The following is a 1,077,010-nucleotide window of genomic DNA, read 5'->3' on the forward strand; positions in this document are numbered from 1 at the left end:
GTCTGTCCGCATGGTTTATATGACCTTTACCTTATTTTCATGGTTATTTGGTCAATCTAGTCAATGTTAATATTTCATGGTTATATAAAACAAGGAGATGTGGTATGATTTTACATATTTTACAAATCTGTAAAAATTATATAAATGCAATGTTTTTAGTATTTGTTAGTTGGTATTAGCATTAATATAAAAATAAGGAGATGTAGTATGATTGCAAATGAGACAACTATCCGCCAAAGTAAAAGTAAGGAGAGGTGGTATGATAGCCAATGAGAACTATCCACCAAAGTAAAAATAAGGAGAGGTGGTATGATAGCCAATGAGAACTATCCGCCAAAGTAAAAATAAGGAGAGGTGGTATGATAGCCAATGAGAACTATCCACCAAAGTAAAAATAAAGAGATGTGTTATGATTGCCAATGAGACAACGATCTGCCAAAGTAAAAATAGGGAGATGTGGTATGATTGCCAATGAGACAACTATCCTCCAAAGTAAAAAAAAAGAGATGTGGTATAAAATGCCAATGATAAGGAGAAGTGGTATGATTGCCAATGAGAACTATCCGCCAAAGTAAAATAAGGAGATGTGGTATGATTGCCAATGAGACAACTATCTTAGCTATGCTTTGCCAGGTAAACTCAATTTGCGACAATAAAACTACTGATGGACGTCCTCAAAGCTTCAAATACAATACAGTTATCTCTTAGATATATATATATATATATAAATTAGTGTTTTGAAAGTAAACAGTTTTGCCTAACCAGTAACCAGTTAACCAGTAATAAGTTGATTGTTAAAATCTTTGTCTACAGTACTCTTGAAATATAAAGAGAATAAGATGTGGTATGATTGCCAATGAGACAACTCTCCACCAGAGACTAAATGACATAGAAGTTAAAAACTATATGTCACCGTACGGCCTATGACAATGAGCAAAACCCGTACCGCATAGTCAGCTATAAAAGGCCCCGAAATGAAAAATGTAAAACAAATATGATCTACAGCAACACAAGACTTCCAACAAATTACAGGCTCCTGACTTGGCACAGTCACATATAGAATGTGGTGGGGTTAAATGCACGACTTCATGATACAATGAATTAAAGTTTATTCTTAAATATCCATTATAAGGCTTGGCTTTTAGAATTCTTGGTGAAGTTATTTTTAATAATCCTATACAACTACATCTACAGTACTGTTTATAATAACTTGAGATTGAATAGATGGAAATCTTCTTGATCTATGCGAATTGACTAAGTATGAACATTCTGTTTGGTATTTTAATTTGAGATGATTAAGCGTGTTACTCGTACCTCACAGTATATATGTTAATTCCATTCACAAAATTTGCATTTCCCGGTTTTGGAGTTGGGATTTTGTCTAAATTATGAGAAAGCCTTGGACAATGGAGGTGGCATATATACACAATATTAAATCAAAAATGAAATAATGAAGTAAACAGTAAAATTTAATCAGCTTATAATTCTTCAAAACACTAGTATGATAATTATGTTTACTTTAATTTAGATCTTGCTGCAAGCTGATAGACAGTTATATCGAATCTATTAAAATTCAAAAAAGATCCAGTTAACTGGTTAGCATTTTTAACCGGATTTTCGAAGGAAAAATCGGTTATTGTTTTGATGATGTACGGCTGCCAAACTGTGTCCGTTCATTAACATGCAAAAGCTTTGACAATATTTGATTGTGTTTGAATAAACATTTTGATATATTAAAAACAAAGCTGATTGTAGTAAGGCATTAATCATAATTATCTTTTTTGGACAAGTTACAATTACATTCGGACAAGTAAGTTTTCAGAAAACGACATCTGTAACAAACATAAACTTTTAGCTACCGCTTTACAAACAGAACCAAATACATACACAAAACACCTTACAAAAATAGATTCATTTCGTCTTCAAGCCATTGTTCCACTACTAAATTGTCTATTCTTCTTACCAGTACACCTGGTACAATCAAAAACCTGGTAATAAATTGTTCAAATAAGGCCTTCGAAAATAGTGGAATTAATTACTTTTGGAGTATCAAGAACTCGTTGGAAGTACTTGATAAATTACATGCATATATTGGTGATTTTGAATCTGTTCAAAGTTTTGATTTTCTACCCTATATACCACATTGCCTCACATTCTCATTAAGAAAAAATTCACACACCTAATTAAATGGGCATGTAAAAAGTCAGAATGTGAATATATATGTTCAAACTCTTTTAGGTCATTTTTTAGTAGCAATAAACAAAAAAACTATGTCAATTGGACATGCTTTGATACTATATATGCCCTTGAATTTTTACTAGATAACATTTTTGTTCGCTTTGGAGATTCCGTATATCGTCAGGTTATCGGAATTCCAATGGGGACTAACTGTGCACCACTTATTGCGGACCTTTTTTTGTATTGCTAAGAGTTACAATTTATGACAAAAATCAGCAAAGACCCATCGAAACAACATCTGATACACAAATTTAATAATACTTTTAGATATTTGGATGATATTTTGGCTCTCAATAATGACGACTTCAGTATGTATACTAAAGAAATTTATCCTGTTGAACTTACTTTAAATAAAGCTAATACTAACAATGACCACTGCCCTTTCCTCGATCTTGATATCTATATCATTAATGGAAAGCTTAATACTAAAATATATGATAAAAGAGATGATTTTTCATTTCCTATCGTTAATTATCCATTTTTAGATGGTGACGTTCCCTTGTCACCATCTTACGGTGTTTATATATCTCAACTTGTACGATTCGCTCGTGTATGTAACAATGTTTTAGATTTTAACGAGAGAAATTTATGTATTACTGAAAAATTATTACACCAGGGTTTTCGATATCACAAACTAGTCAAAACATTTACTAAATTTTATCATCGGTATAAGGACATCATTCGTAAATATAGCTTAACATGCAGACTTCTTATACGTTCAGGTATTTCACATCCAATTTTTTATGGAAATATTCTTTATAAAGCACAAAAATGTCAGTATTCACCTCTGAAGCTAACAAAACCTTTAAATAGACTTATTAAGAAGGGATATAGTTACGATACTGTTGTCAGGTCATTAAAGATTGCATATTTTGGCGTTAATATTGATTCACTTATAGGGTCTTTGCATCGGCACTAAACACATTTATTTAAAAACCAGTTGTTGGCATGACACGGGCTATGTTCTTCTCAAATATGTTATGATGGTATGATACTAAACCCCTAACGGGAAGGATTGTGCCTGATATTCATATGATGAAGACATAATCTTTCAATCAGTTTAATTGAAGTCTGGAGCTGGCATGTCAGTTAACTGCTAGTAGTCTGTTGTTATTTATGTATTATTGTCATTTTGTTTATTTTCTTTGGTTACATCTTCTGACATCAGACTCGGACTTCTCTTGAACTGAATTTTAATGTGCGTATTGTTATGCGTTTACTTTTCTACATTGGCTAGAGGTATAGGGGGAGGGTTGAGATCTCATAAACATGTTTAACCCCGCCGCATTTTTGCGCCTGTCCCAAGTCAGGAGCCTCTAGCCTTTGTTAGTCTTGTATTATTTTTAATTTTAGTTTCTTGTGTACAATTTGGAGTTTAGTATGGCGTTCATTATCACTGAACTAGTATATATATTTGTTTAGGGGCCAGCTTAAGGACGCCTCCGGGTGCGGGAATTTCTCGCTGCATTGAAGACCTGTTGGTGACCTTCTGCTGTTGTCTGTTCTATGGTCGGGTTGTTGTCTCTTTGACACATTCCCCATTTCCATTCTCAATTTTATTTGGTATGTACTTGTCCAATAATCAAGTTGAAAAAAAAGGTTATTGTAGAGGCCTGATTATGAAGTCAAATATTCTTGCTTTCCTCTGAAATATTTATAGTGACGTCATGAATAAAGGCCACCATGCCTGATGACGTCACATAGAAAGAACACATCTTTTGGCAGATCATTCGAGTAGAAGGATTATTACCCTTAACAAACGGTGCTAACATGTTGCACATAAGATGCTCACGTTAGAAACTAACATGATTGCACATGAGGTTTTTAACATGCAAATTAGGTGAGCATTTTGTGAGCCAAAAAATTGCACATGTGAAACTAACCTAATTTGCATGTTAAAAACCTCACGTGCAGATGCTCATATGCATTTTATCAGATTGCTCATATGAGCAGCTGCTCACATGTTGCACACGTGAATATTAGTTGACCCATTTGATTTTGTTATCTAATTATTCCCAGATGATGATGATCGATTAAATTGTATTAAAAGATCAAAACGAAATGGCTGCTTCAAAATAGGAATATTTTTCAAATTTAAATGAAAATCTTAAATAATTTATTTGAAAATAAAATAACTGACACATTATGTTAAGTGTTATTCTTCGATAACTGTCAGTTAATTATGATTTTCATATTATTTTGTCTTTTTTCGTTATTTAAACAATAATGACTAAAAACATAACATTACATTATAAAACTAGTAGAGGGACTTGCAAGTTTAGTACATATTAATGAATGTCTTTGATTAAGTACTGTATTTCAGAAAGTTTAAAAAGGAATTATCTATTTACATGTAGTACTTATTTGAAGCAACCTGCATATATACTCCCATAAAGGACTTAAAATTGTAATATATTTCAGAATCTGACACAAAACTTAACATAATGAAATAGAAATGATAACTTACAAATAATTAACCACAGCCACACTGGTTTTATCAGATTCCAACAATGCCATTAACTTCAAATGGCACAAAATATGGCTTAAAAAATTTCATCTCCATCTCCCTGCAAATTGAAGCTTTGAATTTGAATTTACAGGAAGTACATGACTGGGCATGTCATTTTGAAAAAGCTCATATGAGCAATGATTAGAATGGTTAGAAGAATGGACAAACTTTTCAAAGTACAAAACTAACATAAAACTAACATGGATGATAAAAGCTCACCTTAGGTTTGAATTGCACATATGAGCATTATGTTTGATTTTTGTGGGCACATATGAACTACCAAACTGCACATGTGAGCAATCTGATTTGCATATAATTCTTACTTGCATCACATGTGTTTCATATGTGAAACTTATGTGCTTTTGTTAGCAGTTTCTGTACGGGCATTGTCTTCATATCGTCTAAAATCATTCGAGAAACAGATTCCACCACCAAATCTCATGCAATACGATATTTATCCACTCTCGACAGTTCAAACAATATGGCCTCCTTGTCTTAAATAAAACATAGAGCATGTAGAGGTCAAACTAATATTTCTAAAATAATATCATGCCACACCAGTAGCAAGGGAGGGGATGCAGACAAAGTTCCCTTATTGTGGAGACCAAAACTATAACTAAAAGACATATAAAGTTGCGACCTCAGATTAAAAAGGTTGACTTTTAACATTACAGTGACGTAACACAAAAATAACTCACATTAGACAGCCTGGCTAATAATACAGTGACATGACACAAAAATAACACCCATTAAACAGCCTGGCTAATAATACAGTGACATGACACAAAAATAACTCCCATTAGACAGCCTGGCTAATAATACAGTGACATGACACAAACAAAAACTCCAATTAGACAGCCTGGCTAATAATACAGTGACGTGACACAAAAATAACTCCCTTTAGACAGCCTGGCTAATAATACAGTGACATGACACAAAAAAACTCCCATTAGACAGCCTGGCTAATAATACAGTGACATGACAGAAAAATAACTCCCATTAGACAGCCTGGCTAATAATACAGTGACGTGACACAAAAATAACTCCCATTAGACAGCCTGGCTAATAATACAGTGACATGATACAAAAAAAAACTCCCATTAGACAGTATTGTTAATAACACAGTGACGTGACACAAAAACAACTCCCATTAGACAGCCTGGCTAATAATACAGTGATGTGACACACAAAAACTCTCATTAGACAACCTGGCTAATAATACAGTGACGTGACACAAAAATCACTCCCATTAGACAGCCTGGCTAATAACAGGCCTTCATGCTATTATGAATTTGTCCTAAAAACTCTTACACTGAGCTTTGTATGGTACTATGGTAGGTTATACCTCTTCTTTTTTCATTCATGGCAAGTTACTTGTCACAAGTATATATATATATATATATATATAAACAAATCTAAATTGAAAACAACGTTCGTAACAAAACGCATTTGACTAACAGGTCGAACAACAAATGTTCTTAAACCCTGCTGACTGCCATTGGCGATTGCCAAATAAACGGGTCACCGATGTAATAAATGGATCTTAATTATAAATTTAACACTAAACAGAAAACAATAAACTTGCGGAAAAGATGATATACCGCAAACAAAAGGTGCAAAGGTTTTTGTACACCATATCCGGATTTCGACAATTAATGTCTCTTCAGTGATGTTAGGAATTGAAACGGTATTTGGAAAGCCATACAATTTACCTCAATTTAGGATAGACTCTTGAATTTTGAGGAGTCAAAATAGGATGAACGGATCACATAAACCGGAAGGCAAATATATTACAAGCCCAAACGAAAAAATATAAACAAGTCTAAATTGAAAACAACGTTCAAACCTATGATTGCGTTGGATAAAAACCGCAATTTTTATACGTGTGCATGCAAAACAAATTTCTTGTTAGAGGGGTCTAAATACAGCACAAACAATATTTTCCGAAAGACCAAAAAAGTGAAAAAGTATATTTTAACAAAACGCATTTGACTAACAGGTCGAACAACAAATGTTCGTTAACCCTGCTGACTGCCATTGGCGATTGCCAAATAAACGGATCACCGATGTAATAAATGGATCTTAATTATCAATTTAACACTAAACAGAAAACAATAAACTTGCGGAAAAGATGATATACCGCAAACAAAAGGTGCAAAGGTTTTTGTACACCATATCCGGATTTCGACAATTAATGTCTCTTCAGTGATGTTAGGAATTGAAACGGTATTTGGAAAGCCATACAATTTACCTCAATTTAGGATAGACTCTTGAATTTTGAGTAGTCAAAATAGGATGAACGGATCATATAAACCCGAAGGCAAATATAATACAAGCCCAAACATGTATATAATCAAGTCTAAATTGAAAACAACGTTCAAACCTATGATTGCGTTGGATAAAAACCGCAATTTTTATACGTGTGCATGCGAAACAAATTTCTTGGTAGAGGGGTCTAAATATATAATTGTATACATATCAAGAAATGGTTCAACCGATATTTATAAAAATGTGAAGAAATGAAATTGAGCTATTTTATATTTTCAGTTTAAAGATCTACTGTTTTTATTTGATTCAAGTCCAGTCAATTTATTACTTAGTAAAGGTAAGTGAACATTATAGTCTAATTGTATTGGAATGTTTGGTTATTTATTGTCTCGCCTTGACGGAGTCAAAAAGCGAGACATAGATATGCTGTTTCCGGCTTCGGCGATGACGGCGTCGGCGTCAACAATGTATTAGTTTGTGATTAGGTCTAGTTCATGGTGAACCACTAGTGGTAGGTCAATGATATTTGGTATGCAGTTGTATTAGCATTGGCACATCTCATTACCATGGAGATTATTTGGCCCCGCCCCCTCAGTTAAGGTCTATTGACTTTGAAACTTTTCATAGTTTACATGTATTAGTTTGTGATTAGGTCAATTTATGGGAAACCACTAGTGGTAGGTCAATGATATTTGGTATGCAGTTGTATAAGCATTGGCATATCTCATTTCCATGGAGATTATTTGGCTTCGCCCCCTTAGTCATGGTCTATAGACTTTGAAAATTTTGCTAAGTTAACATGTATTAGTTTGTGATTAGGTTAGTTCAAGGGGATCCATTAGTGGTAAGCCAATGTTAATTGGTGTTCAGTTGTATAAGCATTAACACATCTCATTTCCATGGAGAATATTTGGCCCCGCCCCCTCAGTCATGGTCTATTTACTTTGAAACTTTTGCTTAGTTTACATGTATTAGTTTGTGATTAGATCAGTTTAAGATGAACTGCTAATGTTAAGTCAATGGTATTAGGTATGCAAATTTATTGGCACTTGCAAGTATCGTTTCCATGGAGATTATATAGCCCCACCCCTGATCATGGTTCATTGACTTTGAAACTTTTACATAGTTTACAAGTTAATGTTTTTGTTTAGGTTTGTTTAAAGGGAACGACTTATAATAAGTCAATGGTATTTGGTATGCTGTTGTATTAGCATTGGCACATCTCATTCCATGCAGATTGTTTAGCCATGTACCTTCAGTCATGGTTCATTGACTTTGAATATTTGCATAACTTACATGTTAAAGTATTGCTATTTTAATTTCAACATTTGCATTATCAAAATTACAAAAAGGCGAGACATATCCCTGTGATAATAGTTTATTTTATCAAATGAAATTCTGAAATATATTTCAGTTGTAAATGTTAAAATTCTTAAAGGGGAGATAATCAAGAGCTAACATGATTAACATTTTGCACTCATCTACTTTTGTTATATTTATATGGGAAACAAAAAGTAACATGACATAATCACAACATTAATTGCATATGGGGGTAAAAAACTAACATGTCTAACAAAACATTGCAATCATTACAATGTATATTGCTTAAAAAAATACAGCGTTTTTAACTAAGAAGTTAACTTGTAGTGTATGAATGAAAGATGGGATGTTTATGTCGATGAGACAGCAACCATTCAATGAAAGAGGTCTAAATTGTATTCAACCATTGACAAGTGTCTTTAAATTAGACCTATCACTGGGTTTGTACTTACATTCATGAGCATGATGAGTGCCACATGTGGAGAAGGATCTGCTCACCCTTCCCGAGCACCTGAGATCACCTCCTACTTTTGGTGGGGTTCGTATTTCTCAGTCCTTAGTTTTTTATTGTCTCGCCTGCGACGAAAGTCACGGTATGCGAGACATAGGTATTACTATCCGCTGGTGGCGACGGCGTAAACTATTTGTGTAAAGCTTTATATTTCAGAAGGTAGAAGACCTGGATGCTTCATACCTTGTATGCAGATACCTTATGTTACGAAGTTTCCGTCTGTCATATGCCCATTGTCCTTGACCTCATTTTCATGGTCCAGTGACTGCTTGAAAAAAATTACAGTTATTTTGTCATGTGAATTTCTCCCTTATTATGAGTAATAGGATAGTTATATTTGGGCATATGGGTTCCTTGCAACGTCTACATATCTGTCAGACACGGATATCCTGACCTCAACCTCAATTCATGGATCAGTGATCAAGGTTAAAGTTACGTGATTAGGTCCTTTTCTCAGATACTACAAGCAGCAGGTCAACTATATGTGGTGAATGGAATGGTTATAAGGGTACATGTCAGACTGGCAGGTTTCATCTGACCTTGACCTCATTTTCATGGTTCATTGGTCAATGTTAGGTTTTTGTGTTTTGGTCATCTTTCAAATACTTATAGCAATAGATCAACTATAATTGAGGTATGGAATAATTGTAAGGTGTACATGTCTGTCTAGCCAGTATCATCTGACCTTGAACTCATTTCCATGGTTCATTGGTTAACATTAAGTTTTTTTGTTTTGGTCTGTTTTTAATTACCATAAGCAGTGGGCAACTATATTTGGTGTATGGAATAATTGAAAGGTGTACATGTCTGTGTGACAGTTTTTATCTGACCTTGACTTCATTGTCATAGATCTTTAAAAATGTTAAGTTTATGTGATACTTGTAGTAAAACCTTTATCATTAAGACTTTCAACATAAAATCAAAAACAACAACAACAATACTTTATTTTAAGAGGGTTACACAGCTAGCTATATAACTTATCTTCCCTGATGCCCTCACATAGAAAAGCATAAACAAAATGCAAACATATACATGGCATACATAAGTATAAAAGTCAAGTACGATGATAATGTTCAATACAACTTGAAAAGATGTTATGAAAAAATAAACATCATGACATAATCAGTATTCAGTATTTTTTTTCAACAGGTTGATTTCAATAAATGATCTGTTATTTTGTATTTAAAAGAATTAAATTTGTAATATTTCTTAACGGTATTGGCAAATTATTCCACAAGAATGGTCCAGAATACATAAAAGATTTCTTGAACAATTCTATTTTTGGTTTAGGGAGTATGATATGTCCTTGAACAGCATTTCGCAAGGGGTATGGATTTCTGTCTGAAACATAATGAAACTTGCTAGTAAGATATGATGGGGCATCATTTTTGATGCACTTAAATGTCATTACAAACTTGTGATATTTTATTCTCTGTTCAACTGTCTAACTGTCAACTGTCCAGTTTAAGTGTTTGAATAAGGGCTCGGAAGGAGCAAAAGGGTGTGTTTCTAGTATTATTCTAGCAGCTCTCTTTTGTAATTTTAATATCCTATTTAAACCTTCACTGCTACAACTACTCCACACTATACAACAATAATCAATTAGTGGTAAGATATAACAATTATAGAAAAACTTTCTGCAGTCTAGATTTAGAAACTTTTTAATCTTTAATAGTAGATATAGCCTAGATGAAATTTTTGAGCAGATCAAATCAATTTGATTTATCCATGTGAGGGAAGGGTCAATTTTAATGCCTAAGAGACTTTCGCATGTGGAAGATTGTATCACTTGATTGTTAATAGTTAAACAACTCTCACTGTAATGTGTCATTGCTTTTTGCTTGCTTTGTTCCAATAATCATATATTTTGTTTTATTTTTATTGATAAACATATTGTTATCATTACACCATTCCTCAACACCATGCAAATCTTCTTGTACCTTTGACTGCAGAGTTTGATAACAACGACCAGAAAGATGTAAAGTTGAATCATCAGCATATAAATCAGTACAACAATTTTTCATATAGATAGGAAGGTTGTTTATGTATAATAAAAACAGAAGGGGCCCTCATATAGAGCCTTGGGGGACACCATACTTGATATAAACATGATAAAGTTTTTCAGAATGAGCATTACCAATTTGTACTTGTTGAGTTCTTTCATTCAAATAGGATTTAAAAAAACAAACAGCAGCATTATCAAATCCATAAATTTCAAGTTTTTTTACAGAGAATATCATGATCTACTACATCAAAAGCTTTCTTAAAATCCAATAGGACTGTTAAGTTGATATTACCGTCATTCGTATCCTGTATCCATTTATCTATGATATTGTTAAGGGCAGTTTGGCAAGAGTGTTCTTGTCGAAACCCTTACTGTGCTGGGTGTAAAAGATTAAATCTTTTTAGATAGTCATACAAATTAAATGTTTTGAAACATGCTTTTCTAAAAGTTTTGATAAAACATGAAGTACAGAAATTGGTCTATAATTTGTTGCCATGAATTTTTCCCCAGCTTTAAAAACAGGGGTTACTCTTGCATTCTTTAGAATACTGGGTAATGTACTTGTATCTATTATTCTGTTAAAATGTAAGTTAAAGATGAAGTTATGAAAGGAGCAGTTAATTTTAAAATCTTTGGTCCTATGTTATCAGATCCGGTGGATTTACTAATGTCAAGTTTGATCATCTCATTAAATAGATTTTTTATTGTGACTGGTGGAATTGAGAGTTTTACTTGTTTTAACTTAGTAAGTTTCTTTTGTACAAATTGAGTTAATTTTGCAAAATCATGATTTTTGCTCATACATCTATCAGTTCTCAGGTTTTCAACACATGATGTAAAAAAATTATTAAAAACATTACAAATGTCACTGACATTTTTATGGCTAACACAATCTTCATTTAAAAGTTCACATGGTTATTCTTGTTGGGATGGGTTAAGACTGTGAATTCATTTCCACAAATCTTTTGAAGCTTTTGAAATTTTTACCATCTTTGAATTAAAATTTCTTTTAGATTCATCAATTATGTGTTTTGTCCTGTTTCACCAAAATTTGAACTCAGACCACATTCCTAGTCTATGGTATTTCTCTCTCATTTTTCCTGACATATCTAATTTCATTATTGAACCATTCAGGTTGTCTGTCAATGGTGAGTAAAATAGGCGAGTTATTTCAGTGTGTGCACTCTTGTTTTGTGTTTTGTGTACTGTTGTTTGTCTGTTGGTATTTTCTTTTAGCCATGCTTTTAGTTTGAACATCTATTATTTGTATTTATTATATCCTTATCCAGTCAAGTTGCTACTATAGGTAAGTGTACATTATATATGAACTATATAGGATCATTTTCTATTGAAATTTGTTTGAAATGTAGAATGTTCAAAATCTATAAGGGGAGATAATGTAAAATGTTCAAACTCTTTAGCATGATTTAAAAGGGAGATAATGTAAGATGTTCAAACGCTATAAGTATGATAAGGGGAGATAATCAGCGTATAGTTTTTACATTCAAAATACCACAACACCAATGTTTGTATAGTAAACAAGACACAAAGAATGTGATGACATCATTACAACGTTATTTGCCTTCACAAATAGATTGGTTGAACTTAAGCATTGCACTTGTGATAAAGGAAAATAAAGTGAGCAATATGTCAATGAGACAGCAACCCAACAAAGCAGGAATGGAGATGTGTACAGGTCAATATATTGGTAACAATTCAAAAATAACCTCATATGACAAGGTCTACATTTTCATGAAGCTGGCCCTAAAATTTAGGATTTATTCATGTTAATGAAATAATTGCGCATTATACCTTTTTATCGCACCACTGGTAAATTATGATGTTGTGATTGGTTTAACGCCGTCGTGGTGACCCCCTATGGATCCGTATGGGGTTAGTAAATTTCATATGGGTTCATGACGTCCGTCTATTGTTAATGGTGACGTCATCTTTTGATGTTGTATTTCATTGTTTATTTTTCTACAAAATGCAGCAGGAAAAGTCCAGCGTGTGATAAATTCGTTATATCGTATATACGGTTCACTTCTGACCCCTTTTGGCCTCACCCCTTTTGGATTTTACTAACCCTTTATGGATCCGTAGGGGGTCAGTAGCGAACCATATAACTTATAATTGTAAGTTTATTTTATTGAAACAGGGAGATAACACACACACTTTGATATGTTTATAAGAAACATTCATAACAAGTACGAATGAAGTATTTTTAATTGATACTTAAATTTTACATATATATCGGGCTTAAACAAGTAAATATTATTTATAGTTATTTTTCACAGAAGCTTTAGATGATGGCACAACCTTACTTATAAATTAGGCTGACCTCAGAGGTACATTTATCAGTATTTATCTTATTAGTATGTATTATATAATATATGTTTTTTAAGAGAACAAATCAATCCATAAAAACCACCTCGTTGATCTTCATGGTGGTGTAGTATTGTGTTCAACATTAGTGTGGGAGGTGGTGGGTTTGAATCCTGGACAGTTCAACCAAAGATTTGAAAATTAATGTTTGCTGTTTCTCCAAAATGAGGTAAATCAATACAGACTGTAAGTAGTTTTCACATCTGCCATACAGCCACTTCCTATTTTCACATCTGTCAAACAGCCACTTACTGTTTTCACATCTGTCATACAGCCACTTCCTGTTTTCACATCTGCCATACACCCACTTCCTGTTTTCACATCTGTCATACAGCCACTTCCTGTTTTCACATCTGCCATACAGCCACTTCCTGTTGGTTGATAGTTTGAAATTATACAACAGTCATTGTACAATGAAAATTTCTTTTTCTTGTATTCTATGGAAGGGAATGATTTTATATTTGATGAACAGCTTGATAATGTTGTTTGTAGAATGTTAACAATTTTTGTTTCTGCTGTGCAACTTCTTTCTGTTAACCAATAGTTTGAAATTCTACAACATTCATTGTATAAAGAAAATGTGCATGAAAGTTCATGTTATGATTAACAATGATACAAGTATCCATAGACCAAAGAACAAAGATATAAACAATTACAGGTTGTCCAACAGCCTTCAACAATGAGCATAATCCATACCATATAAAAATAAAGAGATGTGGTATGATTAACAATGATACAATTATTTCTAGACCATAGGACAAAGATATAAACAATTACAGGTTGTCCAACAGCCTTCAACAATGAGCAAAAGCTGCAAAACCCATACCATATAAAATAAGGAGATGTGGTATGATTAACAATGATACAATTATTTTTAGACCATAGGACAAAGATATAAACAATTACAGAAGAAAATTTGCCATCATTGTACTGGATACCAAGGCTACACGGAACTCCATATGGAGAACGATACATGGCTGGGTCATCGGAGTGTTCGACTGGACATCTTTCTAAAGTTCTGATTACTATTCTTTCTACGATTGGAGGTGGGCTTCAAAAATGTTGTGATGGGGTGTGTTCTGCCGATGGTGTTGGCCAGATGTGGATTCTCAAAGGTTCTAAAGATCTACTGCTTGGTCTTCGATCACAATCTATGCAATATGCAGCAACATAAAGACTTTTGATTTTTCTACGCTTTGCACTACTGTTCCCCATGCTCAGTTGAAAGATCGACTTCACCATCTCATTAGACAGAGCTTTTTCTATGAAAGTGGGAATCGTAGATACAGATTTCTTGTTTTGGGTTACAATAATTCATATTTTGTGAAAAACCACACTGAATCTACCAGAAAATATACTAAAGATGATATTATCAAAATGCTGGACTTTTTGATCGACAATATATTTGTTGAGTTTGGAGGATTTATATTTCAACAGACAGTCGGTTTTCCAATGGGAACTAATTGTGCACCCCTACTGGCCGATTTGTTTGTGTACTCGTATGAATCAGAATTCATTCAGAACCTTCTAAAAGACAAAAAGAAAAAGCACCTTGCGAAATTCTTTAATTATACTTTCCGATACATTGATGATGTTCTATCATTGAATAACCCATATTTCAGCCAATACTTACATATCATATATCCCAGTGAACTTGAAATTAAGGATACTACTGATACTAGAAGGACTGCTTCATACCTTGATCTTTTCCTCAATATTGACACAGATGGACGACTTCACACGGAAATCTATGATAAACGGGACGATTTCAACTTCCCAATTATCAATTTCCCATTTCTCAGCAGTAACATACTCTCTGCCCCTTCGTATGGTGTTTACATATCTCAATTGATACGTTATTCTCGTGCTTGTTCACACTATACGGACTTCATATACAGGAGTGTGCTCCTTACGCAGAAACTGCTCCAACAAAGTTATGAGGAGGACAGATTAAAAATGACACTCCGTAAATTTTACGGACACCATCACGAATTGGTTGATCCATACGATGTGTCTTTGTCCAAACTAACTAAGGACATTTTTACCACGTGTTAGATTGTGGTTTGTCATTACGTCGTCTGATCTTTTAATTACCGAACGTGACTTATTCCCGATTGTGACTGTTTTGCTGAGTGTGAAACCGCATTGCTATAAGACGTGTCACGGTACTTTTCTATCCCAAATTCATGTATTTAATTTTGATGTTATATTTGTTATTCTCGTCGGATTTTGTCAAATGTCTTAATGTCTTTTCTGTTATATTCGTGTGTTATGGTAAATATAATTAATCACCCCTTCATTTATTAGATTTTAGTTTGGTTCAACGAAATTTATACCATATATTTGGTTTACAGTTTGATTCAGAAGAAACACCGACATAGCTAGATAATACAATTAATTATCTAATTACTACCACAATTTGATATTAATAAGTATTGTAATTTTCATTGTTATTAATAAATGTAATGTCAGTATTACAAATCTAATCTTGAATCAATCCTAATCCTATCTTATTTTTGGGAAATATTTTTACAAATTCAAATGTGACGTCACTTTGTGTGCTTTTTTAGAATTTCAAATGTGACGACACTTTGTGCGTTGAGGCTTTGGCTAACTCGGCTATGTATTTTTATGTGTTGGATTAAGTTGTTTTATGTAATGTATTCGTTTTTATTCTGTAGTTAGTCTCCACTTCGGTTTTATCATGTATACCTATTATATAGTCATTTTATAAAATTTACTGTTTGCAAAATTATAAATTATTCTAAATAATAAGGATGTTCTTGTCCCAGGCAGAAAACCCTGGCCGTGTTGGGCGCAACTTTTGGGAAGTTTTGGTCCTCGGTGCTCTTCAGCTTTGTACTTGTTTTGGCTTTCAAACTTTTTTCATCTGAGCGTCACTGGTTGGTCTTGTGTGGACGAGACGCACGTCTGGCGTATTGAATTTTAAGCCTAGTACCTTTTGTTAGCTATTATTTGTGTGTTTCTTTGTCTTATATGTTGTCCCATTTATTTGTATTGTGGTCCTGTCATGTGATGTTGTCGTTTTGGTGTTGTGTTTGACGTTGCCATAAAGCGGGAGGTTTGGCATGCCACAAAACCAGGTTCAACCCACCATTTTTTTTCTTAAAATGTCCTGTACCAAGCCAGGAAAATGGCCATTGTTATATTATAGTTCGTTTTTGTGTTTGTTACATTTTAATGTTGTGTTTTTGTTGTGTCGTTGTTCTCCTCTTATATTTGATGAGTTTCCCTCAGTTTTAGTTTGTAACCCGGATTTGTTTTTATCTCTATCGATTCATGAGTTTCGAGCAGCAGTATACTACTGTTGCCTTTATTTACAGGTTGTCCAACAGCCTTCAATAATGAGCAAAAGCTGCAAAACCCATACCATATAAAAATAAGGAGATGTGGTATGATTAACAATGATACAATTGTTTCTAGACCATAGGACAAAGATATAAACAATTACAGGTCCTCCAACAGCCTTCAACAATGAACAAAACCTATACAATATAATCATCTATAAAAAGTCTTGGTAAGATAAATTGTGAAACATTTCAACAGAAAAAAAAAAATCAACAGACTACTACAACAATGAAGGAAAAACAAATATGGTACACAGCTTCTAACTACATCCACTGTATTATAGGTCCTGTCTGTGGACAGGCACAAATAAAGAATAAAAAAACTGATTGGATTTAATGTGACTGTTCTAGTTGATTATAGACAGTGTTTCAAGAAGCTGAAATATGATATTTAATATTGTTCTACATGTGTGTCTTAATGCTGGTAAATAAAACATTTGATTTATGAGTTTGACTGTCCCTCTGGTATCTTTCGTCCCTCTTTTTTGAAACTCTTAGGTCTGGGAAAGTGCAATAGATGTTCTGGTGGTGGATGAAAAGAGTCACACCCTGCTTGTAGAATACATTTGTACCTCATTTAGGTATGTGATCAGATCTTAAAGGTTTTGAGTTCAGTTCATTAACTTCAAATAGTGCAGAAAAGTTGAGATAAATGACTGTTTCAATGCTATTATTATTTGAATGAAATTACTATCTGAAAATATTAGGTCAGTATTTTACATCCCATAATAATCATGTAGTTTCAATTGACAGTAACAATAATACCCCAATAATAACTCAACAGTATATATTGAATGTAATTTTTCTTTTCTATTTTTTAGTCTATAATGGAGGATTGGAATGAGGTAAGATTTACTTAACAGTCTCCGTGTCATGTGTAGTTTTGTTCCCCATTATTGTACAATTAGAGACAATGAGATGAAACTAGTAGAATTCTAGATGAACTAAAAAACTACTTATTCCAAGAACACAGATCAAACAAAAAATACAAAACTGGGACAAGCAGGGTGCACTCAAAACATCTGAAAAACTAAGGTGTTGTTAATAATTAATAGCAGATATCGTCTTAATTTTTATATATTCTACTCAAAAAACGGGTGACACTTAATGGTCTTATCTTCTGCGCATTACACCGTCTTACTTTCTACTCATTACACTAAATCATCTTACTTTCTATGCATTACACGGTTGACACTAAATCATCTTATTTTCTATGCATTACACTGTTGACACTTAATCATCTTATCTTCTATGCATTTCATGTGTGACACTTAATCGTCTTATCTTCTATTCATAACACGGGTGACACTTTATCGTCTTATCTTCTACTCATAACACGGGTGACACTTTATCGTCTTATCTTCTACGCATTACACCGTCTTACTTTCTACTAATTACACGGATGACACTTAATCGTCTTACCTTCTACGCATTAAACGGGTGACACTTAATCGTCTTATCTGCTATGCATTACACGGATGACACTTTTTGTCTTATCTTCTGCGTATTACACGGTTGACACTTAAACATCTTATGTTCTACGCATTACACGGTTGACACTTAAGCAACACGACGGGTGCCACATGTGGAGCCGGATCTGCTTACCCTTCCGGAGCACCTGAGATCACCCCCAGTTTTTGGTGGGGTTTGTGTTGCTTAGTCCTTAGTTTTCTATGTTGTCTCATCTGTACTATTATTTGTCTGTTTGTCTTTTTATTTTTGGCCATGGCGTTGTCAGTTTGTTTTCGATCTATGAGTTTGACTGTCCCTCTGGTATTTTTCGTCCCTCTTTTAATCGTCTTATCTTGTACGCATTAAACGGGTGACACTTAATCGTCTTATCTGCTATGCATTACACTTATTCGTCTTATCTTCTACGCATTACACGGTTGACACTTAAACATTTTATCTTCTACTTATAACACGGGTGACACTTGATCATCTTATCTTCTACTCATAACACGGATGGCACTTAATCTTATCTTCTACTCATTACACGGGTGACACTTGATCGTCTTATCTTCTACTCATAACACGGGTGGCACTTAATCTTATCTTCTACTCATAACACGGGTGGCACTTAATTTTCTTATCTTCTACTCATAACACGGGTGACACTTATCGTCTTATCTTCTACTCATAACATGAGTGGCACTTAATCTTATCTTCTACTCATTACACGGGTGACACTTGATCGTCTTATCTTCTACTTATAACACGGGTGACACTTGATCGTCTTATCTTCTGCTCATAATACGGGTGGCACTTAATATTATCTTCTACTCATAACACGGGTGGCACTTAATTGTCTTATCTTATACTCATAACACGGGTGACACTTGATCGTCTTATCTTCTACTCATAACACGGGTGGCACTTAATTTTATCTTCTACTCATAACACGGGTGGCACTTAATTGTCTTATCTTCTACTCATAACACGGGTGACACTTGATCGTCTTATCTTCTACTCATAACACGGGTGGCACCTAATCTTATCTTCTACTCATAACACGGGTTACACTTATTCGTCTTATCTTCTACTCAGAACACGGGTGACACTTGATTGTCTTATCTTCTACTCATTACACGGGTTACACTTGCACACATGTAAATTTCCTTGTAACTAGATATATATCCTCTGAGGTTAGGGTGTCGGTAATTTACGTGGGATCGGAATGCTCCGCTTATTATCATACACTACTGAGTGGCAGTTTAGTTACACAAAAAGCATTTGAATCAGTATTGAGTAGCTGTAGACAAACAAAAATGCAATTTAAGTTTTTTCAGTAAGAAATTTATCGAATATTTTTCAAATATGAGTGTATACTCTGTAAAAATTCTTTACAGTAGTAGATAGTGTATTATTTATGTATTACCTTCAGAATCCTTGTTTACAAGGTCAAATATGTAACCCTTAGGTCTATAGAGTTATTAGAAAAAATATTAGACAATTTTACTAAATAAAAAAAACCAGAAGTTCCCTCCCCTTGCCATTGTTAAGTTCATGTGAATTGAACAAGATATATCTATTTTATGATATAAAGTGCCAACTAATACAACACACCATTTTTAATCAAAAGTTGTTTTTCTTGTTAGGTTACAGTTTTGTTACTTTTTTATAACCCTCGTCTACAATATTTATTCAGTCTACATAGATTTACATAATTTTCTCTTTAAGTAAGTATAGAGAGATTTCTACTAATTGATATAAAAAAGGATGAGAAAGAACCTAGGGGCAATTAAAGGACTAAGTGAATGAAATACACAACTACATGTCTTAAAAAAGGACAAATTTAAAGTCAAAGTTCTGAAAACACTACATGAAAGAAAAATCAAGGATATGACAAATCTAGCATGTATAGACCATGATTCTATTAAAAGATATTTTTCAAAGGTTAACAATTTTTGTTTATCTTGATATTATAAAATGCATCAATTCCAACAATTGCATGCTATTTAAAGATATCCTTTCTGTCTGAATGTTTAATGCAGGAAGGATACTACTGATTTATGTAGTCATTTTTATACAGAAGAATACATAATTATTACCTAATTTAACAGTAAGGACATTCATTACAATATATTAAATGTACTATGTATGTTTTACTTACAGAAACTTATTACAGCTGCTCACGATGGAGACATAGAAGCCTTAAAACTATGCCTACAGAATGATGCAGACATTGATTATCAAAATGTAAGTAAAATAATTTCATTTATAACTACTTTAATTTAATACTTCATAGAATAATCCTTTAAAGATACATTGTCTTATGGTACATGTACAATAAAAGACACAAAACTACGAGTCACTTAAAAATAAAGCACAGTAAAACAGTATAAATCTACAATGCCATAGTATAAAACAAACAAAATATTTACTTCAAAATACATGATATTGTACATAAACAATATAAAACACACAAAATATTTACTTCAAATACAGGATATTGTACATAAACCACATAAAACACACAAAAGATTTACATCAAAATACAGGATATTGTACATAAAGAATATAAAACACGCAAAATATTTACTTAAAAAAACAGGATATTGTACATCTACAATATAGAACACAAAAATATTTACTTCAAAATACAGGATGTATAACAATATGAAATACACAAAATATTTACTTCAAGATACAGGATATTGTACATAAACAATATAAATCACAAACAATATTTACTTCAAGATTCAGGATACTGTACATAAAAAATATAAAACACAAAATATTTACTTCAAGATACAGGATATTGTACATAAACAATATAAAACACACAAAATATTTACTTCAAGATACAAGATACTGCACATAAACAATATAAAACACAAAATATTTACTTCAAGATACAGGATATTGTACATAAAAAAAATAAAACACACCAAATATTTACTTCAAAATACAGGATATTGTACATAAAAAAAATAAATACACAAAATATTTACCTCAAATACAGGATATTGTACATAAAAAAAATAAATACACAAAATATTTACCTCAAATACAGGATATTGTACATAAACAATATAAAACATACAAAATATTTACTTCAAGATACAGGATATTGTACATAAAGAATATAAAACACGCAAAATATTTACTTAAAAAAAAACAGGATATTGCACATCTACAATATAGAACACAAAAATATTTACTTCAAAATACAGGATGTATAACAATATGAAATACACAAAATATTTACTTCAAGATACAGGATATTGTACATAAATAATATAAATCACAAACAATATTTACTTCAAGATACAGGATACTGTACATAAAAAATATAAAACACACCAAATATTTACTTCAAAATACAGGATGTTGAACATAACAATATACAACACACAAAATATTTACTTCAAAATACAGGATATTGTACATAAACAATATAAAACACACAAAATATTTACTTCAAGATACAAGATACTGTACATAAAAAATATAAAACACAAAATATTTACTTCAAGATACAAGATACTGTACATAAAAAATATAAAACACACCAAATATTTACTTCAAAATACATGATATTGAACATAAACAATATACAACACACAAAATATTTACCTCAAATACAGAATATTGTACATAAACAATATAAAACACACAAAATATTTACTTCAATTACATGCTATTGTACATAAACAATATAAACACACAAAATATTTACTTCAAGATACAGGATATTGTACATTAACAATATAAAACATACAAAATACTTACTTCAAAATACAGGATATTGTACATAAACAATATAAAACATACAAAATACTTACTTCAAAATAGAGGATATTGTACATAAACAATATAAAACACACAAAATATTTACTTCAAGATACAGGATATTGTACATCAACAATATAAAACACAAACAATATTTACTTCAAATACTGGATATTGTATAAAAACAATATAAAACACACAAAATATTTACTTCAAATTACAGGATATTGTACATAAACAATATAAACACACAAAATATTTACTACAAATTACAGAAAATTGTACATAAACAATATAAAACATACAAAATATTTACTTCAAGATACAGAATATTGTACATAAACAATATAAAACACAAAAAATATTTACTTCAAAAAACAGGATATTGTACATAAACAATATAAACACACAAAATATTTACTACAAATTACAGAAAATTGTAAATAAACAATATAAAACATACAAAATATTTACTTCAAGATACAGAATATTGTACATAAACAATATAAAACACAAAAAATATTTACTTCAAAATACAGGATATTGTACATAAACAATATAAAACTCAAAAAATATTTACTTCAAAATACAGGATATTGTACATAAACAATATAAAACACAAACAATATTTACTTTAAATACAGGATATTGTACATAAACAATAAAAAAAAATATTTACTTCATCATACAGAATATTGTACATAAACAATATAAAACACACAAAATACTTACTTCAAAATACAGGATATTGTAAATAAACAATATAAAACAAACAAAATATTTACTTCAAGATACAGGATATTGTACATAAACAATAAAAAATGCAAAAACTATTTACTTCAAAATACGGAATATTGTTATAAACTTAAAAGGCCCTCTTATCCTACCCTTTAGAATCTTTTTTGAAATTTTCTTATTTACTATGTCAGGATTCTCTCTGGCACTTTTATGGTTCTTAGGAAAATTTTTATCAGTTTTGATTAAAGACGAATTTATCTTAAACCCAAATTTGAAACCCTGAACAAACCTGTATTTCAGATGACTGTCATATCCCTGAAGAAAATGATTGAGCTTATTTAACCTTACCGATGTAGGCATACTTGTTGAATTTTGAAGACCCTTCCCACCATGTAATTGTTGTATGTTTTTTGGAACATCTGACACAATCGTGTTTGAGTCTGCAAGTGGCCATGTTGGCACATTCTCCTGATCTGCAGTAGGCCCAGCAGTAGCCAATTGGGAATTGATTAATTTGCTGCTGAGCCTGTCTTGGAAAGGGAGAAGTTCCAACTTGCCTATTAAGTCTAGTATTACTATTACCATTTCAGGTTTGACTGCCATTGAAATGATCAAAGAAGGCAGTACGCCATAAATCATCATTCACAACAGACCAATCTAGCCTCATCACTTTGCGTATCCTACGGAAAGCCTCGTCATATGACCTAGCCATGTGAAAACCCAATTGTTATGACATGCCTCTAATATTATAAGCATAATTGATCAAACTGATAAATAAATTAGGATATTTCACATGATGTGTAGACATAAAAATATCAAAAGCTGCTGTCCACTGGTGTATGTTTGTAAACTGCTTTGCCTTGGAAGTAGTTGAAATTTTACCAGTTTTTGTTCTAAGCAAAATGTCATCATTTTCCTCCTCATTGAAATTTGGTGAGAGTTTTATCAATTCTATATATAAATCAGACCAAATGTCTCTCCTTATTTTTTCATCAACATTAAAACCTAGAGGTAAAGTGTTCTTTAAAATGTAAGAAGCTGTGTTACCCATTGTAGAACTGCCAATGCCTAAAGCGGATGGATTTCCAACTGTGTCTTGTCCTGAGTAGGCTAGCATATCAGGGTCTGTTACCAGTGGTGGTACCAATACATATGCCGAATTCAGTGGTTGACTTTCAGCAATTTGTGTTGTTTCTGTATTGCGAATGTCCCTTCTGCCAGTGTGCTCATGCGAATCCCCATCTGTTAAAAAATTTGCCAGAAAATTTGTTGATAATGGTTCTCTGTTATTGACAGTAAGTTGTACACCCGACTCTTTCAGCTAGTTTATCATGCGGCAACTATCTGTTCTGCTGATGAATGCGTTGAAGGAGTCTGGGTTAGTGTTTCTGCTGGTTGCGTCATTGGTAGAACGGGTTTATCAGCTGCTACTTTGGTGCTTTCAGCCCTTGTACGTTTTCGCCGTCTTGGCTGTGGTGCGACTATGTCAGGGATGACTTGAACAGGGTCAACATCCCTCGGATCTGTTGGTGCTACCTTTCTCCTCACTCTAGATCTCTGGATTGGCATCTATAAATGAAAAAACCAGAATATATGGCCTTTTAACAATTGGTATATGGCCATTTATCGTTTCTAAATGAGCCATATGATAAAAAAATCATGAAATCTGTACATGTATTGAAATTTTTAAAAGTTCTAAATATTCACCAACCTTGTGGGTACAGTACACCCTTATATATGATAAAAATGTTATCAACCAATGAAACCTGATAATTATAAACCTTACAACACCATGTGTATATTGATACACGTTTAACAATGTGTATATTGATACACGTTTAACCATGTGTATTTTGATACACGTTTAACCATGTGTATATTGATACACGTTTAACCATGTGTATATTGGTACACTTTTAACCATGTTTATATTGAAACACATTTTACAAGGTGTATAATGATACACGTTTAACCATGTGTATATTGATACACATTCAACCATGTGTATATTGAAAAACAATTTGACCAGAAAAGATAATACTATATAATTATTAATAATCCAAGATTTAAAATTTAGTAAACAATACATGTAGAGATAATGATAAACACTATAATTTGTTATGAATACACTAGTATGTGTGTTTGTTTGTAACCATAATATGTGTGTGAGTACCGATAAAGTGATGCAATGTGTATGTAACAAGAAAAAGTTATAAGTTTTCCTTTCGTTTTGAACTGCCAACTGCTGCACGCACGTTTTTACTTTCGTTTTGAACTGCCTAGTGCTGCACGCACGTTTTTAGTATAGATCTGCATACCTGCATTGTTTAAATGAACTTGATCTATAAATAACGACGCAGTATTAATCCAAAGTCCTCGATGATGCCAGAAAGAAATATTTTCCCGGCATTTCAATGATGAATTTAACCAACGATTCACTTTGTTTACCTTTTCGTTATAGTCATGACCGGAACCTCAGGAATACATCGGCAATAATTGACCTATGACCACGTGGCTTACTCCGTAGACAGTGATAACATAATCAGCAAACGATGCGATATCACGCGCTAATTTGTCTGGGTTATTTTCGTGTGTTAAATCATTACCGCCGATCTGCATAAAAACTGTGTTTGGTTTCAAAATATGAAATACGTGCATAAAGTTTTCTTTTTGAATGCATTTAGGTCCCGGTCGTAAAGTACGTCCACCCAAACTTGTAAAATATACTTGAATTTCTGTACCATCAAAACCCAAATTATACCAACCAAATTCGCGATTCCTATATAAAAAGGAATGTAATCTATGTACGAATGAGTGACCGAAAATTAAAATTTAATGAACCATGACGTTTGTATAAAAAGAATTTTTTTTTTCAATATATATGTCTATGATGCAATTTAAGATATAAAATATGTTAATAAGATGGCTTAATACCTTTTAAATGAAGTCTGTATCTCTCAAAACTCTTTTCTAACCTTGAAATCGTCTTCAGCTTATAGAAAAACTTCTTGGATAAGGAACAAATTATCAGAATTGGCTTACTCTCTTGAAATCTCAAAATGGCGTCTGGCAGGTTTCAAAACGAAATCGTAAATGCCCATGCGTCCCCTCACATGCAATGATGCTATCATGCGTGGTTTCCTGATTGGTCACTCTAATTAGGATATTGTACATAAACAATATAAAACACAAACAATATTTACTTTAAATACAGGATATTGTACATAAACAATAAAAGAAAATATTTACTTAATCATACAGGATATTGTACATAAACAATAAAAGAAAATATTTACTTCAAAATACAGGATAATGTACATAAACAATATAAAACACACAAAATTACTTCAAAATACAGGATATAATACACTATAAAATACACAAAACATTAACTTCAAATACAGGATATTGTACATAAACAATATAAAACACACAAAATATTTACTTCAAAATACAGGATATTTTACATAAACAATTTAAAACACAAATCATATTTACTTCAAAATACAGATTATTGTACATAAACAATATCAAACACATAAAATATTTACTTTAAAATACAGGACATTGTACTTAAACAATATAAACACACAAGATATTTACTTAAAAATACAGGGTATTGTACATAAACAATATATAACACACAAAATATTTACTTCAAAATACAGGATATTGTACATAAACAATATAAAACACACAAACTATTTACATCAAAATACAGAATATTGTACATAAACAATATAAAACAAACAAAATATTTACTTAAAAATACACGATATTAAAAAATATAAAATACACAAAATATTTACTTTAAATACAGGATATTGTACATAAACAATATAAAACACACAAAATATTTACTTAAAAATACACGATATAAAAAAATATAAAATACACAAAATATTTACTAAAAATACAGGATATTGTACATAAACAATATAAAACACACAAAATATTTATTTCAAAATAAAGGAAGTTGTACATGAACAAAATAAAACAAACAAAATATTTACCTCAAATACAGGATATTGTACATAAACAATAAAAAACACACAAAATATTTACTTCGAAATACAGGATATTGCACATAAACAATATAAAACACACAAAATATTTACTTCAAAATAAAGGAAGTTGTACATAAACAAAATAAAAGACACAAAAGATTTACTTCAAATACAGGATATTGTACATAAACAATATAAAACACACAAAATATTTACTTCAAATACAGGATATTGTACAAAAACAATATAAAACACAAAATATATACTTCAAAATACAGGATATAATACACTATAAAATACACAAAACATTAACTTCAAATACAGGATATTGTACATAAACAATATAAAACACACAAAATATTTAATTCAAAATACAGGATATTTTACATAAACAATTTAAAACACAAATCATATTTACTTCAAAATACAGATTGTTGTACATAAACAATATCAAACACATAAAATATTTACTTTAAAATACAGGACATTGTACATAAACAATATAAACACACAAGATATTTACTTAAAAATACAGGGTATTGTACATAAACAATATATAACACACAAAATATTTACTTCAAAATACAGGATATTGTACATAAACAATATAAAACACACAAAATATTTACATCAAAATACAGAATATTGTACATAAACAATATAAAACAAACAAACTTTTTACTTAAAAATACACGATATAAAAAAATATAAAATACACAAAATATTTACTTTAAATACAGGATATTGTACATAAACAATATAAAACACACAAAATATTTACTTAAAAATACACGATATAAAAAAATATAAAATACACAAAATATTTACTAAAAATACAGGATATTGTACATAAACAATATAAAACACACAAAATATTTATTTCAAAATAAAGGAAGTTGTACATGAACAAAATAAAACACACAAAATATTTACCTCAAATACAGGATATTGTACATAAACAATAAAAAACACACAAAATATTTACTTCAAAATACAGGATATTGCACATAAACAATATAAAACACACAAAATATTTACTTCAAAATAAAGGAAGTTGTACATAAACAAAATAAAAGACACAAAAGATTTACTTCAAATACAGGATATTGTACATAAACAATATAAAACACACAAAATATTTACTTCAAAATACAGGATATTGTACATAAACAACATAAAACATACAAAATACTTACTTCAAATACAGGATGTTGTACAAAAAACATATAAAACACACAAAATATTCACTTCAAAATACAGGATATGAAACAATATAAAACACACAAAATATTTACTTCAAATACAGGATATTGTACATAAACAATATAAAACACAAAATATTTACTTCAAAATACAGGATATAATACACTATAAAATATACAAAACATTAACTTCAAATACAGGATATTGTACATAAACAATATAAAACACACAAAATATTTACTTCAAAATACAGGATATTTTACATAAACAATTTAAAACACAAATCATATTTACTTCAAAATACAGATTATTGTACATAAACAATATCAAACACATAAAATATTTACTTTAAAATACAGGACATTGTACATAAACAATATAAACACACAAAATATTTACTTAAAAATACAGGGTATTGTACATAAACAATATATAAAACACAAAATATTTACTTCAAAATACAGGATATTGTACATAAACAATATAAAACACACAAAATGTTTTACTTCAAAAGGCAAGAAATTGTACATAAACAATATAAAACACACAAAATATTTACTTCAAGATACAGGATATTATTAATAAGCAGTTTAAAACACACAAGTACAATTTACTTCAGAGCATAACAGAGTGTACCTAAGCAGTATAAAACACACAACTACAAGTCACTTTAAAACATAACAGATTGTACATAAGCAGTATAAAACATACAACTACAAGTTACTTCAGAACATAACAGATTGTACATAAGCAGTATAAATCATACAACTACAAGTTACTTTAGAACATAGCAGATTGTACTCAATTATTTAAAACCTCAGGACTACCTGTTACTTCAGAACATAACAGCTCGTAAATAAGCAGTATAAAACACACAACTATGTGCTATTTCAGAACATAACAGATTGTACATCAGCAGTATAAACCACACAACTACAAGTTACTTCAGAACATAACAGACTGTACATAAGACATATAAAACATATAGCTATAAGTTACTTCAGAACATAACAGATTGTACATAAGCAGTATAAAGCACAAAACTACAATTTACTTTAGAACATAACAGATTGTAAATAAGCAGTATAGAACTCACAACTACAAGTTACTTCAAAACATAACAGATTGAACATAAGCAGTATAAAACAGACAACTACAAATTACTTCAGAACATAACAGATTGTACATAAGCAGTATAAAACATACAACTACAAGTTACTTTACAACATAACAGATTGTATATAAGTCAGGCCTCTACAATAACTTTTTTTCAACTTGCCCAATCGGACAAGTACACATCAAAACTTACTTGTCCGAATGGAATTGTAACTTGTCCAAAAAAATCTAAATATTAACCTTTTTTGCATTTTAAGTTGATTCAATGAACATAAGAACAGAATTTGATTTATCTCTTGATATCCTTTTCAAAAATATGAGTCTAGAACAACTGAATCAAGTCATGTCACAGGACTTAGGTTCTAGTTTTCATCAATGCCAAAGTCTCATCAGACTCTGCACATGAGGCACAGTCTGGTAGGCCTGTCAGTCTACACTCCTTTGGTTTGTTTCCTGGTCTTTCATGTTGGTAAAATATTGATTATTATGATTAATGCCTTACTACAAACAGCTTTGTTTTTAATATATTAAAATGTTTATTCAAACGCAATCAAGTATTGTTTTGTCTACATATGATCAAATATGATTCTGTGAATTTTATGGTCAATAATTTCTTTATTTTTTAGCTCACCTGGCCCACAGGGCCAAGTGAGCTTTTCTCATCACTTGGCGTCCGTCGTCCGTCGTCGTCGTCGTCCGTCGTCGTTAACTTTTACAAAAATCTTCTCCTCTGAAACTACTGGGCCAAACTTGGCCACAATCATCATTGGTGTCTCCAGTTTAAAAAATGTGTCCGGTGACCCGGCCAACCAACCAAGATGGCCGCCATGGCTACAAATAGAACATAGGGGTAAAATGTAGATTTTGGCTTATATCTCTGAAACCAAAACATTTAGAGCAAATCTGACATGGGGTAAAATTGTTTATCAGGTCAAGATCTATCTGCCCTGAAATTTTCAGATGAATCGGACAACCCGTTGTTGGGTTGCTGCCCCTGAATTGGTAATTTTAAGGAAATTTTGCCGTTTTCATACGACCGCAAAAATTAAATTTTTTTTTGTCGTATATTGGTATGACGTTGGCGTCGTTGTCGTCGTCGTCAGGCGTCGTCCGAAGACACATTGGTTTTCGCACTCTAACTTTAGTTTAAGTGAATGGATCTCCATGAAATTTTACCATAAGGTTCAATACCACAACAGGAAGGTTGGGATTGATTTTGGGGGTTATGGTACCAACAGTTAAGGAATTAGGGGCCAAAAAGGGGCCAAAAATAAGCATTTTTGTAACTTCCAGACAATAACTTGTGTGTAAGTGTATGGATCTCTCTGACATTGTACCACAAGGTTCCATATCACAAAGGGAAGGCTGTAACTGATTTTGGGGGTAATTGCCTCAAAATGTTAGGAATTAGGGGCCAAAAAAGGGGCAAAAAACAAGCATTTTTCTAGTTTCATGACAATAACTTGTGTGTAAGTGTTTGGATATTTCTGAAATTGTACTACAAGGTTCCATATCACAAAGGGAAAGCTGGAATTGAGTTTGGGGGTAATTGCCCGAAACGTTTAGGAATTGGGGGCCAAAAAGGGGCCAAAAATAAGCATTTTTCTAGTTTCCAGACAATAACTTGTGTTCAAGTGTATGGATCTCTCTGAAATTGTACTGCAAGGTACCATACCACAAAGGGAAGGCTTGGATTGAGTTTGGGGGTGATGAATCATAAGGGGGTTCAAAAAATTTGGGGGGGGGGGATTTTTATTTTTTCTTTTTTTCCTTTTTTTTTCTTTTAAAATTTTCCATTTTAAGTTGGTTATTTCTAATTTATATCTAAAGTATAAATAATAATGATATGGTAGGAGATACATACCAAACAGGATGTGTAAATTATTATATAATAAGTATTGTGCAATAGAAAGAAATTTTCAATTGCACAGTATTGCACAATAGCAAGAAATCTTCAATTGCACAGTATTGCGCAATAGCAAGAAATCTTCAATTGCACAGTATTGCGCAATAGCAAGAAATATCTAATAGCACAATATTGCGCAATAGCAAGAAATTGTCAATTGTACAGTATTGCGCAATAGCAAGAAATATTCAATTGCACAGTATTGTGCAAAAGAAGATACTTCGTATAAATTGCTTATTTCTTGATCAATTTCAATGGGGTTTTATTCTTGAATTCTTGGGGTTCTTTAATATGCTGAATCTACCCGTGTATTAAGTTTTTGGATTTTGGGCCCCGTTTTTAAATTGGTCCACATTGAGGTCCAAAGGGTCCAAAATTTAACTTTGTTTGATTTCATCAAAAATTGAATTATTGGGGTTCTTTGATATGTCGAATCTAACCGTGTATTTAGATTCTTAATTTTTGGTTCCGTTTTCAAATTGGCCTACATTAAGGTCCAAAGGGTCCAAAATTAAACTTAGTTTGATTTTAACAAAAATTTAATTTTTAGGGTTCTTTGATATGCTGAATCTAAACATGTACTTAGAATTTTGATTATGGGCCCAGTTTTCAAGTTGGTCCAAATCGGGGTCCAAAATTAAACTTTGTTTGATTTCAACAAAAATTGAATATATGGGGTTCTTTGATATGCTGAATCTAACCATGTATTTAGATTTTTGATTTTTGGGCCCCGTTATCAACTTTGTACACATTGAGGTCAAAAGGGTCCAAAATTAAACTTTGTTTGATTTCATCAAAAATTGAATTCTTGGGGTTCTTTGACATGCTGAATCTAACCATGTATTTAGATTTTGGATATTGGACCATAATAGGTGAATGTCCAATTTAAAATTTTTAAGTTCTTAGACCACATTCATTCTGTGTCAGAAACCTATGCTGTGTCAAATATTTTATCACAATCCAAATTCAGAGCTGTATCAAGCTTGAATGTTGTGTCCATACTTGCCCCAACTGTTCAGGGTTCGACCTCTGCGGTCGTATCAAGCTGCGCCCTGCGGAGCATTTATTGGTTATTATCTTGAATATTATTATAGATAGAGATAAACTGTAAACAGCAATAATGTTCAGCAAAGTAAGATCTACAAATAAGGCAACATGACCAAAATTGTCAATTGACCCCTTAAGGAGTTATTGCCCTTTATAGTCATTTTTTTACAATTTTTATAAATTTTGTAAATTTTTGTAAATTTTTACAAAGCATTTTCCACTGTAACTACCGGGCCAAGTTCATTATAGATAGAGATAATAGTAAGGAGCAAGAATGTTCAGTAAAGTAAGATCTACAAACACATCACCATCACCAAAACTCAATTTTGTCATGAATCCATCTGTGTCCTTTGTTTAATATGCACATAGACCAAGGTGAGCGACACAGGCTCTTTAGAGCCTCTAGTTATTTTATCATATATATTATAAGCAACAGAATAAGGTAGGGAAATGGGGTACTGGTTGGCTTGGTCCCGAAATGTCTCCTACGGTGCCATACTGTCTATTAAACATGGAAGGATTGGTTTCCGTGCTGGTGCCGAACTGTCTTGTTACCTTATCTACAAAGTGCATTCTTGATTTCATCTAAGACTGGTTTCCGAGAATATTACGCGTTTTATCTGTTATAAAGTATCTGTCAAATAACCAGTTTTAAATTATCGATTGCAAGTAAACATGTCAAATTAATATTTGTTTTTATCTTTTCTTGTTTTTTTGTTTATTACTTTGTTCATCAAAGTTGGATTTAATCTTTTTTCTACAAAATGATTTTACCTGTCCCGGCTTTTACTTGTCCGACCTTTTTTTCCTCTGGTACCGGACAATCGGACAAGCGTTATTGTCGAGCCCTGTAAGTAGTTTAAATCACACAGCTACAAGTTACTTCAGAACATAACAAATTGTACATAAGCAGTATAAAAACACATTACTACATTATACATCAGAAAACAATAGCTTGTATACCAACAGTATAAAACACACAACTACATGTTACTTCAGAACATAACAGATTGTACAGAAGTATTTTAAACATTACAACTACCAGTTACTTCAGAACATAACAGATTGTACACCAGCAGTATAAAACATACCACTACAAGTTACTTTAGAACATAACAGATTGTACATAAGCAGTATAAAACACACAACTACAAGTTACTTCAGAACATAACAGATTGTACATAAGCAGTATAAAACACACAACCACAAGTTACTTTACAACGTAACAGATTGTACATAAGCAGTATAAAACATAAAACTACAAGTTACTTTAGAACATAACAGATTGTACACCAGCAGTATAAAACACATAGCTACAAATTACATCAGAACATAACAAATTGTACATAAGCAGTATAAAACACACAACTACAAAATTCTTTAGAACATAACAGATTGTACATAAGTAGTACACTAATAAAAAAATAAGTTGTTTTATTCCAGTATAGAAGACAGACAGCATTAATGGAGGCTGCCATTAAAGGACACTTGGAGGTTATCCGGTTGATCCTGGACAGCGGGTGTAAAACAGATATCACAGCAGTATGTTATCTCTTCACTCTGATCACATTCCTTAATCTACAGAAAATCATGTTGTTAATTAGACAGGTTTAATGGACAATAAATATTTGTAAGAATCATATAAAGTGGGGTCTCATTTTGTTTGTCTCCTCTAACTAAATCAGGAAATACAACTTTTTTTCATATTTCTTTGAAAAAGTTACTTTTTAAAAAATTGATCATTATTCTGAATCATGTTAATCAGACAGATTTAATCAATATATCAACAAATACTTGTTAGGATTATATAAAGTGAGATGTTATTTTAGTCATAGAGTTAAAATGAATCCAGTGATGTAAATATTTTATTCATTTCTTCAACAAAAATTGTTTTTAACATGACAGTTCTGATGGAAGTTTTGACATCTTACAAAAAAACATGTTGTTTATGTACAATATAAATACAAGTGTGACTGGTCATTTTATTCAGTTTTTACCACTGATTCATGTGTTATATATTTTAATTATATTTATTACACAACATTGTCCAGTTTATCAGACAAGTTTTAATGTCAGTTGTAGGATATGTTGTATATTATTGATATTGATAACAAAGTATTGTCCATAATATTTACATGTTATTTGGTTATATTATAGGTCAATGGATACACAGCTTTACATTGGGCTGCCTATATTGGACATCTACAGATCACTAGATGTCTAGTAGAACACGGAGGTATCAGTCCCTTGGTTGAAACTAAAACACTTCCGGTAATATTTTATAGTATATACCCAGTGTTCAACTATTCGGTTATCACTAAAATGATATATAAGATATGGTTGGTCAATTGAAATCTTTAAGGCTATAGTGTAAGTCATATGATTATGTAAAAGGAACTTAAACTATGAAAATGTTTTATAGACTTTAATGGCTGAATTTTACTATAAAACACGTGAACATAGACCATCTTAAAGAGAAATTCATTATTTTTCCAAAATCTTCAAAATGTAATGCTTTTGAATAAACCACTTGCACATTTCGGGTGATAAGTTGTACCAGAAGGGTATAATTTTATTATTCACAATTTGTATTGATGAAAAATTAGATTGGGCAAACTCGTACTTAATTAAAACCAGTGTAAACAAACAAAACTTACACCAATCCGTTGTCGTGACAATTATATCAAAATATTCTAATAAGCAATGCATTGACATATGTTTTTATATTTAAACAGATGCAAACAAAAACTTGTGTAGGACAATGACAGATAATTTTTATGTTGGGTGAAACATATTTTATATACAGGAATGAACACTACTAGACAATATTTATATGGATTAAACAAATGTTTATAAAAATAAGGGGGAACAAATGCTTAATCATTTCATATTGTTGGCAGTTTGAAAATATTTAATGCAATAATTTGAAAGAGATGATTCTATAGAGACTGCAATTTTCTTCAAATTCCTTTATTCAAGCTGTCCAGTGGCAGAGATACCTATCATCTCGTCATATTATGTATTAACAATACCAAAGATAACACTTAAAACCATGAAATGCGGTAGAATAACAGTATAAAGATACAGGAGGGTGTGGATGGGGTATACAGATATAGCAGGGTGTGGAGGGATATACAGAAATAGGAGGGTGTTGATATGATATACAGATATAGGAGGGTGTGGATTAAGTATACATATATAGGAGGGTGTTGATGGTGTTAACAGATATAAGAGGGTGTGGATGGGGTTTACAGATATAGGAGGATGTGAAGGAGGTATACAGATAATTGAGGGTATGGGAGGGTTTATAGATATAAGAGGGAGTGGATTGGGTTTACAGATATAGGAGAATGTGAAGGAGGTATACAGAAATAGGAGGGTGTGGATGGGTATTACAGATATAGAAGGGTGTGGATGGGGTTTACAGATATAGGAGGGTGTGGAGGGAGGGACATTGCAGATATAAGAGGGTGTTGATCGGGTTTACAGATATAAGAGGGTGTGGGTAGGGTTTACAGATATAAGAGGGTATGGATGGGGTATGAATATATAAGAGGGTGTGGTTGGGTTTACAGATATAAGAGGATGTGAAGGAGGTATACAGATATTGGAGGGTTGGATGGGTTTACATATATTAAAGGGTTTGGGTGGGGTATACAGATATAGGAGGGTGTGGATGGGGTATACCGATAAAGGAGGGTGTGAAGGGGGTATACAGATATAAGAGGGTGTGGATAGGTATACATATAAGGAGGGTATAGATGGAGTATACAGATATAGGAGGGTATACAGATATAGAAGGATGTGGAAGGGGTATACAGATATAGGAGGGTGTGGAGGGGTATACAGAAATAAGAGGGTTCTGTTGGGTATACAGATATAGGAGGGTGTGGATGGGGTATTCATATATAGGATGGTGTGGATGGAGTTTACCGATATAAGAGGGTGTGGATGGGGTTTACAGATATAGGAGAATGTGAAGAGGTATACAGATATAGGAGGGTGTTGATGGGTATTACAGATATAGAAGGGTGTGGATGGGGTATACAGGTATAGGAAGGTGTGAAGGAGTACACTTATATAGGAGGGTGTGGATGGGGTATACATATATAGGAGGTTGTGGATGGGATATACAGATATAGGAGGGTATGGATGGGTTATACAGATATACATATGATATAGGAGTGTGTGGAATGGGTATACAGATATAGGAGGGTGTGGAGGGGGTAAACAGATATAGGAGGGTGTGTATAGAGATGATAGTTAAGGCAATGTATATAAAGACAACTGTTTAGCCATTACATTTATATACAACGAATGTATTTCCGCCAATGGCGATGTCACTGACACAATGACGGCCAAAATGGACAAGTAAGTTATGTTCCAGCGACTATCTCAACAGATGATGGGCTATACATATATGGGAGGATTTAGATAGGGTATACAGATATTGGAGGGTGTGGATGGGGTATACAGATGATAGAGAATGTGGACGGGGTATACAGATGCTAGAGAATGTGGATGGGGCAGTTAGAGGAGAGTGTGGATGAAGTATACAGATAAAGGAGGGTGTGAATGGGGTATACAGGTAGAGGAGGATGTGGATTGGGTATACAGATATCGGAGGTTGTGGATAGGGTATACAGATATAGGAGGGTGTGGATGGGTGCACTTATATAGGAGGGTGTGGAATGGGTATACAGATATAGGAGGGTGTGGAGGGATATACAGATATAGAAGGGTGTGGAGGTCGTATACCGATATAGGAGGGTGTGGTTTGGGTATACAGATATAGGAGGGTGTGGTTTGGGTATACAGATATAGGAGGTTGTGGAGGGGTATACAGGTAAAGGAGGATGTGGTGTTGGTATGCAGATATAGGGGTGTGTGGATGGTGTATACAGATATAGGAGGGTCTTGTTTGGGTATACAGATTAGAAAATCATGAATGGAAAAAAAAACATTTAGAATGGAGAGAAATGGGCAAAAAATTAATGAATAGAAAATAATTGGATGCAAAAATATAAAGAATAGAGAATAATATAAGAATATAAAGAACTGTCAATAATGTGTCCAAAAATATAAAAAGATGGTGAAAGAAGAAGACCCCCAAAACCCCACACCCCTTATGTAGACATAAGGATGCATTTATCATTCTTCAAACTGCAAAGAAAATTAAGAAGACCAAATGGTGACAGATGGAACATTTATTCAAATGCTTTAAAAAAAAAAGAGTTAATTTAAAAAGCCTTTTTCAAGTCTTCAGAAAATTGTGAAAAATAATCTGAATGTTATCTCATGAGTTATATTTAATTAAGGATTATAATCTGGTAAGCATCTGTAAAAATAAAATAAAACATCACTCAGCTGATACTGGTCTTACTAATTATAAGATATGTGTTACAAAAGTCTTCTTTATAGTTAACAGATGAAAGCAATATAAAGATTTATCTGTATTTCAGGGTAAGACCCCTTACGATATAGCAGCAATGTACAGAAGTGGGCAGTATAAAGAAGTGATGGAATACTTACAGGTTCATATAGTGTTGAATTACAAATGCTTACACTTAGAATGAAACAAGTACAAAATAATTTACAAAATGAAAAGGAATAAGATATCAAATGCCACAAAACCAAGTTACTCAAGGAGAGTAAACTTAAAACATTAAACATTCTTAAGTCTTCCAACTAAAAAATTCAAATTCTAATGCAATTTATTCGTTATCACGATTGCGATTAGACAACATCAAATATTTGAGGCGCTAAATTCTACTCTTTACCAGCCTGTAACTAAGCTAAGCCGCCATTTCGAATTCAGGAATTTATTGGTATGTGATTTCTTCAATAATAAACAAAATGTACATGAAGTGTGTACTTATATTATTTATGAGATTCTTACACTGACAATATGTCTTAAATTGAATACTTTGTTGTCCCCCCGCACAACGGTGAATAGTTTTACAGGAAGTGTGTACTTTTATTATCTATGAGATTTTTACACTGACAGTATGTCTTAAATTGAATACTTTGTTGTCCCCCGCAAGACAGTGAATAGTTTTACAGGAAATGTGTACTTTTATTATTTATGAGATTTTTTACACTCTATGTCAATAATTGAATACTTTGTTGTCCCCTGCACAACAGTGATAGTTGTTTTGGAAGGCTGTACTATTATTATAATCATAATGTCTTAGTCATAAACATATATCTTGGGTGTTTCAAAGCATTTTTTTCATTTGATGTTACTATAGAATATTTTGGAAACTTGAGATTACATGGTTACTCAAGCTTGTACACAGTCAAAAAAGGGGTGATAGTTATTATCTTATATGCAATGAAATGTTATGTGAAATTTTGTCTGTAGTACTGGACAGGATAAAACCGTACTCATGCCAAGTATTTCTTTATTTGAAACAAGGTTAAATTCTGCATAATTGTTTGAAAAGTGCAAATTAAACAAAGACTATATATCTAATAGGGAAAAACAATGGTGGTATTACAACTATTATGGGAAGCTGCACATACACCTTTGGCCTTGTATGTACTCTCATTTGTTCAAAATTCCAGCTATTTAAGATTAATATTACAAAAATGAAATTATCTGAGTGGATTGAGTCTCAAAAACACATTTTATGACAAAATTGCTTTGAAATAGGACCCTACAATGATTAATAGTAGACAGAGCAAGCCATACTTAGTGTTTTTCGTTGAGCTTTTTCTCCTTATTTCTTATATTTAGCTATAATAGCTATAATAGAAAACTTTTTCCTAAGTAATACTTTGATAAATATACAGTTATAAGTAAATGAAATTATTTTTGAAGCAGTAACAACAAATTATTCACTTAAAGGGAAGCTTTTTTATGTCCCTCTCTGGAGCGCAGCGTAAATTTAAGTTTTACGTAAGGACTTATTGAAACCTCCATGGAGTCAGTAAACTTTTATATTGATCGTTTATTCAGCTTGAATACTTCATTTACTCATTTATTTTTACTTTTCTATCATAAATGAGTAAAAGTTCCCCTAAAATTTGGATTTATTGGCCTAAAAAGTTGGAATTTTGAGGAAATGAGAGGTATAAATGGACAAAAAGGGACCTTATAATGAAGACAAACAGGTCCATTAGTGGTATTTATCATCCTAGAGTCACCTGTTGTATCGTATTCAACTGTTTTTATGCAGATGAGATCAATATTTGATCATATATTATACCATGATGCAGCTTGATTTTGATTTTTCGAAGAAATTTTGCTAGAATCGCTGTAGATGTCGTCTTACATTATACTAGATTTTTCTCAAACTATTGAACTGATTATGACAAAACTTGATAGTAAGGCTTCAAATGACCAGTATTATAAAGTAAAAAAATCACATTTAGTTTATTCAACAATAAAGTCTTCTTTAGGTGTAATACCACCAAATCATAGTACGTCACATCCGCTTGCATACAACAAAGGATAAAAAAAAATATTCTTTTAATTTTGATAGTAGTAGGAAATTAATCCTACATTTCATCGCAGTAATAAAATTCTGAGTCATAAACATGTATTTTTGGTGTTTCAAAGCCCAATTCTTTTTTATTCCCTATCTAGGGGCATTATGTTTTCCGGTCTTTGTGTCCGTTCGTCTGTCCGTCCGTCTGTCTCGCTTCAGGTTAAAGTTTTTATTTAACATTGTTTAAGGAAGTTTTTGGTGAAGTTGAAGTCCAATCAACTTGAAACTTAGTACACATGTTCCTTGTGATATGATCTTTCTAATTTTAATGCCAAATAGAGTTTTGACCACAATTTCACGGTCCACTGAACATAGAAATGATAGTGCGAGTGAAGCATCCATGTACTATGGACACTTGTTTTATTTGATGTTCCTCTATAGAATATTTTGGAAACTTGAGGTTACATGGTTACTAAAGCTTGTACATAGGAAAACAAGAGGTGAACATTTAATTGGTTAACTTCCAGGGATGGTTATTATCTTAAATGCAATGAAATGTTATGTGAACTTTTGTCTGTAGTACTGGACAGGATAAAACTTTACTCATGCCAAGTATTTCTTTATTTGAAACAAAGTTAAATTCTGCACATTGTTTTGAAAAGTGCAAATTCAACAAAGACTATATATCTAATAGGGGAAAAACAATGGTGGTATTACACCTCCAAAAGTTGACAGAGACATAATCAATACAAATAATAACAAGTGTGAGGTCAAGGAATACTAGAATAAACTACAGTTTGAATATTGGATAATTTCCATTAAAAAAATTGAAAACAACACGTTTAATAATTCCATGTGTTCAAAACGCTTTTCTTGACTTACCTTCAACAGGAATGATCAAAGCCAAATATTTGAAAGCCGAGGATGTATAAAGTTCAAAGGTGCATTCACAATAAACTTGCAAATAAACAAAAAGTAAATTCAAAAACAACCTGTACACTTTAAGCTATATCTCTCTATTACTCTGGGCCACACATTTGTGTGAAAAATATGAAAATGTTTTCGATATATATTATATAATTGTACTAGTGCATATTCCTCATTTTTCAGTCTGTTATGTCCGAGAAATCTTCAAATATGACTGCTGGACTAAAGAAAGAAGGTATTTTTTTAACTGTATATCATTATTACATATATCGTCGCTGGGCTTCCAAAATGCTGTATATGAATTATTTTGGTAAAACTACCCTGAAATTTTTGTTTGGTTGCTGCCCCTGAATTATTAACTATAAGGAAATTTTGCAGTTTTTGGTTATTATCTGGAATATTATTATAGATAGAAATAAACTGTAAACAACAATGATGTTCATCAAAGTAAGATCTACAAATAATTCAACATGACCAAAATTGTCAATTGACCCTTAAGGAGTTATTGCCCTTTAAAGTCAATTTTTAACAATTTTTTGTAAATTTTTGTAATATTTTACAAAAATGTTCTCCTCTGAAACAACTGACACAAAAAAATTATAGGCAACCCTACAGCCTTTAACAATGAGAAGAAAATCCTTACTGTATAGTTTGCTATGAAAGGCCCGAGAAGCAATTTAATTGAAAAAGCTAACAGCCTATTTCTGTTATTTTTAAACTGACGTCTTTCACGTTTGGACAGGTCTAATTCATCTACGAAATAAAAATCATAGGGAAATATGAAAAAAAGGAAAAAAAACTTCATGTAATGGGATTTTAACATAAGTTTCGTTTCTCAAAATTATTTACGTAAACAACATTTTAAGGTCAGTTTCGATTGTCGTTATCAAGGCACACAAACACTATGGATAAATTAAAATGTTTAGTCTTTTAGAAATATTTTAACGAGCTAAAATAACGCATTCAAATTCAGGAAAATGTTGCTGCGCAGAGTTTTTTTAAAATTTCAGTTAATATGTATTTGTTAGGGTCTGCAGGATTAAATAAAGCATGAAATGTCAAATATTTTTCTGAACATCAGAAAAATAGTGTCGGCAGATCTGTAAACCAACAAATAAAAAAAACAATGGAATTGTGTTAACTGTCATACAAGTTTCAGGCTTGACACACTTAACGTCTGGTTCCATCTACTTCTTGTATTCAATTGTGCATATAAAATATCAAGTTATTACAAGTCAATCGTCAATAGTTTGAAGAGTTTTTCACAAATCACTTTGAAACCGGTCCCTGGATGAAGGATTTTCTCGCTGTGTTGAAGACCCACAAATGGTGGCCGGTTGGTGTTTTACCCTCTTGTGGGGTTGTTGTCTCTTTGACACATCCCCAAATACCATTCTCAATTGTATTTTTGCAGTATATATGAACATTTATTATACCCCACGCAACGAGTTGCGGAGGGTATAATGTTTTTGACCCGTCCGTCTGTCCGTCCGTCTGTCCGTCCGTCAGTCCTGTTTCTTGTCATCGCAACTCCTCTCAAACCACACAACAGAATTTAACGAAACCTTTTTAGATAATAAGGACATACTATGTAGTTGTGCATATCGACAGGAAATTACGATTTAATTTTTTTTCTAGGAGTTACGCCCCTTTGAACTTATTTACTTTAATGTACTACTGCAATAGTTTGTCATCTCAACTCCTCTGAAACCACACAACAAAATTTCATAAAACTTTGTAGATAATAAGGACATACTACGTAGATGTGCATATCGACAGGAAATTACGTTTCAATTTTCTTCCAAGAGTTACGCCCCTTTGAACTTATTTGCCCAATATACTACTGCAACCTTTTGTCATCGCAACTCCTCTCAAACCACACAATAGAATTTCATGAAACCTTTTCAGATAATAAGGACATACTACGTAGATGTGCATATCGACAGGAAATTACGATTCAATTTTTTTTCTAGGAGTTACGCCCCTTTGAACTTATTTGCCTCAATATACCTCTGCAACAGTTTGTCATCGCAACTCCTCTGAAACCACACAACAGAATTTCATGAAACATTTTAGATAATAAGGACATACTAGGTAGATGTGCATATCGACAGGAAATTGTGATTCAATTTTTTTTCTAGGAGTTACGCCCCTTTGAACTTATTTACTTTAATGTACTACTGCAACAGTTTGTCATCTCAACTCCTCTGAAACCACACAACAAAATTTCATGAAACTTTGTAGATAATAAGGACATACTATATAGATGTGCATATCGACAGGAAATTACGATTCATATTTTTTTCCAGGAGTTACGCCCCTTTGAACTTATTTGCCCAATATACTACTGCAACCTTTTGTCATCGCAACTCCTCTCAAACCACACAATAGAATTTCATGAAATCTTTTCAGATAATAAGGACATACTCCGTAGATGTGCATATCGACAGGAAATTACGATTCAATTTTTTTTCTAGGAGTTACGCCCCTTTGAACTTATTTGCTTCAATATACCTCTGCAACAGTTTGTCATCGCAACTCCTCTGAAACCACACAACAGAATTTCATGAAACTTTGTAGATAATAAGGACATACTATGTAGATGTGCATATCGACAGGAAATTATGATTCAATTTTTTTTTCTTATACAATTTTTTTTTCTTACAGTTATTTTATTTCTCCAGTGACAATGTGGGGACGTGGGGTATGTGAGCGCGCTCACTAAGGTTCTTTAATTATTAGAATGATTTAATATAAATAAGGTCTTTCCTTTCCTCAAAGGGACACAAACTTAATTGACAATGTTGAAAACACATTATTAGGTATAACTCTGAAACAAAAGATGCTAGACCAATGCGGTCTATTGAAATGGCATCTGGGACTGATGACCTTGAAAAATATCAAAGATCAAGGTCACAACCTAGATAATGAATTTTGTACTTATGATCCTATTTTAAGTATTTTTTAACGCAATTCAGTGCACTCTGCGTCTATTTGAATGCATGAAAGGGAAATGAAAGACCTCTCAATTGTCCATTAACAATTGAAATTTTATTGTCATTCACTTTTCAAAGCTAGAAAAGTATAAAAATGTTTCCTGTTTAAAATTTCATCTGAACTTCAATATGACTTCCATATTTGACTTCTATTGATTCCTTATAGATACACCAGCAACAATCAATCAAACCATGACATGGATTTTTTAATGGGTTGTTTTATGAAAAATATTGAAAACAAACTTTTAAACCAGTGAACAAGTTTATTGAACTTGGACTAAATGTATATTTTATAGAAACAGTTATAATTACAGATCCAATCCTCACACAGACAAAGTCCGCTATGTTAAATAGGTTACTTGGCAGTGGAACGTATGATTCCTATGACATGCGCTGTATGGTGACAGGCCAGTTCGGGGTCGGAAAATCGAGTCTTGTCAAGCTCCTAGCTGGTGATGTCATCCCAGAAGGAAGACATCCTACCGATGGGATTTCCCTTATAGAAGGTCGCTGTGGCCTTGATGTTGAGACTAAAAGCTGGATTTATATTGATCCAGGTAAGAATATGTACAACATTAAAACTTTTCTTTTAAATTTGAATATCTCTTTAGTATCTTCCACCTCTCTATTAGCTTCAGAATCAGGTAATCTTTATAACTTGAAAAGTTAAGCATGTAAAATACTGTACCAAATTCTGTCAACAAATTTAACACATTAATTTAAGCACTTCATCAGCCCAGTCTTAAAACAAACAATCATTTAACACTTTGATTCAGTAATTTGTTGTTTGTTACTCTTATTATAATTCTACTAATACCTTCCAAGTTAAATATGCACAACATTCATTATCAATGTACATCCAGGTGATTGTACGGGGAGAACATAGATGTATAGAGTATATAGCATGTATCTACTAGTCATCCAGGGTATTGTATGGGGAGAACATAAATGTATAGAGTTTACAGTATGTATCTCCCAGTTATCCAGGTTATTATACGGGGAGAACATAGAGGTATAGAGTATGCAGTATGTATCTCCTAGTCATCCAGGGTGTTGTACGGGGAGAACATAGATGTATATAGTATGTATCTCCTAGTCATCCAGGTTATTGTACAGGGAGAACATAGATGTATAGAGAATGCAGTATGAATCTCCCAGTCATCCGGGGTATTGTATTGGGAGATCATAGATGTATAGAGTATGCAGCATGTATCTCCCAGTCATCCAGGTTATTGGATGGGGAGATCATAGGTGTATAGAGTATGCAGTTTGTATCTCCCAGTCATCTAGGGTATTATATGGGGAGATCATAGATGTATAGAGTATGCAGTATGTATCTCCCAGTCATCCAGGGTGTTGTATGGGGAGAACATAGATGTATAGAGTATGCAGTATGTATCTCCCAGTCATCCAGGGTATTGTTCTGGGAGAACATAGATGTATAGAGTATACAGTATGTATCTCCTAGTCATCCAGGGTGTTGTACGGGGAGATCATAGATGTATAGAGTATACAGTATGTATCCCCCAGTCATCAACGTTGTTGTACGGAGAGAACATAGATGTATAGAGTATGCAGTATGTATCTCCCAGTCATCCAGGATATTGTACGGGGAGAACATAGATGTATAGAGTATGCAGTATGTATCTTCCAGTTATTCAGGGTATTGTACGGGGAGAACATAGATGTATAGAGTATACAGTGTATCTCCCAGTCACCCAGGTTGTTGTACGGGGAGAACATAGATGTATAGAGTATGCAGTATGTATCTCCCAGTCATCCAGGTTATTTTACGGGGAGAACATAGATGTATATAGTATGCAGTATGTATCTCCTAGTCATCCAGGGTGTTGTACGGGGAGAACATAGATGTATATAGTATGTATCTCCCAGTCATCCAGGGTATTTTACGGGGAGAACATAGATGTATAGAGTATACAGTGTATCTCCCAGTCACCCAAGTTGTTGTATGGGGAGAACATAGATGTATAGAGTATGCAGTATGTATCTCCCAGTCATCCAGGTTATTGTACGGGGAGAACATAGATGTATATAGAATACAGTATTAATCTCCCAGTAATCCAGGTTATTGTACTAGGAGAACATAGATGTATATAGTATGCAGTATGCATCCCCTAGTCATCCAGGGTATTGTTCAATATTGTATGGGTAGAACATAGATGTATAGAGTATACAGTATGTATCTACCAGTCATCCAGGTTGTTGTACGGGAAGAACATAGATGTATAGAGTATACAGTATGTATCTCCTAGTCGAACAGGGAGTTGTACTTGGAGAACACTGATGTATAGAGTATGCAGTATGTATCTCCCAGTCATCCAGGGTATTGTATGGGGAGATTATAGATGTATATAGTATGCAGTATGTATCTCCTAGTCATCCAGGGTGTTGTACTGGGAGAACATAGGTGTATAGAGTATGCATTATGTATCTTATTGTCATCCAGGGTATTGTACTGGGAGCACATTGATGTATATAGTATGTAGTGTGTATCTCCCAGTCATCCAGGTTAATGTACGGGGAGAACATAGATGTATAGAGTATGCAGTATGTATCTCCCAGTCATCCAGGTTGTTGTACAGGGAGAACATAGATGTATGGAGTATGCAGTATGTATCTCCCAGTCATATAGGGTATTGTACGGGGAGAACATAGATGTATATAGTATGCAGTATGTGTCTCCTAGTCATCCAGGTTATTGTACGGGGGGAACATAGATGTATAGAGTATACAGTATGTATCTCCCAGTCATCCTGGATGTTGTACGGAGAGAACATAGATGTATAGTGTATGCAGTATGTATATTCCAGTCATCCAGGTTGTTGTACGGGGAGAACATAGATGTATGGAGTATGCAGTATGTATCTCCCAGTCATATAGTGTATTGTACGGGGAGAACATAGATGTATATAGTATGCAGTATGCATCTCCTAGTCATCCAGGATATTGTTCAATATTGTATGGGTAGAACATAGATGTATAGAGTATACAGTATGTATCTACCAGTCATCCAGGTTGTTGTACGGGAAGAACATAGATGTATAGAGTATACAGTATGTATCCCCTAGTTATCCAGGGAGTTGTACTTGGAGAACATTGATGTATAGAGTATGCAGTATGTATCTCCCAGTCATCCAGGGTATTGTATGGGGAGATTATAGATGTATATAGTATGCAGTATGTATCTCCTAGTCATCCAGGGTGTTGTACTGGGAGAACATAGGTGTATAGAGTATGCATTATGTATCTCCTAGTCATCCAGGGTATTGTACTGGGAGCACATTGATGTATATAGTATGTAGTGTGTATCTCCCAGTCATCCAGGTTATTGTACGGGGAGAACATAGATGTATAGAGTATGCAGTATGTATCTCCCAGTCATCCAGGTTGTTGTACAGGGAGAACATAGATGTATGGAGTATGCAGTATGTATCTCCCAGTCATATAGGGTATTGTACGGGGAGAACATAGATGTATATAGTATGCAGTATGTATCTCCTAGTCATCCAGGGTATTGTACGGGGGGAACATAGATGTATAGAGTATACAGTATGTATCTCCCAGTCATCCAGGTTGTTGTACGGGGAGACCATAGATGTATAGTGTATGCAGTATGTATATTCCAGTCATCCAGGTTGTTGTACGGGGAGAACATAGATGTATGGAGTATGCAGTATGTATCTCCCAGTCATATAGTGTATTGTACGGGGAGAACATAGATGTATATAGTATGCAGTATGCATCTCCTAGTCATCCAGGATATTGTTCAATATTGTATGGGTAGAACATAGATGTATAGAGTATACAGTATGTATCTACCAGTCATCCAGGTTGTTGTACGGGAAGAACATAGATGTATAGAGTATACAGTATGTATCCCCTAGTTATCCAGGGAGTTGTACTTGGAGAACATTGATGTATAGAGTATGCAGTATGTATCTCCCAGTCATCCAGGGTATTGTATGGGGAGATTATAGATGTATATAGTATGCAGTATGTATCTCCTAGTCATCCAGGGTGTTGTACTGGGAGAACATAGGTGTATAGAGTATGCATTATGTATCTCCTAGTCATCCAGGGTATTGTACTGGGAGCACATTGATGTATATAGTATGTAGTGTGTATCTCCCAGTCATCCAGGTTATTGTACGGGGAGAACATAGATGTATAGAGTATGCAGTATGTATCTCCCAGTCATCCAGGTTGTTGTACAGGGAGAACATAGATGTATGGAGTATGCAGTATGTATCTCCCAGTCATATAGGGTATTGTACGGGGAGAACATAGATGTATATAGTATGCAGTATGTATCTCCTAGTCATCCAGGGTATTGTACGGGGGGAACATAGATGTATAGAGTATACAGTATGTATCTCCCAGTCATCCAGGTTGTTGTACGGGGAGAACATAGATGTATAGTGTATGCAGTATGTATATTCCAGTCATCCAGGTTGTTGTACGGGGAGAACATAGATGTATGGAGTATGCAGTATGTATCTCCCAGTCATATAGTGTATTGTACGGGGAGAACATAGATGTATATAGTATGCAGTATGCATCTCCTAGTCATCCAGGATATTGTTCAATATTGTATGGGTAGAACATAGATGTATAGAGTATACAGTATGTATCTACCAGTCATCCAGGTTGTTGTACGGGAAGAACATAGATGTATAGAGTATACAGTATGTATCCCCTAGTTATCCAGGGAGTTGTACTTGGAGAACATTGATGTATAGAGTATGCAGTATGTATCTCCCAGTCATCCAGGGTATTGTATGGGGAGATTATAGATGTATATAGTATGCAGTATGTATCTCCTAGTCATCCAGGGTGTTGTACTGGGAGAACATAGGTGTATAGAGTATGCATTATGTATCTCCTAGTCATCCAGGGTATTGTACTGGGAGCACATTGATGTATATAGTATGTAGTGTGTATCTCCCAGTCATCCAGGTTATTGTACGGGGAGAACATAGATGTATAGAGTATGCAGTATGTATCTCCCAGTCATCCAGGTTGTTGTACAGGGAGAACATAGATGTATGGAGTATGCAGTATGTATCTCCCAGTCATATAGGGTATTGTACGGGGAGAACATAGATGTATATAGTATGCAGTATGTATCTCCTAGTCATCCAGGGTATTGTACGGGTGGAACATAGATGTATAGAGTATACAGTATGTATCTCCCAGTCATCCAGGGTGTTGTACGGAGAGAACATAGATGTATAGAGTATACAGAATGTATCTCCTTGTCATCCAGGGTGTTGTACGGGGAGAACATAGATGTATATAGTATGTATCTCCCAGTCATCCAGGTTGTTGTACGGGGAGAACATAGATGTATAGATTATACAGTATGTATCTCCCAGTCATCCAGGATATTGTACGGGGAGAACATAGATGTATATAGTATGCAGTATGTATCTCCTAGTCATCCAGGGTGTTTTACCTGGGAGAACATAGGTGTATAGAGTATACAGTATGTTTCTCCTAGTCATCCAGGGTATTGTACTGGGAGCACATAGATGTATATAGTATGTAGTGTGTATCTCCCAGTCATGCAGGTTATTGAACGGGGAGAACATAGATGTATAGTGTATGCAGTATGTATATTCCAGTCATCCAGGTTGTTGTACGGGGAGAATATAGATGTATGGAGTATGCAGTATGTATCTCCCAGTCATATAGGGTATTGTACGGGGAGAACATAGATGTATATAGTATGCAGTATGTATCTCCTAGTCATCCAGGGTATTGTACGGGGGGAACATATATGTATAGAGTATACAGTATGTATCTCCCAGTCATCCAGGGTGTTGTACGGGGAGAAAATAGATGTAAATAGTATGTATCTTTAGTCATCCAGGTTATTGTACAGGGAGAACATAAAGGTATAGAATATGCAGTATGTATCTCCCAGTCATCCGGGGTATTGTTTTAGGAGATCATAGATGTATAGAGTATGCAGTGTGTATCTCCTAGTCATCCAGGGTGTTGTATGGGGAGAACATGGATGTATAGAGTATGCAGTATGTATCTCTTAGTCATCCAGTGTAGTGTTCTGGGAGAACATAGATGTATAGAGTATACAGTATGTATCTCCTAGTAATCCAGGGTATTGTACGGGGAGATCATAGATGTATAGAGTATACAGTATGTATCTCCCAGTCATCCAGGTTGTTGTACGGAGAGAACATAGATGTATAGAGTATGCAGTATGTATCTCCCAGTCATCCAGGTTGTTGTACGGGGAGAACATAGATGTATGGAGTATGCAGTATGTATCACCCAGTCATAAAGGGTATTGTACGGGGAGAACATAGATGTATATAGTATGCAGTATGTATCTCATAGTCATCCAGGTTATTGTACGGGGAGAACATAAGATGTATATAGTATGCAGTATGTATCTCCTAGTCATCCAGGGTATTGTACAGGGGGAACATAGATGTATAGAGTATACATTATGTATCTCCGAGTCATCCAGGGTGTTGTACGGAGAGAACATAGGTGTATAGAGTATACAGTATGTATCTCCTAGTCATCCAGGGTGCTGTACGGGGAGAACATAAATGTATATAGTATGTATCTCCCAGTCATCCAGGTTGTTATACGGGGAGAACATATATGTATAGAGTATACAGAATGTATCTCCCAGTCATCCAGGGTATTGTACGGGGAGAACATAGATGTATATAGTATGCAGTATGTATCTCCTAGTCATTCAGGGTATTGTACGGGTAGAACATAGATGTATAGAGTATGCAGTATGTATCTCCCAGTCATCCAGGTTGTTGTACGGGGAGAGCATAGATGTATAGAGTATGTAGTTTGTATCTCCCAGTCATCTAGGTTATTGTACGGGGAGAACATAGATGTATATAGTATACAGTATGTATCTCCTAGTCATCCAGGGTATTGTACGGGTAGAACATAGATGTATAGAGTATGCAGTATGTATCTCCCAATCATCCCTTAGAAATTGTTACTGACGCCATCACTAGTTTGTCCACACGTGTGGAAATTATACCACTGATAAATTCCAGTTTTAGTAACTACAATCATGTCCTCCTTATTTTTTCGACAATTGTGACATCCCCAAATGAGACTATCACAGATTTTTTGCATGAATTAGCAACACATATATGTCACATATAGAGTGGAAAAACGGGATATTCTGACAAATCATATATTGAGTTTACAATGAACTCTTTTTATTTAAAGTTTTCGTGATTGAGGATTGTATCAAGTCATGAGTCAACATGATCAATTTGCTTGAAAATGTATGCTGTTGTTGTGATTGATGATTGAATTAAAGCTCCCTTTAAATTATGAAATTGTATTGATTTGTCTTTCTATGAGACTTTAAAAGATGAAAAATGTTCACCCTCTAGGGTCTGCTTAAATAGATTTACTGAAAACTTTACGTTATTATTGAGGGTAATTAAAGGAATTTTACTTTTGATTTTGAATATTTCATGCTTTGTCATTTTACAGTTACGTGACCTTAACCATCAGATGTAAGTTGATGGTCCACATATCACACACTAGGTTTAATATGCTTTGAACAAATTGATACAAACTTTACACTGTTGCTGGGATTGGTGAAGTCTCTCTTTTGATTTAAACAAAATTCTGATCTGATGTTCCGGAGATATTGTCCATTTATCATGTTAACAGTCGTATTTTTGGCAATTTTTATATGCCTTAAAATATCCTTGTGCAATTTTTATGCCCCATTTATGTGCATTATGTTTTTCGATTTGTGCGTCTGTTCGTTCGTTCCTCCGTCCGTTTGTTCGTCCGTCTGTCCCGCTTTAGGTTAAAGTTTTTCAGGTTAAAAGTTTTTGGTCAAGGTAGTTTTTGATGAAGTTGAAGTCCAATCAACTTGAAACTTCGTACACATGTTCCCTATGATATGATCTTTCTAATTTAAATGCTAAATTAGAGTTTTGACCCCAATTTCACGGCCCACTGGACATAGAAAATGATAGTGTGAATGGGGCATCTATGAACACATTCTTGTTTTCTATAGGGCTGTTTTACTGACTTCTGATAAAAAAACTTTCCGAATATCATAATTGGTTCTTGCAGGAAGTTCACTATGAAAAGGAGATACAATAATGCACTTATTGCATAGCTCTTGATTAGCACACAGGAATAAAACAGACAAAGTGGTAGTGTTTTGTCTTTGCAGAAAACACAATACGACATATAGGGACCTTATTTATTCTGTTGAGGCATATGTTATGGTTTTGTTAACAATCATTCAATGCATTTGGCCTTGAGTATGTCTGTTGATGATTATTTAAAAAATATGGTGGTATCAGTTTAGCATTAGCACATTATTAAACCAAAATAAATCTTTATTGAAAATTATTTATTTGAGTGATATATAATATTTTACAGAAACGTATGATGCCTTGGATGTTGTTTACAATAAGGTTTTAATGACCTCAGTAGAAGAGAATGAAAGACAAGAATCAGAAAAGCCAGAGGAACAGCTTCCAGGTTCAAATCCTGTTAGAAGAGATGATAATGTCATGACAAGTGGCCCCTCCCAACAGCCTCTAGCAGCCAAATCTGTGTCACCTAAAATGTCTTACAGTGTGTCCCAGAGAAGACCAGAGTTTAAAACACACATGAAATCGAAAATGACAAGAGAAGAAATAAGAAAGAAAATGGAAAAAGTCCTTAAAAGTGGAAACTACAAGATGAAAGTTGGAAGACTGATTTTTTGGGACTTCGGTGGACAGTATGTCTACTATACCACACACCAAACCTTCATGACTTTCAGAGCTTTGTTTCTCGTGGTATTTGATGGAAGCAAACAATTGCATGAGCTAGTCCCAGATGTTCTATGTTTTCCAGGGCAGCACATGACACCAACCCCAGCAGGTACTGCATGTTAGTTACAATACAAAGACTCATATTGAAAATCTTATGTTGTTTACTATATTAACAGTCAGTGGCGTTACTTAAACAAGTAATTTTTTTAAGTTACTTATAAAGGTAATTTTTGTTTTTTTTTTTAATAATAAAATTACTCAATAGAGATATTTTAAATTTCAATAGAAACATGGTCTAATTGTAGTTTTCATAAATCTTTACACCATTGTATATCATAGAATTGATAATTCATTAAATGTGAGAGGAGTATAGAGATAAAGGGTTACTTTAAAAAAATTGACAAAAATATAATAATATTACTTGAATAAGTTATTTTATACATCTTTGAAATTAAATAATTAGTAATAACGCGTATTTAAGGAACATATGTCATTGCTTTGGGTTACAAATCATAAATAACTTCAATTCTTAATTGATTCACAAGTTTATATCTATTTTTTTCTGTCTACCAAATTGATTTTCAAGGAAAATGATGTTTTAATTAAGACCCAGAAGCCTCGATATGAAAGATAAGTGTGTCAGAAAGGCAATTACAGTTTGAGAAGGATTAGATTTTATATTTCATAGTTAAAATATCCAGATGACTCTAAAAATTTGTTAAAGCTTGTAAAATTTGTAAAATTGTACACCTTTAAAAATAATATGTAGAAAAGTTACTTATATAAGTAATATTTAAAATAGCCTCGTTTTCAACATTACTTGTATAGGACTAATTAAAAACATCTACTACTGCATCAGCAATAAAAAAAACTTCAGGGTTACTGTGACAAGCAAATCTGTCCAAAGAATCAGTTGGATTTTACCTGTCATTTAAGATTTTGCAAAGTGTACTGTCCCATTGAATAAATACAATAGCTATTGTTATCTATGGATTTCATTCAACATGTTCAAAGGAAACTCTTAATTTCTCATTGAAAAATATAATTCATTATGATGTACAAAAAAACTACCAGTGATAAAAAAAAAACATGAAAACTAATAAATGACACATATTGTCAGAGCAAGAAATATATAATAATTACAAAATTATATTTATAAAAGACAATTCTATTGAAATCACATTGTAATCTTATTTGGTCAGATCAAGACAATTTGGATTCATATAAACTAGTGATCAAAATACATGTAGCTATATTAAGTACACTGGGTGTATGTTGTATTTCTTCAAAATCAACTAACTTATTTCTTTTGTAATGATAATCTGGTTTAGTGGGTAAAAAGATTGTATGAGAAAACTTGATCAGCTTAAGTTATATAACAAATCAAAATAACCAGATATAATTTATTTGCAATATGCACCATTTAAAACAAAATTGTCTACAGCTTCTTCAAATTTGTTTAAGCTTTTATATATTTTTCTTAATTGATTCTCCTCGAAAAAAAATTATTTTTGTGAAATTGGAAAACAATTATGGTAGAAACTTAGCGTTTGTGAAACATCTTTTAGTACTAGAATTTCAAAAGAAATATGGGTATTATATGTAATTGTCCCCTGCACAAAGTGTTTTGGGGGATATAGACATACTGGGCATCTGTCCATCTGTCTTTTCGTCCCATCTCGTTAGCACTCTCACGTGTACAATTATTGCCAGATTTTTATAAAACTTGCATCGTAGATTTATATCAGAAATGTCCAGGACCATTTTGAAAATCAGTGCCGATGAAATATTTCTAAAAGAGTTATTCCCCTTGGAAACACTAATTAAAAAAATTGCATCGATTGTGCACTCATTTGTACAATTCTTTTCAGATTTCAATGAAACTTATATCATAGGTTAACATCAACCATATCTTGGACAAGTTCGAAAATCAATGCCGATTAATAATTTTAAAAGAGTTATGCCCCTTGGAAAGAGTAATTATATCAGAAAATTTTATTGTGAGTGCTCTCACAGGTGTACAATTCTTACCAGATGTAAACGAAACTTACGATTTATATCAACAATATTTTGGACAAGTTCGAAAGTCAGTGGGGATCAGTTATTTTTAAAAGAGTAATACCCCTAGGAAAGAGTAATTATATTGGAAAATTTTATTGTAAGTGCTCTCATGTGTACAATTCTTGCCAGATTTTTATGAAATTTATATCAGATTTATATAAGCAATGTCTTGGAAAATTTCGAAAATAAGTGATGATCAAATATATTTAAGGATTTATGCCTCTTGGAAATATTAACTATATTTGAAATTGCATTGCATTTGCTGTCAAGTCTTTATTTCTCCAATTTATTTATAAAATAAAATTGATTAACATAAAAAGTGTTTTTCTTTTTAGAAATTGCCCTTGGGCCTTGGCCAGATAAAATATGTGCAATGCGGGGGACAGTGGATGTCTTTATTTCAAATGGATTTCCTTCGTTAAAAATTATCTGTCAGCCACCTTTTTAGCTCACCTGGCCCGAAGGGCCAAGTGAGCTTTTCTCATCACTTGGCGTCCGTTGTCCATCGTCCGTCGTCTTCGTCCGTCGTCATTAGCTTTTTATAAAAATCTTCTCCTCTGAAACCACTGGGCCAACTTTAACCAAACTTGGCAACAATCATCATTAGGGTATCTAGTTTTAAAAATGTGTCTGATGACCCCGCCAACCAATCAAGATGGCGGCCATGGCTAAAAATAGAACATAGGGGTAAAATGTAGATTTTGGCTTATATCTCTGAAACCAAAGCATTTAGAGTAAATCTGACAAAGGGTAAAACTGATTATCAGGTCAAGATCTATCTGCCCTGAAATTTTCAGACAAATCTGACAACCTGTTGTTGGGTTGCTGCCCCTGAATTTGTAATTTTAAGGAAATTTTGCAGTTTTTGGTTATCTTGAATATTATTATAGATAGAGATAAACTGTAAACAGCAATAATGTTCAGCAAAGTAAGATCTACAAATAAGTCGTCATGACCAAAATTGTCAGTTGACCCCTTTAGGAGTTATTGCCCTTTATAGTCAATTTTTAACAATTTTTCGTAAATTTTTGTAATCTTTTACAAAAATCTTCTTCTCTGAAACTACTGAGACAAATTTAACCATACTTGGCCATAATCATTATTAGGGTATCTAGTTTAAAAAATTTGTCCGATGACCCCGCCTTCCAACCATCATGGCCGACTTGGTTAAAAATAGAACATAGGTGTAAAATGCAGTTTTTGGTTTATATCTCTGAAACTAAAGCATTTAGAGCAAATTTGACAGGTGGCAAAAATGTTCATCAGATTTAGATTTATATGCCCTGAAATTTTCAGACGAATCCGACAACCCGTTGTTGGGTTGCTGCCCCTTAGTTAGTAATTTTACAGAAATTTAACAGTGTTTTGTTATTATCTTAGATATCATTATAATATCTAATGTCTAATACTATTTATTATGATTTTAACCTTATTTTACATGATTTCCAAAGCATTAGTAAATACAGGTGAGCGACACAGGCTCTTGAGAGCCTCTAGTTTTGAAATGTTGGCCAAAATACACAAAAAATTGATAGTCCGCTTGGATTTTAAAGAAGCTATGTCTTCAAAACTGAAATTTTCCTGACCAGTGTCAAAATTTACAAAAATTGCTACCCAATATAATGTATTGCTTTATTTTTTCATCAGTATCAATTATGACAATACATTTTCTAGTTTTATTAAACTTCTATTTTATTTTTGTTGTTTTTATATTTCAGTATTTCTACAACATTGGGTTAACTCAATCCTAACGTATTGTAAGGTGGTATATGTAGGCATTCCGAAGATCTTGTTTGTTGCCACCCATAAAGACAAAGTACCAATTGTAAGTAAAAAAGATATAGATAGGTCTTTAATACAGGCATTTTAAAGAACTTGTTTGTTGCCACTCATAAAGACAAAGTACCAATCTTTTTTCCGTGTCCATTTATTTATTTAATGTTCTTAATAAATTGTAACCATTAAAGACAAAGTACCAATGGTAAATAATTTAGATGTAAACAGGAGGCTGATCAAGTCAATCTTTTCCCATGTCCAGTTATTTATTTATAGTTCTTAATTAAAGATTCAGATTGTCTTTTATTCATTTAATATGACATGGTTAATTTTAACTCATGGCAAAATTCTTGTTCAATGGGTCATAATTGTTTTATTCTATTTTTGCGCCTTTCCCAAGTCAGGAGCCTCTGGCGTTTGTTAGTCTTGTATGTTTTTTAATTTTAGTTCATTTATATGTTTTGGAGTTTAGTGTGACGTCCATTTTTACTGAACTAGCACTCAATTTTATTGAGGGGCCATCTGAGGACCACCTCCGGGTGCGTGATTTTCTCGCTGCATTGAAGACCCATTGGTGGCCTTCGGCTGTTGTCTGCTCTTTGGTCGGGTTGTTGTCTCTTTGACATATTCCCCATTTCCATTCTCAGTTTTATTGATTCATATGACTAATAATAGATATTTGTGTTGGTAAGTAAGACTGCAGCCCAACATCATAAAAACCAAAGAACTTTAGCAGTCAACATACAGCTATCAACAATAGACAAATATATTTACGATTTATATTTGGCATTTATAAGCTAATGTAACCTTAGAATACATTTAACTGTATTGAGAGTAAGTAGCATTAATCTTCAATATTTTGTGCAACAAATGTACAAGGTGAGTGATAGCCTGTGTACTATACAACAAATGTACAAGGTGAGTGATATCAGGTGTACTATACAACTAATGTACAAGGTGAGTGATAGCCGGTGAACTATACAACAAAAATACAAGGTGAGTGTTATCAGGTGTACAATACAACATTTGTACAAGGTGAGTGATATCCAGTGTACAATACAGCACATGTACAAGGTGAGTGATAGCTGGTGTACTATACAACAAATGTACAAGGTGAGTGATATCAGGTGTACTATACAACAAATGTACAAAGAGAGTGATAGCTGGTGTACTAAACAATAAATGTACAAGGTGAGTGATAGCTGGTGTACTATACAACAAATGTACAAGGTGAGTGATAGCTGGTGTACTATACAACAAATGTACAAGGTGAGTGATATCAGGTGTACTGTACAACAAATGTACAAGGTGAGTGATATCAGGTGTACTATACAACAAATGTACAAGGTGAGTGATATCAGGTGTACTATACAACAAATGTACAAGGTGAGTGATATCAGGTGTACTATACAACAAATGTACAAGGTGAGTGATAGCTGGTGTACTATACAATAAATGTACAAGGTGAGTGATATCAGGTGTACTATACAACAAATATACAAGGTGAGTGATATCAGATGTACTATACAACAAATGTACAAGGTGAGTGATAGCTGGTGTACTATACAACAAATGTACAAGGTGAGGGATATCAGTTGGACTATACAACAAATGTACAAAGTGATTAATATCAGGTGTACTGTACAACAAATGTAAAAGGTGAGTGATATCAGGTGCACAATACAACAAATGTACAAGGTGAGTGATATCAGGTGTACTATACAACAAATGTACAAGGTGAGGGATATCAGGTGCACTTTACAACAAATTTACCAGGTGAGGGATATCAGGTGTACTATACAACAAATGTACAAGGTGAGTGATATCAGGTGTACTATACAACAAATGTACAATGTGAGTGATATCAGATGTACTATACAACAAATGTACAAGGTGAGTGATATCAGATGTACTATACAACAAATGTACAAGATGAGGAATATGAATTGTACTATACAACAAATATACAAGGTGAGTGATTGCCAGTGTACTATGCAACAGATGTACAAGGTGAGGGATATCAGGTACACTATACAACAAATGTACAAAGTGAGGGATATCAGGTGTACTATACAACAAATGTACAAGGTGAGTGATAGCCGGTGAACTATACAACAAATGTACAAGGTGGATGATATCAGGTGTACTATACAACAAATGTACAAGATGAGTGATAGCCAGTGTACTATACAACAAATGTACAAGGTGAGTGATAGCAGGTGTACAATACAACACATGTACAAGGTGAGTGAAAGCTGGTGTACTATACAACAAATGTATAAGGTGAGTGATACCAGGTGTACTGTACAACAAATGTACAAGGTGAGTGATATCGGGTGTACTGTACAACAAATGAACAAATTGATTGATAGCCAGTTTACTATACAACAAATGTACAAGGTGAGTGATATCAGGTGTACTATACAACAAATGTACAAGGTGAGGGATATCAGGTGTACTATACAACAAATGAACAAGGTGATTGATAGCCAGTTTACTATACAACAAATGTACAAGGTGAGGGATATCAGGTGTACTGTACAACACATGTACAAGGTGAGTGATAGCCGGTTTACTATACAACAAATGTACAAGGTAAATGATAGCCGGTGTACTATACAACAAATGTACAAGGTGAGTGATATCAGGTGAACTATACAACAAATGTGCATGATGAGTGATAGCCAGTGAACTATACAACAAATGTACAAGGTGAGTGATATCAGGTGTACTGTACAACAAATGTACAAGATGAGTGATAGCGGGTGTACTATACAACAAATGTACAAGGTGAGTGATAGCCGGTGTACTATACAACAAATGTACAAGGTGGGTGATAACCGGTGAGATATACAACAAATGTACAAGGTGAGTGATAGCCGGTGTACTATACAACAAATGTACAAGGTGAGTGATAGCGGGTGTACTTTACAACAAATGTACAAGATGAGTAATATCAGGTGTACTATACAACAAATGTACAAGGTGAGTGATATCAGGTGTACTATACAACAAATGTACAAGGTGAGTGATATCAGGTGTACTATACAACAAATGTACAAGGTGAGGGATATCAGGTGTACTATACAACAAATGTACAAGGTGAGTGATAGCCGGTGAACTATACAACAAATGTACAAGGTGGATGATATCAGGTGTACTATACAACAAATGTACAAGATGAGTGATAGCCAGTGTACTATACAACAAATGTACAAGGTGAGTGATAGCAGGTGTACAATACAACACATGTACAAGGTGAGTGAAAGGTGGTGTACTATACAACAAATGTATAAGGTGAGTGATACCAGGTGTACTGTACAACAAATGTACAAGGTGAGTGATATCGGGTGTACTGTACAACAAATGAACAAATTGATTGATAGCCAGTTTACTATACAACAAATGTACAAGGTGAGTGATATCAGGTGTACTATACAACAAATGTACAAGGTGAGGGATATCAGGTGTACTATACAACAAATGAACAAGGTGATTGATAGCCAGTTTACTATACATCAAATGTACAAGGTGAGGGATATCAGGTGTACTGTACAACACATGTACAAGGTGAGTGATAGCCGGTTTACTATACAACAAATGTACAAGGTAAATGATAGCCGGTGTACTATACAACAAATGTACAAGGTGAGTGATATCAGGTGAACTATACAACAAATGTGCATGATGAGTGATAGCCAGTGAACTATACAACAAATGTACAAGGTGAGTGATATCAGGTGTACTGTACAACAAATGTACAAGATGAGTGATAGCGGGTGTACTATACAACAAATGTACAAGGTGAGTGATAGCCGGTGTACTATACAACAAATGTACAAGGTGGGTGATAACCGGTGAGATATACAACAAATGTACAAGGTGAGTGATAGCCGGTGTACTATACAACAAATGTACAAGGTGAGTGATAGCGGGTGTACTTTACAACAAATGTACAAGATGAGTAATATCAGGTGTACTATACAACAAATGTACAAGGTGAGTGATATCAGGTGTACTATACAACAAATGTACAAGGTGAGTGATATCAGGTGTACTATACAACAAATGTACAAGGTGAGTGATAGCCGGTGTACTGTACAACAAATGTACAAGGTGAGTGATAGCCGGTGTACTATACAACAAATGTACAAGGTGAGTGATAGCCGGTGAGATATACAACAAATGTACAAGGTGAGTGATAGCTGGTGTACTATACAACAAATGTACAAGGTGAGTGATATCAGGTGAACTATACAACAAGTGTACAAGCACTACAAACCAGTAAAAGTCTGAAATGGCCTATATCTGTACTCGACTGTACTGATTTTTACTCGACCAGTCTGAATTGGTCTGAATTTTACTCGACATTACTCGACCCCAGTCTTAACCGTACACGACTGTACTGATTTGTACTTGACTCTTATCTTTGCCATTGAAAATAGTCTGAACTATTACTTGACCAGTCTGAAACAGTCTTAACCCATTCTCGACCTGTACTCGACCTTTTTTTTCAGTCTAAACCATACTCGACCAAAGGTCTGAACAATACTCGACCAGTCTGAACCATACTGGACCAAATAACCTCTAGTTTTTCTAAATTTTAACTGTTAAAATAAATTTCTTTTTAACTGACATGACAACAGCCACAATAAAATAAAGATATGTTTTAAAAACAGATTTTTACATTCTTACATGATTTTCAGGTTTATCGAATAGAGATAGTTAAATCAAATTATCTTATATAATAATTTATTTATATCAATTTTAAAGTTTTATAGTTTTGTTAAAAAAAAAAATTCTTTTACCTAAAAACCACACCTATACTGAGGGTAATTAAACCTTATTAAGGTGCTTCTTGTTTGGCATGTGATTTTTTTTTTAAATTAATTTTCCTAAATTCCTAAATAAAAACTACACAGGTTTCATGGTTACATATAAAAAATGTACAATATAATTATCTTTTAATAAGTTAACAACAGCCAACAAAATCACTGAAATTGTTTAACCTTATTTTAGAAATATATCTATTATTATAATTTGGGATATATTATATACAATATATATCAAAAAGGGATAAAAATTAAAGAAATTAATAAAATTGTTCTTCTGATTAGTGGTGAAGTATAAAGTAATACCTCCTGCTTGGGGCAAACTCATCAAAAAGATCACACCTGGTCAGAGAGTATTAAATTCTAAATAACATTCATTCAAAATTGCAACATCCTGTGAAACTTAAATCGCAAGGCCTTTTGAATTCACTAGATAAGTAATACACGAGTTTAAGAAAAATGGGGCTTTCTTTTTACCTGTAAAACACACATGTACTGAGGTAATTAAACCTTAGTAAAGTGCTCCTTGTATGCCATGTCTTTAATTTTGACAAAAATTATTTAAATTTAATTGAAATAAATTTTTACTGTAACTTTGGAACACATTTCCTTTTTTAAAGGCAGTGCTTAAATGCCTTTCTAGTTGCCGGGTTAATCCTTCCTTCCGCGATATCCAACCTATCTACGTGGGGGGTCATTCGGCTCCAAGTAGATCCGGAAATGTTGAATTCTCTCCTCTTCTTATTGTGATATAAAATGTTTTTTGTTTCATTTCATTTACATTGGGAAATAGAGAAACGATCATTGTGTTTTGTTAGTTTTAAAAACTTTTGATATATTTGTATTTTGCATTATAAGCGGTCAACCGATTGACAAACTAGAATTATTTGAATTCCGTGTGGAAAGAGCTCGGGTTAATTTCGAGTGTTATCTGCAATCTAGATGTTTATAAATCATTTCAGTCGTTGATATAATAATTAAGAGTCGACTGAACATTAATTATATTATACAATTTAAAGCGCATTTCTGTCTATGCATGTGAACCCGTCTAACGTTATTGTTATTTCGCAGTTATATAAAGTACCAAATTATCGTTCCTGAATAGGTGGCGCCGTGGTAGCCGATCTTGTTCCTCAACTTCCGGTTTCTGCACTGTGCAACTATTTCAGTTACATTTTTAATTAACGATGCCAAGTACTTGTTGTTGTGTACCTGGATGTCATTTAAGAGGAGGACATGCATTTCCAAATGACTTAAAAAGAAGGAAAAGTTGGATCAACGCCATGGCCCAAACGCAGATTGGACGAGAACACAATGAAATCGTGGAGTCCATCTCAATCAGCTGTTGTTTGCAAGGGACATTTTACTGAAAAAGACTACGTGCAGGAAACTATTCATGGTAAAACTCTATTTTCTTTTTGAAATATATAGTTATATATGTAATCGCCATGCGAATAAACCAAAATATGTTTACAACCGCAATTATCGTTTTAGAATAAAAGGGGGTGGTTAATTCAAGACGTCATAATTTTTTGGATTACGATTCAATGTGATCTGTGTGAGATTTTTATTTGGTGATTGCTACAATTATAATGATTTCTTACAAGAAGTATATCATACTGAGAATTATTTTAGCAGTAATTATGCTAATGTAGTAATGACAGGAATGCATAAGCTATGCCTCATAGACTTTCTTGAAAAATATCAATGACAATGTTAACAGGAACAAAACAATGACATGCTCTCATCTATATTATAGTTATTTAGGTACAAACAATGTACGTTTTTTGCATAAGTCTCTCATTGTTTGTCCTTTGGATTTACATAACATACATTGAATCAGGCAAACATAGTTTTATCCAGATTGTAATGAATAAATCTAGTTAATATTTTGCCAGGTAATACAAAGTATACATTGCTAATGGAAGTTCATTTAATTATCAAAAAACTAATGTTTTATAACCTTTTTCAGGGCCCAAACCCACCATACAGAGACTTAATTCTACTGCCATTCCCAGCCTATTTTCCTGGACCAAGCAAGAGACTGAATCGTCCGCAAAAAGAAAAATCAGGGCAGTTTCCTGTGAAAACAAAAGAACTAAACTTGATGAATATTGTAGTAGAAATCTAGAGGAAAGTTTTGATTGTAAAGTTGGTTTTCCTGAAGAAGTCATTCATACTGCAGAAAGGGTTTATGACTGTCCACCACCAACTGCCGAGCTAATGTTGAGCTTAAAAGATGTAATTACGCAAACACCATCAATGTCTATGTTTTCAGAAGAGAATTTTGAAATGAAGACACGTGACACAGCCATGCATTTTTATACCGGTTTAGAGTTGTATACTAATTTTTTATTTGTTTTGACCACACTTGGTCCAACAGCACATTGTTTGAGATACATATATTTTCAAATTGATAGGGTGTCAGTTGAAAATCAGTTTTTTTATGACTTTGATGAAATTGAGGCATTATACAACCAACTTTGAACTTTCTAGATTCTAGATTGAATCTAGTGTTAAGAATATTGTGTATACATGGATTGTTTTTATGCCTAAACAGTGGTGTGAGGCTAACACTTGGCCATCTAGTGGTTTAGTCAGGCATTTTTCGCCATCCAACTTCAAATTAAAGTTTCCTACGACTTGGATTATTATTGACAGCACAGAATATCCTGTGATAAAACCTAAAGCTCCTAGAGCTCAGGCAACCTTTTCATCATATAAAAACAGAAACACTGAAAATACTTGTATGTTCGACGCCTGGTGGTTTAGTCAACTATGTCTCTAATGCATATGTTGGTTCTACCAGTGACTATGAAATAGTTGAAAGATGTAGAATACAAAATGTAGTTCAATTATGTGATCCAGGTGACAGTGTGATGGCAGACAAAGGTTTAAATGTGCAAGATTTGTTTGCTAATTTTTTTTTAAAATAAGAAACAGAATTAGTTCCAAAACTCTTATACGGGATAGAAAAGTCTCCAATTCTCCTACATGTGCACATAGAGCGAATTATTGGACTTGGCAAAACATACAAAATTCTCACAAATCCTATGAATTGAACTGAAACAAAACTTTCATCTAAAATAACATTTAGTTGTTTTATGCTGTGTAATTTTAGAACTTGTATTGTGCCAAAGGATGCAGAAATAAAAGTGACGCAATGAATTTTGTTCTGATATATATATATTTATAATTACATGCACATGTAAATTGTAATGCATATAAAAATATGGAGATGTGGTATGATATTCAGTGAGTTTATCGAACTAGAGTGCATAAGAAATGGGTTTAAGCAGTTACAGGTGTTACTGTCACCGTACAGTCTCCAATAATGAGAAAAACTTGTACCATGTAAAAAATTTCAGAGATCTTACCACTAAGTTTTGTTGTCTCACCTTGACTTTGATGAATTGTTTATATCTGTTGATGTAAATATAAAAAAGAAGATGTGGTATGATTGCCAATGAGACAACTCTCTACAAGAGACCAAATGACACAGAAATTAACAGCTATAGGTCACAGTATGGCCTTCAACAATGAGCAAAGCCCATACCGCACAGTCAGCTATAAAAAGCCCCGAAATGACAATGTAAAACAATTCAAACAAGAAAACTAACGGCCTAATTTATATACAAAAAATGAACGAATATAACAAATATGCAACACATAAACAAACGACAACCACTGAATTACAGGCTCCTGACATAGGACAGGCACATACATGTACATACAGAATGTGTCGGGGTTAAACATGTTAGCGAGATCCCAACCTTCCCCCTAACCTGGGACAGTGGTGTAACAGTACAATATAAGAACAAACTATAAAAATCAGTTGAAAGAGGCTTAACTCATCAGATGGATAAATACAAATACAAGTGGACGTGGTCGGGTAGTTGTACATCCAAACAACAAAAAGACACTAAGTACAGATCTGAGAGTACTCGCAGTTACTGACAGCTAGTTCAAAGCCACTAACAACTGATAAAAAAAATCTTGCATCTAAGACTAAATTATCAATCCGTAAGCTCCCTTTAGAATTTCATAACTTTTAGATTTTACATTTCTGAATTATGGGGTTTTATTGGGATTTTCCAGTTTTTGTCGAGCCTGCGACTTTTGTCGCAGAAAGCTCGACATAGGGATAGTGATGTGGCAGCGGCGGCGTTAGCTAACTTCTTAAAAGCTTTATATTTTAGAAGGTGGAAGACCTGGCTGCTTCATACTTTGTATATGGATGCCTCATGTTACGAAGTTTCCGTCAGCCACATGTCCAATGTCCTTGACCTCATTTTCATGGTTCAGTGACTACTTGAAAAAAAAGTTAACATTTTTTGTAATGTTAAATACTCTCTTATTATAAGTAGTAGGATAACTATGTTTGGTATGTGCGTACCTTGCAAGGTCCTCATGCCCGTCAGACAGTTTTCACTTGACCTCGACCTCATTTCATGGATCAGTGAACAAGGTTAAGTTTTGGTGGTCAAGTCCATATCTCAGATACTATAAGCAGTAGGTCAAGTATATTCGGTGTATGGAAGGACTGTAAGGTGTACATGTCCAACTGGCAGGTGTCATCTGACCTTGACCTCATTTTCATGGTTCAGTGGTTATAGTTAAGTTTTTGTATTTTGGTCTGTTTTTCTTATACTGTATGCAATAGGTCTACTATATTTGGTGTATGGAATGATTGTAAGATGTACATGTCTAGCTGGCAGGTGTCATTTGACCTTGACCTCATTTTCATGGTTCAGTGGTCAAAGTTAAGATTTTGAGTTTTGGTCTTTTTTTCTAATACTATATGCAAAAGGTCAACTATATTTGGTGTATGGAAATATTTTATGATCTTTATGTCAGTCATGCAGGTTTTATTTGACCTTGACCTCATTTTCACAGTTCATTGCTCTGTTAAGTTTTTGTGTTTTGGTCTGTTTTTCTTAAACTATAAGCAATAGGTCAACTATATTTGTTGTATGGAAGAATTGTTAGCTGTACATGCCTGCCTGGCATGGTTCATCTGACCTTGACCTCATTTTCATGGTTCATTGGTCAATGTTTAGTTTTCTTGGTTAATGTTAAGTTTATGTGACAGTTGTAATAAAGCTTTATATTAAGGACTATCAACATAATATCAGTGATTAGTAAAGAAGGCGAGACATTTCAGCGTGTGCACTGTTGTTGGACAACAACTCAAAAATGCTTTAAGCAGTTCGCATGAAACTTTGGTGAATTATTTATAGCTATTGATGTAATCTCCCTATAGATTTTCATAAATTTCAAATATGACATTGAGAAGAAATTGAACTTTATTTGTTTATAGTCTGGCAACAGATTTATTAAGTATTGAGCAACAGCACAGTTTATTGCACAACAGCAAGAAATCTTTAATTGAATATAAATTCAATTCATATAATCTATTTCAAGTTCTTTGACTACATTTATTCAGAAACTATAATATGTCAAATATTTAATTACAATCCAAATTCAGACCTGTATCAAGCTTGAATATTGTGTCCATTTTTGCCCCAACTGTTCAAGGTTGGACCTCTGCGGGTGTATCCAGCTGAGCTCAGCGAATCAGTTTATTTCTTAATTAAGAACTCCTTTTTTCATTCATAAATTACTTGAAACTTGGAAATATAATTTTGCTTGGAGTTATAGTTTCTAAAAAAGTATTGTCATTGAAAGAGTTGACATGTTGCAATGTACATTTATTCTACATAGTTCTATGGTACCAAATCAAAAGTTTATATAAAAGAAAGAAGTCAAAGGTTTCCCATCACAGTTTAGTTACATACACTTTTTTGTACCTGAGGTCGTTGAATATATATCATTATATAACTATGGAGATGTGTTATGATTGCCAATGAAACAACTATCATCCATACTTACCAGTAACAAACCACATTTGCAGAGTTGAATAAAATACAGTTGATAGCATTTACTTATTACTAAAAAGAAAATGCCTAACTATTTTAAACAGTATTTGAATATCAATTATATGGTCATTTTTATAAACTTCCTGTTACAAAACTTTGAATTTTTCGAAAAACTAAGGATTTTCTGATCCAAGGAATAGATTACCTTAGCCGTATTTGGCACAACTTTTTTGAATTTTGGGTCCTCAATGCTCTTCAACTTTGTACTTGTTTGGCTTTATAACTGTTTTGATCTGAGCGTCACTGATGAGTCTTATGTAGACGAAACGCGCGTCTGGCGTATTAAATTATAATCATGGTACCTTTGATAACTAATTTGACTATAAACATAGATAAAAAAGGTACAAACTGGACATAATGCACTAGTTCGTAAACAAGTGAGAACAATCGCCTTCATATAGTGCTCAGAATATGACATTCATAAAACTTGTTCAATATCATTAGAGAACTCTAAATCTTAAATACTGAAAGCCACCTCTGATAAGTACACTGTACTATGCAAGAAAATGATATAACTGGACTAAAAATACACACAACCTGTAATTAACTGCCTTTACAGCGCTTTCGCGCTTTGATTAAAAGTTTATCACAGGATTACTATGGAAGTTCTATTATCATGATTATATTAAATTCTTGGTTTAACAAAACAAAGGTGTCATTTTTTAAAGTTATTAAGTTGCTTTATATGCTATTCTAAATATATTTTAATAAAAAAAATGTTCACTGCATTATTAACTAAATTCAACTGACACCATGAATCTATACGAGGCTTCAGTTAATTGTGAAAATTGTCCAGTAACCATAAAATATATCTGAAACATTCAAAAAAATTTGAAAAACATTGCATGAAAATATTAGTCACAATTCAGTTTTGAGATTATTTGATCAGCTTGTTTTATTTTTATTTTAAAGGTGATATATATGTATGTATATAAGTGTTGATAATAAGGTGATGAAGTTATATTATGTTTATTGTGAAATTTTGGTTTCAATGCTATATTGAATACATTTTTAATTTCAAATTGTTGTTCAAATTTCTAGCCAGGGGAAATAGCTGTTGATTAAAACAGTTCCTAAATTGATTAAATACAATAGATATATACAAAACATAGTCTAGGTTGGTTAAGACTTGGTCAAGTATGGTTCAGACTAGGTCGAGTATGGTTCAGACTAGGTCGAGTATGGTTCAGACTAGGTCGAGCATGGTTCAGACTAGGTCGAGCATGGTTCAGACGCGTATAAAATGGTTAAGTACTGGTCGAGTACAAGTTCAGACAGTTAAGTATGGTTCAGACTACAGTCGAGTATTATCAAGTAAATTTCAGACCAATTCAGACTGGTCGAGTAAAAATCAGTACAGTCGAGTACAGATATAGGCCATTTCAGACTTTTACTGGTTTGTAGTGAAGGTGAGTGATAGCGAGTGTACTATACAACAAATGTACAAGGTGAGTGATATCAGGTGTACTATACAACAAATGTACAAGGTGAGTGATAGCAGGTGTACTATACAACAAATGTACAAGGTGAGTGATAGCCGTGTAATATACAACAAATGTACAAGGTGAGGGATAGCCTGTGAACTATACAACAAATGTACAAGGTGAGTTATATCAGGTGTACTATACAACAAATGTACAAGGTGAGTAATAGCCTGTGTACTATACAGCAAATGTACAAGCTGAGTGATATCAGTTGTATTATACAACAAATGTACAAGGTGATTGATAGCCGGTGTACTGTACAACAAATGTTCAAGGTGAGTGATATCAAGTCAACTATACAACACATGTACAAGGTGAGTGATAGCCAGTGTACTGTACGACAAATGAATAAGGCGAGTGATAGCCTGTGTAGTATACAACAAATGTACAAGGTGATTGATAGCCGTTGTACTGTACAACAAATGTACAAGGTGAGTGATAGCCGGTGTACTATACCACACATGAACAAGGTGAGTGATAGCCGGTGTACTGTACGACAAATGAACAAGGTGAGTGATAGCCGGTATACTGTACAACAGATGTACAAGGTGATTGATAGCTGTTGTACTGTACAACAATTGTACAAGGTGAGTGATAGCCGGTGTACTGTACAACAAATTTACAAGGTGAGTGATAGGCGGTGTACTATACAACACATGTACATGGTGAGTGATAGCCGGTGTACTGTACGACAAATAAACAAGGTGAGTAATAGCTGGTTTACTGTACAACAAATGTACAAGGTGATTGATAGCCGTTGTACTGTACAACAAATGTACAAGGTGAGTGATAGCCGGTGTACTGTACAACAAATTTACAAGGTGAGAAGTGAAGATAGACCAAACTGTGTTTCCTGGTCATTCAAGTATTGTCTTATAGTTACAATGGTCCATCCATACTGACTGGAAGTAAATGTGACTTTAGTGTCTTGCTGATGAATTTGTTTTGTCAAGCCAGGTCTGCCTAAATGTCCGTTTTTACGGATTTCTGACAAAACAGTGACCTAGATTTTACAGACCAGATTTCTTGTGGCCATATTATACCTCCTTGTGTTCCTGTACCACTTACTCATGTATTTATGATAATAGCTTATGCCTACAGCCCATACCAATTACGTAGTGGCCATCAAAAGACGCCCACCCCAACCTGATTTTGGCTACTTTTCATGTTTTTCGGATTTTGAACTCTTAAAAGGCCATTAAAGTTGCCATATTTTCATAAACAGACATCTGAGAAGAGTTTATGGATCATGAATTGCATGGTTGAAGTCCCTGCTGTCAAAACAGTTCAGCGGGGGCAGTTCCAAATAAGTATGGCGGGTCATACGGGCCATCAAAGAATGGTGGTTGCCATCATGACTACAGGCGGGATTGGGGCGAAGGGGTTAAATGACAAATTTTAATTTTTTTTTTTCATTTTTGCCTATCATCTGGAAAACAATAGCAGATAGAGAGAGACTTTAATGAGCATTATCATTATCAGTATAAAAAGATCTAAAATTATGACTCATTGCCAAATGGTCAGATGACTCGTTATTTGGCTATTGCCCTTTCATGAGGATTTTTTACCAATTGTTTGCGTATTTGCCTATATCTTAAAAAGTATAATAAATAGAAATAAACTTTCATTTTAAAGGCATAAATGATCAGCAAGAAAAGATCTACAAATCAGTCAACATGGCCAGAAATTACAGTGGACTCCTTATTGGAAATATTGCCCTTTAATGATAAATTTTACCACATTTTTTTTTTTCATTTTTGCCTATTATCTAGTAAACATTTACAGTTTGAGAGAAACTTTAATGAGCAAAAATTATTAATTAGACCAGAATGAGCTATACAAATATATCAATACTACTGGTTCAAATTTAACCAAACTTGGCCACAATCATCATTATGGTAATTAGTTTACAAAATAATCCGCCTGCCAAGCAAGATGGCCAACCTGGTTAAAAATAGAACAGAGGGGTACGATGCAAGTTTTGTCTTGAATCTAGTAAACCATTGTATTGTATAAAAAAGTAAATAAGTACTCAGAAACAATGTACTGTTTGTTGAATCCTTGGTATTTTTACTATCATCATTTAGAAAAATTGTAATTTTAAAAAGAAGGATAAGGTCATATCTTAAATTATCACTTTTAAGGAGAATGTGGAGTCCAGGCGTGAGGAGTTGTACAATGGAGTAGAGGAATTGTTTAAGGACCATGAGGGACGAAACCATCTAGTCCTAACACAACGGATATTTGTCAATGCAAGGGATAACACAGATTCAGAAATTGAAGTCCTCAAGAAAGTCATCACAGAACTGACGTTTGAACATCCTTGTTGGGGGGAGAAGATGCCAAACGCTTGTGTTCCCCTTGAACTCGAGATTGCAGAGCTGGTGGCGGAAGGAAAACAAATCTTGTCATTGGAGGATGTTGAAGAATTAAATGCTATAAGCAAGGTGTCTGTATTGTCCCCAGACCAACTCAAAGATTTCCTAAATTTCCACCACTCACTGGGGAAGATTGTTTACTTTGATACTCCACAGCTGAAAGATTTCGTAATCATCAACCCCTTACTCATGGTGGAGGTTATGAGGTCCTTTGTGACAGGTATTTATGTCAATACTTTAAATAATATAGAGGTCACGATGTCCTTTGTGAAAGATATTCATGTCAATACTTAGTATGGAGGTTTTAATGTCCTTAGTGACAGGTATCCTTGTCAATACTTATTATGGAGGTTATGAGATCCTTTGTGACAGGTATCTATATCAATACTTATTATACACCACGCAACGAAGTTGCGGAGGGTATAATATTTTTGACCCGTCCGTCCGTCTGTCTGTCTGTCCGTCAGTCCGTCAGTCCTGTTTCTTGTCATCGCAACTCCTCTCAAACCACACAACAAAATTTCATGAAACCTTTTTAGATAATAAGGACATACTATGTAGATGTGCATATCGACAGGAAATTACGATTCAATTTTGTTTCTAGGAGTTGCGCTCCTTTGAACTTATTTGCTTCAATATACTTCTGCAAAAGTTTGTCATCGCAACTCCTCTGAAACCACACAACAGAATTTCATGAAACGTTGTAGATAATAAGGACATACTATGTAGATGTGCATATCGACAGGAAATTATGATTCAATTATTTTTCTAGGAGTTACGCCCCTTTGAACTTATTTGCTTCAATAAACCTCTGCAACAGTTTGTCATCGCAACTCCTCTGACACCACACAACAGAATTTCATGAAACTTTGTAGATAATAAGGACATACTATGTAGATGTGCATATCAACAGGAAATTACGATTCAATTTTTTTTCTATGAGTTACGCCCCTTTGAACTTATTTGCTTTAATGTACTACTGCAACAGTTTGTCATCGCAACTCCACTGAAACCATACAACAGAATTTCATGAAACTTTGTAGATAATAAGGACATACTATGTAGATGTGCAAATCGACAGGAAATTATGATTAAATTTTTTTTCTAGGAGTTACGCCCCTTTGAACTTATTTGCTTCAATAAACCTCTGCAACAGTTTGTCATCGCAACTCCTCTGAAACCACACAACAGAATTTCATGAAACCTTTTTAGATAATAAGGACATACTATGTAGATGTGCATATCGACAGGAAATTACGATTCAATTTTTTTTCTAGGAGTTACGCCCCTTTGAACTTATTTGCTTCAATAAACCTCTGCAACAGTTTGTCATCGCAACTCTACTGAAACCACACAACAGAATTTCATGAATCTTTGTAGATAATAAGGACATGTATGTATACTATGTAGATGTGCATATCGACAGGAAATTATGATTCAATTTTTTTTCTTATACAATTTTTTTTCTTACAGTTATTTTATTTCTCCAGTGACTATGTGGGGACGTGGGGTATGTGAGCGCGCTCACTAAGGTTCTTTAATTATGGAGGTTATGAGATCCTTTGTGACAGGTATCTATATCAATACTTATTATGGAGGTTATGAGATCCTTTGTGACAGGTATCTATATCAATACTTATTATGGAGGTTATGAGATCCTTTGACACAGGTATCTATATCAATACTTATTATGGAGGTTAAGAGATCCTTTGTGACAGGTATCTATATCAATACTTATTATGGAGGTTATGAGATCCTTTGTGACGGGTATTTATGTCAATTCATATTATGATGGTAATGAAATCCTAAAAGTTTGTGACAAGTTTTTATGTCAAGACTGGTTATGGAGGTTAAAAGGTTCTTTGTGACAGGTATCTATATCAATAAATATTATGGAGTTTATGAGGTTCTTTGTGACAGGTTATTAGGGCCCCGCCGAATGGTGGATGCCCAATAGTGATCAATATGTCCGTCTGGTTGTCCATAACACATCGTGTCCGCTCTATATCTAGAGAACCGTTTTGATTTCAAAGTTTATACTTGAAATATATATTAACCAACACCAGAGGGTGTGTCATAATGTATGTTCAACTTCCTAGGTCAGAGGTCAAGGTCAAAATCTTTGGTTTCAGTTGACAACTTCATGTCCTATGGTAAAGATCGTATCCGCTCTATATCTAGAGAACCGTTATGATTTCTAAGTTTATACTTGACATGTATATTAACCAACACCAGAGGGTTTGTCATAATGCATGTATAACTTCCTAGGTCAAAGGGCAAGGTCAAACACTTTGGTTTCAGTTAACAACCCCATGTCCTATCATAAAGATCGTGTCCGCTCTATATCTAGAGAACCGTTATGATTTCAAAGTTTATACTTGACATGTATATTAACCAACACCAGAGGGTGTGTCATAATGTATGTACAACTTCCCAGGTAAAAGGTCCTTTGTGACAGGTAATAAGGGCCCCGCCGAATGGTAGACGCCCTATAGTGATCAGTACGTCCGTCTGTCCATAACAAATCATGTCCACTCTATATCTAGAGAACCGTTATGATTTCAAAGTTTATACTTGACATATATATTAACCAACACCAGAGGATGTGTCATAATGTATGTACAACTTCCTAGGTCAGAGGTCAAGGTCAAAATCTTTGGTTTCAGTTGACAACTACATGTCCTATGGTAAAGATCGTATCCGCTCTATATCTAGAGAACCGTTATGATTTCTAAGTTTATACTTGACATGTATATTAACCAACACCAGAGGGTTTGTCATAATGCATATATAACTTCCTAGGTCAAAGGGCAAGGTCAAACACTTTGTTTCAGTTAACAACCCCATGTCCTATCATAAAGATCGTGCCGCTCTATATCTAGAGAACCGTTATGATTTCAAAGTTTATACTGGACATGTATATTAACCAACACCAGAGGGTGTGTCATAATGTATGTACAACTTCCTAGGTCAAAGGTCCTTTGTGACAGGTAATTAGGGCCCGGCCGAATGGTGGACGCCCTATAGTGATCAGTATGTCCGTCCGTCTGTCCATAACACATCGTGTCCGCTCTATATCTAGAGAACCGTTTTGATTTCAAAGTTTATACTTGAAATATATATTAACCAACACCAGAGGGTGTGTCATAATGTATGTTCAACTTCCTAGGTCAGAGGTCAAGGTCAAAATCTTTGGTTTCAGTTGACAACTTCATGTCCTATGGTAAAGATCGTATTCGCTCTATATCTAGAGAACCGTTATGATTTCTAAGTTTATACTTGACATGTATATTAACCAACACCAGAGGGTTTGTCATAATGCATGTATAACTTCCTAGGTCAAAGGGCAAGGTCAAACACTTTGGTTTCAGTTAACAACCCCATGTCCTATCATAAAGATCGTGTCCGCTCTATATCTAGAGAACCGTTATGATTTCAAAGTTTATACTTGACATGTATATTAACCAACACCAGAGGGTGTGTCATAATGTATGTACAACTTCCTAGGTAAAAGGTCCTTTGTGACAGGTAATAAGGGCCCCGCCGAATGGTAGACGCCCTATAGTGATCAGTACGTCCGTCTGTCCATAACAAATCATGTCCACTCTATATCTAGAGAACCGTTATGATTTCAAAGTTTATACTTGACATATATATTAACCAACACCAGAGGATGTGTCATAATGTATGTACAACTTCCTAGGTCAGAGGTCAAGGTCAAAATCTTTGGTTTCAGTTGACAACTACATGTCCTATGGTAAAGATCGTATCCGCTCTATATCTAGAGAACCGTTATGATTTCTAAGTTTATACTTGACATGTATATTAACCAACACCAGAGGGTTTGTCATAATGCATATATAACTTCCTAGGTCAAAGGGCAAGGTCAAACACTTTGTTTCAGTTAACAACCCCATGTCCTATCATAAAGATCGTGCCGCTCTATATCTAGAGAACCGTTATGATTTCAAAGTTTATACTGGACATGTATATTAACCAACACCAGAGGGTGTGTCATAATGTATGTACAACTTCCTAGGTCAAAGGTCCTTTGTGACAGGTAATTAGGGCCCGGCCGAATGGTGGACGCCCTATAGTGATCAGTATGTCCGTCCGTCTGTCCATAACAAATCGTGTCCACTCTATATCTAGAGAACCGTTATGATTTCAAAGTTTATACTTGACATATATATTAACCAACACCAGAGGGTTTGTCATAATGTATGTATAACTTCCTAGGTCAAAAGGGCAAGGTCAAACACTTTGGTTTCAGTTGACAACCCAATGTCCTATGATTAAGATCGAGTCAGCTCTATATCTAGAGAACCGTTATGATTTCAAAGTTTATACTTGACATGTATATTAACAAACACCAGAGGGTGTGTCATAATGTATGTACAACTTCCTAGGTCAAAGGTCAAGGTCAAAATTTTTGGTCTAGGTTGACAACCCCATATCCTATGGTAAAGATACAAATTTTTTACCACACATTATTCACAGCAGGCCCACAGAGATGGCTCCCATCTCAATGATATCTTGTTATATCAATTCTTATTATACAGGTTTTGATGTCCTTTTTGACAGGTATTTATGTCGATGTCGCAATATTTCTCAGTTGCAGCATTTATAACATCTGTAGTCTTTTCTAAAGACTCTCTCTGCCATTTAGCTCACAGTTCATATATATATCATGGACTTAGGATAATTTGTGAGAGGGGCAAGGTGTCCTATGGAAACAAATTCTTGTTCAAGGTTTATAAATTAGTAACCTTCAAGATTTGCTTAAAAATAGAAAAAAAATTTGCTTTCAAGTGAACATTAATTAATTACATGTTAAACCTTATGAGACTTACATTCAAGTTGGTTGGTCTCTGGTGGATAGTTGTTACATTGGCAATCATACCACATTTTCTTTTTATATAAACCTTATGTGACTTACATTCAGGTTGGTTGGTCTCTGGTGGATAGTTGTTACATTGGCAATCATACCACATCATCTCTTTTTATATTAACCTTATGTGACTTACATTCAAGTTGGTTGGTCTCTGGTGGATAGTTGTTACATTTGCAATTATACCACATCATCTCTTTTTATATTAACCTTATGTGACTTACATTCAAGTTGGTTGGTCTCTGGTGGATAGTTGTTACATTGGCAATCATACCACATCTTCTTTTTAGCTCACCTGGCCCATAGGGCCAAGTGAGTTTTTCTCATCACTTGGCGTCCGTCGTCCGTCGTCCGTTAACTTTTACAAATATCTTCTCCTCTGAAACTACTTGGCCAAATTTAACCAAACTTGGCCACAATCATCATTATGGTATCTAGTTTAAGGAAATATGTCCGGTGACCCGGCCAACCAACCAAGATGGCCTCCATGGCTAAAAATAGAACATAGGGGTAAAATGTAGATTTTGGCTTATATCTCTGAAACCAAAGCATTTAGAGCAAATCTGACAGGAAGTAAAATTGTTTATCAGATAAAGATCTATCTGCCCTGAAATTTTCAGATGAATCGGACAACCCGTTGTTTGGTTGCTGCCCCTGAATTGGTAATTTTAAGGAAATTTTGCCGTGTTTGGTTATTATCTTGAATATTATTATAGATAGAGATAAACTGTAAACAGCAATTATGTTCTGCAAAGTAAGATCTTCAAATAAGTCAACTTGACCAAAAAGGTCAGTTGACCCCTTAAGGAGTTATTGCCCTTTATAGTCAATTTTTAACCATTTTTCGTAAATTTTTGTAGTCTTTTACAAAAATCTTCTCCTCTGAAACTACTAAGACAAATTTAAACAAACTTGTCCACAATCATCATTAGGGTATCTAGGTTAAAACATGTGTCCCATGAACCCTGCCTGCGAACCAAGATGGCCGACATAGCTAAAAAATAGTACATAGGGTAAAATGCAGTTTTTGGCTCACATCTCTGAAACCAAATCATTTAGAGCTAATCTGAGGAGGATAAAATTGTTCATTAGGTCAAGATTTATCTGCCCTGAAATTTTCAGACCAATCAGGCAATGAGTTGTTGGGTTGCTGCCCCTGAATTGGTAATTTTAAGAAAATTTTGCCGTTTTTGGTTATTATCTTGAATATTATTATAGATAGAGATAAACTGTAAACAGCTATAATGTACAGCAAAGTAAGATCTACAAATAAGTCATCATGACCTAAATTGTTAATTCACCCCTTAAGGAGTCATTGCCCTTTATAGTCAATTTTTTACAATTTTCATAAATTTTGTAAATTTTTGTAAATTTTTACAAAATATTTTCCACTGTAACTACTGGGCCAAGTTCATTATAGATAGAGATAATTGTAAGCAGCAATAATGTTCAGTAAAGTAAGATCTACAAACACATCACCATCACCAAAACACAATTTTGTCATGAATCCATATGTGTCCTTTGTTTAATATGCACATAGACCAAGGTGAGCGACACAGGCTCTTTAGAGCCTCTAGTTATATTAACCTTATGTGACGTACATTCCAGTTGGTTGGTCTCTGGTGGATAGTTGTTACATTGGCAATTATACCACATCATCCCTTTTTATATTAACCTTATGTGACTTACATTCAAGTTGGTTGGTCTCTGGTGGATAGTTGTTACATTGGCAATTATACCACATCTTTTTTATATTAACCTTATGTGAATTACATTCAAGTTGGTTGGTCTCTGTTGGACAGTTGTTACATTGGCAATTATACCACATCATCCCTTTTTATATTAACCTTATGTGACTTACATTCAAGTTGGTTGGTCTCTGGTGAATAGTTGTTACATTGGCAATTATACCACATCTTTTTTATATTAACCCTATGTGACTTACATTCAAGTTGGTTGGTCTCTGGTGGATAGTTGTTACATTGGCAATTATACCACATCTTTTTGATATTAACCTTATGTGACTTACATTCAAGTTGGTTGGTCTCTGGTGGATAGTTGTTACATTAGCAATTATACCACATCATCTCTTTATATTAACCTTATGTGACTTACATTCAAGTTGGTCGGTCTCTGGTGGATAGTTGTTACATTGGCAATTATACCACATTATCTCTTTATATTAACCTTATGTGACTTACATTCAAGTTGGTTGGTCTCTGGTGGATAGTTGTTACATTGGCAATTATACCACATCTCTTTTATATTATCCTGATGTGACTTACATTCAAGTTGGTTGGTCTCTGGTTGATAGTTGTTACATTGGCAATCATACCACATCATGTCTTTTTATATTAACATTTTGTGACTTACATTGTTGGTTGGTCTCTGTTGGACAGTTGTTACATTGGCAATTATACCACATCAGCTCTTTTTATATTAACCTTATGTGACTTACATTCAAGTTGGTTGGTCTCTGGTGGATAGTAGTTACATTGGCAATTATACCACATCTTGTCTTTTTATATTAACCTTTTGTGACTTACATTGTTGGTAGGTCTCTGGTGGACAGTTGTTACATTAACAATTATACCACATCAGCTCTTTTTATATTAAACTTATGTGAATTACATTCAAGTTGGTTGGTCTCAGGTGGATAGTTGTTACATTGGCAATTATACAACATCTTTTTTATATAAACCTTATGTGACTTACATTCTGGTTGGTTGGTCTCTGGTGGATAGTTGTTACATTGGCAATTATACCACATCATCCCTTTTTATATTAACTTTATGTGACTTACATTCAAGTTGGTTGGTCTCTGGTGGATAGTTGTTACATTGGCCATTATACCACATCATCTCTTTTTATATTAACCTTATGTGACTTACATTCAAGTTGGTTGGTCTCTGGTGGATAGTTGTTACATTGGCAATTATACCACATCTTTTTTTATATTAACCTTATGTGACTTACATTCAAGTTGGTTGGTCTCTGGTGTATAGTTGTTACATTGGCAATTATACCACATCACATCTTTATATTAACCTTATGTGACTTACATTCAAGCTGGTTGGTCTCTGGTGGATAGTTGTTACATTGGCAATTATACCACATCATCTCTTTTTATATTAACCTGATGTGACTTGCAATCAAGTTGGTTGGTCTCTGGTGGATAGTTGTTACATTGACAATTATACCACATCTTCTCTTTTTATATTAAACTTATGCGACTTACATTCAAGTTGGTTGGTCTCTGGTGGATAGTTGTTACATTGGCAATTATACCACATCATCCCTTTTTATATTAACCTTATGTGACTAACATTAAAGTTGGTTGGTCTCTGGTGGATAGTTGTTACATTGGCAATTATACCACATCTTTTTTATATTAATCTTATGTGACTTACATTCAAGTTGGTTGGTCTCCGGTGGATAGTTGTTACATGGGCAATTATACCACATCATCTCTTTATATTAAACTTATGTGACTAACATTCAAGTTGGTTGGTCTCTGGTGAATATTTGTTACATTGGCACTTATACCACATCATCTCTTTTTATATTAACCTTATGTGACTTACAATCAAGTTGGTTGGTCTCTGGTGGATAGTTGTTACATTGGCAATCATACCACATCTTCTTTTTATATTAACCTTATGTGACTTACATTCAAGTTGGTTGGTCTCTGGTGGATAGTTGTTACATTGGCAATTATACCACATCATCTCTTTTTATATTAACCTTATGTGACTTACATTCAAGTTGGTTGGTCTCTGGTGGATAGTTGTTACATTGGCAATTATACCACATCTTTTTTTAAATTAACCTTATGTGAATTACATTCAAGTTGGTTGGTCTCTGTTGTATAGTTGTTACATTGGCAATTATACCACATCACATCTTTCTATTAACATTATGTAACTTACATTCAAGTTGGTTGGTCTCTGGTGGATAGTTGTTACATTGGCAATTATACCACATCATCTCTTCTTATATTAACCTGATGTGACTTGCAATCAAGTTGGTTGGTCTCTGGTGGATAGTTGTTAGATTGGCAATCATACCACATCTTCTTTTTATATTAACCTTTTGTGACTTACATTCAAGTTGATTGGTCTCTTGTGGATAGTTGTTACATTGGCAATTATACCACATCATCTCTTTTTATATTAAACTTATGTGACTTACAATCAAGTTGGTTGGTCTCTGGTGGATAGTTGTTACATTAGCAATTATACCACATCATCCCTTTTTATATTAACCTTATGTGATTTACATTCAAGTTGGTTGGTCTTTGGTGGATAGTTGTTACATTGGCAATTATACCACATCTTTTTTATATTAACCTTATGTGACTTACATTCAAGTTGGTTGGTCTCTGGTGGATAGTTGTTACATTGGCAATTATACCACATCATGTCTTTTTATATTAACTTTTTGTGACTTACATTATTGGTTGGTCTCTGTTGGACAGTTGTTACATTGACAATTATACCACATCAGCTCTTTTTATATGAACCTTATGTGACTTACATTCAAGTTGATTGGTCTCAGGTGGATAGTTGTTACTTTGGCAATTATACAACATCTTTTTTATATTAAGCTTATGTGACTTACATTCTAGTTGGTTGGTCTCTGGTGGATAGTTGTTACATTGGCAATTATACCACATCATCCCTTTTTATAATAACTTTATGTGACTTAAATTCAAGTTGGTTGGTCTCTGGTGGGTAGTTGTTATATTGGCAATTATACCACATCATCTCTTTTTATATTAACCTTATGTGACTTACATTCAAGTTGGTTGGTCTCTGGTGGATAGTTGTTACATTGGCAATTATACCACATCTTTTTTTATATTAACCTTATGTGACTTACATTCAAGTTGGTTGGTCTCTGGTGGATAGTAGTTACATTGGCAATTATACCACATCTTGTCTTTTTATATTAACCTTTTGTGACTTACATTGTTGGTAGGTCTCTGGTGGACAGTTGTTACATTGGCAATTATACCACATCATCTCTTTTTATATTAACCTTATGTGACTTACAATCAAGTTGGTTGGTCTCTGGTGGATAGTTGTTACATTGGCAATCATATCACATCTTCTTTTTATATTAACCTTATGTGACTTACATTCAAGTTGGTTGGTCTCTGGTGGATAGTTGTTACATTGGCAATTATACCACATCATCTCTTTTTATATTAACCTTATGTGACTTACATTCAAGTTGGTTGGTCTCTGGTGGATAGTTGTTACATTGGCAATTATACCACATCTTTTTTTATATTAACCCTATGTGACTTACATTCAAGTTGGTTGGTCTCTGGTGTATAGTTGTGACATTGGCAATTATACCACATCACATCTTTCTATTAACCTTATGTAACTTACATTCAAGTTGGTTGGTCTCTGGTGGATAGTTGTTACATTGGCAATTATACCACATCATCTCTTTTTATATTAACCTGATGTGACTTGCAATCAAGTTGGTTGGTCTCTGGTGGATAGTTGTTAGATTGGCAATCATACCACATCTTCTTTTTATATTAACCTTTTGTGACTTACATTCAAGTTGATTGGTCTCTTGTGGATAGTTGTTACATTGGCAATTATACCACATCTTGTCTTTTTATATTAACCTTTTGTGACTTACATTGTTGGTAGGTCTCTGGTGGACAGTTGTTACATTGACAATTATACCACATCAGCTCTTTTTATATTAACCTTATGTGAATTACATTCAAGTTGGTTGGTCTCAGGTGGATAGTTGTTACATTGGCAATTATACAACATCTTTTTTATATTAACCTTATGTGACTTACATTCTAGTTGGTTGGTCTCTGGTGGATAGTTGTTACATTGGCAATTATACCACATCATCCCTTTTTATATTAACTTTATGTGACTTACATTCAAGTTGGTTGGTCTCTGGTGGATAGTTGTTACATTGGCAATTATACCACATCATCTCTTTTTATATTAACCTGATGTGACTTACATTCAAGTTGGTTGGTCTCTGGTGGATAGTTGGTACATTGGCAATTATACCACATCTTTTTTTATATTAACCTTATGTGACTTACATTCAAGTTGGTTGGTCTCTGGTGTATAGTTGTTACATTGGCAATTATACGACATCACATCTTTATATTAACCTTATGTGACTTACATTCAAGCTGGTTGGTCTCTGGTGGATAGTTGTTACATTGGCAATTATACCACATCATCTCTTTTTATATTAACCTGATGTGACTTGCAATCAAGTTGGTTGGTCTCTGGTGGATAGTTGTTACATTGGCAATTATACCACATCATCCCTTTTTATATTAACCTTATGTGACTTACAATCAAGTTGGTTGGTCTCTGGTGGATAGTTGTTACATTGGCAATTATACCACATCTTTTTTATATTAATCTTATGTGACTTACATTTAAGTTGGTTGGTCTCCGGTGGATAGTTGTTATAGGGGCAATTATACCACATCATCTCTTTATATTAAACTTATGTGACTAACATTCAAGTTGGTTGGTCTCTGCTGGATATTTGTTACATTGGCAATTATACCACATCATCTCTTTTTATATTAACCTTATGTGACTTACAATCAAGTTGGTTGGTCTCTGGTGGATAGTTGTTACATTGGCAATCATACCACATCTTCTTTCTATATTAACCTTATGTGACTTACATTCAAGTTGGTTGGTCTCTGGTGGATAGTTGTTACATTGGCAATTAAACCACATCATCTCTTTTTATATTAACCTTATGTGACTTACAATCAAGTTGGTTGGTCTCTGGTGGATAGTTGTTACATTGGCAATTATACCACATCTTTTTTATATTAACCTTATGTGACTTACATTCAAGTTGGTTGGTCTCTGGTGGATAGTTGTTACATTGGCAATTATACCACATCATGTCTTTTTATATTAACTTTTTGTGACTTACATTATTGGTTGGTCTCTGGTGGACAGTTGTTACATTGACAATTATACCACATCAGCTCTTTTTATATGAACCTTATGTGACTTACATTCAAGTTGGTTGGTATCCGGTGGATAGTTGTTACATGGGCAATTATACCACATCATCTCTTTATATTAAACTTATGTGACTAACATTCAAGTTGGTTGGTCTCTGGTGGATATTTGTTACATTGGCAATTATACCACATCATCTCTTTTTATATTAACCTTATGTGACTTACAATCAAGTTGGTTGGTCTCTGGTGGATAGTTGTTACATTGGCAATCATACCACATCTTCTTTTTATATTAACCTTATGTGACTTACATTCAAGTTGGTTGGTCTCTGGTGGATAGTTGTTACATTGGCAATTATACCACATCTTTTTTATATAAACCTTATGTGACTTACATTCAAGTTGGTTGATCTCTGGTGGATAGTTGTTACATTGGCAATTATACCACATCTTTTTTTATATTAACCTTATGTGACTTACATTCAAGTTGGTTGGTCTCTGGTGTATAGTTGTTACATTGGCAATTATACCACATCACATCTTTCTATTAACCTTATGTAACTTACATTCAAGTTGGTTGGTCTCATGTTGATAGTTGTTACATTGGCAATTATACCACATCATCTCTTTTTATATTAACCTGATGTGACTTGCAATCAAGTTGGTTGGTCTCTGGTGGATAGTTGTTAGATTGGCAATCATACCACATCTTCTTTTTATATTAACCTTTTGTGACTTACATTCAAGTTGATTGGTCTCTTGTGGATAGTTGTTACATTGGCAATTATACCACATCATCTCTTTTTATATTAACCTTATGCGACTTACAATCAAGTTGGTTGGTCTCTGGTGGATAGTTGTTACATTAGCAATTATACCACATCATCCCTTTTTATATTAACCTTATGTGACTTACATTCAAGTTGGTTGGTCTCTGGTGGATAGTTGTTACATTGGCAATTATACCACATCTTTTTTATATTAACCTTATGTGACTTACATTCAAGTTGGTTGGTCTCTGGTGGATAGTTGTTACATTGGCAATTATACCACATCATGTCTTTTTATATTAACTTTTTGTGACTTACATTATTGGTTGGTCTCTGGTGGACAGTTGTTACATTGACAATTATACCACATCAGCTCTTTTTATATGAACCTTATGTGACTTACATTCAAGTTGGTTGGTCTCCGGTGGATAGTTGTTACATGGGCAATTATACCACATCATCTCTTTATATTAAACTTATGTGACTTACATTCAAGTTGGTTGGTCTCTGGTGGATATTTGTTACATTGGCAATTATACCACATCATCTCTTTTTATATTAACCTGATGTGACTTACAATCAAGTTGGTTGGTCTCTGGTGGATAGTTGTTACATTGGCAATCACACCACATCTTCTTTTTATATTAACCTTATGTGACATACATTCAAGTTGGTTGGTCTCTGGTGGATAGTTGTTACATTGGCAATTATACCACATCTTTTTTATATAAACCTTATGTGACTTACATTCAAGTTGATTGATCTCTGGCGGATAGTTGTTACATTGGCAATTATACCACATCTTTTTTTATATTAACCTTATGTGACTTACATTCAAGTTGGTTGGTCTCTGGTGTATAGTTGTTACATTGGCAATTATACCACATCACATCTTTCTATTAACCTTCTGTAACTTACATTCAAGTTGGTTGGTCTCATGTTGATAGTTGTTACATTGGCAATTATACCACATCATCTCTTTGTATATTAACCTGATGTGACTTGCAATCAAGTTGGTTGGTCTCTGGTGGATAGTTGTTAGATTGGCAATCATACCACATCTTCTTTTTATATTAACCTTTTGTGACTTACATTCAAGTTGGTTGGTCTCATGTTGATAGTTGTTACATTGGCAATTATACCACATCACATCTTTCTATTAACCTTATGTAACTTACATTCAAGTTGGTTGGTCTCTGGTTGATAGTTGTTACATTGACAATTATTCCACATCATCTCTTTTTATATTAACCTTATGTGACTTACAATCAAGTTGGTTGGTCTCTGGTGGATAGTTGTTACATTAGCAATTATACCACATCATCCCTTTTTATATTAACCTTATGTGACTTACATTCAAGTTGGTTGGTCTCTGGTGGATAGTTGTTACATTGGCAATTATACCACATCTTTTTTATATTAACCTTATGTGACTTACATTCAAGTTGGTTGGTCTCTGGTGGATAGTTGTTACATTGGCAATTATACCACATCATCTCTTTTTATATTAACCTTATGTGACTTACATTCAAGTTGGTGGTCTCTTGTGGATAGTTGTTACATTGGCAATTATACAACATCATCTCTTTTTATATTAACCTTATGTGACTTACAATCAAGTTGGTTGGTCTCTGGTGGAAAGTTGTTACATTGGCAATTATACCACATCTTTTTTATATTAACCTTATGTGACTTACATTCAAGCTGGTTGGTCTCTGGTGGATAGTTGTTACATTGGAAATTATACCACATCATTTCTTTATATTAACCTTATGTGACTTACTTTCAAGTTGGTTGGTCTCTGGTGGATAGTTGTTACATTGGCAATTATACCACATCATCTCTTTATATTAACCTTATGTGACTTACTTTCAAGTTGGTTGGTCTCTGGTGGATAGTTGTTACATTGGCAATTATACCACATCATCTCTTTATATTAACCTTATGTGACTTACATTCAAGTTAATTGGTCTCTGCTGGATTGTTGTTACATTGACAATTATACCACATCATCTTTTTTTATATTAACCTGATGTGACTTGCAATCGAGTTGGTTGGTCTCTGGTAGATAGTTGTCAGATTGGCAATCATACCACATCATCTCTTTTTATATTAACCTTATGTGACTTACAATCAAGTTGGTTGGTCTCTGGTGGAAAGTTGTTACATTGGCAATTATACCACATCTTTTTTAAATTAACCTTATGTGACTTACATTCAAGTTGTTTGGTCTCTGGTGGATAGTTGTTACATTGGCAATTATACCACATCATCTCTTTATATTAAACTTATGTGAATTACATTCAAGTTGGTTGGTCTCTGGTGGATAGTTCTTACATTGGCAATTATACCACATCTTTTTTTATATTAACCTTATGTGACTTACATTCAAGTTGGTTGGTCTCTGGTGGATATTTGTTACATTGGCAATTATACCACATCATCTCTTTTTATATTAACCTGATATGACTTGCAATCAAGTTGGTTGGTCTCTGGTAGATAGTTGTTAGATTGGCAATCATACCACATCTTCTTTTTATATTAACCTTTTGTGACTAACATTCAAGTTGAATGGTCTCTGGTGGATAGTTGTAACATTGGGAATTATACAACATCATCCCTCTTTATATTAACCTTAGGTGACTAACATTAAAGTTGGTTGGTCTCTGATGGATAGTTGTTACATTGGCAATTATACCGCATCTTTTTTATATTAACCTTTTGTGACTTACATTCAAGTTGGTTGGTCTCTGGTGGAAAGTTGTTACATTGGCAATTATACCTCATCACATCTTTATATTAACCTTATGTGACTTACATTCAAGATGGTTGGTCTCTGGTGGATAGTTGTTACATTAACAATTATACCACATTATTTCTTTTTATATTAACCTTATGTAACTTACATTCAAGTTGGTGGTCTCTGGTGGATAGTTGTTACATTAGCAATTATACCACATCATCTCTTTTTATATTAACCTTATATGTGACTTACAATCAAGTTGGTTGGTTTCTGGTGGAAAGTTGTTACATTGGCAATTATACCACATCTTTTTTATATTAACCTTATGTGACTTACATTCAAGTTGGTTGGTCTCTGGTGGATAGTTGTAACATTGGCAATTATACCACATCATCTCTTTATATTAACCTTATGTGACTTACATTCAAGTTGTTTGGTCTCTGGTGGATAGTTGTTACATTGGCAATTATACCACATCATCGCTTTATAATAACCTTATGTGACTTACATTCAAGTTGGTTGGTCTCTGGTGGATAGTTGTTACATTGGCAATTATACCACATCATCTCTTTATATTAACCTTATGTGACTTACATTCAAGTTGGTTGGTCTCTGGTGGATAGTTGTTACATTGGCAATTATAACACATCATCTCTTTTTATATTAACCTTATGTGACTTACAATCAAGGTGGTTGGTCTCTGGTGGATAGTTGTTACATTGGCAATTATACCACATCTTTTTTATATTAACCTTATGTGACTTACATTCAAGTTGGTTGGTCTCTGGTGGATATTTCTTACATTGGCAATTATACCATATCATCTCTTTATATTAACCTTATGTGACTTACATTCAAGTTGGTTGGTCTCTGGTGGATAGTTGTTACATTGGCAATTATACCACATAATCTCTTTATATTAACCTGATGTGACTTACATTCAAGTTGGTTGGTCTCTGGTGGAAATTTGTTACATTGGCAATTATACCACATCACATCTTTATATTAACCTTATGTGACTTACATTCAAGTTGGTTGGTCTCTGGTGGATAGTTGTTACATTGGCAATCATACCACATCATCTCTTTTTATATTAACCTGATGTGACTTGCAATCAAGTTGGTTGGTCTCTGGTAGATAATTGTTAGATTGACAATCATACCACATCTTCTTTTTATATTAACCTTTTGTGACTAATATTCAAGTTGGTTGGTCTCTGGTGGATAGTTGTAATATTGCCAATTATACCACATCATCCCTTTTTATAATAACCTTATGTGACTTACATTCAAGTTGGTTGGTCTCTGGTGGATAGTTGTTCCATTGGCAATTATACCACATCTTTTTTATATTAACCTTATGTGACTTACATTCAAGTTGGTGGTCTCTTGTGGATAGTTGTTACATTGGCAATTATACCACATCATCTCTTTATATTAACCTTATGTGACTTACATTCAAGTTGGTTGGTCTCTGGTGGATAGTTGTTACATTGGCAATTATACCACATCATCTCTTTTTATATTAACTTTATATGACTTATATTCAAGTTGTCGGTCTCTTGTGGATAGTTGTTACATTGGCAATTATACCACATCATCTCTTTTTATATTACCTTATGTGACTTACAATCAAGTTGGTTGGTCTCTGGTGGAAAGTTGTTACATTGGCAATCATACCACATCATGTCTTTTTATATTAACATTTTGTGACTTACATTGTTGGTTGGTCTCTGGTGGATAGTTGTTACATTGGCAATTATACCACATCATCTCTTTATATTAACCTTATATGACTTACATTCAAGTTGGTTGGTCTCTGGTGGATAGTTGTTACATTGGCAATTATACCACATCATCTCTTTTTATATTACCTTATGTGACTTACAATAAAGTTGGTTTATCTCTGGTGGAAAGTTGTTACATTGGCAATCATACCACATCATGTCTTTTATATTAACATTTTGTGACTTACATTGTTGGTTGGTCTCTGGTGGATAGTTGTTACATTGGCAATTATACCACATCATCTCTTTATATTAACCTTATGTGACTTACATTCAAGTTGGTTGGTCTCTGGTGGATAGTTGTTCCATTGGCAATTATACCACATCTTTTTTATATTAACCTTATGTGACTTACATTCAAGTTGGTGGTCTCTTGTGGATAGTTTTTACATTGGCAATTATACCACATAATCTCTTTTTATATTAACTTTATTTGACTTATATTCAAGTTGTCGGTCTCTTGTGGATAGTTGTTACATTGGCAATTATACCACATCATCTCTTTTTATATTAACCTTATGTGACTTACAATCAAGTTGGTTGGTCTCAGGTGGAAAGTTGTTACATTGGCAATTATACCACATCTTCTCTTTTTATATTAACTTTATGTGACTTACATTCAAGTTGGTGGTCTCTTGTGGATAGTTGTTACATTGGCAATTATACCACATCATCTCTTTTTATATTAACCTTATGTGACTTACAATCAAGGTGGTTGGTCTCTGGTGGATAGTTGTTACATTGGCAATTATACCACATCTTTTTTATATTAACCTTATGTGACTTACATTCAAGTTGGTTGGTCTCTGGTGGATAGTTCTTACATTGGCAATTATACCATATCATCTCTTTATATTAACCTTATGTGACTTACATTCAAGTTGGTTGGTCTCTGGTGGATAGTTGTTACATTGGCAATTATACCACATAATCTCTTTATATTAACCTGATGTGACTTACATTCAAGTTGGTTGGTCTCTGGTGGAAATTTGTTACATTGGCAATTATACCACATCACATCTTTATATTAACCTTATGTGACTTACATTCAAGTTGGTTGGTCTCTGGTGGATAGTTGTTACATTGGCAATTATAACACATCATCTCTTTTTATATTAACCTTATGTGACTTACAATCAAGGTGGTTGGTCTCTGGTGGATAGTTGTTACATTGGCAATTATACCACATCTTTTTTATATTAACCTTATGTGACTTACATTCAAGTTGGTTGGTCTCTGGTGGATAGTTCTTACATTGGCAATTATACCATATCATCTCTTTATATTAACCTTATGTGACTTACATTTAAGTTGGTTGGTCTCTGGTGGATAGTTGTTACATTGGCAATTATACCACATAATCTCTTTATATTAACCTGATGTGACTTACATTCAAGTTGGTTGGTCTCTGGTGGAAGTTTGTTACATTGGCAATTATACCACATCACATCTTTATATTAACCTTATGTGACTTACATTCAAGTTGGTTGGTCTCTGGTGGATAGTTGTTACATTGGCAATCATACCACATCATCTCTTTTTATATTAACCTGATGTGACTTGCAATCAAGTTGGTTGGTCTCTGGTAGATAGTTGTTAGATTGGCAATCATACCACATCTTCTTTTTATATTAACCTTTTGTGACTAACATTCAAGTTGGTTGGTCTCTGGTGGATAGTTGTAATATTGGCAATTATACCACATCATCCCTTTTTATATTAAACTTATGTGACTTACATTCAAGTTGGTTAATCTCTGGTGGATAGTTGTTCCATTGGCAATTATACCACATCTTTTTTATATTAACCTTATGTGACTTACATTCAAGTTGGTTGGTCTCTGGTGGATAGTTATTACATTGGCAATTATACCACATCATCTCTTTATATTAACCTTATGTGACTTACATTCAAGTTGGTTGGTCTCTGTTTGATAGTTGTTACATTGGCAATTATACCACATCATCTCTTTTTATATTAACTTTATATGACTTATATTCAAGTTGTCGGTCTCTTGTGGATAGTTGTTACATTGGCAATTATACCACATCATCTCTTTTTATATTACCTTATGTGACTTACAATCAAGTTGGTTGGTCTCTGGTGGAAAGTTGTTACATTGGCAATCATACCACATCATGTCTTTTTATATTAACATTTTGTGACTTACATTGTTGGTTGGTCTCTGGTGGATAGTTGTTACATTGGCAATTATACCACATCATCTCTTTATATTAACCTTATATGACTTACATTCAAGTTGGTTCGTCTCTGGTGGATAGTTTTTACATTGGCAATTATACCACATCATCTCTTCATATTAACCTTATATGACTTACATTCAAGTTGGTTGATCTCTGGTGGATAGTTGTTACATTGGCAATTATACCACATCATCTCTTTATATTAACCTTATGTGACTTACATTCAAGTTGGTTGGTCTCTGGTGGATAGTTGTTACATTGGCAATTATACCACATCATCTGTTTTTATATTAACTTTATATGACTTATATTCAAGTTGTCGGTCTCTTGTGGATAGTTGTTACATTGGCAATTATACCACATCATCTCTTTTTATATTACCTTATGTGACTTACAATCAAGTTGGTTGATCTCTGGTGGAAAGTTGTTACATTGGCAATCATACCACATCATGTCTTTTATATTAACATTTTGTGACTTACATTGTTGGTTGGTCTCTGGTGGATAGTTGTTACATTGGCAATTATACCACATCATCTCTTTATATTAACCTTATGTGACTTACATTCAAGTTGGTTGGTCTCTGGTGGATAGTTGTTCCATTGGCAATTATACCACATCTTTTTTATATTAACCTTATGTGACTTACATTCAAGTTGGTGGTCTCTTGTGGATAGTTTTTACATTGGCAATTATACCACATCAGCTCTTTTTATATTAACTTTATTTGACTTATATTCAAGTTGTCGGTCTCTTGTGGATAGTTGTTACATTGGCAATTATACCACATCATCTCTTTTTATATTAACCTTATGTGACTTACAATCAAGTTGGTTGGTCTCTGGTGGAAAGTTGTTACATTGGCAATTATATCACATCTTCTCTTTTTATATTAACCTTATGTGACTTACATTCAAGTTGGTTGGTCTCTGGTGGATAGTTGTTAGATTGGCAATCATACCACATCATGTCTTTTTATATTAACATTTTGTGACTTACATTGTTGGTTGGTCTCTGGTGGATAGTTGTTACATTGGCAATTATACCACATCATCTCTTTATATTAACCTTATATGACTTACATTCAAGTTGATTGGTCTCTGGTGGACAGTTGTTACATTGGCAATCATACCACATCATATCTCTTTATATTAACCTTATGTGACTTACATTCAAGTTGGTTGGTCTCTTGTGGATAGTTGTTACATTGGCAATCATACCACATCATCTCTTTATATTAACCTTATGTGACTTACATTGTTGGTTGGTCTCTGGTGGATAGTTGTTACATTGGCAATCATACCACATCATCTCTTTTTATATTAACCTTATGTGACTTACATTCAAGTTGGTTGGTCTCTGGTGGATAGTTGTTACATTGGCAATCATACCACTTCATCTCTTTTTATATTAACCTTATGTGACTTACATTGTTGGTTGGTCTCTGGTGGATAGTTGTTACAATTATACCACATCTTCTCTTTTTATATTAACCTTATGTGACTAACATTGTAGTTGGTTGATCTCTGGTGGATAGTTGTTACAATTATACCACATCTTCTCTTTTTATATTAACCTTATGTGACTTACATTCAAGTTGGTTGGTCTCTGGTGGATAGTTGTTACATTGGCAATTATACCACATCTTTTTTTATATTAACCTTATGTGACTTACATTCAAGTTGGTTGGTCTCTGGTGGATAGTTGTTACATTGGCAATTATACCACATTATTTCTTTTTATATTAACCTTATGTGACTTACATTCAAGTTGGTGGTCTCTGGTGGATAGTTGTTACATTAGCAATTATACCACATCATCTCTTTTTATATTAACCTGATATGTGACTTACAATCAAGTTGGTTGGTCTCTGGTGGAAAGTTGTTACATTGGCAATCATACCACATCTTTTTTATATTAACCTTATGTGACTTACATTCAAGTTGGTTGGTCTCTGGTGGATAGTTGTAACATTGGCAATTATACCACATCATCTCTTTATATTAACCTTATGTGACTTACATTCAAGTTGTTTGGTCTCTGGTGGATAGTTGTTACATTGGCAATTATACCACATCATCTCTTTATAATAACCTTATGTGACTAACATTCAAGTTGGTTGGTCTCTGGTGGATAGTTGTTACATTGGCAATTATACCACATCATCTCTTTATATTAACCTTATGTGACTTACATTCAAGTTGGTTGGTCTCTGGTGGATAGTTGTTACATTGGCAATTATAACACATCATCTCTTTTTATATTAACCTTATGTGACTTAAAATCAAGGTGGTTGGTCTCTGGTGGATAGTTGTTACAATGGCAATTATACCACATCTTTTTTATATTAACCTTATGTGACTTACATTCAAGTTGGTTGGTCTCTGGTGGATAGTTGTTACATTGGCAATTATACCACATCATCTCTTTATATTAACCTTATGTGACTTACATTCAAGTTGGTTGGTCTCTGGTGGATAGTTGTTACATTGGCAATTATAACACATCATCTCTTTTTATATTAACCTTATGTGACTTAAAATCAAGGTGGTTGGTCTCTGGTGGATAGTTGTTACAATGGCAATTATACCACATCTTTTTTATATTAACCTTATGTGACTTACATTCAAGTTGGTTGGTCTCTGGTGGATAGTTCTTACATTGGCAATTATACCATATCATCTCTTTATATTAACCTTATGTGACTTACATTCAAGTTGGTTGGTCTCTGGTGGATAGTTGTTACATTGGCAATTATACCACATAATCTCTTTATATTAACCTGATGTGACTTACATTCAAGTTGGTTGGTCTCTTGTGGAAATTTGTTACATTGGCAATTATACCACATCACATCTTTATATTAACCTTATGTGACTTACATTCAAGTTGGTTGGTCTCTGGTGGATAGTTGTTATATTGGCAATCATACCACATCATCTCTTTTTATATTAACCTGATGTGACTTGCAATCAAGTTGGTTGGTCTCTGGTAGATAGTTGTTAGATTGGCAATCATACCACATCTTCTTTTTATATTAACCTTTTGTGACTAACATTCAAGTTGGTTGGTCTCTGGTGGATAGTTGTAATATTGGCAATTATACCACATCATCCCTTTTTATATTAACCTTATGTGACTTACATTCAAGTTGGTTGGTCTCTGGTGGATAGTTGTTCCATTGGCAATTATACCACATCTTTTTTATATTAACCTTATATGACTTACATTCAAGTTGGTGGTCTCTTGTGGATAGTTGTTACATTGGCAATTATACCACATCATCTCTTTATATTAACCTTATGTGACTTACATTCAAGTTGGTTGGTCTCTGGTGGATAGTTGTTACATTGGCAATTATACCACATCATCTCTTTTTATATTAACTTTATATGACTTATATTCAAGTTGTCGGTCTCTTGTGGATAGTTGTTACATTGGCAATTATACCACATCATCTCTTTTTATATTACCTTATGTGACTTACAATCAAGTTGGTTGGTCTCTGGTGGAAAGTTGCTACATTGGCAATCATACCACATCATGTCTTTTTATATTAACATTTTGTGACTTACATTGTTGGTTGGTCTCTGGTGGATAGTTGTTACATTGGCAATTATACCACATCATCTCTTTATATTAACCTTATATGACTTACATTCAAGTTGGTTGGTCTCTGGTGGATAGTTGTTACATTGGCAATTATACCACATCATCTCTTCATATTAACCTTATATGACTTACATTCAAGTTGGTTGGTCTCTGGTGGATAGTTGTTACATTGGCAATTATACCACATCATCTCTTTATATTAACCTTATGTGACTTACATTCAAGTTGGTTGGTCTCTGGTGGATAGTTGTTACATTGGCAATTATACCACATCATCTCTTTTTATATTAACTTTATATGACTTATATTCAAGTTGTTGGTCTCTTGTGGATAGTTGTTACATTGGCAATTATACCACATCATCTCTTTTTATATTACCTTATGTGACTTACAATCAAGTTGGTTGGTCTCTGGTGGAAAGTTGTTACATTGGCAATCATACCACATCTTCTTTTTATATTAACCTTTTGTGACTTACATTGTTGGTTGGTCTCTGGTGGATAGTTGTAATATTGGCAATTATACCACATCATCCCTTTTTATATTAACCTTATGTGACTTACATTCAAGTTGGTTGGTCTCTGGTGGATAGTTGTTCCATTGGCAATTATACCACATCTTTTTTATATTAACCTTATATGACTTACATTCAAGTTGGTGGTCTCTTGTGGATAGTTGTTACATTGGCAATTATACCACATCATCTCTTTATATTAACCTTATGTGACTTACATTCAAGTTGGTTGGTCTCTGGTGGATAGTTGTTACATTGGCAATTATACCACATCATCTCTTTTTATATTAACTTTATATGACTTATATTCAAGTTGTCGGTCTCTTGTGGATAGTTGTTACATTGGCAATTATACCACATCATCTCTTTTTATATTACCTTATGTGACTTACAATCAAGTTGGTTGGTCTCTGGTGGAAAGTTGCTACATTGGCAATCATACCACATCATGTCTTTTTATATTAACATTTTGTGACTTACATTGTTGGTTGGTCTCTGGTGGATAGTTGTTACATTGGCAATTATACCACATCATCTCTTTATATTAACCTTATATGACTTACATTCAAGTTGGTTGGTCTCTGGTGGATAGTTGTTACATTGGCAATTATACCACATCATCTCTTCATATTAACCTTATATGACTTACATTCAAGTTGGTTGGTCTCTGGTGGATAGTTGTTACATTGGCAATTATACCACATCATCTCTTTATATTAACCTTATGTGACTTACATTCAAGTTGGTTGGTCTCTGGTGGATAGTTGTTACATTGGCAATTATACCACATCATCTCTTTTTATATTAACTTTATATGACTTATATTCAAGTTGTTGGTCTCTTGTGGATAGTTGTTACATTGGCAATTATACCACATCATCTCTTTTTATATTACCTTATGTGACTTACAATCAAGTTGGTTGGTCTCTGGTGGAAAGTTGTTACATTGGCAATCATACCACATCATGTCTTTTATATTAACATTTTGTGACTTACATTGTTGGTTGGTCTCTGGTGGATAGTTGTTACATTGGCAATTATACCACATCATCTCTTTATATTAACCTTATGTGACTTACATTCAAGTTGGTTGGTCTCTAGTGGATAGTTGTTCCATTGGCAATTATACCACATCTTTTTTATATTAACCTTATGTGACTTACATTCAAGTTGGTGGTCTCTTGTGGATAGTTTTTACATTGGCAATTATACCACATCATCTCTTTTTATATTAACTTTATTTGACTTATATTCAAGTTGTCGGTCTCTTGTGGATAGTTGTTACATTGGCAATTATACCACATCATCTCTTTTTATATTAACCTAATGTGACTTACAATCAAGTTGGTTGGTCTCTGGTGGAAAGTTGTTACATTGGCAATTATACCACATCTTCTCTTTTTATATTAACCTTATGTGACTTACATTCAAGTTGGTTGGTCTCTGGTGGATAGTTGTTAGATTGGCAATCATACCACATCATGTCTTTTTATATTAACATTTTGTGACTTACATTGTTGGTTGGTCTCTGGTGGATAGTTGTTACATTGGCAATTATACCACATCATCTCTTTATATTAACCTTATATGACTTACATTCAAGTTGATTGGTCTCTGGTGGACAGTTGTTACATTGGCAATCATACCACATCATATCTCTTTATATTAACCTTATGTGACTTACATTCAAGTTGGTTGGTCTCTGGTGGATAGTTGTTACATTGGCAATTATACCACATCATCTCTTTATATTAACCTTATGTGACTTACATTGTTGGTTGGTCTCTGGTGGATAGTTGTTACATTGGCAATCATACCACATCATCTCTTTTTATATTAACCTTATGTGACTTACATTCAAGTTGGTTGGTCTTTGGTGGATAGTTGTTACATTGGCAATCATACCACATCATCTCTTTTTATATTAACCTTATGTGACTTACATTGTTGGTTGGTCTCTGGTGGATAGTTGTTACATTGGCAATCATACCACATCATCTCTTTTTATATTAACCTTATGTGACTTACATTCAAGTTGGTTGGTCTCTGGTGGATAGTTGTTACATTGGCAATCATACCACATCATCTCTTTTTATATTAACCTTATGTGACTTACATTCAAGTTGGTTGGTCTCTGGTGGATAGTTGTTACATTGACAATTATCAGGGCCGTAACTACGTTGAGGCAAATGAGGCAAATGCATCATGTTGGAAATTTCAATAACAACAAAAAATAAGTTGAAACAAAAGCTTGTTTTCATATCAAATTGTTTTCACTGCGAATGTCTTTCACGAGGCAAGTTCTGTTCACCTCTGACGTCACCCCTGTTTTTTCATGATCCATGTTTCTCATTTATTTTTAATTTTAAGTGTTGATTGTCTATTGTTTGTCGTTATTTGTCTAATATGTTTCCGGGTTTGTCTTTCTGCTTTGCGTAGACTTGAGACTTGGGAAAGATCTACGATGACGGGTGAACGGTTGTGTGGTTTGGCAATGTTACATGAGGGTATGGTTTGGGGGGAGGGGGGGTTTGTATTCTATAATTTTTTCGCTCATTATTCTTTATCTTTAAAAAAAAGGCTATTCTCTAATTACTTGATAACTGTATTCTGGACATTGTTCTTTTCTGTAATCAGTATATTTAAGTCTCCCAAACGAAGTTTGGGAAGACTTATTGTTTTTGCTCAGTTCTTCTTATTATTATTATTATTATTCCTCTTCCTCTTCCTCTTCCGCCGCTTTTAAATTTGAACTTGTCCGCACCCGTTCTCCAAAACCGCTTGTCAGATTAACTTAGGGTTTCACAATATGTTAGACTAACATGTCTAGTGGTGCAATCAGGGTTTTGTTTGTGCAAGGGGGTTTATGAAGGGGTACTTTGAGGAGCAAAAAAAAGAGAGGGTTTTACTATAGAACCCTATGGGATTTTATTTTTTTTAATTTTTAAATGATTATAAATTGAAAACCGTTTGGGATAGACACAATCTTTTTAATTGAAAATGTTCTAAATGATAAAACCCATTAAATGAAATACAGGGTTAGTCCCCAGGGGTCATCCCGACCCCCTGCCATTTAAGAAAGTTCTAATACCTTGTAAGTGGTCAAGATCCCCACCCCTAAACCATATATATTCTGGTTTGTCATATTAAGATGGTTTGAATGATATACAGGGTTAGTCCCCAGGGGTCATCCCGACCCCTTGCCATTTGAGAAAGTTCTAATATCTTGAAAATGGTCGAGATCCCCACCCCTAAACCATATATATTCTGGTTTGTCATGCTAAGATGGTTTGAATGATATACAGGGTTAGTCCCCAGGGGTCATCCCGACCCCCTGCCATTTGAGAAAGTTCTGATATCTTGTAAATGGTCGAGATCCCCACCCCTAAACCATATATATTCTGGTTTGTCATGATAAAGCACATGAAATGAAATACAGGGATAGTCCCGAGGGGTCACCCCCGACCCCTGCCATTTAAGAAAGTTCTACTATCTTGTAAGTGGTCAAGATCCCCACCCCTAAACCATATATATTCTGGTTTGTCATGCTAAGATGCTTTGAATGATATACAGGGTTAGTCCCCAGGGGTCATCCCGACCCCCTGCCATTTGAGAAAGTTCTGATATCTTGTAAATGGTCGAGATCCCCACCCCTAAACCATATATATTCTGGTTTGTCATGATAAAGCACATCAAATGAAATACAGGGATAGTCCCGAGGGGTCACCCCCACCCCCTGCCATTTAAGAAAGTTCTAATATCTTGTAAGTGGTCAAGATCCCCACCCCTAAACCATATATATTCTGGTTTGTCATGCTAAGATGGTTTGAATGATATACAGGGTTAGTCCCCAGGGGTCATCCCGACCCCCTGCCATTTTAGAAAGTTCTAATATCTTGTAAATGGTCGAGATCCCCACCCCTAAACCATATATGTTCGTATTTGTCATGCTAAGATGGTTTGAATGATATACAGGGTGAGTCCCCAGGGGTCATCCTGACCCCCTGCCATTTGAGAAAGTTCTAATATCTTGTAAATGGTCGAGATCCCCACCCCTAAACCATATATATTCTGGTTTGTCATGCTAAGATGGTTTGAATGATATACAGGGTTAGTCCCCAGGGGTCATCCCGACCCCCTGCCATTTGAGAAAGTTCTAATATCTTGTAAATGGTCGAGATCCCCACCCCTAAACCATATATAATCTGGTTTGTCATGATAAAGCACATCAAATGAAATACAGGGTTAGTCCTCAGGGGTCACCCCCACCCCTGCCATTTAAGAAAGTTTTAATGCAAGTGGTTAAGATCCCCACCCCTAAACCATATATATTATGGTTTGTCATGCTATGATGGTTTGAATGATATCCAGGGTTAGTCCCCAGGGGTCATCCCGAACCCCTGCCATTTGAGAAAGTTCTAATATCTTGTAAATGGTCGAGATCCCCACCCCTAAACCATATATATTCTGGTTTGTCATGATAAAGCACATCAAATGAAATACAGGGTTAGTCCCCAGGGGTCACCCCATCCCCTGCCATTTAAGAAAGTTCTAATATCTTGTAAGTGGTCAAGATACCCACCCCTAAACCATATATTTTCTGGTTTGTCATGCTATGATGGTTTGAATGAAATACAGGGTTAGTCCCCAGGGGTCATCCCGACCCCCTGCCATTTGAGAAAGTTCTAATATCTTGTAAATGGTCTAGATCCCCACCCCTAAACCATATATATTCTGGTTTGTCATGATAAAGCACATCAAATGAAATACAGGGTTAGTCCTCAGGGCCAACCCCCACCCCCTGCCATTTAAGAAAGTTCTAATGTAAATGGTTAAGATCACCACCCCTAAACCATATATATTCTGGTTTGTCATGCTATGATGGTTTGAATGATATACAGGGTTAGTCCCCAGGGTTCATCCCGACCCCCTGCCATTTGAGAAAGTTCTAATATCTTGTAAATGGTCGAGATCCCCACCCCTAAACCATATATATTCTGGTTTGTCATGATAAAGCACATCAAATGAAATACAGGGTTAGTCCCCAGGGGTCATCCCGACCCCCTGCCATTTGAGAAAGTTCTAATATCTTGTAATTGGTCGAGATCCCCACCCGTAAACCATATATAATCTGGTTTGTCATGATAAAGCACATCAAATGAAATACAGGGTTAGTCATCAGGGGTCACCCCCACCCCCATGCCATTTAAGAAAGTTCTAATGTAAGTGGTCGAGATCCCCACCCCTAAACCATATATATTATGGTTTGTCATGCTATGATGGTTTGAATGATATACAGGGTTAGTCCCCAGGGGTCATCCCGACCCCTTGCCATTTGAGAAAGTTCTAATATCTTGTAAATGGTCGAGATCCCAACCCCTAAACCATATATATTCTGGTTTGTCATGATAAAGCACATCAAATGAAATACAGGGTTAGTCCTCAGGGGTCACCCCCACCCCCTGCCATTTAAGAAAGTTCTAATGTAAATGGTCGAGATCCCCACCCCTAAACCATATATATTCTGGTTTGTCATGCTAAGATGGTTTGAATGATATACAGGGTTAGTCCCCAGGGGTCATCCCGACCCCCTGCCATTTGAGAAAGTTCTAATATCTTGTAAATGGTCGAGATCCCCACCCCTAAACCATACATATTCTGGTTTGTCATGATAAAGCACATCAAATGAAATACAGGGTTAGTCCTCAGGGGTCACCCCCACCCCCTGCCATTTAAGAAAGTTCTAATGTAAGTGGTTAAGATCACCACCCCTAAACCATATATATTCTGGTTTGTCATGCTATGATGGTTTGAATGATATGCAGGGTTAGTCCCCAGGGGTCACCCCGACCCTCTGCCATTTGAGAAAGTTCTAATATCTTGTAAATGGTCGAGATCCCCACCCCTAAACCATATATATTCTGGTTTGTCATGATAAAGCACATCAAATGAAATACAGGGTTAGTCCCCAGGCGTCACCCCCACACCCTGCCATTTAAGAAAGTTCTAATGTAAGTGGTCAAGATCCCCACCCCTAAACCATATATATTCTGGTTTGTCATGCTATGATGGTTTGAATGATATACAGGGTTAGTCCCAAGGGGTCATCCCGACCCCCTGCCATTTGAGAAAGTTCTAATATCTTGTAAATGGTCGAGATCCCCACCCCTAAACCATATATATTCTGGTTTGTCATGATAAAGCACATCAAATGAAATACAGGGTTAGTCCCCAGGGGTCACCTCCACCCCCTGCCATTTAAGAAAGTTTTAATGTAAATGGTCGAGATCCCCACCCCTAAACCATATATATTCTGGTTTGTCATGCTAAGATGGTTTGAATGATATACAGGGTTAGTCCCCAGGGGTCATCCCGACCCCCTGCCATTTGAGAAAGTTCTAATATCTTGTAAATGGTCGAGATCCCCACCCCTAAACCATACATATTCTGGTTTGTCATGATAAAGCACATCAAATGAAATACAGGGTTAGTCCTCAGGGGTCACCCCCACCCCCTGCCATTTAAGAAAGTTCTAATGTAAGTGGTTAAGATCACCACCCCTAAACCATATATATTCTGGTTTGTCATGCTATGATGGTTTGAATGATATGCAGGGTTAGTCCCCAGGGGTCATCCCGACCCCCTGCCATTTAAGAAAGTTCTAATATCTTGTAAATGGTCGAGATCCCCACCCCTAAACCATATATATTCTGGTTTGTCATGATAAAGCACATCAAATGAAATACAGGGTTAGTCCCCAGGGGTCACCCCCACCCCCTGCCATTTAAGAAAGTTCTAATATCTTTGTAAGTGGTCAAGATCCCCACCCCTAAACCATATATATTCTGGTTTGTCATGCGAAGATGGTTTGAATGATATACAGGGTTAGTCCCCAGGGGTCACCCCCACCCCTGCTATTTAAGAAAGTTCTAATATCTCGTAAGTGGTCAAGATCCCCACCCCTAAACCATATATATTCTGGTTTGTTATACCAAGATGGTTTGAATGATATACAGGGTTAGTCCCCAGAGGTCATCGCAACCTCCTGCCATTTGAGAAAGTTCTAATATCTTGTTAATGGTCGAGATCCCCACCCCTAAACCATATATATTCCTGTTCATCATGTCTCGAACATTTGAATGACGTATACGGTCAGTCCCCACTGGGTTCCCCCACCCCCAATGTTCTAATATCTTGTAAATGGTCGAGATCCCCACCCCTAGACCATATATATTCCTGTTCGTCGTTTCTCGAACATTTGAATGATGTATAGGGTCAGTCCCCAGGGGTTCCCCCCACCCCCAATGTTCTAGTATCTTGTAAATGGTCGAGATCTCCACCCCTAAACCATATATATTCTGGTTTGTCATGCCAAGATGATTTGAATGATATACAGGGTTAGTCCCCAGGCATCACTAATGCATTAACTTTACTGGACCAAACCAATTTTCACTGGACTTTGTCCAATGTCAGGCGACACTGGGAATTACGAATTATGGGAGCTTTGTTTGGGAGACTTCGTAACAGCATCCTGTTACAATCATTTCTTGTTTTGCCCAATTCTTTAATTTTTGCAGTTATTCTTTATATTTTAGCACCCATTATTCTTTTTGCCCATTTTTCTCTATTCCTTATTTTTTTGTCCATTATTCTCTATTCTGTTAACCCCATCAACACCCTCTTGCATGTCAACCGATGTCCAGATATTGTTTGAGAAAATGTTTTGAGAAGATACGATGCTACCGGACATAGAAAAAAATGGTCATTTTTTAATGGAAAATTAAACTTTATATTAAAGAATACAAAATTGGCTCTCTTTTCTGAAAATAAAACCAAAAAGCTGACATGGGTTAAATTAAAGTGAGACAACCAATCTTCCGGAATCAAATCATTTAAAAAGATAAATAATGTATTGTCATATGACATTTACATTGAAAGGCTAAACTTGCATTAAGCAGTGTTCAGGCCATTGAATATACAATAAAGGGATATGGAGTAAATGTGCATGGGACAAAATCGCACACAATACATAGAAAAAAATTATCAATGAACAGGGCTTTTATTCCTGTTCTCCCTCTTGACAGTCGCTGGAGGGTCTTCAACAATGATCGAATCATTCATACCGTACAACAAGGTCAAGACGGCCCCTAGCGTCGACTTAAGCGGTACTTAAAGTATTGTACTGTGAATAAATTTCAAAGTCACAAAAAAATTACACCAAAGTCTAAATTCAATACAAGACCAGAATAGACAGATCCGACATTAATCAGCCGGTATACATATTAAAACAGCACAAAAATGAAGCAATAAGGTCTAATAACAGGTTCCTGTGTCTACCCATGTGTATACCCTTTTATCCCAGATAGGAACTACATCAAGTTATAATTGAAATGTGTTCTAAAAACTAAATTCAAATGTCAATGATAATCAGCCCCCTCTTTACTTAATTTAAAAAAAAAACATAATTCACAAGTATAATACGTTTTTCTGCAAGCCGAAACTCAATAAAAAAAAACCAACAGCAGCCACACAATAAACCATGTGAATTACAATTTTTGCTTTATCCTACATATCGGTCTTCTGGTGTCCCTAAAAACTAAAAGTCTTACACTGAATCTATATAGTTTGCTTTTTCACCAGAATATTTTCGACAAAATAATTAAAACAAAACTTGCGTTTCAAATTCAGAAAGGATAAGAGAAACGCTCAGAATGTACGATTTTGCGTCATTTTTTCCAGATCTCAAGGCCCCCAGACCCCTCGCCTAAATTTTTTTTCGCCTTGCTCCTCTCCGCTCGGCAAATATATTTTGCCTCACTTTTAAAAGAGTCTAGTTATCGCCCTGATTATACCACATCATCTCTTTTTATATTAACCTTATGTGACTTACATTCAAGTTGGTTGGTCTCTGGTGGATAGTTGTTCCTTTGGCAATTATACCACATCATCTCTTTTTATATTAACCTTAGGTGACTTACATTCAAGTTGGTTGGTCTCTGGTGGATAGTTGTAATATTGGCAATTATACCACATCATCTCTTTTTATATTAACTTTATATGACTTATATTCAAGTTGTCGGTCTCTTGTGGATAGTTGTTACATTGGCAATCATACCACATCTTCTTTTTATATTAACCTTATGTGACTTACATTCAAGTTGGTTGGTCTCTGGTGTATAGTTGTTACATTGGCAATTATACCACATCTTCTTTTTATATTAACCTTATGTGACTTACATTCAAGTTGGTTGATCTCTGGTGGATAGTTGTAATATTGGCAAGTATACCACATCTTCTTTTTATATTAACCTTATGTGACTTACATTCCAGTTGGTTGGTCTCTGGTGGATAGTTGTTACATTGGCAATCATACCACATCATATAAAAAGAGATGATGTGGTATGATTGCCATTGTAACATCTATCCACCAGAGACCAACCAACTTGAATGTAAGTCACATAAGGTTAATATAAAAAGAGAAGATGTGGTATAATTGTCAATGTAACAACTATCCACCAGAGACCAACCAACTTGAATGTAATTCACATCAGGTTAATATAAAAAGAGATGATGTGGTATAATTGCCAATGTAACAACTATCTACCAGAGATCAACCAATGGAAGTCACATAAGGTTAATATAAAAAGAGATGATGTGGTATAATTGCCAATGTAACAACTATCCACCAGAGACCAACCAACTTGAATGTAAGTCACATAAGGTTAATATAAAAAGAGAAGATGTGGTATAATTGTCAATGTAACAACTATCCACCAGAGACCAACCAACTTGAATGTAAGTCACATAAGGTTAATATAAAAAGAGATGATGTGGTATGATTGCCATTGTAACATCTATCCACCAGAGACCAACCAACTTGAATGTAAGTCACATAAGGTTAATATAAAAAGAGAAGATGTGGTATAATTGTCAATGTAACAAGTATCCACCAGAGACCAACCAACTTGAATGTAAGTCACATCAGGTTAATATAAAAAGAGATGATGTGGTATAATTGCCAATGTAACAACTATCTACCAGTGATCAACCAATGGAAGTCACATATGGTTTATATAAAAAGAGATGATGTGGTATAATTGCCAATGTAACAACTATCCACCAGAGACCAACCAACTGGAATGTAAGTCACATAAGGTTAATATAAAAAGAGATGATGTGGTATAATTGCCAATGTAACAACTATCCACCAGAGACCAACCAACTAGAATGTAAGTCACATAAGGTTAATATAAAAAGAGATGATGTGGTATAATTGTCAATGTAACAGCTATCCACCAGAGACCAACGAACTGGAATGTAAGTCACATAAGGTTAATATAAAAAGAGATGATGTGGTATCATTGCCAATGTAACAACTATCCACCAGAGACCAACCAACTGGAATGTAAGTCACATAAGGTTAATATAAAAAGAGATGATGTGGTATAATTGCCAATGTAACAACTATCCACCAGAGACCAACCAACTTGAATGTAAGTCACATAAGGTTAATATAAAAAGAGATGATGTGGTATAATTGCCAATGTAACAACTATCCACCAGAGACCAACGAACTGGAATGTAAGTCACATAAGGTTAATATAAAAAGAAGATGTGGTATACTTGCCAATATTACAACTATCCACCAGAGATCAACCAACTTGAATGTAAGTCACATAAGGTTAATATAAAAAGAAGATGTGGTATAATTGCCAATGTAACAACTATACACCAGAGACCAACCAACTTGAATGTAAGTCACATAAGGTTAATATAAAAAGAAGATGTGGTATGATTGCCAATGTAACAACTATCCACAAGAGACCGACAACTTGAATATAAGTCATATAAAGTTAATATAAAAAGAGATGATGTGGTATAATTGCCAATATTACAACTATCCACCAGAGACCAACCAACTTGAATGTAAGTCACCTAAGGTTAATATAAAAAGAGATGATGTGGTATAATTGCCAAAGGAACAACTATCCACCAGAGACCAACCAACTTGAATGTAAGTCACATAAGGTTAATATAAAAAGAGATGATGTGGTATAATCAGGGCGATAACTAGACTCTTTTAAAAGTGAGGCAAAATATATTTGCCGAGCGGAGAGGAGCAAGGCGAAAAAAAATTTAGGCGAGGGGTCTGGGGGCCTTGAGATCTGGAAAAAATGACGCAAAATCGTACATTCTGAGCGTTTCTCTTATCCTTTCTGAATTTGAAACGCAAGTTTTGTTTTAATTATTTTGTCGAAAATATTCTGGTGAAAAAGCAAACTATATAGATTCAGTGTAAGACTTTTAGTTTTTAGGGACACCAGAAGACCGATATGTAGGATAAAGCAAAAATTGTAATTCACATGGTTTATTGTGTGGCTGCTGTTGATTTTTTTTTTATTGAGTTTCGGCTTGCAGAAAAACGTATTATACTTGTGAATTATGTTTTTTTTTTAAATTAAGTAAAGAGGGGGCTGATTATCATTGACATTTGAATTTAGTTTTTAGAACACATTTCAATTATAACTTGATGTAGTTCCTATCTGGGATAAAAGGGTATACACATGGGTGGACACAGGAACCTGTTATTAGACCTTATTGCTTCATTTTTGTGCTGTTTTAATATGTATACCGGCTGATTAATGTCGGATCTGTCTATGGGGTTACTTGTTACATTGACAATTATACCACATCTTCTCTTTTTATATTAACCTTATGTGACTTACATTCAAGTTGGTTGGTCTCTGGTGGATAGATGTTACAATGGCAATCATACCACATCATCTCTTTTTATATTAACCTTATGTGACTTACATTCAAGTTGGTTGGTCTCTGGTGGATAGTTGTTACATTGGCAATCATACCACATCATCTCTTTTTATATTAACCTTATGTGACTTACATTCCAGTTGGTTGGTCTCTGGTGGATAGTTGTTACATTGGCAATTATACCACATCTTCTTTTTATATTAACCTTATGTGACTTACATTCAAGTTGGTTGGTCTCTGGTGGATAGTTGTTACATAGGCAATTATACCACATCATCTGTTTTTATATTAACCTTATTTGACTTACATTCAAGTTGGTTGGTCTCTGGTGGATAGTTGTTACAATTATACCACATCATCTCTTTATATTAACCTTATGTGACTTATATTCAAGTTGGTTGGTCTCTGGTGGATAGTTGTTACATTGGCAATTATACCACATCATCTCTTTTTATATTAACCTTAGGTGACTTACATTCAAGTTGGTTGGTCTCTGGTGGATAGTTGTTACATTGGCAATCATACCACATCATGTTTTTTTATATTAACATTTTGTGACTTACATTGTTGGTTGGTCTCTGGTGGACAGTTGTTACATTGGCAATTATACCACATCAGCTCTTTTTATATTAACCTTATGTGACTTACATTCAAGTTGGTTGGTCTCTGGTGGATAGTTGTTACATTGGCAATTATACCACATCATCCCTTTTTAGCTCACAGGGGCCCGAAAGGCTCCCTGTGAGCTTATGCCATCATTTGGCGTCCGTCGTCGTCATCTGTCTGTCGTCGTCGTCTCCTCTGAAAATACTTGGCCAAATACCTTTAAACTTTAACTAAATGTTCCTTAGGGTATCTAGTTTATAAATTGTATTTGAAGTTTTGATCCATCGACAAACATGGCCGCCATGGCCAAAAATAGAACATAGGGGTCAAATGCAGTTTTTTGCTTATATCTCAAAAACTAAAGCTTTAAGAGCAAATCTGACAAGGGGTAACAATTGTTCAATTGGTAAAGATCTATCAGCCCTGATATTTTCAGACGAATCGAACAACTCATTGTTGGGTTGCTGCCACTAAATTGGTAGTTTTAAGGAAATTTTGCAGTTTTTTGTTATTATCTTCAATATTATTATAGATAGATATAAACTGTAAACAGCAATAATGTTCAGCAAAGTAAGATCTACAAAAAAGTTTATATGACTAAAATTGTCAATTTAACCCTTAAGGAGTAATTGCCCTTTAAAGACAATTTTACACAATTTGTTCATCAAGTTTGCTAACATTTAAAAATCTTCTCTGAAACTACCGGGCCAAATACCTTCAAACTTCATCTGAATGTTCCTTAGGATATCTAGTTTATAAATTGTATCCGAAGTTATAATCCATCGAAAAACATGGCCGCCATGGCAAAAATAGAACATAGGGGTCAAATGCAGTTTTTGGCTTATATCTCCAAAACTAAAGCTTTTAGAGCAAATCTGACATGGAGTTTAAAGGTTCAAAAGGTCAACATCTATCAGCCCTGAAATTTTCAGACACACCGAACAACCTGTTGTTGGTTTGCTGCCACTAAATTGGCTGTTTTAAGGAAATTTTGCAGTTTTTTTTTTATTATCTTGAATATTATTGAAGATAAAGATAAACTGTAAACAGCAAAAATGTTCAGCAAAGTAAGATCTACAAAAAAGTTTTATATGACTAAAATTGTCAATTGACCCCTTAAGGAGTTATTGCCCTTTAAGGTCAATTTTACACAAGTTGTTTTATGTTTTTTAACTTTAAAAATCTTCTAAAATGAATCTAGTATAAATTTTGTATTTCATTTCCTTTTACGTCAAGAAAAATAGACACTATGGCTAAAATGGAACATATGGGTAAAAAGCAAAAATAATCATTGATGGAAGAGTTAAGCAAAAAAAAATAACAGGTGAGCGATTCAGGCTCTTGAGAGCCTCTTGTTATATTAACCTTATGTGACTTACATTCAAGTTGGTTGGTCTCTGGTGGATAGTTGTTACATTGGCAATTATACCACATCTTTTTTAGCACACCTGGCCCAAAGGGCCAAGTGAGCTTTTCTCACCACTTGGCGTCCGTTGTCCGTCGTCCGTCGTCGTCGTCCGTTAACTTTTATCAAAATCTTCTCCTCTGAAACTACTTGGTCAAATCTAACCAAATTTGGCCACAATCATCATAAGGGTATCTAGTTTAAAAAAAGGTGTCCGATGACCCCGCCTGCCAACCAACATGGCCGACATGACTAAAAATAGAACATAGGGGTAAAATGCAGTTTTTGGCTTATATCTCTGAAACTAAAGCATTTAGAGCAAATCTGACGTGGGGTAAAAATGTTCATCAGGTTAAGATCTATCTGCCCTAAAATTTTCAGATGAATCCGACAACCCGTTGTTGGATTGCTGCCCCTGAATTGGTAATTTTAAGTCAATTTTGCAGTTTTTGGTTATTATCTTGAATATTATTATAGATAGAGATAAACTGTAAACAGCAATAATGTTCAGCAAAGTAAGATCTGCAAATAAGTTAGATGACCAAAATTGTCAGTTGACCCCTTTAGGAGTAATTGTCCTTTATAGTCAACTTTTAACAATTTTTCGTAAATTTTTGTAATCTTTTACAAAAATCTTCTCCTCTGAAACTACTGAGACAAATTTAATCAAACTTGGCCACAATCATCATTAGGGTATCTAGTTTAAAAAATGTGTCCGATGACCCCGCCCACCTACCAAGATGGCCAACATGGCTAAAAAAATAGTACATAGGGTAAAATGAAGTTTTTGGCTCATATCTCTGAAACCAAAGCATTTACAGCAAATCTGACGAGGAAAAAATTGTTCATTAGGTCAAGATCTATCTGCCCTGAAATTTTCAGACCAATCGGGCAACACGTTGTTGGGTTGCTGCCCCTGAATTGGTAATTTTAAAAAAATTTTGCAGCTTTTGGTTATTATCTTGAATATTATTAAAGATAGAGATAAACTGTAAACAGCAATAATGTACAGCAAAGTAAGATCTACAAATAAGTCAACATGACCAAAATTGTCAATTGACCCCTTAAGGAGTTATTGCCCTTTATAGTTAAGTTTTTACAATTTTCATAAATTTTGTAAAATTATGTAAATTTTTACAAAATATTTTCCACTGTAACTACTGGGCCAAGTTCATTATAGATAGAGATAATTGTAAGCAGCAAGAATGTTCAGTAAAGTAAGATCTACAAACACATCACCATCACCAAAACACAATTTTGTCATGAATCTATCTGTGTCCTTTGTTTAATATGCACAAAGACCAAGTTGAGCGACACAGGCTCTTTAGAGCCTCTAGTTATATTAACCTTATGTGACTTCCATTCAAGTTGGTTGGTCTCTGGTGGATAGTTGTTACATTGACAATTATTACCACATCATCTCTTTTTATATTAACCTTATGTGACTTACATTAAAGTTGGTTGGTCTCAGGTGGATAGTAGTTACATTGGCAAGTATACCACATCTTCTTTTTATATTAACCTTATGTGACTTACATTCAAGTTGGATGGTCTCTGGTGGATAGTTGTTACATTGGTAATTATACCACATCATCTTTTCTATATTAACCTTATGTGACTTACATTCAAGTTAGTTGGTCTCTGGTGGATAGTTGTTACAGTGGCAATCATACCACATCATCTCTTTTCATATTAACCTTATGTGACTTACATTCAAGTTGGTTGGTCTCAGGTGGATAGTAGTTACATTTGCAATCATACCACATCATCTCTTTTTATATTAACCTTATGTGACTTACATTCAAGTTGGTTGGTCTCTGGTGGATAGTTGTTACATAGGCAATCATACCACATCATCTCTTTATATTAACCTTATGTGACTTACAATCAAGTTGGTTGGTCTCTGGTGGATAGTTGTTACATTGGCAATTATACCACATCATCTCTTTTTATATTAACCTTATGTGACTTACATTCAAGTTGGTGGTCTCTTGTGGATAGTTGTTACATCGGCAATTATACCACATCATCTCTTTTTATATTAACCTTATGTGACTTACAATCAAGTTGGTTGGTCTCTGGTGGATAGTTGTTACATTGGCATTCATACCACATCTTCTTTTTATATTAACTTTATGTGACTTACATTCAAGTTTGTTGGTCTCTGGTGGATAGTTGTTACATTGGCAATTATACCACATCATCTCTTTTTATATTAACCTTTTGTGACTTACATTCAAGTTGGTTGGTCTCTGGTGGATAGTTGTTACATTGGCAAGTATACCACATCTTCTTTTTAAATTTACCTTATGTGACTTACATTCAAGTTGGTTGGTCTCAGGTGGATAGTAGTTACATTGGCAATTATACCACATCATCTCTTTTTATATTAACCTTATGTGACTTACATTCAAGTAGGATGGTCTCTGGTGGATAGTTGTTACATTGGCAATTATACCACATCATCTTTTTTATATTAACCTTATGAGACTTACATTCAAGTTGGTTGGTCTCTGGTGGATAGTTGTTACAGTGGCAATCATACCACATCATCTCTTTTCATATTAACCTCATGTGACTTACATTCAAGTTGGTTGGTCTCAGGTTGATAGTAGTTACATTGGCAATCATACCACATCATCTCTTTTTATATTAACCTTATGTGACTTACATTCAAGTTGGTTGGTCTCTGGTGGATAGTTGTTACATAGGCAATCATACCACATCATCTCTTTATATTAACCTTATGTGACTTACAATCAAGTTGGTTGGTCTCTGGTGGATAGTTGTTACATTGGCAATTAAACCACATCATCTCTTTTTATATTAACCTTATGTGACTTACATTCAAGTTGGTGGTCTCTTGTGGATAGTTGTTACATCGGCAATTATACCACATCATCTCTTTTTATATTAACCTTATGTGACTTACAATCAAGTTGGTTGGTCTCTGGTGGATAGTTGTTACATTGGCATTCATACCACATCTTTTTATATTAACTTTATGTGACTTACATTCAAGTTTGTTGGTCTCTGGTGGATAGTTGTTACATTGGCAATTATACGACATCATCTCTTTTTATATTAACCTTTTGTGACTTACATTCAAGTTAGTTGGTCTCTGGTGGATAGTTGTTACATTGGCAAGTATACCACATCTTCTTTTTATATTAACCTTATGTGACTTACATTCAAGTTGGTTGGTCTCAGGTGGATAGTAGTTACATTGGCAATTATACCACATCATCCCTTTTTATATTAACCTTATGTGACTTACATTGTAGTTGGTTGGTCTCTGGTGGATAATTGTTACATTGGCAATCATACCACATCATCTCTTTTTATATTAACCTTATGTGACTTACATTCAAGTTGGTTGGTCTCTGGTGGATAGTTGTTACATAGGCAATCATACCACATCATCTCTTTATATTAACCTTATGTGACTTACAATCAAGTTGGTTGGTCTCTGGTGGATAGTTGTTACATTGGCAATTAAACCACATCATCTCTTTTTATATTAACCTTATGTGACTTACATTCAAGTTGGTGGTCTCTTGTGGATAGTTGTTACATCGGCAATTATACCACATCATCTCTTTTTATATTAACCTTATGTGACTTACAATCAAGTTGGTTGGTCTCTGGTGGATAGTTGTTACATTGGCATTCATACCACATCTTCTTTTTATATTAACTTTATGTGACTTACATTCAAGTTTGTTGGTCTCTGGTGGATAGTTGTTACATTGGCAATTATACGACATCATCTCTTTTTATATTAACCTTTTGTGACATACATTAAAGTTAGTTGGTCTCTGGTGGATAGTTGTTACATTGGCAAGTATACCACATCTTCTTTTTATATTAACCTCATGTGACTTACATTCAAGTTGGTTGGTCTCAGGTGGATAGTAGTTACATTGGCAATTATACCACATCATCCCTTTTTATATTAACCTTATGTGACTTACATTGTAGTTGGTTGGTCTCTGGTGGATAGTTGTTACATTGGCATTCATACCACATCATCTCTTTTTATATTAACCTTATGTGACTTACATTCAAGTTGGTTGGTCTCTGGTGGATAGTTGTTACATTGGCAATTATACCACATCATCTCTTTTTATATTAACCTTATGTGACTTACATTTAAGTTGGTTGGTCTCTGGTGGATAGTTGTAACATTGGCAATTATACCATATCTTCTTTTTATATTAAACTTATGTGACCTACATTCAAGTTGGTTGGTCTCAGGTGGATAGTAGTTACATTGGCAATTATACCACATCATCCCTTTTTATATTAACCTTATGTGACTTACATTGTAGTTGGTTGGTCTCTGGTGGATAGTTGTTACATTGGCAATCATACTACATCATCTCTTTTTATATTAACCTTATGTGACTTACATTCAAGTTGGTTGGCCTCTGATGGATAGTTGTTACATTGGCAATTATACCACATCATCTCTTTTTATATTAACCTTATGTGACTTACATTTAAATTGGTTGGTCTCTGGTGGATAGTTGTAACATTGGCAATTATACCATATCTTCTTTTTATATTAAACTTATGTGACCTACATTCAAGTTGGTTGGTCTCTGGTGGATAGTTGTTGCATTGGCAATCATACCACATCATCTCTTTTGATATTAACCTTAGGTGACTTACATTGTAGTTGGTTGGTCTCTGGTGGATAGTTGTTACATTGGCAATCATACCACATCATCTCTTTTTATATTAACCTTATGTGACTTACATTCAAGTTGGTTGGTCTCTGGTGGATAGTTGTTACATTGGCAATTATACCACATCATCTCTTTTTATATTAACCTTATGTGACTTACATTCAAGTTGGTTGGTCTCAGGTGGATAGTTGTTATATTGGCAATTATACCATATCTTCTTTTTATATTAAACTTTTGTGACCTACATTCAAGTTTGTTGGTCTCTGGTGGATAGTTGTTACATTGGCAATCATAGCACATCATCTCTTTTTAAAATAGTTTTTTATATTTGTTATATTTTGCAGATAAAGTATTTTGGCCAGAGGAAACAAGAATTCAGGAAACTTTCAAAAGAATGTCAAAATATGGGACCATAAGACGGGAAGACCTCTACCTAATTTGGGAGCAAAAAGATTTCAGTGCAATTTTACCATACAAAGAGTTTATATTTAACATCCTAATTTATTTAGATATCTTGGCAGAGCAAAGGAGATATGATACAACTACAGGAAGTCGCTTACCAGTGGAAAACTTCTTTGTTCCCTGTATGGTTACAGAGAGAAATACTACCAACTTCATGGACAAAGAGTGTACACCAGAGAGAGCTATATGCTTAGCGTTTCTTTTTAAAGGGACTATAATACCACCAGCTTTACCTAATCGTCTGATCAGTGCATGTCTGAGCATGTGGACCGTCAAGCAGTACGGAGGAAGAAAACTCCTGTTTTCAGGATTTATTGGTTTATCCTTTGACAAGTCACATGATATTGTTGTATGCGTTGAAGGCAACAAGATTCTTCTTTTCATCGTCCATAGAACCTCCGCTGGACTTATAGTACCAGATATAGCTACTGGTGTCAAAGAATGCTTGGTTATAACAATGGAAAGAATTTCAGATTTCTATCAGTCCACAATCCATGCAAAACGGAGCCAACAATCGCCATTTCACATTGAATATACATGTTCAAATTTGACATGCTTCATCAGTGCAGAAGAAGCCAAGCAGACTAATGGATGGATTTGTGACAAACATAACCAAACACACAAAACAGGACACTGGCGTGTTTGGAATCAAGATCAGGTGTGTATTACATATCAAGGAAAAAGTAAATGGACAAATGAGTAACATATGCAAATCTGCACAAACAACTTATTTTATATATATATATAGCGTTGAGCCCTATCTGGCAGACTTTGTATCAATTTATGTTTATGAATTTCTAATTATGCTGCCTAAAAATGCTTTTCAGGAGCAAATTGTAATCGTTTTGTTTGTCCATTCATCTAAAATTGAGAATGGAAATGGGGAATGTCTGTTTGTCTGTTCTTCTGTCCCTCCGTGTATCAAACGTTTTTAACTGATAACTTGAGTATAACCTTGCTTGATTGAAATACAGATGAAAGATATAGCGAAGGAAAAGAAGACTATATATTTTTTTGTGTCAAATAGACAAATTTTAAGGCCACCTTCACTCTTTTAAGAAGAATGAAATTGATAAGCAGCAACCCTTGTCAAGAAAATCATGATATGCTTCATATGCAAGGGGTGCTGGAATGGTGCTAAATATCAAGGAAAATATAACAAAGGGGAAGCTGAAGTCCTCTCTAATAATGTAAAGTTTTGTTCTCAATAAACTCATCGTAACTGGCAGGATTAAAATTGTGCATGCCAGACACGCTTTGCGTTTACAAAAGACTCATCATTGAGGCTCGAATCAAAATAAGAAGTTGAAGAGCATTGAGCATTATTTCAAAAAGGTTTTGCCAAATACAACTAAGGTACAAGTAATATATTCCTGGCACTGATAATAGGTTTGAAAATATCTAATAATTTGGCCTCGAGTATCACTACTACTGAATAGACATTAATTGTTGTTGAAATAATCTGTTGCAGTAATAAATATAGGTACCGTTAATGCTAGTTTCTGTATGAATGTTTGTACAAGGTATTAAAGGATGGCTGTTTAATACCAGTTGAATAAAATATAATGTGCATTTAAAACATACTTATAATATATTATTAGAATCTGCCATACATTTCATTCAAAATAATAATTTGCATATTCATTTTTCTGCAGACTAAAGAACAGTGCGAAGAGGATTGTCAAGGTAAATATTTTGTCGCTTCAAAATAATTCCAATCTGTAGAGACTTGTGTTGTGAAACCTGTTAATCTGTTTGTTTACGTGTCCATCTATGTACTTTAAATGGGGGAATTTTTGTGAGATCTTGAAAGAGGATATATATGTATAAGAGATATCTTTGTTAGATCTTCTGTACCACCTTATTAATGCTGGTGATCAAAATGTACTTGTCAAGTTTCTATGATGGAATATCTAGAATTTTATTCGCTGTGATATCTATTTTTAGATAGTATCGCACAGCTTTCCTGAATTATATTAAATGGAATATTGTGTGTGTGAGAGAGATAGAATCAAAAATCAAAAATGATTTGACTTTTCAAGCACAGTGTATTCTTTTATATCTGGTTGATGCTTTAATGTCTTTGTGGTACATATTACATGTATGTAAGTTATATCATTATGATCGCTTTTCATAATTCTGCACTTTTTTCAAGCACTTTTCCTCATGTTTTGCTTGTTGAGTAATTGCACACCCTAAAATCCTCTGCTTTTATAAGACGTATTTCTGTTCTAATGATGGTTATGAAGGTAAAGATCATTATGCAATGTTTATTTCAGGTTTAAATGATGATGCTTTGAGCAAGACACCAAGTGATATTGAACTTCTGCGTTTTTCAAACCACTGTGAATCAAATCAAATGCATGAATTAGTTACACATCTTGGAATGGTAAGGATATGGAAAGATGTCGAATACAATCATCCTAAAGATATACAGGTTGCCAAATTTTTGCTGTTATCAAAGTGGAAAGAGATAAAAGCTAAATGCAATTTCAAAACTTTGTCAGAAGCTCTGATCAGCATGGGTATATCAACCCATGTTTTGTGTCAAGTAAGTTTGTACATAGTTTTTAAAATACTCTTTCATTTCACCTTTGAATGAAAAATTGTTAATTTTATTATCCTTTTAAAGACAAATGTATTGAAATTTTCCAATAAAAATTATAAGACACCAAGGTTTTAATCAAAGTAAAGAAAAGTAAAAGGGAAAAAAGAAAAGATGTAAAGTCAAACAGGAGTAATTGTAACACTACACATGTAATCAAAGTACAAGCAAACAACAGGAACCCATCAAAACACCTAGGGTTAACTCTTGTCCACTGAAATGGTGAGACGGTCTTGCTCTTCTGTTGAAATTCATAGTCTTTCTCGTGAAACATGCAAAGAATAACAATATGTTAGCCATTGAATGCACAATTTGAGAGTAATAGAATTCTTGGAAATCTAATATATTGAAATTCATGAATAGGAATTAGAAAACGGTGGAAGTGCTGCTAAAGACCAAACTTATTGGTTGTCAAACTGACTAATGCAGAGCAAGTTGTATTCTAGCATTTATAATTTCAACGTTTGCCTTACAAACAAGCTAACAAAGTGTCTATTTCATAATAACTCTGTCGTATGTCAAAATATATGAAATAGATATACTTTTTCTGTTTGTTTCAGTAAATATATAACATCAAATATTGAACATTGTCAATAGGGTTTTAATCTTTGTTTTGTAAATACATAAAAGCAAATATTTAATTTTTGTTTGCAGGTAAGAAGAATCATCAAAGCAGAAACAGGTAATTAGTAATACAGTCACCTAATAAAATTGAGAATGAAAATGGGGAATGTGTCGAAATGACTACAACCCGACCAAAGAGCCGATAACAGCCGAAGGCCACAAATGCGTCTTCTATGCAGCGAGAAAAGCCCGCACTTGGAGGCGTGTTTCAGCTGGCCCCTAAACAAAAATGTATACTAGTTCAGTGATAATGGACGTCATACTAAACTCCGAAATATGTAAAAGTAACTAAAGTTAAAAATCATACAGGACTAAGAAAGACCTGAGGCTCCTGAATTGGGACAGGCTCAAAAATGTGTGTGGGGGGGGGGGGGGGGTTAAATATGTTTTTTGAGATCTCAACCCTCCCCCTATACCTCTAGCCAATGTAGAAAAAAACAAACACACAACAATACTCACAGTAAAACTCAGTTTAAAAGAAGTCTGAGTCCGATGTCAGAATAGGTAACAAAAGAAACTAAACAAAATGACAATGATACATAAATTAACAAAGGACTTCTAGCAGTTACTGACATTCCAGCTCCAGACCTCAATTAAACTGATTGAAAGATTATGTCTTGATCACATCATACCTAAGGTGAACAGCTTTACTTTTAAGCTCACCTGGTCCAATGATCCAAGTAAGCTTTTTTTTATCACTTGGCGTCCATCGTCTGCTGTAAACTTTTTCAAAAATCTTCTCTAAATCTACAGGGCCAAATATAACCAAACTAGGTCACAATCATCAATTGGGTATCTAGTTTTGAAATCTGTGTCCGATGACCCCGACTGCCAACCAAGATGGCCGATATGGCTAAAAATCAAACAAAGGGGTAAAAAGCAAGTTTTGTCTATTATAATTAACAGAGAAGATCTGACAAGGGTAGACATGTTCAGAATCATCAGACTTCTTATTCGAGTTATTTTCCTTTAATGACAGTTTTTTACCATTTTTTTGGCGTTTTGTCTTATATGATGAAACTTATAATAGATAGATAGATAGAAACTCAAATAAGCAAAAGTGATCAGCAAGACAAGATCTACTAACAAGTCAAATGTTGCCAATAAAGTAAGTAGACTGTCACTCTTTATAGGAATGACTGCCAAAAGATTAGGATTGTTTTTACTCTCTTGTGTGTTTTGAGCAAAAACTAAAGAAGATAGAGAGAAACTAAACAGACTAAATGATCAGCAAAACAAAATCAACAAAACAGATGTTTGTCGTGAATTCTATTCTTGTCTACAATGTTGGAGAGTGTCCATTGTTGAATATTCATAAAGACCAAGATAAGCTTCACAGACCCTTTAGAGCATCCAGTTTGTTTCGCGTTGATATGAACCTAATATCGTGATAGACACAAATAACACTAGATTCATTCTATTTACTGGGCTATAGGCTTAATTATCAGAATGACAAGCATTAAGAGCAAGGTACTACTTATCACCATGAGACAGGCATAATTATCAGACTGACAAGCATTAAGAGCAAGGTACTACTTATCACCATGAGACAGGCCTAATTATCAGAATGACAAGCATTAAAAACAAGGTACTGCTTATCACCATGAGACAGGCTTAATTAACAGAATGACAAGCATTAAGAGCAAGGTACTACTTATCACCATGCGATAGGCTTAATTATCAGAATGACAAACATTAAGAGCAAGGTACTTCTTATCACCATGAGACAGGCTTAATTATCCGAATGACAAGCATTAAGAGCAAGGTACTGCTTATCACCATGATACAGGCTTAATCATCAGAATGACAAGCATTAAGAGCAAGGTACTGCTTATCACCATGAGACAGGCTTAATTATCAGAATGACAAGCATTAGGAGCAAGGTACTGCTAATCACCATGATATAGGCTTAATTATCAGAATGACAAGCATTAAGAGCAAGGTACTGCTTATCACCATGATACAGGCTTAATTATCAGAATGACAAGCATTATGAGCAAGGTACTACTAATCACCATGAGACAGGCTTAATTATCAGAATGACAAACATTAAGAGCAAGGTACTACTTATCACCATGAGACAGGCTTAATTATCAGAATGACAAGCATTAAGAGCAAGGTACTGCTTTTCACCATGAGACAGGCTTAATTATCAGAATGACAAGCATTAAGAGCAAAGTACTACTTATCACCATGAGACAGGCTTAATTATCAGAATGACAAGCATTAAGAGCAAGGTACTGCTAATCACCATGAGACAGGCTTAATTATGAGAATGACAAGCATTAAGAACAAGGTACTGCTTATCACCATGAGACAGGCTTAATTATCAGAATGACAAGCATTAAGAACAAGGTACTCCTTATCACCATGAGACGGGCTTAATTATCAGAATGACAAGCATTAAGAGCAAGGTACTGCTTATCTCATATCATTCAAATTTTCACAGATCAATGAACTTAACAGTATTTTAAAGTTATTTATTTTTTTTTTATAAAATGAGTTAATGTTTCAGATATTCCTGCAGATTACTTGGATTTTATTCCAACAGATGAGATTCTAGATGCATTAGCTCCACAAATTGGTCAGGTTTTTTTCCAACTTGGCACTGAAATTGGGCTATCAATTCCTACCCTGGAAAATATACAGAGTAATAATCCTTCTGACTTAGCAGAACAGAATAAGGTCGTATTATTTAAGTGGAGAGAAGACCAACTAGTCAAACCTACAATACGGGTCCTTATGCAGGCTTTATTTAACATTGGGAGAGGTGCACGTTGTTTAGAAGAAGTTTTAAAGAATGTTGATCTGAACACCCTTATAGTTTCACAACAATGGAGAGGTAAAGGGGCAATTCAAAAGAAACCAAAAATCAAATCAGAACAGAAACCACAGAGTCAGCGAAAGGTGTCAAAGAAATGTTCAATAGCTTGAAATTAGGCACCTTAAGAGAATGGTCAAAACAAGTGTGCGTTTGAATAGGGAAAATATACTATAGGCGAAAGAAGTGAAAAATATTGTGCATAATTTAGCCTCATTGTTTGAAAGTTTCTATTAGTTGTTACTTTTGTATTTCATTTGTTCCATATTTTTTATTTTTAGGTATTAGGAAGGTCTGTAAGCAAAACAGTTGCAAATTCCTTTTGACATCTTTCTCCTCTCTCATACTATTTACTTCATGAGCATTCAACAGATCCATTACCTGTTATTTGAATTGGTTTGTTATAACCTTTACAGATATTCTTCTCTGAAAGCACTAAACTTTGAATTATCTTTCTGATAATATTTTTAAAAAAAAATTTATCAGACGACAATTCAAGCCAGCCAGCAAGATTATTGTTATACAAATACAATGTTTTTGGTAAATTGTTTTGTTGAAATAAGACTGTTAAGTTTTCTCAAATGAATGATTTTTCATGCCTATACGGAATGGGTTTTTCCCATTGTTGAAGGCCGTACGGTTGTCTAAAATTGCTTACATCCATTTCATTTGAACATTGGTTTTATAGTTGTCTCATTGGCAATCATACCAGATTTACTTATTTTTATGTTATTTACCATACAAAATATAACTCTAACAGTATATAAAGGCTGTGAATTTAAATAAAGTTAAAATTATTTGACCAAGTACTCTTATTTGTGTTAAAAATATTTACAAATCTTATTTCAGATTATAATTGTTGGTGATCTTTTAATCCATACAAATATCAACAAAATAATAGTTTCTTGCAAATAACGAGCTTGAACTGATTTCAAGATTATATTTGTGCAATGACAAGAGTTGACATATTTAAAACTAATTTATGCATTTAGTAAAAAAAAATCTGTTTTGAAATCTTTCAAAGACCTTTTTTAAAACACTAATGTGATGAGCTTTAAACCATTCAATGTACAAACAGCTAATGGTAGGATACAATAAAAAAAATATGTTCACATAATCAAGCGCTACCAATGTTAGTAAATTGATGCTTTTGTGGAAATTGATTGATGACCGCAGCTATCACTGCTGAGTAGTAATACGTTTAGAATCGAGGTGATGTTTGTTCAAAGAAATTTATTGACACAAGTGGTTTATTGGATTTTTTTTTCTTGCCTCGATGAAGGTAAAAGAAGCAAGACTAAGGCGTGCTGATTGTGCCAGCGGAATCAACAATGTATTAATTTGTTGTAAGTCAGTTTATGGGGAACCAATAGTGGTAGGTCAATGATTTTTGGTAAGCAGTAATTTAAGCACTGGCACATCTTATTTGGCTCCTCCCCCTCCTCTTTCCCTCAGTGATGGTCTACTGACTTTAAATCTTTGCATAGTTTACATGTTAAGGGTTGTGATTAGGTCAGTTTAATCAATAATATTTAGTAGTAGGCAGTTGTATTAGCATTTGTATATCTCATTTCCATGGAGATTATATATTGTCCCCTTCATATTGAATACATAACAAATAAGACAGGCATTATTTTTGGGTAATATTCCTACAACCAATTATATAATGTTCTAAAATTCTTTAAATGGAATGTTATTTGCATCTATTTATGTACTCATGATATCAACATGTGATAAGTATATGTTCACAATATTGCTACATATATGCAGCCAATAATGTTAATTTCACTAGCATTCTATTTATTTACAAGGAAGCAACCATTTAACTTCAAGGGAGATATGGTTTTTTGTCCGAGTCAGAACATATATTTTTTTAGTTTTTCGACGCTATCAATCAAATAATTTTTTGTCAAAATTTAACACTATAAGGTATGGGCAAAATCTAAATTCAGAATTTTTTTTTTTTGTCATCTGCTTGACCGTAATTTTTTTTTTTCTCATTAAATTTGAAATTGGGATCAGAAATTTTTTTTTAGAAAAAACCATAACACCCCCTTGAAGTGAAATGATCGTTCCCTAAGGATCCCAACACTGTTATTTTCACCAGGATTCTGTTTACCTATTAGGATTTCTTATCTCATTATGTTGGCTTACATTGCAATTTTGTCATATGATTAATATGTCCAAGGGACATAACTCTTTTAACAATAGTTCTTCCTGAACTGTTAACATAAGAGTGAAAATAATTTGATAGTTTACAGTTAGGTATTCCACATCCCACCGCAAACCACCTTCTTTCTGCATAAAGAAGCACAATGCACTACACATGACACAAGAGAGTATTAGAAGAGCAAAAAGGACCAAAAATTGTATATTAAATGCAAAACAAATGTTATTCTTTAAGAAAAAAACTTTTTTGATACTAACTACTTGTGTTTTGTTGGTGACAGAAAATTTACAAAGTATACAATTACTTTATAAGGTAATTAAAGATTCCTGTTATGTTGTATACATATATATAATGGGCGCTTTCCAAAAATTAACAAGAATATAATGACTAGTAAAGGTGACTATTTATTTTCAAGGGATATGGTTTGACTATATGGTATTTTTGTTTGTTTTTTTTTATGATTTTGTTTATTTCTGGTGCATAAATTATCCCTGATTATTGTTAAACAAGCAATATTTAGTACATGAAGATGTCACTTATTCACAGCAATATAATATGTTATTGTTAAAAACGAACAAAAGGATTAGACCCTCACAATTTTTTTTAGCATAAAGATATATAAATATTGAATAAAAGAACATAGTTCCAGTGTCCCCTGCGTTGCACATATTTTATCTGTCCAAGGGCAATATCTTAAAAAAAATTTGATGTGTTCTTTCAAACTTTTTATAGATATCTAAGAGAAATGTAGGCTTACATTGCAATTTTTCATATAATTAATATGTCCAAGGGTCATAACTCTAAAAATAATTCTTTGGCACTGATTTTCAAACTTATCTGAGACATTGCTGTCATAACCTTTGATATCAATTTCATTAAAATCTGGCAAGAACTGTATACTTGAGAGCGCTTACAATGTAATTTTTGATATTATTGATGTTTCTGTGAGGCACTACTGTTATAAAATAAGATGTTCGGCACTGAATTTCGAACTTGTCCGAGACATTGCTCAAATAATCCTTTGATGTCAATTTCACAATAATTTTAGAAGATCGAATTGTACACTTGAGAGTGCTTACAATGTAATTTTGTACATAATTGACATTTCAAAGGGGTATTACTTTTTTAAGAACAGTTGATTGGCACTGATTTTCTAGCTTGTCCAAGAGATTACTTGTATAAACCTTTGATATCAATTTCATAAAAATCTGGCAATAATTGTACTACAATACCCTTCCCTTTTCACGAATGTGACCTACCGAATAAGACTATTTACCGGATTTGTAATAACATAAGCAACACGACGGGTGCCACATGTGGAGCAGGATCTGCTTACCCTTCCGGAGCACCTGAGATCATCCCCAGTTTTTGGTGGGGTTCGTGTTGCCTACTCTTTAGTTTTTCTATGTTGTGTCATCTGTACTATTATTTGTCTGTTCGTCTTTTTATTTTTGGCCATGACGTTGTCAGTTTGTTTTCGATCTATTAGTTTGACTGTACCTCTGGTATCTTTCGTCCCTCTTTTTGTACATATGAGATTGTTTTCAATGCAATTTTACGAATAATAAATATTCACAAGGAACATAACTCTTTAAAAAAAATCACCGGCTCTGATTCTCAAACTTGTCCAACATGTGGTGGTGATATAAACCTATGATATCAATTGCTTAAAAATCTGGCAAGAGTTGTACACGGGAGAGCTCTTAGAAGACTGGACCCCACAATGCATCGCGCAGTGGACAATTACAAAGAATTTAATTAATCGAATCAAGACATAGTTTATTAGACTAATTTACTAGCTTCATTTGATTTTTAACTTTTCATGTTTAAAACACAATATAATCTGCACAACCTTTGAAGACACGAAATATTTTGTTCTTAAACGACATGTTTTTAACAATTTTGTCATTTATTCACAAGTTTAATATAAAATCAGACATGAAATTCTATGCAATATTTTCTGGTTAGAATTCAAAAGGAAAAACAAAAACAAATGTCAATACATTACAAAAAATGATAAAAAAATATTCATTTTAATCTTTATTGGGACTTATTTCAGGTGAGTTTTTTATAATTTTTTCTTACACTCTAATAACTATTGAAGACACAATTCGATGGCTGTGTGTACGAACAAAAAGCATTTTTACAGTATAGGTGTTGAAAAACAGTTATTAACATACAATTCAAGAACTTTTCCAGTATGTCCTCCCAAATGTCTAGATATAATTGTTTTTATAAAAGTTGTGAACATTACAAAAATGAATCTAGAGATTTTATCAAGCTATATATTTACGTGGGTAGTTAATTATTATCGGAAAATGGGTTCAAAAAGCAAGTTTTTTTCCTTGCACTGATGAGAAAAGAGAAGTTTTATATTAAAATGTTTTCTGATTAAAAGGGGTATGCAGGTTATCATTCCACGAGATAGCAACCCCAACTACAAAAATAGACGGAAGTATACTTTATCAACTTCCAATTATTATTTATTAGTCCAATTTTCATTTCAAAATGTGATTATTAGGTAGTCGTAATTTATTGTATGGTTTAAAATAATTATTTGACTTTTTCTTTTAGAAATATTAATATGACTAGGCAAAAAAATCAAGTACCAATTCAGGAATATGGCAGTGGTTAATGACAGATTATCCATTCGTTTGATGTGTTTGAGCTTTTGGTTTTGCCATTCGATTAGGGACTTTTCGTTTTTTGTCCTTTGCGGTGCATTGTGGTCCTTTGTGGTGTATGTGTTCCTTTGTGGTGCATTGTACTCCTTTGTGGTGCATTGTGGTCCTTTGTGGTGTGTGTGCTCCTTCGTGGGGCATTGTACTCCTTTGTGGTGCATTGTGGTCCTTTGTGGTGTATGTGCTCCTTTGTGGTGCATTGTTCTCCTTTGTGGTGCATTGTGGTCCTTTGTGGTGTTTTGTGCTCCTTTGTGGCGCATTGTGGTCCTTTGTGGGGTTACACTAAAGACCTGAAAGTGGACCTGAAAAGACCTGAATAGACCTGAAGATATACGACTCAAATTATTCAAATTGCAATATTTTTTTTATTATTCAATGGAATTTCCTCAAGTTAAAATTTTATTAAATGTTAATATTCATATTTCATTAAAAATTATTTTTTTTAAATAAAAAACTATTTTTTGATGCCAAAAGTTGGACCTGAACGGGGAAAAGAAAAGACCTGAACGGACCTGAAAATCTATGGTCGGACTTATTCTAACTTTAATAACGTTTTTAATATTCGATGGATATCGATCAACTTTAGATTATGTGAAACCAGGAAGATATACTGTTCCCAGGTGAAACTAAAAGTTCAAATTAATGATAATATTAAAACAAATATACGAAAAATATCGTTGGGGTGTCAAAACTCGGCCCCGAACGGAGAATTAAAAATCTGAATGAGCCTAAAATTCCGCTAATATTACATAGTACTTCAGTGGTTGTACTATGTAGCTCATTGTTGAAGGTCTTATGGTAACCTATAGTTGATAACTTCTATGTCATTTGGTTGCTTGTGAGAGTAGTCTCATTGGCAATCATACCACATATTTTATAATTCTATTGTATGTTTGTGACAAAACTCGGACGTGCTGAATGAAAAATGAAAAGTCCTGAATGAACATGGATATATATAGTTAATTCAACATAGCTTATAAAACATTTGCATTTCATTCAAGAAGAGTCAAAAGTAACTTGTGATAAAAATATTTAATTTTAATATGCATAAAATGAGCTTGCATTATCGTTGTTATCAGTTACACATTATTACATAATTATACACAATTAAAACACATTATACATAACAATGAAAACACTAATTGAAACAAATGATAATACAAATCTAAAAAGTTTAATCCTTTAATTTCATCAAGATTTCTCGTAAAAATACTTTAAAAAAAGACTTTTGTTCATAAAAAAAACTGAGTGAGTCAACATACTGTAAAAGTGTTAATATTGAATAAAAAAAATTTGGCGTTAGAAAATGTGTGTACATACTGTAAAATGTTCAATATCCTAATATATAATATCAGAGACATATAATACATATATGTCTCTGATAATATATATATAACTAAGACAATATATTTACATAACAAAATACTGTAAAAATATATACATAACAAAATACTGTAAAAATATATACATAACAAAATACTGTAAAAATACATACATAATTATATACAGTACACAATACTATAAAACATTAAAATGCGAAATTATTCACAGCCTACTTTAATCAATATATATGTACTCTTGCTCTAATTTAAAAATATGTATATACATGTAGTTAAATACACTGTCTATGTTCATCACAAAACCAATCACTACTAACTCTTGCACAAGTTTGATGGGTCCATTTGCTACACGTAACTCTTCCTCTTTTACCTTCGCATCCTATCATATTTTCGTATAAATCGGGCTTCCCACATACGCAGATACATTCAATCTTTCTCTGGTGTACATTCACATGAATGTCAGAAGAAACGTCTAACATCTTAGAAAATTCAATAAGATATCCTTGTTCCAAACAACTTACAAGATGAGTTCTCATTGATTGTTCGTCGTAATCTATCTTTAAATTATAAATGTCATCTTTTCTGGTTCGCTTATCTTCGTTAACTTTTCTCACGATATTTTCCACTTGCTTTACATTTCTTGCATTCAAAATGCCTTGATGAGTTCCAGGTACTGCATGATCACAAACACTTTCTCTATATATAGCCATGGCCGTCTTGTCACCTGATTGTAATGCGTTCTCCATCCTCCTAAGTACAGATGGAGCTGTCCTAGCAAACTCTGAGTCAGTTTTCTTGCTGTTACCGTGATGGGCCGGAACATAAACAGTTTCATCACCTTCATAATACACCAAACCAAGTTTCTTATTGTCTCTAAAGTAATAAGCAGTTCGCTTGAAATCTAAAGATCCAACTTGTCTTTTTTTTTCTTTTTAGCGTTGTTAGTCTTCATTCCGGGTAGTTTTATCTTATAAAACTTTTTTTCCAAAATTTTGTCCCCGATTATCACTGAATTATTGCCGTAATTCATCCACTGATATTGGTCACATTTCCAATCGTCTTCATGCTCTCGGTCTTGTGTCTGCAAAGCGTCTCGGTATGGTGTTAGTCTGGTGTGTTCAGCTAGTAAAGGTAATGGAATTGCAAGAGACATTCTGATATAATAACGTTGGTAACTATACTTGTAAGCACTTTGTTGAATATTTTTATTCTGACTAAAAACCATTCAAAATTGACTATTTATAAAAAGTTAGAGCGTTGATCTGAATTCACTAATTATTTGATATATGCTTATATATTTTATTTGTAAAGTTTATAGTTAAATTTGTGACCGAGCAATGTTAAGTTCGTGTAACAAGATATAGTGATAATCCAATTAAAATATTAAAATCAAATGTGTATTTAGACTAATGATCCAATTATCACCTAATATCAATAAAAGGTGTGAATTACAACCGGCACACGTTCATGTAATTAAACATTCCAATCGACGAACACGCGCGCGTCTTTAAATTACATATGGTTTATTGGCAAACAATACTATTATTTTCAATGTATAAATAAAACAGTTTAAGACCTGTTTATATAAATACAGTTTAAGCAAGTTGAATTAGTTTGAATAATTTCAACGGGCAAAATGCAATCTTCTTTTTTTCTCTTAAGGTCCAGGTTTCATCATCAACAAGGTATTTGGTATTCAAATATGTTCCTTTATAAATATAAAGTCATTCGTTCTCTTCAATATAATTTTATTTAAAATAAAAACAAATAGAAAAATAATGTTGTATCAGTTTAAATACATCTACCCGTATGATCAATTCGGGTCTTGTCCTTTCAGGTCTTTTATTTCCCCGACAAGGTCCGATTTTTGCAACTCAACCATTATTTTTTCGATAAAATTTTTTATCATTTCAATGATATATTATACCTTTCCTATAACAAAATTCATATTTCAAGGAGATTGATTGAAAACAGTTAAAGAACTTGAATAAATCTGACCGCAGATTTTCAAGTCAATTCAGGTAATTTAATTTTCCGTTCAGGTCCGAGTTTTGACACCCCAACGATATTTTTCATATTTTTTTTTTAGTATTATCATTAATTTGAAATTTTAGTTTCATAAAATCTAAGGTTGAAAGATATCCATCGAATATTAAAAACGTTATTGAAGTTAGAATAAGTCCGACCATAGATTTTCAGGTCCGTTCAGGTCTTTTTATTTCCCCGTTCAGGTCCAACTTTTGGCATCAAAAAATAGTTTTTTATTTTAAAAATTTATTTTTTAATGAAATATGGATATTAACATTTAATAAAATTCTAACTTGAGGAAATTCCATTGAATAATAAAAAAGTTATTGCAATTTGAGTCGTATATCTTCAGGTCTATTCAGGTCTTTTCAGGTCTTTAGTGTAACCCTCCTTTGTGGTGTATGTGTTCTTTTGTGGTGCTTTGTACTCCTTTGTGGTGCATTGTGGTCCTTTGTGGTGCATTGTGGTCATTTGTGGTGTATTGTGGTCCTTTGTTGTGAATGTGCTCCTCTGTGGTGCATTGTACTCCTTTGTTGTGCATTGTGATCCTTTGTGGTGTATGTGCTCCTTTGTGGTGCATTGTGCTCCTTTTTGCACAAAGAAAGTCCTTTACAGTGGGTTTTTTTTTTAAACTATGCCAAGTTATTTTTGCCTTTAATGTTAGCATATTAGGATTATTTTCGATAATGTTATTTTTACCATATAATTACGTTTATATATGATCAGGAACATATATATTGTTAGATATACTGTTCCCAGTATATGATTTTCACAATACTATGTACATATTATTATATCAATAATGTTAATATTACCATATATTATTTTATATATATATGATTTTTACCATATAATCATGTTTATATACGATTTTTGCCATATAATTATGTTTATATATGATTGTTACCATACAACTGTTTATATATGATTTTCGCAATACTATGTACATATTATGATTCCTGATATCTAATTTATGTTTGTTATTAACATAATAAACAGTAAAGTAAATAAATGTGTTAACAATTTTATTTATTTTACATGAGCCACTAGTGGAGCAGGACCTGCACGTCCTTCCAGGGCACCTCAGTTCAGCTATGATCACCACTTGGCGTCCGTTGTGTCGTCGTCTGTTAACAATTTACTTATTTTACATGAGCCGCTAGTGGAGGAATCCGGGTCCGTTCGCCCTGAATCACGTTCGCCCTAGTACCTGTTCGCCCTAATACCTGTTCGCCCAGGGTCCATTCGCCCTGATTTTTTTTTGTTTTTATTGTTGTCTAGTTGCACAATGTCTTATCATATGAACAGAGTATGTTAAAGTTTGTTGAAAAATTCGCCGAATATTTGTATTTTGCTGCAACCAAATTCATAATTATTGTTATGTCTCTGGTAGAATACTGGAATACAATGTATTTATCTTTATTGATATTTGTTAACAATTTTAATAATTCTAGGCAGTAAATTTATGCAGTATAATAATAAATGAACTTATAAATCCTTTTCATGTTTTACAATTCGTACATCATTGATTTTACTCATTCCTAGCTGACTTGTTTATCAAAACAAAATGTTGTTTTTATTATTAATCCATTAGAGACAAGTGTTACATCAATGAGTGAGAATTATTATTATGAACAATTAATGCTCCAAAACAAGCCATCATCTTTCAAATATTTCCATGTGTTTTCATGAATTTCGAGAAGTTATACCATATGAATATCTGAATAAGTTTATTAAAGTTTAATACCCTTAATATTAATATTATCTAATAAAGGTAGGGAGAACGAACCCAGGGCGAACGGACTCTATGGGCGAACGAACTCAGGGCGAACGGACCCAGTGCGAACATGTAATCAGGGCGAACGGACCCGATACCCTAGTGGAGCAGGAGATGCTCGTCCTTCCAGGTCACCTCAGTTCAGCTTTTATCGTCACTTGGCGTCCGTTTTGTCATCGTCTGTTAACAATTTTACTTATTTTACATGAGCTAGTACCACTGGTGGAGCAGGAGTTACTCATCCTTCTAGGGCACCGCAGTTCGGCTATGATCATCCTTTGGCGTTCGTTTTGTCGTCATTTATTAACTTTTACAAAAGTCCTCTCCTCTGAAACTACTAATATTAAAAGTTGGCAACAATCACCATTCAAGTATGTAGTTGAAAAACTTCGTCAGATAACCTCACTTGCCAACCAACCATCAACTAGAATGGGTACTTTGGGGGCCTCGGTTGGTCTAAGTGGCCCCGGCGTTGGAGATCAATCTATAGAAATCTCTTCGGTTTGTCTGTTCCCGCCGAGAAGCCCGGTGGTTCTCTCCGAGTACTTCGGCTTCCTCCACCATAATAACAGGCTTCCCTGTGTCTCCTAACACTCCCTCTGAGTTGGGTTGGGGATTGTCCTGGTGGTGGGTTGTACATAAGTTAGTGACGCATCTCCATTAATCCTGATAGGGAGTTACATGGATTCCACTGTACCCTTGCAGCAATCGAGGGGTGCTCCGTTCACGGAGGGATCTTCGTACATACATACATACATACATACATACATACATACATACATGGCTGACATGGCTAAAAATGGAACATTACGGTAAAGTGCAACTATTAGTATTATCTTGAAAACCGCTATAGATAATCTGACTTTGGCAGGATTGTTCAGATTGTTGAGATCGACTGACAATTCGTTTACATTTAAACTGTCAGACAACTTCCGTTGGAGTTATTGCCCTTAAATGACCATACTGCTTCTCATGTTAGCCTTTTAACATGAATACTAGAATAGATAGTGAGAAACTGTAAAACGCGAAATGAGCAGCAATATTTGACAAAGTTGATAATGATGATGGAATGGAATTTTAATGTCCAGTGGCATATATTACATGTATGTCGGAACAGGAAATTGACAATATGTTTGAATAGAATCCTTCTATTAGACATTTTCAAAAAGTCGTCTACACTGACACTTACACCGACACCGATACCTACACGGACTACAAAAATATAGGGACCGTATCAAAATTTCGAAACATACTGAATGAATGACCTCGTAAAACTTGGTTGCAGATATAAACAATATGTTGTGTATTTTTTCATATATAATTCTTTTTTCGGAATCGGAGCTAAAAACCCCAAATGCTCTTCTCATTAGTTTTGGATTATTTTAAGTAAAGAATTTGTGACATTCCATCTGCTTTTTTTTATTGTCTCCGTTTGCAACCATTCAAATGGAATACAGTGTTGCGGTAGAATATACAATTGGCGAATTGTATTGCTAGAAAGAATTCGGAACATAAATAAAGTATCTTATATCTTATATTTCTTATGAAGCAAGGCTTAGCGTATATTAAATCAATGTAAGTCAACAGGTTAGGGTTTGTAATGGAAGTTTCGGTGACTCGAGTATAAAATAAAATAACTGAGAAAAAAAAATAAAAACGAAATGCAAAAAGTATTAAAAAAATTTCAAATTTACAAAAATAAAAAGATGCCCCCCCCCCCCCCCCCCCCCCCAAAAAAAAAAATATACCAAAAAAAACAAACTTTTTGGCCGAAATTCCTAAAAACAAAAGCAATTTCTCAAAAGTAAAACACAAAAAAAAATTTTGATCCTCTTCCCCACCTTTACAAACAAAAACGTGTATCAAAATTATAATTGACAACGTCCGCGGCAAGACTAGTGTTTAATTGTGAAGTGGAAGTTCTTCCTTAAACTTTTCAATTTTATACCCAGGTATAAAAATTAGTAAAGGAAAGTTTCATAAGAAATAAATTCGTTTTCTTGGTGTTGTCAGGGATGTACGAAATTTTACAATGTATTTTCAACACCGGTGTAAAATTCCGTACACCCCTGATTACACCAAGATAACACATACAAATACAATCATCTTTATGTCTATACGTTGTTTCACGCTTTAAAAGACTTTAGACGTTCCTGTTTCTGATTAAAGTTTTATTATTTTTTTTTACAAAGTACAATATTCAGATAGATCAATTCTCAGCTAATTAACAGACCTAACAAAGTAGCAAATCATCCAAAATAAACGTTTTAAAGAGTGTTTAAAATGTAGATTAGAAAAAATATAATATAAATGCCTGTGGTCGTTGTACATGTTGAAGATGTCACTTATTCACAGCAATATAATATGTTATTGTTAAAAACGAACAAAAGGATTAGACCCTCACAATTTTTTTTTAGCATGAAGATATATAAATATTGAATAAAAGAACATAGTTCCAGTGTCCCCTGCGTTGCACATATTTTATCTGTCCATGGGCAATATCTTAAAAAAAATTTGATGTGTTCTTTCAAACTTTTTATAGATATCTAAGAGAAATGTAGGCTTACATTGCAATTTTTCATATAATTAATATGTCCAAGGGTCATAACTCTAAAAATAATTCTTTGGCACTGATTTTCAAACTTATCTGAGACATTGCTGTCATAACCTTTGATATCAATTTCATTAAAATCTGGCAAGAACTGTATACTTGAGAGCGCTTACAATGTAATTTTTGATATTATTGATGTTTCTGTGAGGCACTACTGTTATAAAATAAGATGTTCGGCACTGAATTTCGAACTTGTCCGAGACATTGCTCAAATAATCCTTTGATGTCAATTTCACAATAATTTTAGAAGATCGAATTGTACACTTGAGAGTGCTTACAATGTAATTTTGTACATAATTGACATTTCAAAGGGGTATTACTTTTTTAAGAACAGTTGATTGGCACTGATTTTCTAGCTTGTCCAAGAGATTACTTGTATAAACCTTTGATATCAATTTCATAAAAATCTGGCAATAATTGTACTACAATACCCTTCCCTTTTCACGAATGTGACCTACCGAATAAGACTATTTACCGGATTTGTAATAACATAAGCAACACGACGGGTGCCACATGTGGAGCAGGATCTGCTTACCCTTCCGGAGCACCTGAGATCATCCCCAGTTTTTGGTGGGGTTCGTGTTGCCTAGTCTTTAGTTTTTCTATGTTGTGTCATCTGTACTATTATTTGTCTGTTCGTCTTTTTATTTTTGGCCATGACGTTGTCAGTTTGTTTTCGATCTATTAGTTTGACTGTACCTCTGGTATCTTTCGTCCCTCTTTTTGTACATATGAGATTGTTTTCAATGCAATTTTACGAATAATAAATATTCACAAGGAACATAACTCTTTAAAAAAAATCACCGGCTCTGATTCTCAAACTTGTCCAACATGTGGTGGTGATATAAACCTATGATATCAATTGCTTAAAAATCTGGCAAGAGTTGTACACGGGAGAGCTCTTAGAAGACTGGACCCCACAATGCATCGCGCAGTGGACAATTACAAAGAATTTAATTAATCGAATCAAGACATAGTTTATTAGACTAATTTACTAGCTTCATTTGATTTTTAACTTTTCATGTTTAAAACACAATATAATCTGCACAACCTTTGAAGACACGAAATATTTTGTTCTTAAACGACATGTTTTTAACAATTTTGTCATTTATTCACAAGTTTAATATAAAATCAGACATGAAATTCTATGCAATATTTTCTGGTTAGAATTCAAAAGGAAAAACAAAAACAAATGTCAATACATTACAAAAAATGATAAAAAAATATTCATTTTAATCTTTATTGGGACTTATTTCAGGTGAGTTTTTTATAATTTTTTCTTACACTCTAATAACTATTGAAGACACAATTCGATGGCTGTGTGTACGAACAAAAAGCATTTTTACAGTATAGGTGTTGAAAAACAGTTATTAACATACAATTCAAGAACTTTTCCAGTATGTCCTCCCAAATGTCTAGATATAATTGTTTTTATAAAAGTTGTGAACATTACAAAAATGAATCTAGAGATTTTATCAAGCTATATATTTACGTGGGTAGTTAATTATTATCGGAAAATGGGTTCAAAAAGCAAGTTTTTTTCCTTGCACTGATGAGAAAAGAGAAGTTTTATATTAAAATGTTTTCTGATTAAAAGGGGTATGCAGGTTATCATTCCACGAGATAGCAACCCCAACTACAAAAATAGACGGAAGTATACTTTATCAACTTCCAATTATTATTTATTAGTCCAATTTTCATTTCAAAATGTGATTATTAGGTAGTCGTAATTTATTGTATGGTTTAAAATAATTATTTGACTTTTTCTTTTAGAAATATTAATATGACTAGGCAAAAAAATCAAGTACCAATTCAGGAATATGGCAGTGGTTAATGACAGATTATCCATTCGTTTGATGTGTTTGAGCCTTTGGTTTTGCCATTCGATTAGGGACTTTTCGTTTTTTGTCCTTTGCGGTGCATTGTGGTCCTTTGTGGTGTATGTGTTCCTTTGTGGTGCATTGTACTCCTTTGTGGTGCATTGTGGTCCTTTGTGGTGTGTGTGCTCCTTCGTGGGGCATTGTACTCCTTTGTGGTGCATTGTGGTCCTTTGTGGTGTATGTGCTCCTTTGTGGCGCATTGTGGTCCTTTGTGGGGTTACACTAAAGACCTGAAAGTGGACCTGAAAAGACCTGAATAGACCTGAAGATATACGACTCAAATTATTCAAATTGCAATATTTTTTTTATTATTCAATGGAATTTCCTCAAGTTGAAATTTTATTAAATGTTAATATTCATATTTCATTAAAAATTATTTTTTTTAAATAAAAAACTATTTTTTGATGCCAAAAGTTGGACCTGAACGGGGAAAAGAAAAGACCTGAACGGACCTGAAAATCTTTGGTCGGACTTATTCTAACTTTAATAACGTTTTTAATATTCGATGGATATCGATCAACTTTAGATTATGTGAAACCAGGAAGATATACTGTTCCCAGGTGAAACTAAAAGTTCAAATTAATGATAATATTAAAACAAACATACGAAAAATATCGTTGGGGTGTCAAAACTCGGCCCCGAACGGAGAATTAAAAATCTGAATGAGCCTAAAATTCCGCTAATATTACATAGTACTTCAGTGGTTGTACTATGTAGCTCATTGTTGAAGGTCTTATGGTAACCTATAGTTGATAACTTCTATGTCATTTGGTTGCTTGTGAGAGTAGTCTCATTGGCAATCATACCACATATTTTATAATTCTATTGTATGTTTGTGACAAAACTCGGACGTGCTGAATGAAAAATGAAAAGTCCTGAATGAACATGGATATATATAGTTAATTCAACATAGCTTATAAAACATTTGCATTTCATTCAAGAAGAGTCAAAAGTAACTTGTGATAAAAATATTTAATTTTAATATGCATAAAATGAGCTTGCATTATCGTTGTTATCAGTTACACATTATTACATAATTATACACAATTAAAACACATTATACATAACAATGAAAACACTAATTGAAACAAATGATAATACAAATCTAAAAAGTTTAATCCTTTAATTTCATCAAGATTTCTCGTAAAAATACTTTAAAAAAAGACTTTTGTTCATAAAAAAAACTGAGTGAGTCAACATACTGTAAAAGTGTTAATATTGAATAAAAAAAATTTGGCGTTAGAAAATGTGTGTACATACTGTAAAATGTTCAATATCCTAATATATAATATCAGAGACATATAATACATATATGTCTCTGATAATATATATATAACTAAGACAATATATTTACATAACAAAATACTGTAAAAATATATACATAACAAAATACTGTAAACATATATACATAACAAAATACTGTAAAAATACATACATAATTATATACAGTACACAATACTATAAAACATTAAAATGCGAAATTATTCACAGCCTACTTTAATCAATATATATGTACTCTTGCTCTAATTTAAAAATATGTATATACATGTAGTTAAATACACTGTCTATGTTCATCACAAAACCAATCACTACTAACTCTTGCACAAGTTTGATGGGTCCATTTGCTACACGTAACTCTTCCTCTTTTACCTTCGCATCCTATCATATTTTCGTATAAATCGGGCTTCCCACATACGCAGATACATTCAATCTTTCTCTGGTGTACATTCACATGAATGTCAGAAGAAACGTCTAACATCTTAGAAAATTCAATAAGATATCCTTGTTCCAAACAACTTACAAGATGAGTTCTCATTGATTGTTCGTCGTAATCTATCTTTAAATTATAAATGTCATCTTGTCTGGTTCGCTTATCTTCGTTAACTTTTCTCACGATATTTTCCACTTGCTTTACATTTCTTGCATTCAAAATGCCTTGATGAGTTCCAGGTACTGCATGATCACAAACACTTTCTCTATATATAGCCATGGCCGTCTTGTCACCTGATTGTAATGCGTTCTCCATCCTCCTAAGTACAGATGGAGCTGTCCTAGCAAACTCTGAGTCAGTTTTCTTGCTGTTACCGTGATGGGCCGGAACATAAACAGTTTCATCACCTTCATAATACACCAAACCAAGTTTCTTATTGTCTCTAAAGTAATAAGCAGTTCGCTTGAAATCTAAAGATCCAACTTGTCTTTTTTTTTCTTTTTAGCGTTGTTAGTCTTCATTCCGGGTAGTTTTATCTTATAAAACTTTTTTTCCAAAATTTTGTCCCCGATTATCACTGAATTATTGCCGTAATTCATCCACTGATATTGGTCACATTTCCAATCGTCTTCATGCTCTCGGTCTTGTGTCTGCAAAGCGTCTCGGTATGGTGTTAGTCTGGTGTGTTCAGCTAGTAAAGGTAATGGAATTGCAAGAGACATTCTGATATAATAACGTTGGTAACTATACTTGTAAGCACTTTGTTGAATATTTTTATTCTGACTAAAAACCATTCAAAATTGACTATTTATAAAAAGTTAGAGCGTTGATCTGAATTCACTAATTATTTGATATATGCTTATATATTTTATTTGTAAAGTTTATAGTTAAATTTGTGACCGAGCAATGTTAAGTTCGTGTAACAAGATATAGTGATAATCCAATTAAAATATTAAAATCAAATGTGTATTTAGACTAATGATCCAATTATCACCTAATATCAATAAAAGGTGTGAATTACAACCGGCACACGTTCATGTAATTAAACATTCCAATCGACGAACACGCGCGCGTCTTTAAATTACATATGGTTTATTGGCAAACAATACTATTATTTTCAATGTATAAATAAAACAGTTTAAGACCTGTTTATATAAATACAGTTTAAGCAAGTTGAATTAGTTTGAATAATTTCAACGGGCAAAATGCAATCTTCTTTTTTTCTCTTAAGGTCCAGGTTTCATCATCAACAAGGTATTTGGTATTCAAATATGTTCCTTTATAAATATAAAGTCATTCGTTCTCTTCAATATAATTTTATTTAAAATAAAAACAAATAGAAAAATAATGTTGTATCAGTTTAAATACATCTACCCGTATGATCAATTCGGGTCTTGTCCTTTCAGGTCTTTTATTTCCCCGACAAGGTCCGATTTTTGCAACTCAACCATTATTTTTTCGATAAAATTTTTTATCATTTCAATGATATATTATACCTTTCCTATAACAAAATTCATATTTCAAGGAGATTGATTGAAAACAGTTAAAGAACTTGAATAAATCTGACCGCAGATTTTCAAGTCAATTCAGGTAATTTAATTTTCCGTTCAGGTCCGAGTTTTGACACCCCAACGATATTTTTCATATTTTTTTTTTAGTATTATCATTAATTTGAAATTTTAGTTTCATAAAATCTAAGGTTGAAAGATATCCATCGAATATTAAAAACGTTATTGAAGTTAGAATAAGTCCGACCATAGATTTTCAGGTCCGTTCAGGTCTTTTTATTTCCCCGTTCAGGTCCAACTTTTGGCATCAAAAAATAGTTTTTTATTTTAAAAATTTATTTTTTAATGAAATATGGATATTAACATTTAATAAAATTCTAACTTGAGGAAATTCCATTGAATAATAAAAAAGTTATTGCAATTTGAGTCGTATATCTTCAGGTCTATTCAGGTCTTTTCAGGTCTTTAGTGTAACCCTCCTTTGTGGTGTATGTGTTCTTTTGTGGTGCTTTGTACTCCTTTGTGGTGCATTGTGGTCCTTTGTGGTGCATTGTGGTCATTTGTGGTGTATTGTGGTCCTTTGTTGTGAATGTGCTCCTCTGTGGTGCATTGTACTCCTTTGTTGTGCATTGTGATCCTTTGTGGTGTATGTGCTCCTTTGTGGTGCATTGTGCTCCTTTTTGCACAAAGAAAGTCCTTTACAGTGGGTTTTTTTTTAAACTATGCCAAGTTATTTTTGCCTTTAATGTTAGCATATTAGGATTATTTTCGATAATGTTATTTTTACCATATAATTACGTTTATATATGATCAGGAACATATATATTGTTAGATATACTGTTCCCAGTATATGATTTTCACAATACTATGTACATATTATTATATCAATAATGTTAATATTACCATATATTATTTTATATATATATGATTTTTACCATATAATCATGTTTATATACGATTTTTGCCATATAATTATGTTTATATATGATTGTTACCATACAACTGTTTATATATGATTTTCGCAATACTATGTACATATTATGATTCCTGATATCTAATTTATGTTTGTTATTAACATAATAAACAGTAAAGTAAATAAATGTGTTAACAATTTTATTTATTTTACATGAGCCACTAGTGGAGCAGGACCTGCACGTCCTTCCAGGGCACCTCAGTTCAGCTATGATCACCACTTGGCGTCCGTTGTGTCGTCGTCTGTTAACAATTTACTTATTTTACATGAGCCGCTAGTGGAGGAATCCGGGTCCGTTCGCCCTGAATCACGTTCGCCCTAGTACCTGTTCGCCCTAATACCTGTTCGCCCAGGGTCCATTCGCCCTGATTTTTTTTTGTTTTTATTGTTGTCTAGTTGCACAATGTCTTATTATATGAACAGAGTATGTTAAAGTTTGTTGAAAAATTCGCCGAATATTTGTATTTTGCTGCAACCAAATTCATAATTATTGTTATGTCTCTGGTAGAATACTGGAATACAATGTATTTATCTTTATTGATATTTGTTAACAATTTTAATAATTCTAGGCAGTAAATTTATGCAGTATAATAATAAATGAACTTATAAATCCTTTTCATGTTTTACAATTCGTACATCATTGATTTTACTCATTCCTAGCTGACTTGTTTATCAAAACAAAATGTTGTTTTTATTATTAATCCATTAGAGACAAGTGTTACATCAATGAGTGAGAATTATTATTATGAACAATTAATGCTCCAAAACAAGCCATCATCTTTCAATTATTTCCATGTGTTTTCATGAATTTCGAGAAGTTATACCATATGAATATCTGAATAAGTTTATTAAAGTTTAATACCCTTAATATTAATATTATCTAATAAAGGTAGGGAGAACGAACCCAGGGCGAACGGACTCTATGGGCGAACGAACTCAGGGCGAACGGACCCAGTGCGAACATGTAATCAGGGCGAACGGACCCGATACCCTAGTGGAGCAGGAGATGCTCGTCCTTCCAGGTCACCTCAGTTCAGCTTTTATCGTCACTTGGCGTCCGTTTTGTCATCGTCTGTTAACAATTTTACTTATTTTACATGAGCTAGTACCACTGGTGGAGCAGGAGTTACTCATCCTTCTAGGGCACCGCAGTTCGGCTATGATCATCCTTTGGCGTTCGTTTTGTCGTCATTTATTAACTTTTACAAAAGTCCTCTCCTCTGAAACTACTAATATTAAAAGTTGGCAACAATCACCATTCAAGTATGTAGTTGAAAAACTTCGTCAGATAACCTCACTTGCCAACCAACCATCAACTAGAATGGGTACTTTGGGGGCCTCGGTTGGTCTAAGTGGCCCCGGCGTTGGAGATCAATCTATAGAAATCTCTTCGGTTTGTCTGTTCCCGCCGAGAAGCCCGGTGGTTCTCTCCGAGTACTTCGGCTTCCTCCACCATAATAACAGGCTTCCCTGTGTCTCCTAACACTCCCTCTGAGTTGGGTTGGGGATTGTCCTGGTGGTGGGTTGTACATAAGTTAGTGACGCATCTCCATTAATCCTGATAGGGAGTTACATGGATTCCACTGTACCCTTGCAGCAATCGAGGGGTGCTCCGTTCACGGAGGGATCTTCGTACATACATACATACATACATACATACATACATACATGGCTGACATGGCTAAAAATGGAACATTAGGGTAAAGTGCAACTATTAGTATTATCTTGAAAACCGCTATAGATAATCTGACTTTGGCAGGATTGTTCAGATTGTTGAGATCGACTGACAATTCGTTTACATTTAAACTGTCAGACAACTTCCGTTGGAGTTATTGCCCTTAAATGACCATACTGCTTCTCATGTTAGCCTTTTAACATGAATACTAGAATAGATAGTGAGAAACTGTAAAACGCGAAATGAGCAGCAATATTTGACAAAGTTGATAATGATGATGGAATGGAATTTTAATGTCCAGTGGCATATATTACATGTATGTCGGAACAGGAAATTGACAATATGTTTGAATAGAATCCTTCTATTAGACATTTTCAAAAAGTCGTCTACACTGACACTTACACCGACACCGATACCTACACGGACTACAAAAATATAGGGACCGTATCAAAATTTCGAAACATACTGAATGAATGACCTCGTAAAACTTGGTTGCAGATATAAACAATATGTTGTGTATTTTTTCATATATAATTCTTTTTTCGGAATCGGAGCTAAAAACCCCAAATGCTCTTCTCATTAGTTTTGGATTATTTTAAGTAAAGAATTTGTGACATTCCATCTGCTTTTTTTTATTGTCTCCGTTTGCAACCATTCAAATGGAATACAGTGTTGCGGTAGAATATACAATTGGCGAATTGTATTGCTAGAAAGAATTCGGAACATAAATAAAGTATCTTATATCTTATATTTCTTATGAAGCAAGGCTTAGCGTATATTAAATCAATGTAAGTCAACAGGTTAGGGTTTGTAATGGAAGTTTCGGTGACTCGAGTATAAAATAAAATAACTGAGAAAAAAAAATAAAAACGAAATGCAAAAAGTATTAAAAAAATTTCAAATTTACAAAAATAAAAAGATGCCCCCCCCCCCCCCCCCCCCCCCCCCCCCAAAAAAAATATACCAAAAAAAACAAACTTTTTGGCCGAAATTCCTAAAAACAAAAGCAATTTCTCAAAAGTAAAACACAAAAAAAAATTTTGATCCTCTTCCCCACCTTTACAAACAAAAACGTGTATCAAAATTATAATTGACAACGTCCGCGGCAAGACTAGTGTTTAATTGTGAAGTGGAAGTTCTTCCTAAAACTTTTCAATTTTATACCCAGGTATAAAAATTAGTAAAGGAAAGTTTCATAAGAAATAAATTCGTTTTCTTGGTGTTGTCAGGGATGTACGAAATTTTACAATGTATTTTCAACACCGGTGTAAAATTCCGTACACCCCTGATTACACCAAGATAACACATACAAATACAATCATCTTTATGTCTATACGTTGTTTCACGCTTTAAAAGACTTTAGACGTTCCTGTTTCTGATTAAAGTTTTATTATTTTTTTTTACAAAGTACAATATTCAGATAGATCAATTCTCAGCTAATTAACAGACCTAACAAAGTAGCAAATCATCCAAAATAAACGTTTTAAAGAGTGTTTAAAATGTAGATTAGAAAAAATATAATATAAATGCCTGTGGTCGTTGTACATGTTGAGATGACCTCTTCTCAAAAAGGTTACCTGTAGGCATAGGCGTAGGTGTAAGTGTCGGTATCGAATAGTTTTCGAAAATGTCTATTTACAAGCTAGTCACACTAAGTTAAATTTTTCACCTCAAAACATTTTATGCAAGCGGGATCAATATACTTGTATTTTAACATCAGACCGTACTGCACTGGTTACCGGAATTTTGGATAGATCAAACTAGGCACTTTATATCTGAGAAACAGGCTATATATGCCCTCAATTTTAGAATTCATTCATACATTTTTGTTTTATTCAAAATATTCAGTAAATTGTGTGTTCTACTACGATTAACAGTCCTTCACCTTTCATCTCATACCTTAATTACTAAAATATATGCTACATAGTTAAAGATTTACCCTTCTGCGTAGGAACTATTTTGTTATATATGTACTACTTTCCAATATGTTCTTTTTTGCCAGGGCCCTAATAGGTGGTGTTACATCTTACAAAGTTTATAAAACAAAGAAGCGGAAGATACGTAAGGAAGAATCAAAACTCAGAGGTCGAAGAGAGACAGACTATACCATGACCAAAACTCAGTGGTCGAAGAGAGACGGATAATATCATGGCCAAAACTCAGTGGTCGAAGAGAGACAGACAATACCATGACCAAAACTCAGTGGTCGAAAAGAGACAGACAATATCATGGCCAAAACTCAGAGGTCGAAGAGAGACAGACAATACCATGACCAAAACTCAGTGGTCGAAGAGAGACAGACAATATCATTGCCAAAACTCAGTGGTCGAAGAGAGACAGACAATACCATGACCAAAACTCAGTAGTCGAAGAGAGACAGACAATACCATGACCAAAACTCAGTGGTCGAAGAGAGACAGACAATATCATTGCCAAAACTCAGTGGTCGAAGAGAGACAGACAATATCATGGCCAAAACTCAGAGGTCGAAGAGAAACAGACAATACCATGGCCAAAACTCAGGTTGAAGAGATATACGGACAATATCATGGCAAAAACTCAGAGGTCGAAGAGAGACAGACAATACCATAGCCAAAAACGCAGTGGTCGAAGAGAGACAGACAATACCATGGCCAAAACTCAGAGGTCGAAGAGAGACAGACAATACCATGACCAAAACTCAATGGTCGAAGAGAGACAGACAATACCATGGCCAAAACTCAGAGGTCGAAGAGAGACAGACAATATCATGGCTAAAAAAAAACGAAAAAAGAAAAAAGAAAATCAACGGTCTATAAACACTACATCAAAAAACTAAAAATAACACGAACTTCACCAAAAACCTATGATGATACCAGGTGTTCTAGGATGATAAGAAGATTCTGATGTGAATGAATTTTACAGAAATAAACAAAGATCTACCATTGCTACCTAATTCTTCAAATAACAAAAATATCAAGATATGAATAAGACAACCACTGCCAAGGTTCCGGACTTGGGACAGGCAAAGGTAGCTGGGTTAAAAAAGTTCTTTTAGATTTCAGCACTCACCCCTTTTAAATCCATCAGTAGACCAACAACACGTAGATCTATAAAGAAACATACAATGCAAACTAGAACAATATCAGCATTTAACTCTTAAATAATGGTAAAGTATACACCATAAAATAAATACCAAGTTCAACATGTTAAACCGTATCAAATAATGCTCGCAGTTACTGAATGCATGCTCGAAGTGCTTAACCTGGTCGCAGTTACTGAATGCATGCTCGAAGTGCTTAACCTGGTCGCAGTTACTGAATGCATGCTCGAAGTGTTTAACCTGGTCGCAGTTACTGAATGCATGCTCGAAGTGCTTAACATGGTCGCAGTTACTGAATGCATGCTCGAAGTGCTCAACCTGGTCGCAGTTACTGAATGCATTTGCTCTTAAAATCATCTATTAATAAAAGTGAAGCTTACCATTTAAAGAGGAATAACTCTAGTTTATATCTGTTTTCAATGCCAGTATTATGTAGTACTTTTATAGCTGACTAAACGAGTTTGAGTTTTGCTCATTGTTTAATGTCACGCAGTATATATACATTTTAGCATAAGACGATGTGGTATGATTGGCAATGAGACAAATATCCGAGTCCAAATGAAGCGGATTTAAGCAACTTAATGTCGCCGTTTGGTCATCAACAATGAGCAATAAAAGGCCCCGACATGACAAAATGTGAAATAATTTAAACAAACAAAAAACAACGACCTGATTTATAACAAAACAATTTACGAAAAACAAAAATGTAACAGACACGAACCAACGACAACCACTGACCTACAGGTTATTATATGCATGGTAAAATAAAAAAAATGTGTTATAATTAACAATAAGACAACTATCAACAGAGTCTAAACGAAGCGGATTTAAGCATGCAGATATAGTTCACCTAATGGTTCAACAATGAACAAAACATATACCGTATAGTCAGAAATATTAAAAGGCCCAGACATGACAAAATGTGAAATAATTCAAACAAACAAAAAACAACGACCTCATTTATAACAAAACAATTTACGAAAAACAAAAATGTAACAGACACGAACCAACGACAACCACTGGCCTACAGGTTATTATATGCATGGTAACATAAAAAAAATGTGTTATGATTGACAATAAGACAACTATCAACAGAGTCTAAACGAAGCGCATTTCAGCAGATATAGGTCACCTTATGGTCTTTAACAATGTACAAAACCCATACCGTATAGTCATGAATATTAAAAGACACCGACATGATAAAATGTGAAATAATTCAAATAAAGAAAAACAACGGCTTGATTTATGACAAATCAACTTCTCATTGGAACAAGCTATGACGTTGCGCACGATGTTGGTACTACTTAGCGTTTCACGACGTCCCTCAAAATAAGGCGATTTCGACGATTTCAAAGAAAGTTTCAGGTGTTCAAGCATATTATTGATGATGTCAAGTTACTGTTGTGAATTTGGTAACCGATTTCGGTCTGTCGGAAAAAATGCATAAATTTACAAATAAAACTCAAAGTGGTCGTATAGATATTTTTTTAATGAAATTCAGTTACAGGAGTTGTCAGTCTTTCCAGGCCATAATTGATAATTTTCCTTTCGGCAGCAGTTCGCATTAATGAATCCGATACAATAATGTCCAAATTTACACAGATTTATTTTTGATATAAATTAGATTTTGAATTCATATTCTCCTATTTTTTGCATATTTATTCCTTTTGTTGCATTTCTTCCCGTTTCCGTTTCCTTTCTATATTTAATCATTTCCCGATGCTTTCTTTGTCGCAAAATATTTAGGAAGTTAAACATTCGGGACTCATGTTTTAAATTTTCTCATTTCCGTATTTTTGTGGCATATCCTTTGTTTGTTATAATTGCCAGCAATGGGTTTTCTCTATTTTATTTTATTAACAAAAAAATATACATCTTACTTTTGACGATTCAAAACTTGCAGAAAGACAATGTTCCTTATATAAAACAAATATGCTATAAAAAAAAAACCCTAAGATCCCGATATATCTCATTTGGTCAACATTTGAATTTAAACTTAAACTATTCCTTTCTCATACATTGGTTGTATTGTAATTTATACATGTATTTTTATTTTCATTCGAATTAAACTGGAAACAAATAATTACGATATAAAATTAAAAACCAGAGCATGACATCAATTACGTTTTGCGAACGTTGGGACAAAACGGCTATACTTTTTGAAACGATCTAAAAACCTTGTTGCCTAACGAAAAAATATTAAACACTATATTGTTTAAGAAGAAAAACAGAAAAACCTTTACCGCCAAGTTTTATTTTTTATGATCTAACTATGCTTATTTGATAGACAGCTGGTTAAAACCTCAATATTAAAGAAAATACAGTGTTTTTTTCGTTGGGACAAGATGGCTATACTTTTTGAAGTCATTGCAATAGAAACTATACGCATGGTTTCCGGCAAAAAAATATCATGAACCAGGAGAAAAGTAAAAAAACTTTCAAAATATAATAAATATTTTTTCTCTCAGCTTTTTCAATTTCACGGTATAAATGCGCAAACCCGAAATGTACTTACTTTGCATACGGTTGGACATTTTTCAGACCGTTTACAAAAATAACATTTTCCGGATTACGGTTTCAGTGATATTGATTTTGCTTTAACACGCGAATAATTATAACAATAGCAATATTATTGTGAAGTTTTACGATGATCAAAGAAAAAATACCGTAGGAGAGAAACGGAACTCTGATCTTTTGCACACAAAATGAAACGTTGGACATTACGTTTTTGCGTAAAAATGGGATAATTAAGTGTTATAATTCCTGGTATTTTAAATTTCGGTTCCTTTTTTTCTTTAATTTCAAGTCTAATGGAATGAATTCAATCAGAAATCACTATATTTTTATCGAACTGACCAGTCTACGTATTTATTTTTATGCTAATCTATAGCAAAATGGAATTGGTACCAACATCGTGCGCAACGTCTATACTAAATCCGTTTAAGGTGTACTGAGTGATATTTTTAGTATACATATCCCATCTGAAACGATATTCTAGCAGCGCCTGCATATTGAATATATATATATATATATCTAATTCTTCATCAATTTATCCCTTTCTGCACCCATTGTATAACAAAAATTTAATCAACGTGTGGTTCGTTTGATCTCAGTTCATCATTGGTTAAAATCCGATTATGACGTCGAATTGTCTTGCTTTCCTCTGAATTTCCTATTGTGACGGCATGAAAAAAGGCGACCATGCCTGATGACGTCACATAGAAAGAACACATCTTTTTTGCAGATCATTCAAAAAGAAGGAATAAGTTTGCCTGCATATTGTATGAAAATCATTAGAGAAACAGATTCCACCACCAAATCTCGTGTAATACGATATTTATCCACTCTCGACAGTTAAATTTTAAATATTTAAAACGCGAGCCTTGCGTTTTGAATTTGAAAATTTAACTGTCTCGAGTGGATAAATATCGTATCACACTCGATGCAGTGGTAGAATCTATATATATCCCAGTTGATACGCTATTCTAGGAGCGTCTTCATATGGATTATATAACTCCCAGTTGATATGATATTCTAGCAGCATCTGTATATGGAGTATATATATAGATTCTACCACTGCATTGATAACTTCATGTTAAACACCCTACAAGTTGCATTAGACAGGACTAAAACTACCAGCTTTAATGCAATTCAAGTCAGTATGGATGAAACAAGGAACATAGAAGTGATGACAAGGCTCCAGAGTGATGATCCCAGGTGGCATGCTGTTCTCGAGACAGGTTGACAGCATCAGTTGCTGGTGACATAGTCCAGAGGAGAGCTGGTTTGTTGTCTACCAAATAATATACCATGTATTATACAACTCTATGCATCTAACTGTTCTGATACTTTTTTCATAAATAGTCTCCATCTGTCTGTGAAAATAGATTTAATTTAACAATGAGGTGAAATAAGACACCTAGTCTTATTTGACATATTTATACAACTATACATAAAAAAATATTTAGACTGCACAGGATTTCCTGGTTTTTGAAGTATTTAAAGGAACTCATTACTAAACAAGTTCATTGTTGAAGACTCTACATCGACTGTCAAGATAAAGAACAGGAATAAAAGCCCTCTTCATTGATAATTTGTATTTTTTCCTTGTATTTTGTGAGGTTTTGTGCCATGTACATTTACTCCATATCCCTTTATTTTCTATAAAAGACACAAATAAAAAATATAAGTAATTTTATTATAGGACAATAATTAAAATATAATATATATACACATGTACATGTATGGTTGTATCCTACTACTAGAAATTCACAAAAAATAATGTAACTTCAAACAACCAAATTATTACATGCATTATAAAAAAAACATACAATCACTTTAAGATAGATTGATACCATTTGATTGAGCATCTTGCAAATTTGTAAATTGATTTTTGATGTGAATGACCAAATAAATTTTAAACGACAAAAAAAGTAGAAAAAAAACCAATAACCTTAGTTTAAATAAATTCATATACAGCAAAATAATTGCATTTCATGCATAAACATTTAAAAGACCTCTTTTTCAGGGGATAAAAATGGCAGAAGAATTTGAAATTTAAAAAAAAATTGATTCCTTTCTTCTAAAAAAATACACAATCTAGCTTGTAAGAAATAAAAAAATTACCAAAAATACAGTATGCATGTATTTGTGTATTAGCAATATTATTTCATGTAAAATTTGATTCCCCTTCTATACAGCCCCTTTTTGATATATCCATATTCTCAATTTTTTTCAGATAATGAACAATTAGTAGCTAGACTAAAAACAACACAAAAAGTGGTGACAGAGAGTATGCGTCATGGGTTGATGTTTGAGGCTGTGGCTGCTGATTCCTTTGCCAAAGTAAGGATATGAAATAATTTCTCAATCTCAAAACTATTATATCATATTCTTCGATTTTAGCCCTTTCAAATCATGGTATTTCGAGAGAAAAAAAGAAAATATTCTTTATGAGCAAATAATATGAGATTCATTCATTTCCTTATAATAAATTCAACATAGATTTGTCAAATGCTTTTAATAAATTAGCATGATGTCATAGTCAAAGACAGTTTCTATTTATTAAAAAATAACTTAAACCCTTCATCAATCAGAAATGACTGTACATCAAATGTTTGTCATAATTTAATGAATAAACTTTTCCAGTTACAAAATGAAAATGTGAATATTTTCCCCAGTGGTATCATTGTCAGTCCATTCTCACCTTGGTTGGCAGCTAGTTCTGATAGGAAAGTGTACAACCCAGCCATGTTGCCACCATATGGATTGCTAGAAATAAAATGTCCAGTGAAGCCTCTGGTAGACTGTCTTTATTTGAGAAAGAATGATGATGGAAACCTAACCTTAAAAAAAATCACAATTATTATCATCAAGTCATTATGCAACTTGCTGTTACAGGACTTAAGTGGTGTCATTTGTTTGGAGGGTTGATGAACAGCATCTGGAGACAATTGAGTTTGATGATGAAGAGTGGGGAAGGATGAAAACAAAACTTGATTTATTTTATTTTAATTATTTCTTGGATTAATCAGAACTATGAATATTGCTTAAGGTGGTACCAAACACCTCGACTAAAATAAATTTGGCTCGTTTAATTCTAATAACGTTTCGACAAAATATTTACTTTTACCATTTGACAAAAATATAAAAATTTCAAAAAACTTGAACCAAACACTTTCTTTAAAAATTTTCATTGGATATATAGCAGTTTGACAAACACTATTTTTGATCATTGAGAAGCTATATTTCTTTAACAATACAATGTGATTAAAACATTTAGCTGATTTTACAGAGTTATCTCCCTGTAGTGTAAGGTACTACCTTAAACTTCTTTTGAATAGTCATTGTGATCAATAGGTGAGAAAAAAAAACAGTTATGATAATGTATACCTTCAGTGTACAGTATCATATAAGCATATTTTAACTACAGAAAAAGATAAAAGTGTTTAAGATCTAATTTTTTTATTGTTATTGGTTGAACGGTTTCTAGTAAATGCACAGACAATAAAATTAATAATATTTCATCATAATGAATATGTGTACTAAGTTGCTATGACTTCAACTTAAACAAAAACTACCTTGAACAAAAACTTGAACATGATGAAAATGTTATCTTTTTACACCATCATATTTTTATGTTCAATGAACTATAAAATGGGGTCAAAACCATAATTTACTAAATTTAGCATACAGTTTAGAATGATCTCATCATAAGGAACAGGTGTTCTTTATTTCAAGTTGATGGGCCTACTACTTTCAATGAACTACCTTGACTAAAAAATTAAACTTGATCAGAGATCGCTAAAAGATTAAACACGCAGATTGAAAAACATATTGTTCTTCTAGGTGGGCATTAAAAAATTAAGACCTAACATTTGTGATACATGTATCTATGATATTACTGTACAATAACTTTTTCTATTGACAAATTTAAAAATTCACTGCCACTGCTTTACAAGCGGACCTCTGAAAGTGTCAGAATATTAGCAGCAGTCCAAATTTGATTGATGGAACCAACCATGCTCAGAGGTATAGGTCTGTCAAAAAGATGAAATTCTTTCACTCTTCTAATGTGCCTTTCAACATGTATCCTCAGGCGAGCAATAGTTTGAGTTTCCTCTACCTCCTGCTTGGTGAACTGATCCTTATTCATAAGGAATGGGGGTGTATTCACAGTTATGCCAGTTCCAGATAAAACATTATTTAGTACAAAACCTTTATCAGCCATAATTGAATCACCTTCCTCTAAAAGTTCAACTAAACCACAAAGCTTTGTAATCTCAACATCTGACATACTACCAGTATACAATGAAGAAATAAAAATAAGGGCACCATGCGGTGCAATACCAACAAGACTTTTAAAAGTATGTGTACTCTTATAAGTAGAGTAACACTTAGAATTGAGTGCCAAAGATGATGGTCTCTCAGTTGGTATCTCAGTACAGTCGATAATAACTCTAGTAGTAGGATACAAAGTTTTAAAAACCTGAGGCATTTTGTTCTGAATCTGTTGCCTTCTTGGTCATATATTTATGGTACCCAGTACAAAATACAAAAAATTTGACCATGTTATTAATTTTCTACTAACAGTTGAAACATGAACATTAAATCTACAAGCTAAATCTTGCTCAAATAAACCACACTTAAGCCTGCACAGAAACATAAACAACTCGTCTATTAAAACCATGGTCCTTTGTCTGGAAACCAACAAATTAATTGTATCAGTGGCTTTATAATAATAGCTGGTCATTGAATTAGCAGCTGGTTGAACATAATTAAAGAAAGCCAAGAACAAAGCATAAGTTGAAAAACCTGTATAAAACATAATCATTGCATCATCATTAGAAAATCTGAACACCCCAAAACGTTCTATTCTTAGCTTCTCCTTTAACTGCTTAATCTCTTCATCTCTCTCTTTCAACTTTCTCTCTAGTTCTTTCTCTATGTTTTCAGCAACCACACTGAAATTCACATTATTCAAATTATTTAATTAATGCAACAGCAAAAGACGAGGAAACCAAGAGCGGAAATTTACAATGGTGTTTGAAAACAAACAAATAAATACTCCAGAAAGTACTTAAATTTTGTTTGAAGCATTCAGTTTCACCAGTTACATGTAATTGATGTGGAGCAAAGCAAGTTATATCTATAATAATTATAGATAATTCCATATAGTTTAGGACATCCCTTTGTGGCATGTATTCCTTTGCAATGATAAATACAAATAGTTCTAATGTCAATATTAGAAATTATGTTACCAAAATGTCAGATGCATTGCTCTTGGGCACTGCCTATTCATGGTAGGGTCCTAATTAATTGATTAATCATACCTAGGATTCCTCAAATGTTCTTCAGATTCTTGAATATCTTCTTCCTGGTTTAACTAGTGCTCCTCTGACTGAAATAAGAATTAATGAATCAAATGAACAATCTACATGTAACTGGCTATCCTTCAAATACACATAATGTAATGTCTAAGGTCATGATTACAATTTACATGTGACAAAACATCAAGGGCCTCATAAAATGGATAAAATTATATTTTCATGGGATGATTTTATAACTAACTTTTATCGTGAATATGTTGACTCTAGTCTTATTTAGTAAACTGTACAAATTTCAGTTACATCCTGGCATTCATCCTGATGAGAAATTCTGACCAAATTCATAATATTGTATGATTTGTACACTGACTTTTCATTTATAATGGAATACATTTTTGCTGAAATAACATTTTTAGATTCAAGATTAAAGTACTTATCAACATTTAAATATGAAGTACATGTACATGTACATGCATCCTAGTCAATGCTACATTGTAGTAAATATACATGTATATTATTACTATATACAAGTAAGAATATGTGATATGAGTGCCAATGAGACAACTCTCAATCCAAAATACAATGTACCCGGTAGTGAAACATGTTTAACATGGTGGTCCTAGGGATTTGACCATCACATTTTTGGGAAGGACCAACACAATTTTGGTAATTTGCAATAGAAATGATAGTGAGGACCTGCAGATTTTCTTCAAGGACCACCAGGTGAAAAAAGATTTCAAGAACTCTGCACATGTCAATGTAAATATTTCTGGTGCTCATTTCATGTACTATTTATTTCATGTCTTGTTTGTCAGTTTGATGTACATGTATGTCCTTTTGAATATATTCTTGGACATTTTTATTCTACCATGGATTTCCAACTTTTTGACACTTTTGTGTTTTCATTTAGAACTAATAGTTGGAGTGTTTTAATTCTGTTTACAGTGCATTTGAAATCCCATTCCTTAGATTAAAAAAGAACAGCACCATGTGGTATTCATACGACCACTTCAAATAATGTCATATCAATTTACAAATTATAATTTATATAATAAATTCACTAACAATACTATCCAACATTGAATGTCTCATTCTCTGACTGCAGTTTTGGCTTCTTGTTTGGTGTGATGTGTTTAAACAAAGCTCTTCTTGGGGTGAAATCTCTTGTCCAACTGAACACTGTTGGTACAGCATCTGCTATCAGAGTTTTCCTAACTGGTGTCCACTTGAAATCCTCTTTTAAGAAGTGCAAGGAACACACAAATGTGTATGCATTGATCTAAAATTGAACAATTGTATTTAAAGTATATAAATGATATAAAATAAACATGTATTTATGTCTATAGATGGGTTGTTGTCTCTTTGGCGCCTTCCCCATTTCCATTCTCAATTTTATTTATATCATATACATGTAGATGACGGTGAAAGATTGTTTCAATGTTTAATAAAATGCTCCGCTGGGGCGCAGCTTGATACGACCCCAGAGGTCAAACCCTGAACAGTTGGGGCAAGTATGGACACAACATTCAAGCTTGATACAGCACTGAATTTGGATTGTAATTAAATATTTTTGACACAGCATAGGTTTCTCACATAGAATGAAAGTGGTCTAAGAACTTAAAAATGTTTATATCATTATTATTTGCTTTTATATATAAATCAGAAATAACCAATTTAAAATGGAAAATTTTAAAGAAAAAAAATCCCCCCCCCCAATTTTTGGAACCCCCTGATGATTCATCACCCCCAAACTCAATTCCAGCTATCCCTTTGTGATATGGTACCTTGCAGTAAAATTTCAGAGAGATCCATACATTTGAACACAAGTTATTGTCTGGAAACAAGAAAAATGCTTTTTTTTTGGCCCCTTATTCCTAAACTTTTTGGGCAATTACCCCCAAACTCAATTCCAGTTTTCCCTTTGTGATATGGAACCTTGTAGTACAATTTCATAAAGATCCATACACTTACACACAAGTTATTGTCATGAAACTAGAAAAAAGCTTGTTTTTTGCCCCTTTTTGGCCCCTAATTCCTAAAATTTGGAGGCAATTACCCCCACAATCAATCCCAGCATTCCCTTTGTGATATGGAACCTTGTGATACAATGTCAGAGAGATCCATACATTTACACACAAGTTATTGTCATGAAACTAGAAAAATGCTTGTTTTTTGCCCCTTTTTGGCCCCTAATTCCTAAAATTTGAAGGCAATTACCCCCAAAATCAATCCCAGCATTCCCTTTGTGATATGGAACCTTGTGATACAATGTCAGAGAGATCCATACACTTACACACAAGTTATGTCTGAAAGATACAAAAATGCTTATTTTTGGCCCCTAATTCCTTAACTGTGGGTACCATAACCCCCAAAACAATCCCCACCTTCCTTTTGTGGTATTGAACCTAATGGTAAAATTTCATTGAGATCCATTCACTTAAACTAAAGTTAGAGTGCGAAAACTAATGTGTCTTCGGACGACGACGACACCAACGTCATACCAATATACGACCACAAAATTTTTTTTGCGGTCGTATAAAAAATATATGATAATTTCACATTTAAATTAAAATCAATACTTTAATTGGCGAAGTGGAATAACGAGTGGCTGTAAACAACTAAAATAAAAACTTCAAAGATGCTGATTACCACAAAATAAATATTGAGTAATTAAACAGAGTATTATTTCATAAATATGCGCTGTCATCGTTTGATTGCAATACAAAATATAATTCACCAGAAAAGGGTTATTGGCTAAATAATACCTCAAACAATCACGAAACTCGCATATCATAAGAGTAATTTATTCAAATCTTGAGTAAAGCCTGGCATTCACAATTATAATATGAAATACATGTAAATAATTTGATAGTTACCTGAAATAAAAAATGTTTTAAAAGCAAAATGACTGCATACATATACATTACTATCTTAAGCATGAGATATTTTTGACTGGACCTAAAGTACTGGCATGATCTATTTCCACATCAAACAGTCCGGCTGCATGGGGATGTCTTTCAAATCATCCAAAATGATCTTTAATTGCAAACTAATATTTCATATCAATATTGACCAGCAATATTGGTAAAAGTTTGACAAACAAAAACCATTTTGAGAATAATTTTTGTATTCTTATGAAGATGTTCCAGCATCAACCGCCACAAGGCCTGGGTAAGTTGATGATCCAGCATCTAAAAAATGTAAACTGCTGATGGGTAAAATGGCAATCCTGTATTAAACATTCAAAGTTTCATTATTAATTTTATATAAATATTAATGATTACAACAACTTAATTAATACATATAAATATCTTAAATCTATTTTTTTAAGGAATGAGAATACTGGTATACCAATATGTGCTAAAATTAAAACTAGGTGTCATTTCATGGTTTGGTCATGCCATCTGTTTTTCATATTGAAGCGACATTCAGACATATATTGTATTTACTATAGTTGAATTTACACTTGTATGCAAATGAGTCTGCCATCTTTAATTTATTCCGGTCAATAGGTCATTCGGAGTCGGAAACCGTATTGGCGGCCATTATGATTGGGACGTACTGGCAACTTCATTATACTTTTCACGTCTTGTGATCGATAGCACACATTTAAGCAATGCCCATCAATTATACTTTTCACATTACATACTCGTAAGTGGTTTCACATGTAAAATATATATTTGAAAGCACGAAAAGATATAAAATCAAGCAGAAATCGTGGACCCTGGTTACGTTCTAGGTCGTGGTAGTGAAATGTAAACATACATTTTTGATTCAGACCTTCAGTCGGCAGTTGTCTCTCTCATCTACTATCAAAAACCGGCCTTCTATTACAGAATATACTGGATTTTAATTATTATATTTTTGATTGGGGTAAAACCCATTCAATTGAAAGTTTAGGCTGAAGAAAAAAATAACGAAATATTATGAAAAAGGGGGTGGGGCATTAAATTAAATAATCAGATGATTTATCAAGGAAAGAAGGAATGCTTTTTGTCAGTAGTTGCTAGCAAAAAATACATAAATATATATATATATTCTCTATAAAACACTGTGCAAAGCATGGCGGATACTAAAGAAGAATACTTCATTCCCTTTGTCTGTCAGGTGGACTCCGTCCCTAAAATGGCAGTGATGAAAGTTCTGGTGATTCCATACTTTAATTTTCGCACTTTCCTGTGACTTAAATAGCTTTTTCACCTTCTTTCTTTTATTTTTGTACTGGCTGGTTGTCATGCCTCTCGGTGTCAGGCGACCAATAACGGAACCAATAATGACCCTCTTTGTACCAATCCGTAACATTTCGCGGGCTAACTTCAGTTGATTGTCTACAATTTCCTTTGCTGGTTTGTTAAAAAATATGATAAATTATGTGTAGAAGGAGTGAGTTTACTATTAATACATTGTATAAAATTGCAGAGGTTTCTGAGTGTCTTTGTTTTTTTTTTAATTAAACTGTGTGTTAAATTTGATAATGTTATGTCTGAGTATTTCATTTGGAATAAATGTTCTTCTTTCGAATCATCTTGTAAAGCCGGGCAAACAAAAATATAATGATATTCGTCTCCGATATTTCTATTCGTACATATTAAACATTTTCTTCCACTTCTGTCATTGTTATGACATCTCCCCTTTTCTATTGGTAGTGTATGATTCGATGAAATAAATATCAATAATGATCAAAAAATTGTTATGAAAACAAAATGTCAAATGTCTTGGTACTTAAATTGCTTCATTGTGCCAAGAAATATATCCTTTGCATGATTAAAATTTAATTACTTTTCATTTTCAAGGCTTATGAACAATTTCTTAAACTTAAAAATGAATATATGTAGTAAAAAGAAAATATTTCAAGATCTTTCTCTTATATATTCAAATAATCGTCAAGGAATTATTTGTGACTTTTTGTCCTGTCAAATTTGTGACTTTTATGTCCTGTGATTTTTGTCCTGTGAATGTCTATCCGTTTACCGATATTTTTAATCCTATAATCGTACTCTGGATTCATTTCAGGTCCCAAGTGAAATTCGAGAGCATACCTATCATCATATATATATAATGACCTTTTTTATAATTTTAATATAAAAATCCAGCGATTGAAAGCCAAGCTATGTACGAAGTATACTACTTGTTTACTCCTAGTCACTCGGCCTGGTCACAGCTCGTACTCACCTTTCTTGACTTTTCCTACATTGGACTAGACATTTCGAAAGAAATAATTTCTACGGAAATTCTAAAAGTAAATATAATTATGAAAAATGCCACGTTTGTTCCCATTTTCTTGTATTTATCTTCCTATCTACTAATTATTTAGAATTTTGCATGATGAGTATTGGACTGTGCATGTGTAAATACTTGTGTCAAGAAGCTTCTTATAGGCACAAATCATCAAATTTTATTGAAACAGACAGAAAGTAGCTCAATGAATGGGTTCATAATTGTTTGAATATATTACAATAATGTCTTGAACTAGTTTAAACAAGATTTTACATACTAATCACTGCAAAACGTGACACTTACAATGACCAAGTTTTGATTGTTTAATAATGATCAGGGTTCTTCTGGTGATAATTTCAGAAAAAATCTGTATTCGATGACAATTGTATACCCATGCAGACACTAGAGAAGGGGTTATAAAGTGGTACCCTTGATGTCTGTCCTTCCGTCCGTCCCAGAAGTATGTTCACATATTATAAGCAAGCTCGAGCGGGGCCATTTGTGTCCTCAGACACACTAATCTATTATTTTATACATTTTTTTGACATTTCAGTCAAATTATACCACAAATATTATATTTTCTGTGACTTTATTTTTTTCTTTCGTTTCCTTTCCTTTCCCAATAAAACTCAGAATTACCCCATAATGTACATCTCTATAAGTGCATACTGCTGTGTGCATTCATGTTCCTTTTTGTTGATCGGCAATCCTCCTTCTCAAGAAAAATCAACACGCATATCTTCGTTTTCAAAAACGTCAAAAAATCTCTACACATTTAAGATTACGATTGTTTAGATTCACGAAAAAGAGTGATATTTGTAGACATTGGAGAGTTCATGTAAGTTTTTTTTTCTCTCGAAATGTTGTAAGGTGCCATTTTGTACAGATAAATGGTAATTTGTTTAGCCGGTTATTGAAAGAAAACCAAGATTTCCTATACCCAATTTCAATTCAATAGGATTTCTAAAATACTGCTTTGGTTCATAAGTTTATATATACACGTACATTTTATTGAGTTCTTTTTTAGCTCTCAAAAAGAGACATAAATTTCAACAACAGAATATTGGATTCCGCAAAAAAGGATCTCCCCCATCCTCGAAAAATCTATCTTCCCAATATGAATCCCTGGGGACTCATGTGGACTCAAATGGATACTGGTAATCTTTACCCATCGTTCCTTTGAATTGAAATAAAAAAAGGGTAACTAGAGTAGTCAATTGGATTATAGTTACCACCAAAACCTCTGTTACATCGTTTGAACAGGAGGGCTTTTTACCACACGTCATGCAGAGTCAAAATCCTTCTTGCGAAGCATGCATATGCTTTAATTTAATTATTAGGTTCTAGTCAATATGTGTGTATAAGTGAAAATACCATTTACACAAAAGTTCTGTCATACTACAAAAATATGATTTTGTTTGTTTGTGTTTACTTATAAAAGATCATACTTTTTTTATTCCAATTAAAGGGACCATCATGAGCAAAGTGCTTTATTACAATAATTAATTTTTATAATTGAGAGACACAATTCATAATGACGATCTTATAAAAATATGAATATAATTATCAGCATAATTTCATCATCTTACGCCACAGAAAGACAGGGCCGTAACTACATTGAGGCAAATGAGGCAAATGCCTCATGTTGGAAATTCCCAAAAAGAAAAATTATAAGTTGAAACAAAAGATTGTCTTCATTTAAGAATTGAATGCTTCTTTTTGCGATTTTATTGGGGTGTAAAAGTGTTGACCGAAGCACATTTTGTATCAAGCGCGGAAGTGCTTCATTCTAGAATGTGCGCACGATGAACACTTTTACAACCCTATAAAATTACTAAAAGAAGCATTTAATTCTTATAATTACATTTTTATGCTAGGGTCATGAAAAATCAATTTTTTTTTTTTTTTTAACAATTAAATCATCTTTATTGCACTAAATGCTGTTTAACAATTTACTTAGCTTACAGCATTGGGCTAAGTTTCCCTGTGTATTTAAAATTATTATATATCCAGGGAGAATATATAATAAAATATATATAAATGTTAGTATTATACAATTAAACATAATACATAATATAAATAAACGTCAATATAAACTGATTCATTGATTTTTTGTCTGCTTACAAATCGGAAAAAATAACGGATCTTCACCGTTACAATTTCTATCATTTATTTTTTTAATTAACCTGTGCACTTTATTGTGATGGCACGTGTCATCATGAATGTTACACTTCATTGGAATATGAAGGTTAATTTTAGTATGACGCGCGATGACAATCAAATAAGCAAAAGGGTAAATGAATAAACATGAAAAACCTCTTTTCATCAAATAATGTCTGCAGTTTTATATCTCTGTCGATGTGCATATTTTGTCAGTTTTGCAAATACACCTAGTCCGGGGTCATTTCAGGTCACCACCCGGACTCGTCTATTATGACCAACATTAAATTATTTCGTTGAATCTCGGATAAATATCTTTTATAAATGGAGATTTTAGTCCAAACTTTTCCTTTGATCAAGTTTTCCGTCAACAAGCTTACGACAATAAACAGTTTATATACAGTTTAATAGCTATCGTAATGCAATACACACAGGTATCCCTAGTATAGTAACTTCAAGCTAGTCCGGGGTCATGTCAGGACACAGTCCGGACTCACCTGTCCAAGATTGTGTATTACATCGTTAATCGCTGATTAAGTGTCTTTTATTGAGTTTTCCGATGACAATCGCCTAAACATATATATGAAGAATTGAATGAAGAAATAAATGAAGAAGAAAAAAAACCAACACATCTTTCAATCTAGCAATTAATTAGGTTTATTTCTCTATTGCTGTTTATATAAGTCCGGGGTTACTTCAGGTCAAGGCCCGGACTCACCTAGTATTATTTTGCTCTTTCTCTTATAAACGTCTTTTGTCAATTTTTTCCGATGACAATCAAATAAGCAAATGGGTAAATGAATAAACATGAAAAACCTCTTTTCATCAAATAATGTCTGCAGTTTTATATCTCTGTCGATGTGCATATTTTGTCAGTTTTGCAAATACACCTAGTCCGGGGTCATTTCAGGTCACCACCCGGACTCGTCTATTATGACCAACATTAAATTATTTCGTTGAATCTCGGACAAATATCTTTTATAAATGGAGATTTTAGTCCAAACTTTTCCTTTGATCAAGTTTTCCGTCAACAAGCTTTACGACAATAAACAGTTTATATACAGTTTAATAGCTATCGTAATGCAATACACACAGGTATCCCCAGTATAGTAACTTCAAGCTAGTCCGGGGTCATGTCAGTACACAGTCCGGACTCACCTGTCCAAGATTGTGTATTACATCGTTAATCGCTGATTAAGTGTCTTTTATTGAGTTTTCCGATATCAATCGCCTAAACATATATATGAAGAATTGAATGAAGAAATAAATGAAGAAGATAAAAAAAACAACACATTTTTCAATCTAGCTATTAATTATGTTTATTTCTCTATTGCTGTTTATATAAGTCCGGGGTTACTTCTGGTCAAAGCCCGGACTCACCTAGTATTATTTTGCTCTTTCTCTTATAAACGTCTTTTGTCAATTTTTTCCGATGACAATCAAATAAGCAAAAGGGTAAATGAATAAACATGAAAAACCTCTTTTCATCAAATAATGTCTGCAGTTTTATATCTCTGTCGATGTGCATATTTTGTCAGTTTTGCAAATACACCTAGTCCGGGGTCATTTCAGGTCACCACCCGGACTCGTCTATTATGACCAACATTAAATTATTTCGTTGAATCTCGGATAAATATCTTTTATAAATGGAGATTTTAGTCCAAACTTTTCCTTTGATCAAGTTTTCCGTCAACAAGCTTTACGACAATAAACAGTTAATATACAGTTTAATAGCTATCGTAATGCAATACACACAGGTATCCCCAGTATAGTAACTTCAAGCTAGTCCGGGGTCATGTCAGTACACAGTCCGGACTCACCTTTCCAAGATTGTGTATTACATCGTTAATCGCTGATTAAGTGTCTTTTATTGAGTTTTCCGATATCAATCGCCTAAACATATATATAAAGAATTGAATGAAGAAATAAATGAAGAAGAAAAAAAAAAAACACATTTTTCAATCTGGCAATTAATTAGGTTTATTTCTCTATTGCTGTTTGTATAAGTCCGGGGTTACTTCAGGTCAAGGCCCGGACTCACCTAGTATTATTTTGCTCTTTCTCTTATAAACGTCTTTTGTCAATTTTTTCCGATGACGATCAAATAAGCAAAAGGGTAAATGAATAAACATGAAAAACCTCTTTTCATCAAATAATGTCTGCAGTTTTATATCTCTGTCGATGTGCATATTTTGTCAGTTTTGCAAATACACCTAGTCCGGGGTCATTTCAGGTCACCACCCGGACTCGTCTATTATGACCAACATTAAATTATTTCGTTGAATCTCGGATAAATATCTTTTATAAATGGAGATTTTAGTCCAAACTTTTCCTTTGATCAAGTTTTCCGTCAACAAGCTTACGACAATAAACAGTTTATATACAGTTTAATAGCTATCGTAATGCAATACACACAGGTATCCCTAGTATAGTAACTTCAAGCTAGTCCGGGGTCATGTCAGGACACAGTCCGGACTCACCTGTCCAAGATTGTGTATTACATCGTTAATCGCTGATTAAGTGTCTTTTATTGAGTTTTCCGATGACAATCGCCTAAACATATATATGAAGAATTGAATGAAGAAATAAATGAAGAAGAAAAAAAACCAACACATCTTTCAATCTAGCAATTAATTAGGTTTATTTCTCTATTGCTGTTTATATAAGTCCGGGGTTACTTCAGGTCAAGGCCCGGACTCACCTAGTATTATTTTGCTCTTTCTCTTATAAACGTCTTTTGTCAATTTTTTCCGATGACAATCAAATAAGCAAAAGGGTAAATGAATTAACATGAAAAACCTCTTTTCATCAAATAATGTCTGCAGTTTTATATCTCTGTCGATGTGCATATTTTGTCAGTTTTGCAAATACACCTAGTCCGGGGTCATTTCAGGTCACCACCCGGACTCGTCTATTATGACCAACATTAAATTATTTCGTTGAATCTCGGACAAATATCTTTTATAAATGGAGATTTTAGTCCAAACTTTTCCTTTGATCAAGTTTTCCGTCAACAAGCTTTACGACAATAAACAGTTTATATACAGTTTAATAGCTATCGTAATGTAATACACACAGGTATCCCCAGTATAGTAACTTCAAGCTAGTCCGGGGTCATGTCAGTACACAGTCCGGACTCACCTGTCCAAGATTGTGTATTACATCGTTAATCGCTGATTAAGTGTCTTTTATTGAGTTTTCCGATGACAATCGCCTAAACATATATATAAAGAATTGAATGAAGAAATAAATGAAGAAGAAAAAAAACAACACATCTTTCAATCTAGCAATTAATTAGGTTTATTTCTCTATTGCTGTTTATATAAGTCCGGGGTTACTTCAGGTCAAGGCCCGGACTCACCTAGTATTATTTTGCTCTTTCTCTTATAAACGTCTTTTGTCATTTTTTTCCGATGACAATCAAATAAGCAAAAGGGTAAATGAATAAACATGAAAAACCTCTTTTCATCAAATAATGTCTGCAGTTTTATATCTCTGTCGATGTGCATATTTTGTCAGTTTTGCAAATACACCTAGTCCGGGGTCATTTCAGGTCACCACCCGGACTCGTCTATTATGACCAACATTAAATTATTTCGTTGAATCTCGGATAAATATCTTTTATAAATGGAGATTTTAGTCCAAACTTTTCCTTTGATCAAGTTTTCCGTCAACAAGCTTACGACAATAAACAGTTTATATACAGTTTAATAGCTATCGTAATGCAATACACACAGGTATCCCTAGTATAGTAACTTCAAGCTAGTCCGGGGTCATGTCAGGACACAGTCCGGACTCACCTGTCCAAGATTGTGTATTACATCGTTAATCGCTGATTAAGTGTCTTTTATTGAGTTTTCCGATGACAATCGCCTAAACATATATATGAAGAATTGAATGAAGAAATAAATGAAGAAGAAAAAAAACCAACACATCTTTCAATCTAGCAATTAATTAGGTTTATTTCTCTATTGCTGTTTATATAAGTCCGGGGTTACTTCAGGTCAAGGCCCGGACTCACCTAGTATTATTTTGCTCTTTCTCTTATAAACGTCTTTTGTCAATTTTTTCCGATGACAATCAAATAAGCAAAAGGGTAAATGAATAAACATGAAAAACCTCTTTTCATCAAATAATGTCTGCAGTTTTATATCTCTGTCGATGTGCATATTTTGTCAGTTTTGCAAATACACCTAGTCCGGGGTCATTTCAGGTCACCACCCGGACTCGTCTATTATGACCAACATTAAATTATTTCGTTGAATCTCGGACAAATATCTTTTATAAATGGAGATTTTAGTCCAAACTTTTCCTTTGATCAAGTTTTCCGTCAACAAGCTTTACGACAATAAACAGTTTATATACAGTTTAATAGCTATCGTAATGCAATACACACAGGTATCCCCAGTATAGTAACTTCAAGCTAGTCCGGGGTCATGTCAGTACACAGTCCGGACTCACCTGTCCAAGATTGTGTATTACATCGTTAATCGCTGATTAAGTGTCTTTTATTGAGTTTTCCGATGACAATCGCCTAAACATATATATAAAGAATTGAATGAAGAAATAAATGAAGAAGAAAAAAAACAACACATCTTTCAATCTAGCAATTAATTATGTTTATTTCTCTATTGCTGTTTATATAAGTCCGGGGTTACTTAAGGTCAGGGCCCGGACTCACCTAGTATTATTTTGCTCTTTCTCTTATAAACGTCTTTTGTCAATTTTTTCCGATGACAATCAAATAAGCAAAAGGGTAAATGAATAAACATGAAAAACCTCTTTTCATCAAATAATGTCTGCAGTTTTATATCTCTGTCGATGTGCATATTTTGTCAGTTTTGCAAATACACCTAGTCCGGGGTCATTTCAGGTCACCACCCGGACTCGTCTATTATGACCAACATTAAATTATTTCGTTGAATCTCGGACAAATATCTTTTATAAATGGAGATTTTAGTCCAAACTTTTCCTTAGATCAAGTTTTCCGTCAACAAGCTTTACGACAATAAACAGTTTATATACAGTTTAATAGCTATCGTAATGCAATACACACAGGTATCCCCAGTATAGTAACTTCAAGCTAGTCCGGGGTCATGTCAGTACACAGTCCGGACTCACCTGTCCAAGATTGTGTATTACATCGTTAATCGCTGATTAAGTGTCTTTTATTGAGTTTTCCGATGACAATCGCCTAAACATATATATAAAGAATTGAATGAAGAAATAAATGAAGAAGAAAAAAAAAACAACACATCTTTCAATCTAGAAATTAATTATGTTTATTTCTCTATTGCTGTTTGTATAAGTCCGGGGTTACTTCAGGTCAAGGCCCGGACTCACATAGTATTATTTTGCTCTTTCTCTTATAAACGTCTTTTGTCAATTTTTTCCGATGACGATCAAATAAGCAAAAGGGTAAATGAATAAACATGAAAAACCTCTTTTCATCAAATAATGTCTGCAGTTTTATATCTCTGTCGATGTGCATATTTTGTCAGTTTTGCAAATACACCTAGTCCGGGGTCATTTCAGGTCACCACCCGGACTCGTCTATTATGACCAACATTAAATTATTTCGTTGAATCTCGGATAAATATCTTTTATAAATGGAGATTTTAGTCCAAACTTTTCCTTTGATCAAGTTTTCCGTCAACAAGCTTACGACAATAAACAGTTTATATACAGTTTAATAGCTATCGTAATGCAATACACACAGGTATCCCTAGTATAGTAACTTCAAGCTAGTCCGGGGTCATGTCAGGACACAGTCCGGACTCACCTGTCCAAGATTGTGTATTACATCGTTAATCGCTGATTAAGTGTCTTTTATTGAGTTTTCCGATGACAATCGCCTAAACATATATATGAAGAATTGAATGAAGAAATAAATGAAGAAGAAAAAAAACCAACACATCTTTCAATCTAGCAATTAATTAGGTTTATTTCTCTATTGCTGTTTATATAAGTCCGGGGTTACTTCAGGTCAAGGCCCGGACTCACCTAGTATTATTTTGCTCTTTCTCTTATAAACGTCTTTTGTCAATTTTTTCCGATGACAATCAAATAAGCAAAAGGGTAAATGAATAAACATGAAAAACCTCTTTTCATCAAATAATGTCTGCAGTTTTATATCTCTGTCGATGTGCATATTTTGTCAGTTTTGCAAATACACCTAGTCCGGGGTCATTTCAGGTCACCACCCGGACTCGTCTATTATGACCAACATTAAATTATTTCGTTGAATCTCGGACAAATATCTTTTATAAATGGAGATTTTAGTCCAAACTTTTCCTTTGATCAAGTTTTCCGTCAACAAGCTTTACGACAATAAACAGTTTATATACAGTTTAATAGCTATCGTAATGTAATACACACAGGTATCCCCAGTATAGTAACTTCAAGCTAGTCCGGGGTCATGTCAGTACACAGTCCGGACTCACCTGTCCAAGATTGTGTATTACATCGTTAATCGCTGATTAAGTGTCTTTTATTGAGTTTTCCGATGACAATCGCCTAAACATATATATAAAGAATTGAATGAAGAAATAAATGAAGAAGAAAAAAACAACACATCTTTCAATCTAGCAATTAATTAGGTTTATTTCTCTATTGCTGTTTATATAAGTCCGGGGTTACTTCAGGTCAAGGCCCGGACTCACCTAGTATTATTTTGCTCTTTCTCTTATAAACGTCTTTTGTCAATTTTTTCCGATGACAATCAAATAAGCAAAAGGGTAAATGAATAAACATGAAAAACCTCTTTTCATCAAATAATGTCTGCAGTTTTATATCTCTGTCGATGTGCATATTTTGTCAGTTTTGCAAATACACCTAGTCCGGGGTCATTTCAGGTCACCACCCGGACTCGTCTATTATGACCAACATTAAATTATTTCGTTGAATCTCGGATAAATATCTTTTATAAATGGAGATTTTAGTCCAAACTTTTCCTTTGATCAAGTTTTCCGTCAACAAGCTTACGACAATAAACAGTTTATATACAGTTTAATAGCTATCGTAATGCAATACACACAGGTATCCCTAGTATAGTAACTTCAAGCTAGTCCGGGGTCATGTCAGGACACAGTCCGGACTCACCTGTCCAAGATTGTGTATTACATCGTTAATCGCTGATTAAGTGTCTTTTATTGAGTTTTCCGATGACAATCGCCTAAACATATATATGAAGAATTGAATGAAGAAATAAATGAAGAAGAAAAAAAACCAACACATCTTTCAATCTAGCAATTAATTAGGTTTATTTCTCTATTGCTGTTTATATAAGTCCGGGGTTACTTCAGGTCAAGGCCCGGACTCACCTAGTATTATTTTGCTCTTTCTCTTATAAACGTCTTTTGTCAATTTTTTCCGATGACAATCAAATAAGCAAAAGGGTAAATGAATAAACATGAAAAACCTCTTTTCATCAAATAATGTCTGCAGTTTTATATCTCTGTCGATGTGCATATTTTGTCAGTTTTGCAAATACACCTAGTCCGGGGTCATTTCAGGTCACCACCCGGACTCGTCTATTATGACGAACATTAAATTATTTCGTTGAATCTCGGACAAATATCTTTTATAAATGGAGATTTTAGTCCAAACTTTTCCTTAGATCAAGTTTTCCGTCAACAAGCTTTACGACAATAAACAGTTTATATACAGTTTAATAGCTATCGTAATGCAATACACACAGGTATCCCCAGTATAGTAACTTCAAGCTAGTCCGGGGTCATGTCAGTACACAGTCCGGACTCACCTGTCCAAGATTGTGTATTACATCGTTAATCGCTGATTAAGTGTCTTTTATTGAGTTTTCCGATGACAATCGCCTAAACATATATATAAAGAATTGAATGAAGAAATAAATGAAGAAGAAAAAAAACAACACATCTTTCAATCTAGCAATTAATTATGTTTATTTCTCTATTGCTGTTTATATAAGTCCGGGGTTACTTCAGGTCAGGGCCCGGACTCACCTAGTATTATTTTGCTCTTTCTCTTATAAACGTCTTTTGTCAATTTTTTCCGATGACAATCAAATAAGCAAAAGGGTAAATGAATAAACATGAAAAACCTCTTTTCATCAAATAATGTCTGCAGTTTTATATCTCTGTCGATGTGCATATTTTGTCAGTTTTGCAAATACACCTAGTCCGGGGTCATTTCAGGTCACCACCCGGACTCGTCTATTATGACCAACATTAAATTATTTCGTTGAATCTCGGATAAATATCTTTTATAAATGGAGATTTTAGTCCAAACTTTTCCTTTGATCAAGTTTTCCGTCAACAAGCTTACGACAATAAACAGTTTATATACAGTTTAATAGCTATCGTAATGCAATACACACAGGTATCCCTAGTATAGTAACTTCAAGCTAGTCCGGGGTCATGTCAGGACACAGTCCGGACTCACCTGTCCAAGATTGTGTATTACATCGTTAATCGCTGATTAAGTGTCTTTTATTGAGTTTTCCGATGACAATCGCCTAAACATATATATGAAGAATTGAATGAAGAAATAAATGAAGAAGAAAAAAAACCAACACATCTTTCAATCTAGCAATTAATTAGGTTTATTTCTCTATTGCTGTTTATATAAGTCCGGGGTTACTTCAGGTCAAGGCCCGGACTCACCTAGTATTATTTTGCTCTTTCTCTTATAAATGTCCTTTGTCAATTTTTTCCGATGACAATCAAATAAGCAAAAGGGTAAATGAATAAACATGAAAAACCTCTTTTCATCAAATAATGTCTGCAGTTTTATATCTCTGTCGATGTGCATATTTTGTCAGTTTTGCAAATACACCTAGTCCGGGGTCATTTCAGGTCACCACCCGGACTCGTCTATTATGACCAACATTAAATTATTTCGTTGAATCTCGGACAAATATCTTTTATAAATGGAGATTTTAGTCCAAACTTTTCCTTTGATCAAGTTTCTGTCAACAAGCTTTACGACAATAAACAGTTTATATACAGTTTAATAGCTATCGTAATGCAATACACACAGGTATCCCCAGTATAGTAACTTCAAGCTAGTCCGGGGTCATGTCAGTACACAGTCCGGACTCACCTGTCCAAGATTGTGTATTACATCGTTAATCGTTGATTAAGTGTCTTTTATTGAGTTTTCCGATGACAATCGCCTAAACATATATATGAAGAATTGAATGAAGAAATAAATGAAGAAGAAAAAAAAAACAACACATCTTTCAATCTAGCAATTAATTATGTTTATTTCTCTATTGCTGTTTATATAAGTCCGGGGTTACTTCAGGTCAAGGCCCGGACTCACCTAGTATTATTTTGCTCTTTCTCTTATAAACGTCTTTTGTCAATTTTTTCCGATGACAATCAAATAAGCAAAAGGGTAAATGAATAAACATGAAAAACCTCTTTTCATCAAATAATGTCTGCAGTTTTATATCTCTGTCGATGTGCATATTTTGTCAGTTTTGCAAATACACCTAGTCCGGGGTCATTTCAGGTCACCACCCGGACTCGTCTATTATGACCAACATTAAATTATTTCGTTGAATCTCGGATAAATATCTTTTATAAATGGAGATTTTAGTCCAAACTTTTCCTTTGATCAAGTTTTCCGTCAACAAGCTTACGACAATAAACAGTTTATATACAGTTTAATAGCTATCGTAATGCAATACACACAGGTATCCCTAGTATAGTAACTTCAAGCTAGTCCGGGGTCATGTCAGGACACAGTCCGGACTCACCTGTCCAAGATTGTGTATTACATCGTTAATCGCTGATTAAGTGTCTTTTATTGAGTTTTCCGATGACAATCGCCTAAACATATATATGAAGAATTGAATGAAGAAATAAATGAAGAAGAAAAAAAACCAACACATCTTTTAATCTAGCAATTAATTAGGTTTATTTCTCTATTGCTGTTTATATAAGTCCGGTGTTACTTCAGGTCAAGGCCCGGACTCACCTAGTATTATTTTGCTCTTTCTCTTATAAACGTCTTTTGTCAATTTTTTCCGATGACAATCAAATAAGCAAAAGGGTAAATGAATAAACATGAAAAACCTCTTTTCATCAAATAATGTCTGCAGTTTTATATCTCTGTCGATGTGCATATTTTGTCAGTTTTGCAAATACACCTAGTCCGGGGTCATTTCAGGTCACCACCCGGACTCGTCTATTATGACCAACATTAAATTATTTCGTTGAATCTCGGACAAATATCTTTTATAAATGGAGATTTTAGTCCAAACTTTTCCTTTGATCAAGTTTTCCGTCAACAAGCTTTACGACAATAAACAGTTTATATACAGTTTAATAGCTATCGTAATGCAATACACACAGGTATCCCCAGTATAGTAACTTCAAGCTAGTCCGGGGTCATGTCAGTACACAGTCCGGACTCACCTGTCCAAGATTGTGTATTACATCGTTAATCGCTGATTAAGTGTCTTTTATTGAGTTTTCCGATGACAATCGCCTAAACATATATATGAAGAATTGAATGAAGAAATAAATGAAGAAGAAAAAAAACCAACACATCTTTCAATCTAGCAATTAATTAGGTTTATTTCTCTATTGCTGTTTATATAAGTCCGGGGTTACTTCAGGTCAAGGCCCGGACTCACCTAGTATTATTTTGCTCTTTCTCTTATAAACGTCTTTTGTCAATTTTTTCCGATGACAATCAAATAAGCAAAAGGGTAAATGAATAAACATGAAAAACCTCTTTTCATCAAATAATGTCTGCAGTTTTATATCTCTGTCGATGTGCATATTTTGTCAGTTTTGCAAATACACCTAGTCCGGGGTCATTTCAGGTCACCACCCGGACTCGTCTATTATGACCAACATTAAATTATTTCGTTGAATCTCGGACAAATATCTTTTATAAATGGAGATTTTAGTCCAAACTTTTCCTTTGATCAAGTTTTCCGTCAACAAGCTTTACGACAATAAACAGTTTATATACAGTTTAATAGCTATCGTAATGCAATACACACAGGTATCCCCAGTATAGTAACTTCAAGCTAGTCCGGGGTCATGTCAGTACACAGTCCGGACTCACCTGTCCAAGATTGTGTATTACATCGTTAATCGTTGATTAAGTGTCTTTTATTGAGTTTTCCGATGACAATCGCCTAAACATATATATGAAGAATTGAATGAAGAAATAAATGAAGAAGAAAAAAAAACAACACATCTTTCAATCTAGCAATTAATTAGGTTTATTTCTCTATTGCTGTTTATATAAGTCCGGGGTTACTTCAGGTCAAGGCCCGGACTCACCTAGTATTATTTTGCTCTTTCTCTTATAAACGTCTTTTGTCAATTTTTTCCGATGACAATCAAATAAGCAAAAGGGTAAATGAATAAACATGAAAAACCTCTTTTCATCAAATAATGTCTGCAGTTTTATATCTCTGTCGATGTGCATATTTTGTCAGTTTTGCAAATACACCTAGTCTGGGGTCATTTCAGGTCACCACCCGGACTCGTCTATTATGACCAACATTAAATTATTTCGTTGAATCTCGGATAAATATCTTTTATAAATGGAGATTTTAGTCCAAACTTTTCCTTTGATCAAGTTTTCCGTCAACAAGCTTACGACAATAAACAGTTTATATACAGTTTAATAGCTATCGTAATGCAATACACACAGGTATCCCTAGTATAGTAACTTCAAGCTAGTCCGGGGTCATGTCAGGACACAGTCCGGATTCACCTGTCCAAGATTGTGTATTACATCGTTAATCGCTGATTAAGTGTCTTTTATTGAGTTTTCCGATGACAATCGCCTAAACATATATATGAAGAATTGAATGAAGAAATAAACGAAGAAGTAAAAAACCAACACATCTTTCAATCTAGCAATTAATTAGGTTTATTTCTCTATTGCTGTTTATATAAGTCCGGGGTTACTTCAGGTCAAGGCCCGGACTCACCTAGTATTATTTTGCTCTTTCTCTTATAAACGTCTTTTGTCAATTTTTTCCGATGACAATCAAATAAGCAAAAGGGTAAATGAAAAACATGAAAAACCTCTTTTCATCAAATAATGTCTGCAGTTTTATATCTCTGTCGATGTGCATATTTTGTCAGTTTTGCAAATACACCTAGTCCGGGGTCATTTCAGGTCACCACCCGGACTCGTCTATTATGACCAACATTAAATTATTTCGTTGAATCTCGGACCAATATCTTTTATAAATGGAGATTTTAGTCCAAACTTTTCCTTTGATCAAGTTTTCCGTCAAAAAGCTTTACGATAATAAACAGTTTATATACAGTTTAATAGCTATCGTAATGCAATACACACAGGTATCCCCAGTATAGTAACTTCAAGCTAGTCCGGGGTCATGTCAGTACACAGTCCGGACTCACCTGTCCAAGATTGTGTATTACATCGTTAATCGTTGATTAAGTGTCTTTTATTGAGTTTTCCGATGACAATCGCCTAAACATATATATAAAGAATTGAATGAAGAAATAAATGAAGAAGAAAAAAAACAACACATCTTTCAATCTAGCAATTAATTATGTTTATTTCTCTATTGCTGTTTATATAAGTCCGGGGTTACTTCAGGTCAAGGCCCGGACTCACCTAGTATTATTTTGCTCTTTCTCTTATAAACGTCTTTTGTCAATTTTTTCCGATGACAATCAAATAAGCAAAAGGGTAAATGAATAAACATGAAAAACCTCTTTTCATCAAATAATGTCTGCAGTTTTATATCTCTGTCGATGTGCATATTTTGTCAGTTTTGCAAATACACCTAGTCCGGGTTCATTTCAGGTCACCACCCGGACTCGTCTATTATGACCAACATTAAATTATTTCGTTGAATCTCGGATAAATATCTTTTATAAATGGAGATTTTAGTCCAAACTTTTCCTTTGATCAAGTTTTCCGTCAACAAGCTTACGACAATAAACAGTTTATATACAGTTTAATAGCTATCGTAATGCAATACACACAGGTATCCCTAGTATAGTAACTTCAAGCTAGTCCGGGGTCATGTCAGGACACAGTCCGGACTCACCTGTCCAAGATTGTGTATTACATCGTTAATCGCTGATTAAGTGTCTTTTATTGAGTTTTCCGATGACAATCGCCTAAACATATATATGAAGAATTGAATGAAGAAATAAATGAAGAAGAAAACAAAAACAACACATCTTTCAATCTAGCAATTAATTAGGTTTATTTCTCTATTGCTGTTTATATAAGTCCGGGGTTACTTCAGGTCAAGGCCCGGACTCACCTAGTATTATTTTGCTCTTTCTCTTATAAACGTCTTTTGTCAATTTTTCCGATTACAATCAAATAAGCAAAAGGGTAAATGAATAAACATGAGAAACCTCTTTTCATCAAATAATGTCTGCAGTTTTATATCTCTGTCGATGTGCATATTTTGTCAGTTTTGCAAATACACCTAGTCCGGGGTCATTTCAGGTCACCACCCGGACTCGTCTATTATGACCAACATTAAATTATTTCGTTGAATCTCGGATAAATATCTTTTATAAATGGAGATTTTAGTCCAAACTTTTCCTTTGATCAAGTTTTCCGTCAACAAGCTTACGACAATAAACAGTTTATATACAGTTTAATAGCTATCGTAATGCAATACACACAGGTATCCCTAGTATAGTAACTTCAAGCTAGTCCGGGGTCATGTCAGGACACAGTCCGGACTCACCTGTCCAAGATTGTGTATTACATCGTTAATCGCTGATTAAGTGTCTTTTATTGAGTTTTCCGATGACAATCGCCTAAACATATATATGAAGAATTGAATGAAGAAATAAATGAAGAAGAAAAAAAACCAACACATCTTTCAATCTAGCAATTGATTAGGTTTATTTCTCTATTGCTGTTTATATAAGTCCGGGGTTACTTCAGGTCAAGGCCCGGACTCACCTAGTATTATTTTGCTCTTTCTCTTATAAACGTCTTTTGTCAATTTTTTCCGATGACAATCAAATAAGCAAAAGGGTAAATGAATAAACATGAAAAACCTCTTTTCATCAAATAATGTCTGCAGTTTTATATCTCTGTCGATGTGCATATTTTGTCAGTTTTGCAAATACACCTAGTCCGGGGTCATTTCAGGTCACCACCCGGACTCGTCTATTATGACCAACATTAAATTATTTCGTTGAATCTCGGACAAATATCTTTTATAAATGGAGATTTTAGTCCAAACTTTTCCTTTGATCAAGTTTTCCGTCAACAAGCTTTACGACAATAAACAGTTTATATACAGTTTAATAGCTATCGTAATGCAATACACACAGGTATCCCCAGTATAGTAACTTCAAGCTAGTCCGGGGTCATGTCAGTACACAGTCCGGACTCACCTGTCCAAGATTGTGTATTACATCGTTAATCGCTGATTAAGTGTCTTTTATTGAGTTTCCCGATGACAATCGCCTAAACATATATATAAAGAATTGAATGAAGAAATAAATGAAGAAGAAAAAACACAACACATCTTTCAATCTAGCAATTAATTAGGTTTATTTCTCTATTGCTGTTTATATAAGTCCGGGGTTACTTCAGGTCAAGGCCCGGACTCACCTAGTATTATTTTGCTCTTTCTCTTATAAACGTCTTTTGTCAATTTTTTCCGATGACAATCAAATAAGCAAAAGGGTAAATGAATAAACATGAAAAACCTCTTTTCATCAAATAATGTCTGCAGTTTTATATCTCTGTCGATGTGCATATTTTGTCAGTTTTGCAAATACACCTAGTCCGGGGTCATTTCAGGTCACCATCCGGACTCGTCTATTATGACCAACATTAAATTATTTCGTTGAATCTCGGATAAATATCTTTTATAAATGGAGATTTTAGTCCAAACTTTTCCTTTGATCAAGTTTTCCGTCAACAAGCTTACGACAATAAACAGTTTATATACAGTTTAATAGCTATCGTAATGCAATACACACAGGTATCCCTAGTATAGTAACTTCAAGCTAGTCCGGGGTCATGTCAGGACACAGTCCGGACTCACCTGTCCAAGATTGTGTATTACATCGTTAATCGCTGATTAAGTGTCTTTTATTGAGTTTTCCGATGACAATCGCCTAAACATATATATGAAGAATTGAATGAAGAAATAAATGAAGAAGAAAAAAAACCAACACATCTTTCAATCTAGCAATTAATTAGGTTTATTTCTCTATTGCTGTTTATATTAGTCCGGGGTTACTTCAGGTCAAGGCCCGGACTCACCTAGTATTATTTTGCTCTTTCTCTTATAAACGTCTTTTGTCAATTTTTTCCGATGACAATCAAATAAGCAAAAGGGTAAATGAATAAACATGAAAAACCTCTTTTCATCAAATAATGTCTGCAGTTTTATATCTCTGTCGATGTGCATATTTTGTCAGTTTTGCAAATACACCTAGTCCGGGGTCATTTCAGGTCACCACCCGGACTCGTCTATTATGACCAACATTAAATCATTTCGTTGAATCTCGGACAAATATCTTTTATAAATGGAGATTTTAGTCCAAACTTTTCCTTTGATCAAGTTTTCCGTCAACAAGCTTTACGACAATAAACAGTTTATATACAGTTTAATAGCTATCGTAATGCAATACACACAGGTATCCCCAGTATAGTAACTTCAAGCTAGTCCGGGGTCATGTCAGTACACAGTCCGGACTCACCTGTCCAAGATTGTGTATTACATCGTTAATCGCTGATTAAGTGTCTTTTATTGAGTTTTCCGATGACAATCGCCTAAACATATATATAAAGAATTGAATGAAGAAATAAATGAAGAAGAAAAAACACAACACATCTTTCAATCTAGCAATTAATTATGTTTATTTCTCTATTGCTGTTTATATAAGTCCGGGGTTACTTCAGGTCAAGGCCCGGACTCACCTAGTATTATTTTGCTCTTTCTCTTATAAACGTCTTTTGTCAATTTTTTCCGATGACAATCAAATAAGCAAAAGGGTAAATGAATAAACATGAAAAACCTCTTTTCATCAAATAATGTCTGCAGTTTTATATCTCTGTCGATGTGCATATTTTGTCAGTTTTGCAAATACACCTAGTCCGGGGTCATTTCAGGTCACCACCCGGACTCGTCTATTATGACCAACATTAAATTATTTCGTTGAATCTCGGATAAATATCTTTTATAAATGGAGATTTTAGTCCAAACTTTTCCTTTGATCAAGTTTTCCGTCAACAAGCTTACGACAATAAACAGTTTATATACAGTTTAATAGCTATCGTAATGCAATACACACAGGTATCCCTAGTATAGTAACTTCAAGCTAGTCCGGGGTCATGTCAGTACACAGTCCGGACTCACCTGTCCAAGATTGTGTATTACATCGTTAATCGCTGATTAAGTGTCTTTTGTTGAGTTTTCCGATGACAATCGCCTAAACATATATATGAAGAATTGAATGAAGAAATAAATGAAGAAGAAAAAAAACCAACACATCTTTCAATCTAGCAATTAATTAGGTTTATTTCTCTATTGCTGTTTATATAAGTCCGGGGTTACTTCAGGTCAAGGCCCGGACTCACCTAGTATTATTTTGCTCTTTCTCTTATAAACGTCTTTTGTCAATTTTTTCCGATGACAATCAAATAAGCAAAAGGGTAAATGAATAAACATGAAAAACCTCTTTTCATCAAATAATGTCTGCAGTTTTATATCTCTGTCGATGTGCATATTTTGTCAGTTTTGCAAATACACCTAGTCCGGGGTCATTTCAGGTCACCACCCGGACTCGTCTATTATGACCAACATTAAATTATTTCGTTGAATCTCGGATAAATATCTTTTATAAATGGAGATTTTAGTCCAAACTTTTCCTTTGATCAAGTTTTCCGTCAACAAGCTTACGACAATAAACAGTTTATATACAGTTTAATAGCTATCGTAATGCAATACACACAGGTATCCCTAGTATAGTAACTTCAAGCTAGTCCGGGGTCATGTCAGGACACAGTCCGGACTCACCTGTCCAAGATTGTGTATTACATCGTTAATCGCTGATTAAGTGTCTTTTATTGAGTTTTCCGATGACAATCGCCTAAACATATATATGAAGAATTGAATGAAGAAATAAATGAAGAAGAAAAAAAACCAACACATCTTTCAATCTAGCAATTAATTAGGTTTATTTCTCTATTGCTGTTTATATTAGTCCGGGGTTACTTCAGGTCAAGGCCCGGACTCACCTAGTATTATTTTGCTCTTTCTCTTATAAACGTCTTTTGTCAATTTTTTCCGATGACAATCAAATAAGCAAAAGGGTAAATGAATAAACATGAAAAACCTCTTTTCATCAAATAATGTCTGCAGTTTTATATCTCTGTCGATGTGCATATTTTGTCAGTTTTGCAAATACACCTAGTCCGGGGTCATTTCAGGTCACCACCCGGACTCGTCTATTATGACCAACATTAAATCATTTCGTTGAATCTCGGACAAATATCTTTTATAAATGGAGATTTTAGTCCAAACTTTTCCTTTGATCAAGTTTTCCGTCAACAAGCTTTACGACAATAAACAGTTTATATACAGTTTAATAGCTATCGTAATGCAATACACACAGGTATCCCCAGTATAGTAACTTCAAGCTAGTCCGGGGTCATGTCAGTACACAGTCCGGACTCACCTGTCCAAGATTGTGTATTACATCGTTAATCGCTGATTAAGTGTCTTTTATTGAGTTTTCCGATGACAATCGCCTAAACATATATATAAAGAATTGAATGAAGAAATAAATGAAGAAGAAAAAACACAACACATCTTTCAATCTAGCAATTAATTATGTTTATTTCTCTATTGCTGTTTATATAAGTCCGGGGTTACTTCAGGTCAAGGCCCGGACTCACCTAGTATTATTTTGCTCTTTCTCTTATAAACGTCTTTTGTCAATTTTTTCCGATGACAATCAAATAAGCAAAAGGGTAAATGAATAAACATGAAAAACCTCTTTTCATCAAATAATGTCTGCAGTTTTATATCTCTGTCGATGTGCATATTTTGTCAGTTTTGCAAATACACCTAGTCCGGGGTCATTTCAGGTCACCACCCGGACTCGTCTATTATGACCAACATTAAATTATTTCGTTGAATCTCGGATAAATATCTTTTATAAATGGAGATTTTAGTCCAAACTTTTCCTTTGATCAAGTTTTCCGTCAACAAGCTTACGACAATAAACAGTTTATATACAGTTTAATAGCTATCGTAATGCAATACACACAGGTATCCCTAGTATAGTAACTTCAAGCTAGTCCGGGGTCATGTCAGGACACAGTCCGGACTCACCTGTCCAAGATTGTGTATTACATCGTTAATCGCTGATTAAGTGTCTTTTATTGAGTTTTCCGATGACAATCGCCTAAACATATATATGAAGAATTGAATGAAGAAATAAATGAAGAAGAAAAAAAACCAACACATCTTTCAATCTAGCAATTAATTAGGTTTATTTCTCTATTGCTGTTTATATAAGTCCGGGGTTACTTCAGGTCAAGGCCCGGACTCACCTAGTATTATTTTGCTCTTTCTCTTATAAACGTCTTTTGTCAATTTTTTCCGATGACAATCAAATAAGCAAAAGGGTAAATGAATAAACATGAAAAACCTCTTTTCATCAAATAATGTCTGCAGTTTTATATCTCTGTCGATGTGCATATTTTGTCAGTTTTGCAAATACACCTAGTCCGGGGTCATTTCAGGTCACCACCCGGACTCGTCTATTATGACCAACATTAAATTATTTCGTTGAATCTCGGACAAATATCTTTTATAAATGGAGATTTTAGTCCAAACTTTTCCTTTGATCAAGTTTTCCGTCAACAAGCTTTACGACAATAAACAGTTTATATACAGTTTAATAGCTATCGTAATGCAATACACACAGGTATCCCCAGTATAGTAACTTCAAGCTAGTCCGGGGTCATGTCAGTACACAGTCCGGACTCACCTGTCCAAGATTGTGTATTACATCGTTAATCGCTGATTAAGTGTCTTTTATTGAGTTTTCCGATGACAATCGCCTAAACATATATATGAAGAATTGAATGAAGAAATAAATGAAGAAGAAAACAAAAACAACACATCTTTCAATCTAGCAATTAATTATGTTTATTTCTCTATTGCTGTTTATATAAGTCCGGGGTTACTTCAGGTCAAGGCCCGGACTCACCTAGTATTATTTTGCTCTTTCTCTTATAAACGTCTTTTGTCAATTTTTCCGATGACAATCAAATAAGCAAAAGGGTAAATGAATAAACATGAAAAACCTCTTTTCATCAAATAATGTCTGCAGTTTTATATCTCTGTCGATGTGCATATTTTGTCAGTTTTGCAAATACACCTAGTCCCGGGTCATTTCAGGTCACCACCCGGACTCGTCTATTATGACCAACATTAAATTATTTCGTTGAATCTCGGACAAATATCTTTTATAAATGGAGATTTTAGTCCAAACTTTTCCTTTGATCAAGTTTTCCGTCAACAAGCTTTACGACAATAAACAGTTAATATACAGTTTAATAGCTATCGTAATGCAATACACACAGGTATCCCCAGTATAGTAACTTCAAGCTAGTCCGGGGTCATGTCAGTACACAGTCCGGACTCACCTGTCCAAGATTGTGTATTACATCGTTAATCGCTGATTAAGTGTCTTTTATTGAGTTTCCCGATGACAATCGCCTAAACATATATATAAAGAATTGAATGAAGAAATAAATGAAGAAGAAAAAACACAACACATCTTTCAATCTAGCAATTAATTATGTTTATTTCTCTATTGCTGTTTATATAAGTCCGGGGTTACTTCAGGTCAAGGCCCGGACTCACCTAGTATTATTTTGCTCTTTCTCTTATAAACGTCTTTTGTCAATTTTTTCCGATGACAATCAAATAAGCAAAAGGGTAAATGAATAAACATGAAAAACCTCTTTTCATCAAATAATGTCTGCAGTTTTATATCTCTGTCGATGTGCATATTTTGTCAGTTTTGCAAATACACCTAGTCCGGGGTCATTTCAGGTCACCATCCGGACTCGTCTATTATGACCAACATTAAATTATTTCGTTGAATCTCGGATAAATATCTTTTATAAATGGAGATTTTAGTCCAAACTTTTCCTTTGATCAAGTTTTCCGTCAACAAGCTTACGACAATAAACAGTTTATATACAGTTTAATAGCTATCGTAATGCAATACACACAGGTATCCCTAGTATAGTAACTTCAAGCTAGTCCGGGGTCATGTCAGGACACAGTCCGGACTCACCTGTCCAAGATTGTGTATTACATCGTTAATCGCTGATTAAGTGTCTTTTATTGAGTTTTCCGATGACAATCGCCTAAACATATATATGAAGAATTGAATGAAGAAATAAATGAAGAAGAAAAAAAACCAACACATCTTTCAATCTAGCAATTAATTAGGTTTATTTCTCTATTGCTGTTTATATTAGTCCGGGGTTACTTCAGGTCAAGGCCCGGACTCACCTAGTATTATTTTGCTCTTTCTCTTATAAACGTCTTTTGTCAATTTTTTCCGATGACAATCAAATAAGCAAAAGGGTAAATGAATAAACATGAAAAACCTCTTTTCATCAAATAATGTCTGCAGTTTTATATCTCTGTCGATGTGCATATTTTGTCAGTTTTGCAAATACACCTAGTCCGGGGTCATTTCAGGTCACCACCCGGACTCGTCTATTATGACCAACATTAAATCATTTCGTTGAATCTCGGACAAATATCTTTTATAAATGGAGATTTTAGTCCAAACTTTTCCTTTGATCAAGTTTTCCGTCAACAAGCTTTACGACAATAAACAGTTTATATACAGTTTAATAGCTATCGTAATGCAATACACACAGGTATCCCCAGTATAGTAACTTCAAGCTAGTCCGGGGTCATGTCAGTACACAGTCCGGACTCACCTGTCCAAGATTGTGTATTACATCGTTAATCGCTGATTAAGTGTCTTTTATTGAGTTTTCCGATGACAATCGCCTAAACATATATATAAAGAATTGAATGAAGAAATAAATGAAGAAGAAAAAACACAACACATCTTTCAATCTAGCAATTAATTATGTTTATTTCTCTATTGCTGTTTATATAAGTCCGGGGTTACTTCAGGTCAAGGCCCGGACTCACCTAGTATTATTTTGCTCTTTCTCTTATAAACGTCTTTTGTCAATTTTTTCCGATGACAATCAAATAAGCAAAAGGGTAAATGAATAAACATGAAAAACCTCTTTTCATCAAATAATGTCTGCAGTTTTATATCTCTGTCGATGTGCATATTTTGTCAGTTTTGCAAATACACCTAGTCCGGGGTCATTTCAGGTCACCACCCGGACTCGTCTATTATGACCAACATTAAATTATTTCGTTGAATCTCGGATAAATATCTTTTATAAATGGAGATTTTAGTCCAAACTTTTCCTTTGATCAAGTTTTCCGTCAACAAGCTTACGACAATAAACAGTTTATATACAGTTTAATAGCTATCGTAATGCAATACACACAGGTATCCCTAGTATAGTAACTTCAAGCTAGTCCGGGGTCATGTCAGGACACAGTCCGGACTCACCTGTCCAAGATTGTGTATTACATCGTTAATCGCTGATTAAGTGTCTTTTATTGAGTTTTCCGATGACAATCGCCTAAACATATATATGAAGAATTGAATGAAGAAATAAATGAAGAAGAAAAAAAACCAACACATCTTTCAATCTAGCAATTAATTAGGTTTATTTCTCTATTGCTGTTTATATAAGTCCGGGGTTACTTCAGGTCAAGGCCCGGACTCACCTAGTATTATTTTGCTCTTTCTCTTATAAACGTCTTTTGTCAATTTTTTCCGATGACAATCAAATAAGCAAAAGGGTAAATGAATAAACATGAAAAACCTCTTTTCATCAAATAATGTCTGCAGTTTTATATCTCTGTCGATGTGCATATTTTGTCAGTTTTGCAAATACACCTAGTCCGGGGTCATTTCAGGTCACCACCCGGACTCGTCTATTATGACCAACATTAAATTATTTCGTTGAATCTCGGATAAATATCTTTTATAAATGGAGATTTTAGTCCAAACTTTTCCTTTGATCAAGTTTTCCGTCAACAAGCTTACGACAATAAACAGTTTATATACAGTTTAATAGCTATCGTAATGCAATACACACAGGTATCCCTAGTATAGTAACTTCAAGCTAGTCCGGGGTCATGTCAGGACACAGTCCAGACTCACCTGTCCAAGATTGTGTATTACATCGTTAATCGCTGATTAAGTGTCTTTTATTGAGTTTTCCGATGACAATCGCCTAAACATATATATGAAGAATTGAATGAAGAAATAAATGAAGAAGAAAAAAAACCAACACATCTTTCAATCTAGCAATTAATTAGGTTTATTTCTCTATTGCTGTTTATATTAGTCCGGGGTTACTTCAGGTCAAGGCCCGGACTCACCTAGTATTATTTTGCTCTTTCTCTTATAAACGTCTTTTGTCAATTTTTTCCGATGACAATCAAATAAGCAAAAGGGTAAATGAATAAACATGAAAAACCTCTTTTCATCAAATAATGTCTGCAGTTTTATATCTCTGTCGATGTGCATATTTTGTCAGTTTTGCAAATACACCTAGTCCGGGGTCATTTCAGGTCACCACCCGGACTCGTCTATTATGACCAACATTAAATCATTTCGTTGAATCTCGGACAAATATCTTTTATAAATGGAGATTTTAGTCCAAACTTTTCCTTTGATCAAGTTTTCCGTCAACAAGCTTTACGACAATAAATAGTTTATATATAGTTTAATAGCTATCGTAATGCAATACACACAGGTATCCCCAGTATAGTAACTTCAAGCTAGTCCGGGGTCATGTCAGTACACAGTCCGGACTCACCTGTCCAAGATTGTGTATTACATCGTTAATCGCTGATTAAGTGTCTTTTATTGAGTTTTCCGATGACAATCGCCTAAACATATATATAAAGAATTGAATGAAGAAATAAATGAAGAAGAAAAAACACAACACATCTTTCAATCTAGCAATTAATTATGTTTATTTCTCTATTGCTGTTTATATAAGTCCGGGGTTACTTCAGGTCAAGGCCCGGACTCACCTAGTATTATTTTGCTCTTTCTCTTATAAACGTCTTTTGTCAATTTTTTCCGATGACAATCAAATAAGCAAAAGGGTAAATGAATAAACATGAAAAACCTCTTTTCATCAAATAATGTCTGCAGTTTTATATCTCTGTCGATGTGCATATTTTGTCAGTTTTGCAAATACACCTAGTCCGGGGTCATTTCAGGTCACCACCCGGACTCGTCTATTATGACCAACATTAAATTATTTCGTTGAATCTCGGATAAATATCTTTTATAAATGGAGATTTTAGTCCAAACTTTTCCTTTGATCAAGTTTTCCGTCAACAAGCTTACGACAATAAACAGTTTATATACAGTTTAATAGCTATCGTAATGCAATACACACAGGTATCCCTAGTATAGTAACTTCAAGCTAGTCCGGGGTCATGTCAGGACACAGTCCGGACTCACCTGTCCAAGATTGTGTATTACATCGTTAATCGCTGATTAAGTGTCTTTTATTGAGTTTTCCGATGACAATCGCCTAAACATATATATGAAGAATTGAATGAAGAAATAAATGAAGAAGAAAAAAAACCAACACATCTTTCAATCTAGCAATTAATTAGGTTTATTTCTCTATTGCTGTTTATATAAGTCCGGGGTTACTTCAGGTCAAGGCCCGGACTCACCTAGTATTATTTTGCTCTTTCTCTTATAAACGTCTTTTGTCAATTTTTTCCGATGACAATCAAATAAGCAAAAGGGTAAATGAATAAACATGAAAAACCTCTTTTCATCAAATAATGTCTGCAGTTTTATATCTCTGTCGATGTGCATATTTTGTCAGTTTTGCAAATACACCTAGTCCGGGGTCATTTCAGGTCACCACCCGGACTCGTCTATTATGACCAACATTAAATTATTTCGTTGAATCTCGGACAAATATCTTTTATAAATGGAGATTTTAGTCCAAACTTTTCCTTTGATCAAGTTTTCCGTCAACAAGCTTTACGACAATAAACAGTTTATATACAGTTTAATAGCTATCGTAATGCAATACACACAGGTATCCCCAGTATAGTAACTTCAAGCTAGTCCGGGGTCATGTCAGTACACAGTCCGGACTCACCTGTCCAAGATTGTGTATTACATCGTTAATCGCTGATTAAGTGTCTTTTATTGAGTTTTCCGATGACAATCGCCTAAACATATATATGAAGAATTGAATGAAGAAATAAATGAAGAAGAAAACAAAAACAACACATCTTTCAATCTAGCAATTAATTATGTTTATTTCTCTATTGCTGTTTATATAAGTCCGGGGTTACTTCAGGTCAAGGCCCGGACTCACCTAGTATTATTTTGCTCTTTCTCTTATAAACGTCTTTTGTCAATTTTTCCGATGACAATCAAATAAGCAAAAGGGTAAATGAATAAACATGAAAAACCTCTTTTCATCAAATAATGTCTGCAGTTTTATATCTCTGTCGATGTGCATATTTTGTCAGTTTTGCAAATACACCTAGTCCGGGGTCATTTCAGGTCACCACCCGGACTCGTCTATTATGACCAACATTAAATTATTTCGTTGAATCTCGGACAAATATCTTTTATAAATGGAGATTTTAGTCCAAACTTTTCCTTTGATCAAGTTTTCCGTCAACAAGCTTTACGACAATAAACAGTTAATATACAGTTTAATAGCTATCGTAATGCAATACACACAGGTATCCCTAGTATAGTACACCTGTTCAAGATTGTGTATTACATCGTTAATCTTTAATTGATTTTTCCGACGACATAAATATATGATAAATAAATAAGTGAAAATTTTAGAATGATTCCAACACTATATTCATCCAATCAGGAGTCGCACAAGATTTTATTCGTTGTACCATCTTGGGGTAAAAAAAATCCCGGTGAAAGATTGTGGCTTCTTATAATTTTATAGACTGACTAGAATAAATTTGAAAAAATCATGTATTTCACAGTGATGTAACAACAGCCCCAATTAAAGTTTTCACAACAGGAAACAATGATAATAAAAGGGATTATTTTAGACTGCTTAAAACAATAAACCATTTCCTGTCTATAATGTAACTGTAAGACATTAACACTTTCAAATCCATTTTAGCCTAAAAATGGAAATTACGATTAATATTTCTCATTTAAGAGCAAATAATTAATCGTATATTACTATATAGGATGTGTATCTGTGTCCATTTTAAACATGAATCGATCCCGTCATTTCTATTTCTGGTTATTACTATCTACTATTTACCTCTGAATGCACCATGGCTCTTTCATACAAGAATTGTAAATTTTTTCTGACCTTGAACTGGAATTATGGTAATAACGCTTTACTTAGAACTCATTTAAGAAACTGAAACATATGTATAATTGCAGTACTATTCACACAAAGACGTTCTTTTGCCAAATTTCGGATTTAGAGTGGCACCTTTCAGAATCTAAACGGGGAGATTTAAAACTTTTAGAGGAGCAAATCTATGATAATTGTTAGCTTAAGATATTTTAGAAGATAAAGCCCATATTATTGTATCGTGGTTATTATATTTACATTTTAGAATCAAGAAAGAAAAACAAATATTTGGAAAAGCAAAGCATTTCATATACATAGTAGATGGTCGTCTCATTGGCATTCATACCACATCTTATTAATGTTGAATGGTTATAACCTTTGAATCATCTTAAATCAAACATCATCATTATTTTGTCATAAGTTTTTGACAACACCTGTTTCTGATAAAATGTTCATGAGTAGTTATGGTTTATTGATGACCGGAACAAAAAAGGCAAAACAAGTAACAACATGTTAATTTCATCTTTGTTTCCTTTTCATTATCTATTTATATCGTGCACATACTTGTAAATAATCAGATGATTTATCAAGGAAAGAAGGAATGCTTTTTGTCAGTAGTTGCTAGCAAAAAATACATAAATATATATATATATTCTCTATAAAACACTGTGCAAAGCATGGCGGATACTAAAGAAGAATACTTCATTCCCTTTGTCTGTCAGGTGGACTCCGTCCCTAAAATGGCAGTGATGAAAGTTCTGGTGATTCCATACTTTAATTTTCGCACTTTCCTGTGACTTTAATAGCTTTTTCACCTTCTTTCTTTTATTTTTGTACTGGCTGGTTGTCATGCCTCTCGGTGTCAGGCGACCAATAACGGAACCAATAATGACCCTCTTTGTACCAATCCGTAACATTTCGCGGGCTAACTTCAGTTGATTGTCTACAATTTCCTTTGCTGGTTTGTTAACCGACAAAGGAACGAATATCTCTCTTTCTTACTTTAATTTACTTGTTAATTTTCTATTAACTCGATCATGTGCATCCAAGCTAAAGAAACAGCTCATATATCCTTGCATAAACATCGTACAGAAACAACACCCATTACATAATCAAAATGAAAGTGCCTTTAATCAGTTAATTAAGTCATATAAAACACTAAAAATCACTGATTGATACAAAAACTTAAAGCACAAATATTAAACTCTTGGAGAAATTTAAATAAACATTTCTAAATAATAAACTTTGCTTAAACTTAATTATCTATTTATTGCATATAATTAATTTCATTTCTGGTACAAATTGAGTTTATTCTTCTTTATTTATATTGTTTAACCTGACCGTCAATAAATGTTAATTACATTAAAGATCATTAAAGAGGTCAAAATCTTTCGGTCCGGGTCCGGCATCCAGTCCGGGTCCGGCGTCCGGTCCGGGTCCGGGTTTCATACCAAAGTCCGGGTCCGGAGTCCGGTCCGGTCCGGGTTTCAGTGCGTACCTTCCACGGTATTCCACCGCATCGACGACTTTTGGTGTAGCTATTAACCAACTAAAAATAAAGAAATTAAAGTGATAGCCGTGCAACTTTTAAAATTAAATTGTAGGATTTATGTTTTAAGAATTTTTGATACGAATTTTAGTAATAAAAGTAAATCATACAATAGAAAGTTTTTATGATTTTTTTCCGACAAATTCCTTACACAAACATATGAAACTGACATGATTGATAGTGTATTAAAAATACATGTTTGTATTCTGACCTTTTTGCTTCAGTCTAGCAAACATTTCCTGCTTGTACTATTTAAATACTATGTGTATTGTTCTGTGACACTTAGTGAATGTTGAATGCGTGGTTAAACTAAAGGTAATTAAAAGATTAGCATTCTGGAATTCTAATCTTTTGATCTTCACTCAGTGAATTTTAGCCGTCACGGTTCACCGTTCCAGGTGTGAACAACATTTCGTTTGAATGAAAAACGGGAGTGATAGTTTTAAACACAGAAAATATAAAAAAGAATTAAAATTAATTCAGGGGAGTAATAAGGTGGCACAATAACTGGATAGCCGTTGTATATTTTTATATTTTGCGTAAGTTCAGTTTTAAATGAATTATGACCGCTGACTATTTTTGTAACCATGAAATACTGAATTAATTTAATTGAATAAATTTATAAATAATAATAGCCTTCTTAACACGAGTGTATGAACTAAAAATTGTACTATTTCAAATTAGAATCGGTAACCTTGAATATTTGAAATAGATCATTACCAATTGCAATTATATAATTTGGTCCATCCAAAGCGATCTTTATTTACATATTCAGGAATTAATGTTCTCATCAAAATATTTTAAATCTCACAACTCATAAATACTTCAGCTATTTGAAAAAAAAGATGTTTAAAAATTTGACAGGAAATTTAAGGTCCTTCTTGGAATGGAATCGAATAATTACGAACAAATATTCTTTTCAGGTGTGAAAAACATAAAAAAAAATTATACATAATCGGGAATGTCCTTATTAAAATATTCTAAGTCTCACAACGTATAATACTTTAGCTATTTGACCAACGATGTTTAAAAAAAAAGACAGAACCAATTTAATGTCAACTTTCCCTATTTTTGAATGGAGACAGACCGGCGGAATAAATTTTCAATGTGCTTTATATCTTGTACCTTTGCAAGACTTATAATTCATTCATAAACCATGTCTATACCAGAGACATATATACACATATAATTATTAGTCTGTTTTAACTGGCAAGAATACACCTAAAGCGGACAAGCAGTTTATTCTTTAAATTTCTGTTATTTAATACTAAGAAAGAAAAAATATCCCGAAATTAATTTGATACTTTGATACTGAATATTTTTCCTGAAAAATATTCACATCCCCTTTCGGTCTGAAAATAAGATAAAAATGTGGTATACTGAACATGCAGAAGTGTGAATTAATGTCATAAAACCTTGTTATATCAGAAACCACTATAAATGTGAAACTGTATACGTAAGACCTCATAGGACGACACCTAACCACATGCAGGTAATATACAAGTAGCTCTGTTATATCCGGAAATGTCATGGTTAATCACTACCGATACAGAATGTACCAATGCAAAGAAAATTCTGATGATTGTGAAGCATGACAATTCACGATTTTAGAGGAGTCTTACATGGTGGATTGCCGGAACTATTTAAATTCTGACTAGATATTTTCTCAATTTAAATCACTGAACTAAAAACCTACGTCAAAGAACATAATTCGTCTTGTAAATTCTATTAAATAAAACGCTCTTATTTTGTAACTTTCGATAGACTTGACCTCCAACACGCCACCCCCCCCCCCCCCCTAAAAAAACAACAACAACCTGGGAACCATTAGACAAGTATATCTAACAATGTTAATGTTCCTGCATGCCCAAATCATGCCCAAATCAAAAAAAAAAGAGGAAAAAAAAAAGCAAGAGATGAACGGTTAGTCACATCAGATTTAGATATTTATAAATTGATGTTGTTAACTAGAGATGCATAGTTACATGTCTCTGCGTTAACTGATAAGAATAACAGGAAAGTATAAACTTGAAAAAAATAGATTGATGATGAATAATATGCGGCACCCCTTTTTATCAAAGCGTACCGTCATTCATGTATTATAATGACTGTCCGTTATTTCTATTAAGAATGGCAATTGTACGTGAAATCCTATAGATAGTGAGACTTTTTTTTAACAGATATGCGACTTTTCGTATTTATATTTTTTCTCATGTTACTCTTATTTAATATTTTATGCATAAGTGCAATATTGGGAATGGCTTATTCACCAACAATCTAACGTAATAAATTAATCAACCCTCTAGCTGATCAGACGTTAATACGATATTCGTTAATACATTTTTGTACAACTACTATCAGTCTATCCGAAGTGAAGTTTCTTTATTTCTTCAAATAGACTTTTTGGGGATCATTAGTGCACGTCCAGTGGCATATATATTACATGCATGTCGGAACAGGAAATTTGGCATAAAGTACTTTCAGAACAATGTTCACATTATTATACATTATACCCAACAATTGTGATGATGACGAATTTCTTCAACTGTTCGAGAACAATCTAATTGATTCTTCTTCTTCTTCTTTTGGTATACAATATTCCATCGACATCCGATGATTACATACTGTTCGCATACGTGGACTATTTACAAATTTTTTACCCCAATTTAAACAAAATGTATGTTTTTTTCTTATATTCAATATACATGTATATATTTTAAATTGCGACTATCTATAGTTCCGTAACTTTCTATCCAGGCGTATAAACCAATGATCGACAAGTGCGTACATTTTTGTTAAATCAATATTTCTTGTATGTTTCAAAATGTCCTTCATTATTGACAACGAGTATATACTTACATTTTCCCCAATTTACCCTTGGAAAAAATATGTAAATAGATTTTTATTTTATCAAATCTTTTTTTGGAATTATTTAGATTTTCATAAATAATATTCTTTACACCAGAAATTTTATTTATAAATAAGCGTATGAGTTTAGTAATGACTAGTATATCACTATCGGACACGCAAGACAGAGATGTATATTATACACCTGATAGTTCAAGATGGAAAGTTACAAGTTATCGGCCGTGTACACTGATCAATACCCTCAGAAGTGAAATGATGCATGAACTTGCAAGACCGACAGGAAATCGCTTGAATACCTGGACGTGTCACCTCACAATACCTTTGGGAGTAATACCTTTAGCCATGCTGGTGATCAGATAAGGGAAGGTCCAAAATTTATTTAAATAAGTTTATTACATAAAAAAATTATGAACAAATTAGATTTTCGAAAACAGTTTTACACGGAACACTTATTTATGACTTTGAACTTTGACTTTTTAACTAATTCCCATATAAACAGTTTAAAAACGACAGACCATGGTTATTTAAAAAATAATTACATTTTCCCTATCAAGTGTGTTAGTCGGATAAAACAACCGTACGATTGACAAGATATCGACACGCAATTACGACTACATAAGGTTACTGTTGGTTTTGGTCCTTTGTGGTTTATAGATATATCGTGGTTTCTAAACCGAGAAGATGTAAAAATGGCCGCACGCAGAGAATTGATACTCTAAATTTATAATCGATGGTGATCTCTTATCTAGCAGAATAAAACTTTAATATTTATGAATTTGAGATTTTTTATACAGAATGGACATAATATCAATTTTTCATTTTTTTGCGAAGTTTCCCTTTAAGCAGCGCGTGCCACAAAATAAATACGGCAGTAACAAACAAACGAAAATAATCAGAGAAAATTGAAATACCATAAACATGTTTAATCAGTTTACAAGTTGATCCAAAACGGGTCAAGGTTAAACGAACATGAATTTCTATCGATTACACAGATGACAATCAACGGAGTGTGGCGCGTGTCGATAAAACAGTAACTAACTTTACAATTACTAAAGATATGATTATCAAATTAAAAAAATGTACTTTTAGAAAGTGTCCTTCTATATGCCATGTTCTTTGTGTCAATTCTATCATTCCGTCAGGTCCTTAGTGCAAATTTTTGTCCTTAGTGCAATAAGAATAAAAAAATGCAGATAAGTCTATAACATTTGCGCAATTAAATGCTTGTTTTATTGGCGCAATAGAATGCTGCAGTTTTCAAAATAAAGTGACGCAAAAGAAGAATTGGCGCCGCGTAATTAAGTTGTGGCGCAAATTAATTCTTTTTTTTACAGCGCAAATGGATATCGGCCTTCAAAACACCGTTTGTACACTAACATTTATCTTTTACGCTGTCTAACCTGAAAATAAAAGTTTTGGCAATTTGTGTAGGATTTTAATTTTAGAATGTAATGAACAAGTACGAAGATCGTTAAAAACCTTAAGTGAATCGGTAAATGAGCTATGCACGATTAAAGGAAATAGTTTGATGCGTCGATATGAAATTTCACAGAGGTATGTAATATTTGTAAAATTTGGAGAGAGAGAGAGAGATAGAGAGAGAGAGAGAGAGAGAGAGAGAGAGAGAGTAACAAATTTCGCGGTATTTGGTCTCATGTTACAACAAATGTACTCATGTCAAAATGTGATGGAAGGAACAACAAATGGAAGTTTTTAACGACCTTGACTGGCTATACAGCCCTTGCACGGTCGGCCCTGGCTTGCGCCTTTTTGAGCATTAAATAATTTAATTTTTACTATATGGTAATTAATATAATTTAGAATGACAAAAAAAAAATTATTAAAAAAATAATATAGAGTAAAATTTTGAATAACTAAATGAATAAATAAATTGATGAATAAGTTAATAAATAAAGAAAAGAAAAGAATATAAAAATAAATAAAATAAAATAATATAAAAATGAAATTTTTATATAAAACATAAAATAAAAAAAAAAAAAAAAAAAATAAATATATATACGTAAAAATAAATAATTAATAAACACGGAGCCACCAGAAGTAGGAAAAGGAGGAATCAATGCCAAGCAAACAGCAGTGAACGGCAGCAACGTTGTCCTGGTACACCAGCAGCCAAGTAAAGAGCGGAAAATTTTGATATGCCAAATTGTGTATGTGAATTTATTTGCCAAATATTTTGTATAAACCGAAAGATGCCTAAATTTGTGTATGCGAGTTTTGCAAAAATAATTAGTAAGATGTTTTGTATGTACTATAAAAAAAAAAGAATTAAGTACAATAAAAATAAAATAAATAAAACACCAAAGGGTGTATGTATAATTTTGACTGCTTTGTGCTAGTGCTACTTATATTGAGACTTTATAGAGCTAGTACACTGGAACGCTGCCCGCAGGAAGACAGCGCCCCACGCTAATTAAAACTGGGTAAGGGCAAACCAGATCTTGCGAAGTACCATTTTTAAGTCTTAGATTTGACTTGCGGCTTAATGATATGGAAAATTTATATAAGGACCAAAAGTAGACACAAAAATAATTGGGATGCCGCGAATTTGGAAAAAAAAAGCCAAATGTTATCGTGAGTTACTGTTACGTTAGCATAATTTCAATAGTTTAATATACTTAGCACTACATATATTTTAACTAATTTTAAATATGTTTAATTATTTCAAAAATTTTTTAGATTATAAATTTATTTCGATTTTAATTCGTCTTGAAGAGCTTGCTGTACTGCCGGTTACGGCCTGACTCCATTTCTGAGTCACTGACCCGGATAACTCTTGCAGTGTAGTTGATCTTCTTAACGATGTTTTGTTGAGCCGTCTTGAAGAGCCTGCTGTACTGCCGGTTACGGCTTGACTCCATTTTGAGTCACTGACCCGGATAACTCTTGCAGTGTATTTTATTTATTTTATTTATATTACTTTTATTTTTTTTAATACTTATATGAATTTATGGTTATCAATTTCTGTTAAATATTGAACCAAGCACGACCAGACATATTGTTGTTTATCTTTAGGAGGATCTAGCAATATTTTGGTATTAACATTTTGTATTTGAACCTTATCCAAGTTTGATTGTAAATTTTGTCTGGCTTGTGAGTGATTAATACAGTTAACTAGTACGTGTTCTATATCCTCTTTAATGCCGCATGTATTGCATATTGGAGGTACATTGCGGATGTACTGGCCTAGCTGACCAGGTAATAAAGTAGTACCCAACCTAAGTCTAGATATTGTTTTTGCATGATATCGATTACCTTGATAAAAAGTGGGTTTTTTATTTACTGTATTGATGGAAGGACATGTTTTCCCCTCGTTTTATATAGCAGGGTATTCCATAGTGTAATGATATTAGTTGCAGATTTTTTTTTCTATCGGTAAGAAATGGTATACAGTTCCAAATCTACATTAAGTTATAGTACATTCAAAGTAAGTTTATTACATTGCTAAACGTTTCTCAATCAAGATAAAACGTTTACAACCAATACTATTTTTACGACTAAATTTTTTTATGTAAAATAGATAGTTCTCGTTCCATTGAACTAAGGGTATTGTTTAGGTTTTTTTTTTTTTTAACATTTTATAAGATCAAATTTGAAATGTAATTAACACAATGATTCAAAATTACAAAAAGACATCAAGAATTACGCAATTTGTATAAAACAAAAAATATAATAATTAAGATCACTTATTTGCTTTAATTAATAAGTGAAATGTCTCCAATCCAATCTTTCCAGTCTAATTTAGTCCAAAGGGTGACAAGGGGATATAAATATGGTCACTACAAGTCTTCTTTCGGCTGGCAGTAAAAAAAAACCTTGCCAAAGTAGGGCATCCGTTTGGTTGTTTGGGATATACAAGTACGCAACCAACTATAAATCAATCCAATCTAATAACTGTTTTTTTCCCGCTTTTTTATGTTAAATTATTTTAACTCAAAATAATAATTGGAATAACTTTCTGAAATAAAACATATATCATACGCCTAACAAAACGATATACCATACGATAGATGAAACGCTAAACCATACGATAAACTAAACGCTAAACCAGACGATAAATGAAACGCTAAACGCTAAACCATACGATAAACGAAACGCTAAACGCTAAACCATACCATGTTACATACGACAAATAAAACGCTTAACGATACCATGAACCATACGATATACAAAACCCTAAACGATGACATTTACCATACGATGAACGAACGATGAACGAACGCTGACCGAACGTTGTACGAACGCTATACGAATGATGTACGAACGATGACCGAACTCTATACGAACGATTCCCGAACGCTGTACGTACGATTCCCGAATGAAAAAAGTGTTAACTTTTACGTTACAGGGACTGTAACACAACATCCAACTTAGGACTAAAAGCTGAGGGCACAGCAATCCAACAGGTAGATAAATTTACTTATGTAGGAACTGTGGTTAGTACAGAAGATCCAACACAAAAAGATATTAAAAGTAGGCTAGCGAAGGCAAGATCTGCATTTCAAAGACTACGACTCATTTGGAAGTCCAAACAATACAACAGGAAAACAAAGATAAGGCTATATAACAGTAATGTTAAATCTATTCTCCTGTATGGAAGTGAATGCTGGAGAGTAACAAAAACAGATATGAGATCGCTCTCAAGTTTCCACCACAATTGTCTGAGGCGAATCTACAAAATCTTCTGGCCAAACCGGATTTCAAATGAACGTCTCCTTGAAATGACCAAATCCACATGTATCCTCACGGAAATTCGACAGAGGCGCTTCAGATGGATGGGGCATGTACTCAGGATGCCTATATCCAATATAACTATGATAGCTCTTAGATTGACGCCCCAGGAGAAGAGATTAAGAGGAAGAACCAAAACCACCTGGCGACAAACGATTGAAGCAGAACTGAAGGAGCTTGACATGACCTGGGGAGAAGCCGAAACAAAGGCTAAAGACAGAGCTGGATGGCGAAATCTTGTGGTGACCTTATGCTCAGCCAGGAGCGAAGAGGATAGGTAGGTAGGTAGACTAGAAATACATAAAAAAAATCTCTAATTAAATTGTTTTAACTGATGAGTCTTATGAAGACGAAACACTCATCTAACGTATCAAATTATAAGCCTGGTACCTTTGATAATGATTTACACCACTGGGTCTATGCCACTTGTGGTGGACGTTTCGTCTCCGAGAGTTTAACTAGCCCAGTAGTCAGCACTTCAGTGTTGACTTGTATATCAATTATATGGTCATTTTTATAAATTTCCTGCTTGCAAACGTACGACTTATTCGAAATACTAAGGATTTTCTTATCCCAGGCATAGACTCTCTCAGCCGTATTTGGCACAACTTTTTGGGATTTTGGGTCCTCAGTGCTCTTCAACTTTGAACTTGTTTGGCTTTCTAACTATTCACTGATGAGTTTTATAAAGACGAAATGCGTGTCTGGCGTATAAAATTATAAGCCTGGTACCTTTGACAACTATTTTATGATCATTCAACCTGCAATGGATACGAACACGTGATAGTAAATGAAAATAAACTGTTTTTCGTTCTCTATGTCCGTGTCTGTTTGAGACGTTTTGGATTTTAATTAACGTAATCTATGTATTACTGGTAAATTATTAGGTTAGGGATTTAGTTACCACAAATTACTTTAAACCTTTACTAAATTCTTCCATAGATATAAAGATTTCGTTTTGAAGTTTGGTTGTACCTGTAGAAAACTTATTTCAAATGGGAAAGCCCATCCTCATGTCTACGGAAATGTTGTTTACTGTACTGTTTACTATCGGATTTTAGTAAACGGTTTACAAGTCCAACATACCATCTTAATGGTACATTTTCAAATTGCTCGTTGAGCTTCGTGCGTCTCTCTGTTGCAGATATGAAATGTCTATACCTGGCCGTTTAACTCACTTCGGGAGAGCCAGCATCAAGCAGTTGCTTTTACGCGTTCCGTTGATTGATAGCTTTTGTTAGCTTTAATAGACTTCCCCTTTTTGAATTTGTCTTGAAGTTCAGTATTGATGTTTTACTTTTTTTTTCTGAATGCAACTATACCCGAAACTAATGTAATTGTTCAATAATACAGATCAAAGACCCTGTCTTTCGAAATGGAGAAGTTCTTGGTCATAAAAGGGGCGTGTGCTATATAAAAACAAGCAGTTGTAGTATTTGCTGTGAGCTGGATATAATGTTTTTTAAATTGAATTTAGTCGTATTACAGCAGTTGTCATTCTCTTATACACAACAGTGATCAACGAAAAGGTAGTTATATTTAAAAAAAACTCAATGAGAAATATGCATTCAGTTTAATGCATGATTAATAATTAAATGATATGGTTAATTTTTCATACTTTCGACCAACCAAACTAACAAGTTATTACAAATCTATGAGCTGTCACAACATTTATAATTACCAAAAAATGAAGTAACAAGTCATGAGAGAGGTGGAAAGGTACAAACTAGGGATATTAGGCATCAGTGAATGCAGGTGGATAGAGTCAGGAAAAATTATCACACAGGGTCATACCATCATTTACTCCGGCAGAAATGACAACCAACATACAGAAGGAGTGGCAATCATTATGAATAAGGAATGTATAAAGAGCTTGATAGAATGGAAACCTATAAATGAGCAATTGATCAGAGCTCGCTTTAATTCCAGCTATGCCAAGACAACACTTCTTATTATAGGAGACCAAAATGCTAAGGTTGGGAAAGTAAATACAGAGCATGAAAGAGCTATGGGAAAAGAAGGTCATGGCGTAATGAATGAGAATGGAGAGAGACTTGCAAATACGTGTTCAACTAATGGATTAGTTATTGGAGGAACCCTTTTTAAACATAAAGACATACACAAAATTACGTGGAATTTCTTCAAACTACAGGGACAAAAATCAGATTGACCACATCATCATAAATGACAAATGGAGACGATCATTACTCGAAACCCGAGCATTAAGAGTAGCAGATGTGAACAGCGACTATCATTTAGTTATAGCTAATTTCGAACTGAAGCTGAAAAGGGTACCGGACAATAACAAACATGGGAGAAAGATCCTCAATATCAACCGTCTGAAAGAACCTGAAATCAAACAAATGTTTTGTCATTGAACTCAGAAACAGATTTCGAGTATTAGAGGAAATTGAGCAAACTGAAGACAGTTCCATAGAAAAGATATAGGAAAACATCAAAGAGGTGTATCGAAACACAAGTGAAAATATCATTGGCTTCCGTAAGAGCAGCAAAAAACAATGGTTAACATCAGATACATGGCAAGCAATTGATGAAAGAGCAAACCTCAAAGAAAAGGTCCTCAGCACTAGGTTATCAAGGAAAAAAGAACAAACACAGAAAGAATATGCAGAGAAAGATAAGGAGGTAAAGAAACACTTCAAGGCTGTTTTGAATAGACCAGAACCAATAAATGAATTTCAGGGAGCACCACAATTTCAAGATCTAGATATTAGCACTGACCCACAATCTAAAGAAGAAATTACAAAGGCAATTAAATCCATGAATTCAGGAAAGGCAGCAGGCATCGATGGGATTCAAGCTGAACTACTGAAAGCTGACATCAACACAGAAACAGTCATACTACATGATCTCTTCAAAGACATATGGGAAAATAAGAAAATAAAATCCCTGATGACTGGGCAAAAGGTCTTATCATTAAACTAACGAAGAAAGGCGATCTTGGGAATTGTGACAAATGGAGAGGGATAACATTACTCTCAATCCCAAGTAAAGTGTTTTGCAGAGTACTGTTAAACAGGATAGACTCCGAACTGGATGACAGCCTAAGACAGGAACAAGCTGGGTTTAGAAAAGGGAAAGGATGCATTGATCAGATCTTTGCTCTTAGAAACATCATTGAGCAGTGTATTGAATAGAAGACACCTCTATATATCAACTTTATTGATTTCAAGAAAGCATTCGACAGTTTACACAGAGAGACAGAGAGGACAATCCTTATATCATATGGAGTACCATGTGATACTCCAGAACAAGGAAACTGACTGGTTTGAAGTAAAATCTGGAGTACGACAGGGCTGCTTCATCTCACCCATCTTATTTCTGGTTGCCATTGACTGGGTGATGCGGAAGACCACCAGTGACAAAAAAAGAGGCATCACATGGTCAATGTTTACAACCCTAGAGGACCTTGACTTTGCTGATGATATAGCACTGCTGTCATCAAAACAAGATAATATGCAGGAAAAGAGAAATCGGCTCAGCCATTTTGCAAGCCAAATTGGACTAGAATTGAACGCAAAAAAGACTCAAGAAATGCGACTTAACACAACATCCAACTTAGGACTAAAAGCTGAGGGCACAGCAATCCAACAGGTAGATAAATTTACTTATGTAGGAACTTTGGTTAGTACAGAAGATCCAACACAAAAAGATATTAAAAGTAGGCTAGCGAAGGCAAGATCTACATTTCAAAGACTACGACTCATTTGGAAGTCCAAACAATACAACAGGAAAACAAAGATAAGGCTATATAACAGTAATGTTAAATCTGTCCTTCTGTATGGAAGTGAATGCTGGAGAGTAACAAAAACAGATATGAGATCGCTCTCAAGTTTCCACCACAATTGTCTGAGGCGAATCTACAAAATCTTCTGGCCAAACCGGATTTCAATTGAACGTCTCCTTGAAATGACCAAATCCACATGTATCCTCACGGAAATTCGACAGAGGCGCTTCAGATGGCTGGGGCATGTACTCAGGATGCCTATATCCAATATAACTAGGATAGCTCTTAGATTGACGCCCCAGGAGAAGAGATTAAGAGGAAGAACCAAAACCACCTGGCGACGAACGATTGAAGCAGAACTGAAGGAGCTTGACATGACCTTGGGAGAAGCCGAAACAAAGGCTAAAGACAGAGCTGGATGGCGAAATCTTGTGGTGACCTTATGCTCAGCCAGGAGCGAAGAGGATAGGTAGGTAGGTAGACTAGAAATACATAAAATAAATCTCTAATTAAATTGTTTTAACTGATGAGTCTTATGAAGACGAAACGCTCATCTAACGTATCAAATTATAAGCCTGGTACCTTTGATAATGATTTACACCACTGGGTCTATGCCACTTGTGGTGGACGTTTCGTCTCCGAGAGTTTAACTAGCCCAGTAGTCAGCACTTCAGTGTTGACTTGTATATCAATTATATGGTCATTTTTATAAATTTCCTGCTTGCAAAAGTATGACTTATTCGAAATACTAAGGATTTTCTTATCCCAGGCATAGACTCTCTCAGCCGTATTTGGCACAACTTTTTGGGATTTTGGGTCCTCAGTGCTCTTCAACTTTGAACTTGTTTGGCTTTCTAACTATTCACTGATGAGTTTTATAAAGACGAAATGCGTGTCTGGCGTATAAATTTTATAAGCCTGGTACCTTTGACAACTATTTTATGATCATTCAACCTGCAATGGATACGAACACGTGATAGTAAATGAAAATAAACTGTTTTTCGTTCTCTATGTCCGTGTCTGTTTGAGACGTGTTGGATTTTAATTAACGTAATCTATGTATTACTGGTAAATTATTAGGTCAGGGATTTTGTTACCACAAATTACTTTAAACCTTTACTAAATTCTTCCATAGATATAAAGATTTGGTTTTGAAGTTTGGTTGTACCTGTAGAAAACTTATTTCAAATGGGAAAGCCCATCCTCATGTCTACGGAAATGTTGTTTACTGTGCCCCGGACATTTAGAAACGATCCTAGTAAATTTATCGATCCTTTAAATACACTTATTCTAAAAGGTTACCAATTCAACACTGTAATTAGATCTTTGAATATTGTTTTTATTGGTATCAATAAAATTGAGAATGGAAATGGGGAAACTAAATATTATTGTTATATACATATGCACATTCATGGATCTAAAATCTGTCGATACCTGTCTTTTGTCATTGCACAAGGTCATGTTTTTCTCTGACTGTTTATGACATCTTTACACTAAATCCATTGGATGCTGGATGTGTAATGATTGATAATTAAGTCTTAGATACATGATTTTTGTTATTAGTTGTTATTAGCTTTGAACTAGCTGTCAGTTACTGAGAGTACTCTCAGATCTGTACTTCGTGTCTTTTTGTTGTTGGAATGTACATGTACCCGGCCACGTCCACTCTGTGTTTTTGTTAGATGTATTTCTATTTGTATCCATCTGATGAGTAAAGCATTTTTCAACTAATTTTTATAAAGATATAAGAAGATGTGGTATGAGTGCCAATGAGACAACTCTCCATCCAAGTCACAATTTGTAAAAGTAAACCATTATAGGTCAAAGTACGGTCTTCAACATGTTGTACTGTTACACCACTGTCTCAGGTTAGGGGAGGGTTGGGATCCCCCTTACATGTTTAACCCCGCCACATTCTGTATGTATGTGCCTGTCCCAAGTCAGGAGCCTGTAATTCAGTGATTGTCGTTTGTTTTTCGTTCATTGTTTTGTACATAAATTAGGCCGTTAGTTTTCTCGTTTGAATTGTATTACATTTGTCATGGGGCATTTTATAGCTGACTATGCGGTATGGGCTTTGCTCATTGTTGAAGGCCGTATGGTGACCTTTAGGTGTCAAACCACCAGTTCACTCCCTCCAATTTACACGGTGGGTAAGGTTTTCCTGCGAGAGAACGTTCTGTGCTGGTGCTGGTGGGTCCTGATTCTGTGTTGTATAGGGTATGTCAAAGAACGTCTCGTCTTTTTTCTAAAAAAGTTCATCGGAAGGTACCAAGACCTTGTTGATAAATATTCCGTATCAACTTCACAAATAATACATGATGGTCTTGAAGTATAGATTCTGCATACTGACGTTGTTTATCATCTTAACAACGTGTAATATTGTTCTTTCATTTGTCTTTGTTCTATTATTAATACTACTTTTACTGTTTGGTTTGTTTTCTGTGATATCCATTTGACGTGGCTAGGTACTTATACATCCCGTCAATGTGTTTGTATTATCTTTTATTTTTGCTGGTGTGTTTTGTATATGCGACGTTTTGTGTTTCTGTGGTTCTTATAACGTGACTCTGTACTTTAAAAGATCCCGGCATTATGTTATTGTTCTATTATATGTCATTATGTTATTGTTCTATTATAAATTTGAAAATACTTTGAACGACAAACGACAAATTTATTTTACTCGCGTAGTGGTATTAACCATATGTGGATTCTTAAAAATTCTAAAGAACTTCTGGACAATTTTAAATCTCGGTCTATTTCTGAAATTAATTCTAACATAACTTTTGATTTTTTAACCATGTATACCAACATTCCCCATGTGAAATTATAAAATTATTTTGAATAAACATTGAATGACAAACTTTTTTCTTATGTGACGTTTACATTTTCTGACGTCAGACACGCAAAGCAATGAATGTGGTTTTTAATTTGATAGATGCTTTTGTGCTTTTTTGTAAATAATTGTTTGTTTTGATATTGTAACACAGTGATGACTGCTGTACCCATATTTTGACTATTTTATTTATAATGTCTGTTTTGTTCACGCATCGTTGTAAATATAACGGAATTTGATAAGACTGTCGTACAAGTGAGAGGTTTAGCGCTATAAAACCAGGTTCAATCCACCATTTTCTACATTTGAAAATGCCTGTACCAAGTCAGGAATATGACAGTTGTTGTCCATTCGTTTGATGTGTTTTGTCATTTGATTTTGCCATGTGATTAGGGACTTTCCGATTGAATTTTCCTCGGAGTTCAGTATTTTTGTGATTTTACTTTTGGCCATGAGTATTAAAACAAGTTAACTGACCAAGTAAATCACCAATCCCGCTGCAAATGGTTGCACCTGTCCTAAGTCAGGAATCTGATTACAGTAGTTGTCGACTGTTTATGTAGTTCATACGTGTTTCTCGTTTCTCGTTTTTATATAGATTAGACTGTTGGTTTTTCCGTTTGAATGGTTTTACACTAGTAATTTTTTGGGGCCCTTTATAGCTTGCTGTTTGGTGTGAGCCAAGGCTCCGTGTTGAAGGCCGTACCTTGACCTATAATGGTTTACTTTTATAAATTGTAACTTGGATGGAGAGTTGTCTCATTGGCACTCATACCACATCTTCCTATATCTATATACATCTACCGTTTACAATTCGTATTTGATTACTTATGCATAAATCAATAATCTCTTTCCCTCTACTATCAAGTATCTCATCATATTTTTTTCTATATCTAATATGATTATTTGGTTTGTATGATTCGAACAATGGAAGATATCTGGGGCTATTTTGTGCTATGTAATCATCTTCAGTGGAGGTGCGAGCGTTTAAATCACCACAGAACATGATATCCCCCTTATTTTTGTAAGAAACTATGTCCTTTTCAATTTGATCAATTATATCAACATCTAACTTCTTAGTATAAGATGAATTGGTTGGGGGGACATATGCTGTACATAGATAAATATCATTTTGAAGACAGAAAAACTGTTTTTCAAATTGTATCAACTGAAAATCTTTGGACAACCCAGGTAATATTTTAATATGATCTTTTAAAGATGTCCTCCGAAAAATGCCTAACACACCATAGTATCTGTCATTGGTTGAAATATTTCTACAAACAGGAAAATAATTAAAACCTTCAACATGTAAATTTACATTATATCCAATATGTGTTTCTGCTAAAATAACTACATCATACTCTTGTATTTCTTGTGTAAAAGTGGATCTTCCAACTTATTCATATTATAATACCACCTATGTTCCAGTAACTGTAAACATATTTTTAAATTGTTCTTCACAATAGAACGGCCATGAAAAGCCATGTCAAAAAAAAATCTGAAACACTGAAATTACTTGTAATATATACAATATTTATTAATTATAATTGGAAATAAAATATACTACTTATAATGTATGAAAATAATGAGAAAAACCACAACAAAACAAAACAAAAAAAAAACCCAATGAATTAGTCTCTTAAGAAATTGGCTATTTACCAACAACAAAAAAGTAACCACTTGTTACTGACTATTTATGAACTTTTCTTTTTTTTTCCAAACAGATACAAATATTACTTGACTTAATCAAGATCAATATACTAGCTATTAGCCAGAGTTATAAAATACCTTACGGATTTTATGTAAGGAAAAACAAAAGAAAAGATTGTACAATATTTTATCCTGGTTTACCCCTTCTGTTGTACTTGACCTTTTATATGTATTAGAGTAAATTTAATTTGAAGTAGGTAAATCTGTATGATATGTGTTCCTTTCTTAAACATTGTGATTCAGTGAATATAGTATTTTACATTCACCCTCATTCATATATGACTATGCGGTATGAGTTTTGCTCATTGTTGAAGGTCGTATGCTGACCTATAATTGTTAACTGCTATGTTATTTGGTCTCAGTCCGGTGGAGAGTTGTCTCATTGGCAATCATACCACATCTTATTTTTAGCAGATGGTTCCTTGACTAATTCGTGTCCTTTTTAACATTTGTGTTAGCTGTGGAATCGTAACACGTATGGTCCGTCACCGTGTGATATTTTTTGTCCTATAGTTTTAATGAAATGAACTAACCATTTGACTTTCTACATCATGATAGATGAGTAAAACAGTACATTATTACCAGATTTTAAGATAAGCCTTTATAGTATCAGGTGAAAATGACTAATTTGTCCGATAAATCCATCCTTAAGAATTTCAAATAATTGTTCCCTTCAGACCCTTGCAAAGAAAGAGGCAAACAACACATTCAATTTTTTGTTAAACTGGAGTGTCTCCTGATAACCCTAAAATCAGTTATTCATGGAATTTCTTTTGATTTAGATGGCTTGTGAGGCATCTTGGTCTTCTTCAAGTTCTTGACATTCTCGACAAAAAATCAATCTTAAATCAAATTTCTTATACTTTATATTGCTTGAAAGGCCTCTTACCAGGGATGAATTTTACTGGTATAGGTCGTAGGGCTAGTGGTAAACAAATTAATTTTTCATACCCGATATTTTTACTGGCCATGGCCGTAGGGATGGTGGTTAATCGTCTCGGTTGGGGGTGCACGTGCATCAGATTTTTGTCAAATCTATTTATCTCTCCGTGAAACAGCTTAATCACGCATAGCATGATAGGATACATATTTCCGAAATATATAAAAGGGTGGGGTTCTGGATGTCTCAGATTTAGCCAGTTAAGGTCGTTAATCATTATTGCCTAACCATTTAAGCCTGCAATTTGCCGTCTTGAATTTAAAGTAATCAAAATTATGATCCGGCTGTCGTATCAAGTCACTGAAGTGCATGCAAAAAATAAGCAAATCAGTCAATTTTTACTTACCGAATAACTAGCATTCTATTTCGTTTCTGTTTTATAAATTGTTTATAAACTGCGGCGAACTGGCCAAAGAAGTGTCTTTCTTCCTTCCACTTGCAAGCCTGTCCACTTCACCAATTTCAAACAAATGTTTTACATGACGTCATGCGGGTGGGATTTGCCGCAATTAGCGCAGAAAAATAGTGTATATGCTTACAGTATTAAACATTAGAAAAACTAATTATGACAGAAAGAGAATATTAAAAGGATTATCTGTTTTCATTACTTTTCAAGAATATCGGTAGAAGTGATTCTTATGAATTGATTCCTCATCATGTTTACAATCTCTGAATCTCTACGCATGATGGCAAATCACATCTTACGTCATAACCACCCTGACGTTTTTTTTTTTGTTGTTTTATTTTTTGTATTACACAAAATTATGCTATCATAGTTAACGAAATAAAAGAAAATAAACACAGTATTCCCGTTTTCAGCTTCACATTCAAGAGTCTTTTTTCATATTATTTCAAAAACGGTTTAAGAATCTTTTACAAATTACAGGGCGCATTCTTGGTGAACTCGAAATTCGTGATATAACATGTAGGTATATAGAAATTCGGCAAACAGTATCATACAGAACTTGTAGGATTCCAGCATTCGGATATTTTGAGATGTCTGCACTCCTACAGTTTGGGATGCCAGCATCCAGCTTTTTCGGGATGCCAGCATCTAGCTTACTTGGGATGTCAGCATCCAGCTTATTCGGGATGTCAGCATCCAGCTTATTCGGGATGCCAGCATCCAGCTTATTAGGGATACCAGCAGACGGAATATTTGGGATGCCAGCATCTATAAAAGAAAAAAGATTTCAAAGCTGAACATGATAGAAAATACACCTAGTATACATTTGGTGGATGAAATATTTCAAATGAGCAAAGTTAAGTGTACTTTGTTCATTATAATTTTTTAGATAAGAGAATATGCATGTAATTTGCGGGATTGATATGTTTCTTTTACATGACCACCAAAAGACGGTGCAAAATATCCGATACCTATATAAAAAAAGAAAATGTGGTATGATTGCAAATTGGACAACTATCCACCAGAAACCAAATGACGTAGGTGTAAACAACACATGCAACAGTTACTATAGGTCAGTGTGCGACCTTTAACAATGACTCGAAAAGTCAAAATGTAAAGTCAAAATGTATAAGGTTTTGCATAAAAAAGGTGAGCATAAATATAGAATAAAGATCGACTTTTTTCACATTGACTTTATCATGGTAAAATATCAGGTGAGGCCGCACACTTCTAAGATGAGTTTAGATAATAAATTAGGTGCAGCCTTAGGATCATGGATATCGTTTCCCTGACAAATTTGTGTGGTACTTTAGATACTTTTCTTTTTATTCAACCAAATGATTTTCAATCTTGTTTCTGCGCGTAAGAGCCACGTGTCCTCAGCAGCTTAAATCAGAATGTTAAAATATGGTTTTTACTAAAAGGATGACAAAATTAGTGTTTTTTTATGGAGAAAAGGGGGATGGAGGTTACGGTGAAAGTTGCTAAGCATTGTAATAGTTTTTAAATTCTGAATTAGCGGATAGCAAATAATTTGATGCAGATGATCATGAACGATTTTCGACTACGGCAGATAATAATTTTACCCTGAAAACATTTCCCAAAATGAGGGTCCAGGTGAGATATAAAACAAATGTATCTATTAGCTAAGCATCATTTCCTGTACTTTTCAGCCTTTCCTCAATATAAAATTATTGTCTGATCTGTTGTCAGGGGGGATTTTCGAAAGTTCAATATAACACTAACACAAATCTATTTACATATTTCATGGAAGGGCAGACTAGAATTTTTCAGAGATTGCAGACTAATAACCCAAGATAACACACACAAAAATGAGATTTTTTCCAACTGTATATCAGCCTGTATCGCTCTAAGCTCACCTGGATCAAAGGGCCATTTGAGCTATTGACTTGGCGACCGTAATTCAAAATAAAAATCTTTTCTGAAACTACTGGACCAAATGTAAACAAATGAATTTTTCTTAGAAAAAAGGATCTAAGGGGCATCGAACGATATCCACGGAATTTTCATGCTCCTCAAAATTAGTCTAATAATAAGTTAAATAACCGTCTAGGACTACCAATTTATATTTTGCTACAGAAAACAATCATCAGGAATGGTAGAAACGTATATTTAACAGTTTATATAAACTCTTAAAACCATAAATGTAATATAACCAACCCGTCAACTAAACCAAAACAAACAACATGGCCGACAACAACTCATATGCCGGCGCTGTTTCAAAACCAGCAAATCAAAATCATGATAATCAAAATGATAATCTTGAAGAACTGTCGTCAGTAAAGCCCGTATTTATCCTTGAGACAGATTTATTCGGTAATTCAATACTTCAACAAAAAGATTTCTTAACACACGAAGAAGTATTCAAAAGTATCGGCACAGAGATACCAAGATACCAAATGAAGGGATTACAAAGAGTCAAGGGAATGTGGCGCATTTACCTTGCACAAGAAGAAGCAAGAGACCACCTCCTCATATCTGGCGTATCTATACGTAATAAACTTTTAACAATCTATAATAAAAACCCAAGAATAACTGTAAATGACCAGCCAGAATATCTCAGAGTACGTGTCTCCAATATTCCATTATCAGCTGATGACGATCAGATTTTCGGGTTCTTCCAGTCTATAGGCGTAGTTATAACAAGTTATTTCAGAGAGAGACTGAGAATAGATGGTTTTCTCACTGACTGCCAATCTGGAGACAGAATCTTCTATGTACAACCATTGGAAGGCACTTTGCCCAGATTCACAAAAATTGGAAAGTACAATGCCAAAATTTATTATAGGACAAATCTACATAAATCCCTACATAACTTGTCAGAAATGTCTGAAAAAGGGACACAAACAAGAAAAGTGCCAAAACAATTGGATCTGTAACCAATGTGGAAAAGAAGGGCATAACGCAAAAGAATGCCAAACTCCAACTACAAAAGCATCAGACACTAAAGTGAATAACAATGATGATCAATCTGATTCAAGTGAAAGTGAAAGTGGGAATGAGACTGACATTGGTGATCATGTTGATCACAGTGAAATCCCACCTTCACAGTCCATATTGCAACCTACAGATGCAATAACAGATACATCAACAGAAATCAGTGAAGTCACAAATAAAGAAACTGAGTCTGAACTACAGAAAAAGAAACAAAACAAACAAAACAAAAAAGATAAAACAAAAAACAAGGCAAAATCAGAAGCAAAAGGTCCAATTGACTTTATTGTGAATTCTGAAATCAACACACCACTACAAAAACATGGAAAAAGAACAGCAACAACCCCAACCGATGAATACCACAATAGAGAAACTGACTCCAGCAACGCTTCAAAGACATAGGTCTAAGAACAGTTACCATATATCATGTTCTTTCAACATTTTCTACTGATCTCTAAATGATCAAAATGATATATACTTGTATAAACATCTGTAAATATTCCTATTTTATCTATAGCTATGAAAAACATAATAAAAAATATGTGGTGTATGATACAGTACCCTTAGATTGTATATACTCTGCACAATATCATTACAACAAATAACTTATATATAGATGTTTGTCAATATAGAATATATAGACCATGAATGAGATAATAAACGTTTCACATGAAATAACTAGTATAGTTATACATGAATATGTAATTATTTTGTTTTAATGTATAGAAAAATGTATATGTGCGTTTACGTCGTATAGCCCTATAAATATACTACAAAACACTTAGCTATTTACATAGATATGCAAATTAATCACATCGCTATCTCCACTCACCTGTGTAAAAAATGTAAACAAATCAGTTTGATCTATTTATACCTTTTTATCTATATAGATAATTATCAATATTTTATAGTAGCTGCGAAAATTTCAATATACAATCAAACAATATTTATCCATGGTATTAATGATTTCCTTAAATTGATAAATCTCCGTATTAGTAAAGACAACCCAAGTTGTCACGGAATAGAAGTTCCTTCATAATATAAGTTCCAAATGGAAACAATATTCTGGAATATTATTTCCACTGGAATAAATATTACAGTAAATGTTCCTAACGGAATAAATGGTATAGAATATTTGTTCCAACAGGAACAGATATTATGACATTGTTTATAGCAAAGTTTCCAGTGGAACTTCTGTCAGGCGGAACAAATATTCGTTGACAACGTGAACCGAACAATCATGTCTGTATATATATATCATACGCATGCGAAAGCATCTGAAAATAATCTTTCAGTTTATATGGAACTCTAATTTCGCTGTTATACTTTCTGAAAACTTTTTAAAAGTATACAAATAATTATTTATAAACAAAATACTTACCCATTTAGAAACATTTGTTATACATCCAACACAATTATATATTTCAATGTAAGGTATGCCGGTTAATATAGTGTCGATGCTCGTGGAAATCACCCAGTAGGCATCTGACGTTGTACCGATGTGGATATTTGGTTGAAAATAGGTCGCGACGTCGGCGACCTAAATTCAACGTCGGCTCAACGTCGAATTGCAAACGTCTACCGGACGTTGAAAAATGACGTCAATGCAACCTTGCTTTTTGGTCGCGACTATATCCAACGTCAACACAACGTCGGATAGGTCATATGTCGGTCGTCTTAATATTCTAAAAAAAAAAATTTCACGTGCAAATTATGCACGTATTATTTCAAATTGCTATAGATGTACCTATCAAAACATAATTGACCTAAGAAGAAATAGATATATCCCTCTACATAAAACAATATATATTCCATCGAATTCTGTATTCTAGTGTTTATTTTTATATCTCAATTTCATATTGATCATAAACACCCTCCCCCTTCCAACTGCCAACACGGAATCATCAATCGGAACTACTCGGCCTTTCTGGTTGCACGCGAGAATAATGGCCGAGTAGTTACGATTGACGCAATCACTCAATATACTCTTTAAATTATTTTTGTAGATAATTTTTCATGTGCGTAGTATACTCAATCTAATCGTAAAAGTGTGAAATTTATTAAAAAGGAAAATTTACTATGATATATTGATGTACGGATAATTATTATAAGAAATATTTTTTATGCGTGTTGTTTAGAGATTATTTAATAGTCTGGTTCCCGGTAATTTTCTTCCTTGAGCACAATGCAAATTGTTACGATAGGAACCAACATTAGATTTAAACAGGCGCGTACTCGTGAAAAACAACAAAAAATAACAAAGACAAAGATTAATCAACAACTAGAAGTAAATAAAAGGTTAGTGTTGTAATCGTAAAGTTTCATCTTTACATTTTAGTTGACAGTTTCCTGAAAATCTCTGTTAAATGCCCACGCCGACCTCGTAATTATAGAATTATATTTTTTTGGGGGAATAGAAATGAGAATATTATTAAAGGCTTTTTGGGGTTATAAATTTGAATCCATATGACATTATATTAGAATTATTAAGATTTGTTAACCTAAAACAATCCATCACATCTGTCACCATACACGTATGCATACATGATTATGAAACCCAATTTAGCAACAAAAAAAGGGGGTGAATTTGATGAGAAAAAAAAGCATTTTAGTTTTACAGAGCCCTTGTAGTTGATGGTTAATATGAGGCAGGTGTAACCTTAGTCCAAATAATTATGACGTCTTGTAAGGCTGTTTTTTTATAATTTTTTGGTCACCGTACGTACATGTACAGCGTCCAAATAATATTATTTATGAAAAATAGCCTTACAATTGCAAGACGTCATTATAATTTTGACTATTGTAAGGTGTGAAAGCTAGTGGACTGATTAAATATATCAATCGAAATAAATTATGGTTTATTATACATAACTTTCAGTTTCATGCAATGACATTTATTGCTTTTCCCAATTTTACTTCACCAGATGTATATCAGACCAGGTTTATAATTAGACACTCCAGGTTTCATCCATATGATATATTTATTATATTCCTTTGCCTGATCAGACATGTTTATGTTGCATGTGCATGAATTTAACTTCTAATACTATCAGATTTTCTTAGTACTGCAACACAAAAAATATGTGTGTTAAAAAAGGATCGGTAAAAAAATTAAGGTCATTTGGTAAAAAATATTTTTATGTCCACCTACGATAGTAGAGGGGCATTATGTTTTCTGGTGTGTAGGTCCGTCCGTCTGTAATTTTTATTTAGGTATCTATTTAAATTGCTTAAAGACCTCTCTCTTTAATTATAGAAATCATTTTACATCAATCATCTTGGGGTGTAAATTAGATACACCTACTCGGGCTAACACTCTTGTGGTGTATCTAATACATATTAACTTGTTAACTTTTTTTTAATGAGGACTTGACTGACTTGTTCTTATATAATTTGCAGATTGTTACCAAGGTCCCCTGCTTGAGTCACTAAAAAAAATGTAAGTTTATTATGAACCAAATAGGATAAAAAGAGAAGTCTCTAAAATCTATGTTTTAACTCTTAATTAAATATTCATTTGCAGTTTATCTTTAAAATAAAGCTTTTGTTACAGTTCAGTACTGTTCATTCAGTTATGATTTTATCCATCATAAAATTAAATAAAGATTCCTTCTCATCATATATTTCCTTACGGAAAAATCCTTGACACAAGTATTTTTTTATTTGACTAAATATATGCTATATTTATGATTTAATAATAATCTTGTTTGATAATTTTAGAATTTCAGAGAAAAGTGTTCCAACTCTTATTGGAACTGTGGACGGGGCTTAATGATCTGGCTGGGAGACCTATACAAAATGTAGGTGCAGGTGTATGTCCTTTGCCTGACTTATTAACATCAAAAGCAGACACAGAAGAAGACTTCAACAATATAAATGAATTGTTGAAGAGACCCCAAGAAAAAAAGACCATGGTAAAACTTTAAATATTATATTGTTGTCATAGAATTTAAAGATTTCATTTTAATTATTTAACATGAATAAAAATCCTTTTTAATTAACCAATTGTTAAAAGTGACAATTATTGCTATTTATGTTGATGCAGTGTTTCTTTATAAAAAATACATTGCTAAATTTGTCGTTTCCATGAGTTCTATATATTGCCACTCTATAATGATAAATTTGTATGTAATAAGTAATTTATTTTTCAGATAGAACATCTGAAAAGGATAGGGGGCAGTGATTATAAAGACAATGTACAGAAAATTTTGCGAAGGTAACTTCTATTTTTGTGACACTTTTATTTTATCAATATCTAAACTAGATTGTGGCATAATGTGCTATTTTACCCTTTTTGTAGAAAACTTACATAATTATAATATTGAAACATAAACCAGCTTCATGTATTTCTGAATTGACAACTAAATGATATGAGGTTTAAATATTCCAAACTGTTATAATCCTGTAATAGTAAAATAAGTTTGTGAATGAAATAAGAGTTCTTATGTATTTTCTGACTTTTTTTCAATTGAAAAATTTGTTGACATTTCAAAAAAAGGTTTTCTTCCTTTTCTGACATATATTTATCATTACAGAGTAATGTCCAATGAACTCCAGGCAAAATACAACATGAAGGGAAACCGTGGAAAATTAAATTTTGAATCCACAGAAATATGCAAGGTTATTGTGGGTAGGTAATTTATTTGCTTCTTTAATATTCTTTTAAGCAGTGTCAATACAGTTTTGGAATTGCATTGCCATTGAGCTTTTCTCATCACTTGGCATCCGTCGTCGTCGTTAGCTTTTACAAAAATCTTCTATGAAACCACTGGGCCAAATTTAACCAAACTTGGCCACAATCATCATTAGGGTATCTTGTTTAAAAAATTGTGTACGATGACCCGCCAACCAACCAAGATGGCCGCCATGGCTAAAAATAGAACATAGGGGTAAAATGTAGATTTTGGCTTATATCTCTGAAACCAAAGCATTTAAAGTAAATCTGACAGGATTAAACTGATTATCAGGTCAAGATCTATCTGCCTTGAAATTTTCAGACAAATCTGACAACCCGTTGTTGGGTTGCTGCCCCTGAATTGGTAATTTTAAGGAAATTTTGCAGTTTTTGGTTATTATCTTGAATATTATTATAGATAGAGATAAACTGTAAACAGCAATAATGTTCAGCAAAATAAGATCTACAAATAAGTCGTCATGATCACAATTGTCAGTCGACTTTAGGAGTTATTGCCCTTTATAGTCAATATCTCTGAAACTAAAGCATTTAGAGCAAATCTGACAGGTGGCAAAAATGTTCATCAGATTTAGAAAATCTAAATCTGATGAACATTTTTGCCACCTGTCAGATTTGCTCTAAATGCCCTGAAATTTTCAGACGAATCCAACAACCCGTTGTTGGGTTGCTGCCCCTAAAATTACTATCTTAGATATCATTATAATATCTAATATCTAATACTATTAATTATGATTTTAACCTTATTTTACATGATTTCCAAAGCATCAGTAAATACAGGTGAGCGACACAGGCTCTTGAGAGCCTCTAGTTGTGATTTTGGGTAATTTAAAAAAAATAAAAAATAAAACATGTCTCTGTGCTATTAAAGTTAAAAAAAAATGAGATTTTTTCAACCCTTTAGCAAGAAATAGACAAATTGGTTTATTTTAAAGCTTTGATTTATTTAATTCATAATTTTTTAAATATAGAGAAAAAATATGAAGTTGTTTCTCTCAAGATTATTTTGAATGTTTACCTTATATGTGTCATATGAATGAAAATTGACATATTCTTGATTTTAGCACTGTCTGGTTTCACAAATATTTATATTTTTTATTCCAGAAACTGCCAAGAATCTGTTTTCAGTAACTGAACATAACATTCTTCAGGTGACTGCAGCATGCCTGAAGTATGCACCTGACAGAATGGGAGGAGGTGGGCGTAAGAAAAAATCTGATGCAGCAGCAGGAATAGTAGCGGCCAACAATGGAAATGGAGAGGCCAACAATGCAAATGGAGCGGCCAATAATGGAAATGGAGATGCCAATAATAGAGATGGAGCTGATGATAGACAATGATGTTTTAAATGTTTAAAAAATCCCATATTAAATATGTATATGTTTTTGATTTTTGATTATTTTTTTTATATATGTATAACATCAGATTGTTGTACAAGGTAGTTGTGGTGACATGTTCACAAGCACTCAACATAAGGTTTCCAGAATTTCTGATGTTCAAGCACTTATTCAGGACGTTTACTAGTTTGAATTATGTTTGATTGACCCCTTCTTGACCAACTTAAGTACTTTGATCAGTACTTTACTATTTAAGAATGATGTGAAGACATCTGAGCATATTTAAGAGGTTTAATGGTGGTTGTTATTACGTTATATAGACGTTGTACTGACATCTGAGCATATTTAGAGAGGTTTATTGGTGGTTGTTATTACGTTGAATAGACATTGTACTGACATCTGAGCATATTTAAAGAGGTTTATTGGTGGTTGTTATTACGTTGAATAGACGTCGAACTGACATCAGAGTATATTTAAAGAGTTGAAATGAAGGTTGTTTTGACGTTGGATAGACGTTGAACCGACATTGAACTTTTTACAGGGTTCATCTTGCTGGTAGATCTGATGTTGTAACAACGTTGTACTGATGTTGTAACAACGTTGTACTGACGTTGTATAGACGTTTATCACGACGTCGGCTGGACGTCAGATTTTGACGTCTAAAAAATATCATATACAACCAAAATCTAACGTAGGTGCAACGTCAGGGTCCAACGTCTAAATGACGTATATACAACGTCTAATGTCTGCTGGGCAATTGTTACACATGTGAAGGTCGATATATTTTACCAGTCAATGATTCTAAATATAGAAACAGGTGGAAACCTATCAAAGTCGGTCAATATGGAATTAAATGTATGTGCGTACATGTATACATATTGCAACTCACAGGGTGAAGGTTAAATCTGTCATTGATGATATATGTGTGTCATTTATTTTGTCTCTAATTTCTATAGTTATAAATACCTGTATGTTTTATTTTTGTTTATTTATTTATCATCGAATACTTTTAAAAAACAACCAAGATGTCACTTAATATATTACACATATGTTCTTTAAATTGTCAGGGGTTGAGAAAACATGAAAAAAGAATTAGACTAAAAGAATGGATGAGACAACAGAAATGCAATAATATATGTTTAGAAGAAACTCATTTTCGGATAATTCTATAGACAAAGAATTCACCGGAGAATTATATCATAGTTTTGGAACTACACAAGCAAAGGGTGTTTCGATTTACATTAACAAAATAATTAAACATGAAATTATTGACAAGTATGTAGATCAAAAGGGAAGAATTGTTTTAATCAACATAGAAATTGATAAAAATTTATTTACTTTTGTTAACCTTTACGCCCCAAACACATGTAAAGATAGAAATATATTCTTTAAAAAAGCTTTAAGTGTCATTGAAAAATATAGCCTTGGTATACTTATTATAGGGGGAGATATGAATGAAACGCTTAATATAAAAGATAGAAAAAGTAATAGAAAAGATAAACAAAAAATAAAAAATAAGACAAATGCGTTGAAAAGTTTAATATAAAAACTAAAAGTTATAGACATCTGGAGAGTAATAAATCCAAATAAAACACAATATACCTGGAGAAGAAAAAATAATGAAGTAGCTAGTAGAATTGATTATTTTCTTGTTAGTCAAGACGTGAGACCTTGAGTACTCCACACTGATATAAGACCCGCTACAATTCAATATACAGACCGTCTAGCGATTTCACTTAAGATAAATCATTGTCAGGGGGAGAAAGGAAAGGGTTATTTCAAATTAAACAATAGTATTCTTAAAGACGAATCATACAAAATGAAAATAAACACTTTAATAGATAAATATGAAACATTAAGAGACCGAAAAGGTTTAGCAATCGTGTGGGATCTGTTTAAAATAGAGGTAAAGGAGATGACTATTGAACATTGTAAAATTAAAGCTAAAAATTAAAGAGATGAAATTAAAGAATTAGAACAAGAACTAAAACTTTTGAATGAAATTCAGGATAATGTCCTTGATGAAAAGAAAAAAAAATAACATAATAGATTCAATAAAGAAAACAGAAGAAATGTTACAAACTCTATATTCTGATAAAATAAATAGGGGCACAAATAAGAGCAAGAGTTAAATGGGTAGAAGAAGGCGAAAAAAGTACAAAATACTTATTGGGATTAGAGAAATCGAGACAGACAAGAAAAAATTTAACTGCTATTAGGGACAGTGAAGGGGAAATAACTGAGGATCAAGGTAAAATATTAGAAACGGGGAGGCATTATTATGTAAATTTATATACGTCAACTAAGCCAGACTTGGGAGAAATTGAGAATTATATTGAAAATACAAAAATAAACAGCAAACTAACTACACACGAAAGTAATGAAATTGAAGGAAAGCTGACAATAGAGGAATGTACAAATTCTGTTTTTAAAATGAAACTTAACAAAACACCGGGTATTGATGGTCTTCCAATTTAATTTTATAGATCTTTCTGGTCCAACTTACAATATTTTGCTGTAGATGTCTTTAACCATTGTTATGACAAAAAAGAATTGACAAATTCACAGAAACTAGGATTAATTACCCTTATTGATAAGAAAAATGACCCGTTAAATTTAGACAATTATAGACCAATTACTTTATTAAATGTAGATACCAAAATTAAAGCATATTCTCTTGCACAAAGACTTAAACCAGTATTTCATAAAATCATTCACAGTGATCAAAACGGGTATGTAAAAAACAGATATATTGGGTTAAATGTTAAATATCAGACAAATCCAAGATATTATAGACTATTTAGAAAAATTCAACGTAGACGGGGCAATTCTTTTTTTAGATTTTTCAAAGGCATTTGACTCGTTAGAATGGGAATTTATGTATTGTTCATTAAAGAAATTTGGCTTTCAGAAATCTTTATTGAAGTGGATAAATACTTTATATACAGATATAAAGGGTTGTATATTAAATAATGGGTGGATTTCAAGACCCTTCAGTATTGAGCGCGGGATCCGTCAAGGGTGTCCCGCGAGTTCTATAATTTTCGTTATTGCTGTTGAAATTTTAGCCTTAAGATAAAAAATTTAAAGGTTTTCAAATCAAACTAGATAATAAAACTCATACTCTAAAGTTGAGCCAGCTTGCAGATGACACCACTTAATTTTTAAATTCAAAACAAGAAGTTTCATTAACTTTGAACATTATCGAAATTTTCGGATCACTTTCAGGCCTAAAGCTTAATCGAAATAAAACAGAGGGGATATGGCTCGGAAATTTAAAATCCTGTAAAGATAAAGTTGAAAACATTAAGTGGACACCAGAACCGATAAAAGTATTAGGAATATATTTTGGACTTAATAAAAATGAGTGTAAAAAATAAAACTTGCACAGACAATACGAAAAATCGGAAAAAATAATTAAAGATTGGGATAATAGAAAAGTAACTATGTTAGGTAAAATAACTCTTGTTAAATCAATAATCCTACCAAATATACCTATGTTGCATCAGTAACAGAAATTGATAAAGAATATCTCGCAAATTTAAAAAAAAATAATATATAGTTTTATATGGAATAATAAACCAGAAAAAGTTAAAAGAGCTATAATAAGTAAAAATTATCTTGCCGGCGGGCTTAAAATGATAGACATAGATAAATATATAGAATCCATAAATATTAATTGGGTAAAAAGACTCATTGATAATGAAGACTCATCACCCAATTGGAAAGTCTTACCAAAATTTTACTTAGACAAGTTTGGACAAGAATTCCTTATATTTATAATGGACTTTAACAATATTTATCTAATCAATAAGCTAAAAGAAATTGTTCCAGAATTTTACTTAAAAATAATTATATCATGGATAAACTCAAAATCTGAAAAAGAATCAAATCGACTAGCATATAAGCATATCAGACAGCAACTAATATGGGGCAATAAGCATATCAAATTAAATGGTATATGTCTTATTTTCAAAAATTGGATAAACAGCAAAATTTTATTTGTAAATGACATAATTGATGATAAAGGAAAAATTAATCAAAATAAGATTTTAGATAAACTATCTTGCCATGTTAATTGGTTTTCGGAATATTCTAAATTGATGAAAGCAATTCCAAAACAGTGGTTACAAGAGCTCATAAAAGAAGAGTCAATCAAAACAAAAGTTGCTACCGACTCCGAATTTAAATTCAGATAGAGAAGGAAAAATGGTACCAATAAAAATATTTTCCTCGAAAGATATTTACATCTCGCTTTTAAATAGATATTATGAGAAAGCAATAGGATTTAAAAAATGGGACAGAATTCTAAATTTAGATAACAATACAAGGAAAAGAGAACAAATGCTGTACTTCATCTTTAACTATATCCCAGATAATAAAATGAGAATGTTAAGCTGGAAATTTCTACATTACATTTTACCAACCAAACAATTACTTTTCTCTTGGAAAATAACTAAAACTCCTCTATGTAATATATGTAATGTCATTGAAGATTATGATCATTACTTTCTGACATGCAAATATCTAAAATCATTTTGGGATCAAATAAAACTAATACTAGACAAACTTAAAAAAGGACATCATATAATATCACTGGCATCACTTTTGTATGGATATAAGATAAACGATACAAATTATTACAATATCAACGATTTTCTAACAATCATACTTCTTACTATATATAAAGTGTATTACATATCCGAGCAGAAAACAAAACAAATTAATGTGTTTGAAATTTTTAAAAGTGAATTTCTCCAACATTACGAAATATTGACAAATAAACAAGGCAAATATAAAAACTTCTACAAGGAAAAACAATATTCGAGAACTTGATCCATCAACAAACATGACCACTGTTTGTTAAAAATAGATTTGAGTTGTAGAACTGCAGTTTTTGATTTATATATCGCATAAGGTCAAGCAGTAAGAGCAAACCTTGCTGAGTAATAATATTCAACAGGTCATTTTCCATTTACCTTTCACTTTTCAGAAAGTTTAGATCACCCATTTTGAACTTATTGTACCTTTTGATTTCCATTTTTAGCAAATTTAGCAGTTTTTCGTTATAATTTTAAAAACTTTTATAATTGAGAGAAACTTTAAAAAGTAAAACTGACTAGCGAAATAAGCTCATCAAATAAGTTAACATGACCGAAATTGACAATAGATTCCTTATTGGAGTAGCTGACCTTAAACGGCGATTTTTACCATTTATATAATTTCTTTGGAAACTATAATAGCAGAAAGAGATAATTGTAAAAAGCAGAATGGTCAGCAAATTATGATCTACAAGTAAAATGCAGAGTCGTCAGTTGCCTCCTTATAGGAGTTATTACCCTTTAATATAAAAAGGATATAAAGGATACGAGGTATGATTGCCAATAAGAAAACTATCTAACGACTATTTTTACTCTTTTTTTGTTTCGGTTATAATCTTGAAAACTATGATTTATAAAGAGATACTTTGAACTTGCAGCAAAAATTATCAGCCAGACGCGACAAATAAAGTCCCTATAGTGTGGACAGTGTATAACTTGCAAATATTTTTTCCTACACTTTCCAAATGTATTTCTTTATATTTTATGCATGAAATATTAAGTAAGGGGATGAAATTACATGTTTAAAATAAATGGGTGCTGAATATTTATGTTAATTGGTGATTTGGTCCAGTTAAAAAGGTCAAAGACTGATTAGCTATACAAAATCTATAAAATAGTTAATTTTAAAGAAATGTTTATTTGCCCTAAATGACAATTTTAACCCATTTGGGGTGTTTTTCTTTCAAAATAAAAAGGATACACCGAAACCTGGTCCAGCAATATTTATCAGCAATATACAAGATTTTGACCCACACAGTTTTCATTCCACGCAAATATTCTGTTGTAATGAATCATTTTAAGTGCAATAATGCCCTTTGCAGCCGTTAGTCTGTTTATTTATATATTATGTGAATTCCATGACATCTCAAATAAACACTAAACAAGAAATAGACAGATAATTGAAACCTCGGGATGACATTTCAAGTAAAAAATTACTTTCTTGTATTCGAAGTTTTCGCAGTTTTGTTTTGTCCAAACAAATTGATACAGAAAATGAATATATCAATATTGTTTTTTTTAACTTAAGATGTTCGATAATAATCCTGTCAAGCATGAATTGAGCACAAAGTGTCAGAGAAGATAATGGAAAAAGAGAGGCGAAAGATACCAAAGGGACATTTAAACTCATAAGTCGAAAACAAACTGACAATGCCATGGCAAAAAAACAAAAACGATCAAAAGACAAACAGCAGTACACACAACTAAACATAGAAAACAAAAGACTGAGCAACACGAACCACACCAAAAACCGAGGTATATCTCGGGTGCTCCGGAAGAGTAAGCAGATCCTGCTTATGAATGTGAAAGTTTACGGACGGTAGGTGCAAAAGGATACTAACAGCTCACATAGCCCGTCAGATCAGGGTGAAAGCTAAAAATTGGATCAAAGTCCAGAACAAAAATTATTTTAAACCTTCATTCATTCCAATGAGATTTTGTTGAGGAAGTTACCGCTTACTGCAACAGGAAAACTTTAAGACATTTATAAACAAAGAAGGTTTAAAGTCTTTCGCCAAAAAAATATTATAAATTTCTTCTTAGCCTATGTATCCATCCATGCAATCTCTATCCCTATATGATTAATAAATTGAACGGTAATCTTCCACATGACTTTATAATGTCTGATGTATACGTACGTATAACAATGACTGTTACATGTGAGCACAAGATTCACTGCACAATCTTAAAAGTTCTGCTAAAAAATGATTGTGAATTTAAGTTTCAAGTTGTGCGAAATTTGTTGTATGTGCTCCGATTAACAATTTAATCTTAGAGAATGCCATGCTTTATCTATTAGTTGAAAATGCGGATTTGAACTAACTTTCAGTAGCTGCGGGCCCGGGTACTCTTAAGTCAATAATTTTAGTCTTTATGTGGTTTTGTACCGATATGTCGGGTAGACACTTTCCAACTGCATGAGGGGGAAAGGGGAGGGATTGGTGGGGCTGGGGGTGTTGAGCGCAACAAAAAACATGTTAAACTCTGTCACAAGTGTCCCAAACCAGTTTCTATCTGTCATATTTGTTTTTTAAATTAGGCCGAAGGTCTCACTTTTAAATCGTTTTAAATGGTTTTTGTTCATTGTTTAAGGTCATATGGTGACTTGCAATTGTTCACATCTTGTTCCATTCTTGTCAGTTGTTATCAGTCATGTATGAAAAGCAAGTCTAGGTCGAGTTTTTTTTTATCCAGTCGAAATGTATCGGAGAAAATGTATATATTAAGGAGGAAATTAGAGGCAACAGTAGTTAAATTATCTAACCTCGTATGATTAATGAAATAGACCAGTCAAACATTTATTGTCGTTAAAAATCTCGCTTAACCTTATGCACCTTTTACAACTGTTATAGTAAGCATATTATGTTGAAAATCAGCAATTAATATCTTAAATAAAACTATTCTAATTAAAAATATTTTTATCTGATATTGAACTGAAGACAGCACAGAATCAGGACATGTCTAGACGGAGAAAATGCACATGCTTGATAAATTGCAGCGGTTTTTCACAAAATATTTTTTTTCGTTCAGATTTTGGAATAGAAAGCGGACTTCAGGAGCATATTTTTTTTCAGTTCTAGATGTTCTAAAAACGAGCACTTTTGTGTTACGCTTACTGAAACAGTTTAGAGGGTCAATTTTTTAATTGTTTGCCTTTGAAACCATAAGAAACAAAATTAAAACATCTCAACCATTTCCTTCCATATTTTATTCGAGAAAACATCAAAATTCATCATTTTCGTCTTTGTTTACATATTTTTAATGATCACCAGCACCGATCAGGACTGAATCACCAGTACAGAACGTTCTCTCGCAGGACAACCTTACCCACCGTGACGTTGATGTATCAATTTCTTAATATTATAGTGAAAGAAATGTACAAGGCATATATTTTAAAAGGTTTTTTTTATTGAAAATAAAACATGTGCTTTTACAGCCGTAATACGGACATTTTAGAAAAACGTCCGTAAAACGGATGTTTTAGAACGTCAGAAATACGGAAGATCTGTTTTACGGACGTGGTACTATTTTCCCGTAAAACGTCCGTGATACGGATGTTTTATGCCTAGGTCACACATTCACGGATTTGACGCCGGATGAGCTACAGATACGATCCGGCATCATTCGTGGCAATCTGTATTAGTCCGTAAATTTCCGTATTGTAGCCGTAGTCATACGTAGAAGAACTTGTATATCCTTGATAATTTTTTAACATGCGCAAAATTTTACCACGGATCAAACAACCGTAGTACATCCGTACATAACCGTATAAGAATGTACTGATCCGTTTTAGTCCCTTTCAAAACCGTATTAATCCGTACTTATTCGTAGGCCCTAAGGATTTCTACGGTTAGTTCCGGAGAACTACGTACTAGAACGGTTACACCACGTATTTGTTAAGGATACAATACAATTTGTTACGAATTTGTCACGGAACGGCACGATTTCATTACGTAGCAATACGGATAGCTAGGGATCAGCCAGGGTTCTCAAAGTCTGCTTCGGTTTACTACGTTACAACACGACAAAATACGGAATATTACTGTCCACGACAAACTGACATAATGCTTCTGTATAAATACTCCATACTTATAGGGCCCAGCGTATTCTATGTTCGGGCTTGCCGTAGAGGTATACATAACATTATCCAACATGAATAATCATCAACTGATGCTTGCAATTAATTTGCTGGGATTGGATATTGATATGGCACAAAATGCCAGGGGAGTGATCGAGCTACTTGATGACAGACGTAGAGGTGACCGGAGGCAGAGGAGATGGTTCTAGGGACTGGCTTCTCCGAAGACCTATTCATGGCCAGTATGAGGCCCTCATGACTAAATTTTGTGCGGAAAATCCAGCTGCATTTAAGAACTTTGTAAGAATGGTCCCGAATATGTATCAAGAACTGCTACATGTTGTTGGTCCTAAGATTTCAAAGAACACCACCTGGTACAGGCAGACAGATAAATAATTTATATATAAAACAAAAAAATCTACGATTCACTACCATAAAGAATTGATTAATCACAAGCTTAACTAGAAATGATTAACGGCTTTAAGAAATGTGGCGATTAATTCGTACTATCCGTATCAGACCATTCTCATTCGTACTAATCCTTACTTATATCGTAGCAAACCGCTGTTTATCCGCAGTACATACGGCCCGATACGTGTCGTTGCGTACTAAACCGTGTCATTTCCGTATTTAACCGTGTCTTACCGTAAGAACCCATATCGCTCATGTCGCAAAATGAAACCTTGCCTACATTACCCGTGGCAGTTACGTCAAAACCCGTAGTCATACCGTTGTGCATCCGTATTGGATCCGTATTGGACTACAGAAACTGCATTTCCGGGATCATCCGTTAAATTTAATCCGTAGTGGAACCGGCGAGGTGATCCGTGAATGTGTTACCTAGGCATTACGGACGTTTCTTTTATAACATCCGTAACACGTCCGTAGCTATTTTACCTGTGTAATGATGGTTTTGAAGGTAAAGATCATGTTTGCAATGTGTATTTCAGGTTTAAATGATGACGCTTTAAGCAAGACACCAAGTGATATTGAACTTCTGCGTTTTTCAAACCACTGCGAATCAAATCAAACGCATGAATTAGTTACACATCTTGGAATGGTTAGAAAATGGAAAAATATCGAATACAATCATCCTACAGATATAGAGGTTGCCAAATTTTTGATATTATCAAAATGGAAAGAGATGAAAGTTAAATGCAATTTGTCAGAAGCTCTGATCAGCATGGGTACATCAACACATGTGTTGTGTCAAGTAAGTTTGTGCATAGTTTTAAAGATAATTATTTAACCATTGAATGAACAATTTGAGAGTTATAGAATCCTTTGAAGTCCAATATATTGAAATTGTTGAATATAAATTAGAAGACACCAAGGTTGCAATCAATATAAAGAAATACTGGCGTGGTCAAAAGGAGAAAGAAAAGATGTAAAGTCAAACAACAGTGCTTAACACATGTAACATTACACAGATTGTACCAGCAAACAACAGTGCCTAACACATGTAACATTACACAAATTGTACCAGCAAACAACAGTGCTTAACACATGTAACACAGATTGTACAAGCAAACAACAGGAACCCAGAAAAACACATAGGGTTAAAAACACATAGGGTTAAAAACACATAGGGTTATCTATGGTCCACTGAAATTGTTAGACGGTCCGATTCTCCTTTTGGTATTTGTTCTCTTACTTGCGAAGAGTAAAACTCTGATGATAAGTTATTGTTTATGTTATGAATAAGAAATAGACTGGAGGATAGAATGTTTGCTAACCCTAACAAATTCAACGTGTCAATATTCTTTTACAGAGATAATTCTTATCAGTCAATCAAATTTTGATGGTTTTAGTAAATCTTAATAAGATATGGCTTGACGTTACAAATTCGAAGTAATAGCCCTAGGCCTCTAAGAAAATCCTGATGTAAAAAAAGCCCTTAAATATTATATTAAATGGGAGATATATATAATCCCTGTGGAAGTGCTGCTGGAAGGTTGCTATATTGAAAAGCAAACCTATTTAATTGGTTGTCAGTCTGATTAATGCAGAGAAAGTTGTTATCTAGCATAAATAATTTCAACGTTTGCCTTACAAACAAGTTAACAAAGTGTTCATTTCATAATAACTCAGTCGAATGGTAAAACATATAGAATAGATATACTTTTACCGTTTGTTTCTGTTAATATATTATATTTTGTTGTCAATGAGGTTTTAACTTTTGTTTTCAGGTAAGAAGAGTCATAAAAGCAGAAACAGGTATGTAGTAATACAGTCACCAAAAAATTGTAATACAGTCACCTAATACGTACTAATACAGTCACCTAATACATTGCAATATAGTCACCTAATACATGGTTAATATTGTTTATCTTCTATTTAAGTGTAAGAATATTTTACAATGTAACAAGTGTGGACACAGATCAGTTTGGATAGTATGTTTGAATGTTTGACAGCGTTTTCTGACAAAGAGACTTCTCTGGTATTTTTTTCCGCAGGGTTCTACACTAAACTGTGTTGCACAATGACAGCCAACCTGAGCCAAATACTACACATTAGCAGTGTTTTTAATTTTAAATCTAGTTCTAATGTTCAAGACTGTCATGGAGGAGAAACTAATTGCATTGATTTCCAAATAATCATGATAAAATATGTTCCACATCTTTGATTTTGGATACATTTGTAGCTAGAAGAGGAACACATTAGGTTTCTTTCTGCATGATGTGATTTTTTGTATGGGGGATGGTATCTGAGAACATGCATATACATGCATGTACTATTTGCATGGTTCTATTTATGTTACTTTGTTGTTGATCTTCCCAGTATCATTATAGTAAAATATATTTCATTTAAATGTCGAAACTTTTTCTCAGACTTTTTCTCAGATTAGAGAATATTTAATGGTTTTAAGTAATGAAAATGCCTTACATGATGCTTGGGTCTAGATGAGCTAGAAAGTAAACTTCTGTGTTATTTTTTAGTAGTTCTTCGAAAATGTCTTCTCCAAATAAAAAATGTTTTGACCAGTATGCAAATGATATCAACAAAAGACCCTTGTGACATGCTTCAAAGACTCATAATTGCTGCAAAAGTCAACTGATGGAGATTTCTAGTGGATATGAACATCTACTTAAAATGTTCTAATTATCTAAAAAGTTCTAGTACCGGTATTCAAAATGAAAAAGGTACTGCCAAAATATTCTTGTTTCAAGATTATTTTGTTATACGGATACAAATGTTAGTGATACCCGTACAGTGGGCTAGTTTTGTTGTGGTATAGTGTTTCCTGCAGCTTTTCAAAAGGGCAGGGTAATTTTTTTTCTCAAAGGGCACACTTAGCGCGATTGAATACACTTTAGGGCACTTTTACATTGATATAAAGGTATTGTAATGGATAGGGATTTAATTGAATATACCGTGGCATGTTTCATATTTATTGGTAAGAAATAAAGACATGTGTATTAGGGTGTTAATTTAATTCCTTTTTTGTAATAAAATTATCATTTCTAGACACAGCATTTAGAATCTTGATCATGTTCATTGTGCAACTGCCTCATTTCAATCAATAACTCCAGTTATAAGTGATCCAGATAGTTGAAGGATGTGTGAAAGTGGACTTTGCATTACCAAGAGCATATGCAATGGCCAATGCTTTGCTTTTTTAGATGCACAAAAGAAGTGCCAAATACCTTTTGGATCTCGCATGTATATACCAATCAAAGCTACTGTGGCTCATAACTGTACAAATAGTTTTAGGATATTCAAAGATTTGTATAGCAAGACTTGCTATACAATTATTCTTCTGCTGTTCATCTCTGTTTCCACCTGTGTTTTTTATTTTATTTATTGAACCGTTGTTGATTTGTTTGTACAATTCAAATCTGTATATAGCAGCTATATTCCTAACTTTATTTTTATTAAGATACCAACAGTATGAAAGCCGTGGTAAATTTACACCCAATCCGATGTCTCGACCGACCTTATAGTATAAACAGGAAATATAATCAAACATCATGTTTACGTAAATTTTATCAGTGGTGATGTTATCGTAAAATTATAACTCAAACGATCGCCTGGTTCCCTTTTCAAATTGTCTACATGTAGAGGTACAAATCGATGTTGTCCCTATTAGATTTAAATTCTTAAATCGTATTTGTAATCTGTCACTTCCAAACTGTTCAATTACGTTCAATAGAATGTCGGCCATTAAAATTGAATTTTGATTTTCATTCCAAGGGAAATAACTCGAAATGGTCTTGCTAAAATATGAATTACAGAACCGATATTATATTACGGCGGGGCGTTCTAAAATACGACGGAAAAGGGGCATGGCGCCATACCATGCCAAAACATCCTGCAGCAAACAATAGTGGTATGAAAGTGAACAGTAATTAACATTTACTGCATTATTTCACACAAATTCAGAAATTAACGAACAAATGATAAATGTTGAACAATAAAGTATAATTTTAGAAATCAATTCGGCCAGATAGGCCTTATGAATTTTGTCCTTTTTTTTGGCGCCCTTATTTTACATACTGAATGACCATTTACACTCAGGACTGGGTCGTCAGTAGGAAGTACAAATGTTAAAAAAAATATATAAAAAACCACCTAGCATCATATTGTTAGTAGCACGAGTAGAATTGTTTGGTAAATTTGTGCTTTTTTTCTAATTTGGCTTCTGGATAAAAAAAATTTGGTTCAAATGTAAATAAAATGTTTTTATCTTCCCATTACTACTTACATAGATTGGATTCTTCTACAATTCCTTGTACATGAGAGTTGTCTGTCAAATCTTTATTTCACCAAGAATGAATTGCATAATAATGAACTGAACTCAAAGCAAAGCAATTTAATAATACACTTAGACAAAGAGCTCAATCCAGTGATATACTTTGTATAACAGGTCCTTCATGAACATCCATCCTCCATAACTACATCTCACAAACATGCCATACTACATAGGTGGATCAAAATTCCTGAAAAAGACTTGAATTTTTTATCATATTTTCAGTATATGAACTGGTTAAAACTTTCATAAAGTTGTGGTAAAATCATTCGGTACCTAGAAAGTAACAATCGCTGAGTGCCTTTCTGTTTGAAATAAGAACATACCTCCATTGTAAACTGGTGAACAAACATTCAAAACTATTAAAATGCTATAAGACTTATCATTTCGGGGCTTTTTATAGCTGACTATGCAGTGTCAGCTTTGCTCATTGTTAAAGGCCGTACGGTGACCTATATTCGTTAATTTATGTGTCTTTTAAAATTTGGCCTCTTGTGGAGAGTTGTCTCATTGGCAATCATACCACATCTTCTTTTTTATAATTATCAGTGTCTATTTACCATCACAACTGAATCAATAATAATTGTATACATATATAAGACTTATATTGACGTCCGGTCTCTAATCGACTAATAATTCTTTTCAATAATTCGCCCTATTTTCTAATTTTGTCTATTGTTTGAGATTGTTTATTGACCTCTAGATGTCTTTCAATTACATTCAGTTTTGCGTTGGGCTGATTGTTGTACAAAATGTACATGTAATATCAACATGGGATTTATTTACGTAAATAACAGCTATTCGCCAAAGTTCAAATAAAGTGGATGTAAGCAATTATAGACAACCATACAGCGTCCTAAAATAAGAAAACCCCATAGTGGCATACTGCATAATCGGCTGTAAAAGAACATTTATAGCCGAGTTGTCTCATTGGCAATCAGACCACATCTCCTTTTTTTATATATAAAATTGAGAATGGAAATGGGGAATGTGTCAAAGAGACAACAACCCGACCATAGAACAGACAACAGCAGAAGTTCATCAACAGGTCTTCAATGCAGCGAGAAATTCCTGTTTATAATGCGATACAGTGTTCTCCCCAGGCCAATATGACGGTGTGGTCCGCAGCGCCTTTTAAATACTTTCGTTGATCCTGCAGCGCCTTAATTGGCTGCTGTCCCTTGTAATTGATCCCGCAGCGTGTTAATTTTCACATGTTAATTATAAATATTGGTTAAAATTGTCAAGTTGTTGATCACCGCCGAGACTGAGAGGTCGGTAAAAGTTGCGCAATAAGTGATAATTAGCAAGTCTCTGCTTTACCTGTGCTAGCCTTATCAGACCATGTAATCAGGTTATAGGGTAACTGATCATCAATGCAAGAAGATAGATATTTTTAGTAGAAAAATATTCAAGCTTGATACAGGTCTGAATTTGGATTGTATTAAATATTTGACATATTATAGGTTTCTGAATAAATGAAGTCAAAGAACTTGAAATTGGTTGTATGAATTGAATTTATATTCAATTAAAGATTTCTTGCTGTTGTGCAATACACTGTGCTGTTGCGCAATACTTAGTAAATCTGTTGTCAGACTATACATAAACAAATAAAGTTCAATTAATTCCCAGTCATATTAGAAATTTATGAAAATGTAAAGGGAGCTTACATCAATAGATATAAACAATTCACCACAGTTTCATGAGAATTGCTGACAGCATTTTTGAGTTATTTTCCGAAAACTGGAAAATCTCCCCTTTTTTAATGAATAAAACCCCATAACTCAGAAATGTAAAATGTAAAATTTATAAAATTCTAAACGGAGCTTACATAAATAGATATAAACAATTCACCAAAGTTTCATACGAACTGCTGAAAGCATTTTTGATTTTTTGTCCGAAAAACTGGAAAATCCCCCCTTTTTTATGAATAAAACCCTGTAACTCGAAAACGTTAAATCTTAAATATATAAAAATCGAAAGGGAGCTCATGCCAATAGATATAAACAATTCATCACAATTTCTTGCAAGTTGATGAAAGCATTCTCGAGTTATTGTACGAAAACTGGAAAATCCCCCCTTTTTTAATGAATAAAACCCCACAACTCGGAAACGTAAAATCTAAAATTTATTTACAAAAATATACTTTGGGAGTAAAAGAGCAATAACGATTCCTTCCTGTAGATTTGGAAATGGATCTTGTCAATTACTTAATTAGATTTAAAGGAGATGAAATAAAAGTATTACACAAAAAAGCTGTCTAAACTTAAAAAACTATAGTATGTTTTAACAGACAAATAAGTAACACACAAATTGAAAACAAAATGAGAAGAATTGACTAATCACACAAGAGGAAGTTGATCATGGCGGATTTCTGTAGAAGGATGAAATGAATTGTGCTTGGAGATCATGCCCATTGAATGATTACAAAATCCAGAATACATAATTATCCAGAAACCTTAACAAAAAATTCAAAATAAATATATAATTTTCTTTCTATGAAATTATATAAAAATGCATTCTGAAAAATTTAGCCTTCTAAAAAAACCGGAAATGTTTTCAATGGTCTTTATGAATCGAAAATCATTCTGATTTACGAGATTTGATCATCGATAAACTAATCTCGCCTTAATCAAACATCTTAAAACAGATTAATATTGTAACATAAGAAAGTAGCGGATACGTGTAATCATAATTCTATAGGTTTATTGCAGTAAGAGGGAATAAACTCGTAATAAATAGAGGTCCAAATGTATTCATAATAATTTTTTTTTAATTTAGTTTTGTATATTGGTGTTTGTAAAGTTTATTTGTTCACGTTTTTATATCTCCTTTCTCATCAGGGTCGTATCAATGTGATGTGTTGAGTCATTTCTATGTACATTTGTACAATATACCAAAATGTCACAAGTAATAAGAAAGTTGTTATTCCCATCAAAATATGACGAAGTTTAGTTTACTGATTTCAGTAAACCTAGTTTGGTTATAATAGAAGACGTTTGAGTCTTTTAATTTGCCACAAACAGAAATACAGAATGTATCTTTTTTTATTTTGTATTGAATACAATACATCAAAAGGATAAACTGGATCGTTGAAAACCCACTCCCAGCAAATGTTCCTCTCACAGATACATATCTATAAAACAGATCACCAAACTTGAGCCCTTCCGAAAAAAAAACATAATGACAAAGACAATAACAATGCAAACCACAACCTCCATATAGCATGGTTTTGTATAGTTATGATAAGTACAACTTCTGGTTGCAAATTCGTAAAGGGTTCAACGGAACTCTGTGTCTCGCCTGCTATAACTGCTGTCACCATAACAGTATAATGTGAACCTGCACAGTCCTTTCAAAACGAATCCTTTTATGCTATATTTCTCTATCTCAAAACAAACTTCTGTCAAAGTTTTATAACGATCCATTACGATTTTACAAAGCTATCGATGTAATCCCTTTCTGTATATAAATGTTGACAGCAAAACATAAACTGTATCTGAATCATAACAGCAAAGCAAAAATGTATCTACATTATAACAGCTCAGCAAAAATTGTATCGAAATATTAACATCAAAACAATAACCGTATTTAAAGGTTTACTGCTCAAAATATCAGTAAAAATACGGAAAGTTTGAAAAAAAATTAACATCAAACATTATTTCTTAATTCTAAAAAAAGCTTCGGCCAAATTGTATAAAATTCTACTAAGTTTTACTAAAGCTAAAGCTATTGCTGTTTACCATTATAAAACCTCATCCCGTATCTATACGCTAACTGCAAAAATAAAACTAATTTTTTGATAAATAAAAATTAAAAAAAGGAGGAAAGCATTTTTTTCTTAAAAATTTAGCTCTGGATGTTTCTTGTGACCATAAAAAAGTTTCTTTTTAATTTTCATACAATTATGTTAACATGATTGTGGTTTGACAATATTGTTGAGGTTCAACAAAACTAATCACAGACTTAGGATAAATGGAGGATGGCTATGATTCCCTTCCGTGACAATATGTCGCATACTCGTCAAATATAAAAAAAAAATCAATTCTCACAGGTTTCATGGAGTTTTATTACAACAGTTATTATAATCGGCAGTTATTGTGCCAATAAGCATTTAATGTAAATCAGAATGGCAAAAGACAAAAAGGTCTTGATAGGTGTATATATATAGTATAGAGATAAAGGGGTAAAAAGTACAGAATAAAGGGCACAAAAATGCATAATAAAAGGCAAAAAAAAGTAGTTTTATCGAATCAGTGAATTTATTACGCCTATGGCCCTTGTAATATGTCCAGAGTTCAATATATCCCTTTAAAACAACAAAATTTAAGATGGAGAAAAAATAATGATAAACACTTATTGACTGGTTGTGAAGGTTAAAGCTAGTTTGTTGTTTCAACTATTGCTCGAGGCTATACCTTTTATGACATAACTTGTCTCGCCTGAGACGAAATTCGCGAAAAGCGAGACATAGGGATTGCTTTTCCGCGACGGCTGCGATGACAGCGTCAACAATTGTTAAGTTTTCTGTATACATGTAAGTTAGTTTGATACGAACTACGTGTGATAGATCATAGATATTTTGTATGAAGGTGCATTACTATCCGTACATATCAGTTTTACGACAATTTTGAGGCCCTGCCTGCTAGACATGGTCCAACGACTTATATTTAATTAGCCATGTTCAATGTTAAGTTTTCCGCTTAATTTAGTTTGATAGGAAGTACTTGTGATAGATCAATGATATTTTGTGAGACGTTGCCTTACTATCAGAACATATGAGTTTCTTTGCTATTGTATGGCCCTGCCCCTAGGTCATGGTCCAGTGACTTTCAATCAATAAACAATTTTTAATGTTAGGTTTTATGATTAAGCAAGTTTAATAGAAACAACTTACAGTAGACAATATATTCTATAAAGTTACATTGCTGTTTGTACATCTCAGTTTGTCAACCATTTCGAGGCCCTATCCACTAGTTGGTCCATCAACTTTGGATTAATTAGAGATGTTGCTGTCCATCATATTGTCTTTTTCTGAATTTTACGCCGACAGGCGAGACATATCTCTATGTCAACAGTTTATTTTATCAATAACAAATTTTATTTTAGCTGATATAGATCTCGTATACGACGATCCAATTTGCATGCAAGGAAAGAATACAGGAGATGGTTGGAAATTCATGGATGGAACGCCAAATGACATATTTCAACTGGGGCGATAACCAGCCAAAATCTCTAACAAATCAACTGCGCATGGTCAGAAGGAAGAATTACAGATGGTTCACTACTAGTGATACTAAGATGTGCAGTTACCTGTGTGATTATCCATGACTTGTGGTGGCATTTCAGATTTACATATGCAATTGGATCACTACTGTTTGTTCTAAGAGATTTAGTTACCTGTGTAAATATCCATGACTGTTAGTGCTAGTAGAGACAAAATTATAAACATATAATACAGACTAAATTTTTATTTCATAATTTTGTGTATTTATGTTCTTATATAATATTGCTATAACTATTCGTTACAAGTACAAAGTTAAAGCAATAGGCAGATTTTTGTATGAAACGAATCATTGCAAATATATTGAATGGTATATGTTTTGACTGTGGCTTGTATAGCCACCATCACCCAGATAGTAATGGGGGGCCTTTTTTTGGTTTAACAAACCAGAATTCGTTGGCCCAACATCGGATGATAATGTTGGCCAAACTTTCTAACTGCAAAGTGGGCCAGCGTTAACCCAACATTATGGAATAACGTTGAGCATGTTTTAAGATAACGTTGTCTCAACATTGGGCTAACATTAAATATTGTTTAGAATAACATTGGCCCTACACATTAGGTACTTTTTGTGAACGAGAGTATCGCTATTTGTCCACCTTTACTGGACATCACAGACATATCCAACTTTCGCGGTCATCACGTGACTGTTACACTTCAGTTGTGTATCATAAATTGCCGATTGATTATCAATGAAAATGAATGGGGTACAAAGATTAAACAGTCATAACTTTTTTGTTACATTGTGTATTTTACCTCCCAACCCCGCATTTGACAGTATTTTCATTTTTAAAATTAAAAATGTTTTAAGTTTCAGTTCAGATATATGATTTCTTGCTTCAAAATAAGTTTGAAAATTGAGGTGACATAACCACACATCCTCCGTTGACTTCTTCGTTAAAACTCGATACAATTGCAATGGGACCTTCTTATATAATCAATTTTCTTGACTTATATATTGTTACTAATATCCTCCCAACCCCTAAAAAGATCGACAACATATTCATTTAAATGAAATCGAAAACCATATCAGTTTAGGTATCAAACTTTTTGCGTGAAATTTTGATTAAAAAGTTCACATGTTGGCCACTCGTTAGCAATATTTTGAAAATGGCGGCCGCTGTTGGAAGTATGAAACATCGAAACGACATGTATTCATTTAGTTATTAATCAAAAAGTAATATTTGAAATATTTATTGAAGTGTGTCTTATTGTATTAAAGAAATTTCTTATTTCACCTTTTCTTTAATATATTTATTAGAAACAGTCTCTCGCACACACAATAAAGATGTATATGCATTAACCATGCAGTTTACATTGACAGCTTGGGCCGACTTGTAAAGATATATTTTGTAAGATTTTTACGATGAAAATCGAATAAATGTTGGATGCATGCATTTTCAGTAATTTTCTTACCTTAAAGCAGCATAGAATCAAACATTGTTTTTCTTTGTTAAAGTGGATACATGCTGTTTGTTTTGATAAAATTTCGAAGTTACGTAAAAATAAGGGCGACCAAATAATTTTTAAACGTCGACGATGTTCGACACTGATTTTACCCATGCAAATAATTCAATTTGATTTCACTGTTGATATTGCAATTAAGTATGACACGTTATTGTCACTTTAATAACACCCAAGGACATAGCTAGATTAAGGAGATATTAAGTCATCAACGTGATCAAAGAAAACAAACATGGCATCTCATCATGATGTAAGTTTTTACAAGACCTATGTACATGTAGATTAGTATTGTTCGATTCTTAATGAAATTATTTGATGCTATTATTTTATATCAATAAAAGAAAACCTCGAATGGATGGTAACCGAGGTGAAATGTCTATATTTTTCAATTTTTTATTCATCACACGGGTAAACAGTAAATTTGACATACTTTCTAATTAAACCAGTAACATGCAGAGTTATCGAATGTAACTATAACTGGAATAGTTGCATATGGGTTTTCCTTAAATTTTGACGTCACAAGAGAAAACGTATGACGCCACAAAGAAAAAGTGAAATTGTATGACGTCAAAAGTTCAAGTGTCGCAATTTCCCAAATAGCAACAAGGTCTATATCGACGAGAACAATATGAAATATCTAAGGTCAACGATAAACTAACATAAAAACGAAAGTTTCCAGAAAAAAACAACCTAATGTTAAGGGCAATCGGTTAACAAGCATTTTTACCTATATAAAAGAATTATAGCATAACTAGTCTCAGAATTAAAATTTGAAAAATATTCAACGAGTGACCGAACTACACATTTATTATTATTATCAGAGGGTTGCTGCTCACAAGGAATCTATTAAATCAAGAGTTCCAAGTGGTGAAGTTGAAGTCATCCCTTTATAAGTTTTACGGACGCCATCAGAAGTTGGTTGACCGTTATGGAATATCCGTTTCACAGATAATAACGGATATGTTCCTAAAATCGTAACCACAATCCCGTACCCCCCTTTTCCCGAATGCGACTTATTACCGAGTATGTAATAACATGAGCAGCACGACGGGTGCCACATGTGGAGCAGAATCTGCTTTCCCTTCCGGAGCACCTGAGATCAACCCTATTTTTTTGTGGGGTTGTTTTGTTCAGTTTTTAGTTTTCTATGTTGTGTTTTGTGTACTATTGTTTGTCTATTTGTCTTTTTTTTTAAGCCATGACGTTGTCTGTTTATTTTCGACATATGAGTTTGAATGTCCCTCTGGTCTTTCGCCTCTCTTTTATCAGTGTTATTCAGTCACTATTTGAATATTTTTCGATATTTCAATTCTTGGATTAGTTATTCTTTTTATTACATTGACCATGGACTTTAAATGGACATCATGTAGAAATTGGAAGGCACTCAATTTGTGTTGATGTAACGTCATCGACAACGTCATGACAACACCCATTGTTGTTTGACGTCAGAGGAGTGAAATTACTAAATTTGGTTCACATATAAAATTATCGGTTTTTATTTCGCTGAGAAATCAAGGTCATTCATTGCAAACAATGTGATAGTTCATAGCGCAGTAGATTTACTTCTAAATTTTTGTGATACTTTGGTATACATCATAAATGTGTTTTTTAATGAAAATTCTTTTTATCAAGTATTAAAAAAAAATAAAAGTGCAAAAATAACTGTCTCATTAAAAAACAAATCTATAATGGAGCAACCATTTTAAGGGGGTACGGTTTTTTTGTCTGAGTCAAATATTTTTTTTTAGTTTTTCGACGCTATCAATCAAATTACTTTTTTTCAAAATTTAACACTATAAGGGAAAAATTGGATTCAGAGAATTGTTTTTGTTCTCTGCTTGACCACAATAATTTTTTTAATCAAATTGGGGATCAGAATATTTTTTTAAGAAAAGACCATAACACCCTCCCCCACCTTTTGAGGTTAAATAATCATGATGGTCGTTATGTTAATAAAACATCAGAGTTATATAAACTGTATTAATATTTAAAATGTAAAATTTGCGATGCTATATTTCATAATGTTAGAAGTATTTTCTCTGATATGATAAAAAAAATCGTGGATTTTTGTAGAGACTTAGAGGTTGAATGACCTAAAACAAATACTTTTTAGTTTTCTGCTGTTTATAGAACACCAAATTAATATTAATATCAAACACGTTAATAGACAAAGAACTGACAAATAATGCAACACGATATACATTTTGCGAAATATGAGAGACTCGTAATATTACTTGTTGTCATGTTCCTACAAATGCTGTCAGTGACCTTAAACTTAATAATCTTGAATAAGAAAATTACATTACCAAAAGGTGATGAAGGCAAATCACTTTGATATACATTACACACAGACATTTGATATCTAATGAAGATACCTTTGTGCAAACTTATAAATTTGATGTAGAAGATGATATTGATCATGTGGTCGACAAATATTATGACATTCACCAACGAAACCTTGAGTTATGAACTCGACTTAATAGCCAGAGTGCAATGAAACATTGATGGGTGAATATTCGATTAAATAAGCAGAGTGCAATGAAACTTTGAAGGGTGAACTCGATTAAAAAAGCAAAATGCAAAAAAACCTTGGAGGGTGAACTCGATTAAATAAGTAAAGTGCATTAAAACCTTGAAGGGTGAACTCGTTTGAACAAGCAGAGTGCAAAGAAACCTTGACAAATGAACTAGTTTGTACAAGCAGAGTGCAATGACACCTTGAAGGGTGGACTAGTTTAAACAAGCAGAGTGCAATGAATCCTTGAAGGGTGAACTCGATTAACCTAGCAGAATGCAATGAAACCTTGAAGGGTGGCCTCGTTTAAACAAGCAGAGTAAAATGAATCCTTGAAGGGTGAACTCGATTAACCTAGCAGAATGCAATGAAAACTTGAAGGGTGGCCTCGTTTAAACAAGCAGAGTAAAATGAAACCTTGAAGGGTGAACTCGTTTAAACAAGCAGAGTGCAATGAAACCTTGAAGGGTGAACTAAATTAAACAAGCAGAGTGCAATGAAACCTTGTAGTGTGAACTTAATTAAACGAGCAGAGTGCAATGAAACCTTGATGGATGAACTCGATTAGACACTCAGAGTGCAATAGAATATTGAAGGGTGAACTCGTTTAAACTGGCGGAATGGTTCCACATGAACAACAAGTCACAACCATTAGAGAAGTAGATATTGTTACAGACCTCATACGTTAGAAAAAAAATAAACCCATTACAAATTGAAAAATGATTCCAATGTGGTACTCTGAAGATTCATTCAAGGAGTATTTTGAGTGAGAGAAAGCTATGGGCCTCCGTTCCTTTATTTCCCAGGAATGAACAGTTATTTCGACTTTCTATATAACGTAAATGTCTTGGGTGGAGAAAGAAAACAAGTATGCCCCAAACCATGTACATGTGACCGATTTAATTGTATTAGATTTTGTTATTTCCAGTAATTTGAAAGTATTAGATAAAGACATTTCACAATATTGACTCGTCGTTTAATGCTTTTCGTAGCTCATTCGGACATTCATTTTCTTCAATTAGAGAACCATGTTATAATGTAGGGTTAAGTCTAGGAGTTTGACTAGTAAGTTAAGGTATGATGTTTTGCTATTTCAAAGGTGATGTTTAATTAAGTATATCATCACCCCCTTTTTTCCACACCACTTTGTTTGGATTCCTTCGAGTAAATAAAAATCCCAAACCCTAATTGATGTTTTGATTATTTGCTGTATGTATATATTTGTTTTTTTCATTTATACGGAAATTGGAAATTTCATGGTAATTGCATACACAAGAATTGCGGACAGCTCAGCTGGATAGCTTTATCAGCTACCACACAGAGAACCGTAATCATTGAATTTTTTTTAACGTTATTGTCTATGGGGAATTATGACCACTAGCTAAATAAATGAATACTATGTCAATTTTATAAATCTCATATAAAATTAATAAATTATAGAGATCTCACCAATTTTTTAGCTTTGAAATGGTGTAATTAAATCCACTTTATCTTGATATTTACTGGTGTCCCTATCATGTTGAACGTCGGGTTCTCTTTTGGTTGAGATATGTTAAATTACGAGGTATACATATTTTATAAAAATTCATATTAAATTCATTTTTTATTCTAAATCAAATTAACAAATTATACAGTATTGGCAAATAATTTTCCTATCAAATGGTATAAGAATCGTCATTTTAAAATAATGTTTACTGTTGTCCCTAAGCATTTGAAAGTGAAACTTCATTATTTATGAATACGATGTATATTCATTCAACTAAGATTGACCGTATTCAAAGACAAATTGGTCTTGTTATTTAGTTAAATTCTCATTTTTATGATGTGAACTTCTTTTCTAATTACATCCATCATTTTAAATATCTAGTTAGGTTTTAAACAATATATTAATTTCTATTATACCAAAGAGTTCTTTAAACATCAAAATCTTAAAAGTAGTGTGGTTTTGTTGACATCTTGAAGAAAAATATGCAAAAAGTGTTGTTTTTGGAGTGTTTTTTTTTAAAGGCTCTGTCTAATTAATCTTATTTTGATTTGAGTAATTATATTATTATAATCAAATATTTGAATACACAATTGCATGATTGTATTATTGAAAAAAAAATGTCTACGAAATCTGAAAAACTAAATTGAAATAGAAAAGATGACAACGTGCAATTTTTAATGTTATTCAAAACATACAAAATTTTATACAAGTTTTGTATAATGAAAAGGTATAGGGAATATTATTCTTATCATTATAAGAAATGATCAGAGAAGTAAATGCAAGTATTTTGAATGTATACAGTAAGATATCATAGCATCAAAATCATTGTTAGGATATGCTATCTTTATGTTCTCCTTCATACATTAATCTTATTGTTTAGTACAAGGATTTGTATAGTACTACACAAATCCTTGTTTAGTATATTCATAAAATGTCGTTTAATAATACAAATGACGAAAAACATCGAGGTCCTTTTTAAGAAAAGCTCCATAATTATCGATCTCAGCTAACATATAAACACGAATGTGTCAATATTTACATAGTAAATTATATTGTTTAAGCGTCCCATGGTGCCACGGCAAATCCTTTCCGGTGCGGTATCACTATTCAATACCATATGTTACTATTTTATCTTATCATTGAAGTATTATATTGAAAATATAGTAGTCCATGCAAAAGAGATTGTTGGCAGACCCCCTTTTTTATTTTTTGCAGTTAATTTATAATTTGAAAATAGTCTTTTCACATCAACTTTTTTACCTTGTCTTAAGTGTTCAAACTCTTATCAATGCGATTTAACAATAATAATTTATGTATGTTGCCCTCTATTTTTATGTTTAAATGTTTAAGAGTATTCTACACATAAGAATATAGGGTAACACATATAAACTAATTTTATAAAGTAAAAAAAAATTGAGATACGGCTGAAATATGAACGAATATTTTCAAATAAGATTAATTACAACAAAAAAAATAATTATAAAATTAACTAGACAAAGTGATGCCCCGCACTTCACTCTGAAGTAACTGTATCATAACAAAGATAATGTAGAACTTTATCTGAGATTTAATTGTGTCTGGGAGAAACAAATGATGCCCCCACAGATGCAAAGTGATATTTTAAAATAACTTCAACTATCTCCCAAAAGAGCAAATATTAAACCCTGACCACATGTACACCTTCAATATATGTACAAACCACTAAACTTTAAGGAGAAAGTCTGCGGTTTTATTTACTGATATCTATGTCTAATTAAGGGTAGTGAATTATGTAGTTTTATGTTCCTAGAGGACAGGAAAATATTACAATTTAATCCACAGGTGTTAATGAGTTTACGTGTTACATAGATGAAATAAAATTCAGCATGGAGTATACATCTGGCTTATACAATGTCAATGTCAATACATGTGACCTACCCATATCAAATAAAATCTGAAATTGACAGTAAAAAAATGTACATCTTGTCATATTTATGATATTGCCTTCTGTAGCTTTTATTTATATGTTTATGAGATTTCAACCCTCCCTCTATACCTCTAGCCTATGTAGAATAAACAAAACACAGCAATACGCACAGTAAAACTCAGTTTAAAAGAAGTCCGAGTCCGATGTCAGAATAGATAACAAAAGTCTTTTAAGACACTAAGCAAAATGGCAATGATACATGATAAATTAACTAAAGGACTACTACAGCAATAACTGACATGCCAGCTCCACACTTCAATTAAACTGATTGAAAGATTATGTATTCGTCATATTCATAAATTGTCTATCCTTTTCCAGAATCACGTTGAAGAGTTAAATGCTATTTTTTTTTTATATAAAACATAATCTAGATAATACACAAGCCTGCTTGATGTTGAAAGGATTTGTATATTGGATTTTCATCTAACCCAATTAAAAAGAAATTTACAAGGATAGATCAGTTTGCCTGCGGCTTTTATTGAACTTGTTAAAATCAGAAACACCGATGATAAATTATTTGGACTATCTTAAAGCTTCCGAAAAGGTCGTGTGTAGTATAAACAGGGTTACAAATTTCATACAATAAGAAAATTTACTAGATTAAGAAAATAAAATTAAAAAAAGTATTGATCAAGAGATATACATATATTATAAATATAGGAAATATAATAACATGTAAACGTATCTCTTTTGAACCATCGTTAACAGAAAATATTCTTTCTACATCATAGGGCCGGCATGCAAACTTTTCTTTTTTTAATTATTTCTTTCCTATCGGCAATTTCTTCATCATTCACCTGTGTATAGTGTACGCGGGGTTTCTTTCTTAAATCCAACTGCGTTCGGAATTATCGTATAACAGCTAATATCATAAATTACCCTATAGGCATAACGTCAAAGTGGCGGGGTGTTCGTTTAGGGGAGTTATCTATTCTTATCTACTGGTCACCAGACGATGAGAACAGGATGGGAACCAGAATAGAAAAGTAACACGAGTTATCTCGCCTTGAAATGTCCGTAATTCTTGTACATGGATATGATTTATTCCCAATAGGCGTAACCAGACAGTACAATAACAACTTCTGAGATCGCAGTAAATACACTGTTCTAAGCTTCTCCCATTCTTTGCTTTTCCTTTGATATGAATACATACGTACTCACACATGCTTTCATGCAATAGTTGAAGAGTAGATGTCTCATATTATTTATTCGTGTTTGCATACTGAACAAATAGAATGGCGATCTCTAAATGCCTTGCCTTGTAACTTTGTTGGAGGGTTGCTGTCTTCAGCTCCTATTTGAGGAACAGATATCCACTTCAGACCGTACGTCAATTTGATTTCAACATATGCACCAACTAGCAGGTGTCCTTCATATTGATACTGTAAAATATCAGCTGTGAGTCAATTGAATTAAAACATTGTTCATATCTACTACGGTTTCTGTGTAATCTAAAACATACTTTTCAGGTTTAATGGTACTTCTTTTTTAGTATCATCATTTGATAATGACTGTAAAAGTTTTCCCATAGGTCTCTGTGACGTTGCGCACGATGTTGGTACGAATTCCATTTTGCAATAGATTATCATAAAAAAAATCCGTTGATTGGTCAGGTCGATAAAAATATATTGGTTTTTGGTTGAATTGAGTTTAATAGGCTTGACCATATAGAAAAATAAGAATCGAAATGTGTATAAAATATCAAAATTATAACACTAAATTACCCCAAAACGTCATGACCAATGTTTCATTTTGTGTGCAAAACATGAGAGTTTTGTAACTTTTATATCGTATTATTTATCCGATCATCGTTAAACTTGACAAGAATATTGCTTTTATTATAGTTATTTTCATGTTTAGACAAAATCAACACAACTAAAACCGTAAACCGGAAAAATGCTATGTCTAAAATATGTGCAAGAATGTGTAAGGTAAGCATATTCGAGTTCGTCGATTTATATCGTGAAATTGAAAAAGCTGAGAGGAAAAATATTTATGGTTTGGCGCCATCTAACTAGTTTAGCCCCGCCACATTCTGTATGTGCCTGTCCCAAGTCAGGAGCCTGTAATTCAGTGGTTGTCGTTTGTTGCTGTGTTACATATTTGTTTTTCGTTCATTATTTTGTACATAAATTAGGCCGTTAGTTTTCTCGTGTACATTTGTCATTTCGGGGCCTTTTATAGCTAACTATGCAGTATGGGCTTTGCTCATTGTTGAAGGCCGTACGGTGACCTATAGTTGTTAATATCTGTGTCATTTGGTCTCTTGTGAAGAGTTGTCTCATTGGCAATCATACCACATCTTCTTTTTTATATATAGTTGCTTACACCAACGTCAATTTGTCTCTGGTGGAGAGTTGTCTGATTTAGAAATAATACCACATATTCTGATTTTTGTAAAGCCTATAATCACCATCCATCTTTACAATGGATAAAAGAAATTTTACTCCCAGATGTGGAGGGACATTGAGATTTACGATTTCTATACTATGGGGTATCATACAAACTAACATCATTGGCTGATCCAAAAGGGGTAGTTTTTTTGGAGCTGAACATCCCCCATTTCTTCGAAAATATATTATTATTATCACGCAAAAAAATCAATGGCAATAATTAAGAGTGTAAACGCTAAATGTTCCAAGTGGAACCCCATAGAACACCTCCTTTTGTTGAAAATTTCTCGATCCGTTAGTTTTCTCGTTTGAATTGTTTTACATTCTTTCATACATCTTTACATGTTCTTTTATAGCTGACTATGTGGTAGGCGCATTGCTCATTGTTGAAGGCCGTACGCTGACCTTTAGTTTTTAATTTCTGTGTCATTTGGTCTCTTGTGAAGAATTGTCTCATTAGCAATCATACTCAGTTCAGTTTCTTGTATATTCCTCCATTAATTGTGGAGCACTACCCATAGGGTATAATTGTAGCAACTATATACACCTTAGAACATAAGGAAGTATTTAATTATGTACAGATGACTGAATTTAGGCAATAATAATTACTAAAAATTAATATTATAGCTAATTCATAGGATAGTCATCATAAAATTTTAAAAATAATATTCATAATGTGCTGAAGTGGAAGAATAAGTTAAGTAAGAACTGGATATATTTACATCTTCTTTTTTATATATAGTATAAAAAGTACATTTACAGTCAATCCTGTTTTAAGCAGTCACTCGTGGGAAGTATCAAAAGACCGCTCAATAGAAGTGACCTTTTAAACGGGGTTCCAAAAATTCCGATTCCGACATCGCCTAAGAACTGGATCGGGGCAAATTGTTTTATTTTTTTTAATCGGTAGAGTTACCGTACTTGCGAGCAGTAAAATAAATAATTGCGGATTCCGGCGCTACATATGAAGAATAATTCGAAATATGTTAATATTCGTGGAGAAATGAGTCGGTGATACATTCTTAATGGAAACTGAAAAGAGCGGAACACGGGAAATTCACGCATTCACATTCTATTGCGCGATCTTAGTTGCAAACGGGTTTCAATTTTTATTTTTACTTCGATATTGACACCATATATTTTTCGTCATGAAGATTTTTGGTAGTTAAAACATTAAAATGACTGTTGATAAAAGTTGAAATGACAATTTCGTTAGAAAAATTGGTGACCGCTGAAACGAGCTAAATTATATAGAAAACCCGATTGGGAGGTTCTGAAAGTGACCGTTAGAGGCAGGTGACCGGTAAGGCAGGTTTGACAAGTTTGTACTTTATTCTTGGTTCATGAAATTTTACTATACTGCAATGTCTTCAACATGTTTAGCCATTAAAAACTGAAAACAAAACCATTTAATACACTTTTTTTACAATTGAGGTTTTTACTGGCTGTATATCAAATAAGCATGTTAGATCATGGTAAAAGTACCGTTAAGTTTCTAAATTTTAAATTAAATAGTTTATACAATTTTTAGTTATAAAACAAGATTTTTTAAAGTAATCAAGAAGTATAGCCGTTTTGTCACAACGTCTGCTAAACGTTATTATATTACCCACATATAAAAAGTATATTTTGTTTTCATAATGCCTGCGTCACACCGTCCCGAAATTGACATCAAATGATCACGCGATAAAGAAAATGTTCAAATTCGGATCTGATTGTAAAAACATGGGGCCATTCGTAAGAGCATCTTAAATCATCGTATGCGCCGGTTGAGTCGTGATGAGCGGTGGAAAAATCTTTGGCATGTCAAAAATTGCCGAAAGATCTTGCGAAGGTTCATTTTCGTGTTAATTCGTGTGTCCATTTTGGCTTTCGTATGGCTATCGTGAGGGCATCTTGTCAAATCGTGCCATCTTCGTCTTTACGTCGTGCAATCATCGGTGTCATTCGGAAATTTTTTGCCTCACGAATACAACACGAAGGAAACAAGAAGTTGTCCGATCTTCTTAGGAGGACAACACGACTACGTGAGGCCCTCGCTATGCCGTTGTGTAGCCATCGTATTATAGAACGATGACAGTGATATAGAACGACGGTGTCGGCGAAGACAGTCGAATTTAAGTAACTCAAGTGTTTCACATGTGCCATGGTATCGTGGGCATACAAAAGACCAGCCTCAGAGCATCTTCTTCAGTCAACTCGACAGAGTAGAGGCGTATTTAATTCCCAACGATTCAATCACAAAAAATCACAGTTCAGTTCAGGCATACTTTGATATGACGAGACAACCAGATTCTAAACAAATAAATAAATGACTACCTGATATATTTTAAATCCAAGCATAAAGATGTAAAATCTAAACATTCCACAATTGATATCACTTGCTCACAGTCAAAGTTGAATGAAATAGTTTTAAAAAGTTGGCATGCACCGAATCGGTAAAAATGTTAAAACAAGAAACACAAATTTGAAAATTTTTAGCCGTTATTTCGGAAGTAAAAAATCCCCTTCCTAGAAGAAGTAATTACTTTTTGCATCCGGCACTTAAAAAAACCAACATACACTTTAAATGATTACAAAATTAAGTATATCAAAGATTAAAGCTTACGAATCGTTTTATTTTCACTTGAAGTCTGCTAGATGTTTTAATTTACAAAATCGTCTGAACAACATACCCATCAGTTAAAGTTTCATATGAATTTTAAATAACGTCTCCTTAAATGTATATTAAAGTTTTAATCAAAAGCAAATACAAAATGTGAACCATTCCAGCTGCACGTCTGTGTTAGATGTATATTAAAGTTTTAATCAAAAGCAAATACAAAATGTTAACCATTCCAGCTGCACGTCTGTGTATACCTTTATCCAGTAAGAGACCATTCATGTTAGATGTATATTAAAGTTTTAATCAAAAGCAAATACAAAATGTTAACCATTCCAACTGCACGTCGGTGTATACCTTTAAACAGTAAGAGACCATTCATGTTAGATGTATATTAAAGTTTTAAGAAAAAAACAAAATTCAAAATGTAATCCATACCAGCTGCACGTCTGCGTATACCTTTATATAGGAAGAGACCTTCCGTGTTAAATGTATTTTAAAGAAAAATGTTTTCTGTTTAGTGGTTCAAAATATTCCATTCAAATTTCAATCAATTTCAAATGGTCGTTCTCAATTTATCATTCAGAAACCACAAAGTTCTGATTTTTTTTCCAACAATCAAGAACCATAACTCTGGAATGGTAAAAGTAAAAACAAAGTAATAACAAACTTGATTTATGTTCTGAGGTCCAAAACATTCCATGAAAATTTCAATTAATTTGAAAATGGGGTTTTCTAAAACACAAAACTGATTTTTTTTCCAACGATCAAGTACCATATCCTTGGTAGGTAAAAAATAAAAAGACCAAAAAAAAAAAACGAATTTAAACTTTCTTAAGTGGTCATTCACTAATATTTCAATCAATTCACAAATTTGAAAAGTTTTAGCTGTTTCGGAAGTAAAAAATCCCCTCCCTAGATGAAGTATTTACTTTTTGCATCCGGCACAAAAAAAAAAAAAACCAACATACACTTTAAATAATTACAAAATTAAGTATATCAAAGATCAAAGCTTACGAATCGTTTTATTTTCACTTGAAGTCTGCTAGATGTTTTAATTTACAACATCGTCTGAACAACATACCCATAAGTTAAAGTTTCATATGAATTTTAAATAACGTCTCCTTAAATATATATTAAAGTTTTAATCAAAAGCAAATACAAAATGTGGACCATTCTACGGAAGCCGATAAGGGCCATTCAAAAAAAAATTTTTATGTCGTAATTACGACATAACATGTCGTAATAACGACATCACTATGTCGTAATTTCGACATAACATGTCGTTATTACGACATGGCTATGTCGTAATTTCGACATAACATGTCGTTATAACAGCATCGCTATGTCGTAATTTCGACATAACAAGTCGTAATTACGACAACACTATGTCGTAATTACGACATAGCTATGTCGTAATATTTAACGACATCGCTATATATATAAAAGAATATGTATTATGATTGACAAGAGACTAAATGACACAGAAATTAACAACTATAGGTCATCATAATGCCCTCAATAATGAGAAAAGCCCCCGCATAGTCAGCTATAAAAGAGGGACGAAAGATACCAGAGGGAGAGTCCCCGAAATGACAGCTGTTTAACAATTTAATTCAAACGAGTGAAAATAACGGTTTTTATAATGTACAAATAAAGACCGAAACACGAATATGTAACACAGCAACAAATGACAACCACTAAATTACAGACTCCTGACCGCTATGTGATAATAACGGCAACCTTATAGTTAAACTTTTCACTTTTTGATGCGATAGGCATTTCAAAATGGTTGTCAGTAAAGGCAAAGTTTGTAGCGGAAACAAATTTATCTTTTCTTTTTTTTTTAGAATAATGAACACTTTATGCAATCAAGCTTAATTAAAGTTATTCACTAGCACCTCAGATTTGCACATACTAGAACTTTATTTATAATCAAGTCAAATGAGACCCAGTTGAATAGGGGAGCAATTCAAGCTCCCTGGAGCCTCTAATTATGTTTGGCATTGCAGGTTCTGAATAAGATGAATTTTAAGCTTTTCCCAATAAAGACTATGTTAAACTTTGGACTCATAGTGCTCAGACCCACGGATCTCTGTTCCTTCATTTGTACACACTTGAATCTTAATGTACTACTGAGGCTTGATGCAAATTATAACTGCATTGCTATTGTTGGTTCTTAATGAGATTCTTCAAGCGTCCTCCCCATTGAAACCCTATTAAAACTTTGTACCCCAAGTTCTTTTAACCACTGTTCCCAAGGACAACTATTCCTACAAACTTAGAGGGAGGGTTGGGATCCCGCTAACATGTTTAACCCCGCCACATTCTTAATGTATGTGTCTGTCCCAAGTCTTTAATTTACATATTTGTTTTTCGTTTATTTTTGTACATAAAATAGGCCGCTAGTTTTTCTCGTTTGAATTGTATTACATTTGTCATTTCGGGGCCTTTTATAGCTGACTATGCTGTATAGGCTGTGATCATTGTTGAAGGCCGTACGGTTACCTATAATTGTTAATTTCTGTGTCATTTTGTTTCTTGTGGAGAGTTGTGTTTTTGAACAAACCAGCGTATCCCAAAGCCTTGATAACCTCTGTAGGCCCCAAATAAGACGAAAAAACATCAAAATTGGAGAGAAAACTGAAAATAAATGGTTTCTAACCTCAGGGATATTAACCCTTGGCATGCTGAATTGTTATCAGAAATTGTCTAAATTTCGTGTATTTGTAAAAGTATGAAAATGATATGCAAATGCTGATGCTGATGCATACTGATTGCATTAAATCTAAGATAGCCAAGGGTTAATATCCCTGAGGTTAGAAACCATTTTTTTTCAGTTTTCTCTCCAATTTTGATGTTTTTTTCGTATTATTTGGGGCCTACAGAGGTTATCAAGGCCTTGGGATACGCTGGTTTGTTCAAAAACGCAACTCTCAACAAGAAACCAAATGACACAGAAATTTACAATTAAAGTCACCGTACGGCCTTCAACAATGATCACAGCCCATACCGCATATTCAGCTATAAAAGGCCCCGAAATGACAAATGTAATACAATTCAAACGAGAAAAACTAGCGGTCTATATTATGTACAAAATTAAACGAAAAACAAATATGTAAATTAAAGACTTGGGACATACACATACATAAAGAATGTGGCGGGGTTAAACATGTTAGCGGGATCCTAACCCTCCCCTTAAGTTTGTAGGAATAGTTGCCCTGGGGAAAAGTGGTTAAAAGAACTTGGGGTACAAAGTTTTAATAGGGCTTCAATGGGGAGGACGCTTGAAGAATCTCATTAAGAACCAACAATAGCAATGCAGTAATAATTTGCATCAAGCCTCAGGAGTTACTGTACATTAAGATTCAAGTGTGTACAAATGAAGGTACAGAGATCCGTGGGTCTGAGCACTATGAGTCCAAAGTTTAACATAGTCTTTATTGGGAAAAGCTTAAAATTCATCTTATTCAGAACCTGCAATGGAAATGCAGGACTTCATAATTTACACAAATCTGTACATGCCAAACATAATAAGAGGCTCCAAGGAGCTTGAATTGCTCCCCTATTCAACTGGGTCTCATTTGACTTGATTATAAATAAAGTTCTAGTATGTGCAAGTCTGAGGTGCAAGTGAATAACTTTAATTAAGCTTGATTGCATAAAGTGTTCATTATTCTAAAAAAAAAAGAAAAGATAAATTTGTTTCCGCTACAAACTTTGCCTTTACTGACAACCATTTTGAAATGCCTATCGCATCAAAAAGTGAAAAGTTTAACTATAAGGTTGCCGTTATTATCACATAGCGGTCAGGAGTCTGTAATTTAGTGGTTGTCATTTGTTGCTGTGTTACATATTCGTTTTCCGGTCTTTGTTTGTACATTATTAAAACCGTTATTTTCACTCGTTTGAATTAAATTGTTAAACAGCTGTCATGTCGGGGACTTTCCCTCTGGTATCTTTCGTCCCTCTTTTATAGCTGACTATGCGGGGGCTTTTCTCATTATTGAGGGCATTATGATGACCTATAGTTGTTAATTTCTGTGTCATTAAGTCTCTTGGCAATCATAATACATATTCTTATATATATATAGCGATGTCGTTATTACGACATAGCTATGTCGTTATTACGACATAGTGATGTCGTAATAACGACATGTTATGTCGAAATTACGACATAGCGATGTCGTTATAACGACATGTTATGTCGAAATTACGACATAGCGATGTCGTTATAACGACATGTTATGTCGAAATTACGACATGCTATGTCGTAATTACGACATAATTTTTTTTTTGAATGGCCCTTATCGGCTTCCGTACCATTCCAACTGCACGTCGGTGTATACCTTTAAACAGTAAGAGACCATTCATGTTAGATGTATATTAAAGTTTTAAGAAAAAAACAAAATTCAAAATGTAACCCATACCAGCTGCACGTCTGCGTATACCTTTATATAGGAAGAGACCTTCCGTGTTAAATGTATATTAAAGAAAAGTGCTTTCTGTTTAGTGGTTCAAAATATTCCATTCAAATTTCAATCCATTTCAAATGGTCGTTCTCAATTTATCATTCAGAAACCACAAAGTTCTGATTTTTTTCCAACAATCAAGAACCATAACTCTGGAATGGTAAAAGTAAAAACAAAGTAATAACAAACTTGATTTATGTTCTGAGGTCCAAAACATTCCATGAAATTTCAATCAATTTGAAAATGGGGTTTTCTAAAACACAAAACTGATTTTTTTTCCAACGATCAAGTACCATATCCTTGGTAGGTAAAAATTAAAACAACAAAAAAAATCGAATTTAAGCTTTCTTTAGTGGTCATTCACTAATATTTCAATCAATTTACAAAGGGATTCTCCACTTATTGTCTGGAAATATAAAAAAAACTCTAAATTCGTCAACAATCAGGTACCAAAACTCTGCAACGGTAAAAGTGAAAGCGACGTAAATCAAACTTAATCTAATCCAGAGGTCAAAAACATTCCATCAAAAATCAAATAATTGCTAAAAGCTGATTTAAATTTATCATTTTGATCCAAAGGTGTGACAGACGGACGGATGGACAAATATGATGATTCCTTTATACGCCGACTCGGGGGTATACGATTCAAGTCAAATATATTCTAGTCTGTACTGTTAAAACGCCGACTCTGTCGAGCGGGGGTATAAACAAGAGATTCAAGTCAGATATATTATAGTCTGTACTGTTAGAACGACCACTCGGTCGAGTATGGGTATACACATGAGATTCAAGTCAGATATATACTTGTCTGTACTGTTAGAACGACCACTCTGTCGAGCGGTGGTATACACATGAGATTCAAGTCAGATATATACTTGTCTGTACCGTTAGAACGACCACTCTGTCAAGCGGAGTATACACATGATATTCAAGTCAGATTTATTATAGTCTGTACTGTTAGAACGCCGACTCTGTGGAGCAGGGGTATACACATGAGATTAAAGTCTAATATATTATAGTCTGTACTGTTGGAACGACCACTCTGTCGAGCGGAGTATACACATGAGATTCAAGTCAGATATATTATAGTCTGTACTGTTAGAACGACCACTCTGTGGAGCAGGGGTATACACATGAGATATAAGTCAAATATATTCTAGTCTGTACTGTTAGAACGACGACTCTGTCGAGCGGAGTATACACATGAGATTCAAGTCAGATATATTATAGTCTGTACTGTTAGAACGACCACTCTGTGGAGCAGGGGTATACACATGAGATATAAGTCAAATATATTCTAGTCCATACTATTGGAACGACGATTCTGTCGAGCAGGGGTATACACATGAGATTAAAGTCTAATATATTATAGTCTGTACTGTTGGAACGACCACTCTGTCGAGCGGAGTATACACATGAGATTCAAGTCAGATATATTATAGTCTGTACTGTTAGAACGACCACTCTGTGGAGCAGGGGTATACACATGAGATATAAGTCAAATATATTCTAGTCTGTACTGTTAGAACGCCGACTCTGTCGAACAGGGGTATACACATGAGATTCAAGTCAAATATATTCTAGTCTGTATTGTTAGAACGACGACTCTGTCGAGCGGAGTATACACATGAGATTCAAGTCAGATATATTATAGTCTGTACTGTTAGAACGACCACTCTGTGGAGCAGGGGTATACACATGAGATATAAGTCAAATATATTCTAGTCCATACTATTGGAACGACGATTCTGTCGAGCAGGGGTATACACATGAGATTCAAGTCTAATATATTATAGTCTGTACTGTTGGAACGACCACTCTGTCGGGCGGAGTATACACATGAGATTCAAGTCAGATATATTATAGTCTGTACTGTTAGAACGACCACTCTGTGGAGCAGGGGTATACACATGATATATTACTCAAATATTTACCTAGTCCATACTATTGGAACGACGATTCTGTCGAGCAGGGGTATACACATGAGATTTAAGTCTAATATATTATAGTCTGTACTGTTGGAACGCGACTCTGTCGAGCGAGATATACACATGAGATTTAAGTCAAATATATTCTAGTCTGTACTGTTAGAACGCCGACTCTGTCGAGCGGGGTATACACATGAGATTCAAGTCAAATATATTCTAGTCTGTTCTGTTAGAACGCCGACTCTGTCGAGCGGGGTATATACATGAGATTCTAGTCAAATATATTCTAGTCTGTACTGTTGGAACGCGACTCTGTCGAGCGAGATATACACATGAGATTCAAGTCAAATATATTCAAGTCTGTACTGTTAGAACGCCGACTCTGTCGAGCGGGCTATACACATGAGATTCAAGTCAAATATATTCTAGTCTGTTCTGTTAGAACGCCGACTCTGTCGAGCGGGGTATACACATGAGATTCTAGTCAAATATATTCTAGTCTGTACTGTTGGAACACGACTCTGTCGAGCGAGATATACACATGAGATTTAAGTCAAATATATTCTAGTCTGTACTGTTAGAACGACCACTCTGTGGAGCAGGGGTATACACATGATATATAAGTCAAATATTTACCTAGTCCATACTATTGGAACGACGATTCTGTCGAGCAGGGGTATACACATGAGATTTAAGTCTAATATATTATAGTCTGTACTGTTGGAACGACCACTCTGTCGAGCGGAGTATACACATGAGATTCAAGTCAGATATATTATAGTCTGTACTGTTAGAACGACCACTCTGTGGAGCAGGGGGATACACATGAGATATAAGTCAAATATATTCTAGTCTGTACTGTTAGAACGCCGACTCTGTCGAACAGGGGTATACACATGAGATTCAAGTCAAATATATTCTAGTCTGTACTGTAGGAACGCCGACTCTGTCGAGCAGGGGTATAATCATGAGATTCAAGTCAAATATATTCTAGTCTGTACTGTTAGAACGCCGACTCTGTCGAGCGGGGGTATACACATGAGATATAAGTCAAATATATTCTAGTCTGTACTGTAAGAACGACGACTCTATCGAGCAAGGGGTATACACATGAGATTCAAGTCCAATATATTCTAGTCCATACTGTTGGAACGACCACTATGTCGAGCAGTGTATAAACAAGAGATTCAAGTCAAATATATCCTAGTCCATACTGTTGGAACGACTACTCTATCGAGCAGGGGTATACACATGAGATTCAAGTCAAATATATTCTAGTCTGTACTGTTGGAACGACCACTCTGTCGAGCGGTGTATAAACAAGAGATTCAAGTCAAATATATCCTAGTCCATACTGTTGGAACGACTACTCTATCGAGCAGGGGTATACACATGAGATTCAAGTCAAATATATTCTAGTCTGTACTGTTAGAACTCCGACTCTATCGAGCGAGGTAATACACAAGAGATTCAAGTAAAATATATTCTAGTCTGTACTGTTAGAACGCCGACTCTCTCGAGCGGGGTTTACACATGAGTTTCTAGTCAAATATTTTCTAGTCCATACTGTTGGAACGACCATCTGTCGAGTGGTGTATAAACAAGAGATTCAAGTCCAATTTAGTCTAGTCTGTAGTGTTAGAACGCAGACTCTGCCGGGGGGTAATACACAAGAGATTCGAGTCAAATATATTCTAGTCTGTACTGTAAGAATGCCGACTCTGTCGAGCAGGGTATACACTTGAGATTCAAGTCAAATATATTCTAGTCTGTAGTGTTAGAACGCCGACTCTGTCGAGTGGGGTATACACATTAGATTCATGTCAGATATATTCTAGTCTGTACTGTTAGAACGCCGACTCTGTCGAGCGGGGTATACACATGAGATTCAAGTCAAATATATTCTAGTCTGTACTGTTAGAACGCCGACTCTGTCGAGTGGGGTATACACATTAGATTCATGTCAGATATATTCTAGTCTGTACTGTTAGAACGCCGACTCTGTCGAGCGGGGTATAAACAAGAGATTAAAGTCAAATACATTCTAGTTTGTACTGTTGGAACGACGACTCTGTCAAGCATTGGTATACACATGAGATTCAAGTCAAATATTTTCTAGTCCATACTGTAGGAACGACCACTCTGTGGAGCGGTGTATAAACAAGAGATTCAAGTCAAATATATTCTTGTCTGTACTGTTAGAACGCCGACTCTGTCGAGCGGGGTATACACATGAGATTCTAGTCAAATATATTCTAGTCTGTACTGTTAGAACGCCGACTCTGTCGAGCAGGGTATACACATGAGATTCAAGTCAAATATATTCTAGTCTGAACTGTTAAAACGCCGACTCTGTCGAGCGGGGTATTCACATGAGATTCTAGTCAAACATATTCTAGTCTGTACTGTTAGAACGCCGACTCTGTCGAGCGGGGTATACACATGAGATTCAGGTCAAATATACCGGTATTCTAGTCTGTACTGTTAGAACGCAGACTCTGTCTAGTCGGGTATACACATGAGATTCAAGTCAAATATATTGTAGTCTGTACTGTTAGAACGCCGACTCTGACGAGCGGGGTATACACATGAGATTCAAGTCAAATATATTCTAGTCTGTACTGTTAGAACGCCGTCTCTGTCGAGCGGAGTATACACAAGCGATTCAAGTCAAATATATTCTAGTCTGTACTGTAAGAAAGCCGACTCTGTCGAGCGGGGTATAAACAAGAGATTCAATTCAAATATATTCTAGTTTGTACTGTTGAAACGACGACTCTGTCAAGCAGGGGTATACACATGAGATTCAAGTCAAATATTTTCTAGTCCATACTGATGGAGCGACCACTCTGTCGAGCGGTGTATAGACAAGAGATTAAAGTCCAATTTAGTCTAGTCTGTAGTGTTAGAACGCAGACTCTGCCGAGCGGGGTATACACATGAGATTCTAGTCAAATATATTCTAGTCTGTACTGGTAGAACGCAGACTCTGCCGTAGAGGGGGGTGGGGGGGGGGGGGGGGGTGGGGGGTGGTTAATACACAAGAGATTCAAGTCAAATATTTTCTAGTCTGTACTGTTAGAACGCCGACTCTGTCGAGCAGGGGTATACACATGCGATTCTAGTCAAATATATTCTAGTCTGTACTGTTAGAAAGCCGACTCTGTCGAGCGGGGTATACACATGAGATTCTAGTCAAATATATTCTAGTCTGTACTGTTAAAACGCCGACTCTGTCTAGTGGGGTATACACATGAGATTCAAGTCAAATATATTCTAGTTTGTACTGTTAGAACGCCGACTCTGTCGAGCGGGGTATACACATGAGATTCTAGTCAAATATATTCTAGTCTGTACTGTTAGAACGCCATCTCTGTCGAGCGGGGTATACACATGCGATTCAAGTCAAATATATTCTAGTCTGTACTGTTAGAACGCCGAGTCTGTCGAGCGGGGTATAAACAAGAGATTCAAGTCAAATATATTCTAGTTTGTACTGTTGGAACGACGACTCTCTCGAGCGGGGTATAGACATGAGATTCAAGTCAAATATATTCTAGTTTGTACTGTTAGAATGCGACTCTGTCGAACAGGGGTATACACATGAGATTCAAGTCAGATATATTCTAGTCTGTACTGTTAGAACGCCGACTCTGTCGAGCGGGTTATACACATGAGATTCAGGTCAAATATATTCTAGTCTGTACTGTTAGAACGCCGACTCTGTCGACAGGGTAGAAACAAGAGATTCAAGTCAAATATATTCTAATTTGTACTGTTGGAACGACGACTCTGTCAAGCAGGGGTATACACATGAGATTTATGTCAAATATTTTCTAGTCCATACTGTTGGAACGACCACTCTGTCGAGCGCTGTATAAACAAGAGATTCAAGTCCAATTTAGTCTAGTCTGTAGTGTTAGAACGCAGGCTATGCCGAGCGGTGTAATACACAAGAGATTCAAGTCAAATATTTTCTAGTCTGTACTGTTAGAACTTCGACTCTGTCGAGCGGGGTAATACGCAAGAGATTAATGTCAAATTTGTCTAGTCCATACTGTTGGAACGACCACTCTGTTGAGCGTTGTATAAACAAGAGATTCAAGTCAGATATATATTTTAGTTTGTACTGTTAGAACTCCGACTCTGTCCAGCGGGGTAATACACAAGAGATTTAAATAAAAAATTTTCTAGTCCGTACTGTTGGAACGACCACTCTGTTGAGCGATGTATAAACAAGAGATTCAAGTCAAATATATACTAGTCTGTACTGTTAGAACGCCGACTCTGCCGAGCAGGGGTTAATACATGCGATTCTAGTCAAATATATTCTAGTCTGTACTGTTAGAACGCCGACTCATTCGAACGGGGTATACACATGAGATTAAAGTCAAATATATTCTAGTCTGAACTGTTAGAACGCCGACTCTGTCGAGCGGGGTATTCACATGAGATTCTAGTCAAATATATTCTAGTCTGTACTGTTAAAACGCCGACTCTGTCGAGCGGGGTATACACATGAGATTCAGGTCAAATATGCCGGTATTCTAGTCTGTACTGTTAGAACGCCGACTTTGTCTAGTGGGGTATACACATGAGATTCAAGTCAAATATATTCTAGTCTGTACTGTTAGAACGCCGTCTCTGTCGAGCGGGATATACACATACGATTCAAGTCAAATATATTCTAGTCTGTACTGTTAGAACGCCGACTATGTCGAGCGGGGTATAAACAAGAGATTCAAGTCAAATATATTCTAGTTTGTACTGTTGGAACGACGACTCTCTCGAGCGGGGTATAGACATGAGATTCAAGTCAAATATTTTCTAGTTTGTACAGTTGGAACGATGACTCTGTCAAGCAGGGGTATACACATGAGATTCAAGGCAAATATTTTCTAGTCCATACTGTTGGAACGACCACTCTGTCGAGCGGTGTATAAACTAGAGATTCAAGTCCAATTTAGTCTAGTCTGTAGTGTTAGAACGCAAACTCTGCCGGGGGGTAATACACAAGAGATTCAAGTCAAATATATTCTAGTCTGTACTGTAAGAACGCCGACTCTGTCGAGCGGGGTATACACATGAGATTCAAGTCAAATATATTCTAGTCTGTACTGTTAGAACGCCGACTCTCTCGAGCGGGGTATACACATGAGATTCAAGTCAAATATATTCTAGTCTGTAGTGTGAAAACGCAGACTCTGTCGATCGGGGTATACACATGAGATTCAAGTCAAATATATTTTAGTCTGTAGTGTGAAAACGCAGACTCTCTCGAGCGGAGTATACACATGAGATTCTAGTCAAATATATTCTAGTCTGTACTGTTAGAACGCCGACTCTGTCGAGCGGGGTATAAACAAGAGATTAAAGTCAAATACATTCTAGTTTGTACTGTCGGAACAACGACTCTGTCAAGCATTGGTATACACATGAGATTCAAGTCAAATATTTTCTAGTCCATACTGTAGGAACGACTACTCTGTCGAGCGGTGTATGAACAAGAGATTCAAGTCAAATTTAGTCTAGTCTATACTGTTAATACGCCGACTCTGTCGAGCAGGGGTATACACATGCATTTCTAGTCAAATATATTCTGGTCTGTACTGTTAGAAAGCCGACTCTGTTGAGCGGGGTATACACATGAGATTGTAGTCAAATATATTATAGTCTGTACTGTTAGAACGCGACTCTGTTGAGCAGCGGTATACACATGAGATTCAAGTCAAATATATTCTAGTCTGTACTGTTAGAACTCCGACTCTGTCGAGCGAGGTATACACCTGCAATTCAAGTCAAATATATTCTAGTCTGTACTGTTAGAACGCCGACTCTGTCGAGCGGGGTATAAACAAGAGATTCAAGTCAAATATATTCTAGTGTGTACTGTTGGAACGACGACTCTGTCAAGCAGGGGTATACACATGAGATTCAAGTCAAATATTTTCTAGTCCATACTGTTGGAACGACTACTCTGTCGAGCGGTGTATAGACAAGAGATTCAAGTCCAATTTAGTCTAGTCTGTAGTGTTAGAACGCAGACTCTGCCGAGCGGGGTAATACACAAGAGATTCAAGTCAAATATTTTCTAGTCCATACTGTTGGAACGACCACTCTGTTGAGCGGTGTATAAACAAGAGATTCAAGTCCAATTTAGTCTAGTCTGTAGTGTTAGAACGCAGACTCTGCCGAGCGGGGTAATACACAAGAGATTCAAGTCAAATATTTTCTAGTCTGTACTGTTGGAACGACGGCTCTGTCAAGCAGGGGTACACATTTGAGATTCAAGTCAAATATTTACACAAGAGATTCAAGTCAAATATTTTCTAATCTGTACTTTTGAACGCCGACTCTCTCGAGCAGGGGTATACACATGCGATTCTAGTCAAATATATTCTAGTCTGTACTGTTAGAAAGCCGACTCTATCAAGCGGGGTATACACATGAGATTCTAGTCAAATATATTCTAGTCTGTACTGTTAGAACGCGACTCTGTCAAACAGGGGTTTACACATGAGATTTATGTCAAATATTTTCTAGTCTATACTGTTAGAACGCCGACTCTGTCGAGCGGGGTATAAAAAAGAGATTCAAGTCAAATATATTCTAGTTTGTACTGTTGGAACGACGACTCTGTCAAGCATTGGTATACACATGAGATTCAAGTCAAATATTTTCTAGTCCATACTGTAGGAACGACTACTCTGTCGAGCGGTGTATGAACAAGAAATTCAAGTCAAATTTAGTCTAGTCTATACTGTTAATACGCCGACTCTGTCGAGCAGGGGTATACACATGCAATTCTAGTCAAATATATTCTAGTCTGTACTGTTAGAAAGCCGACTCTGTCGAGCGGGTTATACACCTGAGATTGTAGTCAAATATATTATAGTCTGTACTGTTAGAACGCGACTCTGTTGAGCAGGGGTATGCACATGAGATTCAAGTCAAATATATTCTAGTCTGTACTGTTAGAACTCCGACTCTGTCGAGCGAGGTATACACCTGCAATTCAAGTCAAATATATTCTAGTCTGTACTGCTAGAACGCCGACTCTGTCGAGCGGGGTATAAACAAGAGATTCAAGTCAAATATATTCTAGTTTGTACTGTTGGAACGACGACTCTGTCAAGCATGGGTATACACATGAGATTCAAGTCAAATATTTACTAGTCCATACTCTTGGAACGACCACTCTTTCGAGCGGTGTATAGACAAGAGATTCAAGTCCAATGTAGTCTAGTCTGTAGTTTTAGAACGCAGAATCTGCCGGGGGGGGGGGGGGGGGGGTAATACACAATAGATTCAAGTCAAATATTTTCTAGTCTGTACTGTTAGAACGCCGACTCTCTCGAGCAGGGGTATACACATGCGATTCTAGTCAAATATATTCTAGTCTGTACTGTTAGAAAGCCGACTCTATCAAGCGGGGTATACACATGAGATTCTAGTCAAATATATTCTAGTCTGTACTGTTAGAACGCGACTCTGTCAAGCAGGGGTATACACATGAGATTTATGACAGAGATTCAAGTCAAATATTTTCTAGTCCATACTGTAGGAACGACTACTCTGTCGAGCGGTGTATAAACAAGATATTCAAGTCCAATTTAGTCTAGTCTGTAGTGTTAGAACGCAGACTCTGCCCGGGGGGGGGGGGGGGGGGGGGGGGCGGGTTAATACACAAGAGATTCAAGTCAAATATTTTCAAGTCTGTACTGTTGGAACTCCGACTCTGTCGAGCGGAAAAATACACAAGAGATTCAAGTCAAATTTTTTCTAGTCCATACTGTTGGAACGACCACTCTGTTGAGCGGTGTATTAACAAGAGTTTCATGTCAGATATATATTTTATCTGTACAATTAGAACTCCGACTCTGTCGAGCGGGGTAATATACTAGAGATTCAAGTCAATTTTTTTCTAGTCCATACTGTTGGAACGACCACTCTGTTGAGCGGTGTATAAACAAGAGATTCAAGTCCAATTTAGTCTAGTCTGTAGTGTAAGAACGCAGACTCTGCCGAGCGGGGTAATACACAAGAGATTCAAGTCAAATATTTTCTAGTCTGTACTGTTAGAACTCCGACTCTGTCGAGCGGGGTAATACACAAGAGATTCAAGTCAATTTTTTTCTAGTCCATACTGTTGGAACGACCACTCTGTTGAGCGGTGTATAAACAAGAGATTCAAGTCAGATATATATTTTAGTCTGTACTGTTAGAACTCCGACTCTGTCGAGCGGGGTAATACACATGGGATTCAAGTCAAATTTTTTCTAGTCCATACTGTTGGAACGACCACTCTGTTGAGCGGTGTATAAACAAGAGATTCAAGTCAAATATATTCTAGTCTGTACTGTTAGAACGCCGACTCTGTCGAGCGGGGTATACACATGAGATTCAAGTCAAATATATTCTAGTCTGTACTGTTAGAACGTCGACTCTGTCAAGCGGTGTATACACATGAGATTCTAGTCAAATATATTCTAGTCTGTACTGTTAGAACGCCGACTCTATCGAGCGGAGTATAAACAAGAGATTCAAGTCAAATATATTCTAGTTTGTACTGTTAGAACGCCGACTCTGTCGAGCGGGGTATAAACAAGAGATTCAAGTCAAATATATTCTAGTTTGTACTAATGGAACGACGACTCTGTCAAGCAGGGGTATAAATAAGAGATTCAAGTCAAATATATTTTAGTTTGTACTGTTGGAACGACGACTCTGTCAAGCAGGGGTATACACATGAGATTCAAGTCAAATATTTTCTAGTCCGTACTGTTGGAACGACCACTCTGTCGAGCGGTGTATAAACAAGAGATTCAAGTCCAATTCAGTCTAGTCTGTAGTGTTAGAACGCAGACTCTGCCGAGCGGGGTAATACACAAGAGATTCAAGTCAAATATTTTCTAGTCTGTACTGTTAGAACTCCGACTCTGTCGAGCGGGGTAATACACAAGAGATTCAAGTCAAATTTTTTCTAGTCCATACTGTTGGAACGACCAGTCTGTTGAGCGGTGTATAAACAAGAGATTCAAGTCAGATATATATTTTAGTCTGTACTGTTAGAACTCCGACTGTGTCGAGCGGGGTAATACACATGGGATTCAAGTCAAATTTTTTCTAGTCCATACTGTTGGAACGACCACTCTGTTGAGCGGTGTATAAACAAGAGATTCAAGTCAAATATATTCTAGTCTGTACTGTTAGAACGCCGACTCTGTCGAGTGGGGAATACACATGAGATTCAAGTCAAATATATTCTAGTCTGTACTGTTAGAACGTCGACTCTGTCAAGCGGTGTATACACATGAGATTCTAGTCAAATATATTCAAGTCTGTACTGTTAGAACGCGACTCTGTCGAGCGGGGTATACACATGAGATTCAAGTCAAATATATTCTAGTCTGTACTGTTAGAACACCGACTCTGTCGAGCGGGGTTTACACATGAGATTCAGGTCAAATATATTCTAGTCTGTACTGTTAGAACGCCGACGCTGTCGAGTGGGGTATACACATGAGATTCAAGTCAAATATATTCTAGTCTGTACTGTTAGAACGCCGATTCTGTCGAGCGGGGTATACACATGAGATTCAAGTCAAATATATTGTAGTCTATACTGTTAGAACGTCGACTCTCTCGAGCGGGGAACATGTATACACATGAGATTCTAGTCAAATATATTCTAGTCTGTACTGTTAGAACGCCGACTCTGTCGAGCGGGGTATACACATGAGATTCAAGTCAAATATATTCTAGTCTGTACTGTTAGAACGCCGACTCTATCGAGCGGAGTATAAACAAGAGATTCAAGTCAAATATATTCTAGTTTGTACTGTTAGAACGCCGACTCTGTCGAGCGGGGTATAAACAAGAGATTCAAGTCAAATATATTCTGGTTTGTACTAATGGAACGACGACTCTGTCAAGCAGGGGTATAAATAAGAGATTCAAGTCAAATATATTTTAGTTTGTACTGTTGGAACGACGACTCTGTCAAGCAGGGGTATACACATGAGATTCAAGTCAAATATTTTCTAGTCCATACTGTTGGAACGACCACTCTGTCGAGCGTTGTATAAACAAGAGATTCAAGTCCAATTCAGTCTAGTCTGTAGTGTTAGAACGCAGACTCTGACGAGCGGGGTAATACACAAGAGATTCAAGTCAAATATTTTCTAGTCTGTACTGTTAGAACGCCGACTCTGTCGAGCGGGGTATACACATGAGATTCAAGTCAAATATATTCTAGTCTGTACTGTTAGAACGCCGACTCTATCGAGCGGAGTATAAACAAGAGATTCAAGTCAAATATATTCTAGTTTGTACTGTTAGAACGCCGACTCTGTCGAGCGGGGTATAAACAAGAGATTCAAGTCAAATATATTCTAGTTTGTACTAATGGAACGACAACTCTGTCAAGCAGGGGTATAAATAAGATATTCAAGTCAAATATATTCTAGTTTGTACTGTTGGAACGACGACTCTGTCAAGCAGGGGTATACACATGAGATTCAAGTCAAATATTTTCTAGTCCATACTGTTGGAACGACCACTCTGTCGAGCGGTATATAAACAAGAGATTCAAGTCCAATTTAGTCTAGTCTGTAGTGTTAGAACGCAGACTCTGACGAGCGGGGTAATACACAAGAGATTCAAGTCAAATATTTTCTAGTCTGTACTGTTAGAACTCCGACTCTGTCGAGCGGGGTAATACACAAGAGATTCAAGTCAAATTGTTTCTAGTCCATACTGTTGGAACGACCACTCTGTTGAGCGGTGTATAAACAAGAGATTCAAGTCAGATATATATTTTAGTCTGTACTGTTAGAACTCCGACTATGTCGAGCGGGGTATACACATGAGATTCAAGTCAAATATATTCCAGTCTGTACTGTTAGAACGCCGTCTCTGTCGAGTGGGGTATACACATGAGATTCAAGTCTAATATATTCTAGTCTGTACTGTTAGAACGCCGACTCTCTCGAGCGGGATATACACATGAGATTCTAGTCAAATATATTCTAGTCTGTACTGTTAGAACGCCGACTCTGTCGAGCGGAGTATAAACAAGAGATTCAAGTCAAAATACATTATAGTTTGTACTGTTGGAACGACGACTCTGTCAAGCAGGGGTACACACTTGAGATTCAAGTCAAATATTTACTAGTCCATACTGCTGGAACGACCACTCTGTCGAGCGGTGTATAAACAAGAGATTCAAGTCCAATTTAGTCTAGTCTGTAGTGTTAGAACGCAGACTCTGCCGAGCGGAATAATACACAAGAGATTCAAGTCAAATTTCTTCTAGTCCATACTGTTGGAACGACCACTCTGTTGAGCGGTGTATTAACAAGAGATTCAAGTCAGATATATATTTTATCTGTACTATTAGAACTCCGACTCTGTCGAGCGGGGTAATACACAAGAGATTCAAGTCAATTTTTTTCTAGTCCATACTGTTGGAACGACCACTCTGCTGAGCGGTGTATAAACAAGAGATTCAAGTCAAATATATTCTAGTCTGTACTGTTAGAACGCCGACTCTGTCGAGCGGGGTATACACATGAGATTCAAGTCAAATATATTCTAGTCTGTACTGTTAGAACGTCGACTCTGTCGAGCGGGGTATACACATGAGATTCAAGTCAAATATATTCTAGTCTGTACTGTTAGAACGCCGACTCTGTCGAGCGGGGTTTACACATGAGATTCAGGTCAAATATATTCTAGTCTGTACTGTTAGAACGCCGACGCTGTCGAGTGGGGTATACACATGAGATTCAAGTCAAATATATTCTAGTCTGTACTGTTAGAACGCCGATTCTGTCGAGCGGGGTATACACATGAGATTCAAGTCGAATATATTGTAGTCTGTACTGTTAGAACGTCGATTCTCTCGAGCGGGGTATACACATGAGATTCTAGTCAAATATATTCTAGTCTGTACTGTTAGAACGCCGACTCTGTCGAGCGGGGTATACACATGAGATTCAAGTCAAATATATTCTAGTCTGTACTGTTAGAACGCCGACTCTATCGAGCGGAGTATAAACAAGAGATTCAAGTCAAATATATTCTAGTTTGTACTGTTAGAACGCCGACTCTGTCAAGCAGGGGTATAAACAAGAGATTCAAGTCAAATATATTCTAGTTTGTACTGTTGGAACGACGACTCTGTCAAGCAGGGGTATACACATGAGATTCAAGTCAAATATTTTCTAGTCCATACTGTTGGAACGACCACTCTGTCGAGCGGTGTATAGACAAGAGATTAAAGTCCAATTTAGTCTAGTCTGTAGTGTTAGAACGCAGACTCTGACGAGCGGGGTAATACACAAGAGATTCAAGTCAAATTTTTGCTAGTACATACTGTTGGAACGACCACTCTGTTGAGCGGTGTATAAACAAGAGATTCAAGTCAGATATATATTTTAGTCTGTACTGTTAGAACTCCGACTCTGTCAAATGGGGTAATACACAAGAGATTCAAGTTAAATATATTCTAGTCCATACTGTTGGAACTCCGACTCTGTCAAGCGGTGTATAAACAAGAGATTAAAGTCCAATTTAGTCTAGTCTGTAGTGTTAGAACGCAGACTCTGACGAGCGGGGTAATACACAAGAGATTCAAGTCAAATATATTCTAGTCTGTACTTGTAGAACGACGACTCTGTCGAGCGGGGGATATAAACACGAGATTCAAGTCAAATATATTCTAGTCTGTACTTTAAGAACGCAGACTCTGTCGAGCGGGGTATAAACAAGAGATTCAAGTCAAATATATTTAATTGCAAAAAAAAATCCCAACTACAAATCAGTCCCTACTTTTTAGATAAAGAACCTGTATACAGTAATTTGCTGAATCGGTGTTTTTTTTTGTATACATTAAGGTCATTTAGATGACAGCACGTGTGTAATATTATGAGTGGAAGAAATGTGAATTTAGTTTGATTGATCTCCTCCCTCTTTTTACTTTCTTAGAGTGTAAAATATTTGAAAATCGCAAATGAACTCATTAAAGATACCAGGCTTAAAATTTTTTACGCCAGACGCGCTGAATTGTTGATCAATCTAATTCTTTAGAACTCTTTAGTTTCAATGCTTGGATTTTAGAACAGCTGTGGTAACATTTTTTAATCTTTAACTTTTTTTACAGGACATATTTAGCAAGACCAGAAGTTTTACAGAAATATCTTAATCCTATGTATGATCCTAATCCTCGAGTGATATGGCCCTCTGTAGCTCCACAAAGTTTGGTATGTGGTATTACATTTCTCTTTGATAGAATTAACCATAAACAATAATCATACACGAACTACCCTGAAAAGTACACATTTGTATGAATATGACTACTGTTAATTCAGAAATTATTGCTAGGTTTTTATTAATGTAAATATTGCGACAAGGTGAGTATCGCAATAATAAGAACTCGCATTTTGATAACTAAAACATAGATTTGTATGTAGATTTTTCTGAAATCACAATAATTAAAATGGCATTCTTGTCCATTTTTGAAAAATCGCAAAAATAAATGCATGCAATTATTTCTGAATTTACAATATAATAAAGTGTGATAACTTCTGTTTTACATGTTATAAATTCAGAAATTATTAAAGGTAGATCAGGTGTCTTTTACTGAGCATCTTTTCTGGGCATGCTGCAAAAAGACTCTTTTGGTTTATATAAATATAAAATATTTTACAAATTATCATTCAATATACAATAAAAACATAAAAATATGAAATTTAAAGATTAAACTATCAAAATTACCCATAGTTAAGTGTATTTAAAATTTTAAGAAAAAAATCATTTAAAAATCAAGGGCAGATAATTATACTTAAAGTGATGTGATTATAAAAGTTTTGTCAAGATTTTTAACCAATTCTATCGTTTAATGTTTCCTCAATAAGGAAAAATTAAGTTTCTCCTATTTAACCTATATAGAATAACGGTTATTTCGTTTATTTCAATGTATTATAACGAGAGAAAAAAAGTTCTGTGACTCCGTGTTTTTATATTAAAATTTGAGAGAAAGTTGACCCAGATGTCTTTTACAGAAGTTTAAGAAAAATCTATTGTCGAACATTTAGACACCCCAGCTACCTGAATGCGTGCATTTATTATTGCGAGCAAGTCACTGATTACCGGTAAAATGTGAGATTTAATTGATGCCATTAGGAAAGTTTTGTGAAGAAGATCACTACTGAAATTATGAATGCGAGCTTTTATTATTGAGAACCTGATACTGTCATATTTTTACAGGAATAAAAACATTGCAATGATTCCTGAATTTACAGTAAATAAACACTGATTATAACATAAAAAGCATCATAATTTCTCCTACAAGGAAGTCCTTAGTTATGATGCATTACACCAAGTTCTGAATAAATCTCTGTCAAATCTGTAGTCACTGTTAAATTCAGTAGAATTATTTGATTTATAATAGCAACTGTCTTCTGTTTGACATATTGTAGTTTAAAAAAGCAAATTTTATTTTGACATTTGATTCGTCTGTGTTTTTATATCATAGGGTTGCTATCTTATTAACTCTCATTACTTTTATTCATATAAAGTCAGTTACACGGGTGCTACATGTGGAGCTGGATTTTCTTACCCTTTGAATGTCACCTTGTGTACTCTTGTTATGTCAAAGGGTTGCTATCTAATTTATGTATATCTCTCATTAATTTTATTCATATAAAGACAGTTACACGGGTGCCACATGTGGAGCAGGATTTGCTTACCCTTTGAATGTCACCTTGTGTACTCTTAATTGTTATGTCAAAGGGTTGCTATCTTATCTATGAATATCTCTCATTACTTTTATTCATATAAGGTCAGTTACACGGGTGCCACATGTGGAGCTGGATTTGCTTACCCTTTGAATGTCACCTTGTGTACTCTTGTTATGTCATAGGGTTGCTATCTCATTTATGTATATCTCTCATTACTTTTATTCATATAAGGTCAGTTAGACAGTTGCCACATGTGGAGCTGGATTTGTTTACCCTTTGAATGTCACCTTGTGTACTCTTGTTATGTCATAGGGTTGCAATCTCATTTATGTATATCTCTCATTACTTTTATTCATATAAGGTCAGTTAGACAGGTGCCACATGTGGAGCTGGATTTGTTTACCCTTTGAATGTCACCTTGTGTACTCTTGTTATGTCATAGGGTTGCTATCTCATTTATGTATATCTCTCATTAATTTTATTCATATAAGGTCAGTTACACGGGTGACACATGTAGAGCTGGATTTGCTTACCCTTTGAATGTCACCTTGTGTACTCTTGTTATGTCATAGGGTTGCTATCTCATTTATGTATATCTCTCATTACTTTTGTTCATATAAGGTCAGTTAGACAGGTGCCACATGTGGAGCTGGATTTGTTTACCCTTTGAATGTCACCTTGTGTACTCTTGTTATGTCATAGGGTTGCTATCTCATTTATGTATATCTCTCATTACTTTTATTCATATAAGGTCAGTTAGACAGGTGCCACATGTGGAGCTGGATTTGTTTACCCTTTGAATGTCACCTTGTGTACTCTTGTTATGTCATAGGGTTGCTATCTCATTTATGTATATCTCTCATTAATTTTATTCATATAAGGTCAGTTACACGGGTGCCACATGTGGAGCAGGATTTGTTTACCCTTTGAATGTTACCTTGTGTACTCTGTTGTTATGTCATAGGGTTGCTATCTCATTTATGTATATCTCTCATTACTTTTATTCATATAAGGTCAGTTAGACAGGTGCCACATGTGGAGCTGGGGTTGTTTATAAGGTCAGTTAGACAGGTGCAACATGTGGAGCTGGATTTGTTTACCCTTTGAATGTCACTTTAGTATCTTCCACCTCTTTTTTACACAAATCATGCATTTTTATCAACTTTTATTTATGTTTTTGCAGGTGTTGTGGTCTGGGTTATACCAGAGATCTATAATTGACCAATCAAAGCAGCAAGTCAGTAAAATAAGAGAGTATGACAAGGAATTAAGGTCAAAGGTCACCAAACTTAGGAGGTAACCATACTTACTACATGTAGTGATGTTTTTAGCTCAATGTGAGCATGTGAGCCTATGCCATCATTTGGCGTCCGTCGTCGTCCGTCGTCTGTCGTCGTTGTCTGTCGTCGTAAACTATTTAAAAAATCTTCTCCTCTGAAAATACTGGGCCAAATACCTTCAAACTTTAAGTAAATGTTCCTTAGGGTATCTAGTTTATAAATTGTATCCAAAGTTTGATCCATCGACAAACATGGACGCCATGGATAAATATAGAACATAGGGGTCAAATGCAGTTTTTGGCTTATATCTCAAAAACTAAAGCTTTTAGAGCAAATCTGACATGGGGTGAAATTGTTCAATTAGTCAAGATCTATCAGCTTTTCAGACGAATCGAACAACCCATTGTTGGGTTGCTGCCACTGAATTGGTAGTTTTAACAAAATTGTGCAGTTTTTTGTTATTATTTTGAATATTATTATAGATATATATAAACTGTAAGCAGCAATAATGTTCAGCAAAGTAAGATCTACAAAAAAGTTAATAAGACCGTAATTGTCAGTTGACCCCTTCAGGAGTTATTGCCCTTTAAAGACAATTTTACACAATTTGTTCATCAAGTTTGCTAACATTTAATAATCTTCTCCTCTGAAACTACTGGGCCAATTACCTTCAAACTTTAACTAAATGTTCCTTAGGGTATCTTGTTTATAAATTGTATCCGAAGTTTGTATCCATCGACAAACATGGCCGCCATGGCTAGAAATAGAACATAAGGGTCAAATGCAGTTTTTGTCTTATATCTCAAAAACTAAATCTTTTAGAGCAAATGTGACATGGGGTAAAATTGTTTAATTGGTCAAGATCTATCGGCCCTGAAATTATCAGACGAATCAAACAACCCATTGTTGGGTTGCTGCCACCGAATTGGTAGTTTTAACAAAATTTTGCAGTTTTTTGTTATTATTTTGAATATTATTATAGATATACATGTATATATAAACTGTAAGCAGCAATAATGTTCAGCAAAGTAAGATCTACAAAAAAGTTAATATGACCAAATTTGTCAATTGACCCCTTAAGGAGTTATTGCCCTTTAAAGACAATTTTACACAATTTGTTCATCAAGTTTGCTAACATTTAAAAATCTTCTCCTCTGAAATACAGGTGAGCGATTCAGGCTCTTGAGAGCTTCTTGTTTGCTTTATTTTGTTGTTTTGTGAAAACTGCAGAAATTTTGATACCAATCAACCATTAAACATGACTACCATTGACTAATAAAGTAGAAGATTGATGGCGAATAATGATACAGTATTTATGGCCTTTTTGAATTCAGCTCGATGATTGCCGAAACGTTACCATCAATTAAAATAGGGAAAAATGACAACATAATTAATAAAAAGTTCTGATAATTACTGGAAAGTTTCAATTGCAACCAGGCTAATAAAAGTGGAACACCCTCAGGGCTTGACATTACCGTTTGTCTGATTGTCTGGGACAAGTAAATGCAGGTGTCGGACAAGTTGAATCAACATATTGGGTGGGACAAGTGAATATTCATCAAATTAAAACTTATTCCCTTTATTGACCTACAGTTATTGAGTTTACATTTGTTATACAGAGTTGTATAACATAATTATCAAACTAAGTACATTGGTTTGCAATCATTCAATCATTAATTGGCTTCTTTGACAACTATATATTGCTGGCATGGTAAACATGCTTAAAGGTAATCAAATTTCTATTTCCTAATGTTATATAGCATTAGCGTAATACAAGACTTATTGCATCATCACTTTTCATTTCTCTTGGATTTTACCATTATTGCAAGCATGCATGATAATGGAAGTCAATTTCCATTAAAAAAATATTGACAAACAGCATATTTTGGATACTTTTTAGCTCACCAGGCCCAATGGGCCAAGTGAGCTTTTCTCATCACTTGGCGTTTGTTGTCCGTCGTCGTCGTCGGTTAACTTTTACAAAAATCTTCTCCTTTGAAACTACTGAGACAATTTTAATCAAACTTGGCCACAATCATCATTAGGGTAACTAGTTTTAAAGAATGTGATCGATGACCCCGCCTGCTAACCAACATTGCTGACATGGCTAAAAATAGAACATAGGGGTAAAATGCAGTTTTGGCTTATATCTCTGAAACTAAAGCATTTAGAGCAAATCTGACAGGGTGAAAATGGTCTATAGGTCAAGATCTATCAGCCCTGAAATTTACAGACGAACGGAACAACCCCATTGTTGGGTTGCTGCCACTAAATTGGTAATTTTAAGGAAATTTTGCAGTTTTTGGTTATTATCTTGAATATTATTATAGATAGAGATAAACTGTGAGCAACAATAATGTTCAGCAAAGTAATAAAATAAGTCAGCATAACCAAAATTGTCAATTGACCCCTTAAGGAGTTATTGCCCTTTATTGTCAATTTTTAACAATTTTTCTTAAATTTTTGTAATCTTTTACAAAATTTGTTTCCACTTAATCTAGCCACAATTTTCAATAGGGTATTTTGATTGAAACATGTATCCGATGACCCTGCCATCCAACCAACATTGCCGCCATGGCTAAAAATAGAACATAGGGGTTTACTATAGAAGTCTGTGGGAAAATTGTAAAAAAACAATTTCAAATGGTCACAACTTGAAAACTGATTTAAATAATGATAAGGATCTTCAGTAACTATTATAAGACTACAATGGGATAACCTGCTTTTAATTTAACTACTGGGCCAAATTAAACCAAACTTGGTCTCAATCATTATTGGGGTATCTAATACTATTTATTATGATTTTAACCTTATTTTATATGATTTCCCAGACCACAGTAGATACAGGTGAGCGACACAGGCTCTTGATAGCCTCAACTTAACAGTTAAAGGATAACCTTGATAATAACTAGTGTAAACAGAAAGTGCCCCACAGATGCATGGGTTAATGATGTGGCATTACTAGACAGAAAATTATGTGTCCAGGACTCATGTGCATACTTTAACAAGAAAACTGAATTATATATCAAAAAACATAAAAATGGAATATTGCAAACAATAAATTAATTGTGTCTAAAGCGATTGCCTTGATTAATATTCATCAGGGACGCTTGAGAAGTCTAGAGTTTGTACATGATCTAATGAATGTGTCAGTATGTAAGGACACTTACAGCATTGTTTATTTTTTTCATTTTGATTCAGACAAGTGACTTCAGAAGTTGAACAAGTTGATTTTCTTGCAACTTGCCCGAATGGACAAGTTAAATAAAAAATGATTATGTCCCTTATAAAGCTCCTCTAGGTTTATAGAAGATCACCCAACCTTCTTCAAATATTTCTGCCTGTAAAGGAGCAAATTGCTATTGATTAATTGATTGATTGATTGTTGGTTGTTATTGCTGATAATATCTGAATGCTGTTAATTTATTTCAGACAACTAGCCTCATTAGAAAGAGAAGCACTAGGAGTTGGACTGATTCTTCCCTCAGAACTTGGTGTTGATTGTATACCAGAATGAGGTCAATATTCAGGACAAACTTGCTGGACTAATTTTATGAAAATTGTATAGTCTGTAACTTACTGATATATAAGAGACTTCACGTTCCATTTTGTCTTAACATACTGTTTCTTTTGTTACCATGGTTATATTATACACATTAATCAGTTTTATTAAAGTTGGTCACTGAGAATGAATTTTTCGATGATCAATTTATTTTATTTTACATGGTAGATTAGAAGTTATTATTATAAAGAATACCACATTACTGCAATTTAAAGTCGTATAATAAGTTTAAAGTTCAGGACTGTGCATTTGAATAATTTGAACTTTATGAAGGAATATAAATATTTTCCAGTGACCAAACTTTTTTAGACAATATGTGCAATATTTAATTGTTGATGTTATCATGTTTATGTATGTACAAACTGTGATAAGTAATAAAGTTTATGATGCTTTGTTAAACTGTCATTGATCCAATCAGCGACAATTAAGTGGTGGCCTGTTAATTCCAAATGGGTCCTTGATTCTGCTAGCAACAGTCAATTAAGTGGTGTCCTGTAGATTCCAGATTTGTCCTTGATTGTGCTAGCACCAGACAATTAAGAGGTGTCCTGTGAATTGCAAATTTGTGCTTGAGTCTGCTAGCAAAAGACAATTTAGTGGTGTCCAGGTAAACCCCACAGCTCTTTCTCCTTGATAATGCTATAAATTGCAACAGACAATTAAATGGTATCCAGTAAGACCCTAAAGCTGATCAGTGATTCTGCCAGGCTACAAATAATTTGGTGGTGTCCAGTTAAACTCAAAAGCTCGTTCTCCTTGATTCTGCTATGCAGCAGACAATTCAATTGTGTCAGTTGAACCAAAAAGGTTGTCCTTGATACTGCTAGGCAACAGACAATTATATTGTGTCAGTTGAACCAAAAAGGTTGTCCTTGATACTGCTAGGGAACAGACAATTCTATTGTGTCAGATGAACCAAAAAGGTTGTCCTTGATACTGCTAGGCAACAGACAATTCAATTGTGTCAGTTACAACAAAAAGGTTGTCATTGATACTGCTAGGCAACAGCCAATTCTATTGTGTCAGATGAACCAAAAAGGTTGTCCTTGATACTGCTAGGCAACAGGCAATTCTATTGTGTCAGTTGAACCAAAAAGGTTGTCCTTGATACTGCTAGGCAACAGACAATTCAATTGTGTCAGTTGAACAAAAAAGGTTGTCTTTGATACTGCTAGGCAACAGACAATTCAATTGTGTCAGTTGAACCAAAAAGGTTGTCCTTGATACTGCTAGGCAACAAACAATTCTATTGTGTCAGTTGAACCAAAATGGTTGTCCTTAATACTGTAAGGCAACAGACAATTATATTGTGTCAGTTAAACCAAACAGGTTTACCTTGATACTGTAACAGGCAACAGACAATTTCTGCATACAATTCAATTGTGTCAGTTGAACCAAAAAGGTCCTTGATACTGCTAGGCAACAGACAATTAAATTGTGTCAGTTGAACCAAAAAGGTTGTCCTTGATACTGCTAGGCAATAGACAATTCTATTGTGTCAGATGAACCAAAAAGGTTGTCCTTGATACTGCTAGGCAATAGGCAATTATATTTGTTTCAGTTGAACCAAAAAGGTTGTCCTTGGTACTGCTAGGCAACAAACATTTCTATTGTGTCAGTTAAACTAAACATGTTATCCTTGATACTGTAACAGACAACAGACAATTTCTGCAGACAATTCAATTGAGTCAGTTGAACCAAAAAGGTTGTCCTTGATACTGCTAGGCAACAGACAATTATATTGTGTCAGTTGAACCAAAAAGGTTGTCCTTGATACTGCTAGGGAACAGACAATTCTATTGTGTCAGATGAACCAAAAAGGTTGTCCTTGATACTGCTAGGCAACAGACAATTCAATTGTGTCAGTTGAATCAAAAAGGTTGTCCTTGATACTGCTCGGGAACAGACAATTCTATTGTGTCAGATGAACCAAAAAGGTTGTCCTTGATACTGCTAGGCAACAGACAATTCAATTGTGTCAGTTACAACAAAAAGGTTGTCATTGATACTGCTAGGCAACAGCCAATTCTATTGTGTCAGATGAACCAAAAAGGTTGTCCTTGATACTGCTAGGCAACAGGCAATTCTATTGTGTCAGTTGAACCAAAAAGGTTGTCCTTGATACTGCTAGGCAACAGGCAATTCTATTGTGTCAGTTGAACCAAAATGGTTGTCCTTGATACTGATAGGCAACAGGCAATTCTATTGTGTCAGTTGAACCAAAAAGGTTGTCCTTGATACTGCTAGGCAACAGACAATTCAATTGTGTCAGTTGAACCAAAATGGTTGTCCTTGATACTGATAGGCAACAGACAATTCAATTGTGTCAGTTGAACAAAAAAGGTTGTCCTTGATACTGCTAGGCAACAGACAATTCAATTGTGTCAGATAAACCAAAAAGGTTGTCATTGATACTGCTAGGCAACAGACAATTCAGTTGTGTCAGTTACAACAAAAAGGTTGTCCTTGATACTGCTAGGCAACAGACAATTCTATTGTGTCAGATGAACCAAAATGGTTGTCCTTGATACTGCTAGGCAACAGGCAATTCTATTGTGTCAGTTGAACCAAAAAGGTTGTCCTTGATACTGCCAGGCAACAGATAATTGAATTGTGTCAGTTAAACCAAAATGGTTGTCCTTGATACTGATAGGCAACAGACAATTCAATTGTGTCAGTTGAACAAAAAAGGTTGTCTTTGATACTGCTAGGCAACAGACAATTCAATTGTGTCAGTTGAACCAAAAAGGTTTTTCTTGAGATACTGCTAGGCAACAAACAATTCTATTGTGTCAGTTGAACCAAAATGGTTGTCCTTAATACTGTAAGGCAACAGACAATTATATTGTGTCAGTTAAACCAAACAGGTTTACCTTGATACTGTAACAGGCAACAGACAATTTCTGCATACAATTCAATTGTGTCAGTTGAACCAAAAAGGTCCTTGATACTGCTAGGCAACAGACAATTAAATTGTGTCAGTTGAACCAAAAAGGTTGTCCTTGATACTGCTAGGCAATAGACAATTCTATTGTGTCAGATGAACCAAAAAGGTTGTCCTTGATACTGCTAGGCAATAGGCAATTCTATTTGTTTCAGTTGAACCAAAAAGGTTGTCCTTGGTACTGCTAGGCAACAAACATTTCTATTGTGTCAGTTAAACTAAACATGTTATCCTTGATACTGTAACAGACAACAGACAATTTCTGCAGACAATTCAATTGAGTCAGTTGAACCAAAAAGGTCCCTGATACTGCTAGGCAACAGGCAATTATATTGTGTCAGATGAACCAAAAAGGTTGTCCTTGATACTGGTAGGCAACAGTCAATTATATTGTGTCAATTGAACCAAAAAGGTTGTCCTTGATACTGCTAGGCAACAGACAATTCTATTGTGTCAGTTAAACCAAACAGGTTATCCTTGATACTGTAACAGGCAACAGACAATTCAATTGTTTCAGTTGAACCAAAAAGGTCCTTGATACTGCTAGGCATCAGACAACTCAATTGTGTCAGTTGAACCAAAAAGGTCCTTGATACTGCTAGGCAACAGACAATTCAATTGTGTCAGTTAAATCAAACAGGTTGTCCTTGATACTGCTAGGGAACAGACAATTCTATTGTATCAGATGAACCAAAAAGGTTGTCCTTGATACTGCTAGGCAACAGACAATTCAATTGTGTCAGTTGAACCAAAAAGGTTGTCCTTGATACTGCTAGGGAACAGACAATTCTATTGTGTCAGATGAACCAAAAAGGTTGTCCTTGATACTGCTAGGCAACAGACAATTCAATTGTGTCAGTTACAACAAAAAGGTTGTCATTGATACTGCTAGGCAACAGCCAATTCTATTGTGTCAGATGAACCAAAAAGGTTGTCCTTGATACTGCTAGGCAACAGGCAATTCTATTGTGTCAGTTGAACCAAAAAGGTTGTCCTTGATACTGCTAGGCAACAGACAATTCAATTGTGTCAGTTGAACCAAAATGGTTGTCCTTGATACTGATAGGCAACAGGCAATTCTATTGTGTCAGTTGAACCAAAAAGGTTGTCCTTGATACTGCTAGGCAACAGACAATTCAATTGTGTCAGTTGAACCAAAATGGTTGTCCTTGATACTGATAGGCAACAGACAATTCAATTGTGTCAGTTGAACAAAAAAGGTTGTCCTTGATACTGCTAGGCAACAGACAATTCAATTGTGTCAGATAAACCAAAAAGGTTGTCATTGATACTGCTAGGCAACAGACAATTCAGTTGTGTCAGTTACAACAAAAAGGTTGTCATTGATACTGCTAGGCAACAGACAATTCAGTTGTGTCAGTTACAACAAAAAGGTTGTCCTTGATACTGCTAGGCAACAGACAATTCTATTGTGTCAGATGAACCAAAATGGTTGTCCTTGATACTGCTAGGCAACAGGCAATTCTATTGTGTCAGTTGAACCAAAAAGGTTGTCCTTGATACTGCCAGGCAACAGATAATTGAATTGTGTCAGTTGAACCAAAATGGTTGTCCTTGATACTGATAGGCAACAGACAATTCAATTGTGTCAGTTGAACAAAAAAGGTTGTCTTTGATACTGCTAGGCAACAGACAATTCAATTGTGTCAGTTGAACCAAAAAGGTTGTCCTTGATACTGCTAGGCAACAAACAATTCTATTGTGTCAGTTGAACCAAAATGGTTGTCCTTAATACTGTAAGGCAACAGACAATTATATTGTGTCAGTTAAACCAAACAGGTTTACCTTGATACTGTAACAGGCAACAGACAATTTCTGCATACAATTCAATTGTGTCAGTTGAACCAAAAAGGTCCTTGATACTGCTAGGCAACAGACAATTAAATTGTGTCAGTTGAACCAAAAAGGTTGTCCTTGATACTGCTAGGCAATAGACAATTCTATTGTGTCAGATGAACCAAAAAGGTTGTCCTTGATACTGCTAGGCAATAGGTAATTCTATTTGTTTCAGTTGAACCAAAAAGGTTGTCCTTGGTACTGCTAGGCAACAAACATTTCTATTGTGTCAGTTAAACTAAACATGTTATCCTTGATACTGTAACAGACAACAGACAATTTCTGCAGACAATTCAATTGAGTCAGTTGAACCAAAAAGGTCCCTGATACTGCTAGGCAACAGGCAATTATATTGTGTCAGATGAACCAAAAAGGTTGTCCTTGATACTGGTAGGCAACAGTCAATTATATTGTGTCAATTGAACCAAAAAGGTTGTCCTTGATACTGCTAGGCAACAGACAATTCTATTGTGTCAGTTAAACCAAACAGGTTATCCTTGATACTGTAACAGGCAACAGACAATTCAATTGTTTCAGTTGAACCAAAAAGGTCCTTGATACTGCTAGGCATCAGACAACTCAATTGTGTCAGTTGAACCAAAAAGGTCCTTGATACTGCTAGGCAACAGACAATTCAATTGTGTCAGTTAAACCAAACAGGTTGTCCTTGATACTGCTAGGCAACAGACAATTCTATTGTGTCAGTTAAACCAAACAGGTTCTCCTTGATACTGTAACAGGCAACAGACAATTTATGATGTCCGGTTAAACCCTAATGCTCGTTCTCCTTGATTCTGCGTTGCATCATATGATTTGGTGGATTTGCAGTAAAACTCAAAGCTCGACATTGATTCTACCAGGCAACAGACAAATTGAAGGTGTCCAGTAAAACCCAAAGTAACGTCCTGTTTGATTCTGCTTGGCAACTTAAAATAAAAACACAAATATCAGCACACTTAATAATCAATAATTGTAAAATGATAAACAAGTGCAGTAATCTGATATGACAGTAGTTTTCCATTCGTTTGATATGTTTGAGCTTTTGATTTTGCCATTTGATAGGGGACTTTCTGTTCTGAACTTTCCTTTGAGTTCGGTATTTTCATGCCCCCGCCGTAGCGTTTTACCCTTGTCCGTCCGTACGTACGTCCCAAAATTGGTTTCCGTTCTCTAACTTGAGTTTGCCTCAACCAAATGTTATGAAACTTATACACAATGCTTATTACCACAAAACACAGATCAAGTTGGAATTGTGGTGGCGTCACTTTAACTGTTCTAGAGTTATGCCCCTTTATAAATGGAAAAATTGCAAAATTTTTAGTTTCCGTTCTCTAACTTAAGTTTGTCTCAACCAAATGTTATGAAACTTATACACAATGCTTATTACCACAAAATACAGATCAAGTTTGATTTTAATGGTGTCACTTTTACTGTTGTAGAGTTATGCCCCTTTACAAAAGGAAACAATGGTGAATTTTTCGTTTCCGTTCTCTAACTTAAGTTTGCCTCAACCAAATGTTATGAAACTTATACACAATACTAATTACTACAAAACTCAGATCAATTGCAAATTTGGGTAGCGTCACTTTTACCGTTCTTCGGTCATGTCCCTTTATAACTTTATATGATATGCAAGCGGGGGCATCATCTGTGTCCCATGGACACATTCCCCATTTATTTTTTTTTTACTTTTTATAAAAACTGAAGTATAAAGATAATTATAATATTATACCTTATCGAAACCATCAGGCAAAGTTGACCTTAGAAATACTTTTAGGTCTCATAACAAGCTGTTAGAACAGGATATTATAACTTAATTTGACACAGGGAGATACTATTAACCCTCTCAAAAACATACATTTGATACAATTTATGTAGAAGTATTTTAAGCTTAACTTAAACTTCTAAAGTAGAAAGAATTTCATATATTAATCATTTCTTTAAAAGTGACATTCCCAAAAAAAAACAAATAAATATTTGCTATGAACATTGTATTTTATCAGTAAAACACACAGTTAAAGCATTTAATTCTGAATTTAGGTCAATTTTATCACAAGACACTCATTATGATGTAACCAGACTGTAAAGTTCGCCTTCAATGACATTTGAATTTTTTAAAAACCTGTCGAGTATCGGTGTTCTTTGTAAAACTAGCCTTTGAAGGACAAATTGTTTTATTGAAAAACACAAAATGCGTATGTTATCAACAGATGCAATACTACAAAGTAAAATATATCTTGTAATCTTATAATACTGTATAGAATGATACATTATAATATATTATCTATTTTATTGTTCATGAATGCAAAATAGTGATTTAAATATTACATTTCAAATGAATTGTTCGTTGATATGTAATATACTTGTAACTCAAACAGTTCACAATTTGGAACATCAAACTGTCGTTAATATAAAACACTAGATTCTTTTTCTGAGTGTATTTAAGTATTTAAATCAGTCAATGTTTTTATTAATTTCCGTCTGTACGAATGTGTTTAATTTGTTGTATAAAATCAAACCTGCTATAAAGGTCGCCCCTATTAAACAAAACCTGATTTGTATAGTCATCCGATTCTTGTCCCGTTGTAGTTATGTACGTGCATGTTAACCTCAATTCATAGGCCACCTTCTAATAAGGTCATGTTTATTGTGAGAGAAAAACAATACCTTATCACAACCCTCAGGCAAATGTGGACGGATAGCTAACATTGGGCTTACAGTACATATCTGATGACATTACTTCATTCCTTACTTGTGTAGTAGTGTCAAGAGGAAAGTATTGGTGTTTGTCAATGGGCTTACAGTACAAATCTGTTGACATTACTACATTCCTTACTTGTGTAGTAGTTTCAAGAGGAAAGTATTGGAGTTTGTCATTGGGCTTACAGTACAAATCTGTTGACGTTACTACATTCCTTACTTGTGTAGTAGTTTCAAGAGGAAAGTATTGGTGTTTGTCATTGGACTTACAGTACAAATCTGTTGACATTACTTCATTCCTTACTTGTGTTGTAGTTTCAAGAGGAAAGTATTGGAGTTTGTCATTGGGCTTACAGTACAAATCTGTTGACGTTACTCCATTCCTTACTTGTGTAGTAGTGTTAAGAGGAAAGTATTGGAGTTTGTCATTGGGCTTACAGTACAAATCTGTTGACATTACTCCGTTCCTTACTTGTGTAGTAGTGTTAAGAGGAAAGTATTGGTGTTTGTGATTGGGCTTACAGTACAAATCTGTTGACATTACTATATTCCTTACTTGTGTAGTAGTTTCAAGAGGAAAGTATTGGAGTTTGTCATTGGGCTTACAGTACAAATCTGTTGACGTTACTTCATTCCTTACTTGTGTAGTAGTGTTAAGAGGAAAGTATTGGAGTTTGTCATTGGGCTTACAATACAAATCTGTTGACGTTACTTCATTCCTTACTTGTGTAGTAGTGTCAAGAGGAAAATATTGGAGTTTGTCATTGGGCTTACAGTACAAATCTGTTGACCTTACTCTGTTCCTTACTTGTGTAGTATGATCAAGAGAAAGATATCAGTGTCTGTCATTGGGCTTACAGTACAAATCTGTTGACATTACCTCGTTCCTCACTTGTGTAGTATGGTCAAGAGAAAGATATACGTGTCTTTCATTGGGCTTACAGTACAAATCTGTTGACATTACTACGTTCCTCATTTGTGTAGTATGGTCAAGAGAAAGATATCAGTGTCTGTTATTGGGCTAACAGTACAAATCTGTTGACATTACTCCGTTCTCACTTGTGTAGTATGGTCAAGAGAAAGATATCAGTGTCTGTTAATGGGCTTACAGTACAAATCTGTTAACATTAATCCGTTCCTTACTTGTGTAGTAGTGTCAAAAGAAAGATATCAGTGTCTGTCATTGGGCTTACAGTATAAATCTGTTGACATTACTAAATCTTACTTGTGTAGTAGTGTCAAGAGGAAAATATTGGTGTTTGTCATTGTGCTTACAGTACAAATCTGTGGACATTACTCTGTTCCTCACTTGTGTAGTATGGTGAAGAGAAAGATATCAGTGTCTGTTATTGGGCTTACAGTACAAATCTGTTGACAATACTCCGTTCTCACTTGTGTAGTATGGTCAAGAGAAAGATATCAGTGTCTGTTATTGGGCTTACAGTACAAATCTGTTGACATTACTCCGTTCCTCACTTGTGTAGTATGGTCAAGAGAAAGATATCAGTGTCTGTTTTTGGGCTTACAGTACAAATCTGTTGACATTACTCCGTTCCTTACTTGTGTAGTAGTGTCAAGAGAAAGATATCAGTGTCTGTCATTGGGCTTACAGTACAAATCTGTTGACATTACTCAGTTCTTAACTTGTGTAGTATGGTCAAGAGAAAGATATCAGTGTCTGCCATTGGACTGACAGTACAAATCTGTTGACATTACTCAATCTTACTTGTGTAGTAGTTTGAAGAGGAAAATATTGGTGTTTGTCATTGTGCTTATAGTACAAATCTGTTGACATTACTAAGTTACTTACTTGTGTAGTATGGTCAAAAGAAAGATATCAGTGTCTGTCATTAGGATTTCAATTAAAATCTGTTGACATTACTCCGTTCCTTACTTGTGTAGTAGTGTCAAGAGAAAGATATCAGTGTCTGTCATTGGGCTTACAGTACAAATCTGTTGACATTACTAAATCTTACTTGTGTAGTAGTGTCAAGAGGAAAATATTGGTGTTTGTCATTGTGCTTATAGTACAAATCTGTTGACATTACTAAGTTACTTACTTGTGTAGTATGGTCAAAAGAAAGATATCAGTGTCTGTCATTGGGCTTTCAATTAAAATCTGTTGACATTACTCCGTTCCTCACTTGTGTAGTATGGTCAAGAGAAAGATATCAGTGTCTGTTATTGGGCTCACAGTACAAATCTGTTAACATTAATCCGTTCCTTACTTGTGTAGTAGTGTCAAGAGAAAGATATCAGTGTCTGTCATTGGGCTTACAGTACAAATCTGTTGACATTACTAAATCTTACTTGTGTAGTAGTGTCAAGAGGAAAATATTGGTGTTTGTCATTGTGCTTACAGTACAAATCTGTGGACATTACTCTGTTCCTCACTTGTGTAGTATGGTGAAGAGAAAGATATCAGTGTCTGTTATTGGGCTTACAGTACAAATCTGTTGACATTACTCCGTTCTCACTTGTGTAGTATGGTCAAGAGAAAGATATCAGTGTCTGTTATTGGGCTTACAGTACAAATCTGTTGACATTACTCCGTTCCTCACTTGTGTAGTATGGTCAAGAGAAAGATATCAGTGTCTGTTTTTGGGCTTACAGTACAAATCTGTTGACACTACTCCGTTCCTTACTTGTGTAGTATGGTCAAGAGAAAGATATCAGTGTCTGCCATTGGACTTACAGTACAAATCTGTTGACATTACTCAATCTTACTTGTGAAGTAGTTTGAAGAGGAAAATATTGGTGTTTGTCATTGTGCTTATAGTACAAATCTGTTGACATTACTAAGTTACTTATTTGTGTAGTATGGTCAAAAGAAAGATATCAGTGTCTGTCATTGGGCTTTCAATTAAAATCTGTTGACATTACTCAGTTCCTTACTTGTGTAGTAATGTCAAAAGAATAATATTGGTGTATAATTCATAGGGCTTACAGTACAAATCTGTTGACACTACTACATTCTTTTCTTGTGTAGTAGTGTTGAGAGATATTCTTTTGTTATTCACCGTTACAGATATAGGCAATGGGCAAAATTAAATATAAACTAATTCTTGAGTAAAATGTGCAGAATAAATGGCAAAAAAAAAAAGAAAATAGAAAAATAGGGCAAAAAAATAAAGAATAGAGAATAATGGGTTGCTAAAACATAAAGAGCAGAGAATAATGGGGTGCTACACTATAAAGAACAAAGAATAATGATTTGTTAAAACATAAATAATGGAGAATGATGGGGTGCTAAAACATGAAGAATAGAGAATAATGGGTTGCTAAAAAATAAAGAACAGAGAATTAATAGGTGCTAAAACATAAAGAATAGAGTAAATCGGTTGCTAAAACATAAAGAACAGAGAACAATGGGTTGCTAAAACAAAAAGAACAGAGAATGATGGGGTGCTAAAACATAAAGAATAGAGAATAATGGGTTGCTAAAACATAAAGAACAGAGAATAATGGGTTGCTAAAACATAACGAACAGAGAATAAGGGAAAACTAAAACATAAAGAATAGCGAATAACGGGTTGCTAAAACATAAAGAACAAACAATAAAAGTGTGCTAAAACATAAAGAATAGAGAATAATGGTAAATAATAGGTTGCTAAAACATAAAGAACAGAGAATAATAGGGTGCTAAACCGTAAAGAACAGATAATAATAGGGTGCTAAAACATAAAGTACAGAGAATAATGGTAATTATTGGGTTGCTTAAACATAAAGAACAGAGAATAATGGGTTGCTAAAACATAAAGAACAGAGAACAATGGGTTTCTAAAACTTAAAGAATAGAGAATAATGGGTTGATAAAACATAAAGAACAGAGAATATTGGGTTGCTAAAACGTAAAGAACAGAGAATAATAGGGTGCTAAAACATAAAAAATAGCGAAAAATGGTTAATAATGCGTCGCTAAAACATAAAAAACAGAGAATAATGGGTTGCTAAACCATAAAGAAGAGAGAATAATGGGGTGCTAAACCATAGAGAACAGAGAATAATGGGTTGCTAAAACATAAATACACATGATAATGGGGTGCTAAAACAAAAAGAATAGAGAATAATGGGTTGCTAAACCATACAGAACAGAGAATAAGGGAAAACTAAATCATAAAGAATAGAGAATAATGGGGTGCTAAAACAACAAGAACAAAGAATAAACGTGTGCTGAAACATAAAGAATAGCTAAAAATGGTTAATAATGCGTCGCTAAAACATAAAACAGAATAATGGGTTGCTAAAACTTAAAGAATAGAGAATAAAGGGGTGCTGACCATAAAGAACAGAAAATAATGGGAATTTAAAACAACAAAAAATAGAGAATAATGGGATACTAAACCATAAAGAACAGAGAATAATTGGTTGCTAAAACATAAAGAACAGAGAATAATGGATTGCTAAACCATAAAGAACAGAGAATAAGGGAAAGCTAAAACATAAAGAATAGAGAATAATGGGTTGCTAAACCATAAAGAACAGAGAATAATGGATTGCTTAACCATAACAAACAGAGAATAAGGGAAAGCTAAAACATAAAGAACAGAGAATAATGGAAAGCTAAACCATAAAAAACAGAGAATAAGGGAAAGCTAAAACATAAAGAACAGAGAGTAATGGAAAGCTAAAACATAAAGAACAGAGAATAATGGGTTGCTGAACCATAAAGAACAGAGAAAATGGGGTGCTAAACCATAAAGAACAGAGAATAATGGGTTGCTCAAACATAAAGAATAGAGAATAATGGGTTGCTAATCCATAAAGAACAGAGAATAAAAGTGTGCCAAAACATAAAGAATAGAAAATAATGGTAAATAATGGGTTGCTAAAACATAACGAACAGAGAATATTGGATTTTTAAAACATAAAGAACAGAGAATAATGGGATGCTAAAACATCTAACACTAACCCTTACTCTAACCCTAACCCTAACCATAACCCTAACCTAATAATGAACAGAGAATAATAGGGTGCTAAAACATAAAGAACAGAGAATAATTGGTTGCTAAAACATAAAGAATAGAGAATAATAGGGTGCTAAAACATAAAGAACAGAAAATAATGGGTTGCTAAACATAAAGGACAGAAAATAATAGGGTGCTAAAACATAAAGAACAGAGAATAATTGACAAAACATAAAAAGAATAGAGAAAATGACCTAAAAAATTAAAGAATACAGAAATGAAGGACCCCCATCCAGATCCTCAATTATAACAGTTAGGTTTTTAATTTTCTTTTCGATACAACTTAAATTTACACAATTTTCTTTGTTCTGTGCATTATTATGCCATGATTTTGTGCTTAACACTCTAGAATTTCACTTTGTAATAATTGTAAAGAGTGATACAAATGAATGCACGTTGCTTCCTGCCACTGCTTCCTCCATTTTTAACAACTGCTTTCCTCGAAATCTAAATAAAAAATAAGATGACTCAAATGTTTGCGTTATTTCGTAAAGGTTCGCGTTATAAGTAAACGCTAACATAGGAAGAAGCATAAAAAAGTTTGCATGGCGCTAAGACTTTTTCGTACAAAACAGTATTAAAGTAGATCTTTTGTTATCGGTTCAATAAACATATATTGCATTGCATTGATTGGTATTGTATTACATACTAGATACCCGTATGTAGAAATGACTTGTCGACAATCGGTAATGTTTATAAAGGAAACGAAAATGGAAATTCTTTTTAACCAAGAGGACTATTTTTAAAGGTAATTTTAGTTAGTTCTGTTGAATATATGTTATTTTACTTTGACAGTCATATAAGTATCGTAAAATCTATATATGTGTGTTACATTAAATGACCTTTAGGAGAAGAAAATAATATTGTAGATTTTCGTGAACATGGGGGGGGGGGGGGGGGGCGTATCAGGGATGCATCTTATGTTGAAAAATGTGTTTTTAGTTCTTTTTTTTTTATTCGGAATATTTACTGTTTTGATATTGTAGCACTAATTTCATGATACACAGGCCTACAGAATGGGTCATTTACCTGAATATATTTTGTAGGATTCAATTTGAAAAATGTAAAGCAGTCTAAATTGTAAATGCTGCTATGTCTCAACTCCGTGGTACACGATGTGTTCGATTAATACATGCAAAATTCATTTGACAAATACAATGTTTCGCAACGAATCGTACAGTATAAAAAAGTGTACCCGCTTTTATCAGTCATTCAGTGACAAGGTCGTGCATTTTTTTTACATTTGCCTATAAAAATATCAAATATTTAAAAGACCTTGCAGTAAGAAATGAGTAATACAGCAAAGAATATATTGACGCAAATATCCGAAGAATAAATATTGGAATTTCCTTAATATTTATATTCTGTTATGTCTCAACTCCGTGGTACACGGTGTGTTCGATTAGAACGCGTCAACGTCCGGATTCTTTTGTATCGGGGTTATACAGGGGTGTTCATGGGGAGATCAACAGCTTTTAAAAATGTTTTAAGCATTTACGGCAGTGATTTTCAATCATGTCCAAGATGTACCCAGATGTCAATATCGTCGAAATCGGCAATGTCGACACGATATCCATTTTTGCTTAAGACACCCATGACAAACCCAGACATACCAGATGTCGATATGTCGGAGGCAGGTTAACAGTCGTTTTTATAAAGACTGATATGTCGGATGTTACAATGGACATTGCGATGGAGTTTACAGAAAGACTTAACTTATTTGGACTGAGTAAACCTTGAGGAGTATAGGGATACTATGGAAAATATTTTGTGCCCTTCAAAGAAACAGAAAACAGTTTACATTCATAGTTTAGAGTGGTAAAGATCTTATAACAAACATTATCATTTTTACATTGGATTTGTATTTATATTTTGATCATTATATATGTTCAAAATATATGTCCAGGATTTTTCAAACGAGGGGGCGGCGTTATTTGAGAAAAGGGAATCTATCTACTACCGACGAGTGGAAACAGACCTTTTCGTAATTTAGGAATCAGCGACACTTGAACTATTGACGTAATACAACAATCACTTTTCCTTTGTGGCGTCAGACATTTTCTATTGTGACATCAATTTTTTTTCGAGAATCAAAGGCTATGTGATGTCCAGTAATGACAGACAAAAAGCGATAAGGGAGGCCCCTCTGGGGGGTGTCCAAGTAATCACATAATCACAATTTTTTTTGCCGCAATATGAATCACATAATCAAAAACCCCATGAGGAGGCTCATTTTATAAGGTGTATTTAGAGCGGGATTTTTTTTTAACGTTTTTATAATCATATAAATCTTGAGAACAATGAGAAACTGTTTTGACGATCAAAGTGTAGCGTACGCCTTCTTCGTACCCCTGGATCAACCAGTACGACTGCAACCTGTCTTACTTTAAAAAAATCCTATCAGAAAAATTTCCGGAAACAAGTCCTGAAACGAGTTGTATATTATACAAAGTAGATAGTTTCCCGCCGCCTGTCAAAGTATGTTTCCTGCAACGATTGTGAAAGAAATAGTAAGAATAGACGGTTTTTGTCAAACATACTCAAAGATATATCCAATATGTTGTGAATACACAAAGAAGTATGTTAAAATAAGACGTGCAAGTTGAAATGCTGGTCCAAACTGGTGCAGTGGTGGTCCTAGTTCCAAACAACAGTAAAATATACACATGTAATACTAAATAGTCATAGTTTACAAGCAGTGGCGGATCCACTGACTGCCTAAGAGGGGGCCCGCTTCCAGTCATGCTCCAGTGATTCCCTAAATAACCAAGTTTTTCCAACAAAAAGGGGGGAGGGCGGACCCCATGCCCCCCCCCCCCCCCCCCCCAATCCGCCTCTAACTAGTATACATGTTCTAGCATTCCACAGGGTCCAGTATTCGGACCCATTCCAAATGGCAAATACCCTACATTTTTCCCAATTTTGGGAGCAAAATTCCCAAACGATCTCAAAATTTATTTTCATCTTTATCATGTTTATTATTCGTGACAGCGATGTTCATTTTGTTCAACCGCTAGCTTTATGCCGAAAATCGCAAACAAGTAATATGTAAATTCGAGTAAAAGATATCGTATCTGGCTGACAAAAACAACATTGAAAAACAATGGATGCCATAAACCGGAAATGAAGACAATTACAATACCGGGTCAGATTCCGGGGGCGGATTGGGGTAATTCCGGGTTTGCCGATCAAATACAATAAACAATAATAATTCCAGGCAGGTGACAAAATACATGTTGATGATGAAATATAAACAATAGAATTGAAAACCAAAAGATATATGGCAAAAAAAAAAGCAGGAAATATTTTATACAGAAATTCAAAATTACTTTTAGTTCACAAATTTTCATGTCAAAATCCAATAAAATGTGACAGTAATTTTCCTAATCATTAATAAATGTTGATATTACATGTAGATGTTTTTATATTGTAAACATATAACTACAATTCCAAGAGGTAATTTCTTCTCAATTTTGAAGGGCCAGTAAAATTCTGGATGTTTCTTACTTTATTTTCACAATGAAAGATTACTTTTAATGAACTAAACATACTAAATCTCAAATCTGGTATATTTGCTGTTTTTCCAATTTCATTGAAAAGCGTGTGAAAAAATTCCCAAAACTGGCCAGGGTCCTCTTTCTCAAATACCCAGAAAAACCCCTGGTATATCATTTACTACCCAATAGGGTCTTGCACGTGACAGTCTGTACAGAGACAGTTCACAAATTGCACAGAGTATCAATTGCACTGGCTACAATAACCTTGAAACCAATGTCAGTGAAATATAACACTGTATACATGTAGTTATTGTTACGTTGGACATTAATTTTGGAATGCTAGGCTGGGTTAGTAAATGATTAATTACAAATGTAAAAATACTATTTGTGTTTACGGTTAAGTTTGTTATTGTTACGTTAGATTTATTAAAATTTAAACAGACTTTTAGTTTTTTGCTGAATTCTCAGATATATGCTCGATAAAAATGATAAAAGTTATTATTATTATTGTTTCTATTAGTATTATTGATATTGTTCAAATAGTTTTTAAGTATTTATTGTTTTAATATATGTTCTTCAAGAAAATACTACAGTTTAGTAATACCAAAGGTGAAGAATAGAGTTCAATGGTTCAATGTTTAGAAGAAAAGTATTCACTTCTATGTATTTAACTGCACATTACAGCATCACTCGTTTGTCTTTAATTGTTCCACCAAAAATTTGTAAAACATGCACCCAAGAGCACCTATTAGATGTGCTGAGGCTGCCATTGAAAAACAATAAAGAAATAATATAAAGAAAAACAAAGGATATGAAGTATCCATTTGTGACACAAAATCAGTACATGCACAGCAAAAAATCACACACGAAAAGCAAAGGAACAGTGCTTTTATTGTTGTTCTTAATCTCATTGTCACAGTGAGCATGGTGAGGCCTTCAACACAAAATGTTGTATGATATGTATGCAATATTGTACCATTGAATTGTTTATGAATAAGAATTTTCCAGTTGTATATTAATGTACATTTCACATGTTTTATTATTTGAGATTTCAGAGGTGAAATTCAATAAGGGGTTACAATTGCTTGCCACACAAAAACATTCTTTAATTTCATTTGATGTTCCAGTAATAATCATGATAATTATGAATCAATTGTCAGGTCTAAAAAAAAAATGTTTGATTAGGGTAACCTGTACCTATCTAAAAAAAACTGCTTACCTTATTTTTTTTTTAGCATTGTGCGATAACTATTGTCATAGGGCCATCATAGAGTACTATTAATGTTGGAATACTTGCTAAAAAATAAAAATGCCTAGACCTTACCCCACCTAAATGTTGTGGACATGTTACCAGAACCAAACAATTTTTTTGTTTAGGCCTCACTGAATCTGCATTTATGTAATATTTTGTTTTTGTGTCGAAAAGGGAAACCATTTTATTCAATGTTTCAAACATAAGTGTGTCGAAGATTTCCGGTAAAGGAACTGCACCAATAATTTTGCCATCACTTTGGGACCTTCTCTGCCATAATCATGATAATCTTGTTTGCCGTCAAAAACTTAAAAATCTTCTCATCTGAAACCACTGGGCTAAATGTTATCAAAATTTACCTGAATGTTCCTAAGGGCATCTACATTTGTAGTTTACAAATTGTATCTGTTGATTTGATCCATTAACAAACATGGCTAATGATGCTAAAAACAGAACATAGGGATAATATGCAGTTTTTGGCTAATATTTCAAAAACTAAAGCAGATAGAGCAAATCTTTCTATCTCCTGCAAAATTTTCCAAAAATTTTACATCACATTTTGGAGTTTTTGCCTCTGAAATGACAACTTTTAGTAAATTTTGAGTTTTTGGTTTATATCTTAAAAAACTAAAGCAGTTAAAATCAAATTTGACAATTTGGAGGTCTCGGTTTATCTTCTGTGGATTTTTTAGAAAAATTGTTTATCATTTTTTTCGAGTTATTGCCCCTGAAATGTCAATAATTTGCTGATTTCTTAGTTTTTGAAATTTTAATAAGTAAAAACAACCAAAATAAGATCTACAAATCATCAACTTAGACTGAATAGTCAAATGACTCCTTACAGGAATTGTATTCCATAAATGATGCAGTATCTATAGAGAAAAAGGTTTCTTGAAAATGTATTTCTAGGTCATTAATGTCATACATCATGAAGGTTGTAAATCTATGACCTCATAAATATGCATGAAATAAACACAAAGCAATCTCATAGTCACAGCCAGGCCTTCAACTAGGAATGTTTTATAATATGTATGCAGTATTGTATCATTGAATTATTAAGAAAATCAACTTGTCCGACCTCATAAATCACTTGGCCGAATCCAGAATTAAAAATCTAGGATATTAATAATGTGCAAAGTGACACTGGGCTTTAAGTATACCTGATGAAGGGAGTAAGTTGATGTGTTATATGAATTAGAAGACAAAAAACTATCATCAGTACTAGACCTACAAAATGCCACTTAAGAAGATCTACAAACAGGCAAAACTAACCATTATAACTGATTGCAATAAACATGATAAAGAAAAAAGAAAAAATTCAAAATGGCATATTTTTTACCAGGTGAGCCATTGAGGCTCACAAGAGGCTCTTGTTATTTGTTGATATATTTTCCCATCGTATTCAGGTGTTGCTACACTACACATGCTCATTTTTTCACTTTTGTACACAATTATTTCCTTCAATTTGTGTTGCAGAATATACATGTTCATCCAGTCTTGCAAAAACTATTTGTTCTCAGCTCTTATAGGCCAGGATATTCATTTTGAAAATCCTGCCCCCCACCAAACCCCACCCCCCAAAAAATGACATGATTGTCACCTTATACCAATGAGAGAACTATTCACCAGAGGCCAGATAGTGTAGATTTTGTATCAACAGAAAATCATATGGCCTCCAACAATGAGCTAAACTCTTATCCCTGTTGTGATTCTGTGTCTAGAGTGATTTTGTTATTTGGCTACCCGCAGATAACCATTCAGTACACAGAATATGAAATGAGATTTAGTGTAAAACCCATACCACAAGCTATAAAAGACAGACATAAGAAAATGTAAAACAATTCACATGAGAAAACCCAACATCATGATTTATTGTTTTTTATGAGTTTTAACAGATGTATAACTACGCTGACTGGTGGAGCAACTACTTTGAAGTTTGGTTTGTCAAAATAGTCATAGGCCTGTTCAACTGCACTTAACAGAGCAGCTCGAGAAAGATTTTTGATTAAAAAAAACTAACTTGTGTCATTCTCGAGATAAATCGGAGGAGTTTAACATAAAAGTTTGCAATACAAGCGGAGGAGTTTAACATAAAAGTTTGCTATAAAAGCGGAAGGTTTGGCTAGCCACAAAACCAGGTACAACCCACCATTTTTTCTTAAAATGTCCTGTACCAAGTCAGGAAAATGGCCATTGTTATATTATAGTTCGTTTCTGTGTGTATTGCATTTTAGTGTTGTGTTTCTGTTGTGTTGTTGTTCTCCTCTTATAATTGATGTGTTTCCCTCAGTTTTAGTTTGTAACCCGGATTTGTTTTTTGTAGAGCCTTCGACTGTTGTAGAGAAAGCGAGACATAGCGATCCTACATTCAGTCGTTGTCATCGGCGGCGTCCACAAATATTCACTCTGTGGTTAAAGTTTTTGAAATTTTAATAACTTTCTTAATCTATCCTGGATTTCTACCAAACTTGGACAAAAGCTTGTTTATGTTCATAAGATAATATCCAGAGGTAAATTCTGTAAAAAAAAATCCAATTTGTCCGTATTTTACTTATAAATGGACTTAGTTTTTCTGCCAGGAAACATTACATTCACTCTGTGGTTAAAGTTTTTGAAATTTTAATAACTTTCTTAAACTATCCTGGATTTCTACCAAACTTGAAAAGAAGCTTGTTTATGATAATAAGATAATATCCGGAAATAAAATTTGTAAAAAGAAATTCCATTTTTTCCGTATTTTACTTATAAATGGACTTAGTTTTTCTGCCAGGAAACATTACATTCACTCTGTGGTTAAAATTTTTGAAATTTTATTACCTTTCTTAAACTATCCTGGATTTCTACCAAACTTGGAAAGAAGCTTGTTTATGATCATAAGATAGTATCCAGAAGTAAATTTGGTAAAAAAAGATCCATTTTTTTCTGGATTTTACTTATAAATGGAATTAGTTTTTCTGCCAGTTAACATTACATTCACTCTGTGGTTAAAGTTTTTAAAATTTTAACAATTTTCTTAAACTATCTTGGATTTGTACCAAACTTGGACAGAAACTTGTTTATGATTAAAAGCTAGTATATAGAAGGAAATTTTGTTAAAATTTTGTTCCATTTTTTCCGTATTTTACTTATAATTGGACTTAGTTTTTATTCCAGTTAACATTACACATGTTACATACAGTCTGCAGTTTAAGTTTTTAAAACATTTATTAGATTCATAAACTATCCTGGATTTTTACCAAACTTGGACAGAAGCTACTTACAATCAAAAGATAGTATAGAGAGGAATGTTTTTATTATTTTTTTCCTCTTTTTTGTTGAGCCTGCGAATAACAACAAAAGTAGGCGAGACACTGGATTCCGCGGAACCCTTACTAATTTTTTCTCAATCGATTTATGAATTTCGAATAGCGGTATACTACTGTTGCCTTTATTTAGACTGGAAAATGGAATTAATAAACCGTGATATGTTTATCGTCTTTCAGGTAAACATACCACATTTGTAGCCAGGGTGTGAGATGCTGACAAAGTTCCCCCTTTGTGAAAAACAAAAATATGATTAACGACGTATAAAGTGGAAATTCAGATTAAAAAGTTTGACTTTTAACATAACCGTTAGAGTGACATGACCAAAATGACTCCAAGTAGAGATAGTCTGGCTAACGTTAAGAGCGACATGACCAGAATGACTCCCAGTAGAGATAGTCTGGCTAATAAACATTAATAGAGTGACATGACCAAAATGACTCCAAGTAGAGATAGTCTGGCTAAAAATGTTAGAGTGACATGACCAGAATGATTCCCGGTAGAGATAGTCTGGCTATTAACGTTAAAGTGACATGACACAAAATGACTCTCAGTAGATATAGTCTGGCTATTAACGTTAAAGTGACATGACACAAAATGACTCTCAGTAGATATAGTCTGGCTATTAACGTTAAAGCGACATGACCAGAATGACTCCCAGTAGAGATAGTCTGGCTATTAACGATAGAGCGACATTCTTTTTTTATTCAAGATTTTTCAGAATTTCAAATTTTTTGGTGTGATATTTTTTTTCCGAAAAATTTTCCATTTTTACATTGATTATTTCTGATTTATATATAAAAGCAACGCATTTAGATTTTTTATTTTGGGCCCTGTTTTTAAAATTAGTCCATATTAAGGTTTGAATTGTCCAAATTTAAACATTGTTTGATATCGACTAAAATTAAATTTTTGGTGTTTTTTCTATATGCTGAATCTAACCACGTTGTTAGATTTTAGATATAAGACCATACTAGGTAAATTAAATGTCCCATTTCAAATTTTTAAGATCTTTGACCACATTTATTCTGTGTCGGAAACCTATATTATAACAAAAATTTGATCACAATCCAAATTCAGACAGTATCAAGCTTGAATATTGTGTCTAAACTTGCTCCAACTGTTCAGGGTTCGACCTCTGCGGTCATTTTAAGCTGCGGTCAGCGAAGCATTTTATTGTGTTTTGGTCTGTTTTTCAAGTACTTTAAGCAACATGTCAACTATATCTGGGGTATGGAATGATTGCAAGGTATACATGTCTGTCTGGCAGGTATCATGTGACCTTGACATTATTTTCATGGTTCATTGTCAATGTTAAGTTTTTCGTGTTTGGTCTGTTTTTCAATTATCGTAAGCAATAGTTCAACAATATTTGGTGTATGGAATGGTTGTAAGGTATATATGTTTGTCTGGCAGGTATTATCTGACCTTGACCTCATTTTCATGGTTCATTGGTCTATGTTAAGTTTTGTGCTTTGGTCTGTTTTTCAAGTACTTTAAGAAATATTTCAACTATATTTGGTGTATGAAATGGGTTTAAGCTGTATATGTCTGTCTGGCAGGTATCATCTGACCTTGACCTCATTTTCATGTTTCATTGGTCAATGATAAGTTTTTTTTGTTTTGGTCTGTTTTTCAATATTATAAGCAATAGGTCATCTATATTTTGTGTATAAAAAATTGTAAGGTGTATATGTCTGACAGCATTTATCTGACCTGAGTTTCTGTGATGCTTGTTAGTTCAACCTTCATCTTTAGACTTTCAACATAAAATCAGCGGTCAGTAATTCAGGCGAGACATTTCAGCGTGTGCACTCTTGTTTTAATTTTTTCCATGCTATTATGAATTATCATAAAAACTCTTCTACTGAGCTTTTTATGGAACTATGGAAGGTTTAGACCCTTCTTTTTACATTTATGACAATTATATACAAATTCAGAGAAAGTTTAAACGCGCGCGAGGTTTAGATAAATGTGATGTAAACTAAATTTGATCTATTTTATACTTTCAGTTTGAAGATCTATTTGTATTTAGTCCGGTCAATTTTATTACTTAGTATAGGTAAGTGAACATAATAGTCAAATTGGATTGGAATGTTTAATAATTTAGTCTATCAAATGATTTACAATGTTAATGTGAATATTAAAATTCTAAAAGGGGAGATAATCAAGAGCTAGCTGGTTCGTTCTAGTAAGGAGCATTACACCAGTGCTTTTTATTTTTTTAACAGGATTAACATTATTCACTCTGCATAGTCAGCTATAAAAGGCCCGGAAATGAAAAATGTAAAACAATTCAAACGAAAAGACTAACTTATGTACGAAAAACAAATATGATATACAGCAACACAAGACTTCCACTGAGTTACAGGCTCCTAATATTGGAAAGTCACATATAGAATGTGGCAGGATTAAATGCACGGCTTCATGATACGATGAATTGAAGTTTGTTCTTAGCCGTTATAAGGCTTGGCTTTTAGAATTCCCGGTGAAGATATTTTTAATAATCCAATACAGCTATTTCTACAGTAATAACTTCAGATTGTGACGATGGAAATCTTCTTGATCAATGCTAATTGACAAAGTTTGAACATTCTGTTGGGTATTTTAATTTAATTTGAGATGATTAAGCATGTTACTCGTACCTCACATATGTATGTTAATTCCATTCACATAATTTGCATTTCCCGGTTTTTGAGTCGGAATTTCGTCTTAATTATGAGAAAACCTTGGACGATGGAAGTGGCATATATACGCAATATTAAATAAAAAATGAAATAATGAAGTAAACAGTAAAATTTAATCAGCTTATAATTGTTCCAAATACATACATGTATGATAATTATGTTTACTTTAGATCTTGCCGCAAGCTGATAGACAAGTTGTATTTGTACTAATTAATTTTTAACCGGATTTTCGAAGGAAATATCGGTTATTAAAATGGGGATGTACGGCGGGAGGCTGGGCGGGCTGACGGGCGGCTGCCAAACAGAGTCAGCACAATAACATGAAAACGCTTTAATAATTTTTTTCAAATTTAAATATGTTGTTTCCTGGGACTTAATGAAGGTCTAGTTCACTTTTCAAGATTTTAGTATTTCTCCTTTTTGAGTTATCGTCATTTCTAATATCCAAAAGTGGAAATTTTAAATATTTTACTCTTGTTATCATGTTATGATTTGTCTTATCTCACAATAAAAATTGAAGTGACAGAATTATTTGAAAATTATCTATTTCCTAAGTGGTAATGATTATAGGCTATATCATTAGACATTTGGAAGAGTATTACATTATTAATTATTATATATGTAATGTTAGAGTACTATTTTAAACCATAGTTCTGTTCAATTAGATATTAGAAATATTTTAGCATATGATAATGATTTATTTTCATTCTTAATTAGATCTTGGAAATATTTTAGCATATGATAATCATTGGAGTGACAGATTTATTTGAAAATTTTCTGTTTCCTGATAAGATCTGTAGGACTGTATATATAAAGTTTGAAACTTACTAGTAGGACTGTATAAATGAAGTTTGAAATTTACTGTTCATAATTAGACATTTTGTAAATAATTAGGTGTCCCTAAATCATATATATTCTTACCCCCACCCCCTTCAATTTGACAATGTGCTTTTATCTTGTAAACGGTCGAGATCCCCACCCCTAAACCATATATATTCTTGTATGGGACAATAAAACAAGTAAAATGAAATATTGGGATAGTCCTCGGGTTCACCCCTACCCCCCTTTTTTATGAAAACTTGTAACCGGTCAAGATCCCCACCCTGAAACCATATATATTCTTGTATCTTACAATAAAACAAATCAAATGAAATATAGGGGAAGTCCATTGGGGTAACCCCCACCCCCTTCTGTTTGAGAACTTGTAAACGGTTCAGATCTTCACCCCTAAACCATATATAATCTTGTATGGGACAATAAAACAAATCAAATGAAATTTAGGGGAAGTCCCCTGGGATAATTCCCACCCCATTTTTTTTTTTTTGAACTTGTAAACAGTCGAGATCCCCACCTTTAAACCATTTTTCTTCTTGTATGTTACAATAAAACAAATCAAATGAGATAAAAGTCGAGTCCCCTGGGGTCACCCCCACCTTCTTCCTGTTTAAGAACTTAGAAACGGTTGAGATCCAAACCACATAACCATATATATTCTTGTATGAGGGGAAGTCCATTAGGGTAACCCCCACCCTCCTTCTGTTTGATAACTTGTAAACGGTCAAGATTCCCACCCAGAAACTATATATATTCTTGTATGGGACAATATATCAAATCAAATGAAATATAGGGGAAGTCCACGGGGGTAAACCCCAACCCCTTCTTTTTGAAAACTTGTAAACGGTTGGAATCCTCAACCCTAAACCATATATATTATTGTATGGGACAATAAAACAAATCAAATCAAATTTAGGGGAAGTCCATGGGGGTAACCCCCACCCCCTTTTTTTTTTGAAAACTTGTAAACAGTCAAGATCCCCACATTGAAACCGTATATATTCTATTAGTTAGATAATACAACATCCAGGTACAAAGGGTCCTAAATTAAACTTTTGTTTAATCAACAATTGAATTCTTGGGTTCTTCGATACGCTGATTTTAACAATGTTTGAGTGTTAAATCGTATCTAATTTTAGAGAACTTAGTCATCACTGGTTGTTGTTATTATATTATTGATTTTAATTTGAAAAATTACATCATATCTAATTTTATAACACTTAGTCATCACTTCACTGGTTTATTGTTTACAATCATATCTATTTATCCAGTTTGAGTTATTTCCCTTTGCACAGAAATATATGGATCAAAATTAAATTGTGTTTCAATTCAACTTAAATTAAATATATATAGGGTTCTTTCAAATGCTGAATCTAAACCTGTAAAATATTAGATTTTTGGGCCCAGTTTTCAAGTTGGTCCAAATCAGGGTCCAAAATTAAACTTTGTTTGATTCACAAAAATTTTGGAAGGGGTCACTCCAAAACCTAACAGACTCATACTGTTTACTGGTTATGTTTTAATATTATATTTTCAAGTTTCCCGGGATCTTGTACCACTACCGGTGACATGACTACACATCAATTGAATTGTGAAGAATTTACGCAAATGCATAAGTTTCCTTTCAGTAAAGTTGCATATTTCAAGATTTTTTTATTCTTGATTTCATATATTTTTGTTCAAAATGCTTTTGTAACTTTTTAACCTGCAAAAATACAAAAGTCTCTCGGTTGTACCTAACTACCGGTGGGAAGATCTGAAACCATAAATGGGAGGTCACGGCTAATTTGAACTTCTGCTTGGAGATAATCAACGAATAGTTTTTACATTCAAAATACCATAACACCAATGTTTTTATAGTAAACAAGACACAAAGAATGTGATGACATCATTACAATGTTATTTGACTTCAAAAATAGATTGGTTGAACTTAAGTATTGAACTTGGTGCTAAAGGAACAAGAAATGTGAAATATATGTTAATGAGACAGCAACCCAACAAAGCAAGAATGGAGATGTGTAGAGGTCAATATAGTCAACAAATAGAAAATAACCTTATATGACAAGGTCTACATTTTCATTAAGCTGGCCATAAAATTTAGGAATTATTCATGTTAAAGATATCACTGCACGAAATCCTCGATTTACGTACCTATGCAAATATTTGGTAAACCTATTTAGGTGTTAAGCTTTGCATATGCTTTACATTTATTTGCAGGTGTTTGCCATTTCTTTACACATCGTAAATGTTAACATTTAACAGTGTTTCCATACTACAGGACAGTTTTTAGAGACCGCGGTTTACATATCATGCAAACAACTATTCAAAACATGAATAAATTGAAGTAATTCCAATATTTTGTATACGTATATAAAGTAACCGAAAATATCAACATTTAAAGGGGTCCATAAAACTTGAGCTTTGCCATGTATTTACACCAAGATAAATTTTGATATTTGTTACGGTCGCAAATAGTTGTAAAGTTTTTGTGGAGAATAACATTCAAATACCATAAGAAAAGAGAATATGCAAAAATCTTTACGTAGTGTGTAAATGTATTTGGAAATAAAGATATTTATTCATTTCGTTTCACGTATGGAAAGACATGTCATTTCTAAAATTTTACGGAATTTTATAACCTTAACAATTCAAGAACAAACATTAATATTTGTGTGGGAATAAAGAGACAACAAATATATAATAAACAATTATGTTTACATTGCTAAATGATGGATATGAAATGCATGTGGAGGTTATTATTTGCAAAAGTTACACCCCATAAAGAATACACAATAAAGACACATGTTTACAAATATTTACTGGTATAGTGCAGCTTTGTAAACATCCAATTTTGCAATATATTTCGCAGGTATGCAATGATTTGTTGCACTGCATTGCTTTGTATACTTCGGGCAGGTATAAATAAATATTATATATATAATTTGTTTTTCTTTAAATGCCGGCTCTATGCATAAATAGATGGGGGATATTAATTTATCAATATTTTTCAGTATTGTCTCGCATTTTTTTTCTGTCGTTTGGTAAATACTCCTTCTAATTGCCTTTAAAACAAATTACCTAGTAAGTTTTGTTCTTCTTGGAAATGTATATCTTAAATGCTGCAGCTGAGTCTATCATGGATTTTTTTTAGTTAGATTAAAATTTTCCGAAAAAAAATATAGAAATAAATTAGTTCAAATGACTATATATTATATTGATATTGTTATACTTACATTTTTAATAAAAAAAATTTTTAATTTTCATTTAATTTGATTTGAAAGATAAACATCAATTGCATTAAATGAATTTTATAAAACAAAAGTCAATTTCTTTTGCGCGAAATTCCTAAAATTAGAAATGTACTAAAAGTTCGATTAAAATTTTTTATCCAAACTAGAATGAGCATGTCATTGAATAATATCGTTCACAAATGTTTGGATTAAATTCTAACTACACGAGTCGCATCCACTGAAAACTTTAAGAATGCAAGTTTACTACATTTACAGAGTATAGTCCAGTACAGAATGAATGATAACGTTTCAAATATCTATTATACCAATTGCAGTGCACAATAAGATAACAATAAATTGACCAATCATAATACAACTATGTGTTATTAGTGACATACTGATCCACAATTAACAAATCACAATCTACAGCAATATGACAAAATTATCACATTTCAAATTATGCAATAATTTAGTAGAACAAGGAGGTTGAATTTGGACCCCCATGGTTGGATTAGTATGGCTATTGTGTAAAGTCTATGAAATAAATGTTTCATTGTTTAAATAGCATCAAAAGGAAATACTTTGAAGCTTTATGTACGGTTCTAATTTAATTACCATATTTGTGAAAAATCATGCCCATTTAAAAAATTTAATAATTTGCAAAAAGTCAAGGTTCTTCTGGGTTTATTAATTTATTTTCAAAGCTGCTTTTTAAAAGTTCAGCTGATTCACTTTCATCCTTACAGGATAGCTTTATTATGATTAAAAGTTGTGCATCATTTTAATTATCTTCACACTATATCACAGTGTCGCATATGAATAGAATAGAATAGAATAGAATAGAATAGCTTATTCACCAAATTAGGGCTCTGGGCCCGTATGCATAAAGCTACTTAAGTTAAGATTTTCCTTAGTAAACACTTAAATTAAGGAAACTCCGCCCTTTTTACTTAAGTGGTATGCATGAAAAATCTTAAACTAAGTATTTCCTTAGTAAAATCTTAGTTGGTTTAAGTCACGCCCACAAAACTTAAGTGGTATGCATAAAACCCCTTATACTAAGAAAACTCCTAAGAGTATAACAGTCTCCGGGACAAGTTTGCACTTCCGCTGAGTGCAAAAGTTGTCACCTTAATTTTTGGAGTTAAGTCAAAATGAAGTTGATAACTTGGTTGGTATTGGTTCCCTGATATTTGTCTTAAAAAATTTTGGCTCTAGCACCACTGTTGAAAAAGTTATGCCCCTTTTTTCAACAATTTCCGCAGAGGAAAAGTCGTTTTCCTCAAGGGAAATCAAATTTCCCTAAAGGAAAAAGATTTTTCCTCAAGGGAAATTGTATTTTCTTCAAGGGAAAAAGATTTCCCTCAGGGAATTTGCTGCTTTAATATTTCCTTTGAGGAAATTTGCGGCTTCAAATTTTCCTTTGAGGAAATTATATTTCCTGTGAGGAAATTTGAGGCTTCAAATTTTCCTCTGAGGAAATACTTATTCCTGTGAGGAAATTTTGTCAACAGCAATTTCCTGTGAGGAAATTTTTGACAAACACTTTTCCTTGATGGAAAATTCAAGACCACAAATTTCCTCTAAGGAAAACATTGTTCTCCAAATTTCCTCTATGGAAATTTCTGTTATTCAATTTTCCTCTATGAAAATTTCATAACAGTAAAAACAGTATGAACATGATGAATATAATTTTTCCTGAGACTGAATAATTGATACAAAAGATAATTAAAACTTTAATAAAATGTTCACTGATGAGTAACATGACATACTAAAACAATAGGCTAGCTGTTTGAGACAATACAATAATAAGCAAAACGCTATGAATATCATACTATTTGTGATGTTATTAATATTGTGCTCATATTTGCAGATTAAATAAAATAACCACTTTTTATGTTAATTTAACTTTTCTTCTGTTTAAGCTGCTGTGTACAATTATTCAATCCCCTACATAAGAGTTCAGTGCATAAATAATTCCATCCACCAGACATCTTCCTTCAATTGGTAGAGAATACATTTTTACAATTTGTTCTTCAAACATCTTCCTCTGTATATTTGATATGACAGAGCTATGTACATGAATGGATAAAGCAGGTGTTTATTTCGACAACAAAATACTATTTTTTCTACATTTCTCCATAATCCTTCAGTGAATATGTAGGTTGTTGCAATTACACAATTGTGTTCTTGTGCATCTATGATTGTACTCCATTTTGTTTACAGCCATTTTGTAGAAATTTCCTGTTTTCTTTTTCCAGGTAAGTACACATTTCATTTCACATTAATCCAATAAGCACACAATGTAGAAAAGTATTAACCTTAAGTTTCCTCTGTATTGACCTGGTGATGATCATAAAAACCAAGAAGTCTCACCTATAAATACACAAAATATAAATTGAGAAAAAAACAGCAATATGAAATAAGCTTATTTTATCATGTTTAATATGAACATTTTGAGACTCTTAAATTTGATATTCTTACTAATCATGATTATGAGTTCTGTTATTTCAGTGCTTTGTGTCCACGACTTAATATCAGTCGTTTAAGTGGCTTGCAGTGATAATGAGTTGAGCCACTTGCAACAGTTTTTACAGTTTGTTCATATGTTGTGCTATTTGAACCACTGTCCTAGATTATGGTTAGGTGGAGTGCTCACAGACATGATTTTTTTAATAATTGTTATTGGCTTTGAACTACTTTGGATTGGTTAAATCTTTTCATGTTGGGGTCTTTATTGGCTGACTTATAAGGTATGGGTTTTCTCATTATCGAAGGCTGTCATTGGTCTTTAATTGCTTGCATCCACTTCATTGAACTCTGGTGGATAGATAACTCACATACCACATCTTCTTATTTTTATAATAGTCATCATTCAAGGGCAATCACTTTTATTATATAGAAGTGGTCTAACCATTTAGGCCTTGTTGTCTTCTGTTTATCTTGTTTTGCCGATCATTTCTACTGTACAGTTGTAATTGTTTATATTTTTCTTTATCTTCTATATTTCTTGCCCTAAACTTAAAAAAGGTAAAAACTATAATTTAATGACTATAACTATTATTATACATCAGTATGTGTTTTTCTATATACCATGATATAAAAAAGGAATGAAATATTTGTGCTATTTCATTTCACAGACTATTTGCCAGTCAACAGTTGCAAAGACATAACCACAGTCAATAGTTTAACAAACAAACATTCCCGTACTTTTTCATCGTGTTCATACTAATTTTTCAATCGACAACAATGACGTGATTAACTATTCTTCTATGATTTGTGTGCTTGACAACATTAAACTCTGAAATATTGTTAACGGTATAATCTGTATGTGTCTGTCGTCAAAATTTCAAATTTATATATCAGTGGCGGATCCAGGGGGGGGGGGGGGGGGGGGGTTCCGGGAGTTGGAACCCACCCTTTTTTTTGGACGATCAATGCATTTGAATGGGGACATATAGTTGGAACCCCCCCCCCCCCCCCCTTTATCCTGGGTTAGGAACCCCCCCCCCTATTATAAATTACTGGATCCGCCCCAGTATATTACTTACAGAAGCAATTAAAACAAGAGGCTCACAAATTGAATGTGGTCTAAGAACTTAAAAATTTCTAATTTACCTATTCAAACCATATCATTATTATTTGCTTTTATATATAAATCAGTAATAACAAAATTTTAAAGAAAACAAAAGGATAAAAATCCCACCCTCCCAATTTTTTTAACCCCCTTATGATTCAACACCCCAAACTCAATCCCAGTCTTCCCTATGTGGTATGGTACCTTGCAGTACAATTTCAGAGAGATCCATACACTTGAACACAAGCTATTGTCTGGAAACTAGAAAAATGCTTGTTTTTTAGCCCCTTTTTGGCCCCAAATTTCTAAACGTTTAGGGCAATTACCCCCAAACTCAATCCAAGCTTTCCCTTTGTGATATGGAACCTTGTAGTACAATTTCATAAAGATCCATACACTTACACACAAGTTATTGTCCTAAAACTAGAAAAATGCTTGTTTTTTGCCCTTTTTTGCCTCTTATTCCTAAAATTTTGAGGCAATTATCCCCAAAATCAATCCCAGCCTTCCCTTTGTGGTATGGTACCTTGCAGTACAATTTCAGAGAGATCCATACACTTGAACACAAGTAATTGTCTGGAAACTAGAAAAATGCTTATTTTTGGCCCCTTATTGGCCCCTAATTCCTACAATTTTGATGCAATTACCCCCAAAATCAATCCCAGCATTCCCTTTGTGATATGGAACCTTGTGGTACAATGTCAGAGAGATCCATACACTAACACACAAGTTATGTCTGGAAGTTACAAAAATGCTTATTTTTGGCCCCTAATTCCTTAACTGTTGGTACCATAACCCCCAAAATCAATCCCAACCTTCCTTTTGTAGTATTGAACCTTAAGGTAAAATTTCATAGAGATCCATTCACTTAAACTAAAGTTAGAGTGCGAAAACCAATGTGTCTTTGGACGACAACGCCAACATCATACCAATATTTTGACCGCAAAATTTTTTTGCGGTCGTATAAAAACTGCAAAGTTTCCTTAAAATTACCAATCTAGTGGCAGCAACCAAACAAGAGATTGTTAGATTCATCTGAAAATTTAATGGCTGATAGAACTTGACATAATGAACAATTTTACCTCACATAAGATTTGCTCTAAATGCATAAGTGTTTGAGATATAAGCCAAAAACTGCATTTTACTCCTATGTTCTATTTTTAGACATGACAGCCATGTTTATTGATGAATCAGAAAATAAAATACAAGCTTTATTCTAAATACCCTACGGATCATTCAGCCTAAGTTTGGTTGGAATTGGTTCAGTAGTTTCAGAGGAGAAGATTTTTTTAAAGTTAGAAAACATGATAAACAAATTGTGTAAAATTGTCGTTAAAGTGCAATAACTCCTTAAGGGGTCCATTGACAATTTTGGTTATAGAAACTTATTTGTAGATCCTACTTTGCTGAACTTTTTTGCTGTTTACAGTTTATCTTTATCATTAATTATATTCAAGATAATATATATACTGCAAATTTTCCTTGAAATTACCAATTTAGTGACAGCAACCCAACAATCATGACAATGGGTTATTAGATTCATCAGAAAATTTCAGGGCTGATAGAACTTTGAACACCTAATGAACAATTTACTCTGTGTCAGATTTGCTCTAAATGCTTTGGGTTTTGAGATAAAAGCCAAAAACTGCATTTACCCCTATGTTCTTATTTAGCCATGACAACAATGTTTTTTGATGAAACAAAAAACAAAACACAAACTTTATTGTAGATACCCTAAAGATCCTTCAGCTTAAGTTTGGTAGGAATTGGTTCAGTAGAGAAGATGTATGAAATAGTTTACACGCGACAAACGCCAACGGTTGACAACAGACAACGACGGACACCAAGTGATGGCAATGTCTCACTGTTCCTTCGGAACGATGAGCTAAAAAGGCAAATTTAAAAAATTGCGCTGGCTCTATCCAAAAAAGATTTTTACAGTGTAGTGTACTACTTTTGGGACAGGACATATTAGCATAATAGAAAAATCTATACGCTATATAACTTAAAATATGGACAATTTAATGTTTAAAGGCTCTATAAGTTAGTTTGACAACTTCAGACATACTAATATTTGACCTTTTCAAACTATACCAAATCACTACTTAAGGATGTTCGCTACTCTGTTTCAAATAACAAGCTTTTTAAAAGACTGTTATAAATTGAAAGTATATGAATAAAGAAACTAAAAAAACAGAAAAAATGAAGGGTCTGTGTGCTTGTTTTTTAAGATATAAGACATTAAAAATTTGGCGGGAAGTGATTCTCTCTAGATTTTTCATACACTTAACACTGGCACCTTTTTCTTTCAAAAGCTATGGAAAAATAAAAAGGATTTTATAAGATTTTCAAATATGGCTTTTTAATATGGGGGGGGGGGGGGTGGGGGGTGGGGGGGGGGGTGGTGGGTGTGGGGCCGGGGGGGGGGGGGGGAGGCTGATATAAAAATTCTTCATGTATATTTAAAAAGTTATTTGTATTTCAAAAGGAAAGAAAGTTACTTATCTGCTTATAGCATACCACATGAGTAGAACAAGGTCCCATTAGGCCATGCAAGACTGAATAACATTTAAGGTCAAAATAGGGCGGCAGTAACACATTTTTACATGTAATTGTATATGAAAAGGCATACACATAAGCTAGAGGAAATACAAATGTGTTTCTTTTTGGTAATTTGTAGGCTAAGGTGATATCATACAAGAAGTATGAGTGATTCTCAAACTAAAATAAAAAATTCCATCCCCCTACTTCATTGTACTTACTTTTTATGCATAAAAAATATAAATAAATAAATTTTGAAGTAATACATGGTCCACACTAGGGAATCTTTTTGTAAAAAATGAAAATCAATGGATGATAACTGTGTGCTTGGACTAACAATTAAGATTTCACATGCTGAAATGTCTCGTCAGCCCAATCTCAATCATTGAAATAAATTATTCTTTTTTTTTAAAGTCATATGGAAGCAGTCCAAATAATAATGACGCATTGCAAGGCTTTTTTTTTCTCTCTGACGCCGTAGGAAGGAGAAGTGAGTTGACATAACATGTTTGTTATCATGCGAAATAAACAGTAATGAGTATACCTATGATTGTCATCGTCACTGCAAATGGATCATTAATACTAGGGGGAATGGAACCAATAAATTGATCGGATCCGATATGAAGTTCCCAGTAACGGAGAACCTCTTACTTTGAGGTAATATTTTTAGTGTCGGTGGTCTCACAAATGAATCAGGGTGAATTGCAGGTACATTAATTAGCAGAGAATAGACAAGTATCAACTTGTTATTCATTATCTCGCAGTTATTTACGGTTAATTAGCTGTATATATCCCAAAACAGGTGCTCGGAGCCAGTACTAGTCTATGACTTTTAAGTAACAATTATATTTATATTCACAATCAGTGGCGGATCGAAGGGGGATGGGATCCGGGGGTTTGACTCTCCTTTTTGAGTTTTTGAGGGGGGAGGGGTAGGAGGGGTCCTGATCCCGAAATCCCGGGCTTAAAAAATGGAATCCAGAGGTCCCGAATTAAAAAAAAAATTAAATCTCGACATCCCGAAATTCGAAAAAAGAATTCCCGGATCCCGAAAGGATCAATCCCGAAATCCCGAGCTTAAAAACAGCCGATCCCGGCGTCCCGATAAAGGTCCTACCGGACAAAAAGTCACAGGATATAAAGTCACAAATTTGATAGGACAAAAAGTCACAGGACAAAAAGTCACAAATAATTTGTTGACAATTGTTTGAATATATAAGAGAAAGATCTTGAATTTCTTTTTATTACATATATTTGGACCCCCTTTATCCAGGCTGGAATCGCCCCTGATATTACATGTAAATCAAGTCCCAGGTTACTGTTAGCATAATAGCATAACGGTAATCACAAAGAGTGTGGTAATTTTTAAAAGGACGAGGATTTATAAATATACAATTCTTGAAGAGGGGGAGAGTGCACTTCACGGTGATCGAATAAAAAGTGCCTTGCACGTTATTTTCATCATCTTGTCTGAAACAGTCTGAATAATGAGCTTCAAGGCGAAGCGCGAAAACAATAAGTCATGTGAAATACTAATGACAAACACGTTGTACGGACAAACACTTAAATCCCTCGGTGTATGTCAAATGAATTATAGCGAGGAAAGGTAAATTTAATTTAATATCAAAACTAAATATTTGTTATATTTCGCTCCTGATTTCTCAAGAAATCATAGAATCAATAAATGTATAAATTTTAATTATCCATGTCTGTGTGAGATCCATTTCATGAGACCAAGGATTTCTATAAAATCCTTGATGTGACCCTTTATATATACAGTTTTCTATTTTCCCCGGAAAAAAATAAAAAAAAATATAATCTTTAGGGAAATAATCCGATTTTGTTGAATTATTTCCCTTCATAATTATGATAAATCCTTTTAGTTCTTCAATTTTAAATTAAAATAAATATTTCATTTTGATCTAACGACAAACTTTTTAAATTGTAGTGGCATGGTCAGTCAACTGATTAGTTGCATGTCTGATTACCAGTTTACTGGTGACCCAGTAATTTTCCATATGACAGTGGTGTGTACCCTTGGGGTGTGTATAACTTATTTTGAATACCTTAATTTTCTGGGGAACATCCTGTCCACGTGTAATACTTAGTATATATTGCAACAGATGACATTTAACAAATTTCTTTGTAGCATCGATGTCCATTTCATGTTAAACCACTCAAAATTTTCACAAAAAAGATAATATAATAAAATCAATAAAAAAAAAGATTAAAAAAACACTAGCAAATAAACTTCGCAATGAGTAAACGGGGATTTGTGTTTTAAAGGGCTTATTTCCAGTGGATATATTTCATACTAGATAATTAGACCTGAGATAACTTTTTTTGTAATATATATTTTATTATTTTCATATCATTCTCAAATCTCGATCATCTTAAATAAAGATGTACAAAAAATAATTTTGTTATAACTCATAAATATATGGTTAATCACAATTGTTACAAATTATAAAATGGTAAGTGCCACCGTCCGTTGCAAAACTACGATTAAATCTTTTAAATGAAAGACGCGTGCACTGCCTTCATCGGAACAGAGGAAAGTCCACCTAGTGTACATTAAAGAGTATCCGTTTGTTATGCTGAAAAAAAAGAGATCATCATAAACTTTTTAGCAGACCTTCTCGTGTAAAAAAAAACAAACTTTTAACTGAATTAAACAAAAAATTATCAAACAAAACTCATTAGAACACTCATAGTAACATTTTGTTTAGACCTGAGATAACTTATAGTAAGATTATTTATATAGAACAGTTAAAACAAAATGTCCGATCTGATACACGTACCTATAATGTACAAATTTTTGAACAGCTTCAAATATATGGCCTTATCATTGGTAATATATCATATTTGTATCAGTTATTGCTGAACGTGTAACCAAATTAAAATGAAAAAATAGGCTCGAAACCGCATTTTTTAAAGATATTTTTTTAAATCCCAAAATAGATAATAGCAGAGACATATACACATATGTGTATATATGTCTCTGATAATAGATATGCAGATTAAATTCCAGATGAAAAGATTAATAACTTTCTTTTCTACCGAAGAAAATATATTAACAAGGATTTAGGATATCACTAAATTATTAAATTCATCAATTTATTAAATTTGAACATGTGAACCAAACAACGAAAAAAATAAACGGGAAATTGGCTATACCTTTTTGGTATTAGCCATGAAGCCATGTATGTACCAGCCATTTTAACTTATTGTTTTCTTAACCTTTAAAGAATACATTTTAAAATGAACTACTTTATTTATAGTAGTTCAAGAAAAATATATATATATATATATATTAGATAACTCTTTCCTTTATATTCATTGGAACAAGAAGCGAATTCGTTAGCGAACTAGAGTAACTATAGAAATAGCGTCGTAACATGCAGGTCTTCTTCTGACCGGCAATAAATCCTTAGCACTATTGATAGTGGAACGTCCATTAGGCTGTGCTCAGCCATGTCCGAATGGGGACGTTGAATCCTTGCAACTGAACAACTCTTAGAGTGGACTGAAAGTAGCCTGGTATTAGGCCAATTTTCTGTCCCTCTTTTTTCATTGGCAGTCGATATTTTCCGACCGTATCACGGGCGGTCTCAATTACAAGACCTACATGTTCCTATCATATATTATTCGGAACGTCAGACACACCCGACATTAATCAACCAAAAACTCAATATTTTACAGTAGGGAATGAATATCTCCCACGTTCACTTGTCCCTTGAAGGATCAATATTGAATTTCTTCCATCGCCCCCCTCCCCCCCCCCCCCCCCCCCTTTTTATAAGATTACATTATGACGTATGTTTTTTTTTTTAATTTTACGAAAAACCAACAAATCGATTTTTATCACCAAATTTGTCTTTGCTGAGATTAACAATAAAAAAGTATAACAAAACGTAACGATTGAAAACCGTTGGCTCACAGTTCAGTTTTTAAGATATTTTTTTCTTTCGAAACTAACAGACTAATTTTCAAAAAGTTTTTTTCTTGAACCATTATTTATCAAAACGAATTTGTAAACAAAAGTTATTCTTAAATATTAATTAGTTGTTATAGTAAAATTATGAATTGCCAAAGACAAAATTTTAATATAACAATTGTAAAGAAAAAAATCCATCATGATAGTAATTTGTTAATTTACTGGATCCATGGTGTTAAACATGTCACCTTTCTTTTACAAATAACTGATTAAAAATATGAAGCCTTTACTGTAAAATAAATCATTCTAATAAAAATAAATTCATCCAGATTTTTTCTCATAACCTTTCAACAGTTATTGTAAACAAATTTATTCGAACTATAATAGTCCTATGACTTGCTGTCCGTTTACCAATATTTATACTTTATAAAGTGTTTTCATATTCATTGATCATTAACTTCATGTTTTGCGAATACTTATAAGGAGGTAATTATTATAGCCAGTAATAGCTAACAATTTATTTTAAGAAAACGAGATGCTATATTCAAATTCTGAGATCTGAATGTAGTTCTTAAAAAAAAATCTCAACAACAAAATTCTACACATTTATCTGGGTCTTTTTGTCTCCGCTTCGAAGCCGCCATGCCGTACCAAACATATCTATTCGTTTGGCAATATACAATCTGGTAAGCAATATACAACAGGCAGTAGATCTGAATTTGTAAATTGTTATTTTGGATTTTACCTGATTAGGACGTGTCTCGTTGAATTTTCTAATAAACTTACACACACATAATCTGACTTTTAATCGTAATGTTATGAGATCTATAAGAACATAGAGCTACTGTATAGGCCTAGTTGCATGCAAATCTTTATAAATTATATATTTTGGTATGCTATAGTTTGTTTTTATAGACTATTTGTCATTTGGTCGTTTTTTTTTTTTTTTTTTTTTTTTTTATATAGTTTTTGACATGGCGTTGACTCGAGTTTGATATATTATGCATCTTTTGTGCTGTATTTTAACAATTATTTACAAGCATGCTGCATGTTTACACATTCATCACTATACCGCATCTAAATATAGCTTTATTGTAAAAAAAAATTATGGAGATTTAGTATGATTGGTAATGAGACAACTATCAACCAGAATTTAAAATACCTGTCTGATATAAGCAATTGTGACTTACTTTCTTTACTCAGAGTGATCGTAAATTAATCAGATAAGCTGGAGGAGGGGTGGGGGCTTCATATTAAAAGAAAAGAAATTAGCATTAGCTTTTTGTGACAAATATATAATAAACTCACAGTAACATAAAAAGCTCTTGAAAGCGCTGTCAGATCCCGGCACTGTTAACTGTTTTTGACGCGTGCTAAAAAATGCAGCACCTGGTTACAGGGGCTCATTTGACAAATTATCATCTTTCGTAATTTAAGTTATAAAATCTAAATTTTAAGTGATCAAAAATGTTCATGACTAACGAGTATTTTCCCTTGTACGATTTTTCTGTGAAATGAGTCTAAGAGTATATACATGTATATCGGGATACTCACTGCATAGTAAAATATTTATGTACCTATTTAATAGTTGCGGCTCATTTTGGTCTTTTAAGTAAGTTTCCTTCCCCTGCATTACTTGATCGCTTTTGTAAGAAATAAACAGTACAACAACGATCAACAACAACAGCACTCGACGTCAGTATTGTACCAAAAAATGAAAAAAATATTCAAAAAGAAGGCTCATAAAATTCAAATATTGGTAAGCACACACACTAACCTGTCACCACAGACATGATCTTTTTGTTAATGCACCAAACTCGTTTTCCACAGAACGATGTCGATGGTGGGGAAAACTTAGTCCAAATGATTATGACGTCTTGCAAGGCTATTTAGGCGTCCAAGAAAAAAATATAAAATAGTTTAAAGTTTTTTTTAATATATACATGATATAGCTATTTCATATTGGAATGGCACATATTCATGAAAAATCAACAAATGATCCGAAAGTCGGAAAGATTAATATAGTATTCTGACTTCACAAACTTGGAAACAGTTGTGATGTTGCTTCGCTGAGCTATAGATAACCTACGACCATGAGCAAAATTCACACCATATAGACATAGGTGCTTGAGGACAGGAGTCGAGATTCACGTTGATAGTAAACATGCATATGGTACAAATAAGTGATATATATTGAAAAATCTAAGATATATGATAATAAGGGGGAGGAACTATGGGGGGCTCAAAACAGGATCCTGTCCTCAAGCACCTATGCATATAGAAAGCTGTAAATATAATAAAAGGCCTCGAAATGACAAATGTAAAACAAATCAACAAGAAGCCTAACATTTATAATAGAATTTAAAATAAAATTCAAAATAGGAATGAGGAATGTGTCAGAGAGACAACAACCCACCCAAAGAGCAGATAACAGTCGAAGGTCACCAATGTGACTTCAATGCAGCGAGTAAATCCCACAACCTGAGGCGTGCTTCAGCTGGCTCCTAAACAAAAATGTATACTAGTTCAGTGATAATGGACGTCATACTAAACTTCGAAATATATAAAAGAAACTAAAATTAAAAATCATACAAAATTGACAAATGCCATAGGCTCCTGACGGGACAGGTGCAAAAATATGGTGGGGTTAAAAGCCTATATACTGTAAATTTCAGAAATTATTGCATGCAATTTATTAATATTGCCAATTAACATAATCATGATAATTTCCCTTTCAATTTTTAAAAAATTCTGATTTAAGTTTTTGTTGTATATTGGGACTTTGGATAGTCTCAGGAATGCTTTTACCAATTTTTATGAAACTTTGGTAAATTGATTTTATATATTGGCATAAACTCCCTTTTCATTTTTATGACCCATAGTTGGTCAACCCTTGACCATCTGTCTGTCTGTCCAACAGTCATTGGTTTTTGTTCTCTAATTTAGTTTGCCTCAACCAAATGTTATAAAACTTTTACAAAAGCTTATTACCACAATACTCAGATCAAGTGTAAATTTTGGTGGTGTCAGTGTTACCGTTCTAGAGTTATGCCCCTTTACAAATGGAAAAATTGCTGAATTTTTGGTTTCCCGCTCTCTAACTTTAACTTTAGTTTGCCTCAACCAAATGTTATGAAATTTGCACACAATACTTATTACCACAAAAAACAGTTTGAATTTTGGTGGTGTCACTTTTACTATTCTAGAGTTATGTACTTTACAAATGGTAAAAATGATGAATTTTTCGTTTCCGTCCTCTAAATTAAGTTTGCCTCAACCAAATTTTATTAAACTTTAACGCAATACTTTTTACCACAAAATCAGATCGAGTTCAAATTTTAGTAGTATAAATTTTACCGTTCTTCAGTTATCTTCCTTTATAACTTGATATGATATGCAAGCCGGAGTATCATCCCCTATTTATTTTTATATAAGATGCAGAGTTATGGAATTTTAGTTGTTGGAAAATTGTTTAAAATTGTCCATTTCACACATTGGAAGGTTTTAGAATTGTATTTGTTCAAAAATCACGGCCTTAAACTTATAGATCTTTAGAGCCTGTAGTTTTATTTTTTTTAGGGAGGGGGGGGGGGGGGGGGGGGGGTCGTAGTTGCGCAGTGCTCACAGTTTTTCTATAATGTAGTTGATCATTAAAATTCATTTAAAGCATAAATCCTAGCTAAACGGGCTACAAGCTTATCAAGCACTCATGGTACAGCTTTTTATTAAACACGCATTGATATATACATTAAACAGCAAAATAACTATTGATGCAAGATGTTCATTAAATAATAATTTTTACTCTTTTTATGTGTAGGACAAGAACTATAGAAGATACAGAGAAATTATAAACAGCAGAAATGATAGGCAATTTAAAATTTGCAGAAGTCAACAAAACCTAAATGGTAAGTAAACTCATCATAGATACCAGGATTAAATTTTGTAGTTACGCCAGATACGCGTTTCGTCTACAAAACACTCATCAGTGATGCTCGATAAGACTCATAAGGTCACTTTTATAAAAGTTATTGCCCTTGAAAGATGATTATCATGATTATTATAAAAATAAAAAGATGTGGGATATTAAATATGAAAACTATTGATCATGGCTCTAAGAAAGCAATTATAGGCCAGTGACGGCCTTCAATAATGAGAAAATCTATGCCCTGTTGTCAAAGTAGTCAGCTATAAAAGGCCCTCAGATGAAAAATTGAAATAATTCCAACTGTAGAACTAATTGCCTAGTTTATAACAAAACAAATTAAAAAAAATAAATATGACAGAAATGAAACAACAAAAAACACTAAATTTTAGTGTCAGAATAAACTACAGGCTCCGAACTTGGGACAGGCACATTCAGAATATGGCAAGGTTATATAAAAATAAGAAGATGTGGCCTGATTGCTAATAAGACAACTCTTCACCAGACAACAAATGACATACCGGTAGATTTCCTGCAAAAAAATAAACAGTCCGGACTAAGCAGGAAATTTATACCTTTCCCTTAATCGAAAAGACACAAAGATCTGTTAGTACTCGATCACAGTTACTGACAGCTAGTTGAAAATCAATAAAAACTAATACATGTAATAAAAAAATCAGGTTTGTGAGCACTCAACCCTACCTTAACTTTGGACAGTGGTTTAACAGCTCAAAATATAAAGAACAAACTGTAAAATAACCGTTGGAATTGCCTCAACTCGAAAGATTGATAAAATGCACAAAATAAACTAATATAAAAAACCCATAGACAAAAAGCACGGAATTAAGAGAACTCACAAGTATGAAAGGAAATATTCTTAAAATGTTCATAAACATGACAAAATAAGCTTTTTCATTGCTGTTTCTCTCTCCATTTATAACATTTTATCTGTTTATTTTGTGTATTTATAGGTGGTCAGACATCTTGTTTTTCATGATCAATACTGAAGAGGAAACTGAAAGATGATATCTATCTACATGGTGCGCTAATTGGATTAATGTGAAATAGAATGTGTGCTTTCCTACAAAAAAGAAATATGAAATTTCATCATAATCACATGATAATGGCTATAAACAAAATGGAGTTCTATCATAGATGCAGAAAAACACAATTGTATAAATGCAACAACATATAATATATATTCGTCGAAAGAAGGAAGAAAAGAAAAACAAAATAGTATTTTGTTGTTGAAAGGAACACCAGCTTTATCCACTCATTTACATCGCTCCCTCATATCAAATATACTGAAGATCTTCGAAGAACAAATTGCAAAAATGTTTTCTCTAAGAATTAAAGGAAATTGTTTAGTGAATGGAATAATTTATGCATTGAACTTTTACGTAGTGGATTGAATAACTGTACACAGCAGCTGAAACAGAGGAAAATTAAAATTTACAAGAAAAGTGTTTATTTTATTATCTAATTTGCAAATATGAACGCATTCTTAAGAACACCACAAGTGGTATGACATTCAAATTGGTTGCTCATTAATGTATACAATTGAAACAACAACAAAGAAAACAGAATACTTTGCTACAAAAAATATTTTATAAATCAAAGTTAAAGTCATATAAAGTATGTACAATACCTTGACCTAAACAGTCAAACTCACTGTATTGTTTTTGTATGTCATGATAATTTTGAGTCAACAATTTATTAACGTTTTAAATATCATTTGTATCATTTATTAAGTCTTGTAAACATTATGTTCATACTGCATGTACTGTGTGTATAGTGAAGAAATTTACGATGAGTAAAAATAGGGGAAAACATTTCCTACAGGGAAAGTTGATGTACAGAAATTTCCTTAGAGGAAATTTGGAGAACAATGTTTTCCTTAGAGGAAATTTGTAGTATTGAATTTTCCCTCAAGGAAAAGTGTTTGTTAAAAATTTCCTCAAAGGAAATTGTAGTTGACAAAATTTCCTCACAGGAAAAAGTATTTCCGCAGAGGAAAATTTGAAGCTGCAAATTTCCTCACAGGAAATAGAATTTCCTCAAAGGAAATATTAATGCAGCAAATTCCCTAAGGGAAATCTTTTTTCCTTGAGGAAAATACAATTTCCCTTAAGGAAAAATCTTTTTTCTTTAGGGAAATTTGATTTCCCTTGAGAAAAACTACTTTTCCTCTGAGGAAATTGTTGAAAAAAGGGGCATAACTTTTTCAACAGTGGTGCTAGAGCCAAAAATTTTTTGGACAAATATCAGGAAACCAATACCAACCAAGTTATCAACTTCATTTTGACTTAACTCCAAAAATTAAGGTGACAACTTTTGCACCCAGCGGAAGTGCAAACTTGTCCCGGAGACTGTTGTATACTTAAGTGTAAGGTACATATAGAGATACCTTAACTTTTCTAAAATATATAAAATCAGACGAATGTATGCGTGTTATGCAGAACATGGATAGATTAGCTCCCATCTAATTGAATAATAATTATTTTCAGTAATATATCGTTTGTTTATTGCTAAATATTAACAATCATTGTAATTTTCGTAAAATCACTTATAATCAACAAAATCAAGAGATAACAGAGGGTAGTTTTATAATTTCATTCTACCCTTATTTCCCAATCTCGTTAGTGTGTATTCCGAAAAGTACTCACAGTTTTTAAACGCATGGAATTCATGCAATTCTATTTCTTTTGATTTGTTCGTGCCTGCTTACACAAGTATTATGAAATACACCGCCTGGTATTGATTGTAACTGTTAGTACAAAACTGTATGAAGGAAGGAAGCGATGAGGATCTATAGGCATGCACAATCATGTTTTCTTGGGGAGGAGGGGGACATGGGTTTAATTTTCAATTATATTGTTTTTTTCTACGTATATTAGGCAAATTTCACCTGAATTTGTTTCACTAACTGGGAAAACTCAAAACGCTTCAAGACCTTCTCCGTGGAATTCGAAGTCTATATATATATATATATATAAGTCTAGAGATTTGCACAACGATACTAATATAAGATGGTATTATACGAAGATGTTGTTAATAAATCGTGTTGACAAATATTTCGGCTTAACAAATAGCCTTCTTCGGTGTCAATTATTTTAACAATACTGATAATATGTATAAAAATAGCTCAATAATACAGGTAAGTTTTGGTCTATTGATTTAATCCAAAATCCTGAACATCATAATATAAAACAAAACTCAATACTCAAATATACGTGACTGTGTATATTTACAACCCAAAATGAGTGAAAAATTAAACTTAGTATTTTTTATTGATGCCGTTTGGATGATGTACATTTAGTTCCTTTATCCAAAAGCTTTCCCGAACCTGTCGCTGGGCATCACTCCAGTGAATGTTCTGTTCAATCACTAGGATCTTCATGCGGTTAAAGTCATCAAGTGTGTGACCAGACTGTCTGAAATGCTGAGAAACTGGGAGAAGTGGCTTCTTAGAGATATCACTCCTATGGCCATTGAGGCGTTTGTGGAAAGGCTGCTTTGACTCACCAACATATTGGAGGCCACAAACCGAACATTCTAGAATGTAAATAACATTCATACTTTTGCAGTTAACATTGCAAAATATCTTATAGTTATTTTCGGTTGCCTTACTGTGAAAAGTTGATGAGTGATGCATCTGTAGGCAGCATTTGCAGCGTTTTTCATCACACGAACGACATTCTCCAGAAGTACTTCTATTATCAGACACTTCAGCCCGCACCAGCAGGTTACGTAGACTATTGGGTTGCCTAAAAGCTATCATGGGAGGCTCGGGAAAAATCTTGGATAGTTTGGAATTCTTTTCAACTGTTTTCCAATGCTCACGAATGACACCGAAGCTGTTTTTGAGAGATGGGTGGTAAGTAAGAACACATGGAGTCCTTTTATTTTTCTTTTTATATTTGTATTCTAACAGTTTACTCCTTGGAATAGTTTCCGCTTTCTGAAAGCCTTTTTGGATAGTTTTGTGTTTGTAGCCCCTTCTCTTCAAGCGGGTTTCGAGTTGACGTAGTTGTTTTTTAGTTGTTTCTGAGTTGGAACATATTCGCTTGACTCTGAGTGCCTGACTGTACGGGATGCTCTTAGTACAATGAGCAGGATGGCAACTTTTAGGGGACAGATATTGGTGAGTGTCAGTAGGCTTAGAATATAGATCAGTGGATATGATGCCATCTGTGAGCGAGCTGGAGGTATCGAGGAAGGTGATTTTGGATTTAGATTTCTCATGAGTAAATTTGATACTTGGATGTATGTTGTTGGCATGAGTGATGAATGTATCTAAATCCTCGTCACTTTTATTCCATTTCATATCCACATCATCTATAAATCTAAACCAGGAAAGCGGTTTTTCGATGGAAGATTCAAGGAGTTGTTTTTCTAATTTGCCCATAAATATGTTGGCATATGATGGAGCCATTTTGGTGCCCATAGCAGTTCCATTAACTTGCAGATAATGGTCTCCATCAAAAGTGAAGTTGTTGTTTTTGAGTACCAGCTGAACACCACTTATCTAATTTAACCCATTATGTGTATAATGAAAGTATTCCTAACGGACTACAAATCAAGCTTATGCCACAAACACCTGGCAATTTATCCAACACATTACTTCGCAAATGGGATCAAACCCTCTACCATTGTTCCAAGCGGTTAATGGTCCTTCTCAAACAACACTGCGAAGAATATCTGAAAACTCTTACTGGCGAATTTAACACCCTTTCAAATAGCTGCAAAAAAGATCTCACATCTGACAATTGTGATGCTATCAGTGCTCGCCTTAAAGACATAACAACCATACAATCTCAAAATTTGAGTGAAAGGCAGAAAAGAAAATTCCGTAGGGATGGCATCGAACATATCAATCCTTCTTTACCATCTGAAAAAAAGAGAAAACGAGTAAGGCGCTTTAAACGTAGGTCACTAGAGACTGATTCGCCCTCCAACATTGTGGTCAATCTTTCCAAACACCAGTTAACGGAAGCTGAAACATCTCTTCTCTCAAGAGGCTTAAATTTCTGTCCTTTACCTGCCCCTGTCAATGAAACTAAATTGTCGGAAGACCTTGACAATTTTGCCAGAAGTCTACGCATTAAGGAATATTTCGCGTCGAAGGAGAACAACAACAGATGCTCGGATAGCGACTCAGAAATTTCAGAAGACGAAAACAACTACAAATTTATAAAAAAGAGTACTTGGATCCCTAAGCCGAGCAAAAATGCCACCTTGGAATCATTTATTGACAATTTTAAGTCGGACATTATTAGAAATACTAGAAATAACAATAAACCTTTTGACAATCTTACCAATGAAGAACGAACTGCACTGAAAAACTTACGATCTAACGACAATATCGTCATTAAACCTGCAGACAAAGGCAGTGCAGTGGTTGTCATGGATAAATCTGCCTATATTCAAGAGGCTGAACGACAACTTGGCGATGCAAGGTTCTACCAAAAACTAGACTCTGATCCTACAACATCTTTTAGCAGAGAAATAACTGGTAGTTTGGTAGAAATGCACAACGATGGTTTCATCGATGAAAAGACTCTAGAATATTTGAAACCAGAAAATCCAAAACCGGGCAGATTTTATCTTTTACCTAAAATTCATAAGGCCAATAACCCAGGAAGACCTATAGTTTCAGCGAACGGTCATCCGACGGAAAAAATATCGGAATTCGTTGACTTCCATCTTCGTCAACATGTTGAGGACTTACCATCTCACATCAAAGATACTACCGATTATCTTAGAAAATTGCAGGCCTTAAATCCACTCCCCTCCGACACGACACTTGTCTCTATGGACGTCACCTCCCTCTACACGAATATTCCACATGCAGATGGCATTGATGCATGTAAAGAAGTTTGGAATTCCCGACCAGTGAAATATCCACCTACTGAATGCCTGGTCAAAATGCTCACGCTGGTACTCAAAAACAACAACTTCACTTTTGATGGAGACCATTATCTGCAAGTTAATGGAACTGCTATGGGCACCAAAATGGCTCCATCATATGCCAACATATTTATGGGCAAATTAGAAAAACAACTCCTTGAATCTTCCATCGAAAAACCGCTTTCCTGGTTTAGATTTATAGATGATGTGGATATGAAATGGAATAAAAGTGACGAGGATTTAGATACATTCATCACTCATGCCAACAACATACATCCAAGTATCAAATTTACTCATGAGAAATCTAAATCCAAAATCACCTTCCTCGATACCTCCAGCTCGCTCACAGATGGCATCATATCCACTGATCTATATTCTAAGCCTACTGACACTCACCAATATCTGTCCCCTAAAAGTTGCCATCCTGCTCATTGTACTAAGAGCATCCCGTACAGTCAGGCACTCAGAGTCAAGCGAATATGTTCCAACTCAGAAACAACTAAAAAACAACTACGTCAACTCGAAACCCGCTTGAAGAGAAGGGGCTACAAACACAAAACTATCCAAAAAGGCTTTCAGAAAGCGGAAACTATTCCAAGGAGTAAACTGTTAGAAAAAAAATTTAAAAAGAAAAATAAAAGGACTCCATGTGTTCTTACTTACCACCCATCTCTCAAAAACAGCTTCGGTGTCATTCGTGAGCATTGGAAAACAGTTGAAAAGAATTCCAAACTATCCAAGATTTTTCCCGAGCCTCCCATGATAGCTTTTAGGCAACCCAATAGTCTACGTAACCTGCTGGTGCGGGCTGAAGTGTCTGATAATAGAAGTACTTCTGGAGAATGTCGTTCGTGTGATGAAAAACGCTGCAAATGCTGCCTACAGATGCATCACTCATCAACTTTTCACAGTAAGGCAACCGAAAATAACTATAAGATATTTTGCAATGTTAACTGCAAAAGTATGAATGTTATTTACATTCTAGAATGTTCGGTTTGTGGCCTCCAATATGTTGGTGAGTCAAAGCAGCCTTTCCACAAACGCCTCAATGGCCATAGGAGTGATATCTCTAAGAAGCCACTTCTCCCAGTTTCTCAGCATTTCAGACAGTCTGGTCACACACTTGATGACTTTAACCGCATGAAGATCCTAGTGATTGAACAGAACATTCACTGGAGTGATGCCCAGCGACAGGTTCGGGAAAGCTTTTGGATAAAGGAACTAAATGTACATCATCCAAACGGCATCAATAAAAAATACTAAGTTTAATTTTTCACTCATTTTGGGTTGTAAATATACACAGTCACGTATATTTGAGTATTGAGTTTTGTTTTATATTATGATGTTCAGGATTTTGGATTAAATCAATAGACCAAAACTTATCTGTATTATTGAGCTATTTTTATACATATTATCAGTATTGTTAAAATAATTGACACCGAAGAAGGCTATTTGTTAAGCCGAAATATTTGTCAACACGATTTATTAACAACATCTTCGTATAATACCATCTTATATTAGTATCGTTGTGCAAATCTCTAGACTTATATAATTTTTTTCCTTATCTGCACAGTATCGTCTATTCTAGACGATCCGGTACATAGTAAATTTGCTAGTTGGTCCTTTTTATAGACTTCTATATATATATATATATATATATATATATATATATATATATGATATATTCATGATACTTAACCCGTATTCAACAATTTTTTGTATGTCCTTATATATTTAGTGATATATTGCTGTTAACAAAAATATTGCAAATTTGCATAGACGGCAAGACTTTAATCTAAATAAATTATGGTGTATCTGAAAGAAGTTTATGTTATAACTTCAATAAAATAATAAAGTCCTTCTCGCCAGTTTTGGATAATTGCTCAATTTTTTCTAAACCCTACCATGAATGCATGCAGTTTTGAGTCATCTTTTGGCGTGATTACTGTCAAGCGAAATAATCGGAAATACGTAAAGATGTTGATAATACCTTACAGTAATCATATCAATCTAATAATGTGTGTTTTAGTAAAAGATTGAAGGACTTTTGAAAAAAATACCCCTGTTTTGAGATGAATTCATTGAAAATGATCATACCCCTTTTTTTATTGTTGTAAAAGGTAGTGATAAAAAAGTTTATTTTAAATCGAAATTAAAAAAAACTTTATCATGTATTGTTAGAGTTAAACAAATATATTGTTGTCTCTAGAAAATAAACATATTGCAATTCCATCCAGTATCACCCATGAAAGATGAATGGTCGGTGGCTCGCATATGGAACAAGTCTGTTTTATAAATATGATGACGTGGATTTATTTTTTCATTAAGATTTTACTACAAGATAATGTTGAGTTTCCAGTCAGCGACTCCTCGGGTGATTGGAGTTTTGTTTGATAAAAAGAATAAATTGCAAGGGGATAACTCGGAATCTTTTGATAATTTACATTTATCACGCCATGTATAAGTTGTCCAACTTCTTTTGTATCTCTTAAGAATCTCTCCTGATGGATTTTTTTCTACTTATTATATTGTTATATATTTGTTATTTTTTTTTTCATCGCTAAGGGTGAGTGGCGACCAGAAGTACGGTATTTGGTCTATTTCCGACCAACAGTAAAACTTTTGCCAAAACGGGAGGTTCGTTTGGCTGTGCGGGATGTACAAGTACGCAACCACGTCCTGTCAGACTAGGGAGTTAAATCCTATGCTTCGTGTAGAGAGAGTGCCACACACTCTGACCGTTAAGAACACCTACAACAACTCTTTGGGGTCCGTAGGTGAGCTGCTGCAAGGGAGAATTATGCCCCTATCCAATATACCTTCATTTTCCAGTGGTAATCCAAATTTTCTTGACCTTCATCCCAGAAAGCGTCTATTACAAGATCCACTTATTTTATCTATTGTTAATTTGTTCTCGTCATGAACATGCATGACATATTTGCCACTGGACTTTAAGAAAACATCGATAAGTCAATCAATTTCCTTCCAACCCCCTTTCATTTCTCCTTTAGTAACAGTACGGGGAAGTTTTGCATTATAAATATGTTTTTCTTTCCACGCTCGCCCACCAAAACAACCTTTTCTCTTATGCGCCAATTTGTTTGGTTATTTTAGTTGGTTACGTATTTGTTGATTGTTTTACACACTAACATCAATTTAACCCCAGTTCTTTAAACAATTATGTATTGTTCAATCAATGTAAACAATCAAAGCAAACTTTTACACGGATGAGTACATGCGATGAGCTAACATATATCATACGGTGATTAGAGAAAGGTTCCGATTTAAGTATTCCTTAGTTAAGTGAAGACTTAAGTAATGTTATGGATACGACTTAAGATTTTTACTTAACTAAGGAAATTCTTAGTGAAATCTAAGTTTAAGGAACACTTAAGGTAAGATGTTTTGTGCATACGGGCACAGGAGGGCATATACCATACAACAATATGATTGCACATTCAAGTTGACAAAACTATATAATATGAACAACAGTACATGTAGTGTAAATAAAAGATAGACATTTTAAAATCAACCTTGACCCAAGTGCATCAGGAAGTTGCTGTGACCATTAAAAATAAAATAAAATAAACCTAACTATGCAACTACATTAATTTATAAATATTGGCTCATCTGCAATGGGTACCAAGAGTCGATGCTGAAAGGGGTAATCCCTACTTGTACCCAAAGCAGATCAGTCAAAAACGCATTAAAAGTAGTTTTGAAAGATAATAAATTATAGCAGCATTAAGAAATATATGATAAACCAGCAATGAGCATCAAGGGACGGTGCCGCAGAATTTAAATCTTCTTATGCTCAGTGCAGGCCTACCAGAGTATAATAGTGTTTAATAATGAAGCAAGTTAAAATCAGTTGCTGCAGATTACGATCTAATTGTCTGTATCCTTTATATACTTAAAAAATGCAGCTAATGTACAGGGGTCTTCAGTATTCATAATCCAAACTAATTTGTTATAAGTATCTATAAATATTGAAAGTTTGGACATGATTTTAATATATTTTGAATTAATTCCTCTCTCTTAAGTAAATGGATGTCACATTTCATTAGATAATGAACTTCATTTTCAACTTCACCTGAAGTGCACCTGGGACATATTCTGTCTTGTCGAAGAATACCCCGGTAACTACCAAATTCAATTTGTAGTCTATGTGCAGATATTCTTAATTTTCTTTGCTCAAAAGGATGTAAAATAGTCAAATAATTTTCAAAATCATCATTGTTCTTGAATATGTATAATGACCGTTTTATTCTATATCCCGTATACATGTATATGCAACAAACCTACAGAAAATTAAGTACTGGAACCAATTGCTTGCCAAAGAGTCAAGCTAACAAAGACAACACTTTATGACCTGTACAAAAAAAAACAAATTGTTAAGTCCCAAATTCACCCCATTACCATTTTATCGAAAAAAAAAGTCGGGTAGACCATGGAGGTACTATACTTACTTGTTACGAAGTTAGTATAGTACCTCCATGGGTAGACCTTGTTAAGTTCAGGCGTGTTTGAGCCTTACTGTTTTATGTAAACAAAAGAATTGATATATCATTACGCTTCGGATTCCATTATTTTCATATATAAAGCCTAATTGTTGATAAAAAAAGGTGTGTTCGAATGATACAAATGAAGACGTTTATCTACCTCAAATAAGCCAATTTTAATGTTTTGTCATACTGGTATTGTTTTGTTGGTAATAGTTTATCCATTTTTCAACAGTATAGTTAATCATTTTACCCATGCAAATGTACTATAAAGAAAAGTCGGAGACACCGTTTACTTGCATCCCCTTAATTTTCACCAAAAGCCCTTGCAGACTTTGCAAGTGGATAAAAAAAATAAATATCTTCCTTTTTTTCTTATTTTTTGTGTGTTTTGTCTAGGGTTATTGATCTTCAACGTCTGAACATTTCTAGTCTGCCCTTCAAGGGAATAATTAAATATATTTTTTTAGTGTTTTAATGAACTTTCGTAAATCTACGAATCAACCAATCAGACAGTAATATTTAATCGACAAAAACAACCAAAGTAAATTATATGATGTGTAATAGAGAGTAGATACATTAATCTTTTTTGCAAATGCTTACGCTTCCTGAGCACCTGCTTTCACTCCCGTTTTTTTTTTTTGGAGTTCGTATTGTTTCTTATTTATTTTTTCGGTTTTGTATATGTCTTTTTGTTTTATGAGTCTTGTATTGAATCATTATAATTACGTTTTTAGTAAAAAAAAACTAGAATATTCTTCCGTAATATATAAATGCTCTTTTTCCTTATTGTTGTGCTGATTGTAGGGGGTTTTTTCTTGTTTATATTGCAAGTTACTAAAATAGACAGAAGTTCTGTAAGTAAAGATGTTTTATTTTCAGGTTCCAAAGATCAAGTTAACATTGTATATTCAATAAACAATTACAATCAATTATGAATAAATCATGCATCAATAAATCAATAAACAATGATCAACCTTTACAGTCTCACATACAACTTATTTCAAAGGGGAATAACTCATCAGGGGAATTAACTCTGTAACTTTCAATAGTTATATTTCATTAAAAAGGGGGGAACCTAACTCAAGAGCCTTACTCGCATATTTTCTTTAATTGCATAACTAAATATATTTCTTTGAACATTCCAGATAATTCACAATACTAAATCAATGTTGTCTCTTAATAATTTCCTTTTCATAAATTCAAGTTAACTTACTAATCAAAACAGGTACATGTACTTAAAACTCTAAATTGAAAAAGGGACTTTATATTCCTAATAATTAAAATGTTGTATGCAAGACTTGCTAATAACATAAAAGAAATGATATGTATTTTTACTATCTGAATCAATCTAAATTCTAAGCATTCAAAATATTAACATATTAAATCACAATATAGCTACATTATATAATAGATACCTCAGTCTCCAGGCTTCAAACATTTCTGCAATTTCTGTAAGTTAAACTTATTCAAGTAATCAGTAAAATTAGGGTTTTGAAGATTGAGTGTTTTCAGAATCTTTAGCGATATAAATTTACACTCAAAATTATCTCCCATGAACTAAGAAATATAAAACTTATTCCGGAGTAAATATGATAAGTTCCGTAATTTAGTAGTGTTCTCTTTTTAAACGTTTAACCTTTTAATTACTTTTAAAATTAATATCTTAAAAACTTATAATAACTCACATTTAACATAAAACTTATTTACAGCTAACTTTAACATTACAAGACTTATTCAAGAGAATATGTCCATTTTGCATTTAAAATATTATATACAATTTGTCCTTAAAGTACAACAGATATTAATAAATCTTGACTCTAATTAATTATAAATTTAGTATTAACTTGTTTAATTCAAAATCATATATTAAATTAAATGTTACATTAACTCACCTAAAATAGACAGAAGTTCTGTAAGTAAAGATGTTTTATTTTCAGGTTCCAAAGATCAAGTGACGCTAAAACATAATTTTGGATATTCGAAATTTTAGTCACATGACCTTTGGATTTAAGAACTTCTTCTATTTTCTCCAATCAAATGCCAAATAGTAATTAAAACGACTTCCCATAATTAATTTCATTGGTCATCAATTACCTGCTGACCATTTAAGCTTTTGTCAAGCATTCTGTCTTTATTCTTAGCGTCCCTAGTAAACGGATTATCTAACTTTTACCTATGAACAAAGAAGATAAATAATTCCCTTTGTTCCTTTAAAATTAAAATACTTCCTAAATACAATTGACATTTTTTTACTAGGATTTATCTATTTACTTTATAAAAGTCTTTATTAGCTAAAAGTACTGACATCTAGTACTTACAAAAGAGACTTAATTAACATGCTTTTTGATATAAAACTTTTACGTAATACTATGTACAAAATATCTGTGAAATGATATAATTAACGTTTAATTCTATTTACAAGTTTCCAACTTCAGTTAATATTTAAAATTATATTTTTCATCATAAATCCTTTTTATAGGGTAACATAAATTTTATTCAATTCTTCAAGTATGAATTTTCTTTATATATTAAACATTATAATTTCACTTTCTTATAAAATCTATAATATTTCCTTTTATTCAAATTAGGCATTCTTTCTCTTTCTTTTAATGGAAATATAGAATTTCCATATTTTGTCTATTTTTCCTTCACTATATTACCCTATGGAACTGCAGACTTTGTTCCTACAAAGTTATATATATATATACATACATATGTGTTAAAAAAAATACATAATATTTTATTAATGAAATATATACAATGTTTGTTCTATAGATGCTTCCACTATAATTTTATTCATTCAAGTAAAATTCTTTCATTGATCTTCATAATTCTTTTTAAATATTTTCGCCATTTTTCTGCTAAGGCTGCAGATGAATGGACACCATCAACCAATTTTGAATAGCTATAATAATGTCTTTCTCCCATAATTTTATGCACATAGGTATGAAGAAATGGTGTTACTACATTATTATCTTCATTTGAAGCTGTTATGAATTTGTTCAGCTGATGAAGAACTGAATTAAGTTGATTTTGCATTTCAACATATTGATTTAAATATAATAATTTTGAAGTTTTGTGACATTTAAGTCTATGTATATTCCAGTCATGAAAACTCCTGGTGGTTATGGTTACAAAAACAACCTTACAATTGATGGATTCTAATTTTGTTCTTATTTGACTTAAAATATTTTGCATAGTTAATAATTTATCACAGTCATCTAACTTATAAAAATTTTCTTCATATGCTGGGGCTTTAGTTTTGGTGCAGATATTTGGTATCCATGCCATTATATATACTATTTTGGGTTCTTGAACTGCATGTAGTCTTTGGTAAGCAAAATTTGCAAGTTCTTCTAATTTAGCTCCTGGCTTAACAAAAATTTCCTTCATCTTATATGTTCTTTAAAACATTTTCCCCGGCTTGAGGAGAAGAAATATGTGTGGTTGAACATCTATAGAAACAAACAAAAAAAATAATAATAAAAAATAAATGAAATAAAAGGACTATATTAAAATATACATACACATTTGGACTAATAAATGACTATAATTGTATTTGTTAATTAAGCATGCAAAGAGCAAACAAAAATAATACTATGTATACAAGATTTGTTGACGATTCAACTAGTTATCTTTGGATGAATTTAGAATATAGTATTATCTTTGTTTGGTTATAGTAAATCATTCATGCAATTTGTATTTCATTTTTATTAAATAAACACTAAATAATCCTTTTGAATATGGTATGGTGATGATCACTTTTTCACTTTTTGTTATCACATCACAAATTCACTTTTTTTTTATATAATATAAACACAATGCTGATAATCTGTGTAACACATAATCCATGATATTTTTAACGAAATAGAACACGGTGTAATCCATTATGTATGAAAATAGATATTGTTGTTGTCCAAAATATTGATGATTCCTTCATGTCCTTTTTGAATATACGGCACAAGTCATGCTTTGATGTCCTATCACTATATCACTATATAACTTAACAATATTGGGAAGAGAAAAAAAAAATAAGGTAGAAAATTTGTCAGGCAATAAGACCTTATTCGTGCTTTAAGACTTTAAATAGGTTTTGATGAACTAGAAGAATATACAAACAGTATGGTTGTTTTAAAATTTGTTTTAGTTGTAAACTTTGAAAGATTGGCAATCTGATCATTTTAGGTACAGTTAATGATTTGTCATTTATTTTGTTTTTGATAAAAAATTCGTCCCATTTAATTAATAAAGTTGGTTGAAAAGTACCAACGACTTCTAGTGATTCTACAACAGGGGGCATATTAATTTCCCAATAAGCAGGACATAGTGGCATCTTAATAAGGGGAACTTGAAGACAAGAAGTACCAGTAGTAATCTCCATCATTAAATATGTAAAATGTGATTTCGATTTTCTTCTTCTAAATAATATAAGTCCAATAAATATAATCAAAATACCAATTATTATTAATAAAATATGATTCATATTAAATTCCTTTTGAAACATGTGAGACATTATAGAGTTAGTAGTTGTTGTTTCCGGTTTAAAAATAAAAGACGGTATAGAAGCAGAATGAGCATTAATTGTTCTTTCTAAAATCAAAATTGTTGTTGTTAATGTTCTAATTTTGAAAAATGACCAAATACAATAAATAAATGTAATGCTGGCTAAAGAAGTTGCAATTAAACCAAGTGTATCATTAAGATTTGGCCAATTACTTTCTATATCTATCTGACCATCTAATAAAGGTTCTGCCAAATCTTGAAAAATAATTCCTTCCTTTTTAACAACTTTAGCCATTTTTTTCAAACTTAGATGTTCTTGTTGATCCTTTACCAAAAATGAAGAATAGGAATGATTATAAATTTTAAAGTCTGGAACATTAATACTCATCTTTTCTACAAATGTAGAACTACCATTTATTTCTATCAATTGTTTTGCAGTGAAAAATTGTTGTAGCAGTGCTAGATTTATAGGATGGACAACTGTAATATTATTTGACCTTTTGCATGAAGTAATTGAGGGGGGATAACTTAATAATTTAGTGGCAATTAAACATTGACAAGGAATATTCATAATGCAAAAATCACAACCTTCATGAAAAATTTGTTTTCCTGAACAATCTATTGAAATTTGTGGGATTTAATATACAACAATTGCAGAAGATTTCAAATACATAATTTTCGGCATTATCTTGTTGTGTAAAAATCTAAAATCACACAATGATTGTACTTTATCTTTATCATTATTAAAAATAGATACTATACATGAATCTCCACTTACAGAAAATGATTGTAATAAAGGACAGTACATATTGTTATTGTAATTCTTGCATTTCATAATTTGTTGACTTGTAAGGGGTAAATATGTCTTCTTATCATTGGACAAAGCTAAATATTCAGGGTCATCCATTAATTGAGTAGCATGTAAGGAAGTGTTTACTGGGACTGGAAGAGCAGTGACTGAAAATAATTCAAATTTTGCCATTTTATATGCTATTGGGATTTTTATCATAATAAAAATATCAGATCCTTTTTTGGAGTATACAAAATTTTGTGATGAATAATAATAGTTTACATTTTTTTGAACAATATAAAATCCTGGATATTTTTGATGCAATTGCATTTCAATTTGTTTTACAGATTTTCTTAAAGTTGATGGTTTTATCAACAAGGGAGATAATTTTCCTTCAACTAAACTGAAAATTCCTAATTTCAAATCATTTAATTTTTGTTTGACCTCTGTATTTATAGTAATGGTGTTTAAAATTGTGTTTGATATGGTAAAAAATAATTTTTCAAGTGCCTTTGTGTTATTTCTTATACATGTTATAACATTTTGCAACAAATCTATTTCATCATGAGTGTCTTTCATTTCATTAACAATGTTCGAAATTCTTTTATTTACTATTGACATAAATGAAGACTGGTGATCTGAGTGAATAGCCATTTCTTTGGTTAATTTTACAGTTCTTGTTGTGAGGGCGTTGATATGCTGAGCTAGGAGTTTTACATCAGAAACAGTAGCTGTACCAAATATTGATTTGGATAATTCTCCAATAAATCCTAAAATTGCCTTCTTTTTCCTATTATTATTTTTGCTTTTAGTTGGAATTATGTTCTTCAAAGTGGTTATTGTTTGGTTAAGTTCTCTTGTTGTTTGCAGTTGGAGAATATTCAATTCATTTGCTAGCTTATTAAAATTTTCGCAAAAGTCTTTTCCTTTACAGGGACTTATCAATTTCATCCCTTTTTTAACGGGTAATCTTATTTGAAATGTATGCATCCAGACATCATTGCTAAAATGCACATTAGCTTGTTTTTTAAATAGGATTCCATAGTTCAACCGCAATATTGAATTTGCCTTAGATTGAGGTATGTTCAAAAGAACTGCCAGCATGAAAATAACTTTCAATGTTGTAACAAATGGTCTAAAGCTTGGTAGCACCTGTCTGGTCACCTACAACATATAATTTAAAGTTTGTTAAAGCCAAGTTTATATGAAGGGATCCTCTTCATTTAGCACTAGTTTAAGGAACTTAAATTCTTATGGTCTTAACTAGTTCAAATTACTTTGTTATATATATGTGAACATTTAAGTTGTTATTGAAGTTATAACACACATTAGATTAAGGCATTTTACATTCAATTAAAATCAGGTTGATTTATCAAATCATTAAAAAAAAATCTTTTCTTTCTTTTTATTTAATTGCTTTCATTTTTATACTGGTTTCTTATTATACTTGATATTTATGTGCGCACATAATTCTTTTCAGTATCAAATCTCTATTTTTATATCATATATCGAGATGTTTTTGGTTGTTTTTATTTATATTATTCTTACGTACTAGCTAGTAATTGCAATTAATTTCTCGAGTTACCTCATATTTCTACTCATTTGTTTTTATTTTTTATAATTATACATCATATTCTATTTATGCCATATAAAGCTTATTTTCATTTGCTTTTTTTTTTATGTATCCTGTGTTTATTTATTCCATATTTGCTTTTGTAAAACAACTGCTTTGTTTCTTTTTTCTTAATTTGCCACTTTTGGTGTATTTTGTATAAAATTCTACTAGTAAACCTTCACCAATATCTTCTTCTGCGACCCATGTGGTCTTTTTATAACCAACCCATTTAACTCTATAATAATTTTTACCATTTCTTGTCATTTTGGCAACTAATTTTTCTGCTAAAAATTCACTGTCATTATCAGTTTCACTTTGTGTTTGATCATTGTCATCAATATCATTTTGGTTATCTTGCCCTAAATTTGGATCATCTATATTATTTGGCAATTGAGTTTCATCATCATTTTTGTCTATGTCTATGCTATCATCATTTTGAGAACTTTTATCATTTAAATCATCATTATTTTGTCTAACTGGTTCCCTAACATTTCTTGGGTCTTCATATGGTTTTATCCTATTTGCATGGATTCTGGACTTAACAATTTTATGATCTGACATTCTTCTTAATTTATAAGTATTATTCTGACCTACATTAGTAATGTAATATGGACCTATCCATTTCGCATGTAATTTTGGTGAAAGTCCTTTTGGAACTTTCATACATTGAAGCAGGACCCTATCACTTACTCTAAAATTTGGTTCCTTTGACCGTTTGTCATAATACTGTTTGGATTTTTCTTGAGATTTATGTAAGTTTTGCTTACAAACTTTTTCAACTATTTTTAAGTGATCTATCAATTGATGCAAATGTTCCTTAGCAGATTTAGACATGTTGTCTTTTGGAAGTACAGAAATATCAAAAGGAATATTCATCTCCTTTCCAAAAACCATATGATAAGGGGAGAACCCTGTGGATTCAGTATTTTGTGACATTCTTATAGCCATCATGACACTTGGGATTAACTCTGCCCAATTCATTTGATTTTGATCACAGTAAGTTCTTAGAATTTGACCTATAGTACTGTTCATACGTTCACATGTTGAGTTTGACTGGGGATGGTATGAACTAGTATGGTGTCGGGTAACTTGAAAAAGCTCACACAAGGCTTGAATAAGCTTCGAGCAAAACTTTTGACCTCTATCACTTGTCAGGCTAGCTGGGCAACCAAATCTTGTGAACACTTGATTGTAAAGAATATGGGCTATTTCTGTAGCTTCTTGAGTTTTAAGGGGGAATGCCTCTGACCATTTTGAAAAACTATCAACTATCAATAAAATATGTTTATAGTTTTCTTTTGTAGTGGGAAGTGTAGTCAAAATATCCATATGCCAACGATCAAAAGTATCAGTTACAGGCAATGGCATTAGAGGAGCTGGTTGTTTATGTGCTGGCCTCTTTGCTCTTTGACATTTATCACAAGATATTACATAAGAGTAAACTTGTTGATACATTCCTGGCCAATAATATTTCAAATGTAAAGCTGCATAAGTTTTCTTAATACCTGCATGGCCACCTCCAGCTTTACAGTCATAATAGGATAATAAAGCATCCTCCCTTAATATTTTAGGAAGAACTAATTGTTCTATCATTGCTTCTATTCTAGGTACACCTTTAGTTCTAGGCCACCATTGATGAATTAATTCACCATCTTGGCCAAGTCTATAGTTATCTTTATCAAAATAAATAGTTTTAGCTTTCTTTTCATCGTTAGGTAAAGTGCCATTTTCTATAAATGTAATGATGTCAGTTAATTCGGGGCATTCTCTTTGTAATTTTGCAACATCTGATAAATTATCAAGTTTATTTTCAACAATTGAAGCAACTATTGGATCATCATGTCCATATTCAAATCTCATTTCAATGTATCCATCTCTAATTTTCTGATTTTTACTTTGAGAGCATTTTTGTGACATTGTATTGATAATGGTATAAGGATTTTCTCCTAAGTCATTATTATCTTGCTCATTCATGTCCTACGGTTCAGGGGATTGGGGTGGGTATGGGATTCTAGAAATTGCATCAGCATTCTGATTATTTTTCCCTTCTTTATAAATAATTTCAAAATCAAAATCCTGTAATTGTAAAGCCCAACGACCTAGTTTAGAATTTGTATCTTTTGATTTGTGAAGCCTTATTAATGCCTTGTGGTCTGTGAAAACTGTAAATTTATTGTTTAATAAATAAACTTTATGTTGTTTTATCCCTTCTAAAACTGCCAAACATTCTTTTTCACTAATAGTCCAATTTTTCTCTTCATTTTTCAAAGCTCTCCTACCATATGAAATAACACGTTCACGTTTATTTTCATCAACTTGTCCTAAAATATACCCAATAGCAGACCCTGAGGCATCACATGTCAAGGTAAATGATTTTGATAGATCAGGGAAGGCCAAAATTGGAGCTGTAGTAAGAGCATTTTGAAGTGTTTCAAATGATTTTTGGCATTCAGCAGTCCATGAAAAGGGCTTATCTTTTTGTAATAGAACATTCATTGGAACTGCAATTTTAGAGTAATTGTTCACAAATTTCCTATAATAATTACACAATCCTAGGAATTGTCTAACATGTTGTTGAGTTTTAGGAATTGGATGTTCTTTAACTAATTTAATTTTGGCTTCATCAACTTGAATTCCATTTTTGGAAAGAATATGACCAAGATACTTGACTTTTGAAACACCAAAATGGCATTTTGAAGGTTTTAATGTTAGATTTGCTTTCCTTAATCTGTCAAAAACTTGATTTAAGTGTGTCAAATGTTCTTCAAAGTTTTCAGAAAAAATCAAAATATCATCTACATAGACTACAACATTTTTCCAGTTTAAGCCTTGTAAAATTTGAGACATTACCATTTGAAAGGTAAAACTACTATTTTTTAACCCATTGGGCATTCTATTCCATTCATATACCCCATTATGAGTTACAAAGGCAGATTTATGCCTTGAATTTGGGTGTAATTCTATTTGCCAATATCCCTGGGCCATATCAAGACTAGACCAGATTTTGGGTTTAACAGCACCTATAGTGTCAAAAACATCATTTAGATTTGGTAATGGATAAAACATGGCCTTAGAAATGGCGTTGACCTTTCTGAAATCTATCGTGAATCTAAAAGAGTTATCTTTCTTCTTGACAAGTACTACTGAACTATTATAAGGGGATGTAGAAGGTCTAATTATATTATTTTCTAATAATTTATCTACTTGTTTTTGAATTTCTTCTTTCATAACTGGAGTAGTCCTATAAGGAGGTGTTCTTACTGGTATCTCATGTGTTGTTTGTATCTCATGTTGATATATATTTGTTTGGCCTAATTCTGACAAATCAGTAGCAAAGACATTTCTATTACTGTCTAAAAATTTCTTCAATTTTTGCTTTTCAATGTCTGTCAACTCTGCATATGACAGATCAAAATCAAGTTTACTTTTTTTCTTTGATTTTTCTTTTTGTTTAGTTTCTAAATTAGAAACACTATTTGTATTTGCATTTTGTTTTTCAACATCTGAAAGATTTTGTAAAGTCTTTATATCAACATGCGATACCATAGCAACAACTTGGTTTCTGGGGATAGTGACAGGATCTCTATTAGGATTAATAATTTGCATTTTCACATAGGCTGAATTTGACCTAGTAGCTTGAACTAAACAACAGGCACCCATAAGTTGACCGTTTTCCAAATATGAAACTGGCTCTTATATTACTGGTTTGTTTAAATACTTTCTTGGAATGATAACAGGCAATTCACACATATTTGAACCTGGTATTGTTATTGTTTTTGCCATTCTGGCATTGCCAACTTGTGTATTGATTAAAGCGACTTGGACAGTTCCTTCATGCAAATACAGAGTACGAGTGGGATAATGAATATTTGCTTTGTTTGCTAATAAAAAATCATCTCCTAAGATTAAGGGATGTTGCAGGTCTTCAATGACTTAAAATGAATATTCTATGATTAATCCCTTAAAATTTAAAGGAAGCGTGACCTTGCCCTTAACTTTATGTTTTTCACCACCTACTCCATAAATGTTAGGAATATCTGCTCTATCTAATCTTACTTTGTTTTCAAACTTTTTAAATACGTCATAAGAAACACAAGATACTGCAGCACCTGTATCTACAAGTCCATTAGTTTTAACATCTAAAAATTGTATATTAATCCTATTTCTATCCATTGGTGTTATCAAATTGATATGTGTCCTGCCACTATGCCCACTTCTAGACGAGCGCCTAAAAATGGGCGCGCATCCCTAATACCTTATCCTTTCACCATACTTGTTATATATACTTCTACACATCTTAGCAAAATGACCTATTTTCTTACATTGATCACATTGTTTATCTCTAGCAAAACAATTGTCTGGATTGCCTGAACATTTGTACATACCGCATGCTGTACAGGAAGCTTTATTTTGACCTGAATATTGGGTTTGATGACCAGAGTTAGATTGAAATGACTTCCTGTCAAAATTTCTACTTTGTTGACCCTAATTTCTATTTTGCTGACCACGATTTCTATTTTGTTGACCCCAACTTCTACTTTGTCTTGGGGCCCAATTTTGATTACTATTGTCCTGATTGTCCCAATTTTGATAACTATTGCCAAAGTTGTTGTTGGGTTGTTGCCTCTTATTTTCCCCTTGTACATCTAAATTTTCTACCTTCTTAGTTAGAACATTTATAGTGTCTTGTAAAAATTGAAAGTTTTCATTTGATATAGCACTGACTTGTGTTTTCTCATTTTCTTTTTCTTGGTGACATTTTTCAGCAATTATTGCTGCTGTTCTTAACTCGTCAATTGTTTTGGGGTCTCTTTGAACTATCACGGATTTTAACGAGGCTTGAAATCCTTTCTTTGCAATTCTTAATAATAAGTGTTCTGGAATGTTTTGATTGTTTGCTTTTATTTGCAACCTATCTAGAAATTCGACAGCCTTTTCTGTTGGTAGCTGAGCAATAAGAATATCGTCATCTTCATATGTATTCTTAAACCTATCCTTCAATGCTGTTGTTAGTAGATCAAAGTTAGATTGAATTGGTTCAGCCAATCCTTCAAACCATGTCTTAGCGGCTCCTTCAAGATAGAAGGGTAAAGCATAACAAGCTTGCTCATCACATATTTTTTGAAGATTTTTCCATCTAATGAACTGTCTCACCCAATTGTCTGATTTTATGATGCCACTGAATTTGTTTGGCTGTACCGGTATTGATTGAACAATATTTACCTCGTCATGAATAGGCATGTTGATTCTAACAGGTATTTGGTTCTCTTCTGCTCCAAGATTGACTACTAGTAATTCTTCTGCTGTTTCCTCTGAAATTAATCCTGCTGATCTTCATAAGTAGTTCGATGGCTTACTCATGTGTCTTTATCTATGAGGTACTGGAACTTTCCCTTTTGCCTCCACCATAAACTGTTGTGCTGATTGTAGGGTTTTTTTTCTTGTTTATATTACAAGTTACTAAAATAGACAGAAGTTCTGTAAGAAAAGATGTTTTATTTTCAGGTTCCAAAGATCAAGTTTACATTGTATATTCAATAAACAATTACAATCAATTATGAATACATCATGCATCAATAAATCAATAAACAATGATCAACCTTTACAGTCTCACATACAACTTATTTCAAAGGGGAATAACTCATCAGGGGAATTAACTCTGTAACTTTCAATAGTTATATTTCATTAAAAAGGGGGGAACCTAACTCAAGAGCCTTACTCGCATATTTTCTTTAATTGCATAACTAAATATATTTCTTTGAACATTCCAGATAATTCACAGTACTAAATCAATATTGTCTCTTAATAATTGCCTTTTCATAAATTCAAGTTACCTTACTAATCAAAACAGGTACATGTACTTAAAACTCTAAATTGAAAAAGGGACTTTATATTTCTAATAATTAAAATGTTGTATGCAAGACTTGCTAATAACATAAAAGAAATGATATGTATTTTTACTATCTGAATCAATCTAAATTCTAAGCATTCAAAATATTAACATATTAAATCACAATATAGCTACATTATATAATAGATACCTCAGTCTCCAGGCTTCAAACATTTCTGCAATTTCTGTAAGTTAAACTTATTCAAGTAATCAGTTAAATTAGGGTTTTGAAGATTGAGCGTTTTCAGAATCTTTAGGAAGTACACCACTAATTCATGGCCCCATTGCTTTCTATGTTAAATTCCTCAATTTCAAGCAGACACAGCTCTTTTGTTTCAAGTTCAAATAAAGTGACAATCATTGCATGTCAAAGCAACACTTTATGGTGTCTTGTACTGGAAAAATCAACATACCTTTAATGGCATATAAGAAAGAACTGGTTCCCGGAACTTCGGATGTACCAAAACAGGTACTTCAGATCTGACATACAGGCAAAAAGTACCCTCTTTATAAAATTTGGTGCAGTTTTTTTAATATTCAAAATTATAAGTCAAAAAGTGTTCTACAATGATCACCAGTCATTCAGCTTTCATTTGATACCAACAATACCTAAATATTCTACATATTTTGAAAGCTACACTCATGCGTAGGAACTATTTTGTGTTAAATATGTACTACTTTCTGGTATGTGCTTTCTGGCCGGGCCGAATTAGTGGTGTTACACCTATAACAGAACCAAACTTGCTATACTGACTTCAGCATCACTTTATTTCATTCTATGATCTATTTCAAGCAATAAAAAACACATAAAGCTTATGTCCAAATACTATTTTACTAATTTTAAGCTCAAATTGGACTGGTAGTAACATATAGGTTATTCAAAGAAAACTGCATATGGATATTATAAATGGCCAATATACTTATTTTATTCTCAATATCATTGTTGTATTTAATAATTTCTGTTAGGAAAACAATGTGCTTACCAATAGTCATAATTTACCAGAGTTTGTTCATTTAATAAAAATATATTAGACCAAACCTAAGACATAATTGAGAAAATTGTCCCCCCTTTTTTCTTCAAATTGGAAAAGGGACATTTTTGGTATAAACCATACTTCTGTGGTACAACATAGATTATAAAGGGCAATTTATATATTTTTCAGCTGGATAACTTGCTAAACTGGTTCAAAATTGCATGTACAGTGAGATTTTGGAATTCTTATATGAGTATATACCAATTGCCTAGATTGTAAAAGGCTATCATAAGAAAACCAATAAAACTTGAAAAATCATAGGATTATTTGACCAAGAGCTATTTTTTTACCATAAACAAGTCATTATATACATGTTTTATTGATTGCAATCCCAAATAATGCAAAAATAAGAATTTGGAGTCAAGTCTTAACTGCATGCATGTTGTGTGACCATAAAAGGCTAAAATATCTGATTATGTCAATTTAAGAGCTGAAATTTCCCATAAACAGAATTGTTCTTCAAAAAAAGATGATTAAACATGTTTACTTACATCAAATATGACTTATTTTCATTGGAATAGGTACAACTTCTAAAAATTGAATTTCTGATGATTCTCTGTAATAGGAAGTACACCACTAATTCATGGCCCCATTGCTTTCTATGTTAAATTCCTCAATTTCAAGCAGACACAGCTCTTTTGTTTCAAGTTCAAATAAAGTGACAATCATTGCATGTCAAAGCAACACTTTATGGTGTCTTGTACTGGAAAAATCAACATACCTTTAATGGCATATAAGAAAGAACTGGTTCCCGGAACTTCGGATGTACCAAAACAGGTACTTCAGATCTGACATACAGGCAAAAAGTACCCTCTTTATAAAATTTGGTGCAGTTTTTTTAATATTCAAAATTATAAGTCAAAAAGTGTTCTACAATGATCACCAGTCATTCAGCTTTCATTTGATACCAACAATACCTAAATATTCTACATATTTTGAAAGCTACACTCATGCGTAGGAACTATTTTGTGTTAAATATGTACTACTTTCTGGTATGTGCTTTCTGGCCGGGCCGAATTAGTGGTGTTACACCTATAACAGAACCAAACTTGCTATACTGACTTCAGCATCACTTTATTTCATTCTATGATCTATTTCAAGCAATAAAAAACACATAAAGCTTATGTCCAAATACTATTTTACTAATTTTAAGCTCAAATTGGACTGGTAGTAACATATAGGTTATTCAAAGAAAACTGCATATGGATATTATAAATGGCCAATATACTTATTTTATTCTCAATATCATTGTTGTATTTAATAATTTCTGTTAGGAAAACAATGTGCTTACCAATAGTCATAATTTACCAGAGTTTGTTCATTTAATAAAAATATATTAGACCAAACCTAAGACATAATTGAGAAAATTGTCCCCCCTTTTTTCTTCAAATTGGAAAAGGGACATTTTTGGTATAAACCATACTTCTGTGGTACAACATAGATTATAAAGGGCAATTTATATATTTTTCAGCTGGATAACTTGCTAAACTGGTTCAAAATTGCATGTACAGTGAGATTTTGGAATTCTTATATGAGTATATACCAATTGCCTAGATTGTAAAAGGCTATCATAAGAAAACCAATAAAACTTGAAAAATCATAGGATTATTTGACCAAGAGCTATTTTTTTACCATAAACAAGTCATTATATACATGTTTTATTGATTGCAATCCCAAATAATGCAAAAATAAGAATTTGGAGTCAAGTCTTAACTGCATGCATGTTGTGTGACCATAAAAGGCTAAAATATCTGATTATGTCAATTTAAGAGCTGAAATTTCCCATAAACAGAATTGTTCTTCAAAAAAAGATGATTAAACATGTTTACTTACATCAAATATGACTTATTTTCATTGGAATAGGTACAACTTCTAAAAATTGAATTTCTGATGATTCTCTGTAATAGGAAGTACACCACTAATTCATGGCCCCATTGCTTTCTATGTTAAATTCCTCAATTTCAAGCAGACACAGCTCTTTTGTTTCAAGTTCAAATAAAGTGACAATCATTGCATGTCAAAGCAACACTTTATGGTGTCTTGTACTGGAAAAATCAACATACCTTTAATGGCATATAAGAAAGAACTGGTTCCCGGAACTTCGGATGTACCAAAACAGGTACTTCAGATCTGACATACAGGCAAAAAGTACCCTCTTTATAAAATTTGGTGCAGTTTTTTTAATATTCAAAATTATAAGTCAAAAAGTGTTCTACAATGATCACCAGTCATTCAGCTTTCATTTGATACCAACAATACCTAAATATTCTACATATTTTGAAAGCTACACTCATGCGTAGGAACTATTTTGTGTTAAATATGTACTACTTTCTGGTATGTGCTTTCTGGCCGGGCCGAATTAGTGGTGTTACACCTATAACAGAACCAAACTTGCTATACTGACTTCAGCATCACTTTATTTCATTCTATGATCTATTTCAAGCAATAAAAAACACATAAAGCTTATGTCCAAATACTATTTTACTAATTTTAAGCTCAAATTGGACTGGTAGTAACATATAGGTTATTCAAAGAAAACTGCATATGGATATTATAAATGGCCAATATACTTATTTTATTCTCAATATCATTGTTGTATTTAATAATTTCTGTTAGGAAAACAATGTGCTTACCAATAGTCATAATTTACCAGAGTTTGTTCATTTAATAAAAATATATTAGACCAAACCTAAGACATAATTGAGAAAATTGTCCCCCCTTTTTTCTTCAAATTGGAAAAGGGACATTTTTGGTATAAACCATACTTCTGTGGTACAACATAGATTATAAAGGGCAATTTATATATTTTTCAGCTGGATAACTTGCTAAACTGGTTCAAAATTGCATGTACAGTGAGATTTTGGAATTCTTATATGAGTATATACCAATTGCCTAGATTGTAAAAGGCTATCATAAGAAAACCAATAAAACTTGAAAAATCATAGGATTATTTGACCAAGAGCTATTTTTTTACCATAAACAAGTCATTATATACATGTTTTATTGATTGCAATCCCAAATAATGCAAAAATAAGAATTTGGAGTCAAGTCTTAACTGCATGCATGTTGTGTGACCATAAAAGGCTAAAATATCTGATTATGTCAATTTAAGAGCTGAAATTTCCCATAAACAGAATTGTTCTTCAAAAAAAGATGATTAAACATGTTTACTTACATCAAATATGACTTATTTTCATTGGAATAGGTACAACTTCTAAAAATTGAATTTCTGATGATTCTCTGTAATAGGAAGTACACCACTAATTCATGGCCCCATTGCTTTCTATGTTAAATTCCTCAATTTCAAGCAGACACAGCTCTTTTGTTTCAAGTTCAAATAAAGTGACAATCATTGCATGTCAAAGCAACACTTTATGGTGTCTTGTACTGGAAAAATCAACATACCTTTAATGGCATATAAGAAAGAACTGGTTCCCGGAACTTCGGATGTACCAAAACAGGTACTTCAGATCTGACATACAGGCAAAAAGTACCCTCTTTATAAAATTTGGTGCAGTTTTTTTAATATTCAAAATTATAAGTCAAAAAGTGTTCTACAATGATCACCAGTCATTCAGCTTTCATTTGATACCAACAATACCTAAATATTCTACATATTTTGAAAGCTACACTCATGCGTAGGAACTATTTTGTGTTAAATATGTACTACTTTCTGGTATGTGCTTTCTGGCCGGGCCGAATTAGTGGTGTTACACCTATAACAGAACCAAACTTGCTATACTGACTTCAGCATCACTTTATTTCATTCTATGATCTATTTCAAGCAATAAAAAACACATAAAGCTTATGTCCAAATACTATTTTACTAATTTTAAGCTCAAATTGGACTGGTAGTAACATATAGGTTATTCAAAGAAAACTGCATATGGATATTATAAATGGCCAATATACTTATTTTATTCTCAATATCATTGTTGTATTTAATAATTTCTGTTAGGAAAACAATGTGCTTACCAATAGTCATAATTTACCAGAGTTTGTTCATTTAATAAAAATATATTAGACCAAACCTAAGACATAATTGAGAAAATTGTCCCCCCTTTTTTCTTCAAATTGGAAAAGGGACATTTTTGGTATAAACCATACTTCTGTGGTACAACATAGATTATAAAGGGCAATTTATATATTTTTCAGCTGGATAACTTGCTAAACTGGTTCAAAATTGCATGTACAGTGAGATTTTGGAATTCTTATATGAGTATATACCAATTGCCTAGATTGTAAAAGGCTATCATAAGAAAACCAATAAAACTTGAAAAATCATAGGATTATTTGACCAAGAGCTATTTTTTTACCATAAACAAGTCATTATATACATGTTTTATTGATTGCAATCCCAAATAATGCAAAAATAAGAATTTGGAGTCAAGTCTTAACTGCATGCATGTTGTGTGACCATAAAAGGCTAAAATATCTGATTATGTCAATTTAAGAGCTGAAATTTCCCATAAACAGAATTGTTCTTCAAAAAAAGATGATTAAACATGTTTACTTACATCAAATATGACTTATTTTCATTGGAATAGGTACAACTTCTAAAAATTGAATTTCTGATGATTCTCTGTAATAGGAAGTACACCACTAATTCATGGCCCCATTGCTTTCTATGTTAAATTCCTCAATTTCAAGCAGACACAGCTCTTTTGTTTCAAGTTCAAATAAAGTGACAATCATTGCATGTCAAAGCAACACTTTATGGTGTCTTGTACTGGAAAAATCAACATACCTTTAATGGCATATAAGAAAGAACTGGTTCCCGGAACTTCGGATGTACCAAAACAGGTACTTCAGATCTGACATACAGGCAAAAAGTACCCTCTTTATAAAATTTGGTGCAGTTTTTTTAATATTCAAAATTATAAGTCAAAAAGTGTTCTACAATGATCACCAGTCATTCAGCTTTCATTTGATACCAACAATACCTAAATATTCTACATATTTTGAAAGCTACACTCATGCGTAGGAACTATTTTGTGTTAAATATGTACTACTTTCTGGTATGTGCTTTCTGGCCGGGCCGAATTAGTGGTGTTACACCTATAACAGAACCAAACTTGCTATACTGACTTCAGCATCACTTTATTTCATTCTATGATCTATTTCAAGCAATAAAAAACACATAAAGCTTATGTCCAAATACTATTTTACTAATTTTAAGCTCAAATTGGACTGGTAGTAACATATAGGTTATTCAAAGAAAACTGCATATGGATATTATAAATGGCCAATATACTTATTTTATTCTCAATATCATTGTTGTATTTAATAATTTCTGTTAGGAAAACAATGTGCTTACCAATAGTCATAATTTACCAGAGTTTGTTCATTTAATAAAAATATATTAGACCAAACCTAAGACATAATTGAGAAAATTGTCCCCCCTTTTTTCTTCAAATTGGAAAAGGGACATTTTTGGTATAAACCATACTTCTGTGGTACAACATAGATTATAAAGGGCAATTTATATATTTTTCAGCTGGATAACTTGCTAAACTGGTTCAAAATTGCATGTACAGTGAGATTTTGGAATTCTTATATGAGTATATACCAATTGCCTAGATTGTAAAAGGCTATCATAAGAAAACCAATAAAACTTGAAAAATCATAGGATTATTTGACCAAGAGCTATTTTTTTACCATAAACAAGTCATTATATACATGTTTTATTGATTGCAATCCCAAATAATGCAAAAATAAGAATTTGGAGTCAAGTCTTAACTGCATGCATGTTGTGTGACCATAAAAGGCTAAAATATCTGATTATGTCAATTTAAGAGCTGAAATTTCCCATAAACAGAATTGTTCTTCAAAAAAAGATGATTAAACATGTTTACTTACATCAAATATGACTTATTTTCATTGGAATAGGTACAACTTCTAAAAATTGAATTTCTGATGATTCTCTGTAATAGGAAGTACACCACTAATTCATGGCCCCATTGCTTTCTATGTTAAATTCCTCAATTTCAAGCAGACACAGCTCTTTTGTTTCAAGTTCAAATAAAGTGACAATCATTGCATGTCAAAGCAACACTTTATGGTGTCTTGTACTGGAAAAATCAACATACCTTTAATGGCATATAAGAAAGAACTGGTTCCCGGAACTTCGGATGTACCAAAACAGGTACTTCAGATCTGACATACAGGCAAAAAGTACCCTCTTTATAAAATTTGGTGCAGTTTTTTTAATATTCAAAATTATAAGTCAAAAAGTGTTCTACAATGATCACCAGTCATTCAGCTTTCATTTGATACCAACAATACCTAAATATTCTACATATTTTGAAAGCTACACTCATGCGTAGGAACTATTTTGTGTTAAATATGTACTACTTTCTGGTATGTGCTTTCTGGCCGGGCCGAATTAGTGGTGTTACACCTATAACAGAACCAAACTTGCTATACTGACTTCAGCATCACTTTATTTCATTCTATGATCTATTTCAAGCAATAAAAAACACATAAAGCTTATGTCCAAATACTATTTTACTAATTTTAAGCTCAAATTGGACTGGTAGTAACATATAGGTTATTCAAAGAAAACTGCATATGGATATTATAAATGGCCAATATACTTATTTTATTCTCAATATCATTGTTGTATTTAATAATTTCTGTTAGGAAAACAATGTGCTTACCAATAGTCATAATTTACCAGAGTTTGTTCATTTAATAAAAATATATTAGACCAAACCTAAGACATAATTGAGAAAATTGTCCCCCCTTTTTTCTTCAAATTGGAAAAGGGACATTTTTGGTATAAACCATACTTCTGTGGTACAACATAGATTATAAAGGGCAATTTATATATTTTTCAGCTGGATAACTTGCTAAACTGGTTCAAAATTGCATGTACAGTGAGATTTTGGAATTCTTATATGAGTATATACCAATTGCCTAGATTGTAAAAGGCTATCATAAGAAAACCAATAAAACTTGAAAAATCATAGGATTATTTGACCAAGAGCTATTTTTTTACCATAAACAAGTCATTATATACATGTTTTATTGATTGCAATCCCAAATAATGCAAAAATAAGAATTTGGAGTCAAGTCTTAACTGCATGCATGTTGTGTGACCATAAAAGGCTAAAATATCTGATTATGTCAATTTAAGAGCTGAAATTTCCCATAAACAGAATTGTTCTTCAAAAAAAGATGATTAAACATGTTTACTTACATCAAATATGACTTATTTTCATTGGAATAGGTACAACTTCTAAAAATTGAATTTCTGATGATTCTCTGTAATAGGAAGTACACCACTAATTCATGGCCCCATTGCTTTCTATGTTAAATTCCTCAATTTCAAGCAGACACAGCTCTTTTGTTTCAAGTTCAAATAAAGTGACAATCATTGCATGTCAAAGCAACACTTTATGGTGTCTTGTACTGGAAAAATCAACATACCTTTAATGGCATATAAGAAAGAACTGGTTCCCGGAACTTCGGATGTACCAAAACAGGTACTTCAGATCTGACATACAGGCAAAAAGTACCCTCTTTATAAAATTTGGTGCAGTTTTTTTAATATTCAAAATTATAAGTCAAAAAGTGTTCTACAATGATCACCAGTCATTCAGCTTTCATTTGATACCAACAATACCTAAATATTCTACATATTTTGAAAGCTACACTCATGCGTAGGAACTATTTTGTGTTAAATATGTACTACTTTCTGGTATGTGCTTTCTGGCCGGGCCGAATTAGTGGTGTTACACCTATAACAGAACCAAACTTGCTATACTGACTTCAGCATCACTTTATTTCATTCTATGATCTATTTCAAGCAATAAAAAACACATAAAGCTTATGTCCAAATACTATTTTACTAATTTTAAGCTCAAATTGGACTGGTAGTAACATATAGGTTATTCAAAGAAAACTGCATATGGATATTATAAATGGCCAATATACTTATTTTATTCTCAATATCATTGTTGTATTTAATAATTTCTGTTAGGAAAACAATGTGCTTACCAATAGTCATAATTTACCAGAGTTTGTTCATTTAATAAAAATATATTAGACCAAACCTAAGACATAATTGAGAAAATTGTCCCCCCTTTTTTCTTCAAATTGGAAAAGGGACATTTTTGGTATAAACCATACTTCTGTGGTACAACATAGATTATAAAGGGCAATTTATATATTTTTCAGCTGGATAACTTGCTAAACTGGTTCAAAATTGCATGTACAGTGAGATTTTGGAATTCTTATATGAGTATATACCAATTGCCTAGATTGTAAAAGGCTATCATAAGAAAACCAATAAAACTTGAAAAATCATAGGATTATTTGACCAAGAGCTATTTTTTTACCATAAACAAGTCATTATATACATGTTTTATTGATTGCAATCCCAAATAATGCAAAAATAAGAATTTGGAGTCAAGTCTTAACTGCATGCATGTTGTGTGACCATAAAAGGCTAAAATATCTGATTATGTCAATTTAAGAGCTGAAATTTCCCATAAACAGAATTGTTCTTCAAAAAAAGATGATTAAACATGTTTACTTACATCAAATATGACTTATTTTCATTGGAATAGGTACAACTTCTAAAAATTGAATTTCTGATGATTCTCTGTAATAGGAAGTACACCACTAATTCATGGCCCCATTGCTTTCTATGTTAAATTCCTCAATTTCAAGCAGACACAGCTCTTTTGTTTCAAGTTCAAATAAAGTGACAATCATTGCATGTCAAAGCAACACTTTATGGTGTCTTGTACTGGAAAAATCAACATACCTTTAATGGCATATAAGAAAGAACTGGTTCCCGGAACTTCGGATGTACCAAAACAGGTACTTCAGATCTGACATACAGGCAAAAAGTACCCTCTTTATAAAATTTGGTGCAGTTTTTTTAATATTCAAAATTATAAGTCAAAAAGTGTTCTACAATGATCACCAGTCATTCAGCTTTCATTTGATACCAACAATACCTAAATATTCTACATATTTTGAAAGCTACACTCATGCGTAGGAACTATTTTGTGTTAAATATGTACTACTTTCTGGTATGTGCTTTCTGGCCGGGCCGAATTAGTGGTGTTACACCTATAACAGAACCAAACTTGCTATACTGACTTCAGCATCACTTTATTTCATTCTATGATCTATTTCAAGCAATAAAAAACACATAAAGCTTATGTCCAAATACTATTTTACTAATTTTAAGCTCAAATTGGACTGGTAGTAACATATAGGTTATTCAAAGAAAACTGCATATGGATATTATAAATGGCCAATATACTTATTTTATTCTCAATATCATTGTTGTATTTAATAATTTCTGTTAGGAAAACAATGTGCTTACCAATAGTCATAATTTACCAGAGTTTGTTCATTTAATAAAAATATATTAGACCAAACCTAAGACATAATTGAGAAAATTGTCCCCCCTTTTTTCTTCAAATTGGAAAAGGGACATTTTTGGTATAAACCATACTTCTGTGGTACAACATAGATTATAAAGGGCAATTTATATATTTTTCAGCTGGATAACTTGCTAAACTGGTTCAAAATTGCATGTACAGTGAGATTTTGGAATTCTTATATGAGTATATACCAATTGCCTAGATTGTAAAAGGCTATCATAAGAAAACCAATAAAACTTGAAAAATCATAGGATTATTTGACCAAGAGCTATTTTTTTACCATAAACAAGTCATTATATACATGTTTTATTGATTGCAATCCCAAATAATGCAAAAATAAGAATTTGGAGTCAAGTCTTAACTGCATGCATGTTGTGTGACCATAAAAGGCTAAAATATCTGATTATGTCAATTTAAGAGCTGAAATTTCCCATAAACAGAATTGTTCTTCAAAAAAAGATGATTAAACATGTTTACTTACATCAAATATGACTTATTTTCATTGGAATAGGTACAACTTCTAAAAATTGAATTTCTGATGATTCTCTGTAATAGGAAGTACACCACTAATTCATGGCCCCATTGCTTTCTATGTTAAATTCCTCAATTTCAAGCAGACACAGCTCTTTTGTTTCAAGTTCAAATAAAGTGACAATCATTGCATGTCAAAGCAACACTTTATGGTGTCTTGTACTGGAAAAATCAACATACCTTTAATGGCATATAAGAAAGAACTGGTTCCCGGAACTTCGGATGTACCAAAACAGGTACTTCAGATCTGACATACAGGCAAAAAGTACCCTCTTTATAAAATTTGGTGCAGTTTTTTTAATATTCAAAATTATAAGTCAAAAAGTGTTCTACAATGATCACCAGTCATTCAGCTTTCATTTGATACCAACAATACCTAAATATTCTACATATTTTGAAAGCTACACTCATGCGTAGGAACTATTTTGTGTTAAATATGTACTACTTTCTGGTATGTGCTTTCTGGCCGGGCCGAATTAGTGGTGTTACACCTATAACAGAACCAAACTTGCTATACTGACTTCAGCATCACTTTATTTCATTCTATGATCTATTTCAAGCAATAAAAAACACATAAAGCTTATGTCCAAATACTATTTTACTAATTTTAAGCTCAAATTGGACTGGTAGTAACATATAGGTTATTCAAAGAAAACTGCATATGGATATTATAAATGGCCAATATACTTATTTTATTCTCAATATCATTGTTGTATTTAATAATTTCTGTTAGGAAAACAATGTGCTTACCAATAGTCATAATTTACCAGAGTTTGTTCATTTAATAAAAATATATTAGACCAAACCTAAGACATAATTGAGAAAATTGTCCCCCCTTTTTTCTTCAAATTGGAAAAGGGACATTTTTGGTATAAACCATACTTCTGTGGTACAACATAGATTATAAAGGGCAATTTATATATTTTTCAGCTGGATAACTTGCTAAACTGGTTCAAAATTGCATGTACAGTGAGATTTTGGAATTCTTATATGAGTATATACCAATTGCCTAGATTGTAAAAGGCTATCATAAGAAAACCAATAAAACTTGAAAAATCATAGGATTATTTGACCAAGAGCTATTTTTTTACCATAAACAAGTCATTATATACATGTTTTATTGATTGCAATCCCAAATAATGCAAAAATAAGAATTTGGAGTCAAGTCTTAACTGCATGCATGTTGTGTGACCATAAAAGGCTAAAATATCTGATTATGTCAATTTAAGAGCTGAAATTTCCCATAAACAGAATTGTTCTTCAAAAAAAGATGATTAAACATGTTTACTTACATCAAATATGACTTATTTTCATTGGAATAGGTACAACTTCTAAAAATTGAATTTCTGATGATTCTCTGTAATAGGAAGTACACCACTAATTCATGGCCCCATTGCTTTCTATGTTAAATTCCTCAATTTCAAGCAGACACAGCTCTTTTGTTTCAAGTTCAAATAAAGTGACAATCATTGCATGTCAAAGCAACACTTTATGGTGTCTTGTACTGGAAAAATCAACATACCTTTAATGGCATATAAGAAAGAACTGGTTCCCGGAACTTCGGATGTACCAAAACAGGTACTTCAGATCTGACATACAGGCAAAAAGTACCCTCTTTATAAAATTTGGTGCAGTTTTTTTAATATTCAAAATTATAAGTCAAAAAGTGTTCTACAATGATCACCAGTCATTCAGCTTTCATTTGATACCAACAATACCTAAATATTCTACATATTTTGAAAGCTACACTCATGCGTAGGAACTATTTTGTGTTAAATATGTACTACTTTCTGGTATGTGCTTTCTGGCCGGGCCGAATTAGTGGTGTTACACCTATAACAGAACCAAACTTGCTATACTGACTTCAGCATCACTTTATTTCATTCTATGATCTATTTCAAGCAATAAAAAACACATAAAGCTTATGTCCAAATACTATTTTACTAATTTTAAGCTCAAATTGGACTGGTAGTAACATATAGGTTATTCAAAGAAAACTGCATATGGATATTATAAATGGCCAATATACTTATTTTATTCTCAATATCATTGTTGTATTTAATAATTTCTGTTAGGAAAACAATGTGCTTACCAATAGTCATAATTTACCAGAGTTTGTTCATTTAATAAAAATATATTAGACCAAACCTAAGACATAATTGAGAAAATTGTCCCCCCTTTTTTCTTCAAATTGGAAAAGGGACATTTTTGGTATAAACCATACTTCTGTGGTACAACATAGATTATAAAGGGCAATTTATATATTTTTCAGCTGGATAACTTGCTAAACTGGTTCAAAATTGCATGTACAGTGAGATTTTGGAATTCTTATATGAGTATATACCAATTGCCTAGATTGTAAAAGGCTATCATAAGAAAACCAATAAAACTTGAAAAATCATAGGATTATTTGACCAAGAGCTATTTTTTTACCATAAACAAGTCATTATATACATGTTTTATTGATTGCAATCCCAAATAATGCAAAAATAAGAATTTGGAGTCAAGTCTTAACTGCATGCATGTTGTGTGACCATAAAAGGCTAAAATATCTGATTATGTCAATTTAAGAGCTGAAATTTCCCATAAACAGAATTGTTCTTCAAAAAAAGATGATTAAACATGTTTACTTACATCAAATATGACTTATTTTCATTGGAATAGGTACAACTTCTAAAAATTGAATTTCTGATGATTCTCTGTAATAGGAAGTACACCACTAATTCATGGCCCCATTGCTTTCTATGTTAAATTCCTCAATTTCAAGCAGACACAGCTCTTTTGTTTCAAGTTCAAATAAAGTGACAATCATTGCATGTCAAAGCAACACTTTATGGTGTCTTGTACTGGAAAAATCAACATACCTTTAATGGCATATAAGAAAGAACTGGTTCCCGGAACTTCGGATGTACCAAAACAGGTACTTCAGATCTGACATACAGGCAAAAAGTACCCTCTTTATAAAATTTGGTGCAGTTTTTTTAATATTCAAAATTATAAGTCAAAAAGTGTTCTACAATGATCACCAGTCATTCAGCTTTCATTTGATACCAACAATACCTAAATATTCTACATATTTTGAAAGCTACACTCATGCGTAGGAACTATTTTGTGTTAAATATGTACTACTTTCTGGTATGTGCTTTCTGGCCGGGCCGAATTAGTGGTGTTACACCTATAACAGAACCAAACTTGCTATACTGACTTCAGCATCACTTTATTTCATTCTATGATCTATTTCAAGCAATAAAAAACACATAAAGCTTATGTCCAAATACTATTTTACTAATTTTAAGCTCAAATTGGACTGGTAGTAACATATAGGTTATTCAAAGAAAACTGCATATGGATATTATAAATGGCCAATATACTTATTTTATTCTCAATATCATTGTTGTATTTAATAATTTCTGTTAGGAAAACAATGTGCTTACCAATAGTCATAATTTACCAGAGTTTGTTCATTTAATAAAAATATATTAGACCAAACCTAAGACATAATTGAGAAAATTGTCCCCCCTTTTTTCTTCAAATTGGAAAAGGGACATTTTTGGTATAAACCATACTTCTGTGGTACAACATAGATTATAAAGGGCAATTTATATATTTTTCAGCTGGATAACTTGCTAAACTGGTTCAAAATTGCATGTACAGTGAGATTTTGGAATTCTTATATGAGTATATACCAATTGCCTAGATTGTAAAAGGCTATCATAAGAAAACCAATAAAACTTGAAAAATCATAGGATTATTTGACCAAGAGCTATTTTTTTACCATAAACAAGTCATTATATACATGTTTTATTGATTGCAATCCCAAATAATGCAAAAATAAGAATTTGGAGTCAAGTCTTAACTGCATGCATGTTGTGTGACCATAAAAGGCTAAAATATCTGATTATGTCAATTTAAGAGCTGAAATTTCCCATAAACAGAATTGTTCTTCAAAAAAAGATGATTAAACATGTTTACTTACATCAAATATGACTTATTTTCATTGGAATAGGTACAACTTCTAAAAATTGAATTTCTGATGATTCTCTGTAATAGGAAGTACACCACTAATTCATGGCCCCATTGCTTTCTATGTTAAATTCCTCAATTTCAAGCAGACACAGCTCTTTTGTTTCAAGTTCAAATAAAGTGACAATCATTGCATGTCAAAGCAACACTTTATGGTGTCTTGTACTGGAAAAATCAACATACCTTTAATGGCATATAAGAAAGAACTGGTTCCCGGAACTTCGGATGTACCAAAACAGGTACTTCAGATCTGACATACAGGCAAAAAGTACCCTCTTTATAAAATTTGGTGCAGTTTTTTTAATATTCAAAATTATAAGTCAAAAAGTGTTCTACAATGATCACCAGTCATTCAGCTTTCATTTGATACCAACAATACCTAAATATTCTACATATTTTGAAAGCTACACTCATGCGTAGGAACTATTTTGTGTTAAATATGTACTACTTTCTGGTATGTGCTTTCTGGCCGGGCCGAATTAGTGGTGTTACACCTATAACAGAACCAAACTTGCTATACTGACTTCAGCATCACTTTATTTCATTCTATGATCTATTTCAAGCAATAAAAAACACATAAAGCTTATGTCCAAATACTATTTTACTAATTTTAAGCTCAAATTGGACTGGTAGTAACATATAGGTTATTCAAAGAAAACTGCATATGGATATTATAAATGGCCAATATACTTATTTTATTCTCAATATCATTGTTGTATTTAATAATTTCTGTTAGGAAAACAATGTGCTTACCAATAGTCATAATTTACCAGAGTTTGTTCATTTAATAAAAATATATTAGACCAAACCTAAGACATAATTGAGAAAATTGTCCCCCCTTTTTTCTTCAAATTGGAAAAGGGACATTTTTGGTATAAACCATACTTCTGTGGTACAACATAGATTATAAAGGGCAATTTATATATTTTTCAGCTGGATAACTTGCTAAACTGGTTCAAAATTGCATGTACAGTGAGATTTTGGAATTCTTATATGAGTATATACCAATTGCCTAGATTGTAAAAGGCTATCATAAGAAAACCAATAAAACTTGAAAAATCATAGGATTATTTGACCAAGAGCTATTTTTTTACCATAAACAAGTCATTATATACATGTTTTATTGATTGCAATCCCAAATAATGCAAAAATAAGAATTTGGAGTCAAGTCTTAACTGCATGCATGTTGTGTGACCATAAAAGGCTAAAATATCTGATTATGTCAATTTAAGAGCTGAAATTTCCCATAAACAGAATTGTTCTTCAAAAAAAGATGATTAAACATGTTTACTTACATCAAATATGACTTATTTTCATTGGAATAGGTACAACTTCTAAAAATTGAATTTCTGATGATTCTCTGTAATAGGAAGTACACCACTAATTCATGGCCCCATTGCTTTCTATGTTAAATTCCTCAATTTCAAGCAGACACAGCTCTTTTGTTTCAAGTTCAAATAAAGTGACAATCATTGCATGTCAAAGCAACACTTTATGGTGTCTTGTACTGGAAAAATCAACATACCTTTAATGGCATATAAGAAAGAACTGGTTCCCGGAACTTCGGATGTACCAAAACAGGTACTTCAGATCTGACATACAGGCAAAAAGTACCCTCTTTATAAAATTTGGTGCAGTTTTTTTAATATTCAAAATTATAAGTCAAAAAGTGTTCTACAATGATCACCAGTCATTCAGCTTTCATTTGATACCAACAATACCTAAATATTCTACATATTTTGAAAGCTACACTCATGCGTAGGAACTATTTTGTGTTAAATATGTACTACTTTCTGGTATGTGCTTTCTGGCCGGGCCGAATTAGTGGTGTTACACCTATAACAGAACCAAACTTGCTATACTGACTTCAGCATCACTTTATTTCATTCTATGATCTATTTCAAGCAATAAAAAACACATAAAGCTTATGTCCAAATACTATTTTACTAATTTTAAGCTCAAATTGGACTGGTAGTAACATATAGGTTATTCAAAGAAAACTGCATATGGATATTATAAATGGCCAATATACTTATTTTATTCTCAATATCATTGTTGTATTTAATAATTTCTGTTAGGAAAACAATGTGCTTACCAATAGTCATAATTTACCAGAGTTTGTTCATTTAATAAAAATATATTAGACCAAACCTAAGACATAATTGAGAAAATTGTCCCCCCTTTTTTCTTCAAATTGGAAAAGGGACATTTTTGGTATAAACCATACTTCTGTGGTACAACATAGATTATAAAGGGCAATTTATATATTTTTCAGCTGGATAACTTGCTAAACTGGTTCAAAATTGCATGTACAGTGAGATTTTGGAATTCTTATATGAGTATATACCAATTGCCTAGATTGTAAAAGGCTATCATAAGAAAACCAATAAAACTTGAAAAATCATAGGATTATTTGACCAAGAGCTATTTTTTTACCATAAACAAGTCATTATATACATGTTTTATTGATTGCAATCCCAAATAATGCAAAAATAAGAATTTGGAGTCAAGTCTTAACTGCATGCATGTTGTGTGACCATAAAAGGCTAAAATATCTGATTATGTCAATTTAAGAGCTGAAATTTCCCATAAACAGAATTGTTCTTCAAAAAAAGATGATTAAACATGTTTACTTACATCAAATATGACTTATTTTCATTGGAATAGGTACAACTTCTAAAAATTGAATTTCTGATGATTCTCTGTAATAGGAAGTACACCACTAATTCATGGCCCCATTGCTTTCTATGTTAAATTCCTCAATTTCAAGCAGACACAGCTCTTTTGTTTCAAGTTCAAATAAAGTGACAATCATTGCATGTCAAAGCAACACTTTATGGTGTCTTGTACTGGAAAAATCAACATACCTTTAATGGCATATAAGAAAGAACTGGTTCCCGGAACTTCGGATGTACCAAAACAGGTACTTCAGATCTGACATACAGGCAAAAAGTACCCTCTTTATAAAATTTGGTGCAGTTTTTTTAATATTCAAAATTATAAGTCAAAAAGTGTTCTACAATGATCACCAGTCATTCAGCTTTCATTTGATACCAACAATACCTAAATATTCTACATATTTTGAAAGCTACACTCATGCGTAGGAACTATTTTGTGTTAAATATGTACTACTTTCTGGTATGTGCTTTCTGGCCGGGCCGAATTAGTGGTGTTACACCTATAACAGAACCAAACTTGCTATACTGACTTCAGCATCACTTTATTTCATTCTATGATCTATTTCAAGCAATAAAAAACACATAAAGCTTATGTCCAAATACTATTTTACTAATTTTAAGCTCAAATTGGACTGGTAGTAACATATAGGTTATTCAAAGAAAACTGCATATGGATATTATAAATGGCCAATATACTTATTTTATTCTCAATATCATTGTTGTATTTAATAATTTCTGTTAGGAAAACAATGTGCTTACCAATAGTCATAATTTACCAGAGTTTGTTCATTTAATAAAAATATATTAGACCAAACCTAAGACATAATTGAGAAAATTGTCCCCCCTTTTTTCTTCAAATTGGAAAAGGGACATTTTTGGTATAAACCATACTTCTGTGGTACAACATAGATTATAAAGGGCAATTTATATATTTTTCAGCTGGATAACTTGCTAAACTGGTTCAAAATTGCATGTACAGTGAGATTTTGGAATTCTTATATGAGTATATACCAATTGCCTAGATTGTAAAAGGCTATCATAAGAAAACCAATAAAACTTGAAAAATCATAGGATTATTTGACCAAGAGCTATTTTTTTACCATAAACAAGTCATTATATACATGTTTTATTGATTGCAATCCCAAATAATGCAAAAATAAGAATTTGGAGTCAAGTCTTAACTGCATGCATGTTGTGTGACCATAAAAGGCTAAAATATCTGATTATGTCAATTTAAGAGCTGAAATTTCCCATAAACAGAATTGTTCTTCAAAAAAAGATGATTAAACATGTTTACTTACATCAAATATGACTTATTTTCATTGGAATAGGTACAACTTCTAAAAATTGAATTTCTGATGATTCTCTGTAATAGGAAGTACACCACTAATTCATGGCCCCATTGCTTTCTATGTTAAATTCCTCAATTTCAAGCAGACACAGCTCTTTTGTTTCAAGTTCAAATAAAGTGACAATCATTGCATGTCAAAGCAACACTTTATGGTGTCTTGTACTGGAAAAATCAACATACCTTTAATGGCATATAAGAAAGAACTGGTTCCCGGAACTTCGGATGTACCAAAACAGGTACTTCAGATCTGACATACAGGCAAAAAGTACCCTCTTTATAAAATTTGGTGCAGTTTTTTTAATATTCAAAATTATAAGTCAAAAAGTGTTCTACAATGATCACCAGTCATTCAGCTTTCATTTGATACCAACAATACCTAAATATTCTACATATTTTGAAAGCTACACTCATGCGTAGGAACTATTTTGTGTTAAATATGTACTACTTTCTGGTATGTGCTTTCTGGCCGGGCCGAATTAGTGGTGTTACACCTATAACAGAACCAAACTTGCTATACTGACTTCAGCATCACTTTATTTCATTCTATGATCTATTTCAAGCAATAAAAAACACATAAAGCTTATGTCCAAATACTATTTTACTAATTTTAAGCTCAAATTGGACTGGTAGTAACATATAGGTTATTCAAAGAAAACTGCATATGGATATTATAAATGGCCAATATACTTATTTTATTCTCAATATCATTGTTGTATTTAATAATTTCTGTTAGGAAAACAATGTGCTTACCAATAGTCATAATTTACCAGAGTTTGTTCATTTAATAAAAATATATTAGACCAAACCTAAGACATAATTGAGAAAATTGTCCCCCCTTTTTTCTTCAAATTGGAAAAGGGACATTTTTGGTATAAACCATACTTCTGTGGTACAACATAGATTATAAAGGGCAATTTATATATTTTTCAGCTGGATAACTTGCTAAACTGGTTCAAAATTGCATGTACAGTGAGATTTTGGAATTCTTATATGAGTATATACCAATTGCCTAGATTGTAAAAGGCTATCATAAGAAAACCAATAAAACTTGAAAAATCATAGGATTATTTGACCAAGAGCTATTTTTTTACCATAAACAAGTCATTATATACATGTTTTATTGATTGCAATCCCAAATAATGCAAAAATAAGAATTTGGAGTCAAGTCTTAACTGCATGCATGTTGTGTGACCATAAAAGGCTAAAATATCTGATTATGTCAATTTAAGAGCTGAAATTTCCCATAAACAGAATTGTTCTTCAAAAAAAGATGATTAAACATGTTTACTTACATCAAATATGACTTATTTTCATTGGAATAGGTACAACTTCTAAAAATTGAATTTCTGATGATTCTCTGTAATAGGAAGTACACCACTAATTCATGGCCCCATTGCTTTCTATGTTAAATTCCTCAATTTCAAGCAGACACAGCTCTTTTGTTTCAAGTTCAAATAAAGTGACAATCATTGCATGTCAAAGCAACACTTTATGGTGTCTTGTACTGGAAAAATCAACATACCTTTAATGGCATATAAGAAAGAACTGGTTCCCGGAACTTCGGATGTACCAAAACAGGTACTTCAGATCTGACATACAGGCAAAAAGTACCCTCTTTATAAAATTTGGTGCAGTTTTTTTAATATTCAAAATTATAAGTCAAAAAGTGTTCTACAATGATCACCAGTCATTCAGCTTTCATTTGATACCAACAATACCTAAATATTCTACATATTTTGAAAGCTACACTCATGCGTAGGAACTATTTTGTGTTAAATATGTACTACTTTCTGGTATGTGCTTTCTGGCCGGGCCGAATTAGTGGTGTTACACCTATAACAGAACCAAACTTGCTATACTGACTTCAGCATCACTTTATTTCATTCTATGATCTATTTCAAGCAATAAAAAACACATAAAGCTTATGTCCAAATACTATTTTACTAATTTTAAGCTCAAATTGGACTGGTAGTAACATATAGGTTATTCAAAGAAAACTGCATATGGATATTATAAATGGCCAATATACTTATTTTATTCTCAATATCATTGTTGTATTTAATAATTTCTGTTAGGAAAACAATGTGCTTACCAATAGTCATAATTTACCAGAGTTTGTTCATTTAATAAAAATATATTAGACCAAACCTAAGACATAATTGAGAAAATTGTCCCCCCTTTTTTCTTCAAATTGGAAAAGGGACATTTTTGGTATAAACCATACTTCTGTGGTACAACATAGATTATAAAGGGCAATTTATATATTTTTCAGCTGGATAACTTGCTAAACTGGTTCAAAATTGCATGTACAGTGAGATTTTGGAATTCTTATATGAGTATATACCAATTGCCTAGATTGTAAAAGGCTATCATAAGAAAACCAATAAAACTTGAAAAATCATAGGATTATTTGACCAAGAGCTATTTTTTTACCATAAACAAGTCATTATATACATGTTTTATTGATTGCAATCCCAAATAATGCAAAAATAAGAATTTGGAGTCAAGTCTTAACTGCATGCATGTTGTGTGACCATAAAAGGCTAAAATATCTGATTATGTCAATTTAAGAGCTGAAATTTCCCATAAACAGAATTGTTCTTCAAAAAAAGATGATTAAACATGTTTACTTACATCAAATATGACTTATTTTCATTGGAATAGGTACAACTTCTAAAAATTGAATTTCTGATGATTCTCTGTAATAGGAAGTACACCACTAATTCATGGCCCCATTGCTTTCTATGTTAAATTCCTCAATTTCAAGCAGACACAGCTCTTTTGTTTCAAGTTCAAATAAAGTGACAATCATTGCATGTCAAAGCAACACTTTATGGTGTCTTGTACTGGAAAAATCAACATACCTTTAATGGCATATAAGAAAGAACTGGTTCCCGGAACTTCGGATGTACCAAAACAGGTACTTCAGATCTGACATACAGGCAAAAAGTACCCTCTTTATAAAATTTGGTGCAGTTTTTTTAATATTCAAAATTATAAGTCAAAAAGTGTTCTACAATGATCACCAGTCATTCAGCTTTCATTTGATACCAACAATACCTAAATATTCTACATATTTTGAAAGCTACACTCATGCGTAGGAACTATTTTGTGTTAAATATGTACTACTTTCTGGTATGTGCTTTCTGGCCGGGCCGAATTAGTGGTGTTACACCTATAACAGAACCAAACTTGCTATACTGACTTCAGCATCACTTTATTTCATTCTATGATCTATTTCAAGCAATAAAAAACACATAAAGCTTATGTCCAAATACTATTTTACTAATTTTAAGCTCAAATTGGACTGGTAGTAACATATAGGTTATTCAAAGAAAACTGCATATGGATATTATAAATGGCCAATATACTTATTTTATTCTCAATATCATTGTTGTATTTAATAATTTCTGTTAGGAAAACAATGTGCTTACCAATAGTCATAATTTACCAGAGTTTGTTCATTTAATAAAAATATATTAGACCAAACCTAAGACATAATTGAGAAAATTGTCCCCCCTTTTTTCTTCAAATTGGAAAAGGGACATTTTTGGTATAAACCATACTTCTGTGGTACAACATAGATTATAAAGGGCAATTTATATATTTTTCAGCTGGATAACTTGCTAAACTGGTTCAAAATTGCATGTACAGTGAGATTTTGGAATTCTTATATGAGTATATACCAATTGCCTAGATTGTAAAAGGCTATCATAAGAAAACCAATAAAACTTGAAAAATCATAGGATTATTTGACCAAGAGCTATTTTTTTACCATAAACAAGTCATTATATACATGTTTTATTGATTGCAATCCCAAATAATGCAAAAATAAGAATTTGGAGTCAAGTCTTAACTGCATGCATGTTGTGTGACCATAAAAGGCTAAAATATCTGATTATGTCAATTTAAGAGCTGAAATTTCCCATAAACAGAATTGTTCTTCAAAAAAAGATGATTAAACATGTTTACTTACATCAAATATGACTTATTTTCATTGGAATAGGTACAACTTCTAAAAATTGAATTTCTGATGATTCTCTGTAATAGGAAGTACACCACTAATTCATGGCCCCATTGCTTTCTATGTTAAATTCCTCAATTTCAAGCAGACACAGCTCTTTTGTTTCAAGTTCAAATAAAGTGACAATCATTGCATGTCAAAGCAACACTTTATGGTGTCTTGTACTGGAAAAATCAACATACCTTTAATGGCATATAAGAAAGAACTGGTTCCCGGAACTTCGGATGTACCAAAACAGGTACTTCAGATCTGACATACAGGCAAAAAGTACCCTCTTTATAAAATTTGGTGCAGTTTTTTTAATATTCAAAATTATAAGTCAAAAAGTGTTCTACAATGATCACCAGTCATTCAGCTTTCATTTGATACCAACAATACCTAAATATTCTACATATTTTGAAAGCTACACTCATGCGTAGGAACTATTTTGTGTTAAATATGTACTACTTTCTGGTATGTGCTTTCTGGCCGGGCCGAATTAGTGGTGTTACACCTATAACAGAACCAAACTTGCTATACTGACTTCAGCATCACTTTATTTCATTCTATGATCTATTTCAAGCAATAAAAAACACATAAAGCTTATGTCCAAATACTATTTTACTAATTTTAAGCTCAAATTGGACTGGTAGTAACATATAGGTTATTCAAAGAAAACTGCATATGGATATTATAAATGGCCAATATACTTATTTTATTCTCAATATCATTGTTGTATTTAATAATTTCTGTTAGGAAAACAATGTGCTTACCAATAGTCATAATTTACCAGAGTTTGTTCATTTAATAAAAATATATTAGACCAAACCTAAGACATAATTGAGAAAATTGTCCCCCCTTTTTTCTTCAAATTGGAAAAGGGACATTTTTGGTATAAACCATACTTCTGTGGTACAACATAGATTATAAAGGGCAATTTATATATTTTTCAGCTGGATAACTTGCTAAACTGGTTCAAAATTGCATGTACAGTGAGATTTTGGAATTCTTATATGAGTATATACCAATTGCCTAGATTGTAAAAGGCTATCATAAGAAAACCAATAAAACTTGAAAAATCATAGGATTATTTGACCAAGAGCTATTTTTTTACCATAAACAAGTCATTATATACATGTTTTATTGATTGCAATCCCAAATAATGCAAAAATAAGAATTTGGAGTCAAGTCTTAACTGCATGCATGTTGTGTGACCATAAAAGGCTAAAATATCTGATTATGTCAATTTAAGAGCTGAAATTTCCCATAAACAGAATTGTTCTTCAAAAAAAGATGATTAAACATGTTTACTTACATCAAATATGACTTATTTTCATTGGAATAGGTACAACTTCTAAAAATTGAATTTCTGATGATTCTCTGTAATAGGAAGTACACCACTAATTCATGGCCCCATTGCTTTCTATGTTAAATTCCTCAATTTCAAGCAGACACAGCTCTTTTGTTTCAAGTTCAAATAAAGTGACAATCATTGCATGTCAAAGCAACACTTTATGGTGTCTTGTACTGGAAAAATCAACATACCTTTAATGGCATATAAGAAAGAACTGGTTCCCGGAACTTCGGATGTACCAAAACAGGTACTTCAGATCTGACATACAGGCAAAAAGTACCCTCTTTATAAAATTTGGTGCAGTTTTTTTAATATTCAAAATTATAAGTCAAAAAGTGTTCTACAATGATCACCAGTCATTCAGCTTTCATTTGATACCAACAATACCTAAATATTCTACATATTTTGAAAGCTACACTCATGCGTAGGAACTATTTTGTGTTAAATATGTACTACTTTCTGGTATGTGCTTTCTGGCCGGGCCGAATTAGTGGTGTTACACCTATAACAGAACCAAACTTGCTATACTGACTTCAGCATCACTTTATTTCATTCTATGATCTATTTCAAGCAATAAAAAACACATAAAGCTTATGTCCAAATACTATTTTACTAATTTTAAGCTCAAATTGGACTGGTAGTAACATATAGGTTATTCAAAGAAAACTGCATATGGATATTATAAATGGCCAATATACTTATTTTATTCTCAATATCATTGTTGTATTTAATAATTTCTGTTAGGAAAACAATGTGCTTACCAATAGTCATAATTTACCAGAGTTTGTTCATTTAATAAAAATATATTAGACCAAACCTAAGACATAATTGAGAAAATTGTCCCCCCTTTTTTCTTCAAATTGGAAAAGGGACATTTTTGGTATAAACCATACTTCTGTGGTACAACATAGATTATAAAGGGCAATTTATATATTTTTCAGCTGGATAACTTGCTAAACTGGTTCAAAATTGCATGTACAGTGAGATTTTGGAATTCTTATATGAGTATATACCAATTGCCTAGATTGTAAAAGGCTATCATAAGAAAACCAATAAAACTTGAAAAATCATAGGATTATTTGACCAAGAGCTATTTTTTTACCATAAACAAGTCATTATATACATGTTTTATTGATTGCAATCCCAAATAATGCAAAAATAAGAATTTGGAGTCAAGTCTTAACTGCATGCATGTTGTGTGACCATAAAAGGCTAAAATATCTGATTATGTCAATTTAAGAGCTGAAATTTCCCATAAACAGAATTGTTCTTCAAAAAAAGATGATTAAACATGTTTACTTACATCAAATATGACTTATTTTCATTGGAATAGGTACAACTTCTAAAAATTGAATTTCTGATGATTCTCTGTAATAGGAAGTACACCACTAATTCATGGCCCCATTGCTTTCTATGTTAAATTCCTCAATTTCAAGCAGACACAGCTCTTTTGTTTCAAGTTCAAATAAAGTGACAATCATTGCATGTCAAAGCAACACTTTATGGTGTCTTGTACTGGAAAAATCAACATACCTTTAATGGCATATAAGAAAGAACTGGTTCCCGGAACTTCGGATGTACCAAAACAGGTACTTCAGATCTGACATACAGGCAAAAAGTACCCTCTTTATAAAATTTGGTGCAGTTTTTTTAATATTCAAAATTATAAGTCAAAAAGTGTTCTACAATGATCACCAGTCATTCAGCTTTCATTTGATACCAACAATACCTAAATATTCTACATATTTTGAAAGCTACACTCATGCGTAGGAACTATTTTGTGTTAAATATGTACTACTTTCTGGTATGTGCTTTCTGGCCGGGCCGAATTAGTGGTGTTACACCTATAACAGAACCAAACTTGCTATACTGACTTCAGCATCACTTTATTTCATTCTATGATCTATTTCAAGCAATAAAAAACACATAAAGCTTATGTCCAAATACTATTTTACTAATTTTAAGCTCAAATTGGACTGGTAGTAACATATAGGTTATTCAAAGAAAACTGCATATGGATATTATAAATGGCCAATATACTTATTTTATTCTCAATATCATTGTTGTATTTAATAATTTCTGTTAGGAAAACAATGTGCTTACCAATAGTCATAATTTACCAGAGTTTGTTCATTTAATAAAAATATATTAGACCAAACCTAAGACATAATTGAGAAAATTGTCCCCCCTTTTTTCTTCAAATTGGAAAAGGGACATTTTTGGTATAAACCATACTTCTGTGGTACAACATAGATTATAAAGGGCAATTTATATATTTTTCAGCTGGATAACTTGCTAAACTGGTTCAAAATTGCATGTACAGTGAGATTTTGGAATTCTTATATGAGTATATACCAATTGCCTAGATTGTAAAAGGCTATCATAAGAAAACCAATAAAACTTGAAAAATCATAGGATTATTTGACCAAGAGCTATTTTTTTACCATAAACAAGTCATTATATACATGTTTTATTGATTGCAATCCCAAATAATGCAAAAATAAGAATTTGGAGTCAAGTCTTAACTGCATGCATGTTGTGTGACCATAAAAGGCTAAAATATCTGATTATGTCAATTTAAGAGCTGAAATTTCCCATAAACAGAATTGTTCTTCAAAAAAAGATGATTAAACATGTTTACTTACATCAAATATGACTTATTTTCATTGGAATAGGTACAACTTCTAAAAATTGAATTTCTGATGATTCTCTGTAATAGGAAGTACACCACTAATTCATGGCCCCATTGCTTTCTATGTTAAATTCCTCAATTTCAAGCAGACACAGCTCTTTTGTTTCAAGTTCAAATAAAGTGACAATCATTGCATGTCAAAGCAACACTTTATGGTGTCTTGTACTGGAAAAATCAACATACCTTTAATGGCATATAAGAAAGAACTGGTTCCCGGAACTTCGGATGTACCAAAACAGGTACTTCAGATCTGACATACAGGCAAAAAGTACCCTCTTTATAAAATTTGGTGCAGTTTTTTTAATATTCAAAATTATAAGTCAAAAAGTGTTCTACAATGATCACCAGTCATTCAGCTTTCATTTGATACCAACAATACCTAAATATTCTACATATTTTGAAAGCTACACTCATGCGTAGGAACTATTTTGTGTTAAATATGTACTACTTTCTGGTATGTGCTTTCTGGCCGGGCCGAATTAGTGGTGTTACACCTATAACAGAACCAAACTTGCTATACTGACTTCAGCATCACTTTATTTCATTCTATGATCTATTTCAAGCAATAAAAAACACATAAAGCTTATGTCCAAATACTATTTTACTAATTTTAAGCTCAAATTGGACTGGTAGTAACATATAGGTTATTCAAAGAAAACTGCATATGGATATTATAAATGGCCAATATACTTATTTTATTCTCAATATCATTGTTGTATTTAATAATTTCTGTTAGGAAAACAATGTGCTTACCAATAGTCATAATTTACCAGAGTTTGTTCATTTAATAAAAATATATTAGACCAAACCTAAGACATAATTGAGAAAATTGTCCCCCCTTTTTTCTTCAAATTGGAAAAGGGACATTTTTGGTATAAACCATACTTCTGTGGTACAACATAGATTATAAAGGGCAATTTATATATTTTTCAGCTGGATAACTTGCTAAACTGGTTCAAAATTGCATGTACAGTGAGATTTTGGAATTCTTATATGAGTATATACCAATTGCCTAGATTGTAAAAGGCTATCATAAGAAAACCAATAAAACTTGAAAAATCATAGGATTATTTGACCAAGAGCTATTTTTTTACCATAAACAAGTCATTATATACATGTTTTATTGATTGCAATCCCAAATAATGCAAAAATAAGAATTTGGAGTCAAGTCTTAACTGCATGCATGTTGTGTGACCATAAAAGGCTAAAATATCTGATTATGTCAATTTAAGAGCTGAAATTTCCCATAAACAGAATTGTTCTTCAAAAAAAGATGATTAAACATGTTTACTTACATCAAATATGACTTATTTTCATTGGAATAGGTACAACTTCTAAAAATTGAATTTCTGATGATTCTCTGTAATAGGAAGTACACCACTAATTCATGGCCCCATTGCTTTCTATGTTAAATTCCTCAATTTCAAGCAGACACAGCTCTTTTGTTTCAAGTTCAAATAAAGTGACAATCATTGCATGTCAAAGCAACACTTTATGGTGTCTTGTACTGGAAAAATCAACATACCTTTAATGGCATATAAGAAAGAACTGGTTCCCGGAACTTCGGATGTACCAAAACAGGTACTTCAGATCTGACATACAGGCAAAAAGTACCCTCTTTATAAAATTTGGTGCAGTTTTTTTAATATTCAAAATTATAAGTCAAAAAGTGTTCTACAATGATCACCAGTCATTCAGCTTTCATTTGATACCAACAATACCTAAATATTCTACATATTTTGAAAGCTACACTCATGCGTAGGAACTATTTTGTGTTAAATATGTACTACTTTCTGGTATGTGCTTTCTGGCCGGGCCGAATTAGTGGTGTTACACCTATAACAGAACCAAACTTGCTATACTGACTTCAGCATCACTTTATTTCATTCTATGATCTATTTCAAGCAATAAAAAACACATAAAGCTTATGTCCAAATACTATTTTACTAATTTTAAGCTCAAATTGGACTGGTAGTAACATATAGGTTATTCAAAGAAAACTGCATATGGATATTATAAATGGCCAATATACTTATTTTATTCTCAATATCATTGTTGTATTTAATAATTTCTGTTAGGAAAACAATGTGCTTACCAATAGTCATAATTTACCAGAGTTTGTTCATTTAATAAAAATATATTAGACCAAACCTAAGACATAATTGAGAAAATTGTCCCCCCTTTTTTCTTCAAATTGGAAAAGGGACATTTTTGGTATAAACCATACTTCTGTGGTACAACATAGATTATAAAGGGCAATTTATATATTTTTCAGCTGGATAACTTGCTAAACTGGTTCAAAATTGCATGTACAGTGAGATTTTGGAATTCTTATATGAGTATATACCAATTGCCTAGATTGTAAAAGGCTATCATAAGAAAACCAATAAAACTTGAAAAATCATAGGATTATTTGACCAAGAGCTATTTTTTTACCATAAACAAGTCATTATATACATGTTTTATTGATTGCAATCCCAAATAATGCAAAAATAAGAATTTGGAGTCAAGTCTTAACTGCATGCATGTTGTGTGACCATAAAAGGCTAAAATATCTGATTATGTCAATTTAAGAGCTGAAATTTCCCATAAACAGAATTGTTCTTCAAAAAAAGATGATTAAACATGTTTACTTACATCAAATATGACTTATTTTCATTGGAATAGGTACAACTTCTAAAAATTGAATTTCTGATGATTCTCTGTTATAACAGAACCAAACTTGCTATACTGACTTCAGCATCACTTTATTTCATTCTATGATCTATTTCAAGCAATAAAAAACACATAAAGCTTATGTCCAAATACTATTTTACTAATTTTAAGCTCAAATTGGACTGGTAGTAACATATAGGTTATTCAAAGAAAACTGCATATGGATATTATAAATGGCCAATATACTTATTTTATTCTCAATATCATTGTTGTATTTAATAATTTCTGTTAGGAAAACAATGTGCTTACCAATAGTCATAATTTACCAGAGTTTGTTCATTTAATAAAAATATATTAGACCAAACCTAAGACATAATTGAGAAAATTGTCCCCCCTTTTTTCTTCAAATTGGAAAAGGGACATTTTTGGTATAAACCATACTTCTGTGGTACAACATAGATTATAAAGGGCAATTTATATATTTTTCAGCTGGATAACTTGCTAAACTGGTTCAAAATTGCATGTACAGTGAGATTTTGGAATTCTTATATGAGTATATACCAATTGCCTAGATTGTAAAAGGCTATCATAAGAAAACCAATAAAACTTGAAAAATCATAGGATTATTTGACCAAGAGCTATTTTTTTACCATAAACAAGTCATTATATACATGTTTTATTGATTGCAATCCCAAATAATGCAAAAATAAGAATTTGGAGTCAAGTCTTAACTGCATGCATGTTGTGTGACCATAAAAGGCTAAAATATCTGATTATGTCAATTTAAGAGCTGAAATTTCCCATAAACAGAATTGTTCTTCAAAAAAAGATGATTAAACATGTTTACTTACATCAAATATGACTTATTTTCATTGGAATAGGTACAACTTCTAAAAATTGAATTTCTGATGATTCTCTGTAATAGGAAGTACACCACTAATTCATGGCCCCATTGCTTTCTATGTTAAATTCCTCAATTTCAAGCAGACACAGCTCTTTTGTTTCAAGTTCAAATAAAGTGACAATCATTGCATGTCAAAGCAACACTTTATGGTGTCTTGTACTGGAAAAATCAACATACCTTTAATGGCATATAAGAAAGAACTGGTTCCCGGAACTTCGGATGTACCAAAACAGGTACTTCAGATCTGACATACAGGCAAAAAGTACCCTCTTTATAAAATTTGGTGCAGTTTTTTTAATATTCAAAATTATAAGTCAAAAAGTGTTCTACAATGATCACCAGTCATTCAGCTTTCATTTGATACCAACAATACCTAAATATTCTACATATTTTGAAAGCTACACTCATGCGTAGGAACTATTTTGTGTTAAATATGTACTACTTTCTGGTATGTGCTTTCTGGCCGGGCCGAATTAGTGGTGTTACACCTATAACAGAACCAAACTTGCTATACTGACTTCAGCATCACTTTATTTCATTCTATGATCTATTTCAAGCAATAAAAAACACATAAAGCTTATGTCCAAATACTATTTTACTAATTTTAAGCTCAAATTGGACTGGTAGTAACATATAGGTTATTCAAAGAAAACTGCATATCGATATTATAAATGGCCAATATACTTATTTTATTCTCAATATCATTGTTGTATTTAATAATTTCTGTTAGGAAAACAATGTGCTTACCAATAGTCATAATTTACCAGAGTTTGTTCATTTAATAAAAATATTTTAGACCAAACCTAAGACATAATTGAGAAAATTGTCCCCCCTTTTTTCTTCAAATTGGAAAAGGGACATTTTTGGTATAAACCATACTTCTGTGGTACAACATAGATTATAAAGGGCAATTTATATATTTTTCAGCTGGATAACTTGCTAAACTGGTTCAAAATTGCATGTACAGTGAGATTTTGGAATTCTTATATGAGTATATACAGTCCGTGTAACGTAAAAGTTAACAATACGAACGATGCCCGAATCATGTACGGACGATGACCGAACGATGTACGGACGATGACCGAACGCTGTACGAATGCAAACGAAACGCTGACCGAATGTTGTACGGACGCTGAACGAACGATAAACGAACGAAACCATGTACCATAAACCGTACCATAAACGTTACTTTAAGCGCTCTTTCAGCGTGCATCGTATGAATTTTCGTACATCGTATATGGTTTAGCGTACATCGTATGGTTTAGCGTTCATCGTATCGTTTTGCGTAAATCGTATATGGTTTTGTGTACATCGTATGGTTTTGCGTACATCGTTTCGTTTAAGAGTATATCGTATCGTAAAGCGTTCATGGTATCCTTCGGCGTACATCGGTTTGTGGTTTGTCTAACATATATGGTACATGTATGATTATATATACCGAAAGAATAAATCGTGTGGTGTTAGTATATGAATTTTTTTTCTTCTATACGGGCATTTATTTAAACATTTAAATTTGTTGAATTCTTTTTTCTAATTATTCAAATAATCATTATATAACTGATACTTGATTTAACATGAAAATACTTATTGTGTGTGTATAACCATCAAGGTGAATTTTTTTTATGATTATAAGAAATTATGTTTCTTTTTATCAGGTTTCTTATGCATACACGAAATATACCCACGAATAGCAATATTTGTATTGCTACAAATCTGTAATATGATATTTTCTTCAAGATTAAAAGTCAGCATTATCAAATTCATACGAGACCCCCGCCTCGAGGTTCAATTTCAGAATTAGACTATTCTCTCGCCAACTGCGAACTAGTCAATTGCTAGTATAATGTTGACTCATTACTGTATGCGTTTTCTTATTTTGTACTATATATGTATATTTGTTATAATAAAGAGAGAGAGAGAGAGAGAGAGAGAGAGAGAGAGAGAGAGAGAGAGAGAGAGAGAGAGAGATTATTTTTATAAAATAAGTATGTGTATTAATAAAAGATTATAATAAAATTCGGCGTCATTCTAGTCTGGTGGTCGATCGGCAATTGCAAAAGAGGCCGAAGAGAAATTATAATTGAGGGTCCTGATTTCTGTATTCTTCCATTTTGTAAGGCCATTTTCCTCTATTCTGAATTTTCCCCTTTGTTCTCTATTTTTACTTCATTTTGTTTGCTTAGTTTTCTGTATTCTAATTTTCCCTTTCCTATGCCTCTTTCCACCTTATTCTCAATTCTGTTAACCTCTTCCAGACCGCATAATTATCATAACTACTAAAATAACGAGATTTAATTGGTAAGCCGGTGTTCTATAGCCATTCTTCCTCCATGCCATTTTTTCCGGGGTGAAAAATCCAATTTAACCACCCTTCCCCCCGTAAAAATTGGCATGATTCAACTTTTCCCCTAGCGTGTTTTTTTTTAGGGGGAGGGGGAGGTGGGTTCAGGATTAGGCCAATTTTCCCCCTTAATAGCACGAGAAGCTAAATTTCCCTCTTGTAATATAACGTCGGCGACGTCAGTTCAAATGTTTTATCCCAAAAAAGAATAGTAACATTTTTTTATTAGTTAGGCGGTACCAAACCTTTTATTAATATTCATTTGATCTATACTTATATATACTAGTATACACATGTAACACTTTCTGAAGTGGTGACCACATTCATTCTCATTCGTGAACCCTTGTTATAAGTTGAAAAAACGGATAGTTAGTTTAACTACTTCGGTCAGTTGGTGATGTTTCTCTTCCTAATGGTACCGAGGGTCGACCAACATCCACCACAAATGAGACAAATATCCAACAGAGTTACACTGACGTGGTAGTAAGTAATTAAAGGCCATCATACGGCCTTCAACAATGAGAAAACCCCATGCCATATAGTCGGCTATAAGATTCCCCGACAATCAAAATGAGAAACAATTCAAACGAGAAAAACAAACGGCCTAATTTATAACAAATTAATAAGAAAAAAAAACCATGACCGACATTAACCAATAACAACCATTGTACTTATACATGATCCTGACTTCGGAATGGCAAATTAAGAAGGTGGCGGCTTTAAACATTAAATCCTCCCTATAATCCAACCTTGGACAGCACACCATAAGGGAAAAATCCTAACATATCAGTTGCAATTGGCTTAACTAAAAATGTTGGTACGGTGCACAATAACCACTTATATAATTAGCTACGGGATAAAAGTATTCGCAGTTACTAAAAGCTATTTCAAAACCAAATACAACTAATAACGCATGTTCTCTAAAACTGGTTGTTGTTTAATAACGAAAAAATACTACTAACGATTTTTTTTATATATGAAATAATGCTACGGACTGATGAACATGTAGACAGACTGATGCTCACGTAGACACTGTATTGTAGACATATAGAACGGCTGGTAGACATGTAGACAGACTGGTGGACACATACACAGACTGGTGGAATTGTAGGCAAACTAGTGGAAACATAAACTGACTGATAAACATGTAGATATACTAGTGAACCCGGAGACGGACTGTTTGACATGTAGATAGAATAGTAGACACAAAGACGGACTGTTGGACATTTAGATAGAATAGTAGACACAAAGACGGACTGGTGAATATAAAGTAACTTGAAAATGTTGACGGACTAGTGGACATACTAGTAGACAAACTTGTGGACACGTAGCCAGACTGTTGAGAATGTATACAGACTAGGGGACTATTAGAAAGACTGGTGAAAATAAAGACAAACTAGTGGACACATAGACAGACTTGTGTAAATCTAAATTTCCCGGTGGAAAACTGGCATGGGGTTGAATGGCTATATAGCACCGACATGATGTTAAAACGAAGAAATATTTATTTCTTTTACAATTTTTGGAAAAAAAACATATTTCACATGTTAATATGTTTTGTTTGAAACCTATAAATCATTATGTTAAATCATTATGTTTTATGCTTATTGTTGATATTTTAGTCCATACTCAAACGAAGTCGTTCACCATCGATTGGTTTCAACAGGTTATGTACATTTCATCGTGTTGTATATTTCTCCGCCAGATATGAGGCCTTTTTAAAGCGGGGGGATTTTTTCCCAATATTAAAATCGAATAAATAACATTAACATAATAAACAACAATTGAAAATCTAGTTTTTAGTATAAAGACAATAATAGTGTATTGACTTGACATATCAACGATATAAGGATGAGGCTTAGAAACGTTTCTAAGCCACATCCTTATATCGTTGATATGTCAAGTCAATGCACTATTATTGTCTATGCATGCGTATATCATAAAACATTGGAATACATATAAAACATATTGTATATTGTATATTGCATATTAAAACTAATTGTAAAATGTCATTAACTTAAACACTAAAACATACACAAGCGCCATTCTATTAAGAATTCTAAGAGACTATTAAATGATTAATTATATACAAAATTTTACATTATTTTTAAAACTATATATATATACAACTGTACTGCAGCCGTATATCGCATTGCTTATGACGTAAACAATGCGTTTCCGTAGAGTTTTATTTATGACGCCATTTAAAGTTCAATTTCGCGGAATTTTATGTCGTTCGCTCCAAATTCAAAATTGATGTTTTTTACCCTAAATATTTCATTTAGAACAGTTATAGGAGTTGCAGTATATAAAGAATAACCATACACTGTCTCGAAATATAAATTTTATTTGTACTCGGCTCAAAACAGGATAGAAATGCTCGGCAAAGCCTCGCTTTCTACCTGTTTCTAAGCCTTGTACAAATAAAATTTATATTTCGAGACAAGGTATGGTTATTCTATATATATATATATCTTAGATTTAAAATACATCATCAGCTATATACAAATAAGAAATGTGTTCTTCTACATAAAATAGTACAGCAGGTTTTAGCAACTACCCGACATAGTTCTTCATTTCTGAATAAAAATATAACATTTTCGTCATTAGATAAGTTATAAAATTGATCATTATGTTTTACTGCTTCACTATACAATATATTTCGAAGGTCTGCATATAAAGGACATAAAATAATTACATGTTTTTCATCTTCAATTTCATTTTTACACATTAAACAAGTGTTATATGCATAGTAAAAAGTCATAATATACTTTTATCAGATCAATTATCTTTTTTTTTAATAACTGACTTTTTAATTAACAGGGAAAGCTCATTATTTCCTTTTATTTAATAATGATCCAAAGTTTTATTTCGTTGGTATGACTTCCTATCTATACAGGAAGCGAAAGGTCTACAAAAAGGGAAAGGTGCCACAGGAAGCCACTAATCAATATCAACAGTCCCTATCAATAACTGTTGTAAATACTAAACTATTAGTAAACTATTAGCAATGACAATGATTTGTTTGTTTAACACTAAATTGAAGGATTCTTATCTTCTAAAGAGATATACTAATTACATAATAAAATATATCAGTAGCACACCAGCATGTACACGTTTCATTTAAATGCTTTCCGATTAATATCCAAATTTCAAAAGCTAAAGAGTGTAAAACTGAATTAAAATATGTTCATTTCCAGACATGATATATATTTTGAAGTTTTTTCCAACATATATTTATATATATATATACCATATGACTATTTAAAAAAAATATATATATATATTGGTAATATTTCTCCTATAAATAATTGTGCAGACCATATGACTATTTCATATAAAATATATATTGTGACCTTTTTTCATGTGACCATTTTAATGTGACTTTTTTCCATGACTTTTTCCGTGACTTTTTTCCCTACATTTCTCTATCCAATGTAGAATAAAGAAATACACTGCAGCAATACGTATATGTACGTAATTTATTCTCATCATTTGACATGATTTTCTCATACCATTCTTTTTTTAATTTGTCATAAGATACATTTTTAATAATCTTACAAATATTTCATGACACAAATATTCCATATCAAGTTCTTTAAATTTAAAAAATATAATCGACGCAAATTGATTCTGGCCAATGATTCAATACCCAAGTCCTGTTTTGTTTTTTTAAAAAAGGCAAACATTTTGTTTGTTTTTTTTTCAATCCTAAAAGATAGTCTTCTATCAAAGAATTTAAGACTTTATTCTCATCCCCGCTAAAAATCAAATACAAATTTTTTAGTAAAAAATATGATTTGAATCGTTTTACTCAATGATTCGATTTATGTTTGTGATTTATATTAACCAAACTGTCTAAAAGGGCATTGTAGCCTTCTCTTCTTTTTTTTGTATAATTATAATTATATAAATCTTGTTTTCACAATTGCTGATGAACGATTTTTGTCCAGTTTTGTTAACTGCACAGACATTTTCTTTTGATCATACGAAGTGCACCTATCGCGTCATAAAACATCAGCTTATATTAATTAAAAGTGTCCTTTTATAAAAAATAAAATCATTTTTTCCCTCCCAAATATGAATTAATTGTACACGTCCTTCCTAAAATTAACATAAGTAAACTTGGGACTTTTATATAGTCCCATAGTAAACTATACAATTTAACTATAAACTTCTTTTGTTATTTTTCATTATCTAGAGCATAATTTTATACACTGCTGTGTGAGTCCCAAAAAGGTATAGCATTCATTTTCAACGAGAGCATTGTTACCGAAAATTTAAAAAAAAATAAATAAAAAATGTCTCGTAGATCAAATTTATCTACCTGTATACTTAATTTTTCGAGTCTAGAGTCTGAAAAATCAGTGAATATACATGTATGACATTAAACAATATTTAGGGCTATCAAAAACAAAGAATGTCCGGTCTTTCGTTGTGTCAAAGCGACTGTTTATTAACACCTGTTTCGTGTCAATTTTCTTGGTGTGTTCGTCTTGACCTTATGTTTTTACAATCAACAAACTATACACCGTTCTGCATCATTGAATTGATGATTGGTTACAAAATTATTAACGGAAACATCTACAACTTAGATAAGATATCAAAAGACAAAAAAAAAAAGATGAAATATATATATGAGCATACATTTACAAACTTTTAAATCATTATATATATTACATTGTACATTTTTATACATTGTCAAATAAATAAATATTCGCTTTTAAATTATTTTCTTCTGATGTGTCTACTTTAAAACTTCTTTTCATACAGATCAAAAGACGCTAAGATGGTTAAAAGAAATTATAATTCACCGTACGTCCTAGAACCTTCAATAGTGATAAAACCTAAACTATTATGTTTGCCATCTTCCTAGCTTTATTTGTATTTATCATTTGTTCTAAATTGAAAGAAAAAGAATAGAAAATATCAAAGTATTTCTTCATTACTGTGTAGTCTTGTAATTTTTTTATGACGACATTTCTATAACAGATCTCTATCTTTTAAATATGTGAGCGCAAATGCGATTTTTGTGCAACTGCAATGAAGATGGGTCTCTTAAAACACAGAGAAGGTTATGTATTCTATTGATGTAAGAATACTTAATATGACGCAAAAAAAAAAAAAAAGAAACTGGTATAGGAGGTTACGAAGCATTTAAGACTTAGCGGCTAGACATATGGATACTGACGATCCGTATTTCAGAAATTTCAATATACACTTTGTTTTATCAAATTTATTCTGCACAAGATCAAATTGTGCACCAAAATGTTCTTACTTGATGAATCATTATTATATCTTTATTCTCATAAAACCTATGCACGACATAAGTACAGAGATAACAACAATAACTATTTGGAGAATAAAAAATAGTCTGTAGAGCTTTCTTTCAGTTATTTGTGTCGTTGGGTTGCTTGTTAGTGACATATGTACATCTTCTCAAAAGACAATTCATTTATATGTAATTTATTAGCCTGATTAATGAATAATCAAAATTTGAACTGAAACTCCTTTGTGGTGTTTTTAGAGACCTTACCGAGTGAAGATGAAAATCACTGTATCTTAGATAGTTCCTGACTTTTTGTCTTATCAAATTTGTGACTTTCATTCCTGTGACTCTCTGTCCGTTAACGAAAAAAAAAAAAAAAAAAACATACACACACACACAGTGCAAAATTGGTATTATTCGTTTTATTTCATTGAAAATTGACCTAAAATACATAATCATGTGTTAATTCTAGCTTCCATGCACCTGCAGCTCAGGCTGAATGAAAAATGTGCATTATGAATTGCTTTATTTCACAACGTAATCGAGAAAGATTTGTGGATCGTGTTATTTTCGTTAGAAACAAACAAGTTTTGATTTTGATGGACTAAAATGTAGCACAATGTATTTAGGAAGTTTGTCCTCTTTTATTTCTACATCGTTTTTCTGTTTGGAAAAATTATATGTTTCACGATATAAGTTTTCAATATGATTTGTAAGGCTTTTTATACGTCTCTGCTTTTATGCAATCTCTTAGTCTACTTCAAATGAATATATACGAAGCGAATTTTATGGGCAATTTTTCCAATATTTATTAATTTAAATTTATAATTTATTTGTGTTCCACGAGAAAAAGTTGTTTTGGGAGGGGAAGTGTGGGCGTGGCATGCAATGAAATGTGTCAATCAGGAAAGAGATGACCAATCGAACAACAGATCCAAATTTCAAAAGTGTCTTGGCGGTAGCTTCATATTTAAGCACCTGCAAATTTTTGACAGGTATTAATTGCCAGTTACCTAATTATCAAAAAGTCATACTAACGTCATTGAAGATCGAAGAAAGAATTATTCCAAGTCATCATAAGCTTATACGAAGAAAAGAAGTCATCAAAGGTAGGGAAATGTTTTATATATATATTTTAATATGTTAATTTATGCCTATAACAGCGACATATATTACAATTATATATAATTATGTCTCTGATACTGATTCCAACAAGAATCCACGATTTGTATAGTAAACCGTTTTTGGTTTTAACTGTGTTTAACCATGCAGGTTTCATATTGTCCTGGTGACTTTCCTTATTCCCATTTATATTTTACCATGTCAAACGGGTTTCTTTTGTCAGAAATATCAGTTGTTTAGACCCTAAGATTTAATGTTTTATCAAATACAGTATTAAATGCTTTATCTACATTTTACGTATACTTTCCGTAATATACAAACTATTCCATTCAGACTTCGTGTACATGTTTTTTTCCTTCTTTCAACCATCCTTGTGATTTCAAGAGCTTATTTTATCATTCAGATATTACTTTTGTGAATTCAACATTAAAAACTCCAAAATAAAAGAAATTATGTTTTTATATTGATTTCCAAATTTTTAACCCTTATCAACTATAGGCAAAGTTTGTTAAAATAAAAGAAAAATGCTTTCCTTAAATCTGCATCATAAATACAATCGGAGACATATCAAAGATGGTAATTTTCTTTAATATTAAATATTTATCCTCAATACACACTTAGATCATGAAGGAACCAAAAATTTAACGACAATCATTTAGAAAAACAACTCAATGCAAGCCAATAATGAAACCGTCAAAAACACTTAAAAATCATACATTTACCGACAATCCCAATCCTAAAGAAAAAACAAGAAATGATGAAAAAAATAACAAAATTTCAATGATTTATATATATTAAGAATAAAAGGCAAAGCCGATCATGATTAACATTAAATTATTTTTTTTTTGTTATACATGTAACCTTTAATGAGTAGTATTGTTTACAGTATATTTGTGCTGATTACGATTTCACTAGTATACATGTACTTATTATATCAAGAATGAATATAATAAAAACACGTAATACAGAAGTTAGAACAAAAATGAGTCAACATCAATCAGCAATGTCGGCCCCGATTAACTTTAATTATAATAATAATTACAACTCAGTCTGGTGCAATAACAATTGTGTACACACAAGCTGATACCAAGATTCAAGATTTCAAGATTCTTTATTTCTCAAACACCATATAGTTACAATGGTACAAAGAAGTTCATCAAAAGTTATAACATAACATAAACACACATGACAAGATGAGTAGAAAAAATAAAATAAAACAAAATAACACAGTAGTGGCGAAGAGTGGTGATTAACCAGGAAGACTTGCTTGAAAAGTTATAACCCTGATAAATTTGCACATCTTTTTTTTAACTTATTTTTTAATTTAAACTGAAATAGTTTTCCAAACTTTAGTATATTACTTCTGTGCAAGAAAAAAGTATCCAAATATTGTGCTCGAAAGTTTGTCAAAGAACTACACTGCAAAATGTAATGAAATTCATCCCCAATCTCGTTACAATGACATAAATTACAATATCTATAGTTACGTTCAGTTTTATTCCATCTACCAGTTTCGATGGGTAACTTGTGGTTTCCCGTTCTAAATCTACAATATGTTATTCTATCTTTATCACTTAAAATATTCAGATATTCTTCATATTCAAATTTTTGTTTAAACAATTTGTAGGCCAAACCTTTTGATGAACAGTCAATATCTGCTCTCCATTTCTGTTGAAACTGATCAAATAACCTTTGTTTTAAACTAATACCCAACCATTTAGGATTAAAATTTCCTTGTGACAACCAAATATTGCTGTATCCACATCTATCTAATGTATCTTTAACGTATTTCCACCAATCTGACCTAAATTGGTTGTCAGAATTCTTCAAGAACATGTATCTGTATAATATTTTAGCAATCCTGTTATCATTCCCATTTACCATTTTTGACCAAAAATTAACCATACGCAGCTGTATATATAAAGACATGGGATAAATACCAAGTTCACCATAAATCATAAAATTAGGTGTCGACGTTTACAAAAATTTAAGTGCACTCTTTCTATAATTATATGAGTATTACTGAAACCCCAAATCTCGCATCCATATAGTAGAGTTGGCTTCACAATTTTATCAAATAGATCATATTGAGATTTCACTGACAAGTTGTGCAACCTCCCCTTTTTCAATACTTCATACATTGCTTTATTTGCTTTTCGAACTAAAATTTTCTTAGCACTCATAAAGCTACCTGTTCTTGAAAAATTCAACCCAAGGTATGTCAGTTCAATAACTATCTCCAATGCATTTCCATCATATATAAAATTAATATTTTTTGGTAATCTACCACTAGAAAAATTTATAATCTTAGTTTTAATAGTGTTTACTTTCAATTTCCAGGTTCTGCAATAATCATGGAATATATCTAATTGCAACTGTAGATCAGATGCATTATCAGAAAAAAACACTGTATCATCTGCGTACAATAACACAAAAAGTTTTAGGTAGATATCAAACTCATCCTCTACTTCATCAGTAATACAATTTAAACCACATAAATTTTTTTCTTCAATAAACTGCTGAAGATCGTTCAAATATAAAGAAAATAAAAAAGGAGACATATTTTCACCCTGTCTTACACCAATATTGCATGAAAAGTATTCTGACATTTCACCATTATATACAATGCGAGATTTAATACCAGTGTACATATTAAAAATTACGTTATACATTTTACCGTTAATATCATTTATAAGTAATTTATGCCAGATACCCTCTCTCCAAACAGTATCAAAGGCTTTAGCAAAATCTACGAATGCACAGAATAGTTTCTTTTTCTTATTTTTCATGATACTAATAAGTATGTAAATAACAAATAAGTTATCTGTATTTTTTTTATACCGTAGCTTTAAATTTGCACACACACTTTATTCTTACAAGTTATAAACACTACTTAATTTGAGAAATATATTGTTTGGTTTTCCGTATCCTTATCATACACAGCTAATTAATTACTTGAAGAGTTAAGGAAATTCCACCCTTTTTACCTGTGTGATATGCTTTAAAAAATCTTTAACTAAGTATAATGCCAGTTACCCCAAATTAATACTTTCTCAAATTAAACTCTCCGACTTTTATTGTACATGTTCATGATTTCGTTTTGGGGACAGGATTAACTTCGGGCCGGATTGGTATCAATCAATGATATAATATTAAACATTTTATTAAACAAGTATATCTATATTTTTAGAAATACAAGTTTTATGATTTCGGGCGCTTAATTTCATTTTTTGTCGTTAAATGGTCTTATTGAATGACGTTTCTTGGTGTGACCCGAAAAAATCAACGCACATGACCTTTAATTATTCCCTTCTGAAATTAAGACGCAAAAAAATCAACTTATCTTAATTTCAACCACTACATTGTTATACAACCATGTTTATACCCGTCACATTCTTGGTGTGTTTCTCCTTAGTCAGGACCCTATAGTTCAGTGGTTGTAGTTGGTTCATGACTGTCTGATTTCTTTTTAGTAAATCGTTTTGTTAAAAATAAGTCTGTTAGATTTTTCAATTAAATTGTTGCATAAATTTCATGTCGGAGCCTTTCATAACCGTTTATATAGTATGGGTTTTTTTTTCTCATTGTTGCAGGCTGTACGGGTGTCTGTGATTTATATACTTTGGAGAATAGTTGGGCAATCATACCACATCTCTTTATTTTTATATATTATTAATATTTATCCGTTATTTCGTGTTTTTTTTAAATTTAAATAGTCAATAGCTTCTGACCCTAGAATTTATATAGTGCTTAAATCCTTGTCTTAACCTCAACATAGGACCACAATAGGCACAAAGAACAAACAGTTGTATATTCAATGGAGTAAAAAATAAATTTGATATATTGGTATATTAATTGTTACATTGTACGAATTAATTCCGCGCATACAAACTCATAACGGCTTGATTACGCATAGAATGATTAAATATAATGCATGTATCAAGTCAGAATAATAAGAAAAAAACTTCAGAAAAAACTAAAGGAACAAGTCTTCTTAATGACGATAATCAAAGTAAGATAATGTTATAATTGTAATAAGTTGCTATTATTACTAATCTTTGAATCTCCCAAGCAATGCATCGCAATGTAATCTTAAACGAAAACAAGGCTCGGGAAGTAATGTTCTTACTTAAACCATTTTGTGATAACTTCATTTTTCACCTTGAATGCTATCAATCAAAGGGCGATGTGGAATATATATACACGCCAACTGGACAGCAACTCAACCACAAAACAAAACGTATGTGACAGTATATAATAAGATATTATGTCTGTCTGTCTTTTAAGATTCGGTACACCGACTATCCACTTAACGAAATATACCGAATCTTAAAAGTATTCTCAATCAAACAATATAAAAAAGAAGATGTGTTATGATTGCTAATGAGTCAATTCTCCACAAGAGACCAAATGACACAAAATTTAACAACTATAGGTCACCGTACGTACGGCCTTCAACAGTGAGCAAAGCCCGTACCGCATTGTCAGATATAAAGAGCCCCGAAGTGACAAATGTAAAACAATTCAAAAAAGAAAACTAGCGACCTAACTTATGTATAAAAAATGAACGAAATTCAAAACAAATATGTAACACATCAACAAACGACAACCACTGAATTAGTTCCTTTTCATAGATATATACTTAAAATTGAATTCTGCGTCCACACTAGTAGAAATATAACTAAAATTAAATTTCAAAATGCTCTTAAAGGACTTTAAGAGCATTTTGAAATTTAATTTAATTTATATATATATATATATATATATATATATATATATATATATATATATATATATATATAGATTGCCTAACAATGTAATTATATACATATTATTACATAACATATATATAATTACGGTGACCTAAAGTTGTTTATTACATTTTTATATTTACATACTAAATAGTGTGTTAAAATTACATTGTTAGGCAATCTATAATTTTATTTGTGTAATTGAATTAATCTCTGTACTGATTAATCAACACTCCCATAGATTTGTATGTCATGTGCTGCTATTTATAGGCACTTATATATATATATATATATACTTTTTCACTCATTTGGTCTTTTGGGAAATGTTGTTTGTGCTGTATTTAGACCTCTCTACCAAGAAATTTGTTTTGCATGCACACGTATAAAAATTGCGGTTTTTATCCAACGCAATCATAGGTTTGAACGTTGTTTTCAATTTAGACTTGTATATATATATATATAACTTCACGTACATTTGTGATTATAATGAAAAAAAATATTCCTAACCAATAATAAAAATGGTAATAATTAGTATGTTAATACTTATCATTTTTATTTTTAATTTTTATCACTTTTTGATCATTATCTAAAACCAGAGACATATATACACATATATGTCTCTGCTAAAACTGAGACTACTATAACACATAGTAGTTTCAGATTAAAATGAAATAAAATATTTTCATTTATGACAGTCATAAATTAAGAGATCACAAGAGAATCACAATGTTCTTTTTTTTTTTCTTAGAAATCATTTCGGGTGCTCCTATATGTTCCGAAAACCGGAATTGTGCTCTTCAGTCTCCGAACACAATTTACGTACTACTTCTTCAGTTTCATTCGAGCTCTTAATATTCACAAGGATTTGTCATGTTTGTATACTCTATACATCCTTGATATTCAGCAGAAATTGTGAAACTACCATTCTATATCATCTTTGATCAATTCACTTTCACTTAAGGTCTACATTTTGTATGCATATATAGTAAACATGGTAAAGAAATGCATTTGGGCATTCAGGATTTGGGTACATTGGCGGATCCAGCGCCCAAATTTGTAAATTGGTTAGTATTAAAATGCAAACCATTCAACGATTCATGCCGTATAATTTTGTGTTAGAATTTTTTTCGTAACAAAGCGCGAATGCTTTTTTATCGTCTCTTTAAATCTATTTTTTGCCTTCAAAATTTAACACTATAAGATATAGGGAAAATCTTGATTCAGACATTCTGTTTCCCATTTAATACATGTATCATGATTATAAGATTATTTATATTGGGGATCAGAATATTGTTTTCAAATTTAATAGCTAGTGAGCATTTGAATAAATATTACAAGCTGTCACACTGTACTCTTGTCAGTTTACATACAAATACATGTACCTTAATAAGATCTAATAACAAATAGCCCTTTTTAAAAGATCTTAAAAGTCTTAAAGTTGTCAGTTATATTCTTACTACAATGTATCTTAGCTAGGTGATCTTTAGATAAGCATTCATAGACTAAGAAGAATCTATTACCATGATTACAGCAAAAAAAACAAAAAACAACAACAAATAATAATAAATATTAACTCCTTTTATCACATGTTTTGTAACATATACTTATTGCTTAACCTGCAAATAATTATATATATAAAAGCTATACGACCCACTAGTTTTACCCATAAAGATTACATATAATCTCAGTGAAATCTGGTGCTTTGAAAATTTAATAGATAATATAAAGAAAAGCTTAAGGTGGTACCCAAAACCTTGACTAATATTAATATGGCTCGTTTAATTTTCATAAAATTTTGACAAAATGTTTACTTTGACCCTTTGACAAAAATATAAAAATTTCAAAAAATTTGAACCAACCACTTTTCAGAAAATTTCATTGGTTATAGGAAGTACGTACACCACTAATTCATGGTCCCATTGCTTTCTATGTTAAATTCATCAATTTCAAGCAGGCACGGCTCTTTTATTTTAAGTTCAAATAAAGTGACAATCATTGCATGTCAAAGCAACACTTTATGGTATCTTGTACTGAAAAAATCAACATACCTTTAATGGCATATAAGAAAGAACTGGTTCCCGGAACTTCGGATGTACCAGTACAGGTACTTCAGATCTGACAAACATGCAAAATGTACCCTCTTTATAAAATTTGGTGCAGTTTTTTTAATATTCAAAATTATAAGTCAAAAAGTGTTCTACAATGATCACCAGGCATTCAGTTTTAATTTGATACCAAAAATACCTATATATTCTACATATTTTGAAAGTTACACTCATGTGTAGGAACTATTTTGTGTTAAATATGTACTTCTTTCTGGTATGTGCTTTCTTTGATCATTGAGAAGCTTAATATTTCCTTAACAATACAATGTGATTAACACGTTTAGCTGATTTTTACTGAGTTATTTCCTTGTAGTGTTAGGTACGACCTTAAGCTAAAATTTTATAAGAAAATTCCAGGGGTAAGTTCTAGTAGTCAGAGGCAGTTTGAGGGGATGGGGACCTTGGCCTACTCATAGCCCCCTTTTGTGGTAAAAATCTTTTATAGGCAGTCAGGTGGCCCTCTTATAGGTAGTCAGGTGGCATCATAGGCCCTAATAGGCAGTAAGGTAGCCCCCTCTTATGAAAATTTCTAAAACTGCAACTAGTTCTAGTGTAATAATATGGTATATTGTGAGTAAGGTACATGTTGATTCATTACTTGCTTTAGATTACAGTACATGTAAATTAAGTAAACAGGCTTGTAGCCAGTCATTTTCCAAAGGGGGTAACATGGACTCACGAAGCAATCATACTCAACTTTAACAGTTACAATTTAAACAGAACATCCACTTTAACAGGGCTTACTTGTTTTTAAGGGGGGCTACATGTGTGGTAAAAGCGAAATCAGTTTTTGATATAGCCTGGTGACAAATGACATTAAGCTTTTTTCATTGTTGAACAGATCTTAAATGGGATATAGATATAAGAAGATGTGGTATGAGTGCCAATGAGACAACTCTCCATCCAAGTCAAAATTTATAAAAGTAAACCATTATAGGTCACAGTACGGTCTTCAACATGGAGCCTTGGCTCACACCGAACAGTAAGCTATAAAGGGCCCCAAAAAATTACTAGTGTAAAACCATTCAAACGGGAAAACCAACGGTCTAATCTATATAAAAAACGAGAAACACTTATGAACCACATCAACAAACGACAACTACTGAACATCATGAACATCAGATTACTGACTTAGGACAGGTGCAAACAAATGCAGCGGGTTTAAACGTTTTAATGGTACCAAACCTTCACCCTTTTTCTGAAACAATAGTGTAACATCACAACATAGAAAGACACACTATAAAATATCAACTGAAATAGCTTAACTCAATCAAAGGACATATTAACACCATTGAACATACACTGAACAAATAAATTTGACCTATGACACAATGTAAATACAAAATAAATAAACTAAGGGAAAAATAATAAAAGTAACATGTGATATCGGTAAGAAAAGTTAAACAATTAAAGAAAAACAATATGCTCGAACAAAAATACCATCCATTTGCAATAACTTTAAACACAGGTAAATGAAAATAATTTTGTTGTTAGGTATACGTATACAGTACCAATAGAGAAAGGAAATATTTTTACCAAATAAATAATTTTGAATACAAAATAAATAAACTAAGGGAAGAATAATAAAAGTAACATGTTATATCGGTAAGAAATGTACCTATATTGAAAATATTTTTGATGACATTGGATTTAAAAATAAAAGGCACCAACAAGAAGGTGGAAATCCTGAGGTTCTGAAACATACTATGATACTGTAACCCATACAGTAGTTGTTAAAACTTGTGCATCATTTGGTCTCTGGTGGAGAGTTGTCTCATTGGCAATCATACCACATCTTCTTAAGTTATTTTATACATTTAACAAATATTACAAGATCAATTTATCCAGAATTGGTACAACCAAGTTAACACTATGATCAGAATTTATTTTAGAACCATAGTACTAACATGACTAAATAGTAAGTTACACAAAATAGACATTACATGCAAATTATATATATTCAACATTAAAGGAGTAAGCTGGTAAGACCCCTTTTTGGCCCCAAAATATAATGCTTGTATAAATGTGTTAAATTGCTAACTTTTATTATTTATTGGAAAGTTACATGCATTTGTTATATAAATATGGACTGTTTTTGATAATTCAGACATGTCAGGTACATGTACTAGCATCATTATTTCATGAAAAAATACTGATATCATTACAATTTAAACATTTGTGCTATTTTTAGCTATTTTTATCTAAAATGGTAGTGGGATCTTTATATTTAAATATATGTTTTATTTAATGATAATACATAATATATATGTAACCCTCCCAAACGTGTCCATCCCCCCAAAAGTGTCCTATTACCCCAAACGTGTCTATTCTCCCCAAACATGTAATATTTAATATTGCCCAAACATGTCCGATTTTATAACCCCTAAACGTGTCCAATAATTGTTATTAGCCAAAACGTGTCCACTATTAAATGCCAGAACATCTCACGCTAATACATGTATGTCCTAAATGAAATGAATAACGTTTACAGCAACTCGATTATGGGGAGACAGTTTATGAAGTGGTTATTTATTAGCATTAGTGTGTTCAATGTTGGTTGTTAATGATTAGCGTTATAGCAAATTTAATCTGTAACATATGAATTATCTTTTGACTGAAATTGTTTATTGTCCAGTTACAAGTATTTCATGCTCATTTAAAGCGAACATACAAAAAATTCTAGTACAGTTAAAATAATCGTTTACTATGTAAATTATTTTGTACCATAAAACTCAGATGATGCCCTTTATATTGATCCGAATATTGCACGGCACGCTCTTAGCAGAATTGACTTCCCTTTTGTCAACAGTTCTGATGTTTTAAAAGCTCTTTAAATCATAAACTGGCCATCAGGATTTTTGTCGAGCCTGCGACTTTTGTCGCAGAAAGCTCGACATAGGGATAGTGATCCGGCGGCGGCGGCGCCGTTAGCTCACTTCTTTATGCTTTATATTTTAGATGGTGGAAGATCTGGATGCTTCATACTTTGTATATTGATGCCTCATGTTACGAAGTTTCCGTCAGTCACAAGTCCTTGACCTCATTTTCATGGTTCAGTGACTACTTGAAAAAAAATTTACATTTTTTGTAATGTTAAATTCTCTCTTATTATAAGTTATAGGATAACTATATTTGGTATGTGCGTACCTTGCAAGGTCCTCATGCCCGTCAGACAGTTTTCACTTGACCTCGACCTCATTTCATGGATCAGTGAACAAGGTTAAGTTTTGGTGGTCAAGTCCATATCTCAGATACTATAAGCAATAGGTCTAGTATATTCATTTTCATGGTTCAGTGGTCAAAGTTAAGTTTTTGAGTTTTGGTCTTTTTTTCTAATACTATATGCAATAGTTCAGCTATATTTGGTGTATGGAAATATTTATGATCTATATGTCAGTCACGCAGGTTTTATTTGACCATGACCTCATTTTCAAGGTTCATTGCTCAGTGTTAAGTTTTTGTGTTTTGGTCTGTTTTTCTTTATGTATAAGCAATAGGTCAACTATATTTGTTGTATGGAAGAATTGTTAGCTGTACATGCCTGCCTAGCATGGTTCATCTGACCTTGACCTCTTTTTCATGGTTCATGGTTCATTGGTCAATGTTTAGTTTACTTGGTTAATGTTAAGTTTATGTGACAGTTGTAATAAAGCTTTATCTTTAGGACTATCAACATAATATCAATGATTAGTAAAGAAGGCGAGACATTTCAGCGTGTGCACTCTTGTTTTTAAAATGTTTGGTTCTGAGCATCACGATCAAGTGACATGAAGTCCAGTGCCAAATATTTTATGCATTATTTGAACGACATCATGTTAACAATAAGTACTGTAGATAGGTTCTTTTATCATACCTTGAATTCAGGGTAGTGCCTAAATTTTTACGGTTGCCTTCCAAATTACAACTGATGGCACCATAAAAAAGTAAAAAGCTACAAAGGTTTTAATGCGCAGAGACAGGAAAATTCTCCCTACACAATTTATCTGATGTAATATCTACAATTTAATTGAACATGGCTGCTTACAGTTCCATCCTACATAGCCGAACAGACATTTTAAAAGCTCTTCAAATCATAAACTGGTTATCAGGTTTTTTGATAAATTTTAGGTTTCGATAATATCACTAAAGACACACGAACAAGAGACATAATGTCCAGTACCAAATATTTCATGCATTATTTGAACAACATCATGTTAACAATAAATACTGTAGATAGGTTCTTTTATCATACAGGGAATATAGGAATGGGCCTAAATTTTAACAGTTATTCAGGATTTTTTTGTGACTTCAGTAAGAAATTACTTCAATCTCAGTTATGTAATAGAGGCTGTTTTATAGGTTTAAATGCGCAGGGGTCTTTCCCATTTTCTTGGAAAAATTTGGTTGATTTTATAGGGAATCACTGATGCATGACTGGAGCGGCCCCCTCTTAGGCAGTAGGTGGGACCCCATACATGAAAATTTCTGGATCCGCCACTGATACTGACGTTTTAAAAAAGACCTAAAATATTTTTTTTTAATTTTTAATGAATAGTAAAATTAATATACGTTAATGAAAAAACAATAACCAAATAACCTACATATTTACAATATGGACACGAATGATAGTTCCAGTAAAATAAAAAAAATAAGCTTGATCGATATGGACACAATTGGGTGTTTATACAAATGATACGCTTTGGTACCTTTTACAACTAGACAATGTTTTCCAGTTCAGTGACATCATGTGGACATTTTTTGGGGGGAAGGACACTTTTCTGAGTGTTACATATATATAAATGTTGAGAGTGAACATGAAACGGGCCACTTCCATTTTAGATAAAAAACATCTGAAAACTGACGTTAAGTGGTATGATTTTTCATATTTATGCTTGAATTCAAGCATTTTTAATTACCAAGTATGTCAAAATCTTTTACAATAACCAATTGAGTCGAATGAAGTAGATACTAATTTGTTTAAAAAATGTCAAAAATCTTTCATCAGATGTACTTCGAATAATATCTTCTCCCTTCCCATTAAAGCCGTAAGTTGGGCTAATATTCTCACTTAAAATACATATATCACATTTGAATTTTGGTGATGTCACTTTAACCTTTCTAGAATTATAAAAATTAAAATTGAGAATGGAAATGGGGAATGTGTCAAAGAGACAACAACCCGACCAAAGAGAAAATAACAGCTGAAGGCCACCAATGGGTCTTCAATGCAGCAAGAAAATCACGCACCCGGAAGGGTGCTTCAGCTGGCCCCTAATCAAAAATGTATACTAGTTCAGTAATAATAGACGTCATACTTTAAAACTCATACCACAAAACACAGATCAAGTTTGAATTTTGGTGGCGTCACTTTAACCGTTCTAGAGTTATGCCCTTAATAAATGGAAAAATTGCAAATGTTTAGTTTCCGTGCTTATTACTACATAATACAGATTAAGTACGAAATTTGGTGAGAACACTTTTGCCATTCTTGAGTTATGTCCCTTTATAAACATAAAAATTGTTGAATTTTTCGTTTCCATTCTCTTACTTTAGTTTGTCTCAACTAAATGTTATAAACTTATACACAACCGTTCTAGAGTTATGTGTGTTTACAAAAAAAAAATTGCTGAATTTTTAGTTTCTGTTCTCTACTTAAGTTAGCCTCAACATGCTCAACCAAATGTTATGAGACATACACACAATACTTATTACCACAAAACTCAGATCAAGTTCAAATTTGGGTAGCGTCACTTTTACCGTTCTTCAGTTATGTTCCTTTATAAATATATGCCATGAAAGCGGGGGCATCATCTGTGTCCACATGTGGACACTATCCACATTTATTTTGTTTCTGTTCTCTAACTTTAGTTAGCCTCAAACAAATGTTATGAAACGTTAACACAATGCTTATAACCATAAAATATAGATCAAGTTCGAAGCATTTACCAGAACTTGCTTGTCAATAAGTTATATTATGTGATATTGGAAAAGAAAATAAAATTGTCATTTTGAATTTTAAATCTAATTTTTCAATTTTTATATGTTATATTCATTTTCTTCCAGAAATGTCATTAAAGTGGACCCTCCTGTTGTTTGACCATGATGGCTTTACTACTGTTTGTGAGACTAAAAAGTTGAAAAAGTTAGATGGTTCCAACATAAGTGATGTCAACCTTGTCAGCAAAGCAGACCAAGTAAAATGTGTCTTTGGAAAGGGTGTTTTTCTTGCTGAAGTGTTAGAGTTAGCAGGTAATTATTATTAAAATTCAAATTTTTCATCACAGAAAACAATTGGTAGGCACATTATGAGTTTTTCAATCATCAGTCAGCTAGCATCATCTTTTTTTTCAAATTCCCTGACACTGTGGTCCATAATCTATTAAAACATTTTCAGCGTTCACACTAATGATTTTGTTTAAAGGAGTAATACTGCCATTATTTTTCCCCTAGTAGTAGTCTTTGTTAAATTGGAATTTTTCAAAAAAAAATTGTGCAGTTTTTATCTTTGATTTAAATAAAGAAATACTAAAAATGACCCAGGTAAAGTTTTATCCTGTCCAGTACTAACATGACTTAAGTGAAAATATCGCATAACATTTCATTGCATATAAGATATTAATAACCATCACAAGATGTAAATAGATCAAACTTTAACCCTTTTTACCCGGTTTACAAGCTTAGAAACAACGTCACCTCGAGTTGTATGACTGCTAATCAGACTACCATCCACTATCACTAGTTCAATTGACTTAGATATATAAAGCAATGATAAGCCAACACACAGCCTTCGACAAAGAAAAAAAACCATACCATGTAGTATGCTGTAATAGTCCTGATATGAAAAGGGTGAAACCAACAGCTTAATTAAAACAGAACAATTAAGGAAAAAATACATGTAGACCAGATATGAACTAACGACTACCATCTGATTTGTGACAGACACATACAAAATCGTGTGGAGTTTAACATGTTTGTGAGCTTTACCCTCACACTAACCTAGGCATGCTAGGAGAGTGGTGTTACATCACAACATAAGGACAAATTGTTTAAATCAGTTACAACTAATAAATAATTATGTTCTCCTAGACTTGACCCAAGAGAAGTTCCTGACATTAGACAAATGTACATGCAACTAGAAATTTATTGCAAATTTGAACTTCATGGTTTTGCTGAAAGTTCTGCCTGACAAATATTTTTTAGGTTTAAGCACAATGATATTTATATATATATATATATATATATATATATATAAATTTCATGTCACATCAATTTTGAATTTTGGTTACCATGGTTACCTTTCGATACCTTGTTAGTGGTGGCACTTGTGATCACATTTATAAACTCTAATATTTTTTGTTTTCTTACATTCTATTTATTCTTGAATGTTTGATTAAATAATGTTTTATTAAATTTTCAGATACTAAATCAGTGCTGAATAATTTTGAAAGCAACTGGTTGAATTCTCACAGAGCCATTTCCATTCAAAAAGAACAAGACATAAGACATGATTCCAATCAGAACTTGTACGGTGGTTATCTAAAGATCTGGCCTGAAGAAACTGACAACACTACTGAACAAGTAAGTTATAACACTTTGAGGGCTGATATTTAGTGGCAGCCTGTTGTCATGGTTGTAGTTTCTTTAAAAAAAAAAAGATGACATATGTGTTATACATTTATACAAGTCAAATTAAGAGAAATATAAAAATAAGAAGATGTAGTATGATTGCTAATGAGTAAACTCTCCACCAGAGACCAAATGACATAAAAGGTAACAAATACTATATAGGTCGCAGTATCACTTTCAGCAATAAACGAAACCTTTAACATATAATAAGCAATAGACATTGATAGAAGGCATCAAAATGATTATAAGGAATTAATCAATAGATTGACCTGATTTATGTACAAAACAATGAATGAAATGCACCAAACTCTCCCCCTAACTTGGGACAGTGGTGTATTTTTCAGTAAAACATAAAAACAAACTATAAAAATCATATTTGATACAAAGCAAAAAAGTATCCAATAGAAATACAGATCAGATGTGACAGGGTATTTGTTGATTTGCAAATTAAACATACAGCTGAGTGTTGGTCTAATTCAAAGGTTCTAAGGATTCATATTCGTATCACTTTGAAATATGTACAAATAAGGGTTGTGGTATTATTGCCATTGAGAAAACTATCCACCAGAGTCCAAATGAAGCAAATGTAAGCAATTGAATGTACATGTACAGCCTTCAATAATGAGAAAAACCCATACCATATAATTTGCTGTCAAAGGCACAGCAGGAAAGATGTGACACTTATTAAACCAAATACCTTACAACATTAATATATAACAAAACAATTTATTAAAAACAAATATAACATGACAGTCATGAACCAGAAACAACCACTGAACTACTTGTTCCAGATTAAGGAAAGGCATATAATGAATGTGCATCCTGAATAGGGGTGTTATTTACCACTGAATGTTAAGCAGCTATCCGTCTCCTTCATAATCAACACATTTTTTAGCTCACTGGGGTCCGAAGGGACCCATGTGAGCTTATGCCATCGCTTGGCACCGGTTGTCGTCTGTCGTTGTCTCTTTTGTTTTTACATTGGATGACCATGAGAGCATTCTGGTGTATTGTTGCCACAGACATTTCTACCCATGTGACATTCGTTTTTGACTGTTATAATTGTGCAGATATTATCGTGTGCAAAATAACATTCCTTATTGCTTGTTATATACAAATTTTATCGATAAATATTCTTGAAAGTAACTTTTAAAAACAGAGATAAATGATATGAAAATGTTCTGTTGTGAGAAATATATATATCATCTAACAAATCAATAATACCGAAAAGTTGTGTTAACACATGCGGAAGAATATCTTAAGAACAATTTGTAACAAATGCTGGAAAATACGAATGCCTACTCAAATCCAATCTATTAGAAAAACAAAATATAACAGAAAAGTGTCCACCACACACTTGCACTGAACTATCATTAGAAGAGTACAGTAGAATGGTATTCAAATATATGAACATTTTATATAGCTATTATACAAATATGAATATAACTGATAACAAATAATAATATCACTACAGTATAATAGTTATTATGGGGAGGTTGAATTCCCTGTCAATTATTCATCATTCACAAATGAACTTGTCTCAGAGAAAATATATCTATCTACCGTAACTTAACTTTCAGGTATAGAGTTGTGATTTTTGTTGAGCCTGCGACTTTTGTTGCAATAGCGAGACATAGTGATCCTAAATTGGGTTGTCAGAGCCGGCGTCCACAAATATTCACTCTGGGGTTAGAGTATTTGGAATTTTGATAACCTTGATCTTAGTTCTACACGTACTTGTTTCATGTTATTACAAATATATATATATATTAATTACATTTTTTGCAGATACCAGTTGTAAGACCTGAAGAGCCAGCAGCTGCAAGTCATGAAGCAGATTCAGACAATGAAGATACTAGACCAACTAAAATTAGACGGTTATCTCCAAAAACAAAAGAGGTAAGTTAACTACCATCAAAAATAGAATTGATTTTCATTTCAAGGGCTTGCCAAAAAGGAATCAAAGGTCAACAAGGTGGATAACTGTTAGCAAAAATCTAACCAAATGAAGAAAAAAAGAAACAAATTAAACAGATGATAAATATTAAAATATTAAAATATAATTTAAGGTAGATCAGATGTCTGAATAGGGTTTATTAACTGGAAATTATTAGTTAAGATTTTTACTTGAATAATATTTAATTTTGAAACATTTTTTTTTTAATTATAAAGCACAATTATGGTAGTATCTTTTATGATAACATAAAAAAAAAAGAATATGATTAAATTTTGACAACAAAGTTATGTTATATCATGTACTTTTACAAAAGTCTTCTCCTGAAACAACTGAGACAAATTTTACCAGACTAGGCCACAATTAGCATTATTATTCTACTTTTCCATATTTTTACTTCAAATATTTTTTTGAAAAGTTTCAAGAAGAAATCTTCAATTGCACAGTATTGCGCAATAGATTTTTATACAACCGGAATTTTTTTTGTCGGTTGTATATTGGTATGACATTGGCGTAGTTGTCGTCCGAAGACACATTGGTTTTTGCACAATAACTTTAGTTTAAGTGAATGGATCTCTATGAAATTTTACCATAAGGTTCAACACCACAAAAGGAAGGTTGGGATTGATTTTGGGGGTTATGGTTCCAACAGTTAAGGAACAAGGGGCCAAAAATAAGCATTTTTGTAACTATCAGACAATAACTTGTGTGTTAGTGTATGGATCTCTCTGATATTGTACCACAAGGTTCCATATCACAAAGGGAATGCTGGGATTGATTTTGGGGGTAATTGCCTCAAAATTTTAGGAATTAGGGGGCAAAAAAGGGGCAAAAAACAAGCATTTTTCTAGTTTCATGACAATAACTTGTGTGTAAGTGTATGAATCATAAGGGGGTTAAAAAATTGGGGGGGCGGGGATTTTTTTTTTCATTTTTTTGTTCTAAAAAAAATTTTCCATTTTAAGTTGGATATTTTTGATTTATATATAAAAGCAAATAATAATGATATGGTTTGATTTCATCAAAAATTAAAATATTGGGGTTCTTTGATATGCTGAATCTAACCGTGTATTTAGATTCTTAATTTTTGGTCCCGTTTTCAAATTGGTCTACATTGAGGTCCAAGGGGTCATTATTTAATCAAAATCCAAATTCAGAGCTGTATCAAGCTTGAATGTTGTGTCCATACTTGCCCCAACTGTTCAGGGTTCGACCTCTGCGGTCGTATCAAGCTGCACCCAGCAGAGCATTTTATTAAGATCTTGGATTACTTTTATTTTGTGTCAGAAACCTATATTATGTCAAAAATTTGATCACAATCCAAATTCAGATAGTGTCAAGCTTGAACATGGTGTCCAAATATGCCCCAACTGTTCAGGGTTGGACCTATGCAGTCGTATCAGGCTGTGCATGGCAAAGCATTTTATTATTTTCTTAAAGCATACAAATGTAGTTTGAAGGAGTATCTCGTCTAATTTCTACAAAAACATTATATAATGAAGTTTGTTTTAAAATGCAACAGTGATCTTTATCTGTACAATCCTGACAATTTAGACATAAGTATTTGAAAGAGCATGATTAAAGCCCCCATTTAGCATGTTTAGGCTAAGTATGGAATTGTAATGTTTTGTGGTAAAAACCATATTTATTACTAAAATTGCTGAATTTTTTACTTCTATTCTTTCACTTTAGTTTGTCTCAACCAAATATAATGAAACTTATTCTCAATGCTGCTTACCACAAAACACAGATTAACTTTGATTTTGATGGTGTCACTTTAATAGTTCAAGAGTTATACCCCTTTACAAATGGAAAAAATGCTGAATATTTCAAGTCCATTATTTCACTCTTTGCCTCACCCAAATATTATGAAACTTATACAAAATGCTAATTACCACAAAAAACAGATCAAGTTTGAATTTTGGTTGTGTAACTTAAACTGTTCTACAATTTAAAACACTACTGAATTGCTCGCTTCTGTTCTCTCACTTTAGTTTGACTCAACCAAATATTATGAAACTTATAACCACAAAATACAGATCATGTTTGAATTTTAGTGGTGTCATTTAAACTGTTCTAGAGTTATGCCCTTAACAAATGGAAAAACATGTTGAATTTTTTGTTTCCATTCTTGATAAATTTAAGTTTGTCGTAACAAAATATTATGAAACTTGCATACAATATTTATTACCACAAAACTCAGATCAAGTTCAAATAGTGTCACTTATTCCGTTTTTCAGTTATGTCCCTTCATAACTTTAATATGATATGCAAGCTGGGGCATCATCTGTGTCCCATTGACACATTCCCCATTCATTTTACACAAGATTTCAAAATTGATATCTTGTTACTGTACTGTTAATTGATTTCTTGTGTCAAATTTGAATTTTAGTGAAAATGGGGGTAGACATAATGGTATTTAAAGGATTGTTTTTGTTTCAAAAAAATCTGAAATATTGTGAAACATTTATGACGTTTAAAATGTCAAAAGAAAATTATTTTGGTTGAAAATTTACAAATTTGGAGATAATTTTTAGAGAAAACATCTAAATTATTTTTGCCCATTTTTGAATCTATATATATGAGGAAAATAATCAGATTAAAGAGTATTAATGAAGTATGTAATATTATAGACTATAGAGACTGGTCCTTGTTGACAGTGTGAAAATTTTATTTTATTATAAATATTCAGTTAAATTTTTTTCAGGTATATTATTTTAGTATAACAAATCAGTTATATTTCATTATAATTTAATCAATAACTAATCAGTTATATTTTTTTCAGGGCACAAATGGAAGAAAAATAACGGTTTTGTACCAAGGAAGTGGTGAAACACCTGGTGAAGTTATTGAACCAAAGAGAAAACCATGTTTCACTGAAGACTTGACAGTCGACCAAACAGATATATTAACAAACCAAGTAGAAAGTAAAAGTCATACATCTGCATTTATACAAACAGAGGATGTTCTGCTCTTTACCAACACACAGGAATTTCTTTCTTACTATTCACAAGCCATGAAAGAACAACCAAAATCTAACACCACAACACCAGAAATACCATCTGACTCCAATAAACATGATAAACTGTATGCAACCACCCCGACACAGACACAACCTTCTGTCATTTTTAGTCAGCTCAGGAAAGGAAGCCATGAAATGTCTACACAGACCACAGACATGCCAGAGTCAACACCTATAAATTGCACCATTGAAAAAAAGTTAGAAGAACTGTTAAACACACAAAACGCCATACTCCAAATACTAAGAAGACAGAATGATGGAAATATCAGCGATATTCTCAACCTAACAAACAGCATACCTGATCTATTAGATAACAATGAGCCAGATCAACAAAGTATAATTAAGTACATTATTAAGTACCCATCATCTGAAGAGGCAAAACAGCAAACAGAGTCAATTGATCGGCCAGCAGTCTCGAGTGACATATTATCTCCGCCAGCTCTAGAAGCGCTATCATCAGATGAAGAAACATCTATGCCCACCTTTACTAGACCTAGACAGATTGCCAAACAATCAACACAACCAACAACCTTTAGATCCGATGATGTTTTGTCTTCTACGTTACAAGCCATACAATCTTTAGCCAGTCAAACTGTTGCACCAACTACACTTATTACAACACAATCCATGCAACCATCAGCATCAGAAACTGTTGTATCAACAGACATATCTCCTACCACAGTCTCAATTAGCCAGATGCAGTCTTTAACAGGAACATCATCATTAACACCACTTCCTACAACCATACTGCCACTTGTTGAAACATCACCAATTTCAATTTCGAACTTGTCTAACAGTAGACCTAGCAAAGAGGTATCATGGCGTAAAACAAAGACAATTACCCAATGTTTTAGTGGAGCACTGTTAGAAGTTGTAAGTCCAGCTGATTTGCTACTTGCTCTTGCAGACACAGAGGTTCGGATTAAACCTGACAAAGTGCGCACAGTAATGAGTGACTCTGTATCACCGAGGAACTTTGGTTGGAACCTTGTGAAGATGCTTTTTTCACCACAAGAAATTATTGGCAGAAACTTCTGGGGTAACAAAGGAAAAATCCCATTGTCACCAAGACGTCGCCATGCCATAGAACATGCCATTATTGACACTTATGGTCAAGAGAATCTTCAAACCTGCATAACAGGTATAAACACTGGAATCCGTAACTTCCGTTCAGAACGATAGTGTTACATGTTAACAAAATTGTGAGATTGAACATGTTAATTTGAAGTGACTGTGATTTACAATTGAATGTAATGAGTGTATATATATATATAGAGAGAGATGTGTTTATTACTATTTTGTGAAATTTGTATTTTAATGAAAGTAAATCTGATAATGCTAGCAATATGAACAAGATTATTTTTGATGAGGTTTTAATTTGTTTTGTTTGTCTAAACGTGATATAAAAGCATGTTGAAGTGACCAAGGTGACTGTGATTTATAAACGAGTGTAATGAATGTATATACCATGTATCATGTGTATATAGAGATGTGTTTATTAATATTTTGTGAAATTGTTGGTATTTTAATGAAGTACATTAACACAATGTAACATGATTAAGTAAATCAGATAATGCTATCAATATGCACTAAATTCTTTTTGATGAATGTTTTAATTTATTTTGTTTGTCTAAAAGTGATATAAATTATTAGATACATGTATATATGACTACAAATAAATTATTTTTAACTTATTCAGCTCTTAAATTTATTGTCCTAAATGTACAAAAGAAATATCTGACTCAGCAATATTTGCTATGAACAAGACTACAAACCCTATGCTCATGATGTGGAAGGGTTTCTTTTGTCTGTGATATTTGTTGTTTGTTTATTTGGTTCACATAACACAGGGCTTATGAATTAGATATGAACACACATGCTACACTCATCATACCACATTCAATAAACTTTTATCACAGAGATATGTCTCGCCTTTTTGTAATTTTGATAATGCAAATGTTGAAATTAAATTAGCAATACTTTAACATGTAAGTTATGCAAATATTCAAAGTCGATGAACCATGACTGAAGGTACATGGCTAAACAATCTCCATGGAATGAGATGTGCCAATGCTAATACAACTGCATACCAAATACCATTGACTTATTATAAGTCGTTCCCTTTAAACAAACCTAAACACAAACATTAACTTGTAAACTGTGTAAAAGTTTCAAAGTCAATGAACCATGAACAGGGGTGGGGCTATATAATCTCCATGGAAACGATACTTGCAAATGCCAATAAATTTGCATACCAAATATCATTGACTTAACATTTGCAGTTCATCTTAAACTGATCTAATCACAAACTAATACATGTAAAGTAAGCAAAAGTATCAAAGTAAATAGACCATGACTGAAGGGACGGGGCCAAATATTCTCCATGGAAATGAGATGTGCAAATGCTTATACAACTGTACACCAATTAACATTGGCCTACCAATAATGGTTCCCCTTATACTGACCTAATCACAAACTAATACATGTTAACTTAGCAAAATTTTCAAAGTCTATAGACCATGACTAAGGAGGCGGAGCCAAATAATCTCCATGGAAATGAGATATGCCAATGCTTATACAACTGCATACCACATATTATTGACATACCACTAGTGGTTCCCCATAAATTGACCTAATCACAAACTAATACATGTAAACTATGAAAAGTTTCAAAGTCAATAGACCTTGACTGAGGGGGGTGGGGCCAAATAATCTCCATGGTAATGAAATGTGCCAATCCAAATACAACCGCATACCAAATATCATTGACCTACCACTAGTGTTTCACAATGAACTAGACCTAATCACAATCTAATACATTGTTGACGCCGCTGCCGTCAACGCCAATAACAGCATACCAATGTCTTGCTTTTTGACTCTGTCAAGGCAAGACAAAAATGAGTCAAACTCTTATATAAACCACACATCAATAATTAGCCCTGACATAATACATTTAAACAAGATAACCAATGGACTAATATACCAGTAGACTAAACAACAAATGATAAACAAATATGAACAGTAACAAATGACCCTGAACTGCAGGGCCTTGACTTGGGACTAGGCACATACACAATACTATGAGTCTAATTCAGAAGTGAATATAGTTATAATATTTATTTTTGTATCAATTCGTAACAGGCATTGGCTATTATTCTTATTATATAATGTGTTAGTCTCAAGTTCTTACAATTTAAATCTTAATACACCTGTTATTATATCATGTATATAGTTCCTAGTTGATTACATACTTTTGCTCTTTTATTCTGATAGTTGTCAGATTGCTGTCACAATGATCTATTTTTGTATTAGAGTGGAGTTCGTGTTGCTAAATCTTTAGTTTTCTATTTTGTGTTTTGTGTATTGTTGTTTGTTTGTCTTTTCTTTTTTGGCCATGGCTTTTTCAGTTTATTTTCAAGTTTGAATGTCCTTTTGGTATCCTTCACTTCTCTTTTACATGTGAAGTTTAAATCGTACATAGAAATAAATACTTGGGCTTAATACTGACTAAAATATTCCATAAAATGTGTTGTATCATATGAAGAAACATAAGGTATCTATTAGCAATACATCCCCCATAGGTATATGTAAAAGAGTTACTCGTCAAAATATGAACCTCAACCACAGTCTCATGAACAGAATAAAGGTTAAAATGATCTCCATGCAGACGGTAGTTCAACCGTCATGTATCATGTGTATACAAATGAAAAATTAAGTATGAAGAGTATTTCATGTATTTATTGATTTTCACAAGCTTTTTTAATATTGGACATTACAGAAACAGACATGGCTAAAAGACCAATTACAAACCAGGATACTCTGAGACTCATCATCACATTGAAAAGTATTGTACTTCCAAAAAATGTATATATGTCAATTGAAATGTTTCTTCTTTGAAATTTAAATAAGGCAGATGTAATATATACCAATTATACTCCTTTTCAAAACTAGCAAATTCCAAATAATGAAGATTTTGATAACTGTTAACTTTTATTATGGCTTCATCCTATGAACAAACTTGAAGAATGTCTTGTAAACGTATAGGACAATCAATTGACAGTATGTAAAGCATGTAAAACCAGAAGTTGCTGCAAATGTAAACAGCACATCAGCAGCCTCTCTTTCAAATATCATTTAAAACATTGTAGGTCCGCCTTCATTTAGGATGACATGAGGTATAACTCTATGTATATGGTCAATATATTTTCCACACTGATTAGCACTGAGTCCTTCCCAAAAGTCCACTATTCCATTGACAAGTTCATCACGTTTTCTTGGCTTAGCTACATTCTGAAGGTATTGCTTCATAGAAGACCACACATTCTCTATTGGGTTTAAATCTGGCGAAGAAGCTGGTGTCTTCATAACATTGTCAATCATATGATTATCAGTCATCCATGCCTTAGTTGATTTACTGCAATGTTTGCTGTCATTATCCTGAAATGTGATTTTTTTTTTTATGAATAAAATTTTGAAACAACAACATGTACAAATATGTTAAAATTCAATTAGAATACTGTAAACTCAGAAATTATTGCGTGCATTTATTATTGCAACTTTAGAAAAATGGCCAAAAATGTGAAATTATTTATTGCGATTTCAGGAAAATCTGCATACAGATTTATGTATCAGATTTCAGAATGCGAGTTCTTATTATTGCGATCATCACCAAGTCGCATTATTCGCATTAATAAAAACATGCAATAATTTCTGAATTTACAGTACACTATTCACATTTTAGCTTACACATAATTGATAATTTGGTTGAGATAGGAGTATGTGTAACATAATCATGATAATATGGAACATACTTGTCCATACACTTCAACAACTTCAACCATTTTATGAAAAAAATAATACTTGTATGATCTGTTCACTTAGCATCCATCTTAATCTTTATAATGTATGGGACACTGATGGTCAAATATTGCCCAAAATGTTTCGTGAAATTTAAACATTATTCTTTTTGGTAGCATTTTGTTCAAGGTTATGGTTGTCTTTCTAAAATCGTTTAACATCTCACCGCATATTTTTATTGATTTTGTTTTTACATTGTACATCGTGTCATAGATCAAATTTATTAGTTCAGTGTATATTCTCTTGTTTGTGTTAACATGTCTTTTGATTTAGTTAAGCCATTTCAATTGATATTTTATAGTGTGTCTTTATATGTTGTGATGTTTCACTATTGTTTCAGGTAAGGGTGAAGGTTAGTACTTATTTAAAGATTTAAACTCACTGCATATGTTTGCACATGTCCTAAGTCAGGAACCTGATGTTCATGATGTTCAGTGATTGTTGTTTGTTGATGTTGTTTAAAAGTGTTTCTCGTTTCTTATTTTTTATATAAATTAGACAGTTGGCTTTCCCGTTAGGATGTTTTATACATGTACTAGTAATTTTTTGGGCCCTTTATAGCTTGCCGAGCCAATGCTGTGTGTTGAAGACCATACTTTGACCTATAATGGTTTACTTTTAGAAATTGTGACTTAGATGTAGAGTTGGGTCAATCCGGTCATGCTGGTCACTCATACCACATCTTCTTAATCTTATATCTAATATGAAAGTAAACATTTAATAAAAAAAATAATATAAAAAAATATCTGACAAATACAAAACAACAAATGAAGAATCGAGGGTAAGTTCAGCATGTTCAGGGGTTGGAACCCCCTTTTTTTGGACAATCAATTCATTTGAATTTGGACATGTGATTGAAACCCCTCTCTTTATCCTGGGTTGGGATCCCCCATCCCTTTTTAAAGGCTGGATTCCCCCTGAATACAACAAGTCCTGACATACAAAATGTATACAAACACTTATGATGTCATGATGTATCATTTCTGATGTCCCATTTTTCATGTATTTAAACTGTAAATTTTGTGACATATTTAAACATGTTAAAAGTAATTACCTGATATAATCTATATCCATCTGGAAATACACTATTAACAAATGGAAGAAAATTGTCTTTTAAAATATGCTGTTAAATTACAGAATCCATAATACCATTAAATATACAAATGTGTGTACGTCCTCTATAGCTGATTCCAGCCCAAACATGGACCTAAAATGAAAGTAAACGAAAACGTATAGATTGGCAGCTTAACTTTAACATGTTTTGAATATACATTTTGTACAACATGTTTTATATATATATATATATATATTTATCACATATTTGTTACGAATACGTTGGGTTTTGCATATGTAATAACCTCAAAATTGCCCAGGGCAAAAAAGAGGTTAATCATGTTAATGGTTATTGTGCCCTGATTCCAAATGACGTGACGTCATTACGTCCTTAACGACAATGGCGAACAATGACGGTTCTCGTTTCATCGCAGTGGAGGAAAGCGATACGGCAGACTTTGTAGAGCAAATCTGCCCTAATTCCAAATTCCGAAATAAGTGGAAATGTGACAATAAATTTCTATGGAGTAAATGATAAAAACTAAATTTGAAAATGTGATAAAACTTTTGTGATAAAATTTTTAAGATTTTACCTGTTATATTTCATTAAATTGTTATAATTGAAATTTTTTCTCTTTTCTGCAGCACTTAGATATGTGATAAATAGATTATAATATGTCTTTTCCATATTGGCCCTGGTATCATCCCTCGACCCATATTGGCCCTCGGCTAAAGCAGAGGCCGATATGGGAGTCTCGGGATGATACCAGGGCCAATATGGAAAAGGGCATGTTATAATCTATACATATTGACCTGTTAGTCAATTGCGTTTTGTTAAAATATACTTTTTCACTTTTTTGGTCTTTTGGAAAATGTTGTTTGTGCTGTATTTAGACCCCTCTAACAAGAAATTTGTTTTGCATGCACACGTATAAAAATTGCAGTTTTTATCCAACGCAATCATAGGGTGAACGTTGTTTTCAATTTAGATTTGTGTATATATATATATATACTGTACATGCTGTATATCATACATGTATAAGGCAAAACAAAAAAGTATGTGTGTTTACTGTACCCCTACCTACCCTAATCTTTATCCCCTACCCAAAAGTTTTTTGGGCCATTTTTGATTAAGCACTGTTAACAATGGTTAAAGTCACAATGTCAATGAATGTTGCTCCCATACAAATGCCATAGACTCAACATGCTCAATGTAAAAAAAAAATGAAAATAAAAAAAAATCCCTACCTACCTACCCTATTTTTTTCATCAGTATGTGACAGTAAACACACATGTATATGGTATACTTTTTTGTTTGGCCTAATGTTTTATTAGCCATTCATGCCATTGGCTCATATAGGTATAAAGTGCTTTTGAACAATAAAGTTAACGACTTACAAACACTATTCTATAACATTATAAAGTTCATCTTACATTGTAGTTGAAAGAGATTACAATGGATCACAAGTGAGTTTGTTGCAATATAGAATACAACCATTGACAACAGTAAGAATGATAGACAGTCAAGGGCATTACTAAAAAATGAGTTGTTTTTTAAAAATTACACTAGAGCACACCGACGACTTTGTGGGTCCTTGACTGAATTAAAGTATATACCCCTAATTCTGGCAGGATGGACCAGGATTTACCGGCTCAAGCAAGAAAATCAATCTCGTTTAGATAACCAACGATAATCTATTTATAATTATATTTCTCTGTTAATATAGTATACCAAATCTCCTTATTTTTAGATTAAGTATTATCAGTAGCTTTAGACAGGAGAAATATATTATTGTTACCTTATATGCATGTTTTGGTTTCTGTCTTCTGGCTTCAATGTATTGCATGCCATATGTTGGTTTGTAGAAATATAGTTTCCCATCAGCACTCATTTCTACTGATGACTCGTCAACGAAGATCACATTTAGAAAAGTTTCTCTAGTTCTTAGAGCCCACAGTGCGTAGTCCACCCGTTTTCGTCGGTTAACATGACTGATAAGTTGGCAATATTTGCATCTCTGAGTTCTCCATCCAAGTGAACGTCTTATTTGACACACGTAACTTTTTGAAATGTTAATTTTAAAATGATACAACAGTTTTTGACGAATAGCTGTCGAGTTCATTTCACTATTTTCTTTCAACCAAAAGTCTATTAAACGTCTGTGCACTGGTCTTATTTTCAATCGGTTATCTACCTTTCGACTTTTGTCATGGATGCTTCCAGTTTCCGTAAATTTCTTTATAAACTTCCAAACTGACACCCGGCTTGTTTTCACACCATGACATTTCTCAAGAGCACATTTAATGTTAAGACAGGATAAACCTTGAGCTTTGTAATGAAGAATTTGATGTCTTACGTTCAGTGAAAGCCTCATTTTGTTTGACAACGAATCTTCACAATGAAGAGCGGTATATTTGGTTTTACTAATACAACCAATTACCACAAAGTACCTTAAACGAAACGCTACACCATATACGCTAAACGATACCATAAACCATGCGCTAATAAAACGACAAGTATGCCATACGCTGAACGATACCACATACCATACGCTAAACGATACCATATACCATACGCTAAACGATAATGACCATACGCTTAGGATACCATATACCATACGCTAAACGATACCATATACCATACGCTAAACGATACCATATAACATACGCTAAACGTACGATACCATATACCATACGCTAAACGATACCATATACCATACGCTTAACGAATGATGTACGGACGACGACCGAACGTTGTACGAACGCTAAACGAACGTTGTACGGGCGATACCCGAATGCTATACGAACGATGACCGTACGATATACGTACGATTCCCGAACGAAAAAAGTGTTAACTTTTACGTTACAGGGACTGTACCAATTGCCTAGATTGTAAAAGGCTATCATAAGAAAACCAATAAAACTTGAAAAATCATAGGATTATTTGACCAAGAGCTATTTTTTTACCATAAACAAGTCATTATATACATGTTTTATTGATTGCAATCCCAAATAATGCAAAAATAAGAATTTGGAGTCAAGTCTTAACTGCATGCATGTTGTGTGACCATAAAAGGCTAAAATATCTGATTATGTCAATTTAAGAGCTGAAATTTCCCATAAACAGAATTGTTCTTCAAAAAAAGATGATTAAACATGTTTACTTACATCAAATATGACTTATTTTCATTGGAATAGGTACAACTTCTAAAAATTGAATTTCTGATGATTCTCTGTAATAGGAAGTACACCACTAATTCATGGCCCCATTGCTTTCTATGTTAAATTCCTCAATTTCAAGCAGACACAGCTCTTTTGTTTCAAGTTCAAATAAAGTGACAATCATTGCATGTCAAAGCAACACTTTATGGTGTCTTGTACTGGAAAAATCAACATACCTTTAATGGCATATAAGAAAGAACTGGTTCCCGGAACTTCGGATGTACCAAAACAGGTACTTCAGATCTGACATACAGGCAAAAAGTACCCTCTTTATAAAATTTGGTGCAGTTTTTTTAATATTCAAAATTATAAGTCAAAAAGTGTTCTACAATGATCACCAGTCATTCAGCTTTCATTTGATACCAACAATACCTAAATATTCTACATATTTTGAAAGCTACACTCATGCGTAGGAACTATTTTGTGTTAAATATGTACTACTTTCTGGTATGTGCTTTCTGGCCGGGCCGAATTAGTGGTGTTACACCTATAACAGAACCAAACTTGCTATACTGACTTCAGCATCACTTTATTTCATTCTATGATCTATTTCAAGCAATAAAAAACACATAAAGCTTATGTCCAAATACTATTTTACTAATTTTAAGCTCAAATTGGACTGGTAGTAACATATAGGTTATTCAAAGAAAACTGCATATGGATATTATAAATGGCCAATATACTTATTTTATTCTCAATATCATTGTTGTATTTAATAATTTCTGTTAGGAAAACAATGTGCTTACCAATAGTCATAATTTACCAGAGTTTGTTCATTTAATAAAAATATATTAGACCAAACCTAAGACATAATTGAGAAAATTGTCCCCCCTTTTTTCTTCAAATTGGAAAAGGGACATTTTTGGTATAAACCATACTTCTGTGGTACAACATAGATTATAAAGGGCAATTTATATATTTTTCAGCTGGATAACTTGCTAAACTGGTTCAAAATTGCATGTACAGTGAGATTTTGGAATTCTTATATGAGTATATACCAATTGCCTAGATTGTAAAAGGCTATCATAAGAAAACCAATAAAACTTGAAAAATCATAGGATTATTTGACCAAGAGCTATTTTTTTACCATAAACAAGTCATTATATACATGTTTTATTGATTGCAATCCCAAATAATGCAAAAATAAGAATTTGGAGTCAAGTTTTAACTGCATGCATGTTGTGTGACCATAAAAGGCTAAAATATCTGATTATGTCAATTTAAGAGCTGAAATTTCCCATAAACAGAATTGTTCTTCAAAAAAAGATGATTAAACATGTTTACTTACATCAAATATGACTTATTTTCATTGGAATAGGTACAACTTCTAAAAATTGAATTTCTGATGATTCTCTGTAATAGGAAGTACACCACTAATTCATGGCCCCATTGCTTTCTATGTTAAATTCCTCAATTTCAAGCAGACACAGCTCTTTTGTTTCAAGTTCAAATAAAGTGACAATCATTGCATGTCAAAGCAACACTTTATGGTGTCTTGTACTGGAAAAATCAACATACCTTTAATGGCATATAAGAAAGAACTGGTTCCCGGAACTTCGGATGTACCAAAACAGGTACTTCAGATCTGACATACAGGCAAAAAGTACCCTCTTTATAAAATTTGGTGCAGTTTTTTTAATATTCAAAATTATAAGTCAAAAAGTGTTCTACAATGATCACCAGTCATTCAGCTTTCATTTGATACCAACAATACCTAAATATTCTACATATTTTGAAAGCTACACTCATGCGTAGGAACTATTTTGTGTTAAATATGTACTACTTTCTGGTATGTGCTTTCTGGCCGGGCCGAATTAGTGGTGTTACACCTATAACAGAACCAAACTTGCTATACTGACTTCAGCATCACTTTATTTCATTCTATGATCTATTTCAAGCAATAAAAAACACATAAAGCTTATGTCCAAATACTATTTTACTAATTTTAAGCTCAAATTGGACTGGTAGTAACATATAGGTTATTCAAAGAAAACTGCATATGGATATTATAAATGGCCAATATACTTATTTTATTCTCAATATCATTGTTGTATTTAATAATTTCTGTTAGGAAAACAATGTGCTTACCAATAGTCATAATTTACCAGAGTTTGTTCATTTAATAAAAATATATTAGACCAAACCTAAGACATAATTGAGAAAATTGTCCCCCCTTTTTTCTTCAAATTGGAAAAGGGACATTTTTGGTATAAACCATACTTCTGTGGTACAACATAGATTATAAAGGGCAATTTATATATTTTTCAGCTGGATAACTTGCTAAACTGGTTCAAAATTGCATGTACAGTGAGATTTTGGAATTCTTATATGAGTATATACCAATTGCCTAGATTGTAAAAGGCTATCATAAGAAAACCAATAAAACTTGAAAAATCATAGGATTATTTGACCAAGAGCTATTTTTTTACCATAAACAAGTCATTATATACATGTTTTATTGATTGCAATCCCAAATAATGCAAAAATAAGAATTTGGAGTCAAGTCTTAACTGCATGCATGTTGTGTGACCATAAAAGGCTAAAATATCTGATTATGTCAATTTAAGAGCTGAAATTTCCCATAAACAGAATTGTTCTTCAAAAAAAGATGATTAAACATGTTTACTTACATCAAATATGACTTATTTTCATTGGAATAGGTACAACTTCTAAAAATTGAATTTCTGATGATTCTCTGTAATAGGAAGTACACCACTAATTCATGGCCCCATTGCTTTCTATGTTAAATTCCTCAATTTCAAGCAGACACAGCTCTTTTGTTTCAAGTTCAAATAAAGTGACAATCATTGCATGTCAAAGCAACACTTTATGGTGTCTTGTACTGGAAAAATCAACATACCTTTAATGGCATATAAGAAAGAACTGGTTCCCGGAACTTCGGATGTACCAAAACAGGTACTTCAGATCTGACATACAGGCAAAAAGTACCCTCTTTATAAAATTTGGTGCAGTTTTTTTAATATTCAAAATTATAAGTCAAAAAGTGTTCTACAATGATCACCAGTCATTCAGCTTTCATTTGATACCAACAATACCTAAATATTCTACATATTTTGAAAGCTACACTCATGCGTAGGAACTATTTTGTGTTAAATATGTACTACTTTCTGGTATGTGCTTTCTGGCCGGGCCGAATTAGTGGTGTTACACCTATAACAGAACCAAACTTGCTATACTGACTTCAGCATCACTTTATTTCATTCTATGATCTATTTCAAGCAATAAAAAACACATAAAGCTTATGTCCAAATACTATTTTACTAATTTTAAGCTCAAATTGGACTGGTAGTAACATATAGGTTATTCAAAGAAAACTGCATATGGATATTATAAATGGCCAATATACTTATTTTATTCTCAATATCATTGTTGTATTTAATAATTTCTGTTAGGAAAACAATGTGCTTACCAATAGTCATAATTTACCAGAGTTTGTTCATTTAATAAAAATATATTAGACCAAACCTAAGACATAATTGAGAAAATTGTCCCCCCTTTTTTCTTCAAATTGGAAAAGGGACATTTTTGGTATAAACCATACTTCTGTGGTACAACATAGATTATAAAGGGCAATTTATATATTTTTCAGCTGGATAACTTGCTAAACTGGTTCAAAATTGCATGTACAGTGAGATTTTGGAATTCTTATATGAGTATATACCAATTGCCTAGATTGTAAAAGGCTATCATAAGAAAACCAATAAAACTTGAAAAATCATAGGATTATTTGACCAAGAGCTATTTTTTTACCATAAACAAGTCATTATATACATGTTTTATTGATTGCAATCCCAAATAATGCAAAAATAAGAATTTGGAGTCAAGTCTTAACTGCATGCATGTTGTGTGACCATAAAAGGCTAAAATATCTGATTATGTCAATTTAAGAGCTGAAATTTCCCATAAACAGAATTGTTCTTCAAAAAAAGATGATTAAACATGTTAACTTACATCAAATATGACTTATTTTCATTGGAATAGGTACAACTTCTAAAAATTGAATTTCTGATGATTCTCTGTAATAGGAAGTACACCACTAATTCATGGCCCCATTGCTTTCTATGTTAAATTCCTCAATTTCAAGCAGACACAGCTCTTTTGTTTCAAGTTCAAATAAAGTGACAATCATTGCATGTCAAAGCAACACTTTATGGTGTCTTGTACTGGAAAAATCAACATACCTTTAATGGCATATAAGAAAGAACTGGTTCCCGGAACTTCGGATGTACCAAAACAGGTACTTCAGATCTGACATACAGGCAAAAAGTACCCTCTTTATAAAATTTGGTGCAGTTTTTTTAATATTCAAAATTATAAGTCAAAAAGTGTTCTACAATGATCACCAGTCATTCAGCTTTCATTTGATACCAACAATACCTAAATATTCTACATATTTTGAAAGCTACACTCATGCATAGGAACTATTTTGTGTTAAATATGTACTACTTTCTGGTATGTGCTTTCTGGCCGGGCCGAATTAGTGGTGTTACACCTATAACAGAACCAAACTTGCTATACTGACTTCAGCATCACTTTATTTCATTCTATGATCTATTTCAAGCAATAAAAAACACATAAAGCTTATGTCCAAATACTATTTTACTAATTTTAAGCTCAAATTGGACTGGTAGTAACATATAGGTTATTCAAAGAAAACTGCATATGGATATTATAAATGGCCAATATACTTATTTTATTCTCAATATCATTGTTGTATTTAATAATTTCTGTTAGGAAAACAATGTGCTTACCAATAGTCATAATTTACCAGAGTTTGTTCATTTAATAAAAATATATTAGACCAAACCTAAGACATAATTGAGAAAATTGTCCCCCCTTTTTTCTTCAAATTGGAAAAGGGACATTTTTGGTATAAACCATACTTCTGTGGTACAACATAGATTATAAAGGGCAATTTATATATTTTTCAGCTGGATAACTTGCTAAACTGGTTCAAAATTGCATGTACAGTGAGATTTTGGAATTCTTATATGAGTATATACCAATTGCCTAGATTGTAAAAGGCTATCATAAGAAAACCAATAAAACTTGAAAAATCATAGGATTATTTGACCAAGAGCTATTTTTTTACCATAAACAAGTCATTATATACATGTTTTATTGATTGCAATCCCAAATAATGCAAAAATAAGAATTTGGAGTCAAGTCTTAACTGCATGCATGTTGTGTGACCATAAAAGGCTAAAATATCTGATTATGTCAATTTAAGAGCTGAAATTTCCCATAAACAGAATTGTTCTTCAAAAAAAGATGATTAAACATGTTTACTTACATCAAATATGACTTATTTTCATTGGAATAGGTACAACTTCTAAAAATTGAATTTCTGATGATTCTCTGTAATAGGAAGTACACCACTAATTCATGGCCCCATTGCTTTCTATGTTAAATTCCTCAATTTCAAGCAGACACAGCTCTTTTGTTTCAAGTTCAAATAAAGTGACAATCATTGCATGTCAAAGCAACACTTTATGGTGTCTTGTACTGGAAAAATCAACATACCTTTAATGGCATATAAGAAAGAACTGGTTCCCGGAACTTCGGATGTACCAAAACAGGTACTTCAGATCTGACATACAGGCAAAAAGTACCCTCTTTATAAAATTTGGTGCAGTTTTTTTAATATTCAAAATTATAAGTCAAAAAGTGTTCTACAATGATCACCAGTCATTCAGCTTTCATTTGATACCAACAATACCTAAATATTCTACATATTTTGAAAGCTACACTCATGCGTAGGAACTATTTTGTGTTAAATATGTACTACTTTCTGGTATGTGCTTTCTGGCCGGGCCGAATTAGTGGTGTTACACCTATAACAGAACCAAACTTGCTATACTGACTTCAGCATCACTTTATTTCATTCTATGATCTATTTCAAGCAATAAAAAACACATAAAGCTTATGTCCAAATACTATTTTACTAATTTTAAGCTCAAATTGGACTGGTAGTAACATATAGGTTATTCAAAGAAAACTGCATATGGATATTATAAATGGCCAATATACTTATTTTATTCTCAATATCATTGTTGTATTTAATAATTTCTGTTAGGAAAACAATGTGCTTACCAATAGTCATAATTTACCAGAGTTTGTTCATTTAATAAAAATATATTAGACCAAACCTAAGACATAATTGAGAAAATTGTCCCCCCTTTTTTCTTCAAATTGGAAAAGGGACATTTTTGGTATAAACCATACTTCTGTGGTACAACATAGATTATAAAGGGCAATTTATATATTTTTCAGCTGGATAACTTGCTAAACTGGTTCAAAATTGCATGTACAGTGAGATTTTGGAATTCTTATATGAGTATATACCAATTGCCTAGATTGTAAAAGGCTATCATAAGAAAACCAATAAAACTTGAAAAATCATAGGATTATTTGACCAAGAGCTATTTTTTTACCATAAACAAGTCATTATATACATGTTTTATTGATTGCAATCCCAAATAATGCAAAAATAAGAATTTGGAGTCAAGTCTTAACTGCATGCATGTTGTGTGACCATAAAAGGCTAAAATATCTGATTATGTCAATTTAAGAGCTGAAATTTCCCATAAACAGAATTGTTCTTCAAAAAAAGATGATTAAACATGTTTACTTACATCAAATATGACTTATTTTCATTGGAATAGGTACAACTTCTAAAAATTGAATTTCTGATGATTCTCTGTAATAGGAAGTACACCACTAATTCATGGCCCCATTGCTTTCTATGTTAAATTCCTCAATTTCAAGCAGACACAGCTCTTTTGTTTCAAGTTCAAATAAAGTGACAATCATTGCATGTCAAAGCAACACTTTATGGTGTCTTGTACTGGAAAAATCAACATACCTTTAATGGCATATAAGAAAGAACTGGTTCCCGGAACTTCGGATGTACCAAAACAGGTACTTCAGATCTGACATACAGGCAAAAAGTACCCTCTTTATAAAATTTGGTGCAGTTTTTTTAATATTCAAAATTATAAGTCAAAAAGTGTTCTACAATGATCACCAGTCATTCAGCTTTCATTTGATACCAACAATACCTAAATATTCTACATATTTTGAAAGCTACACTCATGCGTAGGAACTATTTTGTGTTAAATATGTACTACTTTCTGGTATGTGCTTTCTGGCCGGGCCGAATTAGTGGTGTTACACCTATAACAGAACCAAACTTGCTATACTGACTTCAGCATCACTTTATTTCATTCTATGATCTATTTCAAGCAATAAAAAACACATAAAGCTTATGTCCAAATACTATTTTACTAATTTTAAGCTCAAATTGGACTGGTAGTAACATATAGGTTATTCAAAGAAAACTGCATATGGATATTATAAATGGCCAATATACTTATTTTATTCTCAATATCATTGTTGTATTTAATAATTTCTGTTAGGAAAACAATGTGCTTACCAATAGTCATAATTTACCAGAGTTTGTTCATTTAATAAAAATATATTAGACCAAACCTAAGACATAATTGAGAAAATTGTCCCCCCTTTTTTCTTCAAATTGGAAAAGGGACATTTTTGGTATAAACCATACTTCTGTGGTACAACATAGATTATAAAGGGCAATTTATATATTTTTCAGCTGGATAACTTGCTAAACTGGTTCAAAATTGCATGTACAGTGAGATTTTGGAATTCTTATATGAGTATATACCAATTGCCTAGATTGTAAAAGGCTATCATAAGAAAACCAATAAAACTTGAAAAATCATAGGATTATTTGACCAAGAGCTATTTTTTTACCATAAACAAGTCATTATATACATGTTTTATTGATTGCAATCCCAAATAATGCAAAAATAAGAATTTGGAGTCAAGTCTTAACTGCATGCATGTTGTGTGACCATAAAAGGCTAAAATATCTGATTATGTCAATTTAAGAGCTGAAATTTCCCATAAACAGAATTGTTCTTCAAAAAAAGATGATTAAACATGTTTACTTACATCAAATATGACTTATTTTCATTGGAATAGGTACAACTTCTAAAAATTGAATTTCTGATGATTCTCTGTAATAGGAAGTACACCACTAATTCATGGCCCCATTGCTTTCTATGTTAAATTCCTCAATTTCAAGCAGACACAGCTCTTTTGTTTCAAGTTCAAATAAAGTGACAATCATTGCATGTCAAAGCAACACTTTATGGTGTCTTGTACTGGAAAAATCAACATACCTTTAATGGCATATAAGAAAGAACTGGTTCCCGGAACTTCGGATGTACCAAAACAGGTACTTCAGATCTGACATACAGGCAAAAAGTACCCTCTTTATAAAATTTGGTGCAGTTTTTTTAATATTCAAAATTATAAGTCAAAAAGTGTTCTACAATGATCACCAGTCATTCAGCTTTCATTTGATACCAACAATACCTAAATATTCTACATATTTTGAAAGCTACACTCATGCGTAGGAACTATTTTGTGTTAAATATGTACTACTTTCTGGTATGTGCTTTCTGGCCGGGCCGAATTAGTGGTGTTACACCTATAACAGAACCAAACTTGCTATACTGACTTCAGCATCACTTTATTTCATTCTATGATCTATTTCAAGCAATAAAAAACACATAAAGCTTATGTCCAAATACTATTTTACTAATTTTAAGCTCAAATTGGACTGGTAGTAACATATAGGTTATTCAAAGAAAACTGCATATGGATATTATAAATGGCCAATATACTTATTTTATTCTCAATATCATTGTTGTATTTAATAATTTCTGTTAGGAAAACAATGTGCTTACCAATAGTCATAATTTACCAGAGTTTGTTCATTTAATAAAAATATATTAGACCAAACCTAAGACATAATTGAGAAAATTGTCCCCCCTTTTTTCTTCAAATTGGAAAAGGGACATTTTTGGTATAAACCATACTTCTGTGGTACAACATAGATTATAAAGGGCAATTTATATATTTTTCAGCTGGATAACTTGCTAAACTGGTTCAAAATTGCATGTACAGTGAGATTTTGGAATTCTTATATGAGTATATACCAATTGCCTAGATTGTAAAAGGCTATCATAAGAAAACCAATAAAACTTGAAAAATCATAGGATTATTTGACCAAGAGCTATTTTTTTACCATAAACAAGTCATTATATACATGTTTTATTGATTGCAATCCCAAATAATGCAAAAATAAGAATTTGGAGTCAAGTCTTAACTGCATGCATGTTGTGTGACCATAAAAGGCTAAAATATCTGATTATGTCAATTTAAGAGCTGAAATTTCCCATAAACAGAATTGTTCTTCAAAAAAAGATGATTAAACATGTTTACTTACATCAAATATGACTTATTTTCATTGGAATAGGTACAACTTCTAAAAATTGAATTTCTGATGATTCTCTGTAATAGGAAGTACACCACTAATTCATGGCCCCATTGCTTTCTATGTTAAATTCCTCAATTTCAAGCAGACACAGCTCTTTTGTTTCAAGTTCAAATAAAGTGACAATCATTGCATGTCAAAGCAACACTTTATGGTGTCTTGTACTGGAAAAATCAACATACCTTTAATGGCATATAAGAAAGAACTGGTTCCCGGAACTTCGGATGTACCAAAACAGGTACTTCAGATCTGACATACAGGCAAAAAGTACCCTCTTTATAAAATTTGGTGCAGTTTTTTTAATATTCAAAATTATAAGTCAAAAAGTGTTCTACAATGATCACCAGTCATTCAGCTTTCATTTGATACCAACAATACCTAAATATTCTACATATTTTGAAAGCTACACTCATGCGTAGGAACTATTTTGTGTTAAATATGTACTACTTTCTGGTATGTGCTTTCTGGCCGGGCCGAATTAGTGGTGTTACACCTATAACAGAACCAAACTTGCTATACTGACTTCAGCATCACTTTATTTCATTCTATGATCTATTTCAAGCAATAAAAAACACATAAAGCTTATGTCCAAATACTATTTTACTAATTTTAAGCTCAAATTGGACTGGTAGTAACATATAGGTTATTCAAAGAAAACTGCATATGGATATTATAAATGGCCAATATACTTATTTTATTCTCAATATCATTGTTGTATTTAATAATTTCTGTTAGGAAAACAATGTGCTTACCAATAGTCATAATTTACCAGAGTTTGTTCATTTAATAAAAATATATTAGACCAAACCTAAGACATAATTGAGAAAATTGTCCCCCCTTTTTTCTTCAAATTGGAAAAGGGACATTTTTGGTATAAACCATACTTCTGTGGTACAACATAGATTATAAAGGGCAATTTATATATTTTTCAGCTGGATAACTTGCTAAACTGGTTCAAAATTGCATGTACAGTGAGATTTTGGAATTCTTATATGAGTATATACCAATTGCCTAGATTGTAAAAGGCTATCATAAGAAAACCAATAAAACTTGAAAAATCATAGGATTATTTGACCAAGAGCTATTTTTTTACCATAAACAAGTCATTATATACATGTTTTATTGATTGCAATCCCAAATAATGCAAAAATAAGAATTTGGAGTCAAGTCTTAACTGCATGCATGTTGTGTGACCATAAAAGGCTAAAATATCTGATTATGTCAATTTAAGAGCTGAAATTTCCCATAAACAGAATTGTTCTTCAAAAAAAGATGATTAAACATGTTTACTTACATCAAATATGACTTATTTTCATTGGAATAGGTACAACTTCTAAAAATTGAATTTCTGATGATTCTCTGTAATAGGAAGTACACCACTAATTCATGGCCCCATTGCTTTCTATGTTAAATTCCTCAATTTCAAGCAGACACAGCTCTTTTGTTTCAAGTTCAAATAAAGTGACAATCATTGCATGTCAAAGCAACACTTTATGGTGTCTTGTACTGGAAAAATCAACATACCTTTAATGGCATATAAGAAAGAACTGGTTCCCGGAACTTCGGATGTACCAAAACAGGTACTTCAGATCTGACATACAGGCAAAAAGTACCCTCTTTATAAAATTTGGTGCAGTTTTTTTAATATTCAAAATTATAAGTCAAAAAGTGTTCTACAATGATCACCAGTCAGTCAGCTTTCATTTGATACCAACAATACCTAAATATTCTACATATTTTGAAAGCTACACTCATGCGTAGGAACTATTTTGTGTTAAATATGTACTACTTTCTGGTATGTGCTTTCTGGCCGGGCCGAATTAGTGGTGTTACACCTTTAGCGATATAAATTTACACTCAAAATTATCTCCCATGAACTAAGTAAATATAAAACTTATTCCGGAGTAAATATGATAAGTTCCGTAATTTAGTAGTGTTCTCTTTTTAAACGTTTAACCTTTTAATTACTTTTAAAATTAATATCTTAAAAACTTATAATAACTCACATTTAACATAAAACTTATTTACAGCTAACTTTAACATTACAAGACTTATTCAAGAGAATATGTCCATTTTGCATTTAAAATATTATATACAATTTGTCCTGAAAGTACAACAGATATTAATAAATCTTGACTCTAATTAATTATAAATTTAGTATTAACTTGTTTAATTCAAAATCATATATTAAATTAAATGTTACATTAACTCACCTAAAATAGACAGAAGTTCTGTAAGTAAAGATGTTTTATTTTCAAGTTCCAAAGATCAAATGACGCTAAAACATAATTTTGGATATTCGAAATTTTAGTCACATGACCTTTGGATTTAAGAACTTCTTCTATTTTCTCCAATCAAATGCCAAATAGTAATTAAAACGACTTCCCAAAATTAATTTCATTGGTCATCAATTACCTGCTGACCATTTAAGCTTTTGTCAATCATTCTGTCTTAATTCTTAGCGTCCCTAGTAAACGGATTATCTAACTTTTACCTATGAACAAAGAAGATAAATAATTCCCTTTGTTCCTTTAAAATTAAAATACTTCCTAAATACAATTGACATTTTTTTACTAGGATTTATCTATTTATTTTATAAAAGTCTTTATTAGCTAAAAGTACTGACATCTAGTACTTACAAAAGAGACTTAATTAACATGCTCTTTGATATAAAACTTTACGTAATACTATGTACAAAATATCTGTGAAATTATATAATTAACTTTTAATTCTATTTACAAGTTTCCAACTTCAGTTAATATTTAAAGTTATATTTTTCATCATAAATCCTTTTTATAGGGTAACATAACTTTTATTCAATTCTTCTAGTATGAATTTTCTTTATATATTAAACATTATAATTTCACTTTCTTATAAAATCTATAATATTTCCTTTTATTCAAATTAGGCATTCTTTCTCTTTCTTTTAATGGAAATATAAAATTTCCATATTTTGTCTATTTTTCCTTCACTATATTATAATAAACGTTCAGCCTTTCTTACCGAAATTTAAATCAAGATATAACCATTACCATGCAATGTCACCATTCAGTTAAAAAATGTCTTTGTCAATTGATTGAGTACATGCAGAAAAAGAAGAACTATGAGTATATCGTCCCAAAATAGTATGAAATATTTGCCACTGGGCATTCATTAAGACGTTAATACAAAGAGTTCGAAGAAAATGAGTAAAATACAGAGTTTACGCAAATAGTTATACAATTTTTGAAAAATTGATTTATTGCAGTAAAATGCACCTAATAAGAAACAGCCTTGGTTGTAAGTGACTTGTCACCAACATGTTATAACATCTTTTTTTCCACTGTTACTTTTATGTTTTGTTACTGTTTCACATTTGTATATGAATTTCAAGTTCTTGCCTCAAGAAAAGCGATGTCTTTTTAAATCTTAATCTATTTCAACTCAGGTACCAAATAGTTTTCACTTCTGCGATCTATTTGTCAATTTTTTTTTGCGTGAACCCCCTGACCCCTGGTTCACGTTTATATATTAGTGAGTTTTTGCTATGTCTATGGGCCATTCGATATCCTCGGTTGGAAGATTCTCGGAACGTCTCGAACATTATCGATCATTTATACAGTAAGCTTTTTGTGAAACTATAACTCGAATAATTCAAGCCCTTTCCGTATCCGATTTTCTACCACACGAGTGTAGCCTTCGTAGATCAGCTGAATATAACGACTGAATTATTCGGGTTAGTGAAACTAATGCATAAATGAATATGCATCATTAGCATTTATAGCTGTTATATACAGATAAGATAATGATTATCGATTAATGTCCTATATCATGTTAAGTTAATTAACCTAGAAACGCATACGTTAAGTTTCATGAAATACAAGCTTTCTCAACATAGATGGTTTGAGGTAATTTCAGTTAATTGTAGAGATAACAAAGAGTCCGTCAATGCATAGAAAAGTAACCCGAATAATTCAGCCGTTATATTCGCTGATCTACGAAGGCTACAAGGAGAAAATCTGACACGGAAAGGGCTTGAATTATTCGAGTTAATAGCATAGCAGAAAATCTTTAAATTGGAATTATAATAATTCGTATCAAGGTTGCACATTTTGCCGTGATAATAATTTGAGCATCTTGAAGTTGAATTTTTTTTCAAAATGAAATTAACTGTCATTTTTCAAGTAAAAATTGACCCTGAAATTGATTAAGAACCATTACAAAAATTTGTTTGATTCTTTTTTTGCCAGATTTCATAAATTTTCTTCAAGGTATTTTTTTTCTGCCGTGATATTACATGAATACTCGGACTTCAAATATTGATTTCACAAAAATAACAATGAACTTATACATGTATTGTCATTCCTTTTTTGCCAGATTTCATTAATTTTCTTCAAGGTATTTTTTTTTCTGTCGTGATTTTACATGAATACTTGGACTTCAAATATTGATTTCACAAAAATAACAATGAACTTATATTGTCATTCCTTTTTTGCCAGATTTCATTAATTTTCTTCAAGGTATTTTTTTTCTGTCGTGATATTACATGAATACTTGGACTTCAAATATTGATTTCACAAAAATAACAATGAACTTATATTGTCATTCCTTTTTTGCCAGATTTCATTAATTTTCTTCAAGGTATTTTTTTTTCTGTCGTGATATTACATGAATACTCGGACTTCAAATATTGATTTCACAAAAATAACAATGAACTTATATTGTCATTCCTTTTTTTGCCAGATTCATTAATTTTCTTCAAGGTATTTTTTTTCTGCCGTGATATTACATGAATACTCGGACTTCAAATGTTGATTTTACAAAAATAGCTATGATCTTAGTATTGTCATTCAAGTTTTTAAGATGAAAATGACAAACATTTCAACAAAATGACTAAAATGTCTTATACCAATTTTGCCAAACTTTTAACAACTATTTTTAAAGAGTGCTCAATTAACATAATAGAAATTTGTATTCGGAAAAAGTCTTCTCTGTAATGATAACAAATATATTTGCTGTTTCTGGACATATCAACTATATATAATACACAACTCTTAACATAGGCGATCTTAAATTAAACAGAATTTTAATTTAATTTAAAAAGTTGTACTATTACACCACTGCTCTTGAGGGGATAGAGCGCTCACAATGTCTTAAACAGCGCCTCATTTTATAGGTCCATATCCAAAATCGGCAACATTTTAAAAATTCTGTGTGTTATATTTTGTTTATTGTTTTTTTTTCCACAAATCGGAAATGCTGATCTTTTCGTTTTAGTTGGTTTACATTTAGTCTTGCCAGTAAAGTGGTCTTTGATAACTTACTCTACGGGATGTGCTTTGTTCGTTGTTGAATGCCATCAGGCATACCATGTTTTATTGGTATATAAATCTTTATACCAAACACCAAGACAGCGGTTAAAAGTGAAATGATCAAAATTAACATTACAATGGATTTGTAGTCCAAAGTCTCGACAAAACAGTACATTAGCTTTGATGTAGATGTTTTATTGTACTAAAACTATGAAAATGTCATTTTATGAATAACATTTGTGTTGATTTTGATAAATTCACTTGTAACCGCTGTCTTGGTGTTTGGTATATTATTTGTCTTTTGATAAACGTTTTCTCATTTGTAATCATACCCATGATGTTTGCTTTGTTTATATAGACTACACTGCAATTGACTTTGCGATTCCTATTTCCTTTTGTCGTCGTCAGACACGAATATTTATATTACAACAACCCTTCTGTCATCGTTTAGTGAATTATTCCCAAAAAAGAATTAAGAAATTTAGAGTTGAATAAACATAGAAGATTCCACATAAATTCTGATTATATTCAAACCAAATTGATAAAAATTCAAATCCTGTGTCTACTCTTAAAAGGTTTGCTTACAAGGATATGACAACACTCCGTTATACTTTCTGTCCTGGTAGTTTTTACATCAGCCAATGAAATTTAAGCTTTCAAATTTTGAAGGTGTGTATCAATCCGACAAAACCAGAAGATTCCAAAAGGTCTTTAAACATAAAGTAAAATTAAAGAGGCAGCTGCTATTTTGATAGTTATTCTGTTCAAAATACACAAAATGAAATTATCTACCATTTTAAACAAGCAGTTTAACAATTCAAAAGACAGCATAAATTAAAAACATAATTTATTTATTTATCAACCTCGAAATCACCGTTCATTATTAATTCTTCAAAATTGAAACGATTTGTATGATTTAATAGTCGATTCAATAAATAAATGCACAACTCAATTCAAAAGATTATTCTTTAATTCAGAACTGTGTGTGTTCATTATATTTGTTGTTGCAACAAGTATAGCAGAACAACACTTTGATCGTAATATAACCTGCTTGCTTAGTATGAATATTCGAGTACTATAACTATTGATGTTAATGATTTATACTTCAAATCATTGCCTTAAGATACATTTCATTTGAAATTATCAACCATTTTGAAATTCGTATTTAGTTTAAATCTTTCCTTAAAAATATGAACAATAAGGAGAGAGGAGCAACATATATGAATAACTGTTATTTTCAATTCGCACTGATAATAGTTATAACAATTTGAATAAGTAAAAATCAGTTAAATTATTTTGAAATGTGAAAGATTGTTTTTCAATATAAAATCAAAAATGGTAATTAAACAGTTAACGCGCTAGCCTCGAGTGCGGAAGGTCGTTTGATTGAACCTCGACCGGGTCAAAACTGGGCAATTATTATTTGCTGCTTCCCCGCAAAGCACGTGACATTAAGGAGTAAGAGCAACGAATGATCGACCCAGAGTCAAATTGTTGTGTCCAGGTAGGCTATCATGGCTTCCTCTGAAAAGTTATCTAGTGAGCTAGCACGTAATAAATCCTGCCTAGCGTGTATTATACTACAGCAGAGTTAGTATACATTTTTCATTATCAAGCGCTCGTCTTGAAACTGCATCTAACTTGCCACTGGACGTTAAAAATCCATACATATATCCAATAAATAACGCTATTAACAACGTTGCACTGGAAATGTAGAAACTAGTATATGAATGATAATAATAAAGAAGGGGAAACTATTTCATCTTTATGAAAATGATATTGTTAAAAAAGTGGAAACAAGCACGTGTGTCCACAGTACACAGATGTACCACTTGCACTATTATTTTCCATGTACAATGAACCATGAAATTTGGTGAAATTTGGAACACAACGTAGAAAGATCACATCTACTAGTATATAAACGTGTGTACTTAGTTTCAAGTTCATGAGACTACAACGTCATCATAAACTACCTTGACCAAAATCTTTAACTTGAAAACGTACTGTTTCTTACACTTTCATATTTTCAAATTAAGTGAAACGTAAAATTGGGGTCATAAACAAATATGAAAGACCTCATCATAATGAACATGTGTACTAAGTTTCGGTGTTGTACTTCATCAAAAACTTCCTTGTCCAAAATCTGTATCCGGATCCGGATCGGAAGGACGAACGGACGAACGGACGGACAAACATCAGAAAGACCGACGCATATACCAGAAAACTATCGTAGTTTGGCCTATTTTTTATGCATTTTTAAGTAGTAGTCTGAGTGCTTTGACGTCTGACAACCCTTTTAAGACTTGTTCGAGCCGTATTGATACCTCTGGTGTCTGACAGTGTTTTTTAAGACTTGCCAACTAATTGGTGCAGATAACTTTAAAATTGTTGCGCACGACTTTCTAATGCAGGCGTGCACGATAATTAAAAATGGAAATACATGTATGTCACCACAGTGATAACGTAAATAGAATCATTTATGTGAAGAGAGATTGTAAGCTTTCCACTTTTTATTTTTCGCACATTTGCTTTAATATATGATTCGGCTGGTGAGAGTTTATGGGTGACCGACTTAAAGAATACTAGAAGAATACCGCGCGATCGCGGTTTAAATGATACTTGAAATGTTTATGGTTATATATAGCACATCCCTACATCGTGCAGTTGGGTTCATGTCAGTTCTCAAACTGTTGTTTGTGCTGACGCATGATGTTGATCAAATTTATTAGTTTGTATCCATGATTTTAATCGTTTGCATTACATTGACTATTATTCTTTAATAAAGAGTTTTTATATGAATAAGAAGATGTGGTATGAGTGCCAATGAGACAACTCTCCATCCAAGTTTTAATGTCCATTTGATAGCTTTTGTTTCTGTGTCACATCGGTGCTCCGAAAACGAAGGAAATAAATCAAGAGATGAAGAGAACCTAGAACACTGATGATTTAATACATTTCTTCAGTGGTGCGAGTTTGTAGTATTTCTTTTTTTAGTGGTGCCATGCAGTTCTGTCTTTGTGCAACACATGTGCCCCGAAAAAGGAGGAAATGATTCGAAGAAGAAGACTTTCTCGTACTCTTTGATGATTTAAACATTTTTTCAGTGGATAGGTGCGAAATTGTAATATTTCTCTTTTTTTGTGGTGTGAGCTTGATAAAGTAATGTGAGTTGATAAAAATTGGTGCGAGTGTGTGTGGTGCGAGTTGGCCGTAGGCCGAAATTCATTAATTGTATTTTCACATACTTAGAAAATGTAGACGGGAGGGAACCAGCTACGGAACAATATTTGTTGGTTTATTTGATTAAGCAACACCGATAATTAAGTAATTAAAGTTATAAACTTACTGTTTATAATTATATAATAACTTCAGACGATCGTCGGCTCGGAGACAAACCGACTAAAAAATTTCAGTCTACACATTTAATAGAATAGATGTCTTTCCTTCATATTCTTATACTTTTCTAAACAGTCATATAACTTCTATGACCTACATGTTTATAACCACATTGACTGAAAATTATTTTGAATGTTCCGTTATTTACTGAACTGAACTGAACTTTATTCTCATAAACTAAATACAAAGTTACAGAGAATTATATATTTTACATACATAAATATTATAACATGCATGTGTGAATTACAAAATATACAATTTAATTGAGGACTGACTTTCACATTAATGATTTGAATAAATTTGCACAGCTTTTCTAGTTGTATAGCATTTGTGCAATTGAACAACAGATTAAATTTACATGTATTTGAATATTTCCAAAAATATGCAGATAAGAATTTTTTTCTATCAGCTTTCATAGTTATGACATATCATAACGTAGTGGTATTCGTTGCCAATATCATTAGAATCAATAAGATAGCATACTCTATTGTCTCTCGTAATACCTTGCCATCTTCCCGTTTCAATTGGCAACCGATGACTACCACATCTAAATTTGCACAGAGTATATAAATTGTTAAATGGTAAAATATTAAGATAGTTTTCAAACTTAACTTCTGTCTTAAAAATTCGATAACATAACCCCTTTGGGGATATACAGATATTTGACAGACATAACTGTTTATATTGATCTTGTAATTTGAGTTCTACACTTTTTGATACCCATTTATCAGCAAATTGCATATGCCATATATTTGACATTCCACAACTGTCTAAAATGTTTTTTTATATATACAAGCCACTTGTTTTGATTTAAGAAATCTCGTTTGCAAAGTTTTGAAATATGCAGTTGAACTGCGAAAATGTCTTGCTCACGATTTCACTATTCACTGGCAATTATCTAAATTAATACACAGACATTCACTAAATGTAATAGGTAAACATGCCGTTTTTTTCAACCTTTGCTGGACTTACAAAGGAGTGGAAACAAAATATTTAATAGGTGTTTCTACGGGCTAATGTTTTGTATCATAGGATCAGGTTGAATATTTCATATTTTCCCTAACTACTACAACTTGTTTATTAAACTTAGTAATTATCTTACAAATTAAAAAAAAAAAATAGAAAATTCAGAATAAGGAAATGGATGATAAAAAGCTCAATATATGTTGACACAATTTGTATCATTTCTGTGTACACACATCTGGTAATAATATGCTAAAAAGATCAGTGCAATTCACACCACCATAGGGTACATCTTTGTCCAAGACAAAGATGTACCCCATGGTGGTGTGAACTCCTGCATGGTTTTGTCTGGTTATCATAATAAACATTGTTCTATTTTTTTTTACAATGAATGCTTTTATTTATGTAGCATTTTTGGTTTATGAACAAACTTGTCATTCTTTTAATCATGGAAGTATCCATGTTTTGATTATTACATGTATCAATATTTTAAAAAATCGTTTTAATGAAAAGACATTAATTAGTTCATTGAAATCAAAACAAACATATTCTTGACATTCAGATGTTTACCCTAGATCATTTTCTTTTGAAAATTGATAACATTATTATGCAGGAATGCTCTATTGAGTCTTGGTATTTAAACTATCATATTAAAATTGTACCGTCTTAACTTATTCTCCGACGGTCTAAAGGAATATCCCTACTAAAATGGTCATAAGTTAATGACACTATAAATGCTCCTTAACAGACCCCAATGTCCAAGCAGTGTATGATTAACCACAAATCTAAAAAATCTAAAACATGGGTCTTAATCAGTCGAGATTCAAATAAATCATTGACGCTACAATAATGTAAGGCATATGCACATCACACATACTGGGAATAATTTTATTGGCTCAATCTGAAAGACATGGGCCATGAATTTTGAAAGTATCTTAGATGGACTTAAGACATATCACGGCCTAAATTTTTATTAGTTTTCAGAAGTGTCAGATAAATCCCAAAACAACTTTTATGTTAGTTTTCACTACCTATTGCAAGTCACAATAACTATTTTAATTTATTCTATTTCAATTACTTGACGTTTTGAAATTTTATTTTATTTTATTTTTTTGGGGGGGGGGGGAGGGGAGGGATTATGGGGTATAATATCTGGTAATCATTTAACCAAAAGACAATGATATGTTCGAGAAAATAAAAAAATAGTTGAATATATGGTCAATTCCCATAAGGAAAATCGTCTTCAAAAATGTGCAAAACCACCTTCCAAACTTGAAAACCAACGAACTAATTTAAACACAATGCATATACATATCATTTCAATGAAATAAAATAAACTATGTAAAGTGTACAAAAATAGATGTTTCATTAACGATAGTTTGTCTACCCTTTTAAAGGTATGCTTATCTTTGGCTTTGGAATACTACGCGTATCATACCAAATATATAACCCAAATATTAATCTTTTAAATACAATGAATACGCCTGTAAAAGTTCGTAAATTAAAAAGTAAACTTTACACATATAAACAAACACATCAAAAATGTTGAAATATAACCACAATATTTTAAATAATTTTGACACCTAGGCAAAGAAATAGTAAACGTCAGTATCTTATAACTGCACATACTATAAAAAATATATTGTGCAAATACATTTTTTATATGATATATATACCTAGGTAAAACATTGTGAAAATAAGTGGAAAATTTTGCATATATATCCAAACGCAAGAAAATACTATAAATATAACCGTTTAGAACACTTAAATACCTATGGAAAGCAACGATAAACCATAGTCTCTAAAAACTGCACATACCATAATAAATATATTGTGCAAATACATATTTTTACAGTGCTATGCATACCTCGGTCAAACAATGTAAACAGAAGGGAAAATTTTACATATCTATCCGAATGAAAGAAAAGACTACAAATATAACTGTTATATTGATAAGTAGACGTCAGCGTGTGTTAATTCAGAACCAAGTTATTTGAGACCCGGAAGTGATTCTGGAACCAATACATGTCTTAATACCATATATATAAGGCTACTAAGAACCAAAATTTTGGAAACGGTATAAATGTATTATTAGTTTGATCGAGGAAGTGTATATATATATATATAATAATCATTGGTCAAGTCAGTATCTCACTCCTGATGACTTATTAACAACGAATTATATTACAAAAACAATCAATAATAGTAAATAAAAATCGGTTGGTGTTAATTTGAATTAAAAAGTGTTATCTCCCTTTAACTGTTACTGTGACATAGCTTAACATATGTGATTTTCATTATTTTATTACCTTTCAATTTCATTTACATGTAAAAAAAAAAGATCCAAAATTTAATTACTGAATGTCAAAAATCTTTTTATACTAAATTCAAATTAATTCTGTTATTGAAATAATGTGGTCACTTTAATGAGGTTAACGTAAAGATTTTTTTCAGCTGAAGAATACATCGGGATTTGGCCTTTATTTTTGCTGGAATTCGGGATTTACACTTATCGGGACTCGGGAATGGATGCTTTCATTTTCGTTAATTCGAGTTTAACTGTTTATTTTTGCTAGGATGACAACATCTCCCCACCCACCCCACCCCTCAATATAATATGTGTAACAATGTGCCAATTGTATAATTCGTGGTATGTTTTATCATGTGATCTAATTTTTTAACGTTAGATACAGGTGCGGACCCAGGATTTAAAAAGAGAAATATCTTCGCATTTTTTCACATTGCATGAACATACAGTAATTGCAATTTTGTTGGATGAGGACGGGGACCTCGATAATAAACAAAAATATGAGAAAATTCAGATCAGAAGTAAATCCTTTATTTTCACTCTTCTGACGTCAAAGGTGAGGTGTAACTTTTTTGAGTCCTCGACGTCGGAAGTTGCAGCAAAACGCAGCCTGAGACCACAAAGAAACAGACATATACTGAGTTACTTGCATTTTCTGCTTTTAAAAAATAAATACATTCTGATGTAATCTGCACGGAAGACCCCATTTAGACAATGGAAGAAAGATGTAAAGAATGGTTATCAACTTTTTCTTTGCTGTATCGTATATTAATCCTCCAATTTCCTCGTACTTCTCTTAACACTGTCCTCCAATGAGGCATAAATTTTACTTTTAACTTTGAAAAGCGTTGATCGTACGAACACTTTTAGTATGAAGAGTATCGTACTTAATAATGCTTTGATCAAACACCAACCTGTGTCAACAACTTTGAAGTTTAGAAGAAGAACGTATATCAAACTATTCCTTAGAAATGTTCCAACATTTTATTATATCCGTATGTGTCTTTAATATTGGCCTTTTCAAGGCAGACCATTTTTATCTCATCGAGTGCGGGAGGTCATGGGTTCCATCCCCAGTCGGGTCCATACAAATACTTTAAAATTTTTATTACCGCTGATCCGCCTACTGGTTCGCGACATTTAGGAGAAGGAGCAAATACTGGTCGGCTCGGATTCCGAATAAAATGTCCATTTATAGATCCGTGTGGCAACCATTTAAACATTGATTCACAATAACGGGAATGAGAACATACTTCAACACACTTTTTTTCTATTATATGGTTAAAAAATAAAGCTGTGTTTTGTATACTGTTTGTATTTTGGTCTTTGTCTTTGTCTTCTTTTTTTATCATGGCGTTGTCAGTCTATTTTCGACTTATGAGTTCGAATGTCCCTTTGGTAACTTTCGCCTCTCTTTTTTTAAATAACTTTACTAAAGATTAAGAGATGAGGGGGAGACAAACAAATTATTTTTAGCAAGAGAAGGTTATTGGGTAGGCAATCGAAAGCCTTGGACAAACCTATTAATATTGCCACTACATATTTAATATGTTGATATAAAGCCTTTTTTCCAGTCTTCTACTATTTTTTATAAAGGTGATTGTCATATGTATCATTTTCGAAACACTGACAGAAAAGTGTGAAAAATGTGACCCTTTATTAGTCGAAAATGGCTTGAATGTTAACCAAAAATTCTTGCTGTTAAGTCCTCTTACACATCTTTCCAGGAAATAGTTTCTGATTGATTTCTTTTTTTTTTTCAAAACCAAATTTCATTGTTTTCAATAAGATTCGCTTTATTCAATTATTTTTACAATTTGATATTTATTATACGCCATCCTTTTTATATATATATTTTCCTACATATATTTCCTATATTTTTGTCGATTACGTTATAATAGTTATTGACCAAGCAAGTCGGTATATGTCATTTAATCTGCACGGCTCGGGTAACCCTACTTGACCCGAACGACGTAGGAGTAACAATCCAGTGGTTCATTGTCATTTGTTGCTGTCTGTCATGTTTTTTTTGTTTATTGTTTTATCATAAATCAGACCGTTGTTTTTCTTGTTTGCATTGTTTTACATTGTGCCATGTCTCTTATAGCTTGTTATTCGGTATGGGATTTGATCATTGTTGAAGGGCGTGCGGTGAACTATAGTTGATTCCATCAACGTCATTTGGTCCCTGGTGGATAGTTTTCTCATTAGCAAACATACCAGATGTCCTTATTTTTTAATTTGATTTAACGCTGAACGTTATAAAGTCACCCATCATCATTTTCCTCACGTGTCTATTATTGGTATCAATATATAGAAAATAAAAGTATTTGAAAACCATGTTTTTAGCACATTTATAAATATGCCTTTATTATCTGTCAAGTATCTATTGAAATAAAGAAATACATGTTTTATACAGTGACACTTCTACACCATGCAAACTACGAATGCAATAAGAGCAAGTATGGATAAATTAAGTGAACACATCTTTTTTTATACAAATAATATCCGCTTATTGTTTAGATGTCAACCATGGATTCTGTTAACTGCCAAATATAACTTTGGATATCATTATCTAGATGTGGGGAATGCGAGTTAATGCAACAGCAACCCGACGATTAAAAATAACCAAAAGACATCTAGAGGGCAACATATGGACCTGTTTGTTTACTCTTATTTTTGCCCAGCAACAAAACAATAAAATGAGAGCAACAGATATGCAAAATCTTTTTTATGTAAATGTTTCTGTTGGCTCTCTAATCTACCACCCTTAAAAGTCTACCGTGGTTTTTTTTTAAATACCAATTCGATTTCAAAGTGTGAGCGAAATCACTTAAAATATTATTTAGTATTAAGTTATTTTTAGTTGCTCATGTACTTAACTTTGGAGATTTCTTATATCATAATATACAATGTAATTAAATTTATGTTGAATTATTGGTAACACTTGCACAATTTTGATTCCAGATTTTCTCTTACAGATGCTTATTGTTCTAACTTTAGAGTCATTAATTTTTCGAGAATCCCCTGTCGACTGAAGTTAGCCTAAGTTGAGAACATAAAACTTATTATAACATTAACGTTACCAATTTTACTGTATATATATAACTTACGTTTGTACCTCTCAGAATCGAATAGCACATGTATGGCGATTTTGAAAAATAAATTAAATTAACAGGACAGTTGTGATAAGAGCAGGTGATTGTTTGGCCCCCTTATTCTCCGAAAATAAATAATTTTGCTGATTTCATTGATAAATGAACAAGTAATTATATAGTCCTGACACATTAGTGCAAAACGATTGCTTGTGATGTCATAAAGTTGACAAAATCGACAATGTTGATATAAGGTAGCCACTTTAAACATAGTTTTTGGACAAAATAGATAAGGATTAGATATTTTTTTACACATTAACACCTTTATTAAATACATCTTTTAGCAAAATATCTTTTTGGATAAAGCCTTTACTCCTTTCTTAATATTAATGACAGTTCTCAAAACCGTGATGCCACTTTGGCAGTTTTGTAATTTTGAGACAATTGTAAGAAGTTTGAAGCCCTAATGCAAATATGTAAGACAACATTCAAAATATTAATACTGATGTCTCTCGGAGTAATTCTGTCTTATGAACATCTGAATGATGTTATATGATAGATTTATAATACTTTTATTGATTTTCGAATCCAAAGGTTTATCATATATACCTTCTCCAAAGCGCATTTCCTTAAAGAAATATCATAGTCTAAAGTCCGGGAATGAGACCACTCGACCATGACTGCTAACATAACCGTGTTAATAAAATTTATACTTTTAATGCGCATTTATTGGCATTTCGTGTCAATATAAATAAGATCAAAAACTGTATCGGTTAAAAAAAGAGACGAAAGATACCAAAGGGACAATCAAAATTTGTTAGTTAAAGAGACATCGACAAAAACAAAAAACGACGAAAAGACCAACAAAATTTACAAAAAAAACATTGCATAGCAATTAAACTAAATATAAAATCCAAATGCAGGATTGACATCAAAACATCATAATTCATAAAATATGTAAAATAGAATATGTATGCAAAAAACACAATGTGTCAATATGTTCAGTATATTTCTTCTACTTCTACTTTGTAGTGACCGCCTTCAACACGTTGAAGTTTATGTCACTTGTACTACACTACAACTACCACGCCCATAGACAACATATTCTCATAAAAAAGTCTAGTATATTTCATTTAGGCTAATAAAAACCAAACTACAATATCAAATTTGATGCCCACATGACAGTGTCATGTGCTGAATACTCTTGCCAAGTTTAAGTTAAACATGTGTGCATATATGAATACTAAAATATTCCTAAAGAACACAAAACATATGATAAAATAATCATAAACTTGTCAATACACATACTCAAGAAAATTCTAGTACATTTCATTTAGGCTAATAAAAACCAACAAACTACAATATCAAAATATCAAATTGGATACCCACATGACATTGTCATGTGCATAATACTCTTGACAAGTTTGAGTATACATGAATACTGCAATATACTAAAACAAAACATGACATATGATAAAAGTAATCATTAACTTGGCAATACATTAACTCAATCAATTAACATTGTTCATTTATATACAGTATATATATTATGGCTGGTTTTTTTTTACTTTAATGTTGTCGTTCTTTGTGTTAATTATTTCATTTTACACACATTCTCTGTTAACTGTTGGAAATGGACCTTTCGAAAACCAAACTTGTGATAATAATCACAATTTAACCATATGAAATAAAGTAGTACTATTAATCGTATCGCAATACCAAAATAAAATATTATTGCATGTTAAATTTTCTAAAAAAGAAAAAGAAAAAAAAAAGAGAAAACGGATAAAATTCTCAACGCTGTTCACACATAAACACATGATATATTGCATGATATATCGGAAAAATTGTCTCTCTTTTCGGATTTTTCTTATCAAATTCATCCAGAAACCTTCAATCAAATTTAAAGAGAATCCTACAAAAATAGAGGAGGTAGTGTGGAGATAAAACATAGTATTGGTTGACTTTGAAAGCCTTTTCCGCTCAAAATAGTGCCCATTTCAAATGTTTCTGAGTGTCTAACTCATCTATGGTTATGATGATTGGAAACCTTCATCCAGATTTGAAGAGGATGCGACAAAAAATAAAGGTGCTATCAAGGCGACATCAACGTAGTGACGGACGACCGGGTCAAAACCATTTTACCTCAGCAAATACAGTACGTTACTATGGGGTGTTGCTGTTTTACAATAAAGTCTAAAATGACAGCTACTGTCGTGACCTTATTTTTTTTACCTCTAAAAGTGACACAAAATACGTATCTAATTTCCTGTGATTAAAATAATATGTATGGGGGTAAGCAACAATCTAATACTTATATTCCGGTGTAAGATTCGATCTCCCGTTTATTCAACATGTATCGTTCTATCTGAACACACACTTATGTTGCCTATCGTCACCGCGTTGGTAAGATATCGAAAAAATACATATTCTTATATACACCCATTAACTAAAGCATAATTAATTCTTCTGTTTTAAAATAATATTTTTGTTTTTATTATAGCCAATAATTGCGTTTTCTTGGTAATATAACAGAGTCTCTAGTAATAGTATATATCTAGCAGCTTTGACCGTAGATACATGTACCCTACAATAGTAGCAATAATAAAAAATATTAAACTACAATATTAAACTTTCTTTAATTTTCATATGCCTAAATATAGATGTGAACCGTATTAATTCCCACACATTCAGGAATAAAAAAATAAAATTGAAATTCTTTTTAGATACTTCTATTGATTTATGTTCCAAATTTAAAACCGTGTTATAGTCAATTCAGAAACGATAATCAACTTGCGATTAAAGGTTCTTGTTGATTTTCCTTTCTATATCCACTACTTCATATAAATTCTCTGCATTTGTTGTCTTGTTTTTTCTTTTCATTAATATTGCTGTTATCTTGTTTTACAATTTCTTTTTTTACTAATAAGCTACAGCTTTTAAAACAATAAGAAAATAAAAATATCATCATAAAACGTTGAATATTGATGTTATAAGACCATCATAATTACTATATACAAACAAACAAAAATAAAATGTAATATATTCAATTTGAATGCTCATAGTTATTTTCTATGCTTCTTTTTCCATTCAATATACATATCCACTTCTGCATCCATACATTTTTAGTTTGCTAACTCATATGGACACCCTGTCTTCCTCTGGTGGAAGTATATGATTGCCTCCTTATGTAAAACAAAGGTCACATAGTGGTCAGCAAAACTGAAAGTGAAATAACAAGAATTTAAACTTTAGTATGTAATGGTTATACATTGTAATTCCTATCTTTTTGTTTGTAAAGTCAGTTTAAGACATTGACGTTTTTATACATTTTTGCAAATGTGAAAAAAAACTATAACCTTCTGCGACTTACCATTTATAAATAATAACAGAAAACAGCATTTGTATTGCAAAACTTAACATACTTTACTTAGCAGACTGGGTATATATATATATACCATGCCGTCAGTATATCCGCCCATCTAAGGCTGCATTCGCGGCGCTTTGTCCAACGTTTTCGTATATATATACCCTGTGGTTGTTTAATTGTTCCTTTCCATAAAAATTGTACTATTTTGATGAAAAATAATGACCAAAAATTGGCCAAATTATTTCATACAAGAAATAGAGTGATTTCAAATGGCTTCAAATGGAACTATGTGCCACCAATGCGAATGTTGCTGTATTACCTCCCACATTAACCCATTAGAATTAAAAATTGCCTCTGATGGTTATGTGTTTTATGTCATAATAACTAACAGAGGAAAACTTCAGAACGACCTTTTATTCATTATTCCCGCCATTAGTTTGGTTCAAATTGTCAATGTAAATTGTCTAACGATCAACGAAAAGCGATAACTTTAGCTAAAGATCAAGACGAACGAGACAATTTATATATGAGTACCTCTTTATTATATAATGATTAAAAATATTCGTAAGAACCTAACTATCTATAAAAACATGGCCTTTAATTGACATGATAATATAATTTTCTGGTATAACTCGACGTTTCAGCCATGCACTAGTTAAACTTACAACTTATATTCCAGGAAAATATTTTGAAGTTCAATATGTGTCAGCTTCCTTATCCTTCTGCCGTCGAATCTGAAGGGCTCGTGATGATTGTACACCAAATTGTCTGTCAGATATTTGAGCAGATCACTAATAATCTTTAAAAAAATATTTATATATATTGTAGATTGTTCTGGTGAACACGATCAATGTATAACCCAGGCTTTAAAGGAGCTGTCAAATTCATGTTCACCGATTTGACTCAAATTCTCATATTTGATTTATAACATACTAAAACGTATATCCAAATTACAAAAAGTCTAAAATTAACAATTAACAATGCGTGGACTCGATAATATTCATCAGGATTTCGTACGATTTTAGTCTAGACTCCATCTAATTAACCATCGAGATGACCTCCGAAGACTGCCGACGGTTATATTACCCGATATAAACATAAATATAAATAGATAGCGAGCACGTGCAATTTGATTTTTTCTAGGTCTGTTTGATTTCATGTTAGAGGTTAAAAAATATGTAAATCATAATTTTGTGTGGCTAGAATCAGTCAACGAAATGGTTCACCCTTGTTTCACGTTCAATGTTGACATTCTTTTCTTTTTAATAGCTGAACACGCCTAGTACATGCGGAACCCATCTCCAGCAAAGGGGTAAAGTTGAAGGTCACATGAATACGGATTCACATGAGGTTGAATTATTGAATTATCAATAATACATCAGCGATGTTTTGAGCTTATTTTGACAAATTCGGGCCAACTGACTGCTTATAATGAAATATTATTTCAAAATTCCGCTTTTATTAATACTTGGAACAAAAAGAATCGTATTTTAATTTTTTTTCTAAACCGTAGCTAATGCCCCTTTAAAAGACTAGGTACAGTACCGAAATTTTTTATCTGAACCTGGTGAATCATCAGTAAAAGTGAGTAACATTCACTATTAACGCCAATTTTTTTATTATATATTCATTTTTTTTTTATAATTTAGAAGTTTAACAATTTGGTCATTTGGTTTAAAACTAAGTTGAAACCTTAATTTTGAAGTGCTGCCCTTAGATGAATTTAGGTCAAGTTTGTACAGCTCCAAGTGTTGGTCTTTAACTTTCCCGAGTAATGAAGTATTATGAAGAAAATAAACGCCATAAATTTTGAATGTGTTTTTCATATTACACTTTTTACAGCGAAAACCCGGTTTACCTTAAGATCTGATGGATGCCAAATAAATCATACAGATTTTCATCTCCCTGTTATGTGCAAGAAGTATATACCTATAAACATTTACAGCTAAGACCTTTCTTATTTTCATCATGGTCTTTTTTTGTTCTTTGATCATTGGTCATTTGGTCATTGCATGCAGCATTTTTCAACACTCATAGGTTTTAACAAGTTGAAAAGCCAACGCTGGTTGGTTTAAACCAGGATGCATACCTTTTGAGAAATTACTCCGCAGCCAAAAGCTAATCTTCTCCTCTCTCTATTGACTATCATTTCAGGGCTGCCAATAAACTGATGGTGGCGCTCATGATCAGCCTCATCACTACAAAGCAATTACTGAAAATTATTGAATCATATCAACTGCAATATTAATATTATATTGATTGATTTTTTCTTTTGAAATTATCGAGGTTTATATTTTTTCATCATAAAATTGTTTCTCCTTGAAACAATGTATTATACAAAATTGGTTTTTGTAGGTAAATTCTAAAATCTAAATTATTGAAAGCTATCATTAAGTATATACCATAACGTCATAGTGTAAATTATTTTTACATAGAAGTGTTATCATTTATCAGCAAAAAGTGCAGATTTTGACAATTAAACCAGAAAAAGAAAAGATAGTACAGCGATTCATATTGCCATACAAAAGCAGTGATAAGGTATTAATTTGATGACAGAAAAATAGAAGCAATTAAGATTTCATTCCAAATCCATAACTACAAAACATCTTCTGAAAGTGTTACTGCATCTGGAAAATTTGAGATATTGACACTTTTCCTGGTTTATCAAAACGAATTGCTCTTTTTAGAACAATAGAAAAGGTAAAATTGTTATTTATTACTTCTATGTAAATCAGATGTAGTCGTCTCATATCTGAGGGGCTAACCCCCCTCAGATATGAGAAGCTTACATCTTATACATACCATCACGAGGCTAACGCACTCAGGAATATATGTCAGTGATACCTATGCTGTCTGCAAGCTTTAGTGGCTTTATGCACCGTGACATTAGAAGGATATCAAATTTTTTAAAATTAAACATCAGACGTGCATTGTCAGTGGATATAAACCGGAAAGCATAGCTTGTATATCTGATATCACCAACCATAATGTACTGTTAGTACTTAAATGTCATGCATTTAATTAAATGTTGACTCACCAATTACTGTTCTCACAGTGCATGATTTCATTGACATAAGTCAGCATCCGCATTTTCTGAAAAAAAAGTAAAACATGTATAAATTGAAACTTTAATATGTTAAAGATTTTAAAGTAGACCTAAAAAGGTTTCTATCATTTACCGGGATCTTTGCCATGGTCTCAGGAACTGTCACTCTCAAACCTTGTAATAAGTTCTAACGGCGGTTGGCATAGAATTGTACTGGATTTTTTCCCTGCATTTTGATAATAGAGCCGTCCTTAAAGATGTACCAATTTGCTTAGGGAAACCACAAAAATAATTCGGACCAAAATACAAAATTGGATGTGCACAATGGCATTTATATGGTTCAGATTTTGAGAAAGTGTTATTAAATCATGATTAGGGATTCAAGGAAGAGAAGTCGATACAAATATGTACTATAGTGTGCAGATATGACAAAGTCCATGTCAATGCGTCATAAAGTAATCCCCAATACTCATTCAGATGAATAAATTAAATATATAGGAAGTGCAAAAGTACATAATTTGAGTAAGACTCGGTGTAAATCTTACATAAATCTGTCAATCGGTCCAGGAGCAGTTGCGCATACAAAAGTGGGACAGAAAAAACAGACGGACATTCGGACAGACCCCTCCATCACACTATATCACCCGTTTAAGAAAGCTCGGTTACAATAGACAGTAGGGGTATAATAATGTAAGGAGACTATTTTTATATCGATCGGCTTAACTGTTGTTCACATTTTCAAAGCTCAACCCTTAGCAATAGTATGATAACTTTAATATAACTTATACTAATGTTTGCATTTACTTACTTCAAAATCTGCAAATTCCATTGAGAAATCTGAAGATAAAAAAAAAGAATTGTAATTTTGGACCTGCTTTGAATGAATATAATGACAAGTGTACTTGTTTTCTTTGTACATAATATGCCATTGAAGGGATTGAAATTAACAAAAAATTACAAAAACAATTGAGAAATCTTGACATATATCTAGGACTTAATATCTAGAAATAATTCCATACCATATAGTAATAGAACATGATTGCAATGAGTTTTATCCACATAAAATAAATTTTCGTTCTATTCTTATTGAAAATAATCCTGAGTTCTCTTGCATTTTATAATCTTATAGATATATTTATTTAGGGAATGATCTTTACTTAAATCTTTATGTGAATCAAGAAAATGGAGCACAAGACAAAGATTACCTTCATCTATATCTTCATCTTCATCTTCACTGTCTCCAACTTCCAGCTTATCTGGACTGTCTTTATTTAGCTGTAGAAAAGATAATTAGGAAATTGTGTTAATACTTGTTTTTGAATGTTTTCATATAACTGCGTAATCTTTCAGGCAACGAAATAAGCAACAACGCCGTATGTCTCATCAGAGACATATAATACAATATTATATGTCTCTGGTCTCATATATGTCCTTTGGACCAACTTAAATTGAGCCGGACCCGAATTGTATGGTGGAAATTGCACAAATATAATATTTCATAAAGGGTGTATACATATTTATAAACATTTTGAGATGTTCATAAATTCATAATACTATTACAATATTACAAAATAATTTTCCAGATATATTTTAAAGTAAACCCTACTCTTCCTTTCTCCCTTAATATCTACCAGTGCACAACAACTACTACTAGGGGGTGTTTAACGACCTTGACTACCCACGAGGGCCTCGCACGGTCGGTCAATTAACATATTTTATGCACAAATATATTTATCTTACCTACACTACTAGGAATATCATTGGTTAAAAGCGAACACGTGGAAACCGTGTTCATTTACTATTATGGAGTGGTCGTGTTTTATTTTAAATCAAGTTAAGGCACGGTCTGTGGGCGTGGTTTATTTTAAATACATGTAGAAGTTCTTTGATATCACATTGTTATTGTTGGCATTTGTTTTTTGTACACGTCAATGCAAGTAGGTTCTTAATATTGAAGACTTGGTTCTGTTATATTCCACCTTACACCAAATATTGCTTTAGTGATTCATAATGATCACTATAACAAAAAATGAAAAATATCTATAATTCTTTTACAACTTCCTCTGAATTCACCACATTAAGATAGTCGGTAAGATAAATTCGTTACAAAGTATGCTAGTGAATTTTAAATACGATATATATTCGCTCGCTCTCGCCCCATATTGAATTTACTGACCCAGTATATATCGTATTAGGTCAGCCTTGGACTATTATACTAACCAATATATTATGTCCCAGGTGTAACTAATAATATATATGTGCATCTTACTTACATATTATGAAATCAAATAAGTTTTATTTTAAGTCGGCAAGTTAAATAACAATACAACATAAGCTCTGAGCGAGATTTTGAAACGACATACATTTAAGAATTGAATGCTTCTTTTCATAATTTCATTGGGGTGTAAAAGCGTTGACCGAAGCACATTTTTTAGGAAGCGCTTCATATTAAAAATGTGCGCACGATCAACGCTTGGTGTCATCAACCTATGCCAACATTTGAAAAATATATATTCATCCTATGCCTACATACAAAATACAATGGGTGTTGTTATAACAATTAATGATTAATTACAGGTAAAATACAGTCAGTATTTTAAAGCGTTAAAATTACTCCTTTAAAATTAGAAACAACAGTTAAATATTTGCAAAATTATGTTGAAGTAAATATGAAATTTGAAAATAATAGACAAAAATACACTTCTGTATGGTAAAATACTTGCAAAATTTGTTGTTCTAAATATGAAATTAAAAAAAAAACAAACAAACAAACAAAATTAAAAAAGTAATAAAAGTGAAAAATAAACCCATTTTATTTGTGATTTTTTTAAATACAAGATTTGTTCACTTATGACATGTTGCTGAGTCTCCAATAAAAAAATTCTATTAAATCTGATTCATGTTCTATATTTAAATTAATTTTTTTTTTTAAAGTTGCTAACGCCCTCATATGTGTATCTAATACAAAAAGAAGCATTTAATTCTTATAATTACATTTTTATGCTACACCCATGAAATTAAGAGTTATATCAAGCTTTTCGTTTGTTTTCCGATGGATTAGTTTAACATTGTCACGGATAGCACGTGCAGTCATAGCTGTTGTATTTTATACGGAAATAAAATATGATATTGGAGTGCCTCGCGATTGTTATCAGCCAATCAAAATTACGGATTCTAATGAAACATACATGTTATGTAATTATAATAAATTAAAGACATGCATATAAAATTGAGTACGTGCAGACACAATAGGACAAAACAAGACATACAATAGTTTACACATACACTATTGTTATGAGACCTGGTGCGGAGTTCAATTGAGAAAAAGAAAAAAAGAACTTAGTGAAAAGAATGTCGTTAAACTTTGGTAAAGTTATTAAGGCTTAATTTGCTTTTCATAAGGTTACTTGCACTACAAACATTTTCTACTTACTAAAAATAATAACATATTACGGGCGCATTGCATTTGCGCCATTTTTTTTTACAAAATTCAATGTTTCATTTGCGCCAAAAATTAAAACTACATTTTTGCCATTTTACAGGTAACATATATAACGGAAAAATTTAAATATTCATTGTATCCTGAAAGGAAATTTTGTAAAGCATTTCCCCTGGGTAATAAAGTGAATTTATACTCATATAATACAAAACTAAGTGTGACTTAGGTTTAAAATTGTATAGTGTTCACATGTCACATGTCACGTGTCTGCACCAACTGAGGATTTCAATAGAACCAACAATGGACCAGAATCGCTCCATGCACATTTTAACTAGCAGTTTTATTCAAAACGTCAAAACATTTTCATTTATGTGGACGTAGTAAAGAATATTCAAGCAACAACGTGCATAACAATGAGATGCAGTTACACGATGGGAGAAAGCCAAATGGACTATATTTTGCAGAAAAATAGTATGCGCCTAAGAGGCGAAATTTCTCTCCATGAATAAATCCGTATTACAAGTTTTGTGTCAGAGCAGACTTATAACTTTGCTTCAGTGTATATAGCTGTCACTGTGGTTTTTATTAAAATTCTTTGTTCAACATATCTAATATTATGTTATTTACCTGTATTATTGGCGCAAATGAAATGTTTTATTTTGGCTCAAATGAAATATGGTTTGTGGCTCAAATGAAAGATTTTTTTGGCGCAACTGAAATGCCAATTGGCGCAAAAGCAAAGCACCGCATATTACTGCACCAATTGTTTTAAAATATGTTGATAACCGTTCTGTTTGAATTCACTTACCTGTTTAACGTCGATTTTCATTTCAGAACTCACTGACAAATCTGAAACAAAACAAAATCTAACTATACATTGATTCGAGCTATATATTTCCTTAATTAAGGAGAATGTAATATAGGCAATTGGGGTATCATATATATATGTCAGGTCGCCTTAAGAGTTGCTTGGTTTTTTTTTCCAATTAATTCTTGCATATTAAAAAACATTCAAAAGTTAAAACAGAAGCTATTAAGGGACATCCCGTGAAATTAAATACAACTTTCGCTCGCTCTCTCCAATTTGAGTACATAAAAGTCCGGATAACAAGTACAAAAATATGATTGACCTAAAGGAATAAACTTCGTTCAATCGCAAATGCATTTTGTAAGCACTTTTGAACGCGTTACATAATGTATACGAAGAAATAAACTCTGAATCAAACTAGATCATTGAAGACAACGTTTTAAATATTTTCCAAACCTTACATTAAAAGTTGTATTTAAGAAAACTATGCATCAGCCAGAAGTCGGCCGTGGGAGGGGAGGGAGCATCTCTGTCTTAATGATTTATTGTTGTTTGCAGCGGCCAACTGTTTATATGAATGTATAAACAAATGTGCTACTGGGTTGGGTCACTTTTTATGTCAATTATATCAATGGGCGGACATTTTTTTTATTTCACCGAGGTTTTATATCTATGGATAGTAACTGATATGTTAGTTGATCGTGAGTATTTCCTCATTTAAAAGTCTGCAAATTGAGCATGCTCTTCGTTCTAATCAATACGTGTGACAGATTCATGTGGTTTACTTTTATTATCTGCAGAAACTTTTATTGGCACATTTAAATGTGATGAAAGAACCTTAGTGAGCGCGCTCACATACCCCACGCCCCCACATTGTCATTGGAGAAATAAAATAAGTGCAAGAAAAAAAAATTGTATCAGAAAAAAAAATTGAATCATAATTTCCTGTAAATATGCACATTTACATAGTATGTCCTTATTATCTACACAGTTTCATGAAATTCTGTTGTGTGGTTTGAGAGGAGTTGCGATGACAAAAGGTTGCAGTAGTATATTGGGCAAATAAGTTAAAAGGGGCGTAACTCCTGGAAAAAAATTGAATCGTAATTTCCTGTCGATATGCACATCTACGTAGTATGTCTTTATTATCTGAAAAGGTTTCATGAAATTCTGTTGTGTGGTTTGAGAGGAGTTGCGATGACAAAAGGTTGCAGTAGTATATTGGGCAAATAAGTTAAAAGGGGCGTAACTCCTGGAAAAAAATTGAATCGTAATTTCCTGTCGATATGCACATCTACGTAGTATGTCTTTATTATCTGAAAAGGTTTCATGAAATTCTGTTGTGTGGTTTGAGAGGAGTTGCGATGACAAAAGGTTGCAGTAGTATATTGGGCAAATAAGTTAAAAGGGGCGTAACTCCTGGAAAAAAATTGAATCGTAATTTCCTGTCGATATGCACATCTACGTAGTATGTCTTTATTATCTGAAAAGGTTTCATGAAATTCTGTTGTGTGGTTTGAGAGGAGTTGCGATGACAAAAGGTTGCAGTAGTATATTGGGCAAATAAGTTAAAAGGGGCGTAACTCCTGGAAAAAAATTGAATCGTAATTTCCTGTCGATATGCACATCTACGTAGTATGTCTTTATTATCTGAAAAGGTTTCATGAAATTCTGTTGTGTGGTTTGAGAGGAGTTGCGATGACAAAAGGTTGCAGTAGTATATTGGGCAAATAAGTTAAAAGGGGCGTAACTCCTGGAAAAAAATTGAATCGTAATTTCCTGTCGATATGCACATCTACGTAGTACGTCTTTATTATCTGAAAAGGTTTCATGAAATTCTGTTGTGTGGTTTGAGAGGAGTTGCGATGACAAAAGGTTGCAGTAGTATATTGTGCAAATAAGTTAAAAGGGGCGTAACTCCTAGAAAAAAAAATTGAATCGTAATTTCCTGTCGATATGCACATCTACGTATTATGTCCTTATTATCTGAAAAGGTTTCATGAAATTCTGTTGTGTGGTTTGAGAGGAGATGCGATGACAAAAGGTTGCAGTAGTATATTGGGCAAATAAGTTCAAAGGGGCGTAACTCCTAGAAAAAAAATTGAATCGTAATTTCCTGTCAATATGCATAACTACATAGTATGTCCTTATTATCTAAAAAGGTTTCGTGAAATTCTGTTGTGTGGTTTGAGAGGAGTTGCGAAGACAAGAAATAGGAATGACGGACTGACGGACGGACAGACGGACGGACGGACAGACAGACAGACGGACGGACAGACGGACGGACGGACAGACGGACGGGTCAAAAACATTATACCCTCCGCAACTTGTTGCGTGGGGTATAATTAAGATATCACAGATTGTACATATGACAACTGAGAAATATATGCACTTTTAAAGATTTGCTTTTAAATGCGAAATTCTCTCCAAAGTAGATAATTCTAGAATTGAAAGTGTAATGATTTTATTCCGTGAAATAGATATATGGGTGGGAATTCATAAAGTTTTTTAATATTTGAAGGAGCCAGGGTAAACCAAAGCTTCACGTCTGTATTTAAAAAAAAATAGTTTGAGAGCCCCTCCCTGTTCCCGTGACACCAGTAAGCAGAATTCTTGTTTACTTTGCAAGAAAACAACATGCCTGCTTTGCCTTATTACAGTGAATATACATTGATTGATACTCCTTATATTGAAATTCTTACTTACTTAAATACTGTACCTTCCCAAAAATTAACCAACAATCGGATTGACTTTTAGATTTGTCTCTTCATTGAAATATACCCCATATCTCCCTTTGTTCGTACGATAGAAATTCCTAGTTTCTGGTAGATGGACTTCAATCGTTTTGCAACCTACTGTAAAGTCTTTTTTATTTTACTTATAGAACTTTCATGTGAAGACAATATTTTTGTACAATATATTTTTGAATACTAGTATGTTACCTTTTATACTGTCCTCTTCATCATTTTGTGGATCGTCATCCTCATCTGTATTTCAAAGATTGTCTTCCACAGACTAATTATATAACAATTCAAAGTATTAACGTTTTTACATTTTTTTGTGCATACATAAAGCTCTTTGCGGTTTACTCTTATAATACATGAAAATTAATAACAATAAAAAAATTCATAACTACTAACAAATCAATGCTGATGTAAACTATATCAAAGAATACTCGCAATTGTCGAAAGCAAGCTGAAGTGTTTAATCCACTGAGATGAAGTTATGCCGTCCTATACTCTAATACCTATAGTTGTACTTCATAAAAGATCTATACAGCATTTTTATAAATGTTACAGGAAGGCGATCTTTTGGAATGCTCAGAAAAAAATCGTACAGAGTTTCTATGCAAAAATACAAACCGAACAAGTCTTGTTTCAAGCTATAAATTATCATTACAAGAAATACACAGCTGGCAGCAGATAATACAACTGTTTATTTTATACTTAGTAGTTAAGACAAGTAAATTGTATGTGTAATACAATCAATGGCAATCGTGCTGTATCAGCCATCCGTGATGATATCGATATTTGTCAAATTAAGGAATAACAGTACTGTAGTTGAAGAGTTGCCGCTGTCAATTTCTTTTCTAATTTTCAAAGAGTAATGTTGAAATTTATCTTTTTTGAAAATTTATAGAAATTCTGCCAGCAGGTAAAATATATACTTTTTGAACAATTACCAACTTTTTGGTAAGTGTTCTGTGAGTAATTAGAGATATATCAATGATTGACACTTACATAACATGGCAATCTCTTGGCAATCTTCTTCTGGTCGTATTCATACCAAAAACTCTTCCTTCTTTTCTGTGAAGCATAAATTGGAAATGAGATTCCGTCTATTGTATACATAACTATATTAGATAATATTAGTTTCGACCTAGTTTTTTTTTATAGTTTGTTGCATTGTGTCTGCCTTCAATTGAAATGAACTCGTACCATATTTTTCTATGGCGTATCATTGTTTTGTATATTACGGCGCGTTACGTTTGCGCGAAAAAATATCCACGTTTGCGTGAAATTTACCTGTTGGAAACTCGAAACTCCTACTACTTTTGCCTGGATTAATTAAAGTTTCTTTAAAAAAATTATTGAAAAGCTTTAAGACAAATATGATGAATTCTGAAATAAAACAAAATAGATTAAAATTTTAAAAAAATAACTGAGATGATAATTTGAAAATCGAATTGAAGATAGGAATACCATCTCTGAGACAAACAAAGGGGGAAAAATACTTGATATTCGATGAATATACTTTTCGTGAAGATATAGAGTAGAAAATGAAGAAATTTAAAGGAGATGCACCATAGAAAATATGCAAATGTAGAATAAAATCTTATCGCGAATGTAAAGTTTTGTTAGGCCAACAAACAAGCACAATCATGAAACTAACGAACTTAAATTAGAAAGAGAATAAATAGTACTGGTTATAGCGAAAGTTTAGTTGACTTTTAAATAAGCGGAAGCGATACCACTACTCATTTGAAACGATACGCACAGACAAGGACATAAGTCAACATTCAGTTCACCATTGAACAATTTTTTTTTAATTTCATTCTGGAGAAATTTCACATTCATGTTATCCTAAATCGCTCCGAAGACTGACTTATAGATTGTTCTTGTCGAGAACATACACACTGTGTTTTATTCAAGACTTTGCTTTTACATGTTAATTTACACCAAGATGTCGTTAAATGAAATTGGATATCCTACATTTATCATGCTTTTCAATAACATATGGTCAAATCGCTGAAAGACCCCCCTCCTAAATTATTGAAAACTATCATTCTGCATAGATAATGATATCTTGGTGTAAATTAGATACACCCAATCGGGCTAACGCCCTCATAGGTGTATCTAATACATAAACGAATAAAATAATATGTATTTATCAATATGATTAATCATTAAAAAAGCTGTTGTAAAATTCAGGTTATTTTCAGTATTAAACACAGATAAAACTCATGTAAATTGCAGGTAAATTCGCGCAAACGTAATACCAGTCAAAATTCAAATTCGCGCAAATGTAGGTCGCCCGTATATTATGTGTGCTAAGTATATAATCATTTACCTTTGGTGGTTTCTTCCTTAATTCGTAATTACGTTTCACCTGAAATAAGGACAGTTTGTTAATTATAAACTCTTATAGTTCAGATGCTATATGTAGACTGTGCTTAATTCTAAGTGAAGATAACTGTTCGCAATCTGTGTTTATCATTCCAGTAAAAGTAAGTTTTCTCACTCTAAATATTTTTTCCGTGATTACAACTTCTTTCGAAACGAATTTCACGAGTCCAGAAGGAATCATAATATATAACTGATAATTGATTGGTAGTTAACGTCAAGTGACAAATACATCATGCACCTTACAAATAAATATAGACTATGCCTTGTTGTATAGCCGTATTTTACTTGAAGGCTTGCTTCTTCACAAGATAACAATGATTATCCGCAGGAATACATGTCACAGTTGCTGCACACATTATTCTGAATCCGAGCCAACTTTACTCCTAAATGCCGCGTGCATAGCAGGAAAGCAGGAAATGTCGGAAATTTAACCCACAACATTGAGCCAGAGGCGAGCACGCAACCACGAGACCACTGAGATTGTTGGGTTATAATTTTGAGGAAGGAAAGTTAGGGAAAAGCAACCACGCTATTCCAAACGTATGTTTAGTGATAGATTTTTATTTATAAAAAAAATGGACTAAACTGGTAATTATATAAAATGTACGTAAAAGGATTGTGTGATTTATATCATCGTAAACATGGTAAATATGTCTAATAAGACGAGAGACCGGGATGTAAAAATAAGGAGATGTGGTATGATGATACAACTATCCAACATATATCTTTTTAAATTCAAGTATATTAAGTAATGATAACCATTGTATTTTCACTGTTAGTCAGATCTTTTGTTCCATTGTCATTTCCATCACTGGTTTGTTCTTCTATGTCTTCCGTTGTATTGTCCTAACATGAAAGATACCAATAAAATACATGTCAGCTTTAATCTTATAATTTGTGTTTATAAAATCATGCCCCAAGTGTATATCATGTTCATCAACAATTAAGACTAGCAGAACCGAATGAAAGACTATCTAAAACACTTAAGGAATAGCAGTACTGTGTTTGATTTGCCAATGCTTTCGTCAGTAATCGAATAAACGGAATAAGTCATCTAACAAATGGCGTAACATATCAACTTGCATACAATCTGGAATCATTACATGGAAAAGTTATATTCCTAATTGAATTGGACAATCATTTGATGGTTTTAATATTTTTAACACTTTTAACTTTTAAAAATAACTTAGTACATCAAATCATTTAAACATTATTTATTAAAAGAAATTCTTAGAATTTTCAAACTGTACTAACTTCTGCTATTTTCTCTTTCAAAATACAATAGAAATTCCAAGTTACTAGTATATTAATTTAAACAGTTTGATTTAGGATTTGTAACTGATTAACAAGACATGGGCGAGGAAATATTCGAGTCGCGCACGCGACAAGAATTTCCACGCCCCTTAACTTTACAAACTATAAATTATACTGTAAATGTTTCTCGTCATATACATATTCATAAAGTTTTTCCTGTGGCCAGTTCCAAAAGTCTTTGGACTTTTTTTTAACGAGAAAAAGCATTCTTTCAAACATGATAAACTAAGAGGGAGCTATGGAACTTACTATTTAAGATGGAATAATGCGAATGGATTTGACAAAAAGAATACCAAATATTATTGCTCGGAAGATTTTTTATTGCAAAACAATAGGACCTCAAACTCATTATGCTCTTTTTTATATTGGTTTACAACGTATTTATAATGCTCGTCCTGAAAATTCACGAGAAATATTCTTCACTGGAAATTCAGCAAAAGACTATTAAACACTCAAACTTTCGATGCAAAATTTCGCTAAAACGTACAATTTGCCATATTTTATCATGTCTTCAACAGAAATGTCTTAAGCTATCATTGACAATTTGACATCAACTTATAGACATATTGGAAAGGTTGTTGCAAAATTCTTTCGATATATATATTATTTCTATTTTGCAAATTCAACTTGGTTTCATTAACTTTGGGATTGTTCACCGTGGTTTAAACAATTCAAAGAGGGTAATAATCGTATATTTTTTAAAACATAACTTCTTATCCATCTTTAGAATCGCCATGCTGAAATTCGATTTCTTTTAAGATATTAAGTACTAAAAATGACATAATTATCGGATCCGTGATCATTATTAATTTTTGTAAAGTGTTGAAAGCATAGAGAAAATGTTCTAAAGGCCCGTTGTCACTATCAAAGTTTTCTTGTACAAGTTTTCTTGGTCACAGTGATGGATTGTTTTATAGTGACAACCGTCAAAGAAAACTTTGATCAAAAACTTGGACGGACTTGTATGGAATAGAATCTAATCCTATTTTCTAAGGGAATTATCCAATCACAGTGTAGTCTTTTCTTTGACCAAAGATGAAAAACTTTTGATAGTGAAAACCGATGACTTGGACCAAGTTTACCTGGTCAAAGTGTTTAGAGACCAAGTTTTTGATCAAAAACTTTGATAGTGACAACAGATGACTTGGACCAAGTTTACCTCGTCAAAGACAACTTTTACCATTTTAACTTTGATAGTGACAACCGGGCTTCAAACATATTTAAAAATGATAACTACTTTTTAATGTTGATTTAAAAAAAAAATTATTTGCGGGTTAACGATGTTCAAGATAAAATTAAATGGATTTATAGCATTTCTAAACATCCTTACGATTTATAGACCAACCATTTTCATATGAAAACAAATTGAACCCTGACACAATGGGTTTTAATGATTTGTGAATGGTTTAATAATTACCGTTGTAACCTCATTCTGAATGATCCCCTCTTCATAATTTTCTTCTACATCTGTACTACCAATTTTTTCGTCGATGCCATCTGTACCAGTTTGACAAGTGTCCTTCTGTGAAATATTTCAAGAATTAAAACATACGTGTCTTAAATTGTAACAGAAAATGTATACATTTGATGTTATTTTTTAAATTTGATTTAATATTTAAAAGTGTCCGACAACAGTTATAAAAAATTCTTTTGTTGTTTCTGGTTTCACCATGTCTTTCACAATTTAATTCAACATATCATAGTGTACTTTACTCTATACCCTAAACGCAGCAAGAGACTTTTGAAAAACTAAATCCGTTTTTGTCTTATTTTTATTAGGAATCGTTGTAAATGATCGTACTTTTGAAAGAAGATTATAAGGACAATTTTTTTTTATTTCAAATGTCAAAAACCAATAACTATCTTTAACAAATATATCTTTAGTTCTATATAAAACCGTGTATTGCTGTTCAATTTAATTTTTTTCGTTAATACACCTTAATGGTGCTGATGATAATATGTAAAAAGGTGACTTAAATTATTATTTCCAATGCAATTAAGAACAGATGGCGAGGAAGTCAACTTCTACATGTGATGTAAATTATATATGTATTCTGGATCAAAAGATATGAACGAGGGTCGGATGTATTTGAACACACTTTCATTTGTTTTTTCTTTTTCTTCTCCTTCATAACAAGTAACACTATTGTGTTGGATTTTGGCTTGCTTGCTTGTCTCTTAACTTATTGTGACATTTTCCTTAAATATTTTACACGTTTTGGCGAGTATTATGTGCATGGATAGACTTTGCACAATCTAATAAAAGTACATATCCTATGTCCACGATTGGCTTGTAAACGAAGCGTGGACGAAGGATCTGGGTTTCAATCAGATTGGACTTTGCATATGTGGGTAATCTTTTAGTTGACTATGAAATCAGTAGTAGCTAAATACTCTATACTAGTATCTGATAAGCGGGACTTTTTTGGTCATATTTTACCTGCACAATGTAAACTGCTCCAGGGTGAAAACAATGGCTCCTTATTAATTGACATACATCGCTTGATGGCAGTGTACGTTGTGCTTTCACTTTCGGATCTATGAAGATAAATTGATCGTTGATTATTGGAATTGAAATCCAATGTGCTTCGTTAAACTTTCTAATTATCAATCCCTTTATTTCTTCGAAGGACATCAGATTGTTTATGATTTCATTATCTTCTGTGGAAGAAAGGACATCATGTTGCAGTCTTGTCGTCGAATATGACCGCCTCTCGAGAGTTTGGATGATGACTTCTCCACTATAAAATCCCTCTCTGTCACGAAGTGCAGGTATCGGAAACGTTAGCGGAACTATGGGATCTCCAGCCATATTCAGCCACAGTTCATCTGCGATGTAATCCATGTCCGCTATTAATACAGGAAATATTCCGTCAGGGCTTGAACCAATGATGTTATTTACTGCACACAAACCACAGTAATTTGTAGGTCCCTGCCACTGTATATACGATCCTGCAACAAAAATGCTTGACACTTCTGACAGTCTTCTCTCCGATGGACATTTAAAGAGAACATTTGATACATAGTCGATGTTCAGTGATATAGCCTGTCTTTCTTCGTCAGAAAGGTTGTCCCAGGTATTGATGAGCTCTCTTATTTTTTCCTCAAAAGTAGACAGCATTAAAGAGGAATAGATCGAATAATTCTCCCTGGCTGACGAGTTTAGTGCGCTCTGTATTTGCGATAGCTCCTGAAAATGTAAAGGAACTGCGCAAGGTGATCTATCAGTCATACTAGTAGCTGTAGGGCAAGTATTCTGTGTGGTGACATCTGATGGCTGACCAACGTTTCCTGATCCATGATCTTCTCGTATTTCCAAATTCTCAACAATTGATGTTTGTATACCATTGATGTCGTCTTCAAACTGCTGACATAACTGACCTAACTGGTTAAAGACATCTCTGTTGGAAATAACTTACTCTGTTGCTTTTTTATTAAGTTGTTCGATTTCTCATTGTGGAATTGCAACATGAGGCGACAGATGAAAACATGAACAGCTGGAGACATCTCGTTTAGGAAATAAAGATCTCTTGTCATGCTGTTGAAAAACTGTTCAACAACTTGGGAGTTGGTAAATGACCCTAATCCTTCCACTAAAGATACCTTTCTCAGAATTTCCTTAACATCCTTGGTATTATCTTCGTGGAACCAGTCAAATAAGCTATAGTGTTCCGATGACCCGGATGTTGGATTTTTTTCATTGCTTATTGACTGGTTGACTGTTGTTTCTGGCCCGATCTCATTAAGGCACCCCAATTCCCAAGTAAACAACCCACTTTTAGCCTTTTCTAAGTTTTCGTTGGTGTTTTCTGCCACACGTCCCTCAAATGGATAAAACATGCGGGTGATTTTATTTCCGCTGGCAGCTACTCTGTTGGCTATATCCGATATCAAGATGTTCGGTCGAGATTTGAATAATCTCATCAAATCGACGAAATCTCTCGGACTTTCACTTCTGAGGAGACTCTTCGCTGCATAAACCACAGAATGAGGACAGGCAGCAATAAGCCATCCACCTGAATTTAAAAAATAAATTTATTTTTTATTTTTGCTATGTATCGATCTGATACGTTAAGCCCATTTCAACTGATTTTATGTTGTCCTGTTACACCACTGTCCTAGGTTAGGAGGATGTTGTTAGGCGCCCGTAAACATGATTAACCCCACCATATGTATGTGCCTGTCCCAATACAGAAACCTGTAATTGAGATGTTGTCGTTTGTTGCTGTTTATCATAATTGTTTTTCGTTTGTTGCTGTATATCATAATTGTTTTTCGTTTGTTGCTGTTTTTCGTTTGTTACTGTTTTTCGTTTGTTGTTTTGTACATAAATCAGGCCGTTGGTCTACTCGTTTCAATTGTGTTACATTTCGACATGTCGGGGCGTTTTTTTATAGCTTGCGATATGGTTGGTGAATATGGATGAGGCCCTACGGTGATATATAGTTGTTAACATCTACGTCACTTGGTCTCTGGTAGATAGTTGTCTCATTGGCATTCATACTTAATCTTCTTATTTTATATTAGTAATAACATTGTTTGCAATATAACATAAACTCCATTTGATATCTTTAAATCTTCAAATTAAGTTATCAAAATAAGCTCATCATAGATACCAGGATCAAAATTAAACTAGCATACATTATTAAACATATTTATTCTAAAACCAGTTGTTGGCATGACACGGGTAATGTTCTTCTCATATATTTTATGATGGTATAATACTAAACCCGTAACAGGAGGGATTGTGTCTGATATTCATATGATGAAGACATAATCTTTCAATCAGTTTAATTGAGGTCTGGAGCTGGCATGTCAGTAACTGCTAGTAGTCTGTTGTTATTTATGTATTATTGTCATTTTGTTTATTTTCTTTTGTTTCCAATTCTGACATCGGACTCGGACTTCTCTTAAACTGAGTTTTACTGTGCGTACTGTTGTACGTTTGTTTTTTCTACATTGGCTAGAGGTATAGGGGGAGGGTTGAGATCTCAAAAAACATGTTTAACCCCGCCGCATTTTTGCGCCTGTCCCAAGTCAGGAGCCTCTGGCCTTTGTTAGTCTTGTATCATTTTAAATTTTAGTTTCTTGTGTATAATTTGGAGTTTAGTATGACGTCCATTATCACTGAACTAGTATACATATTTGTTTAGGGGCCCGCTGAAGGACGCCTCCGGGTGCGGAAGTTTCTCGCTGCATTGAAGACCCATTGGTGGCCTTCGGCTGTTGTCTGCTCTATGGTCGGGTTGTTGTCTCTTTGACACATTCCTCATTTCCATTCTCAATTTTATTCATGTATTTTTTTAAAGTGCCAGTCTTTGTAAGAATCAGGCAATTTAGGAGAATTTCAAAACATGACCGAAAAAAACCCACCGACCTAACCATCCTGTTTTGAAGTTACCCTCATCCTGAGTTAGAAATGGTAGGTCTTTCGTTTCTGTGTGTCTGGTAATTCGAGAAATCTCTAAATAACTTTTGGTTAGAATGATAGCAAATTACGGAATTAGCTCCCCTTAATTGTTAATTTCTAGTGCATTTCAACCAAATTATATATTGAAATACCAGAACAGGAAATGGAAACGAATGTTATTTTCATGCACCATTATACATTTTGAACATAAATTAATGTAAACTTGCGTGGGTTTTTGTTTGTCATGTTTTCACCACTGCCTGATTCTTAGGCAGATTGACACTTTAAAAAGAAAATTTTATCACCCTTCTTTTCGAATTGGTATATGAACATTTTTTGCAGAATTTTTAGTCAATTTAAAACAAGTTGCACGGTAGGATTCTACTCTTAATTTATAGTTACAAATTCATTCTATATACATGTGATCAATGCCGCTATTGTCTTTTATTGTAATAATCATTCGGCATTAAAGACTATATTGTCCTTACAGATTTCACGAATGACATTGAGCATTTCCAGAAATTAACGAATCCCTTGAAATAGTTATCACAGATTTTGGTAATTCGTGATCATGAAATAAAACCGTTATCACAGATTTTCGGATTAAATCCGTCATAAAGAATTCCAAAATATGTTTTAACGTAGTGTTCTACAAATATTTTATCACAAATTACAAAAATATATGATAACGTATATAATCTGTGATCACAAATTACAACAATATGTAATATCTAATTCCACAAATTCGTTATCACTTATTTAATGCGTGATAACGAATTGTACAATTCATGATAACGATTTCAATTCGTGATCAGAAGTTTTTTAAATTTCGTGGTATATTTTTTGGTGGTCATAAACGGGCTTTCGTATGTATGCAAACTCATGTGATGTTGTCTAACTGTGTAAAATGTCACCACTGTCCGCCCAGTCGTAAAGTTGCGCTTACAGAGCATATGGGCAGGCAGACATCCAGACGGAATGACTGTGATTCCTATTTACCCTCCTCCCCCTCATAAAAAAAGTTTGTAACTGCCATTTGAATATTGATTCAATGTGAAAAAATGATTGGCCGACTGAGTTCCATTTTTTTTCTTGTAAAATTAAAATTAAATCACTTTCTACTCGTTTAATTTTATTCTGTTGTATCTTTAAATAAAATTCAGCCAAATAAACATTTTCAAAACGCTAAGATTTCGCAATGAAACTTACCAGATGTGCCAAAGATTTTCTCATATGCCCTGTCATAATCAGTCTGTTTTATTGAATGTTCACGAAGTCTGATGATTAGATCCATCATTGAACCGTTGTCCGGTATACCCAATTCTTTGCAGAAACGTCGAACTCTTGAAACCTTCAAATAAAGAAGAATATATGATTGACGTTGGCCGTACATATATTTTACATTGAACGTTTCAATACGGTATTAAAGCTGAAAATGACTCTTTTACATAGAAATTACTATCATATATTTGATCAATAATTCATATTAACTGAATTTTTTAAAATATTGACCAAGTAGTGATAGAGGGTTGTCGAGCTAGACATGCTTACACTTTTGATCTAACGGTTTCGTATGGTTCAAGGAAACATTTAGTTTCATTATTTGTTTTAAATACGCGTTTATATTTGCCTTTTTCCATTATATTTTGTCCATCGTTCCTAAGATTGGAGGGGTGTTTCTCCCAAATTTTAGTCGTTGCGATTCTTCTTCAAACCGTTTATTTGATCTGATCTATGAACTATATCATTTGAAATTGTAGTTATATAAGGGTTTCCTTTCATTTCTTACATAAACAAATTATAAGTTAAAAACAACAACCAATATGCACTTCACTGGCTGCCATATTATAAGTGGATTCTGATTACATTCAGAACACTACTTTTAAATTATGTATTACATGTATCAGGAAAATACATACACCGAAACCTACCCTGGAAATATGATAATATTTGAAAACTCTTAGTAGGATGTGAAAAAGACAGAACAAATACTGTAAAGTGTATTACAAAAGTATACATGACTCGCATAAAAATACATTACGTGTACCTTTTCATCCCTTAAACTTTTTAAAACTTCGTCAGGAACTGGTTCAGTCTCGTCTGGAATGTGAAGTCTTCTTGGACATTTTAAACTTTCAGTATTAAAGACATGGTTGCTTCGTCTTGATTCATTTCCAATCCAAGGTGCCCAAAATTCGTAGTTTGGCACTATCTCATTTAGTCGGTTTCCTGTAACATGTCAACAAATGAATAAGTGTAGGTTTGGGTCGTCCGCAAACATGTTTAACCCCGCCACATTTTGTATGTGCCTGTCACAAGCCAGGAGCCTGTAATTCAGTAGTTGTCGTTTGTTGCTGTATATCATATCTGTTTTTTTGTATATTGTTTTGTTCATAAATCAGGCCTTTAGTTTTCTCGTTTGAATTATTTTACATTTGTCATTTCAGAGCCTTTTATAGCTTGCATTGCGGTATGGGTTTTACTCATCGTTGAAGGCCATACGGTGACCTATATATAGTTGCTAACCTTCTACGTCATTTGCTTTTTGGTGGAGAGTTGTCTCATTGGCTACCATACCACATCTTCTTATTTTTATATTTATTTCAATAATGTGTTTCATCAACAAAAATCTAATACACAATTTGGTTTTATCATATTAGTGACAGGTTTAATGCAATGAGGCAGCATTCCTTTATATTTCGATTTTTTTTTTGGGACATATTTGCACTCGTTTACTAAGTTGCCTCATCAATATACATACGATTAACAAGTGAAAATGTTTACCATGTCTAACTCCAGGACTTATCAACTCTTGTTCCACTTTCTTCCAAAATGAATCCATATCAACTGTTTCGGGTAATTCTGTAAAATCTGCCGGTGCAACCATATCTGAAACTGTACCAGACATGACAATGCAATCAAATCGTTAAATTATTTCTACTGCAAGTCTGAGAAGCTAAGCCTCAAAAATGAAGCAAAGACATATTCAAGGGAATGATTAAAATATCTGCGACTGGAGTATTGGTGTATAACTATTCTGTCAACTCACTGGTTCCTTAAATGTCATTGCAAGTGAATTTAAACAACATTTTAATATGAAGGTGGGAAACCAAAAACATACTTTTGTTTTATTATTTTACTACCTATTTCTTCTGCATGGTGTAAATAAATAAATATAAAGCTTTTACTCCAATTCATGTTGTATCTCGAGAACATTGCCGGAGATCTTATAGTTATTTTCATTTAGGAAATATTGTGTGTAATGATATTAATTAAGGACGTATAGCAAGTTAGTATTATGCAGTGATTTGTAATTATATCCTTCTTTGGTTTGTTATATCAAAGTTAGAAGAATATACGTGACACAGAATAAAGGAAGTCAATCAAATTTGCGTAACTGTAAGGTTGTCTAGAAGGTTGTCTAGAATGGATCAAGTGTGACAAATTGTATAAAGTGAAGGATTTATTCTTCGAACCGCATGCTTTAAAACGATAATCACAAAAACGTGAAAGCCGACCTAGACTAAATCAGGGAACTTTTTAAGATTTGTGTGAACACAATTATATCATATATATATATATGGAAAACTAATACTTATACCAACCGGCATGTCGAAAACAAGTCTTTCGTATGCCGTCCATCACAATCGTTGTCGGATAGAAGCCACACAGATAGCAGTAGAAAGAATATGAATGCTCAGTTAGTGCTTCAAACATCAAATAAGCATTCGTTAGGTCATGAAGCCTCAGATTTTCGTCTAGTGTATCTGCCAGCATGTTTATCGTTCTACTAATTGCCACATGATTCTATAAGAAGAGTAAACATTTCCTTATTAAATATTTCAATCAAACTTTCTGTTTCGTGATCCATCATCTTAATAGAAAACTGCAAAATAAGTCGACTTAATAAATACTTCTACATCCAGGTCCATGTGCTCCACAGTGATTCAAATAGTAAACAATCATATCATAACCACGTTTCAGCTTAAGGCCTCCTCTGATCATTTGAAGGTCTCTATTTAAATTGGTTACTTAAATTACATTAAATATTGTTTCATCTCGGCCTCTAGTAGGTGTTCTACCACCAATCTTTCAATTCTTTTAACTAGTTCCCTTACTACTATCAAAGAAATCATTATCATTTTTGAAAAAGCATATGAAAGAAATGAAATAAACTATTTTGGAGTGTAAAAAATTCTTTGGATGTTTTATATATAAATAATTGGGTTGGGTGCCCGCAAACATGTTTAACCCTGCCACATTCTGTATTTGCCTGTCCCAAGTCTGGAACCTGTAAATCAGTGGTTGTCGTTGGTTGCTGTATATCATATTTGTTTTTCGTAAATTCTTTTGTACATAAATCAGGCCGTTAGTTTTCTCGTTTGAATTATTTTACAATTCATTTCGGGGCATTTGATAGCTTTCTATGCGGTATTGGTTTTGTTCATTGACGAAGGTCGTATGGTGACCTATAGTTGCTTACTTTTATATCATTTTGGTCCCTGGTGGAAAGTTTTCTCCTTGACTATCATACCACATCTTCTTATTTTTATAAAGATTAATAAAATGCTCCGCTGGGCGCAGCTTGATACGACCGCAGAGGTCGAACCCTGAACAGTTGGGGCAAGTATGGACACAACATTCAAGCTTGATACAGTACTGAATTTGGATTGTGATTAAATATTTGACACAGCGTAGGTTTCTGACACAGAATGAATGTGGTCTAAGAACTAAAAATTTTTTAATTTACCTATTCAAACCATATCATTATTATTTGCTTTTATATATAAATCAGAAATAACCCATTTATAAAATGGAAAATTTTAAAGAAAAAAAAAATCCCTCCCCTAAATTTTTTGAACCCCCTTATGATTCATCACCCCCAAACTCAATCCCAGACTTCCCTTTGTGGTATGGTACCTTGCAGTACAATTTCAGAGAGATCCATACACTTGAACACAAATTATTGTCTGGAAACTAGAAAAATGCTTGTTTTTAGGCCCCTTTTTGGCCCCAAATTCCTAAACGTTTAGGGCAATTACCCCCAAAATCAATCCCAGCCTTCCCTTTGTGGTGTGGTACCTTGCAGTACAATTTCAGAGAGATCTATACACTTGAACACAAGTAATTGTCTGGAAACTAGAAAAATGCTATTTTTGGCCCCTTTTTGGCCCCTTATTCCTTAACGTTTTGGGCAATTACCCCCAAAATCAATCCCAGAATTTCCTTTGATATATGGAACCTTGTGGTACAATGTCAGAGAGATCCATACATTTACACACAAGTTATTGTCATGAAACTAGAAAAATGCTTGTTTTTTGCCCCTTTTTGGCCCCTAATTCCTAAAATTTGGTGGCAATTACCCCCAAAATCAATCCCAGCATTCCCTTTGTGATATGGAACTTTGTGGTACAATGTCAGAGAGATTCATACACTAACACACAAGTTATGTCTGGAAGTTACAAAAATGCTTATTTTTGGCCCCTTTTTGGCCCCTAATTCCTTAACTGTTGGTACCATAACCCCCAAAATCAATCCCAACCTTCTTTTTGTGGTATTGAACCTTATGGTAAAATTTCATGGAGATCCATTCACTTAAACTAAAGTTAGAGTGCGAAAACCAATGTGTCTTCGGATGACGACGACGACGACGCTAACGTCATACCAATATACGACCAAAAAATTTTTAATTTTTGCGGTCGTATAAAAACAGGAATCCCTGCTAACTGCTCGTAGTGTATATCAAAACAAAAGATGACGATAAAAAACACAGCCGACTTGTGTTGGATATAAATTGATTTCAATTTCGGATTTTCTGACGTTAAAGCGTCAGTACCTAAATGGGAAAAATGAGCATTTGATGTCATGTTCAATGTTATGTTGCACATCAAGTGCAATAATTAACATATTCTTAGTATTACTTAAATTATCAAACTATTTCTAGATTTTCTTAAATTCAATCACGTATATTTTTAAAAGCTGAATTATAGCTTAAAAAACTACAATAATTATGAATCATATTCAGGTCGAAACAGAATGTGTACTAGTATTTAATAATTACCGAACGTTTGCAGTTTCTGTCCTTTATGACCGAACGTTTGAAGTTTCTGTCCTTTATGATATGAAAGCTGATTGGATACTATGAGATTTATTTGTCACGCCTTCACAAATTATCGTCCTATATGTGTCAGGCTTTCATCAATACTATTACTCATGTGACTGACCGTATCCTCCAATAATTATTTTTTAACGCATACCGCAAGTTATTGTCATTTGATGAATTTAGAAGAGACTTTAACTCTTAAATAGAAGATTGCTCTACAACACTTGCCACTTTACATTTTGCCATTGCATTTAAACTTGCATGTAATTAAAACATTTCAATATAGATAAATGTTTCATTCGCTTTAACCTTATCATTCTAGGAACTTAAACTTTTAACAGAGGCTGACTTGAGGTAATAAAAAATTAAAATAAAAGTAAGTTCTTTACTTGAAAACAAAATTTAGAATTATATTTTTGAAAAGGTAAAATTCTCAAAATATTCGATCATAAAAATAAATTTCAGAATACAGGATCAATTACGGAATTGGTAAATATACTATTAAGGGTTCATAAAAATGCGTTTTGTCGCTACAAAACAGTGAATAAAAGTTTTATTTAACACAACGAAACATCAGCTAATGTTTCATTGCATGCATGCACAGTGCACAAATTCAATAAAATATTAAGTCATCAGGAATGTTGTTTTTTCGAAGAAAAAAAATCATAATGTATATTTAGATTTCTATTTATTGTGATTCATGATATGTTTGGCATTATATGTGATGTGGGGTGATTTTTTCCTGTTTTGTGGAAAACGTTAATTACAACAATTTGTTTTTAGTGTGTAAAATGCAATCAGGTGTATTGGCTAAAACATATGTCACGCGGTATTCTCTCAAAACCGGTTGACAATGTTTATGCGTTTGAACAGATCTTTAGCTATACCTGTAAGCCAGCTCTAATTAGATGACAAGCATCAAACCCAATGAATGTTGAATCATCGTAATTGTGATTGTGATTCTTGATACCTATACTCCATTCCGCATTTAGAGCACACTTTATTGTAAACTGAAATATCTGAAATGTATAATAGATCCAGTGAATTTTCCTGAAGGCAGTTAGCAAGTACTGGTAATAGTTTATTCAATCTACATGAACTAGATACATTAATTAAACCTATGCAGCAGCCAACTGTAGTGTGTAAACTTTTATTTAAGTTTTATGCCGAGTTTGATTTGTATGTAAATGTCACAAACTTCGAAGTTTAAATAACAATAAAATTTTGGATTGAACCGATTCGGAAGTTTTATAATTACATCCACTTAAATTGTAAAACTTAAAAAACGGATAGTTTATCTACGGGCATGACATAGGAATTTAACTGAACGAAATGGATCCAGAAGTTAGTTGAAATAGTGCAAGAATGTTGTGCTTTCAAAATAACACTGTTCTTAACCTAAAACATTTTTTTCTCATAAAAAAACTAAAATAAACCAATTACCATGTATGACTTTGTTTTTCAATACTGCTTTACCATGTCTATTCACCAAAACAACTCTGGTAAGCTTGTCTCTGCATTGGACGCATGTTTTCTCTGATGGAATAATCTCTGTTATATCATTAAGGTAGCACTACAGTCAGAATTTTCTGACTCCAACTAACAGTCTTTAAAGATTAATTTCTCCAAAACTACTCAATGGATTTTAAAAATCTTTAACTCATTTTAAAGCTGAAATATAACTCTGTCTTAATCTATAGATAAATTTATTTTTGGTATGATTAATCTCAAAATATAGCTCATTAATTGCCAAAAAAGTGGTCTTCCAACTTGGATGAAAATGGCACATTCAGGTCAAATGGTAGTAAAAATTTGTTTTCATCCCTTTAATCAACCATTCACAATCTACAAAACCGTGTCTCAGATTTTTGATATATGCCTCCAGTAATAAGATATATTATTTTTACTGCTGGATGCCAAACCTCATTTCACCTTTCATCTTTGGAGACCTATAAATTCATTTAGAAGCAAATTATCCAAAAACTGGGACACGGTATTGTAGAAAATACTCCCTTCAATCACATATATCAAAGTCAAGCCAAAGGGGGTACCCATACAGTTTCTATTTTCATTTTTTTCTTACAATTCTCATGAAAAATTGTTCTGAGAAATGACCTTAAAACTGAATTTCCTCTTAAGAACCCCTATAAATGCCACATAAATACAAACATTCCACTGGGAACACCCCAGGAGTGTTCTGACACCATTACTTTATCAATAGAACCACACACATTGTGTCTTTGATGCTCTAATGCTGTAAAATTTGCATTTTGTGTGCACTGTATAACACTAACTTGGCATTTGGCGGGAGTTTGACGTCACAGATTTGACCAACATCTGTGTTGTAGTAATAAAATAAAGACAAAGCTCCGCCTCTGTCCAGACAGTCTAAGAAAAGAGAATAACAGGATTGGCCAGCTGCATCATAATTGATATTTAACATCATTATTCTCACTATAAAGAATACTTTTCATTTGAATTTTAAAAAGAAATATAATATGACCATGATGACTGAAATTAGCTAAAATATTAAAATTAAAATACATGTCCATAAAAAGATCAAGACCATCCCCTTCTTGAAAATAGACTGTCCAACATGATTTATGAGTTTCATGGAATTAAAAAATTTCACATAAACTTAAAATTAGTTAAAATGCCTAAAATTATTTTTAAATGTAGAAGACCAGAGACGAGAAATTTATACAGGCAGTCAGAGGCTTTCAAAGATACTTTCACACTCTTTTCCATAGTTTTTTTTCATTTTGGTAGATTTTTTCCCTTTAAATTTTTTCCTATTCATATCTTTTTCTTTTTCTCTGTTCTAAACTTCCATGTTTTATAAATTAGTTTTGTTGCAATGCAATGAGATATTTATCTTGTGGTCAGGGATTAACAGCTGGACACTGGTATCAACAGATGATTGACATATTAGCCCCTCCCAAATGCCTATATATTTAGATTAATTACATGTGCTTTTATTTACATACGTTCATTATCAATTTACTCCCTGTTGTGATATGATAATGACTTTGGAATTTTTACAAACTGTGCAGAATAATACTTACTTCAAAATAATGTGATAAAAAAAATATCTTCAAAAAATCATTGTTAGACTGTAGTGCTACCTTAAGATGCGGAATGTCTATGCTTTTCGTCTACGGATACCTTTTGTGCCTTTGAATGTAATCTAGTTTTCTTTTTTCGTTTTGTGTTACTTCTTCCGTAAGTCTTACATTTTCACTATCATTTTCTTCATCACTTAGATCCGTTAATTCAGATGTTAACATGTCCTTGTGCTCTTGAAATAAGTACCATTTGATAGCTGTTTTGTGAGCGCATGTTCTCTTTCCTGAAGAACAGCGACATGATAAAGTCTTTTTTACTGTATCAAATGTAACAATCGTTCTCTTTAATTTTGACCAGTATCTCCTTCTTTCGGCATATACAGAAAAAAATAAATATTTAGAAACTGAATTAGGATTCCTTAAGAAGACTAAGAACGGGAAATGTTCTGATACAGCTTGTTCTTGTAGTTGTTGTACCATATGACCTTGGTCTTGTGTTAGTATTTTTTCTTCCACCATTTGCTCTAATGAAGCGTCGTTTAAAGTTTCTTCACATTGCTGAATTGCATAGTGACTTGATCTAGCATGAGGACATTCAAAGGAATAGTTGCGACCACGCTTTGCTATTTGTTGAGCCTCTATACATTTTTTGTCCTCGCAAAATATACCAGAATTAGGTCCACTAGTTATTTTGGCCACGTGGACAGGATTGAAGGGGCCTGAAATGTTCTTTGATGAGGCAAACACTCCGTTATATTTGTCAACTATTACAGTATGATGATGTCTGGTCTGGTTAATGTCATTTTTTTTATCCATATGCAAGTTAAGATGACTTTTAAACCATCTTTTTGTTACAATCTTTTTACATATTTGGCATTGCTTCGTTACTGATGTTTCCTTTGGGGTTTCATTTCTGGAAGGTTCTTGGTCGAATGTGCTGAAAATTAAATATCTTTTTAGTATAAAATATGTGGAGGATCCTACGGACAAGCCTTCTTAGAGTTTTGCAAATTCAGGACAAGTATATGAATTATTCCAATTTTGTCCTCCGCCGCTTTACGAGGAAGGAACATTAACTATATAACGTAGAAAAAAACCAAACACAGTATAGGGTTGTGCGTTCGCTACAATCTTGCATTTTTAAATATAACATTATTATTATGTCATATATAACATATCTACAAGTAGACATATATATTAAGTGCATCCGAATTCAAAATACACAAGTCAATATACACTGAGGAAGTAGTATATATAAAGGCTATTTGGGGTAGGTGTGTGGGAAATAGTGTACAAAACTAGCTTCTATGTCCTAACTTTCTTGTAACGAACGTTGCATTGGTCAAGCATGCTTTAAATTTATTTTATATACTGACCGCCAAAATCGTCCGTGCAGAAAGGAATTCAATGACTATAACCGTATCTAAATTAAATATCGAAAAACCGTTATTATAAACCTACAAGGACCATAAAGAATTGGAACTATACTCCGCAAGTTGATACTTTAAGTCGGGGTTACTCTGGCACATCATTATATCTCCCACCCTAATTAGTTAATATAAAATATAAAGAGATGTGGTATGATTGCAAACGAGACAACTATCCACCAGAGACTTTTTGACGTGGATCAAAGCAAATATTGGTCACCGTACGACCTTCAATAATAAACAAAAGCAATACCGTATAGTTAGCTTTAAAAGGCACCGACATGACTAAATGTTAAAAAATCCAAACGAGAAAACTTGCACACTGGTTTATGTGCTCGTTTTTCTGACTCGTTTGGGATGACACGATAAAAACTACTTCTAATCAACTAATCAATCTTTCAATTATTCAAAAAAAAGTGACCACTCAGTTATGAATTTATTCTATTAACGTTGTAGGCATGAACATTTTCAAATTTGTTTTTTTTTAAACCTTCAAGATTAAGTCCTCGATGATAACATTTGTACCGATGAAAAGAATTTTTTGTCGGGATCTTTTAAAACTTACGAAACGATATGGCTTTTGCGCACTGTTGAAAGTCTTACGGTGACATATTTTACTCAACCTCAATAAGTTTCTAGTGGATAGTTGTGTCATTGGCAATCATACTACATCTGTTTATTTGTATATTATTTAATTATTGCGAACCCAATGAAAGTTTTCCACAGTGCCATCTCTATCTTGACCAGGTATTTAAACTTTTGCAAGTTCACCTGTCCTATTGAATAAATACAATAGCTATTATTCTCTGTGTAGTTTATTCTCTGGGACCTTTAAATTTCTTATAAGAGAAATCTATCATTCATTGATTAAATTACCTGAGTAAAAAAAATGTCTTACATGTAGACAAAAATACTTTTTTTATACTCATTAATTGCGTGTGATGATGTATTTATTCAATATTAATAATATATTTTCATTCAGTTTAATATAAACATTGATTCAATCAAAACAAGTTGATTTCTGACAAAACTTTCAACATTGTTCCTTTTCAAAAAAAATTGTTTGACATGAATAAGAACTTGAAAATAATGATGTTTCAAATTAAGATCTTCTTAAATGTATTCTATAACCAAACAAAAAAAAATCAAATTTCAATAGGAACATTGATAAAACTATGTTTGGTTCTGGATTAACACGTTATATTTATACCATGTACAGACTTGATTCTGGATTGACAAGGCGTTGGTTCTTGATTTACTTGTTTAAACTGGATTTACATGTTTGGTTCTGAATTAACACGTTATATTTATACCATATACAGACTTGGTTCTGGATTGACAAGGTGTGTTGGTTCTAGATTTACATGTTTGGTTCTGGATTGACACGTTATATTTATACCATATACAGACTTGGTTATGGATTGACAAGGTGTTGGTTCTAGATTGACCTGTTTTGTTCTGGATTGACACGTTATATTTATACCATATACAGACTTGGTTATGGATTGACAAAGTGTTGGTTCTAGATTTACATGTTTGGTTCTGGATTAACACGTTATATATATACCATATACAGACTTGGTTCTGGATAGACAAGGTGTTGGTTCTAGATTTACATGTTTGGTTCTGAATTAACACGTTATATTTATACCATATACAGACTTGGTTCTTGATTGACAAGGTGTTGGTTCTAGATTTACATGTTTGGTTCTGGATTGACACGTTATATTTATACCATGTACAGACTTGGTCCTGGATTGACAAGGTGTTTGTTCTAGATTTACATGTTTGGTTCTGAATAAACACGTTATATATATACCATATACAGACTTGGTTCTGGATTGACAAGGTGTTTGTTCTAGATTTACATGTTTGGTTCTGGATTAACACGTTATATTTATACCATGTACAGACTTGATTCTGGATTGACAAGGCGTTGGTTCCAGATTTACTTGTTTGGTTCTGGATTTACATGTTTGGTTCTGAATTAACACGTTATATATATACCATATACAGACTTGGTTCTGGATTGACAAGGTGTGTTGTTTCTAGATTTACATGTTTGGTTCTGGATTGACACGTTATATTTATACCATATACAGACTTGGTTCTGGATTGACAAGGTGTTGGTTCTAGATTTACTTGTTTGGTTCTGGATTTACATGTTTGGTTCTGGATTAACACGTTATATTTATACCATATACAGACTTGGTTCTGGATTGAAAAGGTGTTGGTTCTAGATTTACATGTTTGGTTCTGGGATGACACGTTATATTTATACCATATACAGACTTGGTTCTGGATTGACAAGGTGTTGGTTCTAGATTTACATGTTTGGTTCTGGATTAACACGTTATATTTATACCATATACAGACTTGGTTATGGATTGACAAGGTGTTGGTTCTAGATTTACATGTTTGGTTCTGGATTAACACGTTATATCTATACCATATACAGACTTGGTTCTGGATTGACAAGGTGTTGGTTCTAGATTTACATGTTTGGTTCTGAATTAACACGTTATATCTATACCATATACAGACTTGGTTCTGGATTGACAAGGTGTTGGTTCCAGATTTACATGTTTGGTTCTGGATTAACACGTTGTATTTATACCATGTACAGACTTGATTCTGAATTGACAAGGCGTTTGTTCTAGATTTACTTGTTTGTTTCTGGATTTACATGTTTGGTTCTGAATTAACACGTTATATTTATACCATATACAGACTTGGTTCTGGATTGACAAGGTGTTGGTTCTAGATTTACATGTTTGGTTTTGGATTGACACGTTATATTTATACCATATACAGACTTGGTTCTGGATTGACAAGGTGTTGGTTCTAGATTTACATGTTTGGTTCTGGATTGACACGTTATATTTATACCATATACAGACTTAGTTCTGGATTGACAAGGTGTTGGTTCTAGATTTCCATGTTTGGTTCCGGATTAACACGTTATATTTATACCATGAACAAACTTGATTCTGGATTGACAAGGCGTTGGTTCCAGATTTTCTTGTTTGGTTCTGGATTTACATGTTTGGTTCTGAATTAACACGTTATATCTATACCATATACAGACTTGGTTCTGGATTGACAAGGTGTTGGTTCTAGATTTACATGTTTGGTTCTGGATTAACACGTTATACATATACCATGTACAGACTTGGTTTTGGATAAACATGGTGTTGGTTCCAGATTTTCTTGTTTGGTTCTGGATTTACATGTTTGGTTCTGAATTAACACGTTTTTGTATAGCATATACAGACTTGGTTCTGGATTGACAAGGCGTTGGTTCCAGATTTTCTTGCTTGGTTCTGGATTTACATGTTTGGTTCTGAATTAACACGTTTTTGTATAGCATATACAGACTTGGTTCTGGATTGACAAGGTGTTGGTTCTAGATTTACATGTTTGGTTCTGGATTCACATGTTATATATATACCATATACAGACTTGGTTCTGGATTTACATGTTTGGTTATGGATGCTTACGATATATCTATACCATAAACAGATTAAATCATTTGGTTCTGAATTAACATGGTGTTGGTTCTAGATTTACATGTTTGGTTCTGGATTGACACGTTATATTTATACCATATACAGACTTGGTTCTGGATTGACAAGGTGTTGGTTCTGGATTTACATGTTTGGTTCTGGATTAACACGTTGTATTTATACCATGTACAGACTTGATTCTGAATTGACAAGGCGTTTGTTCTAGATTTACTTGTTTGTTTCTGGATTTACATGTTTGGTTCTGAATTAACACGTTATATTTATACCATATACAGACTTGGTTCTGGATTGACAAGGTGTTGGTTCTAGATTTACATGTTTGGTTTTGGATTGACACGTTATATTTATACCATAAACAAACTTGGTTCTGGATTGACACGTCATATTTATACCATATACAGACTTGGTTCTGGATTGACAAGGTGTTAGTTCTGGATTTACATGTTTGGTTCTGGATTGACACGTTATATATATATACCATATACAGACTTGGTTCTGGATTAACAATGCGTTGGTTCTAAATTTGCATGTTTGGTTCTGGATTAACACGTTATATATATTCCATATACTGACTTGGTTCATATATACACCTTATATATATATATAGACATAGGTGTATCGTTGTTCAGTCTTTTTCGAAGGGAAAGAAGATTTTAAAAATTCAGAGGGGAAAAATACAGTGTAAGTATAACAATAAATTACAGAGATTTACGTTACAATAACATGAGGGTCTGGATGGGGTATTCATAGAGAAATATGGCAAAAAAATATAACACGTATAATGAATAGAGAAAAATGAGCAGAAAATATAAAGAATAGAGAATAACTGGAAAATAAAAGAATTGTGTAATACTTTACTGATTAGAGAAATGAACGATGTACAGAATAAAGAAATCCTCCAATTACAGAAAATTTTAATTGTAAAATTATTTAAGCGTTATTCTTACAGATAAAGAAAAATGCCCTAAAAATTTAAAGAAGACAGAAATTAAGGATCCCCCATCCATACCCTCTTACATGGCTTCATCCTTATTTTACTTAAGAGACGGGCATTTGATATTCTGGGTTTTTGTGGATTGGCTATTTATTTACATTTGTTCATGGCTACGCATGCATATTTTTTTAGCGGATTTCCTCCCCCCACCCCTCCCCCGAAAATCAAATAGTCGTCCACTAAACAGAACGAAGAAAAAAATCGCTTTCGTTTTGACGCTTTAATAATGTAGACATTTAGTAGATAATCATATTAATTTTTTTTGTCATTTAAAGATTTTTAATCATTTACATGCCTACATAAATAAACTACGTCAAATAAATCTTTCTCTTTAAATTCCAACCTCTGTTTTACTCATAAATAGTTTCCCTTTCTGGTCAATGAACTTAAGTTATTTAAATCAAAGTAATTTTCACGGGGGAGAATATGCTTATGTAATAGTAATCGTATTTTAATATTTTAGAAATACTCATAAATGTAGTAATTATAGACATTGTGTCATGATCGTTCTGTCTGATATCTTTGAAAAAAACACATATTACATTCTAATTTTGAATAAGACTAATTTAATATGTATAAAACTGGGACTAATAGATAAATGTTTCAATTAGTCCCAGATATAAAATAAATACACATTTTTTTTTACTTTACTGGTACAGTGAAGCGTTCATCAACCCAATACCTAAGCTTTCAATAATTTCTTTTTTTTTTTGGTACAATTGTATCTTCAAAATTAAGGTCAACAAGCGTTTGTAAATAATTACGATAGAACTGGAACCAAATATTCATGAGGGTCTGGATGGGGGTTCCTTTATATTTTTATTCTTTAATTTTTTAGATCATTTCTCTATATTTATTATTTATTTTGCATGCCCATTATTCTTTATTCTTTATAATTGTTCACCATACTCTTCTCTATTTTTTTTATTATCATTTTTGCCAATTTTTCTCTATTCTTTATTTATTCTGCACCTTTTTTTTACCATTATTCTCTTTTCTGTAAACCCCATCCAGACTCTCATTCATCAGTGCCAAACAGAACATAAATTTATGTGTCTTTAACAGAGAAAGATATTTAAATGTTGCCATTTAATTCGTGCATTTTTTTATTATCAATTCAATAGTTTAATGATGTCCATTGATAATTGTGTAGAAAGTGTGTTTATATCAGCTACTTAATTTGATAACAAGTCCTGTATCGTGACAGTTCACATTATCTTTTGGGTAGATATATATGTCTATTAGTAGGCTATAACGCATGTGTAACATATGGTTCTATTTTCACTTCCGGCTCTTAATTGACATAGGTTCTGTTTTCACACACGCTGATGGGTACTGTTGGTTATATTTAGGACAATTAAATACCTATGGAAAGCAGCGATAAACTGCGGTCTCTAAAAACTGCGTATACCACTGTAAATAAAACCTACGCACATTCAAATTTATTGATGTAGTAGAACCTATGCAAACATATGCAAATATATGTATAATCTTTATATATATTTTCGATACTTATAAACTAATGCAAAGATAAGGGTTCTATGCACCAAATATTTGCGCAAATTTTGTGTAAATGTTATTATGTAAATACAAGCTGTATTTCGTATGTTACATATAAGTAAGTAAATATATGAGGCAGTAAAGGAGTTATTTTTATCAAATATTTGCATATGTTTGCAAATAAATGTAAATTGGCCTTTTCCTGTAGTGTATAATTCCACATTTAACCTGTTTTTAAGTTTGTTTAATTGAAACAGGGTGATAACACATAAACGTTGATGTTTATACAGAGAGGTAACACACAAACATTGATATGTTTATAAGGAATTGGGAGATAACACAAACATTGATATGTTTATACAGGGAGATAACCCACAAACATTGATATGTTTATACAGAGAGATAATACACAAATATTGATATGTTTATAAAAAATAGGGAGAAAACACAAACATTGATATCTTTATAAGAAACAGGGAGATAACACAAACATTGATATGTTTATAAGGAACAGGGAGATAACACAAACATTGATATGTTTATAAGGAACAGGGAGATAACACAAACATTGATATGTTTATACAGGGAGAGAACCCACAAAATTGATATGTTTATACAGAGAGATAACCCACAACCATTGATATGTTTATAAGAAACAGGGAGATAGCACACAAACATTGATATGTTTATACGGAAAAAAGGAGATAACACAAACATTGATATGTTTATACAGGGAGATAACCCAAATACATTGATATGTTTATACAGAGAGATAACACACAAATATTGATATGTTTATAAGAAACAGGGAGATAACACAAACATTGATATGTTTATAAGAAACAGGGAGATAACACAAACATTGATATGTTTATAAGAAACAGGTAGATAACACAAACATTGATATGTTTATAAGGAACAGGGAGATAGAACACACATTGATATGTTAATAAGGAACAAGGAGATAACACACAAACATTGATATGTTTATAAGAAACAGGGAGATAACACAAACATTGATATGTTAATAAGAAACAAGGAGATAACACAAACATTGATATGTTTATAAGGAACAGCTGGGAGATAACACATACAGTGATATATTATACAAGGAGACAACACATAAACATTGATATGTTTATAAAAAACAGGGAGATAACACAAGAACATTGATATGTTTATATGGAACAGGGAGATAACACACAAACATTGATAAGTTTATAAGAAATAGGGAGATAACACAGACATTGATATGTTTATAAGGAACAGGGAGATAACACAAACATTGATATGTTTATATAATGAGATAACACACAAACATTGATATGTTTATAAGAAACAGGGAGAAAACACAAACATTGATATGTTTATAAGAAACAAGGAGATAACACAAACATTGATATGTTTATAAGAAACAGGGAGATAACACAAACATTGATATGTTTATACAGGGAAATAACACACAAACATTTACATACTTATAATAAACAGGGAGATAACACAAACATTGATATGTTTATAAGGAACAGGGAGATAACACACAAACATTGATATGTTTATAAGGAACAGGAAGATAACACAGACATTGATATGTTTATAAGAAACAGGGAGAAAACACAAACATTGATACATGTATGTTTATAAGAAACAGGTAGATAACACAAACATTGATATGTTTATAAGAAACAGGGAGATAACACAAACATTGATATGTTTATAAGGAACAGGGAGATAACACAAACATTGATATGTTTATACAGGGAAATAACACACAAACATTTATATACTTATAATAAACAGGGAGATAACACAAACATTGATATGTTTATAAGGAACAGGGAGATAACACACAAACATTGATATGTTTATACAATGAGATAACACACAAACATTGATATGTTTATACAATGAGATAACACACAAACATTGATATGTTTACACAGGGAAATAACACACAAACATTTATATACTTATAATAAACAAGGAGATAACACAAACATTGATATGTTTATAAGGAACAGGGAGATAACACACAAACATTGATATGTTTATACAATGAGATAACACACAAACATTGATATGTTTATAAGGAACAGGGAGATAGCACACAAACATTGATATGTTTATACGGAAAAAAGGAGATAACACAAACATTGATATGTTTATACAGGGAGATAAGCCAAAAACATTGATATATTTATACAGAGAGATAACACACAAATATTGATATGTTTATAAGAAACAGGGAGATAACACAAACATTGATATGTTTATAAGAAACAGGGAGATAACACAAACATTGATATGTTTATAAGAAACAGGTAGATAGCACAAACATTGATATGTTTATAAGGAACAGGGAGATAACACAAACATTGATATGTTTATAAGAAACAGGGAGATAACACAAACATTGATATGTTTATAAGAAACAGGGAGATAACACAAACATTGATATGTTTATAAGAAACAGGTAGATAACACAAACATTGATATGTTTATAAGGAACAGGGAGATAACACAAACATTGATATGTTTATAAGAAACAGGGAGATAGCACACAAACGTTGACATGTTTATAAGGACCAGGGAGATAACACACGAACATTTATATGTTTATAAGAAACAGGGAGATAACACAAACATTGATATGTTTAAACAGGGAAATAACACACAAACGTTTATATACTTATAATAAACAGGGAGATAACACAAACATTGATATGTTTATAAGGAACAGGGAGATAACACAAACATTGATATGTTTATAAGGACCAAGGAGATAACACACAAACATTGATATGTTTATAAGGACCAAGGAGATAACACACAAACATTGATATGTTTATAAGTAACAGGGAGAAAACACAAACATTAATATGTTTATAAGAAACAGGGAGATAACTCACACATTGATATGTTTATAAGAAACAGACAGATAGAATACACATTGATATGTTAATAAGGAACAAGGAGATAACACACAAACATTGATATGTTTATAAGAAACAGGGAGATAACACAAACATTGATATGTTAATAAGAAACAAGGAGATAACACAAACATTGATATGTTTATAAGGAACAGCTGGGAGATAACACATACAGTGATATATTATACAAGGAGACAACACATAAACATTCATATGTTTATGAAAAACAGGGAGATAACACAAGAACATTGATATGTTTATATGGAACAGGGAGATAACACACAAACATTGATATGTTTATAAGAAACAGGGAGAAAACACAAACATTGATATGTTTATAAGAAACAAGGAGATAACACACAAACATTGATATGTTTATAAGAAACAAGGAGATAACACAAACATTGATATGTTTATAAGGAACAGGGAGATAACACAAACATTGATATGTTTATAAGAAACAGGGAGATAACACAAACATTGATATGTTTATACAGGGAAATAACACACAAACATTTATATACTTATAATAAACAGGGAGATAACACAAACATTGATATGTTTATAAGGAACAGGGAGATAACACAAACATTGATATGTTTATACAGGGAAATAACACACAAACATTTATATACTTATAATAAACAGGGAGATAACACAAACATTGATATGTTTATAAGAAACAGGGAGATAACACAAACATTGATATGTTTATACAGGGAAATAACACACACACATTTATATACTTATAATAAACAGGGAGATAACACAAACATTGATATGTTTATAAGGAACAGGGAGAAAACACACAAACATTGATATGTGTATAAGGAACAGGAAGATAACACAGACATTGGTATGTTTATAAGAAACAGGGAGAAAACACAAACATTGATACATGTATGTTTATAAGAAACAGGCAGATAACACAAACATTGATATGTTTATAAGAAACAGGAAGATAACACAAACATTGATATGTTTATAAGGAACAGGGAGATAACACAAACATTGATATGTTGATAAGGAACAGAGAGATAACACAAACATTGATATGTTTATACAGGGAGATAACCCAAAAACATTGATATGTTTATACAGAGAGATAACACACAAATGTTGATATGTTTATAAGAAACAGGGAGATAACACAAACATTGATATGTTTATAAGAAACAGGGAGATAACACAAACATTGATATGTTTATAAGAAACAGGTAGATAACACAAACATTGATATGTTTATAAGGAACAGGGAGATAACACAAACATTGATATGTTTATAAGAAACAGGGAGATAGCACACAAACATTGATATGTTTATAAGAAACAGGGAGATAACACACGAACATTTATATGTTTATAAGAAACAGGGAGATAACACAAACATTGATATGTTGATAAGAAACAGGGAGATAACACAAACATTGATATGTTTATACAGGGAAATAACACATAAACATTTATATACTTATAATAAACAGGGAGATAACACAAACATTGATATGTTTCTAAGGAACAGGGAGATAACACACAAACATTGATATGTGTATAAGGAACAGGAAGATAACACAGACATTGATATGTTTATAAGAAACAGGGAGAAAACACAAACATTGATACATGTATGTTTATAAGAAACAGGTAGATAACACAAACATTGATATGTTTATAAGAAACAGGAAGATAACACAAACATTGATATGTTTATACAGGGAAATAACACACTAACATTTATATACTTATAATAAACAGGGAGATAACACAAACATTGATATGTTCATAAGGAACAGGGAGATAACACACAAACATTGATATGTTTATACAATGAGATAACACACAAACATTGATATGTTTACACAGGGAAATAACACACAAACATTCATATACTTATAATAAACAAGGAGATAACACAAACATTGATATGTTTATAAGGAACAGGGAGATAGCACACAAACATTGATATGTTTATACAATGAGATAACACACAAACATTGATATGTTTATAAGGAACAGGGAGATAGCACACAAACATTGATATGTTTATACGGAAAAAAGGAGATAACACAAACATTGATATGTTTATACAGGGAGATAACCCAAAGACATTGATATGTTTATACAGAGAGATAACACACAAAAGTTGATATGTTTATAAGAAACAGGGAGATAACACAAACATTGATATGTTTATAAGAAACAGGGAGATAACACAAACATTGATATGTTTATAAGAAACAGGTAGATAACACAAACATTGATATGTTTATAAGGAACAGGGAGATAACACAAACATTGATATGCTTATAAGAAACAGGGAGATAGCACACAAACATTGATATGTTTATAAGAAACAGGGAGATAACACACGAACATTTATATGTTTATAAGAAACAGGGAGATAACACAAACATTGATATGTTTAAACAGGGAAATAACACACAAACATTTATATACTTATAATAAACAGGGAGATAACACAAACATTGATATGTTTATAAGGAACAGGGAGATAACACAAACATTGATATGTTTATAAGGACCAAGGAGATAACACACAAACATTGATATGTTTATAAGGACCAAGGAGATAACACACAAACATTGATATGTTTATAAGGAACAGGAAGATAACACACAAACATTGATATGTTTATAAGAAACAGGGAGAAAACACAAACATTAATATGTTTATAAGAAACAGGGAGATAACACAAACAGTGATATGTTTAAACAGGGAAATAACACATAAACATTTATATACTTATAATAAACAGGGAGATAACACAAACATTGATATGTTTATAAGGAACAGGGAGATAACACACAAACATTGATATGTTTATAAGGAACAGGGAGATAGCACACAAACATTGATATGTTTATAAGAAACAGGGAGATAACACAAACATTGATATGTTTATAAGAAACAGGGAGATGACACAAACATTGATATGTTTATAAGAAACAGGTAGATAACACAGACATTGATATGTTTATAAGAAACAGGGAGATAACACAAACATTGATATGTTTATAAGGAACAGGGAGATAACACAAACATTGATATGTTTATAAGGAACAGGGAGATGACACAAACATTGATATGTTTATAAGGAACAGGGAGATAACACACCAACATTGATATGTTTATACAATGAGATAACACACAAACATTGATATGTTTATAAGGAACAGGGAGATAACACACAAACATTGATATGTTTATATGAAACAGGGAGATAACACAAACATTGATATGTTTATAAGGAACAGGGAGATAACACACCAACATTGATATGTTGATACAATGAGATAACACACAAACATTGATATGTTTATAAGAAACAGGGAGATAACACACAAACATTGATATGTTTATAAGAAACAGGGAGATAACACAAACATTGATATGTTTATAAGAAACAGGTAGATAACACAAACATTGATATGTTGATAAGGAACAGGGAGATAACACAAACATTGATATGTTGATAAGAAACAGGGAGATAGCACACAAACATTGATATGTTTATAAGAAACAGGGAGATAACACAAACACTGATATGTATATACAGGGAGATAACACACAAACATTGATATGTTTATAAGAAACAGGGAGATAACACAAACATTGATATGTTTATACAATGAGATAACATACAAACATTGATATGTTTATAAGGAACAGGGAGTTAACACACAAACATTGATATGTTTATAAGGAAGAGGAAGATAACACACAAACATTGATATGCTTATAAGAAACAGGGAGATAACACAAACATTGATATGTTTAAACAGGGAAATAACACACAAACATTTATATATTTATAAGGAACAGGGAGATAACACAAACATTGATATGTTTATAAGGACCAGGGAGATAACACACAAACATTGATACAGGGAGATAACACAAACATTGATATTTTTATAAGGAACAGGGAGATAACACACAAACATTGATATGTTTATACAATGAGATAACACACAAACATTGATATGTTTATAAGGAACAGGGAGATAACACACAAACATTGATATGTTTATAAGGAACAGGAAGATAACACACAAACATTGATATGTTTATAAAAAACGGGGAGAAAACACAACCATTAATATGTTTATAAGAAACAGGGAGATAACACAAACATTGATATGTTTATACAGGGAAATAACACACAAACATTTATATACTTATAATAAACAGGGAGATAACACAAACATTGATATGTTTATAAGAAACAGGTAGATAACACAAACATTGATATGTTTATAAGGAACAGGGAGATAACACAAACATTGATATGTTTATAAGAAACAGGGAGATAACACAAACAATGATATGTTTATACAGGGAAATAGCACACAAACATTAATATTCTTATAATAAACAAGGAGATAACACAAACATTGATATGTGTATAAAGAACAGGGAGATTACACAAACATTGATATGTTTATACAGGGAGATAACACACAAACATTGACATGTTTATAAGAAACAGGGAGATAACACAAACATTGATATGTTGATAAGGAAAAGGGAGATTACACAGACATTGATATGTTTATACGAAACAGGGAGATGACCCGCTAACATTGATATGTTTATAAGAAACTTTCATAACAGTTAACTATAAAAAGAAGTACCAATGAAGTATTTTTGTGATACATATATATTTTATCAGGCTTAAACAAGTAAATATGATTCATAGTTATTTTTCACAGATACTTTCGATGACGACACAACCTTACTTATAAACTTGGTTGACCTCAAAGGTACATTCATCAGTATTTAAGTAGTATGTATCGTATAATATGTTTTTGTCTCGCCTTGACGGAGTCAAAAAGCGAGACACAGTTATGCTGTTTCCGGCAGCGGCGTCAACAATGTATAAGTTTGTAATTAGGTCTAGTTTATAATGAACCACAAGTGGTAGTGCAATAATATTTGGTATGCAGTTGTATAAGCATTGGCACATCTCATTTCCATGGGGATTTTTTATTCATGGTCTATTGACTTTGAAACTTTTGCTTAGTTTACATGTATTAGTTTGTAATTAGATCAGTTTAAGATGAACTGCTAATGTTAAGTCAATGATATTTGGTATGCAAATTTATTGGCATTTGCAAGTATCGTATCCATGACGATTATATAGCCCCACCCCCTAATCATGGTTCATTGACTTTGAAACTTTTACATAGTTTGCAAGTTAATGTTTGTGTTTAGGTTTGTTTAAAGGGAACGACTTATAATAAGTCAATGGTATTTGGTATGCAGTTGTATTAGCATTGGCACATCTCATTTCCATGGAGATTGTTTAACCTTGTACCTTCAGTCATGGTTCATCGACGAATATTTGCATGTTAACGTACATGTTAAAGTATTGCTGTTTTAATTTCAACATTTGCATTATCAAAATTACAAAAAGGCGAGACATATCTCTGTGATAACAGTTTATTTAAGGTTGATCTTCATGGTGTTGTAGTATTGTGTTCACCATTAGTGTGGGAGGTGGTGAGTTTGAACCCTGGACAGTTATACCAAAGACTTGAAAATTAATATGTGCTGCTTTTCCAAAATGAGGTAAATCAATACAGACTGTATGCAGTTTTCACATCTGCCATGAGGTCACTTCCTGTTTGCCGATAGTTTGAAATTAAACAACATTCATTGTACAATGAAAATTTCTTTCAACTTTTCTTTGCTTCTATGGAAGGGAATGATTTAATATTTGATGAACAGCTTGATAAGTTTGAGTTGTAGCGTGTTAGAAATTTTTGTTTCGGCTGTGCAGCTTCTTCCTGTTTTCCAGTAGTTTGAAATTTTTTCAACACTCATTGTACAAAGATAATTTTCATGAAAGTGTCTTGGCTCTAATGATTTTATGGAATGATCATTTATGCTTCAGTAAATATGTTACTCAATCAATTGCATGCAGCGACACAGGTCTATTTGTCTTGTTTGAAGTTATGGTCCCACAGCATAGGCTAGTGACATTTTTGAAAAGGGCTTTTAGTAAAGGACTAAGCAACAACCTAAAATATGGCAATATGACACATCATTACAATATAACACATCATAACAATATAACACACCATTACAATATAATGTATAACCATAAGAATATAACACACCATTACATTATAATGTATAACCATAAGAATATAACACACCATTACATTATAATGTATAACCATTACATTATAACACACCATTACATTATAATGTATAACCATTACAATATAACATACCATTACATTATAATGTATAACCATTACATTATAACACACCATTTCATTATAATGTATAACCATTACAATACAACACACCATTACAATATAATGTAAAACCATTACAATATAGCATACCATTACATTATAATGTATAACCATTACAATATAGCACACCATTACATTATAATGGATAACCATTACATTATAACACACCATTACAGTATAATGTATAACCATTACAATATAACACCATTACATTATAATGTATAACCATTACAATATAACACCATTACATTATAATGTATATTCATTACAATATAACACACCATTACATTATAATGTATAACCATTACAGTATAACACACCATTGCATTATAATGTATTACCATAACAATATGACACCATTACATTCTTATGTATAACCATTACAATAAAACACACCATTACATTATAATGTATAACCATTACAGTATAACATACCATTACATCATAATGTATAACCATTACAATATAACACACCATTACATTATAATGTATAACCATTACAATATAACACATCATTACATGTAATGTATAACCATTACAATAAAACACAACTTTACATTATAATGTATAACCAATACAATATAACAGACAATTACATTATAATGTATAACCATTATAATATAACACACCATTACATTACAATGTATAACCTTTACAATATAACACACCATAACATTATAATGTATAACCATTACAGTATAACACACCATTACATTATAATGTATAACCATTTCAATATAACACCATTACATTATAATGTATATTCATTACAATATAACGCACCATTACATTATAATGTATAACCATTACAGTATAACACACCATTACATTATAATGTATAATCATTACAATATAACACACCATTACATTATTCTTACTTTACTTTTCATAGTTTTAAATGAGTTTGAGCCCAATGGTCAGGGACCTTTCATTTCTGTGAGGGAACCTTTGAATTTTGGAAAACAAAGGTCCATGGCTTACAATCCGTTAAGTAAGGACTTATTTCAGGACCATTGAATTTCTTGAGGAGAGCCTTTCACTTGAAAATTCAAATTGTCGAGGAGTTAACATATTTTTATGCAAATTGTTAAACTTACTAATCTAAAGAATTTCAAGCTTCGATCCTGTAAGTACATCAAGTATGTTAAGTAGGCGGGGGTATCTGTGATCATTAGATCATTTTATTGTCGAGCCTGCAACTTTTGTTGCAGAAAGCACGACATAGGGATGGTGATCCGGCGGCGGTGTTAGCTAAAGTCTTTTAAGCTTAATTTTTCAGAAGGTAGAATACCTGGATCCTTCATACTTTGTATATAGATGCCTTACGTTATAAAGTTTTCATCTGTCATATGTCCATCGACCTTGACCTCATTTTCATGGTTCAGTGACCACTTGAAAAAAAGTAAAGATTTTTAGTATTCTTAATTTCTCTCTTCTTACTAGTAATAGGATAACTATATTTGGTATGTGTGTACCTTGCAAGGTCCTCATGCCCGTCAAACAGTTTTCTCTTGACTTCAACCTCATTTCATGGATCAGTGAACAAGGTTAAGTTTTGGTGGTCAAGTCCATATCTCAGATACTATAAGCAATATGTCTACTATACTTGGATTATGAAATGATTGTAAGGTGTACATGTCCAACTGGCAGGTGTCATCTGACCTTTACCTCATTTTCATGGTTCAGTGGTTATAGTTAAGTTTTTGTGTTTTGGTCTGTTTTTCTTGTACTGTATGCAATAAGTCTACTATATTTGTTGTATGGAATGAGTGTGAGGTGTACCTGTCCAACTGGCAGGTGTCATCTGCCTTTACCTCATTTTCATGGTGTTCTACTACTAATCTATCAGTGCTTCTAACTACCTCCCTTACTACTATCAAAGAACTTGTTATTAACTTTTGTAATAAAGCTTATGAAAATAATGGTATTAATTATTTTTGGAGTGTTAAAAATTCTTTAGAGGTTTTAGATAAAATACATGCTTTTGATGGTCCTTTCAATTCTGTTGACAGTTATGATTTTTCTACTCTCTATACTACACTTCCACACAATCTTATCAAGAAAAGGTTTTCATATTTAATTAAATGGTCTTTTGAAAAATCTCATTACAAATTTATTTGCTGTAACTCGTTTAAAGCCTTTTTCTGTAACGAAAAAGGAAAGTATGCTAGATACACTTACTGGAATATATGTACGTTTCGGCGATAGAGTGGATCGACAAGTATTAGGTATTCCTATGGGCACTAACTGCGCCCCTTTAATAGCAGATTTATTCCTGTATTGCTATGAATCTCAGTTTATGACCAAACTCAGTAAAGACACGTCATTGTTACATTTGGTTGATACATTCAACAATACCTTCCGTTATCTAGATGATATTTTTTCGTTAAATAATCCAGAGTTCTCTAAATATACTACCGAAATTTACCCAATAGAACTTACTTTAACTAATTCTAACATAAACAGCAGTAGTTGTCCTTTTCTGGATTTGGACATTTCAATCTCTAAAGGAAAACTCCATACGAAAATTTACGACAAAAGAGACGATTTTTCATTCCCTATTGTTAATTTTCCTTTTTTAGACGGCGATGTTCTTTTGGCTCCATCATACGGTGTATATATATCCCAACTCGTTCGTTATGCCCGTGTGTGTAGTGATGTCATAGATTTTAACGAACGTAATCAATGCATCACTGGTAAATTATTAAATCAAGGATTTCGTTACCATAAATTACGTAAAACATTTGCTAAGTTCTTTCATAGATACAAAGATTTGATTAGTTAATTTGGCTGTACTTGTAGAAAACTGATTAAAAACGGTATTTCACATCCTAAATTTTACGGTAATATTGTACTTAAAGCGCGGAAATCACTATGTGATCCGTGTAAACTCATCGAACCTTTAAACAAACTTATTAGTAAAGGTGATCTTACCAATGTTGTAATTAGATCTTTGAATATAGTTTACATTGGCACTATTATCGATTTTGTCATCAGCAAATTAAAACATAACTAAATTTGTATTTTTTTCAAGTGGGATGTATAAAGACACACCCACGTTCGTTTAGATCTTTAAAGAGGTTAAACTCCTAACTATACTACTGTCTGTCGATACATTTATTTTTGGCATTGCACTAGTCATGTCTTCTTTGTCTGTCCATGACGTTAAAATACTTAATCCCTGGGATGTGTTTTAGTTGATTTTAGTATCAGATGTATGATTTTTTATTATTAATTGTTTTGGCTTTTAACTAGCTGTCAGTAACTGCGAGTACTCTCAAATCGTACTTTCTTGTTTATTTGACCTGTTGATACTAATTGTATAGCTTTTTTGTTATTTAATGTTATTCAGGGTTATATCTGGTCTATATACCAGCTTTGATAAGTGTTTGGTATAACTATAAATTTTCACTTCGTATTATGAACATCAAAATTATTTATTTTGTAAAAATATTTCCTTTCTCTATTGGTACTGTACACGTATACCTAACAACAAAATTATTTTCATTTACCTGTGTTTAAGGTAATTGCAAATGGCTGATATTTTTGTTTGAGCATATTGTTTTTCTTTAATTGTTTAACATTTCTTACCGATATAACATGTTACTTTTATTATTCTTCCCTTAGTTTATTTATTTTGTATTTACATTGTGTCATAGGTCAAATTTATTTGTTCAGTGTATGTTCAATGGTGTTAATATGTCCTTTGATTGAGTTAAGCTATTTCAGTTGATATTTTATAGTGTGTCTTTCTATGTTGTGATGTAACACTATTGTTTCAGAAAAAAGGGTGAAGGTTTGGTACCATTAAAACGTTTAAACCCGCTGCATTTTTTTGCACCTGTCCTAAGTCAGGAATCTGATGTTCGGTAGTTGTTTGTTGATGTGGTTCATAAGTGTTTCTCGTTTCTCGTTTTTATATAGATTAGACCGTTGGTTTTCCCGTTTGAATGGTTTTACACTAGTATTTTTTTTTGGGACCCTTTATAGCCTACTGTTTGGTGTGAGCCAAGGCTCCGTGTTGAAGACCGTACTGTGACCTATAATGGTTTACTTTTATAAATTTTGACTTGGATGGAGAGTTGTCTCATTGGCACTCATACCACATCTTCTTATATCTATTCATTGGTTAAAGTTAAGTTTTTGTGTTTTGGTCTGTTTCTCTTATACTGTATAAAATAAATCAACTATATTTGGTGTATGAAAATATTTTACGATGTACATGTCAGTCTGGCATGTTTAATTTGACCTTGACCTGATTTTCACGGTTCATTGCTTAGTGTTAAAATTTGGTGTTTTGGTCTATTTTTGTTCAAAAACAATAGGTCAACTATATTTGGTGTATGGAATGTTTATAAGGTGTTTATGTCTGTCTGTCAGGTTTCATATGACCATAACCCCTTTTACATGGCTCATTAGTCAATGTTAAGTTTTAATGCTGAACTTTGTTTCTTAGAAAATATAAGCAATAGGTCAACTATATTTGGTGTATGGAATGATTGTAAGGCGTATCTGTCTGTCTGGCAGGGTTCATATGATCTTGACCTTATTTTCATGGTTCATAGGTCAATGTTAGTTTTTTTCATTCTTCACTGCCATCTTTAATCACAATAATCAATATCAATGGTTTATCACTAAGTTATTTCACTCTTAACCACAGTTATCCAGCATATCTTCATATAGCGGATAATAACCTATACAATTAGTAGTATGAAGACACTATGATAGTTGTCTTCAGCAGGCCTGGCAGCAACTTTAGCATTCATACAGGAATCAGCATCAGCGACATTATCCCATAATTTACAGCTTAAAATTTATAATGTATGTCTGATAGATAGATAGTTTAGATGATAGCATTTACTTTCAACATAACTTCAATTAGAAATACATGTACATGACAGGCGAGACATTTCTGTGTGTCCACTCTTGTTGTATAAAAATAAGGAGGTGTGGTATGATTAACAATGATACCAATATTCCTAGACCATAGGACAAATATATAAACAATTACAGGCTGTCCAACAGCTTTCAACAATGAGCAAAACCCATACCATATGATAATAAGGAGGTTTGGTATGATTAACAATGATACCATTATTCCTAAACCATAGGACACAGTTAAAAACAGTTACAGGTAGTCCAACAGCCTTCAACAATGAGCAAAATCCATACCATATGATAATAAGGAGGTGTGGTATGATTTACAATGATACCATTATGTTTAGACCAAAGGACAAAGATATAAACAATACCAGGTCGTCCAACTACCTTCAACAATGAGCAAAACCTATACCATATAATAATTAGGAGATGTGGTATGATTAACAATGATACAATTATTCCTAGACCAAAGGACAAAGATATAAACAGTTACAGGTTGTCCAACAGCCTTCAACAATGAGCAAAACCTATACCATATGATAATAAGGAGATGTGGTATGATTAACAATGATACAATTATTCGTAGACCATAGGACACAGTTATAAACAATTACAGGTCGTTCAACAGCCTACAATAATGAGCAAAATCCATGCTATATAATCATCTATAAATAGCCTTGGTATGATAAAATTTGAAACATTTCAAAAGAAAAAATCCACAGCCGAAAACAACAATGAAGGAAAAATAAATATGGTACACAACTTCTAACTACATCCACTACTTTATAGGTCCTGACTGTGGACAGGCACATAAAGAATAAAAAAAAACAATTGAATTTAATTTGACAGTTCTAGTTGATTATGGACAGTGTTTTAAGAAACTGTTACTTGATATTTGAAATTGTTTTTATGTGTGTCTTAAAACTGGTAAAAAAAAACTTTTGAAATTCTTAGGTCTGGGAAAGTGCAAAAGATGTTCTGGTGTTCGATGGAAAGAGTCACATCCTGCTTGTAGAATACATTTGTACCTCATTTAGGTATGTGATCAGATCTTAAAGGTTTTTAGTTCAGTTCATTAACCTCAAATAGTGCAGAAAAGTTGAGATAAACGACTGTTTCAATGCTATTATTATTTGAATGAAATTAGTATCTAAAAATATAAGGTCAGTATTTTACATCGAATAATGATCATGTATTTTTAACTGGCAGTAACTATTATACATGTTCCTCAATGATAACTCAACAGTATATATTGAATATAACTTTTCTTTTCTATTTTTAGGATATAATGGAGGATTGGAATGAGGTAAGATTTACTTAATAGTCTCCTTGTCATGTGTGGTTTTGTTCCCCATTATTGTACAATTAGATACAAGTATGTGATAATTTCAGATAAAAATTAGTAGAATACTAGGTGAACTACAAAACTACTTATTCCAAGAACACAGAACAAACAAAAAATACAAAACTGGGACAAAGCAAGGTGCAATCAAAACATTTGACAAACTAAGGTGTTGCTAATAACTAATATCAGAGATCGTCTTAATTGTGTTATCCATCTAGGAATTACAGGGTTGACACTTAATCTTCTTATCTTGATTGTCTTTATCTTCTACTCATTACACTGGTGACACTTGATTGTCTTAACTTCTACTCATTACATGGGTGACGATTGTCTTATCTTCTACTCGTTACACAGGTAACACTTAATTGTCTTATGTTCTACTCATAACACGGGTGACACTTGATTGTCTTATCTTCTACTCATATCACGGGTGACACTTGCTTGTCCTATCTTCTACTCATTACGAGGGTGACACTTGATCGTCTTATCTTCTACTCATTACACGGGTGACACTTGATAATCTTATCTTCTACTCATTACAGGGGTGACACTTAATCGTCTTATCTTCTACTCATTACACGGGTGACACTTGATCGTCTTATCTTCTACTAATAACACGGGTGACACTTACTTGTCTTATCTTCTACTCATAACACGGGTGACACTCACTTGTCTTATCTTCTACTCATTACACGGATGACACTTGGTCGTCTTACCCTTCTACTCATTACATGGGTGACACTAAATTGTCTTATCTTCATATCGTTACGAAGATGACACTTGATCGTCTTATCTTCTACTCATTACATGGGTGACACTAAATTGTTTTATCTTCTACTCATAACACGGGTGACGCTTGATCGTCTTATCTTCTACTCATAACACGGGTGACACTTATTTGTCTTATCTTCTACTCATTACACGGGTGACACTTGATCGTCTTATCTTCTACTCATAACACTGGTGACAATCCATGATTCTATTTTTTAAAGGGTAACAATTTTTGTTTATCTTGATAATAGAAGATGAATATATTCCAACAATTACATGCTATTTAAGGAATTCCCCTCTGTCTGAATGTTATATGAAGTAAGGATACTACTGATTTATGTAGTCATTGCGCAGGGGTTCAAATTAGCGGTGGTCCGAGGTCTGTGACCTATCAGATTTACGGTCACTCTTCCAATTTGGTTATTGGCTGCACCCGATGGACTTTCGATTTTCAAGTTTTAGAAAATATTTATATTGAATTTCTGTATAAACACTTTGTTATAACTTGTAAATTGATATGGTAATGAGTCACGATAAATTAGCTTTGTGATTAAATTTATTTTTAACTTAGTAATCTACTTCCAGGTTTATTAATAGTACAGCGTGACAGATGACAATTTCTATGGGTGCTTTCGTCGAGGTTCGGGTTCGTCATATTAACGCATGTGGTTGTCAACGTTGCAAAATCCATGATTTTGTTTCGCTTTGGCATCACGTCTTCTAAGAAAAAAACGGGCGAGGCAGACGAAATTCTGACTACTTTGGGTGTACCTAAACTAAAGAAGTCCGACCAAGAAGCAATGAGAATTTAAACAAGGATAAAAGATATGATCGCGAGAAACGTAAGCGAAATTCCAGTCTCATTGGCAGAAAGTTCGCCCTTGGTTCAAATTTGGAGAAGATTCTTGAACCATAACCTGTAAATATTGGATAAAATACCCAACCCACTCTGATAGGCATAGTGCTTTAGTGAGAGGGACACAAAATCTTAAAATTGATCCAATCAAAAGTCAATGTTTGGACCTTTCATCCTAAGGTGTGGACCTTCCACTTTACTGTTGTAATGGTCCAGGAGTTTTCAGGGAAAAATATTGATTTGAACCACTGAATCATTGTTATACAGATGAATACATAATTATTACCTGATTTAACAGTAAAGACATTCATTACAATCTATTAAATGTAATTTCTATGTTTTACTTACAGAAACTTATTGCAGCTGCTCAGACTGGAGATTTAGAAGACTTAAGATTATGTCTACAGAATGATGCAGAGATTGATTATCAAGGTGTAAGTAAAATAGCCACATTCAAAACTACCTTATTTTTATACTTCATAGAAAAATAATTTTAAGATACGTCGTCTTATGGTACATGTACAATAAAAGACACAAAACTACAATTTACTTAAAAATAAAGCACAGTAAAACAGTGTAAAACTACAAGTTACTTCAAAATATTTATTAATGTACATAAATACTATAAAACACACAACTGGAAGTTACTTCAAAATACAGGATATTGTACATAAACACACGACAACAATTTACTTTAGAACATAACAGATTGTACATAAGTAGTTAAAAACACACGACAAGAATTTACTTCAGAACAAAACAGATTGTACATAAGCAGTATAAAACACACAACTACAAGTTACTTCAGAACATAACAATAAAAACAGCTTGTACACCAGAAGTATAAACCATACAAAAAAAAGTTACTTCAAATCATAACAGATTGTACATTAACAGAATAAAATACACAACTTTAAGTTACTTCAGGACATAACAGATTGTACACCAGCAGTATAAAACACACAACTGCAAGTTACTTCAGAACATAACAGATTGTACATTAGCAGTATAAAGCACACAGCTTTAAGTTACTTCAGAACATAACAGATTGTACACCAGCAGTATAAAACACACAACTGCAAGTTACTTCAGAATATAACAGATTGTACATCAGCAGTATAAAACACACAACCACAAGTTACTTCAAAACATAACAGATTGTACATAAATAGAATAAAACACACAACTTTAAGTTACTTCAGGACATAACAGATTGTACACCAGCAGTATAAAACACACAACTGCAAGTTACTTCAGAACATAACAGATTGTACATCAGCAGTATAAAACACACAACAGCAAGTTACTTCAGAACATAACAGATTGTACATCAGCAGTATAAAGCACACAACTTTAAGTTACTTCAGAATATAACAGATTGTACATTAGCAGAATAAAACACAAAACTTTAAGTTACTTCAAAACATAACAGATTGTACATTAGCAGTAAAAAACACAAACTACAAGTTACTTCAGAACATAACAGATTATACATAAACAGTATAAAACACACAACTACAAATTACTTCAGAACATAACAGATTGTACATTAGCAGTATAAAACACGCAACTACAAGTTACTTCAGAACATAACAGATTGTACATGAACAGTATAAAACACACAACTACAAATTACTTAAGAACATAACAGATTGTACATAAGCAGTATAAAACACGCAACTACAAGTTACTTCAGAACATAACAGATTGTACATTAGCAGAATAAAATACACAACTACAAGTAACTTCAGAACACAGCATATTGTACATAAGCAGTATAAAACACAAACTGCAAGTTTCTTCAGAACATAACAGATTGTACATAAGCAGTATAAAACACACAACTACAATTTTTACTTCAGAGCATAATGTATGTTATCTCTTCACTCTCTGATCACATTCCTTCATCTTATTGAAAATTATATTGTTAATAAGACAGGTTTAATGGACAACAAATATTTGTCAGAATTATATTAAAGTGGGGTCTCATTTTGTTTGTCTCCTCGTACCTAATCAGAAAATGTAACTATTTTTCCTATTTCTTTGAAAAAGTTACTTTTTAAAAAATTGATCATTATTCTGAATCATGTTAATCAGACAGATTTAATCATTATATCAACAAATACTTGCTAGAATTATATAAAGTGAGATGTCATTTTACAAAGAGATTTAATCATTATATCAACAAATACTTGTTAGGATTATATAAAGTGAGATGTCATTTTACTCAGAGATTTAATCATTATATCAACAAATACTTGTTAGTTTTACTAACAGAGTTGTAATGAATCCATTGATGTAAATATTTTATTGATTTCTTACAAACATTTTTTTTAACATGACAGTTCTGATGGAAGTTTTGACATTTCACAACAAAACATGGTGTTTATTTGTTGTTTATGTACAATATAAATACAAGTGTGACTTGTCATTTTATTCATTTTGGTCCACTGATTCATGTGATATATATTTTGTTTATATTCATTACACAACATTGTTTGGTTTATCAGACCAATTTTGATGTCAGTTGTACTATTCCAGGATGGTGGAATGACAGCACTAATGTGGGCTGCCGAGGAAGGACACCTGGAGATTACTCGATCACTCCTAGACAGCCGGTGTAACACAGATATCACAGATGTATGTTAATTCTTCACTCTGATCACATTCCTTAATCAACACAAAATTATGTTGTTAATTAGACAGGTTTAATGGACAATAAATATTTGTCAGAATTATATAAAGTGGACTCTCATTTTGTTTGTCTTCTCAACTAAATTAGGAAGTGTAACTTTTTTCATATTTCTTTGAAAAAGTTACTTTTTAAAAAAAATGATCATTATTCTGAATCATGTTAATCAGACAGATTTAATCATTATATCAACAAATACTTGTTAGAATTATATAAAGTGAGATGTCATTTTACTCAGAGATTTAATCATTATATCAACAAATACTTGTTAGGATTATATAAAGTGAGATGTCATTTTACTCAGAGATTAAATCATAATATCAACAAATACTTGTTAGGATTATGTAAAGTGAGATGTCATTTTACTCAGAGATTTAATCATAATATCAACAAATACTTGTTAGGATTATATAGAGTGAGATGTCATTTTACTCAGAGATTTAATCATAATATAAACAAATACTTGTTAGGATTATATAGAGTGAGATGTCATTTTACTCAGAGATTTAATCATTATATCAACAAATACTTGTTAGGATTGTATAAAGTGAGATGTCATTTTACTCAGAGATTTAATCATAATATCAACAAATACTTGTTAGGATTATAGAGTGAGATGTCATTTTACGCAGAGATTTAATCATAATATCAACAAATACTTGTTAGGATTATATAGAGTGAGATGTCATTTTACTCAAGATTTAATCATTATATCAACAAATACTTGCTAGAATTATATACAGTGAGATGTCATTTTACTCAGAGAGTTGTAACGAATACATTGATGTAAATATGTTTCTCATTTCTTAAAATTGTTTTTACATGACAGTTCTGATGGAAGTTTGTACATCTCACAAAAAACATGTTGTTTATTTGTTGTTTATGTACAATATAAATACAAGTGTGGCTGGTCATTTTATTCAGTTTTGATCACTGATTCATGTGATATATATTTTGTTTATATTTATTACTCAACGTTGTCCAATTTATCAGACAAGTTTTGATGTGAGTTGTATTATTTCAGGAGGGTGGATGGATGGCATTGATATGGGCTGCCAGGGAAGGACATCTGGAGACTACTCGATTACTCCTGGACAGCCGGTGTAACACAGATATCACAGATATAGTATGTTATCACTTCACTCTGATCACATTCCTAAATCAACACAAAACTATGTTGTTAATTAGACAGGTTTAATGGACAACAAATATTTGTCAGAATTATATAAAGTGGGGTCTCATTTTGTTTGTCTCCTCGTACTAAATCAGGAAATGCAACTTTTTTTCATATTTCTTTGAAAAGGTTACTTTTTAAAAAAATTGATCATTATTCTGAATCATGTTAATCAGACAGATTAAATTATTATATCAACAAATACTTGTTAGAATTATATCAAGTGATATGTCATTTTACTCTGAGAGTTGTTATGAATCCATTGATGTTAAAATTTTAATCATTTCTTCCAAAAAATATTTTTTTTAACATGACAGTTCTGATGGAAGTTCTGACATCTAAAAAAAACATGTTGTTTATTTGTTGTTTATGTACAATATAAATACAAGTGTGACTGGTCATTTTATTCAGTTTTAACCACTGATTCATGTGATATATATTTTGTTTATATTTATTACACAGTATTGTCCAGTTTATCAGACAAGTCTTGATGTCAGTTTTAGGATATGTTGTATATTATTGATATTAATTACAAAGTATTGTCCATAATAATTACATGTTATTTGGTTATATTATAGATCAATGGATACACAGCTTTACATTATGCTGCTGAGTGGGGACATCTACAGATCACAAGATGTCTGGTAGAACAAGGAGGTATCAGTCCCTTGGTTACAACACTTGAGGTAATATTTTATAGTATATACCCAGTGTTCAACTATAAAGTGATGAATCACTAAAATGATGTATGGTTGGTCAAATGGATTCTTTTTTAAGGGCTATAGTTAAAAGTCATATGATCCTTTAAATTGAACTTTTAAGATATGAAAATGTTTTAAAGACTTGAATGGCTAAATTTTACTATAAAACACATGAACATAGACTATCGCACAAGTTTGCTGTAAAACAAACAAACAAATTGTCAAACAAAACTTACGCCAGTCGGTTGTCATGACAATTATTACAAAGTTATTAAATGGTATCAAAATATTCTAAGCAATGCATTGACATACGTTCATCATGATTTTATATTTAAACAGATGCAAGGTGGGCAATGACAGATAATCTTTATGTTGGGTGAAACATATTTTATAAACAGAAATAAACACTACTAGACAATATTTATATGGTTTCAATAAGGGGAAAATAAAAATTGCTTAATCATTTCATATTGTTGGCAGTTTGAAAATATCTAATGCAATAATTTGAAAGAGATGATCCTATGGAGACTGCAAATTTCTTCAAACTGTCTAGTGGCAGAGATAAATGTCATCTTGTCATAATTTATTTATTTCCTTATTTGAACAATACCAGTGATAACACTAAAAACTATGAGATGCTGTAAAATAAAAATATACAGATATAGAAGGGTAAAGATGGGGTATACAAATATAGGAGGGTGTGGATAAGGTATACAGGTATAGGAGGGTGTGAATGTGGTATACAGATATAGGAGTGTGGAGAGGTGGTATACAGATATAGGGGGGGGGGTGTGAATGGGGTATACAGATATAGGAGGATGTGGATGGGGTATACAGATATAGGAGGGTGTGGATGGGGTATACAGGTATAAGAGGGTGTAAAGGTGGTATACAGATATAGGAGGGTGTGAATGGGGTATATAGATATAGGAGGGTGTGGATGGGGTATACAGATATAGGAGGGTGTGGACAGGGTATACAGATATAGGAGGGTGTGGACAGGGTATACAGATATAGTAGGGTGTGGATGGGGTATACAGATAAAGGAGGATGTGGATGGGGTATACAGATATAGGAGGGTGTGGATGGGTTATACAGATATAGGATGGTTTGGATGGGGTATACAAATACAGGAGGGTGTGGATGGGGTAGACAGATATAGGAGAGTGTGGATGGGATATACATATATAGGAGGATGTGGATGGGGTATACATATATAGGAGGATGTGGATGGGGTAAAAAGATATAGGAGGGTGTTGATAGAGTATACAGATATAGGAGGGTGTGTAGGAGGTATGCAGATATAGGAGGGTGTAGAGGTGGTATACTGATATAGGAGGGTATGAATGGGTTATACAGATGTAGGAGGATATAGATGGGGTATACAAATATAGAAGGGTGTGGATAGGGTATACAGGTATAGGAGGGTGTGGATGGTGTATACAGATATAGGAGGGTGTAGAAGTGGTTAACAGATATGGGAGGGTGTGAATGCGGAAAATAGATATAGAAAGGTGTGAATGGGGTACAAAGATATAGGAGGGTGTGGATTGGTTATACACATATAGGAGGATGTGGACGGGATATACAGATATAGGACGTGGAGGGGGTATACAGTTATAGGAAGGTGTGGATGGGGTATACAGATATTGGAGGGTGTGGACAGGGTATACAGATATAGTAGGGTGTGGATTGGGTATACAGATATAGGAGGATGTGGATGGGGTATACAGATATAGGAGGCTGTCGATGGGATATACAGGCATAGGAGTGTGTTTAAAGGATCCCTGTTTATACAGATATAGGAGGGTGTATACAGTTAGGTCAATACGCCTAATGCGCCTCAAATTTAGAAACACAACAGATATAGGAGAGTGGGGTGTGATTATACAGATATAAGAGGGTGTGGTTGGGGTATACAGATATAGGAGGGTATGGATTGGGTATACAGATATAGGAGGGTGTGGAAGGGGAACACAGATATAGGAGGTGTGGATGGGGTATACAGATATAAGGAGGGTGTGGACGGGGTATACAGATATAGGAGGGTGTGGATGGGGTATACATGCAGATATGGGAGGGCGTGAATGGGGCATGCAGATACAGGAGGGTGTGGGTTGAATATACAGATATAGAAGGTTGTGGAAAGGCTATATAGATATAGGAAAGTGTGGATGGGGGATACAGATATAGGAGGGTGTGGATGGGGTTTACAGATATAGGAGGTTGTTGAAAGGGTATATAGATATAGGAGGGTGTGGATGGAGTATACAGATATAGGAGGGTGTGGTTGGGGTATACAGATATAGGAGGGTATGAATAGGGTATACAGATATAAGAGGGTGTGGAAGGGGTAAGCAGATTAGAAAATCATGAATGAAAAAAAAACATTAGAAATGGAGAGAAATGGGCAAAAAAAAATAATGAATAGAAAATAATTTGGTGCAAAAATATAAAAAATAGAGAATAATGGGGTGTTAATATATAAAGAACTTTGAATAATGTGTCCAAAAAATAAACACAAGAAGTTAAAAATGTAGACCTCTCGGAAATCCCACACCCTCGTGTAGACATAAGGATGTAATCTTCAAACTGCAAAGAAATTACAAAGATCAAATGCTGACAAATGGAGCTTTTATTCATATGCTTTAAAAGAAAGAGCTGAAAGCCAATTTATAGAATTCAGAAAATTGTTAAAAATAATCTGAATGTTGTCTCATGAGTTATATTTAATGAACAAAAATCAAAAATGATATGGTTAGCATCTGTAAAGTTAAAATAAAACACCACTTAGCTGCTACTGGTCTTACTTATTGTAAGATCTGTGTTAAAAAGTCTTCTTTGTAGTTAACAGATGAAAGCAATATAAAGATTTATCTGTATTTCAGGGTCAGACTCCTTACGATCTAGCAGCAGATCAACAGTATAAGGAAGTGATGGAATACTTACAGGTATATATAGTGTTGAATTACAAATACTTTCACTTAGAATGAAATAAGTAGAAAATAAGTTACAAAATATAAAGAAATATAAAACTAAAAAATCAAAGGCTGCAAAACCAAGATACTTCAGAAGAGAAATCTTAAAAAAATAAACATTCTTTAAGTCTTGAACACACAAATTAAAATTCTAATGCAATTTATTTATCATCACGATTTTGATTGGACAACATCATATATTTGAGGCGCTAAATTCCACTTTTTACCGGCCTTTAACTAAGCTGACATTTTTCAATTGAGGAATTTATTGTTGTGTGATTTTTTTCAATAATCAACAAGGTTAGCAGATGTCTTCTATTTCATTCAAGAGTGAACGAGACGAGAGCAAGTTTTTGGAATTTCAATTGATGAGATTCTTACACTGACAGTATGTCGATATTTAAGTGCATTGTTAATTTTATATGGAATGCATAAAAATGGAGATAACTGTATTGTATTTTTAGCTTGGCCTACATACAACTTTGCCCTCCTTTAGCAAATATCCTTTCACCTTGTAAACTTCTGTATCACTAGTCTTTTAACACTCAAATTGTGAGTTTGATCCCCCTCACATGGCAGGTCCTTGGACTTCTAAAATTCACGCAAGTAATCAGTTTTCCACACTTTTTTTGTCATGCTTGAAGATATTGATTTGATATTTGGTATATAGTTAAACCATGACAAATTACAGATCTAGTTTGGATTTTGTTCCGGTCTGATGATTTTGTGCAGAGTTATGGTCCTTTGGCATAGAAAATTCAGGCAAGTAATCAGGTTTTTCGCATTTTTTTTTTATCTTGCTTAGATATATTGATTGATATTTGGATTATAGTTTTACCATGACAAATTACAGATCTAGTTTAGATTTTGTTCCTGTCTGATGATTTTGTGCAGAGTTTTGGTTCTTGGGCTTAGAAAATTCATGCAAATAATCATATCTCCAAAGTTTTTTTATTATGCTTGAAGGTATTGATTTGATATTGGTATATAGTTTTACCATGACAAGTTACAGATCAAGATCGAATTTTGTCTGTTTCGGATTATTAGTATGCAGTTTTATGATCCTTGGACTTACAAAAATTTGCGCAAATAATCAGTTTTCCACACTTTTTTCTGTCATGCTTGAATATATTGATTTGATATTTGTTATATAGTTTACAACATGACAAGTTATAGATCAAGTTAGCATTTTGTTCCAGTACAATGAATTTTTAACCGGCAATACTCTCAAAATGCTTGTTTTCATTTTTGTGTCTCATCTCAAAAACTTAAGAGATAGTTAAAAACTGTTTTCAGCAAAAAGGATCAGCAATACACCATTTACAAAATATGTCAATATGACCAAAAACAATGGACCGTAGGAGTTATTGACCTTAAATGACAATTGTTTACTAATTTTATTGCTTTTGTCAATTAATTTGAAAACTATAATAGAGAAGTATAAACTGTAAACAGCAAAAAAAATCAGAAATGCAAGATCTATACAACCTAAACAATTGGATGACTTCCTAAGGAGTTATAGCCTTAAAAGACAAAACATGGCTGTCATAGCTAAAAATAGAACATAAGGGTAAAATGCATTATTGTCTTATATCTTGAAATAGATTGAAAACGAGCAAAATGCTCTGATTGTCAATATCTACCTACCTCCTATTTTCATCAAATAATCTTGTTGCATAGCATCCAACAGTGGGCTTGTGAGGTGCGTTTGATTCCAATCTTGATTGACCTGCCGTATGTCGTGGTTCTCTCAGCGCACTCAGGCTCCCTCCACTAATGAAAACTGACTGCCACAATAAAGCCAGTAGTGCTAATAGTAGTGTTTAACACCATCAATCAATCATTAAATTTTAGTGTTGGCAAAATTGCCCAGGTGAGCGATACAAGTTCGTTTGAGCCTCTTGTTTATTTTTTCGTTTCCGCTTTTTGTCGAGCCTGCGACTTTTGTCGCATAAGCGAGACATAGCGATCCTATATTACGTCGGCGTCGTCTCTCTTAAACTATCCTGGATTTGTAACAAACTTGGACAGAAGCTTGTTTATGATTAAAAGCTAGTATCTAGAAGAAAATTTTGTAAAAATTTATTTCCTGTTTTTCCGTATATAACTTATAAATGGACTTAGTTTTTCTTCCAGTTAACGTTACATACAGTCTAATTAAGTTAAAACATAAATTAGATTTATAAACCATTCTGGATTTTTACCAAACTTGGACAGAGGCTTCTCACAATCAAAAGATAGTATCAATAGGAAAATTTTTAATAATTTTTTCCCAATTTTTGTTGAGCCTGTGACTAGCAGCAAAAGTAGGCGAGACACTAGATTCCGCGGAACCCTTACGAATTTTAATCACTGAGTGACCCACTCTCTTTTGTCAATCATGAGAAAACAGCCATGATTTTAATATGAGAAATTAGATGGGTTTTTAAAAGCTGTGCATCAAACATGTGTACAATGTACATGCACACGTTCTGAAAAGCGTGCAAAAAAAAAAATCCCTACCTCCCTGCCTGAATTTATTTGCCTTGGCAACAGGAAACAGACATATATTTTTTTTTGGCCTTACATATTCTCCTAGGATCCAATGTATTCTATGATCTTTATGATTTCATGAGTAGATCAAATCAACATTGCAAAAATTATTTATTGACCTTACAAATTACAAGAATGTTTAAAACTGTTTAACACACTGTTAAAAATATTTCATTCAAAAAGAATCTTTGGACCCTTACAAATGTAAGGTAGCTTGAGTGTCTAAATGTTTGACGATGACTCGGGTGTCTAAATGTTCTATGATAGATTTTTCTTAAACTTTTGTAAAAGACTTCTGGGTTAATATACTTTTAAATTTCAGACCTTGTTTTTTGTATATAATACATTGATCAATGAAATCACAGTTAGTTTATATGGGTTATATAGGGCTTATCAAATGCTGTATTATCATCGGCCCTTGATTTGAAAAGGATTTTTTCAGAAATTTTGAATACACTTAACGACACTTAATGTTTAAATAGTTTAATCTTAAAACTGCAAGTATTAGATGTTTCTGTTGTATAATGAATGATGCTTGGTAAAACATTTTTAAATTAAAAAAGTATTTTGCAACATGTCCAGAATGGATGCTCAGAAAAAGACACCCAATCTACCTTAATTATGTGAATTCAATGTTTGTCAACATATGATAGATTGGAATGCTCAGTAAAGTTTACAGCTAAACATCTGATAAAGAATTTTTTAAACTTCTGATTTTATAATCATGGGATGTAATTCTAATATACGGGCCACTGCAAGCCATTTATTAACAGTATTAAAGTGGAATTTTTTGTTAATTGCAATCAATAAAGAGATCAAGCTGTAGACTTGTTTTTTTTTCAGAATTTTTTTTTTCTTCAGAAAATTGAATATGTCAGTCGAAGAAAAAAAAACTGGAAGACATTTGTTTGTATTTAATTTATTTTTGGTTGTTTTTGTACTTTTTGACTAATCAGATTTTCATTTTCATTCAAGTTGTGTTGTTTTATAAGAATAGAATGAATTATAAAGTTGATAAACAAAAAATAGATATTCAGTTTATTATCATTTAAATTCTTGAAAATTGTTTGTGCTTATTTGTTTAATTTTGATTTTCAACATTTGGGTTTATATCAAGCATTTTGTGAATTTTAGTTACAATGTACATACTTTTATGGTAGTTTCATTTTACTAAGGAAGACATTCCTATATATTTCCAAACTCCAAGGCAATTTTCTAAATACACTAATACCTTGTTAGATTTTCAGTACTTTTACTCTTCAAAACTTCTTAAAAATCGGATTTTTTCCCCTGAAATGAAAACTTTGAAAAAACGTATAACCATTTCTGTTTGTAAACAAGATGGGCCTTGTCTATGTTACTGCAAATATATTAAGGTGACTTTTGGTATTTATTTGAATTTAGATGATTAACAAATAAAGTTAGAATTTTGTTTTATTTGATAAGATTGTGAAACTTGTACAAATTGTGTTGTTTGCTATTGGCATGGGCATTCACATTTAACAAAAGAATAGTTTTTCTCTTGAAAATAAATATGATTAATTTTTTTCTTCTTCATTAAATCTACCCATCTTAAACGGAATTGCTAAAAGAGAAAAACAAATCAGGGTTATTATTGACAAGGTTTTATTGTATTTTTACCGTAATAAGGTTGTATGACATCATGCTTTGTTGTAGTACTATTATATGTTGCAGCTCATTTTCATTGTAGAGCGCTTATATTATGGATCTAGTGCAGGTTGTAAATCTTATTTTGTTGCCTGTTGGCATTATTCACTTAGATATAGCTGAATTATTGTGATATCAAAATTATATCAATGGTGGAAAAAAAAATTACTAGGATTTCCTTTAATATACATGTTTTGCCTCGAAATTCGTTTCTGATTATGTGTTAAATTTAATTGAAGGCAATTAGTATTATTGATCCAGTTAATTTCTGTTTTGATAAGCAAAATTAAGGTCTGTTTCGGAAAGAAATATAAGAAAATGTTATTATTGCTATAGTTTTGATCTGACAGACTAATGGCATGATTTCAAATCAGTTTAAAGAAATTATGAATTCATGTTGATTTAGTTGCGTATTTGTTAAAGTGCAATTTTTAAAATAAATAGAAACTGCATTTTAATTGATTTATATGTATACGTTGTGATTTTGTATATTTTCGAGGTAACATGTGTATGTGTATTTTGTTTATTGTTGTTATTTGAAGTCCTATTCATCACACAATACCATTTATTGGGTTCTTTTGTCAATGCAATTCCATTAAAATAGATGAGGTAGGGTTAGTACCCATAGGAATTCCCCAAACAATAAATAAATTTCCTTGAAAAAAATGCATTTATTGAATGGACAAGCAACCATAAATGACCCTTGTCAAAAAAAAAACATCCCTCCCTCAATTCCATGCTCATTTGAATCATTGGATTAACTGGATTAAAAAAATTGTCAGCTATGCGTAGTTTTACGATCAACTATTTTTCTTTATTTTTGACAATCATTCTGTGATTCAACAGGGCTTCTTCATTCAAATCAATTCATGATTTCAATTATTATTGTTGAAAATTAACAACATAAATCAAGAAGATGAAGGAAAAATATTTTGTGCATTTAATGGATAGATACTGTGTTCAAGTTTTCATAGAGAAAAAAAGAAACTTTTCAAATTAAAAAATTGAAACTTGGCTTGTTTTGCTAAATTTTAAACATGTTAAAGGAGGTGTCTCTTAGGATCCATATTTGGTATTTAAATACAGAAAATAAAGTAAAGGATTTGCTTGCTTTGAATACATTGTACAATGGGTCCAATATCAACATTAATCAAACTTTAACCTAGGGACCATATTTTTTTTTATAAACCATGACATGCATAACATGAGCTTTGTAACATGCTCCATTGCTCCCATTAATTCAGCAGAAATTTGGTATTTGGGAAAGAATAAGATTACTCAGTTTTTTAAATATTGTTTTTGTACACCTTGCATGAATTCTTATCTCAAGTAAAATCTACATCTCCTTGAGTTCAGTAAAATATAAAAGGGCTGTAATAAACATATTATAATCAGAAAGTTGTGTTAAAAGGAAAAAAATACTTACTTGAATAACTGATTTAAGATATGATACGGACTTACAACCAAAACCATAAAAGTGTACACATTTCAGGCAATTGACAAGTTCAAGCTGAAATTAATCAAAGAGCTTCCTAAACAATTGTTAGTTATTGAAACTGGTGTTATTTGGATGAATTTTGCAATGTATTCAGTTAAGCAATTTGTCTTTCAATACACATAATTTCCAAGCAGCTCTTGATAAAGTTAAGATAGTATGAAAAAAGTGGTTAACACTTTTATGGATTTGGTAATGAAAATTTGTTGATTCTTCAGTTAAAGAATTGAGTAAGCTATTATGGTCAGTACAAATGTTTAAATTGCAGCATTATTTTTTCCTGTAAAAGTTCTATGTTTATCGTGATATATGAAAATCGATATTTTGTTTAATCAATTAAAAGTTAACAGGTGCATATTTATCAATTTAAAACCAAAAAAATTCAAATATACTTCAAAATTATAAGTTAAAGTTTGACCATTAGGCCAAGTAAATTTTATCTTTAGGTTCTATTTTCTGTTTGGAAAAATTGGTGATATATTTTCTATTGTTTTACTGTAATACCTTGCAGTGACCCTTATAAAATGTAGTGGAATGGTGGTAAATATCTTCTTTACAAAAAACCTAAGTATTCATCAGCCTAAGAGACATACTGGTAGAACATATTTAAGTAAAACGTTTGTTGCATTGCATTCAAAATACTGTGTTACTTAATGGTCTTCCCTATGCCTCTATCACCTTATTTGGCTCTTAACAGAATTCCATGTGTGGCCATGTGTCATCAAAGCCACACATTTTGACTAAGTGGCCAGATTTTATGCACTGTTAACCATCTTAACTGTTATTCATTGTTACCTCACATATATATAAGTTGTTGTTTTCTGAACGGAGCTTGAATTTTAGTTTTACAATTTTTTATCTTGTATTTATGTTTCTAGTTCTAGTCTATTTATAGCAATAGACACATACATGAATTTTCCCGCATTAATTGAGTTATGCCCTGTATAAACTGTAATGTATATTGTTATATATATCTATCAGTTTGTACATTGCGGTCAACATGCATAATATGGCATTTTAGTCCATTACAACTTAAAAGCAATTTTTATACGACCGCAAAAAAATTGCGTTTGTATGATACTATCTTGTCGTTGTCGTCCGAAGACATTTAGTTTCCGGAAAATAACTTTAGTTTAAGTGTATGGATCTCTATTAGATTAAACCAAAAGGTTCAATACCACAAAAGGAAGGTTGGGATTGTTTTTGGGTGTTATGGTCCAAACTGTTTAGGAATTAGGGCCAAAAAGGGGCCCAAAACTAGCATTTTTCTAGTTTCAGGACAATAACTTGTGTATAAGTATTTTGATTACTCTGAAATTGTACCACAAGGTACAATACAACAAGTAGAATGTTGGGAATCATTTTGGGGGTAATTGAACAAACCGTTCAGGAATTAGGGGCCAAAACAAGCGATTTTCTAGTTTTCAGACAATTACTTGTGTTTAAGTGTATGGATGTCTCTTAAATTGTACCACATTTTACAAAAAGAAAATTTCTTCAAATATTATTTTATTTTTTTTGGTGGTGGTGGGAGGGGGGGGGGGGAGATATGTAAAAAAATAAATTGAGGGTCACAATTTATTTTGCTTTGAAATATAGTCTGAAAACAGATTTACTAAGTATTGCACAACTGCACAGTGTTTTGCACAACAGCAAGAAATCTTTAATTGAATATAAATTCAAATCATATAATTAATTTCAAGTTCTTTGACTACATTTATTCTGTGTCAAAACCTATAAAGTGTCAAATATTTAATTACAATCCACATTCAGACCTGTATCAACATGATCAAGCTTGAATATTGTGTCCATTTTTGCACCAACTGTTCAGGGTTGAACCTCTGCGGTCATATTTAGCTGCGCTCAGCGAAGCAGTTTATTTGAAATAAGATATTGAAATGTGAGTAAAAAGCGTTTTTACAATTTGATTTAGTTACAGTTGAAAAGATTCTTTTAAAGCAAATAGCAAATATTAAATTATCCTCAATATCCCTGTTATGTCCTGTGTTATTCTCCCACCCGTACATTATTAAAGTTTGTGAGTTTGTTTAAGAATTCAAGTCAGTTTTACTTCTTTGTGCCATTGTTTTCTAGATTTTTCTTGAAAACTTCTACAATAAGAAGGTTGCAGTACATATTTTTTTGGCGTGTCTGTCTTTATTCTCTCAAGCTTTACCGTTGTCTAGTAATGTGTATTTATTTGTGATTATTTTATATAAGTGTAATATTCATTTTTTTATATGTATAGTTTTGTCAATTCAGGATCTGTTCATGCATATTTATAAAGTCTAACACTCATGAATATTTATTATTAGGTAGAATAAAGAATTCTTCATCTTAAGTTTTGTTTTCCTTTTTCTCGATGTTGTTGTTTTTGCACATTCTTTTTCTTCGTATCACTTGGTGTAGTTTCAGATTTAAACACTATAGAGATTTATTGCTACAATTGAAAAAAGTTCATTATTAAAATTCGTACTAACTTAATTTCCTAGTACCATTCAAAATCAGACAACAAAAATTAGAAAAACTTGTACATTGCCTTGTTTGTTACAGAAAATTGTAAACTAGAAAGAATTGTTATGTTCAAACTTATTGTTCACTTACCTTCATTGTCTATGAAGGATTTAAGGATGTACTTAGGTGAAATTAAGGAAATCTAGAAATCAAAATTGATACTATTAGTCAAAAGAGCATTAGTTAAGTAACAAAATAAGCTAAAAATATTGATAGGTTATGGATCTCCTTTTCGAGATATGTAATTTTTATAAAATGGCGGGAATAGGCAAAATCTTTTACCCTGTATCGTAGGAAAAAAACCAAAAACATTTGACAAAAATTCCTAAACCTCACCTAAGTACATCCTTAAAAACAAAAAAAATACACTAATCAGTCACAGTGCAGAACAAAACACATTCTTTATTCATGCATGATTACCAGAAATTAAATATTCAGTTGGGACTCCAGCTTAATTTCATTTGATTTTTACTTGATAAAAAAAAATTATATAGAGCTAGATCTGCAGATGTAATTGTCAAAGTGTACCTTGTTGTGATGGAGGATATACTGCTTGACGTATTCATAGATACATCCATCATGATCAATGTAGCATGAAATATTGGCCACTGGACGTTAAGCAGGCAATAATCAATGTCAGTCAACCATAGCATAACATGCTAACATATCAATATTTCTTGTTTTAAGATGCCACCTTAGTATGTACATTATGAAATCTATGAAGCTTCTTGGAAAATTTGTAATATCCAGAAGACATTTTCGATTAGTAATCTGAAAGTGATTGCATGCCATTTTATGTATGTGTCTTCTATGTATAGAGGCAATAATTCTATTGAAGCAGTTTTATTGTTCATGGATGTCCTAGAAAAAATACAGAGTTCAAGATTTGGTTGGAGTATGCGCATTTTAAATTGACTGCTTTTATACATACTGACATAGTCGTAGACTGGACATATCATAGCATAACATGTGTACAAAAGCAGTAGAATTCTTTAATCTAATTTTATGAAACTTTTATGGTGTATTTGATTTGGTGGAAGAAATCTCCCGTTTTGTCTTGCCTTGATGGAGTCAAAAAGCGAGACATAGGTATGCTGTTTCCGGCGGCAGCGGCGGCGTCAACAATGTATAAGTTTGTGATTAGGTCTAGTTTATGGTGAACCACTAGTGGTAGGTCAATGATATTTGGTATGCAGTTGTATTAGCATTGGCACATCTCATTACCATGGAGATTATATTGGCCCCGCCCCCTCAGTCATGGTTTATTGACTTTGAAACTTTGCTTAGTTTACATGTATTAGTTTGTGATTAGGTCAGTGTATGGGGAACCACTAGTGGTAGGTCAATGATATTTAGTATACAATTGTATAAGCATTGGCATATCTCATTTACATGGAGATTATTTGGCCCCGCCCCTTCAGTCATGGTCTATTGACTTTCAACTTTTGCTTAGTTTACAAGTTAAAGTTTGTGTTTATGTTTCTGTAAAGGGAACGACTTATGATAAGTCAATGGTATTTGGTATGCAGTTGTATTAGCATTGGCACAATTGGAGATTGTTTAGCCCTGAACCTTTAGTCATGGTTCATTGACTTTGAATATTTGCATAACTTACATGTTAAAGTATTGTTATTTTAATTTCAACATCAAAATAACAAATAGGCGAGACATATCTCTGTGTTAACAGTTTATTATTGTTAAAACTATAAAACTTGGTCAAGCCTAAAAGATCAGCAAAACAGGTTTTGGTCCACAGTTTCAATTGAACACAAATATTCTTGTTGCATTGTGTAATTTTTTGTGAACAAAAATACCTGCAAGGGGATTTTACAAATGCAAAAATAACCTGTACTCTTTAAAGTCTCTCTGGGCCACACATTTTCCTGAAAAATATGAAAATGTGTTTGATATATTTTATATAATGTAAAACATTTATATTATGTATTATTTTTAAGTGGGTTTGTATTTTAGAAATTTAATAGTTCTACAAGTGACATGAGTGAGGATATATTTACAGTGCATATTCCTCATTTTTCAGACTGTCATGTCAGAGAAATCTTCAAGTGTGACCGCTGGACAAAAGATGGAAGGTAATTTTCTTAACCTTGTTTTCATTAGTATATATTAGTAGTTAAAATACTTTATACGATATACTCCAACTCTAGGAACTGCAGAATAACATGTTTTCTGTACGACATCATGCAATTAACTGCAATGTATTGATGAGATTAATCACTATAATAGATAATAACAAAATATGGAGCTATAGCGTTAGCAGCTTTCCAATATATGAAATACATGACATAGTAATTACCATCAAATATATGGTTTTCTATAGGATGCTATAGTACAAGCATTGTTCTACTTTGCTAGAATTATTTCTTCAAGATAAAGGAAGCCATTGTATAGATGACCCGCTGAAATAACAGCTGTTAGAAACCAATAATTTTTGTCTCACCTGAGACAAAAGTCATAGAAGGATCACAATCCAATCATGTCATGGATCAGTGATCAAGGTTAAGTTTTCGTTGTCAAGTCAGTATCTCAGATACTATAAACAGTAGGTCAACCATATTTGATGTATTGAATGATTGTAAAGTGAACATGTCTGTCTGGCAGTTTTCATCTGAACTTGACTCATTTTCACGGTTCATTGGTCAATGTTGAGGTATTTGTGTTTAATCCGTTTCTCATATTCTGTAAGCAATAGATCAACTATATTTTGTGTATGGGATGATTGTAAGGTGTATAAGTCTGTCTGGCAGGAGTCATCTGACCTTGAACTCATTTTCATGGTTCATTGCTCAATGTTATGTTTGCATGGTTAAGTCCCTTTCTTTGGTACTATAAGCAATAGTTTAACTATATTTTGTGTATGAAATGGTTTAAAAGTATACTTATCTAACATCTGACCTTGACCTCATTTTCATGGTTCATTGGTCAACATTTTTATGTTTTCAAAGTTAGATCTGTTTCTCAGGTACTTTAAGCATTAAGTCATCTATATTTGGTATTTAAGTGTTAGGTGTATATGTTTGTCTGGCAGAGTTCATGTGAACTTTTCATGTCAAGTCCTTTTGTGGCCAACTACTTACTGTAAATTCAGATATTTGCGTGCATTCATTATTGCGATTTTTTGAAGATTGAACTAAAATGCGAGATTAATATTTGTGATTTCATGAAAAGCTTCATAGAGATATATTTATCAGATATCAGAATGCAGGTTCTTATTATTGCAATTATCACTCAGTCTCATTAAAAAAAAACTCTCAATGATTTTTAAATTTAAATATACTATCATATGGTGTGGTTTTTTTTCTCATCGTTGAAGGCCTTGCGATGACCTATAATTGCTTATGTCCACTTATTTGAACTCTGATGGATAGTTGTCTCATTGGCAATCGTACCACATCTCCTTAATTTTTTATTGACCTCGTTTTCATGGTTCATTGGTCAAAGTTTAGTTTTCCTGGTATTGTTTATTTCGCAGATACTATAAGCAAACTGAGGTTAACTATATTTGGTGAATGGAATGATTGTAGGGCATACATTTCTCAGATATTTACTACCTGTTTACAAATACTTGATTTTTAAGTACGTTTACCAGCCATGCCAGCAATATAGTTGTCAAAAAAGCCAAGTAGTTATTGAATGATTGCAAACCAGTGCACTTAAATTGATAATTATGTTATCCAACACTTTAGAAGTAATGTAGAATCAATAATTGTAGATCAATGAAGGGAGTATGTTCTAGTTTATTTACCTATCCCATTGGACAACTAATATGTAGGTTCTACTTGTCCAATTCCTAATTTTATTTGTCGAACAATCGGACAAACGGTAATGTTAAGCCTTGTGTATGCACCATTAGCATGAACACTGAATTATATGTCAAAAAGACATAAAATTAGATTATTGCAAACAATGAATTAATTGTGTATAAAGCAATTGCCTTGATTAATATTCATCAGGGGTGCTTGAGAAGTCTAAAGTTTATACATTATCTAATGAATGTTTCAGTAGGTATAAAGGACAATACACTCACACCATTATTTAATTTTAGGAACTTCTGGTTTTCTTTTCTAGTTCTGTTGTTGAAAGTTTATCAAGTTTATCCTCTAAATATAAAGTTTCTTTAATTTGTTTCCCATTTTTAGCTCACCTGGCCGAAAGACCCTTTTTAGGTTCCAACATCACGTTGGGTCCATTTTTCGACCGTCACTCGTCTATGGTCTGTAAACTTTTTTCAAAAATCTTTTCCTCTGAAACTGCTCAATACATTGAAGACAACCTTTCATCATAGGACTTAAGCTTTAACGTTTGTGATTTTCGTCCAGGTTGATCAACCAACATGGCTGTTGTGTCTAAAAATTTAACAAAGAGGTCAAAGTACAAATTTGGCTAATATCTTTAAAACTATAGCAATTAAAGAAGAACTCCGAGAGTAAACATGGACAGCGCAACAAGTTTTAGATCATTCTATTTATTATAAAAAATTTCAAAAAAATCGTTCAACTGTTTTAGAGTTATTGTCCAGTAATGTTAATTTTCTTTTTTAGCATTTTACATGACAAAATGTATCCACCCTGAAAATTGTGGAAGGAACTGCCTGTTTATAGTTATTGCCCCATTTTTAGCAGTTGTTGGCTGTTATCGGGAAAATTATAGGAACTATGTTAAAAATGTAAATTGCAAAAAAGGATCAGCACGACAAGATTTATCTACCCTAAAATAGAGAACAATCTGTTACCCTGTTTTGGAGTTATTGCCCCTAAAATTTCCATTTATCCGAATATACAAAGGTACACTATAGCTTGGAAAAATAAAATGTCCTTTTGAAAAGTCTAGACTAGAGTTCTTTCTTCTCACAGATAATATGTTGAATAGCCGCAAAACTGTGAAGTACATCCAAGCTATTATATAAGAATAAGGACATGAGGTATGATTGCCAATGAGACAACTATCCACCAAAGTTTAAATGAAGTCGGTGTAAGCAATTATAGACAACTGTATGACCTTCAACAATGAGAAAAACGCGTACCGTAAAGTCGGCTATAAAAAAAAAACCCAACATAAAAAAATATGAAACAATTCAATTGAGAAAACTAACGGCCAAATTTATAAAAAAAAAACATTTACTAAAAACAAATATGACCGACATGAACCAACGACAACTACTGAACTACAGGCTCCTGACTTGGGACAGGCACATAAAAAATGTGGTGGAGTTAAACATGTTTGTGAATGCTCAACCCTCCCCCTAACCTGGGACAGTGGTGAAACAACACAACATAAGAATAAACTATAAAATCATTTGAAAACTTGTCTTCTATTTCTCACCATATTTTGGGAGTGTAAAATCTAAATTTAGAATCATGGTTGAAACTAAAACTCAACTTGATGTTAAAAATAGAATTGAACATTTCACCTTCGTGATAATTTTCAAATTGAAATTTCGAGGGTAAGCGAACAAAAATTTATTTGTTATGCTTTTGCATATTATTCAGAAGTAGTAAAAGATAATGTGAAGTCAAATTTTCTTCTCAAGTTTCATTTCAAGATAAGAGTTTCAATAAAGTTTTTTTGTAATTTTAACCCCTTTAATTAGTCCCCTACCGACGAAGTCGAAGGGAACTTTAGGTTTGCACTCCGTCCGTCTGTGTGTCTGTCTGTCTGTCTGTCTGTCTGTCTGTATATCCAACCGTCAGTCCGGCTAATCAGTTTTCCACATTTTTTTTTCTTCGTGCTTGAAGATATTGATTTGATATTTGGTGTATTGTTTTATCATGACAAGTTACAGATCAAGTTCGAATATTGTTTCGGTCTGATGATTTTGTGCAGAGTTAGGGTCCTGGGATGTAGAAAATTTACTCAAATAATAATTTTTCCACATTTTTTTTCGTCATGCTTGAAGATATTGACTTGATATTTGTTATATAGTTTACACCATGACAAGTTAAAGATCAAGTTAGCATTTTGTTCCAGTACAATGAATTTTTAACCGGTAGGGGACTATGTATTGCCAGGCAATACTCACAGAATGCTTGTTTATATAAGGATTTTACTTTTGACCTTATTACAGCCATCAAATCTCAAGATAATATGTAGTATTCATATGTGAAATTATAAATTATGTACAGTAATTTATATCAGACTTCTTGCCATCAGCATAATTTTATATTGAAATGGAGTTTTAAATTTTAGAATATTAAAGAAAATGATTAATCTTTATGTTTTATCCAGGACGAGTATAACTTATGTTATGTCTATACTACTAAAAAAATGAGGTCCAATTTGTTACATGTAGCCAGCGTGATATAAAAATGACGAATCAAAGAATTCAATTTTATGGTTATAACTAATATACGACAATGGTGTTGATCAAACATTACACCATTCCAGGCCCTTTTGTTTTCCACATTATTAATTTTACCAATAATAAACAAGTTCCAGGTCCAAGTCGATACCGATACCAATAGTACCTGGTACCTCACCTGTATGTTCTGCCTCTGTCAGGTGCACCACCAAAAAGTGTATTTGGGATTTGCTATATAGACGGGTCATAATCACACCTAAACTTCGTCATTATACAGGGATTGACTATACTAAATTCAATCATTGACCAAATAAATATATCTACAAGTAGTTTCCAGTTGTTATTAAGAAAGCCAGGTCGGATTCAAACAGAAAGATTTTGATAGCTGAGAAATATGTGCACCTTATAATCAGCATGCCTTTATCAAACGACAATAGGAATACTAAAAATCCAGGCTGAAAATAAGGTATATTAAATATAGGTACTGTAATTCAGTCATCCTGCGATGCCACGGGTGTGTTCTAGTTAAATGCTAAAAAAAAGAAATACATACTAAAGTTAGATAACTATTTATAGGGTTTTATCTAACAGCAATTAAACACTTCATGTCATGTTTTCACTTTCATTTTCCTACTGAGAATGGGTCAAATATTGAGGAAGGGTTTTTATCTGGGAAAATATATACCATGATGTTTTTTGTCCCGTACGTGACCTGTTGCGGGGGACATAGAAATACCAGGCCACGGTCAATCCATCCAGTCTTGTAAGCGCTTTCACATGTACAATTCTTACTAGAATTTTGTTAAACTTATATCAAAGGTTTATATCAGCGATATCTCTGGTGAGTTTGAAAATCAATGCAGATCAACTATTTAAGAAGGAGTTATGCAAATGCATTGTAAGCACACTTATGTGTCCAATTCTTGCAAGATTTTTATCAAACTTGTATCGAAGGTTTATATCAGCAATGTTTCAAACAAGTTTGAAAATCAGTACCGATCAAAAATTTTTTTAAAGAGAAATGCCCCTTGAAAATAATAATTGTATGGAAAAATGCATTGTAAGCTCTGTCATGTGTACAATTCTTGCGAGTTTTTATCAAACTGATTTCAAACATTTATACCAGCAATGTTTCGTACAAATTTGAAAATCAGTGCTGGTCTACTATTTTGAAAGAGTTGTGCCCCTTAGAAATATAAATTATATGGAAAATAACATTGTCAGTGCTTTCAAGCCTACATTTCTTTTAAGGTTTGTATAAAAAGTTTTTAAGATCCCCCTTAAAAAATTGTTTTAATGTTTTCCCACGGTCAGATAAAAGATGTGCAATGCAAGGTATTGATGGAAATCTGTTCTTTTATTACTCTACTACAGATCTAATAGAACTACGGTAACATCTTTTTAGGTCTCTACAACACTGTCGAGCATATTGTGATTTTTTATTACCACATGTTTTGTGAGGTATTTAGACTTAAAGTATGAAATTTTCATGAAAAGGATGTCATATACGATTTTATAATAGTATCAAGTTTTCCTATTTTTGGAAAAGCAAGTTGCTGTACTGTAAATTTGTCAAGTAGTGCAAATTGAACATCATAGTCTTTTGCACAATTTGAAGTCACACTGTTCTTTTACATGTTAAAATTCATCTGAAAAAAAAAGAGTAAAAAGACATAAATATCTGATCTGAAGGGCGGTGGACCCAATCGACTTTGAAATTTTCAGTTACCAAGTGCACAGCTGTTTGTATAACACAAAATCTAGTCTTTGTTTGGTATACAAAATAACAGACAGAATATTTTATAAAATCATTTTATAAGTATTAAACCAATAGAAATGTTTGAAATAAAAGATCATTCTATTATGTTAAATTTCTTTTATCTTTTCTCTCCACTTCCTTGAAACCCAATGTACACAGTGGTAATGAATATAGGGAAACTAAAACAGACTTGATTATATCATTTATATATTTGCAAAAGTATGAATTATTCGAAATACTAAGGATTTTCTTATCCCCGGCATAGATTACCGTAGCCGTATTTGGCACAACTTTTTGGAATTTTGGGTCCTCAATGCTCTTCAACTTTATATTTGTTTCTGTCTAACTATTTTGATCTGAGCATCACTGATGAGTCTTATGTAGACGAAACGCGCGTCTGGCGTATCAAATTATAAGCCTTATACCTTTGATAACTATTGAAACAGCTAATTGAAATCTACAAATATCGTTTTGAGGCCTTATATGAATCGAGGATGCAAATTATTCCCCCTGAATTAACTTTGTTGCTCACCAAATGTTGTATGTTATAAACAGAAGTAAGCTATCAGTAAAAGACATGTTTTGATTGTGAAAAAGTAAAAGCCTAATTATCAAGTTGCCATATTTTTTTCCAGGTAAGCGATCGAAGCTCCTATATATGTATAATAGACTCTTCTTTGTTAAAACTAAAGTATCTCACATGCATTTTATTGCTGTAAAGAATTAACAAAATAACTGTTTGTTGAAAAATGTATATTTAAAATCAATGAGCCAGTATAAGGCCAACTAAAATTAATTAGTAATTTTCATCCAGCTTTTTGAAAAAAAGGGGCGGGAAGGAAGATTCAATTTTTTAATTTTAATTTCATCTGTATGTGTTCATCATATGCAAGGGGAATAATAATCTTATATCATGTATATGTAAAGATTTCTATACTGTAACACTTTTTCAAATTCTAAAATAAATATTTCTGATATGAAATCACTGTTCTAATTGCTTCTTATAATTTTTTCGGTAAATACTAAGCAAAAAATGAGGAGAAATGCTCTCTTTTAGACTACCTACATCAATTTTCTTTTGCTTTCTAAGCTAGCCTATGATTTAGTGTGACCTTAAAATGAAGCATGTATGCATTGGTGTGAAACACAAGTATCATGATGAGAGTAAAATGAAAACGCAGACTGAGTTGAAAATACTAGGGTCGATTCTTTAAAGATTTTTATGCAAGGTGTATATAATTTTATTAACTACATGTAGTTATAAACATACAATGTAAAAACATGAACTTAACCAAAAACAAGAAGTTGTTTACTGACTTTATTGAGGGGCTGGGGGTCAGATTGTAATAATGTTTGTCAATAAATAGGGACATTACTGGAGAAAATCTTGCTATATATCATGATATATATGTTGATCGACTTTTTGTACTCTTTAATATACAGTTCTAAAAAGTGTTAATTGTGTTGCACAAGATCTTGTTTGGATCAATTTCTTTATCCCAATCATGTTTTTACACTTGTGTGTGCCACGATTATCACACTTTTGCATATCATTCACAGTTCAAATTTCCTGACACACTTTAAATAAAATTCGCTAATACCCGATTACATTTTAAAATTAACAAACAATAATTATTGTAAATGAATCAAGTGCTTATTTGTCATTTCAAATACAAATATCTATTTGTTTTTAAATAGGAATACATTTTTATAACAGCTAGGTCCTTCTGACGGAAAAGAAAAATCTCTCTTTCAGGCATTTTGAAAAGTTTACATGCCTCCATTAAACCCATGGTTATTCTACTTTGTGTTTTTGATAATATGCTAGTCCTTTAGACATTACATAGAGGTAAACCAGCTGCTTAATCACAGTCTGTGAGGAGTGTAGATTTTTTTTATTAGTATAATGCTTTTGCAATATATTTGTATTCTGTAATCATTTGAAAACCTTGAATCATGTGAATAGTAAAGCAAACATTTCTGTCTTGCAGGAAAATGGGATGCTTTGTATGCCATGGTATTAGCTTTTAACAAAAAGCTTTATATTTCAAAAGTCAGAGGACCTAGATACTTCATATCTTGTATACAGATGCCTTATGTTCTGATGTTTTCAGTCTGGCAAATGTCCCTTGTCTTGCAAAATGTCTTGTGCTTGGTTTGGTGAATCCTTAAAACATTTAAAACTTGTCAATTGATTTTGTGTCTAGACGATGTCAAAAAGCTAGCCTAAAGTATGCTGTTTCCTAGCAGTGGCGTCAACAATGTATAAGTTTGTGATAAGGTCAGCTTAAGGGAAACTACTAGTGATAGGTAAAAGATATATGGTATGCAGTTGTATTAGCATATTGCTATGTATTTGTTTATTCTACATTGGCTACAGGTATAGGGGGAGGGTTGAGATCTCACAAAACATGTTTAACCCTGCCACATGTTTGCGCCTACCCATCTGGTCATTAACCTCTGGCCTTTGTTAGTATGTTTTTTTGTAAATTATAGTTCATCTATATGTTTCGGAGTTAAGAGTGACGTCAATTTTCTCTGAACTAGTCTTTTTTTAGGGGCCAGCTGAAGCCTGCCTCTGGGTGCGGGATTTTCTCGCTGTGTTGAAGACCCATTGGTGGCCTTAGGCTGTTTTTCTGCTATTTGTTCGGGTTGTTGTCTCTTTGACACATTCTCCGTTTCCATTCTCAATTTTACTAATCACAATCTTTATCATGTAAACTAAGCAATAGTCTAAAAGTCAATTGACCATGATTGATAGGGGCAGGGCCGAATAACCTCCATGTAAATGAGATGTGTCAATGCTAATACCACCGCTTATTAAACAAAAATGCAGGCAACATGGAATTGGGGAATATAAGCGCCCTTTTGATTTTACTGAGTCTGATTTGATGTCTTCAATATTCAGTTTTATTCTTACACCAATTTCGAAATGAATATGAAGGACAAATCTTGCGCTACTGGTAAAACTGTTCACTTTTATACTATGATTTTTTTCAGCGGAGGGGGCATTAAGTGTACGTCAAAAAGATTAGTTTCTGTTTTCTAACTTCAGTTTGCCTTAACTTTATTTTATGAAACTTATGCACAATGCTTATTACCACAACACACAGATCAAGTTTGAATTTGGGTTGCATCACTTTAACTTTCTTGAATGATGTCCCTTTATAACGTTATATGCGAGTGGGGACATCATCTGTGTCCCAATCCATTTCCCATTCATTTCCCATTATAATGGAAAAGACAGGATATGGGGTATCAATTCATGACTCAAAATAAATACACACTTGAAAAAACTAAAAGCAAAGACGCACCACTTTTTGTTGTTTTTTTTTTGTTCGCCTCAAATTCATATTGACATGCATGGAGCAAAAATTCTCATCTCACCCATTACTGGTTTTAGCATATTTTTCTACGACCGCAAACAAGATGAGTTCGTATATTGCTAACTTGTCGTCGTCGTCGTCCAAAGACATTTGGTTTCCGGACAATAACTTTAGTATAAGTGAATGAAATTCTATGAAATTTAAACACAAGGTTTGATACCACAAAATGAAGGTGGGGATTGATTTTGGGGGTTACGGTCCCACTTGTTTAGGAATTAGGGTCTAAAAAGGGGCAACAGTGTATGGATCTCTCTGAAATTGTACCACAAGTTTCCTTACCACAAAGATACCACAAAGGGAAGTTTAGGATTGACTTTGGGGGTTGTGGCCTAAACCGTTAGGGAATTAGGGGCAAAAAAGGGGGGAAAAGGTTTTCCTGGTTAATGGACAATTACTTAAGTATTGGTCTATGGATCTCTATGAAATTGAACCACAAGGTTCCTTACCACAAGGGGAAGGTTGGGTTTGACTTTAAGGGTTATGGCAAAACCCTTCAGGAATAAGGGGCAAAAAAGGGTGGTGGTTTTTCTGGTTTTTGGACAAATACTTAAGTATTAGTCAATGGATCTCTATGAAATTGTGCCACGAGGTTTATTACCACACATGGAAGGTTGGGGTCAATTTTGGGGGTCATGGCTTTAATTGTTAAGAAACTAGAGGCAAAATAGTAGCCAAAAACAAGATTTTTCTATTACTGTCTAAGCTGGTTCTAACATTAATTATTTCTGATCTATATGAAGAAACAACAAATACTTATATGGCAGGAGATACACACCAAACAGGGTATGTAAATGTGTATATATAGTCTGTAAACTGATTTACCAAGTATTGTGCAACAGCAAGAAATCTTCAGTTGAAATAAATACAAATCTTTTAACCATTTTCAATGAGGATTAATTTAAAGTCTTGAATTGTTGAGGGTTCTTACCGTGTATTACTATATTGAATATTTTTGAATAGGTTTACATTGAGGCCCAAACGGTCTAAAATTAGACTTTGTTTGATCTCATCAGAAACTGAATTCTTTTGGTTCTATGATATGCTGAATCTAACTGTGCATTCAGATTTTTAATTTTGGGCCCTGTTTTAAATTAGTCCATATTAAGGTCCAAAGGGTGCAAAATTACACTTTGTTTGATTTCATCACCAACTGAATTCATGGTTTTTTTAATATGCTGAATCTAACCATGGAACTACACTGTAGATATTGGACCATTAAGCATTATGTAGGGGAAAACATTCGATTGATTTATGATATTTTACAGTATACAGAAGAGAACAATATTCAGCATTACATGTTCAAAGGGAAATAACACAAATTTAATAATACAAAGCAGACCTCGCCAACTAAACCAAAAATAACTAAGTTTCTCCGTAAAGTTGTTTTGATTGTTTAATGCTAATCGAGTTTTAAAAAATCGCTGCAATTATATCATCCTATGATACCATTTTTTTAAATAATTCTACCAAAAAAAACGATATTGTAATTATTATTAAATGTCAACTATTAAATAAGAATTAAAATCCCAAAAACCACAGATCCCAAAATTCAATGTATAGTGCTATTACAGATAGCAGTTATCGCACCATCCCCTCTTTTTAGCAGGTTGATACATGCTAAGAAAAATACAGATAAAATAGAATATTTCAGTATGTTATTGCGATATCAAAGAGTCAAGCGCACACGTAAATCTGCTGGTACTTTACACTTCAAACGATGCACCTCAGTTCACAGAAATATCAATGTAATAACTAATCATAACTGTCAGCTGACGGAATCCATATCGAAAGTACGTAGTTTTCATGTCAGTCATTGTCGGAATGTTCCCAATGATTACCTTTATTGCCTTACGTCTCAATGTTTTACGTGATCAAACACGGGATTTAACAAATAAATAGTCCAGCTTTTTACCGTTATTCTTCATGAAGGTAACCCCATTACGACCCTCGAGTACTAAACCAGTAATTCGTTGCTGTCAATCGGCTAGTCCAAATAATTATGACGTCTTGAAAGGCTTTTATATTTTTTACGCCTTACAGCGCTGTAAGGCGTCAAAGCAAAAAAGTATAATAGCCTTTCAAGACGTCATAATTATTTGGACTATCAATCAGCGTATTATTTTTCATGAAACATTTCAGAAAATGACCGTTTGACGTCTGACAGAGGAGGGCATTTTTACCCTCGTACTTTTGTGTAAAAATTTTAGATAAAATGCAAATATGATTAACAGCAGCAAATTCGTGGTTCCTGATTTGGGACAAGCACATACAGAAAATGAACGGGTTTGAAATGTTAACAAGTGCTCAAAAGACCTGAGACAAATCTACATTGGATATATTTAGCATTTTTCAATATATGTTTATAATGAAAAAAAAAAACAAGTTACTGTGAACAACTATAACAATTCATGATTAACTGATTGATGTTGGAGTTAAACCCTACTTTAAGCACAATTGACTAAAATCATGGTGGTTATTTTTTTTTAAAGGAAGGATATGCCTTTTATAGATGACTATGCGGTATGGGATTTGCTCATTGTTGAAGGTCGTACGGTGACCTATAGTTGTTAATTTCTGTGTCATTTTGTCTCTTGTGAAGGGTTGTCTCATTGGCAATCATACCACATCTTCTTTTTTATATCTACCTTTGACAGAAAAACTTTCAAGTGAAACCTAATCAATTACTGCTATAATTGCTTGCATCAAGTTGACCATGCTGAGACGAATGTATGGAATTATAGAAAAATTTAATTTGAATCAACAGTATTTGTAGATTTTTATGTTTAGTATAGTCAGTTTTGGTTGAGACATGAGTATTATTTAAGAATATTATTTTTGGAAGAAAAAAATATGTCTTCTTCTTCTTATGGTGTCCAGTTATCCATCAGATTATTGATGATTACTAACTGCTGTGCATGCGTAGGATAATTCTAAATGAATATTTACAAAATAAATACTAACATGACATGTGGTTAAAACTATTTACATAACTACTAAGAATTACTGTTCTATATTGTAGAGAACAGTAGGTGTCAACTGTTCTCTAAAAGTATTTAGTGATGGGGAAAGTACTACATTTGGAGGTAGTAAATTCCAATGTCTAATTGTAAAAAGAAAAAATGAATATTTGTAACAGTCTTTAGATGTAAGTAGGTGTCTGTAAGTTTGTGGATGAATTTGTCGGGTTCTCTTGCCTGTTAGTATAAGTAATTCTGGTGTTACTGCGACAATATGGTGAACAATTTTATATTAATTAGAGTCTAGTTTTAAGTCTGCGTTTTGTAAGGTAGGCAGTTTAGAGTATTGAGCATGTCTGTAACGCTACTGGTGTTATGATAACGGTTACAGGCATAACTAGCAGCTCGACGCTGAACCATCTCAAGTATATAGCATTGTTCAGCAGTTTGAGGGTTCCAAACCGAGCAAGCATACTCTAGTTAAAGCTATAATAGGACAGAGCAAGCTGGGTTGGTGTGGGCTGCTTTCATGGTAATTCAAGTTTTTGTCGTCCGAAGACACATTTGGTTTCCGGACAATAATTTTAGTTAAAGTGAGTGGATCTCTACTTTACCGGAAGGTTCAATACCATTAAAGGAAGGTTGGGATTGATTTTGGGGGTTATGGTACTAACAGTTTAGAAATTAGGGGCCAAAAATGGGCCAAAAACAAGCATTTGTGTTGTTTCCGGACAATAACATGTGTGTTAGTGTATATATCTCTCTGAAATTGTACCACAAAGTTTCATATCACAAAGTAAAGGCTAGGATTGAGTTTGGGAGTAATTGCCTAAAACGTTCAGGAATTAGGGGCCAAAAAGGGGCCAAAAACAAGCATTTTTCTAGTTACTAGACAATAACTTGTGTTTAAGTGTATGGATCTCTCTGAAATTGTACTGCAAGGAACCATACCACAAAGGAAAGGCTGGGATTAATAAAAGGGGGGTTAAAAAAAAATTAGGGGGGGGGGATTTTTTTTTCATAATTTTTTGGTTTTTATATCTAAAATTTTTCATTTTCACATTGATTATTTCTGATTTATATATAAAAGCAAAAAATACTGATATGGCAGGAGATACACACCAAACATGATGTGTAAATTATAATATGAAGTATTGTGCAATAGCACAGTATTGCGCAATAGCAAGCAATCTTCAATTGCATAGTATTGCGCTATAGCGCAGTATTGCGCAATAGCAAGAAATCTTCAATTACACTGTATTGCGCAATAGCAAGAAATCTTCAATTGCACAATATTGCACAATAATGTGACAATATCACAGTACTGTGCAATAGCACAATACCACAGTATTGCGCAATAGCAAGAAATCTTCAATTGAAAATTAATACAAATAGTTTAACCCATTTCAAATTTTTAAGATCTTTCACCACATTTATTTTGTGTCAGAAACCTGTATTATGTCAAAAATTTGATTACAATCCAAATTCAGACAGTATCAAGCTTGAATATTGTGTTTAAACTTGCACCAACTGTTCAGGGTTCGACCTCATTGGTCGTATCAGGCTGATCTCGGCGGAGCATTTAATTTTAGTACATATCTAGGAAATCCTAGTTGGTGTATAGAATGATTGTAAGGTATATATGTCCAACTGGCAGGTGTCATCTGACTGTGACCTCATTTTCAGGGTACAGTGGTGAAAGTTAAGAGTTTGTGAATTGGTCTTTTTTTCTTAAACTATAACATGTATAAGCAATAGGTCAACTATATTTGGTGTATGGAATGATTGTAAGGTGTATGTCTGTCTTGCAGGTATCATCTGACTTTTACCTCATTTTCATGGTTCATTGGTCAATGTTAAGTTTTCATGGTTAAGTTTGTTTCTTAGAAACTATAAGCAATAGGTCAACTATATTTAATGCATAGATTGCCTGTAAGGTGTACTTGTCTGTCTGGGATGGTTCATCTGACCTTGACCTCATTTTCATGGTTCACTGGTCGATGCTACGTTTTCCTGGTTAAATTTGTTTCTTAGAAACTATAAGCTATAGGTCAGTTATATTTGGTGAATGGAAAGATTGTGAGGTGTACATGTACATGGTAAATTTCTGGTTTGGTTTATCTGACCTTGACCTCATTTTCTTGGATTATCTTGATTTTGTGTGATACTTGTAGTAAAGCTTTATATTTAGGAGTATCAACATTAAATTAATTTTCAGTAAAGCAGGCGAGACATTTCAGTGTGTGCACTCTTGTTTTTCTAGGAGTTATGCCCGTTTGAACTTAGAATTTTGGCCTCAATATACTACTTCTCTGAAAACACACAACAGAATTTCATGAATATTTGTAGATAGTTATGACATATTATGTATATGTGCATATGCACATGAAATTTTTATCAGTTGATTTTTGTAGGAGTTATGAGTCTTAGGAGTCTGGTGAGATTTTGTTTGCCCAGTAACAATTTTGGGGCGTGGAGTATGTAAGCGTGCTCACAAAGGTTCTTGGAATCGAGACAATGACAGTCATTCTTTTAGTGAAATTGTTTGACAGTATTAATTAGATCTTTTTGTTTAATATAAATAATTTGTTGATATAACCCTGCAGATGTGTTTTTCAACACAAGGATTTAATTAACACAATTACATATAGATAGGGCCTAATAGGTACTTTTCCCTTTTTACCTTTTTTTCCTCGTGTAAGAGTCAAAGTGAGGTCTTTAGCATTGTGGCATCATAGAAAGTTGATTCTTCAAGTATATTTTCATAAATTCCTTCTGTATTTCTATGTGGGTATTAAAGCGACGACCGAAGCACAGTTAGTACTACGAATGTACAACCGATCAATGTTTTTACAACAGTGTAAAATGAAAAAAGAAGGATTTAATTTTGATAATGAGATGTTTATGCTACAATCATCATGATCATGATATAGCAGTTCATATCAAGCTTTTCATTAGTTTTCCTATGCATTGTTCTGATGTTGTCAAAGGAAGCACATGCAGTAATGAAAAAATGAATTTTATTGGTAAATAAATAAAATATAATTTTGGAATGTCTCATGACTGTTATCTGTCAATCAAAACTATAATAACATACATGTAATGTAATTGAATATTTTATATTAACATACAGTGAAAACAGGCACACAAAAAAGTTATATTTGTATACTTAATTAAAGAGAGTAAAGTTATGATCTTTTACTTTATAGAAAAACTCTTTATGAAAAAATATTGTTGCAGGTGATATGGTTCCAACTGAAATTAAATTAATGGCTGACAAAAGATCTATTGATTTGTACCTCAAATTACTTGAGTCAGGCTCTGAGAAAAAGAGAGACATACGTATAGTAGTAGTTGGAAAAAAAGGTGCAGGAAAGACATCATTGATTAAAAGATTGTTCTCTGAAGAGAAGACAGATGTAACTAGTACAAATGGAATAGAAATCCACACAATAAAATGCAAAGCAATGTCTGATGATGGCATATGGGATAAATTAGATGGTATGATGTATAAGTATAAACACAAAAGCCTGGTACCTTTGATAACTATTTACACCACTGGGTCGATGCCACTGCTGGTGGACGTTTCGTCCCCAAGGGTATCACCAGCCCAGTAGTCAGCACTTCGGTGTTGACATAAAAATTATTCGAAATACTAAGGATTTTCTTATCCCAGGCATAGATTACCTAAGCCGTATTTGGCACAACATTTTGTAAAATTTTGGATCTTCGATGCTCTTCAACTTTATACTTGTTTGGCTTTTTAACTTTTTTGATCGGAGCGTCACTGATGAGTCTTATGTAGACGAAACGCGCGTCTGGCGTATCAAAATTATAAGCCTGGTACCTTTGATGAATATTTCTCTATTCTTAAGAAAGTATCTATAATGTTTTTGATTTCTAATTTACGTGACTTATTATTCAGCAATATTATTTGATTTTTTAGGGGACTATCTATCAATTTCCAGTTTTCAAAGCATAGGTCTTACAAGATCCAATTCAAGGATACATTTCAATTAATCAAGGTCAAGCATTTTCATAAAAAGTTCATCCAGTCAGAAACTATGTGAAGAGATATTTATGGTACAAGTGCGTATCTGGTACAATAGAAATGGTACCATTAACACGATTAATGTTATAGGCTTTTAAACAGTATCAGAAAAGATGAACAAAATAACTAAAGCTTGGTTTGATTGTGTCAAAATATGACCCAAAAGTTCATTGTTACATTATTGTTACAACCACATTTGCATCCATATGCATGCGACACATGGTTTGACCTCAGTTAAGATTTTGATTGTGCATGTGCTCATCATGTTCAGTTACTTCATCCCCTTTAACCGGTAACACCTGCCTGATTTAAATTTTGATTAAAAAGATGATGTTGATCATTTTTTTATCGATGATATGATATCACACAGAAAAGAGGAATATCATTATAACACTATTTCATGTGTTTTTTATATTTATCTATTTAAACTGCCTTTTTGTCACATGTCTTCTTTAGAGCTTATGTTGACGGATAATTAGGAGTTTTCCAGTGACTGTCGTGAAAATGTTGATACTTCATGAAAATTGTTTGCCTTTTCTATTGTTTTCTGTGGCCTTTTTGTACCACTGATATACTTTTAAATATGGTATATACGCGTATAAATCAATTCTGAAAGTTCCAAATCAATACAGTTTATGTGGATTTGGTAGATGTTTTAACATGTGGAGTCATTGATATAAAAATATGTTATGATTTCCTATGAGACTGCTATCCACCAACGACCAAAGGACGAGGATGTAAACAATTACAACTCACTGTTTGCCTTCAAAATTATATGTAAACCACACCATCATGATGATTTAAGTTTAATTTTCTACGGTAATATAATCATGATAATGATTCTTAATGCATGCTTTTTTTTTATTTATTTTGATGAATATCTAAACTTTATTTAGCAACATATTGATAATAATGTATGTGTAGAATATGCATCAAGTTTTATGGTTTTCATCAAATCTGTTATATCAATATTACAACCAACTGAAGAAACTCCCTTTTCAATTGTGATAACTGTTCATGTGTATTTTTGTAGAACTAATGGTTGAAAAAAAATTGTATGGACAACATTCATTTTGTAACTGTTTTTTGCTTATTTTTCTATAATGTGATCTTACTTAACATTTATTCCAGTTTTTCTATATTATTGTAATTTTCTAATGATAGGAACCAATGAAGAAAATGAAATTCATGCAAGACTTTTGAAACAATACAAAGGAACAATTGAAGCATCAGTAGAAAAAGGAACACATAAAGCTGTTAAGGAAAACACACCATCAACAAGTTTTAATGAATCAGAGGAATCAGAGAGAGTAACCCAGCAGCCTAAAAAAAGAAAACTTCAAGTAACCACTGAATCTCAAGTTGAACCTCCAGTAACCTCGCAACAACGAAACCAATCATTAGAACAGGCAAAAAGGGATATTGAAAGCATGCTTAAATCTAATGTTGATTTCAATGACAAAGAGGAGTATGCCACATTATTGTTGTGGGATTTTGCGGGAGATGAAGAATTTTACCACACTCATCAAACTTTTTTGTCCTCAGATGCAATTTATCTTGTTGTAACAAAACTCAATGAAGCTGACGACAAAAATGCACAAGGTAACATTTCATAGAGATAAGATAAGTGAGATTTAAAATATTTTATTTAACTTTTCCTAACTGAAAAGGCAAATTGTTGTCTTGAACTATAGATCCCCATTTATGATCCAAGTAAAGAAGAAAATATGTGAGGCAATCAGTCAGTTAATAGCATTAACTGTTCCAATTTTACCAGATTTGCATTTCAACAATGAATTTCTCTTCAGTAATGCTCGATGCCAAAATGTTGATGAGCTAATTATAGCTTTTGTTTAAAAGACAGATTTATCGGTCTCACATATGTCATATTTATATTACTGGTCAGTTGTTTTCAATCTTTCATAAGATAGACAACCTGGAAAATCCAAATCTTGTACACAAATTTGTTATGCAGTCGGCAAGCTTTTGGAAATATATTGATGTCAGCTCTTTTTAACATTTCTATTCTGTAAGTGATTTCAAGTTTGCTTAACGATTTCCAAATGTTCAAGTAGCCTTTGTATGGAATCGATATCAGGGGCGGATTCAGGCGGGGGCGTGACGGGCGTCTGCCCCCCTAAAATTTGCAAAGCATGGGTTGTCCTCAGCTTAAAAAAGAATATTTCGATAATTTAACCTAAAAAAATTTAAGTTTGTGCCCCCCTAACCTAAAATCCTTGATCCGCCCCTGGATATTTTTCTTTTTTCTCAAAATCTTAAAAGTTGTCTCAGATATATCTATAAAGTCGTTAAAACATGTGTAGAATCATATTTCGAGGCCCTGTCCCCTAGGTCATGGTCCAGTGACTGTGAATTAATTAGCAATTTTCAATGTTCAAATTTTAGAGATGTGCTGTTTTATAATTTTTATATTTCGTTTGTTATTGATTAAGTTATAAAATGATAGAATTATCTCAATTGTACTCACCCTTGCCATACATATTGCTTATAGAGTTTTATCATCGTTAGATATCTGTGGATTTTTTCTCGGGATTACTCATCGAAATCATGATTTCTTAATAGATTAAATAGTTCCGATTGCACAAAACCAATGAAGAGTTTTTTTTTAAATTAAATTGTTTTAGAGTCTTTGGAATCTTAATCATGTTAATATAACTTAAATTTGTTGTAATCATTGCAATTGTGATGTATAAAAATTTGTAAATCCTTGTGCCTTTAGCACCATTTAAATGCTTTCTAATTATTGTTTTAATAAATTGCTTCATTTGAGCAACTTTCTAGATTGTTCAGATACATTAAGACTTGATAAGAATTTCTTAATCTGTCTTACATATATTCCTGAACATTGTTCAAGCATGCATAAAGATTAAGACATTTTCAAAAGTTCTGTATTTGTCTGGATTAAAACTTTTATGCAGTCAAAAAAATACAGCAGAAATTCAGATTTGTAAGATTCAATTAGAAAAGAGATATCAGGTACTCACATTATTTATAACTGACTGTCCTTAAATGTTCCTTTGATAAAATATCTGTAGGTTTCAAATGTTTATTTATCATCTTAATCTAGAAAATCGCCTCAGACGCACAAAATTTATTGTGTTATTTTCATATCAGGATTCAGAAAAATTTAGACATTTTTGTTGTATTGCTATTAGACAATTTTAAAAAGAATTAAGATATTTTCAGACAAATTGGGACTGTTCTCAGATCTATTTCCCATGATGGAAGAATAATTTTAGCTCACCTGACCCAAAGGTTCAAGTGAGCTTTCCTCATCACTTGGCGTCCGTCGTCCGTCTTCGTCATTGTCTTTTAACTTTTACAAAAATCTCCTCTGATGAAACTACTGGGCAAATTAAAATCAAACTTGGCCCAAATCATCCTTAGGGTATCTCGTTTATAAAATGTATCCGATAACCCCGCCCATCAACCAAGATGGCCACTATGGCTAAAAATAGAAAATGGGGATAAAATGCAGTTTTTGGCTTGTATCTCTGAAACTATTTGTCTGGGTTAAAATGTTCATCAGGTCAAGATCTATCTGCCCTGAAATTTTCAGACGCATCAGACAACCCATTGTTTGGTTGCTGCCCCTGAATTGGTAATTTTAAGGAAATTTTGCAATTTTTGGTTATCTTGAATATTATAATAGATAAAGATAAACTGTAAACAGCACAATTGTTCAGCAAAGTGAGATCTACAAATAAGTCAAATGATCAAAATTGTCAATTGACCCCGTAAGTAGTTATTGCCCTTAAAAGTCAATTTGTCACAATTTTCCGTAATTTTTTGTAATCTTTTACAAAAATCTTCTCCTCTAAAACTGGCATGTGTCATCTGACCTTGACCTCATTTTCATGGTGCAGTGGTTAAAGCTAAGTTTTTGTGTTTTAGTCTTTTTTTCTAATATCATATATGCAATATGTCAACTATATTTGGCCAACCTTAAAAATAGTTTTCCGACTGTACCTACAGACTGAAGGGTCGGTAGGTAGGAAAAATATTTTATTTTATTAGCCAAAATAAAGTTAAAACAAGCAGTTACACAAACCAAGTTTTGCATGAAGAAAAAACATTTTAAAACAACAAACACTAAAAACCAATATGAAATGAACAGGCATTTACAGATGAAAAACTTTTTAATCAAAACTTAAACTATAACATAGTGTCATTATCCAATATATGACATAAAATATGGTATTATTAAATACTAGAACACTTATGAACAAGGAATGACTAGAATAGTTTTAAAAGAAATATATTCACTGACATAGTATGCTTCTTGACTAGAATGCTTTCAAAAGTAAAGTGAAGCTTTATAAACACCTGCCCAGGCTTCTTGTCTAACAGTGTTTTCAATAAAAAAAAATAACCATTGGATCTTCCTCAATTGAACAAAAAGGCAACTTAGAAAAATATATTAGACATCTTATTGTTTTCAAATTTCTAACAATATTTAATTATACATGTAATAAGGTTATATTTTGAAAGATATGTTGATACCAGGCTTCAATGAAAATCAAAAAACTCTTAAACTTCGTGGTGAAATTCATAGCACTCCTTTATAAATGGTCTGTACTGTCAGAAATGTTTCAACTGCATAAAAAAATTTGGCAGCATAGCCCCTAAGGACATGTTTCAATTCAATTCACACAGGCCACACAGTTTGGGTATATTTTATATTGTAAGAGAGAGAACTATTGCAATGAGTGGGGCAGCCGCCCCCCCCCCCCCCCCTTATCCTAAAGAAGCATGCTCATTGCAAGCGAAGATAGATTTAATATAGAGATAATATATTTATTTTTCAACCCAACCATTCATTTACTCTACATCTTTGTGTAGTTAGGGTGGCTTTTTATTGATTTGGCATTGTCTGTCCATTAGCATTTCCGTACAGGTGTGTTTACAGGTATCCATGAAGTCATGGAGGAGTGGTTTCATCTTTTTCGTCTTCACAACGATTTATAGAAAATAATGCATACCTCGGTCTGCTGTTGAATTGTTTAACCACTGATATTGGTTCCCAAAAGTCAGACTCTAAACATTCTGTTCCCGATTTGTTTGAGACAGAAACAGTTATTGACTATCGTGTCAGTTTTATAAATATCCGCTGCATCATCGTCCATGATATCTGACATGGAAGACATAATTCCATGTGCATTTCTGTATAAACAGTTTACTATTAAACTTTTAAGTTTGTTATTTGTCTTAATATTGACAGAAGACGACAGCGTGAAGTACTCCTCCATGAATTCATGGATAAATTCATGGATACCTGTACCCACCTAAACAATCTCCATGTGCTTTATCATTAAACGGACCGATGAACGCTTGACGGAAAGGTAAGAAAAACCGAACTCGAAACGTGGAATCGACCTAGACTTTAAATCAATTCTGGAAACGACCTGATGTTCCGGATTGCGTCGATAGACCTATTAAAAATAATTTCTTAAAATTAAAAGCAATAAAATTTTCACAGTCGGGCGGATTTTCAATGGTCGGTCGGTAAACTGCAAACAAACAATATTTTAATTTAAGCCTTTGGTGTATGTAAATATTTTATGATGTACATGTCAGTCTTGCTGGTTTTATTTGACCTTGACCTCATTTTCATGGGTCATTGCTCAGTGTTACGTTTTTGTGTTTGGTCTGTTTTTCAATAACTATAAAAAGCAGTAGGTCAACTGTATTTGTTGTATGGAATGTTTGTTAGGTGTATATGTCTGTCTGGGAGGTATCATCTGACCTTGGCCTCATATTCATGGTTCATTGGTCAATGTTAAGTTTTCATGGTTAGGTTTGTTTCTAAGATACTATAAGCAATAGGTCAACTATATGTGATGCATAGATTGATTGTAAGCTGTACATGTCAGTCTGACATGGTTCATCTGACCTTGACCTTATTTGCATGGTTCATTGGACAATGTTTAGTTTTCCTGATTTAGTGTTTCTTAGAAACTATAAGCAATAGGTCAACGATATTTGGTGTATTGAATTATTGTAAGGTGTACATGCATTTCCTGTTTTGTTTATCTGACATTGACCTCATTTTCATGGTTCATTGGACAATGTTTAGTTTTCCTGGTTAAGTGTTTCATAGAAACTATAAGCAATAGGTCAACGATATTTGGTGTATTGCATTATTGTAAGGTGTACATGCATTTCTTGTTTGGTTTATCTGACATTGACCTCAATTTGTTGTATCATGTTAAGTTTGTGTAATACTTGTAGTAAAGCTTTATATTTAGGACTATCAATATAAAATCAATGGTCAGTAAAGAAGGAGAGACATTTCAGCGTGTGCACTCTTGTTTGTTATAAAGAATGTGTAAACATTAACAAGAGTGATTTCAGACCTAAAATATTGCACGAAAATATTCCTAAGAAATGCCATATACATGTACTGATAGTTATTATATAAAATGGTACCATGAATGTGTCTTCCTTAAAATAGAAATAGTACACTTATTACACAGGGGTGTGGAAATGTCATACCCGACTTGCTCGACTCGTACATTTGTGTCTTTGTTGCCCGTGGACAAGTAAACAAAAATGTTGCTTGACATTGTTAATTTATATTAAAATCATATAGAAAAGTCCTCAAAATTCATTCATAAAAGTAAAAAAAAATATCAATTAACAAGACGAAAACAACATGTTTTAGTAAAACGACATCAATGATCAAGAAATAGATCGAATACCAAACAACAAAAAATAAATATGCGGACCCGGGTTTCATTAATATTCTGTGATATTTTCCCATTGATCCGGGATCGTTGATCAGGTTATAGCAAAGGTACACTAGAAATGGTCATTATTAATTTTGAGCATGAATTTCTCCAGTATGAAAACTAAATGACCAGTCAAGTTAGATAAACATTCATGATTGGATAGGTCATCGCTCGGAAGTTGACCAACAGAAAAGAGGCGCCTCATATAAATAAAATTGTTGAGCTAAGAACTTGGTTTTTACAAGAAACGGAAATCAGATGCGGCAAAGCGCAAATATTATAAAAATAAACGGAATAGAGGATTTTAAAGTTCTATAATATTTTGATTTCGCTTATAATTAGTTATATAAAAAATCTCAAATTTATAATTGGTCCATCAAAAGTTTATTGGGGGAAAAGGAGGGGGTGCAAACAACAATTCAATAATTCGTCATTTATTTGGTTTTATCTCTTCATTAACTATAAAATATAAGTCATGATATAATCTTCCAGGTAAGCAAGCATTGAACAACATTGCAATATTGGCCTCTAGATTCTTAAATTTAGAGGTGTTTGACGTTGGTTTCTACAATGTAGCTCATTGGTGTATGCTATACTTATCTTTGTATCATTCTAATATACAATCAAAAACCATGCTTACCATTTTCATTGTGTTTGAAAACTGATTAAGAAACATACACGTTTACAGAAAAATACATCTTCTTCATCCCAAAATTCATTAAGAAATCAGGGCAAGTAACTTTACTTTCGGACAAGTAAAATTTATTTCCACACCCCTGTTACATGTTCTAATAATTTTCCGTGCTGGTGAAAAGAAAGACAGTTCGCGATGTGTTTTTCATCATTCCTATGTATTAAGACCCACAAACATATTGGTAAAGCTACTTCAGATTTCTCTACTACATAGAACTTGCTATCTTCATGAGATTTGAATAAATGGTGATAATAAGTCGTTTTACTATTTCTTTGTAGATTTATTCCAATTATGGATGGACTCAATACATTGCTACAGTAGACTGGAAGAGGACAACAGTAGTCCTGATGACAGCAAGACATCAGATGATCTTGATCCACCAGTAGTTATTATTGGCACTTGGAAAGATGCTGTAACTTCAGATGTAGAAGAGGTTTACATTTTTACCTTTTCAATTTGTTTTAACATGATCTTGTTTTTTTTTCTTTGCTTGATGATTTTTTCCCTAAAGTTTCCCCTTCCACTTTAAGCGGCTAAATGCTCAGCTTTATCGGAAACATTAATTAAATTTGAAAGTATTGCTTATCTTTAATTTTTGGTTGATCAATTTATAAATAATTAATAAAGTGTAACATATACTACCAAATTCTTGCACTTGTGATTTTCCAACATGAAATGATATAATTCATTTAGTTATCGGCATCACAATATATATAATAAGATGTTTCTTTTAGGGAGCGTGGGTGCGGGGGTTAATGCAAATACTAACATGACTAAACAAAAAAAACAATATCTTATTTTATAGATAGAAGATGCATGCAGGAAAAAACTGTTTACATATACTGAAAAAATGGCAAAAGATGAACGTGGACATATAAAGTGTGTATACTTAATTTCTAATACAGAGGATAATAACAATGTATTCCAGCAAATACGACAAGACATTGTGAACTTAGCCAGAACAATGAGAACATGGAACATAGATTATCCCTTAAAATTCATTCAGCTCGAACAACGACTTCAAGAGAAGAAGAAGGAGTTACCAATTATTTCCTATCAAGAAATTAAGGTTATCTCTTCTGAAACGCCGAACCCATTAAATGACAAGGAACTCATGTTGTATTTGTTATTTCACCATGAAATCAGAGCTCTAGTTTATTTTAAGGATCTTCCAGATTTTATCATTTTAGATACAAAATGGTTGTCTGATGCTTTTAAAAGTATAATAACAGCAGAGAAATTTCGAGCTTGTAGCATAAAGCATCAAGAAGAATGGAAGGAATTTCTCTGTAAAGGGAAATTACATTGGGAAGTTGTAGAAGATATATTCAAAACAGAACAAAACATTTTGTACAAACACAAAGACCATGTACTGAATGTCATGGATAAGTTTGATATAATCATACGTCCAAATATATCAGATAGAGACACTGCTGATGACAAACCTTGCTATTATGTACCTTGCATGATTAAAGAAGAACCTGAGTGTGACATTTACGAAATGTTTAATGTGACAGAAGGTATCTGTAAAAAATCCACATGGTTATGTTTCATGTTCAGGTTTCTACCACCACCCTTAATAAATCATTTGATTGCTGCACTGTCCCGAAAATATGAAGTTGCACAAGTTGCCGCTAAGCAACAGAAAAAGCATATTGCTCTTTTCAGAGGCTCTGCTGTCTTTGAGTTACAGAAGACAACAAAATTAAGAAAATTGCTTGTAATGAAATGTTCAAATGTTATTCAAATTCAGGTTTAGCAGTTTGGGAAGCATATCAAAAAAGGTTTGTACAAATACATTGCTGACTTTGTGACAGATGAAATGACAAAGGTAATAAGTACAAGATTTAAAATGTCCAATGTAAAATTTGAGAAAAAGTGGGAATGTGGCCAAACAAAACCAGAGTTTGTAACAGGATCGAATGAATTTAGTGACGAGGAGGATACACAATATTATTGTGAGACATGTACAACTACGCATGAGTTTACAGATGAATGGTCAGATCTACAACATAGAATAACTTATGTAAGTGAACGATTAATTATATGGTATACTGGTTTACACCTTTAAGTCCTTCCATCTACCCTCCCCATTAAAGTCTTTAAGTCCTACCATATACCCTCCCCATTACAGTCTGTCTGTTTTTTCAGGAACTAAAATTAAGAGCCTTCTGAAATTTACATCTGTTTGTTGATTTAAACAATTTTGCATTGTTCACATTCATTGTGCATCTTGTTCGTGTTTGCTGTTTACATATATTCTTACACATAACGGTCATGTATGAAATGGTCGTAAAATATTTCTCAAAAAGTGTCAATCAGAGTTCCATGAATTTTGCTACAAAGTGTAATACCTTTTCAAATATGATTTTCATCAACTTCATGTTTACCTATTACTTATATATAAGTATTAATAATTAGGAAATGCTCACAGTTCAACTTGTTTTCTCAAGGAGACAGAAGCAAGACATCTATTTTGAATTAAGCATGAGGCAACACTTATGTCCTTAACTGTATACTCAAGACTTAAAAAAACACTGCCTAATTCATATTTTGAATAGAGATAACATGTGTAGGAATGTTTTTCTCCATAAAAGTGCCATTGTCCTTCATCTTTTCTTAGTTCAGATGGTTTAAAGACCAAATAAGAATTGTTTTGAGATAAGATGATTATTTCAGTTATTATCTGTAATAACTTAACAATAATGTGCTGGTAAAAATACCAGATGCTCTATCTATGCAATCAGTGAAATTACATGTATGCTGTGTTATGTATCCATAATGATTCATATATATTTAAGTAGAATACTGTTTAATAAGGTAGTGGTGATTATCCAATAGTGTAAACTTTTATTTTGTTAATTACTTTATATTTGATGAGTTTTACAGACAACATTTGGAATTATACGGTACACTGGTTAACATCTTGCAGTCCTTCATTCAACCCATCTAATGAAAGTGTTCCTTGCTTTTCTCGGGCACTAAGATAAGAGCTTCCTAAAATTTACAACTTAATAGCTATTTGTTGATTTAAACAATTTAGCACTTTCACATTCATTGTTGATCGTTATCCAGTTTGCTATAAAAATATATTCTTACACACAATATTATGTATATAAAACATTTTTTCTCTCAAAAAGTGTGAATTAGATTTCCATGAAATTTGCTATAATGTGTGATACCTTTTCAAATATGATACTCATCAACTCCGTATTTACCAAATACTTATCTATGGATATTGAAATAGGAAGGCAAAGCTCAACTTGTTTCCTCCAGAAAATATGAGCAAGACATTTTTTTTTAACTCGGGATTAGTCTTTTTCTTAGTTCAGATGGTCTAATAACAAAACAAAGAATTGTAATGAGATAAGCTGAATATTTCAGAAACTATCTGTAATAACTTAACTATAATCTGCTTGTAGACATACAAGATGCTCTATCTATGCAATCATTGAAATAACATGTAAGTTGTAATGTTTCCATAATGATTCATACATTTGAGTAGAGTGTTGTTTTAATTATATATAAGGTATGGAGCATCATCCGATAGTGGTACATTTTATTTTCTAAATCATTGTAGTCACAGAGTTCTGAAAACGTTCCAATATCTAATCCTTACACAGAAAGCTCCAGTCAAATCCAAACTACCGGTCAATCCACCAAGGTAAAAAGCTACAATTTTATAGCATGGAAGTTATGTTGATATTTGTATAACTAGCAGTAATTAGAAACCCAATGTACATGAGGATGTAAGATAGATTAATTATTACTTGTATTACTTCAGAACTATTTTCATATACATTCATCAAATCGAGGAACTTTCTTTAGCATGTTTCGAATGACAAGGGATAATATGAAATATTTCTTGCTGTTGAAATGCAAACTATTCAGACAGTAAATTCAAGATTATACAAACTGAACATTTTTACCTAATCTGACAATGTATGCTATTGCTTTGACTTTGCGTCTTTTTCTTCGTCCTGAATGTAAAAAAAAAAAATCCTTTTTTAAAGAAAAATGTGCGGCCAAAATGAACCAAACTCCAATCATTATCTTTACTTATAAATTGACTTACTTTTCATTTAAAATCTATAAGGAGTCTGGGGTTTAAAATTTTAATGACCGGCTTGTTTGAAACTTAAGCAGTTAACTTTTCATTATAAAGGTAGCACATCTCTGAAGAAAAATTTATCTTTTGTCAAATTACCCATTTTTGTCGAGCCTTCGACTTTAGTCGAAAAAGCGAGACACATAGCGATCCTACATTCCGTCGGCGGCGGCGGCGTCCACAAATATTCACTCTGTGGTTAAAGTTTTTGAAATTTTAATAACTTTCCTGGATTTCTATCAAACTTGGACAGAAGCTTGTTTATGATCATAAGATAGTATCCAGAAGTAAATTTTGTAAAAATAAAATTACATTTTTTACGTATTTTACTTATAAATGGACTTAGTTTTTCTGCCGGGAAATATTACATTCACTCTGTGGTTAAAATTTTTAAAATTTTAATAAGTTTCTTAAACTATCCTGGGTTTGTACCAAAATTGGACAGAAGCTTGTTTATGATCATAAGATAGTATCTAGAAGTAAATTTTGTAAAAAATTAATCCATTTTTTCCTTATTTTACTTTTAAATGGACTTAGATTTTCTGCCAGGAAACAATACATTCACTCTCAGTGTGATTAAAGTTTTTAAAATTTTAATAACTTTCTTATACTATTTTGGATTTGTACCAAACTTGGACAGAAGCTTGTTTATGGTCAAAAGCTAGTATCTAGAAGGAAATTTAAAAAACAAATAAATCCATTTTTTCCGTATTTTATTTTTAAATGGACTTAGATTTTCTGCCAGGAAACAACACATTCACTCTGTGATTAAAGTTTTTAAAATTTTAATAACTTTCTTATACTATTTTGGATTTGTACCAAACTTGGACAGAAGCTTGTTTATGATCAAATGCTAGTATCTAGAAGGAAATTTTGTTTTCTTCCAGTTAACATTACATTCAGTCTACAGTTAAAGTTTTTAAACATTCATTAGATTCATAAACTATCCTGGATTTTTACCAAACTTGGACAGACGCTTCTTACAATCAAAAGATAGTATCAAGAGGAATATTTTAATTGATTTACTTCCTCATTTTTGTTGAGCCTGCGATTAACAGAAAAAGTAGGCGAGACACTGGGTTCCCGGGAACCCTTACGAATTTTACTAATACTTGTATACAGCCAAAGAATTTAGACATAATTGCATGCTTGAATTGGTTGATTATTCAACCTATATTTATCAAAATAAAATGAAAGAAAATGATAGGTGCCACCCTAATTGACACATTTTCATGATGGTCACCAATATTTTCTATTGATAATGAATGACATGTTTGTATATTTGAAGGTACGTGTCCGGGTCCAAGCTGGTGAGAGAGTATTTTCAAATGTCGATGAAGAGGCAACAGGAACAGCCAGTTCGGCAGGGGTATGTAACACCACAATGTAATTTCATGCAATATTCAGTTCCCAAAAATGAAAATGAATGAATTGGGAGATGTTCAGTCTTACGTTCGTTCAGTTGGTTGAGAAAGTGTAACGTTTGAATCGTCAATTGTATCATGTGTATGGAATTCCTCTTTTTACAAAAAATCTTCTCCTCTGAAACTACTGGACCAAATTTAACCAAACTTGGCAACAATCATCATTAGGGTATCTAGTTTTAAAAATGTGTCCGACAACATGGCCGACATGGCTAAAAATAGAACATAGGGGTAAAATGTAGTTTTTTGCTTAAATCTCTGAAACTAAAGCAAAAGTATAATGGCTGCATTATTTCATGCATCAATGTAAACAAAAATATCAGGTGAGCGACACAGGCTCCTTGTAGCCTCTAGTTTTTAATTTACCCAGGAGTTTGGTATTTTTGTTATACTTTTTTTTAGTAAATATAAAGGAAACAAAAACAAACAGCTTTACTGAACAAAAGTATGTATTGATAAGTAGTATGTAAACTTTCATCAGTTGGATGGATAAACATACACAAACGATAGTATTTTTTACGTGAAGTGAGTAGTGTGTGTGCAGAATTGGACTTAATCTTTCGTCGGGTTGATAATCATACACAGACAGCTTAACTGAACTAGTATTGATATGTGGAGTGAGAAGTATGTGTTCAGCATTGGATGTAGTTTTCATCGAGTCGATAAACATACACAAACAGCTTCCAATAGTAATAGACATGATAGAAAAATGTTAACAATGGACAACTGAGAGTCAAGATTCTACATCAGAGATATTTAAATAAGGGATTATCTCAAAAGTGTTCATTTATTTATTGATTTACTTCGCATAACAATAGCTTTTGAACATAACCTCCAATAGATTGAAGTAAAACGTTCGAGTTAAGTCTTTCCACCTCTGCTATCACTAAGTTGGTTGAAAAAATATTTGCATAACATCAGTTACTTCTTCATTTAGATTGGTTGGTGTGGATTGTTGGTAGATAGCTTAATTGATTGATTGACATTTTGCTTCATGTCATATTTGATGGAAGTTGCATTCATTAATCGATTTGGCTTGGTTCGTTTATTGCTTGGCGGAATTTGATAAGACTGTCGTACAAGTGAGAGGTTTAGCGCTATAAAACCAGGTTCAATCCACCATTTTCTACATTTGAAAATGCCTGTACCAAGTCAGGAATATGACAGTTGTTGTCCATTCGTTTGATGTGTTTTGTCATTTGATTTTGCCATGTGATTAGGGACTTTCCGATTGAATTTTCCTCGGAGTTCAGTATTTTTGTGATTTTACCTTTTGCTTATATGAATACTAGTAATTAATTGATCGATATTTTCATAACATAAAGAAGCGCATATTGTGTAATTATTGATTGATTGTTTCTATGATGTTCAGTAACTAATACTTTACTTTTATTATGTACCCATAGAATGATAAAAAAAAAATCCCCCGAATAAAGAACCAATTTATCATTTTAGAAAAACAATACATGTGATTTGGTTCCAAGGAACATACAAAAAGTTAAGGAATGGCTCCAATTAAATGGAAGGTTTTCATGTCAGTGAAAAATGTTTATTTGTACCTAAATCATGGCAACTTTTAAGGATTTATCACCCTTCACTTTAAAATAATATGACAGTTGTTATCCATTCGTTTGATGTGTTTCAGCTTTTTGATTTTGCCATTTGATTAAGGACTTTCTGTTTTAAAGTTTCCTCGGCGTTCGGTATTTTTGTGATAATACTTTTTTGGTAGACTCTCAATTCCCATTTGTAAAACATTTTCTCACATGTCAAATATGAAGTGAATAGGGTGTACTCAGCAACTGGCATCGGGTTGATAAAAACATACACAGACACTTTAACTGAACTAGTATTAATATGTTTAGTCAGTAGTATATGGTCATCTTTTGACATAAACGTTCATCAGGTCAATAAACATACACTAACAGCTGCACTGTACTATAATTCATGTGAAGTTAGTTGTGTGTGTTCAACATTATACGTAACTGTCATCGGGTTGATAAACATACACTAACAGCTGCACTGTACTATAATTCATGTGAAGTTAGAAGTGTGTGTTCAACATTATACGTAACTGTCATCGGGTTGATAAACATACACTAACATCTGCGCTGTACTAAAATTCATGTGAAGTTAGTAGTGTGTGTTCAACATTGGACATATCTGTCAACAGGTCAATAAACATACACTAACAGCTGCACTGTACTAGAATTCATGGAGAGTTAGTAGTGTGTGTTCAACATTGGACGTAACTGTCATCGGGTTGATAAACATACACTAACAGCTGAGCTGTACTATAATTCATGTGAAGTAAGCAGTGTGTGTTCGACATTGGAAGTAACTGTCATCGGGGTGATAAACATACACTAACAGCTGCACTGTACTATAATTCATGTGAAGTTAGTTGTGTGTGTTTAACATTGGACGTAACTGTCATTGGGTTGATAAACATACACTAACAGCTGCACTGTACTATAATTCATGTGAAGTTAGGTGTGTGTGTTCAACATTGGACGTAACTGTCATTGGGTTGATAAACATACACTAACAGCTGCACTGTACTATAATTTATGTGAAGTTAGAAGTGTGTGTTCAACATTGGACATATCTGTCAACAGGTCAATAAACATACACTAACAGCTGCACTGTACTAGAATTCATGGGAGGTTAGTAGTGTGTGTTCAACATTGGACGTAACTTCATCAGGTCAATAAACATACATTAACAGCTGTGCTGTACTAGAATTCATGTGAAACTAGTAGTGTGTGTTCAACATTGGACGTAACTGTCATCAGGTCAATAAACATAAAATAACAACTGCGCTGTATTAGAATTCATGTGAAGTTAGTAGTGTGTGTTCAACATTGGAAGTAACTTCATCAGATCAATAAACATACACTAACAACTGCGCTGTACTAGAATTCATGTGAAGTTAGTAGTGTGTGTTCAACATTGGACGTAACTTCATCAGGTCAATAAACATACACTAACAGCTGTGCTGTACTAGAATTCATGTGAAGTTAGTAGTGTGTGTTCAACATTGGACGTAACTGTCATCAGGTCAATAAACATAAACTAACAGCTGTGCTGTACTAGAATATATGTGAAGTTAGTATTGTGTGTTCAACATTGGACGTAAATGTCATCAGGTCAATAAACACACTAACAGCTGCGCTGTACTAGAATTCATGTGAAGTTAGTAGTGTGTGTTCAACATTGGACGTAACTGTCATCAGTTCAATAAACATACACTAACAGCTGCGCTGTACTAGAATTCACGTGAAGTTAGTTATGTGTGTTCAACATTGGACGTAACGTCATCGGGTAGATAAACATACACTAACAGCTGCGCTGTACTAGAGTTCATGTGAAGTTAGTATTGTGTGTTCAACATTGGACGTAACTTAATCGGGTTGATAAACATACACTAACAACTGCACTGTACTTGACTTCATGTGAAATTAGTTGTGTGTGTTCGACATTGGATGTTACTGTCATCAGGTCAATAAACATAAACTAACAGCTTTACTGTACTAGAATTCATGTGAAGTTAGTTGTGTGTGTTCAACATTGGACGTAACTGTCATCAGGTCAATAAACATAAACTAACAGCTGTACTGTACTAGAATTCATGTGATGTTAGTAGTGTTTGTTCAACAATGGACGTAACTGTCATCAGAGCACCTTAGATCATCCCCAGTTTTTGATGGGGTTCGTTTTGCTTAGTCTTTAGTGTTCTATGTTGTGTTATGTGTACTATTATGTGTCTGTTTGTCTTTTTCATTTTTAACTGGATTTTCGAAGGAAATATTGGTTATTAAAATGGTGATGTACGGCTGGCGGCTGGGCGGATCTACGGGCGGCTGCCAAACAGTGTCAGCACAATGACATGAAAACGCGTTTTTTTTTAAATTTAAATATGTTGTTTCCTGGGACTTAATGAAGGTCTAGTTCAATTTTTAAGATTTTAGTATATCTCCTTTGTGAGTTATCGCCATTTTTAATATCCAAAAGTGGAATTTTTAAATATTTTACTCTTGTTATTTTTTTTATGACTAAGCATAATGTCTTATCTTACAATAAAAATTGGAGTGACAGATTTATTTGAAAATTAACTATTTCCTAAGTGTTAATGATTATAAGCTATATTATTAGACATTTTGAAGTTAATCACGTTATTAATTATTAATTAGATCTGGGTTATATCTAAGCATATAATATCATTGGAGTGACAGATTTATTTGAAAATTTACTGTTTCCTGATAAGATCTGTAGGACTGTATATATAAAGTTTGAAATTTACTAGAAGGACTGTATAAATGAAATGTGAAATTTACTGTTCATTATTAGACATTTTGTAGATAATTAAGTCTCCCTAAACCATATATATTCTTACCCCCACCCCCTTCAATTTGAGAATGTGCTTTTATCTTGTAAATGATTGAGATCCCATCCCCTAAACCATATTTATTATTGTATGGGACAAAAAAAAACAAATCAAATGAAATATTTGGGAAGTCCCCGGGTTCACCCCCATCCCCTTCTTTTTGAAAATTTGTAATCGGTCAAAATCCCCAGCCCGAAACCATATATATTGTTGTATGGGACAATAAAAAAAATCAAATGAAATAAAAGGCGGGTCCCCTGGGGTCACCCCACCCCATCCTGTTTAAGAACTTGTAAACGGTTGAGATCCCCACCCCTAAACCATATGTATTCTTGAATGGGACAATAAAACAAATCAAATGAAATATAAAGGGAAGTCCATGGGGGTCACCCCACCCCCCTTCTTTTTGATAACTTGTAAACAGTCGAGATCCCCACCCCTAAACCATATATATTCTTGAATAGGACAATAAAACAAATCAAATGAAATGGAGGGGGAATCCCCTGGGGTCACCCCCCCCCCTTTTGTTTGAAAACTTGTAAACGGTCAAGATCCCCACCCCGAAACCATATATATTCTTGTATGGGACAATGAAACAAATCAAATGAAATATAAGGCGAGTCCCCTGGGGTCACCCCCACCCCCTCCTGTTTAAGAACTTGTAAACAGTCCAGATCCCCACCCCTAAATCATATATATTCTTGTATGGGACAATAACACAAATCAAATGAAATATAGGGGAAGTCCATGGGGGTCACCCCCACCCCCTTTCTTTTTGAAAACTTGTTAACGGTCAAGATCCACACCCTGAAACTATATATATTCTTGTATGGGACAATGAAACAAATTATATGAAATAAAAGGTGAGTCCCCTGGAGTCACCCCCACCCCCTCCTGTTTGAGAACTTGTAAACGGTCGAGATCCCCACCCCTTAACCATATATGTTCTTGTATGGAACAATAAAACAAATCAAATAAAACATTGGGGAAGTCCATGGGGGTCACCCAACCCCCCTTCTTTTTGATAACTTGTAAACGGTCTAGATCCCCACCCCTAAACCATATATATTCTTGAATGGGACATTAAAACAAATCGAAAGGAAATTAAGGGGAAATCCCCTGGGGTAACCCCCCCCCCCCCTTCTTTTTGAAAACTTGTAAACGGTCATAATCCCCACCCCGAAACATATTTATTGTTGTATGGGACAAAAAAACAAATCATATGAAATAAAGGGAGAGTCCCATGGGGATCACCTCCCCCTCCCCCCTTTTGAAACTTGTAAACGGTCGAGATCTCCACCCCTAAACCATATAAATTCCTGTTCATAATTTCAAGAAGATTTGAATGACATACATGTACAGGGTCAATCCATGGGCGTCACTAATGCATATCATAAACCAATTTGTACTGGACATTGCCCAATGTCAAGCGACAATGGGAATGACGAATTATTGGAGCTTTGTTTGGGAGACTTCGTAACAGCATTCTGTTACAATTATTTCTTGTTACTAATAAGTTTTATAGATTTTGAAATGACATTGTATTAATGATAAATAAAACTTTGGATTTTTTTCTTCTTTTCTTTGGTAAATTGTATGTAGAATTTTATGGAAAGTTTGTTTGTTATTCTGTAAAAACTAATTTTCTGAATGCTATATATTTTTTTCTTTGATATAGTAAACTTCTTTAAAAACTAAGCTTATATTGTCTATTAATAAACATATATTTAGATTTCTGATTTTGGGCCCAGTTTTCAAGTTGGTCCAAATTGGGGTCCAAAATTAAACTGTGTTTGATTTCAACATAAATTGAATATATATAGGGTTCTTTGAAATGCTTAATCTAAACCTGTATTTCTTTTCATTATTAATAAGATAATACCACATTGAGGTCCAGAGGGTCCTAAATTACACTTTTGATTGATTTCATCAAAAATTGAATTCTTTGGTTCTTTGATATGCTGATTCTAACAATGTTTGAGTGTTAAATCATATCTAATTTTAGAGAACTTAGTCATCACTGGTTGTTGTTATTATATTATTGATTATAATTTGAAAAATTGCATTATATCTTATTTTAGAGAACTATTTGTCCAGTTTGAGTTATTTCCCTTTGCACAGAAAATATTATGGATAAAATAAACCTGTGTTTCATTTCAACATAAATTAAATATATATAAGGTTCTTTCAAATGCTGAATCTAAACCTGTATTTAAATATTAGATTTTTGGGCCCAGTTTTCAAGTTGGTCCAAATCAGGGTCCAAAATTAAACTTTGTTTGATTCAACAAAAAAATAATTTATGGGGTTCTTTGAAATGCTGAATCTAACCATGTATTGAGATATTTTGGATTGTGGGCTCCTTTATCAAATTGGTCCACATTGAGGTCCAAAGGGTCTTAAATTAAACTTTTGTCTGATTTCATCAAAAATTGAATTCTTGTGGTTCTTTGATATGCTGATTCTAATATGTACTTAGATTTTTGATATTGGACCATAATAGGTATTTAGATGTCCAATTTCAAGTATTTCAGTTCTTAAACCACATTCATTTTGTGTCACAAACCTATGCAGTGTCAAATATTCAATCACAATTCAAATTCAGAGCTGTTTTAAGCTTAAATGTAGTGTCCATACTTGCTCAACAGTTCAGGGTTCGACCTCTGCAGGAAAATCCGGTTTGCTGTCACTCTGACAGCCTCTTGTAAGCCATTTAGTTGTCAGTTTATTTTCGATCTATGAGTTTGACTGTCCCTCTGGTATCTTTCGCGTCTTTTTGATAAACATACACTAACAGCTACGCTCTACTAGAATTCATGTGAAGTTAATGTGTGTTCAACATATGACGTAACTGTCATCATGTTGATAAACATACAGAGACAGCTGAATTAAAGTAGTATCAGTTTTTAGCTCACCAGGGCCCAAAGGGCCCCATGTGAGCTTATGCCATCACTTGGCGTCCGTCGTCTGTCGTCGTCAACTATTTTCAAAAATCTTCTCCTCTGAAACTACTGGGCCAAATACCTTCAAACTTTAACTAAATGTTCCTTAGGGTATCTAGTTTATATATTGTATCCGAAGTTTTGATCCATCGACAAACATGGCCGCCATGGCTAAAAATAGAACATAGGGGTCAAATGCAGTTTTTGGCTTATATCTCAAAAACTAAAGCTTTTAGAGCAAATTGTTCAATTGGTCAAGATCTATCGGCCCTAAACTTTTCAGACGAGTCGAACAACCCATTGTTGGGTTGCTGCCACCGAATTGGTAGTTTTAACAAAATTTTGCAGTTTTTTTTTATTATTTTGAATATTATTATAGATATATATAAACTGTAAGCAGCATTAATGTTCAGCGAAGTAAGATCTACAAAAATGTTAAAATGACCAAAATTGTCAATTGACCCCTTAAGGAGTTATTGCCCTTTAAAGACAATTTTACACAATTTGTTCATCAAGTTTGCTAACATTTAAAAATCTTCTCCTCTGAAATACAGGTGAGCGATTCAGGCTCTTGAGAGCCTCTTGTTTTTAAAGTGAGAAGAGAATTTTCATTGGGTTTGTAAACCATTTTTTTTTTCATTAAATGCAATCAGTATGTTGCAAAAGATACTGTTCTATATGGCTATTATTTCTGGTTCAAATTTCAAATAAGGATGTATTAACCAATATTACATTGAAGCATACCTAAAACAATGAGGTCATTTATATTATTTCTTGGTGTCACAAATAGTACATATTTACATTTTCCAAAAATTCAATGTTAACAGGCATATGTTCATTGCATTGGTTTTTAGGAACGGAAACGTACAGCGCATTGGTCAGCAAAAAACGTTTATTAACATAATGTTAATTTGTTATCACAATAAAAATATTCGCCTCGGATATTTAGTTTGTCAAAGCCTGCGCTGTATGTTCCATAGAACTCAATTTGATAGAAATCAAAACAATTTTGTCACATTCAATAAAAATGGCAAATTAGGAGATGTAAATGTCAAAGCTTGACAAGAAAATGTTGACAAGAATAATTATACATATCTTTAGTACATGTATTGTCATCAACATCATGAATATGAAATATGTTGATCTTGAAACAATAGACCCAATGTTCAGGGTCAAATATGGTCTGTACAGACCTTACTTCTTTCATAGTCATCATACTGCTATGCATTACTTATTTGAAACAAACTTCTTATCATGAATTTATCATGTAAAGACCGGATTCTTCCAATGTATGGTAAATAATACATTTGTGATCCAGTTTAAACAGTATGGTTGAAATTTTTTAAACATGAATATCTTTAGTTGACTTTGTTTCATTTTCATTGATAATTTAAAAAAAAAAAGATAAAACACAACACACGCTTTTTCATTTGCTTATGTTTCAAGGAAATATATTGGTGAAATGTTTCTATGCAAAATGTTCCTCCTAAAGTTTTGAACAGCATTTCCAGTTTTTGGTTGTGTGAAAAAAAAATCAAGTTTAGCAAGAGTTACACAAAATTACTTTCAGATGCAAGGTACCATCATCATTGTTTTTACTTTTAAGTTGTTTTTTTTTTCTTGGAAAAAAATCTATGAGTATTTGACCAAGTTAAATGATAATTGATTCAACCAAAACTTATGTTAAGCCTTATACATTCTTCATATTTTACATTACAATACCTTACTTTTATCTTCTTTTCAGTTCACAAAAGAGGAAATAAATTTTGCAAAGATGGGGATGATTGCTTTGAATATTCTTGCTGATGTTTTATATGACCTTTTAAAACAAGATAAACCAAATCTACGTCCAAGGAGCGATTGTGATATAACATACTTGTACAAAGAGCACAGGATACTTAATAAACATATTCCTTCTAATGGATGGGGCGGTCAATGGCAAAGAATTCAGACTACAGATATATCTATTGGAGATGATATTGAGCGCATTAGACTTACAAGAAATGAACTACAACACTCTCAAATATTTAATCTTGAAGATAAACGTTTTATTGAGTTAAGTAATATATTAAGTGACCTTTTAAAACGATTTGATCACCACAACACACCAACAAGGCTGTATACCGATGAGCTGAACGACATTTTGGCTAAAACTGTTTCTGCAGAGGAAGTTAAATCAATTAAAAATGAAATATTAGGTAAATATACTTTAAACAGTTTTTCTAAGTTGGATTTTGAGCCTGTTTCATGTATTTTTTCTTAAGATTGTCCATTACTGTCTTATTAGGACTTGTTTGTATTTCAATAGGAGTGTGTGCATACCTGTTTGTATGAAATGATGATTGTATGCAGACTAACATATTTTTTAATCAGTGTAGTCCTGCATGTTGACTGTTGCCAGCATTCATTTACCTGTCATTCACTCTAATTCGTCTACTGCTGTGGGAAGTAAAAAAAGAATAATTCTATAAAACGTTGGGTTTGAAGCAGAATTTATAACAGTTACAACCAAGGATGACTTGGGAAAAGAAATATTATGATACAGTACAACCTGTGACATTCTCTTATGAATGTCGGCCATAAAATTTATGGTGACCATGATGTCCCTACATGTCGAACATATGTTCACCTTCTGTTTAATTAACAAACGAGGTAATTATCGGATTAAATGTCCCCAGTCAAGCGTACAGGAACGGTCCAATTGTACCAGGTGATTAATTTAATACATAAAGTAATAACAGGTGAGGCATCTCATGTAAATCTTAATTACATGTATGTTCAAGGTGTCACAGTTTATGTGTTTTGACAGAATTCTGCATAAGCTGTTATCATAATTATAAATTTCTAAATCATCACATCGATTTAAAATTATAACTTATTTTACTTTTCAGGTCTGTCTGCAGGCAAATACGAATGTGTTTACGTATTAGTCAAAAAAAAAATTCTCGAAAGAAATCATCTATTTGAAAATTAATTTAGAAAAAAATAATTGCAATTATAAAGAAAAATATTATATTTAAAAATTGAGTTGTGAGATAAAGACGGAAAACTTCGTATACATGCGATAATTATAGACTTTACGGCAAAGCAAAAAGTAATATTCAGAGTATATGGGTTTACTTGTATATATGAGACACAAATGAATAAAATACATTTTATGTTATTTTCGGTATTTTATCTACAAAAAAATCTGATCGTAGTATGCCGTCAAAAATTAAAAGACGAGTTGTTTCACTGCGACTTATACCTCCCCAAACATAAAGTTTGAATGCATGCTTAGGTTGCGGAATTGGTTGTGCTACTTGGTCTCTCAGGCGGTAAATTACTACTTTATTATCATGTAGCTGGACGGTGCATTCATCTGTAAAGATGATGTCTGCGAAATTGTCATTGTCTGTTATCAACTATTGACAGAAAGTGACCCGTTTCACTTTATTTGTCTAGCTAATCATCTGACAATAACGCGGTGCACTGGCGGTGTACCCGGCTTCGTAAATTATCCTTTGAACAGTAGTTTTTGACTAAACTGACCCTTTACCAACAAGTTCACGCCGAACATCAGTTCCAGTCATTGTACATTGTTCGGCTAATGCTGATCCAACTGTTGAAATGTCACCGTCAGTCACTTTTCGGAACTTGATGAAATTGTTCGGTTCGGCGAAAAGATCCCCCGACTTCTACTCCAAGATAACATTGCGTACTGTACTCCAGTTTACACCTATTCCATGTTGATTTGACAAATAGCGGACTATGGCGCTAATTTTCCAATTTTTGCGGTACAGGGACGCTATTTCTAGTCTATGCGATGACTTAATTTAAACTTCGGCATTTTGTGATAGAAATTTACGCTACTCAATAGAATTTTTTTTTTCAAACTATAACTGAAATTTCAACTCCTTATTAGCTCACCTGGCCAAAGGACCAAGTGAGCTTTTCTCATCACTTGGCGTCCGTCGTCCGTCGTCGTCGTCGTCGTCGGCGTCGTCGTCGTCGCCGTCCTCCGTCGTCGTTAGCTTTTTACAAAAATCTTCTCCTCTAAAACCACTGGGCCAAATTTAACCAAACTTGGCCACAATCATTTTTAGGGCATATAGTTTAAAAAATGTGTCCGATGACCCCGCCAACTAACGAAGATGGCCGCCATGGCTAAAAATAGAACATAGGGGTAAAATGTAGATTTTGGCTTATATCTCTGAAACCAAAGCAGTTAGAGTAAATCTGACATAGGGTAAAACTGATTATCAGGTCAAGATCTATCTGCCCTGACATTTTCAGACAAATCTGACAACCTGTTGTTGGGTTGCTGCCCCTGAATTGGTAATTTTAAGGACATTTTGCAGTTTTTGGTTTTTATCTTGAATATTATTATAGATAGAGATAAACTGTAAACAGCAATAATGTTCAGCAAAGTAAGATCTACAAATAAGTTGTCATGACCAAAATTGTCAGTCGACCCCTATAGGAGTTATTGCCCTTAATAGTCAATTTTTAACAATTTTTTGTAAATTTTTGTAATCTTTTACAAAAATCTTTTTCTCTGAAACAACTGAGACAAATTTAACCATACTTGGCCATAATCATTATTAGGGTATCTAGTTTAAAAAATTTGTCCGATGACCCCGCTTTCCAACCATCATGGCCGACTTGGTTAAAAATAGAACATAGGGGTAAAATGCAGTTTTTGGTTTATATCTCTGAAACTAAAGCATTTAGAGCAAATCTGACAGGTGGCAAAAATGTTCATCAGATTTAGATTTATCTGCCCTGAAATTTTTTAGACGAATCCGACAACCCGTTGCTGGGTTGCTGCCCCTGAGTTAGTACTTTTACAAAAATTTTGCAGTTTTTTGTTATTATCTTAGATATCATTATAATATTTAATATCTAATACTATTAATTATGATTTTAACCTTATTTTACATGATTTCCTGAGCATCAGTAAATACAGGTGAGCGACACAGGCTCTTGAGAGCCTCTAGTTTTAAATCTCTTAAATGGATATCAATAAATGTGCCACCTAGAATAAACATGGACGAAAAAGATGTTTAAAAAAGGTTTTTGGCGCCAGTATGTTTATTCTTTAGAATCCAGCGGCTCTTTTCACAAAATATCTTAAGAGTAAAAATAGTCGTAAGTCATACACATTTCAGTATAACTTACGATCAATTTTAATCGTAAGATTTTTTGTGAAAAGAGTCGCTAGTGTAATATATATGATTTAAGTGTCATATCTTGAGCTGTCAAATGAATAGACACACACACTCAAAATAGTCGAATGAACAAATCATAAGTTGTCAAAGAAAACTTTGTCAATCATTCCAGATGGGGTTTTAAACATGTCACAATATTCTTATACATTTTGTACATCTATTTTAACATCTTTTTGTTTTTATTTTGCCCTTTATTCTCCAATTCTTTAACATTTAACTCCCATTTTATCTGTATATATATATATATATATATATATGCCTGTTACATGATAAAAAGTTGCTTAACGGTTATACATTTGTACATGTACATTAAAGAGTCATAAATAACGTCCTGTGTTTAGATAACCATCAATTATCTTTCTCATTAGTTGTGCATTTTTTTCAAATTGTTTTTATAACAACCGACTTAAACTTTCTGATTTCACAAAATTCTGAGGGTCTATTTGGGGGGTTCTTCTATTCTGTATTCTTTAAATTTTAATCCATTGTTGCTTGGTACTTTTTTTAATTTTGACAAATATTCTCTATTTTTTAGATATCAGCACCTTAAAAAAATCTCTATCCTTTATTTTCTTCTCTATTCTTCAATTGTTTAGCATTTTTTTCACTTAGTATTGGCCCATTAGTCTCTATTCTGAAATCCCCATCCAGACCCTCATACTTTTGATTTTGAATTATTAAGGTTCTATAAGGTGTATTTATTTCTGTATCTTAAAAAAATATTATTTACATTTTGCCCATGTTTTAATTTTATGAATTAGAGATCGTTATCATCAAGATCGTTTCTGCATTTAGATAAATGTAAATGCATACAAAATAAATCGCAATCTCCTTTTATCAGTTTAACTATGTTGAATTTTCTAAAGGATGTTGTTTTAACCAGTAAGTAATTTTCATGTTATTTCATGGATCAATTATCAAGCTTGGTGGGCATGTACACAAAATGAAGCCAATTGTCCCAAACATTGAATGGACCAATTAATCTTCAGACGAGTTCATAATGTACAGGACTTAGCTAATTTCTAAAATATAAATCTAGAAGTATCCAGTTTGACCCAATCACATTTACCCAGCAAAATAAAAATCCAACCTTGCCAAGCTGACACCCTAATAAAAATAAATGCATTTTACTTTGATATCATAATTAAGTACTGTTACAAAAATCACTGCCAGAACTATCACCAAAGAATATAGCCATGTCTTAGTCAAATGGGGTAGCCAAGACCAGACTGAACTACTTATAGTACCAAGATCTAAGATCCTAGCTGAGGGCAGAATCAAAATTGGAGACCACTATAACAGAATTTAGGGTGACTCATCAGCAGAAGCAGAAATGATTGCCACTGGTGAATGGTTGGAAATGAGAAAGCAACTTAAGATATACATAGATGCTTTGCCAAAAGATGCTTACCCAGTATCTTCACCATCTTCACCAGCCAAATCAAGTGAAGATTCATCACCAGATGTACCACCCCCTCCTAAAAGAAAAAGAGTTACAGTGCCAAAATTAAAGCCAGATGCCAAAGTTATCCGTTGGTGTGAGGGAATACATGACACTGCTGCTATAGATGACCCTTATCAGTTTAGATCAGTAACACCATCACCAGTTCTGCCTATTGAACAATAACCACCTACGCCACCATTACCAACACCATCAACTCCACAATCACCAATTGTATCTACAGTTTCATGTCAACTTGACAAACAGCTAACTGGTAACAGCGTACTCTTAGCCATAACAGACCTGAAGTCCAAGGTGCATGTCCTTAACGAAAGGTCCTTAGCTCAAGATGTTGCCATGAACAAACGTCAGCAACAAAATGAAAGACTCATTCAACTTGTACAGAGCCTAGTAAATAAGCCAACTACAACAGCAACTCAGAGTTTTACTCCAAACAGACCATGGGGCAACATGACAGCTACCCCAACAAGACAGCCCAGACAACTTATCCCAACATCATCATTTTCTCCGTAACCAGCCAACTCACCTGCGGCATTAAACTCCTATACCATCACCTACCGTGAGCAGACTTCCAACATCATCCACTAGATTAGTGCCGTCAACTAGTATGTACAATGTAATAGACAATAAATTTCAACATATACCATCACAGTTCCAGATACCAGCATGTGACCTTGTTCAGGAGTTCCATTCATTTACAAGACGGGTAATTTTGCAAAACATTTATTGGAAATTATTTCCCCATAACTTTATACACAAGATTGTCTGAGACGCTAATTTTCCTACCATGGTGACTTCAAAAACAACAAAATTCCTTTGGACCCGGTTCGTGTTCAGTTCCTCATGCAGTATTTCTGCCACTTCTACCCTGAGGTAAAGCAGCCACAAGCTTGGAAACTCATGGTAGTAACAAAGATTAACCAAGCCCTAAGACGTCCAGTTAAACAGCAAAAGAAGATCATGTTTTAGTATAATTTTGATTTTACAATTGCATCTGTGTGAATGAAAACTATTGTATTGTTAATGTGACAATTAATTATGACAATGTGTAATGCATCATTGTTCTGACTGTATTTATCTTATCTACCATCAAACTCAAATTATATAGTTTAATGAATATTATCTATCATTAAATTATAACATACATCATTTTCTTTTTCTATGAAACTGTTTCAGAAATTGCTGTTGCTTCAGAAAATAATTTTAAATATTACATTTATTATCCATGCTATGTTTAGAATTACTTTGATGGCAAGTGTGATAAATGTAATTAGAATTTTACTATCTGATGACACATCAATAATACTATAGAATCCTAAAATGAAAAATGACAACATCTTATTTATACATGTACTTAAAAATAAACATGCATATACTAAGTTTGAAAAAATGATATTATTTATATTCACATATGTGTACACATATTTCTCCACCACTGCAACATCTTACAAGATTCTTACCAAGAAGAAATTAAAAAAAAAGAAACAAAAAACAAATTAAAAAAAAAACATACAAAAATAAATAAAAACAAATTAAAAATACAAACTAAAACAAATCAAAATAACCAAAATCAAAACATTAAAAAAAAATTTTAAAATAAATTTAAAGACAGAAAATCAAAAAATAATATAAATTAACTAAAACAACATTTTATTCTACAATTTCAACAATGGGCTAAAATGTCAATTTTAAAAGAAACATAAGTTACCCGTACAGGTAAATTTTATTAAAACATTCAAGCTGACAATTTCAACCCTGATTGATTTCAACAGGTGACATAATTAGATTAAACATCAATCTATGTTTTATGACCCCAATAAAAGGCCAACATCTCAAGATTTAATACCCCAATAAATGGTCACCATTTGATGTTGACCATACAAGAGGGTGGACATAATTAAGAGAATGTCACAGGTTGTACTGTATCACTTTTGATCTTCTTCAAACCGTAGTAAAATGGGCGTCCGTTTGGTTGTGTAAGATGTATAAATAGGTAGCAACATACGATCAGAATGCGGATGTTAAATCCAATGCTTCGTGTGAGAACCCTTGCAACAACTCTTTGAAGGCTCTATGGGTGGCCAGTTAAAAGGCTTTATCCAATATACCCTCAATTTCCAAAGGCAATTCAAATTGAGGATATTTCAATCTGATGGACGCCTACCACAGGACCTACCGATTATACTTATGTTAATTTGTTCACTTCCTAAACATGTAATAAATAATTGCTACTGGACGTTAAGTAAACAACAATCGAGTAACGTATTGTATCTGTTCAGTTCAGTGATTTGTTTTATTTTATTTCAGGAATGACAATTGAAGTTGAAATTGAGCATTAAATCAAACAGTTATTTATACACGTCAAGGGAAATACACGTACATTGTACTACCATAGCAACAGATTTGCAGAAGACCATACCTTTCTGGATAGGAGGCAAGATCTATAATAGAGACGTAATTCTGTTGATGGAGCATGTTAAAAACAGAATGAAACTATCTATTCATAAAACTATAGAAAAAAATGACCAAGATGAAAAAAGTGGACAAAACGGAAAAATATTGGACTAAAGTTAAAAATTGGACCAATATTGGACTGTATAAATACTATTTTTCAAATGTAATCACATGCTGCAAAAACTTTATGCTGATATTTTTAAGTACAATATTACTTATATTGATTGATTGATTGGTGTTTAACGTCACTTTCAACACGATTGTGCTATTTCGTGGCGGTAAGTTTTTATTGGTGGAGGAAGCCGGAGTGCCCGGAGAGAACCACCGACCATCGGTAGGAAAAATGACAATCCTAGTCAATTAAGATTAGAGTCGAAGGCACCTGGCACGTGTGGGATTGAACTCACAATATCAGTGTTGACTTGCTAGTGATACAGTAGTTCAACTACTAAGACCACTCGGCCACCGAGGCCCAGAATAATGTTATTAATATAATCACTTTGTACATATAAATGAATATCTATGTTATAAACATGTATTTAGGTCTAACAATCACTACTGTGAGAATACCCATTAATGTGCCATGAAAATTACCCATTAAATGAGGTCTATTATTTATAGTTACATTTAATGGTACAATTGTAATGGCTTTGCCATTTAAAAGTTAAAATTTAACCATTAAATAAAAACTATGAACCTGGGAATAATGGCCATTAATTGTATTAAACCCTTAATTTATTCATTTATATTAATGGGCATTAATTAACAAGATAATGGCCATTAATATCTCTCCAATAACGGTTAATGGTTATTAGATGTAACAGTAATTAATAGCACCATTACTTCTCTGGGAAATTTAATTTATATTAATGCATTTTAAAAGCCATTAAACCGAATTGATAGTGGGCATTAAAGTAACCATTAAATTTGATTTGATGACCATGAAACAGTAATGGGTACACCTATGAAAAAATTAAATGGCCATTATTATCTTATTGGATGGATCATTTCCTTAATTGCCATTAAAATTCTTTCATGCCTGGCATGTTTCTTTAATTGCCATTAAAATTCCTTCATGCCTGGCATGTTACTTAAATGGCCATTTAACTCGTTTAATTGGTGGCTTGTTACTTTTAATGACCTTTAAACTCTTTAATGGATTGATTATTACTTTAATGGCTTGATAAATCAAACAATAGGCATACACATTAATATATAAACACAAACATAGGTTAAAAAAACTCTTTACTGTCCATGATATTATTCATACTGTGTCGACAATCAAACATGTAATTAAAGACCCACCATACATGTATATACAGTCAACTCTGCTTTAATGGACCCTTTATTAAACGAACCAATGCATATACTCTCAAAAGTTACTATCAGAAATAACTAATGTAAAATATAAACTGCAGGGCTTTTAATGGACACCATGTTTTCACCAAAGAGAGCATGTTTAAAACAAGTTTGACTATATATTGGTGGTTTAAAACATTGTACTTTGTTCCCACAAGTCATTAATAAGGTCACAAGATTTTGATTAATAGTTTATTTTTTAATTGTCCATACTAGTTTGGAATGGAAATTATTTTAAAAAATGAAAATGAAAGAACAGTGGAAAACTTACACAACTTTTAAAGAAAACATACTTCTAAGAATGTGAATCCCTCATCAAATTTAAGAATCCTTTGACTTAAAAAAAATTAAGAATCTTTTGACTTAAAAAAAGAATTAATTAAAAAGTAGCACGAACTTGCACCTTTTTTTTACCTTTCAAAAATCAAAAAAACAAAAAATAAAGTTTGTGTGGCCTTATTGTAAAATTGTAAAAATGTATGTTTTTAGCTCACAGGTGATCTAAACACAAACAAAATAAATCTTATATCTGTGACTTATTTTTATTCCCTGCTTTCCTGATCATGAATTATTTATCATTATTCTCGAATTATTCATGAATATTCATGAATATTCATCAGCAGTACCATGAATTGATATGAATGATATATGGCACCTGGAATAAACATGAATTTTAATGGTGATGGAAAAACAGGAATTAGCATGAATTTAATTCATGTATATACATCAGCAGAAACCATGAATAATCCATGAATGGTAAATGCCACCTGGAATATAACCATAAAGAATCCATGAATGGTAAATGCCACCTGGAATAAACATGAATTAACATGAATTTGGATGGTGATGAAAAAAACATGAATATAATATTCATGTATATTCATCAGCAGAAATCATGAAGAATCCATGAATTGTAAATGCAACCTGAAATGAACATTAATTAACATGAATTTAGATGATGATGATGATGATGATGAAAAAACATGAATAAGCATGAATATTCATCAGCAGAAACCATGAATATTCATGAATGGTAAATGAAACCATTTTTGGACAAGCAGTGTTAAAAACCCAAATTTCCTCCCATTGACACAAGGTAAATAAAATAAAAATGTTGGATTGACTCAAACAAAATAATAATTTAATGCATGGTTTGTATAGTATAAAACAAACAGTGACTATGGTCAGCTTATACCTCACCCACAAACTGAATACTTATATTAAAATTATGTGTCGGATATAACCTTCTGTAACTGTAATTTAAAACCTGCTGTCTCCGTACTTCCAACTAGAATTGCTGACTAAAGGTAACTGGAGTCTGCATGAAATCTGTTTCATATCATTTTTAGCAGCTAATATTTGATAATTTAATCCCCTAAAAGTACAAAAGTATCCACAAAGAATCAATAGTTCAAGACGTTATGAAGCAATAAATTTAATAGAAACATTATTGCATAAATATATTATACATTGGAAGCCATTTGGAATCAAATTAATTACCCCCCCCCCCCCTTTTGTTATCCCTTGAAGATAAAACTGGCGACTTATGATTTTCACCAAGTTCATTCACACAATTTAATTTAATTTAATATCTACCAGTTATACCTGTTAAGAATGTGACAACAATCATTCATTATAATAAATATCTATTTTCAGTTTTTGCTGTCAAACTTTCTGATGTTGATTTGCTTAAATTAAAACCATAAAAATTTCATAGTGTCTCAACAAATTATATTTATAATCATTATATGTTAAATCAAATACTTATCTCAAAACATCTTCATATCGGATTTTCCATTTTGATACTCCAGCAGCGTAGAGTCGATCCGGGTAATTTCGTACAGGCGGGTAATTATCGTTTTAATATTATCTACTTATAATAAGATAAGTACAACCTTGATCATAGAATATGTACACATTTGCCATTAGTCGGAAAGTTTTGTTCGCGGGCGTTTTGAAAAGAAGATCTCGTCCAAAAAGTCACCAGATTTGTGTAAATTCAAAGTTTGGTTAATTTAATGTAAGATCTTTCTACTTTAATCGAAATTAAGAAAACTGATGGAAACTGAATGTCAGAAATAGTTTGCAATTGACAGATACTTTTCGATGTAGTATAAGTGCAATCATTTCCAATAAAACGGACTGGGAGTGGATGTGTACGGTATTACCCTACAGGGGTATTTTACATGCAAATATAAGGAGTCTAATATCGTGCACGCCAGCTTAAAATATGTTATACATTAATTGATAAAGAGATTTTCAATGTTGGCTTAGCTTTGCTTATATTAATTATTGATTTTTGTTACATAATCAAATTAATTGCAAAATAAAACCAACAGAAAAAAAATTTACATAAAACAACATCAATTCGATATGGGAAGAAAGAGGTCAAAATATGTTTTTTTTTATTCTATGAACCACCAGTCCGCTGCCATTTGATTAATAGAGATAGACGTTGATGTGTTTGCAAACTATTCCTCCTTAAATGCGAGGGTCCTCTGTGCCCCAGTGGTCTAAGTAGTTCATCTTATATATCGCTAGCCAGTCAACACTAAGGTTGTGACTTCAAACCCCACACATGCATGGCAGGTGTGTTCGAATATTAGTTGACTAGGATTGTCAGTTTTCCTCCCCAACAATAAAACATAAAAAACTATACCACAAAAAGTTGACAAACAGCTATGCAAGATGTTAAATATATACGTTATTAAGAAAATGTTCCATGAAATGCTGCTGGGACAATTGAAGATGATGCTTTAATTCAGGACTTAATATTAGTAAAATCTGCAGCAGCCTCTCAGCTTACATTGCGGGACTTGATTGTAAAGACCGGTTGGCTTAGAGTTAAAATTCTTTTCTGAATAGGTTGACATTTTTCTTCGGACTGAACTAGAACGTTAAAAACCGTATGAGTGTATTATAGACAGGGTCTATATTCATATCACTTATCAATGAACTTAAAAGTCATGCATATCACATAAACCGTCATGTTTTCGCCATGATGTCAATGTAATATTTGCAACTAAACGTTACTGCGTGTGTGTGTGTGTGTAACGTTACTGTCTGAAACACAAGTCCGTCATTAACATATCTAAATTTATACTAATAATTTATTGAAGCTTTAATACAAACAAAAATCTTAGGTCACTGGCTTTTTGGTCCTTCTTTTGTAATTTTTGCATATATACTCAATTTGCCAATATATAATCAAAAGTCCAGTTAACTGAGTTATCTTTGACTGTTTATAATGTTGTATTCTGTTATCAAAAATACTGCCAGTATCTACATCACGACATGGAGCTGTGATACTGTGAATTTAAGTGAAGATTGAAAGACTTGAAGATGATCCTGGTAATAAATTAACTAGTCCAAATCATTTCCAATTAGCAATCATATTTTGAATTTAATCAATGTACGGAATTACACATCAAGGTGTACGGAAATACACGACATCCGTACGATATACGAAACAGTGACTTTTCTGTTCGATATGCTCATTCTCGATATTTTATGTTGAATGGCAAGGAAAAAGTCAAACATTAATACTATCTACGAATGATCTAGTTACCGGTTTCCTTCTAGAACATTGTAGTATCAAACAGGGAACCAAATGACATTCATTTAGGACCAAAAGTGTACGGAATTACCCGGACCGACTCTAATCACATGTTGATGACGTAATTGATCAAGTACGTTCACGAAGTTGATTCGTCCCCTTAACGGTATTATAAGAAATATATGAAGGGTGTCGCATTAAAAACATTTTTCAACTGGAGCAGTTTTTGAAACGTATACAAATTAAAAAAAAACTTGTGTTCATCGGCACAGGGTTCATCCGAATGGCGGCATTATCTGGGACGGTATTGCCTTTGGTCGGAAATACTTAATTCTGTTCTGTACAATAAAAAAAAACACATAGTCATGACTTGTGTACATTTTACATACGTTGAGAAAGCAACGATTACGATGGACCATGTATCATTGATCTGAGGTTTTTCTAAGTTCTTTTATATGCCAGACGACTATTAAAAGTAAGGCACATACCATTAAAAACACTTATCATGAAGTACCAGAGAAAGAACTGAAAATAAGGCGGAATAATATTATTAAAGATGTATTACAATACTACCAAGATTCAACCATCCTTAATTTTAAAATTAAAGTAATATTTGAAGGAGAAATTGGAGAAGATTTAGGTGGACTTACAAGAGACTTGTTTTCCTCATTTTGGAAGAAAGCATGTTAAGGGTTTTTCCGAGGAGACTGAAGATAGCGTTGTTTCCTCTCTTCCTATCCACAGAAGAAGAGAAGCTGCAGAGATATTTGCAGCTATTGGAAGGGTGTTGTGTCACATGATAGGTGTGTGTGGTATTTTACCACCAAACTTGTTTCGAAGTTTACTGTTATACACTATTTCTGATCAAGAAATGATTGACCAGAAGTTGCTTCTTCGGGATTTTTTGCTCCGTTTTTCTTTTCCTGAGAGGACTCTGGTGAAGCGCCTTCTGAGCTCTTCTCATTGGTCAGAGAGGGATAAAGGTATGATTGCAATTGTTTTAAACGTATGGAATGCAGTTATATCCTTCTGTTGAAATTTGAAAAATCAAATTCTTGATATGGCTAACAGTGAACTTCTAGACAAGCCAAACCATTTGTGCAAGTTCCCGAAAAAAGGTTTTTCTGATTTCTTTGTTGAAATTTTTTTCTTCAAATTGAACTCAATTTATATCCCACTTTTTTGCCTCACTGCTGCCTAGTAGAGAAAAAGTTTTGGGCTGTTTGAAAACAGATGAAGTTCTAAGAGCTGATGAAGAGGCTGTGTTTTGTTACCTCCAAAATTTAATTAGAGAAATATCCTTTGAAGTGTTGGAGCAATTTATATGCTTTGTAACAGGATCACCACTTATGCCAACAGAGGGTATAAAAATGACATTTAGTAATTCCTTTGGACTCAACAGATGTCCTCGTGCCCACACTTGTGGTAATCTGATAGATTTGCCTGTTGCATATGTATCCTAATAAGAGTTTTGTAGTGAACTGACAAGTATTGTGACCAGTGATGAAGCATTCACAATAAATGCCATTTAATATACTGCTGTATACAAATAACATTGTATTTGTAAAGGCTACTGGCAAAGCGGATGTTTTTGTTTCGGAGTTGTAGATTACTGGCAAAGGAGGGATATGAACCATGCACTTAGTGGTATGTCATGAAATTTTTAAATGTCTGTAATTTTTTAAGATGTTGACTGGATACTTGGTTTGTATTTCAGTAAAATTGTGTAATTTGTTTTAGAATTCTGACTGTTTTTTTTTCAGTATGGGATAATGTACTATTACATGTACAGAGGATTCCTATTCCTGTTAATCACATAGGAACTCAAAACACAAATCAATTTCCTTATCAACATAAACCAATTTTATTCTTTACCTGCATAGCAAAAAACCAAAATTTAACTCAAAAATGTACCTGAATGGTTAAAACAACAATATGTTGTTAGTGAAGTCCTTCAGTTTTTGTAATAAATGTTTGGGTACAACAATAATTTCTCTTTCCTATGACTTTACATTGAGACCCAAGTACCTGTTTTTGTCATCATTTTCTCTGACAAATAGGCTATGCAATTGAGAGGAATTTACTGTATTTGTAATACTCTTGAAAATCTTGTTTAGAATGAAATAATGTGATTGTTCTCTTTATGCATTGTTGTTAATATTTCTTTTTAAATAATGTAAAAAAAACTGTTTACATTTTGTTATTTACTATTTGCCTATTTAGAATATATATTTCAATAAGACTTTGGAAGATGTCCGGAAAAGGAGCTCAGATTGCTTGGTATAATCTACCTTAATCTCCTGATTTTGACGACCACAATAATGAAGTTATTTCTAGATTTGATGAATTGTTTTGTGTTTTTTCAAATGTTTATTTTATATGATGCGAAATAAATTGATGAGCCTTATGTGGATTTCTTTCAATGGAAATTTTACACCCGTATGTCCCATATGTATAAACCTTTCAAAGAATAATGTCTATAAGGGATGTATTTATATACTTGTATAAACTTGATTCACATAAGACACATACCGGCAAGATATTGGAAAATAGTAAATGTATCAAAAGCTAGATAAGTTAGTGTAAAAAGAAACTTTCCTATAAAATGATTCCAACAGTTTCCGTTGAATCAATGTTTTACAAGCTGAAGGTGATGCAGATTTCAATGAATGAATAAATATGTATTTATAATAGCATACAGGACATGCTGCGGCCACAAATACTATATACACTATGTGACAAAAAGGCTATTAGAAGAGATCAATGATAATATAACTATAGCTAATGATATCAGATCTAGTTTTCAATGCATTTTTTTAAATAGTTAAAAGTTTAATTGTAAGCGATTTAGACATGGCTTTGCTAATTCAAAAGTTTTCAGCCAAAAATATATCAAACGGAATTCGTTCACAACACAAGTCATCGCATGTTACAACATTCAAATCAATGCGGTTCACATGGTATATTAGAGAAATGACCAACTTCAACATTTATTAATAGATCAGAACGCTGTCATAAAGTCGCATGTTAATGAAGTTGTTGCTTTTTATACCCCCTCTTTCAAAAAGTGGGGGTATACTGTTTCACCTCTGTCTGTCCATCCGTCAGTCCGTCGGTCCATCCGTCAGTTCGTCCTTCCGTCCCATGAATATTTTTCGTCGCATCTTTCTCAGGAACTACAATAAAAGGATTTCTGAAATTTGGTTTCAGGGTTTATATAAGCCAGCTATACCGTGTGATGCGTTTTCAGATTCATCACTCAACAACTTCCCGTTTACCGAACACTTGTATCATTTTACACATGATAGCCAAGTTGAAAATTTTCGTCACATTTTTCTCAGGAACTACAATACAAGGATTTCTGAAATTTGGTTTCAGGGTTTATATAAGTCAGCTATACCGTGTGATGCGTTTTCAGATTCATCACTCAACAACTTCATGTTTACCGAAATATTTGGGCGGGGGTATCATCAGTGAGCAGTAGCTCGCAGTTTCACTTGTTAAGAAGACACTGACTGGTTTTTGTCCCATCTGTGACAAAGTCGCAGAATTTGAGAACATAGGTATTACAAACCGGCAGTGGCGATGGTGTAAACTATTTGTGTAAAGCTTTATATGTCAGAAGCTAGAAGACTTGGATGCTTCGTATCTTGTATGCAGATACCTTAAGTTACAAAGTTTATGTCTGTCACATGTCCATTGTCCTTGACCTTATTTTTGAATGGTTCAATGGCTGGGGTTTTTTTAAAGACAGTCGACTCTCGTTATCTCGAAGTCAGCCGGACCAGAAAAATATTTCGAGATACCCGTATTTCGACACAAACGAAAACCGGAAGTTTGACAGACCAAGGGACTCAACTCTTGTTTAGCTTGGTAATGCTAAAATAAATCCGAATGTATATGGGTAGGGGATCGATATCCTGGTTTCAGATAGATGTAAATGTATGTTGTTGTCTTTTATTATTAGAATAACATTTTTTTAAATTTTTTTATTGATTTTATTGTACAGTTATAATTTTTTCCAATTTTTTTATCCGAGAGAGTAATTTTCAATCGATCTTACCGTTATTTAAAGTTGACCAAATTGTTCATTCTCGTATATCAAAAGAAAGATTTTAGAAATTAAGATTTCTGTAATAGTTATACACCGAGGGATAGGTGTGTCTGGATAAGAAACCCCGACGGCCGGAGGCCGGAGGGGTTTCTTATCCAGACACGCCGTATCCCGAGATGTATAACTAACTTACACCCAATGCTAAACCCTATATTTGTTAACATTGATAATTAAATAAAAAAGAATGGATAGCATATATTTATTGACAAAATCGAACCATGAATTGTAAGAAAAATATTTTTTGTACATGAAACCCCACTAGTAACCTTACTTTGGCTATGTCCTTCAAACTTTGGCAAGTGAGTAGATTTTACAAATGTCAAAGTTGCTGTTTTGCATATTCCCGTTAAATCCTTGTGCTAATATGGATCAGAAGTTCAAGGTTGACCGTTTCGTGCACTCTTATCACAAAAAAATACATCATGCTCCTTGTATGCAGTTGTCAATATGGACGGGTATAAGACGGACGACATTTTGAGTCAAGCGTTGGATGCGGTAGAAGAGACTAAAGATAAAGGCAATATTATAACCCAAAGTACTTACCTGTATCAGTTTAATGAAGGTAATCATAAATCTATTTTTTATGTTACGGTTTTATATAAAAAAAAGAAGCCCCCCCCCCCCCCCCCTTATCGAGAGTAAACAAACATTCATATTCGGACACACTGAGGGATAGATGTGTCTGGATTAGAAACCCGACGAGCGGGATCAAAAGGGGGGGGAGGGGGGTCCGGGAAGTAGAATCCCTGTTTTTTTTTTAAGATCAATGCTTTAGAATAGAGACATATGACTGGGATCAAAAATTTTACCTTCAAGCAAAGGAAAAGGAGTATTTAGGGAGCAACCATTTTAACTTCAAAGGGGTTGGGGGGTAAGGTTTTTTGTCGGAGTCAGAATTTTTTTTCCCGCAAATCGCGAACAATTTTATATAGTTTTTCAACGCTATCAATCAAATTACTTTTCCCTTGAAGGATTTTTTTATTCCAAATAGATGCTTAATATTTTTTTCGCTATTGGAATTTCCTAAACTGTGTTTTTTTAATATCTTGAAACAACTTGTAGTGAACACTATTAGTAATTTCTTATGTTTATGCTATTTAAAAAATAATCGATTTCTATTGTAATGAATAACAATGGACTTTGTTTTCGGGATGTAGAATCAGGGGTTTCCAGAAACCCCTCTCGTCACACCCTGTGGTCAAAATCCATTGTTATTCGTAACAATAGATCTATTCAATTTACACTTGTTTCAGAAATAGAAACTATGAAGTATAACAATAGAACTGGGGTGTAAGTAATAGTTATACACCGAGGGATAGGTGTGTTTGGATAAGAAACCCCGACGGCCGGAGGCCGGAGGGGTTTCTTATCCAGACACGCCGTATCCCGAGATGTATAACTAACTTACACCCAATGCTAAACCCTATATTTGTTAACATTGATAATTAAATAAAAAAGAATGGATAGCATATATTTATTGACAAAATCGAACCATGAATTGTAAGAAAAATATTTTTTGTACATGAAACCCCACTAGTAACCTTACTTTGGCTATGTCCTTCAAACTTTGGCAAGTGAGTAGATTTTACAAATGTCAAAGTTGCTGTTTTGCATATTCCCGTTAAATCCTTGTGCTAATATGGATCAGAAGTTCAAGGTTGACCGTTTCGTGCACTCTTATCACAAAAAAATACATCATGCTCCTTGTATGCAGTTGTCAATATGGACGGGTATAAGACGGACGACATTTTGAGTCAAGCGTTGGATGCGGTAGAAGAGACTAAAGATAAAGGCAATATTATAACCCAAAGTACTTACCTGTATCAGTTTAATGAAGGTAATCATAAATCTATTTTTTATGTTACGGTTTTATATAAAAAAAGAAGCCCCCCCCCCCCCCCCTTATCGAGAGTAAACAAACATTCATATTCGGACACACTGAGGGATAGATGTGTCTGGATTAGAAACCCGACGAGCGGGATCAAAAGGGGGGGGGGGGGTCCGGGAAGTAGAATCCCTGTTTTTTTTTAAGATCAATGCTTTAGAATAGAGACATATGACTGGGATCAAAAATTTTACCTTCAAGCAAAGGAAAAGGAGTATTTAGGGAGCAACCATTTTAACTTCAAAGGGGTTGGGGGGTAAGGTTTTTTGTCGGAGTCAGAATTTTTTTCCCGCAAATCGCGAACAATTTTATATAGTTTTTCAACGCTATCAATCAAATTACTTTTCCCTTGAAGGATTTTTTTTATTCCAAATAGATGCTTAATATTTTTTTCGCTATTGGAATTTCCTAAACTGTGTTTTTTTAATATCTTGAAACAACTTGTAGTGAACACTATTAGTAATTTCTTATGTTCATGCTATTTAAAAAATAATCGATTTCTATTGTAATGAATAACAATGGACTTTGTTTTCGGGATGTAGAATCAGGGGTTTCCAGAAACCCCGCTCGTCACACCCTGTGGTCAAAATCCATTGTTATTCGTAACAATAGATCTATTCAATTTACACTTGTTTCAGAAATAGAAACTATGAAGTATAACAATAGAACTGGGGTGTAAGTAATAGTTATACACCGAGGGATAGGTGTGTTTGGATAAGAAACCCCGACGGCCGGAGGCCGGAGGGGTTTCTTATCCAGACACGCCGTATCCCGAGATGTATAACTAACTTACACCCAATGCTAAACCCTATATTTGTTAACATTGATAATTAAATAAAAAAGAATGGATAGCATATATTTATTGACAAAATCGAACCATGAATTGTAAGAAAAATATTTTTTGTACATGAAACCCCACTAGTAACCTTACTTTGGCTATGTCCTTCAAACTTTGGCAAGTGAGTAGATTTTACAAATGTCAAAGTTGCTCTTTTGCATATTCCCGTTAAATCCTTGTGCTAATATGGATCAGAAGTTCAAGGTTGACCGTTTCGTGCACTCTTATCACAAAAAAATACATCATGCTCCTTGTATGCAGTTGTCAATATGGACGGGTATAAGACGGACGACATTTTGAGTCAAGCGTTGGATGCGGTAGAAGAGACTAAAGATAAAGGCAATATTATAACCCAAAGTACTTACCTGTATCAGTTTAATGAAGGTAATCATAAATCTATTTTTTATGTTACGGTTTTATATAAAAAAAGAAGCCCCCCCCCCCCCCTTATCGAGAGTAAACAAACATTCATATTCGGACACACTGAGGGATAGATGTGTCTGGATTAGAAACCCGACGAGCGGGATCAAAAAGGGGGGGGGGGGGGGGTCCGGGAAGTAGAATCCATGTTTTTTTTTAAGATCAATGCTTTAGAATAGAGACATATGACTGGGATCAAAAATTTTACCTTCAAGCAAAGGAAAAGGAGTATTTAGGGAGCAACCATTTTAACTTCAAAGGGGTTGGGGGGTAAGGTTTTTTGTCGGAGTCAGAATTTTTTTTCCCGCAAATCGCGAACAATTTTATATAGTTTTTCAACGCTATCAATCAAATTACTTTTCCCTTGAAGGATTTTTTTATTCCAAATAGATGCTTAATATTTTTTTCGCTATTGGAATTTCCTAAACTGTGTTTTTTTAATATCTTGAAACAACTTGTAGTGAACACTATTAGTAATTTCTTATGTTCATGCTATTTAAAAAATAATCGATTTCTATTGTAATGAATAACAATGGACTTTGTTTTCGGGATGTAGAATCAGGGGTTTCCAGAAACCCCGCTCGTCACACCCTGTGGTCAAAATCCATTGTTATTCGTAACAATAGATCTATTCAATTTACACTTGTTTCAGAAATAGAAACTATGAAGTATAACAATAGAACTGGGGTGTAATTTCTTTTTCTTTTATTTCAATCTTTTTTTGCAAGAGAAAATACAAAAAGATTAAAAACGCTGATTGAGTGGTTTTTAGTTAATCACCAACAGAACTTGTATCCCTTCTTTATACACAACCAAGCTCATTAGTGTATGATTACAGTTAACTGTTTTAAAAAACATTTTAAATCATTTTTATGAACTGTAACAATATATCACTAATTATTATTTATCATTGTGATCAAAGATAATCTTAGGTAAACACTCGTGCAGAGAGAATGTCATAAATCAATACAGTGGTCAGGGACCGGAAATGTAATTACACGTGTATTGTCATATCCCCGAGGTCATGTTTTGACATATGTGTATTACTTTGAGGTAAATAATGAATTTTGAATGCTTTTGTTAACCTTGGGACCGTAAATTTAGTTCGAGTCAACCGAAATTTCGACTAATCCAATTTCGACTCATCAGGAGTCGAAATACATACATTTGTAGAATTTCAGAATTTGACAAGGGAATACGATAGTATAACTTAAAAAAAAGTGGGGGATGTGGGATATAGGATTATAAAAAGTAGGGATATGAAATATAGTGGACAATAAAGGTGGGATCTGGGTAAAAAGAAAAGAGGGATTTGGAAACTGAAGGAACGCCACGTGTTACCCCAACCCTCTCATCACCCCTAACTCAAAATATGGACAACTTTATGTTTAGGGGATCTATAACTCGATCTGTTTGACAGTCTCAGACATGATAATTTTGTACCTTTTTCAACAAGAAAATCCTTACGTTAACTTAATCCAAAATGCATGAGCCAATCACGACACAAGTTTGGGTTACAAGTAATTTCCTCCCTCTTTTTGCAATGTGAAGCAATAGATATAGATATGACATTGAATATATATGATTTTTTTCTAATATACATTGACCACATTGGACTTTATTGACGAATTCTCGGGCAGTTTTAGATTATTCTTAAACATCAAGTAGTGGGGCTTTAAGCCTGATTTGTTGAACAAAATTGAGTTAGAGGAAAGTACAAAAAAATGTCACGAACAGAGGACACTTTCACAGTCATGTCTACCGGACGTATCTTCATTTATGTCATCCAACATAACAAAAATCTGCTATATTAGACGGCAAATTGATTTTTTTATTTTACTGATCTTCCGTAGAATATCTCCAGAAGAGGTTCAGATTCATTTGTTTGGACTCTTCACCAGAAGACATTCTGGAGATGTGCAGAAGAGACCAATAAAACGCGCCCCTATTCAACGAAATACGTCAAGACCACTATCAACAATGTAATTAATTTAATCAGCACTCATTTACCCCTTTTCCACTGACCAGGTCCATCAGACACCCTCTCAAATAGTATATGCGGCAAGTACGGGTATTAGTATATGTTAACGGTGTTAATTCCATTTGTTTTATTCATAGTAACAGTGGCAGTCTTGGTAGATGGCCACTTCATTGAAAGTTGCCCTGCACTTCAAGTCAGGCTGCAAAAACTACAATTAGCTAATTCTTGAAATGTTATGTTCACATTCCACCTAACATTACTGAAAAATAACTTATACACATAAAAGATATTGCACATACAATCTCTATTGGTAGTTAATGTCCCTCTCTCATACATGTACATTGTCTCTGATCCTTTGAGTAACTTAAAGCCTTGCTTTTCTTTACGTCCTGTTTGGTTTTATGGTAAAACGGTTCAGTGCATATTGTTCGGGTTTGTTCACAACTGGTTTTGCATGAATCTGTTTCGTAATAAATTCCCCAGTTTTTCCATGTGACGATTTATTTTCCATCGCTTTATTAATTTTATAAACCTCCAAAGTAAGGTAAATACCAACCGTTACGATTAAAAGAGGATGTCATGAATACGTCAATGAAATAGCAACCCAATGCCACACATATCCCAAAGACATCGATATATATAGCACCAAAAAGATGTCAACATACAGTCTGCACAAATAGTAAAGCGTCGATACAAAATGTCAAGCTTTAAATCGTCCTGTTGCTATACAAAGACATACACGATGATTTGAAAGGTTCGCACTTAAATGAAAATGTGTAATAAGTGTCGGTGTGACCATAGAGTTGTTCCCTCCGAAAGATATTCAGTATGCCCTCGGAATATACAAATATTGTAAAACTTGTCAAATAACAGTCGAGAACCAGTCTTTTGTGACCAAAACTTGTGACATGGTAAACTTTAACCTAAAAATGTACTAATTTCAAACTACATAGCTTAGACCGTTGGTTTTTCCTTATAGCTTGCTGTTTGGTGTGAGCTAAGGCTCCGTGTTGAAGGCCTTACTTTGACCTATACATGCTATAATTGTTTACTTTTTACAAATTGTGACTTGGATGGAGAGTTGTCTCATTGGTACTCATACCACATCTTCTTATGTCTATTAAACAAAAACCTTAACCTAATACGGGACGGACTATCAAACGGACGCACAGATCAGAAAAAAAGCCCCGCCCCCTTTTATTGCATGCGGGCATTACAATGAATGTCACAACAATAGTAAGCTCTTCATTATTTCAGAAAGCAAATATAATCTTTGGTTTCTGCTTTGTACAAAGTTAAAGTTCAGACATCTTTACTCAATACTAGACTTATATGTATTATTATTGAATTCTATTTTCATCATTCATTAGGAGATATATACTTATAACATTTCCGTGTTTTCTGTCATGTGGTTTTCATTCATATTTAATCAAACAATTTTCAAAGTTCAAGTACTTTCTACAATTGTTAGTTTGGAAAAGTACGCTAAGAAAAATGTGGTCTCTTTGACACATTCCCCATTTCCATTCTCAATTTTATTTTTTACAGAGTTTGTCTTTAGTGCTGTGTGGAGACAGTAGAGTGCCTCCCCGTGCTTCAGGTTTATGCTCTTATAATATACTAGATTATGGAGCTCGTGTATGTAACAACGTATTAGATTTTAGCGAGAGAAATTTATGTATTACTGAAAAATTATTACACCAGGGTTTTCGATATCATAAACTAGTCAAAACATTTACTACATTTTATCATCGGTATAAGGACATCATTCGTAAATATAACTCAACATGCAGACATCTTATACGTTCGGGTATTTCACATGGATCCAATCTTTTATGGTAATATTCTTTACAAAGCACAAAAATGTCAGTATTCACCTCAAAAGCTAACAAAACCTTTAACCAGACTTATTAAGAAGGGATAAAGTTACGATACTGTTGTCAGGTCATTAAAGATTGCATATTTTGGCTTAAATATTGATTCACTTATAGGCTCTTTGCATCGGAATTAAACACATGTGTTTTAAAACCAGTTGTTGGCATGACACGGGTTATGTTCTTCTCATATATTTTATGACGGTATAATACTAAACCCCTAACAGGAGGGATTGTGCCTGATATACATATAATGAAGAAATAATCTTTCAATCAGTTTAATTGAGGTCTGGAGCTGGCATGTCAGTAACTGCTAGTAGTCTGTTGTTATTTATGTATTATTGTCATTTTGTTTATTTTCTTTTGTTTCCTAATCTTACATCGGACTCGGTCTTCTCTTAAACTGAGTTTTACTGTGCGTACTGTTGTGCGTTTGTTTTTTCTACATTGGCTAGAGGTATAGGGGGAGGGTTTAGATTTCAAAAAACATGTTTAACCCCGCCGCATTTTTGCGCCTGTCCCAAGTCAGGAGCCTCTGGCCTTTGTTAGTCTTGTATCATTTTTAATTTTAGTTTCCTGTGTATAATTTGGAGTTTAGTATGACGTCCATTATCACTGAACTAGTATACATATTTGTTTAGGGGCCAGCTGAATGACGCCTCCGGGTGCGGGAGTTTCTCGCTGCATTGAAGACCCATTGGTGGCCTTCGGCTTTTGTCTGCTCTATGGTCGGGTTGTTGTCTCTTTGACACATTCCCTATTTCCATTCTCAATTTTATTTTAAACATTTATTTTCGCACCAACTGAAATTTCCTGTTATCAGTTTCACATTGTTTGACTCGATGCGATATAGAGCTAAACAGATTGCATAGACACCTGGCTATTGTCGAATACTGTATGCACTCTGAATATACTTATTTGTGTCGTTTGGTTTGCTGCCCCGTTGGTAAACAGCCAAGCTTCTTTAAGCATAATCATGTGTTAATTTATCATTCAAGGATTCAGTCTCTGCTATATTGTATAAAGTAATCAGTCTCTGCTATATTGTATAGAATAATCAGTCTCTGCTATATTGTATAAAGTAATCAGTCTCTGCTATATTGTATAAAGTAATCAGTCTCTGCTATATTGTATATAGTAATCAGTCTCTGCTATATTGTATAAAGTAATTAGTCTCTGCTATATTGTATAAAGGAATCAGTCTCTGCTATATTGTATAAAGTAATCAGTCTCTGCTATATTGTATAAAGTAATCAGTCTCTGCTATATTGTATAAAGTTCCCTTGTGAATATCGGTTGTTGTTCTGTACATTTAAGGCAATTGTAAGATTTATGAGCATGTCGAATAATTAAACAATCTTTTTGATTAAAACAAGATATTCTACCCCACATCAAAGAACAGTTACATTAAGAAAAGTGGGTACATAATTTGTGTAATCAACTCCTCCTACAGTTGTCAACCCAGATCTCTGAAACTCCGCAGAAAGATTGCACATATGTTGAAATTGTACACATGCTATAACGGAACTGTTTGATGATTGTTTTCTCCTTTTTCCAGTCTTGGGAATTTGGTCTTGTAAAACAAACCATGAAGATATGATCTTTAGAATTTACCATATGCTATGATATTTATTTTGGTTCTGATGAAATTCCTATTTTTGATATTTTTGGTGCTGGGAAAAAATAAATTCAAGAAGCATCTAGTTTTACTGAATGTCAAATAATTCCGCTTCTCCAAATATATGTTATCCATATTTCTTTTTAGACTTCCTACATATAGTTTGTGTACAAAATCATACCTCTGATGCATAGCAAGATATGACTGATTCAAGACACCCTTTTCCGTATCATGAATGCAAAATATTTATAAACATCATAGCTGGAACCAAAGAATAAAGGCACTCTACGGTTTTCAACAATGAGAAAAACTCATACTATATAGTAAGCTTTAAAGGGCACAGCCTGAACTATACTACAACAATAAACGAGACACACGTCACTTAGAATAAGGTGGACTGTTGTCTTATTGGCAATCACATCACATTCTCTAATTTTTATATTGCGGACAGCGATCAACGACGACCAGTGGATGCAGGCCCCTGGCCTCGGATATGCCGTTTTTGCATATTTCTTGTCCGTAATTCTGCACTGCATATGTAGCTTATTGCGTTTATATCATCAGCAAAGATCCGTCGATATTAGTATTGCGGAGTTATAATCGATATTGTTTAAAAAAGCAATACTAGCCCCTCTTTACGACAGTAGGTAGGAAACATTACTTACTCTACTAAATCACCTTCCATCTATAGTGGCACTCAAATATGTAGCACTTCCTTCAAATTTGCACAATTTGCGATATCTTACAGGTTTATTGCTTAATTTGTTCTTATCCTAAATGCGCTTCAAAATATTTGCCACTGAACGTATGACAAAAACAACAATATATCATCGATATTGACTTATGCAGATACCAATAAAAGTACGCAAAACCTGTTAACGAACATTCAAAACACCATCGTTCATTTCGTGGCTTTATCAACTGTCAGAACACCATCGTCCATATGGTTGGTATATCAACTGTCAAAACACCATCGTCCATTTGGTTGGTATATCAACTGTCAGAACACTATCGTCCATTTGGTTGGTATATCAACTGTCAGAACACCATCGTCCATTTGGTTGGTATGTCAACAGTCAAAACACCATCGTTCATTTGATTGGTATATCAAATGTCAAAACACCATCGTCCATTTGGTTGGTATATCAACTGTCAAAACACCATCGTTCATTTGATTGGTATATCAACTGTCAAAACACCATCGTTCATTTGGTTGGTATGTCAACTGTCAGAACACCATCGTCCATTTGGTTGGTATGTCAACTGTCAAAACACCATCGTCCATTTGGTGGCTATATCAACTGTCAAAACACCATCGTCCATTTGGTTGGTATATCAACTGTCAAAACACCATCGTCCATATGGTTGGTATATCAACTGTCAAAACACCATCGTCCATTTAGTTGATATATCAGCTGTCAAAACACCATCGTCCATTTGGTTGAGATATCAGCTGTCAAAACACCATCGTCCATTTGGTTGAGATATCAGCTGTCAAAACACCATCGTCCATTTGGTTGGTATATCAATTGTCAAAACACCATCGTCCATTTGGTTGAGATATCAACTGTCAAAACAGCATCGTCCATTTGGTTGAGATATCAACTGTCAAAACACCATCGTCCATTTGGTTGGTATGTCAACAGTCAAAATACCATTGTCTATTTGGTTGGTATATCAAATATCTATATACATCAATTTTTTTTACAGGAAATTTATTAATGTCTAAAAATAAGAAGATGTGGTATGATTGCCAATGAGACCACTATCCAACAGAGTTCAAATGACGAAGATAAAAGCAATTATAGGTTACCGTAAGGCCTTCAACAATGAGAAAAACCCATATCGTATAGCCAGCTATAAAAGGTGCCAACATGCAAAATTTGAAACAATGCAATTTACGAAAAAGATATAAGAACAGACATAAACCAAAGACAACGACAAGACCAATAATGCACGGTACTCATAAAAAATACCCATAAATAAAACAGATACAGTTGTGATGCTAATTTTGGTTTATTATAAGTTTTTAAGACAAAAGCTTTGAATCTAATTGGATAAATATAAATTTTCAAACTGTATTTTTTGTATTCATATAAAAAAAACTTTTTCTTTTTTAATTAATATTTTCATTTCTTTTGCTTATCGTGTTCATATGGCGTTATTTAGATAGCTCAGGTTTATATGAAGAAGATAATAATTGGTATGCTTAATCAGAATTTGTCAAAACTGTTGTATGTATCATAGAAATCACAATTTTGTGAGAATCTGGAACGAGGTTTACGACTTTGTGACACATATTCTTATTTAAAATATATCCATCCTTAATGATTTATCGTTTTTGTTTTTGTATGTGTTTTGTTTTGTTTTGTTTTGTTTTGTTTTGTTTTGTTTTGTTTTGCTTTGTTTTGTATTGTTTTGCTTTGTTTTGCTTTGCTTTGTTTTGTTTCGTTTTGTTTTGTTTTGTTTTGTTTTTGTTTTTGTATTTGATTTTGTTATTTTGTTTGAGGGAGGGTGTTTGTTTGATTGTTTTAACTCCTTTATCTTTTTATAAGGGGAGGGGCTGCATGGGTTGTCATATCATTTAAAAAAAAACAGAAGTATTGTTCAGATTGATAGACGTTGACTTATATTTTTTTCTTCTTTTGAAACAAAAATACTGTTATCAATGGCACGTGTTAGCAAACCGAAACGTTGTACTTCATACCTCAAGAAAAGATATTATAGCATTGGCTCCGAGTCTACACAACCTCTGTATGCATCCAGTCTAGACAATCTCTGTATGTTCCTAGTCATGACAATCTGTGTATACTCTAAGTCTAGACAATCTCTGTATGTTCCTAGTCATGACAATCTGTGTATACTCTGAGTCTAGACAAGCTCTGTATATTCAGAGTCTAGACAAGCTCTGTATGTTCAGAGTCTAGACAAACTTGATATGCTCTGATTTCAGTCAAGCTCTCTATGCTTCTAGTCTAGACAAGCTTTGAATACTCCGAGTCCGAAAAAGCTCTGTATGCTCCGAATATATATAAAAAAAACTTTGTAAACCTCGAGTCTAAACAAGCTCTGCATGCTCCACGTAAAAAAAAAAAAAAGCTCTGTATGAAACTAGTCAAGATAAACTCTTTATTTCCTAGTCCGTACAAGCTGTGTATGATCTGAGTCCAGACGAGTTATGTATGCTACTAGTCTTGACAAGCTCTGTATGCTCAGAGTCCAGACAAGCTGTCTATGATCCAAGTCTAGGCATGCTCTGTATGCTCCGAGACCAGAAAAACTCTGTATGCTACTACATGTGGTCCAGATAAGCTCTGTATGTTCCGAGTCCAGACAAGCTAAGTCTTTGTTTTAAAATAATTTAATTGAATCTGATGATTGTTGCCTTATCAATATATGCACCGACAGAAAAACTTGAGACATGCATGCATTCACGTGCCTGTTCCAATCCAAAATACTCGTCAGTTGTTGTCTTAAGTGTTTATATCTTAACGTTGTTGTTGTTTGTAATTAATTATACACGCCAGAAAGGCATCACTGGCGCGTTGTTACTACGGTTTTATAAGCTAGGTGACACTCCAGTTGACAATTGATTACGCAGAGCAATATATCGACATCTGGGTTTTACACTGGGAAACACATTATATAATTCAATTGGTGCATGTGAAAGAACCCTTAAAAGCAGGTAGCCGTGCTCTTGGGTCATTGGTATCTAAGTTTTTCACATTGGATGGTATGGACTACATGACACATACACTAAATTCTATGACTGTGCCGTAACTCGAATCACAGATTATGCGTCTGGTGTATTGGGTACAAAACCCTTCGATGCCATCCATTGGACTCGATAAATTGCAAAACAGAGCAATTCGTTCGTTTCTAGGCGTTGGTAAATTCACACCGATTCCTACTATTACGGGTGAAATCGGAAGGATTCCACCGGCAGTTCGATGTCAATGTCAGATGGTTAAACTTTGGTGTCGCTTAGTAAGCATGAACAGGAAGAGAATACCGCTAAGAACCTTTTTATGGGATTGCCGCTTTTCGGTTAACTATCGTGATACGTGGAGTAACAACGTAAAATCACTCATGAACGATTGTGGACTTTTAAATCTATTTACCCCAAATAGTATGATGGACTGGGTGACTTTATTGTGGAATCGTTAAGAACGCGCTTTTGTGGAAACACCAGTCTAAATGGTCAGCTAGTCTAGAGGAAATGCCAAAACTCCGAACTTATAAACACTTGAGTTCCTTTTACACTGTGCAATCAGGGGCGTTTCCAGGATATTTGAAAGAGGGGGCGTAGAATACAATCTTTCGCCGGGCGGAGCGAGTCGAAAATATTTTTGGACCTTTTTTTGGCTAAAAAACATAAAATAATTGTGAAATGCATTAATGTAACGGTTCCTGACTTGGAGCATGTATATTTTATAGTTAAAGTGTCAGGGTTTGATATTTTTTATGCCGAATTCTCTCCATTAATTGTCTATGGTATATTAAAATGATTGGATGGATCTTAACAGCAGTAGACCAATAACGAGAAATTCCAAATTCTAGGATATAGGGCGTTACTTTACATTTCAATAATCCTAGGCCAGGATTTTATGAACGGGAGGCGTAATTCCGGTTGCCCTGGTATAGGGTCCATGGGGAAGGTCAGAAGCTCCTGGATTTCATCAATTTAGCATCAAATTATGAAGTATTATAACAGAATCCATGATAGACAAATTGGTGAAAATAGTATGACTTCGGATCATTCAAATTATGTATTGATTAACATTTGGATATCAAATTTTTGGAAGAAGTTGTAAATTCAGTTGAAAGGGTATATGAAATGGGCATTAAAAATGAAAAATAAATCTTTAACGATAGCTTTTTCTGAACTTTTGATATATATATATAGATTCATTTATTACATTGGTGATCCGTTTATTTGGCAATCGCCAATGGCAGTCAGCAGGGTTTAAGAACATTTGTTGTTCGACCTGTTAATCAAATGCGTTTTGATAAAATATACTTTTTCACTTTTTTGGTCTTTTTGAAAATGTTGTTTGTGCTGTATTTAGACCCCTCTAACAAGAAATATGTTTTGAATGCACACGTATAAAAATTGCGGTTTTTATCCAACGCAATCATAGGTTTGAATGTTGTTTTCAATTTAGACTTGTGTATTTATATAAAATGACTGAATAATAGCCAACGATAAATCTTACGGGGCGATGGATCAAATAAATATGATACAGTACAACCACGCTGAAGTACGTCCATTATTCATTTTTCATTATTCAAAATTCAATAATGAATAATGAAATAGTTCACTATTCACTTTTCAATGTTAAGTGATGAATAATGAATAATGAAATAGTTTATGTTTCATTATTCAAGTTGGAGCGGTGAATAGTGAAATAAAAAAAAAATAATTGACTGTGACACTATAGCTATATCCCGTATTTATACATTAGTCTTTTTGGTGTTATCTAACAAATATTCAAATTGATATCAGAAAAAATAAATAAAAACACTCTTTAAATTTTAATTTGATTTATTTATCTGGTTCCTCGTTTCGGAGGATAAACTAGTGGGTTTTCCTAACTATTTTTAACAGAAATTCGATAAGGGGTCAACAGCTAATCATCGCTGGGGACGTCATCGCTGAGCACGTTAGTCCACGGAGAGGACGCTAAGGAGAGATAACTGTGTCTGTATTATATATTTGAGATGTGTCATAGTTATCTCGCTTTAGATAAGTTTTAGGTTGACGGCTTATAACAAGAGATTTTAACATGTGTGAAGTAACATGAGGTTTTATAAATTTTTTTAAATAACTCTCTAAATAAAGTTTTCATGAGACGGCAACCAAAATGTAATCGAAAAAGATGTTATGTAATATTTAAAATTACAAAGAAAGAAAACAAATATATACTGTATTTACCGTGACTTGACAGCGATTTCAGCATAAATATGCAAGCTTTTGTAAATCTTCTTCTTCTTCTAAAACAATTATAAATTTCAATATAATTTTTAAATGTATATTTTGAAATCGTCCTTTGGCAAAAATATCTGAACAATCTTATAGTATGTCCTCATATACCATATACAATGTGCAAACAACTACCTGCTCGATGATCTATTTTTTATGCCAAAAAATTCAATCAGGGTAGACAAAATTATGACCTTTTATCTACAAGTATTTGAAACATTCCTATTTGGTTTTTTTTAATTTCGACTGAAAGGTCAATACCGCTAATAAAAGGTATGCACCCAACGTCTTCAGCTTGGATTTATTTTGATTTTCACTAAACACTCCATAAATGTTACTCAGAATGAGATGTATGCTATCCAAACGTCCTGAGCGTGGATTTATTGAGAGGACTACTGTCTTTTTTGTTATAATTTTAAGTAATATAATGTTCATAGCAGGGATGCATATTCAACATCCTGAGTTTTGATTTTTCTGATGTCCACTGAAAAGTCCTATTATGGCCATAAAAGGTGCGCATTTCAAACGTCCTGAGCGTGGATTTATTCTGATGTACTTTAAAAATTGATTATAAAGTCATATGCTGTGAATATAAAAAAGAAGATGTGGTATAATTGCCAATGAGACAACTCTCCACAAGAGACCAAATGACATAGAAATTAACAGCTATAGGTCATCGTAAAGCCATGAGAAAATGAGAAAAAGCCCATACCGCATAGTCAGCTATAAAAGGCCCCCATAACTTAATTTCTGTTTGAAATTTGTAGTATTTTGTCATAATTTTAAAAAATTCCAAAATCTTAGGGCCAATTTATACATAGATTCTGTTATCGACTGGTAAGTCATGATATGGTCATAGAAAATATACACATCCAATGTCATGAGCGTGGATTTATTTTGTTATCCAAAAGTCGTATTAATATGCTCATAGAAGGTATGTATACCCAACGTCCTGAGCTTGGATTAATTCTGATGTCCACTAAAAAGTCATATAATGGTCATAGAAGATTCGTACATCCAACGTCCTGAGCGTGGATTAATTCTGGTCTCCACTAAAAATTCATATAAGTATCATAGAAGATTGGCACATCCAACGTCCTGAGCGTGGATTAATTCTGATGGCCACTAAAAATTCATATAATGGTCATAGCAGATTGGCACATCCAACGTCCTGAGCATGGATTAATTCTGATGGCCACTAAAAAGTGATATAATGGTCATAGCAGATTGGCACATCCAACATCCTGAGCGTGGATTAATTCGGATGGCCACAAAAAAGTCATATAATGGTCATAGAAAATTGGCACATCCAACGTCCTGAACGTGGATTAATTCTGACGTCCACTAAAATATCATATAATGGTCATAAAAGATTGGCACATCCAACGTCCTGAGCGTGGATTAATTTTGGTGTCCACTAAAAAGTCATATAATGATAATAGAACATTGGCACATCCATCGTCCTGAGCGTGGATTAATTCTGATGGCCACTAAAAATTCATATAATGGTCATAGCAGATTGGCGTATCCAACGTCCTGAGCGTGCATTAATTCTGATGGCCACTAAAAAGTCATATAATGGTCATAGCAGATTGGCGCATCCAACGTCCTGAGCGTGGATTAATTCTGATGGCAACTAAAAAGTCATATAATGGTCATAGCAGATTGGCACATCCAACGTTCTGAGCGTGGATTAATTCTGGTGTCCACCAAAAATCATATAATAGTCATAGAAGATTCGTACATCCAACGTCCTGAGCGTGGATTAATTCTGATGGTCACTAAAAAGTCATATAATGGTCATAGAAAATTGGCACATCCAACGTCCTGAACTTGGATTAATTCTTATGTCCACTAAAATATCATATAATGGTCATAAAAGATTGGCACATCCAACGTCCTGAGCGTGGATTGATTCTGATGGCCTCTGAAAAATTCATATAATGGTCATAGAAGATTGGCACATCCAACGTCCTGAGCGTGGATTAATTCTGATGGCCACTAAAAAGTCATATAATGGTTATAGCAGATTGGCACATCCATCGTCCTGAGCGTGGATTAATTCTGATGGCCACTAAAAAGTCATATAATGGTCATAGAAGATTGGCACATCCAACGTCCTGAGCGTGGATTAATTCTGATGTCCACTAAAATATCATATAATGGTCATAAAAGATTCGCACATCCAACGTCCTGAGCGTGGTTTGATTCTGATGGCCTCTGAAAATTCATATAATGGTCATAGAAGATTGGCACATCCAACGTCATGAGCGTGGATTTAATCCTGGTGTCCACTTAAAAGTCATATAATTATCATAGAAGATTGGCACATACAACGTCCTGAGCGTGAATTAATTCTGATGTCCACTAAAATATCATATAATGGTCATAAAAGATTCGCACATCCAACGTCCTGAGCGTGGTTTCATTCTGATGGCCTCTGAAAAGTCATATAATTATCATAGAAAATTGGCACATCCAACGTCCTGAGTGTGGATTAATTCTTATGTCCACTAAAATATCATATAATGGTCATAAAAGATTGGCACATCCAACGTCCCGAGCGTGGATTGATTCTGATGGCCTCTGAAAAATTCATATAATGGTCATAGAAGATTGGCACATCCAACGTCCTGAGCGTGGATTAATTCTGATAGCCACTAAAAAGTCATATAATGGTTATAGCAGATTGGCACATCCATCGTCCTGAGCGTGGATTAATTCTGATGGCCACTAAAAAGTCATATAATGGTCATAGAAGATTGGCACATCCAACGTCCTGAGCGTGGATTAATTCTGATGTCCACTAAAATATCATATAATGGTCATAAATGATTCGCACATCCAACGTCCTGAGCGTGGTTTGATTCTGATGGCCTCTGAAAATTCATATAATGGTCATAGAAGATTGGCATATCCAACGTCATGAGCGTGGATTTAATCCTGGTGTCCACTTAAAAGTCATATAATTATCATAGAAGATTGGCACATACAACGTAATGAGCGTGAATTAATTCTGATGTCCACTAAAATATCATATAATGGTCATAGCGGATTGGCGCATCCAACGTCCTGAGAGTGGATTAATTCTGATGGCCACTAAAAAGTCATATAATGGTCATAGCCGATTAGCACATCAAACGTCCTGAGCTTGGATTAATTCTGATGTCCACTAAAAAGTCATATAATGGTCATAGAAGATTCGTACATCCAACGTCCTGAGCTTGGATTAAATCTGGTGTCCACTCAAAAGTCATATAAGTATCATAGACGATTGGCACATCCAACGTTCTGAGCGTGGATTAATTGTGATGGCCACTAAAAATTCATATAATGGTCATATCAGATTGGCGCATCCAACGTTCTGAGCGTGGATTAATTCTCATGGCCACTAAAAATTCATATAATGGTCATAGCAGATTGGCGCATTCAACGTCCATAGCGTGGATTAATTCTGATGGCCACTAAAAAGTCATATAATGGTCATAGAAAATTGACACATCCAACGTCCTGAGTGTGGATTAATTCTGATGTCCACTAAAATATCATATAATGGTCATACAAGATTCGCACATCCAACGTCCTGAGCGTGGTTTGATTCTGATGGCCTCTGAAAAGTCATATTATTATCATAGAAGATTGGCAATTCCAACGTCCTGAGCATGGATTTATTCTGATGGCCACTAAAAAGTCATATAATGATCATATAACATTGGCACATCCAACATCCTGAGTGTGGATTAATTCTGATGTCCACTAAAATATCATATAATGGTCATAAAAGATTGGCACATCCAACGTCCTGAGCGTGGATTGATTCTGATAGCCACTAAAAAGTTATATAATGGTCATAGCAGATTGGGGCATCCAACGTCCTGAGCGTGGATTAATTCTGATGGCCACTAGAAGGTCATATAATGGTCATAGCAAATAGGCATATCCAACGTCCTCAGCGTTGATTAATTCTGATGGCCACTAAAAAGTCATATAATGGTCATAGATGATTGGCACATCCAACGTCCTGAGCGTGGATTAATTCTGATGTCCACTAAAATATCATATAATGGTCAAAAAAGATTGGCACATCCAACGTCCTGAGCGTGGATTAATTCTGATGGCCACTAAAAAGTCATATAATGGTCATAGCAGATTGGCACATCCAACGTCCTGAGCGTGGATTAATTCTGATGGCCACTGAAAATTCATATAATGGTGATAGAAGATTGGCACATCCAACGTCCTGAGCGTAGATTAATTCTGATGTCCACTAAAATATCATATAATGGTCATAAAAGATTCGCACATCCAACGTCCTGAGCGTGGATTGTTTCTGATGGCCTCTGAAAATTCATATAATGGTCATAGAAGATTGGCATATCAAACGTCTTCAACGTGGATTAATCCTGGTGTCCACTTAAAAGTCATATAATTATCATAGAAGATCGGCACATACAACGTCCTGAGCTTGGATTAATTCTGATGTCCACTAAAAGTCATATAATTATCATAAAAGATTGGCACATCCAACGTCCTGAGCGTGGATTAATTCTGATGGCCACTAAAAAGTCATATAATGGTCATAGCAGATTGGCACATCCAACGTCCTGAGCGTGGATTAATTCTGATGGCCACTGAAAAGTCATATAATGGTGATAGAAGATTGGCACATCCAACGTCCTGAGCGTGGATTAATTCTGATGTCCACTTAAATATCATATAATGGTCATAAAAGATTCGCACATCCAACGTCCTGAGCGTGGATTGATTATGATGGCCTCTGAAAATTCATATAATGGTCATAAAAGATTGGCACATCCAACGTCTTGAGCGTGGATTAATCCTGGTGTCCACTTAAAAGTCATATAATTATCATAGAAGATCGGCACATACAACCTCCTGAGCGTGGATTAATTCTGATGGCCACTAAAAAGTCATATAATGGACATAGCAGATTGGTGCTTCCAACGTCCTGACCGTGGATTAATTCTGATGGCCACTAAAAAGTCATATAATGGTCATAGCAAATTGGCACATCCAACGCCCTGAGCGTGGATTAATTCTGGTGTCCACTAAAAAGTCATATAATGATCATAGAACATTGGCACATCCAACGTCCTGAGCTTGGATTAATTCTGATGGCCACTAACAAGTCATATAATGGTCATAGCAGATTGGCACATCCAACGTCCTGAGCGTGGATTAATTCTGATGGCCACTAAAAAGTCATATAATGGTCATAGCAGATTGGCGCATCCAACATCCTGAGCGTGGATTAATTCTGATGGCCACTAAAAAGTCATATAATGGTCATAGTAGATTGGCACATCCAACGTCCTGAGCGTGGATTAATTCTGATGTCCACTAAAAAGTCATATAATGGTCATAGCAGTTTGGAGCATCCAACGTCCTGAGCGTGGATTAATTCTGATTGCCACTAAAAACTCATATAATGGTGGCAGATTGGCGCATCCAACGTTCTGAGCGTGGATTAATTCTGATGGCCACTAAAAGTCATAATGGTCATAGCAGATTGGCACATCCAACGTCCTGAGCGTGAATTAATTCTGATGGCCACTAAAAGTCATATAATGGTCATAGAAAATTGGCACATCCAACGTCCTGAGCGTGGATTAATTCTGATGTCCACTAAAATATCATATAATGGTCATAAAAGAAATTGGCACATCCAACGTCCTGAGCGTGGATTAATTCTGATGGCCTCTGAAAATTCATATAATGGTCATAGCAGATTGGCACATCCAACGTCCTGAGAGTGGATTAATTCTGATGGCCACTAAAAAGTCATATAATGGTCATAGAAAATTGGCACATCCAACGTCCTGAGTGTGGATTAATTCTGATGTCCACTAAAATATCATATAATGGTCATTAAAGATTGGCCCATCCAACGTCCTGAGCGTGGATTGATTCTGATAGCCACTAAAAAGTTATATAATGGTCATAGCAGATTGGGGCATCCAACGTCCTGAGCGTGGATTAATTCTGATGGCCACTAGAAGCTCATATAACGGTCATAGCAAATAGGCACATCCAACGTCCTGAGCGTGGATTAATTCTGATGGCCACTAAAAAGTCATATAATGGTCATAGAAGATTGGCACATCCAACGTCCTGAGCGTGGATTAATTCTGATGTCCACTAAAATATTATATAATGGTCAAAAAAGATTGGCACATCCAACGTCCTGAGGATGGATTAATTCTGGTGTCCACTAAAAAGTCATATAATGGTCATAGAAGATTCGTACATCCAACGTCCTGAGCGTGGATTAATTCTGGTGTCCACTAAAAAGTCATATAAGTATCATAGAAGATTGGCACATCCAACGTCCTGAGCGTGAATTAATTCTGATGGCCACTAAAAAGTCATATAATGGTCATAGAAAATTGGCACATCCAACGTCCTGAGCGTGAAATAATTCTGATGTCCACTAAAATATCATATAATTGTCATAAAAAAGAAATTGGCACATCCAACGTCCTGAGCGTGGATTGATTCTGATGGCCTCTGAAAATTCATATAATGGTCATAGCAGATTGGCACATCCAACGTCCTAAGCGTGGATTAATTCAGATGGCCACTAAAAAGTCATATAATGGTCATAGAAAATAGGCACATCCAACGTCCTGAGTGTGGATTAATTCTGATGTCCACTAAAATATCATATAATGGTCATAAAAGATTGGCACATCCAACGTCCTGAGCGTGGATTGATTCTGATAGCCACTAAAAAGTTATATAATGGTCATAGCAGATTGGGGCATCCAACGTCCAAAGCGTGTATTAATTCTGATGGCCACTAGAAGGTCATATAATGGTCATAGCAAATAGGCACATCCAACGTCCTGAGTGTGGATTAATTCTGATGTCCACTAAAATATCATATAATGGTCATAAAAGATTGGCACATCCAACGTCCTGAGCGTGGATTAATTCTGATGGCCACTAAAAAGTCATATAATGGTCATCGAAGATTGGCACATCCAACGTCCTGAGCGTGGATTAATTCTGATGTCCACTAAAATATCATATAATTTTAAAAAAAGATAGGCACATCCAACGTCCTGAGGATGGATTAATTCTGGTGTCCACTAAAAAGTCATATAATGGTCAAAGAAGATTCGTACATCCAACGTCCTGAGCGTGGATTAATTCTGGTGTTTTCTAAAAAGCCATATAAGTATCATAGAAGATTGGCACATCCAACGTCCTGAGCGTGGATTAATTCTGATGGCCACTAAAAATTCATATAATGGTCATACATATAGCAGATTGGCGCATCCAACGTCCTGGGCGTGGATTAATTCTGATGGCCAATAAAAAGTCATATAATGATCATAGCAGATTGGCACATCCAAAGTCCTGAGCTTGGATTAATTCTGATGTCCACTAAAATATCATAGAATTGTCATAAAAAAGAAATTGGCGCATCCAACGTCCTGGGCGTGGATTCATTCTGATGGCCACTAAAATATCATATAATGGTCATAAAAGATTGGCACATCCAACGTCCTGAGCGTGGATTGATTCTGATAGCCACTAAAAAGTTATATAATGGTCATAGCAGATTGGGGCATCCAACGTCCAAAGCGTGTATTAATTCTGATGGCCACTAGAAGGTCATATAATGGTCATAGCAAATAGGCACATCCAACGTCCTGAGTGTGGATTAATTCTGATGTCCACTAAAATATCATATAATGGTCATAAAAGATTGGCACATCCAACGTCCTGAGCGTGGATTAATTCTGATGGCCACTAAAAAGTCATATAATGGTCATCGAAGATTGGCACATCCAACGTCCTGAGCGTGGATTAATTCTGATGTCCACTAAAATATCATATAATTTTAAAAAAAGATAGGCACATCCAACGTCCTGAGGATGGATTAATTCTGGTGTCCACTAAAAAGTCATATAATGGTCAAAGAAGATTCGTACATCCAACGTCCTGAGCGTGGATTAATTCTGGTGTTTTCTAAAAAGCCATATAAGTATCATAGAAGATTGGCACATCCAACGTCCTGAGCGTGGATTAATTCTGATGGCCACTAAAAATTCATATAATGGTCATACATATAGCAGATTGGCGCATCCAACGTCCTGGGCGTGGATTAATTCTGATGGCCAATAAAAAGTCATATAATGATCATAGCAGATTGGCACATCCAAAGTCCTGAGCTTGGATTAATTCTGATGTCCACTAAAATATCATAGAATTGTCATAAAAAAGAAATTGGCGCATCCAACGTCCTGGGCGTGGATTCATTCTGATGGCCACTAAAAAGTCATATAATGATCATAGCATATTGGCACATCCAACGTCCTGAGCTTGGATTAATTCTGATGTCCACTAAAAAGTCATATAATGGTCATATAAGATTCGTACATCCAACGTCCTGAGCGTGGATTAATTCTGGTGTCCACTAAAAAGTCATATAAGTATCATAGACGATTGGCACATCCAACGTTCTGAGCGTTGATTAATTCTGATGTCCACTAAAATATCATATAATTGTCATAAAACAGAAATTGGCACATCCAACGTCCTGAGCGTGGATTGATTCTGATGGCCTCTGAAAATTCATATAATGGTCATAGCAGATTGGCACATCCAACGTCCTGAGCGTGGATTAATTCTGATGGCCACTAGAAGGTCATATAATGGTCATAGCAAATAGGCACATCCAACGTCCTCAGCGTGGATTAATTCTGATGGCCACTAAAAAGTCATATAATGGTCATAGAAGATTGGCACATCCAACGTCCTGAGCGTGGATTAATTCTGATGTCCACTAAAATATCATATAATGGTCAAAAAAGATTGGCACATCCAACGTCCTGAGGATGGATTAATTCTGGTGTCCACTAAAAAGTCATATAATGGTCATAGAAGATTCGTACATCCAACGTCCTGAGCGTGGATTAATTCTGGTGTCCACTAAAAAGTCATATAAGTATCATAGAAGATTGGCACATCCAACGTCCTGAGCGTGAATTAATTCTGATGGCCACTAAAAAGTCATATAATGGTCATAGAAAATTGGCACATCCAACGTCCTGAGCGTGGAATAATTCTGATGTCCACTAAAATATCATATAATTGTCATAAAAAAGAAATTGGCACATCCAACGTCCTGAGCGTGGATTGATTCTGATGGCCTCTGAAAATTCATATAATGGTCATAGCAGATAGGCACATCCAACGTCCTGAGCGTGGATTAATTCTGATGGCCACTAAAAAGTCATATAATGGTCATAGAAAATTGGCACATCCAACGTCCTGAGCGTTGATTGATTCTGATAGCCACTAAAAAGTTATATAATGGTCATAGCAGATTGGGGCATCCAACGTCCTAAGCGTGGATTAATTCTGATGGCCACTAGAAGGTCATATAATGGTCATAGCAAATAGGCACATCCAACGTCCTGAGTGTGGATTAATTCTGATGTCCACTAAAATATCATATAATGGTCATAAAAGATTGGCACATCCAACGTCCTGAGCGTGGATTAATTCTGATGGCCACTAAAAAGTCATATAATGGTCATAGAAGATTGGCACATCCAACGTCCTGAGCGTGGATTAATTCTCATGTCCACTAAAATATCATATAATGGTAAAAAAAGATGGGCACATCCAACGTCCTGAGGATGGATTAATTCTGGTGTCCACTAAAGAGTCATATAAGTATCATAGAAGATTGGCACATCCAACGTCCTGAGCGTGGATTAATTCTGATGGCCACTAAAAATTCATATAATGGTCATACATATAGCAGATTGGCGCATCCAACGTCCTGGGCGTGGATTAATTCTGATGGCCACTAAAAAGTCATATAATGATCATAGCAGCAGATTGGCACATCCAACGTCCTGAGCTTGGATTAATTCTGATGTCCACTAAAATATCATATAATTGTCATAAAAAAGAAATTGGCGCATCCAACGTCCTGGGCGTGGATTAATTCTGATGGCCACTAAAAAGTCATATAATGATCATAGCAGATTGGCACATCCAACGTCCTGAGCTTGAATTAATTCTGATGTCCACTAAAATATCATATAATGGTAAAAAAAGATAGGCACATCCAACGTCCTGAGCGTGGATTAATTCTGGTGTTTTCTAAAAAGCCATATAAGTATCATAGAAGATTGGCACATCCAACGTCCTGAGCGTGGATTAATTCTGATGGCCACTAAAAATTCATATAATGGTCATACATATAGCAGATTGGCGCATCCAACGTCCTGGGCGTGGATTAATTCTGATGGCCACTAAAAAGTCATATAATGATCATAGCAGCAGATTGGCACATCCAACGTCCTGAGCTTGGATTAATTCTGATGTCCACTAAAATATCATATAATTGTCATAAAAAAGAAATTGGCGCATCCAACGTCCTGGGCGTGGATTAATTCTGATGGCCACTAAAAAGTCATATAATGATCATAGCAGATTGGCACATCCAACGTCCTGAGCTTGAATTAATTCTGATGTCCACTAAAAAGTCATATAATGGTCATATCAGATTCGTACATCCAACGTCCTGAGCGTGGATTAATTCTGGTGTCCACTAAAAAGTCATATAAGTATCATAGACGATTGGCACATCCAACGTTCTGAGCGTTGATTAATTCTGATGTCCACTAAAATATCATATAATTGTCATAAAAAAGAAATTGGCACATCCAACGTCCTGAGCGTGGATTAATTCTGATGTCCACTAAAAAGTCATATAATGGTCATAGAAAATTGGCACATCCAACTTCCTGAGCGTGGATTAATTCTGATGTCCACTAAAATATCATATAATGGAAAAAAAAGATAGGCACATCCAACGTCCTGAGGATGGATTAATTCTGGTGTCCACTAAAAAGTCATATAATGGTCAAAGAAGATTCGTACATCCAACGTCCTGAGCGTGGATTATTTCTGGTGTTTTCTAAAAAGCCATATAAGTATCATAGAAGATTGGCACATCCAACGTCCTGAGCGTGGATTAATTCTGATGGCCACTAAAAATTCATATAATGGTCATACATATAGCAGATTGGCGCATCCAACGTCCTGGGCGTGGATTAATTCTGATGGCCACTAAAAAGTCATATAATGATCATAGCAGATTGGCATATCCAACGTCCTGAGCTTGGATTAATTCTGATGTCCACTAAAATATCATATAATTGTCATAAAAAAGAAATTGGCGCATCCAACGTGCTGGGCGTGGATTAATTCTGATGTCCACTAAAATATCATATAATTGTCATAAAACAGAAATTGGCGCATCCAACGTCCTGAGCGTGGATTAATTCTGATGGCCACTAAAAAGTCATATAATGGTCATAGCAGATTGGCACATCCAACGTCCTGAGCTTGGATTAATTCTGATGTCCACTAAAAAGTCATATATGGTCGTATAAGATTCGTACATCCAACGTCCTGAGCGTGAATTAATTCTGGTGTCCACTAAAAAGTCATATAAGTATCATAGACGATTGGCACATCCAACGTTCTGAGCATTGATTAATTCTGATGTCCACTAAAATATCATATAATTGTCATAAAAAAGAAATTGGCACATCCAACGTCTTGAGCGTGGATTGATTCTGATGGCCACTGAAAAGTCATATAATGGTTATAGCAGATTGGCACATCCAACGTCCTGAGCTTGGATTAATTCTGATGGCCACTGAAAAGTCATATAATTGTGATAGAAGATTAGCACATCTAACGTCCTGAGCGTGAATTAATTCTGATGTTCACTAAAATATCATATAATGGTCACAAAAGATTCGCACATCGAACGTCCTGAGCGTGGATTAATTCTGATGGCCACTAAAAAGTCATATAATGGTCATAGCAGATTGGCACATATAACGTCCTGAGCGTGGATTAATTCTGGTGTCCACTAAAAAGTCATATAAGTATCATGGAAGATTGGTACATCCAACGTCCTGAGCGTGGATTAATTCTGATGGCCACTGAAAAGTCATATAATGGTGATAGAAGATTGGAACATCCAACGTCCTGAGCGTGGATTAATTCTGATGTCCACTAAAATATCATATAATGGTCATAAAAGAAATTGGCACATCCAACGTCCTGAGCGGGATTGATTCTGATGGCCTCTGAAAATTCATATAATGGTCATAGCAGATTGGCACATCCAACGTCCTGAGCGTGGATTAATTCTGATTGCCACTAAAAAGTCATATAATGGTCATAGAAAATTGGCACATCCAACGTCCTGAGTGTGGATTAATTCTGATGTCCAATAAAATATCATATAATGGTCATAATAGATTGGCACATCCAACGTCCTGAGCGTGGATTGATTCTGATAGCCACTAAAAAGTTATATAATGGTCATAGCAGATTGGGGCATCCAACGTCCTGAGCGTGGATTAATTCTGATGGCCACTAGAAGGTCATATAATGGTCATAGCAAATAGGCACATCCAACGTCCTGAGCGTGGATTAATTCTGATTGCCACTAAAAAGTCATATAATGGTCATAGAAGATTGGCACATCCAACGTCCTGAGCGTGGATTAATTCTGATGTCCACAAAAATATCATATAATGGTCAAAAAAGATTGGCACATCCAATGTCCTGAGCGTGGATTAATTCTGGTGTCCACTAAAAAGTCATATAAGTATCATAGAAGATTGGCACATCCAACGTCCTGAGCGTGGATTAATTCTGATGGCCACTGAAAAGTCATTTAATGGTGATAGAAGATTGGCACATCCAACGTCCTGAGCGTGGATTAATTCTGATGTCCACAAAAATATCATATAACGGTCAAAAAAGATTGGCACATCCAACGTCCTGAGCGTGGATTAATTCTGGTGTCCACTAAAAAGTCATATAATGGTCATAGATGATTCGTAGATCCCACGTCCTGAGCGTGGATTTATTCTGGTGTCCACTAAAAAGTCATATAAGTATCATAGAAGATTGGCACATCCAATGTCCTGAGCGTGGATTAATTCTGATGGCCATTAAAAATTCATATAATGGTCATACATGTAGCAGATTGGCGCATCCAACGTCCTGGGCGTGGATTAATTCTGATGTCCACAAAAATATCATATAATGGTCAAAAAAGATTGGCACATCCAATGTCCTGAGCGTGGATTTATTCTGGTGTCCACTAAAAAGTCATATAAGTATCATAGAAGATTGGCACATCCAACGTCCTGAGCGTGGATTAATTCTGATGGCCACTGAAAAGTCATATAATGGTGAAAGAAGATTCGCACATCCAACGTCCTGAGCGTGGATTAATTCTGATGTCCACTAAAATATCATATAATGGTCATAAAAGAAATTGGCACATCCAACGTCCTGAGCGTGGATTGATTCTGATGGCCTCTGAAAATTCATATAATGGTCATAATAGATTGGCACATCCAACGTCCTGAGCATGGATTGATTCTGATAGCCACTAAAAAGTTATATAATGGTCATGGCAGATTGGGGCATCCAACGTCCTGAGCGTGGATTAATTCTGATGGCCACTAGAAGGTCATATAATGGTCACAGCAAATAGGCACATCCAACGTCCTGAGCGTGGATTAATTCTGATGGCCACTAAAAAGTCATATAATGGTCATAGAAGATTGGCACATTCAACGTCCTGAGCGTGGATTAATTCTGATGTCCACAAAAATATCATATAATGGTCAAAAAAGATTGGCACATCCAATGTCCTGAGCGTGGATTAATTCTGGTGTCCACTAAAAAGTCATATAAGTATCATAGAACATTGGCACATCCAACGTCCTGAGCGTGGATTAATTCTGATGGCCACTGAAAAGTCATATAATGGTGATAGAAGATTGGCACATCCAACGTCCTGAGCGTGGATTAATTCTGATGTCCACAAAAATATCATATAATGGTCAAAAAAGATTGGCACATCCAACGTCCTGAGCGTGAATTAATTCTGGTGTCCACTAAAAAGTCATATAATGGTCATAGATGATTCGTAGATCCAACGTCCTGAGCGTGGATTTATTCTGGTGTCCACTAAAAAGTCATATAAGTATCATAGAAGATTGGCACATCCAACGTCTTGAGCGTGGATTAATTCTGATGGCCACTAAAAATTCATATAATGGTCATACATGTAGCAGATTGGCGCATCCAACGTCCTGGGCGTGGATTAATTCTGATGTCCACAAAAATATCATATAATGGTCAAAAAAGATTGGCACATCCAATGTCCTGAGCGTGGATTAATTCTGGCGTCCACTAAAAAGTCATATAAGTATCATAGAAGATTGGCACATCCAACGTCCTGAGCGTGGATTAATTCTGATGGCCACTGAAAAGTCATATAATGGTGATAGAAGATTGGCACATCCAACGTCCTGAGCGTGGATTAATTCTGATGGCCACTTAAAAGTCATATAATGGTCATAGAAAATTGGCACATCCAACGTCCTGAGTGTGGATTAATTCTGATGTCCACTAAAAAGTCATATAATTATCATAGAAGATTGGCACATCCAACGTCCTGAGCATGGATTAATTCTGATGGCCACTAAAAAGTCATATAATGGTCATAGCAGATTGGCGCATCCAACGTCCTGAGCGTGGATTAATTCTGATGGCCACTGAAAAGTCATATAATGGTGATAGAAGATTGGCACATCCAACGTCCTGAGCGTGGATTAATTCTGATGTCCACTAAAATATCATATAATGGTCATAAAAGAAATTGGCACATCCAACGTCCTGAGCGTGGATTGATTCTGATGGCCTCTGAAAATTCATATAATGGTCATAGCAGATTGGCACATCCAACGTCCTGAGCGTGGATTAATTCTGATGGCCACTTAAAAGTCATATAATGGTCATAGAAAATTGGCACATCCAACGTCCTGAGTGTGGATTAATTCTGATGTCCACTAAAAAGTCATATAATTATCATAGAAGATTGGCACATCCAACGTCCTGAGCATGGATTAATTCTGATGGCCACTAAAAAGTCATATAATGGTCATAGCAGATTGGCGCATCCAACGTCCTGAGCGTGGATTAATTCTGATGGCCACTGAAAAGTCATATAATGGTGATAGAAGATTGGCACATCCAACGTCCTGAGCGTGGATTAATTCTGATGTCCACTAAAATATCATATAATGGTAATAAAAGATCCGCACATCCAACGTCCTGAGCGTGGATTGATTCTGATGGCCTCTGAAAATTCATATAATGGTCATAGAAGATTGGCACATCCAACGTCCTCAGCGTGGATTAATCCTGATGTCCACTTAAAAGTCATATAATTATCATAGAAGATCGGCACATACAACGTCCTGAGCGTGGATTAATTCTGATGTCCACTAAAAAGTCATATAATGGACATAGCAGATTGGTGCTTCCAACGTCATGAGCGTGGATTTATTCTGATGGCCACTAAAAAGTCATATAATGGTCATAGCAGATTGGCACATATAACGTCCTGAGCGTGGATTAATTCTGGTGTCCACTAAAAAGTCATATAAGTATCATAGAAGATTGGCACATCCAACGTCCTGAGCGTGGATTAATTCTGATGGCCACTGAAAAGTCATATAATGGTCATAGAAGATTGGCACATCCAACGTCCTGAGCGTGGATTAATTCTGATGTCCACTAAAATATCATATAATGGTCATAACAGAAATTGGCACATCTAACGTCCTGAGCGTGGATTGATTCTGATGGCCTCTGAAAATTCATATAATGGTCATAGCAGATTGGCACATCCAACGTCCTGAGCGTGGATTAATTCTGATGGCCACTGAAAAGTCATATAATGGTCATAGAAAATTGGCACATCCGACGTCCTGAGTGTGGATTAATTCTGATGTCCACAAAAATATCATATAATGGTCAAAAAAGATTGGCACATCCAATGTCCTGAGCGTGGATTAATTCTGGTGTCCACTAAAAAGTCATATAAGTATCATAGAACATTGGCACATCCAACGTCCTGAGCGTGGATTAATTCTGATGGCCACTGAAAAGTCATATAATGGTGATAGAAGATTGGCACATCCAACGTCCTGAGCGTGGATTAATTCTGATGTCCACAAAAATATCATATAATGGTCAAAAAAGATTGGCACATCCAACGTCCTGAGCGTGAATTAATTCTGGTGTCCACTAAAAAGTCATATAATGGTCATAGATGATTCGTAGATCCAACGTCCTGAGCGTGGATTTATTCTGGTGTCCACTAAAAAGTCATATAAGTATCATAGAAGATTGGCACATCCAACGTCTTGAGCGTGGATTAATTCTGATGGCCACTAAAAATTCATATAATGGTCATACATGTAGCAGATTGGCGCATCCAACGTCCTGGGCGTGGATTAATTCTGATGTCCACAAAAATATCATATAATGGTCAAAAAAGATTGGCACATCCAATGTCCTGAGCGTGGATTAATTCTGGCGTCCACTAAAAAGTCATATAAGTATCATAGAAGATTGGCACATCCAACGTCCTGAGCGTGGATTAATTCTGATGGCCACTGAAAAGTCATATAATGGTGATAGAAGATTGGCACATCCAACGTCCTGAGCGTGGATTAATTCTGATGGCCACTTAAAAGTCATATAATGGTCATAGAAAATTGGCACATCCAACGTCCTGAGTGTGGATTAATTCTGATGTCCACTAAAAAGTCATATAATTATCATAGAAGATTGGCACATCCAACGTCCTGAGCATGGATTAATTCTGATGGCCACTAAAAAGTCATATAATGGTCATAGCAGATTGGCGCATCCAACGTCCTGAGCGTGGATTAATTCTGATGGCCACTGAAAAGTCATATAATGGTGATAGAAGATTGGCACATCCAACGTCCTGAGCGTGGATTAATTCTGATGTCCACTAAAATATCATATAATGGTCATAAAAGAAATTGGCACATCCAACGTCCTGAGCGTGGATTGATTCTGATGGCCTCTGAAAATTCATATAATGGTCATAGCAGATTGGCACATCCAACGTCCTGAGCGTGGATTAATTCTGATGGCCACTTAAAAGTCATATAATGGTCATAGAAAATTGGCACATCCAACGTCCTGAGTGTGGATTAATTCTGATGTCCACTAAAAAGTCATATAATTATCATAGAAGATTGGCACATCCAACGTCCTGAGCATGGATTAATTCTGATGGCCACTAAAAAGTCATATAATGGTCATAGCAGATTGGCGCATCCAACGTCCTGAGCGTGGATTAATTCTGATGGCCACTGAAAAGTCATATAATGGTGATAGAAGATTGGCACATCCAACGTCCTGAGCGTGGATTAATTCTGATGTCCACTAAAATATCATATAATGGTAATAAAAGATCCGCACATCCAACGTCCTGAGCGTGGATTGATTCTGATGGCCTCTGAAAATTCATATAATGGTCATAGAAGATTGGCACATCCAACGTCCTCAGCGTGGATTAATCCTGATGTCCACTTAAAAGTCATATAATTATCATAGAAGATCGGCACATACAACGTCCTGAGCGTGGATTAATTCTGATGTCCACTAAAAAGTCATATAATGGACATAGCAGATTGGTGCTTCCAACGTCATGAGCGTGGATTTATTCTGATGGCCACTAAAAAGTCATATAATGGTCATAGCAGATTGGCACATATAACGTCCTGAGCGTGGATTAATTCTGGTGTCCACTAAAAAGTCATATAAGTATCATAGAAGATTGGCACATCCAACGTCCTGAGCGTGGATTAATTCTGATGGCCACTGAAAAGTCATATAATGGTCATAGAAGATTGGCACATCCAACGTCCTGAGCGTGGATTAATTCTGATGTCCACTAAAATATCATATAATGGTCATAACAGAAATTGGCACATCTAACGTCCTGAGCGTGGATTGATTCTGATGGCCTCTGAAAATTCATATAATGGTCATAGCAGATTGGCACATCCAACGTCCTGAGCGTGGATTAATTCTGATGGCCACTGAAAAGTCATATAATGGTCATAGAAAATTGGCACATCCGACGTCCTGAGTGTGGATTAATTCTGATGTCCACTAAAATATCATATAATGGTCATAATAGATTGGCAAATCCAACGTCTTAAGCGTGGATTGATTCTGATAGCCACTAAAAAGTTATAAAATGGTCATAGCAGATTGGGGCATCCTACGTCCTGAGCGTGGATTAATTCTGATGGCCACTAGAAGGTCATATAATGGTCATAGCAAATAGGCACATCCAACGTCCTGAGCGTGGATTAATTCTGATGGCCACTAAAAAGTCATATAATGGTCATAGAAGATTGGCACATCCAACGTCCTGAGCGTGGATTAATTCTGATGTCCACAAAAATATCATATAATGGTCAAAAAAGATTGGCACATCCAGCGTCCTGAACGTGGATTAATTCTGGTGTCCACTAAAAAGTCATATAATGGTCATAGATGATTCGTACATCCAACGTCCTGAGCGTGGATTTATTCTGGTGTCCACTAAAAAGTCATATAAGTATCATAGAAGATTGGCACATCCAACGTCCTGAGCGTGGATTAATTCTGATGGCCACTAAAAATTCATATAATGGTCATACATGTAGCAGATTGGCGCATCCAACGTCCTGGGCGTGGATGAATTCTGATGGCTACTAAAGAGTCATATAATGATCATAGCAGATTGGCACATCCAACGTCCTGAGCTTGGATTAATTCTGATGTCCACTAAAAAGTCATATAATGGTCATAGAAGATTCGTAAATCCAACGTCCTGAGCGTGGATTAATTCTGGTGTCCACTAAAAAGTCATATAAGTATCATAGACGATTGGCACATCCAACGTTCTGAGCGTTGACTAATTCTGATGGCCACTAAAAGTTCATAAAATGGTCATAGAAAATTGGCACACCCAACGTCCTGAGTATGGATTAATTCTGAAGTCCACTAAAATATCATATAATGGTCATAATAGATTGGCACATCCAACGTCCTGAGCGTGGATTGATTCTGATATATATATTCACTAAAAAGTTATATAATGGTCATAGCAGATTGGGGCATCCAACGTCCTGAGCGTGGATTAATTCTGATGGCCACTAGAAGGTCATATAATGGTCATAGCAAATAGGCACATCCAACGTCCTGAGCGTGGATTAATTCTGATGGCCACTAAAAAGTCATATAATGGTCATAGAAGATTGGCACATCCAACGTCCTGAGCGTGGATTAATTCTGATGTCCACAAAAATATCATATAATGGTCAAAAAAGATTGGCACATCCAACGTCCTGAGCGTGGATTAATTCTGGTGTCCACTTAAAAGTCATATAATGGTCATAGATGATTCGTACATCCAACGTCCTGAGCGTGGATTAATTCTGGTGTCGACTAAAAAGTCATATAGGTATCATAGAAGATTGGCACATCCAACGTCCTGAGCGTGGATTAATTCTGATGGCTACTAAAAAGTCATATAATGATCATAGCAGATTGGCATATCCAACGTCCTGAGCTTTGATTAATTCTGATGTCCACTAAAAAGTCATATAATGGTCACAGAAGATTCGTACATCCAACGTCCTGAGCGTGGATTAATTCTGGTGTCCACTAAAAAGTCATATAAGTATCATAGACGATTGGCACATCCAACGTTCTGAGCGTTGATTAATTCTGATGGCCACTAAAAATTCATATAATGGTCATAGCAGATTGGCGCATCCAACGTCCTGAGCGTGGATTAATTCTGATGGCCACTAAAAAGTCATAATGGTCATAGCAGATTGGCACATCCAACGTCTTGAGCGTGGACTAATCCTGGTGTCCACTTAAAAATCATATAATTATCATAGAAGATCGGCACATACAACGTCCTGAGCGTGGATTAATTCTGATGGCCACTAAAAAGTCATAATGGTCATAGCAGATCGGCACATCCAACGTCCTGAGCGTGGATTAATTCTGGTGGCCACTAAAAAGTCATAATGGTCATAGCAGATTGGCGCATCCAACGTCCTGAGCGTGGATTAATTCTGATGGCCACTAAAAAGTCATAATGGTCATAGCAGATTGGCACATCCAACATCCTGAGCGTGGATTGATTCTGATGGCCTCTGAAATATCATATAATGGTCAGAGAAGATTGGCACATCCAACGTCCTGAGCGTGGATTAATTCTGATAGCCACTAAAATATCATATAATGGTCATAAAAGATTGGCACATCCAACGTCCTGAGCGCGGATTGATTCTGATGGCCTCTGAAAATTCATATAATGGTCATAGAAGATTGGCACATCCAACGTCCAAAGCGTGGATTAATTTTGATGGCCACTAAAAAGTCATATAATGGTTATAGCAGATTGGCACATCCAACGTCCTGAGCGTGGATTAATTCTGATGGCCACTGAAAAGTCATATAATTGTGATAGAAGATTGGCACATCTAACGTCCTGAGCGTGGATAATTCTGATGTCCACTAAAATATCATATAATGGTCATAAAAGATTCGCACATCGAACGTCCTGAGCGTGGATTAATTTTGATGGCCACTAAAAAGTCATATAATGGTCATAGCAGATTGGCACATATAACGTCCTGAGCGTGGATTAATTCTAGTGTCCACTAAAAAGTCATATAAGTATCATAGACGATTGGCACATCCAACGTTCTGAGCGTTGACTAATTCTGATGGCCACTAAAAGTTCATAAAATGGTCATAGAAAATTGGCACACCCAACGTCCTGAGTATGTATTAATTCTGAAGTCCACTAAAATATCATATAATGGTCATAATAGATTGGCACATCCAACGTCCTGAGCGTGGATTGATTCTGATATATATATTCACTAAAAAGTTATATAATGGTCATAGCAGATTGGGGCATCCAACGTCCTGAGCGTGGATTAATTCTGATGGCCACTAGAAGGTCATATAATGGTCATAGCAAATAGGCACATCCAACGTCCTGAGCGTGGATTAATTCTGATGGCCACTAAAAAGTCATATAATGGTCATAGAAGATTGGCACATCCAACGTCCTGAGCGTGGATTAATTCTGATGTCCACAAAAATATCATATAATGGTCAAAAAAGATTGGCACATCCAACGTCCTGAGCGTGGATTAATTCTGGTGTCCACTTAAAAGTCATATAATGGTCATAGATGATTCGTACATCCAACGTCCTGAGCGTGGATTAATTCTGGTGTCGACTAAAAAGTCATATAGGTATCATAGAAGATTGGCACATCCAACGTCCTGAGCGTGGATTAATTCTGATGGCTACTAAAAAGTCATATAATGATCATAGCAGATTGGCATATCCAACGTCCTGAGCTTGGATTAATTCTGATGTCCACTAAAAAGTCATATAATGGTCACAGAAGATTCGTACATCCAACGTCCTGAGCGTGGATTAATTCTGGTGTCCACTAAAAAGTCATATAAGTATCATAGACGATTGGCACATCCAACGTTCTGAGCGTTGATTAATTCTGATGGCCACTAAAAATTCATATAATGGTCATAGCAGATTGGCGCATCCAACGTCCTGAGCGTGGATTAATTCTGATGGCCACTAAAAAGTCATAATGGTCATAGCAGATTGGCACATCCAACGTCTTGAGCGTGGACTAATCCTGGTGTCCACTTAAAAATCATATAATTATCATAGAAGATCGGCACATACAACGTCCTGAGCGTGGATTAATTCTGATGGCCACTAAAAAGTCATAATGGTCATAGCAGATCGGCACATCCAACGTCCTGAGCGTGGATTAATTCTGGTGGCCACTAAAAAGTCATAATGGTCATAGCAGATTGGCGCATCCAACGTCCTGAGCGTGGATTAATTCTGATGGCCACTAAAAAGTCATAATGGTCATAGCAGATTGGCACATCCAACATCCTGAGCGTGGATTGATTCTGATGGCCTCTGAAATATCATATAATGGTCAGAGAAGATTGGCACATCCAACGTCCTGAGCGTGGATTAATTCTGATAGCCACTAAAATATCATATAATGGTCATAAAAGATTGGCACATCCAACGTCCTGAGCGCGGATTGATTCTGATGGCCTCTGAAAATTCATATAATGGTCATAGAAGATTGGCACATCCAACGTCCAAAGCGTGGATTAATTTTGATGGCCACTAAAAAGTCATATAATGGTTATAGCAGATTGGCACATCCAACGTCCTGAGCGTGGATTAATTCTGATGGCCACTGAAAAGTCATATAATTGTGATAGAAGATTGGCACATCTAACGTCCTGAGCGTGGATTAATTCTGATGTCCACTAAAATATCATATAATGGTCATAAAAGATTCGCACATCGAACGTCCTGAGCGTGGATTAATTTTGATGGCCACTAAAAAGTCATATAATGGTCATAGCAGATTGGCACATATAACGTCCTGAGCGTGGATTAATTCTGGTGTCCACTAAAAAGTCATATAAGTATCATAGAAGATTGGCACATCCAACGTCCTGAGCGTGGATTAATTCTGATGGCCACTGAAAAGTCATATAATGGTGATAGAAGATTGGCACATCCAACGTCCTGAGCGTGGATTAATTCTGATGTCCACTAAAATATCATATAATGGTCATAAAAGAAATTGGCACATCCAACGTCCTGAGCGTGGATTGATTCTGATGGCCTCTAAAAATTCATATAATGGTCATATCAGATTGGCACATTCAACGTCCTGAGCGTGGATTAATTCTGATGGCCACTTAAAAGTCATATAATGGTCATAGAAAATTGGCACATCCAACGTCCTGAGTGTGGATTAATTCTGATGTCCACTAAAAAGTCATATAATTATCATAGAAGATTGGCACATCCAACGTCCTGAGCGTAGATTAATTCTGATGGCCACGAAAAAGTCATATAATGGTCATAGCAGACTGGCGCATCCAACGTCCTGAGCGTGGATTAATTCTGATGGCCACTGAAAAATCATATAATGGTGATAGAAGATTGGCCCATCCAACGTCCTGAGTGTGGATTAATTCTGATGTCCACTAAAATATCATATAATGGTCATAAAAGATTCGCACATCCAACGTCCTAAGCGTGGATTGATTCTGATGGCCTCTGAAAATTCATATAATGGTCATAGAAGATTGGCATATCCAACATCTTGAGCGTGGATTAATCCTGGTGTCCACTTAAAAGTCATATAATTATCATAGAAGATCGGCACATACAACGTCCTGAGCGTGGATTAATTCTGATATCCACTAAAAGTCATATAATTATTATAAAAGAATGGCACATCCAACGTCCTGAGCGTGGATTAATTCTGATGGCCACTGAAAAGTCATACAATGGTGATAGAAGATTGGCACATCCAACGTCCTGAGCGTGGATTAATTCTGATGTCCACTAAAATATCATATAATGGTCACAAAAGATTCGCACATCCAATGTCCTGAGCGTTGATTGATTCTGATGGCCTCTGAAAATTCATAAAATGGTCATAGAATATTGCCACATCCAACGTCTTGAGCGTGGATTAATTCTGATGTCCACTAAAATATCATATAATGGTCATAAAAGATTCGCACATCCAATGTCCTGAGCGTGGATTGATTCTGATAGCCACTAAAAAGTTATATAATGGTCATAGCAGATTGGGGCATCCAACGTCCTGAGCGTGGATTAATTCTGATGGCCACTAGAAGCTCATATAACGGTCATAGCAAATAGGCACATCCAACGTCCTGAGCGTGGATTAATTCTGATGGCCACTAAAAAGTCATATAATGGTCATAGAAGATTGGCACATCAAACGTCCTGAGCGTGGATTAATTCTGATGTCCACTAAAATATTATATAATGGTCAAAAAAGATTGGCACATCCAACGAACTGAGGATGGATTAATTCTGGTGTCCACTAAAAAGTCATATAATGGTCAAAGAAGATTCGTACATCCAACGTCCTGAGCGTGGATTAATTCTGGTGTCCACTAAAAAGTCATATAAGTATCATAGACGATTGGCACATCCAACGTTCTGAGCGTTGATTAATTCTGATGTCCACTAAAATATCATATAATTGTCATAAAAAAGAAATTGGCACATCCAACGTCCTGAGCGTGGATTGTTTCTGATGGCCTCTGAAAATTCATATAATGGTCATAGCAGATTGGCACATCCAACGTCCTGAGCGTGGATTAATTCTGATGGCCACTAGAAGGTCATATAATGGTCATAGCAAATAGGCACGTCCAACGTCCTCAGCGTGGATTAATTCTGATAACCACTAAAAAGTCATATAATGGTCATAGAAGATTGGCACATCCAACGTCCTGAGCGTGGATTAATTCTGATGTCCACTAAAATATCATATAATGGTCAAAAAAGATTGGCACATCCAACATCCTGAGGATGGATTAATTCTGGTGTCCACTAAAAAGTCATATAATGGTCATAAAAGATTCGTACATCCAACGTCCTGAGCGTGGATTAATTCTGGTGTCCACTAAAAAGTCATATAAGTATCATAGAAGATTGGCACATCCAACGTCCTGAGCGTGAATTAATTCTGATGGCCACTAAAAAGTCATATAATGGTCATAAAAGAAATTGGCACATCCAACGTCCTGAGCGTGGATTAATTCTGATGGCCTCTGAAAATTCATATAATGGTCATAGCAGATTGGCACATCCAACGTCCTGAGAGTGGATTAATTCTGATGGCCACTAAAAAGTCATATAAGTATCATAGAAAATTGGCACATCCAACGTCCTGAGTGTGGATTAATTCTGATGTCCACTAAAATATCATATAATGGTCATTAAAGATTGGCCCATCCAACGTCCTGAGCGTGGATTGATTCTGATAGCCACTAAAAAGTTAAATAATGGTCATAGCAGATTGGGGCATCCAACGTCCTGAGCGTGGATTAATTCTGATGGCCACTAGAAGCTCATATAACGGTCATAGCAAATAGGCACATCCAACGTCCTGAGCGTGGATTAATTCTGATGGCCACTAAAAAGTCATATAATGGTCATAGAAGATTGGCACATCCAACGTCCTGAGCGTGGATTAATTCTGATGTCCACTAAAATATTATATAATGGTCAAAAAAGATTGGCACATCCAACGAACTGAGGATGGATTAATTCTGGTGTCCACTAAAAAGTCATATAATGGTTAAAGAAAATTCGTACATCCAACGTCCTGAGCGTGGATTAATTCTGGTGTCCACTAAAAAGTCATATAAGTATCATAGACGATTGGCACATCCAACGTTCTGAGCGTGGATTAATTCTGATGTCCATTAAAATATCATATAATTGTCATAAAAAAGAAATTGGCACATCCAACGTCCTGAGCGTGGATTGTTTCTGATGGCCTCTGAAAATTCATATAATGGTCATAGCAGATTGGCACATCCAACGTCCTGAGCGTGGATTAATTCTGATGGCCACTAGAAGGTCATATAATGGTCATAGCAAATAGGCACGTCCAACGTCCTCAGCGTGGATTAATTCTGATGGCCACTAAAAAGTCATATAATGGTCATAGAAGATTGGCACATCCAACGTCCTGAACGTGGATTAATTCTGATGTCCACTAAAATATCATATAATGGTCAAAAAAGATTGGCACATCCAACATCCTGAGCATGGATTAATTCTGGTGTCCACTAAAAAGTCATATAATGGTCATAAAAGATTCGTACATCCAACGTCCTGAGCGTGGATTAATTCTGGTGTCCACTAAAAAGTCATATAAGTATCATAGAAGATTGGCACATCCAACGTCCTGAGCGTGAATTAATTCTCATGGCCACTAAAAAGTCATATAATGGTCATAGAAAATTGGCACATCCAACGTCCTGAGCGTGGAATAATTCTGATGTCCACTAAAATATCATATAATTGTCATAAAAAAGAAATTGGCACATCCAACGTCCTGACCGTGGATTGATTCTGATGGCCTCTGAAAATTCATATAATGGTCATAGCAGATTGGCACATCCAACGTCCTGAGCGTGGATTAATTCTGATGGCCACTAAAAAGTCATATAATGGTCATAGAAAATTGGCACATCCAACGTCTTGAGTGTGGATTAATTCTGATGTCCACTAAAATATCATATAATGGTCATAAAAGATTGGCACATCCAACGTCCTGAGCGTTGATTGATTCTGATGGCCACTAAAAAGTTATATAATGGTCATAGCAGATTGGGGCATCCAACGTCCTAAGCGTGGATTAATTCTGATGGCCACTAGAAGGTCATATAATGGTCATAGCAAATAGGCACATCCAACGTCCTGAGTGTGGATTAATTCTGATGTCCACTAAAATATCATATAATTGTCATAAAAAAGAAATTGGCGCATCCAACGTCCTGGGCGTGGATTAATTCTGATGGCCACTAAAAAGTCATATAATGATCATAGCAGATTGGCACATCCAACGTCCTGAGCTTGAATTAATTCTGATGTCCACTAAAAAGTCATATAATGGTCATATCAGATTCGTACATCCAACGTCCTGAGCGTGGATTAATTCTGGTGTTTTCAAAAAAGCCATATAAGTATCATAGAAGATTGGCACATCCAACGTCCTGAGCGTGGATTAATTCTGATGGCCACTAAAAATTCATATAATGGTCATACATATAGCAGATTGGCGCATCCAACGTCCTGGGCGTGGATTAATTCTGATGGCCACTAAAAAGTCATATAATGATCATAGCAGATTGGCACATCCAACGTCCTGAGCTTGGATTAATTCTGATGTCCACTAAAATATCATATAATTGTCATAAAAAAGAAATTGGCGCATCCAACGTGCTGGGCGTGGATTAATTCTGATGTCCACTAAAGTATCATATAATTGTCATAAAACAGAAATTGGCGCATCCAACGTCCTGAGCGTGGATTAATTCTGATGGCCACTAAAAAGTCATATAATGATCATAGCAGATTGGCACATCCAACGTCCTGAGCTTGGATTAATTCTGATGTCCACTAAAAAGTCATATAATGGTCATATAAGATTCGTACATCCAACGTCCTGAGCGTGAATTAATTCTGGTGTCCAATAAAAAGTCATATAAGTATCATAGACGATTGGCACATCCAACGTTCTGAGCGTTGATTAATTCTGATGTCCACTAAAATATCATATAATTGTCATAAAAAAGAAATTGGCACATCCAACGTCTTGAGCGTGGATTGATTCTGATGGCCACTGAAAAGTCATATAATGGTCATAGAAAATTGGCACATCCAACGTCCTGAGTGTGGATTAATTCTGATGTCCACTAAAATATCATATAATGGTCATAATAGATTGGCAAATCCAACGTCTTAAGCGTGGATTGATTCTGATAGCCACTAAAAAGTTATAAAATGGTCATAGCAGATTGGGGCATCCTACGTCCTGAGCGTGGATTAATTCTGATGGCCACTAGAAGGTCATAAAATGGTCATAGCAAATATGCACATCCAACGTCCTGAGCGTGGATTAATTCTGATGGCCACTAAAAAGTCATATAATAGTCATAGAAGATTGGCACATCCAACGTCCTGAGCGTGGATTAATTCTGATGTCCACAAAAATATCATATAATGGTCAAAAAAGATTGGCACATCCAGCATCCTGAGCGTGGATTAATTCTGGTGTCCACTAAAAAGTCATATAATGGTCATAGATGATTCGTACATCCAACGTCCTGAGCGTGGATTTATTCTGGTGTCCACTAAAAAGTCATATAAGTATCATAGAAGATTGGCACATCCAACGTCCTGAGCGTGGATTAATTCTGATGGCCACTAAAAATTCATATAATGGTCATACATGTAGCAGATTGGCGCATCCAACGTCCTGGGCGTGGATGAATTCTGATGGCTACTAAAGAGTCATATAATGATCATAGCAGATTGGCACATCCAACGTCCTGAGCTTGGATTAATTCTGATGTCCACTAAAAAGTCATATAATGGTCATAGAAGATTCGTACATCCAACGTCCTGAGCGTGGATTAATTCTGGTGTCCACTAAAAAGTCATATAAGTATCATATACGATTGGCACATCCAACGTTCTGAGCGTTGACTAATTCTGATGGCCACTAAAAGTTCATATAATGGTCATAGAAAATTGGCACATCCAACGTCCTGAGTGTGGATTAATTCTGATGTCCACTAAAATATCATATAATGGTCATAATAGATTGGCACATCCAACGTCCTGAGCGTGGATTGATTCTGATATTCACTAAAAAGTTATATAATGGTCATAGCAGATTGGGGCATCCAACGTCCTGAGCGTGGATTAATTCTGATGGCCACTAGAAGGTCATATAATGGTCATAGCAAATAGGCACATCCAACGTCCTGAGCGTGGATTAATTCTGATGGCCACTAAAAAGTCATATAATGGTCATAGAAGATTGGCACATCCAACGTCCTGAGCGTGGATTAATTCTGATGTCCACAAAAATATCATATAATGGTCAAAAAAGATTGGCACATCCAACGTCCTGAGCGTGGATTAATTCTGGTGTCCACTTAAAAGTCATATAATGGTCATAGATGATTCGTACATCCAACGTCCTGAGCGTGGATTAATTCTGGTGTCCACTAAAAAGTCATAAAAGTATCATAGAAGATTGGCACATCCAACGTCCTGAGCGTGGATTAATTCTGATGGCTACTAAAAAGTCATATAATGATCATAGCAGATTGGCACATCCAACGTTCTGAGCTTGGATTAATTCTGATGTCCACTAAAAAGTCATATAATGGTCACAGAAGATTCGTACATCCAACGTCCTGAGCGTGGATTAATTCTGGTGTCCACTAAAAAGTCATATAAGTATCATAGACGATTGGCCCATCCAACGTTCTGAGCGTTGATTAATTCTGATGGCCACTAAAAATTCATATAATGGTCATAGCAGATTGGCGCATCCAACGTCCTGAGCGTGGATTAATTCTGATGGCCACTAAAAAGTCATAATGGTCATAGCAGATTGGCACATCCAACGTCTTGAGCGTGGACTAATCCTGGTGTCCACTTAAAAGTCATATAATTATCATAGAAGATCGGCACATACAACGTCCTGAGCGTGGATTAATTCTGATGGCCACTAAAAAGTCATAATGGTCATAGCAGATTGGCACATCCAACGTCCTGAGCGTGGATTAATTCTGGTGGCCACTAAAAAGTCATAATGGTCATAGCAGATTGGCGCATCCAACGTCCTGAGCGTGGATTAATTCTGATGGCCACTAAAAAGTCATAATGGTCATAGCAGATTGGCACATCCAACATCCTGAGCGTGGATTGATTCTGATGGCCTCTGAAATATCATATAATGGTCAGAGAAGATTGGCACTTCCAACGTCCTGACCGTGGACTAATTCTGATGGCCACTAAAATATCATATAATGGTCATAAAAGATTGGCACATCCAACGTCCTGAGCGCGGATTGATTCTGATGGCCTCTGAAAATTCATATAATGGTCATAGAAGATTGGCACATCCAACGTCCTGAGCGTGGATTAATTTTGATGGCCACTAAAAAGTCATATAATGGTTATAGCAGATTGGCACATCCAACGTCCTGAGCGTGGATTAATTCTGATGGCCACTGAAAAGTCATATAATTGTGATAGAAGATTGGCACATCTAACGTCCTGAGCGTGGATTAATTCTGATGTCCACTAAAATATCATATAATGGTCATAAAAGATTCGCACATCGAACGTCCTGAGCGTGGATTAATTTTGATGGCCACTAAAAAGTCATATAATGGTCATAGCAGATTGGCACATATAACGTCCTGAGCGTGGATTAATTCTGGTGTCCACTAAAAAGTCATATAAGTATCATAGAAGATTGGCACATCCAACGTCCTGAGCGTGGATTAATTCTGATGGCCACTGAAAAGTCATATAATGGTGATAGAAGATTGGCACATCCAACGTCCTGAGCGTGGATTAATTCTGATGTTCATTAAAATATCATATAATGGTCATAAAAGAAATTGGCACATCCAACGTCCAGAGCGTGGATTGATTCTGATGGCCTCTGAAAATTCATATAATGGTCATATCAGATTGGCACATTCAACGTCCTGAGCGTGGATTAATTCTGATGGCCACTTAAAAGTCATATAATGGTCATAGAAAATTGGCACATCCAACGTCCTGAGTGTGGATTAATTCTGATGTCCACTAAAAAGTCATATAATTATCATAGAAGATTGGCACATCCAACGTCCTGAGCGTAGATTAATTCTGATGGCCACGAAAAATTCATATAATGGTCATAGCAGACTGGCGCATCCAACGTCCTGAGCGTGGATTAATTCTGATGGCCACTGAAAAGTCATATAATGGTGATAGAAGATTGGCACATCCAACGTCCTGAGCGTGGATTAATTCTGATGTCCACTAAAATATCCTATAATGGTCATAAAAGATTCGCAGATCCAACGTCCTAAGCGTGGATTGATTCTGGTGGCCTCTGAAAATTCATATAATGGTCATAGAAGATTGGCATATCCAACGTCTTGAGCGTGGATTAATCCTGGTGTCCACTTAAAAGTCATATAATTATCATAGAAGATCGGCACATACAACGTCCTGAGCGTGGATTAATTCTGATGTCCACTAAAAGTCATATAATTATTATAAAAGATTGGCACATCCAACGTCCTGAGCGTGGATTAATTCTGATGGCCACTGAAAAGTCATACAATGGTGATAGAAGATTGGCACATCCAACGTCCTGAGCGTGGATTAATTCTGATGTCCACTAAAATATCATATAATGGTCATCAAAGATTCGCACATCCAACGTCCTGAGCGTTGATTGATTCTGATGGCCTCTGAAAATTCATAAAATGGTCATAGAATATTGGCACATCCAACGTCTTGAGCGTGGATTAATCCTGGTGTCCACTTAAAAGTCATATAATTATCATAGAAGATCGGCACATACAACGTCCTGAGCGTGGATTAATTCTGATGGCCACTAAAAAGTCATAATGGTCATAACCGATTGGCACATCCAACGTTCTGAGCGTGGATTAATTCTGATGGCCACTAAAAAGTCATAATGGTCATATCAGATTGGCGCATCCAACGTCCTGAGCGTGGATTAATTCTGATGGCCACTAAAAAGTCATAATGGTCATAGCAGATTGGCACATCCAACATCCTGAGCGTGGATTGATTCTGATGGCCTTTGAAAATTCATATAATCGTCAGAGAAGATTGGCACATCCAACGTCCTGAGCGTGGATTAATTCTGATGGCCACTAAAATATCATATAATGGTCATAAAAGATTGGCACATCCAACGTCCTGAGCGCGGATTGATTCTGATGGCCTCTGAAAATTCATATAATGGTCATAGAAGATTGGCACATCCAACGTCCTGAGCGTGGATTAATTTTGATGGCCACTAAAAAGTCATATAATGATTATAGCAGATTGGCACATCCAACGTCCTGAGCGTGGATTAATTCTGATGGCCACTGAAAAGTCATATAATTGTGATAGAAGATTGGCACATCTAACGTCCTGAGCGTGGATTAATTCTGATGTCCACTGAAATATCATATAATGGTCAAAAAAGATTAGCACATCGAACGTCCTGAGCGTGGATTAATTCTGATGGCCACTAAAAAGTCATATAATGGTCATAGCAGATTGGCACATATAACGTCCTGAGCGTGGATTAATTCTGGTGTCCACTAAAAAGTCATATAAGTATCATAGAAGATTGGCACATCCAACGTCCTGAGCGTGGATTAATTCTGATGGCCACTGAAAAGTCATATAATGGTGATAGAAGATTGGCACATCCAACGTCCTGAGCGTGGATTAATTCTGATGTCCTCTAAAATATCATATAATGGTCATAAAAGAAATTGGCACATCCAACGTCCTGAGCATGGATAGATTCTGATGGCCTCTGAAAATTCATATAATGGTCATATCAGATTGGCACATCCAACGTCCTGAGCGTTGATTAATTCTGATGGCCACTTAAAAGTCATATAATGGTCATAGAAAATTGGCACATCCAACGTCCTGAGTGTGGATTAATTCTGATGTCCACTAAAAAATCATATAGTTATCATAGAAGATTGGCACATCCAACGTCCTGAGCGTGGATTAATTCTGATGGCCACTAAAAAGTCATATAATGGTCATAGCAGACTGGCGCATTAAACGTCCTGAGCATGGATTAATTCTGATGGCCACTGAAAAGTCATATAATGGTGATAGAAGATTGGCACATCCAACGTCCTGAGCGTGGATTATTTCTGATGTCCACTAAAATATCATATAATGGTCATAAAAGATTCGCACATCCAACGTCCTGAGCGTGGATTGATTCTGATGGCCTCTGAAAATTCATATAATGGTCATAGAAGATTGGCACATCCAACGTCCTGAGCGTGGATTAATTCTGATGGCCACTAAAAATTCATATAATAGTTATACATGTAGCAGATTGGCGCATCCAACGTCCTGGACGTGAATTAATTCTGATGGCCACTAAAAAGTCATATAATAATCATAGCAGATTGGCACATCCAACGTCCTGAGCTTGGATTAATTCTGATGTCCACTAAAAAGTCATATAATTATCATAGAAGATTCGTACATCCAACGTCCTGAGCGTGGATTAATTCTGGTGTCCACTAAAAAGTCATATAAGTATCATAGACGATTGGCACATCCAACGTTCTGAGCGTTGATTAATTCTGATGGCCACTAAAAATTAATATAATGGTCATAGCAGATTGGCGCATCCAACGTCCTGAGCGTGGATTAATTCTGATGGCCACTAAAAAGTCATAATGGTCATAGCAGATTGGCACATCCAACGTCCTGAGCGTTGATTAATTCTGATGGCCACTAAAAAGTCATATAATGGTTATAGAAAATTGGCACATCCAACGTCCTGAGCGTGGATTAATTCTGATGGCCACTAAAATATCATATAATGGTCATAAAAGATTGGCACATCCAACGTCCTGAGTGCGCATTGATTCTGATGGCCTCTGAAAATTCATATAATGGTTATAGCAGATTGGCACATCCAACGTCCTGAGCGTGGAATAGTTCTGATGGCCACTGAAAAGTCATATAATTGTGATAGAAGATTGGCACTTCTAACGTCCTGAGCGTGGATTAATTCTGATGTCCACTAAAATATCATATAATGGTCATAAAAGATTCGCACATCGAACGTCCTGAGCGTGGATTAATTCTGATGGCCACTAAAAAGTCATACAGTGGTCATAGCAGATTGGCACATATAACGTCCTGAGCGTGGATTAATTCTGGTGTCCACTAAAAAGTCATATAAGTATCATAGAAGATTGGCACATCCAACGTCCTGAGCGTGGATTAATTCTGATGGTCACTGAAAAGTCATATAATGGTGATAGAAGATTGGCACATCCAACGTCCTGAGCGTGGATTAATTCTGATGTCCACTAAAATATCATAAAATGGTCATAAAAGATTCGCACATCTTACGGCCTGAGCGTGGATTGATTCTGATGGCCTCTGAAAATTCATATAATGGTCATAGAAGATTGGCACATCCAACGTCCTGAGCGTGGATTAATCCTGGTGTCCACTTAAAAGTCATATAATTATCATAGAAGATCGGCACATACAACGTCCTGAGCGTGGATTAATTCTGATTTCCACTAAAAAGTCATATATTTATCATAGAAGATTGGCACATCCAACGTCCTGAGCGTGGATTAATTCTGATGGCCACTAAAAAGTCATATAATGGTCATAGCAGATTGGCACATCCAACGTCCTGAGCGTGGATTAATTCTGATGGCCACTGAAAAGTCATATAATGGTGATAGAAGATTGGCACATCTAACGTCCTGAGCGTGGATTAATTCTGATGTCCACTAAAATATCATATAATGGTCATAAAAGATTCGCACATCCAACGTCCTGAGCGTGGATTGATTCTGATGGCCTCTGGAAATTCATATAATTGTCATAGAAGATTGGCACATCCAACGGCTTGAGCGTGGATTAATCCTGATGTCCACTTAAAAGTCATATAATTATCATAGAAGATCGGCACATACAACGTCCTGAGCGTGGATTAATTCTGATGTCCACTAAAAAGTCATATAATGGACATAGCAGATTGGCGCTTCCAACGTCCTGACCGTGGATTAATTCTGATGGCCACTAAAAAGTTATATAATGGTCATAGCAGATTGGCATATCCAACGTCCTGAGCGTGGATTAATTCTGGTGTCCACTTAAAAGTCATATAATGATCATAGAACATTGGCACATCCAACTTCCTGAGCGTGGATTAATTCTGATGGCCACTGAAAAGTCATATAATGGTCATAGCAGATTGGCACATCCAACGTCCTGAGCGTGGATTCATTCTGAAGTCCACTAAAAAGTCATATAATGGACATAGCAGATTGGCACATCCAACGTCCTGAGCATGAATTAATTCTGGTATCCACTTAAAAGTCATATAATGATCATAGAACATTGGCACATCCAACGTCCTGAGCGTGGATTAATTCTGATGTCCACTAAAAAGTCATATAATTATCATGAGAAGATTGGCACATCCAACGTCCTGAGCGTGGATTAATTCTGATGGCCACTAAAAAGTCATATAATGGTCATATCAGATTGGCACATCCAACGTCCTGAGCGTGGATTAATTCTGATGGCCACTGAAAAGTCATATAATGGTGATAGAAGATTGGCACATCAAACGTCCTGAGCGTGGATCAATTCTGATGTCCACTAAAATATCATATAATGGTCATAAAAGATTCGCACATCCAACGTCCTGAGCGTGGATTGATTCTGATGGCCTCTGAAAATTCATATAATGGTCATAGAAGATTGGCACATCCAACGTCTTGAGCGTGGATTAATCCTGATGTCCACTTAAAAGTCATATAATTATCATAGAAGATCGGCACATACAACGTCCTGAGCGTGGATTAATTCTGATGTCCACTAAAAAGTCATATAATTGACATAGCAGATTGGCGCTTCCAACATCCTGAGCTTGGATTAATTCTGATGTCCACTAAAAAGTCATATAATTATTATAGAAGATTCGTACATCCAACGTCCTGAGCGTGGATTAATTCTGGTGACAACTAAAAAGTCATATAAGTATCATAGACGATTGGCACATCAAACGTTCTGAGCGTTGATTAATTCTGATGGCCACTAAAAATTAATATAATGGTCATAGCAGATTGGCGCATCCAACGTCCTGAGCGTGGATTAATTCTGATGGCCACTAAAAAGTCATAATGGTCATAGCAGATTGGCACATCCAACGTCCTGAGCGTTGATTAATTCTGATGGCCACTAAAAAGTCATATAATGGTCATAGAAAATTGGCACATCCAACGTCCTGAGCGTGGATTAATTCTGATGGCCTCTGAAAATTCTTATAATGGTCATAGAAGATTGGCACATCCAACGTCCTGAGCGTGGATTAATTCTGATGGCCACTAAAATATCATATAATGGTCATAAAAGATTGGCACATCCAACGTCCTGAGTGCGGATTGATTCTGATGGCCTCTGAAAATTCATATAATGGTTATAGCAGATTGCCACATCCAACGTCCTGAGCGTGGATTAATTCTGATGGCCACTGAAAAGTCATATAATTGTGACAGAAGATTGGCACATCTAACGTCCTAAGCGTGGATTAATTCTGATGTCCACTAAAATATCATATAATGGTCATAAAAGATTCTCACATCCAACGTCCTGAGCGTGGATTGATTCTGATGGCCTCTGGAAATTAATATAATGGTCATAGAAGATTGGTACATCCAACGTCTTGAGCGTGGATTAATCCTGGTGTCCACTTAAAAGTCATATAATTATCATAGAAGATCGGCACATACAACGTCCTGAGCGTGGATTAATTCTGATGTCCACTAAAAAGTCATATATTTATCATAGAAGATTGGCACATCCAACGTCCTGAGCGTGGACTAATTCTGATGGCCACTAAAAAGTCATATAATGGTCATAGCAGATTGGCACATCCAACGTCCTGAGCGTGGATTAATTCTGATGGCCACTGAAAAGTCATATAATGGTGATAGAACATTGGCACATCCAACGTCCTGAGCGTGGATTAATTCTGATGTCCACTAAAATATCATATAATGGTCATAAAATATTCTCACATCCAACGTCCTGAGCGTGGATTAATTCTGATGTCCACTAAAAGTCATATAATGGACATAGCAGATTGGTGCTTCCAACGTCCTGACCGTGGATTAATTCTGATGTCCACTTAAAAGTCATATAATTATCATAGAAGATCGGCACATACAACGTCCTGAGGGTGGATTAATTCTGATGTCCATTAAAAAGTCATATAATGGACATAGCAGATTGGTGCTTCCAACGTCCTGACCGTGGATTAATTCTGATGGCCATTAAAAAGTCATATAATGGTCATAGCAGATTGGCACATCCAACGCCCTGAGCGTGGATTAATTCTGGTGTCCACTAAAAAGTCATATAATGATTATAGAACATTGGCACATCCAATGTCCTGAGCTTGGATTAATTCTGATGGCCACTAAAAAGTCATATAATGGTCATAGCAGATTGGCACATCCAACGTCCTGAGCGTGGATTAATTCTGATGTCCACTAAAAAGTCATATAATGGACATAGCAGATTGGTGCTTCCAACGTCCTGATCGTGGATTAATTCTGGTGTCCACTAAAAAGTCATATAATGGACATAGCAGATTGGTGCTTCCAACGTCCTGACCGTGGATTAATTCTGATGGCCACTAAAAAGACATATAATGGTCATAGCAGATTGGCGCATCAAACGTCCTGAGCGTGGATTAATTCTGATGGCAACTAATAAGTCATATAATGGTCATAGCAGATTGGCGCATCGAACGTCTTGAGCGTGGATTAATTCTGGTGTCCACTAAAAAGTCATATAATGGTCATAGAAGATTCGTACATCCAACGTCCTGAGCGTGGATTAATTCTGGTGTCCACTAAAAAGTCATATAAGTATCATAGAAGATTGGCACATCCAACGTCCTGAGCGTGGATTAATTCTGATGGCCACTAAAAATTCATATAATGGTCATACATGTAGCAGATTGGCGCATCCAACGTCCTGGGCGTGGATTAATTCTGATGGCAACTAAAAAGTCATATAATGATCATAGCAGATTGCCACATCCAACGTCCTGAGCTTGGATTAATTCTGATGTCCACTAAAAAGTCATATAATGGTCATAGAAGATTCGTACATCCAACGTCCTGAGCGTGGATTAATTCTGGTGTCCACTAAAAAGTCATATAAGTATCATAGACGATTGGCACATCCAACGTTCTGAGAGTTGATTAATTCTGATGACCACTAAAAATTCATTTAATGGTCATAGCAGATTGGCGCATCCAACGTCCTGAGCGTGGATTAATTCTGATGGCCACTAAAAAGTCATAATGGTCATAGCAGATTGGCACATCCAACGTCCTGAGCGTGGATTAATTCTGATGGCCACTAAAAAGTCATATAATGGTCATAGAAAATTGGCACATCCAACGTCCTGAGCGTGGATTAATTCTGATGGCCTCTGAAAATTCATATAATGGTCATAGAAGATTGGCACATCCAACGTCCTGAGCGTGGATTACTTCTGATGGCCACTAAAATATCATATAATAGTCATAAAAGATTGGCACATCCAACATCCTGAGCGTGGATTGATTCTGATGCCCTCTGAAAATTCATATAATGGTCATAGAAGATTGGCACATCCAACGTCCTGAGCGTGGATTAATTCTGATGGCCACTAAAATATCATATAATGGTCATAAAAGATTGCCATATCCAACGTCCTGAGCGCGGATTGATTCTGATGGCCTCTAAAAATTCATATAATGGTCATAGAAGATTGGCTAATCCAACGTCCTGAGCGTTGATTAATTCTGATGGCCACTAAAAAGTCATATAATGGTTATAGCAGATTGGCACATCCAACGTCGTGAGCGTGGATTAAATCTGATGGCCACTGAAAAGTCATATAATTGTGATAGAAGATTGGCACATCTAACGTCCTGAGCGTGGATTAATTCTGATGTCCACTAAAATATCATATAATGGTCATAAAAGATTCGCACATCGAACGTCCTGAGCGTGGATTAATTCAGATGGCCACTAAAAAGTCATATATAATGGTCATAGCAGATTGGCACATCCAACGTCGTGAGCGTGGATTAATTCTGATGGCCACTGAAAAGTCATATAATTGTGATAGAAGATTGGCACATCTAACGTCCTGAGCGTGGATTAATTCTGATGTCCACTAAAATATCAAATAATGGTCATAAAAGATTCGCACATCGAACGTCCTGAGCGTGGATTAATTCTGATGGCCACTAAAAAGTCATATATAATAGTCATAGCAGATTGGCACATATAACGTCCTGAGCGTGGATTAATTCTGATGGCCACTGAAAAGTCATATAATGCTCATAGCAGATTGGCACATCCAACGTCCTGAGCGTGGATTAATTCTGATGTCAACTAAAAAGTCATATAATGGACATAGCAGATTGGCGCTTCCAACGTCCTGACCGTGGATTAATTCTGATGGCCACTAAAAAGTCATATAATGGTTATAGCAGATTGACACATCCAACGTCCTGAGCTTGGATTAATTCTGATGTCCACTAAAAAGTCATATAATGGTCATAGAAGATTCGTACATCCAACGTCCTGAGCGTGGATTAATTCTGGTGTCCACTAAAAAGTCATATAAGTATCATAGACGATTGGCACATCCAACGTTCTGAGAGTTGATTAATTCTGATGACCACTAAAAATTCATTTAATGGTCATAGCAGATTGGCGCATCCAACGTCCTGAGCGTGGATTAATTCTGATGGCCACTAAAAAGTCATAATGGTCATAGCAGATTGGCACATCCAACGTCCTGAGCGTGGATTAATTCTGATGGCCACTAAAAAGTCATATAATGGTCATAGAAAATTGGCACATCCAACGTCCTGAGCGTGGATTAATTCTGATGGCCTCTGAAAATTCATATAATGGTCATAGAAGATTGGCACATCCAACGTCCTGGGCGTGGATTACTTCTGATGGCCACTAAAATATCATATAATAGTCATAAAAGATTGGCACATCCAACATCCTGAGCGTGGATTGATTCTGATGCCCTCTGAAAATTCATATAATGGTCATAGAAGATTGGCACATCCAACGTCCTGAGCGTGGATTAATTCTGATGGCCACTAAAATATCATATAATGGTCATAAAAGATTGCCATATCCAACGTCCTGAGCGCGGATTGATTCTGATGGCCTCTGAAAATTCATATAATGGTCATAGAAGATTGGCTAATCCAACGTCCTGAGCGTTGATTAATTCTGATGGCCACTAAAAAGTCATATAATGGTTATAGCAGATTGGCACATCCAACGTCGTGAGCGTGGATTAAATCTGATGGCCACTGAAAAGTCATATAATTGTGATAGAAGATTGGCACATCTAACGTCCTGAGCGTGGATTAATTCTGATGTCCACTAAAATATCATATAATGGTCATAAAAGATTCGCACATCGAACGTCCTGAGCGTGGATTAATTCAGATGGCCACTAAAAAGTCATATATAATGGTCATAGCAGATTGGCACATCCAACGTCGTGAGCGTGGATTAATTCTGATGGCCACTGAAAAGTTATATAATTGTGATAGAAGATTGGCACATCTAACGTCCTGAGCGTGGATTAATTCTGATGTCCACTAAAATATCAAATAATGGTCATAAAAGATTCGCACATCGAACGTCCTGAGCGTGGATTAATTCTGATGGCCACTAAAAAGTCATATATAATGGTCATAGCAGATTGGCACATATAACGTCCTGAGCGTGGATTAATTCTGATGGCCACTGAAAAGTCATATAATGCTCATAGCAGATTGGCACATCCAACGTCCTGAGCGTGGATTAATTCTGATGGCCACTAAAAAGTCATATATAATGGTCATAGCAGATTGGCACATATAACGTCCTGAGCGTGGATTAATTCTGATGGCCACTAAAAAGTCATATAATGGTCATAGCAGATTGGCACATCCAACGTCCTGAGCGTGGATTGATTCTGATGGCCTCTGAAAATTCATATAATGGTCATAGAAGATTGGCACATCCAACGGTTTGAGCGTGGATTAATCCTGGTGTCCACTTAACAGTCATATAATTATCATAGAAGATCGGCACATACAACGTCCTGAGCGTGGATTAATTCTGATGTCCACTAAAAAGTCATATAATGGACATAGCAGATTGGTGCTTCCAACGTCCTGACAGTGGCTTAATTCTGATGGCCACTAAAAAGTCATATAATGGTCATAGCAGATTGGCACATCCAACGCCCTGAGCGTGGATTAATTCTGGTGTCCACTTAAAAGTCATATAATGGTCATAGAAGATTGGCACATCCAACGTCCTGAGCTTGGAGTAATTCTGATGTCCACTAAAAAGTCATATAATTATCATAGAAGATTGGCAAATCCAACGTCCTGAGCATGGATTAATTATGATGGCCACTAAAAAGTCATACAATGGTCATAGCAGATTGGCGCATCGAAAGTCCTGAGCGTGGATTATTTCTGATGGCCACTAAAAAGTCATATAATGGTCATAGCAGATTGGCACATCCAACGTCCTGAGCGTGGATTAATTCTGGTGTCCACTAAAAAGTCATATAATGATCATAGAACATTGGCACATCCAACGTCCTGAGCGTGGATTAATTTTGATGGCCACTTAAAATTCATTTAATGGTCATAGCAGATTGGCGCATCCAACGTCCTGAGCGTGGATGAATTCTGATGGCCACTAATAAGTCATATAATGGTCATAGCAGATTGGCGCATCGAACGTCTTGAGCGTGGATTAATTCTGATGGCCACTAAAAAGTCATATAATGGTCATAGCAGATTGGCACATCCAACGTCCTGAGCGTGGATTAATTCTGGTGTCCACTAAAAAGTCATATAATGGTCATAGAAGATTCGTACATCCAACGTCCTGAGCGTGGATTAATTCTGGTGTCCACTAAAAAGTCATATAAGTATCATAGAAGATTGGCACATCCAACGTCCTGAGCGTGGATTAATTCTGATGGCCACTAAAAATTCATATAATGGTCATACATGTAGCAGATTGGCGCATCCAACGTCCTGGGCGTGAATTAATTCTGATGGCCACTAAAAAGTCATATAATGTTCATAGCAGATTGGCACATCCAACGTCCTGAGCTTGGATTAATTCTGATGTCCACTAAAAAGTCATATAATGGTCATAGAAGATTCGTACATCCAACGTCCTGAGCGTGGATTAATTCTGGTGTCCACTAAAAAGTCATATAAGTATCATAGACGATTGGCACATCCAACGTTCTGAGCGTTGATTAATTCTGATGGCCACTAAAAAGTCATATAATGGTCATAGCAGATTGGCGCATCCAACGTCCTGAGCGTGGATTAATTATGATGGCCACTAAAAAGTCATAATGGTCATAGCAGATTGGCACATCCAACGTCCTGAGCGTGGATTAATTCTGATGGCCACTAAAAAGTCATATAATGGTCATAGAAAATTGGCACATCCAACGTCCTGAGCGTGGATTAATTCTGATGACCTCTGAAAATTCATATAATGGTCATAGAAGATTGGCACATCCAACGTCCTGAGCGTGGATTAATTCTGATGGCTACTAAAATATCATATAATGGTCATAGAAGATTGGCACATCCAACGTCCTGAGCGTGGATTAATTCTGATGGCCACTAAAATATCATATAATGGTCATAAAAGATTGGCACATCCAACGTCCTGAGCGCGGATTGATTCTGATGGCCTCTGAAAATTCATATAATGGTCATAGAAGATTGGCACATCCAACGCCTTGAGCGTGGATTAATTCTGGTGTCCACTAAAAAGTCATATAATGATCATAGAACATTGGCACATACAACGTCCTGAGCTTGGATTAATTCTGGTGTCCACTAAAAAGTCATATAATGATCATAGAACATTGGCACATCCAACGTCCTGAGCGTGGATTAATTTTGATGGCCACTAAAAATTCATTTAATGGTCATAGCAGATTGGCGCATCCAACGTCCTGAGCGTGGATTAATTCTGATGGCCACTAAAAATTCATATAATGGTCATACATGTAGCAGATTGGCGCATCCAACGTCCTGGGCGTGAATTAATTCTGATGGCCACTAAAAAGTCATATAAGTATCATAGAAGATTGGCACATCCAACGTCCTGAGCGTGGATTAATTCTGATGGCCACTAAAAATTCATATAATGGTCATACATGTAGCAGATTGGCGCATCCAACGTCCTGGGCGTGAATTAATTCTGATGGCCACTAAAAAGTCATATAATGATCATAGCAGATTGGCACATCCAACGTCCTGAGCTTGGATTAATTCTGATGTCCACTAAAAAGTCATATAATGGTCATAGAAGATTCGTACAACCAACGTCCTGAGCGTGGATTAATTCTGGTGTCCACTAAAAAGTCATATAAGTATCATAGACGATTGGCACATCCAACGTTCTGAGCGTTGATTAATTCTGATGGCCACTAAAAAGTCATATAATGGTCATAGCAGATTGGCGCATCAAACGTCCTGAGCGTGGATTAATTCTGATGGCCACTAAAAAGTCATAATGGTCATAGCAGATTGGCACATCCAACGTCCTGAGCGTGGATTAATTCTGATGGCCACTAAAAAGTCATATAATGGTCATAGAAAATTGGCACATCCAACGTCCTGAGCGTGGATTAATTCTGATGACCTCTGAAAATTCATATAATGGTCATAGAAGATTGGCACATCCAACGTCCTGAGCGTGGATTAATTCTGATGGCCATTAAAATATCATATAATGGTCATAAAAGATTGGCACATCCAACGTCCTGAGCGCGGATTGATTCTGATGGCCTCTGAAAATTCATATAATGGTCATAGAAGATTGGTACATCCAACGTCCTGAGCTTGGATTAATTCTGATGGCCACTAAAAAGTCATATAATGGTCATAGCAGATTGGCACATCCAACGTCCTGAGCGTGGATTAATTCTGATGGCCACTTAAAAGTCATATAATGGTCATAGCAGATTGGCGCATCCAACGTCTTGAGCGTGGATTAATTCTGATAATGGTCATAGAACATTGGCACATCCAACGTCCTGAGCGTGGATTAATTCTGATGTCCACTAAAAAGTCATATAATTATCATAGAATATTGATACATCCAACGTCCTGAGCGTGGATTAATTATGATGGCCACTATAATTCATATAATGGTCATAGCAGATTGGCGCATCCAACGTCCTGAGCGTGGATTAATTCTGATGGCCACTAAAAAGTCATATAATGGTCATAGCAGATTGGCACATCCTACGTCCTGAGCGTGGATTAATTCTGGTGTCCACTAAAAAGTCATATAATGATCATAGAACATTGGCACATCCAACGTCCTGAGAGTGGATTAATTGTGATGGCCACTAAAAATTCATTTAATGGTCATAGCAGATTGGCGCATCCAACGTCCTGAGCGTGGATTAATTCTGATGGCCACTAATATGTCATATAATGGTCATAGCAGATTGGCGCATCGAACGTCCTGAGCGTGGATTATTTCTGATGGCCACTAAAAAGTCATATAATGGTCATAGCAGATTGGCACATCCAACGTCCTGAGCGTGGATTAAAACTGGTGTCCACTAAAAAGTCATATAAGTATCATAGACGATTGGCACATCCAACGTTCTGAGCGTTGATTAATTCTGATGGCCACTAAAAATTCATATAATGGTCATAGCAGATTGGCGCATCCAACGTCCTGAGCGTGGATTAATTCTGATGGCCACTAAAAAGTCATAATGGTCATAGGAGATTGGCACATCCAACGTCCTGAGCGTGGATTAATTGTGATGGCCACTAAAAAGTCATATAATGGTCATAGAAAATTGGCACATCCAACGTCCTGAGCGTGGATTAATTCTGATGCCCTCTGAAAATTCTAATAATGGTCATAGAAGATTGGCACATCCAACGTCCTGAGCGTGGATTAATTCTGATGGCCACTAAAATATCATATAATGGACAAAAAGATTGGCACATCCAACATCCTGAGCGTGGATTGATTCTGATGGCCTCTGAAAATTCATATAATGGTCATAGAAAATTGGCACATCCAACGTCCTGAGCGTGGATTAATTCTGATGGCCACTAAAATATCATATAATGGTCATAAAAGATTGGCACATCCAACGTCCTGAGCGCGGATTGATTCTGATGGCCTCTGAAAATTTATATAATGGTCATAGAAGATTGGCACATCCAACGTCCTGAGCGTGGATTAATTCTGATGGCCACTGACAAGTTATATAATTGTGATAGAAGATTGGCACATCTAACGTCCTGAGCGTGGATTAATTATGATGTCCACTAAAATATCATATAATGGTCATAAAAGATTCGCACATCGAACGTCCTGAGCGTGGATTAATTCTGATGGCCACTAAAAAGTCATATAATGGTCATAGCAGATTGGCACATATAACGTCCTGAGCGTGGATTAAATCTGGTGTCCACTAAAAAGTCATATAAGTATCATAGAAGATTGGCACAATCAACGTCCTTAGCGTGGATTAATTCTGATGGCCACTAAAAAGTCATATAATGGTGATAGAAGATTGGCACATCCAACGTCTTGAGCGTGGATTAATTCTAATGTCCACTAAAATATCATATAATGGTCATAAAAGATTCGCACATCCAACGTCCTGAGCGTGTTTTGATTCTGATGGCCTCTGAAAATTCATATAATGGTCATAGAAGATTGGCACATCCAACGTCTTGAGCGTGGATTAATCCCGGTGTCCACTTAAAAGTCATATAATTATCATAGAAGATCGGCACATCCAACGTGCTGAGCGTGGATTAATTGTGATGGCTACTAAAAATTCATATAATGGTCATAGCAGATTGGCGCATCCAACGTCCTGAGCGTGGATTAATTCTGATGGCCACTAATAAGTCATATAATAGTCATAGCAGATTGGCGCATCGAACGTCCTGAGCGTGGATTAATTCTGATGGCCACTAAAAAGTCATATAATGGTCATAGCAGATTGGCACATCCAACGTCCTGAGCGTGGATTAATTCTGGTGTCCACTAAAAAGTCATATAATGGTCATAGAGGATTCGTACATCCAACGTCCTGAGCGTGGATTAATTCTGGTGTCCACTAAAAAGTCATATAAGTATCATAGAAGATTGGCACATCCAACGTCCTGAGCGTGGATTAATTGTGATGGCCACTAAAAATTCATATAATGGTCATACATGGAGCAGATTGGCGCATCCAACGTCCTGGGCGTGGATTAATTCTGATGGCCACTAAAAAGTCATATAATGATCATAGCAGATTGGCACATCCAACGTCCTGAGCTTGGATTAATTCTGATGTCCACTAAAAAGTCATATTATGGTCATAGAATAGTCGTACATCCAACGTCCTGAGCGTGGAATAATTCTGGTGTCCACTAAAAAGTCATATAAGTATCATAGACGATTGGCACATCCAACGTTCTGAGCGTTGATTAATTCTGATGGCCACTTAAAATTCATATAATGGTCGAAGCAGATTGGCGCATCCAACGTCCTGAGCGTGGATTAATTCTGATGGCCACTAAAAAGACATAATGGTCATAGCAGATTGGCACATCCAACGTCCTGAGCGTGGATTAATTCTGATGGCCACTAAAAAGTCATATAATGGTCATAGAAAATTAGCACATCCAACGTCCTGAGCGTGGATTAATTCTGATGTCCACTAAAATATCATATAATGGTCATAAAAGAAATTGGCACATCCAACATCCTGAGCGTGGATTGATTCTGATGGCCTCTGAAAATTCATATAATGGTCATAGAAGATTGGCACATCCAACGTCCTGAGCGTGGATTAATTCTGATGTCCACTAAAAAGTCATATAATGGTCATAGAACATTGGCACATCCAACCTCCTGAGCGTCGATTGATTCTGAAGGCTTCTGAAAATTCATATAATGGTCATAGAAGATTGGCACATCCAACGTCCTGAGCGTGGATTAATTCTGATGGCCACTAAAAAGTCATATAATGGTTATAGCAGATTGGCACATCCAACGTCCTGTGCGTGGATTAATTCTGATGGCCACTGAAAAGTCATATAATTGTGATAGAAGATTGGCACATCTAACGTCCTGAGCGTGGATTAATTCTGATGTCCACTAAAATATCATATAATGGTCATAAAAGATTCGCACATCCAACGTTCTGAGCGTGGATTAATTGTGATGTCCACTAACAATTCATATAATGGGCATAGTAGATTGGCGCATCCAACGTCTTGAGCGTGGATTAATTCTGATGGCCACTAATAAGTTATATAATGGTCATAGCAGATTGGCGCATCGAACGTCCTGAGCGTGGATTAATTCTGATGGCCACTAAAAAGTCATACAATGATCATAGCAGATTGGCACATATAACGTCCAGAGCGTGGATTAATTATGGTGTCCACTAAAAAGTTATATAATGGTCATAGAAGATTCGTACATCCAACGTCCTGAGCGTGGATTAATTCTGGTGTCCACTAAAAAGTCATATAAGTATCATAGAAGATTGGCACATCCAACGTCCTGAGCGTGGATTAATTCTGATGGCCACTGAAAAGTCATATAATGGTGATAGAAGATTGGCACATCCAACGTCCTGAGCGTGGATTAATTCTGATGTCCACTAAAATGTCATAAAATGGTCATAAAAGATTCGCACATCCTGGCAACGTCCTGAGCGTGGATTGATTCTGATGGCCTCTGAAAATTCATATAATGGTCATAGAAGATTGGCACATCCAACGTCCTGAGCGTGGATTAATCGTGGTGTCCACTTAAAAGTCATATAATTATCATAGAAGATCGGCACATACAACGTCCTGAGCGTGGATTAATTCTGATGTCCACTAAAAAGTCATATAATGGTCATAGGAGATTGGCGCATCCAACGTCCTGAGCGTGGATTAATTCTGATGGCCACTAAAAAGTCATATAATGGTCATAGCAGATTGGCGCACCCAACGTCTTGAGCGTGGATTAATTCTGATGGCCTCTTAAAAGTCATATAATGGTCATAGCAGATTGACACATCCAACGTCCTGAGCGTGGATTAATTCTGGTGTCCACTAAAAAGTCATATAATGATCATAGAACATTGGCACATCCAACGTCCTGAGCGTGGATTAATTCTGATGGCCACTAAAAAGTTATATAATGGTCATAGAAGATTGGCCCATCCAACGTCCTGAGCGTGGATTAATTCTGATGGCCACTAAAAAGTCATATAATGGTCATAGAAGATTGGCACATCCAACGTCCTGAGCGTGGATGTATTCTGATGTACCATGAAAAGTTATGCGTATTGATCCTCAATTTTTTATCCAAACTCATAGTCAAGGTAATTTTGGGTCAAAATGGTGTTGAATATATATTTCTCTTTCATCAAAAGTTTCATTTCTGCAAATTTGTTGGTCAGTTTAAGTAAACAATGACATCAAAAGCATTATTTTGTGTCAGAGTAGGGTTACTTTTACATACGTTCTTAATTTGAGAGTGAAGTGGCGGTTTATCAGAAGGCTTTTGTTTTTCTTTATTATTTAATGTTAATGCCTGAAATGAAAATGATAGTAAATAAAAAGAAATTTATTCAAAGTTAAAATTCATTTGGTACATGATGAAATAATAAGAACTAAAGTTTTTAAATGTCAATTACCTGAAATAAAATCATCAGTAAAATATTGATAACAAAAGTCATTGAAGAAATCTCTTAAAATATATGTAAAGTTGTAGGAAAGTTGTTTCATTTGCACTCATACCACATCTCTTTATTTTAATATGGATAGAAAATTGTCTGGGAATTTATTTGTTATTAGCATTAATTCGGATATAGCCAAAGCTGTAAATTCACGACCTTAATGACTTTGCTGTTTATGTTGCACATCAAATATTGTGAAAACATCAATTAAAGAAAATAGAAGCCACCTTTGAAAAGCACATTTTGACGCGATTTTGTAAAAAATGGCGCAAATGCAATGCGCTCGTATAACTCTTTAGATAAAATGGGTTTTACTACTACCCCCTTCCCTTTGCACTTTCAATCGTGTTACAATTTTAACAAAATGGAACAAATAGTACAATGGAATCATGGAAATGGTTTACAAAGCAATTATTAGCGGTTTTCTTTACCTTTTTCTTTGTGTGTTTTCCCAAAATACCAAACAGTTCCTTTAAAAAAAAACATAAACTATACAATTTTCCTCGTCATTCTTGTTTACTTTAGTTTACTCTAATGGTAACTATTTCGTACTATTTTTAGTTATAATATATATTCTATAGCTGCCTTCTTTTCTGGTGCCAAAAGTTTAATATTTGCCGAATGATCATTGTACTTTTGCCTTGAGCATATGATCTTTGATTTCCCAGATTCAAATTTATATTCCGCAAAGGTTCAAGAAATTTGTTATCCCTTAAATGCTAATAATCCAGATCAAGAATTGAAAAATACTAATGGGTATTTGAGAAAATTTACATATATTAAATAAAACCGATGGAAAGATAATGTGACTGGCAAAAATTTATATCTACAGTTGTAACCAGCTCAAACCGGGTCGATGAGTTTAGAGCGAATTTTCTTGAAATGACTTTCAGATAGAATTTTCAATTCCCCCTTTTCCATTAGACGTAATTATTTGTTTAAAACTATTATTTTTGCAATACCACAAAGAAATACAAATATTAGTTCTGCTTTGAATACTAACAATTGAAGATCTTTAAAATAAATGTATATCAATTTTTGAAATATGATTTTGAAAATATTAAACATAAAGAATATTTCACCGAATGTACATGTATTTGGAAAATAAAACAAAATTCCCAAGTTTAACTTAATTATTGCCTGAAATGACGTTCGGCAATAGGTTGAATAATCTTCATTAGATTTCAGGAAATAAGCTTAATGCCTGAAAATTTCAGGCAAAAACTTAATGCCTAGGCGTTAGCACTACAAAAGTCAAAAAGTCTGAAAAGACCAGTTTTTGTCTGAATTTGCATGAATTTTTACTCGACATTCTTAATTTGTCTGAATAATTTTTTGAAATTCTTGACACAGTATGAATTTGTCTAATAAGGTTCTTGATTTTTCTTGACAAGTGTCTTGACAGTATGAACATTGTCTTAAAATTTCTCGACACTTCCTGTATCATCTGATAAGAGTCTGGATTAGTCTCGACCAATTCTTGACTGTCTTAAATTTGTCTCGATCTGTCTTGACATATTCTTGACATTCTTAATAATGTCTGAATATGTCTCGACATATTCTTGACATTCTAAATAATGTCTGAATATGTCTCGACACATTCTTGACAGTCTTAAATATGTCTTGACACTATCTCAACAGTATAATTTTCGCCTGAAATGTGAACAGACTTATTCTGCACTGTTTATGACATTCTATTGCTGTTATATACTCCTTTTTATTATGGCTAAACTAAACTTTGAAGAATCAAGGATTAATTTGGTATATATAGTAAGATACCCTTTTGGTGCAACTAAGTTGAATAATCCCCCATGTAGTTTAATTTTGATTTATTTTTATTAAACATTTAATTAACTGTTTCCACTTGGAATATAAGTAGAAGGTATTGACAAACAGCATTTAGATTTTTGCCGTTCGCAAAACTGCCAGTCAAATTTGCTTTACTAAAATAGGTGTCTTGTATCTCTTTTGGACCCCACAATTCATCTTTTGGGTTTGTGTAGCTAAAAAAAGAGGGGGGGGGGGGCTTTCGTTTAGGTCAAAGAATTTGTTCCCATCTTGATTCAAAAACCTTATTCATTTTTTAGAACAACCCAAAAACATTTTTTATTCAAATTTGAGTGTTGAATTTTATAATTTTTTATCAAAAATAAATATTAATAAATAATAAAATAAACTCCTTCCTGAAAAGAAAAAAATGTTTAGATCTATATTATGCATGTCTGTTTGAGAACCATTTCTATAGAAATCATTGATGGGACCCATTATAAATACATTTTTTTTATTATTCCTGGAGTAGATAATAATTTTCTTTTAATCTTTGGGAATTATTCAATTTGTTTTTATGTTAAAATAATTAACTTCATAATTTTGATGAAGAAAATCCATTTCAATTCAATTTTTTTTCATCAAAATGATGATTTTCATTTTCATCTATCAACAAACTTTTTAAATTGTAGTGGCATGGTCGGTCAACTGATAAGTTGTATGGCTGATTACAGGTAAAGCAATAACTTCTATTTGACAGTTGCGTGTACTCTGGGGTGTGGAATACCTTAATTTTATGGGGAACATCCTGTCCATGTGTAATACTTAATATATTCCAACAGATGACATTACACAAATTTGGGTCTCTAAAAACACCGCAAAGGACCTCCTTTGTGCACAAAGGAGCACAAAGGACCACAAAGGAGTTTCATAAGAGCACAAAGGACCTGAAATTCATTTCAAAACATAAAAATATTATAATTCATGAAGAAAAATGTAAAAAAAAACCAAACAATTTCAATAAAAATTGCGATTTTAATAATGTACGATTTGTAGTTTTCACCGGTATCGGTTTGGAACCGACTTTATATCCGGGTTAAGTGATAGTTCATGTATTTGAATTTTTAAATAGTTAAAATGTAACATAACTGATAAAAACGTCAATTATTATTCTTGGTATCTTATTGTTGTAATTTTTCAAGGGTAAAGCATTACCAAAACTTCGAAAATTATATAGGATAGCAATGTGATGTTGTTTTTTTTTTGTCTCATATATCATCACTTTGTTTTCTTTATACGTATGATAATATTTTTAAGTGAAGTAAGAATACTTACATTATAACAAAAAAGTCAAAACTTTATATTTCCAATTATGATTTAATAAGATTAAATAAACATGATAAATAAATACATATGATTTAACAATAACATTTAAAATTTCGGTTTTGTCCTCACTGCAGCTGTCCTTGGCCGGTGACGTTGACCAGGCTTCTTGGCGAAACGTTTAACTTTTGGTATTGCAAAACCATTTGCTGCTCTTATGGGCATATATCTGTACTCTGTCTTTGCAGCTGTAACTAAATGAGCATAGCCATTAGCTGCTTCCTGAAGAAGAAGAAAATGAAAGTTATATTATGTATTTAGAAAAGGTTCTTATATTTCGTATACGTCAATTGGTCTGAAAATGTCTGAAATATCTGTCACTGGTCTTGAACATGACGCATAAAAAATGGTATAGGAGAAAATCTTTAATTGCTATAACGAAAACGTGTTTCTTACTTGACGAACAATAGATTTCTTTGACGAAAGGGAACGGTATGGCAGTAATTCTAAAGATAGGATGGGGTTGAATTTTTTAATCCGTTTTTCAGAAATTTCAATATATATTTTGTTTTATCAAATTTTATTCTGCACAAAAACAAAGTATTTACCGAAATTTTCTTACTTGACGAACAATAGATTTCTTTGACGAAAGGGAACGGTATGGCAGTAATTCTAAAGATAGGATGGGGTTGAATTTTTTCAATTCGTTTTTCAGAAATTTCAATATATACTTTGTTTTATCAAATTTTATTCTGCACAAAAACAAAGTATTTACCGAAATTTTCTTACTTGACGAATCTTAAATTGCTATGACGAAAGGGAACGGTATAGCAGTAATTTTAAAGATAGGAAATGGGGTTGAATTTTTTCAATCTGTTTTTCATAAATTTCAATATATACTTTGTTTTATCAAATTTTATTCTGCACAAAAACAAAGTATTTACCGAAATTTTCTTACTTGACGAATCTTTTACTTTCTGCTATGTATGTGTTAACTGAATTCACACATAAATGGTTAATATATATAATTGACAAAATCATATATCATTTCGAAAATTTTAACATTCGCAATATCAAAATTTAGACTTTTCAAATAATTGAAAAGAAACACTTGCAATAGCAAGTAGATATTTTGCATATTAACTATTCAAATAATTATACGAAAAGAAATAAATACCGTATAAAGAATCATCTACGCTAAGTAGCTTGTTAATTAGATTCATCATATATTGAGATGATTGATAAAAAAAAGAAGGAGTTCAGTTTCCTTAAAGCAATGCTGATGAAAATAAAATATTTAATTTAAAATTTATAAATTGCTTTCAAATTAAACATAATTTTAAACAAACTTGAAAAAAGTATACCTGTTGAAGTCTAGATAGACTTGACACGTAGTTGTATTGAGAGTGATTCATGTTGAATTTGTATAGCTTTGAATGTTTCAGTGAAGAACGCTCTTATTTATATTATTTTATTTCTGATAAGATTTTGAGTAAAATGGTTTATATTTCTCATTTTTTAAACTTCAATAGACGACGTCTTTGATCGCCGCTTGTAAGATCTATATTTAGAAAACTTGTATATTTTGCATATGTCTGAAGTCTTTTTTGTGTGTTTTTTTTTAATAAATTAATACATATAATTGTTTTTTCAACAATGTTATTGTTTTTAAAGACGGTCTTTTAACACTGATAATTAACTGTAAGAATATATAACGCTTTGTTCATCCAAAGCGCAATCAAGTACTCGTTATACATAACTTATTAATTGTGTGAAATTGAAATCTTTACAAACAGTGTTAGCTTAATTTTTTCTCTCCGGTTTAATGTCCAGTCTTTTTTTATATGTTCATGTTTTCTCAATACTTTTCAATATATAATTATAGGTGTACTAACATCTTATCGAAAATGGCCGTACTCTTATACATATCCGTACCGGTTACGGAACACGGTTTCGTAAATCTTCAACTTTATACCGATTTAACTCACGTATTTTAATAAAAAAACAATATTTTTTTTCGTGAGAAATGCCTTTCCCCCCATTTAATAAACAATTTCAGGTCCTTTGTGCACTTATCATACTCCTTTTGTGGTCCTTTGTGCTCCTTTGTGCTCCTTTGTGCACAAAGGAGGTCCTTTGCGGTGTTTTTAGAGACCGCACAAATTTTTCTTCTGTTAAATGAATGATTTGTATATCATCATAATTTGCTATTTATATAAACCACATTTTGGTATAATAATTATTTACCATATCAACATTGAATATTATGAATGTAGAATGAAATATGTCTACAGTATGATTGGTTTGAATCATTTAATTTATAAGATTTAGGAATCAAAATTTGTAATTATTTAAAAACCCACATTAAAATTGTTTTATATCAACACAACCACATTTGAATTATTTTAGGTAAACGGACAGAAAGTCACAGGACAAAAAGTCACAGGACATAAAGTCACAAATTTGATAGGACAAAAAGTCACAGGACAAAAAGTCACAATTAATTTGTTGACAATTTTATGAATGTATTAGAGAAAGATCTTGAAATAATTTCTTTTTATTACATATATTCATTTTTAAGTTTAGGACATTGTTCATTAGCCTTGATAAATGAAAATTAAATGTGGGCAAATCAGGATGACACCATTTTAATCATGCAAAGGATATATTTCGTGGCACAATGAAGCCATTTAAATACTAAGTCACTTTAACATTTTGTTTTCATAGCAATTATGTGATCATTATTGATATTTATTGAATAAATTTTAATTACAAATTTGCTTCATATATAATAGTTCAAGAAAAAAATAATTTTTTTTTTTAAATTAGTGTTTTCGTGATTAAAGACAAATAATCTCAAAACTGAGTTGTGACTTTTTGTCCTGTGACTTTTTGTCCGTGACTTTTTGTCCTGTGACTTTCTGTCCTACATTCTTATTTTATACTTTAGATTTCATAGCCATATTTGCATTTGTAAAAATATTTATATACCCAAATTTTCAATTATTTTACATGCCCAACTTTTATTTTTGTTGTAAGAAGTGTAACTTGAAACAACAGTATATCATATAAAGAGAAATAAAGATTGAAGTTATATCATGAATATTGGTCATGATTTGTAAAACTAAGAACTGTCAAGTAAATTTAAGACACGATTCAAAATGTTCAGAATATGTCAAGCCATACTGAGAAAAAATAAGAATGTCGAGAATATGTCGAGAAATTTCAGGACAGTATTCAATGGCAAGAATTTGTCAAGAAATTTTAAGACCATATTCAGAATGTCGAGAATATGTCGAGTAAATTTCATACAAATTTAATATAAATGAGAATTTGTCAAGAAAAATTAAGACACAAGTCATACTTTTGGAGAATGTCGAGTAAAAGTTCATGCAAATTAAGACAAAAACTGGTCTTTTCAGACTTTTAGACTTTTGTAGTGTAGCCTATTGCCTAGGATTTAGGCTTAATGCCTAATTTCACTTATTGCCGCTAACAAACAAACACACACACACACAAACAAGGAGTGTCATGTATATACTATTTTTTAAATATCTTTTGAATAAAAGCAAAAACACATTAAATGAGTGAAAATAGACAAATATTTAGAAAAATGGGGATCCATATATAGGTGGCGGTCGTATTTGTTTACAAATTAACCATCATAAAATATTTCCTTAAGTTTATGACCATTCTAAGACCACCTTGAGACACCTACTTATGTGTCCTAAATTAGAACGGTTCCTATGACTTTTCTTAAGTTATGACATGTTTGATAAACGCACTTATGACAAAGATACGTCCTATTAAAAAAGATGACCAAGTAAACTCAAGTAGACACACTTAGATAATACTTATTTATTAAACTATCATTTTCGAACAGGATAAACCCCAGTGTATATAAATTGCGAATCCAGTTAGTTCATTTTCACTGTCGTATGCGAGTATGTATGGCAAGCCGTTTAACTATTTATTCGAATTTCAAGATATCTCATATTATATATAAGATATCTTATATATTTCGATTTTTATAAGATATCTTATATATTAAATGAGATATCGTATGAATTGTATAAGATATCTTACATATGATATAAGATATATTATATACTTTTAAGATATTTTATATACTTTATAAGATATCTAATATAGTTTATAAGATATTTAAAATAGTTTATAAGATATCTTATACAGTTAATAAGATATCTTATATAGTTAATAAGATATCTTATATAGTTTATAAGATATCTTATATAGTTTATAAGATATCTTATATAGTTTATAAGATATCTTATAAAGAAAATTATATAAGATATCTTATAAATCATATGAGATATCTTATAAACTATATCAGATATCTTATAAACTATATAAGATATCTTATAAAATTTATATGATATCTTATAAACTATAAAACAGGAGGGATTGTGCCTGATATTCATATGATGAAGACATAATCTTTCAATTAGTTTAATTGAGGTCTGGAGCTGGCATGTCAGTAACTGCTAGTAGTCTGTTGTTATTTATGTATTATTGTCATTTTGTTTATTTTCTTTTGTTTCCTATTCTGACATCGGACTCGGACTTCTCTTAAACTGAGTTTTACTGTGCGTACTGTTGTACGTTTGTTTTTTCTACATTGGCTAGAGGTATAGGGGGAGGGTTGAGATCTCAAAAAACATGTTTAACCCCGCCGCATTTTTGCGCCTGTCCCAAGTCAGGAGCCTCTGGCCTTTGTTAGTCTTGTATCATTTTTAATTTTAGTTTCTTGTGTATAATTTGGAGTTTAGTATGACGTCCATTATCACTGAACTAGTATACATATTTGTTTAGGGGCCAGCTGAAGGACGCCTCCGGGTGCGGGAGTTTCTCGCTGCATTGAAGACCCATTGGTGGCCTTCGGCTATTGTCTGCTCTATGGTCGGGTTGTTGTCTCTTTGACACATTCCCCATTTCCATTCTCAATTTTATATAAGATATCTTATAAATTATATGAGATATCTTATATAATATATAAATCAATAAGATATCTTATATACCTTATAAGATATCTTATATAATTCATAAGATATCTTATATAGTTTAAAAGATATCTCATATAATTTATAAGATATCTTATAAAGAAAATTATATGAGATATCTTATAAACTATATAAGATTTCTTATAAAATATATAAGATATCTTATAAACTATATAAGATATATCATAAATTATATTAGATATCTTATAAATTATATAAGATATCTAATAAAGTTAATGAGATATCTTGAAGTTAGAATAAATAGTAAAACGGCTTGCCATAAGTATGTCTATTGTATTAAGGATGATGGGAAAAACTGTGATTGTTCACTTTTGGAAAATGGAAATACAAAATAATTGATTTGAAAGTATATTTTAACACAATTTTTTTTTTGAATTTAACTTGTTAATGTATAATCACAGGATCACAGTCCAAAAATTAATTAAAGCAACTGAATCCATAATATTGATTACTGAATCCATAATATTGATTACTGAAGGCGATTCATTTTAACTATAAATGCGATCATTTTTGGAGATGCAATGAATTTTAATTGTTATTTTGTATGATAATTCGACATGCAACAACTGAAAATAGTCTCTTAATGACTTTAATATTGATGATATTTACAATTTGAAATGCAAGCTAGTCGTAGATGCTTACTTGAATATACACGGGTAAAACCAACGTAAGGTTTGGTTGTCTTGATTGCTTTGTTTGTATAAATATTTGCTCAATCTTAATTACAATGTTTAAGCAAACATTTATACAAACAAAGCTAGCAAGCCAATCACACCTTTAAACTACAAGGAAAATAGCTCTAATGGCGTTTTATTAGTATGTGATGTAGATTAAGACTGGAACCGAAAACTTTGTTTTTTAGGTGACGTTGATTAGCTTAACTGTCCAAGATATATGTATTTAATGACATCAATGATGGTGTGTCATAGGAAAGGATAAATTTTATCCTACATATAGATCTAGATCTGGACAAATTATTAGAGAAAATAGAATTGACTACTAGTATATGAGCAATAAATGCTATTTTTATAAACTACCTCAGACTTTCACTCACAAAGTATGCATATATAATCAATCCTTCTAAATTCATAAATTTTGTTAGACAGTCGGCTGAATTAAGACTTTATATGATGAAAATTAATTAATTTCCTTCTGTGAAAATGCATCGCATGTACAACAGAAATGAATCGCCCCTACAATGAAAATGAAAATCTATTATCATTATTCGACAGTTTACATGAATTGCACAAAGAAACAGCATAGTGGAATTTAATTAAATATCAACAAGGTGAATAACAAAATCTGTTTTAAGTTATATCAATTATGCGGTATGGTTTTTGTTCATTTTTGAAGACCATATGGTGACCTATAGTTGTTAACTTCTATGTCATTTGATCTCTGGTGGACAATTATCTCATTGACAATTATACCACATCTCCTTATTCATATTGACAACATAAACTAATCATATAGTTAAATATTATAAGATAACAGTAACAGTATTTGAGATACATATAATCTTGGACTGTTATACTAGTACTTTGTATTATAATAGTCCTAAATATAATCGTTAAAATCATTTATTAGTCAAAGTGAAAATAAAGACGATTTTTTTAAAGACCTGACTACCCATGAGGGTCTTTCACGATCGGCTTGAAATAAGGAAATTGTTAAAAGAAATAAAAATAAAATTATTGAGCATCGATTTGTATCAGTGAAATCGTATAAAAACATGTAGTTCATGTCTAAATAACTTCTAAAATCAGTCACTGTCTAATGATACATGTATGCATAAAAATAAAATCTCCGATTTTTTAACAGTATATTGTAAAAAAAAAATAGAAGTTAAAAATCGCATTGCATATAAATTTGATAACACATGATACAATCTAACAAAATTAGTCAAAAATATTTCAATAAAAGTAGATTTTGAAATAAGAATCAGTTCTTTGAATTGCATATCTGTAAACTAAATCATGTTTACTGTAAAAAATTACTTCCGCTTACCTAGAGCCGTAACAATAGCCACTGCCTATAAAAAAATATTAAAAGATTTATAAAATTTGTTTGTTAAAATATTCAAGACATTAATATAATGTATTGTTATCTATTTCAGAATATATGGAAGAAATAGTACAATGGAATCATGGAAATGGTTTACAAAGCAATTATTAGCGGTTTTCTTTACCTTTTTCTTTGTGTGTTTTCCCAAAATACCAAACAGTTCCTTTAAAAAAAAACATAAACTATACAATTTTCCTCGTCATTCTTGTTTACTTTAGTTTACTCTAATGGTAACTATTTCGTACTATTTTTAGTTATAATATATATTCTATAGCTGCCTTCTTTTCTGGTGCCAAAAGTTTAATATTTGCCGAATGATCATTGTACTTTTGCCTTGAGCATATGATCTTTGATTTCCCAGATTCAAATTTATATTCCGCAAAGGTTCAAGAAATTTGTTATCCCTTAAATGCTAATAATCCAGATCAAGAATTGAAAAATACTAATGGGTATTTGAGAAAATTTACATATATTAAATAAAACCGATGGAAAGATAATGTGACTGGCAAAAATTTATATCTACAGTTGTAACCAGCTCAAACCGGGTCGATGAGTTTAGAGCGAATTTTCTTGAAATGACTTTCAGATAGAATTTTCAATTCCCCCTTTTCCATTAGACGTAATTATTTGTTTAAAACTATTATTTTTGCAATACCACAAAGAAATACAAATATTAGTTCTGCTTTGAATACTAACAATTGAAGATCTTTAAAATAAATGTATATCAATTTTTGAAATATGATTTTGAAAATATTAAACATAAAGAATATTTCACCGAATGTACATGTATTTGGAAAATAAAACAAAATTCCCAAGTTTAACTTAATTATTGCCTGAAATGACGTTCGGCAATAGGTTGAATAATCTTCATTAGATTTCAGGAAATAAGCTTAATGCCTGAAAATTTCAGGCAAAAACTTAATGCCTAGGCGTTAGCACTACAAAAGTCAAAAAGTCTGAAAAGACCAGTTTTTGTCTGAATTTGCATGAATTTTTACTCGACATTCTTAATTTGTCTGAATAATTTTTTGAAATTCTTGACACAGTATGAATTTGTCTAATAAGGTTCTTGATTTTTCTTGACAAGTGTCTTGACAGTATGAACATTGTCTTAAAATTTCTCGACACTTCCTGTATCATCTGATAAGAGTCTGGATTAGTCTCGACCAATTCTTGACTGTCTTAAATTTGTCTCGATCTGTCTTGACATATTCTTGACATTCTTAATAATGTCTGAATATGTCTCGACATATTCTTGACATTCTAAATAATGTCTGAATATGTCTCGACACATTCTTGACAGTCTTAAATATGTCTTGACACTATCTCAACAGTATAATTTTCGCCTGAAATGTGAACAGACTTATTCTGCACTGTTTATGACATTCTATTGCTGTTATATACTCCTTTTTATTATGGCTAAACTAAACTTTGAAGAATCAAGGATTAATTTGGTATATATAGTAAGATACCCTTTTGGTGCAACTAAGTTGAATAATCCCCCATGTAGTTTAATTTTGATTTATTTTTATTAAACATTTAATTAACTGTTTCCACTTGGAATATAAGTAGAAGGTATTGACAAACAGCATTTAGATTTTTGCCGTTCGCAAAACTGCCAGTCAAATTTGCTTTACTAAAATAGGTGTCTTGTATCTCTTTTGGACCCCACAATTCATCTTTTGGGTTTGTGTAGCTAAAAAAAGAGGGGGGGGGGCTTTCGTTTAGGTCAAAGAATTTGTTCCCATCTTGATTCAAAAACCTTATTCATTTTTTAGAACAACCCAAAAACATTTTTTATTCAAATTTGAGTGTTGAATTTTATAATTTTTTATCAAAAATAAATATTAATAAATAATAAAATAAACTCCTTCCTGAAAAGAAAAAAATGTTTAGATCTATATTATGCATGTCTGTTTGAGAACCATTTCTATAGAAATCATTGATGGGACCCATTATAAATACATTTTTTTTATTATTCCTGGAGTAGATAATAATTTTCTTTTAATCTTTGGGAATTATTCAATTTGTTTTTATGTTAAAATAATTAACTTCATAATTTTGATGAAGAAAATCCATTTCAATTCAATTTTTTTTCATCAAAATGATGATTTTCATTTTCATCTATCAACAAACTTTTTAAATTGTAGTGGCATGGTCGGTCAACTGATAAGTTGTATGGCTGATTACAGGTAAAGCAATAACTTCTATTTGACAGTTGCGTGTACTCTGGGGTGTGGAATACCTTAATTTTATGGGGAACATCCTGTCCATGTGTAATACTTAATATATTCCAACAGATGACATTACACAAATTTGGGTCTCTAAAAACACCGCAAAGGACCTCCTTTGTGCACAAAGGAGCACAAAGGACCACAAAGGAGTTTCATAAGAGCACAAAGGACCTGAAATTCATTTCAAAACATAAAAATATTATAATTCATGAAGAAAAATGTAAAAAAAAACCAAACAATTTCAATAAAAATTGCGATTTTAATAATGTACGATTTGTAGTTTTCACCGGTATCGGTTTGGAACCGACTTTATATCCGGGTTAAGTGATAGTTCATGTATTTGAATTTTTAAATAGTTAAAATGTAACATAACTGATAAAAACGTCAATTATTATTCTTGGTATCTTATTGTTGTAATTTTTCAAGGGTAAAGCATTACCAAAACTTCGAAAATTATATAGGATAGCAATGTGATGTTGTTTTTTTTTTGTCTCATATATCATCACTTTGTTTTCTTTATACGTATGATAATATTTTTAAGTGAAGTAAGAATACTTACATTATAACAAAAAAGTCAAAACTTTATATTTCCAATTATGATTTAATAAGATTAAATAAACATGATAAATAAATACATATGATTTAACAATAACATTTAAAATTTCGGTTTTGTCCTCACTGCAGCTGTCCTTGGCCGGTGACGTTGACCAGGCTTCTTGGCGAAACGTTTAACTTTTGGTATTGCAAAACCATTTGCTGCTCTTATGGGCATATATCTGTACTCTGTCTTTGCAGCTGTAACTAAATGAGCATAGCCATTAGCTGCTTCCTGAAGAAGAAGAAAATGAAAGTTATATTATGTATTTAGAAAAGGTTCTTATATTTCGTATACGTCAATTGGTCTGAAAATGTCTGAAATATCTGTCACTGGTCTTGAACATGACGCATAAAAAATGGTATAGGAGAAAATCTTTAATTGCTATAACGAAAACGTGTTTCTTACTTGACGAACAATAGATTTCTTTGACGAAAGGGAACGGTATGGCAGTAATTCTAAAGATAGGATGGGGTTGAATTTTTTAATCCGTTTTTCAGAAATTTCAATATATATTTTGTTTTATCAAATTTTATTCTGCACAAAAACAAAGTATTTACCGAAATTTTCTTACTTGACGAACAATAGATTTCTTTGACGAAAGGGAACGGTATGGCAGTAATTCTAAAGATAGGATGGGGTTGAATTTTTTCAATTCGTTTTTCAGAAATTTCAATATATACTTTGTTTTATCAAATTTTATTCTGCACAAAAACAAAGTATTTACCGAAATTTTCTTACTTGACGAATCTTAAATTGCTATGACGAAAGGGAACGGTATAGCAGTAATTTTAAAGATAGGAAATGGGGTTGAATTTTTTCAATCTGTTTTTCATAAATTTCAATATATACTTTGTTTTATCAAATTTTATTCTGCACAAAAACAAAGTATTTACCGAAATTTTCTTACTTGACGAATCTTTTACTTTCTGCTATGTATGTGTTAACTGAATTCACACATAAATGGTTAATATATATAATTGACAAAATCATATATCATTTCGAAAATTTTAACATTCGCAATATCAAAATTTAGACTTTTCAAATAATTGAAAAGAAACACTTGCAATAGCAAGTAGATATTTTGCATATTAACTATTCAAATAATTATACGAAAAGAAATAAATACCGTATAAAGAATCATCTACGCTAAGTAGCTTGTTAATTAGATTCATCATATATTGAGATGATTGATAAAAAAAAGAAGGAGTTCAGTTTCCTTAAAGCAATGCTGATGAAAATAAAATATTTAATTTAAAATTTATAAATTGCTTTCAAATTAAACATAATTTTAAACAAACTTGAAAAAAGTATACCTGTTGAAGTCTAGATAGACTTGACACGTAGTTGTATTGAGAGTGATTCATGTTGAATTTGTATAGCTTTGAATGTTTCAGTGAAGAACGCTCTTATTTATATTATTTTATTTCTGATAAGATTTTGAGTAAAATGGTTTATATTTCTCATTTTTTAAACTTCAATAGACGACGTCTTTGATCGCCGCTTGTAAGATCTATATTTAGAAAACTTGTATATTTTGCATATGTCTGAAGTCTTTTTTGTGTGTTTTTTTTTAATAAATTAATACATATAATTGTTTTTTCAACAATGTTATTGTTTTTAAAGACGGTCTTTTAACACTGATAATTAACTGTAAGAATATATAACGCTTTGTTCATCCAAAGCGCAATCAAGTACTCGTTATACATAACTTATTAATTGTGTGAAATTGAAATCTTTACAAACAGTGTTAGCTTAATTTTTTCTCTCCGGTTTAATGTCCAGTCTTTTTTTATATGTTCATGTTTTCTCAATACTTTTCAATATATAATTATAGGTGTACTAACATCTTATCGAAAATGGCCGTACTCTTATACATATCCGTACCGGTTACGGAACACGGTTTCGTAAATCTTCAACTTTATACCGATTTAACTCACGTATTTTAATAAAAAAACAATATTTTTTTTCGTGAGAAATGCCTTTCCCCCCATTTAATAAACAATTTCAGGTCCTTTGTGCACTTATCATACTCCTTTTGTGGTCCTTTGTGCTCCTTTGTGCTCCTTTGTGCACAAAGGAGGTCCTTTGCGGTGTTTTTAGAGACCGCACAAATTTTTCTTCTGTTAAATGAATGATTTGTATATCATCATAATTTGCTATTTATATAAACCACATTTTGGTATAATAATTATTTACCATATCAACATTGAATATTATGAATGTAGAATGAAATATGTCTACAGTATGATTGGTTTGAATCATTTAATTTATAAGATTTAGGAATCAAAATTTGTAATTATTTAAAAACCCACATTAAAATTGTTTTATATCAACACAACCACATTTGAATTATTTTAGGTAAACGGACAGAAAGTCACAGGACAAAAAGTCACAGGACATAAAGTCACAAATTTGATAGGACAAAAAGTCACAGGACAAAAAGTCACAATTAATTTGTTGACAATTTTATGAATGTATTAGAGAAAGATCTTGAAATAATTTCTTTTTATTACATATATTCATTTTTAAGTTTAGGACATTGTTCATTAGCCTTGATAAATGAAAATTAAATGTGGGCAAATCAGGATGACACCATTTTAATCATGCAAAGGATATATTTCGTGGCACAATGAAGCCATTTAAATACTAAGTCACTTTAACATTTTGTTTTCATAGCAATTATGTGATCATTATTGATATTTATTGAATAAATTTTAATTACAAATTTGCTTCATATATAATAGTTCAAGAAAAAAATAATTTTTTTTTTAAATTAGTGTTTTCGTGATTAAAGACAAATAATCTCAAAACTGAGTTGTGACTTTTTGTCCTGTGACTTTTTGTCCGTGACTTTTTGTCCGTGACTTTTTGTCCTGTGACTTTCTGTCCTACATTCTTATTTTATACTTTAGATTTCATAGCCATATTTGCATTTGTAAAAATATTTATATACCCAAATTTTCAATTATTTTACATGCCCAACTTTTATTTTTGTTGTAAGAAGTGTAACTTGAAACAACAGTATATCATATAAAGAGAAATAAAGATTAAAGTTATATCATGAATATTGGTCATGATTTGTAAAACTAAGAACTGTCAAGTAAATTTAAGACACGATTCAAAATGTTCAGAATATGTCAAGCCATACTGAGAAAAAATAAGAATGTCGAGAATATGTCGAGAAATTTCAAGACAGTATTCAATGGCAAGAATTTGTCAAGAAATTTTAAGACCATATTCAGAATGTCGAGAATATGTCGAGTAAATTTCATACAAATTTAATATAAATGAGAATTTGTCAAGAAAAATTAAGACACAAGTCATACTTTTGGAGAATGTCGAGTAAAAGTTCATGCAAATTAAGACAAAAACTGGTCTTTTCAGACTTTTAGACTTTTGTAGTTTAGCCTATTGCCTAGGATTTAGGCTTAATGCCTAATTTCACTTATTGCCGCTAACAAACAAACACACACACACACAAACAAGGAGTGTCATGTATATACTATTTTTTAAATATCTTTTGAATAAAAGCAAAAACACATTAAATGAGTGAAAATAGAAAAATATTTAGAAAAATGGGGATCCATATATAGGTGGCAGTCGTATTTGTTTACAAATTAACCATCATAAAATATTTCCTTAAGTTTATGACCATTCTAAGACCACCTTAAGACACCTACTTATGTGTCCTAAATTAGAACGGTTCCTATGACTTTTCTTAAGTTATGACATGTTTGATAAACGCACTTATGACAAAGATACGTCCTATTAAAAAAGATGACCAAGTAAACTCAAGTAGACACACTTAGATAATACTTATTTATTAAACTATCATTTTCGAACAGGATAAACCCCAGTGTATATAAATTGCGAATCCAGTTAGTTCATTTTCACTGTCGTATGCGAGTATGTATGGCAAGCCGTTTAACTATTTATTCGAATTTCAAGATATCTCATATTATATATAAGATATCTTATATACTTCGATTTTTATAAGATATCTTATATATTAAATGAGATATCTTATGAATTGTATAAGATATCTTACATATGATATAAGATATATTATATACTTTTAAGATATTTTATATACTTTATAAGATATCTAATATAGTTTATAAGATATTTAAAATAGTTTATAAGATATCTTATACAGTTAATAAGATATCTTATATAGTTAATAAGATATCTTATATAGTTTATAAGATATCTTATATAGTTTATAAGATATCTTATAAAGAAAATTATATAAGATATCTTATAAATCATATGAGATATCTTATAAACTATATCAGATATCTTATAAACTATATGAGATATCTTATAAACTATATAAGATATCTTATAAAATTTATATGATATCTTATAAACTATAAAACAGGAGGGATTGTGCCTGATATTCATATGATGAAGACATAATCTTTCAATTAGTTTAATTGAGGTCTGGAGCTGGCATGTCAGTAACTGCTAGTAGTCTGTTGTTATTTATGTATTATTGTCATTTTGTTTATTTTCTTTTGTTTCCTATTCTGACATCGGACTCGGACTTCTCTTAAACTGAGTTTTACTGTGCGTACTGTTGTACGTTTGTTTTTTCTACATTGGCTAGAGGTATAGGGGGAGGGTTGAGATCTCAAAAAACATGTTTAACCCCGCCGCATTTTTGCGCCTGTCCCAAGTCAGGAGCCTCTGGCCTTTGTTAGTCTTGTATCATTTTTAATTTTAGTTTCTTGTGTATAATTTGGAGTTTAGTATGACGTCCATTATCACTGAACTAGTATACATATTTGTTTAGGGGCCAGCTGAAGGACGCCTCCGGGTGCGGGAGTTTCTCGCTGCATTGAAGACCCATTGGTGGCCTTCGGCTATTGTCTGCTCTATGGTCGGGTTGTTGTCTCTTTGACACATTCCCCATTTCCATTCTCAATTTTATATAAGATATCTTATAAATTATATGAGATATCTTATATAATATATAAATCAATAAGATATCTTATATACCTTATAAGATATCTTATATAATTCATAAGATATCTTATATAGTTTAAAAGATATCTCATATAATTTATAAGATATCTTATAAAGAAAATTATATGAGATATCTTATAAACTATATAAGATTTCTTATAAAATATATAAGATTTCTTATAAAATATATAAGATATCTTATAAACTATATAAGATATATCATAAATTATATTAGATATCTTATAAATTATATAAGATATCTAATAAAGTTAATGAGATATCTTGAAGTTAGAATAAATAGTAAAACGGCTTGCCATAAGTATGTCTATTGTATTAAGGATGATGGGGAAAACTGTGATTGTTCACTTTTGGAAAATGGAAATACAAAATAATTGATTTGAAAGTATATTTTAACACAATTTTTTTTTTGAATTTAACTTGTTAATGTATAATCACAGGATCACAGTCCAAAAATTAATTAAAGCAACTGAATCCATAATATTGATTACTGAATCCATAATATTGATTACTGAAGGCGATTCATTTTAACTATAAATGCGATCATTTTTGGAGATGCAATGAATTTTCATTGTTATTTTGTATGATAATTCGACATGCAACAACTGAAAATAGTCTCTTAATGACTTTAATATTGATGATATTTACAATTTGAAATGCAAGCTAGTCGTAGATGCTTACTTGAATATACACGGGTAAAACCAACGTAAGGTTTGGTTGTCTTGATTGCTTTGTTTGTATGAATATTTGCTCAATCTTAATTACAATGTTTAAGCAAACATTTATACAAACAAAGCTAGCAAGCCAATCACACCTTTAAACTACAAGCATTAGGAAAATAGCTCTAATGGCGTTTTATTAGTATGTGATGTAGATTAAGACTGGAACCGAAAACTTTGTTTTTTAGGTGACGTTGATTAGCTTAACTGTCCAAGATATATGTATTTAATGACATCAATGATGGTGTGTCATAGGAAAGGATAAATTTTATCCTACATATAGATCTAGATCTGGACAAATTATTAGAGAAAATAGAATTGACTACTAGTATATGAGCAATAAATGCTATTTTTATAAACTACCTCAGACTTTCACTCACAAAGTATGCATATATAATCAATCCTTCTAAATTCATAAATTTTGTTAGACAGTCGGCTGAATTAAGACTTTATATGATGAAAATTAATTAATTTTCTTCTGTGAAAATGCATCGCATGTACAACAGAAATGAATCGCCCCTACAATGAAAATGAAAATCTATTATCATTATTCGACAGTTTACAAGAATTGCACAAAGAAACAGCATAGTGGAATTTAATTAAATATCAACAAGGTGAATAACAAAATCTGTTTTAAGTTATATCAATTATGCGGTATGGTTTTTGTTCATTTTTGAAGACCATATGGTGACCTATAGTTGTTAACTTCTATGTCATTTGATCTCTGGTGGACAATTATCTCATTGACAATTATACCACATCTCCTTATTCATATTGACAACATAAACTAATCATATAGTTAAATATTATAAGATAACAGTAACAGTATTTGAGATACATATAATCTTGGACTGTTATACTAGTACTTTGTATTATAATAGTCCTAAATATAATCGTTAAAATCATTTATTAGTCAAAGTGAAAATAAAGACGATTTTTTTAAAGACCTGACTACCCATGAGGGTCTTTCACGATCGGCTTGAAATAAGGAAATTGTTAAAAGAAATAAAAATAAAATTATTGAGCATCGATTTTTATCAGTGAAATCGTATAAAAACATGTAGTTCATGTCTAAATAACTTCTAAAATCAGTCACTGTCTAATGATACATGTATGCATAAAAATAAAATCTCCGATTTTTTAACAGTATATTGTAAAAAAAAAAAATAGAAGTTAAAAATCGCATTGCATATAAATTTGATAACACATGATACAATCTAACAAAATTAGTCAAAAATATTTCAATAAAAGTAGATTTTGAAATAAGAATCAGTTCTTTGAATTGCATATCTGTAAACTAAATCATGTTTACTGTAAAAAATTACTTCCGCTTACCTAGAGCCGTAACAATAGCCACTGCCTATAAAAAAATATTAAAAGATTTATAAAATTTGTTTGTTAAAATATTCAAGACATTAATATAATGTATTGTTATCTATTTCAGTATTAAAAAGTAGCATATAAATTGTTCGATGTATTGATTTATTCAGAATTGGGGTTCATTGGAGATCTTTTTTCTATCACATTTCGAGAGGAGTTTAGACATATTTTTTGGTACAAAATAGCTAGATTAGATATTAATGATTGCTATACATACATTAAAACAGAAATGAAAACCTCACGTTTAATCGGTCTATTGCATCATATGAAATAATCTAGTTTAAAGTTTTAAGCTTTCGTCATTTGAGATTATCACAAACTTTGAAAAAAACAGCAGCCTAGTTAGATGTGACAGTTTTATAACCCCCATTTCCTCTCCGTTTCTCAGCTTGAAAGACAGATTTGGTCAAATAATATACATTCTTTTCTTTGTTACTAATTGAATCTTATTGAAATTACGTAGCTGCAGAGTCATTTAGCAATTAACTGTCTTTAAGCTGTAAGAAAAATAAAATTGTCATCGCAGCGGATATAGATTCGTATCAATGTCCAATCTCATAAAATTACTTCAAATTGTGAAATTGTTCGATTAATTGTTTTTTCCAATTGAACATGTGATATGGTTTTATTACTTCTTCGATTGTGTGAATTCGCGTGTCGTTAGTTCAATATGGTGAATCCTTTTCCATGCTAATGCAAATTTGTAGATAATAATTGCTTATCTTTTCTATATATTTTAAAAAGTGTCTTTTGTTTACAATGCATCATTTCATTCCCGTTACTGATGCTTACTTTTTTCTATTTATATGAATTAAACATCATATTCAATGTTTATTTGACTTATGTACTCTCTATACAACACCCCCCCCCCCCCCCAAAAAAAAAGGAAGTAAAAAAAGATCCAACAAAAAAGAACAGTTAACCACAACGGTTTTATACACTAGCGAATAAACTATCAAATTTATAAAAAAAAATATACATGGTATTCATCTTTAAAAAATGCTTCAATGCAAATTACGCACTACTAACGAAACAGTGGCAGTAAATATGCAAACGAACGGATACATTTGGGACATTTTTTCATTGTCTACTATCACCCCGTATAACCTCGATACAAATGAATCCGGACGTTGACGCGGTCGGATCGAACACACCGTGTACCACTGAGTTCAGACAGTGAAGAATTTACAATTTTAAAGAAAGTCCAATATTTATTCTTCGGATAATTTGCTCGAATATATTCTTTGCCATACTCCTCATTACTTACTGCAAGGTATTTCAAATATGTGATATTTTTATAGGGAAATATTAAATAACGCACGACCATGCCACTGATAAAAGCATGCTTGCTATTTTTAGATGATCAAAATTTTAAGTTTCTCGTGCCTCATATTTTTTAAAACATACATTTTCAAAAATATCATGTTTAAAACTAACAAACTAATTAAGATCGTAGGTTTTACCTAGAAACAAAGAAATGCATGTTTAAACGTGTCTTTGTTTTCATATTGTGTACGGTTCGTTATCGTTACACTGTTTTGTACTGTTCGATTCGTTGCGACAATATTGTATTTGTTAAATGAACTTTGTACGTATTAAAGTATGCTTTCATGTGTTTTTAACCTATATACAAATTAAAAAAATTAATTTACCACCATAGCATGCATAAAGCATTATATACTATCCGTTGTATTGTTGAAATACTCTTGGAGGTATTTTGTACACGTAAGAAGTTTCATTATCTATTTGGAAGTGCAAGTTGGTAGGAAAATACAATTGCTCGACAGATATACGCGTCCGACTGCCAATTTGATAGCATTTTTCTAAATGTTTACCAAAAAACATTTAACAATGAGCAAATCCCACACCCACACACACACGTATAGGATAAAAATATGTTAGCTTTTTAAAAAATAATAAAACAAAAGATCTTATCTATACTACCGCAAGAAATAAAAAAAGCAAAACATGGCAGTCACAGTGAGGATTGTACTTCGTCAAAATTATCTCCCCATTACGCCAGTCAATTTTTAAAATCGTAAAAATGGACATGTAGGGATGACGCGCTGCCAATTTAGCTCTTGAAAACCAATAAATTTATCCACATAGCACCATTACGATCCTTATATGCCAGTTGTATTTTAAAAGACAAATGTATCTACTAGCTATTGGGCATCATTTAATGTACTTTTCTGCATTCAGTCAACTTAAACTTATTGTCTGATCGGAAGACTAATAACCCTAGATAACACACACACAAAATGAAGTTTTTTGAAGTTATGCATTTTTAAGATCCAGTTGTAAAGTCTGTCGTCAAGTACTTTTATTAAAAATTTGTAATACGAACCCACCTACTCTGTTTTTATGACTCATTAGAAAGGTATTTCACTTGACCCATATATTTCATTCTTTAGTACTGTGAATTTTAAATTTTATTAAATCAACCTGTAGCTTAAATATATAAAAATAATAGAATATGAAGCGAGATGATGTAGCAAATATTTTTGCTTCAAACGTTTTCAAGACATAACAGTTGAATCAAACATGCCCAAACATAAAAAGATGCAATCGACTTTCTCTTTTTAATGCAACTATTGTCCATTTTCAGGATTTTTCCCCAAACAACTATCGCCGGGGGCAGAGATGCAAATTAATGCTTTAAAAAGATGAATCTATTATCTATTTAATAGTATTTATGGATTTTTTTTTCGGCGGAATTTATGCTTATGCACAAAAAATATCCACTTGGATTTGAACCTACCATAATCGACTGTTTTATGAAAATTTGTCTATAATTTAAAAGTTTACAAATATCTCGAAGCTCCATACTATAATTTAAGTCAAAACATGTATATAAGATGCAAAAAATCCTAAATTATGCACTTTTATTAAACTTTTACAGCCCATAGAAACAGATGTAAACAATTCAAATATACCAATTTGGCTTTTTTCTCCTTCTCTAACAAAGAGTTCCATTTCTTTTGTTTGATTTCAACTGGGTTTCCTCCTGGTCAGCAATTGAATACAACAAATCAGGCAGGATTCTACTTCGTCAAAATTATCTCCCCATTACGCCAGTCAATTTTTACAATCGTAAAACTGGCAGCCATTGTACGGATGACGCGTTGTCAATTTAGCTCTTGATAATCGATAAATTTATCCACATAGCACCATTACGATCCTTGTATGCCAGTTGTATTTTATAAGACAAATGTATCTACTAGCTATTGAGCATCATTTTATGTACTTTTCTGCATTCAATCTATTTAAAACTATTGTCTGAACAGTTGTCTGGTGGAATTTTCGAAAGTTCAAAAACATTTAAAAAAATTCTAATTAAATATTTCGTGGAAGGCAGACTAAAAAATTTCAGAGATTGAAGACCAATAACCGTAGAAAACACACACATAAAATGAAGTTTTTTTGAAGTTATGCATTTTTAAGATCCAGTTGAAAAGTCCAACGTCAAGTACTTTTAGTAAAAAATTGTTATTCGAACACACCTACTCTGTTTTTATGACTCTTCACTTGACCCATATATTTTATTTTTTATTACTGGGAATTTTCAATGTTATTTAATCAATCTGTAGCCTAAATATATAACAATAATAGAATCTGAAGCGAGATGATGTTTTAAATATTTTTGCGTTATACGTTTCCAAGAAAGAAGCCCGAACATGAAAAGGTGCACCCGACTTTCTTTTTTTTCGATGCAATTATTGCCCATTTTGGGGATTTTTTTCCAAAAAAAATCTATCGCCGGGGGTAGAGATGCAAATTAATGCTTTAGAAAGATAAATCTATAATCTTTCTCTGGAATTTTTTTCGACGAAATTTATGCTTATGCACAAAATAGATCCACTTCGTTTTGAACCTGCCAAAATCGCCTGTTTAATTAAAATTTGTCAATGATATAAAACTTTAGGGAGCAACCATTTATCTTCAAAAAGGGGGGGGGGGGGGGTTATGGCTTTTTTTTTATTAATCAGAAATAAATATATTTAGTTTTTCGACGCGATCAATCAGATTATTTTTTTTCAAAATTTAACACTATAAGATATGGGGGAATTTGCATTCAGAATAAATTGTTTTGTCATCTGCTTGACCAGAATATTTTTTTCACCGGAGTAGGGATCAGAATATTTTTTTTAGAAAAAAAAACATAACCCCCCCCCCCCCCGGATGTTAAATGGTTGTTCCCTTACACATACTTAAAATAAAGTGTGGTTGTGTTTGTGGTGAAATACAAATTCAATGTTACAACAGTTAGCAACTACAAGCATTTAGAAACACAAAAAGTGACTTTCCAAACATTTGCCATTTTTAAAGTTGTCAGCAAGATAAGAATGTTAGCATTTAAATAGGAAGCTCAAGTTCCTGCATATTTTTTTGACTTAAAAAATAGGACAGAAATGACTAAATGGACTGACTGATGCACGTGCAATATGATTAATTGTTGGTTTCCTAGCGTCATATGGCAAATATTTCATACTTGTACATTATTAATTAACAATAAATACAATATGTAGGTCCTATGATAAAGGTTGATCGGGTTGAGCTGGGAACAGTATATCTAATGTCAATATATATGTTCCTGGGATGAGATGGTGGTGGTGGTGGTTGGGGCGGATTAAAACTGGCATTGGAAAATAAAATTAAGCCTTGCAAAATACCACCTGTGGGCCCCTCAAAGAGTTGTTGCAATGGTTCATAACGTGCAGACGGCATGGCACTCTATACACGAGGCATCGGAGTGAACGTCCAAAATCTGACCGGCATGACCGCTAATTAAGACACTCAACACAACCAAACGGACGCGACACTTGAGCGAGAGTCTTACTACCGATATGCATGTTCCCCAGTTACCCTTGGGGTCATCGGTACATAATGCGGTTGGGTAAAACATCAATCATCTACCTAATCGTAGACAGTTGGTTTGTTGATGCTATCATGTCTTTATAATTATCAATAAAATATGAAACGTTTTCAAAGTTCGTATTGGTGAAAATTTTCTGGAGCCCTCTTTGTCAATGACACCGGTACGTAATGGTTAATTGTTGGTTGTTTAACGTCCACATGAGCACAATTTAACAATGTATACACTAGGTATAGGTTCTGTAATGATGGGCTGTCCAGAATTACGTCGGGGAAGTTTGGACTGCAACTGGATAAAAGGAGGGTATTTTGGATAGAGACACACATTTTGCCTTGCAACAGGCCACTTCGGACCTCTCATAGAGTTGTTGTAAGGGTTCTTTAAGTACAGAGAGCGTGGCACTCTCTCTACACGATGCATTATATATAACATTCCCATTCTGACTAGACGATGCTGCGTACTTGTACATCTCGCACAGCTAAACGGACGAACAACTTGGCGAGGGTTTCCCTGCCGGTCGGAAGAAGACCAAAGTGACCATATCTGTATTCCCAATTCATTCTTTGGGGTCATCAGTACATAATGCGGTTGGTTTAACATGTTTGCAAGTCAATCATCTGCTTAAACTAAGACAGTGGTGTTAAAACACAAGATGAGAATAGACCTTACCAAATTCTTTCATATATAATAAAGATTTGGTAAGAAAGTTTGGTTGTACCTGTCGAATACTTCTTAAAAAACGAAATATCAAACCCCAATTTTTACGGAGATGTTGTTTAAATAGCCCGTAAATTTAGACAAGATCCGAGTAAACTAATTAATCTTTAGAATATTCTTAAAGGAAAGTTTATCAACAGTAGTAAAATCTTTACATATAGTTTTATCGGTACTAACATTGAATTTGTGTTTGAAAAATCAAAGCATAACTAAATAAATAATACTAAATATGCACACTTATCAGAACTCATGAGGTCGTACATCCTCTCGATACTGTTTACTTTTTTTTTTTGGCATTGCAAAAGTTTATGCGTTGCTATGACGTCTTTGGTGCTTAATCCATTGGACATATACTGATTGATACTTTAGTCTTGAACATGATTGATCTTTTAGTTGTAATTGGCTCCGAAATAACTATCAGTAACTACAAGTACTCTTATTTCGGTTCTTCATGTGTATTGTTTTATATTAGATGTTTTTGTGCCTCGTATCGAATTTTGAGTCAAACCAATTGCAACTGATTTGTGCAGTGTTTTTTTTTATCATGTTGTGAAATTACACCAGTGTCCCAGGTTAGAATGAGTTAGAATGAGGGTTGAGAGTTCACATATATAACCCCGCCGCATTATTTATTTACCTCTCCAAAGTTAGGAGCCTGTGGTACAAAGGTATGTCTGTCATATTTGTTTTTCGTTAATTATTTAGTTATACATTAGGCCGTTAGTTTTCTCATTTTAATTGTTTCACTTTTTTTTTATATCGGGGCCTTTTATAGCCGACTATACGGTATAGGGTTTCTCATTGTTGAATGCCGTACGATGGACTATGATTGCTTACATCCACTTCATTTCAACTTTGGTGGATAGTTGTTTCATTGGCCATCACACCACATCTACATATTTATATATATATATAAAAATAAAACAGTTGGAATATGATCTAATTCATTTGACATAAAATATTCATCGAGATCCTATGGCTGCTTTCGTTTTTTAGCTAACTTTGACCAAAATCTGCATTTGAAAGGGCCTCAAATTGTGAAAAGTAAAATTGTGAAAAGTAAGAGTTATAGAACTTTTATTGGCTATTATATATTTCTTGAAACTTTTTTTTCATCTGGAATAACACTGAAATTCCTAGTTCTTCATTTGAAAAATTGCCGTCAGATGTGTGCTTTTCAATGTTGGCCTTGAAAGACTGATAATTTTATTGTCTACTATTTCGACAAAGTTTACAAATAAAATTTACAATAAAACACAGAAAAAGGGTCGCTGATGCCATCTCGAATACCTTAAAAAGTAAGGGATTTGTGACGGTTTTTGTCAACGAATTGTACATTGATTATTTATAAAAGAGCAACGAACATGACACACTCGGTGAAACGAATGGTACAGTAAGAGGAAACTTTAGTATGATATCGTGTATATTCTGTGTGTATATACAACAGTTGAATGCACCTAGTAATTTAACGTGTAGTTATTTATTATTGCTTGAAGTATTGCTACGCAAAAGTATATGTAAGAACAGATATTCAACATTGTTTTCCTCATAAAGCTTAGAAAATGGCACCATGTCTGTGCGTTTTGCGTCTAGCAGTTTTATCAAACGTTCTATACACAATCTGAAACATGCAACAACTGTATAATTGATTAGATAAACTACTGTGATGAATTTGCAAACTTACCTGGTTCTTGCTTATTTTATAATCCATTTGTAAAGTCCAATAGAAAGAAATATCATTCATTCCCTTCATTTATTTACACATTGTTTTACTTTCACTTTCGATTTGTTTACATTTTACTGGGTGATTAGTAATTGTTTTTGGGTCAGGAATTGACCTATAAATCCGGAATTCCCATGATCATGATCAGTTGTTACAAAGTATATAACCGTCACAATAGTGCTTTGTTATATCATTTATGCTTAGGTGTTGTAAAACGTTTAAGTGATAAAGTCGTTTCTGGAATAGTCTATTGTATGGACGAGTCTACAATTTACTATATATACCAAGGTTTTCGCAGTTCACGTTGTTCTGGGTTTAGAATTCAAGCCGAGCAGTTGGATGATTAACAAGAGACAGAATAAAGGTGAGATTAAAGTATAGTTCTGAATAAGAATTATAAGCAGTGTTCCTGAATAAGGAACCAAGTGATTAATTAATTATAGCTGCTGAAGAAGCAGTGGCTTCAGAGAGAAGCATTGGCTGTATACAAGGTAAAGCATTTCCAGACGGTGAAGCATTGAATACGAGCAAAGTAGTGACTCAGACCAAACAGTCCAACACACGCACTGGCCCAGATAAAGTAAATATTAAGCAGTTACCACAAGTAAAGCACTGGCCCAAATCAAGTAGATATAAAGCAGTGGCTACAAGTAAAGCACTGGCTCAGTATATAGTTAATAATCCGTTGCTTTTAGAAAGCATTGGCTAAGCAAAAGTATATCAAGATATTAAATAAAGCATTATACCAAACCGGGACGTCATTATCATTATCATCCTTGGCATTTATCGTCTAATACCCAAAGCCTGCTTAATCTTGACGCCCAGCATCAATATAAAGAGAACCCGAATATTCAGTTGATAAAATTACGCTACCAATTCTTGAGCCTTGACTGTATCCAGAGAAACGACTCTGGTACGAAACCCAGAGTAAAGCAGTTGCGTACCCCCGGTACGTGACATAGTTTTTGGTGGCAGCGGTGGGATACAGCAAGGCTCTGGTAATATTTTAAATAAAATATTAAATATGGACAAGTATAATGAGTTAGAGCAACAAATAAGTTTGTTAGAAGAAGAATTAAGCGATAGAATGCAGACTTTAATGAGACAGGGACCAAGTGCAAATTTACATTTTACCCCAAAAATCCCAGTAAAAGATTTAAGTGACTCTGGTATAATTCAAACGCGTCACGGCGATTTCATGCACAATACGCAGCGTGCCAGTGTCGGTACAGATCGGAATATTCCAACACCCGAAGTGCCGCGTTTATATGGGCCATTTACCACTATAAAGACGGACGACAAAGGAGCGCGGCCAAAAGAACAGACAACGCATGAGACTCAAACCACAAAGAAAGAAGCAGGAACCGAAGCAATGCCGATGCCAGATGTATCACCGATACTGAGGGAAGAATTACGCCAAAACAAGCAAGTCCGCAACACTAATTCCGCTGACAAACCTAGCCACGGGAAGACACGGCGCGAAATTAAGCTTGCCAACTATGACGGAACGAGTGAATGGAGCGATTTTAAGTCTCATTTTGATGCCTGTGCGGTGATCAACAACTGGGATGACCAAGAGAAGGGTCTGTACCTTGCAACAGCTTTAAGAGGACAAGCACAGGGAGTGTTTAGTGATCTACCTACTGAGAAAAGAATGGATTATACTACATTAATAAAAGCATTGCAAGAAAGATTTTCGCCTCCAAACCAGACTGAGTTGTACCGAGTACAATTAAAAGAAAGAAGACAAAAAGCAAGTGAAAGTTTGCCAGAGCTTGGTCAGGCCATAAGAAGATTGGTAAACAAGGCTTATCTAAACGCACCAAGCGAGGTTAAAGAAACTTTAGCAAGGGAACAATTTTTAGATTCTCTTGTGGATTCAGAGATGAGAATAAGGATAAAACAATCTAGGCCGGAAAACCTCAATCAAACAATATGTCTTGCCGTAGAATTAGAAGCTTTTTACAAGGCTGAAAGAAAATACGACAGTGGCAGAGGTCATTTGCGCGCCACATGCACTGAACCAAATGAGTCTTACAATAAAATGGCAAAAATGATGGAAGACTTTTCAACAAAAATTGAATCCCTCCAAAAAGACCTTGATAATTTTAAAAGCGATATGACAAGGAAAGACGCCGATACCCATATGCCTGGATGGAAAGACAAGATACAGTGCTACAATTGTGGAAGATTTGGACATTTTAGAAATGAATGCAGAGCTCCTAAGAAGCCTTACAATGGAAACAATGGTAGGGGAAACGGAGCAGTGCGGCCTTTACACTACAACAGTCGATACAGGCGGATGGAAAGAAGAAAAATAAACGTGGGAGCAGATGCTTCAAACATGGAAGCTGGTGCGTACATTGACGTCGCAGTTCATAATCAGCCTACCAAGTTTTTAATAGACACTGGTGCCACGGTAACTTTAGTTTCGCACGCTTTGTTTTACAGAATACAGAAGAAGGAACGACCGGATCTTGAACCAATTACCCAAGTCATTATTTCGGCAAATGGAACAGAGCTGAGCATAGCTGGTAAGGGAATGTTCTATATAGAGATTGGACAAGACAAGTTTATAGTTGAAGCTTTGGTTGCCGACATATCTATTGACGGGATACTGGGTTTAGATTTTATGAAAAAGAATAACTGCAAAATAGATTTACAACAGGAAACCCTTCAATGCAAAAGTAACACATATTCTATGGCGTTTTCTGGCAAAATAGGCTGTTACAGAATTTCAGCCGCAGAGGATATCAGTATACCACCAGGAACAGAGGCTTTTTCACGTGGTAGGATTAATGACTATGATACGTTAACCAGTAAACTGCAGATGGGCATTATTGAGCCATGCGAGAAGTTTGTAAAAAGGGACAAAGCTTTACTGGCAAAGACACTGGTTGAAGCGCGAGAACATGTGCCAATTAGATTGCTAAATGTTTCAAACAATGTTACAACTATACGAGCCGGAACCATTGTTGGAGAAATAAGTCCAGTAGAAGATGTCATCACCATGACTGGAAACACCAGCAAAGAACACAAAAATCCAAAACTGGACAATGAACTGCAGAAGCTGGTCAATGAAGCAAGATCCCATTTGACTGAGAAGCAGAGACATCAAGTTATTAACTGTTTGCAGCAATACAAGTCGCTTTTTGCGCTGTCCGATAACGATCTCGGATGTACTAGTATTGTACGCCGTCGCATCAACACCGGAACAAATTATCCTGTCAAACAACCACCTCGGCGGACACCGGTAGCCATGCGCGACGAAATTGACAAACATATTGGCAATATGTTAGAACGAGGCGTGATCGAGCCGTCTGAAGGGCCATGGTCATCAGGGATTGTACTTGTTAAAAAGAAGGACGGGTCGACTAGCTTCTGTGTCGATTATCGTCGACTCAATGACCTTACGGTAAAAGACGCGTATCCGTTACCTCGAATAGACGATTCATTGGAGCAGCTAGCTGGCAACAAGTGGTTCTCAACTTTAGACCTTTGCTCAGGTTATTGGCAGGTAGAGGTAGAAGAGAGAGACCGCCCTAAAACTGCGTTCGCGACACGGCGTGGACTTTTCCAATTTCGTAAAATGCCGTTTGGGCTCGCCTGTGCTCCGGCAACATTTGAGCGGTTAATGGAAAGAGTTATGGCTGGACTACAGTGGAACATTTGCTTGGTGTATTTGGATGACATAATTGTAGTCGGCAGAAATTTTGAAGAGATGTTAACTAATTTGCGACAAGTTTTTGATAGATTGATTGACGCCGGGTTAAAGTTAAAACCCAAAAAGTGTTCGTTGTTCGCAAAATCAGTGTCCTTCCTTGGACATGTAATAAGTGAGGATGGTGTGGCAACGGATCCACAAAAGGTGGAGGTTATTAAACAATGGGCAGAACCGAAAGATGTAAGCGAGTTGCGCTCTTTTCTCGGCCTGTGCGGATATTATAGAAGATACATTGAAAATTTTGCAGGCATTGCAAAATGTCTGCACAAATTAACAGAAAAGGGTCGCGAATACCTGTGGACAGAGGAGTGTCAAGATGCGTTTCAGACATTGAAATCCAAGCTCCTCGAGGCGCCAATACTGTCACATCCAGATTTTACGAGACCTTTTATACTCGATACGGACGCAAGTCAGTTTGCAATTGGAGCAGTCCTGTCCCAGGAAATAGACGGAAAAGAAACGGTTATTGCTTATGGTAGCCGTACACTTTCGAAGACCGAGCGTAAATATTGCGTAACTCGAAAAGAGTTACTCGCCGTAGTTCATTTTGTTAAGCATTTTAGGCATTTTCTGTATGGAAGAACGTTTGTTGTCAGAACTGACCATAGCTCTCTGCAGTGGTTAATGAATTTTAAGAACGCAGAAGGACAGCTTGCGAGGTGGCTGGAAGTCCTTAGTTCGTATAATATGAAAATTAAGCACCGACCTGGAAATCAACACAGAAATGCTGATGCACTTAGCAGAATGCCATGTAAACAATGTGGCTTTGACAAAGACTGGGAGAAGAAACTAGTACGTGTTAATGTTGTTACACAAGCACCACCTATAGAGGCGAATGAAGCAGTTATCTGTATAAATGATGGGAGTGATGAAAATAAGACGCTGTTGGTGCTACAACAAGAAGATGAAAACATATCCTTGGTAAAGACTTGGGTATTCAATGGCAAGAAACCGCTTTTCAAAGAAATTGGGGAATGTAATTATGCAGTTAAGAGTTTATGGTCGCAATACGAAACATTGAAAGTTGATAACGGTTTATTGTGCAAAGAGCAAAGCACGGGAGCCAAACTACGCGTCATCGTACCCATGAAAGAAAGGCGCGTCGTTTTACAGCAATGCCATGACAATAAGACTTCGGGACATCTTGGGATAAGAAAAACATTAGGAAGATTAAAAGACAGGTTTTATTGGCCTGGAATGCGTCGTGATGTGGTGGCCTACATAACAGGATGTGAGACCTGTGTAAGAAGGAAAGGCCCACAAAAACGAAAGAGAGCGCCAATGCAGATTCAAAGGTCAGGCTTCCCTATGGAAAGGATAGCCATCGACATTTTAGGCGAGTTGCCAAAAACCGCCAACGACAATAAATACATACTGGTGATAGCTGATTACTATACAAAATGGACAGAAAGTTTTCCCATGAAGAACATGGAAGCATCGACAGTTGCAAATATCATAGTAACAGAAATTATTTGCAGATTTGGTGTACCTACACTGATTCATTCAGATCAAGGAAGGCAGTTTGAGAGTGAGCTTTTCTCTGAAATGTGTAACCTCCTACAAATCAGCAAAACCCGTACAACACCATATCACCCACAATCCGATGGTATGGTTGAGAGGTTCAACAGTACTCTAGTAAAAATGCTAAGTGCGTACGTCGATGAGTATCACACAAATTGGGATCAGCTTCTACCTTACGTGATGATGGCTTACAGAACAGCTGTACACGAAACAACCGGCAGCACTCCGAACCGTATGATGATGGGAAGAGAAGTAGCTACTCCTGTAGATATTATGTACGAACTCCCAAGGGAAGTGAAGTCTATTCCGGCTAACAAATGGGTATGGGAGTTACAGGAAAGAATGGAAGACGCCCACCAGTTTGTACAGAATCATGTTAACAGAGAAATGCTTCGGCAGAAGCAATATCATGACAAACATTTAAGTTGGAATACATTTAATAAAAATGATAAAGTGTTTGTTTTCTTTCCTGTACGTAAGCTTGGCCAATCCCCTAAGTTTACAAGTTACTGGCGGGGTCCCTTTAAAGTGTTAAAACAATACTCAGATGTAACCTACCTAGTTAATTGTGGCAGAAAGGGCCGACCACAAGTAATTCATGTTGATCGCATGAGGCAATGCAAGGATCAACGTTTGTTAGGTGAACCATTACTAGGTGAGCGTTTACAAGGGCTCGAGCCGTCAAATCAGGTATCCGAAATGAACGATCAAGCACAAGTTGTTGGCGTAAATGGCCCAATTGAATTTGATTTTGAGAATAGATATGGGACAATTGAAAAAGACGAACACATTAATATACCAAGATTAAGACGAGAAAGGAAGGCTCCCACTTGGTTAAATGATTATGTTCAAGATTAAAAAAATATATATATATAAAAAAAAAAAAAAAAAATAAATAATTAAAAAAAAAAAAAAAAATTAAATTAAAAAAAAAAATGTATGAATAAGTATAACTGTACATAACATATAATTTTGTATATACATGTATATATTTACAATGATTTCTCTTAAATTACAGATGGCTAACACCAAGAAGACACCACGGGCAAGATGGAGGTGCCCAGTTTGCCAAGTACGGTTCAACACAGAGAAGGAATTAGAGGATCATGTTCTAGCATGTGTAAAGAAAAGGTCGTCAGAGGAAGAGTACTTATGTGATCTGTGTCCGTATGCATCTAGCAGGAAGAGTGACTTTACGAGGCATCAGCGGAGGAGACATGCAGCATCCTTGTCAGCCATTGATGATACCGATAGTGAATGGGAGAAACAGAATCCAGGCAGCCTATCTGATGTACTTGGAGAACCTTCGAAATCCAAGACCACCACAACAAGCACATCAGTGATGGCTACAGGCTCACTTATCAAGGGCAGAGTAGTCAGGAAGAGCACGTCTCCTCTACCGGTGGCCAATTCTTCAAGGAAGAGGCTTCTAGATACCTTAAGGAGTTCGTTGGGACCACAGCCAATAGCCTCCAAGAGATTCGTATTACCTAGGTTGCCAACCACAACTGCAACTATAGTACCTTCTGTGTCAAGCTCGTTTCTAATACCGAGAGTGGTTGATACTGATTCGGATGAAAGTTCCATGTCAAACCCAACACCGTTGTTGTTCTCGTCCTCGCCTATGGACGTAGGAACTGTTACGACAACTACGACCAGAACCATACCAACCCATGTACCAGCACAGGTTGTCAGGCCAGTGGCCACCTCTGGGTTGATACTGGTTGAGAGAAGAGTGGTGAAAAGATACAAGGAAAACGGTAAAGATGTAGAGGAAACTGAAATATGGAAAAGATGAAGTGACATTTGATGTAATAAGCAAACAAATACCATAGCCAGGTAGGCTTGACAGAACTATTCAGTGATCAGTCCGACGGGATACGTATTTCGATAGCTTTATAGTGTGATTTATATACAAGTGAATGTTCGCGAGGAACAGACAATACAGATATTTAGTTACTTGTTAAAGGAGAAAGATTTCCAAGAATTATGAAAACTTTTGTGTTTTATTGTTTAAATATAATGCCTTGTTTCTTTGAATATATAATAATGATGTCCGTCGGATGGGGACGTTAAATCCGAGGTCCCGTGTTCAGGGAGTACCACGCTTTGTGCACGTAAAAGATCCCTCTCAACAAGCTCTTTGAGTGGTCCATAAGTGGCCGGTTGTTAGGCAAAATTATTTCATACCAGGTTTTGGCTTTGTGATATTTTCGGTGGTTTTCAAATGTACTATTTGGCTTGTTGGTTTTCATGGTCAAAATTACTTGTTCAAAAATCTGTCAGCATGCATGGAAAACGATTTAAGGGTTCTTAGGATAGAGTTAACTTACAAAGTTGATACCCATGTTAAGTAATAGTAAACAGTTGAGTGGGAATCTTGTCATGTCGGGTAGATTATACATCTACGAGTTGTTCTAGTGGTTAGTTACTGAATAAGTAACAGTTGTTTTAGTGAATAGTTACTGAAGAAGTAACAGTTGTTTAATGATATTGAGAATTGTGGTTTTTGAATGACATGGCTCGAGGCAATACCCGGATAGAGTTTGGGACTGAAATATGTCCACTCGATGTAGATGTGCTCAATTGATTTTGGTAAATGCCGGGACGCATTTCTTGGAGGCGTGGGTAATGTGATGAATTTGCAAACTTACCTGGTTCTTGCTTATTTTATAATCCATTTGTAAAGTCCAATAGAAAGAAATATCATTCATTCCCTTCATTTATTTACACATTGTTTTACTTTCACTTTCGATTTGTTTACATTTTACTGGGTGATTAGTAATTTTTTTTGGGTCAGGAATTGACCTATAAATCCGGAATTCCCATGATCATGATCAGTTGTTACAAAGTATATAACCGTCACAATAGTGCTTTGTTATATCATTTATACTTAGGTGTTGTAAAACGTTTAAGTAATAAAGTCGTTTCTGGAATAGTCTATTGTATGGACGAGTCTACAATTTACTATATATACCAAGGTTTTCGCAGTTCACGTTGTTCTGGGTTTAGAATTCAAGCCGAGCAGTTGGATGATTAACAAGAGACAGAATAAAGGTGAGATTAAAGTATAGTTCTGAATAAGAATTATAAGCAGTGTTCCTGAATAAGGAACCAAGTGATTAATTAATTATAGCTGCTGAAGAAGCAGTGGCTTCAGAGAGAAGCATTGGCTGTATACAAGGTAAAGCATTTCCAGACGGTGAAGCATTGAATACGAGCAAAGTAGTGACTCAGACCAAACAGTCCAACACACGCACTGGCCCAGATAAAGTAAATATTAAGCAGTTACCACAAGTAAAGCACTGGCCCAAATCAAGTAGATATAAAGCAGTGGCTACAAGTAAAGCACTGGCTCAGTATATAGTTAATAATCCGTTGCTTTTAGAAAGCATTGGCTAAGCAAAAGTATATCAAGATATTAAATAAAGCATTATACCAAACCGGGACGTCATTATCATTATCATCCTTGGCATTTATCGTCTAATACCCAAAGCCTACTTAATCTTGACGCCCAGCATCAATATAAAGAGAACCCGAATATTCAGTTGATAAAATTACGCTACCAATTCTTGAGCCTTGACTGTATCCAGAGAAACGACTCTGGTACGAAACCCAGAGTAAAGCAGTTGCGTACCCCCGGTACGTGACACTACCATGTACATAGACACATTGAGAGATTCCCACACAAGTTCTAGAATGGCATTCGAAATTGTTGTCATCCCAATTGTTGTACTGATTATCACTTCGAACGCATCAACGTCCGGATTCATTTGTATCGGGGTTATACGGGGTGACTATGGGCGTATGACATTTGCACCGATTTTTAAAAAAAAATCGATCTTTCATTTGCGCAATTTTTTTTCATTTGTACCGATTGTGTACAGGTAAATTTCATGTGAATGTTATTTTTTATTCATCATTCTAAACCTTTTCCGTTAGCCATATATATATATGTTATGAATTGTCGGTTATAACATGTATATAACTGTTGTCCCCTCCAAATAGATTGTTGTCGGTTTGATCTTGCTCAAAACATAAGGAGTAAAATCCAGTCTGTTTGGCTAAGCACAGAGTATAAATAGATCTAAGAAGATGTGGTATGAGTGCCAAAGACAAATCAAGTGACCCTGGTAAATGGCTATTGTAAAATTTTGGGCTACCATCCCTTTTCCCAGATGAATCTATTCGCACCACCCTAACATATATGTCTTTATGGATGTCATCAAGAAAATCCAGACCGTTACTAATGTCAACAGTAGAACTTTTGAAATGCCCACGTCTGTACGCAAACCAGAGAAAGAAAAGATGGATTTCGTCAACAGTTGGCATTTACAACAAATAGAAGAGATGAAATTACAAGGAAGGAATACATCAGATGTGTAGCATATAAATACTTGGCAAGACCAGATATATACCGGTAATTCATTGTATTCCGTTCTTAAGGATTTTAATGTTGTGCTTTTGAAACCTGTGAATAGATTTTTGAACCATGATTTGAGTGGATGTAGCAGGGTGCTTTCATCTTTGAAATTTACTTATCCTGCTCGAAATCCTAATTTTGCCGAAGTATGCATAAACGGTCAAGGCCCCCGACCCGTACTACCGCGCGCGTATTACATGGGATCCCAAGAAAATGAATATATTTGATTGACTAATATGAATGTAATACCAGTTTTCCCAGCAACCGTTGACATAACATTCGCTTGATTTCTTTTTTAATATGGAGGGTCAGCTTGTGTACACCAGATAGAGAACTGTCTCTGTTCTACTTGTTTTCGTGTTCAATCTCGTTTTCTTGTGAATTATGGTGATTGTAGATTGTTGTCAGGATGGATTTAGGCGGTTTTAGCTACTTTTACCACAAAATATTTCTCGCCACGCTTCGCTTGGTGAGATATCTACATTACACCCACTCAAGAAGAATATTTCGATAACCCCACCCCCTCCAACATAAAAGAATCCGCCTCTGTTCTATCGTTTTGATATTTAAAATCCTGGATATTTTAAGCAAATAAAGACACATTTATGTCATGTTTGGTTTAGGTTTACATAGAAAGATAGTTTCTATTTCACTTTTAATTATTAAAACGTTAATTACTAGTTTTTTTGATATTACAATGTTCAAGTAGAATTTCTGTAATCAAACAAAATTATATTCAGATCAGTTTTTTTCTTTTGATTTTTTTGTTTTTTTTTTTCTCGCCCAATTAAATAATTAAACGCTTCCCTCAATTGTTTTGATATTGATATTATGTATATATATAATTTGTTTTAGATAGGAACTAAGATTTGTTTTTACAGAAGCGAACTATCAAGATTGTGGTAGGCGAGATAACTCGACCTATAAACACGATGATAAATGTATTTATAGTAGCAAATCATTAATTTCTTTATTGAATAGAGTTAGTCACGGACCAATCAAATAATGTTTTATTGAACGTGCCAGTCGTGGACGTACTATCCGTTGACTGTCCTGATCGGAGATCATTAGGCTGTTGACCCTGTTGGATATAAACCTATGATATAAGTGTAATGTTTATTGGTCGTTATGGTTACAAACAAGAAGAATCTTGTTGTATCAATACATGTTTCACGCAGAAGGAGCGTCGAGTCGATTTAGACGTTTGGCGGGAAAGTCGGTGGTTGGGTCCAAGGGTATGGGGGTGTTTGAAAGGGATTCTTGTGTTCGGTATCGGGAACATTTAGAGAACAACCCTATCCAGTAAAAAGTGTATTCGCCCTGGAGTATATAAGTGGGTGAGGAATACAGTTCGGGGTCTGTCGATATTCTTATTAAGAAGACCAGTGTACAAGAGTAAGCACGTTACATACTAGTAGCTGTAAGTGATATAGTCGAGGACAACTTGTACTGGGTACAAGTTGGTCTTAAATAGGAAGTTGGCAGAGCAGACTGTCCCATACGGAGGACAGACTGCAATAATCCGTACTGTCTGATAGTGACAGTCTGTCCCACTCGGAGGACAGGCTGTACCAGCCCGCTGTGTCTGGTAGTGACAGACTGTCCCGCTCGGAGGACAGCTGTACCAGCACGCACTGTCTGGTAGAGACAGACTAACAGCCACACTGTCTTGTTGTGACAGGTCGTCCCATCTGGAGGACAGGCTGTTATTTAATATTGTATTTGTGTATATATAATTGTTTTATTGTTCATTGTTGCTTTATATTGACAAAGAGCCTGTGTGTATTTTAGTTCATTGTGCATATTAACATAGATAGAAAATTATAGGCTTTTGGTATTGCAGTATTATTTATGGACAGCTTGAATCCAAGTATTTACTGGAACGTACGTTTAAGATATAAACACCTGATTGGTTACACGTTACATAAGTTTCATAAAAATCTGGCACGAATTGTACACATGAGAGCGCTAAAAATTCAATTTTCCATATAATTAATATTTCCAAGGAACATAACTCTTTTAAAAATAATTGATCGGCACTGATTTTCGAACTCGTGCAAGACATTACTGATATAAACCTAAGATATAGAATTGAACATGTGTTCTTCCCTATCCGGGATTCGAACTCATGCTACTGAGATATCGTGGCACCAAATCGCCTTGCACTATGCCCGGCGCGCTACCGTATAGTCGCAGTTATAAAAGGCCCCGACATGAAAATTATGAAACAATTCAATTGACAAATTAAAGGCCTAATTTAAAAATAAATATGACAGTTATGAAACAACGACAACCACTGAACTACTGCACAGAATCCTATGCGTTAATTGCTGAAACCTTCCTTACAATGTTATACAACATGGGATGTTAAACTTTTACCAGAAACATTGCATTTCACATATATTTTTAACTGCATGCAATGTTGTAATTTAAGAAATATTTCCGGTAATTTAATTTTGTACCGATCTCGTGTTTAGAAAACTTTTAACACAATAATTTTGAAATGTTAAATCTGAGTAACAGCTGAAAATAACAAGATACCTGACTCATATCAACATCATTGTAAACAATTGTTCTTGTCTTGTCGGTAATAAATATGAAAGAGAATTCTGGCATTCTTTACATACACGAAGTTTGGAAGCTAAGATTTGAATAAATTATAACTGATATCTGACAGACTGTGATCACTGATGGCATGTGACTGATGATCACTGGTGGTACGTGACTGATGATCACTGATGGCATGTGACTGGTGATCACTGATGGGACGTGACTGATGATCACTGATGGCACGTGACTGATGATCACTGATGGCATGTGACTGGTGATCACTGATGGGACGTGACTGATGATCACTGATGGCACGTGACTGATGATCACTGATGGCATGTGACTGGTGATCACTGATGGGACGTGACTGATGATCACTGATGGCACGTGACTGATAATCACTGATGGCATGTGAATGGTGATCACTGATGGCATGTGACTGATGATCACTGATGGCACGTGACTGATGATCACTGATGGCATGTGACTGATGATCACTGATCGCATGTGATTGATGATCACTGAAGGCATGTGACTGATGATCACTGATGGCACGTGACTGGTGATCACTGATGGCATATGACTGATGATCACTAATGGCACGTGAAAGGTGACCACTGATGGCACGTGACTGATGATCACTGATAGCATGTGACTGATCATCACTTATGGCACGTGACTGGTGACCGCTGATGGCATGTGACTGATGATCACTGATGGCATGTGACTGATGATCACTGATGGCACGTGACTGGTGATCACTGATGGCATGTGACTGGTGATCACTGATGGCATGTGACTGATGATCACTGATGGCACGTGACTGGTGATCATTGATGGCATGTGACTGATGATCACTGATAGCATGTGACTTATGATCACTGATGGCACGTGACTGATGATCACTGATGACACGTGACTGATGATCACTGATGATACGTGACTGATAATCACTGATGGCACGTGAACATTTGAAAGAAGTCATATGGTAAATTTATAATTCTTTGAGATTTTCGAATCCATAGGGTCAAAATCTCTCTATCTATCTATCAAAACATTTTGATTTAGTTTAAACAATATTTTATTTTCAAAAGTGCACAAAATACAATTATACAATATAAATTCTTGGATTCGGAAACAAGAAGAACTTATATAAATCCGTCTCCCTTTAAAAAAAAATGACAAAATTAGGAACAAGGTATAAGAAACTCGTATAATGTAATTTTCAATTCACAGTACATGTGTATTCAGTGGTATGCCCGTTACTCAGAAGTCAGTTTGATCGAAAAATGTTATCAACTCATCTTTTTTTATGATTGTGGTCTCACATGTAGCTGTGAAATATGTAAATGTTTCGAAAATAAGGTAAAAAATTAAATTAAAGTTTTCAACATCTAAATCGACATAAAAATAATTGTTTATGAACCAAATCTCCCTGTTTCTAAAATTAAACTTTGTACAACTTTAAAAATATTTTCGTTTTCCTCATCACTGATGAGTTCACTACCTGATAATAATGTTTGTATTTTATATCTTGGTAGTGTAGAAATGGTTTGTGTCCTGATGAGACTATAATTATGACATTCTAGCAGATAGTGTTTGGTGCTCTCAACCTATCCACATATACAGAGGCTGGAAAGAACAATATTTTTCTGGAAAAGGTGTTCATTTAAGCCACTGCAGTTCAACCGGAGTCTGGCGTGAAGTATTTGGCCTTTTCTACAACCAGTATTATAATATGTAGGGACTTTCTTATAATATCTCCATTTATATAATTTTTAAGTGTAAATTTAGATGGATTACATCTAACATCTTGTGGAAGGCTGCTCCATTCACGAATAACAGATGGTAGGAAGGAATTTTGATAAAAAGTAGTTTACAGTTCATATTTTTGAACATTAAATGCCCTTCTAGTATTATAGTTATAGACTTGATAAAGTTGTTGAGGTACGAGACTACAAAGATAATTAGGAGCTTGATCATGAAACATTTCGTGAAATTTAATAATTTTATGTCTGGATCTTCTTTCACTCAGAGATACCCAACCAGTATCATTATAAAGTTTAGATTTAGAGCAAAGTTTGGTGGCACCTGTGACTATACGAGCCGCTTGTATTTGAATACTCTCTAGTTTGTCCTTTAAATAAATTGTTATGTTATCCCACACAGTATCCGCATATTCGAGAATAGGCCTGATAAAATTGATATTAATAACTTGTAGATTATTACGCAATAACTTAAACTTTAAACTCCTCATAAGATTTAAGCGCGGCGTAGCTTTATCAATAATATAATTAACATGACTTTCCCAACAGCCGTTTTCTTGAAAAATTAACCCTAAATGTTTATGTTCTTCAACCTCTTGTATCAGTGTATCATTCATATATATATTGGTGGATGATGGGGTTTTGCTCTTTTTCTAGATATGGTCATGGTTTCAGTTTTTCTTGGATTAAAATTAACAAGCCATTGTTGAGACCATAAGTGATTTTTTTCTATATCAGAATTCATTAACTCAGCCGTAGCATACTCGTCCTCAACAACTATATATAATGATGTATCGTCAGCAAAAAGTCTGATGTTGCATGATATGTCACATACAATATCATTTATAAATAATAAAAATAATACAGCGCCTAAAATTGAGCCATGGGGGACACCTGCTTTAATGCTATAAACATCAGAGGTCTGTCCTCCTATGACAACTCTTAGTCTTCTCTCAAATAAATAACTTTTAAACCATTTTAGTAAGTCCCCTCTTATTCCATATTTTTCTAGTTTATGAAGGAGGCCTTCATGCCAGACTCGGTCGAACGCTTTACTGATATCACAAACCACAACTCTGATTTCCTTTCCAGAATCGAGGGCTTTAGCAATATCGTGGGTAATATAAATAAGTTGATTAACAGTACTATCTCCAGGCATAAAACCTGATTGCAAGTGTGTAATTATTTTATAGCGAGAAAAAAATTAAATAAATATTTAAAAAGTTTACACATTTATCCATCGTGTTACCAATAATAGATAACAGAGAGATTGGTCTATAGTTTGATAAAATTTCATGAGAACCACTCTTGAAAACTGGTATTACATTTGCTATTTTCCATTCATACGGATAAATGCACAACTTATTGAACAACAGAGCCAGGGGATAGCTTAATTCGCGAGCCGCATATTTAAGAAATCTTGGACTTATGCTATCGGGACCTGTTGACTTAGACACATCTAACAAGAGGAGTTGGTCATGAACTTCTTCTTGCGTTATAATTATATTATCTAAAGTATGAATGATGTCATCTAAATTTAATTCTGGGGTATTTGTAGATGAGTCATCAACACTTGATTGATCACAAAAATAACGATTAAAGGCATTTGCTTTATCCTTATTATCGTCTAAGTAGGTATCATTTAATAGGATAGGGGGGTAGTCTGAGGATTTGGAAGCAAGCCCAGCCAAGTTACGCAATTTTTTCCACCAATTCTTAATGGAATCTATACGTGTGAATCTAATGATTCACATTGTTTTTCAAAGTAATGGGGTTTTGCTAGTTTAATCAAATTTACACATTCATTCCTAATTTTCTTAAAGTTTTCCCAAGACTCAGGAGTATTGTATTTTTTGACTTTTTTGTGCGAACGTTTCCGTTTACGAATTTGTCTCCTGATAAATGATGTCATCCAAGGAGGATCTTTCGTGCTAACAACAATTAATTTACTTGGTATATGCTTGTTAGCAGCATCTAGAATTTTTTGTGTAACAATGGAGTTTGCAATATTTTAAATTCGTATCAAGTAATGTATCCCAGTCAACATGTCTTAACTCCTCACAGTAGCGATCGTAGTCCCCGTATTCAAAATCCCAAACCTTACGTTTAAATTTGGTGTATTTCGGTTTGTGTAAATTAAGTATTCCATTTACTGGACAATAGAACCTAGTATTTGCTTCCAAAATATTTTCACTCACTTCGTGATATGCAAGAATATGGATATCATTAACTATAAGGGGGTCGAGGAGTGATGAGGAATTTTCACAATAAAATGTTGGCTCGGTAATTGCTTGGTGCATACCATTATCTAATATTATGTTTTTTAAATTATTACGGTTTGTCAGTACATTTTGATTTTCTTTTAGGTTTCTGAAATGCGTTATCCGGGTTTTGTGTCATGAACGAGAGTTTGGATTGTGTTTACAGAACAGGGAATATTGGGCATTATTTAGATAATAATAGGCAAACAAAAATAAAGAATTAAAAGAAATTGTATGTTCAATGTGTACTGGTTGAGTCTTAGATACATGATTTTTTTATTAGTTGTTATTGGCTTTGAACTAGCTGTCAGTTACTGTGAGAACTCTCAGATCTGTACTTAGGGTCTTTGTTGCTATGAAGGATGTATAAATACCCTGTCACATCCCGTCTGTGTTTTTTAGATTGTAGGTTTTGTGCTTTGTATCGATCTTATTAGTTAAGCCTTTTCCAACTGATTTTTATAGTTTGTTATTATATAATACTGTTATACCACTGTCCCAGGTTTGGGGAGTGTTGGTGCCGTCAAACATGTTTAACTCAGCCACATTCTTTACGTGCCTGTTCAAAGTCAGGAGTCTGTAGTTAAGTGGTTGTCGTTGGTTCATGTCTGTCATATTTGTTTTTCGTAAACCTTTTTGTTATGATTAAGGCTGTTCTTTTTCTCAATTGAATTGTTTCATATTTTCATGTCGTGGCCTTTTATAGTCGACTATACGGTATGGGGTTTTCTCATTGTTAAAGACCGTAATGTTGTCTATAATTGCTTACATCCACTTCATTTGATTGTTGGTTGATAGTTGTCTCAATGGCAATTATACCACATCTCCTTATTTTTATAAAAGTAAAAAATAGAAAATACCGAAGTGCTAAAATATAAAGAATAAAGAGCTATGCGCAAACACATTAGAGCTACGTCGGATAGAAATCGACTTGCAAGTGCACGTACATATGTACATGTATAAGACTTTCATTGATTTTGGAACATTAAAATAAAACACAAATTTTTATCTATTTTGTAGGGTTCTTATTTCAACTCAATTTTCAAACAGTTACAGACTTTGTATATAGATTTGTTCAAACCCGAAATAGTTTAACAGATGTATTGAAATTAATTTGCATAATGTCGATTTCTATCCGAAGCAGCTCATTATAAGAACAGAGAAAAAAAATGACTTCAAAATTAAAGAAGACAGGAAAAGATCTCATGAATTTCAGGAGGATTTTGAAAAAGAATATTCTGGCCTGGTAAGAACTGAAAATTATATTAGGGGACGACCCTTAATTTTGGTTTCTGGGAATACTGTATGCACAATTTGAAATAAATAAGCTAAAACTTCTACGTCATTTGGTCTCTGGTGGAAAGTTGTATCATTTGCAATCATACCACATCTTCTTATTTTTATAGCAACAGATGAAATTGATTATTCAAACAGGAAAAAATCCCCCTCCCCCCGAATATCAAATGGTTGTATCTTTACTTTGCCTAAAACAAAATGAAAAGAAATAGCTACAACATACATGATTGAATGTGTACAAAAGCGAAAAAAAAAGAGAGACTTGCAAAAGGTGAAAATGAATATTCCATTAGAAAAAAATCCTCCTGCCCTCTCTCTAGAATATAACAGGGACGCCCCCCCTCCCCCCCCCCAAAAAAAAAAAAACGTATGCTAACTTTTTCAGTGCAAATGATTCAAATTTTTGGATGTTTCCCGTATTTGAATAATTAAATCAAATTCAACGTATTGTTGCTATTTCAGTTGGAACACATATTTCTGGAGCAAGATAACGTATTAACTATTTTTGCTTTATACGTTTCCAAGACCAAACAGTAAGCTCAAACACGCCTAAACGTACTAAGGTGTATCCGACTCCCGCATTTCGATTATTGTCCCTTTTTAGTATTTTTTTTCTCCCAAAAAGCTGTTGCCAGTGGCAGAGATGCAAATAGATACTTTAAAATGATCAATCTTTTATCTTTCTGTGGATTTTTTTTCGGTGGAATATATGCTTATGCATAAAAAAGACCCAAATATATTTGCACATACGACATTTACTGTTTTGTGAAAATTTGTCTTTAATAAAAATGTTTACAAATATTACGAAGGTCCATACTATAACTAAAGTATTAACACGTATATTAGATGCAAAAAAATATCATAAATTATGCACCTACAGTAAACATGGTAAACATTTAAAAGTCATAGAAAATAGATGTTAACAATTCAAATATACCAACTTGAAAATTGTTGCCTTCTCTAATAAAGAATTCCATTTATTTTGTTTAATTTCAACTGGATATCAGCCTAGAAGGTAGCTGCGGAACCGTAGTTTCTTTGGTCCTTGTGATATTTTTTGACAATTTGCGGACCATAGATCTATGGCCGCAAATTGTCAAAAAATATCATAAGGACCTAAGAGCTACGGTTCCGCAGCTACCTATAAGAAGGATGAGAGAGTGTTTGCTTGCGTTTTTGATTTTCATAAGCTTTTGATAAAGTTATACATACATAAATTGATATAAAGCTGTTAGAGATTAGGGCTAGTTACATTTTTTATAGCGTTATTAAGAATATGTATCATGAAACTAAATCTTCTATTGAAATACAAGATAGAATAACTGAAAATAAACCAAGCTTTGAAGGAAAGTAAAGTTAAATGATACTGCCTCCCTAAGACAAGATACTTGTATCTACGTTGGTCATTCTTTTTTTATGTAACAAAGCAGGACCAATCCTTTCAATTTGTCTCTTAGTTTGGAACGGGGAATGCTTGTGTAAAGTTCAGAAAAGTCAATTTTGTTAATACTATTGCATGATAAAAGAGTCTTAGATTGTATGTACTCTAAAAGATCTTTGGAATTTTTTAATTTCAACATCTAATTCACGCTACCTCTAGAAAAGGTAGTTCCACAATAATTTTGGAGCACGGCTTTGATTGCTGATAAAATTGATGTTAATAATTTAGAAAGAGGTTTCGTAGAGCACTTGGAAAACCCAACAATATAACGTTAAAAGCTGCATATGAATGTTCTACAAATTCAATCGATTCAAAGTATATTAAACTGATTTCAAAATTTCAATATTTAAATACATCTGGTAAATGCGAGCTTCCCAGTGATGGATTAATTGAGTTCAGATAGCATGTCCTCGGTCTATATGACAATATGAATGAGCGGTGGAACAACGGAATCATACATATTTAATGCTATTTAATTGAAGATTATTTTAAGTTGTGATTTTTTTCTGATAAATGGAAGATAATCCATATACCCTTCGAATGCTTTATACGTCCGATTATATATGTCGCTATTGTCCGGACGTCTGTATTAGAACTTTTTCTGATGATTCAAGTTGTATATCTTACAATTTCTTAATCAGCTGCGTTTATTTTTAATGTGTAATTCCCTCGTATGACCGTGTGAGTTTTTAACTGCTTTCTTCTAGCAGTGTATACACATATATTTACTGTTGTCAGGAATCTAGATCGAATGCCAACATCTTTATTTTAGCAGATAAGTTGTATCAATATTGTAAAAATAAGCAGCTTAGAAATCGTATATAAGATGTGTATTTATTTTAGCTAGACGAAATATGAACACAGTTGATGAGTTATGTGTTGTACACAGGAATTCTATTCAAATATGTTGTGTTCTGTATAGAATCCACGGTAAATGAATAGGCTGACGTCACGACAATGGTTTATGTGTTGTACACAGGAAATAGCATTCTATTTAAATATGTTGTGTTTTGTATAGAATCCACGGTAAATGAATAGGCTGACGTCACGACAATGGTTTAAGTGTTGTACACAGGAAATAGCATTCTATTTAAATATGTTGTGTTTTGTATAGAATCCACGGTAAATGAATAGGCTGACGTCACGACAATGGTTTAAGTGTTGTACACAGGAAATAGCATTCTATTTAAATATGTTGTGTTTTGTATAGAATCCACGGTAAATGAATAGGCTGACGTCACGACAATGGTTTAAGTGTTGTACACAGGAAATAGCATTCTATTTAAATATGTTGTGTTTTGTATAGAATCCACGGTAAATGAATAGGCTGACGTCACGACAATGGTTTAAGTGTTGTACACAGGAAATAGCATTCTATTTAGATATGTTGTGTTTTGTATAGAATCCACGGCAAATGAATAGGCTGACGTCACGACAATGGTTTAAGTGTTGTACACAGGAAATAACATTCTATTTAAATATGTTGTCTTTTGTATAGAATCCACGGTAAATGAATAAACTGACGTCACGACAATGGTTTAAGTGTTGTACACAGGAAATAGCATTCTATTTAAATATGTTGTGTTTTGTATAGAATCTACGGTAAATGAATAGGCTGACGTCACGACAATGGTTTAAGTGTTGTACACAGGAAATAGCATTCTATTTAAATATGTTGTGTTTTGTATAGAATCCACGGTAAATGAATAGGCTGACGTCACGACAATGGTTTAAGTGTTGTACACAGGAAATAGCATTCTATTTAAATATGTTGTGTTTTGTATAGAATCCACGGTAAATGAATAGGCTGACGTCACGACAATGGTTTAAGTGTTGTACACAGGAAATAACATTCTATTTAAATATGTTGTCTTTTGCATAGAATCCACGGTAAATGAATAGGCTGACGTCACGACAATGGTTTAAGTGTTGTACACAGGAAATAGCATTCTATTTAAATATGTTGTGTTTTGTATAGAATCCACGGTAAATGAATAGGCTGACGTCACGACAATGGTTTAAGTGTTGTACACAGGAAATAGCATTCTATTTAAATATGTTGTGTTTTGTATAGAATCCACGGTAAATGAATAGGCTGACGTCACGACAATGGTTTAAGTGTTGTACACAGGAATTCTATTCAAATATGTTGTGTTTTGTATAGAATGCACGGTAAATGAATAGGCTGACGTCACGACAATGGTTTAAGTGTTGTACACAGGAAATAGCATTCTACTTAAATATGTTGTGTTTTGTATAGAATCCACGGTAAATGAATAGGCTGACGTCACGACAATGGTTTAAGTGTTGTACACAGGAAATAGCATTCTATTTAAATATGTTGTGTTTTGTATAGAATCCACGGTAAATGAATAGGCTGACGTCACGACAATGGTTTATGTGTTGTACACAGGAAATAGCATTCTATTTAAATATGTTGTGTTTTGTATAGAATCCACGGTAAATGAATAGGCTGACGTCACGACAATGGTTTAAGTGTTGTACACAGGAAATAGCATTCTATTTAAATATGTTGTGTTTTGTATAGAATCCACGATAAATGAATAGGCTGACGTCACGACAATGGTTTAAGTGTTGTACACAGGAATTCTATTTAAATATGTTGTGTTTTGTATAGAATCCACGGTAAATGAATAGGCTGACGTCACGACAATGGTTTAAGTGTTGTACACAGGAAATAGCATTCTATTTAAATATGTTGTGTTTTGTATAGAATCCACGGTAAATGAATAGGCTGACGTCACGACAATGGTTTAAGTGTTGTACACAGGAAATAGCATTCTATTTAAATATGTTGTGTTTTGTAAAGAATCCACGGTAAATGAATAGGCTGACGTCACGACAATGGTTTAAGTGTTGTACACAGGAAATAGCATTCTATTTAAATATGTTGTGTTTTGTATAGAATCCACAGTAAATGAATAGGCTGACGTCACGACAATGGTTTAAGTGTTGTACACAGGAATTCTATTCAAATATGTTGTGTTTTGTATAGAATGCACGGTAAATGAATAGGCTGACGTCACGACAATGGTTTAAGTGTTGTACACAGGAAATAGCATTCTACTTAAATATGTTGTGTTTTGTATAGAATCCACGGTAAATGAATAGGCTGACGTCACGACAATGGTTTAAGTGTTGTACACAGGAAATAGCATTCTATTTAAATATGTTGTGTTTTGTATAGAATCCACGGTAAATGAATAGGCTGACGTCACGACAATGGTTTAAGTGTTGTACACAGGAAATAGCATTCTATTTAAATATGTTGTGTTTTGTATAGAATCCACGATAAATGAATAGGCTGACGTCACGACAATGGTTTAAGTGTTGTACACAGGAAATAGCATTCTATTTAAATATGTTGTGTTTTGTATAGAATCCACGATAAATGAATAGGCTGACGTCACGACAATGGTTTAAGTGTTGTACACAGGAATTCTATTTAAATATGTTGTGTTTTGTATAGAATCCACGGTAAATGAATAGGCTGACGTCACGACAATGGTTTAAGTGTTGTACACAGGAAATAGCATTCTATTTAAATATGTTGTGTTTTGTAAAGAATCCACGGTAAATGAATAGGCTGACGTCACGACAATGGTTTAAGTGTTGTACACAGGAATTCTATTTAAATATGTTGTGTTTTTTGTTGTTGAGAAATTCAATAGAAAAACATAGAAAAAAAAATCTATTGGAATTGTAGCCTTGCTATTCTAATGAGTGATTTTCTATGAAGCCTTGTTATTCTAATGAGTGATTTTCTATGTAGCCTTGTTATTCTAATGACTGATTTCCTATGTAGCCTTGTTATTCTAATGAGTGATTTTCTATGTAGCCTTGTTATTCTAATGACTGATTTTCTATGAAGCCTTGTTATTCTAATGACTGATTTTCTATGTAGCCTTGTTATTCTAATGACTGATTTGTCTATGAAGCCTTGTTACTCTAATGACTGATTTGTCTATGAAGCTTTATTATTCTAATGACTGATTTTCTATCTAGCCTTGTTATTCTAACGCCTCTGTTAACATGGTTAAGATTATTTCAACTTGTCCAGACTCGGGGCAATTTAGATCATAAAACTTTGTATAGAAATTGTCTATTATTGCTGATGTCACTGTTAACATGGTTAAGATGATCTCAACTTGTCCAGACTCGGGGCAAGTTAGATCATAAAACTTTGTATAGAAATTGTCTATTGTTGTAGATGTTTCTGTTAACATGGTTAGGATGATCTCAACTTGTCCAGACTCGGGGCAAGTTAGATCATAAAACTTTGTATAGAAATTGTCTATTGTTGTAGATGTCTCCGTTAACATGATTAAGATGATCTCAACTTGTCAAGACTCGCGGCAAGTTTGATCATAAAACTTTGTATAGAAATTGTCTATTGTTGTAGATGTCTCTGTTAACATGGTTAAAATGATCTCAGCTTGTCCAGACTCGCGGCAAGTTAGGTCATAAAACTGTGTATAGAAATTGTCTATTATTGTAGATGTCTCTGTTAACATGGTTAAAATGATCTCAATTTGTCCAGACTCGCGGCAAGTTAGATCATAAAACTGTGTATAGAAATTGTCTATTGTTGTAGATGTCTCTGTTAACATGGTTAAGATTATCTCAACTTGTCCAGACTCGCGGCAAGTTAGATCATAAAACTGTGTATAGAAATTGTCTGTTGTTGTAGATGTCTCTGTTAACATGGTTAAAATGATTTCAACTTGTACAGACTCGCGGCAAGTTAGATCATTAAACTGTGTATAGAAATTGTCTATTGTTGTAGATGTCTCTGTTAACATGGTTAAAATTATCTCAACTTGTCCAGACTCGCGGCAAGTTATATCATAAAACTGTGTATAGAAATTGTCTATTGTTGTAGATGTCTCTGTAAACATGGTTAACATGATCTCAACTTGTCCAGACTCGCGGCAAGTCATATCATAAAACTTTGTATAGAAATTGTCTTTTGTTGTAGATGTCTCTGTAAACATGGTTCAGATGATCTCAACTTGTCCAGACTCGGGACAAGTTAGTCCATAAAACTTTGTATAGAAATTGTCTTTTGTTGAAGATGTCTCTGTTAACATGGTTAAGATAATCTCAACTTGTCCAGATTTGCGGAAAGTTAGATCATAAAACTTTGTATAGAAATTGTCTTTTGTTGTAGATGTCTCTGTTAACATGGTTAAGAAGATCTTAATTTGTCCAGACTCGGGGCAAGTTACTATAGTAGACCATAAAAATTTGTATAGAAATTGTCTATTGTTGTAGATGTCTCTGTTTACATGATTAAGATGATCTCAACTTGTCAAGACTCGCGGCAAGTTAGATCATAAAACTGTGTATAGAAATTGTCTATTGTTGTAGATGTCTCTGTTAACATGATTAAGATGATCTCAACTTGTCAAGACTCGCGGCAAGTTAGATCATAAACTTTTGTATTAAAATTGTCTTTTGTTGTAGATGTCTCTGTTAACATGATTAAGATGATCTCAACTTGTCAAGACTCGGGGCAAGTTATATCATAAAACTTTGTATAGGAATTGTCTATTGTTGCTGATGTCTCTGTTAACATGGTTAAGATGATCTCAACTTTTCCAGACTCGGGGCAAGTTAGATCATGAAACTTTGTATAGAAATTGTCTATTGTTGTAGATGTCTCTGTTAACATGGTTAAGATGATCTCAACTTGTCCAGACTCGGGGCAATTTAGATCATAAAACTTTGTATAGAAATTGTCTATTATTGCTGATGTCTCTGTTAACATGGTTAAGATGATCTCAACTTGTCCAGACTCGGGGCAAGTTAGATCATAAAACTTTGTATAGAAATTGTCTATTGTTGTAGATGTTTCTGTTAACATGGTTAAGATGATCTCAACTTGTCCAGACTCGGGGCAAGTTAAATCATAAAACTTTGTATAGAAATTGTCTATTGTTGTAGATGTCTCTGTTAACATGGTTAAGATGATCTCAACTTGTCCAGACTCGGGGCAAGTTAGATCATAAAACTTTGTATAGAAATTGTCTATTGTTGTAGATGTCTCTGTTAACATGATTTAGATGATCTCAACTTGTCAAGACTCGCGGCAAGTAAGATCATAAAACTTTGTATAGAAATTGTCTATTGTTGTAGATGTCTCTGTTAACATGATTAAGATGATCTCAACTTGTCAAGACTCGGGGCAAGTTAGATCATAAAACTTTGTATAAGAATTGTCTATTGTTGCTGATGTCTCTGTTAACATGGTTAAGATGATCTCAACTTTTCCAGACTCGGGGCAAGTTAGATCATAAAACTTTGTATAGAAATTGTCTATTGTTGTAGATGTCTCTGTTAACATGGTTAAGTTATCTCAAGTTGCCAAGTCTCGGGGCAAGTGAGATCATAAAACTTTGTATAGAAATTGTCTATTGTTGTAGATGTCTCTGTTAACATGGTTAGGATGATCTCAACTTGTCCAGACTCGGGGCAAGTTAGATCATAAAACTTTGTATAGAAATTGTCTATTGTTGTAGATGTCTCCGTTAACATGATTATTGTTGTAAATGTCTATTGTTGTAGATGTCTATTGTTGTAGATGTCTATTGTTGTAGATGTCTATTGTTGTAGTAGACTATTGTTGTAGATGTGTATTGTTGTAGGTGTCTATTGTTGTAGATGTCTGTTGTTGCAGATGTCTATTGTTGTAGGTGTCTATTGTTGTAGATGTCTATTGTTGTAGATGTCTATTGTTGTAGATGTCTGTTGTTGTAGATGTCTATTGTTGTAGTAGACTATTGTTGTAGATGTGTATTGTTGTAGGTGTCTATTGTTGTAGATGTCTGTTGTTGTAGATGTCTATTGTTGTAGGTGTCTATTGTTGTAGATGTCTATTGTTGTAGATGTCTATTGTTGTAGATGTCTATTGTTGTAGTAGACTATTGTTGTAGATGTGTATTGTTGTAGGTGTCTATTGTTGTAGATGTCTGTTGTTGTAGATGTGTATTGTTGTAGGTGTCTATTGTTGTAGATGTGTATTGTTGTAGGTGTCTATTGTTGTAGATGTCTGTTGTTGTAGATGTGTATTGTTGTAGATGTCTATTGTTGTAGGTGTCTATTGTTGTAGATGTCTATTGTTGTAGATGTCTATTGTTGTAGGTGTCTATTGTTGTAGATGTCTGTTGTTGTAGGTGTCTATTGTTGTAGATGTCTATTGTTGTAGGTGTCTATTGTTGTAGATGTCTATTGTTGTAGGTGTCTATTGTTGTAGATGTCTATTGTTGTAGATGTCTATTGTTGTAGATGTCTATTGTTGTAGATGTCTGTTGTTGTAGATGTCTATTGTTGTAGGTGTCTATTGTTGTAGATGTCTATTGTTGTAGATGTCTATTGTTTAAAGTGTCTATTGATGTAGATGTCTATTGTTGTAGATGTCTATTGTTGTAGATTTCTATTGTTGTAGATGTCTATTGTTGTAGATGTCTATTGTTGTAGATGTCTATTGTTGTAAATGTCTATTGTTGTAGGTGTCTATTGTTGTAGATGTCTATTGTTGTAGATGTCTATTGTTGTAGATGTCTATTGTTGTAGATGTCTATTGTTGTAGATGTCTATTGTTGTAGATGTCTATTGTTGTAGATGTCTATTGTTGTAGGTGTCTATTGTTCTAGGTGTCTATTGTGTAGATGTCTATTGTTGTAGGTGTCTATTGTTGTAGGTATCTATTGTTGTAGGTGTCTATTGTTGTAGGTGTCTATTGTTGTAGATGTCTATGGTTGTAGGTGTCTATTGTTGTAGTTGTCTATTGTTGTAGGTGTCTATTGTTGTAGATGTCTCTTTTGTGTTTTTGGAATGCTGACTCATGACAAACACTTTTTATTTCTTGTTATTCATATTGAACATGACAATTCAAAATTTTCAAAAATATTTAGGAGGCATTTCTGGTTTATATATTTTATCAAGTAAAGATTGGAACTGGTTAATCGACGAAGCATTTTTAAATAAGGATCTAATTCATTCCAGAGTTTAACAACAGATGGTAGGAAACTTCTATAATAGGAAACTGTTCTGCACCTTGGAATGGCATAATTCTGAAGATCTCTGGTTGTTGTTTGTTGCTGTATATCATATTCGTTTTTTCATTTATTGTTTGTACATAAACCAGACCATTACATCTGTTTTCTTCTTTGAATTGTTTTACATTTGTCATTTCGGGGCCTTTCAAAAATTGCTGAGCGGAATGTGATTTACTCATTGTTGAAGGCCAAAAGTTGACCTATCCATTTATTAAAAAGTCCTGGTCACCGAGGGGAGTGGATTCAACAACTGCATGATATGTGCATATATGAATTCATGTCCTTTTATTATTTTTGTGATGTATTATGTAATGTGTTATTTTGTTTTCATGTATCCCATCAACCCCATTGGGGTATATAATATGTGCATTTTTTCAATAAACTATAACAAAAAACTTAATTCTACGTCATTTGGTCTCTGGTGGAGAGTGACTCTTGCCTCAATAGCAATGATATTGCATCGTTTTATTTATGTAAGAAAAACATGATCTTGTGGGATGCCTAAATAAAAGTATCGACATGATGTAGGACCGTTACTGTTTATACCCGTATAACAATACATATATATTGATAAAAACAATATAAGTTAAACTTTCAATATTCATAACCTTCTATTGATTTCTCACATGCATAAACCTGCATTTTAACTTATTTTATTGTGATGTAGAAAGAAGTATATTGACTGAGGACGAAGTCCGAGGTCGATATACTTCTTTGGGTCGATATATCCTGTATTGACCTCATACAAAGGCTATTATTGTTATACTATTAATTTCCGACCATATTTGTATCAAAATCGTGAGTGCAATATATTCTCTTTTTTCGATATCATATTGTCTCTTTGACAATAACAATATATTAGAGTTATTTCAATTATTTTTTTATGTTTTTTCTGTACATCTTATGTAATTGAAGATTTTTTTTTCAAATAATCGATCATAAATATACACATTTTAAATTTTTTTAACAATATCATGAAATTCATTACATGATGTCACAAAGTATATCGGTTTTTAGAAATTCTAAAAATAACCGTGCAATATCACTTTTGCTATCCGCCGTTTTCTATCTACCTTATATAGTTTAACATGTGACTATTCGTGTACGAATCAAATTAGTTGGAATATATGAATTAATAATATTATACAATTATAGCCTTTGTATGAGGTCGATACAAGGATATATTGACCTGAAAAAGTATATTGACTGAGCACGAAGTCCCAGGTCGATATACTTCTTTAGGTCGATATATCCTGTATTGACCTCATACAAAGGCTATAATTGTTATATTATTAATTACTGACCATATTTGTATCAAAATCGTCACTGCATTATACTATCATCTTTTTTGATCATGTAATTTTGTTGGAATTTTATAGATATCATATTGTCTCTTTGACAAAAACAACATATTAGTTGTTATGTCAAATATAATTTTTTATGTTTTTGTGTTCATCTTATGTGTTTGAAGATTTTTTTTTCAAATAATCGTTCATAAATATAAACTTTTAACAATATCATGAAATTCATTAGATGACGTCACAAAGTATATCGGTTTTTAGATATTCTAAAAATAACCGTGCAATATCACTTCTCTATCCGCCGTTTTGAGATAAGTGCAAAGAGTGATAAAAATTAATGCATGCAGCTTCCTCCCACTTCTCCCTCCATTTTTAACAACTCCTTCCCTTGAAATTTAAATAAGAAATAAGATGACTCAAATGTTTGTGTTATTTCGCCAAGGTTCACGTTATAACGCTAACATAGGAAGAAACACAAAAAAAAATTGCATGGCGCTTATACGTTTCCGCACTAACGTCTATTAAAGTTGATCTTTTGTTATTGGTTCAATAAACATATATTGCATTGCATTGACGGGTATTGTATTACATACTAGATACCCGTATGTAGAAATGACTGACTTGTCGACAATCGGTAATGTTTATAAAGGAAACGAAAATGGAAATTCTTTTTAACCAAGAGGACTATTTTTAAAGGTAATTTTAGTTAGTTCTGTTAAATATATATATGTATACTATATATAAAATGACAGTTGTTTTCCATTTGTTTGATGGGTTTGAGCTTTTGATTTTGCCATTCAGTGATAAGGGACTTTCCGATTTGAATTTTCCATGGAGTTCGGTATTTTTGTTATTTTACTTTTCATTATTCAGACAGTAATATAAGTATAGTAAAATCTATATTTGTGTGTTACATTAAATGACCTTTATGAAAAGAAAATAATATTGTAGATTTTCGTGAACATGGGCGTATCAGGGATGCATCTTATGTTGAAAAATATGTTTTTAGTTCTTTTTTTAAAATTTTTGACAGCCTACTTTTTTAATATACTCCTCCGTATCTTCCTCCCTTTATGAAAGTCTTGGATCTGCCACTGGTGAAAGATATCATATGTTTCACGTATATATGCCCCCTTTGAGGACCTCATTCTGAAATATAAGAAGACAACTTTTCAAGTTACTATTTTACCAAGTTTTTTAATTCAATTCATAGTAAACCAAACAGAAAAGCTGGACGTCATAATACAAACTTGCTTAAGCCTTGTAAGATGCACATATTTACTAGTTTAAAATAAACTTATAAACAAGTCTTACAGGTTTTTCAATCGTCTTTGTTTATCGCCCCGTAAATGATTTGTAATAGCTATCAGTGTTCTTTCAATGGACAGCTAACAAAGGTAAATCTATTTAAAGGTCCATCTAACAAAGAATTAAACATAACTTCCTTATTCATTGTACACGGAAATGTACCATTGATTATACCATTTGAATGATCCAGTCATGTGGCCTAGACATAAATTATTTTCCTGAATGTGACCTACCGAATTAGACTTATTACCTGATTTGTACTAACATGAGCAACACGACGGGTGACACATGTGGAGCAGGATCTACTTACCCTTCCGGAGCTCCCGAGATCACCCCCAGTTTTTTGTGGGGTTCGTGTTGTCTTTAGTTTTTTATGTCATGTTTTGTGTACTATTATTTGTCTGTTGGTCTTTTTCTTTTTTAGCCATGCATGACGTTGTCAGTTTGTTTTCAACTTATGAGTTTGAATGTCCCTCTGGTATCTTTCTCCTCTCTGTTATTGATTTATTTTCTCTGCATGACAACATATATTTTCTGTGTAATACTTCAATAAATTTACTACAAACAACATTTTTTTTACGATTAACAATCAATTGCTAATTTATTATCGACAGCGGTCACTGATAATTTATTTGTATGTATAAGTATTGCCGATTGACAACCAAATGTCAGGTTTTTTTCTTCATTTTGTCTATGTGATCTTCATACTGCAAAGCAAGTAATTTTTTGGTATGCATCATTTTTCGTTTTCTTTCAAGAAAACTGTTCACATGATCATATTTAGTACTAGTACATTGGACAATTCAGAATCATTTTATATCTTTAAAGGGGTGGATGTATTTTTCTGAGGGATATCAAAAGTCATTTCTTAACCCTGATTGGCTCATAATATACCTCTGAAGTGTGCCCATTTTTGTTTCTGATGGGTTTTTTGTTGTCTTAATATGTAAAATTGAGGAATTGCTGGCACAATTTGGCATTTGAGGGGTTTAAAACAAGGCATGTGAGAGATTGAAATGTGCCTGAAATTTTTCTTAGGGGGTCTTTGACAAGGTATAATCACCCCGGCTTTTCATATATTCAACGGAAAGTCCAATTACGAATTGTAAAAGGAAAATTGTTTCTATGCAGCCTTTTTGTTTACCATATAAGACTATGGAGCAGTCAATATACAAGACTCGGAGCGGGCCCAGGATTTTTCAAAAGAGGGGGCGGCGTTATTTCAGAAAACGGAATCTATCTACTACCGACGAGCGGAATAGACCCTATCGCTATTTAGGAATCTGCGACACTTGCAGGTGCTGATCCACTGAGTCATTTTTAAAAGGGGGTTCCCAACCCAGGATAAAAAGGGGGGTTCCAACTATATGTCCCCACTCAAATGCATTGATCGTCAAAAAAAGGGGGATTCCAACCCCCGGGCCGGAACCCCCCCCCCCCCTTTGGATCCGCCACTGACTTGAACTGTTGACATTATACAACAATCACGTTACCTTTGTGGCGCTAGACATTTTTTATTGTCACGTCAAAATTTTTACGGGAATATGATGTCCAGTAATGACGGACAAAAAGCGATAAGGTGTATTAGAGCGGAACTTTTTTAACGATTTTTTGTTAAAAAAATCATTTAAATCGTGAGAAACAATGAGAAACTTTTTGAAGATCAAAGTGCAGCGTACGTCCTCTACGTATCCCTGGATCAACCGGTACGACTGCAACCTGTCTGCTAGTCCCAGCTGTCTGACTTATAAATAATTTTATCATAAAAAATTCCGGAAACAAGTCCTGAAACGAGTTGTATATTATGCGTTTATAGATATTAGTTTCCCGCCGCCTGTCAAAGTATGTTTCCTGTTACGATTGTGAAAGGAAATGGTAAAAATTGACCGTTTTTGTCGATTATACTCAAAGATGCATATACAATATGTTGTGAATACACAAAGAAGTATGTTAAAATAAAACGTGCAAGTTGAAATGTTGGTCCCAGGTGGTCCAGTGAAATATAATATCATTGACAACCCTGGGTAGGTGTACTCCAGCAACAAAAGCCACAGCTTACTCCACGTTAGTAAGACCAACTCTGCAATATGCTTCCCCAGTATGGGTTCCTCACCAAATTACCATCATACGTGACATAGAGCAGGTACAGAGACGAGCAGCTCGATTTGTTTATAGTTGCTACCATGACAACTATCCTCCTGGAGAGGGGTTCTTATTGTCGAGTTACAAAAGTAGAGTTGTAAGTTACGAAAGTCGAGTTGTGAGTTACGAAAGTTGAGTTGCGAGTTACAAGTTACGAAGGTCGAGTTGCGAGTTAAGAAGGTCGAGTTACGAAAGTCGAGTTGCCAGTTACAAAGGTTGAGTTGCGAGTTAGGAAGGTCGAGTTGCGAGTTATGAAGGTTGTTGCGAGTTACAAAGGTCGAGTTGCGAGTTACAAATAGATTATGTTTCTCTTATTTCTTAAGAATTATATGTATATAAACGGTTGTATACATTGTATATAGATAATACTCAAAATTGACAACAACACTTCAAATGGTCTGCAATTTTATTAGCTATGGTCTACATGTTTCACCTGCAGGGCAGGCGTCATCAGGACAATTTTCATACAGAAATTAATTACTGAAGTACTCAAAGTGGTACATTGAATTTGACGTTGTCATGGTGAGAGAAACAATGAAAAGTGAAAGTAGCCATAAAGAGTTATAAATAGATAAGATAAATATAGAAAAATAAAGTTTGTTTACAATGTAAATTGAGTTCGTTTTACTTTTATATGATACATGACATTGTTCTAAAGGCTTGGTATCTGAATGGACGATCTTCCAATTGTTCCTACCACTTCGCAAGGCTTCTCTTCCAACCTGGCCATTGTTGGAATTTACTACTTCCTGGCGCGTCGGCAACAATGGGAAGATTTTGGTCGCCGCTAATGGAAAATGAAATTGTCAAAACTTGTTCCCTTGTTAATTATTTGGTATTTATATAATTTTTTGATCGTCTGCTGTAGTTGGTCTGTTTATCAGCATGGTTGTAAATTTATAGTTCATTTATGATCGGCACCCGCGTGGTGTGTGGTCCATTTCTTCTGCTATCATTCATAGATGTACATGTATGTAAGGTGGTATCGGAAATCTTGGTAATCTTGGTTTAGTTGTTGTTTTGTCGCACATATGGAATAATCCTTGGTCCATGTATAAGCTGGTGGACCATAGCTAATAAAATTGAAGACCATTTGAAGTGTTGTTGTCAATTTTGAGTATTATTTAAATGGTGCATTCATTTGCATAATTTGACAACCCCGCATACCAAGGTATCCACTTCAGGGACTCTATCGAAATGATTCACACAGGCGTTGGTTCACCAAACGGAGTTTAATTGTATATAAATGTTCTTGTCGTCTGATTTTTTAAACAGAATTTTCCGGTTTACTTTGCATTTAATAATCAAAGCATACATGTACCCGAACTTAGTTATACACTGCATGAGGAAGGGTCCTGGTATTTTGATTGCAGGATTTGAAAGAGTTATGTGATACTTATTTATAAGAGTCTATATGCTGCAAAGTCACGCACGCTTAAATTTCTTTCATGAGAGCGACATTGTTCATTTTCTAAAATAAAACAGGATATACTGTAGATACATGTATAAGACAAAATGTATACTGTACTGAACATATCAAGCATAAGAAAATTAATCATGTAGACAAAATTTTTACTGTGCGTGCTGTTGTGCGTTTGTTTTTTCTACATTGGCTAGAGGTATAGGGGGAGGGTTGAGATCTCAAAAAACATGTTTAACCCCGTCGCATTTTTGCGCCTGTCCCAAGTTGGGAGCCTCTGGCCTTTGTTAGTCTTGTATCATTTTTGATTTTAGTTTCCTGTGTATAATTTGGAGTTTAGCATGACGTCCATTATCACTGAACTAGTATACATATTTGTTTAGGGGCCAGCTGAAGGACGCCCCCGAGTGCGGGAGTTTCTCGCTGCATTGAAGACCCATTGGTGGCCTTCGGCTGTTGTCTGCTCTATGGTCAGGTTGTTGTCTCTTTGACACATTCCCCATTTCCATTCTCAATTTTATATCTGAATACTATAACGCAAAAATAAGCAGCGGCTATAGATGTCTTTTTATGGCATTATGGTAACTTCCTGGCATAGATCATAATATGGAGCTTTTTTTTAATTTGGAAAGATGTTATTCTACAATAAGCTATTATACCGCTGTTACAAAAAATAAAGGAACAGTTTTAAGGAATGTTATGGCGTGTGTTTTTTACGGTATGAGCATGGAAGCCTTGTCTGTCATGAGTTTACTTTTTCACCTACGTACATGCAGCCTTGATACAAATGTTGTAGTTTCAGATATCAGCTGGGTATTGTACATTTTTGTATGTTTAACCCGTTTTTTCAGAGAGAAGTTACATATTCCAAAACTTGGTCTTTTGTCTCTTTTACAAAAGTATATTTGACAGCTACATGTATAGAATAAAGAATGGAAACGGGGAATGTGTCAAAGAGACAACCCAACCAAAATATACAAGTCAACCCAAGGCCACCAGGTATCAGGTCCGTTAGCGCCCAATACACTTTCGCACCCTACACGTTCCAGGGGTTAAAAAATTTTGTTACAGCTCACTAGCCCAGGACTTATTGGGAGCAGGATTTTACTAGCCCTGTTGAAAGAGCTGCTATCCCATCAAAACTACCTGCTAGCCCGAGTATACCTTACAAATTCAGAGTTTGCTGCATAATACAAAGTGGGTGTCCCTTGTTTTGAAAGCGGCATTATACACGGTATTTAATAAAATAAATCAAATATATGTTTGTTTTATTAATTATGACAAGGATCTTTAGACATCTCTTTGGATTTCTGTTGTACTATGGGTTGTTCAATATTTTCGGCCACAGAAAACATGTTCATTGGATCTGTCATGTGAAACCAGTAGTTCAATTCAGATATATTTGTTGTTCCCACATACAAAGCAGACTTTATTAGCGTGGTCGGAAAAATAACGGCAATATTTACAAAACATCGTCTCTGGTTTATCATCAGCAACAGACGACCTTGACCAAGGGAATCTTTCTGTTCATGACACTTTAAATGTTCTTTTCTGCTTTTCCAGGGCGTATTTGGCATTTTTTTTGGGATGAATTTTCAGCCTCATTACCCCCTTCGTCTACCGTTTTTTCGTTTTGAAACTGACAAAGTTCCTGGGGTGCCCGTACTAAAATATTTAGAAATATTTTGGTGCATTGTTTCGTGCTCAACAGCTGTCCGACAAGACAGGTCAATATCGATCAATGCATCATACAGCCCCCAGTACCGTTAATTGAAAATCTCGGAATAAGCAATGTACTATACCTTCTGTACTGAGAAATCAATATTGAAAGTACGAGAATTGTGATCAATACACGATGCTGGTCCACCAAGAGTTAGTTGTATTATTTTTAAAACATGTACAGAATCTAGAAGCTACATGTACAGAAGTTAGTGGATTTTTTAACCCCTGCATTCGCACCCCACACAATCGCCTCTTAGGTCCGTTCGCACCCTACACGTTCGCATCCAATTTTTATTCAAATTCAAGTTGAATTATTAGTTTTTGGAAATTTTGCTTTAGCTTGCTATAGCAAAATACTTTCCTAAGGCATCGACTTAAACCGGAAGTTGGACAGACTATCTAACTATAGGATATGTGTTCTACTCCTAGATACAATGTAGTACTAGTGTTTGAATACTAATTCTAGGAAGATGCTTTTGAAATTTTGAGTTACTTCTATTTTGATTAGCTTACAGCTTGAATAAAAATGGAGTGAATGTTAATAGATAATTCAAATGAACTCAACTTCATTTTGAAAATGGCTATCACAAACACTACTTCGCGGATCTGCGCTGGGCAGAAAATAAAATCAATACACATCTACCAGTTTCTACGTTATGCTTTTATCGGTATTCCCCAGACATGCGTGAGATCCATATATGTGTGCCTCCCGACGGGAGTACAATAATCCCAGTTTCAGGGGTTTCCTTCCGCCCTCCAGTTGAAGAGAAAATAAATACTGTGTTTAAAATATTTCATGAATGCACGTTTTGCGATGCTATTTTTACTACAATTTTTACAAATGTTTATAAAAGACGTAAAAGCACGAGTGTATCGAAAGTATCCTGGTATCTCATCTCGGCCCACAACACACGCGGACTATAACAACCTCGGCCTATTACATAATCGGCCTCACAAAATCGGACTATAACAATATTCGTATATATACTTTTTGTTATTAAGTCTCCTAAACAAAGTTTTTGCTCAGTTTTTATTTTTCTCTTGGGTTCTATTTAGGGGTATTTTGAGGGCCTACAGAAGGAAGGGTTTTACTATAGAACCCTATGGGATTTTTTTTTTTTAATTTTCAAATGGCTATAACTTGAAAACAGTAAGTGATAGACACACACGGTCTTCAGTATGATCACAGGACAATAAAACAAATCAAATAAAATATAGATTGAGTCCCTGGGGTCACCCCACCCCCTTCTGTTTGAGAACTTCTAAACGGTCGAGATCCCCACCCCTAAACGATATATATTCATGTATGGGACAATAATACAAATTAAATGAAATATAGTGGGAGTCCTTCTGGGTCACCCCACCCCCTCCTGTTTGAGAACTTGTAAACGGTCGAGATCCCCACCCAGAAACCATATATATTCTTGTGTGGGACAATAAAATAAATCAAATGAAATATAGGGGAAGTCTCTGGGGGAGACTCCCCACCCCCTCTGTTTGAGAACTTGTTAATGGTCGAGATCCCAACCCCTAAACCATATATATTCTTGTATGGGACAATAAAACAAATCAAATGAAATATAGGGGATGTCCACAGGGGTCACCCCACCCCCTTCTTTTTGAAAACTTGTAAACGGTCGAGATCCCCACCCGAAACCATATATATTCTTGTACGGGACAATAAAACAAATCAAATGAAATAAAAGGCGAGTCACCTGGGGTCACTCCCACCCCTTTCCTGTTTGAAAACTTGTAAACGGTCGAGATCCCCACGCCTAAACCATATATATATATATATATATATATATATATATATATATTCCTGTTCATGATTTCAAGAAGATTTGAATGACATACAGGGTTAATCCCTAGGCGTCACTTATGCATATCACTTTACTTGACCATACCAATTTGTACTGGACTTTGCCAAATGTCAGGCGACCATGGGAATGACTCATTATGGGAGCTTTGTTTGGGAGACTTCCTAACAACATCCTGTTACAATTATTTTTTGTATTAAGTAATTTTTTTTAAAAGTCAGAAAAAAACGTTAACCGCACAATCTACACATCTACAACCTATTTGAAATAATACACATCTACTGTTGCAAACTTTCCACAGGTGCTATCCAGCACTTTGATTTTATATGTATATACCAAAAAAAATATATTTTCTTGAATAAAAATTGTTTTGTGTTTTTTTTCATCAATTTGATGATTAATTATTAAATGTTAATTATGAACAAATGTATGATTACTGCTAATTGGTATTTATACACAGCTAAATTTGGTATTATTGTTGTATGTTTGAAAATCATGATTGTTGTTTTAACTTTCTTTGATGTAAATACTGCATTTAGCTTGGTATGAGTAAAACATTGAAGATTTCAAAAGAAAAACACGAAAGATAATTGATTTTAACAACTTGGCCCCTTTGATCTCACTTTATTTTGAAACAATGAAAAAAAAAAATTATATCACAACACTAACCAAAACATAATTTAATATTTATTCAGCACAAAAAAAAAAACTACTTGAGAATCTCACTTTATTTTGAAACAATGAAAACATAAATTTATAGCAATACACTAACCAAAAGATGATTAAGATTTATTCAACACAAAAACAAACGTCAGAATCTCACTTTATTTAGAAACAATGATTTTTTTTTATATAGAAATACATTAACCAAAACATGATTAAGATTTATTCAACACAAACAATGTTGTCAGAATCTCACTTTATTTTGAAAACAATGAACAAAAAAAATATTTACAGCAATACACTTACCAAAACTCGATTACAAAATTATTAAACACTAAACCAATAAAAAGGGTGCGAAAGTGAAAGGGGGCGAACGTGAATGGGCGTGAACGTGTTTTTGGGCGAACGGACCCGGATTCTTGCCACCAATGGGTCTTCAACACGGCGAGAAATCCCACACCCAGAGGCAGCCTGGAGCAGGCCCGGGAACACAATGTAACTAAATCAAGGAAATGACGCCATTCTATGCTCCGAAACATATAGCTGAACCAAAATTAAAAAAATATACAAGACAAACAAAGGCTAGAGGTTCCTGACTTAGGACAGACGCAAAAAGGCGGCGGGGTTAGACAGGTTTTATGAGCGCTCAACCTTCCCTCTTCACCTCTAGCCAATGTAGACATATATAACTTAAACGTCCACAATTTTGAGTGTCACTGCCAGAGAGTAAATTTTGGGGTCCCTAACAAATATTGCCTCTGCAGCTGCCCCAAAGAGCCCACTCCTAACGAAATCTGCAGAAGGGGTCTTCTACATATATGTACTATAATTTAGTTGCTATCTCCCTTTATGTTTAATATAAGTTGCTAGCTATGAAATTTAATAATAAACTACTATTTCAAAAGGCTATCTGCTTCTTCAGAAAATAACCATACTTTATATATGTCAACAATGTATTAGTTTGTGATTAGATCTAGTTTAAGGTGAACCACTAGTGGTTGGTCAATGATATTTGGCCCTGCCCCCTCAGTCATAGTCTATTGACTTTGAATCTTTTGCTTAGTTTACATGTATTAGTTTGTGATTAGGTCAGTTTATGGGGAACCACTAGTGGTAAGTCAATGATATTTAGTATGCAGTTGTATAAGCACTGGTACATCTCATTTCCATGGAGATTATTTGGCTCCGCCCCCTCAGTCATGGTTTATTGACTTTAAAACTTTTGCTTAGTTTACATGTATTAGTTTGTGATTAGGTCAGTTCAAGGGGAACCACTATTTATTCTCAGCTCTTTTGAAAATCCTCCTCCCCTTCTGTGTCTGGAGCGATTTTGTTATACATGTTATTTGGCTACCCTCAGATAATCATTCCGTACACAGAATCTGAAATGGGATTTAGTGTAAAACCCATACCACAAGCTATAAAAGACAGACATAAGAAAATGTAAAAAATTCACATGAGAAAACCCAACATCATAATTTATTGTTTTTTAGCCAAACCTGGCCTGAAGGGAAAAGTGAGCTTTTCTCATCACTTGGCGTCCGTCGTCGTTTTCGTCGTCGTCCGTCGTCGTTAGCTTTTTACAAAAATCTTCTCCTCTGAAACCACTGGGCCAAATTTAACCAAACTTGGCCACAATCATCATTAGGGTATCTAGTTTAAAAAATGTGTCCGATGACCCCGCCAACCAACCAAGATGGCCACCATGGCTAAAAATAGAACATAGGGGTAAAATGTAGATTTTGGCTTATATCTCTGAAACCAAAGCATTTAGAGCAAATCTGACAAGGGTAAAACTGATTATCAGGTCAAGATCTATCTGCCCTGAAATTTTCAGACAAATCTGACAACCTGTTGTTGGGTTGCTGCCCCTGAATTGGTAATTTTAAGGAAATTTTGCAGTTTTTGGTTATTATCTTGAATATTATTATAGATAGAGATAAACTGTAAACAGCAATAATGTTCAGCAAAGTAAGATCTACAAATAAGTTGTCATGACCAAAATTGTCAGTCAACCCCTTTAGGAGTTATTGCCCTTAATAGTCAATTTTTAACAATTTTTTGTAAATTTTTGTAATCTTTTACAAAAATCTTCTTCTCTGAAACTACTGAGACAAATTTAACCATACTTGGCCATAATCATTATTAGGGTATCTAGTTTAAAAAAAATTATAATGACCCCGCCTTCCGACTATCATGGCCGACTTGGTTAAAAATAGAACATAGGGGTAAAATGCAGTTTTTGGTTTATATCTCTGAAACTAAAGTATTTAGAGCAAATCTGACGGTAGCAAAAATGTTCATCAGATTTAGATATATCTGCCCTGAAATTTTCAGACGAATCCGACAACCCGTTGTTGGGTTGCTGCCCCTGAGTTAGTAATTTTACAAAAATTTTGCAGTTTTTTGTTATTATCTTAGATATCATTATAATATCTAATATCTAATACTATTAATTATGATTTTAACCTTATTTTACATGATTTCCAAAGCATCAGTAAATACAGGTGAGCGACACAGGCTCTTGAGAGCCTCTAATTATGATGAGTTTTAACAGATGTAGAAGACGTTGACTGGTGGAGCATTGACTTTTGATTTGTCAAAATTGTCATATGCTTATTCAAAAAGTGCACTCAACACAGCAGCTTGAGGAAGATTTGTAAATAAAAAAACTGTAACGTAAGGCATTCTTGAGATAAATCTGAGGAGTTTAGACTGAAAAGGAATTAATAAACAGTGATATGTTTATCGTCTTTCAGGTAAACATACCACATTTGTAGCCAGGGTGTGAGATGTAGACAAAGTTCCCCCTTTGTGAAAAACAAAAATATAATTAACCCCTTATAAAGTGGAAATTCAGATTAAAAAGTTTGACTATTAACATTTGAGCGGCATGACCAAAATGACTCCATTAGAGAATAGTCTGGCTAATAACAGGCTTTCATGTACCAAGTCAGGAATATGACAGTTGTTTTCCATTCGTTTATTATCACAAAACACAGATCAAGTTTGAATTTTGATGGCGTCACTTTTTCTGTTCTAGAGTTATGCCCCTTTACAAATGGAAAAATTTCTTAAATTTTCATTCCGTTCTATAACTTTAGTTTGACTCAACTAAATGTTATGAAACTTATGCACAATGCTTATTAGGGCTTTTCCAGAATTAATTGTATGGGGGGGGGGGGGGGCTCGGAAGCACTTTTATTTAAATTTGATGGGTGGTGGTTATTTAAGAAAGATTGCTTGAACAACAATTAAAAATGTTTGCATGGTGGGGTCAAATAAAAAGTGCATTCCAACTTATGTCCCTTCATAACATTATATATGCAAGCAGGGGCATCATCTGTGTCCCATGGACACATTCCCCATTTATTTCAAACTATTATGAATTAATTTTTTTAAACTTTTACACTGAGCTTTGTATGGAACTATGAAAGGTTTAGACCTCTTTTTTTTTTTCATTTAATGACAATTATATAAAAATTCAGAGAAAGTTAACAAATATTTAAACAGATGTGATGTAAACTGAAATTGAGCTATTTTATAATTTCAGTTTGAAGATCTATTTGTATTCATCTATTCAAGGTCGTGTCAATTTATAACTATAGGTAAGTGAACATAATAGTCAAATTGAATTGGAACGATTAATAATTTAGTTTATCAAAAAAACTACAATGTTCATGTGAATATTAAAATTCTAAAAGGGGAGATAATCAAGAACTAGCTGCATGGTTCATTCTAGTAAGTAGCATTACACCAGTTCAGTGCTTTTTAATTCTTTTTTAACAGTATTAACACTTTTCACTCTGCAACTTCTATACAAAAATAACATGAAGAAATTACAAATATTTAATTTCATTTAAGAGTAAAAAGCTAATAAAACATTGCAATCATTAAAATAGGAATTGTATATAACAATAGAGTTGTTAACTAAGAAATCAGCTGTATGAATGAAAGATGGGAGGGAGATAGTGTTCTCACTAAGGCAGTCAATGAGTCATGGATTCATGAAAATTGGTCTGGATTCATCATTTTCAAAACTGATGATTCTAAAGATGCATAAGGATCATAAAATATTGTATCAACTAAGCACGCATATCATCATATCATTTTATAGCAAATTTAAAAAAAAGAATAATCAAATTTGATATCATTTCCTTTCTCTATTTTATCATGAAGACAAACAATAATTATGTAGCAATAGAATTTCATCTCGCTGTTGAAATCACCATGGTCATAAATGAAGGTTCGCTGGACTTGCCTTCAGAAGTCCTTTGTCAGAATCCTAGGAGGTCTATGTCAAATCAGACAGCAACCAATCAATGAGAGATGTCAAAATGGTATTCAATGAGTCTTTATTACATGTTATTATTTCTACTTCAATACAAACATTCATATTTCCAGATTGAACATCAATTATTGATATTTATTTATAGACCCTTGTCCAGTCAATGTGATCCTCGTCCAGTCAATGTGACCCTCGTCCAGTCAATGTGACCCTCGTCCAGTCAATGTGATCCTCGTCCAGTCAATGTGACCCTCGTCCAGTCAATGTGATCCTCGTCCAGTCAATGTGACCCTCGTCCAGTCAATGTGACCCTCGTCCAGTCAATGTGATCCTCGTCCAGTCAATGTGACCCTCGTCCAGTCAATGTGATCCTCGTCCAGTCAATGTGACCCTCGTCCAGTCAATGTGACCCTTATCCAGTCAATGTGATCCTCGTCCAGTCAAGATGTTATTATAGGTCAGTGTACAATATTTGTGAACTATATATATCCCTCTGATAAAACATTTATAATGGAAAATCCCTTTATTATCAGATTAAAAAAAAAAAGGTTTATACTTGATTTAAAAGCGGCATTGGATGAAATTGCTTAGGTCTTTTCCAGAATTATTTGAATGGGAGTGGCGTGGGTGGGAGAGTGGGGACTTTTATTCAAATTTGATGCGTGGTGGTTATTTTAGACTTTACAATTTTATAATTAAAGTAATCAATTAAAATTTTATGCATGGCAGTGATAATAAAAAAGTACATTCCTATGACCTTTCCCCCTGCCAACCAACATGGCCAACATGGCTCAAAATAGAATTTATGGGTAGAATGCAAGTTTTGTCTATTATCTTGAAAACTGTATAGTCAACATGTTTGTCTGGCAGGATTTTCAGACCTTGATCTTATTTTCATGGTTCATTGGTCAGAATTAAGTTTTTGTGGTTTGATCAGGTTATCATATACTATAAGCAATAGATCAGCTGTATTTTGGTTTATGGTATGCTTGTAAGGTAAACATGTTTGTCTATCCACATGGTTTATATGACCATTACCTTATTTTCATGGTTCATTGGTCAGAATTAAGTTTTTGTGGTTTGGTCAGGTTCTCAGATACTATAAGCAATAGATCAGCTGTATTTTCCTTTATGGTATATGTTTGTAAGGTAAACATGTTTGTCTATCAACATGGTTTATATGACCGTTACCTTATTTTCATGGTTCATTCATCAATGTTTATATTTCATGGTTATATAAAAATAAGGAGATGTGGTTTGATTTTACATATTTTACAAATCTTGGAAAATTATATAAATGCAAAGTTTTTAGTATTTGTTAGTTGGTATTATCATTTTATATAAAAATAAAGAGATGTAGTATGATTGCCAATGAGACAACTATCTGCCAAAGTAAAAAAATAAGGAGATGTGGTATGATTGCAAATGAGACAACTATCCGCCAAAGTAAAAATAAGGAGATGTAGTATGATTGCCATTGAGACAACTATCCGCCAAAATAAAAATAAGGAGATGTAGTATGATTGCCATTGAGACAAATATTCGCCAAAATGAAGATAACGAGAGGTGGTATGGTTGCCAATGAAAACTATCCGCCAAAGTAAAAATAAGGAGATGTGGTATGATTGCCAATGAGACAACTATCCGCCAAAGTAAAAACAAGGAGATGTGGTATGGTTGCCAATGAGAACTATCCGCCAAAGTAAAAAAAATAGATGTGGTATGATTGCCAGTGAGACAACTATCTGCCAAAGTAAACATAAGAAGATGTCGTAATGGTATGATTGCCAATGAGAACTATCCACCAAAGTTAAAATAAGGAGATGTGGTTTGATTGCCAATGAGACAAATATTGGCCAAAATTAAAATAAGGAGATGTAGTATGATTGCCAATGAGAAAACTATCTGCCAAAGTAAACATAAGGAGATGTGGTATGATTGCCAATAAGACAACTATCTGCCAAAGTAAAAATAAGGAGATGTGGTATGATTGCCAATGAGACAACTATCTGCCAAAGTAAACATAAGGAGATGTGGTATGATTGCCAATGAGACAACTATCTGCCAAAGTAAACATAAGGAGATGTGGTATGATTGCCAATGAGAACTATCCACCAAAGTAAAAATAAGGAGATGTGGTATGATTGCCAATGAGAACTATTCGCCAGAGTAAAAATAAGGAGATGTGGTATGATTGCCAATGAGAACTATCTGTCAAAGTAAAAATAAGAAGATCTGCCATAGTAATAATAAGGAGATGTGGTATGATTGCCAATGAGAACTATCTGTCAAAGTAAAAATAAGAAGATCTGCCATAGTAAAAATAAGGAGATGTGGTATGATTGCCAATGAGAACTATCCGTCAAAGTAAAAATAAGAAGAACGGCCATAGTAAAAATAAGGAGATGTGGTATGATTGCCAATGAGAACTATCCACCAAAGTCAAAATAAGGAGATGTGGTATGATTGCCAATGAGAACTAGCCACCAAAATAAAAATAAGGAGATGTGGTATGATAGCCAATGAGACAAATATTGGCCAAAATTAAAATAAGGAGATGTGGTATAATTGCCAATGAAACAACTTTCCGCAAAGTAAAAAATTAGGAGATGTGGTATAATTAGGGCCCCCGCTGAATGGCAGACGCCCTATAGTGATCAGTCTGTCCGTCCATAACAAATTGTGTCCTCTCTATATCTAGAGAACGGTTATGATTTCAAAGTTTATACTTGACATGTATATTAATCGATACCAGAGAGTGTGTCATAATGTCTTGGAAATACAAGGTTATAAATAGTTGCGAGAAGTCACGTGACAAATCATTTAATCATTTAGACATTTTCGAACAAAATGAGTCCGTTTCACTTTGGTGTCACGTCTTCCAAGAGAAAGCCTGAAGATTATGAACGGTCTTCAACCACAGGCACTTGTTTCTATCCATAGGAAGGTCGACTATCCATAGATATAGAAGGATATTCAACTTTCCCATGGATAGAAACAAGTGCCTGTGTCTTCAACGTCTTCAAAAGAAATCAAATAAAGATCTCACTAAAGACCAAAAATGCGATCGTGAAAAACGGGAACGGACATTTAAGCCCCACAGGAAAATCAATTGACCGTGGCTATATTTTGATGAATCAACTGGTCTAATGTCATGCACATACTGCCAGAAGTTCCCCTGCCATTCAGAAAAAGAAAGTGCACTTGTAAGGGGAACACAAAATCTTAAAATAGCCCAAAAAAAATATACGAAGTGACACCCCAGCATTTATCTTGTTTAAAGCAGTGGATCCATGAAAGTGACCCAAATTTTAAGTCTAATTATGACTAAAGATTAATTGTCAGACACTAAACTTGGACAATGTATTCTCAAGCAGAATGTAAGCCTGATCAGTTAAATAGATATAAGGTTCTTTTCAACACTGCATACAGTATTGCAAAAAAGGGAAATCCTTCAGTGACGATGAATTTATTCTTGAAATCCAGTGCAAAAATGGTGTTGATGTGTAAGCAGTACTTCAATATTGAAGGCTGTAAACTGTTTATTCACTGGATAGCCCATTTAGGCATTATATGAGAAACGAAACATCACATGCAGTTCAAATATCACTACAAACTGCTCCGAGTCTGAAAAGACCAGTTTTTGTGCTCGACCAGTAAAGTCGAGCACACATTTTACTCGACTAGTCTCGACATTGTCTCGACAGTACTAAACTGTACTTAATTGTACTCGACTAGGTCTCGACTTTACTTAATTAGTCTGATACAGTACTTGATGATCTTGGTGTAGTCTGAAATGGTCTCGACCAAGGCTCGACCAGTCTCAACCAGTCTCGACCTGTCTCGACTAGTCTGGACCTTCAAATTTAGTCTTCACTGGTGTAAATCAGCTCATCTAACTAAATTATATATAGATCTTACAAAATACCAGTCTATTTGGTAGTTTGATTCATTGCTGTGAAATGAAAGAATTTAATTAATAGGTAAAAAAAAAGATTAAATTCAGATAGGCATCTTTAATTTTTTTTATAACTTTTTCAAATCAACTTGGATTTTCATCAAACGATGAAGCTATCTTAGTAATATATTGATCTTACTGAATCCCAGGTCATTATGTAGTTTGATGTATTGCTGTCAAATTTAAGAATTAAATTAATCTAGGTCCAAAAAGCTAGGATTTGCAGTTCAGACAAAATAGAGATAGTACACTTTAATTTTTTTTATAACTTTTTCAAATCAACTAGGATTTTCATCAAACTATACAGCTATCTTAGTAATATATTGATCTTACTGAATCATAGGTCATTATGTAGTTAGTTGTATTGCTGTCAAATTTAAGGATTAAATTAATCTAGGTAAAAAAAGCTTGAATTTGCAGTTCGGACTATATTCAGATAGTACACTTTAATTCTTATTATAACTTTTTCAAATCAACTTAGATTTTCATCTAACTATATGTACAGCTACCTTGGTAATATATTAATCTTACTGAATCCCAGGTTGTTAAGAAGTTTGGTGTATTGCTGTCAAATTTAAGAATTAAATTAATCTAGGTCCAAAAAGCTAGGATTTGAAGTTCAGACAAAATAGAGATAGTACACTTTAATTTTTTTTATAACTTTTTCAAATCAACTAGGATTTTCATCAAACTATACAGCTATCTTAGTAATATATTGATCTTACTGAATCATAGGTCATTATGTAGTTTGGTGTATTGCCAAAGAGACAACTATCTTCCAAAGTAAAAATAAGGAGATGTGGTATGATTGCAATTGCCAATGAGACAACTATCTGCCAACAGTCAGGGGACTTATTGAAATAAGTGATTTTTAAATCACTTATTTAAGTAGCAAATTCGAAGTTTTGTCACAAATTGTGATTTTGTAGTTTTACCAAAATTTTAAACACATAGGTTTAGATAATATCTTTTCATTAGTAAAATTGAAAAAAATGAACTTTTTGCTTCTTTTAAGCAGCAAGGTTTATGCCTTTGATGCAATCTTTTAGCTGCAAATTCTATTTTAGTTGAAAAAATGCTATAAAAATGGCTTTACATAATGAACTGATACTTTCTTAACAGATTTTTCCCAGCAGTGGGAGTATTTTTCCTGTAAAATTCAAGGTTTCATCTTATAGATATGTAATAAAATTCTACTGTTCGCGATCAAAATTTCACTGTTCGGGGGTGTTAAAATTAGTGGGGGTTATTAAAATAATGATACTTAAAGAAGTGATTTTTGGAAGGAAATTGAGGTATGATACTTAAACAAGTGATTTGTATGTCATTATTCTAGATTTAGTACAAGGTCATCACCTGACATGACCCGGTCATCCTATCAACACAGATGTTGGTTCTGATAATTTTAGCAACATAATTAGTCCCTGGATCATTAGTATTCTATATTTAAAGCTACAATAAAATTAAATCACTTAGTCTAGTGATTAATTTGTACTACTTAAATAGGTGATTTTTAAAGAAAGACAACTCTTACTTCCAACCTTTATGGACATAATGTTACTTGAATCAGTGATTTAGAAAATCACTCATTTAAGTAAGTCCCCTGACTGGCCAAAGAAAAAATAAGGAGATGTGGTATGATTGCCAATGAGAACTATTTGCCAGAGTAAAAATAAGGAGATGTTGTATGATTGCCAATGAGACAACTATCCGCCAAAGGAAAAATAAGGAGATGTGGTATGATTGCCAATGAGAACTATTTGCCAGAGTAAAAATAAGGAGATGTGGTATGATTGCCAATGAGACAACTATCCGCCAAGTAAAAATAATGAGATGTGGTATGATTGCCAATGAGAACTATTCGCCAGAGTAAAAATAAGGAGATGTGGTATGATTGCCAATGAGAAGTATTCGCCAGAGTAAAAATAAGGAGATGTGGTATGATTGGCAATGAGAAGTATCCGCCATAGTAAAAATAAGAAGATCTGCTATAGTAAAAATAAAGAGATGTGTTATGATTGCCAATGAGAACTATTTGCCAGAGTAAGAATAAGGAGATGTGGTATGATTGCCAATGGGAACTATTCGCCAGAGTAAAAATAAGGAGATGTGGTATGATTGCCAATGAGACAACTATCTTCTAAAGTGAAAATAAGGAAATGTGGTATGATTGCCAATGAGAACTATCCGTCAAAGTAAAAATAAGAAGATCTGCTATAGTAAAAATAAAGAGATGTGGTATGATTGCCAATGAGAACTATTTGCCAGAGTAAAAATAAGGCCATGTGGTATGATTGCCAATGAGAACTATCCACCAAAGTAAAAATAAGAAGATCTGCTATAGTAAAAATAAGGAGATGTGGTATGATTGCCAATGAGAACTAGCCACCAAAATAAAAATAAGGAGATGTGGTATGATAGCCAATGAGACAAATATTGGCCAAAATTAAAATAAGGAGATGTGGTATAATTGCCAATGAAACAACTTTCCGCAAAGTAAAAAATTAGGAGATGTGGTATAATTAGGGCCCCCGCTGAATGGCAGACGCCCTATAGTGATCAGTCTGTCCGTCCATAACAAATTGTGTCCTCTCTATATCTAGAGAACGGTTATGATTTCAAAGTTTATACTTGACATGTATATTAATCGATACCAGAGAGTGTGTCATAATGTCTTGGAAATACAAGGTTATAAATAGTTGCGAGAAGTCACGTGACAAATCATTTAATCATTTAGACATTTTCGAACAAAATGAGTCCGTTTCACTTTGGTGTCACGTCTTCCAAGAGAAAGCCTGAAGATTATGAACGGTCTTCAACCACAGGCACTTGTTTCTATCCATAGGAAGGTCGACTATCCATAGATATAGAAGGATATTCAACTTTCCCATGGATAGAAACAAGTGCCTGTGTCTTCAACGTCTTCAAAAGAAATCAAATAAAGATCTCACTAAAGACCAAAAATGCGATCGTGAAAAACGGGAACGGACATTTAAGCCCCACAGGAAAATCAATTGACCGTGGCTATATTTTGATGAATCAACTGGTCTAATGTCATGCACATACTGCCAGAAGTTCCCCTGCCATTCAGAAAAAGAAAGTGCACTTGTAAGGGGAACACAAAATCTTAAAATAGCCCAAAAAAAATATACGAAGTGACACCCCAGCATTTATCTTGTTTAAAGCAGTGGATCCATGAAAGTGACCCAAATTTTAAGTCTAATTATGACTAAAGATTAATTGTCAGACACTAAACTTGGACAATGTATTCTCAAGCAGAATGTAAGCCTGATCAGTTAAATAGATATAAGGTTCTTTTCAACACTGCATACAGTATTGCAAAAAAGGGAAATCCTTCAGTGACGATGAATTTATTCTTGAAATCCAGTGCAAAAATGGTGTTGATGTGTAAGCAGTACTTCAATATTGAAGGCTGTAAACTGTTTATTCACTGGATAGCCCATTTAGGCATTATATGAGAAACGAAACATCACATGCAGTTCAAATATCACTACAAACTGCTCCGAGTCTGAAAAGACCAGTTTTTGTGCTCGACCAGTAAAGTCGAGCACACATTTTACTCGACTAGTCTCGACATTGTCTCGACAGTACTAAACTGTACTTAATTGTACTCGACTAGGTCTCGACTTTACTTAATTAGTCTGATACAGTACTTGATGATCTTGGTGTAGTCTGAAATGGTCTCGACCAAGGCTCGACCAGTCTCAACCAGTCTCGACCTGTCTCGACTAGTCTGGACCTTCAAATTTAGTCTTCACTGGTGTAAATCAGCTCATCTAACTAAATTATATATAGATCTTACAAAATACCAGTCTATTTGGTAGTTTGATTCATTGCTGTGAAATGAAAGAATTTAATTAATAGGTAAAAAAAAAGATTAAATTCAGATAGGCATCTTTAATTTTTTTTATAACTTTTTCAAATCAACTTGGATTTTCATCAAACGATGAAGCTATCTTAGTAATATATTGATCTTACTGAATCCCAGGTCATTATGTAGTTTGATGTATTGCTGTCAAATTTAAGAATTAAATTAATCTAGGTCCAAAAAGCTAGGATTTGCAGTTCAGACAAAATAGAGATAGTACACTTTAATTTTTTTTATAACTTTTTCAAATCAACTAGGATTTTCATCAAACTATACAGCTATCTTAGTAATATATTGATCTTACTGAATCATAGGTCATTATGTAGTTAGTTGTATTGCTGTCAAATTTAAGGATTAAATTAATCTAGGTAAAAAAAGCTTGAATTTGCAGTTCGGACTATATTCAGATAGTACACTTTAATTCTTATTATAACTTTTTCAAATCAACTTAGATTTTCATCTAACTATATGTACAGCTACCTTGGTAATATATTAATCTTACTGAATCCCAGGTTGTTAAGAAGTTTGGTGTATTGCTGTCAAATTTAAGAATTAAATTAATCTGGGTCCAAAAAGCTAGGATTTGAAGTTCAGACAAAATAGAGATAGTACACTTTAATTTTTTTTATAACTTTTTCAAATCAACTAGGATTTTCATCAAACTATACAGCTATCTTAGTAATATATTGATCTTACTGAATCATAGGTCATTATGTAGTTTGGTGTATTGCCAAAGAGACAACTATCTTCCAAAGTAAAAATAAGGAGATGTGGTATGATTGCAATTGCCAATGAGACAACTATCTGCCAACAGTCAGGGGACTTATTGAAATAAGTGATTTTTAAATCACTTATTTAAGTAGCAAATTCGAAGTTTTGTCACAAATTGTGATTTTGTAGTTTTACCAAAATTTTAAACACATAGGTTTAGATAATATCTTTTCATTAGTAAAATTGAAAAAAATGAACTTTTTGCTTCTTTTAAGCAGCAAGGTTTATGCCTTTGATGCAATCTTTTAGCTGCAAATTCTATTTTAGTTGAAAAAATGCTATAAAAATGGCTTTACATAATGAACTGATACTTTCTTAACAGATTTTTCCCAGCAGTGGGAGTATTTTTCCTGTAAAATTCAAGGTTTCATCTTATAGATATGTAATAAAATTCTACTGTTCGCGATCAAAATTTCACTGTTCGGGGGTGTTAAAATTAGTGGGGGTTATTAAAATAATGATACTTAAAGAAGTGATTTTTGGAAGGAAATTGAGGTATGATACTTAAACAAGTGATTTGTATGTCATTATTCTAGATTTAGTACAAGGTCATCACCTGACATGACCCGGTCATCCTATCAACACAGATGTTGGTTCTGATAATTTTAGCAACATAATTAGTCCCTGGATCATTAGTATTCTATATTTAAAGCTACAATAAAATTAAATCACTTAGTCTAGTGATTAATTTGTACTACTTAAATAGGTGATTTTTAAAGAAAGACAACTCTTACTTCCAACCTTTATGGACATAATGTTACTTGAATCAGTGATTTAGAAAATCACTCATTTAAGTAAGTCCCCTGACTGGCCAAAGAAAAAATAAGGAGATGTGGTATGATTGCCAATGAGAACTATTTGCCAGAGTAAAAATAAGGAGATGTTGTATGATTGCCAATGAGACAACTATCCGCCAAAGGAAAAATAAGGAGATGTGGTATGATTGCCAATGAGAACTATTTGCCAGAGTAAAAATAAGGAGATGTGGTATGATTGCCAATGAGACAACTATCCGCCAAGTAAAAATAATGAGATGTGGTATGATTGCCAATGAGAACTATTCGCCAGAGTAAAAATAAGGAGATGTGGTATGATTGCCAATGAGAAGTATTCGCCAGAGTAAAAATAAGGAGATGTGGTATGATTGGCAATGAGAAGTATCCGCCATAGTAAAAATAAGAAGATCTGCTATAGTAAAAATAAAGAGATGTGTTATGATTGCCAATGAGAACTATTTGCCAGAGTAAGAATAAGGAGATGTGGTATGATTGCCAATGGGAACTATTCGCCAGAGTAAAAATAAGGAGATGTGGTATGATTGCCAATGAGACAACTATCTTCTAAAGTGAAAATAAGGAAATGTGGTATGATTGCCAATGAGAACTATCCGTCAAAGTAAAAATAAGAAGATCTGCTATAGTAAAAATAAAGAGATGTGGTATGATTGCCAATGAGAACTATTTGCCAGAGTAAAAATAAGGCCATGTGGTATGATTGCCAATGAGAACTATCCACCAAAGTAAAAATAAGAAGATCTGCTATAGTAAAAATAAGGAGATGTGGTATGATTGCCAATGAGAACTAGCCACCAAAATAAAAATAAGGAGATGTGGTATGATAGCCAATGAGACAAATATTGGCCAAAATTAAAATAAGGAGATGTGGTATAATTGCCAATGAAACAACTTTCCGCAAAGTAAAAAATTAGGAGATGTGGTATAATTAGGGCCCCCGCTGAATGGCAGACGCCCTATAGTGATCAGTCTGTCCGTCCATAACAAATTGTGTCCTCTCTATATCTAGAGAACGGTTATGATTTCAAAGTTTATACTTGACATGTATATTAATCGATACCAGAGAGTGTGTCATAATGTCTTGGAAATACAAGGTTATAAATAGTTGCGAGAAGTCACGTGACAAATCATTTAATCATTTAGACATTTTCGAACAAAATGAGTCCGTTTCACTTTGGTGTCACGTCTTCCAAGAGAAAGCCTGAAGATTATGAACGGTCTTCAACCACAGGCACTTGTTTCTATCCATAGGAAGGTCGACTATCCATAGATATAGAAGGATATTCAACTTTCCCATGGATAGAAACAAGTGCCTGTGTCTTCAACGTCTTCAAAAGAAATCAAATAAAGATCTCACTAAAGACCAAAAATGCGATCGTGAAAAACGGGAACGGACATTTAAGCCCCACAGGAAAATCAATTGACCGTGGCTATATTTTGATGAATCAACTGGTCTAATGTCATGCACATACTGCCAGAAGTTCCCCTGCCATTCAGAAAAAGAAAGTGCACTTGTAAGGGGAAAACAAAATCTTAAAATAGCCCAAAAAAAATATACGAAGTGACACCCCAGCATTTATCTTGTTTAAAGCAGTGGATCCATGAAAGTGACCCAAATTTTAAGTCTAATTATGACTAAAGATTAATTGTCAGACACTAAACTTGGACAATGTATTCTCAAGCAGAATGTAAGCCTGATCAGTTAAATAGATATAAGGTTCTTTTCAACACTGCATACAGTATTGCAAAAAAGGGAAATCCTTCAGTGACGATGAATTTATTCTTGAAATCCAGTGCAAAAATGGTGTTGATGTGTAAGCAGTACTTCAATATTGAAGGCTGTAAACTGTTTATTCACTGGATAGCCCATTTAGGCATTATATGAGAAACGAAACATCACATGCAGTTCAAATATCACTACAAACTGCTCCGAGTCTGAAAAGACCAGTTTTTGTGCTCGACCAGTAAAGTCGAGCACACATTTTACTCGACTAGTCTCGACATTGTCTCGACAGTACTTAACTGTACTTAATTGTACTCGACTAGGTCTCGACTTTACTTAATTAGTCTGATACAGTACTTGATGATCTTGGTGTAGTCTGAAATGGTCTCGACCAAGGCTCGACCAGTCTCAACCAGTCTCGACCTGTCTCGACTAGTCTGGACCTTCAAATTTAGTCTTCACTGGTGTAAATCAGCTCATCTAACTAAATTATATATAGATCTTACAAAATACCAGTCTATTTGGTAGTTTGATTCATTGCTGTGAAATGAAAGAATTTAATTAATAGGTAAAAAAAAAGATTAAATTCAGATAGGCATCTTTAATTTTTTTTATAACTTTTTCAAATCAACTTGGATTTTCATCAAACGATGAAGCTATCTTAGTAATATATTGATCTTACTGAATCCCAGGTCATTATGTAGTTTGATGTATTGCTGTCAAATTTAAGAATTAAATTAATCTAGGTCCAAAAAGCTAGGATTTGCAGTTCAGACAAAATAGAGATAGTACACTTTAATTTTTTTTATAACTTTTTCAAATCAACTAGGATTTTCATCAAACTATACAGCTATCTTAGTAATATATTGATCTTACTGAATCATAGGTCATTATGTAGTTAGGTGTATTGCTGTCAAATTTAAGGATTAAATTAATCTAGGTAAAAAAAGCTTGAATTTGCAGTTCGGACTATATTCAGATAGTACACTTTAATTCTTATTATAACTTTTTCAAATCAACTTAGATTTTCATCTAACTATATGTACAGCTACCTTGGTAATATATTAATCTTACTGAATCCCAGGTTGTTAAGAAGTTTGGTGTATTGCTGTCAAATTTAAGAATTAAATTAATCTAGGTCCAAAAAGCTAGGATTTGAAGTTCAGACAAAATAGAGATAGTACACTTTAATTTTTTTTATAACTTTTTCAAATCAACTAGGATTTTCATCAAACTATACAGCTATCTTAGTAATATATTGATCTTACTGAATCATAGGTCATTATGTAGTTTGGTGTATTGCCAAAGAGACAACTATCTTCCAAAGTAAAAATAAGGAGATGTGGTATGATTGCAATTGCCAATGAGACAACTATCCGCCAACAGTCAGGGGACTTATTGAAATAAGTGATTTTTAAATCACTTATTTAAGTAGCAAATTCGAAGTTTTGTCACAAATTGTGATTTTGTAGTTTTACCAAAATTTTAAACACATAGGTTTAGATAATATCTTTTCATTAGTAAAATTGAAAAAAATGAACTTTTTGCTTCTTTTAAGCAGCAAGGTTTATGCCTTTGATGCAATCATTTAGCTGCAAATTCTATTTTAGTTGAAAAAATGCTATAAAAATGGCTTTACATAATGAACTGATACTTTCTTAACAGATTTTCCCCAGCAGTGGGAGTATTTTTCCTGTAAAATTCAAGGTTTCATCTTATAGATATGTAATAAAATTCTACTGTTCGCGATCAAAATTTCACTGTTCGGGGGTGTTAAAATTAGTGGGGGTTATTAAAATAATGATACTTAAAGAAGTGATTTTTGGAAGGAAATTGAGGTATGATACTTAAACAAGTGATTTGTATGTCATTATTCTAGATTTAGTACAAGGTCATCACCTGACATGACCCGGTCATCCTATCAACACAGATGTTGGTTCTGATAATTTTAGCAACATAATTAGTCCCTGGATCATTAGTATTCTATATTTAAAGCTACAATAAAATTAAATCACTTAGTCTAGTGATTAATTTGTACTACTTAAATAGGTGATTTTTAAAGAAAGACAACTCTTACTTCCAACCTTTATGGACATAATGTTACTTGAATCAGTGATTTAGAAAATCACTCATTTAAGTAAGTCCCCTGACTGGCCAAAGAAAAAATAAGGAGATGTGGTATGATTGCCAATGAGAACTATTTGCCAGAGTAAAAATAAGGAGATGTTGTATGATTGCCAATGAGACAACTATCCGCCAAAGGAAAAATAAGGAGATGTGGTATGATTGCCAATGAGAACTATTTGCCAGAGTAAAAATAAGGAGATGTGGTATGATTGCCAATGAGACAACTATCCGCCAAGTAAAAATAATAAGATGTGGTATGATTGCCAATGAGAACTATCCGCCAAAGTAAAAATATTAAAGAAGATCTGCTGTAGTAAAAATAAAGAGATGTGGTATGATTGCCAATGAGAACTATTCGCCAGAGTAAAAATAAGGAGATGTGGTATGATTGCCAATGAGAAGTATTCGCCAGAGTAAAAATAAGGAGATGTGGTATGATTGGCAATGAGAAGTATCCGCCATAGTAAAAATAAGAAGATCTGCTATAGTAAAAATAAAGAAATGTGTTATGATTGCCAATGAGAACTATTTGCCAGAGTAAGAATAAGGAGATGTGGTATGATTGCCAATGGGAACTATTCGCCAGAGTAAAAATAAGGAGATGTGGTATGATTGCCAATGAGACAACTATCTTCTAAAGTAAAAATAAGGAAATGTGGTATGATTGCCAATGAGAACTATCCGTCAAAGTAAAAATAAGAAGATCTGCTATAGTAAAAATTAAGAGATGTGGTATGATTGCCAATGAGAACTATTTGCCAGAGTAAAAATAAGGCCATGTGGTATGATTGCCAATGAGAACTATCCACCAAAGTAAAAATAAGAAGATCTGCTATAGTAAAAATAAGGAGATGTGGTATGATTGCCAATGAGAACTATCCGTCAAAGTAAAAATAAGAAGAACGGCCATAGTAAAAATAAGGAGATGTGGTATGATTGCCAATGAGAACTATCCACCAAAGTCAAAATAAGGAGATGTGGTATGATTGCCAATGAGAACTAGCCACCAAAATAAAAATAAGGAGATGTGGTATGATTGCCAATGAGACAAATATTGGCCAAAATTAAAATAAGGAGATGTGGTATAATTGCCAATGAAACAACTTTCCGCAAAGTAAAAAATTAGGAGATGTGGTATAATTAGGGCCCCCGCTGAATGGCAGACGCCCTATAGTGATCAGTCTGTCCGTCCATAACAAATTGTGTCCTCTCTATATCTAGAGAACGGTTATGATTTCAAAGTTTATACTTGACATGTATATTAATCGATACCAGAGAGTGTGTCATAATGTCTTGGAAATACAAGGTTATAAATAGTTGCGAGAAGTCACGTGACAAATCATTTAATCATTTAGACATTTTCGAACAAAATGAGTCCGTTTCACTTTGGTGTCACGTCTTCCAAGAGAAAGCCTGAAGATTATGAACGGTCTTCAACCACAGGCACTTGTTTCTATCCATAGGAAGGTCGACTATCCATAGATATAGAAGGATATTCAACTTTCCCATGGATAGAAACAAGTGCCTGTGTCTTCAACGTCTTCAAAAGAAATCAAATAAAGATCTCACTAAAGACCAAAAATGCGATCGTGAAAAACGGGAACGGACATTTAAGCCCCACAGGAAAATCAATTGACCGTGGCTATATTTTGATGAATCAACTGGTCTAATGTCATGCACATACTGCCAGAAGTTCCCCTGCCATTCAGAAAAAGAAAGTGCACTTGTAAGGGGAAAACAAAATCTTAAAATAGCCCAAAAAAAATATACGAAGTGACACCCCAGCATTTATCTTGTTTAAAGCAGTGGATCCATGAAAGTGACCCAAATTTTAAGTCTAATTATGACTAAAGATTAATTGTCAGACACTAAACTTGGACAATGTATTCTCAAGCAGAATGTAAGCCTGATCAGTTAAATAGATATAAGGTTCTTTTCAACACTGCATACAGTATTGCAAAAAAGGGAAATCCTTCAGTGACGATGAATTTATTCTTGAAATCCAGTGCAAAAATGGTGTTGATGTGTAAGCAGTACTTCAATATTGAAGGCTGTAAACTGTTTATTCACTGGATAGCCCATTTAGGCATTATATGAGAAACGAAACATCACATGCAGTTCAAATATCACTACAAACTGCTCCGAGTCTGAAAAGACCAGTTTTTGTGCTCGACCAGTAAAGTCGAGCACACATTTTACTCGACTAGTCTCGACATTGTCTCGACAGTACTTAACTGTACTTAATTGTACTCGACTAGGTCTCGACTTTACTTAATTAGTCTGATACAGTACTTCATGATCTTGGTGTAGTCTGAAATGGTCTCGACCAAGGCTCGACCAGTCTCAACCAGTCTCGACCTGTCTCGACTAGTCTGGACCTTCAAATTTAGTCTTCACTGGTGTAAATCAGCTCATCTAACTAAATTATATATAGATCTTACAAAATACCAGTCTATTTGGTAGTTTGATTCATTGCTGTGAAATGAAAGAATTTAATTAATAGGTAAAAAAAAAGATTAAATTCAGATAGGCATCTTTAATTTTTTTTATAACTTTTTCAAATCAACTTGGATTTTCATCAAACGATGAAGCTATCTTAGTAATATATTGATCTTACTGAATCCCAGGTCATTATGTAGTTTGATGTATTGCTGTCAAATTTAAGAATTAAATTAATCTAGGTCCAAAAAGCTAGGATTTGCAGTTCAGACAAAATAGAGATAGTACACTTTAATTTTTTTTATAACTTTTTCAAATCAACTAGGATTTTCATCAAACTATACAGCTATCTTAGTAATATATTGATCTTACTGAATCATAGGTCATTATGTAGTTAGGTGTATTGCTGTCAAATTTAAGGATTAAATTAATCTAGGTAAAAAAAGCTTGAATTTGCAGTTCGGACTATATTCAGATAGTACACTTTAATTCTTATTATAACTTTTTCAAATCAACTTAGATTTTCATCTAACTATATGTACAGCTACCTTGGTAATATATTAATCTTACTGAATCCCAGGTTGTTAAGAAGTTTGGTGTATTGCTGTCAAATTTAAGAATTAAATTAATCTAGGTCCAAAAAGCTAGGATTTGAAGTTCAGACAAAATAGAGATAGTACACTTTAATTTTTTTTATAACTTTTTCAAATCAACTAGGATTTTCATCAAACTATACAGCTATCTTAGTAATATATTGATCTTACTGAATCATAGGTCATTATGTAGTTTGGTGTATTGCCAAAGAGACAACTATCTTCCAAAGTAAAAATAAGGAGATGTGGTATGATTGCAATTGCCAATGAGACAACTATCCGCCAACAGTCAGGGGACTTATTGAAATAAGTGATTTTTAAATCACTTATTTAAGTAGCAAATTCGAAGTTTTGTCACAAATTGTGATTTTGTAGTTTTACCAAAATTTTAAACACATAGGTTTAGATAATATCTTTTCATTAGTAAAATTGAAAAAAATGAACTTTTTGCTTCTTTTAAGCAGCAAGGTTTATGCCTTTGATGCAATCATTTAGCTGCAAATTCTATTTTAGTTGAAAAAATGCTATAAAAATGGCTTTACATAATGAACTGATACTTTCTTAACAGATTTTCCCCAGCAGTGGGAGTATTTTTCCTGTAAAATTCAAGGTTTCATCTTATAGATATGTAATAAAATTCTACTGTTCGCGATCAAAATTTCACTGTTCGGGGGTGTTAAAATTAGTGGGGGTTATTAAAATAATGATACTTAAAGAAGTGATTTTTGGAAGGAAATTGAGGTATGATACTTAAACAAGTGATTTGTATGTCATTATTCTAGATTTAGTACAAGGTCATCACCTGACATGACCCGGTCATCCTATCAACACAGATGTTGGTTCTGATAATTTTAGCAACATAATTAGTCCCTGGATCATTAGTATTCTATATTTAAAGCTACAATAAAATTAAATCACTTAGTCTAGTGATTAATTTGTACTACTTAAATAGGTGATTTTTAAAGAAAGACAACTCTTACTTCCAACCTTTATGGACATAATGTTACTTGAATCAGTGATTTAGAAAATCACTCATTTAAGTAAGTCCCCTGACTGGCCAAAGAAAAAATAAGGAGATGTGGTATGATTGCCAATGAGAACTATTTGCCAGAGTAAAAATAAGGAGATGTTGTATGATTGCCAATGAGACAACTATCCGCCAAAGGAAAAATAAGGAGATGTGGTATGATTGCCAATGAGAACTATTTGCCAGAGTAAAAATAAGGAGATGTGGTATGATTGCCAATGAGACAACTATCCGCCAAGTAAAAATAATAAGATGTGGTATGATTGCCAATGAGAACTATCCGCCAAAGTAAAAATATTAAAGAAGATCTGCTGTAGTAAAAATAAAGAGATGTGGTATGATTGCCAATGAGAACTATTCGCCAGAGTAAAAATAAGGAGATGTGGTATGATTGCCAATGAGAAGTATTCGCCAGAGTAAAAATAAGGAGATGTGGTATGATTGGCAATGAGAAGTATCCGCCATAGTAAAAATAAGAAGATCTGCTATAGTAAAAATAAAGAGATGTGTTATGATTGCCAATGAGAACTATTTGCCAGAGTAAGAATAAGGAGATGTGGTATGATTGCCAATGGGAACTATTCGCCAGAGTAAAAATAAGGAGATGTGGTATGATTGCCAATGAGACAACTATCTTCTAAAGTAAAAATAAGGAAATGTGGTATGATTGCCAATGAGAACTATCCGTCAAAGTAAAAATAAGAAGATCTGCTATAGTAAAAATTAAGAGATGTGGTATGATTGCCAATGAGAACTATTTGCCAGAGTAAAAATAAGGCCATGTGGTATGATTGCCAATGAGAACTATCCACCAAAGTAAAAATAAGAAGATCTGCTATAGTAAAAATAAGGAGATGTGGTATGATTGCCAATGAGAACTATCCGTCAAAGTAAAAATAAGAAGAACGGCCATAGTAAAAATAAGGAGATGTGGTATGATTGCCAATGAGAACTATCCACCAAAGTCAAAATAAGGAGATGTGGTATGATTGCCAATGAGAACTAGCCACCAAAATAAAAATAAGGAGATGTGGTATGATAGCCAATGAGACAAATATTGGCCAAAATTAAAATAAGGAGATGTGGTATAATTGCCAATGAAACAACTTTCCGCAAAGTAAAAAATTAGGAGATGTGGTATAATTAGGGCCCCCGCTGAATGGCAGACGCCCTATAGTGATCAGTCTGTCCGTCCATAACAAATTGTGTCCTCTCTATATCTAGAGAACGGTTATGATTTCAAAGTTTATACTTGACATGTATATTAATCGATACCAGAGAGTGTGTCATAATGTCTTGGAAATACAAGGTTATAAATAGTTGCGAGAAGTCACGTGACAAATCATTTAATCATTTAGACATTTTCGAACAAAATGAGTCCGTTTCACTTTGGTGTCACGTCTTCCAAGAGAAAGCCTGAAGATTATGAACGGTCTTCAACCACAGGCACTTGTTTCTATCCATAGGAAGGTCGACTATCCATAGATATAGAAGGATATTCAACTTTCCCATGGATAGAAACAAGTGCCTGTGTCTTCAACGTCTTCAAAAGAAATCAAATAAAGATCTCACTAAAGACCAAAAATGCGATCGTGAAAAACGGGAACGGACATTTAAGCCCCACAGGAAAATCAATTGACCGTGGCTATATTTTGATGAATCAACTGGTCTAATGTCATGCACATACTGCCAGAAGTTCCCCTGCCATTCAGAAAAAGAAAGTGCACTTGTAAGGGGAACACAAAATCTTAAAATAGCCCAAAAAAAATATACGAAGTGACACCCCAGCATTTATCTTGTTTAAAGCAGTGGATCCATGAAAGTGACCCAAATTTTAAGTCTAATTATGACTAAAGATTAATTGTCAGACACTAAACTTGGACAATGTATTCTCAAGCAGAATGTAAGCCTGATCAGTTAAATAGATATAAGGTTCTTTTCAACACTGCATACAGTATTGCAAAAAAGGGAAATCCTTCAGTGACGATGAATTTATTCTTGAAATCCAGTGCAAAAATGGTGTTGATGTGTAAGCAGTACTTCAATATTGAAGGCTGTAAACTGTTTATTCACTGGATAGCCCATTTAGGCATTATATGAGAAACGAAACATCACATGCAGTTCAAATATCACTACAAACTGCTCCGAGTCTGAAAAGACCAGTTTTTGTGCTCGACCAGTAAAGTCGAGCACACATTTTACTCGACTAGTCTCGACATTGTCTCGACAGTACTTAACTGTTCTTAATTGTACTCGACTAGGTCTCGACTTTACTTAATTAGTCTGATACAGTACTTGATGATCTTGGTGTAGTCTGAAATGGTCTCGACCAAGGCTCGACCAGTCTCAACCAGTCTCGACCAGTCTCGACCTGTCTCGACCTGTCTCGACTAGTCTGGACCTTCAAATTTAGTCTTCACTGGTGTAAATCAGCTCATCTAACTAAATTATATATAGATCTTACAAAATACCAGTCTATTTGGTAGTTTGATTCATTGCTGTGAAATGAAAGAATTTAATTAATAGGTAAAAAAAAAGATTAAATTCAGATAGGCATCTTTAATTTTTTTTATAACTTTTTCAAATCAACTTGGATTTTCATCAAACGATGAAGCTATCTTAGTAATATATTGATCTTACTGAATCCCAGGTCATTATGTAGTTTGATGTATTGCTGTCAAATTTAAGAATTAAATTAATCTAGGTCCAAAAAGCTAGGATTTGCAGTTCAGACAAAATAGAGATAGTACACTTTAATTTTTTTTATAACTTTTTCAAATCAACTAGGATTTTCATCAAACTATACAGCTATCTTAGTAATATATTGATCTTACTGAATCATAGGTCATTATGTAGTTAGGTGTATTGCTGTCAAATTTAAGGATTAAATTAATCTAGGTAAAAAAAGCTTGAATTTGCAGTTCGGACTATATTCAGATAGTACACTTTAATTCTTATTATAACTTTTTCAAATCAACTTAGATTTTCATCTAACTATATGTACAGCTACCTTGGTAATATATTAATCTTACTGAATCCCAGGTTGTTAAGAAGTTTGGTGTATTGCTGTCAAATTTAAGAATTAAATTAATCTGGGTCCAAAAAGCTAGGATTTGAAGTTCAGACAAAATAGAGATAGTACACTTTAATTTTTTTTATAACTTTTTCAAATCAACTAGGATTTTCATCAAACTATACAGCTATCTTAGTAATATATTGATCTTACTGAATCATAGGTCATTATGTAGTTTGGTGTATTGCCAAAGAGACAACTATCTTCCAAAGTAAAAATAAGGAGATGTGGTATGATTGCAATTGCCAATGAGACAACTATCCGCCAACAGTCAGGGGACTTATTGAAATAAGTGATTTTTAAATCACTTATTTAAGTAGCAAATTCGAAGTTTTGTCACAAATTGTGATTTTGTAGTTTTACCAAAATTTTAAACACATAGGTTTAGATAATATCTTTTCATTAGTAAAATTGAAAAAAATGAACTTTTTGCTTCTTTTAAGCAGCAAGGTTTATGCCTTTGATGCAATCATTTAGCTGCAAATTCTATTTTAGTTGAAAAAATGCTATAAAAATGGCTTTACATAATGAACTGATACTTTCTTAACAGATTTTCCCCAGCAGTGGGAGTATTTTTCCTGTAAAATTCAAGGTTTCATCTTATAGATATGTAATAAAATTCTACTGTTCACGATCAAAATTTCACTGTTCGGGGGTGTTAAAATTAGTGGGGGTTATTAAAATAATGATACTTAAAGAAGTGATTTTTGGAAGGAAATTGAGGTATGATACTTAAACAAGTGATTTGTATGTCATTATTCTAGATTTAGTACAAGGTCATCACCTGACATGACCCGGTCATCCTATCAACACAGATGTTGGTTCTGATAATTTTAGCAACATAATTAGTCCCTGGATCATTAGTATTCTATATTTAAAGCTACAATAAAATTAAATCACTTAGTCTAGTGATTAATTTGTACTACTTAAATAGGTGATTTTTAAAGAAAGACAACTCTTACTTCCAACCTTTATGGACATAATGTTACTTGAATCAGTGATTTAGAAAATCACTCATTTAAGTAAGTCCCCTGACTGGCCAAAGAAAAAATAAGGAGATGTGGTATGATTGCCAATGAGAACTATTTGCCAGAGTAAAAATAAGGAGATGTTGTATGATTGCCAATGAGACAACTATCCGCCAAAGGAAAAATAAGGAGATGTGGTATGATTGCCAATGAGAACTATTTGCCAGAGTAAAAATAAGGAGATGTGGTATGATTGCCAATGAGACAACTATCCGCCAAGTAAAAATAATAAGATGTGGTATGATTGCCAATGAGAACTATCCGCCAAAGTAAAAATATTAAAGAAGATCTGCTGTAGTAAAAATAAAGAGATGTGGTATGATTGCCAATGAGAACTATTCGCCAGAGTAAAAATAAGGAGATGTGGTATGATTGCCAATGAGAAGTATTCGCCAGAGTAAAAATAAGGAGATGTGGTATGATTGGCAATGAGAAGTATCCGCCATAGTAAAAATAAGAAGATCTGCTATAGTAAAAATAAAGAGATGTGTTATGATTGCCAATGAGAACTATTTGCCAGAGTAAGAATAAGGAGATGTGGTATGATTGCCAATGGGAACTATTCGCCAGAGTAAAAATAAGGAGATGTGGTATGATTGCCAATGAGACAACTATCTTCTAAAGTAAAAATAAGGAAATGTGGTATGATTGCCAATGAGAACTATCCGTCAAAGTAAAAATAAGAAGATCTGCTATAGTAAAAATAAAGAGATGTGGTATGATTGCCAATGAGAACTATTTGCCAGAGTAAAAATAAGGCCATGTGGTATGATTGCCAATGAGAACTATCCACCAAAGTAAAAATAAGAAGATCTGCTATAGTAAAAATAAGGAGATGTGGTATGATTGCCAATGAGAACTATCCGTCAAAGTAAAAATAAGAAGAACGGCCATAGTAAAAATAAGGAGATGTGGTATGATTGCCAATGAGAACTATCCACCAAAGTCAAAATAAGGAGATGTGGTATGATTGCCAATGAGAACTAGCCACCAAAATAAAAATAAGGAGATGTGGTATGATAGCCAATGAGACAAATATTGGCCAAAATTAAAACGCCCTATAGTGATCAGTCTGTCCGTCCATAACAAATTGTGTCCTCTCTATATCTAGAGAACGGTTATGATTTCAAAGTTTATACTTGACATGTATATTAATCGATACCAGAGAGTGTGTCATAATGTCTTGGAAATACAAGGTTATAAATAGTTGCGAGAAGTCACGTGACAAATCATTTAATCATTTAGACATTTTCGAACAAAATGAGTCCGTTTCACTTTGGTGTCACATCTTCCAAGAGAAAGCCTGAAGATTATGAACGGTCTTCAACCACAGGCACTTGTTTCTATCCATAGGAAGGTCGACTATCCATAGATATAGAAGGATATTCAACTTTCCCATGGATAGAAACAAGTGCCTGTGTCTTCAACGTCTTCAAAAGAAATCAAATAAAGATCTCACTAAAGACCAAAAATGCGATCGTGAAAAACGGGAACGGACATTTAAGCCCCACAGGAAAATCAATTGACCGTGGCTATATTTTGATGAATCAACTGGTCTAATGTCATGCACATACTGCCAGAAGTTCCCCTGCCATTCAGAAAAAGAAAGTGCACTTGTAAGGGGAAAACAAAATCTTAAAATAGCCCAAAAAAAATATACGAAGTGACACCCCAGCATTTATCTTGTTTAAAGCAGTGGATCCATGAAAGTGACCCAAATTTTAAGTCTAATTATGACTAAAGATTAATTGTCAGACACTAAACTTGGACAATGTATTCTCAAGCAGAATGTAAGCCTGATCAGTTAAATAGATATAAGGTTCTTTTCAACACTGCATACAGTATTGCAAAAAAGGGAAATCCTTCAGTGACGATGAATTTATTCTTGAAATCCAGTGCAAAAATGGTGTTGATGTGTAAGCAGTACTTCAATATTGAAGGCTGTAAACTGTTTATTCACTGGATAGCCCATTTAGGCATTATATGAGAAACGAAACATCACATGCAGTTCAAATATCACTACAAACTGCTCCGAGTCTGAAAAGACCAGTTTTTGTGCTCGACCAGTAAAGTCGAGCACACATTTTACTCGACTAGTCTCGACATTGTCTCGACAGTACTTAACTGTACTTAATTGTACTCGACTAGGTCTCGACTTTACTTAATTAGTCTGATACAGTACTTGATGATCTTGGTGTAGTCTGAAATGGTCTCGACCAAGGCTCGACCAGTCTCAACCAGTCTCGACCAGTCTCGACCTGTCTCGACTAGTCTGGACCTTCAAATTTAGTCTTCACTGGTGTAAATCAGCTCATCTAACTAAATTATATATAGATCTTACAAAATACCAGTCTATTTGGTAGTTTGATTCATTGCTGTGAAATGAAAGAATTTAATTAATAGGTAAAAAAAAAGATTAAATTCAGATAGGCATCTTTAATTTTTTTTATAACTTTTTCAAATCAACTTGGATTTTCATCAAACGATGAAGCTATCTTAGTAATATATTGATCTTACTGAATCCCAGGTCATTATGTAGTTTGATGTATTGCTGTCAAATTTAAGAATTAAATTAATCTAGGTCCAAAAAGCTAGGATTTGCAGTTCAGACAAAATAGAGATAGTACACTTTAATTTTTTTTATAACTTTTTCAAATCAACTAGGATTTTCATCAAACTATACAGCTATCTTAGTAATATATTGATCTTACTGAATCATAGGTCATTATGTAGTTAGGTGTATTGCTGTCAAATTTAAGGATTAAATTAATCTAGGTAAAAAAAGCTTGAATTTGCAGTTCGGACTATATTCAGATAGTACACTTTAATTCTTATTATAACTTTTTCAAATCAACTTAGATTTTCATCTAACTATATGTACAGCTACCTTGGTAATATATTAATCTTACTGAATCCCAGGTTGTTAAGAAGTTTGGTGTATTGCTGTCAAATTTAAGAATTAAATTAATCTAGGTCCAAAAAGCTAGGATTTGAAGTTCAGACAAAATAGAGATAGTACACTTTAATTTTTTTTATAACTTTTTCAAATCAACTAGGATTTTCATCAAACTATACAGCTATCTTAGTAATATATTGATCTTACTGAATCATAGGTCATTATGTAGTTTGGTGTATTGCCAAAGAGACAACTATCTTCCAAAGTAAAAATAAGGAGATGTGGTATGATTGCAATTGCCAATGAGACAACTATCCGCCAACAGTCAGGGGACTTATTGAAATAAGTGATTTTTAAATCACTTATTTAAGTAGCAAATTCGAAGTTTTGTCACAAATTGTGATTTTGTAGTTTTACCAAAATTTTAAACACATAGGTTTAGATAATATCTTTTCATTAGTAAAATTGAAAAAAATGAACTTTTTGCTTCTTTTAAGCAGCAAGGTTTATGCCTTTGATGCAATCATTTAGCTGCAAATTCTATTTTAGTTGAAAAAATGCTATAAAAATGGCTTTACATAATGAACTGATACTTTCTTAACAGATTTTCCCCAGCAGTGGGAGTATTTTTCCTGTAAAATTCAAGGTTTCATCTTATAGATATGTAATAAAATTCTACTGTTCGCGATCAAAATTTCACTGTTCGGGGGTGTTAAAATTAGTGGGGGTTATTAAAATAATGATACTTAAAGAAGTGATTTTTGGAAGGAAATTGAGGTATGATACTTAAACAAGTGATTTGTATGTCATTATTCTAGATTTAGTACAAGGTCATCACCTGACATGACCCGGTCATCCTATCAACACAGATGTTGGTTCTGATAATTTTAGCAACATAATTAGTCCCTGGATCATTAGTATTCTATATTTAAAGCTACAATAAAATTAAATCACTTAGTCTAGTGATTAATTTGTACTACTTAAATAGGTGATTTTTAAAGAAAGACAACTCTTACTTCCAACCTTTATGGACATAATGTTACTTGAATCAGTGATTTAGAAAATCACTCATTTAAGTAAGTCCCCTGACTGGCCAAAGAAAAAATAAGGAGATGTGGTATGATTGCCAATGAGAACTATTTGCCAGAGTAAAAATAAGGAGATGTTGTATGATTGCCAATGAGACAACTATCCGCCAAAGGAAAAATAAGGAGATGTGGTATGATTGCCAATGAGAACTATTTGCCAGAGTAAAAATAAGGAGATGTGGTATGATTGCCAATGAGACAACTATCCGCCAAGTAAAAATAATAAGATGTGGTATGATTGCCAATGAGAACTATCCGCCAAAGTAAAAATATTAAAGAAGATCTGCTGTAGTAAAAATAAAGAGATGTGGTATGATTGCCAATGAGAACTATTCGCCAGAGTAAAAATAAGGAGATGTGGTATGATTGCCAATGAGAAGTATTCGCCAGAGTAAAAATAAGGAGATGTGGTATGATTGGCAATGAGAAGTATCCGCCATAGTAAAAATAAGAAGATCTGCTATAGTAAAAATAAAGAGATGTGTTATGATTGCCAATGAGAACTATTTGCCAGAGTAAGAATAAGGAGATGTGGTATGATTGCCAATGGGAACTATTCGCCAGAGTAAAAATAAGGAGATGTGGTATGATTGCCAATGAGACAACTATCTTCTAAAGTAAAAATAAGGAAATGTGGTATGATTGCCAATGAGAACTATCCGTCAAAGTAAAAATAAGAAGATCTGCTATAGTAAAAATAAAGAGATGTGGTATGATTGCCAATGAGAACTATTTGCCAGAGTAAAAATAAGGCCATGTGGTATGATTGCCAATGAGAACTATCCACCAAAGTAAAAATAAGAAGATCTGCTATAGTAAAAATAAGGAGATGTGGTATGATTGCCAATGAGAACTATCCGTCAAAGTAAAAATAAGAAGAACGGCCATAGTAAAAATAAGGAGATGTGGTATGATTGCCAATGAGAACTATCCACCAAAGTCAAAATAAGGAGATGTGGTATGATTGCCAATGAGAACTAGCCACCAAAATAAAAATAAGGAGATGTGGTATGATAGCCAATGAGACAAATATTGGCCAAAATTAAAATAAGGAGATGTGGTATAATTGCCAATGAAACAACTTTCCGCAAAGTAAAAAATTAGGAGATGTGGTATAATTAGGGCCCCCGCTGAATGGCAGACGCCCTATAGTGATCAGTCTGTCCGTCCATAACAAATTGTGTCCTCTCTATATCTAGAGAACGGTTATGATTTCAAAGTTTATACTTGACATGTATATTAATCGATACCAGAGAGTGTGTCATAATGTCTTGGAAATACAAGGTTATAAATAGTTGCGAGAAGTCACGTGACAAATCATTTAATCATTTAGACATTTTCGAACAAAATGAGTCCGTTTCACTTTGGTGTCACGTCTTCCAAGAGAAAGCCTGAAGATTATGAACGGTCTTCAACCACAGGCACTTGTTTCTATCCATAGGAAGGTCGACTATCCATAGATATAGAAGGATATTCAACTTTCCCATGGATAGAAACAAGTGCCTGTGTCTTCAACGTCTTCAAAAGAAATCAAATAAAGATCTCACTAAAGACCAAAAATGCGATCGTGAAAAACGGGAACGGACATTTAAGCCCCACAGGAAAATCAATTGACCGTGGCTATATTTTGATGAATCAACTGGTCTAATGTCATGCACATACTGCCAGAAGTTCCCCTGCCATTCAGAAAAAGAAAGTGCACTTGTAAGGGGAACACAAAATCTTAAAATAGCCCAAAAAAAATATACGAAGTGACACCCCAGCATTTATCTTGTTTAAAGCAGTGGATCCATGAAAGTGACCCAAATTTTAAGTCTAATTATGACTAAAGATTAATTGTCAGACACTAAACTTGGACAATGTATTCTCAAGCAGAATGTAAGCCTGATCAGTTAAATAGATATAAGGTTCTTTTCAACACTGCATACAGTATTGCAAAAAAGGGAAATCCTTCAGTGACGATGAATTTATTCTTGAAATCCAGTGCAAAAATGGTGTTGATGTGTAAGCAGTACTTCAATATTGAAGGCTGTAAACTGTTTATTCACTGGATAGCCCATTTAGGCATTATATGAGAAACGAAACATCACATGCAGTTCAAATATCACTACAAACTGCTCCGAGTCTGAAAAGACCAGTTTTTGTGCTCGACCAGTAAAGTCGAGCACACATTTTACTCGACTAGTCTCGACATTGTCTCGACAGTACTTAACTGTACTTAATTGTACTCGACTAGGTCTCGACTTTACTTAATTAGTCTGATACAGTACTTGATGATCTTGGTGTAGTCTGAAATGGTCTCGACCAAGACTCGACCAGTCTCAACCAGTCTCGACCAGTCTCGACCTGTCTCGACTAGTCTGGACCTTCAAATTTAGTCTTCACTGGTGTAAATCAGCTCATCTAACTAAATTATATATAGATCTTACAAAATACCAGTCTATTTGGTAGTTTGATTCATTGCTGTGAAATGAAAGAATTTAATTAATAGGTAAAAAAAAAGATTAAATTCAGATAGGCATCTTTAATTTTTTTTATAACTTTTTCAAATCAACTTGGATTTTCATCAAACGATGAAGCTATCTTAGTAATATATTGATCTTACTGAATCCCAGGTCATTATGTAGTTTGATGTATTGCTGTCAAATTTAAGAATTAAATTAATCTAGGTCCAAAAAGCTAGGATTTGCAGTTCAGACAAAATAGAGATAGTACACTTTAATTTTTTTTATAACTTTTTCAAATCAACTAGGATTTTCATCAAACTATACAGCTATCTTAGTAATATATTGATCTTACTGAATCATAGGTCATTATGTAGTTAGGTGTATTGCTGTCAAATTTAAGGATTAAATTAATCTAGGTAAAAAAAGCTTGAATTTGCAGTTCGGACTATATTCAGATAGTACACTTTAATTCTTATTATAACTTTTTCAAATCAACTTAGATTTTCATCTAACTATATGTACAGCTACCTTGGTAATATATTAATCTTACTGAATCCCAGGTTGTTAAGAAGTTTGGTGTATTGCTGTCAAATTTAAGAATTAAATTAATCTGGGTCCAAAAAGCTAGGATTTGAAGTTCAGACAAAATAGAGATAGTACACTTTAATTTTTTTTATAACTTTTTCAAATCAACTAGGATTTTCATCAAACTATACAGCTATCTTAGTAATATATTGATCTTACTGAATCATAGGTCATTATGTAGTTTGGTGTATTGCCAAAGAGACAACTATCTTCCAAAGTAAAAATAAGGAGATGTGGTATGATTGCAATTGCCAATGAGACAACTATCCGCCAACAGTCAGGGGACTTATTGAAATAAGTGATTTTTAAATCACTTATTTAAGTAGCAAATTCGAAGTTTTGTCACAAATTGTGATTTTGTAGTTTTACCAAAATTTTAAACACATAGGTTTAGATAATATCTTTTCATTAGTAAAATTGAAAAAAATGAACTTTTTGCTTCTTTTAAGCAGCAAGGTTTATGCCTTTGATGCAATCATTTAGCTGCAAATTCTATTTTAGTTGAAAAAATGCTATAAAAATGGCTTTACATAATGAACTGATACTTTCTTAACAGATTTTCCCCAGCAGTGGGAGTATTTTTCCTGTAAAATTCAAGGTTTCATCTTATAGATATGTAATAAAATTCTACTGTTCGCGATCAAAATTTCACTGTTCGGGGGTGTTAAAATTAGTGGGGGTTATTAAAATAATGATACTTAAAGAAGTGATTTTTGGAAGGAAATTGAGGTATGATACTTAAACAAGTGATTTGTATGTCATTATTCTAGATTTAGTACAAGGTCATCACCTGACATGACCCGGTCATCCTATCAACACAGATGTTGGTTCTGATAATTTTAGCAACATAATTAGTCCCTGGATCATTAGTATTCTATATTTAAAGCTACAATAAAATTAAATCACTTAGTCTAGTGATTAATTTGTACTACTTAAATAGGTGATTTTTAAAGAAAGACAACTCTTACTTCCAACCTTTATGGACATAATGTTACTTGAATCAGTGATTTAGAAAATCACTCATTTAAGTAAGTCCCCTGACTGGCCAAAGAAAAAATAAGGAGATGTGGTATGATTGCCAATGAGAACTATTTGCCAGAGTAAAAATAAGGAGATGTTGTATGATTGCCAATGAGACAACTATCCGCCAAAGGAAAAATACGGAGATGTGGTATGATTGCCAATGAGAACTATTTGCCAGAGTAGAATTAAGGAGATGTGGTATGATTGCCAATGAGACAACTATCCGCCAAGTAAAAATAATAAGATGTGGTATGATTGCCAATGAGAACTATCCGCCAAAGTAAAAATATTAAAGAAGATCTGCTGTAGTAAAAATAAAGAGATGTGGTATGATTGCCAATGAGAACTATTCGCCAGAGTAAAAATAAGGAGATGTGGTATGATTGCCAATGAGAAGTATTCGCCAGAGTAAAAATAAGGAGATGTGGTATGATTGGCAATGAGAAGTATCCGCCATTGTAAAAATAAGAAGATCTGCTATAGTAAAAATAAAGAGATGTGTTATGATTGCCAATGAGAACTATTTGCCAGAGTAAGAATAAGGAGATGTGGTATGATTGCCAATGGGAACTATTCGCCAGAGTAAAAATAAGGAGATGTGGTATGATTGCCAATGAGACAACTATCTTCTAAAGTAAAAATAAGGAAATGTGGTATGATTGCCAATGAGAACTATCCGTCAAAGTAAAAATAAGAAGATCTGCTATAGTAAAAATAAAGAGATGTGGTATGATTGCCAATGAGAACTATTTGCCAGAGTAAAAATAAGGCCATGTGGTATGATTGCCAATGAGAACTATCCACCAAAGTAAAAATAAGAAGATCTGCTATAGTAAAAATAAGATGTGGTATGATTGCCAATGAGACAACTATCTTCCAAAGTAAAAATAAGGAGATGTGGTATGATTGCCAATGAGAACTATTTGCCAGAGTAAAAATAAGGAGATGTGGTATGATTGCCAATGAGACAACTATTCGCCAGAGTAAAAATAAGGAGATGTGGTATGATTGCTAATGAGAACTATCCGCCAAAGTAAAAATAAGAAGATCTGCTATAGTAAAAATAAAGAGATGTGGTATGATTGCCAATGAGAACTATATGCCAGAGTAAAAATAAGGCGATGTGGTACGTATGATTGCCAATGAGAACTATCAGTCAGGGGTACTACTTGTACAAGTAATTTTTATTTACTTGAAGAAGTCAATTTTGATATACTTATATAAGTAAATTTGTAGGATACTTATACAAGTGTATTTTATTTACTTGTATAGGTTAAAAAAAAATGGGCTTAGTTATGTCCCTTAGACATTCAGATTTTTTACTTATACAAGTAAAAAAGTCATCCTATCTTCTTTTCTTGAATTCTCAACACTTCTTTGCTCTAATAGAATTTTTGATTGTCTTTCCTTTGCAGATGTCTTTACTAATTATTTCAGCGTAATTTCATGGACAATGAAAATCTCATTTGTCTGTTATCCTCAGAACACTGCTCATTTACAAGCCCCCAAGGGGCAAAATTGAAGGCCTTGCGCAAATACTTTAGATCTTTACGCAATCAGTTTCTTTGTTGAATTAATGAGATGAAACATTGAACTATAATAAAAAATTATGAGCTAACCTGAGAAAAATTGTTAAAGGCATGTTTTACATCTCAAAACTTGAGAATTTTTGTGGGATTGTAAAAAAAATTTACTTATACAAGTAAATTTTTGAGAAAATTAAGGGGAGATTATTCAAACATTATAATTAATATATATATAAGTTTATTTTATTTACTTCTTCAAGTAAATAAAGATTACTTGTACAAGTAGTACCCCTGACTGACTATCCACCAATGTAAAAATAAGAAGATCTGCTATAGTAAAAATAATATGTGGTATGATTGCCAATGAGACCACTATCTTCCAATTTAAAAATAAGGAGATGTGGTATGATTGCCAATGAGAACTATTTGCCAGAGTAAAAATAAGGAGATGTGGTATGATTGCCAATGAGAACTATTCGCCAGAGTAAAAATAAGGAGATGTGGTATGAGTGCCAATGAGAACTATCCGCCAAAGTAAAAATAAGAAGATCTGCTATAGTAAAAATAAAGAGATGTGGTATGATTGCCAATGAGACAACTATCTTCCAAAGTAAAAATAAGGAGATGTGGTATGATTGCCAATGAGAACTATTTGCCAGAGTAAAAATAAGGAGATGTGGTATGATTGCCAATGAGAACTATTTGCCAGAGTAAAAATAAGGAGATGTGGTATGAGTGCCAATGAGACAACTATCCGCCAAGTAAAATTAAGGAGATGTGGTATAATTACAAAATGACAACTATCTTCCAAAATAAAAATAAGGAGATGTGGTATGATTGTCAATGAGAACTATCTGCCAAAGTAAAAATAAGGAGATGTTGTATGATTGCCAATTAGTAAGGTGCCCAATGTCCAAAAAGTCTTCTAGTTAACGAGTTTAAGTCAACGGATAACACACGGCTAATTGTTTTTGCAAATTATAGAAAAATCATTATATTTTACAATCATGATTGTCGTCATAAGTTCCCATGGTGACGATTTTCCAAATTTTGTGTTTTTACAGGGTACCTCCAGATACTGTATTGTACATGGAATCTTTAACATGAAATTTAAAATTATTACGCTCTTTGTTGGTGGTTAAAATAGTACTTTTAATATAGTTTATACATTAAATATACGATATAACATAAGCGGAAAGTATTTAAGTGATTTTAGTGTAATTATTTCAGCATTTTAGGAAGACTAAAATTTTCCTAAGATATTTAATAGCCTAATTGACCCGGTAGATCTTATGAACCTGTAAGTGATATTTACCTACTCACAAAATCCAAACAATTTGACAGTGGTGATAATGACACTTTCTTTACCTGACTGTATATGTTATTATCTGGATAATTTCATTTTTAAGTTTGATTTTATGTCTGCAATTTTTTCTTTTTATTGTAGCATATATCTTTTAGTCCCCTACCAACGAAGTCGAAGGGGACTTTAGGTTTGCCGTCTGTCTGTCCGTCCGTCTGTCCATCCGTCAGTCCGGCAACTCAGCTTTCCACACTTTTTTTCTTCGTTCTTGAAGATATTGATTTGATATTTGGTATATAGTTTTATCATGAAAAGTTATAGATCAAGTTCGAATTTTGTTCTGGTCTGATGATTTAGTCCAGAGTTATGGTCCATAAAAAAACTCCATAACTAATGTTAGAGTACTATGTTATTAAACCATATATCTATACAAAGGGAGATAACTCATTTTTTTAAAGACATTCTTTGGTAAATGGATTGAGGAATTTTGTGGCAGGTTTATATGTTATTTTGTATAAACTAATTTTCTGAATGCTACATGTATATATATATTATTTTAGCTCACCTGGCCCGAAGGGCCAAGTGAGCTTTTCTCATCACTTGGCGTCCGTCGTCCGTCGTTGTCGTCGTTAGCTTTTTACAAAAATCTTCTCCTCTGAAACCACTGGGCCAAATTTAACCAAACTTGGCCACAATCATTATTAGGGTATCTAGTTTAAAAAATGTGTCCGATGACCCCGCCAACCAACCAAGATGACCGCCATGGCTAAAAATAGAACATAGAGGTAAAATGTAGATTTTGGCTTATACCTCTGAAACCAAAGCATTTAGAGTGAATCTGACATAGGGTAAAACTGATTATCAGGTCAAGATCTATCTGCCCTGAAATATTCAGACAAATCTGACAACCTGTTGTTGGGTTGCTGCCCCTGAATTGGTAATTTAAGGAAATTTTGCAGTTTTTGGTTATTATCTTGAATATTATTATAGATAGAGATAAACTGTAAACAGCAATAATGTTCAGCAAAGTAAGATCTACAAATAAGTTGTCATGACCAAAATTGTCAGTTGACCCCTTTAGGAGTTATTGCCCTTAATCATGTTAATAGTCAATTTTTTACAATTTTTTGTAAATTTTTGTAATCTTTTACAAAAATCTTCTTCTCTGAAACAACTGAGACAAATTTAACCATACTTGGCCATAATCATTATTAGGGTATGTAGTTTAAAAAATTTGTCCGATGACCCCGCCTTCCAACCATCATGGCCGACTTGGTTAAAAATAGAACATAGGGATAAAATACAGTTTTTGGTTTATATCTCTGAAACTAAAGCATTTAGAGCAAATCTGACAGGTTGCAAAAATGTTCATCAGATTTAGATTTATCTGCCCTGAAATTTTCAGACGAATCCGACAACCTGTTGTTGGGTTGCTGCCCCTGAGTTTTTTGTTATTATCTTATACATCATTATAATATCTAATATCTAATACTATTAATTATGATTTTAACCTTATGTTACATGATTTCCAAAGCATCAGTAAATACAGGTGAGCGACACAGGCTCTTGAGAGCCTCTAGTTTGTGTAGGAAGCCAGAGTGCCTGGAGAGAACCACTGACCTTTGGTAGGAAAACAGACATTCTAATGCAATTATTTTGTATCGAAGGTTCTGATTGGATGACAATAAGCGTAAAATTCTATTCTCCCTGTCTGTAACTAACGAAGCTGACATTTTGAATTCCGGAATGTATTGATATATAATTTCTCCAGTAATAAGCAAACAACTCATATTTTGCACCTAGAAATCTTATTTTTATCTAATTTTATTACATTCTGAAGCGGACAAGTAGCCAGAAAGCGCCAGATGTTTACATTTGATGCTGGAAGCATACCTATGATGTCACCTAGTTTAGGCGCCAAAGAAGATAACATCATTTTGCGGATTTTTCGTTAAATGAAAATTTACACTAAAAGAATGACTAAAATTGAATGATTTGTTTAATTTGCATTAGAATGGAGATAACTGTATTGCATTTGAAGCTTTGCGGACGTCCATTGGTAGTTTTACTCTCGCAAATATCCATTTACCTGTCTGCGCTAAGCGTCGCCAGGTAAACTAAATTTGTGACAGTAAAACTACCGATGGACGTCCACAAAGCTTCAAATACAATACAGTTATCTCTAAAATCCAAGTCAATTGAGAATAGAGTTGAGCTCATCTGCCACATGTATATATATATATAACAAGTGGCATGATATATAGCATATGAATAAATGATATGTGGGGATAATTTCAACGAGACAGCAGCCTAATGACAAAGATAATCATCAACAGACAACATACACCTTTTTTATGTGTCGCCAACGGAGAAAGGAGATCTAGTAACTGCTTAACTCTGTTCAGCATTCTGTATGTCCATTGATCTGTACAACCATCCTTCTATCAGTCCCTCTGTCCGTCAGTCTGTCCTTCCATAAATCCTTGGGTAGAAGATTGTCATCAAAGTTTTTTGGTTTCCTAGGAAAGGAATGCTTTTATATAAATTTGGTCTGCAGCTTGATAATGTAGAGTCATAGCCTGTTATTTATAACATCAGCCACGCAGCCACTTCCTATTTGCTGATATTTTGCAATTTTACAACACTCATTGTTAGTGTTTCCTGCAGCTTTTGAAAAGGGCAGGGTAATTTTTTTCTCAGAGGGCATTCTTAGCACGTTTGGCTACACTTTGGCACCCTTTGCATAGAGGACTACACTTTTAGGGCACTCTTTACATAGATATAAAGGCACTGTTATGGATAGGAATTTAATCGAAATATACCATTGTTTCATACTTACTGGTAAGAAATAAAGATATGTCAATAAGGTTGTTAATTCAATTCCTTTTTGTAATACAATTATCACTTCTAGACTCAGCTAATAGAATCTTGAGCATGTTCATTGTGCAACTGCCTCATTTCAACCAATAACTCCAGTTATAAACTTTAATACTGGATCACTGAGACTGATTGTCTAAGGATGTGTTGTGAAATTGTACTTTGCATGACCAAGAGCTCATGCAATGCATTGTTTTTTAGATGCACAAAAGAAGTGCCAAATATACCTTTTGGATTTCACGTTTATAACAATCAAAGCTACCTTGGCTCATAACAATTAATTTTACAAATAGTATAAGGATATTCAATGATTTGTATAGCAAGACTTGCTATACATAGTCTTGTGCTATTGATCTTTTTTTCCATCTAAATCTGTGTTTTTTGTTGTTATTTTTATTGAAACATTGTTGATTTTTGTCTCGCCTTGACGGAGTCAAAAAGCGAGACAAAGGTATGCTGTTTTTGTCTTGCCTTGATGGAGTCCAAAAGTGAGACATAGGTATGCTGTTTTTGTCTCGCCTTGACTGAGTAAAAAAGCTAGACATAGGTATGCTGTTTCCAGCGTCGGCGGCGATGGCGTCAACAATGTATTAGTTTGTGATTAGGTCTAGTTCATGGTGATCCACAAGTGGTAGGTCAATGATATTTGGTATGCAGTTGTATTAGCATTGGCACATCTCATTACCATGGAGATTATTTGGCCCCGCCCCCTCAGTCAAGGTCTATTGACTTTGAAACTTTTCATAGTTTACATGTATTAGTTTGTGATTAGGTCAATTTATGGGGAACCACTAGTGGTAGGTCAATGATATTTGGTATGCAGTTGTATTAGCATTGGCACATCTCATTACCATGGAGATCATTTGGCCCTGCCCCCTCAGTCAAGGTCTATTGACTTTGAAACTTTTCATAGTTTACATGTATTAGTTTGTGATTAGGTCAATTTATGGGGAACCACTAGTGGTAGGTCAATGATATTTGGTATGCAGTTGTATAAGCATTGGCATATCTCATTTCCATGGAGATTATTTGGCTCCGCCCCCTTAGTCATGGTCTATAGACTTTGAAAATTTTACTAAGTTAACATGTATTAGTTTGTGATTAGGTCAGTTCAAGGGGAACCATTAGTGGTAGGCCAATGTTAATTTGTGTTCAGTTGTATAAGCATTAGCACATCTCATTTCCATGGAGAATATTTGGCCCCGCCCCCTCAGTCATGGTCTATTGACTTTGAAACTTTTGCTTAGTTTACATGTATTAGTTTGTGATTAGATCAGTTTAAGATGAACTGCTAATGTTAAGTCAATGATATTTGGTATGCAAATGTATTGGCATTTGCAAATATCGTTTCCATGGAGATTATATAGCCCCACCCCTGATCATGATTCATTGACTTTGAAACTTTTACATAGTTTACAAGTTAATGTTTGTGTTTAGGTTTGTTTAAAGGAAACAACTTATAATAGGTCAGTGGTATTTGGTATGCAGTTGTATTAGCATTGGCACATCTCATTCCATGGAGATTGTTTAGCCATGTACCTTCAGTCATGGTTCATCGACTTTGAATATTTGAATAACTTACATGATAATTAAAGTATTGCTATTTTAATTTCAACATTTGCATTATCAAAATTACAAAAGGCGAGACATATCTCTGTGATAACAGTTTATTTGTTCTATTCAAAACTATATCAGCTATATTCTTAACTTTAATTTTATTTAGATAACAACATACAGCCGTCGTAAATTCACACCCAAATCGACTTCTCAATCTACTAAATAATATAAATAGAAAATATAAACAAACATCGGATTGTTTACGTAATCAATGTTCATCCCATGCATCGTAAAATTATAACTCAAATGATCCCTTTTTTTTTAATTGTCTACATTTTAAATTTGTACAGGTACAAATCGATGTTGTCCCTATAAGATCAATCATGAACCATATTTGTACTCTGTCGCTTCAAAACTGTTCAAACATAATGACCGTCTCCTCGGAGACGGTCTTAATAGTTGAACAATGCACAGTCTGCGGGCTGAATGCTTCTTACTCTCTGATTGGAAGATAATTACTGATCCTATAATAGTGAAGTTCGTTGATTGGTTGGGACAATCATAACCTATAGTAAATGACTGTTAATCCCGTAGAGTGTCGGATTTGAACACTTTATTTTAGCAATTAGATTTTGCCTGGTTACCAATCATGAATATCGGTACACAGGTAACACTTATCTATAAATAGCCAAAACTCCTAAAACTTTGTAAACACACACGTGATTATTTCACATTCAATCCAGTCGCTCACTGCCAAGTTACGTACATTTTATACATGAAAAAATAGAAAAACACTGCGCTTGCTTTTTTCTTAGGTTATAGATATTAATTTTTAGTAAAATAATCAAAAGGCAGAAAAAACATTGAAAGCGGATATATCCAAATCAAGTCTGGCGTCGTCCGGCGTCGTCCGAAGACACATTGGTTTTCGCAATCTAACTTTAGTTTAAGTGAATGGATCTCTATGAGATTTTACCATAAGGTTCAATACCACAAAAGGAAGGTTGGGATTGATTTTGGGGGTTTTGGTACCAACAGTTAAGGAATTAGGGGCCAAAAAGGGGCCAAAAATAAGCATTTTTGTAACTTCCAGACATAACTTGTGTGTTAGTGTATGGATCTCTCTGACATTGTACCACAACGTTCCATATCACACAGGGAATGCTGGGATTGATTTTGGGGGATATTGCCTCAAAATATTAGGAATTAGGGGCCAAAAAACAAGCATTTTTCTAGTTTCATGACAATAAGTTGTGTGTAAATGTATGGATCTTTCTGAAATTGTACTACAAGGTTCCATATCACAAAGGGAAAGCTGGAATTGAGTTTGGGGGTAATTGCCCAATACATTTAGGAAAAAGGGGCCAAAAATAAGCATTTTTCTAGTTTCCAGACAATTACTTGTGTGTTAGTATATTGATCTCTCTGACATTGTACCACAAGGTTCCATATCACATAGGGAATGGTGGGATTGATTTTGGGGGTAATTGCCTCAAAATTTTAGGAATTAGGGGCCTGAAAGGGGCAAAAAACAAGCATTTTTCTAGTTTCAGGACAATAACTTGTGTGTAAGTGTATGGATCTTTCTGAAATTGTACTACAAGGTTCCATATCACAAAGGGAAAGCTAGGTTTGAGTTTGGGGGTAATTGCCCTAAAAGTTTAGGAATTTGGGGCCAAATAGGGGCCAAAAAACACATTTTTCTAGTTTCCAGACAATAACTTGTGTTCAAGCGTATGGATCTCTCTGAAATTGTACTGCAAGGTACCATACCACAAAGGAAAGGCTGGGATTGAGTTTGGGGGTGATGAATCATAAGGGGGTTCAAAAAATTTTGGGGGGGGATTTTATTTTTCCTTTTTTTTCTTTTTTTTTTTTCTTTTTTCTTTTAAAATTTTCCATTTTAAGTTGGTTATTTCTGATTTATATTTAAAAGCAAATAATAATGATATGGTAGGAGATACACACCAAACAGGATGTGTAAATTATTATATAATAAGTTTTGTGCAATAGCATGAAATTTTCAACTGCACAGTATTGCACAATAGCAAGAAATCTTCAATTGCACAGTATTGCGCAATAGCAAGAAATCTTCAATTGCACAGTATTGCGCAATAGCAAGAAATATCCAATAGCACAATATTGCGCAATAGCAAGAAATTGTCAACTGTACAGTATTGCGCAATAGCAAGAAATATTCAATTGCACAGTATTGTGCAAAAAAAGATACTTCGTATAAATTGCTTATTTCTTGACCAATTTCAATGGGGTTTTTTGGCCCCGTTTTTAAATTGGTCCACATTGAGGTCCAAAGGGTCCAAAATTAAACTTTGTTTGATTTCATCAAAAATTGAATTATTGGGGTTCTTTGATATGCTGAATCTAACCGTGTATTTAGATTCTTAATTTTTGGTTCCGTTTTCAAATTGGTCTACATTAAGGTCCAAAGGGTCCAAAATTAAACTTAGTTTGATTTTAACAAAAATTGAATTCTTAGGGTTCTTTGATATGCTGAATCTAAACATGTATTTAGATTTTTGATTTTGGGCCCAGTTTTCAAGTTGGTCCAAATCGGGGTCCAAAATTAAACTTTGTTTGATATCAACAAAAATTGAATATATGGGGTTCTTTGATATGCTGAATCTAACCATGTATTTAGATTTTTGATTTTTGGGCCCCGTTATCAACTTTGTTCACATTGAGGTCAAAAGGGTCCAAAATTAATCTTTGTTTGATTTCATCAAAAATTGAATTCTTGGGGTTCTTTGATATGCTGAATCTAACCATGTATTTAGATTTTGGATATTGGACCATATATAATAGGTGAATGTCCAATTTAAAATTTTTAAGTTCTTAGACCACCACATTCATTCTGTGTCAGAAACCTATGCTGTGTCAAATATTTAATCACAATCCAAATTCAGAGCTGTATCAAGCTTGAATGTTGTGTCCATACTTGCCCCAACTGTTCAGGGTTCGACCTCTGCGGTTGTATCAAGCTGCGCCCTGCGGAGCATTTTATTTTCAATTAAAATTAGTTTACAATGGAATCTTTATCTCATCTCAGGGGGCGGCTGCACTTCGACCTTTTTATGGTAGGGGTGACCAGCTGAGACATACAATACCCCACCCTTTTCATATATCTTGAATAACAAAAGAACATAACCTAGCTATCATATTTTTATACGCCTGTTTACGGGACATATTATGGTATACTGTCGTGCGTCCGTCGTCAACATGTCGGACATTAACTCAAAAACGCTTCAACCAATTTGCATAAAACTGTGGTGAAATGTTCATATCTATTGATGTGAGCTCCCTTTCGTTTTTTATAAAATTTAGATTTCACGTTTCTGAGTTTAGGGTTTTATTCATTAAAAAAGGGGGGATTTTCCAGTTTTCGGACAATAAATCTAAAATGCTTTCACCAAGTTGCAAGAAACTATGGTCAATTGTTTATATCTATTGACATGAGCTCCTTTTTATTTTTAAAAAATTTTAGGTTTTATGTTTCCGAGTTATGTAGTTTTATTCATTAAAAACATAGGGTGATTTTCCAGTTTTCGGACACTAACTCAAAAATTCTTTCAGCAGTTCTCATGAAACTTTGGAGAATTGTTTATATCTATTGATGTAAGCTCCCTTTCAATTTTTATAAATTTTAGATTTTACACTTTCTAGTTATGGGATTTTATTCATAAAAAAGGGGTGATTTTCTAGTTTTTGGACAATACCTTTAAAGTGCTTTGAGCAGTTTTCATTAAACTTTGGTGACTGGTTTATATCAATTAAGATAACCTCCCTTTATTTTACAATAATTATACCTACATATAGCTATCATTGTTACGCTATTTCAACAGAGATGAATAGTTTTGGCAAATGTCTTAAGCATTTACGACAGTATTTTTAATTGCATCTGTAAAAAAATATCGACATCTGATTAGTTTCAGATTCACAATCATCCACCTTGTTATATATTTCACCTAAATTTCTCGACCAGCTGCTCATCCCTTCCACTCATTATAATAAGTGCCTCCCCCTTTCCACATACCCCAAGATATTTAGGGGATCTGGGTGTGGGCTGGGTTGGACGTTGTCTAACTCTCCCTAGCTCTTCCTATCAAGATAACAGACATTGAAGAACAGAAAACTAAAAAAAAACTCCAGATGATAAAAGCAATTATACATTTATGCTAGCATATTTTAAGCAATATTTGATATTTATGCATGATTTAAAAGGAGATGTGAAGTATACATAATGTAAAATACAACGGTAAAGGGGCATGGCACCAATTTTTTTTCCTAAAAAGGGCAGGGCGTCAAGAAAACATGGCAGGGTGCCATACCACGCCAAAACCTCCTGTAGGAAACACTAATTGTACAAGGAAAATTTTTGTAAAACTTCTTGGCTTTTAAGGAAGGGAATGCTTTTATATTTGGTCTGCAGCTGATAAAGTTGAGTCTTAGCATGTTACACAGGAGTAAGTTCACGACAGGTTAAAATTGGCCATAAGATTTTGATGTTTTTTTAATCAGGCCAAAATGCTACAAATTGTACATAGAAATAGATGTGATATTACTATAAATACAAAATAACTTCAGTTTGGCACATCACATTAAAAATGACGAAGTATTGACTCCTTAAGTATGAATTATTTGAGTTGAAACATCAACTTTGGTCATATTTTCAATAATTCTAAACAGTTTTCTGTATAATTTACTTTGGCTGCAACCCATGTTCCAGAACGTTTTTGTCGAGCCTGCGACTTTTGTCGCAGAAAGCTCGACATAGGGATAGTGATCCGGCGGCGGCGGCGGCGGCGGCTACGGCGGCGGCGGCGTTAGCTAACTTCTTAAAAGCTTTATATTTTAGAAGGTGGGAGGTCTGGATGCTTCATACTTTGTATATGGATGCCTCATGTTACGAAGTTTCCGTCAGTCACATGTCCAATGTCCTTGACCTCATTTTCATGGTTCAATGACTACTTGAAAAAAAAGTTAAGATTTTTTGTAATGTTAGATTCTCTCTTATTATAAGTAATAGGATAACTATATTTGGTATGTGCGTACCTTGCAAGGTCCTCATGCCCGTCACACAGTTTTCACTTGACCTCGACCTCATTTCATGGATCAATGAACAAGGTTAAGTTTTGGTGGTCAAGTCCATATCTCAGATACTATAAGCAATAGGTCTAGTATATTCGGTGTATGGAAGGACTGTAAGGTGTACATGTCCAACTGGCAGGTGTCATCTGACCTTGACCTCATTTTCATGGTTCAGTGTTTATAGTTAAGTTTTTGTGTTTTGGTCTGTTTTTCTTATACTGTATGCCATAGGTCTACTATATTTGGTGTATGGAATGATTGTAAGGTGTACATGTCTAGCGGGCAGGTGTCTTCTGACCTTGACCTCATTTTCATGGTTCAGTGGTCAAAGTTAAGTTTTTGAGTTTTGGTCTTTTTTTCTAATACTTTATGCAATAGGTCATCTATATTTGGTGTATGGAAATATTTTATGATATACCTGTCAGTCTTGCAGGTTTTATTTGACCTTGACCTCATTTTCACGGTTCATTGCTCAGTGTTAAGTTTTTGTGTTTTGGTCTGTTTTTCTAATACTATAAGCAATAGGGTCAACTATATTTGTTGTATGGAAGGATTGCAAGCTGTATTACATGTCTGCCTGGCATTGTTCATCTGACCTTGACCTCATTTTATTGGTTCATTGGTCAATGTTTAGTTTTCTTGGTTAAGTCTGTATCTTAGAAACTATAAACAATAGGTCAACTATATTTAGTGTATTGAATGATTGTAAGGTGTACATGTATTTCTTGTTTGGTTTATATGACCTTGACCTCATTTTCTTGGATCATGTTAAGTGTATGTGATAGTTGTAGTAAAGCTTTATATTTAGGACTATCAACATAATATCAATGGTTAGTAAAGAAGGCGAGACATTTCAGCGTGTGCACTCTTGTTGTGTCTAGGGATTCAATATAATCATTGGCAACTTTTGGTTACAAAACATTTTGGATCCTAGGTTGCAGCCAAGGGTTGCCTCAAGCTTATAGGTCCGAAAAAATGCATAAAATCATCTTATTTTGACAATACATGTATATCTAAAATGTGCTGATTTTGAATCCAAGAATGTACTCTTATGAAGAGATTTATTTTAACAAAGAAGTAAGACTTTTGAAATAGATCCATTTAAGAAACCAAATTATGGCCATTTTGAAATTTTCTGATAAAGCTGAAATTCAAGGCCATATTTGGCCTAAAGTGAACCTTTTTATATTAGGTCTGCACCTTGATAATGTTGAGTGGTAGCCTGTTACAAATTTTAACATTTGCTGTTTGAAATTTTACAACACTCATTGTTCAAGGAAAATTTTTGTAAAACTTTTCTTGGCTTCTAAGGAAGGGAATGCTTTTATATTTGGTCTGCATCTTGATAATCTTGAGTTGTGGCATGTTAGCAATTTTTGCATCTGCTGTGTAGCCACTTCCTTTTTGCCAATAGATTGAAATTTTACAACGCTCATTTTACAAGGAAACTTTTCATCAAAGTTTTCTTTATAAAAATAAGAAGATGTGGTATGATTGCCAATGAGATAACTCTCCACCAGAGACCAAATGATGTAGAAGTTAACAACTATAGGTAACCGTACTACCTTCAACAATGAGCGAAACCCATATCGCATATATATATAGTATTCTACGTATAAAAGGCCCAGAAATTACCAATGCAAAACAATCAGACAAAACAAAAAAATTAATCACATGATTTATGTAAAAAAAACAATAAACCAAAACCAAATATGATATACAGTAACAAACGATACAACTGAATAACAGGCTCCTGACTTGAAATAGGCACAAACAGAATAGGCTAGTGTCATTTTTGAAGAGGGCTTTGATCGTGTTGATTTAAGGACTTTAATGCACCAACCTAAAATATGGCTTTATAATAAAACTTTGAAATATTATGACTTAACTTTTCAGGGGTTTAAATTATTGGAAGTCCAAGGTACATAACCTTTCATTTCTGAGAGGAAACCTTTGGTTTTTGAAATACAAAAGTCCAAAACCTCCCATATTTTTACATTGATGTTTTTTTTAGGACCTATGACTTTCTGAAGGGCCTTTCACTTAAAAATTCAAATGGTCCAGGACCTTATATTCTTTAAAGCAAATTAAAGCAAATTTAAGAACTTACTAATAGAAGTAAATTTGAACCTTCAATCCTGTTAGAAAGCAGGGGAATATATCTTTGATCATTATATCATTTTGTTATAATAATTATACCCCATGGAACAAAGTTCAGTAGGGTATAATGTTTTTGACTCATCCGTCAGTCTGTTAGTCAGTCAGTCAGTCAGTCCGTCTCTCAGTCCTGTTCTTGTCATAGCAACTCCTCTCAAACCACACAACAGAATTTCATGAAACTTTGTAGATAATTAGGACATAATATGTAGATGTGCATATACTCAAGAAATTTTTATCAGTTGACTTTTGTAGGAGTTATTTGTCTTTGAACTTAAAAATTGAGCAAGATTTTGTTTGCCCAGTGACAATGTGGGGGTGTTGGGTATGTAAGTGTGCTCACAAAGGTTCTTTAATTAAGAGATGTTGTATGAATGATGGTGAAACAGTTATCCCTAGTCAGAAGGACAAAGATATAAACAACTACAGATAATAGATGAGGTATGATTGCCAATGAGACAACTCTCCCTCCAAGCCACAATTTATAACGTTAAACCATTATAGGTCGTAGATCGGCCTTCAACAAGGAGCCTTGGCTCACACCGAACAGCAAGCTATAAAGGGCCCCAAAAAATTACTAGTGTAAAACCATTCAAACGGGAAAACCAACGGTCTAGTCTATATAAAAAACGAGAAACATTTATGAACCACATCAACAAACGACAACTACTGAACATCAGATTGACAGGTCTCTCAATAGCCTTTGAAATTGCACAAAACCAATACCATATTATAATATAAAAATTCGTAAGGGTTCCGCGGAACCCAGTGTCTCGCCTACTTTTTCTGTTAATCGCAGGCTCAACAAAAATGAGGAAGTAAATCAATAAAAATATTCCTCTTGATACTATCTTTTGATTGTAAGAACTTTCTGTCCAAGTTTGGTAAAAATCCAGGATAGTTTATGAATCTAATAAATGTTTAAAAACTTTATCTGCAGACTGAATGTAATGTTAACTTGAAGAAAACAAAATTTCCTTCTAGATACTAGCATTTGATCATAAACAAGCTTCTGTTAAAGTTTGGTGCAAATCCAAAATAGTATAAGAAAGTTATTAAAATTTAAAAAACTTTAACCACAGAGTGAATGTGTTGTTTCCTGACAGGAAATCTAAGTCCATTTAAAAGTAAAATACGGAAAAAATGGATTTATTATTTTACAAAATTTCCTTCTAGATACTAGCTTTTGATCATAAACAAGCTTCTGTCCAAGTTTGGTACAAATCCAAAATAGTATAAGAAAGTTATTAAAATTTTAAAAACTTTAACCACAGAGTGAATGTGTTGTTTCCTGGCAGAAAATCTAAGTCCATTTAAAAGTAAAATACGGAAAAAATGGATTTATTATTTTACAAAATTTCCTTCTGGATACTATCTTATGATCATAAACAAGCTTCTGTCCAAGTTTGGTAGAAACCCAGGATAGTTTAAGAAAGTTATTAAAATTTTAAAAACTTTAACCACAGAGTGAATGTAATATTTCCCGGCAGAAAAACTAAGTCCATTTATAAGTAAAATACGGAAAAAATGGAATTTTATTTTTACAAAATTTACTTCTGGATACTATCTTATGATCATAAACAAGCTTCTGTCCAAGTTTGGTAGAAATCCAAGGTAGTTTAAGAAAGTTATTAAAATTTCAAAAACTTTAACCACAGAGTGAATATTTGTGGACGCCGCCGCCGACGACGCCGACGGAATGTAGGATCGCTATGTCTCGCTTTTTCGACTAAAGTCGAAGGCTCGACAAAAATCTATAAACAGCACTGATATGATAAAATGTGTAACAAATAAAAAGAGAAAATCAACAGCCTATTACAACAATGAAAACAGGGGAGGGAATACAGCTACCAACAACAACCACTACACTACAGGTTCCTCGATATGGACAGGCACACAAAGAGAGTGTAAAAAGAACAATTGTTTAATGTGATTGCCATGATTGCCTTGCTCATTTGTGGACAGTTTATTTTAGAGAGGCTGGAAATTAATGAATTCAATATTGTCTTAATGCTGGTAAATAAAACTTTTGAAATTTTTAGGTCGGCAAAAGTGCAATTGATGTTTTTGTGTTTGAAGGAAAAAATCACACCCTGTTTGTAGAATACCTCATTTAGGTATGTTATTAGATATACAAGGTTTTGAGTTTAGTTTTTAGCCCAGCTGGCCTAAAAGGCCATGTGAGCTTTTGCCATCCCTTTGCGTCTGTCGTCTGTCCGTCTTCCCATGTTAACTTTTTCAGAGATCTTCTCTGAAAACAGGGGACCAATTTTATCCAACTTGGGCTGTCTAGTATAAAGTTTGTGTTTTTTTGTCTATCAAGAAACATGACTGCCATGACAAAGAAAATAAAACATAGGGCAAAAAAAGAAGTTTATGGCTTATATCTGAAAAAAAAGCAGTTAAAGCAAAACTGACCTAAATAGAAATGATAAGCATGTAAAGATTTATCTGCCACAAAAATTTCAAACCAATGGGACAACCTATTTGGAGTTATTGCCCCTGAAATAATAATTGTATTAAAGTTTCTGTTTTTCGATTTTATCTAGAAAACTATTAAAGATAAAGAGAAATTTCAACAGCAAAAATGTTCAGCAAGTTTAAAAAAATCTACAAATAAGTCAAACTGAACAAAATTGTAAATTAATCCCTTATTGGAGTTATTGCCCTTGAAAGATGCAGAAACTATGATAGATAGAGAGAAACCTTTAGTGGCACAAATGTTCCATAAAGTAAGATCTACCAAAATTATAGGAGCTAGGTTAAAAGTGTAAACTGTAAAAATTATCAGCACGACAAGATGTATCCACCCTGAAAATTTGGTAAAAACTAACCACTTGTTTTTGCCTCTAAACTATCTATTTTAGAATTTTTCACAGTTGGTGGCTGCTATCATAAAAACTATAGGAGTTAGGTTAAAAGTGTAAATTGCAAAAAGGTGCAACACAACAAAATATATCTAACCTAAAAATTGGAGAAAAATCTGTAACCCTGTTTTTGAGTTATTGCCCCTGAAAAATCATTTTTATACGACCGCAAAAAATTTGCGTTCGTATATTGCTATCACGTTGTCGTCGTCCGAAGACATTTGGTTAAGTGTACGGATCTCTATGAAATTTAACCAAAAGGTTCAATACCACAAAAGGAAGGTTGGGATTGTTTTTGGGGGTTATGGTCCCAACCAGTTTAGGAATTAGGGGCCAAAAAGGGGCCCAACACAAGCATTTTTCTAGTTTCAGGACAATAACTTGTGTATAAGTATTTTGATTGCTCTGAAATTGTACCACAAGGTTCAATACCACAAGTAGAAGGTTGGTATTCATTTTGGGGGTAATAGCTCACACCTTTCAGGAATTAGGGGCCAAAACAAGCATTTTTCTAAGTTTTCAGACAATAACTTGTGTTTAAATGTATGGATGTCTCTTAAATTGTACCACATTTTACAAAAAGAAAATTTCTTCAAATATTATTTTTTTTGGAGGGGGGTAAACAAAAAATATTTTTTTGGGGGGTCAATTTTTTTTCCTCAAGATTTTAGAAATTATCAATTTTCCAATTATTTTTTTGGAGGATGGGTAAACAAAATCTTTTTTGGGGGTGGGGTCAATTTTTTTCCCTCAAGATTTAAGAAAGTTTCAATTTTCCAAAAAAAAATTGGGGGTCACAATTTATTTTGCTAATTCTTTGTATATAGTCTGAAAACAGATTTACTAAGTATTGCGCAACAGCACAGTGTATTGCACAACAGCAAGAAATCTTCAATTGAATATAAATTCAAATCATATAACCAATTTCAAGTTCTTTGACTACATTTATTCTGTGTCAGAAACCTATAATGTGTCAAATATTTAATTACAATCCAAATTCAGACCTGTATCAAGCTTGAATATTGTGTCCATTTTTGCCCCAACTGTTCAGGGTTGGACCTCAGCGGTCGTATCCAGCTGCGCTCGTGAAGCACATTTATTAAAAGTGTTATCCTGTTATTGATAAACATGTAGGCGCTAGATTAAAAGTGTAAATTACAAAAATGGTCAGCTTGACAAGATTTTATAACTCTGGAAATGTTGAAAAAAATATGTAAACCTGTGTTTTTGAGTTATTGCCCCTGAAAAATACATTTTTATACGCCCGTCAATATTTTGACGGGACGTATTATGGTATACAAATGTCGTCTGTCCGGTGTAAACATGTCGCACCGTAACTTGAGAACGACTTATCCAAATTTCATGAAACTTAACATAGTTGTTTCTTATGATCGATGGTCAAACGATCTGTATACTTTTTGGTGAAAATAAGATTAAACCTTTTTGAGTTACGGGACTTAGTAACTAAAACAGGTGTGTGTTTTTTTTCACATGTCGCGCCGTATCTCAAAAACAATTTAAGATTATTGCTGAAAACTTTACACGCTTCTTAGTTATATTAATCTTAAGATCTGTATACTTTATGGTGATGATTCAAAATTTTATTTTAGAGATATTGAGTATTTTGTTAAAAAAGGGGGAGGGGTTTTTCACTTGTCGCGCCGTATCTCAAAAACAGTTTATTATTATTTCGTAAAAAAAGGGGGTTTTCGCATGTCAGAAACTATTTATGATTATTGCATAAAAATTCACACACAAGACGACGGGCATATCATGCGCTCATGGCACAGCTGTTTATTCCAATTTTTTTCATTTTTGCCTGTTATTTGGAAAATTATAGGAGCTAGCTATAGGTTAAAAGTGTAAACTATAATTACGATCAGCATGACAAGATCTTTTTACCTCAGTTTTTTTTAACTACAAGTTTTGAAGTTATTACCCCTGAAATATTGATTTTTACAGGTTTTTGTTCATGCCTGCGACTTCTCTCGCAGAAAGCTCGACAGGGATAGTGATCCAGCGGCGATGGCGGCGCTAACTAACTACTAAATAGCTAAATATTTCAGAAGCTAGAATACTTGGATGTTTCATACTCTGTATATAGATGTTTTATGTTATGAAGTTTCCGTCTGCCATATGATATGATATGTCCATTTTCCTTGACCTCATTTTCATGGTTCAGTGACTACTTGAAAAAAAATTCTAAGTTTTTTTGTATTGTTAATTTCTCTCTTATTATGAGTAAAGGATAACTATATTTGGTATGTGCGTGCCTTGCAAGGTCATCATGCCTGTCAGATAGTTTTCACTTGACCTTGACCTCATTTCACAGATCAGTGAACAAGTTTTCGTGGTCAAGTCCATATCTCAGAAATAAGCATATAAGCAATAGGTCTACTATATTTGGTGTATGGAATGATTGTAAGTTGTACATGTCCAACTGCCAGGTGTCATCTGACTTTGACCTCATTTTCATGGTTCAGTGGATATAGTTAAGTTGTTTTGTTTTGGTCTGTTTTTCTAGTACTGTATGCAATAGGTCAACTATATATGATGTATGGAAATATTTTATTATGTACAAGTTAGTCTGGCAGGTTTTATTTGACCTTGACCTCATATTTATGGCTAATTTCTCAATGTTAAGTTTTTTGTTTTGGTTGTTTTTCTTAAACTATAAGCAATGGGTCAACTATATTTGGTGTATGGAATGATTTTAAAGTGTATATATACTATATAGATATAAGAAGATGTGATATGAGTGCAAATGAGACAACTCTCCATCCCAGGCACAATGTGTAAAAAGTAAACCAATTTAGGTCAAAGTACGGCCTTCAACATGGAGCCTTGGCTCACACTGAACAGCAAGCTATAAAGACCCAAAAATGACGTGTAAAACAATTCAAACAGGAAAACATTTCTTGCAGGTATCATCTCAACTTGACATCTTTTTCATGGTTCATTGGTCATTATGATGTTTTCCTGGTTTAGTTTTTTCCTTAAATACTATATGCAATAGGTCAACTATATTTGATCCATGGAATGATTGTAAGGTGTATATGTCTGTCTGACAGGGTTCATCTGTCCTTTACCTAATTTTCATGGTTCAGTTGTCAATATAAAATTTTAATGATTTGGTCTGTCTTGTATACTACTAGCAAAAGATCAAGTATATTTGGTGTATGGAATGATTGTAAGATGTACATGTATTTCTGGCTTGGTTTATCTAACCTTGACCTCATTTTCTTTGATCATATTAAGTTCATGTGATACTTGTAGTAAAACTTTATATTAAGGAATATCGACATAAATGGTCAGTAAAGAAGCCGAGACATTTCAGCATGTGTACTCATGTTTGCAGTTTTGGCTGTTATCTAAAAACCTATAGGACCTAGGTTAAATATGAAAATTGCAAAAAATATCAGCAACACAAAGAGTAACTAGTATGTGCAGATAAAAATCGTAGTGAGCAAACTAGCAATATTTTCACAAGGTGAGCGACACAAATTTCAAATAGTGCAGAAAAGTTGAGATAGTCTTTTAGATGCTAGTATTACATGTTTTTGGATTAGATTAATATCTGAAAATATTAGGTCAGTAATTTTCAAGTCCATAATGATCATGTATTTTCAATTGGCATGAACAATTATAACTCAATGATAACTACAACAGTATATATTTGAAATATTTTTTTTTCTATATTTAGGATATAATGGAATATTGGAATAAGGTAAGATTTACTTTGAAGTCCAATTGTCATGTGACCTTTTATTTCCATTTTCTTACCAAAAATACATGTATGTGATGATTTGAGATACAAACTAGTAGAATTCTACGTGACCTACAAAAAAAGATATTACAAGGTCAAAGATAAAACAAACACAACAAAGATTGGGACAAAGAAAAATGTACTACAAACATTTGACTAAGGTGTTGCTAATAACAACTCATAGCAAAGATAGACATAAACTGCATGAAATTTCTTGCCTGTTTTATTGTTATGCCCCCGCCATAGCGGAGGGGGCATTAAGTTTTACCCTTGTCCGTCTGTACTTCCGTACGTCCGTCCGTACGTCCCAAAATTGGTTACTGTTCTCTAACTTTAGTTTGCCTCTACCAAATGTTATGAAACTTATCCACAATGTTTATTACCACAAAACAGAGATCAAGTTTGAATTTTGGTGGCGTCACTTTTACCATTCTAGAGTTATGCCCCTTTACAAATGAAAAAATTGCTGATTTTTTTGTTTCTGTTCTCTAACTTGAGTTTACCTCAACCAAATGTTATGAAACTTATCCACAATATTTATTACCACAATACACAGATCAGGTTTGAATTTTGGTGGTGTCACTTTCACCGTTCTAAAGTTATGCCCCTTTCCAATGGAAAAATTGCTGAAATATTAGTTTTTGTTCTCTAACTTTAGTTTGCCTCAACCAAATGTTATGCACAATGCTAATTACCATAATACACAGATCAAGTTTGAATTTTGTTGGCATCACATTTACCGTTCTAGAGTTATGCCCCTTTACAAATCTCAAAATTGCTGAAATATTTGTTTCTGTTCTCTAACTTTAGTTTGCCTCAACCAAATGTTATGAAACTTATGCACAATGCTAATTACCACAAAACACAGATAAAGGTTGAATTTTGGTGGCGTCAATTCTACTGTTCTAGAGTTATGCCCCTTTAAAAATGAAAAAATTGCTGAATTTTTCGTTTCTGTTCTCTAATTTAAGTTTACGTCAACTAAATGTTATGAAACTTATAAACAATTCTTATTACCACAAAACTCAGATCAAGTTCAAATTTGTGTAGTGTCACTTTTACAGTTCTTGAGTTATGGCCCTTTATAACGTTATATGCAAGCGGGGGCATCATCTGTTTCCCATGGACACATTCCCCATTTATTTTTTATAAATCATTAGTAACTTGCCAGAAATCCTCTGAGGTCATGGTGTCAGTAACTTGGAGCTGATTATCATGCATAATTTAGTGGCAGTTTAGTGTTTTAGGTTTTTTCATTTTCAGAAATGTATCGAATGTTTTTTAAATATAAGTGTATACACTCTCTTAAGGTTTATTCTATATCTAGTACCTTTAGAATGCTTGTTTACAATGTCAAATACATAACCCTATTGAGTTGTTAGAGAAAATATTGGACAATTTTTGATAAATAAAAAATACAGAAGTTCTCTCCTCTTGCAATTGTTAAGTTCATTAGTTGAAAAAAAACATATCTATTTTATGGTATAAAGTGTAAATTGACACAATGCACATTGTTATAACAAATTGTTATCCAAAAGTTTTTTTTATGCCCCATCAACTGAAAGTTGGGGGCATATTGTTTTACCCCTGTCTGTCCTTCCGTCCCATTATGGGTATATAGTTGTTCCAGATAACTCCTCCTACAGTTTGAATGCTAGGAAGTTTTAACTTTGCTGGCTGTTTGAACATATATTGAAGGTGTGCATGTCATCAGGGTTTAGATTTTGATTAATATTTGCTCTTTTGGGAGATAGTTGAACTTTATCATTTTTGGAGTATATATTTGCATATTTAAGAGGCGCATAGCGTTTCCAGATAACTCCTCCTACAGTGAACCATAGACCTATGTGCTCCCATGCTCAACTTTGTGTATGTTAAAATAACACTTTGCATCTGTGAGGGCATCATTTGTGTCTCCCAGACACCATAATATCTCAAGGAAAGGATAAGTTTGACCCGAACGTATCAAGTCATTTTCCGGTTTGCTGGTGAAACAAAGAAAACACTTGTTTCTATAATGCAAAATACACAAATACAATCGGATAAATCGATTTACAGATTGCCATCATTTTGATGATATTTAATTTATATTGTAAAATGTTAGCTGCTCGACACAATATGAAGCCTCTGAACTCATTCGCTGTGCTCCCATGAAAAAAGCTTCATATTGTGAATCACAGCTGATTCTTAACAATGTCAATATGCAGGCAACCTGATAATCGGTACATATCCTCTCTGCCTGAATGTTATTTGAAGTGAGGATACCCCCGATTTATATAGTTATTTGTCATGCAGGATAATAAATAATTATTGGTTTATTTAACAGTTGTTTCATTTATTTTTCATTACAATCTATTAAATGTAAAATCTATGTTTTACTTACAGAAACTTCTTGCAGATGCTGTGAATGGAGATATAGGTGCTTTAAAATTAAGCCTAGAGAATAAAGCAGACATTGATTATCAAAATGTAAGTAAAACAGTCTCATTAGGTACAGTAGTAACATCCAAATTAGTACTAGAGCAAATTAATTATGTACAGTAAAAAAAAACCACACAACTACAGACAACTTCAGAACATAGTAGATCTTACTTGAGCAATATAAATCACATAACTACATGTTACTTCAAAATACAGCAAATTGTAATAGAATGAAATACAATTGCATGTTACTTCAAAACCTGTCAGTTGAACATAAACAGTACAAAACACTTACTTTAAATAACTTTAACCTTGCTGGTTAACAATACAGCAGATTAATACAGTATAAATCACAACTCCAAGTCACTTCAAAACATGACAGTAAGAACATTGACAGAATAAAACACACAACTGTTAGTCACTTCAAAACATGACAGTAAGAACATAAACAGAATAAAATACACAACTGTTAGTCACTTCAAAACATCTCAGTAAGAACATAAACAGAATAAAATACACAACTGTTAGTCACTTCAAAACATGACAGTAAGAACATAAACAGAATAAAATACACAACTGTTAGTCACTTCAAAACATCTCAGTAAGAACATAAACAGAATAAAATACACAACTGTTAGTCACTTCAAAACATGACAGTAAGAACATAAACAGAATAAAACACACAACTGTTAGTCACTTCAAAACATCTCAGTAAGAACATAAACAGAATAAAATACACAACTGTTAGTCACTTCAAAACATGACAGTAAGAACATTGACAGAATAAAACACACAACTGTTAGTCACTTCATAACATAACAGTAAGAACATAAACAGAATAAAACACACAACTGTTAGTCACTTCAAAACATGACAGTAAGAACATACACAGAATAAAACACACAACTGTTAGTCACTTCAAAACATGACAGTAAGAACATAAACAGAATGAAACACACAACTGTTAGTCACTTCAAAACATGACAGTAAGAACATAAACAGAATAAATCACACAACTGTTAGTCACTTCAAAACATAACAGTAAGAACATCAACAGAATAAAACACACAACTGTTAGTCACTTCAAAACATGACAGTAAGAACATAAACAGAATAAAACACACAACTGTTAGTCACTTCAAAACATGACAGTAAGAACATAAACAGAATAAAACACACAACTGTTAGTCACTTCAAAACATGACAGTAAGAACATAAACAGAATAAAACACACAACTGTTAGTCACTTCAAAACATGACAGTAAGAACATAGACAGAATAAAACACACAACTGTTAGTCACTTCAAAACATAACAGTAAGAACATCAACAGAATAAAACACATAACTGTTAGTCACTTCAAAACATGACAGTAAGAACATCAACAGAATAAAACACACAACTGTTAGTCACTTCAAAACATGACAGTAAGAACATAAACAGAATAAAACACACAACTGTTAGTCACTTCAAAACATCTCAGTAAGAACATAGACAGAATAAAATACACAACTGTTAGTCACTTCAAAACATGACAGTAAGAACATAAACAGAATAAAACACACAACTGTTAGTCACTTCAAAACATGACAGTAAGAACATAAACAGAATAAAATACACAACTGTTAATCACTTCAAAACATGACAGTAAGAACATAAACAGAATAAAACACACAACTGTTAGTCACTTCAAAACATGACAGTAAGAACATAAACAGAATAAAATACACAACTGTTAATCACTTCAAAACATGACAGTAAGAACATAAACAGAATAAAACACACAACTGTTAGTCACTTCAAAACATGACAGTAAGAACATAAACAGAATAAAATACACAACTGTTAATCACTTCAAAACATGACAGTAAGAACATAAACAGAATAAAATACACAACTGTTAATCACTTCAAAACATAATAGTAAGAACATAAACAGAATAAAATACACAACTGTTAGTCACTTCAAAAATGACAGTAAGAACATCAACAGAATAAAATACACAACTGTAAGTCACTTCAAAACATGACAGTAAGAACATAAACAGAATAAAACGCACAACTGTTAGTCACTTCAAAACATAACAGTGAGCACATACACAGAATGAAACACATAACTGTTAGTCACTTCAAAACATGACAGTAAGAACATAAACAGAATAAAATACACAACTGTAAGTCACTTCATAACATGACAGTAAGAACATAAACAGAATAAAATACACAACTGTTAGTCACTTCAAAACATGACAGTAAGAACAGAAACAGAATAAAATACACAACTGTTAGTCACTTCATAACATGACAGAAAGAACAGAAACAGAATAAAACACACAACTGTTAGTCACTTCAAAACATGACAGTAAGAACAGAAACAGAATAAAACACACAACTGTTAGTCACTTCATAACATAACAGTAAGAACATAAACAGAATAAAATACACAACTGTTAGTCACTTCATAACATGACAGTAAGAACATAAACAGAATAAAATACACAACTGTTAGTCACTTCAAAACATGACAGTAAGAACATCAACAGAATAAAACACATAAATATAAGTCACTTAAACATGACAGTAAGAACAGAAACAGAATAAAACACATAACTATAAGTCACTTCAAAACATGACAGTAAGAACAGAAACAGAATAAAACACATAAAAAAAGTCACTCAAACATGACAGTAAGAAAATGCATAAAAGAATAAAACACACAACTGTTAGTCACTTAAACATGACAGTAAGAACATAAACAGAATAAAACACACAACTGTTAGTCACTTAAACATGACAGTAAGAACAGAAACAGAATAAAACACATAACTATAAGTCACTTAAACATGACAGTAAGAACATCAACAGAATAAAACACATAAATATAAGTCACTTCAACATGACAGTAAGAACAGAAACAGAATAAAACACATGACTATAAGTCACTTCAAAACATGACAGTAAGAACAGAAACAGAATAAAACACATAAAAAAAAGTCACTCAAACATGACAGTAAGAAAATGCATTAAAGAATAAAACACACAACTGTTAGTCACTTAAACATGACAGTAAGAACATAAACAGAATAAAACACATAACTACAAGTCACTTTAACATGACAGTAAGAACATCAACAGAATAAAACACATAACTATAAGTCACTACAAAACATGACAGTAAGAACATCAACAGAATAAAACACACAACTGTTAGTCACTTAAACATGACAGTTAGAACATAAACAGAATAAAACACATAACTACAAGTCACTTTAACATGACAGTAAGAACATCAACAGAATAAAACACATAACTATAAGTCACTACAAAACATGACAGTAAGAACATCAACAGAATAAAACACATAACTATAAGTCACTTAAACATGACAGTAAGAACAGAAACAGAATAAAACACATAAAAAAAAAGTCACTCAAACATGACAGTAAGAAAATGCATAAAAGAATAAAACACACAACTGTTAGTCACTTAAACATGACAGTAAGAACATAAACAGAATAAAACACATAACTATAAGTCACTTAAACATGACAGTAAGAACATAAACAGAATAAAACACACAACTGTTAGTCAATTAAACATGACAGTAAGAACATAAACAGAATAAAACACACAACTGTTAGTCACTTAAACATGACAGTAAGAACATAAACAGAATAAAACACATAACTATAAGTCACTTAAACATGACAGTAAGAACAGAAACAGAATAAAACACATAACTATAAGTCACTACAAAACATGACAGTAAGAACAGAAACAGAATAAAACACATAACTATAAGTCACTTAAACATGACAGTAAGAACAGAAACAGAATAAAACACACAACTGTTAGTCACTTCAAAGCATGACAGTAAGAAAATGCATAAAAGAATAAAACACACAACTGTTAGTCACTTCAAAGCATGACAGTAAGAACATCAACAGAATAAAACACATAACTATAAGTCACTTAAACATGACAGTAAGAACAGAAACAGAATAAAACACATAACTATAAGTCACTACAAAACATGACAGTAAGAACATCAACAGAATAAAACACATAAATATAAGTCACTTAAACATGACAGTAGGAACATAAACAGAATAAAACACATAAATATAAGTCACTTAAACATGACAGTAAGAACATAAACAGAATAAAACACACAACTGTTAGTCAATTAAACATGACAGTAAGAACAGAAACAGAATAAAACACATAACTATAAGTCACTCAAACATGACAGTAAGAACAGAAACAGAATAAAACACATAACTATAAGTCACTACAAAACATGACAGTAAGAACATCAACAGAATAAAACACATAACTATAAGTCACTACAAAACATGACAGTAAGAACATCAACAGAATAAAACACATAACTATAAGTCACTTAAACATGACAGTAAGAACAGAAACAGAATAAAACACATAACTATCAGTCACTTAAACATGACAGTAAGAACAGAAACAGAATAAAACACTTAACTATCAGTCACTACAAAACATGACAGTAAGAACATAAACAGAATAAAACACATAACTATAAGTCACTCAAACATGACAGTAAGAACATAAACAGAATAAAACACATAACTATAAGTCACTTAAACATGACAGTAAGAACAGAAACAGAATAAAACACATAACTATAAGTCACTTAAACATGACAGTAAGAACAGAAACAGAATAAAACACATAACTATAAGTCACTCAAACATGACAGTAAGAACAGAAACAGAATAAAACACATAACTATAAGTCACTTAAACATGACAGTAAGAACAGAAACAGAATAAAACACATAACTATAAGTCACTACAAAACATGACAGTAAGAACATAAACAGAATAAAACACATAGCTATAAGTCACTTAAACATAACAGTAAGAACAGAAACAGAATAAAACACATAACTATAAGTCACTACAAAACATGACAGTAAGAACATAAACAGAATAAAACACATAACTATAAGTCACTTAAACATAACAGTAAGAACAGAAACAGAATAAAACACATAACTATAAGTCACTTAAACATGACAGTAAGAACATAAACAGAATAAAACACATAACTATAAGTCACTTAAACATAACAGTAAGAACAGAAACAGAATAAAACACATAACTATAAGTCACTTAAACATGACAGTAAGAACATAAACAGAATAAAACACATAACTATAAGTCACTTAAACATGACAGTAAGAACAGAAACAGAATAAAACACATAACTATAAGTCACTTCAAAACATGACAGTAAGAACAGAAACAGAATAAAACACACAACTGTTAGTCACTTAAACATGACAGTAAGAACAGAAACAGAATAAAACACATAAATATAAGTCACTTAAACATGACAGTAGGAACATAAACAGAATAAAACACATAACTATAAGTCACTTTAACATGACAGTAAGAACAGAAACAGAATAAAACACATAAATATAAGTCACTTAAACATGACAGTAGGAACATAAACAGAATAAAACACATAAATATAAGTCACTTAAACATGACAGTAGGAACATAAACAGAATAAAACACATAACTATAAGTCACTTAAACATGACAGTCAGAACAGAAACAGAATAAAACACATAACTATAAGTCTCTTTAACATGACAGTAAGAACAGAAACAGAATAAAACACATAACTATAAGTCACTTAAACATGACAGTAAGAACATAAACAGAATAAAACACATAAATATAAGTCACTTAAACATGACAGTAAGAACAGAAACAGAATAAAACACATAACTATAAGTCACTACAAAACATGACAGTAAGAACAGAAACAGAATAAAACACATAACTATAAGTCACTACAAAACATGACAGTAGGAACATAAACAGAATAAAACACATAACTATAAGTCACTTAAACATGACAGTAGGAACAGAAACAGAATAAAACACATAACTATAAGTCACTTAAACATGACAGTAAGAACAGAAACAGAATAAAACACATAAATATAAGTCACTTAAACATGACAGTAGGAACATAAACAGAATAAAACACATAACTATAAGTCACTTTAACATGACAGTAAGAACAGAAACAGAATAAAACACATAAATATAAGTCACTTAAACATGACAGTAAGAACATAAACAGAATAAAACACATAACTATAAGTCACTTTAACATGACAGTAAGAACAGAAACAGAATAAAACACATAAATATAAGTCACTTAAACATGACAGTAAGAACAGAAACAGAATAAAACACATAAATATAAGTCACTTAAACATGACAGTAAGAACAGAAACAGAATAAAACACATAACTATAAGTCACTTTAACATGACAGTAGGAACAGAATCAGAATAAAACACATAACTATAAGTCACTTTAACATGACAGTAGGAACAGAATCAGAATAAAACACATAACTATAAGTCACTTTAACATGACAGTAAGAACAGAAACAAAATAAAACACATAAAAAAAAGTCACTCAAACATGACAGTAAAAAAATGCATAAAGAATAAAACACACAACTGTTAGTCACTTAAACATAACAGTAAGAACAGAAACAGAATAAAACACATAACTATAAGTCACTTCAAAACATGACAGTAAGAAAATGCATAAAAGAATAAAAAACACAACTATAAGACATTTCAAAATAACCAATTATTACAGTACAAAAATACAAGTCAAGTCACTTAAAAACATTGCAGGTTGTAGATATAAAGTATAAAACACACAACTACAAGGTTGTACATAAAAGTATAAAACACACAACTACAAGGTTGTACATATCACTCAATGTAAATCCGACCTGTGATCAAAATACAACAGTGAATGTGAAAGCTACCTGCAATCAAAGTACAACACTTAATGAAAAACCTACCTGTAATCAGAGCTCATTGGGGAATTTGAAACATACCTGTAATCAAAGCACATCACTAAAAGTGAATATGTGAGACATACCTGTAAACAAAGCGAAACATGCCTGCAATCAAACACATCACTAAATGTGAAACATACCTATTATCAAACAAAACACTGAATGTGAAACATACCTATTATCAAACATAACACTGAATGTGAAACATACCTATTATCAAACATAACACTGAATGTGAAACATACCTATTATCAAAGCACAACACTGAATGTGAAACATACCTATTATCAAACACAACAATGAATGTGAAACATGAATGTTATCAAACATAACACTGAATGTGAAACATACCTGTTATCAAACACAACACTGAATGTGAAACATACCTGTTATCAAACATAACACTGAATGTGAAACACTGTAATCAAACACAACACTGAATGTGAAACATACCTATTATCAAACACAACACTGAATGTGAAACATACCTATTATCAAACACAACACTGAATGTGAAACATACCTATAATCAAAGCACAACACTGAATGTGAAACATACCTATTATCAAACACAACACTGAATGTGAAACATACCTATAATCAAAGCACAACACTGAATGTGAAACATACCTATTATCAAACACAACACTGAATGTGAAACACTGTAATCAAACACAACACTGAATGTGAAACACTGTAATCAAACACAACACTGAATGTGAAACATACCTATTATCAAACACAACACTGAATGTGAAACATACATGTTATCAAACACAACACTGAATGTGAAAGATACCTATTATCAAACATAACACTGAATGTGAAACATACCTATTATCAAAGCACATCACTGAATATGAAACATACCTATTATCAAACACAACACTTAATGTGAAACATACCTATTATCAAACACAACACTGAATGTGAAACATGAATGTTATCAAACACAACACTGAATATGAAACATGAATGTTATCAAACACAACACTGAATGTGAAACATACCTGTTATCAAGGACAACACTGAATGTGAAACATACCTGTTATCAAACACATCACTGAATGTGAAACATACTTATTATCAAACACAACACTGAATGTGAAACATACCTATTATCAAATACAACACTGAATGTGAAACATGAATGTTATCAAACACAACACTGAATGTGAGACACTGTAATCAAACACAACACTGAATGTGAAACATGCCTATTATCAAACACAACACTGAATGTGAAACATACCTATTATCAAACATAAAACTGAATATGAAACATGCCTATTATCAAACACAACACTGAATGTGAAACATACCTATTATCAAACATAACACTGAATGTGAAACATACCTGTTATCAAACACAACACTGAATGTGAAACATGCATGTTATCAAACACAACACTGAATGTGAAACATACCTATTATCAAACATAACACTGAATGTGAAACATACCTATTCTCAAAGCACAACACTGAATGTGAAACATGCATGTTATCAAACACAACACTGAATGTGAAACATACTTATTATCAAACACAACACTGAATGTGAAACATACCTATTATCAAACATAACACTGAATGTGAAACATACCTATTATCAAAGCACATCACTGAATATGAAACATACCTATTATCAAACACAACACTGAATGTGAAACATACCTATTATCAAACATAACACTGAATGTGAAACATACCTATTATCAAAGCACATCACTGAATATGAAACATACCTATTATCAAACACAACACTGAATGTGAAACATACCTATTATCAAACATAACACTGAATGTGAAACATGCATGTTATCAAACACAACACTGAATGTGAAACATACCTATTATCAAACACAACACTGAATGTGAAACATACCTATTATCAAAGCACATCACTGAATATGAAACATACCTATTATCAAACACAACACTGAATGTGAAACATACCTATTATCAAACACAACACTGAATGTGAAACATGAATGTTATCAAACACAACACTGAATGTGAGACACTGTAATCAAATACAACACTGAATATGAAACATACCTGTTATCAAAGACAACACTGAATGTGAAACATACCTGTTATCAAACACATCACTGAATGTGAATCATACGTATTATCAAACACAACACTGAATGTGAAACATACCTATTATCAAACACAACACTGAATGTGAAACATACCTATTATCAAACATAACACTGAATGTGAAACATACCTATTATCAAACACAACAATGAATGTGAAACAAACCTATTATCAAACACAACACTGAATGTGAAGCATACCTATTATCAAACACAACACTGAAGGTAAAACATACCTGTTATCAAACACAACACTGAATGTGAAACATACCTATTATCAAACACAACACTGAATGTGAAACATACCTATTATCAAACACATCACTGAATGTGAAACATGCATGTTATCAAACACAACACTGAATGTGAAACATACCTATTATCAAACATAACACTGAATGAGAAACATGCCTTTTATCAAACACATCACTGAATGTGAAACATACCTATTATCGAAGCACAACACTGAATGTGAAACATATCTATTATCAAACACAACACTGACTGTGAAACATACCTATTATCAAACACAACTCTAAATGTGAATCATACCTATTATCAAACACAACAGTGAATGTGAAACATACCTATTATCAAACACAACACTGAATGTGAAACATACCTATTATCAATGTTATCATGATTATACTGAATCTACACTAAATCATGTTGTTAATCAGACAGTTTTAATGAACAAGTATTTGTAATAATTATATCAAGTGGGGTCTCATTTTACTCATATTATTGTTCTGAATCAGAAAATATTACTCCTTTTCATGTTTCTTTAAAAAAATTATTTTATTAAAATGAATGATTATACTGAATCTACACTAAATCCTGATGTTAATTAGACAGGTTTAATAAACAAATATGTGTAAGAATCATATAAAGTGGGGTCTCATTTTACTTGTTTTGTTCTTCTGAATCCATTGATATAATTATTTTACACATTTCTTGAAAAAAATTATTTTTTAAGATATCAGGTTTAATGGAAGTTTTGACATTTCACAACAAAAACATGTTTATTTGTTGTTTATATAGAATATAAATACAAGTGTGACTGGTCATTTTATTGAGTTTTGACCACTGATTCATGTGATATATATTTTGTTTATATTTATTACACAACATTGTCCAGTTTATCAGACAAGTTTTGATGTCAGTTGTATTATTCCAGGTTTATGGACGGACAGCATTAATGGTGGCTGCCTGGGAAGGACACCTGGAGGTCTGTCGACTTCTCATTGATACAGGATGTAAGATCGACACCACAGATACAGTATGTTATCTACTTAGTCTGATCACATTACTATTAATCAACACAAAATCATGTTGTTAATGAGACAGGTTTAATGAACAAATATTTGTAATAATTATATCAAGTGGGGTCTCATTTTACTCATATTATTGTTCTGAATCAGAAAATATTACTCCTTTTCATGTTTCTTTAAAAAAATTATTTTATTAAAATGAATGATTACACTGAATCTACACTAAATCCTGTTGTTAATTAGACAGTTTTAATGAACAAATATGTGTAAGAATCATATAAAGTTGGGTCTCATTTTGCTTGTTTTGTTCTACTGAATCCATTGATATAATTATTTTACACATTTCATGAAAAAAAAAATTTTTTTTAAGATATCAGGTTTAATGGAAGTTTTGACATTTCACAACAAAACATGTTTATTTATTGTTTATATAGAATATAAATACAAGTGTGACTGGTCATTTTATTCAGTTTTGACCACTGATTCATGTGATATATATTTTGTTTATATTTATTACACAACATTGTCCAGTTTATCAGACAAGTTTTGATGTCAGTTGTATTATTCCAGAGAGATGGAGAGACAGCATTAATGTGGGCTGCCAGGAGAGGACACCTGGAAGTCTGTAGACTTCTCATTGATACAGGATGTAAGATCGACACCACAGAAGTATGTTATCTACTTAGTCTGATCACATTACTATTAATCAACACAAAATCATGTTGTTAATGAGACAGGTTTAATGAACAAATATTTGTAATAACTATATCAAGTGGGGTCTCATTTTACTCATATTATTGTTCTGAATCAGAAAATATAACTTTTTTTTATGTTTCTTTAAAATTTTTTTTTTATTAAAATGAAAGATTATACTGAATCTACACTAAATCCTGATGTTAATAAGACAGTTTTAATGAACAAATATTTGTAAGAATCATATAAAGTGGGGTCTCATTTTACTTGTTTTGTTCTACTGAATCCATTGATATAATTATTTTACACATTTCTTGAAAAAAAAATTTTTTTTAAGATATCAGGTTTAATGGAAGTTTTGACATTTCACAACAAAACATGTTTATTTGTTGTTTATATACAATATAAATACAAGTGTGACTGGTCATTTTATTCAGTTTTGACCACTGATTCATGTGATATATATTTTGTTTATATTTATTACACAACATTGTCCAGTTTATCAGACAAGTTTTGATGTCGGTTGTATTATTCCAGGTTGATGGATGGACAGCATTAATGTTTGCTGCCAGTGGAGGACACCTGGAGGTCTGTCGACTTCTCATTGATACAGGATGTAAGATCGACACCACAACAGTATGTTATCTACTTAGTCTGATCACATTACTATTAATCTACAGAAAATCATGTTGTTAATTAGACAGGTTTAATGAACAAATATTTGTAATAATTATATCAAGTGGGGTCTCATTTTACTCATATTATTGTTCTGAATCAGAAAATATTACTCTTTTTCATGTTTCTTTAAAAAAATTATTTTATTAAAATGAATGATTATACTGAATCTACACTAAATCCTGATGTTAATTAGACAGGTTTAATGAATAAATATGTGTAAGAATCATATAAAGTGGGGTCTCATTTTACTTGTTTTGTTCTACTGAATCCATTGATATAATTATTTTACACATTTCTTGAAAAATTTTTTTTTTTAAGATATCAGGTTTAATGGAAGTTTTGACATTTCACAACAAAACACGTTTATTTATTGTTTATATACAATATAAATACAAGTGTGACTGGTCATTTTATTCAGTTTTGACCACTGATTCATGTGATATATATTTTGTTTATATTTATTACACAACATTGTCCAGTTTATCAGACCAGTTTTAATGTCAGTTGTAGGATATGTTGTATATTATTGATATTGATAACAAAGTATTGTCCATAATATTTACATGTTATTTGGTTATATTATAGGATGAAGGATACACAGCTTTACATCGGGCTGCTGAGTGGGGATATCTACAGATCACAAGATGTCTAGTAGAACAAGGAGGTGCCAGTCCCTTGGTTACAACACGTCGGGTAATATTTTATAGTATATACCCAGTGTTCAACTATTAAGTAATGAATCACTAAAATGATGTATGAGATATATTTGGTCAAATTGATTCTTTTTCAAGGCAATAGTCAAAAGTCATCTTATCCTTTAAATTTAACTTAAGATATGAAAAAGTTTTATGGAGGGTGTGGATACAGACATAGGAGGGTGTGGATAGGGTATACAGATATAGGAGGGTGTATATGGGGTATACACATACAGGAGGGTGAGGATGGGGTATACACATATAGGATGGTGTGGATGGGGTATACACATATAGGAGGGTGTGGATGGGGTATAGAGGTTTAGGAGGGTGTGAAGGGGTAATACAGATATAGGAGGGGTAGATGGGGTATACACATATAGAAGGGTGTGGATGGGGTATAGACATATAGGAGGGTGTGGATGGGGTATACACATATAGGAGAGTGTGAATGGAATATACAGGAATAGGAAGGTGTGGATGGGGTATACACATATAGGAGGGTGTGGATGGGGTATAGAGGTTGAGAAGGGTGTGGAGGGGTAATACAGATATAGGAGGGGATGGATAGGGTATACACCTATAGGAAGGTGTGGATCGGGTATACACATATAGGAGGGTGTGGACGGGGTATAGAGGTTGAGTAGGGTGTGGAGGGGTAATACAGATATAGGAGGGTATGGATAGGGTATACACCTATAGGAAGATGTGGATCGGGTATACACATATAGGAGGGTGTGGACGGGGTATAGAGGTTGAGAAGGGTGTGGAGGGGTAATACAGATATAGGAGGGTATGGATAGGGTATACACCTATAGGAAGATGTGGATCGGGTATACACATATAGGAGGGTGTGGACGGGGTATAGAGGTTAAGAAGGGTGTGGAGGGGTAATACAGATACAGGAGGGTGTGGATTGGATATACTGATATAGGAGGGTGTGGATGGGGAATACTGATATAGGAAAGAGTGGATGGGTAATACAGATATAGGAGTGTGTGGATGGGGTATACAGATAAAGAAGGGTGTGGATTGGGTAGGGTATAGATGGGGTATACAGATATAGGAGGATGGGGATTGGGTATACAGATATAGAGAAAAAGTAGTATTACATTTTCCCGGCTTTAGGTTGGCCTTTTGTGTACCCAAGGCAGGTGAAGGAAGTCAACTTAGAAGCGCTGTGATTAGATGTAAGAGTACAATATATATTTTTATGCCCCCACCGTAGCGGAGGGGGCATTAAGTTTTACCCTTGTCCGTCTGTACGTACGTACGTACATATGTCCGTCCGTACGTCCCAAAATTGGTTTCTGTTCTCTAACTTGAGTTTGCCTTAACCAAATGTTATGAAACTCATACACAATGCTAATTACCACAAAACTGAGATCAAGTTTGAATTTTGGTGGCGTCACTTTAACCGTTCTAGAGTTATGCCCCTTTATAAATGGAAATGCAAAATTTTTAGTTTCTGTTCTCTAACTTAAGTTTGCCTCAACCAAATGTTATGAAACTTATAACAATGCTTATTACCAATAAATTCAGATCAAGTTTGAATTTTGGTAGCGTCACTCTAACCGTTCTAGAGTTATGCCCCTTTATATAAATGGAAAAATTACAAAAATTTTAGTTTCCGTTCTCTTACTTGAGTTTGCTTCAACCAAATGTTATGAAACTTATACACAATGCTTATTATCTCAAAAAACAGATTAAGTTTGAATTTTAGTGTCGTCACTTTAACCATTCTAGAGTTATGCCACTTTATAAATGGAAAAATTTGCAAAATTTTTAGTTTCCGTTCTCTAACTTAAGTTTGCCTCAACCAAATTTTATGAAACTCATACACAATGCTAATTACCACAAAACTGAGATCAAGTTTGAATTTTGGTGGCGTCACTTTAACCGTTCTAGAGTTATGCCCTTTATAAATGGAAATGCAAAATTTTTAGTTTCTGTTCTCTAACTTAAGTTTGCCTCAACCAAATGTTATGAAACTTATAACAATGCTTATTACCACAAAATAAAGATCAAGTTTGAATTTTGGTGGGGTCACTTTAACCATTCTCCAGTTATGCCCTTTATAAATGGAAAAAATGCAAAATTTTTAGTAAAACACAGATCAAGTTTGAATGTTGGTGGCGTCACTTTTACTGTTCTAGAGTTATACCCCTTTATAAATGGAAAAATTGCAAAATTTTTATTTTTTTCTAAATATCAATTAATTTTTGAAATTGGAGTTATCTTCCTTTGTCCATGATTATAGTTGAATCAACTACAATCAATGCTTTATACAAAGCAATGTTTAATTTTTACTTCCACTGATAAAACACAGGTCAAGTTGAATTTGGGTAGTGTCACTTTAACCATTATTGAGTTATGCCCCTTTGTAAATCGAAAGATTGCAAAATTTTTAGTTTCCATTCTGTAACTTAAGTTTGCCCCAACCAAACATTATGAAACCTATACACAATATTCATTACCACAAAACTAAGATCAAGTACAAATTTTTTGTTTCCGTTATCGAACTTTAGAGGGTTTGGATGGGAAATACAGATATAGGAGGGTTTAAATGGGGTATACAGATATAGGAGGGTTTGGATGGGGTATACAGATATAGGAGGGTTTAAATGGGTTATACAGATATAGGAGGGTGTGGATGTGTAATACAGATATAGGAGGGTTTGAATGGAGTATACAGATATAGGAGGGTTTGGATGGGTAGAATTAATGAATAGAAAAGAATTGGGTACAAAAATATAAAAAATAGAGAATAATATTGGAGTGTTAAAAATATAAAGAACTGTGAATAATGTGCCCACAAAATTAGAAAAGATAGTTAAAAATGAAAACCCCCAAAGTCCTCCACACCTCATGTAGACATAAGGATGCATTTACCAATCTTCAGACTGCAAAGAAAATTACAGGACCAAATGGTGACAGATGGAACTTTTATTCTGATTCTTTAAAAAAAAGAGTTAAAAGCCTATTTAAAGTCTTCACAAATTTGTGAAAAATAATCGAAATGTCGTCTCATGAGTTATATACCGGTATATATGGATAGCATCTGTTAAGATTAAATAAATCATCACTCAGCTGCTACTGGTCTTACTAATTGTAAGATATTATGTGTTACAGAAGCCTTCTTTGTAACAGGTAAAAAGCAATATAAAGATTTGTCTGTATTTCAGGGTCTGACGCCATACGATCTAGCAGCAAAATATAAATCTCTCCAGTATAAAGAAGTGATGGAATACTTACAGGTACATATAGTGATAGATATGGTGTTGAATTACAAACGCTTACACTTAGAATGAATCAAGTAGAAAATAAGTTACAAAATATAAAGAAATATAAAACTCAGAAATCAAATGCCGCAAAACTAAAATACTTCAGGAGAGAAATCTTAAAACATTAGTTTGGAACAATCAATTTAAATTTCTAATGCAATTATTTGTTATCACCATTTTGATTGGACAACATCATATATTTGAGGCGCTAAATCCACACTTAACAAGCTTTTAATTAAGCTTAGTTGTCATTTTTCAATTCAGGAATTTAATATTATGTGATTTCTTCAATATTCAACAAAATTAGCAGATGTCTTTTATTTCATATTCCAGAGCGAACAAGACGAGAGCAAGTTTTCTTAACTTTTGATAATTAATTGTTTTTGGTTTTTGATTTGGAGATGTACGGCGGCGGGCGGCTGCCAAACAGTGTCTGTTCATTAACATGAAAACGCTTTGACGAAATCTTTTCAAATTAAGATATGTTGTTTCCTGTGACTAAATGAAGGTCAAGTTCAATTTTCACGATTTTAGCTTTTTTCGTTGTTGAGTTGTAGACCTTTCAGAAACAAAAGTGATTTTTACTATATGAATTTGAGTTATTTCCCTTTGAACAGAAATGGTATAATTAATAATCAATTTCTATGTCATTTGGTCTCTTGTTTATTTTGAGTTATTTCCCTTTGAACAGGAATGATTTAATTAATAATTATCTCATCAAAAATTGAATTCTTGGGGTTCTTTAATATGCTGATTCTAACAATGTACTTAGATTTGGGATATTGGACCATAATAGGTAAATGTCCAATTTCAAATTTTTCATTTCTTTGACCACATTCATTTTGTGTCATAAACCTATGCTGTGTCAAATACTCATTTTTTTATTTTGTATAGAATGCATAGAAATGGAGATAACTGTATTGTATAACTATTTTTAGCTTGGCCTACAATTAACTTTGTCCTATTTTAGCAAATATTCATTTACGTAGCTAACTACTATATCAGTAGCCTTTTTACACTCAGGTTATGAGATTGAGTCCCTCACATGGCAGGTCCTTTGACTTCTTAAATTCACGCAAGTAATCAGTTTTCCACACTATTTGTTGTTATGCTTACAGATGTTGATTTGATATTTGGTATACAGTTTTAGGTTTACCATGACAAATTATAGAACAATTTCTGATTTTGTTCCGGTCTGAAATTTTGTGCAGAGTTATGGTCCTTTGACTTAGACAATTCAGGAAAGTAATCAGTTTTCAGCATTTTTTATACACATTTGGTTTCCGACAATTACTATAGTTTCCGGACAATAACTTGTGTTTTAGTGTATGGATCTCTCTAAAATTGTACTACAAGGTTCCATACGACAAAGGAAAGGCTGGGAAGGAGTTAGTTTGGGGGGATTTTTTTTTTCAATTTTTTTGGGGGTTCATATTTTTTTCTTCAAAATTATTGAAATTTCAAATTTTTTGAAAAGCTTCAAGAAGAAATCTTCAATTGCACAATATTGCAAAATAGCACAGTATTGCGCAACAGCACAGTATTGGGCAATATCACAGTATTGCACAACAGCACAGTATTGTGCAATAGCACAGTATTGAGCAATATCACAGTATTGTGCAATAGCAAGAAATCTTCAATTGCACAGTATTTGGGCAATAGCAAGAAATCTTTAATTGCACAGTATTGCGCAAAATCACAGTATTGCGCACACAGTATTGCGCAATAGCAAGAAATCTTCAGTTGCACAGTATTGCACAATAGCATAGGTATTGCACAATAGTACAGTATTGCGCAATAGCAAGAAATCTTCAATTGCACAGTATTGCAGAATAGCAGGAAATCTTCAATTGAAAATAAAGACAAATCTTTTAACCAATTTCAATGGGATTAATTTTAAAGTCTTTAATTTTTTGGTTCTAACCTTGTATTACTATTTTGGATATTGAGCCCCATTTTTAAATTGGTCTACATTGAGGTCAAAAGGGTCCAAAATTAAACTTTGTTTGATTTCATCCAAATTTGTATTATTGCTGTTCTTTAATATGCAGACTAACCGTGCATTTAGATTTTTAATTTTTGGGCCAGCCGTCTTCAAATTGGTCCATATTAAGGTCCAAAGGGTCCCAAAGTAAACTTTAGTTTTAATTTCAAAAAAGAAATGAATTCTAGGGGTTCTTTGATTTGCTGAATTTAAGCGTGTATTAGGATTTTTGATTTTGGGCACAGTATTCAAGTTGGTTAAAATTGAATTATTATATGCCCAATCAAACAGTGTTTTAGATTTTAGATTTTGGGCATGTTTTCAAAGTTGGTCCAAATTGTGTTCCAAAATTAAACTTTGTTTGATTTCATCAAAAATTGAATTATCAGTGCTCTTTGGTTTGCCCAATCTTACAATATATTATCCCATTTGAATTACCTCCCTTGCACTGCTTTCAAATTATGTATAAAGTAATGGTTAATGAACAATTAAGACAATTTAAAAGCAGTTTAAGGGAGGTAATCCAAATACAACGTTTTGATTACCTCCCTTACACTGCTTTTCATGTTTAAAGAAATGCATGTTTATAAAGGAAGACCAGTAAAAATATCTTCAAATGTTGCATCTTTTTTTTTTTTTTACAAAAAAATCCAACATATGAAAGATTTGACACCATATTTTAAATTCTATTATAAAATAGATTAAGTTAGCACTATGGTAAATTTAAATGGGTAATTATGGTTGCAAACTCCATTGGAAATTTGAATTGAGATTATGACCATATATGGAGGGAAAGAATTTTTTTTTTTTGAGGGGGGGCTGGTTAATACACAACAGCATAGTGTATTGCACAAAAGCAAAAAAAAAAGGGGGGATAAATTTTTAATTTTTTTATTGGGGGGGGGGGGCAATTCGCAACAGCAAAGTGTATTGCACAAAAGCAAAAAATTGAATATAAATTCAATTCATGTAACCGATTCTATGTTCTTTGACTACAGTTATTCTGTGTCAGAAACCTTTTATGTTTCAAATATTTAATTACAATCAAAATTCAGACCTGTATCAAGCGCGAATATTGCGACCATTTTTGCCCCAACTATTCAGGGTTGGATCTCTGTGGTTGTATCCAGCTGCGCTCGGCGAAGCAATTTATTTTGCGTTCGTATAATGTAATGATGTTGGCCTCTGCGTCATCGTCCGAAGACACATTTGGTTTCCAGACAATAACAGGGACTGCGCTGGGCTTCTCTAATGTCGCAAATTGCAATTTTTTTTTTTATCCGGCGACAAAATATGGCTGCTGTCGATTTTTCTGGCGTCAACATTTCCCTATGTCAAAATGTTTCATTTCTTGACTGTAACGATAATATTACCGATCTTCATTTACATTGGTAAAAGAAAAAAAATTTAATTTTAAGAAATTTTACCTGGCGACAAGCTTTTGGCTTTGTTTACGACCCCAAGTTAAGCAATGGTTACAACAGGTGTTATAATTAGTTGTTACAGGTAATCCGTCTATCAGATGGGTTATTAATGATCATCAACATTAATTCATTCAAATAGAATTGGTCAGTCGGCATTTGTCATTTCATTTGAAGAAATTTTCATACGGCAACACAATTTGCAACGTTTACCATAATTTCCTTAAGAAAACGTAATTGACAGAAAGATGAAAACCACAATAACTTGTTAAAACACATCATTTTACTTGTATTCCATAGAAAATGGTAAATTCAGACGTGATTTGTCTTTGCCTGCTCTCAATTTTTATACGAAAATAACAAAACTGGATGCCATTGTTGATTTTATTTACTTCTACTGAGTACTGTTTATAATCCTCCGAAGAAGGAGCACACCTGAATAAAGAAAGATAACTCAATTTGATTTTGTCCTAGTATTGAGATACCTACTAAAGATATGTCTACATACTTCTGACTTTAGAATTTATAGGTTTAGGTCTTTTGAGTTATGGGAAAAGTTAAGAGGGTCTTGGTAGCAGGATGGGTACGGTGCTTGGGTCATCATGTTCTGTATTCTTTATTTTTTATACAAATTTTTTGACTATTCTATCTAAACACCCATTATTCTCTTTTCTTCATTTAATTGCACATTTTCTCTATTCTGTAACATATACAGACCATAAGCTAATTATAAGGACAGGAACATTGATCAATAGAGTCATTAAATATGCATCCCATTAGTCACTGTTTGGAGACATAAACATTCAAAATAAAAACATACATTTGTGGAAAATCAGCTGCTTTGTTTTAATCTTTATTGTTATAATTTTATACAACCGCAAAAAAATTTTGCGGTCCTATATTGGTATGACGTTGGCATATTCGTCGTTGTCCAAGACACATTGGTTTTTGCACAATAACTTTAGTTTAAGTGATTAGATCTCTATGAAATTTTACCATAAGGTTCAATACCACAAAAGGAAGGTTGGGATTGATTTTGGGGGTTATGGTACCAACAGTTAAGGAATAAGGGGCCAAAAATAAACATTTTTGTAACTTCAAGACCATAACTTGTGTGTTAGTGTATGGATCTCTCTGACATTGTACCACAAGGTTCCATATCACAAAGGGAATGCTGGGATTGATTTTGGTAATTGCCTCAAAATTTGAGGAATAAGGGGCCAAAAAAGGGGCAAAAAACAAGCATTTTTCTAGTTTCATGACAATAACTTGTGTGTAAGTATATGGATCTTTCTGAAATTGTACTACAACGTTCCATATCACAAAGGGAAAGCTGGAATTGAGTTTGGGGGTAATTGCCCAAAACGTTTAGGAATAAGGGGCCAAAAAGGGGCCAAAATAAGCATTTTTCTAGTTTCCAGACAATAACTTGTGTTCAAGTGTATGGATCTCTCTCAAATTTTACTGCAAGGTATCATACCACAAAGGGAAGGCTGGGATTGATTTTGGGGGTAATTGCCTCAAAATTTTAGGAATAAGGGGAAAAAAAGGGAAAAAAAAACAAGCATTTTTCTAGTTTCAGGACTATAACTTGTGTGTAAGTGTATGGATCTTTATGAAATTGTACTACAAGGTTCCATCACAAAGGGAAAGCTGGGTTTGAGTTTGGGGGTAATTGCCCAAAACGTTTAGGAATTCGGGGCCAAAAAGGGGCCTACATTAAGGTCCAAAGGGTCCTAAATTAAACTTTGTTTGATTTTAACAAAAATTGAATTCTTGGGGTTCTTATATATGCTAAATCTAAACATGTGTTTAGATTTTTGATTATGGGCCCAATTTTCAAGTTGGTCCAAATTTGGGTCCAAAATTAAACTTTGTTTGATTTCAACAAAAATCGAATATTTGAGGTTCTTTGATATGCTGAATCTAACCATGTATTTAGATTATTGATTTTTGGGCCCCGTTTTCAAATTGGTCCACATTGAGGTCAAAAGGGTCCAAAATTAAACTTTGTTTGATTTCATCAAATATTGAATTCTTTGGATTCTTTGATATGCTGAATCTAACCATGTATTTAGATTTTGGATATTGGACCATAATAGGTAGTTTAAATTTTTTAAGTTCTTAGACCACATTCATTCTGTGTCAGAAACCTATGCTGTGTCAAATATTTAATCACAATCCAAATTCAGAGCTGTATCAAGCTTGAATGTTGTGTCCATACTTGCCCCAACTGTTCAGGGTTCGACCACTGCAGTCGTATCAAGCTGCGCCCAGCGGAGCATTTTATTATTCATATACTTTTGAAATACTGACAAAGAAAATAAAAGTACACATGTTGTTTTTTTTGTGTATATAAACCCTTAGTCCATCATATTGAATGATGTACAGAGCATTAGAAATTTAAATTGAACATGGTTTCAATTTTGGTAGAGGAAATCAAGACTCGAGCTGGCTCTAAAGTTGGCTCCAAGTTTTCAAAACTGGTGACAAAATATGGCAATTAGCAATTTTTCTGGCTCCTACTTTTTTGGAGCCAGAGCAGCCCCTGAATAACTTTAGTTTAAGTGAATGGCTCTCTATGAAATTTTAACAGAAAGTTCAATACCACAAAAAGGAAGGTTGGGATTGATTTTGGGGGTTATGGTACGAACAGTTTAAGAATTAGGGGCCAACAACAAGCATTTTTAGCTCACCTGACCTGAAAGGTCAAGTGAGCTTTTCTCATCACTTTGCGTCCGTCGTCCGTAAACTTTTACAAAAATCTTCTCCTCTGAAACTACTGGGCCAAATTTGACCAAACTTGGCCACAATCATCATTGGGGTATCTAGTTTAAAAAATGTGTCCGATGACCCCGCCAACCAACCAAGATGGCCGCCATGGCTAAAAATAGAACATAGGGGTAAAATGTAGATTTTGGCTTATATCTCTGAAACCAAAGCATTTAGAGCAAATCTAACATGGAGTAAAATTGTTTATCAGGTCAAGATCTATCTGCCCTGAAATTTTCAGATGAATCGGACAACCCGTTGTTGGGTTGCTGCCCCTGAATTGGTAATTTTAAGGAAATTTTGCCATTTTTGGTTATTATCTTGAATATTATTATAGATAGAGATAAACTGTTAACAGCAATAATGTTCAGCAAAGTATGATCTACAAATAAGTCAACTTGACCAAAATGGTCAGTTGACCCCTTAAGGAGTTATTGCCCTTTATAGTCAATTTTTAACCATTTTTCGTAAATTTTTGTAATCTTTTACAAAAATCTTCTCCTCTGAAACTACTAAGACAAATTTAACCAAAATTGTCCACAATCATCATTAGGGTATCTAGTTTAAAAAATGTGTCCGATGACCCTGCCCGCAAACCAAGATGGCCGACATGGCAAAAAAATAATACATAGGGTAAAATGCAGTTTTTGGCTCATATCTCTGAAACCAAAGCATTTAGAGCAAATCTGATGGTATAAAATTGTTCATTAGGTCAAGATCTATCTGCCCTGAAATTTTCAGACCAATCAGGCAACATGTTGTTGGGTTGCTGCCCCTGAATTGGTAATTTTAAGAAAATTTTGCAGCTTTTGGTTATTATCTTGAATATTATTATAGATAGAGATAAACTGTAAACAGCAATAATGTACAGCAAAGTTAGATCTACAAATAAGTCAACATGACAATAATTGTCAATTGACCCCTTAAGGAGTTATTGCCCTTTATAGTCAATTTTTTACAATTTTCATAAATTTTGTAAATTTTTGTAAATTTTTACAAAATATTTTCCACTGTAACTACTGGGCCAAGTTCATTATAGATAGAGATAATAGTAAGGAGCAAGAATGTTCACTAAAGTAAGATCTACAAACACATCACCATCACCAAAACACAATTTTGTCATGAATCCATCTGTGTCCATTGTTTAATATGCACATAGACCAAGGTGAGCGACACAGGCTCTTTAGAGCCTCTAGTTGTAGTTTCCAGACAATAACTTGTGTGTAAGTGTATGGATCTCTCTGAAATTGTACCACAAGGTTCCATATCGCAAAGGGAAGGCTGGGATTGAGTTTGTGGGTATTTGCCCCAAACGTTCAGGAATTAGTTGCAAAAAAGGGGCCAAAAACAAGTATTTTTCTAGTTTCCAGACAATAACTTGTGTTTAAGTGTATGGATCTCTCTAAAATTGTACTACAAGGTTCCATACCATAAAGGGAAGGCTGGGATTGAGTTTGGGGGTTATTACTCCAAAGGGGGGGGGTCAAAAAGTTTTGGGGGGGATTTTTTTGGGGGTTCATATTTTTTTCTTCAAAATTTTTGAAATTTCAAATTTGTTGAAAAGTTTCAAGAAGAAATCTTCAATTGCACAGTATTGCGCAAAAGCACAGTATTGCGCAACAGCACAGTATTACGCAATAGCAAAATATCTTCAATTTCCCAGTATTGCACAATAGCACAGTATTAACAATAGCACAGTATTAACAATAGCACAGTATTTGGGTAATAGCAAAAAATCTTTAATTGCACAGTATTGCGCAATAGCAAGAAATCTTCAATTGCGCAGTATTGGGTAATAGCACAGTATTGCGCAATAGCAAGAAATCTTCAATTGAAAAGAGGGACCTCGTTGGCCGAGTCTTCTAAGTAGTTACTACTGTACTCACTAGCCAGTCAACACTGAGGTTGTGAGTTCGAACCCCGATTGTGCGGGTGCACTCAACTCAATTGACTAGGATTGTCAGTTTTCCTATCGAAGGTCGTGGTTTTCTCCGGGTACTCCAGCTTCCTCCACCAATAAAAACTGGCCGCCACAAAATAGCCCAAAAGCGATGCTTAAAAGTGGCATTAAAACACCAAAAATCATTCAAATCAATCAATCAAATGAAAATAAAGACAAATCTTTTAACCAATTTCAATGGGATTAATTTAAAGTCTTTAATTTTTGGGGGTTCTAACCTTGTATTACTATTTTGATATTGAGCCCCATTTTTAAATTGGTCTACATTGAGGTCAAAAGGGTCCAAAATTAAACTTAGTTTGATTTCATCAAAAACTGAATTATTGTGGCTGTATGATATGCTGAATCTTATTGTGCATTTAGATTTTGTATTTTAGGCCCTGTTTTCAAATTAGTCCATATTAAGGTTTGAAGGGTCCAAAATTAAACTGTGTTTGATTTCAACTAAAATTCATTTTTTGGTGTTTTTTTATATGCTGAATTTAACCATGTTGTTAGATTTTGGATATCAGACCATTCTAGGTAAATTAAATGTCCCATTTCGAATTTTTAAGATCTTTATCCACATTTATTTTGTGTCAGAAACCTATGTTATGTCAAAAATTTGATCACAATCCAAATTCAGACAGTATCAAGCTTGAATATTGTGTCCAAACTTGCCCCAACTGTTCAGGGTTTGTTCTCCGCGGTCGTATCAGGCTGTGCTCAGCATAGCATTTAATTTTATCTTGCTTTAAGATATTGATTTGATATTTGGTATTTAGCTGTACCATGACAGGTAACAGATCAAGTTCGGAGTTAATTCTGGTCTGATGATTTTGTGCAGAGTTTTGGTCCTTTGACTTCACACAAATAATCAGTTTTTCAAAAAAAAAATGTATTATGCTTGAAGATATTGATTTGATATTTGGTATATAGTTTAACCATGACTTGTTATAGATTAAGATCCAATTTTTTTTCGGTTCGGATGATTTTTGTCGAGCCTTCGACTAGTCGAAAAAGCGAGACATAGCGATCCTACATTCCGTCGTCGTCGTTGTCGTCGGCGGCGTCCACAAATATTCACTCTGTGGTTAAAGTTTTTGAAATTTTAATAACTTTCTTAAACTATCTTGGATTTCTACCAAACTTGGACAGAAGCTTGTTTATGATCATAAGATAGTATCCAGAAGTAAATTTTGAAAAAATAAAATTCCATTTTTTCCGTATTTTACTTATAAATGGACTTAGTTTTTCTGCCGGGAAATATTACATTCACTCTGTGGTTAAAGTTTTTAAAATTTTAATAACTTTCTTATACTATTTTGGATTTGTACCAAACTTGGACAGAAGCTTGTTTATGATCAAAAGCTAGTATCTAGAAGGAAATTTTGTAAAATAATAAATCCATTTTTTCCGTATTTTACTTTTAAATGGACTTAGATTTTCTGTCAGGAAACAACACATTCACTCTGTGGTTAAAGTTTTTAAAATTTTAATAACTTTCTTATACTATTTTGGATTTGTACCAAACTTTAACAGAAGCTTGTTTATGATCAAATGCTAGTATCTAGAAGGAAATTTTGTTTTCTTCCAGTTAACATTACATTCAGTCTGCAGTTAAAGTTTTTAAACATTTATTAGATTCATAAACTATCCTGGATTTTTACCAAACTTGGACAGAAGCTTCTTACAATCAAAAGATAGTATCAAGAGGAATATTTTTATTGATTTACTTCCTCATTTTTGTTGAGCCTGCGATTAACAGAAAAAGTAGGGGAGACACTGGGTTCCGCGGAACCCTTACAAATTTTTTTACGGAGTCAAACCAAATAATCTTATAACATTGCATCCAACAGTGAGCTTGTGAGTTGCTTTTAACTTACATCTTAATTGACATGTCGAAGTTTTATGGTTTCCTCAGGGCACTCAGGCATGCTCCAGTCCAATAAAAAATGACCACCACAGTATAGCCAATAGTGCTCTGAAAGTGGTGTTAAACACCAACAAGCAATCAATCCTTACCACCTCGATATAGACTATAGTACTGAAAGTGGTGTTAAACATCAACAAGCAATCAATCCTTACCACCTCGATATAGACAATAGTACTGAAAGTGGTGTTAAACACCAACAATCAATCCTTACCACCACGATATAGACAATAGTACTGAAAGTGGTGTTAAACACCAACAAGCAATCAATCCTTACCACCTCGATATAGACAATAGTACTGAAAGTGGTGTTAAACACCAACAATCAATCAATCCTTACCAACTCGATATAGACAATAGTACTGAAAGTGGTGTTAAACACCAACAATCAATCCTTACCACCTAGATATAGACAATAGTACTGAAAGTGGTGTTAAACACCAACAATCAATCAATCAATCAATCCTTACCACCAAGATATAGACAATAGTACTGAAAGTGGTGTTAAACACCAACAAGCAATCAATCCTTACCACCATGATATAGACAATAGTACTGAAAGTGGTGTTAAACACCAACAAGCAATCAATCCTTACCACCATGATATAGACAATAGTACTGAAAGTGGTGTTAAACACCAACAAGCAATCAATCAATCCTTACCACCAAGATATAGACAATAGTACTGAAAGTGGTGTTAAACACCAACAATCAATCCTTACCACCACGATATAGACAATAGTACTGAAAGTGGTGTTAAACACCAACAAGCAATCAATTATTACCACCTAGATATAGACAATAGTACTGAAAGTGGTGTTAAACACCAACAATCAATCCTTTCCACCACGATATAGACAATAGTACTGAAAGTGGTGTTAAACATCAACAATCAATCAATCCTTACCACCACGATATAGACAATAGTACTGAAAGTGGTGTTAAACACCAACAATCCATCCTTACCACCAAGATATAGACAATAGTACTGGAAGTGGTCTTAAACACCAACAATTAATCCATCCTTACCACCTCAGGTTTCCTCAGGGCACTCAGGCATGCTCCAGTCCAATAAAAACTGACCACCACAGTATAGCCAATAGTGCTCTGAAAGTGGTGTTAAACACCAACAAGCAATCAATCCTTACCACCTCGATATAGACTATAGTACTGAAAGTGGTGTTAAACATCAACAAGCAATCAATCCTTACCACCTCCATATAGACAATAGTACTGAAAGTGGTGTTAAACACCAACAATCAATCAATCCTTACCACCTCGATATAGACAATAGTACTGAAAGTGGTGTTAAACACCAACAATCAATCAATTCTTACCACCTCGATATAGACAATAGTACTTAAAGTGGTGTTAAACACCAACAATCAATCAATCTCTCCTTACCACCACGATATAGACAATAGTACTGAAAGTGGTGTTAAACACCAACAATCAATCCTTACCACCATGATATAGACAATAGTACTGAAAGTGGTGTTAAACACCAACAATCAATCAATCTCTCCTTACCACCACGATATAGACAATAGTACTGAAAGTGGTGCTAAACATCAACAATCAATCAATCCTTACCACCAAGATATAGACAATAGTACTGAAAGTGGTGCTAAACATCAACAATCAATCAATCTCTCCTTACCACCACGATATAGACAATAGTACTGAAAGTGGTGTTAAACACCAACAATCAATCAATCCTTACTACCTCGATATAGACAATAGTACTGAAAGTGGTGTTAAACATCAACAAACAATCCTTACCAACACGATATAGACAATAGTACTGAAAGTGGTGTTAAACACCAACAATCAATCAATCAATCCTTACCACCACGATATAGACAATAGTACTGAAAGTGGTGTTAAACACCAACAATCAATCAATCCTTACCACCACGATATAGACAATAGTACTGAAAGTGGTGTTAAACACCAACAATCAATCAATCCTCACCACCACGATATAGACAATAGTACTGAAAGTGGTGTTAAACATCAACAATCAATCAATCCTTACCACCTCGATATAGACAATAGTACTGAAAGTGGTGTTAAACACCAACAATCAATCAATCAATCCTTACCACCACGATATAGACAATAGTACTGAAAGTGGTGTTAAACACCAACAATCAATCCTTACCACCACGATATAGACAATAGTACTGAAAGTGGTGTTAAACACCAACAATCAATCAATCTCTCCTTACCACCACGATATAGACAATAATACTGAAAGTGGTGTTAAACACCAACAATCAATCAATCAATCCTTACCACCAAGATATAGACAATAGTACTGAAAGTGGTGCTAAACATCAACAATCAATCAATCCTTACCACCACGATATAGACAATAGTACTGAAAGTGGTGTTAAACACCAACAATCAATCAATCCTTACTACCTCGATATAGACAATAGTACTGAAAGTGGTGTTAAACATCAACAAACAATCAATCCTTACTACCACGGTATAGACAATAGTACTGAAAGTGGTGTTAAACATCAACAAACAATCAATCCTTACTACCACGATATAGACAATAGTACTGAAAGTGGTGTTAAACATCAACAATCCATCCTTACCACCACGATATAGAGTCCCAAGGATCCGGAAATTTTCCCATGTCATTTCGGTCATTTTTTTTGTGATGTAATAATATCGTGATGCACAATAATGCATTTTTCTGAGGGTGACAAGTCTTGCACATGGACAAGTAAAGTCCTTTTTTGTGAAGTATTGGGTCAAACAAGTGTAACTGTACCTTGATCTAACAGTAACAGTGATATCTCCGAGTTAGAAACTACACGAGGAGACGTTTTGTTGTTGTGTATTGCATCACTGAGGTCGTATGCATAAACCTTTAAATTTGCATAAATTAAAAGAGGAATAATTACGGCATGTTTCATCATTTTGAAATAAAGTTATGTAAACCAATTAATAAACTGTGTTGAGTTTCTTATTGCATGTACAAGATATCGTTTGTATTGTTCAAATTGCTGCTGTTTGGATGAGTGTAAGTGATTACCTAATACACAATAAGATAATGTGTATTCGCCTGGTTTACGATATGAGGATCAAAAAGGGGAAACTATGATTCAACTTTTCTTTGAATAAATAACTCAAGTCTGGTATAGTGATAACAATTGAATTTAATAATAAAATTCATGATTTTAAATAAATAAATAATTTATCTGAACAGAAGTTTGTACACAATTACAACAATTCAATGAAAAACAATTGCATTGTAATACTCTAGGAATGACAGTCTATAAATATTCAATACACATAGCAGTCTATCAATGGTAACACAAATACACAGAGTCAATATAAGTCTATCTAATGTTCATAAGCTTAGAGAAAGCATTCTGTTTGTTGTTTTGGTACACTTGTCTTTGACGGTTAGACTGCCACTGACGGAGTGCCGGTTTTGGGTCAAAGTCTTTGACAGAAACACCAACTAATCCTATGCGCATCGGCTGATCCAAAGTGTCGGTGCTGGTCTTGCATCGGAGCTTTGTCTTTATAAGGTTTTGCCTAGAAAACCCATGCTCACACTCTACACTAGAAACTGGTAGGACACTGCGATCTCAATTAAGCTTACAATGTTAACAAATTGGTCTTTCATTGGTGTCACTTCTGTAAGTAGCTCAGCAGGGCTCAGATGTCTAAAGTTGTTGAAAATTATATACTTGATTGTACTCCATTCTTGTAAGGTGGTGTCTTTGTCAAAGCTGGTGTAATGACTGGTCAGTGTGGACAGTTGACTGGTTCCGTAGTGGGGTAAGTCGGAAATGTTGACTGGAAAGGAGGCTGGTTCGAATATAGTGAAGGCCTCAAATATCTTCGAGTCTGGAAATCTGTCTTTTATGTTGTCAGTAAGAGTTGATACCAGATGAACAACTTTGTCAGGAAGGTGGGCATCTCTTGGTGAGCGGCTGAAGTCGATACCTTTGAAGTTCTCTTGTTCAGTTGTTGCTAGGATGAACTGAGACAGAAGTGGCCCAAAAGATGGTTGGTCAGTTAGGTACTCGGCTGATAAGGCAGTCAGGAACCCATCAACTTGTAGTCGGACGGTGCTGTAAGATAGCTCTCTCTGTTGCAGTGCCTTACTAAGGATGTTGATCTTGCTGAAGATATCACTCAGGAAGTGGAGCAGGAAGAGGAACTTGTAGGATGTCATGTGATGCACCATGGAACTTGCTACTATATCACTGTCACCTTGGTCTGATACCATATGGACTATCGAAACTAAGGATCTTCTTAAGTTGTCTAATGCATGGCCCATAGATAACCATCGGACTTTGTGGACATCTAGTGGATTCAGCTGTGGGTCGTCTAGGATTGTTTGCCATGTACGGAGCTCTGACAGGTTGGATGGTGACCTCTTGAAATATGTGTAGACTGTTTTGATGATGCTCTCTATAAATTTGATTTCTGGAATCTCTTTGGATAGGTCAACACATGCTAGGGCTAGACGATGAGCAACACAGTGCATCTCTATCAGATATGGACTGTTCTCTTTTAGGAGCTGGGATACACCAGTGTGTTTACCGATCATGACAGCTGCACCATCGGATCCCATACCGTACAGCTTGGAAAGGTCAACATCATTTGCTTGCAGGTAGGCTATAAGTTGGCTGGTTATGGCAACACTGTCGCAGGCAGTCAGGTTTATCAATTTGGAGTAGGTGATCTTAAGTTTGGCATCTTTCAAATAGCTGAGGTACAATATCAAGTGTTTCTGTGTAGATAGGTCGGTGGACTCGTCTATCATTATAGAGAACGCTGGACTGTCTTTTACATCTTACAAAACGGTCTGCTCAATCTGGGAGGAAATAATTTTGATGAATTCTGAGCAAGCTGTATCTTCTTGGTACATTGTCGATGTTATAGGTGCTCCATTCATCTTGGACAGCTCATTCAGGGACTGGTACTTGTCGATAGGTAAATTTTCTTTGGCAATGTAGTAAGCATTTCTAAACAGTGTTGTCATGGCATCATCTGTTTTTTCATACACCTTCTCTACCATCGTCTTAAGTTTGTTGTCTTTGGCTGCTTCATCAGACTTTAAGGATTGAACATGATCATTGGAACTTGCATGGTCTACTAAGGTGGACTTTCTGAAGTTGCAGGCCCCGGGATATACAAAATTGTTTTTCTTTTTGTGTTTCTGGCAGATGGTGCAGAACATGGCATTACGTTTACTGTCAAAGGTAAGCCATGCGAACAACTGCAACCATTTGGCATTGAAAGATCTGGCATTTTTGGCAGGTTTCTGGTTTTCATCTGACGACTCTCTTTTACGCTTATTCATTGTTGGAACTTATTATGAATTTATATTTAATATTCAAAGCTTTTATACCAGCAAAAATAACCTTGAAACAATTAAAGAAAAACGCCCATGAATTCTGTTGGTCTTTACAGAGAGAATGTATGGCTTCACTTGGGTAAAAATCGGAAGTATAGCCAGGAAAACAAAAGAAAGGATAACGCCCATTACATTCTGTGAGTAAGATGGTTTCAAAAAATCGGAAGTGCAAAAAAAACAAAAAAAAATCGAGATTGTTCATTCGCTGAGTATATTTCTTAAATAGGCTGTATGGCTTCAAATCTAAATTACGTTATTTAGTTTTAATTCCTTTTTTAAACATTTTTTTTTAATTCTGCATTCCTATAAATTATAGGCTTTACCACTTTTGCAAATCTATTAATATCTTTATCTGCCATTTCCTACCGAAAAGTTAAATAAGATTATCAATTAACCCATGTTGATCCCCATTTTCCATGCGCAAACTCAGTAAACATAAATCTATATTTAACAAACGTTGACCAAATCAGCTGATCGATTATAAATGGATTATATGTTTTATTTGGATAAAAATTGACAGATTCTCGAGTCAACAGTGTTATTTGTCTTCTTTAATGAATAAAATAATATCTGTTTGGGAAAATCTAGGTCAGAATGGTTAAAACGTTAAATTTGATGCACAGCAAATCGCCATATTGTTTTTATTGCTTAACAGGTGTTTACAGGTGAGATTTGTGTACATGGCCTTTATGGCTTTAATCAAGACAATAACGACACCCAAGCCGAATTCAAACTTCCTGGACATTGATTACTATCCTCAAGTGGTGATAATTACTATGTAAACAAACCTAGTGGCTTCAACCCAGGCTTACCCCACGCTGTGACTCGACAGAGTCCTGTACATTGTTTTCACTTACATTATAGAATAAACAACAGACTAATGATTAATATTATTAAATCACTAACACAAATCAATAAAATTTTTATTTTGTCTCAAACAAATCTATTTTTCTTGATGACCTGAAAACAAAAATAAGTTCAAAATGGCGACCGATAAAACCCTGATCTCAATGAAATGACCGAAATTATTTCTGTAAAAAAACAAAAAAGACCAAAATCCCAATAAATCATTTCGGTCTTTTCAGTTTCCAAATCGGTCATGTCTGGCATATATGACCGTTTCCGGACCCTTGATATAGACAATAGTACTGAAAGTGGTGTTAAACACCAACAATCAATCAATCCATCCTCACCACCACGATATAGACAATTGTACTGAAAGTGGTGCTAAACATCAACAATCCATCCTTACCACCACGATATAGAAAATAGTACTGAAAGTGGTGTTAAACATCAACAATCAATCAATCCTTACCATTACGATATAGACAATAGTAATGAAAGTGGTGTTAAACACCAACAATCAATCAATCCTTACCACCATGATATAGACAATAGTACTGAAAGTGGTGTTAAATACCAACAATCAATCAATCCTTACCACCACGATATAGACAATAGTACTGAAAGTGGTGTTAAACATCAACAAACAATCAATTCTTACCACCACAATTAAGACAATAGAACTGAAAGTGGTGTTAAACACCAACAATCAATCAATCTCTCCTTACCACCACGATATAGACAATAGTACTGAAAGTGGTGTTAAACACCAACAATTAATCCTTACCACCTAGATATAGACAATAGTACTGAAAGTGGTGCTAAACATCAACAATCAATCAATCCTTACCACCAAGATATAGACAAAAGTACTGAAAGTGGTGCTAAACACCAACAATCAATCAATCCTTACCACCACGATATAGACAATAGTACTGAAAGTGGTGTTAAACATCAACAAACAATCAATCCTTACCACTATGATATAGACAATAGAACTGAAAGTGGTGTTAACCACCATTAATCAATCAATCCATCCTTACCACCAAGATAAAGACAATAGTACTGAAAGTGGTGTGAAACACCAACAATCAATCAATCAATCCTTACCGGCAAGATATAGACAATAGTACTGAAAGTGGTGTTAAACACCAACAATCAATCAATCAATCCTTACCGGCAAGATATAGACAATAGTACTGAAAGTGGTGTTAAACACCAACAATCAATCCATCCTTACCACAATGGTATAGACAATAGTACTGAAAGTGGTGTTAAACACCAACAATCAATTCTTACCACCACAGTATAGACAATTGTACTGAAAGTGGTGCTAAACATCAACAATCCATCCTTACCACCACGATATAGACAATAGTACTGAAAGTGGTGTTAAACACCAACAATCAATCAATCCTTACCACCACGATATAGACAATAGTACTGAAAGTGGTGTTAAACACCAACAATCAATCAATCCTTACCACCACGATATAGACAATAGTACTGAAAGTGGTGTTAAACACCAACAATCAATCAATCCTTACCACCACGATATAGACAATAGTACTGAAAGTGGTGTTAAACACCAACAATCAATCAATCCTTACCACCACGATATAGACAATAGTACTGAAAGTGGTGTTAAACATCAACAAACAATCAATTCTTACCACCACAATTAAGACAATAGAACTGAAAGTGGTGTTAAACACCAACAATCAATCAATCTCTCCTTACCACCACGATATAGACAATAGTACTGAAAGTGGTGTTAAACACCAACAATTAATCCTTACCACCTAGATATAGACAATAGTACTGAAAGTGGTGCTAAACATCAACAATCAATCAATCCTTACCACCAAGATATAGACAAAAGTACTGAAAGTGGTGCTAAACACCAACAATCAATCAATCCTTACCACCACGATATAGACAATAGTACTGAAAGTGGTGTTAAACATCAACAAGCAATCAATCCTTACCACTATGATATAGACAATAGAACTGAAAGTGGTGTTAACCACCATTAATCAATCAATCCATCCTTACCACCAAGATAAAGACAATAGTACTGAAAGTGGTGTGAAACACCAACAATCAATCAATCAATCCTTACCGGCAAGATATAGACAATAGTACTGAAAGTGGTGTTAAACACCAACAATCAATCAATCAATCCTTACCGGCAAGATATAGACAATAGTACTGAAAGTGGTGTTAAACACCAACAATCAATCCATCCTTACCACAATGGTATAGACAATAGTACTGAAAGTGGTGTTAAACACCAACAATCAATTCTTACCACCACAGTATAGACAATTGTACTGAAAGTGGTGCTAAACATCAACAATCCATCCTTACCACCACGATATAGACAATAGTACTGAAAGTGGTGTTAAACACCAACAATCAATCAATCCTTACCACCACGATATAGACAATAGTACTGAAAGTGGTGTTAAACACCAACAATCAATCAATCCTTACCACCACGATATAGACAATAGTACTGAAAGTGGTGTTAAACACCAACAATCAATCAATCCTTACCACCATGATATAGACAATAGTACTGAAAGTGGTGTTAAACACCAACAATCAATCAATCCTTACCACCACGATATAGACAATAGTACTGAAAGTGGTGTTAAACACCAACAATCAATCAATCCTTACCACCAAGATATAGACAATAGTACTGAAAGTGGTGTTAAAAATCAACAAACAATCAATTCTTACCACCACGATATAGACAATAGAACTGAAAGTGGTGTTAACCACCAACAATCAATCAATCAATCCTTACCACCACGATATAGACAATAGTACTGAAAGTGGTGTTAAACACCAACAATCAATCAATCCTCACCACCACGATATAGACAATAGTACTGAAAGTGGTGTTAAACATCAACAATCAATCAATCCTTACCACCACGATATAGACAATAGTACTGAAAGTGGTGTTAAACACCAACAATCAATCAATCTCTCCTTACCACCACGATATAGACAATAGTACTGAAAGTGGTGCTAAACATCAAACAATCCATCCTTACCACCACGATATAGACAATAGTTCTGAAAGTGGTGTTAAACACCAACAATCAATCTCTCCTTACCACAACAGAATAGACAATAGTACTGAAAGTGGTGCTAAACATCAACAATCAATCAAACCTTACCACCACGATATAGACAATAGTACTGAAAGTGGTGTTAAACACCAACAATCAACTCTTACCACCACGATATAGACAATAGTACTGAAATTGGTGTAAAACACCATCAATCAATCCTTACCACCACGATATAGACAATAGTACTGAAAGTGGTGTTAAACACCAACAATCAATCCATCCTCACCACCATGATATAGACAATAGTACTAAAAGTGGTGTTAAACACCAACAATCAATCAATCCTTACCACCACGATATAGACAATAGTACTGAAAGTGGTGTTAAATACCAACAATCAATCAATCCTTACCACCACGATATAGACAATAGTACTGAAAGTGGTGTTAAATACCAACAAACAATCAATCCTTACTACCACGGTATAGACAATAGTACTGAAAGTGGTGTTAAACATCAACAATCAATCAATCAATCCTTACCACCATGATATAGACAATAGTGCTGAAAGTGGTGTTAAACATCAACAAACAATCAATTCTTACCACCACAATATAGACAATAGAACTGAAAGTGGTGTTAAACACCAACAATCAATCAATCCTTTACACCGCGATATAGACAATAGTACTGAAAGTGGTGTTAAACACCAACAATCAATCAATCCTTACCACCACTATATAGACAATAGTACTGAAAGTGGTGTTAAACACCAACAAACAATCAATCCTCACCACCGCGATATAGACAATAGTACTGAAAGTGGTGTTAAACACCAACAATTAATCCTTACCACCACGATATAGACAATAGTACTGAAAGTTGTGTTAAACACCATTAATCAATCAATCAATCCAATTTAGTTTTTGCAAAAATGCCAAGGTTCTCAAGCGATACACTCTTGTTTGAGCCTCTTTTCTAATTTTCATTTCTGCTGTTTATCTTTAAACTACAAAACCTGGTTTTCCATTAAACACAAATATTCTTGTTGCATTGTATAAATTTTGAGGAGCAAAAATTGTATAAATTTTGAGGGGCAAAAATGCTGGGTAAGCCATATACAGGCTCCTTCGAACCTATATAGTTTAGTTATACCCCAAATACTATCTTAGCTTAAGGGACAATTTTATTTTACGGTTTAACATATCTATACTTAATTTACCACAAATTACATACTTCAAAAACAACCTGTACACTTTTACTCTGGGCCTCACAATTTTTTGGAAAATATGAAAATTTTATCGATATATAGTATATAATGTGTAACATTTTTATTGTATATTATTTTTGGGGGGTTTATATCTTAGAAATTTAATAGTTCTACAAGAAATATGAGTAAAGGTATATTCACAGTGCATATTCCTTATTTTTCAGTCTGTCATGTCAGAGGAATCTTCAGGTGTGACTGCTGGTCAAGGGATGGAAGGTAATTTTCATTAATAATTTTTGTAATAAATATTTGGTATTTTAAAAGTGTTTGGTGTATATGTCTGTCTGGCAGAGTTCATATCAGGATCTTTTGTGGCCAACTACATACCGTAAATTCGAAAGTAATTCGTGCATTTATTATTGCGATTTTTTTGTACGACCGCAAATTTATTTGCAGTAGTATTATGTTATGGTGTTGTCTGCGTCTGCGTCTGAAGACATTTTGGTTCGCAGACAATAACTTGATTATAAGTTCATGGATCTCTATGAAATTTTAGCACAACATTCCATACCACTAAAGAACAGTTGGGATTGTTTTGGGGGGCTATTGTCCTAGCTTTTTTTTTTTTAGGGGTAAAAAAAAGGAAGTTTTACTGGTTCATTAGGGCCCCGTTGAATGGCGGGTTGCTCTATAGTGATCAGTCTGTCCGTCCGTCCATCTGTCTGTCCGTAACAAATTGTGTCCGCTCTATAGAGAACCGTTATGATTTCAAAGTTTATACTTGACATGTATATTAAACAAAACCAGAGGGTGTGTCATAATGTATGTACAACTTCCTAGGTCAAAGGTCAAGGTCAAAAACTTTGGTTTTAGTTGACAACCCCATGTCCTATGGTAAAGATCATATCCTCTCTATATCTTGAGAACCATTATGATTTCAAAGTTTATACTTGACATGTATATTAACCAACACCAGAGGGTGTGTCATAATGTATGTACAACTTCCTAGGTCAAAGGTCAAGGTCAAAAACTTTGGTTTCAGTTGACAACCCCATGTCCTATGGTAAAGATACAAATTTTTTACCACACGTTATTCACAGCGGGGCCCACAGAGATGGCTCCCATCTCAATGATATCTAGTTGAAAGTAAATTGGTTTGCAGACAATAATTTTAGTGTACGTGTATGGATGTCTAAAAATTTTTAGCACATGGTTCAATACCACAATAAGAGGGTTGGGATTGATTTGGGGGGTTATTGTCTTAGTTTTGTAATTAGGGGCCAGAAAGGGGCCAAAAACAATTATGTGTCTGGTTTTAAGACAATAACTTGAGTATAAGAGATATTTCTTTGATCAAATTTTAGCACAAGGTTCCACACCACAAAAGGAAAGTTAGGATAAATGTTGGGGGTTATTGTCGTAGATGTTTAGGATTTAGGGGCCAAAAAGGGTCTTACAAAAACAATTTTTTGTCAGGTTCACAGACAATTACTTGAGTATAACTGTATGGATCTCTATAAAATGTGAGCACAAAGTTCCATACCACAAAAGAAGGTTGTGATTTATTTTGGAGGTTATTGTCGTTGCTGTTTAGGAATTAGGGGCCAAAAAGGGGCCAAAAACAAGCATTTTTCATGTTTCAGGACAATAATTGGTGTATAGATTTCTATGAAATTTTATCACAAGGTTCCATATTTCAAATTATAAGTTTAGAATGAGTTTTGTCGAGCCTGCGACTTTTGTCGCAAAAAAAGTCGCAAAAGCGAGACATAGCGATCCTACATTCCGTCGTCGTCGTCAGTGGGGGCGTCCACAAATATTCACTCTGTGGTTAAAGTTTTTGAAATTTTAATAACTTTCTTAAACTATCCTGGATTTCTAACAAACTTGGACAGAAGCTTGTTTATGATCATAAGATAGTATCCAGAAGTAAATTTTGCAAAAAAAAAAAAATCCTGTTTATCCGTATTTTACTTATAAATAGACTTAGTTTTTCTGCCAGTTAACATTACATTCACTCTGTGGTTAAAGTTTTTAAAATTTTAATAACTTTCTTAAACTATCCTGGATTTCTACCAAACTTGGACAGAAGCTTGTTTATGATCATAAGACAGTATCTAGAAAGAAATTTTGTAAAAATTTATTTCCTGTTTTTTCGTATACTACTGGACTTAGTTTTTCTTCCAGTTCACATTACATATAGTCTGCAGTTAAAGTTTTAAAAACATTTATTAGATCCATAAACCATCCTGGATTCTTACCAGACTTGGACAGAAGCTTCTTACAATCAAAAGATAGTATCTAGAGGAAAATTTAAAAAAAAAATTTCCCCATTTTTGTTGAGCCTGCGACTAACAGCAAAAGTAGGCGAGACACTGGGTTCTGCGGAACCCTTACGAATTTTTGAGTGTCATGACTCATGGCCCATACCGTTTAATAATTAGGGGTCGAAAAGGGGCAGAAGACAATTATTTTTCTGGGTTGCAGGCAATAACTTGAATATAAGTGTATGGATCTCTATTCAATTTTAGCACAAGGTTCCATACCACAATAGGAAGGTTGGGTTTTTTTTTCGGGGGTTATTATAGTAGCTTTTTATACGACCGCAAAAATTGAAAATTTTTTGGTCGTATATTGGTATGACGTTGGCATCGTCGTCGTCGTCGTCCGAAGACACATTGGTTTTCGCACTCTAACTTTAGTTTAAGTGAATGGATCTCCATGAAATTTTACCATAAGGTTCAATACCACGAAAGGAAGGTGGGGATTGATTTTGGGGGTTATGGTACCAACAGTTAAGGAATTAGGGGCCAAAAAGGGGCCAAAAATAAGCATTTTTGTAACTTCCAGACAATAACTTGTGTGTAAGTGTATGGATCTCTCTGACATTGTACCACAAGGTTCCATATCACAAAGGGAAGGCTGTAATCGATTTGGGGGGTAATTGCCTCAAAATTTTAGGAATTAGGGGCCAAAAAAGGGGCAAAAAACAAGCATTTTTCTAGTTTCATGACAATAACTTGTGTGTAAGTGTTTGGATATTTCTGAAATTGTACTACAAGGTTCCATATCACAAAGGGAAAGTTTGAATTGAGTTTGGGGGTAATTGCCCGAAACGTTTAGGAATTGGGGGCCAAAAAGGGGCCAAAAATAAGCATTTTTCTAGTTTCCAGACAATAACTTGTGTTCAAGTGTATGGATCTCTCTGAAATTGTACTGCAAGGTACCATACCACAAAGGGAAGGCTGGGATTGAGTTTGGGGGTGATGAATCATAAGGGGGTTCAAAAAATTGGGGGGGGGATTTTTTTTTTCTTTTTTTTTCTTTTTTTCCTTTTTTTTTTCTTTTAAAATTTTCCATTTCAAGTTGGTTATTTCTGATTAATATTTAAAAGCAAATAATAATGATATGGTAGGAGATACACACCAAACAGGATGTGTAAATTATTATATAATAAGTATTGTGCAATAGCAAGAAATTTTCAATTGCACAGTATTGCACAATTGCAAGAAATCTTCAATTGCACAGTATTGCGCAATAGCAAGAAATCTTCAATTGCACAGTATTGCGCAATAGCAAGAAATATCCAATAGCACAATATTGCGCAATAGCAAGAAATTGTCAATTGTACAGTATTGCACAATAGCAAGAAATATTCAATTGCACAGTATTGTGCAAAAGAAGATACTTCGTATAAATTGCTTATTTCTTGATCAATTTCAATGGGGTTTTATTCTTGAATTCTTGGGGTTCTTTAATATGCTGAATCTAACCGTGTATTAAGTTTTTGGATTTTGGGCCCCGTTTTTAAATTGGTCCACATTGAGGTCCAAAGGGTCCAAAATTTAACTTTGTTTGATTTCATCAAAAATTGAATTATTGGGGTTCTTTGATATGCCGAATCTAACCGTGTATTTAGATTCTTAATTTTTGGTTCCGTTTTCAAATTGGTCTACATTAAGGTCAAAAGGGTCCAAAATTAAACTTAGTTTGATTTTAACAAAAATTGAATTTTTGGGGTACTTTGATATGCTGAATCTAAACATGTATTTAGATTTTTGATTATGGGCCCAGTTTTCAAGTTGGTCCAAATCGGGGTCCAAAATTAAACTTTGTTTGATTTCAACAAAAATTGAATATATGGGGTTCTTTGATATGCTGAATCTAACCATGTATTTAGATTTTTGATTTTTGGGCCCCGTTATCAACTTTGTCCACATTGAGGTCAAAAGGGTCCAAAATTAAACTTTGTTTGATTTCATCAAAAATTGAATTCTTGGGGTTCTTTGATATGCTGAATCTAACCATGTATTTAGATTTTTTATTTGTGGACCCGCTATCAAATTGGTTCATATTGAGGTCAAAAGGGTCCAAAATTAAACTTAGTTTGATTTTAACAAAAATTGAATTCTTGGGGTTCTTTGATATGCTGAATCTAAACATGTGTTTAGATTTTTATACGACCGCAAAAATTAAAAATTTTTTGGTCGTATATTGGTATGACGTTGGCGTCGTCGTCATCGTCGTCGTCGTCCGGCGTCGTCCGAAGACACATTGGTTTTCGCACTCTAACTTTAGTTTAAGTGAATGGATCTCCATGAAATTTCACCATAAGGTTCAATACCACAAAAGGAAGGTTGGGATTGATTTTGGGGGTTATGGTACCAACAGTTAAGGAATTAGGGGCCAAAAAGGGGCCAAAAATAAGCATTTTTGTAACTTTCAGACAATAACTTGTGTGTAAGTGTATGGATCTCTCTGACATTGTACCACAAGGTTCCATATCACAAAGGGAAGGCTGTAATTGATTTTGGGGGTAATTGCCTCAAAATTTTAGGAATTAGGGGCCAAAAAAGGGGCAAAAAACAAGCATTTTTCTAGTTTCATGACAATAACTTGTGTGTAAGTGTTTGGATATTTCTGAAATTGTACTACAAGGTTCCATATCACAAAGGGAAAGCTGGAATTGAGTTTTGGGGTAATTCCCCGAAACGTTTAGGAATTGGGGGCCAAAAAGGGGCCAAAAATAAGCATTTTTCTAGTTTCCAGACAATAACTTGTGTTCAAGTGTATGGATCTCTCTGAAATTGTACTGCAAGGTACCATACCACAAAGGGAAGGCTGGGATTGAGTTTTGGGGTGATGAATCATAAGGGGGTTCAAAAAATTGGGGGGGGCGGATTTTTTTTCTTTTTTTTTTTTCTTTTTTTCCTTTTTTTTTTCTTTTAAAATTTTCCATTTTAAGCACAATAGCAAGAAATCTTCAATTGCACAGTATTGCGCAATAGCAAGAAATCTTCAATTTAACAGTATTGCGCAATAGCAAGAAATATCCAATAGCACAATATTGCGCAATAGCAAGAAATTGTCAATTGTACAGTATTGCGCAATAGCAAGAAATATTCAATTGCACAGTATTGTGCAAAAGAAGATACTTTGTATAAATTGCTTATTTCTTGATCAATTTCAATAGGGTTTTATTCTTGAATTCTTGGGGTTCTTTAATATGCTGAATCTAACCGTGTATTAAGTTTTTGGATTTTGGGCCCCGTTTTTAAATTGGTCCACATTGAGGTCCAAAGGGTCCAAAATTAAACTTTGTTTGATTTCATCAAAAATTGAATTATTGGGGTTCTTTGATATGCCGAATCTAACCGTGTATTTAGATTTTTAATTTTGGGTCCCGTTTTTTAAATTTGTCTACATTAAGGTCCAAAGGGTCCAAAATTAAACTTAGTTTGATTTTAACAAAAATTGAATTCTTAGGGTTCTTTGATATGCTGAATCTAAACATGTGTTTAGATTTTTGATTATGGGCCCAGTTTTCAAGTTGGTCCAAGTTGGGGTCCAAAATTAAACTTTGTTTGATTTCAACAAAAATTGAATATATGGGGTTCTTTGATATGCTGAATCTAAACATGTATTTAGATTTTAGATTTTTGGCCCAGTTTTCAAGTTGGTCCAAATTGGGGTCCAAAATTAAACTTTGTTTGATTTCAACAAAAATTGAATATATGGGGTTCTTTGATATGCTGAATCTTACCATGTATTTAGATTTTTTATTTGTGGGCCCGCTATCAAATTGGTTCATATTGAGGTCAAAAGGGTCCAAAATTAAACTTTGTTTGATTTCATCAAAAATTGAATTATTGGGGTTCTTTGATATGCCAATTCTAACCGTATATTTAGATTTTTAATTTTGGGTCCTGTTTTTTAAATTGGTCTACATTAAGGTCCAAAGGGTCCAAAATTAAACTTAGTTTGATTTTAACAAAAATTGAATTTTTGGGGTTCTTTGATATGCTGAATCTAAACATGTGTTTAGATTTTTGATTATGGGACCAGTTTTCAAGTTGGTCCAAGTTGGGGTCCAAAATTAAACTTTGTTTGATTTCAACAAAAATTGAATATATGGGGTTCTTTGATATGCTGAATCTAAACATGTATTTAGATTTTAGATTTTTGGCCCAGTTTTCAAGATGGTCCAAATTGGGGTCCAAAATTAAACTTTGTTTGATTTCAACAAAAATTGAATATATGGGGTTCTTTGATATGCTGAATCTTACCATGTATTTAGATTTTTTATTTGTGGGCCCGCTATCAAATTGGTTCATATTGAGGTCAAAAGGGTCCAAAATTAAACTTTGTTTGATTTCATCAAAAATTTAATTATTGGGGTTCTTTGATATGCCAAATCTAACTGTGTTTTTAGATTTTTAATTTAGGGTCCTGTTTTTTAAATTTGTCTACATTAAGGTCCAAAGGGTCCAAAATTAAACTTAGTTTGATTTTAACAAAAATTGAATTCTTCGGGTACTTTGATATGCTGAATCTAAACATGTGTTTAGATTTTTGATTATGGGACCAGTTTTCAAGTTTGTCCAAGTTGGGGTCCAAAATTAAACTTTGTTTGATTTCAACAAAAATTGAATATATGGGGTTCTTTAATATGCTGAATCTAACCATGTATTTTGATTTTGGACATTGGACCATAATAGGTAAATTAAAAAAATTGAAGTTCTTAGACCACATTCTTTCTGTGTCAGAAACCTATGCTGTGTCAAATATTTAATCACAATCCAAATTCAGAGCTGTATCAAGCTTGAATGTTGTGTCCATACTTGCCCCAACTGTTCAGGGTTCGACCTCTGCGGTCGTATCAAGCTGCGCCCAGCGAAGCATTTTATTGATTATGGGCCCAGTTTTCAAGTTGGTCCAAATCGGGGTCCAAAATTAAACTTTGTTTGATTTCAACAAAAATTGAATATATGGGGTTCTTTGATATGCTGAATCTAACCATGTATTTAGATTTTTGATTTTTGGGCCCCGTTATCAACTTTGTCCACATTGAGGTCAAAAGGGTCCAAAATTAAACTTTGTTTGATTTCATCAAAAATTGAATTATTGGGGTTCTTTGATATGCCAAATCTAACCGTGTATTTAGATTTTTAATTTTGGGTCCTGTTTTTAAATTGGTCTACATTAAGGTCCAAAGGGTCCAAAATTAAACTTAGTTTGATTTTAACAAAAATTGAATTCTTGGGGTTCTTTGATATGCTGAATCTAAACATGTGTTTAGATTTTTGATTATGGGCCCAGTTTTCAAGTTGGTCCAAGTTGGGGTCCAAAATTAAACTTTGTTTGATTTCAACAAAAATTGAATATATGGGGTTCTTTGATATGCTGAATCTAAACATGTATTTAGATTTTAGATTTTTGGCCCAGTTTTCAAGTTGGTCCAAATTGGGGTCCAAAATTAAACTTTGTTTGATTTCAACAAAAATTGAATATATGGGGTTCTTTGATATGCTGAATCTTACCATGTATTTAGATTTTTTATTTGTGGGCCCGCTATCAAATTGGTTCATATTGAGGTCAAAAGGGTCCAAAATTAAACTTTGTTTGATTTCATCAAAAAATTAATTATTGGGGTTCTTTGATATGCCAAATCTAACCGTGTATTTAGATTTTTAATTTTGGGTCCCGTTTTTTAAATTGGTCTACATTAAGGTCCAAAGGGTCCAAAATTAAACTTAGTTTGATTTTAACAAAAATTGAATTCTTGGGGTACTTTGATATGCTGAATCTAAACATGTGTTTAGATTTTTGTCGAGCCTGCGACTTTTGTCGCAGAAAGCTCGACATAGGGATAGCGATCCGGCGGCGGCGGCGTTAGCTAACTTCTTAAAAGCTTTATATTTTAGAAGATGGAAGACCTGGATGCTTCATACTTTGTATATGGATGCCTCATGTTACGAAGTTTCCGTCAGTCACATGTCCAATGTCCTTGACCTCATTTTCATGGTTCAGTGACTACTTGAAAAAAAAGTTCAGATTTTTTGTACTGTTAAATTCTCTCTTATTATAAGTAATAGGATAACTATATTTGGTATGTGCGTACCTTGCAAGGTCCTCATGCCCGTCAGACAGTTTTCACTTGACCTCGACCTCATTTCATGGATCAGTGAACAAGGTTAAGTTTTCGTGGTCAAGTCCATATCTCAGATACTATAAGCAATAGGTCTAGTATATTCGGTGTATGGAAGGACTGTAAGGTGTATATGTCCAACTGGCAGGTGTCATCTGACCTTGACCTCATTTTCATGGTTCAGTGGTTATAGTTAAGTTTTTGTGTTTTGGTCTGTTTTTCTTATACTGTATGCAATAGGTCTACTATATTTGGTGTATGGAATGATTGTAAGGTGTACATGTCTAGCTGGCAGGTGTCATCTGACCTTGACCTCATTTTCATGGTTCAGTGGACAAAGTTAAGTTTTTGAGTTTTGGTCTTTCTTTCTAATACTGCATGCAATAGGTCAGCTATATTTGGTGTATGGAATGATTGTAAGGTGTACATGTCTAGCTGGCAGGTGTCATCTGACCTTGACCTCATTTTCATGGTTCAGTGGACAAAGTTAAGTTTTTGAGTTTTGGTCTTTCTTTCTAATACTGCATGCAATAGGTCAGCTATATTTGGTGTATGGAATGATTGTAAGGTGTACATGTCTAGCTGGCAGGTGTCATCTTACCTTGACCTCATTTTCATGGTTCAGTGGTCAAAGTTAAGTTTTTGAGTTTTGGTCTTTTTTTCTAATACTATATGCAATAGTTCAACTATATTTGGTGTATGGAAATATTTTATGATCTATATGTCAGTTACGCAGGTTTTATTTGACCTTGACCTCATTTTCAAGGTTCATTGCTCAGTGTTAAGTTTTTGTGTTTTCGTCTGTTTTTCTTAAACTATAAGCAATAGGTCAACTATATTTGTTGTATGGAAGAATTGTTAGCTGTACATGCCTGCCTAGCATGGTTCATCTGACCTTGACCTCATTTTCATGGTTCATTGGTCAATGTTTAGTTTACTTGGTTAATGTTAAGTTTATGTGACAGTTGTAATAAAGCTTTATATTTAGGACTATCAACATAATATCAATGATTAGTAAAGAAGGCGAGACATTTCAGCGTGTGCACTGTTGTTGATTATGGGACCAGTTTTCAAGTTTGTCCAAGTTGGGGTCCAAAATTAAACTTTGTTTGATTTCAACAAAAATTGAATGTATGGGGTTCTTTGAAATGCTGAATCTAACCATGTATTTTGATTTTGGACATTGGACCATAATAGGTAAATTAAAAAAATTGAAGTTCTTAGACCACATTCTTTCTGTGTCAGAAACCTATGCTGTGTCAAATATTTAATCACAATCCAAATTCAGAGCTGTATCAAGCTTGAATGTTGTGTCCATACTTGCCCCAACTGTTCAGGGTTCGACCTCTGCGGTCGTATCAAGCTGCGCCCAGCGAAGCATTTTATTAGGAATTAGGGACCAGAAAGAGCCTAACAAAAACAATTATTTGTCTGGTTCACAGACAATAACTTGAGTATAACTGTATATATCTGTATAAAATTTAAGCATAAGATTCCATTCCACAAAAGAAAGGATGGGATTTATTTTGGGGGTTATTGTTGTAGCTATTTAGTAAGTAAGGACCAAAAAGGGGTCAAAACAAGCATTTTTCATGTTTCAGGACAATAATTTGTGTATTAGAGTGGGTTTCTATGAAACTTTACTACAAGGTTCCATACTTCAAAAGGAATGTTGAGAGTGATTTTAGGGGTCATGGTCCAAACCGTTTCATAATAAGGGACTGAAAAGGGGCAAAAAAAACAAGGATTTTCTGTTTTCTGGACAATAATTTGAGTATAAGCCTATTTATTGCTATTTAATTGTGCCACAAGTTGTTTTACCATATAATATAGTTTGGTATTGATTTTAGGTGTTATAACCTTGTTGGTTTAGTTAAAAGATGTCCAAACCAATACTTTGTATAAATTGCTAATTGTTTAGCAATTTCAGTGGTGTTTAATTCAATAGTCTTGAATTCTTTGGGGTCTTTAATATGCTGAATCTAATTAGGTATTTAATATTTGGATTTTAGGTCTGTTTTTGAAATAATTCATATTAAGGTCCAAAGGGTCCAAAATTAAACTTTGTTTGATTTCTTTAGAAATTGAACTATCGGTGTTCCTTGATATGCTGAATCTAATTGTGTTATAAGATTTTTTGAATCTGAGGCCTGTTTTCAAATTGATCCAAAGGGTCCTAAATACAACTTTTTTTTTATTTAAAAAAAAATTGAATTCTTAGGGTTCTTTGATATGCTGTATCTAAAGGTGTATTAGGATTTTTCATTTGGGGCATGGTCGGCCCACATTAAGGTCCAAAGGGTCCAAAATTAAACTTTAAAGAAAAAAAAAGAATAGTTGGGCTTCTTTGATATGCTGAATCGAAGCTTGTATTTAGATATTTGATTTTGGGCACAGTATTCAACATGGTTCAAATTGGGGTCCAAAATTGAACATTGTTTGATTTCATCAAAAATTAAATTGTTTGTGTTATTTGATATGGTCAATATAACAGTGTTTTAGATTTTTTGATTTTGTGCTTGGTTTTCAATGTTGGTCCAAATTTGGGTCCAAAATTAGACTGTTTGATTTCTTCAAAAAATAAATCATTGGTGTTCTTTAATGTGTGCAATCTAACAGTGTTTAAATTTCTGATTTTGGGCTTGTTTTTCAAACTGGACCCCATAAAGGTCCAAAGTATCCAAAATAAAACTTAGTTTGATTTTAACAAAAAATGAAACAATGTGGTTATTTGATATGCTGAATCCAACCATGTATTTAGAATTTGAATAATGGACCATAATTGGTAAATGTCTAATTTTGAAATTATTTAAGAACTTATACCACATTCATTCTGTCATGTCTGTGTCAGAAACTATGCTTTTATTACATATTTGCTCAGAATCTAAATTCAGAGATGTTATTGGACAATTAACAGAAATTTTAATTCGGGTCATAGTTGAAAATAGATAAAACAGCATATCAATTTTAGAGAACTATTTTTGTGGTATACATCACTGGTTCATGGAAAATAAATTAGTTCACAGACAATAACTTAAGTATAAGTGTATGGATGTGTAAGAAATTTAAGCACAAGGTTCCATACCACAATAGGAGGGTTGGGATATTAAATAGTTAATTAAGCTCTACATTTATAGATTTATTGTAAAAGAAATTTTAAATTGAGTCATAGTTTCAAATAGATTTGCTTTTTTCAGATATATTAATCATGTGGTGATAATTGTGCATGCATTGACTTTTAATTATCTTCTATTTAAAGATTGTTAACATGTTTGAATATTTTCTTATGGTTGAAAATTCCCTTGGAAACTAAAATGGACCTTTGTCCATCTGTTGAAGTGGAAGCGAAGTTTTTAAATACAATTGTGCCATACATTGTGTTATGTTACATTTGAATAGAAAAAAATGTTATTTTAAGAAAAATAATAAATTTTTATTAAAGGATATATTTCATTACAATACATTGTGTAGATAAAAGTTGTTGACATTGATAGATAAGTTGCAGATATTAGTTTGTGACAAATGAAAGACAAAAATATTGTTTAAAAGTATATATATAAAGTTTGATTACACTAAGTGTTATTGTAAAAAAATAGTTTTCACCGTATTATCACCATAACAAAACATGTGGTAATTGTCAATCACACAATTATAATTGGAGTGATAGTTTTATTTGAAAATTTTGTGAGTTTTTCCTAAGTGTAGCTGATGATAAGCTCAGTAGGATGGTATACATTTAGTCTGAAATTTACTGTTCATTATTAGATATTTTGAAAATAATTTCAGATAAGTTTTATAGATATTTTAAAGACATGCTATTTTGGAGGAAAAAAAATCCTTTTCTTTGGTAAATTGGTTGAAAATTTTGTGGTAGGTTTGTTTGTTGTTCTGAAGAAACTAATTTTCTGAATGCTATATATTTTTTTTTTGGATGAAGTGAACTCTAAACGCTAAGCTTTTATTGTCTATTAATAAAAGGGGCCTCAATGGCCGAGTGGTCTAAGTAGTTACTACTGTAATCACTAGCCAGTCAACACTGAGGTTATGAGTTCGAACCCCGCTCGTGCGGGTGCACTCGACTCCAATCTTAATTGACTAGGATTGTCAGTTTTCCTATCGAAGGTCGGTGGTTTTCTCCAGGCACTCCGGCTTCCTCCACCAATAAAAACTGGCCGCCAGGAAATAGCCCAAAAGCGATGCTTAAAAGTGGCGTTAAAACACCAAAAATCAAAACAATCTATTAATAAACATGTATTTGGATTTTTGATTTTGTGCCCAGTTTTCAAGTTGGTCCAAATCAGGGTCCAACATTAAACTGTGTTTGATTTCAACATAAATTGAATATATACAGGGTTCTTTGAAATGCTGAATCTAAACCTGTATTTAAATATTGGATTTTTGGTCCCAGTTTACAAGTTGGTCCAATCAGGGTCCAAAATTAAACTTTGTTTGATTTTCAACAAAAATTGAATTTATGGGGTTCTTTGAAATGCTGAATCTAACCCTGTATTTAGATTTTGAATTCTGGGTTACTTTATCAAATTGGTCCACTTTGAGGTCCAAAGGGTCCTAATTTAAAATTTTGTTTTATTTCATTAAAAATGAATTCTTGGGGTTCTTTGATATGCTGATTCTTACCATGTTCTTAGATTTGGGAAATTGGACCATAAAAGGTAAATGTCCAATTTCAAATTTTTCAGTTCTTTGATCACATTCATTTTGTGTCACAAACCTATGTTGTGTCTGACTGTCAAATATTCAATCACAATCCAAATTCAGAGCTGTTTTAAGCTTAAATGTTGTGTCCATACTTGCCTCAACTGTTCAGGGTTCGACCTCTGAGGTCATATCAAGCTTGCGCCTAGTGGAGCATTTTATTGAAGATTGAACTGAAATGTGAGATAAATATACAGATATATGTATCAGATATCAAAATGCAGGTTAATTTTATTGCAATTCTCACTCAGTCTCATTATAAAAAAAAAAACTCGCAATGATTTCTGAATTGTCAGTATACGATTAAATATGGTGAGGGTTTTTCTCATCATTGAAGGCCTTGCAATGACCTATAATTGCTTATGTCCACTTATTTGAATTCTGATGGATAGTTGTCTCAATGGCAATCGTACCACATCTCCTTAATTATAACCCACACAACGATTTGCGGAGGGTATAATGTTTTTGACCTGTCTGTCCGTCCGTCAGTCAGTTAGTCCTGTTTATTGTCATCGCAACTCCTCTCAAACCACACAACAGAATTTCATGAAACCTTTTCAGATAATAAGGACATACTACGTAGATGTGCATATCGACAGGAAATTACGATTCAATTTTTTTCCAGGAGTTACGCCCCTTTGAACTTATTTGCCCAACATACTACTGCAATCTTTTGTCATCGCAACTCCTCTCAAACCACACAACAGAATTTCATGAAACCTTTTTCAGATAATAAGGACATACTACGTAGATGTGCATATAGACAGGAAATTACGATTCAATTTTTTTTCCAGGAGTTACGCCCCTTTGAACTTATTTGCTTCAATATACTACTGCAACAGTTTGTCATCGCAACTCCTCTGAAACCACACCAGGGGTTCAAATTAACATTTGGTACTGGAAGGTCCAGGACCTTTGACACTCCAAACTGAAAGGTCCACAACCTAAATCCCAGGTCCTACTTTTACAGGAAAAATTTCATAACTCAATAAGATACAAAATTAATGAGCTTTTGGAGTGAGGTTAGTTTGTTTCATCATATTTGAACTGCATGTGATGTTTCGTTTCTCATATAATGCCTAAATGGGCTATCCAGCAAATAAACAGTTTACAACCTTCAATATTGAAGTACTGCTTACACATCAACACCATTTTTGCACTGGATTTTAAGAATAAATTCATAGTCACTGAAGGGTTTCCCTTTTTTGCAATACTGTATGCAGTGTTGAAAAGAACCTTATATCTATTTAACTGATCAGGCTTACATTCTGCTTGAGAATACATTGTCCAAGTTTAGTGTCTGACAATTAATCTTTAGTCATAATTAGACTTAAAATTTGGATCACTTTCGTGGATCCACTGCTTTAAACAAGATAAATGCTGGGGTGTCACTTCGTATATTTTTATTGGGTCTATTTTAAGATTTTGTGTTCCCCTTACAAGTGCACTTTCTTTTTCTGAATGAGAGGGGAACTTCTGGCAGTATGTGCATGACATTAGACCAGTTGATTCATCAAAATATAGCCACGGTCGATCGATTTTCCTGTGGGGCTCCGTTCCTGATCGCATTTTTGGTCTTTAGTGAGATCTTCATTTGATTTCTTTTGAAGACGTTGAAGACACAGGCACTTGTTTCTATCCATTCAGGGGTTAAAAAAATTTGTTACAGCTCACTAGCCCAGGACTTATTGGTAGCAGGATTTTACTAGCCCTGTTGAAAGAGCTGCTAGCCCATCAAAACTGACCTGCTAGCCCGAGTCTACCTTTCAAATTTAGAGTGGGTGTCCCTTGTTTTGAATGCGGCATTATACACGGTATTTGATAAAATAAATCAAATAAATTTTTGTTTTATTAATTATAACAAGGATCTCTAGACATTTTTTTGGATATCCCTTGTACTATGGGTTGTTAAATATTTTCGGGCACAGAAAACATGTTCATTGATATTGTCATGTTAAACCAGTGGTTCAATTCGTATATTTGTTGTTCCCACATACAAAGCAAACTTTTTATCAGCGAGATCGGGAAAATAACGGCAATATTCACAAAACATCATCTCTTGTTTATCATCAGTAACAGTCGACCTTGCCCATGGGGAATCTTTCTGTCCATGACACTATAAATGTTTTTTTCCGCTTTTCCTGGTCGTATTTGGCATTTTTTGGGATAAATTTTCAGCCTTATTACCCCCTTCATCCTGTTTTTCGTTTTAAAACTGACAAAGTTCCTGTGGTGGCCGTACTAAAATGTTTAGAAATAATTTGTGCATGGTTTCAAGCTCAAATTAACAGCTGTCCGACAAGACAGGTCAATATCGATCATTACATCATACACCCAAGTACCATTAATTGAAAATCTCGGCATAAGCAATGTACAATACCCTCTGTACTGAGAAATTGATATTGAAAGTACGTGAATTGCGATCAATACATGATACCGGTCCACCCAGAGTTATTTGTTCTATTTTTAAAACATGTACAAAATCGGTTCAAATTCTTGGAATCCCGGATGACGTACGTAATTGAATCTGATTGGCTAAGATAGAATAGTGATGAGGGGATTACTATTTTGGAAATGCAAAGAATTGTTTGTTACTAGTCCGTCGGGCATATTCGGTTACAAGTTTTAATTGCCCGAAGTGTAAAAGTCTAGTCCCGGGCGTCGGGCTAGTGGATTTTTTAACCCCTGAATCCATGGGAAGGTTGAATATCCTTCTATATTTATGGATAGTCGACCTTCCCATGAATAGAAACAAGTGCCTGTGGTTGAAGACCGTTCATAATCTTCAGGCTTTCTCTTGGAAGACATGACACCAAAGTGAAACGGACTCATTTTGTTCTAAAATGTCTAAATGATTAAATGATTTGTCACTTGACTTTTCGCAACTATTTATAACCTTGTGTTTCCAAGAAACACAAGGTTAAAAATAACTTTTATCACTCGTCGGCAAGGTCAGGGATGAAACATTTTTTTTATCTCAATTTCAATAATAATATGGCTTAAAAATGACGATACAGATGGTTAAAAAGGTCAGCAAAAATCACTTTTATTTCCTTTAAGATTGAAGGTCCGTCTGGCGTAGCTAGTAACCAAAACGAAAGTCTGATTGCAACAGTGGAAGGTCACGGACCTCGGACCACCGCTAATTTGAACCCCTGCACACGACAGAATTTCATGAAACATTTTTAGATAATAAGGACATACTATGTAGATGTGCATATCGACAGGAAATTAATATTCAATTTTTTTTCTAGGAGTTACACCCCTTTGAACTTATTTGCTTCAATATACTTCTGCAAGAGTTTTTTTATCACAACTCCTCTTAAACCACACAACAGAATTTCATGAAACTTTGTAGATATTAAGGACATACTATGTAGATGTGCATATCGACAGGAAATTATGATTCAATTTTTTTCCTAGGAGTTACACCCCTTTGAACTTATTTGTTTCAATATACTACTGCAACAGTTTGTCATCGCAACTCCTCTGAAATATTTTTTCCTTATGCAATTTTTTTTTCTTACAGTTATTTTATTTCTCCAGTGACAATGTGGGGACGTGGGGTATGTGAGCGCGCTCACTAAGGTTCTTTAATTTTATAATGACCTCGTTTTCATGGTTCATTAGTCAAAGTTTAGTTTTCTTGGTAAGGTTTATTTCGCAAATACTTGATTTTTTTAAGAACGTTTACCAGCAATACAGTTGTCAAAGAAGCCAAACCAATTAATTATTGAATGATTCCAAAAACAATGTACTTAAATTGATAATTACTCTATGCAACTCTTTAGAAATAATGTAAATAATCGGACAAACGGTAATGTTAAGCCTTGTGTACGCCCCATTAACAAGAACACTGAATTATATGTCAAATACAAAAAAAATGAATTAATTGTGTATAAAGCGATTGCCTTGATTAATATTCATCAGGAGTGCTTGAGAAGTCTAAAATTTGTACATCATCTAATGAATGTGCCAGTAGGTATAAAGGACACTCACACCATTATTTAATTTTAGGAACTTCTGGTTTTCTTTTCTAGTTATGTTGTTGAAAGTTCATCAAGTTTATCTTCTAAATATAAAGTTTCTTTAATTTGTTTCCCATTTTTAGCTCACCTGGCCGAAAGACCCTTTTTAGCTTCTTCCAACATCACTTGCGTCCATTTTTGGACCGTCACTCGTCTATGGTCTGTAAACTGTTTTCAAAAATCTTTTGCTCTGAAACTGCTCAATGCATTAAAGGCAAACTTTCATCATAGGTTTTAAGCTTTAATGTTTGTGATTTACGTCTAGGTTTATCAACCAACATGGCTGTTGTGTCTAAAAATTCAACAAAGAGGTCAGAGTACAAATTCGGCTTATATCTTTAAAACTATAGCAATTAGAGAAGAACTAAGTGGGTAAACATGGACAGCGCAACAAGTTTTAGATCATTCTATTTATCCTGAAAATTTTGAAAAAAATTGTTCAACGGTTTTAGTGTTATTGTCTAGTAATGTTAATTTTCTTTTTTGGCATTTTGCATGACAAAATGTATCCCACCCTGAAAATTGTGGAAGGAAAAATGTAACTGCCTGTTTAAAGTTATTGCCCCATTTTTAGCAGTTGTTGGCTGTTATTGTGAAAATTATAGGAACTATGTTGAAAATGTAAATTGCAAAAAAGGATCAGCACAAGAAGATTTATCTACCCTAAAATAGAGAAAAATCTGTTACCTTGTTTTGGAGTTAATGCCCCTAAAATTTATCCCAATGTACAACGGTACACTATAGCTTGGAGAAATAAAATGTCCTTTTGAAAAGGCTAGACTAGTGTTCTTTCTTCTCACAGATAATATGTTGAATAGCCGCAAAACTGTGAAGTACATCCAAGCTATTATATAAGAATAAGGACATGAGGTATGATTGCCAATGAGACAACTATCCATCAAATGAAGTGGGTGAAAGCAATTATAGACAACCATATGACCTTCAACAATGAGAAAAACTCATACCGTAGAGTCGGCTATAAAAAGAACCCAACATAAAAAATTGAAACAATTCAATTGAGAAAACCAACGGCAAAATTTATAAAAAAAACAATTTACTAAAAACAAATATGACCGACATGAACCAACGACAACTACTGAACTACAGGCTCCTGACTTGGGACAGGCACATAAAGAATGTGGTGGGGTTAAACATATTTGTGAGTGCTCAACCCTCCCCCTAACCAGATTAAACCCATGGACAGTGGTGAAACAACACAACATAAGAATAAACTATAAAATCATTTGAAAACTTGTCTTCTATTCCTTTCACCATATCTTGGGAGTGTAAAATCTAAATTTAGAATCATGGTTGAAACTAAAACTCAACTTGATGTTAAAAATAGAATTGGACATTTCATCTTCGTGATAAATGTCAAATTAAAATTTCAAGGGGAAGCGAAAAAAAAATCTTTTGTTATGCTTTTGCATATCATTCAGAAGTAGTAAAAGATAATGTGAAGTCAAATTTTCTTCTCAAGTTTCATTTAAAGATAAGAATTTCAATAAAGTTTTTTTGTAATTTTAACCCCTTTAATTAGTCCCCTACCGACGAAGTCGAAGGGAACTTTAGGTTTGCCTCCGTCCGTCCGTCTGTCTGTCTGTCCGGCAAATCAGTTTTCCACACTTTTTTTCTTTGTGCTTGAAGATATTGATTTGATATTTGGTGTATTATTTCATCACAACAAGTTACGGATCAAGTTCGAAATTTGTTCCGGTCCGACGATTTTGTGCAGAGTTATGGTCCTTGAACTTAGAAAATTCACTCAAATAATCAGTTTTCTGCACTTTTATTTGTCATGCTTGAAGATATTGATTTGATGATTGGTATATAGTTTTATCATGACAAGTTACAGATCAAGTTCGAATTTTGGTCCGGTCTAATGATTTTGTGCAGAGTTATCATGGTCCTTGGATTTCGAAAATTCACTCAAATAATCAGTTTTCCTCACTTTAATTCTTCATGCTTAAAGATACTGATTTGATAATTGGTATATAGTTTTATCATGACAAGTTACAGATCAAGTTCGAATTTTGTTCTGGTCTGATGATTTTGTGTAGAGTTATGGTCCTTGGCCTTAGAAAATTCACTCAAATAATCAATTTGCCACATTTTTTTTTCGTCATGCTTGAAGATATTGACTTGATATTTGTTATATAGTTTACACCATGACAAGTTATAGATCAAGTTAGCATTTTGTTCCAGTACAATGAATTTTTAACCGGTAGGGGGCTATGTATTGCCAGGCAATACTCACAGAATGCTTGTTTATATAAGGATTCTACTTTTGACCTAATTACAGCCATAAAATCTCAAGATAATATGTAGTTTTCATATGTGAAATTATAAATTCTGTACAGTAATTTATAACAGACTTTTTGCCAATGATTAATCTTTATGTCTTATCCAGGACGAGTATAACTTATGTTATATCTATACTACTAAAATAATGAGGTCCAACTAGTTAGCCAGCATGACATAAAAACGATGAATCAAAGAATTCAACTTTATGGTTATAACTAATATAGGACAATGGTGTTGATCAAACATTACACCATTCCAGGCCCTTTTGTTTTCCACATAATTAATTTTACCCATAATTAACAAGTTCCAGGTCCAAGTCGATACCGATATCAATAGTACCTGGTACCTAATCTGTATGTTCCGCCTCTGTCAGGTGCACCACCAAAAAGTGTATTTGGGATTTGCTATATACACTGGTCATAATCACACCTGAACTTCGTCATTGTACAGGGATTGACTATACTAAATTCAATCATTGACCAAATAAATATATCTACAAGTAGTTTCCAGTTGTAATAAGAAAGCCAGGACGGATTCAAACAGAATAATTTTGAAAGCTGAGAAAACTGTACACCTTATAATCAGCATGACTTTATCAAATGACAATACAAATACTAAAAATCCAGGCTCAAAATAAGGCGTAGGTACTGTAATTCAGTCAGGGACCTGCGATGCCACAGATGTGTTCTAGTTATATGTTAAAAAAAAAATACATACTTAAGTTAGATTATTATTTAAAGGGTTTTATCTAACAGCAATTAAACACTTCATGTCATGTTTTCATTTTCCTAATGAGAATGGGTCAAATATTGAGGAAGGGTTTTCATCTGGGAAAATATATACCATGGCGTTTTTTTTCCTGTACGTGACCTGTTGCGGGGGACATAGAAATACCAGGGCCACAGTCAATCCATCCAGTCTAATGTAAGCGCTTTCACATGTACAATTCTTACTAGATTTTTGTTAAAATTATATCAAAGGTTTATATCAGCGATGTCTCCCGTGTGTTTGAAAATCAATGCAGATCAACTATTTAAGATCTAGAAAGAGTTATACAAATGCATTGTAAGCACTCTTATGTGCCCAATTCTTGTAAGATCTTTATCAAACTGTTGGAAGGTTTATATAAGCAATGTTTCAAACGAGTTTGAAAATCAGTACCGATCAACAATTTTTGAAAGAGAAATGCCCCTTGGAAATAATAGTTGTATGGAAAAATGCATTGTAAGTGCTGTCATGTGTACAATTCTTGCAAGGTTTTATCAAACTGATTTCGAAGATTATATCAGCAGTGTTTCGTACAAATTTGAAAATTAGTGCTGATCAACTATTTTAAAAGAGTTGTGCCCCTTGGAAATATTAATTATATGGAAAATTGTATTGTAATTGCTTTCAAGCCTACATTTCTTTTAAGATTTTTATAAAAAGTTTTAAAGAACCCCCTTAAAAATTGTTTTAATTATTGCCCTCGGTCAGATAAAAAAAGTGCAATGCAGGAGTATAAATGGAACCTTGTCCTGTACTATAGATCTAATAGGATTATACATGTTTTTAGGTCTCTACAACACTGTCAAGCAAATTGTGATTTTTTATTACCACATGTTTTGTGAGGTATTTAGACTCAAAGGATTGTTTCTTGAAAAAGATGTCATATAAGATTTTATAATAGTATCAAGTTTTCCTATTTTGGATTAGCAAGTTGCCGTACTGAAAATTTATCAAGTTGAACATCGAAGTCTTCATCACAATATGAAGTCACACTGTTCTTTTACATGCTAAAATTCATCTGATAAAAAATGTAAAAAAGAGATGAATATCTGTTCTGGACGGCGGTGGAAACAATTGACTTTGAAATTTTCAGTTACCAAGTGCACAGCTGTTTGTATAACACAAAATCTAGTCTTTGTATGGTACTTGTTGGCATACAAAATTACAGACGGAAAATATTTTGTAAAGTCATTTTATAAGCATTAAAACAATAGAAATGCTTTAAATGAAAGAGCATTCTATCATGATAAATTTGTTTATCTTCTCTCTCCGCTTCCTTGAAACCAAGTTTGATACACATTGGTAATGAATATAGGGAAATTAAAACAGACTTGAAACAGCTAATTGAAATCTACAAATATCATTTTAATATTGTGAAGACTAAAGGTAGAGATGCCTTATATGAATCAAGGATGTAAATTATTCCCTTTGAATTAACTTTATTGCTCACCAAATGTTGTATGTTTTTAAAAATAGAAGCAAACTATCACCAAAAGACATTTTTACATCGCGATGACCTTGAGGTCATTCCGATGTATTGCTATCGCCTAGATTTCCATTATGTAAATTAGTTTTGGGTTTGTAACCGATCTATAAACATGATAAATATGCGCACATAAACGAGTGCAAAATAACATTCCTTGTCATTTGATATAAATACATCTCTTCAATGAATACTGATAAAAATATTTTTGTTTACAACATAAATTAATAATGTGAAAATGTTTTGTAGTTAGATATATATATATAAGTAAAAAATCATTGATAATATCAATGCACACGTACCGAAAAATTGTGTTAAAGCATGCGGAAGAATATCTCAAAGAACGTTTTGCGACAGGACCGGCAACTCTGTAATTGTTTTTGCGGGAAAATATGAATGCCTACTCGTATCCAATCTTAGAAAAATCGAATTTTTATAGAAAAGTGTCCACCATGCACTTGTATTGCACTATTATTAGAACAGTAGAATAGAATGATATACAAACAGATGCAAATCATATATATATGTAACTGTTATTTTAATATAATATATAACAACAAATCAGTGTATACTGATTTGTATCACTACAATATAATAGTTATTACGGTGAAGTTGAATTTCCTGTCATTTATTCATCATACTCGCACGCACTTGTCTAGAAAAAAATATATCTCTGTACATTAACCTCAGTTTCAGGTAAAGAGATATGTTGTTTTTTATCTGAGACAAGTGCTTTTGACCATCATCAAGAACTTGTGGTCATCCGATGTTCAGTACTTCAGTACTTTGATTTTTATTGTGAAAAAGGAAAAGCGTAATTATCAAATTGCCATATTTTTTCCAGGTAACGATTCAAGCTCTTATATACAATGATGTATGTATAATAAATAGCCTCTTCTTTGTTGAGATGAACACTAAAGATATTTCACATGCATTTTATTGCTGTAAAGAATTAACAAAAATAACTGTTTGTTGAAAAATGTCTATTTATTATTAAATGATGAGCCAGTATAAGGCCAACTAAAATTCCCCATTCATAATGGAAAAGACAGGATATGGGGTATCAATGACACAAAATAAATACACACTTGAAAAAACTAAAAAAGCAAAGAAGCAGCACTTTTTTGTTCGCCTTAAATTCCCATTGACCCGCATGGAGCAAAAATTCTCATCTTACTCATTACTGGTTTTAGCATATTTTTATATGACCGCAATAAATTTGAGTTCATATATTGCTATCACGTCGTCGTCGTTGTCCAAAGACATTTGGTTTCCGGACAATAACTTTAGTATAAGTGAATGAAATTCTATAAAATTTAAACACAAGGTTTAATACCACAAAAGGAAGGATGGGATTGATTTATAAACATGAATTGCTGAATTTTTCAGTTCCGTTCTTTAACTTTAGTTTGCCTCAACCACATGTTATGAAACTTATAAACAATGCTTGTTACCACATAATACAGATCAAGTTTGAAATTGGGTGGTGTCACTTTTACCGTTTTTGAGTTATGCCCCTATATAAACTTAAAAATTGCTGAATTTTTCAGTTCCGTTCTCTAACTTTAGTTTGCCTCAACCAAATGTTATGAAACTTATAAACAATGCTTATTACCACATAATACAGATCAAGTTTGAAATTGGGTGGTGTCACTTTTACCGTTCTTGAGTTATGACCCTTTATATCTTTATATGATATGCAAGCGGGGGCATCATCTGTGTCCCATGGACACAATCCACATTTATTTTATATGCTGAATCTAATCATTGGAATTACATTTTAGATGTTGGACCATTAAGCATTATATAGGGGATAACATTCGATTGATTTATGATATTTAACAGTATACAGAAGAGAACAATATTCATCATTACATGTTCAAAAGGAAATGACACAAATTTAATAATACAAAGCAGACCTCCCCAACTACACCAAAAATAACTATGTTTCTCCGTAAAGTTGTTTTGATTGTTTAAAGCTAAAAAACTTTAAAAAATCACTGCAATTATGTCATCCTATGATACCACTTTTTTAAATAATTCTACCAAAAAAAAAAACATATTGTAATTATTATAAAATGCCAACTATTAAATAAGAATTAAAATCCAATAAACCACAGTTCCCAAAACTCAATGTATAGTGCTATTACAGATAGCAGTTACCCCACCACCCCCTCTTTTTTTGCATAAAAAATTATCGCCATCTAGATATGCTTGGTTATATCTGTCAAAATTTTTGACCGGAAACGGCAAGTTGGTGAGTACATTTTTTTTTGTATAGCCAAAGCCGGGCAAGGAATCAGAGCTTGCACTTTCCAATATTATAAGTATTCCTCTTATCTTGTACAAATAAATTTTATATTTATACCTCACGCAATTTTTGCATCGGGTATAATGTTTTTGACCCGTCCATCTGTCCGTCCGTCTGTCATTCCATCCATCCATCCGTCAGGCCAAATAAAAATATATGTGTGGTTCCAGTTACCTATCCTTCTTTTTAGTCTTAATAATAGCCTACCCTAAAGATTTTTTTGTCATTTTTCATTAATCACTGTTAAAGTCAGAATGGTGCTCCCATAGACTCAATTTAAAAAAAAAACATAAAAACAAATCCCTACCTACCTACCCTAACTTTTTATTGATGTAACTGGAACTACACATTCTATTTTATTTGGCCTCATTTATGAAACTTTATATATAATAAGGACAAACTATGTAGACGTGCATATCGACAGGAAATTATGATTCATTTTTTTTCCCCCTTGAGTTATGCCCCTTTGCACTTATTGGCCTCAATATACTACTGCAACAGTTTGTTATTGCAACTCCTCTGAAATTACACAACATAATTTCATGAAACTTTGTAGATAATAAGGACAAACATATAGACAGAAAATTATGATTCCATTTTTTATAGGAGTTATGCCCCTTCGCTTTGAACTTAACATTTTTTGCCATAATATACTAAACAGTAGTTTGTCATCGCAGCTCCTTTGAAACCACACAATCAAGAGATCAAGACTTTTAAGTGTGTGTTGTTCAGCAGATCATGATTTTTTAGTACACATCTAGGAAATCCTAGTTGTGTATAGAATGATTGTAAAGTGTACATGTCCAACTGGCAGGTGTCATCTGACTATGACCTCATTTTCATGGTTTAGTGGTGAAAGTTAAGAGTTTGGGTTTTGATCTGTTTTTTATACGACCGCAAAAATTAAGATTTTTTTGGTCGTATATTGGTATCAAGTTGTCGTCGTCCGATGACAGATGGTTTTCGGATAATAACTTTAGTATAAGTAAATAGAAATCAATAAAATTTTAACACAAGGTTTATAACCACAAACGAAAGGTTGGGATTGATTTTGGGGGTTATGGTCCCAAAGGTTTAGGAATAAGGGGCCAAAAAAAGGGCCCAAATAAGCATTTTTGCAGTTTCCAGACAATAACTTGTGTTTAAGTGTATGAATCTCTCTGAAATTATACAAAAGTTTCCATACAACAAAGGGATGGTTATGGGAGGTTACGGCTCAAACCTTTTAGCAATTAGGGGCAAAAAAAGGGGGAAAAACAAGGGTTTTTATGGTTAAACTCCATGAGAAATTTGAATTGAGATTATTTTTGGAATAAGGGAAAGGGGGAGTTGAAAAAATTTGGGGGGGGGGGGTAAATAAGAATTAGTGGGGGGCTATAATTTTTCTTATTTCAGATTTCAAAAATTAAAAAGAAAATTTCTTCAAATATTTTTTTTTTTTGGGGGGGGGTTAATATTCAACAGCATAGTGTATTGCACAAAAGCAAAAAAAACGGGTAAATTTTTTGGGGGGGGAGGGGGGGGGGGCAATTTGCAACAGCATAGTGTATTGCACAAAAGCAAAAAATTGAATATAAATTCAAATCATATAACCAATTTTAAGTTCTTTGACTATACTTATTCTGTGTCAGAAACCTATCATGTGTCAAATATTTAATTACAATCCAAATTCAGACCTGTATCAAGCGCGAATATGGTGTCCATTTTGGCTGCAACTTTTCAGGTTTGGACATCTGCGCTCGTATCCAGCTGCGCTCAGCAAAGCAATTTATCTTAAACTATAAGCAATAGGTCAACCATATTTGGTGTATTGAATGATTGTAAGGTGTATATATCTGTCTGGCAGGTATCATTTGACGATGACCTCCTTTTTAGCTCATGTGAGCTTATGCCATCACTTGGCTTCCGTCTTCGTCATCTGTCGTCGTAAACTATTTCATGAATCTTCTCCTGTGAAACTTCTGGGCCATATACCTTCAAACTTAAACTGAATGTTCCGTAGGGTATCTAGTTAATAAATTGTGTCCGAAGTTTTGATCCATCAAGAAACATGGTCGCCATGGCTAAAATAGAACATAGAGGTCAAATGCAGTTTTTGGCTTATATCTCAAAAATTAAATCATTGAGAGCAAATCTGACAGGGTAAAAATGTTCAATAGGTCAAGATCTATCAGCCCTGAAATTTCCAGACTATTCGAACAACCGATTGTTGGGTTGCTGCAACTAAATTGGTAATTTTAAGGAAATTTTGCAGTTTTTGGATATTATCTTCAATATTATTGAAGATAAAGATAAACTGTAAACAGCAATAATGTTCAGCAAAGTAAGATCTACAAATAAGTTCATATGACCAAAATTGTCAATTGACTCCTTAAGGAGTTATTGCCCTTTATCGACATTTTTTCATAATTTGTTCCTCTAGTTTGCTTACTTTAAAAAAAATCTTCTCTTTTGAAACTGCTGAATCAATTAGGCCAAACTTGGGCTGAATGGGTTTAGAGTATCTAGTTTAAATTTCTGCATTTTATTTCCTTGTTCGTCAAGAAACATAGCCACTATGGCTAAAATTGAACAAAGGGATAAAATGCTTTTTTTTTTTTGCTTTTGCTTTTGACAGATACAAAGAACATTTAAATGGCATTTTTAAGCCACTCATTAATATATATTGAAAAGCAAAAATAATCATTGATGAAAGATTTAAGCAAAAAATTACAGGCGATTCAGGCTCTTGAGAGCCTCTTGTTATGGTTCATTGGTCACCCTACTGAAAATGTAAAATGGGATTTCACTGAAAATACCAGTGGAGTTCCATCAGAATTCCATTGGAATACCATTGTATTACCACTGGAAAATTTGGTCGAGATTTTCATTGGACATTCATTGTTTTCCATTGGTATATCAGTGGAATATCCAGTGGGATTCCGGTTAATACTCGAGTGGAATACAGTGGAAATTCCATTGGAATACCAGTGAAAACTTCGTTGGAATACCATTTTTTTCCCACTGGACATTTATTGTTTTCAACTGGGATACCAGTGGTTATTCCATTGGAAATTGTAACAATATTTAAAACCAATGAAAACCAGTGATATTTCAACAGAAATTGAGAATTCCACTGAAATGTTAGATATCATTTTGCATGCACCGCTTATTTTTGAATGAATTAATAAGAAAACTTGAAATAAGAAAATAACCAGTTTAATGCAAGTCAAGCAATTAAAGAAATCACAACAGTTTATTCATTATCCACATTTAAGACCTTTTAAATAAAAAGATCAACCTCTTTAAAATAATATGTTGATAAATTATCATGTTTTAGCTAAAGATGTATTTACTTAATTGTACATGTAAATCATTTTTCATTGTTAAATCATTCATAAGTCCATGGTAACTTTTGGTCCTCTTGAAATCTTTCACAAATGGTTTAAATTTTCAATTTTACAAATTTGTTTATTGTGCATTAAACAAACACATGTCCAGTTTACATGCATATGAAATACTTTGTCAGTTTGGTCAGTTTCCTTCATCATGAATTGATATTATTCATGAATTAAGTCCAAAGTTTCTGCATTCCAATCCTGTTCCATTAATTCTTCATTGATTAATCTGAAAGAAAAAAAATCATACATGCATAGAATTTTGAATTAAAATAACATTACAGTACCATGTTTCAGTCTGCAATTATTCAAAAATATATGTTACTGGCATATTTTGTTAGTGTTTGTTTAATTTAGTCGCAACATTTATACACTCAGGGCAATTTAGACACATGTATTTCTATTGTTAAAGACTATGTGTTCTCTAGATATCTTTGGCTATAGTTGTTGGGTTGCTGTCTCTTAGACGTATAACACAGTCACATCTCCTTTTATCAAAATAGACTTTTATAGTTCATGGATCAGGTGTCTCTCTCAGGCCAAATAAAATAGTATGTATGGTTTGTTACATCTAAAAAAAAATTAGGGTAGGTAGGTAAGGATTTTTTTTATTTTATGTTGTTTTTTTTACATTGAATGTATGGGAGCAACATTCTGACTTTAACAGTGCTTAATGAAAAATGACAAAAACATCTTTAGGGTAGGATATTGCTAAGACTAAAAAGTAGTGTACCCGGCCATGTCCACTCTGTGTAGTATTTCTATGTGTATCCATCTGATGAGTTAAGCCTTTTTCAATTGATTTTTAAAGTTCGTTCTTATGTTGTACTGTTACACCACTGTCCTAGGTTTGGGGGACAACTGTCCCAACTGAGGAGCCTATAATTCAGTGGTTGTCGTTTGTTGATGTGTTACATATTTGTTTTTCGTTCATTCTTTGTACATAAATTAGGCCATTAGTTTTCTCTTTTGAATTGTTTTACATTTGTCATTTCGGGGCCTTTTATAGCTGACTATGCGGTATGGGCTTTGCTCATTGTTGAAGGCCGTACGGTGACCTATAGGTGTTACTGTAAATTATTGCGAGATATTTATTAATGCGACTGGGTAAGTATTGCAATAATAAGAAGTTGCATTCTGTTAACTGATACATAAACCTGTATGCAGATTTTTTTCGAAGTCGCAATAATTAAATTTGCATTTTTGTCCGTTCTTAAAAAATCGCAATAATAAATACATGCAATAATTTCTGAATTTACAGTAATTTCTGTGTCATTTGGTCTCTTGTGGAGAGTTGTCTCATTGGCAATCATACAACATCTTCTTTTTTATAGGTAATTGGAATCACGCATATATTTTTATTTGGCCTCATATTATCTTTCCCTTTTGTGTTGTGTTTGTTGTTGGTTTGCCATCTGGTTGAAGCATACCAGACACCTCATTTTATTCACACAATAGCCATGATTAGCCATTATGCATGATGATCAGATCAATGTTTTTGAGAAGTGTTTACAGCATATAGATGTGAATGATGTATGTTTATTTCAAGTGTTAAGGGGATGAAAAAATAATTCAATTAATACCTTTCAATAATCTTATACTCAAATTGCTTTTCTGCTGCTGGTTCGTTTGTTTTCATCGTGGTTTCATATTATTGAGTGGATATTGATCGATGCACAGTCGTCATTTTTGCAGCTTTGTACCTTCACCATGAGTAATCCCTTTCAATACATGTATATGGACAACCTAAAAAAAAAATTGTAAAAACATTTATCAATCAATTATAATTGTGGTCATGACCTGTATGCATCATATATTACGGATATTTATCATACAATGTACATATATAATTAAGAAGCTTATTTTATTTACGTAAAGGCTGCACAACCTTAGCCATGCTTAATGTTTATATGGATGTTTTGTGTTGCATGTCCATCCAAATCAGAACATGACAAATTTAAGTTGAATGTGCTGGACATTGTGTAGTAAACATTTCCTTGATTGTGAAGGCACACAATGCAATTGAATATTGAATATATTTCCACCTCCCCCTTTTTAGAACACCAAATGGTCATCCAAAAGTGTGAACTAACGGAGCCCATGAATGAAACTAAAGGGGGTGTATAACTCTTTTTTTAATTTTAATTAAAAATATTCATGATCCAAAACAAGTAAAATGTAAAATCTCATGAAAATTACCTGTATCTTCTGTCTGTCCTACATCAGCACATCGTCTCATCGTAAATTCTTGGTTCAACAGCTAATGTCATGCCTAAATGTTCTGCTGTTTATATGTCTATTTCTTTATTTATCGAAGTTTGTTGAGTATAATTAATCATTAACATGATTAATGTAACCACAGCTGGACAGGATACATACTCGTACAACATTTTTAGTTTCAAATTTGAACCCATTCCATGTATTAATAATAACGACGATCTGATTGGTCGATCGGAAATCCCGGTAATTGAGTTATTCAATGAAATCAGCGGTTATATTTATAGTCTGGTAGAAAAAAATGGCAGCCTCCTTGGATGTAAACATGTGTGTTGAAAAACAACATTATAGACTACAGTTTCACGAATTTTCTGTTCAAATTATGCCAAAACACTTGACATAAGGCGTACAATTGATTGGACTACATTATATGTGAAACGTTTCTATAGATTAAGTTGTACTGTAGTTTTGTCATCTTCGACGGCAACTATTTTACATAAATTCAACACTAGGCTTTCTAAGAAGAAACTTGAAATACTGCCCACAAGATTGTAAAAAAACAGCTTACATCTCGCTCGTCAGATCAACGATGGAATATGGAGCCATAGTATGGGACCCCTACACGGTAACTTACATAAATAAGCTTGAAAGGATACAACGTCAAGCGGCAAGATTTATCACCAGAGATTACAAGTCAAGAGAGGACGGATGTGTCTCCAAAATGCTTGCCCAACTGGAACTACAAGATCTCCAGACAAGACGAACAAGCCAGAAGTTAATATTTATGTACAAAGTGGTTGAGGGACTGGTTCTCGCTATTGAATCAGACGAATTCCTCAAAAAAGCACGTCCGAAGAGAACCACAACTGTCAAGAAATTCGAAGAATACCACGCAACAAATATTGTGGAAAAGCAAGTAAAAAATCACTCTTAAGTGTTTTGACATTCCATCAAGCAAAACACCACAATATTCAAACTCATTCTTTGTAAAGACAGTGATCGCGTGGAATCAGCTAGATGACACTGTAGTGTGCGCATCAAGCGTAGAGAGCTTCAAATCTGCTCTCACGCCCCGTCAATTAATCGGCGGCGCTCTCTCAAACCGTTGTATTAAAGCCAGTATTGGTATCAACAACGTATTCATACAGATACAGATATGACTCGCGTTCAGGACATGAAAATGATGAAAAATTTATCACACTGACAAAGTTAAGATACCGAAACAGTTTATAGAACAATGTGGAAAATGAAAGCCGTTCACTTTATTTTTCTCAAAAGAACAGTAGACCAGTAACAGTAAATGAACATGAAGAAGTCAAAGGAGAAACAATTATATTATTGTATACATGTAGACTGTAGTTCAGGGCAGTTGCCAGTACGGTCACTTGAAGAAAAAACACGGAGTTATCCTAACAATTGGTACAGACTGAAGATAATTTCTGCAACAGATCTGTTTAAAAACGGCCCTTTTAAGGGCAATGCACATTTTTCAAAAAGAATCTTAATTGTTTTTGTCATTTTTGTCGAGCCTGCGACTTTTGTCGCAGAAAGCTCGACATAGGGATAGTGATCCGGCGGCGGCGGCGGCGTTAGCTAACTTCTTAAAAGCTTTATATTTTAGAAGGTAGAAGATCTGGATGCTTCATACTTTGTATATGGATGCCTCATGTTACGAAGTTTCCGTCAGTCACATGTCCAATGTCCTTGACCTCATTTTCATGGTTCAGTGACTACTTGAAAAAAAAGTTAAGATTTTTTGTAATGTTAAATTCTCTCTTATTATAAGTAATAGGATAACTATATTTGGTATGTGCGTACCTTGCAAGGTCCTCATGCCCATCAGACAGTTTTCACATGACCTCGACCTCATTTCATGGATCAGTGAACAAGGTTAAGTTTTGGTGGTCAAGTCCATATCTCAGATACTATAAGCAATACGTCTAGTATATTCGGTGTATGGAAGGACTGTTAGGTGTACATGTCCAACTGGCAGGTGTCATCTGACCTTGACCTCATTTTCATGGTTCAGTGGTTATAGTTAAGTTTTTGTGTTTTGGTCTGTTTTTCTTATACTGTATGCAATAGGTCTACTATATTTGGTGTATGGAATGATTGTAAGGCGTACATGTCTAGCTGGCAGGTGTCATCTGGCCTTGACCTCATTTTCATGGTTCAGTGGTCAAAGTTAAGTTTTTGAGTTTTGGTCTTTTTTTCTAATACTATATGCAATAGTTCAACTATATTTGGTGTATGGAAATATTTTATGATCTATATGTCATTCATGCAGGTTTTATTTGACCTTGACCTTATTTTCAAGGTTCATTACTCAGTGTTAAGTTTTTGTGTTTTGGTCTGTTTTTCTTAAACTATAAGCAATAGGTCAACTATATTTGTTGTATGGAAGAATTGTTAGCTGTAAATGCCTGCCTAGCATGGTTCATCTGACCTTGACCTCATTTTCATGGTTCATTGGTCAATGTTTAGTTTACTTGGTTAATGTTAAGTTTATGTGACAGTTGTAATAAAGCTTTATATTTAGGACTATCAACATAATGTCAATGATTAGTACAGAAGGCGAGACATTTCAGCGTGTGCACTCTTCTTGTATTATAATATTTAATTTCTTATCAGGCCAGCAAATTATATATTTACAAATTAAATCCATTATATAATAATCATGCACTTATTTGAAAAATTTGAATTAGAAGTGAGCCTTTAAATATCTGAAGTCCAAAATCCCACTGGAAGTATATTTGCATTAAATCAAAAATCCACTGAAATATAAACAATAATATTCCACTGGAAATTAATTGGAAAATCTTTGGAAGTTTCATTAGAAATTTCACTGATTTTCCATTGGAATTACAGTGTGAAAAATATTCCAGATGTTTTGGATGAAACTCTAATGGGATTCCATCAGAATATTTTTTTCCACTGAATACCAGTGTAATTTCACTGGAAATCCAGTGGAATCCTATAGACATTTTCAGTAGGGCAATGTTAAGTTTTCATTGTTAAGTTTTTTTCTTGGATATTTCAAGCAATAGGTCAACTATATTTGGTGTATGGAATGATTGTAAGGTATATGTCTGTCTTGCAGATATCATCTGACTTTGACCTCATTTTCATGGTTCATTGGTCAATATTAAGTTTTTATGGTTAAGTTTGTTTCTTAGAAACTATAAGCAATATGTCAACTGTATGTAATACATAGATTGCCTGTAAGGTGTACTTGTCTGTCTTTTATGGTTCATCTGACCTTGACCTCATTTTCATCATTCACTGGTCAATGCTACGTTTTCCTCGTTAAGTTTATTTCTTAGAAACTATAAGCAATAGGTCAGTTATATTTCGTGTATGGAATGATTGTGAGGTGTACATGTACATGATGTATTTCTTGTTTGGTTTATCTGACCTTGACCTCATTTTCTTTTATTATCGTAAGTTTATGTGATACTTGTAGTAAAGCTTTATATTTAGGAGTATCAACATTAAATCAATTTTCAGTAAATGAGGCAAGACATTTCAGTGTGTGCACTCTTGTTTTTATAGGAGTTATGCCTGTGTGAACTTAGAATGTTGGCCTAAATATACTACTGTAAGAGTTTATCATCGCAACTCCTCTGAAACCACACAACAGAATTTCATGAAACTTTGTAGATAGTTAGGACATACTATGTATATGTGCATATGCACAGGAAATTTTTATCAGTTGATTTTTGTAGGAGTTATGAGTTTTAGGAATCGGGTGAGATTTTGTTTGCCCAGTGACAATTTTGGGGTGTGGGGTATGTGAGCGTGCTCACAAAGGTTCTTTGATTCGAGACAATTGTGCACAGACTCTGGCATCATAGCGAGTTGATTCTTCAAGTATATTTTCATAGCTTCTTTCTGTATTTCTATGTGGGTATTAAAGCGACAACCGAAGCACATTTCGTACTACAAATGTACAAACGATCAATGCTTTTACAACACTGTAAAATGACAAAAGAAGGATTCAATTTTGATAATGAGATGTTTATGCTACAATCATGATATAGCAGTTCATATCAAGCTTTTCATTAGTTTTCCTATGCATTGTTCTGATGTTCTCAAAGGAAGCACATGCAGTCATGAAAAAATGAATTTTATTGGTAAATAAATAAAATATAATTTTGGAATTTATCATGACTGTTGTCTGTCAATCAAAACTATAATAACATACATGTAATGCAATTGAATATTAAATATTAACATACAGTGAAAACAGGCACACAAAAAAGTTATATTTGTATACTTAATTCAAGAGAGTAAAGTTATGATCTTCTACTTTATAGAAAAACTCTTTATGAAAAAATATTGTTGCAGGTGATATGGTTCCAACTGAAATAAAATTAATGGCTGATAAAAGATCTATTGATTTGTACCTCAAATTACTTGAGTCAGGCTCTGAGAAAAAGAAAGACATACGTTTAGTAGTAGTTGGAAAAAAGGGTGCAGGAAAGACATCATTGATTAAAAGATTGTTCTCTGAAGAGAATACAGATGTAACTAGTACAAATGGAATAGAAATCCACACAATAAAATGCAAAGCAATGTCTGATGATGGCATATGGAATAAATTAGATGGTATGATGCATAAGCTTAAAAACAAATCTTTCTCTATTCTTAAGCAATGTTAAGAAAGTATTTATAATGTTTTTGTTTTCTAGTTTACATAACTTATTATTCAGCAATATTATTTGATTTTTAGGGGGCTATCTATCAATTTCCAGTTTTCAAAGCATAGGTCTTACCAGATCCAATTCAAGGATACATTTCAATTAATCCAGGTCAAGAATTTTCATAAATAGTTCATCCAGTCAGAAACTATGTGAAGAGATATTTATGGTACAAGTGCAGATCTGGTACATTATAGAAATGGTACCATTAATGTTATAGGCTTTTAAACAGTACCAGAAAAGATGAACAAAATAACTAAAGCTTGATTTGATTTTGTCAAAATATGACCCCAAAAGTTCATTGTTGCATTATTGTTACAACCACATTTGCATCCATATGCATGCGACACATGGTTTGACCTCAGTCAAGATTTTGATTGTGCATGTGCTTATCATGTTCAGTTACTTCATCCCCTTTAACCTGTAACACCTGCCTGATTTAAATTTTAATTAAAAAGATGAGGTTGATTTTATCGTTGATATGATATCACACAGAAAAGAGGAATATCATTATAACACTATTTCATGTGTTTTTTATATTTATCTATTTAAATTGCCTTTTTGTCACATGCCTTCTTTAAATAGAGCTTATGTTGACGGATAATTAGAAGTTTTCCAGTCGTAAAATTGTTGATACTTCATGAAAATTGTTCACCTTTTCTATTGTTTTCTGTGGACTTTTTGTACTACTGATATACTTTTAAATATGGTATATACGCGTATAAATCAATTCTGAAAGTTCCAAAATCAATACAGTTTATGTGGATTTGGTATCTAATGCTGTTTTAACATGTGAAGACATGGATACACAATGTGTCATGATTGCTCATGAGACAGCTTTCCACCAAAGACCAAAGGATGAGGGTGAAAACAATTACAACTCACTGTTTGCCTTCAAAATTATATATTAACCACTCTGTCTCATAGTGATTAAAACAGTTTTATTTTCTAAGGTAATATAATGATTCTTAATGCATGCTTTTTTTATAATTTTGGGGAATATTGATATTATCATCAATAGTAGTTTGAAACTTTATTGAGCAAAATATTGATAGTATTAAGGTATGTGTAGAATATGCATCAAGTTTTGTGGTTTTCATCAAATCTGTTATATCAATATTACAACCAACTAAAGAAGCTCCCTTTTCAATTGTCATAACTGTACAAGTAAAAATAAAATTGAGAATGGAAATGGGGAATGTGTCAAAGAGACAACCCAACCATAGAGCAGACAACAGCCGAAGGCCACCAATGGGTCTTCAATGCACCGAGAAACTCCCGTACCCGATGGCGTCCCTCAACTGGCCCCTAAACAAATATGTGTATTTATACTGGATAATTAATGGTTGAACAAATAATTGGATGGCAAAGTTTACTGTGTTACTGTTAATTGCTGATTTTATGATGTGATCTAACTTAACATTTATCACATTTCTTTAATATTATTGTAATTTGATATAAATAATAGGAAACAATGAAGAAAATGAAATTCATGCAAGACTTTTGAAACAATACAAAGGAACAATTGAAGCATCAGTAGAAGAAGGAACACATAAAGCTGTTAAGGAAACCACACCATCAACAAGTTTCGATGAATCAGAGGAATCAGAGACAGTAACCCAGCAGCCTAAAAAAAGAAAACTTCAAGTAACCACTGAATCTCAAGTTGAACCTCCAGTAACCTTGCAACAACGAAATCAAGCATTAGAACAGGCAAAAATGGATATTGAAGCCATGCTTAAATATAATGTTGATTTACATGACAGAGAGGAGTATGCCACATTATTATTGTGGGATTTTGCAGGAGATGAAGAATTTTACCACACACATCAAACTTTTTTATCACAAGATGCAATTTATCTTGTCGTAACAAAACTCAATGAGGCTGACGACAAAAAAGCAAAAGGTAATATATCATATAGATCAATAAGCAGGAATGAAAATAATAGTTTTATTTTATTTTTATGCCCCACCTAGGGGCATTATGTTTTTTGGTCTTTGAGTCCGTTCGTCCATCGTTCCGTCCGTCAGTCTGTCCTGCTTCAGTTAAAGTTTTTGGCCAAGTTAGTTTTTGATGAAGTTGAAGTCCAATCAACTTGAACAACACATGTTCCCTATGATCTGATCTTTATAATTTTAATACCAAATAAGTTTTTTGACCCCAATTTCACGGTACACTGAACATAGAAAATGATAGTGATGTGGGCATCCGTGTACTATGGACACATTCTTGTTTCTTTATAGCTTAGAACACACATTATTGTCAAGAATTATGTATGACCAAAAACAAAAGATGTCTAACAATCATCCAGTGAAATAATAGATTTTATTTACCGCTGCCTGTGGAATGTTAGTATGATAAGCTCAGTAATCAGTGCTTCGGTAGTGACATCATTTATCACATTACTAGCTACAAATCTCCTCGAATAAATTAAGAAGTTATTAAGAAACTAAGGTTTAAACTCCCTCATGCACATTTGAACATATGTGGATGTTGCTACTCTTTCTGGTTGCGTGTACATTTCTTCTTTATGCAATGGATGATATATATGTGTTGTTTCAAATAACTGTCATTTTGTAGTACTAGTATTTGATGAAAAGCATATATCTAGCAAGGTCTTTTTGTTTTGTGCAATACTTTGCAATTCCATCCAGACTCAAAATTAACTTGCTATTGAGGTTTAAAGTAACAAAAATATATTGCATATTTAGATAGAAAGTTATATGCTCTGGTAGGCAATGAAAAAACCTGCGGTAAAATATAGTTAATTTTTGTGGAGCCTTCGACTTTTGTCGAAAAAGCGAGACATAGCGATCCTACATTCCGTCGGCAGCGTCCACAAATATTCACTCTGTGGTTAAAGTTTTTGAAATTTTAATAACTTTCTTAAACTATCCTGGATTTCTACCAAACTTGGACAGAAGCTTGTTTATGATCATAAGATAGTATCCAGAATTAAATTTTGTAAAAAAAAATTCCAATTTTTCCGTATTTTACTTATAAATGGACTTAGTTTTTCTGCCAGTTAACATGACATTCAGTCTGTGGTTAAAGTTTTTAAAATTTTAATAACTTTCTTAAACTATCCTGGATTTGTACCTAACTTGGACAGAAGCTTGTTTATGATCATGAGATAGTATCCAGAAGTAAATTTGCAAAAAATAAAATTCCATTTTTTCCGTATTCAACTTATAAATGGACTTAGTTTTTCTGCCAGTTAACATTACATTCACTCTGTGGCTAAAGTTTTTAAAATTTTAATAACTTAAACTATCCTGGATTTGTACCAAACTTGGTCAGAAGCTTGTTTATGATCAAAAGCTAGTATCTAGAAGGAAACTTTAAAACATTTTGTACCTGTTTATCCGTATTTTACTTATAAATGGACTTAGTTTTTCTTCCAGTTAACATATATACATACAGTCTGCAGTTAAAGATTTAAAACATTTATTAGATTCATAAACTATCCTGGATTTTTACCAAATTGGGACAGAAGCTTCTTACAATCAAAAGATTGTATCGAAAGTAATATTGTTATTATTTTTTTTCCTCATTTTTGTTGAGCCTGCGATTAACAGCAAAAGTAGGCGAGACACTGGGTTCCTTGGAACCCTTACGAATTTTTTTAAAAAGGTACGATAATGATTTCTTTCAATACAACTATTTAATGTAATTCATGACAATTTATTATGTTTCCATAGCATAATTAATATTTTGCTAAGATATTTCTGACTAAAAACTGACTCATAATTATAACAAGCATTCTTTTAGTATTAATTAACCAATACAATGTCCCAGATAGAAAGTTACAAGCAAACTTTTGCATATAGAAAGTAGAGAAATTCTTCATTTTCTAAGACCAAACGCTATAACTCTTGAATAAAACCTTTGAGTCCAAACAGAAGTTTTACTGCAATGGCTGCAATAGAATTAGAACTAATTGGAGATATCTGAAGCAGTTTAAAGAAAATGTCTATAAAACCTTTGAAAAAATGAAATATCCTAACTCATAAAGAGAGATGGAAGATACCAATCATAATTAGTGGAAGACAAACAAACAATGCTTTGGCAAAAAAAAACCATCGAAAAGACAAACAACAGTCTACAAAACACTGCGTAGAAAACTACAGACTGAACAACATTAAAAACAAGGGCTGGCATCATGTGCTCTTAAGGTGGCTCGGCCCTTTAACAGTGCGCATATTTTAACGCATGTTACTAACGACGAGCGCCTTGGAAACGGTCGCTTTGAGGGGTTTTCTCAAAAATAGTTTTGACGACATTGGAACGCGGGCGTGAATGAAAGCACCCCTTCCCGATGTCAACAACCCATGCAAAACGTTCTACAAAAGCCACAAAACAGGAAATACGTACGGTCAGGACTACAGAGTGGTTTGTTCATTTTTCACATAAAAAGGAAAGAATTATACATGATATATTAAAGCATAACATTAAAAAAAAGAAAATATGAATATTGACTTGTACGACGGTATCTGGTGCGTTCGCTCCAAAAATACATTCTCATCCTACACGTTCGCCCCTTGGATGCGTTCACACTCTATTTTCATTTAAATACTGGTTGAATATATCAAAAGATGTCTTTTAGATGTATTAGTATATATATGAAAATATTTTGCCAATGACGCAATGTTTAACCGTAAACAAAGGATAGCGATGTAAACAACTGCATGCATGTCACCTTTCGGCTTTCAAAAACAAGTAAAACCCATATACATGTAGTATGCTATAGTATAAAGGCATCGGGGTTCATCTGCACGCTATAAATAATAAATAAATAAAAAATAATAAATAAGCTTTATTTAGAGTTGGCAAAGTATACAAACAGAGTCAACATAATTAATTAATTAATTAATGTTCCTTACAACCGATCATCAATAAGCTCTAATGAGCTTTTAACCGTTTTATCTGTTTGGCGTTTTATAACATTTTGTTACTGTCATAAATCTCTTTTTTACTTGAAATATCTTCATTTCCAAGTATTGGTAGGATCTTATTCCGGAGTATGTGAAATATTTTCCCACTGCAAAATTTTGATAATATATATAGTTACGTATTTTTTATTTGCCAAAAATTTTTGAACATAACAATTCCGGAGTATGGGAAATATTTTCCCACTGCAAAATTTTGATAATATATATAGTTACGTATTTTTTATTTGCCCAAAATTTTTGAACATAACAATTCCGGTGTATGGGAAATAATTTAACACTGCAAAATTTTGATAATAGTAAAGTATTTTTTATTTTCCAAAATTTTTTTTGGACATTACAATTTTCAAACAAAGACTAAATACTTGACAGTCACACATAACATTTGTATTTAAAGATTTATATACTTTATCAAATAATAGGCACGAAAATATCTAACAAATTTTCTCGTATCATGATTCTATGAAATTTGGAACTCTAGTACTATAACATGAGACCTCGGGGCCAATGTTTTCTATTTATAATATTTTCCTTTTACTTATTTTGCTATTTGTTAATTTTCTATTTTCTGTTGTATCTATCGATATGCCAACAGAGTTCGCATTAAAAAAAAAAGAAAGAGGAAATATCAGCGTAAAAACTAAAATAATTGATTAAGAATGAGTTATTATAATAGACTAACGGAACTCGAGCAACACATTTTTTGTTTTACGCAGAAAAAAACCCAGACATTTCAATAATTTGCAGTTTTCAACCTTTGATCATGTAGATGAAAATTGGTCAATAGCAACCGGGACCTTACTAGTATTCCGGCCTTATATATCGGTATATGCTATTATCCCTCAATACCACATGCTTTGCGGCGCAAAATATTTGGTTTGACCAAGTCGGGATTTTGCCTAGGACACACATCCGCAGTCTACCGGGCAGTTCCAAACACTACCAGTTAAAGACATTACATATACACAAAATCTATACTACTTACTAGGTTCAGGAAAAGTTGGGATTGTAATTTTAAAACTCCGCCCAGTACACAGGGATGCTATAATAGTCGTTGAAATTGGCAAACTTTAACTTCTGTCTTACTTTTTGACATGCGTTTTTTTCAAAAGGGAAGCTAATAAGGAAAGTTCTTGATTTAAAAATATTAAAGTGGAGTGTGTCATTGCGGCAAGAAATATGCATGACAACTTTTTTAATGATGTGTGAACACTGGTTTGACCCACCTGCTAGCTGCAAAGAAACGTAATTATCGGCCTATGATGATAATATGGAGATGCAATTTTTTTTAATATTGACTTTTGAATTTGAACTTTGGTGGCTAGTTGTCTCATTGGCAATCATACCACATCTCCTTATTTTCATATCGTAGGGTATAGGGGGGGGGGGGGGGGGGGGTAGGAGGGGGCACTTCAATACTTAATTGATAGGGGGTGCCGCTGGGGCCCACCTTTTTCAAAAATTTATATTTCAAAAATGTATACCTTTTCATATATTGCGTAGGTAAAAATGTAACCTTTTCCCTATAGTGCTTGGGTTTCATGTAGTGTAATGTAAGACTAGAATACCAAAGTGTTAAAAAAGAGAAAATTTGGTTGATAAAATCACACCCGGGAACACCAAGAAAGATGACAGACGAAGAAGTTATGGAAACTTTATTGACCTTTTCATATATTTTTGATAGTTTTCCCCGACCTTTTCACATATTTTCAAGCTTGAAAAGGTGACCTATTCCAGCGGCACGTCCCATCACCTTGAATATAGGAAGTGCCCCCTCCCCCACCCCCACCCGAGATAAATACGCAGCCTTGTATGGTAAAAAGGAGGAATTTTGTCCGTACCAAACATGCATTGCCCATTCATTTTCTAGCGGCAGTCTATATAGTTTTTGTGTTAACAAGAGTGCACAAGCTGAAATGTCTCACCTGCTTTACTAATCATCATTCATGATTGGTTTTATGTTGATATTCCTAAAGATAAAGTTTCACTACAAGTATCAGAAAAAATTAATATTATCAATGATCATGAAAATGATCAGATAAACCAATCCAAGCCAGCCTTACACAGTGGCGGAGCCAGAATTTTTCATGAAAGGGGGGGGGGGGGCTGACTGCCTAAGAGAGGCCTGCTCCAGTCATGCTTCCGTGATTCCCTATATAATCAACCAATGGGCCCTCCCCCTAAATCCGCCTCTGTTACAATCACCCCATCAACCAAATATTTTAAACATATATATAGTATGCCAGTAACGGACAAAACCATGAACATAAGGTTAAGTTCAGATAGACCCTGCAAGACAGGCATATTTGTTTTTCATTCATTATTTTGTACATAAATATGCCGTTAGTTTTCTCATTTGAATTGTTTTAAATTGTACATTTGTCATTTGGAGGCCTTTTATACCCAACTATGCAGTATAGGTTTTACTCATTGTCGAAGGTCGTATGGTGACATTTAGTTGTTTATTTCTGTGTCATTTGGTCTCTTGTGGAGTGTCTCATTTACAATCATATCACATCTTTTTACTTAATATTTCAATATATACATTTAATAATCATACCATACACCAAATATAATAACCCATTGATTACATAATGTAGCATGTTAAAAGAGGACTTACCATTGACCAATGAACCATGCAAATGTGGTCAATGACAACTGCCAGACAGACATGTACTCCTTACATTTGTGAATCATTGCATACATATAGTTTATCTACTACATGTACTTTTAGTATTAGAAAAAACAGACAAAAACACAAAAACATGACATTGACAAATGACCTATTGCTAACAGTATCTGATAAACAACCCTAATCAGGTAACTTTAACCTTGATCACTGATCCATGAAATGTGCTTGAGATCTTTGTAGCAATCTGTATTAATTTGAGTGCATATCTAAATTTACAAAACAAAATTAATCTGGATCATTGTGATACTGTAAATTTAGAAATTATTGTGAGGTTATTATTAATGCAAATAATACGACAGGGTGAATATTGCAATAATAAGAACTTGCATTCTGATAACTGAATTATAGATCTTTATGCAGATTTTTTTTGTAATCGCAATAATTTAACTCACAATTTAGTCCATTCGTCAAAAATCGCAATAATAAATGCACGCAATAATTTCTGAATTTACAGTAGGTAAAAATGTTGTCAGTTAATAGTGAGACACAAGTTTTCCCAGACAATATATAATTCTTTTGGTTGTTTTGTTTGGTTGCTGTCTCATTGAACAAAAATGTATTTTATTTCTCCTTTTATCCAGAAAATTTAACTTTTGAAATAGAAACTGAATAGCATATGGATGGAAAACAAATGCCAAATGATGTAAAATAATTTAAGTGGCCATTTAGGTCAGGGGTTGGTGAGGTAAAAGATGAGGCAAAGGCATGTGCATTTACCACAACTGCCACTTGGTATTATGATTTCCAAAATTTACAAATCTCATAGCTACCTTCTGTATTAAAGACAACTGCATATATTGCAGTTTGCATATCATGAATTGTGTTTGCAGCAAAATTCACTACAGACAGAAAAAAAAAAGAATTAATTCAGCTCTATTAAAATTCTTTTTTGAAACATTTTTGATTTTTATTCCTAAAATGTCTATGAGATCAAATTTATAAAACATTTATTAGCATTGTAAATTTCAATATACTAGTAATTGTTGACATGTATACATCATGTACATGTACAATCATTAGCTGATCAGCTCTATATTTTCATTATTTTTATATCAATATTCTTCATCAGTGTTTTTTATAAGACTCAATAATCTGTATTCATCATTGGGACGGGTAGGTAAAGTAGGTCCTTTTGATCTTGGATTTTGACAACACTTAAGCATATAGTTCCAAATTATAGTTGATCTTGGCTTCTTAAGTGGATTCTGACAACACTTTGCATATAGACACCAAGTGTAGATGATCTTGGGTTCTCTCATATGGATTCTGCCAGTACTTTGATTATACATGTAGTTCCAAGTATTGTTGATCTTGGCTTCTAATGTTGTTCTTAAGTTTCTGCACTTTGCATATAGTTCCCAATTGCAAGACAAGATGATACTGGCTTCTTGTGTAAATTCTGTCAGTTCTTTGCCAATAGTTTCCAGGTAAAGTTGAACATTCCAGGATCTTTCACAACAAATCACTCCTTCCTCTTACATGTACTTGAAGCCTGAAATTAAATGTCAGAGTAATTCTGTCAGAAAATCAACCATGATTGACATTTAAAAGCATAATGTAGTTTATATTTTAAATAAATGGGGAATGTGTCCATGGGACACAGATGATGCCCCCACTTGGTGACTTGCATATAAAGTTATAAAGGAGCATAACTAAAGAACGGTAAGCGTGACACTACCCAAAGTTTTACTTGATCTGAATTTTGTTGTAATAAGTAATGTGTATAAGTTTCATAACATTTGGATGAGGCAAACTAAAGTTAGAGAGCGGAAACAAAAAATTCAGCAATTTTTCCATTTTTAAAGGGGCATAACTCTAGAACAGTAAAAGTGATGCCACCAAAAAAAATTCAAACTTGATCTGTGTTTGTTGGTAATAAGCATTGTGTATAAGTTTCATTCACAACATTTGGTTGAGGCAAACTGAAGTTAGAGAACGGACACCAATTTTGGGACGTACGTACAGACAGACAAGGGTAAAACTTAATGCCCACTCCACTACGGCGTAAAAAAATGAAGAATTTGTGGCAACAATAATGAGCAAACAAAATTAAATTACATGCACAGCAAGTGTAAAAAGTGATTTTGTTTTTATATATATGTTGAATACAGACTTCTCGGGGCATGCTGTTTCGATGCCAGGGACAAGTTATTTCTATGCCTAAAAATTCTAAAATGCAGCTGAGCTACATTTGTACTCCTCATCAACCAAATTATGCTGAGGTGTCCTGTTTGGAATATGGGATATACAAATTTTGTGTTAAAAAATACTAAGCACAAAACAATAATGAATTTTTCAACTCAAATGTATGTGTTATTTGGTAAACAAGATAAGCCCTACGTGTATGTTTAAACCTGATACTTGACGTTATGAAATGATTTTGGGTGAAAGGACAAGAATTCAAAAAAAGGGGGGGTTGAATAATCTGGGAAATATACTTTGCAATTTTTTTGTATGGGAGCAAGGGGGATGGAAGTAGAAGTTAAAAGAGAAAATTTTAGAGTAAAAGGGAAGAGAAATGGGAGTTGGGGATAGGGAGTGGTAATCATGAACCTCTGTCCGAGGGAAGTTGTGGGGTACCCCATTTTCACAGGTTGGGAACAAACCCTCTATATGGTGTTCAGGGGCGGATCCAGCCATTTATAAAAGGGGGGTTCCTAACCCAGGATAAAGGGGGGGTTCCAACTATATGTCCCCATTCAAATGCATTGATCGTCAAAAAAAGGGGGGGGGGGTTCCAATCCACGGAACCCCCCTCCCCCCTGGATCCGCCCCTGGTGTTTAAACCTGTATAGAGGAATAATCCTTCTATAGAGGGATAAAATTATCCCTCTATAGAGGGGTATTTTTGATTAGACTGGATTTAAAGCAAAATAGGGCAGAATGGCATTTTCTACTTATTATGGCAGTAACCTGCTACATTTGATGCACCAATTGATGTACTTAATTTCATTCATATGCCCAGTTTACTGCTAAACTGACTGAATATACAATCTATTGTACACCATAATTGAAAGATGTGATGATCAGGTAAATTCCACTCAGTTATGCCTCACTGAACAGAATTTCTATTGTTAGATTTAACATAAAATTTAAAGGTCAACTGCATGTCCCTTTTGTTGTTGATCAGGTGTTCAGATAGGTATACAGTAGATTGCAAGTTCTGTCACTTTAGCAGAAAACTGGGCATCCCAGGCCATTTTTTAGTAAAAGAAATACAGAATACAGTAAAGTGCAATAATTGATGCATATATAGTGCTATAGATTATAGCAAATATAACTAGAAAATGCCATTCTGCCCTATTTTGCTTTAAATCCAGTCTAAACAAAAATACCCCTCTTTTATCCCTCTATAGAAGGATTATTCCTCTATACAGGTATAAACACAATATAGAGGGTTTGTTCCCAACCTGTTTTACTAGTCATTATAGACGCTAACGATAAATATTTAACTTCATTTGACCCTAACGTGGCTACGAAATTAGATTTTACGAATGATGATATAAAATCAAGACTCATTTGACGCTAACGGTAGTGCAGATCATGAGATGCTGAAAATGACTATCCCCTCCTCTTTGACTGTTTGACACGGATATTTTTTCAAAACAGGCTATACATGTTCACAACTTGCCAGTTAACAGGTTAAGGGTCAAGTAAACACATAAATAAGATACCAGCCATAACCAATAACGATTATACATAGAACAGAAATTTAGCCCATGCAAGGTTTCAGCCGCAGTGATTTTCTACAGTAGCGAGTATTTTGAGATAACCCCCCACTTTGTATTTTTCGTGATACTGATAACATTTGGCTGTCTAATATATTAAAATCTATGTTTTCTTATGTAATGACTCTACCTTCATCATTGTCTATTCGCCACTATGTCTGTTATTCATGCACATGGTCGTATTTATCAGTACAGTATGCTGCTCAGCAATGGCGACCCTGAAATTTCTGTTGTCCGATTATGGCGCCAGATTAGAGGGAAGCAACTCGCGCCAGATAAAATTACCGTATTTCACCAAAATAATCAAAATTTCGCTTTTTTATAACAAATAGTAAAATGTTCATCACATTTATATTCAGCTTTCGTCCATTGATATAATTACAAACATTATTTATTTAAAGACATCAATAAAAAAATCACAATAAAGTAATTAATGGAGTGCATTGAAATCAGACCTCATGGGGTAGAGGGGTTAAACAAAAGCTCGTAACTTTTTTAAAAGCCTGGTGACCCACATTTTATTTTACCTTAAAATGCTTTTTAAGTCTAAAACAACCAAGGGGAACGTTTACATTTCAAATTTAATTGTTTTTTCACATAATAATCATACTGACATGGTTCTAAAAGTCTTTGAATTTGATGTAGTCGTTATTGTTGAAAGGGTGTAAAAGTTTGGAAATAGGGTCAACATTGCACATTTCGCTTCCCTTTGAGGAGAAAACGAGCCTGGTGACCCCCTTTTTTCTTTGCATTTTTGGATTCAGCATAAAAAAATCTACAAAATATGTGAAAATAAAAAAATTCTACCGGGGGTCCTTATTGGGGTGAGCCACCTTAAAGGGTAGGCAGATCCATGTCCACTGGTGCACCAATCGTGTTGCCCATTTAAGTACAAATTCAGTAATAAATTTCATTTGGTGATGTATAATAACCCCGGGGTCAATTTTTCATATGGTATTTTGACCCCTGGTGCACTTTTCAAAGGGGTTCAAAATACAATATGACGCCAGTCTTGGTTATTCCATGAAATTCTATTCATTAAGAGTTTACATTGTAGGAAAAAATTATCTCTCTTATTTACCTATTATCTGCTGATTGTAAATTTAACTTTTCATCATACTATAAATGAGGTGAATGTACAAAAGGGATCTGACAACGACATGGCAAAAACGTTCAAAGGACAAAACAAAACATTGAACTAAAGACCAAGCAACACGATCTCCACTTAAACGGGGGGTGATATCAGGTGCCTTTGAAGAGGGACGAAAGATACCAGAGGGACAGTCAAACTCATAGATTGAAAAATAAACTGACAACGCCATGGCTAAAAATAAAAAGACAAACAGACAAATAATAGTACAGAAGACACAACATAGAAAACTAAAGACTAAGAGACACGAGGGTAGGCAGTTCCTGCTTCAAATGTGGCACCCGTCTTATTGTTCACGGAAGTATACATTTTGTGAAAAATCTAATCCGGTGATGTCAAAATTTGGGAAAAGAGGACAGGATACGACTATTGGAACATATTTATCATCATTGGTGAAACAGATATTCCATAATTATAGTCGACCAACTTGTGATGGAGTCCATAAAATGTTCCATTGGATAACTTTAACCTTACCACTTGGACCCCATGTTTCAATGCCTTCCTTGTAGGCAGCAACCCTATATCAAGGTTATCTTGATGAGAAATGCAAGTTCTGGCAAATCGTAATGACTGGGATACATTTTCCCCATATGGAGACCATCTGGACACAATATAATTAAAAACTGAAGTGTAAGATAGATGTGCTGATGGAAAGTTATTACTTTGTAGAGATGTTTCAGTTGTGGATGAACTCAATACATTGCTACTGTAGTACCACTGAAGTGCTTGGAAGTATTGAAGAGAAGAATAAGTCTCTTTATCCACCAGTTGTTCTTGTTGGTACACATAAAGACAAAGTTGAGGCTTCTGAAGAAGTAAAGGTATATATATAGTATACATATTTGATATTTTAACTTGAAGTAGAGGAAACTTTATAATGAATATGCAATATGTATAAATTTCCACAAAATTAAAATTAAAGGACATAATTAACCTATGCAGATGCTATTGCATTAATTTGTGATTTGCATTAAAACACAATCTCCTTTTTAGCTCTACTTTCTGAAGGAAATGTGAGCGTTTGCCATCACTTGGCATCCGTCGTTGTCCATCTGGTGTAAACTATTTCAAATATCTTCTCCTCTGAAACTACTGAACCAATTCCCACTAAACTTAAGCTGAATGATCCTTAGGGTATCTAGAATAAAGTTTGTGTTTTATTTTCTGTTTCGTCAAAAAACATGGCTGTCATGGCTAAAAATAGAACATAGAGGTAAAATACAGTTTTTGGCTTGTATCTCAAAAACTAAAGCATTTAGAGCAAATCTGACATGGGTAAAAGTGTTCATTAGGTGAAGTTCTATCAGCCCTGAAATTTTCAGATGAATCTAATAACCCATTGTTGGGTTGCTGCCACTAAATTGGTAATTTTAAGGAAATTTTGCAGTTTTTATACGCCTGTCAAAATTTTGACGGGACGTATTATGGTATACAAATGTCCGGCGTCCGTCTGTCCGTCGTAAACATTATGCACCGTAACTTGAGAACAACTTATCCAAATTTCATGAAACTTAATATAGTTGTTTCTTATGATGGTCAAACGATCTGTATACTTTTTGGTGAAAATAAGATTAAAACTTTTTGAGTTACGGGACTTTGTAACTAAAACAGGGGTGTGTTTTTTTTTTCACATGTCGCGCTGTATCTCAAAAACGATTTATGATTATTGGTGATGATTCAAAATTTTATTTTAGAGTTATTGAGTTTTTTGTAAAAAAAGGAGGGGTTTTCACATGTGGCGCCGTATCTCAAAAACAATTTATGATTATTGCTTAAAACTTTACACACTTCTTAGTTATATTAATCTAAAGAGCTGTATACTTTTTGGTGATGATTCAAAATTTTATTTTAGAGTTATTGAGTTTTTTGTAAAAAAAAAAGTGGGGTTTTTCACATGTTGCGCCGTATCTCAGAAACTATTTATGATTATTGCATAAAAATTCACACACAAGACGACGGGCATATCATGCGCTCGTGGCGCAGCTGATTATTTATGAATAAAATCCCATAACTTGGAAACTTAAAATCTAAAATTTATAAAAATTGAATGGGAGCTTGCAACAATAGATATAAACCATTTACCAAAGTTTCATGAAAACTGCTGAAAAAATATGTGAGTTATTGTCTTAAAACTGGAAAATCCCCCTTTTTTTAATGAATAAAACCCCATAACTAGTAAATGTAAAATCTGAAATTTATGAAAATCAAAAGTGAGCTTAAGTCAATAGATATAAACAATTCACCAAAATTTTAGGAAAACTGCTCAAAGCATTTTTGAGTTATTATCCGAAAACTGGAAAATCCCCCATTTTGTAATGAATAAAACCTCATAACTCGGAAACGTAAAATCTAAAATTTATAAAAATCAATAGGGAGCTCATGTCAATATATATATAAACAATTCACCAAATTTTCTTGCAAATTGGTGGAAGTGTTTTTGAGTTATTGTCCGAAAACTGGAAAATCCCCCTTTTTGTAATGGATAAAACCTCATAACTCGGAAACGTAAAATCTAAAATTTATAAAAAACAAAAGGGAGCTCACGTCAATAGATATAAACAATTCACCAAAGTTTCATGCAAATTGGTTAAAGCATTTTTGTCGAGCCTGCGACTTTTGTCGCAGAAAGCTCGACATAGGGATAGTGATCGGGCGGCGGCGGCGTTAGCTCACTTCTTAAAAGCTTTATATTTTAGAAGGTGGAAGACCTGGATGCTTCATACTTTGTATATGGATGCCTCATGTTACGAAGTTTCCGTTAGTCACATGTCCAATGTCCTTGACCTCATTTTCATGGTTCAGTGACTACTTGAAAAAAAAGTTAAGATTTTTTGTAATGTTAGATTCTCTCTTATTATAAGTAATAGGATAACTATATTTGGTATGTGCGTACCTCGCAAGGTCCTCATGCCCGTCAGACAGTTTTCACTTGACCTCGACCTCATTTCATGGATCAGTGAACAAGGTTAAGTTTTGGTGGTCAAGTCCATATCTCAGATACTATAAGCAATAGGTCTAGTATATTCGGTGTATGGAAGGACTGTAAGGTGTACATGTCCAACGGGCAGGTGTCATCTGACCTTTACCTCATTTTCATGGTTCAGTGGTTATAGTTAAGTTTTTGTGTTTTGGTCTGTTTTTCTTATACTGTATGCCATAGGTCTACTATATTTGGTGTATGGAATGATTGTAAGGTGTACATGTCTAGCTGGCAGGTGTCAACTGACCTTGACCTCATTTTCATGGTTCAGTGGTAAAGTTAAGTTTTTGAGTTTTGGTCTTTTTTTCTAATATTATATGCAATAGTTCAACTATATTTGGTATGTGCGTACCTCGCAAGGTCCTCATGCCCGTCAGACAGTTTTCACTTGACCTCGACCTCATTTCATGGATCAGTGAACAAGGTTAAGTTTTGGTGGTCAAGTCCATATCTCAGATACTATAAGCAATAGGTCTATTATATTCGGTGTATGGAAGGACTGTAAGGTGTACATGTCCAACTGGCAGGTGTCATCTGACCTTTACCTCATTTTCATGGTTCAGTGGTTATAGTTAAGTTTTTGTGTTTTGGTCTGTTTTTCTTATACTGTATGCCATAGGTCTACTATATTTGGTGTATGGAATGGTTGTAAGGTGTACATGTCTAGCGGGCAGGTGTCATCTGACCTTGACCTCATTTTCATGGTTCAGTGGTCAAAGTTAAGTTTTTTGAGTTTTGGTCTTTTTTTCTAATACTATATGCAATAGTTCAGCTATATTTGGTGTATGGAAATATTTTATGATCTATTTGGCAGTCACGCAGGTTTTATTTGACCTTGACCTCATTTTCAAGGTTCATTGCTCAGTGTTAAGTTTTTGTGTTTTGGTCTGTTTTTCTTAAACTATAAGCAATAGGTCAACTATATTTGTTGTATGGAAGAATTGTTAGCTGTACATGCCTGCCTAGCATGGTTCATCTGACCTTGACCTCATTTTCATGGTTCAGTGGTCAATGTTTAATTTACTTGGTTAATGTTAAGTTTATGTGACAGTTGTAATAATGCTTTATATTTAGGACTATCAAAATAATATCAATGATAAGTAAAGAAGGCGAGACATTTCAGCGTGTGCACTCTTGTCATGGTTAAGTCTGTTTCTTAGAAACTATAAGCAATAGGTCAACTATATTTAGTGTATTGAATGATTGTAAGGTGTACGTGTATTTCTCGTTTGGTTTATATGACCTTGACTTCATTTTCTTGGATCATGTTAAGTTTATGTAATAGTTGTAGTAAAGCTTTCATTTAGGACTATCAACATAACATCAATGGTTAGTAAAGAAGGCGAGACATTTCAGCGTGTGCACTCTTGTTGAGTTAATGTCCGACATGTTGACGGACGGATGGACGGACAGACAGACAACAGTATACCATAATACGTCCCGTAGACGGGCATATAAAAATCAGTTTTCAACAATAGAAAGGTGCCTTTCAATTTTTCAAGCTCTAAATCCTCATTGGTCCTTAAAAGTGGTGACAAAACAATCATAAGATCTGCCATTAACACCAAGCTTTCCAAATATTTATAGATATGACATACTACAACTACTGAAAAGTTTCCAGACTTGGAACTGGCACGTGAAAACGACGTAGTGTTAAATTTTAAATGTAAATTATTTTAAATTTAAAATTTAACACTACCTCATTTTCACGTGCCAGCTTCGAGTCGGGAACTATTTCAGTGGTATGTCATTTCTTATGTCAATTGCGTAGGCACCCACCATTCGTCTTTTGTAGGGAAGGCATAGGGCTTTTTGTCGGAACAAACAATATTTTTTCTTGTGTGACTGTCATACAAGTGAGAGTTTTAGCTAGCTATAAAGCCAGGTTTAATCCATCATTTTCTACATAAGGAAATGCCTGTACCAAGTCAGTTATATGACAGTTGTTTTCCATTCGTTTGATGTGTTTGAGCTTTTGATTTTGTCTTTTGATATATGACTTTCTGTTTTGAATTTTCCTTGGGGTTAAGTATTTTTGCTATTTTTCATTTGTATAATTTATTATTTAACTCCAAATTAAAATTTCAAAAAACATTTTTTTTTTCAATTAAATACAGGGAAAAGATTTTTTTGTAAAACCATATTGTTTTAATTTTATTTATTTCTAATTTTGAATAGAAAAAAAAACTATAATTTTCACGTGACTTCTCCTCTAGCATGTCTAGAACATTTTGTTTAAAGAAATGAATGGTCGGTGACAAATGTGCCTAAATGGATGTTTACTATAAAGCAATGAAAAAACTTCAGCGTTAAGAAACTCACTACCATTTATAATTACGAAAAGAATGTAAAACTGCCCAATCATCATGATCATTGTTCAAAAGCTTTTCATTTTAATTTGTAAATTCTAAATCTGTTTTTATCAAATTGCAATATTTCATCATTTAATCATAAAATATGGAGATAATCCGAATTATGCCCAGATGACAAGATAGTCAGGACAGAAAATATATTTTCACGACAAAGAGATGGGCATATCTTCATATTTTCCTTAACCTTGATCTTTCAAAGAATGTAATTATTTCGGAAGATATGCACAAGCCATGTCATAAAAATAATTATGTGTTTCTATCTATGACTTGCAGAAACTTTATACACCATTTTAATAATCAACCGACAATTTCTAATATGTTATTTATCCTTAAATTAAGAAAAGGTTGGGTGAACAACTTCTTTAATTTAGACAGCTTATATATACACTTGCATATAGTTCCTTTGTAAATCAAAATTTATATTAAATTGCCATTTATAAACTAATTTTGAGAATGTGATTTATGAAAATTAAGCAATTGATAAGAATAATGAAAGTGTTTTATCAGTATCTTACGTTCCTGTAAGCCATTGAATATAATTTGGTTTAAGATGTGTATTGATATCAGAGTTGATTCCCACACTTTTTGACAGCTGATTATCATACTGGTATTGAGGTTAATAATTTGTGTATTTAATTTATTACACATCTAACTGAATACACAACATTTTTACCTCAATAGTTGTAAAATCAGTGTCATAATAAAATGACATTAGTTAATGATTAAGGTATATTCAAGTTACAATTATCAGTAATTTGGTGGAAGCAATAAACACAATTACATAACTCTTACCTGAGCATTTTCTGCAATACATCTATGTGTATATTCCCTATTATATTGCTATTTAACAGTAATTGGAATTATCTTAGCATTAGGTATTTGTACATGTATATTTGAATACAGGAAATGTATATTTACCTCAAGGTTTATGACCCCTTTTGTAGCCATGTGAATTACGAAATTTTCAAACTGCAGTAGTATCAAAACAGCAAAAATAATGAATAATAGAGATGGGCCATTGTACATACACCAAGGGGAAACTTCCTGCAAAGCATTATTATTTATTGTTTCATTGCATTTGATAGAAAAATGGGATTTTGTGGCAAATAAAACCAAGATTTTTGTAGAAAATCCACAGACATTAAAAAAGAGATTTTAGTCATGAAATTTTAAACATAGATTACTCACTTGTTTTTCTATGATGTGCTAGCATTTATTGTTTACAAAAAAACCTATACAACCTTTAAATTCATAAAAACCTCGTGCTGAGTCACTAAAGTCGAGCTCACCCTAGAGCGTGTACTTGAATTGGTCCATATTTATTTTTGTTTTAACTAATATCTAAATTTATAAACTTGTTTTAAGGAAATCATTGCTAGCACTGCATGCAATAATCCCCTATCTATCGAGCACCGAATTGCCAAATATGAGAGTACAAGGGGAAAGGCTGTGGATTTTCTATAAAATTTCCATATGTTTAGCATTTAATCAACACAAGAGTACATAATCCTTAATGAAGAATGAACACCAATTTATATAAAAGTTAGTTATTTATTTGTGTTGATGTTGAGAAATTGCATTTTTAATGCCTCTTTCTGGAAATTATTAAGCAAATTATTATTAATGGCATATAAAAATATGCTATACATTTGAAGATTCTTGTCAAAATAATTGAATTTCAAATGTTTCTGAAAAAAGTGTTTCAAACAGTGTCTTCAATTGAAATACCAAAATAATGTGCACCAATATTGCAAAATTCTCCATTTGTTTGGCAACAGAATAGATATGTTACAGTGAGATTATGGAAATAAAGATAACAAAATACTTATTGAAAGTATGTCAGAAAAAAATGTCGGACTAGCTACAAAATTGGCTGAATCACAACATCCATGATGCTTTGTTTTTATAAAATCCATCACAATTATCTCACGCTTTTATGGCTTGAACATTAAAGTTGGTATTTATATACTCCTTATTAAATCTAAGTACATGGTAAAATCGGGAATACAGCCACTAGAACTAATATAAGACTTTTCGTAATCCAACCGTAATTTCAATCGATATCTGAACCATGTTTACATCCTTATACAAAGTTACCAGACACACATACATATGGTAGTATTAGGTTTTCTCAGAGTTGGACATTGACAATCACAAACAACGATTTGGCATGGACATTACTTGGAAAGAAAAAATGTTCTTGAAATTATTAACTCGGAAATTGATTTTGCTTTGAGTAATTTTTTGAGTGAAAAACTATTCGTAGAAAGAGTGGATACTTGAAGATGCATCATACAACTGAATGTTCTTGAGATAAATTCACACCAAGCCATCACGACAAAATGGAGTGTGTTATTTTTAACTCGAGATATGAATAACAACAAATAGTGAAAACCAAAATTGACCATAAAATATTCAATTACACTTTCGTGAGTATAAATCAAACTCAATTTGTTTCTAGAAAAAGTAAATCCAAGGTAATTGGGAGTCGGTAAAACTTAAAAGTTAGTAGTACAGTCATATACTCATGCAATAATATATTCTTTGGAAATGTAATGCAGCATTACCATTTCCAAGCCATAATAATTGAAAACTATCTTAATCTCTGATGTTGTTAGCATTTCATGAAAAGGAATTTGTTTTATTATAATCAATCACAAAACCTTTTATGTAAACTACCTTTACAGCATTTAGCGTTTTTCACCATATTAAGTCAATCAAGTTGGTCCTATTTCGTGTTGAAACGAAACATTTATATCACGAGTTATAAGACAAATAAAATTATAAAAAATCTGAAGTAATGATTGCTTATTTTCGTTGCCAGAAAGAAAAAGAAATATGGGGAAGAAAAAAAAATTGCAAGTGTTCAATGGGCTAGACGAATCTGTGACTTTTATACTAATATATTTTGTCCGAGGACGTTTACTGTTCGTTTACTTAAAAACTTGGAATACCTCTGGATCTGGTGTGCAGGTTGACTTTTTCATATTCGATAATCTTGATAGAAAGTTTAACGTAATATCTGTCCAAAAGATCGCCCTTAAAACAATGAAGCTTAAAAGTGCAAGTGTTCAATGGGCTAGACGAATCTGTGACTTTTATACTAATATATTTTGTCCGAGGATGAATCAATGTGGAATTCACTCAAATTTATGTCTCTCGTTGACTTTGCTTTAAAATAATAAGACTTTTTTCTTTTACGCAACAAGGCGTAAATACTAAAAAATAAACATATACATGTACATGCATATTTGTTTAAACATAACAACACATAGATACAGTAAATCAAAATATTACTTGAGTGCTAATTAAAAGATAATAACTGTGAAAGGAGTGATCAATTTCTGTGTTAAATAAAGGCAACAGTGATATACCGCTGTTCGTTACTTGAAATTTAATAATTTTATTTTTTAACATCAATAACTTTATAACTTTCTATACCTACTCTTAGAAATATTCATCATTATTCAAATATAATACCCTTTAGGTGTTTAAAAAGTTTTTTACTCAATAAGATACACAAGGGTACATATAGGGACAAGCAAATAAAATTTATAGATGTAAGAAGATGTGGTATGAGTGCCAATGAGACATCTCTCCATCCAAGCCATAATTAGTAATAGTAAACCATTATAAGTCAAAGTATGGCCTTCAACACGGAGCCTTGGCTCACACCGAAGAGCAAGCTATAAAGGGCCCCAAAAATGACTAGTGTAAAACCATTCAAACAGGAAAACCAACGGTCTAATCTATAAAAAAACGAGAAACACTTATGAACCACACCAACAAACGACAACCACTGAACAACAGGTTCCTGACTATGTCTATATTTTTACAACTTGAAACTGTATAATTTTATAGATTATATGCCAATAAAAATCTAAACTGACAATTATGAATGATGTTTATTCCAAAAATTGAATTCTTTGAAGAAAAATATAGGCATATAGGTTTAAATAACAAAATGAATAAACATTTTGAATTAGGTGGATGACAAAATTACAAAATTGGTCTAATCGGAAAACGATTTTTGCAGGAAATTGTGACCATAAAAATTTTAAAGACAGGGGGAAATTAAAGTAGACATATGTATTTTTAATATAAGATCAGTTCTAGCCGTGTGTTATTTTTAGAGATTAAACTCAATATTTAGACGACTGTTTGCCTGTTAAATCATTTTTAAATTAAAAAAAATGCATTTTGAATCATTTGCAATTTGTTGAGGTTTTGCGGCTCGTGGAACACGAAAAATGAAATGCAACATGTTAAATCTTCTCAAAATATGAAAATGATCAATACACCTCCATCATACTGTGTACTTTTTGTTTAAGTGAATATTTGTAAGAAAAATATTACAATTAAAATACAGTTATTATGAATATCTGTGTTTGTTTCCATGTACAAACTTTTCATTTTTTTGGGGGGAAAAGTGATTTTCCAACCTACCTACCCAAACCTGGCAGGGTAGAGTCGGGTTTGGGTAAACAGCGGTCTATTTTTATACGACCGCAAAAAATTTGTTTGCGTCGTATATTGCTATCACGTCGTCGTCATCCGAAGACATTTGGTTTCCGGACAATAACTTTAGTTTTAGTGTATGGATCTCTATGAAATTTAATCAAAAGGTTCAATACCACAAACGAAAGGTTGGGATTGTTTTTGGGGGTGATGGTCCCAACCGTTCAGGAATAAGGGACCCAAAGCAAGCAATTTTTCAAGTTCAGGACAATAACTTGTTTATATGTATTTTGTTTGCTCTGAATTTGTACCACAAGGTTCAATACCACAAGTAGAAGGTTGGGATTCATTTGAGGGGTAATTGCTCAAACCGTTAAGGAATTAGGGGCCAAAAAGGGTCTAAAACAAGCATTTTTCTAGTTTTCAGGCAATAACTTGTGTTTAAGTGCTTAAATTGTACCACATTTTACAAAAAGAAAATTTTTGCATTTGTTATTTTTTTGGAAAAAGGAGGGGGGGGGGGGGGTGTAAAAAGAAATTTTGGGAGGGGGTAAACAAAAATATTTTTTTTGGGGGGGGAGGGGGGCATTTTTTTTCCCTCAAGATTTATGAAATTAAAAAGAAAATTTCTTCAAATATTATTTTTTTTTGGAAAAAGGAGGGGGGGGGGGGGTCAATTTTTATTCCTCAAGATTTAATTAATTGTCAATTTTCCAAAGAAAAATTTGGGGTCACAATTCTTTGTATATAGTCTGAAAACACATTTACTAAATGTTGCGCAACAGCACAGTGCATTGCACAAAAGCAAGAAATTTTCAATTGAATATAAATTCAAATCATATAACCAATTTCAAGTTCTTTGACTACATTTATTCTGTGTCAGAAACCTATAATGTGTCAAATATTTAATTACAAGCCAACTTCGAACCTGTATCAAGCTTGAATATTGTGTCCATTTTTGCCCCAACTGTTCAGGGTTGGGCCTCTGCGGTCGTATCCAGCTGCGCTCGGCGAAGCAGTTTATTGAATATTTGTTATTGCCCCCTAGATATTTTCGTAATACTTTCAACCCCTTGTATCACTCAACTAAGTTTTATTTAATTTTGCGGAAAATGGCGACAAATGAAGCATCAGTAAAAAGTGAGGAAAATCACGAGACTGTTTGTGGAACTACATATATTCGTGCATACAGAAGGGGGCATCATCATTGTCTAGTGATGTATATCCAACCTCATTGTTAAACGGTACTCTGATTTATAATAATCATTGACATATCTTTTATGTTTTTTGTCATAGACTTATTGAAGAAAACGACTTTATTTTTTAGATTGAGGATGCATGTAGAGATTGCCTTGATAAATATGTTGAAGATGTTTCAGCTGATGCACGAAGACACATTAGTGATAAGTACGAGTACTTTATTTCAAACACAGAAGATAATCCTAGTGTATTCCAGCTAATACGACAAAATCTCTTGAACTTAGCCAAAACAATGAGAACGTGGAATAAAGACTATCCTATTAAATTTATTCAGTTGGAAAAATGTCTACGAGAGAAAAAGAAGGAGTTACCAATTATTTCCTTGAATGAAATTAAGCAAATATCTACTGAAACACCAAATCCATTAAACCATGAAGAACTTATGTTATATTTAAATTTTCATCATGAACTCAGAGATTTGGTTTATTTTGAGGATCTTCCAGATTATATCATTTTAGATACTCAATGGTTGTCTGATGCTTTTAAATGTATCATAACAGCAGAGAAATTTCAATCAGATGCCAGTCGGCATCGTATTACGGATGAATGGAATGATTTGAATATTAGAGGAATATTACATAGTGTGGTTTTGGACCAAATATTAGAAACAAATAAGAAAATATTTAAATTTGAGGAAAAGCAAAACGTGTTTCAACATAAAGATCATATACTGAAAGTCATGGAGAAATTTGATATTATAATACGTCCAACTATATCAGACAGAGATGCCACTGATACAAAACCTTGCTATTACATACCTTGCATGGTTAAAAAAGGACCTGACTGTCCTATAAACGAACAATTTTATGTGACAGAAAAAAATTGTACAAAATCCACTTGGTTATGTTTCAAATTCAAATTTCTACCAGGACATTTAATGAATCATTTGATCGCTTCACTGAGCCGAAAGTACGAAATTGCAGAAGTGCCTGTCCGTGGACAAAAAAAACGGCCTATTGCTCTTTTCAGAGGAACTGTCGTCTTTAAGTTACAGAAGACTTCAAAATTACTTGTGATGACATATCCAAATGTTATTCAGATACAGGTTTGGGATTTTGGGAAACATGGTAACATTGAAAGATGTTTTTTCAATGAAATTGATCATTTTGTCACAGAAGAAATAAACACTATAATAAGTAAAAGATTCCAAATGACGACTGTAAAATTTGACAAAAAGTGTGAATGTGGCCTTGCAGAACCGGACTGTGTGACAGGATTTTATGAGCAGGATGCAGATTATTTCTGTGAGATGTGTACAGAAACACATACCAATGAATGGTCTGATCATGCACCGATAAAGGTAATTTATTAGTTTAATTGTTTGATAGGAAAGAAATTTCATCTTATTCATGTTATTGCATCAAGCTAGAAGTCATTTTGCAATTATATAACATGTTTTGACCACTTGTTCTCACTCTTTTCCTTTGATTCATAAATATTATAAACAGGCACTCGTTTAGCAAATATAAAAAAAAAAACATTTAATTGTAATTGTATTTGTTTTTTGTATAACATGTCTTTTTGGATTAAATTGGCACCAATATCTGTATGCTTACTATGTTTATTAAGAGAATAAATGGATATGTCCCCCTCAGTCAGTTTTCAGTTGCTTTTGGTTAACCTTATTGATTTGGTATATTTTTGAAGACTAACATACACTAGACAATTGATATTTAGTTTGTGGATGTTGTTAGAATTTCTACATGATTTCCAATTTTAGCAAAGCAGAATGTAGGGATGTACCTTTAGTCATGCTTGAATGACTTTTACATTTTGCTTGTTTAGTTATTCGAAGTCATTTGTGTGTACAGTTCACTCAGAATTGACATACATATAGTCTATATAGTCATGCTCTGCTGAAAGAAAAGTACAAAGGGATATTAAATTCCTTAAGGTTGTTATTTACACAGAGATGTCCCAATTTATCAAATTCCTGTAGTTTTAGATTATTGCATCAAGGAGATAACATTGTATTTTGTTATATGTTCCATTAATGATTGAGAAATTAAGAAGAGTAATGAACATTCAATAGTGGTAACTATTTTGTAATTTGTATAAGATGACCGAGATTTCTGAAAAAAACTCAACATGTTCGAGGATCTTATTCTTGCATAGAAAACACCAGTCAAATCCACAGTACATCCACAAAGGTAACACTCTACTGTTGAAAACATACATGTATAAACTAGTATTATGTAAATATATGTAATTTTGTGTAACTAATGGTGTAGGATGTTTTAGATTAATCATAATAGCATCAATAGCATTTTTCACAGTTCGATACTTGTTACTATCAATTATGTTTGAATTGACCAGAGCTACTATATATATATTATGTGGTGTTACAATGAAGATCATTAAGAAAAACCAGGTAAATCCAATGTATATATTACATAGAATAAAGCTGCTTCTCACGAATAATTTTAGGTCACCTTGCCTTACAGGCTGTGTGAGCTTTTTTAACTCGGTATATGCGATCTGCCAATTGTAACCATTCACATTTTATTTGATCTCTAAAGCCACTTTATAAATTGCAATGAAACTGGACAGGTATAAAGAATATTAGATGATGTACACATAAGCCTCATTTATTTATAATCGGACAAAATCATTGCCACCAGAGACAATCATTTGAATTTAAAGTTTGGCTGTAACTGTATAATTCTTCTCAAAAACGGGATACAGATGTATCACATCCTAATTTTTACGGTAATGCTGTTCATTAAGCATGTAAATTTAGATACGATCCATGTAAATGTATTGATCCTTTCAATAAAATTCTTCTTAAATGATATCATTTCAACACCGGTGTAAAGATGTTTAAATATTGTTTTATCGGTACTAACATTAGTTTTGTTTTTCATGAATTTAAACACAACAAAACAGACTAGATATGTACTGCCATACAGTTAAGAAAATGTGTCCTACTTCCTGTCGATATAATGTACTTATATTTTGGTATTGCACAAGGGTATGCTCCTCTTAAACTGTTTATGACGCCTTTGAACTAAAACCATTGGATGTGTACTGATAAATTCTTCAGTCTGGGAGAATATTATTCATGTATTAGTTGTTATTGGCTTTGAACTAACTTCCAGTAACTACGAGTACACTTTGATCGGTAATTTTTGTCTTTTCTCCTAAAGTTAATTATATTTAACATTGCCATAAAGCGCGGAGGTTTGGCTAGCCACAAAACCAGGTTCAATCAACCATTTTTTCTAAGAATGTCCTGTACCAAGTCAGGAATATGGCATTTGTTATTTAATAGTTCGTTTCTATGAATGTTGCATTGTTGTTTGTTTTTGTTACACTTCTGTGTTCTGTTATTTCGTTGTTTTCCTCTTATAGTTGTAGTGTTTCCCTCGGTTTTAGTTTGTATATACTCTTTATACATTTGTTATAGGAGTTATTGCCCTTTAATGATGATATTGACCTTATATTTGCATCTTATTCAAAAGCTACAATAGATAAAGAAAAAATGTAACGGGCAAAAATACTGAGCAAGACCAGATCTACAGAAGGGTTAACTTAGCCGAATTGTCAATCAACTCCCTTTTTGGAGTTTTTGCCCTAAAATGAGTATATCTACTCTTCTTCAGTGTTGGTAAAAAAACTAGAGAAGATATATATAAAAGGATCAGCAAGACATGATCTACCGTTCTCTAACTTTAGTCCCTTTATAACGTTATATGCAAGCGAGATGTTCCATGGACACATTCCCCATTTATGTTCACTATCTTGAAAAACTACAATGGACAAACATAAACAATTAAATCCAGCAAAAATGATGAAAAAGATCAGACATTGGCCCTCACAGTTACTATTATACAAATATTCATGTTACATAATCCATTGTATCAATTTTATGAAAGGAAGTCAGGTGAGGGATACAATATAAATAGGACGATGTGTGGTATGATTGCCAATGAGACAACTCTTTATCCAAATCACAATGTATAAAAAGTTAACAATTATGGGTCAAAGTACGGCCTTCAACAAGGAGCCTTGGCTCACACCGAACAGCAAATTTATAAAAAAGGGCCCCAAAATGACTAGTGTAAAACAATTCAAACAGGAAAACTAAAGGTCTGAATCTATATAATAAACAAGAAACGAGAAACACTGATGAACCACGCCAACAAACGACAACCACTGAACAAAAGGCTCCTGACTACAAGCTCCTTTTTCTCTTTCTTTCTCATAATAATTGTAACATGAAATCCACATAGATTGATGCCCAAAGAGGATGTATTTCTTTGAGTGCCTCAGTATTCATCTTCATGTATTGGTTTTGTGTCTCTCACAAAATTGTTCAGTAGATGTCATTGCTGACATGTCACTTTTCTAGGTTTTTTTTCATTTCTCGGATACCTCAACCGAATTCTAGTGAGGTTACAAACTGCTTGTCAGATAAACATACTTATCTATATTGGAGAGGGGGTATATAATGAATATAAAATATATATGTCCATCCATCTGACAGGTTCCATTTGACCTCAAACTTTTTTTTGCTGATCAATAATAATGTTAATTTCTGTTTTATCTGTTGTATAACCTTAATCTTAGAGACTTTCAACATAAAATTAAATTATAAACAGTTATAAGAAGGCGAGAAATTTGAGTATGTGGACTTTGTTTCTGTCATTTTATGAGTAACAGGAAAACTTGGTGTATAAAATCGTTGCAAGTGGAACATCAGAAGTAATCACCTGTCCTTGACAACATGTCCATGGTCAATGTAATGTTGTAGTGAAGTAAATTACAGCGGGAAATCGAGATTTACCTTAATACCATGTGAGAAATTACATTTTGCAATGGAACTGTGAAATGAAAACACTGTATGAAGGGATGTTCCTAAGAAGGTTTTTGCCAAGTTTGTTAGTTCTGTCCTGAGGAAAGCTAGAACACTCCAATCTGGAAATGAGGAGACAAAGGGTCCAATGGTCTCATTTTGAAAATTCCTTTCTATAACAAATATATTTCTAAGCAATTGATACAAAATTTGCAAGATATGTTACTGAGAAGGCCCTTAACAAGAAACATGACTTTGATGTATATTAGAAATTCAAAATGGCCACTTGTTGAGGACAAAGTATTCCTTGAATCTGAAGGGACAGTTTTTTTTTATTTTCAAGAACAAGAGGTTTAATGAAAAAATCATGCACGTGCGTTCTTTTGAAGGTATTTATGGATGTATCTTATATGTATTTACTTTTGGGCAAAATGTTGGGATAAAGTATTTTCATATTTGGCCTTGCTGTAAGTCCAGTATGACTGCAAAGTGATAACAATTTGTGCAATGATCGATTTTTACAAAACATCTTTCTTCTCAAAACCAATGAACCAATTAAAATCAATTGTGATAGGCATGTTCCTTTGAAGGTCTGTAACAAGTGTTATGTTCATTTTAGAAATGGCTACCAGCACATGTCAAAGGTTACATTGAAACGCCAGGAGTAATTTCTTTTAGATTTCTTTAAGGATAGGCATAAGAAAATATAAATAATCCAAGCAGAAGTGTTCGTTAAAAGGTATTGATCATTGATAAAATGTGTTAACTTTCGTCTGGTCTTAATCAAGAGTCTATGTATGCCGTTTGAATGAAAACTCAAAAATGTGAGTGATTCGGGCTCCAATCAGCCTCGATTTGTTTATTTATTGTATTACAGTTTGTTCTTGTGTTGTAATGTTGTACCACTGTTCCAGTTAAGTTAAGGGTGGGCACCCGCTAACATGTTAAACCCTGCCACATTTGTATGTGTCCTTTTAAATTCAGCAGCCAGTATTTCAATGGGTCTCGTTTTTTTCTGTATATCATATTTGTTTTGCGTTCGTTTAGTATTACATGTATCTATTATACTACTTAATGAGTAATTTTATTTTTATTACAAATATATGTAATATAGTTGAAAGAAGAAAGCGTTATTTTTTGCGGTCGTATATTGGTATGAAGTTGGCGTCGTCGTCGTCGTCGTCGTCGTCGTTCTTTGATATGCTGAATCTAAATATGTACTAAGATTTTTGATTATGGGCCCAGTTTTCAAGTCAGTCCAAATTGGGGTCCAAAATTAAACTTTGTTTGATTTCAACAAAAATTGAATATATGGGGTTCTTTGATATATGCTGAATCTAACCATTTATTTAGATTTTTGATATTTGGGTCCGGTTATCAAATTGGTCCACATTGAGGTCTAAAGGGTCCAAAATTGAACTTGATTTGATTTCATCAAAAATTGAATTCTTGGGGTTCTTTGATATGCTTAATCTAACCATGTATTTAGATTTTGGATATTGGACAATAATAGGTAAATGTCCAATTTAAAATTTTTAAGTTTTTAAGTTTAATTTCTTAGACCACATTCATTCTGTGTCAGAAACCTATGTTGTGTCAACTATTTAATCACAATCCAAATTCAGAGCTGTATCAAGCTTGAATGTTGTGTCCATACTTGCCCCAACTGTTCAGGGTTCGACCTCTGCGGTCGTAAAAAGCTGCGCCCTTCGGAGCATCTGGTTAATAATCGATTGCTTCGATGGATACGCAATAACTTCAGGGTGATAGAAAGGGAAACAAAACAAAAAGAAAACAGATATGAAATAAATGAACAACGGAAAATATTTTTTTTACAAAAGATAACACGTCTGTTTTATTGATTATGTAAATTTCCTCGAAGTAAGTCTTCGCATTACGTTTGCTGGTCATATATTTGGTTTCAATTCCCTTAGACAAAGTTAACCTGGCTATTATTTGTAGGTCCTCTTTGGTCATATATCTCTTCAACTCTTTCGGTTGTTATACATCCTTGGCTTTCATATATTCTGCTTGGAGCTTTCTTGTAAAGGTAAATCCAGAAAAAAACATCTCTTATGCATGAAACTTATAACATATTGTTTTCATTTTTACAGCACTGGGTCGATACCTCTGCTGGTGGACTTTCAGTGTCCAAGGCATCATCAGTAGTCATTACCTCTGAACTCACATATTTATGACAAACCTTTCTGAAATTGTCAGTTAATAAATTTTGAAATTATAAAAAATGTAAAGTTTCTCCTCCCTCAGGCAAAGTTGACCTAAGATAGATTTGGCTATTTTTTTAGGTCCATTTTGGTCATATAACTCTTCAACTGTTTCGGTTCTTATTCATCCTTTGAAGGTTAATCAAGAAAAACGCATGAAATATATAACGTGTTGTTTTCATATCTAATTGAAATTTTACCTGTTATAGCTTGCTATGGAGTATTGTTTTTGCTCATTGTTGAAGGCCGTACAGCGACCTATTGTTTCTAACATCTACTTCATTTGTTCTCTGGTTGATAGTTACATTGTCTGTCATACAATATCTTCTGATTGTATGTCTAGGTCGCTCACCTCTTGTGTATTTGTTTATCGCGCTAATACACATTCTTTTACTTTTTCAGTGTTACTTTGAGTTTTCCAAACCTTGTTTGTATAAAACACCCCAAAAAATTATGTCTTACATGATTGATATGTTGAACCGTGTTTGTGAACTATTACTACTCTGTTAAAAAAGTAGGGTGAACAGGAAAGAACTAGTACACATTTTTATTAAGGGGCGAGATTCTCTTGCTATGTTGAAGACCCATTGGTGGCCTTCGGCTATTTTCTGCTCTTTGGACGGGTTGCTGTTTCTTTGACACATTCCCCATTTCTATTCTCAATTTTAGGAAGGATAAGTATTGCTTAGTATCTGTCAAAATTGAATAATTTCTAAAGGTTTACCAATTATAAAATTAAAAACAGGATTTGTTAATTACAGGTGCGTGTCAATTGCTTTTCTCAATCATCATTGGGTATCTAGTTTCAAAAATGTGTCCGATGACCTGGCCAGCCAACTAAGATGGCCGACATGGCTAAAAATAGAACATAGTGGTAAAATGCAAGTGGTGTCTGTTATTTTTGAAAACTGTTATAAATAGAGAAAATCTGACTAGGAACAAATGTTCAAAATGTTGAGCTCTACCAATTGTTCATATTCGTCAAAACTGTCAGACGACTTTTTATAGGAGTTATTGCCCTTTAATGACACATTGACCATTTTTTTTGTCAAGACTGCGACTTCAGTCGCAAAAATCAAGACATAGGGATAGTGATCTGGCCGTGATGGCGTTAAATAACTTCTTAAAAGCTTAATATTTCAGAAGGTAGAAGACCTAGATGTTTCATACATTGTATATAGATGCTTTATGTTATGAAGTTTCCATCTGTCATAGATCCATTGTACTTGGCCTCATTTTTATGGTTCAGTGACTACTTGAAAATAAAATAAGATTTTTTTGTAATCTTAATTTCTCGCTTTCTCACTGACAAAATTCTATACAAACAACGGTATATTGCCGGCTCATCTGAATGTTCTACAAAGGAATCGTCCATTAGATTGACATAAATTCCGTCCGCAGTGAGAGAGGATGTTCAGAAATACTGTGAAACAGTTTACTGGCATAGTGGCATTAATCATATATGGATTCTAAAAATAACTCTAAAGAACTTCTGGATAATTTTAAATCTCGATCTTTCTCTTAAAATAATTCTATCAAAACTTTAGATTTTCAACTCCGTATACCACCATTCCCCATGTGAAATTGAAAAATCGTCTGAATGAAATAATCCACAATGCTTTTCATTATAAAAATGGTAGCATAAGCTATAAATGTATTACTTTAGGATACCATACGGCATATGTTGCTAATAGTGAACAAAAAGGTAACACAGATGAACAACTGAACAGTATGCTGGAGTTTCTTTTTGACAACAATTTGTTGAAGTTGGAGGTAGACTTTTTCAACAAATTATCGGCATTCTTATGGGAACGAACTCTGCGCCTCTCCTTGTCGGCCTCTTCTTATTTGCATACGAGTCGGAGTTCTTTCAAACACTTGTCAAAAACTAAAACATCAAAGAACCTGATCATTTAATTTCACATTCAGATATATTGATGATGTTCTTTCCATCAACAATCGAAACTTTTCTAATTGGATTCTAATATTATATCCTCCAGAACTAGAAATGAAAGAAAAAGCAGACACGGTTTCCTTTGCCTTATTTTTAGACTTATACCTCGAATTTGACATCTCAGTACTATAATCTATTAAAAGAGAGACGATTTTAATTTTGAAATTATCAATTTTCCCCACCATTGTATTCAATATACCAACTTCACTATGGGATACACATTTCCCAACTCATTCGATCGGTATTCAAGACTTTATAAAAACATCAACAGTGTCTAAGCAGAAAGTTGATTAACCAGGGTTATGTCAAAGAAGGCCCCATCCTTTTTTTAAACAAGATCATCGGAAGATACCAAGACCTTTTTGATAAATATTCCGTATCAACTTCACAAATAATACATGATGGTGTTTAAGTATAGATTCTAGGTTTTGATAACTATTTTACACCACTGGGTCGATGCCACTGCTGGTGGACGTTTCGTCCCCGAGGGTATCACCAGCCCAGTAGTCAGCACTTCGGTGTTGACATGAATATCAATTATATGGCCATTTTTATAAATTTCCTGTTTACAAAACTTTGAACTTTTCGAAATACTAAGGATTTTCTTATCCCAGGAGTAGATTACCTTAGCCAAATTTGGCACAACGTTTTGGAATTTTTGGGTCCTCAATGCTCTTCAACTTTGTACTTGTTTGGCTTTTTTCACTGTTTTTGATATGAGCGTCACTGATGAGTCGTATGTAGACGAAACGCGCGTCTGGCGTATTAAATTATAATCCTGGTACCTTTGATAACTATTTTGAGGTTGTTTATCATCTTAATTATGTGTTATTGTGTTCTTTTAAATGTCTTTATAAATTATAAACCTTTACTGTTTCGTCCATTTTTGGTTATATCCTTTTGTCTTGGCTCGGTGCTTATACATCCCGCCATTGAGTTATAGTGCTATGGTCTTTTTTGGTATTTTTGTCTTCCTTTTTGCTTTTATGCTATGTCTATATGCCATTTTGTTTTTCTTTGTTGACATATTTGTATATTTTTTAATAGTGATTAAGATTAAAACACAATGTTGACTGATGTATCCCTATTTCTGATATTTTTATACGACCGCAAAAAAATTTTGCTGTCGTATATTGGTATAACGTTGGTGTCGTCGTCGTCGTCTTCGTCGTCGTCGTCCGAAGACACATTGGTTTTCGCACTCTAACTTTAGTTTAAGATAATGGATCTCTATGAAATTTTACCATAAGGTTCAATACCACAAAAGGAAGTTTGGGATTGATTTTGGGGGTTATGGTACCAACAGTTAAGGAATCAGGGGCCCAAAAGGGGCCAAAAATAAGCATTTTTGTAACTTTCAGACATAACTTGTGTTCAAGTGTATGGATCTCTCTGAAATTGTACTGCAAGGTACCATACCACAAAGGGAAGGCTGGGATTGATTTTGGGGGTAATTGTCTCAAAATTTTAGGAATTAGGGGCCAAAAAGGGGCAAAAAACAAGCATTTTTATAGTTTCAGGACAATAACTTGTGTGTTAGTGTATGGAACTTTATGAAATTGTACTACAAGGTTCCATATCAAAAAGGGAAAGCTTGGTTTGAGTTTGGGGGGTAATTGCCCTAAATGTTTACGAATTTGGTGCAAAAAAGGGGCCTAAAAACAAGCATTTTTCTAGTTTCCAGACAATAACTTGTGTTCAAGTGTATGGATCTCTCTGAAATTGTACTGCAAGGTACCATACCACAAAGGGAAGGCTGAGATTGAGTTTGGGGTTGATGAATCATAAGGAGGTTCAAAAAATTTGGGGGAGGGATTTTTTTTTTCCTTTTTTAGCTCACCTGGCCCGAAGGGCCAAGTGAGCTTTTCTCATCACTTGGCGTCCGTCGTCCGGCGTCGTCCGTCGTCGGCGTTAACTTTATACATTTTGAACTTCTTCTAGAGAACCACTGAATGGAATGAAACCAAACATGGCATGAATGTTCCTTATGAGGTGCTGACCAAGTGTTGTTACTTTGTAGCCGATCCATCATCCAAGATGGCCGCCAGCGGGGGACTTAGTTTAACATAGGACCCTATGGGAAATGCATACAAATGACTTCTTTTAGAGAACCACTGAATGGAATGTAACAAAACATAGCATGAATGTTCCTTACAAGGTGCTGACCAAGTGTTGTTACTTTGTAGCTGTTCCATCATCCAAAATGGCCACCAGTGAGGGACTTAGTTTAACATAGGACCCTATGGGAAATGCATACAAATGACTTCTTTTAGAGAACCACTGAATGGAATGAAACAAAACATAGCATGAATGTTCATTAGGAGGTGCTGACCAAGTGTTGTTACTTTGTAGCTGATCCATCATCCAAGATGGCCGCCAGCGGAGGACTTAGTTTAACATAGGACCCTATGGGAAATGCATACAAATGACTTCTTTTAGAGAACCACTGAATGGAATGAAACAAAACATAGCATGAATGTTCCTTACAAGGTGCTGACCAAGTGTTGTTACTTTGTAGCTGTTCCATCATCCAAAATGGCCGCCAGTGAGGGACTTAGTTTAACATAGGACCCTATGGGAAATGCATACAAATGACTTCTTTTAGAGAACCACTGAATGGAATGAAACAAAACATAGCATGAATGTTCATTAGGAGGTGCTGACCAAGTGTTGTTACTTTGTAGCCGATCCATCATCCAAGATGGCCGCCAGCAGGGGACTTAGTTTAACATAGGACCCTATGGGAAATGCATACAAATGACTTCTTTTAGAGAACCACTGAATGGAATGTAACAAAACATAGCATGAATGTTCCTTACAAGGTGCTGACCAAGTGTTGTTACTTTGTAGCTGTTCCATCATCCAAAATGGCCGCCAGTGAGGGACTTAGTTTAACATAGGACCCTATGGGAAATACATACAAATGTCTTCTTTTATAGAACCACTGAACGGAATGAAACCAAACATGGTATGAATGTTCCTTATGAGGTGCTGACCGAGTGTTGTTACTTTGAAGCCGATCCATAATCCAAGATGGCCGCCAGCGGGGGACTTAGTTTAACATAGGACCCTATGGGAAATACATACAAATGTCTTCTATTAGAGAACCACTGAATGGAATAAAACCAAACATGGTATGAATGTTCCTTATGAGGTGCTGACTGAGTGTTGTTACTTTGAAGCCGATCAATAATCCAAGATGGCCGCCAGCGGGGGTCTTAGTTTAACATAGGACCCTATGGGAAATACATACAAATGTCTTCTTTTAGAGAACCACTGAATGGAATGAAACCAAACATTGCATGAATGTTTCTTATGAGGTGCTGACCGAGTGTTGTTACTTTGAAGTCGATCCATAATCCAAGATGGATGCCAGCGGGGGACTTAGTTTAACATGGGACCCTATGGGAAATACATACAAATGTCTTCTTTTAGAGAACCACTGAATGCAATGAAACCAAACATGGCATGAATGTTCCTTATGAGGTCTTGACTAAGTGTTGTTACTTTGAAGCCGATCCATCATCCAAGATGGCCGCCAGAGAGGGACTTAGTTTAACATAGGACCCTATGGGAAATACATACAAATGTCTTCTTTTAGAGAACCACTGAATGCAATGAAACCAAACATGGCATGAATGTTCCTTATGAGGTGCTGACCAAGTGTTGTTACTTTGAAGCTGATCCATCATCCAAGATGGCAGCCAGCGGGGGACTAAGTTTAACATAGGACCCTATAGGAAATACATACAAATGTCTTCTTTTAGAGAACCACTGAATGCAATGAAACCAAACATGGCATGAATGTTCCTAATGAGGTGCTGACCAAGTGTTGTTACTTTGAAGCTGATCCATCATCCAAGATGGCAGCCAGCGGGGGACTTAGTTTAACATAGGACCCTATGAGAAATACGTACAAATGTTTTCTTTTAGAGAACCATTGAATGGAATGAAACCAAACATGGCATGCATGCTCCTTTTGAGGTGCTGACCAAGTGTTGTTACTTTGAAGCTGATCCTTCATCCATGATGGCTGCCAGATGGGGACAATGTTTAACAAAGGACCCTATGGATGATACATACAAATGTCTTCTTTTAGAGAACCACATACTGAATGGATTGAAACCAAACATGGCATGAATGTTCCTTATGAGGTGCTGACTAAGTTTTGTTACTTTGAAGCTGATCCTTCATCCATGATGGCCGCCAATAGGGGGACTTCCTTTAACATAAGACCCTATGGGAAATACATGCAAATGCTTCTTCTAGAGGTGCACTGAATGGAATGAAACCAAAACATGGCATAAATGTTTCTTATGAGGTGCTGATTAAGTGTTGCTACTTTGTTGCCGATTTACTGTTCAAGATGGCCACCAGGATTTTTTATTAAATTACAGGACCAATATTAAACCAAATTTGGCCTCACTCATTATTAGGGTATCTGTTATGATTTTAATCTATTTTTACATGATTTCCAAAACCAAAGTAGAATCAGGTGAGTGACACAGGCTCTTGAGAGCCTCTAGTTTCCTTTTGCTTTAAAATTTTCCATTTTAAATTGGTTATTTCTGATTTATATGTAAAAGCAAATAATAATGATATAGTTTGAATAGGTAAATTAAATTTTTTTAAGTTCTTAGACCACATTCATTCTGTGTCAGAATCCTATGCTGTGTGAAATATTTAATCACAATCCAAATTCAGTGCTGTATCAAGCTTGAATGTTGTGTCCACACTTGCCCCAACTGTTTAGGGTTCGACCTCTGCGGTCGTATCATGCTGCGCCCAGCGGAACATTTTATTACCTATAATGTCTGTTTGTCTTGCTCACACATTGTTGTCATTATTATTGAATTGTATGCGACTGGCATACAAGTGAGAGGTTTAGTTAGCTATAAAACCAGGTTTATCCACCATTTTCTACACGAGGAAATGCCAGGGATATAACATTTTTTCCCCATTCGTTTTATATGTTTGAGCTTTTGATTTTGCCATTTGATAAAGGACTTTCCAATTTGAAATTTCCTTGGAGTTTGGTATTTTTGTTATTTTACGTTTAACTATGTTACAGAATATAAAAATAACTAATTTTAACCGTGTTTCAGAAATTGGATATTTATAAGAAAGAACCAGATCAGAAAGGACTAGTCCTGATTGTAAACTTCATGTTCAGTGGTGATAAGAAGAGAATAGGTATCTTAACTTTACTGTGATAATCTATAGCTATGTAACAGAGTTACCATTAAATGATGTTCCAGTAAAAAAATGTTTAAAAGTTTAAAACTGGTTTATTATTAGATGTCCCATTACCCAATAAGACATTGATAATTTCAAAATGTCCATAAAATATTTCAATCAAATATTAAATCGGTATAAAATCTGGAGGCACAGATCTAAAGCCTCCATAATTTTTCTCTGATTATATATTTACTTATAATAGGCTCAATTATGACTTGGATGGAGAGTTGTCTCATTGGCACTCATACCACATCTTCTTATATCTATCAAACACCTTTAAACATAACATGTCAATTTTTCTAACACCTAACAATTTTTTGAAATGCTATTATTCCAATTTTTTCCTTAAGCAAGTAAGAGGACTGATACAATACAGTATGTGTTCGGCAATTGTAACTATTTACAAACAAAGGTGGATTAAGTATTCATTGGAATCAAATCCACTGTAATGCCAATCTTAATTGACCACAGTTAATATCTCGTTCGTTACATAATTAAATACACTTTATTACATAGCTTACTTAATACACTTGACCTCAATAATATACATATTATTACTTTGATCTACAGTATACTATGTAAAATTATCATGTACATTATGCCTCTATGATTCAGAATTAAAAAGATGTATTTTTTGCAAAGAAATAACAAAAACAAAATATGTATTACAATGAAAGCAGGGTCTATTTTACTTGTAAACTCAGTGTTATAATAATCTGATATTATTCAATAATTTAGGTTTATTTAAGTTACAATTACAATTAATTTGCTTAAAAGAATAAACATATATATAACTCTTACCAGGGCATCTATTTGTTTATTCATCATTATATTGCTATTTAACCGTGTAAGGTATTTTTAAGTCTTCCAAACGAAGTTTGGGAAGACTTATTGTTTTTGCTCAGTTCTTATTATTATTATTATTATTATTCTTCTTCTTCTTCTTCTTCTTCTTCTTCTTCTTCTTCCGCCGCTTTTAAATTTGAACTTGTCCGCACCCGTTCTTCAAAACCGCTTGTCAGATTAACTTAGGGTTTCACAATATGTTAGACTAACATGTCTAGTGGTGCAATCAGGGTTTTGTTTGTGCAATGGGGTTTATGAAGGGGTACTTTGAGGGGCAAAAAGAAAAGAGGGTTTTACTATAGAACCCTATGGGATTTTATTTTTTTTAATTTTCAAATGATTATAAATTGAAAACCGTTTGTGATAGACACAATCTTTTTAATTGAAAATGTTCTAAATGATAAAGCCCATTAAATGAAATACAGGGTTAGTCCCCAGGGGTCACCCCCACCCCCTGCCATTTATGAAAGTTCTAATACCTTGTAAGTGGTCAAGATCCCCACCCCTAAACCATATATATTTTGGTTTGTTATGCTAAGATGGTTTGAATGATATACAGGGTAAGTCCCCAGGGGTCACCCCGACCCCCTGCCATTTGAGAAAGTTCTAATATCTTGTAAATGGTCGAGATCCCCACCCCTAAACCATATATATTCTGGTTTGTCATGACAAAGCACATCAAATGAAATACAGGGTTAGTCCCCAGGGGTCACCCCCACCCCCTGCCATTTAAGAAAGTTCTAATATCTTATAAGTGGTCAAGATCCCCACCCCTAAACCATATATATTCTGGTTTGTCATGCTAAGATGGTTTGAATGATATACAGGGTTAGTCCCCAGGGGTTATCCCGACCCCCTGCCATTTGAGAAAGTTCTAATATCTTGCAAATGGTCGAGATCCCCACCCCTAAACCATATATATTCTGGTTTGTCATGATAAAGCACATCATATGAAATACAGGGTTAGTCCCCAGGGGTCACCCCCACCCCCTGCCATTAAGAAAGTTCTAATATCTTGTAAGTGGTCAAGATCCCCACCCCTAAACCATATATATTCTGGTTTGTCATGCTAAGATGGTTTGAATGATATACAGGGTTAGTTCCCAGGGGTCATCCCGACCCCCTGCCATTTGAGAAAGTTCTAATATCTTGTAAATGGTCAAGATCCCCACCCCTAAACCATATATATTCCTATTTGTCATGTCTCGAACATTTGAATGACATATACGGTCAGTCCCCAGGGGTCCCCCCCACCCCCAATGTTCTAATATCTTGTAAATGGTTGAGATCCCCACCCCTAAACCATATATATTCCTGTTCGTCATGTAATGAACATTTGAATGATATATAGGGCCAGTCCCCAGGGGTTCCTCCCCACCCCCAATGTTCTAGTATCTTGTAAATGGTCGAGATCCCCACCCCTAAACCATATATATTCTGGTTTGTCATGCCAAGATGATTTGAATGATATACAAGGTTAGTCCCCAGGCATCACAAATGCATATAACTTACTGGACCAAACCAATTTTCACTGGAAGTTGCCCAATGTCAGGCGACCCTGGGAATTACGAATTATGGGAGCTTCGTTTGGGAGACTTCGTAACAGCATCCTGTTACATTCATTTCTTGTTAATACTTGATTTTTTTTCTCAGTGAATAATGAACACAAATTTAAATAAAAATTAGTTCTTTTGATTGTTGAAAAAGTGCATTTTCAATGCCTTTTCCTGCAAATTATTACGTCAAACTTCAATAAAAAATATACTACACCTTTCTTTGAAGATTTCTATTTCCAATCATGTCAAAATCATTTAATTAAAAGAAAGAAATATTAAATATCAGTACCCCTTCTTAAAATTAAAATATCAAAACAAGTTGTATCAATATTGAGAATTCATTATTTTGGGCAATTTAATACATTTGTTTACGTAGCATCCTGAAAATAAAATAAAAATCTTCATCTTCAGTGTCATATAATTTTTATAAAAAACCATTAAGTGATCCTAAGATGAGTTAAAAAAATTGCAAACCAATGTTTAAACATATAAACATTTCCAAAAGCAACCATTTGCAAGTAAATTTACGGAGACAAGCTTGTTTCATTAGCAGAAAAAAACAGTTATCTTTCTTAATTTAATGCAAGAGTGATATATCCAGGTTTTTTTTATGTTCACCACAATACCTGAGAATATGATTTGAAATTATGCACACATTCTTCTAGTTTTTTCCATCAGTGATTTCGATTACTTTGATTGTCAGAAGTACCGTAGACGAAGTACATATTTTTCTGAGAATTTAATGAGCAGAAAGGATGATTTTAAAAAGGAAAAATAACACTGGTTATTTTTAGGGAAATAATTTTGAAAATGATGACGCGTTTTACATTTCAATCCTTGTGTTTGTCTGTTTTTTTCAGTTCCTCATTTTTTTTTTCTCTTTTCATCAAAGTGTTAACACAAGTTAAAACATTTTGGGCAAAAATCACTTATCGCAAGGTGTGATGTTTGTCTCTATATAAATGTCTTACAGTAGCTGGAATAAATACAGAAATATTAAAAAATCAATTAAAAAAATATCCAATTTACTGTTAAACCTGCTAACTTCCCGTTTAATGGGGATAACCCACATGAGAGGTGTTGACCTGTCCTTATAAAACTTGATATATTTAGACAAGGTACGTTAAGAAGAGCATTCAGAGGAATAAAAAAATATTGAACACATGTATACTCATTTAAAGCCATGTATGTTTTTCTTTAGTACACTAATGACATACATAGGTATGCATTAGGTCCTCGTGATACTACTGATAATAGAAGGACTGCTTCATACCTTGACCTTTTCCTCAATATTGACATAGATGGGCGACTTCACACTAAAATCTATGACAAACGGGTTGAATTCAACTTTGTACCCCAGCTTCTTCGAGTGTGAATTCGCATTGCTATACGACTTTTCTCGGAATTTATATATCCAACATTCATGTATTTAGTTAAAATGGTCACAGCACTAATTGGTTGACAAATTTTGGCCAAAATTATTGTGGTTTCCAGATGTCATTGTTTGAAATTTTGCCCAAACTTCAGGGAACCTAGCTTACAATGTAATTGGAAAAGGACAGAGCGCCTGTTGATTTTAGGTACTTTATGTCGAAGTTAACAAGTCACAGTGCATATCTATAGACTTGATAGTATTGTTGCCAGGCAACTGGACGTCTTTCAGTTATGACTCACATTTTTACTTATCTAAGGTGGATAATATGTCTTGTAGTGAAAAACATCCCTATTTCTTTAGAGTTCACATGATTAAAGGTCAAGGTCACAAAATTATTTGATAAAAATGTGTGTTTACGTTCAGACGATTTGCTCTATTATTTCTTTTGTTTTGAAAAACTTAAATATGGGTAAAATTCTGCTTTTTTATATCTTTAGAAATATATGTCAAACCTCATCAACTAAAGTCGGAAATAGTCAATCGGATGAAAAACAATATTTACCAAGTTTTGTATCTCAGTCAATATCTTTTCAGACAGAAAATAAATTTTTATCGAACTTGCATGGATATTGTTTAACGTCATTAAAGGTCAAATTTCCAGTAGCTTTATTTTTGAATTGACGTCTGTCTAAAACTTTGGTCTCCTGGAAATTCAAAAAAATAATTGGTTTCTAGGTAGAGCATGTCCTTAAACCGAAATGTCAACTATAACTCAAGTTTGACATAAAAATGATCAGACTGAGTATAAAAAGTAAATAACAAAAATACTGAACTCCAAGGAAAATTCAAATTGAAAATTGCCTTATCAAATAGCCATATCGAAAGCTCAAACACATCAAACGATTGGAATATTTAAACAACTGTCATATTCCTGACTAATAGGACAGGCATTTCCTTATGTAGAAAATGGTGGATAATCCTGGTTTTATAGCTAGCTAAACCTCTCACTTGTATGACAGTCGCATAAAATTCCATTATATTGACAATAATGTGTGAACAAAACAAACAGACATAATAGGTAAAAATGTCAAAAATGAGGGTACAGCAGTCAACAATGTGTTAAAATCTTAATCACTATAAAAACAAACAAATATATCAACAAAGAAAAAAATTATATATATTTAGACAAAGCACATAAGCAAACACGAAAGACAAGCATACACAAAATGATCACAGCACAACAACACATTTGCGGGATGCATAATAACCGAGCCACGCCATAATGATATTACCAAAAAAGGACTAAACAGTAAAGGTGAATAATTCATAAAGACAAATAAAAGCGCACTATAACTCGTAATTAAATGATAAACAACGTCAGTACCTAGAATCTATACTTCAATAGATATAAGAAGATGTGGTATGAGTGCCAATGAGACAACTCTCCATCCAAATCAGAATTTGTAAAAGTTGACCATTATAGAACAAAGTACGGCCTTCAAAACGGAACCATGGCTCACACTGAACAGCAAGCTATAAAGGGCCCCAAAAATAACTAGTGTAAAACAATCAAGACCATCAACTATTATTTGTGAAATTGATACGGAATATTTATCAGCAAGGTTTTGGTATATTCTGATGATTTTTTTAAGAAAAGGACGAGACGTTTGTTGAAATAACCCTGGTTCGTCAACTGTTTGCTCAGACACTGGTGAAAAAGACGTTTTATAAAGTATGGGATTCATCTGCAAGCTCTTGAATACCAAATAAGTTGGGAAATGTATATCCCATATGCAGGCGAAGTTGGTATATTGCTACTGAATGGGGATGGAATTGAAAATTTCAAAATTAGAATCGTCTCGTTTGTCATATATTATTGTACTGAAATGACCGCCTATGTCAAATTCGAGGTATAAGTCTAAATATGAGGCAGAGGAAGCCTTGTGTTGTTTCTTTGATTTCTAGTTCTATAGGATAAATTATACAGTTTTCACCTATAAACCGAAAAAACAGTACCGCAAACTCACAGAATCAATAATCAAAGCTGGGCTTTTGCATCCATGGTCTTCCTTAATTTTGCTAATATTTGTTTATCGAAAAATGTATTGTCAAAAACATTATATTCCGAAAGCGCTTGTGACCATTCATAATAAAACATATATAAATATAGGTTTCGTAACGAGTGAGAATGGGATTTTTACAAGTTGTGAAACCTATTTCTATTATAGAATATAATATGCTAAATTAAAAATTCCGCGAAATGTTGAACTAGTCTTTTGCGCATTTCAGTATGACGTCATATGTCTTTTGCCGGTGTCAAACTTTAACATCAGACATTTTAAGACTTTTTGTACGATTCAGAATGTAATAAAATTGGACAAAAAGAAGATTATCAGGTGTAATATGTGAGCGTTATTTTTATATTATTGAAGAAATCACATATGGCCATTGCCATGGACGAAATGTACATCGTCTAAACCTTTGAAAGTCATCGAGTAGCCAATGGAAATGCCGTAATATTGTCTTGTAATGCTGGATAAGCAAATAGAATTAACGCAGATTTTCGTATTACTTTTTCGTATCTCACTTCGTGCAGTGTGATACCAGAAATATCTATTCATGCAAGAAATAGATAACAGGCTACAACCATAAGAGAATAATGCATATCACATAATGATTATTCAATGATCCAAATTTCCATTCAGGAATTAATTTGTATACTGTAAATTCAGAAATTATTGCGTGCATTTATTATTGCGATTCGCCAACCACCGGCAAAAATGCGAGGTTTTATTTTTGCGATTTGCCGACCTCAAAAAAAATTTGTTTGAGCTAAATATTATTGTAAGTCACAAAATGTTTGTTTTAATCTATGGATCAAGTTACCTTCCGTATGTTTTCTGTGATTGAATACACATTTCTTATCTGATGTAGCTTGTAAAGGGGATCTAGAAACTAAGTTCAATTACTAGTACTGTATTTGTTGTACATGCCTACTTTGGGGATCTAGAAACTTAATCGAACATTGACCACGTGCAGAAGATTAGTGTAGAGCGAGGCCCGGCTTGGGTAATTATAGGATATTTTTAGCTTCAAAGGAAAATAAATTACAATATTAAAAGTCAATAATCACAATCAAAGTAAATTAGGTTTGGCTTCCGAGTCCTTTTATGCATACAAGCGAAGTTGAGAAAAATAAAATTCATCATAAAGTGTTAGGCTTGTGGCACATTGTTACAAATAAATTTAATTACACATCTAATAATTCAGCGTTGATTAGCAAAGACTCATTTAGACATGAATAGGAATGATTTTTTTTTAAACGCCATTAAAGTTAAAAAAAATGTCCATGTGGAAGTACGTCACAAAGAAACGCTCCCCTGACGACATCGTCTTGAGGTTGCCCGATCCTGAAAACGCTATCAAAAAAGATGCATCTGATAATATAAAAGCCGCTAACACTGAAATTGTCAACTCTCTTGCTACTGATGCGTCAACTACCAGCACAAAACGGGGGGGTCAAGAGAAAAGCCAGCAACAACCACTACACACCAGAGACCCGTGCTAAAATAGCAAAATATGCCACTGAACATGGTAATGTTGCCGCTGCCCGCAAATTTAGCAAAGACCTCCAACTTGACATTAAAGAAAGTGCAGTACGAGCCATGAAAAAGAAATATCTTGTACACTCAAAAGAATCTAAACACCAACCTGTCAATGGTGATTTAGACAAAGATGTAGGAGCCCACATACGCAGCATCAGAGAAGCCGGTGTCATCGTAAACCAAGCTATCGTTATTGCAACAGCCCGTGGACTTGTCAGACACAAAAACCCCACACTACTCAGTGAAGCTGGTGGATCGATACATATCACCAAGACATGGGCCGTATCCTTCCTAAAAGACTTGGGTACGTCAAGCGAAAAGGTACCAAAGCAGCCAGAAAACTGCCAGATGACTTTGAGCACCAAAAAAGTGAATTTCATCGCATCATCACCGAGACCGTTACCAAGTACAACGTGCCTCCACAACTGATCTTCAACTTTGACCAGACTGGGTTAAAGATCGTCCCTGTATCTAACTGGACATTAGAGATGGAGGGCTCAAAGCAAGTTGACATTATCGGTTTAGAAGATAAACGCGAGATTACAGGTTTACTAGGTAGCACATCAGATGGTTGTCTCTTACCACCTCAGATTTTATACCAAGGTAAAACAGACCAGTGTCACGCAAAATATCCGTTTCCCTCCGACTGGGACGTTTTCCACACAGAGAGCCACTGGAGTAACGAACAGAGTATGGTGCGTTACATTGAGACTGTCCTTGTGCCGTATACCGACAAAGTTAAAGAAGAGTTAGACCTGCCGATACGACAGCAGTCAATTGCCATATTTGACGTTTTCCGTGCACACAGGTGTCAAGACGTCCTAGATGCTTTGTTGAAGGCTCGGATTCAACACGTTTTCGTACCCGCGGGTTGTACTGGGGAACTTCAGCCAATGGATCTCAGCGTGAATGGTGAACTCAAAGCTGCTATGAAAAACGAATTTACAAACTGGTACGCAGATATGGTTGCTGAAGATCTAAAAGATTCATCCACCATCAACAAGGTTGACCTAAGACTTTCTGTTCTCAAGCCGTTACATGCTAAATGGTTGAGTAAAGTGTTCACTGAGTTGAAGTCAAAGAAAGACATTATCTTGCTAGGTTGGAAAAAGTCTGGTATAAGTGACTGTATAAAGTGTTAAATTGAGTTTTTAATGAACTACATGTAGTGTTGAACTTGTGCTTAATGAACAATAGTAGCTTGTGATGACTTATAAATTGACTCTTGAAAAAACTATTGCCGTACTTGTGCTTTATGAACAATATTATCTAATGATGATTTTTGTTATTCTATTGTCTATTATTTATTTATTGTAATAAATATTATTAGATAATTTGTTTTTATTTCTCACTTTCTAAAGGTGTTTACTTATACCGAAAATACACATGCTTCACTGAACAATTACAAACAATATTAACAAAATAAAGTAACATCGTAATTTGTCACTGGATACAAGAATCGAACAGCATGTCAATAGTAATTTTCCCATTCATAAAAATTCCCGGCAGCTTTTGATCAAACATAAACATATTACAGGCACATTTCCAATTAAAAGTCAAAGTGTTATAAAAATGTCACCTGGCTTCGCTGATTACACAGATTAGCGGAAATAAGTTGTAAAAACACATTACCCTTAAATGCCCTAGGTGAAAGGTTACTTACATCACACCACTGAACAAAGGGAGATAAATCAATCACAAATTGACGAGGGAAAAATGAAAGTAACAATGCGAGGTTTAATTATTGCGATCGTCGGCCGCTCGCATTATTCGCATTAATAAAAACCTCGCAATAATTTCTGAATTTACAGTAATTTAACCAATGGTGCATCTCCATAAGGCAACGTTGAGATTAGACTGTTTGATTTCCTATACCCTTTTGGTTTAAAAGTCTGGAAAAAAATTATTGCTTCCAATACCTTTGTCTCAAGTCATGAAAGTGTAGGAAATGTTATTCCAGGAAAATGCGTCATGTGCCATATATTAGTTTGATACATTGGTTATAAAGTTTGTATTATCCATGGATGATGGTATAATGTTTCTTTGCCTGCAAGTTTATGATTTTGTTCATAGTATGATATTCATTTTGTTATTTCTTTTTGTTTTAGGTTCTGATATCGATGTTAAGAATCTCACAGAGTTCTTCTCCATGCTACAATATCAGGTAGAATGTCGATCAGATATGACAAAGAAGGATTTACAGGATTGTTTCAAGGGCATTGAAAGTGAATACCTAACAGAAAAGTCAGAGGATTATCATTCCTTTATCTGTGTAATTATGAGTCATGGAAATGAGGTATCACATCTTTATATTTTTAGCTCACCTGGCCCAAAGGGCCAAGTGAGCTTTTCTCATAAATTGGCGTCCGTCGTCCGTCGTCGTCGTCGTTAACTTTTTATACTTCTTATATTGGTATATCATGTCGTCGTCGTCAGCGTCGTCCAAAGACATTTGGTTTCCGGACAACAACTTTAGTATACATTGTAAGTAAATAGAAATCTATGAAATTTAAACACAAGGTTTATAACCACAAAAGGAAGGTTGGGATTTTCTAGTTTCCAGACAATAACTTTTGGGACTGTGTATGGATCTCTCTGAAATTATACCACAAGTTTCCATACCACTTAGGGATGGTAAGGATTGACTTTAGGGGGTAATGACTCAAACCGTTTAGGAATTAGGGGCAAAAATAGGGGAAAACAAGGCTTTCCTTGTTAATCGACAATTACCTCTAAGTACAATGTTTTGTGTTTGGATTACCTCCCTCACACTGCTTTTAAATTATGTATAAAGAAATGTTGTATTGTCTTGAGGTGATTAGCTATCAATTTATTTTAAGAAGTTACTATTAAAATGCTGATTAAGGAATATTAATTTTAGACATGAATTTTTTTTTTTGGAAAAAAGAGGGTGGGGAGGTAAAAAAATTGTGGTTTGGTGGGGGGAATAAAAAGAAAATTATGAGTGGACATTTTTCTTTAGGGGGGTCAATTCGCAACAGCATAGTGTATTGCACAAAAGCAAAAAAACGGGGTAATTTTTTTTTTTTGGGGGGGGGGGGGGGGGGAGGGGTATAATTCGCAACAGCATAGTGTATTGCACAAAAGCAATAAATTGAATTTAAATTCAAATCATAGAACCAATTCTAAGTTCTTTGACTACAGTTATACCATGTTAGAAACCTATTATGTAACAAATATTTAATTACAATCCAAATTCAGACTTGGATCAAGCGCGAATATTGTGTCCATTTTTGCCCCAACTGTTCAGGGTTGGATCTCTGCGGTCGTATCCAGCTGCGCTCGGCATTATTACATTTGAAACTTCTTCTGGAGAACCACTGAATGGAATCAAACCAAACATAGCATGAATGTTCCTTATGAGCTGCTGACCAAGTGTTGTTACTTTGTAGCCGATCCATCATCCAAGATGGCCACCAGCGGGGGATTTAGTTTAACATAGGACCCTATGGCCAATACAAACAAATGTCTTTTTTTAGAGAACCACTGAATGGAATGAAACCAAGCATGGTATGAATGCTCCTTATGAGGTGCTGTCCAAGTGTTGTTACTTTGAAGCCGACCCGTCATCCAAGATGACTGCCATCGGGGGACTTAGTTTAACATAGGACCCTATGGACAATACATACAAATGTCTTCTTTTAGATAGCCACTGAATGGAACGAAACCAAACATGGCATGAATGTTCCTTATGAGGTGCTGATGAAGACCTGAATAAATGTATCTTTATAGATTGAGTCCTACTGTAAACTACAAAAATATCAAGAAAAGAAGATTTACACATAAGTCAACATGAGCCAATTTTTCAATTGGCATCTTGTTGAAGTTATTGTCCTTATAAAGTCATTGTTAGCTCACCTGGCCCCAAAGGTTTGATGAGTTTATACAGATCACATAGTGATTTCCGCGCTTTAAGTACAATATTACCGTAAAATTAAGGACGTGAAATACCATTTTTAAAAAGTTTTCTACAGGTATAGCCAACTTTACTAATCAAATCTTTGTATCTATGAAAGAATCTAGTAAACGTTTTAAGTAATTTATTGTAACGAAATCCCTGACTTAATAATTTACCAGGGATGCATTGATTACGTTCGTTAAAATCTATGACATAACTACACACATGGGCATAACGAACGAGTTGGGATATATAAACACCGTATGATGGATCCAAAGAAACATAGCCATCTAAAAAGGAAAATTTACAATAGGGAATGACAAATCGTCTCTTTTGTCGTAAATTGTAGTATAGAGTTTCCCTTTAGAAATTGAAATGTCTAAATCTAGAAAAGGACAACTACTTCTGTTTATGTTAGATTTAGTTAAAAGTAATTTCTATAAAGTATATTTAGAGAACTCTTGATTATTTAACAAAAACATATCATTCAGATAAGGATAGGTATTATTGAATGTATCAACCAAATGTAACAATGATGTGTCTTTACTGAGTTTGGTCATAAACTGAGATTCATAGCAATACTGGAATAAATCTGCTATTAAGGGGGCACATTTAGTGACCATAGGAATACCTACTACTTGTCGATACACTTTATTGCCGAAACGACTTACGTACATATATATCTGTACTTAGTGTCTTTTTGTTGTTGGGATATACAAGTACCCGGCCATGTCCACTCTGTGTAGTATTTCTTGTTTGTATCCATCTGATGAATTAAGCCTTTTTCAACTGATTTTTATAGTTCCTTCTTATGTTGTACTGTTACACTACTGTACCAGGTTAGGTGGAGGGTTGTGATCCCGCTAACATGTATAACTCCACCACATTCTGTATGTTTGTGCCTGTCCCAAATCAGGAGCCTGTTATTCAGTGGTTGTCGTTTGTTGATGTGTTACATATTTGTTTTTCGTTCGTGTTTTTGTACATGAATTAGGCCGTTAGTTTTCTCGTTTGAATTGTTTTACATTTGTCATTTCAGGGCCTTTTATAGCTGACTATGCGGTATGGGCTTTGCTCATTGTTGAAGGCCGTACGGTGACCTATATTTGTTAATTTCTGTGTCATTTGTGAAGTATATGCGTCACACCACCAATACATTATTGGTTGCTTTGCGAGTACTTGGAGTTTATTTTTTATTCTAGAAATGGGAATATCATGGACCCTATAATTAATTTCAAAATTGTTTTCAAAATGAAATATACAAATAATAACAGTATTAATAATGTAATTCAAATAACTGTATAGAGATTTTTTTATCAGATTTTTTACATTTACACCAACTTTTACAGTAGGCAGAAAGAGCGTCTTTAATGACCTGAAGGAACATATCTAAAACTAGATGTTTCACAGTCCCAAGTGGAAGGAACATTATTTTCTATATTGACGTGTGATGTAACTGACGTATAATTAAAATCAAACTTCTGCTGTTGTTTTTGTTGAGCCTGCGACATTTGTCGAAGACAGCTCGACATAGTGATAGTGATCCGGCGGCAGCGGCGGCTACTACGGCGGCGCAGTAAGCTAACTTCTTAAAAGATTTATATGTTAGAAGGTGCAAGACCTAGATGCTTCATACTTTGTATATAGATGCCTCATGTTAAGAAGTTTTCGTCTGTCACATGTCCATTGTCCTTGACCTCATTTTCATTGTTCAGTGAATACTTGAAAAAAAAGTTAAGATTTTTTGTAATGTTAATTTCTCTCTTATGATGAGTACTAGGATAACTATATTTGGTATGTACGTACCTTGTAAGGTCCTCATGCCTGTCAGACAGTTTTTACTTGACTTCGACCTCATTTCATGGATCAGTGAACAAGGTTAAGTTTTGGTGGTCAAGTCCACTTCTCAGATACTGTAAACAATAGGTGTAGTATATTCGGTGTATGGAAGGACTGTAAGGTGTACATGTCCAACTGTCAGGTGTCATCTGACCTTGACCTCATGTTCATGGTTCAGTGGTTATAGTTAAGATTGTGTGTTTTGGTCTGTTTTTTCTTATACTATATGCAATAGGTCTACTATATTTGGTGTATGGAAGGACTGTTAGGTGTATTTGTCCAACTGGCAGGTGTCATCTGGCCTTGACCTCATTTTCATGGTTCAGTGGTTATAGTTAAGTTTTTGAGTGTTGGTCTTTTATTCTAATACTATATGCAATAGGTCAACTATACTTGGTGTATGGATTGAGGGGCAAAAGATACCAGAGGAACAGTCAAACTCATAAATCGAAAATAAACTGACAACGCCATGGCTAAAAATGAAAAAGACAAATATTTGCTGATGTACATGTCAGTCTCGCAGGTTTTATTTGACCTTGACTTCATGTTCACGGTTCATTGGTAAGTGTTAAGTTTTTGTGTTTTGGTCTATTTTTCTTAAACTGTAAGCAATAGGTCAACTATATGTGTTGTATGGAAGGAATGTAAGCTGTACATGTCTGCCTGGCATAGGTCATCTGACCTTGACCTCATTTTCATGGTTCATTTATCAATGTTTAGTTTTCTTGGTTAAGTCTGTTTCTTAGAAACTATAATCAATAGGTCAACTATATCCCATCCAGTGCATTAAATGATTGTAAGGTGTACATGTAATTCTTGTTTGGTTCATATGACCTCGACCTCATTTTCTTGGATCGTGTTAAGTTTATGTGATAGTTTGTAGTAAAGATTTATATTTAGGACTATCAACAACATAATATCAATGATTAGTAAAGAAGGCGAGACATTTCAGGGTGTGCACTCTTGTTTTTTATAAGAATACGAAATAATGGGTGGTTCTATATTATCAAAATATTGAGGTATTTGGCTTTAGATGGTAGAGGCATTGAATATACTTGATAAGTCAATAAAATTAACACCTCTATTTATATATTTTAATTTAAGAAAATGCCGTTTATGATTTTCAGGTTTATTGATACAAGGAAATAGCCTGTGGTGACAAAAGGCTGTAATAATACGGGTGTATTCATACAACGGGCTAAAACAAGAAATTTTATTACACTCCAGGAAAAAAGCATATAATTTATTTATTGGTATCTGACACAGTTTGCATAATACTTGATGTCTGCCATTATTTTTTATTATAGATAACAAATCAGCAAGTGTATAATTTAATACGTTGATTACGATTTTTGCGTTTACCATGAGACCTATTATTTCTAAGTCGTGTATCGACAATATTAATGACATCGATAGAAGTTTTGGATATGTTCCCCTGTCCTAATAGTGTGTCATTGAAACCAAGAGGATAAGCTGTTTGAAGTCTTTTTAAAAAAATCCAAAATAATTCGCAAACTTCATGTGATTTTTCAAATTGCTTGTGTGATTCTCCTGGTTGTTTCTGAACGGTTTCAAGTGGTTGGAATTTTATAAATTTTCAATTGTGGTTATATATATAAAAAAAGAAGATGTGGTATGATTGCCAACGAAACAACTCTCCACAAAAGACCAAATGACACAGAATTTAACAACTATAGGTTTCGGTACGGCTTATCTAAATGGTGATATATCAAACTTTTGATTTTTTAAGGTCTACGAAAGCGGTAAAGGTGTTGATTTCTTCTGTAATACTCTCGTCCTGTTTGCCCCGCATATTGAATACCATTCTTAGGTTGGGTTAAAGTTACCACATATATAAGGTTTTGGGTTTTTCAGGTAATGTCACAGGAAAAGGAGAGCGAAAAAGCTCTCCCGTTCACTGTTGACTTTACAGTATTTTGAGAAGTTAATCTAATACAGGTTAGTCACTTTTTACATTGCACGGAGAAATTTGTGGATATCCACGTGCATTTTTGTTAAACAATCTTGCTGTAGAGGCATTACAAATACTTTTGTTTAAGCACGTGGATATCCTAGAAGTTGTGTTGTTAATAATTTTCTTTCCATTACGTAAAATCATGATAATTAAATAGAGGTATAGAAAAAAAAAGACCAGAGATTGTAACATTGAATAAGGATCACAATTACAGAATAGGAAATAATAAGCAAAGCAGTAAAAGAGCTCTTACAAAAACTGTTATATAAGGCCCAATGTAAACACTTTAGTATTACAAAACTGACATATAACAAACATAGGGCAAAAACAGAGATTTTAAGAAATCTTAGTAAAACCATAGCAGGGGGCAATAATAACATAACAGGCGAAGATGAGTATTTATACATTCAAACACCATAATATATAACTTACAATTAAGAAAAAAGATATAATACACATGTGAAAGCTCTCTCACAGGCAAACAACGTCCTCTTTTAGAGAACCACTTAATGGAATGAAATAAAAACATGGCGTGAATGTTCCTTATGAGGTGCTGATCAAGTGTTCTAACTTTGTAGGCGATCCATAATCCAAGATAGACGCTAGCAGGAGAACTTCGTTTAGAATAGGACCCTTTGAACAATAAACACAAATGTCTTCTTTTAGAGAACCACGGAATGGAATGAAACCAAACATTGCATGAATGTTCCTCATGAGGTGCTGACCAAGTGTTGTTACTTTGAAGCTGATCCATCATCCAAGATGGCCGCCAGAGTGGGACTTAGTTTAGCATAGGACCCTATGGTAAATACATACAAATGTCTTCTTTCAGAGAACCACCAAATGGAATGAAATAAAACATGGCATGAATGTTTCTTTTGAGATGCTGACCAAGTGTTGTAACTTTGTAGGCGATCAATCATCCAAGATGGCTGCCAGGGGGGACTTAGTTTAACAAAGGACCCTATGTTAAATACATACAAAAGTTTTCTTTTGAAGAACCACTGAATGGAATGAAACCAACCATGGCATGAATGATCCTTATGAGGTGCTAGCCAAGTATTGTTACTTTGTAGCAAATCCATCAACCAAGATGGTTGCCAATGGGGGACTTAGTTTAACAAAGGACCCTATGAGAAATATATACAAATGTCTTCTTCTAGAAAACCGCTGAATGGATTGAAACCAAACATGGTATGAATTATTTTTTTGAGGTACTGACCAAGTGTTGTTACTTTGTAGCGGATTTGTCATTGTTCTTATACAGCCATTTTTTACAATTTCAATGCATTTATTGGTAATTTCTGTAAACTTTACAAAAGTTTTCTGCTTTTGATTAAATTAGGGGGCCAATATTAAACCAAATTTGCTCTCAATCATTATTAGGAAATGCCTGTTGTACCAAGTCAGGATTATGACAGTTGTCCATTCGTTTGATGTGTTTTATCATTTGATTTTGCCATTTGATTAGGGACTTTCCGTTTTGAATTTTCCTCGGATTTTTAGTATTTTTGTGATTTTACTTTTTTTTCAGTGACTTGTTTTATGTTTTTTCATTAATGCTCTCTGGGGAAACTGTCCTGAGCTTTCTTATCCAAAACCTTTTCCGAGCAAGTCTGTCGGCCCTTGACCAACCCTCGTTGTGATCTATGATGGTGATGGTGAGGTTTTTGAGATAAGCTTGGGCGTGCCCAGGTGATCTCAAATGGCGACTTACTGTGAGGTCGGGCTTGGAGGTGTAGTCACTACGATAACCATTCATGTGTTTGTTGAATGGCTGTTCTGTCTCGCCAACATACTGCATGCCACATCGGCACTGAAGAAGGGATACAACATTCTGGGTCTTGCAAGTTAAACAAATATAGTGTACACAGACCCAGTGGAGTGGCAAGTAAATGTTTGAGTATTCAGTATTTGTTGGCAAGTCATATATCGTCTGTTACCACACAACTTGCACCATCCTGCAGTTGAACAGTTTTTATTAGATGAGACGTCAGCTCTCACAAAAAAGTCTTTCAGACTTGCTGGTCTCCAAAAAGCTAAGACAGGAAGGGAAAGATTTTGGGTGATTGGCATTAATTTGCCAATTGGCACGGATCAAACGTGAGAGGTTTGTAAAGGCGGGATTGTATGTTAAAACAAAAGGAACTATTTTGCTGCGCCTCTTCTTTTTGTACTGTAACAGGTCATTGCAGCTGTTATTGTTAGCACGCGCAAAGCCCTTATCTATATCCCATTTCTTATAACCTCTTTTGGTTAAAAATCCGCGAAGTTCCTGTAACCGTTTAGTGACAGCCTCCTCAGAGGAGCAAATCTGCTTCACTCTGAGAGCTTGACTGTACGGGATACTTTTTGTACAGTGTTTGGGGTGACAGCTTTGGGGAGAAAGGTACTGATGTTTGTCTGTAACGATTTCACCTTTAATGGTGAAAATTACCTTCAAATAAACGGGACAGCAATGGGGACGAAAATGGCACCGTCTTACGGAAATAGGAAAATTAGAGAAACACATTATTTCAACATCTTTATCCAAACCTCTGTCTTGGTTCCGTTTCATTGATGATGTTGACATGAAATGGATTGAATCCCAACAAAAATTGGATGGTTGTTGGGATTCAATCCATTTCAATGTTTGCATGTCTAATTTTTTGTAAATTTTTTATACGAGCTCAAAAAAATTTTTTTGTGGTCCGTATATATTAGTATCATGTCGTCGTCGTCCGAAGACATTTGGTTTTCGCACAATAACTTTAGTATAAGTAAATAGAAATCTATGAAATTTAAACACAAGGTTTATGACCACAAAAGGAAGGTTGGGATTGATTGTGGGAGTTTTGGTCCCAACAGTTTAGGAATTAGGGGCCGAATTGGGGCCCAAATAAGCATTTTTCTTGGTTTACGCACAGTAACTTTAGTATAAGTTAATAGAAATCTATGAAATTTAAATACAAGGTTTATGACCACAAAAGTAAGGTTGGGATTGATTTTGGGAGTGTTGGTCCCAACAGTTTAGCAATAAGGGGCCAAAAGGGATCAAAATTAAACTTTGTTTGATTTCATCAAAAATTGAATTATTGGGGTTCTTTGCAATTGATATGCTGAATCTAAACATGTACTTAGACTTTTGATTATGGGCCCAGTTTTCAAGTTGGTCCAAATTGGGGTCCAAAATTAAACTTTGTTTGATTTCAACAAAACTTGAATATAAGGGGTTCTTTGATATGATGAGTCTAACCATGTATTTAGATTTTTGATATTTGGGCCCCGTTATCAAATTTGTGCACATTGAGGTCTAAAGGGTCCAAAATTGAACTTTATTTGATTTCATCAAAAATTGAATTCTTGGGGTTCTGTGATATGCTGAATCTAACCATTTATTTAGATTTTGGATATTGGACCATAATAGGTAAATATCCAATCTAAAATTTTTAACTTCTTAGACCACATTTATTCTGTGTCAGAAACCTATTCTGTGTCAACTATTTAATCACAATCCAAATTCAGAGCTGTATCAAGCTTGAATGTTGTGTCCATACTTGCCCTTACTGTTCAGGGTTCGACCTCTACGGTCGTATTAAGCTGCGCCCTGCGGAGCATCTGCTTGTAATCTTTTACAGAAATCTTCTCTGAAGCTGCTTTGACAAATTTAACCAAACTTGGCCACAATCATCATTAAGGTATCTAGTTTGAAAAATGTGTCCGATGTCCCCGCCTGCCAACCAGCATGGCAGCCATGGTTAAAAAATGGAACATAGGGGAAAAATGCAGTTTTTGGCTTATATCTCTGAAGTTAAAGCATTTAGAGCAAATCTGACAATAGGTAAAAATGTTCATCAGGTTGAGATCTATCTGCCCTGAAATTTTCAGACGAATCAGACAACACATTGATGGGTTGCTGCCCCTGAATTAGTAATATTAAGGAAATGTTGCAGTTTTTGGTTATTATCTTGAATATTATTACAAATACAGATAAACTGTAAACAGCAATAATGTTCAGCAAAGTAAGATCTACAAGCAAGTGAAGAGGACCAAAATTGTCAATTGACCCTTAAGGAGTTATTGCCCTTTAAAGTCAATTTTTAACAATTTTTTTCGTAAATTTTTGTAATCTTTTACAAAAATCTTCCCTGATGAAACTACTGGGACAAATTTAACCAAACCTGACCACAATAAATATTAGGGTATTTAGTTTAAAAAATTTGTCCGATGACCCCTGCCTGCCAACCAACATGGGCCACATGGCTAAAAATAGAACATATGGGGTAAAATGCAGTTTTTGGCTTTTAACTCTGAAACTATAGCAAAAGTATAATGGTTGCATTATTTTATGCATCAATTGTAAACAAAAATATCAGGTGAGCGACACAGGTTCCTTTGAGCCTCTAGTACTAATCATCAAACTGCTATTTATTTGGTATGTTTAAAAACGCATATCTTTGCAGTCTTTGCGACGTGTTTGGAAATTTTAAAATTGTACCAGCGTCTTTAAACTGTTTTATTGTATAAATTTCACGATTGTGATAGTTTTATAATCAGAATAGATCGACATGATTCATTTTACATCGTGATCATACTGATGAAGGATATCTGTTATCCGAAATATTTAATATTTGTTCGTTTTATTGTTATTTTTTGGTGATGTTGTACCCTTTTAGACTTGTTATATACATGTATGTCTTTGAATGTGTTATTTCAGAAAGGATTGAAAACAAAAGATAAAATAATCACTGTCAAAGAAATAAAAGAGCATTTCAGAGGATTTATAGGTAGGTTTGCATTATTTGTGTAGAAATTGACATTATTCCTTGCACTTTGCTTTGGTTCTCTGAACTGAATATGATTTTGTAAATATATGGCAGTCGACTCTTGCTTGGCACTCATCAAAAAAAAAAAAATTCTCACTCCAATTTAAGTTCACTGAATTCAAAAAAAAAATAAGGGTAAATCATGAGAAGTTTGGACTCAAAGAGAGAATTACAACAAGCAAGATTTGATAAATAGATATGATTATGTTATTAAAAAAAATCTAAATGTGAATAATCCCATGATTTTATATTATTATTCATGGGCTTGTGATATTTGATTTGGTGCTTATTTGGAAGATCTTGTAGAAAACTACACTTAAAACGGGATAAATTAGTTCATTTTTGATAGTTTCATTTCAAGGCAAAATCATTCTTTACAGGTGAGTCTATTTGTGGAATTTATACTTTCTATTTTATTAATTTCTATTATGCAGTTATTCAACAAGATGACAACAATTAAATCATCAAGAATAAGATTTAAAAAAAAGGTTTATTGGAATGGCATTCACACTTTTTTTTAATACCTAACATCTTGTTAAACATCATTATTGCAGTAATGTTATATTTCTGTAATAAAAAAAAACTTCCAACTAGGGTATGGAAATGGCTGTTATTTCGTCTTAATGATAATTTTGACTGATGCCTATTTCTTGAAAAAGATTCAGTTGCCTATATTATTACCTGTATAATAAACCTATTTTTTTCACACGAGTACACAACAATTGCGTAATTAGAATACTGAAATGCTTTGTTTTTAACATATCTTTGTATTGCAGTCAATTCTTAATAAACTGATAACTGTTTTATTAAGGGAGTTAAAAAAACATATACAGGAATGATAAAGTAGTTTCAGATGACCTGGCGAAAAATGAAACAGCCTGAACAAAGCACTGAGGTCAAAACATGTAAAAGGTGTAAAAGCCAACGCTGATACTACTAAACTTATTACGACCAATCTTGAAGGGTGGAAAGTGTATATAGAATTGTTGTTGTTACTTATACTCAAGGCTATTGGTCACCATTGGGACCATGACTAAAAATAGAACAAAATGTTGAAGCGAATAATTGTCTAATACATTTATAACTGGGGTAGCTATGGGATACTTGAGAAGTGATATTATGTTGAAAGCAGTTATGGTTGGAGAGAAACTGTTAAAATTAAAATTGATTTTCAAGTAAACTGATAAAATAATTTGTCCTAAATGATTTCATTTGAAGTTCAAAACTTGGTTGACTGCCTAGGGATGGCCATTCGATTTTTAAATATATCCAAGATTTATTAAGAAGCATCTAGTTATTTTTTGTTTGTTTGCCCCCCTCATTTCTTCGTGTTTGTTTCATATTTGAATGTCTTTATTTTCATTTTTGATATCTATCAATATCTCCCGCATGCAATTCATATGCTGTCATTTTTAATTTCAGACAAACCAAGAGTATTTCTTATTCAAGCCTGTCGTGGAAAAGCAGTACAAGAGATGGCTGATGGATCTGATTCCCCAAACAGCATGCAGGATGAAATTCTTGAAAGAAGAAGTTGTGTACAATCAAGAAATCCCAAATCAGAAGAGCAATTATATACTGATTCAGAAGACAGACCCAAATTACCAAAAGATGCAGACATCATAGTAGCACATGCAACAACATCAGGTAAATTTATCATACGCCTCAAAAAGGGAAGTAATAGTGATACATATGTCTGTCCGCCCACCCGTTTGTCAAAAGTTATACCAAGTCTTTTTTAATCTAACACAATGTATTGGAACACAACATAAAGTTGAATTTGTTGATTTTGACATTTACCGTTCAAGAGTTAGTCCATATGTTAACTTTAACGTTTGGTTTTCTTCCGTTTGTGGATTATAATGATAAAACCATTTGACTGAATCTTTTGAAACTTCAACACAATGTTATTTACCATTACATATAGGTCAAGTTAGTTTTTTGACATTCAAGAGTCTATATGCCTTAAGCTTTCTTAAAAATTTACATTTCTTTGGCTTCTGAATGATAATTAAAATACTACTTGACCAAACAAATTTGGAAATTTGAACACAATGTTCAAATGATGTTATGCATAAATAGATGAAGGCCTTGATTTGGACATTTAGTTTTCAAGAGTCCCTTAGTTACCTGGAATTTTAGGGGTTTTTTTTATTTCATAGTAATAGCGAAAGAACTGTTTAAGGAAACCTTTTAACAATTTTATACTATGTTACGAAACATATAAAACAAGTCATTTTCAATTTGAACATTGTTTAGTTTGTTTTTGCAAGCTTGTGTACCTGTGATCACTAGATCACCTTATTCTAGTGTCATCTTCTAACTTTGCGAGTTTGAACTAGATCTGGCCAGGTAAGAATGTTTTATAAAGAAGGGTTCTGTCTAACCCTTTGAGCGCCGAGACGTTGTTTTTTCACATGGTTATGTTGCCATACATATTTCAATGACGTTACTAAAATGATACATAACGTAACGTCAACACATTACCTACATGCACATGCACGCTATCCTCGTTTATCGATTAATTGGACATCTCACCCATTCGGGGAAAGTTCCCATATCTCCGGCGACCTTTGAGTTAACTTGAGTACACGTAGCGAACTTTGCGTATGTTCAGTGATTTTCATTTTCGGGCTAGAATTCGAAGTTAATTTAATTTTATTTTTATTCTTTTCTAGAATACTATTAAAAAAGACGACAATATGGAAATGAATGAAGATTCTTATAGCATGATAAATATTATTAACAGTGAAGATATTTTGAAGAAAATATAGCTCAAATACTGTATTTTGATATAAAGAGGGTGGTAAAGGGTTATTTTCGTGTAACGTGTTTTGCCATTTTTATTTCACGTGCAGCCGTAAAAAAAGTTTGTTATTCACCGTGTTTTCTGAAATCGGTAAAAAGATCAACGTGCAAGACATTTTTAATTGTTCGTTCATCGTGAAATGGCAATTTTATTTCGCGTTTTTCCGTGCAGTTACTCCCTCTCTTTACACCCCTCTATAAAGTATCATCATATGTAAGATTTTATCTTATCATCAAATGATTAAAAAAAAATGAGCAGTGTTCTCAGTTTCTTCATACTTAGCGCGGGTCTGTTTTTTTCTAAAGCACCATCGACAAAGAGTTCGACTTAACACTTTGCAGATCTTTTCATATCACCACAAAATTAGAGATACCAGTATATAGCATTGTAATAATTCAACCATCATAAGTCTCAGCTTATTGAGTAATAAATAGTTCAGCGGCAAATATTTCATGAATATACAACAATACTTATCTTTTTTTCTGATAACGTATAATCTGAAATAAATTTGCTTTAACTTAACAATTGTGTGACTTATCCTTCATTTTGATTTGCCGATTTGGTTTTGAGGAATGTCACTTATTTTTAATAGACCAGTACATGTAGTAGTGAACATTTAGCATCCATTTTGCTTCTTTTTTTATATATAGCCTAAACTGATTTTTTTTGGTATTCAAGTCGATTAATATTTTACATGTCAACGGCATGCGAATTTTCATAATTTCACTAAATGTTTATTTTTCTATGCAACACTTGATGTCTAAATTTAATGTATTAATATCTGTGGTTCAAACTGAATTGACCTTTTTATGGAGTAAGTCAATTTTTGGGGAAAGACGGCTTCAAGCCGTCAATCCCCTATGTGGTTGACCAGACTGACATCCCCTCACGTCATTCATTTTGTTTTTATAGTGTGGAAAACACCCCAAAAAATCTTACTGAGATTGATGAGAAGGAGACACACAAATGAATAGATTGACATTAATCACTTTTTTACACATTTCCCTTCTGTTTCTCGCGAAATGATCGCATTTTCAGCTCTCCCTTACACTATTTACGTTTCTTTTACAATCCGGAAAAATCAGAATGACGAGATATTCTAAATATATCCAACCTACATTATAGTGACGTCATTGTTGGAATGCCACACTACGTAGAAGCAGGGATATCCTTTACTGATTATTTAAATCATTCTCAGATTTCGTGTACTAATTTAAAATTTGTATTTGTTCAATTTAAACATAATTATGTTTGCTGTAGATGATTCAAACAGCAACATGCAATGCTTTAATTTGTAGGTCAACTTGTAACTTTCACAGCCTTGGGGATACATGAGATTGGGGAGAGAAACGACAGTTTTCATTTGTTTCTGTTAAATTCTGTTTTGAGAATCTTCCTCCAATACAGGAGCACCTCAATTGATGAGTAATTATCCACTAAAATAAAAGTTAATGTATCAGAACACTTATAATGTGGCATTTAGTATATGATTAATAGTATTCCATTATTACTAAATTTGTGTACCAACATAATCATTGTAATGGTAAAAAAAAAAAAAATTAATTAAAAATGTTGCATTTTGTAGTTTAAACCTATTTATTCATGAAATTTACAGATATATATCAAAATGTAGGATCTGGAAACAAGCGTCAAACAGTTTACATCAATTATATTGGTTTTTATTAGTACCTGTATCCCTGTGATGAGAGTTGTAACTGGGAACTTTATCAATGGAAATTTAAAACTGAGTAGATTTTTCAGTCCTCACTTTCTTGTGAAAACAAATAAAATCTTAGAGTACTGTCACAAATGGAAAATGGCCCTAGCCTGCAGTTCAGTGGTACACAATTAAAATTTCAAAAAATATTGTAGTAGTTGTTGAATGATAGAATTCAGTTGAATTTTAGATAATTAACTTTCAAGTTTAATCGAAGGTTTTGATTGAAAAGATGCAGATCTCTTCCATTGGTTCGAATTGAATCCTTAACTAAGGAAACGAAATTACATTAAACAGCAATTGATTTCAGTATTATCAACCTTTCTACATGTTCTAGCTGTTCTTTTTTTCATTCTTTATATGAAGACTATCAAAAGATACCCCCCCCCCCCCCAAAAAAAAAACAACAAAAAAACAAAACAGAAACAATGGCCGTCTTTCACCTCAGAGCTCTTCAGCTCTTTGATTTACAGATACTATTTCTAAAAATGGTTATGAACTTAAGTTCAGTAACGAACACAATTATAGGTACAGGTTAAAAAATACTTTTCTGCATGTGCTAAATACATGTCCGACTTAACCTCAGTTTTGTCATTAAATGGGCCTGTCGATAAAATTATTTTATGTTTCTTGTTGCGATCATTAACATCGGAAATCTGATATAGATCCCTTTTTCTTTGGTGTGATTTCGGCAGAAAATGAGGAGAAACTATTAAATCGTAAAGACACATTCTTTTGGCAAGAGTTTTTTAAGGGATTTCTTTAAAATCGATATAGCCCCAAAGGCTTGAACTATTTTCCTTCATTGATTCCTACATTATGATGTAGTGTTTATTTTTTTTTTAAACTAGTACATGTATACGGTTTGTTTGAAGTTTTAAATAAAAGAGGTAAATGTTGGTACCAATAGTTTACTCCAATCATAATTACGGACGACGTACTTTCCGTTTGACTGTGATTGATTCTTCAAGTTTTGAATTTGATTTGATACATGCACAAATATAATCACAAACTGGTCGACTTACATCAAAAACCCTTCTCTAAATTTTAAAAAGATCCAGACTCGGTGAAAATTAGATTTTAACTCCAGGACACCAACAAATTAACAAAGATATATAGAGATCAAATTACAGTCTGAAAAGAAAATAATCGGACATAAGCATTATACGATATTTCAAACACTAAAAGCAAAAGTATAAATTGGCTGTGAATAAATTATTGGAGACTACCAATATTTGCTATATCATTCATGTCCTAAATCAAAATATAGCAGTCTGATATCAACAAACACAACCGCTTGGACAATAAAAAAACCACTCAAATTCTATCGAAAACAACGACTGGGACAAGTCTCAGACATGAGTGGAAAACATCGCCGATGACTGACACAGATAAATGGTCCCGGGTTAAAATGTGTCATTCATATCCCATCCATAGTTAGATAGAAGATAATACGCAATTTAAGACGACCCTTTCTTTTCCAGTTGAAAATTTGATTTTTAAACCTAACGGAAACATTTAAAAACACTGGTCTTAGAATTACAAGAGATGCCTCATTATATGTTTTCCATAGCTCTTTTTGATTATATCTTGATGTTTTTCATATTATAGTCATACGAAGTAGCTAGATTGGAGTCTTGTTTAATCTTTCATAGTAACGAAAAAAAAAACTCGATTCAAAATGATGACAATAGTGTAATAATTTTAATGGATCAGATGAACTGATCTACATGCTAACTTCTGTATATTAACAAGTTCGTATATCAATTGCGTATGTTAGGTTTGAATTGTCAGTACTAGTATAAGCTTTTAGTAATTTTTATAGAATCATGCACTGCCGTCCGTGTTTATATATTGTTTTATTCTTTAGCTGTTGTTTAACAATTATGGTTGTTAAAATAAACAATTCAGAATTTTCTTTTGGCACCAGTATTATTTTTGAAAGAGTCCTTTATGATATATGAAAGTCATGATATCTGTATGTATGGTTACAAATGAGACACATATAACCACCAAAGTCATCGGAGCAAGGCTATAAACTACGGGTCATCGGCGTACTGTCTTCGACAATAGTTATGTATTTATGATCTCCCCCAGCTTTTGGTTGGGTTGATGTTGCTCAGTCTTTACTATTCTTTGCTGCCTGTGTACCTTTAACTTGTCTTTTGGTCAGTTTTAGTGTTTTGCCATGACATTGTTAGTTTGTTTTCGACTTGTGAGTTAGACTATCTCTTTGGTATCTTTTACCTCTCTTTTTGTATGCACGATTGGTCACTATATAATTCAATGTGAAACATTTAAAATGAGATAATCACGACATGTTTAAGCCTAAAGTATTGCAGGATCGAAAAAAAAACAACATGAAAAACAAAGGGTATGTGATACGACACTTTGCCAAAGGCTTCTTTCTGGCTTTGGAATAACTCAGTAAATTTTTGTAGGCGTTAATTCCCTCCTCTAATCTAGAACTGTCGGGTACGAGTTTAACATTAGAACAAATAGCAAAAAATCTTTTTAAAAGAGCTTGACTTGTCAAAATTGGACCAAGCACAAAAAAATGAAAACCAACACAGTAACAAAGGACAAAAATAAATCCAAAAATACTCAGTAAGTGATGGGTAAATAAAAACAAGATCTGAACTAAAAATTGAATATGTATTCTAACATTGAATTGACAACAAAGTGAGACGCATGGACACATAAGGCGGAGTATTCAGATTGTATGCCATAATTAAGTATAAGAATGATATATAATTCAAAAATTCGTAAGGGTTCCGCGGAACCCAGTGTCTCGCCTACTTTTTCTGTTAATCGCAGGCTCAACAAAAATGAGGAAGTTTATCAATAAAAATATTCCTCTTGATACTATCTTTTGATTGAAAGAAGCTTCTGTCCAAGTTTGGTAAAAATCCAGGATAGTTTATGAATCTTATAAATGTTTAAAAACTTTAACTGCAGACTGAATGTAATGTTAACTGGAAGAAAACAAAATTTCCTTCTAGATACTAGCATTTGATCATAAACAAGCTTCTGTCCAAGTTTGGTACAAATCCAAAATAGTATAAGAAAGATAAGAAAGTTATTAAATTTTTGAAAACCCTAACCACAGAGTGAATATGTTGTTTCCTGGCAGAAAATCTAAGTCCATTTAGAAGTAAAATACGGAAAAAGGATTTATTTTTTTACCAAATTTCCTTCTAGATACTAGCTTTTGATCATAAACAAGCTTCTGTCCAAGTTTGGTACAAATCCAAAAAAGTATAGGAAAGTTATTAAAATTTTAAAAACTTTAACCACAGAGTGAATGTGTTGTATCCTGGCAGAAAATCTAAGTCCATTTTAAAGTAAAATAAGGAAAAAATGGATTTATTTTTTTACAAAATTTACTTCTAGATACTATCGTATGATCATAAACAAGCTTCTGTCCAAGTTTGGTACAAACCCAGGATAGTTTAAGAAAGTTATTAAAATTTTAAAAACTTTAACCACAGAGTGAATGTAATATTTCCCAGCCGAAAAACTATGTCCATTTATAAGTAAAATACGGAAAAAATGGAATTTTAGTTTTACAAAATTTACTTCTGGATACTGCAGATGGGTGCAATCCTAACCTGTACAGAAAGTTAACTTAATAACCAGTCATTTGGACTGGTCGAAAGTTAACCTGTGACAGGATATAGGACTGCTCTGACCAGTCCTAGGACCACAATCTAGGTAACTTGAAAAGCGGACTTGGTCCTAGGACTGTTTTTATGTCTGCCTAAAAAGTTAACTTGGAAACAGGTCCGCTATTGGTATTAGTTAACTTCGAAACCAGTTCTGCCATAAGTTAACACAAGTTAACTTTGATTTTGACAACTCCGATTGAACCAGACCTGATCTCAAGTTAACTTTTGGCCTGGTCTGCTCAACACTAAGTTAACTTGTTACCAGGACCGCTCTACATGATTTTTTTTAATATTTTTTAATGTCTTTGTTTCTTGGTATAAACATAGAAAAATAAAGTCAATTTAATACTTCCGTGATATAAACATGATTAAATACATGTAGCTCCGTGTTGAAGACCGTACTTTGACCTATAATGGTTTACTTTTATAAATTTTGACTTGGATGGAGAGTTGTTTCATTGGCACTCATACCACATCTTCTTATATCTACTTGTACATGTTGTAAATAAAGTCCGCATAAAACTTTGCTTGTTTATATACAAATTTATCCGTGATCTGCCTTTCTATATAATATTGAAAAAACGATAATAATTACAATGCTAACGAGCTGAATACATATTCCAATACATATAAAATTCTTTAAATCGTATAAACCATATTTGCACTTTATAATGTAAATCTATATAGTCGCATAGTAAATCAGAAATATTTTTATGTCGGGATTGAATATATCATACAAATGACAGCAATTTTGGAATACAATCACTACAAAATTTAACCCGCATAAATTAAGAGTGCCAGCATGTCCTCCTTTTGTTCAATATATTGATACGTAACAAAGTTTCAGTAGTTTTGATACCCCAGGCTGACTCGTATAGCAAAATTATTTGACCGTATCAACCAAAACTTACCATATTTGAACTTTATCATGTAAATCTATTTAGCCACATAATAATTCAGTAATATTTTATGTCAGGATGTATTGTATAATACAAATGACAGCAATATTGGAACATAATGTGAATACAAAATTTTGTCTGTATCAATCTAAATTGCTAGCACGTCCTCTTTTTAATCAAAATATTGTCTCGCAACAAAACTTCAGTAGTTTTGATACCTCAGGCTGACTCCTATAATAAAATAATTTGACCTCATCAACCAAAACTGACCATATTTGCACTTTATTTTGTAAATCTATATAGCCGCATAGTAAATCAGCAACTATTTTTATGTCAGGATTTAATGTATAATACAAATTACAGCAATATTGGAACACAACAACTACAAATTTTTGTCCGCATAAATTTAGAGTGCCAGTATGTCCTCCTTTTGTTCAATATATTGATACGTAACAAAGTTTCAGTAGTTTTGATACTCCACGCTGACTCGTATAGCAAAATTATTTGACCGTATCAACCAAAACTTACCATATTTGCACTTTATCATGTAAATCTATTTAGCCGCATAATAATTCAGTAATGTTTTATGTCAGGATGTATTGTATAATACAAATGACAGCAATATTGGAACATAATGTGAATACAAAATTTTGTCCGTATCAAACTTAATTGCCAGCATGTCCTCTTTTTAATCAAAATATTGTCTCACAACAAAATTTCAGTAGTTTTGATAACTCTGGCTGACTCCTATAACAAAATTATTTGACCCCATCAACCAAAACTGACCATATTTGCACTTTATTTTGTAAATCTATATAGCCGCATAGTAAATCAGCAACTATTTTTATGTCAGGATTTAATGTATAATACAAATGGCAGCAATATTGGAACATAATGTGAATACAAAATTTTGTCCGTTTCAATCTAAATTGCCAGCATGTCCTCTTTTTAATCAAAATATTGTCTCGCAACAAAATTTCAGTAGTTTTGATACCTCAGGCTGACTCCTATAATAAAATTATTTGACCTCATCAACCAAAACTGACCATATTTGCACTTTATTTTGTAAATCTATATAGCCGCATAGTAAATCAGCAACTATTTTTATGTCAGGATTTAATGTATAATACAAATTACAGCAATATTGGAACACAACAACTACAAATTTTTGTCCGCATAAATTTAGAGTGCCAGTATGTCCTCCTTTTGTTCAATATATTGATACGTAACAAAGTTTCAGTAGTTTTGATACTCCACGCTGACTCGTATAGCAAAATTATTTGACCGTATCAACCAAAACTTACCATATTTGCACTTTATCATGTAAATCTATATAGCCGCATAATAATTCAGTAATATTTTATGTCAGGATGTATTGTATAATACAAATGACAGCAATATTGGAACATAATGTGAATACAAAATTTTGTCCGTTTCAATCTAGATTGCCAGCATGTCCTCTTTTTAATCAAAATATTGTCTCGCAACAAAATTTCAGTAGTTTTGATACCTCAGGCTGACTCCTATAACAAAATTATTTGACCCCATCAACCAAAACTGACCATATTTGCACTTTATTTTGTAAATCTATATAGCAGCATAGTAAATCAGCAACTATTTTTATGTCAGGATTTAATGTATAATACAAATGACAGCAATATTGGAACACAACAACTACAAATGTTTGTCCGCATAAATTTAAAGTGCCAGTATGTCCTCCTTTTGTTCTATATATTGATACGTAACAAAGTTTCAGTAGTTTTTATACCCCATGCTGACTCGTATAGCAAAATTATTTGACCGTATCAACCAAAACTTACCATATTTGCACTTTATCATGTAAATCTATTCAGCCACATAATAATTCGGTAATATTTTTATGTCAGGATTTAATGTATAATACAAATGGCAGCAATATTGGAACATAATGTGAATACAACATTTTGTCCGTATCAATCTAAATTGCCAGCATGTCCTCTTTTTAATCAAAATATTGTCTCGCAACAAAATTTCAGTAGTTTTGATACCTCAGGCTGACTCCTATAACAAAATTATTTGACCCCATCAACCAAAACTGACCATATTTGCACTTTATTTTGTAAATCTATATAGCCGCATAGTAAATCAGCAACTATTTTTATGTCAGGATTTAATGTATTATACAAATGACAGCAATATTGGAACACAACAACTACAAATTTTTGTCTGCATAAATTTAGAGTGCCAGCATGTCCTCCTTTTGTTCAATATATTGATACGTAACAAAATTTCAGTAGTTTTGATACCCCAGGCTGACTCATATAGCAAAATTATTTGACCGTATCAACCAAAACTTACCATATTTGCACTTTATCATGTAAATCTATTTAGCTGCATAATAATTCAGTAATATTTTATGTCAGGATGTATTGTATAATACAAATGACAGCAATATTGGAACATAATGTGAATACAAAATTTTGTCAGTATCAATCTAAATTGCCAGCATGTCCTCTTTTTAATCAAAATATTGTCTCGCAACAAAATTTCAGTAGTTTTGATACCTCAGGCTGACTCCTACAACAAAATTATTTGACCCCATCAACCAAAACTGACCATATTTGCACTTTATTTTGTAAAAGAGGGACTAAAGATACCAGAGGGACAGTCAAACTCATAGATCGAAAACAAACTGACAACGTCATGGCCAAAAATAAAAAGACAAACAGACAAATAATAGTACAGATGACACAACATAGAAAACTAAAAACTAAGCAACACGAACCCCACGAAAAACTGGGGGTGATCTCATGTGCTCCGGAAGGGTAAGCAGATCCTGCTCCACATGTGGCACCCGTAAACCTATATAGCCGCATAGTAAATCACAACTATTTTTATGTCAGGATTTATTGTATAATACAAATGGCAGCAATATTGGAACACAACAATTACAAATTTTTGTCCGCATAAATTTAGAGTACCAGCATGTCCTCCTTTTGTTCAATATACATGATATATTGATATGTAACTAAATTTCAGTAGTTTTGTTACGGCAGGCTGACTTCCCATACAGAAAAAATGATAGGATGGCCAACTGCATTGCTCAACTGGCCGCCAGTTCAGCAAACAGTTGAGGGCTAGCTGGCTGTCAGTTGAGCAAACAGTTGAGGGCCAGTTGAGGGCTACATGGATTTTTGCCATGCAAATTAGGTAGCCCTCAACTATCAATGCTCAACTTTATGCAAATTAGTTGAGCAAGGTTGAGCAAAATATCATAGTTGAGGGCTAGGTGTCCAACAGTTGAGCAATTAGAGTTGAGGGCTACCTGGCCAACAGTTGAGGACCAGGTCATTAAAAGTTGAGGGCTAGGTGGTTAATAGTTGAGGGCCAGGTCATTAAAAGTTGAGGGCTAGGTGGCCAATAGTTGAGGGCCAGGTCTTTAAAAGTTGAGCATTAGCTGGTCATTGCAAACTGATGACTACAAATTGTAGAAAAAATGAATTTAAATTGTGTATTTTATATAGCCAAAATACTGCTGAAAGATCTAAATTCACAACAGACTACATGACAGCTTTATCCTTGCTTTTTAAATGTTATCTAGTAAATAAAATCTAGTTAATCCTGCAGCCATATTACTTTTTATGCAAGAAGAAGTAAGATATATATTGAAACAATGTTTAATGTTGAAAAATCCTTAATTGTCCTTTTCTTTCTTTTGTAATATCTTCCTTCCACTGTACATTTTTTTATTAATTGCACGTGTGACATCTGTGAACAACATCTTGAAATGGATAAGACCAAAGTCTGAAATTAAAAATAAATTAAACCTATATATATATATATAATTATGATAACTATAAATGTGACAAAACACTGTTTGTAAAATTAATAAGATGACATAATCATATATCATATTTGTTTTGAAACATTGGCATCAAAAGTCTGTTCTGTATTGCCTACCTTTATAAACCAATTATACAAATCAATTAATTTAACTAAACAAATGTGGATAAATGCAAGATAAGAATGTGTCTGATACTTTGCTTTACTATTTGGGAAAAAAGGTTATGAAATTGTTCTTCCCCGCTATTTTAATGTGTTGACTGTCAGAGTGCCTCAATACAGCAAAGTATTGTAAAAGTAATTCTAAATGGTGTCTTCATGATTGATCATTCTATAGATAAAACCAGGGACTAGTAAAATTGATCTAGCTATATGTCTAAGCAAAATTGTTTTAAATTATAGTTAAAGGCCTTAATAAAATTTCTATTACCCTATTAACTGTATTAAGCTAAGTGTATCTGCTCATTTAACCCTAAAACAATTTTCTTTTCTTAAAAATTTCTACCCCCACCCCCCTTGATAAACCAAAATGGCAACAGTCAGTACAAAATGGGTATTCAAAGTGCACATTGCAAAAATACTCAAAACAGAAAGTGTTGTTCAACCATAAAAAAAGATATATATATTTATCTGTCATTTGTGGATAGATGTCTTATTGGCAGTCATACCCCAGATCTCTAGTTTTATACCAAATTCATTATATTAGAAGATTTTTATTTTATTAGTAATACTTTCTAAAATAAATTGTCTTAATAATAAAAAAAATATGTCTCCTGTCTTACACATTTTGATAATAGTCTAATTTTTTTCTTCACTCTAAAAAGATAAGAAGACACTTTAAATATCACTATTTTGAACTAAAAGAGCATTATGCACTTATTCAAAATGGTGGAAATTCTAATCCAATGTACTTACCAAAAGATGTTATCCATAAATATGTGAAAACAGCAATCTTCCTAAATCCAAGAGTCATGTCATCAGAAGAATACATCTGCACTAATCAATGTCAATACAGTTATTTGTAACTTTTTGATCTACATCCATTGTAAAATCCATATTTTGTTCATGATAGCTAGAAGACATCTTTGCTTGCCATGTGTATGCTCATGCCAGTTCAAATTTTAAATTTGTTTGAGGTTGTTTAGGGTATTGTGACAGTGTGATCCCTATGAAATGTGCCCCTAATAATAACTGTTAATTACCTAAATCTTGAATATTTGATATATATTATGATAAAAAAATATTGTTTGTTTTTTATCTTTATCTTTATGTTACGAGTTAAAATAATTACAGAAAAATGTATAAAAACATGTGCTTCCCTTAATTTGGCCTCAAACTCTGTGTACATTTATAATGATACATCCTGTCTTCTTGCACTACACAAAGATAAATAGAAAACAGATGAAACATAACATTTATATCACCGGCTCATATTTCTAATTGCTCAACTTTTGCTCAACTATATGAAAACCAAAGATCAATTGCTCAACTTTTCCTGAACTATAAAAAAATTAGTAAGGGTTTTGCGGAACTCAGTGTCTCGCCTACTTTTGGATAGTTTATGAATCTAATAAATGTTTTAAAAACTTAAACTGCAGACTGTATGTAATGTTAACTGGAAGAAAAACTAAGTCCATTTATAAGTAAAATACGGAAAAAATGGAACAAAATTTTAACAAAATTTCCTTCTAGATACTAGGTTTTCATCATAAACAAGCTTCTCTCCTAGTTTCGTACAAATCCAGGATAGTTTAAGAAAGTTGTTAAAATTATAAAGAAAAACTAAGTCCATTTATAAGTAAAATACGGAAAAATGGATTTTTTTTTTTTACAAAATTTACTTTTGGATACTATCATATGATCATAAACAAGCTTCTTTCCAAGTTTGGTAGAAATCCAGGATAGTTTAAGAAAGTTATAGAAAGTTATTAAAATTTCAAAATCTTTAACCACAGAGTGAATATTTGTGGACGCCGCCGCCGCCGACGTAATGTAGGATCGCTATAATCTCACCAACAAAAGTCAGTCTGAATGCTCAACTTTTTCTAAACTACAAAAAAATCAAAGTCTGAATGCTCAACTTTTGCTCAACTACGGAAAAATCAAAGTATGAATGCTCAACTTTTGCTCAACTACAAAAAAATCAAAGTCTGAATGCTCAACTTTTGCTCAACTACATGAAAACCAAAGATCAATTGCTCAACTTTTCCTCAATTTAATGGCCAGCTTCAGTTGAGGGCCAGTTGAGCTACATCTATCCAACATACAGTGCTTGGCCAGGTTTGAGTTGAGCTAAATTGCTCAACACCTTGCCCTCAACTATTTTACTTAAAACAGCTAGCCCTCAACTGTCCGCCACATGGCCCTCCACTGGCCCTCAACTTTTTTTTCTGTAGGGGTTGTATAGCAAAATTATTTGACTGCATCAACCTAAACTGACCATATTTGCACATTATTATGTAAATCTATATAGCAGCATAATAATTCAGTAATTATTTTATGTCAAGAATGAATGTTTTATACAAATGACAGCAATATTGCAACACAATAACTACAAAATTTTGTCCGCATAAATTAAGAGTGCCAGCATGTCCTCCTCTTATTCAATATATTGATACGTAACAAAATTCCAGTAGTTTGGATACCTCAGACTGACTCCTATAACAAAATTATTTGATCGCATCAATAAAAACTGACCATATTTGCACTTTATTTTGTAAATCTATATAGCTGCATAGTAAATCAGCAACTATCTTCATGTCAGGATTTAATGTATAATACAAATGACAGCAATATTGGAACACAACAACTACAAATTTATGTCCGCATAGATTTAGAGTGCCAGCATGTCCTCCTTTTCTTCAATATACATGATATATTGATACGTAACTAAATTTCAGTAGTTTTGATACCCCAGGCTGACTTGTATAGCAAAATTATTAGGCTGTATCAACCTAAACTTACCATATTTGCACTTTATTATGTAAATCTTTATAGCCGCTAATAATTCAGTAATATTTTTATGTCAGGACTTAATGTATAATACAAATGACAGTAATATTGGAACACAATGAATACAAAATTTTGTCCGCATAAATTTAGAGTGCCAGCATGTCCTCCTCTTATTCAATATATTGATACGTAACAAAATTCCAGTAGTTTGGATACCTCAGACTGACTCCTATAACAAAATTATTTGATCGCATCAACAAAAACTGACTATATTTGCACTTTATTTTGTAAATCTATATAGCTGCATAGTAAATCAGCAACTATCTTCATGTCAGGATTTAATGTATAATACAAATGACAGCAATATTGGAACACAACAACTACAAATTTATGTCCGCATAGATTTAGAGTGCCAGCATGTCCTCCTTTTCTTCAATATACATGATATATTGATACGTAACTAAATTTCAGTAGTTTTGATACCCCAGGCTGACTTGTATAGCAAAATTATTAGACTGTATCAACCTAAACTTACCATATTTGCACTTTATTATGTAAATCTTTATAGCCGCATAATAATTCAGTAATATTTTTATGTCAGGACTTAATGTATAATACAAATGACAGTAATATTGGAACACCATGAATACAAAATTTTGTCCGCATAAATTTAGAGTGCCAGCATGTCCTTTTGTTCAATATATTGATATGTAACAAAATTTCAGTACATTTGATACCTCAGGCTGACTGGTATAGCAAAATTTTTTGACCGTATCAACTAAAACTGACATTATTTGCACTTTAGTATGTAAACCTATGTGGCTGCATTATATTTAATCAGAAGTTTTTTATGTCAGGATGTATTGTATTATAATACAAATGAAAGCAATATTTTCCGCGTCAGTTTAGATTGTCATCATTTCATCTCTGTATTCATTATATAAGACCATCACTAAAGTTAGTAGTTCAGGATGGTGTGTATAACCAACACTGACATGTCTGATTTCATTTTTACTTTATAATGAAAAGTATAAGAAGTTCTCTTCTGGGAATAGTATACTGTTAGTACATTATGTCGGTTGATTGATTTTGTTTGTAGCTAAACCTCAAGTGGCAACTATTTCATTCATGTGCACAACGAGTATATTTTTTGGAAGTCCCATATCATCATTTGTAATCGGTAAAGACAAATCTGACGAAATTGACGAGATTGTTCATAATTATTCAACACCTTATGTATCCGGACACTGTACAATTTTAGTTAGAATATTTGTCGTAAACAGAATCTTAAATCCAAGGCAAACAAGGTGAATTACGATGAAATATCCATGTAATGCATAAAGTTAAATTTAGGAAGAGACTGTAAAAAATGGGGAACGAAACAACGTGGACAATGATGTTGATATCCCATGACATAAAAATATTGTTCCGATTGCGTTGGATAACCTTTCAATCCGCCTTCTAATTAAATAGAAACTTTCCTTTCTTTAATGATAGCTGTATGTGACCACAAGTGTGTAATTTCATAGCCATTGTTTAATGTATATAAGAATATGAAATGAAAAAAAATAAATTTTAATGTGTATAATATCGATAGAGTCTAACGAGTAAAGAAATTTGCTATACTGGAAAAAAAAGAACAATGCAATTATTGTTAACATATTAAAATCAAAAGTCTTAAACACGGCAATCTGTCATAAGCAGACCTGTTCCCAGGTCTGGTCATTAGCAGACTTGTCCACAGGTCTGGTCTGGAGCAGACCTGTCCACAGGTCTGGTCTGGGGCAGACCTGTCCTCAGGACTGGTCAAAAGCAGACTTGTCCACAGGTCTGGTCTGGAGCAGACCTGTCAATAGGTCTGCAGCAGTCCTAAAAAGCAGACCATAGGTCTGGTCTACCAACGACAAAGTTAACTTGCTTGTCTGCTTAAAATTTCCCTAGTTAACTTGAAAAGCAGTCAACAAGTCTGCTCAAAGTTAACTTTTGTACAGGTTAGGACCGCACCCATCTGTATCTAATGATCATAAACAAGCTTCTGTCCAAGTTTGGTAGAAATCCAGGATAGTTTAAGAAAGTAATTAAAATTTCAAAAACTTTTACCACAGAGTGAATATTTGTGGACGCCGCCAATGACGACGACGACGCCGAGGGAATGTAGGATCGCTATGTCTCGCATTTTTCGACTGAAGTCGAAGGCTCGACAAAAATTCGGGTTTGATTTGGTTTTCGCAGAAATTATTTTAGAACACCGGCATTCTCAAAATTATTCATTATAAGTTATAACTTTAATATTTGTTGTTTTCAATACTAGTGAAGTCGACCCATGTTTAAGCCAACCCCAAATGAGTAAATTTCTCAAGAAATATAATGGGTAAAATAGTGCATTCAAAAAGAGATATTCCCGGATTCTACCGACTATATTTGCCGAGTTATCCTTCTAAATTTGAACAAACGGTTTTATTGAATATATTTACAAACAACAAACTGTGTTACCAATTATCGAATGATTTTCGATCTGTAACACTGCACATTGTAAAAATGGTAAAAACTAAAATGTAAATGGTTTTACTGCAAAACGTTTCCAGTAATTTCAAGTACCTGCCACTTTTATACGCATAAACGTCACACACAGCACCAGTTTTGATCATCATTCAGATAAACGTTACAATCTAAATACAAATTAACAACTGTATTTTTTTTTTACAGTCAACCATGTAAACTAATCTCATTCAGTTAATTTAATAAATAAAGGCATACAAAGTTTATAATTGGAGTATAGATTATATAACAATTTGCACATTATCACAGAAAAGAAATAGTTTTCAACCCCAAAATTCAATGTATATTTGAGACTTTTATGTTTATAAGAAGGTAGATCAACTTTCATACATTCCTCTCATCTACAACAGATACCTTATGGTCTTACCTTCAAGTATGACATAAATTGAAAAATATAGCAGTCGACTCGAGCTTGGCAGGGGTCCAAACAAAATTCTCACTCCGATTCAAGTTCATTTAATTCTAAAAAAAAAAAGGGGTAAATCATGAGAAGTTTGGACTCATGGAGAGAATTACAACAATCAAGATTTGATAAATATATATGATTAAAAAGTCAATTGTTCATGAACAATTGAAAGGTCTTTCCTTTTTTCTTTTATTGATAGCCTTGTTAGTTCAAAAATTAATGGTTGCTAAGGACTTTTATGTTCATAACAAGTGGTTGCTAAGGACAAAAAACATTCCTAAGGATGAAAAATATTACTTCCAGTATTAAAAATGTCATATATACTATTCATAGTATTTCAAGTTAAAAAAGTATATGGTTGCTAAGGTTTTTTATGTCGTTGCTAGGGGTTTTGACCTCTGACCTTGACCTTATTTTATAGATCTTATTATGATGAACATTTTTTCAATTCAAAGTTTCTTTCTATCTCTAACCTCTTTTGAGTTATAAGCAAAAAATCATCATCTCGGACCCGAAAAACAGTTTTGTTGCCCTAGGTCCATAATACAGATGGGTGCAGTCCTAACCTGTACAGCAAGTTAACTTGATAACCAGTCATTTGGACTGTTCAAAGTTAACCTGTGACAGGATTTAGGACTGCTCTGACCAGTCCTAGGACCACAATCTAGTTAACTTGAAAAGCGGACTTGGTCCTAGGACTGTTTTTATGTCTGCCGAAAAAGTTAACTTGGAAACAGGTCCGCTATTGATATAAGTTAACTTCAAAACCAGTTCTGCCATAAGTTAAAACAAGTTAACTTTGATTTTGACAACTCCAATCGAACCAGACCTGATCTCAAGATAACTTTTGGTCTGGTCTGCTCAACACTAAGTTAACTTGTAACCAGGACCACTCTACATCAACAATAATATTTTTAATATTTTTTTATGTCTTTGTTTCTTGGTATAAACATAGAAAAATAAAGCCAATTTAATACTTCTGTGATATCAACATGATTAAATACATGTAGCTCCGTGTTGAAGATCGTATTTTGACCTATAATAGTTAATTTTTATAAATTTTTATAAATTTTGACTTGGATGGGGAGTTGTCTCATTGGCACTCATACCACATCTTCTTATATCTATTTGTAAATAAAGTAAAGAAATATTTTTATGTCGGGATAGAATGTATAATACAAATGACAGCAATATTGGAACACAACCACTACAAAATTTTACCCACATAAATTTAGAGTGCCAGCATGTCCTCCTTTTGTTCAATATATTGATACGTAACAAAATTTCAGTAGTTTTGATACCCCAGGCTGACTCGTATAGCAAAATTAGTTGAGCGCATCAACCAAAACTGACTATATTTGCACTTTATTTTGTAAATCGATATAGCCGCATAGTAAATCAGCAACTATTTTTATGTCAAGATTTAATGTATAATACAAATGACAGCAATATTGGAACACAGCAACTACAAATTTTTGTCCACATAAATTTAGAGTGCTAGCATGTCCTCCTTTTGTTCAATATATTGATACGTAACAAAATTTCAGTAGTTTTGATACCCCAGGCTGACTCGTATAGCAAAATTATTTTACCGTATCAACCAAAACTTACCATTTTTGCACTTTATCATGTAAATCTATATAGCCGCATAATAATTCAGTAATATTTTATGTCAGGATGTATTGTATAATACAAATGACAGCAATATTGGAACATAATGTGAATACAAAATTTTGTCCGTATCAATCTAGATTGCCAGCATGTCCTCTTTTTAATCAAAATATTGTCTCACAACAAAATTTCAGTAGTTTTGATACCTCAGGCTGACTCATATAACAAAATTATTTGACCGCATCAACCAAAACTGACTATATTTGCATTTAATTTTGTAAATCTATATAGCTGCATAGTAAATCAGCAACTATTTTAATGTCAGGATTTAATGTATAATACAAATGACAGCAATATTGGAACACAACAACTACAAATTTTTGTCCACATAAATTAAGAGTGCCAGCATGTCCTCCTTTTGTTCAATATATTGATACGTAACAAAGTTTCAGTAGTTTTGATACCCCAGGCTGACTCGTATAGCAAAATTATTTGATAGTATCAACCAAAACTTACCATATTTTCACTTTTATCATGTAAATCTATATAGCCGCATAATAATTCAGTATTATATTATGTCGGGATGTATTGTATAATACAAATGATAGCAATATTGGAACATAATGTGAATACAAAATTTTGTCCGTATAAATCTATATTGCCAGCATGTCCTCTTTTTAATCAAAATATTGTCTCACAACAAAATTTCAGTAGTTTTAATACCTCAGGCTGACTGCTATAACAAAATTATTTGACCGCATCACCCAAAACTGACCATATTTGCACTTTATTTTGAAAATCAATATAGCCGCATAGTAAATCAGCAACTATTTTTATGTGAGGATTTAATGTATAATACAAATGACAGCAATATTGGAACACAACTACAAATTTTTATCCGCATAAATTTAGAGTGCCAGCATGTCCTCCTTTTGTTCAATATACATGATATACTGATACATAACTAAATTTCAGTAGTTTTGATACCCCGGGCTGACTGGTATAGCAAAAATATTTGACTGCATCAACTTAAACTGACCATATTTGCATATTATTATGTAAATATACCTAGCCGCATAATAATTCAGTAATAGTTTTATGTCAGGAATGAATGTTCTATACAAATGACAGCAATATTGGAACATAATGTGAATACAAAAATTTGTCCATATTAATCTAGATTGCAGCATGTCCTCTTTTTAATCAAAATATTGTCTCGCAACAAAATTTCAGTAATTTTGATACCTCAGGCTGACTCCTATAACAAAATTATTTGACTGCATCAACCAAAACTGACCATATTTGCACTTTATTTTGAAAATCAATATAGCCGCATAGTAAATCAGCAACTATTTTTATGTGAGGATTTAATGTATAATACAAATGACAGCAATATTGGAACACAACAACTACAAAATTTTGTTCGTATGAATCTAGATTGCCAGCATGTCCTCTTTTTAAACAAAATATTGACTCGCAACAAAATTTCAGTAGTTTTGATACCTCAGGCTAACTCCTATAACAAAATTATTTGTCCGCATCAACCAAAACTGACAATATTTGCACTTTATTTTGTAAATCTATATAGCCGCATAATAATTCAGTAATATTTTATGTCAGGATGTATTGTATAATACAAATGATAGCAATATTGGAACACAATGTGAATGCAAAATTTTGTCTGTATAAATCTAAATTGCCAGCATGTCCTCTTTTTAATCAAAATATTGTCTCACAACAAAATTTCAGTAGTTTAGATACATCAGGCTGACTCCTATAACAAAATTATTTGATCGCATCAACAAAAACTGACCATATTTGCACTTTAGTATGTAAATCTATATGGCTGCATTATATTTAATCAGAAGTTTGTTTTATGTCAGGATGTTCTGTACGAACTAGTCCTGGAGTAATAAGCAGGAATCCTGTAGGAATTTTGGATAACTTTCCTACCAGGAATTTGAAAACCAATAGAAAAGAACAATATCAAATTTACATATTCTAACAGGACTTAGCAGGAATCCTCCTGGAATATAGCCTGAAAAATGCAAATTAGCAGGATTTTGTAGCAGGAATTTCTAAAAATTCCTGGTAGGAATTTTTGGTAAAATCCTACCAGGAATGTTAAAATATTCTACCAGGAATTTTAAAAAATCCTGCCAGTCATTGACAAAAATTCTACCAGGAATTTTCAAAAATCCTGCCAGATATTGCCAAAAATTCTACCAGGAATTTGCAAAAATCCTGCCAGATATTAAAATAATTCTACCAGGAATTTTCCAAAATCCTGCCACTGAAATTGACAAAAAATCTTCCAGGAACTCAAAATCCTGCTTAAAGAATAACAAATTCTACCAATATTTTTTTCAGAAATGCTACCACGAATCTTCAAAATAACCAAATAAACATGAATATGAATCCTGGTATACTGTTATGCAGATCAAAAGAAAATATATAACATGTTGAAATAAATTGTATTAAAAAAATATTTTGTAACAAAACACACACATCCATGGGCATATAATTTCCAAAATTGAATTGATTATTATGCATTTATATACATTGATATAGTTATCTATAATACATGATGCTTTTCTACTAGAATACTGTCCATAGTTCATTGATAGTTTCACTAATAGAAAGACTTGGTTTTCAAATTAAGTTCATTATTCATTTGACTTGGTTAGTGTTACGTCTCAACAATTATGAAAATAGTTCTTATTTTTTTCACTTGGTCACTTGGTTGGTGTCTCACTCTGCATCTGTTTCTTGATTTTTTTCCTGGAATAGGCAATTGCCTCTGTAACAGCATCATGCATGCCTGATTCCGTTGCTGGCTTTAGCTGATGTTTTTTACAGTAAGCCTCAGAATATGCTGAAAAATAAAAACATATATATATAAAAATGTTTGAAGAAACAAGCTATCTTCTTATTTATATAAAATACACAGATTACTAATGTCCTTTAAAAGTTTTATTGGCAAACTGTATTCCTTCGTCCTTGATCTGACCTCAGCATTATCTTAATTAGGTAACATATTTACATAAATAATTTGTGCAACAAACCCAAAAATTATGTAATAATCTTAAATGCCTAAAAAAATTGATAGAAAGACACTTGATTGGAATTAACTATAATGTACACATGTAACTGATAATATAAGCTTAAATCAATTCAAACAAACCATTCAAAAATTTGAGATGAATGATTATATCACATTTAAGCATTAATTTGTAATGGAACATATTAAAAATTGTATTTTGTAAAACTGAGTTCAGTATTCATTGATAGTTTTTAGATTTTGTTCAATAATTAGTATGTACCTTAATTCTTTAGGAGTTAAATCTAATGAGTTTTAATGTGTTTAGTTTTCAGAACGGTGAATGCTACTAGTTAAATGTGTGAACAAAATCTATTGCTTAAGTTGCTTAAAAAAATGATACAGAAAACACAAAAAAGCCAATTAGCCTGCTTGAGTTTAAATGGTTATACTTTATAATGATCCGTCGTAACAGAGTATGATTGGTTAGAAACATAAAGTTGAAGTTCTTCAAACATGTAAATTTAAACAGTAAAAACCTGTTATTAATTATTCTAAAAATGTGGAAGCACTGTTTAATATGTACTTTTTATGGTCTGAATTTTATTGATATCAAGAGGTGGTCTGGTATCGCCTTGCTTGGCTGGTTTAACGCCCTGTCCTCTTGAGTTGGCCATTACTTCTGTGGTAAATAAAAGTGGCATTAACTTTATTACCACATAATAACCTGGGTTTTTCTCTTTTTTTGCCCTTGCCGTTATCCTTCTAAGCTCATCAGCCTTCACCTTGTGATCATGACTTTCCAGAAGTTTCACATACTACAAGAAAAATGTTTTTTGGTTATTGAGTGAACTAATTTGACTCCCCTCTCCTTTTCCCTATGTAAAATATTTATTACAGAATGTAAGAAACATCTTTATTAAATATTGTGTTTTTTTATAATTTAAACATTTTTTCTATTTTTCTGCTAATAAAACTGAGTTTACAAAACAAAATTTACCCTGGTGTTCTAAAATGCAATAAATAATATCAATCTGTATGAAATATTTGTTTTATATTTGCAAAACTTAACTCACATTCTCAATTGAAATACCCTTATTTGTATTAGTTTTTCTGAATTAAAAAACATCAACAATTGCAAAATATTTGTATTTTTTTTTTCATAATTTACAGAATATATCTATTTTAAGAAACTCAAATTAATTCAATTCAATTAAGAACAAACCTTCACTGCTTCTGATGATTCCTTATTAAAGGGTGAACAATGTGGAGAAGATGGCTTCAAAGGTGTAACTGGCACTGGTGATTGTTTTACCAGTGGCGTTGTTGTCATCTAAAAAATCAAATAAAATTTTGTTCAGGTATGATTATCGTTGAATACAGATGTCTATCAAGATGTTTTGTATAGAACTGAATGCTGTTTTTTGAAAAATTTGTGAAGCGGGCACCTATTTTTCTAATTATAATACTTAGTTGCATTCATATGAAATAAATGCAAGTAACTTAAGCAAATGATTCATTCTCAACCAATAAAAGATAAGCATCATATTAATTAACACCTACTGTAAATATATCATATTATTTTTTGTACTCTATATGTTTTAATTTTTAAGACATATTGATGAATAGTTGTGGATGCTTCGCTGTTTCATCTCCTGGCCATCAGAAGCATACATGTATACATTTTGGCTTTATATTTTTGATGCTTATAAACTTCATTAAAGAAATAATTTAATTATTACTTAAAATAATGTATTTGTTTTGTAAAGGTATCAAAACATTATATAAATGACAAATATTGAAGCTAATTAACAGTTACCATCTTTTTAGTAGGTGTTTTTCTTGGGGATGTCCTTCTCTTAGAGACAGAGTGACTAATTTGACCTGTCTTGCTGGTAGATATATTTACAGTTGAAACAATCTGATCAGACATCTGAAAAAAAAATCCTCATTTCATAAATACATTATAATTTGCTTTATGAAATTGAAATTAAAATTATGTTGTAAAAGCCTTAATTGAATCCTCTAAATGTGTAAGCAAACTGACAAGATACATAAATATGCATTCAAATCTGACATTGAACTTCAGTTAACAGTATCTATTGATTTGTAATATATATAACATTAATTTTCAGTATCTAAATCAAGACGTTCCTAAAGTAACAAATAAATTTTATTTTTTCTTTTAAAATTTTCAATTGTCTGCTAACAAAACACATTTTACTAACCGAATTAGAATGGGCGGCAACAGCTTCAGATGTCTCATTCACAAACTAAGAAATGGACTGGAGAGAGAGTACCTATAATAACATAGTAATAATCATGCACACATTAGTAAATATAAATTTGGATTAAGGGACGACATCAAAAGTTCAATGTAGGATAAAAAAAAACTTAATTCACATAGTTTTTTCACTTCCTTCCTTCCCCCTCTTAACTTAACTTTTGATGTCGTCCCTTAATCCAGAGAGGAGACAGTTGAATTAAATATTTCGATGGGAAAAAAGTTCAGATTGAAAGTTTGAAATTTTACTATTGCTCAATATTATAAAATCAATGAATTTTACACGCACATGTATAAAAGCTAGAATCGAAATTGGATAATCAGGAACACAATCATGTACGCGAATACGACGATGGAAGCTTTTAACGACCTTGACCAGCTACGTGAACATTGATCAGTTCATTCAACGTTATAGTACGTGTGTTCTATTTTCGCAGGTGTGAGGTCGAAGGTTTGAATTGACCAATGAAAACGATCGTTCCTTAAAGTGTTAATCTAAAAAAGTTTGTTTGACTGATTATGTCGCACGACCTTTCACTAAACTTGGCCGCAGTTAGGTGTAAGGGACGACATCAAAAGTTCAATGTAGGATAAAAAGACTTAATTCACATAGCTTTTTCACTGACCTCCACCCCACTCTGAACTTAATTTGGTGCAGTTTTTTTTTAATATTCAAAATTATGAGTTTTCTACAATGATCACCAGCTTTCATTTGATACCAAAAATATCTAAATATTCTACATATTTTGAAAGTTACACTCATGCGTAGGAACTATTTTGTGTTAAATATGTACTACTTTCTGGTATGTGCTTTCTGGCCGGGCCGAATTAGTGGTGTTACACCTTTAAAACATTTGAATGCAAGAGGTAGATGCCTGTTTTACAAGGTTTATCAGACCCAGACCTCTGGTTCATTATTCATTTATTAACGTTAATAGATATAAGCAGATGTGGTATGAGTGCCAATGAGTAAGTTTATTTGAAATTTGAATAAGACCTAGGTCTTAAAGATCTGTGTTTATTGGCTTTGGGCCTTCCTGACTGGAAAAATGTAAGTATGCTTATGCATCAAAACTAATATACTAGTGCTGTCAAATATTTGTTTATATACAGTACAGTTGGTCTAGTTTCTGCATTTTATATATTCCCATGGGCATGTCTATAGAGTTTGGATGTTGTTTATTTATATTTGATTTTGTTTTAACGGTACAAATTTTACTGCACAAGATGAGCATTTCCACAGAAAAGTGGAAAGACTTAATAATCAGAACAAAATCAATAGGTCTTTCCACGGAAAGGTGGAAAGACATAATAATCAGCAGAAAACCAATAGGTTTTTCCATGGAAAAGTGGAAAGACCTAATAATAATCAGAAGAAATACAGTAAGGTCTTTCCTTATAGTGAGAGGAAATACCTTAATTATGTTATTAAAAAATAATCTAAATGTGAACAATTCCATGCTATTCATATTGAATATGACTTGTTTTATATGTTTCATAACATAGTATAAAATTGTAAAAAGGTTTCCTAAAACAGTTCTTTCATTATTTCTATGAAATAAAAAATAAAATCTAAAATTCCAGGTAACTAAGGGACTCTTGAAAAGGAAATGTCTAAATCAAGGCCTTCATCTATTTATTCATAACATCATTTGAGCATTGTGTTGTGTTCAGATTTCAATATTTGTTTGGTCAAGTAGTATTTTAATTATCATCCAGAAGCCCAAGAAATGTCAATTTTTAAGATAGCTTAAGGCATATTAGACCTTTGAATGTCAAAAAACTAACTTGACCTATATGTAATTATGGTAAATAACATGAATTGATTGTTCTTGACCCCATTTTTATGGTAGCAGTGACTGCTTAAAAACTGCAATGATCAACTTGGTCTGTTTCTGGCATAATAAGTAATAAGGTATTTATATCTGCAGCATAGAATGATTGTAAGGTGTAAATGTCCTTTCGACCTTTATCTCATTGTCATGGTTCATTGGTTAATGGGTGAATTTTTTCGTGATAAGGTTTATTCTTCAAATACCATAAGTTATATGTGAAAGAAACTAAATAATGTAGATAAAAATAACACTTTAAAAATTTCGAGCATCTGAAACACTATTCTGGATTGAGCTTCATCAGGAATGTTCAACTGAAACATTTGTAAGTCAGTGAAGTATAAATACGTAGAAACGGAGCAATATGACCAAAAGGGACTTAAAAAGAAAAGCCAAATTCGTCTAAGGTCAACTTTTCCAGAGAGTTGATTGATACCTTAGTTTCTTTATCAACGGGGAAATTTGGAAAAAAGGTTATAAATCATGCCAGTAGTGAAGCACCCACTGAATATTGAGCTGTGTTCTTGACCCAGTGGTAGTAAATGAAAATAACACTTTATAAGTTTTGGCACTTTAGAAAGTACACCACTAATTCATGGCCCCATTGCTTTCTGCGTTAAATTCCTCAATTTCAAGCAGACACAACTTTTTTATTTTAAGTTCAAATAAAGTGACAATCATTGCATGTCAAAGCAACACTTTTTGGTGTCTTGTACTGAAAAAATCAACATACCTTTAATGGCATATCAGAATGAACTGGTTCCCAGTACTTCGGATGTACCAAATCAGGAACTTCAGATCTGACAAACAGGCAAAATGTACCCTCTTTTTAAAATTTGGTGCAATTTTTTTTTAATATTCAAAATTATAAGTTTTCTACAATGATCACCAGCTTTCATTTGATACCAAAAATATCTAAATATTCTACATATTTTGAAAGTTACACTCATGCGTAGGAACTTTTTTGTGTTAAATATGTACTACTTTCTGGTATGTGCTTTCTGGCCGGGCCGAATTAGTGGTGTTACACCTTTAAAACATTTGAATGCAAGAAGTAGATGCCTGTTTTACAAGGTTTATCAGACCCATACCTCTGGTTCATTATTCATTTATTAACGTTAATAGATATAAGCAGATGTGGTATGAGTGCCAATGAGTAAGTTTATTTGAAATTTGAATAAGACCTAGGTCTTAAAGATCTGTGTTTATTGGCTTTGGGCCTTCCTGACTGGAAAAATGTAGGTATGCTTATGCATCAAAACTAATACTAGTGCTGTCAAATATTTGTTTACATACAGTACAGTTGGTCTGGTTTCTGCCTTTTATATATTCCCATGGGCATGTCTATAGAGTTTGGATGTTGTTTATTTATATTTGATTTTGTTTTAACGGTACAAATTTTACTGCACCAGATGAGCATTTTGACAATTATCATCCCTTCAGTAATACTCGAGGCCAAAGCCCTAATACAAACCAAAAAGGAGTAAAGCCAAACATGAAAGAGAAACCAGAGCACTTATTTGAATGAATCCATTGTTTAAAAGATATGTAGCTGAAAACTTAAGTAGTGACCTTAATTTTTTGTAAAATGATAATATGAGTGGGCTGATCAATTTAACCCACTATGGAGAGTGGTCATGGCACAATCCATAATGACTGCAGTGTACATGAAATGCTCTATAATTTTAAATCTAGATCGTATATTACAATTCTCATCCGTCTTCATTGACACTTATTTTTTTCATTTAACATGCAGCGGGTTCTGCAATCACAAAGTGATTAAATAATAACAATCCTTTTTTTTTTGGTAACTATGTAATATTTTTATCGGTAAGTTAACTTTCCCTAGATGAAGAGTGCCGAGAGGTTTGATGCTATACGTAACGGTTATTTGACATAGATTGCTTTATCGTTTTCCGGCAATTCTTCTGCTCATTGTTAACCTTTAAAAATGTATTACTGTACTTTTTAAATATTGTGTTTCTTTGATATTTAAGCATCTGCACGATTTATCTATACTAGAACACACCCGCGAAATCGCGGGCATTTAGAGCTTGGTTTAAAATATGCTCTCTCCCTTTTTTCCAAAGTCCGTTATTTGTTTCCTTTCTGTTAATTGTTTTTATTTTCGCGATTCTGGCTTCAGACCCCAATTATTCTTCCCCTTTGCTACAATGCATTTTTTGGTAAAAATCAAATTAAATTAAAAATATTTATCGTTTCAAACATGAAATAAATGTAACTGCTTATAGACCATTATTATTCTAATAAAATATGCTTCTGAACAATCCATCAGTGTTTTTTTCTTTCTTTTGAGAGCCCTATTAAGATGCCAATGGTAGGATTTGAATCTTGAATAAATGACTAAGGCTAATTTCTACCCTACTTTCATTTTGGTCAAATCACTACTTTCGCTTTCAACAATAATTGTTTACCACATGTTTTACTTATTTCAATATATATGCAACTGATATGACCCCTTAAATAGTAAACATTTCAAAGAAAACAGTAGACAGAATATATAGGAAGCATTACCCCATATATTCCAAGATTGATCGCCCTGAAGATCATAAAAAACATTTTATTAAAATAAAGTATGTCAATAAAGGTTTTGATTTTGTAAATATTGCCGGTATTTTTAACGACCATTCTGTTAAAGAACAAATTCCTGGATATTTTGATAATACTGAGTGAAACGTAAATTTTACATTGAGGTTCAGAAAAAAGAAATCACCAATTCACCAACATTCCAACTGACTCCATTTTCAGAAAACGACATCTGTAACAAACATAAACTTTTAGCTACCGCTTTACAAGCAGAACCAAATACAATGAAAGTCCCAACTATATATTGGCTTCCGAAGCTACACAAAACACCTTACACATATAGATTCATTTCGTCTTCAAGCCATTGTTCCACTACTAAATTGTCTATTTTTTCTTACCAGTACACTTGGTACATTCAAAAACCTTCTAATAAATTGTTCAAATAAGACCTTCGAAAATAATGGAATTAATTACTTTTGGAGTGTCAAGAACTCGTTGGAAGTACTTGATAAATTGCATGCATATATTGGTGATTTTGAATCTGTTCAAAGTTTTGATTTTTCTACTCTATATACCACATTGCCTCACATTCTCATTAAGAAAAAATTCACACACCCAATTAAATGGGCATTTAAAAAGTCAGATGTGAATATATATGTTCAAACTCTTTTAGGTAATTTTTTAGTAGCAATAAACAAAAAAAACTATGTCAATTGGACATGCTTTGATACTATATCTGCCCTTCAATTTTTACTAGATAACATTTTTGTTCGCTTTGGAGATTCTGTATATCGTCAGGTTATCGGAATTCCAATGGGGACTAACTGTGCACCACTTATTGCGGACCTTTTTTGTATTGCTATGAGTTACAATTTATGACAAAAATCAGCAAAGACCCATCGAAACAACATCTGATACACAAATTTAATAATACTTTTAGATATTTGGATGATATTTTGGCTCTCAATAATGACGATTTCAGTATGAATACTAAAGAAATTTATCCTGTTGAACTTACTTTAAATAAAGCTAAAACTAACAATGACCACTGCCCTTTCCTCGAAAAGGAACCACAAAAGGACGGTTGGGATTTAATTTGGGGGTAATGGACCCATCGGCCACCAAAGGGGCCCAAAACATTCATTTATCTAGTTTCAGGACAATAAGTTGTGTATAAGTATTTCAATTACTCTGAATTTGTACCACAATGTTCATACTAGTAAGTAGAAGGTTGGGATATATTTGAATGGTTATGGGGCAAACAGTCTAGGAATTAAAGGCCAAAAAGGGGCCAAAAACAAGCATTTTTGAAGTTTCGGGACAATAACTTATGTTTAACTGTATGGATCTCTCTGACATTGTACCACAAGGTTCCATATAATAAAAGAAAGGCTTGGTGTCAGTTTGGAGTTAATATCCCTGAACATTTTGGAATAAGGGGCCAAAAAAGGGCCAAAAAGAAGCATTTTATTAGTTTACAGACAATAACTTGTGTTTAATTGTATGGATCTCTCTGAAATTATACTACAAGGTTTCTTACTACAAAGGAAAGGCTGGAATTGAGTTTTGGGGTTCTTGCTCCATGGGGGTTTCAATAAGTAAGGGGCCAAAAAAGGGGCCCAAATAAGCATTTTTGTAGTATTCAGTCAATAACTTGTGTTTTCGTGTATAAATCTCAATGAAATTATACCACAAGTTTCCATACTTCAAAGGGATGGTTATAGGGGGTAATGGATCAAATCATTAAGCAATAAGGGGGAAACAAGGGGGGGGGGGGGGGGAAACAAGGGTTTTTCTGGTTAATTTAAAAGCAGTGTAAGGGAGGTAATCCAATTCCAATTAAAATTTTAAGAATACTGTTATATATATGTTTGATAACTTGATTACCTCCCTTACACTGCTTGAAAATTATGTTAAAGGAAGTGACAATTGTCTTGAGATGTGTAGCTGTAAATTTATTTTTAGAAGTTACTGTTAATTAATATTAATTTTAACCATGACTGTAAGTTATTTTATATTTTAATATTTTATGATGTATTTAAATGAGTAGTTATTGTTGCCAACTTAATTAGAAATTTAGATTGAGATTATTTTTGGAATAAGGGATTGGGGGAGGTGATAAAAAATGGGGAGGGGTGGGGTGAGGGGTAAAATTTTTCTAATTTCAGATTTCAGAAATTAAAAAGAATTTTTCTTCAAATATTTTTTTTTTTTAGGGGATTTATATTCAACAGCATAGTGTATTGCTCAAAAGCAAAAAATCACAATCCAAATTCAGAGCTGTATCAAGCTTGAATGTTGTTTCCATATTTGCCCCAACTGTTCAGGGTTCGACCTCTTGCGGTCGTATAAAGCTGCGCCCTGCGGAGCATCTGGTTGAGCTTATGATTTAGTCGTCATTTGATAAGGAACTTTTACGTTTTGAATTTTTCTTAGAGTTTTGTTATTTTATTCTTTAGAATATGTATATTATCAGGATTATTATGTTCCCTCATAATTTTCACAACTAACAGAATGTTAATCTTTTTTGACTAGTGCATCAAATTTGTCTTTCATAAACAAACTGTTTTCAAAATTGAATTGTATCGTCCCGAACATGCATGAACTATTTGCCAGTGAACTTGTTATGATTTGGCCTTTTAACTGTTATGATTGGGCCTTCTAACTGTTATGATTGGGCCTTCTAACCGTTATAATTGGGCCTTCCAACTGTTATGATTGGGCCTTCTAACTGTTTTGAATGGGCCTTCCAACTGTTATGATTGGGCCTTCAATCTGTTATGATTGGGCCTTCCAACTGTTATGATTGGGATTTCTAACTGTTACCTTCCAACTGTTATGATTGGGCCTTCTAACTGTTATGAGTGGGCCGTCTAACTGTTATGATTGGGCCTTCTAACTGTTATGATTTGGCCTTCTAACTGTTTTGATTTGCCTTCCAACTGTTATGATTGGGCCTTCCAACTATTATGATTAGGCCTTCTTACTGTTTTGATTTGCCTTCCAACTGTTATGATTGGACCTTCAAACTGTTATGATTTGGCCTTCTTACTGTTTTGATTGGGCCTTCCAACAGTTTTGATTGGGCCTTCATACTGTTATGATTGGGCCTTCTAACTGTTTTGATTTGGCCTTCTAACTGTTATGAGTGGGCTTTCTAACTGTTATGATTGGGCCTTCTTCCAACTGTTATGATTGGGCCTTCTGACTGTTTTGATTTGGCGTTCCAACTGTTTTGATTGGGCCTTCCAACATTTTTGATTGGGCCTTCCAACTGTTATGATTGGGCCTTCTAACTGTTTTGATTTGGCCTTCTAACTGTTATGAGTGGGCTTTCTAACTGTTATGATTGGGCCTTCTAACTGCAATGATTGGGCCTTCTAACTGTAATGATTTGGCCTTCTAACTGTTAAGATTTGCCTTCCATCTGTTATGATTAGGCCTTCCAACTATTATAATTGGGCCTTCTAACTGTTTTAATTTGCCTTCTAACTGTAATGATTGGGCCTTCTATCTGTTATGATTGGGCCTTCCAACTATTATAATTGGGCCTTCTAACTGTTTTGATTTGCCTTCTAACTGTAATGATTGGGCCTTCTAACTGTTATGATTGGACCTTCTAACTGTTATGATTTGGCCTTCTAACTGTTTTGATTTGCCTTCCAACTGTTATGATGCGGCCTTCCAACTATTATAATTGGGCCTTCTAACTGTTTTGATTTGCTTTCCAACTGTTTTGATTGGGCCTTCCAACAGTTTTGATTGGGCCTTCCAACTGTTATGATTGGGCCTTCTAACTGTTTTGATTTGGCCTTCTAACTGTTATGAGTGGGCTTTCTAACTGTTATGATTGGGCCTTCTAACTGCAATGATTGGGCCTTCTAACTGTAATGATTTGGCCTTCTAACTGTTAAGATTTGCCTTCCATCTGTTATGATTAGGCCTTCCAACTATTATAATTGGGCCTTCTAACTGTAATGATTGGGCCTTCTATCTGTTATGATTGGGCCTTCTAACTGTTATGATTTGGCCTTCTAACTGTTTTGATTTGCCTTCCAACTGTTATGATTGGGCCTTCCAACTATTATAATTGGGCCTTCTAACTGTTTTGATTTGCCTTCTAACTGTAATGATTGGGCCTTCTAACTGTTATGATTGGGCCTTCTAACTGTTATGATTTGGCCTTCTAACTGTTTTGATTTGCCTTCCAACTGTTATGATTGGGCCTTCCAACTATTATAATTGGGCCTTCTAACTGTTTTGATTTGCCTTCTAACTGTAATGATTGGGCCTTCTAACTGTTATGATTGGGCCTTCTAACTGTTATGATTTGGCCTTCTAGCTGTTTTGATTTGCTTTCCAACTGTTTTGATTGGGCCTTCCAACTGTTATGATTGGGCCTTCTCACTGTTTTGATTTGGCGTTCCAACTGTTCTGATTGGGCCTAACAACTGTTTTGATTGGGCCTTCCAACTGTTATCATTGGGCCTTCTAACTGTTATGATTAGGCCTTTCAACTGTTTTGATTGAGCCTTCCAACTGGTTTGATTGGACCTTTCAACTGTTATGATTGGGCCTTCTTACTGTTATGATTGGGCCTTCCAATTGTTATGATTAGGCCTTCCAACTATTATGATTGGGCCTTCCAACTGTTATGATTGGGCCTTCCGACTGTTATGATTGGGCTTTCTAACTGTTATGATTGGGCCTTCAAACTGTTATGATTAGGCCTTCCAACTGATATGATTAGGCCTTCCAACTGTTATGATTGGGCCTTCCAACTGTTGTGATTGGGCCTTCTAACTGTTATGAGTGGGCCTTCCAACTGTTACGATTGGACTTTCTAACTGTTATGATTTGGCCTTCTCACTGTTTTGATTTGCCTTCCAACTGTTATGATTGGGCCTTCCAACTATTATGATTGGGCCTTCTAATTGTTTTGATTTGCCTTCAATCTGTTATGGTTGGGCCTTCCAACTGTTACGATTGGGCCTTCCAACTGTTATGATTGAGCCTTCCAACTGTTATGACTGGGCCTTCTAACTGTTTTGATTTGGCCTTCCAACTGTTATGATTGGGCCTTCCAACTATTATGATTGGGCCTTCTAACTGTTTTGATTTGCCTTCCAACTGTTATGATTGAGCCTTCCAACTATTATGATTGGGCCTTCTTACTGTTTTGATTTGCCTTCCAACTGTTATGATTGGGCCTTCCAACTATTATGATTGGGCCTTCTAATTGTTTTGATTTGCCTTCCAACTGTTATGATTGGGCCTTCCAACTATTATGATTGGGCCTTCTAACTGTTTTGATTTGCCTTCCAACTATTATGATTTGGCCGTCTAACTGTTTTGATTAGGCCTTCCAACTGTTATGATTGGGCCTTCTTGCTGTTTTTATTTGGCCTTCCAACTGTTATGATTGGGCCTTCTAACTGTTTTGATTTGCCTTCCAACTGTTATGATTGGGCCTTCCAACTATTATGATTGGGCCTTCCAACTATTATGATTGGGCCTTCTAACTGTTTTGATTTGCCTTCTAACTGTTATGATTGGGCCTTCCAACTGTTATGATTGGGCCTTCCAACTGTTTTATTTGCCTTCCAACTGTTATGATTGGGCCTTCCAACTGTTATGATTGGGCCTTCTAACTGTTTTGATTTGCCTTCCAACTGTTATGATTGGGCCTTCCAACTGTTATGATTGGGCCTTCCAACTGTTTTGATTTGGCCTTTTAACTGTTGTATTTACGACTTCACAGTGCCACTGATAAGTCTCATTTTAACGAAACTTGCATCTGGCATACCCAATTATAGGCCTGGTATCTTTGATTAGTTTTTTACTCTTAAAAATAATATCCTGTATGATGATTTACCTTTTATTTACAAGAAAGGTCTAAACACATATAGGAATGAATTTTCATTCGTGAATCTTAAACCAGAAAAACTTAATGTAAGATATCAAAACTTCCAACCAGTTTGACGTTCGCCGCCTACAACCCCTAACTATGTGAATGTCATACATATATTACAGTTGTCCCTTAAGCAGGTGATACATTGCAGCTTGCGCCTCCTTGTTTACCGTATGTTTCAATGCATTAACTCCTAATGATTCCAAAAAAATCTTAAAAAGAGAAAGTAACACAGACCGTCATCAGATACTTGTTAGCAAAAAAAAATCTTATTTGATTGACTTAACTATGAATCGATATCTACAGTGTAAACTAATTTTGTTACCTTTTTTGTATCTTCAATATCGAACTACGAGGTTTGAACATCTGAAAACTACTCTCTCCTTTTGGCCCAGATAAGGTATTAACATCATTTTACAACCATAGTGAAAAAAACAGAAACAACTTAAGCAATTGCAACTTATCCTAATGAAAATGTTTTGTAACTGCCATCCATTCCAAAATGAAAAGCATCCATAAAAATACAAACAGAACGGAGAAAGAAAATAGACAAAGAAAAGATACTAAGTGGACAATCAAGACTCATTATTCCAGTAAGAACAGACCATACCATACCTAAATATGTATTGCTATGTACCTAAATATGTATTGATAACTCTTATGGCTATACATCGTGTGAATACTTATATTTTGGCATTGTCCACGGTCCGGATGTTCTAGACTGTTTATGACATCTTCACACTTAATACATTGCCTGAGTACTGATTGATAGTTTGTCTTGAATAAATGAAGTTTTATAAGTTGTTTAGGGTTTGAACTAGCATTCAGTAACTGTGAGTACTCTCAGATCGGTGCTTTGTGTCTTCTGTGTTTTTGTTAGTTGTTTTTGTGCTTTGTATCGATCTCATGAGCCAACACCTTTTCAACTGATTTTTATAGTTTGTTCTTATGTTGTACTGTTACACCACTGTCCCAGGATAGGGGAGGCTTGGGTGCCCGCAAACAAGTGCATTTCCTAAGTCAGGAACCTGTTATTCAGTATGTGTCGTTTGATGCGGTATATAATATTTGTACTTCGTTTATTGTTTTGTACATAAAATAAGACGTTGGTTTTCTCGTTTTACATTTTTGTCGTGTCGGGGTCTGTTATAGCGTGCTATGATGTATGGGTTTTATACATTGTTGAAGGCCGTACGGTGACCTTTAGTTGTTGACATCTCCATTTGATATTTCTTCGCTTATCGCACTGCATTTAAGAGTAATAGCAAAGAATGGCCAAATGCATTATTTAGTCAACATTACCTAAGGAAGTTGGAACCTTATTTTTTTTTAAATTAATAATTTCGTCATTTATCATATACACATTCATGTTAATTTCAATGTTTTCAGTGATTAAACTTTGCATTTTTTCCTTTAAATTTGAATCTGCGTTGTCAATTGCATCAATAAATATCAATATGACGACTTCAACTTTATCACTTGGTTCAATAGCTTCCTCTTAACCCTCTATCAAGGCATTATGATATGAAGCGTATGGTCTTGAATAGCGTATCAAAAAATAAAATAACAAAAACACCGAACTCTAAGGAACAATTCTAAACGGAAAACCCCTAAATCTAATTTCTAGATCTAAGTCAAGATTTGAGGCAGACTTGAGATCGATGCGCTCAACATAATCATCAAACTTTGAATTATTTAGTGAGAGGACATCCTCTGTATAATATAACATGAAGTTAAAGGATAACGCTAGCTTCTTTTCATACTTCCTGATAAGCTCCTGTATAAAGTCTGTCTCATGTGTAAATAGGAACAAGTGCGCGAGAAGAGGGGCACAATTGGTTCCCATATAAATGCCGATTGTTTGTTAAAAAAGACGTCCTCCAAACGTAAAAAATATGTTGTCGATAAAATAAACAAGCATCCTGATGGTTTTTTATCGGTTTTTTTCCCCTTTGAATTAGTGATGTAGATGACAGCCCCGAATGAGACTTATCACCAGATTGTTCATGTGGAATGGGTAGACGACAACTCGTACCTTTGCCAAATCGTACTCAACCAACTCGTTCTTCTATCAACTCGTATTTTTACCAACTTATACTTGTACCAACTCGTACCCATTTTTGTAGCGGATTTATTTAATAAGATAAACCGTAAACTTAATGGTAATTTTGTATTTTATAATTGATCTTGTTAGCGACATGGTGTGGTATGGCATACGTGTTGATGATCCAGTGGTATGAATAATAAATGATCCTTGACAAACATGATGGCCTTTTTTTTGGAATGCAGCATAAATCTCTTTAATTGTGGAGTAACACATTCATCAGGTTTCTTCCTTGTTGGTTAATGAGAACACATGTCACTTTATCTTGAGCCTGAAATCGGAGGAGTGTTTTAGAAAATTCATTGTTTGACTGATTTTTTCGATGGGTGTGTGTCTTGAAGAATTTTTTTTTTTTTTTTTTTTTTTTTTTTTTTTTTTTTTTGGGGGGGGGGGGGGGGGGGGGGGGGGGGGTAGGTATCTCTGAAGAATTTAGCATTTTTTTTTTATAGCATTCAGCAAAAAAATTGAGAATGGAAATTGGGAATATGTCAAAGAGACAACAACCCGACCAAAGAGCAAATACGAGCCGAAGGCCACCAATGGGTCTTCAACGCAGCGAGAAAATCCCGCACCCGGAAGTGGTCCTCAGCTGGCCCCTAAATAAAAATGTGTACTAGTTCAGTGAAAATGGACGTCATACTAAACTCCAAAGCATATAAATGAACTAAAATTAAAAAAAATATACAAGACAAACAAAGGCCAGAGGCTCCTGACTTCGAGCTTTAACATGTTTTGTGAGATCTCAACCCTCCCCCTATACCTTTAGCCAATGTAGAATAAAGAAACACATAGCAATACGCACAGTAAAGCTCAGTTTAAAAGAAGTCCGAGTCCGATGTCAGAATAGGTAACAAAAGAAACTAAGCAAAATGACAATGTTACATAAATTAACAAAGGACTACTAGCAGTTACTGACATGCCAGCTCCAGACCTCAATTAAACTGATTGAAAGATTCAAGTACAATCCCTCCCGTTAGGGCTTTAGTATCATACCATCATAAAATATATTAGAAGAAGATAACCAGTATCATGCCAACAACTAGTTTTAGAATGAACGTGTTTATTTCCGATGCAAATACCCTATGAGTGAATCAATATTAATACCAAAATATGCAATCATTAATGACCTGACAACAGTATCGTAACTATATCACTTCCGAATAAGTCTGTTAAAAGGTTTTGGTTAGCGTTTGAGGTGAATGTCGACAATTTTGTGCTTTGTAAAGAATATTACCATAAAAGATAGGATGTGAAATACCTGAACGTATAAGATGTCTGCATGTAGATTTATATTTACGACTGATGTCCTTGTACCGATGATAAAATTTAGTAAATGTTTTGACTAGTTTGTGATATCGAAAACCCTGGTGTAATAATTTTTCAGTAATACAGATATTTCTTTCGTAAAAATCAAATACGTTCTTACATACAAGAGCGAATCGAACAAATTGAGATATATAAACACCATAAGATAGTGACAAGGGCATGTCACCATCTAAAAATGGATAATTAACAATAGGAAATGACAAATCATCTCTTCTATCATAGATTTTGGTATTAAGCTTCCCGTTACAGATATAGATATCAAGATCCAGGAAAGGGCAGTGTTCATTGTTAGTATTAGCTTTATTTAAAGTCAGTTCGGCAAGATAAATCTCTTTAGTGTACATACTGAAGTCGTCATTATTGAGAGCCAATATATCATCTAAATTACTAAAAGTGTTATTAAATTTTTGAATCAGATGTTGTTTCGATGGGTCTTTGCTGATTTTAGTCATAAATTTTACAGAAACAGGTCTGCAATACGTGGTGCACAGTTAGTCCCCATGAGAATTCAAATAACCTGACGATATACGGAATCTCCATAGCGAACAAAAATGTTGTCTAGTAAAAATTCAAGGGCAGTTATAGTATCAAAGCAGGTCCAAATGACATAATTCTTTTGTTTATAGTGACTAAAAAATTACCTCAAAGAGATTGAACATATATAATACACGAGTTAAACAAATCCAAATGATTATACAAAACATTCAATGCATTTACTGAATTTAAAATTTCAAACTTTAAAGCCATATTTATTTTCCATTTTGGTGAAAACAAATCGATTGTAATGGTATACCTCTAAGTCAATGAATGGGCTTTGATATTTTAAGGGCTGCATTTATTTTGAAATTGATGATTTTATAAAGATTATGCAAAAACTGCAAACAAATTGAAGATATATTGTGATAGTAACAGTAATAATAGAAAAGTTTACTTTGATTTTTGATAAATGAGATTATGCACTTTACATATTTAAATGATATAGATAAAAATTACATATATACTCAACCCACACATTCAGGTAAATAAGGACAGGGGACTCTTGAAATATTTACTTTTAGTATGTATATTAATGATCTTGTTGATATTCTTTATTTTTTTTTTATGTGGTCTCACATGCTATAAATATATAGTGTAATGGCAATAAAGATTTGAATTGAATTGCATCAACTTCTCAATCAATTCAATTCACCCCAATTTAATCAGTTTTAGGTCCCCGTATAATGACCTTAATTGATAAGTATATTTTATAATAATAATTTCCAATCCAAATATTCATTTTTGTTGTTTTTAAATGAATTGTATATGACAAATTAATAGCTACTATACTGCATATGAATACAACTGAAAATTGCGTACGAGTTAGTAAAAATCGGGTACGAATTGGTTGAGTACGAGTTGACACGGGTATGAGTTGACATTGATCCCGGAGAAACACGACCGGTTCCACTTGTTGAGCAGGAATTGCTACCCTTCTGCAGCACCCCCGAATTTTTGGTTGAGTTCATGATGCACAGCCTTTAGTTTTCTATGTATTTTTATGTTGACTTGTTCATCTTTCGTCGTTTTTCGTTTTTTATTTTGGCATTGTCAGTTTTTCTTATACTTTTTGAATTTTGAATGTCCCCTTGATATCTTCCGCCCCTTTTCAACGTCATCTGGTCTCTGATGGATAATTGGCAATCATACAACATCTCCATATTTTCTATTAACTGGATCCATCGTATCCTTTATTTCCAGGTTATAACAGATTTATCAAAGATTCGTCATCATAGTCAATAAACTTGGACATTGATGCTGATTGGTTGTATTGCTGATGTCATTTCTACACAGTAATCTCGTCTTTATACAGTTATATTACTAATATTTTAATCATTTAGGATGTCAAATTATTGTGGAATTGCTAGAATTGTTTAAATCAAAATTAATGAACATAACATTTCTTCAATAAGTGCTTTTGTGGGTTAAACTTCATCAGGAACTCCCAAATCCAAAACTTGAAAGCCAAAGATGCATATGTACTTAAAAACATGAGGAGCTTTGTGACCAAACATAATGTAGAAGGAATAGCCAAATCAATCTGAGGTCAACTTTGTCTGCGCGAGTTTGAACCTTAGTGTAAATTTCTAAATTTATGAACAAATAATTTCAAAGAGAATCAAATACATAATCGATCCTAAGGGGGATCTTTAAAGAGTAACGTATTTGGCAGATGACCACACCATAATGCGGCTTGAATAGCACAAAAAGTAAAACCCAATCATTATCTTATAATTTGAAATCATAGCATATATAGAAATTCTGACAGGACTAGAATGCTTAGAATGTAAAGTTCTACCACTGGTCTATTCCTTTCAAAATGACAGATCAGACAAATTTCATCAATATTATAGAGTTGGTTGACCGTTATGGAATAACCGTTTCACAGATGATATCGGATATGTTCCTTATGTCGTAACTACAATACCCTTCCCTTTTCACGAATGTGACTTACCGAATTAGACTATTTACCGGATTTGTAATAACATAAGCAACTCGACGGGTGCCACATGTGGAGCAGGATCTGCTTACCCTTCCGGAGCACCTGAGATCACCCCCAGTTTTTGGTGGGGTTCGTGTTGCTTAGTCTTTAGTTTTCTATGTTGTGTCATCTGTACTATTATTTGTCTGTTTGTCTTTTTATTTTTGGCCATGACGTTGTCAGTTTGTTTTCGATCTATGAGTTTGACTGTCCCTCTGGTATCTTTCGTCCCTCTTTTATAGCGTTGTCCTGTAAAACCGGTTTTCTGCGTAGTGTTTTGTAGACTGTTGTTTGCCTTTTTGTAATTTGTTTTTGTCATGGTGTTTTATTTAAACTCGTTATGTTATCAAAATTCTCTACCATACCAAATATAAAATGGGTATATGCTCCACACCATCAGTTGACTACTTTTTAGAGTAGTTGCAACAGAAAATAGTTTCACTAAGTTAAGCGTGATATGGAATATCATGACAACAGTAGTAGTGCAGGGTAAATGAATTAATCAAATTTATCTGACACAGTCTTTTGTCTGTTAATATGATGTGTTTTCCCTCAAACTACCCTTCGAATCAGGCTCAATGTAGCATTTTTATTGTTGTTGATGGAAAGTTGGGTAGAATGCTTACAGAATTGGGCTTAAAAAGGTAGGTATTTTGTGATTTCAACTACTAGTCTATAGATTTCGCCAAATATCCAAAAATGGATACAGTTATCATCTTATGGAAATAAATACTTCATGAGTCAACCAATGGTTTGGTTAATCGGATTTTTTGTAGATCTTATATGGCTGGAACTTTTTGGTGTTAACAGTTGGTCTACCTATATATAATTTTATCGAGATAAATTACAAACTTATAAAAGTTGTTGTTTAATGTCAATTACGCCTACTGAAACGTATCTACAATAGTTTTTGGAATAATTGACAAAAGCACAAAAAAAAATCAGAAAGCTTTATCGTTAAGAACAATACAACTAAATGGGTCATCCATTTGTTTTTGGTCATATCGGCATTATTGTACATTTTGTATGGCTGATCATCTTTGCTGTTAAGAATTTTTACCTATATACCTATTTATGGGATACTGGCGAAAAAACATGATTTTTTTTTCTCCCCTACGACGAAAGTCGTAGGATGCGATACATAAGGATAACTATCCGGCTGCGGCGATGGCGTAAATTATTTGTATAAAACTTTATATTCAAAAGGTAGAAGACATGGGTTTTTAATACCTTGTATGTATATGCCTTATGTTAGTAGTTACGAATTTTACATTTGTCAGATGTCCATTGTCTTTGACTTCATTTTCATGGTTCAACGACTACTTGAAAACAAAATATAGCTTTTTCTTTGTCCTTTGAAATACTCACTTATAATGAGTAATAGGACATTTATATTTCGTATATAGGATCCTTGCAAGATCTGCAGGTCCTTCAGACAGGGTTCACCTGACCTCATTTCATGGATCAACAGTGATCAAGATTAAGTTTCGTGGTCAAATTCCCTATCTCAGATACTGTAACCATAGGTTAACTGTATTTGGTGTATGGGATGATTGTAAGGGGCAAATGCCCGACTCGCAGTTTCCAACTGACCTTAACCTCATTTTCATGGTTCATTGGCCAGTGTTTAGTTTTTGTTTGGTTAGTTTCCCATATACTATAAGCAATAGAGCAACTTTATTTGGTGGATAGAAAGATTATAAGATGAACATGTCTGTCTGGCAGTATTCATCTGACCTTGACCTGATTTTAATGGTTTATTGGTCAATGTTGAGTTTTTGTTATTTTATTTGTTTCTCGAATACTATATGCAGTAAAGCAGGCGAAACAATTCAGCGTGTGCACACTTGTTTTTATGATCCCGCCGTTGCGGAGGAGGCATTAGGTTATTCCCCTGTCCGTCCAACCGTACGTCCCAAAGTTGTTTCCCGTTCTCTAATTTTAGTTTGCCTCAACCAAATGCCTTTAAACTTATACACAATGCTTATAACCACAAAACACAGATCAATTGTGAATTTTGATGGCGTCACCTAAACTATTATAGAATTATGGCCATTTACAAATAGGAAAACTTTAGTTTGCCTCAACCATATGTTATGAAACTTGTACACAATGCTTATTAGCACAAAATGCAGACCAAGTTTGAATTTTGGTGCTGTCACTTTTACTGTTCTAGAGTTATGCTCCTTTACAAATGAACGTATAGCGGAATTATTCGTTTCCGTTTGCCTCAACCAAATATTATGAAACTAGCACACACTACTTATTACCACAAAACTCAGATCAAATACAAATTTGGGTAGCGTCACTTATACTGTTCTTTAGTAATGACCCTTTATAACTTTATATGATATATGCAAGCTGGGGTATCATCTGTGTCCAATGGACACATTCCCCATTTTTTTTTAATCGTCATTTAATGCTTATCGCATCTTAGGGAGTAATCCAATGTTTTTGTTCATTCGGTATTATAGATTTTGTATTGCTGATCATTTTATTATTTTTGCTGTTTACAGTTTCAACATGTACAACCTATCTATAATATTTTAAGATATAATCGGCAAGAACTCGAAAAGTAATCAAAAATCGTCATTTGAGGCCAATATCTCTTTGAAGAGTCATTCATTAGTTCCTGTTATTTTGTTGTTTTTTTTCATATTTGTAGATCTTGTATTTATCAATGTTTATGATAATTTTAATTAGTAAAAAATAGTCATTTGTTGCATTTTGGACGTATCTTCATGTATCAATCAAACTTGAAATAAAGTCTGCCTCATATCTTGACTTACACCTAGAAATCAACAATGTGGGTCAGTTATGAACAGAAATTTACAAATGAAGATATTTGTGTGCTTTCAATTTCTATGTAGCAACATTCCAGCAGCTTCTGCATATGCAATATATATCTCCCAATTAATGCAATATTTCAGAGCTTGTGTTTCATATCTTAATTTACTTCATAGAGGGTTTTTACTCACAAGGAAGCAATTAAAGCAAATGATCTAAATGGTGAAAGTTTTACTGGAAGCTATCACAAGTAAGGTGATGGTAAAATAATATTTATCCTACATATAACCACGACTATGTTCTATTTGTTATAACAACAACGTTGTGCTCTTTTCCCCGATTCTGAAATCAACAAATAAGACGTATTACCAAATGTGTATTTACCAAGAGCAACATGACGGGAGCCACTATTTGAGAAAAATCTGCTTACCATTTCGGAGCACCAGAGAGCATCCCATGTTTTGGTCTGGTTCGCGTTGCTAAATTTTTAGTTTGTTTTATGTAGTGTTTTGTGGACTTCTCTGTCTTTTCGCCGTCATTCGCTATTTTGTCAAGGCGTTGTCAGCTTATTTCGAATTCGGCGGTTTGAATATCTAGTATCTTTCGCATAATTTTAGGGAAAGTTATTTGTATAGGAGTCGTTCAATGGTGGTGCTCTTTTTTGCATTGATGTAGATTTTGTAATGCTGACTAATAAACTCATCATAGATACCAGGATTGAAATTTTATATGTACGCCAGACGAGCGTTTCGTCTACAAAAGACTCATCAGTGACGCTCGAATCAAAAAATATTAAAAAGGCCATATAATATTTGTCTTGTTCAATTGTCATCAATTAAGTTAATTTCACAACTTTTTTCATTACAGGCTATGCATCAATTCGACATCCAACATATGGGTCATATTTGATTAGCGCATTCTTGTATGTTGCTAACAAAAAGTACAAAAAGCATGATGTAGAGAGAATTTTACAACAAGCGAGACGAGAAGTAACTGACAATCCGAGATATAAACCAAAATCTAAGGAGCTTATAGGGACACGTCAAATGATAATAGTAGAGTCCACATCTAGAAAGAGGTTTTTTTTGTAATCTCAATAACTGTAAATTGTAAAGAAAATGTTAAATTATATATTACCCGTACCTCCTATATATAACTATACTATGTTTTTTCTGATTAAGGATTTATAATTTAAAGATCAAATAACAATCCAAAATATACAGACGGATTTTAAAAACGCAACGCTAGATTATTCTGTTTTATTCCCATTTTCAAATTGGCAATTTTTGTAAAATAAATAAATAAACATAAATCTTATTCATTTCCTAATTGTCTGAATAAAAAAGTTTGCAGTCCAAAAGATAAACTGATGACGTCAATGTTAAAGTTCAAATCATGTGGTATGCACTGAAACCCTGCTTTTCCCCATTCCAATGGATGTGTCATCGTCAAGGGGATGACTGCCTGCAACCAACGCTTTAATGATTGTCAGAAAGGTCAACCAATTCTGTTAGGCATGTTTTGAGTTCTGTTTTGTACCTTCTGATTTTGCCTCTTTCCACTGCATTTCAGTGTGTTTTAACAATTTAGTGGTTTAAACTTTAGTGCTTCAAATATATTTCTGCATTCGATTCTTTGGCATTTCAGTATATGGGAAACATTTTTGGCATAAATCTGTCTGCCATGGCATCCGTCGACTTGATTAGCAGTTGCGGCCGTTAACATGTCTCGTAAAATACGTTGCATTATTACATGTTATTGACGTTGTGTTGTAACTACATAATGATCTGGTCATGGATGGTCATCAACAAATCCCGTCTGCCTGTACCGTTGTTGTAAGGACAGTAAAAAGAGTTTCTGACGTGAAATTGTCACGTATTCATGTCTGCAATATTCTTATGGCCTGATTCAGATTTTCATTGCTTAGTCTCGGCAATATGAAGGTGCAACATTGTTTTAAGAATTCAAGTGGTATGGATTGAAAGAATTGTTTCACGAAAAGATTATCCTTAAAAAAATCATTTATGGGTTGCAAATTTTTGCTTTAAGGAATTCGTGCGACTTCAACAATCCGGTATGTTCAATAACCTCAGGTAAGTCACGTATTGAATATTTCTAACCATAAATAAGTATGGTGAGCATGAATGTAATACTATGAGGATCAATCATGATTTGGTAAAAAAAAATTCACCAAAATGTGTGTTGCGTTTCTAAAGTCTGTCAGTATATCTGACTATGGTAAAGAAAAATATGTTCATATCACTCCAGCAAAACTACTGATTCGCAGCTTTAGAATGTCTGTGTTTAAATACTTCTTCTTTTTTTCAATTTGATATTATTCGATATCGACGAAACAATATAAAGTTGAATAGTTTAGATATTATTCAGTCCTTATTTATTATATGACGCACTGTTATAGGGGAATATCTAAACATAAAAGTATAATATCAAACTCAGTGCACATTAAATGTTTTAGTCTTATTAGGAAACCAGACTCAGTATTTCTCAAGTAATGAGGTTGATACACAAACATATAGTAACAAACATAACTCAAATACGAGTTTAAGTTGTGAGACACTCCGTCTGTCTTTCGTCCCCTCCGTTCCTCCGTCACAAGTTTGGTTTGATGATAATTAAAGTACCAATTGACCAAATAATTGGAAATTTTAAAAGAAGGTCAAGGACCCTAAATAAATGTCAACTTTTATTTTTATGATTTTGTCACTTACCGTTTAAACTTTATCATTTTAATAACTTTACTATTTGAATTTTCTTCTTTTTCCATATTATAATGATAATAGAGGCTTGATTGAATCTTTTGAAATTTTACCACAATGTCAACGATCATAAAATATAGGACAAATTCGATTTTGATGTTTTGTTTTATTATTTAGCATTCAAGATTATTGACCCAAGGTTACCTTCAAATTTTATGGGTTTTTTTAATTCCCGATTATAATTAAACCACCTGACCAAATCTTTTGAAATTTTAACACAATGTCATGGATCATACAATAGAGGTCAAATTCGATTTTGACGATTTTGAAATTTACCATTGTTCCCTTAGTTATCTTATAAATTTTAATATTATTTTTCGTTTGCAGATGATTATGAAAGTATTGTTTGACAAATTCATTTTGCATACTAACACAATGTTTTAAAATATAAAATACTGATCACATTCAAATTTAATTTTGATTTTGGCATTAACTGTTAAAGAGTTTTCTATCAACAAGGTTATCCGTGATCAATATATCACCTAATTCTAGTTTGTATAGAAACTGTATATGTGTGTACCAATATTTCATATTTTATATGTATTAAAAGTGTTCATATTTGATCACCAAAATGAATGTGTTACAATTCTTGTCGTGCCTGCGACCAGAATATGAAACATAAATATAGGGATGCTAATCCGGCAAAGGCGTTAAGTATTTTATAATGCTCTATATTTCAAAAGGTATAATATCTGGATGCTTTATTACTTGTATACTGGTGCCTTATGTTACGAAATTTCCGTCTGATATATGTCCATTGTCTAGACCTCCCTTTTATCGTCCAGGACTTCTTAAAACAAATTATATTTGATATATATTATTTCGAGATTTAACTTGTCGGTTAAACAGGGTTTCACTTGACTTTCATGGATCAGTTATGAAGGTAAAAGTTCGTACCTCATACATTATAAGCAATATTTCAACTAAATTTGGTGTTTTGAATAAATGTAAGGTGCAATCTCCGTTTTGAAGGTTTCATCAGACCTTGGCCTCATTTTCATGGTACATTTCTCGAGGTTAAGTTTTTCAGAACCTATATGCAGTATATCAACTTATGGATGGAATAGTTTAACAAATTAATAACTTTCTTATTCTATCCTGGATTTGTACCAAACTTGGACAGAAGCTTGTTTATGATCAAAAACAATTATCTAGAAGGAAATTTTGTAAAAAATTATTTCCTGTTTTTCCGCATATTACTTATAAATGGACTAAGTTTCTTTCCACTTAACATTGCATACAGTCTGCAGTTAAAGTTTTTAAAACATTTATTACATTCATAAACCATCATGGATTTTTACCAAACTTGGACAAAAGCTTGTTACAATCAAACGATAGTATCTAGAGGAAAATATTTAATAGTTGAAAACATAAACAACAGCAAAAGTAGGCGAGACACTGGGTTCCGCGGAACCCTTATGAATTTTCATTGTTCATTATTCAATGTTGAGTTTTCGTGGTAGGTCTGTTTATGCAATACTATAAGCAAAACAGTTTAACCTGGGATAAACTCTGATAATTGGTGGCCAAAACTATATGTTTACCATGATGGAGCTCTATGTACATCATAAGACTTCCTGTGGTTTGATTAATACACAAGGTTTTAGTAGCAATCAAATCACCAGTCAAGGGTAAATCGAACTGCTTATATCATTTTAGTGATACAATTGAATAGCTTACAGGTAATGTGTCCCAGTGTTTTGACCGAATTTTGTGCATTTCAAAATTACCGTTATTTCAACAAGAAAATGAGTATGGGAAATTAATTTGTATCACATTGTAAAATTAAGAATTATTTAATAATTATTCCATACACTGAATAAAAATTAACTTCATTGTTTCTGATACACGAAAATCAGTTTCTAACCTAATTCAATTTTATTGAAAAAACTATTTCAATCAGGCGACTTATTAACGCGTCGAATAGAATTTTTTTTTTCTACAACAATAAATCACTAGAGCGTAAAATCAACAATGTCCTACTTTTCAAGGTCGTTTTGATGAAAAAATGAAGTATACCAGTTCAACAAGAATCAAGGTAAGATTTTTTTAAGAAAATACCAACTGTAAAACATAGTGTTCAAATGCAAACAACAATTAAGTCTAAATATATATTCAGTAGTTAGCTAAAAGCAAAAGTTTAAGTCCGTGTGGAATTTAAAGTCTTATGTACATAAAAAAACAAAAACCACAAATTCTAATATGGATGCGATACTTTTAAGATATGATAGCAGTATTTGTTTAATGTCACTATTAGTAACATTGTATGTTAATAAGCAGTTTTAAGGTCACCGCTAAACGTAAAAATGTTTTTGGTAGCATTTTTTCAATATCTAATCGGTCTTTGAAGCAAAACCAATCAAATATAGGTTTCATCAATATCGTCGTTATTAAATAGCCAACTATCACCATTATTGTTCACATATGTTACATCTATTAAATTTCTTTATGAAACAATACATATCCGATATTCTCCCTACACGAATGAAAGCTTTTTTGATTAATTTTTAATTAACAAGTCATAGAAGTGAAAGGTGTGGTCGGCTCCACAACAGAAGAGGAAGAGAATGAACCCAAACGTATAAATAAAAAACCCACCAAAGAATACAAATGCAAGCAGTGTGAGTTTACCACAAGATGGCCGAGTAGCATCTCTAGGCATAATATATCTCACACTATGGACCTTTTCCAATGTGATGCATGCCCTTCAAAATTCCAGGGCGAATCTCTGTTCAGCTGGTTATGTTCATAGAGATATCGAATATACTATTTTCATACAACCGACTTTTGACTCCGGCTTATATAATTTTTGACGGGTAACCTTTTCTGTGGTAGGACATCCTGATAGCAAGTCAAGTGAGAGCAAGGTTAAGTCAAGCTTTTAATCTGTACAATTTTTGGGGAAAATTAACTGCTTTACATTTTCTTTACACGACAAAATCATCAAAAATTACATCGATTTTATATTTGATTTTATTTTGGTTGCTCTTACTTGACCGAGTACCAGGATGTCCTACCACGGAAAAGGTACCCTGTCGAAAAATTATATAATCCGGAGTCAAATGTCGGTAATATGAAAATAGTATATTGCCAACGGGAAAAAATCTTTGATATCTAATAAGAACTGTTTGTCCTTGTCAACAAGTTTGTCAATTTTAATAATAAATACATCTTCTGTTTGACAACATTGTTCATTCGTGGTATCTGAAGTTTATAGTCTGATGCTGCTCAATTGGATTTTCATAACTTGTTTTAAGTTTTTTATTAGAATGACATGGTATCTTCCCAGTTCGAGACAACCGTAATTGCAAATTTTTCTTTGTTTGAAATAATTTTTTTTCAATTTGAATATTCATTTCCAGGTGTAATTGGGAACCGTATTGAATTAAATTGTTTGTCTGAATTTTTTTTTTTTTTTTATATATATTTATTTCTTTGTCTTTTAGGATATTAGCAGCACAAGCTATGATAGAATCAAATAGGTCGGTAAAATATTTACCGTAGCCACCACTACAGAAGTCTTAAAGTCTGAAAAGACCAATTTTTGTCTCAGTTTGCATGAACAATTACTCGACATTCTCAAAAAGTATGACTTATGTCTTAATTTTTCTTGACAATTTCCAATTTATATTAAATTTGTATGAAATTTACTCGACATATTCTCGACATAATGAATATGGTCTTAAAATGTCTTGACAATTTCTCCACATTTGAATACTGTCTTGAAATTTCTCGACAGATTCTCGACATTTTTTCTTGACATATTCTGAACATTTTTAATTGTGTCTTAATAGTTATCAATGGTACCAGGCTTATAATTTGATACGCCAGACGCTCGTTTCGTCTAAATAAGACTCATCAGTGACGCTCAGATCAAAATAGTTAGAAAGCCAAACAAGTATAAAGTTGAAGAGTATTCTGAGCTTTACAAATCATGACCAATATCATTGAATATACATGATATATCTTTGCTTTATTTCTCTTTATAGAATATACTGTTATTTCAAGTTACACTTATTACAATAAAAACAAAAATTAGGCATGTAAATACTTTTATATTTAAAAATATGGGTATGAAAATATTAACAAATACAAATGTGAGTATGTTGATATAAACCAATTTAAATGTGGATTTGAAAATTTATTCGACAAATGTTGATTTATAAATATTATAAATATTATAATTACAAAATGATGAAATAATTCATACTGTAGACATATTTCATTTTTCATGCATAATATTCAACGTTACCATGGTAAATAAACAATTATTGTACCAAAATTTTGTTTTTTAATTGACAATGCATTATGGTATTCTAATTATTCTAAGTTTATTTTAGCGGTAATAGAAATGAGTATAAACAGCATAAGAAAGTGTTTAAACTGTCAGGAATGTATTGCTACACAATTTAGGCGAAATTTGTACTGTTGAGATAGTGTCGGGACATCTTTAAGACCGTTAAGAATGTGTCGAGATATATTCAGACATCTTTAAGACTGTTAAGAATGTGTCGAGACATATTAAGACATCTTTAAGAATGTCAATAATGTGTCAAGACTTATCGAGACAAGTTCAAGACATTCAAGAATTGGTCGAGACTAATCAAGACACTTATCAGATTGTTAAGTAAGTGTCGAGAAATTTTTAGACAATGTTGATACTGTCAAGACATATGTCAAGAAAAATCAAATACTTATTTAAGACAAATTCAGACTTTGTCAAGAATTTTGACAAAAATTTCAGACAACGAGAGAATGTCAAGTAAAAATTCATGCAAATTCTGACAAAAAATGGTCTTTTCAGACTTTTGGACCTTTGTAGTGCACATTTAAATTCCGCCATGGCATCATCATTGAAAATAGAATTACTCGGTATAGCCATTTAATCAAAAATAATAGACTTAGCAGGTTGTTAACACTGTCAACTATCGATAGGGTAAAACAACATTTTTTCGACATGATTAATACATTTAAGCGTTAATCTTGTTACAGGTACAACATTTTAGTGAGAATTTGCCTATAACATTCAACCTGTCATGAACTATGATTGTGGATTATGTTTCCGGTTTTCTTGACTTACATTGTGACTTGTTATCGTATTTATTTTATATGAGAAAACTATCGCAGTTATATTAGAAAAATATTTCGTTCATAATTTTTTCATATTAAAAATACATCGCTGTTATATTAGAAAAATATCGCATTTAGATTATAAAATATAGCGGCATCATTGAATTATAGGTGATTTTGGTTTGGAAAACAATTGAATTCATCAAAATTGCATTTCACTAATTTTGCTGCATGATATTAATTGAATGTATACATCTTCAAATGATAAATCGTGCATTTATGTTTCATTTAATCAGCATATCGATGTTCTCGTGTTAATACAACTTGCTTGTTATTATATTACACCATTCATGAAAGTTATACAGGCAGACGTTTGTCGTTTTAAATGTTACCCTGTCTTAAGAACAATAGTTATTACTTACCGAGAAATCGTCCTTTCTTCATACAAATGTAAACATTCGTCCGAGAAATCTTCCTTTCTTCATACAAATGTAAACATTCGTCCGAGAAATCTTCCTTTCTTCATACAAATGTAAACATTCGTCTGAAACTTCCCACAATGCAACTCGTTCATATTAGACAATATCGCTATTTCATATAAGAAACATTTATCGATTCGCTTCTTCCATAGACTGTGTAACCACAATCATCTGTTGTAAACAGATTTTTACTGCATTATATATTTTTATGACCTCTATTCATAAAACACAGGAATATAATCCGCAAACTTTATCATTATATAACTGTTAGATCAAAATCACAGGTCGTATATATAAAATTTGTAGTTTGCGGAATCGATAAAGAAGACAAATCAAGATAACATACAAAACTGAAGAAAAACGAATGAAACCGAAACCACGTGTGCGTCGACAGGGTAAATATTTCCTGCTATGCAAGGATACCCGCCATATGAATCCACACTCCGTCAAAATGTATCAATCGGGAATGGAACACTGATTAGACGATTGTTTTGGGTATCTAAAAGTCCAGGGCTGCGAAAATATGTCGCTTTTGAGTTGACACACAGATGTATTTTATCGGTCAAACAATTCGTGACCATAAAATTTACTGACGTAGTGTTGATTTCAATCGGTCTTCCTCATTACTCTTATCAAGCATTTTGTGTATAAGGAGCATAACCCTGCTAAAGAGCTTCGTAGGCCAGTAACATTCACGAGCGTAACGTTTCCATTGTGATAAATAAACGCCATACGATGGAGCAAAGAGTATTTTACTGCTAAGAAATGGGTAGTGGACAATTAAAAAGTTGAAATTCTCGCGTTTGTCATGCATTTAATTTGAAGTTGTCCATCTGTGTCAATTTATATGAAAAGATCAAGATATGAAGCAGATTTTCTACCTTCGGTAGTGTCCTTAATCTCAAGTTCACTTTGCTATATGAGACGCAAGCATTCACTGAATTGTTTCAAAATGGAAGAACGAAAAGAAAAAAAATGTTATTAAAAGAGGGGCGAAAGATACCAGTGGGGCATTCAAATTCATATGTCGAAAATAAACAGACAACGCCATGGTTAAAAAAGAAAAGGACAAACAGACAAACAACAGTACACAAAACATAACATAGAAGCTTACAAATACATAACTCCTATGTAATGTGTGTAATTTCTTAGTAAAACATCAATGATGACAATGTAACTGGGCTTTAAGTGTATCATTTGAAGGACAGATTATAATAAGAACTTGACATAGCTTTTAATATATAATTTGAAGTAACATTGCTGATCACAGTCTGGCATATAGCTTTAATAAATAACATTGATGGCCACAATATGCCAAATGCTTTTAACAGGATCTGCTAACACTTTCTGTCATACCTGAAATCACCCCCAGTGATTTGTGGCGTTCGTATTGCTCAGCTTTAATTTTCTATGAAGTGTTTTGTGACTTTGTGTTTCTTTCAATTTTTCTACACATAGGAACTTTCTATTTTTTAGCAAAATTTTCGAAGGATGGTACCAATTTTTACTTTAAACTAAGATATTTGGATTTACTGAAAATATGCAAACCTATTGAGGTTTTGGACCTTCCATTTTAGAGTTGTTGAAATTTGTTTTCCAATTTTTACATTTAATTTTTCCCTGCACTGTAAATACCACTATTACCAGTCATACACTAGCCGTCAAGCATACACTAAAAAGTCATTAGTGCTAACACTGCCAATTTTTCACTACATACACACCAGCCAGCAGTCAAATATAAAAGAGGGGCGAACGATACCAGAGGGAAATTCAAACTCATAAATCGAACATAAACTGACAACGCCATGGCTAAAAAGAAAAATACAAACTGACAAACAATTGTACACAAAACACAATATAGATAACTAAAGATTGAACAATACGAACCCCACCAAAAACTGTGGGTGATCTCAGTTGCACCGGAACGGTAAGCAGATCCTGCTCCACATGTGGCACCCGTCGTGTTGCTCATGTTAGTACAAACCCGGTAATAAGTCTTGTTCGGTAGGTCATATTCGTGAAACGGGAACGGGGTTTTAGTTACGACATAGGGAACATATCCGCTATCATCTGTGAAACGGATATTCCATAACGGTCAACCAACTCGTGATGGCGTCCGTAAAATTTACATAGGGACGATTTCAACTTCACCAATTGGAACTCTTAGTTTAATAGGCATTCATACACAACAGAAATAACAACAACCCTGACTCATTCGTATAACACAAATAATATGTTAGTGCTGTGACATCTTTGGGAAAACTCATATATATGACAACGCCAATTGCAAATTTTCTGCATTGGAACTTAGTTTTTAAACGAATGTTTAGATTTAGTGATGAGTGTCAGAGAATGCGGATAACAGGCTGCATTCTGTTTGTGAATGAAAATAAAGATTCGTCTGTAATTCGGGTTAAGACTCCATATGATCTTGCAGCTGCAGGAGAAGATAGACCTTATAAAGATGTGATAGAATGCTTACACAATTTACGATAATTAGTTATAACTTGATACGCCAGACGCACGTTTAGTCTACATAAGACTCATCAGTGACGCTCAGATCAAAATAGTTATAAAGCCAAACAAGTACAAAGTTGAAGAGCATTGTGAAACCAAAATTCCAAAAAGTTATAAAGCCAAACAAGTACAAAGTTGAAGAGCATTGTGAAACCAAAATTCCAAAAAGTTATGCCAAATACGGCTAAGGTAATCTATGCCTGGGATAAGAAAAGCCTTAGTTTTTCGAAAAATTCATACTTTTGCAAACAGGAAATTTATCAACATGACCATATAATTGATATTAAGGTCAACACCGAAGTGCTGACTACTGGGCTGGTGATACCCTCGGGGACGAAACGTCCACCTGCAGTGGCATCGACACAGTGGTGTAAATAGTTATCAAAGGTACGGGGCTTATAATTTGATACGCCAGACGCGCGTTTCGTCTACATAAGACTCATAAGTGACGCTCAAATCAAAATAGTTATAAAGCCAAACAAGTACAAAGTTGAAGAGCATTGTGAACCCAAAATTCCAAAAAGTTGTGCCAAATTCGGCTTAGGTAATCTATGCCTTGGATAAGAAAATCCTTAGTATTTCGAAAAATTCATACTTTTGCAAGCAGGAAATTTATTAAAATGACCATATAATTGATATTCATGTGAACACCGAAGTGCTGACTACTAGGCTGATGATACCCTCGGGGAAGAAACAACCACCAGGAGTGGCATCGACCCAGTGGTGTAAATAGTTATGAAAGGTACCAGGCTTATAATTTAATACGCCAGATGCGCGTTTCGTCTACATAAGACTCATCAGTGACGCTCAGATCAAAATAGTTAAAAATCCAAAAAAGTACAAAGTTGAAGAGCATTGAGGACTCAAAATTCCAAAAAGTTGTGCCAAATACTAAAACCTGACAACGCAATGGCAAAAAAAAAAAAGACCAACAGACAGAACACAATATAGAAAACTAAAGACTGAGCAACGTGAACCCCATCAAAAACAAGGGTGATCTCAGGTGCACCGGAAGGGAAATCAGAACCTGCTTCACATGTTGCACATTATAATTACCTTCCGGTTGAGTAATTTTTGCCAAAGTTATTGCTCTTGGAAAGGGAAAATCGCTTGAAAATTTCAGTTTTCCACATCTTACTCTGTGTAATTTCTATGAAGTAATTTTTCATAAGTAACAACTTTTTGTGGTAACTATCCTGAACTTATCTATCTGATCGAAATTGAAATTAAGGAAGCCACAATACAATTGTCAGCCTATTATCTTGACTTGCATCTAGCAATTTCATGATGAATGTTGTTTGAGAACTAAACTTTACGATATAAGAGACGATTTCAATTTTTCCAATCGTTAACTTTCTGTGTAGGTGCAGCATCATTCCAGGGATTTTACCTCCAAGTTGATATGGTATTCCAGGGCTTGTTTTTTCTATCATGATTTTCTTGATAGAGGGTTACTACTTACAACAAATTAATCGCATTTTAACAGACATGAGAGACACGATGTTGTCAAATGTTAAACAGAAACTGTTTACTCCACCTAAACGGGTTCCTGGAGGGATTCGTGCTGGTCAGTCTTGAGTTTTCTATGTAATGTGTTATTATAGTTGCTGTCCTTATGTTTGTCCATGGTGTTATCTATTATTATTGAATTAATTGTTTTCCCCTAGTTATATAGACTTACATCTAGAAATTGACAATGAGGGTCGGTTGAAAACAAAACTTTAAGACAAAAGAGATGATTTCAGATTCCCAATTGTGAACTTTCCATTCTATGTAGCAACATTCCAGCAGCGCCTGCATACGGAGTATATATCTCCCAATTGATCAATATTCCCGAGCTTGTATTTCCTATCATGATTTCCTTGATAGAGGGTTGCAGCTTACAAGGAAGCTATTAAACCAAGAGTTCCAAATGGTGAAGTTGAAATCATCCTTTCGTAAAATTTACGGACGCCATCACGAGTTGGTTGACCGTTATTAAACATTAGTTTCACAGATGATATCTGATATGTTCCTTATGTCGTAACGATCTCTCTCCCTTGTCACGATATAACCTACCGAATTAGACTTATTACCGTGTTTGTACTAACATAAGCATCACGACGGGTGCCACATGTGGAGCAGGATCTGCTTACCCTTCCGAAGCACCTGAGATCACCCACAGTTTTTGGTGGAGTTCGTGTTGCTAAGTCTTTATTTTTCTATGTTGTGTTTTGTGTACTATTGTTTGTCTGTTTGTCTTTTTCTTTTTTAGCCATGGCGTTGTCAGTTTATTTTCAATTTATGAGTTTGAATGTCCCTCTGGTATCTTTCGCCCCTCCTCTCTCATTATTAGCAATCATTAGGTAAACTGATAAAGGCAACTTATGAAATCATAATATAGCAGTAATTTTCCAATCATCGATGCTGTCAATCACATGTTGTTGAAGATTTTGAAAATACTTATATGGACAGATGTAAGGACGCTCTCATGATTCGGTTGATTGTTATGGAATATCTGTGTCAAAGATTACCACATATATTTTCCAATTGTCATAACCACAATCACGTCATTTCTTCATCGATTTAGACAGCACAGAAAAAGATTGATTACTAAGAAAGTACTTCCAATGAGCAACATATTAAGAAGAATGTGCTTACCCATTCACTGATATTACCCCTGTTTCTGGTTTGTTTCTTGTTGCTCAGTCTTTAGTTTTCCACATGTATGTAGTGTTTTGGGGGTTTGTTTGTTTTTCGTCGTTTTTCGTTTTTTGCCATGACATTGTCAGTTTCTATTCGACTCCTGAGTTTTGAACGTCCACTTTGTATCGTCTGTCTCTTGTCATACAAATAAGGAGATATAGTATAATTGCCAATGAGACAACCATCCATTAAAGACCAAATGAAGTGAAGGACAGCAACCTTAGGTCACCGTACAACCTACAATTAAGTTTTTGCTCACTGAATGTGTAGATTTTTATGCAACATATTTTTTTTTTTCACGCGTAAGATACTTCCTCTAAAATAAGTAACTAATGTTTACTTCAAACGTACATAATTGGCAAAATCTATTAAGGGTGAACACGAATGGAATTTATATTTACTTTAAAAAATAACAGTGTTCATCATTCCTGAAAAGTATTGATTCTTACAGTTGTATAGTTTGAACTGAACTGACTTTGAATGAAATTAATACTAACAATGATTACTCTGTCTGCCCTTTCCTGGATCTTTATATCTATATTTTTAACGGAAAGATTGATACTAAAATTTGCAACAATATACAATTATGGCCCTTAGGAAAGGTGAATATCTAAAATTGTCAACCCTTAAAAGGTTTTAAGGGTTGACAATTTTGGATATTCACCGCTATAAGGGCCACAAGTGTTTCATTATACCGAACAAACAGTGTTTGCAATATTTGTTTTAGTTTTATTTTTCAAATTGTCTTTTATTTAATAAACTCCAAGTTAAAGGTTGCACTTTGTAAGTACAGCTGTTTCTCAAACCACGCCTCTTTTGGGGAGATATAGAATATTCATAGATAATTAATTTTGTTTACATACTGGTTCCTAGTTCTGATGTGTAGGTAGCATCTCATAGAGACATAACTTGGGAATGCTACCAGTAATTATACATGTGAATATTGTTTATATTGAAATCTGTGGTAACCATACAGTCGAGGTAGGGGTAGTTAAGAAATTTAGTGTTAGTTTAAACTCTTAGAAGTTCAGGGCATATAAACGTTGAAAATATGCCGCACAGCCCTATATTTTGACCTTTGAAAAAAATAGTAGTGCATGTGAACTTTCCATTCTAGGATATGATTTTTTCAAAACTTCATAGTAAAAGTGGTACAGTTTTAGCCGTAAAGGGAGTTCCTATGGGAAAATGCATTGTCAATATTTACAGAAATGCAACCTATATTGGGTGAAATAAGAGAACATACAGAATTTAACCAAATTTGGTTAATCTCACTGATTTTAATGAAATTAACTCAAATATGAAGTTTTATAAATATTTTATGAAGATTGATAAAATCCTGGGCCTTAAATATGATGACTCAGCATAAATTCACAGTTTACAGTATGCATAGTTTACTTAAAGGCCTGAATGCAAAATAAATTCATAATATATGCATATTTGTAAGTTGAATTGTTGATATTTACTCTTCGCAAGTCATTGAAACTCATAGATCCTTCCTGAATATTATTAGTGGGGTGTTTGTGTCCTGTCGATAACCCAAAAGTAAGCCGTAACACCTACATCTGCTTTTTTGTCACCGCTGCATAAAAATACAAGCTAGAAATATAAAAATATCTCAAAAAAACTTACAATAGTGTGTTCTATCCTGAATATGTACTAAATATTCCATATAGCTAGAAACAGCAGAACAATTTAGGAAATTTGAGGCCCTAGGGGGAAAAACAGAGAAAATTGCCTACCCCCTGGGTCATTAAACAAATAATTTAACTTGTAAATACTATGATTTTATGATTTTAAAGGTCTTTATATAGAAACCAATAATTGTGCTTGGAAGTTATGCAAAAATCAGATGTTAGAAGTCATCTCTATAACATTATAAGTGAATTTATACATCAGACTGGTACCTGCATACATACAACTATTGCAAATATGGCTTTGTTTTAACACTACTAGTTCATATATTAGCTAAATTGTGTCAGATATATGGTTACAGATGATACTGTTGTGACAAGAATTCCAAACTGACCATTTGAGGCAAAAAATGTGAACTTTTATTGACAAATAGGCATATAGTAAGATGTGGACTGGATACAGGGGCAGGATTGGATAATTTATATAATCTTGAATGTTGGAATGATTGACTGCTAAACATTACATTTACAGTATTCTAAAATGCTTTCAATATGTTATCAGAACAGTTTTAAACCGGTTCTTGGCATTTTATCTCCGAAAACATGCAAATAGGGTAAGCTGGCAATAATTAAAGTCATGTTTTCAAATTCTCTAAAAAATTGAAACAGCGGAGGGGGTATAAAAAAAACTCAGAGTATATGCAGTGATTTCCTTAATGCTATAATTCTGATAAGTGAGTATTTATGTGAGAAAAAGTGTTTTTTGAGAGTTTTCTATTTAAATAAATGTTTGTATAGGTTGCACTTTGTAAATACAGCTGTTTCTCAAACCATGCCTCTTTTGGGGAGATAAAGAATATTCATAGATAATTAATTTTGTTTACATACTGGTTCCTAGTTCTGATCTGTAGGTTGCATCTCATAGAGACATAACTTGGGAATGTTACCAATAAATATACATGTGAATATTGTTTATATTGAAATATGTGGTAACCATACAGTCGAGGTAGGGGTAGTTAAGAAATTTAGTGTTAGTTTAAACTCTTAGAAGTTCAGGGCATATAAACGTTGAAAATATGCCGCACAGCCCTATATTTTGACCTTTGAAAAAATAGTAGTGCATATGAACTTTCCATTCTAGGATATTATTTTTTCAAAACTTCATAGTAAAAGTGATACAGATTTAGCCGTAAAGGGAGGTCCTATGGGAAAATGCATTGTCAATATTTACAGAAATGCAACTTAAAGAGAGTATTTTATGAAATCAGAATTTATTATTGAAATAGCTGGAATTCAAAATTATACGAATTCGACCAGACTGTCCAAGACTGGAGAAACTATGATAATTTGTCACTTCGAAATCAAATTCACATTGAATGTTACATTGCAATTGGTAATCATGGGTGTAAATGGTAAGTTCTCTAGTGGTTTGGGCACATTATCCATCAAGTTATTTGTTGGTAGTTTGCACGAGTTAGACATACTGACAGGTTGTTCTTCATGATCTGCGTGAACATCAACTAAGACACTGACAGACTGAGTATTTGGTTCTAAATTTTCAATCGGTGGCATTGGTTCCATAATTTGGTAAATTTGTTCTCGGGACAGATTTATTTCTCTGTCAACTTAGATTTGTTCCTGTAAGAGGGTACATTCAACAATATATTCAGTGTTAAAAACAGATGCGCATAGCGCACGGCTCATTTCAAATTTCCTTTTAGTTGTTACCTTTCCTGTCTAATTTTTTACAGAAGTGTCAGATCTGTGTCTGACACTCATAATGTCACGATCAAAAAATTTGTTTACATTTAGAACAGTAATGCTTGTTGCTTTTATGAAGCGATTTGTAAATTCACGATATAGACCAGCTTGTCTGGAGATAACTTTCATGAAGTTTGCCAACGTGTTTTTTTCCTGAAACCTGGTTCATGTACTATATTTCACTAGAGTCGTCATATGAATTCAGTGGACATTGCCATAAGTCATCTCTTTTCGGATTTAGCTTGGACAAATACTTTTTGAAAGTTGACACAGGACACAGAGGGTGACCTAAAAAGAAAATTAAAATAGAGGTAAACAAATCTGTCAGTTTCTCATATTATATACATTCACTGCTAACATTGGCATAAATTGTTACTTGGATGGAGAGTTGTCTCATTGGCACTCATACCACATCTTCCTATATCTATGTACATACAAATCAAGTGATAATTTAAGCGTTTCGGTTTGTTTTGTTTATTTGGTATTTAACATTTTTTATTGTGATCAATGTCTTTTTATGCAGGTTTAACGAATTTTTACCCTGATTTTTCATCAACTTGAAAATGATACAGTAACCGAATTCAAGCCATGTTTGTCTAAATATCCTAGTTCACAATCGAATCAATTTTGCTTTTTTTGTGTCATTTTGAAGTTGCAGAACTTTTCTCTATATGGTTGGTAAGTTATTCCTTACCTGGTACTGCATACATGCGACCTTCAGTAATACAAATATCTGAATTCTCCCGATGGTTCTTGTCCAGCTCATCACGGGCCTTGAAAACATACTCTCGTCCATTGGCATCTGTTTGTATGGCAAATGTGCTTTTATTTGTTTCTCGTAGGTTTTCTCTTCCTCGCCGACATAGGAGAAACATTATTTCAAACTATACTTTGTGTAGGCGGCCTGCAGGGGTATCAATTTTCATGGCAACACTTCCATACAATTTTTGCAAGTCTTGTTGATTCAACGATGGGATGTGGTCAATGCTCCCAAATCCTTCCCGTTTCAATTGCACAGAAACGGCTTTAAGTATATCATTTTTCCTTTTGAATCTGATGTCTTTTATAATGTCAACATCCATTTCCTCAAGGAAATGTCTGGCTTGTCCGAATCTTAATCCCTCCAGAGCCGAAAGTTTATAATGTGTACCATTTTTTTCCTTGCGTCAGCGTAAAATTTGATTAAAACGTCGTTTAGTGATTCTGGTGTATCAAATTCCAAGATATGTCTTTCTGTTGATAACATACATTGCATCAGACATGTCAAAGCTGCTTTGGTCGCTTTTTTGTATTGTTAGCGTCTTTGTCACAAAGAAGTCTTTGTATATCGTCCTCTGTCGAGTTCCCAGACCGCTGGCTTGTCATTTGTTTACAGGCGTTGATGACGTCATTTTCTACGCGAAATAACTAGTGCAGAAACCAAGAGGCTCAGAAAGTTATTCGCCGTTGAATAATAGCCTAGGGTTATTCACCGATGGTTGTTAATTTTTAGGGTTATTCATCGCTGGTTGTAAATTTTTAAGGGTACGTTATTCGTGCTGCCTTGAATTAAAATGGAAATTGACTTAATTATTCCATATCACGGGATAGTGTATCACCCAATAGAATTGTTTATAATATATGTAAGGTATAATAATAGAGATGATTTTTCATTTCCTATTGTTAATTATCAATTTTTAGATAGTGACGTTCCCTTGTTCGATTCGCTCGTGTATGTAACAACGTATTTGATTTTAACGAACGAAATCTCTGTATTACTGAAAAATTATTACACCAGGGTTCTCGATATCACAAACTTGTCAAAACATTTACTAAATTTTATAATCGGTTCAAGGACATCATTCTTAAATATAAATCAACGTGCAGACATCTTATACGTTCAGGTATTTCACATCCCACCTGTTATGGTAATATTCTATACAAAGCACAAGAAAGTCGTCATTCCCCTTTAAAAAAGCTAACCAAACCTTCAAACAGACTTATTCAGAAGGGAAACGCTTACGATACTGTTCTCAGGTCGTTAAAGATTGCATTTTTTTGGATTAATATTGATTCACTCATAGGGTCTTTGCATCGGAAATAAACATTTATACTAAAACCAGTTGTTGGCATGAAACGGGTAATGTTCTTCTCGTACATTTTATGATGTTATGATACTAAACCCATAACGGGAGGGATTGTGCTTGATTTTCATATGATAAAGACATAATCATTCAATCAATCTAATTGAGGTCTGGAAATTGTATGTCAGTAACTGCTAGTACATGTAGTCATTTGTTAATTTATGTTGATTTTTGTCATTTTGCTTAGTTTCCTTTGTTAACTATTGTAACATCGGTCTCAGACTTCTTTAAACTGAATTTTACTGTACTGTAATTTAACCTCTTATTACTGTGTGTTTTTGTACTTTCCTTGAATCATTGGTTCATTCAAAGAAACGTACATCATCATCATCATCATCATCATCACGCCTCTTTTGGGGAGATATATTATATTCATAGATATTTTGTTTCGTTTACTTACTGGTTCCCAGATATGATCTCTATGTAACATTTCATAGAGACATAACTTGGGAATGTTACCAGTAGACATACACATAGTTGCGACTAATTTTAAATTCGGAGGAAGACATAAAGTGAAGGGAGGGGTAGTATAGAATTTAAGTATAAGTTTAAACTCCTAGAAGTTCGGGGCATATAAATGTTGAAAATATGTCGCACAGCCCTATGTTTTGACCTTTGAAAAAAATAGAAGTGCATATGTAGGATATAATTTTTCACGAAAAAGGAGTTTTTAGCCGTAAAGGGAGTTCCTATGGGAAATTTGCTTTGTCTATATTTACAGAAATGCAACCTTTAATGTTTTACCAGATCCTTCTTCAGATATATTTAGAGAGATAATAGCGTATGCTATACCGATATGTGTGGAAAATGGGATAAAATTAAAAGCAATATACTTATCTTACATTATGAGGACGGCTGTGTAAAAATGCCACATATAGAATCTCTTATAGAATCACTTGAGCTGTTGCACGAATGGTTTATATCAACAATGTTTAAGATGCGTTCGAAAATCAGTGCTGATCGATTATTTTTACTTCACACAGTTATATCCTTTTGAAATGAAAAAAAAATCACAATTGCATTGTGAGCACTCTCACACCTACATTTTTGTCCGATTTTTTTTACAGGAGTTATGCCCTTTGGAAATAAAAATTAAGTGTAAAAAAGCATTGCTTGCAATATCATGTCTACATTTCTTGTAAAATATAAGGCCGAAACACGAACAGATATGCCAGTGACTAAAAGTACATGCAGCAGGAGAATTTGATTTCAGCTTTAAAATGCGACCAAGCTCATAATTTTATAATACATTATGTTAAAGTTTTTAGAAATATTCATACTACTGCTCTTAAGACATTTACGGGAACATTTTTGGGGGACGAGTCTTCAGCTGCCGACTTCCTAATTTGAACAAGAAATATAGAAAAAAGTCGAAACGTAATGGACTATTTCCTTGAAAATCGGCGCAAGCAATAGAACAGAATTTTAGCTTTAGAACGAGACCAAGCGGTCATAATTCTATATTACACAGTTTTGAAGTGTTTAGCTGGACACAATTCAGAACATGGTGATGAATGTCTCACCAGTGAAAAAGTTCATTATAGAATAACTAATCGAAGAATTCAAATAGAGAAAAATATTCAACGAGTGACCGAACAACACATTAATTCACGAACGAATGCGCGTAATAATCAGTGTTGTTCGGTCACGAGTAGAATATTTTTCGATATTTGAATTCTTTGATTAGTTATTCTTTTTATTACATTGGCAAATGGCTTTTTTAATGAAATTAATGTAGAAAATGTAAGAAACTATATCTTTTTTCTACGCATTCACAATTTGTTTTGATCCGACGTTATCGACGTCTTGACAACGCCTATTGTTGTATGACGTCAGAGAGTGAAATAACCACGTTTATTTCACATGTGAAATTATCGGTTTTTATTTGACTGGGAAATCAATGTAATTCAATGCTACCAATGTAATAATGTATGTTAACTTTTAACTATGAACGTAGTTTTTATGTATGATGAAGAAAATAAAGTGTAATTTGTATATAAGCACAATCAAATATTTATATGTTTTTTTCTGGGATTAATTACACCCAGGTTTATTTCACAAATAACGACTATCCGAGATAATTGTAATGTACATTAATTGAATAAAGTTAATGTAATGAATTTGTATGGGTTATTAATAGTGAAAAGTATATCTATAATTCGTTACATTCTGAGAAATAACCATCGAAATTTAACGGATGGATAGTATTCTGTCAAGATTTAGTTTTATAGAAGAAGTAAAACTTTCCGAAATTTGAAGTCCAGAACCACAGTGCTTTCATGCTGTGGTAATTGAAATTGCTATAAAAACTCTCATTATGCGAACTTCTCGCATGAAGAAAACGTCCATGTGTACTTGTCTTAGCAACTCTGTAATTGTAAGAGATATCCAGTCATAAAGTCAAAAAGACAAAAACATCGTCTGAAAATTAAAAAAAAATAATGTAAGGAGTCGGCCGGACTGGAACCCCTGATCCTTGTATATAGCGAGTCATATACGTTTACCACTGGGCTACAGGGGTCGCGAAATCAAAATCCCAAAACAGAGTATTTGTATTTGGTACCAACGGGATTATATTTTTATGTATGTTACAATGTATTCCGCGTCAGATGCTTAAGAAATATAAGAAATACTGCAGTTCGTACTAAATGTACACCAAATATCGAAACGAAAGCACCACAGAAAAAGAACTCTTTTAATAATATAAAAAAAAACACCAAAAAAATCACAAATTGTATTGTCATATAAACTATTTGCATGTATATATATAGTTTGTGACATAAACTAACATAACTGCGAGTACTCACAGATCTGTGCCTAGTGTCTTATTGTTGTTGGGATGTACAAGTACCCGGCCACGTCCACTCTGTGTTTTTGTTAGATGTATTTGTATTTGTATCCATCTGATGAGTTAAGCCTTTTCAAGTGACTTTTTAGTTCGTTCTTATGTTGTACCGTTACACCACTGTCCCAGATTAGGGGGTATGGGATCCCGTTCACATGTTTAACCTTGCCAAATTCTGTATGTATGTGCCTGTCCCAAAAGAGAGGGACGAAAGATACCAGAGGGACAGTCCAACTCATAGATCGAAAACAAACTGACATCGCCATGGCCAAAAATAAAAAAACAAACAGACAAATAATAGTACAGATGACACAACATAAAAAAACCAAAGACTAAGCAACACGAACCCCACCAAAAACCGGGGGTGCTCCACATGTGGCACCCGTCGTGTTGCTTATGTTATTACAAATCCGGTAAATAGTCTAAGTCAGGAGCCTGTAATTCAGTGGTTGTCGTTTGTTGCTGTGTTACATATTTGTTTTTCGTTCATTTTTTGTACATAAATTTGGCCGTTAGTTTTCTCGTTTGAATTGTTTTACATTTGTCATTTCGGGGCCTTTTATAGCTGACTATGCGGAATGGGCTTTGCTCATTGTTGCAGGCTGTACGGTGACCTATAGTTGTTAATTTCTGCGTCATTTGGTCTCTTGTGTAGAGTTGTCTCATTGGCAATCATTCCACATCTTCTTTTTATAATGACTACTGTGACCTAAACTAACATGACAGAGACATAAATGTCTGAGAACGCAATTATCAATAAACAATATGTTTACATAACAAAGCAAGGTATATACTGTATACAGAGCTATAGTTAATTCCACCAGGAAGGATCAGTCACGTCTCAGTCCTTACACCTGAAAGGACAAGCCGGGTAGCTGTCTCCATGTTCACAACTTGTAAGGTAGGTTAGTAGTTGCATCGTCGTGCCAACCGTCTTTTTACCAGTAGGAGGGTCGGGGCAACCGAGACGAGTGTCCAAGACGAAACTCGATGGCCCGTGTAGGTAGTCATGTCTAGCAACTCGTATACCAAAATAGTTATCCGGAAACCATACAATTTTCAAAATGCCTAATTTTTTAATAAAAAAACAGTTTTTCATCCAAAATTTTTGTCAAATATTTACCAAACTCCCATAAGAACCGAGAATAAAACTGTGGGGTCCGCATGCGACACCAATCGTATGGACCCTATAGGAAATATATGCACATCTTTTCTTCTTGAGAACCACTGAATAGAATGAAACCAAACATGGCATGAATGTTCCTAATGAGGACTCAGGTGCTGACCAAGTGTTGTTATTTTGTAGCCGAACCATAATCCAAGATGGCAACCATCAGGGAACTTAGTTTAACATAAGACCCTATGGAAAATACATACACATGCTTCTTCTTCTAGAGGAGCACTGAATGGAATGAAACCACACATGACATAAATGTTCCTTATGAGGTGCTGATGAAGACCTTAATACATGTATTTTTATAGATTGAGATATACTGTAAACTGCAAAAATATCAAGAAAAGAAGATCTACACATAAGTCAACATGAGCAAAAATGTCAATTGACATCTTGTTGGAGTTATTGTCCTAATAAAGTAATTTTCTACAATTTCAATGAATTTATTGGTAATTTCTGTAAACTTTACAAAATTTTTATGCGTTTATATAAATTAGTTTACGGGGCCAATATTAAACCAAATTTGGCCGCAATCATTATGAGAGTATCTGTTATGATTTTAATCTATTTTTACATGATTTCCAAAACTAAAGTAGAATCAGGTGAGCGACACAGGCTATTGAGAGCCTCTAGTTTTTGACTGCGATCTGTTCAAATTTGCAAATAGACTTCGATGTATTGACAAAATGTAGCAAAAAATTAAAAATGAAGAAAATATTGTTCAAACATGTTTCAGATTTATTAAAGAAAAATGTCATCTCTTACAGATGATAACAAGTTATTCCTTTATACAAGTTAAACAATATATATAGTTAAATAAAAAAATTGCGAAATAAAATCTTATATTTTACAGACAAATTTTGAATATAGAAAATTGATAAGTAAAATCAGAATTAGTGACCATATTTTAGAAACTGAAAGGGGGCTATACAAGAAAATTAAAAGAGAAGATCGATTATGCAATCAATGTAATTTGGATTTTATAGAAGATGAAAAACTTTTTTTTTTGGAATGTACAAAAAGTATATAACATTAAGGCAGGGATTTATTAAGAAAATTACAAATATATATCCGGAGATAAATGATATGGGAAATGACGAGAAGTTGTTAAAAGTTTTGTCTTCTTATGTACTTATGCAGCTTGCTGCTCCATTTATAAAAAAGTCCTGATCTCTGAGGAAAGTGGTATCTATAGCTGATTAATATTGAAGTGTCAATACTGTTATGTATAATTGTTATTAGTGCTATTTTATATTTGCTGTATTGATGAATGTATTGTATGCCATCAACCACTTTTGGGTACAACTGTGTGCATAAATAAATAAATTAAATTCAAATTAAAGATAAGATAAGACAAAATAAACTTTATTTCAGACTCAAGGTCCATATATATATATATATTCATAAAATAAATAGTAAAATAAGTAACAAGTTAACAGTTCCAGTTCAATCGATTTCATCCTTCCATTGGGACTCTTCAGGATAACTGATTTAGCGTCGTTATGGACAACGTCGTTAAGGAGATTTGTGACGTTCCAGCATTGTTCGTAATTAAAAGTTCTCGGGATTAAATCTTGATCGGAACGTTGTTATGAAATAATGTTCCATCTCCTTTCGATAGGCTTAATCCCGTCTACATTTAAAAATAGGCATTATTTGAAAATGTTTTTTACCACAAGTATCAAGATGGGCACTAATTGGCGAGTTTCTGTATTGTGGGTGTTTTATTTGTTCTTTATGAACTCGCACCCGCTCACAGAGGCTATTCCCGGTCCCGAATAGATAACTCTGAGGTGGGGGCATCACCAAACATGGTGGAAACAGCAGAGGTCGAGGAAGAGGTGCGCGACAGCCTTTTTTAGAGAGAGGCCAAAACTTACAACCACCCGACCCGATTCCAACTGCAACCCAACTTCCGAACCGGCAATAGACCCCAAAATTATAAACCTCTCACAAAGAACATTGAACCAAAATGAAATTTATTTGTTATCAAAAGATTTTATATTTGCTCCCGTTCCATATTCAAACGTTCCGGAATTATAAGCTGATATCACTAATTTTTCTAGACGCCTCCGTTTAAAAGAAGAATTCGGGAATAAAAAAGTACGATGATAAATCTCTCGTAAGAAACAAATCAACTTACACCCGAAGACCAGGCAAAGATGATTATTTAGATACTTACATTGAGACAATAAAAAAAATTCCCGTCCGTACACGTAAATGTAAACAGAATTTAACCCGAAATGAACAGGATGCGTTAAAAAGTCTTAAAGATGACGACTCCATAATCATTAAAGAAGCAGATAAAGGAGGAGCCATCATCATTATGGATACCGACTTTTATAAAGAAAAAGTATTGGAACAGCTAAATGATGAGGAATACTACAAAAAAGTAACAAATAACCCGGAAAATGCTACTAAAAAGAGATTAAAGAAACTGATAAAAGACTACGATCAATGTCTAACCGATAAGGAAATAGCGTACTCGTGTGACTTTGATCCGAAAGAGAGTAATTTTTATGGACTTCCAAAAGTACATAAAAGTGCACAAATACAAAATACTGTTCGTGATCAAAACAATGTTTACGTTGAAACATTCCATACCGCCGATCTAAAATTAAGACCAATTATAGCCGGACCGGAATCATTAACTCAAAGACTTAGTCATTTTATCGATCTTATTATCAAACATCTATGTCCGTCAATTCCGAGTTATATCAAAGATGATATGGAATTCTTAAATCACATTCCTGCCATAGTTCCGGAAGAAACACTATTAACAAGCTTTGACGTTACAGGTCCATACACAAATATTCCGCATGATCTAGGTCTTACAGCCGTAAAATACTGGATCGAAGAAAAACGGGATGAAATTGACAGTAGATTTGAAACAAACTTCATACTAGAGGCAATCAAAATAGTGCTGGAAGAAAATACATTTTATTTCGATGGGAAAAGACACAGACAAATTAAAGGTACAGCCATGGGAACTAAAGTTGCCCCCACCTACGCGAATCTATTGATGGGATATTTAGAGCAACATATGTATCGACAAATATCTGTCCAATACGACCAAAATTTCAGTGATTATGTCATTCAGTTTTGGAAAAGATATTTAGATGACTGCAAATTATTTTGGAGCAGATCAGAAGAAGATTTATATAAATTTAAAGATCTAATCAACTCCTTACATCCGTCGATTAAATTCACCATGGAAACCAGTGACACTCAACTACCACTTTTGGATATCCTCATTTTGAAATCAGGCAGAAAAATAACGACGGATATTTATTATAAATCCACAGACACCCATCAATACCTAAGTTTTCATTCGTGTCATCCGTCCGATACAAAACGAAATATACCTTACTGTATGGCTAGGCGAATTTGTGCTATAGTGTCGGACAATAACATTCGAGACGTACGTTTGAACGAATTGAAAGGCTATTTAACACAACAGTTATACCCAGAGGGTCTAATCGAAAGTGAAATACACAAAGCAAAACAACTGACACTTCAAGAATTACGAACCCCGAAAGTGAAAGACACGGATGAAAACTTAAAGAAAATACCGTTCGTCAGTACACATGACCCGTGTTTACCGAACGTTTTTAATACAATAAAATCAAACCTTCCGATTCTACATGAAAGTGAAACTATGAAAAAATTGATACCGGAAGGAAACTTGATCTACATCCGAAGACAACCTAAAAACTTAAAGAAACACTTAACCAGAGCTCGATTCGAACCGAAGGTTAGTGACTTTGAAATAAAGTCTTGCGGAGATTCAAGATGCGGTGTTTGCGGTCAATATTTAAAATATTTGGAAACGGGCAAAATGAAAACATTTGAAGATGGCAGAAAATTTCATTTGAACGCCAATATGACTTGTAAGACAACAAACCTTATTTACTGCGTCACGTGTCCTGGTTGTCACGAAAATTATATTGGATAGACCGGGAATAGCCTCTGTGAACCGGTGCGAGTTCATAAAGAACAAATAAAACACCCACAATACAGAAACTCGCCAATTAGTGCCCATCTTGAAACTTGTTGTAAAAACATTTTCAAATAATGCCTATTTTTAAAATTTCGAAGCTACGTAAAAAAATGGCGACCAAATAATTTTCAAACGTAGAAAATGTTCGACACTAATTTTAACTATGCAAATGATTCATTTTGATTTCACTGTTGATATTGCAAATAAGTATGGCACGTTATTGTCATTTTGATAATACCCAAGGACTACATAGCTAGATTAAGGATATATTAAATCATCAACGTGATCAAAGAAAACAAACATGGCACCTAATCACGATGTAAGTTTTGACAAGACCTGTGTACATGTAGATTAGTATTGTTCGATTCTTAATGAAATTAATTTATGCTATTATTTTATATCAATAAAAGAAAACCTCGAATGGTTGTTAACCGAGGTGAAATATCTATATTTTCAATTTTCTAATCATCACACGGGTAACCAGTAAATTTGACACAACTCTTATTAAACCAGTAACATGCAGAGTTATCGAACGTAAATATGACTGGAATAGTTGCATATGTAAAATGTTTTCTGATTAAAAGGGGTATGCAGGTTATCATTCCACGAGATAGCAACCCCAACTACAAAAATAGACGGAAGTTTACTTTATCAACTTCCAATTATTATTTATTAGTTCAATTTTAATTTCAAAATGTGATTATTAGGTTATCGTAATTTATGGTATGGTTTAAAATAATTATTTGACTTTTTCTTTTAGAAATATTAATATGACTAGGCAAAAAAATCAAGTACCAATTCAGGAATATGGCAGTGGTTAATGACAGATTATCCATTCGTTTGATGTGTTTGAGCTTTTGGTTTTGCCATTTGATTAGGGACTTTTCGTTTTTTGTCCTTTGCGGTGCATTGTGGTCCTTTGTGGTGTATGTGCTCCTTTGTGGTGCATTGTACTCCATTGTGGTCCTTTGTGGTGTATGTGCTCCTTCGTGGGGCATTGTACTCCTTTGTGGTGCATTATGGTCCTTTGTGGTGTATGTGCTCCTTTGTGGTGCATTGTTCTCCTTTGTGGTGCATTGTGGTCCTTTGTGGTGTTTGTGCTCCTTTGTGGCGCATTGTGGTCCTTTGTGGGGTTACACTAAAGACCTGAAAGTGGGCCTGAAAAGACCTGAATAGACCTGAAGATATACGACTCAAATTATTCAAATTGCAATAACTTTTTTATTATTCAATGGAATTTCCTCAAGTTAAAATTTTATTAAATGTTAATATTAATATTTCATTAAAAATTAAATTTTTAAATAAAAAACTATTTTTTTTATGCCAAAAGTTGGACCTGAACGGGGAAATGAAAAGACCTGAACGGACCTGAAAATCTATGGTCGGACTTATTCTAACTTCAATAACGTTTTTAATATTCGATGGATATCGATCAACTTTAGATTTTGTGAAACTAAAAGTTCAAATTAATGATAATATTAAAACAAATATACGAAAAATATCGTTGGGGTGTCAAAACTTGGACCCGAACGGAGAATTAAAAATCTGAATGAGCCTAAAATTCCGCTAATATTACATAGTACTTCAGTGGTTGTACTATGTAGCTCATTGTTGAAGGTCTTATGGTAACCTATAGTTGTTAACTTCTATGTCATTTGGTTGCTTGTGAGAGTAGTGTCATTGGCAATCATACCACATATTTTATAATTCTATTGTATGTTTGTGACAAAACTCGGACGTGCTGAATGAAAAATGAAAAGTCCTGAATGAACATGGATATATATAGTTAATTCAACATAGCTTATAAAACATTTGCATTTTCATTCAAGAAGAGTCAAAAGTAACTTGTGATAAAAATATTTAATTTTAATATGCATAAAATGAGCTTTCATTATCGTTGTTATCAGTTACACATTATTACATAATTATACACAATTAAAACACATTATACATAACAATGAAAACACTAATTGAAACAAATGATAATACAAATCTAAAAAGTTTAATCCTTTAATTTCATCAAGATTTCTCGTAAAACTACTTTAAAAAAAGACTTTTGTTCATAAAAAAAACTGAGTGAGTCAACATACTGTAAAAGTGTTAATATTGAATAAAAAAAATTTGGCGTTAGAAAATGTGTTTACATACTGTAAAATTTTCAATATCCTAATATATAATATCAGAGACATATAATACATATATGTCTCTGATAATATATATAACTAAGAAAATATATTTACATAACAAAATACTGTAAAAATATATACATAACAAAATACTGTAAAAATATATACATAACAAAATACTGTAAAAATATATACATAATTATATACAGTACACAATACTATAAAACATTAAAATGCGAAATTATTCACAGTCTACTTTAATCAATATATATGTACTCTTGCTCTAATTTAAAAATATGTATATACATGTAGTTAAATACACTGTCTATGTTCATCACAAAACCAATCACTACTAACTCCTGCACAAGTTTGATGGGTCCATTTGCTACACGTAACTCTTCCTCTTTTACCTTCGCATCCTATCATATTTTCGTATAAATCGGGCTTCCCACATACGCAGATACATTCAATCTGTCTCTGGTGTACTTTCACATGAATGTCAGAAGAAACGTCTAACATCTTAGAAAATTCAATAAGATATCCTTGTTCCAAACAACTTACAAGATGAGTTCTCATTGATTGTTCGTCGTAATCTATCTTTAAATTATAAATGTCATCTTTTCTGGTTCGCTTATCTTCGTTAACTTTTCTCACGATATTTTCCACTTGCTTTACATTTCTTCCATTCAAAATGCCTTGATGAGTTCTAGGTACTGCATGATCACAAACACTTTCTCTATATATAGCCATGGCCGTCTTGTCACCTGATTGTAATGCGTTCTCCATCCTCCTAAGTACAGATGGAGCTGTCCTAGCAAACTCTGAGTCAGTTGTCTTGCTGTTACCGTGATGGGCCGGAACATAAACAGTTTCATCACCTTCATAATACACCAAACCAAGTTTCTTATTGTCTCTAAAGTAATAAGCAGTTCCCTTGAAATCTAAAGATCCAACTAGTCTTCTTTTCTTTTTAGCGTTGTTAGTCTTCATTCCGGGTAGTTTTATCTTATAAAATTTTTTTTTCCAAAATTTTGTCCCCCATTATCACTGAATTATTGCCGTAATTTATCCACTGATATTGGTCACATTTCCAATCGTCTTCATGCTCTCGGTCTTGTGTCTGCAAAGCGTCTCGGTATGGTGTTAGTCTGGTGTGTTCAGCTAGTAAAGGTAATGGCATTGCAAGAGACATTCTGATATAATAACGTTGGAAACTATACTTGTAAGCACTTTGTTGAATATTTTTATTCTGACTAAAAACGATTCAAAATTGACTATTTATAAAAAGTTAGAGCGTTGATCTGAATTCACTAATTATTTGATATATGCTTATATATTTTATTTGTAAAGTTTATAGTTAAATTTGTGACCGAGCAATGTTTAGTTCGTGTAACAAGATATAGTGATAATCCAATTGAAAGATTAAAATCAAATGTTTATTTAGACTAATGATCCAATTATCACCTAATATCAATAAAAGGTGTGAATTACAACCGGCACACGTTCATGTAATTAAAACATTCCAATCGACGAACACGCGTCTTTAAATTACATATGGTTTATTGTCAAACGATACTATTATTTTCAATGTATAAATAAAACAGTTTAAGAACTGTTTATATAAATACAGTTTAAGCAAGTTGAATTAGTTTGAATAATTTCAACGGGCAATCTTCTTTTTTTCTCTTAAGGTCCAGGTTTCATCATCAACAAGGTATTTGGTATTCTAATATGTTCCTGTATAAATATAAAGTCATTCGTTCTCTTCAATATAATTTTATTTAAAATAAAAACAAATAGAAAAATAATGTTGTATCAGTTTAAATACATCTACCCGTATGATCAATTCAGGTCTTGTCCTTTCAGGTCTTTTATTTCCCCGACAAGGTCCGATTTTTGTAACTCAACCATTATTTTTTCGATAAAATTTTTTATCATTTCAATGATATATTATACCTTTCCTATAACAAAATTCATGTTTCAAGGAGATTGATTGAAAACAGTTAAAGAACTTGAATAAATCTGACCGCAGATTTTCAAGTCAATTCAGGTAATTTAATTTTCCGTTCAGGTCCGAGTTTTGACATCCCAACGATATTTTTCATATTTTTTTTTAACATTATCAATAATTTGAACTTTTAGTTTCATAAAATCTAAGGTTGAAAGATATCCATCGAATATTAAAAACGTTATTGAAGTTAGAATAAGTCCGACCATAGATTTTCAGGACCGTTCAGGTCTTTTCATTTCCCCGTTCAGGTCCAACTTTTGGCATAAAAAAATAGTTGTTTATTTAAAAAAAAATATTTTTTAATGAAATATGGATATTAACATTTATTAAAATTCTAACTTGAGGAAATTCCATTGAATAATAAAAAAAGTTATTGCAATTTGAATAATTTGAGTCGTATATCTTCAGGTCTATTCAGGTCTTTTCAGGTCCACTTTCAGGTCTTTAGTGTAACCCTCCTTTGTGGTGTATGTGTTCTTTTGTGGTGCTTTGTACTCCTTTGTGGTGCATTGTGGTCCTTTGTGGTGTATTGTGGTCCTTTGTTGTGAATGTGCTCCTTTGTGGTGCATTGTACTCCTTTGTTGTGCATTGTGATCCTTTGTGGTGTATGTGCTCCTTTGTGGTGCATTGTGCTCCTTTTTGCACAAAGAAAGTCCTTCACAGTGGGTTTTTTTTTAAACTTCAAAATGTTTTAGTTATTTTTACCATATTTGGAATCATGATGGGATTCTCTGCCAAGTTATTTTTGCCATTAATGTTAGCATATTAGGATTATTTTTGATAATGTTATTTTTACCATATAATTACGTTTATATATGATCAGGAACATATATATTGTTAGATATACTGTTCCCAGTATATGATTTTCACAATACTATGTACATATTATTATATCAATAATGTTAATATTACCATATATTATTTTATATATATATGATTTTTACCATATAATCATGTTTATATACGATTTTTACCATATAATTATGTTTATATATGATTAATACCATACAACTGTTTATATATGATTTTCGCCATACTATGTACATATTATGATTCCTGATATCTAATTTATGTTGGTTATTAACATAATAAACAGTAAAGTAAATAAATGTGTTAACAGAGACATATAATTATATGTCTCTGGTGTTAACAATTTTATTTATTTTACATGAGCCACTAGTGGAGCAGGACCTGTACGTCCTTCCAGGGCACCTCAGTTCAGCTATGATCACCACTTGGTGTCCGTTGTGTCGTCGTCTGTTAACAATTTACTTATTTTACATGAGCCACTAGTGGGCCAGAAGCTGCACGTCCTTCCAGGGCATCTCAGTTCAGCTATTATCATCACTTGGTGTCCGTTGTGTCGTCGTCTGTTAACAATTTACTTATTTTACATGAGCCACTAGTGGAGCAGGATCTGCTTGTCCTTCCAGGGCACCTCAGTTCAGCTATGATCATCACTTCGTGTCCGTTGTGTGTCGTCTGTTACCAATTTACTTATTTTACATGAGCCGCTAGTGGAGGAATCCGGGTCCGTTCGCCCTGATTCACGTTCGCCCTAGTACCTGTTAGCCCTAATACCTGTTCGCCCAGGGTCCATTCGCCCTGATTTTAATTTTTTTGTTTGTTGTCTAGTTGCATAATGTCTTATTATATGAACAGAGTATGTTAAAGTTTGTTGAAAAATTCGCCGAATATTTGTATTTTGCTGCAACCAAATTCATAATTATTGTTATGTCTCTGGTAGAATACTGGAATACAATGTATTTATCATTATTGATATTTGTTAACAATTTTAATAATTCTAGGCAGTAAATTTATGCAGTATAATAATAAATGAACTTATAAATCCTTTTCATGTTTTACAATTCGTACATCATTGATTTTACTCATTCCTAGCTGACTTGTTTATCAAAACAAAATGTTGTTTTTATTATTAATCCATTAGAGACAAGTGTTACAACAATGAGTGAGAATTATTATTATGAACAATTAATGCTCCAAAACAAGCCATCATCTTTCAAATATTTCCATGTGTTTTCATGAATTTCGAGAAGTTATACCATATGAATATCTGAATAAGTTTATTAAAGTTTAATACCCTTAATATTAATATTATATAATAAAGGTAGGGAGAACGAACCCAGGGCGAACGGACTCTATTGGCGAACGAACTCAGGGCGAACGGACCCTGTGCGAACATGTAATCAGAGCGAACGGACCCGATACCCTAGTGGAGTAGGAGATGCTCGTCCTTCAAGGGCACCTCAGTTCAGCTTTTATCATCACTTGACGTCCGTTTTGTCATCGTCTATTAACAATTTTACTTATTTTTCATGAGCTAGTACCACTGGTGGAGCAGGAGTTACTCATCCTTCTAGAGCACCGCAGTTCCGCTATGATCATCATTTGGCGTTCGTTTTGTCGTCATTTATTAACTTTTACAAAAGTCCTCTCCTCTGAAACTACTAATATTAAAAGTTGGCAACAATCACCATTCGAGTATGTAGTTGATAAACTTTGTCAGATAACCTCACTTGCCAACCAACCATCAACTAGAATGGAACTTTGGTGTCTCCTAACACTCCCTCTGAGTTGGGTTGGGGATTGTCATGGTGGTGGGTTGTACATAAGTTAGTGACGCATCTCCATTAATCCTGATATGGAGTGTACATGGATTCCACTGTACCCTTGCAGCAATCGAGGGGTGCTCCGTTCACGGAGGGATCTTCGTACATACATACACACATACATACATACATGGCTGACATGGCTAAAAATGGAACATTAGGGTAAAGTGCAACTTTTACTATTATTTTGAAAACCGCTATAGATAATCTGACTTTGGCAGGATTGTTCAGAATGTTGACATCGACTGACAATTCGTTTACATTTAAACTGTCAGACAACTTCTGTGGGAGTTATTGCCCTTAAATGACCATACTGCTTCTCATGTTGGCCTTTTAACATGAATACTAGAATAGATAGTGAGAAACTGTAAAACGTGAAATGAGCAGCAATATTTGACAAAGTTGATAATGATGATGGAATGGAATTTTAATGTCCAGTGGCATATATTACATGTACATTGTATGTCGAAACAGGAAATTGACAATAGGTTTGAATAGAATCCTTCTATTAGACATTTTCAAAAAGTCGTCTACACTGACACTTACACCGACACCGATACCTACACGGACTACAAAAATATAGGGACCGTATCAAAATTTCGAAACATACTGAATGAATGACCTCTTAAAACTTGTTTGCAGATATGAACAATATGTTGTGTATTTTTTCATATATAATTTTTTTTTCGGAATCGGAGCTAAAAACCCCAAATGCTCTTCTCATTAGTTTTGGATTATTTTAAGTAAAGAATTTGTGACATTCCATCTGCTTTTTTTTATTGTCTCCGTTTGCAACCATTCAAATGGAATACAGTGTTGCGGTAAAATTGGTACAATCGATACAATTGGCGAATTATATTGCTAGAAAGAATTCGAAATATAAATAAAGTATCTTATATCTTATTTCTTATGAAGCAAGGCTTAGCGTATATTAAATCAATGTAAGTTAACAGGTTAGGGTTTGTAATGGAAGTTTCGGTGACTCGAGTATAAAATAAAATAACTGAGAAAAAAAAATAAAAACGAAATGCAAAAAGTATTAAAAATATTTCAAATTTACAAAAAAAAAAAAGATGCCCCCCCCCCCCCCCCCCCCAAAAAAAAATATACCAAAAAACAAACTTTTTGGCCGAAATTCCTAAAAACAAAAACAATTTCTCAAAAGTAAAACACAAAAAAAAAATTTGATCCCCTTCCCCACCTTTACAAACAAAAATGTGTATCAAAATTATAATTGACAACGTCCGCGGCAAAACTAGTGTTTAATTGTGAAGTGGAAGTTCTTCCTAAAACTTTTCAATTTTATACCCAGGTATAAAAATTAGTGAAGGAAAGTTTCATAAGGAATAAATTCGTTTTCTTGTTGTTGTCAGGGATGTACGAAATTTTACAATGTATTTTCAACACCGGTGTAAAATTCCGTACACCCCTGATTACACCAAGATAACACATACAAATACAATCATCTTTATGTCTATACGTTGTTTCACGCTTTAAAAGACTTTACACGTTCCTGTTTCTGATTAAAGTTTTACTATTTTTTTTTACAAAGTACAATATTCAGATCGATCAATTCTCAGCTACTAAACAGACCTAATAAAGTAGCAAATCATCCAAAATAAAAGTTTTAAAGAGTGTTTAAAATGTAGATTAGAAAAAATATGATATAAATGCCTGCGGTCTTTGAACATGTTGAGATGACCCCTTCCCAAAAAGGTTACCTGTAGGCATAGGCGTAGGTGTAAGCGTCGGTATCGAATAGTTTTCGAAAATGTCTATTTACAAGCTAGTCACACTAAGTTAAATTTTTCACCTCAAAACATTTTATGCAAGCGGGATCAATATACTTGTATTTTAACATCAGACCGTACTGCACTGGTTACCGGAATTTTGGATAGATCAAACCAGGCACTTTATATCTGAGAAACAGGCTATATATGCCCTCAATTTTAGAATTCATTCATACATTTTTGTTTTATTCAAAATATTCAGTAAATTGTGTGTTCTACTACGATCAACAGTCCTTCACCTTTCATCTCATACCTTAATTACTAAAATATATGCTACATAGTTAAAGATTTACCCTTCTGCGTAGGAACTATTTTGTTATATATGTACTACTTTCCAATATGTTCTTTTTTTGCCAGGGCCCTAATAGGTGGTGTTACATCTTACAAAGTTTATAAAACAAAGAAGCGGAAGATACGTAAGGAAGAATCAAAACTCAGAGGTCGAAGAGAGACAGACAATACCATGACCAAAACTCAGTGGTCGAAGAGAGACAGACAATATCATGGCCAAAACTCAGAGGTCGAAGAGAGACAGACAATAACATGACCAAAACTCAGTGGTCGAAGAGAGACAGACAATATCATGGCCAAAACTCAGTGGTCGAAGAGAGACAGACAATACCATGACCAAAACTCAGTGGTCGAAGAGAGACAGACAATACCATGACCAAAACTCAGTGGTCGAAGAGAGACAGACAATATCATGGCCAAAACTCAGTGGTCGAAGAGAGACAGACAATATCATGGCCAAAACTCAGTGGTCGAAGAGAGACAGACAATATCATGGCCAAAACTCAGAGGTCGAAGAGAGACAGACAATATCATGGCCAAAACTCAAGGGCGAAGAGAGACAGACAATATCATGGCCAAAACTCAGAGGTCGAAGAGAGACGGACAATAACATAGCCAAAACTCAGAGGTCGAAGAGAGACAGACAATATCATGGCAAAAACTCAAAGGTCGAAGAGAGACGGACAATAGCATGGCCAAAACTCAGAGGTCGACGAGAGACAGACAATATCATGACCAAAACTTAGAAGTCGAAGAAAGACAGACAATACCATGGCCAAAACTCAATGGTCGAAGAGATACAGACAATACCATGGCAAAAACTCAGAGGTCGAAGAGAGACGGACAATATCATGACAAAAAACACAGAGGTCGAAGAGAGACAGACAATATCATGGCCAAAACTCAGAGGTCGAAGAGAGACGGACAATATCATAGCCAAAACACAGAGGTCGAAGAGAGACAGACAATAACATAGCCAAAACTCAGAGGCCGAAGAGAGACGGACAATATCATGGCCAAAACTGAGAAGTCGAAGAGAGACGGACAACATCATGGCCAAAACTCAGAGGTCGAAGAGAGACAGACAATAACATAGCCAAAACTCAGAGGCCGAAGAGAGACGGACAATATCATGGCCAAAACGTAAAAGTCGAAGAGAGACAGACAATACCAGGGCAAACAGTCAGAGGTCGAAGAGACACAGACAATATCATGGCCAAAACTTAGAGGTCAAAGAGAGACAGACAATATCATGGCCAAAACTCAGAGGTCGAAGAGAGACAGATAATACCATGGCCAAAACTCAGAGGTTGAAGAGATACGGACAATATCATGGCAAAAACTCAGAGGTCGAAGTGAGACAGACAATACCATAGCCAAAACGTAGAGGTCGAAGAGAGACAGACAATACCATGGCCAAAAATCAGAGGTCGAAGAGAGACAGACAATACCATGGCCAAAACGTAATGGTCGAAGAGAGACAGACAATACCATGGCCAAACTCAGAGGTCGAAGAGAGACAGACAATATCATGGCAAAAAAAAAACGAAAAAAGAAAAAAGAAAATCAACGGTCTATAAACACTACATCAAAAAACTAAAAATAACACGAACTTCACCAAAAACCTATGATGATACCAGGTGTTCTTGGATGATAAGAAGATTCTGATGTGAATGAATTTAACAGAAATAAACAAAGATCTACCATTGCTACCTAATTCTTCAAATAACAAAAAATATCAAGATATGAATAAGACAACCACTGCCATGGTTCCGGACTTGGGACAGGCAAAGGTAGCTCGGTTAAAAAAGTTCTTTTAAATTCCAGCACTCACCCCTTTTAAATCCATCAGTAGACCAACAACACGTAGATCTATAAAGAAACATACAATGCAAACTAGAACAATATCAGCATTTAACTCTTAAATAATGGTAAAGTAGGCACCATAAAATAAATACCAAGTTCAACATGTTAAACCGTATCAAATAATGCTCGCAGTTACTGAATGCATGCTCGAAGTGCTTAACCTGGTCGCAGTTACTGAATGCATGCTCGAAGTGCTTAACCTGGTTGCAGTTACTGAATGCATGCTCGAAGTGCTTAACCTGGTCGCAGTTACTGAATGCATGCTCGAAGTGCTTAACCTGGTCGCAGTTACTGAATGCATTTGCTCTTAAAATCATCTATTAATAAAAGTGAAGCTTACCATTTAAAGAGGAATAACTCTAGTTCATATCTGTTTTCAATGCCAGTATTATGTAGTACTTTTATAGCTTTCTAAACGAGTTTGAGTTTTGCTCATTGTTTAATGTCACGCAGTATATATACATTGTAGCATAAGACGATGTGGTATGATTGGCAATGAGACAAATATCCGAGTCCAAATGAAGCGGATTTAAGCAACTTAATGTCGCCGTTTGGTCATCAACAATGAGCAATAAAAGGCCCCGACATGACAAAATGTGAAATGATTTAAACAAACAAAAACAACGACCTGATTTATAACAAAACAATTTACGAAAAACAAAAATATAACAGACACGAACCAACGACAACCACTGACCAACAGGTTATTATATGCATGGAAACATAAAAAAATGTGTTATAATTGACAATAAGACAACTATCAACAGAGTCTAAACGAAGCGGATTTAAGCATGCAGATATAGTTCACCTAATGGTTCAACAATGAACAAAACATATACCGTATTCAGAAATATTAAAAGGCCCAGACATGACAAAATGTGAAATAATTCAAACAAACAAAAAACAACGACCTGATTTATAACAAAACAATTTACGAAAAACAAAAATGTAACAGACACGAACCAACGACAACCACTGGCCTACAGGTTATTATATGCATGGTAACATAAAAAAAAAATGTGTTATGATTGACAATAAGACAACTATCAACAGAGTCTAAACGAAGCGCATTTCAGCAGATATAGGTCACCTTATGGTCTTTAACAATGTACAAAACCCATACCGTATAGTCATAAATATTAAAAGACACCGACATGACAAAATGTGAAATAATTCAAATAAAGAAAAACAACGGCTTGATTTATGACAAATCAACTTCTCATTGGAACAAGCTATACTAAACCCGTTTAAGGTGTACTGAGTGATATTTTTAGTATACATATCCCATCTGAAACGATATTCTAGCAGCGCCTGCATATTGAATATATATATATATCTAATTCTTCGTCAATTTAATCCTTTCTGCACCCATTGTATAACAAAAATTTAATCAACGTGTGGTTCGTTTGATCTCAGTTCATCATTGGTTAAAATCCGATTATGACGTCGAATTTTCTTGCTTTCATCTGAATTTCCTATTGTGACGGCATGAAAAAAGGCGACCATGCCTGATGACGTCACATAGAAAGAACACATCTTTTTGCAGATCATTCAAAAAGAAGGAATAAGTTTGCCTGCATATTGTATGAAAATCATTAGAGCAACAGATTCCACCACCAAATCTCGTGTAATACGATATTTATCCACTCTCGACAGTTAAATTTCAAATATTTAAAACGCTCGGCGAGCCTCGCGTTTTAAATTTGAAAATTTAACTGTCTCGAGTGGATAAATATCGTATCACACTCGATGCAGTGGTAGAATCTATATATATCCCAGTTGATACGATATTCTAGGAGCGTCTTCATATGGATTATATAACTCCCAGTTGATATGATATTCTAGCAGCGTCTGTATATGGAGTATATATATAGATTCTACCACTGCATCGAGTGTGATACGATATTTATCCACTCTCGACAGTTAAATTTTCAAATTTAAAACGCGAGGCTCGCCGAGCGTTTTAAATATTTAAAATTTAACTTTCGAGAGTGGATAAATATCGTATTACACGAGATTTGGTGGTGGAATCTGTTTCTCTAATGATTTTCATACAATATGCAGGCAAACTTATTCCTACTTTTTGAATGATTTGCAAAAAGATGTGTACTTTCTATGTGACGTCATCAGGCATGGTCGCCTTTTTTCATGCCGTCACAATAGGAAATTCAGAGGAAAGCAAGAAAATTCGACGTCATAATCGGATTTTAACCAATGATGAACTGAGATCAAACGAATCACACGTTGATTAAATTTTTGTTATACAATGGGTGCAGAAAGGGATAAATTGACGAAGAATTTGAGAAATATATATATCAATTGATATGATATTCATGCAGCGCCTGTATATGGAGTATATATCTCCCAGTTGCTATGATATTCATGCAGCGCCTGTATATGGAGTGTATATCTCCCAGTTGATATGATATTCTAGCAGCGTCTCTATATGGAGTATATATCTCCCTGTTGATATGATATTCTAGCAGCGTCTGTATATGGAGTATATATCTCCCTGTTGATATGATATTCTAGCAGCGTCTGTTCTATGGTCGGGTTGTTGTCTCTTTGACACATTCTCCATTTCCATTCTCAATTTTATCTCCCAGTTGATATGATATTCTAGCAGCTTCTGTATATGGAGTATATATCTCCCAAATGATATGATATATTAGCAGCGCCTGTATATGGAGTATATATCTCCCAGTTGATACAGTATTCCTACAGCTCCCGTAAAACGATTACTAGTATATATATTACATATGGTTTGATTTTTTTGTTTGTTTCTCATTGGTTGATTTGGTCACGTGTTTTCGAAAATATATTTTGCATTTTTTCACTATTTTGACATATTGACTAAGTAGCGTCTACATATGGAATTTATATCTCCCAGTTGACACGAAATTCATGCAGCGCCTGTATATGGACTATATTTCTCCCACTTGATATGGTATTCTAGCAGCGCCTGTATATGGAGTACGTGTACATATCTCCCACTTTATACGATATTCAAGCAGCGCCTGCATATAAATTATGTTTCGCCCAGTTTATACGATATTCCAGCAGCGCCTGTATATGGTCCAAGGACACAGTTATCGTCCTCTGGTTTTCGTTGTCTACGAATTATATAGGCCCTAGTGTGAACAGTGTATAACTATTTTTTTTCATACACTTTCCCAATTTATTTCTTGATAATCTATGCATGAAATATTAAGTAAGGGGATGAAATTACATGTTAACAAAAATTGGGTGCTGAATCTTTATGTTAAGTAGTGATTTGGTCCAGTTCAAAAAGTTCAAAAATTAGTATGTCTGAAGCTGTCAAACTGAATTTTAGACCCCCTTAACACAGATTTTTTTAGTTAGAGCTGGTAGAAGTTTCTATAATTTTATTATTATTTGTCCCAATAGTAGTACACTACACTGTAAAAATCGTTTTGAGATAAAGTAGTTGCGATTTTTTTAATTTGAATTTATTGTCTAAAAGAAATGCACTACGCAATAACTGTGTTCTCGGGCCATATGGAGTATATTTCTTTCAGTTTATACGATATTCCAGCAGAGCATGCATATAAAGTATGTATCGCCCGGTTTATTCAATATTCCAGCAGGGCCTGTATATGGAGTATATTTCTTCCAGTTAATACGATATTCCAGCAGCGCCTGTATATGGAGTATATTTCTTCCAGTTAATACGATATTCCAGCAGGGCCTGTATATGGAGTATATTTCTTCCAGTTAATACGATATTCCAGCAGGGCCTGTATATGGAGTATATTTCTTCCAGTTAATACGATATTCCAGCAGGGCCTGTAAATGGAGAAATAATATTAAACTTATAATACGAATTTATTGTAAAAGTGGCATGATGTTTTCTTATTAATTTTAACTGTCTTGGATAATTACATGATTTTTTATTATTTGTTATATGCTTTGAGCTGGTTTTTAGTAACTACGAGTACTCTCAGTTTGGCACTCAGTTTCTTTGATGTTTTTGTTAGTTGTTTTTGTGCTTTGTATCGATCTGATAAGTCAAACCATTTTCAACTGATTCTTAAATTTTGTTCTTATGTTATGCTGTTACACCACTGTCACGTGTTAGGGATTGGATAGTGAGTCGGCAAAAATGTTTAACCCGGCCACATTCTAAATGTGTCTGTCCCAAGTCAGGAGCCTGAAATTTAGTGGTTGTCGTTTGTTGCTGAATAGCATATTTGTTTTTAATTTGTTGTTTTGTAAATAAACCAGGCCGACGTTTTTTTCTCATTTTACATTTTGTCAGGTCGGGGACTTTTATATAGCTGACAATACGGTATGGGTTATGAATTCGCCTCTGGGTAAAGCTGTCTATACGGTATATGTTATGGATCCGCCTCTGGGTAAAGCTGTCAATACGGTATGGGTTATAAATCCGCCTCTGGATAAACATGATAAAGCTGACAATACGGAATGGGTTATGAATCCGCCTCTGGGTGAAGTTGGCAATACGATATGGGTTATGAATCCGCCTCTGGGTAAAGCTGACAATACGGTATGGGTTATGAATCCGCCTCTGGATGAAGCTGTCAATACGGTATGGGTTATTAATCCGCTTCTGGGTAAAGCTGACAATACGGTATGGGTTATGAATCCGCCTCTGGGTAAAGATGTCAATACGGTATGGGTTATGAATCCGCCTCTGGGTATAGCTGGCAATACGGTATGGGTTATGAATCCGCCTCTGGGTAAAGCTGTCAATACGGTATGGGTTATGAATCCGCCTCTGGGTAAAGCTGACAATAGGGTATGGGTTATGAATCCGCCTCTGGGTAAAGCTGGCAATACGGTATGGGTTATGAATCCGCCTCTGGGTAAAGCTGACAATACGGTATGGGTTATGAATCCGCCTCTGGGTAAAGCTTTCAATACGGTATGAGTTATGAATCCGCTTCTGGGTAAAGCTGTCAATACGCTATGGGTTATGAATCCGCCTCTGGGTAAAGCTGGCAATGCGGTATGGGTTATGAATCCGCCTCTGGGTAAAGCTGGAAATGCGGTATGGGTATGGGTTATGAATCCGCCTCTAGGTATAGCTGGCAATACTGTATGGGTTATGAATCCGCCTCTGGGTATGGGTTATGAATCCGCCTCTAGGTATGGGTTATGGATTCAACAGTTGCATGTAAATGATTTCATATTCAGATACAGTTTAATAACATTCCTACAGCTTAGCCTTAGCACTTAGTGTGGTTCTTTGGAACTGGAATCGAAGATAATTAAGATAAGGTATAAATGTACCAGGACAAACACGCTGCCAACTGACACAGGTGTTATTAAGGGACCTGCTATTAATCAGCCGACAATGCTTTGACCTATTGACGAATGCTTCTCTATTCTATCAGCCGACAATGCTTCGACCTATTGACGAATGGTTCTCTATTTTATCAGCCGACATTGCTTCGACCTATTGACGAATGTTTCTCTATTTTATCAGCCGACATTGCTTCGACCTATTGACGAATGTTTCTCTATTTTATCAGCCGACAATGCTTCGACCTATTGACGAATGTTTCTCTATTTTATCAGCCGACATTGCTTCGGCCTATTGACGAATGTTTCTCTATTATAACAACCGACAATGCTTCGAACTATTGTCATGGAGTCATTTTAGACCTCATTTTATATTTTTGGGAAAATTTAGTTTTCAGCAAAAAGGAATAAGTTTAAGATATTTTATTTATTTAAAGTCCATTTCGAAGCTTCAGTATTGGTTTAAAGTATTTTTGTTTTATATTCGTTCATTATTGTTGAAGGAAATCATTTTTATATTCTCGATATATTTAAGATAAGAATTTCAAATTTAACAAATATTTACTTTGTCACTTTAGATTTTCTCTTTGTTAGGCATTATTTTTATCAATTTAAGATGTTTAGCGACAAGCTAAGTGGACACAATTAGACATGTTTTTTACTAAGTCTATTGTCCTTTAAACACAAACAAGTTGTTGTGTAAACAACATATGTCAAGGTAACCTGGTCAATTAGGGTTCTTTGTCCTGTCCAGCAAAGATCTTTCCACGCCCCTTTTTACCCCAAATTAACAGGGTAACTAAGTGGCTCGGGTGTTTAACGAATCTGATTGGTCGAACCTGAAACAGTAACGCAAAATAGAACAAGTGAATTTCGGTCTCAAAAGTGGCACTTTCTCATGTGCTTTTGAAGATACAAGTTCTAAAACCTACTTCACTGTGTTTGTTATAACCATGATAACTGTTTTCAGGCCCTTGCTCATCCCCCTAAGTCCGCAAGGTGTGCTGTTGGTTAAGTCCAACCATAACAGACAAACAACAGACCATACAACCCAGAAATCCAAGTCTGATACTATTGACGAATGGTTCTCTACCTTATCAGCCGACAATGATTCGACCTATTGACGAATGATTCTCTATTCTATCAGCCGACAATGCTTCGACCTATTGACGAATGGTTCTCTATCTAATCAGCCGACAATGCTTCGAACTATTGACGAATGGTTCTCTATTCTATCAGCCGACAACGCTTCGACCTATTGACGAATGGGTCTCTATTCTATCAGCCGACAACGCTTCGACCTATTGACGAATGGTTCTCTATTTTATCAGCCGACAACGCTTCGACCTATTGACGACTGTTTCTCTATTTTGTCAGCCGACACTGCTTTGACCTATTTACAAATGGTTCTCTATTCAATCACCAGACAACGCTTCGACCTATTGACGAATGTTTCTCTATTTTATCAGACGACAATGCTTCGACCTATTGGCGAATGGTTCTCTATTTTATCAGCCGACAATGCTTCGGACTATTGACGAATGTTTCTCTATTCTATCAGTCGACAATGCTTCGACCTATTGACGAATGATTCTTTATTTTATCGGCCGACAACGCTTCGACCTATTAACGAATAGTTCTCTATCTTATCAGCCGACAACGCTTCGACCTATTAACGAATAGTTCTCTATCTTATTAGCCGACAAAGCTCCAACCTATTGACGAATGCGTTCTCTATTTTATTGAGAGGGATACAAACAATACTAAACATGACCGATTTCTTGGATTTGGTATCTGAACACCAGCTAAAACAGAGTGTACCTCTCCGATCAGATAAAATCAGCCATCGTTTTAACAATACAAATGATATATACAGACAAGATTTAGAGATTCTAATACTTGCAGCAGAAAGTGCTCAACTTAAAGGGGCACTTATAGGTTTACCTCGAATTTTAGATAATTCATATCACGCCTTCAAAGTTGATCATATCAGATTTACTGTATTGTTTTTCTTTCAAATGTTCCTTCTTAATCTGAGCGGTTTTGTGATCCCTCTGCTTTCTGATGGCCTCTAGTCAATTTTTCAATTCTATTGTATGATATCGCTAATTTATTTTGTGTGTGTCTTGCTTGCAAATGTATAATTATGTAATTGTTAATGTATAATTGTTATCCTCTTGTAGCACCATACGTGTGCCTAAGCTAGAATAAATTGTCCTGACTTGTGGAATGAAAATATTGGCTTAATTCGATTAACCGACCATTTTTAAGGAGACAGATTAGCCCTTGTTGCTTGTTTCTGAATCTGATTTGTGAATGTGAATATATATTGTAATTCGTATCATTCATAATAAAATATTGTTTACACTAAACCGACCATTTAATCTTTAAGGAAATTGATTTAAGGGACCCCGTAATGTACGTACATTGATTTTTGGAGTACATTTTTACTTGTATTCTTTGACTCGTGAAACGGTTATGTTCTGTTTGCTAGCTTTTAATTTCTGTGTGTATTGGAGCGGGTTATAGTATAGCGGTTTTGTGTGTATTGGAGCTGGGGTATAGTATAGCGGTTTTGTGTGTATTGGAGCTGGGTATAGTATAGCGGTTTTGTGTATTGGAGCAGGGAATCGTATATCGGTTTTGTGTATTGGAGTGATGGTATAGTAAAGCGGTTTTATGTATTGGAGCGGATAATAGTATAGCGGTTTTGTATATTGGAGTGGGGTGAAGTATAGCGGTTCTGTGTGTACTTGAGAAGGGTATAGTATAGCGGTATTGTGTATTGGAGCGGGGTATAGTTTAGCGGTTTTGTGTACCGGAGTGAGGTATAGTTTAGCGGTTTTGTGTATTGGAGCGGGTACAGTATAGTGGTTTTTGTATTGGAGCGGGGTATAATATAGCGGTTTTTTTGTATTGAGCCGGGTATAGTATAGCGGTTTTGTGTATTTAAACGGTGTATAGTATATTGGTTTTGTGTATTGAAGTGGGGTATAGTATAGCGGTATTTTGGGTATTGGAGCTGGGTATAGTATAGCGGTTTTGTGTATTGGAATGGAGAATCGTATATCGGTTTTGTGTTTTGGAGTGGGGGTAAAGTATAGCGGTTTTATGTATTGAAGTGGGGTATAGTATATCGGTTTTGTGTATTGAAGTGGGGTAAAGTATAGCGGTTTTGTGGGTATTTATTAGAGCGGGGTATAGTATAGCGGTTTTTTGTGTATTGGAGCTGGGTATAGTATAGCGGTTTTGTGTATTGGAATGGAGAATCGTATATCGGTTTTGTGTTTTGGAGTGGGGGTATAGTATAGCGGTTTTATGTATTGGACAGGATAATAGAATTGCGGTTTTGTGTATTGGAGTGGGGTAAAGTATAGCGGTTCTGTGGGTACTGGAGCGGGGTATAGTATAGCGGTTTAGTGTATTGGAGTTGGGTATGGTATAGCGATTCTGTGGGTACTGGAGCGGGGTATAGTATAGCGGTATTGTGTATTGGAGCGGGGTATAGTTTAGCGGTTTTGTGTACCGGAGTGGGGTATAGTTTAGCGGTTTTGTGTATTGGAGCGGGTACAGTATAGTGGTTTTTGTATTGGAGCGGGGTATAATATAGCGGTTTTTTTGTATTGAGCCGGGTATAGTATAGCGGTTTTGTGTATTTAAACGGTGTATAGTATATTGGTTTTGTGTATTGAAGTGGGGTATAGTATAGCGGTATTTTGGGTATTGGAGCTGGGTATAGTATAGCGGTTTTGTGTATTGGAATGGAGAATCGTATATCGGTTTTGTGTTTTGGAGTGGGGGTAAAGTATAGCGGTTTTATGTATTGAAGTGGGGTATAGTATATCGGTTTTGTGTATTGAAGTGGGGTAAAGTATAGCGGTTTTGTGGGTATTTATTAGAGCGGGGTATAGTATAGCGGTTTTTTGTGTATTGGAGCTGGGTATAGTATAGCGGTTTTGTGTATTGGAATGGAGAATCGTATATCGGTTTTGTGTTTTGGAGTGGGGGTATAGTATAGCGGTTTTATGTATTGGACAGGATAATAGAATTGCGGTTTTGTGTATTGGAGTGGGGTAAAGTATAGCGGTTCTGTGGGTACTGGAGCGGGGTATAGTATAGCGGTTTAGTGTATTGGAGTTGGGTATGGTATAGCGATGTGTTTGTACTGAAGCGGGGTATAGTATAGCGGTATTGTGTATTGGAGCGGGGTATAGTATAGTGGTTTTGTGTATTTGAGCGGGGAAAAGTATAGCAGTTTTGTGTACTGGAGTGGGGTATAGTATAGCGGTTTTGTGTTTTGGAGCGGGTATTGTATAGCGGTTATTTGTATTGGAGCGGGGTATTGTATAGCGGTTGTTGTGTGTATTTGAGCGGGGTATAGTATAGCGGTTTTGTGTATTTGAGCGGGGTGTAGTATAGCAGTTTTGTGTATTAATGTGGGGTATAGTATAGCGGTTTTGCGGGCATTGGAGCGGGGAATGGTATAGCGGTTTTGTGTATTGGTGCGGGGTATAGTATAGCGGTTTTATGTATTGGAGCGGATAATAGTATAGCGGTTTTGTGTATTGAAGTTGGGTATAGTATAGTGGTTTTGTGTATTGGAGTGGGGTATAGTATAGCGGTTTTGTATGTATTGGAGCGGGGTATAGTATAGAAGTTTTGTGTATCGGATCGGGGTATATTTTAGCGGTTTTGTGTAAATTGCGAGAGAATTTCAAATTCAGGAAATTTAGTTGTAATGACATTAATCATGGCGAGGTTATATTAAAAAAAAATACAGTATCAATTAAATTTTATATATAGAGATTCAATAAATAATAAATTTTGTACAAGCACCACACAACATAAAAAATGTATAGTTAAGTTCAAAGGTAACAACAAATTAAGAACAGTCAGTCTTTGCAGACGACACATATCGAAAATAGTCCAGAAATGAAAAGTTTATAACGGATTGTTTTCCAAGTCACATGATCACTTTGTTCTGTGTTTTGAATTCCTCATTTATAGAACATTAGAAATAAATAAATATTCTTCATATTTACATACAATCATACATAGCACTAATTATTCATCCGCGATGGTACTACTTTTCTCAACTAAAGTTTGTGTTTGGGACAATGAAAAACGGATTATGTCTCTGAGCAAATCTTCTTTGCATTAATAATACTGTTGAATAACTTTTTTGTAATCCTCGGCTTTGTTTTTCAAGTCTTTCCTCCAGACTGGTCAATGTATTCCACAACATCTGTTTCTTGTAACCAGGTAGATGGCGTCGCAATCGCTGAGATTCTTTTAGATGAATTAAATCGTCTTCTTGTGCTTCGCGGATTTTTTCCTCAACGATCATTTTTTCAGCTCTAAGTTGACTCACTTTGTCTTGTAGACTGTTTCTGATGTCTGGAATCACATTCTGCACATGCGCTATCAACAAGAGTCATATTTGATTCCTCTTCACAGTCACTATCGGAATGTTCAGCATTATCGGAATCGGACATTGAAGGGAACCGTGAGTCGCGGCTAAGTCTTGAATAACCAGCATCGATTGGTTCTTCCATTCGGTTAGGTCGTTCTGAAAACTTTGTCGAGAAAACGAAAGTTGGTTTTCTATGGAACCTTCACTGCTGTATGAGCCAGTGCAGCTGGTATTGTCTGAGATTTCCATGCTACTGTTAGATGTATCGGATGATACCTCACTGTAGTCCTCCAATAAATCATTGACCGAAAGTCTTTTAGCAAGTTTTACTGCCATTTCGTTGTCTAGGATATTGTCAATATTTTCCTCGTATTTGAAGTCAATGGCGTAATCTATGTTTGCAAATCGTTCATTCAGTTCTTCGATTGTAGGAGAATTGAGTTCTATATCCACATCACCTTCAGAGATAATGGACCATCGATTAATGTTCAGATCAATTAAACTTAGTTGTCTTTTTACACGCTTTGGTATCCTTGGATTGTTGGCTGCTGTCAGGGAAGATTCTGTAAAATTATAAGATTTCCCCGCCTCTTCAGCTAGGAAACAACCTGAGCGTTGGCACCTTCCGGTACAAAATCAATCAAGTCTTCTTCGTGCAAAGATTTACGTGGAAGGATCCAATGATTTGTTTTGATGCGTGTGCGCTCTTTACGGACTGAATTCAAAACCTTGTCTATATCGTCGAGTTCATATTGCACACCATTGTCGGTTTCGTCTTCGTCGTCGGAAATTGCTGTTCGCCGGTATGTGATAATGTATTTATTACGTGGAGTAACAGATGTTTTGTACCTACGAAGTGAGCAGCGAAAAGAGATACGTCCTGGGCAACGTCGAAATATTTGCAGCTGTCTGCGGCTGTTACGAGGTTGTCATTGGCGTCGACAGGTGTAGTTTGTTGCTCAATTGAAGCTTCCTTTGTCTTTTTCTTTTTACTTTTAGACTTCTGGAAAAACTTGAAACTTATTTGACGAAACTTCATCCTGATAAGCGAAAAGCTGCCTCACGTTTAGAAGAATCTATCAATTCGAAATCCTGCAATTATAAAATTATATTTGTTATGGATATATATATAGTAAAAATTGAATGCATACAGAAAAGTCATTTTTTATATAGGCGAAACATATAATCCTGCAAATGTGTCACATTTAGACAATATGGATGTCATTGAACTATTGCTGTCAGTGATGTCAACACAGGTAGGTGTCGCTGTGACAGTGGAGCATGATTTGTCACAGGCAGGTGTCGCTGTGACTAGTAGTTGTATGATTTGTCCCTAATTTGCTTCAATTGCAGTTATATGAAATACTGCATACTGTGTGAAATCATGTTTCCTTTTATTTCCAAAATAAATGAATAAATAAATAAATAGCTATCACTTTCCCTATCATTGTGCACCCCACCCCACCCCCCCCCCCCCCCCTTTTCACTTGCATCGAACACCCTAATCAACGAAACTGCTTCAGTTAACCAAGTGGGAACAATAATCAATCAAAGTGACGCACAAAAACATTATTTTTAAAGTTGGGTTATTTTAAGCCATATGGTTAAACTACAAACCAATATATTTGTGATTGATGCCACGGTCGACAAATACATAATTGCATTACCTAACGGCACATGTGTATGTAGGTAAAAACTAACAAATCATAAGATGTTACAGAAGATCCCAGTAAATATGAATATGACACAAAAGCTCATAAAATTATCTTACAGCTCTCAGTTCTAACTGATTTTGATTAAGGAACGCACACATATTTCTCGTATGCTTCGCCTTAATGTCGTGAAATTTACGCAAGATAGTAGTCGTAATAGAAAAATAAGAAGATATGTATATGATTGCCAATGAGACAACTCTTCACATGAGATCAAATGACGTAGAAGTTAGCAACTATAGGTCATCGTACGACCTTCAACAATGAGCAAAAACCATACCGCTTGGTAAGCCTTAACAGGCACCGAAATAGAAAAATTAAAACCACTCAAGCGTGAAAACTGACGGCCTGATTTAAGTTTATATTTTAGCTCAAAAGACACATTATACATGTTCGTGTTTTATTAATGCCACACCACTTAGCACTTCTGTGCAGGTTATTATCTTACTGAAAAGGCGTAATAATATATATCTCTCCGTGTTATTTCAGTAACACTGTAAGTATCTTACTTAATAGGCGTAATAATACATCTCTCTGTGACTGTATCTTACTGAATAGGCGTAATAATATATCTCTCTGTGTTATTGCAGTTACACTGTATCTTACTTAATAGGCGTAATAATATATCTCTCTGTGTTATTACAGTAACAATGTAAGTATCTTACTCAATAGGCGTAATAATATATCTCTCTGTGTTATTACAGTAACAATGTAAGTATCTTACTTAAAAGGCGTACTAGTATAACTTTCTGTGTTATTTCAGTAACAATATAAGAGTCGTTGACTTCTAAGAGGATTACTTTAGGTTTTCACTCGTTTCACACTTACACAAAATGTATTATCTCCCCTACCGTAATATTTGTTTGATCAAAGAATTTTTTACATATTACATGTTATTCTTGTGTTTATTATATTAATATCCCACAGAAGATCTGCTACTCAAATGTAATGTTTTCTTCGTGAATAATGTAGAATTACTGAGGGTAATCTATTATCATTATCATTTTTTAGAAGGGGTGTATTCAAAAGAAATATGGAATTCTTAAATGAAATAAAATTAATCAAGACATAAACAAATGGTCGGTCCACAATGATAAAATGACAAGTCATTATAAAAATTCAGACGTTAACTAGAAGTGGCCAAGCCCGGATTTCTGTAATTGAAGACCAAATGAAGCCATAATTCAGACTAACTCATAAAGCATTAATAGGCCAAGCTAAACATATTAAATACACATTTCAATTACTTAAAGAGGGGAAATGTGCTGTGTTACATTAAAATATATGGTTGATACTGGAAGATATATTTCACAAAGATAGTTATACCTACTGTTACATTCAAATATATGGTTGATACTGGAAGATATATTTTATAAAGATAGTTATACCTACTGTCCCTTTTACGGATAATTATAATATTTTACGAATCACTTATTATACTTAAAATGTATAATTCTATTCATTATTAAAATTAATTTAAGTGTATTAAGAAGCCCCGTCATACAGATGGACAACTGGAGATATCGTTTACAATATTCGTTCTGAGACTTTTTACGCTAGTAAACCACAACACAGAAGTCGCTAAATTTTTTTAAAGTTTTACAGTAAAAGAGAAAAAACAAGTTGTTATTCCTACTTTTTTAAAGTTCCAACGAAAATTACATATCTTGTCCTATTGCAGAGAATTATACCGGCAATGAGTCATTATTCACCGTTCATCTCTTTTAACATATATAGCTCGTCCAAAATATGCATGAACTATTTGCCACTGGACGATAATTAGCCATTAATCATCCATCATAAAGATCTGGGCCCGTATGCATAAAGCTGCTTAAGTTAAGATTTGTTCCGAACGGACTGATTTTTCTACATGTCCTACGATAAATTAGTACTACGATTGGATATCTTAACTTAAAAGCGGTTTTATGTGTATCAGCCCACTAATATAACACTTTTCGATACAATCAGTTACGGTAAGGGGAAATATGATTTAAAAAAAAACAAATTATAGTTTCACATACCTTGAAGAATTTCTAAAAGTAATCATCTAACTTAAGATACACTAAGGTCTTCTGTTGCGATATTGATGATTTTTTCGTATTATGACAGTTTTAATGAAGAACAGAAGAAGTTTGGCTGTACCTGTAGAAAACGTATTTCTATCCTATCTAAACACGTTATACTGATAACTAGTACTAGACCGATACACAGACATTTAACGTGCTAGTTCATAAGGTAACATTCTGCTGGTAGACATGTCTACCTATCTGGACACATTATACTGATTAGTACTAGACCGACACACAGACATTTAACGTGCTAGTTCACAAGGTAACAGTCTGCTGGTAGACATGTCTACTTATCTGGACACATTATACTGATTAGTACTAGACCGATACACAGACATCTAACATGCTAGTTCATAAGGTAACAGTCTGCTGGTAGAAATGTCATCCTATCTGGACACATTATATTGATTAGTACTAGACCTATACACAGACCTTTAACGTTCTAGTTCGAAAGGCAACAGTCTGCTAGTAGACATGTCAACCTATCTAAACACATTATATTGATTAGTACTAGACCGATACACAGGCCTTTAACGTGCTAATTCATCCTAGTTCACAAGGCAACAGTCTGCTGGTAGACATGTCAACCTATCTAAACACATTATAATGATAAGTAGCAGACCGACACACAAGACATTTAACGTGCTAGTTAAATGGTTAAAGGCACCAGTCTGCTGGTAAACATCTCATCCTATCTTGGCACATTATACTGATAAGTACTAGACCGACACATAGACATCTAACGTGCTAGTTCACAAGGCAACAGTCTGCTGGTAGTCATCTTATCCTATCTGGACACATTATACTGGTTAGTACTAGACCGACACACAGACTTTTAATGTGCTTGTTTACAAGGCAAAAGTCTGCTGGTAGACATGTCATCCCATCTGGCACTTTATTCCGATTCCTGATCATTCCTATCCGAACACTCTTTGCTCTTACTCATAAAAGTCGTTTGTTTTAGCGGATAAGCAACAAATGACAACTTAATCTAAAATACGGTGACTTTGTAGCATATAGTGTTCTCTGATGGAGATGTTTATTTTACTTAGCATCAAGGTTTATTAAATACACTCATTTAAGAACCAAAGTGTAGCCGTTTTGATGTTCGATGATAAACTATTTTTAAGTTGAAATTCAAGGCCAAATTTAAAATGGAACTTTTTGCACTGTTCCTCCGTTAAAGCGACAAATGTCCGAGTAAACAATACCCAAAACATGCTATCTATATATATGAAGTATAAATAAAAGTAAAGTAATTACAAGGAAGCTTTACTTTGAATTCAATACATCACGGGTGTCATTCGGTATATCGATAGAAAAGATCGTGAAAGAATAAGTAACGGTTGTCAAGCATTGCGATTGGATCGTGAAAGATCTGGTATTGGACCGTGAATGCAATTAAGTGCAATTTTCCTTCAAAATCTGTGCAGTATTTTCAAAAGATGGAACAAATCAGATAAAAAATTCAACTTCCTAAATAATACTGTGCACTAAATTAAAGAAATAATGCAGTACTTTTTAAGAAAACACAAAAGGCGACAAAAACTCACGTTTTGTATCTATAATGGGCACATTCCAATATAACATGTTATATTTTAAATTTATTCTTTATTGTGTTAGATAGTCTAGTAAATTAAAAAGTATGTTATTTCTTGAAACAATTCATATTATTTTTGAAAAAGTATATGTTTGAGGACTTTTAATTAAAATTGATCGTAAAAAATCATTTAACGCATTACTTTGATCGTGAAAGACAAGGCGTCACCAGACTTAATGATCAGAAAACAGCATTTTGTTTTCTAATTGATATACTTGTAATTGGTTGAAGCGTGTAATTACTTACTAAGAACGTACATTAATGCTTTAATTGTTGCGGTGATATATATATTTATATATAATTCGTCTCAAATTTTGCCCAACAATATTAGATATTCAAACTTGCGTTAGGAAATTTTTGTTCTTCCCTCAGCGGGATCTGAACCCTTGCTTCTGAGACAACGTGGCAACACCGCCTGCACCGTGACCAGCGCCTGAGACCACTCGACCACCTAGGCTACATAAACATATTGCTTTCGGTGGTCGATGTAATGACTTTCCTCGTCGGCTTTATCTAGGATTGTAACACAGTAAATGATGTATAGTGGCAAGTAGATCGTGTACCTTTTAGATCAGCTATTTTGTCTATCGTAAAGGATGATAATTATAGGTTTCAAAACGAGTGAGAATTGCGATATCGCTTGATATCAACTCGAGTTATTTAATTTCAATATAATAATAAACGAGCTTCGGCGAGTATATTATTATCAAATAACGAGAGTTTATATCAAGCGATATCCAATTCTCTAGAGTTGTTACATGTAAACCTATTTCACGGCTGTCATTCGGTATATCGAGAAAAATGAAAGTGAAAGAATACATAACGGTGGTCAAGCATTCCAATCGGATCAGGTATCGGATCGTGAATGTAATTAATTGTAATTCTACTTCAAAATCTGCTGTATTTTCAAAATGCGGAACAAATCCGGAAAAAAATTATGTCTGTCCAAATAATTTAATTTTGTCAATAAAACAGTGCAATGAGGTAAAGAAAATCTGCAGTACTTTATGAGAAAACACAAAAGGCGCAAAACAAGTCTTAGGGATTCATTAAAAAAAAACAAGGTTTGTACCTATAATGGTCATATTTAAATATATAATGATATATTTGAAACTGAATCTTTGGTGTGTCAGATAGTACAATAGAATAAAAGAATTCATTTTAATTTTGAAAAAAAGTGAATTTTGTTGATTTTTTTATCAAAATTGATCGAGAAAGATCGGGCAATGCATAATCTTGATCGTGAAGGAAAAGGTGTGACCAGACGGACGCAGGACGTTTGCACTTTTTTAACTGTAACACTAACGGACATTTGCGCTTCAAACACTTAGATATTTGCGCTTTTAACATTGATACACCTAGACAAAATTGACAAGATTTTGCGCTTTTTATCTATAATAGTTGTCTAACTGTAATCTTAAGAAAATTTACCAAAGTTATGGAAAGACGTTCACATATCCTTTGGAAGTTGCTCCGAACAAACGACAAAATCAGAAAAAAATATTCGGGTAAACCAGACATATTATAAAAAATATAGTATACGTTTCTGGGTTAACGATAGAGGAAACAAAACTTTTGTGGATGGAACATTTAAATTTTGACCGAAATTCTTCAATTAGCTTTCTTATTAGTAGATTAAAATTGGAAACTAAATTGTGGTTATTCTGTTGCATGAATAGTCCGAGGAACTGTACCATCATATTTACATTGTGTCATAGATCAAATGTATTCGTTCAGTGTATGTTTACTTATTTTTGTTAATATGTCTTTTGATTTAGTTAAGCCATTTCAATTGATATTTTATAGTGTGTCTTTCTATGTTGTGATGTTACACTATTATTTCAGGTTAGGGTGAAGGTTGGCGCCTGTTTAACGTTTAAACCCGCTGCATTTGTTTGCACCTGTCCTAAGTCAGGAACCTGTTGTTCAGTGGTTGTCGTTCGTTGATGTGGTGGTTAAGTGATTCTCGTTTCTCGTCTTTTATATAGATTAGACCGTTGGTATTCCTGTTTGAATGGTTTTACACTAGTCATTTTTTGGGGGCCCTTTATAGCTTGCTGTTCGGTGTGAGCCAAGGCTCCATGTTGAAGGCCGTACTTTGACCTATAATGGTTTACTTTTAACAAATTGTGACTTGGATGGAGAGTTGTCTCATAGGCACTCATACCACATCTTCTTATATCCATCATAGTTTATCTAAGATTTTTTTCAATTTGTGAAGACCAAAATTTTATTTTAAAACCATCTGCTGTACCTGCAGCCTTTAAGAAAGAGTCATGGCTGTTATAAGGAATTTACTGCCATCCATCCTCTTAGAGTGTTGTCGTTTTAACTGACACAAGCATGATGGGGAAAGGTTGATGCTCTTAGCCGTATATAGCATGATGGGGAAAGGTTGATGCTCTTAGCCGTATATACATGTATGGCATGATGGGGAAAGGTTGATGCTCTTAGCCGTATATAAATGTATGGCATGATGTGGAAAGGTTGATGCTCTTAGCCGTATATGAATGTATGGCATGATGGGGAAAGGTTAATTTCAATATAATAATAAACGAGCTTCGGCGATTATATTATTATCAAATAACGAGAGTTTATATCAAGCGATATCCAATTCTCTAGAGTTGTTACATGTAAACCTATTTCACGGCTGTCATTCGGTATATCGAGAAAAATGAAAGTGAAAGAATACATAACGGTGGTCAAGCATTCCAATCGGATCAGGTATCGGATCGTGAATGTAATTAATTGTAATTCTACTTCAAAATCTGCTGTATTTTCAAAATGCGGAACAAATCCGGAAAAAAATTATGTCTGTCCAAATAATTTAATTTTGTCAATAAAACAGTGCAATGAGGTAAAGAAAATCTGCAGTACTTTATGAGAAAACACAAAAGGCGCAAAACAAGTCTTAGGGATTCATTAAAAAAAAACAAGGTTTGTACCTATAATGGTCATATTTAAATATATAATGATATATTTGAAACTGAATCTTTGGTGTGTCAGATAGTACAATAGAATAAAAGAATTCATTTTAATTTTGAAAAAAAGTGAATTTTGTTGATTTTTTTATCAAAATTGATCGAGAAAGATCGGGCAATGCATAATCTTGATCGTGAAGGAAAAGGTGTGACCAGACGGACGCAGGACGTTTGCACTTTTTTAACTGTAACACTAACGGACATTTGCGCTTCAAACACTTAGATATTTGCGCTTTTAACATTGATACACCTAGACAAAATTGACAAGATTTTGCGCTTTTTATCTATAATAGTTGTCTAACTGTAATCTTAAGAAAATTTACCAAAGTTATGGAAAGACGTTCACATATCCTTTGGAAGTTGCTCCGAACAAACGACAAAATCAGAAAAAAATATTCGGGTAAACCAGACATATTATAAAAAATATAGTATACGTTTCTGGGTTAACGATAGAGGAAACAAAACTTTTGTGGATGGAACATTTAAATTTTGACCGAAATTCTTCAATTAGCTTTCTTATTAGTAGATTAAAATTGGAAACTAAATTGTGGTTATTCTGTTGCATGAATAGTCCGAGGAACTGTACCATCATATTTACATTGTGTCATAGATCAAATGTATTCGTTCAGTGTATGTTTACTTATTTTTGTTAATATGTCTTTTGATTTAGTTAAGCCATTTCAATTGATATTTTATAGTGTGTCTTTCTATGTTGTGATGTTACACTATTATTTCAGGTTAGGGTGAAGGTTGGCGCCTGTTTAACGTTTAAACCCGCTGCATTTGTTTGCACCTGTCCTAAGTCAGGAACCTGTTGTTCAGTGGTTGTCGTTCGTTGATGTGGTGGTTAAGTGATTCTCGTTTCTCGTCTTTTATATAGATTAGACCGTTGGTATTCCTGTTTGAATGGTTTTACACTAGTCATTTTTTGGGGGCCCTTTATAGCTTGCTGTTCGGTGTGAGCCAAGGCTCCATGTTGAAGGCCGTACTTTGACCTATAATGGTTTACTTTTAACAAATTGTGACTTGGATGGAGAGTTGTCTCATAGGCACTCATACCACATCTTCTTATATCCATCATAGTTTATCTAAGATTTTTTTCAATTTGTGAAGACCAAAATTTTATTTTAAAACCATCTGCTGTACCTGCAGCCTTTAAGAAAGAGTCATGGCTGTTATAAGGAATTTACTGCCATCCATCCTCTTAGAGTGTTGTCGTTTTAACTGACACAAGCATGATGGGGAAAGGTTGATGCTCTTAGCCGTATATAGCATGATGGGGAAAGGTTGATGCTCTTAGCCGTATATACATGTATGGCATGATGGGGAAAGGTTGATGCTCTTAGCCGTATATAAATGTATGGCATGATGTGGAAAGGTTGATGCTCTTAGCCGTATATGAATGTATGGCATGATGGGGAAAGGTTAATTTCAATATAATAATAAACGAGCTTCGGCGATTATATTATTATCAAATAACGAGAGTTTATATCAAGCGATATCCAATTCTCTAGAGTTGTTACATGTAAACCTATTTCACGGCTGTCATTCGGTATATCGAGAAAAATGAAAGTGAAAGAATACATAACGGTGGTCAAGCATTCCAATCGGATCAGGTATCGGATCGTGAATGTAATTAATTGTAATTCTACTTCAAAATCTGCTGTATTTTCAAAATGCGGAACAAATCCGGAAAAAAATTATGTCTGTCCAAATAATTTAATTTTGTCAATAAAACAGTGCAATGAGGTAAAGAAAATCTGCAGTACTTTATGAGAAAACACAAAAGGCGCAAAACAAGTCTTAGGGATTCATTAAAAAAAAACAAGGTTTGTACCTATAATGGTCATATTTAAATATATAATGATATATTTGAAACTGAATCTTTGGTGTGTCAGATAGTACAATAGAATAAAAGAATTCATTTTAATTTTGAAAAAAAGTGAATTTTGTTGATTTTTTTATCAAAATTGATCGAGAAAGATCGGGCAATGCATAATCTTGATCGTGAAGGAAAAGGTGTGACCAGACGGACGCAGGACGTTTGCACTTTTTTAACTGTAACACTAACGGACATTTGCGCTTCAAACACTTAGATATTTGCGCTTTTAACATTGATACACCTAGACAAAATTGACAAGATTTTGCGCTTTTTATCTATAATAGTTGTCTAACTGTAATCTTAAGAAAATTTACCAAAGTTATGGAAAGACGTTCACATATTCTTTGGAAGTTGCTCCGAACAAACGACAAAATCAGAAAAAAATATTCGGGTAAACCAGACATATTATAAAAAATATAGTATACGTTTCTGGGTTAACGATAGAGGAAACAAAACTTTTGTGGATGGAACATTTAAATTTTGACCGAAATTCTTCAATTAGCTTTCTTATTAGTAGATTAAAATTGGAAACTAAATTGTGGTTATTCTGTTGCATGAATAGTCCGAGGAACTGTACCATCATATTTACATTGTGTCATAGATCAAATGTATTCGTTCAGTGTATGTTTACTTATTTTTGTTAATATGTCTTTTGATTTAGTTAAGCCATTTCAATTGATATTTTATAGTGTGTCTTTCTATGTTGTGATGTTACACTATTATTTCAGGTTAGGGTGAAGGTTGGCGCCTGTTTAACGTTTAAACCCGCTGCATTTGTTTGCACCTGTCCTAAGTCAGGAACCTGTTGTTCAGTGGTTGTCGTTCGTTGATGTGGTGTTTAAGTTATTCTCGTTTCTCGTCTTTTATATAGATTAGACCGTTGGTATTCCTGTTTGAATGGTTTTACACTAGTCATTTTTTGGGGGCCCTTTATAGCTTGCTGTTCGGTGTGAGCCAAGGCTCCATGTTGAAGGCCGTACTTTGACCTATAATGGTTTACTTTTAACAAATTGTGACTTGGATGGAGAGTTGTCTCATAGGCACTCATACCACATCTTCTTATATCCATCATAGTTTATCTAAGATTTTTTTCAATTTGTGAAGACCAAAATTTTATTTTAAAACCATCTGCTGTACCTGCAGCCTTTAAGAAAGAGTCATGGCTGTTATAAGGAATTTACTGCCATCCATCCTCTTAGAGTGTTGTCGTTTTAACTGACACAAGCATGATGGGGAAAGGTTGATGCTCTTAGCCGTATATAGCATGATGGGGAAAGGTTGATGCTCTTAGCCGTATATACATGTATGGCATGATGGGGAAAGGTTGATGCTCTTAGCCGTATATAAATGTATGGCATGATGTGGAAAGGTTGATGCTCTTAGCCGTATATGAATGTATGGCATGATGGGGAAAGGTTAATTTCAATATAATAATAAACGAGCTTCGGCGATTATATTATTATCAAATAACGAGAGTTTATATCAAGCGATATCCAATTCTCTAGAGTTGTTACATGTAAACCTATTTCACGGCTGTCATTCGGTATATCGAGAAAAATGAAAGTGAAAGAATACATAACGGTGGTCAAGCATTCCAATCGGATCAGGTATCGGATCGTGAATGTAATTAATTGTAATTCTACTTCAAAATCTGCTGTATTTTCAAAATGCGGAACAAATCCGGAAAAAAATTATGTCTGTCCAAATAATTTAATTTTGTCAATAAAACAGTGCAATGAGGTAAAGAAAATCTGCAGTACTTTATGAGAAAACACAAAAGGCGCAAAACAAGTCTTAGGGATTCATTAAAAAAAAACAAGGTTTGTACCTATAATGGTCATATTTAAATATATAATGATATATTTGAAACTGAATCTTTGGTGTGTCAGATAGTACAATAGAATAAAAGAATTCATTTTAATTTTGAAAAAAAGTGAATTTTGTTGATTTTTTTATCAAAATTGATCGAGAAAGATCGGGCAATGCATAATCTTGATCGTGAAGGAAAAGGTGTGACCAGACGGACGCAGGACGTTTGCACTTTTTTAACTGTAACACTAACGGACATTTGCGCTTCAAACACTTAGATATTTGCGCTTTTAACATTGATACACCTAGACAAAATTGACAAGATTTTGCGCTTTTTATCTATAATAGTTGTCTAACTGTAATCTTAAGAAAATTTACCAAAGTTATGGAAAGACGTTCACATATCCTTTGGAAGTTGCTCCGAACAAACGACAAAATCAGAAAAAAATATTCGGGTAAACCAGACATATTATAAAAAATATAGTATACGTTTCTGGGTTAACGATAGAGGAAACAAAACTTTTGTGGATGGAACATTTAAATTTTGACCGAAATTCTTCAATTAGCTTTCTTATTAGTAGATTAAAATTGGAAACTAAATTGTGGTTATTCTGTTGCATGAATAGTCCGAGGAACTGTACCATCATATTTACATTGTGTCATAGATCAAATGTATTCGTTCAGTGTATGTTTACTTATTTTTGTTAATATGTCTTTTGATTTAGTTAAGCCATTTCAATTGATATTTTATAGTGTGTCTTTCTATGTTGTGATGTTACACTATTATTTCAGGTTAGGGTGAAGGTTGGCGCCTGTTTAACGTTTAAACCCGCTGCATTTGTTTGCACCTGTCCTAAGTCAGGAACCTGTTGTTCAGTGGTTGTCGTTCGTTGATGTGGTGTTTAAGTGATTCTCGTTTCTCGTCTTTTATATAGATTAGACCGTTGGTATTCCTGTTTGAATGGTTTTACACTAGTCATTTTTTGGGGGCCCTTTATAGCTTGCTGTTCGGTGTGAGCCAAGGCTCCATGTTGAAGGCCGTACTTTGACCTATAATGGTTTACTTTTAACAAATTGTGACTTGGATGGAGAGTTGTCTCATAGGCACTCATACCACATCTTCTTATATCCATCATAGTTTATCTAAGATTTTTTTCAATTTGTGAAGACCAAAATTTTATTTTAAAACCATCTGCTGTACCTGCAGCCTTTAAGAAAGAGTCATGGCTGTTATAAGGAATTTACTGCCATCCATCCTCTTAGAGTGTTGTCGTTTTAACTGACACAAGCATGATGGGGAAAGGTTGATGCTCTTAGCCGTATATAGCATGATGGGGAAAGGTTGATGCTCTTAGCCGTATATACATGTATGGCATGATGGGGAAAGGTTGATGCTCTTAGCCGTATATAAATGTATGGCATGATGTGGAAAGGTTGATGCTCTTAGCCGTATATGAATGTATGGCATGATGGGGAAAGGTTGATGCTCTTAGCCGTATATACATGTATGGCAGGATGGGGAAGGTTGATGCTCTTAGTCGTATTTACATGTATGGCATGATGTGGAAAGGTTGATGCTCTTAGCCGTATATACATGTATGGCATTGTGGGGGAAAGGTTGATGCTCTAAGCCGTATATACATGTATGGCATGATGGGGAAAGGTTGATGCTCTTAGCCGTATATACATGTATGGCATGATGGGGAAAGGTTGATGTTCTTAGCCGTATATACATGTATGGCATGATGAGGAAAGGTTGATGCTCTTAGCCGTATATACATGTACATGTATGGCATGATGGGGAAAGGTTGATGGTCTTCACCGTATATACATGTATGGCATGATGGGGAAAGGTTGATGCTCTTAGCCGTATATACATGTATGGCAGGATGGGGAAAGGTTGATGCTCTTAGCCGTATATACATGTATGGCATGATGGGGAAAGGTTGATGCTCTTAGCCGTATATACATGTATGGCATGATGGGGAAAGGTTGATGCTCTTAGCCGTATATACATGTATGATTATGTTATACATTTGTATTAACTGATTTTGTATGTTTTGTTGATAAATAAAATTGAGAATGGAAATGGGGAATATGTCAAAAAGACAACAACCCGACCAAAGAGCAGACAACAGCCGAAGGTCACCAATGGGTCTTCAACGCAGCGAGAAAATCCCGCACCCGAAGGTGGTCCTCAGCTGTCCCCTAAATAAAATTGTGTAATAGTTCAGTGAAAATGGACGTCACACTAAACTCTAAAAAGCACAAATGTCCTATTGAAAAAGCGCAAATGTCCTAAAAATCTAAGCGCAAATGTCCTATTAAAAAGCGCAAACGTCCCGCGCCGGACCAGACTTAATAATCAGAAAACAATATTTCTTTTTCCAATTGATATTATTGCAACTTGTTGAAGCGTGTGATTATTTTAATAAGAACGGACATTGGTGCTTTCATTTTTCTCCCACTTTTTTTGATTCAACACTTTTCCTTCAAAGTTATTAAAATAACTAAAACGTGTCTAGATAAGTATAAGAAGATTTCCAAGATAAAAAGACCTTCAGGAGCATTTTTTTTTAAAGTAAAAGTATATATGTATCTGTAATGCTTTATGCATCCGTCCTAACTGGAAATATATGCATGTGTACGTTTTTTTTATATGTAAGGGTTGTTACCTTCAGTTATGAGGAGTGTCGTTCGTGCGTACATCGTATGACAATATTGGCTTATTTATTGTTTATTTCGTAGCTGCGCTGACATAAACTAAAAAAGGTACCAAGAAAACGTTATTTCTACTCGATTGTTAGATCAGTCTGTTCACAATAGCTATACGTCATTGTACCAACTTAGTGGTGAAGTTACCAAATCAACATACCTCGCGATCGATTGTGCACGATGCACAGCTTGAACTGTATATCAGCCGATTATGTTCTTATGTTAAGGAGTAGGTCCGGTAAGGGCCGATTTTGGCCTCAAACTTCAGGTTCATCTGATGAAAGATTTTTGACACTTTTTAAACACTTAATTGTCTACTTCAGTCGATTCAATTAGTTTATGTAAAATATTTGAAATGATTTAGTCATAAAAGACGCCCAAATTCAAGCTTAAATATGAAAAATCTATCAAATATGCCATAATATGTCACTTTTCAGATGGTTTTTGTTGAAAATGAACGTGGCCGCATCCGTGGTCACTCTCAACCTTTATATGGGTCGATACCTCTGCTGGTGGACTATCAGTCCCCGAGGGTATCATCAGCTCAGTAGTCAGTACTTCGGTACTGACATGATTTATAACAAACCTTTCTAAAATTGTCCGTTTATAAATTTTGAAATTATAAAGAAACTAAGGTTTCAACTCCCTCAGGCAAATGATGAATTTGGCTATTTGTTTTATGTATTTTTGTCATATAGCTCTTCAACTGTTTCGGTACTTATATATCCCTCGGATTTCAAATGTTTGGCTTTGAGCGTTCCTGATGAAGGTAAATCCAGAAAAGCGCTTCGGACGCATGAAATTATTTAACGTGTTGTTTTCAATTTTTTATGTATTATCATCAAATACAACTTACATTTAAATATTGAGAATGAAACACAAATGCGGCCACTTCAATTTAAGTCGGAATAAAGTTTACATTTTAACAATTTTGTAAAACTGCTATATTTTGGGGCCAAAAAGGGGTCTTACTGGACCGACTCCTTTGTATCAGAAATCAAAACGTATGAAAGACTGACAAATAGACTAATATTGCTATAAAGCACCAAGTTGGTGTGATATTATAAAAAAATAAAATAATCAGATCCAATGGCATTGAACGATTGAAGCCCTATTCACCAACAAAAGAGAATCGGAATGAGTCATGCAAATTCAATATTTGCTGTTCCAATTAAAAATATAAATTATCATATGATTAGATAATGATTTGAACGTTTTTGTAGCTTTAGATCTTTCACGATCCTTTTCAAGATCTACAAAAAGCGGTACGCGATCTTTCACGATCCAAAAAATCAATGTTTTGTAAATATTTCATTTTTCACAAAACTTCTGATTATGCTAACATAAAATAACTTTAACAACCCTTTGAATCATTAAAATGAAATGATAAGTTGTTTAGTCATTTGAATTATAAAAAAAAATCTTGTTTGTTTACATATTTAACGTCATTGAAATGTCGAGGAGCAATCTGCCTTTTGTAGTTTTGTAAAAACGGTATACTTTTAAACCTTGATTTTTCTCAGATACTGGTCATAATGTTGAACCATTTTGACAAACATGCAGTTTTATTTTTTTTGTAAATTTATACGTGTAATTCATTAAATTAGATAAGTAATTGACCTTGCATATGTCTTCTCGATAAGATTTTCTTCACGATCCTATACCAGAGCTTTCACGATCCAATCCCAATACTTGACCACCGTTAGGTATTCTTTCACGATTTCCGAATGACACCCTTGTTTTTCTAGCATGGTAAACACTCTCACTGTAAAAATATGACGTCATATGTCCTGTTACGTAGTCAAACTTTAACATCAGACATTTTAAAACTTTTTGTACGTTTCAGAATTTAATACAATTTGACAATAAGAAGATTTTTAGGTGAAAAGTGTGAGTGTTCTGTATATTATTGAAGAAATCACATATGTCTGTTGCCATGGACGACATGTACATCGTCTTAACCTGAAATCACATATGTCCGCTGCCATGGACGACATGTACATCGTCTTAACCTGAAGTAGTAGTAGAATAGGGATAAGAAAACAGTAGATCAGGTAGAGCAAGTAGAGCAGCTTGTGTAAATATTGTGCTAGTGATGGTGGAATGTTTGTGTCCACGTTGCAGACTTTTGTCCAAGGTAGAGCAACATTTGTTGGTAACCAGGGTATGTTTGTCGTCCATTTTGTTTCCACGTTGCCAACTTTTTCAAGGTAGAGCAATATTGTTTGGTGACCAGGGTATGTTTGAGATGACGTTCATTTTGTCCACGTTGCAGAATTTTGGGTTGTTAGCCCCTTTTGCCTTGCTTGGCTAAATTGTTATTTGGCTGGAGTAAGTAAATACGAGAGAGAGATGGTTGTTGGTAAGGGTGGCATCCATTTTGTTTCCACAACACACAAACTACAGAAACTTGAGAAGAGATAAAACAAAGATTGAAGAAAATAAATTATTTTTAATATCAAAAACTTATATACATTATGTATACATCACATTTTGAGTAGATCACCATTATTGCAAAAACTGATTGAGTATTTTAACATAAAAAATAAATATTACAATATATGTATAGTATATAAAAAACTTATATTAAAACCGGTATTTGAGCATACAACCCTGAGTTTGTTTCTAATAGATAAAATTTTATAAAGCTTCTAAAACAAATGTTTTTTTTTTAACAAGAATGGATTTCTAAAAAGAGACGTGTAAAAGATTACATATAGTGATATGATTAAAATGACTACAAAAAAGAAAAAGAAAAAAAAAAGAACTTTGATGGAATGTGATAGAAGATAAATTATGTTATAAAATAGAAATATAACCCACATGGTTTCGATGTTTAAAATGAAAACATGTATGAAGCAAAAATTAAGTGAATGGAATGTTGCACTAGATAAAGTAACAAAATATAGATAAAATATATGAAGGTAACATGGTTTGATTAACAACCGTAAATGCTTATTTTATCAATGTAAGAATACATAGCACCAAAACTAAAGTAAAAATGTAGTGCACTACTTTCTTTATAAAATTTGTTTCTATATGGGGAATCTGTTGGAATACATAGCACCATATAACAGTTAGCACCAAAACTATAGTATAAGCACTACTTTCTTTATAAAATTTGTCTTTATAGGGGATTCTGTTGGAATGCATAGCACCATATAACAGTTAGCACCAAAACTATAGTATAAGCACTACTTTCTTTATAAAATTTGTCTTTATAGAGGGAACCTGTTGAGAGTATATACATGATAAAACAAAAGTCTTTTCCTCTCTCAAACTATCATTGTAAATGAATAGAAAAGTTGAAGAAATATATAGCAACATATCATGAGTGCAAGTATCATGATTTGAAATATGAACTTTAATGATTATCACAATTATTTAGCACCAACTTTAAAACAATTAGCATTTAATAAATTATCACAACTATATTGCTTAATAACAAGAAAACAAAGACTATATACATGTTATATATTACAGTATAAACATTTCATATACTAAAGTATACTACTAAGGTCTGTCTAATGTTCCCCATTAACCTCTATAACATTTTTGATATTTTTACATTATATTAAGACCAAATAAATTTTATCTTTTAATCTGATAGATCATATCAGATAATTCCTTAGATGTAAAGCTTCATAAATATTTTTATTTTCTTATTTTAGAAGTTATTATACTGTGTAATTACTAAATATTTTTAATTACAATCAAGCCTCAAGCTAAATAACCGTTGATAGATAAACATGCATAACAATCTTTAGATGTAGAGTATAAGAAATCGTCTTAATTGCAATCAAGTTTCAAAACTGATTAACTGTTAATGGAGAACATCAGACTGATAGACATATATTACTTCTAATTTGAGTTAAACTTCTTATTAACATAACAAAACAGAATTGTGTAAACATATACAAAACTCCTAGATATGTATAATATTAACAACACCCTTTGAAGTAACATCATTTCAAAATCTGACTTATTCAATATTTTCAACATCAAAAAATTTTAAAAAAAATATTAAAAGAAAAATGTATTAATTTAACCATAATTTATAATCATGCCAAACACAGGAAGTTGGTTTTTCTTATGTATAGAAAATTATCACTCTACTTTGTTTAAACCTTCAACAATAAAAAAAAAAACCTCAATAAACTTCTTAAGATAATACAACATAGACATGCTAATATCTCCTTTGTCACCACAATGGATGCTTAGTCATATATAAATTAATCCTAAAATGGCATCTCAGTTAAGTCTAAATGAATTAAAATTATCAACCCAACTTTATTTAATGAATCTTATCATAACCAAGAGAGAAGAATAAATCCTTTAATATTTATGAAAAATTATTAAACTTTCATTCTATCCAGAAAACTTCATGATGGATCATGCTTCAACAAGTAACTTTCTTAATGAATTAACTAATTTTGTATCTCGACATATACCAGTAGTGGGAATTCACTTTTTCCCATGTTATTAGTGTTCAATACAACCCGAATTGTTTAAGGAAATGAAGGATTGGTATTGCTACCAGCCCATCAACACATTTAGCAATACACAGTTTAATATTTCTGGACTATATCATAGTTTGCTTCATGAAAGCAAGGAAACTAAAATAGGGTGCCTCATGAGTATGAGTGAGACCTTTTTAGGAGAACTCATGCAACAGTGCAACACAGCAAACAGTGTGTACAGCAGAGACATGCTACAGATAGTGCTGAATATTTTAAAGGACAGGTAAGAAATACTTTAAACATTTTTTTTATATAAAGTTACTTAATGAAGCAATATGATTCATAAAGCTAGTCTTACAGTGGTATTATTCATAGTTTTATAATTAAGGTGGTACCCAACACCTTAACTGAAATTAATATGGCTCGTTTAATTTTCATAAAATTTTAACAAAGTATTTATTTTGAACCTTTGACAAAAATATAAAAATTTCAAAATAATTGAACCAACCATTTTATCATAAAAATTACACTGGTTATATAGCAGTTTGACAAACACTAATTTCAATCATTGAGAAGCTTAAAATACACAAATTAATCACATAAATAAATTATAAATTAAGTCTGTTGGGTGGTATTGACTGTCTGGTGCTTCTTCTTTAAATACGTGGTGGTGCTGGCAAGGGTAGGATGATTTCTTGGTGTACTGCAGGTGGTATGGGTTGAACTGCTGCTTGGTGTAGTGGTTGATGTGGAGGAGGGTTAAGAAGTTGTCTTACAGGGGGGATGAAGTTGCGAATAGCTGGTGCAGCATTTATTAAAAATCTATGTATTCGGTTTAAAACCACTAGCAAACTGATGAGTGTAAAGATGAGGACTTGAAATAGTTCTACAAGAAGAAAATAAAAAAAAAAATACAAATTTTATAAATTGTTACTACTTAAATTGTACCAGGCTTTATTATATAGTTCATCTTCTGAGTTTGAAATATTTTGAGAACGTCTTTTCCTCCAAACAATAAATCCACTAATTAGAAAGAATATCACTGTAAGTAAAAAAAAGAGTTAAAAGCAGTGATATTGAAATTACAATTTAAATTAATAAAAAAAAAAATATCCTAATAGTACTTATATTTAGGGGCAGAAGGAATCTCCTGCAGAGGAAGACCATGATCAATTAACCCTCCCCTACTATTCCTCAAACATTTCTTCCTCAAAATAATGAATGCTATCACCAGAATTACTACAAGAAAAGAAATAATTTAACTAGTAATGGTGTCCATTTCAACATTTAAAGAATCATCTATTGATAACATAACTGGAATGTAGTCTGATTGATAGTAACACTTTTTTAATAAGAACACAAAAATTAAGACAATTAAAAGAAACAAAATTACTCCAAGAAAAATTATATAAACTTTTAAGCTACCTGTTAAAGTGGTGACGGTTGCCACTATCCATGGTGTTGTATTGGTTGCTGTCTCATTTTCTGTAGTAGTCTAAAAAAAAATAATAATAAACTACATGTAAACAAATAAAATAACATAACCCAATCCACACCATACTACATGTTACAATCAATACACATTTAGCTTTAGCTGAATTTAAAGCATGAGAAATTTATAAGTATGAATGTCTAAAATAAATGAAAAATAAGTACTCTCAAAATTTTTTAAGTCAATTTTAACAGCAGTGCTTTAATGTTTTTTAGAATACATTATCATAATGCAATGATAATGTTAAGCAGAGATTCCCTTTGCACTACTGATGAAAACCCACCTGCTGATGGCCAGGGACAGTGCTGGACAGAGGGTTGTGCTCGTATGTTGAGGATGCTGGAACACTACGAGTCTGTTCTGGCACGGAACCGAGAGAACCCACCTCGGTATGAGGAGAGGTTACTGGTACCCATTTCCATAGTTGGTACAAGGTCTTCAAGTGACTGAAAAAAAAAAACAACAACATTTATAGACAGTTATTAAATTTAATATTTATAGATTTTAATACAAATCAGTCCTACAGAAATACAATTAAAATTATGCTAACAAATATTTCTTTCTTTCTTTTCTTATATTGTTATACTTTCAAAAGAAAATAAAGTGAATTTGTCCTTCATAAAGTAGGTGTCAATTTTATGTAAACAATAAAAATGGCGGATGTTGAAAACAAGTTACATAATAACATCTTACACAAACTTTATCTGCTATCTGCACTTCTATGTTTGGGGTTGTGGAGATGGCTAAGCAACAGTTGTCGATAGTACAGGTTTTAATCAGAACTTTCTCCAAGTGCAGACCGAAAGTCATCAAGGTGCTGGAACCCGCCAATCTATCCAGTGTGATCTTTTTGACTGAAGTCGGCCCATGGAAAATGTAACTGCCCTCTCCCTCATAGAGACACTGTAGCTCAACTACCTCGTAGCTCTCATCTACTATGCTTCTGCATTTTCTAATGTTTAGATCATGCACTTGGCCATTAATACATATAACTACACAAAACATCAACAAACACTTAACGTTCACCATTTTGATTTTTCAGTTTTTTCCCTGTGAATCGTCTGCGCATGTGCACATAATTAACAGTCTAATTAAAAATAAAAAGGCGGGAGATCGTGACCGTGTCAAAAAAAAAGTACAATACGAAAAAGAATAAATATGAAAGAATTGAGATGTTGCTATATGATCTTCAACAATAGTATAACTTGAAAAAAGGGGAACGGAAGCACATATAATAAGAAAATATTAGGTACGAGACAGTGATACTCAAAATATTTTTTTCAGAAAAAAAAATTGAATGTTTTAGTTTTTGTTTTTACAATGTAGATGCTTTAAATAAAGATTTTAAGTTAAGAAACCCAAAACAAAGCAGATGACATATTATCACAGTAAAGTTTCTAGAGATTCACCAACACGTTGTTTTGTTGTTAAGCGCATTTTTGTTGGCGCACCACATAAACAATTCAACATAGAGTTGTTATGTGAAACCTAAGAATGGGGTGGTTATCTCTCCATTAGTCCCACCCCATACTTCAAAGTGTAATATTATTGGTTTAGATAATATTTTCTAGAAAAATGAAATAGTATAAAAGTGCGTATTTTTCGTTTTCAAGTACTTCTAACTTTTTACTAGAAATCTATTATTTACGAAATTTGTTAAGTGTTATAATGGCATCTGAAAATGTTCAATTTAACCAAATTGTGTCCGCAACTGGTCGGACCGAATACAGAACACAATTTGGGAGGGGGAAAGTGTTAACATTTAAAAAGTCCGCTAGAGGACTATATTATTTGGATTTAGCCGCATCAAATGGAACTATGAAGTTTAACTTGGGGCTGAATGAGTTAGACGATCTACAATGTATTCAACCTGAGGGGCCACCTGGAGTCCCTGACAGCATACTTTCCACAGGTAAGACTATCTTCTTTCTTTTTTTTTACATTAGGTCTACATGTAGGAGTTTTCTTTAAAAACACCTAGGAAATTAAAGATTATACCTTTTAAGGTGTTTTTTTTCTGTTTGTATGCGCTTACCGTAAACAACAGGAAGGTTTTAAGTATTGTCTATTACCGTTCATCTTTCTGTTTATCTATCTACCCCGCTTTTGTTAGGAGAGATATCTGTGTTCACATTTGTCTTTTATTTTAAATGATTTAATGTAACAATTGACTAACATAAAACGAAGATGGGGTATGATTGTCAATAAGATAACTCTTCACAAGAGACCAAATGATACAGAAATTGTCAACTTTCGGTCACCTTATGACCATGAACAATAAGCAAAACCCATACCACATAGTCAGCTATAAATAGCTTCGAAATGATGAATGTAAAACAAACATCCGAAAAAAAAAAACAACCTAATTTATGTACAAAATAATGAACGAAAAACAATATGTAACACACCACCAACACCTCTCGCAAGTATAAATCTTTCTTCATAACATTAGAGTTTATGTTTTATTTTTTATGTTTTAGCCGCACTCCCACCCACAAGAGCAGGTTGTGCCTAAAGAAAATGTGGCACCAGTTTACGCACCACCACCACCACCAACACCTTCCGTAAGTATACATTTATTAATGTAGAGTTTAAATATGTTCAAAAATCATGATTGATTGTTAATTGCTTAACGTTCAGTGGCAAATATTTCATACATGTTCAGAACAAGAACAAGTTAACAATAAATACAATAGGTAGGTCTTGTAATAGAGGTTTTTTTTCAAGAATCACCATTTATTCTTAACTTGATACACTTAAATGCAAACAAAGCAATACTTATTTTTCAAGTATAGAATTGAACTTAATTAGTATATTGCAAACAGCCTATTGTTCTTAAAAAAAAAATCATAAGCGACACTGAAAGTATTTCATTTCTCTCTGGGTTTTTTATTTAAATATTTCATTTTTATTATTGCAGACACCTCTAACAATTATATACGAGAATGAGGCGTCAACTTCCCAGGCCACTCCACTTCGATCCATTTTAGATCCTATGTGGAGCAAAGGCAATATGATTCCGGTGAAGGTGGCCGCAAAGAGACCGATACGTGAAGATTTACACCCCCAGTGGTCTGAGAAGAATTTAAAATATGAACCGATTTCCCCGGTGAAAAATGAACTGTATGACCTCTCTGAGGAGAAATTGGGAGCCTTTTTCCACCCGATGTGATGTACTGTTTCGCTCAATGTGATGTGACTTTTCACTCAATATGGTGTGACTTTTCAATCAATGTGATGTAGGATTATATTCAATGAACTTTTTAAGGAATAACATTCGTAAATATTATTATGGATATATATGTTAAACAGACTGACACGGTTAGTTGTTTTAAATATTTAATAAATACTATCACTAATATTTGTCTATCTTATAATGTCCATAGGCATAGCTTTCAATTGGGTTCTTCCAGTAACGTTTATCATCAAAACTACACAGTCCTTTTTTCACAATGGTATCCATGAAAAGATCATGATTTTTACTTCTAATGCACGTCATTGAATTGATGGTCGTAGTTTCTTCATTCAAACATTTCTTATACATTTCATGTCGGAGAGTCTGTTTTATTTCAGTTTTTGAAATGCCTTTCGCAACTTTTTTTTCCTTTTCACAAAAGGCTGTACATTTTAGGTCTCAGGCCAACGAATTCTTTCAAAGGAACACCTGAAAAGATTTTTTGAAGAACATGAGAAAGACATATTTAATAATATTTTAAAAGAAAATTAAAAAGAAAATTTCTGTTAAACTTTAGAGAGAGAAAAGAAAATTAAAAAGAAAATTAAAAAGAAAATTAAAAAGAAAATAAAAAAGAAAATTTCTGTTAAATTTTAGAGAGAGAAAATAAAATTAAAAAGAAAATTAAAAAGAAAATTAAAAAGAAAATAAAAAAGAAAATTTCTGTGAAATTTTAGAGAGAGAAAATAAAATTAAAAAGAAAATTAAAAAGAAAATTAAAAAGAAAACTTCTGTTAAACTTTAGAGAGAGAAAATAAAATTAAAAAGAAAATTAAAAAGAAAATTAAAAATAAAAAGAAAAAAGAAAATTTCTGTTAAACTTTAGAGAGAGAAAATAAAATTAAAAACAAAATTAAAAAGAAAATTAAAAAGAAAATAAAAAAGAAAATTTCTGTTAAACTTTAGAGACAGAAAATAAAATTAAAAAGAAAATTAAAAAGAAAAGAAAAAAAAAAAAAAAGAAAAAAGAAAAATTAAAAAGAAAATAAAAAAGAAAATTAAAAAAGAAACTTAAAAGTAAAATTAAAAAGAAAATTAAAAATAAAATTAAAAAGAAAAAAGAAAATTAAAAAGAAAATTAAAAATAAAATAAAAAAGAAAAATTAAAAAAAGAAAATTAAAAAGAAAATTTCTGTTAAACTTTAGAGAGAGAGAAAAAAAATGTTTGTTTGAAAGAACTCACCACCAAGCTCATCTTTAAATTTCCCAACTACTTTCTTATATTTGTTGGAAAAGAGATGTTTCGTTTTGTTGAATGAGCCGTAGTTGGAGGTATCGAATAGGTCTTTGATAGGTTTCATGTCTTCATATACATCATCAGTCAGAATCTCATAACACGACGAATCTAAAATGAATTTAGAAATGTTAGCAAAATACCAAAGAAGAATCTCTTCCTTTATTCTACATATACCAAGGAGAAAACAATGAGAAATATTAGAAATATGAAGAAACAATGGCTTGTATTTTAACAAACAAAAATATCATACCTGTATCTGTAAACAGCAAGTTGATCCTGTCACCGTACTGAGGCTTCATCACCTTGTAATGAAATTCATACGTCAGTCTCTTTGAAAGGTCTAAAATAGCTTGTCCGGCATAGATGGGTTTATTGAGAGTTAGGTTTATCTGTTGGTTGTGTACTCCAACGAGGTCTTCATTGAAAATTTGACAGCATAGAAACGACGGCTGGGCTACTAATTTTTTTAGTTTTTCTTCCGAGGCTGAATTGATTAGTCTAAGATTCATCCTGGCACGCAAATTTTCCATACATTTACCAAAAACACTGAATAAGTAGGAATACTTTTTTTAGATAAGTACTAGAAGCTGGCACAAAAACCACAAAACATAATTAAATCAATGTGGGTAATGCGACAAGGAGACAACAAGCAAACTTGAGATAAATTCTAATAAAAAAAAATCCTGACAACACTTTGAAATCTTACAAATTTAAAAATAGCATACCTATTACACATCAGTTTGAAAAAGTCCTTCTCAAAGTCGGTTTTAGCCTGTTTTCTCATGTTGGTGTTGAATTCTATGTATGTTTTAAGCAATGCCTTTTGTTGAAATCCTAATACTCTATGTATTTTAGTTATTTTCATTCCAAGCTCTGTATAAAGTTGTAAATTTTGATAATGCACCACATAGTTTGTCTTTTTCTTCACAGTTGGAATTAATTTTCAGGTTTTAATCCTAGGTTTCACTTTTTCCACACCATTTGCGTTCGGGTGCCAGAGGATAATCGTTATGTTTGTCGTGGAGATGTTCAGGATATTTTATGTCTACTTCTAAAATGTAAGCTTCTTTTGCGTCTGACTCGACTTTATGTAAATCAAAATGGTCAATTTCATCTTCATTTAAAAAATGGAAAAAACCATACGGCAATGGTTGAGACATTGCCCAACCGTACAAATTGTTGGCATCTAGATACATGATGTGCTTTTTCACATCTGATTCATTAAAGTTGTCAACATATTGATGATTAGCTCGACTGTATTTTTTGGTGACCATACTGACCCCACCTCGTGTTCCAAGCTCTATCATGTTGTACATGAGGGGATCAGTTATTAAATCCAGGCAGACACCACTCATTTTTAATGCTGCTTGCCATGCTAAACCTGGACTCGTGAAAAAATGACTAGCATCCAACTTGTAATATTCAAGAGTCATGTCACGGAATCGTTCGAAAACATCTGCTAAGAGTAACGTATCTGTTAATACATACAAATTGTGAAAATCCCCTAAGGTTTTGATATTGAACGTGTTCCAGACCTTTTGAGCGTGTTCATACTTTTCATCAGAAATAGCTTCTTTGGTAAAGGAATTATAAAAAGCTGCTTTTGAAGGGAGAGCTGTCTCTTCAAATCTTTCAGAACAATTCACATAATCATAACAGTATTCGTTTTTCTGTAGCAAAAGTTTAGCGTGTTCGTCATTAGACATGTTAGAGAAAGCCTTACGAAATTGTTTGAAATTTTCAAAACCGTCTGCAGCTAAATTAGCAATAAAAGTCTCCAAAGAGCTACTCATGCACTGTATGTGTCTAAAAACCTCAGTTGTCCAACAGAAAAGGATACATATTTCTCCATATTGTTTGGTATACATGTTAATTTTTTGTCTTTGAATTTACCAGCTTCCGACAGCAAAAGGTGTGCATCAAAGTTCCGCAAATTATGGAAATAGACAGGAATGAAATTTGGATATTTTAACATCAAGTTGCATCTCTGACAGGCTCCCTCTCTGTAATTGCTATAATTTGGTGATTCGTTATCTTCGTTCATACCTAAATGGTCATGGTCACGAACTTTGATTATTTTGCCTGAAAATGGTTGATTGCACACATAACAGTTTGTAGCATTTTGAAATTGCGTTTCTGTTTCCACACTCATAATTAACTCCTCATAAATGTTCCTCAATATATCATCTATGTATTCTTCCTCTGTAAATATATTTTCAAAAAAGTGTTCGACAGCGTTCTCTCCTCTGTATACAACGGCTGGCTTGGAATATTTATCGTTTGAACTGACCACAACGTAGGAGTAACCACATGGAACAAATTTCGTTTTATGTGTTTTGTTGACGATTGATTTGGGTCTGGTTGACAAGTATCTATCATTTTTGCAAAGCATTCAAAGTCTGCATAGATGACAAAAGGAACACGCATTTGTTTATGAAAGTCTCTGAATTCTAAAATGGCTTCTCCTTCTTTCGGATAAGTCACTTTTTGAAAATCAAACTTATTACAATATAGTCTGTGTTCATTTAATAAGTCTTGTCTTATGAATCCGTGAAGACATCTTCTACAGTAAAACCGTTTGGTGTGAAATTTAGTCATTGATCAGAGGAAACGATCTAAATTTTTGATCCAACAGTAGTCAGTTTCCCCGTTTTGTGATAAATACAATAAATCGATCTCACTATCTACATTTTCTAACTTTGTTAAATATAGTGGGAACACTTCTTCGTTTTCAAAGCCAAAAACATTGATTGAAATATTGTTTTGTTTCTCAAATTTCTCCATTTTTGTTAAAGACACAGGATATTCAATATCGTTCATGTTCAATTCATTTTCGTGTGTCGTATAATGTGACTTCCGATATGGATTATATTCCATTGGATGTAGGGCTGCCAGCACAGACCATAGAAAACACTTTTGGTCATCATTTCTAATGTTGATAATTCCACCAGTGGACTTAATTTTGTGTGGTAATTCAATATAATTTGAACCAGCTATGGGTGAGTATGGTAAAGTATGTACTTCAAGGCATATAACTTTATTCAATATCCAGTTAGATCCCTTGTTGATAAATTCTTCCATTACTCTGTTAATCGTTTGGAAAGCTTCATTTAAATTATGATCATTACTCTCATTCTGAAGAGATATGTAACTTTTGCTGCAGAAATGTGGATGAGCTTTTTCTTGTTGTCCATCATCAATATCTCGAACCATTTCCACTCGAGCATTTACATACCATTTAACATTTTTTTGTTTCTTTTATTGAGATACTATTATTTCTTCAACATCAGTTTTCGTATTAGCCAAAAACCGTCATAAATCATATTTTTCAACACCAATAGGCATAAGGTCTACACGATTCACTGATTTGTTAATGGCGCTTTTCTTAAAACGAAACCGTTTACGTTTTATCTTTCCGACAGCTGGCTCCTCCGTTTTAGGCATTCTACCTCCTGTTTGGTTTAACGGATGATGGTTAGCAACATGGGTGAATAAAGAATCAACACCATCAAAGGAGGCATCACAGTGTTTACATGTAAGTTGCTTAGTTAATTGTTTATCCCGTTTGTTTATTGTATGCTGTCCAGAACACTTATTACCATGCTTGACTAAATTATGTTTTTGCGTAAACGATTTCCCACACGCTAAACACTGAATTCTGTTAAAATGCGAATTCATATGTCTGTTCAAATTTCTGTTGTATTTGAAAGTTTTATCACAAATATTACAATTTAACTTTGGTCTTTTTACATCAACATTTTCACCACATGATTTCTTACGTTTGAGTTTATTCTCAACCTCTATGGCTGCCTTCACCAACATACCATCATCAGATTCGTTAACATGTAAATCATTGATATGAACACCGTTGAGGGACTGAGCCATGCTTTTCACTTGTACAAGATGGTAACAACTGCTTAATTTCCACAATTTAAATACATGTGACGATGTCAAACAATGCTGCAAAAGAAAAGTAAACAAAAAACAAAGATGAAATGGTTATCGTTTCGAATTTAGATGTCATGTGACGATGTCACATGACATCTAAATTCGAAACGATAACCATTTCATCTTTGTTTTTTGTTTACTTTTCTTTTGCAGCATTGTTTTAAGGGGCATAACGATATATGGTTTACTTTCCTCATGTTGTGTAATTTTTCTCTTATTGTTTGACTTCTTCAATTTTTCAGGTTGAAAGTCCTCTACTAACTGTTTACTTTTCAAGTCATCGATAGTTTCTGGTTTATCTTTTGGCTGATCTTGATCTCGATTTTCTCTTTTTTCCGGTAATGTCTCTAGATTTTTTAATTGTTCATACCTCAGTTTGGGAATCAGAATCAGTTCGCGAGACATAACAGAGATATGTCTTTAGGAAAATAGGAAGCAGTCCACTTATCTTTAATAAATATAATTTTCTCTGTTTATATGTTGCGCCTTTGGAAACAGTTTTACGTATGAGATGCTTTTTCTTGGTCAGCAAAGTTTTATCAACACTTGAAATGGGGCAAACTCCTTGCATCACATTGTATATTTTTTCAATCAACCATTCCAACTGTTCCTTGCTTAGTGATTTAATCGTTTGAGAAATTTGTTTTAAAGTTGCATTCAAAAAAAAATGTGCTAAATAGTCCTTCATTCTGTAGAGTGATATACGATAGGTGTCTGTCCAACTCCACGATCTGTTGTCAACTGGTATGTTTTTTTCTGTATGCGGATTTAAATCAATAATTAATGGGCGATAGGCTACATATGTCGCCTTCTTGTATGCATCAAAAAAGTATTTAGACTGTCCGGGAAAAATCTGTTTACCAAGAGTTTGAATTTGTAACTGATCTCTATAATTCCAAAATAAAACAAAGTAATGGCAATTGAGAGAGGCTGTTCTCATGGCTTTGCCTTTACAATACAAGTTATGTAGAATCTGAATCAAAGTGATTGAATTATGGTGAATTCCTACTGTTAAGAGATGGACCAGTTCTTTACTATCTGCAGATTCTACCATCAGGTCACCTAAAACAAGAACCTTATGCCCTTGTAAAGTCCCCCATTCTGATAAAACATCCATATTGGGGAAACCTTGAAAAATTCAATGTTTGGTATTGATGATTTCATTTCATTGAAAACTGGCTGCCAAATACTGTAACAGTAAAATATCTTCAACGGTGGTACTTGAAACATACCATCTGCATTTTCAAGAAGGTTTTTTGTGTACATTGTTTTTCCTGAATTTGACGGGCCAACAATGAATATTGATGTTGGGCTCTGAATTTTGAGCAAACGTTCCTTCTCCCACCAGTCAACCATACTGTTTAAGTGAAATAATAAAAATAACTTAAAGACAAACTGTTTTATATGTAAAAAGACAACAACAATAACATATAAGCATTAGTTCTTTATTTTGATACAAGATTGATTCACAACATTACATACATTGTTCACACAACAATGAAACCGATTGTCTATAAAACTGTACACAAAATTATCATTTAATTGATAGTCTTCTGAAAACACATCTGTTATCTGTTGCATGTTAAATCCTCTCACACGACACATTGAATAAAATACGCAATATTGCCCACAAACAACTGTGTCATCACCTTGTAGTCTTTTCTCTTTTGATTGTATGCATGCATAATTCCGCATGAATTTGTTAAAATAAACAGTGAGTTCTTTTTCTGAATACCCAAAAGAGTCAAATACTTCAAGACTGTTCTTTCTATTACAGAAAAATGCTACCCAATGTCTTCCTGGTAAGCCTGTGACATCTGTATTGGCTATCACACCCATTCCTGGTAGCAGGTGAACTTGAGACAGTTCATCAGATGAGAATACACCAAGAACAGATCGTTGTAAGTCAACGTCTGAAACAATGACACACTTTAGCTCGTAAGTATTCATTCTAAAATAATGTTTCTTTCTAAATTTATTTCAAAATAAGCTGGAAACTCTGCATACACAACACACGTGGACGCTTTCGGCAGTGGTGTATTGAAATTGACTTCTAGAGAACAAGTTCCTTGTTTCACTAAGTTTAAGTACTGTCCCTCGTCGCTGAAATTTGGTTCTATTTCAAAACAATATAAAGCATTTCCTCCTGCTATATCATTTCTACTCAACTGATTTCCATTGTCTCTCATCCACTTGTTAGTCACTTCAAACATACTATTAAAAGCAGGTAGTATAGTACGACTTGTGGCTCCATAGTTTAACTGCATAATATTTCCACCTACAGGAACTTGGTTCAGTTTGAGTGTTATTTGACTAAGGTTGAAATGTTGAAAGTTGAATGGGTTTAACGTATATGATCCACTAGAACTAGCGGACTCTGTAAAAGCTATAACACAACGAATTGGTCGAAGACCGTTGAACAAATTATTGTAATTAAAACTAAGACTCCCAGCAGGTATAGAAATAAGGCGCACTTCTGTTCTGGTATAGGAATATCTAGCATTTGTTGTTTGTAGTTTCTGCGCATGTGCCGTAATGACAGCAGGGTTTAAACGTATTTTGCACACTTTTAACACTATGTCATCAATGATGATTTGAAAATTTGGATCTTTTTCACTTGTCATCAAAGCAAACTCGGGTCTTGAACGGTAAAGTTTAACATTAATAGCTACTTGATTCAGCATGTATCTGTCCAGACTACATAAATCATGAAATAACGGACCTTCTAAATCACACACTTGGCTTTGAGTAAAATATTGTGCGCGATCGAATAAGGAAGAATTGGCACCATTTTCTACATCACTATCAACAAAATGTCCTGGTTGATCTTTTTTCCATAATTGACTAGTCAGCTGAGATTTTTTTGCTTCAGATCCAAAAGATAAAAGAGTTTGTATCATTGCCTTGTATGGATAATGTGTGGTAGTTGATGTCACCAACTTATTTTTTGTAATGTTATATCAATCTGTGAGAACATAGAGTGTAGAAAATTGTTAACTGGACCAACATACTCAGTAGGTTTTAGACTATCTCCATTGATATGTTTTATTCTCGCTTTTACATATAACTTTGTTTTTCTAAAATCTATATACTCCAGTGAATTTTGGGCTGCAATATTAAATTCTATTGGTGCAGTTCCAGTTAGCTGTGCTGTTGACCTATGTTCATCATAATACACTGAATCAACCGCTGTCTGTGTTGGTGGTAATGAAAACAGATCCAAACCACTCGGTTGAGCTTCTTGGAACCCATCTAACGATAAAGCAGCCATTTACTTGAATATGTCTTTGAAGGTTTTCACAGAGCTTTGCAGTTTTTTCTTGTTGGTTTTATTCTTTGTATGCCTCTTCTTGCTTGATGTTTTGGTTGTCTTTCTCGACTTTTTGAAGAGTTTAGTCAATTTTTTGGTAGTTTTACTGGACTTTTTGGAGGTCTTGTTCGTTCGACGTCTTTTGGAAAAACTGGTATGAGAGCTAGATGGCTTTCTTTTTAATGTCTTTTTCTCTTTTTCAACCATGTCTTTATCCATTTCATCCGTTTGTTGGATAGGAGAGACAAGTTAAATTTTTACTTTCTCATCAGAAGGGGTTTTGGTTGGTATGGCGATTGGTGTAATGGATGACTTTGAGGTTCCAATTAGAGACCCACCTCCAATTTGTTTTTGACCTTTGTTAGTATTGTGATGACCTTTTCTATCTAGCTTTTCATAATAATTAATCCAGCTACCTACATTTGGTACATACATCTTGTTCATTTTTAAAAGAATGGAAACGATTTGAAGTGTAGTGTTACCGTTGAAGGAATATCTAAAAATGAAGCCAGATTGTTGTCACCATCAGTTATATAGATATCAATATTATAAAGGTCATTTATTTTTACAGGAACATAATGTGGAACTTCGAAAATGTTTGACCAGTTTCCCATGGAGGCTGCACTCAACCTTCGAAGAAGTGGCTTTTGTTCTCCATCGACAATAGATTCACCACATATATTAGAATACAAGTAAATAGATTCTGATTTAGATATGCTACTTGAAATGTCTGCTTCAACTAGGGCAACTCTCCAATTTCCATTTAAAAACACAGGTGAATTCAGTTGAGAAGAAAATGTGTATGCCTTGTTGTTTGGAAAATAGTTCAGAGATTTTTCACAATTGAATGTTATGTAGATGCTCATCTACAGGAGTCATTTGGGTCTGCGATATCCTCTACATTCAACCACTGATTATATTTATTTGACCACCCTTCAAACTTTACTAACCACTGAACGCGTCCATTTCTCTTACGTTTTCGATTTTTTTTTCCACATACCACATAGCATCTTCATTCTTGTTTACTTTAACCATCTCTGATTCATAAAATAATCCTTTTATGGGAGTTCCATCATACTCCTTTATTCTATAAACCGGTATAGCCTGCATTCGAAATCTTTGGCTAACTTTAAAAATTTCTCTTGTGAAATGTTCATCATATGAACGGTCAAATAGCATAGAAATGTAAGAAATACGAATTAAGTCATTAGCCTTAAAGTGGTATGATCGAGGTTTTTTTTATGTTATTTTCTTTGGTTTTAAATACATATATGCCCATATATCTGCTTCGTTTGTTTTGCTGACGTCTTTTGGTTGGATATTGTTCAAGCTTCTATGTGGAGTAGAATTGTATACTTTAACAATATCTTGAAGTACATCTAAGTACCTATGATTTCTCCTCTCTGTGAAGTATCGATACATCATATTTTTCAGTCTTGATAACTCTTTCAGCGTAGTTAGCCTTTGTTTCTGAATTTTGTGTGGTAAAATATTGTATACCTTCATTTTTCAGATATGATTTCATTATGTTGTTGTTAAATTCTTTTCCTTTATCAGTTCGAATCTTTTTACATTTTCTGTTACCAGCTAAAATTTTCTTCATTGCCTCGACTACATCTTTTGCTGATTTATGTTTTAGAACCTGAATCCACAGATACTTTGAAAAGATATCCACGACGACTAATAGGTACCGAAAATTACTGTTTTCACTCGCTATGCTTGACATATCAGCGAGGTCCATGATCATCAATTCCAGATACAATTACACGAGCACGACGAAAAGAATGACGGAGTTCCTTTCTTAAAGTGTAACTGTCTTGACTTCGTAATAGTCTTTTTATCCTGGATCGTCCAACATTAGTGATTCCTTTGGATTTTAATATTCTGTACATTTTTTCGGGACCTACATGTGTGCTTTTATATGTGTTTGATATTAAATCATTTATTCTATCTTGTGTGTTCATCTTGGATTTTTTTCATTATATGAAAGGTAAGAACTGTTCCCATTGTATTTAAGGTTGAAAATATTGGTTTGGTATCTCTACTGAAGTAAAGTTTTGAAAGCGAGAAGGAATTTAAATTTTACTGATACTTTCTTCAATTGAGATACCAAACCAATATGCACTTTGTGAAAACAATAAAGACACAAAAAACAAAAACAAAATACAAGTAACTAACTTTTATTGAAATATCATTAGAAACAGTTCAAGCATCTTATAGTTCGTCTAGTAAATGCAACAGAGGCTTAATCAGGAGTGGTATTAATTTGTGATACACTAACAGTGCTCGTCTTTTCCTGCTTACACTATTTCTCCGACTTGCTAAAAACTGAAAAGTTTTCTTAAACTCTCGAAGTTTTCGTCTATGTAGTATACTAATCATAAGTGTTCCATGATAAATTCTATATGCAATGTTTGAAATGGTTCGAATTTGATCATCTGAACTCTCCCCAATCAATTCTTTTCTTCTTCGAGGTCTATCAAACATGTCAAAGTAAAGTTCTTTCAGGAAGGTTGAGTTTTCCAAAATACGTCTGTTCATGATGAGTGTTTCACATTAAATGATAGTCAATGTTAATGATTGGTGTGCTTTAAATTAATTTAATTCGTCTGTGAATCTTTCTTCCAACAACACCAATCGTTTACACCAGTGTAACACATTTTCGGTACTTGGTTTATGTAGAATGCACCAATCCTTTAATGTTGATAAAACGTCATTTTTATAGTCATCTGGTACATCCATGAGCTTCACTTGATTCACTCTTCCTAACCATGTCCTTCTCCGCTATCTGTTTATAAGCAATATCGAAATAAGTTTCTAAATGTTCCATTTTTGTCCACATTAAACAAGTGTGTTGAATCTGACTCGGATGGTTTACTTCACATCCATAACAATGTTCTTTCACAATATCCGGTAAACAGTCTAAGACCATCCTAGCATACAAATATTCAAGTGTGTGAAGCATAATTGTCTCGGCTTTTTCAAATGTTACATCCATAGTGTCTTCTCTCTATAACAATCAATCTGTAAATGAACGGAATTCGAGGATCTTCTTATAGTGTATCTCAGTCATTACGTAACATTCTTAATTCATAAGTATGTTAGACAAGGTTTTACTAGATACCATCTTTGCAAACAAACAGTTTGGATCCCATTTAACATGTTCTGTTTCGATATCGTCTTCTTTAGTCCACTTTTTCAGAGTAATGTCACAATAAAAACATGTCACTCTATCTCCTATATCAGTGTAAAAAAAACCATTATGAGCTAGATCTTCTGGCTTTTGATTAATCTGATCCGGCCAATTTCCATATGTTTGCATTCTATTTGTGAAATACATCATATTCATATGGGCCGGTTTGAAACGGAGGAGGTCTGAAAAGTAACAACCTGAGTCTGTTTCTAAATCCATGATTAATCAGTAAAGACTAACATTTACTTATATACCACCACCACCACCTGAAGTCTCTGCAATTTGTATAATTAAATCGTGCTTCCAGTCTTCAACCTTTAATTCAACAATGTCATACAGCTGCTTTAATTCTATGAATTTACTGAAACCATATTTAAATAATAAGATATATATCTGTCCCTTTTTTGTTGATAACAAAACCTGGTAATGTAACTTCAGAATTTTCATTTTAAAATTATTAACAACATAGATCGTAATTTCAAAAATAAATTTAGTAACGTAAAAAAAAAATAGATGCCATCCACTTAAATAACAATTTAGCCAAGCAAGGCAAAAGGGTGTAACAACCCAAAATTCTGCAACGTGGACAAAATGGACGTCATCTCAAACATACCCTGGTCACCAAACAATATTGCTCTACCTTGAAAAAGTTGGCAACGTGGAAACAAAATAGAAGACAAACATACCCTGGTTACCAACAAATGTTGCTTTACCTTGGACAAAAGTCTGAAACGTGGACACAAACATTCCACCATCACTAGCACAATATTTACACAAGCTGCTCTACCTGCTCTACTGTTTTCTTATCCCTATTCTACTACTACTACTACCTGAAATCACATATGTCTGTTGCCATGGACGACATGTACATCGTCTTAACCTGAAATCACATATGTCCGCTGCCATGGACGAAATGTACAACGTCTTAACCTGAAATCACATATGTCCGCTGCCATGGACGACATGTACATCGTCTTATCCTGAAATCACATATTTCCGCTGCCATGGACGACATGTACATCGTCTTAACCTGAAATCACATATGTCCGCTGCCATGGACGACATGTACATCGTCTTAACCTGAAATCACATATGTCTGTTACCATGGACGACATGTACATCGTCTTAACCTGAAATCACATATGTCTGTTGCCATGGACGACATGTACATCGTCTTAACCTGAAATCACATATGTCCGCTGCCATGGACGAAATGTACAAAGTCTTAACCTGAAATCACATATGTCCGCTGCCATGGACGAAATGCACAACGTCTTAACCTGAAATCACATATGTCCGCTGCCATGGACGACATGTACATCGTCTTAACCTGAAATCACATATGTACGCTGCCATGGACGACATGTTCATCGTCTTAACCTGAAATCACATATGTCCGCTGCCATGGACGACACGTACATCGTCTTAACCTGAAATCACAGATGTCCGCTGCCATGGACGACATGTACATCGTCTTAACCTTAAATCACAGATGTCCGCTGCCATGGACGTAATGTAGATCGTCTTAACCTGAAATCACATATGTCCGCTGCCATGGACGTAATGTACATCGTCTTAACCTGAAATCACATATGTCCGCTGCCATGGACGAAATGTACAACGTCTTAACCTGAAATCACATATTTCCGCTGCCATGGACTTAATGTACAACGTCTTAACCTGAAATCACATATGTCCGCTGCCATGGACGACATGTACATCGTCTTATCCTGAAATCACATATTTCCGCTGCCATGGACGACATGTTCATCGTCTTATCCTGAAATCACATATGTCCGCTGCCATGGACGACATGTACATCGTCTTAACCTGAAATCACATATGTACGCTGCCATGGACGACATGTTCATCGTCTTAACCTGAAATCACATATGTCCGCTGCCATGGACGACACGTACATCGTCTTAACCTGAAATCACAGATGTCCGCTGCCATGGACGACATGTACATCGTCTTAACCTGAAATCACAGATGTCCACTGCCATGGACGTAATGTACATCGTCTTAACCTGAAATCACATATGTCCGCTGCCATGGACGTAATGTACATCGTCTTAACCTGAAATCACATATGTCCGCTGCCATAGACGTAATGTACAACGTCTTAACCTGCAATCACATATGTCCGCTGCCATGGACGTAATGTACAACGTCTTAACCTGAAATCACATATGTCCGCTGCCATGGACGACATGTACATCGTCTTATCCTGAAATCACATATTTCCGCTGCCATGGACGACATGTACATCGTCTTAACCTGAAATCACATATGTCCGCTGCCATGGACGACATGTACATCATCTTAACCTGAAATCACATATGTCCGCTGCCATGGACGACATGTACATCGTCTTAACCTGAAATAACATATGGCCGCTGCCATGGACGACATGTACATCGTCTTAACCTGAAATCACATATGTCCGCTGCCTTGGACGACATGTACATGGACGAAATGTACATCGTCTTAACCTGAAATCACATATGTCTGTTACCATGGACGACATGTACATCGTCTTAACCTGAAATCACATATGTCTGTTGCCATGGACGACATGTACATCGTCTTAACCTGAAATCACATATGTCCGCTGCCATGGACGAAATGTACAAAGTCTTAACCTGAAATCACATATGTCCGCTGCCATGGACGAAATGCACAACGTCTTAACCTGAAATCACATATGTCCGCTGCCATGGACGACATGTACATCGTCTTAACCTGAAATCACATATGTACGCTGCCATGGACGACATGTTCATCGTCTTAACCTGAAATCACATATGTCCGCTGCCATGGACGACACGTACATCGTCTGAACCTGAAATCACAGATGTCCGCTGCCATGGACGACATGTACATCGTCTTAACCTTAAATCACAGATGTCCGCTGCCATGGACGTAATGTACATCGTCTTAACCTGAAATCACATATGTCCGCTGCCATGGACGTAATGTACATCGTCTTAACCTGAAATCACATATGTCCGCTGCCATGGACGTAATGTACAACGTCTTAACCTGAAATCACATATTTCCGCTGCCATGGACTTAATGTACAACGTCTTAACCTGAAATCACATATGTCCGCTGCCATGGACGACATGTACATCGTCTTATCCTGAAATCACATATTTCCGCTGCCATGGACGACATGTACATCGTCTTATCCTGAAATCACATATGTCCGCTGCCATGGACGACATGTACATCGTCTTAACCTGAAATCACATATGTACGCTGCCATGGACGACATGTTCATCGTCTTAACCTGAAATCACATATGTCCGCTGCCATGGACGACACGTACATCGTCTTAACCTGAAATCACAGATGTCCGCTGCCATGGACGACATGTACATCGTCTTAACCTGAAATCACAGATGTCCACTGCCATGGACGTAATGTACATCGTCTTAACCTGAAATCACATATGTCCGCTGCCATGGACGTAATGTACATCGTCTTAACCTGAAATCACATATGTCCGCTGCCATAGACGTAATGTACAACGTTTTAACCTGCAATCACATATGTCCGCTGCCATGGACGTAATGTACAACGTCTTAACCTGAAATCACATATGTCCGCTGCCATGGACGACATGTACATCGTCTTAACCTGAAATCACATATGTCCGCTGCCATGGACGACATGTACATCATCTTAACCTGAAATCACATATGTCCGCTGCCATGGACGACATGTACATCGTCTTAACCTGAAATCACATATGTCCGCTGCCTTGGACGACATGTACATGGACGAAATGTACATCGTCTTAACCTGAAATCACATATTTCCGCTGCCATGGACGACATGTACATCGTCTTATCCTGAAATCACATATGTCCGCTGCCATAGACGTAATGTACAACGTTTTAACCTGCAATCACATATGTCCGCTGCCATGGACGTAATGTACAACGTCTTAACCTGAAATCACATATGTCCGCTGCCATGGACGACATGTACATCGTCTTAACCTGAAATCACATATGTCCGCTGCCATGGACGACATGTACATCATCTTAACCTGAAATCACATATGTCCGCTGCCATGGACGACATGTACATCGTCTTAACCTGAAATCACATATGTCCGCTGCCTTGGACGACATGTACATGGACGAAATGTACATCGTCTTAACCTGAAATCACATATTTCCGCTGCCATGGACGACATGTACATCGTCTTATCCTGAAATCACATATGTCCGCTGCCATGGACGACATGTACATCGTCTTAACCTGAAATCACATATGTACGCTGCCATGGACGACATGTTCATCGTCTTAACCTGAAATCACAGATGTCCGCTGCCATGGACGACATGTACATCGTCTTAACCTGAAATCACAGATGTCCACTGCCATGGACGTAATGTACATCGTCTTAACCTGAAATCACAGATGTCCACTGCCATGGACGTAATGTACATCGTCTTAACCTGAAATCACATATGTCCGCTGCCATGGACGTAATGTACATCGTCTTAACCTGAAATCACATATGTCCGCTGCCATAGACGTAATGTACAACGTCTTAACCTGCAATCACATATGTCCGCTGCCATAGACGTAATGTACAACGTCTTAACCTGCAATCACATATGTCCGCTGCCATGGACGTAATGTACAACGTCTTAACCTGAAATCACATATGTCCGCTGCCATGGACGACATGTACATCGTCTTAACCTGAAATCACATATGTCCGCTGCCTTGGACGACATGTACATCATCTTAACCTGAAATCACATATGTCTGCTGCCATGGACGACATGTACATCGTCTTAACACCTGAAATCACATATGTCCGCTGCCTTGGACGACATGTACATGAACGAAATGTACATCGTCTTAACCTGAAATCACATATTTCCGCTGCCATGGACGAAATGTACAACGTCTTAAACTGAAATCACTTATGTCCGCTGCCATGGACGTAATGTACATCGTCTTAACCTGAAATCACATATGTCCGCTGCCATGGACGTAATGTACATCGTTTTTACTTGAAATCACATATGTCCGCTGCCATGGACGTAATGTACATCGTCTTAACCTGAAATCACATATGACCGCTGCCATGGACGAAATGTACATCGTCTTAACCTGAAATCACACGTGTCCGCTGCCATGGACGTAATCTACAACGTCTTAACCTGAAATAGAAAGTCGTCAATGACCTAACGAATAGCCAATGGAAATGTCGTAAATTCGTCTCATCATGCTGGATAAGCCAATCAAATTAACGCAGTTCTCGTATCACTATTTCGTATCACACTCCGTGTAGTGTGATACGAGAAATATTTATCATGCAAGAAATAGATAAAAGGCCACAACTATAAGAGATTTACCATGCCGTCACATCAAATTTTAATTTCATTATATTTCCAGTTCTGCCAACTTTTAATAATGCAAATGCGTGAGATTTGGCCAAAATCGTAAAGATCAAAGAGAAAAAACAATAGATCAAAGGAAAATGCCGCAAAAAAAAGCATGAAAATGCGTGAGACTCACGCTAACGTGAGACTTGGCAGCCCTGTATTTCATTATTTAAAGTTGTCACATGTTTAGACGTGTATATGATGATGAACAATATGAATTGGTCCAACTTTTACTGTCCTAATCCAAACAATATGTTTCCAAGTCAAAGGCAACAGATGTGTTTCACGCCAAACACTTGAATGATCCTTATGCCTATGCAGCACGTCTCGCCCCAAATTCATTCCACTATGCAAAAAAGACCACAGTGGGTAGACGAACTTTTTAGTAGAATAGACAGATTTGAAAATAAGTTAAATAAATTAGACCAAATTGACAAGTTAGTTACCAGTTTGAATTCAAAAGTGACCAAATTAGAAAACACTACAAAGGCATTAGACGACCGTTTCGGTTAGATAGAGTCAAGTACACAGTATATCAGCAACGAATTTGAAGCGCAAAAAACTCTCTATCACATTTAGCAATGCAGTTGAAAAACAACCATGTGAACGATGAAAAATTGAGCAAAACACATCACAGTGTACAATTGAGCAATTTTAAATGTTTAAGTTGGAATGTAATTGGTTTAATCGCTTGTTGTGAAGACAATATTTTTTTTTAATTTTGTAAATAAATACGAAATTTTGTTTTCATGTGAAACTTGGTTACTAGAAAATAATATAATAGAAATAGAAGGTTTTGTAAAATTATTATGTTTCAATAGAAATGTTAAAATAGGTACCCGACATGAAGGTGAATTAGCTATTTTTTTGTAAAACACAATTAGCTAATGGTATTTCTATAGATGGAGAGCTAGACTACGGTATTGTTATAATTAAACTAAAACATGATTTATTTAATAACTGCAAATGATATCTACATATGTTTTTCATATATTCCACATGAAAAATCAAACTTTTATAACAATGGTGATTTTGATTTTTATGATATCATAGAAAGTGTATGTTAAGAGTATAAAGAAATGTGTGTGGCGTATTGTGTAAATAAAAGGGAGATAATTCGTTCAAAGGGGCTTGGTTTAGCCATGGAAGTATTATCAATATAATACTTCCATGGTTTAGCATAGGTCACGTGATTCAGCTAATGAATAAAGTACCCGCAGTTGTGAAGTATGTATTCTCTATATGCCCATGTGGGCCCTTATTTGGTAGTAGAATATCTTCTTGTTCTTGTTATATCATTGATACCGAGTACAATATGTACGATAAGGACAGGTGGGGTCCAGGATTTGAAAGGGGATGGGCAAGACAACGTAAGTAATAAGATTTGTAAACAGTTTATACATTAAGAATATAATTAGCTTCATAAGGGGGCCGGGCTTCTTGCACCCCCCCCCCCCCCCATGTTTCAGCCTCTGAAGGAACATGATATCGTATTTATGTGGCAAATTTAAAAAAAAACAAACAACAATAGACATCTACAACAATAAACACATACAACAATAGACATCTACAACAATAGACATCTACAACAATAGACACCTACAACAATAGACATCTACAACAATAGACATCTACAACAATAGACACCTACAACAATAGACATCTACAACAATAGACATCTACAACAATAGACATCTACGACAATAGACATCTACAACAATAGACATCTCCAACAATAGACACCTACAACATTAGACATCTACAACAATAGACATCTACAACAATAGACACCTACAACAATAGACATCTACAACAATAGACATCTACAACAATAGACATCTACAACAATAGACATCTACAACAATAGACATCTACAACAATAGACACCTACAACAATAGACATCTACAACAATAGACATCTCCAACAATAGACACATACAACAATAGACATCTACAACAATAGACATCTCCAACAATAGACATCTACAACAATAGACACCTACAACAATAGACATCTCCAACAATAGGCATCTACAACAATAGACATCTACAACAATAGACACCTACAACAATAGACATCTACAACAATAGACACATACAACAATAGACATCTACAACAATAGACATCTCCAACAATAGACACATACAACAATAGACATCTACAACAATAGACATCTACAACAATAGACATCTCCAACAGTAGACACATACAACAATAGACACCTACAACAATAGACATCTCCAACAATAGACACCTACAACAATAGACATCTCCAACAATAGACACCTACAACAATAGACATCTCCAACAATAGACATCTACAACAATAGACATCTACAACAATAGACACCTACAACAATAGACATCTACAACAATAGACATCTACAACAATAGACATCTACAACAATAGACACCTACAACAATAGACATCTACAACAATAGACATCTACAACAATAGACACCTACAACAATAGACATCTCCAACAATAGACATCTACAACAATAGACATCTACAACAATAGACATCTCCAACAATAGACATCTACAACAATAGACATCTACAACAATAGACATCTCCAACAATAGACATCTACAACAATAGACATCTACAACAATAGACACCTACAACAATAGACATCTACAACAATAGACACATACAACAATAGACATCTACAACAATAGACATCTCCAACAATAGACACATACAACAATAGACATCTACAACAATAGACATCTACAACAATAGACATCTCCAACAATAGACATCTACAACAATAGACATCTACAACAATAGACACCTACAACAATAGACATCTACAACAATAGACATCTCCAACAATAGACACATACAACAATAGACACCTACAACAATAGACATCTCCAACAATAGACACCTACAACAATAGACATCTCCAACAATAGACATCTACAACAATAGACATCTACAACAATAGACACCTACAACAATAGACATCTACAACAATAGACACATACAACAATAGACATCTACAACAATAGACATCTCCAACAATAGACACATACAACAATAGACATCTCCAACAATAGACATCTACAACAATAGACATCTACAACAATAGACATCTACAACAATAGACACCTACAACAATAGACATCTACAACAATAGACATCTACAACAATAGACATCTACAACAATAGACATCTACAACAATAGACATCTACAACAATAGACACCTACAACAATAGACATCTACAACAATAGACATCTCCAACAATAGACACATACAACAATAGACATCTACAACAATAGACATCTCCAACAATAGACATCTACAACAATAGACACCTACAACAATAGACATCTCCAACAATAGGCATCTACAACAATAGACATCTACAACAATAGACACCTACAACAATAGACATCTACAACAATAGACACATACAACAATAGACATCTACAACAATAGACATCTCCAACAATAGACACATACAACAATAGACATCTACAACAATAGACATCTACAACAATAGACATCTCCAACAGTAGACACATACAACAATAGACACCTACAACAATAGACATCTCCAACAATAGACACCTACAACAATAGACATCTCCAACAATAGACATCTACAACAATAGACATCTACAACAATAGACACCTACAACAATAGACATCTACAACAATAGACATCTACAACAATAGACATCTACAACAATAGACATCTACAACAATAGACACATACAACAATAGACATCTACAACAATAGACATCTCCAACAATAGACACATACAACAATAGACATCTACAACAATAGACATCTACAACAATAGACATCTCCAACAATAGACATCTACAACAATAGACATCTACAACAATAGACACCTACAACAATAGACATCTACAACAATAGACATCTCCAACAATAGACACATACAACAATATACACCTACAACAATAGACATCTCCAACAATAGACACCTACAACAATAGACATCTCCAACAATAGACATCTACAACAATAGACATCTACAACAATAGACACCTACAACAATAGACATCTACAACAATAGACACATACAACAATAGACATCTACAACAATAGACATCTCCAACAATAGACACATACAACAATAGACATTTACAGCAATAGACATCTACAACAATAGACATCTACAACAATAGACATCTACAACAATAGACATCTACAGCAATAGACATCTCCAACAATAGACATCTACAACAATAGACATCTACAACAATAGACATCTACAGCAATAGACATCTCCAACAATAGACATCTACAACAATAGACATCTACAACAATACACATCTACAACAATAGACACCTACAACAATAGACACCTACAACAATAGACATCTACAACAATAGACATCTACAACAATAGACATCTACAACAATAGACATCTACAACAATAGACATCTACAACAATAGACACCTACAACAATAGACACCTACAACAATAGACACCTACAACAATAGATATCTACATCAATAGACATCTACAACAATAGACATCTACAACAATAGACATCTACAACAATAGACATCTACAACAATAGACATCTCCAACAATAGACATCTACAACAATAGACATCTACAACAATAGACATCTCCAACAATAGACATCTACAACAATAGACATCTCCAACAATAGACATCTACAACAATAGACACATACAACAATAGACATCTACAACAATAGACACATACAACAATAGACATCTACAACAATAGACATCTCCAACAATAGACATCTACAACAATAGACATCTCCAACAATAGACACATACAACAATAGACATCTACAACAATAGACATCTCCAACAATAGACATCTACAACAATAAACATAAAAAAATTCCGTACACCCCTGATTACACCAAGATAACACATACAAATACAATCATCTTTATGTCTATACGTTGTTTCACGCTTTAAAAGACTTTACACGTTCCTGTTTCTGATTAAAGTTTTACTATTTTTTTTTACAAAGTACAATATTCAGATCGATCAATTCTCAGCTACTAAACAGACCTAATAAAGTAGCAAATCATCCAAAATAAAAGTTTTAAAGAGTGTTTAAAATGTAGATTAGAAAAAATATGATATAAATTCCTGCGGTCTTTGAACATGTTGAGATGACCCCTTCTCAAAAAGGTTACCTGTAGGCATAGGCGTAGATGTAAGCGTCGGTATCGAATAGTTTTCGAAAATGTCTATTTACAAGCTAGTCACACTTAGTTTAATTTTTCGCCTCAAAACATTTTGTGCAAGCGGGATCAATATACTTGTATTTTAACATCAGACCGTACTGCACTGGTTACCGGAATTTTGGATAGATCAAACCAGGCACTTAATATCTGAGAAACAGACTATATATGCCCTCAATTTTAGAATTCATTCATACATTTTTGTTTTATTTAAAATATTCAGTAAATTGTGTGTCCTACAACGATCAACAGTCCTTCACCTTTCATCTGATACCTTACTTACTTAAATATATGCTACATAGTTTAAGATTTACCCTTCTTCGTAGGAACTATTTTGTTATAAATATGTACTACTTTCCAGTATGTTCTTTTTTGCCCGGGCCCGATTAGGTGGTGTAACATCTTACAAAGTTTATAAAACAAAGAAGCGGAAGATACGTAAGGAAGAATCAAAACTCAGAGGTCAAAGAGAGACAGACAATATCATGGCCAAAACTCAGAGGTCGAAGAGAGACAGACAATATCATGGCCAAACCTCAGAGGTCGAAGAGAGACAGACAATATCATGGCCAAAACTCTGAGGTCGAAGAGAGACAGACAATACCATGGCCAAAACTCAGAGGTCGAAGAGAGACAGACAATATCATGGCCAAAACTCAGAGGTCGAAGAGAGACATACAATATCATGACCAAAATTCAGAGGTTGAAGAGAGACAGACAATAACATAGCCAAAACTCAAAGGCCCCGACATGACAAAATGTGAAATAATTCAAACAAACAAAAAACATCGGCCTGATTTATAACAAAAGAATTTACGAAAACCAAACATAACAGCCACAAACCAACGACAACCACTGACCTACAGGTTATTATATGCATGGTAACATAAAAAAATGTGTTATGATTGACAATAAGACAACTATCAACAAAGTCTAAACGAAGCGGATTTAAACAAATATAGGTCACCTTATGGTCTTCAACAATGAAAAAAACCCATATCGTATAGTCAGAAATATTAAAAGGCCCCGACATGACAAAATGTGAAATAATTCAAATGGGAAAAAACAACGGCTTGATTTATGACAAATCAATAAACAAAGAACAAGTATGAATAAAAAAAAAAAAACAGCAACCAACGACGACCAGTTTTAACGTTCAGGAGAAAAACAGCAGCCAACGACGACCAGTTTTAACGTTCAGGAGAAAAACAGCAACCAACGACGACCAGTTTTAACGTTCAGGAGAAAAAACAGCAACCAACGACGTTCAGTTTTAACGTTCAGGAGAAAAACAGCAACCAACGACGACCAGTTTTAACGTTCAGGAGAAAAACAGCAACCAACGACGACCAGTTTTAACGTTCAGGAGAAAAACAGTAACCAACGACGACCAGTTTTAACGTTCAGGAGAAAAACAGCAACCAACAACGACCAGTTTTAACGTTCAGGGAGCTTATTCACAAAGCATCCGTTTACTTACGGACCCGTTAATTTAACGGAGACGTTAACGGGTATGTCCGTTAAAATTTAACGTGGTATTCACAAACATTTCCGTAAACATTGTGATAACGGGTGCGCTATTAACGGGTGCGTTAGTATGCAAATTAGACGTAATTGATGTGTCGGGTGTTTTATATCGTTTATAAATCATCTGGGTAAAAACAGTAAAAAAAATGAATATTTACATATTTATCATAATAATGGAAACAGGCGATGTTTAAATTTTTCCAGTAGTTGTGCTTATAAAATTTGCTGCAATACGTTTAAAACAAAAAAATTAATCAAGACTTATGTATACCATGTTCACACTGAAATCCGCTCCGGGTCGAACCCGGAATAATTTATCCGAATTAATTACCCCAGTTCACATTTAACAAAAATTTAACCCAGTTTGGGATTTTCCCTCTCGACAAAAATAGAAATGTTAGCGCCAAAATTGTAACCCGCATCTGTCCACTGTACATATTTACATTTTTTTTCATCACAGTTGCACTATTTGAAAATTTGAATTTTTTTTACTGTACTCCTCATCGACCGCTTCGGAGGAATTCCACATTAATCAACCACTTTCCGTGTTTTCAAATAACGTCACTTTATCCAAATTGCACCCAAAAAAGCGACGGAAATCTTATAGGTTTTCTTTAAAACTGAACAATTCGTATTCTCATCATTTGTTATTAAAGGTCTTTCAACATGATAGCTAAATGCACTTATCCCTCTTGCTGCTGATAGTTTAATATGTTATATTTCGTGTGCTAGAAAATACGTTAGCTGGACTCTGTGACGTCACATGTCAAAATATGACGTCATTCGATATGTGACGTCACGCTATAATTACGTTCCATTGAAGACCTATGTAAGCAAACGTCATGTGTCACCATAGCAACAACCTCACATATTAACTCCACTTTACGTTCACATATAAAAGGCGAGGTAATTAACCCGGGTTCGCCCCACATTAACTCCACCTAAAATGAGGGGCAATTTTAATCCTGGTTCGCCCCGGGCTTAGGCGTTCACACTACCTAAATTTAACCCGGATTAAATAATTCGGGTCGAACCCTGTTTAAAAGGGCATAGTGTGAACGGGGTATCAGTCTTGGTTGATTTTATTTGTTCATTTGTTCATTAATCCGTTTATAATATTTTTAATTGTTTATTATTTGATCTGTAAGTAGCGTGCGCGCCTCAAGTGGAGAATGTAGCGGTTCGATTCTTCCAACAACTCACCAAGTGGTCCGATGATTATATTCCAAAGAAAACATTCTTTTTCTATCCAACATACTCTAATAATTTTTAAAAGAAGTCAATGTTTTGCCCTGCGTCGATCCCTGTCGATCCACTCATGCAAAGCCTACCAATAATATTAGATTTATTGTTAAAATGTTCCCGGTCTGAATAAGCATTAAATATCTGCCACTGAACATTAAGCAAGTAACAACCAATCCAGCAAATAGTGTTAGAGTAGTTTTAGTATAATATTTTTTTCTCTCTTTTTGGACCATATAAGGATATTTATTGTCTCCCGGGGTCGCATGATAACAATGAAATATTTCAAATGATGTTACTACTTAGAAAAAACCCGAAATACATATTTCTTCTTTAATTCTGGACTAAGAGCAAATAAAAAATTGTTGAAACCTTCTGCACAGACAACCATAAATATTAACGTGACTTGTGATTGTTCAAGTTTTAATCTTTCTATGGCACAAGCAATATATATTTTGTAGGACGGTGGGGTATGTTTCTCGGAACAGATTATTTTGTTGAACAATTATAATTTTTTTTTTAAACCCGGGTTTTTTGGCAATAACAAACAAGATTAAGAAAATTTTAGAATCACCGTTGCTTTAATTTATTTAAAATTTTTGAAAACAAACAATTATCTGTTTCACTCACCTTCAGAAAGAATTTTTGTTAAGAAATCAAATCAAAGAATTTATCTTAAAAGCATCACAGAAGATGAATGATGGATGTCTTCGAAGATTTTAATTATTTAGGGGACGATCATTTGATTTTCTGGGGGAAGAGGTGTTGAAATTTATGCGAACGTTATATTCGTTTTTACCTGTTGCTAGGTTGGTTTATGTCCATTTTGTAACTACATGTATTTCCTGAAATTGTGGAGAAGAATATTCATTTTTATCCTGTCGAAGGCAAGATTATTTTTGAGATCTTACTAAACTAGCATATTCCTTTCCAAAATCCTCAGGACTGCCCTCCCCTTCTCCGAAAATCAAATGGAAGTATCCCGCCTGTTTTACACGAATTTCTTTTTGATCATAATTCTGATTTGAAGCCGACAAGTATCAAAATTATGAAACCTTCTACACAATACACCTGTATAAAAGGGCGGGTCCAGAAACTCCTTTACCGGTGATGAAACAAGGGCTTACAATAAAGTTATTGTATTGAACAAGAAAATCTTTACATGTCATTTAATCTGCACGGCTCGGGTGTACCTATACTTGACCCGAACGGCGTAGGAGTTCGGGTTTAAGGGTCATGCATCACGACCGTGCAGATTAAATGACATTTATCGATTTCATTGGCCCACATGATGCCATCACGTTTTTGGAAATATACAGACGATATTCAATCCACGGCTCCTGTAAAGAAAGGGGAAAAATACGCCTTTAAGTATTTTAACGTTGGTAACTTTTAAATTAATAACTTTTTTTATATTCAGGCTTTCTCCTTGATTGTAACACTATTTTCGAGAAATGCTTTTTAATGACAGATCTTTGATTGTTTCTGTTAAATTTATCCACAATATTCATATAAATTTGATTTTTGTAGACACTATCTATTGTTGAAAGCTATATGTTGGCCACTTGGTGTTCTTATGTTGTTTTTGTCGTTCGGTTGCTGTCTTATTGACGTATAACCCACATCTCCTTTATAATTCATACAGTTTTAATTCCGTTTTATTTAATTGCTTTTCTTTCCCTCAACATTTCACTTTTACAGTTTTAGTTCCGTTTTATGTTCTTTTAAATCGGTTTATTACAAATTATAACAAAGGGCTATTGAGCATATATTAATTGCTTTTCTTTCCCTCAACATTTCACTTTTCAATATAACCCCCCATCCCCCCTCCCCCCCCCCCCCCCCCCCCCCCCCCCCCCCCCCCCCCATCTTTCCCCCAATTTTTTTTTCAACTGTATTCGACAATTTATATTGAAGACATGTTTCGTCTAAACCGGAAGCCTGATCCAACTGCAACTTATATATTTTTTTCCTGTTTTTGGCACATACTTAAATTTATATTATCTCAAAATATAGTCACTAAAAAGAATAAATATTTTTAAAAAAGTCGTATACAATTCCATTGACGACAAAGACAAAATCTCTTTGTTCTAACTGTGCTATAATCTGGATAATGCACAGCAAAGGTGTGAATTAACTACCTCAGATATACTACACAGTTAAAATGTATACTCTTGCCTTACAACTAAGACATAGTTGAACAACTCACAACTTTGTACAAACTTCATTGTTTTCGAAATATGAAATAAAATAAAAGGTTGTAAAAGATTCAGGAACGGGAGAAAGGCTCCTTCCTAAATCTGTTAACTTAATAAAAAGTGTTTGTAAACAGTAAATTCTCACTGTCCTAAAGTCAAACTATATAATCATGCCTTGTAATCTCTGAAAAATGAAAGATTTAGTAAATCCAATTAAATTAAGTTAAATACGTTTTGTGCTAAATGAAATTGATTAAGGTGTTTTTTTTCAATATTTAGTCCTGTTCAGGGCTTATTTCTGGACTAAATCTAAAGAGGAGCATATTTTAAGTCTGTGCCTAAACAATAAAAATAAAATAGTTGCAGACCAAATGACTACATTTAGATGCAACAGGTCTTCAAAACTGGTTGCGGATTACACTTGAAATATAAGGGAGGGTGTTAAAATAAGAAAAAAAAATATAACGTTTTTTGTTTTTGTTTTACGTTGTCCAGTAAGTTTTATCACATCACTCCTCTGCACATATTTTTGACAGAAAGAAACGCTCTTGGTTTATTCTCCATAACCCTTTTAGTAATGATTTGTCGTGAACCGATTTTGAACGGTACACCAAACGAAATTTAAAATATATGAATGAACGGAGATATTGGGTATACGCCAATGAGACAGCAACTCAACAACAGAAAAATAACCGAAGGACATCTACAAGGCAATAATCAGTTAGTTACAAAAGAGAGGTGTCTACACATCATGTTTAGCTCTAAATCGTCCCGAATCTGTTTAAAAACTGTGAATAAACATAACAGAAACAATAAAAGAAATGCCATTAAACCCCCAATTCTCCAAATAAAGCTGCCGTTAAAGAATAAACCCAAAAGTAACCAACCTTATATAAAAACAAGGAGATGTGGTATGATTGCCAATGAGACAACTATCCACCAAAGTTCAAATAAAGTTTATTTTATGTTATTTTAAAGGCGTATTTCCTGCTTTCTGTATACAAGATAACTCTCCCATGAGCCGAGGATTGGCAAGGTCGTTTTTAAATTTTAAATCATGTTTGCTGGAATTTTTTTTTTCCAAAACGTTCAAATAAATTGATGACGCCATGTGTTAAAACAGTTATTAACCAATCAAATCGGTATATGTTAGCTATACTGCACAATACGGTGATCCGTTAACCTGAACTAACATCGTTCGGGTCAAATAAGGTCACCTAAGCTGTGCAGAATAACTAGAATATACCGACTTGATTGTTCAGTAAATAGAACTTCAAATGGTTATACGAAAGCTGTAGAAAGGCATTATGTAAACTTCAAAATCTTAGCCAACATAGAGAACTTCAATCTATAGAAATAATCATAGTGTGTCTGTGTTAGGTAAGGACTTTCATAGGTCGTCCGTTTGGCTCAGTGAGATGTACATATACGCACAGCAACGACCGGGAAACATTTGCCCTGTATTGGTTTATAACTCACATGCAGGGTTAAAATTAAGACGTTGTCATATCCTACTTAAAATTGAATGTTAAAGAGTTTACATCATATACTTGACAAAAGGATCTCTGAAACTGAAATATCTACTGATTTATCCTTTATAAAGGTTAATATGGAAGCAGGCTTAGTTGATATCTCTATAACAGTATGTTAAAATATATCCAAACCTCTTTTCTACCATGTTTTCTTAAAAGAAATTGTGTTTCTTTCCGAAAATACAAAAAAAGCCTGGGCCACAGGTCATCTATTCTTAATCTATTAAGTGAATGATGTATCTGATCCTTGTAACTATACAGAAATCACAATTACTGATTCATTTTGGGAAGCTATTATTTAGATATGTGACACTCGTTTTCGCAAGGTTTTAGATTGATTGATTGTTAGTTGGTTACTTAAGGCCCAGTGGCAAATATTTCATGCATGTTCAGGACGAGAATAAATTAACAATAAATACATTTAGGTAGGTCCTGTAATAGGGGCGTCTGTGATGAAGGTCGGGAAATTTGGACTGCCACAGGAAAATGAGGGTATATTGGATAAGGACATATACTTTGCCTTGCAGCAGGTCACCTACAGACCCTCAAAGATTTGTTGCAAGGGTTCTTATCATGCAGAGAGCGTGACACTCTCTCTACACGAGGCATTGGATTTATCGTTCCCATTCTGACCGGAAGTGGCTGCATATTTATAAATCCCGCACATTCAAATGGACACCTCATTTTGGCAAGGGTTTTACTGCCGGTCAGAATACAATTATGACCATATTTGTATTCCCAAATGAATTGGGGTGCCAGTTTTTAGCATAAATGATAGTCAAATCGGTCTCATCAAAATACACAACCATCCGGCCATGTGTTCATTCTTAATATGTACTGTATTACAAAAGAAGGTAGAGTGTGTCCTGTTTGTCGATGAACAGAAGGCTTTCGATACTGTAATTCACATAGGATTCACACTCACGTTATCAAACATCAAGATGGGTTCAAACTTTAAGAAATACCAAGCGTATGTATGTCCACAGTATATTTTGTGTTTGATTAAACAAAATGGCGAACCTTTTTTTTCAGAACTAAGGTAGAAGTTAAACAGGGCGACAATCTGAGTCTTAATTTATTAAAAAAAAATATCATCAAGACCTTCTTAATTGTCCCGAAAATTTTCCTGAATCAGGAACCTCTGGCCTTTGTTAGTCTTGTGTGCTTTTTAATTTTGGTTCATTTATATGTTTCGGAGTTTAGTGTGACGTCCATTTTCGCTGAACTAGTATACATTTTTGTTTAGGGGCCAGCTGAACCCCGCCTCCGGGTGCGGGATTTTCTCGCTGCGTTGAAGACCCATTGGTGGCCTTGGACTGCTCTTTGGTCAGGTTTGTTGTCTTTTTGACACATTCCCCGTTTCCATTCTCAATATTAATTCTATTTGTAAATTCACGACCAGTCTATTGTTTATTATATGCTAATGACATTGGCATTTTCTCAATTTAAGGAAGATCCAGGAAAGTACTTCATAGTAAATTTTATCGATTAAGTAATACTAGTAACTGCAAAGGTTTGTGCTTGATAATTATTCCCAATAAAAATAATAAGGTGCTTGTTTTTAATAAATCAAGCAGGCATATCAAGCGTACATTTATTTAATGAAATATTTATTGATTGTGCTCAACATGTTATAATTATTATTCTCGTATTCTAGACTATTGATACTAGTATATGTTTCGCTTTTGCTTTACCTACATGGGGGTTTGCAAATAAAAAAATAAGGCATTTAAAGCATACTACTAGCTACGCAAGAAGTTCTTGTCTTTGAAATCCAAATATAAAAAAGCCTTCATGTGTTTGATCATACAATAAAGCCTATTATTTTATTCAGAAATTTGGGGATATTTTAAGCCTTTAAAAACAATATTATAATCTCAGACCACAATAATAGATCAATGGTTAGGTCAAGGTGTTTGCGAATAAAAAAAGTTAAATTATAGCTTTGACAAACGATTGAAAAATCATGGTTGGGGTCTCGGCGAATAGCTGTTAAGCTAAGGATTACGCTTTTAAATATTAAGATACATAACAATAAAAATTGCTTACGCTTACGTTTTTTCCCTCCGTATTCGTTTTGCATATATAAGAAATATTACAAAGTTCGAATTCATGTATAATGCACTATTAAGTGCCCGTTTAACGGATACGTTAAGTAACCCGTTAATAATCGGGTTTAAAGGAACATTTAACTGATACGTTAACGGGTGCGTTAATTATCGGAGGCTTTGTGAATACGAATAAAAATTAGCGGAAACTGAACGGAGATTTTGTTATATTATAAAAAGTTCTAGGTATATTTTTATATTATAAAAGTTCCAGGCATATTGGAATATTGGCTATATTATAAATGTTTCAGGAATAGTTATCATGGTAATTAGATAATTAAAGTTCTAGAAATATTTATTATATGATCAAAGTTCTAGGAACATATACTACAATATCCAAAATTATTTCTAGCTACAAATGTATGGAAGTTAATTTCCAATAATAAAGTACAGGCATTTTTATCTGAAATTTGTGACTAACTTCATGCTTGACTAAAGTATAAGCTAAACTTTCTTCATTGGTACAGACTAACGGACCATTTAGTTAAGTAAGTCACAGTGGAGCATACAGTAATGAAATATTAAAAATATATATTCTTATCTTGTTTAGAATAAGAGTCATCGTTTAAATATGTACAATTTTTGTTGTATTCCTCAGACTCCATTCTTTGTATGTACAACATGTACAGGTAAATGTCATGTGAGGTGAACATAAATTAAGATGTAATCAGGTGTAAAAAAACTAATGACACTCTTTCTTTAAAGGAACAAATATTATGAAACCATATGACGTTTTAGTTCCAGGAAAATGTCTTATATGAAGGTGGAAATAGTATTATGTCATGTTTGTTCCCAAGAACTTTTATTATCCATAGTTTTGTTCCAGGGGGAACAAGTATTATGCGGAACAAATATATGTTCACAAGGACATAATGTGATTCATTTTAGCTCACTCGCCAAAAAGGTTCATTGTGGCTCGCTGGCTGATATTTTACGATATCAATGTGTAGAAAAGCCGATAATCTATACATATATATATATCAATCAAAATTTTTTTAGCGACGTCATAATGTGTGAGGAGACGCTATCAAGCTTGCTTTCATCTAGCGTAAAAACTGTTTTAGGGATGTGAAAAAGACCAGCAATTAAACGATAAACAGATAATCGGGGTTTTTTCGTATAGATATCGTAAAATATCAATGTGTAGAAAAGCTAATGATCCATGCATTATTAGTTACATAGTGTGTTAGTGACCTAATACGATATATACGGGGTCTGTAAATTCCATATGGGGTGAGAGCGACGCTCGAACCCCATATGGAATTTACTGACCCCGTATATATCGTATAAGGTCACTAACACACTATGTAACGAATTTATCTTACCGACTATCTTTATGTGTTGCTTTTGGACTAGAGTTGTCTCATTTGCAATCATACTACATCTTCTTATTTTTATACTAAAGTGTTCAAGTGTTCAATTTTAAGAACCTAATTCCATTGGTCTGCACACAAAAAATAATGTCAACAATAACAATTTATTATCAACAACCTTGATATAACAATATTACACAGAACTTTCAATACATTTAAACAATCAAATAGTGCCAAAGTCGTAACTCCACTACTAACCGTGTATTGAAATAAGCCCTGCCTCCCTACTAACCTAATATGGAATATACACGGTCTCCACGCGGACGCTTTTAACCAATCATATTCCTAGAAATGTATAGGAGGTAAGATAAATATATATATGTCAACCAAAAAATACAACTGATTTACAATACAACTGTTGAAAAGACCTTTATGTATATATACATTTTGTGTATCTAATCTCATTCTAGTCCGTTCAACTGGCAAAATCAACGGAATATGTGTACATTTCTTGAACTCTTAACAAGAATCGTCATGGACTATTCTTTATATCAATATCTGTTAGCCAATTAGGGGTCTGATACGGTGCTTTTTGTCCGCTTTTGCTTTTTGTCCGACACTTTTGCTTTTTGTCCGTTTTGCTTTTTGTCCGATAATTTTGCTTTTTGTCCGACACTTTTGCTTTTTGTCCGTTGCTTTTGGTCCGTTTTGCTTTTTGTCCGCTGATTTTGCTTTATGTCCGATATAAAAATGTGTATATTTTTTGCAGGTTTCGTTTTGAACTTCGAAACACCATGACCTTTTTGGAGTTAAATACAGACCATACTCACTTCATAAATGATTTGTACATGAAATATTCGTTTTTTTCACTAGATATAAGACGATGTGGTATGAATGCCAATGAAACAACTCTCCATCTAGTATGATCAATATGTTCTGAATTTACCGCTCACTTACGTTTAAAATGATTCATTGGAAAAGTTTTAGAAGATCGTTATTATGAGCATTTATGAGCATTTATAATTTTGACATACATTTAGTTTCGCCTGAGAAGAGCTTGTCCTTGATTTAAATTTCGTTGTTTCGTTTGTGTATAGGCTGGTTGTATGGTGCACATGTCCGACCGGTAGGTTTCAACTAACCTTTTGTCAATGTTCTATTTTTATGGTTCGGTTTTTTTTCTGATGCTTTTTAAGCAATGGGTCAATTACAATTAGCGTATGCAGGCACGGAGCATTGGCTCACACCGAACAGCAAGCTATAAAGGGCCCCAAAAATGACATGTGTAAAACCATTCAAAGGGGAAAACCAACGGTCTAATCTATATAAAAAACGAGAAACGAGAAACACTAATGAACCACATCAACAAACGACTGAACATCAGACGTCTGTTTGACCTTGATCAATATTGTGATGGTCAAGTTTTTCAGATACTTTTACTAATCGGTCAACTTGACTTATTTTGTTGACCCATTTTCTTCAAGACTATTTTGCTGACAATAATACCAATTTCCCAATCATGATTTTCTTGATAGAGGGTTGCTGCTCACAAAGAAGCTGTTAAACCAAGAGTTCCAAGTGGTGAAGTTGAAATCATCCCTCGTAAGTTTTACGGACGCCATCAAGAGTTGGTTGACCGTTATGGAATATCTGTTTCACAGATGATAGCGGATAGGTTTCAAATGTCTTAATTACAATCCCGTCCCCTTTTCCCTGAATGTGGCCTACCGAATTAGACTTGTTACCGGCTTTGTACTAACATGAGCAACACGATGAGTGCCACGTGTGTAGCAGGAACTGATTTTAAAAAAGAAGATGTGGTATGATTGCCAATGAGACAACTCTCCACAAATTTCCAAATGACACAGAAATTAACAGCTATAGGTCATCGTACGTCCTTCAACAATGAGCAAAGCCCATACCGCATAGTCAGCTACAAAAGGCCCCAATATCACAAATGTAAAACAATTCAAACGAAAAACTAACGGCCTAATTATTGTACAAAAAAAATTAACGAAAAACAACAGCAACAAACACCAACCACTGAATTACAGGCTCCTGACTTGGGACAGAAAACATACATACAGAATGTGGCGGGGTTATACATCATGTTACCCTTCCTGAGCACCTGAGATCACCCCCAGTTTTGCTTAGTATGTTATGTTTTGTGTACTTTAATTGTTTGTGTGTTTGTGTGTTTGTCTTTTTCTTTTTTAGCCATGGCGTTGTCAGTTCATTTTCGACTTCTGAGTTTCAATGCCCCTTGGTATCCTTCGCCTCCCTCTTTAGATGGAACATTTCTGCTTAAAACCTTAGATTTTCCATTTTCCTTATCTATCTGTAAGCTTGAAACATTGTGTATAATTTTATCCAGAGAAAATGCATAGCATCCTTCAGTTTCGTTCAGATTAAGAAATGTTTGCTAAAGTTTAAGGTCTTGAAATAAATAATTGCTTTGAAATGTCAATTTTACATCTTTTTTTGTATCGAGGCATAATTTTTATTAATTAATTTGAGTTGTTTAATTTTTTTTTTAGAATTCGTTTCGGACTAGTGATTTGTTGCCATAGTTATGGCCCTTGAAAAAAGAAACTTTGAAAATATGTAGCATAGCCAAAAATTAGTAGTACTTTTGCTAATTAATATTCATAATATGTAAATGAGAATTGCACCACATGATAATAGTTTGAACTGGACTGGCTTGGTATCATTAAAATCTTTAAAACACGGATATTATAATGATGTTCCGAATGGACGTTGTATAGCAGCACGAAGATTTTGCACGGATCACAGATCCAAATACGGAGAGTTTCTAAGTCTTTATTTGCACTTGCACCCTCACAATTTAATATTATAGGTCACTATACCTTGTTTTAACTAATAACTTCAGGCAGTTTTGTAAACTGCACGGTGTTTCCAGCTAACTTTTCTTGCAGGCCTTGCCGGACGGCCATTTAATTTCCAGCGCCATATTTGAATTTTGACAAATAAAATTTTATTTTTTCAGACAGTAAGTCTAAGTCTTTTTGTGACTTACAAATAATTAAGATAAATAATTCAGACATCTTTATAATCATTTCGAACAGTTAAATAATTTTTTCCAATCTAGTTAAGTTTAAATTTTTGACCACATAGTCTGTAGTCTAGACCCCCCCCCCCCCCCCCCCCTCTCTTATTTTATTTTCTTGTTAAATATTTTTATCACATATATAGATAGTTTAATCAAACCTTTAAACACACTGTACTTGTGTTTCAACCAATATCCTGCGTTTGAAAGATAAAAGAAAATTTAGTCCTCTGTTCCCACAAAGATTGATATATGTCTGAGACTAAAGCCCAAAGCCAACCCATAATTATATCTGACAGTAAAGGCAACTACATAAAGAGAGCTATAACAACTGAAGACTTCCTAAATATAAAATTTATCACAAAAAAAGGACAAAAAGTACAGCAAACTATTAATTGGGCCGAAAAAGTATTACCATCTATCTGTCATCAACACAAAAACATCACATTTTATTTTTGGCTAGGAACCTGTAATTTAACCGAACTTAACAAAACTACCAGATACATCTCTCTTGTGAACCAAAACGATTCAAACGTCCGATATCTAAGAAGAAATTTTATTGAACTTAAGGCTGTCATCACCAAAATAAAACCAAAATCAGAAATCATCTTCTTAGAAGTACCGCCATACTCCATTCAGTGCTGGAACAGATCACAAGGCCACAAAAACCCGGACACTTTCAGTGAAGACGATCAAACACTTCAAAACCAGTTATATCAATTAAACACCTTCATCCAAGAAATAAACCAATCTGCAGAAAAATCACCAAAATTTGATCTAGACATTCGAAAAACATCCAAAAGAAAAGGCGGTACTGATGAATACTTTAATCTATACAAAACTGACGGTGTACATCCAAACTCTTTATTAGCAAAGCTCTGGATGAGAAGAATAGCGACCAAAATTCTCCACCAATGTTATAGATAGATATCATCAATACAGTAGAATAGAATACTATATACATATATATATATATAAACTTTATAACAACCATATTTAATTGCAATCATATATAGAAATATAACAGCTTTTATATAACCCTAGTCCATAGTGTATAACTAACAAATATAGAGATATATATCTACATACTCATTAAACCCTGACATCAGAAGATATAATAGTTAACTGGAAAATTCTTATTTGAGCAAGCTTTTAGTGGGGACGCCCCGCTGAATGCACATTAATCTACATAGAACTTCCTTGTTAAAAACTAAATAAATATCTAAAGTGAAAAATGAGTATCCAGACTAGAACATCAGCAAGAACCAAGAGCAAACCTCAGCCCTATACACCAGCTAAATATGAAAACTTTAGTATCAATAAAACCAGGGCCTTGGACAAAAAGCTAGAAGCATGTAATAGAATAATGGACATACAAATTGAGCAGAAACATCAAACCTACATCCTAGAGCTATCAGCAGCTGCTTATGAAATTATAAAGGGGGAAATAGACATATACTTTGAACAACACTCTACATACAAGCTCTTGCCAAAACACCAGCATGATAATCAAGGGCTATGCATCAGAACATCACATTCGGTCAGAAATAGAAGTAGTAACAGACAACTCTATCGTATCAATTTATTCCATACTACATCAAAGGTAGAGGTTAATGGCCACGATATGGAACACTTCCTGACACACATTGAAGATATAAAAGAAAGAATGAAATCAAGAGGGAACTATAAGATATATAACAAACAGATAGAGGAACAGATAAACATAATCAAGAGAAATGAAGCCGATATAGAAATAAGAGCAAAACAGAATGAGTCACTTGTAAAAACAACAGCTCATCAGCCTAAAACCAACCACAGTAATAGAATACTAGTATCCAAAGGGGCAGAATGTATACAAAATACTGACGAAGAACTTCTAAGTAACTGGAATAGAGCCATTGAATGGTCAGAAGAGGAACCAACACCAAGTCCAGATACAAGTGCAGTCAGCATGTCTACAATACATAACTACTGTGCCATATGCAATCAGACAGCACAACCAGAAATATCCATAGACTGTATTGCATGCGGCCAACTGTTTAATTATACATGTGAAAACATTGATCCTGTAAGGATAAGCCAAACTGAAGAAGAACAGTATTCATGTAGGAGCTGCTCTATTATGGACATGGACATGGTTAATATATCAATGAGAAGCAATAACTCAATTATAGATACAGAAGAAACAATACCAAAAGTAAGTCTAGAAGAACAAGGCTCGACAGAGGAATATAGTGAAATGGCCCATATAGTTAAAAAACGTGCCAGACAATACATCTAAAGACTGTCCAACTAGAAATGACGTTACGAAGGAAGAAGCAGGAAATGCAAACACAGAAGAATTAGAAATGAACAAAATGGCTACATACAAACAGCCTAACCAAATATTACAGAATGGCAGAAATGAACAAATAGAAAATGTAGATGAGCCAAAAAAACATGAAAGCAAAACCGAAAAGGCAATATAAGTGCAAAAATATAAATGAAACTACTCAACAGCTGGAAGATCAATTAGCACAATGCAGAGCAAGACTAGTCATAATGGAAGATACTAATAGAGACTATAGAAGTACAATCAATCTACTTAGGATGCAAACAGAAGAAAGCACCATTGACAAAGGTAATTTAAAATCCTATCAACCAAATTGTAACTGTAGCAACAACTCGCAGGAGCAGACTATAAACAAAGTAAATATGATGCTGAACAACTTCAGGCTAGAAATGGAAAATAGAGTCCTAAGAATTAAACATCAAATGGAAATGAATGAATTAAGAAATAAACTGCAAATAATGGAACTACAGAAAGAACTAAGAATGTGGCAAAGACCAGGAAGTCATGAATATTATCCTTATAACCAGAATATGGATAATACTAGGAACACAAACCAACACCAAATGAGTGATCAGCATACTGACGTACAGCTAACAAATCAGCAACCCAGTATTCCTAATCAAGCCAATCCACTATTCATGAATCATTTGGCACCTCCACAGTATAGCCAGATACCAACAGAGCAGAGCAGAATAAATCATGGCCATATACAAGCGCCAATGTACCACAATAGCAGAATACAGGCTATACCTGCAAATGGCCAAAGCAGCCACTATTACACTGGCTATAGAGGTATACCAACTGGCAGTATCAACACTAACATGATACAAAATGCACATTTATACAGACAGCAATATAGGATAGCTCCACAACCTATACCACAAAATATAAATTACCACCAAGGATATAGTCAACAACAGACAAACAGAAAGGAAAAAAGTCAAAGAAACACCAATAAAAGATTCTATGACCAAAGAACAAACATGCCAGTAATAGCTAAACAAAGTCAGGCAGAAGAAATTAAAAGACAAAATCAACTACAACAACAAACAAATCAGGCTGATGATATCAACCAAGTAGATAAAGAACCAACAGAAGAAGCTAGAATGAACATCAATCTAACAAATTTAGTTGCTTTGACTACCGCGAAAAATGATGAAGATAAAACACATACAGAAGTAAACCATCAAGTAGAAGTCACTTCCAGAACTGGTCTTATAACAACGGCTTCTAGTGGGGACGCCCCGCTGGAAGCGGACTGCCATCAGAAGTTTCCCTCTCAAAGGGGGGCTAATGTTGGTGATCCTAAGCATCTAAAGGGACTAGTTCAGGCTGACAATCTAGAAACAAAAGAAGATGGGAATAGAAAGAAACCAAATCATTTTTTAGGCAGCGGCCGATTAAACAAGATAAAAGGGAGGATATCATTATAGGTACACTCAATGTACAAAATGTGAAGTCAAACTCTCTATATCAAAAACTTGTTAAGGGATGTACAGGTGTTATGCATTCAAGAACACTGGCTCTTCAATGTGGAAAAGAAAATCATAGCTGAAGTTGCTGAAAATAGCGGATACATAGCTAAAAGCGTTGATGATAATGACAACCCTGATTTCAACGTATCAATGAAAAGAGGATATGGTGGAGTAGCCATAATCTGGAAAAAAGAAATTAATGAAAATATAAAGGAACTGATAGACGGTGGAAATAGAATACAAGCCATACATATTCAACAAGGAGACAAACCAATATGTCTTATAAATGTATATATGCCATTAGATAACAAAAATGCAGATATCGAATACAATGACACTTTGGCTCAAATTGATGAAATGATAGAGAAATATAAAGATACACACGAAATTATAGTATGTGGAGACATGAACGGGTCACTCCATAGAAGCTCTACGCCTCATGATAAAATTTAACAAATTTTCTGCAAGGAAAAATGTATAGGAAATACTGAGAAATGCCTATTAAAAGAAACATTTTATCATCAGAATGGTAAATCGAAAGGGCAAATTGATTACTTCCTGTTCAAAAGTAACTCGGAAATAATAAATAAAATCAGACAAATTGATGTCCTTGACACTGACCCAGAGAATACCTCGGACCATGTACCTGTTATTCTGACACTGAATAGCCAACTGAAAAAAGTAAGGGAAAAAGCAACAACTATCATAGCAAAACCTAAATGGACTGACTGTGACCATCAAATTTATAAGGAAATCGTCAATAAAGATCTATCAAACCTCATGCAAAAATCAAAAGGAATCATTGAGCAAGATATAAGAAATCTAGAAAAATTGCTACATAAAGCCGGAGAAGCGGCAATCCCAAATTATAGAAGAAAAATCAAAATCAAATCAAAGGGAAAGGCGATATGGAATGAACAAATAGAAAAGGCATCAAAGCAATCAAAAAATGCATATAAAGTATGGAGGCACAAGGAGCACCCCAAGAAAGAAGTAACGAACTCAAAATCAAAATGACAGCTGCAAAAAGAATACTTCGAAAAGCACAAAGACAAGCTTATGCCTCTCAGAGAGAATCAACAGCGGGAAAAATAATGAAAGCTTCAAATGCAGACACAAAACTTTTTTACAAGCTTATTAACATGCAAAGAAAAACACCACTTACTAACACCAGGATACTGAAACTGAATGAAAAGACTGCAGAAGATGGACCAAGCATAATGAACATTTGGCAAGAACATTTCCAACAACTAGCTACGCCAACGTTAAAAGAAAATTTTGACACTGAAAAGCTAGAGCTTGTAGAAATACAAAACAATATAATAGAATCAATAGAAAGGGAAAAAGGTCAAGGCATTGATCATGTCAATGTAAAGGAGGTTAATAAAGCTATAGAAAAACTTAAAGCAGGAAAAGCACCAGATGAGGATGGAATTTTGGCAGAACACTACAAATATGGGATGGATGAGTTAACTCCCTTTTATAGTACATTTGCTAAATTTAATTTTAACATATCTGGATGTACCAATCTTCCTAAAGCGGGGATTCTTACACCAATCCTAAAGAAAGAAAAAGACAAAACATTACCATCTAGCTATACAGGAATAACTGTGACTAAAACCTTTGCACAAATGTTACAAAGTATACTGAAGGATAGAGTTGACTCTGTATTTAATAACATACCAAACTCCTTGCAAAGAGGCTTTACAGAAGGAGTATCATTACTATGCGCAGCTTTCCTCACATCAGAAGCAATCGAAGAAAGTAAGAAATTAAAGATACTGGTGATTTTAATAACTCTTGATGCAGAAAAAGCATTTGACAAACTAAACCATGAAATACTATTCAACAAGTTGTACCATTATGGAATAAAAGAAAAACTCTGGATACTACTGAGAAACTTGTAAAAAGGCATGAGCATTAAGGTTAAATGGGAAGGTCAATGTACAGAAGATGTAATGGTGTTACAAGGAATTCAACAAGGTGCAAAACTATCTACAACGCTATATAAATGCTACAACAACGTCTTACTGGATAGCATTCTAAAAAGTGGACTTGGAGCATGTATTGGTAATATACAAGTCCCTGCACCCACATGTGCCGATGACATTGCTGTCCTGGCAAATAGTACTGCAGACGCACAAGGAATATTAGACATAGTACAGCACCATACAAGCAGAGATCTAGTTAAAATCAATCCAACTAAATCTGAAGCTGTTTTATATAATGCAAAAGGCTCAAACATAACAACACTGCAATTCGAAGACGATGACATCAATATAACCAATGAAACCAAACATCTAGGTATCAAAAGAAACGAGCAAAACCGGGCAAATATCTCCGAAAGAATAAGAACCGGCAGGGCAACAATATACAGCCTTCTCGGAGCCGGTTTACATGTCAGAAGGGGATTCTCACCCATGGTCGCATACAAGCTATGGAGAACATATGCAGTACCAAGAAGTATCTACGGACTTGAGGTGATGAACTTACTTGCAAAAGAAAAGGATATGCTAGAACTGGCAGAGAGAAAAATCCTCCGACAAAAACAAGGGCTTCCAAATAATACAGCAAATATGGCTGTCTATACCCTGGTAGGAGCAGAACCTATTGCCATCACATTAGACAAAAAACTACTTACCTTCTTCATGAATATTGTTCGAAATTCAGGAACCATAGAATGTGAAATTCTGCGTCGACAAATAGCATTCTCCGACCAAAGAGGAAAAGACTTTATCAACAGAGTGGAAAAAACTCTATCAAAATACAATTTGAAATCTAGTAGTTACTACATAGAAAAACCACTTAAGAAAATCGAATGGAAAAGACTAGTAGGAATAAAGATCAAGGAAAACTGGAAAAATGAATGTCAATATTAAAAAATTGAAAAAACATCACTTAAATACATAGAGATACAGAACAATCCATTAAATGAAGCTCACAATATATGGAAAAGCGTAAAAAACAATAGTAAAGATGTAAAGGCAGGAGAAATAAAAGCAAGAATAAGTACTCAAACGTACATATTACAAGCCAAAAGAGCTAAGTTCGATCCGAAAGTTAACCCGATATGTACAATCTGTGAACAGGAAAATGAAGATCTAGAACATTTTATTCTACGCTGCAAAGAATTGGAGCAAATAAGATCTAAATATTGCTCAAAAATAGAACAGACAATGGATGAAATTGATACCTCAACATACAAGAAGATCATACAAGAAGGGAATTTACTGCAACTCATAATGGACTGTACTAGCAAGGACATAAACTGTTACTCAACTGTGTATGAAAACATTGAAACTCTGGCTAGAAATATGTGCTACGAGATGCACATGCTGCGCACAAAAAGGATAAAAAACTTGAACACAAGTACAGTATAAGTAAACTTTTTTAAAATAAAATAGTTCCCTACTTTACCATCTTACTATTTTATGACTTATCAGGACCTAAATTAAATAAAAAAATTTTGCAAAGTTTTAAGATATCCAGTTACCTTTAAAGAATAATGATAAGATCCGAAATAAGGTAACTTTAAACTGTGAAGGAAAACTTATGTAAATATGATGAATTGATCTAAACCCCAACCCTTTTACATAAGTCTTATAAAATAACCTTCTCATTATAAATTCTGATGTACGTATAACTAACAAGTATAAGAAAGTTTAAAGAAAAGACCACTTAAATTCTAAATTCTTATTTGTAAATACATCCAGTTCTTACTTAACTTATTCTTACACCTCAGCACATTTTGAATATTATTTTTAAAATTTTATGATGACAATCCTTATGAATTAGTTATAATATTAATTATTTAGTAATTATTATTGCCTAAATTCAGTCATCTGTATATAATTAAATGTCTCCTTATGTTCTAAGGTGTATATAGTTGCTACAATTATACCCTATGGGTAGTGCTCCACAATTAATGGAGGAATATACAAGAAACTGTAACTGTAACTGTATATGTTGCCCGTCAAAGAGTCCTTGTTTATAATCACTCTGATATTTCCGTAAAGTTGTCAGGTGGTCAAAATCAAAACAATGAACGCGAATTTAGTGAATTTTTCGTGTTTTCGTGAGTTTATTCTTCTTGAAATAGGGGCATTTTAACTTTACGTGGGAACCTAGAGTTCAACGACTACACATACAAGATTTGGACTTGCTTATTCTTTGGACATTCAAGTTTCAGGTTTCATCCCCGCAACCTGTTTTTGTAATGACCTTGTTAGCCAATTTTCAACACAAAGTTTGCAAATTTGACAATTCAGCCATTTTAGCCTGTATTTTATACTGCAATGTTAAAAGCCTCTCGCTTCGATTTTTAAAATAGCCCAGGAACCTTGAATTTTGCAACGACAGTCATTATGTTTCCTTTAAATGGTGTATATTGTTGTGTATATTTATTTTCTGTCCCCACAACCTGTCTATCACTTAAATTAAAGTTAAAACAGACATTTTTTTTTCAAAATTACCTATCATTTCAATATAATTTCCGTGACCCGTATCCGATTTCTTTAGTATAATATTCAAATAAGCAAAGTGGCGTTGATTTCTGGATATGGATACAAGTATTGTTACGATTTGCATGCATAAACTAACGACCTCGTGGTTGCAAATTCAGAAAATGCCATTGGCGTTAAATATCGATCATTCCAGGGCTTGAGCGAGCTTTTTTCTGTAGTATGGGGTTTACTCACTGTTAAAAGCCGAGCGAAAACTGGTTTATAATGAGTCACACTTTTGATTATTGGCTTTACTGGATAGTCATATAATGTACAAATATACCACACAAGTTTTACACGAAACCATTGGATTGGCATGAAATTTCTGATGTCTTCTGATTTTTTAGTCAATAAGAAGTCAAACTTTCCGCTATACGGTATTTGCATGTATAGATTAAAATACAAAACATCAGAAATAAAAAATTCTCATTAAAAAGTTTTAATGAAAGAAAAATACATCTTCCTGGTGTGTAAAAACACGATAAATACATTTAGAAAAGTGTCTTTTGTACCACCTTCAGATGTATCTTTCCTTAAAAGTCAAAACGCATAGTCAAATTGGTAAGAAAAGAATTGTGAAAATTATATGACATTAATATTTGTTCTTAAACATACAAATCCCTCTTATTGTTTTAAATGTTATAAACGTTTGCATGAATTGTACAAGTAATCCATACTTTCACGACTACCCTCTGCCAGGGCATACAATACAATTACAGGGGAGGTAATGGCGTTGCTAACATAAAATGTAATTTTCTCGAGGTGTGATATATCGGGAAATGACTGGTTTTTTTTGTGATTTAAACTGATTTAACTGGAAAACGAGTACATGTACCCCTCTTTTTTAAAACTGCATTATGTTTGATTACGTATGAAGATTATTTGTACCAATTTTAATGAAAAAGTCAACATTGATTTTTTTTTAAATTTGATAAATATACCGCAAAAGATTCAGAAACTTTGTTAAACATTAACTATTTTCAAAGAATTGTTGAACATACTAAGAGATGAGTAAAGAAGATTTTTATAATTTTTGTACAAAAATCCGCTTGTGTTTATCTGTTGAAATAAAAAAGTTAGGTGTGTCTATCAAAAGGATAGAAATGTCCAAAAAACCGAAATTTTGACCCCTTTTATCTCTTAAAGTAGCACATGAAGGTATATTTTTATTACATAATTGAATTGATTAAGTGAAAAACTATAGCTTGTATGCAAATTTTCGTTAAAAAAACCATCATGGGATCGAAACTGTATTGTATGCCATTAAAGAGAAACTATTAAATTTTTGAATGACCAGATTAATGTTAAATATACTTGAAAATTCATTCACTTTAGCTTAAATGTTTTACCTAGTATATCCAAGTCCTTTTTGGATACCGGTAGGTGTAATCTACAAGATCCTACAAGGTAGTAAAATTTAAAATTTCTCCGTCTTATCTTCTTATGATAAGGGGTTCCAAAAAAAAATCTGATAACCTCTTCATAAATCTCTATAAAAAGTAAAATTCGTAAAAGTTAATATTTGTATACATCATATCAAAAACTTTAAATGGAAAGTTAAAAAGTAACACAACAAATAAAAATGTTGAAATTAATATAAAAAGCACCTCTGGCACAAGGGAAACAATCTACTAGGCTGTACCAACTGGTTTGCTGCCTTAACTAAGGTATACTAATTGATGATTGAATGGCATTGTTTCTTACAATTTTGGATATCAATCAAATGAAAATTACGATTTAAAGCGCTATTTACAAAACATGCGTACAGATATGAACTAATTGCTTCAAAACAAACAGTCCAGGAAAACTTGAATAACTTGGTATATGGTTATAGGTTAGACTTTTGCCGTTCTTAAGTTATGCCCCTTTATAAAGTTATATGCAAGCGGGGGCATTATCTGTCTCCGATGGACCCATTTCCCATTTATTATAGGATTTATTGCCCTTAAATGACAAATTTTACCATTTATTTTAATTTTTTGCCTACTATCTTGAAAATTATAATAGATACAGAAAAACTTTATGATGATCAGCAAGATCAGTTCTACAAATGAGACAACATGGTCGAAATCGTTAATCGACTCCTTTAATATTACAGTTAATGTCCTTTGATGATGATTTTGACCATTTATTTTTGGCGTTTTTTGCCTTATATCTTTTTTAAATCTCCAATAAAGACAATATGAAGGCGACTTCTTATTGGAGTTATTGCCCTTTAATGTAGTGTCTTTCGCATTCTTTGATTGTAAATAACAGAGAACCTAAGGTCCAATGTTTAATCAATGTAGCAAAATTTGATGCAGAAATGCAGATAACTAATGTGAATTTTCATTTAAAAGAACAAATTTATAAGATTTGAACTTATAGATATTAATATTTTTACAAGCGTAGATTTTATTTGTTTGATTTTTAATGTATTAAATTATCATTTTTAGGGGAGATAACTCTGAAATAGTGCATTTTCTGAAAGAGTCTACATGAACTTTTGCTATTTTAAATTTTAGCAGGAAAAAACGCACGGTGACCCTATCTTATCTATTGATATTCTCAAAGCATTTTCTAAAAGCTATCTTCTCGCATTTTGTTTTCATTTCTATCATTTAGTTTAGCGTCTGATCACATAATGCTGTTTTTCCCCGTATGCTCGGTGACCTATCATATTTATATACTACGTTTTGGCAAAGTCTGAACAAATTCTATCATTTTTAATCTATACTCCCATATCACCTTAAAGACGATTTTCACTTCTTTTTTTGCGTTTTGTCATATATTATAGAAAATTATAATAGATAAAGATACACTTTAAATCACAAAAATGATCAGTCAAAAAAGTCAAGATCTACTAACAAGTCAAATTTTGCCGACATAGTTAAGTAGACTGTGACTCTTTATAGGAGTTATTGCCCTTAAATGAGGATTTTTTTTTATCCTCTTTTGTGTTTTGAGCAAAACTTAAGAAGATATAAGGAAACTAAACAGCACATGATCAGCAATACAAGATCAACAAAACAGATTTTGTCATGAATTCTATTCTTGTTTACAATGTTGGAGAGTGTCCTTTGTTGAATATGAACATAGACCAAGGTGATCACAAATGCTCTTTAGAGCCTCTAGTTTATTATTATTAGAACTATGTATAGTTGGTTAAAAATGACTTTTAAGACCAAAGTCGAATACTTTTCGCTTGATAGATTTTTGGAACAGATGTGAAGTACAGGGTTATTTGAACGGACGTAATTCGAGTTCGAACGTTTTCTAACTCAAGTATGACTTTCTTGCTTTTACTTTCGACATGTAAAGGAAAAGAGGGGCGAAAGATACCAGAAGGTCAGCCAAACTCACAGATCGAAAATAAACTGACAACGCCATGGCTAAAAAGAGAAAAAGACAAACAGACAAACATAAGTACACAAAACACTACATAGAAAACTAAAGGCTCAGCAACACGAACCCCACCAAAAACTTGGGGTGATCTCAGGTGCTCCGGAAGGGTAAGCAGATCCTGCTCCACATGTGGCACCCGTCGTGTTGCTCATGTTTCTACAAACCCGGTAAATAGTCTAATTCGGTAGGTCACATTCGTGAAAAGGGAACGGGATTGTAGTTACGACATAAGGAACATATCCGATATCATCTGTGAAACGGATATTCCATAACGGTCAACCAACTCGTGATGGCGTCCGTAAAATATACGAAGGGATGATTTCAACTTCACCATTTGGAACTCTTGGTTTAATAGCTTCCTTGTGAGCAGCAACCCTCTATCAAGGAAATCATGATAGGAAATACAAGCCCGTGAATATCGTATCAATTGGGAGATATATACATTTGTACTCCGTATGCAGGTGCTGCTGGAATGTTGCTACATAGAAATGGAAAGGTTCACAATTGGGAAGCTGAAATCATCTCTTTTGTCGTAAAGTTTTGTTTTCAACCGACCCTCATTGTCAATTTCTAAATGTAAGTCAAGATATGAGGCAGACTTAACTGTATCTGTTGTATCCTTTATCTCTAGTTCGATGGGATAGATGCGTTCAACATAGTCACCAAATTTTGAATTATTTAGTGAGAGAACATCATCTATATAGCGGAATGTAAAGTTAAAGGATATTGCTAACTTCTTATCTTTCTTCATAAGAAGTTCCTGTATGAAGTCAGCCTCATAATAATAAAGGAACAAGTCGGCAAGAAGAGGGGCACAATTGGTTCCCATGGGAATGCCGATAGTTTGTTGAAAAATACGTCCTCCAAGCGTAACAAATATGTTGTCAATCAAGAAATCAAGCATCTTGATAATGTCAGTTTCAGAGAATTTTTTGTTTGAATCAGAGTGATTATTTACAAAGTAAGATTTATCCCTCCCTAAGACAAGATACTTGTTCTTTTTTATGAAACAAAGCAATACCAACTCTTTCAATTTGTCTTTTAGTTTGGAATGAGGAATACTTGTGTAAAGTGTAGAAAAGTCAAATGTTTTAATACTATTGCAAGATGAAAGAGTCTTAGATTGCATGTACTCTAAAAGATCTTTGGAATTTTTTACGCCACCTCTAGAATAGGCAGTTTCACAATAACTTTGAAGCCCGGCTTTGATTGCTGATAAAATAGATGTTAATAATCTAGAAAGAGGTTTCGTGGAGCACTTGAAAGACCCAGCAATATACCGTTGTTTGTAAGGACACTTATGTAGTTTAGGTATCCAATACAGTGATGGAAGATCCAGTTCTTCATCTTTGGTTGAAATTTCAAAGGAACATAGAACAGACCTATGATTATCCAGGATTTCCTCTTTGGTAAGTGTCGTGAGGGTATATGTTGAGTTTCCAAGTGAATTGTCAATACCTAATTCATTTATCAAGCAGTTTATGTAATGCGATTTGCACACACAAACGATGTTAATTGGGGCTTTATCTGCGGGGACAACAACATATTTGTCATGGAGGTAGGACAACTGTTTTGCAACATTTGGGTCTTTAAAGATTGACGTAGCATGTGTATTGATAGACCCATTCAGTTCTTAATTCTGATTTGTATCAACGACCTCACAGCCTTAAAGTTTAGCTTATGTCATGAATTTCACGCCCTTGTTGTAAAGAAACTTCAATAAACAGCAGACTATATGCCAGGTCTTTCTGACAACCAGTGACAAACAATTTGGGGCGTAATTTAAGGAGGCTTTTCCAAGGATGCAATTGCTCGTAGACTGTATATTTACCTTCTACAGTAGACCAAATAATCCACAAATTCCGCAATAGGGATCTTTTAATGATAGGCCATGCAGGGAGACATAAAGCAACAAACGCCCAGCAGGACCGATGCATTTGTCTTAAACATCTCCGATATTGATTCCGCGTGGCTTTCTAATTGACACGAGTATCCATTGGTGTTCATGGTAAAACCTTTGGAGCTATATCAGTTTGCGTGGAAATTAATTTAGAGCACGGCGACCTTTCCTTGGTGATATTTTAATGGCCGTCCGGCGTAAAAAAATATCTGTTAACCAACAACCATCTTATGTGTACCAAAAGCCGTCAGCGATGGTCACACAGACAATTTGATACCTTCGTGGACTAAAGTCTGGCTTTTGGCGGGATCCCATTAAACATCTAGTGTTGTCACTACCATGTACTGTAGAGATTTCGTTGCACAACATGACAGAAACATTCTTTGTTAGGACTCTATGTTGATAATTCGACATTGGATGTTTCATATACCCATTGTAGCCGAAAAATGATAATGCAACATTTTTGTTTGATACCGATCTATTGTTTGAATTGTAAATTTTCATATTCAATTTTTTTTTAAAGATGATCATTTTGAATATAGATTTTATTTTTGTTGGACTTGCGCTTTTATTGGCACTCAGTTCATGTAAGCTGTCATTTTTTTAAATGTGCTTATCCGAGTCCTGGACTGCATTCCAGCGGCGTTCATTCGTTTACTTTTGTGTACATTTTATACAGACCAGTATTTTTTTCAATTGTTTTTACCAATATTTTAGCTGCATGTAACATCTTGAACACTAAGAAAAGCGAAACAAAATTTAGATTTCAGAAATAAATAGCCTTTGGCCATCAACGAATAGCCGATGACTTTTCAAGAGTTGTTTTCGTTAAAGGATGATTCCTTTTTTTGTGTGCAATTTTTGCTCTTATCGACCAAAAATAAAAGATAAAAAGAACATTACGTAAAGCTTTAAGTATCACCTATAGTATTTTACAACCTTCATTGGTGGTAGTTCATATATATTTCTGCTGTTCGTATCAGTGGCGGATCCAGAGGGGGGCGTAGAGGGCGTACGCCCCCCCCCCCCCCCCCCCCCCCTTTGCTTGCACTTTTTTTTTTTTTTCGTAAAATGATTAATCACCTTTGCTTGCACTTTTTTTTTTTTTTATTCGTAAAATGATTAATCAGACTAGCCTTCTTGAACTTTGCCATTTCCCGTGTATTTAATTTTTATGCGACAATTCTTTACTTATATATTTTTCGCTCGTATTTACTGTAATATATTATTGATTATGTCAAAGTCATGTGATTCTCTACGTTGGAGTTGACCAGTTCGTCGAAAAAAAACGTCACTCAGTCATTTTGAAATTCAAATTACAGTAACACATTGCATAGGCTGAGGATGACAAGTATGACGCCTTCAAAGCGACAAAGTATTGAGCAAGAACGTATTGGCTTCTATTTCACGATTCCACCCAACAGAAAGTAATACTCTATTACACTCTCATGAAAAAAAAAGTTCCACAGCAATATTATTTACCTACGAAAACATTTTTAACCCCACACGCTCCAGTCCATTAATAACATTGCTGAATAGTGATCCCCAGTCAATAAGCTCTAGATATAGATTTAAAGTCTAAGGCACGGACCATTTGATCTGAGGGGGCAGTCTGAGATATTTTAGAGAAAAAATTCTGACCCTGATTTTTGCCTTAAACAAAAATTCTGGCCGTATCTGGATTGAAAGCAATAATCTTGTCCACTTTTTGCTATTAGAAAAAAATATTTTCAACAGAATTATTTAGCATTAAATGAACATGATGAATAAAAAACGGGCATATTTTTTTTTGGGGGGGGGGGGGGGGGGGGGGTTGCTTGCATGTGAATCCCATATCCGACCGGAATGTCTGTTTCGCCGAACTGATATACTGAATACTTTTTTCAAGGCCCGACTGCAACCTGCTTGCTGGGTGTGGCCTATATGTACCCATGTGTCGAGCGTCATTCACAACTTCATTGTCATTTCCGACTCATTCGTAGCCTTTGGTTGATTTGGAACCCCTCACTTCCCTTGTTGGGTGAAACATTTCAACCAAACATTTGCTCAGATTTTATTTTTCAATGTTGTGTTTTGTGGACTGTTGTGTGTCTTGTTGTTTTTCATTTTAGCTGTGGCTTTGTTGGTTTGTTTCAACCTTTTTTTTAGTGTGATTGCCCCTTTGGTATCTTTCGCCTCTCTCTTATATATGATATCACAATAATTATATATATGTAAGCGTTCATATACATTTATATGGATACAGTGTTGAATTAAAAAGACATAATAATTAGATGAGTGAAAAAAAGAAAATGAAGAAATAGAAAAAGGGGACATAAACACGAGAAGTAGAAGGCAAGATTTAAGGATATTTGTACGTGTGGGGAGTTGGCATTCTTAGTGTTTTACACAACAAGGAATATTTTAGATCGTGTTATATAGACAAACGCTTATTCATTCTGGTCGTAAGTTAGTCTGTCATCCTCAAACGTGTTAGCAATGGTGTACCTTCTCCAATTTGTAGAATACATGGGATATTCAAAGATTTAGACGAACATGTTCGAAACTTTGTAATAGTTTAGAAATTGATCAAATCAAATAATCCATGTGTGATGGTTTCGTTATTGAAATTCTAAATATGTTTAACCGCGCTAAATATTATATATGACAATCATACAAATAAGTCAGGAACGGGGGTTCAACCTGTAAGTTAGTAGTTGTTGTTTGTTTCTGTGTATCATATTTGTTTGTCGTATACAGTTTTGTAAATCAATCAAGCCGTTGGTTTTTCTCGTTTGAATTGTTTTACCATTATGGTAAATGGTGTCGGCGTTTGCTTAATGTGGAAGTGCATACATTTACGACATTTTATAGCTTATACGCACAGTTTCTTCTTTCCTCTAGTGATATATAGTCACCATTTGCACTGATATACGAACGGCCGTCTGTCCGTCGCTCCAAAATATTTTAGTTTAAAAAAATTATTTTAAGTCTGGTAATAATTTCGTCATATTTCCAACAACTTTTTTTAAACATTACAAACATTACAAATATAACAAACAATGCTTTAACTTTTGGAACACTATCGCAAAGTTTAAGGAATACATGTGTAGCTATTTATTGAGGTAAACTGTATTAATCTTTAAATTTCGGAATTGTCTAGCAACTATTTCCAAATGGCGTACTGTTAAGACGTTCGAGGCTATTCAAGTAATAAGCAAACTTTGGTTAACACAACAGCATTGTCAGCCAAGTAGTCAATTGTTGTTTGACAAACTCGAAAAGAGGTGGGAAAGTAATTAAAAGGCTACTTAGCATTTACTTAATTTTTATAACGAAACAGATGTGCACAATATTTTAGATACAGATAGTGCATTTCTAAATATAAAACACTTTTTTAATAGAAACATTTGAAATAAATATATCAACAGTGTTTATTTTAAAATTGGTCAAGTCTGTAGGGCGGCAAAAGTAGAAGTTATTGTTTTTTTTTCTCCTCACTGAAATGCGATACTTTTAATACTAATCCGTAAATGTGATTAAGTTTTCGTTATATTTCTTATCAATAGAGTATGCATGTATCAACCAAAGAATGATGACTGTATCCCGGGTTATTACTCCTGAAAAAGAATGAGAAATACAATCAAATCTGGAACTAGTCTCGGTTACCCAGACGGTTGAATTTTACAAATCAATATGTGATGATCTGTGATACAAGTGGAGAATATCAATGAATTAAAAGAAAAATATTATAATCAAACATAATTCTGTTAAAAAATTGTGTATTTACAATAAGTAGTTTTTAAGTAAACAAGTTAGTTAAGTTGTTTAAACGGGTTAGTTTAGTCGTTAAAACAAGTTAGCTAAGTTGTTAGCTAAGTCGTTATAACAAGTATGCTAAGTCGTTATAACAAGTAGGCTTATTCGTTATAACGACTTAAAAATATAACTCCAATCAAATAAAAACCAAAAACTGCTAATTTTCCTTAAAATTACACATTCAGGGGCAGCAATCCAAAAACGCGTTGTCTTATTTGTCTGAAAAAATTTCGGGCAGATAGATCTTGACCTGATGAACATTTTTACCCCTGTCAGATTGGCTCTAAATGCTTTATTTTCAGAGATATAAGCCAAAATCTACATTTTACCCTAAAGTTCTATTTTTAGACATGGTGGCCATCTTGATTATTGGGCGGGGTCATCGCATACTTTTTTGAAACTAGATACCCTAAGGATGATCTTGGCCATATTTGCTTTAATTTGCCAGTAGTTTCAGAGGAGATTTTTGTAAAAGTTAACGACGACGACGGATGCCAAGTGATGAGAAAAGCTCACTTAGTCCTCTGGGTCAGGTAAGCTAAAAAAGTAAAACGGACAAAAAGCAACGGACAAAAAGTAAAAGTGTCGGACAAAAGGAAAATTATCGGACAAAAAACAAAACGGACAAAAAGCAACGGACAAAAAGCAAAAGTGTCGAACAAAAAGCAAAATTATCGGACAAAAAGCAAAACGGACAAAATGCAACGGACAAAAAGCAAAAGTGTCGGACAAAAAGCAAAATTGTCGGACAAAAAGCAAATTGCGGACAAAAAGCACCGTATCAGGGTCATTTTCATTCAAAGTCGGGTTATAAATGTATGTTACTTAGTGGGTTTATTTTGAGAAAAAGAACTCAATTTCCTGATAAACTTTCTTAATACAGAAACATTATATATTGTTTAAACCTGTTTATTACTTTTGACCTTAATTATTTATTCCTTATAATTTTTATTAACTATGTATTTGCATTCAGGTATCACAGATCAAATTTATTTGTTCATTGTGTGTTAATTTACGTTTTTTGATTGAGTTAAGCCTTCCAATTGATATTTTATAGTATGTCTTTCTATGTTGTGATGTTATAATATTGTTTCAGAAAAGGCAGAAGGTTTGGTACCATTAAAACGTTTAATCCCGCTGCAAATGTTTGCAACTGTCCTAAGACAGGATTCTGATGTACAGTAGTTGTCGTCTGTTTATGTAGTTCATACGTGTTTCTCGTTTCTCGTTTTTATATAGATTAGACCGCTGGTTTTCCCGTTTAAATGGTTTTACACGAGTAATTTTTGGGGCCCTTTATAGCTTGCTGTTCGGTGTGAGCCAAGGCTCCGTGTTGAAGGCCATACCTTGACCTATAATGGTTTACTTTTATAAATTGTTACTTGGATGGAGAGTTGTCTCATTGGCACTCATACCACATCTTCCTATATCTATATATTATAGTTAACGTTTTCTTTATATTTTGCTGTGTCAAAATGACCTAAATATGAAGGACAGTATATAGTCATGATAGTCCTAAAAATGGTATATCACGTTCTACACATGACATTTACGCGGGAAAGACTGCCATTGGAGTATATCACCACTACGACTTTTTAATTTGATCTTCCACCACTAAAGTCATTCAAGTAGAACATTATCAACATTTGAAGTCGGGTTTGTCCACAATTTGGAATATATTAATACATGTATAGATATACTGTTGAGTCTGTTCCCAGATGAAACATTGCCACTCATATTCAGCCGATCAATATCATTATGTGCGTATAAAAAACGGTTTCCTTTTTGAAAAAAAAAGTATTTAGTCCCGAGGACAGGGGACGCAATCAAATATCATTGAGTTGTTGAATTCTATTCTTTTGTGAGATAGAGTATATAAAAATAAGGAGATGTGGTATGATTGCCAATGAGAAAACTATCCACCCAGTTCAAATAAAGTGGATGTAAGCAATTAAAGGCAACTGTACGGCCTTCAACAATGAGAACAACTCATACCGTATATGTAGATATAATGTAATTTTATTATTTAATTGTGCATTCATAATATATATTGTTGTTGGCTCTAATTCTGACCAATGCTAAAATACTAAATATACATTTACATGTACACTGTGATGTTTATTGTTGTAATTATCAATTACGTCAATCAATTGTAACTGATTTTATGCCCTTTATGGGCCCTGTAATTTCGGAAATATTCTATTCTATTCTGTACATTTTTAAAGTTTCTAATTGGCAAGTTGAGTTCTTAAGTTTGTGCCTTGAAACAAACAGGTATGCTCCCATCCCTAATTTTCGTCAAATTTTGCCTTCTCTCCTGAATCTACGGATCAGCCAATGTAAGAATTAAGTTCTTGTGAAAATCTTTCTAACACGAAAAAATAACATGATTCCTATAAAGATCTTGTATTTTCTTAGTGCAATTTCCTGATAATTAATCGTAATTTTCTCGGCTGCAAATATTACTTGGATATTTGAAATAGCGTTGATTGTCATGGTAAAAAAAAAGTTTCATGTATATAGATATAAGAAGATGTTGTATGAGTGCCAATGAGACAACTCTCCATCCAAGTAAAAATTTATAAAAGTAAACCATTATTATACCATATATAGTATTTATATAACATTTTCATCTTAACTTGTTAAAATAGGAATCAATTTGACCATTTTTTAGAATAAAGAAGGAAGTAGTTCAAATTTAACAATATAAACCAAGAATTTTCAGTACATTAAAAATTAATAAATAGATAAATGCGAATTCCATAATATACGTATGGAAACGACCATTTAACTCTGAAAAAGGGGGGATGGGGTTATGTTTTTTTTTTTTACAAAAAAAATCATTGTGATTCAGATTCCCAACATGAAGAAACAAATGTTTTCATAATGGAGAAGGGAAGAAAATATCATGATTGAGAGATTGAGAGTTTTTGTCATTACATTTTAAGTTCTAAAAAAAAAACAAAAAAACACATACACATACACTATCGGACTGTGCGTGACAAAAATTAAATAATTTGATCCTTGCGAGGTATAAAACAAAATGCAGATAGAAAAAAAAAAACCCATACCCCCTCAAAGTTAAAAGGTCGTTCATTAAGATCATTATATTGGACACCCCAATACAATTGAGCATCTAAAATCAGGACTTCAGACAAAATTCCCTCCTTTCAGCCCCTCCCCTTATCCCATTCCAGTACTTCAGCTCCCCACCCTCCCTATCCCATTCCAATATTCAAAGAACAAGTACTTACATTTACAAAATGGAGGTTTAAAACAAATTTGAAATTCAAAAACTACACATTCATAACAAGTCTCGACGTCTAGAGTTGAATTTTTCATTTTAATCCTCTGTTTGCATCACCAATGCATTGTTAATTTTAAAATTTTAAGTCTTGTTTTGTAAATATCTTTCAAAACCAAACGTCCTTTTAACATGGATGAAACGAAATATTCAGGGTCATCTGAAGTTCATTTGTCCGTTCTATTCTTAACTAGCCATGTCCATAATTATACCCAAGGGTCAGCATAGTTTGAGCTATTAACAGTTAAAAAGTTTTAAAAGCAGCATGTATCTAATAAAGTGTTAAACGAGCAAATTTATCAATTAATCAAAATTTTATGATTAAATTTAGTTGGCATATTGTTTTGTACGTTTTTCTAAATAACATTATTTTGTACATAAATCAGTTTTCTCGTTTCCTTTTATAGCTGACTATGCGGTATCGGTTTTACTCGTTGTTGAAGGCCGTACGGTAACCTATAGTTGTTAATATCTGTGTCATTTGGTCTCTAATGGAGAATTGTCTCATTGGAAATAATACCACATCTTCTTATTTTTATTTGTTTATGTCAAATTTTCAAAAGCTAACAAACATACAAATAAGAAGAACACAGATACATCTAAATTGAACTAAACATGCCATTTTAAAATTCATAATAATTTTCGTTCATTAATTTTATTTCGAAATCGACACGTCAGGATATAATTACTACCAAATATGATCTCAATTAATTCATACTTATAACTATATTTCATACGACTTTTTAAAAATTCCCAACTTCTTGATTTAAACAAAAAAATCTGAATTTCTTGTGCATTTTCTAGTTTAAACTCATCCAAATACCTACAATGTTGTTTCCATGAAAATACCATAAGTAGTTAGGAATTCTCAATTATTTTGATTCATGATTTATTTACCTTGAAACAATGGAGATTTGTGTCACGTTTCACTGTAAAATGAATGCTTATAAACTTCAGGGAATATTTTTTGAAGGATGAAAAAATGAAATGTAGGGAAACCCCAAATACAATTATTTTCTACTGTGGCTTATAAGGACGTACATGTACCCACCACATCACTGTCTGCATAATTTCCAATGAAGAGGATTTGTAAGGCGGGTATCCATACTTTTTAAATTACTACGCTATTAGTGTTGTACTGTCGAATAAATAATCGAATCGGAAACAACCGTGTAATAGATTATCGGAAACAACCATACATATATTTGTAATAGATTATCGGAAACAACCGGACATACATTTGAAATAGATTATCGGAAACAACCGGACATATATTTGCAATAAATTGCATTTTATTTCAATAGATATCTCAATTATTTTTAAATTCAATAAAAATAAATTCAGTTGTGCATTAACTTATATTTGGAATTCTAACATAATATTGTCCAATCAAGATGACAGAAAGAAAAGAACAAAAAATATTTTAGATAAAATTACTTAAAAAGACTAAAACACAAATAAATCATGCGCATATCAGTTACACCGTGTTACGGTTCCTAGAATAACCATCATCATTTGTGCATACTTTAAATTTTTCTCAATTCTTATTTTTTTTACAATTATTCTCTTTTCCATAGATTTTAGCACCACATTATAATTGATCATTATTCTCTCTTCTTTAGTGTTTTGGCCTATTTTCCTCTATTCTCTATTTTTGGTCCTTTCTTCTTTGTTCCTCCCCATTATTCTCTGTTCTGTAACCCATCCTCCCCCCACAGACCCCTCCTCGTATGTAAATATAACCTATTGGTCATCCTCCTGTTTAGTTATTTATACAATCTATGACAAATGAAAACTATTCTAGAAGCGACATTCATAATACAAGTGGACGAATATAGACTTTGATGTATTCTCAAACAGGGCGTGATACATGGTGTCCGAAATATATGTAAAAATAAAACTAATATGAATCAGCTACTGTGCTGTAATTAATATACAAGTTATATTTAGTAAAAATACAAAAATGTTAACCTTTATGAATGCTTTCAAAATGTTGATATTTAGCCATGGGCTGTCTATTTATACATGTGAAGACCCGGATGGTGAACTTTATGTACAGGGACTGTTTATGCCTAAAAATATACATGCATTTCTACTTACCCGACCTACCCTAATTTTTAGTGCATTCCCTTAAGATTGTTTGTCATTTTAAACAGACATTATCAAAGTCTGAGACTGTCTCCCCTGTTTAATAAATCAGTCAAAACTTTTGACCTATCCTTTCGGCAAGTTGGGACTAATCGCTCCGATTGAATATAATATCCCGTTACTGTGCACAATATCTTTTTCAACGGCAAATATTTCAAAGCGCAAATGACAGCATAAAAGGCAACAACTTTTGGTAAACAACTTTTCTGAATACCTGGTTCAAGTTGTTTATAAGTTTGATCCATGGGAAGATACTGTTTTCTACTCAAGGGGGACAATCTAGCAACTTGTCAACTTTCTGGAAAAGCCGCTTACAATAAAGTTGTTACTATTGACCTGGACAAATGCTCTTTTCAACATTTTTGCTATACTCAAAATTTAAGATTGTTTTCCACTGTAATTTGTTATCACATTTGGGCTATAGTATCTTAAATGGGTTATGACATCCTATATGCCAATGGGGGTTGGTTCAAACCTTTACCGAGCAATCGAGTACACCTACAGTTTTTTTTTGCGGTTCCCGTTCCTCAATCTGAGTATTTTTTTCTTATTTTGATTCAGATTTCTCGAAATCTTTATTCCTTGGTGATTCTCTAATATTTCTATATCAAAATACCAAAATTGTGTCGGTCCTTTGAATATTTTGGTGGTCAAAACTTTCGGATCACTACTTTTCTTGAGAACTGTTGATTGTTTGTTCAAGTTGTTTTATTGTCTCGTATTGTTGTCTGTCTTTTTCGATTGGTGTTAAGAAAAATGCTTTTAAATAATGTCGGGTTTAAAAAAAACATGATTCCATGAACATCTTCGATTATCTCCCCTTTCGAATGGAATAATTGTACGCGGAATATAACGACTGAATTATTCGGGTTACTCTGTTGATTGACTTGATGATTTATCAGGCCGGATGTTTATTACAGTGACATGGACATATATTACAAGGTAAAAGTCGAGACACACCTCCTTTCTGGACAAACTGACCAGTCAGTGATAACAAATATGACAAGAATAAGTATCAGTTAATAGATGAGAATTCTTGTTTTAAATATTAATATTGATTAATGGCAAGGACGCTTTTAGAAGAGGGTCTGAAAGGGCAGGTATTCATTTTTATAATCTTTATTTTTTTGTCCATTTTTCTGTCTTCTTTGCCTTTTTGTCCATTATTCTCTATTCTTAACCCTTCTCATTCTTCTCAATTCTCTGAACTCCACCAAGACACTCTTATAACGACTGCATGTTAAATAATACAAAAAATGTCGGATTTGTAAACTCTTACATTCAGTAAAAATTCGAAATCAGTTAACCGACATAGTCAGGAGCCTGTGTTCAGTGGTTGTCGTTGGTTCATGTCTGTCATATTTAATTTTCGTAAATTGTTTTGTTATAAATTTTCTTAATTGAATTGTTTCATAGTTTCATGTCAACGGGTCGTTCGTTTACTTATTTTGACATTACTGTCAATATTCCATAAGCCCAAGTTAATTAAATATCGGTTAAATGAAGGTCAAAGACGTACATCATTGAGTGTGCAGGTTGTAATTTAAAAATGGTAAAAAAAAGGTTACGATTGCCAATGAGACAACTATCCCCCAGTGTCTAAATAACGAGTATGTAAGCATCTATGGGTTACAGTACGACGACACGGGCTTCAACAACTCACTAAACACATGCCGTATAGTCATGTAATGGAAGGCCCCCGACATGACAAAATGTGAAAAAATTCAAACGAGAAAACCAACAGCCTGATTTATGAAAAAATATGAATAAAGAAAAACAAATATGACAGACAGCAACCAAAAACCACATGGTTCTTTTATTTATCCGAGGTCACCACAGTGGGCAAGCCGAAAAGTAATAGAACCGATGTAATTAAGTCATATTTAAGTTAAATGATCAATTGGCAAATGTTAAAAACAGAAACAAATCAGGTATAATATCTAATCTGGTAAAACTATCTTCTCTGTGTTTGCAAATCTTACAAGAATCTGAAAACGCTCCGTTCTACATGTTCTATTTTCGGCTTTATGGACCTTTCGGGATCCTCTGGTTTTGTCGGATTAATACACACCTTCAAAAATTTGAAGGCTGAAATTTCATTGGGTGATGTAATAAAAAAAAATATCTTAACAGAATGTAAAACACAGCTGTCTGACAGATCCGTGTAGGCAAAGCATAGACACATAATCTATATTTTAATAAGATTGATGTTTTTGGTAGCCCATCTTTTAGTATGTAAAAACAAATCTTCACGCATTTCATTTGTGTATACACATTTACAAATTGTTGTTTCAATATGCAGCAAAGATTTATTTTTACAATTCTGAGAATTGCCTTGTATAAATTATGATAATATTTATATGAGGAAGACATTTTGATAAATCTGTACATTTATACTTAACGAAGTTCATTATCTTAAAAATCTATTATTGCACTTCAACCAAGGTCTATATAAATCTATTATTGTACTTCATCCAAGGTTACTTTTCACTTATCCAAGGTCAAGATTATTTATAACTGAAAATGTGAATGATGGGCATTAACAGGTGAAGCATTTTAGAACTTTGTAAATTATAACCCGAATAATCCAGTCATTATATTCCACCCATTCGATCACTCCTCGAGGAGAAACAATACTGGATAGAGGGCGCTGAATTATTCGAGATACATAAATTTAACAAAAAAATAAAGACACCAATTAAGAGTGTTTTCATAAATCCTCATTCAAAAGAACTCCTAGCGGTTGACTGGGTTGTAAAAATATGGCCTTCACTTGACTTCACTCGTCCGACATTTAAATAATTGCTCATGTTGCGCATGGTTCTGTGAAATAAATATGCAACTAAATCTGATGCACGCGTGGGAGAGTGCTATGCCCTCTATGCAGCAGCACGTTAAAGAACCTTTGGCATAAATCTCTGAGGGGTTCGTTCGTTGGTGACCACTGGTAAGGCAGAATTACTGCCCCTACTGCCTGCCTTCACATTTCTAACATTCTTCAACATTAGAAAAGTGTTCATACGTAATGTCCTTCCCTTTACCCCCACCACCAAGAGTGTAGATCAGTAGCCTACTAGGGAATATTTAATTATCAACATCGATATCTTGACTTGTAATCGTTTGATTCTAAAGTGATAATGATTTATAGTAATATGGGTTATGAGGTCAATAAATGTGATTCAAAGTTGTCAACAAGTAGGGGCCATATTATGCCAAGTAGAAAAAAAACACAGTTATATGATTCTTCATACATTAGGCATAAAAAAGTTATACCTGTGTTTCGGATAACATGCTGGAAACAAAGGTCAGTTGGTAGGCAAATAATTTAACGAAAAAGTTTGTATCTGCATGGTTTAAACAGGAGGAGCAGTAAGATTTTAAGAGTGCTTGTTCAAAAAAGGCAACACAAAATTCAGGAAAGGTACTAAATATTAGGATAGGAAGAATATAAGTGGAAACAGAGGTGTTTTTATGCTGAAAAATACCTCCTATATTAGTGAACGCTTCGTCCATTGGAATCGAAACATGGAAGCATGATCAATTCATTCAGAAACAGAAACTGCAAACCCTTCCGAGGCACCTTAGTTTCATTGTTAATAACTAATTTATTAACATTTTTATGTTACCTCTGCCGCCAATCTATTTGGATGTAAATGCGTATTAAGGAATAAAATGGTACACATGTATTTTATTAAATACTAGTATATGCATGATACATGTGATATTGGCCACTGTACACGAAGCAACAAGTACACACAAGTTTATAAATAAAACATATTACGTAGTCATCGATACCAAGTATTGTACCTTTCAGAGCAACACGAACCTCATCGAAAACCGGGCTGAACTCGGGTGTATAGGATAATCAATCAATACCTATCATGTTACTCAGGCCAAACAATATAAATGTTTGTTTTAATGTTTCCTTTTTTAGAAAAATATGGTAGGTATATATATGCATATTTTTTTCACATTGAATATATCATCAATGTATATGGGGACAACCGTTTTTTACAAATCGCTACCAAAAGTGCCGATACAAACTCCAGGGTAGGCATTTTGACAAATAAAAATGTGGTAGGCAGGGAAACCCTAAACACAACTATGTGTGGTAGGCAGGGAAACCCTAAACACAACTATGTGTGGTAGGCAGGGAAACCCTAAACACAACTATGTGTGGTCGGCAGGGAAACCCTAAACACAACTATGTGTGGTCGGCAGGGAAACCCTAAACACAACTATGTGTGGTAGGCAGGGAAACCCTAAACACAACTATGTGTGGTCGGCAGGGAAACCTTAAACACAACTATGTGTGGTCGGCAGGGAAACCCTAAACATAACTATGTTTACTTTGGTCTCATGTAAAGTCTGAGAATAAATAACTATATTAGACGAAATTTCAATGAAGTAGAAAGGAAATAGAGCATCGGATTCATTCGGAATTCATGCATACAAGTACACAAACAAAATTTTTAAAATATATCCATTACTTTATACATAAAATATTATACTGTCACCTCCTTCCTTCTAAACAGTCTTAAATGCCCTCTCCAATAATGAAGATAAAATATTATACTGTCACCTCCTTCCTTCTAAACAGTCTTAAATGTCCTCTCCAACAATGAAGATAAAATATTATACTGTCACCTCCTTCCTTCTAAACAGTCTTAAATGTCCTCTCCAATAATGAAGATAAAATATTATACTGTCACCTCCTTCCTTCTAAACAGTCTTAAATGCCCTCTCCAACAATGAAGATAAAATATTATACTGTCACCTCCTTCCTTCTAAACAGTCTTAAATGCCCTCTCCAACAATGAAGATAAAATATTATAATGTCACCTCCTTCCTTCTAAACAGTCTTAAATGCCCTCTCCAACAATGAAGATAAAATATTATACTGTCACCTCCTTCCTTCTAAACAGTCTTAAATGTCCTCTCCAACAATGAAGATAAAATATTATACTGTCATGCACCTCCTTCCTTCTAAACAGTCTTAAATGTCCTCTCCAACAATGAAGATAAAATATTATACTGTCACCTCCTTCCTTCTAAACAGTCTTAAATGTCCTCTCCAACAATGAAGATAAAATATTATACTGTCACCTCCTTCCTTCTGAACAGTCTTAAATGTCCTCTCCAACAATGAAGATAAAATGTTATACTGTCACCTCCTTCCTTCTAAACAGTCTTAAATGTCCTCTCCAACAATGAAGATAAAATATTATACTGTCACCTCCTTCCTTCTAAACAGTCTTAAATGCCCTCTCCAATAATGAAGATAAAATATTATACTGTCACCTCCTTCCTTCTAAACAGTCTTAAATGTCCTCTCCAATAATGAAGATAAAATATTATAAAACAAAATAACTCAAATAAAATTTCAAAACAAATTATAGTCATGAGAAGATATGAACTGTTGATATACATATATTTAAATTCAAAATTTTAAATTCAATATTTTATTGCTTTTTTAAACTTGATATAAGGCTTGACCACCAGAAATCAATTACGGACAATAAAACAAAATATATAACTAACATAATTATGATGTTACTGAAAATATATGATTATCAATATTGAAAATGTAGGTTTCCCGATCTCGTCTAACACAAATAAGTCTCCCACCCCCCCCCCCCCACCCCCCCCCACCCCCCCCCCCCCCGTAATCGATCTCTCCTACTTGCGAGTTAATAGGGTAATCGTAGATCAGCGGAATATAACGACTGAATTATTCGGGTTAGATCTCGTCTGAAATGACTGATTATGGAAAGAATTAATTTGATTTGACTGTCATATTAAGGGTTAAATGTTTTATCTAAGTTGATTTGTTTCCCCTATATTACCAAAACAAAAAAATGTTCATAGATGTTTTCTGCCTCCTTACCTATCCCCATATGTTCCTACCTATACCTTAAATCATATTGAAGGTATTCAGTCTTCACGCTTACCCAGAGACCCAGCCGCACAGGCTTGTAAAATTGCTTTCGGGCCTGTAAAAATCATCTCTACAAGTCAACACAATCTTACTAAAATTTTCCAAAAATTGAGCTCCGGGCCTGTAGATTTAAAAATTTTATCGTGAAGACTGGGTATTATTTTGAGCACCATTAAAATCATACCAATTTTCGTTAAGCATAAAGTCCAGCTAATTCTCGTTAAGCAGTGCCTACGTCCAGCCAATTTTGGATAAGCAGCGCTTAAGTCAATCAATTTTCGTTAAATAGGTGCTTAAGCATCCATGTGAACTACATACCTTTCCTATCGTTTTTTAAGATGAAGTAAGAAGCAAGCATGCATTTTTTTTGACAATTTAATTTGATGCAATTCAATATTTTATTGGAAAGATCACAACCGAGACATGGTCCAATTACATTAATACACAAATATTAATATAAAGAAGTTAAACATCAATCATTCATCATAATTTTTTAAATTGTATAAATATAGAACGAGGGCATTCAAACAGTAAAATCTTTAAAAGTAACGTGTTACAAACTCTGACAATAAAAAATTCAAACCACACCTTGACAACAATAGATTTTCTTCAGAAACATATAATTAATATGTTAATTGAAAACCAATGTAGGTAAACAAAATAAAAAAATTAAAAAAAACCATTAATCTCAGCTCTGAAATTGTTTCTACATTTAATTCTAATGCAATTCTGTTCAAAATTTCAAATCCATGGGAATAGGCAGGTGCGGATCCAGGATTTTGAAAAGGGCGTACTTCTGGCATGTCAACGTTTGGAGTGATACTTGTAAAAAGTATTATACTTATCAAATATGTAGTGCCATGAGTGGGCGCAGGTCCCTTGCCCCCTCCCATAATCCGTCTCTAAAAGGGGGCGGGTGATTGACAAACAAAACAAAATCTGTTGGGATTCATATGTGTACACACTTTTTCAGGCATTGATCACCCAAAATAATAAGTCGTGCCGGCTCCTACATTATCAGAGGTGGATTAAGAGGATTTTTCAGAGGGCCCGGACCCCCCTTTTGTGGGAAAAATTTGTTTGATTACATAGGGAATCACTGAAGCATGACTGGGGCGGGCCCCCTCTTAGGCAGTCAGTGGGCTCCCCCCCCCCCCTTATGAAAATTTCTGGATCCGCCACTGATTATTTAGTCGTGCCGGCACCATAGCTAAGCCATGAGAGCGAAGGCTGCAAAGACCCTCATGACAAGGAATTTATTAGCAAATAAACTGTTCATCATCAAAAATTACAAAACCGGCACATAAAGGTCGAGAAATTTTCACATGGGCGCATAAAGGGGTACTTTCATGGAAATTCTCTTGATAGCATATGAGGGTTTGCTTCATCTACTATTTACGAAAAAGAGAATAAGGGGCCCCTTTACCGTCATGAAACAAGTGCCTTTGGAGAGCGCCCATTGAATAAGTTCATTCCGTATTCCGTAACAAAAGTTACCGAGTCCTTGTTTTATCCTGAAAAGCGATCTCTCCATGAATTATTTAATTATGGATAATTTAGCTACTCTGTTGATCTTCCGACCTTAATCAGGCGTGATCATTCACTAATTACGTACATGTAGAATGAACAGTTATTTGAAAGAAAAAACATACAAAATAAATAAAACAGACAAACATCATTTACCTTTATCGTAGAGCTAGCCTTGGATACAAGAACCATCTACTTAATCATTTGACCTAGTGGTCAGTGCTGACCAAGCAATAATGTGTATTGGTGATTTAATTTAAATCTTACCTGTATCGTCTGCTTATTTTCAGGCGGGAAACAATTTGATGTCCGTCTACGTCAAGCCATATACACGTGATGATCTTACGTAACCGGTATTCGAATGTATATCTTTTAAAATGTCTAATAATTTACACCACTGACCTAGTAGTGATTATTTCCATGATCTGTGTGGGCAGTCTGCACTCTTGACCATTGGTCAATACACGATGAATACGTGTTAATGTGTATCTGAAGAAATATACACAGTTAATTTATACCGGTATTTTCCTTTCTATCTAAAAGATGTAGGTCGAATTAATTTATGTACCACGATATCAAATATTGAAATTAAAATGCATTCGCCTGAATAAAAACTGATAATGACTAAAAACCGGTAATTCCTTGGAGTGGTCATTTACTAATTATCATTATTTTTTTCAACATATCGGAAAACTGAAACATTTCTAAGCCGATTTGCATAACAAAATTTAAGTACTGATTTCCATCAACGCACTCCGATTCACGTCATAAAAAATCCATGGTCATATTTCTAAGCTGGCGACCTTGACCAAAGGGCAATAGTAATAACCGGCCAGCTGATGCGAGGAGCATCTGGTATTCATTGCCCTCCTCTCTCAGCAGACTATCCCGGCATTCACTGCACGCTAGCCGCGTCGTTTTCGCGGTCAAATATAGGGTAATATGCACTTGGCATGCTCGGTCATTATGCAGCGCGTCACAGAAACCTCTGAGTGAACCCGTGTTTTTCCTTGTTCGTTTGTGATAACTCAGACGGCACACAGACACGTTAATATTGGCATTTTTCTCAGGTGAAACTGATTCGTTTACGAAGGACATTTCTTTTTACTTATAATCTAATTATACATATATTTTGTTGAAAATAATAATGATATTGCCGAGGTCAAAAATATATGGTTATATAAAGATTGATAAACAAATCGATTTTTTAAAAGTTTATGGTCACATATTCGACTGTAGTGTGGGTTTGAAAACGAAAATATTATAATTATTATATATCTGCCATTTTATCCTTCTTTTTCTTATCTGTATTGTGGGTTTGAAAACGAAAATATTATAATTATTATATATCTGCCATGTTGTCCTTCTTTTTCTTATCATTGGAACAGAATAGTTACGAAAATAACTAAATTGCTTTATGTTTGATATATTCTTTGCTAAGGTAACATTCAATGCTGATTGATTATGGTAAAGGACCGATAGGGGTCAGGAATTTGAAAAAGGGGGGTGGGGGAGGGCAAGACAATGTTAGGAGTTGGACTTGTAAAAAGTCTATGCATTCACTAAATATTTAGCACCATTAAATCCGCCTCTGAAGGAACATGATATCATATATATGTTAAAAATTTAATAATCAAATGGTTTATTTAGTTAGAAACATGTAAACAAAAATTGTAATTCATTTTTTTAAAGATTTCTTTTTCATTAATATAAATCAGAGGGTCGTAGAGGGCGTAACCTTTGATTGAAACATATATATCGTTTTCTGTAATTACCCCTTTCAATCCCTGATTATATTTGGTTTCTGATTTTGAAATATTGTTTTTCAATCCTTTCAAAATTATGTCTATAATATTTAAAAAACATAACGTAATGATACAGTCTGTGGTCACTGTCAGCACGGAAGAAGAAAAATTTTGATAAACAAATCGATTTTTTAAAAGATGATGGTTATAATTTAACTGTATTGTCGGTTTGAAACAGAAAATATTACAATTATTATATATCTGCCTTTTAGTCTCTTTTTATTGTCATTGGTACTAAGTACATTATAAGGACAGCTGGGGGTCCAGAATTTGAAAGGTGAGACAAGACAACATTAGGAATGAGATTTGTAAACAGTCTATACATTAACTATATATTTAGCTCCATAAGGGGACCCGAACTATTTGCCCCCTCCATAAATCAACCTGAATTTATCTGATCTGCTAATATATATTTTTTTGAAGATATTGTTGCATTTGCTGTATCTAAAACTTTTTTTCAGTTTTTTAAACTGAATTATGCATGCAATTAATTTAATAATAATATTATTTTAAATATCTAAACGTCATTCTTTCAACCTATTGACAATTTAAAAAATAAGAAGGTGCGAAAAACATTAGTTATATTTGGTTCCTCAAATTGCAATAACAATAAAAATTTTCAATCCTTTCGAAATTATATTTATTTTATTTAAACATAAACGAATTAGTAGTGCAGAAGGAGGAATATTTTTTTTCAATTAAGGGCCCAGAAGTGCATAAACATTTGACATGGCAAATCAAATTGGAATGAGACAAGTACGTTTTTTTAGTAAGTTTCAACTTTTTATCACTGTTCTAATAATTCAAAAACTATAAATAATTTGAGAGGAGGTATGTTGTAACTCATTTAAAGAAAGCAACGTAGATTACTTTTTTTTTTTTGTGTATCAATGTTACATGCTTGTATTGCTTATTGTTTATTTGTGTTATACAGCATGAATCACTATGAAATTGTACTACAAGGTTCCATACCACAAAAGGAAGGTTTGGATTGATTTTGGAGTTATGGCCCTTACTGTTTAGAATATTGGGTCAAAGGGACAAGAAGCAAACATTATTATTGTTTCCGGACATTATTCTGGTTTCCGGACAATATTCTGGCTTCCGGACAATAACTTGAATGTCATATTTGTTTTTCGTTAATTGTTTTGTTATACATTAGACCGTTAGTTTTCTCAGTTGAATTGTTTCATATTTTTTATGAAGGGGCCTTTTATAGCCGACTATACGGTATGGGTGTTTCCCATTGTTGAAGGCCGTACGATTGCCTATAATTGCTTCCATCCACTTTATTTGAACTTAGGTGGATATAGTTGTCTCATTGGCAATCATACCTAATCTCCTTATTTTCATATTGAGTAAACGTGTATGAATTAGTATGAAACTGTACCACAAGGTTCCATACCACAAAAAGGAAGGTTGGATTGAATTTGGGGTTATGGCCGTATCCGCTTAGGAATTAGGGACCAAAAAGGGGGAAACAAACAAGCATTTTTTTAAACTTTGATTGAATTGCTTATTTCTGACCAATTTCAATGGGGTTTAAATAATCTTGAAGTATTGTTTTTTTTATATGCTTGTAATCTTACCATGTATTTAGAATTTTGATTTTGGGTCGTGTTTTCGAGTGGGTACTAATAAGAGTGCAAAATAAAATTTAATTGATTTCAATATGCTGAATCAAATAATGTATTTAGATTTTTGATTTTGGGCCCATTTTTCAGATTGGTCCACCTCAGGGTCCAAAGGATCCAAAATTAAACTTTGTATGATTTCAACAAAAATTGAATGGCAGGGATTTTTTATTAGAAGTTACTTCCCTTAAAATGTTTTAGCTTATAATTTATGTCTTCTCTTTGAAGTGGTATGCAAATAAGAAGCTGTCATCTTATTTTTAAATATTACGGAGAATTCTGCTGATTCAGATATATTAACTTGTGATTATTTTTCATATATTTAGATTTTGAGTATTGAAGAAAAATAGGTAAACCAATTTTTTTCAGTTCTTTTACACATTCATTCTGTGTCAGAAACCTATGCTGTGTCAAATTTTTCAATTCTTTTACACATTCATTCTGTGTCAGAAACCTATGCTGTGTCAAATTTTTCAGTTCTTTTACACATTCATTCTGTGTCAGAAACCTATGCTGATTTAGACGTTTGGTGGGAAAGTCAGTGGTTGGGTCCAAGGGTATGTGGGTGTTTGAGAGGTATTTTTGTGTTCGGTATCGGGAACATTTAGAGAACACCCCTATCCAGTAAATAGTGTATTCGCCCTGGAGTAAATGAGTCATTTTAAAAAAATGTCGAATTTTCAGTACACCCGTGCTAAAAAAATTATTTCTAATGGAAAATGCAGTTGTAAGTATTTAAATGAAAGTTTGTAGGATTTATGAGTTAGAACATTAATAATAAACACGATTTAGATCTATTTTGATAAGATTAAAATATATTTAAGTCCGATTTTTGCGTAATTTATGTGCGTACAGTGTCCGAGTAACACATTTCAAATGATTTTTTTTTCTATTTTCTGATCGCCTTGATATCTGCAAAAGGGACTTTTTTAGAACGTAAATAATAACCCTAACGAAAAATCGTAGCTTCTTTATTATTATATGTAACATTTTTTCTACAAACTAAATTCAATCAGCGTACATGAAGTTCATGTCCATCCTGTTACCGCTACTTAAATCAGCCGTTAAATTTTTCTCCCTATGAATATTGAACTAGTCGGTGTTGATTTCAAAAGCGCAAAGTAACCTAAACATTTAACACAGCACGTTTTTTGTATAATAGTGTAGAGAAAAGAAATTTCAAGACATTTAGTGAAAAAAAATAGTGGGTACTCTTTTGTCATGTCTATGCTTTACCAACATATTGATTAATTACACCAATATTATACTTGCAAAAAGTGCAATAACGTGTTGGAAATCAAAATCACAACAGAAAAACATTATCACTACATCAAAGGGAAGTAGTTATTTCACAACAGCATTCAAAAATGAAGACATTTGTCTATCCTGTTATGTCTATCCTGTTACTATGGTTGCTATGGTTACAGTAACAGGATAGACAATAGTAGACATAATTTAAACGTCTTTAAAAAGTTTATAATAAGATATAGTTGCACACATAATGAAATGTTTCGTTGTTTGAACTCATCTAAAGGTTATAACGTCTTAATCTTCGCAATTTAGCATTTGCAGGTGCAATACTGCTATCGGTAACAGGATAGACAAAAAGGTAACAGGATAGAACTTAATATAGTGATATATCATTACGTACATTTCTGTTAACAATAAAATAAAGACAAAAGTAAACCAACGTGCGAGGGATTTATTTGATGTTGGGTTTATTTGAAAGAGAGAACAAATGCTGATCATTATAAATTGATATCTTAGACTTGCATTACTGGTGGTTATTTTTATAACCTTTGAAAACCAATTTATAGAGGCATTTTTCAGTACAACATGGAAAATTAGCAAACTATCTATTATTTTATAGAATGAATATATATAGATGTTTTTATTCTTGAAAACCATCTTATTGGCTACGAAAAACAAGCTTAAAATTTTATCGAAACCTTTTCTAAATAACCCTGAAATTTCTTTTGAACATGGTAACAGGAGAGACAAAATATTGCACCACCTATCAAAATATGTTTCAATATATTCTTGTATGACATTATCAAGATTGCATCTTTTTATATGTTTTTCTATAAGTACTGTTTGTTTTGATTTGTTTATGACGAGGGTTGTTTGAATAAGTAACTTTAAATCAATTTTGCAATTTCAAAATTCGACATTTTTTGAAAATGACCCATATAAGTGGGTGAGGAATACAATTCGGGTCTTGTCGATATTCTTATTAAGAAGACCAGTGTACAAGAGTAAGCACGTTACATAGCTGTAAGTGATAAAGTCGAGGACAACTTGTACTGGGTACAAGTTGGTCTAAAATAGGAAATTGGCAGAGCATACTGTCCCATACGGAGGACAGACTGCAATAATCCGTAGTGTCTGGTAGTGACAGTCTGTCCCACTCGGAGGGCAGGCTGTACCAGCCCGCTATGTCTGGTAGTGACAGACTGTCCCGCTCGGAGGACAGCTGTACCAACACGCACTGTCTGGTAGAGACAGACTGTAACAGCCACACTGTCTTGTTGTGACAGGTCGTCCCATCTGGAGGACAGGCTGTTAGTTAATATTATATTTGTGTATATATAATTGTTTTATTGTTTATTGTTGCTTTATATCGGCAAAGAGCCTGTGTGTATATTTTTAGTTCATTGTGCATATTAACATAGATAGAAAATTATAGGCTTTTGGTATTGCAGTATTATTTATGGACAGCTTGAATCCAAGTATTTACTGAAACGTACGTTTAAGATATAAACGCCTGATTGGTTACACGTTACATATTTGGTGACATTTAATTTATTGTCAGTTGAAATCAGTATTTATTTAAAGGATTAAAGTAAATCAACCGTAAGACAAAGTTGTAGTTCACGGCTGAGTTGTAACACGAGTGTATTATTTAATAAAATATTATAACACTATAATTGTTTTATTTGAATTACAATATACAGTAATAAATATGTCAAATATTGACGATCAGATTGCTGAAATAAGTAGACAAATATGTGAGCCAAAATTTGTTCCTGTGAAAAAAGTTCCAGTGGAACTAATATCCCAGAAAATATGTTCTGGGAGAACTTTTTTCATATACCTGGAAAAAATATTGCAACACCTGATTTTTTCCATTAGACAAATTTCAAACCTTACGTGTACCATTTTTTTCTAAAATATGGTTAAATGTTCATAGGTTTGGGGTGAATTGGGTCTTTTTAAAGCTGATAGACATGTTAAACACTGAAAAATTCAAATTAAATTATACGAAATTTTATTTTAAAAAAGACATCATTTTTTAGCACAAATGCACTGTTTACAACTATTGGTCTACGCGATTCCAATTCCATCGGACAACTTCGAGTTGATGTCAAACACACCCATTTTGGTCCATTTTGTCAATTTAAACCGGAAATTTCAATATTTTGTATAACTTCCGTCCACACGGATCACTGCTTCCAGCCGCCTTCTCATACCACCACATAACCGTCGTATTTGTTGTTGTGTTAACTGTTGCCATTCATGGTGCAGTGCATTGTCCAATTCTGCAAGATTTTGCACAGGAGGTGTCATTTTTCGCACTTTTAGACCGATGATGTCCCAAATGTGCTCTATCGGGTTTAAATCGGGGCTACATGCTGGCCAGGGCAATGTCTCCACTGACTCGTCGTGAAGATACGCTGTTACAGCCCGCGATCGATGCGGTCGTGCATTATCGTCCATGAAAATGGGCCTTGTCCTCAACGGGTGATTGTCAAAATGCGGCACTACACTTGCCTCAAGGATTTCCTGCTGGTATCTTTGCCCATTAAGGTTACCACGAACAGTTTTCAGGTCCAACTTGCAGTCATAAGACACGCATCCCCACACCATAACGGAGCCACCACCGAAAGCGACTGTCTCAACAATGTTCCTTTCGGCATATGCGGTATTTGGCTGCCGCCAAACACGAACTCGGCCATCCGTGACATGCAACAAAAATCTGCTTTCGTCGGACCAATGCACCCTTCTCCAAGATACCAAATTCCAGCGACGACGAGCTCGACACCACCGTAATCGTTCAGCTTTGTGTCTAGGCGTTAACAATGGCCTTTTCACGGGCCTTCGGGAACGGTATCCTGCCCTTTTGAGTCGATTTCTCAAAGTTCTTGAGGAGAGTGCACGATATGGAAACCACTGTCTTTTCAATACTGTACTGTTAATGAAGGAGTTTCTTCGAATAACTCGGCTAAGAGCTCTGTTTTCACGATCGGAAGTTACTGAAGGTCTTCCAGATCTGGGAAGGTCCTTCACAGAATTGGTATTTTGATGTTTACTTACAATTCTGCTGATGGTTGAATAGTGGTGGCCCACGCGTCGGGCAATCTGCCTTAACGACATTCCAGCTTCTCGCATGCCAATAATTTGCCATCTAACATCAGTAGAAAGTTGAGGAGGACCCATTTCATCAATTGTTGATAAGTTTTTTACAAACAAGCTAACATACAGCATACATTTTGACCCGTACCTTAAACTTGACTTTTGAAAGTTTTAAGTGACGGCCACGCACGGACAGCTCATGGGGAAATGCATGGGCGAAAAACAGTTAATTTAAGGTCAATAAGTAGGAAAGGTGTACTCTATCAGTTAAATAAAAATGAAAATAAAAAAATTGAAATTTCAGTTTTTTATTTCATTTTATATTTGGTGTTGCAATACTTTTTTCCAGGTGTATAGATGATTTCTATATAATTTATTCCATCTCTATAAAATAAGTACCACACTTTACCTGGTGAAATAAGTACCGGGTTGGTGAAATTTGTTACTTACCTGGTGAAATAAGTTCCGGGTTTATGAGATTTGTTCCTTATCTGGTGAAATAAGTTCTGGGTTTGTGAGATTTGTTCCTCACCTGGTGAAATAAGTTCCTTGTCTGTGAAATATGTTCGACTGGTTGAACAAGTTATCTTATATACTGAGCATTTGTCATCAGTGAGTTTAAAGTTATCATTCAAGTGCATTATAAAAATAAGTATTATATCAATAATAAAAAAAGTAAAAAGTGTAAATCATCCAATTCGGATCCTGTGGAGTATAGCAAATGTTTAATTATATACTCCGTAAAAAAATAATCATCAAAATGCCACTTTTCAGCCAAAAAAGAGTAGAATAAGAAAATCCAATCATTCAGAAAAAAGTATAGTTAAAGATGAACATATGTACTTATTTGAAAAGAACAAAGTGACTGATCAGTTATATCAAAAGACATGTAGAAACAAAAGACACACTCTTTTTAAACTGTGCTATGACCTAAGTACATGTATGACTAGAACACGCGGGGCCATGACAGTTAACAAAAACCAAGGAGGAATACCACATAAAACATAAATACAAATTATGATACATTACCATCGCTTTTATTTCTTATCTTCATCCTTTAGTTACAGTCATGCCTTCAATTGCAAATGTATTCCATGCAAGCACACTCAGTACAGCACTCAGTTTGCCTTATACTAGTAATTCAAATGTAACAAGAAAATGTTTCGCTTGCAATTTGTTGCAAAGGTACTTATTTTCTGTGAAAATAGGTTTAAGCGGAACTTATGCATTGATGTCTATGAAATATGTACATGTTCGTTTAAATCAAATATCACATGAACTTATCTAACTTTTTAAAACTCTTAATATTAATTGGAACAAAATTCATGGAGCTAAGATTTCTAAGATTGTTCCGGAACTTATTTCAGATTTGGTCATAAAATTAGTTCCGGAACAAATTTTACAGTGCTGGAACATATTTTCTGTGATATAAAGTCCGGTGGAACATATTTCCTATGAGATTTGTTCCGGCGGAACAAATGTCACGCCGGAACAAATTTTGTGTTGCAAATACAGTCTCTTAGTGAAAGCACAATGCAACATGGACTTGGCTTTATATCTTCTACACCTAAAGATCAGGGTGTACGTACAAAGGTTATTGCAAATAAAGATCATGATTCAGGCGTAGTGACGACAGGGCCGTCTCTATCAGCACATAGTGGATTGGTCGTGGGAGATACACTGCCTTTGCCAGATGGGGATATTATATCAAATCCTCACATGAGAAATAGAAAATCCATGGGGAAAGATAAAAATAATCATTTCCATCCTAAACAGTATTTAACAAAAAAATCAAAGTACTGCTCATACTGTTTTCTCTGGTTCAAACGATGTTAAAATCAAACCATCAAAATATGATGGCAATACTCCTTGGATGGATTAATTATCACACTTTGAGATGTGTGCCCTAGTCAATATGTGGTCTGAACATCAAAAAGGTTTGTACTTGGCCGTGTCACTGATTGGACAGGCTCAAGCAGTTCTTGGTGATTTACCAAAGGAAAAGAGACAAATATTTTCAGACCTAGTAAACGCACTGGAGGAACGCTTTGCTCCATCTAGTAAAACTGAACTCTATCGTGTTCAATTCAAGGAATGTCGACAAAAAGCAAGCGAGACTGCCGATGTTAGGTCAGTAAGTTCGAAGACTTTCTAATCTGGCCTACCCGACTGCTCCGTTAGAATAAAGGGACACGCTTGCCAAAGAACAATTTTTAGACGCGTTAGTAGACTCTGAAATGAGACTGAAAATTAAACAGTCTCGTCCTAAAGGTCTTAACGATGATATACGGTTGGCAGTTGAGCTTGAAGCTTATAATAAGGCTGAGAGTAGAAAAATGAAAAGTATGGGTCACTTACGACAGACTACGAGTGACGAACGGACAGAAGCACATAATAGTCCTGATACGGCTGTATCTATGGGACAAATGACGACGTGGATGCAGACGATTGAAAATAGTTTACTGTCCTTAACAAAAGAGATTAAAGATTTAAAGTCCGAAAGAAAGTTCCAACAAAGGGGGAAGATAAATAGCGCACAAAGTAAAGGAAAAATGTGTGGTACCTGTTTCAGTTGTGGAGAAATAGGACACTTTGCAAGAAATTGTCCCAATAATAATCAGAAACCAATATACGGGGTACAGATAACAACGGGACATATACGGACGGATCGGTCAATGCACTAAAGTCTGAAGTTAAGTCTTCAAACAATGATAAACGCACTGTTATTTCAGTATCAGAGGATGCAGGAATGTTTGTTGAGTTGAGCATCGTGAGAGTAAGAGACCAGACTGGATGGCTGATTGTGTAATTGAATAGAGTCAAGCTTGTGTACATATATTTATGGATGAACTTTGTTTTGTAATTGTAATGTTTATCATGCGGGACGCAGGTAGATTGAGGCGTGGGTAATGTAATGTTTATTGGTCGTTATGGTTACAAACAAGAAGAATCTTGTTGTATCAATACGTGTTTCACGCAGAAGGAAGCGTCGTGTCGATTTAGACGTTTGGCGGGAAAGTCAGTGGTTGGTTCCAAGGGTATGGGTGTGTTTTAGAGGGATTCTTGTGTTCGGTATCGGGAACATTAAGAGATCACCCCTATCCACTAAATAGTGTATTCGCCCTGGAGTATATAAGTGGGTGAGGAATACAATTCGGGTACAGTCGATATTCTTATTAAGAAGACCAGTGTACAAGAGTAAGCACGTTACATAGCTGTAATTAAGTGATAAAGTCGAGGACAACTTGTACTGGAGACAACTTGTACTGGGTACAAGTTGGTCTAAAATAGGAAATTGGCAGAGCAGACTGTCCCATACGGAGGACAGACTGCAATAATCCGTACTGTCTGATAGTGACAGTCTGTCCCACACGGAGGACAGGCTGTACCAGCCCGCTTGTCTGGTAGTGACAGACTGTCCCGCTCGGAGGACAGCTGTACCAGCACGCACTGTCTGGTAGAAACAGACTGTAACAGCCACACTGTCTTGTTGTGACAGGTCGTCCCATCTGGAGGACAGGCTGTTAGTTAATATTATATTTGTGTATATATAATTGTGTTATTGTTCATTGTTGCTTTATATCGGCAAAGAGCCTGTGTGTATATTTTAGTTCATTGTGCATATTAACTGTTTCGGTACTTATACATCCCTCGGATTTCAAATGTTTGGCTTTGAGCGTTCCTGATGAAGGTAAATCCAGAGAAGCGCTTCGGACGCATGAAATTATTAAACGTGTTGTATTCAATTTTTTAACATAGATAGAAAATTATAGGCTTTTGGTATTGCAGTATTATTTATGGACAGCTTGAATCCAAGTATTTACTGGAACGTACGTTTAAGATATAAACGCCTGATTGGTTACACGTTACATAAGTTTCATAAAAATCTGGCACGAATTGTACACATGAGAGCGCTAACAATTCAATTTTCCATATTATTAATATTTCCAAGGAACATAACTCTTTTAAAAATAATTGATCGGCACTGATTTTCGAACTCGTCCAAGACATTACTGATATAACCTAAGATATAAGTTTTATAAAAATCTGCCAGGAATTGAACATGTGTTCTTCCCTGACAGGGATTCGAACTCATGCTACTGAATCGTGGCACCAAATCCTCTTGCACTATGCCCGGCACGCTAGACCACTCGACCACCTAGGCCAATATAAAAATCAAGCTTTCGGTGGCCGGGTGTTACCTTTCCTCGTCAGTTTTTATCTAGCGTCGTAACACAGTACATGATATATAAGGCATGAAGATGGTATATTACAGATCAGCGAAATTATCTATCATAGAGAATCTTACAAATTAATGTAGGATGAAGTCACAGAAATAATTATATTATAAGTATGTCTGAACCAGTGACAACTCTACGACAGATTTTATCCATCGGATCACCGGTGATGGTGATACAAGGCTGAAAACACATACTGTATATATAATTCGTCTAAATAACAGCCCAACAATGTTAGATCTGTGAATTTGCGGAAGCATATATACACTGTTGTTCTTTTGTTACCTATTCTGACATCGGACTCGGACTTCTTTTAAACGAGTTTTACTGTGCGTATTTCTATGTGTTTCTTTGATTTATACTGAACATATCAAGCATAAGAAAATAAATCATGTAGACAAAATTTTTACTGTGCGTACTGTTGTGCGTTTGTTTTTTCTACATTGACTAGAGGTATAGGGGGAGGGTTGAGATCTCACAAAACATATGTTTAACCCCGCCGCATTTTTTGCGCCTGTCCCAAGTCAGGAGCCTCTTGCCTTTGTTAGTCTTGTATGTTTTTTAATTTTAGTTCATTTATATGTTTTGGAGTTTAGTGTAACATCCATTTTCACTGATCTAGCACACAATGTGATTAGGAGCCAGCTGAGGACCACCTCCGGGTGCGGGATTTTCTCGCTGCATTGAAGACCCATTGGTGGCCTTCGGCTGTTGTCTGCTCTTTGGTCGGGTTGTTGTCTCTTTGACATATTCCCCATTTCCATTCTCAACTTTACTGATATTTAATATTCAAGAACAGGTTCGGATTCAGATTCAAGGTCGTTTTCAATCAAGGGGTTATGATATATAAAAAAAAATGGAAATGTGGTATGATTGCCGATGAGACAACTATCCATTAAATGACTAGGATGGAAACAACAATAGTCTCAGTATGGTCTTCAACAATGAGCAAAAACCATACCGTATACTAAGTTATAAAAGGGCCTGTCATGATAAAATGAGAAACAATTCAATGATAAATAATAGACCTCAACTAACGACAATCATTGAATTACACAACTAACGACAATCATTGAATTACACAACTAACGACAATCACTGAATTACACAACTAACGACAATCATTGAATTACACAACTAACGACAATCATTGAATTACACAACTAACGACAATCATTGAATTACACAATTAACGACAATCATTGAATTACACAACTATAACGACAATCATTGAATTACACAACTAACGACAATCATTGAATTACACAACTAACGACAATCACTGAATTACACAACTAATGACAATCACTGAATTACACAACTAACGACAATCATTGAATTACACAACTAACGACAATCATTGAATTACACAACTAACGACAATCACTGAATTACACAACTAACGACAATCACTGAATTACACAACTAACGACAATCATTGAATTACACAACTAACGACAATCATTGAATTACACAACTAACGACAATCACTGAATTACACAACTAACGACAATCATTGAATTACACAACTAACGACAATCATTGAATTACACAACTAACAACAATCATTGAATTACACAACTAACAACAATCATTGAATTACAGACTCCAACATGTTTGTGATCGCTCAAACTTTCCCTTAAGCTGGGATAGTGGTGTAATATCCCAACATGAAATAAAAACAGACTATTAATATCAGTTGGAAAGGGCTTGGTTGGCCCAAAAGCAACTCACAAAAATACAAAAGACACGCATATTGTACCGGTATAAGAGTACATGTTACTGCAATCTATAGTTCAAAGTCAATTTTCGTCCTTGAAATGCATGAAATATTTGCCATTGGACATTAAGCAAACATTAATCAATCAATCAAAGTCAATTTCAACTTATTTTGCCTAATTTGAATATCAACAATGCAGTACACATCTGATGGATTTAGTGTAAAGAAGTCATAAACAGTCTGAAAAAAAGCATGCACTTGTGCAATACTAAAATGTAAGTATCGACCAGATGTTTGACCACAAGTATTCATGTTACATGTGTATCAGACATTGTGTGTATTGATATCATCTTTGCAAACCTTTGCCGACCAATGTTTAACTGGCTTGCATCATTTATTTTTTATTATGAAATCAGAATTACAAAAAAATACGAAAACAAAATAGTTCAGTCACCCAGTGGCTTTATGTCTTGTTAAAAAATGTAAAGAATTAGTATACACAAAACACAAATATAAAAATAAGAAGATGTGATATGATTGCCAATGAGACAACTATCCCACCAACTTCAAATGAAGTGGATGAAAGCAATTATAGGCAACCGTACGGCCTTAAACAATGAGAAAACCCATACCGTATAGTCGCGGTTATAAGAGGCCCTGAGTTGAAAATTATGAAACAATTCAATTGACAAAATTAAATGCCTAATTTAAAATAAAAAAATAACGAAAAATAAATATGACAGACATGAACCAACTACAGGCACAGAATCCTATGCGTTAATTGCTGAAACCTTTCTTACAATGTTATACAACATGGGATGTTTACTTTTTTTTACCAGAAACATTGCATTTCACACAAATTTTTAACTGCATGCAATGTTGTAAATTAAGAAATATTTCCGGTAATTTTATTTTGCACCGATCTCGTGTTTAGAAAACTGTTAACACAATAGTTTTTGAAATGTTAAGTTTGAGTAACAGCTGAATATAACAAGACTCATATCAACATCCTTGTAAAACACATATTTTTGTCTTGTCGGTATTAAGACTATTTTACATATATGTAAATATGAAAGAGAATTCTGGCATTCTTTACATACACAAAGTTTGGAAGCTAAAATTTGAATAAATTATAACTGACTATCTGACAGACTGGTGATCACTAATGGCACGTGACTGATGATCACTGATGGCACATGACTGGTGATCACTGATGGCACGTGACTGGTGATCACTGATGGCACGTGACTGGTGATCACTAATGGCATGTGAACATTTGAAGAATGTCATATGGTTAATTTATAATTCTTTGAGATTTTCGAATTAAAAGGGTCAAAATCTCTCTCTCTATCCATCAAAACATTTTGATTTTCTTTTAGGTTTCTGAAATGCATTATTCAGGTTTTGTGTCATGAACGAGAGTTTGGATTGTGTTTACAGAATATGGAATAATGGGCATTATTTAGAAACTGATTGGCAAACAAAAATAAAGAATAGAAATTGGATGTTGAATGTGTACTGATTGAGTCTTAAATACATGATTTTTTTTATTAGTTGTTATTGGATTTGAACTAGCTGTCAGTTACTGCGATAACTCTCAGAGACAGATCTGTACTTTGTTTCTTTTTGTTATGAGGGATGTATTAATACCTTGCCACAACCCGTCTGTGTTTTTGTTAGTTGTTTTTCTGCGTTGTATCGATCTTATTATTTAAGACCTTCCCAACTGATTTTTATATAAAAAATATTAAAATAAGAAGATATAGTATGATTGCCAATGAGACAACTGTCCACCAAAGTTAAAATGATATGGATGTAAGCAATTATAGGCAACCGTACGGCCTTCGAAAATTAGATAAACCCATACCGTATGGTTGGCTATAAAATGTACACGTAATAGACTTTCATTAATTTTGGAACATTCAAATAAAAGATGAAATTTGATCTGTTTTGTAGGGTTCATATATTAACTCGATTTCCAAACAGTTACAAACTTTGCATATAGATTTGTTCAACCCGAAATAGTTTAACAGATGTATTGAAAATAATCTGCATATGGTCAATTTCTATCCGAAGCAGCTCATTTTAAGAACAGAGAAAAAATGACTTAAAAATTAACGAAGACAGAAAAAGATCTTATGAATTTCTGGAGGATTTTGAAAAAGAATATTATGGCCTGGTAAGAACTGAAAATTATAAGAGGACGACCATTAATTTTGATATTCTGGGAATACTGTATACACAATTTAAAAAAAATAAGCAGGCATAGCTGTTAAAACTTCTACGTCATTTGGTCTCTGGTGGAGAGTTGTCTCATTTGCACTCATACCACATCTTCTTATTTTTATAGCAACAGATGAAATAAATATTTAAACCGGACCCCCCCCCCCCCCTTTTCCCCCCGAATATCAAATAATTGTCCCCAAACCTTGCCTAAAACACAATGAAAAGAAATAGTTTAAGCTACAACATACATGATTGAATGTGTACAAAAGCGGAAAAATAAGCGAGACTTGCAAAAGGTGAAAATGAATATTCCATTAGAAAAAAATCCTCCTGCCCTCTCTCTAGAATGTGAAAGGGGCGCCCCCAAAAACGTATGATAACTTTTTCAGTGCACATGATTCACATTTTTAGACAACGTACTGTCCCTTGAATGTTTCCTGTATTTAAATAATTGAATCAACGTATGGTTGCTATTTCAGTTGCGACACATATAACTGGAGCGAGATGACGTATTTACTATTTTTTTGTTTTATACGTTTTCAAGACCAAACAGTAAGCCCAAACACGCCTAAACGTACAATCACGCCTACACGTACTAATACGCCTACACGTACAAACACGCCTACACGTACAAACACGCCTTAACGTACAGACACGCCTAAACGTACAGACACGCCTAAACGTACAGACACACCTTAACGTACAGACACGCCTAAACAAACAAACACGCCTAAACGTACAAACACGTCAAAACGTACAAACACGCCTAAACGTACAAACACGCCTAAACGTACTAAGTTGTATCCGACTTCCTTATTAAAATTTTTGTCCATTTTTTTTATTTTTCCCCAAAAAGCTGTTGCCAGTGGCAGAGATGCAGATAAATACTTTAAAAAGATCAATCTTTCATCTTTCTGTGGATTTTTTTCGGTGGAATATATGCTTATGCATAAAAAAAACACCCAAATGTATTTGCACATACTAGTACCACATTTACTGTTTTGTGAAAATTTATCTCGAAAGTCGATACTATAATAGAAGTATTAACACGTATATTTGATGCAAAAATATGATATAATAAACTATGCACATATAGCAAACATTCAAAAGTCATAGAAATAGATGTTAACAATTCAAATATACCAACTTGGTCATTTTAACCTTCTCTAATAAAGAATTCCATTTCTTTTGTTTAATTTCAACTGGATATCAGCCTAGAGGGACGAGAGAGTGTTTGCTTGCTTTTTTGATTTTCATAAGCTTTTGATAAAGTTATACATACACGAATTAGCATAAAGCTGTTAGAGATTAGGGCTAGTGACATTTTTTATGCATTATTAAGAATATGCATCACAAAGCAAAATCTTCTAATGAAATTCATGATAGAATAACTCAATTCTTTCAAACCAAGCTTTAAAGGAGGGTGATAACTTTTTCAGTGCACATGATTCACATTTTTAGACAAAGTACATATTCCCCATTTCCATTCTCAATTTTACTGATATTTAATATTCAAGAACAGGTTCGGATTCAGATTCAAGGTCGTTTTCAATCAAGGGGTTATGATATATAAAAAAATAATGGAAATGTGGTATGATTGCCGATGAGACAACTATCCATTAAATGACTAGGATGGAAACAACAATAGTCTCAGTATGGTCTTCAACAATGAGCAAAAACCATACCGTATACTAAGTTATGAAAGGGCCTGTCACGATAAAATGAGAAACAATTCAATGATAAATAATAGACCTCAACTAACGACAATCATTGAATTACACAACTAACGACAATCATTGAATTACACAATTAACGACAATCATTGAATTACACAACTAACGACAATCATTGAATTACACAACTAACGACAATCATTGAATTACACAACTAACGACAATCATTGAATTACACAACTAACAACAATCATTGAATGAAACAACTAACGACAATCATTGAATGAATTACACAACTAACGACAATCATTGAATAATACAACTAACGACAATCATTGAATTACACAACTAACGACAATCATTGAATTAAACAACTAACGACAATCATTGAATTACACAACTAACGACAATCATTGAATTACACAACTAACGACAATCACTGAATTACACAACTAACGACAATCACTGAATTACATAACTAACGACAATCATTGAATTACACAACTAACGACAATCATTGAATTACACAATTAACGACAATCATTGAATTACACAACTAACGACAATCATTGAATTACACAACTAACGACAATCATTGAATTACACAACTAACGACAATCATTGAATTACACAACTAACGACAATCATTGAATTACACAACTAACAACAATCACTGAATTACACAACTAACAACAATCATTGAATTACACAACTAACAACAATCATTGAATTACACAACTAACAACAATCATTGAATTACAGACTCCAACATGTTTGTGATCGCTCAAACTTTCCCTTAAGCTGGGATAGTGGTGTAACATCCCAACATGAAATAAAAACAGACTATTAATATCAGTTGGAAAGGGCTTGGTTGGCCCAAAAGCAACTCACAAAAATACAAAAGACACGCATATTGTACCGGTACAAGAGTACATGTTACTGCAATCTATAGTTCAAAGTCAATTTTCGTCCTTAAAATGCATGAAATATTTGCGATTGGACATAAAGCAAACATCAATCAATCAATCAAAGTCAATTTCAACTTATTTTGCCTAATTATTAAGAATATGCATCACAAAGCAAAATCTTCTAATGAAATTCATGATAGAATAACTCAGTTCTTTAAAACCAAGCTTTAAAGGAGGGTGAAGTTTAATGATACTTCTAACTTCTTTGTTTTCTTCCTTCTGTATGAATTCAGCCTTATATGAATAAAGGAGCAAGTCAGCAAGAAGAGAGGAGCACAGTTGGTTCCCATGGGAAAGCCGATTGTCTGTTGAAAAACCCATCCTTCAAACGTAACAAATATGTTGTCAATCGAAGAAATCAAGCATTTTGATAATGTCAGTTTCAGAAAATATTTTGTTTGAATTTTTGAGTGACTTTTAACAAAGTACTATTTATCCCTCCCTAAGACAAGATACTTGTATCTACGTTGGCCATTCTTTTTTTATGAAACAAAGAAGGACGAACTCTTTCAATTTATCTCTTAGTTTGGAACGGGGGATGCTTGTGTCAAGTGTAAAAAAGTCAAATCTGTTAATACTATTGCATGATAAAATAGTCTTAGATTGTATGTACTCTAAAAGATCTTTGGATTTTTTAGTATCCACATCAGATTCACGCCACCTCTAGGATAGGTAGTTCCACAATAATTTTGGAGCCCAGCTTTGATTGCTGATAAAATTGATGTTAATAATTTAGAAACAGATTTCGTGGAGTACTTGGAAAACACAGCAATATAACGTTAAAAGCTGCATATGAATGTTCTATATTCAATCGATTCAAAGTATATTAAACTCATTTCAAGATTTCAATATCTAAATACATCTGGTAAATGCGAGCTTCCCAGTGAGGGATTAATTGAGTTCAGACAGCATGACCTCGGTCTATATGACAACATGAATGGACGGTGGAACAAACTACTTGGATTTATAACATGAAGTTTGTTGATAAAAGACACACATATTTAATTTAATTGGAGATTATTTTTAGTTGTGATTTTTTTTCCTGATAAATGGGAGATAATCCATATTCCTTTCGAATGCCTTATACTAAGTACGTCCGATTATATATGTCGTTATTGTCCGGACGTCTGTATTAGAACATTTTCTGATGATTCAAGTTTTATATCCGACAATTTCTTTATCAGCTACGTTTATTTTTAATGTCTAATTCCTTCCTTTGACACTGTGAGTTTTTAACTGCTTTCTGCTAGCAGAGTACTGCTGTCGGAAATCTAGATCGAATGCCAACATCTTTATTTTAGCAGATAAGTTGTATCAATATTGTAAAAATTAGCATCATTAGAAACCGTATAAAAGATGTGTATTTATTTTAGCTAGACGATATATGAACACAGTTGACGAGTTATGTGTTGTACACAGGAATTCTATTTAAATATGTTGTGTTTTGTATAGAATCCACGGTAAATGAATAGGCTGACGTCACGACAATGGTTTATGTGTTGTACACAGGAAATAGCATTCTATTTAAATATGTTGTGTTTTGTATAGAATCCACGGTAAATGAATAGGCTGACGTCACGACAATGGTTTAAGTGTTGTACACAGGAAATAGCATTCTATTTAAATATGTTGTGTTTTGTATAGAATTCACGGTAAATGAATAGGCTGACGTCACGACAATGGTTTAAGTGTTGTACACAGGAAATAGCATTCTATTTAAATATGTTGTGTTTTGTATAGAATCCACGGTAAATGAATAGGCTGACGTCACGACAATGGTTTAAGTGTTGTACACAGGAAATAGCATTCTATTTAAATATGTTGTGTTTTGTATAGAATCCACGGTAAATGAATAGGCTGACGTCACGACAATGGTTTAAGTGTTGTACACAGGAAACAGCATTCTATTTAAATCTGTTGTGTTTTGTATAGAATCCACGGTAAATGAATAGGCTGACGTCACGACAATGGTTTAAGTGTTGTACACAGGAAATAGCATTCTATTTAAATATGTTGTGTTTTGTATAGAATCCACGGTAAATGAATAGGCTGACGTCACGACAATGGTTTAAGTGTTGTACACAGGAAATAGCATTCTATTTAAATATGTTGTGTTTTGTATAGAATCCACGGTAAATGAATAGGCTGACGTCACGACAATGGTTTAAGTGTTGTACACAGGAAACAGCATTCTATTTAAATCTGTTGTGTTTTGTATAGAATCCACGGTAAATGAATAGGCTGACGTCACGACAATGGTTTAAGTGTTGTACACAGGAAATAGCATTCTATTTAAATATGTTGTGTTTTGTATAGAATCCACGGTAAATGAATAGGCTGACGTCACGACAATGGTTTAAGTGTTGTACACAGGAAATAGCATTCTATTTAAATATGTTGTGTTTTGTATAGAATCCACGGTAAATGAATAGGCTGACGTCACGACAATGGTTTATGTGTTGTACACAGGAAATAGCATTCTGATTTTCTATGTAGTCTTGTCATTCTAATGACTGATGTTCTATGTAGACTTGTTATTCTAATGACTGATTTTCTATGAAGTCTTGTTATTCTAATGACTGATGTTCTTTGTAGCCTTGTTATTCTAATGACTGATTTTCTATGAAGTCTTGTTATTCTAATGACTGATTTTCTATGTAGTCTTGTTATTCTAATGACTAATGTTCTATGTAGCCTTGTTATTCTATTGACTGATGTTCTATCTAGCCTTGTTATTCTATTGACTGATTTTCTATGTAGTCTTGTTATTCTAATGACTGATTTTCTATGTAGCCTTGTTATTCTAATGACTGATTTTCTATGTAGTCTTGTTATTCTAATGACTGATTTTCTATGTAGCCTTGTTATTCTAATGACTGATTTTCCATGTAGTCTTGTTATTCTAATGACTGATTTTCTAAGTAGCCTTGTTATTATAATGATTGATTTTCTATGTTGCCTTTTATTCTTATGACTGACTTTCCATGAAGCTTTATTATTGTAATGACTGATTTTCTATGTAGCCTTGTTATTATTCTAATGACTGAATGATCTATGAAGCTTTATCATTCTAATGACTGATATTCTATCTAGCCTTGTTATTCTAATGACTGATTTTCTATGAAGCTTTATTATTCTTATGACTGATTTTCTATGTAGCCTTGTTATTCTAATGACAAATTTTTCTGTGAAGCTTTATTATTCTAATGACTGATTTTCTATCTATAGCCTTGTTTTTTTAATGTCTCTGTTAACATGGTTAAGATCATCTTTTATTTGTCCAAACTCGGGGCAATTTAGATTATAAAACTTTGTATAGAAATTGTCTATTGTTGTAGATGTCTATTGTTGTAGATATTGTTGTAAATGTCTATTGTTGTAGATGTCTATTGTTGTCGTTGTCTACTGTTGTAGATGTCTACTGTTGTAGATGTCTACTGTTGTAGATGTCTACTGTTGAAGATGTCTATTGTTGTAGATGTCTGTTGTTGTAGATGTATGTTGTTGTAGATGTCTATTGTTGTAGATGTCTATTGTTGTAGATGTCTATTGTTGGAGATGTCTGTTGTTGTAGATGTCTATTTTTGTAGATGTCTGTTGTTGTAGATGTCTGTTGTTATAGATATCTACTGTTGGAGATGTCTGTTGTTGTAGATGTCTATTGTTGTAGATGTCTGTTGTTGTAGGTGTCTGTTTTTGTAGATGTCTATTGTTGTAGATGTCTATTGTTGTAGATGTCTGTTGTTGTAGATGTCTATTGTTGTAGATTTCTATTGTTGTAGATGTATATTGTTGTTGTCTACTGTTGTAGATGTCTACTGTTGAAGATGTCTAATGTTGTAGATGTCTATTGTTGTAGATGTCTGTTGTTGTAGATGTCAGTTGTTGTAGATGTCTATTGTTGTAGATGTCTGTTGTTGTAGATGTCAGTTGTTGTAGATGTCTATTGTTTGAGATGTCTGTTGTTGTAGATGTCTATTGTTGTAGATGTCTATTGTTGTAGATGTCTGTTGTTGTAGATGTCAGTTGTTGTAGATGTCTATTGTTTGAGATGTCTGTTGTTGTAGATGTCTATTGTTGTAGATGTCTGTTGTTGTAGTTGTCTGTTGTTGTAGATGTTTGTTGTTGTAGATGTCTGTTGTTGTAGATGTCTATTGTTGTAGATGTCTGTTGTTGAAGATGTCTATTGTTGTAGATGTTTGTAGATGTCTGTTGTTGTAGATGTTTGTTGTTGTAGATGTATGTTGTTGTAGATGTCTATTGTTGTAGATGTCTATTGTTGTAGATGTTTGTTGTTGTAGATGTCTATTGTTGTAGATGTCTATTGTTGTAGATGTTTGTAGATGTCTGTTGTTGTAGATGTTTGTTGTTGTAGATGTATGTTGTTGTAGATGTTTGTTGTTGTAGATGTCTGTTGTTGTAGATGTCTATTGTTGTAGATGTCTGTTGTTGAAGATGTCTATTGTTGTAGATGTTTGTAGATGTCTGTTGTTGTAGATGTTTGTTGTTGTAGATGTATGTTGTTGTAGATGTCTATTGTTGTAGATGTCTATTGTTGTAGATGTTTGTTGTTGTAGATGTCTATTGTTGTAGATGTCTATTGTTGTAGATGTCTGTTGTTGTAGATGTCTGTTGTTGTAGATGTCTCTTTTGTGTTTTCGGATTGCTGACTCATGACCAACACCTTTTATTTCTTTTTATTCATATTGAACATGACAAATCAAAGTTTTCAAAATACTTAGGAGGCATTTCTGTTTTTTTTAATTTTATCAAGTAAAGATTTGAACTGGTTAATCGACAAAACATTTTTTACATAAGGATCTAATTCATTCCAGAGTTTAACAGCAGATGGTATGAAACTTCTTTAATATGAAACTGTTCTGCGCCTTGGAATGGCATAATTCTGCGGATCTCTGGTTGTTGTTTGTTGCTGTATATCATATTCGTTTTTCATTTATTGTTTGTACATAAACCAGACCATTACATCGGTTTTCTTCTTTGAATTGTTTTACATTTGTCATTTCGGGGCCTTTTGCTGAGCGGAATGTGATTTACTCATTGTTGAAGGTCACACTTTCACCTATCCATTTATCAAAAAGTCCTGGTCACCGAGGAGAGTGGATTCAACAACTGCATGACATGTACATATATGAATTCATGTCCTTTTATTATTTTTGTGATGTATTATGTAATGTGTTATTTTGTTTTCATGTATCCCATCAACCCCATTGGGGTATATAATTGTGCATTATTTCAATAAACTTAATTCTATGTCATTTGGTCTCTGATGGAGAGTAACTGTTGTCTCAATAGCAATCATATCACATCTTTTTATTTATGTAAGAAAAACATGACCTTGTGCGATGCCTAAATAAAAGTATCGACATAATGTAGGACCGTTACTGTTTATACCCGTATAACAATACATATATATTGATAAAAACAATATAACTATCAATATTCATAACCTTCTATTGATTTCCCACATGCATAAACCTGCAGTTTAACTTATTTTATTGTGATGTAGAAAGAAGTATATTGACTGAGGACGAAGTCCGAGGTCAATATACTTCTTTTGGTCGATATATCCTGTATTGACCTCATACAAAGGCTATTATTGTTATATTATTAATTTCTGACCATATTTGTATCAAAATCGTCTGTGCAATATATTCTCTTTTTTCGATATCATATTGTCTCTTTGACAATAACAATATATTAGAGTTATTTCAATAATTTTTTATGTTTTTTGTGTACATCTTATGTATTTGAAGATTTTTTTTTCAAATAATCGATCATAAATATACACATTTTAAAAACTTTTAACAATATCATTAAATTCATTACATGAAGTCACAAAGTATATCGGTTTTTAGAAATTCTAAAAATAACCGTGCAATATCACTTTTGCTATCCGCCGTTTTCTATCTACCTTCGAAAATATAGTTTAACATGTGACTATTCCTGTACGAATCAAATTAGTTGGAATATATGAATTAATAATATTATACAATTATAGCCTTTGTATGAGGTCGATACATATAGATTCTACCACTGCATCGAGTGTGATACGATATTTATCCACTCGAGACAGTTAAATTTTCAAATTTAAAACGCGAGGCTCGCCGAGCGTTTTAAATATTTAAAATTTAACTGTCGAGAGTGGATAAATATCGTATTACACGAGATTTGGTGGTGGAATCTGTTTCTCTAATGATTTTCAAACAACATGCAGGCAAACTTATTCCTTATTTTTGAATGATCTGCAAAAAGATGTGTTCTTTCTATGTGACGTCATCAGGCATGGTCGCCTTTTTTCATGCCGTCACAATAGGAAATTCAGAGGGAAGCAGGAAAATTCGACGTCATAATCGGATTTTAACCAATGAAGAACTGAGATCAAAGGAACCACACGTTGATTAAATTTTTTTATACAATGGGTGCAGCAAGGGATAAATTGACGAAGAATTAGAGAAAAGGATATATTGACCTGAAAAAGTATATTGACTGAGCACGAAGTCCGATGTCTATATACTTCTTTAGGTCGATATATCCTGTATTGACCTCATACAAAGGCTATAAATTAATTGTTATATTATTAATTACTGACCATATTTGTATCAAAATCGTCACTGCATTATACAATCATCTTTTTTGATCATGTAATTTTGTTGGAATTTTATAGATATCATATTGTCTCTTTGACAAAAACAACATATTAGTTGTTATGTCAAATATAATGTTTTATGTTTTTTGTGTTCATCTTATGTGTTTGAAGATTTTTTTTTCAAATAATCGTTCATAAATATAAACTTTTAACAATATCATGACATTCATTAGATGAAGTCACAAAGTATATCGGTTTTTAGATATTCTAAAAATAACCGTGCAATATCACTTTTCTATCCGCCGTTTTCATTCGACTTTTGAAAATATAGTTTAACATGTGACTATTCTTGAACGAATCAAATTAGTCAAAAAATACAAATTAATAATATAAACCTTTATAATTAGGTAATATTTGTATTTCAATATGAAATATTATATAAATATAAGAAGATGTGGTATGAGTGCCAATATGTCTGATTTGTACTTTTATTACCATAAATTGAAACTGATCTTAAACTGTTTCTTCAATAAGTCCCGATCAACGGACCCATACTACTCATGCTTTTTGTCTATACTTCTCAGTCCAACGGACCCACACTACTCTGGGTTTTTACCCATACTTCTCAGATAGACGGACCTATATAACTCTGGGTTTTTATCCATGCTTCTCAGCTTAACGGACCCATACTAATCACATCAATGTACTCAAACTACTAAGACCAAAGGACCTATACTACTAAGACCAACGGACCCATACTACTCAGTGTTTTAATCCATACTTCTCAGACCAAAGGACCCATACTACTCAGTATTTTAACCCATACTTCTCAGACCAAAGAACCCATACTAATGATGCTACTCAGGGTTTTAACCTATACTTCACAGACCAAAGGACCCATACTACTCAGTGTTTTAACCCATACTTCTCAGACTAAAGGACCCATACTACTCAGTGTTTTAACCCATACTTCTCAGACCAAAGAACCCATACTACTCAGGGTTTTAACCCATACTTCTCAGACTAAAGGACCCATACTACTCAGGGTTTTAACCCATACATCTCAGACCAAAGGACCCATACTACTCAGGGTTTTTACCCATACTTCTCAGACAAAAGGACCCATACTACTCAGTGTTTTAACCCATACTTCTCAGACCAAAGGACCCATACTACTCAGTGTTTAAACCTATACTTCTCAGACCAAAGGACCCATACTACTCAGTTTTAAACCTATACTTCACAGGCCAAAGGACCCATACTACTCAGTGTTTTAACCTATACTTCTCAGACCAAAGGACCCATACTACTCAGTGTTTTAACCCATACTTCTCAGACCAAAGGACCCATACTACTCAGTGTTTAAACCTATACTTCACAGACCAAAGGACCCATACTACTCAGTGTTTAAACCTATACTTTACAGACCAAAGGACCCATACTACTCAGTGTTTTAACCTATACTTCTGAGACCAAAGAACCCATACTACTCAGTGTTTTAACCCATACTTCTCAGACCAAAGAACCCATACTACTCAGTGGTTAACCCATACTACTCAGAGTTTTTTTTACCTATAGCTCTCAGATCAACATGCCCATACTATTCATATCAATGGACCCAAACTACTAAGACCAACGGACCCATAACTACACATCTTAACGGGCATATTCTCATCTCAAAGGACATCTACTCAGATCATTGGACCCATGCTACACATATCAACGGACCAATATTACTTAGATAAACGGACACATACTACTAAGATCAACAGACTCATACTACTCATCTCAACGGGCATATACTCATCTCAACGGAAATCTACTCAGATCATTGGAACAATGCTACTCTGTTGATCGGATACTCTGTTTTTCGGAACCATTCTACTCAGATCATCAAACCATTATTAATCAGATCATTGGACCCATATTACACAGATAAACGGGCCCATATTACTAAGATCAACGAACCCATACTAATCAGACCAAAAAAATAAAGAATAGAGAATAATGGGTTGCTAAAATATGAAGAACAGAGAAAAATGGGTTTCTTAGAGAATAATAGGTTTTTAATTTTTTTTCGATACAACTTCGATTTACTCAGTTTTCTTTATTCTCTCATTATTATGCCATGATTATGTGCTT

The 1,077,010-nt window shown here is 33.6% G+C and overlaps 6 protein-coding genes, 11 long non-coding RNA genes and 2 pseudogenes across 21 annotated transcripts; 10 read left to right on the forward strand and 9 right to left on the reverse strand.

Annotated features, from left to right (window-relative positions):
- The first annotated feature begins 17,141 nt into the window (after positions 1-17,141).
- Positions 17,142-914,949, forward strand: LOC127731862 (uncharacterized). 4 transcript variants are annotated; one of them, XM_052240723.1, is made up of 18 exons: positions 17,142-17,185; positions 479,348-479,371; positions 481,388-481,471; positions 483,579-483,677; positions 484,754-484,855; positions 485,482-485,560; positions 750,846-750,874; positions 754,059-754,130; positions 774,968-775,019; positions 808,723-808,983; positions 810,544-810,981; positions 822,265-822,416; positions 832,733-833,965; positions 846,745-846,832; positions 856,368-856,555; positions 866,689-866,758; positions 868,220-868,444; positions 912,457-914,949. In XM_052240723.1, the coding sequence occupies exons 2-18, from the start codon at positions 479,354-479,356 to the stop codon at positions 912,678-912,680; spliced, it is 3,414 nt and encodes a 1,137-aa protein (XP_052096683.1). In that variant the 5' UTR covers positions 17,142-17,185; positions 479,348-479,353; the 3' UTR covers positions 912,681-914,949. The 4 variants fall into 4 exon arrangements, with proteins under 4 accessions (XP_052096683.1, XP_052096685.1, XP_052096684.1 ...); XM_052240724.1 differs by lacking the exon at positions 17,142-17,185 and adding an exon at positions 478,879-479,102; XM_052240725.1 differs by lacking the exons at positions 750,846-750,874; positions 754,059-754,130 and adding an exon at positions 488,493-488,555 and having other exon boundaries at positions 485,482-485,589.
- LOC127731866 (uncharacterized) lies at positions 43,537-119,798 on the forward strand. Its single transcript, XM_052240732.1, has 9 exons — positions 43,537-43,769; positions 51,649-52,137; positions 55,808-55,914; positions 70,265-70,718; positions 112,825-113,600; positions 114,598-114,628; positions 115,222-115,493; positions 116,202-116,229; positions 118,687-119,798. The coding sequence occupies exons 1-9, from the start codon at positions 43,556-43,558 to the stop codon at positions 119,103-119,105; spliced, it is 2,790 nt and encodes a 929-aa protein (XP_052096692.1). The 5' UTR covers positions 43,537-43,555; the 3' UTR covers positions 119,106-119,798.
- Positions 61,807-63,865, forward strand: LOC127731872 (uncharacterized). Its single transcript, XM_052240740.1, has 2 exons — positions 61,807-62,096; positions 62,670-63,865. Exons 1-2 carry the CDS (start codon positions 62,012-62,014, stop codon positions 63,182-63,184), a joined length of 600 nt encoding a protein of 199 aa, XP_052096700.1. The 5' UTR covers positions 61,807-62,011; the 3' UTR covers positions 63,185-63,865.
- On the forward strand, positions 146,015-148,360 carry LOC127731875 (uncharacterized; annotated as a pseudogene).
- LOC127731918 (uncharacterized) lies at positions 196,375-210,926 on the forward strand. The gene is made up of 6 exons (XM_052240763.1): positions 196,375-196,469; positions 204,895-205,013; positions 208,568-208,761; positions 208,999-209,063; positions 209,383-209,477; positions 210,645-210,926. Exons 1-6 carry the CDS (start codon positions 196,375-196,377, stop codon positions 210,878-210,880), a joined length of 804 nt encoding a protein of 267 aa, XP_052096723.1. The 3' UTR covers positions 210,881-210,926.
- On the reverse strand, positions 296,997-302,280 carry LOC127731883 (uncharacterized). Its single transcript, XR_007995881.1, has 3 exons — positions 301,936-302,280; positions 298,188-298,293; positions 296,997-297,649 (listed from the first exon to the last, which is right to left on the reverse strand). It is a non-coding gene; the product is annotated as an uncharacterized LOC127731883 (long non-coding RNA).
- LOC127731869 (uncharacterized) lies at positions 384,725-392,955 on the forward strand. The gene is made up of 4 exons (XM_052240737.1): positions 384,725-384,908; positions 386,077-386,237; positions 388,074-388,184; positions 391,025-392,955. The coding sequence occupies exons 1-4, from the start codon at positions 384,725-384,727 to the stop codon at positions 392,441-392,443; spliced, it is 1,875 nt and encodes a 624-aa protein (XP_052096697.1). The 3' UTR covers positions 392,444-392,955.
- Positions 394,991-399,968, reverse strand: LOC127731890 (uncharacterized). The gene is made up of 3 exons (XR_007995891.1): positions 398,971-399,968; positions 397,173-397,325; positions 394,991-395,698 (listed from the first exon to the last, which is right to left on the reverse strand). It is a non-coding gene; the product is annotated as an uncharacterized LOC127731890 (long non-coding RNA).
- On the reverse strand, positions 427,455-428,984 carry LOC127731896 (uncharacterized). The gene is made up of 2 exons (XR_007995898.1): positions 428,870-428,984; positions 427,455-428,056 (listed from the first exon to the last, which is right to left on the reverse strand). It is a non-coding gene; the product is annotated as an uncharacterized LOC127731896 (long non-coding RNA).
- LOC127731897 (uncharacterized) lies at positions 430,336-432,499 on the reverse strand. Its single transcript, XR_007995899.1, has 4 exons — positions 432,456-432,499; positions 432,059-432,087; positions 431,242-431,297; positions 430,336-430,402 (listed from the first exon to the last, which is right to left on the reverse strand). It is a non-coding gene; the product is annotated as an uncharacterized LOC127731897 (long non-coding RNA).
- LOC127731919 (uncharacterized) lies at positions 439,220-445,444 on the reverse strand. Its single transcript, XM_052240764.1, has 6 exons — positions 445,357-445,444; positions 444,378-444,475; positions 443,355-443,459; positions 441,383-441,469; positions 440,568-440,606; positions 439,220-439,303 (listed from the first exon to the last, which is right to left on the reverse strand). Exons 1-6 carry the CDS (start codon positions 445,442-445,444, stop codon positions 439,220-439,222), a joined length of 501 nt encoding a protein of 166 aa, XP_052096724.1.
- On the reverse strand, positions 495,848-832,721 carry LOC127731900 (uncharacterized). The gene is made up of 2 exons (XR_007995902.1): positions 832,334-832,721; positions 495,848-496,052 (listed from the first exon to the last, which is right to left on the reverse strand). It is a non-coding gene; the product is annotated as an uncharacterized LOC127731900 (long non-coding RNA).
- On the forward strand, positions 672,750-738,543 carry LOC127731888 (uncharacterized). The gene is made up of 5 exons (XR_007995889.1): positions 672,750-672,853; positions 684,786-684,840; positions 731,550-731,624; positions 736,078-736,101; positions 738,526-738,543. It is a non-coding gene; the product is annotated as an uncharacterized LOC127731888 (long non-coding RNA).
- LOC127731880 (uncharacterized) lies at positions 777,170-806,937 on the forward strand. Of its 2 annotated transcripts, none has more exons than XR_007995878.1 (3): positions 777,170-778,570; positions 780,318-783,662; positions 806,566-806,937. It is a non-coding gene; the product is annotated as an uncharacterized LOC127731880 (long non-coding RNA). The 2 variants fall into 2 exon arrangements; XR_007995877.1 differs by lacking the exon at positions 806,566-806,937 and adding an exon at positions 783,811-783,873 and having other exon boundaries at positions 777,189-778,570.
- LOC127731898 (uncharacterized) lies at positions 817,648-820,984 on the reverse strand. Its single transcript, XR_007995900.1, has 2 exons — positions 820,576-820,984; positions 817,648-818,209 (listed from the first exon to the last, which is right to left on the reverse strand). It is a non-coding gene; the product is annotated as an uncharacterized LOC127731898 (long non-coding RNA).
- Positions 842,702-846,167, forward strand: LOC127731889 (uncharacterized). The gene is made up of 2 exons (XR_007995890.1): positions 842,702-845,291; positions 845,458-846,167. It is a non-coding gene; the product is annotated as an uncharacterized LOC127731889 (long non-coding RNA).
- A 44,551-nt stretch (positions 914,950-959,500) lies between the features above and the next one.
- Positions 959,501-961,106, reverse strand: LOC127731920 (uncharacterized; annotated as a pseudogene).
- A 17,396-nt stretch (positions 961,107-978,502) lies between these two features.
- LOC127731894 (uncharacterized) lies at positions 978,503-982,634 on the reverse strand. Its single transcript, XR_007995896.1, has 4 exons — positions 981,481-982,634; positions 981,071-981,233; positions 980,721-980,790; positions 978,503-980,181 (listed from the first exon to the last, which is right to left on the reverse strand). It is a non-coding gene; the product is annotated as an uncharacterized LOC127731894 (long non-coding RNA).
- An 8,253-nt stretch (positions 982,635-990,887) lies between these two features.
- LOC127731899 (uncharacterized) lies at positions 990,888-994,237 on the forward strand. The gene is made up of 3 exons (XR_007995901.1): positions 990,888-991,145; positions 993,089-993,209; positions 994,157-994,237. It is a non-coding gene; the product is annotated as an uncharacterized LOC127731899 (long non-coding RNA).
- The last annotated feature ends 82,773 nt before the right edge of the window (positions 994,238-1,077,010 follow it).

Source organism: Mytilus californianus, unplaced genomic scaffold, assembly GCF_021869535.1.
Source record: "Mytilus californianus isolate M0D057914Y unplaced genomic scaffold, xbMytCali1.0.p SCAF_21, whole genome shotgun sequence".
Taxonomy (NCBI): domain Eukaryota; kingdom Metazoa; phylum Mollusca; class Bivalvia; order Mytilida; family Mytilidae; genus Mytilus; species Mytilus californianus.

What these genes read in the sequence shown, in the direction of transcription:
- LOC127731919 (XM_052240764.1), bottom strand. Translation starts at nt 445,444, where the DNA reads ATGTCTCCAGCTGTTCATGTTTTCATCTGTCGCCTCATGTTGCAATTC. An exon ending in GAGCAGTTTACATTGTGCAG is followed by an intron (nt 443,460 to 444,377) that starts GTAAAATATGAC and finishes AATATTTCACAG; the next exon opens with AAGGACACTTGTCAAACTGG. An exon ending in TAAGGAAGAAACCACCAAAG is followed by an intron (nt 439,304 to 440,567) that starts GTAAATGATTAT and finishes TATGCTTCACAG; the next exon opens with AAAAGAAGGAAGAGTTTTTG.
- LOC127731869 (XM_052240737.1), top strand. Translation starts at nt 384,725, where the DNA reads ATGTCATTAAAGTGGACCCTCCTGTTGTTTGACCATGATGGCTTTACT. An exon ending in TGAAGTGTTAGAGTTAGCAG is followed by an intron (nt 384,909 to 386,076) that starts GTAATTATTATT and finishes TTAAATTTTCAG; the next exon opens with ATACTAAATCAGTGCTGAAT. An exon ending in TATCTCCAAAAACAAAAGAG is followed by an intron (nt 388,185 to 391,024) that starts GTAAGTTAACTA and finishes TATTTTTTTCAG; the next exon opens with GGCACAAATGGAAGAAAAAT.
- LOC127731862 (XM_052240723.1), top strand. An exon ending in ACACAGATATCACAGATATA is followed by an intron (nt 484,856 to 485,481) that starts GTATGTTATCAC and finishes GTTATATTATAG; the next exon opens with ATCAATGGATACACAGCTTT. An exon ending in CATATGGAATAAATTAGATG is followed by an intron (nt 808,984 to 810,543) that starts GTATGATGCATA and finishes TATAAATAATAG; the next exon opens with GAAACAATGAAGAAAATGAA.
- LOC127731918 (XM_052240763.1), top strand. Translation starts at nt 196,375, where the DNA reads ATGACCTTGGGAGAAGCCGAAACAAAGGCTAAAGACAGAGCTGGATGG. An exon ending in GCCAGGAGCGAAGAGGATAG is followed by an intron (nt 196,470 to 204,894) that starts GTAGGTAGGTAG and finishes ATCTGATTCAAG; the next exon opens with TGAAAGTGAAAGTGGGAATG. An exon ending in AATATGCAAGGTTATTGTGG is followed by an intron (nt 209,478 to 210,644) that starts GTAGGTAATTTA and finishes TTTTTATTCCAG; the next exon opens with AAACTGCCAAGAATCTGTTT.
- LOC127731872 (XM_052240740.1), top strand. Translation starts at nt 62,012, where the DNA reads ATGAAATCGTGGAGTCCATCTCAATCAGCTGTTGTTTGCAAGGGACAT. An exon ending in CGTGCAGGAAACTATTCATG is followed by an intron (nt 62,097 to 62,669) that starts GTAAAACTCTAT and finishes AACCTTTTTCAG; the next exon opens with GGCCCAAACCCACCATACAG.
- LOC127731866 (XM_052240732.1), top strand. Translation starts at nt 43,556, where the DNA reads ATGTTAAATAGGTTACTTGGCAGTGGAACGTATGATTCCTATGACATG. An exon ending in GTGTTTGGAATCAAGATCAG is followed by an intron (nt 113,601 to 114,597) that starts GTGTGTATTACA and finishes ATTTTTCTGCAG; the next exon opens with ACTAAAGAACAGTGCGAAGA. An exon ending in CAACCCATGTTTTGTGTCAA is followed by an intron (nt 115,494 to 116,201) that starts GTAAGTTTGTAC and finishes TTTTGTTTGCAG; the next exon opens with GTAAGAAGAATCATCAAAGC.